This window comes from Macaca nemestrina, chromosome 4, assembly GCF_043159975.1.
Source record: "Macaca nemestrina isolate mMacNem1 chromosome 4, mMacNem.hap1, whole genome shotgun sequence".
Lineage (NCBI taxonomy): Eukaryota > Metazoa > Chordata > Mammalia > Primates > Cercopithecidae > Macaca > Macaca nemestrina.
In genome coordinates, this window is record NC_092128.1 from 163,586,304 (window position 1) to 164,739,736 (window position 1,153,433).

A 1,153,433-nucleotide genomic window follows, 5' to 3' on the forward strand; every position below is an offset into this window, starting at 1 on the left:
CCAAACATGAGAAATAGTGACCTTACATCCCAGTTTGCCCAAAAATGTTGTTATCTGTTATTCTGTTGTAATTAAATAGTACCTTGTTTCACTTTCAAAATTGACCCAGTTTAAATAATAAATTATATTACTATTCCACCTAACGTCAATCTGGTCAAACTCTGAAATATGAGATGTGATCAACTGTTTGGGAGGCATGCGTGCAAGTTGAAGGAGGGATAGAGCTGAATGAAATCAAGGTTCTTTATGAAGGAAAAAGAAAATGATGTCTCTAACAAATCAGAAATGTCATACATGGAATCTTTTCCTGAATTTCCTCCCAAATTCACATGTTGAAGCCTGACCTCCAATGTAACTGTATTTTGAAATAGGACCTATACGGATGTAATAAGGGTTAAGTGAGGTCATGAAGGTAAGATCTTAATCCCATAGGATTGCTGTCTTTATAAGCAAAGAGAGTCTAAGTTTTTTTCTCTCTCCGTGTTTACAGAGAAGAGACTATATAAGGACATAGTGAGAGGGCAGCCCTCTGCAAGCCACAAAGAGAGGCCTCACCAGAAACCAACCCTGCAAGCACCTTGATCTTGGACTTCCAGCCTGCAGACTGTGAGAAAATACATTTCTGTTGGGTAAGCCATTCAGTCTGTAGTACTTTATTATGACAGCTCTTTTCAGACTACTACATATAGTATACAGGCATTTATAGGCACTTACCTGCCATGCCAGCTAGTTTCAATTGTGAGTGCTTGGGAGAAACATGAGCTTGACTTTTTTTTTTTTTTCTACTCCATCTGCCTCTGTGTTTCGAATTCTCTGTTTTTCTAATTATGGAGCTAACCTCTCAACTCCTTGAATGAAGAGGCTGAATGCCACACAGTCCCCAGGCTTTTAAAATGCCATATGCTATGTGAATATTCTTGGATAACTGTGAACCACTTTAGACTTCCCCTATGCCCCACTTATGGGTTGACTGATGTGTGGTAACTTGGATGGGCTCAATATAAAATCTCTCTGGCTTGTACAAGGGAAAAACAGAGAAAACAGAGAAGCTTTTAATAAAAGATGAAAGAATATTGAAGAGAGTTTAAAAGGGAAAGATTAAATCAGAATTATAGTAAACTTCATGGTCCAAATTTCAGAGAGAGATGATTTTTAAAACTAACCCCAGCTTGGATCTTCCTCATGTTGGTTCTAATGTACCTACTTTTACTCACTTTTTTCTCTCCTACTTGAAGAGGCTTTTCAATGGAAAACATCATTTTTCATATGCTGTCTTTGTCCTTAAATAAACAGAGAACCTCAGGTTAAATTCCCTTAAAGCTATGTTAGATTTGCTTTCCATCAAGTTTGTTATTAAGCCATATTTACCAAGATAGTGAGAATCTAATCTAGACACTCATTTTAAATTTAATGTACAAGTTCTGGAAAATGCAGGGCTGGAGTGGGTGGAAGACATCCTGGATGTACGTATTTCGGCTGGGCTGATAGTGTCACCACTGAATTGTTCGGGCTGCTGTTCATTCATTTCTAAACATTTGTTTACGTATCACTGTTGAGAATGCAAAATAGCATTTTTTAAACATGTTCAGGAGAATCTGGGAGAGCAACATGTAAGTAAACGAGTATTTCTGCATTAAAACATGAATATTGACACTAAGTGCGCACAGTTCAAGTCAGCTTTTTCTTCTGAAAGAGCTAAGGTTGGGCAGAATTTGCAGCTGTTTGAGTTGCAAAAGAAGCTTTCATTTCTCTGAGAGTTTTGGGTTTCAGAATTGGATAAGGGGTTATAGATCTGCAATATCTTCACAACCCAGATTCATGAGGAAGAAACTGAGACAGAGAGTAAAGTAACATGCTTACAGCTGGTACCCAAGGAAGGCATGATTCAAATCCCTGCAGCGCAGATTCATTATGCCATCTCGGTGAAATGAATAATGAAGCAAGAGAAAGTCTCTCTTTGATGGGATAAGGAATATGTCTTGGAGGAGGTGGCATTTGAGCTTTACTCTGTTTGATATTTACAGTGTTTTATTACTCTATGCTTTTTCTCACCAAATAAACTTAACAGGTGTAGTAAAGGCACAATGGAAAGTAATTCAAAGGTGACCTATGAATGAGTTTAACTGGGGTAGTTGGAAATAGGACCTAAAAAGAAAAAGGAGCCAAATCTTGGATTAGTGCTTGGAAATTCAAACACTATTTTCAAGTAACAGGAAAATAATTGAATGATGAAATGGTATGGTCAGAGTTGCAGGAAGTTAACGAGATAACAATACATGGGGAGAGAGAATGGTAGTGATTAATTGAAATGCCCTCATGATATGTAACTTCCATAACTAAAGCAAAATAATTACTGCCCTTCACCCTGCTCTGTAGGTCATTGCAAAATTCACATGAACTTTTGTTCCTACATTTCTTTTAACAAACAAATTTGAACTAGGTCCATGAGTATTAAAATATGACATGGTCCTGTTCTCACCACAGTTGAGTCCAACCTGTGGTTCAGATTATGTTAGATATACAACATGTACTTCTGGAAATTTGTAAGTTCAAAACTAATTCGAGAGATATTTTTAATAGACTACCAGTCAACATTTGGTATTTAGTTAATACTTTGATGAGTTTAAAGATTCACTATAAAAGACTTTGGAAATGGCAATATTAAGAAGAAATGTTTTGAGATACATGGTTATCTCACACTATTCCAAGTTGTAATTCTACAATACAGACACAACCTACTGCATTGAGCCAAGGGTCCTATCTAAAGATATCATTTATCGAGTGAGTATGATGCATTGAGGTAACTGAAAATGGAATGTTCCTGTAAGAGAAGAAGGGAAGAGAAAGTAAGTAATATAATTAAATACAAAATATCCTTTCTCAATGTGTTGAAATAAATCAACATTGACTACAGAAAGGGAATCAACAAAATAAGATGTCAAAATCTATAATAAAATATCAAAAATATAGAAGTAAATAAAAACATGTTAGCTGCAGGTTACAAGTTATTGTTGCTTTTGTTATCAGTATATAAGAGAATTAACTACAGTGGCACTCAAATGACACCAGGATAATTAAAGTTCTGTCAGATTTTTTATTAGGAACTCATACTTTCATACTCAGCCAAATAACTTGCCTCACAGCTGAAATTTAGGGCACAGCCGAAGAATAAGAAATTTTACTTTCTAAATGGATACCTTGGATAAAAATGTACACTTTCTATGTATGTAGGTGTGGGTATCTATGTATATGTATGTGTATTTCTATATACACATATACATATAAATTTGAAATAAAAATAATTATTTTAATATAAAATTTTCAAAAGTTAAGTTGATGTGAACACTTTAGAAGGTTTAGTCTGTTACTTAGTAGTCAACACTTTGTTTATGAGCTACTGATTCTCATATTTTGTGTGTTTTTTTTAACTTTCAATTTGAGTTTGGGGATACAAATGCAGGTTTGTTATTTAGGTAAACTCGTATCACAGAGGTTAGTTGCAGAGATTATTTCATCACCCAAGTACTAAGCATAGTACCCAATATTTATTTTTTCTGCTCCTTGCCCTCCTCCCATCCTGCACCCTCAAGTAGTCCCTATTGTCTATTGTGTTCATGAGTTCTCATCATTTAGCTCCCACTTATAAGTGAAAATATGTGATGTTTGGTTTTCCATTCCTGCATTAGTTCACTAAGAATAATAGCCTCCAGCTCCATCCATATTCCTTCATTCTTTTTTATGGCTGCATAGTATTCCGCGGTGTATATATAACATGTTTTCTTTATCCAATCTGTCATTGATTGACCTCTAGGTTGATTCCATGTCTTCGCTATTGTGAATAGTGTTGCAGTGAACATTCATGTGCAAGTGTCTTTATGGTAGAATAATTTATAATCCTCTGGGCATATACTCAGTAATGGATTGCTAGATTGAATGGTAATATTGTTTCTAGCAATTTGAGGAATCACCATACTGTTTTCCACAATGGTTGAACTAATTTATCCTCTCACCAACAATGTTTAAGTCTTCCCTTTTCTCTGCAACCTTGTCAGCATCTGTTATTTTTGACTTTTTAATAATAGCTGTTCGAACTGGTGCAAGATGGTATCTTTATGTGGCTTCGATTTGCATTTCTCTAATAATAAGTGATGTCGAGCTTTTTTTTTTCATATTCTTGTTGGCTGCATGCATGTCTTCTTTAGAAAAGTGTCTGCTCATTTTCTTTGTGCACTTTTTAATGGGGTTGTTTTTTTCTTGTAAATTTGTTTAAATTTCTTATAGATGCTGGACATTAGACCTTTGTCAGATGCATAGTTTGCCAATATATTTTCTCCCATTCTGTAGGTTGTCTATTTACTCTGTTGATAGTTTCTTTTGCTGTGCAGAAGCTCTTGAGTTTAATTAGATCCCATTTGTCAATTTTTGCTTTTGTTCATTTTTTTTTTGTTTTTCACCAGAACACTTTCTTTTCTGTGGTATCACTTTCCTTAAACATTACATTTACAGAAACTTATCATACTTGGTTTATAGTCATGCTTTTGCCAAGTTTTCTATTTACTTATTACTTGTTGCACTTTTCCCATCAACTCTAAAGGGCATTTTTGAGTTTAAATATTCAATAGTGAGTATTTTTTAATATCTTAAAGTGAAGATCATCCGCAAAGGCTGACTATAACAGACCTTGGACTAATCCACTACTAGTTTTGCTTATGTGTAATTCATTAAAAAAAATCTTAGTCCCAACTTTATCTTCATGTGTGTACTTTTCATTACCGTCCTTCATTTTACTGATTTTTTTAAAAAAGTAAAACAAGAAATGCATAGAAAATTAAAAATATAAACTTTAGTGGTAAAATTGATGTGGGTAAAACAAGAAAAAGAAAGAACATGCTGAGCAGGTTTTCCTGGACACTTTTACGTTTATTGTATGTCCCAGTCTCTACAACAGGGATGTTGGAAGGAGCAAGAGACTTTTGTATGCAACATTCTTACAGAAATCATGTTTTGCAAAGTTAAGCTACTTGATTATGTTGAAATTCAAATACTAGCTAAATATAATTCCCAGATGAGCATATTTATGCATATCATCCATTATTAACTTCTGTACAATGTTAAATATAAACTACTTCCAGTCAGCCTGGCATGAATTAAAAATATGAATGCCACCATACTATTGATTATTGTTCTACATGGTTACACTTTAATATGCATAGTAATGCAAAATAAACATGCTAAGAATTCTTCAATAATAAACACGCCATTCCTCTGAAAATGCTAGGATATATGCAGTAGAAAATTCATACACTATGTAAACTCTTAAATGAAAGAGCTTGTAAAATGATCTCCTCTTTCAAATATAGTTCTCTATCACAACATATTTCAAATTATTAGGTGTTTTCTCTGTGCAGTATTTTCGATATTTTACAGATGTTGGAATAATTATGAGATTTCTGTAATACAGAATGCATACCATTATTATTCATAATAGTCTCTACTATAAATCACATCAATCACTGTGTGAGCATTTTGCACATGTAATCTCAAATTCTCATAGAGAGATACTGTTGGCTACACAGACTCAGTAATTTCAATCATGATACTATTGTTTTAAACTCATTAATATGCAATCCATTCTGCCACATGCAAGAGAAACCAAAGAGTAACAAAGTAATTTCAGAGCCTTCTGACCTCAAAAAGACTATCGTCCAACTAAGGAGATAGATTACAAACAAATAAGATGTTGACTAATTCAAGGCTTCTCTAGCACGAGTGAAATATTTTCATAGTCGGCTACCTAATAGTTTCACTGTTAATTGCCAAAAACAAAAAAAAACCCAAAACAAAACAGTTACATGATCTGTATGGGTGTGTATTAATTCATACACAAACTTAAAAATTAATTATATTTATTACTCTTATTAGAATCAATAGATAGAACTATATTAATCTAAAAGAAAAATGAGAATTTCATCAGATTCAATATCAAAGTTAAGTTAATCTTTCTAAGGTAAAACAAGGCACAAGCATTCAGAGTTTATAACTGGAGTTGCTAGGCTAAAAAATCACTATAGAGAAGGAATAATTTCTAAATACAACCATCTTTATTTCCAGTCAGAAAGCAATGACTATTTCCAAGCTACATTGGGCTGAATTTCCTGCTAACAAATGTGATAATATAGAACTCTATGAAAATTAATGTTCCAATGAGAGCTCCTAAAATGATGTCCTCAAAAAATAATATTGGTGCATTAAAATAAAGAATTACACATTAAGTTCAAAGTTAAAACTCTCATAGCATTACTGCAAAAATAGGCTATGATGTATTTACTTAATTTTTTCCCTTTAAACACTTTCTAAAGTGTTAGAGGTGTTTATAGAAATTAATCTATACAAAGATTAAGAATGTAGTGAGGCTCATTTATTAGAAACTTTCAGAGGTCTTTCAAGCAAATACAATCAAGAATTTCAGAAGTAGTGTTCAATTACCACTATTGATCCAAGAAAACCCTTTGCACTGTCATTCATTCTATAAAAGTTCCTTGATGCAAGTTTCATGCCATTATGGTACTCAGTTTGATTATGCCTGAGCCATCATGTGTCCAATTACTTTTGTGTCTCAGAAACCAACCTCCCTCCCTCCTTCCTTCCTTCCTTCCTTCCTTCCTTCCTTCCTTCCTTCCTTCCTTCCTTCCTTCCTTCCTTCCTTCCTTCCTTTCTTCCCCTCTCCCTGTCCCCCTTTCTTTCTTTCATTCTTTCGGCTTTTAGTTAGACTTTAAGGCCCTATTGGGTGTTGTAACGAATATTCTGTGCAGTTTGGAAATGAGCCAACTGTGAAAAACACATATCTTGCCACTACCCTTACTATACCACTCCCAACATGTATGCACATACTTCTGTATGGGTTGATCCTGCTTTAGCAACATGTTTGAATTAAAAGAAGATGAATATAAATTAGTGAACAACTTGTGTTAAATATATCGGTTGTGTTTATTATACAAGTATGTACAAGTAGCGTCGGCGGAGAACATGTTGAGGTGGAGCCTAATAATCAGCGGCATCATGAGCTACATAGTTATGGTTCCACCTCTATTCAAGGGCCCGTATTTAGGCTCCATGCACTGGCATGACTGTGTTCTGAATGACCCATGCCCGTTCTAAATGAGTAATGTTCATTTTGATTGGCTGATGCATTGCTTTACAAGTCGTTAAATATTTTGAAATATCACCCCTTCCTCTGCTAGGTAATATTGGGCAAACCAATTATCTCTCAACCTCAGTTTTTCAACTGTGAAATGACGTTTGAACTGTAGAGTCTCCAAAGTCTCTTCCGGTCATTACAACCTATCATTTAGGGCTTAAGTACACACAGCAAAAAGGAGTAATGACTCAGAATCAGGGTGTCAGAGAGTAAAGTTTTCAGAATATTCTAACAAAACTAGTGCTTTAGGAAGGTACAATATCAACTCCATTTTTATGGGAGCGTTTTTTATTGTATTTTTTTATTTACAACTTTTATATCAAGTTCAGGGGTACATGTGCAGGATGTGTGGGTTTGTTATATAAACGTGTGTCATGGTAATTAGTTCCACATATTGTCCCATCACCTAGGTATTAAGTCCAGCATCCATTAGCTATTGTTTCTCATACAACATCAACACTTTTTTTTTTTTTTTTTTTTTTTTTTTTTGAGACGGAGTCTCGCTCTGCCGCCCAGGCTGGAGTGCAGTGGCCGGATCTCAGCTCACTGCAAGCTCCGCCTCCCGGGTTCACGCCATTCTCCTGCCTCAGCCTCCCGAGTAGCTGGGATTACAGGCGCCCGCCACCTCTCCCGGCTAGTTTTTTGTATTTTTTAGTAGAGACGGGGTTTCACCGTGTCAGCCAGGATGGTCTCGATCTCCTGACCTTGTGATCCGCCCGTATCAGCCTCCCAAAGTGCTGGGATTACAGGCTTGAGCCACCGCGCCCGGCCAACATCAACACTTAAACTAGCAATTGAGAGGAGACATTGCAGGGTCTTCTGGAGATTATCTTCGCAATTAGTTGACTTGGGCCTACGTGGAGCTGGAATTTTCCTGGCTTTGTAAAACCAAGCCTAAAGAATATAAAAACTGATGCTAAATATGCTATTATTCTACAATTCTGCCTTCTTGAAACAGAACTGCAGAGCTGGAAATTTCCAAACTAATGTCTACATTTTCATTTTTAATTTATTAGTTTTCCTTAAATAAAAGGGTGGAAATTGACTTCAACTGGCTTAATTGATACGGTACATGTAAAAACACTTTAGTAATAATATGAGTACCCTAAGCAAACGTTAGTAAAGTATTATTAGTTGCCATCGTATGCTATCATTCTTGGTTCATAAATATATGGTGTACCACATCTGTTATATTACAGGCATTGAATTACCTCTTGGGGACACAAATAAACTACTTTCACTCATATCTTTTTCTCAGTGTCTGCTTCTAGGAAATCCCAACATAAATCAATATGTGTGCATCCATGCACGTGCACACACACACACACACACGTACATGCTAATACATTGAGGGACAGCGTACGACAGTATGACATTATGGGCAGCTGGAACACCATGTACAAAAGCATATAAGTGACAAATAGAGAGATGAATTATTGGAAGATGTAGTGATTCACAGAAAAACTAGAGAATACAGCATATACAGGGAATGCTAAGAGAATATTCTGTGTTGGATGATATGAGCAAGAACTTAAATCAACTTGTAAGCTCATTAAAAGTATTTTATAATTTCTCATGAAGGGCCTTGGAAACACATTGAGAAAGGGTTTTCCAATCAAAGGGACTAGCTTAGGCACAAATCCTATTGCTTAAAGAAGTTTTCTGTATTATTTAAAAATAACAGAGAGATCTAAATAGGCTAATGGGAAGAAGTTAGATGAGCAATGTATGGATACCACAGTTACTATAGTTGTTTCATATTCTTTATTTTAGATTTATCAACACGTATTTATTACCAGTGGGGGAAAAAATCTAAACTTTTGCTCTTTCTTCTCTTCTTTCAATCCTGCTACACCGCTGCCATGGAATCCCCGTCTAAGTCAATAGCAGCTCCATGCATCCAGCTGCTGGAGATAAGAAAACTGAATTCATCATTTATGTCTGTCTTTTACACTCCATCTATAATCTCCCAGAAAATTATATTCTTTCTACCTTCAAAATGTAGCAGAATTTAATTGTTTCTTGCCACTTGCGCTGACTCAACCTGTTTCAATCTCCAGTATTCCTCTGTCTGTGTATAAGGGAATGGTGGCTTGAATCAGTAACTTTGGAGGCCGAGGACAATCGCTTGAGGCCAGGAGTTCAAGACCAGCCTGAGTAACATAGCAAGACCCAGACTTCATCTCTAAAAAATTAAAATTAAAAATAAATTCTTTTTAACAAGTTCCCAAGCTGCTACCCATACCTTTCAGTCACTTGTCAACACAGTGAAATGAAACCTGAAGTCACAATAACATCATAGTAGACTTAATTTGTTTTTACTGGAGCAGAGCACTTTCTCCAATTTTACTTTTATTTACACCACACCCAACTTAAGTTTTCTTAAGCTGTTCAATTTCTTTTAAACACCTAGCATATTAGATATTGCTTAAAAGTTAATGTCATATGCTCCTCTTCTCAAAACCCATGAATCATTCCCCACTTTACTCAGTAAGTCAAAATCATTACAATTACCTACAAGGCCCTCTGTTTCTTTTTATCTTCATTCCTGCTATTCTCACTCCACCCCAGCCACATGGGCCTCCTTGCTTCTGTTTGAACAGACATCTCCCAGTGTTAAGGTCTTCCAAGATGACCCTCATGATGGGGTCCATGATGTTTTCTTGGCTAAGCTCTGATGATGTTCTCTTGGCTAATTTTTTTCCCCATGATATTCTCTTGACTAAGCCCTGACTGTTCTTCACGTTTATGTTTAAATATCGTTTTTTATGTAAGTATTTTTGAGTAAGAATTAAATGACAGAAAATCAACACATTATTTTTTTTAAAATAACACTCAATATTATTCTCCTTGGGGGATCATTTTGTTGTAATTATGCTTTCATGCTCTTTTATTAAAGATACCTATGGAGAACTTTATCCTTTCCTTCATAAGCCTGCCATATTTTTCAGTCAATCTTTGATAGATTTTTAACTAATCATTACATTATTGGAAATAAGTATAGATCTGGGATATAAAATGACTAGCGAAGGATTAAAAGAACACCGACTCTTAATTTTAAACATAGCAGCATATCTTTTTCCTTTAAAAATCACCTGATATTTTGGATTAAAAATACATGTATTTTAATACCTTTTAATGGAGGAACCTCTTAGAGGTTTTTTTGTGGAGGAAGCCCCTTAGAATTTGGGGGCTTAACAAGATATATGTCTTACAGCCATGTAAGACCAACTTTAAACACTACTCATCATTTATTTTTAATTTAACGAACAAACTAAAAACTCACTGTCTGTCCAACTAGTCATGGTTTTTTATCATTTTATTTATGATTAAGTCATAAAACACTTAACATATATCAAGACTTGAATTTCGTTTATTAATAGATTAAATTGATATAACCTAACACTGCACTTGAATTAACTCAATTTCAGTAACCATAAACTTGTCCTGTGTGACTTCATTTATAACCATTTTTTACTTTGTTAACTCAGTGTCCTCTCACTAATGTGGATCAATGGCAATATACAGGCATATTACCTTTATAAATTCATATATTTTTTCAATGTAGTAACTGTTTGGTAATTTCTGTAAATTCTTTTCCCTTCCTTTGAATGAAATTAGAGAAATGTGGAATACAACTCTTTTATGTAAGCATATCTTCGAGGGCAATATACAAGAAAGTAGGAAAATATCCTAACCCTACATGGATGCCCAATGCTATTATCAATCTCTGTCATCACATCACAGTCTTGCAAAATAATTATTCATAACTCTCCCCTGCATCACTGAGATAGGCTCGTGTCAATTTATACCACCTAGTATTCCACGGCTATGGGCTAGCCACCATCTTTCACACCTCATTGAGTTCCTATCAGACTGTAAAGTACAGTAACTCAGTAATCTTGCCTCTCTCCTTTTTGTTAATGTATTGCACACTCTGCCAGTGTAAAGATGTGCATGAACGGGGGTTTTCTCTAGAAACCAAGAAAGAACATCCCACTGCTCATAGCAGCTAAACCACACTGCAAGCAATTGCTTGTCTCCTAATTATAACTATAAAACAATGTTGGATGCACTGGGTTTTAAATGTCTGGCCCAAATTCAGATATCGACTTAGTTTTGAAAAATTACTAGGACAGAGCTGGCACTTAAATGTTTTTGAACAATACCATGATACCATAAAGATATTCTTAAGCTGAGATTTTCTTTTTCTTAAATGAAGCAGTAAGCAAAAATCTCAGTGTACCATGTAAAATGAATTAATTTTAGCATGGCCCTTTGAGTCTATTTTAAATATTATATCCATTTATAAATGGGCTGCTGAGCTGATGGGAAAATAAGAAATGACCTCCCAAGCATTCAGAAATAAAACCAAGAATAAAACTCAGCAGCTTTGCTTGAAAAATAAGATGTAGTACCTCAAAATAATTTCAAAATTTAGTATAAGAAAAAATTGTTTAGAAGATTTTGAACGAAACATGCAAAATTGGTCTTTGGAGTTGTTATGAACCCATATTTTGAGTAAACTTAAAATAAGGATATAACAGATGCACTATTACCTGGACTTTTTCTTCATAATCTTACTATCATACCCTTAAATCTCTGAGTCTGACATTTCTGGAGGGAGGATTCAGGAATATCCTGCAGAAGCGAGAATACAGAAGAAAGATTGCCTACTTTCAACACAACACTAATAGACTCTTGACATTCTGTTTCCAGTCCTCCAGGCACCCTCCACTCCCAATTTCTCCGTCATAATGTCTTCATTCTAAAATGAAGTTGATACTTCCCCAATTCACTTCCCACTTTTTACTTAATTATCTACCTACAAAAATATGTTGCAACAACTAAATATAACTCCAAGGGAAGCACATGCACATATAAAGACACACACACACACACTCCAACACCCTTAGGTAAAACAACATTTAGAGAAACGATGTTAGTCTCTTAGGTTTTAAAAGTAAAATGAAAATATCTGTTGGTTTGATTTTGTTTTCCTGAGAGTTTTCCAGAGTGGTTAGCACATGGTTCACATTTAGGAATCAGTATTATTAATGGTATTGGAATCATACTAAATGTCAAACACTGAAGATGCCTTAGTCAATAATGGAATACCAGGCCGGGCGTGGTGGCTCACGCCTGTAATCCCAGCACTTTGGGAGGCCGAGGTGGGCGGATCACCAGATCAGGAGACTGAGACCATCCTGGCTAATATGGTGAAACCTCGTCTCTACTAAAAATATGAAAAATTAGCCTGGCGTGGTGGCGGCGCCTGTAGTCCCAGCTACTCGGGAGGCTGAGGCAGGAGAATGGCGGGAACCCGGGAGGCAGAGCTTGCAGTGAGCCCAGATCGCGCAACTGCACTCCAGCCTGGGTGACAGAGTGAGACTCCGTCTCCAAAAAATAAAAAATAAAAACAAATGGAATACCAAATATAATATCCTGTCAAATGGTCCTCAGGGAACTGATGGTCGCAAGATAGTCTATTCAATTTTTATTGCTTTATTATTATTTTTAAGAGAGCAGGTCTCACTCAGTTGTCCAGGCTGGAGTGCAGAGATGCAATTACGGCTCACTGCAGCCTTGACCTCCTTGGCTCAAGCAATCCTCCCTCCTCAGCCTCCTGAGTAGCTGGGACTACAGGCACAAATCCACGCCCAGCTAATTTGTAATTTTTAGTAGAGATGAGGTCTCACTATTGTTGCCCAGGCTGGTCTGGAACTCCTGAGCTCAAGCAATCCTCCCATCTTAGTCTCCCAAAGTGCTGGGTTTACAGGCAAGAGCCACTGCACTCAGTCCATGTTAATTTTCCATTTGCAGAACATTTTTCTTCCAAATAAAAAATGATTACTATTATCTTCCACCTACTCATACAGTAATATTTGTGCCCTAATGAAACATACAAAACAAGATTTTGTCTGAAAAATATCCGTTCAAATATTTGAAATGTACTATTGTTTCTTATATTAACATTTTCTTTTAAGCTGATATTCACAATACAGTGAACTATTTTCATGAAATGCTTCCCTCCGAGTTCAGCAAATTAGTGAACCCTTATGCCATGTTTAATCTTTATTGTCAAACAGTTTTTCCTCTCTATCTAGAACTGTGTGAATTATTTTATTACTTATTTATTGTCTCATTTCATACATTGAAGTAAGTTCCCTGCAAAATGAAAATAATCTACTCTCTTCATGATTGACTCCCTAGTACACACAACAATTCTTGGCACATAGTAGATATTCAAGAAATAGCTGTGAAATTAGTGAATAAACAGATGTATCATGTAGCTCCAAATGATCTCAGATCACTGTGCACTTATAATGAAACTCTTATTTGACGTGAGATATTGAGCCACAAGAGGATATAAATTATTTTAAACCACTTAGATAGTTGGCAGCCAGGTTTGTACTAAAATGCAAGTCAGTTAACTCATTCCAGCGATTCTTGCCTTTCTCCTACATAACATCTCCCCTGGTAACTGGAACCTGCATAATCTCCGTTCAAATATGACATGTATAGTTAGATATGATTCCATATATCATTTCAAGCAGCCTGAAATAATAATCACTGCTATGATTGCAATAGTTTTGATATAGTCTTCTAAAATTTTGTCAATTTTCTTTTGGCAATTTATGTTCTTGTTGCCACAAACTTGTGAGTAGCAAACACTCCACGATTTTTAACATCATTTGGAGTTTGTGCATTTTCACACTTCATTTATCCCCATTAAGATGATAGTTGTTAGTTGTTTCCAGGTTCTTGAGATAATTCTAAATCTTGATTCCGACATCTATGATATTAAGCAGCAATTTCGGGTTTGTGATAATGACAAACTTGACTAAAATACATCTTTGCTTAAGGATGCAAAACAAAGTCTCAAGGGCTAAATTAGATCCACATAAGCATTTTCATTAGCCAGGATAGGCTTCTTTAAAAATATCTATGAAGGTGTATTAATTTCCTGGGGTTGTCATAACAAAATACCAAAACCCAGGTGGCTTAAAATAACAGAAATTTATTTGCTCACAGTGTGCAGGCTAGAAGTCTGAAATCAAGGGTCCCAGCAGGGCCATGATCAATCTGACTGCTCTTGGGGGAAATTCTTCCTTGTCACTCCTAGCTTCTGCTGTTTATCTGCAGTCCTTGCCTTCTCTTAGCTCGTAGATACATTAGTCCATGTACATGGCCATCATCTTCTCCCTGTGTGGCTACAAGTCATTTTCCCTCTGTGTGTGTCATCTTGTGTCCCAGTTTTCCCTTTTTATAAGGATACTAGTCAGAATGGATTGGGGCTCACTTTAATGATCTCGTCTTAACATGATTATCTCTGTAAAGACCTTATTTCCAAATAAGATCACATTCTGAGATATTCAGCATTAGGGTATTGTAGGTAGCAAAGACACTATTCAACCCCAAACCAAAAGCATTTGGATTAGTGATTTCTACTCAAAGTGGTAGATATATTATAATACTCATAATATTATATGTAATGTGCCATATATATCATATGTGTCATACATACATACCTGTTCTAAATGCATGATGTCCATATATATATGCACACATATATGACAAGTGTTTTGTGTGCGTGTGTGTGTATTAGTGCAAAGTTTTAAACTTTCTAGTCTCCATAAAATTCTTCTTGCTTTGGCAAAAGCCATTGATTGGTAATTTGAGGTAGTTACTCAGGACATAGTATCTTATCTGATCAACTTTTTTTTTTTTTTTTTTTTTGAGACAGAGTCTCGCTCTGTTTCCCAGGCTGGAGTGCAGTGGTGCGATCTTGGCTCACTGCAACCTCCACCTCCCAGGTTCAAGCGATTCTCCTGCCTCAGCCTCCCGAGTAGCTGGGACTACAGGTGTGTGCCACCATGTCAAGCTAATCTTTGTATTTTTAGTAGAGACAAGGTTTCACCATGTTGGCCAGGATGCTCTCAATCTCTTGACTTTGTGATCCGCCCACCTTAGCCTCCCAAAGTACTGGGATTACAGGCGTGAGCCACCGTGCCTGACCTTGATCAACTTATTTTTGAACTCAGTCTATATGACTTCATTTTATACATAATACTATCACAAATCTTAAGGCTTCTTTTCAGTCTTGTAGCAGATTTTAAAGTGGGGCAAAAAGAGGAATCCATTATCATCACAATGCTAGAACACTGATGTGACATAATGTCTAGTAATGATTTTATAGATCCAATAACATCCAACAGAAAACACAATTTTGTTTGCATGACTCAACTTGAGAGAAAATAATTCATACATTAATGTGACTGAATCCAGGTATTTTCCAGTTAAAATAAGTCATTTCTCATTTTACTTATTTATAGCTTAATATTGGAAAAAGCAGAGAGCATCAACTTGCATATATGTCTCAGTTAAAAATATAGTAGAAAATAGCATATTCGATTAAGACCTTTCTATTCCTCTTACCAATGGTACACATGGGAAAACACTGGAAAATGGAGCATCAAGTCCTAAATCTTTTAAGCAGAATAATATATTTCTCTAATAAATCTGTGCAAAGTATTTTGAATAACATATGGGTTACCATGGGATTTACTGTGATAGGATAGAATATAATAATATATAGTGGAAGTCCTACTTGCTAGAAACTTAGTTTAAATTCCAAACATATTTACTTACCTCATATCTATTAAATTAAAGTGCCAATCTGTGATTCCCACTCCTGGCAGGTGGTTCTCTGTCACATTGTTCAACAGCAGCATCTACTGGCTGCAACATCCACATCTACCTTCTTCTGTTGCTTGGATTTCTACTGTTTGGTACGTTTTAAACGTCATTCCTTTACCCCTTGTAAGTTGGATTCCTAGGTATTTTATTCTCTTTGAAGCGATTGTGAATGGAAGTTCATTCATGATTTGGCTCTCTGTTTGTCTGTTACTGGTGTATAAGAATGTTTGTGATTTTTGCACATTAATTTTGTGTCCTGAGACTTTGCTGAAGTTGCTTATCAGCTTAAGGAGATTTTGGGCTGAGATGATGGGGTTTTCTAAATATACACATGTCATCTGCAAACAGGGACAATTTGACTTCTTCTTTTCCTATCTGAATACCCTTGATTTCTTTCTCTTGCCTGATTGCCCTAGCCAGAACTTCCAACACTATGTTGAATAGGAGTGGTGAGAGAGGGCATCCCTGTCTTGTGCCAGTTTTCAAAGGGAATGCTTCCAGTTTTTGCCCATTCAGTATGATATTGACTGTGGGTTTGTCATAAATAGCTCTCATTATTTTGAGATATGTTCCATCAATATCGAATTTATTGAGCGTTTTTAGCATGAAGGGCTGTTGCATTTTGTCAAAGGCCTTTTCTGCATCTATTGAGATAATCATATGGTTTTTATCTTTAGTTCTGTTTATATATGCTGGATTACATTTATTGATTTGCGTATGTTGACCCAGCCTTGCATCCCAGGGATGAAGCCCACTTGATCATGGTGGATAAGCTTTTTGATGTGCTGCTGGATTCAGTTTGCCAGTATTTTATTGAGGATTTTTGCATCAATGTTCATCAGGGATATTGGTCTAAAATTCTCTTTTTTTGTTGTGTCTCTGCCAGGCTTTGGTATCAGGATGATGTTGGCCTCAACATGAGTTAGGGAGGATTCCCTCTTTTTCTATCTATTGGAATAGTTACAGAAGAAATGGTACCAGCTCCTCCTTGTACCTCTGGTAGAATTCGGCTGTGAATCCGTCTGGTCCTGGACTTTTTTTGGTTGATAGACTATTAATTATTGCCTCAATTTCAGAGCCTGTTATTGGTCTATTCAGGGATTCAACTTCTTCCTGGTTTAGTCTTGGGAGAGCGTAAGTGTCCAGGAAATTATCCATTTCTTTTAGGATTTCTAGTTTATTTGCACAGAGATGTTTATAGTATTCTCTGATAGTAGTTTGTATTTCTGTAAAGGACTTCAAGGAGAACTACAAACCACTGCTCAGTGAAATAAAAGAGGACACAAACAAATGGAAGAACATACCATGCTCATGGATAGGAAGAATCAATATTGTGAAAATGGCCATATTGCCTAAGGTAATTTATAGATTCAATGTCATTCCCATCAAGCTACCAGTGACTTTCTTCACAGAATTGGAGAAAACTGCTTTAAAGTTCATATGGAACCAAAAAAGAGCCCGCATTGCCAAGACAATCCTAAGTCAAAAGAACAAAGCTGGAGGCATCACGCTACCTGACTTCAAACTATACTACAAGGCTACAGTAACCAAAACAGCATGGTACTGGTACCAAAACAGAGATATAGACCAATGGAACAGAACAGAGCCCTCAGAAATAATACCACCCATCTACAGCCATCTGATCATTGACAAACCTGAGAAAAACAAGAAATGGGGACAGGATTCCCTATTTAATAAATGGTGCTGGGAAAATTGGCTAGCCATAAGTAGAAAGCTGAAACTGGATCCTTTCCTTACTCCTTATATGAAAATTAATTCAAGATGGATTAGAGACTTAAATGTTAGACCTAAAACCATAAAAACCCTAGAAGAAAACCTAGGCAATACCATTCAGGACATAGGCATGGGAAGGACTTCATGTCTAAAACACCAAAAGCAACAGCAACAAAAGCCAAAATTGACAAATGGGATCTAATTAAACTAAAGAGCTTCTGCACAGCAAAAGAAACTACCATCAGAGTGAACAGGCAACCTACAGAATGGGAGAAAGTTTTTGCAATCTACTCATCTGACAAAGGGCTAATATCCAGAACCTACAAAGAACTCAAACAAATTTATGAGAAAAAGACAAACAACCCCATCAAAAAGTGGGCAAAGGATATGAACAGACATTTCTCAAAAGAAGACATGCATACAGCCAACAGACACATGAAAAAATGCTCATCATCACTGGCCATCAGAGAAATGCAAATCAAAACCACAATGAGATACCATCTCACACCAGTTAGAATGACAATCATTCAAAAGTCAGGAAACAACAGGTGCTGGAGAGGATGTGGAGAAATAGGAACACTTTTACACTGTTGGTGGGATTGTAAACTGGTTCAACCATTGTGGAAAACAGTTTGGCGATTCGTCAAGGATCTAGAACTAGAAATACCATATGACTCAGCCATACCATTACTGGGTATATACCCAAAGGATTATAAATCATGCTGCTATAAAGACACATGCACACGTATGTTTATCATGGCACTATTCACAATAGCAAAGACTTGGAATCAACTCAAATGTCCATCAGTGACAGACTGGATTAAGAAAATGTGGCACATATACACGATGGAATACTATGCAGCCATGAAAAAGGGTGAGTTTGTGTCCTTTGTAGGGACATGGATGCAGCTGGAAACCATCATTCTCAGCAAACTATTTCAAGAATAGAAAACCAAACACCGCATGTTCTCACTCATAGGTGGGAATTGAACAATGAGATCACTTGGACACGGGAAGGGGAACATCACACACTGGGGCCTATTATGGGGAGTGGGGAGCGGGGAGGGATGGAGTTATACCTGATGTAAATGACGAGTTGATGGGTGCAGCACACCAACATGGCACAAGTATACATATGTAACAAACCTGCACGTTGTGCACCTGTACCCTAGAACTTAAAAGTATAATAAAAAAAAAAAAAAAAAAGAAGAAAGAAAAAAAAAAAGTCATTCCAGGGAGTGGTTTTGAATAGGAGAAAGTGGTTTTGAATAGGAGAAAGAAGAGACCATCAAAAGGTCTTGAAAGCAGATTTCTTTAATAATTTGATTTTTATTAGGTACTTAGAGAAAACAAAATCTATCCATTCAGGACTTCCAGAGTCTCATTGCTTGTGCCAAACATGGAAACCAGCTTGTGGATAGTTATACATCAGAAACCCATTTATGATTACTGTCTCCGAGTAGCTACCTTATTGAGAGATATGAAACATAGCTATACATGGAAGGAACAACAGACTTTATAGAAATGATTAAAATCAAAATACACTCTATCATATATATTTGTATTTAAAGGCTATACTTTACCATTTAAAGGTGGTTATCACAATGAACACAAGATTTGGGAGAATTGCTCATAACTTTATTCTCTTTTTCATTATTTTCGGCATATTAACTTTGAGTTCCAAACATAAGCTATACAAATTATCCAAAAACATGATTGGTACCTTTTGATATGGTACCTCTCAATGCACAGAATGACTGCACTGCCCTCTGATTTGTATTCCCTGCCAACACTCTTACATGATCAATAGCTTTAAAAATTTTTAATTTGAATATTCAGCTTGTTAGATTCCAACAGTTTGCTTCATTGATATTCTTCGATAATGAACTTTTATTTCTTTTAGGCAGGATGAAATGAACTTGGCATATGCCTTTAGCTTTAAAAAATTGTGTTTAAGGAAAATAAACATAAGCATTTAGTATTCTGGAATTTCTTACTACCACAGTGTAATTTACATACCACACATATGTAAGGGTTTCCTTTTCTACTTCTACCAAGTTATCATATAGTTAGTTACTTCTGATGGTTTTAAGAAAAAGTTATAGCAATAGATTCATTATTTGTTTTAATACTATGAATGTAGATTACTGGAAAAATTATTTAATTCACAAGTGATCACTGGTTTACTCATTTATGCATTTTAATGTACAAGTTCTTTTTTCAAAAATAGAGACATGGGTCTCACTTTGTTGCCCAGGCTGGTCTCAAACTCCTGGGCTCCAGCAATCCTCCTCTCTTGGCCTCCCAGAATGCTGGGGTTACAGGCATGAGCCACTGAGCCTGGCCAAGACAATTCTTATATACTATGTTTTGGGTCAGGTGCTGCCCTACTAGACCAAAATATTAATTCATTTAATTATCTAAAAACCTTAGAAGTCTCTGGAATAATTCAGATTTATTTTGCTCAGCAAATATTCCCTCCCTCCTCCACCTATTGTGAATAAGTGTATGATCCCACCCAACTGACATTGGGCTTGGATTTAAGACTTGCTTTGGCAAGTACAACACATTGACCAGAGAAGAGGTCTTCAATGTGTTTGCATGTTTTGGTGTACTTCTTAGGTTTTTATGATATGTCAGTCACTGTCCCTGTTTGGGCTCCAGAATAAACAAATAAAGACCTGGTCCCAACCTCTAAGTTCAGAGTCTAGCCACGCAGAGCCTTCCAACAAATCCCATCCTAGGTCAACTAAACCTTGTGTAGAATTTCACTAAATATAACTTTAATGGTGCTGTCTGGTCATTTGGCCTCAGTCCTATAGTGAAACAGCAAGCACCAAAAAAAGTTATCATTCTTATAGGTGTAATTGACTCTGGTTATCAAGAGAACAGTGAGTCATTGTGACACGATACGGGCAGGAGAGAGTATTGTTGGACCTGGGGTGATACTTTGGTAACCTTGGCATGTCTTTGGTAGAAATCACAAATAATCAGTCTGACAAGGGCATGGTAACCAAGTTCTCAATTCCTTGAGAATAAAAGTCTGGGTGGTCTTATGAAATGAGCAACCCAGATCTGATCAAAGATAGAGGAAGAATACATTGAGTATTATTGATAGCCTTAGTACCAATTTCAGCAGTGATTACTATAGATTGGCCTGCTACTTCTCCTTTCTCTTTTTTCTCCCTTAGAAATTATGCCTTACCACTCTCACGAAGAAGCATCGTCAGCAGAGAGAATATATTGTGAGACACAAGTGGTTATAAGGGGGTGGTATAAGGAATTAACTTGTCAGTGCCCTAGCATTACTGTGGGATATTCATTACAACTGATGAACCAATATTGATATATTATTAGTTAATAATAAAGAATTATTATTAGTTATAATTATTAGTTATTAATGATTAGTTAACAATAATGTATCAATATTGGTTTATCAATTATAATAAATAAAGTTTATAGTTTACATTAGGGTCCAAATCTTTGTGTTGTATAGTCTATGGATCTTGACAAATGTATCCTGACATATATCCACCACTACAGTATTATATAGAAGAGTAATATACAGAATGGTTTCACTGTCCTAAAAATCTCCCTTGCTCTGATTGTTCAGTTCTGTCCACTGAACCCTTGGCAACCACTGATCTTACTATCTCTTTACTTGTGCTTTTTCCAGGATGCCATTTTGTTGGGCCCACCATTTCCTTATTTTCAGCTGTTGAGGTTGGTGTCACAATGAGTTCAGGGACTCGAGTGATGCCACCATTCATCTTGGGTTATAGAGCTGGCTCCTCATGGCGCGTCTTTGAAGGCTTGGTATGAGCAGTTGTAGAAAACTGGGAGAATCTTTCTTTTATCTCTAGCAAGTAAGTTATTCATAACTTATTAACTGGTTTTATAAGTCTTTAATATTTCAACAGCAGTTGACAACCTGAGCAGCTTACCTCCATGAAAACAAATATTGAATATATATAAAATATATGTGTGTATGTATCTACAAATCTACTCAAAATTGTAAGTAGAAAAAATTATAATTATGAGTCATAGGGAATAGGAATAGGATCCACTGCACATAAACAAATCAGGCCTTTCGGTTTGCTGCAAATGGTGCTTTGAAATTTATTCTTTTCATAAATATGTAAGTTAAATTTACTCTTTTCATAAATATGTAAGTTAAATATTATGATTATAATATTTTTCCTAAAATATATGCTTCATCAATATTTCCTGAGGGTGTTCTCCAATATACCCTGCAGTTACCCAGCTGAAATGGACATGGACATCCCATTACATGTAAAGTACTTTTTTAAAGGGGTTTTGTGTTATGCTACTTTAAAATATAATTATTATTTTTATTGTTACTTTATCTTCATATTTAGAAAAATATAACCGACAAATCCTGTACCTCTGTCTAGTTTCTTTTCGTTAGTATTATAACCACAAGCAAAGAAAACAGATGTTTTTATCACAAAAACATTCTGTAAATATGCAAGGCCAAGAAAGCAACAATTAACACACTGTGCAGTTAGCACCATTTTCTCTAATCCACTAAAGGCAGTTATCCAAGAAGGGACCTGTTTATGCTATTCCTATATTGCTAGGGAAGTTGCTGACTGATGACTTATGATCAAGAAAAATTAATTTTCTCTTGTAATATTGAAATTCCCAAAAGCATGAGTTTTGTATCAATGCCTGACTTTCTGAAGTCATATATTTGGAATAATGTGTAATACGTAATTTGAATTCAGTTACTCCAAATATCATTATTAGTTATTTTCCAAGAAAAATACATATATTGCATTTGGTATTGCCTAATTTCTGAAATTGGTTGAGTTTAAAATAATAATCTCAAATATGATTTTCTAATAAACATGTAAAATTAGCCACAAGTTATATGAACAATTTTATACACTGTAATCTTATTAGGGGAAAAACTTTTGTCTATATCATTTGGATTGCCTTTGGATAACAATTATATGTTAGAAGGTAAGGTCTAAGGTTAGCAAGGTAAGTTACTAATAAAAAGTTGTGATGTAAGAATTTGAATAAAAATTTAAAGTATGAAAATTAGCCATTTTTGATACAATCTATACTTTGCTTTGTGAATAAAATCCACGTCCATCATATGTAACACTTTTACACACAGCGTACCAACCAGCAATCAGTGGAGAAATACGCCATCCCTTTGTATTTATTACTAATTTTCCTGAAAACTAAACCCCTTTCATATTATAAATTTAATAGTCTACAAGTTTATATTGTTAAATACACTGAATATTTTCTTAGGAAAATTCTTAGAAATACAACTATCATCCAAAATTTGATTTTATATTTAAATATTTGGTTCACACACACAAAAAATATATTTGGTTCACATGGCGAAGAATCTTTCTATAAAATCTTTAGCAATTGAGATGCTTTCCAGAGATCTAAAGACGCCCAATTCCTCCACAAATATATTGATATTTAGCATTATTATTCTTCAATTAGATTCCAACTTAAGAAAGAAACACATATTTTACATTTAGTTAAATAATATTTTCTTTGATTAGAATTTGCATCCATATATTCTGGATATGATTATACTTGTCTATCTATCTATGTATTTATGCGTCTATCAATCTATCATCTATCATCTCTCTAGTCTTCATTGCAAAGTGCGTGATAATATTTCCCACCCACTTGTATCTTCCAGTGCTTTTTGTTACTATAGATTTAAATTAACTCCTGCATTAGTGATTAAAGCTTTGTATGTCATAAATGTGTCCCTTTTTTCTCAATTTTTATTTACCTTTTAATTTTGCTTATTTATTATTATTTAATGCTCAAAATATTTGTTTGGTTAAATCAGTCAACCTTTTCCTTTATAGTTTTTGTGTGTGGTGGTAAAGACGAATTTTAAAGCAAGAGTTTTTCTTTTCAATAAACTTTTATTGAGCACTACTGTAGTTTAAGAACACAGAGAGTCAATTAAGTGCTTGTCCAGCCTGCAATTTCAACCCAGTTGTGGAGATAGAAATGTAAGTGTATATTCACACAACATTAAGAAATATTTTAGCAGCAGCAATCTACCAATAAATGCAAAGCGATATGGTGCAAATTGAGAACATATGTGCTGAGAATAAAGGAATATGTCATTGAATGGAGCTTCTAAAGGGAGGGAAATTAGAGATAATAAAAAAACAAGGCTTTCAAAATTTTCATGGCATCTTTTTTCAGTGATTCTTCTATGTGTCTATGAATTATTCTACTTTGCATATATCGGAAGAAGCTGGATCTTGCTACATACATTTTATATATTTCTTCTAGAACAAGAGGAGTTGAAGTTGATATGTTATAAATGCTTAAGTATAAATGCAATTTTCAGCATTATTTTTCTGGGAAATTGAAAGTGAGACAGGAATGGTTAGGAAATAAAAATTAATTATTTTCTTTACTAGCCATGAATGCACTCTATACCTTCAAATCCAGATATACCTTCCCACCCTGTTGCCACCTAGTACTTTTGACGTTTCATTTCAGAAGTAAAGGTATAATAAGAGAGGAAATTATGGAAGTGGTGATAGTATTGTGAAGTTATCAAAGGAATAACAACCACAAAATAAGGAAACAGAATTGCTTATTTTCACTTTCAAATATATACATCATAATCTAGTTATTATTGCAAGTTTGATGTTCATTTTGAGTAAGAATAAAACAACCTCAGTTTTGGAGAAATATGTTAGTGAAATGTTCTCAATACTTTCTAGTTAAAACTTGGTTTTGTTCTAATGCCTTAAAATGACTTCCTGAGAGCTGTTTCTGTGCTCTCTCTCTCTCTCTCTGTCTCTTTCTCTCTATCTCTCCAGTTGTCCTCAACACTCATCACTGATGTAAAATTAAAAGAGGAAGAAGTGATGACATTATAACCGTGGTTTTCCTTTTAGTTCCTATGTCTGCTGTGTATTTTACCTTCTAATTTTCCTAGAGTTGAATTTTGAATGATCCAGTTCTAAAGCGTAATTTTCACTCCTTCTTGAAGCATCTCTCTTGAATACTTAACTTCCATATTACTCTGGGGAGCAAGACAGGCCACTCCAGGGAAAACCCTCAAGTGCATTCATGTTCCTTCCTTAAACCAAAGAAATTCAAATCATGTTTCCCTTCCTTGGGAGTTAATCTAATTACTCCATACTAAGGTACTTGCAAAGCAGAACTTTTCCAGATAAAAATTTATCCAGAACCCATAAAACTATTTTTTATATTTATATCCTTTCTTCTTTCTCAAAGTTCAAGGTCTACAGCTTTTTCTCCTCTTCCCCAAACACACAATGAAAAAGTAAAAAAAGACTTTTGTAACTATGAGGTTGCAAATTCACTGAAGATCCAAGTTATTATTCATTTTGGCATTTCTCTTTTGTGATGACTAACGTATGCAGTTTCATCATTACCTATAACCATTGATCCCATGTTGAATTTTATTTTTTTATAAGATAGTATGCAAGAGTAAAATAATTCTCAGTTAAGGAAACAGAAGACTAACGTTCCAAGAAATAAATATGAATAAATTTTAAGAAAAAAGTTCTAATTTTTGAAAGTAATATTCGTGTAGGATCTGTGTATGAAGTTATAGAATAAACAACACTGGAATTGTTATATAGAGTAATATACAAATATATAGCCCTTAGGAAAAAAATAAAATATTCTTGCTCTTGGCTCCTGCTGACTAAACACTTTGCCATTTTGGACTTATTTCTGGTAACTAAACTCTTGAAATCAATGGTCCGTTTAATTTTAACTCTTTTCTGTTTCTGAAAAACCCTACACCTGCCCACCTACCCTGTGTTCTACCTAGCACACTTTTTTGTTTCCCTTCAATTATTTAGTTCTTACTTAACCTATTAGTTTGGTATTTCAGGATCAGTTTCTTGAGCCTTCAAATCTGGGTCGGTTCCCATTCCCATTGCACCCTCTGGTGGCCGTCTCCATATCCATCTCAGTTAATTAAGCCAATTTTGATTAATTCCATACTCTTACACTGGAGGCATGTTGGTTCAGAAAAAGGCAACTGATGCGATACTAACCAATAGAACCAGAAGCGAATTCTACAGGAAGCCGCCTAAGGAAAATTTTCTTATTCACAAACTAGAGTCAACGGAAACTATAGTATCTCTCCTATTTTCCAGAATGCATTATTATTATCACTGCTGCTGCGGTGGTTGATGTTGTTTTATTGTTTTGTTTGACATAGTTCTGCATCTGCTATTACTATAGTTATAACAGCTACAGGTTAAAATTTTTTAAATGGAAAACAGAGACATGAGAAGAAAGTCTGTTTCTGTTCACTTTGTGATATCAATGAATCAGCTGGTGTTAGAGGTCAACTTCAGCAGTCATCTTACATTTATTTTGTCCATTCAGAACGTGAATTGCCTTCTATGTTTGCAGAATCTTCTGCTTCTTGAAAAACAGCCTGAAACTCGTTACAAAATCTGAAATGCCGTATATTCACTTTCCTATCCCTCCTTGTGTTGGAAGACATTTCTCCATGGATTTCTTGCATTCCTGCATTGTCTGAATACTCTGAGTAAAAGCATTTACGGCCAATTTTTGTGTATGGAAACATTCCAAGACAGTAAAGTACGTTTTTTTTGGAGGATTTTTTTTTTTTCATCTCAGGGTAACAAACATAGAAACCCCTTTCCCTTCTCCCCCAAAGATATTTACTTATATTCCAGATTAAACTGAATATTCCTGTCTCTCTTTTTCTCTCTGGAGGGGAGGATCGGCAAGACATCAGTGACCCTACCTAAAATCGGTTTCCTAATTTTGAGGATTGTTTTTCTGTGATGAATTCCACGGAAGGTACACATAACATCTGGCTCTCCTTGTATGGTCCTGTGTGAATTGATGTTCAGAGAGCCAACGTAAGAGAGATAAATGGTCTTTGTCTCTGACTAAGGAATCATACGTATTGTATTAGCCTGCTAAGGTTATATATTCAACACAGCAGCTGCTGTCTTAACACTTAACAGAACGGATTCAGCATGGCAGCACGGTCTGTGTTTTCTGTGGCAGACTGACTTGGTAGTTTACAACAGAGTCAAATCACAGATCTTTCACAGACTTAGACTTCATACTTACAGCCAGTGTATTGTCACATGACTTCGAATTCAACAGTTGGCAGTGCTTGCCCTATATTTTCAACTGGAAATATTGATAGGAAAAATCAGGTACCATGCTGAAATTATAAACACATTGGTTGACTTCCCCAGCATCCATTGGTAGTTATGTCTGTAGTGCAGTCTGACCACACTGTGCCTATGGGCTTTGTCAGCCCTGGTGATTCTAGTAAACATAAGTCAGCTGATGTCACTCCTAAGCTCTTCGCTACCATGAAAAGAATTCATTATTCTCAATAACACCTACCGCAGTTTTGTTTACTTCATTGTATAGTCTCTATATTCCACACTGGAATGCATAAAGGAAGGGATTGCATAGCCCTCTGTCAACACGTGATAGACTCTCACAACTATTTCTGAGGAAATACACATCAGGAATTTGGAGAAAACCATTATTGACCTTTAACATTTTTTGAGGAAATTATCTACTGTGAGGAGTGTATAGATATTTTAGCATCTATAAGTTAAAATTTTCCCTCAGATACCTGAAGAATAAGTAGAAATATATAAAAATTTTAGTACTAAATTGCCAGTATGATTAGCAGTTTTATTAATTACCTAGCTGCACGTAGATTATTCAAAAACTTGGCATCTTAAAACAGTAAACATTTCATTATCTCACACAGATTTTGTGGTTGAGGAATCCTGAAGTGGCTTAGCAAGGGAGTTCTGGCTCCAAATCTCTCATGTGGTCGTTGTCATGATTTGGTTGTGGCTGCTGTCATTTGAAGGCTTGGCTGTGGCTGGAGGATTCATTTTCATGACGGGCTCACTCCCAGAACTAACAAATTAATCTGCCTGTTGGCAGGAGTACTCAGTTTCTCATCACATGGACCTATCCATTGCCGTGTTGGAGTGGACTTACTCATAGTAGCCGTGTTCCCCCAAAGGGTGATCTGATAGAACAACACAATACCAAAATGTCTTCTACGACCTAGCCTTGGAGTCACATTCTGCAATTTCCCTCGTATCCTATTGGTTACACCATTTAGCCTGATTCCACAATGGAAGAGACCTAACCAAGGCCTGACCACCACAAGGTGAGAATGGAGGAGGGCAATAGAGGAGGCTGCTTCTCACTGCAACAATGCCAGTCTTGGAAGTCCCACCTCCTACCGAGGGAAGCATAGATCTTACAGGCTCCGTTAGGCATGTTTATATTAATTGACAAAGGGAATGACAAGGATAGGCCAAATAACGAGACTAGTGGGTTTAGTTTTGTGAGACTTTTAATTTCTCTAGGCATTATTTTTCTTTCATTCCTACTTAAAAGAACTGTTACGATAATCAAATTGAACATGTGTTGAAAGACTTGACAACTCGAACATAGTAGTAGTATGTATGTAGTATTAATTATTTACATCATCAAAACACCTCTTATCCACACAATTCCCAGGAGAGATAATTTAACTGACATGGAGACTGAATTAGTACTATTCATATATTCTTGACACATTCTTTTGGATGTTGGTAGGATAGATGTATGATAAACTGACTGAAAACTCAAGACTTCCTCACATACAATAAGTGCTCACGATACTTATTTACTAATTCTAATCCCTGGCAGACGTTTTCATTAAAATAATTATAGTGAAAACTAACATATGACCACTGATTGGGAGCAGCCATCTTGTATTTACATTTTGATCAATTTCAGAAGAATTGCATAGACTCTCATAAAGCATGTTGAAAAGAGACCTTAAAGTGCATTGTATAATTTATGGTATGTACAAAGAATTTTTTTTCTCAGTTTCTAGAAAGTCTGAAGAAAGAGTATCTGGGTAGAAAATCATTTGTTTTGGATAACCTTCTGTCTCACAATATTTATCTTTCAATTTGATCTCTTTTATAAACTGTTACTTGAGTTCCATTTTTCCTACTTGGTTAGTTAGGCTCTATTTTCCCTGCTGTACCCAGGGCCAACTGAATCTATTACAAAAGCCCCTTAGCATTTTCTTCTGATTCTGTTGTGAAACTTCTTGTAATCTGCAATCATTAATACGTTTATGAATTTTTAGTGAGAATATTGCTCTACATAGTTAATTAAAATGTAAAGTTACACCTAAACTTATGCCTAATATGATATATATATATATGTATATATATATATATATATAAAATTTCTAATTTTACTTTAGGTACAGTGGGTACATGTGCAGATTTGTCATGTGGGAATATTGCATGATGCTGAGGTTTGGAGTATGGATCCATCCCATCACCTAGATAGCAAGCATAGTGTCTGATATTTTGTTTCTAACCCACCCCACCTCCAGTAGTCCATAGCATCTGTTGGTCCCATGTTTATGTGTATGTGTGCTGAAAGTTTAGCTCCCATTTATAAGTGAAAAAATGTGGCATTTTATTTTCTGTTTCTGCCTTAATTTGCTTACAGTTACGGCCTCCAGTTCAACCCATTGTTGCTTCAAAGGACATGATTTCATTCTTTTTTATCATGGCACAGCATTTCATGGTGTATATGTACTGCATTTTCTTTATCCAGTTTACCATTGACGGGCACCTGGGTTCACTCCATGTCTTTGCTATTGTGAATAATGCAGCAATGAACACATGAGTGCATGTGTCTTTTTGATAGAATGATTTTTTATTATTTTATATTAGATAGGTAGATGTAGATACAGATATGGATATACATAGATACTAAAATCCAAGTAACGGGATTGCTGGGTCAAATGGTATCCCTGTTTTAAGTTCTTTGAGAAACCTCCAAACTGGTATTCACAGTGGCTGGACTAACTTACATTCACACAAACAGTGTGTAAGTGTTCCCTTTTCTCTGCAGCCTCACCAGCATCTGTTGTTTTTTGACTTTTTAATAATAACTATTCTGACTGATGTAAGATGACATGCCATTGTGGTTTTGATTTGCATTTCTCTAACATTTAGTGATGCTGAGTATTTTTTCATGCTTGATGGTCACTGGTATGTCTTCCTTTCAGAAGTATCTGTTCATGTCCTTTGCCTATTTTTTAATGGGGTTGTTTGTCTTTTGTTTGTTGGTTTGAGTTCCCTGTAGATTTTGGATATTAGCCTTTGTTGAATGCATAATTTGCAAATATCTTCTCCTACTCTGTAGGTTGCCTGCTTGTTCTGTTGATAGTCTCTTGTGCTGTGCAGAAGCTCTTTATTTAATTAGGTCCCACTTGTGTATTTTTGCTTTTGTTGCAATTGCTTTTGGTGACTTAGCCAAAAATTCTTTGCCAAGGCTGATGTCAAAAAGAATATTTCCTAGGTTGTCGTCCGGGATTTTTATAGTTTGAGGTTTTAATACACAAATCTTTAATCTATTTTGAGTTAACTGTTGTATATAGTAAAAAGCAGGGATCCATCTTCAATCTTCTCAATATGGCCAGCCAGTTATCCCAGCATCATTTATTCAATAGAGAGTCCTTTTCCTATTTCCTGTTTTTGTCAGCCTTGTCAAAGATCAGATAGCTGTAAGTGTGTGGCTTTATTTCTGAGTCTTCTCCTCTGTTCCATTTGTCTATGTGTCTGTTTTTGTACCGGTTCCAAGTTGTTTTGGTTACTGTGGCTTTATAGTATAGTTGGAAGTTGGGTAATGTGATGCTTCCAGCTTTGTTTACAAAGGTATTCTCACTCATGTCTTAAGGTAATTAAGAGTAAATGTTCTAAAATGTGACATATATTTTAAAGATATTTGAAGGTCTTTAATTGCTACTGTTAAAAGTACAGTGATTGTGTTTCTAATATTTAAAACATTCGCTGTGTTAAAATATAACAGATTATCAGTTTTTTTTTCTCAATTTGAATGGATACCCTCATATAGACCAATGGCCTATGTAAATTTCTGATTTTATATAGAAGGTATTTGGGACTTAAACCTTTTATCCTTTTACAAGTTCATATAGCTGAATTTAAAATTTTTACATGATTCTAAATACATTTGAAAGGAAAATTCAAAACTGAAGTGTTTAATCCTTTTTTAAAAAAATCACATTATGTCTAATGTCTAACTCACTGTCTGTGACTATTAGGTATCTTCTGGCACTATAATATTCCAGGTTGTTCCCTCCCACTGAAAATCTGTTCTCATATTATTTTTCCCAGATAGCAATGATACTTCATTTTTCAAAGTTCAATCTTGTTTTTTTCTCACAGTTTTTTTAAATAAAAGTTATTCATCTTATAAAACTACTTAACAGTTTACCTCTATCTTCATAGTCAACATTTTATGTTATCTGTCTTATAACTAATTAATTAAAATGTGATAAAAATGCCCCCAAAATAAAACTGTTAAACTACGTGACTTGAAGTAACAAGAAAGAGGACAAACGTTTCCATTTTCTTCAAAGCAAATTCAAGGTATGAACTTTATATGATTCTCTATGTATTCAATAAAACACTGCTCTACACAACTAATTAAACATTTCACACCATGACCTTTATTTGTGGGATTAATCTATGTACTACGAGATTTAATTGGATACTGGGTCAAGCATTGGATGATGTGTAGAAAAACATGTTATTAAGCTACTATTGCCCACACAAAGAAATTCATGAAACCAAACAAAGACATCGATTATCTAGAAATTTCAGGTTTAAAATGACCTTCTCAGTTTTAAATAATAGGTTTGCTTTCAAAATTAGGTTGACTTCAAAGTTTTAGATATACTGGCATTATCCTAATTTTAATGTTGATTATTCATAGAAAGAGCCAAGACCTATTTTTTTAAAGGGTTAAATGTGTCTCATATGATATCCTTAGATTTTAGGCTCTATTATTACATTTATGAAATACATTGCAATTATATATTTCTATCTACTCAGCTAAAGGTGAAGCTCTCAATGTCTGTTCATTTAGCATCTTCCATGTTAAAAATGCAAAACAATTATTATCATTCAATTAAACTGTTCTACACTTTCTAGAGGCTGACTTCTAAGCAAATAAGATAACTAAAGAATAGTAGTCATTCAGGGTTAGAAACGGATTATGAAATTTAAGTGAATTTCTTATATATGAGGCTAATTTTATCAGGCATTTTTCATGGTCGTATGGCTGATTAATAGAAGGCAAGCTAAAATATATCTCAATCACACAACAAATTAAGTACCATGCCATATTTAATTGGTGGTACTCATGGGGTATAATAATAAAATTAACTTTATTTCTGTCTTCCATCTTAAATCTTTCAGTCTGGATTTTCTTCCTCTTAAACAAACTTGAAAAGGGAGAATGACTCCGTGGCATATCTGATCACGATTAAATAATAAAAATTCCAACAGCCATTTAATAATAGAAACACAGTTTCAACTCAGTAATTACAAACATCTAGTATATTAATCGGCACTGTAATGATCATTCAACAGTAAGACTTCTTTTTTGTCATCTAAATCCAGCTGTAATGAGTTTTCAGCTGCCTTAAGGTAGAGGAGGAATCATGTTTTGGCTCTCACTCATTACTCGTTAATTTTTTTTTCTACTGTGTTAACCCCAAGGGGACAAAGGGATTGGAGAGAAGAGAGGTGAGGAAATCACAGAGTTTAATTCACTGGTGCTTTGTAAGATGGCTTTGCATTCATCTCATTATTAAATATTTAAAGCTTATTCTTTCACAGGTACTTTCATGCGTCCTTTGCTGAATTCTTCGATTGTTAAGACATGGCCTCCACTTTTCCTTTAGCCAGTTGCTATGGTTTGATGTGTCCTCCATGTTTCATATGTTGAAAAGTTGGTCCCTGATGTGGTCATTTTGGGAGGTTAGGTCTTTAAGAAGTGATTAGGTCATTAAGAAGAATTAATGCCACTCGCTTAAGACTGAGTAATTTCTCACAGGAGGGAATGAGAATAGATTAGTTACCTTCTCTAGAGACTCAATTAGTTACCTTGAGAGAAGGTTGTTATAAAGTAAGGCCATCCTTTGTGTTTTGTCCCTTTCAAACATACCCCACTTCCTTCTTTCTCTTCTCTGCCATGTTACAATGAATTATGAAAGCCCTGGCCAGAAGCTGCTGCCACACTTTTGGACTTTCCAGCCTCCAGAATCATGAATGAAAACAAACCTCTTTTTCATAAATAACTGATTGCAAGTATATTGTTACAGCAACAAAAATTGGGAAAAGTCAGCAACCACTTCAGATTTTTATTCTTCAACGTCTGCTCCACAGGGTTCCTACTATTGCTGGGGTTCTACAACCATAGCAGACAATCTCTTGGGCTGACTTTCCTATGGTGGTTGCTATTGATTTCGGGAACCACACATCTTTGGTCCACTGTTTGAGAGTAGTGTAGCTGCTTTCAAGTTTTTAGGCCACCTTTCTGATGACATTGGTCACTACTTTCCACAAGTGTGAATTAGAATTTCATTGTCTGTGCCCTTCTAACTACATAAAGTATAATATAAGTTCTAGGAATGATCTAGTTAAAATCTTATATGGTCTGAATATTTGTGTCCTGCAAAAGTTGTATGTTGAAACCTAATCACCAATGTGATGATATTAAGAGGTGATTGGGTGATAGCAGTAGAGCCCTCATTAATGGGATTAGTATCCTTATAAAATGAGGCCAATGGAGCTCATTAGTCCTTTTAGCTATGTGAGGACACAGCTGGAAGGCACAATCTATAAATCGGAAAGCAGGCCCTTACCAGACACCAAATTTATTGGCACTTTGTTCTTCAGTTTCCTAGCTTCTAGAACTATGAAAAATAATTTTTTGTTGTTTATAAACTACCAAGTTTACAACATTTTGTTATAGCAGAGCGAACTTGCCAAGGTAAAAGCTCTCTGACTAGGCTTAAGGTTAGAAAAAGAACCCTATCACCTCCTCTCTACTTTTTTTTCAGTGGAGAATAGGTTAAGGTTCACAGCACTTCCTGAAAATGTGGCTCAAAACTCATCATTTTCTATCCATACTCTCAAACCCTTTACATTCATAGATATGAACAAGGGAACCATTTATCAGTCAATAACTTTAAATCTCTATATGGACCAGCAAATCTTTTGAGATAAAACAAATTTTGTACTTTGATAGTTTAGCTAAGAGTTTTGAGTTAAGCTTTTTGTTATAAGTGCTACATATTAGACATTATCAGGGAGGTGCAATTCTGAACACAAATAATTATGGTATCTGTGCTCATGGAGCTTAGTATCTATTAATTGAAGGGAAATTAGACATTATTTAAATAATAATAAAGTGTCTACATATGGGAGATGCTTGGAAAGGGAAGTGAATGTTGTTGTGAGACATATTCTAAAGATGGTTGGATGAGTAGGAGGATAAGTGGAGCCTTCTCTAGGTAAGGAAACATTTCTTTGAGATTTGAATGTTGAGTAAAAATTCCATAAAAGGAAAAGTAGGGTTTAGGGAGAGTTATGAATAATATCTTAGGCAGAGGAAACTTCTCTGTAATGTTTTAAGTTGTGACAGACAGAACAAAAAAGGTCTATGGGGCTTGTTTGAGAGACCAAGGGGTTCTTGCAGGAATGATGTGAGGACTGAGATTTTCAAAGAGAGCAGAAAATTATGCAGGGCACAATGGGCCATGTTAAGGGTTTATTTTTAGATCTTAAATGCAGTGCAAATCCAGCAAAGGGTTCTGAACTGAAGGTAGAAGTTGAGGATGAAATTAATATTTTGAAAAGAGGCATTGGTTGTAATTGGAAAAAAATAGATTTTTTGGAGAGAAGCATGCAAAAGCGGATGAGGAAGACAAAGAGGCAACTGCAACATTCTGTGTGAGTTTTGTTTCAACAAGAGTGAGGTAGCAAGATCTTGCAACTTTACCACACAGCTTATAACCTCACTTTCCCAGCTTTACTTTTTAGACTGGTTGCCTGGTTGCTAGAACAGACACATTTTGACAAGGTTTAGAGGGGCACATTTTATAAAATGATAGGAAGCAAATGTAGCCACCCAGTGAAAGTCTGCCTGATGGCTGATGCACAAAGTTCCAATGACTCTATACACTTCAGGCTCAAGTATCATCTATGGTACTTTACTAAATTTGATATTGTTCAAATAATCAAGGAGATTTACATTAGATAACTATTGAAAAACAAACTAAATGGGTGCTACCTTTATCTTCATGTCTTTCTTACAAAATGCTTGCACGACTTACAAGGCAGTAGCATGCATAGAATAACTCCTTAGTGCAAAATAGTGTATCTGCAGTGATATTTTGGGCAGTTTCCACCACCCACTCTTAATCCTTGCAGAAAAGAGCTTTCATGACATGGATGCTTTCTATTACTAAAAAGTTCTGTAATCTTCCACTAGTCCCCACCTCACAGTTTATACTCCAACTTTGGTAAGCTATTTTTGTTCCCATGACCCATCAAGTCGTTTCACGTTGATAGAGTTTTCCAAGTCTCTTGGCCTAAAAAAAGGTTGTGTCCCTCCCATTCTCTTGGATTTAGATTTCTTGTTCTTTAGCATTTAGCTCAGATGTCGTCACACTCAGGAAGCCCCAATATCTCTTGTCGCTACTCCAATTCCAACCTCAAAGCAGGTTTAAATATCCTCCTCTTGTCTTCTCTAAAGCCCATTAAAGTTTTATTCATTTCAGTTGTCATGTGTAATTAGAATTTTCTCTTTGAATATCTAATTTTCCTACTGAAAACTCTTTGATGGGTTTGCTTTAATTCTCTTGTGCCTACTTAGAACTTAGTTCACTGTGTAAATGATAGATACTTGGAAAATATTTGTTGGAGTAAACTAAGTTGGTGTCCCATAAAATCTTTACAGTGTTCACTATGAAAACACTTCTTTGAAAAATGTGTCTCGTTCGATGTATATCGGCTCTAATGGTTATTATTGAGTGCAATCATTCATTCAGGACATGCACCTTGACTTTGACACTAATTAGATTGAATCAGTTAATAAGATTGCCATGGCATATTTATGACAACAGTTGTGGAAATAAGTTATTACCCCTGTAGAGATATTTCAAATTAATTTTATATTTTCTCTAGTTTCTTCATCTTTAGATATGCCAAATAAGGCAATTGAGCATTCACTTTTTTTCAGAATGCATTTTAGGAGCAATTTTGAAGTGTGAAGTGTTGAAATAATATGCATTTATCTTTTTCCTCTTATCTCAGGACTCAAAATGATAACTCATTATATTGAGTTTGTAGGAGCTAGCACTATGGAAATGCATAAAAATAAAGAATGTAAAACTTTTTGTAATAATTTGCTCTCTGGCAAACAAAGTTTACATTTTCTTTAAATCCTAAAAGTATATTTGTAACAACAAGCTTTATACTATTAATATTTTATGTCAGTATGCATTTGCAACTGATAATCTCTTCAAATATAATATTATTTCATTCAGAATAATATTTTTAGTATTTGTGGATCTTTGTGCTGTGCTAAGCACTGAGGCTACAAATAAAAATGTGACGTAGTTTCTATTCTCCTGGATGTTTCATTCTAATTAGGGAGAGATATAACAATTAGGATGATGAGAATTAAGGGCACAAAGTGCTTGTTAGTGTTAAAGGCAGTGACACTGAGGGTTTTCCTAAAATTTTTGAGGTAAGACAACATTTTCTTTTGGTTAACAAACGAATTTACAAAGAAATAATGATCCAAAACCTGAAGATATAAGGAACAAGTTACTGAATGTAGAGATCATATTTAAAGAAGTGGCTACTCAGAACAGATGTTGGACAGTGGAAAAAGAGGATCATAGAAGCATGCATAGTTTTAATCAAAGGGCTATTTAGAGGAATAAGGATTTTAGCCAAATTGTTTTAAATATTTTAGCTCACGGCTATTTAATTATATCACTAAAAATTATGCAAGAAGTTAACACAAAAATTTTAAGAAGATCACACACTTTGTAAAGATGGAAACCATAAAATACGTTATTTTTTCAATTTTTTCCATTATTGTTTCTGCTAACCAAGCAGACTTTTTTTTTTTTTTTTTTGGAGACATTGGAGATGGGATCTCTCTCTGTTGCCCATACTAGAGTGCAATGAGGCAATCATAGTTCACTGTAAACTTTAACTCCTGGGCTCCAGCAATCCTCCCACCTCAGCCTCCCAAGTAGCTAAGTCTACATCCATGTGCCACCAGGATCAGCTAATATTTGTATTTTTTATTTTATAGAGACAGGATCTCACTATGTTGCCCAGGCTAGGCATAAGTGATCCTCCCACCTCCTCAGCCTCCCAAAGCAATGGGATTACAGAAATGAGCCACTATGCCTGACCTAACCAAGCAAACTTTATTATTATGTGGCTTCTAGGTCTCCTATAGGGCAAAAAGTAGTGCCAGTTAGGCCAAGATAAATATTCTTATCTCAATGAAAATTAGACATCTCTTTATGTTGACAGATGATGTTCTGATGTGAGCTGATGTGAGCTAGTTTAATATAAAGCTACCATTAGAAATAGATAGGTCCAAAATGTTCTAAAGGAATCAAGTTGCAGTACCTGCAGAAGTGAAGACTATGGCAAATTTGATAACATAGAAGAGATTCTAAATGGCAGAGATTTAGGTAGAATTAGAGAGGGATCAGGTAGAATTTGAGAGAGAATGCTTCTTAAGTTCATTTCCTGGGTTAACTACTGGTCACCTTGAAAGATTTGCTTTCTGTTCCTCTGTTTCTTCATCCATGTAAAGGGAGGAGTATATTGTTTACCTTCTATCATTCTTGTCAAGTTATTAATCGACTTTAAAACAGAATACTGTATTTACAGAATTATAAACAGAGTAATATTTTCTAAAGCCTACTTAGAACTTTCCAAAACTTGGAAGACTGAGCCTCCCTGTGCTTCAATCAGAAAGCTAGGGAATCAATAAGCCATTGATGCAGCTGTTGTCTCCAGAAATATGCCATTGTCACTTCTGCCTATGGATCGGACAGCAACTGCTTTAGTATTTGGTTCTAGAGCCCACCCTCTTTGTTAGATCATTAATAACAAATTGATATAGTTTGGATCTGTGTCCCTGCTCAAATCTCATATCCAGTTGTAATCTCCAGTGTTGGAGGTGGGGCATGGTGGGAGGTGATCAGATCATGGGGACGGTTTCTCATGTTTTAACACCACCCCCCTCGGTGGTGTTGTGGCGATAGTGAGTTCTCGTAAGATCTGGTTGTTTAAAAATGTGTGGCACCTCCTTTCTCTGTCTCTTTGTCCTGCTCCTACCGTGTAAGACACCTGCTACCATGTGGCCATCTGCAACGAGTGGAAGCTCCCTGAGGCCTCCTCAAAAGAGATGGTGGCATATTTCCAGTACAGTCTGCATAACCATGAGTCGATTAAACGTCTTTCCTTTATGAATTACCCAGTTTTAGGTATTACTTTATAGCAATGCGAGAACAGACTAATACATAAATGAATGGGTCATATAGTACAAAGTATTGGCATTCTCTGTTTTCTTAAATAGACTCCAAGTGAAACTGCATCTGATTATTAGATCCTCAATAACACCCATAACCCCAGTCACAGGCGCACCTACGGAATTAAATTTAGCTTCCCAGACTTTGTAACAGAGGAAGAGAGAAAAGTTTGCTACAGGGGTTTGGTAGCCCAATCTACTATAGTAGATGGTACCCTTCTATCTTCTTTTAGTCTTTAAAATTTATATAGATTGGGTAATCAAAGAGGTCTGCTATCACTGGATACTTATAAAATGATTTTTTTTAAACACACAAATAACCAAAAACTCCATCTTGAGTTACTGGGGTAGCGAAAAACTGTTAGGGACCCCCAGACAAAGAGAAGCAGGAATAAAATTGCCGAACCAACATCTTGTGGTACATTTGTTTATTTCCAAGCTAGTTGTATTTGTATGGCTAGAGAGCAGAATTTGAAAATAAAGTGGTGAATTAAGGTTGGAACTGTGCAAATAAGCCAAGGCGAAGCAAACCTTGTAGTCAGAGTAAGAATATAAATTTCATCCTGTAGTCAGTAGGGAGCTACTAGAATTATTTTAAGTAGAGAATAACTAATTATATTTGCATTCGTGAAATAACACTCCACAGCAGTGGGAAGCATGATTTGGGGCGAGAGGAGAGTTTTCCATGCAAGAAGGCAGGCAAGACAAGGGCCAAGAAGATTAAGTAAGTATTTACAAATCACTGAATCCAAAAAAAAAAGAAAAGAAAAAGAAAAAGAATGATGAGAATATCAGTGAAGGGTATACAAGTGGTAACCGGGATAGGAGATTTTGTACATTTAGGGAGCTATAATTTTGTAACAGTAAATATTTGGATGGATAGGGTATTGTAGGTTGATCATTTCAAGATTAAAATAATTTTTCAACATTGGAAACATTCATACCTAGTGGGGTGGGTTTAGGGAGAACAAGATGATTTGATCTCCCTGTACTTAATATATTATTTACCTGTCCGAAGGTCTTTCATAAGAAGATACTTTACATAGAGTTAAATATGGCAACAACTAGTGGACAAGGGGAATAACTGATGTGACGTAAGTATTTGTGAATCTTAAACATAAGCAGAAAATAATGCCATGAGCGTATGTAAGGTTTTGCATATGAAGCTATCCAGAAGGAGCAAATCAGGGGAAGAAACCCTCCAGAAAACCAGCTTTTCAGTACAGAAAAAAAGGAGCCTCCAAAGAGACTGAAAAGATGTGTGGGGAATAAAAGGAAAACACCACTGCAGGAACAGAGAACACTAAAGGTTACAGAGAAGTCAAGGAAGATAACATTGGAAAATATTTACAGAGGTAAACACTCTGCTGTTGCAAACATTGGCAAGAGTAGTTAGTATAAAATGACAAAGGAAGAAACCTGAATTCATGGTTGGAATTGAGGATGGAATGGTTAATAAGGGAAACCAAACACTAAAAATAAATGATTTTCCCAAAATGTTTTGCTCTAAAGCAAAAGAAATATTTGGTAATGGCAAGTTGAAGGTCCAGGATTATAGAAGCGAAAGTACAAGGGCTGTGCGTGTGTGTGTATGTGTATGTGTATGAGTGCGTATGTGTATGCATGTATATCCGTGTGTGTGTGTGTGTATGCATGTATATGCCTGTGTGTGTGCTTGTGTGTATGTGTTTTATCTGCTTTGTTGATTTGTTTGTTATAATTAGAGAGAATTCATATATTTACACAATAGAAGCATAAGTATTAAAGTCTATAGATCCATGGTTTGTCTTGTTGGGCTGGTGTTGCTTTTTCTGGGTTTGTGTTTGGGATAATCATAGGTTGAGAGACAAATAATCAGGAGGAGGAAAATCGGAACAGTTGATTTTCTTTTTGTTTTTTTGAGACAGAGTTTCACTGTTGTTGCCCAGGCTGGAGTGCAATAGTGCAATCTCGGCTCACCGCAACCTCCGCCTCCCAGGTTCAAGCAATTCTTCTGCCTCAGCATCCTGAATAGCTAGGATTACAGGCATGCACCACCAATTTTAATTTTAATTAATTTTAATGTAATTTTAATACAAAATTAAAAAATAATTCTGTATTTTTAGTAGAGACAGGTAATAGAGACAGGGTTTCTCCATGTTGGTCAAGCCGGTCTTGAACTTCCAGCCTCAGGTGATCTGCCCATCTCGGCCTCCCGAAGTGCTGAGATTACAGGCGTGAGCCAGCGCGCCAGGCCAGAACAGTTGATTTTTATTAGGGAATAGATTGAGAAAGACAAACCATTAGCTGGATTAAGGAATAAGTAAGAGAGAATGAGAAGGTCCCTCCATTTTTAGCATTTTAGGGGCCAGGGGGCAGCACCCAGTTAATACAGTAGAAACTGTGAAGTATTGAAAGGGAGTGTTAACACATCAGAAAGTAATAAAATTTCAGTATAAACCCCCTTTTGCCAAATGTTTAAGTATTTGGGGGTAAGATTTTATTCATATTTCAGAGGCATATCATAATGACATTACTCATTGCTCAAGGGATGGACAAGCTTTTTCAAGTTAGAGCAACATGATAATGGTAAAAAGACAAGAAAATGGTGAAATTGAAGAAGCCACTCTCTCATTGAATCCTTGCACCAAATCGCAGGCAGATATGGACCTCTGTAAACTATAAATGAGAAAATGGTGACTAGCATAGTTACTAAAGGGTATAGCCAGGATTAGGAAACAATGTTTAAAAAATAAAATTAAAACTTTCTCTTGTTAACCCATTCATCAATGTAAGGCAGAGAAAAAAATACCTTTAGAAATGGCATAATGGAGGCCGTAACTGGTACAGAAAACTTCTTATTCTTTTTTATGTTCTTAAAAAAGGTAAAATGAATATTTACATATCTGTCAAAATCCTTAAGTTTTACTCCAAAGTGTTACTTTTCAGGAACAATGATTTATTGAAAGAGGGGAGTAATAACGGATTGAATAGAACAACTTTGAAGCTGTTTGTAATTTCCTCTGAGGCAAAGATGTTGTTCAGAAAACATTCACAGAATAAAGAAATGTTTGCTTATTTAAACTCACGCATGATGCTTACTACACTATGTTCTTCTTAAAGTGCAAGCATTAATTCATTTATTCTTTCAAGTATCTGTGTCTATTAACTCTCTTTTGGGAAAAGAGACCCAACTCAGTATTGCAAATGAAGCTAATTTAATCCAAGGAATTGATTACAAGTGGAAGAGCTAAGAACCTCAACGAGGGAAGATGAGGTACCCCAGTAAGCAACAGCAGAAATCTGTACTAGTTTTTGAGTAGAGATAAAAACAAGAGGAGCAGAGATTGCGAGAGCCTAGGGCCCAAGTCATCCAACAGAAGATGGAACAACAGAGGTACTATCCAGAAGTAGCTGGAGTCGCGGCCCTGGGAGCTGCAGCCATTGTCTAGGCGGAGATGCAGCGATGAACGATGCACAGTTGTTGTTAGAGAAGCCACCAAAGGAAGAGAGAGTGTTAAGGGCTGAATCGTGGTCCCTCAAAATTCATATATTGAAGTCCTAACACCCGGTACTTCAGAATGTAACTGTATTTGGAGATAGGGTCTTTAAGGAGGTAAATATGATAAAATGAAGTTATATGGACAGGCTGTAATCCAGTAGGATTGGTGTCTTTATAAGAAGGAGATATTAACACACAGACAACACACAGGCTGAGAGGCCACCATCTGCAAGACAGTAACAGAGGCCTTGGAGGAAAAAAATAATAAAAATAAAAATAAAAACCACCTTGCTGACACTTTGATCTTAGACTTTCAGCTTCCAGATTTCTGAGAAAATAAATCTGTTATTAATAAGTATTTTGTTATGGCAGCCCTGGCAATTTAACAGAGAGAAGCTAGAGCTATACCCTGGCTGCTACTTTCCTCTAGCCTCACAGCCCCCGATCTTTGCCTGCCCTTGGCAAACACAACAGTTGACCTGGATCCTGGAAAGTGAGCCTACAGGAGTAGATCCCCTGTGTGAGATGAAGCAGAACAGCTAAAAGCACAGGGAAAGCAGACATCATAACAACCTTACATACTATGCTACCGTATTATGCCTATTTTAAAGAGAAGAAACTGTGAGGCTCAGAAAGGTCAAGCTACACACCTGAAATCACATCTAGTTATGGCTCCAAGTCCACCCCTTAACCAATATCTGTGCTGACTCTCAGAGTTAATAAGCTCCAGGATTGTTACAAGTTGATGGGGTTACACCTTTCCTTTGCTACCCCTTTTAACATTTTCAGTAAAAATATTGAATTTCGGTCATCTCAGAATACTAAGGTAATGTACAGCATCAAAATGTGTGTGTGTGTGTGTGTGTGTGTGTGTGTGTGTGGCATATAATATATAAACTCTCTAGAATGTTTTGCCAAACTGATTCCACTAAATCGAATATCACCGAATGTTTAAAATGCTTAACATTTTAAATGTTATGTCTTGTTTCTTTCTTTTTCTTTTTTTAAATCAATAAGTTGATTATCATGAGTTGATTTATTTTATTTTATTTTTTTAAGACAGGGTCTCATTCTGTTGCCCAGGCTGGAGTGCAAAGGTTCCATCATGGCTCACTGCACCCTTGACCTAATGGAGTCAAGTGATCCTCCCACCCCAGCCTCTCAAGTAGCTGGGACTACAGATGCACACAACCACACCCACCTAATTGTTTTGTAGAGATAGGGTCTGGCTTTGTTGCCCAGGGTGGTCTGTAACTCCTGGGCTCAAGTGATGCATTCACCTTGACCTCCCAAAGTCCTTGTTTCTAATCTTTGTCTTTGTTAAGTGCTATGTGATATGCATTTATTTAAATTGTGTGTGTGTGTGTGTGTGTGTGTGTGTGTGTGTTTGGGAGAATTTAACAGCAGCTTAAAATAAGACTATTTAAATTAGATGTTCTGCGGGATAAAAATTATATTGTTTAAATTGTGCCCAAGGGCATTTTATTATTCCTTTCATTGGCTAACCAGATTATCAGATTATTGAGGCTTTCACTTCTGTACACACATCAGTCTTAGTTTTGCCAAAATAATTGGTTAATTAGGAAGGAAACTCATAAACTGCTGAGGGTTATAAAATGATAGCAACTAGATGATTATCTAACTCTTTTATCTGATCCAAGATGATGAGTGGCTTATAGATAGGGGATCCGTCTTAGGTGTTAAGTGTTTTATCCATAACAGATCATCTGAACGTACTCTTCCATGATTTATCATAATTCATCAGGGTCTCCTAACTCATGCTTGAGTGGCAGTTGTATTGCGATTAATTCCAATAATTTGGAATTCATACTTTAAGAGCATTAATGAGACATCTAATAAATGCACTGATTTCTGCCAGACAAGTAAATACAAATTGTTATTGGGTAATATGTTGTGCATATTAATGAAAATGGTTTCAAAGTACATGCTCTATCCAATGATATCATTGGTGCAGTCAGGCACTTCATAAATTGTTCAAAAGTACTTTATAAATAGTGTTTTTGAACAAATGAGTGGCCTACTGAATAAATAATTTTGATTACTTCATCAAAAATGTTTTTTTCTGGAGCGTTTCTCTTCTACTAGCATAAAATTTGCAATATATCCTCACTATCCTATTTCTGTTTAAAACTTTCAAACTCTGAGGAATTCTGATAACTCCATAATAACCTTGAGAGGAAAGCTCAGATGGTCTTTCATGTCTCAGGATCCTGAAGATGTATCACCTTTTTAATAGAATCTCTTGGTTGTTTTGCATAATTCATGGCTCACATAAGACTTTAACAAGGAGAAATGCATAGTTTATATGATGTTTTGCTGGCGTTCTGCATATTGATTGTCTATTATATTTTGTGTCTTGATTGCAATATTTTTCTGAAATAATTCCCTTTTAAGTGGTAAGACTATAATACTAAGAGTGACTCAGAAATATATATACTAGTGGTTTTTGATATTTGTACACTTTAATCCTTTTTCATTTCATATTTCAAAGCTGAGGCAATTCTAGATGCTATATGATTTATAAGACGTTAAGAAAGACCCCTTTTGGATAGAGAGCCTCATGATCATCTGTCAGTGATACTAGAACACCAATGCTTTAACCAAATCTTACATCAGACCCTCCCCAGAAAAGCACTGGGGCCGTCAGGGGGTCTTGGGGATGTTAGTGGGAGGGGGAGGATCAGGAAGAATAGCTAATAGATGCTGGGCTTAATACCTAGGTGATGGGTTGATCTGTGCAGCAAACCCCCATGGTACACGTTTACCTACGTAATAAACCGGCACGTCTGGCACACGTTCCTGGAACTTAAATGTTGAAGGAAAAAAATCATTTAAGAACAAAGCCTTAATACCGTTTATTATAAACCATTGTTATTTCCCCAAAAATTGCAGTTATGGTACTATGCAAATAAATATTTATGCAATAAGTGTCAAGATAAAGAAATAATATTTTCATTGATATTTTAAGCATACCTCACTCTTCACTTTCACTTTAGAGGGGGAAAAACAAAACAAAGCAATCAACCTATAAACATAAGTAGAATCATGTTCAAAATACTTGATTCTTTAAAAATGGACTTTAGATCGGGTGCTGTGGCTCACACTTTTAATCCCAGCACTTTGGGAGGCCGAAGCAAGTGGATCACGAGGTCAGGAGATCGAGACCATCCTGGCTAACACGGTGAAACCCCGTCTCTACTAAAAATACAAAAAATTAGCCGGGCGTGGTGGCGGGCGCCTGTGGTCCCAGCTACTTGGGAGGCTGAGGTGGGAGAATCGCTTGAACCCGGGAGGCGGAGCTTGCAGTGAGCGGAGACCACGCCACTGCACTCCAGCCTGGGCGACAGAGCAGACTCTGTCTCAAATTAAAAAAAAAAAAAAAAATGAACTTTAATTTTTTTACAATCTACTTTTACTAGTTGAATAATCTAAGCCTACTTGTGTGTGGTTGAAACAGCTATTTCTTATTACTCATTTTCTCTGTTTCCACTAATAAACAACGTGTAGAAATAGCATGAAATTCATAGACATCTTTCCTACTCCAACCTGCATTTCCCAGTGCAAATATGTTTGCTTTTGAGTTTTCTGAAATTTGATTCAGAATGAATTTATCTTGAATGACAGAAAACAGGGATATGCTAAATAAACGCTAATCATAAGGAGACTCAAAAATAGAAAATGTATTTATAAAAGATGTATGTAATTGAACCTTTACTGAAAATATATCTAAGTACATTTCTAGGTCATGCAATAGAATCGAATCCTTCCAAATGACCACTTAATTTATCCCTTACTCTTCAAGAATAATACTGTGATTGCTTCACCCTTTGAAGGTAAAGTCGATGATAAACATAAAATATTCAGGAATCTGAGCAAGTAGGCGTTAAAAAAAAGTCAGTAAAAATGGTTATTCTTCATTTTTATGCAGCTGTTTGATTTTTTCTTTTGTTCAAATGATGGTATTGTTAAGTAGATACAGCCTGAGATGACATGATTGTACGAATATGTGTGAGAAGTAAACAGATATTCAGCTCTAAAGACAATGCTGCCTTTCTTACCCCACTTTGGCATGTAAAAGAGAACATTTTGACCTAGTACAGTCTGTGATATGACAATGACAATGAAAGTAATATTTGAGTTAACATGCTAAGGCACAACCCCAGGCCACATCGTTTTCAAAGTAACTCTTCTTAAATTTAATATAAAGAATAAGCACATCCATAGTACTGGGAAAACTAGTTATTATATCAAAAAATAAAATATCTACTTTATTTGTCTAATTTGCTTTAGCCGGATAGATTTCTAGATCATTGCATAAAAATTCATCAAGCTGCTTTGGGAAACACAAATGAAAATTCAACCTCAAAATCTGATATATTTGTTTTAGAGTTGTTGCAAAGCCGTGGTTTTCAACTGAAGATGATTATTTTTTTCCCTCCAGGGGACATTTTGCAATGCCTAGAAATATTTTTGTTTCTCACAACTGGGAAGGTGTGACTGTCATCTAGGGGGTAGCAACCTAGGATGCTGGTCAACATCCTAAAATATTCAAAGCCCTCTCATAATTATTCAGCCCAAGATGTCAATCATGCTGAGACTGAGAAGCCCTTTCCGAAATAAATATTGTTTTGTGGAATGTGAAGATGTGTCTCTCCTTGAAAACTCTGTTATTGTGCTAGATGTCTCTATAATCTCTAAGTCAGAATTGTACCTCTATCAAATCTCTATGGATCTATGTTGAGAAAACAATTATATGTCTCTTTGCTCTGTGACCACATTATGATTTATTGGTACGATTTAACTACTGCTGCCAGCCAAATGTAAAAAAAAAAAAAAAAAGTTTATTTGTAAGGAGTCCACTGTTTATGATTACGTGAGTAGGATGGATATAATATAAGAGGGAGAAGAAAAAAAGTAATAAAAACAGTAAATTTGAGAAGTACATCTTAACATTTTGAAATGAATGACTAACTAACTTGCTTAGTTATGAATTTTGAAGTGATAGCAAGCATGCCCAGGAACAGTGCCCTGTTTGGAAACACAGTGAAGCTAAAATAAGTCAATAGACCCAGAATCTAACACCATAAGCTTTGATGTTCTAAGAAATAAAAAGATTAAAATCCACTGGCTAATATTGATAGGCTGGGGGACGTGGAGGGAAGAAATAGATCATGATTTCTCACTATCAGTATTCTACCCACTGTCAATGGAGCTCAATGGAGCACTCGTGCAAATGATGCCAAAGGACATGGTTAAAGGCCTGTATGAGGTGTTTTCACCTTGATGGATAAGAGGAGATAATGAAGCAAGTGTCCATGTGTATGTTAGGTATGTTTTACATTATTCTTCTGAGTTTTCTTCTTTTTAAAATAAAGAGAAAGCTCACATTAGTGCTTTTAGTTTTCAATATGTTTTAGAACTTTTTTTAAACAATCAAGAAATAATATAAATGGTAATGTTGACCCAATTAGCAGAATGTTTTAAATTAAAGTTGTCTTTCTAAATAATACTCCTTATTGTGGAATCAAAAAAAATCCATCATTCAGTCTTCTGAGTGGGTCTTTATAAAATGAACTCCTTGTAAGTTAGCCTCCTACTACTGATAGGGCATCAAGGAGCAATTCATGTCCAACTTGTGTATGACCTGTGCAGTCCCATGGGACTCTGCACTCACTTTAATATTATGCTGACATTGTCTTGAAATTATTAATGATATTTGAAGAAAGAGCCCTGCATTTTTATTTTCCACTAGGCCCTATACATTTATATAGCCAGTCCTGTGGGAAATACTTGGGAGAAAGGACAGTGAAGAACTGTCTTTGCTCTCATGGACAGACACTGGTAGAGAAGTAACCATAAGGAAGGGTCTGAGTCCTGGTCCTAGCAGATGGGGGCCACTGTAGTTGGCATTACATTCATCCCATTAAAACAAGATTCTTTATATGAAGCCATTAAAAAAATGAAACCATGTCCTTTGCAGCAACATGGTTGGAGCTGGAGGCTGTTATTCTAAGTGAAATAACTCAGAAACAGAAAACCAAATATCACATATTCTCACTTAGAAGTGGGAGCTAAACAATGGCACACATGAATGTAAAGATGGAAATAATAAATACTCGGGGCTCCACAAGGCAGGAGAGTGGGAGGGAGGTGAGAGTTGAAAAATTACCCATTGGATACTGTACTCAATATTGGGGTGATGAATACACTAAATGCTCAGTCCCCACCATTACACTACATACGTGTGATGGTTAATACTGTCAACTTGATTGGATGGAAGGATGAAAAGTATTGATCCTGGGTGTGTCTGTGAGGGTGTTGCCAAAAGAGATTAACATCTAAGTCAGTGGACTGGAAGAGGCAGCCCCACCCTCAAACTGGGTGGGCACCATCTAACCAGCTGCCAGTGAGGCTAGAATATAAAGCAGGAAGAAAAATGTGAAAAGACAAGACTGGCCTAGCGGCCCAGCCTACATCTTTCTCCCTTGCTGGATGCTTCCTGCCCTCGAACATCAGACTCCAAGTCCTTCAGTTTTGGGCCTGGGACTGGTTCTCCTTGCTCCTCAGCTTGCAGACAGCCTACTGGGACCTTGTGATCATGTGAGTTAATACTTAATAAACTCCCCTTTATATAATATATATACACACATTACCTACTCTGTGTGTGTGTGTATATATATATATACAGTACCTACTTATATATATCTATATAATTATATTTATTATATATAATTATATATTTTTATATAATTATTTTATATAATTATTACTTATATATAATTAAATATATAATTATATATGTACTTATTTCTGTCCCTCTAGAGAACCCTAATACAATACCCATGTAACAAACATGCCTATATATCCCCTGAATCTACAAACAACAATAACAATAACAAACACAGGGTGCTTAATCTGGGCACTATTGATAATTTAGTTGCCTTGTTGCAGGGGCTTTCTGGAACATTGTAGAATGTCCAGACACATGCTTGACCTCCTTCCACCTCACGCAAGTAATAACAGCCTCCTCTCCTCCTCTATCCCCCATGAATTTGTGGCTCAGGTTTGGAACCAGACCCACCTGCTGGATGTATGGGCATACATACTGGATGGACCTGAAGTGGGAAATATAGTTGCCATGTACTAAATAGTTCCAAACACCTTTTCAACACAAGACTGGATAGTAGTTGTATTTTAAGTAGCACCTATCTGTCGCCAGAAGATCCATACGTAGCTGTAGGAGATGTGATGAGAATGTTATAATTCTAGAAATCAGATTTGAGCTAGCTATTTATTGCTTTTAATTTAATGGAAATTTTCTTTTGTTGCATCCTCAAGTCTTCTAAGGAATCAAAATGTGCATCTACTAAGTAAAAGATGATATTTCAACCCTTGCAACTGAGTTTTGCTAGAAGGGTAAATATGGCTATAGAAATAAAACAATGTATATCAGCATAAAGAGGTATATATTTGAGGTATCAAATGAGTGCTAAGAGTGATGAATTCTAGAAAAGTTTAGAGATTTAGAAACTAGAGTGTCATCAGTTCTTCCAGTCTACCTGCACTCCTGCCCCCAAACTTCCAAGAAATGTTTGAGTCTTATGGGGGGGGGAGAAGGCATTTAAGGCCGAGCATGGTGGCTCATGCCTGTAATCCTAGCACTTAAGGAGGCCGAAGCGGGTGGATCACCTGAGGTTAGGAGTTTGAGACCAACCTGGCCAGCATAGTGCAACCCCGTCTTTACTAAAAATGCAAAAATCAGCCAGGCATGGTGGCGAGTGCTTGTAATCCCAGTTACTTGGAGGCTGAGGCAGGAGAATCGCTTAAACTCAGGAGGCAGAGGTTGCAGTGAGCTGAGGTCGCACCACTGCAGTCCAGCCTGGTGACAGAGTAAGACTCTGTCTAAAAAAAAAAAAAAAAAAAAGCCAGAAAAAAGAAAAATGAAAAAGCAAAAAAGCATTTGAGTATGGTGGTAATAGTTCTTAAAGTTCTGCTGTCAAAGCAATATTTGTTTTTATTGAGGGTTGTAAAAGTATGTGTTAGGGGCCCTGTGGGTTTGCATATATTTGTATGTGAAAGAAAGAGAGGGAGGAAGTAGATTAATGTCTTTCACACATGTCCAAAAGAATCTAAGAAACAATGCTATGTCTCACGATTTTGATATACATTGTGGACATATCGAATATTTTTCTTTTGCCCATTCATTTGTTCACTAGTGAATTTATTCCTTTATAATTTAATTGTCTGTTGTGTGTCAGATACGGTTCTAGGCTTACAATAATAATGGCAAAATATGTACTGACACTGTTGGAATGTTCCATATGCCTTTTAGATTAAACTGGTGTGTAGCAGAAGTAGCATTTGATTAGCATACCCAGAAAGAGTCAAATTCAGTTCAATTTATGGCAGAAGAAATATTCAAATACATGGCACTTATTTTGTCATTTTTATGCTTTCTAATTGTCTCATAAGACATAATTTAATACATTCTATATTCATTAATATTGCAATTCCTAATTATCCACTCTTATTCCCAGAAAAAGAAGAAAAAACAACTTTTTTCTAATGGAATCTACTTCACAGTATGTTAGGTGTTTACATTGAAATGCAGCATTTGTTGATTTTTCTGAAAGGAAGTTACAGATAAATTTTCCCTAGTTTCAGACATTCATGTAAATTTCTCTTGAGCAATATTTTGATTGTTACATTGTATACATTGTGCTTACATTGTATTCCTGTTTTTTATTATATACATTATGATTCAGTAAATAAAGTTAGCTGAAAAAGATCTTCCGAAAATAAAAATACTGTCCACTCAATTTTTTTGTTTCAAACAGGTCTATATATCACATTCTAGGATTTAGGATTTCTTTTTTTTTTTTTTTTTTTTTTTTTTGAGACGGAGCCTTGCTCTGTCGCCCAGGCTGGAGTACAGTGGCCCGATCTCGGCTCACTGCAAGCTCCGCCTCCTGGGTTCCCGCCATTCTCCTGCCTCAGCCTCCGGAATGGCGCCGCCACCACGCCCAGCTGATTTTTTTGTATTTTCATTAGAGATGGGGGTTTCACTATGTTAGCCAGGATGGTCTCGATCTCGTGACCTCGTGATCCGCCCACCTCGGCCTCTAAAAGTACTGGGATTATAGTCCTGAGGCACCACGCCCAGTCCAAGGATTTCTCACCCCTTGAACCATAAATTAACAACACATGGAAGAATCTATATGGAGGGGCAATGTTGGGGCTGTTTTGCACACAAAACTGGTTTTCAACTAGTGATATCCGGAACCCAGAAGTCACACCTCAGTTTATCCTGGGCCTGGGTTGAAGAGACAGTACTATTAGCTTACTTACAAAAGTTTCTAAACACTGTTGAAATAACAATGTAAAATCATCTATAAACAAATACATCTGTATCTTCTAAATAGAGTTTAAAAATATTTCCGCTTACTGTTTTTAATCTCGACAATGCACCAAGAATATTTATTATATTTCCTCAAATAGTTGGTACAACAGTGATTCCACATAGTCCAATCATACTTTAGAGGTGCCAGAGGGACAACGCTAGAATTCCTGTGGAAAATACAATGGCGAGTTCTGCGTGCTACATCTCCGGCTTTTAATTGGCTTAATCTGAATATTACAAGCACACACATACACATACACGCATACACAAATGTCTAGTGTTTTAAGTAAAAATCAATATGAAATGATCATAAAGGTTTGAATAAATATTACAATATAATTTCAAATTAATTTGGAAATATGACATATTATGAATATTTTAAATGACTTAAACATAATCAGAATCATTGGTGATGTAGTTGGCGTTCTAGCTTATGTTGTAATACAGCTGCTGGGAATCTGAAAGCTGAGTTCTTCACTACATTTAGGATTATAACTTTGAGTGGATTTGGTAAACACTAGGCAATTATGTGTGTGTGCAAGTGCATCCACGAGTGCAAAAATATCAATCATGAGTAACTTTTTAAATAGCAAAAGTGAAAAAATTACCAATCAAAAATTAGTGTTGTAATCAAAACCGTGTCAGAAAGAAAAGCCTTACCTTGACGTCTTCTATTTCAAAAGTTTACAAAAGGAAAATAAGGGGCCGGGCGCGGTGGCTCACGGCTGTAATCCCAGCACTTTGGGGGGCCGAGGTGGGCGGATCACGAGGTCAGATGATCGAGACTATCCTGGCTAAATGAAACCCCGTCTCTACTGAAAATAAAATAAAATAAAATAAAATTAAATTAAATTAAATTTAGCCGGTCGCGGTGGCGGCGCCTGTAGCGGTGGCGGCGCCTGTAGTTCCGGCTACTCGGGAGGCTGAGGCAGGAGAAAGGCGGGAACCCGGGAGGCGGAGCTTGCAGTGAGCGCAGATCGCGCCACTCACTCCAGCCTGGGAGACGGAGCGAGACTCCGCCTCAGAAAAAAAAGGAAAATAAGGAAAGCATTCATTTCACGAAGGTAAAATAATATTAAAGTCCATAGTAGAGATGTACTTGTTAGAATGCACTTTTTAAATTGTATAAAGTTGCAAACAGAAAAATTGAAGAATGAGTTATCTGTAAGTTATTGAACTCATCCGGTGTCTGATTTTGTGTTCGGTATTCTGAAAACCTCATTGTTTGAATCTTTTTAAGCGTTCTGTCACGCTGACACCTCCATTTCACTAAGGAACGAAGACATAAAGATATAACGGAAATACCCAAGGTTAAAGATACAGTAAATACTAGATGTGGAGTTGAAATAAGTCCTACCGGAGTACTTACTCTTTATAAATAAATTATAATGTTTATAATATACAAATATAATGATTCTTTCAGGAGGTCAATGAAATAAAATTGTTTCTGGACAGGTTTTAAACAAAAAGTGTTCCTGCTGCTCCCAACCACTTTATATATACTTTATATCTTCTACGCCTTTAGAATTAAAGAAATATTTAGGCACTCCTGAAGAATCGAAAGGAGAAAATTACGGAAAAAAAATGTGAGAGAGGGTTTAATAGGCAGCAGTAGATTGTCAGAGGTCTTGGTTGCAAAGATCTGTAGACTTAGCATAGGTTAGTGTATTTTAGAGAATGAGAAAATTAGAAGTAGTTGATTCCTCTGTGCTAGGTGCAGCTGGGGAACTGGGGCTTTTGCCTACATTGGCAATTGAGCAGATAGGTTGGAGGAGAGATTCCAAAAATGCCACTGCCTAACTAAACCAATTGCAAGATACTGTGGTACTTCTGAACATGGTACCTCTGTTATTCCCACCAGCTAATTCTGAGCCTTACTGAGAAGGCAAAAAGAATAACGTAACCAATGAAAAACAATAAAAATATTACTGGTAAAAAATTTAGTATCTAAGTTGGAAGGGAGTGGTCCTGTGTTCTTTGAGATGTACATAATTATATAAAGAAATTTTATAGCTGTTAATTATATATTTTACAATAAGCAAGGAACCAGCAAACTGGTAGAAAGAGGAAGAGTGTATAAAACAATTAGGATGAAAAAACTCAGTCAATTAAACACACATAAGAAAAGCAGTGAGCAAAAATGAGACTGAAAAAGTGGTACAAAGAAGAACATAAAATGAGATGTTTAAAATTATCCATACAGATAAGAATTTACAATATATTACATGAAATAACATTTCTTACTAACAGACTAATACGGTGAGGTTGAATAGAGAAAGAAAATCCAGCTGCGTGCTGTGTATAAAGATATATTGACAATATAAGGAAAGAGAAACACTGAAAGGTAAAGGATAAAAAATGCATGCTAGAGAAATGATAACAAAGGAAAGCTGGTTCAGCTTCAGTAATATAAAAATAAGTGACTTTCATAAGTGGAAATTATTATTAAAAATAATACTGTCATATTAAATTCACAGCAATGAGATAAAGATTCAAAAATTATCTGCAAAGGATCACATAACTCCAAAATACATGGATAAAAATTTGATAGAAAATGGAAGAAAAAAATAGATAATCTAATTTTTTTCTTTTTTTCTTTTTTCTTTTTTTTTTTTTTTTGAGAGGAAGTCTCACCCTGTCGCCCAGGCTGGAGTGCAGTGGCATGATCTCGGCCCGCTGCAACCTCTGCCTCCCAGGCTCAAGTAATTCTCGTGCCTCCACCTCCCAAGTAGCTGGCATTACAGACATGCACCACCATGCCCAGCTAATTTTTGTATTTTTAGTAGAGAGGGGGTTTTGCCATGTTGGCCAGGCTGGTCATGAACTTCTGGCCTCAAGTGATATGCCCTCCCAAAGTGCTGGGATTACAGACATGAGCCACTGTGCCCGGCCCTAACTTTATTTTTTAAAACATATTTCTCTCTTATTAAGCAGATTTAAAAAAAAAAAAAGGCGGGCCTAGCATGGTGGCTCACGCCTGTAATCCCAGAACTTTGGGAGGCTGAGGCGGGCAGGTCTCGAGGTCAGGAGATCGAGACCATTCTGGCTAATATGGTGAAACCCCGTATCTACTAAAGATACAGGAAAAAAAAAAAAAAAAGACAATTAGCCGGGCCTGGTGGCGGGCGCCTGTAGTACCAGCTACTCGGGAGGCTGAGGCAAGAGAATGGCATGAACCCGGGAAGCGGAGCTTGCAGTGAGCCGAGATCACGCCTCTGCACTCCAGCCTGGGCGACAGAGCTAGACTCTGTCAAAAAAAAAAAAAAAAAAAAAAAAAAAAGACACATATAATAAAACCAACACAATAAAAATTAGAAATTATCTGGTGAATAAGTGTAGAATGCGACATCAAACAATTTGATGTATATATTTTTCTCCAGCACAATTACAATATTTATTTTTAAAGGCTGTGTGTTAATAGTTTTAAAAGGAGACTTTAAAATAGAAACAAAAATATAAAAAGTACACACACATTAAAAGAGGATTTAAGTCAATGGTTAGATGTACCAAATTCTCAACTAAGAAATATAAACTCAATTTAAATTTGTTAGAAATTTTACTTGGTTCATCATAGTATATGTTAAGTTAATTCTAAAATGTTTATGAAACAACTACAACAAAAGACCATAAATACACTAAGTACTTTTGAGGGAGTAGAAATAAAATGGTTGGCTTGCTTTAAAATATTTTGGTTTATTGTGGAAATAGAGGTCGGATTTCTTAGACAACAATTGAAAACTCATATATATAATCTAGGGTTTAACTTTTTTTTCTTTTTTCTTTTCCTTTTTCTTTCTTTCTTTCTTTTTTTTTTTCTTTGAGACAAGGTCTCACTCTTTCACCCAGGCTGGAATGTGGTGGTCCAATTTCAGTTCACCACAACAATCTCCACCAGCCAAGCCCAAGAAATCCTCTCACCTCAGCCTCCTGTGTAGCTGAGACTACAGACATCTGACTAATTTTTGTATTTTTTGTAGAGATGAGATCTCACCATGTTGCCCTGGCTGGTCTTGAACTCCTGGACTCAAGTGATCCTCCCACGTCGGCCTCCCAAATTGCTAGGATTATAGGCATAAGCCACTGTGCCAGGCCTAGGGTTTAACCTTCTTATCAACACAGGAAACATAGAAGCTATAAAAGAAAAAATGCATATTTAGGTATATAAAATTCAAAACTTTTATAAGACAAAAGATATGACAATGAAAGCCAGGATATACACATAACAAAAACAATATTTGAAACTTAGGGATCAAATAAAAGGTTAATATGGTTATTGTATAAAAAGTGTGTGCAATTAAATCCAACCCAGAATATAAGTGGGTAAATTATATGAAGAAATCACAGATAGCAAAACCAAATGACCAGTTAATATATGATGTCAAGTGGTGGGTCAGTCTTCTTGATGGTTAAGGAAATAAAAATCAAATTGACAATAAAATATCGGTATGCTTCCAGCCTACTACCAAAAAAGAAATAGTTCAATAACATTTACATTTGACAGAGATAGTGAGGGGCTGAGGAGTATTTGAAATAGCTAAAAAAAGAGAGTTATAAAAAAATAAATTTTTACACAAGGATTTTAAAAACTACGTCGTAAATGTGTCACACAAATGATTTTGCATCAAATAACAGCATTTGCATCCATAACAACTCCATGTGACAAGGAAAAATAAAATCAGAGGAAATGGAAAAAACAAAAAACTTTAACCTTCACCATTCTATTACAAAACCAATGAGATAAAACTAGATATAAAGACTTAACAGCGAATCAGATCTAATTATAATATATTGTATTACACTTATTGAAAATAGAGATTAGGCATTCTTTTCAAATGTACATGAAACATTTAAACAGTGATTATATCTTTTCCTTTAAAAATCAATGTATTTCGAAAAGGAAAAATAGTACATAAAGCATTCTCTAATCTTACTGGAATAAAACTGGACATTGTATTAGTCCATTCTTGTGCTGCTATAAAGACCTCCCTGAGATTGGGTAATTTATTAAGAAAAGAGGTTTAATTGGTTCCCAGCTCTACAAGTTGTACAGGAGCATGATGCTGGCATCTGCTCAGATTCTGAGGAGGCCTCAGGAAACTTATAGTCATGGCAGAAGGCACAGGGGAAGCGGGCTTGTCTTACATGGCTGAAGCAGGAGCAAGAGTGAGAGGGAGCTTGGTGCCACGTACTTCTAAAGGACCAGCTCTCACAAGAACTCACTCGCTATCACCAGAACAGCACTAAGGGGGAAATCCAACCCCATGATTCAATCACCTTCCATCAGGCTCCACCTCTAATACTGGGGATTTATGATTTGACATGAGATTTTGGTGAGGACACAGATACAAACCATATCAGACATGGATAACAAATCAGAAATAAAAAAGCCCACCACATATGAAAATTTTTTGAAAATTCTTTTTCAAATATCTTAGATCAAAAGCAAATAAAAAATGAAATTTAATCTGGGATACAATTAAAGTAATTATCACAAGGACAATTGATATTTACAAAAGGTTATATTAAATTAAAAATAAAAATTAACATATAACTCAAAAGCTTAGGAAAAAGTACAAAATGAAGGTGGAAGAAAAAATAGAAATTAATAGATCAGCATCAAAATAGTGTTACATTTAGTACCTTAATGTTAAAGCCAGTTATTTAAGTAAAACACTAGAATAATTAAACAGCCATGATAATCAGAAATAAGAAAACATATAACACAAATACACAATTATAATGAGAAAATAACCACCTATATTTTAGACATTTAAAGAAGCTGAGCAACAACTTTGCTGAAAACTATAAAAATAAATTGATATCCTGAATGAAACAGACAATTTTGTATGAGCATATATTCCTCTAAGAACTTCTAGTAAAATAAAAATAATAACTAGTTAAGCCATTCATTAAAAAAAGAGAATTTTTTTAATTCCACAAAACCCTCAAGGTGCCGATAGTATTCACATTTTAAGATAGTATTGACACTTTAAGCAACGTAAGTTTCTACAGCTATTCAAACTATTTCAGAAAAGAAAAAGAAATAATTTTTTTTTCTGAAGCTTGCATAGCATAGATGCCCAAAGTCTTCAAGTTATAAAAAATTGGAAAACAATAAACCAATTAATTAATATGTCAGAAAAATGCCAAGCATTAACAAACGTAAACCAGAAACACATTAAAACAATAATGACAAGGAGCAATTTTTTCTCCTCACCAATGCAAAATAGATTAATATTTGGCTAAGAAAATATACAAAATTTACATATCTGTCTATCTAATTTTAATAAAAATTTAACAGCCATTCATAACAAAATAAAATTAATCAAATATGAATAAATAGTTCTGTAATGAAATTAAATTATTAGAAAATATGATAATGTGTATGAACAGACAGGTAAATGGGGAAAAATGGTACATCCAGAAATGCACCTAAATAGCTGTAGGAATTTAGTATATGGTAAAGGTCAGGAGGTAGATTGTTATAAATCGAGAATAGTTTTCCAATGGAGAAAAACTTGAAAGGTAGAAAATAGAGTCATAAAAGTGACAGAAGAAATCATGAGGATTGCTTTGTAATCACACAGTGGATGAGACCTTCTGAACTATAACCAAATGTTGCGAAGCTAAAAATGACACGTTTGCCTACATGCAAATCGAACTGTTTCTGACCTTACAAAAATCAAAATATTCTACATGAGAACGCAAGTCATCAAAAGCAAGGACAATTTGTAAAATGGTAAAATTATTTGTAACACATAACTGAGACAATTATATAATTATAAAAACCTCCTTCAAATTATTAAGAAATAGAAACAGCAACCCAACCGTAAAAAACAGGCAAAAGGGTAAATAAATAGTTTACGGAAGTGCAGACACAATTGGCTTTTAAACAAAGAAAACATATTCACCTCCTAATAACAAATAAATAAATGGAAAAATTCTGGTATGATGCTCCACTTATGAGATAGGCAGAAACACCAATGCTGGGTATTGCTACATTGACAGTATGTAGTAGAAGATGCATTCTCATATACTGGTGATGGAATTGCAAAATGCTGCAAATACATCAAAGACAAAATGTCTTTATTCCTTTTGTTTCCACCTTTATTTTAGGTTCAGGGGGTATATGTGCACTTTTGTTACATGGGTAAATTGCATGTTGCTGAGGCTTAGTATATGAATGATCCTGTCACCAAGTTAGTGAGCATAAGAGCCCATAAGTAATATCCCAACTTATGCCCCTCACCCACCCTTTCCCCTTAAATAGTCTGCAGTGCCAATTGTTCCCATCTTTGTGCACATGTATATTCAATGTTTAGCTCCCAATTATAGGTGAGAACATGTGGTATGGTATTTGGTTTCTGTTCCTGCATTAATTTACTTAGGATAATGGCCTCCAACTGCATCCATGTTGCTGCAAAGAACATGATTTTATTATATTTTATGGCTGCATAGTAGCCCATGGTGTATACGTACCACATTTTCTTTATCCAGCCCACCATTGATGAGCATCTTGGTTGAATGCATGTCTTTGCTACTTTGAATAGCATTGTGATGAACATACACATGCATGTGGCTTTTTGATGGAACAATGTATTTTCCTTTGGTATATACCCAGTAGTGAGATTGCAGGTCAAGTGGTAGCTGTTTTAAGTTCTTCAAGAAATCTTCACACTGCTTTCCACAGTAGCTAGACTAATATACATTCCCACCAGCAGTATTTCCTTTCTTTGCAGCATTGCCAGCATCTGTTGTTTTTGACTTCTTGATAATTGCTACTGTGATTGGTGTGGGATGGTTTCCCATTGTGATTTTGATTTGCATTTCTCTAATGATTAGTGAGGATGAGCATTTTTTCATATATTTATTGGCCACATGTACATTCTTTTCAGAAGTTTCTGTTCATGTCCTTTACTCATTTTTCAATGGGGTTATTTGTGTTATTTTGCTTGCTGGTTTAAATTCTTTATAGATTCTTGATATTAGGCCTTTGTTGAATGCATACTTTGTGAATACGTTTTCCCATTTTGAAGGTTGTCTGCCTGTTTGGTTAATAGTTTATTTTCTTGTGTAGAAACTCCTTTGTTTAATTAGGTCCACTTTCAATTTCTGTTTTTGTTGCAATTGTTTATGGGAACTTAGTCATAAATTCTTTGCCAAGGCCAATTTTTGGAATAGTGTTTCCTAGGTTTTCTTCTACAGTTTTTTTTGTTTTCAATCTTCATTTAAGTCTTTAATACATTTTGACTTATTTTTTGTATATGATGAAAGGTAGGAGTACAGTTTCAATCTTCTGCATATGGCTAACCAGTTACTGTAGCCCCATTTATTGAATAGGTAGTCCTTTCCCCATTGTTATTTTCAACCTAGAAGTAATGAATAAATTCCTGGAAACAAACAGCCTCCTAAGATTGAACCAGAAAGAAATTACAGACCAATAACATGCTCCAAAATGGAATCAATAATGAAAAGCCAGCCATGCCAAAAAACAAAAACAAGAACATCCATGGACCAGAAAGATTCACAGCCAAATTCTACCAAATGTATAAAGAAAACCTAGTACAAATCCTACTGAAATTATTCCAAAACACCAAGGAGTAGGGGCTCCTCCATAAATAATTCTATGAAGCCAGCATTATGCTAATACCAAAGGCTGACAAAGACACAATGGAAAAAAGAAAATTTCAGGCCAATATCCCTGCCAGAGATAAACCCAAAAATTCTCAATAAAATTGAGCATCCAGAAGCACATTAAGATTTAATTCACCATGAATCAATAGGCTTAATTCCTGAGATGCAAGGCTGGTTCAATATATGAAAATCAATAAATGTTATTCACCACATAAATTGGATTAGCAACAAAAATCTCATGATCATCTCAATAAACACATAAAAGGCTTTCAGTAAAATTTAGTATCCCATCATATTAATAACCCTTAACAAATCAGACATTAAGGGAACGTCAAAATAATAACAGCCATCTATAACAAACCCACATTCAACACCATACTAAATGGAGAAAAGCTGGAAACATTCCCTTTGAGATATGGAACAGAACAAACATGCCCAGTTTCATCACTCCTACTCAACGTATTATTGGAAGTCCTTGCCAGAGCAATCAGGCAAGAGAAAAAAAATAAAATAAATTCAAATAGGAAGAGAGGAAGTTGAATTATCTCTCTTTGCAGACAATATACTTCTATACCCAGAAAACATCATAGACCCCACCACAAGGCTTTTAGAATGTATAAACAACTTCAGTAAAGTTTTAAGATACAAAATCAATGTACACAAATTAGCAGCATGTATATATGCCAATAACATCCAAAGTTAGAGCCAAATCAAGAATGCAATATCATTTATAATAGACACAAAGAAAATGAAATACCTAGGAATACAGCTTCCCAAAGAGATGGGAGCTGCAAAACACTGCTGAAAGAAATCAGAGAGAACACAGACAAATGGAGAAACATTTCATGCTCATGAATAGGAAGAACTAATATTATTAAAATGGCCATACTGTCCAAAGCAATTTATAGACTCATGTTATTCCTACCAAATTATCATTGTCATTTTTGAGAGAACTAGAAAAAACTATTCTAAAATTCATTTGAAACCAAAAAGGAGCCCACATCACCAAAGCAATGGAAAAGACACATAGACCGATGGAACAAGGTAGAGAACCCAGAAAAAAGTCACACACCTACAATTACTTGGTTTTCAAAAACAAAATCTTTCAAAACAACAAATACACCCTTTAACTCAGGCAAAACCCATTGGGGAGTGTATAGTTAAATTATATTTACAGTTTTGAAATGATATGTGAGCATATCAATAGAAGTAAAGACAGAGTAGAAGGGATTTAGGGATAAGCTGCATATAACTACAGAAAAGACAGGGAAATAATGAGGAAATCAGAAAAAATAAGCTCCAAAACGTTGCCAAAGGAAAATGGAAGGATAATAACTATTGTATATAGTATGTTTCTGTTTATGTACAAATATATGTATCTAGGTACCTATCATCTGTCCATCTATTATCTATCCATGAATGCCAATAAAATATCTCTGAAAAAATATAAAAGAATAGATCTTTATTTACCTTTTGAATTTTAATGTGTCACCTCATTAAAATTAGGAAGAAGGTCAATAAAATTCAGTCAAAACTTTTTCTATAATTTTTTTTCTAGATTGAGCAAATAAATGCAATACGAATGATTTCTCTTTCAATGACATTAAAGATAATTGCTTGATGATAGTTATGCATCCAATTCTGCCAAGAATATGTTCCTCATATTTCACATGCTTTATTCCTAGAATTTCGTATGGGAATAGGAAAACAGCAAGTGCAGATGTTGAATCGGAGATAGGGAGACCCAGAGTCACTTTGAGACATGTGAAGCCATGGGTGAGCCTGCAGGCCTCTAGATCTTAGGGTTGACTTATCAAGCAGAGGAAGTGTGATTGTGTGATTTCGTCCTAGTCACATGTCCTCTCCAACAACTTCAGTTTCTCCATCCGATAATGAAGATTATACCCCGCCCTCCACCCACACACATAGTCAAATCAATGTCGAGCTTGTACGGAATCTGAGCAGTATCCCAGTGAGTTATAGCAGTCAGAGGCCCTGAGGAGAGAAGAGCAGGAAAGAGCTGAACGTGAAAGCTCAGGAATCCATTAGGCAGGGCAAATTTAAGCATAATAAATCAGAGAGTTGGGCTGGTTGTGGTGGCTCATGCCTGTAATCCCAGCACTTTGGGAGGCCGAGGCAGGCGGATCACGAGGTCAGGAGATTGAGACCATCCTGGCCAACATGGTGAAACATCCATGTACCAGAAAGATTCACAGCCAAATTCTACCAAATGTATAAAGAAATTTTTTTTTTTCTTTACTGAAGAAAACTTTTCTTTACCGTCTCTACTGAAATACCAAAAATTAGCCGGGCGTGGTGGTGGCGCCGGTAGTCCCAGCTACTCAGGAGGCTGAGGCAGGAGAATGGCGGGAACCCGGGAGGCGGAGCTTGCAGCGAGCCGAGATCGCGCCACTGCACTCCAGTCTGGGCGACAGAGCGAGACTCCGTCTGAAAAAAAAAGAAAAGAAAAGAAAAGAAAAGAAATTAGAGCGTTAGAGAAACAATCTGAAATTCTTGATTAACTGGCAGAGAATAATTAGGTACAAAAGTCAAATTCCTAAGGAATGGTTTTTTAATGACCAACAATTCATTTACCCATCTTATGAGCAAAGAGTTGGGTGCCAAAGAATCTTTGTCTTGGCTATTTCAAAGTTAAAACATTATATATACACATAATTTTTCTATCAAGTAGCTGATAAAATATAACTATATATAATTTTAATTAACTTACAATTATATATAATTTTAATTAACATATAATTATATGTATATTATAATTAACATATAATTATGCATATACTTATATATATATTCATGTATTATGTTTTTAAAGCCTCTTTAATAGCTCAGCATTCCATAGCTTTTCACAGTTGACCCTCAAAAGAGATTCCCCATTTTAACTACAGGTTCTCTAAACTGATATCATTCTTTAGTACTTTAAAGAAAATCACCTGGCGCGGTGGCTCAAGCCTGTAATCCCAGCACTTTGGGAGGCTGAGATGGGTGGATCACGAGGTCAGGAGATTGAGACCATCCTGGCTAACACGGTGGAACCCCGTCTCTATTAAAAAATACAAAAAACTAGCCGGGCGTGGTGGCAGCACCTGTGGTCCCAGCTACTCCGGAGGCTGAGGCAGGAGAATGGCGTAAACCCGGGAGGCGGAGCTTGCAGTGAACTGAGATCCGGCCACTGCACTCCAGCCTGGGCGACAGAGCGAGACTCCGTGTCACAAAAAAAAAAAAAAAGAAAATCACTACGTATTTCTTATATCACATGACTTTTCCTTCAATGCATGTATTTTTTATCACCTTTTATTTTTATTTTTGATATAATATGTTCTTCTACATTAAGCAAATTAGTCATGGGGAGTGTGTTTGAAAGCTATGTTTTCTGCTTTCTATACTACATAAATAAATGTAAAATATAGCAATCTAAAATGTGACATGTTACAAAAGTTATATTTATTAGTCAACTGAGAAATATTTTATAAACATGTGCATGCAGGAGCCCAGTATTGTGTGTACTAAGAAGCAAATGCTAATTACTGAAAGGCAGACAACTGTGAAAATATTTTTCTCTTATGATTGAGTTCTCTTCACATCACTGATTTATTTGTAGCATAAAGATAAAGAATAATTTAAAATCCATATCAAATGAGAATCAACTGGATCTAGTTAAGTTGAAAAACAAAAAGTATTTAATAAATAAATTGTTTCAAGGGCACACAAAAAAAACAGGATAAAATTTTCGTGAGATTGACGTCTTTTATTCATTTAATAAATTGAGTACTAACCTTCTTTGTATATGTACCACATTCTTAGAAAACAATGGTTTCATTTCAAAGTGTGGGCTTTTTTTCATTTAAACTTGAATGTGGAAAACTTTTTCGGGCCTTATTTTCACAAAGATACTTCAGCAGAGTTAAATATATGAAAAATATCCAACGAATTCCTATTTTACTCAGATTTTTTTTAAATGTGTAGCTTCTACATGAGGCCAATATGTCAATATTGTGATATGATTGGAGATCCACAATTTTGAGTCAAACTCCCCAACAGCTTCAATTTCTCTAAGAGTGGAGATGACAATATCATAGGTAGATTGATGATTGATTGATTGATAGATAGATAGATAAGATATACACATACATTAAAATCAATGTCAAGTACATAAGCAACTATAAAGAGAGGCTATATCAATAACAATCAAAAACTTGACAAATATTTATTAAATACCAGTTATGTGTTGGGCATATTATTATAATAGTCACTATTATTTTGGCATAAATTAACATTTTACACAAAATATATGTCACTTTTTAAAGGTATTATCAGTGAGAATTTCCTTTTGGAAAGTTAAGGAATTTATTTCTATGAGAACTCTTAAGAATATCCATTGTGTTTTAGCAAATAAATTGTTCTTAGGCATCCAAATTCAAAGTAAAATGTGAAAGTTTTGATAATTCATTGAATTATAATCAACAAATTATGTCCAGAAGTCATAAGGGAAGGGAAGAGCAAATTGGAAGCAGTAAGTATGGTAGTTGTTGAAGAAATAAGTAAATGCACGTAGGACTGAAATGTTAAGCATTGATTACTGGAAACAACATGGAAATTAATTAATTCATTTAGAATGTTGTTAAAATAATTCTTATTACAGAGGAACAGTGGGTAACTTTTAGTATTTTTTTATTATATTTTAAGTTGTGGGAAACACGTACAGAACATGCATGTTTGTTACATAGGTATGCACATGCCGTGGTGGTTTGCTGCACCCAGCAACCTGTCATCTACTTTAGGTATTCTCCAAATGCTCTCTCTCCCCTAGCCCCCCACACCCAACAGCCCCCAGTGTGTGATGTTCCCCTCCCTGTGTCCATGTATTCTCATTGTTCAACTCCCACTTATGAGTGAGAACATGCGGTGTTTGATTTTCTGTTTCTGTGTTAGTTTGCTGAGAATGATGGTTTCCAGCTTCATCCATGTCCCTACAAAGGACATGAACTCATCCTTTTCTGTGACTCCACAGTATTCCATGGCGTATATGTTCCCATATGATTAATGGGCATTTGGGTTGGTTCCAAGTCTTTGCTATTGTGAATAGTGCTGCAATAAACATATGTGTGCATGTGTCTTTATAGCAGAATGATTTATAATCCTTTGTGTATATACCCAGTAATGGGATTGCTGGGTCAAATGGTATTTCTTGTTGTAGATCCTTGAGGAATCACCACACTGTCTTCCACAATGATTGAACTAATTTCAACCATTAAGTGTTGCTATTTCTCCACATCCTCTCTAGCATCTGTTGTTTCCTGACATTTTAAATAATCGCCATTCTAACTGGTGTGAGATGGTATCTCATTGTGGTTTTGATTTGCATTTCTCTAATGACCAGTGACTATGAGCTTCTTTTCGTACGCTTGTTGGCCTCATAAATGTCTTCTTTTGAGAAGTGTATGTTCATGTCCTTCTCCCACTTTTTGATGGGGTTGTTTGTTTTTTTCCTTGTAAATTTGTTTAAGTTCCTTGTAGATTCTGGATATTAGTCCTTTGTCAGATGGATAGATTGCAAAATCTTTCTCCATTCCGTAGGTTGCCTATTCACTCTGATGATAGTTTCTTTTGCTGTGCAGAAGCTCTTTAGTTTAGAGTTGCTGGCAAGATGGCCAAACATGAATAGCTCTGGTCTGCAGCTCCCAGTGAGATCAATGCAGAAGACAGGTGATTTCTCTATTTCCAACTGTGGTACCCCGCTCATCTCTTTGGGACTGGTTAGACAGTGGGTGCAGCCCATAGAGGGCAAGCCAAAGCAGGGTGGGGCATCACCTCACCCTCTGGGAAGCACAGGGGTTTGGGGAACTCCCTCCCTTAGCCAAAGGAAGCCATGAGGGACTGTGCCATGAGGAGCAGTGCACTCCAGCCCAGATAGTATGTTCTTCCCACAGTCTTCACAACCCACAGACCAGGAGATTCCCTTGGGTGCCTACACCACCAGGGCCATGGGTTTCAAGCACAAACTGGGTGGTCATTTGGACAGACACCGAGCTAGGTGCAGGAGTTTTTGTTGTTGTTGTTGTTGTTGTTGTTGTTTTCAGTTTTTTTTTTTTTTTTTGCCAAGTGGCACCTGGAATGATAACAAGATAGAACCATTCACTTCCCTGGGGCTGAAGCTTCACCAGGGAGCCAACTGGTCTAGCTCAGCAGATCCTACTTCCACACAGCCCAGCAAGCTAAGAGCCACTGGCTTGAAATTCTCACTGCCAGTACAGCAGTCAGAAGTTGACCTGGAATACTCGAGATTGGTAGGAAGAGGGGTGTCCATCATTACTGAGGCTTGAATAGGCAGTTTTTCTCTCACAGTGTAAGCAAAACCAATAGAAAGTTCAAACTGGGCAGAGCTCACCACAGCTCGGCAAAACCACTGTAACCAGCCTGCCTCTCTAGATTTCTCCTCTCTGAGCAGGGCATCTCTGAAAGAAAGGCAGCAGCCCCAGTCAGGGGCTTATAGATAAAACTCCCATCTCAATGGGACAGAGCACCTGGGGGAAGGGACAACTGTGGGAGCAGCTTCAGCAGACTTAAACATTTCTGCCTGCCAGTTCTGAGGAGCAGCGGATCTCTCAGCATAGTACTCAAGGTCTGCTAAGGGACAGACGGCCTCCTCAAGTAGGTCCCTGTCTCCTGACTGGGAGACACCTCCCAGAAGTGGTTGACAGACACCTCATACAGGAGAGCTCCAGCTGGCATCTGGTAGGTGCCCCTCTGGGACGAAGTTTCCAGAGGAAGGAACAGGCAGCAATCTTTGCTGTTCTGCAACCTCTGCTGGTGATACCCATGCAAACAGGGTCTAGAGTGGACCTCCAGCAAATTCCAGCAGACCTGCAGCAGAGGGTCATGACTGTTAGAAGGATAACTAACAAACAGAAAGGAATAGCACTGATGTCAACAAAAAGGATGTCCACACAGAAATCTCATTTGAACGTGACCAACATCAAAGACCGAAGGTAGATAAATCCACAATGATGAGGAAAAACCAGCACAAAAAGGCCGAAAATTAAAAAAACCAGAACACCTCATCTCCTCCAAAGGATCACAACTCCTCACCAGCAAGGGAACAAAACTGGACAGAGAATGAATTTGATGAATTAACATGAGTAGGTTTCAGAAGGTGGGTAATAAACTCCTCTGAGTTAAACGAGCGTGTTCTAACCCAATGCAAGGAAGCTAGGAACCTTGAAAAAAGGTAAGAATAATTGCTAACTAGAAAAACCCATTTAGAGAAGAACATAAATGACATGATGGAGCTGAAAAACACCACATGAGAACTTTGTGAAGCATGCACAAATATCAATAACCAAATCGATCAAGCCAAAGAAAGGAAATCACAGAGTGAAGATCAACTTAATGAAATAAAGCGTGAAGACAATGATAGAGAAAAAAGAATGAAAAGGAATGAACAAACCTCCAAGAAATATGGACCTACATGAAAAGACCAACCCTAAGTTTGATTGGTGTACCTGAAAGTGATGGGGAGAATGGAACCAAGTAGGAAAACTCTCTTAGGATATTACCTAGGAGAACTTCCTCAACCTAACAAGACAGGCCAACATTCAAATTCAGGAAGTACGGAGAACACCACAAAGATACTCCTTGAGAAGAGCAACCCCAAGACACATAATCATCAGATTCACCAAGGTTGAAATGAAGGAAAAAATGTTAAGGGCAGCCAGAAAGTTCGGGTTATCCGCAAATGGAAGTCCATCAGAATAACACCGGATCTCTCTGCAGAAACCCTACAGCCAGAAGGGACTGGGGGTCAATATTCAGCATTTTTAAAGAACGTGATTTTCAACCCAGAATTTCATATCCAGCCAAACTAAGCTTCATAAGTGAAGGAGAAATAAAATCCTTTATGGACAAGCAAATGCTGAGCAATTTTGTTTCCACCAGGCCTACCTTATAAGAGCTCCTGAAGGAAGCACTAAATATGGAAAGGAAAACCTCATACCAGCTACTGCAAAACCATACCAAATTGTAAAGACCATCGACACTATGAAGAAACTGCATCAACTAATGACTAGAATAACCAGCTAGCATCATAATGACAGGATCAAATTCACACATAACAATATTAACCTTAAATGTAAATGGGCTATATGCCCCAATTAAAAGACGAAGACTAGCAAATTGGACAAAGAGTCAAGACCCATTGGTGTGCTGTATTCAGGAGACCCATCTCACATGCAAAGACAAACGTAGGCTCAAAATAAAGGGATGGAAGAATATTTACCTAGCAAATGAAAAGAAAAAAAAAGTAGGGGCTGCAATCTTAGTCTCTGATAAAACAGACTTTAAACCAACGAAGATCAAAAGAAACAAAGAAGGGCATTACATAATGGTAAAGTGATCAATGCAACAAGAAGAACTAACTATCCTAAATATAAAGGCACCCAATACAGGAGCACCAAGGTTCATAAAACGAGTTCTTAGAGTCCCACAAAGAGATTTAGACTCCCACACAATGATAGTGGGAGATTTTAACACCCCACTGTCAATATTAGACAGATCAACAAAACATAAAATTAACAAGGATATTCAGGAGTTAAACTCAACTTTGGACCAAGTGGACTCAATAGACATCTGCAGAACTCTCCACCCCAAAACAACGGCATATACATTCTTCTCAGCACTATATCGCACTTATTCTGAAATTGACCACATAATTAAAAGTGAAACATGCCTCAGCAAATGCAAAACAATGGAAATCATAACAAACAGTCTCTCAGACCACAGTGCAATCAAATTAGAACTCAGGATAAAGAAACTGAATTCTACATGGAAACTGAACAACCTGCTCCTCAATGACTATGGGATAAATAACAAAATTAAGGCAGAAGTAAAGAAGGTCTTTGAAACCAATGAAAACAAAGACACAATGTACCAAAATCTCTGGGACACAACTAAAGGAGTGTTTAGAGGGAAATTTATAGCACTAAATGCCCACAGGAGAAAGCAGGAAAGATCTAAAATTGACACCTTAACACCACAATTAAAATAACTAGAGGAGCAAGAGCAAACAAATTCAAAATGTAGCAGAAGACAAGAAATAACTAAGATCAGAGCAGAACTGAAGAAGATAGAGACACGAAAAACACTTCAAAAAATCAACGAATCCAGGAGCTGGTTTTTTGAAAAGATTAACAAAATAGATAGGACACTAGCCAGACTAATAAAGAAGAAAAGAGAGAACAATCAAATAGATACAATTAAAAAATGATAAAGGGGATATCACCACTGATCCCACAGAAATACAAACTACCATCAGAGTATACTATAAACACCTCAACGCAAATAAACAAACTAGAAAATCTAGAAGAAATGGATAAATTTCTGGACACATATGCCCTCCCAAAACTAAACCATGAAGAAGTCAAATCCCTGAATATTCCAATAACAAGTTCTGAAATCAAGGCAGCAATTAATAGCCTACTAACCAAAAAAATCCCAGGACCAGACGGATTCAGAGCCAAATTCTACCAGAAGTATAAAGAGGTGCTGGTACCATTCTGTCTGAAACTATTCCAGACAATAGAAAAAGAGAGACTCCTCCCTAATCATTTCACAAAGCTAGCATCATCCGGATACCAAAACCTGGCAGAGACACAAGAAAAACAGAAAATTTCAGGCCAATATCCCTGATGAACATCGATACGAAAATCCTCAATAAAATACTGGCAAACCAAATCCAGCAGTGCATCAAAAAGCTAATCCACCACGTTCAAGTTGGCTTAATCACTGAGATGCAAGGCTAGTTCAACATATGTAAATCAATAAATGTAATTCGTCACATAAACAGAACCAATGACAAAAATATCACATGATTATCTCAATAGAGGCAGAAAAGGCCCTCGATAAAATTTAACACCTCTTCATGCTAAAAACTCAATAAACTAGGTATTGATAGAACATATCTCAAAATAATAAGAGCTATTTATGACAAACTCATAGCCAATATCATACAGAATGGGCAAAAGTTGGAAGCATTCCCTTTGAAAACCAGCACAAGACAAGGATGCCCTCCCTCATCACTCCTATTCAATTTCAGTGTTTTTGAAGGCGTTTCACACAACAGCAGTGTTAATATATGTGTAAAATTAACAATAATAAGTTAGTAAGCTACTAACCACATGCACAGAATTTTGGCATACAAGGTTGGGAATTACCATTGCTACATAAAGCTACATAAAGTATAGCTTAGAGTATAATGTAAATTACAAACAACTTTCTTGTAGTATAAGTTAAGCTTAATGGTAGAACAAATTTTAAATAGTCACTATCTTTAAGAACTTTAATAAAACAATAAATAATACATAAAATACATTAAAATTTACATGTTATATATTTTGAACTAGTTTAGTGAAAATATATAAACAAATTACTGGTATACTGTGATGTGTGCATGTTTGTGTGTGTGTGTAAGCCTTCTTGTATATCCATCATATGTTAACAAATATTTTGTCTAATCTACATATTTTGACAAGATAGCATAACACAATAATATGATATTTTATCTATATAAAGTTTCCGAAATACAGATAAAAACTACTATCTTGATGTAAATTTGAGTAGAAATTCCTTCAGATTGAGCTCTTGGAAAGCTTCCTTCTGTGGTTACAATCAATCAATGAAGAACATTCTCCAGTTGGAGTGCACATAACTGAGATCTCTGCATATGTAATGAAATAACAACCAAATGTACATTTGTGATTCTCTACACAAGTGTATATTCATCACCATAAGTTTTACACTTTAATACTCATTGTGTGATTTTCAAGACTGACTTCTGAGAAGAAGATAAAAAAAGAAATTGCTCTAATAGAACATTTATTCTGGAACAAGTTAAGGGTTATTGGTTTTTTGCTTCTTTTTCATTCATATTCACTCTTTTTCATTCATGAATATTCATTCATATTCATATTCTTTACCAAGTCCCCTCTACTTTTCCCAAGCCTCTTGTTTTTCTGTAAGGTCTTCTTTATGGCAAGTAGTCTAGCCATAGAAGGCTAGTCAAATGTCTAGCGTGGCATTTGCAATGTTACAGGTTTCCTTTCACCTCTGAAGAATCTAATGAAAGGGAAAGGCATTCTTTTTTTTTTTTTTTTTTTTTTTTTAACCAGTCATCTTTTATTTGGAGGTTAATTCCCATTAGGACATGAAAGGATTCAGCAACGATCGAGATTGTGTTCCTCACGGAGGGGCTCAGGCCAAGGTCATGGGGCCAGGGGGTGGTGCATAGTGTGTCCTCTTCAGTGGTATTTGCGGAGCCACTCGTGCTTGAGATGCTTGTAGGAAATGCTGTAGTTGAAGAGCACGTAGCATGCCAGCACCATGGTAATCCCCGAGATGCTCCCCTTCTTCACGTTAATGTACTTGTTGTAGTACCGGTAGTAACCTCTTTGAAATGCTCTGAGAATGCCACTAGGGCTGAAGTCCCGCATCAAGATCCAGTTTGGCAGCTCCCCCAGTTTGACCTCCAGAAGTTTCTTGTCCTTCACTGGTACCACTGACGCCATCTTGGAGTCCTGGTGTCCGCTGTGCCTCGGGAAAGGCATTCTTTAGTACAAACATTTCTAATCTATTTAATTATAATAATAAAGTGAATCTTAGTGGAATAAGTGAGAGACAGGACTAGCTGGATTTCCTAGGCTAAGAATTCCTAAGCCTAGCTGGGGAAGGTGACCGCACCTACCTTTAAACATGGGGCTTGTAACTCAGCTCACACCTGAGGAATCAGGTAGTAAAGACGGCTAACTAAAATACAAATTAGGCTAAAAGCGGGAGGTAAAGAAATAGTCAAATCATCTATCATCTGAGAGCACAGGGGGAGCGACAATGATCTGGATATAAACCCAGGCATTGGAGCAGGAAGTGGCAACCCCCTTTGTCTCCCTTCCCATTGTATGGGAGCTCTGTTTTCACTCTATTAAATCTTGCAACTGCACACTCTTCTGGTCCATGTTTGTTCCGACTCAAGCTGAGCTTTCACTCGCCATCTGCCACTGCTGATGACTGTCATCATAGACCCGCCTCTGACATCCATCCCTCCAGATCCGACAGGGTGTCCGCTGTGCTCCTGATGTAGCCAGGCGCCCACTGCCACTCCAAACCGGGCTAAAGGCTCACCATTGTTCCTGCATAGCTGAGTGCCCAGGTTCGTCTTAATCAAGCTGAACACTGGTTGCTGGGTTCCAAGGTTCTCTTCCATGACCCATGGCTTCTAATAGAGCTATAACACTCACCGCATGTCCCAACATTCCATTCCTTGGAATCTGTGAGGCCAAGAACCCCAGGTCAGAGAACAAAAGACTTGCCACCATCTTGGGAGCAGCCTGCCCCATTTTCCAAAGGTCCCACCCCATCTTGGGAGCTCTAAGAACAAAGACCGTCCAGTAACATAAGCACTTCTAATTCACCCATAACTTTTATTATAAAATACTTAATAACATAATAACTTTGTGTTGTCTTAAAAAGTGCAGTGCTATGCAATTTGGAAATAAACTTTAGTTTCTCAGTTTACTTAACAGTTCACTTTTTTTTTTACTTAAAATATCCTCTAAAATCTCTATGATTCAGAGATGCTGAGTATTATATTTCAGCTGGAAAGAATTTAAAACTATTTATGAAAATCTCTTTAAATAAATTTAGTAAGTTCAATTGCCAAAATGAAAAAGGTTGCAAAATTAACAGCTTACATGCTTATTCTATGAAAAATTTTAGCTTTGTCTTCAAGGGTTATGTTTTAAACATCATTTTGTGGATACTCAGCAATTCATTTTGATTTAGTCATTTATTGGTGATTACCTCTTGATTCATCAAAGTAGAAATCCTGGTTGGTTCTGGAGTGCTTCATTTATGCAAAATTTGGTTAAGTCAAAAAGGACCATTCTTGCAGCATGGTTACCATCAACCTTGTTAGCCTCATATGTTTAGGGAAATTGTCTGTTTCATGGCTAAAATTTTTGCAAATGATTATGTCCATGTGAAGTTATATGAAATATACAGTGGTGTGTGTGTGGAATACAGGGAGACTTATCTGGATCATGGGGACCAACATATGAATATTAGCTATTTTAATGAGCCTCCACAGATTTAACAGGTGTATGTTAACCAGTTGTACTTGCATTATTATTACATATAATATTATACACAATATATAGATATATACAATGTGATATACATATAACTGAATAAAACAAATTAATTATAAATGGAGAGAGAGAGAGAATATATTCAAAATAGAATGAAAAGTAGGTGTAGAAGGAATCATTGAAATAGGAAATCTCCATTTGGCAATCATGTTAGTAATAATTTACTCAAACATCTATGGTTGTTATCACTAGTATACAAAAGTTGGATGAACATTGAAATATTTGCATAGTTTTAAAATACTTCCCTCCAGAATTCTCATCAATTATAAAGAGGAAAAGTGTAACATCACAGCAGAGATAGCTAGCACACTAGTATAACTGAGTGATTAAAGTCAATATTCCCAGGAATGTGATAGATTGACAGGCAATGATAAAAACACAGAATTACTTCTGTGATATTCCTGCCAAAAATGCATAACATGAATTTCATCATGAAAAAACATCAGATAAACCCAAACTGAGGAATATTTTACAAAATAACTGGCCTATTAGTCTTCAAAAATATAAGGTCATAAGAATCAAAGAAACATTGAGGAATTATTTCAGAATAAGCAAAGCTAAAGAGATACGATGATCAATGTAAGGAATGATCCAGGATTAGATTTATTTTAGGATATTATTGGGACATTGCCAAATTTGAATGGGATGTCTTGGCAAGGAGTTTTGTGGGACTACTTTGTACTGTACTTGTCATTTCTCGTAAAGTTTGAAATTACATCAACACACACACACAAATGAACTGATACTGCTACTAATATCTCAAGTGACTCCTAGCCTATTGGAGGATGTACTAATAAAATAAAATTGTCATAAAAATTCGGGACTGAGGGTTATTTATTGTTCAATCCTTTGTTAGGCATATTTCTTTTCTTACATAAAGAAAGTGTTCCAATTTCTTGACTGAAACACAGATATACTAATTGGGGAGAATTAGAAGCATTCTGTGATTAACCACAATGCTGACAATCCAAAGGAAAATGTATTAAATTCATTTCTACCAGACTTTTTAATGAATTACTCATCTGCCTCATAATGCTATCCAATTGTATGTCTATTGCACATGAAATATATTTGATTATCTTTTATTTAAAATTATTAGATTCCACCATATTTAGCCATATAACTATCATGACATTTTCTAGCATTTTACTGTTTCACATTTGAAGCAGTCTGAGCAAGATAATATGATTCATAGTATCATTGCTCTGATTATGATGTTGAGGCGAGAGGTTTTCTAACACAAACTTAAAATAACCTCTTGTCACAAATATTACCTTAAATGGGAAAAATGTAATTACTTTTGCACTAACCTAATATAAATGACCTTACATCACATGTCCGGCAGTTTATTACTTATCAACTTTAAAATAATTTTGAAATTATGAATGATTGCCATATTGCTTTTTTTTATAGACTGTCTCAGGTATAGAGAGATATATAACAATTTGAAAAGACCCAACGAAATTTAAGTGTGTTTATTGTACAATAAGCTTCATCCCATGAAATTTTACTCAGATCACAATGAAATGTATTTTATTCGCCATTTCAGGAAAAGAAATCACCAGTAAACCTTCTGAATGTTATGTTTATTCAAGTTCATTATGGCTGAAAAGAAAAGAGGTTTCCTTTGTAGTTGTATTTTTTCAATTTCAGTACAACAAAATGAGATTATATTCGTTTTATGAAAACACCTGAGTTCAGGTATACAAATCTTCTTTTCAAGATTAAGTGTAAGTGAAAAGTTATTTAAAGAATATTATTATCTTGTGCACTCTACCAGGAATGATGAAGAAAGGGATATGTAGAAATGTATTTTTAGAATCAGTGCTGCCCAATTCTTGTTAAAGCCTAAGATTTACATTTGGAGAAAGAAATCTCATAATCACAAATTCTAGCCATCCCTTGTATTAGTTTTTATAAATTATAGTAAACAGATGTGAGGTGTTTATTTAGAGAATGTTTCAGGTATTGATAATGACAAATTTGGTGTACTTTTCTAAAAATTCAAATATAGTTGTAATAATGGACTTTTATGATAGATGCAATGCTATAATTTGATTGGACTGTTTCATTTTTCCCCTGGCACATAAAAGACTCCATTTCTTTAGTTTCCTATCAGCTGGCTGGGGCCAGGTGGCAAGTAGAATATGGGCAGAAGTTATATAGTGCATTTCCAGTTCTGGCACTATGGAGGATATACTAATACACATTCTTCTTATACTTATTTTTTAGTAGCAGGAGGCAAACGACTCAGTGGAAGATGGCAAGAGTCAAAGTGGTCCCAGAACCAATACATGAAATTATCTCCTTCCCTAGTTCACCCCTTGAAGGATAAATGAGAATGTCCTGGATGTCCTGGATGGATGGAGATGTCCTGTAGAACGTCTGACCAAGAACATCCACATTGGACTTTGCATGAGTAAGAAATAAACTTTAATGATATTAATCCATTGTGATTTGGGATTGTTATAGCAACTCCGGTCTGGCCAAGGCAGCTTTCTAGTTTAATCATGAGGTTACCTGGAAACAAACGGGATATGTTTGTTCAAAAGTACGTCATAGTGTATAATTTCTCATTAATTGTCAAGCATAGAGTAACTACATTTTCCCTCCCAATTTCCAGGTTATTTTGTAAGGATGATATGCATTAAAAACAAAAGATTCTGATGTTGATTTATTTCTAAAAGGAACTTGAATCAACATAGATGAGGCCAAGGTTTCTAACCGTCTATATCTATAGTAGCATGCCACCAATGCTGACTGATAGTCATAAAGATGGCTCTAAAACCGTATCAGATGTTTAACCCTAGGGACAAGACATTATCTGAGATCCAAATTATGAAAATATTAGGTCTAATGTGCCAATATTATCTTTAGATATTAATACCCACATAAATTATATAAAGTTTAATCTGTAGAGGTTGACGATTGGCAAGTTCCTCACACACTGCCCTTCAGAGAGCAATTTAAGCTCTCTTACCACACTAACAGAATGCACAACTAATATTTACACAGTGCTGGGCACTACAGAGAACCTTTTCCATAGATTATCCAGTTTACTCCTCACAACCAACCTAGAAACTGAGAATTCCGATCAGTTCTATTTTACAGGTTAAGAAACACAGCCAAGTGGTAGTTATTCTGAGACAGTCTTGTAAGGAACAGCTTTATTTTATTCATCAATGTAGCTTCAATTCTTATTCCAGTGTCTGTTAAATGGTAGACACCAGAAAGGAATTTTCCAAAGAGCTAAATAAGCAAAGAACTAAATAAACAAGGATATCTTTCATGTCCTCTGATCCTACACCCATTCTATGTGCCCATAACTCCACTGGTATTTCAGTTGTATATCTTTTGCAGGGCTCTTACTGTACTTTTTTCTTGTATCTCCAATAAATGTAGACTATATGCCCTATAATAACTCAATGAATAACTTAACTTCTCCTCCTAAATTGAGGAAACTGGAACTCAAATGCACTCTTGGAACTTGTTTTAATTTTGTACTGGAGCAATCACAAACTGACTGATAAAGTATCCCTGTGCTTAGCAAACCCCACTACTCAATTTCAGCCTTATGAATATTTTCTAATAGTAAGAAATGAAAGTAAGAAAAATTAAAAACATATCTCAATTTCCAACTCCAAAAATTAATGCTCACTCCTATCAGATCTCAAAATGATGCCTCAGCCTGGCTAGGAAAAATGGCAATTTCAGTAGAATCTTCAATATTAAAAGAACATTGTATTGTCTGAGTTAATCAATAATGTTCTAAGGAGAAACCTTCTCAGTTATTCAACTGTTATCTAAGCAGAATTCCTCATTCCATTAATGTTTTAAGAATGGAATTTGAGGTTTATAAGTAAAGGTCATAATTTAAATGCAGCTTTTTAATACATTTAACATTTAGTGACTTCCTATACTAAGATATAGGGAAACAACAGTAAAATGCATTACTTTTCCAGCTTTACTGATTTAGGGAAAAAGAAGAGAAGTGACGCATCTTCAGGAATTGGGGGCCTGAAAATAATTGGCATTGATAGTAAATCTAGTAGCCATATATTGATAGACTGACATATAGGGAATTGTTTCTTTCAGATCAAAACTTCAATTTCTTTTGACACATCAAAGTTATTAATTTATGTTCAATTTAGTTTTAAGTCTAGCTTTAGTTTTGTATTGGGGTCTTTTTAAAATTTACACTTTATGAAAGGTCTGTAGCTCTATTCTCATCCAGTTAATTCAACAGGAGCTACTTACAATGTCTTATTTTCCGTGCATTAAAGATGGATGGCGATCTACACCCTATCTAAATGTTAAACTGCACCAGAAGGTGATGTGTACAATTCAAATTAAAAGAGACCCCATTGTCAGTTTGTTTCTATGTGACTGGAGGATAAAGTAGAAATAACTTAAAATTCATTTGTATTTTGAGAATTTTACAAGAGTGGCTAATTTAACTCTCAAGATAACGTCATATAAAATACATACTGGTTCTCTCTCTCTTTCTTGCCATATCCCTTGCCCCATTTTAGTTTAAGTTTAGGAAAGTGAAACTTTAAAACTTTAATTATGTCGATAATTACTCAGAGCTTTGTCTGCCTGATTCCAAAGTCACTAGTTTATTTTTCTTTATTTAAGAAAATAAGGAGTTTCATAAATCAGATCCCTGCACTGGGAGCTCCTTCTTATAGACTGAATTGAGGAAAATAGCACAACCTGCTTTGAGAGAATAACTCCTCTTTAATATAACTGATTAATTCTTCTCTTTTGAAGACCAAAAAAGGGATTAAATCAAGATTCAACAGAGAATTCTGATAACAATTTGCATCTTTTACCTGCCCAATCATTGATAGTATGCTTTTATCTGGTATTATGGATGTAAAATATATCATTAAATTGTACTTACATAAAACACGAATTGTGACCTAAACTTCAACTAAACTTTGTCTCCCATCATCTCTTTAAACAGTATTTGGTGAGTATAATCTGACTTGCTCCTTTATGGAAGCTCCTATAGATGGGTTGGCCTTTCTGCTCTCTTATAGGAAATAAACAAATGTATGATTCTCATTGTCTCAAGAAGTCTGACTTCAGGACATTAAATGTTCAGTCCAAGATGTGAATCAATACTGTGAATCTTATTTAATGTAAAATCTTCCTCCCTTTTAAGATAAGAACTTGATTGAATTTGAAACTCTACTCCATAAGACAAGAAGATTTAAAGGTCAGACTGTTGGGTTCAGTGACTTGCATTTATTTTCCTTTTTGTTCACTCCATCCCCCAAATTAGCTAGCTAGTATATCTGTGCACCAGTGTTGGTTAAGTGGAAAGTGGGACCAGCCACAGGAAAGGGAACAGGGAACCTTTTATTTGATTGGGTCCCATTATGACTTGGATGCACTCTCACAGAATCTGGCAAACATTTCTTTTGAAATCTCATTCTTAGTCTCCTCTCTCCTGCAGTTATCTCATTTTGAATGGAAACATCTCTGCATCTTTAATGAAAGTGGTTACGTACAACACTCCTTAGCCCTAGGCACCTGGTAGCCCCCTGCAGCCTCTTTTTGTTGAGATTTCCCACCTATCTAGGTAGCCTTATTGGACAGGACAGGAGATAACTGCTCCCCAGATTACTCCCTCCTACATGGCATGTATCTGAGTCATGAAGAAAACATACCTTTTGTCTCACCACTCTGGAGTATCAGGGCAGTCCAGGGTGTTAAGACTCTCTTGGCCCTGCCGTACTAGAAGTCCACAGACCAGAATGATCCCAAATGCAGATGGAGCTGCTGAAACTCTAGAGAATCCCGCTGCCCTTTAACTGAAGGGAGGAGTATCACTCCCTTCTCCTTCCTGGGAGATGGGATGGAAATATCAGTGTGTTCCTTTCTGCAAAATAGCCTCCCACAATCATTCAGCTTTTCTGATTTTTTAAATGTTAGTTGAAAAAGAAAGCAATGCTTAAGAGTCATGAGGTAAGTTTGGATGTGTTTTTGTTGTTGTTGTTGTTTTTAGCTATGCATGTTGATTTGTCTATTTTGGACTCTCATAGAGGATATTGGCACCTCAATTGAAACAGACCACGAGAGTTAAATTTAAGCATTCTATTACAGGTATTTGATAATTTTACCATTTGTCAAGATATCATAGCTAGCCATAAAAAACATGGAAAAAGCAGGGAGTAAACGTATCTGAAGCCTGTTTCATGCTAATGTGAAGGATAAGAAGATATTAGATCTCAAACCTACATGTAAATATTAAAACAGGCACTATATAGGCCAGGCAAACAAATAACACTCTGGGTGTATTTAATAGGAAGAAATACAATACAGACAATTAGAAGCTTGCATGGTAGTCTGGAAGAGCTGGGGAATCCAAGTCCCAAGAAACACCTGGCATACTATCTCAGCTGCCGGTAGAGCCAAAATGAACAATTTGCTCATCTGGAAACATAGAGCAAAATCTCACATCTAATATCTATAGCTCTCCTAGTACTTGCCTACCTGGAGAATGCACTAAAGAATAATGGCTTTCTTATTTTTTTTTTTTTTTTTTAATTTTTGTGACAGAGTCTTGTCCTGTCTCCCAGGCTGGAGTGCAAAGACGTGATCTCGGCTCACTGCAACCTCCGCCTCCTGGGTTCAAGAGATTTTCCTGCCTCAACCTCCCAAGTAGGTGGGATTACAGGCACCCACCATCATGCCCAGCTAATTTTTGTATTTTCAGTAGAGACGAGGTTTCACCATGTTGACCAGGCTGGTTTCCAACTCCCAGTGTCCCCGATCAACCCTCCTCGTTCTCCCAAAGTGTTAGGATTAAAGGTGTAATCCTAACAGGTGAGCCATTGCACCAGCAGGAATGATGGCTCTCAATGCCTCTCATCAGCAAAGCCTAATTTACAGCACAACTAAAAGGGATTACCCTGTGTTCCCCAGGGAAGAGTGTAGGAGGGGGTGAAAATAGTGCTGAGTGAACAACAGACATTCCCACACAGAGATGAACATAACTTAAGTTGCTAAAACCTAGCAAAGATAAAGTGGAAAAAATTCTTAAAACTAAGTTTGGCAGCAGGAGTGAAAAATTATAAATCATCTCAGCAACATGTGACCTCAAATAAACACATGAATTAACAAATACTCTGTAAAAATACTGCCATACTTTGATATGAAAGAACACCGAACATTCATTAAATTTGCCTGCAGCTCTGGGGGCTCCTGTGGCTTTCTTCTTTATCAGAGCCAGGCCTACACACCAGCAACCATGTCCAAGGGACCTGCAGTTGGTATTGATCTTGGCACCACCTACTCTTGTATGCGTGTTTTCCAGCACGGAAAAGTAGAGATAATTGCCAATGATCAGGGAAACCGAACCACTCCAAGCTATGTTGCCTTTACGGACTCTGAACAGTTGATCAATGATGCTGCAAAGAATCAAGTTGCAATGAACCCCACTAACACAGTTTTTGATGCCAAACATCTGATTGGATGCAGATTTGATGATGCTGTTGTCCAGTCTGATATGAAGCATTGGCCCTTCATGGTGGTGAATGATGCTGGCAGGCCCAAGGTCCAAGTAGAATACAAGGGAGAGACCAAAAGCTTCTATCCAGAGGAGGTATCCTCTGTGGTTCTGGCAAAAATGAAGGAAATTGCAGAAGCCTACCTTGGGAAGACTGTTACCAATGCTCTGGTCACAGTGCGAGCTTACTTTAATGTGTCTCAGCGTCAGACTACCAAACATGCTGTAACTATTGTTGGTCTCAATGTACTTAGAATTATTAATGAGCCTGTAATCCCAGCACTTTGGGAGGCCGAGGTGGGCGGATCACGAGGTCAGGAGATCGAGACCATCCTGGCTAACACGGTGAAACCCCGTCTCTACTAAAAAATACAAAAAATTAGCCGGGCGTGGTGGCGGCGCCTGTAGTCCCAGCTACTCCGGAGGCTGAGGCAGGAGAATGGCGTGAACCCGGGAGGCGGAGCTTGCAGTGAGCCAAGATCGCGCCACCGCACTCCAGCCTGGGAGACAAAGTGAGACTCCTCCTCAATTAAAAAAAAAAAAAAAAAAAAAAAAAAGAATTATTAATGAGCCAACGGCTGCTGCTATTGCTTATGGCTTAAACAAAAAGGTTGGAGCAGAAAGAAACGTGCTGATCTTTGACCTGGTAGGTGGCATTTTCGGAGTGTCAGTCCTCACTATTGAGTATGGAATCTTTGAGATCAAGTCCACAGCCAGAGACACACACTTGGGTGGAGAAGATTTTGACAACTGAATGGTCAACCATTTTATTGCTGAATTCAAGTGCAAGCATAAGAAGGACATCAGTGAGAACAAGAGAGCTGTAAGACGCCTCTGTACTGCTTGTGAATGTGCTAAGCATACTCTCTTCCAGCACCCAGGCCAGTGTTGAGATCGATTGTCTCTATGAAGGAATCGACTTCTATACCTCCATTACCCATGCCCAATTTGAAGAATTGAATGCTGACCTCTTCCACGGAACCCTGGACCCAGTAGAGAAAGCCCTTCGAGATGCCAAACTAGACAAGTCACAGATTCATGATATTGTCCTGGTTGGTGGTTCTACTCTTATCCCCAAGATTCAGAAGCTTCTCCAAGACTTCTCCAATGGAAAAGAACTGAATAAGAGCCTCAACCCTGATGAAGCTGTTGCATCTGGTATAGCTGTCCAGGCAGCCATTGTGTCTGGAGACAAGTCTGAAAATGTTCAAGTTTGCTGCTCTTTGATGTCACTCCTCTTTCCCTTGGTATTGAAACTGCTGGTGGTATCATGACCGTTCTCATCAAGCGTGATACCACCATTCCTACCAAGCAGACACAGACCTTCACTACCTATTCTGACAACCAGCCTGGTGTGCTTATTCAGGTTTATGAAGGTGAGTGTGCCATGACCAAGGATAACAACTTGCTTGGCAAGTTTGAACTCATGGGCATACCTCCTGCACCCCGAGGTGTTCCTCAGATTGAAGTCATTTTTTACATTGATGCCAATGGTATCCTCAATGTCTCTGCTGTGGACAAGAATACAGGAAAAGAGAATAAGCTTACTGTTACTAATGACAAGGGTCGTTTGAGCAAGGAAGATATTGAATGTATGTTCCAGGAAGCTGAGAAGTACAAAGCTGAAGATGAGAAGCAGAGGGACAAGGTGTCATCCAAGAATTCACTTGAGTCCTATGCATTCAACATGAAAGCAACTGTCGAAGATGAGAAACTTCAAGGCAAGATTAACGATGAGGACAAACAGAAGATTTTGGACAAGTGTAATGAAATTATCAACTGACTCGATAAGAATCACACTGCCGAGAAGGAAGCATTTGAACATCAGCAGAAAGAGCTGGAGAAAGTTTGCAACCCCATCATCACCAAGCTGTACCAGAGTGCAGGAGGCATGCCAGGAGGAATACCTGGGGGATTCCCTGGTAGTGGAGCTCCTCCCTCTGGTGGTGCTTCCTCAGGGCCCACCATTGAAGAGGTTGATTAAGCCAACCCAAGTATAGATGTAGCATTGTTCCACAAATTTAAAACATTTGAAAGAGCTAAATTTGCAGCAAATTCTGTGGCAGTTTTATAAAGTTAAGCTGCTATAGTAAGTCACTGGACATTCTCAATACTTGAATATGGAACATGCACAGGGGAAGGAAATAACATTGCACTTTATAAACACTGTATTGTAAGTGGAATTAAATAAAACTATTTAAAATAGGCACCAAAAAAAGAAAGAACATAGAATTGAGTTAGTTCTAAGAACGTCCATGTACGTGTGGATACATAGATACAATTATCTAAAGGATAATTGCTGTAGATGTCAATCTAGATAATTGTAGTGGATGTCAATCTATCGTCTTCAAAAACATATGAACTGAATTAACCAATTATCCTGGTACTTTTCAATTTTCCAGTAAAAGTGACCTTCCTTTAGAGAAAGCACATAATCAGATTTATGTTTTATGAATCTGAGATATGATGAAGAGCAGTGCATTGTAACAGGCTTAAACTCATCTTCTTTTAATCTTTTTTGTTGAAAATATTTAATTTGTTGTTACTTATTCTGCTCAATATGTTGACTTAAATCTTTTTCTTTGTTTTTATTTATTTATTTTTTATTATTATTATATTTTAAGTTCTAGGGTACATGTGCATAACGTGCAGGTTTGTTACATATGTGTACTTGTGCCATTTTGGTGTGCTGCACCCATCAACTCATCAGCACACATCAACTCGTCCTTTATATCAGGTATAACTCCCAATGCAATCCCTCCCCACTTCCCCCTCCCCATAATAGACCCCAGTGTGAGATGTTCCCCTTCCCGAGTCCAAGTGATCTCATTGTTCAGTTCCCACCTATGAGTGAGAACATGCAGTGCTTGGTTTTGTTTTTATACTTTAAGTTCTGGGATACATTGTCTCAGCCCAAAATCTCAGCAAAGTCTCAGGATACAAAATCTATGTGCAAAAATCACAAGGATTCCTGTGCACCAATAATAGACAAACAGATAGCAAAATCATGAGCAAACTCCCATTCATGATTGCTACAAAGAGAATAAAATACCTAGGAATACAACTTACAAGGGATGTGAAGGACCTCTTCAAGGAGAACTATAAACCACAGCTCAAAGAAATAAGAGAGTACACAAACAAAATGAAAAACATTCCATGCTCATGGATAGGAAGAGTCAATATCGTGTAAATAGCCATACTCCCCAAAGTAATTTACAGATTCAATGTGATTCCCATCAAGCTACTATTGACTTTCTTCACAGAATTAGAAAAAAACTACTTTAACTTTCATATGGAAGCAAAAAAGAGCTCATATAGCCAAGACAATCCTAAGCAAAAAGAACAAAGCTAGAGGCATCACACTACCTAATTTCAAACTATATGACAAGGCTACAGTAAGCAAAACAGCATGGTACTGGTGCCGAAACAGAGATACAGACCAATGGAACAGAACAGAGGCCTTAGAAATAACACCACACATCTACAACCACCTGATCTTTGCCAAACCTGATGAAAACAAGCAATGGGGAAAGGATTCCCTATTTAATAAGTGGTGTTGGGAAAACTGGCTAGCCATATGCAGAAAACTGAAACTGGACCCCTTTCTTACACCTTTTACAAAAATTAACTCAAGATAGATTAAAGATTTAAATGTAAGACCTAAAACAGTAACAACCCTAGAAGAAAACCTAGGCAATACCATTCAGGATATAGGTATGAGCAAAGACTTCATGACTAAAACACCAAAAGCAATTGCAACAGAAACCAAAATTGACAAAAGGGACCTAATTAAACTAAAGAGCTTCTGCACGGCAAAATAAACTATCATCAGAGCGAACAGGCAACCTACAGAATGGGAGAAAATGTGTGCAATCCACCCATCTGGCAAAGGGCTAATATGCAGAATCTACAGGGAACTTAAATTTACATGAAAAAAAGCAAACAGCCCCATCAAAAAGTGGGTGAAGGATATGAACAGACACTTTCAAAAGAAGAAATTTATGGGGCCAACAAACAAATGGAAAAATTTCATCATCACTGGTCATTAGAAAAATGCAAATCAAAACCAAAATGAGATACCATCTCATGTCCATTAGAATGGTGATCACTAAAAAGTCAGGAAACAGTATTTTATTGATGATTTTTGTGTGAATGTTCATCAGGGATATTGGTCTAAAATTCTCTTTTTTTGTTGTGTCTCTGCAAGGCTTTGGTATCAGAATGATGTTGACCTCATAAAATGAGTTAGGGAGGATTCCCTCTTTTTCTATTGATTGGAATAACTTCAGAAGGAACGGTACCACCTCCTCCTTATACCTCTGGTAGAATTTGGCAGTGAGTCCCTCTGGTACTGGACTTTTTTGGTTGATAGGCTATTAATTATTGCCTCAATTTCAGAGTCTGTCATTGGTCTATTCAGGGATTCAACTTCTTCCTGGTTTAGTCTTGGGAGAGTGTGTGTGTCCAGGAATTTCTCCATTTCTTCTAGTTATTTCTAGTTTATTTCTAGTTTATTTTCTAGTTTATTTACTAGAGGTGTTAATAGTATTCTATAAAATACTGGCAAACCAAATCCAGCAGCACATCAAAAAGCTTATCCACCATGATCAAGTGGGCTTCATCCCTGGGATGCAAGGCTAGTTCAACATACGCAAAATCAATAAACGTAATCCAGCATATAAACAGAACCAAAGACAAAAACCACATGATTATCTCAATAGATGCAGAAAAGGCCTTTGACAAAATTCAACAGTCCTTCATGCTAAAAACTCTCAATAAATTTAGTATTGATGGAACATATCTCAAAATAATAAGAGCTAATTATGACAAACCCACAGACAATATCATACTGAATGGACAAAAACTGGAAGCATTCCCCTTGAAAACTGGCACAAGATGGATGCCCTCTCTCACCACTCCTATTCAACATAGTGTTGGAAGTTCTGGCCAGGGCAATCAGGCAAGAGAAAGAAATAAAGTGTATTCAATTAGGAAAAGAGGAAGTCAAATTGTCTCTGTTTGCAGAAGACATGATTGCATATTTAGAAAACCCCATCGTCTCAGCCCAAAATCTCCTTAAGCTGATAAGCAACTTCAGCAAAGTCTCAGTACACAAAATCAATGTGCAAAATTCACTAGCATACTTATACACCAATAACAGACAAACAGAGAGCCAAATCAGGAGTGAACTCCCATTCACAATTGCTTCAAAGAGAATAGAATACCTAGGAATCCAACTTTCAAGGGATGTGAAGTACCTCTTCAAGGAGAACTACAAACCACTGCCCAATGAAATATAAGAGGACACAAACAAATGGGAGAACATTCCATGCTCATGGATAGGAAGAATCAATATCATGAAAATGGCCATACTGCCCAAGGTAATTTATAGATTCAATGCCATCCCCATTAAGCTACCAATGATTTTCTTCACAGAATTGGAAAAAACTGCTTTAAAGTTCATATGGAACCAAAAAAGAGCCCGCATTGCCAAGACAGTCCTAAGCCAAAAGAACAAAAGAGGAGGCATCACGCTACCTGACTTCAAACTATACTACAGTAACCCAAACAGCATGGTACTGGTACCAAAACAGAGATATAGACCAATGGAACAGAACAGAGCCCTCAGAAATGATACCACACATCTACAACCATCTGATCTTTGACAAACCTGACAACAAGAAATGGGGAAAGGATTCTCTATTTAATAAATGGTGCTGGGAAAACTGGCTAGCCATAAGTAGAAAGCTGAAACTGGATCCCTTCCTTACACCTTGTACAAAAATTAATTCAAGATGGAATAGAGACTTAAATGTTAGACCTAAAACCATTAAAACCCTAGAAGAAAACCTAGGCAATACCATTCAGGACATAGGCATAGGCAAGGACGTAATGTCTACAACACCAAAAGCAACGGCAACAAAAGCCAACATTGACAAATGGAATCTAATTAAACTAAAGAGCTTCTGCACAGCAAAAGAAACTACCATCAGAGTGAACAGGCAACCTACAGAATGGGAGAAAATTTTTGCAATCTACTCATCTGACAAAGGGCTAATATCCAGAACCTTAAAAGAACTCAAACAAATTTACAAGAAAAAAACAACCCCATCAAAAAGTAGGCAAAGGATATGAAGAGACACTTCTCAAAAGAAGACATTTATGCAGCCAACAGACACATGAAAAAATGCTCATCACCACTTGCCATCAGAGAAATGCAAATCAAAACCACAATGAGATACCATCTCACACTACTTAGAATGGCGATCATTAAAAAGTCAGGAAACAATAGGTGCTGGAGAGGATGTGGAGAAATAGAAACAGTTTTAGACTGTTGGTGGGACTGTAAACTAGTTCAACCATTGTGGAAGACAGTGTGGCGATTCCTCAAGGATCTAGAACTAGAAATGTCATTTGACCCAACCATCCCATTACTGGGTAAATACCCAAAGGATTATAAATCATGCTGCTATAAAGACACATGCACACATATGTTTATTGTGGCACTATTCACAATAGCAAAGACTTGGAACCAACCCAAATGTCCATGAATGACAGACTGGATTAAGAAAATGTGGCACATATACACCATGGAATATTATGCAGCCATAAAAAAGGATGAGTTTGTGTCTTTTGTAGGGACATGGATGCAGCTGGAAGCCGTCATTCTCAGCAAACTATCACAAGAACAGAAAACCAAACACTGCATGTTCTCACTCATAGGTGGGAATTGAACAATGAGATTACTTGGACACAGGAAGGGGAACATCACACACTGGGGCCTGTTGTGGGGTGGGATGCAAGGGGAAGGGTAGCATTAAGAGATATACCTAATGTAAATGACGAGTTTACATTGGGTGCAGCACACCAACATGGCACAAGTATACATATGTAACAAACCTGCACGTTGTCCACATGTACCCTAGATCTTAAAGTATAATAAAAAATTAAAAAAATAAAACAAAGTCAGGAAACAAAAGATGCTGGAGAGGATGTGGAGAAATAGGAATGCTTTTATACTGTTGGTGGGAGTGTAAATTAGTTCAACCATTGTGGAGGATAGTATGGCAATTCCTCAAAGATCTAGAACTAGAATTACCGACCCAGCAATCCCATTACTGGGTATATACCCAAAGGATTATAAATCATCCATTTAATTTTTTTGATATTCACCAAACACTTCAGCAAAGATCTCAAGCAAGTAAAAAAAATTTTAACAAAAAAAATGACAAAAAAACTTGCTCCCAATAGCAGTGCTTGTATGTTAGTTGCCTGTCTATTAACTGGCAACCCATAGCAGATATTGTTTAAAGCATACCAAAGTAATACAATGGCAGAGACATCTAACAGTTTAACATAGTGCACACTTCATTAACTTTACCAAGGAGCCACTGACATACATCACAATACATTCCGGATTGTTTACTTTACACACAAACACACATAAAAGAAAAAAAAAATGACAAATGGCATTTAAGAAATGAGATATTCTGACTTTTAAAAGCTATTGCCCTGCAGGAGAATCGCTTGAACCCAGGAGGTGAAGGTTGCAGTGAACTGAGATCGCGCCATTGCACTCTAGCCCGGGTGACAACAGTGAAACTCCGTATCAATAATAATAACAATAAGAAATAAAAGCAATTCCCCTGAAAGCAAAACATTTTGTATTCTATTATATTGTTCACAATATTAAATCCAGAAACTTGAATTTGGCAAGTGTAAAGCCAAGTGTAATGTATTATTTATTGCTCTCTTCAGACTGGTATAGGGACTTAGATTTCACCTAAAATGCTAATAGTGCTGTTTCTTCAAACAATGTAAAATGAGCTTCCAAGTAAAAAAAAAATGTGTTTTTCTTGGGTGACTGCTATCCTTTTAAAAAAATAAACAGGGAATATATCTGCAGAAACAGAAAAAAAAATTGATTCTGACAGATTTTAAGCATTTTTTGCCAAGAGTTGTATTTTGTATCAATGTGTATGTAGAATAATATTATAAGAGTTAAAAAAAAAACTATTATTTCAAGTTATGCTTTTTAACTGATGGCAATTTCAAAGTACAGTAAATAACAACAAAAAAAAACTTTCTAAGTACTGTATGTCCTTTTGTTTTATTCTCTCATTTTGCTAGTTTCTTCTGTTTGTTATTAGTTTCCGTAATTCACTTCTAGCAGGTCCTTTCGTTCCTCCCATCCTTTGCAAAAGTGGTGGGATTTATCTCCAGTTATTGTATTAGGCAGGTTTCTCCAGAGGAACAGAAACATTAGGATGTATGTATATACCACTCCACTTACTATGAATTCATGTCCTGACAAATTCATCGTGGATTGATAATATCATGTCAAAAATACATTTAAAACACCTAACTTATGGGACATCATAGCTTAGCCTAGGCTATCTAAACATGTTCAGAACACTTAGCCAACAGTTAGGCAATATCATGTAACACAAAGCATATTTTATAAAACAGTGCTGAATATCTCATGTAATTTATTGAAAACTGTACTAAAAGTGAAAAACAAGATGATTGTATGGTATTTTAGTCCATTCTCACGCTGCTATAAAGAGCTACCTGAGACTGGGTAATTTATGAAGAAAAGAGGTTTAATTGATTCACAGTTCTCAGGCTGCACAGGAGGCATGGTTAAGAGGCCTCAGGAAACTTACAATCATGGTGGAAGGTGGAGGAGAAGAAAGCAGGTCTTACCATGGCAGAGCAGGAGAGAAAGAGAGCGAAGAGGGAGGTGCTACACACACTTTGAAAAAACAGATCTCATGGGAACTCACTCATTATCCTAAAAACAGCAAGGGTTCCGCCCCCATGATCCAGTCCCCTCCCACCAGGCCCCTCCTCCAACACTGAAGACCATAATTCAACATGAGATTTGGGTGGGGACATAGAGCCAAACTGTATCATATGGGTACTCCCAGCATGATTTCTACTGAAAGTATATTGCTTTTGCATCATTAGAGAGTTGAAAAATCATTAAATCAAATTGTCCATAAGTCCATGTTTTTTGTATGTATGTATGTACATATTTGTTTATTATAAGGAATTAGCTCACCTGATTATGGAGGCTGAGAAGTTCAAACTCAGAAGAGCTGAGGATATAGCTGTCCTTGGTCTGAAAGTCTGAGAACCAGTAGAGCCAATGATGTAGTTCCAATCTAAGTCTGAGTGTGAAAGCAGGAGAGGACTAATATCCCAGATCAAAGACAGCCAGATGGACAGAAATAATTTTTTATTATTCAGTCTTTGTTGTACTCAGGCCTTCAATGGATTGTAAGAGGCCCACCTGCATTGGGGAAGGGAATGTGCCTAACTATCTGCTGATTCAAATGTTAATCTCATCCGGAAACAGCCTCACAGAAACATCCAGATGTTTAACCAAATATCTCAGCAGCCTACAACCCAATTAAGTTGACACACAAAATTAAGTATCACAGTTACCCATATAAAAATAATTGCATTTGACTGAAAGAACATTGAATATTAAAATTAAAGTTGTTGGGGGAGCCTGTCAGCCAGACAGTTGACTAAGTGGTGTTTGTGAAGTCAAGCACCTTGTTGTCCCTGTAGTGGATAAATTGAGAACCAGCATCATTTATCATGAGATGAAGTATGATGTTGCCACCTTTTGTACAATTTAACTCTGCAGTTGTAATATAATTCCAAAAGTTACATTCCCTGTGTTCTCCTCCCATCTGGGAGATGAAGGAATAAAAGCATTGAACGTAAGTATAAGGCTTCTACTTATACTTTAAGTACAATAAAAGCCTTAAGTATAAGACTTTTATTTGAAGGAACGGTCTGAAGCATACATAGAATCCGTAATAATTATTAGTACTTACAGACACATTGTTCAGTAAATATTTAGTGAGTGCCTATTATATTCCAACCACAATTCTAGGATCTAGACATAGGGTAGCCCAGAGTAGAAAATGGCTTTGAGGAGACTGGAGTCTTGCCACATATTTTCTGTAATGAAATAAGTTTAATTGAAGTGAAAAATACCACAACCATCATCATATTCTGATGAGTTGACAGCTGTACATAAGGCACCAAGGTCAAATAATATTTGACCAGCACTATTTTTTACAATGTCAGGTTTTAAAATAATCCTAATTCAAACAGTCTTCACTTCTATATCAGGGGAAAGGCAGTAAATCACATGTCCTTAAGTCCTTTGAACTAGATCACTATACTTTTGTCTACCACTTACAGGTTACTTAATTCTAAAGACCAAGGGCCTTTTCTGTCACCAATACATCACACAAACCTGGTGTTGGGAGTTCAGTATCCATCATCTCTCCATCTTGTGACTCAAACCTATTTAACAATACATGAGAAAGTTTGGCCTTGTGCTAAATCAACACTTCCTGACAGGGGTATAAATAAATTCTGGGGTTGGGAAGCTTTGTCAGCTTCTACACACACGACTTGTGTTGCAGTGGGGACTAGGAGAGCCTTGTCAGCAATTTGTCTGACTTGATCTATTCAGATATGACTATACTTCCTCAGCTTATCTGTGAGATGGGAAAAATCCTACCAGGTAAGGTTATATTTACAACCAAAAATTAAATCACCAACTATTGCATAGAATCTGGAAATGGAGAAATAGCATCTGTGGAATAGCGGTGTTAGTATGAAATGCAGATGGGACAGTGAAGGCTGCAGGTGATGAGGTACTCTAGTTACATGGAAGAAGTGACAGCAGGACTCTTGCAGTTGTCAGGACTAAAAATAACCCCCATTCCAGAATATTTAAGCAGCATAGAGAATCTTCAAAACCAGCTCCTTCATTTCATAGGAAGAGTTCCAACTAGCATAAACATCTGCCGAAAGTGATTTTTAGGTTATTTATGCCAGTGATTGAAATGAAAAAAGAATTGACTGTAACTCTGTCTACAAACATTAAGGGGTAATGCATGGACAATTGCTTAGCTTATGTAATTTATATTCCCAGTTACAGATAAAATGTTGCTCCTGGTTTTCGTTTTATGGTTCACACATACACATACAGGTACATATATACACTTACATTCATATGTGTCAATTCAAATATTTAAAATATAATGTGACTTGCACCAGTATCCCAGAATGTCAACCACTTGATTGATTTATAATCTAGTTAATTCTACATGAACAATAATAGTTGCATTTCAGAGATGATGGCATTGTTTTCATAGCAGATGACATTTTTGTTTTATTAAGCACCACAGTTCAGACTGCTGTGAGTCGGAACAATGTGTCTGCAGTTACAAATCAACAGTTATTTCAGATTATTTTCAAATGTATTTCAGGACTCCTCTCTGGTTTCTTGATGTTTATGGGGTTTTGTTTTGTTCTGTTCCATATTGTTTTTCTGGCCAGCTTACTTATCTAATTCCATGAAGACTTCTGTATATTTACTTTGTATTGACATACAGCTGAGCAATGACAAAAAGAGGTAAAAATATTTTAAATATCCACCAAAGCATGTTTTTACATATTGACAAAAATAGGGACTGGAGAAATAATGGCATGCAGATCAGTTTGTGGCTTAGATATCTGAAATGTTTATTTTTACTGTTAAGCAGCCCAAGAATAGGAGAGCTGTTTCAGAATCTTTGTTCAATAAAAGGGATCGTGATCCAAATCAAACACTGTCTCATATTTTCAACAAAGCTACTTGACTTTTACAATGGAAGCATTAAGTCTCATTTATTTGTAATGTCTATTGGTGATCATTGTTTGGTTATGACATACATATGAACTCACATATAGCTGAGGGTCAAAATACGAGACTGTATTTTTGAAAGGAGCAGAGGCCTCAACTGTATTGTTCACACTTATTTTACGGACTGATGTATCAACCAGGGAATGACTCTCAGGCACAGTTACTTTCTCAGTGCTTCTCAGATGCTTCTTAGAGTCAAGGTTGAAACCAATGGACTACAGTAATGCTTCCAAATTTTTAATATTCATGCAAACCAGCTGAGTATCTTGGTAAAATGCAGATTCCGATTTAGTAGTATTGGTTGGTTCATGAGAGTAGGAATTTCTACAAAGTTCATTGGTGATGTCAAAATCACTGTTCCATACACTGCATGTTGTATAGTGGGGATCAACAAATATGGCAGCAATAATTGAAAGCTCAGCAAAATGCCACACTTTAAGCCACAGCTATATTGTCCAATATTCTTTTGAACAATGCAATACAGAAATCTCAATATTTCCAATTGCAAATAGATGTATATTATAGTTGTTTGCATTTTCCAATGGAGATTTATGATGCATTGCCAAATTGGCCTTTCACTGGTTATGCTACCTATACTCATTTTCCCAAGATCTAATTGTTAATAAATATGCATTATGAGTAACAGTTACATGAAAACCTATAAGTGTTTACATATATTATAAAGCCCATTACACTAAATATGCTATAAGGTAAAAATATAACAAAAATTAATTGGTGTATTATAATAAGAGCAGACTTTTGGGTACTTGTTCGGGAGTATACTCCCTGAACAATTATTACATAAAATTATTACATAAAACATTTAAAAAATTATTGCTAATCAAGATGTTGTATATTATTTCTCTTTGTATTTTCCGATATATACAACTGCTATATATTTCTAAGAGAATTCTGAAGCATCTTAATCATTTTATGAATGAAGAAACCATTAGGCATCACATCAAATCTAGAATTTTTCCTCGCATTGATAGCTTTACAGTCACAATCTTCCAAATCCCCCAAGGGTTTGCTTTGATTTCATATTGTGGGAACATCTATTTGGTGCAATACAGGAAATAACAAATGTGGTAGTTTGCTCTCATCCATTTCTTAAATTATTTTTTACTCCATATTATGTTTTCCTAGGAGCAAGGCCAAAGTTCTCATTTGTTGCATTTTGGCAATGTGCATTTGGCAAGTTCATTTTATTGCTTGGTTCTGACAAGATGTGTTCAGAAAAGTGGTGAAGTTTCATGCTATTTGTGCAGAATTCCTTCTTTGTTAGTGGTGTGTGCAAAGCCATCTGTTCTCTTTAGAGCAGCAGTGATGACTTGTGTAGGACAGTAAGCACTTGTCAGCGCCTGGAAGACGGTCCTCTGCATAAATCATTATCCTGTCTTTATGTCTCACAAGCAGTGAACCCTTTTTAGGCTGCATTTCTGGCTGAGGTTGGCATACACTGGGGGAAGAGTATCAGAGTCAAGGAGAGTTGCTTATTAAATTACTCATCTCACTTTTACAGAACAGCTGCTAAACCAAACTGGCTAAAATATCTTCGTTATCCACAGCATATGTTTGAATACTGATGCTCACTCTTAGCAATTCAAAGAGCTGAGGCCGTGGAGGTTGATAAATGTTCAGCTTTTAGATACAAAGCAGAGGTTAAACGGATATGTCAAGATGCTTAGCTTGCCCTGCTCTACTTTTAGCTGAAGAATAAATGGTGGCTAACTTACAGCTAGGCTACCATCTAACCCTAGCATGTGAAAAACATAGCGAAAGTATTCATCTATTGCTTTTAATAATGTATTGGCCCCATTTTATTGTATTAGTTTTTTAAATGACAAAACCCCCTTAAAATACTATTCAAATCAGGACAAATCATAGAGTGATATATTTATTCATGCAATAAGATGTGCAAGTACATAAATCCCTAATATAATTTCTTGTGAGGCTTGCCATATTGGAGGCAGACAGTTCAGTACAAAGGACTACTTATTAAAGGCTAATGCATTAAATTATATAACTGTCACAAGATATGGCAATTTGCCTTCTAGAACTTTAAATCAGACCACTAGCAAATTCTCATGGGTCACCGAATATCCATCAAATTACAGCAACTTTTAGTCATGCTTTATCTTGATAGTGTTTGTATCAGTGACCTAGAGATGAAAGGTTTTATAACTCATTACAAATCCCCAATCAATCAAGTGATTCTGATTTGAGGAAAGAAGCTTCATTTTCTTTTTTTATTTTCAGTCAATTCCTAAGTTAATTCCTGAGTTGGTTTTAGCTGCAAAATGGAGGATAAAGAAAATCTAGTTTTCACTTTGAACTGTTTTTTTTTCCTACGTAAAGAATTGGCTCAGTTAAAAATTATCATTATTCTTAGCAAATTAAGAAAACATTGAAAATTATGCTGGTATAGGCTGAGTTAAAATTCTTTCTCCTGATAAGTCTTTATTAAATGCATTCGATGGAAGGTCCTTATTTTTAATACTTATGGTTGCATAAGTATTCAAATCTATAGCATTTCACTAGGGCATATATAAACCCATGCAGTATTTAATATATTCTTTGATTAGCCAGATATTTAATCATTCTTATCTATATTTACTGCTCAATCCACAATATCACTGCTAATTTAAACAAAATTCTGCGTCTGATTTCTTTTACACAGTCAGATTCAGTTCATTCTCAATTCTTAGTATTAAGAAAAAGGGGAATAAAGTAAAGCTCAGGGAAAGTTAAAAATAATCAAAGACTGCATTATTCTTCAAAGGAATTCTTAAGCCATTCTTTCAAATATTGTGAGAAATTCTTTTGTGAAGACTGAATTTATCATATGTGCAAGTTACTGATATTACAGAATATGTGGGAATGTAACCTAATACTAGCCAGAAAGATCAACGTAGAAAATTAGAGTGACAAGGGTCCATTCTTCTGTTAAAATATTGAAAACTGGATCACTTTCAAGAAATTGCAATATGAAACAAATTGGGCCAAAATAGGCATAAGATGTGAAGAGGCATAAAGTTTTATAGAATTTTTAAAAAATAATAATCTGTGTAATTTGGAAAATGTCACTTAAAAACATGAGGCGCAGAAAAGATTCTTCTACTTTTCTTATTTTTTAGGCCTGTTGAAAGAATTCCAGATATTTGCAAAGAAAGCACTTTTGATTTAAAAAATATGTACAAATGGGAAGAATTTTACCTATTCTATACCTACCTTCATTCTAAGTGTTATATAGACATATTCTCAATGATTACATGATAGAGTTGGCTACTCACTGCTTCTACTATTCTTTTCTATACTAGAAAAGTACCCTCATTGGCTATATTGGCTATTGGCAATGTTCGTTTAGCCTGCTCTGTGAATCACTTTTGTTCTAACTCTTCTCTTAATTCCTGAAGGCTGTCTACAATCTGTCTTCTGATGACTGAAATTTTGTGTTTTATACAGTTATTTATTTTCCCTTATATTACACTTACCTATTATTTTACAACATTTTTGAAAGAATGCGAATACAAAATTATGTTTTCTCATATTCTCCACAATACATCATTTTTATGATTAAAAATATTAAATTTATGAACTAGATACACTATGTTTTCATGACAATTATTATAGGATTGCAAAAATAACCTTTCTAAAATTTACTATATAATATTCTGTTTTACAGATACACGGTAAGTTCAGGTATCACTTCTCTGTTGTTAGAGGGCTTTTTTTTACTTTTCTAGTTTTGCATTTTTATAATAGTAGAATTATGAATGAACATCTAAGAGACTAAATCTTCATCTGCCTTTGCAAACATTACTTTAGGGTTTCTTTTAAATTAGTGTATTATTTTTCCACTTCATTGAATCTGTCATTTCAAGGCTTATCAATTTAATTTAGACTAATTCAATGTCATTTTTGAAATCCCATCTTCACTGACCTCTCTGAAGAAATGATTCCACTCAGTGAATTGGCCTTCTTGAGTCTCTCAACTCTTTCACTTTCGGTGGTTAATATTTGATCTAGGCATGCATACTTCATTTAAGCAGATGCACAGGTAACAACTTCCTTTCATCTCAAACTCTAGGGTTACTCTCTATGTTAAATGAAAACAAACACTATGATTCTTAGTATAATAAAATATTGCCTCAAATTTTTGTCATTGTGGAGCTTCATCTTTCCTAATAATTCACCTCCTGGTCTCTAAATACTAGCATCTACTATATTTTGTTTAGTCTTATGAATACATTCATGATTATCCTGACACACTTTCTTTTTTCTTTATCTTCTTTGTCTTTCCTGATTAGTTTATTTTCCACTTTTTTGGGATTATTTGATAGGCGAATCTTATAGACAGAAATGTGCATAAGTCATAAACATACAGCTTGAGGAATGTGATGGCAGGTATTTTTTTTCCTCATTTCTAATTTCCAAAGAATACATGCAATTTTTAAAAATTATGTATTGTTTTTCTTTAATTATATGTGTGTGCATACGTGCATGTGTGTTTTTTAACAACTTAAGAGAGTTTCCTTCTATCCCAGTTTGCTAAGAGTTTATATCATAAATACATGTTGAATTTCATCTCTAATATTTCTGTATCTATTTATATAAAATTATATCTTTTTTCGCTATTTTGTTAATAAAGGGGGGTTGATTTTCAAATATTAAGACATTTTTATAACTGAAATAAGCCCCAGTTGATCTTCATATTATCCTGTTTGAGTATAGATGCAGGGAATTTTTTATTACAGTTTAATAGTATCAAACCACAAAATTACAACAAATTTAATTTTAAGTTGTGATTGGCTTTTATTTCTGATTCTGGAATGGAGTAATACCTCAATCTATAAAATAGAAAAAATATTTCAGTGGGCTGGGCAGAGGAGACTGGATTTATAGATAGAAGAGCACTACAGAAAGCAGAAACAGGAAGCAATTAATTAGATTGGTCCTTTCAAAGTTATTTTCCTTATAGGGTTAAAACAGAGGAGACTTCCTTATTATGGTGACTGTGACTGACTAGAATCTCCTATTTTTTTTGCGATTTCAAAGTTCGATTTAATTGCATAGCACTTAGCACAACTGACTCCATTCTGATTTGGTGTGGTCAGCTGGGTATAGTGCAGGAGGCTAGTCCAAACGATGGCCTCTGATAAACCTTAACAATGACATATCTTTTTCTGCTTTGTAACTTAAATCTCTCTGTGTCCTTCACTTTGATGTGCAGCTCTTGTAAACAGTCTATGGTTGTGTTTATTTTTAATCAAGGCTGACCATCTTTGATCTTTATTCTTAGTATTTAGTTCATATTTAGATGATTAATTAATGATATATTTTGCATTCATGTCTTCCTTTCTAATTTTTTTATTTTACTTATCCCTTTTTATTTCTCTCACCATTTATTATTTTGCACTAATAAAAAAATTCTATTTTTTTATCTTTACAAACTAGTTATAGAAGTATTTAAAATTTTAAGAGTTAAACTAGAGGTTATATCCTGCATCTTTGCTTTATTATTACTTTTTCAAAATAATATTATTCTGAAATTTAACCAATCATTTGTTGATTCTCAGTTGTTTGCTTTTAATACAATTTTATTTCCAGAATATTTTCCACTTCACAATTGCTTTAAGATTTAATTATCAAGATTCAAAATTAGTAATCACCAGAGACCAGAAATCAAACTTCCTTCTGAGCCTTCCTTCAGATATTTGGAATAAAAATAATTGTTTTACTAGAAAATGATCTTCAGACTAAAAGCAGGGAAAGAAGGGCTAGGAGTGACAAAGACCAAGGCCATAAAAAGGTATTTGTTGTGAAATTCAGACATAGCTAGTTCCAACTAGCTTCCAGAAGTTTAAAAAAAGTCATCTAAGCAAAGAAAACCCAGAGAAAGGAATCAGAAATATTTTTAAATTTTTAACTTAATTGCTCCTATTCTTGATACATTCTGAGCTTCCCACAACAGTTTCTTACTTTTCCTTATTTAGGTTATCCTTTTCAACACCCTGCATGCACTAAATACTGCTTCTTCAATAATGTCTTTGCCATTTCTACTTACTACACCAGTGATATTTTCAAAATAATCATTTTTCTATTTTCCTAAAAATAATTCATGTACATGCAGTATCTAATTGAATTTTGTAAATTTCTAATTGTACACATCTTATCAATCAACAATATAATGTACTGTGTCAAAATTACTAATCATCCTGAATTTATCTAGAATGGAAATTCCAAAATTTTCCAACCCAGAATAGTGGCAAAGGGGACATTCTCCCTAATGGTTGTGGTGGTGGTCGTGGTGGTAGACGCTTGTTTTCTAAAATTTCATATTGAATAACCGGCCCCTTATAGTTTTAGTTTTACATTTTTGCATTTAATAAACTTTAAAAGGTTTCCTTTAAAATAAAAATGTGGTTGTAAACCAAGAACTACTTACCAATAATTTTAGGATCTCACAATATCTACCATACTAAGATTTCAAGCTGAGTTTTCAGCAAATTAGGGTAAAAATGATTCAAAATTCTAAATGCTATCTTACATTAAAACTTGAATACAACTGAATTTCTGTGTCAGGTACTAATTTTATCTCTGAATTCCTGTCCCTGATTGTGCCAATTGTCTCTTTGGTACTTATTATAGATCTATAGAAAAATTGCCTAATACATTCAGATAACACAAAATTCCTGTAATTTTTAAAAATAAAATTGTGTGCACTTTGCATCTTTTGTAAGTTGAGGTTAAAGTATGATAATATCTGTAATAGGCATATGAAAGCAAGTGAATTAAAGCATTTATTTCTTTCCAATTACAGATGTAAAATGGCTTCCCATGGAAAAGTAATAAACAATATGATACAGCAAAAAAATTGAAAGTTGTACGGATAGTGAAAGAATTAAATTTGCTTTTACAGGACATTTATTGTACATTTCACTGAAGCTATTAAACCAAACGCATTAAATTAGAAAAGACCACAAGGACTTTAAAGAGGATGCAAACTTTAGCAAAATATTTGAATGTAAAGCCTGTTTCTTTCAACATTAATAATTTATCATGTTTCAAAAAATGTATTTGGTTTTGCTCTGCAAGTATTAGCCCAAGTTTTTCATAACTTATCTAAGCTATAAGTATGAATTATTCGTCAAAATGGGAATTAAAATTCATAGCATTCCACTGACACAACCAAATACTATATTTGAATCCATAGTATACCACCGAAATGGCCAATATTACATTTTATGAGACTGATAACTTACATTTTTTTTAAAACAACTGTAAAAATAACTATTATTTTAAAGGGGGTATTTTTACTAGAATATTATTACATATCCTGGTGAAGATCTCCCCAACTTTTTTCATTATTTCCTGCTACAACGTTCTTCCCCATGTGCGTAATATAAAGAATAGCAGGTTAATGCTAACAGATGTCATCAAAAAACAAGAAAAAGAAAAATTTCTGCCTTAATGCTTTAGGGAAAACTATAAAGATAGCATTTGATTGCTATTCTCATGATAAAGACATTAGGACAGGCTACGTATTAGCAAGAGAAATTATTTCCATCACATAAATCTGTGACATAAACACTATTTATAGGGTGTAGGAAATTCTGCATATGTTTAATTACTTTTATCCTGAGGCCTCGATTCACCAATTGTCTTAATTTTCAGCCTAGACAAATCATGCTTGTTTGTTCTCAATTTCATTCAATTTTGGGTAGGATGTTTTGATCCTCTCCAGAAAAATTAAAATTTGAAAAATAACACTTGTCTTTCTTAAACAGTACAATTTCAATTCCTTCCATTTCAATGAATCTCGGATTGGAGCCTCAGGGTGGAATTTGCCTCCAATTCTGGATGTTTTTCTCATAATACGGGATTTTTTTTTTATCGTTTTGGAAAAACAAAAAAAATAATCTGGGTCGGGTGTGGTAGCTCACACCTGTAATCTCAGCACTTTGGGAGGCCAAGGTGGGTGGATCACCCGAGGTCAGGAGTTTGAGACCTGCCTCACCAACATGGTGAAATCACGTCTCTAGTAAAAATACAAAACTTAGCCGGGCATGGTGGTGGGTGCCTGTAATCCCAGCTACTGGGGAGGCTGAGGCAGGAGAATCGCTTGAACTTGGGAGGCAGAGGTTGCAGTGAGCCAAGATCATGCCATTCCACTCCAGCCAGGGTGACAAGAGCAAAACTCAGTATCAAATATATACATATGATTACCTTACTTTTACAAACAATAAAAAGTGTAAGTTTGCATCTTTGGCACAAGAGGTCGCGCTGTACTTAAGCCTTTAGAGACATCTGAATGTATTACAAGGAACCTGTGCTTTATTATAAATGAAGAGGTAGTTTGTTATCCTGTAAGTTTACAAATGTTTATAGATACGTAAAGTTTCCTTTATGTTTGAAAATTCAAAGTTGTCCAAGGAAACATATGAGTTTTCTGTCTTCCTTTATTCTTATAAAACAGGGACAAGAATAAAAATATAGTATAAGGATATTGAATTTACTATTTTAAAAGACTTTTAAGAGTTCATGATTGTAGCATTTGCCTAATCACCATGGCCTTGTTTTGTTGGCTTGTTTGTTTTGCAAGTGAATAATCAAGTAAAGATGGTTATTGGTCTGCTCATTGTGTAATATATTTTGTAATTCAGGACTTTTAAAAATATTTACTGAGAACTAGGATTTGTGTACGCATGAACTGAAAACCACAAATTAAGCTGCTGCTTTTATTGTGATGTGACATAGAAATTCAGAGTATAATATGGGGACTGGGGCTTCATTTCTCCAATCTAGAGTTATCACCTATGTCTCTTCTTAGATAAGCTATTTCATATAGAAATCACTTTAACAGAAGTATCTTTCTGATGTCACTCCTGGAGAGACTCACCCACGTATGTGGGGTTCCTTCTTCAGTCAGTAACCCTGACCTTATTTTCCTGAGTATTAAAGTTCATTACAATTCCAATCTCTCTCTCTCTCTCTCTGTCTTTCTCTGTGTGTGTGTGTGTGTATGTGTGTGTGTGTGCCTCTCTCCCTCTAGTTTATCTCTTCTTGTTCTTATTTTCCAGTGAAGTATAATATAAACTTATCCATTTAAAGTTTATAGGCTCTAGGAAGACCTTCTTTGAATCCTCATTCTACAAATTATCAGATAAGTGTTCTAGAGAAAGATCTGACTTTTGTTTTCTCATCCATGAAACAAAAATACAAACCATGACATACGAGTTTGTTGTGAGGGAGGAGACGTTCAATGCATTGTCCCTAGCATGATACCCAAAAACAAGAACTGGTTAATGAATAATAGATTCATCCTTAACCTCCTTGTCTTATATTTTAATCACAGAAAATTTGTTATACCTATGTTATATGGTGCCAAAATTGTAATGAAGTGGTATAAAATATGGTAAGAGAGGATATCTAAATTTTTAGATGAATGTTTTGCAGTAAACTTTTCATTTTCAAAGACATAGAATATATATTTGTTCTGTAATGAATGACAAATTTTCCAATTAATTTGAGAAGATATCAATTTAAGCCTCTAAGTAGTAAGACATCTTTTAACTCTTTACAACAGCATTTTGAAACTAAAGATCAGTTTGTTGCTAGAATATGTTTTGCCAGTTTTTAAAAAGATTAGAATAGTGATAAAAAGAAGAATGAAAAGGATTTAGTTACCTTTATTCTATACTGAAGAAGGTGAGCAAAGAACTAAAATCATAAGGAAGAACAAAGAGGAGTTAATAAAAATAGTTTTCAAAGTCATATTAGGGGTTACTCTCAGTCAAAGAAAAATTTTAAAAATGAGTATACAAGTGTCTGATACTAACCCCTGGAGAAAATACATTTACTATTAGCAAATTCTACCTGTATTTTATGGATGATCAAACTTATGTTTAGAGTTTAAGTTGTTTGCACAAAGTAATAATAGTAGGTAACAGCAGAGCTAGATCTACAACTCAGATCTCTTAATATGTTGTCTTTTTTTTTCCTGCTCTATCATGACACTCATAGCAAAAGTCACTAAACCAGCCTCTCACTGCCCTCGGAGCTAAAACAGCAATCCAAGTTCAAGAAACATAGGTTGAAATAATACAATATCAGTCATTTCTCAATCTATGTTCCAAATAACAGCAGGTCCTATGAGAGGCTTAATGGAAAGCAACGACAGTGGCTTTGAATTCTAAAATATTTAGAAAATACAATTATTCTTCTCCACTGTGCGCATTTAGTGTGTTAAGGGAGAAGAGGCATCCTGAAGCAAATAAAACCATTCAAATTGTTATAACTCCTTGTTATTACAATTAACACACTTTTGTTTATGTTCATGCAAATATTGAATGAACAACCTAGACACTATTCTATTAAAGAATATGCCTTGAGTAATGGAGCTCTTTGTCAATTCCCCATGATTTGTGAGAACCACACAGGAGCTCAGATTCAAACACAATTATCATTTCTCTGACTTCCAGTCCTAATAATGATTTTCTTTCACATTTGGAGTTTTCCTTGAATCCATAAACTAGAATGTTAGGGCCCTAGACTTTAATTTAATTTACTGAAATAATTTTGTTGCAAATATTCACGTGATTTATTATGAATAAGATGCACCATCTTGAAACCATTTAACAAGTCAGGCTTAAAGCACATGTGTCATGATTTGTGTATTATATTTAGAAGCAACATTTTAAAGCAAGTCTGTGGGGACTTATAAATGTAAGAACCTCCTGGCCGAGCCATAAAACTAATCCTCACTGATTTTTAAAATGTATTTTCTATTTGAACCATTAGTATATAGAGTTTATCTTCACATGGTACAGTTTATCTGAGTATTTTCGGGTGTCTCTCAGATCACGGTGTAATAATTTAACATCACTTAAGTACAGCCCCTCTAGTGTACTGAAGGTGATGTTCCTTTTGGCTTAACTGGATTTTTGGTGCAGCTGAATAAATCTTAAATTTAAAATCAGGACTCTGTGGGTCAAGTCCTTGCTAAGTCAAGCATTAATTAATGACTTAGTGTCTCAGTTTATCATTGGTTAACGCTTTACAAACTCACTAAGTAATGAGTATCAAACAGATTTGATATGTAAAAGTTCTAATTCTCCAACAAACATAAATTGGCATTTTCATTATAATTTTATGTAGACATGACCCTTCCATGTTCTGTGAATACCCTGAGAGAAACTCTAACTTTTTTGAGCAATCTAATCCCATATTTATTGCCAGAATCTGAAGGCATACTAAAAATACCAACAAAAATGAGTTAGAAATGAAACAAGAAGAGTGATTAAGGCACATTTCCCAGGACACATGCTTGAAAAGAACGATTTCCCATTAACATTTGTATGTCCACCTGAAACCAAATGTAAATGCATCCATAAGTGCTCAGTGAATTTCTGTTGAACTGGACTGTCGAAGGATTATTTATAACAAGTTTTCAAAATACTGTAAAATTAACAACTTCAGTGACAGCCTTTTCTTTCTGTTATTTACTACATTTTTTTAAGTTTAGATTACCTGTTCTTTTTTCACTTACATGGATTTCATCAAAGGAGTATAAAACATTGTAAAAGCATGTATAGAGTCTTTGTCCTTTTAAAGGTATTACATATATACAAGTTTGGTCATTTGTATGTGATTCTCTTGCCTCAGCCTCCTGTGTACCTGGAATTGCGCCTGGCTAATTTTTGTATCTTTAGTAGAGACGGGGTTTCACCAAGTTGGCCAGGATGGTCTCAAACTCCTGACCTCAAGTGATCCACTCACCTGGGCCTCCGAAACTACTGGGATTACAGGCATGAGCCACAGTGCCCAGTCGAGATCATAGATATTAAGGATCTGATCACTTATGAGGAGTCATAAAGTGTTATCTCCATGCAGATAGATTTATTCAAATGCATATAATATATATTTTACCTAGTGGAAAAAATGGTCTATATATATTTGTTGTCCAATGCGTTAGTCAGTAGTTATGTGTGATTATTTAAATTACATTATTAAAAATTAAACAAAATGTAAAAATCAATTTATTAGTTGCACAAATGACATCTCAAGCACTCAATAGCTATATATGGCTAGTGGCTACTGTATTGGAGAGCATCAATTATAGAACAGTTCTGTCACAGCAGAAAGCTCTATTAGATAGTGCTGGTGTTGTTAGGAAAAAACATACATCACTTTCATTCAGTAATCAGGTGGTAGATTCTAATTCTAGTATAGAAACATTTTTAAAATCTTTATCATTTAAATTTCTACTCATTTATTAATAGTGTACATTTTGCATTGTGATGGAGAAGAAGAGAAAAGTGGGATATAGTGATATTATGATATGATATTATGATATCCAATAACCTCCATTCATCTTTATGTGCATGAAATAAAGTATGACGCCCTCTCTCACAACTCCTATTCAACATAGTGTTGGAATTTCTGGCTAGGGCAATGAGGCAAGAGAAAGAAATAAAGAGTATTCAGATAGGAGGAGAGGAAGTCAAATTGTCTCTGTTTGCAGAAGACATGATTGTATATTTAGAAAACCCAATTGTCTCATCCCCAAAACTCCTTAAGCTGATAAACAACTTCGGCAAAGTCTCAGGATACAAAATCAATGTGCAAAAATCACAGGCATTCCTATACACTAATAATAGAAAAGCAGAGAGCCATATCATGAGTGAACTCTCATTCACAATAGCTACAAAGAAAATAAAATACCTAGGAATCCAACTTACAAGAGATGTGAAGGATCCTTTCAAGGAGAAGTGTAAACCACTGCTGAAGGAAATAAGAGCAGACACAAAGGAAAAACATTCCATGCTCATGGATAGGAAGAATCAATACTGTAAAAATGGCCATACTCCCCAAAATAATTTATAGATTCAATACTATTCCCATCAAGCTGCCATTGACTTTCTTTGCAGAATTGTAAAAAACTACTTTAAATTTCATATGAAACCAAAAAAGAGCCTATATAGCCAAGACAATCCTAAGCAAAAAGAACAAAGCTGGAGGCATCACGCTACCTGACTTCAAACTATACTACAAAGCTACAGTAACCAAAACAGCATGATACTGTTACCAAAACAGATATATAGACCAATGGAACAAAACAGAGACCTCAGACATAACATTTATCTCTTCAACCATCTGATCTTCAACAAACCTGACAAAAGTAAGCAGTGGGGAAAGGAGTCCCTATTTAATAAATGGGGTTGGAAAAACTGGCTAGCCAAATGCAGAAAACAGAAACTGGATCCCTTCCTTACACATTATACAAAAATTAATTCAAGATGGATTAAAGATTTAAACATAAGACCAAAACCATAAAAACCCTAGACGAAAACCTAGGCAGTATCTTTCAGGACATAGGCATGGGCAAAAACTTCATAACTAAAACACCAAAAGCAAAGGCAACAAAAGCCAAAATTGACCAATGGGATCTAATCAAACTAAAGAGTTTCTGCACAACAAAAGAGACTATCATCAGAATGAACAGGCAATCTATAGAATGGAAGAAAATTTTTGAAAGCTACCCATTTGACAAAGATCTAATATCCAGAATCTACAAGGAACTTCAACAAATTTACAAGAAAAAATAGCCACATCCAAAAGTGGGTAAAGGATATGAACAGACACCTCTCAAAAGGAGGCATTTATGAGGCCAAGAAACATGTGAAAAAAGCTCATCATCATTGGTCATTAGAGAAATGCAAATCGAAACTGCAATGAGATACCATCTCACACCATTTAAATTGGCACTTATTAAAAAGTCAGGAAACAACACATGCTGGTGAGGCTGGGGAAAAATAGAAATGCTTTCACACTGTTGGTGGGAGTGTAATTAGTTCAACCATTTTTGAAGACAGTATGGCAATTCCTCAAGGATCTAGAACCAGAAATACCATTTCACCCAGCAATCCCATTACTGGGTATATACCCAAAGGATTATAAATCATTCTACTATAAAGACGCATACACACGTATGTTTATTGCAGCACTATTTACAATAGCAAAGACTTGGAACCAACCCAAATGCCCATCAATGATAGCCTGGTTAAAGAAAATGTGGCACATATATACCATGGAATACATGAACTTTAATGAGTTCATGTCCTTTGCAGTGACATGGATGAAGCTGAAAGCCATCATTCTCAGCCAACTAACACAGGAACAGAAAACCAAACATCTCATGTTCTCACTCATAAGTTAGAGTTGAACAATGAGAACACATGGACACAGGGAGGGGAACATCACATACCGGGGCCTGTCAGAGGGTGAGGTAAGGGAAGGGAGAGCATTAGGACAAATACCTAATGCATGTGTGGTTTAAAACCTAGATGACAGCTGATAGTTGCAGCAAGCCACCATGGCACATGTGTACCCATGCAACAATCCTGCACGTTCTGCACATATATCCCAGAACTTAAAGGGAAAAAAGAAATGAAAATGAAATACCCTTAAGATGGCATGAAAAAAAAAAGAAACAATGAAACTAATATTACATGCATGACAGGACAAGGATCAAATATTCATTCTATAAAAGTTTTTTTCTTCTATGTGATTTGCTACATTTTCATACTGTTTGTGCATTAAGCTTATAGTTAGAAAAACAAAATAATTTAAGCCAATTTAAAAGGATTATGTATTATTCTTACTAAAATTGATTTCCTGACCTACCACATCCTTCTTTACTTAGTAGAGATTTTTCTTTGTTAGTTTTAGCATTTTATCTAAACCTAGTATCTGCTCCATTATTAAACTGCTTGATGTAACATTGTATTTAACTACCTAAAGACACTTTCATACTTAGAAATTCTCTTTTCAAAATGGAAGACACTGAGATTGTACAGTTATTTCAGTCTGGCTGCTCAATGTCACATTTATGAAGATTTCAGCACTACTTTTTATGAGTATGTCCTGGCCTGCTAAAATAGCTAGGCAAATTTTTCTTGATATTTGAGATGATGACATGCTTTCAGCTCTTCTGGTTTAGGTGAAAAAGTAAAGGACAATAGAAAAAGCATAGCTATTATCCTGTTGCCTGTATGCGCACACGCACACACATTACATATGTAAAATATTTTTCTCTTTTTTGTGTTTAATATGTTACAACCTTGGAGAATTGAACGTATTCTTTTCCTGTCTTGTCAGTGTCTAGTTATCCTAGTGTTATTACAATGAATAACACTTAAGTCACTAGTCTATTGAAATCATTGTTCAACATAGTCTTAACAAATCCTTGAAAAACAGTGACCTTAATCATTGGATGAATTGCTAACTTTAAACTCAAAGCGTTTTCATAAGAACACTTGTTGGGTTTGTTCAGTGTTCTGCCTTTCACATCACTGGCATCTTAACTTTCTACAATTGGAAATAATGTGGGTAGTTGATGCATTGCCCTTGTCACCTCTATCCACACTGAGGTTTTTCTTCTCTTGTTATCATTTGTCTTCATTCTTCAAGACAGTTCTTTATCCAAATAGCTGTCTTTCACTTCTCTCCATAACGATTGATCTTGTAGATTTAGTTTTCTATCTGGTCATTTAGGAAACGATTTGTACTGTAGGAAAATTATGTCCCCAATTTTCTCTGACAACTGTATTATTTTATCAAGCAAAGCACTATCAGGTTTGTCAGATGTGCCTGTCTTCCTGTGATGCAGGCTGATTTTCTTTAAACAATTTATCACTCTCTGACTGATCTGTTTTCTCAACCCTGATCAGCATTTCCTGTTATTTTCAGTGTACTTAAATTCTGACAGAAAATAAAGCTTTCAATTTCTTTTTTAATGAAAATACTAGATTTTTCTCAAATAATGTATTTCTCATATCTTTTGAATTTGTTATTGGAAAAACTCTATGTTTTGTTGGCAAAGGGCTTCAGAGTGGATAACACAGTTTTACATGCATTATCTCATTGAGATTTACACTTTTTACATGGGTTACAAGACAGTAGTAAAAGAGGCCTTCGGTGTTGTTAAAAGATGATTTTCAAAAAAAGTCAAAATAATTTTCAGGAAAACATATGTAAAATGAACCCACGTTAAAATTTTATTTAATTTAATGAAGAGATCACTCTTACATTTTGGTTAACTTAAACACTTATATTATATTTGATTCAAAAGAGTAACCAAAAGGTAGAAACACTTATAGATTAGGAATATTGAAATGAATATGTATATAAGGGCAAAGTTGAGTTTTCCACAAAGTGGAAGAGAAAATTTGAACCTCAACTAGAATCAGCAGAATTTGCATGTTAACCGGCTACGTACAAATTAGTTATAAAAGAGCTCAAAGACAACAAAAGACTAGAATCAGGTAACTCAGAAGCGTGAGCTGTAGGTTATTCAAAAAAATGTTTTTTCTACAGTTTTTATGAATTAAAAAGTTGTTCTACAGTTTTTATAAATTAAATAGCAATGCTTGATAATAATAGTAACTTTCAATTACAGGCATATAGATATTAATCAAAACAACTACTAATATAGAGTGAACTAAATTTATTGTAAGTTTTTACGTCCAAATAAGGTATAAAGCAGCCTGTAAGTTTTACTATATTTTTTTCATTAACAGAATTCATGTCAACAGTGTGAGTCTAGAAAATGCTCAAGTTAAGAGCTTTATAAATCATATACTCTGGCATCCTAATGTGTTCCAAATGGGCAAACAGGAGGGCCATGAGAAATTGGTCCCCAGAATCTACAGGACACCCTGGTAGAGCCTGGGTGCAGGCGAAGATAGTAGGCTTGTCACCACTAATAACAAGCAATCTACTTTGGGAATCAGAGTGACTCAAAAGAAGCACAATCTGAGGTTGCATCCCACAGACCTTGCAGGTGATGCATACAATAGAAAGACCCAAAACTTGATGTTGTGTGCCTGTGGCTAAGAACTTGCACAATCCCTGCATCTTTTTCAGCAGCTAGTTGCGACACTTGACTTTACCCTTCATAAGTAAGAGGCCTATGGAGCTGTGGAGGAGGCGCTGGGGCCCAGGTGCCTAGGCAGTACAATATGGATCTAAAGGTACAGAGGGTAGGAGTTGGGGATAGAGGTGGGAAGATAGAAGGGTTAAAACAAATGGTGACCTAAGGTCTGTACCTTCATATATGTAAGATTTCTCTTCATTTGCAGTTATTATATTTTTAAGTGATATACAGTTTAGCATCATGATGATTTCCTTATTACAACATACTCGTTGTCCCTTGTTAATTGTAAAGTTTGGATTTGTAAAAGTTTGATTTGATTGGAAAATACTTCAAGTCACATAAAACATTCAAATATGCCCTAGGTATAGAAGAAAAAGGTAAAAGCTGTGAGTTGTGTGAATATAATTACAAATACTTTACATGGTTCAAAAATATTTCTTGTCAATAGGAATTGCTAAGTCACTTCACTGATATATGTCCACTTCATGTGACATTATTAGATCTGATTCTTGGATCAATGAGGGTCTGATACATATAATCATCTATCCTGAAAACCTATTACTTTTACTAGTATATACCATGGAATTATAGTGAAGAGTATAGACAGAATCTTTCTTCTATAATTTATCTCTGTGTGACCCTGGGCGATGCATTTAATATTTATAAGACAGATTATAAATATTATAAGATAGATTTCTCATATGTAAAATGAGAATTAAAATAATACCTGCTTTATAAATTTGTTATGACAATTGAATAAGTAATCCATGTAAAGCACAAAGTAAAGCTTGAAAAACTCTTTGCTCTATGAATTAGGTATTTCATTTACTTACCTATTTTGTAAATCTCATCTGCTTCAGGGACATGAAGGAGAAGATAGCATTTTAAGGACTCCTTTGAAAGGACACCTTTTAATCTCTCTCCTAATGGGTACCCCATTACACTTAGGTGAGTAGTTGATATGAAGACAGACAAAATTAAGATTAAAAAATGTTTGAACAGCTATTTGACAATAATGATATGTAATACACTCACTATATTTAAAAAACACACTCTGTAATAAATTGCCAAAATGTTTATTATGAATAATAAAAAGTAGCAGAGGCACTGATCAGTTCTTATCACTACCAAGTCTTTATGAAGAGGGAAATGACAAATTTCTGAAATTCCTTCACTTCTAATGTTTCAAAATTGAGCTTTAAAAAAAAAGTTTTGACTGGGTGATGTGGCTCACACCCATAATCCCAGCACTTTGGGAAGATGAGGCAGGAGAATCTCTTGACCTCAGGAGTACAAGTTTACAGTGAGCTGTGATCATGCTACCATACTCCAGCTTGGAGATATACTATTAACTGTTAACTGTAAGGGCTCTTTATACAGCAGATCTCTAAAACTCATTTATCCAGCATAACTGAGACTTTATACCCTTTGAATAACAACCCCTCATTTTTCCCACTTGCCAGACCCTGCAACTACTATTGTATTCTTTGCTTCAATGAGTTTGACTATTTTAAATACCACATATAAGTAGAATCAAGCAATATTAAGTGTGGGCAAGGTGAGGTAGCAGAGAAATTGGAGCTTTTGTAGAATGTTGGTAGTGGGAATGTAAAATGGTGACAGTTCCTCAAAACATTTAAAATAAAATGACTATATATTCCAGCAATCCCACTTCTAGGTATCTATCTGAAATAATTAAGATTTGGACTGAAAGAGATAATCTGCACTTCCGTATCCATTCCAGAACTATTCACAATAGCCAAGATTTAGAAACAAACCAACTGTCCATCGGCTGATCAATGGATAAAAGAAAATGTGGTATATACATACAATGAATTTTATTCAGTTTTTAAAAAGAAGGAAACCCAGCCATTTGCCACAGCATGGATGAACCTGAAGGACATTTGCTAAATAAACTGAGCTTGGAAAAGATACATTTCTTCTGCCTAAATAACAATGGAACCGTGAAACCTCTAAATCATCTAAGGGAGTTCAGTCCACCTTCATCCTCCATTCATTTTACAAGGTGGTAAAAAGGGACCTGCTTAACTGTCAGACATGGAACATTGTTCAGAAAGACATTTGCTTTAGCCTTATGCCTTTGAAACACTGAAGGATCCCCAAACTCATTGTCAAAGGAAAAAAAAAAAACAGAAAGGGAGGTTATACTGTGTTTCCCACTGTTAAAACATTTCACAAATAAAATATTAAGCACTTGAGTGTCATTATGGATTAATCTTTAATGACATTTTTCTGAGCACTGTGATGACCTGGAATGAATCTGTAATAACATGGCCTGGGGATCCCATAGGCATGGGACCTTTGATATCTACGCAAGATTCACAACCAGAGGATGGTCCCAAGGGGTCTATCAAAATATCCATTACAGCAATTATTTGATACCCAATGTAATACTGCATTTTTAACAAACAATGTCCAGTGTGTTTCCCATGAGATCTGTGTCCACACTTTTAGAAAGTAGACTTTAATACCATGAATTGAACCAACAGTCTTTATTTGCAATCTTGTTATCCATTTGAAACTCACACGGAAAGCTTCTCACACAGGGGCGAAATATACTTTTGTATTTCCTTTAATCTTCGTTGATTTTTATTTAAAATGTCTTCATGTCTGCCCTTAACAATTTTCGTTATTCTATGCACTTTTTTTGAGCTTTCAAATTTGATATTTTACTGAATCGCAACTGTTCTTAAGACAGTCTCATTACTTAACTTTTTTTGCATCAATATAAATGACTTACATGCTGCTGCTCTTTTGAATTTGGTCTATTTCCTAGGTGGCATTCATAACTCATGGCCACGTACTTGCTTCTTAATGAAATATTTTCATTTTTACTTTACTTCCAAAATTAAATGTTTTCGTGTTTACTTTATTTCTTGCAACCCACATGCTCTTTTCTCCTTTTAGCTTATTCACCTTATTATGTTTTTATGATTTGCCATGTGGTTGTCATAAAGTTCAATTTCTTTACTTTCTTAATTTTGCTAGTAATTTACCACTTAATTCAAACATATCTTGAGCAGTTATGGTCACATATACCTAACTTAGCTTTATATTTTTTCTTCTCGTATCTGAGCAAGTTAAAAACAAGTAAGATTTTCTTAATTCCATGAGAAAGAAACATTTAGGAAATGTGTATAATTATCACCATATTAGTTTGCATGCCAAAGAAGTGAGAGCTTTGAGTATGAAAACTATAATCATAAAGATACAGAAATAATATTTAAAACATATGAATTCCATTTTTCAGACTTTGAGATTAGAATGCTTCATTTGTATAGAGTTTTGTATATCAAGATTGCCCTATCAAACTCAATTTTATTGTTTAAACTCTTTAGTTTTTTATGTTTATGTCACTCTTTTTGATGTTTTCTAAACTACTGACACACACACACAAACACATATATTTAACTATAAATATTTACCCTTAAGTTAACTCATCAGTTATTCTGCTTCCATTACATTCTCATATAAATGTGGATCTTGTTTCCATAACTGTGTATTTTTCAGACATGTAAAATGCCCATTCATAACCAGCTTCAATCACTAGGTTGTAGGATAAAACATCTCAAGAAAACACGTTATATTAGATGTTCCGTTAAATGTCTACATCTGTGCCTATTATTTTAGGGTAGAAAAATACTTCAATAGAAAGAGGTAATATTCAGTAACTAATATTGTAAGATTTTGGACTTATCTTTACTATTATCCACCAATTCCAAATATGTCTATGACATAAAGCACCTGGAGATGAATATTTAATATGGTTTCAAATTCCCATCAAGGCCACTAAACGACTGACCTAACTAAACTAACCAAAATACTGACATTTTCTAACAATTGGTCTAGGTTGTATTTGGTATACCTTCATTATCCTTTTTTAAGTTTAGTTTCATATGTATATGTATCTTTTCTTCTAAATTTGAATTGTTACATACTGAGATATAGAAAATACTTAAGAAATATTAGCTGTGGCTTTCTTTTGGGATAGGAGGGACAGAAATGATTGAAGAAGGTTCTGATATTGGAAACTACTTCAGAAAGATAAATTAAACGTATTTATGTGTCTAAAACATAAAATGTGGTATAAAATTTCATAATATGTAGGAAAGGTACAATAGTTATTGAAAATAGCTCCACTTGAAAAGTACAAATAAAGAAACTACACTAGATTAATTTCTTCAAGTTGCAAATGTGAAGCTAAATTTATTTTAGCAATAAAGATTTTTATATTATTAATCACTTTGTATTATCTATGTTGTGGCTATATTCTATCCCTTTTGCTAAACAAACTTTTACTGAATGCTGAATTTTGGATTAATTGCTTACCAATCAAAACAATTGAAAAGGAATATAATCTATTACATGGAGAGATGAATTAGCTATTTCCTGACACACCATTTTCTGTAGGCATTTTGGAATGCATAATAAATGCCAAGAAAAATAGAAGAGAGAACAAAAAACTACATTTAGTTTCTATATCATGACTTCACAGTGTTAATGCTGCAATTAATTCAGTGTTAATGACAATGAGAGTTTTTTTGGTGTGTTCTTCCCCCCTACATGTGAGAAGCTGGCTAAACTCTTGCAAGATTGGGAGTGAAGGGAATCTATTTCAAAATCAGGCCTTTCCCAGTTATCCAGGCATAAATAGTTCTAGGATCTTCATTAGGAAAGAAAACACAGAAACTCAAGTTTTTATGGACTGCAGTGGCTTATGCAATCAGCAGTTGCTAGCCGAGCACGCTTCCCCTATTATTTTGCTGCCCATGGCAACCACCTGTTCTGTCTGGATGATCGAGAGTATAGAAGCATGAAGGAGATATGTCCTAGCGTAGTCTGGGCATTGGGGAATTGGATAGCACCTTCCTTTTGCTGTAATTGAATGCCACATATCTAAATCAGTAGGTAACAAATGCACCATTTGAATACCATGAAGACACAGAAACATCTCTTCACTAGGAGTTTGTCACACATTTTGAAAAGTGGTTACAATGTACAAACACCATTTGCAACAAGATTTTAAAAATAGGTTATTATCAAAGTAATGTTCATATTATGGTGACGCTGACTGGGTGATACAGGCAGGTCACAGGCTTTTGGAACTTTTTTCTGTTTATGCACTCTGGTTAATATAAGAAAACGATAATTCATTTTAAAAATAAAAGACATACTTTTTATTGCTGCTTTCTGGCATCCAAATTATGGTAAATAAACATGATATTCTTCAGTACACTGTAACTATTATCAATAATTTTCTGTATGTATTGCATAGTCATTCTGTGCTTCAGACTTTTTCCAGCTAATATTTAAGAGGATGACAGTATTTCATTTTGACTATATTTCCAACACTCATGATACATATTTATTCATCAAGTATTTAAATTAAACTAAGACATATGCTGCCAACAGAAACTAGTAATTCTTTTTGTCAAGTCTGTGACATGTTTTTTGAGCATTCACTTAATATTTTTATGGATACAGTGTTAAACCCTAAACAAGTCATCATAAAATGCTTGTGAATTTAGACTGGATATACTGGGAAATGTGCCTTGAGCTGAGAAAGGGATGCTCAGATGCCAAACTGGCTGCTGAGCTAAAAGTGGAAAGCAGTGCTAGGACCATATCTGTCACTGTGGTTTGTTAAATCTCAAATCTCAGGTTTGGACTTTTCTATCCTTCTCCAAGTCAGTAGAATAGAAAGGGAAACATCACTGATGCACTTTTAGTTTTGGTTTTGGTCTTTGTTTTTTACAACAAAAAATTCAGTATAATGAAAAGAGAAGCCCCAGAATCCAGACAGCACTGTTTCATGGGAAGGGCAGTGGGAGACTGAGGCGAGGGTAGAACACGGCAAGTGAACTGTAGCTACACATCTAAATAGCAACTCGTTAGGGTTTAAGGTAACACAGATATGTGCAGCAGAGTATAAATGGATTTAATATCTCAACAATTGACAAAAACATACTTCTTATTTGCTTACTACCAAGGCAAAATGTACATATGTAAGAGTGTTTTTAGGAAATGGTCATGTAAAACACATTTCTTACTGATCTGCAACATCTTCTTTAGTATATCAATGTGCTCAGTAAAATAGCCCTGTCTGTTTATCTATCCATCTATCAATCACCTAATTTGTCATCTATCTATCTAACTTCTGATAAAAGTTCGATACAATATGTTGGAGGGAAAACTTGTAAAGATGAAGGTTATTTCCAGTACAACTAGAGTATTCATGTGTAAAAAATTTTTAAATATATCTTATATTTATCCAGTGGCTTTTTAAAATATAGTATGCCAAATATTTCATATAAACCACCCATTACATTGAGACAACAGTGTCGTGAAATGCATAACATTTTTAGAATTTACAAACAAGGAAATTGAGAATAAAAAGGGTCTAGGAAATGTCATCAAAATTACACGATTAATAGGTATTACCAGTATATATGATGATTTCTTACTCTGTTGTTGTTGTTTGTTGTTTTTTTGAGATGGAGTTTCACTCTTGTTTCCCAGGCTGGAGTGCAATGGTGTGATCTCGGCTCACTGCAACCTTGCCTCCGGGGTTCAAGTGATTCTCCTGCCTCAGCCTCCCGAGTAGCTGGGATTACAGGCGTGTGCCACCATGCCGGCTAATTTTGTATTTTTAGTAGAGACTGGGCTTCACCCTGTTTGTCAGACTGGTCTCAAACTCTCAACCTCAGGTGATACGCCCGCCTCGGCCTCCCAAAGTGCTGGGATTACAGACGTGAACTACCGTGCCCGGCCCTTCACCCATCCTTTTTCTACTTGATAATGCCCTATCCAGTTTTAAAATGTAGCCATTAGAGAAATTAAAGATTCTTTGGATTGTGAACATACAGATTTAATTTGCTACTTAACACAATTGCTAATATCTGTTTCTTTTCTTACAGAAGTTTGTTTTAGTAGACAGAGGAAAGAACTAGTGACTGGGAGGAAGGTGTTAGCGGAACCTCACCACATTATGCAGGAAAAGTGGTGTCGGTAAAAGGAGGCTCTAGGTAATTAAGATGAACTTTATCAATGGACAGAATGCATGGATGGAAAAATAAATTAATGAAAAGGGTCAGAGATATGCATTATAATTAGGAGAAAAAAGGATAAATTTCATTCTTGAAAGGTGTATTCCAATAATATTAAGTTTAAAAATCACTTGCAAAATTTTTTAAATTAGGATTTAACAACAGTAATGAAAACGTATTCAGGAATTTGAATGATTTTCAAAAGGAATTGTGAGAGTCTCGTATCTGGACTGGTTGTAAATAAACCACAGTTATTTTTCTTCCACCACTATGAAACACATTATCCATTTGTCTTGACAGAATATACTTAAAAAAAATTCAAAGACAAAACATGGAAAAAGGAAGGGCATTAAATATCTATGGCAAATAGAACATCATTTTCACATGATTATATGAATTTGCTTTAGAATTATTTGAAAAACATGCAATCAATAGCACTTTTAAGAAGCTGAAAAAGGGAATTTAGAAATTCCTTTTGTTGTTCAAAGGCTGAAGCTCCAGATGTTTGAACTGTAGCCAGTAAGCCCCACCAAACACAAGCTCTCCCTTTCTTTTGCCTGATGTGCTGGTTTCAAAGAGAGAACTTGTATCACTAAATCATGAGTATGGTGAAATGTTGGAATCTCTATTTTGTTATTGCTGAAGTCCAAGTGAAAAAGCGAATTGTCTTAGCTGTAGATATTTTTTATATGCATTAATTTTAGGGAAAAAATAAAGTCTGGCTGGTAAAGAGGAAGAAGTGGAAAAGAGGCTTATAGAAGGGCTTTATCATTTATAAAATAACAAAGTAAAATGATAAACTGAGAATACTGTAAACTAATATGTGTTTTGAAATGGGGGAGGGAAATAGACCATGTGCTCCAAGTACACTGAGGTTCACATCTTCAAGGATTCACATTATACCGCGTATTCATTTTCTCACTCAAGATTCCAAGTTATTTTAGAAATTGCTCATGCCTTTGCATAAAAACACTCAAAGTAATTTAAGAAACTGCAGTATTAGTGAAAAATATATGTTGCAGCATATTTTTTATAAACTTCAATAAATCATTTTTTTCTTCCATTCTTAGCTGTGCTGAGCTGACTCTGAATATTAAATCCACTTATGAAGAGGATGACTGATGTCACTTTAGCTCCTGAGAACAGGGCTGGGTAACTTGGGCTCCCTCTGGTGTCAGCCTCGTCTCTTTTTCAGTAGCTAAAAGAAATAGAAAAAAATGATCATCATTTAAAAAAATCAACTTCTGTAATAAAAACTATCATAAAATAGTAAGAATAACTTATATTTTTATACTATCTCTCATAATGAGTGAGCATGACTTTAAGTTAATTTGAAACAAGGAAATGTATATTCTTATGATGAATGTTTAATATTCAGAGACTGTTTCTTGGAAATAAGAACATAAGATAAAAGTTATTTAGAAATATCCTTTAGTAATTTTGCCATAAAAGTATGTAAACTCCAAAGAAACATGTTGTTTATTGCTAAAAAAAAAATTAAAATACAAAACAAAAACTTAACTGCTTACATTGATATTTAATATTAAGGTGAGCTAATTGGCATCACTATTAACTATATTTAATCAAAATATTAGTACAAAAACCACACCATGTTTAACCATGAATACTTGCACCTTACAAATAAACAAAACTTTCATTTAAGTATAGAGATAATTTTAGTAAATGCTAGATAAAATCACTAGTTTTACAAGGTTTATAAACCTTATTAAAGGCTGTTATGTGATTTAGAAAAGTAAAAAAAAAAAAAAAAAGAGAAGTAACCGTTTAAAACTATAAGGAAACCACTCTATTTTTGGATACTTTACCTTGTTTATTTCATTAAACTCTATGATCTGAATGTGTCTTAGAATTTACAATCCAGGAGGCCGGGCGCGGTGGCTCACACCTGTAATCCCAGCACTTTGGCAGGCTGAGGTGGGCGGATCACGAGGTCAGGAGTTCAAGATCAGCCTGACTAATATGGTGAAACCCCATCTCTACTAAAAATACAAAAATTAGCTGGGCGTGGCACACCTGTAGTCCTAGCTACTGGGAGGCGGAGGTTGCAGTGAGCTGAGATGGCACCATTGCACTCCAGCCTGGGCGCCAGAGTGAGACTCCGTCTCAAAAAAAAAAAAAAAGAGAATTTACAAACACGGAAATGTGTTTAAATTTAAATTTACATGCCTTTGTTATATTCATGCTATGGAATTAGTTCTGAACATTTCAACAGCAATTTCTATTTAAAGACTTAGGCATGGAAATACATTTACTCAATATTTATTTTTATTATTTTTCATACTGCCAAGTTGTAGAATATAAAGTTTCATTACTTTCATTGTTTCCATAAACCATATTACTATGCATTTAATATTCAATAAATGTTTATTATTTATATTTAAAAGGTATATATTATTAGGAGTCTCTGCTTTGTGTATACTTATATAATTACTTATATATAAATATACACACACATAAAAATATAAATTACATATAGCTATATGCTTATTTAAATGACATGTTTGTATAAATTAGTTACATTTATACAAATTATAATTATATAGATATATACATTATAAATATTTGTATAAATTATATATGAGATAAATAAAATACTAGCCACTGAAATTTACTTATATGTGATTATCATCCAGGTGGTGTTAAAGTAAATAAAATTAAATAAGATATTTTACAGAACAGAATTTAATTATTTAAATACAAAGTATAATTGTCTAGAACGAATATAATTATCTTTTGAGAATGAGGCCATCATTAGCACACATATACTCCAACTTGAAAGTAGAAAATAAATTTATAGAATACAAAAAAGAAAACACAGAAAAGATAATGATTAGAACATGACCAAGTGCATGATGAAGAAATAAGTAAATAATTTTGGAATATTTTACCCAGAGACAAGACGTGCTAGCATAGGGGTAGTTTCAAAATGGTTCACTTATTTATTTATTTATTTATTCATTCATTCATTCATCAGTTTTAAAATATGTATTGAGCACCTATTATGCAATACACATATTTTCTGTTACTACAAGATTTTATAAGGTTATCTAATTCATTGCATGCTGATGGAAAGGAGGAATGAAACATTCATTTTATTTCTCAAGAAAGAAAACAAACAAAAAGCAGAAATATATTTTAAAAAGTAAAATATATCTGTTAGTATAGGTATGTAAGCCGTGCTTTAGTTCTGCCTGGTGTAGTTAAATCTAGAAAGCTTAATCAGGCAGGAACTGTTACTGGGTTAAAACAGATATGAAAACAAATTCAGGATCAGTACAGACATGGGAACAAGTTTAGGATTTGGCAAGAATGAGAAGGTCACAGTTGGCAACTGTGACACACAACCAGCATTGGGGAGCTGGGTACCAAGTGTGCATTCTACTGAAAGGTAAGAAAGGGTGATGCTAGATCATTAAGAACTGCAGACTTCATAATAGCCTTGAGCTAAAACACAGCTGCAGGCTACTTGTGTAGATTTTAGTAATAAAGAAGAATTATTTTCTTTCTTTGTTTCACAGATATTAATTTCCTAGACATGGAGATAGAGTTTAGGGGCAAGAAATCAGCCTCAAGGACAGAGTGGAGTAGTGCATAGCCTTTTGAGTGAAAAAAAAAAAAAAAAGAAAAAAGAAAAAAAGGTGTTCAGTTACTGAGATTGGAGCACAGATTAATGCAGAGAAAGTAGCAAGTTAACTTGGAACTTGACAATGCCCCCTATCTTACTATTAGCTACAGCAGCTCATTATCTTCCTCTGTATTTAGGAATGGAGACTGATCAGAAAGGTATAGATCCAAAGGCAGAAGGGAAGGGAAGTGGGGAGGGTGTTGACAGATGTGGGGTATTAGACATACATTGCAAATTTCAGGTTTTTATTAAGATACAATGGGGAGAATATCTCAGTATATTAGTAGTTCACAAATTATTCTCACCTATTGCTATCTGACTTGCACTTTGCAAGTATTCAAATATTTTGTCCCCAGTGAACTTTTCATTTGTGACTTTCCCCTTTTGTCGTGGTGGTAGATGTAATCTGAATGTCTTTCTACAAAACTATAGCAAAGTACCTAACTAGATTGATAAATAGATATAAATTGATTAATCAGGGACATGCAACGTATTCATATGCGTATGTACAAGTATACTTACAAGTGAATACATTCTATTAATATTTCCTAATTATATAATAATGGAAAATTTACTTCATTATCATATTAAAAATATAGAAAACTTTTCTGAAAAAAAGGTCAAGCATACCCAAAAGTTTGATCATATAGGAATAACCCAGCATCCTCTAACCAAGGTTTGGGAAAATTTAAAATTAAAAAAATATATATACCTGGCCAAGACAGGAATCTAAAGAGTTATAGTTAATGTTATTATAGTTTATTGTTGTTTTAAGAAACTCGGTTGACAAAAAACAAAAGGGATGTCTTTGTTTCCTTTGAAAATACGGTGTATTATCTCTGGAAAAAACACAAGTTTTTCTCAGTAAGAAGTGTTTGCTTCTCTTTTTTTTCTCTTTTTTTTTTTTTGAGACGGAGTCTCGCTCTGTCACCCAGACTGGAGTGCAGTGGTGCGATCTCGGCTCACTGCAAGCTCCGCCTCCCGGGTTCCCGCCATTCTCCTGCCTCAGCCTCCCGAGTAGCTGGGACTACAGGCGCCGCCACCTCGTCCGGCTAGTTTTTCTGTATTTTTTTTTAGTAGAGACGGGGTTTCACCGTGTTAGCCAGGATGGTCTCGATCTCCTGACCTCGTGATCCGCCCGTCTCGGCCTCCCAAAGTGCTGGGATTACAGGCTTGAGCCACCGCGCCCAACCAGTGTTTGCTTCTTAGGTTAACTATTGAGAAATTCATCTCCAGATTTGTCTTTGAGAAGAATAAACTAGAGTTTATTCCCTCTTCCAATGACTCCAGCCACCATGTTTCTACAGGGATAGCAGCACATATTTGCAAAGAGGAACTTTTTTTTTTTTTTTCCGAGATGGAGTCTCGCTCTGTCGCCCAGTTTGAATAACTATGGACAGAGATAAGTTCAATTTTTTCCTTTTATTTTTAGTCAACACATAATAATAATAATGATCAAATAAGGGTAATTAGCATATACATCACCTCAAACATTTATCATTTCTTTGTGTTGGGAATAATCAAAAATTTTCCTCTAGGTTTAGAAGAACCTACAATACACAACAGATTATTTTTAACTATATTTACCCTACAGTGCTATGGACACTAGAACTTATTTCTTTTATCTAGCTATAATCTTGTATTCTCCCTATTGAATCTCTCATCCACCATTCCCAACCTCTAATAACCATAATTTTATTCTCTCCTTCTATAAGCTCAACTTTTTTTTTTTTTTTGAGGCGGAGTCTCGCTCTGTCGCCCAGGCTGGAGTGCAGGGACGCGATCTCGGCTCACTGCAAGCTCCGCCTCCCGGGTTCCCGCCATTCTCCTGCCTCAGCCTCCCGAGTAGCTGGGACTACAGGCGCCCACCACCGTGCCCGGCTCATTTTGTTTGTGTATTTTTAGTAGAGACGGAGTTTCACCATGTTAGCCAGGATGGTCTGGATCTCCTGACCTCGTGATCCCCCCGCCTCGGCCTCCCAAAGGCCAGTAATTTGCCAGTAATTTTGTTTTTTTTTTTTTAAGATTTGTGCATCTGTGCTCATCAGGGATGTTGGCCTGCAATTTTCTTTTCTATGTGTATCCTTATGTGGTTTTGGTATCGAGGTAATGCTGGATTTGCAGAATAAATTAGAAATACAAATTCTCTCTTCTTTAATTTTTTGGGGTAGTTTTAGAAGAAATCAAGTTAGTTCTTTAAATGTTGATAGAATTCAGCAGGAAAGCCATGCCATCTTGTCCAGGGTTTTCTTTGTTGAAAGAATTATTATCACTGATTCAATCTCATCACTCATATAATAATCTGGTCAAGTTTTCTATTCCTTTTTGGCTCAGTTTTTATAGGTTATGTGTCCAGAATTTTTCCATTTCCTCTAGGTTTTCCAATTGTTAGCATATAGTTGTTCATAATAATCTTTAATAATTATTTTTATTCCTGTAGTATCAGTTGTAATGTCTTCTTCTCCATTTCTGATTTTATTTGAGTCTTCTCTCTTTTTTTCCTTAGTGTATTTAATTGTTTGCCAATTTTGTTTATCTTTCCAAAAACTTACTATGTTATTAATCTTTTATATGATTTTTATATCTGTTTCCTTTAATTCAGCTCTTGGCTTTATTCTCTCTTTCCTTCTACTAACTTTGGGTTTGATTTTTTCTTGCTTTTCTAGTTCATTGTGGTGCATCATTAGGTTGTTTATTTGAAATCTTTCTACTATTTTGATGTATTTATTATTATGAATTGCTTCTGCTGAATCCCATAGGGTTTTGTATGTCATCTTGCTGTTTGCATTTGTTTTTAAGAGATTTTAAAATTTTATTCCTAAATTCTGTATGGACCCCACTGGTTGTTCAGAGCATGTTGTTTAATTTCCATGTATTTGTACAGTTCACAAAGTTCCTCTGTTTATTGATTTCTAGTTTTATTTCACTGTGGTCAGATAATATACTTGATATTATTTCAATCATTAAAAATTCTTTTTGAGACTTGTTTTGTAGCCTAACATCTGGTCTATCTAGAGAATATTTCATGTGATGAGAAATAAATATATTGTGTAGCTGTTGGATGAAGTGTTCTGTGAATGTCTGTTAGGTCCATTTGGTCCACAGTGTGGTTTAACTGATGTTTGTTTGTGGATTTTCTATCTAAATGATCTGTCCAATGCTGAAAGTGGAGTATTGAAGTTCCCAACTGTTATTATGTGGTTTTCTATCTTTCTCTGTAGCTCTAGTAATATTTGCTTTATATAATCTGGGTGCTCCAGTATTGGATGCATGTATATTACCATTGTTATATCCTCCAGTTGGATGGATTTCCATATTATTATATAATAAACTTTATTGTGTCCATTTATGTTTTTTGACTTCTACACATTTTTGGTTTTTGTTTGCATGGATTATCTTTCTCTATCCCTTTACTTTTAGTCTATGTGTGTCTTTACAGATGTTTCTTGTAGGCAGCATACAGTTGGGTCTTTTTTAAATTTATTCAGCAAATCCATGTGTTTTAATTGAAGAACTGATACTGATTATATTCAAGATAGTTATTGATAGACAAGAGCTCACTCCTGTCATTTTGTTAATCATTTTATATATCTTTTGTTCTTTTCTTCTTCTCTTCTCTTATCGTTTACCTTCATGGTCTGGTGGCTTTCTTTAGTGATAACATTTGATTCCTTCCTCTCTCATTTGTGCATCTGCTCTGCAAATGTATTTTATAATTTGTGTGTTTTCAACATGGTAGACATCGTTCTTTCACTTCCAGATGTAAGATTCCCTTAAGAATTTCTTTCTTTTTTTGTTTTTAATTTATTTATTATACTTTAAGTTCTAGGGTACATGTGCACAATGTGCAGGTTTGTTACATATGTACACATGTGCCATGTTGGCGTGCTGCACCCATCAACTCGTCAAAAACCCATCAACTCGTCATTTACATCAGGTATAACTCCCAAGGCCATCCCTCCCCCCTCCCCCCCATAATAGGCCCCGGTGTGTGATGTTCCCCTTCCCATGTCCAAGTGATCTCATTGTTCAATTCCCACCTATGAGTGAGAACAGGCGGTGTTTGGTTTTCTGTTCTTGCAATAGTTTGCTGAGAATGATGGTTTCCAGCTGCATCCATGTCCCTACAAAGGACACGAACTCATCCTTTTTTATGGCTGCATAGTATTCCATGGTGCATATGTGCCACATTTTCTTAATCCAGTCTGTCACTGATGGACATTTGGGTTGATTCCAAGTCTTTGCCATTGTGAATAGTGCAGCAATAAACATACGTGTGCATGTGTCTTTATAGCAGCATGATTTATAATCCTTTGGGTATACACTCAGTAATAGGGTGGCTGGGTCGTATGGTATTTCTAGTTCTAGATCCTTGAGGAATCACCATACTGTTTTCCACAGTGGTTGAACTAGTTTACAGTCCCACCAACAGTGTAAAAGTGTTTCTATTTCTCCACATCCTCTCCAGCACCTGTTGTTTCCTGGCTTTTTAATGATTGCCATTCTAACTGGTGTGAGATGGTATCTCATTGTGGTTTTGATTTGCATTTCTCTGATGGCTGGTGATGATGAGCAACCCTTAAGAATTTCTTATAGGGCTGTTCTAGTGGTGATAAATTTTCCTAGTTTTTGCTTATCTGGGAAAGAATTTTTCCTCTTTCATTTCTGAAGGATAGTTTTGTGAGATATAGAATTCTTGACTGGCAATTTTTTTTGAACTTTGAATATATCATCCTATTTTCTCCTGGATGATGAGGTTTCTACTGAGAAGTATGCTATTAGTCTCATAGTGATTCCTTTAACGTTTGATTTGATGTTATTCTCTTGCTGTTTTTATAATTCTCTTTTCACTTTTACTTTTCAAAGCTTAAGTATGATGGGCCTTTTTTGTTTGTTTATTTGTTTTTTTGTTTGTTTGTTTGTTTTTACTGAGACAGAGTCTCACTCTGTCATCTAGGCTGGAGTGCTCTGGCACACTCTCAGCTTACTGCATCCTCTGCCTTCCGGGTTCACGCTATTCTCATGCCTCAGCCTCCCTAGTAGCTGGGATTACAGGCATGTGCCACCATGCCTGGCTAATGTGTGTGTGTGTGTGTGTGTGTGAGTGTGTGTTTGTGTGTGTTTAGTAGAGATGGGAGACAGGGTTTCACCATGTTGCCCAGGTTGGTCTCAAACCCCTGAGTTCAGGTGATCCACCTGCCTTGGCCTTCCAAAATGCTCATATTACAGGCGTAAGTCACTGCACCTAGCCTGAAGTGCCTTTAAAAGATCTTTTTAGGTGGAAAATATTTGATGAATTTTTAAGGTTTCTTTACCTGAACATCTGCTTTTTTTCCCCCAAGACTTGGGAAGATTTTTAGCTATTATTTCATTAAATAAGTTGACTATGACTTTTTCAATCCAGTCTCTTCACTTTCTGAGATTCCCAAAATGCCCACTTAATGGTGTCTCACATGTCATATACAGTTTCTGCATTCTTTTTCTCCTTTTCTCTCTTTCTCTCTCTCCCCTCCCTCCCTCCCTCTCTCTCTCTCTTTCTCTCTCTCTTTCTTTCTTTCTTGCCTGACTAGATTATTTCTAAACACCTGTCTTCAAGTTCCCAAAATCTTTTCTGCTTGTTCTACTCTGTTGTTGAAACTACACTTGTATTTTTTTTTATTTTATTCATTAAATTCTTTAGTTCCAATATTTCTGTTGGTCCCTTTATATGATATATATTATATATATATATATATCTTTATCAAAGTTCTAACTCATGTCATGATCATTTTCCTAACTTCTTTGTATTGTCTGTGTGTGTTTTCTTTATTGTATTGCATATCCTTAAGATCATCATTTTGAATTTCTTTTCACGCATTTTATATCTGTTCCTCTCTTTGGGGTCTCTTTTAGGAGAGTTATTGTGTTCCATTGGAGAAGTCACATTTCTTTGATTTTTCATGCATATTGTGTCTCTTTGCTGATATATGTGCATATGTGCATCTGGTGTAATCACTGCTTACTTTAATGTTATGGAGTCACCTTCATAGAAGAAGACCTTTCTTCTTCTGTAGATATATCTATAACATTAGTTTGGTAAGGTGCCTAACTTTGTTTTGGGTGGGCACGGTACTGTAGTATTTATATTATTTCTTCAATTGTAATCAATGTCCGCAGTGTCTTTAAGTTTTTTAGTGGCTTAGGTTGTAGTTGTTTGTGGAATGGTGGGGCAGTTTTGTTGGTGATAGAGATGCTGGGTGGGTGGATCCTTGAGCCCCTGGGAGGCTTTTGACATTTCTGTTGCTTGAGAGGGTGGGGCCAATATCAGTGGCAACGGCTTCAATCAGGTGGCTCTGATTCTTGGGAACATGTGCTTTGGCTCCCTATGTCCTGGGGGTAGCCTCCTTAATGCACTAGACCACCTGTTGCCTGGTGTGTAGGGCCATGCATCAACTGGAATGCCAGGGACTCAGCTGCATCAACCGGTCTAGCTGGTATAGCAGTGCAGTAGAGGGCCTCAGGAATGTGGAGATGCAGGGGCTATTGAGCCAAAGGGCTCAATATGGAGATGAGGGGCTATTGAGCCAAGGCAGAGTGTAATGTCTGGTGGCTCTACTCCCAAAATGGTGCTATGCTGCAGCAACCTGGGTCTTGGGGGTGGGGAAGACTTTCCTTTATAAGACAATATGGTCATGTGCACTCCAGTCAGCTCTGTATACTAGACTGAGGGTCTGTGAGGGCTGAGAGGATTATCTGTAGCCAGGATTGCAGGCATTTGTGGTAGAAATGTAGATGCTAGGGATCTCCAACTCAACTTTTCTTCTCAGTGAGGTGTTGCTCTTGGCTCTGAGCCTATCTTAGCTGTCTGCTTCACCTTCTTCTTTCTGCTGCCATTGTGAGCTTCTGTCCTTCACAGGGTCTGTGCCACTTCTTTGCTGAGTTTTATTGTTCTCCTTTACATTCTCTATTTTACCTGTGGTTATTTGGGTCCTTCTTTGTGAAGGAGGAAAGTGCTGGGTGCCTCTAGTCAGCCATCTTGATGGCACAGAGCTTTCTGATTTTACCTGTGGCAGAAAAATGTTTTATTACTTTTGATTTGGGAAAAGGTAGCATAGTGAAAAAGTCGCCTGTCAATCTACACATGACTTTAGGCATGTCTCTTAGTATCTCTGCACTTCAGTTTGAAGCCTCTGTTCTTGGATGCGTTCTGAAAATTCTTGCATCGGTGGAATTCTGTGATCCTAGGGCATGCTCTTTAGGTACTTCCATTGGTTATATAGTTTAAAAGGCCAGTATATAACACATGGATTGCCTAGAGGGCTGCATGTGCTTTGTGAACATCCATGCCAACTTTCTCAGAAAACATTCCGAAACAGTATAGCATGTGGTCCATGTTCTTTGCTCTTTGATCTACACTTCATTCGTTTCAGAATTCACCACTTTATTCTTATCTTTTAGAAACAGAAAATGCACTCAGGAGATATATACAATTTTCCTGTAGGACAGAATGACTCAAGTACAGCACGTTTTTTGTTAAGCTAGTATATTTTCAATAATTCCTAGAAATAATAAATAGTTTCACTGCAGAACTACATATTTTACTATTACTAAACTGATTTATGTGGATTATTATTCAACGCTTACTGAAATTCCAACTGTGTACCAGGTGCTGTCAGAACACAAAGTCACATATCCTACACAGTGAGCAAAATATCTATCTTAATTGCACAGGTATTTTCAATCAACACAAACACTGACAGCCTTCACAAACACAGTGATCATTTCTCATCATGAATGAAGTTTGTAAGGTAATGGTATGTATCAACATAGCTTATTATCAGTGTATTCTCTCGGTTTATTATCACACAAAATTTATTTATAATTGCTTTTAAAAAATATTCGAACAAAGTACCAATAATATATTTGGGGGACATTTTCTAACTTTTTTTAGAATTTGAATACAATAAATAATATAGTTGAACACTGTAATGTAATTTATGCTAGTGTCTGTTTAATTGTGTTTGCAATAATCACAGGGAAGTATTCTGTTTGGATAATTACTTCACTGGGTGAAGATCAGCAATTTGGCTCATGAGCACTTCAGAAAATGACTCAAAATGTTGTAGGAAGAGAATTTACTACAAATACCCAGATCAAAAAAAACACAAAAAAAACAATTCAGTTAAGTGCTTCTTTTATACTGTTTCCACCAGAATATGTTAAAGATTTCCTCCAACTATTTATTCTCCTTTAGGTTGTTCATAAGAGCATCACTGTTAGTAAAGAGAGAGCCAATTATTTTTTTAATGTGTTCAATGTATTATGTCATACACTTTTAGAAATTATAAATGCTATGACTTAGGAGAAATTAAATATATGCTGAATAAATGCATAATAAAGATATACTATCATTAATACTTATTTAACAGTATACTGGTGATTATTATTTATTTGTAAGTTGTTGACATTCTTCTTAATTGTTTACATCCAAAAATAATTTTTTCTAAAATGATTACTTATGTCACTTAACACAATATGTACACATATTCCATTTTGTGCGCAAAGCTATAAATGTTGCAATGAGAATATAACAAAATATGTCAGGGGGGTATTTACCTTTATCAGGGAACTTATAAGCATACTGTCTCCCTTTGTGTATGTGCATGTGTGTGTGTGTGTATGTGTGTGTATGTGTGTATGTAAGTCATAATTAATGTCTCTAAACGTTATGACTGTCAGAGATAAGCAAACTAATATTGTGAACTTTTAAAATTTTAAGCTATCAACTTAGAATTTTTGTTGATGGTTTTTCTCATTTTGGCTTCTAAGTACACTGTATTAGTCTGGTCTCACGCTGCTAACAAAGACATACCTGAGACTGGGAAATGTGTAAAGAAAAGAGGTTTAATTGACTCACAGTTTTGCATGGCTGGTGAGGTCTCAGGAAAATTACAATTATGGTGGAAGGGGAAGCAAACATGTCTTTCCTCATGTGGTGACAGGAGAGAGAATGAGAGCAGTGCGAAGGAGGACGCCCCTTAGAAAACCATCAGATCTCGTGAGAACTCACTCACTGTCTCCAGAACAGTATATGGAAACTGCCCCTGTGATTTAATTATCTACACCTGGTCCCACCCTTGACATATATGGATTATTACAATTCAAGATGAGATTTTTGGTAGGGGCACAGCCAAACCATAATATACATCAAAATTGTAATCTGTGGGAAAATTTTTAATTTTTTTCTACATTTTCCTTTTTAAAAACATCTTTGTTTTCCTAAGAACATTCAGGAAGTAGCTTATGATTGCATTATAGTTAAAAGAGATGTTTTAAACTGATTGAAATAAAGGCCCTTGCACTCAGGGATGCCTGGGTCCAAGTTACATCTCTGACACACAGTGGCTCTGTGATCTTACCAAATCTCCTCCACTACATGAGAGTAACAATGTTACTCCTAATGTTGGGAAAAATAAATTGGATGATGTGTTTAAAAAGCTTAAATTAGTACTCAACACATGTCACCTATTCAAATTTACAAAATTGTTACTGAATGTGGATGTCAGTAAGTTATTTAAATTTAGATATGGCACATAGATTATATTATACTATAAAACATTAATATATTTAATAGAGGCATTCTTTCTGTAATTATCTTTTACGTATGTCCTTTTTTCTCATTTGTATTAGAGCCATCATAATAAGAGTTTAGTCACTTTAATTACAGGCAATTCAAATTTAAATTTTACTTTCAGTTGGTATCTATTAAGCACCCACAATCAATAAAGTGATTTTACATGTTACAAACAAAACCAAAACAGGGTCTATTTAACAGAAGTGACAGTACCTTGCTTTCTGAACTACCTAATGGCAGAAAACATATCTCTTTTCTCTTTTTGCATTATGCTTAAAGAGTTGGTTACAGCCAATTACCTATTATTTATTGAGCATCTATTTGTTGACCAGGCACCTTTAGAAAAAATTCAACTAGTTCTTTGGGATTTTTAGCCAATAAATTGTCAAAGCCTGTGATGATTTGGCTCAGTTTTACACTTTTAAAGAAGATTTTGGCATTTGTAGCTATAGTCACTCTAGTAATTAGAGATGAAAGCTGAATTAAGAAAATAAGAATCTATTAATATATAATAATGGCATCAGGGTTACCAATAAATAAAACTGTTCTTCTAAATTATTAGCATAGAATTTAACTTAAAAAAAAAAGTCTTAACAGGCAATATTCTCATACTTCATTTAGGACATAAATTATAGAATTATGTTATGCAGTGATTGGGAAATTAATCTAACATTTTTTTCTTTTTTAAGCATTCTGTAGCAGAGAAATCATTACCCTGAATACAAGTTATAGTTTTCCTACTGAAGCTCTATGAAATTGAGCAGGTCATTTAATCTTTCTCTGGGTTAATTTTTTTCCTTTGTAGATTTAGAGTCAAACTTAAATGTTATATTTAAAATCTCTCATACTGTACCTATGACTAAGTGGCAATAGAGTACAAATGATGATGGTACAGAGAACAAAATTTTAAGTTTCCTACTTTTATTTGATTCTTAGTGAAAGAAAACTTGTGTATAAGATAATTATAAAAAATATTGTGACTTTTCATTTTAAAGTAAAATAGTCTTACAAATCTAAATAATGTATTCAGATAAATGGAGTAAAGATGGAAACATTGGATTGGACAATATTTTGGCCTGTGTAATATTGAATAAGCCTAATTTTACCATACTTAGGAGTTACTGTGATACTTTTTGTTAAAGACATCACCTATAATTTGAAGAAGATGTACTTAAAGGTCAAATTTTCTGAGCATTGATTTTTCTTTCTTGTATGAACAATGAATTTTGAAGTTACATTTTATGACCACTCTTTAATATTGCCATTTGCTAATTTCAAGGTGCATTAGGTATAATTATTCTTTTAATAAAGGCAGCAGTAAAAAGTATATTTGAGTAGCAGGCTTCACTGAAGTTGCCATATTCCTAGTTTCTCCCTACAATATTTTCCATCTCTGCTCTGCAACCAGTATTAACACCATTTTCTCAGTACCATAAGATTTTCATATACAACTGCTCTATTTCAAGATAAGTTAAAAAACAGACCCTCAAGTGTTTTAAAACAATGTTGCTTTAGCTCTGATAAATCAAATAACTATATGATAAATCAAATAACACAAAGAACTCTGTGATAAATCACATAACTCTTTGATTAATTTCAGAATGACCATAACCCTTCATTACAAGTTCTGTAACATAAGTTAGGAGCACTGCTATGTTCACACTCCTGGGATGCTTGTTGAAGGCAATTCATTAGTGGTACAATAGAAATAGCTATGAGAACAATGAAGGGAATCAGCCCTAAACTAGCATGAAATCCAGAGAGGCATGTTGGTAGGTATGAGTCCTTGTCAAATATCAGAATACATGACTTGAAGTGGTAAGAAAGGGATAAGGTCAAAATCAAAGATGGGAAAGAGAGTATAAAACTGACCTGTAAATACGACATCCTGAAAGGAGATGAGTAACCAAGATACAAAGCCATTAATGGAGTAGAGAAACCAAGAAAGACAATGAAGTTTGGCTCACACCTGTAATCCCAGCACTTTGGGAGGCCGAGGCGGGCAGGTCACCTGAGGTCAGGAGTTCAGGACCAACCTGGTCAACATGGTGAAACCCTGTTTCTGCTTAAAAATACAAAAATTAGCCAGGTGTGGTGGCAGGTGCCTGTAATCCCCAGCTACTCAGGAGGCTGAGACAGAAGAATTGCTTGAACCTGGGAGGCGGAGGTTGCAGTGAGCCGAGATCATGCCACTGCACTCCAGTCTGGGCAACAAGAGTGAAATTCCATCTTAAAAAAAAAAAAAAAAGAGAAGAAAGAAAGAGAGAGAGAGAGAGGGAGGGAGGGAAGAAGGAAAAAAGGAAGGAAGGAAGGAAGGAAGGAAGGAAGGAAGGAAGGAAGGAAGGAAGGAAGGAAGGAAGGAAGGAAGGAAAGAAAGAAGGAAGGAAGGAGGAAGGAAGGAAGGAAGGGAGGAGAGAAATGAGGTTTTAAGTGAGTCTGGAGAAATTCCATAGAGAGATTGCAGGTTCCCATAGATGCTTTCTTTCTGGTTTACCCAGTGCTATGGTTGGAATATTTGTGTCCCACCAAAAGTTGTATATTAAAACTCTATGACCAAAGTGATAATATTCGGAGGTGGGGCCTTTAGGAGATGATGATATCATGAGGGCAGATCCCTAATGAATGGGATCATTGCTCCTATAAAGAGGCCCCAGCCAGTAGTCCTGTCCCTTCCACCGAGTGAGGACATACCAAGTGAGTGTATAATTAGAAAGATAAGCCTTTCTGGAAGATACGTTTGTCTTTATTTTTAGAAATAAGGTAAGATGTTAGTAGTTTTAAAACTACGGTTCATTCTCAGGACTTTCTTATCACTGTTTCAAAACCATGCTATTGACAAATATTTGTTTATAAGATTGAGAGGCACTATCCAGTAAGTAGAACTGAGCAGACTAGTCTTCTCATAAGTTGTTTAGGTTTATACCTAACTAAGACATTTCATATAAATAATATAGGTAAAGGCCCACAAATAGAGGTACTCTAACCCTGGCATTTTTCCCTTTGGGTGCCCCCAGATGATATAATTTGAGAAAAGAAACGATCCAAAATTAAATTTCCACATTATTATTGTCTTTATTTAGGTCACAAGAGGTCATATCATAACCTGTATGGGATCAACTTTTGCTCTTAAAAGAGATTATGCTATTCAAAATGTTTCTGAGAAGGCTGGGCACAGTGGCTTATGACTGTAATCCTAGCACTTTGGGAGGACGAGGGAGGTGGATCACTTGAGGTCCAGAGTTCAATACCCTAGCCTGGCCAATATGGTAAAACCCGTCTCTACTAAAAATTCAAAAATTAGCTAGGTGTGGTGGCACGCACCTGTAGTCCCAAATACTTGGAAGGCTGAGGAGGAAAATTGCTTGAACCCGGGAGGTGGAGGTTACAGTGAGCCAAGATCGTGCCACTGCCCTCCAGACTGGATGACAGAGCAAGACTCCGTCAGAAATATATATACATACACACACACACACACACACACACACACACACACATATATATATATGGTCATACATTTTTGCAAAACTATTTTCTAGTAGTCTGAGAATGTAATCTATATCTTCAAAGCTCTGTGGATAGAGATATTCACACTGTGGTTTATTCATCATAATTAAAATTACAGATAAATGCTTAATGTCTTAGTATATATAAGAATATATATAAAAACTATATGTACATATATTATGAATATATATTTCTTATATATAAGAAATACATATTTAAATATATATATATTTCTGAGAAGAATATGGGGTGAGACAGGCTTTGGTTTTGGAGAAGCAAGCAAATTGTTCATTTTGTAGAGATTCAGGGAGCTGTTCTTATACGCAGCCTAAGAAAGGACAGTTTAGAGAGTTCGGAGTAGAGTTCTTGAATCTGACATTTTGGGCTGGATAATTAACTGTTGTGGAGGGCTTCCGTGTGCATGAGATGTTTAGCAACATCTCCGGCCTCTTCCCACTGGATGCTAGGAGCAACTTCCTCCCAGTCATGGCAATACAAAAAGTCTCCAAATATTGTCACGTTTCAAGGGGCACTAAACCCAATCTTGAAGCTCTGGGTTAGAGAAACTCTTCTTTGGGATGTAATTGGTGCCGAAAAATTTCATGGGACCAAGAAAGGAATCCATGAAGGGACTCTGTATAGGGAATCAACGTAGCCAATAGTCTCCAAGACAACGGGTAGGTATTCATTACTCAATACTGGGTTTCCCTCTAATAAGTTATTGTGTCTCTGTTATTCTCAATCTTTCCATAAGTTGTAATAAACATCTTTGCGACCGGACGCGGTGGCTCCCCCCTCTAAGCCCAGCACTTTGGGAGGCCGAGGTGGGCGGATCACGAGGTCAGGAGATTGAGACCATCCTGGCTAACACGGAATCCCGTCTCTACTAAAAATACAAAAAATTAGCCGGGCATGGTGGCGGCGCCTGTAGTCCCAGCTACTCGGGAGGCTGAGGCAGGAGAATGACAGGAACCCGGGAGGCGGAGCTTGCAGTGAGCTGAGATCGCGCCACTGCACTCCAGCCTGGGTGACAGAGCGAGACTCCGTCTCAAAAAAATAAAATAAAATAAAATATAATAAACAAAATAAAAATAATGTAAATAAATAAATGAATAAAAGTGTCTTTGCTTGAGCCCTGTCCTCAGGACAGGGAGGCAGGCAGATGTGCACAGGCTTCAAGTGAAGTGATACAGAAGGAAGGTACAGCCTGGGGAAGCCTATTATAATATGGCCAAAAACAAGGGACAGCCTGGGGAAGCCTATTAAATATGGCCAGAGAGTAGAGCAAAGATGGGGCCGGAATGAGAAACAGCTTCCTGATCTTGTGTGTGAAACGTGCCAACATTCCTCAGGTATCCTCGGAGATCCCTAGTAGCAAATGGATGGGGATACTTAGGCTTTATCTGTGTGGATGTAGTACGGAAAGTAGAAGAATTGAGAACTTTTGGTCACCCTAAATTATAGAGTTTTGCAACATCTTCTCCTAAAAAGTACAGTGGGAATTCCTGGATTCTAGAGAAGAAGAAGAAGGTTTTCAAATATAACATATTAAGGTGGAGATGTCCTTCAGTACACCTTAAATTTGACAAATATGAATATGAAAATTTATCTACAGCCTCACAATTGAAGATGATTAAAGGTAGATATTACAGAATGGAAACTCTCTGGATTAACTAACAAAATATAAAATAAAATATAGTAAACAGTCAATGTTGATAGAAATGAAGTGTTTTCACATCTTCCAGATGACTGGGTAAATTATATAGTTTGGAAATCAATTTAGGCAATGTGAATTCATTACCTACATATGGTCATACGTTTTTGCAAAACTATTTATTTTCTAGTAGTCTAAGAATGTAATCTATAATATCCTCAAAGCTCTGTGGATAGAGATATTCACACTGTGGTTTTATTCATCATCATAATTAAAATTACAGATAAACGCTTAATGTCTTAGTCTAGGAAAATTGTTAAGAATATTAGATTCAGTCCATGTCAGCAAATTAATTCATTAAATTTATGTTTGTAAAAATTACTAGGCAAGGCGTGGTGGCTCATGCCTGTAATCCCAGCATTTTGGGAGGTGGGCAGATCACCTGAGGTCAGGAGTTCGAGACCAGCCTGACCAACATGGAAAAACCCCGTCTCTACTAAAAAATACAAAGTTAGTTGGGCGTGGTGGCTCATGCCTGTAATCCTAGTTACTCAGGAAGCTAAGGCAGGAGAATCACATGAACTCGGGAGGCAGAAGTTGCAATGAGCTGAGATCACGAGCCATTGCACTCCAACCTGGGCAACAAGAGTAAAACTCTGCCTCAAAAAATAAATAAATAAATAAATAAATAAATATATAAAATTTATTTCCTTTACCAAACAAAATATAAAGATGCCAAATAGTATTTCCTTATTATGTAAAGAAAATATATGTTTATATGAAAGACTAGAAGAAAATATGCCAAAGTGTTCAAGAGATAGCCACTGTCTGGTTGATAGGGCATGGACATTCCTAATTTTTTTTATAACTAGCATGCCAGAATTTGAGAAGAGTAAACATTAATTTATAAATAAACAGGCACAGCTATTTAATTTTATTTTTTATTATATTATTTTACATAGCTCAACTATTTCTTTTGAAGTCAATTTCTTTCATAGGTGTTGAGTTTCTTAATTTTAGAAAGGCTGTGAAATCCAGTAGCAGGTGTTAGGTACATAATTATTTAAATATGAGGACCAATCAAAGAATGTTGGTAGGGGGAATATATTATTTTCTTAAAAATGAGTTAAGATTATTTCATGTAGATATAAAGTATAAGAATTTTCCCCAAGCATTAAAATTTAAAAAAAAAGTGTATCTAAATAATGTGCCTTTGTGGATTATTAAGTAGAATATTAATGGTTTGTGGTTATATAGGAAAGAATCCTATTTCTACCACTAGCTTACCTTTTACTAATAGAACTGCTTATCTAAGTTGAAAATTAATGGAAGCACATCTCCATTAAGGAAAGAACCAACTGATCCTACCCACTAAGAGATTTTTGAATGAAATGCCTAATTTTATTGCCCTGCCAAAATGCAATTGATTACTATTCTGTCCTATCAAATTTATACTTGTATTGGATCTGTTGCCAGTGGTGAAGGATTTATTGTTACCCGGTATGTGATAACTCCCCTCCACATGGAAGGATTTGTGCAGACATCACCTTGGTCGATATTACCTATGGACAAAAATATGGTTCCTGAGTGCTGTGATCAATAATTGGGCAACCTAAATATCACATCATGATCCTTGTCATATCAAATAGGTTCATTGCTATCCATTGCTTGATTCCTTTTTCCTCTCTTACTTTGTCCTGAATATATTCTTGAAATTGTATCAATGACTGTTTTGTCAACATGTTCTAGGTTTGTTAAGTTTTCCGCTCTGTCCATCATTGTATTTCCCAGGGATGTCTTGGTGAAGAAAAATACAATATCCCCTTAGAGTTAAGAAAATATTATTCTGGGAAGTGGCAAATTATAGGCAGTTACTGCATAATTTCTGAGCGAAGTGAGCAGTTATTTGCCCAGAGGGAGCATGAAGTAGCCATGAAAGAAAATGACCCCATGTATCTTGGAAGAAATTAAAAAGTAAGAATCTGTGACAATGAGGGTGCCTCAGTACCATAAATCTGTCTCTTCCCTTTCTTAATTTCAAGTAGAACAGCCAAGAAAGTAAAACATTTTAAAAGAAAGGTGTTAAAATCTAAAATCTATTGTTAAAGTAGCTGCTGTTATATGCTCACAAATAGCCTGGTAAAGGGTCTAAAATGTTGTGTCAAGAAGTTTAAAATTATTTTCAAAGACACGCTTATTAGAAAAAAGTGGCATTAATGGAGAGGGGAAGGCAGTAGCAGGACCATCTATTTATAGAGGTTTTAGGCTATCTGTCTATATATACGCTGGATATTTTTCTTCCTTTGTGGCAATAAGAAAAGTCAAAACAGGCAATTTTCTAGACAAGTAAATGAATAGTTATAATGGCTTGTGACATCTTAAAAATATAAATGATCACACGGAATGTCCTATTTCTTAATAGTATGATCTTAACACACATGAATTCTGTCAACGGAGAGATTAAACAAACATAACATCAGAAATACACAAATAAAAATAATGTTTAAATACTATCCACAGCACAGCACAGCATTCATGCCTAGGCTCTATGTGTACGTTATATATCCGCATGCTTTTTGCAAGAGCAGATTGCAAAAGTAAGAAACAGAATCTCTCTGAGAAGATCATTTCTACATACAATGCGCCTTATCATTTTCTGTCTCTCTGCTACTCCTTTATGTTCATTTTATTGATTCTTTTAAATCAAATTTATCTGCTTTGGGTTAACCATGCATCCAGTCCTGTTGGTATTTCTTACTACTCAGCTTTTCATAGATTCCTGAGTTTTGTTCAACCGGCTCTTATTTTTATAAATGAAATAACTATCACCCCAACTATGCCTCTGATACATTTCCTCGGATAGATGAAGAAGTGGATAAATTGTCTTACATGTAAATAATGAGCTACCTAGAGGAGGGAGGATGCGTTTCTATACCTTTTATATCCTACACTGCACATGGCTTACTCATGTTCATAGATTTGGTACATTCAGTAAAAGTATTCAATGTCTACATAATAGAACACACTCCTTTCAAACGATGGAGGGTAATAGTGAGAAGAGGCAATTTTTCTACATGGTGTCCTCACATGGTCAATCTATTAAGAAGAAGAACTGACTAAGGCAAATGTCAGGCTGCACATTACTTTGTCACTGCAATGTGAAATAAATGTGCATCTGATAGAGCCCTGGAGAGGCACTTCTACTTTTGGCTAAGAAGCAGTTGAGGCAAGTTTTTTTTTTTTTGAGTCTATGACACTCTGCTATTGAGTCCTTATGGCAACATAAATTTAGGCTAAAAATGGAGAAAACCCTTGAAAGCCTTAGAATTGTTTTAGTTCATTTTGTGCTGCTGTAACAGAACACTACAGACTGGGTAATTTATAAACAATAGAAGTGTATTCGGCTCACAGTTCTGGAGCCTGGGAAGCCCAAGTCGAGGGATTACACCTGGTGAAGGCCTTCTTAGCTGCATCATTACATAGTGGAAGGAATCACATAAACGACAGGGTATGTTCAAGAGAGTGAGAGATGGAACCCACAACCATAGACCCTTTTATAGTCAGCGTGAATCCATTCATGACAGTGTAGCCCTCTAGACCTAATACCTCCTAGTAGTCCACACTCCCAACATTGCTGAACTGGGATTTCAGTTTCCAACACATGTTTTTTGATAGACGCATTCAAACTGTAATCCTCATGTGGGCCTATGATTCACCATCAGGCCTATAGCCCCTGGGATGGACAGAGCCATCCTAACTTTTTCTGACTATGCATGCCAGGACTTACATTGTGAGAGGCTGTGAATATCAGGTTTGTTAGCATAACTCTCTCCCACCTTGTATTTTACACTCTGTACTTTTTTCAAATTAGACTTCTCTCTGCTCTCCACACATGCTGTGTGGTTTCACGCCCCCAGGCTTTGCTGAAGTTTTTCTCTGCCCTGCCCACGTCCCTACCTATCTAATTTCTCCGCTTTCTTCAAAGCTTCATGAATCCTTTCTTAATCTTCTATTCAGAAATGATCCCCTCCTCTTATGTCACAATAGCAGGGCATTTTCACTTTTCTTATGGCATTTTTCAAAAACCTGATTTATATGATTGAATTGTGTACTTATGCCTGATATCTTCAACAAGTGACTATTAGCGAATTGAGGGGCAGGATCAATAGCTGTATCACCTTTCTTTATATATTCCTGAGTACCAAGGGTTTGTCCGTTTATCTTTTCCATACACACAGATGCTCTCTCTTTCTCTCTCTCTTCCTCTCTCTGTCTCTCTTACTCTCTCTCTCTCTCTCTCTCTCACACACACACACACACACACACACACACACACACAGAAGTTTGGACACAGAACAGTCTTACGATACAAACTTCTAATCAGAAATTTCATTTGTGTCTGATAGATTATTGCTATCATCTCCCTAACCTCACTCTAAGAAGATTTAATATCTAAATTACCTTACAGGATTCCAGTCAAATTTTCCTCTGCCATGGTTTAACCCATTGCCCGAGACAAAAGCAATTTCACCTTTTTGTTTGTTTGTTTAGACAAAGACTCACTCTGTCACTCAGGCTGGAGTGACGTGGCACAATTTCGGCTCACTGCAACCTCCGCCTCCTGGGTTCAAGCGATTCTTCTGCCTCAGTCTCCTGACTAGCTGGGACTACAGGTGTGTGCCACCACCCTCCCTCGGCTAATTTTTGTATTATTAGTAGAGATGGGGTTTCACCATATTGGCCAGGCTGGTCTTGAACTCCTGACCTTGTGATCCACCCGCCTCAGCCTCCCAAAGTGCTGGGATTACAGGCATGAGCCACGCCCAGCCTGAAAGTAATTTGACTTCTAATAACACAGAGGTGAATTCAGTTGTCAATATTTCCACCTGATTAACCGGTGTGTGTGTATGTGTGTGTATGATAGGCAATTGGCCACTCCCAGTGTCAGGTTGAAAAATTGCAGGTTGTGTGAAGATGCTATCTGACACAGGGAGTATCCTTTTAACTCTCTTCTGTGATTGTGTGTGTGTGTGCGTGTGTGTTGCAGTCATTCTTTGGTATTCACAGGGGGACTGGTTCCAGTACTCTCACAGATCCTTGGGTGCTCAAGTCCCTTATATAAAACAGCATAATATTTGCATATAACCTTCTCCTGCATATTACATCATCTCTGGATTAGGCGTAATACATTATATAATGCAAATGTTTTGTAAATAGTCACGTTGCTGTATTTTTTTAGTTATGTTATTTTGATTGTATCATTGTTTCATTTTTTAAAGTTATTTTTCATCCATGGTTGGTAGAATCTGAGGATGCAGAACTGTGGACGCAGAAGGCCTACTGGGTAGCATTTATCAGTGCCCAAGAGAGATAAAGAATTGGAATAAATAAATGAGTCACTGGTCTTTCACATCTATAAATGGGTTACTTCCACCTTTTCCTGCAAAGAGCTGACCATGAGCTTACTTCAGTGTGGTTAGCACATTCCAGAACCAGTAAAGGGTGTGAGAAGGGTACCTTGGCAAAATAACTTTCTAAATATATTGTCTGCTATGAGATCAGAGGAAAGAAGAGGTTCTCCAGCTGTGAGGTGCTGAGAGGGCCATTGCTTAAGGGAGTTCAGCCATGGTGGGAGTTGAGGGCGCCTTTCCCCTCCTCTCTTCCTGATAACCCCATCCCAGGATGCCAAGTGAGTGAATCATCTGTATAAAGCGCTCTGCCTGGGGAGGACAAATCGCAGACAGTATCTCCCCTATGCATGTTAGCCTGTGTCTACTCTTGCCCCCTGCCCTCCCTGAAGGCAATGCAACGTCCATTTCAGCATGAAATCCTCAGGCTGGGGCTGGATTCTGAGCTCTACAACATTTCTATATCCTCCCCACCCCCGCTATTTCTACGTCCTCACTGATAAGGAAGGAGCTAGGGTCCTTGTGGAGTCTGGGGCGGGGCAGTTGAGTTCTCTAAGGAACCAGAGGGAAAGAGCAGATGAAAGAACCCATTGTCAGCTTTTGCAGGTCGCGGTAACCCCGGGCCAGATTGACATGGGCTCCCCCGGGCCGGGGATTCTGCCTCTTACCGCTCTTGCAGGAGAGGTGACTGACGTTAATCTCACAACCTTTTTCCTACCCTTCTAGGAGAAATAACGATAAGCCCCAATCTTAAGGAGCAGAGAGTTAGTTCTGGGCACTTGCCACGGCTCCCTCACTTCAATTTACACTTTCACACACGCGCGGGTACGTGGGTGTTGGGGGTAGGGCACTGATCTGGGGAAGGTTCCACCCGCCCCCCGCCCCAACTCATCTTTGCACATTTGCAGTCCTCCCTCGGTGCACCCCTGGCGGGGATCTGGCCAGTGCAGCTCCCTGGAACCGAGGGCAGAGCCCGCGGAGTGAGGCCAGGAGAGACTTCAGGCCTCTAAGGACACAGTTGAGGCGGAGGCTGAGTTGAACGCAGCTCCTCCCGCGGCTCGCCTCCTCCCCAGTGTCTCTCCCTTAAGGTGCCGTTCCCAACAGTAATGGGTCGAGATGTAGAGGAAACACTGTACATTATTTTTCCGCCCCCCCTTTAGCGCCTGAGGAGATAGACAGTGTAGACTTTAGGGTACAATTGCTTCCCCTCTGTCGCGGCGGGGTGGAGAGCGTGGGAAGGGGGACAGCCGCGCAAGGTGCCAGCCTGCTCCAGGTTTGAGCGAGAGAGGGAGAGGGAGGTCCACGGAGAGACAAGAATCTCCCTCCTCCCACGCCCAAAAGGAGTAAGAGTCGCGGGGCACACCGCCCGCCTCCAGATCCCCCATTCGCGTTGAGCCGGCGCGCGCTCGGGGCGTCCGTCTGCAGTATCAGTATCAGCATCAGCATCAGCATCTGCATCAGCATCAGCTCAGCTCACTTCAGCTCAGAATCAGCTCAGTTGTCCCGAGGCGGCTGGCAGCTGTGAAGGAGCTCCAGGCGGACCCCATCCTCACGCCCTTCTCGGCTCAGGGCGTCCATGAACGTGCGAATGGCCGGCGGGCGAGTGGCGTCTTCGCGATCGCAGCTGCCCCTCTAGTTGGAGGCACTGGGGACCGAACCTGTGGCTTCCAGCTCGACTGCGGACGAATCCCGGGACCGCCAGCCTCGCGGGAGAGCGGCCGCCGTGCGGCGCGGAGGGATACGCCTCGGCCGCACCTCCCCTCGCCGCGCCCCCGCCCCCGCCGCCCTCCCCGCCCGGCTCTGCTGCTGCCGCCGCGGCGGCCGCTGCTGCTGCTTCTGCCGCCGCTGCCGCCGCTGCTGCCTGGATATAGTGCGGCAAGAGCGGAGCTTGCAGTCACTTTGCGAGGAGGAGCGCGCGGGCTGCGGGCGGCTGGGGCACCGCGGGAGCGGCGGCGGCGGCTCTCGCAGAGGCGGCCGGGGCAGCGAAAGGTTCTCTCTCCAGGGCTGGACTTAATAACTTTGAAACTGTCCACCGGTGTCACGTCCTGAACATGAGCCTCCTCCTCTCCTTCTACCTGCTCGGGTTGCTTGTCAGTAGCGGGCAAGGTAGGAGTGGTGCTTTATTGCATTTACTTTCCCTCCCCCTTCCACCCGGCCAAGAGAGGCAAAGAGGGAGGCGCAGGAAGAATTAAATGAAAGAACTAAAGTTACAGTTATTGTTGTTGTTATTATTTTGGTTCTTTCTCCTAGCTGACTCTAAAATTGTATCTGTTGTGTGGAGACCCTTAAGAGAAGGGAAAATACGGAATTGGAGAGGGCAGTCAGTGAGCAGGATATCCAGGGAAACCACTTCTTCTTCTCTTTTTTTTTTCTCTGGGATTTTGGCTTTCTCTTATTTTCATTATCAAAAATTGGATGAGTGTGTTGGTGTGTGTTAACAGTGAAATATCTGAGGTTGCGGAAAGAAAGGGCACGACGGTGTTTTACAGAAGCAGCAAAAACTATCAGCGTTAAACTCATTTGCAGATTATCTGTTGTGTGCAAGACATTCGATTCTTGGAGACTCTTTTTTTTTTTTTCCACCCCTTTCCCCAAACCCTAATTCCTGACCATGAAGTGAATGATGATGGCTTATTTCTGTTGGAAACTAAGAGAGTGGCCATGGATATTGTGTGTAAGAAAGCAAATGGATAAAACTAGGGATGTGTTGCAGTCATTCATTTTGACCCCCAACCCCTTATTAATACAGAAAGGTGGAATAATTTTATAACATTACATTGTAATTACACCTGTAAGGGATTTCTGGGGTTGTGGGAGAACTGGTGGGAGCTTTTATCTCTTAAAAAAAAAAAAAAAAAAAAATGAATAGCCTGGTAGAATAACCTGAGAGGGAATTTGTGGAAGCTAACACTGTTTGTCTCTAGAGAGATAGATATGAATTTATCCGGCTGTTTAGAGAGTAAATATTCACATGAAATATATTTACAATAAATGGAAGCATTTTCAACTGTCCAGACAAGTTTGGACGTTTAATTAGGGACACGAAATGCTAAAACATGCATTGGTGAAAGTCTTTAAAGGAAAAATAAAATAGCGCTAATTTTGAGATATGTAATGATTGCAAAGAATGTTATGTTGTTAGTGTAGCATGAAATTGGTTTTTTAAAAGAATAAAATTACAAGACAAGTTAAAATATCCCCACGATATTCAGTTCTAAGCATTTTTAGCCTCTTCTGTATTGCTCGTTTGGTCCAGCAGGGGGTGGTAGAACTCCATTTTAAGCCCGGAAGATGGTTGTTTCTGCTCTTCCACGGAGTCCTTCTATCATTCTTCAGCAGGGCTTGACATTTTGGATGTGAAGCCTTCCTTTCTCTGCCCTTCTCCTCCCCACAGCTATAGTGTTAGTGGCTGATGAGACACGATTGGATGCAGATTTAATGTTCAGAAATTAGTATGCAAATGTTGGAGATTCCTATAGTTTGTAAAGTGTCTTGATAAGATTCTGCTCATTTTCCCTTCCTAACATAGAGTATGAAATATTTCAGTCTTAGCAAAATTGCAGATATGTCCATCTGAAACAAATGCTAGTCAAATTCGTTAATTCAGTGGTTCTTAAGCAAAGATCAACATACACATATGTCCTACAGATACGCTGCTTTGATTTTCAGATAGCTGCTGATTGTGTTTGACTGTTCATTTATAGCATAGACAGGTATTTCTGAGCACTAGGAAACAATCCCTGAAAATTGCAGTTAAATACAACTGCAATTAAATAAGTATAGATAGTGTGGGGCAGCATAGGAGAATAATAGGAAGCAAGTTTATGCAGACTTATGATTACATTGTGAGTGGTTTGGAGAAGAAAAATCTCTCAGTTGTGGAGTCTGAATTTATCATTGCAGAGGCTAAGTGTGTTGGAATTTGGAGACATAGGAAATCTAGAAATGTTAGATACATAGGTTTAAATAGTACACAGAGACATACAATTTGGATGTGTACATGTAACATAGATGTGAAATTGTGAGCTAATTTATAAGTTCCAGGATACAAGGTGGTTATGAAGAGGCACTCTGAGACAAGCGTCTCTGAAGGGGAGCCCATATTCGCTGTAATGAAACAGGGTAGAAGGAGACCATCATTGTAAAGATCTCTCTAGTACAATTTCACAATGCGTGGCACTCATAGAGGCACAGATACATTTCAGAGAGACCTAGCTTTTGTGGAAAGGAATATATAGTACCTCTATGCCATGTGTTCTGATGAAGTCAGAGATGCTTGGATGTAGACATCCTCATCCTGGAGTCCAATTCCTCTGTGCTAGTGTTTTGTTCTCTAATTAAGGATGCAGCAGCAAGTATCAGACACACCACTGGGAGCTGTTTAAAAAAAATAGACCTAGTGTAACTCATAATTTTGTTTATTCTCTTGTAGAGAGGGCCATGGAAAAGCCACCAGTCAGAGATCCCTGGTCTTGCCTTAGAAATACTAAAATCCCAGCTTGCTGATTTATGTGTCCAACAATATACTTGCAGGGGATTTTATGAAGCATGATTGGAACTATTGCTTTGGAAAGTGGTGTGCAGTTAGACTGAGGAAAGGCAACAATGATGTATTCCCTTTTTAGGAGTCAAAACGTTTTGAACTGAAGCAGTTGAATAGGAGAAAATGACATTAAATGAGAAACTGACTAACTTAAGTGAATGCCAATACTATAATTAGCTAACGAGGCCTAATAGTTTACTTGTAACTCTCAACACAACCTTATTGTTGTACAGTAGTAAGATGCTTTTTTTTTAATGTAGCAGAAATACTCCTTTAAAAGCCTCTAATTTCCACTGCAAGATTAATGTCTAATGAAGTGAGGTTAGAATGTTATTGTGAAGTCTGAATTTAATTGTCAATGGAAAGAAAATTCTGTAACTTTTGCAATTATTTTTCCTTTGTGTTCAAAACTTGGTCACAACCTTTGTAATCATAAATCTCAAGTGATAACTTCAGTTTCTGATTAACTGCATTTGCTCTTTGGATCTTTGTATATTCAAATTCCCAAACTGTAGTATGTACGGATTGCTTTCGTGAGAGTTTTTACATTTTTAAAACCACTTCCTTCTTTCTTTAAAAATTAAACAAGTATGATTAATAAACATTTTTTCTGGATGTTCACATGTATAAAATAGAAGCCCTGTTATACTAAAACCGAAGGTAAGAATAATGCTATTCATCTCTCTTGCAATCCAGTTCAAATATACCTACTGAGAACATTTCCCTAAGCCAAAATTGTGAGGAAAGGAGGGGTGAATTGCCCAGTTGATTAGTTAAAGCAGACATCTGCTTACAGTTATTCTCTTTGGTGAAGTGCTAGTAAGTCATTGTACATTAAAGCAATGTACCTTCTAAAAATAGAGCACAGGTGTGTGAGTGTCTACTAGTTTGAAGATTACAGGAGAGGTCTCCACAAACTCATCTTCTGTCTAGGCTGTTGCATGGCTCCAGCCTCTCTTGTATGCTTTTTCTATCTGCTCTGCTCTAATTCTTTGCTATCAGCCTCTTTGTGCAAAGTTTCTATTAAATCAACTGGGTCTTCTTTTGCACTTGGGGAAGATGGGCTAATGTAAATTAATATCTTTATTGTCAAAGAGTAACCCAGAGGATTTCCCTCCCTACTTCATATCAAAAGAGGGAAGCAGAGCATTTTCTCACTTTTAATGCAAAATCGGAGCCCGTAGAGCAAGAAGGGAAGTTGGCGGATCCCGAGAGTGTCAGATGAGTCTTTTCAATGACACAGGGAGCTAATTTTCTCCCCGAGGTACTGTCCTACTAGAGAAGCAATTAATGAAACAAAAGAACCTCATTCAGTACCAAAAGTTAGACTTCATAGGATTTTGTAAATAAAATGGCCTTCTTTCAAAAATAGGGCTAGTTTGTAAGGAAACTGCGAAATGAGCTACAGAGATTGAGGCTAGTAACCAAGCTGAACAGTGTGATTTGTTTTTGCCTGTCCTTGTGTGGAAGCAGCGCAAACAGTAACAGGATCGACAATCTGAAGGCTCTGGAACTGGTCCTCCTGCGTTCTCTGCCTTTTAACATTTGGGGAATCATTGTAACTTATCTCTTTTCAGGGCCATCTCTCACTGCAATGAATTTTTGAAAGAATGAAGAAAAGTGCTCAATAACTGATAGAGTGATTCTAAATTGCATTATTTCCCCCCAAAATGAAATTAATCCCCTGAGTGTTGATGTGTGCAAAATTAATTTAATAATTTGAATCTACTTCTCAAGGGACTATCATTGTTTTTCAAATTTTATTGTCCTAAATTTTAAATTTATTGTTCCCTTTATACAATCCCAATTAAACTGAGGATAGGGCTATTTCAAAGATTATAAATTTGTTTTAATTTTCCAAATTACATGATATGAGAACACTTTAAGATGCAACCAGTGCTTATATGCTTTTATTAAATGTAATATTCCTGCACTTTATAGAGCCAAGCTCTCTCTAATTGTTCAACAAATAAAAGTGCTTCTCTCTGGTGCTCTTTTAAATATTTTAATAACTTTTAACAATTTGCAGTTATGATAAGAGTACTAATCCCAAAGAGATATCAACGTATTTCCTAGTTTTCTATGTTCACTTGTGCCACTTACAATTCATCAAACATTACAAGACATTTTACAAAGCTATGAAGTAATGAAACATCTTGATTTTAAATCAAGATGTTTGAATTTAAATCATTAAGAAAGATAATGGGGAATTTCGAGAATATAAGCATGGCAATCAAAACATTATAGTTTGAAGAATTTCAGGTCCACTGATCAAATCTTTCTTGGCACTATTTGATTTATTAAAACTCACAGGGATGAAGAAAATTCATTGGATTTGGAATCAGAAGACCTAGGCTACTAAGAGTCTCTTAACCTTGAAGAAGCAACTTACACTCTTAGAACCACTATTTGCTTATTTGAAAGTTTGATATCATAAAATCTGGCCAGTTGACTTTGGTGCTCGGCCATGAGGAGCAATTGTGACAATAAATATGTATAGGCAGGCACCTTGCCAAAGGTCAACCCTACTATGCTAGGCTTTGTTTATGTTTTTAAATAATGTGTGTACAGATAAATTTGTCTGTGGTTTACAAACATTTATTTAGTTTTAAAAAAAATCATCATAAGCTGCTCTGTGGTTAGAAAACAATATGAAAGGGACAGAGATTTCTTATTGATAAGAGCGACTCATTCATCATTTATTCATTTATCTAACATTTACAGAATACCTGCTGTGTCCCAGACACCTCATTAGACAGCATTACTAGGAATGATTGCATGGGTTGTGTGAAGAACAACTCCAGGGGGCGTCACTCATTGTCCTAGTGATGGAACACATATTTATTTTTACAATTTGCCAGCAGATGGCAGTAAAAGGTTTTGAGGAATGATGCGCTTTTTTTTTTTTTTTGTATCACGAATCCTCTCTATGGACCAACATCAGGCTGGTGTTAAACACCCAGAGGCTTAGGATGGGGCACATAATTAAGACAAATGACTTACTGAAGATCAAACGGAAAAATAAAAGGGATAGTTACTAGAGCTCCAGTCTCCAAACTCTTCACCTAACACCAAACTTGTTCATAGATTTTATTTAAATGAATCTAATATATCTTCAGCTCAAAGTAAAATATATTTAAATTCTGTGCCATTTTGTCAGTGAATCAAATAACAAGCACTTTTTGAGGCCTTAAAATGAGTACATTATCAGCACCTTATAACAGTACAGACCACTTGTGCAAAGTGCTGTCATCTTGTAACTCACGATTATCAATGAGTCAAGGGACTATTAGCTTGGTTTTATGGACGAAGAAATTGAGGTACAGAAGAATTATCCGATTTGCCTATATCACTTATTTTTGTAGTTATCTGGAACTAGGAGTAGATTTTCCAGCTTCTGGTTGCATACCTATTTTTGATGTATTGTTGATTCATTTGTTTAAAAATTCGCGTGTTTGTGGAAAATTCAATGTTGATAATTGCAGAAACAAATAATACAAATGTAAAAACCCAAATAAGCATGAGAGAAATATATAACTTGTTCAACAAAATATTATAAAATGACAAAATATATCATATAATTAAACACCAAGTAGTCGGAGTCCTTAGCAGTTTAGTGCCTAGAATGAGCTAAAATTGATTGTGTTTACTGACAGACTCTCTTGTCATAATCCTCTATTATCTTGTTATTATTATGATTATTGTTTCTTTATATATGAGGGCTGTGAGACATAGGGAGTTTAAATAACTGAGGTTGTACTGCTTGGAAATGAGGGTTTGTATTTGGGACAGTTCAAAACCTAGCCTCTTACCAGGACATTACCTTGCCACTCAGTGAAACAGAAAGGGCTTCAATATAGTGAGAGTAAATGGAGAAAAGTATTAATACAAGGAGAAAAATAATGAGTAAACAAATTGTAAGAAGGGAGGTGCGTGTTGGGAGAGTAGAAGTAATCCAGTTTAATGAATCCAAGGTTTCATGAAGCAATTTGGAAAGGTGAGCCTCTGCACTCAATTATGGAAACAGTAGTGGAAATAGAAGATAGAGTGACCTGGAGACCAAGCTGTGTTTGACTCTGGTGTAGATCTTTGGGAGCCATTGTTTGGGCAGGAGAGTAACATGATTAAATTTTGGTTTGTTTTTATGTCTACTGGCCATGCGTAGGATGAAGAAAAGAAAAAGGAGCAAGTGGACATGGTACATGTGTCTATGGAAGACTTAATAGGATCTTAGTAACAGATACAAATTGAGTAACTGTTAGGAAGGTGCCACATGAAGTTTTAAGTCTATTTAGCAGAAAAAAAGGTTATATCTTAATACAAATAGGAAAAATCAATGAAGAAACACACCCATTTTAAGTAATTTTTAACTTGTTGTTTTTAAAATTATATGTCAAGTTGCTGTATTCATGGCACATCTAGATAAAAATGTCAATAAACTTGAAAATGGAAACTGTTGATCTTCTTATTTGGCCAATTCTTCAGAATAATTTCTTCACTTTTATTCGTCATCTGTCTTTATCTTGTTCTTCCATCCCCATTTATGCTTCAAATGTTGTGTAGTATACTTCTGGAATTTTGGTAAAATCTCAGATGTATGTAGGTAAAATTTGTTTTCATTATATATTCTTCATTTAAATCATTTTCTCTGCTTTATTTATAACTTCTTTTTCTTTTTAGCACTGGCAGACCAAAACAAAATAAAAACCAGGAGAACTCCCCCCTCCCCACCAAAAAAACTCTGAACACTTACATGAAAAAATATTTTTGGTATTGAATATATAAAATTTTAACATTTTTCTATCCGTGCCCAAGGAAGGAAAAAGGAACTAATATTTTTGAGCACCTCCTCTATGCCAGAGAGCTGTGTTGAGCATTTGTACTCATTATCTCATTGAATCCTGATTAGATCATGTTTTATAGATGACATTCCTGAGATTAAGAATGACTGATTTGCCCAGAGATTTTAAGTTCCTTCTTTAGGCTGGCACCCACATTTATAACAAGGAACATTAAATACATTTCAGATAGGATTCGGTCTTTTTTGCTACAGTGCTTGTTTCTTTGATGCATTTTACCTTGTTACACCATTGATAAACAGGGGGACGCGGTGTTATAATGCAGAAATTGTGTTGATCCATGGGCTGGGAGTGGTGGCTCACATCTGTAATCCCAGCACTTTGGGAGGCCAAGGCCAGCAGGTCACTTGAGATCAGAAGTTTGAAACCAGCCTGGGAAACATGGCAAATCCCCGTCTTTACCCAAAATACAAAAATTAGCTAGGCGTGGTGGTGCATGCCTCAGTAGTCCCAGCTACTTGGACGGCTAAGGCTGGAGAATCACTTGAGTCTGGGAGGCAGAGATTGCAGCAAGCAGAGATTGCACCACTGCACTCCAGCCTGGGTGACGGAGTGAGACCCCATCTCAAACAAAACAAAACAAAACAAAACAAAAACCAAAACATTGTGTTGATCCGTACATGATTTTCTCCGCTCATTAATTTTTTAAGTAAGAGCCAGGCTTCCTTACAACTAAGGAGAAAGCCTTAGCAAGCTGTGAAGAAATTAAGAAAATATGAAAAAAATTAACTCAAGGCCCTTCCTTTAGTGCAAGTATTCATTTACTTCGTAGCTTTAAGAACATCTTGATTTTCGCTATAATAGGCATCTGGTGAAGTGAAAGTACGGCTGAAGAAGCTGGGAAGTCATTTTGCCTGGTGAAAAAAATGATGTTTGCTTTTGTTTACTTTGTTGTTTTTATTTTTTAAAGGGTACACTGTGAATCACAGTTTGCATTTTAAAGTGAATGCCCTTCAGGTCTTGCATCCTGATAGAGGGTGCAAAAGCTAGGTGCAAATACCAGCAGAGATTTAACTATGCTAGTATTATAATGAAGACTTCTATGGTTTTTGTTAGTACTTGGTTACAGCTTTCTGCAGGTTTTGAATGTTTTGCCTCCTAATCCTGCCTTTTCCCATAAAGTATGATATTTTTTACTGCACAAGTTTTCAGACCCCAGAGATTTTCAGGGATGCAAATATGGTGCTATATCAGAAATGCATGTCTCTACTTGCAAAATCAGCCAATGTATTATGACTAAAACCTATATTATAATATGAATAGATCCCAATGTAAGAAAATAAGCACACTTGTAGTTTGGTCTCAGTATTAATGAGAGGACTTGGGGACATTTTTTCTATTATTATAACTTGTTCATTCCCAACGAGTTTTTTTGGTACCTCTGTTACCAGAAAGGGGTCCGAATCCAGAACCCGAGAGAGGATTCTTGGATCTTGTGCAAGAAAGAATTCAGGGCAAGTCCATAGAGTAAAGTGAAAGCGAGTTTATTAGGAAAGTAAAGGAATAAAAGAATGGCTACTTCATAGGCAGAGAACCCTGAGGTCTGCTGGTGGCCCATTTATTGTTACTTCTTCATTATATGCCAGACGAATGGTGGATTATTCATGAATTTTCTGGGAAAGGGGTGGGCAATTCCTGAAACTGAAGGTTCCTCTCCTTTTTAGATGATATAAGGTAACTTCCCCATGTTGCCGTGACATCTGTAAACCCTTATGGTGCTGGTGGGAGTGTCTTTTAGCATGCTAATGCTTTATAACTGGCATACTATGAGCTGTGAGAATGACCAGAGGTCACTCTTGTGGCCATGTTGGTTTTGGTAGGCTTTGGCCGGGTTCTCTACTGCAGCCTGTTTTCTCAGCAAGGTCTTTATGACTTGTATGTTGTGCCAACCTCCTATCGCATCCTGTGATTTAGAATGCTTAACCATCTGGGAATTCAGTCTGGTAGTTCTCGGCCTTATTTTACCCAGCCGCTATCCAAGATGGAGTTGCTGTGATTCACATGCCTCTGACACTTCTAATACTAGGCTTTCTGATTATTTTTATATCCATTGTCTCACTTAATTTTTCTCTGATTATTATTCTCTACTAATCACTGCCTGAAGAGAGCAGTTGAGTTTCTATGTTCTAGCTATCATGCATGAGAGAAATGCTAAGAAGAGATTATGTGAAGATTAATATATGTAGTGAGGTATGTCCCAGATGCTTTGAACCGTGACATTTACAGGCTTTTGATTTAAAAAATTATTTACTTAGATAAATCACTTACAGCATTCTGATACCAGCTGAAATTAAGCACATTTTTAATCTTGTTCACTCTTTATCATACTATGTAGGATAGAAAAACTGGCTTCATGCTACTTATTCCGTAGATTATACACTAATCTTTACACCAGCTAAAACTTTTGAATCATCAAAGGGTAAGAATTATACTATGGTAATATTTTTAAATGTATATACTACACATTATGGGACATGTTAATTGACAAAATACTTACAGTCAATTTTAATTTACCTAATAAAGCCCCACAGTTATCCTGAAAAGTAGATAGTATTTCTGATTTAGAATAGGATAATAAACTTCAAAAAGGCGAAATTACTTGCTCAAAGAGAATGCTTTAAAAAATGGTAGGACCAGACCTGATATAAACATTTTACTCTAGATACATCATATTTTCCTGTCATAATGTTTCTGGTTTTACTTAAAGGTTTGTTTTACTCGTATCCATGAAGCAGTTACCAAAAATTCCTTCTTGGTATGAAACATATTTAATATCATTATGTTCTTCATAGTTTACTTTTGGACTGTGTTTCTAAGATGCCATTAATTTTAATTGGAGATCTACCTTTCGTTTGAAATATTTGGGAGTGTGTGACTTAGAACTGTTAATACTTTTGCCTTGTATTCATTGACACAATCCTATTCTCTCAGCCTCATTGCTCGTTACTGCGCACAGTAGTTCTTTCAACAAATATTCATTAATTACTTGTACCAGTCATTGTTAAAGGCTTTGAGGAGCCAATCAAAGATGAGGTAATATACCTGAATTCTGCACTTCAAACTTACAGTACTTTACTGTGACCTTCCATGTGAACTCCATGGGAGCAAGAATGCCTTTCCCTGCTAGCTTCCCATTAAATGCAATGTACTTGAATAGAGAGAATAGAGAGTTTGCTGTAAATTCCCATGTGTATTCCTAGAACATGGTAGAAGCCCAGCAAATATATGCTGAATTCATATTTAAATATTACCAGGCAGGAGCCAAACTGACTGATTTTAAAAAGCATATTTACTTTTGCCTTTGTATAATGATTTGTTTTGTTGAAAATATATGCTGTGTTGGCCTCTGTGTTTATTTCACACATTTTGTTTATGTCACTACCATGCATATAGCAGATCTTCCGTAAATATATCAACATCTATAAAATAATAAAGTCACAGTTATTATCTAATTCAGGAGGAATAACAAGGATGAATCACCTTATCCCTGCTCTTATGTCCTCATTGAAAATTAATTAGGCTTGGAATAGAGAAAACTGAAATCTTTCTGTAAGATTTGTTCATTTGAAGTCTTATCTGAGGCATAGGAGATTGTTATATAGTTGGGGTCTCAGAATTTTTCAGTGTATGTATTGAAATATATAAATAAATGAGGGGGATATAACATGTTGATAAAGGTATAATTAACTAGATTAGATATGGTCAATAGTAAGTGTCTGCTGTGTCGATAGAGCAAGTATTTAAAGTCCTCAAAATCAAGATAATCCCCCATGGTTAATTAAAAGTTGATTATTCATTCTATTCTTATTGGAAACCAATTCTGAACTGTGTGTATAGTAAGAGAAGTCAGAAAATACTTGTTTTATCTTAATTTTTAAGAGATACTTGCATGTTTTCTCTTTTTAAAAAAAATGAAATTTCATTTAACCTCAAAAATCCTTTGCCATCTGATAGCTGTGTGTATGTGTGCGTGTGTGTGTGTGTGCGTGTGTGTGTGCGCGCGCGTGTTTTAATGATTTTTATGGTGTTCTCTAGGTCCAACTTCAGTGATAAAAGCATTTAAGTTTATTGGGCAGAATACATTTTCGGATACCCCAGAAAATCTTTATCACCTGTTTATCTGTGTGCCTACCATTTATCTATTAATGTTACCATTATTATATATGCTGTTTTTCACTTGAAACACAGTTTGCAATTAAAGAATTTACCAGTGCTTCTGATTTATCTATTTTTACTTTCATCTCCCTCCTCAGATTTTACATATAATCACTTTAATTGATAATGTAGTTATTTTATTTCAAAGCCCCCTCGTAAGCGCTATACTAATACATTTTACCTCTGTGTGGGTTGCAAGTGGTCTGCAATTTAAGAACAAAACTTAACCTAGGTTGTTCAATGGCATTATGAGGTCCTCTGTGCTAAAAAAAAAAAAAAAAAAAAAAAAACTTCACCATCACAACCAAAGTGGATATGAAACGTTCAACTTACTGTGCTCGTGTTATTAAAATAACACTTCTTAGTACACAATTCTGAGCTATTATGCAATACCCTAAGTTGTTAATGTATTTTTGCTTTCAATCCCTGTATCATTTTTATTTTAATGAAACATTTTATGAAAAACAGCCTTCTTCCTACACTGTGCATTAATACAGCAATTGTTTGATGAACAGTGACTTCTTTAATCAGGAAATACCTCTTTCTTACTAGGAAAATTGAAGGATTAAACTATTGACTATAGGAGGAAAGAGGACTTTGTTATTAGTCAAGTTTCGCTTGACCTTTCCTGCTCAGCTGCCTCTCACTGCCATGCCTTTTACCTCATTTTAAAGTCTCTAAGTCTCAGGTGATGGACATGGATGTGGATGTGTGATGGGAGAAGATAAATCTTTCTAAGTGTAAAGTGTCATTACTAATTAGAACTCTGAAACACATTCTAACCTCCCAGTAGAAACGCAAGCAGGGAGCTGAGGTTGAATGATAAAGGGAAGTGAATACTCAAAGACTAATCACTGTTTTGTTTCCAGGAGGATAATTCATCAGCTAAAGGAGAATGGGAATGTGGGTGGTTGTGTTAGAAGGGTGAAGAGCTTGGATAAAATCTCATATAGTTTCATGCATACAGGGGGAAAATGATACCCAGAATGTATAGAATGATTATAGGCAACCTTATTTCCTTAATGATCAGTGTGTAGTTTTAAGTATTTGGTGAATTAATTGAATAAAAGAAGGAAACCTGCCATTTACTCTGCAGGGTTTTGTTTTGTTTTGTTTTTCATAGGGATTACATCAGTTTAAAATTCAAAACATATAGGAAATCTGAACTATTATTTTAGAGATGAGGGAACTGATTTTCATAAAAGATATGTAGCATCTAATAAGGGAAGGATCTGAAATTCAAATTCAGGAATATCTGATTCTAAAATGATGCTCATTATACTGACTGAAACATAGTCCCTTGAAGAAATGAGGAATTGCAGAAGGAAAAAGACAAGCACTAGGGCTAGCTCTAGCTTCAGGTTTTTACCATTTTTTTCTGGCCAATTCTCCCCCCACCTCCCACCCAGCTCTACAATACATATATTTACAGTATATGGCATGATTTTTGACACATGTATGTATTGTGAAGTTATTATATCAAGCTAAGTATCTATCACCTTACATAGTTATCATTTTTTGTTGTTGTTAGAATATCTAAGATCTAATCTCTTAGCAATTTTCAGGTATACAGTACATTTTTAACTATAGTCGCCTTGCCATGCAATACATCTTCAGAACTTATTCAACAGAATGAAAAGACTAACTATGGAATGGAGAACATATTTGTAAACTATACCTCTGGTAAGGGGTTAATATCCAAAATATATAAGTAGTTCAAATAACTCAATATCAAGGAAAAAAAAAACCCAATTTAAACAAAGTGGGCCAAACACCTGAGTAGGTATCTTCTAAAAGCTGGCATATGTGTGGTCAACAGATGTATGAAAAAATGCTGAACATTAGTCTTCAAGGAAATGCAAATTAAAAACCATGGTGAGATAGCACCTCACACCTGATAGATTGTCTGTCATAAAAAAGACAAAATCTAATGTTGGTGAGGAGAACAGAGAAGCCTGATGCATTGTTTTGGGAATAGAGATTAGTACAGACATGATGGCAAACAGTATGGAGGTTCCTCAAAAATGAAAAAATGGAGTTGCCATATCATCGAGTCATTACTTTTGAATGACCAAATCCAGGTTAGTGACTGCCAATTGGTAAATGAGTAACTCTTTTAGAGACTTAAAAGGTTAATAAGCATGGAGAACTAGCAGGATTTAGAGATAATAGGGTGGGGTTTAGAGTGGTTGTAAGGTGGGGAAACTTGATTGTTTAGATTAGTGTAATTCATTAAGAACTATGTAACATTAATATTTAAATATGAGCTGTATCTTTCAATGGCTTTCCTTATTGTGAATCACTATAATGATTAATAATTTAGTAAGCCATCAGTTTGTGGATGACTGACTGAATATTATCATAGTGAAATTACATCAGTGTAGGATGCTTTTAGGGGCAAAGAAGAGAAGGACAAATTCAAAATGGCTTAAAAATAAAAATCTGTTATAGCGCAGGAGAGGCCATATAGAGATAGATTTTAATTTCATGTTTCTACGCATGGTTTTGGCTGTTTTTACGTGGCTTTGTGGAAGAAACTTGTCTTCAGCAACTCAAAGCGTCACATACTTCCGTGCTTACCTGAAGTTGGGAAAGAAAGAAATATAGGCGTGGTTTATTTTGTTGTGTTTCCCTTTATTGCATTTCACAGATACTGCATTTTTTTTACAAATTGAATGTCTGTGGCCACCGTGTGTCACACAAACCTATCGGACTCATTTTTCTAATAGCATGTGCTGTCCTTGGGTCTCTGTGTCACATTTAGGTAACTGGCAATATTTCAAACGTTTTATTATTATTGTGTCTTTATGCTGATCTGTTATCATTGATCTTTGATGTTACAATTGTAATTATTTTAGGGTACCACAAAGCATACCCACATAATGACAAACTTAATCAACTTAATTTATAAGTGCTGTGTATACTCTGACTGCTCCACTGACTGGCTGTTTCTTGGTATTTCTCCCTCTCTTCAGACCTTCCCTTCCCTCAGACACAACAATATTGAAATTAGGCCAATTAATTAACCCTACAATGGCCCCTAAATGTTCAAGTCAAAAGATGGGTCACAGGTCTCTCCCTTAAAATCAAAAGTTGGAAATAATTAAGTTTAGTAAGGAAGGCATGTTGAAAGCCAAAAGAGGCCAAAAGCTGGACCTCCTGCACCAGTTCACCAAATTGTGAATGCAAAAAAAAATTATTGAAGGAAATTAAAAATGCCACTCCAGTGAATACATGAGTAAGGAAGCAAAGCGGCCTTATTGCTGATGTGGAGAAAGTTTTACATGGTTTGGATAGAAGAGCAAACCAGCCACAATATCCTCTTAAAGCAAAGCCTAATCCAGAGAAAGGTCCTAATACTCCAGTTCTGTGGAGGCTGAATTGGAGTGGTGAGAGATATGAGGAAGCCACAGAAGAAAAGTTGGAAGTGAGCATACATTGGTTCATGAGGGCCGGGCATGGTGGCTCACACCTGTAATCTCAACACTTTTGGAGGCTGAGGTGGGCGGATCATTTGGGGTCAGGAGTTCGAGACCAGCCTGACCAACAAGGTGAAACCCCATCTCTACTAAAAATGCAAAATTAGCGGGGCATGGTGGCGCATGCCTCTAATCCCAGCCACTTGGGAAGCTGAGGCAGAAGAACTGCTTGAAACCCAGAGGCGGAGGTTGCGGTGAGCTGAGATCACACCGTTGCACTCCAGCCTGGGCAACAAGAGTGAAACTGTGTCTCAAAAAAAAATTTAAAAAGTTCATGAGGTTTAAGGGAAGAAGCCATCTCCATAACATAAAAGTGCAAGGTGAAGCAGTAGATGCTGATGGAGAAGCTACAGCAAGTTATTCAGAAATTTTAGCTAAAATAGTTGATGAAGGCAGGACCACACTTAACAATAGAATTTTAATTTTAATATAGAAGAAATGGCCTTCTGTTGTCAGATGATACCATCTAGGAGTTTCATAACTAGAGAAGAGAAGTCAGTGCCTGGCTTCAAAGTTTCAGAGGACAAGCTGACTTTCTTCTTCGGGAATAATGCAGCTGGTGACTAAGCTGAAGCCAATGCCTGTTTGCTGTTCTTACAGTCCCAGGGTCCTTAAGAATTATGTTACATCATAATCCCAGCACTTTGGGAGGCTGAGGCAGGCAAATCATGAGCTCAAGAGATTGAGACCATCCTGGCCAACATGGTGAAACTCCGTCTCTACTAAAAATACAAAAAGTAGCCGGCCGTGGTGGCACACACCTGTAATTCCAGCTACTCGGGAGGCTGAGACAGGAGAATAGCTTGAACCCACGGAGTTAGAGGTTGCAGTAGGCTGAGATCCCGCCACTGCTTGCCAGCCTGGCAATGGAGTGAGACTGTGTCTCCAAAAAAAAGAAAAAAAAAAAAGAGTTATGCTCAATCTACTCTGTACTCTACAAATGAAACAAAAAGCCTGGATGACAGCACATCTGTTTACAACATGATTTACTGAATATTGTAAGCTCACTGTAGGGACCTACTTCTTAGAAAAGAAAAAAGTTCCCTTCAAAATGTTACTGCTCATTGACAATGCCTCTGCTCAACCAAGAGCTCTCATGGAGATGCAGAAAAAGATTAACATTGTTTTTATGCCTGCTAGCACAACATTCATTCTGTAACTCAGGGATCAAGGAGTAATTTTGACTCTCGCTCTTATTCTTTAAGAAGTACATTTCATAATGCTATAGCTGCCATCGGAAATGATTCCTCTAATGGATCCGGGCAAAGTCAATTGAAAACCTTCTGGGAAGGATTCACCATTCGAGATCCCATTAAGAACATCTGTGATTCATGGGAAGAGGTCATATGGCAACAATAAGAATTTGGAAGAAGTTTATTCCTTGTATTTCTCCATCCTCATGGATGGCTGAGGGCTTCAAGACTTCAGTGGAAGTAGTAACTGCAGATCTGATGGAAAGAGGAAGAGAACTAGTTAGAAGTGGAGCTTGAAGATGGGACTGAAATTCTGCCATCTCATGACAAAACTTGAATGGATGAGAAGTTATTAGCTTCTAATGGGTAAGCAAGGAAAGTGATTTCTTGAGATGGAATCTAATTCTGGTGAAGATGTTGTGAACTTTATTGAAATGTAAACAAATTATTTAGAATACTACATGCACTTGGTTAATAAAACAGTTGGAGAGTTTGAGAAGATTGACTTCAATTTTGAAAAGCATTCTACTGTAGGTCAAATATGATCAAACAATATTGCATGCTACAGAGAAATATGTTAGGAAAGGAAGAGCCGATTGAAAGCACCAGACATCATTGTTGTGTTATATTGAGAAACTGCCACAGCCACTTCAACCTTGAGCAAACCTCTACCTTGATCAGGAAGCAGCCATTTACACGGAGGCAAGACCCTCTACCAGCTAAAGGATTAGGACTCACTGAAGACTTAGATGATCCTTAACTCTTTTTTAGCAATAAAACATTTTTAAATTAATGTATGGACATTTTTCGACATCATTCTGTTGCACACTTAATATACTATAAGTATAGCATAAACATAACTTTTACATGCCCTGGAAAACCAAAAAAATTTGTGTTCTTTAATTTATTGTGATATTTGCTTTATTATGGTTTTCTGGAACCAAACTGCAATACCTCCAAGGTATGCCTGTATTTATGGGTTTTTTTTTTGTTTTGTTTTTGGGTTTTTTTTTTTTTGTCTTTTTGTTTGTTTGTTTGTTTTGAAACGAAGTCTTGCTCTTGTCCCTCAGACTGGAGTACAGTGGCGTGATCTCGGTTCACTGCAACCTCTGCCTCTCAGTTTCAAGTGATTCTCCTGCCTTAGCCTCCCAAGTAGCTGGGATCACAGGCACCTGCCACCACACTTGGCTAATTTTTTTTTTTTTTTTTTTTGTATTTTTAGTAGAGACAGGGTTTCACCATGTTGGCCAGGCTGGTCTCAAACTCCTGACCTCAGGTGATCTGCCCGCCTCGGCCTCCCTAACTGCTGGCATTACAGGCATGAGCCACTGCGCCCAGCTGCCTGTATTTCTTTAATTGATTTTCTTTGGAGGAAAAATCCCCTTACCCTGTGTTGTCTAGCCAACTTCCCTCAGTCCTCATTGGCTATAATCGTTTCGTATGATCACTCCTAAATTAATTGCTGGTGAGGAAAACGACATTAACATGATTTCCCTTCCTGAATCGACTCCCTTTTGATGATGGAGAGATCTGCCTCCCTTGAAGTACATGACTGGCCAATCAAATTAGGTGTCCCATCTTTCAAGGAAGAATGAAGGAGCGAGAATATTGTAGTCAAATGTGTCTGCCACAGGAATGTTGAAAAGACCGTTTTTGACAAAGAATGCAAACAATATCAAAGCCAACATTTATAAAGCCCTTACAGTGTACCATATTTATGCTCTTTGTATGTGTGATCTCTTATGATTCTCCAAACTTTTGAGATTAATTCTCTTTTATAGATGAGGTAATGAAGACATTTTAAAGAGTTTAGATGACTTGCCTAACTGACAACACTTCAATAGCAAAGTTGGGATTTGAACTCAGTCTGATTGGCAAGAAGAGTTGTCTTCTACCAGTCAAGTTGCCATAAAAGAAAACCATTAGCATTGTGCATAGTTTTACTCTTGTTAAGTTTAAGAATGATACGGTAAGGGTATTAACTTGCTTTGTGAACAGGCTATGTTCTGGGCACTTTCCAAAAAAAAAAAAAAAAAAAAGCTGTTATGCTTGATCTTATTTAATGCCGATATCTGCATACAGATTATTATTATTTAAAAAATTTTTACAAATAAGGAAATTATGGGACAGAGCAATAAGTAATTTGCTGCAGGTCACATAGCTAAGAAATGGCAAAGGTCAGGTTTGAATTCAGGCTTTCTTTGGCTTTGAAGATCTGGGTGCCTCCCACTACACAGTGCTTGGGGAGTATAGTCCACTGTATGGCAGGAGAAGGGTAATAGATTTGGAATAAACCAAATTGCATACCCTTAACTAGTCCTCCAAAAGCTTATGATATCAAAGAAGCTAACATTTTTCAAGGCAAATATTTTTATTGTTTTTATATTCTTTTCAAGAGTAGGTAGGAGAATAACATTTTCAAGTGTAAGGAGGCTTAGGAAAATATCCATTTTGTTTCTAGAAGAGGAAGAGTTGGTTAAAAAATAGAAATGGGGCCAGGTGCAGTGGCTCACGCCTATTATGTCAACACTTTGGGCGGCCAAGGCGGGCATATCATGAGGTTAGGAGATCGAGACCATCCTGGCCAAAGTGGTGGAAACCCATCTCTACTGAAAATACAAAAAATTAGCTGGGCGTGGTGGCACGTGCCTGTTGTCCCAGCTACTCGGGAGGCTGAGGCAGGAGAATTGGTTGAACCCGGGAGGTGGAGGTTTCAGTGAGCAGATATCACGCCACTGCACTCCAGCCTGGCAATAGATGAAACTCCATCTCAAAACAAACAAACAAACAAATAGAAATAGAAATGGGAACCAGTGTCCTCTGTAGAGGGAGAAGTTGTAACTAAGAGTGTTGATTTGAAATGGACCGATGAGGCAAGTTAAATATTGAAGCATGCGCGATTGTGCAGACTCACTAGTCCGGGTGCATGACTCAACCAAGCGGTGAGCTATACTATTCCTCACTTTGAATTTCTTCTGAAAGCTGCACAGTGAATTAAAAGTTAGGGTAATACAAAATCATGGTTTGAAGCACTTGGTGTATGAAACTATGCACATGCTCTGTAATTTCTCCTTTTTAGAATAGCTATACTTTTTATTTGCCAGGCATTTGCACTAACACTGTTTTCTTGAAATAGCCAAATCTATAAAATGTTATGTAAAATATATTTTTAAAATTTATGTAAAAAATATATTTGTTTGTATAGGTCTATGTATATATGTGTGTATATTTATTTGTGTGTGTGTATATACTTATATTAAATATATATGCATACAGGAACTTGGGGAAACCATTCTATGCTGTATCAAAATCTTTTAGTGCTGTATCAAAATGTTTGCTATATTTGTTTCATTAGTTTCATTAGTACTGAAATTCATGAATATTTTATGTTATTAGTTCTTTGCTGATTTTTGCTTCTAAGAAGAAAATGTACTCCATTCTAAAATATTGGACTCATTATTCACACTTCATATAACTGAAGACTAATTAGCCAGTGTTTAATTTCTCAAGACTACAAAACAATATCTGCTGTCTCCTTGTTACACAAAACGAAGAGCTAAACACCTCTCCCCACTGTTTTTTTCAAAGAAACTCCCAACACGCAAGTATCCATAATTGATGATGTTTTCCATCAAAACATAGTCAGTGAATATAGATAAAATCGGCTTTTGGAGTATGAATGTTTTGGTTCCAGCTCAGGGACTGTGATTGAACTGCATGCGCAGACTTGAATTCTTCATTGCAGTTTCTCCAGTTCGTAATTAAAGAGATGAAGGCTGCTAAGTTTCTGATGGTGTTATACTCTCTTTTTCATTGGACTGCACCACTGAATTATAACACTTCTTGTTACAGTGCTGCTGAACAAATTGAACATATTTGTAATATCACAATAAGTATTGCATCATAAAATTGTAGATGCATATTCTCTTGTATTTCAGGGGTCTGTTGTCGTGTCCCTTTTGAGAATTACTAAATAGATAATCTGCTTCTGTTTCTGTTGCCAGAGAACAGATTTCATTTGTGTAAAGAGCTTTTGTGAGGTACGTTGGTTCTGTTTTTCATATAAAGCATTTCCATATTTTCAGGTACTCAGGTCAACTAAGTACACTTATTTGCTGCATAATAAGAATGTTCAAATTAGAGAGTTTCTAGTCACTTTATTGCTGACAGGTTTATGGGTTTATGGAAATACAAATATTCAGAGAGGAGCTTTCCTTTTTCTATAACTAGCATTGAATGGTTCTATTTTGAAACAGTTCTTTGATTTACTTTTGCTTCTTATAGATTGGTGACACCAGTCAAAATTGTTTCTGAGGTTTTCAGAATTCACTTCACGTGGCTGGTCATTGAAGCATTCTGGCTGAATGGTTGGATGCTAAATGGATTTGTGCCAGCACATGGCAGTTCCAGGCATTGAGGCCAATGGCTGCTTAGTGCTGGAGTAAAACACTTTCCCATGCACAAGTTGCTGGTGGTTTCCTGTGAATAAATTTGGACCCTGTGACCTAAATAATTTCTTCAGCAAATAATTCAGTGTCTGTGTTTTGTTCCCATTTCTGTTCCATGCTCACTGAAGCCTCGTTCTGTATACTTAAATATCTAAATATTTTTTTCCCTTAGCTTCAAAGCAAACTTTTTGATAATTATACCCGCAAAAAATTTATTTTTATTTGTAGACATGCAAACTTCAAAATTTATTTTTATCTGTAGATATGCAAACTTCAAAACATTCTTCCATGCCATAGGTTTTACAATGATTAAACAGCACGGAGTTTGAGATCTGGCAGATTTGCATATAAATCTTGCTCATCCACTTGCTGGATGTAAGGTCTTCTGCAAGTGATTCAATGTTTTCCTTAAGAAAAGAATGTTAAGAGTGTTCCTTAATATTTTCATCCATAGAATGAGGATAATATTAGTACTATTCACAAAGTATCCAATTAATATTAGCTCTTTTCCTTAATATTTACAATAGAGCCAATTAATTTTTTGTTATTTATTTTCCAAGCCTCCATTTAAAATATTCAAAGAAAATTTGGATATATGAAAAATGATGTTCTGGTAAAATGTCAGAATGTTTATCTTCAGGTAGTTATTAGCTTTGGAAAGTTACATTACCACTCTGTCACCGAATACATTCTATTCAGTTTTCCCATACTTTGCTAAGTGCCTACGGCAGCTGGTAAGTTTGGCCTTTCGGGGCTTTATGGTGTCTAGATCCTCTCTGCTTTTCTGTGTTAGCTGGGTGCCATCGTGGTGCAGGGCTTCATAGCTGAGTCAGAATGTGGAATTGAGGGTAATTACTCAGTTTGGTAACTGACCAACTGCTTAAATCCTGAATCCAGTACAAAGTTCAGTTTCTTTTCTTTTTTCTTTTTCTTTTTTTTTTTTTTTTTTTGAGATACAGTCTCGCACTGTTGCCTGGGCTGGAGTGCAGTGGCATGATCTAAGTTCACTGCAACCTCTGCCTCCAGGTTCAAGTAATTCTCCTGCCTCAGCCTCCCGAGGTAGCCTGGATTACAGGCACCCGCCAGCACGCCTGGCTGATTTTTGTATTTTTAGAAGAGATTGGGTTTTACCATGTTGGCCAGGTTGGTCTCCAACTCCTGACCTCAGGTATCTGCCTGCCTTGGCCTCCCAAAGTGCTGGGATTACAGGCATAAGCCACTGCACCTGGCCGACCAATGTTCAATTTCCCTCTAAGGGCTGTCCTCCACTCTCAAAGACTTCCCCTTTCTTCCCTCACGTTACTCAAACTGTTGTCTAGACTCTGGTGGGAGCTTATTGTTGTTATTTTTCTCCACTTCTCTTCATCTGTAACTCACCTATAGACGTCGGTTGTGCCTCCACTTTGGGCAGTGTCTGTACTAGCGGGATTTCACAGCATGACCACAGCACAAGCACAAGCCCAGATGTTTCCACAATTCTAAGTAAGGCTCCACCTCAGCTCCCACTGATCTGATCATGCTCAGAGGCTCAGCACGCTCTCCCTCAGGACTTGGCTGGTGGAATTTCTCCCATAACCTGTGTTACCAGGTTTCCCTAATCGAGTTCTAGTGATGCCCCCAGCCAGTTCGCTAACAACATATTCTCTTCTAATATATTCATCTTATTAAAGGTATTACAGGAACACCTTTAAATATCTTCCGCATTATAGTAGAGCAGTGAAGACAAAGAGGAGAGAGAAAACTTGGGCTCTCTGTGGCCAAGTAGACTTCCCTATCTTTGTACCCTCTGGTAGCCAGTCATTCTAGAGTACCGTCCATGCTTGCAAAGACAAAGTCCATTTATCTCTCAAATCTTTCTGTGGTGGTGATATAAAGTTTGTGGCAGTAGGGTTGGCAAGGTAGGTTGACCAGTTGTGTCCTGCGTCCCACAGAGAATTACAACACAGGAAAGGAAGAGATAATATGCCAAGAGACATTTGATGATCGTCTGTTTTCATCCTTCCCAGCAATTTATTGCATTTATCTCTTTAAGGAAATGGGAAACTATTCTTTTTATTTTATTTATTTATTTTTTTGAGACGGAGTCTTGCTCTGTCCCCCAGGCTGGAGTGCAGTGGCGCGATCTTGGCTCACTGCACGCTCCGCCTCCCGGGTTCAGGCCATTCTCCTGCCTCAGCCTCCCAAGTAGCTGGGGCTACAGGCGCCTGCCACCTCGCCTGGCTATTTTTTTTTTTTTTTGTATTTTCAGTAGAGACGGGTTTCACTGTGTTAGCCAGAATGGTCTTGATCTCCTGACCTCATGATCCACCTGCCCTCGCCTTCCAAAGTGCTGGGATTACAGGCGTGAGCCACCGTGCCCAGTCCGGAAATGGGAAACTATTAAGCAGATGCCTTCTTTTCCTATGGATCTTTTTTTTTTAAAACTCTTTGTTATGGGCTATTTAGTTATTGATATTTAAAGGGGTCCTTATTAAGAAAACATTCATCTCTTTCAAGCACATGGATTTAGACTTTAAAACCCCAACATTCAAGGCCATCCATTCTGCCATGCTCTATTTTAAAGTTTGCTGTGAAAAGTAAAGCTGATGATGACTTTTTTGGTTCCCAGCTTTTGCAGACCCCATCAAGCAATGGATGGCTTAATTTACTTCCTTGGAAAGCTTTAGAGAGCTTGTTTAGAGAGTGAGACGGACTCAACACACAGACATGTAAGAACGAAATAGAAACAAACAATAGGAGAGAAAATTGAGTCAGCGGTGATTGTTATGTTTATAAAATCTAGAAGGATTGATTTGATTCCCAGCTTGCAATTCTAGAATACTTTTCTAGGCGTAGCTTTTTAAATCTTTCACAAGCTGGTATTTTTAAATCTATTCATTTACCCCGGTTTATCTTATAAAACCAAGCTCAAGCCATACTTAATTTTTTAAAACCCTTCTTAGTCATTTTAAAACATATTTCTCCATCTCTTATGAACTACTAGTACAAAGATTAGTACTGCCCATTTGAACATGTAATCTCATACAATTGAGTGACAGGGTTTTTTAATTGTATTAATCTTGTCCTCTAAATTTGATTCTAAGCGTCTTACATTCTAAGCTTTTTATACACAGAAGTTTTATGTCATGCACATAGTAGATGCTCAGTAAATAGTTGTTGAAAAAATAAATGGATGATGCTCTGATATTGTTATTTATACTTAGAATAAAAGGAGAGATTGAAAACTGTAACACAAACAATTTGGTTTATATAAAGTTAAATAAATATCTGGCTGTGATGGCTTTTATAAATGAACATATACTGATAAATGTCATAGAATGTAGTCTTGTAAAGACTTTAAAGATAAACATGCCCTTTTATCTTATTAGAGTAGTTTAGTTGAAAATGAAAGTAAAATAAGTTGTATCCAAGTCTTTTAAAAAATACATACTTAAAAAATTAAACTCATGTGCTTTCCCTTCTTTATTTAGATTAGCTTAGTAGTTTATTAGAAACTTAATGAAGAATATATACAACACTCTCCTTCTCAATACTTTACTTCCAGATTGTTAGACAGCAAGTAAATGTAATAGTCAAAATCCTAGAAGACATTGTGTATATAATTTAGTTATGTTCATGTCCTGCCTAACTAAATTATTTTAATTTTTGCATGGCTTTAAATGCTCTATAGTAGAATTGATTTCAGTTATAAAAATAGGAAATTGATTTTCAAATGTGACTATTCAGATAAATAATATTTGAATTATTTTACTGCTTAAACTGTTACACTAGTTATACTTACACACAGGTGAATTCTTTGTGACCACCCACTGTATCTAAAGAATAGATTAAAACACATGTAACAATTTATTAATACAATTGCAAATTATTTTACCATAAGTTCATTTAAATAGTCCATTTGTGTTCATGCAATATACAGTAATAATAATGAGTATTTTTTAATGTTCCAGTTTGATGAAATGAATGTTAAAACTTTATAATCTCTTTTCAGTTGGAGGAAATTTAGTTTTAACCAGGAAAAGGTGAGGATGTCAAGAAGTGATTGTCATAGGCATGTAGATCTTACAATAATTAAATAACAAAAGCAGCAGTAACAGAGGCATAGCATAATAAAAGCTAGAGTAGAAGAAGTCACCCATTGTAAATATGTATTTGATTTTACATAAAATATTTACTTTAAAATGAGTTAATACTTATAGTCTAAAAATATGAAAATATATATATGGTCATAGTCTGAAAGACATATATACCACAGTATGCTTTATACCTAAATAAGAACCTGGGAAGTAAGAAAGATGACTGGCACAAAAATCCAGTCTGTGGACTGTTTTACTCCATTGAAAGTTGCATTTAATTTTGAGTTGACTGAGAAAGGAGTAAGATGGGATACACTATAATTCTTATTAGGAAATGAGGTAGCTGTACTAATTATTAAGAAGGAATATTAAGACTGGGTGTGGTGGCTCACACCTGTAATCTCAGCACTTTGGGAGGCTGAGGTGGGCAGATCACTTGAGGTCAGGAGTTTGAGACCAGCCTGACCAACATGGTGAAACTCCGTCTCTACTAAAAGTACAAAAAGTAGCCAGGCGTGGTGGTGGGCGCCTGTAATCCCAGCTACTCTGTAGGCTGAGGCAGGAGAATTGCTTGAATCTCGGAGGCGGAGGTTGCAGTGAGCCGACGTTGTGCCACTGCCACTACACTCCAGCCTGGGCGACAGAGCGAGACTCCATTAAAAAAAAAAAAAAAAAAAAAAAAGAAGGAATATTAAAATTAATTTATTGTGTGGTTCTTCGAGTTAGATAACTTTAAACAGCTTAATATATGACGTCTCCAAAACTGGTTTTAGAAACGATCCAAAACCTTTTTAATAGTGTTATTTTAAATTAACCTTGGAAACAGCCTGGAGCTTAGTGGATTGTATTTGCCTATAATCTAATTTACTCATATATGCATACGTGCATGCATATTATAAATATGGAGATATTTGTCACAAAGAAATGAGCATTATTGTTTAGCATTTATTGTTTATATATTTTAGATATGTCATTTGTATCTAATTTTTTACATTAAAGCAAAGAGTTAAAATGTAATTTAAAGTGATGAATAATAAAACAATTTTCACAAATGTGTTTCTGAGGATTTTGACTTTAATGTCATATACTCATTTCTTTTTGTCAAATCCTAGCTTTGTGCAACCACTGAGCCCAGTGGGTAATAAAAAGATGTATAAACCCTGGATCATTTTCTCAAGGGATTTACCATCCAAGCATCAGTAATAATACACTTGTTCCCAAAGCAATAATACAAAGAATATGTGATATTTCCATATAAGTGACGAAATGTGATATCAGCCTGCGAATGCTATTTGATTGTATGTTATGTGCATGAAATGCTGACAATCTGATTGAAACAACATAGTGAAAATGAGTCTGTCACTCAGGAAGAACTATAAAATAACCAGTTTTGTTCTACCACCTACAGGATATCAGTTCCTTTGTGATACCACTATTTGTGGGAACAGACATACACCTTGCCTTTGCACATGCAGTTTTCCCCTGGAACAAAGGAGATGGTTAGGTTTTGTGTTCTCCAAGAAATCCTGGAAAAAAAAAAAATGGAGAAAACTGAAGTATTTATTTATAAAACATGCAAACTATTTTAATACAGCATCCTGATTTTACAAATAAAGACAAAAGAAATCCCTTTAAAGGCATAAGTGACTTCAGTTATCCACAGCCAGCACAGAGAATGACTTGGTCCTCAATAAACTTTCCAACTTAGGTAGAAAAATACTTTAAAAAGTGTACATTAGGGGCCGGGCACGGTGGCTCATGCCTGTAATCCTAGCACTTTGGGAGGCCGAGGCGGAGGATAACCTCAGGTTAGGATTTCAAGAGCAGCCTGGCCAACATGGTGAAACCCCGTCTCTACTAAAAATACAAAAAAAAAAGAAAAAAAAAATTTAGCCAGGCGTAGTGGCGCATGCCTGTAATCCTATCTACCTGGGAAGCTGTGGCAGGAGAGTTGCTGGAACCTGGGAGGCGGAGGCTGCAGTGAGCTGAGATCACGCCACTTCACTCCAGCCTGGGCCAGAGAGGGTGACTCCGTCTCAAAAAACAAGCAAACATACAAAGAAAAGTGTACATTAGGAAACAAAAAGCCTTTTTTTAAATTTTATTTTATTAAAAACTACCTTTAGGTCAGAATTTTATGTGCTTTAAAAGTTGTTTTAAATATGGTAGATTATTGTTTGCATTCTTTCATCTAAATACACACTATAGTCTTTTATTACAAAGGAAAATGATATAAAAATTAAGGACTATAACTATTTTTGTTTTTTTTTTTTTTGAGACGTAGTCTCGCTCTGTCGCCCAGGCTGGAGTACAGTGGTACAGTCTTGGCTCACCACAATCTCCACCTCCCAGGCTCAAGTGATTCTTCTGCCTCAGCCTGCTGAGTAGCTGGGATTGCAGTGCTCCACTGCCACCCGGCTAATTTTTGTATTTTTAGTAGAGATGTGGTTTCACCATGTTGGCCAGGCTGGTCTTGAACTCCTGACCTCAAATGATTCACCTGCCTCGGCCTCCCAAAGTGCTGGGATTACAGACGTGAGCCACCGCGACTGGCCCAAATTTTTTATTTCCTGAGTTGTAATTTCTTAATTGACTACATGCAGTATTAATTTATTTATTTGACCCAGGCTATCTGGGGTATTAATTTATTTATATTTTCCATTGCTAGATAAGGTGAGCTCATTCATGTATTTATTTATTTTAAAATATCTTTGGAGAATCAGCTGTTTACCAGTCATTATGGTAGCATTATCATAGAAATTTGATTCGTAGAAATGAATAAAACACTGTCTTTTCCCACCAGGAACTATAAGTTTCATTTAGAGAATTTACTTATGCAGATTGTTCCAATACAATTTCTAATTATGACCATACTCTCATATTTGGAAATAATTTGTAAACATGAAGTAATACTAATGCATCACTTCATTATATTATTTGACTAGTCTGCTTTCAATTTATAATGATTTCTTCAATTGTAAAATATTAGACTATAGCTTAATTTCAAGCATGTTTTATGTCAAAGGAAGAAGTATGAATAAAAATACTTCTATGGGCTTAACATCTACAGGGAATTCACATTACAGGTGTTTAGCCTGGATACATCATTTGAGCCTTCTACACTTGCTTTTAATTACAGAGCCCATTATGCGTTAATATACATTATTTTGTAGTTACGTCAGTAATTTATAGTATGTCAAAATTGAGTTCTGAATATGTAATTGCCCTTTCCTCTGAATTGTTTCTTACTTTTTTTTTTTTTTTTTTTTTTGAGATGGAGTTTCTCTCATTGCCCAGGCTGGAGTGCAGTGGCACGATCTCAGTTCACCACAACCTCCACCTCCTGGGTTCAATTAATTCTCCTGCCTTAGCCTCCCAAGTCCTGAGCAGCTGGGATTACAGGCATGCACCACCACACCCAGCTAATTTTGTATTTTTAGTAGAGATGGGGTTTCTCCATGTTGGTCAGGCTGGTCTCGAACTCCCGACCTCAGGTGATCTGCCTGCCTTGGCCTCCCAAACTGCTGGGATTACATGCATGAGCCACCACGCCCAGCCTTGTTTCTTAAGTTTTAAGAGCGAACGGAGTTTTTGCTAAAAGATCTCTTATGCTCACTGGATTGTTGTTTTTACAATTTTGGCATTTTCACATGTACCAAATTTGTTGTTTTGGTTCTCATTAGCAATGATGCAAGACTCCCAATTCCAATCATCTTGTTATTGAACAAATAATTTTAAAATTATAATCCGATCCAAAAATTTAGATTGTGTGAAGCGTTATTTACTTCTAAGATTCTTTAATGAGGCCTGACCAGCTCTTTCGAGAGAAAACCAAACACAGTGATTCACTCTTCATAAACAGACTTTCAGTCTAAATGAATTTGGGTCATATTTGAGGTCACTTGGTTGTTGTCGTTGTACTTCATCTTCTCAGCATCTCTTCGTTATTACCAGAAAACTTTGGTGTGCAGCCTGCATATAATCAGGGACAGAAAACTGCAGCATAAGCCACCTTAACTGAATTTAAAATGAGACAGTGCAATACAATATGCAGAACTGTGCAAGACAAAAATATTAAACTGGCACACAAAATGCCCCAATAGTCTTTTATTTGTGCAATAAGTAACGTAGATATGATTTGTCTGTATAGTCTAATACTCTTATGTAAAAATCGGTGTTTTCATATGAAGAAGCAAAGACACCTGGTTATATTTAACAGTCTGTTGGGGTAGAGGGAAGCAAAACAAGTGTATTTGGGGTGTGTGTTTAACATTATAATAAAATTTAAAAATTATGTAAGCTACCATTATAGGTATGTAATCCTTTTTTCATAAGTCTGAGTATATAAATTTACATTTAGTATTAAAATTCAGCATGGAGAAACTATTATAATTTTTGACAGTATTTATTTGAATACAAACAGAGCTGTTTCTAAACTATCTTGAAATGTGAACTTAGAACTACAATGAAATGAAAATGTTTTAGTGTATGTAACAAGGTTATGTGGTAATTCATAAACAGAAACCCACAATCTTTGTTTTAAAAAAATATATAAACTGTTCATTAAGAAAGATGTGCTTTTACACAAATATTTACAATGATCTTCTTTCTTCTTCTATTTGACTTCCTACATTGTCCCAAATTTTAATTGTCTTATTTTTCAGATGAAATCTGTGACAGTGGTCAAGGTGTACTCTGACTTAATCACAAGAATGTAATGCAATTCAGAGAACAATAGATTCTTTCTGATGTAAAATTCTTGGTTGTCATGTTGCTAGTGTGCTATTTGTGACCAGAATGGCAAGTAGTTTTAATCCATACGTCCTTTTTTCTGTGCTGGGATGCCTGCCAAACCTATGTCTGCGATTAACTTTTGAGGTTGTCAGTTGGAGACAAATTTAGGAGCAGGAGAACTTAGGACAGTGCATTTGTAGTTAATGCATATTTCACAATAGCATTACCTTTCAGAATTAGAAAACAAATAGTTATCTTCAGAAACTTAACCTTTGCTGAGCATTACATTTATTGTTTTATTATTATTATTATTTATTTTTTTGAGATGGAGTCTTGCTCTGTCGCCAGGCTGGAGTGCAGTGGCGCAATCTTGGCTCACTGCAGCCTCTTCCTCCCGGGTTCAAGTGATTCTCCTGCCTCAGTCTCCCCAGTATCTGTGACTACAAGTGCGCATCACCATGCCCAGCTAATTTTTTGTATTTTTAGTAGAGACAGGATTTCACCATGTTGGCCAGGATGGTCTCGATCTCCTGACCTCGTAATTCACCAACCTCGGCCTCCCGCAGTGCTGGGATTATGGCATGAGCCATCACAGTCCAGCCACATTTATTGTTTTAAACTGCCCTATGCTGTTCATGTAAATCTGCAATAAATTTCATGTAAACTTGATTTAATGAAATATGTTGAAATCATATTACATACTTATTCATAATTATTCATGGTATTCGAGTGTCTAAAAATCCTGCTCTGTAGCTGGGGGCAAAAGACAGCAACATTGAAAAGCACTGGTTATCTGGTTTTCTTTCCTATTTCTTGAACATTTACTATGCCAGAATACTGTCCTAAGCATTAGCCATGTATTATGTCACTTGAGCCTAAACATAATCTTTTAAGGTGAATACTGTTACTAACACATTTTACAGATGATGAAAGCAATTCTCAGAAATTTTGTGGCTTAGTTTGAAGACAAGGTAGCCTGATTTCAAAGGACACGTCCTTGACTACCACGATATTAATTTTCTATTGCTATTGTCACAAATGACCATGAACTTGGAGGCATAAACGATACAAACTTTATCTTACTGTTCTGTAGGTCAGAAGTTTCCCTCCTCTTCTGTCATCACATCTTCATCTGAATGACCTGCCTTTTTTTTTTTTTTTAATAAGGGCTCTTGGGATTGTTTTAAACTCACCCAGATTATTCAAGATAATCTCCCCATCTCAAGATTCGTAGCTTAATCATTCCTGCAAAGTCTTTTTGCCACGTTAAGTTAGGCAACATTCACATGCTGGAGGGATTTGAAAGTGGACATCTTGAGCAGAGTCATTCTGCCTATCACGATTATTATACTGACTTTTGACAGTGTCTTTCCTTTTAAAATGAGTGGTACTAAGGGAGGTAATTTGGAGAATGTGCTACTACTCTTATCTGTGAAGAGCTCCAGAGCGATGATTCAGTATTAATTGATGAGTCAGATAAATAGTAATACCATTTAAACACAGCAACTGATTTTGTTTAAAAGTTAGATAATACAGAAATAAAAAATATAATGGACTTTAAAAAGCTGCATACATTGTATGGCAAGGAATTCATCATCATAATTTTAACTGATAAATATTAATGTAGTTATGAATTTAAAATAAAAGAAGATAATGACAAGGACTAAGGTGAATAGAGAAAATTTTTCATTTTAAATGTTTCATTTTCTGCGGAATGAGAAAGCCCTTACATTAAGAAATACTTTAACTGCATAGTACTTTATTCTTTTTGAAAAACTTTCTAATCTATGATTCCTTTTGATTTTTAAATAATCTTGGAGTTAAAGAACTGAGGCTCTTAAAACCACTTTATAAATAATTATCTCTGTTGTGGTCTGGAAGCTAACATGTATTGTTTTACTATTTATTTTTTGGCCATTTTAAATTTCAAGTTTGTCATTTTATATTGAGTTGTTTTATAACCTACTCTAATATTTGTAGAGACTAGATGAGGTATTAATCCCAATAAATAAAATACCATAAATCGATACATGAAGAGCCTTAGTAAATTCCCCCGAGTCACACAACTAATTCACCTGCTACTTGGTTCACTGGACATCAGTCTAAAATGGTTGCTGTTTGGCCCAACCACCTCCCAAATCTAAGACAGAGATTAGTGAGCTATTGGCCTTCTGATTTTATTGCCTATGCAGGTTCACGTGTGTCATATACTAAATGGCAATAAATAGTTGTCTATTGGTGTGATCTATACCATCTTCGTTTGGCTTTGGAAGAGGAAATTTATATCTTATAAAGCTGTAAAGTATGTCTCCAATATGCAAGTAGGCAGTGATAGGCATTGATTTGACAAGCAAATTAAAGCTGTATTTAATATTCTGCTATAAGCCTTTTCAAATGAACTGAACATTTTTTTACCTTAACATTTACTAAATAAATTTTGTCTCTCTCAATATCTCACTCTCAATCTCACACACTCTCTTATACACACACACACATTCACACACAGGTGTGCATGTGCAGTGCCTTTATTTGTAAAAGTAAAAGTTAAATGTTATATTCTTTCTGTGACTTCGGCAGATTTTTGTTTTTTGTTCATGTTTTTGTAAATCTCTTGCAGAGATCTTAACGGAGCATGCTACATAGAGGAATATTAAGGCAAATGTGGCTTGATAGATTTTATCATTGATTAGATATATTAATCTAATCAAAAATTGTCAGGCACCATTATTATGCCATCTCAATGTAATGGTGAGCATACAAATTTAGGAAAAAAACTAGCTGTTCTTGAGCCTTTTTAATTAGTTATTTAGAAAAGCATTGGTTACACTCTAAATAACTCCATAAATAATACTTTCTTAGAAAATGATCTTTACCTGGTGGTATAGCATGCAATAACCAGTGATTATGAAAATGGAAATAAATCTAAAGCAAATATGTTTTTTATTTATTATTTAGCAAGTAAATTAAACTGTAAGTTACGTTTTCTTTCGCCTAATATATAACATGGCTATTTAAAAAATTTAAACTTCATCGTGAGATTTCCCTTATAATGTAGGCTAATAAGTCTCTATGATTCTTTCTTCTAGAAACCACTGGCATTAGTCTGTAAATTACAGGGTACCTGTGCATTAGCACCAGCAAATGTTATTGTAATTGCCAGAAGCACCGTCAGCAATGTAATACTAATGTCTACATTACATCAGTTTGAAAAGAAAAATATGTGTTGACTACAGCAAATCAAAATAAACCTTCCCATGTTTCACTTCTAAATTCTTCATTTGCCTTAGTTATAAAATATAAATTAGTTCTTAGTTTTTTTTAAAGAATATAATTACAGTGCATTATGAAACTATAAGGCATTGTTATTTCAAATATCAATTTACCCAAATATAGAATAGTCAGAAACATAATAATTATCTTATTTGATAAGGTACATTAATGGTTATTGGTACCTAGGAACAAGCTCATTAGTATTTTTGTGTAATCTGAATCCCTCGTTTTCATAAAACTTATTTAGAACTTTATCTACATACTTTGGCAAAATACTCTACTATTTTGTTTCTGGTAACAAATTTAATTGCTAACAGCACATGGTTTCTTTTTTTTTTTTTTTTTTGAGACAGAGTTTCCCTCTTGTTGGTCAGGCTGGAGCGCAATGGTGCGATCTTGGCTCACTGCAACCTTCATCTCCTGGATTCAAGGGATTCTCCTGCCTCTGCCTCCCAAGTAGCTGGGACTATAGGCGCCCGCCACCATGCCCAGCTAATTTTTGTATTTTTAGTAGAGACAGGGTTTTACCAGGTTGGTTTTGAACTCGTGAGCTCAGGTGATCCACCCACCTCGGCCTCCCAAAGTGCTGGGGTTACAGGCGTGAGCCACAGCACCCGGCCGCTTTCTTGGTTTTACACAAGATTAATAATGTGCGCCATATTGTTATCAGGCACATGGGATAAGTTGGCATGGGAAAGTTTAAATTCATCCCCTGCAACTTGGATAATTTAAGTCTATAAAATAAACTGATAAAAGATTAACAGGAAAAAAAGGCACACAAATTTATTAGCTTGCATATATAGTCACAGGAGTCATACAATATGTATAAGCTCAAAGGAGGTCCTGATGGTGGACACTTAAATATCCTCTTCACTGCGGAGAGTGGAGATGACAAAGAGTGGGAGTAAATAGTTTTTCAGGTGAAATAAATGCCCCCCCCCAAAACAATGGCTTGAGACCAAGTTTCTCTGGGCTTGGGGATGGCATCACAGGGTATGGGACAGTAAGGGGAGGTAAGTATGTGAAGCAAAGGGTGGTTTATTAAGCAGATGAAAATATCTCGGGTTATCTCAGAGCTGCCCTCAGAAAGAATAGATGGTAGCCTGACGTAGAGTTCATCTTTCCTGGATCTGGCCAAGACAGGAGCCACAGAGAAAGCTTGGCTGTTTATTTCACAAATCATGAGAGTTTTCTCTATAGATGCAAATCTCTTTCACACAAGGCAGCTTTTCAGAACTATCCCCGTCTGCAGACCCTGTGAATAGTCATCTGAAAGTGTATCAGAGTAGTATCTTTTGTGTTTTTTGTTTGTTTTCTTTAGTCCCCCATTTGAAACTTTATTTTCAGAAAGTTTTACATATTAAAGTGGGATTGGTACCTTGGGAGAGATTTAGGTTAGAGGTTGTGAGATAACAGGTAGGTAAAGGGGGGAGAAAACAAAATAGTAGAGTATTTTGCTATTTTGCCAACGTATGTAGATAAAGTTCTAAACACATTTTATGAAAATGAGGGATTCAGATTACACAGAAATACTGATGAGCTTGTTCCTAGGTACCAGTAACCATTAATGTACCTTATCAAATAAGATAATTATTATGTTTCTGACTATTCTGTTGTGTGGGTAAATTGGTATTTGAAATAAGCAGATAAAAGCAAATTTGAGTACCCTGGTTTATACATTCTTGAATCTCCTAGTCCTGAGAATAGGTCAGCTTGTTAAACAGCTGCGTCTCATTCTTGGAGTTGGCATTGCAGATGGGCTCCCATCGAGGTTAAATCTCTGTATGGCATAATTGTCTCTATATGGTGTAAGCATACAGGTGTTTAGTAAGAGATTTTTCTGTAGGAGTGTACGAAAAAAAGGTTGCTGTTTGGAGTATTTTTAAGCTAGTTTTCCTAGAGACTCTGAAGCATCTTCAGTTGGAGTTGGCAAGCAGTGGCAATCTGACAGATTTTCCTGGATTGCACTTTGAGTCAGGTATTCCCGTGAACTTTCTCAGTAGTCCATACATCAACTGGCACAAAGGCTGATGTTCAGTTTCTGTAGTGATTTCCACAGAGGTTTCCATCAAGATGTTTTCCTTCAGTTTGTAGGCCTTCAACAAGAGGACAGTTTTCATTTCTAATGATTTGAACTCAGAAAAATGGAAGAAAAATTTCAGCTATTCATTTGGAAAGTTAAAGTCAGATATTGGAAGAACCTTAAGTTTAGAATTTAGTTGAGTTAATAAAAACTCAAAAACAATGGATAGGGCTAGAATCTGTTAACTGGTGCACCTTAGATTTCTTAGATTTTTTTCTCTCCAGTCCCTCATCTGCAAAACATATTTATGGCAAGGTTAATTTATTTGTGAAAAAAGTTTAGTTTCATTAACTTGACTTAATTATTTGCAGAAAGTATAGTAGGAACAGTGATTTAGTATATAGGCTTTTTAAAAGTTACCTTGCTGGAACTTTTCATAAGAAATCTCATATTGGACTTCTAAAAGCATCTCTAGGTTAGGAAACCAGGAAAAGGATTTGCCATTCCCTCAAACTTGTCTGCAGCAAATGTATGACTTGGGTAAATTTCTCTCTTCTCAAGGTCTTCAAAGTATCTTGAGGTTCTTGGACCTGTCAAAAAGTAGCATTTTTTGACTTAACACAAAGTCAGGGACTTTATAAGGGAATTGTATAAACAAGGGACCAGGTTAATCTTTCCAAAGGACAATTTATTGGCTCCATAAATCAACCTCAGTCACTCAAAGCAATCAGGATAGATCTGAAAACAGGACATCCCAGTCAAAGCCTTAATAAAATAACTAGTATTTCCAATTGTGTTTGTTCCAGAAGAAAACAGATTCTATTGAACTTATGCAAATAACTCTACTGCCATAAAATAAGAATACTCATGGGTACTTACTGGGTTCTAGATAAATCAGGTAGAGAGAAAGGTAAATGTTTCAATTTTGCTCTCAAAAACATACTTTACCCAATTGCTATAAACTATAAATAGTTTAAAAGAAAAAAAGTTAGCCTAATTCTAGAAAACAAAACATAAAAATAATCAATGTTTTAAACAAAAAAGTCATAAAAATCATTTCAATCCTTCATTAGTTTAGTGCTGTGTAATTAATTCTTGTTCTACTTGATGTTAAGTCTCGTGATGTTAGGTTAGCAATTTTATGTCTCCAGTTTTTTTCCATTGGGTTTCTTGAAATTCTTACCCGGTTCAATTATATGATCTCAAACTTGTCAGAAACTGTATTTAAGAGTATTTGATAAGAGCGTTTGATAAGGGTATTTGATAAGACTGTTTTCCATAAACCTGCTTGAACACACAATTTATGATTTGCAAAGAGCTTTTGGAAGAAAAAAGAAAGCATCAGTATAAAGCAGTTTACTTTGGACAAGACTTAAAATAACCATGGTTAAAGACACAATTGACAAATCAACTTATTTATTTTCTGTGGCCTATAGCAGTTTAACATATCAGACTTGGAGCACATATTAATGACGTGTCCATACAAATATAACTCAAAGAAAATTAAACATATTTTTATTTGACAGTGAGTGCTTCCCCCATAATTTAACATATGAAATAAGCTTGTTTATTCTCTTTCTTTTTGGAGCATTAAGGGCCCTCGATAGCACTCCAAAGTTAGTTTGTAGTAAAAAGATTTAATTTAGAATTAGAAACTTGATTTTGCGAAGCTTGTCAAATATGTCATGGATTTAAAGCACTTGATCAAAATATGATCACCATTCACTGTGAAATAATCATCATTGACTTAGCCAAATTGATAACTAAAAGATTTCGAAAAGTGAAGTCCTTTGCTCTTTGACAGACAAAAGTCTCAATTTCTGAGTAACTCAAGGACTTAATAAAGACAACAGGAGGCACACAAAATCTGTTTCTCTTTCTCTCCCCTCATTTACCTTTCCTGCAGTTTGCCCAAAAGTGAGCAAAAATATTTTCTTATCTCTTATGACACCAAAACGGTAGGGAAGTTTCAGTTTTTCCCTGAAACTTTGATAATTTCTGTCTATAAAACAAATTGATAATAGATTAACAAGAAAAAACATACATATTTATTAATATGCTTATGGGCACAGAAGTCATACGAAATATGAAAACTCAAAGAAGGACCAGATGGTTGACACTAAAGTACTCTGTTCATTTTGGAAAGTGTACATTAGGAGGTATAGGAGTAAATGATTTTCGGGGGAAATGAATGAAGCCAAAGAACAATGGCCTTGGGACCAGGTTTCTCTGGACGTGGGTGGCATCATAGGTTTTGCTGTTTATTTCACTAATACAGGTTTTTCTCTACAGAAGCAAATATCCTGCACAAATGGCAGCTTTTCAGGGCTGTTCCTCTCTTTAGGCCCACTAAGTAGCAATATACGTCAAGTACCTGTATTTTGGGGTGAAATACTTTTTTTTTTTGAGGTGGTCTCACTCTGTCACCTAGGTTGGAGTGCAGTGGCACACCCACAGCTCACTGCAGCCTGGACCTCCCAGGCTCAAAGGATCTTCCCACCACAGTCTCCCTAGTAGCTGGGACTACAGGCATGCGCCACAACGTCTGGCTATGTTTTGTATTTTTTGTAGAGAGAGGGTTTCCCCATGTTGCTGAGGCTTTTTATTATTATTATTATTATTATTATTAATAGCAAGTGACTATAGCTAAGGTCATGGTATTAAAAATTATTCATGTCTTTCTTACATATGGAATGATATTGGTTATAAAATATAATTTTATACCCATAGCTTTCCATGTTTTCCTGTTATATTGTATGTTGTTATTCTACTAAAAACTACTGAGCCATTTAACAGTTTTTAAGAAGACAAATGAAGGTATGGATGCTATTCAAACTCTTCAAATGAGAGAGATTAAATGATTTTTGTTTGATTATTCACTTAAAAGTTGTTTCAGTTTGATGTAATTCTTAATAATAAGAAATGCTAGGCATTTATTTGTAGGCTCTGTGTTAGGGTATGTGTTCAGTAAGAGACTACAGGTAAACACTAATTTTCTAATTTTCAAACTAACTGTTAAGGCATCATGATTACCATAAACCAAGCATAAAAGTAACACTGTAAACATATTACTGGAATTTGGATTTTGTCAGTTAAAAAGTCAAGCATAAGAGTAGAATGGGTATATAATGTTAGTTTGAGTGGACTGATTCATTTTGACAGATCCTTTATATACTACATACTTGAAGTTGGAATTTTAGATTTACTTGAGTAAAATTGGAACATGTATAGAAGAATGATTTAATTTTTTGGTAGTGTTGAAGCAAAAAATTCTCTACCTCACAAACACAATTCCCATTTTAAGGATATATTAATGTAGATAATCTCAACATTTTGTCTTGTGATAACTGATTAAATTAATTATTCTGCTTTGCATATGACATTATGAAAAATAGGAAGAAAATCTATTGGATGTGATCCCTCCTCTTTTCTAGCCATAATCCATGGTTTACCTTGAGTTGCTTCTGTTCACAAATCTCTTGGGAATGTTTCGGCTGCTACTGTTAACTTACCAATTAGCATGATCTAAATCTAAATTCATTTAAATAACTGACAAGATTGACATTTATTTCCACATAAGAATGATACAGATATATAGAAATATTATTTCAGCTGAAATTTTGTATATAAAATAAAATGTATACTTACTAGATACTTTAAAATGTTTTATTCTATGATGAAAGAAGAAAACATATTTGTTGTTCAGAAAATGCAATTCCTGACTTTCTACTGCCACTCCTTGATATGGTTTGGCTGTGTCCCCACCTAAATCTCTTCTTGAACTGTAATTCCAGTAATCCCCATGTGTTGTGGGAGGGACCGGGTGGGAGGTAATTGAATCATGGGTGTGGTTACCTCATGCTCTTCTTGTGATAGTGAGTTCTTACGAGATCTGATGGTTTTATAAGGGGCCTTAACCCTTTTACTTAGTACTTTTCCTGCTGCTGCCATGTGAAGAAGGATGTGTTTGCTTCCCCTTCTACCAAGGTTATAAGCTTCCTAAGGCCTCCCCAGCCCTGTGGAACTGTGAGTCAATTAAACTACTTTCCTTTATAAATTACCAGTCTCAGGTATTTCTTCATGGCAGTGTGAGAACAGACCAATACACTTCTGAAATATACTGATTCATCAAATCCCATTTGACTGTAGACCAAATGCACAATCAGTGTTTATGATCCCCAGGTTTCAATTAACATGGCTCTGCATGAGGAATACTAAGGCCACTAAAACATGACAGAACCTCTTTCTGCTGCAGGAAGACCTTCTTTTGATATGTATAATCTTGGAATTGTAACCATTTGAATCACCTTTCCAACAGTATCACTGAAGGATATATTTCTTGATCAGAGAAACTAAGACTTAAAACTATAAGATTTGTTTATTCTGTTAATAATCTCCATAAAGAAATATATTTCTCTCACTTGTTACGTAGACTATATGTAGACTATATGACATGTAGTTAATTAACAAAGTACATGTAACAGGCCCGTTTTTATAAACTTATTTCTTCTAGCTATATGTTTGCACCCATTAACCAACCTCTCTTTATCCTTCCACTACCCATACACCCTCCCAGCCTCTAGTACCTATCATTCTATGGTCTACCTTCATGAGATCAAGTTTTTAATCTTTCACATATGAGTGAAAGCATGTGTTATTGTTATTATTTTTACAAGATTTGTGGTTCCCTTGGAAAAGATATCCCCTATTAATCCACTATTGTGAAAGAATAAGTTCTAATGTTCAGTAGCAGAGTTGGATGACTAATATTAACATCAACTCTTTGTATATTTCACAATAGCTAGAAGAAAGAACATGAAATGTTCCCAACACATACAAATGATAAAGCTCGAAGTGATGAACACCACAAATGTCCTGAATTGATTATTATACAGTCTATACATGTAATACAATATCAGAATTATTATACAGTCTATACATGTAATACAATATCACATGTACCCCATAAATATATGCAAATAAATATTTGTATCAATAAAAAACATAACTTCAGGGAAAAAGGACTATATTCAAATGTGTGCATATTTTGAATTAATATTTAAATAATCATTTGGATTTTTCATGTGTGAAAACATTACAAATGGAAATGAGTACATTTTTCCACAGAACTCATAACTTTTTTGCCGTAGACATATGCAAATCCCTGAAGTTGCCAGAGGGTCACTTATGTGATTCTCTCAAGTACAGCACTAAATGTTAGGATTGCTTGTTGATACCTAATCCTCAGTCAACATCATAAATCAGCACTTGTCAGATCAGGAAAGCATATTAACTAGAGTTATTATATTTCAGAACAGTTAGGAGTGTTTTTTATTCTGACAGCTTCCCAGAGAGGGGACTCTGTGATGAGTAGCTGCAGATATTTCATACCAGTGAGGAGGATACACATTGCCAGTTATTACTGTTAAGGGCAACCTTTGCTAGCACATAGTAATTCTCTCTACAGTCCTCTATTTTAATTTCTGTCATACCACAGCGTTATTTACTCCTCTTCTAGGCTAACAGCTGCCAGCCATGAAGATTTTTATAGAGGTATAGAATTTTAGAAAGAGGGAAAAAACTATAGAGGATATCTTACTGAATCTTTATTTTCCTTTTGAAGATACTGATGCCTTTTTATTATTAAAGACTCATGAAGCTTTGGCTGAGAGAAGATGTTTAACTCACTTTCTTACCATTACACAACTGACTTCTCACTGCCAGTTTGAGTTCTAGTGTCCTACTCATTCATTCTGACTGCATGCACCATGACTTTATGTGTGTTCATGTGTATGTATCATTATTTAGATATATAAATATATATATATCTTTTCCAGTCTTACTGTACTGTTTTGCATTACAGTATTAAACCAATGGAACCGTTCACTATAGAAATGGTGCAATATTCTATAGTAAGTGCTCACAAACATATACGACAAACCTGCATGTCCATCAGTAGATGAGCAGAAAATATGGTATAGATACACAATGGAATACTATTGAGTCTTAAAAAAAAAAGGAAATCTTGTCATTCACAGCAACATGAATGAGCCTGGAGGATATTATGTTAAGTAAAATAAGCCAGACCCAGAAAGACGAATATTGCATGTTCTCATTAATATGTGGAAGCTAAAACGTTTATCTTGGAAGTAGAGAGTAGAACTGTGGTTCCTAGAGGCTGGGAAATGTAGGTGGGAGAGGGGATAGGGAAAGGTTGGTTAATGGCTACAGAATTACAGCTAGTTAGGAAGAACAAGTTCTAGTGTTCTATGGCACTGTTGGTGACTCTAGTTAATAAGAATTTATTGTGTATCTTCAAACAGCAAGAAGAGAGGATTTTGAATATTCCAAATAAAAATCAATGCCAAATGTTTGAGGTGATGGATATGCAAAAAACCTTATTTGATCATTACATGTTGTATACATGTATCAAAATATCACTACACTGCTCATAAATATGGACAATTGTGTGTCATTTAAAAATAATTATAAGAAAGACTATGAAAAACAACAACAAAAAAACAAACACAAAGAAAAGAAAGAGCTATCAACTGAAAAGGGTTTTTCTGGTAGATTCACATTTTCAAAGGGTCATATAAGAAACAGAACCTATGACGAATACAAAATAAGATCTTTATAAGAATATTACAGAGTTAGTACAGTCTAGCATAAGATAAGTCTTTTGGACGGTATTGACAACAATAAAAAGCCACTTGGGGAAGCTGTGTTATGATCTCAACCGATTTTTTTCACTCATTAATTGTATAAGTAGCTGATTTTAAATAAAATAGCTATATAGGGTGCTGGTGACAGAAGGTGGGCAGACAATTCTGTTTAACTTCTTTGAGAGGGATTTTAAGAAGAGATGGTACAAGAACATTAAAAGTGGAATTAGGTGAGGAGTCTTTAAACAATTACCTCGTATAAGTGCTTCTCAGCTTCCTTATCTCAACAGGTTATGTTAAAGAGTAGTTCCTGAACCTGGTGGGAACATTTCATTATGCAGTCTTTGAAGTAGCTAAAACACAGTGGTGGTGGTGTAAGGATATGAATATTTTGAGTTTTTCACAAAGTAGATGCAGCAAATTGTAGATTTGTGAATTTGACTTTGCTTCAGGGAAATACTTCAGAATATATTATATAGTAAGAGAGAGAGAAAGGAAGAGAAAAGTATATGTGTTTGTCTGTTCACAAACACTTGTCCTGGAAGACATGTGAGAGATGATTATTCCGATCTTGGTTGACTTCATTGTTAGTCATCAGACAAATAATTAGGGAAATTCTGTATACCTGGTATATCAAGAATTTGAGACCAGCATTGAATTAGCTTACCTTGTGATTAAGATGGAGAAATATGGACAGAATAATCAATTTGTAACAGGTTGAATGACGATGCCAACTTTCATTAATTTTAAGTGCAGTAGAACCCTTCTTAACATATTTTTATGTTTCTTCTCAAACTATAACACATATACAAAGGCAGGGATTATACTCTCTAAAAAGAATATAAAGTTTGGAAAATGGGTCATTTTGACTCTACCATCAATAGACTGCTCTGTGGAATAAATAGAAATATCTCTACTTGCTTTCTTGGGTGAGCATTTCTTTCTTTCTTTCTTTCTTTTTTTTTTTTGAGACAGAGTTTCACTCTTGTTGCACAAGCTGGAGTGCAGTGGCTTGATCTTGGCTCTCCGCAACCTTTGCCTCCCAGGTTAACGCGATTCTCCTGTGTCAGCCTCCCAAGTAGCTGGGATTACAGGCATGCACCACCACGCCCAGCTAATTTTGTATTTTTAGTAGAGATGGGGTTTTTTCCATGTTGGTCAGGCTGGTCTTGAACTCCTGATCTCAGGTGATCCGCCCACCTCAGCGGCCTCCCAAAGTGCTGGGATTATAAGCGTGAGCCATTGGGCCTGGCCTTCATATTTTGAGAAATTAATTTAACAGACATAAGGCTCATTTTTCTGAATTTAGAGGTAAATACTAATATACAAAAATCTCAGGGATTTTTCTTTTCAGATATCTTAAATTATTTCAGCTTTAGTCTTGCCGTCTCTAAATGAGGAATGTTGCCAACTAAAAAATGAGGTGTGAACTGCTCCCTTCAGGCCCTTCATTTCCCAGCATCTGTTATACAGTGTTGATGTTAAGCACCTGAAATGGGCTAGAGGTTCTAAAATAAGGAAGAATTGGTGTGGCTAAGTAAACAGAATGCAAGCGTTGTGTAAATCTTCTTTTCTGCAAGAACTGTCCTTGATTAATAGGCTTAAATAACAACATTATTTATCTCAGAGAACATGTTACTGTACTTTATCTGTTTGAAAGCTTTATAAAAGGCAAGGAAAAGAAAATGTGTGAAATCCAAATACCAATATCATCATTCAATTTTATTGTAACATGTACTGTCAATATAACTTACTCAAGCATTTATGTTTTCTAAATTATTAGACTAATGAAATGGAAGGCATTCTTTTCAAAATGTCAAATTTCAGCTAATTTACAAGTGCAAATTTTATCTGGTTAAACATTTAGATATCAAACCACTGTGAGATTTAGGGGAACTGCTTATTCCTTTAGTCCTGCCCCATGCCCTCTATTAAGATCTTTCTGTTAAAGTTCATGCCATTATCAAAAACATAGTAATTGAGTTAATATAGGAAATTTAGCTCAGTGGCTAAGAACCAGGACTCTGGACTCAGTATAATATGGAATTATAGTAACACAGGTTAGAATTTAGGATGAGTAATTTAATCATATGTAAAACAATCATTATTATAGTATCTCATGGGGTTATTTTGAGAATTAAATGAGATAATATATATAAATTGGATAGCAGCATATATGGCACCTTATAAGTAGCTGTTGCTTTTATATTACCCTTTTATTCTTTTTTCAACTGGCATGGAATTCAGAAGGTAACTTTTGTTTTAAAGACAAAAATTATTTTTGAAGAAAAAATATTATATACAATGTTAGTAATTTTTATTTTTGTTAGATGATGTTATCAAATTATGTTTTCATTTAAAAAGGAAAGTATAGTGGGTGGGTCTCAATGTCAGGAGATCAAAACCATCATGGCTAACACAGTGAAGCCCCGAATCTACTAAAAATACAAAAAAAAATGAGCCGGGAGTGGTGGCGGCGCCTGTAGTCCCAGCTACTCAGGAGTCTGCAACGGGAGAATGGCATGAACCCGGGAGGCTTGCAGTGAGCCAAGATCATGCCACTGCACTCCAGCCTGGGAGACAGAGCAAGACTGTCTCAAAAAAAAAAAAAGAAAAAAAAAGTAAATATGTGAGTCTTTGCAAATATTCAAATAATTTAAAAATGTAGATTATGGAATTTTCAACAGACTTTACTGGAATACTCCAAGGATATTTGAAAATTGGTTTTTTAATCATTTTAGCTGTAGAAATCATATTTTATTTGAAGACTTTGTGTGTGTGTGTGGCAGAGAGAGAAAGAGATTATTAATGAGAGCAGTTACTGCAAAACATACTAATACATTTTACCCAACAAAATATGAATTTCAGTCAATATAGCCTAAGGATATATATTTCATAGCTTCGATGATCTTTAAAAGTATCATCTTATTGCAGGTTTGTGTTCAGAGTAGTTGATCTTTTCAAGTCTGTGGAAGATCTTGAGCAACAGAAGAGCAGGGTTTGTAAGGGTATATTTCGTAGCTTCGATGATCTTTAACAGTATGATCTTCCTTTTCAAGGCTGTGGAAGATCTTGAAGAGCAACAGAAGAGCAGGGTTTTTAATAAACGGTTCTTCTTTGCTGCAATATTTAATATTTCATTATTGCATTTAAGAATGGTAACTTTTGCTCAATATTATAATTCAGAATGCTAATTAAATCTTTATATTGTATAGATAACCAGTCTGCTTCATATTTAAAGTCCTTCTGCCCAAACAATTAAGATTTTTAGATATATTAAAACCAAATAAAAATGAATCATTTTTAAAGAATAAAAATAAAAGAATTATGTTCTGTAAATTTGGGACCATACTGTTGTTTTTTAAAAACCCTGAAAGGATATGGCCAGATACAGCAGCTCATGCCTGTAATCCTAACATTTTGGGAGGCCTAGGTGGCCTTCCAAAAAAAAAAAGATTGTTTGAGCCCAGAAGCTTGAAACCGACCAGCTTGGGCAATACAGGGAGATGCTGTCTCTACAAAAAATAAAAAAAAAAATTGGTTGGGCATGGTGGCGTGCACCTGTGGTTCTGGTTACTCAGGAGGCTGAGGTAGGAGGATCCCTTGAGCCCAGAGAGAGACCCTGTCTTAAAATATGCATGTTTGTATGTATGTGTGTGTGTGTGTATATATATATATGTGTGTGAATGAAAATACATATATATCTCTATATAAAAACACAGATATAGAAAAATATGTGTGTGTACGTATGTGTGTGTGTCCTGAAAGGGTGTTGTAAATGTCAAGAATAAAAATCATCCAGTTTGATGTATTTTATAGTACATTTCTAGAATGTACATATTTTGATACTTAAAAATGTCAACAGACATTAACAAAAAACATACAGAAACTTTAAAAGATGGTCATGGTGGAGAAATTCAAGCACACTCCAGTCCACTCTTGATGTCACTTCAGTCTGCTGTTAAAAGTGAAATACAGACAAAGCAAATAAATAAATAAATAAATAAGATACAAATATCATAGGATTTTTTCCCCAAGAAAGTTCACATGCAATTCCTGCCTCAGAATAGATAGAAACTAGGCTGGGGTTATGGAAACTCATGCCTGTAATTCCAGCACTTTGGGAGGCCAAAGTGAGAGAATTGCTTGAGCCCAGGAGTCCCAGACCAACCTGGGCAACATAGTGAGACCCCCATCTCTATAACAGCATTTTAAAAACAGTATATGGGGATGATGGTCCACACCTGTGGCTTCACCTACTCGGAAAGCTGAGGCAGGAGGGTCACTTGAGCCCAGGAGCCCAAAAATACAGTGAGCTGTGATCACACAAACTGCACTCCAGTCTGGGTGACAAAGCAAGACCCTGTCTCAGAAAAGACAAAAAAGAAACCAGATGTTTGTGGAGTGCATAAGTCAATGGTCAATGTTCTGTCATCTGATACACTGGCACTGAGTATTAAAGTAGGCCTATTTAAATGGGAAATAATTATCTGAACCTTTAGCTTCCTTAAATTTAATATAAAATATGTCACATGATGTCAGCCACATTCCCTTCCTTCTTAGATATCTTGGGAAGTGTCTTTCAAGACTATTCTCTCTGACGTATCTGATAACCCAGCTGTATAGTGGATTCATATCAGATATATGTATTTTTACAACTGCTGGAGCCACACTGCCTGGATTCAAATTTTGGTAGCACCACTTGCCAAATTTCTGACTTTGAGCGACTTACTTACCTCCTCTGTGATTCAGTTTTCTTACCTAGTAAAGGCTTATGATCATAATGATACTTAAATGCAAGGATGGGTGTGCAGCCTAGGTGAAGTGATACATGTAAAGCACTCCGAAAAACTCTGATCTCTATAGATGTTACCCATGTTTTTTATATAGCAGTGTCTCATGATACAAGTTTATTCATCTGTATTCAGCAGGACATTGTGAACTTGTGGCATCAAGGAAACTGTTACTTATCTTTTTGTATTTAAAGTTTATCTCAGTGTCATGCAAATGGAAAGGGATTAGCATTTGGGTTGTTGTTAGACTTAATTTTAAAAGAGGTTCCTGCAATTTCATAGGTATTCATTATTCTTAAATATGTGACCTCAATGACCAGTACTAAATTTTGTTCAAGGTTCTATTGGATTATCTGTTCACAAATACAAGCGTTTAAACATTTACATCTCAAATTTCCCCCATATAACATTTGTTTTTCTTTTAAAACAGCTTTTCAGTGTGTCCTTTTCAACCAACACTTCCAACCAACACTTACTGTCATACTCCAAACTGTTATTTTACAGTTTTTTCTTTCTATTTTTGCTTCACCATTTTGGCATCACCTCTTGGTTCAGATTTTCTTGCCAGCACCAAAACTCCTGTAGTTTATTTCTCAGTTATGTGACTGCATTGGTACTGCAGTTCAGGGAAACTTTATTCTTACTGTTTTGTTTTGTTTTGTTAGTTTAATAAGAGATAATGTCTGAAAGGACATGAGCAAAAGTAAAGAAACAAAAATCTAGTCCTGCTGCTTGACGAAATAGTATGAGAAAAAAGCGGACAAGCACCAAACCAAAAATAATAGCAAAATATCTAAGAAAATTTGATAATTGTTTTGTCAGAATGAAAACTTTTTCTCTAAGTGGTATTTTTCAGTGATTTTATTCCCCCTAATTTGTACATCTCCTTTATTGTATTAAATAAAACAATCTGCCTAAATGTTTATAGCTGCTTTATGCAACAGCCTATATCCTTTTTTTGAAAGGGGTTTGTGACATCACTTGGTTTGTACAAGTTAGAGAAGCTATGCAATTCATAGTGAAATAGTTTTATTAAGTTTGCTGTCAATGATAAAGATTTTACTTGAAAACACTCTCAGAAAGTTTCCGTTTTCACTGGGGTATTTAAGACAATGCTTGTAAGTGTTCAGTGATTTCTTTGATATAATTTAGTGAAATTTGGCTAAACACATATTTTTAAAAACAACAATTATTTGAAAATAGAAAAATATGCCAGAAAACAAAACTGGTTTTCTAATGGGTTGCTATTTAGATTCTAAGTATTCATTAACCAGGAGGTGGCTAATGAGCAGATGTTTAATGAGCAACAGAAATGAATAGACAGGTTTTTTTGCTTGTTGATTTCAGACAGACTAAAGGTACAGACATGTTGATGAAACAAACAAAAAAAGAAAGTGTTCAACTTGATGGGACTTAAGGAAAGATGTTCTAGTAATAGAATTGAATATGGTAGAGAAGCTTGCATTAAAATTTCAGAAAAATAGTTCTACAACTGTAGGGATAAATAAAACTAACACACAAAGAGCACTAATAGTTAAACTTATTGAAAGAAATGTAATCAACTCATATTCAATACATTATGCATTTTTTTCTTTTATAACTCATTAACTTGCTAATAGCCATTTTACTTCTTATTTTCAGGGGTAAGAAGCTGTGTGGATTTTTGTTTTGTTTGTTTTTGAGAATTAAGCTCTGATTTTTTTTATTTTGCCCAGATTCCTACTTAAGGGGCCTGGGGAGTCATGCCCTACAAATCATAAATTCTCATCACATGGATTTTATTTAACACTATATTTCGTAACTTACTTTCCAGTCTGACTCTGGTATAACAAGGAAGAAAATCAAAATGGTTTACCCCAAAATATATTTCCTTGCCATACATTGAAATTGCCCTGCAATGTCTCTTGTGGGAAAAATCCACATGCTATAAAGAATCTCCTTTCCCCTTTGTTTTCCTTTCCTCCTTTCCAAATCCGGGAGATAATCAACTAAGAGCCAGGCACCCTGTTAAGTCCAATAAGAAACATTTTACAACTTGCTCTCTTTGAAGTGTACTATCTGAGAGCTTCCTCTGTACAAAAAACTTGGTCTCCACAATCTTTTATCTTAACCTAAACATTTAATTTCTATTAATCCCAGGTCTTCAGGTAAAAACCAATTGTCAACCAGAAAATGTTAAAATTTACCCATAGCCTGGAAGCCCCCCTTTAAGTTGTCCCACCTTTCTGAGCTAAACCAATGTATTTTTTTTTTTTTTTTGAGACGGAGTCTCGCTCTGTCGCCCAGGCTGGAGTGCAGTGGCACAATTTTAGCTCACTGCAAGCTCCGCCTCCCGGGTTCACGTCATTCTCCTGCCTCAGCCTCCCGAGTAGCTGGGACTACAGGCACCCGCCACCACACCCGGCTATTTTTTTGTATTTTTAGTACAGACTGGGTTTCACTGCGTTAGCCGAGATGGTCTTGATCTCCTGACTTCGTGATCTGCCCGCTTCGGCCTCCCAAAGTGCTGGGGTTACAGGCATGAGCCACCGTGCCCGGCCTGATATATTTATTAAATGTATTTGATTAATGTCTCATGCCTTCCTAAAATATATAAAACCAAGCTGTACTCCAACCACATGGGGCACATGTTCTCAGGACCTCTTGAGGGCTGCGTCACAGGCCATGGTCTCTTATATTTGGCTTAGAATAAATCTCTAAAAATATTTTACAGAGTTTGACTCTTTTTGTCAACATGTTTTAGATCTGTGTATCATGCATTCTTCTTTGTTGGGTTTAATTCTCCTGACCTTAGATTTCTCATACACTTTGTAGCTCTCATAAGATTATCACAAAGAATAGAAAAACAGAAAGTATTAGGAAATTTTGTATACTTTCTATTTACTATTATTATTATTACTAGTTTTTTTAGATGGAGTTTCGCTCTTTTTGCCAGGCTGGAGTGCAGTGGCACGATCTTGGCTCACTGAAACCTCCGCCTACCAGGGTTCAAGGGATTCTCCCACCTCAACCTCCCAAGTAACTGGGATTACAGGCGTGCACCACCATGCCCAGCTAATTTTTGTACTTCTAGTAGAGAGGGGGTTTCACCATGTTGGCCAGACTGCTGTCAAACTCTTGACCTCAGGTAATCCACCTGCCTCAGCCTCCCAAAGTGCTGGGATTATAGGCATGAGCCGCCACACCTGGCCTGGCCCTATTAAATGTTTTAGTTGTAAAACATTTGGAAAAATATATGAATTGAGTTTACATTATAGGAAGAGAGAAAAATCTCAGTATTCAGATGTCTTTTCCGTTTGAAAACTACTGTTTCTTCACTTTTTTTTTTTCCCCAATTCATCATTTAAAACTGTCAGGTACAGAACTCTAAATTTTGGTCTCCTATATGATAATTTTCAAAGAAGCAAGTCATTACACGTTTGCCTTAATAAAATCTTTACTGGTCCATCTGTGCAAATGTCTTCCTTTTATGGGCTCTTAAGCGCTACATCATTTAAACAATCAGTTTTATTTTACTCTGACTTGCTACAGTTTTCACCAAAGCAAAAATAATAGCTTTTCTCCAAATTTTACCTCATGCTTGCTGATGAAATCAGATTGCTTAAGTCTTAACCACACTCCCTCATTCAAATATGGAACACATTTTGGGATTACTGGAGTTGAATCAATCATCATTTAGTCAATAATTTATACCTATAGTTGTGAAGGAAAGGTATAGTATTTTGATATTTTATTTCCTTTATTTTTGTATATAATTTATATGCTGTTACAATTAAACTATACTGATTAAATACCATATAATGATCAAATTCTAACATAATTTTTCATGCCCATAAAACACCACTACATTAGGCTTCTAATTACATGTTTGATTCTTTTTAATGGATTCATAATTGATGGCATAGACCCTTCTGCATTGCCTAATAAAAAGAGCATGAAAATTAGAGCCAGCCACTGACTATCACACTGACTACTTTTTTTTTTAAATGTTACTCTAAGGAATTTAGAAGTCTTCCATTTCCTTGTAATATTGTTGTTAGTCGGGCACAGGGGCTCACACCTGTAATCCCAGCACTTTGGGAGACTGAGGTGGGCAGATCACCGGGAGGATCACCTGAGGTTGGGAGTTCAAGACCAGACTGACCAACATGGAGAAACCCTGTCTCTACTAAAAGTACAAAATTAGCCGGGCATAGTGGTGCACGCCTGTAATCCCAGCTACTCGGGAGGCTGAGGCAGGAGAATTGCTTGAACCAGGGAGGCGGAGGTTGCAGTGAGCCGAGATTGCGCCATTGCACTCCAGCTTGGGGAAAATGAGTGAAACTACGTCTCAAAAAAAAAAATTGTTGTTAATATTACATAATTATGCATATAAATGGGTTTTGGAAGATGTAAATAGTGTGCAAGTGGAAATGTTATTATTAGGCTAGAAGCATTTGAAGCTAGCTTGATTCATTTCCTTAGGTTAATAGACGCACAGTTATTATTCTACAGTATGCAGCAGATCAAGTGACTGATCGAATGATTTCTCAGGTTGACTAACTGGACTTCGCAAAATTTGAATTTTTTTTTTTTTCATTTCACATGAAGCACTGTAAAGTGCAAAAAAAATGATTTTTCTCTTTAGAATCTGTTTTAATCTGATGTACTCCTTGATTTGCATTTCACACACTCTCCTAATTTGTACCAGACCTAAAAAAGTGAAAGGATTAACTTCCTTAAGGATGCACTGGAGAAACTGTCATTTTAGAACTCATGTAGTTCAAGTGTGCCAAAACCTGATTTTAGCAGTAGTTAAGTCAGGGATTATGTACCATTCATAGGATTGTTTTGGGGGATGGTTTATGAGTGTTAACAGAACTCCAGTAAGTCCGGTGCCACCATTTTGGTCAAAATAAAGAAGGCACGTTGATTGTTATTGCTTTCTGTGTTCCTTGTTGACCCATTTGGTTCCTTCTTTCATATTCCAACTCAGTGATGCCAAACCCCCTTAGCCTAGCAATTCAGTTTTAGATGTGTAGCATTTTTGTTTGTCCTGCCAGGATGGAAGATGTTAGCATCAACCACTGTTCTTCATTCATCTCTGGATTCCCCACAGCCCTTGTCACTGGAGGTCTAATGTTGGAGATTTAACAAGGAACCTGAAAGATGTTTTAGTATTAGAAGTGTTGCCTTCTCAGTGCCTTCATCTCCTGATCTGGGAAATGACAGTGAGCACCTTGCCCATACGCCTGTGTGATTGTAAAAGTTAAATGAGTCAGTACTTGCCATACGTAGGCACTAAAAATGTTAGCTGTTTCAGTTATCATTAGTATTCTTTCTTGAGGTTGTAGGAAACATGATCACAATATCAAAATATGAATTTGGCTATGGAAGTAGTTACCTATTTCTTTGGGAACAGCATGATACGTTTGATTTCCTCTTACCAAGATACTTTAAAGTTGTTATTCTTCAGACCAAAATATCTGGACCCAATGCCACTTGGTGTCCACTATGATATGTGGTGCAAATGCCTCTTCAATAAAAGAAGTGTTTGTCCCAGTTGAAGGGAGGGATGTCAACAGTAGATTTCAGTCTCTTCAAGAATTGCTGCACCTCTATATGGTCCCAGGTCCAAGGTAATACCCTTTTTATGGTTTTTTCATAGCCAGCAAGGCAGAATATAAAACCCTGACCATCTCAGAAAAGTTCTAAAGCATCCTTCAAGCTCCAGAACTCCCCGTGAAGTTAGCCAAGGCTGTCATTGGGCTGCTGTTGCAGCTTGACTTCTTCCCAATTCTGCATCCCTTTGCTTCCCCTTTCACATGTGTTGATCCCAAGGACACTTCTTATAAACTTCCTTCAAGCTAAACCGGCTCAGAATTTGTATCCAGGAAACCCAGTCTGGGATACTCACACAGAGCTATGACTTTTCATATAGTGGATGCTTAATTACATGGATACCAAACTGAGCTGAAGAACAAAATATAAAACAGACTTCATTTTCAGAAGGCAAATTGTTTGCAACTCAGGTTTCTCAGGCTGTTAGGCTGGGGATAAAATTAGTCATAAGAAGTGTTTTGACTTAGCATTGTAGCTTCTGAACCCAGGACAGTGTCTTGTGCCATAATAGGCTCATGGCAAATAGTGTTGCATGGAAGAACAAGCAGACATTTCTGTAAATTTGGCCACATTTGATAGTTTACAACTTCTGTTGCCCGTTTCTTTTCCAAGTTTACTTTCGGGAGTCTCATGCAATTGTAGGAACTTCCTCATCTCTATTGCTTCAAGACAATTAATAACTTCCCTTTTTGTGGCTCTCTGTAACTGATATTTCTGATGTAGTAATAACAGTGGCACAGATAAGCGCCAAAAACCTTTCTCCCACAGTTATTACTGCTGCTATCATGCTAAGTTTTCCAGAGAAGAACAGAATTCCTTTTTTTATTCAACTTTTATTTTAGAATCAGAGAGTATATATGCAGGTTTATTTATTTATTTATTTATTTTTATTTATTTATATTTTTTAAACAAAGGTATATTGCATGATGCTGAGTTTTGGAGTGTGAATGAATTCGTCACCCAGACAGTGCTCATAGTACATAATTTTTTAACCATGATTGAGTAAGCTGTATCATGGGAACTCAAACTCTTGATGGCCTTTTATTTATTTTTTTTTTTTGAGACGAAATTTCACTCTGTTGCCCAGGCTGGAGTGTGGTGGTGCATTCTCGGCTCATTGCAGCCTCTGCCTCCTGGGTTCAAGCAATTCTCCTGTTATGCCCAGACCGTTTATTCCCCGAAGAAGACCACCAGAGTCCAGAGTCAAAGCTAAGCAGCAAGGATCTTTATTACAAGTTCGAACCTGGAGCTCTCACTTGCTCGTGAAACGAGACGGACAGGAGAGCTCCCCCACTGAGCTCCGAACAATGTTATATAGTCTAAGGAAAGTAGGCATAGAATCATTATACAAATTAGAGGTATGATTGGCTGGAGTTTGAACAAAGCGATTTGGCAAACTATGATTGGTTCCCGCCATTTCTGATATTTCAGTACAACCCTTGAGGCGGAAGAGCAGTTTTACACAAAGGCAGTTAATTATATTGCGTCAGGTTGCACAACCAGTTTATGGCTATCTTGCTTAAACACACCTTGTGACCTGGCTATCTTACTTAAACATTCCTTGTGACCTGGCCTCAGAAAGAAAAACATGTACTTACAGAACTTACGAAACCTCTGGTACGTGCAGAGATTAGAAAGCAGAACAAAGAGTTTAGCAACATCGGGGGGAGGAAGGGAGGGTACGCATTTTTGTATCTTTGTGTCCTTTCACTCCCACCTCAGCCTCCTGTGTAGCTGGGACTACAGGTGCCTGCCACCATGCCTGGCTAATTTTTTGTATTTTTAATAGAGATGGGATTTCACCGTATTGAAGAGGCTGGTCTCGAACTCCTGACCTCAGGTGATCCACCCACCTCAGCCTCCCAAAGTACATGTCTATTTCTTAAATGTTTTCCAGGTATTTTAATCCATATTCTATTTCAGGTATGACTTGTACATGTCTCTCTAGCAGGTAGTAAAGATTCCACAAAGCCTAGGCTGGACAAAAAAAATAAAAAATCTGAGGAATTGTCCATAATACTGAGCATTCAAAATCATCCCTTTATGTAGACCCAAACACTTGATTTCTTGGAATGAATTCTTTCCCCAGAAGCATCTCATCCCTTGGGCAAATAGACCCCTGGTGGCCTGTAATCCTACCAGCAAACAAAGTTTGGACAGATTAGAAACATTATAACGGACTAAATTTGGACTCCATCTGGGGTTTCTACTATAGTTAGAAAATCAATTATTGCGTAATACCCTATGCACTCTCTTTTTTTTTGAAAGTGAAAATGGAAGTAGGTAATGTTAGACCAGTCAGCACAAAATTTGTGTCCTCTTAAAAAATTTAGACGAAATAAAGTATTCATAAGCCTCATACACTCATTTCTAAGGATTTATTTTGTGTGTTTTTGTATTTTGTTTTGCTTGCTTATTCTCCTTACCATTTCTTACCACCTATTTATGCTTTAAGAGCATGCATACATTTATTTAACTTAGAACAGACAAACTTGTTATTGAATAGTTGAAAAAAAAGTAAAAAAAAATTAATTACTGATATTTCATTGTGAAGATAATAGTTATTATAATTCTATGAAATTAAGTATTATGGTAACAGACTCAAAGTAGCATTTAAAATTTGCTTCTGAGTAAATATTTATATAATGATTGTGCACTTAAATGTCAAAAGGACAAATGGTTTGCATTATAAAAATTTGTGGGGACATCAGAATATGGTTAATAGCTTTTTCTCATTCTTAGGTTTTCTCCATTTCCAGTATTATTTTCATTGCTTCCATCTTCTTAAGTGAATATGGCATATTATTCCTTACTTGTGTGCATTACAAAATTTTTTATTACCAATGCTGATGAAACTGACCTGTGAAGCATGTGGACCGGTTACCATTTTAAATTGTTTAATTAATTTTCAAATCTTTTTTGTGTATTTTCTTTGTTTTTATTTTTCGGAACTCTCAAGGTCAACTTTGTAGACTATGTGTTATTTAAAAAAATTAATTGTTTTAATTTTTGCCATTTATTTACATATATATTATAATACTATTTTCTACATATATGTGTATGCCCCTTTATATCATTTCCAATGCATTATAGTTTTTTCTCTCTCATTTTTTCATTTTTTTGTCATGAGCATATTTAAGAAACCAGTTTTGTTTTTATTTACTCCTTTTCTGTCATTTTGTGTTTTGTTATTCTAAATTCATCTTTTATCCATCTTAATTCCCCTCCTAAATTTTTCTTGGTTTATTTTGTTGTTCTTTTTCTACTTACTTTATATGTATATATGTACATATATACATTCATATATGGTATTTTTAATAATAAAACTTTTACTATTGTAAACATTGAGTACATATCTGTTCCTATAGGTTTAGGTTGAAACCATTCTTTTGTTTTAAACTCTGCACCTTTATATAATTTGGTATCTGTTATGATTTCCATGTAGGTTTGGAAGATGATCCTTAGAAACACCAGTTATTTACTCCATACCAACATCCAAAAGATCATTTGACATTTTCATTGGTTTGACTTCAGAATTAGAAACTCTAATTTTCATAAAATAAACATCATAAACTATAAGTCATGCCCATCCATTCAACCAAAGCTTTTCATGACTTTGTGATTGAATAATCTGAATTAGAATTTTTTTCAATAATGTTACATTTTAGGAACCTAGACATAAGTACAAATTTATTGGTGAATATTGATTGTCACCATACAGGACAGTATTTCAGATATTCAAACAGATGGGTTATTTTAAAAAATGTGTTTGAACTTCTTTACTTCAGTTTGTAAATCTTACTGCTAATGTACTCCTGTGGTCTAACAGATTAACGTAAAATGTTAAGGTTGTAACTATGATTTAGTACATGAAGATATACTCCTTACATACTCAAATACTAGTTCATGATGATTAGAACAAAATTTAAAGGCATGGTTTATAATCATAGACGAGATAATGTCTATCAAGATGTATTGCCAGAGTAATTACCTAAGTATTAACAAACAGGCATATGAAATCAATATATATAGTGATTTAAAACACACGTAAATTGATTCCAAAAGATGTGATACCAATGTTTATTTTAAATTGTTAGGAGAGAAATAAATTAAAAGTTTGACATAACATACTTTTTGCCAAAATTAATTCAAGTCTCTCTGTTAAATTTAGATTTTGAATATTTGTCTCAAAGAGAACTATGAGTATAGGAAAACTGACAAAATCTGAACAGTGTACTACTTAAAACTAGCCTTTAAGTTTTTTAGATTCTTTTCTCTCAGTCCTGCAGAAGTAGTCCAGGTTACTGTTTCTGCCTCCTAAATTTTTAAATACTTTCTTAGAATGAAGTTTTCTTATGTGTAGAAATGAAGTTGGCTTAAGACCCTAAGTTGGGAATATTTTCTTTAGCTTTGAGATCCATTGGAAAAAATGTATCTCACGAACACCCTTAAGGAAAATGAAACTTAAAAATATTAGCTACAAGAGAGAAATACAAACATGGTATTTCTTTTTGTAACATCTCTTAATTTTCAGACAAACTTTCTTATCTATTAAGTATTGGTATATTTTTGATAGTACTGTGTAAATCGAGAAGGTGATTAAAATCAAGAAGCGACATAAAGTCATCTAAATTATCTCCAAAACACTTAAAGAATGACTAAGTGATTCTCCTCTGAAATCATTCAGATAATTTGTATGTGTCTGTGTGATTATGCCCACTGGGCACCTTTAAAGATGCTTTAAAAATAACCTTATTATCTCTCTTGTCCAACAACGTATCCAGTAAATAACAAGCAGAAAATTTCATTGACCATTCCTTTACTAAAATAATGACAGTTTTAATTTATTAATAGGAGACTTTTTTAGGTATTGGGTAATGATAGGGAACCTGAACAGCTTTGAGAGCAGACTTGCTTACCTATTTTCTTCTCAGTCTAACTTCTTAATTTGTTTGAATTATAATGAACTCTAAGGAGGAGACACAGCTCCTTAGTAATACGTTAAAAACTAAAGCTCATCTCAACACAGTGGAGATCACTGGGGAACTGGTGTTGGAGGTTAGCAGTTAGGAGAAGGCTCAGGGACACCCCACTTGAGATTTGAGATTAGACTAAGTAACTCATCACTTAGTAGCTGTTATTTACACTTCCTAAACCTTACTTTCCCCATTTGTAAAGTAATAGTGCTAATCAAGCCTAACTCGTAGACTTGATATGTGAAGTGAAAGAGGAAACACGTAAATACAATGCTGGCACAATCCATGCTCAGTAATTAGTAGCTCTTGTCACCATTATTATGACACTTACACATCCCTAAATATTATGGGACTAAAAATCCATCAAGATGAATAAAAGATAAAAACAGGACACCTCTTCTTAAGGTACCTCATTTTGCTAGCAATATTTTTATGGTCAGTAAACCGTTTTCTCTCTAGGTAAAGAAATTCTGGCTTAAGTATTTTTTATTTGCGCTGTATTAACTACTGTCTTTACACACAGTAACAACATAATTGGATTAAAAAAAGCCTGTGTCTTTATATATTAGAAATGCTACCTAGTACTGAAATGATGCATTGTAAGATCTAAACATGGAGTCAGGGAGTCATATTTATTCACTAAACTTTCCAGTAGCTTTCCCCTTGATTGACAGTGTGTATTGAATATAAACTTGGGGGAAAATTACAGAAACACTCTGGAATTCCTATTGGAATAAATGAGCAAATAGATTATATTTGACTTCTTTTTTTTCCACCAATAATGTAATTTTAATTTACATTGGTAATGTTGCCCGTTCATCTGACTCAGTTATCAAGTTGCAAAAATTCTTCCAGATAACACTAAAATAAATGGGTAACTGACAGTTTCGAGCAAGTGACAGAGATATGTCTGTGTGTGTGTGTGTGTGTGTGCGTGTGCACGTGTGCATGGCTGGGGGGAGAGAGAGAGAGTCTTTTTAATCACAAAAATGATTACTTCTCCTAAAGAAAAAACAGAGGTTTGGCATGGCTCTCTAGAGGTCAAACTGATCTGAAAGGCAGGAAGAGTCAAAATTCTTCCACCATGGAATGCAACCATGAAATTGTTGCTACTCATAGAAAGTCTTAGTATAGTTTGGTTTAAACATTTTAAAATTGCAAATAAATGGAGACAGATAAATACTATGATGAGAAGGTCAGGGGAAGCCTGGAGATTTCGGAGTACTCTTTCATAATTCGAGAATCATGTAACAGTTAAGAAACTAAACTCTTGAATCTTCATAGTCTTTGCTTTCTCCCCATTGATTTATCTGACATTATATAGCCTCTTCAATTATAGACTGGACTGAAATGTTTTATTTTTGTTTTATTATAAAAACTCATACTTGTCTTTAAAATATTCCCTTAAAGAATGTTTCATGTGTATTTTCCCTCCAAAATATAAAGAGGCTAAACCACTGTAGTATTGAAAGATTGAAAGAAAGACCCAGGGTGTCTGAAACCAAATTTAAAGGCTCAGTTCTAAGAGGAGTTAAAATGCTTCCTTTGTAAACACTTTAAACTTCACCTTTAAACATTGATGAGAATATTATAAAGAATTCACCACAGCAGTTTCATGGAGGTAGAAAAAAGTATTGAGAAGAAGGAGGGTGATTGCAACAAACACAAAGAAACTACTGAGATGTACCAAAGAAATGCAATTATCTATGAATGGGTAAACCAGTTACATATTTTGCTTTCACAGCATGAGATCATTTTTAATTAGAATTGGTTTACCATGTAATGATACTTCCATTTTAAAGATTTTATGCATGTAACCTTAATATTCTCAAGGTTTCCAGACTTCAGAGAGGTAAGTGATACTTTTATTATACAATGTTGGAGCACTTATATTCCACAAGGGTAAGTGATCCCTGCTGGGACAAAGTCCTTATGCACCTGACAAATCCTTCCTAATCGTTACTTGTCATCCTTCATCTAATCTGTGCTCCTAACTTTTCCCCATCACGACTGGTTTTGGGCCCTTCTCCATGCAATTGCCATTCTTACATATTTAACAAAAGCATTTTTAAAGTTGTCATTTAAGAAAGACTTTCCTAAGGGCTGAGGATAATATAATGCAATTACGACATTGACTAGCTAAAACTGGATATCATCTACCTGTGCTCCTAAAAGCTTCAGGCCTCTCTCTTTCCCTGTGAGTCCTTTAACAGCTATTTCTTCAAATTCTGACCTTCTCTATGGGATATCCCTCATGTTAACTTTCCCTACTCCATATGGAGATTCCAATACGTGTCTCCTTTAGGCCTAGCCATTGGCAAGAGAGGAGCATGATATGATGATGTCTCCGAAGAATTTCCTGCTCCCAATCAAAATGACTTCTACATGATTGAACATAATGCCTTGTACTTAATCAAGAGCCATCTGCTCCAGTGATCACTAATGCCCAGGAACTCTGGGTGAATTGATTATATATACTGAACAAAAATAATGTGCCAAAGTGGTCCCTAAGTCTCTTCAAAAAAACAAACAAAAACAAACAACAACAACAACAACAACAACAACAAAACTGGCTTCCACACTTAAAACCAAAGGGCAAAGAAAAAAACAAGATATAAAACAGCAGTTTGCTCCCACTTTCAGTTGATTAAAGTTCGAAATACTGGAACCCACTTGCTGTGTGTGTGTGTGTATGTATGTGTGCTTGTTGTATGACATTTCATTGCACACATGAATTCCTAAACCTAGTTTCACATTTATATGTTGGGGTCACTTTGAATACTTACCTACTTTGTAATAAAGCAAATGATATTTTATTTTGAGAATATGCATTAAATATGTGTTAATATGTGTTAAAGATTATTACCAAATATGTCTATATTCTCAAGGAAAAATAAAAAGAAACATGTAGCTATTGGCTACAGAGGCAGAAGCATGTTGCCTCAAGTATTTTATTTACCTATGTAAACTTATGTAAAGTGTTTTGAATACTTTTGTTTTGTCAGCCATGGATTCAGGTATTTGTGAAAGCTGACTTGCATTTAAATTCACACAGGAGTTTTGTTTTATTCATTGTACTTTTACATTGACCCACTGAGTCATGTAGAAATACATGTTGTTTTGCATACATTTCCATATGGAAAAACAAAGAAAAAGAAGAGTTTTCTCTTTCAGAACATTTTACTATTCACTGCATTTTTTGCTTTTCCATTCTTCATTGTATTTCTAACCGTTGCTTACTAATACAAATACCTCCATGTGAATTTCTATTAGACTGTTTTTAGACTTTCTAGTGCTTTCTTTGAAGGACTATCCATGGTCATCAGTTTCCAGTAGTTACTTAAAATACGGCATTTATAGCTGAATTTAATATCTCAGATATTTCCTTGACAGTGCATATCTCTGTCTTGTTTAATATGAAATGGACATTTTTCTTTTAAAGCAACTTAAGTTTATATTAACTCTTTATTAATCTGTCATGTCACATGTTTGACTCATTTTGTGAATCTCTCTGTCTTATATACTTTATATATGCCAACTTCTTTGCATTTCGTTATTTTTTGATTCAGTATACAGTATTTGAGATATAAGAGAAGTGTGTATAAAGGCAGGGAGAGGACCAGATCCGAGCCAGGAAAATAACTTTTTACAATGTCATTTGATTCAGAAGAGGATTTTAAAACCACATTTTTAAGCTAAATAAGTCAGAAACTTGGGGACATTGAGAGAGGGTATTGGAAGAAAAGAGTGCAGCGGAGATAGAGCATTTCAGAATTTCAGATAATGCAACTTTGGTTAGCTTAATTTAAATAAAATTAATATTTAACTCTAGACTTTGTGGCTGCTGAGTTATATATGCCAAGACTGTTTTATAAATAGGAACAATGGACTAAATGGCCATACTATTTAGGGAACCTAACATAAGAACCTTTTTATATTTGGAATATAATAGCTTCTTGTACATATTAATCTAGACTTCATCTTTTACATAGCATTTCTCATACAAGCCACATTTTATTGACGAGTTAAAAATGGTTTTGCACATAATCCTCTTTGATTTTAGATGAACAGACATTCTCATTTTTTAAAATAGTGGTTCTGAATGAGGGTGTTTTGTCCCACAGTACACATTAGACAATGTCTAGAGACATTTTTGGTCGCCACACTGCACATGGGTGTGGGGCTGCTAATAGTATGTAGCAGATAGAGACCACGGAAGCTGCTAAATATCCTACATGCAAAGCACCCCCACCCTTCACGAAGTGCAAAATGTTAATAGTGTCCAGACAGAGAAATTCTGGTCTAGGAGTTAAAGGGCTATAATGGTGCAATTATTTTGGTAATATGTTAGCTCAGATATGGAAATGTCTAACCCTGTGGATTTAGTATCATTATAATTAATTATGTGAAATATGCCATTCACATATCTGAACTAATCTGATAATAAGGTGAGGATTGCGTTTGTACATGCTTGACGTGTTTGCGAGTGGCCATTATCACTATACTTATCACTGTGTATTTACTCCACTGCGGCTACATTGAATTGGATTTCTTACGCATAATGCCCACTTGAAGTAAGTCGTATTTTGATGTATTTCAACTTACCACATCACTGATAAACAGTAAAATGATTATACTATATGTGAAAATAGTCACAGTAATCAAATTATATTTTAATTTTGGCATTCAATAATATGTAAACAAACATATTATGTTTTAAATGCACCAGCATATCTGTATATGGGTTCTGTGTACTTTTTTAGTCTAAATCTTCTAGATTCTGGTAGTTTTTTTTTTTTAGAAAAACTATTTTATCTGAAGGAAAAAAAGTCTGTGGATTTATGTTTAATTTTCTTTCCAGATGTTTAAAATGTTGTCTTAAGCAGACAATTTTAGAAATCAAAACATTATCAGAAACAAGTTTTCAAGGCATATGGGAACATTAATAATACTTAATGCTAATTAAAATTGTCTATTATGATGGGATATAAATTTATCATGCCCTATGAAGCAGGAGTAGAAAATGACAAAATTGGGATACTGCAATGTTTCGTTTTAATATGGCCTGGTGGGTATATGAGTAGCATAGACACAGACATTTACCCACACATACAGTTTTATTTGAAGAGCACATTTTTAACCTGTTTGTTGACTTATTTTTATGTGAGCTTAGAACAGGTACAGTGGAAGAATTGGAAGATTTAAAATGGAAAAGCCTTGGTTGATGGGGAATGCCCTTGAATGCAGGACAAGTCATCCAGGGCCCGGGTAAAGAGATTATTCTTGGACAACAGACATGCAACTAAAAATGCTAAGAAGAAAGGAAGAAGTCAAGGAAAGATGGGCCTAAAATGAACGTTGTATGTAAGGAAGCTTTTCAGATGCCATATTTTTTTCCTCCCTCTTTAAGGTATAAGTTTGCTGAGAGGAAAAGGAGTAAGGATTGTATAAGGTGTGAAGATATGTGACGTTTCAGAGTAGCAATTTACAGCAGTGGAAACAGCTGTAGGCATTAAGTGATAGTCTAAAGAGTTCAGCTAAATAGTACCAATCTACATCGTCGGCAGATACTTTGATATTTCTCTTCTAAAAGAGTTAAAGACCTTTATTAAATATTTCCTTTCGAAGTGTTCTTGAACATAGTCTAAGTGTCATTTAAAGTTATTGCTGGGTCTTGGCTTAATTACAAGGTGACTGCTGTAAAAAATCACAGTTATAGATGCTGAACATATATTTTCTGTCATCAGGTGGTATGCTTTAGTTTGTTCCTGTTTTAATGATAATCAGATAATTTAGATTTAGATGCATTTTATACTATCAGTCGTGATAAACATTCATGATACCTTTCTTATCTAAGTTTAAGATAATAGAACTTACCACATAAAAAGTATGAAGCCCCTTCGATTGATAACCTGATTGGAAATATTTAATCAATCTGTTCAGAGATGAGTTAAACAGAAGATACTACTTATGTTTGAATCATACAGTCTATTCTCTTTGGAGGTTTTCTTATGAAATACGTACTATGACAAAATAATAGAAATCAAGTCATTTGAATGTTTTAAAATGGATTGAATGTTTTAAAATATAAACTTCTTTTAACACATAGATATGTCTTAACAGTATGCCTACTTGCCATCCTTTATCTGGGCTTGTACTGTTATTTTACTTAGTTATGTTAATCTGTTAAATATTCATCATAGATTTAAAAAAATTATGTATTTACTTACAGTGTTGTGATTTTCAATCACCATAACATCACAGGAATATTACTAGTATTTCATTGTAATAATGGTTGTCAAAACTTTGTGTTTTCTATGTTGGAAAGCAGGCATAATGGAGAGGGTAGCATAGAACTGACTTTAAAACATATGGATTGTCTAGACACCTTTAACCAAGATACACCATCTCTACTCACTTAAATGATAAAGGGAAATACCACTCATGTATTTTCTTAATATTTAGAAATGGTATAATGTAAAGTTTTAATATTAATTTGGAAGGAAAGGGGCTTTACTTTAAGTGAGGAAAATATCTTGAAAAAGAGAGGGTTTGTTTTTGTTTTTAAATATTGGCATATACATAAGTATAAACAAAGTTGAAGGATAGTGGAATATGTTTAAAATTACTTCCATCTGCAAAATGCTGATTTACAGAAATATCTCAAAGTATTTTGTAGTAGTTTTTATTTTGCTTTTTTTTCCGCCTAAGTATACAGAAATCATCATCCCCGTCCATAAAGTTAGAAGCATAGTATTTAAATTTTAATCACAGTAATACAATCATGAAAATGATATTTGACTGGTAAATCATAACTTATGCATACTTTCACAAATCCCAGCGAGTTATGCATTCAGCATATATTAGGCGTCTATTCAGAGCCACGTGTTAGGCACTCCGGGAACAGCAAGCTTGCCCTTTAGGACTTGACCTCATAAGGAGCTAACCCTACCGATATCTTGATCTCAGACTTGTAGTCTCAAGAACTTTGAGATAAATTTCTGTTGTTTTAGCCGCCTAGTTTGTGGTACTTTGTAATGTTAGCCCTAGCAAACGAATGCACCAACTACGAAGTGAGTGTTTTTGAAAGACAAACATGTGTTGCTGGTTTTTAATTTTATACTGATAAAGAGGTCAGTTACACCTCATATCTGTGTTTGAAAATAATCATACAATGTAATCATTTTCAGAAAAATTAATAAGTTTATCGCATTTAAAAACATTGCATCATATACAGAGAAAGGTGATCATAACTCATACACAGATAAAGTAATTGAAATACTTGATTTTGGTTCTCAAATATAAAGCATTTACATTCCATGTATCTTTGCAGTGTTAGTGTTATGTTGTATCATAATGCAATTCATGCTGGATAAAAATTCTTCTAAAAGAGAAAACATTAACACAAAACAAAAGATCTGAGTAGTTTTCTCGTTTTCTGCTAGTACAAAGTCCATCTTGCTTTACTTTCTTTTTTCCACCTACTGCTGGCAAAACCAGTTCTGCAGCATAGGTAAATAGCCCTGAAATCTCTTTGAATCCTTCCTGAATCTTACACTGGTCCCTCAAGTTATAGCACTATTTATCTTTACATTCTTTTTTTTTTTTTGAGCCAGAGTTTCACTCTGTCACCCAGGCTGGAGTGGCGACCAGGGCTCATTGTAACCTGTCTCCTGGGTTCAAGTGATTCTCCTGCCTCTTAGCCTCCAGAGTTGTTGAGACTACAGGAGTGCGCCACCAAGCCTGGCTGATTTTTGTATTTTTAGTAGAGATGGGGTTTCATCATGTTGGCCAGGCTGGTCTCGAACTCCTGGCCTCAAGTGATCTGCCCACCTTAGCCTCCCAAAGTATTGGGATTACAGACGTGAGTCACCGGGCCTGGACACATTACATTCTTAATGCCAAATGAAATGTATAATTGGGAAGATTAAAAATGAATATCGAAAGTGTCAAAAGAAAAAAATAAAATTTTCTCGTCATTAAAATCCTTATCTTAGTGTGTGTGGTACTTTTGAAAGAAAAGGAAACAAGCAAAAATAAAGAAACATAAAACAAAAATCAAAATGAATAAATTGAATATTTTAATACCCTAATATCAGTACTTTCTTTGGCATTTATTACTGGTATACATTACAATTATTATATACTTGGTTTTTTTCTGTGTGTGTATTAAGAGCTTATGTATGAGGCATATTACTTTTTTTCTTTTTTTTTTTTTTGTTTTCAGACAGATTCTCGCTCTGTTGCCCAGGCTGGAGTGCAGTGGCGTGATCTCGGCTCACTGCAAGCTCTGCCTCCCGGGTTCAAGTGATTGTGCCTCAGCCTCCCGAGTAGCTGGGACTACAGGCGCACACCACCACCCCCAGCTAATTTTTGTATTTGGTTTTTAGTAGAAATGGGGTTTCACCATGTTGGCCAGGATGGTCTCAATCTCTTGACCTTGTGATTCTCCCGTATTAGGCATATTACTAAGCTCTGGGGTAAAATGTTAACAAACTTTATAAAGTTTCTTATGTCAATAGTGTTTCTGTTCTGGCCATGGGCATGTGATATTTGCACACATACTGATTTCTTGGTAACAGCCAATGAGAAAGCAAAGTTAAATTGACTTTGGACATCCAGGAAGTGACTTGTTGTCTCAGACCTGAGGGATACTAGGAGATTCTTGCCAAAGAATTAGAGGGATACAGATCTGATAGAAGGAGCAGGGTGTGTGAAGGCCCTGAGCTGTGAGATTTTAGTGCATGTTGGAAACAAAATTAGGTCAATGTGGCTACAGCATTGAATGTGGAGGCTATGAGGCTGGAGATATCGGTGGCAACAAGGTTCCACAAGCCACTGAGGGCGTGCTAAGAATTGTGACTTCAGTCCAAGTACAAAACCCTATAACTAATTTAGGGTATAATAAAAGGAGACTCAGTCTAGCTATCTTAAAGAACAACGTTAATGTTTATTCTGGTATTGATAAAAAGGACTGGCCTAGAACTTCTATGGAATGTGCTGGGCAGAAAGCTTCTTTAAATATCTTGGCTCCAAAGTTTCTCAATCACAGAACTCATTAAGAATTGTACTATATTGTATTATTGATGTCTTACTGAGGTCCCCCTGTTATGGTTTCTGTCATTTATTGTCTTTTCTCCACTGAAAGCATTGTCTTCCACCTGCAAGTGGTCACCAGCTAGGTTAGTCATTCTAGGAATTGCTGTGGGAACAAGTGTTCTCTTGCCCCTCAGTGATCATCACTCTGAGATGTGTCATTTTTTAAAATCACTTTGACTTTTTCAGTAGAAATTCATATGGACAGTTTCTCGTAATAAAATCCTGAATCAAGCTACAGAAAACTGAGAAACAGTAATCTCAAGGCCTCAGGAAATGAGTTTTAGCTTATTATGACTGTTTACTTGTGGGACTGCTACTATATTTTTCAGTATGTAAACCTAGATGTCAAATGAGATAACACCTTGATCAAGGGCGACCTGATTACTCTGTGCTCACTTCTTTTCTAAGGTTAAGAGTCTCACTTCCAAGTGTGGGAGCGGTGGCTCACACCTGTAATCCCAGCACTGTGGGAGCCTGAGGCAGGTGGATCACCTGAGGTCAGGAGTTTGAGAGCAGTCTGACCAACATGGTGAAACCCCGTCTGTACTAAAAATACAAAAATTAGCCAGGCATGGTGGTGCACGCCTATAATCCCAGCGATTCAGGAGGCTGAGGCAGGAGAATAGCTTGAACCAGGGAGGCGGAGGTTGCAGTGAGCCGAGATCACACCACTGCACTCCATCCTGTGTGACAGAGTGAGACTCTGTCTCAAAAAAAAAAAAAAAAAAAATCTTAATTTCGAATAAGAGAAAATTGTAGAAGTTGTAAAACCAATACTACTCCCTTCCTTTAATTCCATTGAACAAAAAATTATATTAAAACCCCAAGACATGTGGGTCTTTTTTTTCCCCACTTGATTACATGAGTCTTAAACTTTATTGCTTTTACTTATATCTGATCTGTGGATAACAAAAACTGCCTATTACAACGACAAAAATAAAAATAGCAAACACTTTACACAGCCCACAGTCAGTCTAAGCATCATAAACTGTAAGGGATATGGCACTGCGTGAATACTTCTTATTCTCCTCATTTTTGAATAGGTGGGTCTTCTTTACATTGTGTTTCTAATCATGTAAGTATCTCATTATTAAAAAGGATGGCTTGAAAAATTATTCTATAATCAATACACTGCAGGGTTTCTGGAGCCCCAATTCATTGAGGATGGCTATTACAAGATAAATTCAATATTCACTGTTTAAAATTCGTTGAGTTCTAATTATATTCAAGGTCATGGAAGGTGCTGCATTATTTTGATGGGAGTGTGTGCTGTGATTAATATATTTATTCTTAGCCATTTACAAAATGGTTTATATGTAAGAATTTTATGTCAATAAATTTCAGCAAATTAGACAAAGGAGTGTTCTATTTCAATTCAAAGATAATTTTAATTCACTAACTCTTAGCTAGATTAATGATCCTAGTAAAAATTAAGCACTCCCCAATGCATGGTATGTGTACCAGATGACCTCATTAACTAGGTATATGGAGAACAGATGCCTCTATGACCTGTCTGCAGATTTACTGAGCAGGGAGTGTCCTTGTTAAGTACCCCTATGATCAGTGAATGAATTTCAAATTAGAGACACAAGGACGATACTTCCTCATGGGATATTCTATGTCATTTGGATATTTCTCTGTTCAGTTCTCTCTGCAGTTTGGTAGAATTTGAAATGTAAAAGAGATTCATCTTTTGCTGATGAATTTATCATTTTCTTACAAATCAATAGATGCCTGATTTTATGGTCAGAGTTTAGCCTTCGGATACAGTTTTTCATTAGCAAACCCCTGCTTTGCCAGACAATGGAGATGGGTGTTTTAAGTTAATTTTTGTATATTAGCACATTTAAAAATGACACCTGATTTGATTTGAATTATTCCATGTATAGAATGTATGACTCTAATTGCAGTTTTTTATAACATACACACACCAGATATATACATCTTTAAAGTACTTAATTCAAACCATGATTGTTTTCCTGTTGCTTCTGCTATTGTTATTGGCATTATAGGACACAGCTGTGAAAACACTGCTTGATCTTCTGACGTGCTACCATTAATGCCTCATGCACAAGAAAGTTCAATATAAGTATAAAGTAAAATTGTAAAATTCATTTTCTAATGCTGTATTTTAGGTCGTTGGCTTTTTTTGTTGTTCCATCTTTTACTTTAAAATCCAAAGGAAATTTAGAATGATTTTGGAACCAGATTTACATTTGAAAAATATTATAAATAGATTCACATTTAAGCCGATAGCAAGCTAAAATTTGTTTTAAAGTGTTTAATGTATCCAAAGCATTATTAGATGGTTTGAAGTTAGTTTTCTTAATGTTTCTATGGAAATATTGAATTACTGTGTTATTGATAGGAAGTGATCATTTGATCTTAGCAATGGAGGAAACTACAGTATAACTGTAGCATGTGTTAGAGACGCTCATTCCATTGGGGATGTTACCTTAATGTTAGCTAAATGTTATGTTGCTACTGGAAATCATTAAAAATATGTGCATCTATTTAAGTAGGTTTATGCAGATATGGAGTATAAATATTAAGAAAGTAGCTGTATGCATAAACAACTTTTAAAAATTATTTCTAATATACTTAAATTTATGTTAAAAAGACATATATTATTATACAATTATATTTAAATATGACAAGATTTATTACATAGCAAATTTGAAGGCAAAACTTAATTGTTTGATGTAATGATCTATCTTTAAAGCTGGCCTGAGAGGAAGAATATTACTTCAATTAAAAATGTGTTACTAAAAAGTGCTCTTTTCTAGAAAAAATAAACTTGGAATTGTGTACCATGTTTGTAATAAAACATGAGAACTATGTTAATGAATATTACAAGTATAAATTTTACAATATGCTACTGGCATATATAGACAAATAATGGAGTATTGATCTTAAAATATGGGCTATCTCTTTTATATAGGAATCATGAATTTCCATATGAATGAGCATTTTCCAACATTTCACTCAGTTCTTCTCAATTTGAAAACTTTGGGATAATTCACACTCTGATATTATGCAATACATTCTATATTCTTTCTTGCATCATCCTATTTTTCACAGACCCCTCTTTAAACACTGGTAAGACCTTTGTATAAATCTAACATAATTATTCTACTTATATTAATTACATACAATTATTTTAAATTCCTATGAAGAAAGACAAAACTAGACTTGCATAAATTATTCTAAGAACATGAGAGAAAAAATAAAGTGGCAGGGCCAGATCTATTTCTCTGTTGATAAAAATAGAATCAGTATATATTTTGTTTGCTTATAGTTGTATAATCAAAGGAATTATGGAATATAGCCCCTTGACCCTTTTATGTGGGTTATAATAGAGATGAATGGTGTATATTGCGGCAGAGGAATTGGGTCAGGATACATAAAACAAAAATGAATTTCTTCTCTTCTTGTCTTCAAAGAAGTGTTATATTTGTAAAGCTCAGTTTCTTGATGAAAGAAATAACTTTCTGATTGAGTAACTTGGTTTTCATGTACGTAAGGTGTTCATTTAACTTTTTGTGAAAGACATACATAACCAAATAAAGACAAATTATTTATGTACTGCCAAAATAAAAACTTTTTTTTTTTTTTTAAGAGGGAGTCTCGCTCTACCCAGGCTGGGGTGCAGTGGCCGGATCTCAGCTCACTGCAAGCTCCGCCTCCTGGGTTCACGCCATTCTCCTGCCTCAGCCTCCCGAGTAGCTGGGACTACAGGCGCCTGCCACCTTGCCCAGCTAGTTTTTTGTATTTTTTAAAATAGAGACAGGGTTTCACCGTGTTCCCCCAGGATGGTCTCGATCTCCTGACCTCGTGATCCACCCGTCTCGGCCTCCCAAAGTGCTGGGATTACAGGCTTGAGCCACCGCGCCCGGCCAGTAAAAACTTTTTTTTTTTTTTTTTTGAGATGGAGTCTCACTCCGTCTCCCGGGATGGAGTGCAGTGGCACGATCTCGGCTCACTGCAAGCTCCACCTCCCAGACTCAAGCGATTCTCCTGCCTCAGCCTCCAGAGTTGCTGGGATTATAGGCACCCACCACCACACCCCGCTAATTTTTTCTAGTTTTAGTACAGACGGGGCTTCACCATGTTGGCCAGGCTGGTCTCGAACCCCTGACCTCAGGTGATCCACCCGCCTTGGCCTCCCTAAGTGCTGGGATTACATGTCTGGGCCACCACGCAACAGTGTCCTGTGGTAGTCATGGTATTGCTTCTTTTTTGTTTGTTTGTTTTCTTGAGACGGAGTCTAGTTCTGTCACCCAGACTGGAGTGCAGTGGCGCAGTCTCAGCTCACTGCATTCTCCACCTCCCAGGTTCACGTGATTCTCCTGCCCCAGCCGCCTGAGTAACTGGGATTACAGGCGTGTGCCACCACACCCAGCTAATTTTTATATTTTTGGAGAGACGGGGTTTCACCATGTTGGTCAGGCTGGTCTCAAATTTCTGACCTCATGATCCACCCACCTCGGCCTCCCAAGGTACTGCATTTTTATGCAATGACCAATGACTTACTGTTATTACCCTCCTTTTTTGTATTATCTGGGTAATGGGTGCTTCACAGTTTTTCCAAGTTGTTAATATTCCAGTTTGTGAAGTCATTTCATATATATCTGAAATTTTCTTTTTTTTTTTCTTTTTTTCTTTTTTTTTTGAGACGGAGTCTCGCGCTGTCGCCCGGGCTGGAGTGCAGTGGCCGGATCTCAGCCCACTGCAAGCTCCGCCTCCCGGGTTTGCGCCATTCTCCTGCCTCAGCCTCCCGAGTAGCTGGGACTACAGGCGCCCGCCACCTCACCCGGCTAGTTTTTTTTTGTATTTTTTAGTAGAGACGGGGTTTCACTGTGTTAGCCAGGATGTTCTCGATCTCCTGACCTCATGATCCGCCCGTCTCGGCCTCCCAAAGTGCTGGGATTACAGGCTTGAGCCACCACGCCCGGCCATATCTGAAATTTTCATACCACCTATCATTGCTTTTTTTCACTACTAGTTCAACCTTGTAGTTCATGATAAAATGTAAAAGTACTGTCATATTTCCGTGGCCAAATGCTTTCCTGGAATCACTCTGCTGAGTTGATACTTTGTAATTTCCAAAGGGATGCAATTTCATGTGACTTTCAAAACTGATTTTATCTGATAATATACTCTAGATAAATTGCATATGATTAAAATTCAATTGTAATTATATTCACTATGGAGAATATTCAGAAACTCATGGAAACTCTGGAGAGTTTTTCATACATTGTGTGTTATGTCCCCGTGTAAAAATTTGATTGAAGCTAGTTGAATTCACTAATTCTTAAATCTAAGAAGAAATGTGGGTGATTTATTAGTATGTACTTAATACTGATGTGTCTTTCATTGTGTATGTCAGTTCGTTTTCTAGGAGCAGAGAGAATGTAAATTATATAGGAACAGTATTTTTATTTAACCTTTAAAATTACAGAAAAGACCTTTTAGGTTAAAAATGCATTAGCTATCAACATAATCTCCTTCCTTAACTTGACTGTTTTCCGAGAGTAGTAATTGCAAACCAAAAAGAGGTTTAAGTCTCTTTCCGATAGCACAGAAAATGTTTTCTTTCATAGCCTAGCCATAGTGTAGTAATATGTCTTTGCCACAGGTAAGTTCTAATACCTGGTGATGATTCCCATACTGTGTACCCACTCTAACACTTTTCGACCTACCCTTCCTTTAAAAGATGTTTTGAGGAATTCCAGAAATAAAATGTATGACCCAAATTATGGGGCTAGGTTAATACCATGATGCCTGTACTTCTGAAGGCAGGGAAGTGATAAGTGGTAAAATGAGACATTTCCTAGGGGTAGGGGTACAAAGCTAAAAAAGAAGGAAATACAGATTGAATTTTAGATTTCTTATTTCCAGCCCCTCTTGAAGTCTACCTGGAATATTTTCCAATCTTTAAGCATTCAACTGCAGTGAAATATCCTCTGGGGACCTTCTGTGACATCCCAAGACAGAGTTCATCACCCTTTTTTAATAGTGTCCTGTACTTTTCTTATCTTTCTATTGTTGCTTTTAAAACATATTTTCTTGCAATTACCTTCACATACACAGCGAACACCGGCAATTTAATGTGTGTGTGTGCATGTGTATGCATGCATGCTAAATAAGTTCCTTGCATGCTAAAAAATATTTCAACCTACAAAATAAATAGTAATGTCATTGCCTGGTTCATGAAAATTTGGTGATAATAGATTTCACAGAACCTGGAGAAACTTATAAAGATCAAGCTCCAGACATATGACTATGAAGGCCAAAATATCAAATAATAAAACAAAAAATGAACAACCCATTTATAAAAGTACACACACCTATGTAATCTGATGTATGTACATAGTGTGTATGTGTGTGTGTATATATATCTCTCTCTCATCTAATATGTAAATATGTTATCAATTTATGGAAAATCATGGCACAAATAGAAGATAGAAAAAATAAATCGTTAAATGACAATACAAAAAGTCTTTCCCTGTCAAAATGCTGTATAATTAGATGGATGCATTAATATAAAAAACAAAAACTAATGAATGGGGAGTAATCAGCAGTGATAAAAGGGTAGACAGAGGGCAGTGGAATTGAAGAGAGGAAGAGGAGGGTGAAATGAGGGCAAGAAAGTGAGGAAAACGTGATTATTTATTTACAGTGAGTAGTTGGAGGCTGAAAAGAGAAGTTGCACCAAGTTTGGGTCTAACATGTTGTGGTAATAACTGTGGTCTTCATGTTATAGGTGAAGAAACCATTGACTATTTTTAAATAGGGAGATTGGGTGGTCAGTGTAGAGTTGCTGGGTGAGTGCAATGCATAAATGTGCCTGAGTAACTAAAGATGGCAAGAATTATGCATATTCCAATAGCCTTTCCCACCTCTGTTGATGAATTGGTAGTAACCTACATCCTGTTGGTAAGTAATGAGTCTAGCTAGGAACGGGCTATCCAATAAATAAATATTGTGAGAGGGCAATGAAAAGTAGTTAGATATTAAATTTGAAGAACACTTAGTAATTTGAAATGTCTCCAATGGGTTTGGAAAATTGGTAGGATGACAGTCTCATTAAACAGTAAGAAAAGAAGGCAAATGGGAAATAAAGTTTTGAGTACATTTCTAAACTTAGTGAAATAAATTGAGGGTTATTAAAGAGGAAATTTGAGCCAGCTGATTTCAAACACATAATCAGAGCTTCTGAGCAGTCACAAAATGAGATAAAGGTTTCAGCGTTTTCACAAAAAACTGATACACGAATTCATGTGAGTAAATGAGATCTTCAAGAAAGAGAATGTAAAGATTAAAGAACTTAAGGCATGTTGTTCAACCTTCAGGAACAGACATTTGAGAGGAAAGGAAAGAACATGAGGAATGAAAGGAACAAATGAGAAAGATGTGCCTATCAATTTAGAGTCAATGAAGCAAATTGGCAAAAATTGGTGAATTGTATGGGGTTATTGATGACCCAAACTCTCAACTTCCTTGGAAATTGGGAATTTTTCTAAATAAAATGTTCTGGGAGATGGTAAAACAGATGTGGAGAAAGCAAGTCCAGAGTGCAGAGCCCAGGCTAAAAAAAAAAGCATTTGATTTTGTGTTTGAGAAGATAGCACTTGATATTTAAGATTTTCTTGTCTTTGAAGTGAAGTTGTGGGCATTGAATTGAAAAGGGTTTATGCAGCTATAGGATTGAAATATAGAATTAGAAGTTATTGAAAAATAGAAATGGAAAAATAGAGTTAGAAGTGAAAATAATTTATCACCATCCGTCATAATATTAACTTGTTTTAGTATTTTTTTCCTCTGGTTTTCCAAAAAGTTGTGGAAATTGACAGTATAATTATTCTAAGGTGGAATAATTAAAATGGCATTTTAATAAGCTGTGGAAAATGTTTCAATACCTGTGGAAAAATGGGAAATGGAAAAAAGATTCAGTAAATGTTAGCTACATAATAAAGTGTATACCGCCCAATTATTTGTCTCTTTTTTTTTTTTTTTTTTTTTTGAGGTGGAGTCTCGCTCTGTCACCCAGGCTGGAGTGCAGTGGTGCGATCTCTGCTCACTGCAAGCTCCGCCTCCCGGGTTCACACCATTCTCTTGCCTCAGCCTCCTGAGTAGCTGGGACTACAGGCGCCGCCACCTCGCCCGGCTAATTTTTTGTATTTTTAGTAGAGATGGGTTTTCACCATGTTAGCCAGAATGGTCTCGATCTCCCGACCTTGTGGTTCTCCCACCTTGGCCTCCCAAAGTGCTGGGATTACAGGCGTGAGCCACAGTGCCTGGCCTATTTGTCATATTTCTGAGGGTAGCGAATATAACATGTTTAAATGGAAATGGAATTATCAGAAACCACATAACCCATGTCGACTTCTTTCTCAGTAATATATTGTAAGGAAACAGTGGCCATGTACACACTGGCTGCTCTAAAGTGTTTCTCTTACATCAAAAATTAGCTAAGATCTCATGGACAAATCTAAGATCTTCATTTAAGAAATACTTATAGAAAACATACAAAATTTCAAAAGTTAAAATCAAACTATTATAACATAGAGGAATGGCAGGAAAAGTGTTCAGTGGCATTGTACGATAATGTAAAATATCATTAAAAAGTTTTATGGAGGACCAGATAAATAAATTAGACTTTTTGCTGGTAGGAATATTACCATCTACAAAGGGAAATGGATCTGAAAATGTTTCGTTGAAACTTTCAAACATGGAAATTCTGTTTGTAGTACTAAAGGAATACAAACTTGTTGAGTGCCCTTTATTAGTGTAAGTTGCCTAAAATTTACTGCTGCCCTATTTATTTCAGTATTCTGACCTCTATTTAATTTTAATAAATATATATTTATAATTTTTTAAAGATTTATTTATAACTTTTTCCTGTGGTAAAATATACATAATATACAATTATCATTTAGGCATTTTTAAATGTGTAGTTCAGTGGCAGTGAGTGTATTCACAGTGTTGTGTGACCATCCCACCATCCATCTCCAGAACTTTTTCAACTTCTCAGACTGAAACTTCATGCCCATTAACAATGACTTTCAGTTCTCTCCTCCCTCCAGTCCCTGACTATCTCCAGTGTACTTTTTGTCTCTCTGAATTTCACTACTCTGTGTACTTCATGTAAGTGGAATAATGCAGTATTTGTTTTTTGTGATCAGATTATTTCACTTAGCCTAATTACTTGAAGGTTTGTTCATATTGCAGCACGTGTCAAATTTTATTTACTTTTTAAGGCTGAATTATATTCCATTGTATGCATATGTCACATTTTGTTTGTCCATTCATCTCTTGATGGACGCATTTATAAATGCTGTTCACCAAGACTCTTTTAAAATTCCATAAAATTTTTAGTTCTACCAGTGAAACACTGTAATTGTTAAGATTTTCTGGTAATTAAGTTTTATAGTTGATAGTATACTATTATTAATCTATGTCTGAAAAAGAGTTGCAAATAGAAGATACAGATCACAATATTTAATCAAGTGTTTTTTTTTCCAGCATATTACTTGGAGATGGCCATTTATAAAGTCATAGTATGACTCTAAAGCTTAAACCTCACTGACAATACATTGCGTCATGTGTTATATCTAATGTATTATGCCTCACTCAGAACACATTCAGCGCTCCTGCAAAATTTCAGTGAACAGTGAATTTCTCTAAGACCTTGCACATGCTGTGACATGTACAACAGAGGAGCTGTGTCTCTGATTTTCACTGTACCTTTAATATGCCTCAGAGTAATGAAGTAATTAGTATCTGGAAGATGAAGCCCACTCCATACAACCACATTGTCCAACCCAGTTTTAGAAACAGGCATTCAGCAATTCGCTTACAACTCTGGCATAATAGAGTGGTCACCAACTGGGTGGCTTTCCCCTAGCTTGTCAAGTGCAGGCATTTACAGGTCACATAACATGAGCAGAAATTCTAATATATGCTCGTTTCCAGTCCTTATAACCACAATATATGTTAGGCAGGTTTATCGTCCATATTTTACAGAAGACGAACCTGAGACTCTGATTGAGGATTTGAAGTGACTAGTAGAGGGTCAAAAACTTTTTTTCAGAGCCAGGAAAACAATGAAGACCTTCTGATTCCCTCCCTTAACTCTTTCTACAATACCGTGCTCTTACTAGTTTCTACTGTTATATTGTTTTTATTACAAGTTTGTTTGCTTAACATTCATTTGATATAATTACACATCCATAATTGTGTCATAAAATTGTCACTATGAAAATCACATTTAATATCTTATCTCTTTAGAAAAATTTCAAAGTATGCTATATTTCTGTCCATCATATAGCAGAAAGAAATGTAATTGAATATCAACTTAATATTAGAAAATTATGATGTATAATATAATTTAAACTACTTTGATGAATACATTAATTTACATTTATTTATTAGCATTTATTTATTACATTTATTACACTTATTACATTTCTTATTACATTTATTTTTTAACATTTAATTTATTTTACTTTTGTTTATTAATTTACATTTATTTTATATTAATTACATTTATTTTACATAAATTTGATAAAATGAATTTGTGTGATACATTTTAAGTGTAAAGACACCATGAAGATTTACTTTCCTATTCAGGATCAGGTGGAAAGGGATCTCCTCTAACCTAATCTTAGACCCCGTGTCAATGTGCTGGACTCGTCTAGATGGACCAGGAACTGAATTTCATTATGGGAGTCGGGTTTGGCAGGTGGAGAAGGTAAGAAGCACTGTTTCGCTTCTGCAGAATCTAGAGCCATCCCTGAGATTAGATGGGTCAAGCTAACACTCATTCTTTCTTGCTTCCTCTGTCTTTTCTTCTTGTCCATTCTGATTTTAATTAAATCAAATTAGAGAGATTTTTGGTGACAGAATCGATGCAGGGAAACTATGAAGGTCATGTCGCTGTTGATGATGGTGGTGATAGTTTTATGTGTGTGAAACTCTTCATCATTCTGCAAAAACACATGCACATGTATGTTTACTGCAGTACTGTTCACAATAGCAAAGACTTGGAACCAACCCAAATGCCCATCAGTGATAGACTAGATAAAGAAAGTGTGGTACATACACACCATGGAATACTATGGAAAAAAGATGAGTTCCTGTCCTTCATAGAAACATGGATGAAGCTGGAAACCATCATTCTTAGCAAACTAACACACGGACAGAAAACCAAACACCGCATGTTCTCATTCATAAGTGGGAGTTGAACAATGAGGACACAGGGAGGAGAATGTCACACACTGGGGCCTGTTGGTGGGTGTGGGGATATGGGAGGGATAACATTAGGAGAAATACCTAATGTAGATGACGGGTTGACAGACACAGCAAACCACCATGATACGTGTATACCTCTGTAAGAAACCTGCATGTTCTGTACATGTAATCCAGAATTGAAAGTATAATTTTAAAAAAAGGAAAAAAAAACCTAGTTAATTTTCTTATATTGATACTGTCCTGCAACGATGCTGATTTGATGTATGAATGCTGTCTGTGATGAAGATACTCATCTTTTTTTAAGTATGTATGTTTTTAAATTTTTCTTGGCTTCAGTGCAACATTGAGTAGAAATGGTGAGGGCAGATGTATTTGCCTTATTCTTTATCCCAGAGGAAAGTGTTCAGTATTTCACCATTCATTAGGTTGTGAGCTGTAGAGTTTTCGCAGATACCTTTTATTAAATTGAGGAAATTTCCTTTTATTCCCGGTTTGCAAAAAAATATACGGGTTTTATTGTTTTATCATGTTTTGTTTTATTTTATCATAAATGGGTATTGAATTTTATCAAGTACATTTATTTCCTGGGTATGTTGAAATAAACATATAGTTTTTCCCCTTTAAGAAAAATAAATAAATAGAAATCTTCATGTTTAAAATGATGTAGCTTAAGAATATGATTGGCCAGGTGCGGTGGCACACGCTTGTAATCCCAGCACTTTGGGAAGCTGAGGCGGGTGGATCACCTGAAGTCAGGAGTTGAAGAGCAGTTTGGCCAACATAGTGAAACCCTGTCTCGACTAAAAATAGAAAAATTAGCCAGGCGTGGTGGCACCCGCCTGTAATCCCAGCTACTCAGGAGGCTGAGGTTGGAGAATCCTTTGCACCCAAGAGGCAGAGGTTGCAGTGAGGCGAGATCACGCCACTGCACTCCAGCCTGAGCGACAGAGTTCTCCATCTCAAAAAAAAAAAAAAAAAAAAAGAACATGATCATAAAAATCAACATTTTCAAAGTAAGTTCAATAAAAGTATAATTTATATTACAAGGGAAATGAGCTGAAAACTTTCTTCTCTAGTACTTTTATGAGATTTGTTTAAGCTGACTTTGCATTTAATGCAGCACATAATGAAACTCCATCCCTTATAATTTACCAAAAAATAAACTTAAACAAAAAGCATATTCTTCAGTTTCTGTTGTGATCTCTTTGAATGCTTTGCTAAGTAATTATTTTGGCCTTATACTTGCAAAAATTTGTTAGAAAATTAGAGCCATTTACTTTTTTTTACTAGGTTCTTTTGTGCATATTTTGCTTTGTCTGGTTTTCCCTTTTAAAGATCTTTATAGTTCTGTCAAGTTTGAAACATGCCATTCTCTCTTCCATCCTTTGTTTTTCTCTCATCATCATTTGTTTTAAAACTGGGTCAGTCTACTTTGATCTCATTTTTCTTATTTTCTAACAGTTGTAGATTCCAAAATAAAGAATCCTCCTGATATCAGTGGTACATATAATTCACAAAGTTTAGTTTTTAGCATACTCACAACTAAGTGTATGAAGATATAAAACTGTACAGTTTTGTAATTGGCTTTGTTTTTTAGTGCTCAGTGAAAATAACATTTTTGGCTCTAGCTGGTCTTTTATGTTGGAGCAAAATGGGAAGAATCCAATAAGCCGTTTATGTACACAGCTTCTTTCTCAGTTTTCTTCTTTCATTGAGCCAGGAAGGGTAGTAGAATTGGAGGGCTGTCCTTTGCAGAATGAGTACATTGACATAGATTCTGAGGTGACTGCAACCTTGGCCCAATTGTTGAGGCTGATTTCTTTCCATGATCAGAGTTTGGTCATAAGAGAAAAAGAGGCAGTGTGTGGAGTGGAGAGGTCAGAAAAGTGAGATTTTGAATCATTTTCTACCACATGTATCGTCTGTGATCTTGAGCAAGTTACTCAACTTCTCTTGTTCTTAGATTTTTATTAAGGAAACTTTTCCTGTTTTTCAAGAAAACTTTATGGCAACATATTTTAGATGAAGTGCCTGTTATAGATTATTTATTCTGTAATATGCAACTGATATGGTGATTATTTGATGTAAATTACGTGTGGCTTTGGAATTCACATTTTACTTCAACCCAGTATCTTCACATTAAATGATTTTAGCCTAAAAGAGAAAACATTTTGCCTTCTGTTACAACTTCATTTTAATGTTTATTGGTAGGATAGATCCTTGATAAACTTTGAAGGATAATTGAAGGGTTATTGAGAAAGAAGCATCTACTGGTCATTGTACAGAAATTAAAACAATAGACCTCTGCTACTCCATCTGTTTCTTGATTTCAGATTAATGAGGCCCATGGTGTAACATTTTGTAGATGAGAATGCGCATATGTAACAAATTTTATATGCTCTAAAAAACCAGGACCTTTGCTTTCATGTTAGCAATGCAAATTTTATAAGTAAAAACAAAAGAGAAGTACAAAATAAATATTATGTTTCTCCTGGAAGAGTAAATAAAATAGTCTAAACAAATAGAGGCAGTAACTCAAAATTTTAAGATGAATTTGAAACGAACTTTCCCTGACTCCCTTAGAAACAGTTTCAGATGTATTTTAACTATTTTTAAAAATAGATTATTTATAGGTAAACCTTTTATATCACGTAAGTATATTAATCTATTGGCAGATTATTTTACACATTTACTCAAAACTCTCTCTTAGGGAAAAAATTGATATGTAACTTTTACTGGCCAAGTCTCATCTAACCTTTTTAAAATAAAGCATTGGTGAGGTGCACCAGTAAATTTTGAAGGTTACTTTATTTATAGAATCTTACAAGCAAATTTTGTTTTTTAGGTAATAGAAATAGTACCAAAATAATCTTAGTGATAGTAAAATTAAAATCAGTAAAATTCTGATGTATATTATACTGTGAATATAGTTTACTTATAAGTAAAAGATACTGTCTCACTTATAAGGGGAGTTTATTTGATTTTGTTTTATGCTAACCTGTAACAAAATAGAAGCATTTAGTATTATTACCTCTAGTTTGTTCTCAGCCATTTCTATTAGGGAAAAATATAGTGCGTTCATGTATTAGAGTGCTCAGGTATATATGTGCTTTAATCATGTAAAAATTATAATTGCTAAATAGATAAATTAGTTCATTTTATTATCTTGCCATCCTGCTTTGTGCGGATGTAGCCGAAGGTGAAGATTATTATAATATTCACAAACAATTCTTTATTTACTGGTGATGTTCCTTTGGCTGTAGAATGAAACAAAGCTTTATATTAATTCAGATGTGTAAAAAATGTCAGTTTTTTGCAAATCAAAACCACAATGCAGTACCATTGCATGCCGGTCAAAATGGCAATTGTTAAAAAGTCAAGAAACAACAGATGCTGGCGAGACTGTGGAGAAATGGGAACGCTTTTACACTGTTGGTGGGAATATAACTTAGTTCCACCATTGTGGAAGACAGTGTGGTGATTCCTCAGGCACCTAGAACCAGAAATACCATTTGACCCAGCAATCCCATTACCGGGTATATACCCAAAGGAGTATAAATCATTATATTATAGAGATACATGTTTATTGCAGCACTGTTTACAATAACAAATACATGTAACCAACCCAAATACCCATCAATGGTAGATTGGATAAAGAAAATATGGTACATATACACCATGGAATACTATGCAGCCATAAAACCGACTGAAATCATGTCTTTTGCAGGGACATGGAGGAAGCTGGAAGCTATCATCCTTAGCAAACTAACACAGGAACAAAAAACCAAACACTGCATGTTCTCACTCATAAGTGGGAGTTGAACAATGAGAACACATGGACACAGGGAGGGGAAGAAACACAGCGGGGCCTGTTGGTGATGGGGGAGGGGACAGGAGAGCATCAGGACAAATAGGTAACATATGCAGGGCTTACAACCTAGCTGACGGGTTGATAGGTGCAGCAAAATACCGTGGCACATGTATATCTATGTAACAAACCTGCATGTTCTGGACATGTATCCCGGAACTTAAAGTAACGTTTAAAAAAAAATTCGTTTGAATTCAGTTGCATGAGAACGTCTTACCCTGAATTCCTGTTGCATCTTAGAGATGATTTTTGCTTTTATCTTTCTTAAGAGATAATTACATTCATTCACTAAACTTTTAGTAAGACACCTCTGTGAGTGAGAAACTATGACAGAATTTGTAGAAATGTCAAAGATGAAAACACTTTTCTGACCTCAAGAATTTATATTTAGAGAGAAAATAAGACTGCATTAAAATTGTGCTAAAAGGATTTCTTATAATAAAATATTTTAAAGGGGTAAACAATGTATTGCAGTACTTGGTAAGGAAATGAATATCATGTTTTCTAAATTCTGCTTTAGTGAAAATTCTCTTGCCCCTTTTTTTTTAGTCACTGCGTTCTTTTCTTATTCAGGCCATCACCATGACACTCTTGTGTCATTGTTATAACTTCTCCCACCTCCCCTTTGTTTCTGACCCCTACACAGCTACTCTTTCCTTCACATTATCACTGGATTGTCTTCTAAAAAGACTGATCTCCTTAAAAATATTGATAACTCCCCATCCCTATGACAGTAAGACTATCTTGCCAGCTTACCCTAAGAGTCTGCTCACCATCTGGGTAACACTGTGCATGTCACATTTTTCACATATTCAGTGCTATAACTGTTACCTACATGAAACATCTGTTTTCTAACTTTATCCGTTTTCTGTTCCTTGTGCTTAAAACATCCTTCACTTGCTGCTCCTGCCTGTTTAACAATCATGCTTTTATTTAAAGATGCTACTATTGAACAAAATAATGTCTATAGTTAACAATAGTGTATTATGAACTTAAAATTTTGTTCAGAGGGTAGATCTCAAGCATTCTTATACATGCAAATGAGCTTCCCAAACAAAACAAAAACAAAAAGGGCAAAGGAATCTTTTGGAGGTGGATGGACATGTTTATTGCCTTAATGGTAATGATGGTTTCATGGGTGTATGTATTTGCTCAGTCCCATCAAATTGTGTACATTAAACATGTGCAGTATTTTTGTGTAATGATTACATCACCATAAAGCTATTATAAATAAACAGATAAAATGTCCAAAAAACCCCCTAATGACATTAACATTTCACCTTTACCCCAATTAAAGACTTCCTGGCGGGGCATGGTGGCTCACACTTATAATCCCAGCTTTTTGGGAGGCCAAGGTGGGCATATCACCTGAGGTCGGGAGTTCAAGACCAGCCTGACCAACATGGAGAAACCCCGTCTCCACTAAAAATACAAAATTAGCCAGGTGTGGTGGTGCATGTCTGTAATCCCAGCTACTCGGGAGGCTGAGGCAAGAGAATCGCTTGAACCCGGGATGTGGAGGTTGTAGTGAGCTGAGATCATGACATTGCACTCCAGCCTGGGCAACAAGAGCAAAACTCTGTCAAAAAAATAAAAAAAAAGACTTCTTAAGTTGGAATTGATAAGATCATTTTAAAAAAACATTGATTCATACCCCTAACATTTATTACTCTCTAAATTATTATAGAATTATTCAGGTAAATTTCTGTTGTGACTCTCTGTTAGCTTCTGGAGCTCAAAGTGTTACTGGAGGCAGATTCATACCGTCTGCAGCAAACCTCAGTTCTTGCCTCCTCAGAAGAAGATGTTCAACCAATGGGTATAAGGCAGAAGGAGAGATTGAGGCAAGTTTTAGAGCAGGAATGGAAGTTTATTTAAACGCTTTAGAACAGGAATGAAATGAAGTAAAATACACTGAGAAGAGGGCCATCCAGGTGACTTGAGAGATCCAGTGCACGGTTTGACCTTTTGACTTGGAGTGTTATAAGATGGCATACTTCCCGGATGTTGCATTGCTTCTGCCCTCCTTCTTCCCTTGTGGTGAGCTGTCCGCGTGTACAGTGGCCCGCTTTGGCTTGGGAGGGGAGCATGCGCAGTGTGTTTACTAGAGTTGTACGCATGCTCACTTAGGCGTTTTTCCCTTACTGGCTGAATGCTCGTAGGAGGTCGTTTACCAGTTCAATTCTGCCATTTTGCTTTTTAATGCACGTGCTTGAGCTCACTCCCCCAACTCCTGAGATCTTGTCAGGAAGCTGCTGAGTTTTAGGCGTTTTCTATCTATTGGGAGAGTTCTTTTCCCTGACGCCGGCTGTCACCAGTTATTGTTTTAGATAGACAGTTAACAACCACCCGACCATCACCTGATGGTTGCCTGACATTCCTGTTGTGGGTTGCGGTGGAACCATCTCCTGTCCTGCCTATTTCTGACTGGCTACCTATTGTAACAAAAGGACAATGTATTACTTATTAAGAATTCTCAACTGGGCGTGGTGGCTCACGCCTGTAATCCCAGCACTTTGAGAGGGTGAGGCAGGCGGATCACATTAGGTCAGCAATTCAAGACCAGCCTGGCCAACATGGTGAAACCCCGTCTCTACTAAACATACAAAACTTAGCCGGCCGTGGTGGCAGGCGCCTGTAATCTCAGTTGCTAGGGAGGCCGAGGCAGGAGAATTGCTTGAACTCGGGAGGCGGAGGTTGCAGTGAGCCGAGATCGTGTCACTGCAGCCTGGGCGACAGAATGAGACTCCCTCTCAAAAAAAAAGAAAAAAAAAAAAAAAAACTCTCTCATGCTTTATACCTATCAGAGCTAAAAAACAAAACACTTTATTGATTGCAGTAAGTATAGAAGTGCTGTATGCATTCAATAATTGCTCAGTAATTTCTAATTAAAAAAAAAATTGGGCCGGGCGCAGTGGCTCATGGCTGTAATCTCAGCACTTCGGGAAGCAGAGGCGGGTGGATCAGGAGTTCGAGACCAGTCTGACCAACAAAGTGAAGCCCCGTCTCTACTAAAAATACAAAAATTAGCTGGGCGTGCTGGCAGGCGCATGTAGTCCCAGCTACTTGGGAGGCTGAGACAGGAGAATTCCTTGAACCCGGGAGGCGGAGATTGCAGTGAGCGGAGATTGTGCCACTGCACTCCAGCCTGAGTGAAACTCTGTCTGGGGGGAAAAAAAAAAAAAAGTCTAATGCTTTATACCTATCAGAACTTAAAAAAAAAAAAACACACACCTTCTTGATTGCAATAAATATAGAAGTGCTGTATGCACTGAATAATTGCTTAGTAATTTCTAAATTAAAAAAAAAAAGTTTTGGTCATCTTATGACCATTGCCATAGGTGGCATTTGCCTTAAGTGTCCTGTTTCACAGACTAAATTCTCTACCACGATAATTAAATTTTGTTTTAAAAGTAGCTAGCTCAATAAAAATTAGGTTTCATTTAAATAAAGTCTTCTGTAAAAGTTACACTGATTATTACTACTACCTATGCTATTTTTACCACTACTATTACATCATTATATCATTGCTTCCAATACTTAAAATGTTTTATATTTGCCATGAATGTAGAGGGTAGTTTGGAGGTAACCTGAGTCTTTGATACCAACTGAAGGTTTTACTGGGCTGATTTATTATGTTTATCTTTATATCATGTGTTTTTATGTATTAGAACTGCAGTTTTCTCCTCTCATCTTTTTGTTCTAGTTGTAGTGCCTGCCTTAGATTTTCACAAATTCACCATCTCTCTAAGGTATTTGAACCTTTGTACTTCTGTTTCCTCTCCCTGAGAAGCCCTTCCACTCTGCTGGACTCCTATGTAACTTTCAGAATTGAGGTCAAATATCCAAACATCCTGTGCTCTGGAAAGCTTCCTGGTTTCTCTTTTTAGAAATCTGAGTTAGAGGTCTACTGTTTGCTCCTTGAGCAGCCTTTACTTCTATCAAAGCATTTGTCAAAACAGAGTATCTCTGTAAATTTGTCTGTCTCGCTGGCTTATGCATTTTTGAGGTCAGGAAGCTCTATTATAATTAGTAATAGTAGTAGTAACAACAGCAAGAGTAATAATAATGGCAGTACAGTAGTGGTAACATTTATATTCCCAGCTTCTTAATGTTGTATATGAAACCTGGTCTATGCCTGATATTTGGATAGATGAGTGAATGAATGAATGAAGTTGTATCTTTGATATTTGGTGGTATTTATTACTCTATTTTATTATTACTTTGCTGGTAATTATTATTTCCATTTAACAGGGGAGAAAACTGAAGTTCAAATTGTTGAAACTAGTTTTTTATAGATATCCAAGCTGAACTTGGAATCTAGACCCCAACTGAGCACTGTAAGTCATCTTTTTTTTTTTTTTTTGAGACAGGGTCTCACTCTGATTGCCCAGGCTGGACTGCAGTGGTGTGATCTCAGCTCACTTCAACTTCTGCCTCCTGGTGATCCTTCCATCTCAGCCTCCTGAGTAGCTGGGACTGCAGGTGCACGCCACCACACCCAGCTAATCTTTCATGTTTTTAGTAGAGATGCGGTTTCACTATGCTGCCCAGGCTGGTCTTGAACTCCTGGCCTCAAGCAATTTGCCCACCCCGTCATCCCAAATTGCTGGGATTACAGGTGCAAGCCACCACCCCCAGCCTCATCTTGTTTTAAAATTCTATTTTTTGAGGTAATTATGGATTCACAGATAACTGTGAGAAATTATGCCAAGATTTTTTAATGTACTTTGCCCAGTTTCTCCCAATGACAGCATTTTGGAAAACTGTAATGTAATATCATAACTAGAATATTGACATTGATAAATTATACCTATCTTATTTAAATTTACCCGAACTTTACTGTATTCATTTGTGTATATGTTGGGGAGGGTGGATGGTATCTTAGTCCATTAGGCCTGCTATAACAAAAACACCATAAATTGGGTGTCTTAAACAACAGAAATTTATTTCTTACAGTTCTGGAGGCTGAGAAGACCTAGATCAAAAAGCCAGCCAATTTGATGTCTGTTAAGGGCTCACTTCCTGGTTTGTAGAAGGCCATTGTTTCGCTGCATCCTTATGTGGCAGAAGGAGCCAGGAGGCTCCCTGGGCTCTCTTTTCAGAAAAGAGTGCTAATCTCATTCATGAGGGTTCTGTTTTCCTGACTTGATAACCTCCAAAGGCCCCTCCTCCTAACACCCTTACTTTGGGGTTTAGGATTTCAATATGTGGATTTTGAGGGGACACAAACATACATGCTATAACTGATGATAAGTCCTGAACAGTTTTATTATCTGTTCAGATTCCTATTAACCACCATTGTCAAGGTACTGAATAGTTACAACATCCCAAGTATTTTTCATATTGTTCTCTTATAACCACACTCATTTCTCTCCTTCCTAACTCTTGCTTCAGTTTCTAACTCCTGGCAATTACTTATCTGCCTCTTATTTAAAAAACTTTTGTCATTTCATAAATGTTTTATAAATGGAGTCAAACAGCAAGTATGATTTTTAAGTTTCTTCCAGTTTGAAATTATTGTAATCAATAATGTAATAACACATTAGAAAATTACTTTCATTTTTGCGTGTCATACATGGATTACGAAACTGTCATATTTGGACACTTCCTCTTCATGCCATGGAGGTAGGGAATGTTATTTTTTTCCCCTCAAATCTTTTGTTTCCCAATTGTCTTGTGAGGCACTCATAATGTAATTAACATTCAATAAATATGTTTTTATATGGATGAATAATTTATAGGAGTTAAAATTATAGAGCTTTATACTTAGGGCTTATAGTAAAAATAGTACCTTTTCATATTTGAAAGTCTTGCTCACGTTAAATAAAATATAAATACAATGCTTGAATATAGGGTTTCAATAGTCACTGTGCTAGTGTGATTTTACAGGAACTAGAGAAACCACAGTTACCATCTTCAGTCAATGGGACAAATTCCTCCATTAAGACAGGATTATGAAAACCTGAAATCGAATCTCTTTATTCAAAATATACTTGATTAAGTTAAAGCCTGTACAAAAATCTTGCAAAGTTATTGTTGTTAATGTTGTTATTGTAATTAACCATTATGTGTGTCTAGTTACAGGTTTTTTTTTTTTAATTATAAAGAATGGAGAGTTTCTCAATTTAACTTCCTTCAAAAAGGGAGTTTCTTGAAAAGATGCATGCACTCAGGAACCTGGTAGCAGTAAAGAGCTTAGTGCAGGGCAGCTTGCCAGATTGGGCACTGTCTTCCATCTACCCTCCTTGCCCTTTCTGTCATGGGACTTTGCCCTCTGCGCATCTGCTCTGGTTATCTCCGCTGACTGGGTTCCTCAGCTTACACTGGCCTCTTATGTTTCAGTTCCAGCCATGTTGCAATCTCAGGCTCATTTTGCTTGATTTCTCCCTTGTCCAGCTGGGCTCATGAGCCAAAGGCTGCTGTTTGGTCTCTGGATGGGCTTCTTTCTCATCAAATTTTCACGACCCTTCTAGCTGTCATGGTTGGAGACATGGGGCCCTCTGATGCAGAACACTAGTATGCCCTTTCTGCTGGGGTGTGAGTGATTACAGCTTTCTAAAGGCATGTGAAGATATCTTTACAGACTCTTCCAACAGTGAATAAAGATTAGTTTCCAGTTGTTTATTGCTATTTTCTTGAAAGTTAATATCACCTCACTGCTTTCAATCTGTGAGCAAATATTATTCAGCATATATTGTATATTAGAGAAAATCATGGGAGGAAATTAATTTATTAAGCACTTTGCGGAAACTATATAAGACTTTCAGATTTAACTTAACGTGCTTAGATTCATTTAAAGGAAAATATTAAGAGATTTTAATGTTTCATTTGCAGTATAACCTTGTTATAGGAATACATTGAAGGCTTTCTCATGTGACTCAAGTGTAACATGGGACACATTCTTTACATGAGATATAGAATGTTTTTTTGTAATCAGTCAGCACTCTCCTGTTACCTCTCCTGTAAAACCGATAAAAAGTGAGGGAAATCAGGTAGCTGATGTGTCACCTAATATCACTGATGCTGAGATAGCAGGATGCTTTGCATGACCATGAAATATAAAAGACCATCTCGAAACAGAAGATGACTTTGGTGACACAGAAGAAAAACAAAAGAAGGACAGTTTCACTGAAGGGCATTTTATCCTTTGATTCAACAGCTCGTTTTGCAGACATGAGAGTCTATTCATAACCATTTACACATTTTACATTTACATTTCTATTTACATGAAAGGGACTGTATAATTGGCAGAATCACATGCATACAGAAGACATCTGTTCAAAATATATGCTATAGCATACATGGTCAGAGAAAGTTTATCTCTGACACCATTGCATTTGTGTAAAACAGAGAGAGTTGACTTTAGGGTACTTCAGAGATTAGAACCATCAAGAGAAATGAAATATTTTTCAGTGCAGCAAAATGTAACATCACAAACGATAATTAGACTTTTTGAAGTATTTTTTTAAAAAATGGTTTTGGTTTACTGAAATGTGAGTCCTGAATGAAATGAACAGTTAATTTAACCAGAACGTTTGTAGCGGGCCATACTGTTGTATTTGTGTTAAAACTGCAAAGATTATGGTTTAAGAGGTTTCAGTTTAAATGCAGGGATGTATGTGTGTGTGATTTTCTTCCTATTCTTAATCTTTACAGTTTTATTCAGTGTACTTATTATGTCTTGCTAGGATTTTTTCAAATTGAATTTTATCTTTTTTTTTTTTTACGAATGCAGAAATAACTATCCTTTTGATAATGATATTGATAATTTTGTAGACATATCTAACATTGTAACCTGTCTTCCCAGAAAGGTGACAAGAATGACATGAACATTTATATTATCTTTAAGATTATGTGTTTGTGTGTGTGTGTGTGTGTGTGTGTGTGTTGTGTATTTTCCCCTAAGTCCTGTCATGGTAATCACTAGCGTTAGAAAGGAAATGTCAGTTTGTAAAAACAATCAAAGATAATCTCCACATTCTGCCTAGAATTTATGTTTTCTATTTTCCGTTTGCCCCTTTGGATTTCATCTACTGTCTTCTGTACTGTGCACTGGCTTCCCGAAACTGACTTGTATTTTTGCCAATTGAGATTGGCCAGTGGTGAGCCAAGTCGCGAGACTGAGGAGAAGAACAAGCTCTGAGTATTTTTCTCCTGGCTCCCTCTTTGAGGTTGTGTCCTCATCTACTGTCACTGCTCCTCTCATCAGAGCACAGTCCACACAACTCTTTCTCCTCCTGGGTTCTGATAACCTGTTCTCCTATTAGTCCTTTGGACTAAGGAGTTGCAACAGCTTTTCTAGTGTTATCTCTGGTCCTGGACCTCTCCCTTATGGTTCTTCTGTAGCTTGCCCAAAACTTTGTAATTAGTCCTTTTGTAAATAAGGTGTTATCTTAATTTTGGTGTGCCGTCTGTTTCGTGTTGGGACCACTGGGAGATACAGCACCCTGGGTCACAGACAGGAATAGGCATGCAAGGAGAGAGGAAATGGTGAGTTTATTGCATAAGGTACTAAGGTTGCATCTCATTTAGATCCTGGCCTCGCAATTTAGACCAGTCTTCTCTTTGGCTCTGGTTTTGGCCCTTGGAAGGCTGAAATAATGAAGGTCTGCTTAACGTAATCTCTGGCAGATCTGGGACTGTGTATGATCAATTGTTGGGTGATCACATAGGGAATCGAAATAAGAGTCATATGTCAGGAGTAAGTCATGTCATTGACTTTATCCATAGTATCTGAATATCACCATTCAAATACACGTAAGCTCTGTAAATTCACCTTGAAATAAATATTTTCTCATGTGTTTTATGTATTGGAATTCTATAGAATGATGTGGAACTGTAATTGCATATGGTTAGTATATGATGCTGTATTAAATAATGATAAAATGCTTTAAATTTGTGTATTAGTAGCTTTCAAACTGTTAAATATAAACTGCATTAACTATCAATCCAAAGGTAAAGAAAATATGCTAAATCTAGATCACTTTAGGGCGAGCATTATATCTTTTTTAAGCCAAGCATTTGTTAATAAAAATTTAAATAATGCAAAGCCAGATATTAGGTTATGCCATAATTGTAATTCATATATGAATAGAATTGTTTAATATACTACTATTCTTAACATCAAATTAAACATCTTCAATAACTGTATTTAAATTATATATAATTGCATATATGGCTGTAGGTTTTTAAGAAAATGTGCTGGGTTGGAATTCATTACGTCTTGTGAGAATGAATTAAAAACATGATGCCAATTTTGTTTCCTCAAATTTTCACATAAAGGGAAAGTTCAAACTACATATAACAACTCCAGGATCTATAATGTTGCATGCAGACAAATTTCACATAGACGTGCATTCCAGATTTTGTGCTTATTTCTTTCTTTCTTCAGGATCAAATATGGGGGGGTTGTTGACTTTGACATTCAGGGTTTGGCAAACTTAATTGAGCCTTTCCAGTCTTAAGAAGAGACATTCTTAGGTACTGTTTTTCAGGCTTCAGGGATCATAGGTTTACAATTTTGGTATTTAGCTACATTATGTCAGTCATTTTTATTAGTTTTTTTTTGTTGGTTCTGTTTTCCTTTTTAGCAAAAACTGGCCGTGTTAAACCTTCCACTGAATACAAGGATTAATTTGGAGAACTTATACTTTGTTAGAAAATAGATTCTTTATTTGAAAATATGATTAAAAATTTACCCCAATATAAATATTTGGGAACAATTATTGTTAGTAGATGAAATTGCCTTTAAAATTTTTTTGGTTATTGAAGAATTTCATCCAAAAGAATTTTGCTGTTCTCAAAGTTATGATGCAATTGAAAGTATAAGTGATTATTTTGACCCAAAACCTATGAGAATTTTCTCTCCCTAATGTGTCTATACCATCTGCTGGCTATTAGTGGCAATCAAACCCACAATAAAAAAAACAAAAACAAATTTAAAAAACACACTTTTTTCCTGTTAGTTCCCTGAGCTCTCTCACTACAAATATTCTTCTTCTTCTTTTTTTTTTTTTTGAGATGGAGTCTCGCTCTGTCGCCCAGGCTGGAGTGCAGTGGTGCGATCTTGGCTCACTGCAAGCTCCGCCTCCTGGGTTCACACCATTCTCCTGCCTCAGCCTCCCGAGTAGCTGGGACCACAGGTGCCCGCCACCACACCCGGCTAATTTTTTGCATTTTTAGTAGAGACAGGGTTTCACTGTGTTAGCCAGGATGGTCTCGATCTCCTGACCTCGTGATCTGCCCGCCTCGGCCTCCCAAAGTGCTGGGATTACAGGTGTGAGCCACCACGCCGGGCCTCACTACAAATATTGATGTGGCAAGGCTGAATATTTCTCTGAACATCTGTTTCAGATTGAAACTAAATGCCTATGCCAGAATGACTTTATCTGGGATTTGGGCCTGTGTGTGCCTGACATCTAAAGCAACTGCTCTCTGCTTTCTCTTCTGTTTTCTCTATGTTTTTTGGTTCAGTGATTGTGCCACCTGCCCCTCCTTCCCATTGCATCCTGCACTGAGATCTACCACGACTCCTTACAAAGTGCATTTAAGCTGTCTGGCCATGGGTTTCTGAAAGTCAGCTACTGATGTATGAATGGTAAAAAACATGATAATATTATTTCTTCTGAGTTTAGACATATATGGCTTGTGTGCATGGAACAGTAATTCTTGGTTTAAAAATGGCCACTGTATTTACTTATTTTATCCGAGAGGCCATGTCATAAAAGCAGGGAATACAAACTCGAAAGCCAACAAACAGCAACACAGTCAGCCAGCCACATCAACAACAAATAGGTAGGGATGCAAGGACTGGGGGTGGGGGATGGAAACCACAACTACCCTGCAATGACTTTCTACTCAAAGCATGGACCTAGGACCTGCGGCATCGGCAGCAACTGGAGGCTTGATGGAAATGCAGAATCTCGGGCCCCACCCCAGAATCACAGAATCAGAATCTGCCTTTCACAATCTTCCCAGTGATGTGTGTGCACATTCAAGGTTAAGAAGCACTGCTTTTATCTATTCTTGTCAGATATGCTGACTTTTTAAAATATTAAAGATATACAGATTTTAAATGGGGAAGTTCTTAATTTTAAAAACTTATTGTCTAATTCAGCCTTTTTAATTATTATTTATTTATTTTTTACATTCTCTGGGAACACTAAAACATATTGAAAATGTCAATAGGCCTAGGGGCCCATTAGTTTTAAAAATCTGCAGCGTCAAGAGTGAATATGAATATGGACAGTTTTATTCTTGTTATTTTCTAGGAATAATGACGTCTAAACAAAACTCTTGATGGTAAAAAAACCAAGCATTGCCATAAGATGTATCTTACTTCCTTTTCAAGAAATATCCCATGCCTGTTTTAGCTGTAGTGCTGCCTGCCTTCACCACTCTGCCCCCAGTGTGTGTATCTATATAGCAGCTAGAGTGACTCATTTAAAACTTAAGTTGAAACTATTCGTTTCTCCAGTAGCTTCTCTCTTTCCGCTCAGGAATAAAAATCAGTACTTTACAGGGTTTTTGAGAGCACCTCAGTTAGTTTTTCTTTTGGAAATTTATGTCCAGCCACCCCTGCAAGCTTGCAGTTTCTTCCACCCTTTAGACAAACTCTGCCTCAATATTCTCTCCTCAGATATGTGCAAGGCTTACTCTCTTAACCTATCCCAATCGGTTTCTCAAATGTCATTTTAAGAATCTGGACTTCCCTGATAGAAACCATAAATCAATAGACCACAACCCCACCCCCAAATTCTCCTCATTAATGCTGTTCCCCAGAGCATTCACTACCATTGAATGTCTGTAAGTTATTTCACTGATTTATTTGTTTACTCGACGTCTTTTGCCGCAAGAATGTTAGTTATTGGAAAGAAGAGACCTTTGGTCCCTTGTTCATGTTGTTTCCCCAATCTGAGTTTGATGCCTGGCACATACATAATTGGTTCTCAATACTGTGTGCTGCATGAATGAATGATATCTAAGCTTAAACATTACATGACACTGCTCACTGAGGTTTTTAATTTGTTTTTGTTAGTGGTACATGGTTGAAGGTGATTTTATTATGTAACTATGTAGTTCTGGTGTAACTTATTATTACAGTCTTTTTTTATTCTATACATGAGATATACAACCTACTTCTGGGTTATTTTTCTTCCATCTTGGAAATTTGTCATCCCTATTACTCACTTCCAAACGTGCCTGTAACAAATCTTTTTTTAAATTTACTTTTTAATTGACACACAATAATCGTTGATATTCGTAAAGTACATAGTGATTTTTTAATACATATGTATTAGTCTGTTTTCACAATGCTGATAAGACAAACCCAAGACTGGGCAATTCACAAAAAAGGTTTAATTGGACATACAGTTCCACATGGCTGGGGAGGCCTCAGAATCATGGCAGAAGGCAAGGTGGAGCAAGGCCTGTCTTACATGGATAAGGATTACATGGATCCTTTACTGAGGATAACATATATGATTGCAGGTTCTACTCAGTTATCAATTTAAGAAGGAGATTTGACACTGTACATTACTTTCAAGTATACTAGTTAGCCTCATAATTACCTGAAACCAAAATAGAACACTCATATATCTTAAAGTATAGAATGTAATTTATTCCTGTAATTAAGTTTCAATATTAGAAAATACTTTTTAAAATAAAAATACTATTCCTTTTACTTTTTTAAATAAAATGCTATGAAAATGTTCACAATGATACCTTTTTTTTTTTTTTTTTTTTTTTTGAGGCAGAGTCTTGCTCTGTCGCCCGGGCTGGAGTGCAGTGGCCGGATCTCAGCTCACTGCAAGCTCCGCCTCCCGGGTTTACGCCATTCTCCTGCCTCAGCCTCCCGAGTAACTGGGACTACAGGCGCCCGCCACCTCGCCCGGCTAGTTTTTTGTATTTTTTAGTAGAGAAGGGGTTTCACCGTGTTAGCCAGGATGGTCTCGATCTCCTAATCTCGTGATCCGCCCGTCTTGGCCTCCCAAAGTGCTGGGATTACAGGCTTGAGCCACCGCGCCCGGCCTTACAATGACATCTTAAAGGCTAATATTTATCTTTGTACTCCACGTTAACTAGAGGCTCGGTTTCAGATACCTCTGTTTTTAGTACTTAAAACAGGACCTGACAAAGTTGGTACTGAATAAATATTTGAAAATAAACAAATGAATGAATCAATGAGTGAATTTCTGTTAGAAATATTTATTTGTGTATGGAATGGGTAGACCTTGTACTGAGTTCGCCGTGATACGTGAAGAAATTGCCTGTGATCACAAGGGTCTCTTTATTGAAATGAAATAGGTGAATGGTTAGAACTCTTGACTAAAGAGTTACTTAAAATATACTCTCCACAGCATTGTTAAACAGTTTTATGTGGTAGACGCAAAACTTTAAAGAGAGGAAAGCTCTGAAATATCATTAATCTACTCTAATGATTTAGGAGTTTAAGTAGATTTCTTATAATAATTTCATTTGGGTGGAATATAAGTTTAAATATTAAAAATATTATAAATACTTATTTTATCTTTATATAATACAAATTCTATGGCTAGTTTAGACGAATTTACTGAATGAATAACATTATTAATTTTATCTGTCAGTTATAAATATGAATATTTATTAGCATGAATAATTGTTTTTATTTTAAACAATGGTGACTCATAGAAACTACCTGCTTTGATACTAGTAGAAGCCACACAAGTGAGCTAACATTTTTCTGAATACTAATATTATGTCAACTGAATATCAGATTGTTGACAAATTGTTTCTAAGTGGAAAACAAAATTTGAGGACAAAGGAGTGAAATATACTGGAAAATCTAGGACAAGAACTTGAGTGTCTTGATTCCTAGCTCAGACCCATATATAAATGTGATACATAATTACATACTGTAGATGTGTTTCAAAGACATTGAACTGATACCTAGCTCAATTAGTTTGTAATATAAAATAATAATGTATTTATATCTCTTTATAGACATTTGTGAATGTCATTTGTTAAGCAAAATTTTATTAATAATTATAGAAAATATTAGAACAAAGCTAACAATGTAAGTTTTCAAATGTTCTACAGAATTTTTACAACAATGAGTAGAATACCAGTAACCTGACATTGCCTGAGTCTTTCTAAATTTTTTCATGACCTTCATAACTTTGTCAAACCCAAAGAGATCAGTAAATATAGGGATCAGAGGAAGATCAGGAAGACAATTTGTTATGTCCCGGAAAATTATTTAATAAGAATAATAAATTGGGTCAAGGTTTGAATAAGGTGATGCTTAAGACGGGCAAAGGACGTGAATGACAGGAAGGCAGACAGAGAGTCTGCCAGCTGTCTCCTGTGTGGAGACTTCTTTTGTCTCTTCACCCTTTGCTGCCTCCTGGAAATAGAATACCTCTTCTTTAGGGAACTGTCCCTTTATCTTGTGTCATTAGGGATCACAGTTACAGATGCTATTGGACATTGTCATTAATCCAAATGTGGACATGTGCAGATCACTGCCATCCTCAAACCTCTTGTCTTCTAACATTTGTGTCTGTGAACAGCGACTCCATCCATTTGCCAAATTGACATCGTGGCATTATCCTTGACATCTCCTACTCAAAAAGTTTATTAACACATCAGGCAGATTTGACCTGTTAAGGAAAATTGTCTTTGGTTACCATTCACGTTTTTTCCATCTTTAAAACTTGAATCACAGTGTAAGCCACCATGCTGTGGTAACCTTGTAACTGTCTACATCCATTCTAGCATTGTAGGTGTGATTATACCAGATTTTTTTTCTGCTTAAAAAAATAGCGACTTCTCATTAGTATTGGGGTGAAGATATAAGCAACTTAATGTAACAATACTTCCTTTAATGTTCTTTGTCTGCAATGCCTCATTTCTGCCTCCAAACCAGCAGCATCTTTCTCTTTGTTACTGACATTGGAGTCTAGACTCCAAATTACTGCCCTTTTTTCCAGTCCTTTACTTTTTTCATCTGTGCTTCTTTGCCTAGAATGCTCACACTCTCCTTCTTTTGTTTACATTTTATCTAAAGTGTAATTTTCTCAAGGAAACATTTTCCTCAAGTAAATTTCTCTGAGTGGGTCAAATGCCTCTTTTCTAAGAATTCTTTATATCTCTCATCAAATTGATAATTGCACACTTATATTTATTTTGTTTCCATGTCCATGAGAGGAGATCCGGTGTCTCATTTTGTCACAAATTATATACTAAATCTTGATTATATATTTGATACACTTGATGCTAGGGAATTGAAGTTGAAAACCAGGCTATACATGCTGAATATTGAAAAAATTAGAACTTGAAAATTAAAATTTGTTGATGAATGAAGACAAAATTCAAATGTTTATTGTCAGTCTTATATACACAAATATCCATTTGAAATGAAAGAGAAATCAAATTGTTTGAAAGACATGCAAACAACATAGAAAATACATCATCAACTGGATAATTCAAGAAGAAAATGTACCAGGAAAAAGAAGGAAATAGTTTGCCCTAAAACATCCTTCAGAAAAGCTGATATATGGACAGTTAATTTTTGAGCATTTTCTGTTACCTAAAAGCTAAACGATATACTCAGACATTGAGTATAATAATGGTTTATCTAGAAGATAAACTGTTTATCTAGTTTAAACTATGATTGATCTTCTAGATAAACTATTATTTAGAATTGCATGTGTAATTCAATAAATTGAAATTTTACTGTAGTAAAGCATTTGATGTGATTTTATGAATTTCAGTTATGTCAGCATTTCTAAACGTGTTCTCAGAATAAATGTATGTGGTGTTTTGTTTTGAACTGTAAAAATCACGTATATTTACAGGGAAAACTTTCCACGAGGATTTTAGATATGACATTATAGGAAGGCTTACATAATGATGTAAGTGGGTCATGTTTAAAGACTTAATTCTCAAAAGGTAGATTACCTATGAAGATTTCAGAAAATTTGAATTAAACATTTCTAATTGAAAAAATTCCATAGGGACATTAATCACAATCAGTGCATAATGAAGAATATTGGTACATATTAAAAGCGTAACTGTTGACTTTTAAAAGAGTTTTAAGTTCCTCTGAACATTGATATTCACTAAACTGGAGTTAATTAATTAGCTTTCTCTATATAGATTAGTTAATAGTTGATTAGTCAAATACTATAAATATTCCCAGAAGTAGTGCTGCTGTCTTACAGTGTCTTCAAGAAATGTAAAGTCAAGTCAGGTTATGGCTTATGTTTTTAAATAGAAAATTATGTATTTCTATTTAGAATACTAATCTTCAATTAGAAAAATTATGTATTTCTAAAATAGAGTTCAGCTTAATTGTTAAATAATATAAATCAGCAAATTGATGCCTCCAATGCATATGTACTCCAGTTTAATCTTCATTTGAGGACACATTTTCAGTGCAAATCACGGGTGACCTTCATCCAAACAAAAAATCCAAGGAAAAAATTTATACACAAAAATACCAGAGACTGTTGATAATAAAACCGAAGTGCTAGTGTAATTGATTATTGATTATGGTAAATGTATGTAATATTGTAAAAGTGATTTAAAGTTACATCTTGATCTGTCATCTTTTTATCTAGCGAGCTACCTATCTGTCTATCTAAAGACACAGATAATTTTACCTTAAAAAAAAAAAAAGAAAAGCAGGGAAAATATCTTGAAGGATATACACAAAGTGCATGTCCAAACAGTAAGTATGGAGGAAAAATAAGTAAGTGAGGCTAAATAAGTTCTTTTAGGAAGAAAAGATGATAAGATACTTTGAATATATGCTTATTTCTGTAAGGAATGAAGATATTGAATACCTCAGAAAAAAATCACTAGAAGCAAGGGCATGTGAGTGTAATAAAAACAGTAAATCAGAAAATACTAAGTATTTGATTATCACCTATTTTAGAAAAATTGCATATTAACTTTTACTTTCATATTTCTCACAACTATTAGCTTTCCGGAAGTATCTTTCAGTGAGCTGTGTTTTATGTATCTCCCTGTATATTACGAGTCTAGCCCAGTACCTGATGCAGAGGAACCATTAAGGGTTGGCTATTAAATATTACTATATGTATCATTTTAAGTGAATTGAGAATGAGAGATATGAGAGAAGAAACTATCGAGCCAAATATGCCTTCAAAGTAATAAGAACAGAACATCTGTTTATGAGAAACAGGAAAGTCCTCAATTACCCAGTGAGACTATCCATGGAGAGCCTTCATTTATTTTGTCTTTGTCTTTCAGAAAACCTCTTGGCTATTATTGTTAATTTCAGTTAATACCTTGGATAATGCCACACATTCTTGTCAGCAAGGGTAACCTTGCTAGGTGGTTCCAGTTTATTTTGGAAAAGATAAGTTGTTGACTTTAAATGTTATATATATTTTCTTAATTTCCAAAGTGCTTTATTTGCATATGTGAATTTATTACATTTTCACTAGATATTAAGGATCTCTGAAAGTGCATACAGACAGCCCTCACTTTGCACAGTAGTGGATTGTTAAAGTGGCTGTGCAAATTAAAGCCGTGTAAACAAATCAGTTGAAAACTTAGGATTGTTCTATGACATTTAAAATTTGCATCAAAGCATTAAAACATTTCTTGCTCTTACAAATGTGTAGAAAGATAAAACACTAATATGTGTTTAATACTCTAAAACATTAGAAATATTGAGAATTAAAATGTTTTTTTCTTCGTAAAGTTATTATCAATAATAGTTGAAGTAGTGTTTCGCTTCTCCTAGTATCATTTATTATTAGTACCACAAATGAGTCTTTTCTATGCCTTGTTCGATTGTTACATATCTTTCTAAGTTTGGATCGGCTTCCAACATTTTATTCTTTACTCTTTGAATGTCATGAAATATCTGCAAGTGTTTATTTAATATGTGTGTGTGTGTGTGTGTGTATGTTTGTGTGTGTTGGTGTTACTTCATCTGGAATGTCTATGTCTTCATTTGCAAGTGTTTATTTAATGTTCAGTTTTTTTTCTTGGCGTTACTTCATCCGGATTTTCTGTATCTTTATTTGTTACAACCAAATTTCTCATTTATGCCAATGTCAGCCTTAACCAATTTTCTCTGGCTTTCTATCTTAAAGCCTTTGTAATGGAGACAGTGTCAACATCCCTAAGCCCGTTATTTCTTCCATAACTCCATTTACCTTTGATTTCAATTTCACTTACAGCACTATCACTTTTAGTTTCTCCCTGGAATTTTTATTTTCCTTGGCCAATTCCTTCTTTCATTATGCATTTTTGATAAACATCACGTGGGTTTTTCTCTGCGAAACAAAGAGCTAAGGGAACCACAGGCTTTCCCTTCTGCACGTGAATTGAATACATGCTCAGCAGCCAATCAATAACAGACTATGAAGAAGTGAGGTGATTGGTCATTGGTCATGATAAGCATCTGTTATTTATATAATAATCCATGTGCTAAAGAGTTAGCAGTGAAATTTGTACTTTATGCCATTGTAGTCAATGTACTATAGTAACTGAAATTTGAAATGTGTTATGGAAAGCAGGTATTATTTCACTAAACAGTGGAAATGAGTTTCATGCATTTTAGAACGACAAAATTGAGGACTTTTAAAATTATTGGTTATTAATATTGGTCATTTTATTATATGTGGACAAATGTAAAACTACTTATTTTTTAACAGAGATACATTTTTTTATATGCTATTTTAAATACAGACTTTCTATATTTTATAACTGCATACAAATTTCAATAAGTGGTCCTATTTACCCTGCACAAACTTGGATACATAGTATATATCTGCTGAGTGAGCAGAAAAAAACAAGCTGGGTGTTGCAGATCCACCAAGGCTGTATTGTGCAAGAGAGTGTCTGCAGCTTTGGAGGTCCAGAAACACTGTTACATCAGGACACTCATTGTTTACAGACCTTCTGAGATTGCTTTATTCTAATCAAAAGAGCCAGAAAGCAATTGATAAGCCAAATAAAAATTTTGAATTGACAATCACAGATATAACCAAGAATTGAACAAAAGTTCTGTGGTTGGTTTGTAGGACATGCTTTCCCAGATAGGAACCCCAGTTCTGTCTTCAGTTGATCATTTGAAGGGCTTGAACCAAGAGTAAAAATGTAAGTAAATGTTCCTATTTAATAGCCTTCTTGAGAGGAACTGTGCTGAATACCTTAAAGCCCATATTCTAAGGTAATACATCCCAGTGATAGCCATTAGGCATATATGAACTATCAAGCACTTGAAATTTGACTAGTTGCAATTGAGATGTAACTGCTGGATTTCGAAGACTACTATGAAAAAAAAACTAATGTAAAAACTTCAATAATTTTTTTCTTGAGCACATGCTGGAATTATATTACTCAGATATATTGGTCTAAACACATATATTATTGAAATTAATTTCATATATATTTTTACTTTTAAAAATATTGCTACAGAAAACTTAAAATTGCATCTATGGCTCACATTGTATTCTCAGGCAGCATTGCTTTACAGCCATAATGCCTGTGTTCAAATCCTAACTTCACAATTTATTTGCTGTACAATGGACCTGATACTTAACCTCTCTGTTTCTATAAAGCAATAATTTATAGTAGTAATAATGTATTATCAATAATATAGAAATTAAATCAATTAATATTAACTATTAAGCACTTACATACATTGACGTTTAGTTGAGTACTGTCAGTTATTATTGAGTATTGATTTGTACAGGGAATGCGCTAAACGTAGTCTTTCTATTTAACTTTTTTTTGCATATTTTGTTTTCTAATAACTAGCTTCATTTGCTTTCTAGACATATTGCTATATAATTGGCTCAGATTACGCTTTCTTTACATCAGCCAAATCAAGGCTTGTTTTCATAAGAATACACACAGGACGGGGCGGAGCAAGATGGCCGAATAGGAACAGCTCCAGTCTCCAACTCCCAGCGCGAGCGACACAGAAGACCGGTGATTTCTGCATTTTCAACTGAGGTACTGGGTTCATCTCACTGGGGAGTGCCGGACGATCGGTGCTGGTCAGCTGCTGCAGCCCGACCAGCGAGAGCTGAAGCAGGGCGAGCCATCGCCTCACCTGGGAAGCGCAAGGGGGAAGGGAATCCCTTTTCCTAGCCAGGGGAACTGAGACACACAACACCTGGAAAATCGGGTAACTCCCACCCCAATACTGCGCTTTAAGCAAACAGGCACACCAGGAGATCATATCCCGCACCTGCCGGGAGGGTCCCACGCCCACGGAGCCTCCCTCATTGCTAGAACAGCAGTCTGTGATCTACCAGCAAGGCAGCAGCGAGGCTGGGGGAGGGGCGCCCGCCATTGCTGAGGCTTAAGTAGGTAAACAAAGCTGCTGGGAAGCTCGAACTGGGTGGAGCTCACAGCAGCTCAAGGAAACCTGCCTGTCTCTGTAGACTCCACCTCTGGGGACAGGGCACAGTAAACAATAACAAACACAGCAGAAGCCTCTGCAGACGCAAACGACTCTGTCTGACAGCTTTGAAGAGAGCAGTGGATCTCCCAACACGGAGGTTGAAATCTGAGAAGGGACAGACTCCCTGCTCAAGTGGGTCCCTGACCCCTGAGTAGCCTAACTGGGAGACATCCCCCACTAGGGGCAGTCTGACACCCCACACCTCACAGGGTGGAGTACACTCCTGAGAGGAAGCTTCCAAAGCAAGAATCAGACAGGTACACTTGCTGTTCAGAAATATTCTATCTTCTGCAGCCTCTGCTGCTGATACCCAGGCAAACAGGGTCTGGAGTGGACCTCAAGCAATCTCCAACAGACCTACAGCTGAGGGTCCTGACTGTTAGAAGGAAAACTATCAAACAGGAAGGACACCTACACCAAAACCCCATCAGTACATCACCATCATCAAAGACCAGAGGCAGATAAAACCACAAAGATGGGGAAAAGGCAGGGCAGAAAAGCTGGAAATTCAAAAAATAAGAGCGCATCTCCCCCGGCAAAGGAGCGCAGCTCATCGCCAGCAACGGATCAAAGCTGGACGGAGAATGACTTTGATGAGATGAGAGAAGAAGGCTTCAGTCCATCAAATTTCTCAGAGCTAAAGGAGGAATTACGTACCCAGCGCAAAGAAACTAAAAATCTTGAAAAAAAAGTGGAAGAATTGATGGCTAGAGTAATTAATGCAGAGAAGGTCATAAACGAAATGAAAGAGATGAAAACCATGACACGAGAAATACGTGACAAATGCACAAGTTTCAGTAACCGACTCGATCAACTGGAAGAAAGAGTATCAGCGATTGAGGATCAAATGAATGAAATGAAGCGAGAAGAGAAACCAAAAGAAAAAAGAAGAAAAAGAAATGAACAAAGCCTGCAAGAAGTATGGGATTATGTAAAAAGACCAAATCTACGTCTGATTGGGGTGCCTGAAAGTGAGGGGGAAAATGGAACCAAGTTGGAAAACACTCTTCAGGATATCATCCAGGAGAACTTCCCCAACCTAGTAGGGCAGGCCAACATTCAAATCCAGGAAATACAGAGAACGCCACAAAGATACTCCTCGAGAAGAACAACTCCAGGACACATAATTGCCAGATTCACCAAAGTTGAAATGAAGGAAAAAATCTTAAGGGCAGCCAGAGAGAAAGGTCGGGTTACCCACAAAGGGAAGCCCATCAGACTAACAGCAGATCTCTCAGCAGAAACTCTCCAAGCCAGAAGAGAGTGGGGGCCAATATTCAACATTCTTAAAGAAAAGAATTTTCAACCCAGAATTTCATATCCAGCCAAACTAAGTTTCATAAGTGAAGGAGAAATACAATCCTTTACAGATAAGCAAATGCTTAGAGATTTTGTCACCACTAGGCCTGCCTTACAAGAGACCCTGAAGGAAGCACTAAACATGGAAAGGAACAACCGGTACAAGCCATTGCAAAAACATGCCAAAATGTAAAGACCATTTAGGCTAGGAAGAAACTGCATCAACTAACGAGCAAAATAACCAGTTAATATCATAATGACAGGATCAAGTTCACACATAACAATCTTAACCTTAAATGTAAATGGACTAAATGCTCCAATTAAAAGACACAGACTGGCAAACTGGATAAAGAGTCAAGACCCATCAGTCTGCTGTATTCAGGAGACCCATCTCACACGCAGAGACATACATAGGCTCAAAATAAAGGGATGGAGGAAGATTTACCAAGCAAATGGAGAACAAAAAAAAGCAGGGGTTGCAATACTAGTCTCTGATAAAACAGACTTTAAACCATCAAAGATCAAAAGAGACAAAGAAGGCCATTACATAATGGTAAAGGGATCAATTCAACAGGAAGAGCTAACTATCCTAAATATATATGCACCCAATACAGGAGCACCCAGATTCATCAAGCAAGTCCTTAGAGACTTACAAAGAGACTTAGACTCCCATACAATAATAATGGGAGACTTCAACACTCCACTGTCAACATTAGACAGATCAACGAGACAGAAAGTTAACAAGGATATCCAGGAATTGAACTCATCTCTGCAGCAAGCAGACCTAATAGACATCTATAGAACTCTCCACCCCAAATCAACAGAATATACATTCTTCTCAGCACCACATCGTACTTACTCCAAAATTGACCACGTAATTGGAAGTAAAGTACTCCTCAGCAAATGTACAAGAACAGAAATTATAACAAACTGTCTCTCAGACCACAGTGCAATCAAACTAGAACTCAGGACTAAGAAACTCAATCAAAACCGCTCAACTACATGGAAACTGAACAACCTGCTCCTGAATGACTACTGGGTACATAACGAAATGAAGGCAGAAATAAAGATGTTCTTTGAAACCAATGAGAACAAAGATACAACATACCAGAATCTCTGGGACACATTTAAAGCAGTGTGTAGAGGAAAATTTATAGCACTAAATGCCCACAAGAGAAAGCAGGAAAGATCTAAAATTGACACCCTAACATCACAATTAAAAGAACTAGAGAAGCAAGAGCAAACACATTCGAAAGCTAGCAGAAGGCAAGAAATAACTAAGATCAGAGCAGAACTGAAGGAGATAGAGACACAAAAAACCCTCCAAAAAATCAATGAATCCAGGAGTTGGTTTTTTGAAAAGATCAACAAAATTGACAGACCACTAGCAAGACTAATAAAGAAGAAAAGAGAGAAGAATCAAATAGACGCAATAAAAAATGATAAAGGGGATATCACCACCGACCCCACAGAAATACAAACTACCATCAGAGAATACTATAAACACCTCTATGCAAATAAACTGGAAAATCTAGAAGAAATGGATAATTTCCTGGACACTTACACTCTTCCAAGACTAAACCAGGAAGAAGTTGAATCCCTGAATAGACCAATAGCAGGCTCTGAAATTGAGGCAATAATTAATAGCCTACCAACCAAAAAAAGTCCAGGACCAGATGGATTCACAGCTGAATTCTACCAGAGGTACAAGGAGGAGTTGGTACCATTCCTTCTGAAACTATTCCAATCAATAGAAAAAGAGGGAATCCTCCCTAACTCATTTTATGAGGCCAACATCATCCTGATACCAAAGCCTGGCAGAGACACAACAAAAAAAGAGAATTTTAGACCAATATCCCTGATGAACATCGATGCAAAAATCCTCAATAAAATACTGGCAAACCGGATTCAGCAACACATCAAAAAGCTTATCCACCATGATCAAGTGGGCTTCATCCCTGGGATGCAAGGCTGGTTCAACATTCGCAAATCAATAAACATAATCCAGCATATAAACAGAACCAAAGACAAGAACCACATGATTATCTCAATAGATGTAGAAAAGGCTTTTGACAAAATTCAACAGCCCTTCATGCTAAAAATGCTCAATAAATTCGGTATTGATGGAACGTACCTCAAAATAATAAGAGCTATTTATGACAAACCCACAGCCAATATCATACTGAATGGGCAAAAACTGGAAAAATTCCCTTTGAAAACTGGCACAAGACGGGGATGCCCTCTCTCACCACTCCTATTCAACATAGTGTTGGAAGTTCTTGCTAGGGCAATTAGGCAAGAGAAAGAAATCAAGGGTATTCAGTTAGGAAAAGAAGAAGTCAAATTGTCCCTGTTTGCAGATGACATGATTGTATATTTAGAAAACCCCATTGTCTCAGCCCAAAATCTCCTTAAGCTGATAAGCAACTTCAGCAAAGTCTCAGGACACAAAATTAATGTGCAAAAATCACAAGCATTCATATACACCAGTAACAGACAAACAGAGAGCCAAATCAGGAATGAACTTCCATTCAGAATTGCTTCAAAGAGAATCAAATACCTAGGAATCCAACTTACAAGGGATGTAAAGGACCTCTTCAAGGAGAACTACAAACCACTGCTCAGTGAAATCAAAGAGGACACAAACAAATGGAAGAGCATACCATGCTCATGGATAGGAAGAATCAATATCGTGAAAATGGCCATACTGCCCAAGGTAATTTATAGATTCAGTGCCATCCCCATCAAGCTACCAATGAGTTTCTTCACAGAATTGGAAAAAACTGCTTTAAAGTTCATATGGAACCAAAAAAGAGCCCGCATCTCCAAGACAATCCTAAGTCAAAAGAACAAAGCTGGAGGCATCACGCTACCTGACTTCAAACTATACTACAAGGCTACAGTAACCAAAACAGCATGGTACTGGTACCAAAACAGAGATATAGACCAATGGAACAGAACAGAGTCCTCAGAAATAATACCACACATCTACAGCCATGTGATCTTTGACAAACCTGAGAGAAACAAGAAATGGGGAAAGGATTCCCTATTTAATAAATGGTGCTGGGAAAATTGGCTAGCCATAAGTAGAAAGCTGAAACTGGATCCTTTCCTTACTCCTTATACGAAAATTAATTCAAGATGGATTAGAGACTTAAATGTTAGACCTAATACCATAAAAATCCTAGAGGAAAACCTAGGTAGTACCATTCAGGACATAGGCATGGGAAAAGACTTCATGTCTAAAACACCAAAAGCAACAGCAGCAAAAGCCAAAATTGACAAATGGGATCTCATTAAACTAAAGAGCTTCTGTACAGCAAAAGAAACTACCATCAGAGTGAACAGGCAACCTACAGAATGGGAGAAAATTTTTGCAATCTACTCATCTGACAAAGGGCTAATATCCAGAACCTACAAAGAACTCAAACAAATTTACAAGAAAAAAACAAACAACCCCATCAAAAAGTGGGCAAAGGATATGAACAGACATTTCTCAAAAGAAGACATTCATACAGCCAACAGACACATGAAAAAATGCTCATCATCACTGGCCATCAGAGAAATGCAAATCAAAACCACAATGAGATACCATCTCACACCAGTTAGAATGGCGAGCATTCAAAAGTCAGGAAACAACAGGTGCTGGAGAGGATGTGGAGAAATAGGAACGCTTTTACACTGTTGGTGGGATTGTAAACTAGTTCAACCATTATTGAAAACAGTATGGCGATTCCTCAAGGATCTAGAACTAGATGTACCATATGACCCAGCCATCCCATTACTGGGTATATACCCAAAGGATTATAAATTATGCTGCTATAAAGACACATGCACACGTATGTTTATTGCAGCACTATTCACAATAGCAAAGACTTGGAATCAACCCAAATGTCCATCAGTGACAGATTGGATTAAGAAAATGTGGCACATATACACCATGGAATACTATGCAGCCATAAAAAAGGATGAGTTTGTGTCTTTTGTAGGGACATGGATGCAGCTGGAAACCATCATTCTCAGCAAACTATCACAAGAACAGAAAACCAAACACTGCATGTTCTCACTCATAGGTGGGAATTGAACAATGAGATTACTTGGACACAGGAAGGGGAACATCACACACCGGGGCCCGTTGTGGGGTGGGATGCAAGGGGAAGGGTAGCATTAAGAGATATACCTAATGTAAATGATGAGTTGATGGGTGCAGCACACCAACATGGCACAAGTATACATATGTAACAAACCTGCACGTTATGCACATGTACCCTACAACTTAAAGTATAATAATAATAAATAAATTTAAAAAAAAAAAAAAAAAAGGATACACACAGGACTCTTTGTTGGCAGTGTTGAAACACAGCCCACTTCCATCACCAGCATGCCTAGACTTCAACATGAACAAGTTTATGCGCAACATTTTTTGTTTACTTCTATACATGACTAATCTTATCCGTTGTGTATGTGTATATGTGTGTAAGTGCATACAAGCATATGTTTTGTTTCTTTCATTATTAGAGGGTGGCCTTTTTGTGACTAAAGAAAGGAAGCTTTTTCTTAGTCAACTAAGAAGTGATTAAACTATTTTGTTATCTAGTATCAGAAATAATGTAGAATTTACATTAAATATAATATTAAATTACAATATGTAAATATTAAATATAATTTTATATATAATAATTCAGGTTTAATACAAGTATGTGATTCTAAGCTTTCTATTGCGTTGCCAATCACAGGTGTTCTATAAATCATTACAGGTTTATCAACTGAAAGTTCTAAATTTTAGATATATTTTAAAAATAAATTTTAGTATAGGAAACAGTTTCTAAATATGGTTGTATTAACTAGACTTCTGTCAGTAGATTACATTCATTTATGCTTTGTGTTAGTACCTCTCTGTTAAATATCTTAATAAATCAATTTTTTTAGACATTTGTAATATTATTTTGCATATCTTTGGCGTAAGTGATGAGCTGTGTATCTATATTTCTTTTTGGGGCTCTATTTAATATGCATTCATCATCCTACAACTGGAAAATAATTATCATTCAAAATACCAGTTTCTCTGTAGACTATAATGTTTCTATATAGTTATTATTCTGCAAGTCAGGGCTTATAAGATAGTCAGAACAATATATCGTTTCATATCAGCCATACTAATTTTTCTCTGTTGTCATTGAGAACATAGATTTTCACAGCTTTTATCTCATTATATATTTTTTCTGTTTAAAATATTTTCATCCTGATGTTGTTGCTGTCTCTTCTAAAAACACTCTGCTATCCTAATTCGTTTTAGTTCCCATTACATGGTATTTAATTTACCTATTAATACTGTGTGATGGATTCTCATCCAAAGCTTTTCTAATGTCTAACTAGACTTTATGAATTGAATTTGAATTATTTTGGCAGTAATAACTTCAAAGCATTGTAATAGGTTTGTTAAGCATGACCTCCCCTACCTGAATTCATGCTGGCTATAATTAATCAAGTTACGCTTTACCAGGTGCGCGTTTGCCATGCTCCTAAATATGTTTCCATGAGTGAAATTCTACAGTGGATGTTAACCTTTGTCACTCCTGATTCATTTTCTATTGTTCATTTTATAACACATTTATTCATTTAATGAATGATTCATTTAATCATTCATTTAATGAACGAACAATATTTTATTTAGTAATAGGAGAATATATTATTTATTCCAGTTGAAGTTACCACTTATTATAGCTGAAATTCCCCAAAAGATTTGATCTGAACTATATCCTTAAACTCTAAATTATTATGATGAAAAAATAGGAGGCAAATAATTATTGCAAAATATAGTGTTTTTCAAGCATTTAAAAGCCCATTTTGTTTTTTTCCAATTTCTTTTCATTTTTCATCACTTAGTGGAAATGAAGGACATTTAAAGGACATTAAAAGACAAAGGAAATGGCAGTTTCTCAAGTAACATTTATCTAAATAATGAGGTATCATAATCAATCACAGAAAGATCATACTTTGTCCTTAGATTTTACACTGGAGTCTACAGATTAATGGAGAATTATTACTATTGTAGCAAATCTTAAGATGTACTTAATTTTACAAGTTAAGAAAATACATTTAAGTTATTTATAATCTGCTAGAAAAAGGCACTGTGACATATGAAATTAAGATTTTGTGTTGTTATATATGATTATGATTTAACTTTGCAACAGAAACTACTAAGAGCACAGAAAATAATATTCCATTTTCTTGTGAAATTTAAATCAAATTAACAGTATTTTTTCCTGTTGAAAACTGTATTATTTTCCAGGTGCAAATGATGGAGTAAAAAATGTGTAACCTTACAAATAAAAAAAGTGAAAATATATTTCTGAGGCCAACTTTATTCAAATTGGAATTCTTACTAGTAATTTATTTCATTTTCATAAAGATTTAATTAATTTGATTTTGTATAATTAATGAATAATGATATTTACAACATGAAATTTTTTCCCCATGACAATACTGAAATCTTCAGTGTTCTTTGATTTCCTAGCTGTTTTCAGGAGGGAATGAGTATTTTATTAATCAAATGCACAATATTAGGCATTACTCAATAGATATTTTAATAGATAAAATATTTTGTCTATTTGCCTCACACAAACATGCATTACACAGACATTCAGATAGTAATAGTTATGTTGTAATTTATACTAATATATACTCATGCTTTTACATTTATCAGAATTGTGACACTTTTAAATTTAAATTTGTTAAAATGACAAGGCAATGTTAAATCACTGTAGGTTTTTCTTATTATTATGGCAAAATACAATGAAAAGTATTTAGTTAGTTGAATATCTCTTTCAGATAGGCACATCTTAGAATTTAATTTTACAAAATTGAGGGTACACACATATATATAATTTAATTTTATAAAATTGAAGGTACACATATTATATAGTTTTAAGCTATTGTTAGTTAATTATTATTGGATGAGTACACTTATTTCATTTTGATATTTTGGTGCTTCGATGTTTCAGAAGTTAATCTTTGGAAACCTAATATTTATAAAGATGTGCATTGTTATTACTATATAAATACAAATTTAAAGATATGTAATGTCAAAATTTTAATATCATTGTATCTCAACTATAAAAGCCTATTAGATCTTTTTTCTGTATCTATCTTCATAATAGAATAGTTTTGTTATGCATTTTTGTGTGAATCTTTAGAGAATCAGTTTTATTATTGTTACTGAAACTTGATATGATATTAAACATATTCAAATACATTCCAGAAGGAGCACAATTAATTCTTGAATTTTTTATGGTATGTCAGGTATTGGACTAAACACTTCATGTGTATCATATTTAGTGTTCATATCCTCTCTATTAGGGAGGTATTATCCCCATTTTACAGACAAGTAAACTGAGGCTTAATATATTAAGCAGTGAAATTAGTTTGACTTAATTCTAAAGCTGAAGTATTTTCTAATATGTGCATGGAAAGGTGAGGGCCTGTTCTTCATAACATTCTCTGAATGTTTATTAACTGTACTAGTATGAGATGTGAAGATGGACAAAAAAGGATGCATTTTTAAGTACACATCGTGATGGAAGCGATTTTTTTTTTAAATTAGTTTTGTTCAGAGTCAAGGTGTCACGCAGGCCACAATTTTCAGCAAGCAATTGCCAAAGCCTGATAAAGGGAAAATTTCCTGCCTGAAATGGCCAGACACACCATGAGACTGGGATGAGTTTTGGTGAAAGCAATTATAAAAAGCTAAGAATCAAATGAGGAAACCAAGTCCAGGTGATATGACCGTCAATGGATTCATTTATTTACTTGTGTGTCAATGGACCTCCATTAATGAGCTATTGTCTTTCAAAGTGTTAGACATTATCCACAGGTCCAAAATGGGTGAAAAAGTAAAATGAAATAAAACGAATGAGTCAGTAAGTGAAAAAGAAAGGCAAAACAAAGGATCAGTAATCAGTTTTAGAGCATAGCAAAGTAGATGCTGGATCGTGCCTTAAATGGTACTTAAGTTTATACCTTTTGCCTTTATTGATCATCGGTATCGGGATCGCCTGGCTCAGGCCAGCTACGTTAAAGATACAAAGACATGAGATGGGCTTTGTATTAGTTCACTCTCACGTCGCTATAAAGAACTACCTGAGACTAGGTAATTTATAAGGAAGAGAGGTTTAATTGGCTCACAGTTCTGCATGGCTGGAGAGACCTCAGGAAAATTACAATAATGACGGAAGGCCCCTCTTCACAGGGCGGCAAGAGAGAGTAGTGCTGAGCAAAGGGTGGAGGGAAGCTCCTTAGAAAACCATCAGATCTGGCAAAAACTCACTATCATGAGAACCGCATGAGGGTAACAGCCCCCATAATTCAATTACCTCTCACTGGCTCCCTCCCATGACGTGTGGGGATTGTGGGACCTACATTTCAAGATGAGATTTGGGTGGGGATGCAGCCAAACCTTTTATCAGGCTTTAAGAAAATGGTGAAGGTTGTTGGCTTTAGCTGGTTTTCAAGTGTCAGCAGCAGTATTGTCAGTATTCCTGCTTTTCCCTTTTTCTCATGAACCCAAAATTTATATCAGCTATCCCAATTCACCTAACCCACCCTGCCTGTTATGTCATCTTTACTTCTACACTACGGACTGTACCTTACTCATGACACTTCGGTTTATTGCTGTTTTTTACTGTTTTAACTTTTGCTTTCTCCTGATCTGCACAGATTAAGGAATTAAATTGTGTGTTTGTTTATTATTGTGGTGTTTATTTCTAGCTTGTCTTTTTCCTTCCTTTCTAACCTTTCTGCCTTTCCAACTGACCATGGTTTTGTTTCAGGAAAGGGCCTACGTAGCCAAATACAGCAAAGAAAATGTCAAATTGTTAGTTTTCAAGTCTAAAATTTATTTTTCAAAATTCATGTCAGAAACCACAGTTCAAAAAATATTTGAGTTATGAAGACCATCCTTTTTAGGAAGGTAAAATTCACGCATTCGTTATTTGACCAAAGAAAAGAGAAGCCCCAAAGAAATCTATGCATGAGGTTAAAGAGATGATATCAAGAGGGACCAGTGATTTACAAATTGCATTTACTGAAGACAAGAGCCTGTTTAAGGAGCTATAGGCATGTCAATGGAGGTCAACAAGAGTATATATCAGTGACCTCCCAAAGCCAAGGCCAAGATAAGGCATATCATTGTGGATGCTGGTATTGAAAGACAAAGCCAGAAGTACAAGGTGGTTGCCCCAAGAAACATGATGCCATGTGGAAACAGGGAGAAACGAGCATAACATTGTAAATAGAAGAGAATAGCTGAAAGTGACTGAGTTTACCTATGTTTCCCTATGTTACATTTCCTGTTATGATGCAGAATGAAATCTTATAAAAGACAGTTACTTCAGTAGTAGAAAGTAAATTTCTAACACTTGAGTCTAGTTTCACTGAATTCAGTTCCACTGAATATGGCTTTTGGGTGTACTTGGCCTTTTATTGTGCTTAGACTGCCCTTTTCCCCCCCTTTCTGTTTAGGTGTCTGGCTTATGACTTCTCCCAGTAATTTTGCTCTTGTCCTCTTCCTTGACCATGCAAGACCTGTACACGTGGACACATAGCTGTTCTCTTGGGAGCACGCTTCATTCAGGAAGCTCTGTGCCATTTCATCTGTCTTAATGTTGCAAATAGATGCACTTTGCTAGGATCCAGTTTCTAGTGGCTTAGATTCTAATGAATTTGATCTGTTACATTGACTTACTGACTCTGCCTAAATGTTCCCAATCGTATTCCCAAATGAAATCTAAATAATGTGGTATTTTAGGACACACTGTGTATGTAATGTATCATGTTGTCTATTTTGTGAGGTATTACAAAGAAAAGAATAATATTTAATGTGTGGGAGGCTATTGTATTTACTCCTTATGCAGTGTTTTCACATGCATTACCTAATTTTCTCCTTAGATTTATGCAAATAAATAGTAAATGTTATCTTCAGTTTTCCTTAAGATATTAATATGCAGAAGTAGCATACCCATAAGTGTAAACATAATAGAAAACAAATATATGTTGATAGAACATGGAAAATATGTAAAAATATAGCAAACACATAATCATAGCTAAATGTAAGATAGAAATTATATTACATTTCCTTTATGTTTTCTATTCTGTGATTTCGATAACTCAAGATACTACTTTTTACTTTTGGAAGCATAACAGTGCACACTACCTCATTGACATGGACTCATGCATACTCCCATAAGAATCAAGGTAGAGTCAACATAAGTAACTGATTTTTGACCCATGTATAAATTCCATCTTCACTACATACTAGCTATAACTTTAAAGCTTTCTTTTCTTTCGAATCCGTCATTCTGATTTAGTAAACATGGCACAGTGGTCGTACAGATAAAAACAGCAAGTTTTCTGTGATTCACTAGCCAATATTGATATACAATGGATTTAAATGTAATCATTTTTTCAAAAAGATCATCATCGTGTGTTCTTTGCTGATATTTGAGGTAACCAGAAGAATACAAGTGGAGGGGAACAATGCCTTTAGACCTATACACACAAGAATAAATGAACAAAACAAGTAAAGTTAACATAAGTCATTTTGTCTCTCAATCATGCTTTCATCTCTTAATTTTATAAAAGACTACTACTTGAAATCATAGCTTTGACAATTACAAATAGTGTTTAACAAGCATTTCCAGCTCTCACTGTTTTTGGATATATGCTAACCTGTTTCTGTTGGGCCCAGCATGTGACAAGCTATGGCCAATGAAATGTAGGAGTAGCTTGTGCCACCTCTTGTCTGAAGCCCTTTGTGCAACACTGATATTGTGGAAGCACTAGTTAAGGCGAAGGTCTAGCTTCCTTAGTGTCTGAGTATCATGATGAGAGAGCCCCCTGCTGACCTTAACCAGAGATGAAGCAAGAGTGAAACACACACTTGTGTTAAAACACACTTCAGGATTGTAGGTTACTGCATCATAGCCTCAGCAAACCTGACTGTGGCAATTCTTATTTCGATTGTGAATAATTGCATATATTTGTATTATAGTTTACTTTGAAAATTGTAAAAAAAAATTTTACTAGAAACACTATTTTTACCTATATTTTTTAATTTAAAAGGTTCTGACAACGTGACAGTTTAATGTAGTTTAATCTTTTAACTCCTCACAATACAGGATTTTTCAGGTTATATTTAATATATGGTATAGATTTTATGAAGGTTTTGGGCACATACAGAATCCTTTAAGCATACAAGTACATTTGGGGAAGGTGAATTGATCATTCATATAATTTTTTGGCATTTAACTAACTAATAACTCATGGATATAAACCAAAACAATTGCAGTCAAAATCAATGAAGTTCAGAGACACTTTTCAGTAGTTAACTATGTGTAAAGCTCTGTGATAAGATTTGAGGGGGGGGGGAAAGAAAGGAAAATACTCAAAATGAGTTGTTAATGTATGATTTTTTAAAAATTAATGATGCTCAGTTATAAAATATCCAGTGGAAAATAGTATTAATGTATTCTTAAACAGTTTGAAAAAGCCTCTCTGTGAATCAGCCTACTTTTGGTTTTAGAATTTATTTACTTATTTAGAAAGAAAGAAAACAGAAAGACGGGCACCATTCTCTGTATGTTATTTTCCTGAAAGGTGTTGATTAAGGCAAAATGAAAAAGAAATACCCTCTTCTATAACTATGTAATATATCCTAATCTCTTATTATGCGTTATGATTTTATAATTCTGTATAAAATCTGTCATAGTTTTAAGTCCCATCACCTAATGCATGCATTCTTGTCTAGTCTTTTTATGAAAGGATTCATTCTTGTGAATCAACAAGGCATAGACCCAGACTAAGAGAGCTTTCATCGTTTTTAAGAAAGTGACGCTAGCTTACAGTCTCCTAGGAAACTCAAAAATTCAGCAGCTGTAGAAAGTCCAAGTTTTACAAAACAGCTATTATTGGGGGTGAAATCTCCCAAGGATGGATTCCCCGCAATCTCACCTTATTTTTAAACATGGAATAAGAAATACTTTAATGGTGTTTATGGTTAGTCATTTGTTAGTGAGCAGAAAAAAAAAATAACAAAACCCAGATCTGGACACTTTTCATTTCTTGATCTGTGTGAAACTGCAATTAAACTCAGGAAACTTAACAAAAGGCTGATTATTTGAAGGGAATGGTCATCAAACAAACACTGAAAAAATACAAATCCAGAAAGCATACACAGAATAATTTATTAGGCAGTATAATAGCAATTAATTAAGAGGAATGTCTGTATGTACTGGAGAAAGATGTATTCTAAAATATAAAATGTAAAAATGAACAATACATGAAATAGCCACATTATCTCCGTGAAATTAAGAGTTTGTGTTAAATGAGCTTCAACGTTGCTATCGGGGAAAAAATTCCATAATGCTTCTGTACTTTTATATGTGTGTTGCATGCTGAGTGTGTTGGTTATGTTGTCTTTTGGATGCTAAGAGCAGTACAATGGAATGTTGCTTTTAGACATATGTCTGTATGTTTTACACTATCATGCTACTATGAAAGGCAGGCATGCACTTGCTGTCGTGAAGAAAATAGAGTTTTTGTAATTAGGTGAACCCTGCCTGAAGTGAGTCATTTTATTTTTGTGTGTTAATGACTTATTTATTATCAATACATCTGGATGAGAAACATGCAGAGTCAAAAAATGGAAAATGCAACATGTTAGTACCATTTATCTGACCACAAAAATGCCAAATGAGAAAATAATCACGGTTGTGGAATTTTCACTGTATTGACTCAGGCTTGCCACGACAGAGTAGAAGAACAAAGAAGAGTGTCTTTGATATCCAGTGGCTGTAGGTCAAAAGTTGATTCTTTTTCAGTATTATTTCTTTGCCTTTGGAGAAGTTAATTAACTTTTTTGAAACTCAGTTTCCACAAGGGAAAAATACATATGTTATAGTGATCTCAAAATAGTTTTAAAAAGTTTCCAAATTTATGACGTGTTATCTTTTCAGTAAACGTTGTCCTCCCTTCTCCTCCGCCTCACTGTAGAGATGTAAGTTGTTTTCAAGTTATAATTGGAGATTTGCATATATATATTAGTACATTAGTGTATTGTATATAGATCTGCATGTCAAATGCAAAATACATAGGATGGAAAAACAAGAACAAAGAAATATTTGCCATACATGTTAAGAAAAAGGTTTTCTAGTACCTATTTTTTTCTCACAGAGATGCTAACATATCAGTAACTTCTAGTTCATACTTGTTATCTGCCAAGCATTTGTTTCATGCATCAGTGAACAATGTAGATATTCTTTGCTCTTGTGAAGCATCTATTTTAGTAAAGAAGAGAGAACGAGACAGTTAGTCAGTAAACAGAATTAGAGGGGTTAATTTTTTTTCAAAGAGGGTACATTTAAGCCAATGCAAAGTTCCTAACGCAAGAATGAACTTGGAATATGCAAGAAGCAGAAAGAAGGGCCCGTGGGTGGGGTGCAGTTAGCAAGGTGTGGTAACAAGCTACTAAGAGAGTCTAGTGATCTCTGCCTTGGATAGTCTATTCTTTCATTGTACCAGGATTGGTTTGCATAATCAATACAATATGGCAACATTGATGGTATGTTACTTCTGAGATGGAGGTTATAAAAGAAATGGTAGCTTCTCTTATTGTTGCTGTTTTTTCTTTCTCTTTGATCACTTCCTCTGGGGGAAATCGTGTTGGGAGCAGCCCAGTGGGGAGGTTCACAAGGAGAAAAACTGAAGTCTCTGCCAACAACCCTGTGTGTGAGCTTAGAACAAATCCCCCAGCCCAAAACAAGTCTTCAGAGATTGCTACCGTAGCCAACTGCAAGTTCATTAACCATCCCGAGACAGAAATGCTTCGCTAAATTTCTTTCAGATTTCTGACCCTCAGAAGAAAATGGAGCAATAAATGTTTATTGTTGTAAACACTCATTTCTGAGGTAGCATGTATACAGAAATAGATAATGAACACAAAACAGAGAGATTAGAAATGAAATGACATGATGTAAGACTTCGTAGATGATAGTAAGATTTGAATGCTGTTTAAATGAATGGGTAGTAACGTGAAATTATGGAGTGTCTGTGTAACATTATTTGACTTTGTTTTAAATAAAAATGAATCGATTATGGAGTACACAGTGTTTGAAGGGGCATAGAATGAATCAGGATGTCAAGCTAAAAGGAGTTGTCAAGGTATATATGAGACATTGATTAGAGTAGAACAGCCAAAATGTAAGCAAGTGGAGAGTTCTGCCATGCAATGGGAGACAGAACTGGCCATAAATACAGGTATCCTTCATATACATGATTGCTTACAATCAATGAGAAAAATACAAGGCAAGTAAATAATGAATTTACTAATGGCAAAAAAAAAATGTTTTAAAGATGCTCAATCTCATTAGTATTGGCAAAAACATTAATAATAATGGCATATTTTTCATCCTGAGAAATTAAAAAGACTAATAGAACTCTTCATTGGCAAGACTGGAAAATTATTCACTTTCTTTTATTGTAGATAAGACACTAAATTGATATAGAGTCTCTAAAGCCAGGATGCAAAGTCCATACACTTTCTTCTAGGGAGTCCATTTCGAGGAATTTTTCCCAAGGAAATATTTGCAATATTAATGAACACTCATTGTTCATTGTAAGATCATTTATAATAGCGGATACTTGGAAGCACCTCATAGACTCATAGTGTTATATATAATTAATCTTGCTTATGGCATAATATATAAAATACAAGTTCCAAGATGGTATGTTTACCATTAATCTATGTATGTAAGTGTAAAACTGTATATGTCCACGTTATATTTCATGGTGTGTATGTGTATGTGTGTATGTAGAATGGCAGTATTTACCAAAAAAAGGACAGTAGCTGGAAGCGGGGAATTTGAGACCAGCCTGAGCAACAAAGCAAGACGCAGTCTCTACAAAAAATTTAAAAACTTAGTTGGGTGTGGTGGCATGCTTCTGTAGTCTCAGCTACTCAGGAGGCTGAACTGGGAAGATCACCTGAGCCCAGGTGTTCAGGCTGCAGTGAGCTGTGTTTGCTCCTCTGCACTCCAGCCTGTGCAATAGAATGAGAGACATGTCAAAAAAAAAAAAAAAAAAAGAACAGCCAAATATGATTATTTCTGGGCAATATATTTAAATATGATGTTTCTTTCATTTCTTTCTTGTTTACACTTTTCTTTATTTAGAGATTCTTTGTGCCAACATTATTTTTAAATATAAAAATAATCGAAAACTGTTGACAAAAATGTAAAACATAAAAAAGCTAAAACATTGCCTATATTATGACTTTCTATTATAAGAAATATTACATAGCCGGGCGCGGTGGCTCAAGCCTGTAATCCCGGCACTTTGGGAGGCCGAGACGGGCGGATCACGAGGTCAGGAGATCGAGACCATCCTGGCGAACACCGTGAAACCCCGTCTCTACTAAAAAATACAAAAAACTAGCCGGGCGCGGTGGCGGGCGCCTGTAGTCTCAGCTACTCGGGAGGCTGAGGCAGGAGAATGGCGTGAACCCGGGAGGCGGAGCTTGCAGTGAGCTGAGATCCGGCCACTGCACTCCAGCCCGGGCTACAGAGCAAGACTCCGTCTCAAAAAAAAAAAAAAAAAAAAAAAAAAAAAAAAAAAAGAAATATTACAAAGTTAATTTCATTACATTTGTCATTTTCTCCAAATATTTTCTTTATGGTAATAATTTTAGATGCTTTGTAGTCTTTATGCTTACATCTTTAGGTCTGTAGAAAACATTATTTTTATCTATTGGTTTTAATTAGAACAGAAGAAAAAATCATTAGAGTGATGAGAAAAAATAAAACTAGACTGATCATTAATAAGAATAAACATCAGGATGTGTAGGAGAAAAAAAGAATACAGTTAACTACTACGGATTTAGTGAAGTTACCAATTTCTCTGGTTTTCAAATAAACCACAGGCTAGTCACAGAATTTTTAAAAATTGTTGACATGATACTTCTGTTCTGAATCAATCTTTGAAAATCAATTTACTTGTATAAAAACTATTTCTCAAAAATTATTCTCCCATTGAATTTTAGTTTATTCAAAGTATCAGGTAGTTGTGATAAGAAAAATCTTATCCAGTAAAATACTGCTTTGTATTTGCCTTTTTAGAGAGAGACCAAAGATCACATCTAAAATCAGTAAGAAATTTGTGCTTTACATATTTATTTGATACCAATCCATCTTATTTAGGGTGTGTTGGAGGTCTTAAAACATCTGGTAATAACAGCCATAATAATAGTGTGTTACTTATGTATTTATTAATCCTGTTTACATTTCACATGTATTATTTTATTTTATCATTATCACAACATGGAGTAGCTTTGATTAATGGCTTTCACTGGCAAGATAAGTCAACTGAAGCTCAGAAAGATTACGTGACCTGTCCAGCACTATAAATCTAGTAAATGGTAGTGCAAAAAAATAATATCAGAGCCCACAATGAAATCATGTCTTCAAAAACTATATCTGATTTCTTTCATGCAAGGTTAATAGACTTATTCACACACCTTCCAAAATGTTTCATTTGGTTTCACTGTTGAATAGGGACAGGTCAATTTTTTTCAGAAAAGTGTCATTCCACTCCCGTTTCCCAGCCTACATATTTCCCTCTGCATATTAACTATCTTAGTTCCCAAATTTCCTATTTAATTTTTGATTTAAATATAATTGTGGTCTTAATTATATTAAAAATAACTTCTAAAAACTTTTAACATATTTATTTACTGCATGTTAGCATTAAGGCAAGACTCTAATCCTAAAGGGGCTTTCTATGGTAACTCAGGACACAAAGTATTTTATAGAAAATGTTGAACAGTAAGAAAGAGCAACTGGTAATCGAATGCATTTGTTATTGACTTGATTCTTATCTGTTTGACACTACCTAGTGGATATGAGATGACTTTGCTTCAACCACGGTGTCATTGCCAATATTTAATATATATCTAGTGGAAGAAGAATTATATATTTTTCTTGTCTAATCCTGGAACCTTCAGAAACTTATTTATAAAATACCAGTTGGATATTATCTAGTGTTGTTCTATAATTTATTAATATGTATTTGAATGTTCTTGGTGTACATTGTAGGTATTAGAGCACCAAAATTTCACACGATAAGCAGATATATATTTCCTCTAAAGTAAAAGCAGCTGCAATATATCACTAAACATGTAGTTTAATTCTTTAAATCCTGTACTTTAATTTTGTTTATAGTTTTTGTGTGTATTATGTCACAAAAGTCTTTATATCTGAAAAACCAAATTGTTCAACCCAACCATAACCAAATATTTGAAAAATGTAATTTGACTCATACTTTTTTTTTTAAATAAACACTTATTAAAATGTACTGTGTGCCAGGCTTTAAGTCTCACCCAAGAATTCTGCAGAGTGAGGCCAGATTTTCATACAACTGGATTTCATTCACGGTTTTATTTCTCTTGTAAAAGCTGAAAAATAGCAATCTAGAATACATTTGGCCATTGATGGCACTTTCAATTTTGAAGCTATACTGAAGCTGTCACACTACCATCCAAATTGCTGTCAGAAATGAGTATGCTAATTGAAAAGCTCTGGCTATGGAATTAAGTGTTGCAATTTTATCAAGCATAGATAAGAACACTATATAAAACATGGATTTTAAGGTGAATTGAATTTATCAAATTGTAAGGGCAGGCTATAATTTGAAAATCCTACATTAGCTGGATTTTTCAATTTCTAATTTGTTGTGAATAATAATGTTCAGCAGAAGAGAAGAGCTGTATTTTCTTGCATTCCTTGGGATAGGATTTTTGGAATAAGGGCATTTCTACCAAGATTCAAAATTCCTTATTGGCATAGCTCATGAATCTCCTCTCTACTTATTGTATTGGAAAAACTATCCAGCACACAAAATGTTAGCATTTCAGGAATTTGTAATCAAACTTGTAAATCATAAGTATTTGTTTATAAGTCAGATCATACATCTCAAAACTTATAGGATAAATCAACCCCACTATTTGCTAACTCTCCGGTATCACCAAAGACTGTTTCGTGGGCAAGAGTCCATATTTTCATTGACTACAGTTATGATAATGGTTTCTAGTTTTACTCAAATATTTTTTTCTTCTGATGTCTACATAACTGTGAAAATAGCATAACATATCACAAATGTGAAAGTTACTTAGTTGCTAGGGTCACTGCTACTATGAAAAGATCAGTCATAATTTGTGCAGTGGTTGGAATATACTTTTAGATGTCACTGGGGGAAAAAATCTTAGAGGATAAGCCAGTTGTAAGGAGTGATTCCATTGTTAAGATTAATAATATGAATGACCTGTTAAATATGGGTCTGCATTGACTGGAAACTCTTGAATAATGAAGTTCAAATCTTTGAATTGCATTGTTTTATATGCACATCTTATATATTTTACATTTAAAAGTTAGCTAAATGCATGAATCAGCTTTCACAGGATATGATTATCAACATCTCATGTACCCCATAAATATATACACATACCATGTACTCACCAAAATTAAAAATTAGCAAGTAAACTTCTTTGCTTCCTGTGGCAAATTACAATAGCTTTTTTTTCTAGAAGTATTTCTAACATTTTATTTCTTGTGTTTTTCTTCGTTTCATTCAATTATTAATTAAATATTTTAAATGTTCATTAAAGTTCAGTGGAAATGCCATTTCCACTAATTTTTTCTTTCACTTTTTACATTGCTGTAAGACTTTGACAATGTGTTGAACTTCTAAAATACTTGTTAATCATGCTGTCTTGTAAATGTATAGTCAAACTTGGATTCAGTTAGAATATGAGTTTCTGTTTCTATATCATGTTTGAGGATAGTAACAGTGTCAAGTGCATCCCTCTTTCCTCTAGCTGTTAACACAATATTTGACACAGGGTAACAACTCATTTAATATTTAAATATAAGAACCTAGAACAGAAAATGCCAGTCATATAATGTAAAGGAGACACAGGGTACATATTTTCTGACTGTAATTCAAGCTAAGTGTTAAATATCACAGGCTCATAATTATTCTCTAAATTCAACTATATAATGTGTTTTGTTTTGCTAGAGTTGCCTCAAAACCAGTGGCTGGAGTTGCCTCAAAAACCGTGTTTGGGGGAGTTCCTTCAAGGGACTGATTCAAACCGTTCCATGAAGGGGTCAGTTGGGATTACAAAGAAGGAAACACTGTAAGTCAGGGTGATGAATCCAAAGCATTTGCAGCATTAGGGGAACTTACATACAGAGGGTTAGCATCCTCATGACAGAAAAAAATACGTTCTACCCAAGTATGTCCTTAATCAGAGTGTCACCCCATGTAGTTTATATAAGAGTGTCAGGAATTTGGCCCAGGCCATTGCCAGATTCTATGTGTTTAGCAGCATGCTTGATATTTCAGGGCTTGGGAAAACAACCTAAACAACTTCATATGGGCCTTGGAGTACTCCTTGATACCTTCCAGGCCCCAGTTTGGTTTTAAGCCTGCAGGGGAAAACATGAAGCTGGCTGGGTCACTGAGCACTAAAGGCACTCTGACTTTCTAGGTAAGGACAAAGAAAGACAATAGGGGACACTGGGGACTCTACATAATAAAGATATAATATCCTCTGTGTTTAATAAACTCTGGGGTATACCAGATTAACGCAAGAAAATATTATGAACAAAAAATAACTCATATAAGGCATTCCCTGGTAGTTTCATGGATCTTTTCATGAGACTACCAGGGAATGCCTTGTGTGAGTTTTTTGGGTTTTTTTTTTTTGGAAAAAACTGTATATTTTGCTTTTATTAAAACATTTATTTGGAAATTCCATCTTTCTCTACCACAAAACTACCAGTAGACATTGTCCTTTATGAGAAGGCAAGGGATATGTGACTAAATAATGGTTCTACCACTTATCGATGAACTGAACTTACTTAAACTAGTAACTTTGGCATTTAATTCAGTTAAATACCGATTATAACACAGAGTCAGTGTGAATATCAAAATGGTAATGTAAGAGGAAAAAAGGCTCCTGGACATGGTGTGTGTTTTTTAATAACAATAATTGAATAAAGGGATACATTAAAGTTCTACTTATGCAAAAAGAAATCATCATGCATGTATTTCAGGAAAAGTGTATTTGTTGTGGACTATTTTTGTTAAAAGGCAATAAAATTAATTCTTCGTAGAGCACTGTACTGTTTCAGGCAAAAGATTATTCTCCAAACAAAACAATATGTTTACTTTTACTTATAAAAAGGAAATAAAAAATCTATTGTATTTTATTTCATAATCTTTATTTCTAAGAAACCCAGATTCAATAATAAATCGCAGTAGCCATATTGTAACAAGTTTTGATTATTCTATTTTATTTTGCTATTCATATATTACTTCTCTTTGAAAATGTAAGTCTGTATTCAGTAAAGGGATCAGTACTAGAGTTGTGCATTGAGGAATGAGAGCACAGAGATGTTATTTAATGCTGTGGGATGGGTTATGGACCCGTAGGCATGGAAGTGGGTTGGCAGAAGTGATACTAGGCTAAGCTCTGGGACACCCACAATGCGGAGGTCTGGAAGATGAGGTTAATCCCACAAGAAGATTGAAGACTGAGATGGAGGAGAACCAGGAGGGAAGGGCTCCAGAACCCCAGTGCAGGCAGTGCAGGGAGAGAGAAGAGCCACTGTGACACATGCTACAGATTAAGGAAGATTTGACACAGAGCAGGAGTAATCTATTCACAGGAAGAAGAAAGCACAGTGGATGGTTATAGAAGCAAGATGCTTGGTAGATTTGGTGGAAGGGAAAAGGTTAAAGTTCTCTTTTATTTCTTTTGTCTTCCCAACAAAATTAGAAGCACATTTACTTTTTGCATGGGAGGAGGTAGCAGGGGTTGTTTCAGGTTTGAGGAAAGCGGGAGAAGACATGGAACATTCCACTCCACTAAAAGACTAGGAGCTCAAAGGGGCGAGGGAGAATTTCTATCATCTCATTGGTCTGTGAATTTTTCAGTATTATGTTTATTAGATATAAAGTGCCATAAATGGTTTCTGGCATAGTAGATTAATGTTTTATTGTGTAAATTACGGAGACATTCACTTAAAGAATCACATAATAGTTGCATTAAAGTCTGTGTTGTTAACATGTTGAATATTGCCCAACTTTAAATGACTGTAGACATTCTCTTATTTTAATTATGATAATTCTTTCATACAACATTTTAGTTTTCCTCTTCTCTGTTAAAAATACTATATTTTTAACATTTAAAATAGCTTTTGCTTTCTTTTTCTTTCTAAAAAGGCATAATATTCTGTAGTGATTCACTGTGTTTTGTTTTTACCCAGCCCCTATCCTCCCTCACACTTTCTCTCCTATTTTTCTTTTTCTCTGGAACATATATTGCTTCCTTTTTAGTTTGCATTCTGCTCTGAATTCTGACTTTTGCATAGAGAAATATTTTTCATCTCTGGACAACAGAGAAGCAGTGTGAAAAAAGTAGCTATTTTTCTAAAGACCTGGCCTGTCCTTCTCATGTTTTTCCCTTGCTTACCTGTTTCTATTACAACTTCTATCAATAGTGTTGGTTTTCTATTTGAAATAAAGTTGAACCATATCTGGTGGCCTGGACATACTTTAAATATACCTCAAAATGAACTGAAATGTTTCAGGTCCTTCTCATACTTCAAAGGCTTCAGCCACTACTCTGGAAGTTATTTTTTGATGTGCTGATTGCTGGATGGTATCAGTCCTGATAACTCCATTTAAGAAACCTCTGAAGAGAAAACTTTTATCAGTCTGTCATCATCAGGCCTTATCACCCATAAGCAAGTGGTCAAGCTAAAAGAACAGGGCAGGTCATAAAGAATGCCCCATAGTAGATTATTGTAGGAGATTGGCCAGCAAGATGAAACAAGTTGCACAGGATTCGTCTTTGCACTCCGAAATCAGTAACAAGTATTATAGTAAAAGCACATCTTTGAGGCTTCCTCAAACTACTTCCACACAGCATGGGCTTAGTAGGATTGGTAAGAATGGGATGTGTTCTTTTGCTCTCCTGCACGTGATGCTGAACCTGGGCTGCATGTGTTACTTTTCTGCACAGCATTCTTTTCTCACAAAACTTCGTCTTTTCCAGGTGTTAACATAAGTTCTCTTTATGTTACTGGTATTGTGGTTTTTAGAATTTAAGACATTATACCAGTGGTTCTCAAAGTGACAATATCCACCAGATTCATGGAATATAGCTTTCAGGGGTTCTGTGAAGTTAAAAACCAAACCAAACAAAACTGTTTTCATAATAATGCTCACCCAGTAGGTGGGATTTTTCAGTCTGTTGACCTTTGCACTAGTAGTGCACAAGCAATGGTGGACAAGACTGCTGCTCCTTAGCAAGAATCGCAGTGGCACAGAATTCTTTCAGTCATCATTTTATTCTTCACTATACATAGTCACAGGAGGGGAAAAGCCAATTTCATTTAAGAATGTCCATCAAGGCCGGGCGCGGTGGCTCAAGCCTGTAATCCCAGCACTTTGGGAGGCCGAGACAGGCAGATCACGAGTTCAAGAGATCGAGACCATCCTGGCTAACACGGGGAAACCCCGTCTCTACTGAAAAACAATACAAAAAATTAGCCGGGCGTGGTGGCGGCACCTGTAGTCCCAGCTACTCGGGAGGCTGAGGCAGGAGAATGGCGGGAACCCGGAAGGCGGAGCTTGCAGTGAGCTGAGATCCGGCCACTGCACTCCAGCCTGGGCGACAGAGCGAGACTCCATCTCAAAAAAAAAAAAAAAAAGAATGTCCATCAAGAGGCAGCAAAATATACTAATGTTTTTTCCCTAAACGCTTAACAGTACACTATTTGACAAAATTGTAACTACATAGTATACATTTTCTGTGGCAAACAAAGATAACAATAATTATCTTGAAGAAGCAGCAAGTGTGGATGATTTGAGTTGTGAGATAAACTAGTTGCTTTTTGTTTCTTTTACACACATGGCCTATTATTCTTATTGGAAAAAAAAAGATGACTGGGAAACTCTGATTATTAAGGTTGAGGTATTATAGCAGCCTTTTTTTTTCAAAAATACACAAAGTGTGTATGTCAATTCAAGGAAATACTTGGAATTTTTGTCCATTGTTAACATTGACAAAATTTGTATTTTAAACAGTTTATCCTAAATAGAACTATTTTGTATTATAAATGTTTAATGTGTATTTTTCTCAAGTTATTTAAGATTATAAGGCTTAAATCAATGCCTTTTTTTTATTGGCCTCCTGATAATTTAATACCAATTCTGTTTTTTACTATGGATATTTATATTGTTAGATAGACTTTATTTCTATTTGTATGACCTCAACTTTATACTGATTGCTTTAATTCGGGAGTTAGGAAGGTCCAAAAGTTCCATATAATTCTCTACCATTGAGTTATAGTCAATTTTGCTGTAGCTTGTTTAACCAACATTTCTCTCTCCCTTTTAGTGTGTGAATGTATAGTACGTTCTCAATAGTCTGTGAATACTTGTGAACAAAGAAAAACAATTCATTTTCTATAGTATTTATTAGAAAAATCATAAATATTTGGAGTATGCTTTTTAACCTAACTCAAATATCCTGATATATCACACAAGTTTTAGCAGAAAGGTGTGGCAAGCTTCTCATGAGAATCTTCAGGCATATGCAAATCTAAAAGAAAGATAAACTGTCTGGTATTTTATTTTATTTTATTTTATTTTATTTTATTTTATTTTATTTTTTGAGATGGAGTCTCCCTCTGTCGCCCAGGCTGGAGTGCAGTGGTGCGATCTCGGCTCACTGCAAGCTCCGCCTCCCGGGTTCCCGTCATTTTCCTGCCTCAGCCTCCCGAGTAGCTGGGACTACAGGCGCCGCCACCGCGCCTGGCTAATTTTTTGTATTTTTTAGTAGAGACGGGGTTTCACCATGTTAGCCAGAATGGTCTCCATCTCCTGACCTCATGATCCGCCCGTCTCGGCCTCCCAAAGTGCTGGGATTACAGGCTTGAGCCACCGCGCCCAGCCTAGTATTTTATTTTTTAAAGTCCTTTGCTCTCTACCAAAATTGTATTATTTAAACAGAACTGTGGGCTATTATAAGCAATGTTTCATTTTGCTATTGTCTGTTTAAAAATATCATTTGTAAATTGCAATTGGTCTTGCATGAATGTGTTTCTAAAATTGTTTGGGAATACAAATGTAATTATGTACTAATAGACCTCCTGGGATGTACTCCTTAGTTTACAAGGGTCGGTGTTAATGTTTCTGCCATAGGAAAAGCTTAGTGACAGGAGTGGAGGTGTCCTCTTTGCCAAAAGCTCTTTCTTAAGTCTAAACAGCATGGCGGAACAAAGAGCTTGAGCTGTTTTAATGATGCCAATAGTGTTACAAAAGTGGTTTCCCAACAGCTGTTGCAATGAACCACTGATCGGTATCTTTTTGGGGCCTGGTGGGGAACAGAATAACAGACCAAACACAGCTCAGGGCTTCCCAGAGCTTCTTCCCCTTTAACATGAGTAATTCTGCTTTTTTTAAAAAACAAAACAAAACAAAGCAAACCTGAATCTCTCATTTTGTCTATTAAATTCTTTCTTTTCTTTCTTTCTCTTTCTTTCTTTCTCTTTCTTTCTTTCTCTTTCTCTCTCTTTCTCTCTTTCTTTTTTTAGACAAAGTTTCACTCTTGTCGCCTAGGCTGGAGTTCAGTGGTGTGATCTGGGTTCACTGCAAACTCTGCCTCAAGTGATTCTCCTGCCTCAGCCCCCCTAGTAGCTGGGATTACAGGCGCCCGCCACCATGCCCAGCTGAGTTTTGTATTTTTAGTAGAGACGGGGTTTCACCATGTTGACCAGGCTGGTCTTGAACTCCTGACCTTAGGTGATCCACCTGCCTCAACCTCCCAAAGTGCTGGAATTACAGGCATGAGCCACCACACCCGACCTATTTCATTTGATTTCAGTACTTCAACTTTCATTCGAAGATGCAGTTTTCCTGAGTGAAAAAAATGAAATCCTGGCTAATGAGTCCTTCGGGTCAGTGTTCTATTTGCTTGGGGATATGTTTACTGCCAGTAAGTAGCATGAGAGAAAGAATTTTATTAGAGCTTTATCCAGCCCCTCCTTGTGGCATTACCTTTCAGTGTCTGTCTCGGCCCTGAACTCTCAGTCACCATTTAGAATCCTTATTGTTTAATTACCATAAAATAGAGATTCAAGGTAAAAAAAATTCTACCAGAATTAAGTTAAATAAAAAGATTAAAATCTTCAAATTTACACTGAGTTTCTCTCCCTACTTAATTCTTTATCACTCTCTTCTTGGTAGTTAGAATATTAGTCCATCTTGGTCTGAATGGCTAGGTCAATGTTTGGAAATGCAGCTTTCAAAGATTGTTAAGTCCTATTACCAGCTCCTGTGAATAAGTTCATGGACTGTCCCTGCGTTAATTGTCTTTGTTTCTGATTACAGTCTTTTAAGAAAAATTTCTCTAAAATAACTTCCTGATAGCTATTTTATATACTTCTCTACTCTGACTTAATTGTCTTTTTCCTTCAAGTAATCATAATTACGCACACCTCCTTCAAAACAATTCTACATTATTTTCCTGGGAAAGGTTAATTATAAGTTCAAAACAGTGGGGATGTGTGTGTGTGTGTGTGTGTACGAGAATTTGTAGTGTCTCATATTTAAAGAAATGAAATCAATTCAAATTGGATCCCAAACACTGAAATGTATTTTTGGAAATAACAAGAAGTTCATGGGTAGGGCTAGAGTTCAGGACTTCTGGTCCACTTCTCTGAGAGTGTGTGTGTGTGTGTGTGTGTGTGTAGGGTTTTTTCTGAGTAAGCTTGTTTGCACATAGATATGCAGTTCCAGACATCATATTCAGGAAAAGAAAATGTATTTTCTTGCATTTATTAGTTTAGGATCAATTTATTATTTTTCAGATGCTCCCAGCAGACATGTACTTGGTGAGAAGTGAGTCACATGCCATGTGTGAAGGGATTAGCATAATCATTTCAATGAAAACACCGCTCTGACCAGTGGAGTGTTGAAGGGAAAAATACTTGACTACTACACATTACTAGATCCCATGAGAGATGATATAAATTAAATATAATGTAGAAAACCTGCTCTTAAGTGCTTTATAGTTTATAGAGAGTTAAATGTATATGTAGCATATGAATAACTCTGATATACCACAACTAGATGAGGCTGATGAGGTGTCTTTCACCTTGATAGGACGGCCTGTTTAGTTTAAGGCCTTACCAGTTAGGCACACTATCTTAGCACCTGCTTGGTCCAGTTAGCATAGTAGGTACTCAAGAAATACTCACCAATGGACTTAACAAATACTTGAATAAGTGAAGAAAACTCAAAAAGAAATAAAATTTTGAGGCAGAAGTTTTTTTGGAATAAAAACCAGAAAGTCACTAAAATTCTTGTCTTTTTAAATTTTAAAATACTTATTTGATGAAAAAAGGTTATGTATATTCAAAGTGTACAATGTGATGATTTGATATATATCTACATTGTGATATATACATCTACATATGAGGAGCATCACAAATTAACATATCAGCACCACCCATGCTGTACATTGGATCCCCAGAACTTATTAATCTTATATACCAAAGTTTATACCCTTTGATCAGTATTTTCCTACCTCCTTCATGCTCACATCTTGGCAATTACATAGTTCCACTCTATGTTTCTATGAGTTTGACTTTGTAAGATTCTATATATAAGTCAGATCGTACATTATCTGGTATATTCATTTTGGAAAACTTTACAGTTTCCTAAAGAAATGGAAATAAAACTATCATACAATCCAGCATTTCCATCTCCTGGTATATATCCAAATAAACTGAAATAAATATCTTGTAGAGATTTCTGCACCTCCTTGTTTATTTGCAGCATTATACACAACAGCTAAAATATAAAAACAACTTATATCGATCAACAGATGAATAAAGAAATTGTGATATGTATGTATCATATATATGTAATGCAATGAAATGTAACAGCAATAAAAAGGTAGGAAATCCTGCAATATGCAACAACATGAATGAACCTGGAGAACATCATGCTAAGTAAAATAAGCCTATATTACTCTTCGACATGACAGGTTCTACTCTTCAATTATTTCACTCAGCCTGTGAAGTCTTATTGAGGATTATTGGACCTAGTCTTTTTTCTTCAAAGCATATATGTTTCTTTGTGATTCGGCCCTTACATGTATGTTTCCTTGATTACTGGTGGTCTCCCTAACTTGGTTTCAAGTTCTGTGAACCCAGAGCCTTCTCTCATTTGATCACCAGTTTAAACAAGGATATGGCTTAGTGTTAGTCTATACTGAAAAGTTTATCTAATTCTATATAATAATTGAACTAATAAATGGATTAAACTAAGTTACCTGATATTTATGACTTTTAAATATGTTAATAGTGCTAGAATGACTTTCCATTTAGTTAGGGATAACTTTTCAAATCCTAATGGAAAATCTCTTGGTGAATGCTAAAATTTTCCAATATTTTCCTGTTAAATGTTCACCTGCTCAAGTACATACGTAGACTCTCAACAACAAATGCAGAATGTGTTCTTCTAATGAAGTTATTTGGTAACCTTGATGCTCTTCAGTATGAGAATACGTCACCTTTTTCTTGTTCAATAGCCGTGATTAATTATATAGATCACTTAATCAGCAAGAAACTAGGGATAGGCATACAAGTCACTATAGTACATGCCTAACTATCTGTTCTAACAAATTATTTATTACAAACAACCCAAAGATGCAGCGGGGCAGACTATGATTAAATCTCAAAATAAGCTTAAGAACAAGTGCCTTAGTAGCTCAAGAAGGAGAGAGGAGATGATTCTGTCTTTCTGCAAGATGATCTGAACTGCACTCTGAAGGCTTAGCCAGTTCAGACAAGCTAAAGGAAGGGGTGAGGGACATTGTATGTGAAGAGAAAGCGGGAGGAAGAATGCTCTGAATTCATTTACTTCATGGTATTGGAACTGACCAGCAGCCATGTTAATTACCATAACTCTTAAACAAAGGGTATTGCTTTGTTTTTCTTTCTCTTTCCCTTTTTTTTCTTCTACTTCCCTTTGCTTCCTTCTAATTTTACTTTTCTTCTACTCTTTCTGTTTCTCTCCTATTCCTATCCTTTCCTTCCCAATATTTCTCACCCACATCCATCCTCAACACACACATTATTTTACACTGTCGGACTTAGGATGTTTGATAGCTCCCTTACTTGGCCCCAACACACACTTCCTAGTTTCTAATATAAGAAGATAAAGCCTCCCTCTCCCCAGTGTTTTCAGGTGACTGTGTTGGCAAGAACAAAAGTACAAAATTATGTTTAATGTTAAGGTTCTGAATTTTATGTCCATTTCTAGCTTTTTGGACTAGTGAGCACAAATGTAAATGTATCTATAGTTATACTCATCACCTCCTCCTTTTGTTTTATGGTTTTTTTTGTTGTTGTTTGTCTGTTTTACATTTTATTTTCTTTTGATCATACTGTGCATTATTTTTCAGAAGTTCAACTGTAATTTTTCATTTGGGAGATCATGATAATGCATTTGAAATTCATTCAGAGTCTAGATAATTGGGCATTTTCTTTTAGTTCTAATTCTCTTTTATATGTTCTCCTTAGCATAATGATTACTTCACAGTAATATTATAGTCCTTTCCTTGCTTTAATTAATGTCACATCTCAATTCTAAGTGCTTGTTTTCAGCCCAAGGGTACTAATTTCATATCTTGTTTCTTAAATTAGCCGGCTATGGACTCAGACTTCTGGTGGTTATGGTAGTCATACAGCTATTCCATTTCCTCATCAATAAGAATAAATTAGTGTTTTAATGAAGGATTTTTTGCTATTCTCTAAGGTATTTGATTTTAAAAGAATTGTAGTATTGTTTCTTGGCCTTAAGTTTATGTGAAGCAATAATTGCTCTGCAGCTAATATATTTTTGTTATTGCTAGAATCATTCATAGTTTATAAAATGGCAGCAAATGTATACAAACTAATTATATGTGTGTTAAAATAACTTTTATTTGATTATCATCCTGTTTAATAAACCAATTTAGGAAATAATGCAGATTTCTTAAGGAGCTTTAAGAAGATTTGTTTATGAAGTCTTTTTTTTTCTCTTTTAACATTATCTAGGAACAAAAGAAAAACAAATTATCCGTAGATGTTAATAGTACTTCTAAACTTTTAGGAAAAATAAGTAATTCTAAATGAAGCTTATAAAAACAGAAATTAGTATTTTTATGTTTATTACACTGAAAAATTTGAATCTTTAAACATTAATAGATAAGTGTGAATGTTTAAATAACTCTATTGTTTGTATTCAAGCATAACCTTTGTACTTTGTTTTCAATTTTTGTAAAATCCCATTGTGACCTTAACCTGCATTGGTCCCTAAGCACTGATACTTCTCCATTACCTCAGTGCTTGACTTCTTGTGCAGTTAGTGATGTTTATAGTAAAGTTCCACCATTGTTTGATAATTGCTTTAATCTGCTGCTTATTTTGTTGGAAAGATTTCCCTGTTATGTTTGTTCCTTGTATGCTGTAGAGAATGAAAGACTTTGCAAGTTTTATTAGTTTGTTAGGATAATGCATTTTCTAAGCGTATGGGTATTTGTTGGAATTAACAGCTTTATTAATGATTTGCAAGGATAATAACACAGATAAATTCAGAGTCCCAACACTTTATTTAAAATAAGAAGTTGAAAAACAGGATGATTCCACTTAACTGTTGGCAGTTATTACATCATGACTTTAAAAAGTCAAGTGATTTTCAATGAAGAAGGAAATAACATTAATTTTGGGATAGAAAACAGATTCATTAAGTGGCATTGTATGTGAGTTATTATGTATGTATGTGTCTATCTTTGTGTGTGTTTCTTCCTGAGAACATGATTTTAAACTGTATTGGAAGCATAAGGTAGATTCGAATAGGTGGCTGATAAAGCCTGAGAGTTTACAGGTGGTGGACGCTGCTGAGGCAGAGACCCTGCAATAAAAAAAGAGCCTGTTTGTTTTGAAGAATGGGGATAAGTCCAGCTTGGTTCAACACAGAGAGGAAAATTACTGTGGTATTTTTAAAGGCAATTAATTTTTTTTAATGGATGTTTATTTTATTTATTTTATTTTATTTTATTTTATTTTTAGATGGAGTCTCGCTCTGTCACCAGGCTGGAGTGCAGTGGCGCAATCTTGGCTCACTGCAAGCTCCACCTCCTGGATTCAAGTGATTCTCCTGCCTCAGCCTCCTGAGTAGCTGGGATTACAGGCATTTGCCACCATGCCTGGCTAATTTTTGTATTTTTAGTAGAGACGGGGTTTCAGCATCTTGGCCAGGCTAGTCTTGAACTCCTGACCTCGTGATCCACCCACTTGGGCCTCCCAAAGTGCTGGGATTACAGGCGTGAGCCACCGCGCCCAGCCATGGATATTTATTTGTATACTGCACGTGTCTTTACTGAGTTTATATTTGCTCTTTATATCCCTGTTGGATTTCTCAGTTATGTACTAATTCACGTGACCATTATTTATAGTATATTTTTAATGTTGCAGATTTTCCTATCAAATATCTTAGATTATCTTTATGAAAGGATGAATGTTTGCATTCTGACATGTTAATTTCAATAGCTTCCTATTAGTACAGTGAATAACACAGATCATTCCTTCTTTTCTTTGTCCTTCACTTCTTTTTGTCTTTAAATTCTACATTAAGAATTGTTCTTTAAAATGTATTTAAGACAATACCATAATCTCTGAGTACATTAACTGATGTCAAGGAGGGACAGGATGAAATCAGTAGTCTTACTTAATATTTACTATTTGACATAAACTCCAAATAATTGAAGAAATTTTGCACCATAATTTTAGATTCAGATGCCTATCATAGCTGAATATATGAATGACTTTCAACTGGGCTCTAATTATGAAGGTAAAGCTATAAGGGTTTATTCTTCCTGCTATGTCTATTAATCAACTAATATGTGGCTAGACATGGTCAAAGATACAACTAATATGTGGCTAGATATGACTAAGGATGCAAAGTATTCATGATCCTTCTTTGAGGTTCAGAATCCTTATTTAAAGATAGAAGGATTCACTCTAGCCAGTTGAAACAAAAAAGGATATATCATGAATTATAACTTGCTCACTGAAACTTTTGGAAGTCTGATGGAAAAGGCTATATATAGGCTGAGCCTTCAGGAATCCCTGCCAGAATCATGCCATTCAAGTGGCCCATGGATGGATCTGCTGCCTGTGTTACAATTGGGTATATGATAAGTTAGGAAGCTAATACTACAGCCGAAGGCTCTAGGTCTACATTTCTTCTGAAGTGATGAGACAGGGTAAAGTGGAAAGGACAATTCATGGAGCTGAATCCAAAAGAGTTATCCTACCTGTTTCCAAGAACAACTGTGAAATATGACAGTATGAGCTTTCGAATGAGCAGTGCATTCTGATGAGGATTTGGACTGCTGGTTTTAGAGAGAACAAAAATCAGTGTTATTACTGGAGGTCTGGTAATGTCTAAAAACTATGAAGTTAGATATCAAAGGCAGCAAATACTCTTAGATTAGGAAAAGAAACTAAAGTCAACTTTTTAAGCAAGAGGAATTTTGTTCTTGATTGTCCATGCATAATTTGATAACTTAATATTTTAATATATGATGCTATATCTCATTATTTATTAATTTAACCTCTTAATATAATCTGGCAAGGTGATTACTTAGAATGGCACATGGTTAAATATGGAGAAAACATTCCAGGCACTCCATATACTGTATAAAGCCTGAGTTTTATGAAACACTCAATCTGGAGCCCTGATTTAGTAACAGGAAGAAGATAGTTTTGAATACTTTTTCCCATGAGGCATTGTCTCCTTATATTCATTGTGAATTTCCACAATAATGCTGTACAAAAGCTATCCCAATAATTACTGACGTAAAACAACAACTGTTTATTATTTCTCACAATTCTTTGAATTGGCAGGGTGATTTCTTGTCATCTGAGCCATATTGTCTAACATCGGCTGGGTTTGCTCAGGCATCTCCAGTTAGTTGGTGGGTTGACTGGAAGTTGGCTGGACCATGAATGGACCTATTCAGTTCTGTTTCCTATGGCTTACATCTTTCCCCAAGGTAGCCCTGTATTCTTTTTTTTTTTTTTTTTTTTTGAGACAGAGTCTTGCTCTGTCGCCCAGGCTGGAGTGCAGTGGCGGGATCTCAGCTCACTGCAAGCTCCGCCTCCCGGGTTCACGCCGCCATTCTCCTGCCTCAGCCTCCCGAGTAGCTGGGACTACAGGCGCCCGCCACCTCGCCCGGCTAGTTTTTTTTTTTTTGTATTTTTTAGTAGAGACGGGGTTTCACCGTGTTAGCCAGGATGGTCTCGAACTCCTGACCTCGTGATCCGCCCGTCTCGGCCTCCCAAAGTGCTGGGATTACAGGCTTGAGCCACCGCGCCCGGCCGCCCTGTATTCTTATATCCAAGGCAGGGGCCAAAGAGTTTTTGGAAGCATGCAAAACCTGTTATGTCCTAAGATCAGAACTGAGACATTGTGACTTTGGCTGCATTCTACTAGCCTAGGCAAATTAACAGCCATCCATAAGTTAAGGGATAAATAAGCTCTTGACAGGAGGCTGGCAGAGCTGTGGTGCAAACTATCTACCGCAGCCTTGTGTACACTTGTGAGGAACAAATCCAACAAGGTGATTGTCCTGAATGAACATTCCTCAGCTGACTTCTTCCTTATTGAAACAGCAACTCAATTTCAAGTAAACACATTTCATTGCAGTCTTATGTATTTCCTTGCTAATATAATTAAACAAATATAACTAAATTTAAATTTAGTGAGCACATATGATTTGAAAATTTTGTGGCTGGGCAGGGTGGCTCACGCCGGTAATCCCAGCACTTTGGAAGGCCGAGGCGGGTGGATCACGAGGTCAGAAGCTCGAGACCATCCTGGCTGACACGGTGAAACCCTGTCTACTAAAAATACAAAAACTTAGCCGAGCGTGGTGGCACACAACTGAGTCCCAGCTACTCTGGAGGCCGAGGCAGGAGAATTGCTTGAACCCGGGAGGCGGAGGTTGCAGTGAGCCAAGATCGTGCCGCTGCACTCTAGCCTAGGCGACAGAGGGAGAGACTCCGTTTCAGAAAAAAAAAAAGAAAAGAAAGAAAGAAAGTTTTGCTATGTAAAATGCACATTATAAAAAAACACAGTAAATTATGTCTACAATTGTGGTCTCTTAATACCCATTCGATATTATTTACCTCTCCTCAGTCTAAATCCCACCCCCGTGGTGAGGAATTGTAACACACTGGTTCCCGAGAACAACCTGCAATGTTGTGAGATGCTACAAATGTCTTGAAATGCGTTCCTCTTCTGCGTTATTTCTTTAACAGATATCTATGATGTACATTTCAATTAATATATTTTGCTATGGGAATTTGATGAGCTAAGTAAATTAGAAGAAGTAATATTAATTGGATATTTATATTAATAACCTAAATTTTTCTTTACAACAACCTTATAATTTAGGTGTTATCCTCATTTTACAGATGATGAAGTGGAGGTACAGAAAAATAGTGCACATTTGAATTCATTCTTTAAATGCTTCCTTTTTTTTTTTTTTTGAGACGGAATCTCGCTCTGTCGCCCAGGCTGGAGTGCAGTGGCGCGATCTCGGCTCACTGCAAGCTCCGCCTCCCGGGTTCCCGCCATTCTCCGCCTCAGCCTCCCGAGTAGCTGGGACTACAGGCGTCACCACCGCGCCCGGCTAATTTTTGTATTTTTTTGATAGAGGCGGGGTTTCACCATATTGGCCAGGATGGTCTTGATCTCCTGACCTCGTGATCCGCCCACCTCGGCCTCCCAAAGTGCCGGGATTACAGGCGTGAGCCACCGCGCTCAGCCTGATTGCTTTCTAATAACATTCAAGTAGATGATCTTTGACAAATATAAGGGCCATTTCAAAAATTAATCAACATGGGGGCAGACCAGGTAATGCTGACCAAACTCTTGCTGTTTTCCACAATATTTTAAAATTATTTACAATAAAATTATAATTCATTCTTATATTTAGAATGTAACATTATGTGCAAGTGGCTGTGTGTGTTGCAGTGATCACACAACTTGAATTTACCTGTTTTACATAACAAAGTAACATCAAGAGCATTTTTTCCTCACCTGAAACCGTTTAGGATTTCCAGAAGCTAGAGTTGGCTTCTAAAATAGTAAACTGATGTCAGCTTTTGAGGGCTACATTTGCTAATTGAAATAGTAACAATGGAAAGCAGGAACTATTGTGGAGACATGGAATCGGGGTAAAAACTTAGGAAAAGTTTGAAACTTGATCAAAACTCATTGTGTTCAATTTCTGAATCATGAACCAAACCTAAGAAGTCGTTTAAAATTGAGTCATGCCATAGAAACTTTAAGTACCTTTTTTTCTTCTCCTAGGCTCCTTTTCTTTAGTCTGTGATAGCACACCTCAAATTCGCACCCTAGTGCCATCACCATCCGAAAACAAGTAAGAATAAAACTTGCTTCTGTTTCTATTATGAATAGTCTCAATGAGACATGTATGTTACCATTTTTACAAATGGCAGAATATGTAAAACTAGAAGGCAGGGCTATGCTGGAGCCTGATTGTATCACTTTATAAAAACTCACTGTTATATTTTCCAGGATTTTGTAAGCTGATTATTAAACACAGCCATTACTAAAGATTATATTATGTAAGCCACAAATATAAGCTAAATTAAAAGCAAAGGTAATAAATGCTCAAAACTCATCAGTTTCTGAGTATTTTATTACATACACTATTATTTATATTCTATAGTTGACATATCTATTGTACATGTCTGCGTATGGTAGAAATAATATATAACTCCGTATTACTCTGCATCTTTTGAATACCACATTCAGTAATGTCACATTGGTGGCTGGTGTGCCATTTTTGTGTGAGAAATATCATGAAATTTTTTCCAAATGAATCCTCATAATTTCTCCATAAAGAATATTTCTTCAACTGTATCATACCCTTGATGTGAGATCTAGTTCATCTAACTGCTTCTTGGAAAGGGTGGGGAGATAATATTTTATATATATATATATATATAGAGAGAGAGAGAGAGAGAGAGAGAGAAAATAAATATATATAATACATATATACATATATAATACGTATATACACGTATATATACATATATATATGATTGAGGTTTTCCAGGAAAAGTAGAAACCACAATCTCTTTTTTTCAAACAAACCTATTTTTCAAAAATTGTTAAAATTAAATGAATTTAACACAGCACAATGGTCTCTAAATTGAAACTGAACTTCATTTTCCATTTTCAGATTCGATAGGAAGAAATGGTGGAAAGTTACGCAAATAACTCATTCCTTTCTTCACTAGTGTATGCAATTTAACCAACAAAAATTATCTGCAAAACTTTTGTTTTAGTATTTATTCCATTTAAGCCAGAGAATTATTAAGCTTGTTCAAATTTTGTAATGTTTGTCTAACATGCGCATGAAAACTGGCTACATCCAGTGTTTCCTAGTGAAGATGCTCTATTAGTCTTATTTCTCAAGTTGTTCTTGTTAGAAACATAAAGAAATATTTGCTTTTGACAGAGTTTAGTGAAGAATCATTTACAGGGTAGGAGTTATGAGAAGATGAGACCAGATCTGACTTCTATTTCTGATACTATCATGGAACATTAAAAATAAATAAGAGAAAAAGTGTATTTGAATTAGCGTAACCTAGTGAAAACATTTTTGACATTAGTATGGTCCACTTCTCAGATTTTATAACATGGTGAAATACATTCAAATAAATTTGTTTATTTGGTAAAGCTAAACATACACATCCATACATATGCACAGATATATACATTCGGTTTAGATAGAGAAAATATTTTCTAACTTTGATGTAATGATTAAATTAGAGTAATTAGGGTATCTATGATCTCGGACATTATTTATGTCTTGGTTTTGTTAACATTCCATATCTTCTCTTCTAGCTATTTTGAAATCTACTATAATTTCTCTGTAACTATAGTAGCCTTATTGTGCTGTCAAACACTAGAACTTATTTTATCTAAATGTATTAATATTTTTATGCTCATTAACCAACCTCTCTTCATTCTGCCTGCTTCACCTTCTCAGCCTCTGGTAATTACTATTATACTCTCTACCTTTATGAAATCTACATTTTTTAGATTCTACATGTGAGTAAGATGATGTGATATTTGTGTTTCTGTGCTTGGCATATTTCATTGAACATAATGCCTTCTAGTTCCATCTATGTTGCTGCAAATGAGAAGTTTTATTTTTATGACTAATATTTTATTGTGTGTGTGTGTATATGTATACACACACAAACTATATTTTGTGTGTATATATATGTATATACATGTATATATGTATATTCAGTGTATATATGTATATATACACACACTATATTTTCTATATTTATCTCTCTAAATGTATACATTTAAATTTAAATATATGTGTAGTTTCCTTAAAGAACACACAATGATATTAACTGGAAACCTGGCTGACACTCAGCTCATTGATGAGACCTGCAGTTTTTTTTTTTTTTTTTTAATAAGCAGTTCATAAAACACCCGTTGTTACTACCTACCAGTTTCCCTTTGGATTTAAAAAAAAAATGAATAAATGAATAAAAAGCAAGAACTGTATGCATGAACGGAAATATTACATGTTACATCTGGGGTGTGAATTTCAAAGAAGGTGCAATCTGACAGAAAATATACTCTAAGTAGGGTACTGTAGTTCATATTGTGTTAGCTTGTTTGTGGTGGGTGGTTGTTGGTCAAAGAAAAAATATAGAGTGAATGAGATTTGTGAGGGATTTTTTTTTTTCTTTTAAGCACAGCACCACCGGAATAAGATAAAGTGTCTCTTCACTTTGGTATTAAAATAGCTGCATGCCTGGTATTCACAAGAAATTTGTCTAAGGGTTGTACATGTCACCTTGACTTCCAACTTAGCATCTGATAGGAGAACTTTATCGGCATACAAATGAGCAGACAGGGTGACTGATGTAATGAGCTCTGCATTTTGCTTGTACTGAAAAGATTAAGATCTTTCCTTAACTGAGAATTAAGACAAATAACGAAGAAGAGAAAAAATCGTAATTGAGCATTTTATACTACTATACCCAAAAGTTGGAATTTATAGATCCTGTAGAAACAGAGTAAAAGTAATGTCGAATAATGATTTGTTGATCTTCTGTGTAAGTCATTTAATTTGATTCTGAGTGAAATATAAAGTAAAATCTACAAATAAAATATAAAATAATTGGGCTTTGTAAGGCAAGAAAAGAAGAATGAGTTGAAAAGCATATGTGAAGAGATAAATGATTTGACGTAAGATAATAAAACAAAGGATCAATGCCTAAATTAAATGTACCTTGGAAATGACAAGAATATAATTATTACTATAAAAAATCAAATCAGAATTGTAGCAGAAACATTAGAAGACATCAGAAGAAAATCTTAGAGGGATTAAAGCCAATTTATTAGAAGATATGGTGGGAGACCAATGTAAAAATATCCAAAGAAAGAGTAATGAGGAGAAATGAGTTAAAACAATGGTAAACAAATTTGACAGCCAAGTACAACAAATATTATCAAATTTTAAATTGTTTTATGAACTGCTTATTAATAACTATCATTAATTTTTCAGGTAAACACATTTTAAAACTTATAAATTTACATGTAGTACTGTGGCAAGTTTATTGATCATATTAGTCTTTATAGTGTGAAAAATTTTAAGTCTTTAAAAAGACTGAAAACAATTTATATCAAATATTGTACAGACTTACCTTTATAAAACACTTTCTTTTACTTTTAAAAATGTATTTAATTCACAAATAAAAATTGCATATATTTGAAGTGTTATAACTTAATGCTTTAATCATTGTGTAATGATTACCACAGCCAACACATCCAAACATCTTATTAATTTAATTATAGCAAATAAAAAAGGTTAAAGTAATGATTCAACTAGTCTTACTAGATTTTTAAGTTGCTTGTAAATTCTGCTGGCAGTAGAATATTGTCTATTTTCTACTGCCAGCTGCTATATCACGTGGCCTGCTATATCAAAAATGCTGCAAAGTGGATGGGTTACATACAACATAAATTTATCTCCACTCTCCTGGAGACTGAAAAATTCATGATCAAGGCACCAGTAGATGCAGCGTCTGGTGAGGGTTAGCGATTTGGTTTTTAGATGGCATTCTTGCTTTTTCTTCACATAGTTGGCACTAGCTATACACTGTCGCCTCTTTTGTAAAGGCACTATGCCATCCATGAAGGCTCTGCCTCATGCATAGAATCATAGCCCACAGTCCCACCTTTTAATACTATCCTGTGGGGGATTAGGTTTCAATATATAAATTTTAGAGGAGCATAAGCATTCAGTCCTTAGCAATAGTTCAGTGTAAGAAATGATCTTAAGTATGGTAAATTCATTTTGTGATGAATATGTATATTTTCATGAGGATCTGTTTATTCAGCTTCTGGTGATATGTAACATTAGAAAATGCAAGGTGAATTTTGGACTTAGAAAATGCACCTATTGCCGGGCGCGGTGGCTCAAGCCTGTAATCCCAGCACTTTGGGAGGCCGAGATGGGCGGATCACGAGGTCAGGAGATCGAGACAATCCTGGCTGACACGGTGAAACCCCGTCTCTACTAAAAAATACAAAAAAACTAGCCGGGCGAGGTGGCGGGCGCCTGTAGTCCCAGCTACTCGGGAGGCTGAGGCAGGAGAATGGCGTGAACCCGGGAGGCGGAGCTTGCAGTGAGCCTAGATCACGCCACTGCACTCCAGCCTGGGCGGCAGAGCGAGACTCTGTCTCAAAAAAAAAAAAAAAAAAAAAAAAAAAAAAAAAAAAAAAAAAAGAAAATGCACCTATTGAATAAGAATACATTATTTTTTGCCTGGGATATTACTTAAAGGAACATCATTTTATTTAAATAAGAATACAGAACCCATGTTCTGGGAAAAACTAATATATTGTGCTAGATGTGGACCTCTCTTCTTACGCTAGATTATGTTGTCAGTTAAATTTTAAATAAGGAAGAATGAGAAAAAAGAAATACATAAAATAAAGGCTAACTAGGAATATGGTCCAAATATATTTTAAGTAACAGAATTTTGTGTGAAATGTCCTTTGAATAGTTTGTTACAATTTGGTGCACCGTGGAAGAGTGTTAACATAATTTGCCATCATCTAGCAGTTGGTAATACAAGGCTTTGTACAAATGGAAATCATGCAGAGGTTATCTTGTTCATCTGGGGAAATAAATATTGTCAATAGGATTTTATTAAATGTACTTAATAAAATATTTAGTGGAACATTTCTTTTTTAAGGGATTTTTAGTCAATACTGGCAGTCATCAAAGATGTTGAATAATATATAACAGTACATGCATCAATCTCCCAAACTTTTATTTGACTGTGTAACTGTGCTTCCAATAACATTTTCACGAATGTAAAAGCCTAAATATATTGTATGACAAAGAAGTATGTATGATGACAACTAATTCCAATAGATTATTGATCATCTGTTGGGGATAGTCAGTAGGCTTGAATTACTAGGTTTGTATTAACTTAATTTGACATTTTAAAACGTCATTGCCAAATGTCACCGTTCATATCTGAGGAAATGCTTTCATTTTATTTGCTTACTTTGTGTCATAACTTTTGCCTCTATATAAATTACCATTTTTCTTGGTATTTTCAATAGAGATATTAACTTATTAAATAAAAGACAGTTGAAACTATGTTTCTGGGTGAATATTTAAAATGGTAAAACATACGTCCAAAAATATAAGCTGGTAATTTTTTACCATTTTAGTTCATATTTATTTAAAGGGGCCAAGCAAAAACAATGATATTTAGTTCAACTGAATGTTTCAGGTATAATGTGATCAATGCTATTAATATTAAACTAAAACACAGAGTGATATGTTTAAAATTCTTTTGTGAAATTCATTAGATTATTTTTTTAGTTCCCTCTGTGATCCATATGTGCAAAAACAATTATATGAGAATGAAAAGGAATAGACAATTCATTTAAATAAGTTTGAAATCCTCATCTAAATATGTCAAGTTGTGTTAATACCTATGAAAGTCATAGCTAATATAGATATTTCTAATTGTTCTTTGGATAAATGGTGGGGTTTGTGATAGAGGCAGAGTTATCACCATTCAATAACCATATCTACAACCAATATCAGATAAGTAACTTTATTTCTAGGGTTTAATTTTTTTGGGGGGGTGGGACTTTAATGTTTTTCAGCTCTTGTTGCCCAGCCTGAAGTCCAATGGCATGATCTCGGCTCACTGCAACCTCCACTTCCCGGGTTCAAGGGATTCTCCTGTCTCAGCCTCCGAGTAGCTGGGATTACAGGCACGCGCCACCACATCCAGCTAATTTTGTATTTTTAGTAGAGATGGGGTTTCTCCATGTTGGTCAGACTTGTCTCAAACTCCCAACCTCGGGTGATCTGCCCACCTCAGCCTCCCAAAGTGTTGGGATTACAGACATGAGCCACCACTCCCGGCTGGGGTATAATTTATATATACATATTAGCCTTCATACTTTACTCTTAAAAATTATGTATTGACTTATATGTGTATAGTAAAGAATACTGTTTTTTTAATATACATCAATTACTACAATTCTATATATAGCTATATATTTGACACTGTCTATGCAATAGTGCTGTATGGAAATTGTACGCTTCTCAATTTTATGTGTATATTTTATTCAAAAGGTTTCAACTTAAATTGTTTCTCAATATGTATTGAACTTCTATTATGACCAAGATACTGGGCAAGATTTTGTATACAGAAAAGTGAATAATAGAAAGTTTGTATTTATATAAATAGCTAAGTGGCTTAATTTCCTATTGATAATAGTAACAAATTACCACAAAGTTAGCTTAAAACCACGCAAATCTGTTATTTTACAGTTCTGTGGATCAGAAATTCGAAATGAATCATACAGGGCTAAAATCTAGTTGTTGGCATCTGTTACTTCTCAAAGCTGAGGTGAAAAATCCTTTTCCTAATCTTTTCCGGGTTCTAGAAGTTTCCCATATGCATTTGCTCATTTCCCACATGCATTTGCTCATGGCCCCTTCTTCCATCTTCAAAGGTACCTGCTTGGCATCTTCAAATTTGTCTCCCTATCTCTCCCTCTTTCTTGCTCTCACTCTCTTTTACTCTCACTCTCGCGTTTGCTTTCCCTTTCTCTCTGACTTCTGCTTCTGTGGTTACATAGCCTTCTCTGACTCCCACCCTCTTTTCCTTATAAGAACCCTGTGGTTAGGGTACATCAGTGCCACTTGGATAATTCAGGATAATCTTCCCGTTTCATCTCAAGATCCTTTACTTAATCACATCTGTAAAATCATATTTTTTCATATAATTCAACATATTCACAGGTTCCAGGGATTATAAAGGGAATACTTTGAGGGAAGAGGGATTACTCGGTTTACCATTGTCAGTATATCTGCATTTTTATTACGGCTTGTATTTATGTATGTGTACATACTGAATGGGAGAAAAAGCACCTCAGTATTCTGATTTCAGATTGTAGCACAGTCCCTACACACATTAGTAAGTACTACTAAATTCTATGAGCCTTACTGAAGACTTTAACATTCCTCATACTCCAAAATAAACGTAGATCCTGGTTTTGTGTTATCAGCATAAATAAATCTCACTTTATTTTTATGAACACATTTTTTTTTTAGTTATTTTTTATTATTATACTTTAAGTTCTAGGGTACATGTGCATAACGTGCAGGTTTGTTACGTATGTATACTTGTGCCATGTTGCTGTGCTGCACCCATCAACTCGTCAGCACCCATCAACTCGTCATTTACATCAGGTATAACTCCCAATGCAATCCCTTCCCCCTCCCCCCTCCCCATGATAGGCCCCGGTGTGTGATGTTCCCCTTCCCTAGTCCAAGTGATCTCATTATGAACACATTTTTATTAGGGAATGTAAAAGGAAGAGAGACAAGAACATAAGCTTAAACTTGCAGCGTAATGAATATTTTTAAAATGAATAACCACATAGCCACTGCACAAGACAAGAATAGAACCCAGCACTCTAGAATCCTTTGCGTGCCCCTTCTAGTGTAAAACCATTAGGCGTAACCACTTTTCCATCTTCTGAGAATCATTTTCTTGATGACGTTTATCACTTATACATAGATCCTTAAACAATATAATCATATCTGTTTTTATAATATTAATCAGTTCATTTTACCTATATTATGACAGTTATTTCCTTTGCTCAAATTATATTTTAAGATCCATCTATCTTTTTGTATGTAACTTTGGATTATTTTAATTTTTGTACGACATTCCATTGCTTTAATTTAAGATGCAATCATTTCAGTAATACTAAGCTACAGTACAAACAAATAGTAAGACAAAATGATAATACTAACAATGAAGAAAGCATTCAGAATTGATTAGAATATACTGTGGCAACAATCTCCAGACTCCTTGACTTGTCTCTACACATACCTCACTAGTCTCCTCAACATGGAGTTTACACTAATACTAGGAAGTAGCAGCCATATCTGGGATATTGAGATGTTCTGTGGCAAAGGGAATGAACAAATGGACTGATCGTGCTCTGTCTTTTAAAGCTTCTGCCACGAACTGACACAGTTCACGTCCACTCCTAATTCATTAGCCACTGTAAGTCACATGCCCATATCTGATCTCAAGGAGGCAGAGGAGTATAATCAACTTTGTACCAAATGGGAAAAGACCTGTAAATATATGGCGAATCGTACTGACCAGTTAAACAACTGTGATATTAATTAGTCATCACATATTCAATCCACTGTCCTTTTGGCCCACAAAAGGCACTCACCGGCCATGATGGAGTGAATCCAAAACGATCTCATAGAATCATACTCAAAGTGCAAGATACCAGAATGATGTGCAGTATTTTCATCATCAGTGCATAATGCACAGTTGTTGGTACTTTGACCCTGATCTGGAAACATGAAATTAAAAACATATTAACTTACTCACATCCACATCCCTTACTCAACCAACTTTCATTGGTGGAATAGGAACAGGGTACCCATAGAGAAAACACTCCATCAGAAAGGGGAGAAAGTTGAGATCTCACTGGTACATATTGATGCTGAAGTAACACTGGGTAGATGTTGTGGATATTCCAGATCTTAGTGGTGCAGTGTATTCCTTGATTAGACCTCATTTCTGGTTGAATTTCTCCCTGGCCCTGGTCTCCATAGCCCTTATCTTCACACTTTGTGTGGCACTTCCTCTCTCTCTCTCTCTCTCTTTTTTTCCCCCTGAGATGATGTCTTGCTCTGTCGCCCAGGCTGGAGTGCAATGGTGCAATCTTGGCTAACTGCAACCTCCGCCTCCTGGGTTCAAGAGATTCTCCTGCGTCAATCTTCTGAGTAGCTGGGATTACAAGTGCATGCCACCAATTGCCTGGCTAATTTTTTTGTATTTTTAGTAAAGACGGGGTTTCAGCATGTTGGTTAGGCTGGTCTTGAACTCCTGACCTCGTGATCTGCACACCTCGGCCTCCCAAAGTGCTGGGTTTACAGGCATGAGCCACCGTGCCTGGCCAGCACTGTTCTTCTATTTGCTTCTTAAATACCTCTGAAGAAGACTGTGGAGACCAGGAGTGTAGGCCTTCATGGGTTCTGGGTGGCTTTGTAGGATTGGTTTTTGTCTATAGGAGTTAGAGAGCCTAATGGTCCATTAAACTCTGAATATCTACAGACTCTTTAGTCCTGGATAATGCTTTCTTTTATAAAATAAAGTGTCCTAAAACTGTCTATCATTTTCATTACAACTTTTTAATGTGCTAATAGAAAATGAGATATATTCTTTAGATTTACCATAGTTTTTTGTTAATTTTTCATTTCATTTACTTCCAGTTCAATTATGGTTATATTGCAACTTTTTTTTTTTTTTTTCCCTGAGTTATGGTCTCACTCTCTTTCCCAAACTGGAATGCAGTGGTGCAGTGATCAACAGCTCACTGCAGCACTTTGGGAGGCCAAGGTGGGCGGATCATAAGGTCAGGAGATCGAGACCATCCTGGCGAACACGGTGAAACCCTGTCTCTACTAAAAATACAAAAATATTAGCCAGGCGTGGTGGCGGCACCTGTAGTCCCAGCTACTCGGGAGGCTGAGGCAGGAGAATGGCAGGAATCCGGGAGACGGAGCTTGCAGTGAGCTGAGATCACGCCCCTGCACTCCAACCTGGGCGACAGAGTGAGACTCCGTCTCAAAAACAAACAAACAAACAAAAAAACACTTCTGAACTCAAACAATCCTCCCACTTTGGCCTCCCAAAATGCGGGGACTACAAGCATGAGCCACCATACCTTGCCAGTTGTATTTCATTTTTTTTGGCCTTTGATGAGAGAGCCACAAGTTAAGTCCATTTTATCTTGTGGCATATTGCTCAGTAGAAAGGATTCGGTAGGTGCCAAATATATTATTCGTGTTTTTGCTCTGAAACACCTTGATACAGTCGCAGTTACTTAACAGTGAATGTGACAGTCCTACCATTTATTTTATCCCTGCTGCAAGTCTGAGTTCAATTGTCCTTGTCACTCAAAGCTCTTCTCATTTTATATGCCAGTTAGCCTTGATTAGCGGTTGCATCTTCTAACCATGACAATCCTTTCAATGCTTGTACTCTTACTCTCTTTACTATTTCCATGTCCTAACTCACTATTTTCTGATCTGATCTGTTTCTTGTGACAGTTTGCCAAATTCAGCTCGTAGGAACCAATGTATGCTTTTTTCAACCTTTTGCACTGGGACTCCAAGTTCATTAAGTGCATACATTTTTCTTCCAAGTTATTACAGGTGGCCATTTTGCCTGATAGTTCAGAACATGTGTCATAGATTCCATGTTCCCAGCCCTTCCTAGGAGTTTCCTTGCTGTACAATCCACAAATCCTAAGTCAGTGTCCCATGCATTTAAAAAAAATGTTATGACAGCATTTGACTTCTAGTTACCAATTTCTGGTGTGATGGACCATGTTATCCTGCAATTACAAACAATTTTGAAGTCTTAGTGACTTACCAAGAAATGTTTATTTATTGCTCTGTTTATATGTCCATCATGGCTTATCTGAGGCCTTTCTCTTTCTTTAAATCTGGACCCAGACTATTTGAACAAACACTATCTGCAACATTAGGGGTCACTCTGGAAAAGGAAAATAAAGGAAATGAAGACTCCTCACTGTTGTTTAACATTTTCTTCTGATAGTGTTTGCTACGATTTGCATATAATAGCTAGAGGAAGTCATATAGCCATAACTAACTTTAAGGGTGAAGGGGAATACAGTTCAGCCAAGTATCCAGAAGGGAAAACAGCGAGTAACACTGGTGAGCAACACTATAGAACACCACAAATGATAACAGCATTGAACAATCTTTCAGATGGATTTATCTAAATATAGGATACCCACGTGCTAAATTGTACTCTACTCATTTTATCTCTCTCTCTTTTTTTTTTTTTTTTTTGGAGATGGAGTCTTGCTCTGTCACTCAGGCTGGAGTGCAGTGGTGTGATCTCCACCCACTGCAACCTCTGACTCCTGGATTCAAGCAATTCTCCTGCCTTAACCTCCGGAGTAGCTGGGATTACAGGCGCATGCCACCATGCTCGGCTTTTTTTTTTTTTTTTTTTTTGTATTTTTAGTAGAGACGGGGTTTCACCATTTGGCCCAGGCTGGTCTCGAACTCTGGAGCTCAGGCAATCTGCCCACCTCATCCTCCCAAAGTGCTAGGATTACAAGTGTGAGCCACCGCACCCGGCCCGTTTTCTTTCTTTCTAATTCTCTTTCTAAAAAAAGGCGACATGCAATGAAATCCTTCCTGTTGCAGACACCAGGCAAAGCAAAGGAAAAGTTAAGCAACTGTTCCTCAGAAGAAATTTTGAATGTTAATAGAAAATAATTGTTGTATTTTTTTTGTTGTTGTTTAAGGACAAAAAAGCTATAATTTTTAAGAATTGTTTTTACCACCAACAGTTAATAGTGGACCAACAGTTAATAGTGGCAAGTGCCATTTTATGACACTGAGTTGCTTGGTCTCTGGTTACAATTTGAGATTCAGTTGTCAACTTTTTGGCTCAACCTTTGGTTAGTGATTTTACTTGGAGTTCTGTTGATTTTCTATTATATTGATGTGAAGGTACTTGTGTCTGCATTTATTGTGTCAGTATCTCCTGCTAATTTATACTTGTTGTGAAGATCCCCCAAACTCATATTTATAGAAATACTGTAGTTTACTATAATGATGCTCATCTACATTTTTTGAGTATAGAATTTTCAGAGCTCAAATATATTGAAACATTTAGATTTGGAAGGAGGTCGAAAGTGTCTACATCATGACAGGGTATTTCCATACTTCTGAGCCCTGAACACCTAGAAGGATATGGCAAATGATAACCCTCATCAGATATTATTTTCTTCCCAACCTTAAATGGCTTACTCTTTGTTTAACATTACTTTTAAAAGTAGTACCTGGGCCGGGCGCGGTGGCTCACGCCTGTAATCCCAGTACTTTGGGAGGCCGAGGCAGGTGGATCATGTGGTCAGGAGATCGAGACCATCCTGACTAACATGGTGAAACCCCGTCTCTACTGAAAATACAAAAAATTAGCCAGGCATGGTGGCGGGGCCTGTGATCCCAGCTACTCGGGAGGCTGAGGCAGGAGAATGGCATGAACCCAGGAGGCGGAGCTTGCAGTCAGCCGAGATCGTGCCACTGCACTCCAGCCTGGGCTAGAGAGTGAGACTCTGTCTCAAAAAAAAAAAAAAAAAAAAAAAAAGTAGTAGCTGAAGGCACAATATATTTTGTACTCTGTTACCATTTCTAAAATATTCTGGCAATAGGTAAGAAAATATATACTTTTACTCACATATAAACATATTTTTAGTACCATTTTATTGATAGAAAATCTTGAGGCTAGGCTCTTCTGTGTATCTCTTGTTTTCTGAGAACTTAGTTTACAATATTACTAGAGCCTCTTCAAAAGGTGCAAGTGACATGTGCAATGCCGTTTTAGTTCTTTATCTTCTTTTTCCCTCTATATTACTTTTTGACTTAAAATATAGCTATAATTATTGCCAATATCTCATGTTCATCGTCATAGTCTAAAAAAACTACATTATTACATAGATAACAACAGTATTGAAAAAATACAATTAATAAATTTTCTTTTTTTCTTTTGAGACAGAGTCTCACTCTGCTGCCCAGGCTGGAGTGCAGTGGTAAGATTTGGGCACACTGCAACCTCCTCCTCCTGGGTTCAAGCGATTCTCGCACCTAAGTAGCTGGAATTAAAGACATGTGCCACCACACCCAGCTAGTTTTTGTATTTTTAGTAGAGGCGGGCTTCACCACGTTGGCCAGGCTGATCAGGAACTCCTGGCCTCAAGTGATCCACCCACCTCAGACTCCCAAAGTGCTGGGATTCCAGGTGTGAGCCACTGCGCCCAGCCACAATTAATAAAGTTTGTTTGAACATATTATAAAATGTGTTTAACACATGTTGCCTATACTGTCAAACTTAAAAATTAGAAAAATACACTACCATTATTATACTAAAATGTGACTGCTTATGTCAGAATACCATACAAAATTATATTACTTAAAAGAAATTATTTACAAATTAGAACTTTTCTAAGAAGTTTGTATTTACATATTGTGGCATTTCACAATACAGCACAACTAAAAAAAATGTTGGTACTTAAACATGTGCCTATGAAGTATTCTAAATCAGGTAAGAGGCTTCTATAGCATTCAATATGATTTATAAAAAATGTTGTCCGGATGCGGTGGCTCACCCCTGTAATCCCAGCACTTTGGGAGACTGAGGCAGGCAGATCACCTGAGGTAAGGAGTTCGAGACCAGCCTGACCAACATGGGGAAACCCTGTCTCTACTAAAAATACATAATTAGCTGGGCATGGTGGTGCATGCCTGTAATCTCAGTTACTTGGGAGGCTAAGGCAAGAGAATCGCTTGAATCCAGGAGGCAGAGGTTGCGGTGAGGTGAGATTGCACCATTGCATTCTAGCCTGGGCAACAAGAGCGAAACTCCATCTAAAAAAATAAAAATAAAAATAACAAAACTGTTGAAAGTGTGAGAGTGAGTTTTTTCAGTTGCTTCCAAATCCAGAGGATATCCTTTGAAAGCAGTTGTCACTTCATTTTTTGTCTGTGTTGTGATTCTTTGTGTTCCTTGTATGACTTCTGTCCTTTCCCGTAATGAGTGTAGGATATCAGCAGGAAAATGACATTGCGGATTTGTGTTGGTGGACTTGGGGAGAACCTTTGTAACGGTGTTTCATTAGACTCAGCTCACTCCAGATACCAGCTTATTATCGTCTCCTCTAGCATCTATATCTGCAAAACAGAAAATCATGTCTTTTGCCCTACCTTTTGTCCTACTTCCAAGCTCTGATCAGGGCATATCAAAAAGCAGGTTCTGGCTCATGCTAGTTCCTTATCTTGGGAACAGCTGCAGTTCACATTCCCTAAGTGTGAGCAAGCACAGATGTCTTCATTGATTGTAAGGCACACGGTGAAAGAAAATATCCCTTACTAGAAGAAAAATGTCCCTTACTAGTATGTCTTGAGTTGGCCCAGACGTTCAAATCTCCTCAGTTCTTTCTGCAAACCAGCATTGCAGTACTTTTTAAACCTTGGGGTGATAGTAAAAACAAGACAAAGTCAGGGGTTTCAGAGTCAGATAGATGTGTTTGACCTGTCTTTTCTCCACCTCATTTTCATTATCTGTAAATTGAAGATGATTACAATAGTCATAGTTCCCCAATCTTAAGCTACGTCTCTACTTAGTGTATTTATTTGCCTACTACATAGTAGGAATCTATGAAAACTGGAAGAGTTGACTGGTGTTTCCCTCTCCATATTGTGAACTATATGAATATAAAGGTTGTGTTGCATCTTTTTTAACATTATTGCCACCCTCTCAAGTCTCCAGCAATATTGTAAACAGAGAGCGACCCACATCTACCTCCATTATGCTCTAACAAGTAACCGATTTTAGCAGTGACATATTTGTAATAAATAGTGTATGCTGATTTGAAAAATAATCAAAACTGAATTTTATAACTAAACATTCTGATACCAAAATAGATAATTTTTGCTTCAATATACGACTGACACTTTCTTTGACACTGTGGAGGCCAACTTAGGTAAGGTAAAATAACCCTTTAATATAGTCATTGAAGTAATTTTTTGTCATACATATTCATCATTTTGTTCAGGTTACGGTATTTTAATGATAAATAATAGTTATATAATGAGGTCAGATGAATGAATGGTGGTCACCCCAGCAGATGTGGCCACATCTGGATTCCCTGAATCTGTGAATGAAAGTTTTCTTATTTTGAAGAAGGATCTTTGCTTATGTAATTTAAGATCTTGATACGTAGAGAGAATCCCAGATTCTCTGGGTGGGTTCTAAATTCAGACAAGTGTCTTTATCACAACAAGGCAGAGGGGGATTTGAGACAGACAGAAGTGAAGGAGGCAGTGGAACTACAGAGACAGAGCAGGAGTGAGGCAGCCACAAATCAAGGGTTGCCGAAGGCCACCAGAAGCTGTAAGAGGCAAAGAACAGATTCACCCCTAAAGCTTCAGAGGGAATGTGGCCCTGCTAAAATTTGGACTTCCAGCCTGCAGAGCTGTGAGAACATACATTTTTGTTGTTTTAAGCCACCAGGTTTATAGTCATTTAGTTTGAAATCTTCAGAAAATGAATACAGATGTGTTAATGTCTCTAGTTCTTGGCATCTGTTTCTGAAGATTAAGCATGACTTTTCATAAACAACCTTGATGCATTTTGTTTTCTTTGTAGAATACAAGAAGGAAATTAATATACAAACTACCCAGGAAAAACATCTAATTGTAACAGTGTGTAGATATTTTATCTCACTTTCTGTCTGTTCACATGTGATGTAGGATAAATATTCAGGTAGTTTTTAAATTCACATTTTTGGAATTTTTACATTCTAAGGGAAAGATTAAATTGTTCGAAAATATGTGTGCAGAAGTATATAAAATAAATATATAAAAACGGCTATGTATATGTACATATACATACTTATGTGAAAATATTTTAACCATTGGTATATGAATATTTAGTTCTATGTGTGAAAAATACTTAATACCATTCTTTATTAAATTCAATTCTTTAATTATTAAAATTTACTTCTTTAATAAAAATAAATCTAAAATATTCACAAGTTTGTGTCTTACAAAGATTTACGTGGTTGGAAATATTCTGGTAATTTCTATGATAAGAAAACATTCATCATGAACAATTGTATAATGTGCTCACTAAAGATGATAGTGTCTCCAAGAATTTAGGACATAAAATTGTCATGGTGTTTCTAAGATTAAATCCATAGTTTCTGTTTCAAGAATATTTTTTATAGCTAGAATAAGTTTTCAGATTATTCTTTAGAAAGTGATTAAAATAATGTTAAGATCCATTTTTTAAATCATTATAATTGGTATAATGTTATTGCTTTGTATTAATTATATATGCCATAGAGTAATAAGGATAAGGAACAAGACAGCTTGAAAAACAAATGACACTGGAAATTTAAACACAGGTTTGTGGATATAAAGACAAATAATTGCATCCTCCTAGGCATTGAAGCTAAATATTTCCATTTTGGTAACGTTAGCTAGAGCATCTGAAAATGCACACCAGGGACTCTGGGCAGAACGAACACTTCCTGTAAGCCATCCCTTCAGTAAATGATTCTTGGTGAAAATAAAACCATTAACAGAAATATGATAATCTTTTCCTTTGGGGCTTTAATAAATCATCCTACTGATGCTAACAAATGAAGTATATTATAATATATGAAATAAATATAAGTCTTCAAAATAATCTGAGACTGCCATTTCTTCAGTCCAAGCCTCATCAGCTCTTTCTCTTAGGAGGATCACCAGGGTCCAGAATCTCATACCCTGATTTACAGCTATTATTTTATTCAGAAGTGCTCTTGAAGAGCGTGTTCTTTGGTTTGCTCTTCTGTCATTTTTATTCAGACCACCATGAAGAAAGTCCTGGAAAATCACTTTATTTTTCAACAATTTTAATATGTTACAATTCCTGAATCCACAGGCTAGTTTTCAAAAATGAACACTAATGAAATTTGAAGAATCAACTTAATTCATTGATAAAAATCTGTGAACATTGCTATGAGGCCAGAGTGTAGGGGTTGCTCTGAGAAGGCTTACAGTGTGCATAAACAACAGAGAAAATGCAGTTTCTTAAATTAACCCTGATTGAACATGTACCCTGCTGTGAAGGACTCTATATTTGAAAAATGGGCTATTTATCTATAGTCCAGGAGGCAAAGACTCTCCATTCAGGAAGCAGTGGTACCCTCAACAATCCATACCTTCCCAGCATTGTACATTTTTGTAACTTTGATTTTTTTTATTATGATAAAATTAGAAGACATAACCTTTCATAATTTCAAAACTTATAACAGTTTTGTAAAAGTGGTTTTCAAGTTTTTATTTTTTGCTAGAAATTTTGTAAAGTTGCTACAGGTACCTATAAACAAACTTGACATGATGTAACAACACACTTCTCTTTATTTCCTGTAGATTGTTGTTCTATCAACAGGCACATATTTGTTGTCTAGTGTCTCCTTTAATGATGTTAGCAGCTATTGATGATCTTTGCTAGATCCACTAAATCACCGGCAGTTGGAAATGGTTCTGTTTTAATGCCACAATTCTTTTCTCATTTATTAGCAGATACTTTTATTTAAAAAATCCTTTTATCAATGATATGGTTGCCAATGATATCAGAAAGGCAGGATAAATGTTGGATTTTTCCTATCAGTTACTATATTCTAAAATAAAGTTTTGCATTCCTCACACCTTCATTAGTAATTAGTAGTTTTTATAAACATAATTGTTAACAGTTAGATATGAGCATATTTAATGGATTTCAGTCCACTCAAGACAGTCTCTTCATGCTCAGATTTTCTCCTCCTTTACTCCTGGAAGGCTCTTAAATTTGGCAAAGTTATTCTGACACTGCTCTGATAGTCTTGTGGAGGGCCTCCACACTATCTGGCATGACAAGGTGTCCCAGACCTAGGTTGTCTATCTTCTGCCCTAGACCAGGAATCAGGCATTTCTCCAAAGTGAACTGATTAACTGATTACTTTTAGTGGGAAATTATATCTGAACACCATAAATTGGATTCAAGGTATGCTCATTAGTACTGTATTGAACTTTGTTTCCAGACATTTTAGAAAGCAGAGCCAGAAAAATAATAGATACATGAAAGATGATAGATAGATGATAGATAGAGATAATAAATAGATGAAATAAATCAAAAGTTCATCTGCATGTTTTAATTCAAATTCAGCCTTTAAGAGATTTTTGCATAATTTATCATATTATATTTTGATCTCGTTTCTTCTGGTTTGTAACACTGGGAATAATTTAAAGTAACATTTGCTTTATTCCATGATGCACATAAAACATTCTCAGTTAGCAATAGCAAAAACAACTGATATGAATACTATAAACATTTGTGACTTTTTTTTGGTAGTCTTTCCTGTCCATAGAGTATATCTTGCTGTAAAAATATAGTCAAATTACTGTGACTGAAAGTCGCTTGGATATTTTATGTTTGTGCACATGTGCATATTTAATAACTATAAATATATGTTTAACTTCACTTCTTAAATTATTTGACCGTTATTTTATTTATTTATTTATTTTTGAGATGGAGTCTCACTCTGTTGCCCAGGCTGGAGTGCGGTGGCACAATCTAGGCTCACTGCAAGCTCCGCCTCCTGGGTTCACGCCATTCTCCTGTCTCAGCCTCCCGAGTAGCTGGGACTATAGGCGCCGCCACCATGCCCGGCTAATTTTTTGCATTTTTAGTAGAGATGGGGTTTCACCATGTTAGCCAGGATGGTCTCGATCTCCTGACTTCGTGATCCACCCATCTCAGCCTCCCACAGTGCTGGGATTACAGGCATGAGCCACCGCGCCCGGCCTTGAGTTATAGTTTTAAAAGGTTTTCCCTCTCCTACTTGGAGAAAAGTTAACCAAATTTTCCTCTGTGTATAGTTTTATACTTTCACATTTCAATCTGGTCCTTTTGGAATTTACCCTGATGCACAATATGATGAAGTCACCAAATTTTATCTTTTTAATATTGTCTCTTTCTGTTTAAGTATTTTTTTCCCTTATTGTTCTACTATGCTGTTTTTCTATTTTGGCGCCTTGGTTTTTCCATCTATTTATGCACCAAAAATGCATTATTTAAAGTATGTTTGATGTCTTGTAGGCCTTTTCTCCTTTTTGCTCATTTTTTTTTCAGGAAGTTTTTTTTTTTTTCTAGCAATTATTTGTATTTATTTGTTCTTTACGATAACTTTCTACTCATATTCTAGCAATTCAGGGGAAATAAGAATTGTGATCGTATTGGCATTGCTGTCAATGCTTAAATTAGTTAGTAGAAAACTCGATATGTTATTTCTCAAATTTTTTTGTCTATTTTCATACCTTTCTTTTATCTTTTAAAAAAATCCCAAGTCAAATTGTATATTATGTACCAACATCATACAATTAAAAATCAACATTTTGGCTGGGCGTGGTGGCTCACACCTGTAATCCTAGCACTTTGGGAGGCCGAGGCAGGTGGATCACAAGGTCAGGAAAATCGAGACTATCCTGGCTAACATGGTGAAACCCCGTGTCTACTAAAAACATAAAAAAATTAGCTGGTTGTGGTGGCATGCACCTGTTGTCCCTGCTACTCGGGAGGCTGAGACCACAGAATTGCTTGAACCCAGGAGGTGGAGTTTGTAGTGAGCCAAGATCGTGCCACTGCACTCCAGGGTGACAAAGTGAGACTCCATCTCAAAAAAGAAAAAAAAAAATCAACATTTTAAATTACAAAGAAATCAAAATGATGAAAAGGCATTCAAAATAACTTAAAAGATAATAGCCTTACCAAATTAGTTCAAGACTATACATGCCAAACCAAAATCATTGCTGAGAGAAAGCCAATGAAATTTAAACACATGCAGAGACACAAGGTGATCACAGATCAGAAGAATCAACAATGTCAAGGTCTCAATTTCCCAAAATTGATTTACACATTTCATTCAATCAAAATGTCTCTTTTTTTCTTAAAGTTAATATTTCCATTCTTTTGACATCTTTGAATTCCTCTTGTCATACAAGAGAAATCCTCACCACTTTAAGTCAAACACCTCTGTTCCCAAATGTCCTACACATCTTCCTTCATTTATTTCTTCTTTCTTCTACTTGCATTCCTAGATTTAACTACAGACAAAGACAGCAAGACTAAGAAATCTAGTCTTGCTAGATGCATCTTGTTTAATGAAATGCCTAAGAAATGGAACGTAGGAAAATGTAGAGGAACATAGGCATAAAAGCATGTCAACATTAGTACAACTGATCTTTGGAATGTCAGGAGTCGCAATGTAGTGAAAAGCAAATTAATATATGATGCTGAAAGAAATAATGATCATGAAGAATTTAAAAATATTACTGGAACTGATATGAATATTCTTCAAGCAATATTATACTAAAATGAATCCCTAATAGAGAGTCAAGTTGCTATCCACTGCAGGTTGGTACATCAAAGCCATTTTTTTTTTTATTACTCCACCAAATTTTTCATGGTTTCTTACCATTTAAAACCAAGAAAACCTGTGACAATAATGAAACAGCATTAGAACGACGGGCTTTGAAGCCCATGCTAATATGAATTACAAATGATTTTTATAATGGATTCATTCACTATAACAAGAAAAACAACACAAACAAAAATATTTTAAATTGTGCTTACTTGCTTTTGATTATGCGTAATGTCTTTCACCATCTTGAACATCACTTAGATGTTTTAAAATTGAATAGTTAATTTGAAATTGAGTATAAAGCAAGAACAACTTACTGAAATTCATGTGTAACCACAATGGTAATAACAATCTTCATAACAATTCTTTTGTCCATCAACATATGCAATATGTCTTATAACAAATTAAATGTTGATCAAAACATTAGAGAAATATGCATACTTTTTATATAAGAAAACCGTTAGTACTTTGTTATTCTGCAAAATTTTAAAGTAGTCTATAAATCTGTACGCTACAAACAATAAAATGAAGCCAGAAAGAAGTGGGTAAGAGGATTATTGCAAAAGGAAGATATGGATAGTAAAGTATAGCCAACACAAGAGAATGTATAAATTAAAGATGTATTCAGAAGAGATTTGGAATACCCAGTATGCATGGCACAATTCAGGACACTCAGTACAAAAAGATAAATAAATAAGATGGTTATTTATAATCCATGGATTTAATATTGGAGGGAAGATAGACAGTAACTCAGGTAGAGTGTGATAGATTTAACAATACCATTGTACTTAAGGAGCTTGGTAAAATATTGGCGAGTGTGATTAAATTTGCCCGAGGGAAGAAGAAAGGCCAGTAAGCCTTCGAAGAGAGGCTGGCAGGTGGACAGCAAAAATGGCAATGTCTTTAAATAGCAGTTCTGCCTGGAAACTTTTGCAATAAAGTAGCACGTTTTCTGACAGTTTTTATAAGTGACAGTGGCTAAAGTGATAGTTTCTGTCACAATATGCTGTTGTAAAAATTTTTAAAGGTAAGATTTTAGAATATGTGATTATATATTGGTTATATATAATATAAACCTATAATATTGGTTACTGAGTAAAATATTTTAAAATATTATAGTTCATACAAATATACTTTAAGAAAATGCACTATTTCTATTGGTTTTATGACAGCCTTACTTTGTGTTTAGTTTATATCCAGGGTTTTTTTGGTTTTGTTTTGTTTTTTCATGGATTATAAAATGTTATAAAGGGAAAATTGTCTTTCTGACATGAATTTTGATCTGATTCTTCTGATCATATGTTTAGGTCTTCTGCAGTGATACTTAAATAATCTATAGGAACTGAAATTACTTGGATGTATTAGGCAGCATTTTCCAGAGAAACAGAGCCAAAATATACTCAATAGAATGTGTGTGTGTGTGTGTGTGTGTGTGTATGTGATTATGTAAAATACTTATAGGATATATATGTGATTGTATAAAATACTTGTGTGTGTGTGTGTGTGTGTATTTCCTTCACTCAGCACCATTTAATGTATTAAAGAACAGCTTTAGAAAACACTTAAATTCACAGTTTCTTAAGAGCAGTACATTTAATACCTTCTCAAGATTTCAAATGAAAAACACACATTCATGCTACCGGTTTTAAATTTTCCTTGGATAACACCAAAGACGTGGTACTCAAACTGCATAAAACATGAGGAACACGAACTATCATTTTGACACAAAGACAGGTGAAAAAAAAATAAAGGCAATGTGGAACTACTCCAGCACCAGTGGACTTCCTGAAATCTCCCACTGTGTCCCACTCCGGAGCTCATACCACTGCCTTCTACTTCAGCACATGGAGCTCTCTGCCTCCGCAGTTCCTAGTCCATACGCGTCATTTCTACAAAAATGTAAATATTTAGAGATGTGTCACTGAATGAGAATTATTACAACATACTTAAAAAAAAAATATTTGTTGAATGTTGAAAGAAGGGGCTAGAATCAGTTAAAATTTTGAGTAGAAGTAAAACTGTGGAGTGACTTTTCATTTTATTATTTATTTATTTATTTATTTTTTTGAGACGGAGTCTCTATCGCCCAGGCTGGAGTGCAGTGGCGTGATCTCGGTTCACTGCAAGCTCCGCCTCCTGGGTTCACGCCATTCTCCTGCCTCAGCCTCCCGAGTAGCTGGGACTACAGGCGCTCACCACCACGCCCGGCTAATTTTTTGTATTTTTAATGGAGACCGGGTTTCACCGTGTTAGCCAGGATGATCTCAATCTCCTGACCTCGTGATCCTCCAGCCTCAGCCTCCCAAAGTGCTGGAATTACAGGCGTGAGCCTCTGCCCCTGGCTATTTTTTTTTTACTGTTTGAGACAGGGTCTACCTCTGTCCCCCAGGCTGGAGTGCAGTGGTATGCTCATGACTCACTGCAGCCTCAAATTCCTGAACTCTAATATATATACATTTATATATAATATATATTTGTATACACACATACACGTGTGCACACACACGTATTTTATATAATCACATATATATCCTATTGATATATATTTATATTTAATAATATATATTACATCCCAAGAAATAGAACCAATATTTAATCAGAATCCATCTATACTATATATATAATGTTTTTGATGTGTGTGTGCATATGTGCTAGCGTGTATATATATAAATTTATTAAATATATGTATCTGTTGATATGTTTATAAAATACCCTATTATATAGGATATTTAAATTGGGATGATTTTTCATTCTCTATACAATATATATAGGATAATAGGATGAATAACATATAGGATATATATAAGATGAAAAGTCAGTGCTGTGATTCCAGTCTGAATCTGAAGACCTGAGAACCAGGAGCACTGAGGGCAGGGTAAGATGGATGTTCCAGCTCAAGCATTCAGGCAGAGAGAGTGCCAATCCTGCCTTCTTCCCGTTTTCTGGTATTCAGGCTCTCAATGTATCTCAATGTATCCTATGCTGCTCAGCCACGTTGGGAAGGGCCATGTGCTTTATTTACTCAGTACACCAATTGAAATGCTAATCTTTTTAAAGAAACAACTGTATAAACATACTCAAATTATGTTTGATCAGATATCTGGGCAGCCTGTGTCCAGTCAAGTTAACACATAAAATTAATCACCACAGAGGGTCTGTGCTTAATTATTATAACCTCATAAGTGAAGGCTTTCTCTAACTTTAGTATTCTGGAGCAAGCAGGGATGTACATCATGCCTAAGCAAAAATGCAGATAACAGATCATTTCTACTGGAAGATACTTCATGGGTAGGGGCACCTCTCTTTGACCGCTTTGTCATCAGACAGACTCTCTGGAAAAATTTGTTTCTCCTTGTAGGGAGAAGAAGGTACTGTTAAAGTGGAGATTTAAAAATAAGCCTAAAATGTGCAAATATACAATATTTAACACCAAAAACCTTAAAAGTAGACATCTTCATTTTTAGTTTTCCTTTAGAATCATTAAAAGTAGAGAAGAATCCTGGGCCTGAAGCTTTTTCTGAGAGAAGCGTTTTTAGGAACTGCAGGAAGAAGTATTCATTAGTACTTAAGTTGTCATAGTTATTAATAGTTCTGAGAATTTCCCTTAGATTTCTCAGTATATTCGGTTGATGTTCAAACCTTTGCAGAAAAGTTGACCGGAAAGAGAATTAGGAAATTAACAGAATTAGAAGATAATTATAATCTGGGAATTATTCTTACAGTAGAAATGAAGTGTCAGTCTAAAGCTGTGTATCTCATACCATATTTACTAAAATTATTTATTTTGCTGGTAAAGCATGCATAAGCCACGTTTGTATTTCCAAAAGGATATCCAGCTCTTTCAGTGACGACTACTAATGTCTCTTTTCAAATATAATGATTATAGGACCTTAGTTCAAATAAAACTAGCGTATATATGTGGTTCTATTTCTGGACTCTAATATGTTCCATGAATCTGTATTTCTATCATTATTCCAGCACTAACTTATCTTGATCTCTGTAAGTTTGTATAAAATCTTGAAATAAGGTGATGCACACTGCCTTTGTTCTTTATTTAAAAACTATTTTGGCTATTTGAGGTCTTCCTTTTCCATAGAAATTTAAAACCTTCTTGGCAATTTCTCAAAAAAATGTCTGCAGTTCATTTTTGGGGAATTATATTGAATCTATAGGTCAATGTGGAGATAATTCATATATTAGTAATAAAGATTTTTCCAATCCAAGGTCATGGAGTATTTCTCAATTTATTTAGCTCTCTTTTGACTTCAGGAACTTTTTCTACTTTTTGATTTTTTATTTTACTTCAAGTTCCGGGATACGTGTGCAGAATGTACAGGTTTGTTACATAGGTATACATGTTTCATGGTGATGTGCTGCACATATCAACCCGTCATCTAGGTTTTAAGCCCTGCATGCATTAGGTATTTGTCCTAATGCTGTCCCTCCCCTTGCCCCCCACCGCCCGACAAGCCCTGGTGTGTGTTGTTTCCCTCTCTGTGTCCGTGTGTTCTCATTTTTCAGCTCCCACTTTTGAGTGAGCACATGTGGTGTTTGATTTTGTTTCTGTGTTAGTTTGCTGAGAATGATGGCTTCCAGCTTCATCCATGTCTCTACAAAGGACATGATCTCATTATTTTTTGTGGCTGCATAGTATTACATGATGTATATGTGCCACATTTTCTTAATCCAGTCTCTCATTGATGGGCAGTTGGGTTGATTCCAAGTCTTCACTATTGTAAATAATGCTGCAATAAACATACATGTGCATGTTTCTTTATAGTAGAATGATTTATAATCCTTTGGGTATATACTCAGTAATGGGATTGCTGGATCAAATCGTGTTTCTGGTTATAGATCCTTTAGAAATTGCCACACTATCTTCCACAATGGTTGAACTAATTTATACTTCCCACCAACAGGGTAAAAGCGCTCCTATTTCATCACAGCCTTCTACTTTTAAATGTTCAGGTTCCTTATAAGTTATGTGAAATTTCTTTCTAAGTATTTTGTGTTTTTATTACTGTAAATGGTATTATTTTTATGGCAAAGATATTTTTCTTTGTGGATATAGAAATACAATTAATTATTGCATATTGAGCAGTACCTTGCTCAAAAATATATTTACTTATTCTTACAGATTTTTAAAATGTAATTTCTGTGAGTTGCTTACAAATTATCTGTGAATTAGTTTTACTTCCTGACAAGATTTATACTTTTTTCTTTGTTTTCTTGCCTACTCTACTGCCTAGGGATTCCAGAAAAATTATGAATAGAAGTGGTGAGAGCAGATATCCTTGTCTTGTTCCTGATTTCAGGGAGAAAATATGGAAATTTTCACTGTCAAATATGAGGTTAAATGTAGATTTTTAAAAGAGATTCTTGATCAGATTGAGGACATGTTCTTATATTCCTAGTTTGATGAGATATTTTATTATTAATTGATACTGAATTTTGTCAGATTTTGGAGGCATCTATCTTTATGATTATATGATTTTATCTTTTGTTTTATATATGTGATGACGTCCATTGTTTTATTTCCATTCTTGGGATAAATCCAGCTTCATCATGGTATTGTCTATGTTATATACTGTTAGATTCATTTTTCTTATATTTTCTTTTGGATTTCTGTGTCTATGTTAGTGATGGTATTATTGTTTTCTGGTATTATATTTTTCTGCATTTGGCATAAAGATAATAGTATTTTTATAAAATTAATTGGGAAGTGCTCACTGTTGATTTTATGAAAAAGTTTATAGACGCTGGATGTTATTTTTTCTTAAATGGTTGACAAAATTTATGGGCTATGTCATCTTGGTCAACTTTTTTTGTGGGAAGATTTTTAATATAGATATATTTTTAGTAGTGGTATATTTGATTGATACTATTCTTGTGTCAGTTCTAGTGGGTTTTGTCTTTCAAGGAAGTTAGGATGATTAAATTTATAGTTTTATTTTCCAATGTAATTTAAATCAATTAAAAAACCACTTCTGTATCTGGCAATTTAGATATATTTTTATTGGTGATTCCTTATGTTTAGATAATATAATCTGGAGGATTTAGTCGTATTACACTTATTTAAACTATTTATGTTCCAGAATATTAAGTATCTTAGATAATATTTAATGTATTTAAAAAGACTATTCAGGAGTTGTTGGTTGTCGTGTATTATTAATGTTTATTAGGTAAATTTTGCTAATAGACTCATTCACATCTTCTAAATTCTGATCTAGTTTAGTCTACCTGTTTTACTTTCTCAGAGTGGAATGGTATAGCCTCTACCTATAATTGTTGATTGATTCCTTTTACTTCTGTCAGGATTTCCTTTCAGTTCTTCAGGTATTTGGAAGCGCTGGTAGTGGCATACACATACAGGATTTTTATGTTTTTCTTGTAAAATGATTCTTATTATTTTGAAATGATCCCCATTATATCTAATCATGTCGTAATGAACTTGGGCTCTGATACTAATAGAGACTTCCCAGCCATCATATGATTGGTGTTTGCATGATGTGCTTTTCCATGCTTATGTTTTTAAATCTGTTTCCAATCTTTTCCAGTTTGCATTATTTCTGATGCACTGTCACCATTGTTCTTGTTTGTTCTTTTGTGCATTAAGTGACTTTTTTTCTCTAGCTGCTCTCAATATTTTTATTATTGATTTTTAGAAATATTATTATGATACACCTCATTATAATTTCTTTATGTTTATCCTAATTAGAGATTATTAAGTTTTTTGAATTTGTGGGTTTGTATTGCTTCATAACATGTGGACATTTTCCACTGTCTATTTCTTCAGTCCTTTTGTGCCCTCTCTTTTAGAACTCTGACTCCATGTATGTTGGACTGGCTGATGTTTTATCACAGTCAATGACTGATGCTTTGCTCGTTTATATTTTTTCTCTCCATGTTTCAGTTTGGATAATTTTAATTGTAATGTCCTAAAGTTTACTATTTTTCTTCTGTTAAGCACAGTCAGTGAGCATTTAATTTAGATTTTGTACTTACAGCTTTAAAGTTCCATTTTATTTTATTTTTTCAGTGGTTTCCATTTCCCTTTATCCTGATTTATGTTTTCCTTCAAATCCTTGAATATGTATGCTAATTTCATTTTATTTTTCATTGATATATATTTCTGTGGATATATTTTCTCCTGCCTGTGGGTCACATTTCCATGAATTTTCAGTAGTCTATTGTTTTTTTGTTATATGTTGGTCATCGTGATTATCATATTGTTGAGTTCCTAGATGTTGGTATTTTCCTTTAAAGCAGGTTGTATTTCTTTGTGGCAACAATTGAAACATTTCAGGGTTAAGGTGATCTGCTTAAGCCCTGTTTTAAAGTATTTTAGGCTAGACTTTGTGGAGCCAGTACTCTAGAAGTAGCTTAGTTCTGCTTCAATGTTTTGGCCTTTTTGGGATCTATACTGAATATTCCAGTTACCCAACAAATCACTCTACTCTGCCTTAATGGAACTTGGACATCTCTCAGCAACCTGAGTTCTGGTAGCGTTCGAATTTACCAGTCTCCAGTAGTTGTTCTTTGCCTCTGTAAGATTAGCTTAGTATTCAACTACAGACTCAGTGGGACGCTTATGCTGATTTCTGCAGCTCCTTCTATGTAGCCTCCTGTTCTATAATAATCTGACCTAAACTTTAGCCATCTTAACTCCTGTAAAGTTGCCTATGTATCTTCACAGCACGTAGAAACCACTGTGCCCTGCTCCCTCTCAGTATTGTGTCTAGTAAATGTCTCCAGGAAGAAAGTCGGGGTGATCTAGTTTTTCCCCCTTCTCTCAGGGATTAATATTCTCTACTGCCTGTTTACCAGATGTGACAGTATTTATTTTTTAATTCTGTTTTTTAGTTGTTTAGATGAGAGGGATTGTCTGGAGTCAACTATACCATCATGGCCAGCAATGGAAAGTTCACTTTTTTTTTTTTTGTAATAACGTATTAGTAATTGGGCATGTTTACAAAGCCCTTTCCTTTACATCTGGAAGACAATTCCATTATCATTTTGTTTGACTCTTTCAGATCTTAGTTTAAATGTCGTTTTTTTTTTTCATGAAGCTCACTGGAATCTGCATGTCCAGATGTCTTCTTTATATGCTGTCGGTACTCTGTGCTTTCTCCATGACTGAACTTACAGTACTATGCTGTGTTTATTTGCCCCTTGCCTTATATATATGCATAACTGAATTACACACAATATAAATATATAGAAAAGTATAATATAATAGAAAAGTATGAAATATTGAGTGCCATAAATATGCATATTTAAATTAAAGTTTGGAGGAGAAAGAAATCCATTTTAGGTAGTGGGAAAGAAAGTATCATGACTTTTATAAGACATGGTGAATGGGAGAATTTTGGAATGGGAGGGAGCCACATGATAGTCATGGTCGGGGAGACAATGTGAAAAATGGAACCAAAATTTGCAATTTTGAAAACATAGAAGTGAATGTTTGAATATAACTTGGGTCAAAATGTGAAGAATATTGAATGATGGAGCGATGATGGAAAATTACATTCAGTCTGTCAAGGGGTTTTGCAGTAAGAGACTGATGAGTTTAGATCATTCTGAAAGCATTTTAAAGGCAGAGGAGGCAGACTTAATTGGGCAGCTTTTAAAGTAGCTAGGTCAAAGTATGATAACCAAATAGAGTGTGGGAGAGAGAGAAAGGGCATGTTCAAAGTGTATTCTTAATTTTTGTTTTTCTTAGTTAAATATATGGTTAAGTTTATAAATGACATAGAGCATATGTGATAAATGAAAAAATGTTTTAGGGAAGAGGTCATATTATTTTTAGCATGTAAATGTGGAGATGCCTGCTGCTTGTTCATGTGTATTGTCTGTTTGGCACTTAAATTATGGGTTTCCACGATGTATAGGGGCTAGAATAACAAGTTAGATAACATTATAAAGAAATAATCAGCCAAATCCATATGGGGGATTACATAAATCAAATGGCTTATTTTGTCTAGCATATCAATTATGTGAGGAAAGAAACATTATTATTGAATAAAAAGTTTTATGAACTTTGGTAAAGAATGCAGTATGTGAAATTTCTTTAATCATGATATGCACAAACCAACTATAAATATATTTTGTAGGCATTTAGGGAAAAAGAATATGGATGGCATAGTGTATGCTATTAAAGAAGGATTTTAACTTAATTAGTTGTGATGATTTTATAGTGGTTCCATTAGAAAAGAGTTTTATATTAGTTAAAGATGCATAATGAACTTATAGATAAAAAGGTATGGTATCTCATATTTTCTTTAAAATACTGTAGCAAAGAACAATAAAGGAAAGACACAAAACAAAAATGACAATGTTTTGATTATTCTTGAAACATGAGTGTGATAGGTACATGGAAATGCTTTGTGCTACACTTTTCTTCATCTGTGTATGTTTGACATTTCTGTGACATTAAAAATAGAGTCTGCCCAGAAAACTCATATATATATATATGAGTTTATATATATATAAATAAATATATATATAGCTAAATATATATAGCTAAATATTTGTGTGTATGTTTATGTGCATGTGTAGGATACTTTGAGTTACAAATTGTGTTAAATACCATTAGAATAGAGTATAGAATTAGAAGGTCAAAACCAGACATCTTGGAGCCAGCAATAATTGAGGTTGTTGGAAAAATATTAGACATAGAAGAAGCCATACCAACATCTGGAAAAGTAGTAGTGGCAGGGAATGGGCTTTTACTATGGCAATGAAAATTTAAATTATGAAGAAAGGCATGATGCAAGATGCAGCATTGTCTTGGTGAAATCCAAAAAGTGGCAGCTGTTTCATATTGAGAGCAAAACACAGGGATAAATGCAATATTGCAACCAAGATTTTGTACTTGGCTGAACAGGAAGGATAAGTGGTAATGGCATCAACCAAAATAACAGACAGAGAAAGAAGTGTAGCCTTGGGAGGAACTATGATGAATATTGGTCTTATTGTAAAATACTACACTAAAGAAAAGGCACTTCAGAAGATGTTTACCATGTGAGCCCTCACAAAGGCGAGTGGCACCCCATTATCTTTCTGTGCACTCTTAAAGTTTGAGTCTGTTTAATTCCACTATTGAAATATTTTGGTTTAAATATGTTTAAGAATTCTATTCATGTAAATTTTCTCATTTTAATAGCAGCTCATTACAGTGTTAAAATTATTTATCTATGTGTCAAGGTCTTGTGGGTATTCCATTCTTTCCTTTTCCTTTTATTTAAACTTAATACATGCCAGTCTGGTTTTGTGTTAGTTACTCATGATTATTCATCACATCACTATGACTGGCATAGTGTGTGTTACTCTTTTTATATAAAATATTCAACTCTTGGTTAAATAAATGGTGTATTAATGTTATAATGTAATTGCGGAGTTAGCATTGGCTTTAATATATGATATGAGCTCCTTTTTCAAAATAATATCTTTAAATTGATAATTTAATAGAAACTATAGTAATATACAGCATATACACAACAGTTTCAGATCATTTAAACATAATTTGTGTAATTGCAGCACAATTTAGTTTGATTATATTTTTACAAATTAAATGAGATACTGACTCTATTCTTATACAGCCACGGGAACATGTTTGTCAAAATAAGGTTTTTAAAAAATATTTTCATTGCCTGTGAAGATGCATAAAATACTAGCGGATACTTTGGGAAAAAATCCTTAGAGTAGTCTAAAACCAGTTAATCTGTAATTAATTTAATTTGTCCTGTGGAACCACTATCAGACCCCTTCATTTTCATCTATATGGAAAGTTCTTCTTTCTTTAGTTAAGTCTTCACTGGTGAGTTTTTAATAGTCATACTCTCTGCTTCCTGCCCATGACTCAGTATGTGGAAAAGATTCAGAGATAATCCCAATTCATATCCAATCTCCACCAGTTCTCTAAGGCACTCATATACAAAAATGTCAAAAAAAAAAAAAAAAAAAGAAGACTTGCTACTGTAGCACGCTTGTTCTGTAGTATTTCTGTCTCATTATAAAGAATGACGCATTTTTTTTTTCTGTTTAGCAACAGAAACAAACAAAAATAAGGTAAATTCTGCATTATTCATCTTTGAATTCCAAAGGAGTAAATTTATTTTGGACACATTCAAACACTGTTGATTAGACAGTAATATATTCAAGAAAACAACAATATTTTGCCATCAAATCATTCATAATAAATGTTTGCCCTACATATTTAGTCTGGATATGCAGAGTATATAGGACAATACAAATATAGTATACCTAGTCAGAAAAAAATAATTGCTTGATAATCCTATGAAAGTTATGTTAGTCTTTTGTTTGCATGCATATAGTAAACACCAAAAATTTTACTATGGAAGTCAAGTGTAAATAGATAGGTTATAGATAGATAGATAGATAGATGTATATATAGCTTTAATTATAGATATCATATTCCCAGTATGGTATTCTTTGATGATATTTTCTAGAAACCATAGAGAAAATGAGTTGAGAGTAACTTAACTTCATAAGGTAATTTATTCCAGAAAACAGAATCATAATTATATACAGAGCTATGAATATAAACCTAAACATAAAGTTACAATTGCACGTGTAATGTGTCTCACAACAAAGACAATGTAGAAAATATGATCCAGGCTTGACTAAAAAGATGCCATGTGTTTTAGTAAAGGCTTAATATCTTCTTATTTATTAACTTTCACCTCTCTTTTCTCCCACACTGAGCTAATAGCTCTTCTTTGTACAAAATCCAAATTATTATTGGTAAAAATTTCCAGTTTCTGCACCCACAGGTTTTCAATTCATTGCAGAGCAGCAGCTATATTCCTACAGATTTTTCTTTTTTCACTTTTTTCTGATAGACTCTGTAAGATGCCTGCCATGTGTTCCTCATCCCGAAGGGTGACTTCACTATTTGTCTGTGGACTCATGGCTGTATCTTTCACTCAACTGATGTGTTACTCATTGTTGGGTTAATAGAAAGGAATTATATATTTCCCTAAATTTGGGCAGGAAGTGCAATTCACTACTTGAACCTGAGCTAAAATAAACTTCCACATTTGATATAAAAATGAATACTTTGCTGTGTTCTAGGCAATACCTTTGAACATTTTTCCTTGGCTGCTGTGCGTGAGGTTATAGTCTTAACTCTTTTTGGCACACAATATTATAGATTACAGTAGCCCTATGCATTAATGAAAATTCGGCTTTTGTATTTTTACAGACTATTTTGGAAGCAGATTAGTTGGCAGTTTTGAAGATACTATGTAGGGTTATGATCAAAAAGCAATTATATATATAAAATTTTAGAAAGTATTCCTATATCATCATCTTTGTACATTGCTGAATAAATGAAGGAGAGGAATTAATTTAATTACATTTTATAATGTGTTCCCTCTTATAAAATCTCCAAAGTGAGATTTTCCTTTATATGAAATCATCTGCATTTAAAAAAAAAAATTCATAAAACATGCAAAGAGCAGCTGCCTATATTTGCAGCTGCAAGACAGAAATTTTTACTACACAGTTTCTACTTGTAGCAGGACAGGTGAAGTTTAAAAGGACTCATTCTAGGCAAAATGGTTGTCTTTGGAAAGCTTTGTTGTTATTGTTCTTGTTTTATTTCTAGCCCAGTCAAGCATCCTTTTTGGAAAGTTCTTTCTCCAGTTTCAGAAATGTAGAACCTAGATATGCTTCTCGTTCCTCCTAATATAAAAGATGCTTGTATTTAATATCAGGGAACCATTTAGGTGAAAGGTTCTGGACTCTGAAGTCAGCCTGGGCCTGAACCTCACTTCTGAAACTTATTAGCCATGTAATCTTCGGAAATTTAAATGTTTCTCCCTATGTTTGCTTATTCTGAAATAGTTACTGAACTGTAGAAGGCGTATGTATAGAATACTGGCAAAATTACCCTTTTAAGAATTAAATAAAATAATTTTAAAAAGACAGACTATGGAATATAGTGTGTACTGAATGTAATCTAGATTTTCCTCTCTTCTATGTTAATCTGATTAATTATATTTTAAAATAGCACATTCACACTGTTTTACTTGAATACAGCTATATGTGTGTATACATGGACCACACATACAAATATGGTCCCGTAAGATAATAATGGGGCTGGGCATGGTGGCTCACGCCTGTAATCCCAGCACTTTGGGAGACCAAGGTGGGCAGATCATGAGGTCAAGTAATCGAGACCATCCTGGCCAGCATGGTGAAATCCAGTCTCTACTAAAAATACAGAAATTAGCTGGGTGTTGTGGTGCACGCCTTTAGTCCCAGCAACTTGGGAGGCAGGAGAATCACTTGAACCCAAGAGGTGGAGGTTGCAGTAGGCCGAGATCACGCCACTGCATCCAGCTTGGTGACAGAGCAAGACACCATCCCCCTTCCCCCCGCCCCCAAAAAAGAAAAAAGATTATAATGGTTCTGAAATATTTGTATCACTTAGTGACAAAGTAGCTGTTGTAACACCTTAGCACATCGCATTACTCACCCATTTGTGATGACACTGATGTAAACAAACCTACTGGGCTGCCAGTCATATAAAAATATAGCACATATGTCTATATATAGTACATAGTCTTTGATGATGATAATAAATGACTATTTCTGGCTTATCTAGTTATTACTCTGTACTTTTTACAGTCATTTTCGAGTGTATTCTTTCTATTTATAAAAGAGAAAACTTAAGTATTAAAGAGCCTCAGACAAGTTCATCAGGAGGTACTCCAAAAGCAGAGCTTGTTATCATAGGAGAGGAGAGATCCATGATGTTGTTGCCCCTGACGACCCTTCAGTGGGATAAGATGTGGAGGCGGAAGACAGTGATATTGATGATCCTGACTCTCAGTAGGCCTATGCTAACGGCTAATGTGTGTTTGTGTCTTAGTTTTTAAGAAAACGTCTTAAAAAGTATAAAAGATAAAATTAAAAAATTGAAAGTAAAAAAAATTTGTAAGGATGTAAAGAAAAAATATCTTCGCATAACTGTACGATGTGTGTTTTAAGCTATGATTACAAAAAGAGCCAAATTTAAACAATAAAAACGTTATAGAGTAATAAATTACAGTATTATTATTTAAGAAAAAAATATTTTAATAAATTTAGTGTAGTCTAAGTTAACCATGTTTATAAAGTCTGCAGTAATATACAGTCATGTCCTAGACAATCTCATTCACTCAAAACTCACTCACTGACTCACTCTGAATGAGGTCATGTCCTGCAAGCTCTGTTTATGGTAATTGGTCTCTTCAGGGGTTCAATTGTTTACCTTTTATATTCTATTTTTGTTAGACCTTTTCTATGTTTAGATACAAAAATAATTAACCATTGTATTACAATTGCCTCCAGTATTTAGTATACTAACATGCTGTACGTGTTTGTAGTCTGGGAGCAATAAGTTATACCATATAGGCTAGGCGTGTAGTAGGCTATGCCATCTAGGTTTGTGTATGTCCCCTCTGTGACATTCACACAATGGCGAAATTGCCTATGCGCTTCTCAGTAAGTTTATCTGTCATTAAGCAACACATGATACTCTCTCTCTCCCTCTCTCTCTCTGTATATGTATGATGCATGTACATATGTATACTGTGTGCATGTATTGTGTATGTGTATGGTATTCTGTTTGATTTTTGTGGTTTAAACATTTATAATGTAAAAAAATGAGTATACATAGACATGTATATGTGAATTATGTTGAACTCCAACATTGGTCTGGGTGAGAGATACATACTGGGGAAGGAAGAGCCCCTAAAGTATAGAAATTTGTTATTGCCTGAGATACAGAAGACCTGAGAAAAGTCAGTTTATGCTTATCATGAATTCAAATATTTTGTGCCTCGGTAGATCTCAGACTCCTGAAGTTTTGATTTAGCATTTCTCATTAACAAGTCTTTTAAATATATGTACCATGTAAATTTTCTGGCAGACTCGATTGTTTTATATTTTATTTAATTTTTGCAATATAAATATTTTCATCATGTGGACATCATATGGACAAAAAGACAAAAAGATAATGAATGAATGTTTGAAATAAGCATAAACAGTAGCTTACTTAGTAATGTCACTGATCGGTATACTTCTGTAATATATAATGATCTATATACTTCTTTAACATAAATATATTATTGTAGCATAAAATATTTGTTTTCAATACATTGCCACTGCAGGCAAGAATTTTACCAATTGGATTTCTAGTGAGTATTTGTGTTGTATTACAGCAAAATATGAGAATGGCTATTTTATTAAAGAGTAATATTTATTTCTTACAAAATATCCTGAAGTCTTACAACATTTTCTAAAATCTTTATATTTAATATGAAAAAGGTTAAAATTAATTTAACAAAATTTAAAAGTGAAACAACTTAGGGACTATACTGCAACCTTATATCAGTAAAATTGGATGAATCTCATCTGTGAAATCATTTCTCTATTTCTTACTGTTTACATTTGGAAACTTAAGTTCTATGCTATAGTGTTGTGTATGCAAGACAATACTGACTATGGGAAAATTTCTAGAACATTGTATAAAATGTGAAGATACAATAACAATATGACTTTATTAAATGGAGTATCTGCATTTCATATACACCATGAAATGTGAAAACAAGGACCCAGTATCATAATTTTGATACACAATGACATTTTGCTTCAATTATTCCGTTTAATTGTTTGTTCTTGACTATATTATATTTGAGTGAGCCCTACAGCACTGACTAATGTTGGAGAGATTTTTGATCCAATCTAAATTATTGAATTCAAATATTTCAGTATACATGAGATCACTCCATACTGTAACAAAGAACTCCCTGAAATACTTATTGAGAACTTTGGACTATTAATGTATATTTAGGTTTTGTGTTACTATCTAGCACACCTCTGCTACAAAATGATGGAAGAAATTGTCCTGTGAATTAATGTAAACAAGAAAAGTTAGATCCTTGAAAAAATTTATAAAACATGAATATTATTTGACAATAGATAGGAAAAATATCAATAATCTTAAGACAGAATGAAGATTTGGGAAAACAATGATTATAAAGAAAAACAGATCAAAAATTTTAAGACGTAAAAAAGACTAAGTTAGAAATACAATGTCAGTAAGGCATTTGGTGGATTTTATTTATTTATTTATTTTTCACTTATTTGTTCAATAAATATGAACTGTTTACTATTTGTCAGATTTCAGATTAAACAATTGTGTGGTAGGGTTGTTTTTAATATATTCACACCTAGATTGCCAAAACGATTATTTCAGATGATAGCCCACTGAAGCTGGACTTAACAACAATCTCATAATTGAGAATGGTTGAGAAATACGAGGGAGTGCAGTGCTCTAGTGTGTGTGTGTGTGTGTGTGTGTGTGTGTGTGAGATAACCTGTATAGGTTATATATGTGTGTGTTTAAAAATATATATGCAATATTCTGTATCTGTACTGTTAGTGTCATATACATGTGATATATCCGTATATGTATCTATATCTATTAGTGTTACTGGAAGGACCAATATATATGCAAAGTCCATAGAGTAATTAGAAGAGCTAGGGAGCTGACGGTGCACTTAGTACATAATTGATAATTAATGCAGTCAGGCCAGGGGAAGGCTAAATGAGTAGAGATGTTGCAGTAGTGCCAAGTGAGCAATATCTTAGGTCTGTATGACAGATACAAAATTAGTTGCCCCAGTAGTGTTTAATCATATTAGTTTTGTGTTTATAACAAACTTTCAATAAAGTTGGGTTTTATAGTCAGTCTGTTAATAACTGAAGAGTTTCTACCAAGTTCTTCAACTTTGGGTGCACATGAGAATTGTTTTTCTTTAAGATTAACATGTAATTTTATGTTTTTAAAAAACCTACAAACTTACTTTTTGAAATAAATATTTAGGGTATATAATATGAAATTATTGCCCACTCTTCTGTTTCAGCCACAATTGGTGAACTGCAATTTAATTCTGAAACTAACTACCTGAAATTAGTGCAGAATCCACAGGTTAAAGGCTCAGTGCTCCATAAGACTGTTTCAGTGCAGACAGCAGCTGCAAATAAAGGACCAAGGCCACGCAAACTTCTGAATGATACAAATTCAGGGGTCCCCATGAGCCTCTCAGATTCAATAATTTGCTAGAATGACTCATATAATTCAAGAAAGTTATTACTCATGTGTAATGTAAGATACGATTTAGGAAGACCTTAATGAAGAGACACATAGGGTAAAGTCTCCGAGGGTCCAAATACAGAGCTTTGGTGCCCTCTCCTAGTGGAATCAATATACTCTATTTTCCTGGCGTATCGATGTGTTAAACAGCCCAGAAGCTTCTCTAAGCTAGAAGTCCACAATCTTTACTAGGGTTTTATTGCACAGACATGGTTGATTCAACTGTTGGCCGCAAGACTGAACTCAGTCTTCAGCTTGCTTTCTTCTTTGGAGGTTGGGCTGGATCAAAGTTTCAGTTTTCTAATCATATGGTTGGTCTTTCTTGCATGACCAACCCCTATCCTGAATCTAGGGGCCCACCATGAGTCAGTTCATTTGAACAAAATATCAGATGTGATCCAAGAAGCTCACGAATAACACAGGCACTCCTGTTATTTGGGAAATTCAAGGATTTGGAGTCTTCCTCCCAGGAACCAGGGACAATGGCCAAATTATTTATTACACAAAAGCCACCATTTGTGTCATGTTGGAATTCAAGGTCATGTCTATGAGGACAAGAAGTAGGTTGTTGGGTACAGTTTAGATAATTTTGGAATAATTTATTTCACCAGATGTAATAGAATATAAAATAGTTAAAAATATTTCATTCATATTTGTTTCTTACTCTCTGCATTATAGCTTTCAGAAATGATGAGAATTTTTGACAGAAGGGATTCTATACCAGGATCTTACTGTGTGTGTCACTGAACCATTTGATAATATATTTAGAGATACTTATTACTTTGTTGATATTCCCATATTTAATTCACCTCGTAGTACTTAAAGAAAACTTTCTTTTGCCACATCCAGTTACAGAAACAAATTCAGGGAAGGATTTACTTCACACAGATATTTATCTGTAACACACTTGAAGTGTAATTATATTTTCACAAAATAAATTCTAAGATATGATTTCAAAACCACTTTATAGAATGAATGACAACTCTACCGGCAAGTTAAGAAAAATATTTTTCCTATTAAATACAAAAATAAAATGGGTCATGAGTTTGAAAAATATACATAAAACATAAAGATGAATGTTTGCTGATTCACCAGGTTGTAAATTTTCATGAGCAGTTGTGCTTAAAACTTTGTTTAAATACCAGTTTAGCAAATTACTAGCATAAAATATCACAATTTACATATGACTGTGGGCTGTTAAGAGAATGGAATATATTTGAATCAGCAGAAATTCTGTATGAAAAAGAAAGGTCCTCTCAAGTTCATACAATTTGTCTCCACACATTTAGTGTGAAAGTCCAAAGTGTGCATTACTATATTCCAGTCTTATGTTTGACATATGTTCTTAAATGATTGCAGCCATGGAAAAGAAAAAGAAAGTTCTTAGTAGTGATTGGCATGTATCATGGTTCAGACAAAACCTGGAAAAAAACCTGTCAGATTATCCAAAACCTTAGGAAGCAAGTAATCTTTATTTCTCAAAGTTGCCAACATCAGCACTGATCCGAAATGTATCCGTTATTGGTGAAGAAACCGGATTGATGTTTTATCTGTCAAAAAATATCATGAACAGTAGTTTAAGTTTGCCACTTAGAAGAAATTTGGCAGTTCCTGTGAGGAGATTAAACTGCCTTTATGAATAGATTAAAAAAAAAAGGGAAGTCCCAATTGCTTACTCAGTGCTTGTGCTTAAAATAATGAAGAGTCCAATTAGCATATTCTTTCATCCCCTTTTCTAAATACTAATGTTGAAGCAAAAAGAGATGTTCATATAATCATGTATTTCTGTCCTTGGTGTACGGCATTGAATTAATGATGTCAGGAATATAGACTAAGGAAATACAGTCAGCAATTCCACTGAAGAAGCTTACAGTTCAGTAAAAATAAAGATGAATGCATTGCATTCAGTGTTGACAGCCAAAATAGAGGTCAGTGAGTACCTGTAGGAAAGAAGAGATTGAAGTACTTCAAAGGCAGTTTACTGAAAGAAGGGAAGCTCTAGAGGGATGTAGGAAGGTAGAAGAGAGATGAAAAGCTCCGATATTATCCAGAGTACAGCTAGTCTGTTTGGTCTTCTTCTCTGCTATGCTAAATATGTTTTAATTAATCAGCACTCTTCCCTCTTGAAAACATTTTTGTTTGCTTTATTTATTTATTTATTTATTGCTAAGGTTATTATTGTTAGATTCAAAACATTGAATTGCCACAGTGTTTTTCTTTGCTATGCCTGCGTTGCTTGATATAACATACATGAATTAAGCATTAATGAATTTAGGTCTTTTAAGAGTCGTTTTCTGTACAGTTACCAACATGACACGATAATAATAGTTTCTTGTTTGTTTGTACTTTTGTTTCTGTTTGTTTGCTGAGTGTCAGGAACTGTTCTCAGAATTTACATGTGTTATCTATGTAATAATTATGAAAACTTTAAGGAGAAATCACTATCATCACTGCTATTTTTCAGATAAACAAATTGAAGTGAGAAAAATTTAAGTAAAAACAAAAGTTTCGTATTTAGTAAGGTGGGACTGAAATACAATCCTATTTTTCTGCTCCCAGAGTCTTGTGTTCTAGCTAATAATTAGTACAGTGGGACCAGTGTGGGTTCTGATGGCCCCAGTTTTCTCCTGGCCCAGTCTGTCTAGATTAGACCAACGCAATGGGTGAAAACTAACAATGATTCCTGGAATCGCTGCTAGTGTACTTGGAAGTCTCAACCAACACCCCAGGACCCGGAGAAAAATCTATTTATATTTAGCAAGACTGGACAGCCGCCACCAGGTGGCACTAAATTCAATTAAAACTACATGGCTGCAGTAGCATCCCTGATCATCCTTGGCTGGGCAAATTCAGCCTTATTTTTGTAGTACTGTAACTTACAGAATTGAAATATTTGCACTCCAGTAGTCTTGCTTTGATGGAATTTTCTGTATTTTTATTTGGAGTTAAAAAAATATTGAAAATAGATTATTACAATTTCATGGATGATTACAAATACTTTTTTGGAAAAACTATAGAAGTTTGACCTTTTGAAACAGAATGTTAGATTTGCAAAGAAGTTGGAAAGTCATTAATTTTAAACATAAGGAATGACTGAATTACATTTGCAAGATATTTGCAAAGAAGAATTGATATTGCCTGACCTTTCTAGTGAGTAATATAACCCTTAGAGACTAACTGGGCTACCTTTGGTCAGATGACAGAAGTTAGCAGTTATCAAATTGAGTCAAAATCTGTGTTTTCAACTATTTTGTTTCTCTACAAAGTTCTGATTTTAGAAACATCATAAGACCAAATGAGGCAATTACAAATCAACTTTTCTTCAGATATTTTTTAAAAACCATTATGATTTTTAGTTATGTTTAAGTTAATTTATTGCAACTTCCGTGCTTCTTATTTATTTTTTAATTGATTTACTTATTGAGGAAATGTTAATCGAGTGATTATTCTATGCCTGGTGTTAAGGGTCAACTAGTGAATCAAACAGATAAAAACTTTACCAATGTAGAGTTTACTGCCATGTGAAGAAAAGACAGTTCACAGATAAATAAATACAGTGACTATCAATTGTGTTAGTTTTATACATGCAGCATGTAAAGACTTAAGATAACTATAACTACAAAAAATGACTGAATTTGTATCATATACCAGGCACTATCTTAAATGCACTGTTGTATTTAATTCTTATAACAGCCTTGTTAGAGTTTTGTTTTACTCCAAAGCAATCCTTGGTTTTGGCAATTCACTAGAAAATCTCAGAGGACTCAGAAAGTCTGTGGTGTTTATGAATACTGTTCATTCAGGGAAAAGATACAGATCAAAAGGGCAAAGGGAAATGGCAGACGGGGCAAATAGAAGCCAGGCATACATTTCTCGGTGTCCCCTACCAGTGTAATGACACCGGACACACTTAATTTTCCCCTCAATGATGAGTGACAGCACATGCAAAGTGCTGTCCACTAGAGTAGTTCATTTCAGCTTTGGTGTCCAGAAGTTTTATTGGAGTCTCTTACATAAGCATTCAGCACCCTCTAGACTGATTCAGCTACTCACTCCAGCCTCCTTCCAGAGCAAAAACAGATGCTCACATTAAATCACATAGTTTATCCAACTGGTACTCTGACCAAAGGCCTCAGGCATACAAGTACTGGTGGTCAACAGAAATACAGGGTGGCTCAAGGCCTCAAGCATACATAACCACTCTTACCAGGGAGAATATTCTAAGGAATATATTGTCTCCAAAAAGCCAGTCAATTCTTTCTTTGGAATTTGGAGAGTTGGGGTAACTGAGACCTGCTGACTTTTTACTTATTCCACCCATCTGGCACTTGGCATACACTCTCTTACAGTAAAACTATCGTATTTTCCTGAGCATTTATATTTATTATAACATTTATATTTCATCACAGAACAAATCAGTAAAAATTACAGATGTATTTGTCACGCCTTCCCTAATGAATTGACCCTTGTACATATACAGGATATTATTATAGAAGTAAGTCATTACAATTCATTATTTCTGGGTTATAAGTCAGTTGGGGTCAAAGCAATCTTTCTGCCTTGGTCACAGGCTTGTGCTAAGATTGATATAATTAAGTTTGACTATGCTATGAGACCTCCCCATAACCTTTCCTGTTTAATGTTGGGGCCATTCTCTAAGGGAATTTGGACCCACCCTGTGATGCCTATTGCTTTTTCCCTGAGAAACCCATTGTATTTTTCAGGTCTGCTTAATAGCTTTCCAGGTACCAAAATAAGGCAAGATATATTTATACAAAGAACACTTTGACGTTTAGGGCATACAGCTTCCTGTTTAGTACGTTGTAACCTGGAGCTCCTTTAAGCATTTGGTCATCAAGACTTATATAGTGATAAGTTTCCCAGAAGTTGTATACCATCATATTTTCTGATGGGCCAGTGGGGAGTAGTTTCTTGAAATCTCTTTTCAAATGATAGCATTTGCAATAGATGTAACCAGAAGAATAAGAGTCAGGAGACTCTTGCTAGCATTGCTGCAATTCCACTCAGTCATTAAAAATTAGTTACTTTAATATTACACATTGCTAGAATTCCACCCAGTCATTAAAAATTATTGCAGATCGTCACCACATTGTATGACCATATTGTTACCCAGAATGATGCCTCTTAAGTATGCCAGATTTTAGTTTGAAGTTGCTTGGTTCAAATAAAAGCACTGTCTTCCTGCTGCATGGATTCCCAAGCAGTAATTTATCCTTCAACATATTGCATCTCTCTCAAAAAGTTTGTTTGGTGGAATAGAATCTTTCTGGTCAGTCGCAAAATTCAGACTTAAATGCCATTTCATCAACTTGTATTGATAACCTGTATACCAATATTTAAATCTTTTACCATAACCTGCTAACTACCCTTCTCTAAGTATTGCTTTATCTCCAAATGATGCTATTTTGTTGTTTCATGTCCTTTGTCTTTATTTTATGTGATTAAGCTTTATATTAATGGCTTTCTAGATTTTTTTTGATTGTGTTTGGGGGTAAGCTGGGAATTACTACTGGATGAGTGGGTGGGAATTAAAGTCAACGTTCTTGTATAATTTGCAGAGAGGATTGCCAATTTTCTCTCTCTCTCACCCTCCCCTTGAAATCTATTGTGCTTTATAACCAGATCGTTAAAAATTTTAGCCACGATTAGATGTAGATTTTGAAGGAAAAAAAGGATAATCCAATATGTATGATTACTTCTATATAATGATTTAATCTTTGATTTTAGTTTGAATAGCATAAAAGATATATTTATAGTGTATTTTTCTTAAAATTGTATAAGCTTGGACTTTAGGAAACAGAAAAAGAAGAGCACATTAACCTAAAGTAAGCATAATAAAACAAATGCATCATTGAAATTGAAAACAGGAAATCAAAAGAGGAAAATCAATGTTTAATAAGATTAGATAAGATTAATAAGATTGACAAACTTTGTTCCATTCAGAGTTCCTCAGAAAAATAGAAAAAAGAAACAGATGATTGATACCAGGAAAGAAAGTGGGGGCACCACTACAGATCTTATGGATGTTAAAATAATAAATGAATATTATAAAAATAATCTGCTTACAAATTTTATAACCTACACAAAATATACCAATTCCTTGAATGACACAATCTTCCAGAACTCACAAAGGAAGAAATAGATTATCTGAATAGGCCCTTATTAAATAAATTGGATCCATAATTAATACAAAATAGAGAGTGCCAATCCCATATAAATTCATGGGTGAATTATACCAAACATTTAAGGAAGCAGTTACACTAATTCTGTATAATCTCTTTCAAAGGATAGAAGCAGAGGGAATACATCCTAATTATATATGGTCAGCATTACGCTAATACTAAACTACATAAAGATATTATAAGAAAAAAAACTACAGTCCAATATAGCTCATAAACATAGATGCAAAAATCCTCAAGAAAATATTAGCAAATAGAATCCAACAATATATAAAAAATAATTTTACCTCACAACCAAGTGGGACTTATTCTGGAAGTGTGAGACTGGTTCAACATTTGAAAATCAATGAATACATTTCCTCCTATCAGCAGGTTAAAGAAGGAAAAACACAGGATCCTAGATACAGAAAAAAAAAATCTAATAAAATCCAACTCCCATTCATGATAATAATTCTCAGCAAACAAACAATAGAGGGTAACTTCATCAACTGAAGCTGTACCAAAACCTACAGCTAACACCATACTTGGTGTTAAATTAAAGGCTTCCCCATTAAGATTCAGGAATAAGCTAAGGATATCCCTTCTCATTAGTGCTTTTCATCATTGTACTGGAAGTCCTTGCTATGCAATACAAAAAATAGAAGAAAGGAAAAGACATACAGACTGGGAAGGAATAAATAAAGCTGTCTTTCTTCACAGATGACAGGGGTGTTTATGTAAAAAATCCAAATAAAATTTTTAACGATCTGATTATAAAGCACAATAGATTTCAAGGGGAGGGTGAGAGAGAGAGAAAATTGGCAGTCCTCTCTGCAAACTATACAAGAACGTTCACTTTAATTCCCACCCACTCATCCAGTAGTAATTCCCAGCTTACCCCCAAAATACAATAAAAAAATCTAGAAATCCATTTATATAAAGGTTAATCACATAAAAGTGGCAACGTTGAAGAGTATAAGGTTAATGTGTATCAATTACTATCTTGTATATTAGCAATAACCAAATAAAATTTGAAACTAAAACACATTACTATGTTAATACCTTCTAAAATGAAATACTAGAGTATAAATCTAAAAAAGGCTAAGAGCTATATGAAGACAATTACAAAAATATGATGAACGATATCAAAGGAGAACTAAATAAATTCAGATACATTATTAACTTATGCATAGGAAATCTGAATATTGTCAGGATGCCAGTTTTTTTCCAACTCGATCTATAGATTCAACATAATCTCAATAAAATCTTATTCTGTAGATACTAAGAAATGGATATCTGAAGTTCATGTGGAGAGGTAAAAGACCCAGAATGACTAACTCAATATTGAAGCAGAAGAACAAAGTTGGAAGACTCCATTATTAGACTTCAAGATTTACTTTATGTCTACAGTACAGACAGTGTTGTTTTGAGGAAAGGATACAAAAATAGATCGATGAAACTGATAGAGGTCTCAGAAATAGACCCACATCATTATAGTCAGCTGATTTTTGATAAAGGAGCAAAGGTAATATACTGGAACAAGTATAGTTTTTACAACAAATGATATTGGAACAACTGGATGTCCATTTGCAAAAACTGAATCTAGACAATGACCTTAAATCCTTCACAAAAATTAATTCAAAATGATCGATCATAGCCCTACATGTAAAATGTAAATCTATAAAACTCATAGAAAATAACAGAAAAAGATCTACATGACCTTGTGCATCATAATGATATTTTAGGTACACCAAAGGCACACTCTGTGAAAGAAATATTTGATAATCTGGACTTCATTACAATGGAAAACTATTGCTCTTGATAGACCCTGTCAGGAGAATGAGAAGTGAAGCCACGGACTGAGAAAAATATTTGCACAAGATACATCTGATAGAGAATTGTTATCCAAAATATACAAGTAACTCTTAAAATTCAACAAGAAGATGAACAACTTGATTAAAAATGGTCAAAACCCTGAGCAGACACCTCACCAAAGAAAATATAGAGACAACCAGGTATGGTGGCTCATGCCGGTAATCCCAGCACTTTGGGAGGCTGAGACTGGAGGATGACTTGAGCCCAGAAGTTTGAAACTAGCCTGGGCAACATGGTGAAACTCACTCTCTGCAAATAAAAAACAAAATATAAAAAGTAGCCAGATGTGGTGGCGCACACCTTTAGTCCCAGCTACTCAGGAGTCTGAGGTGGGAGGATCGCTTGACCCTGGGGAAGTTGAGGCTTCAGTGAGCCAAGATCGTGCCACTGCACTGAAGCCTGGGTGAGAGTGAGACTCTGTCTCAAAAAAATAAAATAAAATATACAGACAGCAAATAAGCATATGAAAAGATGTTGAACGCTGTATCTCATTAGAGAATTATAAATTAAAACAATGAGATACCACAGCACCCTTATTACAATGGCCAAAATCCAAAACACTTGACAAAAAAAAATGCTAGGGAGGATGTGAAACAAGACGAACATTCATTCATTGGTGGCGTGAATGGAAAATAGTACAGCCACTTTGGAAAATGGCTTGGCACTGTCTTACAAAACTAAACATATTCTTAATATATGATCCAGCAGTTTCACTTCTTGGTATTATCCATATGAATTAAAAACTTATGACTGCACAAAAACCTACATACGAACATTTATAGTGACCTTATTTAGGATGTCCTGTAGATGAATGAGTAAATTGTAATACATCCAGATAATGGAATATTATTCAGCACCAAAAAGAAATGAGCTGTCAAATAATGAAAAGTCATGGAGGAAGCTTAAGTGCATATTAACAAGTAGAAAAGCCAACGTGAAAACACTACCTACTGTACGATTCCAAGTATATGAGATTCTGGAAAAGGCGAAACCCTGGAAACAGCAAAATGATCAGTGGTTTCTGGGGTTTGCAAGGGAAAGGATGAATAAGGGGAACACAGAGGCTATTTAGGGCAGTGGAATTACTCTGTTTGATATTTAAGTGGTGAATACACATATCACTACATGTTTACCAAAATGCATGGAATATATATTGAGTGAACCTTAATGTAAGCCATAGAATATGCATGATGTTGATGTATCAATGTAGGTTCATCAATTGTAACAAATACAGCACTGTGGCATAGTGTTCCCAGAGGAGGAAGGCTGTGCTTGTGTAGGGACAGGGCTATGTGGGAACTCTCTGTACTTCCTTGTCAATTTTGCTGTGAACTTAGAACAGCTCTGAAAAATAACATTTATTGATTGCTAAAAAGAAATCTTATGAGTTGTGAACTTCTGCCTTTCATTTGAAGGGTTTTGGAAACACTTTTCAGCTTTAAATTTTGATATTGTAATAGATTACACAGTCAATTAGACAGGGGTGTGGTAATACATTTATAATGTGATACTTTCAGCCACTGTTGTGATTAATTGCCATGCATTAAACATTGGCTGAGAAATGACTTGAAAATGATGATGGGATTATTACTATTTAAACAGGTTCTAAACTAGGGGATGACAAGGACTTGTAGCATGTTTTCTTAAGGAAATATTCCAGATTACAAATGCCTGTATGGCAATGTTCAGTAAAAGATGAAGCGTATAAAATTTAGGGGGAAAAAAGTAGTTAGAACTAAACTGTAATGAACACTCATGGTTGCTAGACACTGGTAGTAAGAGAATTTGCATGAATAATTTTATTTAATCCTTCCTTTATCCCTAGTTGGTAGGGTATATTTTATCTTATTCTGATATTGAGAAAACTGTGAGGTACTCAGAGGTAAATAAATTGCGCTAAGTCACACAGAAAATGTTGAAGTCAGGTGTCATATGGGCACTCACCTCTGAAGTGTACCTTGTAGCAATTTTCTCATACTGGTTCCCACTTTCCTGTGTTGTTTTTCTTACCCACCCTTGACTGCCACAGACTGGAATAGCGAGGGCACTGAGTTTTGAAGAAAGTATTTGATGCAACCATTTTTCGAGGTCAGTAGGCATCTGACAAGATTGGTGGGCAAAGAGAAACAAAACAATAAGGAATATTTTGAAAATTTTTTATATAGCTAAAAGGTAGTAGAGTACAGTTGATTGAATTAAAACACAGGATAAATTATTGTACTCGAGAATACTAATGGGCGTAGAATCAAAGGTCAATATTCAATCAGCAGAATCATTTTTTTTCCCTTGGTAGGTTAAATGGAAGGAATTATTCTAATTAGTATAGTGCTGTAGCTTGTACATTATTTATATTTCCAAATTGCAAGACTTCAGTCCCTTATGTTTTAAAAAGCCTAATCACTGTAAGCAAAATAAATAAATTTTATGTCTTTTATTCTCAAATAACCTTAATAAATCAGCATAATACACATGGGCTGTGGCTTTTCCACATTTTGATTTTTTTTCCTCACCAAATATAGATCATATTTTTTCCTTTTTTTTCTGTGTAATGCCCTATTTAATGGGCATTTGTTTCTGATTGTTTTCTGACAGAACAGTGACAAAATCATCAGTTTGGTAAATTAAGAGGAAAAAGTAACAGATTTTCACATACTGGAATCTCAGGCCAAAAATTTTTAAAAAGTTTTTAGATGCACTAACACCACCTTTATTTAAAAATATTATAATATTTGTAACATTTTACAAACCTTTAAACCATAAAATGAACTTCCTTAGACATGTGTTTCATTTTGACCTAACATGTTTGAATCATGAGGAGATTTTTTAAAATGTCTTTTTTTCTAAACTTTTTATTCTAGTCATGTGCCATCTGTAAGTCTGAAAAGTTCTTCTGTGAAATGACACTTTAAAATAACTCTTTCTTAGCATATACTTTACATGTGCATTGCATATTGTACAGTTTTAGTCACATATAACTATATAATCACTTGATTGCCATTTATAAAGTTTGGCATAATTATATGTGAGAAGCAAGTGCATTGGTTTAAAAGTATTTCAGCATTTAACTGGATAAAGTGTTTTCTTTCACTAAATGACACTATCAATTTTATCTAGAGCTGCAGGCGATTCATTAATACTTTAGTAGTTGAATATATGACATTTAAAATATTTATCTAACTGAAAATTGGACACTTATAAACTGCATCAAACATGCTGTTGGCTGAGATTTTTCTTAAAATTTACGAACATTTGAAGTCTCTTCACAGATACTTCTCAACTTAAGATATTTTTCAAATGCATATTTTATAAAGAAGAACTACTAAAGAAATAAATTAAAAAATAAAACATTTTTGTTTATTTCACTTTTCCTGTTTGATCCTTTAAAAATTTACCCTGTATATTATTTATGAGACTCAATAAGGGTGGACTTGACTAATGGTTATAGTGTGAAATGTGTCACTTCTTGCAGGGGAATTTGAGAGGGCAGAGTACTGTAAATAATTAATGTAACATTATGCCTGAAGCATAGAGGGTATTCAAATGTTGTGGAAATGAATTAGAAAAATTATTCCTTTTTTTTGTATATTTAGTAACATACAAGAAAATTTATCTACTGATGGTAGAAAGATATCCCAGGGAACTATTTGTAGTTAGTTGCTAATTCCTTGGTATTCATTGGAAAGAAAGTAGACAATGTTCAATGGAATTAAATGTGGCAAATAATGTTATGAAGAGTTATATATATATGGTATTATACTTCAGAGTAGTTGCATTTCGGAGTAATACAGACTTGCTTAGAGACATATTAGTAGACTTTTATCCCATTTCCTTTATAAGGTTGTCAATAGCAATAAATCTTGTATTTAGTTAGAAGTGTACCACGGCAGTGAAGTCTGAAATAATGTATTTTCTGCATCTTAATTTAGTGAACATTGAAAGACAGAGTAGTGAATGACCATGAGAGTATTCTTTTGAAACGTGCTAAATTGGGTTTATTTAGTCGTTTCTGTAGATTTCCTTAGGGCAAGGCAAGAACGTATCCCTAAAAGAAATGCCATAAAACCTCTTTTGAGAGAGGCATAGACAGTTGGATGTAAATACACTCATATCCTGGTATATTAAATACTGAATCACCCTACATCTTTGGAATAATGATTAGCATGCTTAGATAAATAAACATCCCACATACGCTTCAAACTATCTGCCATATGTGTCATTTTTTATAAATGAGACTTCTGATGAAACTTGAGGCTACAGCATAAAGATTCTGTGTGGCATGATTAGCATACCCCCAGATTTGAAGGGTTACAAGACCTAGGATTGGCATACAGGTGTGAAAATTAGAGGCTTAAACGAAACTTTTTTTTTTTTTTTTTTTTTTTGAGAGGTTTCACTTTTGTCACCCAGGCTGGAGTGCAGTAGCACAATCTCAGCTCACTGCAACCTCCGCCTCCCAGGTTTAAGCGATTCTCCTGCCTCAGCCTCCCGAGTAGCTGGGATTACGAGCGTGTGCCACCACGCCCGGCTAATTTTTGTATTTTAGTAGAGACGAGGTTTCGCCATGTTGGCCAAGCTGGTCTCGAACTACTGACCTCAGATCGTCATCAGCCTACCTCGGCCTCCCAAAGTGCTGGGGTCACAGGCGTAAGTCGCCGCGCCTGGCCCATAAAACCTTTCTTTAAAGAATCAGCCATCCATTCCTTTAGTGAAAAGTCAAATTATATAGATCCTTGCAAGATATAGTAATAAAGTTTTTTTTTAATTTAAATTAAAGAGAAATAGGATGGCTTAAAACAGAAAAATAACATAATTTGCTATGTCTTTTTAGATGAGCCTGGTTAACAGAATAGATGGTAGAAGAGCAAGAACACAAACTGGGAAACAAGTTAAGATGTAAATGCAGTAATCCGGGATCAAGGGGTAGGGAAGGCTGGTGATGGTAGACTTGAAAAACCAGGGTGGTGGCTGGGTGCGGTGGCTCAGGCCTGTAATCCCAGCACTTTGGGAAGCTGAGGCAGGCAGATCACAAGGACAAAAGATCAAGACCATACTGGCCAACATGGTGAAGCCCCGTTTCTACTAAAAATACAAAAATTAGCCAGGCGTGGTGGTGGGCGCCTGTAGTCCCAGCTACTCGGGAGGCTGAGGCAGGAGAATGACGTGAACCCAGGAGGTAGAGGGTTGCAGCAAGCCAGGATCGCACCACTGCACTCTAGCCTGGGCGACAGAGCAAGACTCCATCTCAAAAAACAAACAAACAAAAACAGGGTGGTAACATTAAAGATAGCAAGACGTGGATTAATTTAAGGTTTGCTTTGGAATTAGTGAGCAGGGCATGTAGAAACTGTTAAAGATTTAGTTGTTAGGTCTGATAGAAAATGAGAATGAATCAGGCTGATTCTGTGTTTTAGCTGAGAGTAGCTAGTGTATTTATTCAGAGAGGGAAGCCATGGAGAGAAGAGATTTGTGAAGTAGAATTCAGTGTTAGTGATCGGTAGTGACAAACTAGTTTGTACTGTGGTAGGGTATCCACATTACTTCTGGATTGATTCCTAAAATGAGTAGCCCAACATTTCCATCTGATACCCAAAACAACCAATTTTATGTCTTTAACCTTTTGTTTCTTTCCTTGTCCCCAGAAGACTAATTCTCTGCAGAAAATTTGGTTTAAAACAGAAATGCCTGCATTAACTTTCTATTTAAGAAATGTCCAGTACTCATTCTAAAAATGTGCATTAGACGTTCTGTGAGTTACCAGGAGTGCAGAAAACTAAAAGAAATAGAGAGAGAGAGAGAGAAAGAAAGAAAAGAAAGAAAAGAAAGAAAAGAAAGAAAAAGAAAGAAAGAAAAGGAAAGAAAGAAAGAAAGAAGGAAGGAAGGAAGGAAGGAAGGAAGGAAGGAAGGAAGGAAGGAAGGAAGGAAGGAAGGAAGGAAGGAAGGAAGGAAGGAAGGAAGGAAGGAAAGAAAGAAAGAAAGAGAAAGAAGGAAACTGTGACAAACTGGACTCTTTCAGTTAAGAAATAACACCTGTGAATTACTGGCAGCCCTAGGCTATTTGTATGACTGTGTTACCATCTCTGAATCACTTGACTGGAACTCTTAGATCAAATTTAATCATACATTATCAGCCTGCATTGATAACACAATGCCATTTCCAATGTATTGGACCAAAAGTATCACCAGAATAATTCAGAAAAAAACATAAATACTGAGAAATAGAGTGTCATTCCAACCATCTATATATAGTTGAAATATCCTCCTAATGGTGATGGATAATCATAACTGAATTTCATTATTAAACATCTATCTTTCATATATATTCTTAATTTGGTGTTCTAACAAATTCTTACCTAATATCAATCTAGTTTTAGCAAAATATTAACTCTACAGTTTGCCTGAAAATGTGAATGGATTCTTGACACATTTATACAATGTAACAAAGAATATTGAAACATGAACAAAATAAGAGTCAAAATATTTTGAGGGGGAAATTGATAACATTTTAAGACAATTTGAAAGTCAGAATGTTTTAAATGTTTTTTCTAAATTTTGCTTTCCATTAGGAATGTTTGAAGTTATTTCCTAAATACAAATATTATATATTTAATTTTCCATGTTGAATACAATCAGGAAATTAAACCAAAGTTTGGTTTAAATCGGCATTTTTCTGTACTGCAGAATTGCTGTACTAGTTACTTACGGCTCAGGATTATAGAACTGTTTGTTGATGGGATAGTTAAGAAACAAAAAGCAAAAAGGAAACAACAGAGGCTGGAAGTTGAAATCTCCTAACAGATTATAACCAAAAATTACACCTAAATATGAATGTCTAGCCTGTATTCAACATCAGTGCCTGTTTACTTAGAACATTTATAGTTACTTTATTGGATCAATCATACTTAATTTATTCTGTAAAGGCAATTTCAGCCCCATTTTAAAAAGAAAGAAAGAGATAGAATATATTGTAGGAGCAATTGTGAAAATTATCTCCCAGTGAACTTTTTTTATTCAAGAGATACAGCAGAAACTTAAATGAAAATCATGTAGATCTTATGTTTACTAATTCAGTGCTAGCAAATTATATCCCACAAATAAATCAGTGTTACACCCTGTTTGTTATTTTCCTTTGTAATTACTATAACTACTTTCTAAATATGTTATGTATTTGCTTAAAGATTTCACCCATCATATATCTCTGACTCAAAATCCGTATTTATTCATTATCTTTAAAAGTGCATTTGCAGACTGTCTAGAAATGTACTATTACATGCTTCACTGGGTTTTTATGAACAGTTTTAGAAATATTTATTAATTAGCATTACAAAATGCACCTGAAATACTCACCATTTCACATGAACAACAACCAATTATAAGTAAATTATAGTGCTGGTTTTATTTCATAGTCATCTACCAAAAATAGCACATTTTACATATACATTTAAAGTCAGTAAAGTGAAAGGAAGTCATGTATGACATTAATTTTTAATGAAATCCTTATTTTATAAAAAGTAATGGAATGTTAACATGTATTCCTTTCCCTTTCATTTTCTCACCTACTCTCTTTCTCTCTCTCCTCTCTCTCCCTCTCTTTTTCCCTCCCTCTCTCCCTCCTTTCCCTTCCCCTCTCTTCTCATCCCCTGCCCTCCCCACTTTCCGCTCTTTCTTCCTTCCTTTCTTCCTTCCAACAATGAACTGGACACTTTCAATGAAATGAATTGACTTCATCTTCCTTGTCATATTGACCATAACTGCTTTTGCCATGGGACAATATAATGATAGGTAAGTTTATAAAATAAAAATAGAATATGTTGCTTGATAATGTCTGTCACATATTTTATAAAAACAGTTTATATATTATTTGATTTTAGATTGAATAGGAATTAAGGTGTGTTTTAATGCCATTGCTTTGAAATTAATAATTTAAGTTGAAAATCATTTTATCTGATTAACTTAAACACAAGGGTATTAACAATTTAGTTACATAATAAAAACAATTTATTGCTGTTTTCTTCTTACAATGAAAAGCAATTCACATTTTTTAAAATGAAAGCAACTAATCTGGATGAATTAATTTATCTATATTTTTATTTCTAATAGAACAATGATAAGGCTGAATTTCGTTGATATTCTTGATTTTTCTTTTGCTAAAGTAAGAGAGAGAGAGAGAGAATTTGAGACAGAGAGAGCAATGGCTAGTTCAGCTAGTGGTAAATACAGTCACTACTGCCTTCTTTTAATTTCAATCCAAACATTCAGATTTTTAAGTTAATTTCTGATTGCTTCATATTTTCCTCCACAATTGTTAAGTTTTAGATAAATGGTTCATTCAGCAAAGCAAAACCTTACTTTTCTGATTTTTTCCAAAGAAGCAAACATTTTCTATGAAAGGAATTTCATACAAGAAAATACTATACATTATGTTTCTGCTATGAGCCAGACACTGAGGTGGAAAGAGATGAATTAGACACATTTACTAACCTCATAGTCCAAGATCTCCATATCTGTATTTTTAATGTATGTTAGAACTAATAATCTACCTTTACCTATATTAAATTTTATAAGCTTTTATTCTAGTCTATATTATTTTACAGAAGTAGAAATCACTTAAAAGTATCATAATTACATTTTTTAAATAATATATTTTTAATATGTATATATTTTCTAAAAAATAATTAACTACTGTCACTACCTATGAAATGGTTCTATTATGCTTGGACTTCAGGCTTGAAGAGACTATACATTTTGGCAGTTCATCAGTATCAGATATTTGCATAGTACAGGGTGAAATTTTCTCACAAAGGTGGTGTCTACCTTACAAGTCCTTGAATTACTGAGGGTAGATTCAGAGATGAAAGCTCATAATATTCAAATGCTGTTCAGGCCAGAGGGGCTAACACATAAATTCTAATAATTATCAGAGCTTTCAGAGCTGCCTGTGAACTTTTATGCAAGAGTTTCATGAAATTAAGGTTTGACATGAATTCTAATGAATTTAAGATTAGGAGACTTTATATCGTAATGAATTTAAGATTTAAGATTCATTCTAATGAATGAATGAATAAGATTATGAACCTTTATATCTTAAACAAAGTAATAATTACCAGCTTTATCTTGATTTCTTTTTCAACAGCTACTTGGAAATGTCCACTGACTGTATTTGCTGATTGTATTATTAATTAATATTTTCTGATAGTCTACTTGATATATTTCTTATGCTCTATATTTGAAAGCAGTACAAAATCGAGTATACCTGAAACAAATTGAATTTTTTGCCTAGATTTCTTTTTTTCCTCCCCTCATATACTCCTTTGCCTTAAGAAATTGTTCTCTTGGCATGAAATCACTAATCAGAAATTCCAGTCAATTCTAAAGTGACATTCTCCCCACATGCTATTGGTGTTAACTATAATTAATTCCAACAGCTGTTGTCTTCTTTTATGTGTGACACTTGTCAAGAAGCCATCCTCGTGGTTTCAGCTAATTATTTTGTATCTGGACTGTTTTATTCAAACTAGAAAATATATTTACTTCCTTATAGAAGTAAACATCTCTGGTTACTATATGTGTCAATTTCATGGGTAATAGACAGTTGTTTTCAGGTCAGTTTTTTTCAAGTGCAGATGTAGGACATCATGGATTGACTCCAGTATAAACTGCAGTGTCAGACATATCCCCAGGATGTAGCACAGTGGATCCACAGAGGGAGGACTCATCTGTTGTTGCAGTTTTCTGTTGATGTATAACAAAACAGAACTAAACTTCATAGCTTAACAGAAAAACAATTCATTATTTCTCATAATTCTGTTGGTTGATTGAAAATTCCCTTTCATTGTCAACTGAACACTGGACTGCCAGACAGTCCCAAATGGCCTCCCTGAAATGCCTGACTGTTGGTGCCACTGCCATCTGGGAGATCAGCTGGAGCTTTTGAGCAGGACTTCATTTGTCCTTCATATTGGCTTCTCCTCATCACTACTTGGCCTTCCTCACAGACTAATGGCTACCATCCAACAAAGGATAGTTCCAATGGGTGATGAAAACCTGCATAACTCTTAAGACCCAGACCTCAAAGTTATACAGTGTTACATTTTCCCAATAAAACAATTAAATAAAAAATTATAATTTTATGGATACATAATAGTTGTACATTTTATGAGATACATGTGATAAATTCTATTTAGATATTCTACCCATTTTTAATCAGATCTGTTTGCTATTGCGTTGTTTGAGTTCCTTATATATTTTGGTTATGAAGCCTTTGTCAGGTGAAGAGTTCGCAAATATTTTCTCCCATTTTATGGATTGTTTCCTCACTTTGTTAACTGTCACTCTTACAACATTCAATTTGTTGAAAGAGTTTGTGAGATGAGATTACAGTCGTAAATCTACTTTACCTTCTTTTAACTACTAAATAATATAATTTCTTTATTCAACAAATATTAAGTGCTATGTTGAAGATACAGATGTCTCCAGAGAAGCAGACATTTTCTATGAAAGGAATTTAATACAAGAAAATACTACACATCAAAGATTAGCTTTTTATCTATTCAAACATTCATTCACTAATTAGTTTTTGCCTTGTTTCACAAGAGGTTAACATATTTATTGTGGTTTTTGGTAAAGCACTCTAAGACAATACCATAAAATGAAGCAAGCCATCATCCTAGAAAGAAGGAAGAGTTATATAGAGAAATGAATACACTGTATTAATGTCTCAAGCCTCAAACTGTACCAATGCTGTGAGAAATTCAAGAACAAAAAGTAATTTAGTATGAAGTTATCAACATGATATTTCTCAGAAATGTGTGGTATGTATGCACATGTGTTTTAAAGAATGTTAGGATATTCTGTGATCATTGCAAGTATATGAGTGGGTCATTTTCTTTTCTCATGAGTAGTTCACCTTTAGTGTTGTTGAAAACAAGCTATATTCTGAAACCTAACCTACTGATCAAACTATACATTTGTACATTAGAAAAGGGCTTGCTTTGATTATATTTTTAAAAATGTAAGCACAGTTTTGTATGCCTTTGCCTAGATATCTTTCCATTGTCTTGAGTTTCACTGAAATAAAGGAATATGCCAGTAGGAAGGAAAGGACTTTTGATTTGAGTTCTAATTTTTTATCATATTTAATGGAACATAGCTACTGTGTATATTTAATAGTTTCCTCTGTAAATAGATAGTAGTTAAATGTGTCTCTTTACAGACTTACCATTTCATAGTCCATAAATAATCTCAGCATTTTATACAACTGAAAACCTATTTAGTATGAGAATGGAATAAATAGTGTTAAGGCAGAATTACCCAGTTTACAATAACTAATTTGTTCTCATGCTTACCCAGTTACCAAAAACTGGTTGCATGCTTGTTGTGTGCATTGTCAAAAATTAAAATAAAGTCTTATTTCTCTTAAAATGTGAATTTTGTGAATGTGCGAATGACTGATGGCCACACATCCTTTGTAGGACAGCTGCTCATCAATTAGGCCCTTTCCTATCTTAGGGCCTTTACACTTTCTGATGCTTCTACTGAAAAGCCTTTCTGCAGACACTTTCAGAACTTGGCTTCTTCATTCCTTACTCAGTTCTTTTCTGTAATGTTTTCTTCTTTGTGACCGTTCCTTTAGTCCTTCAGTGTTTCTTATCCTCTTCCTACGTTTTTTTCCTGCACAGTATTTATCACCATCAGACAGATCTTGTATTCATTTATCAGTCTGCGGCCTGTCTCCCTGTTCCATTGGATATAATCTGTGTTGCCACAGGAAATAGTTTTTGGTTTAATATTGTTCACAGCCAGCCTTGGTGGCTTATGCCTATAATCCCAGCACTTTGGGAAGCTGAGGTGGGAGGATTGCTTGAGCCCAGGAGTTTGAGACCAGCCTGGGCAACCTGGTGAGACCCCTAAAAAAATACAAATAAAATCTCTAAAAGAATACAAATAAAAATATTGTTCATTACTGCATCCCCAGCATCTGGAATAGCTACCAACACATAGTAGTCACTTAGTAATATTTTTGAACCAATAAATTGATCATTATTTAGGAAATGATAATTCAACATTAAAACTAACAAAATATTTGACAAATATATTTTAACTGGTATTGATATAAACCTTCCCATGTTGATTCATGTAGAGTATTATTTAGTAACTTTATAATAATGTTAAATTGCCTAAGAGCAGTTGGAAACATATATTAGTTTCCACATTGACACACCTCACACAGTGTAAGAGGCAAACATCTCTACCATGAATTCTCCGAACAGTAGAAAAATGTTTTAATAAATGGTTAAGGTTGAGTGTGGTTACTATTTTCAGATTAAATCCAGAATATGTATTTTCTGATGAAATGAATTCCTCCAGTTTTACTCTGGCCTTAAGTTGCAGAGACAGTAGCTTCAACTTTGATATTCATCTCTATTATCCCAGCTATTAATGTGATTCATGGTACTGAATAACATCTATAAATTTTGTCATGTGTCTGTTTTATCATTTTCATTAGTGTTTTGCTCTAGTTGAATTGGCTTTGATAAAATTTATATTAGCTATCTTCACCAACCCAATTTTATTTTAGCTGTTCAATTTAGAATGTTACTTCACATGCAATTGCTATCATACCCCAGTGCACTGGAAAGGCAATATCTTTGTAAAATATACTTTGGTTATGATTTTAACAGAGATTAGCACTTGGCAACTTGACATGTCGGGCAATGTTGTTCCTACTAAGATACATGTAGGCCTCATCCAAATCATTTTAGTCACTTACTCAAAGTGTGCTATGGAACATTTGCTCTTCTGTGAGATAAAATAAATAGTCCAGGAAAAGTAAGATAATTTAATAATTTTTAAAACCAAATTTTGAACGTGTACTTTTATCATGTTTGTATTAAGTAATGCAATACAGATGGTAAATCATTCAACCAGCAGTAGCTATGCATACATTCTGTGATATACTTGGTGCTAAAAATATGGTCTGGGAATAAGTAGCAGTTTTTGAGAAGCTACTAAATCTTAGGCACGGTGCTAAGGATGTTATATAAATTACTTTATGCAGTCTGTACTACAACCATATGAGACAGGCATTTATTTATTATTTCCATTTTACGGAAGAGGAAATTCAGGGACAGCAAGGTTAAAAAGTTTGCCTGGGTCACATAACTGATACATTATGAAGCCAGAATTAAAATGCTTGTGGTTTGACTTCAGAAGCGACTCTCTTAATCTCAGTGCTGTGATGGCCCCCACATAGCTGTGAATAACAGAGCCACTGCGGATAGTGTGTATGAGAGAGAGAAACAAACAGATCTGTCTTTACTGTGAAGTGAATTTTATGGCAATGGTAAGGAAGAGATGCCATGAGGACGTATTAGTGGGGGCAGCTAAATCAGCTTTGGGAGGTAAAGACATGAGGAAATGGTAAGGGGAGAGGCCTTGTGTATCTTTTCACTGTCATATTCCCCAACCTGGCCATGGCAGTACTTGGCAAGAGAATGTGCTGAACAGGTACTGCTGAACTGGTAAATTAATCAAGTGCGACATCTAAGCAAAATCTTAAAATTTCAATGTAGGAAATCCCAAGAGGTCTCTGAGTATTTCATGATTATAATGTAGATGAGTCTGAGACTACTTGTCCTACACCTTGTTATATTCTTACTGTATTGTATCTAAAACAACACCTCAATATTACTGAACAAGAAGACTAAGTGTCACTGCAATTTGCTATAGTAAGGCTACATTGGAAAAATAACAAAAAAGTAAAATTAAAAGAAAAACCGACCAATTTTATGATCCCACATTTTCATTTTAAAGATCTAGCAGTTGATACATGTAAAGAGATGGGATTGAATGCTGACCACTACATTTTAATCAGTTTATGATCCTAATAAGAATTTACCAGAATGTTTATTATCTTAGGCATTAAAATGATAAAGGAGAAAAACATTTGTTTTCTAATACTTATATAGTAATAAAAATATTACTTGGGAAATGTGTTTCGACTTTGAAGGGATTTTATTATTATTGTACAATTTTTGTTTGAATTATATACAATGCTTTGAAAAGAGGTAATTTAGCTTATTGAGGTCATACTTCTGATAAAATTAAGGTTAGGGAATTTGTGAAGGAAGGGATACAACCAGGGAATTCGTTTCTATAACGACATGGGAAATGCTAATGACTTCACTTGCCAATGGAGTGCTTTAAAGTTGGGATTTATAAAAGAAAAAAAAAGCAAAGGAAAAAGTAATCTTTTATGATACCTTCAAAGAGTGTTGAACATTCTTTGTTTTCACTGTAGAGTACATTTTGGCACTTTAAAGACTGATAGCGTCATACAGTGGTTCTCAAAATGGGCGGCTGCTTAGAATCACCTTGGAGATCCTTTAAAATCTGATGCCTGGGCTCCCCCTATAGATTCGGATTTAATTGGCACAGGATGCAGACCTGGGCATGAATACATATGGTTAAGCTCTCCAGGTGATTCCAGTACACAACTATTGTTAATAATAACTAATCCAGACCTCTATAGCACATTAAAATCAGGATGGTTATTGATTGGAAAGAGTTAATATTCAAATAACAGTGTCTCTATGTCACATCCCAGTTTCTTGACAATTTTCCATTCTAGTAAATACCTAGAGTATTAATATTGAAAGAAATTGTTCCTTGTTCTCTTGTTCTAATGAAATGAATCAACATTGAAAACCCTAGGCTATTTCTAGGAAGAGAAAATGAATTGTATTATTTTGAAAATTGTTCACCAAATACTGTCATTTTAGCACTTCTACAGCCTATTTTTAAAAATAAGTTTCTGACTTGGAGTGGGAGGGATGGCTGTAAATACACCACACTTACAGATGCATTTGTCTGAGGTGATAGAGGAGTCAGCACTAATTTAGTCAGTGTGGACAAATGACACCATATTTTCAGTAGGATGAGAGTAATGTGCATATGCAAAATAATGATACATTTCCCAGACATTTGATAGTACCTCAAAGCAAGTTAAAATGACAATTTAATCTTCTGCAGTTATGAAATAAAATCTAACATTTAACACACTCTTACAAAAACTGATATTCACTGTTGGTGGGTTTTGTTTTTTTTTAGATTTATGGCTGAAATTAATAAGAGTGCCTGTCTAAAAATCATGTTCATCCATATGTTGTAGATGTCATTTTTGTTCTATACTTTGTTACTTTTGAGAGTAGTTGGAGATTAGCAAAGACTCATGTTGAAGGGTCTTCAAACTTAAGGCATGTGGTTATGAGCCATTTTCTTCAGGTACTCAATTTAATGTTTAGCTAACTGTCTTGTAATGACCCATGTCTAGTATGACTTTTGAAATTGCAGTCTTCCTTCTAGAATTATTTCTACTTTACTTATAAAAGATTACCTTTTCCCTTATATTTTCTAGTTTTTATGGAAAAATAATTATCAACATTTATTATTTGCTTTTCACTTTCAAAGTCAGCCAGACGATCACTTTGGGAAATGGTTTAGTTACATCTCCCGAAGCTTGTGTTGTAATATGACCCAACTGTTCTACTCTTCCATATACTTGCAACAAAAATATATTCATAGCAGCACTATTAAAAATAGCCTCAAATTGGAAACTATGTGACTGCCAATCAGTATTAAAGTTTTAAGTGTGTTGTATTATGTTCACACATAAATATACTGTACAGTAATGAGAATTAACGTCTAAAGGAATATGCATAAAACTGGGTAATTTTCAATATATATTGAAGAAAAGGAATAAGAAGAATGTGTAATATACAGCTCCATTAATATACAATAAAAATACAGCCCAAACTAACATTTTAGAAGACAGGATAGTGATAGTCAGCCAGGTCAAAGTGAGGAAGCAGGTTGCAGTGGTAATAACATAAGAGATGCTTCTGGAGCACTGATATGGTTCTCTTTCTTGACGTAGATTCTAGTTATTTTCAGTTTGTGACAGTTCATAGAGAGATAACTTTATAATGCATGCATTTTTCTCCATGCCTATTATATTTTAAAAACATTATAAGAAAAATCTAAAATTTTTCAGAGCCCAAACTGCAATTCTAATCATACTAAATATAAGGATATCTCTTATATTTGTCATTTTTCTAAAAATAACTTACAGTATACATAAAAAGTAGAATTTGTGATTACTTCAAAGGACTTGTTAAAAGGGAATTTGTAATTACTGCAAAGGGATTGTTAAAACATCAATATTTTCCCAAGTCAAAAATCCACACCTCTCTTTTATATTTCTACTAGTTGAACTAATGGTTGGTCAGTCTGGGTTTTGTCACTTATATGTTCCAGTAGAAGGCCTAGGATTTCTTCTAAAACTGCCACTATCCTACTTTTTCCATCTAATAATCTTCTTAAACTTTCAAATAAATTTTATGAACATAATAAATGAGATTTAGGCTAATTTCTAGGGGGAAAATACAGTTTTTAAAAGGTTCAAATGTATGAAATAAGGTGATTGATAGATAAGAAAACTGACTCTTTTTAGAATTTATTGTGAATTATGGAAAGCAAGGTTTTTTGGGGGAAGGGAAATACTAGTCCTTTATTTCCAATTTATTGTCTAGTAACTAATTTAGATAGGTTTTATGTTACACGATCAGCAGATTACAAAATTTAGTAAATGGAAATTAAGATGATCACAATTTAGAAATCATTAGTATGGGAAAATAAATTGCTTCCTGATTTTTTGAAGGTAGTTGGATCACTGCCCTTTAAAAGGGTAAATCATGCTAATGAGGACAAGTAGTAGAGTTTTTACTTGTTTTACATGCATTACAACATTGCCTGTTTTTTATTTGTGTATCTGTTCTTCCGAATTGCCCCAGGTAAGCCAATCCTGGGGTAAACATACTGAAGAGACATATGACAGTATCATAAATACATAGTAACATTTAAATGTAGTTGTTGGCCAGTGGCTCACGCCTGTAATCCCAGCACTTTGGGAGGCCAAGGCGGGTGGATTGCCTGGGTTCAGGAGTTCAAGACTAGTCAGGACAACATGGTGAAACCCCGTCTTTACTACAATACAAGCAATTAGCCAGGCGTGGCGGCGTGCACCTATAGTCCCAGCTACTCGGGAGGCTGAGGCAGTAGAATCGCTTGAACCTGGGAGGCGGAGTTTGCAGTGAGCTGAGATCGCGGGATCGCGCCACTGCATTCCAGCCTTGGCGACCAAGTGAAACTCCCGTCTCAAAAAAAAAAAAAAAAAAAAAGAATAATATTTCAGATCAAATGACAGTGAGATTCTTAAATATGACAATTAAGTATGTAACCAATATTATGATTGAAAACTTGGAATTCAACTGATTCTATTGCCTCAAATATACAGTAGTTCCTGTACTATAATTTAACACAATCAGTTTTCAGCCTTTAGAATATAATGTTCTTAGGAAAGTGAGTGTCTGTATGTGTGTGTGTGTGTGTGTGAGAGAGAGAGAAAATTAGTAATTTAAATGACATTTTAAACATGAATTTTAAATACTGTAAAACATGTACATTTAAGATGCACCTATTTACTTGAAATCTTTATGAGTGTTTTGATGATTATGTTTCAAGTCATTATGATGAAAGACAATTGAGCACAATCAGTTCTTCTCATATTGCCTTTAATTCATCTTATTTTTCATTCACACCTTTTCTGCTTATGTAGTTTGCAAGACCTTGCATTTTGTATTATCTACTGTATAATAATGAAATTTGCTCTAGCTCTTAATATTAAAAATTGTCTCCAAAAATTATAAAAAATCCACAACTTTAAGAAAAGTTTGCAGACATTCACTGTTTCAAACATACTAGTAGTTTTTTTCCCTAGTTTGCAAAAGTATGTGAATAATATTTGATAAAAGATTACTTCAATATTAGCCCCATTATTCTGAAACAGATCAGGTTGAATAACTAGATGTGATTGGGGCAGGAGGGAAATAGTTTATTATTAATTGCCCTGAAAATGAGGAAACATTATAATCAGACGTGGTTAAATTTTTGTAACATACAGGATATGTTTGTAGGGATATGTTGACATTTATTAAATATTTATATAAGTCTGAAAATGATATACCATTTAAAGATAGTTATGCAAAAAGTAATTTATGATATGAGTTTAATAATTTTCAGGTTGTCATGAGTTCACCATTTTTTTCTTTCTCTTTTTTCCCCCAAATGTATTGTTTTTAGAGGAGCATTATGGCATAGACAAAGCAAATTATCGCTAGTCCCATTATAAAGAGAAGTGAATTATGTTAAAGCTATGAAAAATTAGCTTTCAAAAGTCGTTTGTGTAATGACTCAAATTTGTGTCTTCTATTTTTTTGTCTCTTTTCTAAGAAACTTAAAATTTGTGCTCTGATTTGGCCAGAAAATTATAAAATGTGATGGCTATTAAATAAATGTTTCAAGTTTACATTTGAAATTAATTCAAGTCAATGAAATAAAAGAAAACCTAAGATTTTATGGATTCTTTGGCATCTAATTAAATTCATAATTTTGGGAATAATTTTATTTTCATAAAATTTTGAAAAATGGATAAGACCATGCTAACTAATACGCTAATGGATAAGAAACAATTTAATTATTGGCAGTAATTAATTTAATCCTGTTTTCTATCTATACAAAACAGTAATACATGTGAATCTCAAGAAATTATATCATGTAAGTGTTTAAAATAATTTATATTTAGTAAAAGTTTACAATATGAAAAGAATTATTTTGACAAAAACATGATTTATCTGAGTATAGCCTATACTTGTAATTTTCTACAATTTTTATTCCTTCATATATAAAAGATTATCTACATGATGATTAAGAATAGCTTTATTTAATGTATCTTTGAAAATACATTGAAAAAAGAACAGAAAAATAATTTTCTGTGAAATTTCTGCCTAAAAACAACAATAAAAATCTAAATATACAAATTAGTTTCTTTTTTATTTTAAAAAAAGATAATAAAATTTGGGAAGGGAAACAAAGTGGGTAGGTATCCTTTTTTAAAAAAAATGTGAAGCTGGGCGCAGTGTCTCACGTCTGTAATCCCAGCACTTTGGGCGGCCAAGGCGGGGGGATCACCTGAGGTTAGCAATTCGAGACTAGCCTGGCCAACGTGGTGAAACCCTGTCTCCATTAAAAATACAAAAATTAGCCAGGCATGGTGGTTTGTGCCAGCTACTCGGGAGGCAGGCGAATCCCTGGAACCTGGGAGGCGGAGGTTGCAGTGAGCCGAGATAGCGCCACTGCACTGCAGACTGGGTGACAGAACGAAACTCCATCTAAAAGAGTAGCCACAACTAAAGAGAGCGCTGTTTAATTTTACTAGACAACATCATTTTAAAATTATACTTATTAGTTCATATAGTCATGCTGCAGCACATACTTTTTAACATTTATTTCCCTGATGAGTTTTAGCCTCCAACCTCCATATTGTGCTTCTCCAATAGCAACAACCACAAAAAAAGGAAATTCTATGTCAATCAGTTACATTTATCAAATTTCATCCTATTCCCGATAATATGTAGGCTCTGGGTCATGGAGGGCTTTGAAAGTCCTTTTTACTTTCTGTTGTTCAATGATGTCATTTTAAACAAAGAGTTAAACAAATGATTTGGAAATAATAGAACTATGATATGACAAACCATGCAAATAGAAGATTATGACGGAAATGGTGCTAGTTATTAAAACTTTATTTCTTCCTGGGGATTACACCATCCCAGTTTGTATAATTGTTATGCCTTGGGTATTCATTAAACCTGACTCACTACTGAATGAGCACATTATTGAGATAACACATGGAATTGTCTTGAGATTAGAAATCTATAGGGGAAATTATGTTGGCAGGGTCAGTTAGATAGTGTGTCTGAACTTCTAGACTGCAAACTTTATTATAAAATTGTACTTCTAGACAATTTTATCATAAGCTAAATGAGTATGATACGTGTGATTCTCACTGTGTTGATACAAATAAATACTTCTGCATAAATGGGGGATATTTAATTATTTGACTCTGTCTGAGTGTTTTACAGGCTCAAAATGAAGTGTTTATAACTTTACCCAGCCTGGTTACATGTGATTTAAGTAGCCTTCCCCTTTTATTGTTCTAGAATGTTAATATTATATATTTTAAGTAGGACAAGCCGATTTCCCATAAGGAAGTACAAGTGAGGGGCTGGGAAAGTGAACACGGAACAGATGATGCAAACAATAGCAATACTTAAAGCAAATAACTATTTAGATATACGTTAAGATCCACTAACAGCTACAATAGATAACTACTTACGAATTTTAGCCAATTTTCAGTAGTGTATGGAAGTGAGAACAAATTTGGAGGTAATTGTTTTTCATGTTTGATGATGGTGTTATGGTATAATTACATATCCATAAAAATATTTAATAAATATACTTTGAAACAAAAAGGAATATTTATTTTAGAAGACTAAATTTTTTTTATAACTAGCTATGGGTTAAAATAGCACCAATATTCTCTTTTCATTGTGTTATTCTCTAAAGGAAGCTTATTAAAAATAATGCAGAATATAATTCTACTGATGTCCCCTTAATAGTAAGCAAGACTCTGGACTAAAAGAAGTGCTTGATAAATAATTTCATAGGGGCTCTTGGACTTTTAAATCATGAAGCAGATACTCAAATTTATGTGCATTGTAGATGACAAAATTACATAATGCCAGGAAGGACAGAGCTAATTACATCATATGCATCTTGTGGATCACAGGATACACAAGACAAGATACGTGACTGACTGGTTCTGTCCATTTAAGAAACAAAGGCATATAAAGAGCTAGATATAATGTGCCTTGAGTGGTAATTAAAAAATAAATTTTAAAAACCTTCAGAGCACAGAACCTTTTCTTCAAGTTCAATTTGATGTAAGGCCCCATTATATACAAAGTATAAAAGTAAGGCAGAATAAAAGGGGCAGGTGTCTTGGAAACTAGCCCAGAAACTTATGGGAACCCTCCAGGGAGTCCAGGCATTCAACAGAACACATGTGCATTTTAAATTATATAGTGTTAGAACCAATAAAACTTTAGCATTTATGTCGTCTCACTTCTTTATTGTACAAATGAGATATTAAAGTTCATCAGGTTGGGGGTTTGCCTTTAATCCCATAGAAAATGATAAGAAACTGTGTCTTTTGAAGCCAAATCAATGGTATTAAACCATTCTATTTTTAATGTTTTGTTCAGTTGGTCTCTATTTTAATAGCAAATATGTTGAAAGTGAAGTTTTTAATATATAATAAAATAAAAATAAAACTGGGTCATTTCTTAAAGGGTGCCTTTGAAGTTAATAATGGCTGAAAATATAACACTCTTTTGCTTCTAGATAAGATTTAAAAGTTGTGTAAATGAGGATGTCAAGGATTAATAAGTGGATGTTAGAATTTCCAAACTTGGCCAGACGTGCTGGCTCCTGCCTGTAATCCTAGCACTTTGGGAGGCCAAGGCAGGAGGATCCCTTGAACTCCGGAGTTTGAGACCAGCCAGGGCAACATAGCAAGACCTTGTCTCTATTAAAAAAAATACATAAATTCCAGACTTAATTTTAACAAGTTTTGGAAAGTATCATAATTCAAAGTTAAGCAAGATTCACATTTTCAAAAGTGATCCTACACCTGATTATTTTTGCATTGCTCTTAAATCCTCACCCACTAGAAATCATAAAATGATGAATTTGTTGGATATGTTTATAGAAGGGTATTTTTGAAATGAATTTCTTTGGAGAAAATTGCCGGTAATTTACTCCATTCTGACGCAAAGGCAAGGATGTGAGTTCATGCTCTTGTCTTTTCTGGTCAGCCTTTAACTAGTCTACATAGAAATCTCAGTATGTGTCTCTTAATGTCAGAGCAATGCCGTAAAGTGGTGTCTGCCTAGTTTCTGAGTGGTCTGTAGGATGATAGATGGGCAAGGTGGTTGTATTTGTATTTGTAATGGAACAAAGGAGAGCATTCTGCTGGGTTGCGATCATTCTTAATTTCTGCATCACATCCAAAAGAAGAATGCATATGTGTTTACAGTGACCAAATTTGGACTATGCAGAAGAGCTGCATTCACTGCGGAAGAAGGGACTTGATTTAGGCTCTACGCAATTGGGCGAGGAAAACTCACCAGGCAGAAATGGGGGAGAAACCACTGGACCCCTGACTGTTAAAAAGTGAATAAGCAATATCTGTAAGTGTTAGTGCAAGTGAGGAAACAGTTCCAAAAACCTACAGAATGTGTGCTCTGAACAAATGAGTTAGTTTTAAGCATCCCCCAGTTCCAAGAATCAAGAGCTATCTTTGGGCATTACCAATCAAATAAGATCTTAGTTGCTTTACCTCTCTTATCTATCCACCCATCTTGAATGCCCAACTTTTTATCCAGGGGCAAGAGAAGAAATTTCATCACTAAGTAAGTTGAATGAAGCAATAGGATAAAAATAAATTTGCTCTTCTGGTTCGACTCTGAGTCCTCTTCTTCAGTGTTCTGGTTATTTATTACCACTGGTGCTAACAATACACTTGGAAGGAGATTAAGTATGCGCTATTGGTTTGGATTAGGAATCTTCCCAGTTCTCTTCCACTGACATAATTAAGTTCATGTGTATATTTGAGACAGTCTATTGCAGGAAGTGAGAAGAAGCTGTAGAACAAGCCTGCCTGGGATCAAGTTTTAGCTCTACTGTTTACTAACAGGATGACTTTGGACAACTTATTTATCTTCTTGGTGCCTTAATTTTCTTATCTGTAAAATAAGTCTAAGAATAGCATGTACCTTATATGCTCTTTTGAGGAATAAATGGGTTGCAGAATTCCTAGCATATGTAAAGTGGCATATGTAAAGTACATGTAAAGTTCCACAAAATTATTGTTGCTAATGTTATAAATTACAGTTACTTGGATATCTTGTTACTGACAATGTTAGATCAAAGGCCGTGTATATTTACGTACAGTATTTATTAGATACTGTCAAACTACCATCTAAAAGCTTTTTACAAATAATTCTCTCTGTAGATATAATATAAAAAGCTAATTATAAATGGAGGCTGTGTGAAGGAAACTGTCAGGAGGTCCCTTTAGCAATGAATGATAGTTTCTAGAAAGTCAACCACTTTGAAAGTTATTTGGGAGAAATATACAGAACAGGTGGACTGCCTGACCTGTTTGCCCTGTGAAAATTGGTATTTGAAATGACCTGATTCTCAACCTGAGAATTTTCAAAGTGACAAATTACACTCATTTGGCTTGTAATGATGTTCTGATTATAGGCTATAAGACCAATGATGGATTTCCTTTACTTCTTTTCTTAATGTTCTCAAATCCTGTTGTGACCTTTCCATATTCAAGCATGTAACAATGTTTTCAGAAACAATTAAAATTTTCATAATTGTATAGTTAAATATGTATTTATTTCCTTAGGACAAACTGATATGCTTTACTTTAAATCAATTATTCTATATGCAACTTAATTTTAATGTTATACCTTTAATTTACATACATACAAAACTGTGTTATATTGAAAGCAGTTGTAAGAGTTATCTGATTTCTGTTGTCTTTGGTAGGATTTGTGAAGCTCTGCAAATCAGAGATATTTTAGGTACAGTTCTATGAAAGATATTGGCACTATTTGTTTTGGCTTGTTTTCGTTAATTTTAATTATCATCATTAATTTATTCTACATCCTCAGTATTTATTGAGTTTCTTCTGTGCAGCAGGAAATAAAGCTAGGTACTGAAAATACAAATGAGAACAAGAGAGATGAGGTTACTGTCCTTATGATGATTGCAACCCAGTGGGGGGATGAACAATGTTACATTTTGACTTGTTGACATAGAGAAGAAATGGGTTAGATCACCTAAGCCAAATAGAGAAGAGGACTGATATTTAAAACCTGAAGAGAGGCCGGGTGCGGTGATTCATGCCTGTAATCCCAGCACTTTGGGAGGACGAGGTGGGCGGATCACCTGAGGTCAGTAGTTCGAGACCAGCCTGGCTAACATGGAGAAACCCCGTTTCTACTAAAAATACAAAAAAATTAGCCTGGCATGGTGGTGCGCCCCTGTAATCTCAGCTACCTTGTAGACTGAAGCAGGAGAATCATTTGAACCCCGGAGGTGGAGGTTGCGGTGAGCCGAGATTGCACCATTGCACTCCAGCTTGGGCAGCAAGAGGGAAACTCCGTCAAAAACAAAACAAAGCAAAAACAAAAACAAAAATGAAAAACCTGATGAGAGGAGAAGAAGCAAATGAGTGAGAAAGAAAAGCAATTTAGATGGGATAAAAATCATGACCGTGCTCTAAAGCAAAGTGTAGAGGAGACTGTTTCAAAAGAAGGTGGTAAATAGAGCATTTAGAGTAAATAGAGTAAATAAATAAAGTCCACATATGACATTAATATATGGAAGTAATTGAAATATTGAGCAAGCCTGTTGGTTGCAGTGGTGGGTGCTGAAACTAAACTGAAGAGGATTTAGAAGTGAATCAGAGAATTAGAGGCAACACAAATAAGCATTACTTACAAAAAGTTTAGCTGAACAGGATGTGGAGAATTGGGATGTTTGTTGTAGAGAAACGAGGAATAAAGGGAGAGTTTTGGGGCCGGATGCGGTGGCTCACGCCTGTAATCCCAGCACTTTGGGAGGCCGAGGCGGGCGGATCACGAGGTCAGGAGATAGAGACCATCCTGGCTAACGTGGTGAAACCCCGTCTCTACTAAAAATGCAAAAAATTAGCTGGGCATGGCGGCGAGCGCCTGTAGTCCTAGCTACTCGAGAGGCTGAGGCAGGAGAATTGCTTGAACCCGGGAGGCAGAGGTTGCAGTGAGCCGAGATTACGCCACTGCACTGCAGCCTGGGCGACTGAGCAAGACTCTGTCTCAAAAAAAAAAAAAAAAAGGGTGAGTTTTGGACAGGACAGCATAACAAACAAAAATCCACAAAGGTCTGAGATTGATGATGAAGGAAAACAACAACAAGAACAACAAGAACAACAACAACAAACAACCCTGAGTGAATAGAGTGAATAAGACATGGTTCTAGCATGGGAAGAGGTCACAATGAACCTGCAAGTTGAGGTCAGGCATACAGACCTAATAATTACACATAAGAAGAGTCTTGAGAGAAAGAGGTTTCCTGGACCAGAACACCAGGTTTCAGATAGTATCTGTAGATCCTGGCGTTGTGAGGCAAGGGGAATAGAGTGATAGACTAGACACAGGCACACAACTTTAAGAAAGATGCAAAAATACTTTACTCACACTTACCAATCATGGACTATATCCTTCTTCAGATTAACTTTTCTATTCAAAATACGTAGTTTTGAATTCAATAGATACTGGCTCTAAACAAAGCTCCTTTTATAGATTATTCAAGTTAACTATCCCCATCTCTCTGTTTATCCCAGTCCATTGTAACAGAAAAATTCTCTGTGTCTATCTTGTCTAGCCAGTCTACATCCATAATAAGCACTCGGATTACAGTTGAATGAATGAAAGGATTATAGGTATGCAATATTGGTATTTTATTGGATTATTATCTGTCTTAATATATAACAAAATAAATAATAAAATTTCCTGTAAATTCTGTCCTGTTATAGCCATACTAAGGGGAAGAAAAGACAAAGCTACTTAGTCATGATTGCAGAAATGGGAAGTTAAGTACAGCCTGTCCTGGGAATAATTGTGGTCATAACAAGGAAAACATAAGTGAAAAACCTCATAAAACAGTTGAAAATAATGTGAGAATATAAGGGTAGTTCTTTTCTTTTTCTTTTTCTTTCTTTCTTTTTTTTTTTTTTTTGAGATGGAGTCTCACTCTGCCACCAGACTGGAGTGCAATGGCGCGATCTCGTTTCATTGCAACCTCTCCCTCCCGGGTTCAAGCAATTCTCCTGCCTCAGCCTCCCAAGTAGCTGGGACTACACGTGCGTGTCACCATGCCCGGCAAATTTTTATATTTTTAGTAGAGACGGGGTTTCACCATGTTGGCCAGGAGGGTCTCAATCTGTTGACCTCGTGATCCATCCACCTTGGCCTCCTTGCCAAAGTGCTGGGATTACAGGCATCAGCCACTGCACCCAACCTCAGTTCTTTTCATTTTTATGACAGTTACAGTTCTATTGAGAAATTCCCAACATATTGTTATTCTTGCATTATTATATCAAATTTTGAGGAGAATATAACTGTTACAATTAAATATGGGTATTGAATTTAAAGGGTTTTTATTAATCTTGCTGATTTTTATGTGCCTTGTATTAAATTGTTTTAATTTCATATGAAAATACCAAAAAATTACATAATTTTCTAAAAACAAAGAAAGCAATTCTGAGAAAGAATGAAAATATGATACATACAATCTACATTTAATCTTATCATTAGACATACTTTCCTAATGTCTAGCTCCATATACATGGAATACAATGTATAATTTCATAGTAGGAGAAATTCTAAGCTTCAGCAATAGCTCTAATTTCTCTACTATTAAAACTGTAATTGCAGTTAGTATATGTTTTGTTTTCATTTAAGTATATTTTAATTTGCCATGTGGTTATTCATTTCTCTGATTCTTTATCAGAAAATTATTTCAGGCTAGAGGGACTTGGAAACATAAGGATATGAATGAAACCACATTTATAAAGAGAGTTGCTGAGTTCTGATTATATCTTAGGACTTGACCTAAACTTTTTAAATCTATAAACTCATATACTTTTATTTTATAAAGATGTGAAAACTGAGATAAATGGACACACAATTTAACTAGTTCAAGTTAGTTTAACTAGAGAGGGGCAAACCCATCCTTATCCTTATTACTCTGTTGTACACTCAGTGTTTCCACAGAGTGCAATAGCACTAATAAATCTTACTGGTAGCCATGGTATTAAACTTGTACAAAATTGGTAGCTATGATATTAAATATGTACACAATTAAATTGAGGAAACACAAACTTGACAGATTTAAATATTTTATTTTATATTTTAAAATTTTAAATATTTAATTGACAAATATGGACTAAAAAATATCTATTTTTTCAAGGTATACAGTGGGGTGATTTTATATCTATATATATAGATATATAGATACATATACACACACATACATACATACACACACACATTGTCTAATAATTACTGCAATCAAATTAGCTAACATCTATCACCACTCATGTTGTATATAAGATTTTCTGAACTTCTTCATCTTTTGCCTAAAAGTTCATACCCTTTGACCAACATTTCCCCATTTCCATCACCCTGAGCTTCTGGCAACCATCATTTCAGTCTCTGCTTCTGTGAATTCAAATTGTTTAGATCTGTATATAAATTAGATTATGCAATGTTTATATTTCTGTGTGTCCAGTTTTATCTGTGAAATGAATGGTAGTGAAAGGAGTAGAGAGGATGTTATGAGTTTAAGATTAGGGAATGAGTGTTACAGCAACCACTGAGGAAGTATAGAAATGGAGAACAGAAACAAACATCATTCATTTGTTTGTATTGCTGTATTTTGGTAGGAAACAAACAGAACCTCAAAGAAATAAACATGCATAAGTATGTAAAATTGCTAAGATGTAGGAAACATAACCCCCAACTTAGTGTCCTAAACTATAGAATTAAGGGGGAAAATCTGAATTTTAAAAGTATGCCATGTTTACAACTTTCAGTAAAATTGTTCTACAGATAAAGCTTTGGGTATGTATCTCATCCTCAAAGACCTGTACAGAAATGCATGCATAGAAAATGAAATATTCAGTTAAAAACAGAGTTCAAAGGAAAAGCAGAATAATTAATGCATGTACATTTTTCTTTTCAATATCACTATATTTTTGCTTCTATTATGACGTGAGATTCTGTCTGTAGCAAATCATCCCAAGGGCATAAAACTCTAAAAATTGACATTAATATAACACCATTAGCAAGAACTGGCTTTTTATATGATAAATAAAAAGCAAAATCTAGAATCTGAAAGACATTTTCTATTTTGTAGAAAATGATAAGAAAATGATATGACTAAAAATTATTCTGATGTGTGTTTGATCAACTGACTCTTGAACATGTATTTTGACAGCATGTGCAGTACTCCAGACATGATTGCTATAGCTGTAATGCATTCTCCAAAGTGTAAAAATGAAATGTTAGACTCAGGTAATAGCTTCTCAGTTTTATACATTCAAAAGTGCCAAACCTAGGAATTAAGTCACTGAATGATGAAATAAAACTGTGATCTACATTGATCATATGTACTTATAATGAGGATGGAGAGGTAGTTTAAAATTGTGACACAGGTGATTAATATCTGAGTTTAAATAATTAAAATAATCTGACTTCTTAAAATATATTTTACATTCTCAGTCAACTTTAGCTGGATCAGTGTATGAAGTTTTTGTAATCCTACATGATTTAAATTCTAACCAAAAACCCTTTGGTGTGATTAAGGTCCTGTGGCATGATAGACACTGAGAAACCCCACTCAGTTCCCGCTTTAAGAAAGAATTTGCTGCTCCTCCTTCTGTGAATTTTGTCAGACTTAGCTGTCAGCACCTCTAAGGACTGCCTCAACTGCAGAGAGCTACCTCACCAGGAATCATGTCCTTCCTGGGGTAACCCACATCTGATAACTGATTGGGACTGGGCAAAAAGGACTGACCTTTTCTTCCCAACACAAGATAACTCTTTTGAGCCATTTCAGCTCCACAGCTTCCTAAGAGGATTGCTGAACCTGTTGGGCCTTCATTTTACATCACAGTTGAATTTTCCTTTCTTCTCAATCCTTGCTTCCTGCCCTTCTTTCCACAGGGGTTGGTTCTTGAGCACTAGATATTTCTTGGAGTCTGCTTCACCAAGAATCCAACTTGTGACATAAGAGGTATGGATCTCATCAACAAATGTATAGTCTAGGCCCTAGGGTCACAAGATCAAATTCCAGAGGAGCCAAGTGAATAGCCTGTGGAGTAAGTGGGTTCAAGTATCAAGTGGTGAGTGTGGTGGTGATATGGCAGGGATCGGAAACTGGAGAGCACAGACCTCTGAAAAGTCACATTTTATCAAAATAAAATGTTGTGATTGTATTTTGAGGTGAATTGGTTTGGATCTGTGTCTCCACTCAAATCTCATGCCCACTTGTTATCCCCACTGTTGGAGGCGGGGCCTGGTGGCAGGTGATTGGATCATGGGGGCAGTTTCTCATGAATGGTTTAACATCATCCCCTTCGGTGCTGTTCTTGTGGTAGTGAGTGAGTTCTCGTGAGATCTGGTTGTTTAAAAGTGTGTAGCACGTAGCACCTTCCCCTCACTCCTCCTGCTCCAACCATATGACATACACTTGCTCCTGTGTTGCCGTCTTCTATGAGAAAAGTTTGCTGGGACCTCCCCAGAAGCAGAAGTCATTATGCTTCCCATAGAACCAGTGGAACTGTGAGCCAGCTAAACCTCGTTTTTTTGTTTGTTTTGTTTTTGAGACAGAGTCTCACTCTGTCACCCAGGCTGGAGTGCAGTGGCACGATCTCAGCTCACTGCAACTTCCGCCTCTCGGGTTCAAGCGATTTTCCTGCTTCAGCCTCCTGAGTAGCTAGGATTGCATGTGCCCACCACCATGCCCGGCTAACTTTGGTATTTTTAGTAGAGATGACATTTCGCCGTGTTGACCAGGCTGGTCTTGAACTCCTGACCTCAATTAATCTGCCCACCTTGTCCTCTAAAAGTGTTGGGATTACAGGCATGAGCCACCATGCCCGGCCCCTCTTTTCTTTATAAAGTAGCCAGTCTCAGATGTTTCTTTATAGAGGTGCAGAAGCAGAGACAAATACATGAGGCAAACAAAATATGTTTTATAACCAAAGAGAAGACTCTCTGTTAAATCTTCCAAGCATAAAGCCATAGGTGAAGAGGCATAGAAATAAAGCAATACTCAGGGATTTCAAATCTAAAGTCCTGATGAACACGTTGCATTTTCTATCTAAAATAGGACTGTGCAAGGTCTAACACATATTATTTCTGTGTTTTCTCATATGAGGAATAAGCCTTGCCAATTCCCTTCCAACTCTGTGGCCAATGAGTTAAGAATCTAGAGATGTTTGGGATCATAAGAAACACTAAACACTAGCTGAGGGATTTTCTAGGCAGCCACTGAGGGGGTTGGGAGGGAAGCTCTTGAGCATGGCTAACGTGGAGCCAAATATCATTTAACCATTGTGAAATGGACAGCATTGCACCTTTCGTGACAAAATACCGAGTTTGAAGATTGCCTTTACCGTTACTATGACTGGAGATACAACCAGTGGTCTCCATGCATGTCTCCTCCTCTGCCGAATTATGTTAATATTAAAACTTCCTACTTTACCTGGTTCATATCACTCTTATGGGTAATCATGTGAGTTAACATATATGACAAGTATTTTTATGTCTTTTTTGTATGTATTTATTCTTCAGAATTTTTTCAGCTGCTACTCATCTACCTAAACAGAATGTAGTAATTTTTTAAATATGTAAAGTGTGTGTGTGTGTGTGTGTGTGTGTGTGTGTGTGTGTGTGTATTTATTTGGTGGTCTGTTCTTTCTACATTTTTAATATAGTTAACTGGATTCTATCAATTTGCATTTTAATGCAATTAAAGTAAGTATAAGTTTCTTTTTTCCATTTACTTTAAGTAATAATCATGTAGAATACAGTGGATGAAAATGTTCTGTCAAGTTGGCCGGAATGTATTTTACTGGAAAGAAAATGATATAAAAGTGCACCAAATTATCGCTTTCTCACCTTGAATAGAGAATAACCTTATAGAAAGGTGAATTAAATTGCTTTAGAAGTTGAATGGAAACCTACTAGTTCACTTAATAAAATGAAGCGTTGACTCTCCAAGGCTAGCGATGGAGAAAAACTAATTCTTATCATTCTGACTCTTGTCCTCAAGATTCACTTTCTTCTCAAGGTCTGTTGATAATAACCACTGGAGTAAGGCTGTGGGAACAGAAAAAAACAGACCTCATGTGTTCTTTAAGACCCCTGCCTAATGTGGCTATAAACTTCCCTGTTTCTCTATATACTGTCTACAGTACACCCTTCAAATCAACGGCACGGAACTCAGCACATAAAAAAGTACTTGCTGTGAGATTTCTGAATGAACATAAATGTCAGAGAACAGAACGGAGCATTCAAGAGAGTTTTTACCACTGTCTCAGAGATCAAGTAAAAGGACACAAACATGGAAAATTAACTTTCCATTGTGTATCTGGGTGACAAATTCAGGCTCAGTTAAAAGCTCCTGTATGTAGGGTTGCCTTCTGTTCTGGTTTGCTGGAACCGTCCCATTTATGATTTTTGTCCTAGGATAAAAAAAAAAATCATTTCTCTGTAAAGTCTTAAATGTAACCCAGTTTGTATGCATTATATGATCACTCTACATTTCGATATCCCCATCTTCATTTATAGTTTATGGAAAGAGTCAGTCCTCCTCCACTTCTAAGGAACATCTGATATGTCCAGAATATTTTTTTGATTCAGGTTTTATTAATGTCTTTCATTGCAAAATGTTTCCAATTATAAAACGATCAGAGAGCTGTGCATTAATAAACTTGCCTGTTTTTCATAAGGGCCAGAGATTTTGAAATGCCTGGTGGACAAACAGACATATGCAAACACACATACACAGTGCTACTCGCAGGTTGTTACAACCGTATCTAAAGTATTCCAAATGCAGACTTGTGTGGCTCAGACCTGGGTAGGGATGAAAAACCTCACGACTGAGCTTGGAGAAAAAGCAGCTGAAGCTTAGCATCCAGGCCCAAGGGGGCAAGACATGGAGGCAAACAGGATTCTTACCCCTTCCTGTCTTGGGTCTTCCTCCAATTCTGATGACCTGTCTGAAGAGCATCTTCCTGTGAAAATGACTAACCTTGAGAGTAGTGATCTCATTCAGACTATAGACCCAATCAACTTTGAATGATTTTACTTCATGGCCTCAGTAAAGAACACAAAAATAGTAAAGTAAGATTAATATCTACGTAAGAAATACACATTACCACTGCATAGATTATTTCCAGTATAATAGGATAGGCGTATGTCAATTTGGAAAAACTTTGTTAGTACAAGTTTTGTTGTCCTGTTCTATCATTGTCTGATATTCTTATACTTATGAATGTGAGCTATTTATGTCACATCTCGTGTCTTCTGTTTGACAAAATGGTTCACCATTAGAGCCTGGCCCTTTAAATACTCCTAAGTATTTATACAATGGCTTACACACTCTCATAAGTGGCCACTAAAGAGATAATTCACATGCTCTTAATTATATTGCTGCGCATATTAACGCAAGATAATTTTTGCCACTCCATGAAGACCACCCCCAAATTGTCAGGGATTCCAAGAAAGAAAATGTCTCTCTCTCTCTCTCTTTTTTTTTTTTTTAATTCACAAGGAGGCAGCCCAAAAGAGAAAGGGAAGAGAGTAATAACCAAAGTAAAGTAAAGATTGGACTAATTCAGCTGACAGATAACTATCCCCATGAAACCCAGGCTTGACCCCTAGTAACAATGCCGTGAAAGAATAAATAGAATTGCACTTTGAAAAAAATGACACTTACTTTGGAAAACAATCAAATGGACTTCCATGGGTCACAACGCTTACTTCATACCAGGAAACGCTGCGTGAGGGTTCTCAGAAGTCGCATGACTCATGTAGTCCATCAGCTCTCAGGAGTGGGTTCTGAGAATTCCAAATAAGACAACCCCATGCCAAAAAGAAAAAAAACCCAGAAATCTTTATTGTATTTCATTAGCAGTTTTTCTAGCTGTTACTTTACAAGGTTTAAGAAATAAAGAAGATAGAAACCAATAGGTGGACAGATAAAACTGTCAAATGCAATTTGTAAAGCCTTAGAACTTTCTGGTCACTGTGAAACATAAAATCAGACACAGAAAATGCAGATTATATTTATAAACATTTTTTTTTTGCCGTTTGACTTACCACAGTGCTATCTTGTATTTTATAGAAAATCATTTGACTCAATTTGTGACAAAAACAAAAAAATGATTGTCTTAAAAAATAGTTCCAATTAATGTGGTCTTTCATTTTTTTGTTTTTTTGAAGTGTCAACCCTCCCAACAGCATTGTGGTTCCATCTTTGAGAAATAAAATTAGTCTTATAAATTGTGTGTGTGTTTGTGTGTGTGTGTGTGTGTGAGAGTTTTCTTATCTGATTCTTTTCTAACCCTAGTCCACAGATTCTTGGCTGTAGTGATAATGTGTGTATAGATCTTTCTTCTCCAATATTATCTATCAGAGTACATATTAATGAGTGCATAATTGGAGAATACTTTTTATGATTTTAATATATATTTTCACTTTCAAAGCAGTTTGATAACAGAATACCCTAATGAAAGTGAAACTTAATGAGAGACTACAGCTATTTCCTAATACCGTGTGTGTGGATAACTAAGCACATCTCCAAAGTGAAACAACTTTCCCGTTTTCATCCCATTTCTTTGCCATGCATGTGTACAATTTATTTTATTAGTTATTAGGAAATATGAGAAGCAAGACTATGAATATGAGTTTATTATCTAATTCAGAGAAGTTTATCTTTGAGCTGATATGAAATAGTTTATACCTAAAGCAACACAATTCCCCAAGATCATGATTTTCAATTATGCTCCTGCCACTGCCTTTTTGTAAGGAATACTCCTAATGACATAGATACCGTGCCCTGTGACCAGTAGGTGAATGCCAGAATCACAAAACAGCAAGTTTACCTCCTAGGAATCCCAGCTTAGGCAATCTGAATAGGACTCCATAATAACAAGTGACTATGAAATTCTGGCAAATTAAAGGACAATAGTGATATGTTTGTGTAGTGACTTAATGGAATTAAAATTATTATCCAGAAGGAGAGAAGTTGGAAGACTCAGGCTGATTAAATATTCACTAGATGGATATCTGTGATCCTTAAACTTGGGTACACAATGTAGTTCAACCCCAGTTATTGTTAGTATATATTGTTGTAATCTTCCACAGCATGTTTAACGAAGTAGATAATGTAAAGCAGTGGTTCATTCCTATCTGCACGTTTGAATCCTTTAAGGAGATGCACTCACTCCAGATTTTCTGTTTCCAGTATTCTAGGGCAGCAGGTCTCAAATAATGGTCTCTGGACTTACAGCTTCAGCATCATCTGGGTACTTTTTAGAAATCTAAACCCTGCTATTTCTCTAGACCTTCTAAATCAGAAAATATGGATGGTCTCAAAATCATGTTAAAAAAGACTTCCAAGTGGTCTTACTGCATCCCAAACTTGAGAATCAGTATCTAGGATGAGGTCTCTGCATCAGTATCGCCTAAATGTTTCTTGCAAATCTCATGGAATCTGGAGTTGAGAAGCACAAGCCTTATAGGACCTTCTTTAAAAGGGGAAGGAGCATAACATAGTGGTTTTAGAGAGTCGTGAGGAGCCAGTGCTGGCTTTGGAGCTGGAATATCAGGGTTAAAATTCATGCACCTCCACTTACCAATTTTGTGACTTTGTATAAATTAATCTGTGCCTCAGTTTACCACCATACAAATCTGGTGATGATAATTGTACATACTTCTTAGTGAAGTTCTGATGATTAAATAGGCCAAGAAATGTAAAACACCTAAAATAGTGCATGACACCAAATAAATGCTCAATAAATGTGAGCTACAATACTTATCATTACAGTATTATAACTACATGCCTTGAATATAAAGTGAATTTCCATGGTTTTTTTTGTTGTTGTTGGTTTTTGTTTTTTTGTTTTGTGTTTTTTTTTTTTTTTTTTGAAGCAGGGTTTTGCTCTTTTTACCCAGACTGGAGTACGATGGTATGATCTCGGCTCACTGCAACCTCCGTCTCCCGGGTTCAAGCAGTTCTCCTGCGTCAGCCTCCCGAGTAGCTGGAATTACAGGCATGCACCACCACGCCTGGCTAATTTTGTATTTTTAGTAGAGACAGGGTTTCTCCATGTTGGTCAGGCTGGTCTCGATCTCCCAACCTCAGGTCATCTGCCCGCCTCAGCCTCCCAAAGCGCTGGGATTACAGGCGTGAGCCACAGATCCTGGCCCATGCTTTGTTTTTATGCTTTAAAAAGTAATTAATTTTGAATAGGTTGAACTTAAAAAAATTAGGTTAAATTCTCAAACTGTTAACTTGCACTAATAAAAACTCCTAAATATTAATAAGTGGATATTTTCCATTTCACCAATATCTATTAAAAATATTATCTTAATTTAGGATGGATGAATTTCTAGGATATATATTTCACATATTTTTATCAGGGTATATCAGATATGGTTATTTGCCACTGTGACCATCACTATCAATAACAGTTGTTTGTCTCCAATTTCACAGGCTACTCCAATCTTCAGTTTTTAACCTGGAGTCCAAGAGCACCAACAATTTAATGGACTGAACTCTATATGAATATAGTTGGTATTTTTGGAACTCTCTCTGATTTTATAGATTTAAATTATAATTCTGAGAGTCACTAGACTCTCAAATGAATTCTTGGCACAAATATTTTAAAAATTAAAATATGAAGGACTCCCGTCTAAGAGGAATCTGACTTTTAAATTAATTGGCTCCTTTTACTTATCTATGGCCTTTGCTTTGTCTTGTTTTCTTCCCTCTGTTGTTAATTACTAGCTCTAGATCTGATTATTATTTATTTATGCTCACATATTTCACCTAGAAAATCTGAAAAACAAATCTGTATACTCTAAGATAAGAATATACAGTTTTTGAAAGCCTGTAAGCCTAAACTACACAGACTTTCCACACATGGATTTAATGGCATTTATTTTTGCCTGTACAAAGTTCCTTTGGAGTATCATTTCATATATACAGTAATGATGTCAGGGTAAGTGAATTTAGAACTGCTTATACAATTGCCCAGTAGTCTCACTTCCTATGGGTTACAAGTTTTGTATCGTTCATTCCTGGATCACAGAGTCTATTGCATTTCCTAATACATGCTATTGCTCAATCAATAGTTTATGAGTGAAGAAACTACAAAAACTCTAGGAGATGCTGCTTTTCTGTAGAAGTTCTATAATAGGCAACAGTGTAAAGAATTAAAATATCAGTATTTGAGACAGATAAGACTTAAGATTTTTTCCTGATTACTTTTTAAAATGTTGTAGGTATTGAGATCTTTTTATATTTTATCATTGTGGTTCGGATTGGTTAGTTTATGACTGTAGAGGCTTATTTGTAACTTAAATTTATTAAGTATTCATTTTATATGAGTTCTTCCTTTGAGCTATGCCAATATTTACTCAGTTTACTTACAACCATGAGATTTTTTCTTGTCTGTTTCCTCTTATTAATGAACAAATCATTTTGATATTGTGGCAGAATACTTACCATAGTTAACACGGAAAGTTACTCATTCATTCAATACGTGTCTATTGAGTATCAACAAGTATCTTATAACATACCGGTTTACTTTTACCTCCAGTTACTGCATATGCCCCATCTTCAATTTTGCCATAGGTATATTTGCTGAGTCAGAGCTCGCGTATAAGTTATTCTACCTTTATCTCCTTTGGTTCTTACAATTTTAGCATCTCGTTCTTTGACATCTACCGCTGCTGCCATCTTGGCATAGCAATAATTTATAGAGAGCCATGCTGTGTAATGAAAATATAAATATTATTATTTATGATGCTCTAGTTATTGCTGAATTTATTTATATGGTCATATTTTATTTTTGAGATTTTCAGTAGCTTTCTTATACAGGGTACTTGATAGAAAACACGTATTATTTAACCTTGTGTTGCATAATCTTTTAAAATCAATTTGACAAAGGGATTTCTTTGGAAGAAAGGTATTTGTTTTGTTCACTGTTTTGTAAATAACATTTTCAAACTCATGATGCTTTTTAAGGCTGAAAAGAAAGCCATATTGGAAATTAGAGTTGGATTCTAGCCAATATTCTGACAATGTGTCATCTAACCTTGACATTCAGATTAACACAGATCCCTTAGTTTCTGCCATGAATATTTACATATACCAAAGTTCAACTGTCCACTTTATTTGAAAGAACCTTTATCAGACTGGTGATACATCTACTCTCTATTATATAGAAAAAAATTTTAGAAAAATTGGGCTATTGCCAATTTATTCATATCATTGCATACAGCCATCTGGCAAATATTTTCCTTTATTGCTTTTTGGTGTGTTATGCACAGCAAGGAGCTGCTGTAACTCTCCTGACTACAATTTTTACGTAAATATAGAACTTATCCTTTTTAAGTAGATATTTCCACTTTCTGTTCACTCTTTGCCTCCTTTGTGTAAGTTCGAACTCTCTTTTTCTAAGCACACATATCATTCACTTTAATGATGGACTTCTGAGATATTTGATGGAAGTTTCTGCAAAATGACATATATATATGCAGGTGAACATTCCCGTGTATATGTATGTGTGACATGTACACACAAGAAAGAGTCTAACGGTAAACCTTTTTCATTTCTTGTTCTCCTAATCTACCATTTATGGTGTGGATATTATATTTCACCTGTCAACAAAAATTAAATATACTTTAATACCCAAACTGAACATTTGTTGATCTTCTACATACACCTGCAGACTCTTCATCACAGTTTTCTCATAAAACTGTATTTAGTTTTTACATTGTTTATCAACATGTCAGAATTAACTGTGACACTTTAGAATTATATTTTAATTTATATTAGTCTGTGAACACTACTGCATACGAGTTGAATCAGAATCTGATGGAATATAGCCTTTAAGTTTTTTGGGGCATTCTGATGTACTTCATCTCTGTTTAAGACCTGTTTTGTTGTGTACATTATGTGGCTTCTATCTTAAGTTTAGATGATTTTTAATAACTAGTGATGCATTATAAAGCCTACACTTGTTTTCATTTGAAATGGAAAACAAGGAAATGCAATTAACACTATACATTACTTGCATTTGTATATTTGACTACTTAGAAGAAATATCCAGGATCTTTAATTTTTTTAAGAAAAACTTTAAACTTTTAAGAAATGTTAAGAGTGATTTTCTTACCCTATTCAGCAGCTATAACAAAATACCACAGACTGAAGTAGCCTATAAACAGCAGAGATGTATTTCACACAGTTGTGGAAGCTGAAAAGTCCAAGATTAAGGTGTCAGCAGATTTGGTATCTTGTGAGGATCAGCCTCCTGTTTCACAAATGGCAGCTTTTAGCGGTGTACTCACATGGTAGAATGGGCGAGGTAGCTCTCTGTGGCTTATCATATAAGAGTTCTAATCCCATTCATGAAAGCTTTGCCCTCGTAACTTAATTAGTTCCCAAAAGTCCAACTCCTGAAACTATTACATTGGTGATTAGGTGTCAATATATGGCATTTAAGGGGACCCAGACATTCAGCTTGTAGCAGTACTCTCAGCAACTTATTCAATTCCATGTCTTCTAAAATACATACTATGCTTTTGAGGACATCAAAGGTGATTAGCAAATGTTAGTTAAATGAATGAAGAGTATTCAGAGTAGGGTGTGGGTGATAGAATGATGGTTAACTTGCATTTTGTTGTTTTCATTTGTAATACATTAAATTTCATATCAAAGTTATAAATTCTTACTTTATAATAATAAATTCACTATTACACCTTGTGTAGGACAGATTTTTTACAACATAAAGTTGTGAAAGCTCTTGAAAACTTCTGTTATCACTTAACTATTCGAACAGCATTCAAAAACTTATTTAAATTACTTGTATATGGAAGGATATAAAAGTGGATTCACCTAATTATTCTAAACTAATTATAATCCATGATGCTGCTGTGACCTTGAAGAAAGACTCGTTGGCATGTTGAAATATCACATAGTCTTACTGGATTTGAACATTTAATGGCATCAGAAACACCACCCACATTAAATTCATGGGGCAAAACAAGCTTTAAGAACTAGGCCTAGGGAACTGATTTTTTTTTTAATGGCTTTAAGTTACAAGTGTTGTTATATGCTTCTGCGACATAAAATTACATGTTTTATAACTTTTTCAAATTTATCACAATTAGGAATGTAGGATATCTTAAATTTGTACCTTAGTTCTTTGGTATAGAAATTGGAGAAAATGTAACTATTTTTGTAAGCCTTATTAATTAAAGGATGAATGCACACATGACACATGTATTCAACAGGAACCCAATGGAATAATATAAAGTGCTTCTTGGTCTGGTATCTATAACATTTACAGTGAAATCAGATTATTATAGATATTAATTATGTTTTATTAAAATTATAAGCAAATAATTTGCACATGGATGAAGAGATTGCCAATATCCTTTTCTGTAGACTATACAAGGTATTTATCAGTATCTCAACAAGCCAAAACCACATCCATTCACATCTTTAAGAATTTTCACATTTATTTTAGAAAATAAAATATTAAACTATAGACATTGTGATTATTATTGAGTGTTAAAATAAAATGGAGGTGCAGTACAAGACACCTTATCAATTATGTAGTCATAATTGTTTGCATGCATACAGCATTTAACACAGATTAATCAGAATATTGTTATGTTGAAATAAAATTTGTCTTATTAATTGGGAAAAGGTTTAGCATACTAGAGGTTTAATTTAAAGAGTGGGAAAGAATGTGTACATTGGTAATTTTTGGCACTTAGGAAGAAGCAGAATGTTATCTGTCTTGGATGTTTTTATTGGTCTGTATATCTGCACAATTATCCTGTGGTCTACCACTAGGGCGGGTGTTGAGAGATGGAACTTGAATAGTCAATGGGAATTAAAGACACTGTGCTTGAATCTGTCATGCCAAGCAAGGAATCAAGACTGTGCCTGTAACACAAGAGAACAAAACAAGAGTGTAAACTACTTGAACGAAGGTGTAAGGTGCACTTTCCCACAGATAATTTAATAAGATCCTGACTGTTGGGAACAGGACACAAAATTATTGACAGCTTATAAAAATCTCTGACCTGCAAGTGCAAACTTGAGCTATGGGTTATGTAGACTGATTCAGGTACCCATTCCAAATACCTGTTCCAGGATGGCATGAGGACCGGCCAATCAATAGGAGACTGAGAGTATGTGAGGAAAGAAAACTAAAACTTTAAATACAGGAAGACACTCCCCTCCCCAAATAGTAAAATATCATATAACTCATATGCATAAAAATTGGCTGAACACTAAATATTATAGTTGAATGTAAACTGCATATTATCAGGGCAATACAGATGCTTTAGTCTCTTCCTTTTCATATGCCTTGTCAAGAAGAATTAAACAGAAGCTCTGAAACATTGACCTAATTGTGCTTTTTAATGGGTTCTGTAAAACAGGTACGACTGTCATTCTTCCAACTTAAATAAGCAAAACTATTCCTATGAATTATTAAATAACTGTTTAATACATTATTAAATGTTTGTGTCTGTGAACTTGAGTAACCAACTTAATTGAAATGTTGTGTTAGATCATAAGCCCCTTTGAAGTTATTTATAATCAGTTGCTAGAAAGAATTTTCCAAGATATATTGAAAATATACTAAGCTATAAGTATTTCCAAGGTACAAATTACAATAAAAATGTTTAAATTGTGGAATGTACCAATGGACAATGATGTATGACCTTGAGTCAACTGACAATGAATAAAATAGAACATATTAAAAGTATGTTTTAATTATCACTTCAAACCATTTAAATGTCTTTAGACTAATAAAATCCAATCTGTACTAGGCAGCAGGGGAGGGAGGAATTGATGTCTCTGTTGTAATATTAATACCAGTTAGAAGACTTTGTAATATTTAGAGCCCGAGTGGGCTGCCATCTACTAAATGTCATAATTTTATTTCTTGTTTTCACTGTTACGATGACCTTGGGTAAAAGACAGCATCTTTTTATTTTAGCTTCTTTATGGTAAAATATACATGGTTGTAAGTTTCAGCTTTTATTCAGTCGGTTTATTTGATGATATCAGATTCTGATTCTAAAACCGTGAAAACTTGAAAGGTGGAACTACTTTTGTGAAGATTGTTGTAGAAGAGACCTTAAGAAAAAAAAAAACCTTTGACATTTTCTCCCTGTATCTCCTTAGCTTATAGGCTAAAATAACCATATAAAAATAAGTTACAATTTAATTATTAAAACTCTCAATATAATTTTTCTCATTGCATCATTTTATATCATACTCAGTCAGTTTTTAGATTCAACCTAAAATGATCTGCTTACTGTTATAAATATTTTTTCTTTTTCTTTGTTCTATGTTCAATAATGTAAACCTAGTTGACATTGGGCTATAAGATTTGTATCCTTAATAGGCAGGGGTTGAACAGGATCATTTTTTTAACCTAGACTGGCACATTGATGCCTCATGTATGCTGTGATTTCATGTAAAAATAATTCTGAATCTGTGAAATATATTGATTTTGTACTTTAATGTGATTGCTTTATCGACACCTTGACATTCCCCACTCTCAGCATCCTATTAAGAGATAACTTTGAGAACATGAAATGCTAATGGTCGCTAGGCTAGGGTCAGGAATTTATTGCCATTTCTAGGGTTGATAATGGATTTGGCTTGGGTTTTATTTATTTACTTATGAGATGAGTCTTGCTGTGTCACCCAGGCTGGAGTGCAGTGGCACGATCACAGCTCACCACAGCCCCGAACTTCTAGACTCAAGTAATCCTCCTGTCTCAGCTTCCCAGATAGCTGGGAATGTAGATGTACCACAAAATGCCCAGTTAATTTATTTTTATTTATTTATTTTTCATGAAGACTGGGTCTTGCTATGTTTTCCAGTCTCAAATTCCTTGGCCTCCCAAAGTAATGGGATTACAGGTGTGAGCCAGAATGCCCAGCCTAGCTTGGGTTTTAAAGTATAGGGAGACATCTGGTATGGGTGGGAGCTTGTCCTGGTCACATGAGGCAGGATGGGAAAAGGACAGGGAGCTTGCAGCTAGTCATGGAAATGGATCCATCAACAAAGGTCTAGGTTATTGCAGAGCTTGTCTGTTATAAAATTCTACTCTTTTAGAGTCTGCTATTATAAAAACTCTGATTCTGCTCTGTGTTAAAAAATTGAAATAATATGTGTGTTCTACACATAAGATAAAATATACAAGGGCTGAGTAGTGTCCCTCAGAAAACTGAGGAGAAGAAACAGTGGCAGACACTAGCCGAGTCTTGCGATGTTCCCCAAAAATGATACTTGCCATATTATTGCTTTCCCCTCAACCCCCAAAGACAGCAACATAGCATTATGTCAAGACATTAGGACTAAAATATCCTGGAAAACTTGTCCAAAGCACCTACTTAGAATTTCTTAGCCATATCTGAGGATTAGTATGGGATTGGAAGGACTGGCCAACCTTCCATTGTGGAAGTCAAGAGCTCATACTCCATAATGTGTCTTAGAGGAGGACACAGAAAATAAACAATTGCTTTTCATGCCATGAAATAATGGAAGTGCATTGATAGATCAAACTTGAATGTGCAATATATTGTTTTCTCTTATCTCTAACCAAATACAAGTTACATTAAGACATTTTATTAGAAAAATGGGTTAATTTGGCAAGACCGTATCCATTGCTAAATATTGACTCTTTTGTACTTACTGAACTTAGGCAATAGATTGAAAACATAAAAGGTTAAAATGCAGTGTTTATTTACAAATGGAAATAATTCTAAACTACCTGATCATTTGAGGTTCATAACCGGAAAACACTTGAATCACCTAGATTCTATAAGTTGATGAATTAATTTATTTAACGATTTTCAAAATACTGAGATATTTAAGAGCGCCAGGACACTCCATGACATATTTACTCTAAGAATTCTTCATAAAGTACAAGTAATTAAAAACTTAAGGAGTATAAGAGACTTCAAGAACAATTTCTTCTTTCAGAGTTATTTAAGAGTACCACGATGGTGAGATCTGATTCAGGAGGACAAGTTTACCTTGGTTATCACAACAGGCAGGGCCTCTTTGTTGACTGGAAATACAATGAAGCACTTTATCTTGAAGAAGGGCAACCAGAGACTTATTATAGGACAGGTCAGCTGGACCGTTGCCCAGGCCTGTAATCTATAAGGAATGTCAAAATGTCATTAAAAGGCAATGAGGTGGAGAACAACTTATTTACTAGAACTCCCCTAGAGGGAGAATGTGTTGTAGTTCAAAGGGATACTTTGATAAATTACCAGTGGTGTGGGGTAAGGCAGAGGAGGGGAGAGTTGGGAGGGTGGGAAATGGGAGAAACCACTAGGCTGGATGCCAAGGTAGCTTCCATATAGGAGAAGTACAGGAGTTTACTAATACTCTCCCCAAACACACACACGCACACACACACACACACACACACACACACACACACACACGGATTGGTATTATCAAGTGTTTCCACCAGCTGTTTATTTCATAGATTGCTAAATACATTTTAACAATCTTAAACTCAGTACTAAATAAACCTACACATTAATACTATTTTAAAAATTATACCTTTATTAGGATTCAGTTCTAAGGTCAACACCATCTCCTCCCCGAATACGAACTTAGCAGTTCTTGAGCCATTTCCTCTAAAAAGCACAGAAACTTCTTGCTTAACAAAAGCATGTCTGACGTCCAGCAAATTATTTTTATGAGGAGAAACAAAATACTGTGGTATTTACCAGGAATTGTGATAATTCATTTATACACACACTTTATTTAATCCTTACCATGACCGTAGATGACTTACATATGCTAAGAGCAAGGACTCTAGTCCAATTCAAATCTGACCCCAGAATCCTTAGCATGTTCGATGTGTTTCTGGAAATAGCCTTAGTTTCAGTACCATAAACCGCAGTTGCACTTTTTAACCACCTAATGTGTTAGTGGGGATTATTTTATTATTACATTTAGTTACAGAAAATAACTAGGCTAAGTATACTGAAATATGGAATACATGCTGCATGAAAAACAAAGCAAACAACAGCAACAACAACAACAAAAACAACAACAACAAAAACAGGGCACACATTTTCCAGAACAGCTTGGTCCAACATTGAAGTGCTGTTAGTTTGCTCTATGCTGTGGTCATTGCTTCTTTCTACATGTCCCTGTCCTTTTTTTCTCTCACGGAATATTGACTTCCCTTGTTCCTTATCTCCTATAGTAGAAATATACTGTCCACTGGCCTGGCTTGACGATACGCTCCTGAGGATAGGAACTTGTTAAGTCCTGTTAACCCTGATTCCCAATTCTTTACCTCAACTACTGGCAAAGATTTGGAAAATCTGGATCTATTATTCGTTGGTGATGGGAATGTAAAATAGTACAGCCACTTGTGAAATCTGTTTGGAAGTTTCTTATAAAACTAAATGTACAAATACCCGTATAGCTCAACGATTTCATGCTTGGGTGTGTATCCTAGAGAAATGATAGCATACACTCACACAAAAACTCTACGTAAATGTCCATAGCAGCTTTATTTGTAATAGCCAAAAACTGGAATCAACCCATATGTCCTTCAAGAGGTGAATGGTTAAATAAATTGTAGAAAATGCATATCACCAAATGTTAGTAATAAAAAGTAATAAACTAAACTTGCAACAATTTGGATGAATTTTCAGGGAATTATGCGGAATGAAAAAAACCAATTCAAAAAAGTTGTATATTATATAATTCTACTTATCTAAAATGTTTGAGATGGTAAAATTTACGAGATGAAGAAGAGATTATTGGTTGTCAATGGTTAGTGACATCCGAGGGGCAAGTGAGAAGGAAATGAGTGTGAGGACAAAATGGCAAGATGAGAGAGAGCCTTGTGATGTTGGCAATGTTTGGTGTCATGCCTGTGACTGTGGTGGTAGACATGCAAAGATGTACAGATGATAAAACTGTAGAGAGATTAATACCCACACCTATACACACATACAAATGAATACAGGTAAACCTGGGGAAAGCTAAGAGAGGTGGGCATATCAGTGAAGATATTATGGTTGCGATACTATAGTTTTGCAAAATGTTACCAATGGAGGAATTGGACAAAATATACATGAGGTATCTCTACATTACTTATATTTGTATGTAAATCTGCAATTATCTGTGTTTGTTTTTTTTTTTTTTTGAGACGGAGTCTCGCTGTGTCACTCAGGCTGGAGTGCAGTGGTGCGATCTCGGCTCCCTGCACGCTCCGCCTCCTGGGTTCATGCCATTCTCCTGCCTCAGCCTCCCGAGTAGCTGGGACTACAGGCACCACCACCACGCCCGGCTAATTTTTTTGTATTTTTAGTAGAGATGGGGTTTCACTGGGTTAGCCAGGATGGTTAGCCAGGATAGTCTCGATCTCCTGACCTCGTGATACGCCCGCCTGAGCCACCCAAAGTGCTGGGATTACAGGCATGAGCCACTGTGCCCAGCCTATCTGTGCTTTTAGAACATAGATCACTAACTAGTTGTCCCCCAAATGAGTGAATGTATGAATGAATTAATGATATTTAGTTGCCTGTTAATCTATAAGGAATGATGACTCATCTTCTTTTTTACTTTTTAATTGATGACCTAAAATTACATTTAGATTTGCTAGATTCATTCATACCAGCTGTAGCAAATAGAAAGGGGAGCATTTTTCTAATGGGAATGAAATGGGCGGTATATTTAACTTCTAACGTTCATACTAAGTTCTAAGGGGGCAACCATTGACTAAAGGTTAAACTAGAGTTTAAATTATTTTGGAGCTAAAGACACAGTTCTTGATAGATGATTCCCAATATTAAACAGATTTATGAATAGCATTATAATACTGTTAAGTTATTTAACATATGATATATAGTTCGTGATCTCTTACCAATATACTGGGAAACTACATTGCCCAAATTCTGAGTAATGCGTACTTTATCAAGAATTTTCAAGATAAAAGCGCTAAGTAGATGCTATTAGGAATAATGCTTTAGAGATGTGTCACATTACAGCATCCGTATGCCTTTTACACCTAAAAGGAATCCTGTTCTTCTGTCTACAGTTCTCCAAAGACTCAGGCCCATTTGAAAAACATTCTGTTAGTATTCAGGTTTTATACGAACATGGCTGCCCATTGTGTTTTAATGTTATATTAACATATGGATATAGCATCAACTGAAAACATAAAATAACAAGTTATACTCCAAGTACTTATGAAGAAGTACATAATCTGCTCTTTGATATCTCTTATAAAATAAAACCTGCCTAATGTAAACATACACAGAGTATTTAGGGGTGATTGGAGGACGTTCCAGGCCTTCCGATCATAGACCTTTTGATCAGCTCAGACCAACAGAACTGAATATTTGACAACCACATTTTGATGGTTGACACAAAGTACACATTTTTTCCTTGAAACCTTTGTGATTCATTTTGGAGGACAGTACCTGAACACCAACTTCTACTTTAAGCTCAACCTGGTAAGACATAACAAAACTACATTCTAAATGTTTATATTCCTTGCTTCTCTGAATGAATTTCACTCATACTAAAGATGTGTAGGAAGTGGAGCTCATGGTGATGTGTGGGTGTATTTTGTGCTTTCCACTTATTTTTGTGTAGCTTTCCAATTTTTGAGAATTACAGTCTTTCCAAGCAAAGAATTTTATGAAAAATGTTTATAGATTGAGATTGTTGAAATAAGCATGGTAATTACCCATTTTCTGCATTCTTTAGTAATGTCAGTATTTCTAAATAGCTAGCTCCATTATTCTTTCCATGATATATCATTTTGGAGACGCACTTACTATATTTTGCAAAGCTTAGTGAAAACTTAATTTGAGTAGGGTCACATATGTAATATGGGTGCCAGGATAATTGGCCAATTAGCTGCAGTGCCTTGAAACTTGATTTCTTCTTACCAATCCCAGTAATTGTCTTTAGGAACTCCTAAGTGGTGTTTCTTGAGAAAATACAGAATGTGCTATCAGCACAAGGCATTATAAGGAAGAACTACTTACAATCAAGTTTTAGACCCTCAAATATATTTGACATGTAATTTGGGCAGAGATAGTCAATAAATAACTAGTGTGTTTTGACTATGTGCTAGACACTGCTCTGGGTACCAGGGGGAATATATATATGGTGTGTGTGTGTATATGTATATATATTCTATATGTATGTGTATATATACACTATATATACGTGTATATATGGTTGAACAGAATTATTACTGCCTCAAATATGTAACAAAAATGAAAAGGAAATTAGGATTGTCTTATTAGAAGGACTTCAACTCTGATATAATTAATTTCAGCTTAAAGTAGTACTAAAAGAAACTCTTGGCAAGTGGAGTGATGTAATCCTGGAAATACGCTGATTTTAGAAGTCTTTTGAATACATTGAGGGACGTGAAATATTGAAGGTCAGAGGCTGGTACTGAAGTTTTACTGATCATTTTATTTGTGATGATCAAAGCCTTAAACAATTGTGATAATGGAAATATGGTGCAGTATTGGGAGCCGACCCAGATACTGCATGACTAGCGAAGTTATGTGCATAAAATTATTGGTGTATGCATGTGCTCATCATTATGCAAAGAGGAAAGAATACTGCATCAGAACCTTTCAGAATACCATGATTTTGGCAATGCTGCATGGAACACAGTCATAGAGATGTACTCATGTGAGAGCAGCATTGTTGAGGTATTCAAAGAATACATATAAAGATCATTTTTAACACAGAAACTCTACTAAACTAAAAATTCTTAAACGTTGCTCTAATAAATAGAGTTCATACATGTTTTCAGTCTCTTCAAGAGTATATGTGTGCCTGTAATCCCAGCACTTTGGAGGCCAAGGTGGGCAAATCTCTTGAGGTCAGGTGTTCAAGACCAGCCTGGACAACATGGTGAAACCTCACCTCTACTTACAAAAACAAAAACAAAAGCAAAATTAGCAAGGGGTGGTGGTGCAGGCCTGTAATCCCAGCTACTCAGTAGGTTGAGGTAGGAGAATCGCTTGATCCCAAGAGGCAAAGATTTCAGTGAGCCGAGATCATGCCACTGCACTGCAGTCCAGGAAACAGAGCAAAGATTCCGTCTCAAAAAAATAAAATAAACAGAGTAGCGTGTGTGTGTGTGTGTGCGTGTACATGCATGCTTGCCTGTGTTTATGTGTATATGTTGTAAGATGTTTGATGAAGATTCTTTTCATGAACAGAAAAGAAACAATATTGTTTAACTCCTTTTCCTGCCTCTTTCCACTTGGATGGGAAAATATATAAATAGTACGGTAAGAAGAGAGCTAAAATTTAATATGAGCTGAATTTGAATGCTGATAAAATATTCTTTTATAACTAAAATAGGCACTGTTTAAGGAACTTCAAGGAAAGCTAGACCTGTTCTTTCAAAACCCTGAGACTATGTATCAGGACTTTGGGTCTCAGTTTTACTGTACCCAAGGCAATTTTTGACATGTAATTTGGGCAGAGATAGTCAATAAATAACTAGTGGCTTTGGACTATGTGCCAGGCACTATTCTGGGCAACAGGAAAATCAGATAGTCAAAATCCCAGACCCTTAATTATCTGGCATGAGGAGTCTCTAACATCTGGGAAAGAAAATACAACAAAAAACAGAAGAAGTAGAAAAATCACAGTGAATAAATGGAGTATGTGGGGGAAGGGTCGATTAAAAACTAGAGCAGATGTAGGGTACTGCTGTGTTTTGAGGGATCATAATTAATCACATTTTTTTCTTCCCCTGTGAGTTACAAACCAACTGAGAAATAGACATGGAGTTGGACAGATGGAGAACAAAATTTTAGCTTTATTACCACTAAAACTGGTTGGAAGGACATGACCTAGATACGTGGCCACAATCTGGTGTTCTAATACTTGCTCTCTGAGTTGCACTTCTCCATACAAAACTACAGCTTGCCCCAGTAGCATTACTGTAAGATTAGGGAACATAGCCAAATGCATTGTCCTGTCCTTAGCCAGGGGCTGAACCACACATGCCCAGGTCCTTCTCTCTAGCTTATCAATTATATCTCATCAGTCTTGGTTATGGTGAATAAGGGGGCTTCAAGGATAGGTAGACATGTTCTTTCAATACATGCCCTTGGTGAGGATTTGAATGAGGATTTCTTTCCTCTGGAAATATGAAGAGAGTTTGCTTCAGGTTCCTTTAGGTACAGGTAGGAAAACCCTGGATAATAGGCCAGAGTTACATGACACAAATTAAAAGAAAAAAATAATCCTAAAGTCTTTAGCAAGTGTCTCCTGGTTGGAGCAGGTAACTTGGAAACCTCGGTTGAAGTTTTGTCTGTTAACTCAGGGCAAGTGATTATCTTTGAGAATCATAAACTCCCCAAAGAAACAAAGCTGTTTTGTTTTGTTTTGTTTTTGTTTGTTTGTTTTGAGATGGTGTCTCGCTCTATCCCCCAGACTGGAGTGCGGTGGCGCGATCTCGGCTCACTGCAAGCTCCGCCTCCTGGGTTTAGGCCATTCTCCTGTCTCAGCCTGCGTAGTAGCTGGGACTACAGGTGCCCGCCACCTCGCCCGGCTAATTTTTTGTATTTTTAGTAGAGACGGAGTTTCACCGTGGTCTCGATCTCCTGACCTTGTGATCCGCCCGCCTCGGCCTCCCAAAGTGCTGGGATTACAGGCGTGAGCCACTGCGCCCGGCCACAAACCTGTTTTTTAAACTTAGAAGGACTAGCAATGTAATGACTGAAAGTGGAAGGGGTGTACATAGCACAGGAGAAATGCTGAGGGTGATAGGGAGTTTTTATCTGGGTAGAAATTCCAGTTTCTGCTGTCACGGTATGTGAGACAGTCAGACAAGAAGGATAGTAGTAAACAATATATCCGATATTTGACCACAATCATAACACACCATACCACCAGGTCTTTGCGATTGCTCAGTATAAGCAACACTTATGGAAAATCAATACGTAGGTAAATTACATATAGTGGTCTAAGCCTGTGCACAAACCCTAGAGCACAAAGTCCAAAAACAAGAGTGTACAAGACAGCCCATCTGACCTAGAAACATAGAATAAAGATTCCTAGCTGGGTATATGTTACTGGTACCTAACTAATATTTGGGTATACGTTTTTATTTCTCAGATTTACTTAATTATGGCTCTTGCATAAGTGAAAGTTTGAAAGGTGCTATAGAAATGAAAAAAAATCTTAAAAAATGGTTTCTACATGTAGTCAGGCGAATTCTGAAAGTGGTTTCTCAAGATTCCCATACTTCGGTTATTCAATCAAACACGCATCTAGGTACTGCTAGGAAGGGACTTTGAAGGTAGAATTAATTAACTCATAATTGATTTTAAACTAGGGAGATTATCCTGGATTATCCAGGTAGGTCCAGTGTCGTCACATCAGTGTTTACAAGCAGCAGAGGGAGCTAATGGATCAGTTGGATAAATGCCTCAAAAAATAATGGTAGAGGTGAGTTGATGCAGAAGGGGAGAGTGGAGGGAGTCAAAGTAAGAGAAAGGCACCACCACATCTGCTGGCATTGAAAACAGGACCAAAAACAGGGGATGGAGGTGACTTTAGGAAGATGACAGAAACCACAGGCTGAATGCTGGGAAGAAAATGGAAACCTCAGCCCCACAACCACATAGAACCAAATTCTGTAAACAGCCATAGAATCTCCAGAATGGAATGCATTCCTACCAGCACCTTGATTTCGGCCCTGTGCAGAGGGCTAGCTGTTCCATATTGTGCCCATACTTCTGATTCACAGAAACTGTGAAGTAGTTAATGGGTGTTAAGCTATTAAGTGTGTGGTCATTTGTTACGGCAAAAATAGAGAACACTTTGCACAAATGCGTTTAGGATATTCTATTAGGTAGGTCTTAGGACTTGTGAGCATGGCCTATAAGCTGAACCAAGAGCTGTTCAAAGAGTCCAGTGCATAGTAAAGTTAAGTTACCAGATCCCATCTAGCATATATGGAAATAGAAATGATAAGAGAATTAGTTCTCACTTTAGAGATTTGTGACCAAGTACACTCTCAGACAGCTCTCTTGGTGTTCAATACGGAGGGCCACAAACTAGATAGTTAAAGTTGTGGTAGGCAGAATAATGGCCCCAAAGATGTCCATGTGTCTGGAACTGGTGATTATATGTCAAAAAATAATTAAGGTTGCCAGTGGAATTAGAATTGTTAATCGGTTGGTCTTAAATAATCTTAAAAAAAGATTATTTTATAATAAAAAGTAGGTGGGTCCAATGTAATCCCAGGAGTCCTTAAAATAGTTTGAGTGAGATATAACTATGGAAGAAAGGCAGAGATGTGCAACTTTACTGGCTTTGAAGACTGGAAAGAGGGCTCTATAACCTGGAAAAGGCAAGGAAGTGAAATCTCCCCTAGAACCTTCAGAAAGGAACACAACCCTGCTGGCACTTTAATTTTAACCCAATAAGCTGGGCACAGTGGCTCATGCCTGTAATCCCAGCACTTTGGGAGACTAAGGCGGGCAGATCACCTAAGGTCAGGTGTTCAAGTCCAGCCTGGCCAACATGGTGAAACCCTGTTTCTACTACAAATACGAAATTAGCTGGGCATGGTGGCACATGCCTGTAACCCCAGCTACTTGGGAGGCCGAGGCAGGAGAGTCACTTCAACTCGGGAGGCAGAGGTTGCAGTGAGCTGAGATCGCACCATTACACTCCAGCCTGGGCGATGAGGGTGAAACTCTGTCTCAAAAAAATAAATAAATAAAATAAGTAAATAAATAAATAAATAAATAAACATTTTACCCCGGTAAGACTTGTGTCAGACTTCTGGCATATGTCAAATACAAATTACAGATTTGTGTTGTTTACCAAGCTTGCCCAACCCGTGGCCCACGGGCCACATGCGGCCCAGGATGGCTTTGAATGCAGCCCAACACAAATTCATACACTTTCTTAAAACGTTATGAGATTTTTTTTTTTCTTTGCAATTTTTTTTTAACTCATCAGCTATTATTAGTGTTAGTGTATTTTATGTGTGGCCCAAGACAATTCTTCTGATGTGGCTCAGGGAAGCCAAAAGCTTAGACACCCCTGGACTTGAAAGCCACCAAGGTTGTGATAATTTGCTTCAGCAGCAAATAGAAAACTAATACAAAAGCCAATTGGCTAAAGTAGACCTTACATTGTTTCTACTCAATTTAAAACATTTACAGTCAATGAGAATGTTTTAGTCAACCATGGGCTGTGTATATGATGGTAATCTCATAAAACTAGAATGGAATGAAATTTTCCTATCACCTAGAGACATTGTAGACTTTATTACATCATAGTGAAAGCACATTATTCATGTGTTTGTGATGATGATGATGTAAACAAAGCTACTGTGTTGCCAGTCAATAAAAGCATAGCACATACCTTTATGTATACTGCATAGTACTTGATAATGATGATTAGTGTCTTTGTTATAGGTTTTGATATTTACTACACTATAATTTTGTCATTATTTTGGAGTGTACCTTTTCTACTTGTTAAAAAAAGTTGACTGTAAAACAGCCTCATGCTGGTCTTTCAGGAAGTATTTCAGACGGCCGTTACCATAGGAGATGAAAGCTCTATGCTTGTTATTGCCATCGAAGACTTTCCAATGGGACATGGTGTGGAGGTAAAAGACAGTGATATTGATAATTCTGATCCTAGGCTAATGTGTGTATTTGCATCACAGTTTTTAACAAAAAGGATTAAACAGTTAAACCTGAAGAACTTTAAAAGTAGGAAAAAAAACGTATAGAATAAGGTTGTGAAGAAAGAAAATATTTATGTACAGCTGTGCAATGTGTTTGGGTTTCAAGCTATTACAAAAGTCAAAAAGTTAAAAAAGAACTTTATAAAGTAAAAAAGTTATAGTAAGGTAATTTATAATTAAAAATTAAAATATTTTTTATAAAGTGATGTAGTGTAAGTGTGCAGTGTACATAAATTCTACAGTAGTGTATAGTAATGTTCTAGGCCTTCACGTGCACTCACCACTCATTCATTCAGTCACTCTCAGCAACTTCTAGTCCTGCAAGTTCTATTCATGGTAAATGTCATATACAGGTGTATCATTTTTTTCTTAGTTTTTGTAGTGTGTTTTACTGTACCTGTTCCATGTTAAAGATACAAATACTTATAATTGTGTTATGATTGCCTATAGTATTCAGTACAGTAATATGCTATAAAAGTGTTTAGTCTAGGGGAAATAGGCTATACTATATAGCCTAGGTTTGTAGTATGCTATAGCATCTAGGTCTGTGTAAGCAAATTCTATGATGTCACACAATGATAAAATTACCTAAGGACACATTTTCCAGAAGTTATCTCCATCATTAAGCAATTCGTGAGTGTATTTAGTTCAGTCCCTTCAATGAACTATTCATCTTATTTCATCACTTTCATGTATTCTACTCTACCTCCTAAATCTATTTCCATTCCAATAATTCTTCAAAATGATCCTCTTATGTATTTCATAATTTAATGTGCCCATGAATCACCTTCTTATTATGTTAGAATGTAAATTCTGATTCAAACTGGGGTGGGGCCTTAGATTCTGCATGTTTTATAAACTACTGGGGCACAAAGCATACTTTGCTATACTGAGCTGATAAGATTGCCACAGGTGGCACTAAAGGTGTAACTTGTTTTATTACACCTTGCTAATATTGCTCTTGACCGATATTTCATATTTTACAAATTGAACTTTTGTGGCAACCCTGCCTAGAGTAAGTCTGTCATTGTTATTTTTCCAGGATCATGTACTCACTTCATGTCTCTGTGTCATGTTTCAGTAGTTCTTACGATACTGCAAACTCTCTCACTCATATGTCTGTTATGATGGTCTGTGATCAGTGATCTTTGTTTTTTTTTTTTGTTTTTTTTTTTTTTTGCGTAGACAAAACATTTTATTCTGAACAACTGTTTACTTTTTCTTTTTTTTTTTAAATTTATTTATTATTATTATACTTTAAGTTGTAGGGTACATGTGCATAACGTGCAGGTTTGTTACATATGTATACTTGTGCCATGTTGGTGTGCTGCACCCATCAACTTGTCATTTACATCAGGTATAACTCCCAATGCAATCCCTCCCTCCTCCCCCCTCCCCATGACAGGCCCCGGTGTGTGATGTTCCCCTTCCTGAGTCCAAGTGATCTCATTGTTCAGTTCCCACCTATGAGTGAGAACATGCGGTGTTTGGTTTTCTGTTCTTGTGATAGATTGCTAAGAATGATGGTTTCCAGCTGCATCCATGTCCCTACAAAGGACACAAACTCATCCTTTTTGATGGCTGCATAGTATTCCATGGTGTATATGTGCCACATTTTCTTAATCCAATCTGTCACTGATGGACATTTGGGTTGATTCCAAGTCTTTGCTATTGTGAATAGTGCTGCAATAAACATACGAGTGCATGTGTCTTTATAGCAGCATAATTTATAATCCTTTGGGTATATACCCAGTAATGGGATGGCTGGGTCATATGGTACATCTAGTTCTAGATCCTTGAGGAATCGCCATACTGTTTTCCATAATGGTTGAACTAGTTTACAATCTTTGAAGATAAAATTGTAATTGTTTTGGGGTACCACGAACTGCACTCATATGAGATGATGAATTCTTCAGTAACTGCTGTGCGTTCCTACTGCTTCATTCATTGGCCATTCGCTCGTTTTTCTCCCTCTCCTCTGGTCTCCCTATTCTCCAACACCTAATAATATTGAAATTTGGTCAGTTACCACCCCTACAATGGCCTCTAAGTGTTCAAGTGAAGGAAAGAGTTAAACAGGTCTCTCAATTTAAAACAAAACATAGAAGTGATTCACCAAATTTTCCAGGAAGTCATGTGAAAAGATAGGCTGAAAGCTATCCTCTCGTTTCAAAAAGCCACATTATTGGAGGCATTTAAAAGTGCTCCTCCATTAAACACTTAGGTGAAAAGCAGGAAAGACAGCTTTATTGCTAACACAGAGAAAGTTTTATTAGTCTAGCTAGAAGATCAAACCAGTGGTAATATTCCTTTAAACCATTGCCTAATCCAGAGCAATACCCTAATATTATTCAATTCTGCAAAGGCTGTGGGAGCTAGAGAAGAAAAAAATTTGAAACTAGCAGAGATTGGCACATGAAATTTAAAAAAAGAAGCCATCTTCATAAAAGTGTTAGGTGAAATTGGAAGTAGTGATGGAGAAGCTGCAGCAAGTTATCCAGTAGATCCAGATAAGATCATTGATGAAGATGGCTACAGTAAACAACACATTCTCAATGTAGGTGAAATAACATTCTATTGGAAGGAGATACCATCTATATGACTTGCATAGCTACAGAGAAGTCAATGTCTGGCTTCAAAGCTTCAAAGTACAGATGTTGCTCTTGGTGTGGGGCAGGAGGTGCTAATGCAGCTGGTGACTAATTTGAAACCAGTGCTTATTTACCATTTTGAAAGTCTAATGCCCTTAAGAACTATGCTAAATCTCCTCTGCCTGTGCATATAAATGGACCAACAAAACCTAGATGACAGCACATAGCTTTATAGCATGATGGACTGAATATTTTAAGCCTACAGTTGAGACCTACTACACAAGAAAAAAGATTCCTTTCAAATATTACTGATTATTAGTTGACAGTGAATCTTGTCACCCAAGAGTTCTGATGTAGATGTACAAGCAGATAAATGTTTTCATGCCTGCTAACACAATATGCATTCTACAGTTCATGGATCAAGCAGTAATCTCAACTTTCAAGTATTTTTAAAGCAATACATTTCATAAGGCTATAGCTAATGATTCCTCTGTTGGATCTGGGCAAAGTAAATTAAAAACTTTCTGGAAAGGATTCACCACTCTGCATGCCATTAAGAATATTTGTAATTAATGGGAAGAAGTCAAAATGTCAACAGTAACAGGAGTTTGGAATAAGTTGGTTCCATCCTTCATGGATGACTTGAGGGGTTCCAAATGTCAGTCAGAATGTAACTTCAGATGTGGTGGAAATAAAAAGAGAACTAGAGTAAAAGTGGAGCATGAAGATTTGACTAAATTGCTGCAATCTTATGACAAAACTTTAACAAACAAGGAGTTTCTTCCTATGGATGAGCAAAGAAAGTCGTTTCTTCAGATGGAATCTACACCTAGTCAAGACGCTATGAACATTGTTGAAATGTAGCAGAGGATTTAGAATATTGCTTACAGTTGATAAAGCAGCAGCAAGTTTTGAGAGGATTGACTCTCATTTTCAAAGAAGTTCTACTGTGGATAAAATGCTATAAAAAAATTGAATCCTACAAAGAATTTTTTTTTGTGAAACAAAGAGTCAATGGATGCACCAATCTTTACTGTTGTCTTATTTTAATAAATTGGCACAACCACCTCAATCTTCAGTAACCACTGCCTGATCAGTCAGCAGCCATGAACGTTGAAGCAAAACCCTTCACCAGTAAAAAGAATATGACTTGTTGAGGTTTAATGATTGTGTTAGCATTTTATAACAACAAAATATGTTTTAATTCAAGTATGTACCTTTTTACTTTAGACAAAATGCTATTGTCCACTTAATAGATCAATGTATAGTATCAGCATAACTTTTATTTGAACGGGGAAACCAAAAATTTGTGTGACTCACAGTTTTGTGATACATACTTTATTGCCGAGGTCTAAAACCTAACCTGCAATGTCTCTGACATATGCCTGTGCCTTTAATGTGCCAACCGGTTGTTACAGAAGTATCTCTATATATGTTAAGAAGTGGTTAATAATATATGTGTATATAATTTTATTAACCACTTATTAAAACTACATTATATACATATAACTATATATCAAATATATTTGTTACATATATTAACAACAACTCATTCTTGGAAAATTATTATGTAAACTAGAGACTCTTAAATTTCTAACTTCCATATTGAGAAAATAATAATTGAGAACTTAAGTAACATTATCAGGATTAGATTTGCTTGTGATAATCTCCAAAACATTGTTCCTCAAAGTACCCACAGTACTATGAAAAAATGCTTGGGTACTTTCCTGTCTTGTTTACAAAGCAGACCTCTTGTTAATTAGTGGTTAGTCTCTAGGAAAATGTACTGAGACATGAAAATTTCTTCTGTGTTGTACCTTTTTAATTTTATGAGTTCTCCAGTATTCAATACCAATTAAAAACCAAATGAATCTGTCTGATAGTCTGACTTAGTGCAAAGATCATCACTTCCTTTTGAAATTCAAAATTCAGTCTTTACACATAGTCATTATCCCCAAGGAGAGGTACAGTTAGATGGTGGTTTAAGAAATAACTTTCTGGTAATTTCAAGAGATGATTTAAATAAAGCAGTGCACACCACTCAGTTTATGCTCTCCGTCACTCATCCTCCTTCCAGGTAACTCACATGATTTTGCTTGAGTCTCAACCCAAGATTTTCACTATTTTCAATCATAAAGGGGCTTTTAAAAAGCAGTATTTATGATAGAATGATTTATATTCCTTTGGTTCTGTACCCATTAATGGGATTGCTGAGTTGAGTGGTAGTTCTGTTTTAAGTTCTTTGCGAATTCTCCAAACTGTTCTCCAGTTGGTTGAACTCATTTACATTCCCACCAGCAGTATGTAAGTGTTCCCTTTTGTCTGAAACCTCGCCAGAATCTGGACACCAAATCCTGGTGACACGCAATTTAATCATGTAACATGCACATGCACCCCCTGAACCTAAAATAAAAGTTGGAAGAAAGTAACTACATAAAAAGCAGGATTCAAGTCTCATTCCAGACCCTAACGCAGAATCCCTCGTGGTAGACCTGAAGCATTATTTTTGTTTGTTTGTTTTTAAAAGCTCTCCAGATGATTCTGTTAGTCGGTCAACTCAGGGTTGAGGTTCGTTGGTCTGTAACGTCACTGCCTGATACAGTAACCACTCGCCAAATGTTAACATGGAACACTGGATGTTTTCAGAGTTTGAATTGAGATGTTCTATACATGCAAAAGTGCACCCAATTTTGAAGATTAATGTGAAAAATGAATGTGAAATATCTCATTTTAATTTTGATCATCTGTTGACATACTAATAAGTTGTATATACTTGGTTAAATAAAATACTTTGTTTAATTTCTCTTATTTATTTTTATTTTATTCATGTAGCTACTAGGCATTTTAAAATTATGTATGTAGTTCACACTTACGGCTTGTCTGAGATTTCTATCCAGGACTGTTCTGGAAAGGCATATACTTGTCTATTTCATTAACTCACAGAGCACCTCTTTCTTCTGCTGTTATTTTACTTCTCCTTTTAACACACTTCAATGTGCTGGATGCTCAAGTCATCCTCCTGCTACTTTAGTGAATAGTTTTACATTGGGTGAACCAAATCAGCTAACAAAGACATCTCCAGAGCATTCTTTATAGAAATTATCTTCTTCTTATTTCTGAAGTAATAGGTGAGCTCTGAAAATGATAATGTCATTATTTATTTCATTGTTCATGGTCATTAGAGTTTCACTACATAAGGAAGCATGATACACATCAATACTCTAAAAGAAATTCTTGCAGGAGAAATCCTCCTTCCAAAAATAATAATTGAAGAAATAGATTTGTAAGTACTGGTGAAGGAAAAGTAGAAACATGTAACCTCCTTTATTTTGGAAATTGTTCGTAGCTTCATGTGCGTGAGAGGAATATGGCAATCTGTGATTATTTACATAGTAACTATTTGTTTTTCCATTCTCTTCTTCATCTGCCTTTTGATTTCTTCTACATCTTTAACTTTATTCATATTATAGAGAATGGGGGAATGTAAAGCTTTCAAAACTGTATTTTATCTAGTGAGCTGGACAAATTATTTTACCCTTTTTACGGTACATAGGAAGGGATTTCCCCCTGAGCCAGTTCACTTTCACTGTATGAGAAAATCTAAAGGAAAACATTATAAACTCTTGAATTCTGTTTTTCATTCATTTTCTGGACTCTTTCTTTGGAACATACTGTTTTACTGATCCACATGAACTCTGGCTTTTATTAGTAGTATCTATATGTGTCATTACTTTTAATATTCCTTTTAAAAAAACAATAATTTTATAATGAATCCATAAAATCTTGAAGGTTTAATTTTCATATTTTTATGAAAAACCAAAATTATGTACATTCTGGGAGAGTCTGTGTGTGTGTATATATATGCGCGCACACACACATATATCATGGTTCTCCAGAGAAACAGAACCAATAGCAAGTGTGTGTGTACACACACTTACATATATAGACACTTATATATACATGTATACACCCATACCTACACACACACACACCACACACACACATAGAGAGATTTTAAGGAATTTATATTAAGGATATATATCTATGTGTGTGTGTGTATATATAGATAGATAGATACACATATATAAATATGCATATATATATATATGAATATATGTACCAGGTCTCACAGCCACATGAGTTAATTCCTTTTTATATATAATATATAATATGTAAAATAAATGTATAAAGAAAATATATAAATATAAAATAAAAATTATATATTTATATAATATATAAATTATATATACTTCTACATATTAAAATATGTAAAGGAATTAACTCATGTGGCTGTGAGAGCTGGCAGTTGTGAAATCTGTATGGTTGTCTGTCAGTTGGAAACTCAGACAAGGTTTTCATGTTACAGTCTTGAGACAAAAAACCTCAGTTTTGCTCTTAAGACCTGCAATTGATTAGATAGCTCCCACTCACATTATCGAGAGTAATTTCTTTTACCTAAAGTTGAATGTAAATGTTAATAACATATGCAAATGGCATATCTTCACAGCAACATTTAGACTTGCTTTTGATTAAACAATTGATACCATAGCCTAGCCAAATGGATACATAAAATTAAGCATACGATTGTATTCATATATATTTATATGAATGACTTTATTCAGTGTGAACAATTTATAATACAGTTACTATATTCTGAAGTGATTAAGAGCCTCACAAGATGAAGTGAGTAGTTATCTTAATTTTTCATGAAAATCTCATATATATGTGTGTATACACACACACACACACACATATATGTTTGGAGAGAGACGGATGAAGTCTTTAAGAAGCCAGTGGAGTACTAAATCCATCCCTCCAAGGGATGCATACATAATTCAACGCTCCCATTCTCTTAAGTTATGGAACTTCTATGGTAATGCAATTAAAATCAATTCTATTTTTTAATGTATTTTAGTAAGCTTTTTAATAGTATAATACTGTTGGAAGTAGGCTCATTAACTAGAATGCAAAAATTTGTGCCATTTACAATTTTTTAAAAAATATGTCCAATTTGGAAGTGCAAATTTAATATACCTGTATAATTGTTGGTAAAAGCACATGTTTTTGGAATGTATCAGTTAAGATGCGTAGAATACAGACAAGTGCTAAAGGAGATGTTATTTTGAAATACTCTATAGTTACAGAAAGTAAATATAATCCAGATGGATCTACCCTACCACCTTGGGAGAAAGTACATAGTATGAATTAAGTTCATTTAGTTTAAAAGTTCTAAATTTTCATGAATTATCTCTTCATAGAAACATCAGGATTACATTATGTAGTATACATTGAACTATGGAATAGTTATGTATTTTTGATACAGTCTTACTATAATGAAATGTCAATTAATTTATGTATTTGATCTCCTATCAATATATTTACTATCTTTGGTTTCCAGCTTTGTATTGATCCCCTCTATACTTGGCTATTTCTATTCATTTTGACATGTTTCTTCAGTGTCACTCACGTTTTAATCCTTTGCCTTTACTGAAGTTAGATTTTGTAGCTACGAGCAAGTTAATAAATAGATCTGAACACATGTAATTGTATTCACTAAAACATTAAATTTCCTTATATCTTGGTAATGCCTGTTAAAACACATCATAAAATCTTTTTCATTAATTTCAATTGCACAAAAACTAATTGAGTGAATGCAGTGGAATGAAAATATAATGTACTAATTGGTATGCAAATCATTAGTAAGATGAACCTGAAAGACTTAAAAATGGAATCGCTTCACAATTTCTATTAAAGGAAAACTGTATATTATACACATTTAGGCAGAATCCCATGTATTTTCTATATCTTCATGAAAAAAATGAGAAAAACTGTAGGGAGGAGAACATCACACACCGGGGCCTGTTGGGGGCTGGGGGGTCTAGGGGAGGGATAACATTAGGAGAAATACCTAATGTAGGTGACGGGTTAACACCATGGCACGTGTATATCTATGTAACAAAACTGCACATTCTGTACTTGTACCCTAGAACTTAAAGCATAATAAAAAGTAACAATTTAAAAAATTATGAACACTCTAAATATCCCTTCCCTGTCCCTTTTTACTGAAATTTATTGACATTTAGCAATCAGGTTTTTTTTTTTTCCATTAATTAAGGAGGTGTGATGCCATGAAGCAGGGAAAAAACAAAATTCCCTGGTAAATGTGGATTTGAGTCCCTCTTCTGGTAGTGACTAACTGTGAGGTCACAGGCAGCTAACTTAACTCTTTGTCAGACTCTAAGAAAGATAATCTTATAAAAATGAGGAAAATAACATTTTCCGTCTAGCTGTAAAACAATGTATAATTCTTTGCATACAATAAATATTCAATAAATGGAAGCTATACTAACAGATATATAAATGACACACTTACATTGTTGATGTTGCCTGAATACATAAATGCATAGAATATAGTTTATGCCCTGGCATACAAAATTATATATCGTATTATCCCTTCTGCTTAGTGCTTTACATGTTATATTAATGCCCATAAAAACTTTGATGAGGAAGGATGATTACCCTCAATATTGATAAAGTAACTGGTGTTCACAAATGCCAAGAAACTCTAATCCTTTCTAACGGAAGTCAGGATTCACATGTGAGACTGTCTATGTCTGTTCCTCTGCAGTGTGACATCTGCTTCTTCCAAACTACTGAAATTATTCATTTAAATTTTATCAGTGTCTGAAAGATCACCAAATCTAATGCTTTTGTTTCTGGTTTTGGTTTTGTTCTGTTTTGTTTTAAATTGTCTGGGTGGGGTGGCCCACACCTGTAATCCCAAATATTTGGGATGCTGAGGCGAGAGGATCACTCGAAGCCAGGAGTTTAAGACCAGCCTGGGAAACATAGTGACATCCCATCTCTTAAAAAAAAAACAAAAACAAAACAAAACAAAAACAAACAAACAAAATATATATATATATGTATATAAGCATTGTGGTGCATGCTAGTAGTTGGGAGGCTGAGGTGGGAGGATCACTTGAGCCTAGGAGTTGGATGCTACAGTGAGCTATGATGGTGCCACTGCACTCCAGCTTCAGTGATAGAGACCCTGCCTCAAAAAAATAAATTAAAAATTAAAAAGTAAACTAAATAAGAAATTGTATTTTATCTCAGGAGGCATTATATATGACTTTTATATATGAATATATATGATATATATATGACCTTTATATGTGAATATATATATATATGTATTCAATTTATTTGAGAATACCTCTGCAACCTATATTCCTAATTTATCATAACATGTACCTCTCCTGTAGAGGAGCAGAACTGTTTGTTGTTTATCCAGAATAGTTTGCCCAAAACCTGATTTGCTTATTTTGAATAGTAGACTTTAAAAAAAAAGTTACTGTTTCTGAAATTAAAAGTGCTCTGTAAGCACTTTTCTCTCTCCCCCTTTCTCTCTCTCTCTCTCTCTTTTTTTTTTTTTTAACATTATGGTATTTGACATGCCCTTGGACTTCCTCCTCTTTCCCTGAAGTCAGATCAGTTTGTTGTGATAATGCATGCTGTGGTAAAAAGAATGAATTACGGAAACAGATCTGTATTAGAATCTATGATCTTGAGCAAGACACATACTTCTGAAACTTGTTTTCTCATCAGTAGATAACAATGATGCTTATCTTGCAGGGATAGTATAAAGCTTAAATGGAAAACATTTGTCAAGCATCTAACATAATTCACATCACGACATATCATATCACTTCAAAATTTGGTTACACCACATTACATACTTATTTCTGAGATTGTGGCCACAAGGTATATGGGTTTTCTAAAGTTCTGCCATGGAACCTTTTTCACCCTATGTATTTTATTTCTGTGGAAAATTTCATCCACACTCATGTTTATAAATATTATTTTATTATTAGGCTATCCATAATTATTCTGCTTTTTTGATCCAGATACATCTTTCTCTTCCTCACTGCCTGCTTAGTCTGTGTTCTGTTTCCTCTATTTTATGTCTATTCTCTACCGTTTTCTCAAAATATCCTCTTAATGTATATATTTTACCTTAACAGAGTCTAAAATTATCAATGAATATTCTTGCTACACGAAAGACTAAAAGTCAGATAAATGACTTTTATATATGAATATATGATATGTATGACCTTTATATATGAATATATATATTTTTTCAATTTATTTGAGAATACTTTTGCAACCTATATTCCTAATTTATCATAACATGTACCTAACCTGTAGAGGAGCAGAACTGTTTGTTGTCTATCCAAAATATTTTGCCCATAACCTGATTTGCTTATTTTAAATAGCAGACTTTAAAAAAACAGTCTACTGTTTCTGAAATTAAACCCATTATTCAAAGACGAATTCTGATTTTACCCTATAACTAAAGTTATTAAAGCTCCTTCTAAAGAGAATGGTGTCTTCCCTTATACACGTTTGCTTCTTAAATACTCTGTTGATTACTTGTGTGGATTATTATTATCATTTTCCTTTTGTTTTTATGCAACACACATATATGCATAATCATTTAGCACTCTTAGTCCTCATACTATTTACTAAACTACCTTATTGTCAGATTGTGTTGAATCACCTTTACATAATTTCTTACATGATTTTTCATTCCATAAATATAAAATTTAATTAGGAAATTCCTAGAATCACAAAAATATCCATGCAATAACAACAGATTCAATAGCATTTAGTATTTTTAAGAAATTTACTCTTATTTTTCAGATGTTTTCATTTTGTGTCTGTGAGAACCATTATACATAATCAATACTATGCTTTAAAACTCGTTACTATCTAGTTATATTCTCTATAATAAAGTATTTCTTTTCCGGTGTGTCACAAAGCTCATGATTTCAGGTTATATAAAGGAAATGGTGAATAAATTGCAAGGAAAATATTACCCTTCTTTCTTTCAAGCTAAATATGCGTATTTCCATTCAGTAGTCGCCAACATAGAGAGTGCCAGTATTAGATTTTTGTGAGCCATGCAGTGCCCTGAAGAATTTATAAAACAGGGAAACATAAAGTTTGAGTGAGTGCACCATGCTATGTTATGTGATATATAGCAGAGTTTGTCAGTACTGTGGAAGCAGCTTGCTCTGAAAGTTCTTTTCCAACTAGGGTTTGATTGAAGTACACGACTGAAAGAGAAAACAGTTATATTAATAAAATTCAGAAGTCAATGCTTTATCTCAAAACATTGCCGAACTGCATACAATATAAACAGAGATAAAGTGACATGCCTAAGACGAATAAAACATCATCTAAAAACAGAAAATAAAGCAGAAAATGCATTTGCAATCATCACATTTCAAACACAATTGGAGAGGCCTGAAAGATAGTCCATATGAAAGAGAAAGCAGTCACGGAACACAGTGCAGGACAAAGTGGGCAGTGGGAGGCCCAGGGCTCTCTGGAACATTTATTATCATTGTAGAGCTCAGAAAGTATTTTTCTTAGGAAGCCACTGACACTCGGTTTTCAATCCAGCCATAGAAATGTGCAGCAATTTGACAGTCAGCACAGAATGTTAAAGACAAAATTTTCCCCCATGGGTGTTATCAAATACTACAAAGTCTTTAAGACTTGAAAGTTTTTCACATTTCCACGCTTCTGTGAATAAGAAAGAAATTTCTCCAAGAAAGAAAAGCAATTTTGGCTGGGCGCGGTGGCTCACGCCTGTAATCCCAGCACTTTGGGAGGCCGAGGCGGGCGGATCACAAGGTCAGGAGATCGAGACCACAATGAAACCCCGTCTCTACTAAAAATACAAAAAAATTAGCCGGGCGCGGTGGCGGGCGCCTGTAGTCCCAGCTACTCAGGAGGCTGAGGCAGGAGAATGGCATGAACCCGGGAGGCGGAGCTTGGAGTGAGCCGAGATCACCCCACTGCACTCCAACCTGGGGGACAGAGCGAGACTCCGTCTCAAAAAAAAAAAAAAAAAAAAAAAAAGAAAAGCAATTTTGTTTGCTGTAAGAGTTAGCGAATGGCCCTCCATTGTGCTTCAGATGTTACTGTATTTCCACTGTGCATAAGATGTCTTTGTTTTGTCCTAAATATACGGAATATTTAAAGATAATCCAGGTAGAATATAAGCAACGATGTAGGTGCTATTCTTTTATCTATAGTTTGTACTTTCAAATAGCTGTACTTCACCAATGAATTGTTTCAAATAATTTTTTGTATGAAATACTTGTAATCATTGCAGAAGCACATATAAATATACATTAAATATGTTTTTAGAGGTAATATAAAACTTTACCTCTAAATTTCACACAAAAGTTCTCATTTTATATTGTGTACATTCATTGAATCCTAAATAAAATTAATATAAAGAGGATATTATCTATACAGTGGAAATATTTACTAAAGTTTTGTTTGTAATATATAATTAGCAGACAAAGACTGAACCTGAACAGATGCCCTTATCTTGGGAAGCCTATTGTAAAATTAGTAGATTTTAATGTTATATGTAGAACCATTGTCCATAGCATTCCTCTTAGCAATTGCAAAACCATTAAAACCAGTGATGAAATAGAAAAGATCGTTGCATATTACCTTAAAAATTATCAACTATACAAGAAAAATAAGAACTCTGCTTCATTATATGTTAGAATGGCATGTATGAAATGTTGGCTCCTTTCCAAATCATACAAAATAATTTACAGTTTCTGGAGAGGACTTAGAATTACCCCCATAAAAGATGTGGAATCAACCCAAATGCCCATCAACAATAGACTGAAGAAAACGTGGTACATATAAACCGTAGAATACTATGCAACTATGAAAAGGAATGCGTTCATGTCCTTTGCAGGGACATGGATGAAGCTGGAAACCATTATCCTCGGCAAACTAACACAGGAACCGAAAGCCAAACAACACATGTTCTCACTTAAAAGTGGGAGCTGAACAATGAGAACACATTGACACAGGACAGGGAACAACACACTCTGGGGCTTGTCAGGAGGTCAGGGAGAAAGAGTATTAGGAAAGATAGCAAAATCAAATACATGCTGGGCTTAATACCCAGGTAATGGGTTGATAGGTGCAGCAAACCACCATGGCACATGTTTATCCATGTAACAAACCTGCACGTCCTGCACATGTACCCCAGATCTAAAAAAATACAAAAACAAACAAACAAAAAATCAAGTACCCAACATATATTGTTTATTTTGAAGATGATGAAATTTACATATCAGGCAGTTTGTAGAATTTCTCCAAGCTCACATCATGAATTAATGTCATACTTATATCTCAGTGTGTTAATTAAATGGTGCTAAATAACTTATTACAGGGGTCAGAACATGTAAGCATATTTTATCACTAGTACTAGATATGAACCTGTTTATTTTATTTAAATTTCAGTTTTTTATTCTATTTAATATCTTAATCTTTACTCATAAATTTCACCTAAAATTAAAGTTGTAAAATATGCAGCAAATTAAAATTAAATTGAATTTCCAGAAATCACAGCATGTAGTAATACTCCAAAATTGATTTGGAATGAGGCCAACACACCAAAGAATTAATGAACATACTTGTCTATTATCATACATAGTAATATCTAAATTGTTCTACCGAAAAGAAACCTGCGTTTGTATGTTTATCACAGCACTACTCACAATAGCAAAGACATGGGATCAGCCTAGGTGGCTATCGATAGTGGTGGTACAAACACACCATGGAATAGTAGGCCGCCATTAAAAGAATGAAATCATGTCCTTTGTGGCAACGTGGATGCAGCTGGAGGCCATTTTCGTAAGCAAATTAACGCAGAAACAGAAAACCAAATGCTGCATGTTCTCACTCATAAGTAAGATATAAACAGCACACACAGACACAAAGACGGGAACAGTAGACACAGGGGATTTCAAAAGCGGGGAGGGAAGAAGGGAGGCAAAGGATGAAAAACTACCTATCGGGTGCTATGTGCAGTACTGGGACGACAGGATTATTAGAAGCACAAACCTCAGCATCCTACAAAATGCCCACATAACAAACCTGCCCCAAATTCAAAATTAAAATAAAAAAATAAAATACTTTAGTTTTGGATTTCAGAATAGGCAACATAAAGGGAAACAGAAACAAATGTATGTGAGCTACGTTAATACTGATTACCTCAGATTTAATTTTGAGTAAACACAACTTAGAATAACACTTCGAAATCCCTGATAGAGTTTTCACTGCAAAGACTAAAGGAGAAGATAGTATTTGAATTTTAGCAAGGCAGTTTGGTTGAACTAAATGCTACAATGCCTATTCTGTTTATTTCAGAACTAAAAATATATAAAATACTACTAAACCTTAAAAGTAACAAGAAAGCCAAATGCCCTGATGAGGTCACAGTCGATTTGCCTTGAACCATCTGAAGATGTCTGTATCTGTGATTGTTACTCACAAAGGACAGCCTGCTTACAGTCAAAGGCTATATTAGTAGTGAAGAGTAACAAACAGTAGAGCTTTTGGAATTCTGCGCAATATAGTTGAATCACTTTAGAAACAGAGCTCTTACAATTCACACACTGTCCGTCTTCACCTAGGAACAACACAAGGGTACTTTAACATTAGAATGCGTATTAATACACTTGATCACCTTAATAGATCAAAGAAGGAAAAATATGCATGTGATTATCGAAGTTGATGGAAGAAGAGAAAGAATTTAAAACTCATGTATAAAAAGAACTATTAGCAAGTTGGGAATAATAAATAATCTTACTCTGATAAATTCTAGGAAGAGCCTATGGCACATATAATTAATGGAGAAATTTAGTTCACATCATCTTTGAAGTAAGACATAAGACAGTGTTACTGCAAACAAGTACTCTGTTGAACATAGATGTAAAGATATTAATAAGTGCCATAGTGAAATAATAATAAGTAAATAAATAATTTAAAAGGACTGGAAAAGAAAAATAATGCTATCATTGCAGATTATATAACTGATGACAGTAAATTAAGAGAATCTACAGGCAAACTATTAAGGTCCATTAAAATGTTCACCTAGATCGCTGAATCTACATCTCATATAAAGAAGAGATAGTTACTATAAAAACATAAAAGAAGATATTTAAGTTCAAATAAAAAGATACTGTTTAGAGTTGTAAATATAAGTCATGTAGAAGTAAAGTTAAAAATAATGTACAAGTGCTTTGTAGAGATATAGAAAAAATAGTCAAAACCCCAAGGATCTAAATAATAACAAGATATATTTATTGTTAGAAAGATGAAACATAATGGTGAATAATTTAATAAAATAATATGCAAATCCAATGCAGTTCCGAACAGCATTTCATAGTTTTTCATAGAACACAAGCTTCTGAATCGAAAATGAATTTGGAAATGTAAATGTTGATGAATAGCAAAGATTATTTTGAAGAATAAAACAAGGTGGTTTATTTCTCTAGCAGATATGTCTAAATAAAAGATGTATTAATTTGTTGTTGGCATTTTAAATTGTGGAGAAATCATTCAATTAATAATTTGTAGAAAATTGGCTATCTGAATGGAAAAAATTGAGTTATATCCCCATCTCATCCTACAAATTAGAAAAGAAGTCTTTCCAAATTAAAGAGCTTTTGTGAGTAGCACAATTTTAAAACTTAGAGATATGTAAGTGATTTTTTATGATTTTTAGGTAAGGGAAACAAGATAAATAATACAACTAATGACTTTTAGTGAATTTGATTTCGTAAAATTTAAAAATTCCTGTGAGATGAGAAAAATCATAAAAGCTCAGAGTGAAGGTGAATCACAGATAGGGAGTGGACAATCCAACCCATGTCAGTGATAAAGGGTTGGAAAGATTTGCGTCAATGACAAAAGAACAGTAATCTAATGGAAAATTGCTAAAGAAAGTCAACAGAGAATTTATAGAAAATGAAAACTGAATGGCCAATTATGGTCTCACTAGTAATCAGACAAATGCTTATTTTAACAAAGACATTGGTAAAAAGGTAAGTCTAATAGCATCAGGGGCTGTCAGATTAATACATGATTAATGGAAATAGAAAGTCATACAATTTATTAAGTTCAGGAAATTAAAGTTTACAATCATGATACATCAGCAGTTTTCTGGCTGATACCTAGTCTGCAGAAACTCTTGAATATATAATTTGTATTGTTTGTCATTGCAATGATCTTAATAACAGAAAAGTAAAACCAACATAAATATGTTTCTGTTAGAGAATAGACAAATAAACTACAGTTTATTCCCACAATGAAATAGTATATACTGATGAAGAGGAATGAAGTACCTCTTCATGAGTCATGATGAAAAAAAAATTGAAAACATTGAGAGAAGTACTCAAATATAAAATATTTCAAAATTGTACGTTAAAAAGAACAGTTCATGTAAAACTTTAAAACACAGAAATGATATGTTTTGTGTGTTTAGATTGCATATATGTAGCCTAAAGATAAAACTCTTCATAGGAACCATCAATATTACTTTGGAGATAGTATTTAAACCTGGGAGGGAAGAAGGGCGAAGGGATGGCAGTTGGATATTAGCCATATCTGCTGCAACTTTTAACACTTTGTTTAGTAAATAAAAATCCAGACAAACTATGGCAAAACATTATATCTTAACACTGGGTCATAATTTTTGTTACATTTTTATTTTGTGTTTTCCTTTATGTTTGCATTTAATTGTTTAAACATTAAGTAATTTCTAAATTATATTTAAAGTTATTTTGCGTAAACATATGATTTAAGTTACTATTTTGTGTATTTCAAAATGTATGTGTGTGTGTTCTTGTGAAATGGCTTTAGATTAATAATAATGGTGGACATTTTCTTCTTCAATTATTTTCTCTACCCTTTATTGCCCACAAAACACATTGAGCTTGCTTGGAGATGTTAATGTGGTATTTGAGGGGATTTTAGTTTATCAAAATAATTTAAAAGTAATAAAATATACCTAAATGCATTATCAAATGCCTGTCACTTTAATATCTTAATAACCTATATTTGATTTGCTGCATTGCTTGCAATAGAGCATAGTAAATATAAAGTTGTAGACACATTTCTCATTTACATGCTGTTGACTTTGTTCATGTCAAAATTATATTCGAAATATATGGAAAACAACGAAATATGATAATGTCTTTAATAAGAACATTTTTACTAAAAATGTATATCTTAGGCATTATAGTATTAATACTTTCTATTGGTTTCTTTGTGTTGTGGACATTTGCAAATACTTTGCATACATATATTTAATTAATATTCATGCACCCGATGGCTCAGCTCTTATAGATGAGACACGTAGAGTCAAGAATGTCAAGTAAGTTGCCCAAGTTTGCATAGTTGGGAAGTGGTACATCTGGCAATTGCGTTCTAATAGTTATCTTCCGGATTAAGTGCTTCTTTCATTATCTCATTATCTCATTCTGCCTATGAGTCTCTTTTGTTCATACCATATTGTATGCGAATCTAGTCCCTAACTAGTTCAATAAGTACTTAGTGAATCCATTCTTGTATCAGTTATTGTTCTTGGGCTGGTAGTATGGAAGCGATAAAGATTTTTCATGAACCAAAAATATATTAGCCATCTCAGACGTATTTTAAGCTTCTCTGAACTATAAATTGGTCAGTGTTTTGGAGATTACATTAAGCCTTGTATAAAATCAATAAAAATATCATATAAAATTATTAAAATATATGCACAAGAACTGTTCTAACAGATTTATATTTATTTGAGAGAAACACACACAAGTAAGAGGTAATTATTATTATTATCATTTTAGCAATGAGTAATCTTAGGCACATAAATTGTATGGACTTTGTCTAAATTCTCATAGTCATGAGGTGCCTGAGCTGGGTGATTAGTCTCTGTCAGTAGTCATGAAATGCTATTTGTTGCAAAAAGAAAAAAATTAGAAAATATATTTTTTTTAGTTATTTTAATTACTATATAATGTATTAAAAAATTGAAAGAAGCAACCATTATTCTGTATTTATCTCTTGCATATTTATTGTATATTTATCTCATCCATATTCTTCTAAGTTTTTAAAAAAATCATTGTCTCACTTTTTTTTGAGATCGTGATGATAAAAGGTAGTTTCAGATTTGTTTGATTTTAATGTCTTGTATAAAAACATAAAAATTGGCCATGCTGCCTATTCCCAAAATATTTATTTTGTTTCCATTATGTGATTTTACTGGACCATGTATTCCAAGCCTGAGGCCCAAAGATACTAAAGCACTCCTTTTCAATCACAATGTGCTTTCATCCTGTAAGTACAAATATTATTCTGTGATGTTTCTTCTTTCCTCTCTATCCCCTCTCTTTCCCACTCTCATCTCACCACGATGAAAAATATCAAATCTATCTTATTCATCTTTGTAAATTGTTTTGCTATCAGTAGGGTGCTTAGCCATAATCTATTTTTAAGAATTGTGTCAAAATTTAATCATGTTGCTCTCCAGAATGTTCTCAGGTGATGTTAGAACCAGGAAATAGGAAAATCACACTTTCCTGAGTGTTCTGTTTAAGGTCTTATAATTTAAGCACAAAAATATTGCATAAAATATACGTCGGTCTTGGTTCATTAACAACACTTCTGGTAATACCTATGGAGTTCCGAACCACGGACAGAGTATGCTTTCCTACCTTATGCCCATAGTTGTAGGTGACTGGAATATTTCATTATAGAAAGAGATATGAGAGAGATGCAGACACAATTTGGGAAATTACAGCATATTTCCGAGGACATTACTCCAGTGCATGCTGGATGTCAAATTTTGAAAATTGAAAAATTTGCAAAATTAACAGGCAATTTCTGGCAAGATGAGTGATTGAGAATTAATTATTGCTAAAACCCTAGAAGTGATATATTGATGTTCACTAAGAAAATTTGAAAGTACAATGCCAAAAGTACCTAGTTGCCTAACTCTTGAAGCTATAGAGCTGATTTAGTAGATGAGGGAGCAGTAAATTTAGCAGAACTTTTCATAAAACAGAGATGTGCATGGAACATCCAAAATATTACCTAATAAATTGAACTTCTCTGGGATTTATATGGCAGTTATCCCTTTTATAATTTAATGGGCAAAGTTCTGACAAAAAGCTTACAGGAATATATGTATCATTATCATGTACTTCCTGGGAAAACAGTGTAAGATTTTCACTTTTGGAAAAATAAACAGAATATAAAATTAAATATAACTGCCAAAAGACTTGGCTTATTATAAGTATAATTTTTTACTATATAATTAATGCATATAATTATGGGCAACTGCTAATGACTCTATGTATTAAACTATGTTTCAAGGACAGTTTTAATAGTTTAATAATTGTTAGAAATTTTTAAGGGGCAAAATATAGGAAAGTTTATTTAATATATCTTGGTTCTAAAATCTTGAAAAAATTTCCACTGGAGCAAATATTATAGAGAATAATTTTGTTCGATTTGAGGGAACTCATAATGAGATATTATTTATGGATATTATGTAGGTCATACTGTTTCCAGCCACACACATCTTACGTTAATGAGTCCTTTTCTCATCTATTGAGGTCTGAGATTTCCAAACAACTGATGAATATCTCTTTAAATGTAAAAGCTTATTTGTGTATATAATTACCACTTTACATAATTATTTTACATTCATTTTGTATGTTTTCTGCCTACGTACACAGCATATGCTCAACACAATGGCTTTTCTTGATGAAATTTTACCATTATGAAAACCAGCTTTCTTAATTGTAATATATTTTCCTCAGTCGTATCAGTTGGTTAGCTCCTAACTCAGAAGCACCCCTTCACATATTCACATCACTCTTAAAGATAATTTTAAATCCTTTCTCCCCAGTTATCTTGCAGGAAGGGTGAGCTCTGATGATACTTGATTGATAGAGAGGATCGTAAGGAGCTTTCTGATGGTTGAGGGCTGTAGACACCTGTCACCCAAATAATGCTGGAGTTACTTACATTTTTACCAGTTATGCATGTTTGCATTTTTTTATACTCAAATTATATGAAGAAAATGTAAACAAATAATTTTTGAAGAATACATAGATAGATACACATTCATATATAAATTACCAATAAAAAGCAGATTACTGACTTGTGAAAACTTGTTACATTAATATTAACAATTCTATTTATAAATGCACTGAATTAAATTTTGTTTTAGGTTTTAGAGGAATCAGTTAATAATCACTGTTGAGTTTCAATTGTACAGCTGTATCTGAATATTGCTTGAGTTGCCACTTGATGGCAGTCATGTCTTTGGCATCAAAAGGGCAGTTTGCTTCTCTTCTGGTAAATAGGATTTAGAGTATTTAAAAATATAGTCAATGATCTTAGGAAAATTTAACTTGTTATGGGAAAAATAACATCCATTAGTAGGACTAATTTTTGCTCTATACATAAACATATATTTCATGCATGATTTTTAATTATGTGTAGACATTATTAGAAAAAGTTTTCAAAGTATTTTAGCTTTTAAAATTATTTTCTGGTGGAATCCCAACATTGCTTTAGTTTTATATGCCATCCTTTCTATCAGTGTCATAAACTGTAGGAGCAATTCACCCATGTGCTGTATTTGACCCAGAATTTAAAAAATTCCAAAGTCTTTTGGCATATTTCATTACAAAATGGTTTCCAAATGTTGTTTCTTGAAGACCTGAAAATTTCCATAGTCTTAAAATTATGAGAATTTTGCAGAAAATTTCTGTATTTCTACTTTTCCTTTAAGGTAGAAGGACTTAGTTGCTTTTCCTGAAATGTTAACTAATTTTCTTATTTTGCACTTTTATTTTTTAAAAAAATTATCAGTTAAGTTTGAGAGGTAGTTGTTGGTTTTTTTCTGTGACTTCTTTCTATATTAAGTTTTTGTTTTCCACTTGACAGAAGAAAGAAGATTGATAAAAAATTGGCAAGTTCTTCTTTCTTTGTTTTGTTTTGCTTTTAGTTCCGTCTCCCTCTCCAAGACATTCTTCACAATCAGGATGAAAGTTGACTTTTTTACCTTGGAAATGTCCTACGGCTAGCTGCATTAAAAAGATGTTCAACCATTCTTCTGTTTCCCATAAAGCTCCAACTTTTACATTTTTCTCAGTTTATGTCATTTAAACTGGAGTTCCCTTACTGATGACCTCTCATAGTATATGATTTTTCTTTATTTTAATAGTCAAAAATACATGTTTCTTAACTCTTTAGAAGCAATAGAGTATTTTTAATTTGACGTGCCATTTTCTCTTCATATAGACATTTTAATCAAATGAATTATTGAAATGATCAGCTCATAAGATACTACAAAATTTATATTGTTTAGATAAAAATAATCATATTAAATATTGATTGCTGTCTGGACAATGGTATTGAATGCACTTAAATTTCAAAACTTGTTTTAAGGTTGATTGTGAGTGCAAATGATGTTTTGGCATTGCCCACTATGGATACAAATAACATGTAAAACACAATAAGTTGTATGTCAGCAACCTCTAAAAATGCTGAAATTCAATAACATGTTTCCCTACGGAAGTGGTAATTTGGGCCATAATACAGTTTCTCTTTGCTATCTAAGAGTATCAATAAAAATTACCATTTTTTTCTTTGGTATTAGAATAGAAGTAATAGAGTGAAATCTGGTGATATTACCATATACCATTATCAATAGAAATATCAAATTTTTGAAAGAAGTTATACTTTTTATGTAGTGTGTGATGGAGAGTCCATTTATCAGTGGATATATACAGTACTCTATTTAAAGAGCATATAAAAGTTCATAATTTTTACATGTTGTCAATTGTCATATACTCCAATGACAAAGAGTGTATTTAAAATACTCATAGACATTTTACTAATATTAGTTTCATTTATTAATAAATAAATTTATTAATATTGGATTGCCACTCAAGTGAAATGTGTGGGGGATATTTCTGCACTATTTTGTAAGTCCATTCATTAACAATCTACAATGCACTAGAGAAGCACCTTGCCCTGGAAGTATTCTAGTTAATGCAGGAGTAAAATAGGACTCATGAACTTAAAGTCTATCAAAAAAAGAAAAAAGTAATAAAAAAATGGATAAATATGTGCAATGCTAGAAAAAAGACAAGACACTATGTGGGCACATAATAGATGCATCTTGATTAGTTTAAAGACAGGATCAGTAAGACTCCTTGTAAGAATATATATTAAATGTACACTTACATTTTATTTAAATGGGAATATGCGTAAGAAAGAATTTAAATTAACTTAGAATGTGTATGAACTCTTTTCTTAAGAGAGTGTTGAAGTATTGATTTATTTCCAAAGAAACATTTTCTGTGTTCAAGTGCTCACAGAAAAAATATGCTGATTTTCAATTTGATAATAACTTTTTTTAGTGAAGACATTTCTCATTTGCACATTATCCATGGTGTGAATCATACATGCAATTGTTTTCCTGGCATTAATGACCTCCTAACCCAAGCTTTTCCTATGAGTTAATGAGTGTCTGGAGTAGAGGGAGCTTTTAAGCAGAGTAGAGGACCCTTGATCCATAAGATCATTGCCTTACGAGAAATGCCTGACCAACAGGTCATTATTGCTGTTACTGTGCTGAGAATTTAAATGAATGATGAATAAATTGTTCAGTAGATTCTTTTTCAATTCAAGTAGATATTTAGTAATAAGCAAATTGCAGCTAAGGGTATTTTAATTCCGTCTTTACTTTTATAGTGCCTACTTTTATAATAGCATAATGTCTGCTATAATATTTTCCAGTTTTAAAAGTGAAACACTGCAGCAAAATAGTTTTGAAGTTATTTCCACATATCCATCAGGCAAGACAGAATAGGGCATGGAATTCAATTATTTAAGCATGTTTTGTCTTAGGTAATCTTATGGCAGGTACACAGTTAAAACATTTTTAAAGAGTGGGGAGAGATTTAACATGAATTTTAACATGCTTTAGTAAGAAAGATTTTTTTAAAAGCTTCATATCTTTGCTTTTTTAAATCAATTCAATTTTTTATAAGAACTTAATGAAATGTGTTACATTTTATATTGAAGCTTTTGGCAAGGAAGAAGTACTTGGGATTGAAATGTTACAGGAACTTTGCAGGGAAATTTAAGAAATAGTTTTATTCATTTCTTCTCTGATTAAATAATATCAAATTTATTTGTTATATAATATATGTAAATTAATGTGACTAGCACTTGAAAAAATATGTAAGTAGGTAAACCTAATCCACTTCATTTTCTCAATTCATTGTATTAAATTGATTAATCATAAAATTCTCTAGAAATGCCTAAAATTATTAACTGAAAATGCTATAGTTCAAGTAGTCAATCTATCCTCAAATCAGTTAGGACCCTTTGTATTGAATATAACAGAAAATTGAAATAAAAATTTCAATTTGATTTATATAGTGAACAGAATTACTTGACTCATCTAACTGAAATGCATACAGGTTGTAGATGAAACTTTATCTAACACCTTAAACTCAGCAGAAAATTTGCTCCTCCATCTGTGCACTATTGTTGACTAATACCCTGAATTCAGATCTCAGCTTATGGGTCAATGCCACTAAAGACTCATCCTCAACCCCTGTCTTTACTGAAATAGATCAAGGCCCCTTGTTATATGTCCTCATAGAACCATCGATTGTCACTCTTACTTATTATTAGTGGTAATATAGTCATTACATTTCATAACTGATTATTTCCTTGGTTGGCATATCATAGGCATGTAATGTGTACTTATTGAATTAATGAATGCTTGAATGAAGTCAAGCATCCATTACCATTCTTAACCCATAGAATGACCAGGGACATAAATATCCTGAATAGTGTTCCTTTCTCTTGGCCTTGTTTAGTGCTTGTCATTGCATCTCTGATGAAATTTTACCCTCTATGAAACTTCCTTGATTATCCAAGCAATAAATAAATAAATAAAGCACTTCCTATCTAGGAAATCCGAAGAAGATGTTATCTCTCTCTTTTGATATTGATCACAATCATAAATGTAATACAGTAATTTCTGCTAAATTACAGTTTGGAGAACAAAAATTGTGTCATTTTTCCTTCTATTCTCCATGGTGGAGAATTCGTTGATATCACAATCATCAATAAATATTTTTAAGTCAATAAATAAATAAATGAAAGTTACGTTATACCTTTTATTGGGTGATTTGGTTGTTTTAACTGTTTTAAACTATCAGCTTTTTTTTTCAAATGTGAAAGTAATTTTATTGTGATTTGTGCAGTTAGTGGTCTGCAAAATTGTATTTAATCAAATTTGTGCAAATTAAAACATAGAAGACTAGCTTCTTTTAAAATAATTATCCCCTAATAAATAAATACATTTTCATTACTTAATAGTCTCCAAATATCCATTTGTAAATAAAGTGAGATAAACTCGGGTCTTTTTATGATGCCTAGTATTTAATAAACTTTTAGATACTCATTAGGTAACTTTATAGGTCCTCTTTCCCATGAGATAGATTCTCAGAGAAATCAGTAGATATGTAAGATCTAAATAATGAAGACTTAACTACACAATATAGGTAGTTACTAAACCCAGTGAGATGTAAAATGAAAATGACGCTCCATGTTTTCCACACTGGTCCCTGTAAAAATATTTTTCAGGTTTTAATATCAAAAGAGTATGTATAGCCGTAACAGTGAAGATGTGTATTTTGATAAATGAGAGAAAACTATTTCCGAGATAATCTGTGCTGTATATTTATATTTATTCTTAATAATTTTACCTTCCTTTAGGAACATTGGTAATTTATTTATTTTACCTTCCTTTGGGAACATTGATAATTTCTTTATAACAATTAAAGCATGAACACAGAGTTCTGATAAAATAAGTATTTTTATAAACTAGTGAAAGGCCATTGGTTCCTACTTTTGTAGGCATTTTCAAAATCAAATCTATTAATCTAGCGGGCTTTGGATTTAAGTTTATGATACTGCAGTAATTATAAAACCCTTTATTCGGGATTGTTTTCCACAGCATCTCAAATGACATATCAATAAACTTATAAGGTCCTTACAGGTTCAGGCAATAGGCAGTAGTCACAGAGGTCACTCTGTACATGTGTGTATGTGTGGCGTGGGGGATGCATGCACACGTGTGCATTTTACAAATAAAATTTGGAGCCTTGATGCTTTCCCTAATGTCCACAGTATCACTAGGAACAAAGTAATCTTTAAGTACTTTGGCAGAGTTGGACGTTTAGGATAGAAAACTAGAGTTATGTAGACAATAGTGTTTCATTACAATTCCTTGCCACATTTGTCTATTTTCAACATTTTTCTGTCTTTTTATTTTCCTTAAGGCCAAACCTGCTAACCTTAGACTTCTGCTTATTATTTATGTTTTTATCCCTGCTTTCTCTGCTTTTCAGATCATTAATTACTGATTGATATTTAATCCTATTTCTGGAGGCACGTGGTTGGTATTTTCACAAGAATGAACAGAAAGAATACAACTATAATGGGCATGACTACCTAATTCTATAATCCTTTCATTAGTCGGGCATCCCATTTAGTAGAGTATTTAATCCTGCAGAGAGCCCTGAGAAATCAGCTCATATTGTCACTGTATTTTCAAATTTTTTAAGGTTCCATATCATTGCATCTTCTACGGAAAATTCTACCTAGCTACTTTCTGTAATTAGCTATGTCAGTAGGTAAGATGGAACGTAAAACTCTGGGCATATTTAAATATTTTATAGCAAACGATATTATAATTATGAACATTGTGAGTACTATTTTCTCTTTCTGGCATTTGAACTCAGAGATAAAATTTTTATTTTTCTATGAATTAGGAGGAAAAAGTGTTTCTTTAAATGATCTTTTAGCTTACCTTTCAGCCTCAAGATTGTGTTTAAATAAAGGATTTATATCCTAGATTAAGGATTTCTATTTCGTTTTGTTTTTCCCTCTTATGAAAGCACATATTTTATTGGACCGCTGAAGGTTTACTGTTTTTCAAATTAATTTGAGACTTGTCTTTTCAGAAATTTTAAGTAAAGATAAATTCATTTTCCCATACAGCTATATTTCCTAATAAAGGGCATTAATGCAAAAACAAAGAAAGCAAATTTCACAAATTATACAGTATAGTTATGGTTTCAAGGGAATTTCTTAACCAATATTCATATTTAGCATTACTTGGTAGTTTTATACTTGTAAAATGCTGAATCACATATACTAAAAAGAATGATACTTCCTATGAAGAATCTTTCATTTCTTTGTTAAATTTTATCCAGGGAATTGTAATTCTTTTTTTCTTTTTTTTTTTTTTTTGAGACAGAGTCTCGCTCTGTTTCACAGGCTGGAGTGCAGCGGCACGATCTCGGCTCACTGCAAGCTCTGCCTCCCGGGTTCCCGCCATTCTCCTGCCTCAGCCTCCCAAGTAGCTGGGACTACAGGCCCCACCACCACACCTGGCTAATTTTTTGTATTTTTAGTAGAGACAGAGTTTCACCATGTTGACCAGGATGGTCTCGATCTCCTGACCTCGTGATCTGCCTGCCTCGGCCTCCCAGAGTGCTGGGATTACAGGAGGGAGCCACCGTGCCTGGCCCTTAATCCTTAAAACCAAATCTCCCATCATCAAGGTAAATTTACAAAATAATAATAATATATATGTTTTTTGAGAATGAGTCTCACTCTATTGCCCCAGCTGGGGTACAGTGGTGCCATCTCAGCTCACTGCCACCTCTGTCTCCCGGGTTCAAGCAATTCTTTTGCCTCGGCCTCCCAAGTAGCTGGGATCACAGGCGCCTGCCACCACACCCAGCAATTTTTTTTTTTTTTTTTTTAGTAGAAATGAGGTTTTGTCATCTTGGCCGGGCTGGTTTCAAACTCTTGACCTCAGGTGATCCACCTGTCTCAGCCTCCCAAAGTGCTGGGATTACAGGGATGAGCCACTGTGCCCACTCAAAACAATATTATTTATTTTAATTTGCCATAAGAACTTATTATTAGAACAAAAATTAAAAAGCTAGTTTGATTTACTTCATTGTTTTCATTTAAAATAATACATAAATTTATTTGCTTAGTCAAACAATATTTATCTAACATTATTCATTGGAAGTTTGACAGATTGTTTTACTTGATCTGGTGAATGAAAATATATATTCTGTATAATCTGAACATGGAAATTACAGAAGTCCAAATATATTATTACACATAAAACTCAGAAAACAGATAATGTGAAATCATGAACATGTTCATAACAGTGAACATTTTAGTTTTGAAGGGAAATTAAATTAAAAAATAGATTTTTATTTTTAATTAAATAGAATGTGGTGTGTCAATACTCTTTTTCTTCTTAATATCAGTATTTATTAACTCAGGACTACATCAGAGCACTTTTCAAAAGAGTTAAAGCATGTAAAAATAGAATCATTGGTCATTTCGGTAACAAACAGTAGAGTGATTTTCTTTCTTGTAAGTAATAAGTTGGCCATTTTCTACAGACGTAATCAACTAGAAGTTCAAAGAGTTGTTTACGTCAATTTCCTGGGGTTGCAAAATGGCAGCTCCTCAAATATGTATTAAAATACTGATAAAGGCTTCAATCACATGGCATAATCTTCTCAGAGCAGTTCTCCTCAGTGGGTCATTATAGCAGATAATGGAAGCATTTGTAATCTCTAGTTACAATTTGACTAAATGAAATTAGATTCCCAATTTCCTTCATATAAGAATATTTCAAAATGTTGTCAGCATTTATTGAGCAATAAACACGGGGTGGGGTTGACATTGTGCAGAGATACACAGAGCTCCCTCATCTCCTTTATCTTTGCCTCTAGGATGTTTATTCTTTAAATTAAACATTTATGCAAACAGCAAGTTCAGATGTTGGGTGAGCTCGATGCTAAAAGGGTTGGCCAGAAATTTTTCCCTGAGCAACCCATATTAAAAATATATATAAAATGTTTCAATGTGGAAAGGGAGAGAGTGCCTCCCACCACAGCCATCTTCAGGCAATGCTCATCCAAGTAGACATCTAGAGCAGAACATTTTAAAAGGGAAAATATGTGGTGGATGCAAGAGACAGGATGCAAGCAGTCTGATGCCCATCATCTATATGTGGGGTATGGCTCTTTGTAACCAGCAATGTTACAAAAAATTATCTCCCTTTAAAGATATTACTAGATATTATGGATAATGGTTCAATATTAGGGTGATATTAGTAAAAGTAGGCTTTCTATTGTTAACCATTGAATTCGAAGGTATTATATAGATCACCTAATTATTAAACCCTCCTTTAAAACTTTCAGGTGATGTGTTCCTGTACATGAAATTAGTGGCCATTCAGGAATAAATTTAGACACTGATTCCTAAATGGTGGAATATTTTTTCTCTGCTGTTAAAAGCACATTTTGTTATTAGTCAGTCTTTTCAAAAACTATTTTTGAAGACTATACCTGGAGGACAGGTAGACTTAAAAGGAAAATTCCCTAATATATAAAATATATACACCTTAAATAGAGGTGGACTAGCATTTTTAAAATTAAGGTTGGGATTCTTTTAAATCTTGTGTCTGTATTTATGTAAATGCTAATTATGTTAGGTAACCTCAAGTGTTTTTTTTTTTTTCCTTCCAAAGGATACTTGACTCAGGAAAATCAATCTCTTTCTCTCTCTCTCTGTCTCTCTTCCCCTCTTTTTGTCTCCCTTAACGTTTCTGTCTCTTTTAAGCTTATACACACATACACAATATGACACCATCATCTACAAAATGGTATTATCACCTGTCTTCTGTTTCTTCTAGAAGAAGATGTGTTTGAGCTAAACATGTATTTTTAGTGTTGCAAAGTGTCTCTAGTGAAGAAATGTTAAAAGCAAGATTTAAGCTAAGACGGTTTTAAAAGGGACTATGTCAAATGCCCAACAGATTTCTTTCAGACGTTTATGGATTGTCCTGTATTCCCATTGGTGTTGGCATACATTCTTAAAACGTAATGTGCCAAAGCATGCCATATTTTCTCAAAATTGTATAGAGTTTTAACTACTGAAACATTTGCATGCAAAAATATATTACATAATTTTGCTAAAATGCTAAAAAAAAAAGCAAAAAAAAAAGCTACAATTTTGCGCAAATTCTTTCTGAGAAAAAAAAATGGATTCTTACATAAGATTATTGGATACCCAGCCAAAGGGAAGGCTACTTCAGTTTTCTCTCTCTTTACCAGAGAGCTTTATGGTGTGGTGGAAAATACATATAACCCAGACTCTGGTTCTGGCTCCATCATTAATTACCTACATTGTCTCTGGAGAAATCCCCTAACTTCTTTGAATAACAACTTATTCTTCTGTGAAATTTTGAATTCTATAATAGTTTATTATTCTTATATTTGTACCTACCATGTCATATTTTTCCCACATCAACCCCAGTGAGGTGAATATCCTTGTCACTTAAAATGACACTGTGACCTGGTTAAGTAAAAATAATTTCTTTGGGATTTATAGTGAATTTAGGCAAGCTACTCACCTTCTGTGTTTCAATTCTTATCTGAAAATAATGGGGATAATTATATATATATCTATCTCACAGGATTTTGAGGATTAGTTAATATTTATAAAATGTTTAGAACGGTCTTTGGGACAAATAAATATTTCAATTAATATTGTTGTTGATGGTGTTTTAACAGCATCATTACTGTTAGCATTATCATGTTACAGTTACAATTGCTTGGGCCTTATATGACAATATTATAGTGATTTGATGAAAGCAAACTATATATGGCATCTGAATGTATCTTGAAGACTATAATATTTTCCATTTGTAAAGTGTGATTTATAAATTCAGAATACAAGGGTATATGATGCAAACACTTTCAATTAAAAACACAAAGTCATTGGACATTTAGAATGTCAAGAAAAGAACAATGACAACAAAAAAATGGCTTTTAAAACATATATTGTGCTTTTGGAAATGATTTCTACTCATTGACCTTAAAAAATAAATTTCTGATGATTTATCAATGGAAAAATCCTTTTCTAAATTATTCTAAATGATAAAAACATATAGTACTTTCACACTTTATATAGGTTGGGTCTTTTTATATTAAATTCTAAGTTCTGCTTTGAATTATATAGCATATAAGTTGTTACCTTCTATATTTTATAAATTATAGAATTAAATGCATATAAGCTAATTAACTTGGACAAGCTCATTGAAAATATGTGACGGAGTTCAGGCTGTAGCCCAGAGTTATTCAGTGCAAATCACATGTGCTTTACCCACTGCAGTAGGGCAGATGGTGAAGAGGGGTCTAATGGCAGGCAGTCTAGGAAACCTTGCCAACTCCATTCATGTGAAGGAACTGCCAGGTTCTAAAGGGCTTATTCCAGGTAATTTAAATAACAGAAACCAAGGCTCTGATTTTTTTTTTATTAATAACATAATCTGTAGTTTGGTACAAAAGGCTGCATACTTCTGATCTCCATGTTGACCAGCGTCTGCTTAGAGAACATTTTGTTTTTGATCGATAAAATTTGATGCTGAATGTTCAAAAACTGTCATTATTTGGTTAGCTTCTACACTAATTGATAGTACAAGTAGGAAGAAAAAATATTGCTCATTGTAAAAATTGTCTCTAGCTAGAAATCTATTTTGAAAGCTTGAAGACTAATAGTCAAGTAAAAATTCAGAAAATATTAAAATAATGAACCTCAGAATAAGAATGTGGAAAGTGAATCATTCAGCCTGCCATTATACTAAAGTTGTCAAATACCTATTAAATTTCTGGAATTATGTTAAATGGTGAAATACACATTTGATATATGCAAAGTACATAGACAAATGTTTAACAGATGTTCGTTATTAAAAAAAGAAAACCTCCCTATTGTCTTTATTTTTAATTTAACTTTTTATCTTTCAAAAATATTTGACAAATAATTGTATATATTTATATGATACAACATGATGCATTGATATATGTGTGCATAGTGGAATTATTAAATCAAGCTAACTGGCAAGTCCATCACTTAACATACTTATCATTTTTTGTAGTGAAAACATTTTAAATCTACTTTTTAAAACAATTTTGAAATATGCAATGCATTATTATTTATCGTAGTCATTCTGTACAATAGATCAATAAATCTTATTCCTCATATCTAACTGAAACCTTTTTATCCTTTTAGCAACATCTCCTCTTTTCTCAACCACCTGTGTTTCTATAACTCTGATAATCTCCATTCTGTTGTCTACTTCTATGGGTTCAACTTTCTAAGATTCTAGGTGTCAGTGAGATCCTGCCTCAGTAGTCTTTCTGTGCCTGGCTTATTAGCATAATGGCTTCTAGCTTTATCCCTGTTGTTGGAAATGACAGAATTTCCTTCCTTTTCAGCCGAATAGTATTCCATTGTGTATATATACCACATTGTATTTATCCGTCTATCTGATGACGGATACTTAGTTTGTTTCCATATCTTAACTATTGTGAATCATACTGCAATGTTTGAATATCTTTTTGGCATAATAATATTTGTTTCTTTGTTATTTGTTTTAATATTTGAGTAGGAGGAAAGGCTTTTGGAATTGCTATGAAGGGAAATAGGTATATGGGAAATATATCAAAGTAGAAATAACAAAGCAGGAGAAATTATAGAAGAAAACATATAGGGAAAAATAATTATTCTCTGTGTATTTCAGACTCTCTTATTTCAAAAAATAAAAGCAGATGAACTTTCAGCTAAGGTTTCATAAATAATTAAATTCATACTTCATACATAGAATGTAAAGATGAAGCAGGGAATCTTAAAAGAGACACAGAAAACCCACAGGGCAAAATACTTCCTACGTTTTAAGAACCAAAGAAATAATATAATGTCAGTGCAGGCGGCAGTTGCATGAAACTCAGTGTCCCAGAGGTTCAATATTTCTATTAATAAAGAGCAAAAGTCTTAGAACTACGGGAAGAAATAATTTAGAATGCATAGATACGTTCCAGGCCATCTGAGAATGAGAGTTACACCTTGAAAAAAGTCATAAAATACTATTAGATTTTTTTGTAGGGGAAATATTATAGCTCATAAAGTTTAGCACAGGTTGAATTATTACTGATTGAAATGTGTTTGGTGCTGTATTACCCTTTTTCGGGTTTTGGGTTTTAAGAAGTACAGATATGCTTGCGCTAACCAGTTGATGAAAATTTATTTTACAGTTAAGATATGTCAAGAAGGAAGTCTTCAAAACTGTTTCCCATATTACAGTTGGCTGACTTTGGCTTTGGTTATGACACCTGGTTCTGATATTTGTGCCCATGGTGGCATGCCCACCATCACATGACTATCTAGCTTAAGAAACCTGAGACCATTCCTCTAAAAAGAATTCTAGGCCACTCAAATGCTGCTTAGAAGCTGGACATGTTCCATGGCTTACAAATCCATATTGCATCCACTAGAACAGGTCCTAAAGCTCACACACATATGGGAGCCTTATGATGGAAAGAATAGATAGAGGATGGTATGGGTCCTATTCAAGGAAGGTTCTATTCAAGGAAAGTAAGATAGAATTGATCTTTAACATAATAAAATATGAGGAAGATAAAGAGCAACGATTCCAATTACTGTATGCACATAAGGATCACCTGGAGAATGTTTTTTAATGATTATATTTGTTCCCTTAAATTATGAGTAAATAGATCAGGGAATAGGACCCAAGCACTGGTAAATTTTAAGAGCTTCCAGTGTAATCTAATGTATAATCAGAGGTGATATTCATTGGTCTAGATTAGGAAGTATGTTTGTTTGTTTAAGTAACTGTAACAATGTGAGGGTGATTTAGATTGGTGGTGAGTTCTTGAACAAGGAACACAGGCTATCCTCTTTTATCCATCTCCTGAAAGTTTCGACTAGCTAGTCAAAAGAATAAAATCCCTTTACTATAAAAGGAAACCTTTTATTGCTCCCAAGAAGAAAAAAAAAAAAATAGAAGTCACAAAAATGTCAAAGCCCATAGTGACTGGAAATGTTTATTTAGTATAAATTTGATGAACTGTAGTCAAATACTGTACACAATTTATGCATATTGGAATAAACCCATCGTAAACTCTCAGATACCTTGGTGCTTTTCCTTCTTAGAAGAAGATGAAATTTTGTTATAGATAATATGAAGTTTTCACACAAAAATTAGCTTTAATAATTTTGTTTTTAGTTGAATTTATCATGTGCTCTCCATATTAAATGCCAAAATTATATATAAACCACAATTTAGAAAACAGGCTGGGCGCGGTGTCTCATGCCTGTAATCCCAGCACTTTGGGAGGCCGAGGCGGGTGGATCACGAGGTCAAGAGATCGAGACCATCCTGGCTAACATGGTGAAACCCCATTTCTACTAAAAATACAGAAATTAGCTGGGTGTGATTGTGGGCGCCCGTAATTCCAGCTACTCAGGAGTCTGAGGCAGGAGAATCACTTGAATCTGGGAGGCAGAGGTTGCAGTGAGCCAAGATCATGCCACTGCACTCCAGCCTGGACGACAGAGCGAGACTCTGTCTCAAAAAACAAAATAAAAAACAAACAACAGAAAAAACAAGGACATGCTGTATTACAGCACTTCAATGTGATATCCGTTAACTTCATTGAATATCTGTTTTCCCAACTGCTTCCTTGAATTGAAACTGTAACACACAGAACCAGAAGTCCAAATTATTTAAATCACCATATAAAATAGACACAAAATAACCAGTATTCAAGGGGGTATACACCCTCCAAGGACTGATGTGAGGACTGAGAGTGTCCAGAGACATCTGGGATCATGCCTTACATGTTTCTTTATTTTTCTATGTGCTGGCCGTACCACTCATTGCCACTACATTTTATGCACATATATTCCTCTGAGCTTTTGCTATTCTGTTTGCACAGGTACCTTTTTATCTCTGTATCATTCATTCTTCATTCAGAGGTCAACTATTATCAACTTCTCAGTATGCTACACTCACCATTTCCATGCGTCAGATAATTAATGGCTAACTCCCTTGCAATTCCACAAATTTTTGCTGTCTTACCACATTCTGTGTTCATATATGAGTGATTGCATATATGTTGAACCCTTCTTGTGTTTTGTTTGTAAGTTATTTAATAACATGGGCATCACTTTTCCTTTTGACGTAAGCATAAGTTTTCGCTGTTGTTGGATGTACGTGGGAAGTTGTTTTCTCACAGACAGAAAAGTAATGGCATCCAGCTGCAGTGGCCAGACATGGGCCAGACTCAGGCAGATTATCAGGTAAAGCCATGACGATAATGTGGGTCAGGGTAACTTCTTCTTTGGACCAAAATTGCCCGACATTGCCTCTCTAAACATGTGCCTAAATATTTCACGGCACTGATTCCCCAAAATCATGTTGTAAACACCAAAGTTCATAAGCTGTTTGTTTCATAACTTTATTTCTCAGGTGCTTTTTCATAAAACCCTTAGTTACATTATTTCTTTCTTTCTTCCTTGAGGGAGAGGAAGTTAGGTGGATGGTAGATGAGAGATAGGGAGATGGTAGAGAGGTAAATGGCAGATGGTTAGTGAGAGAGATAAGGAAGATAAGATGAGGATATGGAAGAGAAGGAAGGAAGATAAGTAGGTAGACAGGTTAGATATGTGTTGATAGATGGTAGATGTGGTTTTAAAATACGTCCATAAATTTTGGATACCTGTCTTTTAAAGTTATGAAGTCAAATTTCCTCCACTTTGGTGTGGCTTGTACTTAATGACTTACTTCTGACAAATAAATTATAGCTAAAATGACAGTGTACTACTTGGAAGACTAGTGATAAAAGATACTGAGCCTTTCTCCTCCCTTGCTCTCTCTTGGATCCCTCAATTTTGGGGAAGTTATCTGCCCTGCCGCTCAACCAGCCCATGAAGAGTCTCATGGGAACTGAGGTTTCTTTACCACCAGTCATGTAAGTGAGTGATCTTGGAAGTGAACTGTCTAAATGATATCTTGACTGCAAGCTCATATAAGACCCTAGCCAAAACCACTCAGCTAAGCCACTCTTGAGTTCTCGATCTCAATAAACTATGAGGTAAATATTTGTTGTTTTAGGTGATTATTTTTGGGGTAATTAGATATGCAGCAATAGATAATATAGTGGATGAGAGACAAATTGATAGATGATAAATCAGAGATAAGTAGAAAAATTAACATATACCAATAGATTTGCATACAAAAGATATGTTATTACAGAAATATGTTTGAAAATTCAAAAACATATGTAATAATAGAGTGATAGTTACCATTTTATGTAAATTAATTTTGCCACAAATTTGAGGTTTTGGTAATAACCAATTTGATATCAATCTGTGAGCTTTTATTCTCTATTTCATCTTTAGTGTACTTTCTAGATATTCTCAATAATCACATTGAATGAAAATAAGCAAAATAAATCAATGAAAAGTTGTCTGTTCAGTGTAATTTTCTCACTCTCAATATTTGATTCAAATTTTAAATTTAAACATGCATTTTTGAAACTTTTGAGAAAGCTGTCAATTATTATCTTTTTCCATCTTCTGAAGTGCAGTGGCTATAAACGTACTGTGTGGATGGGGAAGACTAAGGCAACATAGCTAGTGAGTGACTAGTATGTAAATTATGGGCTAGCATGTGAATTATTGAACTTGCACTTTATCTTGAATAATAGCATTTAACTTACGGGGTAAACAGCTTTCCATTGCACTGTCTCTGTAGTCCATCTCATAGAGTTTAATATGTTTTTAAAAAAACTTTTGGCCGGGTACGTTGACTCACGCCCGTAATCCCAGCACTTTGGGAGGCTGAGGCGGGCGGATCACGAGGTCAGGAGATTGAGACCATCCTGGCTAACAGGGTGAATGAAACCCCGTCTCTACTAAAAATACAAAAATTACCCGGGCGTGGTGGCGGCACCTATAGTCCCAGCTACTCGGGAGGCTGAGGCAGGAGAATGGCGGGAACCCGGGAGGCGGAGCTTGCAGTGAGCTGAGATCCGGCCACTGCACTCCAGCCTAGGAGATAGAGCGAGACTCCGTCTCAAACAACAACAACAACAAAAATAATAAATAAATAAATAATTTTTTTAAATTTAAAAAAATAAAAAACTTTAAGCAGAGGGATTTTGCTTGCTTTTAGGGCTGTTTCAAGGAAGTCTATTAAAGAGAAACGAAATACAAAATCAATTTCTGAAATTAAAAGTTTAAGATCTATTTTATCTTAGATTATCTGCGTTTCACTAACTATGCTTTGGGTGAATGATCTATCTTGGTATTCCTAATATTATTACTGTGAATGTGAAATATAGCTACTCTGTAATTTATGGTGAATTATTTTTATCTCATTAGGAATTTTGTGTTGAATGAAATGAGTCACCATGTAATCACATTGTTTATCTTAACCAGTGTTTGCTTTAGATAGATTCATATTTCTACGTAATTACAGTATTACATGTTTAAAGGTATGAATAATGCACATTTATTTCTACTCACATCTGCTTTATTTTGATTGTCCAGTACATACTTTTTATGATTTTATCATAATCGGAATCAATTATCATGGTAGGAATCAATTTGTCTGAATGAAAATATTTTTCTTCTAATGCTCATCACTGCCAATAGGATTTGTTTTCCTGCCTTCCTTCCTCCTTCCATTCCTCTTCCTTTTCTTCTTTCCCTTCTTCCTTCTTTCTCTTCAATTCTTTTAATTTATGAGTTTAAACTGACTTTAAATTTCTGTAGTTGGGGATAGGGCATATAGAGAGGACAGAATGTGAGGGAAGAGGCACTTGCGCATTTGTGTGTGGTATCTTTTGAGTTTTTCAATTCCTGTAAATAGACAATAATATTATATAAGTATATGTATAAATAAGTAAACTCTACATGTATATGGAATTCTTCCCTGAATTGACAAAAAAGTATTATTTCCATTTTATAGATATAAATCTTCAGGAACCAAAAGTCTAATTGACTTGTTTGTTTGTATGCTTAGTTCTTCTCAGGGCTTCTTTTTTTTTTTTTTGTTAGACCATGCAGTGATATAAAACTAACCTGAATTATGATTTCCAAGCTACGTTTCTTTCTATTTATTTGATGAATTAGATGTTAATATTCTGTCACCACTTAAATAATTTCATTCTGATTATCATTAAGCAATTGAGTAACCTTACTTTTCTTCCTCTTTATAATCTTCCAATGTTCTTTTTTAAAATTTTTCCTTGAATCACAGGAAAAAATTGTCACGTTTTAGACCTGCCTTACAATAAATGGCTTCTTAGAATCTAGTACTTTCTTTAGCAGACAATCAGTACCTCCACAATTATTTATTTATGTGTTTATTTTTGCCTGTGCTTTAGGTCAATAGCAGAGTGTCCCTGCAAGAAACAAGAGATTTTCCACAGATGAAATGACAGTTGTTAAAATTTGATATGAATCAACTGTTCATAGTCTTCTTCTATTAAGTTATTTAAATCTATGAATTTTTCTATGACATTAGACTGCAGTAAAAAAAATGACATCTGATTTAGCACATCCACATGTATTTAATTATTTTAAGAGTAACGAATAAAGCATACCACCAAGTGTAACCTGCCTCTCTATGGTCTGGCATTTGAATGATTTCAAGAACCACTGCCCTGAGGTCCTCTTTTGTGCTGGTTGAAAATGTGCAGTAATAGGTTCAGATAGACTAATTTGTGCCTAAGTGATAGCTAATATATCTTCCTCCCAGGTAGTATTTAGCTTGATTAAAATGGACAGGTCAACATAAGGCATTTCTAGTGGGAATTTCAAGCACCACTGAAAGCTAATTGAGCAAGACAAAGCTTATCAAGAAGAAAGTACACTTGGAATTACCAAAATTCTAACTGGATGCTCGAAAAAAATTGTATCTGCATTAAATTTGTTACAAGCACTGTGGTCCTTCTCAACTCATGCTCTCTAGGGAGGTGTGTACTTGTGAGTTTAATCTCATTACTCATTAGCAAATTGGAGAAAAGTTGCTGTTGACATGCCACATAATGCAACCATATGTGCCATGTATTTACCAAGTTTGCATTTGATGGACAGAGCTTTTTGAAGAATGCATAAAAATATGGTTAGACTTTTTTTTTTCTAACAGTAAGCAAAGAAATTATGAGTATATGCAACACCTGGGTAAGTCAGTCTAGGTCTTACACAGACTGTGGAAGGTAACAATTATTAGTGAAGAGACCAGGTGGAGACCCCTGCAAACCTAAGTGTGAATGATTTATCAAAAGTCATAAGTTTTTTTCAAATTAAAATTCATGTTTTTGAAAAACAATGTTGTGGGACAAACAAAACATTTCTACTGGCCACACTATATCCACAGATTTCCATTTTGTAACCTGTGACAGAAAATTTCAACTGCAAACTTTCACTTAATTATGAGTATATTATAAAGTACGTTAAATTTCATCCAATGGTAAAGGATGATCCTAGAATATGTAGAATAACTGTTTAATGAATTTCTTTCTGGTCCACTTGTATTTTATTCATGGAAAACAGTTTTGATCTGAGATTTTCCTCTGTAGCTATCCTAATATTACATGTTCGTAATAGCTTTTTGTTTACGAGATTATATGTCCTCCACTAGTGCAGAACCAGGTGAAACTTAAGTTTAATCTGGCATGATTCTTTTTAACACCTGGCTTATCTATTCTCTTTCCTGGGGAAAGGATTAAATGTGGTTTTTTGTTTGTTTGTTTGTTTGTTTTTTCTTATTGATTATATGTCATTAGAGAAAGCTAAGTGCTCTTTATCTAGTATAAGCTAGAATTACTATTTTGTTTCATTTTATTTTACTTTAAGTTCCAGGATACATGTGCAGAATGTGCAGGTTTGTTACATAGGTACACATGTGCCATGGTGGTTTGCTGCACCTATCAACTCATCATCTAGGTTTTAAGCCCCACATGCATTAGATTTTTGTCTTAATGCTCTCCTTCTCCTTGCCCCCCAACCCCTGTGTTGTTCCTCTCCCTGCGTCCATGTGTTCTCATCGTTCAGCTCCCACTTATGATTGAGAACTTGTGGTGCTGGTTTTCTGTTCCTGTGTTAGCTTACTGAGAATAATGGCTTCCACCTTCATCCACGTCCCTGCAAAGGACATGATTTTGTTTTTTGTGGCTGCATAGTATTCCATGGTGTATATGTGCCACATTTTGTGTATCCAGTCTATCATTGATGGGCATTTGAGTTGGTTCCAAGATTTTGTTATTGTGAATAGTGCTGCAGTAAACATACGTGTGCCTTTGGGTGTATACCCAGTAATGGGATCACAGGGTCAAGTGGTATTTCTGGTTCTAGATCCTTGGGGAATCACCACGCTGTCTTCCACAGTGGTTGAATATCCTTTGCCCACTTTTTGATGTTTTTTTTTTTCTTGTAAATTTGTTTAAGTTTCTTTTAGATTCTTGATTTTAGACCTTTGTCAGATGGGTAGATTGCAAAAATTTTCTCCCATTCTGTAGGTTGCCTGTTCACTCTGATGCTACTTTCTTATGCTGTGCAGAAGCTCTTTAGTTAAATTAGATCCTATTTGTCAATTGTGGCTTTTGCTGCAATTGCTCTTGGTATTTTAATCATGAAGTCATTGCCTATGCCTATGTCCTGAATGATATCGCCTATGTTTTCTTCTAGGGTTTTTACAGTTTGGGGTTCAAAGGATATGAACAGACACTTCTCAAAAGAAGGCATTTATGTGGCCAAGAAACATGAAAAAAAATTCAACATCACTGTTTATTAGAGAAATGCAAATCAAAACCACAGTGAGATAACATCGCATGCCAGTCAGAATGGTGATTATTAAAATGTGAAGAAATGATAGATGCTGGCGAGGCTGTGGAGAAATAGTAACACTTTTACACTCTTGGTGGGGATGTAAATTAGAATTATTCTTAACAAGATAACTTTGTGTATCCCTGAATCAGACTTTCTTTGCTTTATAAGCTATCCAAATTTGCCCCTAAAATATAATCTTTATTATATAAAATTATGTAATACAATATATAAGATATATACTCTCCTTTATTATATAAAATATAATCAATTATATCCCATATAATACATACAATATAATCTAATCACCTTCATTGTATAAGACATAATCTAGTCAATCGATTATAGAATATGCCAAAGCACCTGAGAGTGATGCAAGAAAATTTTTCAAAACTGAAATCAAAATAAAACAAAAGAAGAGTGACATATGTAGAGTTACTTGATGCTATAAGCAGTAATGCAGTTTTATATCAAGCAGCTAAACAAATGAAGCTATTTCCACACCCATACACTCTTACTACATTTTTAAACACTTGAGAAATTATGCTGGATAAACCAGTAGCCAAAGTAAAGTGAAAATGAATTCATCTCGTGTCAAACCTCCAAAACTGTTATTTTTCTTTATATTCTCCTGTCTACTCTCCCTCCCCTCATTTCCTTCCTTCCTGCTCTTGCAGGAACATTGCTATCTTACCACTCAGACAAGTCAAGCCTTACATTTTATGTCTCACATATATATATATATATATATATAGAGAGAGAGAGAGAGAGAGAGAGAGAGATGATCCTCTCTTTTAATGACATCCGAAGCATTTTCATAATCTTACTCCAGATTGTCAAATCTCCTAGCACTAAAAGCTCCTGGAAAATTGGCCATTTTTCTCATTCTATGTGTTTTTTTATTTTACTCTTTCCGTTTTCCCTTGTCTCTGATCTTAATTTCTCAATAATTAGAAGCCTACGTTATTGGACTGCTTCTTCTAAAGTCCTTTTACAATTCTCTGCCAGTATTACTGTTACCCGTCTTTTTACTGCTATCACACTTTACTTATGGACTCTTCTCATGTTCTTTCTTGAATATCAAAATGGATGGTTATGTCTCAGGTTTCCTATGAAATTCATTCAGCAATTTGAATGGAAGTGGGTTCATTTTGGTGATTTTTAACAGTACATGGTGGTTCTTCCTTTACGTGGTGGTTCCTCAGTAAGCACTACTTATTATGGTCTGAATGTTTGTCTTTTCCAAATTTATGTGCTGCAACTTTATTACCAGTAGTATAATATTAGGTGATGGGGCCTTTGGGAGGTGATTAGATCATTGGAGCCCTCATAAATGGGATTGGTGTCCTTTTAAAGAGACCTCAGAGAACTGCCCTGCCCCTTCCACAATGGAGGACACAGCTAGAAGGCTCCATCAATGAACCAGAAAACAAACCTCACCTGAATCTTTCATTTGCCAGCCTTCAAAACAGTAAGAAATAAACATTTGTTGTTTATAAGCAATACAATTTTTGGTAATTGGTTATAGCAGCCCAAACATACTAAGACACTGTTTGGATGAACTAGCTTAGATTCAACCAAAATTTAGAAATGGTTTTGTTTGTTTCTATACTAGAAAATTTTTCAAACTTAAAATGCATACACTATGAACTTGTAGATATCAGGGAAATCGCTTAAACGCTTGAGTTCTAAGGCCCAGTAGGTAACTAGCCTAGATTTCATACACAGAATTACAGTGATTTATATGCTCAGGCATTTGTCATCGGACCTCAGTGAAATATCATTCAATTTATCCAAGTATACAGGAGATTTCAAAATGCAGAGGGATTATAAAATGTAAGATCTGTGGAGGATACCCGATTTTAAGAATCAGAAAGAAGAACATAAAAATGTGTCAAACCAAAAGCTTACACCAGAAAATAAAGTAGTACCGAAACAAGGGTTCGCTCTTAGGAGTCTGAAAATCAAGTCAGTAAATATTCATTTTATTTAGTTTCATTTGTCTTATTTATATTTTTGTCTCAGCTTAGTATCAAACGCCGCACTTAGCACATTTAGAGTATTATTCCTTTGATTTCTTAGACAGCATGTATAACATAAATGCTACTCCTCTGCCACTTGGCAAGTGAAGAATCTGAAACTGTGAAAAATCATGAAATTTGACTGAAGTTACACAGCTATTAAGTCGAAATGTCAGCCTACTACTCAGGTTTGATGTTGAAACTTGAGCTTTTAATCACTCATAACCCTGACTCAGAAATCCAGATCAATTGCCTGTAATAGAAGATGTTCTTTATAGTTTGAATTTTAATCTGCTAGTTAAGTCGTGTTTGTGGTTGATCAGCAAATGGCATATTGATAACTTGATACACTTTTCTCCTCAAGTTTCCTCTTCTTCCTTCTTCTGGAGCATTATTTAGAAAAAAGGTGAACTTTAATGTCTAGACCATAGCAAGTTATTCTGGACCATAATCTTCTTTCCATGCTAATGGCTGAAGTTTACCGTATGATATTATGCAGCTCATTTCACCTTTTCCTTTGCCCATTCTAGTTGTAAAGAGCTGTAATGGAACAGGATACTTCTAAAGCAGGAAAAAATATGCATGAAGTATGTGTAGGGGTGTTAGAATAAGACGATCACCTCAGTGATAGGGTTATAGGCCCTCCATTTTTGGCAAGGTTGTTTTTGGCACAACAGTTGTGAAGATAAGCAGATGTTACATATGTTATTTCTAACATTATGTACCCACTGGGTGTTTGTGCGTGTGTGTGTGTGTGTGTGTGTGTGTGTATGTGTACCCATACAGCATATGTGTGTGTGTGTGTTTGTGTATATGTGTGTGTGTGTGTATATATATAGTGTTTATATAAAATACTGAAAGTTATCAATAATGTTTTGCATCAAAAAAGGTTTGGGTGCCAACTGGTATCTTGGATAGGGTACATACCAAGCTGTCAGAATAATATGAACAGTTTGGGAAGGGCACAGGTTAAATGTCAGGATCTCATCGTTTTTTGAAGGCTGGGATTGCAGTAGCCCTTTGTCCTGTAGGATTGTCTGTGGTCTTAGCACTGGATCAGAGTTACCCCTGAGTACACTGGAGTACACTGGGACAGGCCTTAGCTCATGAGTAGCTTACAGACATCCCTGTGAGGTGTGCTCTATTTATTGAAGAGACTGAAATGTGAATGTGCTTCTCATGTTGCACTTTGTTAAAGACTGCCTCCCAGGATCTAAGGCTAGCCGTTCCGTAAAGCAGGGCTTCGCCTTCTGTGAAATCTCAAAGCTGTCTCTGCTCACTTCCGCCTCTCTGGCACCAGGGCCAGGAGGGAGTAATCCATTGCTGTCATTATACTGTGTCCTTCAGCTGATGGTGTTCCTGCTTCTGTGATGGGAACCTCTTGGAAGTGTTTGATTGTAAAAATCTTTCAAACTGCTCTGAAGAATGCTGTGTGTTTCCTTAACTTCATAGCACTAACCACTTCCTAATATATTATCTACTTCTCATCTTTCTTTGTGTCTCAGCTACTAGAATGTAAATTTCACAGTGGCACGGTTTTCCATCTTTTGTCTTGACAAAGGTGACCTAACTGCCTAGCATGGTTAACTGGCATGAGTAGGTTTCTCTAAATATTTGTTAAGTAAACACAGTCCCACTTAGTTGACATAGACTGAGATGTGCCTTATCAACTCTAGGCTGTGATGATTAGGTTTAAGAGTCTCAGGGCGCCGGAGTCCCTTGGAAATTGGCTCTTTCCTCAGAATACAGGTTCATTCTGTCCTTGGTGAAGCTTGACTGTGACCTCAACATAATCTCCAATTATGACCAACAATATAGAGAATTATGGTAGTAACTGCCTCCTTAGTGTAAGTCCACGGCCCTGCCTAGGCCCATGTTTAAAGCCAAATTTCAATAATGTAGTGTATACTGGGTTAGGTAGATTAGAATGGAGACATAAAAAATAATATTTCTGGCCGTGCGGGGTGGCTCACACCTGTAATCCCAGCCCTTTGGGAGGCCGAGGTGGGTGGATCACCTGAGGTCAGGAGTTCGAGACCAGCTTAGCCAACATGGCAAAACCTCATCTCTACTAAGAATAACAAAAATTAGCTGGGTGTGGTGGCGAGTGCCTGTAAGCCCAGCAACTAGGGAGGCTAAGGCAGGAGAATCACTTGAACCTGGGAGGTGGAGGTTGCAGTGAGCTGAGATCACGCCATTGCACTCCAGCCTGGGCAACAAGAGCAAAAAACTCTGTCTCAAATAATAATAATAATGATAATAGTAATATTTCTAATTACTAGCCTACTATAGACACTACTGGGGACCAGACTACTCCTGTTCATTGCCTGTAGACATTTATTATTTTAGCTGGGTGGTATAAGGTTTGATGATGGACTATTCATATCTTCTTGCAAAAGGAGTGAACTATATTACACACCATTAATTATTGAAGTCTTCCACACTCAGATTCTGTGAAAGTCCCCCTTATTTGTTGATGACATAAAGCTCCACCTCTACAATCGTATGCCTTTTTTTAAGGAGTGTCGTGGATCCAAATACTGAGATCAGAGACTCACATAAGTCCAATTAAAAGAACCCTTTACAATGTATTTTACATATATTATAGTTTGTAACTATAAACATTCAACTACCGTTCTGTTAATGGACTTCTAAGAGAAGATGAGTCATTTCTGTGTGTTGGAACCTCCTGTGATCATCATCCAGAGGAAGTTTCATATACGCTGGAAGTCCAGTTTCATAAAACACTACCTAAAAAGTAATGACCTCAAGTGAAGTGTACTCAGTAACTCTAGAATAGGAAGGGTCTTCTGATCTTTGCAAAGATTGCAGAGGCGTCTCTGATGAGATAATTAAGTTCCTCTCTTGATTTTCTGAATTGAACCTGCAGCAATTCATCTTTTTAATCAAGCTGCTAAAGTACAACGGATCTCTGCAGTGATTCCAGATGTCCAGTTCTAGGAAGCATTGTTCTGGGCTTTCAAAATGTAGGAGGAGATCTTTGTAATATTTCAGTCTTTTTGATAAACAAGTCATAAAGAAGAAACCAGTTGTCTGAGATTGCCATAAACTGTAAACTCTTTGACAGTAAAATAAAGAGATGGATTGAATTGGAATACAACCAAATGTACCTGGAGGTTCTGAACAAAGGCTTGTCACTGAAGTAATCACAGAATTGACAGCCAGGCACTCCTTTCCATCAGTTAAGTAAAGAATGAAGTATACTGTTTACATGATTTTATCCCCCATTCTGAATGGAAGAGAAAAGCTTCAGGAACCCTTGATGGCAGAAAAAATGTCCTGTAGAGTCTCCTTGGTAATAATTAGAGCACGTGACTTTATAATCTGAGACAGTAAGAACCCAAACAATTTAACGATGTCTTCAAATATTTTGCTAGATTAGACAGTACAAAAAATAAAAATCAAGAATATGGAAACTATGATGTACAAGAAAGACCATTCAATGTTGATTCTTTCTCTCTCTCTCTCTCTCTCTCTCTCTCTCTCTCTCTCTCTCTCGACAGAGTCTCGCTCTAAGTGCAATGGTGCGGTCTCAGCTCACTGCAACCTCCACCTCCCAGGTTCAAGCAATTCTCCTGCCTAAACCTCCTGAGTAGTTGGGGTTCCAGGCACTCGCCACCATGCCCGGCTACTTTTTGTATTTTTAGTAGAGACAGGGTTTCACCACGTTGGCCAGGCTGGTCTGAAACTCCTGACCTCGTGATCTGCCCTCCTCAGGCTCCCAAAGTGCTGGGATTACAGGCATGAGCCACCGCACCCGGCCCACGTGTTGATTGTTATGTGATTGGTCCACTCACACACATATGGTGAAGAGCTGAGATCCACATATGCAGGCTTGCAGTTATTGGGGGAATCTTAGATAAAAGCATTGTATCTTTGTTCTTGGTTGTTATTTCTATTTAGTTTCCTAATGCCTTGAACTTGTGAGTAAGGGGACTGATTGATGAAGTTTAAAAGCAAAAGTTCAGGACAGATTCACACACATTTAATTATCTTGAAAAACAACTTGGGTAGAAAAAGTGGAACTTACCTGTGAGTCACAGAATGTGTATTTTTTTGCTGTGGATTTTCTACTTTAAAGTATAGGTATTTAATATGCACTAGTAATACTTTCTTCACATCTGCTAAAGTTCTAAGGTAAGTAATAAAATATTGAGGGGATTTTCAAGATGACTGACTAGGAACATCAGATGCCAGTTCTGCTCAGAGCAAAGATCAAAGTTACTGATGAATGGACATTTTCCTAATGGAAAACTAAGGGAGAGAGCCAGGAATTGTCAGAGTGCCCATGGGAACTAGCTGGGGGAAAAAAACAAAAGCAGAGAGAGTCTGGTAGAGACTGACTCTTGAGGTAATCACAGCCCCACAGAAAGGGCAAGTGGGAGAGCTTCTCAGCTTCATCCACCCCTGCAACAACCTGCTGACTGCCAATCTTCTGGGGAGACCCTCCATCCTCAGGACCTAAGGAAACAGTCAGTGGCAATATAGGAACTTGTAGGGTTAGAGAACCAGGTGGCTGGCTTGCAGCTGAGCCTGCCCTCTCCTCAAACATGAACTGAGATGGCAGGCGCCATACTGGTTGTGCACACATGGTGGACCACTGCCCTCCCCAGGGAACCTCCACCTGTGAGTCACTGCACCCTCAATTTTCCCACAAACATACCCACATGACTCTCTCTGACTTTGGCAAGCACAGTGGACTGGTAGGTGCCTGGGGAGCTGTAGGACCCCTGGACATCTACACCTAGGTTTGGGCTGACCCTAAAGGAGAGAAAAGTACAGCTCCGTAAAGCTCCTCTTGGAACAAAGGAAACACAGACGGGGCACCAATTGCCGAATGGGGAGGTACTGATGGCCACGAACAGATATGGAGGGAGGGCCATCACTGTCCCTTGCCCCATTCATTGCTGAAGATGAAGCAGTGGTTCTCCCTGCAAAGGTCATCCTATTTGCACCTGGAGAAAGTGCTCTTCACACTTTTTGTGGTGGCTCCACTGCCCCTGAAAATGAGGATGTGCAGCTTGGACTTACAAAACGAGTGGGGCCCAACTTCCCCTCCCAACAGTGTGGCAGCATCCCAGCAACAGAGGACAGACAAGCCATAGGGTTGTCTGCTGTGGACTGAGAAGAAGAGTCTCTATGCTAAGCCCATTTTGGTGGTAGCCATCAGAGGGGCATATTCATGGTCCACAGCCCCACTGTGGCCAGGAACCAAAGCACAAAAACCATATGAACTGAAGGTCGTAAGTCCTGCAGTAGCAGCGTGTTAGGGAAGAGGATTGCAATCTTGCCTACTCAGGATGAGGAGCTGGTGCACCCCCGCTACCCCTTCTCTGAGACCTCAGTACACTCCAATACAATCTCCCTCTAAACTCCACCCCTAATCAGGGTGGATGCCTCCAAACTTAATCAGCTTACCAGATGACGAGTTGGTTCCTACTCTTAAATGCCGCCTACTGAACTGGAGCCCAGAATTCACCACCAAATAAAAAACCTGCTGCCAGAATGGCTTAGTGCTAGTTTATGTGATAGGATTACTGAGATCTCTGCACCCTCAGCCCAGCAGGACATAATTTGTTGGGTCAAATGTTCAATGGATTGCTACAACAACAGCCATCTGAGAAAGCCACTGCACAGAAGCTATCCACAACCAAAACACTCATTACAGAGCCTTGGGCCCCTGAAAATACCCAGAAATGAATCCAAACAACCATACACAACATAAATCACAGTCACACCCTCAAGGAAAAAATAATTGTTTAAAAGCTACATCCAAATAAAAATTATAAGCAACACACACACACACACATACGCAAATAATTCAGGATGTGAAAGACAAGATAGCTGTATTAAAAAAATGTAACATCTGAAATTTAAATTTCACGAAAGAAATTTCAAAATAAAAGTGGAATTATGAGCAATAGAATAGACCAAGCAGAAGAAACAATTTTAGAGATAGAAGGCAAATTTTTCGAATGAACCCAGTCAGACAAAAATAAAGAAAAATAGAATTAAAAAGAACAAATCCTTCAAGAGATGTAGGATTATGTAAAACAACCAGACCCATGACTTATTGGCATTCCTGAGATAGAAGAAAAAGTGAGCCACTTGGAAAACATAATTGAGGGAATAATAATTCTGAAAAAACTTCCTAATCTTCCTAGAGAGATAGATATCCAGATACAAGAAATTCAGACAACCACCTGCAAGATATAGTACAAGGCAATCATAACCAAGGTAAATAGCTATCAGACTCCAAAGTCAGCACAAAATTTACAAATCTTAAGTCAACAAAGAAAAAAAAGGTACAAATTACCTGTGAAGGAAATCTCACCAGAATAAGAGCAGACTTTTCAGCAGAAATTTCAAAAGCTGGAAGAGACGAGGGGGTTATTTTTAGCCTTCTTGAAAAAAAAAAAAAAAAAGGCAGCCAAGAATTTTATTTCCTGCCAAACTAAGGTTTATAAATAAAAGAGAAATAAAGTCTTTCCCAGACAAGCAAAGAGTAAGGAAATTTGTCACCACCAGACCACCACTACAAGAAATGCTCAAAGAAGTCCTAAACATTGAACTGAAAGGACAGTACTTCCTATAATAAAAGCATATGTAAGTACAAAGTTCACAGATCCTGTAAATCCATTACATGACTGAGACTACAAAGTAAGTAGCTAACAGCACTATCACAAGAACAAAACCTCACATACCAATATTAACCTTGAACTGAAATAGTCTGATTTTTATACTTAAAAGACATAGATTCGCAAATTGGATTCAAAAAAAAAAAATACTCAGCCACCGTCTGTTGCCTTCAAGAGACCCATCTCATGTGTATTGATACCCATAGTCTCAAAAGATTGAAGTTATGTCACACAAATGGAAAACAAAAAAAGGGCAAGGGATACTATTTTTGTATCATATGTAACAGACTTTAAACCAAGAACAGTAGAAAAAAAAATAAAAATAAGAAGAAGGGAATTATATGGTGATAAAAGTTTCAATTCAACAAGAAGATTTAAGTGTCCTGGATATATGTACACACAATATCAGTGTAGCCAGATTAAAAAAGATAACAAATACTACTATACCTAAGAGGTAGATAGCAATCCGAAAATAGTGGAGGACATCACCACCCCACTTACATCTCTAGATCATCAAGGCAGAAAACTAACAAGAAAATCTGTATGCAAATTGAGCTATTGACAAAATGTACCTAATAGATACCTACAAAACATCCACCCAACAACTGGAAAATACTTTTTTTTTCCCCTCATCTGTGCATGGGGCACTCTCTAAAATTGACCACCTGCTTGGTAATCAAGCCAGTCTCAGTAAATTCAAAAAGATCAAAATGATATCAAGTATTTTGTCGGACAACAGTGGAATAAAATTTGAATGTAATACCAAGTGGAACTCTCAAAACCACACAAGTACTATGGAAATTAAACAACCTGTTCCTGATTGACCTATTTCTGAATGACTTTTAGGTAATTAAGAAAGTTAAGAAAATAATAAAAACAATTTTGAAACAAATGAAAATAGAGACACAACATACCAAAATCATTGGGATACAGCAAAAGCTGTGTTAAGATGAAAGCAGTAGTGCTAAATGCCTACATCAAAATGATAGAAAGATCTCAAATTTACAACCTAACATTGCACCTTATGGAACTAGAAAAGCAAGAAAACATCAAACCCAAAGCTAGTAGAAAAATGAAACAGCAAAGGTCACAGAAGAAGTGCATGAAACTGAGATAAAAAAATCATACAAAGGATTAATGAAAGAAAAAGTTAATTCTTTGAAAGGATAAACAAAGGTGATAGATGGCTAGCTAGATTAAGAAAAAAGAGAAGATTCAAATAAGAACAGTCAGAAATGAAAAAGGTGACATTACAACTGATACCACACACAAAAAAGAAATACTCAGAGACCACTATGAACATCTCTATGCATACAAACTAGGAACCTTAGAGGAAATGTGTAAATTCCTGGAAACACACAACCTTCCAAGAATGAACCAGGAAGAAATAGAAAGTCTGAACAGAACAGTAACAAGTTACAAACTTGAATCAGTAATAAATAATCCACCAACCACAGGAAGCCCAGGACCAGACAGAGTCACAGCCACATTCTACCAGATGTACAAAGCAGAGCTAGTACTAATCTTACTGAATATGCTTCTAAAAATCAAGGAGAAGGGGTTTCTTCCTAACTCATTCTATTAAACCAGTATTACCCTGATACCGAAATCTGACAAGAATACACACACATACCAAAGAGAAAACTACAGGCTAATATCCCTGATGAACATAGATGCAAAAATATTCAACAAAATACTTGCAAAAAAAATCAAAAGAATACATCTCAAAATAATAAGAGCTATATATGACTAACTAATGGCCAACATCATACTGAATGAGCAAAAGTTGAAAGAATTTCCGTTAAGAACTGGTTCAGGAACAGAATATCCTCTCTCACCACTCCTATTCAGTAAAGTAGTGAAAGACCTAGCCAGAACAATCAGTCAAGGAAAAAAAAAATAGAAGTCTTGCAAATAGGAAAAGAGGAAGTCAAATGTATTAGTCCATTTTCACACTCCTGATAAAGACATACCTGAAACTGGACAATCAACAAAATAAAGAAGTTTAATGGACTCACAGTTCCATGTGGCTGGGGAGGCCTCACAATCATGGCAGAGGGTGAAAGGCAAGTCTCACATGGCAGCAGAGAGAGAAGAGAGCTTGTGCAGAGAAACTCCCCTTTTTATAATCAACAGCTCTCATGAAACTTATTCACGGTCATGAGAACAGCATAGGAAAGGCCTGCCCCCATGATTCAGTTACCTCCCACCAGGTCCCTTCCACAACAACAGTGGGAATTCAAGATGAGATCTGGGTGGAGACACAGCCAAACCATATTATCAAATTATCCCTGTTCTCTGACAACATGATCCTATACCTAGAAAACACTAATGATTCCTCTAGTGGACTTCCAGACCTGATCAATGATTTCAGTAAAGTTTCAGGGTGCAAAATTAATGTGCAAAAATCAGTTGCGTTTCTATATGCCAACAATGCTCAAGCAGAGAATGAAATCAAGAGCTCAATTTTATTTACAACTGCCACAAAAAAAAAAAAAAAAAAGAATACATTTAACCAAGGAGATGAAAGATCTCTAAAAGGTGAACTAGAAAACGCTGATGAAAGGAATTGTAGATAATACAAAGAAAGAGAAAAACATCCCATGCTCATGGATAGGAAAAATCAATATTGTTAAAATAACTATACTTTCCAAAGTGATCAACAAATTCAATGAAATTCCTATAAAATTATGACCCACATTGTTCAAAAATTTTTTTAAAATTCTAAACTTCATAATGGACCACAAAAGAGCCAACTACCCAAAAATATCCGAAGCAAAAACAACAAAGCCAAAGGCATCACATTACCTGACTTCAAACTATACCACAAGAATATATAACCAAAACAGCATAGTACTGGTTCAAAAATAGATATGTAGATCAATGGAACAGAATAGATAGTGCAGAAATATAGCCACACACCTACAACCAACAGATCTTTGACAAAATTGACAAAAATAAACAATGGGGAAAGGATGCCTATTCAATAAATGACGCTGAGTAAACAGGCTAAACGTATGCAGAAGAATTAAACTGGACCCAACCATGTATAAAAAGGAGCTCAAGATGGATTAAGGAATTAAATATAAAATCCAAAAATATAAAAATCCTATAAGAAAACCTGGGAAAAACTCTTTGGGGCATTAGCCTAGTCAAAGAATTTACGATGAAGATCTTAAAGCAAATGCAACAAAACCAAAAATAGACAAATGGGATTTAAGTAAGCTAAAGATCTGCACAGCAAAAGAAACTATCAACAAAACCCACAGACAACTTACAAAATTGTGAGAAAATATTTGCAAGCTATGCCTCTGACAAAGGATTGATATCCAGAATCTATAGGGAACTTTTAAACAAATCAACAAGAAATAAACAAATAACCCTGTTAAAAACTGGGCAAAGGAAATGAACAGGTACCTCTTAAAAGAAGACATACAAGTGGCCAACAAAGATGTGAATAAATGCTAAACATCAGTAATCAGATAAATGCAAATTAAAACCACAATGCAATAACATTTGACACCAGCCAGAATGGCTATTATTAAAAAGTCAAAAAGTAACAGATGTTGGTGAGGCTGAGATGAAAAGGAAACGCTTATACATCGTCAATAGGAATGTAAATTAGTTCAACCCCAGTGGAAAACAGTCTGGAGATTTCTCAAAGAGCTAAAAATAGAACTACCATTTGACCTAGCAATTCCATTACTCAGTACCTACGCAAAGGAAAATAAATCACTTTTTCAAAATGACACCTGCACTTGTATGTTTATAATAGCACTATTCACAATAGAAAAGTTATAGAATCAACCTAAGTGTCAATCAGTAGTGGATTATATAAATGAAATGTGTGTGTGTGTGTATATATATACCCACACATACACACGCATATATATCATTTTATTATGATCTTTGGCATAAGTGTGTGTACATATATATATACACATATATATTTCACTATATATACATATACACATGTGTATGTGTATATATATATAGTGGAATATATACGTGTGTGTGTGCGTACATATATAGTGAAATACTAAACAGACATTAAAAATAATGCAATCATGTCCTTCACAGTAACATGGAGCTAGAGGCCATTATCCTATGTGAAATAACTCAGAAACAGAAAATCAAATGCCACATATTCTCACTTGTAAGTGGGAGCTAAGCAATGGATACACATGGACACGTAGGTGGACACTGGGGACTTCCAAATGCAGAAAAAGGAGAGGGGGAATGTGTTGAATAATGACCTATTGAGTACTACTCACTATGTTCACCATTTGGGTAATGGGCTCAGTAGAGGCCCAAACCTCAGCATTACTCAATTACTCATGTAACAAACCCTGTACATGTACACCTGAATCTATAATAAAAAATTAAAGTACAAAAGATTGTTTTATTGTTAACACAAGCAGCTCTGTTGTATCAGATGTAATGATTGAATGAAAAATATTAATGAATAAATGAGGGTGTTATTTTGGTTTTGTAGCCTATCATAGAACTCACTGATACGGTAATAGTCACCTTTCTTTAGAATCACTTAGAATAAGTTCAAATGTTTTTGCTTCCTTTTACCACATATTTAAAGAAAATGATTTGATTTTAAAAACCCTTTCAAAAATATAAGTAAAATAATTAACTTTCCTTTTCTGAGGATGAGAGTGGGGAGTAGAGTTGCATCTTTTTATTTGGGAAATTTAGACTTAAACATACTGTTTTTTTACTCTTTCAACTAATTCAGCTACTGTATTCCTACATTATTTAAGAAACATTATAGATGTCTGCATTGTTGCAGCCTCTGAGAATGACCCTGAGGTTTAATAAATTCAGTAAGACGTTGTCTTTTCTCAGCACAAATTGCATTCTAATTAGAGATATGTCCATATAAACAAATAATTATGCCCCAAATGAGCTGTGGAAGCTCATTTGAGAGACAGACATATGCAGGTTTGTTGCATACGTAAACTTATGTCATAGGAGTTTGTTGTACAGATTGTTTCATCACCCAGGTATTAAGCCTAGGTGCCCATTAGTTATTTTTCCTAATCCTCTCCCTTCTCCCACCAAGGAGGTATCCGATGTGTAAACAGCAAATCACCAGGGGAAGCAGTTGGGAAAGGAGTCATACTTCCATGTGATCAAATTTGAAGCATACAACATACTTGAATATTTCATTATGTTTCTTATCATACTAGTTAGATATAAATAAAGCACTTTTGATACTATTTCACTTTTTCTTACAATTGATCAAGAAACTTGGTGACTCCAAGCATACTTATTACATTATAATAAGCTTTGTTTAGTACACAGTGTTCTTCAAATATTTACTAAGGCAATAGACTGTTTTCATTTTGCTTTATAAGAATGAAACTTTAAATTTTGCACTGCATTTCCTATTCCTCACCAGGGTAATAGAGTATTTGAACATTTGCGTATATAATGTCTACAGCTTGTTGTACAACCTTTCCAAGGCTGGTAATCTTAAGCATGTCAATCAACATCATCAAATGCAGGAAAACTAATTTTGCTTAAATAAATTCCACTTCAGTTTGGATTGTGTAAAGATTTTCTCAGTTCATTTGGAGGGAAAAGATTGCAGACACAATTTTGATTGGCAATCTCCACTCAGTGGTATACAAATACGGAGCAATTTTCTTACGTGAAACAAAAAAAAAATTATATACATTTGTCTTTGTGAGCTCCTCTAGATTTAAGAGGAGGGGTTACTATTACAGCATTTAACATTTATTGATTATTTACTATGTGTCAAACACTGATTTAAATTCTTTCTACTAATTCTTAGAAATATCATGAAGCTAGTATTATATGCAGAGTTTTATGTAAGAAAGTACTAAAGACAGAAGGTTTGTTTCTTGCAGTTTATACAGTTAATTGGATACCTCACAGATAGACTCTTGGTTTAATATCCCTTCCTGAGATATCATCTGTGTATCTGGTGAGGAGGGAAAATGAGCTCGTAGACAGCTGTGGCTACCGGTGGGACCCTTAGATTCATGCTCATATTCTGCTCATGGGTTCAGCTGCGGTATTTTTGGCTCTTGTGAACTTCTGACTCTTTGAACTCCTTATTTAGAGAAATTTCTGGTGAACATGTGGTTTGCTCGCATGACTCGGTTTGAGTCAAGGGGCCCTCTCATGCTGCCACAGCACCATCTCAGGTTTTTTTTGTTTTTTGTGTGTGTTTTTTTTTAATTGTTATTATACTTTAAGTTCTAGGGTACATGTGCACAACGTGCAGGTTTGTTACATATGTATATATGTGCCATGTTGGTGTGCTGCACCCATTAACTCGTCATTTACATTAGGTATATCTCCTAATGCTATCCCTCCCCCCTACCCCCTCCCCACAATAGGCCCCGGTGTGTGATGTTCCCCTTCCTGTGTCCAAGTGATCTCATTGTTCATTTCCCACCTATGAGTGAGAACATGCGATGTTTGGTTTTCTGTTCTTGCAATAGTTTACTGAGAATGATGGTTTCCAGCTGCATCCATGTCCCTACAAAGGACATGAACTCATCCTTTTTTTATGGCCGCATAGTATTCCATGGTGTATATGTGCCACATTTTCTTAATCCTGTCTATCACTGATGGACATTTGGGTTGATTCCAAGTCTTTACTATTGTGAATAGTGCTGCAATAAACATACGTGTGCATGTGTCTTTATAGCAACATGATTTATAACCCTTTGGGTATATACCAAGTAATGGGACGGCTGGGTCAAATGGGAACAGCTCCAGCCTTCAGCTCCCAGGGTGAGCAACACAGAAGAGGGGTGATTTCTGCATTTTCAACTGAGGTACCGAGTTCATCTCACTGGGGCGTGTTGGACAGTTGGTGCTGGTCAGCAGGTGCAGCCCGACCAGCGAGAGCTGAAGCAGGGCAAGGCATCGCCTCACCTGGGAAGCACAAGGGGGAAGGGAATTCCTTTTCCTAGCCAAGGGAAACTGAAACACACAACACCTGGAAAATCCAGTCACTCCCACCCTAATACTGCGCTTTACCAAGAGTCTTAGCAATCAGCACACCTGGAGACTATATGCCACACCTGGTCCGGAGGGTCCCACGCCCACGGAGCCTCCCTCATTGCTAGCACAGCAGTCTGAGATCTAACTGCAAGGCGGCAGCGAGGCTGGGGGAGGGGCGCCTGCCATTGCTGAGGCTTAAGTAGGGAAACAAAGCCTCTCTGGGAAGCTCGAATTGGGTGGAGCCCACCGCAGCTTAAGGAGGTCTGCTTGCCTCTGTAGACACCATCTCAGTTTTTATTGGTGCTGAGGATTTTTCGGAGTTCAGCTCCATGTTCCATCCCACTCCTGGCTGCTGTGCACCTCAAGGTCAGTCACTTATCTCTTACCAAGGACTTTCTCACAGCAAGTCTAGTGACGGAAGCTACATTGTGCTGCATGGAGTTTGGGTTTGGGGACATTGCACCTTCCCACACCACACAGGAGCCAAGAATTACTCAACAGCATGACACTATTTCTCTTTTGGACTTACTGTGCCACAGTGAAATATTTTCTTTGCTTCCTCGCAGTGTTTAACACTGATGCAGGATCACCGTCTTGGGAGTCGCCTCATGCTGTTTTCTCTCTCTCAAACACATGCATTCACATTCACACACACACACACACACACACACACACACACACACAGCCAAACAAAATTGTGAGCTCCAATTTCTTTATATCAGCCTTTCTCTCAATATGTGGAAAACCTCTCACTGTTATTGTAGCTCAAGCTGGGAAGCCATTGTACACAAGAATATATCTGATATCCCCATAATCCTCTCTTCCGATTCACTCTGCTTCGTAGGAGAAGGGATGGACTGTTTGTTGCCTCTTCCAATCTGCAAGGAATCCCCCAAGGTTAATTTTTTTCTTCATTCTGAGAAGGTACCAAGTTTGCCTCTTCACTTAAATTCTTTAGCAACATCAACAGAATAACACCAAGTATTTTGGAGATCGAAAGTTGATTCAGGCTAGGAATTACAGTCTAAGCACAGGTGCACTTAAATCTAACTATGGATCTTTCAGAAACAGATAAACCTGAACCCTGTCCCCACATGTAACCTGAGATTGTTAGACCAGAGATCCTGGAGACACCTTCAGGCTAGAATTATCCAAGATTCTGAGATGCCTGAAATACTTTCACTGAAAAACATAAACAAAAGGTTGTTTCTGTATTTAGCCACTCAATTCATTTGCCGTTTTAAAACTTATCTGTCATTCTTTCCCTATGTTTATGAATACTTTGGAGTACATTCTTTGTAAACTGTGTTTTCTTTGTGTAATACTTAATCTTGGTACTAAACATAAATGTCTCTGGCTATAATATAAAGAGCTCCTACAACTGATTGGAGGCCTGAGAAACAGAATTGCTGTTTACTACTTAAAACATTTAAATGGTTGATTTTATGGAAAGTGGGAGTTTTTCAGCCTGGTGAAATATTTTTCCTATGGCTACATCACAGCAAACTTCATCAGCAGTTGAAACACATCTCCTCAGTGAGTCTATGCATGGCTTTTGAATGAACCGATTAATTAATGAGTAAAATTGTTGGATATTTCTTTGATTACAGATGTCGATTTTATTTGAGTAATCACTGTTACCATGTGCTACAGAAAACCTACACATGCCTTGTAAAATTCTTTCTAAATTGTTTATTTTAAAGAAGGGTATGCCTTTAGAAATATTTTGGAATCTGTAATGTAAAGTTCATGTTACAGTAATTTTATGATTGGCGCTAAACAGAAGAAATGAGTATATTCTCACATTAATGGTAACATCTTTCATAGGTCTCTCATTTTGGTGCTTCTAATTAAAACCATTATTTTTCTAATGTGGAAGAGGGCGTTTTCCTTTTTTTTCCTACATTATTTTGTAGTAGCATTTGCAGTACTCTGATCAAGGTTTCACATTTTCTGACAATGTACATCAAAGTTTACTATTAAGCAATGTAAGTGTTGAATATCTAGTAGTATCATATAATTCACGAAAGAAAGGAAGGCAAAACCTTCTGACTGAACCTTTATGTATCAGATATATTTGATTTCTGATTTGTCAGGTTTATAAACAAGGTTTATGCTAACCTTAATCTGAAGAGAGACTACCTACATTGGGGAAGACAAAGCGCTTATATAAGCGTCTGGAGACTTAAGTATTAGGCACAGTGCAAACACTCCTATAATTTAGTTTAGTACTGCATAATATTAGTGGTGATAAAAAAAAAAAAAACTTACACTATGTCCTATGTTGGCTTCATCAGGGCAGCTAAATAACTTACATGTCTAAGTGTTGCCTATTTAAATAAACTTGGATTGGATGTAGAATTTGGGATTAGCTGCCTCTTCAAGATATTTTAGTTCTAATTAACTATCACTCTCAAAGTAAGTGATGAGTGACCTGTTCCTGGTCTCATAATGTACTCAGGGCCTAACTACCACATAAGCACAGATTGGTTGACTAATCTCTCGGACAACATTCCCCAGCCTAACTGGCATTAAGATATATTTCCTACTTTTATTTACTTTAAATGATAGAAGACAAAAAGGATTTACTTTAAAACAAAAATATGAGACAGGTGGTCATATTGCTTACTGGTTTTTAAATATTAAAGTAATGATTTTACTTTTACTGATTAATTGCTAGGTATTTCTATGCAATAATGTTTATTTAATTATGTTTGGAGTTGTAACTTCTATATTTACTTCTTAAATGTATTGCATGCTACTTAATTCATACAGTGCATTTTAGGAAAATAATCATTTCTCTCCCTTTTCAAAACAAAAGCATATTAAAGCAGCATAAGCCTCATTTCATAAACATTTCCTTTATAGTATGACATATTTCACTTTAATTTTTTGGTGAGCCCAGGTTTCTACATGCTTGACATTTGGGAGATTTTCAAAATATATTTGATTTTTTTTTTTTTTTTTTTTTTCAGTTTTGTGGCTTGATGTCTGATGGGCTTGTAACAATTATGTAATACATTGCCTGACCATCATGGCCTTCCCTAGTTCATCATCTCTGCACTTTTTAAAACAGATATTCTAATCTTCTCTTTTAGTTCTTTCTTTTATTTGAACCTTATTTTCCCTTTTTATTCACATGGCCTCTTTTGGACATCAATTAATTTTTCAGTACTGATTATTTCGATGACGTTTTTGTACATTTTATGTTCACATGTGACGTGTATATTTGAAATGAAAAACACACACATGCTACTGAATAAAGCAAGTCTACTGAGAATGATATAGATTTAAAATTGTTTTCTATTGAATTCAACTTTTAAACCCAACAAAAGTCTAAAAAGAACGTATTTAATTTTTGTTTTATTTTTGCTAAAGTACATATTCATTTATGCGCAAATATTTTCGCTTGTATTTTCTTCCAGACCTGTGCTGGGTTTATAGACTAAGATTAATGAGGCAGACATTGTCACCATTTTCTGAGAACGTATCATCCAGTGGAGAGACAAATGTGTGAATAAAATTACATATATGTTATGTGCTCCTAGAGAATAGTACAGAAACTAAAAACAAACAGCCTTCTTCAGTTTTAGATTAATTTTAACTTAAATAGCACCCTAAATTATTTTGTATAGGGTAATATCATGTCTTTAAATTTTCTTTATGTTTTCTGAATATTAAAAATTATGTAACACTTATCAAGCTGTTTCTGTGCAATGTGTTATATGCTGTAAGAAAAAGTATTACAGGATTTTAGAAGACAATGAAAGGCTATTTGGAGTACTATTCAGAAGGCAATGTGGCTATTTGGAGTACTCATGTATAACTGATAGGAATATTCATAGTTGAGAAAAAGGAAAGAGTTCTAATAAATAAGGAACAAAACGTAAAAGGAAATAGAGTGGGGCCTTTAGCAAAATGTCCTGATAGTTTACTATTTTTTGTTTTTTTTTATTTTGATTTTGTTAGAATTAAGTTCTAGTAAGGTCAGGTGATGCCCAGATTGTTAAAAACCTTAAATGGTAAAGTGTGAAGGAGTTTGGGTTTTATTTATGTACAATGGGAAGTATATTTGTCCTAGAGATTGTAGACATATTAGACTGCCATAGTCCAACCCAATGCTGATCATATTTTAATGTGTGCTGAAATCAACTTAAATTATACATTGTGATTACTCTGAAATGGCACTTGAGATTCTGCACTATCAAGAAGCTTCTAATTGCAGTCACTAGTATTGGACTTGTAACCCCTTTCTGAGTAGTAATGGTTAGCATCTGTAAGTTAATTACTTAAACATGAGACTCCTTGGCCTTACACCAGATATATTGAATCAGAATTTCCAGGGATGAGACCAAAACTAAATTTAAAAACTACACACATATACCAGAAACACACACACACACACACACACACACACAAACTTCCTCAGATGTTTCTGATAAATTCAATACCTGACCTTACTCAATTTTGCAGAATATTCACTGGACCAGCCTAGCAATGGGGAGACTAAAACTAAGCAAGAATGCAAAAGAGAGGCATATTTAAGGGACATTAAAAAAAGAGTGAGTTAGATTTTTTGAGTATTTATATTTGGGACAAGGAGATATAATCTTATACATTTCTTAATTATCTGGCAAATAGGCTCAGTGGATAACCGTTACATCGCTGAAGATGAGTAATAAGGAATAAGGTAAGACAGAAAGAGACTGCTCTTGAGTTTTGATATGCCAAATCTGAGAGATGTAAATTTTTCAAAGTAATATAGTATTTAATGTATTAGCAAATATGTTTCCAGACTCCAAAATGATAAGAGGGACATGCATTCACACACACACACACCCACACACACACACACACAGACTAGGGACATGCATTCACACACACACACACACACACACACACACACACACACACAATCTGTAATTAAAATATAGAAAAGGTGATTAAGGGATAAGGAGATGGTGACCATATAGAAGCTGAGTCTCAAGTGCTTGTGAAGGACCAAACAAATGGCTGCATTCAAATCTGGTTTCACCATGTATTGGCTGAGTGGCTAGTAGCAATAACACAATCCTTTGCCTCAGCCTTCTCATCTCTAAAATAGGAGTGAAATAGTATCTACTTGATAGAAATGTTTGAGGAATAAAGTAGTTACTGTGGGTATGCATAGTAAATATCATATGTGTTTGTAGCACAGGAAGATAGAACACCAAGAGAAGAAAACAAAGAAGATATTGCTAAGAAACAAATATTTAAGGGATATATGCTAGAAGAGATACTATATACTACTATATACTATACTATATACAATCCTTACTAATATAAGAATAGGAAAGTGAGCAAACTATAATTATGTAGGTGTCAGGAAACAGGAGGGTTAAAGAACAAAGTAGTTGGCAGGATCTCATTCTTACGTCAAATAAAAATGAAAACTGAAAACTGTTATTGAGTTTGAAAATTTTGGTTTATCTTAAGAGCACTAAACTTATTAGTAGAATGGAGAGGACAGAATAAAAAATAAAGAAGAATGGGTACTAGAAAGTTCATTTTTTAAAACAATGTAATGACAAGTAGGATATACTGTATTAATCTGAGAGAGGGTTAGGGAGAGAATTTTTTTATATTATTTGGTTATTGTTTTATTTTTCTTTTGGTTTTAAATTCTTGTTTAGGATGAAAATTATTAAACAGTGTGCATAGCTTGACAGGAAAAGTGCTATCGAAAAAGAATCACTAAGAAGTTTAGGCTGGGTACGTTGACTCATTCCTGTAATCCTAGCACTTCGGGAGGCCAAGGCAGGCAGATCACCTGAGGTTGGGAGTTCGAGACCAACGTGACCAACATGGAGAAACCGCCGTCTCTACTAAAAATACAAAATCGGCCTGGCTTTGTGGCACATGGCTGAATCCCAGCTGCTCCAGAGGCTGAGGCAGGAGAATTGCTTGAACCCAGGAAACCGAGGTTGCAGTGAGCTGAGATAGCACCATTGCACTCCAGCCTGGGCAACAAGAGCGAAACTCCGTCTCCAAAAAAAAAAAAAAAAAAAGGTTTAATCAATTAGGCCTGGAGGGATTCACATGACCTAGTAGCAGGGATATTTACTTTCCTAATTGAAGATGAGAAGATCAAAGAGGTTTGAGTACAGATATAAAGAGGTATGCAGGTAAAGAGGAATTACAGTAAAATCTTTATTTTCTTGTTACAATTAAAGAAACAATAAAAATTTTTAAAAAATATTCATGAGTTCCTAAAACATTTGACGTGAGAGAATTTCTCTCCTAAGTGATCCAAGATTTCTGAAATTGTTTGAATACTGTAGCAATTTTCAGAATCAAATAACCCACCTTACAGTAGATAACATTTTAAAATATGTTTCAATGAGAAAATTTTATTCATTTGCTATGATCAATAATTTATAAGAACATTTTAAGGAATAATACTCTGAGAGTTTCTATAATTACTAAATAAATATCTTAGTCTTTTAACTCTGTTAATGTGGAAGCCTAGAAAAATAAAAAAGTGCTTGTTGAAAAATGTTGCAGCTCATTGTCCCAAGATCAATCAGTATCTTAAGTTATCTCCCCATGTCTCATGAAATTCTAAGTGAACCAAAGTAGGCGTTGTGTCAGATGGTTAGAAGACTGTTTCAGTTGTCAGTTTTTAAATCTCTGTAGGTGATAAACTCATTTTAAATGCCATTGCTAAATGTTGTATCAAATAGCAAAGGGCTCTTCGTACCCTGATGGAACTTAGAAATGCTAATACATTCATTATATTTATATTACTATAAATTTTAAAAATCTCTTTGACTGTTTGCTCTGGATGCTTATATTATAAATATTTAATTTCTGTTATGATATTGATTTCCTTTGATATAATGTTACCTGTTTTATTTTGAGAAATAATCTTTATTTAAAAAATAAATTTGGGCCAGGCACGGTGGCTCACGCCTGTAATCCCAGCACTTTGGGAGGCCGAGGGGGGCGGATCACGAAGTCCGGAAATCGACACCATCCTGGCTAACACGGTGAAACCCCGTCTCTACTAAAAGTACAAAAAAATGAGCCGGGCATGGTGGCGGGGCCTGCAGTCCCAGCTACTTGGGAGGCTGAGGCAGGAGAATGGCGTGAACCCGGGAGGCGGAGCTTGCAGTGAGCCGAGATCGCGCCACTGCGCTCCAGCCTGAGTGACAGAGCAAGATTCCGCCTCAAAAAAAGAAAAAAGAAATAAATTTGTGGCCTTATATTTTTCCCTCCATTAGCTGATTATGAGAAATACTCAAAATTCTGTCTCCCTACCTTTCTCGGAGGTAAACACTCCATAGTGAAATTCTTTGTTGTATCAATAACCGTTTTGTTAACAGAGGTAGAAAATCGTAACCTCTTTGACTTTTCTCCTTTATCACTAATGTTTTAACTGATCACAGATGTAACTTACCTTGAATCTTTTGTTACATCTGTTCTCTACCTTTTCATATTCTTTGCCACAAGTCAACTCATATATTTATCACAACATACCCTCGTGTTTTTATCTCCCTTCATTCAATTTGTCAATAATTTTACCTCACAACCAATCTTTACTAAATGCCAATTTTATCATGTAAGTTTTTGTTTATAAGTAATTAATGGACAAAAGTTCAAGTCAGTTGTTTCTGATATTCTCCTGAGTCTTTTCCAAACTATTTTTCCAATATTTCAACAATATTCTAGATGAGATGAACCTTGTCTATACTGATCTGCTAATTTCCTAAATGTTCCTTGAACACGTCTGCCTTACCCACTGTGGAATGCCCTTATTCTTTTCTTTCCTTTTATAACAATATCTATGGCATTTTTTATATTTTTTATGTTTTATTTTCCTCTATAAAGTCTTCTTGATCATAAATTTTATCATGGCCGAAATTGATACAACCCATCTTATTTTATTTTTCATAATTTTATGTACCCCATAGTCCTCACAAATGCATCTTAAACCCCTTGATATTAGAAAGTATTTCTTGCTATTTTTGTGTATGATCATATTTAGAAGAGGGATTTGGAAAATACATGTAGTTAATAAATACTTTTGAGCATAGTACATAATTTTTAATTTACCTAACTCTACTTTTAAGATTGTTATGCATGCAATTCTTTGGGATTTATTCACAGAGAATATATATTTATCATGCATTTACTTTTGAGTCCTTTGGTTTAAAACTTTTCCTTACCTTAAGTAAGAAATTTGTGATGATATTTATAGATAGCTATCAGATGTTTCATTCTTGAACAGTTTTCTCCAAACATAACTTTTTGACATTAGGAAACCATTTAGTTTTCTTCTGACTGCTATAGGAGTATAGCTTATACTCATCACCTACATTATATTGATGTGGGTCAAAAATCAGTCACTAGGGCAATGATTAAGGCACGACCTCAAATTTTAGTTCTGTAGGTTTTTACTAATATGTCAATGTTTATATATATATATATATATATATATATAGTTCAATTAGAGCAAATTTGGTCTTTGGGAAATATAGTGAAGTGGAGAATTATATTTTCTTTATATATTTTAAACATATATAGCAACGAAATATATCATTGTGCCCAGTCACCAAAATGTCCATGAATAATATGTCTTAATATATGCATTGGTGATTTGTACTAAATGAAAAATTAACCAGATATTTAATATAAATTAATTCCATGCTCAATTTTATTTTATTAAAATGAATTAATGTTATTTTTCACGTGCATCGACAAATCAGTATAAACAGTTTTCAGAACTGTATTTGACTTTCAAAGTTGCTATATCTTTCAAGTTCTGTCTTTTTTATAAACCCTTCCTTAGAAAAGCAAATTTACTCCTAAGGTCAGTGGTGGGCATTAAGTAATAATTCTCACACATTTCTTAGATGCTCTGAAATCCTTACATGAAGTCATTCCAAAATCATATGTTGTTAATGCAGTCAGTGTTCTGTACCCAGCACACGATAAGCTCTTGGTAAGTGTCAATTATTTTGCCGTTCATTCATGTATTATTATTAGTTTGGGAGAAATAAAGTTTGATGAATGAGCCCTCAGTTCCAGAAATTTATATTTAAATAAGGTAGAAAACCAAATAGAATGATCAACAAAATGTTTTATTTGTGTAATGGAAATTCCTACTGATCCAAGATATTTATTTATTGATACCATAGATGGGTCTATCACACACTGTTTTGTAAAGTTCATGATATTTTATGTTTTCTTTGAAGATAGAAAGTAGGAAGCCATGAGGGGTTGTTTAAAAAAAGGAGGTTAGAACAGACAAAACAGTTTGGGCAAATGGACAGTGGTGGGCAAGTGTGAGTCAGTTGGAGAGGAGAGGAGAGAGAATGAATCCTAGGTGATCATAGCATTGGAAATGAGTAATAGCAAATAAACTTGGAAAAGCAATTGTCCTTCCAATTATAATTCATATGGTAAGGGACAAATTAAATCCATTCTGAAGATTTTTTAGAGTGAAATTAAACATAGTTTTAGAAATATATGCATGCAGTAGCCTGAGAAATACATTAGAGGGAAAAGAGATTAAAAAGGCAAAAGTGAGAAAAAGATATGCACTGGTAGATGAAATATATTGAATTAAAATTAATGAGTGCATGTATTTAAAAATTAAAAAAATGCATACAAGTAGTTTATATTGGCAATGCTTGGAAACTGATTGATAGTGACTAAAAATGGGATAGTGAACAGTGAGCAAATTTTGATTTTAGAGGAATGTGTTTGGTTTGCATATAGAAAATTCAAAATTAAAGTATGCTAATGTTAACTGCAGATTGCAGATTGCAAGATTAGATTTTGAGAAAGTACAGTTTTAGGGGATTATATCTTAAAGAAGAAAGTAAAGGGAAGAAAGAAGAGAGAAAACACATAATTATAATTTCCCCCCTTTTTTTCAAACTTGTAATATATTTTCTGCTTCCTTCCCTTCTATCCATAAACATTCTCAAGTCTTCTCAATTTATAAAGGCTATGCCCTACTGCCCAGAATTCTGGATTCCAGTAACCCTATACATCTTTTCAGATTCAAGCTTCTTATAAGGGCAATCTCAAATTTCTTGAGTTCTGCATTTTGCCTGTGTTGACCTCATTCCACTTAAGCTGACTTCAAAAAGAAAATTAGTTACTTATTTAAAGGAAAAAGAAATCTGAATTTTCATTGGAATTGGCATTAATGGTTTATCAATAACAAAAGCAGGCAAGGGAAAAAGAGAGTTTAGGTACTCTTACTCTCTTTTTCCCTTGCCTGCTTTTCTTATTCTTTCTGATTTGCACTTTTCTTTTTCTTTCTGAAACGTTAGATATATTTGAACATTTATTGAGCCTCTATAATAGCACAACCATTCTCTGAGTATTGGTGAATTATGAATAAAAATAGGACCCAGGAAAGTCACGTAGACCCTGCCCAAGTTTCCCAGAGAAGTTTTTGGAAAGGAGGAGGGAATTTAACAATTTAAGATGGAGAGTATGAGGAAACATGTTTTAAAGAGCTTAAACAGCATAATTACCAGTTAATTTTTTTTCCTCAATAAATATGTTGTTCCTTCCTCCTGTTCTTGATTACACATTTTATTTCTTTAAATACTTTCATCATAGTTGTGTTATATCTTTAGCATAAAAATTATGTTAGTTGAAATCTCATGGGTTTATTTCTCCTATATGCTGTTTCAACTGACCCCTGCTTACGGGCCTTATTTCACCATGTGTTTTATAATGTCAGAATATACCCCTAGATTGAAGACAGCATCATTTATAACATTATTGGCCAATATGGGCCTATGGTATGGTTCTTCTGAATGGTTTTTGTGATTGTTTTTGTCACTTAGCTGTGAGTCCTACATGTGAGACTGCTTTTTAGTTTTTCTCAAGTTGAGGTTTTCCAAAGCACACATGTCTATAATTAAAATCCCAAACATGGGATATGGCAGAACTTCTGGTTTATCTAATGAGAAACATTTTCCCCCTTCCCAGCTTGGGGGAGGCAGGTTTCCTTGTAATTTCCCTTCACCATTGGGTTGATTGATTTTATACCCTCCCTTGATTGTAAATCTTATTCCAGTCCAGTGTTGCCTGGTGTTCTTTTTTTGTTTTTGTTTTGTGAGACGGAATTTCACTCTTGTTGCCCAGGCTGGATTGCAGTGGCGCTATCTCGGCTCACCGCTACCTCCGCCTTCTGGCTTCACGCTCCTGCCTCAGGCTCTGCAGTAGCTGGGATTACAGGGTCCTGCCACCACACCCAGCTAATGTTTGTATTTTTAGTAGAGACGGGGTTTCACCATGTTTGCCAGGCTGGTCTCGAACTCCTGACCTTGTGATCTGCCCTCCTCGGCCTCCCAAAGTGCTGGGATTGCAGGCGTGGTCATTATCTGGCGTGCTATCACAGCTTGTTGTTCTGGGAACACTTGGATCCTATCTGTGTGTAGTCTGTGTTCACTGAAATAGGCGTTTTGGTTACTATGATCAATAAATTCCCAGTGCAGGTGTGTACTCTAGTTTCAGGTCTTCCTTTATTTACCTCTTGCAGCTTTGTCACTTTGCCAAAAGCTCAGCTACATGCATTTGAGTGCATGGAAGGTGAGACGGAGTTTAGAAAGTAGTCATGCTCTCTTTTCTACCATATTGTTAGAAATACGTCAATTCATATTAAAATAACACTTTGTTTATCTTCTAAAATTCTAGATATTCAAGTATTTTATTTCAAATTTCACAAAAAAAAAGATTATTTAAAATATCAGGCATCTCCTCTCTTTTATTGTCCTGGATCCTTCACTTAACTTATTGATCTTGTGAAAATCAGTGCTTCTTCATCTTACTCTGTGCAGTGCTTTCTTTCCTTTGTATGCCTGCGTTCACAGACATTTTTTTAGTAGGTGTCTACATGTAGTTAATTTACATATGTGTGTGTGTGTGTAGTTGTTGTAATGATAGTATAGGATTTATGCAACTGTTGGGCAAACATTTATTTTTAGCTATTGCCCAATGTGCTTTCACATATAAGACCTAATCTCTGAATAAGGAATAGATTGTCTGAGTGTGAATTTGTTCATTTACCCTGACTAACCGAATATCAAACTATCATCTTGACTAAGTGCTGTATTTAGTCTGATTGTTAAATGCATAATAAAGTACCATGTATAATGATAGATCATGTTTTACAAAACTTGCATTTTTCTTTATAGGTTATAAAAAATGGGGGGGAAATAATCAGCATTTGGACCACGTGGTTTACATATCATGCATTAAAATCTTACTACAAATCTTGTTTAAAAATCACCATTAATTGTTTCTCAACTTTTTTTCAGCTCTTCTTCAAGTGACAATTTCACTTAGCAAAGTAGAGCTTAGTGTGGGAGAATCTAAATTCTTCACATGTACAGGTATGTATTTCTATAAATATCTTCAGATAACTTGGTTTCTGTTAAAATATTAATAAAATACATTGGCTAAATTTAAGTAGTTAAAAACTCAATTCTCTAACAGTAATATCTTACTTTTTTGTTGTTGTTGTTGTTTTTGTTGTTGTTTATGAGATGGAGTCTCACTCTGTCTCCCAGACTGGAGGGCAGTGGTGTCATCTCGGCTCACTGCAACCTCCCTCTCCTGGGTTCAAGCCATTCTCCTGCCTCAGCCTCCTGAGTAACTGGGACTACAGGGGCACACCACCACGCCTGGCTAATTTTTGTATTTTTGTATTTTTTTAGTAGAGACGGGGTTTCACCATGTTGGCCAGGCTGTTCTCAAACTCCTGACCTCAAGTGATCTGCCCGCCTTGGCCTCCCTAAGTGCTGGGATTACATTCTCCTGCCTCAGCCTCCTGAGTAGCTGGGACTACAGGTGCGCACCACCACGCCTGGCTAATTTTTGTATTTTTGTATTTTTTTAGTAGAGACAGGGTTTCACCATGTTGGCCAGGCTGGTCTCAAACTCCTGACCTCAAGTGATCTGCCCACGTTGGCCTCCCCAAGTGCTGGGATTACAGGTGTGAGCCAGCTTACCTGGCCATCGTTGGGTTTATAATTATTGGAAAAGTGTTAATAACCATAAATTGCGTATTAAATGATATGAATTTTATTTTTGTTAATTTAATTTGTTAATTTAGACTGCTAATCTTGATCATTTATTTTGAAAATAACTTATGCATGCATTATATCTGATAATAACTTAAATCAATTTAAATATTATTTCTGTCTAAGCAGTAATATTAGGATGAATATAGAGATTATAACTGAACCATTTTTGTAAATATGCAATGAATAAATTTGGTATGGCACACTGCACTGTAGTTATACTTGAATGAAAATATTAGGCCAAAAATTTCTTCTAATATTCATTGATGAGATAGATAGTTATTTAGTCAGGAAAGCTTTGGCCAGATTTTTATGACAATGGAAAGAATCATATGTCATCATGCCTATAGCATATTTTATGGGCCTCATTCAGTATAATAATATACATACGGTGTTCTTTCAAAAGACATTTAAATATTTCAGCATCACAGTTTAATTAAACATATTATAGAACTGACAAATGAATACATTATTTATTTAGATTCAATATATTCATTTTTACAAATACAAGTCTTCATATCCAAACTATGATATGCCTAAAGAATTTTTTAAACCTTAGTGCTAAAATTAGTTATGAGACTACTTTAGAATTGTTTCTAATCTTGATTACACTACAACTACTTAAAACTGGATTAAAATAGACACTAGAAACAAAATGCATTATAAATATCGTCTTGAGGATGACGTGATTTATTTAAGCCAAGATTCAAATTTATAAATATAGAGATATAGTTACAACATTTTATAAATCATATTCAGAGTATATATGTATAAAATATCACATTTTATAAAAAACATTAATAGAGCCCATGATTCTTTATCCATTTTCCTTCTTAAAGGTGTGAATTGATAGTTATGTTAATACAAGTATTTGTATATTGACAAATGAAAAAATCAGAGAGTATGGAAGAGATTGATTCAGCATCACATATGATGTCCGCAGAAATTTGACACAAGCATATAGGTCACTGTTTCTAAATCCCATCCATATTTTATTAATGTCTTCATAAATTATGACACACTGAATTCTATCACATAAAGATAGAATAATAAAATAGTTTAAAAATCAATTTTGAAAATACAATGAAATTGTTGTACTTTTATGTATTTGTATATTACTATGAAATATGTTGCATAGACTAATTGCCTGTATGTATTGCATAGCTCAAATTAAGACATGCTTTAAAAGTGAATTAAGGCCATTCATTGGTGATGAGTTTTGCTCTTAATAAGAATGTAAACTGAGTAAGCATTTATTTTCTTTTATATAAAAATGTATCACCTAGAGCTTTTCTATAGTATTGGAAATAGTCTTATTTATATTAAATATAGTAGTAAAACAAGACTGTAAAAATAAAAATATTGGAAAACCATGCAAGCCACTATGCTTGTGTGTATTTTTCTGCTACAATGCTGAAAACCTAGATATGCCTCCAAAATTTCCAGACACCTTAAAAATACTGAATCTAAAACTCAATAAAGTAAACATCTTAAATTTAAACTAGAAGGATGTTATGCCCTCAAAGAGCTAAAGAAGTGTCATACAGAAAATTGTTGTAACTACATTTTAAGAAAGTAAAAAGTTTAATGCTATTTATAAATAATCTGTACAATAATCCAGCCTTATCAAAATGGAAAATTTTGATAGAAATTATTATTTGTTAGAGATACTTGAAAGAACACAATTTTAACAGCTTTATGAAAATCCACAATAAACTGTCAATGAAAATGAAATTTATATTATATTAAGAATGAGAAGGTCCAAAATATTTATCAGAATATCCTGTTTAACCTGCTATATAAAGTATTATTTTGTATTATTCAAATGTAAAGAAGTACATATTTAAATTATTTTTTGTAACTTCTCCATAGATGGAGGAATTAAATAAAACACATCCCTCCCCTTCAAATGCATTACTGTGTAACAACTATGGTTTTATGATTTGTTTAGAAAAAACTGAAGATAACATAACTAAGATCTATTTAAGATTCACTAAACTTTCATACTTTTACTCAAGCATGTCTAATTTCTTATAGAAAGGAGGATAATTTGTTTCTAAAACTATTTCTTAGGAAAAATGAGAAAGGATAATTTTCTTCAAAGAGGTCCTGCAGATGTTAGTTGACTTTATACATTTCCCCACCGATACTTTTGAGTTAATAGTGTATGCTGCTTTCATAAATGCTATCTAAAGTAATTAGGTGAACTACATCCTTTTGGTGACTAAAAGCAGACACAGAAATCTTTAGCTTTTACGAAAGGATAATAACCTAGATTCTGAATTGGAAGACTTAAATAAATGTTTACCCTGTAATGATTTGGTTATAATTACCTAGAAGTGTAAGTATCATTTTGATGCATTGTAATTATCATACGATAAAGTAGTTAACAGTTTTAGATTAAAATAATGAAACTACTTATTTCTCTTGGGAAAAGAGATTAGGACATCATTATAAAAATGGTCATTGGCTTTATCCAAGTTTAGCAACTAGGGAAATTAATTTCAAATTTAGTATTATCAAAGGCCAAAGTTTGTTTTGTGAAAGATTTACATTTTTTTAAGCTCGGCATTATCAGAGTTTTAAGTGCTGTCTCCTGACCCTAGCAAAGACAATTGAGCAAATGAAATCGTATTAATAATTGTGGTTCTGTTCAGATATTATCTTTAAGTGGGTTTTATGCCTGGCTTGGTGGTCAAGGAAGTTTCAGAACTTAAATGTAATAATCCATTGATTACTAAGGGAAAATTTCAACAATCATAGCTTAAATACTACACAAGGAGTTTGCTGTGAAAGTTTTAGGTATTGCTTACTCAAGCGTGAATCCTCCATGTTGGTTAAACAAAGATGAACATTTGCACTAACGTTTGCATTTACTTTCAGTTTTGTAAGCTTCTCAGATTTCCGGTCTCTTACATAATTTTTTTCTAAATTGTTAATATTATTACATAATAGTAAATGCCAATGCTCAAACGAATATTTGCAACATATTTTCAAACCTTTGTTTTCCATGGCTCTTTGCAGCGATTGGTGAACCTGAAAGTATAGATTGGTATAATCCTCAAGGAGAGAAGATAATTTCAACACAGAGGATAGTAGTGCAAAAGGAAGGTGTTAGGTCACGGTTAACCATCTACAATGCAAATATAGAAGATGCAGGGATATATCGTTGTCAAGCAACAGATGCCAAAGGACAGACACAAGAAGCTACAGTAGTTTTGGAAATTTACCGTAAGTCATGTGTTTTTATGTTTTAGTTTATTAAATTTCAGTTGCTTATAAATAATTGAAACAAAATAAAATGATAATAAAACTTAACACTTATTAAGAACTACATGCTTTAAAAATAAATATCATTTATTTATGCTTTACTAGACTGTATCTTAGAATACAATAGATAACAGATAATAAGTGGTTATAAACATATATATGGCATCAATTATATTAATAATATTAATAAAAATCTTTTCATTTTCTCAAGCCATTAAGAATTTACTGGGTATTTAGATAATAGTGGTTTATTTAGTGGTATGATATTTATTCAGTGTTTTTTTTTTTTCACTGTAAAATAGAAGGTCATGATTAGAATACATGAAAATGTGTGACAGCCCTGACCATTGTAGAATGAGAATCTGGGGAAGGGTGAGTGAACAGGAGTAGTCAGAAAGTTGAAACTAATCTAGTAGCCAATAATATTAAGCCAGGATTCTCTACCACTAAGTGTTTTTATGAGCAAAGTTTTCCACATTTGCACTTCTTTTTAGGTACTTGGATAGATTTCTTCCTATGTTCCTTTCTCCTTCTCATATTTAGGAATCATTAACCTGTTTAGGAACATTGAAATCTGTTGACTCCTGTATTTTAAAGCAAGATATTCCAATTACTTTTGTGACCTTGAGCAAATCATGTAACCTCTCTGTCTTTAGTTTCCTCATATATAAAATGAGGATAATAATGGTACCTGTGTGATACATGGAGTTTGAGTACTACCTTAAATTATATTGCATAAAGTACTTACAACGTCTTACAATTAATAGGTAGTTAGCATTTCTACCAATGATAAATTATATATATATATATGTATGTATATATATATATATATTTGGAATGCAAGCCCTTAAATCGTCTCATATCTGTAGCTTTGTGTTTTATTATTCTAGAAATAGGATATGATAAACAGAGTCAGAACATTCCTACAGCAGGACTTCCTGTTTGATGACCAGGGCAATTTGTGGGCACATTGTTGCTCTTGTGTTTCCTGGTTTGGAATTTTTCCCTCCCATTTGATTCTAAGCTTCTGAAGAAATGATATTGTCCTAATTTATGTAACCCCCTGGAGTATCTATTTCGCAATAGCAAATAATTAAATTGAAATGGCCATTTTATAGATATAGTGTTTGGAAATACTTTTATTATTTTAAATGATGCAAAAGAAGAATCCTGACATTTCATTTGTGAAGGTAAACAACAAATTTTTGCAAGAAGAATTCATTACTTCTATGAGAATTTCTCATCAAGCATAAATATCCATGTTCACTCATTCATTCATTCATTCATTCATTCAAGACACTGGGTGTGTATACACTATAATTCTGAGTCCCAGCCAGAGACAGACAATAAATAAGCTGAAACAAATACACAGATGCTAGCTAAACATGCTGTGGAATTCTATGGAAAATGAATTACGTGGAGTGGAAAGGTAAGGAACCTTGAAATGGAAAGGAATATTGCTATTTTATATAGGCAGGTTGGATAAGAATCTGAATGAATTGAAGGGGGTGCAAATGCCCTGTGGTGAGAACAAACCTGGAATGTTCAAGGAACCTCCAAGAAGACAGTTTTCCTGGAGCAGAGTGACATGGAAGAGAGAGGAGAAACTGGGATTGGAGTTGAGGAGATAGACTCCAGTTTATATAGAACCTCATATCGCATTGAAAGATCTTTGGATTTTATTCTCAGTGAGATAGGAAGGTATTAGGGAGAAGAAGTAGACTATCTAGTTTAAGATTTTAAAGTATCTAGGTTTTCCTAATGATTTTATTATAGTATCAATGGAGTCTGGATTATGTTATTGGGAGAAAGAAGCAATGATACTTTTGTGATTTGTGATTTGTTTTACTTTGTTGATACAGAAAAACTCACTTTCAGAGAAGTGGTATCTCCACAAGAATTCAAACAAGGAGAAGATGCAGAAGTGGTTTGCCGAGTTAGCAGTTCACCTGCACCTGCTGTCAGCTGGTTGTATCATAATGAGGAAGTCACCGCTATTTCCGACAGTTAGTATTTTGGTAACTCCCTAAGTTATATGTTCTAATACTATTGCAGTTTTTAAAAATCTGAATCTTTGTGTCTAATTGTAGAAATTGGAATTTTTGACCCCAAATATTCAACAACTAGTTTGAGAACCTGTAAGCTCTACATTAGGATTTTTTAATTTAGGGGTCTCAGGGCAAATTCACTGCCCTTTACCCCTCCGTTGTAATCAGAACACAGTTATGCCCATTCGCCACATATTATCTGTGGCAGCTTTGGAGGCAGAGTTGAGAAGCTGTGGCACAGTTGATTCAGCCTAAACAAATATACAATCATTAGTATCTGGAGGTTTACAGAAAAGGTTTGCTGACCTTTGCTCTAGTGTCAAGGAAAGTTTATATATTATAAGCAGTACTAAGTACATGAAGGAGTACATCCTGCTGTATTCAAATTCTATATAATTTATACATGATTCTATGGGATCACTATATGTAAACTTAATATCGATGTGAATTACGTTTATTATTCTGGGGCTGTACTTTCAAGGATACTTACCTGTTCTAAATATTATGGGAAGATCCGTATAGATAATAGAAATGTACATTCATTCAGATTGTCCTCATGATTTTGATTTAGACTGAGCTAAAATTTCAGAGTAATATGACATCTGAAATCAAATGTATAATTTGCTTACATTATGTTCCTTTACCATGTGCATAGGGAGCATTTTCAATTTAGAATATTTTTCAATGCACCTGCATTGCAGAGCGGTACAAAATAATTGAATCTTTTAAAGTATTTTCCATCTTCGATGATTCTGATTTGTGTCCAAGGTATGAAGATTCTACAGCATAAAGGAGAGACAGAAAATAATATCTATTTTTGAATATGTGGGGAGAATGTATGATAATCATGTTCAATAGTCATTTTTTTAATTTTGAAAGATTTCTTCTGAGCTTAGCATATTCAATGCTTGTCAGTTTCCATTATAATACATTAATGAGAAATAACACTTTATTTCCTCTTGTTTCAGCATAACTCTGTAGAATGTATTAACAAGTCATATGAGTAAATGGTTTTGATGTATTTTTAGCTCTTTTCCCCTCAATAATAAAGAAAAAGCAGTGATTTTGTAATGGTGGAATGACAATGTCTAAATATTTTCAGATTGTCTAATCTTACAATCTGTAGGTTTATTGTAAACCTTTATTAATAGAATATTTTGAAGTAAATTTTATTTTTAAAAGGCATGTAGAGCAAAGCCTCAAAGCAAAGACTGATGACAACAGGAAGTGGTGATGGAGAAGTGATATTTCCATGCTGCAACTCATACATATTTCCCCAGCATCCCAGGACTAAATGACGTACAGCCAAATTTCCATTTTGGCTTTCCTCCTTTCCTTGACCCTGAAGCTTTGAACATCTTTTCTAAATGTTCTGTGCCTAAATCAGACTCATTATCTGTTAAACATAGATGATTGCCTTCATTTAAAATAATGGCTTTGTGTCATAAATGAGACATTCGACATAAAGTTGTTTCTTGACATCTATGGGTGATTTGTTCCAGGACCTCCCACAGATACCAAAATAAGCCGATGCCAAAGTCTCTTATATAAAAAAGGATAGTATTTGATATAACCTGTGTATATCCTACCATATATTCAAAATTATATCTGGATTATTCATAATATCAGATAAAACATAAAGACTATGTCCATGGTTGCTATATAGTATTATTTGGGAAATAATGACAAGGAATAGCCTGTACATGTTCGATAAAGATGCAGTTTAAAAAATATATATTTTTCATCAGCAGTTGTTTGAATCCACATATGTGGAATCCATAGATAGGGGAGCTAGCTATACTTCATTTGTTAAGTGAATGAATAAAATAATTTGGCTATACGTTAGATTCTTAATAAATGACATACATCACTGTCATTCCTTCTCTATGAGTTTTTAAATCTTAGAATCGGTTTTGCTAAAATTACATGCATTTAGGTTATATCTAGAACCAGAAAATCCAATGTAGAAGAAATGGGTATAGTTTAACATGAAACATAACACTAAGTTGTGTGGCAGGTGAAAAAAAATAATAAAATAAATAGTATTTTTAACTATAGAATTTAAAGTATTCAAGTAAATTATCAGGAACAACACACTTCTCTAACCTTGTAATAGTGTAGAAACTTATCACATAACTCATTATTGAACAATTTGTACATTTATAATGGATTCATATGAAATGGTATTATTCACTGCTTATACCTCATATAGTCACTTTATTAAAGCTAATGAAATAAGATCAAGATTACAATTATGTATGAGGATTTAGAATAATGCCACGGACCCAGATATCTTTTTGTTTGCTGTAATCTGATTCAAAAGTAAAATATAGATATTCCAGAGGAAACAATGAAAGCTTGGAAATGCTCATCTTATTAGCTATGCTTTTGATTGTAGCTGTGTGGCAGATATTCAGAATTAAATTTCCTGCAGAAAAACAGTGGAGATTTTCCATGTTGCTTATAGAAAGGAGATTCATATTCTAAAGGATCCAAGCATTGTGGGAGTAAAGATGACATTTTATTATACAAGTTGAATATCCTGACTTTTAGTGTCATCCTGATGGAAGGATATGCTATTTGCTGATAACAGTTCAACCTTGGCCTGTTTGGAAATTATCTCTTAAATTTTGTAAATGCTTTAGTCAACACCTAATTGATATATTCCTTCTGCATTAAAAAACAGATTAAAATTACCTTGTTCAATACAATTTTTATATAACCTACTTCTAGTATAAAATACTAATTCTACAATTATTGAATACATAGGATCTATTCTGTAGTGCACCAGATGTTTATGATTCATGGTAAGCAAGATAAGTTCGCTGCCTTCAAAATACTAACCATCTAGAGGGAAAAATAAATAGGTAAATCAGTGTGAAAACAAGATACATTGAGTCTATGATAACGAAATTGTGGTAATAAAGGATGATAAAATAAATGTAAACTACTTAGGATAAGAGAGAGTATCAAAGATGCCTGTCAGGAGGAAAAAGTTACCTTTATATATAGAGACACATATTAGCCAGGCAAACATCGGTGCGGAATTTTCGGGAAGAGAGAAGACCATGTGCAATGGCGCAGAGGTGAAAGGCAGCATAAAAGCATATTTCTGAAACTGGAATAAGTTTATTATTACTAGAACTTATTAATAAGTGCAACTTAAATACTTATACAAATGAGTAAATCTAGCTAAGATTTTTCAATAAAGGACTAATAAGAAAGGAAGCTGAAGAAGGAGGTCAAACCAAGTCAACACAGCCTTGATATCTGCTACAGAGTTTGTAATTTATTCAAAGGGGGCATCATTAAAGGGATTTAATCAATGCAGTGACATAACCTAATATACAGTTGAGAAGAATATTTGTATGTCAGTGAAGAGAACAAATTAGATGGGAGACAAGGCAAAACTCCTGAGACTGAGAATAGTTCAGGTCATAATGAAATATTGCTGAGAGAGAAGAAGACTTAAATAATGATGAACAGAGAAGTGATGAGACATGGAGTCTGATTGGGTGTTCAGACTCAGAAAGATGAAGATATCAAGAATGACTCATGGAATTTGCTTTCCCCGGAGTTCCATCACTTATGGAATATTCCTTTGGCAACTAGTTCCATGTAAAGGCATGTGAAGACAGAACTGTCAAATGCCAGATGATAAATTTCAGGTGGAGATACTGAGCTAAATTTTAGATATACTGATATCGAGGTACTTAAATTCCTCCTAAGTATGTATATCTAGTAGACTGTTAAAAATGCTATGGAACTCACAGGAATGATCTGATCTGAAGAAAAATGGTGAGTCCTTAAGATACAGATGGTGATTGAAGCCATGTGGATAGATGAGACAAATCATTGAGTGGGCAGCTAATAAGGAAAAAACAGGACTTAGAAATAACTAAGTTATTACAGGTGTGGTGGCTCACACCTGTAATCCCAGCACTCTGGGAGGCCGAGGGTGGATCATGAGGTCAGGAGATCGAGACCATCCTGGCTAACATGGTGAAACACCGTCTCTACCAAAAATACAAAAAAAAAAAAATTAGCTGGGTGTGGTGGCCGGCACTGTAGTCCCAGCTACTTGGGAGGCTGAGGCAGGAGAATGGCGTGAACCCGGGAGGTGGAGCTTGCAGTGAACCGAGATCACGCCACTGCATTCCAGCCTGGGCAACAAAGCAAGACTCTGTCTCAAAAAAAAAAAAAAAAAAACAAAAAAAAAAGAGAGAGAGAGAAATAACTAAGTTAAGGAAACAAAGCAGACACTTTATTGGTTATTATCTGATTACACTTATTTTCTTACTTTGATAATGAAAATTGGGTTTCTGTATAACTGAGAAAAACAATCTAAAATAAAATTTCAAATAAAATAGTTATTTGTGACTGATTAAAGCTATGCTTTCTTCAAATGTTTTCTGGAAACACCTATTATGGGCTTTGTTTTGATGATAGTTTACTAACAATATCGAATTCATGGGCCTCACAAACACATTTGGAATCTGACATGCAATTTTCACATAGTTTTCTGTGTGGAAAATATTTTACGTATATAAACATATATATAGTATGTATTTCAATTTAGCAGGTAATTAATGTTGTCCTAAAGTTTTAAGTTTTCATTCAGTAGAAATAATGATTAAAATGGCCATTGCAAACTCAAATTTTTCAATGAAAAAAATGCTGATATATTCCCATAAAATATGTATTATGTGATTCTAATTATTGCTCCTTAATGTAAAGCACTGCCTCTCTGATTAAAACAATATTTCTCCTTACTATTCATATTTTTCCTAATTCACATTAAATATCAGTAAAAATCATTATAGGTGAAGGATGATAGGTATTTTAGCAAGTTAGAAAATGCAGTAATACAATGATCTAAGTATGATAATGTTCCTCTTCATTTTAAATTTTATTTATAATTGCCTCTCTTCTAAATTTCTGGCCACACACTTGACGAGAGGATTTTTAATTGACTCTGAAACTTTATGACATTTCAGGAGTTTTGAGTTATTTCAGGACCACTTATGAGTTATCCTCTAACCTTTCTTGTGGATTGGTTTTCTTTCTCCCCGGTCTTTCTTTCGATGAGGGCATTTCATGTTTATGCTTTAATTTACTAGGGGAAAGAATCTGAACAAACATTTTTTGTCTCTCTTCTTAGGTTCAACCTAAGGAAAAAGTGAACATTATGGAAAAGTTTACACCTCATGGGCTGCAAGTCATGTGGCCATAGCATTAGAACACTATTTTCACTTTGGGGGAGCCTCTGAATCTGTGCATTTCCACCCCTGATTAGTTATCTCTTAAACAAAAAGCAACCACATGCTTGTCTGTTTAATGAGTATCTATGCCCTGATGGCTCTTCTATTTGTTATTTCTAGCCCAAACTTCTCCCCTCTCAGTAAGGAACTACTATGACAAATTCAGCCCCAAATCAGAGTGGCCTACTACCCTAGCAGTTTATGGCTGACTCCCCTAGCAGTTTATGGCTCATGCAAAGTCCAATTGGTGGCAGAGGTAGAGGAAGGATCCTACCATATCCCTTCCTTGATCAGGCTGATGGAGACTCTGCCTTTTTCACACGTGGCTTCAGTGGTTTTCCCAACCTCATTATCAAGCCAATAGAGAGGGATAAAAGCAGTAAACATTGGAACTGGCCCAAAGAGTAAACAATCGACTGTAGATATGTTAAAGGCTGGGTACCTTAAAATATCAGCTTTCTACCTGATCAAAAAGCTAAAGGGATAGAAGCGGCGTGTTTCTTATTCATCAAAGTGTCTTATATACAGTATCCAGCAAACAGATAATAGTCAATGAGATCTATGGATGTGTTAATTAAGGAAATTTAAGATATTGCCCATACAAAGAGTTTCAAAATTGGACTATATGTAAAAGCATTCTTTGAATGGTAAGGTGAGAGAAGGTTTTAGCATGGCAGCAAGATTGTGATGCTTATAAAATCAGGGCAGACACAAAAAATAATGCCAGGCTGAGATGCTGCTTAGGCGTCACAGATTACTGTAGCGGATTACTTTACACGATCCGTGAATGCAGGCTGTATACCAGCTTATTTATATATATATGCATGTGCGCATACACACACACACAAATGGAATCTTGAAATAAAATAACAAAATATAATCGATTTGCTCCTTTACAGATTATCTTGTTAGCCAAAAAAACCCTTAAATAAATTTGAGATATAATCATTTTGTGTCCTTTATATGACTCGAATATTATTATATCATTTAGTTGCCTCAACAGAGATGCAAAATTTTTAATTATTGTATAAAGAAGGATGTTGAATAAATTTTCTAGCCCTTTTCAACCCATGTTGCCACATATTTGCAGTCAAAAGTTTGCACATCTGTGATACCTAATCTCTCTGCATTGTTCTTTTGTGTATCATTTCTGCATCCAAAGTACCAAGGGGAAATAATAGCCTGACCATTTTAAGTGGATATAAAGTCTTGAATGTATTTTATTTTTTTTTTAGAAAAAAAAAAAAGGTGTAACAAAGCAGTGTAGAGTGGAAACATTGAAGTCATGAAATTACATTTTACTTTCAAATTTGAATTTGCTGATGAAAAGCTTGATAGTGTCAGACAGTGCCATATTTTAACTATTAACAATTTAGAGCACTCTGAACTTAGCCTTCAATTACTGATATCATTTTCTCCCCTTTGCTTTCTTTCCAGATCGGTTCGCTATGTTAGCAAACAATAACCTGCAGATTCTCAACATCAATAAAAGCGATGAAGGTATATACAGATGTGAAGGAAGAGTGGAGGCCAGGGGAGAAATTGACTTCCGTGATATCATTGTTATTGTTAATGGTAAGCAGTAAATAATTTGTACATGTTTTATGGTTTCATTTTAGCAATGCTTTTTACTAAATGGCAACCATGTGAACTCAAAATACAAGTTTTATCTAATAAAGCTCTTCAATACCAGGAAGCAATCTTTCCATCTTTATTATGGCATCTGTAACATTGTATTACAGCCTCAAGGCAGGATCCATGACTTATTTTACATTGTCATTCTCATAACCGTTTTCAAATAGGCCATATGTGAGTAATTGCCTTTTGCTGGAATTGTAGTTGTTGAAAGAATATCAAATAAACATAGTACAGTATCATACTAAATGTCACTTTTAAATTACATGAAGTTTTTGTTGCTTAAATTTACGTGTTTTACACTATTTACATTTTTCTCAAATTTAAAAATTAAATTTTTATGGTTTTATTTAGAAGTATTAATGGACATTATTGACTGGTTTTATGAAATCTCTTGCTCCAAAGTGGCTTCTCCTATATAGTTCTTGCCTGTGTTAACATGACATTCTATGCAGCTGGAAAATATGTTAGACAGTTATCTTGGATGTCTCCTGTACTAGCCCATTTTCGCACTGCTGTAAAGAATACTCGAGACTGAGTAATTTATAAAGAAAGGAGATTTAATTGACTCACAGTTCCAAATGAATGGGGAGGCCTCAAGACACTTACAATCATGGCGGAAGGCAGAGGAGAAGCAAAGGCACGTCTTAACATGACAGCAGGCAAGAGTGTGTGAGAAAGAGTGAGGAAATGCCACACTTAAAGCCATCAGCTCCCATGAGAACTCCCTCACTGTCGCAAGAACAGCTTGGGGAAAACTGCCTCCACGATCCAGTCACCTCCCACCAGTTCCCTCCCTTGGATACCTGGGAACTATTAGTACAACATGGGATGAGATTTTGTTGAAGACACAGAGATTTTGTTGAACCATATCATCTCCATTTTATCATTCTAATCTGTTATCAAGACATATCCATTGTATATTTTAACATCTCTTAAATATACTCTATTTTCTCTAACATCTTGTTTTCCATGAGAGTGCTGATCTAATTTTTTTTTCTTGAATTCATACAACTTGGTTTCTCTGCACTTCATCTCACAATTCCACCTTTCTCTCCACCAATACTTTCAACTGTCATAATTCTTCATTGCTTCTCACTACTGTCAAGACAAAATCAAAATGACTTTTCATGGCATAAAAAACCCATTATGATCCACCCCTTCCCTAAGCATTCTGCCATTAGATGTCAGTCACAGGGAAACTAGGTCTTTAGAGGAGATCTAGCATTTTTGAATGGCCTTTTTAGAAGTACAGAGTCTAGTATTTTTTTATTAAGGGTGCCATAATGAGAGGAGTAGTTAACCTTCAGTGCGAGAGGAAGATTTCAGTGCATAAAGGATAGGTTTAAATAGGGAGGTGTCTGTATCTATACCTTCATCTAGATCTATATGTAACTCTTTTTTTCTCTTTATTATATACAATAAACAAGGGTAGTATATAGTGGCTATTTAGTTTGTTAATTATCAAATTGTCTACCATACTTTGTATCCAAAAAGATTTATGGTGAAATACGTAAGTGTATTTTATCATGAGCAGTCTTTGTGTTAAGTGCGTACTTATGAAAAAGGGAATTATAATAAAAATTAATATATGTAAAATTCTTTAAAATTGGTAAGCTTATGGGAAACAGTATATAAGTATTTCCTATTATAGTTATATATACATATAATTACACTAAAATATTAATTCAAGTTTGATATTAAAATGAAATTTATACAGTAGGCATAGTAACCCTTTGATATTCATTCTGCTATTGTAGTTTCTACTTTAATATGTGGTTGGTGCAAAAGTACTTGCGGTGTTTATCATTACTTTTAATGGCAGAAACTGTACTTATTTTTGCACCAACCTAATATTTTCTTTAATATATTTATAGCATGTAGTAATCTATTTCCCTACTAGAATATCTGTGTTTGTGTACTTATGATTACATTCATTTTAAAGGAATCATTATTCAGGTATGAATATTCTTTTAATAAAATGTCAATCTTCATGTCCATCATGGTCTGCATTTAAACTGGAATATTTGGTTTTATATTTCTATACTTATTTATTTCAGGATTTATAAAGAGACAAATATAGGAATATGTTTTTATGTGCCATTCTGATCAATCATGCAAATAATTCCTGTTTTGTCTGTATAGTTTGACCCTCCCAAAAGCAAATTCTTCTTCTCTGTCTCCCACTTTCCTCTAACAGAATCAACCATAGATTCTAATGTGACTTTCTTTGCTTGGACATTGATGATGAGTCTCATTTTTTCCCTTTAGGATCACAAACTCTAATAGCTTAAAAGTCCTGGTATCTCTTTTATTTTAAATAAGTGTTCATAAAATCAGGTATCAATTGATTTTTGTTCTGGAGGATGCAGTTGGACACTGCCGAGAGAATGCATTGACTAATGCTATCAGACGACTGTGCTTTTCTCTCACATTTTGCCTTAACTTAAGCCAGAAAAATCATTTTACTTCAGTCTTATTGACTTTCACCCTGCTTACTGGCTCCTTTTAAATCTTGAGGTTTTTTTTTAAAGTTTTCCCTTATTATGCCTCTTTTATAAAACTCTTTAATGATGTTTCAGTGAAAATTTTGAGGCTGCAAAAACTAATACCAGTAAAATAAAAGCACTACTTTTATTCATATTATTTGATCTTTAATTACAGACTCTGACTACTGCCGTATTCTCTTCCTCTCACTTTACATTCCCAGTCCTCTCACTTAATTGCTACTAATTTTTATCTTTACCAATTTGACCTTTATTCTGGTCCTCTTTCATTCATCCTCTTCCACCTCAAGTATACCAAAGTCCCACCCAAATGCCCCAGTCAAGTGTTTTTCCATATGCAACGTTTCCTTGTCAAATCTTGGCCTTTGTAGGAGGACCTGCCCTTTATTCTATGTTTTGTTCTTTGCAAACTTTTCCATCACATTTCTATCATACCAATTCATACTCTTTTGCTTCAATAATTAGTTGAAAGATATCCTTGCTGGCTTCCTTTGTAGTACCAGCAATAATAAATGTTTAGGATCTTATTACTTATTTTATTTTTGTCTTACCTCCCTCTATGACTTTCTTAATTTATTTTTGAACGCCTGGGTATTGTTTTTCACAAATATTCTTCCCCTTCGTTGAAGAAGGTTATACATCAGTGCCTTTGATGTGGGAAGTATGGCGCCTCCAATGGAAGGATTATGCCTTGTCACCCAGTTGATCATGTGACTTGCTCTAGCCAATGGCATAGAAGCAAGCAAAATACACACCATGACTGAAATCAAACTACAAGAAAACATCACATATTTTCTCTTAATTCTCTTGTTTTTTCTTTCTGCCATGAAAATAGCATGACCCAAATAGGGACTTCCCTTCATTCTGGGCACCTTGATGGAGATGGGAGGAGCAGAGTCACAGATGATCTGCTGGTGCAGGCAACATAACATGAGTACATAAAACATGTTTTTAAGCACTGAGATTTTTAAAGTTATTATCATACACACACACACACACACACACACACATACAGACAAATGCAAAACCAGTGCTTTTGTCTGTTTTGTTTCTCTCTCTGTGTGTGTGTCTTTAAACATTAAATTTAAGCACCATCTGACCAAGGTGTACCTTTGAAATTACCTAGGTGTCCCTTTTCACCTTCCCTGATAGTGATCATTTATGACAATTTTTATCACCTTATTGAAATACTGGAAATTTAGCTGAAGGGTTTTTACTGTCATTTCAAAATTATTTTATATTTATTTCATACATTTATTCAACAGGTATATACAAAGTGCTGGCTATATGTTTTACACGATATTGTGCTTGGACTACTAATATTCCTAACACAGCATCATTTCCCTTGAGACACTTAGAGTTTTATCTCAACAACTTAAAATAATCAACTTTACTAAAGTCCTTTATTGTTTATGGGGTAGCTGGATTCAAAAGCATTTAACAAATGCAGTTTTACTAGATATTCACAGACTATGGACACCCAATGAGAATGGACACCCAATGCAGCTGAAGACAGGAGAGTTCCCTGGTATTAAAGATAAATATAATTAAGGAAAACTGTTATTTCAGAGAACAGAGCAAGAATATGTTGCAGACAGAAAGACCAACACGTGTAAAACAAACAAGAGCATAAGATGTGAAAAAATCCAAGCACCTAACTGTGATTGAAATATACTGTTTTTAACAGGAATAAGAGTAATGGTGTGTTGGTTGGTTTGGAGATTAGGTGGAGATGCAACTGAAAAGCACGTAGCAGTCAGTCATGGAGGACCATCAATGCTTTCTTAAAAACCTGATTTGTGGGACAAAGAAGAGCTGCCATTGAGAAGCAAGTAATCCAGAGAGCAAGGAGATTGACACAAGGATATTGGCAGGGAGAAAAAGTGAGTTCATGTGAGAGATAATTGGGGCCTTTACTAAAGGACAGGAAATGAAGAGGAAGGCCTACAATAACACTAGATTTATAGCAAAATCATCATGTTATACCTGTGTCACAGAGATAAGAGGAAACAAGGGTATTTTTAAGACTTCTAGTGTGGTTTTTAGGGCTTCTGGTTGTCAAATGCAAGCAGAAATGACCAATAGAGTGTGCACAAAAATAAGTGTGCTGAATTTAGAGATTATGAGGTTGCAAGAGACATTATGGTAAATGATATTTCTTAAGTAGCTTGGGTCAAATTCAGATTACAAGGACTTGAAGCATAAAGGTACACATATATTTTTTAAAGGATGAAAGCTAAAAAAAAAAAAAAACCTCAGGTTTTTGGACTTAGCTATTAAATGGGGAACATCCCAAAGCTGAGCTATAGGATATTGTTGGGGTTTTAGGACAATATTAAGGAATATTACCTTAAACATAAGGAGAATATGTTTTATATTGAGCCTGGAGGAAATGAGTTAAAAAAATGAGTGAGGATGTACCTAAATTCATAGGTAGATTTGGTCAATAATTTGAGAGAAATCCTGCTACATGACTTCAACATTCTGTTTTCAGTTAGCTGGTTTCCCTCACCAAACAAACATTGATATATTCTTGATAGTCATAAAAAATGTATACGTGCTTATATTAAACTTTTTATTGGATCTTCAGGTAAGCTCTCCAACCTGCCTAAAACCTTTCTGTTCGTGAACCTCCCAGTAAATGCTTTCCTCGTGTCATCATACCTTCTTTCACTCTGACATACTATGTGAAATCTTTCAAAAACAGATGAACAGAGACATTGACTGAATTGGCTGGCTGCCTTTTCCATAAATTCATTCACTCTTTTAACTAGATAATTGTGCTATACTTGTAAACACACATGCCCACTTACACATCATGGATACACTCTTCTGAAAGAGGATCAGTATTGTCTCTCTTACTTTAACCCACGTATATTCTCCCACCATCTGATTCCTAGGCCTTAGTTAAATAATACACACTGTACTACTCAAAAACAAATGCTCATATAGATGAAAGACCTGGAAATAACTTTTAAATTTAAAATATAGTCAGTAGAGTGTTCATATGTAAAATGCTCTTCCAATGTATAGTGATTTATTATTTCCTGAATATTTTGTAAATTTGTGAAGAGTGATTCTCTAACTGCAGGTTCAAATTTGGGGTAATGGAAGCAGGAACAATTGAGATTGGATAAAAAACACCTAGTAATGCAACTGGAAAGCAATTGTTTCTTTAGTCGGTCTTTGAACAGTAAAATCAACAGTAGGTGATAATGGCCAGAGATGTCTGTACAAATGAGTGTCTGAATGTGTAGTGCACTTTGTCATGTCAGTAACCCCCAGGCAGTGATTTTTGTATTCCTACCTGTTTCTTGCAATTTCTTAAAGTCACGAAAATGAGGAAAAATACTTTTTTCTTTACAATAAATGAAAAGTTAAGTCAAAATTTTCTCTTTAAGTAGTATGCAGTGTTTTATAATGTAAAGCACATACAAGTATGAAAGAGTGAATTTGTCTCTTGTAGATGAATCATGTAATTGAATCAACCATGCAGAGAGCTATTTTAAGTCAGTTTAATGAGTGCAAATTATGAGGGAATTTGTAATTTGTAACAATGTTATATAATATACAATATATAATTTACCCAAATCAGTAAATATTTACCGAAACCAGAGTATTTTCTAATTTTATTAATTTTGTATCCCTAATGATTTCATTAAATTTCAAGAATAGGCAGTCTTGGAATACAAAAAAGAAAGGTATGTCTTTTTCTTCTTATCTGTTATATAACTATCATTTCAGAAATTTTTAGTTTATAGAAACTAGAGAAATGATAAATAGAAGATAGATAGATAGATATAAGATAGATATAAGATAGATAGATAGATAGATAGATAGATAGATAGATAGATAGATAGATATAACCTGCACTGATCTAGGCACGTCTTTCTTTGCTTTTCTCTTCCACATAAGTAATTTATGTAAGTATTTAATATAGTTCATTACTTTTACTTAAGTCTCTATTTCTCTTCTACCCAGATTTTCTAAGTACACTTAGTGGCATAACATCACATTTGAAAGGCTGTAGAAAAGCATGTATTCATTTTTCACCGTTGTACTTTTAATCTCTGATTAAAAATATGGCAGAATTTTCTCATTGTTTGAATCGGATTCCCATTCTGAATTTATCTGTTTCAAGTGTAACATCTTCTGCTTGTCGATTAGGGATTGATCTTTGTATTTTGTTCTCTAAAACTTATATATAAGTTGTGGTTTCACAAATGATAGGATTCACTTCTGTACTCATCAAATAAATTGTAGAGAATTTTTAGGATTTCATAGAATCAATAAGTAAAATAAAAGTCACCATCAAGGGACAATCTGCCATTGTGGAGATGAATGGCATTCAGGAAAATTAATATCTAAATAACTTTGGAGAGACATTCATGGGTCCTGTTCCTCAAAATGTGCTGCACTAAAGGATAACCTACGAAACCACATCAGTATTTTATTCACATTGAAGTTCACGTATGATCAGTATCACCACTATCTCTTGCCTTTTTTTTTTTTTTTTTTTTTTTTTTTTTTTTGCTTGTGTCATATCCTATGGCTTTTAAAAGCATAGGTATTCAGAGAATGTCTGTTTCTAATGGTGAAAGTAATTAAGCAGAGAGAATTCAACTCACATTACATAAAAATGAAATAACCACTCAGTTATAAGTAAAACTAGTTCCATGTGCTACATCATCTTTTTAAGCATAGTTTGTTTTTGTTTTTATGCAGATATGCTTAATTTCTCTAGGATGAGATTGCACAATCTCCGTCTAAAATATGATTCTCTCTCTCTTTCTCTCTCTCTTCCTCCCTCCTTCCCTCCGTCTCTTTTTAGCCAGCCTCTCTTTTTGCTATTTGTCTTATAAAACTTAGTCCAAGCACCATTTCTAGAACTGAAAGCAATTCTAAATATGATCTGCCTTATTGCAAGATTTCTCCCCATGAGATCTCATAGTACTAGGTCCACTCTGTAAACTTTTTCAAAGCTAAAGTATTTGAAAGGATTCAGCAGACTTCACAAAATACAGTTGTTCCTCAGTATCTGTGGGAAGTTGGTTCTAGGACCAACATCCATGGGATACCAAATCCACGAATGCTCAAATTCCTTTATGTAAAAAGACATAGTATTTGCATATAGCGTACACACATTCTTCCCATATACTTTAAATCAACTCTAGATTAGTTGTAATACTTAATACAATGTAAATGCTGTGCAAATAGTGTTACACTGTATTTTTTAAAAATTGTATTATTTTTATTGCTGTATTGGTATTTTAAATGACTTTTTAAAATATTTTTGATCCCTGCTTCATTGAATCCTCAGATGCAGACTGGGTTACAGAGGACTGATGGTTTAGTCATGTAAATGTCCTATTCTTTAAAAAAGGATGTGGTGCAGCCAGAGAGAAAGAATGCAAAGTGTCAGGCCTTTGAGAGACAATCCCCTGCAGCACAAGATTTCCAAGGGCCCTGTTTGCAAACAAGATGATGTGTATGTTCACCTTGAACCACAAAAATCTGAATGAGGCACCTCAAAGAGACTCCCAGGTAGAGGCCTTTAAGTAATTTAGCCAAGCTTCACAAATTGTTTAGGTCAAGCGCAAACTATCAGTGCAGAAAATGACTTTGGAGGTTGCCGGGAAACTTTCTGGTCCATCATAAATTCCAATGTCCTTACCTTAGCCAAAAGTCATCCACGTCTTTGGAGATATTGATAGAACTTTTCCAGCTGAGCCAGAAACCAACTCTATTCCAACAGCCTCTTTAACAGTGTACCTATCACATTGACTTGAAATTATCCATTTATGTGTGACATTATCTCACAGATAACACCATTAATCCTTCAAGGAAAAAGGTGATATTTTATAACCTTAAGGTATACCTTAGAGATTTGCATATAAGAAGTGGTCCATAACTTCTGGAAAGATTTCTTTAATTTTTAATTATTTTGTGCAAATATGTGATTATCTCAATCACAAAGATATTTTATTTCATAACTATTACTACTTAGTTTTTTTCTCTATCCCTTTAGATTAAATAATCCAAGTTATTTAGTATTATCTTGAAGACATTTCCTCCTTAAACTACCAATCTAGTAATGCACTTCCAGATATCTTGCATGTATTTTAACAGTTTGTCGTGTACAATAAGCTGCATAGATATTAAAATGTCAACATATATTTATTAATATATGTATATATAGATATGTGTGTTTGTGTGTCTGAAAAACAATCACCACAGATAGTGAATATATCTTCTTTCGAGAAGTATTTGTTCATGTCCTTTGCCCATTTTTTTAAATGGGATTATTTGTTTTTTGCTTGATGATCTCTTTAAGTTCTTTAGAGACTCTAGATATTAGATCTTTGTTGGAGGCATACTTTGTGAATATTTCCTCCCATTCTTTAAATTGTCTGTTTATTCTATTGATCACTTCTTTTGCCGTGTAAGAGCTCTTTAGTTTATTTGGGTCCGACTTAGTCAATTTTTATTTTGTTGCAGTTGTTTCTGGGGACTCAGCCAAAAATTATTTGCGAAATTGGATGTCTAGAAGGGTATTTCTTAGGTTTTCTTTTAGGATTTGTATATTTTGGGGTCTTTTATTTAAGTCTTTAATCCATCTTGAGTTAATTTTTATATCTGATGAAGGGTAAGGGTCCAGTTTCAATCTTCTGCATATGACCAGCCAGTTACCCTATCACTATTTATTGAATAGGGAGTTCTTTCCCCATTGCTTGTTTTTGTTGGCCTTGTTGAAGCTGAAATGATTCTAAGTGTATGATTTTTCTATTGTGTTCCATTGAAGTATGTGTCTGATTTTTTTGTACCAGTACCATGTTGTTTTGGTTATGCTTATTATCACTAATCATTAGGTAAATGCAAATCAAAACCACAATGAGACTATCTCACACCACTCAGAAGGCTGTTATTAAAAAGTCAAAAAACTACAGATGTTGAAGGCTGCAGAGAACTGTTGTTGGAAAAGTAACTGTTGTTGGAAAAGTAAGTCAGTTCAGCCACTGTGGAAAGCAATTTGGAGACTTCTTAAGAAACTTGAAACAGATATACTATTCAACCCAGCAATCTCTTTACTGGGTATATACCCAAAGGAATATAGATCATTTTACCAAAAAGACGTACAGATTTGTATGTCATCACTGCAATATTCACAATAGTACACACATGGAATCAACCTAGATTCCCATCAAGATTGGATTGGATAAATAAAATGTGTTACATATGCACCATGGAATACTGTGAAGCTATAAAAAGAATGAGATCATGTTCTTTGCGGCAACATGGATGAAGCTGGAGACCATAATCGTAAGTGATCTAGTGCACGAACAGAAAACCAAATACCACATATTTTCACTTACAAGTCAGAGCTAATCCTTGAACACACATGAACCTCCACACGGTAACCACAGACACTGCAGAATACTAGAGCAGGGAGGCAGAAAGGGAGGTGTGGCCTGAAAAACCACCTTTTGGGTACTATGCTCACTGCTTGGCTGTAATACGCCCATGTGACAAACCTGCACATGTACCCCTGTATCTAAAGTTGAAAACAAAAAAAGAATGTAAAGCTTTATAAAGGAGTAAGAAATGGAAATGAAAACATAATAAACTTTATGAAATGCTGAAAAATATAGTATTATGAATATATCCATTATCCATAATAATTTCTAAAAATGTTATATAACCATGCAATATATAAGTGGATTCTTACCCTTTTTTCATTCAAAAATTATTTTGAGATTCATTTTTGTTATCCCATGCCATACTATGTCATCCCATTTTATTGCTATTAATATTCAATTTTAAGAATATTTCACAGTTTTCTTACCCATTCACCAAAATGGCTTTTGGGAAGTTTCAGGGTTTTGGCTTATAAATATATACACATTTCTATATTAGTCTCGGTATGGGCATATGTTTTCATTTCTCTTGTTTAAATACCTGTGAGAGGTAATGGCTGGATCACATGCTAAGTGTATGTTTGTCACCTTTAAAAAACATTTCCTGAAAGTTTTCCACGGTGATTGTACTATTTTACCTTCCCCAAAGCAGTATACGGGTATTTCACTTGCTCCACATCCTCACCAAAATTTCACGTGCTCAGGACTTTATGTTTAGACATCCTAATACGTGTTCAGTGGTTGCACGTTGTGGATTTAATTTGCATTTCCCTAATGCCTCAGGATGTTGAATGTCTTCTCATACACAACTCAGCATTGATCATTTTTGGTAAAATGTCTTTTCAAATATTTAACCTAGTTTTAACTGGGCTGTTTTCTAATCATTTAGTTTACTGAATTCTTTATGTATTTTGAATGTAATTTACTTATCAAATATGTGATTTAGAAATATTTTTATCCAATCTGTGGCTTGTCTTTCTGTTTATTCAACCACTTCCTTTCAATCGGTGAAAGATGTTGATGAGTTTGAATTTTTATTTTTTATATGAATCGTGCTTATTGTTTCAAATCTACAAATGTATTGTGTAAAACAAATACATTAATACTAAGATTTCTCCAATTCCTCTTTCTGGAATTTTTGTAGTTTTTGGTAAGTTTAGGTTTACGAGAATTTTTTTTAAATTTCTTATGCTATTGTGACAAATTGGCGAAAGGTTTTGTTTGGTTTGTTGTATTTTTTTGGCATGCGAATGTCCAATTTTTCATCATGGGCTAAAAAGACCATACTTTACCAACGTAATTGCCTTTTCATTATTTAAAATATAATATATGTGTTTTAGGGAATCTATTCTCCTCCATTGATCTATTTATTTGTCCCTTTGCACCAACAAAAGCTGTTATGATAAGTTGGGATAATGTATTGTAAGTCCTCCAACTTTGTTCTTTTCACAGTAGTTTTAATATAGAATAAAATACTCTAGGTTCTGTTCTCTTCCATGTTAATTTTAGAATCAAGCTTTCAATTTTTACACATACAAATGCACTAACACACACATACACACCCATTACCATAACTTTGATTAGAATTGTGTTGAAGCTATAGATCACTTTGAGGAGAATTGTCTTCTTGACATTATTGATCCTTCTGTTCCAGAAACACAGAAAATCTCTGTATATTCAGGTTTTCTTTAATTTCTCTCAGCAGTGTTCTTAAGTGTTTTTTATACAGTCCTAACTCGTCTTTTGTCAGATGTATCTCTAATTATTCTATATATTTTGATGCTATTGTAAACCACATTTTCTTTTAATTGTTAATTGTAACATCATATGTAAAGATAATGTATTCTGAAATGTTACTAAATGCATTTATTTTAGTAGCTCATAATTAGTTTATAGTTCCACAGTATTCTCTACATAAATAATAATATCACTGTGGGCCAGGCGCAGTGGCTCACGCCTGTAATCCCAGCACTTTGGGAGGCCAAGGCCGGTGGATCACCTGAGGTCTGGAGTTCAAGACCAGCCTGGCCAACATGGTGAAATCCCATCTCTATTAAAAATACAAAAATTAGCTGAGCGTGGTGGCAGGCACCTGTAATCCCAGATACTTGGGAGGCTGAGGCATGAGAATCGCTTGAACACAGGAGGCAGAGGTTGCAGTGAGCCAAGATTATGCCAATGCACTCCAGCCAGGGCGATAGAGCAGGACTTTGTCTCAAATAATAATAATAATAATAATAATAATAATAATAGTGACAACAACAATAATAATAATATCACCATGAATAAAGACATTTTTACTTATTCCTTTCCCGTCTGTATGTTTTTCAACTTTGCCTTATTGTACTGAGTAGACAGACTCTACTGGTGAATGGAAGTGATACAATTGAAAACACTTGGCCTCATCCATACACTTTGGGGACCAGGGCATTCATTCTTGTAATATCAAATATGTTTTTAGACATAGGCTTTTCAGGGATTTTTTAATCAAGCTGAGAAAGTGACTTTTTACTAGATTACTAAGAGATTTTTTATCAATAATGAATTTTCTCTTTCTGCCTCCTTTCTGATCAGACTGGATAGAGTTTTATTAGTTATATTGATCTCTCAAAGAAACAGCTTTTGGTTTTTCTTGATTTTTATATTTGTTTTTCCTTTTCCTGTTTTATCAGCTTGCCATCTGCTCTTTATTATTTTATCTTTTCTGGCTTATTGGGGGTATACTGATCTTTTTTTCTGTTTTCTTAAGGTTCAACTTGAGAACACTGATTTGAAATCTTTCTTCTCTTCTAATGCATGCATTTAGTGCTGAATAATTCCCTATATGTCTACCTCAACTTTATTTCACAAGTTTTGATATATTGCATATGCATTGCCATTCATTTTAAAATGTTTCGTAATTTCCCTTTTGATTTATTATTTATCCCATGAAACATTTAGAAGTATGTCACTTAGCTTCCAATTGTATGTGAATTTTCCAGATATAGTTCTGTCATGAATTTCTAATTTGATTTTAGTGAAGTCAGATAACATACTACGATTTAGGTCATTTCAAGAATATTCCTATGCACTTTAAAAGAATGTGTACTTTGTTGATGTAGGTTAATGTTTTGGTAATTATCAGTTAGGGTGCGGTCAATTGGTAATGTTAATCAAGTCTTCTGTATCTATTTTATCTACTTGCTCTATTATTGAGAAATAGCTGTTTAAACTGTAACAAAATTTAGAATTTGTCTGTTTCTCTTCACAATTCTATCAGTTTGTTCTTCTTTTTTTTTTTTTTTTTTTTTTTTGAGATGGAGTCTTGCTCTGACACCTAGGCTGAAGTTCAGTGGCACAGTCTCGGCTCACTGCAAGCTCTGCCTCGCGGGTTCACACCATACTCCTGCCTCAGCCTCCCTAGTTGCTGGGACTATAGGCGTCCGCCACCACACCTGGCTAATTTTTGTATTTTTAGTAGAAACAGGGTTTTACCTTGTTAGCCAGGATGGTCTCAATCTCCTGACCTCGTGATCCGCCCGCCTTGGCCTCCCAAAGTGCTGGGATTTCAGGCATGAGCCACCACACCTGGACTATTCTTCATGAATTTTTATGCTCTCTTATTATATAGATAAAAGTTTAGAATCATGATGTCCTCCTGATGAATTGACTTCTTTCTCATTAGGAATTGATTCTGTTTCTCCCAGATAATATTTGTTCCAATACCTGAGTGTTAGCAATCTAGCTACCCCAGCATTTTTTCCATTAAGGTTTACGTTGTGGATCTTTTTTCCTTTCTTTTAATTTAAACGTATTTTAATTTTGAAGGTACATAGTCGGCATATATATTTATAGGGTACTTGAGATTTTCTGATACAAGGATGCATGTGAAAGAAGCATCTTTACATGAGAATGGGGTATGCATCCCCTCAAGCATTTTTCCTTTGAGTTACAACAATTCAGTTACACTCTAAGAGATTTAAAAATGTACAATTGCATTGTTATTGACTATAGTCACCCTGTTATGGTATCAAATAGTAAGACTTTTTTATTCTTTCTATTTTTATACCCATTTACCATCCCCACCTCCCCCTCCAACCCCCACTACAATTCCCAGACCCTGTTAATCATCCTTGTACTCTCTGTTCCGTGAATTCAATTGCTTTGATGTTTAGATCCTAAAAATAAGTGAGAACATGCAAGGTTTGCTTTTCTGTGCCTGGCTTATTTCACTTAACATAATGATCTCCAGTACTATCCATGTTGTTGCAAATAAGCATTTATCTATATTTAAAGTGGGTTTTTGTAGGATGTATACAGTTGTGTTTTTTTCATCCATTCTGACAATGTCTGCGTTTGAATTAGAGTGCTACACATTGAATATATTATTGATGTAATTGGGTTTAAGCCTACCATGTTGTTATGTATTGTCTGATATCGGTTCATAGTTTTCTTTTTCTTCTGTTTCTTTTTTTAATTTTTTAATTTTTTTTTTTTTTTTTTTTTTTTTTTTGAGATGGAGTCTCGCTCTGTCGCCCAGCCTGGAGTGCAGTGGCGCAGTCTCCGCTCACTGCAAGCTCCGCCTCCCGGGTTCACGCCATTCTCCTGCCTCAGTCTCCCGAGTAGCTGGGACTACAGGCACCGCCACCACGCCCGGCTAGTTTTTTGTACTTTTAGTAGAGATGGGGTTTCACCGTGTTAGCCAGGATGGTCTCGATCTCCTGACCTCGTGATCCGCCTGCCTCGGCCTCCCAAAGTGCTGGGATTAGAGGCATGAGTCACCGCACCTGGCTCATTTTTGAATATTTTTAAAGAATCAATTAATTTCCTATTTTGTTTTATTAACTATAACTCATTCTTACTTTAGTACGTGGTTTTCAGTCTTTTTTCAAATGATGTTGCACTACTTCACATATAATGTAAAATGTACCCCCTCCAGCCTTTGTGCTAAGTTTATCAGATAGTGTTACATTAATCATAAAACTCATAATAGTTTTCTATTTCTGCTCCAACAAATTACAACAAATTTTGTGGCTCAAAACAGCATAAATTAATTAGTAGGTCAGAAGTCCACATAGGCTCTGCTGGGATCTGCTCAGCATATTACAAGATCACAATCCAGGGGTCAGGAGGACTGTGATCTTTCCTGGAGGCTCTCGGGCAGAATCCTTCCTAATGTGATTCAGGTTATTGGCAGAATTCAGCCTCTTTCTTCTGTTCGACGGAGGTCCTGTTTGCTTGCTAGAAGTCACCTGGAGGAGGCTGCCTTTACCTTTGAGCAACTCCTTTCTGATCCTTGAATGGGAGTCTCTGAAGCTCTGTGCCAGCAGCAGTATATTCAAGCCAGCCTATACTTGGAATGTTTCCAACGCATCTCTCTTCTGCCGCATCTCTTCTGCCCTCCTCTTCTTACAGCGGAAGAGAAATCTCTGCTTTTAATATCAGATGAAAAGAGGATCGTGTGATTGGCCTCCCCTAGATAATTCATGATAATTTCCTCAGTTAATGTCTGTAACCTTAAAAAACACCTGCAAAGTCTTTTTTAATCATGATATTTAATGTGTTCATAGGTGGGCAGGTGTTAGGGCATTGACATCTCTGGGAAGAGGCATTATTCTTCCCCCAACAACTGTGCTATGCATACACACACACACACACACACACACACAATGTATAGCTTCAAACTTGCAATTAGCTCATATTAATAAATGATTACATTAAAATTAATTATTAGAAAAAAGTATTTTATATTTATCTGCATAGTTAGTATTTGCAAGGTTTTTCAATACTTTGTGTAAATCCAGATTTCTGTCTGGTATAAGTCCCCAGATGCTTCAATGACTTCCTTTAGCATTTCTTGTAGTGCACTTCTGTTGCTGACAATTCGGTTCACCTACCGTATGTCTGAGAAAACCTTTATTTTACTTTTATATATAAAATACATTTTTGCTTTAAATAGAATTCTAAATTAACAGGTTGTATTCTTTCAGTACTATACAAATTATGAATCATTATGTTTGCCTGAGTTTTTTTAGTTAGAAACTCCTCTGACATTTTGTTCCTCTGTACATAAAGTACCCCATCCAACCAGTCACCCCCAGATTCTTAGAGATGTTTGCTTTATCGCTTTTCTTAAGCCGTATGGGTACATTATACCTTGGTGAAGCTTTCTTCATCATACCTGTACCCAGGTTTTGCTGATGACCTTGGTTGATCATTTTTAACAAATTTAGAAAAGTTTTAGTCATTAGATGTTCACATATTGTTCTCTGTCCCACATTCCTTTGGGACTCCAATTTCACACATATAGGCCACTTGAATGTACCCAACTGATCTTGATCTTATCTTTCATTTTCTGAGTAATTTTCAGAAAAAAATCTTATGTTTCATTTTTGATCATTTTCTTTCTTTTTTTTTTTCTTTGTGTATTAATGTTTGGATTTTCTCTCATATTTCATGTTCTAGTTTACTAATCTTTTCTTTGGCAGTGTTTAATCCACTGTTCATTCTGCTGAAGTCTTCATCTCAGGCACTTTAGCTTTTAATATGTAGACACATGATTTTTAAAATACCTACCCCAGAACTGAAAATAAAAATAAAAATAAGTTAAATTTCTATGAAGTCTTCAACATGATCAGTCTTTCATCTAGATTTTTGGTTGCATGGAATGCCATCATAATAACTGATCTAATGTTATTGTGTACTATCGTCTGTGTTATTCCTGGGTTAGTTTTCGGCCGATTATATTTTATCCTTATTATATCTTATATTTCCTGCTTCTTTTCATAATAATTTTAGCTCGGATGCTAGACGTTATAAATGTTACCTCTTTATCTGCTGTTTTTTTGTTGTTGTTGTTGTTGCTGTTCTTTTCAATATTTTAGACCTTTTTTTTCTGGAAATATAGATGAACTACTTGGAAACAATTTAATCCTTCAGTGTATGCCTTCAAGCTTTGTTAAGTTTGATCAGAATAGTTCTGGACTTTCTTTGCCTCACCCATGAGATAAGAATGTTTCTGAGTTCCTTATCTGTCATGCATTAGGAGTTGGTTTTATTCTGGCTCATGAGAATATGAACTTTTGTTTGCTCTGTTTGAGCTTGGAAATTGTCCCTTCCAATTCTTTTGCATAGTTCTTTCCCTGGCCTCAGTTAGTTTCCTCTCATGGGTGCACTCATCAGTACTCATCTGGAGACTCCCGGGTTAATCTCTGCAAATCTCAGGGAATCCTCACCTTGCCATTCAGTCCCGTCTGGCACTGTGCCCTGTGAACTATAGCCAATATCCACTTCCCTGTACTACTAGCACTACCTCTTGACTCAGGGAGACCTCTAAACTCCAACTGGGATCCTCATTCCTATGCTGCAGTCTAGAAACTCTCTCTAGACAATAAGGTGAGGCACAGCAGGACTCACCTCATTTCCCCCCATATTTTAGGAATTTCTATTGAATGATTTCATTGACTGATTCACAAAGTCTTGAAAAACAGTTGTTTTATACAATGTTTCTGATATTTTTAGCTGTTTCAGTTGCTAAGATAAATTGGATACATGTTTCTGCATCTTGGCTGGAAACTGATATTTTTAGATATATGTTTCAGTACAGCAAACAAAATTTCAGTGTTTTAAGGTTTTGAAAAATGTATCCTAGTAATAGGACGACCTGACTTCTAAATATTTTTGTCTCTTATACTGTACTAAACTCAAAGCAATTTCAGATAGCTATTGCTATGTCTGAATTTCACTTTCTGCCTACTTTATCCATACATTTTGTTCTATAATTAACTTTCTTTTATTAGCTAATTACTTTAATTCTACCTGAGGTTTGCCAGTGAATTTTTATTTTTATTTATTTTATTTTATTTTATTTTTTTTTTTTTTTGAGACGGAGTCTCGCTCTGTAGCCCAGGCTGGAGTGCAGTGGCCGGATCTCAGCTCACTGCAAGCTCCGCCTCCCGGGTTCACGCCATTCTCCGGCCTCAGCCTCCCGAGTAGCTGGGACTACAGGCGCTGCCACCTCGCCCGGCTATTTTTTGTATTTCTTAGTAGAGACGGGGTTTCACCGTGTTAGCCAGGATGGTCTCGATCTCCTGACCTCGTGATCCGCCCATCTCGGCCTCCCAAAGTGCTGGGATTACAGGCTTGAGCCACCGCGCCCGGCCGCCAGTGAATTTTTAACAGCAGGATATCACAATGGTTTTTCAAAATATGTTGCGCTATGAATTGAAACATGGCCCACATTTTAGGTGTCTCAGGAACATGAAGAATATACAACCAGTGCAATCTGAAGTTCATAACAAACAGTAGGAAGTGAAGGAATCTTCCGAATACTTTGGTTAGATCAGAGCAATGATTTAAAGAAAGAGGAAGAGTCTGATGAACTGAAGTAGAAACAGGCATTCCTTGAACAAGAGTCATGATTCCCTCACATAGGCAGAATTAAAAATGTTTTTCTGCTTTAGAACAATCAGGAACTGACTTCTCCAGGAGGGTGGGCTGTTTCAGAGCATCAGCTTATTGAATCTGATTGTAATTGTTACAAAACACAATGACAATTTTTTAAACTATCAATATGGTTTTTAATGTTTGTTTTCAAGTTAACATACAGTAAAATTCACTTTTTTAATTGTAGAGTTCTATGAATTTTAACGTATACATAGATTCATATTGGCACTACTACAGTCGGTACAGAATTGTTCTTTCATCCCAAATCACCTCTAATCCCTTTGTAATGACTTCTTCTTTCAATCTCTAAACACTGACAAGCACCACTTCTTTCCCTGCCATTATAATTTTATCTTTTCCAGGGTGCCATATTAGCACAGCTTTAGAACAGCTTTATAGTAAGTCCCACAGTTGAGACCTACTGCTCAGGAAATATTTCTTTCAAAATATTACAGTGCATTAACAATGCACTTAAAGTCAGGTAGTATCATTTATCCAACTGTTCCTTTACAAAAGGGTTCTAGAAATTATAATTTATTTGCCTTCCATTTAAAATTTCACAACAATTTGTCTGCACAGACGTATCAGGCTGGGATTTTAATCAGAATTGTGAAAAAGCTTTATATTAGTTTTGAAAGAATTTGACTTTATTTTCTATCTTGAGTCTACAAATATATTAATATGTTATGACTTCTTATTTATTAAAATCTTTTTTTTTGTTTCTGTTATCAAATCCATTGTAGTTTTCAGCATTCAGATAGCATACATAAATTTTGCTTGACTGGCACCTAAGTATGATAGTTTTGGAGCTGTTGTACATTTTTTTTAAAATTTTGATTTCCAAATGTTTATTGCTAATATGCATATAAGATTTGATTTGGGGTGTTTTTCTTTAGTCCTTTGACTGTGTGCACTCCATAATTAGTTCTAGCAATTTTTTTTAAGATTCCTTGAGCTTATATTGTATATAACAATCTATTTCTAATTTCAGCAAATTAGAAAACATTTATTTTTTTTCTGCCTGTGTGTCTTAAATCTATTATAACTTGCCTATACAGAGTTGTTCTATCAGTATGAGGTTTAATAGGAGTGCTGACAGTGAATTTCCTTACTTGCTCCTGGTCGTACAGATAAAGTATTCACTTCTTTACCTATATATCAATGTTAGGTCTAAATTTTTTGGCAGATGTTTTTCATCATGATAAAGAAGTCTTCTTTGTTCATACTTTGCTCAGAGTTTTTATCATGAATGGATGTGAAATTTTGTTGTTTCTGTGTTTTAGCATCAACTCATATTATTAAATGATTTTTTCTTTTTTTTTTTTTTTTTTTTTTGAGACGGAGTCTCGCTTTGTTGCCCAGGCTGGAGTGCAGTGGCCAGATCTCGGCTCACTGCAAGCTCAGCCTCCCGGGTTCACGCCATTCTCCTGCCTCAGCCTCCCGAGTAGCTGGGACTACAGGCGCCCGCCACCTCACCCGGCTAGTTTTTTGTATTTTTTAGTAGAGACGGGGTTTCACTGTGTTAGCCAGGATGGTCTCGATCTCCTGACCTCGTGATCCGCCCGTCTCGGCCTCCCAAAGTGCTGAGATTACAGGCTTGAGCCACCGCGCCCGGCCCATGATTTTTTCTTTAAACCGTTAAGTTGGATACATTAATTGGGTATTGATTAATATGCTTAATATACTTAATATAATTTAATTATACTTATTGTAATTAATATGATTTAAATATATTCAATTAATTTATCCACCTAACAGTTTAAAGAACAATTGTTTAATAATATGAGTTGATGCTAAAAGGTTCAGAGGTTTCTGAAGTTCTATTCACTAATGTTGTATAACTAAATTATATTAATACGCAATCTATCCAACCTAACAGTTTAAAGAAACTGTTTACTGATAACAGTATTGTGTCAGCCTTACATTCACAAAAACTTAGTGTTGATATATTTCTATTTACAGCTAGATTCTATTTACAGCTAGATTTTTTTTCTAATTTTTTTTTTTTTTATAAAATGCCTATTTTCATGAGATATTGATATGTAGGCTTATTTTCTGGTACCATATATGACTTGTTAAATTATCAGCATAATGCTGTGTTCATAAAATGAGTTGAAAAACATTCTCTTCTCTTATATTTTCTGAAAGAGATTGTATAGAAATGCTATTATTTCTTCTTTAAGTCTTTTTTTAAATTCAACAGATGAACTATCTGGGTCTAAATATCTCCTTTCAGGAGATTTTTGATTTATCTTTAAATAAATGTATTTTTTATATTTTTAATAATTATAGGATAGTTTTTGTTATGTATTTTATTTTGAGTAACTTTGTGGTTTCTGGTTTTCAAGGAAGTGGTTCGTATTTTCAATATTGATAAGTTTGTATGCATAACATTCTCTGGAATTTTTTTTTTTTTTTTTTTTTTTTTTTTTTTTGAGACAGTCTCACTCTGTCGCCCAGGCTGGAGTGCAGTGGTGCGATCTCGGCTCACTGCAAGCTCCGCCTCCCGGGTTCACGCCATTCTCCTGCCTCAGCCTCCCGAGTAGCTGGGACTACAGGCGCCGCCACCACGCCCGGCTAGTTTTTTGTATTTTTAGTAGAGACGGGGTTTCACCGTGTTAGCCAGGATGGTCTCGATCTCGTGACCTCGTGATCCACCCGTCTTGGCCTCCCAAAGTGCTGGGATTACAGGCGTGAGCCACCATGCCGGGCCCATTCTCTGGATTTTTAAAAATATTTTTATTATCTGTCGAATCTGTGCTGATATCTCTTCTTTCAATCCTGATATTGGCAATACGTGTCATCTCTCCTTTGTTCATCCTGAGTCTTGCTGGAGGTTTAATTATTGTATTATGATTAATTATAATCAGTTATTCCAAATAAACTTCATTTAAAAAATTTTTCTCATTTTGTTTTGTTTTCAGTTTCATTATTGTCCTTTTCTTTTATGTTGTTTTCTTCCTTCTGCTTAATTTTTGCTTATTTTGCTCATGTTTATCTAGTTTATTAGGCTTTCCCAAACAGTAATTGTGAATTTGTTCCACTTGTTTTTGTCTGTCAGATTTTGCTTCATATATTTTGAAGCACTTTTTCAGGTTGATGCACATGTTTTCCTGCTTGTCATGTCCTGATTGTCATGTTTTTCTGCTGAATTGGCCCTTTTATCATTATGTAATATTCTCTTTTACATCTTTTAATTTCATTTGTTCTGAAACCTTCATTTTCTGATATTAACATAGCCACTGCAGCTTTCTTTTGATTAGAATTTGAATGGCATATTTTTCTATTGTTTTTATTTTATCCTGGCTTTATCATTACATTTCAAGCAATTTTTTATAGACAGCATATAGTTAGGTTATATTTTATTCATTATGCCAGTTTCTGTGTTTTTATTCACGAAATTAAGCCATTTACACTTCATTCAGATGTGCCATTTTTAAAATGTTATTTTAGTTTGTTCTTTTTGTCTTTCATTCTTCTATTTTCCCTGCTCTAAATTCTCGATTATTGAACATTATTTAGAATTTGATTTTATTGTATCTATGATGCTTCTGGCTATATCTGTTTTCACAATTTGTGGGGAGGGGGTGTTGCCCTTGTAATTCAATGTCCCTATTTAACTTAGAATCAATGTTTACCATTTCAATTTGAATGTAGAAAGTATAGCATCATATAGGTCCCTACATCTCCTCTTTATATCATACTTTTCCTATGTATTATACCTCCATCATTGAAAATTCCATCAGAGAATTTATTTTTTCTTTCAACCGTTAAATTACTTTAAATAACTTAAAAAGTGAATAGTGTGACATATTTCTCAGATATTTACTATTTGTAACTCATTCTTTATTTCTAGAGTTTGATGTTTCCTTTGATTTAATTTACTTTCTCTTTGAAAAAGTGCCTTGAGCAATTCTTTTATATCAGGTCTGCTGGGAGAAATTGTAATAGTTCTCCTTTACCTTCATGTCTGAAGGATATTTTGCTGAACATAGACCTTGCTTTGACAGTTCTGTTCTTTCAGAACTTTACAAATTTTGTTTCATTTCCTTTTGGCCTTCATGATTTCTGGTAAGAAATTCACAGTCATGTGAATCATTGTTCTCCTATAGCTATTGCATATTTTGGTGTTTGTATATTTTTGGTTTGTAAAGGTTTGATTATGATGTGTCTCTACATGAACTGTGCTGGGTTTGTCTTGGGTTTGATGCTGTTGGCCTATTTGAGAAGTTTTCAGATGTCAGATGCATTGATACATATATGTGTGTGTGTGTGTGTGTGTGTGTGTGTGTGTGTGTGTGTATACCTACATTATTTTGTACTGGTTCTCTTTCTGTTTTCCTTCTTAGATTTCATGACATTTTGGTATTGTCTAAGAAGTTCCTGAAGGCTATTCATTTTTTCTTTAATATTTTTCCTTTTGTTTTCAAAATTGGATAACTTCCATTTCTAATTCTTTGTGTTTGATAACTCTCTGTCAGTCCATTCATCACATCCATGAATTTTGTTGTTGTTGTTAACATAAGTAGAATGCTAATATTTATTTGGGGTTTTAAAAATATATTGTATGCCTTTGGAGAGATGTTCCATATTTCCATTTATTTCACCTAATTATTTAGAACATGTTTTAAACAGTTGCTTTAAAATAGCTTTTAGATAATCCAACATGTGTCAGCATGCCATTGGCATTTCCAATGACATGATTTTCCTAGTTCTTAACAGGTGAAACAATAGATTATATTTAGGACTTTCAATACATAATCAGACTCTGGATCTTATTTCAGCATTATGGAAAATGTTCACTTTTTTTGTTATTTTTGTAGGCAATCAGTTTGTTTAGATCAGACAACAAATTCTGACCATCCTTCTTGGTTTTATATACAGACTGCATTTTCATTACCTTTCAGTATTTGTCAGTGTGTACCAATGACCATTCCACGACCTTTGTGGAGGTTTACCTTTTAGTTAAATTCACAAAATCTTGGCACTGTTTAGAATCAGATTCAATAAGCACAGCTCAGGACAGAGCTCAAGATTTCATAAAGAACTTGCTGTGGATGCTTTTCTAAGACCTTCCTACTCTATGATCTCTGATGTACTTTCCTGCTCCTTAAGTCACCACTTTTTAGTCCTCTGACTAGAAAGCTGGGATCTTATTTATCACTCTCTGCACCAGATATGCCCTTATTCTGGTTCAACTGTTCCGATAAATGAGGAGGATAAAAGCAATGGGAGATTTTGCTCTTAGGACTACAGTTTATCTGATTGAAGAAGCATGTCATCTCTCAGAGAATTGGGTGTTTGCACCTTTCCTCTGTTGACATTGTCACTGCCAGATTTACTTCCTGCTTCCTGAGTCTGAACTGGAAGGCTTCTCTTTCTTGGACCTCTCTTGAGCAGTGTTGATGACAACTTCTGGGTTTTGTGATGCCGTCAATTCAGGCTATGGAATTCTGAAAAAAAAAAAAAAAATTGTTACCTCACAGTTTGTCTGGTGATATTTTAAATTCTGTTATATTCTTAGTAGGAATATTTCTACTGCGATTTACTTTTAAGAGTCTTCAAACAGAATTCATACACATTCTCTCCAAATATAATGATCATATTAAGTGGGGAGATAGGACACTGCAAGATTTCTCGAATTAACTTCAGTGTGACTTGGAACATTTAGCCTACCATTTAGGATTCTTACTGCCTTTTGAAAGCTTTGTATTTAAAGCCACACTTTTCTTAGTTAATGGGATAAAAATTAAAAGATTTATAGGGGAGAAAATGAAAGTGTTTCCAATTCTTCTCTCTTTCTGGCAGTTTATCAAAGGTAGAAATAACGCTATTCTTACAAAATTTGTTATTTTATTTATTTTGTTATTATTATACTTTAACTTCTAGGGTACATGTGCACAACGTGTAGGTTTGCTACATATGTATACATGTGCTATGTTGGTGTGCTGTATCCATTAACTTATTTAAAAAACATGCAATAATAACTTGCCAAAATTGAAACACCAGTTCATATATTTATTTTTTGTATTATTAAGATATTACAGTAAAATGACCAGTTTTTAAAACCAAGATAACTCTCCCTGACATCTCCATCATCTTCCAATTTTATCTTTATTTCATTTTATTTCTTTTTGTTACAGAGTCTTGCTCTGTTGCCCAGGTTGGAGTGCAATGGCTCAATCTCAGCTCACTGCAACCTCTGCCTCCCAGGTTCAAGTGATTCTCCTGCCTCAGCCTCCCGAGTTGCTGAAATTACAGACGCCCACCACCACGTTTGGCTAATTTTTGTATTTTTTTCACCATGTGGGCCAGGCTGGTCTCGAACTCCTGACGTCAGGCGATCTGCCTGCCTCAGCCTCCCAAAGTGCTGGGATTACAGGCATTAGCCACCGTGCCAGGCCATTTTTATTCTTGGTATATAAATAAAACAAATATAGCCCCTGTATATTGGTCCTTGGACCATTAGCACATAAACCCGCGAATGCCAAATTCAAAAATTTACACATCCGGCTGTTTAAAATTACCCTGCATAAGCCTATTTTAAACATTTACAATCAGCCTGCTTTGGAAACTGCAAAACTGCACCCAACTTCTGCTAGCCATATGCAAACTCCAAGGGCAATACAGCCTATAGCTGCCCTTCTACCTTCTGAGAGAGTCTGAGAGACTCTGCTGTACTGCTGAGTGACATCACCTGGACACATGAGCTCCCTCTCAGATAATTCACTCTTCGAGGAGTTCCCTTCCCCTTCTCCTACTGTCTGAGTGGTGACTGGACATGGTGTCTTTAAACAGCCCCCTGCTATCAGGAACTTCCCATGTCAAGCAACCTGTATGAGTACCACCCAAGTCAAATTCATTGTGCCTTAATCCCTCCTATCATCATAGCTTTTTCCTTGATCAGTCCTGAACTCTTCACACTTACTTGTACTTTCCAACAGAATATTTTCTGCAGAATTTTGCAAAAGTATTACCAACTCTAAAAATATGTTCTGAAATCTTACACCTTTAGATCACTTTTCAATACACACTATGACTTTTATGATACATTATTTTTCTTCTAAGTTTTATATGATTTTTAAAATTAGTTAATTATTTTTTTGAGACAGAGTCTTACTCTGTTGCCCAGGCTGGAGTGCAGTGGCACAATCACAGGTCCCTATGGCCTTGACTTCCCAGGTTCAAGCTATCTTCCCATCTCAGCCTCTTAAATAGCTGGGACTACAGGTACACACCATCCTATCCGGCTAATTTTTTCTGGTTTTTTTGTAGCGACAGGGTCTTATTATGTTACTCAGACTCATCTCAATCTCCTGGGCTCAGGCGATTCTCCTGCCTCAGCCTCCCAGATTGCTGGGATTACAGGTGCGAGCCACCATGCTAGGCCTTAACTTCTTTTTAAATTTGAATTACCAACTTGTATTCTAATCCATTTTGTATTCCAGGCAGTCTCAAAACTTTTCTTTAATGTATACGTTGACATAAAACAGGTGAATTCTCAGATCTGTTTCTGCATTCAGTCTTTCCTAATATATTTCAGAACCTGAGAAAGACTTTCGGATAAGGAGATAATTGAACTTTTTCTCCATTAGCACAATCCAATAGCTGACTTTCTCAGAAGAAAATCCGTCTGCACGCAGATACTTGGTTGGAAAAGGGGTGACCCAAGAGAACTTCTGAAAGGTGTTTGGGACCTCAAGGTTTCTTGAAACATTCTGGGGGCCTTTGATGTAGAATATTATTAACTGTAGAATGTACGCTGAAAGAGTATAAAAATTGCTGTATTTAATGGTGAAATTAGCTTTCAAGAATTAAAGGAACATTCAAGCTTGCATTTACTTATTTACGCATTTATTGACTTGAGAGATCTTCCATATTAACTATGGCCTTTTATTTAATTATTATCTTGTACTGTGGAAAGACTTCTTTTGATAAAAATAAAGTCACAGTAATGTTTTCCCTACTTTCAACTGTATCTTTTCACTTAGATTTTATTTAATAAGCCCCTTAGCTTGTTGGTAAAATGTTGTAGACATCTAGTGATGGATTAGCTTTAGTAAATTGTATTAAATATTTATTAAAATTTTTGTTTTTATGTTTTCTAATTTGTTCATTTATACTTCTCTGATTATAAAAATAATCCAATGTTAGTATAGAAAATTGCATAATGTCTATTAAGGACAATTCAAAAGAGCTGATTCGTATTCTTAAATCAGCATATTAAACATTCATTTACCATTTTACCTATGAATTTCAATTATGGTTAATTAAATGTAGAATTGATTGTATAAACAAATGCCGTAATAGATATATATCTGGTCATATTTGGCCAGGTGTCTTATGCTTGCCCAACAGTGTAACCACAGGGTTTGGAATACTGATCAGTTTGAGTGAGAGTGAGGACTGATTTATATACTGACATAAAATGTCTCTTACATGTAATGTCAACTTGATAAATGAAGCAGAATACAGAAACAGGTGTGTTTTTAAAAGAAAGAAGAAAATATTGCAATATTAATCAGTGTTTACATACATAAATGCAAGTGCTGGCCAGGCTCTGTGGGACACTCGTGAGGCAGGAGTACTGCTTGAGCCCATGAGTTGGGGACTGCAGTGAGAGGCTGCGATCACACCACTGCATGTCAGCTTGGGTGACAGAGGGAGATCCCGTATCAAAACGAAAAAAAAAAAAAAAAAGAAAAAAAAAATGCAAGCACAGTCAGCTCTTCATATCCATGGTCTTACACTTGTGTTTTCAACCAATTTTGATGGAAAAAAAAATTTTTTTTTAAATAGCAATAAAATTAACAATACAACAATGAAAACATACAATAAAGAACAATACAGTATAACAACTATCTGATGAATTTCCTGGAATCAATCCTCTGTGAATATCAGTTAACAACTGTAATTAATAAAAATAACTAACCAAGGCCGGGCGCAGTGGCTCACGCCTGTAATCCCAGCACTTTGGGAGGCTGAAGTGGGTGGATCACGAGGTCAAGAGTTTGAGACCAGCCTGGCCAATATGGTGAAACCCTATCTCTATTAAAAATACAAAAATTAGTCATGATGGCTCAGGCCTGTAGTCCCAGCTGCTCAGGAGGCTGAGGCAGGAAAATCACTTGAACCCAGGAGGCAGAGGTTGCAGTGAGCTGAGATCACACCACTGCACTCCAGCCTATCTGACAGAGTGAGACTCCATCTCAAAAAAAAAAAAAAGAAAAGAAAAAGAAAAGAAACAATAACTAACCAGGAAAATGATAAAGTCAGTAATTTTAATTGCCTCTTATTTTATTTTATTTTTGATCTTGTACATATGATCTATGTAAAAAGCCAATGTAAAAGAACATAATAATCAGGTTCCTTTGGCAAATACTTAGAAAATGCAGAAAAGCATAATTATGAAAATGCAACAAAGCTTCAGTTAACAATTTTTGATTGTTTTTATACTTGCTGTCTAAGGAAGGAAATACTTATTTGATTAAACTGCTGATTCCTCTTATATTAACTTTCACTAACAATGTAATTTTAAATGTCAATGGAACCTTTTTTTGATTTTTCTTAAACCAACTTAATGAGGCAATTTGATCCTCACTCTTCTACAGTATGATGGTATTGTATAAAGCCCTTACTGTGTTGTTCAGATAGGTTTGATTTTAGAAGTCAGTACTCAATACATTATGGCAGTTATGTCACTGCTTTATTCACAAATTAGGAACAACCATGTAGAAAATGCCCAAAATTTGCTATTAGTCAAATATGCGTAGAAATGCTCTATTGACTAGATTTTGTAACAGGAAAGATAGACCAAATCAGTTGACACTCAAGATTGAAGACCACTCAGATACATTTATTTAAAAAGAATTGTATGTACGTATTTAGTTTATAGTAATCAGGAAGATAGACTTTTTTTTTCCAAATGAAATTATAAAATTAATTATTGTTCTTTATGCCTATCATTTTATACTTTGCATTTTTTAAATTTTGTATGCATTTTAAGTTCCAGAATAGTATTCTCATTAAATAGCACTTTAAATTGATCACCCTCATAAATTCAGAATGGAGGATTATGACAATTAACCAGAAGCAATATTAATGAAAATTGAGAGCTGTTAGATCGTACTACAGCATTTGCAGCAGTAGGGAAGAGCAAAACATACAAATTTTTTAAAAAGAAAACAGATGGATTTCATTGATGCCTGATATGACTATATGAAAGTAAAAATTTCATGATCAAAATCATGATGAATGCATTCTCCATAATTGAGATGTCTTATTGTACATTGAGAGGCTATATAATATTAAAATACTAGTCATTCTTTACCTCATATTATAAGCAGTTAAGTATCTGAAAAATTGTCAAAGATGTAAATTGTAAAATGAGGGTGCTTGATTTGTTATCAAAGGAAGGTTCTTAAAATTAACTGAAAACATGTAATTTCTTACTATCCATGAGTAATAAAAATCAGCTTTGCAAATGTGGTTTCCCAGGTGTTTCACTTTTCTAACTTCATATAATAAAATGCAGTGGAAAGAAGTGTGTTAATGAAATTATGGGAAGACCCAAAGAAATAACCTAATTAGCTTTTCATACAGACTGAGAATATAAACAGCGAATGTTAGAACTATCAAATACTTTGGTGTTAATCTGCTGTATCTATTCTCTTGGCCAGGAATCAAGATCACTTCTGTGACTTTCTAATGGACACACAGCCCTACATGTAAAATCATTTTTCTGATGACTAGTGATAACGAGCATTTTTTCATATGTTTCTTGGTCGCTTTTATGTTTTCTTTTGAGAAATGTCTGTTCATGTCATTTTCCCATTTTTAATTGGATTTTTTTTTTTCTGGTTGACTTAAGTTCCTTATAGATTCTGGATATTCGACCTTTATCAGAGGTATAGATTGCAAACATTTTCTCCCATTCTGTAGGCTGTCTGTTCATTCTGCTGATTATTTGTTTTGCTGTGCAGAAGCTGTTTAGTTTAATTAGGTCTCACTTGTCAATTTTTGGATTTGTTGCAATTGCTTTTGGGGACTTAGCCATAAATTCTTTGCCAAAGCCAGTGTCAAGAAGTGTATGTTCTATGTGTTTTTATATACTTTTTTTTATAGTTTGAGGCCTTACATTTAACCCTTTAATCCATCTTGAGTTAATTTTTGTGTATGATGAAATGTAGTGGTCCAGTTGGTTCTTTTGCATATGGTTTGCCAGTTATCCCAGCACCACTTACTGAATAAGGAGTCAACATTTTGTTAACTTTGTCAAAGTTCCGATGGATATAGGTGTGCAACTTTCATCCTCAGCAAAATGTAAATCAAAACCACAATGAGATACCATCTCACACCAGTCAGAATGACTATTATTATGAAAGTCAAAAAATAACAGATGCTGTCAAGACTTCAGAGAAAAGGGAATGCTTATATACTGTTAATGGGAATGCAAATAGCTCAACCATTGTGGAAAGTAATTTTGAGATTTTGCAGAGAACTTAAGCAGAACTGCTGTTTGAGCCAGCAATCCCATTATTGGGTAAATACCAAAAGGAAAATAAATTGTAAGAGACACATGCACTTGTATGATTATCATAGTGCTATCCACAATAGCAAGGACATGGAGTCAACCTAGGTACCCATCAGCAGTGGACTGGATAAATAAAATGCAGTACATATACACCATGGAATACTACACTGAAAAAAAAAAACATGAAGTCATGTCCTTTGCTGCAACATGAATGCAACTGTAGGCCATAATCCTAAGCAAATTAACACAGGAAGAGAAAATCAAATACTTCATATTCTCACATTGAATACTCATGGACATAAAGATGGGAGCAATAGACACTGAGGACTACTAGAGAGGGGAAAGAGGGAGGTGGGATGGTCTGAAAAACTACCTATTGGGTACCATGCTCACTACCTGGATGACAGAATCACCTTTACCCCAAACCTCAGAATCATGCAAGATACCCAGTTAACAAACCTGCCCGTGTGCCCCCTGAATCCAAAGAAAGAAAACGTAAAAACAAGTAAAGAGAGAAAAAGGGTTGTGAGTCATAAGATGAGCAGTCCTCTGCTAGATGAAAAATCTATGTGTGCATTTATTTGTTGCTTTATATTTAAAACAATTGGAATTACAAATGAATATACTTCCTGACTCTGCTTGAGTGGAGTTAGCTTTCCTTGGCTCAAATACATTTGAAGGAATTAGTGGGTGCTGATTAATCTGAACCAAACAAGCTGGGACATGAATAGGCATTTCATGGTTAATATCATCTTTATCTTCTGAGAAATATTTGAGGGTTGGGGGGAAGACTTGGAAGACTCAGAAAATATAGGAAGTTGCTGAATGCCATTATTGATAAAAGGTAAATCCGTCTGTCAAATTAGTGGTATCTCTGTTGCCGAAGCAGCCAGTCGGGGGAATTACAACTTGAAGGTAGACTAATATGTCCATGTTAGTGGGAGTTAATAGAACTACTTCACTATACATCCCCGTGTTCCTTCCAGCTAAAGAATAAAATAGAAACTTTCCAGAAAGTGTTGACTACTCAACACATACAGAATACAAATCCTTGAAAGAATTCATTTCATTATAATTCTCTAAGGGATGAAAAGACTTTACTGTACTAAAGAGAGTAATACTGCTTTTGCAACTATATGTATAAATAATGATATGCAAAATATGCATTTTGTTTAAAATGTTATTTTCCATAATTACAAAGGAAGAAAAACAGGGTACAGATAGTCAAATGACAATGTACTTAAAATTCAGAGTTAATATCTGAGAAAATTCTATCTTTTGTAATACTAGTAATTATTATGTTACTTTAGAGTCAACATGTCAGATTATGTTTCTTGTTTCTAAATTCATACAGGCAGAAGCTTGATCTATTGTGTTTAATTACTAAGTTACATACCAGTTCTTGTCTCTACCATCAATGGAGGTAATGCGGCATAAACGCTGACCTGAATTGTAGAGATATTTGAGTATAATCACACTTCTAAATGCCTGTCTGATATTGTTCAGTGTATGTAAAAATTATTAATATACTTAATTTTAGGAATATTGTTTTATGATATTCAGCTTAAAATTATGAAAGTGTGCATCGAGTCACAATTTATGCTCTACTTTGAAATTTAGCTTCTATTGTGGATGCCAGTGATTTGTTTATTGCAAACAGTGCATTTCAGTAACAGTTTCAACATGTTCCAAATATGCAGCATATACAGTTTTTCCAATGTAATTAGTTAGAAATTGAAGATGCTTAATTTTAAAATTGAATAGTTCATGAAAATCTATTTCCATTTTCTGTATGGCTTATGCAGTTTCTCTTCATAAAATGTTCTATAGTTGCTTGAAGAAATTAAGTGTAGTTAATCAGAAAGAACATTATGGTTTGACACCTAATTTGAAAGCCCTGTTTTGAAGCAGTGATTGATTGCTTATGGCATTACACAGACCAATGAGAACCCAAATAGGAAATCCACTTATGCTCAAAGTAGATCCCCAAATTGGTGTAAGTTAGGGTGGTGGTGTCTTTTTCTGAGACATAGTTCCTAGAAGTATATATGTTTGCTAGAATGTATACTTTATTGTTTAATTTAATAGATTTAATAGTGAGAAAGCTTTACAATGAATTGATATAATTATTGCACATTAGAATGAAGATCAGTGATAAAGTTATTTTACTATGAAACCAAATCAGTTTCATTAATATAAATGGAGATGTGATGTTTGAAAGCTTAAAGTGTGGCAAAAATTATCTAAATGATGTTAGTGAAGGTGTTTTCATCTCTATTGATTCTATATTCATCTCTCCTTCAGTGCCGCCAGCAATCTCAATGCCTCAGAAATCTTTTAATGCCACGGCAGAGAGAGGAGAAGAGATGACGTTTTCCTGCAGGGCCTCAGGCTCTCCAGAACCTGCCATCTCCTGGTTCAGGTAGGTTATGCACCCCGTTCCCTCTGGCTTGTGTCCATTATCAGGCTTATGGAACAGTATTGGGATCTTAATCATTTTGGTAGAAAGCAAACCATTGCATTTTAGTTTCATTAAAAAAAAAAATCCTGGTGCTATTTTTGGGGCATAAAGTGGTTAGATTAAACTGCTAAAGAGATCAACAGTGTGACCCCTCACTAATATTCTGAGTCAAAGGCTGTACCCATTATACTTATTCTGTCTGTAAAAGCAGACTTTTGGAAAAATGGGACCAGGAGCACCTGTGACTTAGTCAAACATTTTATTATCCCTACAATGTATCTTGAAATAGATATTCTAGTGTTATTGACACCACTGTCATATGTATACAATATCATATTTTATTATAATTGTGTATATTTGTATTATACAAAAAATATTGTATTATAGAAAAAAGCTGATTTTATAGAGTTAAAATTCCGTGAATTTGATATGTAATTTTTAAAAATCAGCTCATCAAATGAGTAACTTCTGTATTCTACATCTATAATTTGATAGTTTACTTACTTTTTTTAGAATTTTAAAATACTATTTGATTTTTATTAAGATCAAAAATATTTTTAAATATTCCATTCTTTTAGATTGTGTCTCAAACTACTAACTTGGAGACAATAAACTTTAAAACTGGACCATCTTGTAAACATGCATTAGTAATGCAGGTTACTACAGAAGCATTAGGTACAAGTATTTACAGAATCACTTCATAAACCATATAGTGAAAAATAATTTTAAAAGATTAGTAAAATATACATCAAATGTGCAAAAGTGTCCTTACTAAGGATGAGGTTATTGTTTTAAAAGTTCTTTGAAGGGCAATAATTGAAATCCCAAACTAACTTTTATTCTTTTGTGCTTGAGCATGTACTGACATTACCTTCAACTTTAAACCCTTTGTTTATACTGCTTATCATTTTAATAGAGGATTTAACAACGCATGAGATGTTTCTTCAAATATTATGCGTTTAGATGTTCTTTTCAGACAATAATTTTCTTGTGACAAACTGTTGGTATTTTTTCGTAGGATTACACCTTGAATATTAACATATTCACCCCAGATAATCATCATCTGTCCCAGTGACTGCTGGTTTACTCATGTGGATCCTTAAAAGTCTATATCAGACCTAATTGTATCACAGAAAAGCCACTGAATCATTCATTCCAATGAACAAATATTGTTCTACAATCTTTTTTCCTATGGTTTTGTATTTCCAAACAGATTTATTTTTTCTTATTTGAACAACATTGATGTAACAGATTAAAGAAAGTAAAGCACAAAAATACTATGAGTAGGAAATTGAACAACAAAAATGAGCTTGCGTTACTCATAGTTCCACTTTGGTATGTAGTGGGAAAAACATCCTAAACTTCAAGCCTATGCCGATCTTAGCTAATGTAATTGATGATTCCACAAACCAATAGTAGGACTAGTAGCTGGTTGGAAAGTACAGGTGAATAAACTTGTTTTGAAATAATTTTTCAGTCATTTATTAAGGAATGCTATAAAATGTAAACTGTTCTGTGTAAAGGGGCTAGAAGTCTTCCTGCATTCAAGAGCAAGAAGGGAGCATGTATCTTTATCCTGTGAATTCATACTTAAGGGCACTTCATCATTTCTGAGGGAGAAATACATGGAAACTGGGTGTGTGATTGTTACAGTGTTAGAACATATGCCCTTGAAAAATATGATTCCAGGTTTAAGAAGAAAATCTCCTTTACTTCTGAGATAACTTGATCACAGAGATTCCAAGTTTGATAGTAATTTCAGATTCCCCACCTATTAATGTTGATGTTAAGTTATGCAGATTCCTCATTAGTCCCATCTTTAGGACAATATTAGAACACTTACCATCAAGTGAGAATAGTAATTGTGAGACTGGATGCTTTTAGTTTGGTCATATTTAGTTGTCTACACCACAACCCTTTCAAATAACAGCTTACCAATTACTTCTCACCAGAATACCAAGATTCTCCAGCAGATGGGAAGTTTTAGCTGGCTTGGTTTTTCAGCGAGACTTCTTTTCTGCTGAGATTTTTTTCTTAAAGTTTTCCATTTCTTCAAAATTGTTTTCTCCTATTTAATTGGAAATATTACTATATAGACGAGTATAAATCAGATTCAGAGAATAATATAATGAGTAATTTAAATCTATATTTTTTCTTCTCCATATCTTCATATGGTATTATTTCATCCTTCCGATAGAATGAAATAATAATTTATTGAAAACCTAAATAATTGTTCTAGTCTCTGGATATAAAATATATACTGGGAGGATGAGAATGTGTGGTTGTAACATTAACAAAGGTAAAATTTGTGTTAGAGGGAAATTCTGACCTTTCATCTGTACATGTAGACATGTCATGTTTGTGGAAAAGAAAAAATTCCCACAAGTATCAGGAAATGTAGGGTAGTAGCCCTGAGAGAAATGTCCAGATCGTTTCATAGAGATAATATTTCCAAGCGAGATAAGTGAAGTCAGTTGTACTAGTCAGCTTGAGCTGCCAAAACAAAAAGCCACCCACTGGATAGTTCACACAACAGGAATTCCTTGATCTCTTGGCCTCGTGATCCGCCCGCCTTTGCCTCCCAAAGTGCTGGGATTACAGGCTTGAGCCACCGCCAACATGGTGAAACCCCATCTGCACTAAAAATACAAAAATTAGCCGGGCGTGGTGGTGCACACCTGTAGTCCCAGCTACTCTGGAGGCTGAAGCAGGAGAATCACTTGAACCAGGGAGGCAGAGGTTGCAGTGAGCCGAGTTTATGCCACTGCAATCCAGCCTGGCAACAGAGTGAGACTCCATCAAAAAAAAAAAAAAAAAAAAAAAGAATTTCTTTTCCCACAATTGTGGAGGCTAGGTGTTTAAGATCAACGCACCTGCAGGGTAGCCTTCCCTCTGTGTACAAACTCATAGAGAGAGTTCTGGTTATCTTCCTCCTCTTTCAGAAACACCAATTCTTTTTTGCTTGTTTGTTTTTTAATAATCTCAACTTTTATCTTATGTTACTGGTTTATATATTACTATAGTGTACTTTTAATCATTATTTTAGAGTGTACTCCTTCTACTTATAAAAGAGAAAAGTTAACTGTAAAACAGCCTCAGGCAGTTTCTTTAGGTAATATTCCATAAGAAAGCATTGCTGTCCTAGGAGATGACAACTCCATGCCTGTTACTGCCCCAAAAGACCTTGTAGTGGGATGAGATGTGGAGGTGGAAGACATTGATGTTGATAATCCTGACCCTGAGTCGGCCGAGGCTAATGTGGGTATCTTCCTTTATTGAAAAAAAATTAGTGATTAAAAACTTAAACAAGAAAAAATATATATCCTTATGAAATAAACAATAAAGAAAATATTTTGTATAGCTATACAATGTGTTTGTACTTTAAGCTGTTATTAAAAAAGAGTCAAGAGTTTAAACATTTTAAGAGTATATAAAGTAAAAAAAGCTAAAGTGAATTTTATTACTGAAGAAAGAAAATGTTTAGTGTAGCCTAAGTATACAGTGTTTATAAAGTCTAGGGTACTATACAGTAATGTCCCAGGCCTTCACAGTCACTCACCACTTACTCACTGAGTCACCCAGAAGAACTTCTAGTCCTGGAAGCTCCATTTACAACAGTAAATGTCATATATCTATATATACACACACACACATAGCATTAACTTTATTTATTTATTTATTTATTTATTGAGACAGTCTCGCTTTGTCACCCAGGTTGGAGTGCAGTGGTGCAATGTCAGCTCACTGTAACTTCTGCCTCCCGGGTTCAAGTGATTCTCCTGCCTCAGCCTCCTGAGTAGCTGGGACTACAGGTTCATGCCACCATGCTCGGCTAATTTTTGTATTATTAGTAGAGACAGCGTTTCACCATGTTGGTGAGGCTGGTCTTGAGCTCCTTGTGATTAGCCCGCCTCGGCCTCCCAAAGTGCTGAGATTATGGGTGTGAGCCACCGCACCTAGCAAGAAAAACTTTTATACCATATTTTTTACTGTACCTTTTCTATGTTTTGATATATTTAGATACACAGATATTTACTATTACGTTACAATTGCTTCCAATATTCAGTATAGTAACATGCTGTACAAGTTTGCCACCTAGGAGAAATAGGCCATACCATATAGTTTAGGTGTGTAATAAGCTATACTATCTTGGTTTGTGTAAATACACTCTATGATGTAAACAGTGCTACAAAATTGACTAGGGACGTATTTCTTAGAACATACCCCTGTGGTTAGGCAAAGCATGACTGCATTATCCTTTTTATGCATTGCTGAAATCAATGTGTCAATAATTTGTTAAGAATTTTTTATATTCATGATTATGAGAAATATTGTTCTATCAATTTCTTGTTCTTGAGTTTTTAGGGGTCAGGGCATTACTAGTCTCATAGAATGAGTAGTGAAGTATTTCTTCCTCTTCTGTTTTCTAATATAACTTTTATATAATGTTTATTATTTCTTACTTAAATGTCTGGAAAAATTCCCGTGAAACCATCTGTGTCATGATTTTTCTTCAGTTCACATTTAAGTACAAATTCAATAATATTTTCCATAGAAATCGGGCTATTCAGGTAATTTTCTTTAGTGAGCTTAGATGATTTATGCAATTCCAGGAATTTGTCCATTTCTTTTAAATGATATTTACTAGCATTAAGTCATTCATAATATCCCTTTGTTATGCTTCAATTTGCATGTTTTCTGTAGTATTCTCACTTCTCTCATCTTGATAACCTCATAACTGGTTATTTGTTCTACTCTCTTTTTTATCCTGATTATTCTAGATGTAGGTTTACACACATACTAATTTCAGTGAATCTGCTTTTGGCTTCAATTATTTTTTGTTTCCTATTCTCTATTTCATTAATTTCTGGTTTTATTTTTATTATTATTTTCCTACTGTTTACTTTGTCTTTAATTTTCTCTTCCATTTTTGGTTGCTTAAGGTGGACTTATGCCATTGATTCTAATCACTTATTCTTTCTAATATAAGCATCTGTTTTTCCTCGCTAAATATGGCTATAATTGTACCCTGCTAATTTTGATATGTCATATTTCCATTTTAGGGGGGTTTAAATATTTTTTAAAATTCTCATGTTATTTTTAATACTCTTCATTTAAAAGTATATGCTGATTTGTTTCTAGGTATTTGGGTATATTTCATAAATATTACTGCTGTTGATTTTTAACTAAATTCTATATTTATCAGGAAATAGACTTTTTAATGGTTTCAATGTATTTAACTTTATTGAGTCTTAAATTATAGTATGTGTATTTCACTATTATTGTATGGAGAAATCCCTAATATTAAATAGATCAACTCCCTTGATAGTATTGTTAAAGTGTTTTATATTTTTTTGTAATAATTCTTCTCCAACTTTATTTTTAAATGTGTCTATTTTTATATTAAGTTCTCTCTGTTTTGCTTCATATTTTTTGAAGCTCTAGTATTATGTGTTTAAATATTTATTCATGTAGATCAGTACTGTGAAAATTATTATTTAAGGGCTTTAAGGATGGAAAAAATGATACCATATAGAACTTTGTTTCAGTCTTCTGTTTTTCATTTTGCTGTGTCTTCAAGTTAACTAAGTTACGTCACTGTATCTTCAAGTTTACCAATATTTTCTACTGTAATGTCTAATGTTTTTAATCCCATCAGAGTATTTCTCTTCATTTTATTTTTCTTCTCTGAGAATTTCGAAGAGATGTTTTGTATGTCCTCCATGCCTCTCTTACCATTCTCATGTTTTACTTCCTTGAAAATATTGGAATATATTTCTAATAGTTGTTTTAATAGGCATCTACTCACTTACCCTCTGTATCATATCTACATTTTGTAATTGATTGATTTTTCTCCTCCTTTTCTTCTTTATTTTTTGGAGACAGGTTCTCACTCTGCCACCCAGGCAGGAATGCAGTGGCACTCATTGCAACCTCCAACTCTCGGGCTCAAGTGATCTTCCTGATTCAGCATCCCCAGTAGCTGGGACTATAGACATGTGCCACAATGCCCAGTTAATTTTTTATTACTATTTAGAGACGTGATTTCAGTATGTTGCCAGGGTTGATCTTCAAATCCTGGCTTCAAGAAATCCTCCTGCCTCGGCCTCCCAAAGTGCTGGGCATATAGGCGTGAGTCACTGTGCCTGGTGATTTTTCTCTTTCCTCTGGGTCGTAGGTCATATTTTCATGTTTATTTACTATCCTGGAAATTTTTTTTTTTTTTTTTTTTTTTTTTTTTTTTGAGACAGAATCTCGGTCCATTGCCCAGGCTGAAGTGCAGTGGTGTGATCTTGGCCCACTGCAAACTTCACCTCCCTGGTTCAGGAGATTCTCCTGCCTCAGCCTTCAAGTAGCTGGGAATACCAGCACGTGCCACCACATGGCTAATTTTTGTATTTTTCGTAGAGATGGGGTTTTGCTATGTTGGCCAGGCTGGTCTTGAACTCCTGACCTCAGGTGATCTGCCCGCCTTGGCATCCGAAAGTGCTGGGATTGCAGGTGTTAGCCACCACGCCTGGCTGTTTCCTGTTGTCCAGGCTGGAGTGCAGTGGTGTGATCTTGGCTCACTGCAACCTCCACCTCCCGGATTCAAGTGATTCTCCTGCCTCAGCCTCCCAAGTAGCTGGTACTACAGGCACCCGCCACCATGCCCAGCTAATTATTTTGTACTTTTTGTAGAAACGGGGTTTCACCATATTGGCCAAGCTGGTCTGTAACTCCTGACCTTATGATCTGCCCACCTTGGCCTCCCAAAGTGATAGGATTACAGGCATGAGCCACCATGCCCAGCCAGGAATTTTTAATTGGGTTCCAGACATTCAGAATTTTGTGTTTTGGGGTGCTGAATATTTTTGTATCATTTTACTTTGTTTTTTGTATTATTTTACTTTGTTTTATAGATGTAGTTAAGTGACTTGGAAAAAGTTTTATTTCAGGGAGAACTTCCATTTAGACTCTTTTAGGTGGATCCAAACCACCTTCAGTCTAGGGTTAATCTGGTTCCATTACTGATGCAATATTATTCTAAGGACATGATTCAAGTCCTGTGTTTTAGTATATCTTTTTACTCTGGGTGGTTGAGTTGCAGATTATTCCCGGTGCTATGTGAGTTTCTGGGATTATCGTACTTTATATTTTCTAATGGTTCTTTCCCTCATCTGAGAAAGCCTTACTAGTACACATTCATTGATCAATACTCAGTTAAAGATTTGTTGGGAACCCTCTGCAGATATCTATAGCTCTGTTGCCTGTGCAACTCTCTTCTCTCACATTAGCTGACCTGCACCTTCTAGTGGCTTTGACCTTCCCCAACTGCACACTCTGTCTTGCAACCCAGATACACTGCCTGACTCTGTTCGTGTTCTCTCCCTCCCCCAGCTGCAGCCTGAAAACCCTCTGCAGGCAGTCAGCGATGGAGGTGCTCATAGGCCACTGTCATATGCAATCAGTTGGCTAATGTTTGAAAACTATTGTTTTATATGTATAGCCAGTGTTTTTGTTGTTTAAATTGCAGGCGGATAGTTCCTGTTACTATAATATTGTTCAAAATGAAATTGTCATTCAATTCTTTACTGTTTACATTAATTCTGTGTTCCTGACCCCTATATTCTTGTACCTGAAAAATGGGGCACTTAGAGAAGTGGTTTGAGTTTGAAAGAATGGGCTCCATGCATGTATCAGAATCCCTTGGAGTGATTTTTAGACATTAACATTTCACAGACAGGGACTGTGAATAGCAATAGGAGCATATTCTGTCCGACTTTACTGGGAGGGAGTAATAAGGTATTTATTGGGAGGGAGTAATAAGGTATTAGTAATATTCCCTTATTTATGGTGGCTTAATCATATTTCCTATTGAGCATTTAAAGTGAATGTAATTTGTACACACTTATGTTCTCTAAATATGTTAAGTTTTCCCCCTCTATTTCAAAGGCCAAATCAAGGATTTTTATTTTCCCATGAAAATTCCCAGAGTAGTACAACCATCTTTCTTGTCATATCTCCAGTTATAACAGATCACCTCCCTCTCAAAAAAGTTGTAAGTCCACTAATGGAATCTGCATTAGCCTCTATTAATGCCAGCCAGATTATGGATTCCTCATGATGGGTGGCAACTAATTTGCTATACATCAAACATTTAGCACAATATTTTATATGAAGTTAGGAGATAACCCTCTTTATTAGAAAGAACACTGGAACTTAATTAACCTGCCGCTTTTATTAATGAGTGAGCCTGTCTTTTTATTTGTGAGTTGAGGAGCGGAGATATACATATACTGTAGTTCTCTGATTTTGAATGAGTATGCAGAGGGAAAATGCACATTATTTATAATTGTGAGTGCTGAAACCTCTACCGTGCTATGATGATGATTATTATTATTAGGAAACAAATGAATAATTTTCATTGAAGATATTGAGAAATATATCACTAATTATGATAAAAACCCTATCTACATATTAAATTCTAGACGAAAACTCTGAAATGTCATTTTTATACCTGTTGTAAAGATTGCATTAGTAATAATATCAAAAATATATATAAAAGATACTATATATGCATTTATTATTATTATTATTTCTTTTTTCGGACAGTCTCACTCTATAGCCCAGGCTGGAGTGCAGTGGTGTGATCTCAGCTCACTACAGCCTGCCTCAGCATCCCTCCCAAGTAGCTGGGATTACAGGCGCCTGCTACCACGCCTGACTAATCTTTGTATTTATAGTAGAGACAGAGTTTCACCATGTTGGTCAGGCTGGTCTCGAACTCCTGACCTCAAGTGATCCACCCGCCTCTGCCTCCCAAGGTGCTGGGATTACAGGCGTGGGCCACCGCACCCTGACCCATGTGTTATTATTTTATTAATCCTAACTTTGCAGTCTTCCACTCCTCTTAAGAAATGTTATGTACTTCATGTTACATTTAGAGATGTGAGAAACTGGAAAACAAATTCTATTGAGCATAGACATATAAAGATTATGTTCATATATGTATTAGTGGTTTCTGGAAAGTAGAACCAGAATTCACTGGAAGGAACTGTGTAGTGTATCAGAGAAATGTTTGATTTTATTTTAGGAAATAGCTTTAATAATATTTATAGAGATTTGTTTTTTAATTTAAACTTGTATGGACAAGCAAATCTCTCCACCCCAATGGACAAATTCCAAAACTTTTCATTAGTGGTTTTAAAATCAATTCAGTCATCCAAAATACTATTATAAGAAAAATACAGGAGGGGATGCAAAGAAGAGAAAAGAGGAAAAAAGATGTATAAAATGAAAGTGAGGAGAATGCGCAATATAAAATGATTTCAGAAATACTGAGGGAAATCATAGAAATATTTCAGATTTTAATATATTGAAAATATTTCTTACTGTAGATTATAGTAAAAATGTTTGAAAGCCATGGTTTTAAAGGACAGCATAGACTAGAATTGAACAGAATGAGATGTATTTCAGTAGAGAAAAAAATCTTAAAATATTGATAATTATTGGTGACTAAGAGGAAACAGAAAAACTATTTTCCTCATTGAAGAATAAAATTATCATATTCAAAATAGTTTCTAAATTAATTGTGTTTTCATATAATTCTCCAATCTTACTATTTTATTGTCAGTACTTACATGCAATATACATTTATGATGTATTTACATTGTATTTACTTTGAAGCTTCTTTGAAGAAATTTTCTATGTAAATTATTTTAAATGTGTCCCAGGAAGGGAGTAAATAAATATATATAATTAGTATATATTGTCTCGCCAACATTTAATTGTGTATGGTGTTAAAGACAGCAAACAAATTTTTTTTTTTTTGCTAATTAAGTACAAATTGAACTGATAGACTTTTTGCCTGGTAACTGTAGAGATTTTGACATAGCTCAAATGTTATTCTTGTGTCTATATTCAAAAACAATTTCAAGTATAATTTTATTGTGTATTCATTAGGTTCTGAGGATACTAAAAATATACTTTTGATTGGAATATAGCCCTATCTTTCAATGATGATAACCATGTAGTCATCAATGCCTATAGATAAAAAAGTTGATTATAATCTCCTATATTATAAAGTCAGATTTGTGAGGATGAACCTCTTTTTTCTTCTTTAGGAATGGCAAGCTCATTGAAGAAAATGAAAAGTACGTATTGAAAAGGAGCAATACAGAACTGACTGTCAGGAACATAGTCAATAGTGATGGTGGTCCTTATGTCTGCAGAGCCACAAATAAGGCAGGAGAAGATGAAAAGCAAGCTTTCCTCCAGGTCTTTGGTAAGTATTATAGCATAGCGGTTAAACCTGTTGTGTCTAGTGGAAGATCAGAGTCAAATTCTACTCTCATCATTTGAACTATTTAAACTTTCTGTATTAAACCCATTTCATCTTCTCTGTAATACGTTTTACATTTTAGCTACCAGATAGAATTATCTGAAGAATAACATAAAATTACACATGCAAATTTTTGATACGCTTATAACGGAAGCTGGAAAAAATTCATTTAAATTACACCTAGTGAGGTTTGTCATCCATATCTGTAAGCCTGGATCTTTGTAAGTCTCTAAATGACACGTTAGGATCAGTTTTACTTACAATATATTTCAAAAGGGCACATTTATAAGGCTACAGTTTAAAAACATTGACTTGTAACTGTACTTAAATATTCTCTTTCATTTAACTAAATGAAAATATAAATATCTTCCGTATTTACCAAGAGCCATATTATCTTCTTTGGGTAACTTATACAGCATAGAAAACTAGTACTTTACAAACATATATTGATGTAGCTTCAATTATGTTGACAAGAAGAAAGACAATGTTGGCAGTGGGTGTTTCTAATAGAATTTTTCCCTTTCAATAGTGTAACACTAAAAACTATATGCCCTCTTAACATTTAATATGTTTTCTCCAACTTTAAAAACATTGTTATTGAAGTGCTTTCACAACAAAAATAAGGAAAAGGAAGGAAGGAGAAATCTGAGAGTAAGAAGAACCAGTGTTTGCAGTTGACAGGTGCAGAAGTGCCCCTTGCACTGACCATGAGATGAATGGTAACCCCTGCATGGGCATGCGCTCTGCGGACTGGCCTGTAGTCACTGCTGGAAGCATTTTCTGAACTAGAGAGATATTTATAAAGCTTATATTCAAGTGGAGCGGCACGGAGAATAAACAGCTATACCAAAATGTATTAAAATAAAAAATACAATTTTAAAAGTAGAGATGTTTTGAGAGTGAAACTGGATAAATCAGGTAGCATTGGATAAAGAGAAGTATTGTTTTGGATAGCATGGTGTTGGAAAGTTATTCTGAAGGATAATGTTTAGGTGATGTTTACACAAAAGTCTAATGATCAGAAGTAGGCCAAGCTAAGTCTAAAGAAGATTGTTCACTTAGAGGGAAGAGTAAATATACTTAACATTTTTAGAAATTGTTGAAAGTCCCTACCTTGTTCTAGCAGTGTTCCTCACTTGAAAATATTTTTTTTTCTAGAAAACCTACAAAATTGAATAAGTATGACTCAATATAAAAATAATCGTATTAGAAATTGTATTGTGTGAGATTATTCCCAAGGGTAGACGGTCTTAATCTGCCTCAATGTACTCATCTGAAATAGTAGTTACATCCTTTTTATCAGGATTGGAATGGAAAAGAAAAAAGAGATTTTTTTACATTTCTGATATTTTCATCCTTTCCAGTAGAAAATAATACATGAAAATTTTACATGTTATGTTATTGTTGTAGTCACTTTTGTGTAGTAACATTCAACAAACTTTTGTTGCTCTTGACACAAAATTGTATGCGTATTGTGGGAATATAACTAAATCTATTAAAGTGAATGAAATAGTGAATTGTTAAAAATTCTGTATGCTGTTTTTCTGATACCAAGAATGTTATTTTCTGAGCTTAAGAACAACTTATTTGTGTTTCTTGGTTAAACGTGTTAAAAGATGTTAAAAGTAACTCACACTGAAATAATGAGTACTCGATTGTATCCATTTTATATCTAAACAAGCAAAAATTTAGGAAATGCAGATAACACAAATTTCAAAAAATGAAGCTCTCTGGAACTATTTAAGTTTATGGAGGGACATATTTCAATATTGAGATACTTAAAATTAGTAGACATAATGCTTTTCTTTTTATACAATTTATGATTAAAATTTAGTTCCGTTATCTAATATATTATTAAGTAAACTGAAGTCCAAATAAATCAAGTGAAATAATATATATAAGTAACATGTAAATATATTTACTTAGTACATATTTCAAAATTTTATATGATTCTACTTGCTACATTTTCAGGATATATCATCATTTACTTCTTTGGTGAAATTGTTAAAGGTTAAGAGAGAATTAAAACAATTGTGTGTGCATGTGTCTGTATAAATATATTCATGTGTATGTATGTGTGTATATACATATCTGTGCACACATATGCACCCATATACATGTGTGTTTAAAAGAAATTTTGATTTTGTGGCTTTAAGATAGGAAAATAAATATAGAAATGGCTTTTAAATTGGCAAAATTTTGAAACAAATTATAATTTGGATGTTGGTTTCTAAGCTGCCTCAAGTTATTTTGCATAATGATAACAAATGAATATTATTTCCTAAATGTTTTTTCCTATCCTATTCAACTGTCCTGGCACAACTGTAAAGCAAAGCAGGTCACTGTAATTCTGCAGAGCTGATAATATCATACTATACTAAAGTAGACTTAAATACCCGTCATGACTTTTGTCTGAGAAGTAATATTTTCCTCCAATACCGATTGAGTAATATATATATTCTTTACAGTACAGCCTCACATAATACAGCTTAAAAATGAAACTACATTTGAGAATGGTCAAGTCACACTCATATGTGATGCAGAAGGGGAACCTATTCCAGAAATCACTTGGAAGAGAGCTGTGGATGGCTTCACATTCACTGAAGGCGACAAGGTAACCACATCTCAATATGTAATACTTCCATTACCATAGAATTTCAGTATTTTCAATATCATTAAATCTCAAATTAGTCTTCAACGTACCTAGTAACCTGTAGGATCGAATAAATGGTTTAATTTTTAAAAAGGTAACTAACACAATGTCGGCCTTACAACTTTGGCGGGGGGAGGAATGTCAATGTGAAATATTTAAAGACGTTCTTTATTAAGTCACAAACGTTTAGGCTATTGGTATTATTAACGTTGCTTAACTAGACTTTTGTTATACATTGAATCTATAATATATGTTATTGCAATTTTAACCCCTGCTGTATAAATATCTGGCCTTTGCAAATTCACTGACCATGAGAAAAGTGCTAGGACAAGTAATATTGCCATTTTAATAACAGGAATAAAGATTTACAAACCAGTACATTCGACTTTAAACCTCAGCAATTTCAGTTTATTAAAGAAATGATTGTATATTTAGAAAATACTGTGGTGAGTGATGAGCGTTGGAAGAGATTTGTGAAGAAGATTTACTTCAAATTAATTTAATGTGTTTTCTGCTTAGACAGGTGTCAACAAACTACAGTCCATAGGGCAAATGTGGCCTCCGGCCTGTTTTGGTAAATAAAGTTTTATTTAAACTAAAGCAAAAAGTAATTTAAATTCAAAGAAGTCTGGCTGTCATTCAATGCTTTACCCTTTAGAATTGTCTTTCTGCAGTAAAAGTGTAGGTTCTGCTTTCGTATAATTTAGAATCTAATGTAGAGAAACAAGTACAAACAAATTACATGATTGTCATGACCTTTAACCAGAATGCATTCAACTTGCTTAGAAATTAATGAAACATTACTATATGTTTCACTATACTTCATGGATTTTAATTACTATTCTCTTTCACAACTATTCATACGGACTTCAAATACAAACAAAAGAGAAAGAAAAAGATGGTGAAATATTGAAATGATAGAACTCGCAATTTCACATAAGTGAAGATTATAAAATTAGGGTATTACATTGCTTTTCTCTACTCAATGTTAAAGAGAAAACTCCTTTAAACTTTTTTCATTATTAACTTTATTTAGGTAAAGAGTCCGATTTCTAAAGTATTCATACACCTCAATATGACTTTGATTTATTAACATTAATAGTAAAAAAAAAAAAAAAAAGAAATAGAAATGTTTGTCCATAGTACACTTTACGTCAGTCCGTCCCATCATGTTATATTTAACAACTGGCTAAACCCATACATTCATCAAAAAAGTAATCTCTCTGGTCAATTTATTACGTTCCTTTTGAAAGGCTGTGTTATCATATATATTACCCTTTTTTGTCTCATTTTCTCCTCGTAATGGCATTTTAAGAGATTATGTCTATTTGATAATTGTACTGTTATGACATACTTATTTTATATATTCAAGTTGAAAATCAAATTTATAAAATGTGAATGACAGTCATAATCTTCTGCAACCCAGATAAGTTATAGTTTGTTTTAATATATTCTTAAGAGAAAATCATGTATGTTACTATGACACAGTTGCCACATCTGAAAAGAATTAAATTTCTGTGAAATTAAAAAAATACAATCAGATATCTGAAACCATAGAGGACTGTTTTTATGTTTCAGTTTTGCACATTTATTTAGATTAGATCATTCAAAAGTATTTACTTTCATGCCCTTAGACTGTATTTATCATACCTCCATATTTCTAATGCTGTTTTCTAATTATTTTTCAGCTTACTTTAAAATTCTTAAAAGTTATCTTCTCAAAGATAGTTTTTACTCTTCATTTAATGAATGCTACCTTACATATTATGCAGAGAATGAAAGATAAATTATACTCAGTTATTTTATTAATAAAATGTCAACAAGTAACAAGAAAGCTGTTATATTTTATTCTTGGATCTATGCCCCAGGCCACCCCAAACTACACATACATATTTATTCTGTAGTAACTGTGAAAAATAATCTTAAAGCTTTTGTTTCCTAAGGAGTATATTAAAAAACACCTCTTGTTTTAAGAAAATCTGACTTGGTTTCTTTGCAAAAAAAATTATAGAATCTCAAATATGCTTTTCTGCACAAGTTTAATCCAGTCAATAAAGAAATTAAGTCTACTGTATTTCTATTATATTTCTCCAAATAGATTTTAAGATCCTCTACTTATTTCTATCTTCCAGTAAGCTTCTTTTCCCCTAATATTTCCTGTTTCTTGAATAGCATAATTCACAAATCAGTGGTTAAGCTAAACTTTGAAGTAAACTAAATCTAGTTTTGAATCTCAACTCTGTCATTTATGATGCCTTAGCATGATAAAATTGAGTTCAAAGCGTCCAAATAACATTGTCAGTGTTGTTTGAACTCTTTTTAATATGAATTTTTAATATGATTTTTTTTATCTTTAAAATGTTGATAATATTTACCCTCTTGTTATAAGGAAGATGAGTACATTACAAATGCATATCAGTATTTACCATATTATAAATATCCAATAAACTTTAGTTTTTGCTTTGTCATATTACAAATTTACAGTACAAATTTACAAATTTTACTTTGTCATATTACAAATTTACAGTACGGCCTCATATAATACAGATTAAAAATGAAACTACATATGACAATGGTCAAGTCACACCTGAAGCATGGTATATCTTGTTGCCTCCATAAAGTATAACACCTAAGGTTTGATTAAATTTAATGAGATTGTATTATTCCTATCATGGAAAGTAGCATGGGATTGTACTTTCCATAAGAATCACTTGGGAAGACTATCAAAGTGCAGATTCTATATTCCCACTTCTTTTTTTTTTTTTTTTTTTTTTAATTTATTTATTATTATTATACTTTAAGTTGTAGGGTACATGTGCATAACGTGCAGGTTTGTTACATATGTATATTTGTGCCATGTTGGTGTGCTGCACCCATCAACTCATCATTTACATCAGGTATAACTCCCAATGCAATCCCTCCCCCCTCCCCCCTCCCCATGATAGGCCCCTGTGTGTGATGTTCCCCTTACTGAGTCCAAGTGATCTCATTGTTCAGTTCCCACCTATGAGTGAGAACATGCGGTGTTTGGTTTTCTGTTCCTGTGATAGCTTGCTAAGAATGATGGTTTCCAGCTGCATCCATGTCCCTACAAAGGACGCAAACTCATCCCTTTTGATGGCTGCATAGTATTCCATGGTGTATATGTGCCACATTTTCTTAATCCAATCTGTCACTGATGGACATTTGGGTTGATTCCAAGTCTTTGCTATTGTGAATAGTGCTGCAATAAACATACGTGTGCATGTGTCTTTATAGCAGCATAATTTATAATCCTTTGGGTATATACCCAGTAATGGGATGGCTGGGTCATATGGTACATCTAGTTCTAGATCCTTGAGGAATCGCCATACTGTTTTCCATAATGGTTGAACTAGTTTACAATCCCACCAACAGTGTAAAAGTGTTCCTATTTCTCCACATCCTCTCCAGCACCTGTTGTTTCCTGACTTTTTAATGATCGCCATTCTAACTGGTGTGAGATGGTATCTCATTGTGGTTTTGATTGGCATTTCTCTGATGGCCAGTGATGATGAACATTTTTTCATGTGTCTGTTGGCTGTATGAATGTCTTCTTTTGAGAAATGTCTGTTCATATCCTTTGCCCACTTTTGATGGGGTTGTTTGTTTTTTTCTTGTAAATTTGTTTGAGTTCTTTGTAGGTTCTGGATATTAGCCCTTTGTCAGATGAGTAGATTGCAAAAATTTTCTCCCATTCTGTAGGTTGCCTGTTCACTCTGATGGTAGTTTCTTTTGCTGTGCAGAAGCTCTTTAGTTTAATGAGATCCCATTTGTCAATTTTGGCTTTTGCTGCCGTTGCTTTTGGTGTTTTAGACATGAAGTCTTTGCCCATGCCTATGTCCTGAATGGTACTACCTAGGTTTTCCTCTAGGATTTTTATGGTATTAGGTCTAACATTTAAGTCTCTAATCCATCTTGAATTAATTTTCGTATAAGGAGTAAGGAAAGGATCCAGTTTCAGCTTTCTACTTACGGCTAGCCAATTTTCCCAGCACCATTTATTAAATAGGGAATCCTTTCCCCATTTCTTGTTTCTCTCAGGTTTGTCAAAGATCAGATGGCTGTAGATGTGTGGTATTATTTCTGAGGACTCTGTTCTGTTCCATTGGTCTATATCTCTGTTTTGGTACCAGTACCATGCTGTTTTGGTTACTGTAGCCTTGTAGTATAGTTTGAAGTCAGGTAGCGTGATGCCTCCAGCTTTGTTCTTTTGACTTAGGATTGTCTTGGAGATGCGGGCTCTTTTTTGGTTCCATATGAACTTTAAAGCAGTTTTTTCCAATTCTGTGAAGAAACTCATTGGTAGCTTGATGGGGATGGCATTGAATCTATAAATTACCTTGGGCAGTATGGCCATTTTCACGATATTGATTCTTCCTATCCATGAGCATGGTATGTTCTTCCATTTGTTTGTGTCCTCTTTGATTTCACTGAGCAGTGGTTTGTAGTTCTCCTTGAAGAGGTCCTTTACATCCCTTGTAAGTTGGATTCCTAGGTATTTGATTCTCTTTGAAGCAATTGTGAATGGAAGTTCATTCCTGATTTGGCTCTCTGTTTGTCTGTTACTGGTGTATAAGAATGCTTGTGATTTTTGCACATTAATTTTGTATCCTGAGACTTTGCTGAAGTTGCTTATCAGCTTAAGGAGATTTTGGGCTGAGACAATGGGGTTTTCTAAATATACAATCATGTCATCTGCAAACAGTGACAGTTTGACTTCTTCTTTTCCTAACTGAATACCCTTTATTTCTTTCTCTTGCCTGATTGCCCTAGCCAGAACTTCCAACACTATGTTGAATAGGAGTGGTGAGAGAGGGCATCCCTGTCTTGTGCCAGTTTTCAAAGGGAATTTTTCCAGTTTTTGCCCATTCAGTATGATATTGGCTGTGGGTTTGTCATAAATAGCTCTTATTATTTTGAGGTACGTTCCATCAATACCGAATTTATTGAGCGTTTTTAGCATGAAGGGCTGTTGAATTTTGTCAAAAGCCTTTTCTGCATCAATTGAGATAATCATGTGGTTCTTGTCTTTGGTTCTGTTTATATGCTGGATTATGTTTATTGATTTGCGAATGTTGAACCAGCCTTGCATCCCAGGGATGAAGCCCACTTGATCATGGTGGATAAGCTTTTTGATGTGTTGCTGAATCCGGTTTGCCAGTATTTTATTGAGGATTTTTGCATCGATGTTCATCAGGGATATTGGTCTAAAATTCTCTTTTTTTGTTGTGTCTCTGCCAGGCTTTGGTATCAGGATGATGTTGGCCTCATAAAATGAGTTAGGGAGGATTCCCTCTTTTTCTATGGATTGGAATAGTTTCAGAAGGAATGGTACCAACTCCTCCTTGTACCTCTGGTAGAATTCAGCTGTGAATCCATCTGGTCCTGGACTTTTTTTGGTTGGTAGGCTATTAATTATTGCCTCAATTTCAGAGCCTGCTATTGGTCTATTCAGGGATTCAACTTCTTCCTGGTTTAGTCTTGGAAGAGTGTAAGTGTCCAGGAAATTATCCATTTCTTCTAGATTTTCCAGTTTATTTGCGTAGAGGTGTTTATAGTATTCTCTGATGATAGTTTGTATTTCTGTGGGGTCGGTGGTGATATCCCCTTTATCATTTTTAATTGCGTCGATTTGATTCTTCTCTCTTTTCTTCTTTATTAGTCTTGCTAGTGGTCTGTCAATTTTGTTGATCTTTTCAAAAAACCAACTCCTGGATTCATTGATTTTTTGGAGAGTTTTTTGTGTCTCTATCTCCTTCAGTTCTGCTCTGATCTTAGTTATTTCTTGCCTTCTGCTAGCTTTCGAATGTGTTTGCTCTTGCTTCTCTAGTTCTTTTAATTGTGATGTTAGAGTGTCAATTTTAGATCTTTCCTGCTTTCTCTTGTGGGCATTTAGTGCTATAAATTTCCCTCTACACACTGCTTTAAATGTGTCCCAGAGATTCTGGTATGTTGTATCTTTGTTCTCATTGGTTTCAAAGAACATCTTTATTTCTGCCTTCATTTCGTTATGTACCCAGTAGTCATTCAGGAGCAGGTTGTTCAGTTTCCATGTAGTTGAGCGGTTTTGATTGAGTTTCTTAGTACTGAGTAGTAGTTTGATTGCACTGTGGTCTGAGAGACAGTTTGTTATAATTTCTGTTCTTGTACATTTGCTGAGGAGTGCTTTACTTCCAATTACGTGGTCGATTTTGGAGTAAGTACGATGTGGTGCTGAGAAGAATGTATATTCTGTTGATTTGGGGTGGAGAGTTCTATAGATGTCTATTAGGTCTGCTTGCTGCAGAGATGAGTTCAATTCCTGGATATCCTTGTTAACTTTCTGTCTCGTTGATCTGTCTAATGTTGACAGTGGAGTGTTGAAGTCTCCCATTATTATTGTATGGGAGTCTAAGTCTCTTTGTAAGTCTCTAAGGACTTGCTTGATGAATCTGGGTGCTCCTGTATTGGGTGCATATATGTTTAGGATAGTTAGCTCTTCCTGTTGAATTGATCCCTTTACCATTATGTAATGGCCTTCTTTGTCTCTTTTGATCTTTGATGGTTTAAAGTCTGTTTTATCAGAGACTAGTATTGCAACCCCCGCTTTTTTTTGTTCTCCATTTGCTTGGTAAATCTTCCTCCATCCCTTTATTTTGAGCCTATGTATGTCTCTGCGTGTGAGATGGGTCTCCTGAATACAGCAGACAGATGGGTCTTGACTCTTTATCCAGTTTGCCAGTCTGTGTCTTTTAATTGGAGCATTTAGTCCATTTACATTTAAGGTTAAGATTGTTATGTGTGAACTTGATCCTGTCATTATGATATTAACTGGTTATTTTGCTCGTTAGTTGATGCAGTTTCTTCCTAGCCTCGATGGTCTTTACATTTTGGCATGTTTTTGCAATGGCTGGTACTGGTTGTTCCTTTCCATGTTGAGTGCTTCCTTCAGGGTCTCTTGTAAGGCAGGCCTAGTGGTGACAAAATCTCTAAGCATTTGCTTATCTGTAAAGGATTTTATTTCTCCTTCACTTATGAAACTTAGTTTGGCTGGATATGAAATTCTGGGTTTAAAATTCTTTTCTTTAAGAATGTTGAATATTGGCCCCCACTCTCTTCTGGCTTGGAGAGTTTCTGCCGAGAGATCTGCTGTTAGTCTGATGGGCTTCCCTTTGTGGGTAACCCGACCTTTCTCTCTGGCTGCCCTTAAGATTTTTTCCTTCATTTCAACTTTGGTGAATCTGGCAATTATGTGTCTTGGAGTTGCTCTTCTCGAGGAGTATCTTTGTGGCGTTCTCTGTATTTCCTGGATTTGAATGTTGGCCTGCCCTACTAGGTTGGGGAAGTTCTCCTGGATGATATCCTGAAGAGTGTTTTCCAACTTGGTTCCATTTTCCCCCTCACTTTCAGGCACCCCAATCAGACGTAGATTTGGTCTTTTTACATAATCCCATACTTCTTGCAGGCTTTGTTCATTTCTTTTTCTTCTTTTTTCTTTTGGTTTCTCTTCTCGCTTCATTTCATTCATTTGATCCTCAATCGCAGATACTCTTTCTTCCAGTTGATCGAGTCGGTTACTGAAGCTTGTGCATTTGTCACGTATTTCTCGTGTCATGGTTTTCATCTCTTTCATTTCGTTTATGACCTTCTCTGCATTAATTACTCTAGCCATCAATTCTTCCACTTTTTTTTCAAGATTTTTAGTTTCTTTGCGCTGGGTACGTAATTCCTCCTTTAGCTCTGAGAAGTTTGATGGACTGAAGCCTTCTTCTCTCATCTCGTCAAAGTCATTCTCCGTCCAGCTTTGATCCATTGCTGGCGATGAGCTGCGCTCCTTTGCCGGGGGAGATGCGCTCTTATTTTTGGAATTTCCAGCTTTTCTGCCCTACTTTTTCCCCATCTTTGTGGTTTTATCTGCCTCTGGTCTTTGATGATGGTGATGTACTGATGGGGTTTTGGTGTAGGTGTCCTTCCTGTTTGATAGTTTTCCTTCTAACAGTCAGGACCCTCAGCTGTAGGTCTGTTGGAGATTGCTTGAGGCCCACTCCAGACCCTGTTTGCCTGGGTATCAGCAGCAGAGGCTGCAGAAGATAGAATATTTCTGAACAGCGAGTGTACCTGTCTGATTCTTGCTTTGGAAGCTTCCTCTCAGGGGTGTACTCCACCCTGTGAGGTGTGGGGTGTCAGACTGCCCCTAGTGGGGGATGTCTCCCAGTTAGGCTACTCAGGGGTCAGGGACCCACTTGAGCAGGGAGTCTGTCCCTTCTCAGATCTCAACCTCCGTGTTGGGAGATCCACTGCTCTCTTCAAAGCTGTCAGACAGAGTCGTTTGCGTCTGCAGAGGTTTCGGCTGTGTTTGTTATTGCCCTGTCCCCAGAGGTGGAGTCTACAGAGACAGGCAGGTTTCCTTGAGCTGCTGTGAGCTCCACCCAGTTCGAGCTTCCCAGCAGCTTTGTTTACCTACTTAAGCCTCAGCAATGGCGGGCGCCCCTCCCCCAGCCTCGCTGCTGCCTTGCCGGTAGATCACAGACTGCTGTGCTAGCAATGAGGGAGGCTCCGTGGGTGTGGGACCCTCCTGGCCAGGTGTGGGATATGATCTCCTGGTGTACCTGTTTGCTTAAAGCGCAGTATTGGGGTGGGAGTTACCCGATTTTCCAGGTGTTGTGTGTCTCAGTTCCCCTGGCTAGGAAAAGGGATTCCCTTCCCCCTTGCGCTTCCCAGGTGAGGCAATGCCTCGCCCTGCTTCAGCTCTCGCTGGTCGGGCTGCAGCAGCTGACCAGCACTGATCGTCCGGCACTCCCCAGTGAGATGAACCCAGTACCTCAGTTGAAAATGCAGAAATCACCGGTCTTCTGTGTCGCTCGCGCTGGGAGTTGGAGACTGGAGCTGTTCCTATGCGGCCATCTTGCTCCGCCCCCCCATATTCCCACTTCTTAAAGTTGATTTAGTATGTGTAGCCCAGGGTATATGAATGCATATTAAATCAACTCATTAGTTGATGTCATACTGTTAGTCTTCAGGCCATATTTTGGGAAACAACTTCAAGTAAGGATGAAATTTAACAGCTAATATTTTCAACAGAAAAATGATCTTAACCAATTAGTTGACACCTGATAGGGGCTTGGGAAGTATAAAACCAAACTAAACTAAGTTTCCATTATGCATGTATCAGTCAAGTTTTGATGAAACTGAAATATATAGGTCAAAAATAGTGAAATATGATCGATGTCATGTAGTGAAAACTAATAATTTCATCCAACAACATGGCATTGTATTTAGCAAATATGTTCATTCTTTTAGATTTTTCAAAGAGGGAGGGTCTCAATTAACAATGTTCTTTTTTTTTTTTTTTTTTGTTAAGTTCTCAATCACCAGTTAAGACAAAAAAAAAATGGGGATAAAATACCATGTGACTTAAATGTATGGATAAGTGAATCCTCTTATACTGAGCTCAAGAATTAGATAAACATACTCAACACAGTCCCAAGTAGCATGAAACTTACAGCCCTCCCCTGTGTGAGAAGACATGCTAAGATAACCTTGACCAAGGGGGACAATGGTGAACCCATGGTCTCTTTGGGATGGTCCTTTCTGAAAAGAAAAAAAGGAGTAGTTAGGAAGTGTATTTAATTTTTTTGTGTCTCCATAGTTATCAATCAGATATCTCTTAACTTCCCATGGGAGAAATAAGGAAGGGACTTGAAAAGTCCAACTGTGGTATGTTAGAAGACCTTCCTCCCCATGGAATAAATGATTAAGAGTTCATGAATAGCATTCACTGCCCAACTAACAATATGCTAATAACCTTTAAATCACCATATACATAACTATCTCGATTTATCTTCTAGTATTAGTATTGCATAGTAAATGACCTGATAATATAATGGCATAAGCCAGTAATTTTCTCTCACTTCTGATTTTGTGCATCAGAAGTTTGAGTAAGGCTTAACCAAATGGTTATCACTTGGAATCTCTAATGTGCTTGTATCAGATGTTGCTACTAGTGTTGCTTATAGTTGTAGTTATGAGAAGGTTCAACTTTGCTGAGAAGCCAACATGGCTCACTTAAGTGGCTAGCATTCAGTCTTGACTGTGGGCTGCAAGCTCAGGTGGAGCTGTTTTTGGAACACCTATATGAAGCCTCTCCGGTGTGGCTCAGAGCAGTCTGCTCTCTCTTGTGGCAGCAGGCTTTCTCCACAGAGAACATTTCAAAAGAATCAGGCCAGACAGACACTACCTGGTCTACTCTGACGTAGTCTTGGAAGTCACACATTGTCACTTCTGCCACAGTATATTGGTTACAAACAAATTATAAGGTCCCCAAATCCAACAGGAGAGGAATTAGGCACTCCTCTTGATGGGGAAGGATTCACAGTCATATTATAGATGAGTATGTGGAGTAGGAGATATTGTTAAGGTCATCTTTGAAAATGCATCTACAGTTTATCTCAAAATATTCCCATGACTTAAGTCCAAGCATTTTCCCAGGCTTGTAGATGAGGAAACTGAGGCTCAGGAAAATTCAGGGATTTTCACAAGGTCACACAGGGAGTAAGTGGCAGTGCCAGGATTTGAATAGTGGTCTCTCACTCTGCATAGTGCATGCCCATGCAAGGGCTTCAGAATTCTACTAAAGTGTATGGTTGGCATTCTCATATGAATTTAAATGATATTTCTGTTTAATCGAATATAATTGAAAAGTCAGAAAAAACTTTGTTTTTAAACTTATTTATAATCTGATATTACCTATTTTAAACTACTTATAACGTTCAGTAAAAACTATTTACTGGTTTTTGTTAAAATAGGTATATGTAAAAAATTACTTCATATAATGGGTGCTACCAAAATGTTTGAAAGCCCATGCCGTATAAAACACTCTAGAAGTATGGGAGGGGGAGCAAAATGACAGAATAGAAGTCTCCACCGATCTTCTCCCCAACCCTCGAAGGAGACCAAGTTAACAACCATCTATACACATACACACAAACAAACACATACACACACACAAAAAAAACACACCTTCATGAGAACCAAAAAATCAGGTGAACACTCATAGTACTTTGTTTTAACTTCATATTGTTGAAAGAGTCACTGAAGAGATAGAAAAAAACAGTCCTGAATCAACAACACCATACCTCTGCCACCCTCAGCAACCTTGACATGGTGTAGAGAGCTTCTCCGGGAGCTGGGGGAGAGAGAACATAGCAATTTTGAGGCAGTGAACTCAATCCTGACCTGTTAGAGCAGAAAGGAAAACAAGACCTAATTCAGCTGACACCTACCCACAGAGGGACCATTTCAACCAGCCCTAGCCCGAAAGGAATCACTTATCCCAGCAGTGCAAACTTGAGTGCCTGCAAACCTCACCAGTGAGGACCAAAGTACTCTGTGTCTCCCAGTAAACTTTAAAGGAAGTCTAGACCATAAGGACTGCAACTCTTAGGAAAGTCCTAGTGCTTAACTGGGCCAAGAGACAGTGGACTGGTGTGGGGTGGGGAGGAATGTGACATATTGATACACCAGCTGGGGTGGCCAAAGGAGTGCTATAATCACCCCTCCCCTAACCCCAGCCTGCACAGCTTGTGGCTCCAAAAGAGACCTCTTTCTTCTGATTGATGAGAGGAAAGGAAAGAGTAGGGAGGACTCGGATAGTAGCTCTGCCACAGCAAGATAGGGCAACTCTCAGAGTTAGGAAGACCCTGTTCCATGTCCTATCTCCCAAATGGTGTTTCTATAATAGACAAACTCTGGGCCAGATGAGAACACACTGGTTTTCATGAAAGGACCCAGTCCTGGCAGCATTCATCACCAGCTAACTGAAGAGCCCTTGGGCCCTGAATAATCCACAGCGATACCCAGGTACTACATCAAGGGCTTTGGTAAGCCTCTGAGACTTGCTGGGTCCAAATAATAGCATAGCCACAGGGGGTACAGCATGAAGTGGGCTCTTAGGGTCTCCCAATCCAGGACCTGACTCTTGTATGCCATTTCTGGACCTGCCGTGGGTCACTGTCCTGAAACATGAGTGCAGGCCAGGCAGCATTCACTACAAGCTGACTTAAGAGCACCTCAGCCTCAGGGAACATTGTTGTAGTCTAGCAGTACTCCTTGTGGTCTGGGGTGGTGGTGGCTACAGGGTAAGGCTCCTCTGCCTTTGGAAATGCAAGGGAAGAGTGGGAAGAACTGCATCTTGTGGTTTGAGTGCCAGATCAGCCACAGTACCATGGGACACCAGGTAGACTTCTAAGGTTTTAGACCTCTAGTCTCTGACTCCTGGACAGCACCTCTGGACCCACCTGGGGCAAGGGGAACCTTGCTTCCCTGAAGGGAAGCATGCAGGCCTGACTGGCTTTGCCTCCTGCTGATTGTAGAGCCCCAGAACCTTGAGCAAACATAGGCAGTAGCCAGGGAGAGGTTACAACAGGCTTTAGGTGAGTCTGTGCTCTGGTGGCTTGAGGTCTAATACAGCACAGCCTTACTGCTGGTGGCCACAGGAGGGTTTGTGTCATTCTTCTTCCAGCTTTATGTGAGTCAGAAAATAGAGTGAGACTGTGTTTGGGAGAAAGTAAGGGAAGAGAACAAGAGTCTCTGCCTGGTAATACAGATAATTTTCCCAGATCTTGTCCAAGACAATCAAGGCAGTACCTCCATGAGTCTGTAAGAACCTCAACATTACTGGGCTTTGAGTTCCTCTAAAGCAAATACAACTTAGATCACAATACCCAAGGCTTTTCAAATATCTGGGAAGCCTTCCTAAGTAGGATGGATACAAATAAGCCCAAACAGTGAAGACTACAATAAATACCTAACTCTTTAATAACCAGACACTGAAGAACAACTACTAGCATTAATACCATCCAGGAAAACATGACCTCACCAAATGAACTAAATAAGACACCAGAGACCAATCCTGGAGAAATAGAAATATGTGAATTCTCTGACAGAGAATTCAAAATAGTTGTGTTGATGAAACTCAAAAAAATCAAGATAACATGTAAATGGAATTCATAATTGGAATTCATATGGAATTAATTCCATGGTTGGAATTCATAATTCTATCAGATAAATCTAACAGAGATTGAAATAATTACAAAGAATCAAGCAGAAATTTTGGAGCTGAAAAATGCAGCAATCATATTGAAGAATGCATTAGAGTCCTTTAATAGCCAAATTAATCAATCAGAAAAAATAGTCAGCTTGAAGACAGGCTACTTGAAAATACACAGAGGAGAAAAAAAAAAAAAAAGAATAAACAACAATGAAGCATGCCTATAGGATCTAGAAAATAGCCTCAAAATGAAAATCAAGAATATTGTCCTTAAAAAGGAGGTAGAGAAAGAGATAGGTATAGAAAGTTTATGCAAAGGGATAATAATAAGGAACTTCCTAAACCTAGAGAAAAATATCAATATCTAACCACAGGAAGGTTATAGAACACCAAAAGATTTCCCCAAAGAAGACTACCTCAAGGCATTTAATACTGAAACTCCCAAAGGTCAAGGATAAAGGAAAGCATCCTAAAAAGCAATACGAGAAAATAAACAAATAACATAAAATGGAGCTCCAATATATCTGGCAGAAAACTTTTAAGTGGAAACCTTATAGGTCAGGAGAGAGGGCCATGGATGAAAGAAAGGATCCTAAAAACCAACAAGAGAAAATAAACAAGTAACATACAATGGGATTCCAATACATCTGGCAGAAGACATTTAAGTGGAAGCCTTACAGGCCAGGAGAGAGTGGCATGACATATTTAAAGTGCTGATATTAAAAAAACTTTTACCCTAGAATTGTATATTTGGAGAAAATATCCTTCAAGCATGAAGGAGAAATAAAAACTTTCCCATATAAACAAAAGCTGAGGGATTTCATCAACACCAGATCTGTTCTATAAGGAATGCTAAAGGAAGTACTTAAATCAGAAAGAAAATGACATTGATGAGCAATTAGTAATTACCTGATGGTACAAAACTCACTGGTAACAGGAAGTACACAAGAAAACACAGAATATTATAACACTGTAATGGTGTACTCTTATCCTAAGTAGAAAGATTAAACAATGAAGTAATCAAAAATTATAACTCCAACAACTTTTTAAGAGAATCAGTACAAGAAGATATAAATTGAAACAACAAAAGGTTACAAAGTGGGGGGGACAAAGTTAAGGCATAGAGTTTTTATTAGTTTTCTTTTTGCTTGTTTGTTAGTCTATGCAAATAGTGTTAAATTATTATCAGTTTAAAATAATGGGTTATGAGATGTTATCTGCAAGACTAAAACCAAAACAACATACAGTGGAGACACAAAAAATACAAAGCAAGAAACTAAATCGTATCACCAGAAAAAACCACCTTCACTAAAGGAAGACAGGAAGGATGGAAAGAAGGAAGAGAAGACCACAACACAACCGGAAAACAACAAAATAGTAATAGTAAGTCCTAACTTATGAACAATAACACTGAATATACATAGACTAAACTCTCCAATCAAAAGACATAGACTGGCTGAATGGATGAAAAAACAAGACCCATTGATCTGTTGCCTACAAGAAACATGCTTCATTTATAAAGACTCACATAGACTGAAAATGAAGGTGTAGAAAAAGATATTCCATGCCAACTGAAACAGAAAAAAAAACAGGAGTAACTATACTTATGTCAAACAAAATAGATTTCAAAATAAAAACTATAAGAAAAGACAAAGAAGATTAATATATAATGACAAATGTGTAAATTCAGCAGGAGGATATAATAAATAAATATCTATGCACCCAACATGGGAGCACCCAGATACATAATGGGAATATTATTAGAGCTGAAGAGAGAGGTCCCATTACAATAATAGCTGGAGACTTCAACACCCAACTTTCAGCATTGGACAAATGTTTCAGACAGAAAATCAACAAAGAAACTTCAGATGTAATCTGCACCATAGATCTAATGGATCTGGTAAATATAGAACATTTCATCCAATGGCTGCAGAATACACATTCTTTTCCTTATCACATGGATCATTCTCAAAGATATATACTATATTACAAAGCAAGTCTTAATATATTTTAAAAATTAATATCAAGCATCCTTTCTGTCGACAATGCAACAAAACTAGAAATTAATAATGAGGAATTTTGGAAAGTATACAAATACTTGGAAATTAAACAGTATGCTTCTGAATGACCAGTGTGTCAATGAAGAAATTCAGAAGGAAATTTAAAAACTTCTTGAAAGAAATGATAATGGAAGCACAAAATACAAAAATCTATGGGATATAGCAAAAGCAGTTCTAAGAGGGAAGTTTATAGCTATAGAAGCCTACATCGAAAAAAGAGGAAAAACTTCAAATATGCAATCTAATGATAAATCATAAAGAATGGAAAAGCAAGAGCAAACCAAACCCAAAGTTAGTGGAAGAAAATAAATAATGGAGAACAGAGCAGAAATAAATGAAATTGAATGAAAAAAATACAAAAGGTCAATGAAACAATAAGTTGCGTTTTTTAAAAAGTTAAACAAAATGTGCAAAGCTTTAGACAGACTAAGAAACAAAGAAGATACAAGTAAATGCAGTTATAAATGAAAAAGGAGACATTTCAACTGATACTGATGAGCAACTATATGCCAATAAATTGGAAAATCTAGAAGAAATGGACAAATTCCTATACACATACGACCTACACATAAACAAAATTTAGTGACATTTTTCACTATAGAAATAGAAAAAACTTTCTAAAATTTATATGGAAACACAAAAGACTCAGAATAGCCAAAGCTATCTTAAGCAAAAAGAACAAAACCAGACAATTCACATTACCTGACTTCAAATTCTTCTGCAGAGCTATAGTAACCAAAACAGTGTGGTACAGGAAGAAAGCCAAAACCTGAACAGACCAATAACAAGTAAAGAGATTAAAGCCATAATAAAAAGCCTGCATAAAGAAAAGCTTGGAACCTGATGGCTTCGCTGCTGTATTCTACCAAACATTTAAAGAAGAGCTAATCCCAGTCCTACTCAAACTATTTCAAATAATAGAGAAGGAAAGAATACTTCCAAGCTCATTCTACGTGGCCAGTATTACTTTCATACTTAAAACGAAGACACATCAAAAAAAGTGTCTGATGAATATTGATGCAAAAATCCTCAACAAAATACTAGCAACCAAATTCAACAATACATTATACAAATCATTCATCATGACAAAGTGGGATTTTTCCCTGGGTCAACATACGTAAATCAATCAATGTGATACATCATATTAACAGAATGAAGCATAAAAACCATATGATCATTTCAGTTGATGCTGAAAGTGTATTTGATAAAATTTAACATCCATTCATGATAAAAACCCTCAAGAAAACTGGGGGATAGAAGGAATATATGTCAAAATAATAGGGGCCATATATGACAGACCTACAGCTAGTATCATACTGAATGTAGAAAAACTGAAAGTGTTTCCTCTAAGATCTGGAACATTACAAGGACACCCACTGTCACCACTGTTATTCAACTTAATAATCGAAGTACCAACTAGAACAATCAGACAACAGAAAGATATAAATGATATCCAAATTGGAAAGGAAGAAGTCAAATTACCCTTGGTTTTAGATGATATGGTCATATATTTAGAAAACTCTAGAGACTTCACAAGAAAACTGTTAGAACTGATACATTCAGTAAAGTTGCAAGACACAAAATCAACATGCAAAGATCAGTAGCATTTTTATATGTCAACAGTGAACAATGTGAAAAATAAAAGCTATCCCATTTGCAATAGCTGCACACAAAATTAAATACCTAGGAATTAACCAAAGAAATGAAATGTATCTCTAATGAAAACTTTATAAACAGTGATGATAGAAATTGAAGAGGACACCAAAAAATAGAAAAATATTGCATGTTCATGGATTGGAAGAATCAATATTTTTAAAATGTCCATATTACCCAAAGCAATCTACAGATTCAATGCAATCCCCTTCAAAATTTAGTGACATTTTTCACAGAAATAGAAAAACCTTTCTAAAATTTATATGGAACCACAAAAGACTTAGAATAGCCAAAGCTTCCCTAAGCAAAAAGAAAACTACTGGACAAATCACATTACCTGACTTCAAATGACACAATAGAGCTATAGTAACCAAAACATCATGGCACTGGTATACACAGATACATAGACCCATGGAACAGAATAGAAAACCTAGAAACATATCCACACAACTACAGTCAAGTCATTTTCAGCAAAAGTACCAAGAATATACACTGGGGAAAAGACAGTCTGTTCAATAAAAGGTGCTGGGGAAACTGGATATCCATATGCAGAAGAACAAAACCTGACCCCTGTCTCTCACCAAACACAAAAATCCAATCAAAATGGATTAAAGTCTTAAATCTGAGACCTCAAACTATAAATCTACTACAAGAAATCATTGGGGAAAATCTCCAGGACATTGGCCTGGGCATAATTTTTTGAGCAATACCCGACAAGCACAGGCAACCAAAGCAAACTTAGACAAGTGAGATCACATCAAATTAAAAACCTTCTGCACGTCCAAGGTTATAATCAACAAAGTGATGAGACAGCCAACAGAATGGGAGAAGATATTCGTAAACTACCCATCTGACAAGGGATTAACCAGAATATAAAGCTCAAATAATTCTATAGAAAAAATACAATTATCTAATCAAAAACTGGGCAAAATATTTGAATACACATTTCTCAAAAAAGACATACAAATGGCAAAGAGATATGTGAAAAGGTGCTCAGTGTCGTGGATCATCAGACAAATGCAAATGAAAACTGCAATGAGATATCTTCTCATCCCAATTAAAATGGCTTATATCCAAAAACTATGCAATAAGAAATTCTGACAAGGACGTATAGAAAAGGAAATCTTTTGTACACTCTGAGTGGGGAGGTAAAATAGTAAAATAACAATGAAGAAGAGTTTGGAGGTTCATCTAAAAAACTAAAAATTGAGCTACTATATGATCCAACAATCCCACTGCTGGGCCTACGCCCAAAAGAAAGGAAATTAGTACAACAAAGAGATATCTGCACTCCTATGTTTGTTGCAGCACTGTTACAATAGCTAAGATTTGGAAGCAACGTAAGTGTCCATCAAGAGATGAAATGGATAAAGAAAATATACACAGTTGGGTACTATTAAGCCCTAAAAAGATGAGATCCCGTCATTTGCAACACCATGGATAGAACGGGAGATCATTGTGTTAAGTGAAATAAGCCAGGCATAGAAAGACAAATATCACATGTTCTCACTTATTTGGGGGATCTAAAAATCGAAACAATTGAACTCAAGGACATAGCTCATAGAAGGATGGTAACCAGATAATGGGAAGTGTAGTGAGGTGGGGGGTGGTAAGGATGGTTAATTGGCAAAAGAAATAGAAAGAATGAATAAGACCTACTATTTGATAGTCCAACAGGGTGAGTATAGTTAATACTAACTTAATTGTACCTTTTAAAATAACTTAAAAAGTGTAATTGGATTGTGACTCAAAGGATAAATGCTTGAGGGGGTGAATACCCCATTTTCTTGAAGTGCTTTTTTCACATTGCGTGCCTATATCAAAACATCTCATTTACCTCACAAAAACATACACCTACTATGTACCCCAAAACTTAAAAATTAACAAAATCTAGAATCTTAACACTATTCTCACTGTAAAATAAATGATTAAGATAGTAAATAAATATTTTCGGAGTTCATCTTCAACAATCATGGGTTAAAGTTTTAATAACTGTAACTCACTAACTACTATGTGTTCCTAATTGTTTTTATTTTATTATTGGGCACAATTTTATACTACAATCCAGGACAGCTTCAAATAGTGATAGAATTATATTATTTCACATAAATGCTACTGGGAAAAAATTATGGCTTTTATATGAAATTTCTAATATTCTACTGGTTTCTGATGCTAATAACCCTTCATTGCTTTGAGGAAGAGACTGAACTGTTGAACTGTGCGTATGAATACAGCATAAACTAGCCTTGTATAATGTGTTATCCTTCAGAAACAACTACAGAATTCACAGTGGTTAAAAACAGATCTATTTTAAACTAATGACTATTGTTATCTGTAATCCAAAGCATTTTATGTACATGTAAAATAACATGTGTAACTTTTAAACCTGTTCAGATCAATTTCAGATATACATATAAGCATATCTATTTTCCTTAGAAATATTTTCTAATATCCAGGCCGGGTGCAGTCACGCCTGTAATCTCAGCACTTTGGGAGGCCGAGGTGGGTGGATTATGAGGTCAGGAGATCGAGACCATCCTGGCTAACACAGTGAAATTCCATCCCTACTAAAAATACAAAAAAAAAAAAAAATTTTGCCGGGCGTGGTGGCAGGTGCCTGTAGTCCCAGCTACTTAGGAGACTGAGGCAGGAGAATGGCTTGAACCTGGGAGGCGGAGCTTGCAGTGAGTGGAGATCATGCCACTGCACTCCAGCCTGGGTAACAGAGCAAGATTCTGTCTCAAAAAAAAAAAAAAAAAAATTCTATTATCCAATATTATTTCAAGATAATTTTTTCTGTATTTTATTGAGTTAGTTGTCACTAACTTTTAATTATTAGTTTATTTTAAATTTCTAGGCAATTTATTTTAGTGATAACTCAAATATTATTGGCGATATTTCCATTAAAATATAATTGATGTACAGTAGTAGGGTGATCGAAAAATATATTAAATCAACAGCTTAATCTTTTTGTCATAATTTAGCATTTTCTTAAGATGCACTTGTGTATACAAATTAGAAACCTCTTTAATTAATGTTGTGTACTTAATTGTAATATTTAAATGTATATAATAAAGCTTAAGACAAACCAAAGCTCTTTCCCCAGAATATGAAATAGCCATAAATCAAAATTTTGAATTGTCTTGTACATACTAAGCAATCTGTTGTTTTTATTAAAAGCCTTTCTTTATTAAATTAAGCCATGCTTTTTTCAAAGCCTTGATCTGAGATATATGTGAGATTGTATGTTCAAAGTGTTTTAACATAATTTTGTCACATAACGAACACCCACTAAATGTTGCCACTTTATATGAACATCTCTCATCTATTTGTTCATTTGTTTGTTTCTGTTTTGTTTTGTTTTTTCAGACAGAGTCTAGCTCTGTTGCCCAGGCTGGAGTGAAGTGGCACGATCTTGGCTCACTGGAACCTCTGCCTACCAGGTTCCAGTGATTCTCCTACCTCAGCCTCTCGAGTCGCTGGGATTACAGGCACACGACATCACGCCCGGCTAATTTTTTATTATTATTACTAGAGACAGGGTTTCACCATATAGGCCAGGCTGGTCTTGAATACCTGACTTCAGGTGATCCTCCCACCTCAGTCTCCCCAAATGCTGGGATTACAGGCTCTCATCTGTTTTTGAACCAAAGCTGGTTTGTTGTTGTTGTTGTTTGCTTGTTTTTTTGAGACAGGGTCTTGCTCTGTCACACAGGCAGGAGTGCAGAGATGCAATCACAGCTCAGTGAAGCTTCAACCTCCCAGTCTCAAGCATCCTCCCACCTCAGCCTCCTGAGTAGGGGGACTACAGGCACATGCCACCATGACCAGCTAAATTTTGTAGGCTTTTATTTTATTTTATTTTATTTTTTATTTGGCTGTTATTGTTGTTGTTGTTTTGTAGAGATGGGATTTTGTCATGTTTCCCAGGATGGTCATGAACTCCTGGACTCAAGTAATCCACCTGCCTGAGCCTCCCAGAGGGCTGGGATTACAGACATGAGCCACCTTGCCTGGCCCCAAAATTTATTTAGATCATCTCTTATTATCATTCTTCATGATAAATAAATGTTAGTATACATAGAAATCACAGATATTGATGAATTATAATGGGAAGTCATGGAAAGTGTTACAAAATCAAAGTTTAATTCTGACTTTCTTGCTTTTGGTGTGTCGTTGACCATGTTAGTTCTCATCTCTGATTTCAGTTTCTGCATGTACAAATCAGGATAGAAGACCTACCTGAAAAAGAGTTCTGAAGATGAAATGAGATTACATGTAACAATATCTCAGATACAAGCCAAACAACTTGAAAGTGCTTTTTTGTTTGTATTTGTTTTTGTTTTTGTCTTGAGATGGAGTCTCACTCTGTTGACCGGCTGGAGTGCAGTGGCACAATCCCGGCTCACCACAACCTCCGCCTCCCGGGTTCAAGCAATTTTCCTGCCTCAGCCTCCCGAGTAGCTGGGATTACAGGTGCCTGCCACCACGTCCAGCTAATTTTTGTATTTTTAGTAGAGATGGGGTTTCACCATGTTACCATGTTGGCCAGGCTGGAAAGTGTTATTTTCCATTATTCTTGGAGTTATCTTATCTTCATTCCATATTATACATACTGTGATGTTGCAATTAAATTTTTCTTAAAGAAAAATTAATATGTTAACTCCGTTTCAATGATTGCTGTCACACAAGAGACTAGATAAAACTTTTTTAAGCATAGTCATATGTACTTTATGATGGAATACCATCTAAAAAACGACTGAGTCTTCTACCCCTAGATGTCAGAGATTGTGCTTTCTTATCATAGCTACAAAGTTTGCTCTAAAATAATCTCTAGCAATATTAATTCAAGGATTCCTGTATCAGGTTTTGCCACACTAAATTCCAGACCTTGTGACTGTATATCACATTTCTCTTGGAAGTTGACAATGTCGGAAGTCTGCATTTGGCTCTTGTCATCACCGTCTTGTGTTTGCCTTCAATCTCCATCCATACAGGGGAGTGCAGATGAAGTCTTTAGGGTCCTGTGCTAAATGAGAATAGATTCTCAGGCCTCTGTTAAGTGATGAAGGACGGTCTCTACCTATGAGACACAAAATCAGATTAGAAATTTCTTATATCATCATCTTTTTCTTCCCTTTCTCGCACATCTGTCTGGCCTAACGCCTCCAAATTTTTCCTGTGTGGGAAGTGAGTCAGTTTTTTCCTTCTTTGGGCCATTGTACACCTTTCACATTTTATAGCAGTATATACTGATTTGGAATAGATTCTTCAACATTCTAAGAAGTACCTAAATAGGGCATTAAGGTAGGAAAAAAAGAACACATTTTGCTCCACAAAACAAGTTATTGAAGAATGCTTTGTTCTTCATCTGTTTTTCAAAATATGTTTTTATATCATGTGATAAAACTGGGTTTTTTAGATTTGTCTAAAAATATTATGTTACTTGTCAATTTTAGTATTAAATTGAAGTAAAAAGTTCTACCGAGGGAGTGATTTTGCCTCTAGAATTCTTACAAAATGACAAACATAACAGTAAGTAATTTTATATATATGAATAGAATGTTTTATATCATAAATATAAAGTGCTTATTATATCATCTAGCAGATGACATCTCCCTTGTATCATTTATCATCTCTTAAGATACAGAATCTATAATTATTTTATTCCTGTTGTACGTGTCCTACCTAGTAAATTATAGACCTACATCCATTAGAAATTAATCCCACTCTGCATTGAATAAGTATCTGAAATGTACAGCAATAAATTATAACTATCTTAAGGCAGCATTTCTCAACTTCAGTCATTTGATAATCAGTTTCATCTCTTTTCTGTATTCATGTGCTGCCTGAACTGTTACATGTCCTCTTTCTTCTTTAAATTGAATTGTTTTTATTTATTCTTATCTTTACCCAAATGATCAATGAAATTAAAAGTATGGTTCATATGCCAGTTATATTTTTAAATGCACATTAAAATTAATACAAAATATACAATAAAATTTTTTTTGAAAATATTACCTAACCTCTCCCAGGGGTTCACAGATCACATTTTTAGAAATTCTGCTTTTGTGTCCAAACATATTTCAAATTAATGTGATACAAAATTTAGCTATGAAATATTGAGTGGGACATGTTTGAAGATGTTTTATTTATTTTATTTTTTTAATTTTTATTATTATTATTATACTTTAAGTTCTAGGGTACATGTGCATAACGTGCAGGTTTGTTACATATGTATACTTGTGCCATGTTGGTGTGCTGCACCCATCAACTCGTCAGCACCCATCAACTCGTCATTTACATCAGGTATAACTCCCAATGCAATCCCTCCCCCCTCCCCCCTCCCCATGATAGGCCCCAGTGTATGATGAGGATAGAACCCATTTTCCATCCTCCTATTTGTGGGTCCATGCACTTTTCTCCAGTAAAAAATATGCTTCACTTCACTAATGGGTACTGAGTTTATTCACAAATCATTGGAACAGAAACTCTTTTAATTCCAATCCTTAGAGCTCAATGATTCTTTTAGGATGATGCCAATAAACTGAATAAATAAGGCAGTGGGATTAGCTTTAAAATAAATTTCTTTCCTCTTTTCTGCTAAAGTGAAATAATAAAATGCTGGCCTTGGTCTTAGGCTAGATCACCTGCATAACTTGTAATCACAATAGTAGTATTTTCTGTTATTTTGCATTTATTGAGAAAATGTATCTTTCTGTATTAAATAAAATAAACTGATTCAACATTAATTTTTGTACTGTGAGTGCAGATTTACCTTCTGTTCCTTCCAATAAGTAGAAATATTAAAATTGAAATTTAAGATTGTTTCATGACCAGGCATGGGTGGCTCAAGCCTGTCATTCCAGCATTTTGGGAGGCTTAGGTAGGTGGATTGCTTGAGGCCAGGAGTTCGAGCCCAGCCTGGCCAACATGGCAAGAACCCATCACAACCCAAAATACAAAAAATTAGCCGACGCTGGTGGTGTGTACCTGTAGTTCCAGCCACTCGGGATGGGGCGGGGAAAAGGGGGTTGCAGGAGGCTGAGACAGGAGAATCACTTGAACCCAGGAAGCAGAGGTTGCAGGGAGCCAAGATCCTGCCACTGCACTCCAGCCTGAGTGACAGACTGAGACTGTGAAAAAAAAAAAAAAAAGAAAAGACAGACAGAAAAAAGAAAGAAAGAAAAGAAAAGAAAAGAAAAGAAAAGAAAAGAAAGAAAGGAAGGAAGGAAGGAAGGAAGGAAGGAAGGAAGAAAGAAAGAAAGAAAGAAAGAAAGAAAGAAAGAAAGAAAGAAAGAAAGAAAGAAAGAAAGAAAGAAAGAAAGAAAGAAAGAAAGAAAGAAAGGAGGGAGGGAGGGAGGGAGGGAGGGAGGAAGGGAGGAGAGAGAGAAAGAAAGAAAAAGAGAAAGAAAGAAGAAAGAAAAGAAGAAAGAAAAGAAGAAAAAGAAAAAAGGCAGGGAGGGAAGGAGAGAAGGAAGGAAGGAAGGAAGGAGAAAATATTCTTTGCATTGTATTACTATTAATATTATTATTATTATTATTATTATTATTAGAGATGGAGACGGAGTCTCACTCTGTCACCCAGGCTGGAGTGCAGTGGCACGATCTCGGTTCACTGCAACCTCTGCCTCCCGAGTTCAAATGATGCTCCTGACACAGCCTCCAGAGTAGCTCAGACTCCAGGCGCAAGCCACCATGCCTGGTTAATTTTTGTATTTTTAGTAGAGATGGGTTTTGCCATGTTGGCCAGGCTGGTCTTGAACTCCTGACCTCAGGTGATCCACCCACCTGAGCCTCCCAAAGTGCTGGGATTACAAGCGTGAGCCACTGCTCCTGGCCTTAATTTTAAATCAAAGTAGGGATAGTCACCTTTAACAATTAGCTTTACATCAGCACACACAGATACACATAAATTGTGGTTTTACCAAAGTGGACCTTGCTGTTTCCATAGTGTAGAAATAGTATTTTCCTCCATTAATTTAGACACAATGATCTGAAGAATACATAGTTAAAATATTTTTGCAGATTAAAATACCAGTTAAAAAGGAATTTCTCTCAGTAATAAAGTTAGACAGTTCCTTAAATACAAGCACGTGAATAAAATATGATGCTTTAAAATTTCTAACAATTTAAATATCTCACCATGTAAATATTTCTTATAACATGGCTGCAGTCATTATTATATAATTATTTTATTCTCAATTATATTATTCTTTGTTATATACATACAAATATTTTATTGCAATTTAATATTGTCATTTATGGTTCACGGTTCCTGCTGTGGATTTAAGCAAACACTATATATATATATATATATATATATATATATATATATATATATATATATATATTTATTTATTTATTTTTTATTATTATTATTATACTTTAAGTTCTAGGGTACATGTGCATAACGTGCAGGTTTGTTACATATGTATACTTGTGCCATGTTGCTGTGCTGCACCCATCAACTCGTCGGCACCCATCAACTCATCATTTACATCAGGTATAACTCCCAATGCAATCCCTCCCCCCTCCTCCCTCCCCATAATAGGCCCTGGTGTGTGATGTTCCCCTTCCCGAGTCCAGGTGATCTCATTGTTCAGTTCCCACCTATGAGTGAGAACATGCGGTGTTTGGTTTTCTGTTCTTGCAATAGTTTGCTGAGAATGATGGTTTCCAGCTGCATCCATGTCCCTACAAAGGACACAAACTCATCCTTTTTTATGGCTGCATAGTATTCCATGGTGTATATGTGCCACATTTTCTTAATCCAATCTGTCACTGATGGACATTTGGGTTGATTCCAAGTCTTTGCTATAGTGAATAGTGCCACAATGAACATACGCGTGCATGTGTCTTTATAGCAGCATGATTTATAATCCTTTGGGTATATACCCAGTAATGGGATGGCTGGGTCATATGGTACATCTAGTTCTAGATCCTTGAGGAATCGCCATACTGTTTTCCATAATGGTTGAACTAGTTTACAATCCCACCAACAGTGTAAAAGTGTTCCTGTTTCTCCACATCCTCTCTAGCACCTGTTGTTTCCTGACTTTTTAATGATTGCCATTCTAACTGGTGTGAGATGGTATCTCATTGTGGTTTTGATTTGAATTTCTCTGATGGCCAGTGATGATGAGCATTTTTTCATGTGTCTGTTGGCTGTATGAATGTCTTCTTTTGAGAAATGTCTGTTCATATGCTTTGCCCACTTTTTGATGGGGTTGTTTTTTTCTTGTAAATTTGTTTGAGTTCTTTGTAGGTTCTGGATATTAGGCCTTTGTCAGATGAGTAGATTGCAAAAATTTTCTCCCATTCTGTAAATGGCATATGCACTCTGATGGTAGTTTCTTTTGCTGTGCAGAAGCTCTTTAGTTGAATTAGATCCCGTTTGTCAATTTTGGCTTTTGTTGCCGTTGCTTTTGGTGTTTTAGACATGAAGCCCTTCCCATGCCTATGTCCTGAATGGTATTACCTAGGTTTTCTTCTAGGGTTTTTATGGTAGTAGGTCTAACTTTTAAGTCTCTAATCCATCTTGAACTAATTTTCATATAAGGAGTAAGGAAAGGATCCAGTTTCAGCTTTCTACTTATGGCTAGCCAATTATCCCAGCACCATTTATTAAATAGGGACTCCTTTCCCCATTTCTTGTTTTTGTCAGGTTTGTCAAAGATCAGATGGCTGTAGATGTGTGGTATTATTTCTGAGGACTCTGTTCTGATCCATTGGTATATATCTCTGTTTTGGTACCAGTACCATGCTGTTTTGGTTACTGTAGCCTTGTAGTTATAGTTTGAAGTCAGGTAGCCTGATGCCTCCAGCTTTGTTCTTTTGACTTAGGATTGTCTTGGCAATGCGGGCTCTTTTTTGGTTCCATATGAACTTTAAAGCAGTTTTTTCCAATTCTGTGAAGAAACTCGTTGGTAGCTTGATGGGGATGGCATTGAATCTATAAATTACCTTGGGCAATGTGGCCATTTTCATGATATTGATTCTTCCTATCCATGAGCATGGTATGTTCTTCCATTTGTTTGTGTCCTCTTTTATTTCACCGAGCAGTGGTTAGTAGTTCTCCTTGAAGAGGTCCTTTACATCCTTTGTAAGTTGGATTCCTAGGTATTTTATTCTCTTTGAAGCAATTGTGAATGGAAGTTCATTCATGATTTGGCTCTCTGTCTGTCTATTACTGGTGTATAAGAATGCTTGTGATTTTTGCACATTGATTTTGTATCCTGAGACTTTGCTGAAGTTGCTTATCAGCTTAAGGAGATTTTGGGCTGAGATGATGGGGTTTTCTAAACGTACAATCATGTCATCTGCAAACAGGGACAATTTGACTTCTTCTTTTCCTAACTGAATATCCTTGATTTCTTTCTCTTGCCTGATTGCCCTAGCCAGAACTTCCAACACTATGTTGAATAGGAGTGGTGAGAGAGGGCATCCCTGTCTTGTGCCAGTTTTCAAAGGGAATGTTTACAGTTTTTGCCCATTCAGTAAGATATTGGCTGTGGGTTTGTCATAAATAGCTCTTATTATTTTGAGATATATTCCATCAATCCCGAATGTATTGAGAGGTTTTAGCATGAAGGGCTGTTGAATTTTGTCAAAAGCCTTTTCTGCATCTATTGAGATAATCATGTATTTTTTGTCTTTGGTTCTGTTTATATGCTGGATTATGTTTATTGATTTACGTATGTTGAACCCGCCTTGCATCCCAGGGATAATGCCCACTTGATCATGGTGGATAAGCTTTTTGATGTGCTGCTGGTTTCGGTTTGCCAGTATTTTATTGAGGATTTTTGCATCGATGTTCGTCAGGGATATTGGTCTAAAATTCTCTTTTTTTGTTGTATCTCTGCCAGGCTTTGGTATCAGGATGATGTTGGCCTCATAAAATGAGTTAGGGAGGATTCCCTCTTTTTCTTATTGATTGGAATAGTTTCAGAAGGAATGATACCAGCTCCTCCTTGTACCTCTGGTAGAATTCAGCTGTGAATCCATCTGGTCCTGGACTGTTTTTGGTTGGTAGGCTATTAATTATTGCCTCAATTTCAGAGCCTGCAATTGGTCTATTCAGGGATTCAACTTCTTCCTAGTTTAGTCTTGGGAGAGTGTAAGTGTCCAGGAAATTATCCATTTCTTCTAGATTTTCCAGTTTATTTGCGTAGAGGTGTTTATAGTATTCTCTGATGGTAGTTTGTATTTCTGTCAGATCGGTGGTGATATCCCCTTTATCATTTTTTATTGCATCTATTTGATTCTTCTCTCTTTTCTTCTTTATTAGTTTTGCTAGGGGTCTATCAATTTTGTTGATCTTTTCAAAAAACCAACTCCTGGATTCATTGATTTTTTTGGAGGGTTTTTTGTGTCTCTCTCTCCTTCAGTTCTGCTCTGATCTTAGTTATTTCTTGCCTTCTGCTAGCTTTCGAATGTGTTTGCTCTTGCTTCTCTAGTTCTTTTAATTGTGATGTTAGAGCATCAATTTTAGATCTTTCCAGCTTTCTCTTGTGGGCATTTAGTGCTATAAATTTCCCTCTACACACTGCTTTAAATGTGTCCCAGAGATTCTGGTATGTTGTATCTTTGTTCTCATTGGTTTCAAAAAAAATCTTTATTTCTGCCTTCATTTCGTTATGTACCCAGTAGTCATTCAGCAGCAGGTTGTTCAGTTTCCATATAGTTGAGTGGTTTTGATTGAGTTTCTTAGTCCTGAGTTCTAGTTTGATTGCACTGTGGTCTGAGAGACAGTTTGTTATAATTTCTGTTCTTGTACATTTGCTGAGGAGTGCTTTATTTCCAATTATGTGGTCAATTTTGGAGTAAGTGTGATGCAAACACTATATTTTAAAAATTATTTACTTAAGCCAGTTTCATTGGAAGGCAAAAATCAATGGAGTGAACTTTTCACATCACATTTAACTGTCCACTGAAAATTCTTAGATTATTTTTATTTATAAAATGTGAAATTACATTAAATTGTTTTTCTTTTTTTATTCTTAGGAAAATGTAACTTCTTGAAAATAAATTTTATAAAATATAAGCAGTGAATTAATCAGTCATAGGAATTTATGTAATTAACATTTCCTTTATTACTAACCCTAATTCACTTAACAACTATCAACAAATATTGAAGACTTTTGTATTGGCATGTGCTAATGTAGACACAAGGAATGTAGCACTAAAAAATATAAGTTTCGCCAGGCTCAGTGGCTCATGCCTGTAATCCCAGCACTTTGGGAGGCCCAGAAGGGTAGATCATCTGTGGTCGGGAGTTTGAGACAAATGTGGCCAACATGGAGAAACCCCATCTCTACTAAAAATACAAAATTAGCAGGGTGTGGTGCCACATGCCTGTAATCCCAGCTACTTGGAAGGCTGAGGCAGGAGAATCGCTTGAACCCCGGAGGCAGAGGTTGAGGTGAGCCAAGATCATGCCATTGCACTCCAGCCTGGGAAACAAGAGCAAAACTCCGTCTCTAAATAAATAAGTAAATGTTTCTTGCTTCGTCGTGCATACAATTTAGGAGGGGAGATGAAATTAAACTATATTTAAAATTAATAGTCATTTTTTATGAATATACACTTTTGAAATATGCAGTTTTCATAAAGAAAATACCAGTGTTGAGTATGGACTTTCACAAGGTCACAAATAGAGCTTTGGCATATTTCTTTACACTTACACAGACCCCATTCAATGAATTTGCCTCACAGTCCTCCTTTTCAGTGTATTTTGCAAGCTATATCACGAAAATATCTCCTCATAATTTGTTTCAGGCTGACAAAAATTACTTAGACTTTGATTATAAAGAATGCAAAACTTAAAAAATGTGTAATAGTATACTTAATTGGAAGCAACTTAATATTTTAGGGAGCATTTTCAGATTTTGAACTTCCTTTTTTCTGCCTCAAATAGAAATCACCAAAAGGAGACCAACAAATCCATAATTATTGATTTAAAATATGGAGTCTGTAACATTTCAAATGTCTGCACTTTTTAAAAAAGCTCTGGTGAAATGAAAAACTAAAATATAAAAAAAAGGTATATTTATAGCACTGTCTTTAAGATTGAAGGACAGTATATAAGTCTTTTTTTATACATCCTTGTGAGTAGTTATACTTCTGGGCAAATTTTTTATAACTTTATTTTTATTACTTTTATGAGGAATTTTATTTGTACCATTTTACCAGACCCTAAAGGTGCATTCTGGGATACAGTTATAGACAATTCTTACTGTTTGATTCTAACACGAATAAAAAACCAAATAATACAGAACAAAAAGCCAAGAACAAATGTCAAGGAGAGAAGCCTAATATAAAAATCAAATAAATAAACTTAATAAAATACTTTAGCAAATAACTGAAGTCACAATAATATGTTCAGATATTTTAGTCATACATACAGTGGAACTAGACACATTGCTTACATACCATGCGTGGTAGTACGTCAGCAGGGTTGTAATCACAAAAACGTGTAGAATTTCCAACAATCAGAGATTATGGATAATGGAATGCATTACATTCCAAACAAGAGAATGTCTATTCCTTTGAATTTCTCTAGCATTATCTGCAAGATCATCAATGTCTAAAACAAAATATTTTCATTTGACGTGATGTTGCCTTAGAGGGTCTCAAATAATCTAGATTTCTCTGATATTCTGTCTTGTTTAGGATTTAGATCTGTGAGTTAATATTCGGCATAGTGGGACTAACTCACTTTTGTATAGAATCACATAAGGAGCTGTATACAAGTAAACCTGATTGAGCCTCACTCCCTAAGATATAACTGCACCTACCTTTCAGATCTTTTGATACACTAAACTTTCGGTTGGGATCAAAGAGCTTTATTTTGCAAATGTCCAGAAATGGTTCTTGTGTATATGTCCTGTAGAGATCCTCTGTCTTTGAAATTACTGTATTTATTCCGTCGCAGACACACACATGCACGCAAAACACAAAAATACACACACATCCACATTCATGAAATATTTGTTACTTAGAAAAATTATTATGATTTTGGTATTAAATACAACTGCATATAGAATAAGTTACATAAAACAAATTAGTTAATATGACTCCTGTCTTCCTGATCATAATAGTTTTGGCATTCCAAGTTTACATAAAATAGAGCTTAATGAACTAGTATTATGTGGTAGTTGTAACACTGATTTGTCTGCTCTGTGATAGCAGGTAAATTGTTATACCTTTTTCTGATACAAATCCACCACTTATAAATAAGTTTCCTTCAATCTGCAACATTTCCTTGTTCTGTAGGTCTTCCAGTTGGCTCAGTAAATATTAAAAAATTTTAGATAGTTTTTATTCATATAAATTAGATATTTACTAACTTTTTAGTTGATGATTTTCTAATAACATTGTATAGTGAGGGAATGTTTCTTCAATTTTCTTCTGTTTAGTTTTTCATATAAATCAATTAGTAAGGAAAGCCAAGGTTACTTGGATGATGTCTTTGAATTGGAAACAAAAGTCAATTTCTGATTGTAGAGAAGAATGCTAACCAGCATACCACCAGTTCCTGGCACCTGTAGATTTCAACGCTGTGTGTGTGCTTTTCTTTTTTCTTGGTGTTTTTTTTTTTTTTTCAACAGAGATAATGGACTTTTCTGAAGGATTTTTTATTTGAATGACATTTTAAAGATCTACCTAATGCATTTTTTCATACTAGTGCTCCGAGAGCAATAATATAGGTCCCTGCTGGGCAGTAGGCAAAATGGATACTTCTATTCCCCATCTGATGTAGGTGGTAGAATATAATCAGGCCTGTTAGAAATCTTCCTTGATGCTTCTGAGCTTGCTGAGAGGTGGGTTTTCAATCATTTACAACTTTCTGAAATCTTTTTCTGCACACAGCTTGAATAAAGATTTTCAGAAAAGTCTAGTCGTATGTTGCAAAAGTCATTTTAAAAAATTATCTTTGAAATAATTCTAGATAATATTTTTAAATTGAATATGTCTTTTTAAAACATCATTTACTAATAAACGATTATTTTTAAGTCTATAATAAGTCCTTTCACTTAAAAAACTGTCATCAGTTTTATAAGATGATGTGATAGTAGTTTACAATTTTATAATACTTATTTGGGGGAAGATGTTGTTTATATACTAAAAGTGATTTTAATAAGGCTTTGCAGCAAAACATGTATTATTTTCTTCTTATAAATACCATATTCTACATGCAGATTTCAGTTAGCATTTACATCTGCTTATGAAATAGTCTACTACTACACTTGAAGAAAATATATAATCATATCACTATAAAGAAATTCAAATACATCAGTGAATATTAATAGACTTAACAAAAAGAACAAATTTCTGGTAATGTAATTTGAATTAGGTATGTGGTATTCTAGTGAATAATGTTAGATATGTTTAAACTGATGAAATAAATTTGATTGAATGTATGTACAGCAATGTGTTTTGGTTCAATTTTTAAAAAATATATAGAAAAACAATTTGAATAAATTGTATACAAGTAAGTACAATATGAAAATATTTGAGCACACATTCTAATAAAAATTGCATAAAAGCATACATTTGATGAATTTCATTGTCGAGGTTAAGCATGCAACAAAAACCAGTGTGTAAGATAATATTGCTTTCACAATAATTAATGAATAACTTTGAATCCCTTACAACAAAAATTGCCTTAACACAGAAGTTGCAGTGGATTCATTGCTCTTGACTCAGGGATTAACATAATAAATTTTAAAAAGATATATTCAGTGAACATATTCAGTTATACCATGTGTTTAGTAGCTGTGTTTATTGAGGGTGAAAACCTCTTAGATAAGAATCTTTCTTCACTATGATGTTATATCCTCATGTTCTATCTCTTATGATAGCGTCATTGCTTCTGTTTAGTGATCTACAAAGTTTTTGTCTAAGTCTTTCATTCTCGGAAGTTAGATGATTTTTAGATTGACAATAATATATCTACTTATAAGATAATGTATTTCATACTCTATCAAATAAGTAGGAATAGTAAAATTCTAGTATGCATAAATCCTACCATTTCCCCCAAGGTAAGTGAGCACTTACCTTGCTCACTCCTTTTAATCACCAACTTATATTTTACTATTATAATAATCAGTGCATTGTGTATATGCCAGACTTTTTTTTTTTTCGCTTAAAGAAACATTTCTGGCAAAACACAAGTCATGGTTTAATTTACTTTTATCCCCTTTCTCCACATGCAGTAGCACAGCTGAACGTAGCTGAAGAAAATCCCACAGTCATTTTAAATAGTCTCTATTTAAAATTATGATCCAGAACATAACGTGAATTCTTTCTGCTGCCTAGAACTCATCCTACCTTTTCTTGGTTAATTTTCTTGATCACTGTTTTAGATAACTACTTCAAAAATTGTTACCGCGTGAACCTGGGAGGCAGAGCTTGCAGTGAGCAGAGATCGCGCCACTGCACTCCAGCCTTGGCGACTGAGCAAGACTCCATCTCAAAAAAAAAAAAAATATATATATATATATATATGTATATATGTATTCTCAAATTTATAAAACTCTGTTATCAAAAAGCTCAGCTGATGATTCACTTCCTCTTTTACTAATTAGTTGGAAACAGAAGAAAATTTTAATAAATCCTGACTACTACACCTGCACGCATACCCAGTGGAACCTGTATGTTAACATGAATGAAATATCTGAGTTTTCACGTGGAGTCTAGATTTCATCCTCTCTAACATATTGTGGACATCAGTCCAGTAATTCATCTCTCTATACCCAGCATGTTTTATAATCATACCTCATTGATCATTACCGTAACGTTTGAAATTATTCTTATTTATCTTGATACACACACACACACACAAATGCACACACATCCTTCATACGTATGTGTATATTTACGTGTGTGCCTATTCCTCCAATTATCTCTTGAACATACTCCAGTTAGATTTTACCACTCCACTGAAACTCTCTGGCAAGCTTACCAGTAAGCTTCACTTTATGAAACCTAATGGTTGACCTAGTTAAACAATCTCTTCTGTTTGTACCATGTTTTTTGGCTTCTAGTGAACTCTCTTGGTTTTTCTCTTACTACTCTGTTCACTTCCTCAATCTCTTTTGATCATTCTTTGTCTTCTAGTTGACACCTAAATAATTGGGCACCCTAGTCTGGCATTTGTTCTTGGATTTCTCTAATGATGCTGAGTCCTTGGTGATTTCATCTAGTCTTACGGCTTTAATGATCAACTGGATGCTGTAATCTCCAAATTTCAACTGTGGACCTCTCTACTGAACTCATCTTCTATGTCCAATGACTTACCAGACAGCTCCACTTGGATATTAAATAAATCTTTCAAAGTTAAAATATTCAGTTCAATACTGTACTTCTTTTTCCCCTAGGTTGGCTTTTCCCCCAATCATCCCATTCTCACTAAGTGGTGTGTTTTTCCATTTAGGAAAATGCTTGAAATCATCTTTGGCTTTTATTTATTTTTATTTTGGCTAGAAATGCAATTTTTAACTGTTACTTTCGGTTCAGAGGTACATGTACAGGTCTGTTATATAGGTAAATTATATATTGTGGGGGATTGAAGTACAGATTATAGAAATCCATATTTTTAGCAAATTTTGTTAGCCCTACTTTAAATATATCCATAATTCAATTACTTTTCAACAACCAGCTGTTACTGCCTTGGCCCAAGTCATCCATCAGTACTTGCCTGCGTTATTTCAATAACTTCTTAAGAGGTCTTAATACATCCACACTTGTGCCTGTTATTCTCATTAAAATGGTTAGATTGATTCACCAGAAACAAGCTATATAATATATTGTTCTGTTCAAAAGTGTTTAATATTCTCATATTATGTGGAATTCTCTGCTCTTACTTAATGGTTTTACATGATAGACCACTTTTCCAATTGCTGTTACCATCTGCTTTGCCTCATATTCTACTTAAAAAAAAACAAAACAAAACAAAACAAAAAAACCCTGAGACAGGGTCTTGCTCTTTCACCCAGGCTGAGTGCAGTGCTGCAATCAAGGCTCACTGAAACCTCGAACTCCTAGATCAACCAATCCTCCCACCTCAGCCTTCTGGGTAGCTGTGACTACAGGCACATGCCACCATGCCCGGCTTATCCTACTCTTAAGATCAATTAATTTTAACTAAATGAAATTTCATGTTTCCTCCATCAATCCTAGGGCATTGCAAACTCTTCAATGGTAATTTATCCATTTAGAAGACTGAAAATTGCAAGTCTTAAATTCAGTGAAAGCTATTTCAAAACTTTAATATGCTTACTGCAGTTTTGAATGATTTTTTTGTATTTTCCGAGAGAGTGCTTGAACTGTCAAACTGAAATCTATATGATAGACTATTGATTTTTAACAGGTAATAACTATGAATATATTTAGGTTAATTGTTGGATTCTTTAGACAAAAACTAAGGATAAAGTTCAGTCCACTGTCATTCAACTTACAAAATGAAAAGTCAATTCAGAGCTTAAGTATATGAAACACTATAGTTAATTTTCTGTATGGCTATTTGCATTTAATTCCAAAGTTCACTATACCCAGTAGAGTGACAAGAACTTTGATAATACTGGAATCAAAATTTAAAACCAAACACAAATTTATATTAATTTTCTAGTAGCATATTCATTGATAAACATTTGAATAAATAGATGTAAATTTTTGATTGATTGGTGAATAATTTGTTTATAAACTAGAATCTCTTTTGGGGCCAAATGATAGAGAAAGTGATAATTAACATATCATACACAAGTTTGTAGAAGCAAGAGACTAAAGAGCAATGAAACTGCACGCTTTCGTTGTATGTATTATAGAGAACATGTTGGAGATTTATTGTGACATAACTACCTCTTTCTACGTTACTGGAAACATGGCTAGCTTTGTTTAAATCAGCATCATGAGTTGGCACACTGCAGATATTACCACTAGGTAGAATACTTTTTAAATACCCACTCATACAATTTGCCACAATTTTCCCTGTACTATAAATACTCAAACACTTTTCATACCTGCATATCCCGACACAGTATTAGAAGCTGGATAAAGGCTGTTTCTCATCACTTTTATATGTTAGCAAAGATACATATAATTTCCTAGACCATTTCTGCTTTGTGGGTCTTTAGCACCCCTGTCACCAGATTTACCTTTAATGAAAATATTCATAGTGTTTTATTAATCATCTGGTGATTGATATATATTAGTGTAAAGATTCATCACAACCTGACACACAATTTTCCTTGATTTTTATAGAAAAGGTATCATATGGAATATATACTATGCCTTGTATTCTTTTAATTTTTTTTTTTTTTTTTTTTACAAAATCCATACTGTATCAATGGTTTATGGTTGTTGCAGCATTGTATATTTTATCCAACACTGGGAAGGTGTTTTAATAAGACTTCTGGCTTTGCTTGAAAAGGATACATTTGATCAGCATTTCCAATCCTGTTTCTCCAATACACTATTTTATCTTAATAACTTTCTGTTAGATCCTCTCTGAAGAGTTTCTTATCTTTTAATTGAAGACTTCTAACAATTACAAGAAGCTTGATCTGTATATACAGTGTTTATATAAATTACCTATTCTTCATGGAGGGTTACTTTACGCTAAGACAAACAAAAAGCAAAAACAAAACCAAACAAAAGCAGCTCAATGGAGTTCATCTATGTGTTATCTAGTTATTCAGTTATTGGTTGTTTCTATATCTCTATAACAAAAATAATTTGATGAAATTGCAATTTTCAGATTTTGATTGTTTTAGTAGTTTTGATGTTTCTTTCATGTTCTATATAAAATGTTTCCAATAAATATAGGCATATTTATTTAAAGATAAATGTTATAAATTATATATGAGTTAGGCAGAAAGACAGCCTGAGGATCATTCAAAGCTCACAATATGGATATATTTTACCCTTCTTGAACTTCTCACCCAATGTGTAGCTATAAGGCATCATGGCAAATCAAGTGTATGAACCATTCAGCATATCTCCATATTCAAAATAAAACACTTATTTGCTATAATAATATCAGCACATACAACAATAATTATACACATAGGTTATATAAGATTTCTTGTACATCTAATGACATAGACATGATAACATGTATTTAGTATAATGTGATTGTTTAAAAAGAAAATATGTGTGTGTGTAACCTGCATATAAATATACATATATGTATGTATATATTGCCAGATACTTTTAATTTTCTGGTATCAGTGCAATTAAACCAATGCTATTAATAATGATGTGTTCTATAACATAACAAATCTCATACTGGTGACAAAATGTGGTCACTAGATGGCACTGATATTATGGAACTAGTGCCAATTTAAAATACTTTTTGGAACTTCCATAATGGACGAAGTAGAGTCTGATTTGCACGATGAACTTAAAAATCCTCAGCAACAACAAAACAAAATGTACAATCTGTTGGGCAGCACATCGATCCCCAAGAGAAGAGAAGCATGTGATGTAAGCTGCATTATTGCTGAAGCCTACTGTCTAGAGAGAGGTTTCAGGCTGGAGCACAGGGACGAATCATTCAATTCTTTTCCCTGTTACGAGACAGTGTTCTGAGTTTGGGTGACAATGTGTGCAGGAATTCACACAGCGGGGTAGCAGAAAGGACAGAGTCCTGTGAAGAAGACAGAATTTCAGAAAGAGAGAGAAATGGCTCTGGAGATCTTCAGTGCTTTCTGTTGGAGATTTCAGTTAATTATTGCTTAGTGCCCGTGTGTGTGGAAACAATGCAAGGCCATAGAAAGAACCACTGAAATGCTAGAAGTGTCGCTTTGGTTGTGCGTCCGTAATAGGCCTAAACTAAAGGCTGTTCCCAACTCACCTAACAGCTTCAAAGCAAACCTCAAAGGAATAAAATTGTTTTCAAGTAACTTACTGTCTCAGAAGAGACTGGACATACTTAAGGAGTACAAAAACGTACAGCACTCAAAATATATCAATTACAATGTCTGGCATAAAATAAAAAATCATGGCATATGGAAGGTGAAAAAACCCATAATAAGGAAAAACAGAAAGAGTATCAATAGAAACATACCACTGATGACATAGATGATGGCAGTAGACAGGAACACTACCCGATCCATTTTTTTATGTGCCCTGCATATGTATTTAGAAGATACAGAAAAGACAAGCAAAACAAGGAGAGATGCCGATGATATAAAACAGTTCAAATACAATTTTTATATATTAAAAGAACAACATTTTCAATATTGAAAAAGACCTTGAATAGGATTAGTAGCATAGTGGATACTGCAGAAAAAGACTAGCAAAATCACGACATAGCATCATACTCTTTCCAAAGGTCAGGTGCTATGATTTCCTCTTGGGGGAGTAGATACCCAGTAATGGGACTGCTGCGTCGATTGGTATGTTTAGTTCTTTGAAAAAGCTTTGTACTGTTTCCTGTTTTAGGCAGGAAAAAGATGGATGTATCATTTGACCTGATCTGTGTCTTTTCCATGCTGTGAGTATGGAGTGGACAAAGGCTCAGAATGGGACTTTTATTTGTCCTGGTAGATAAAGCAAGAAGCATAGAGAAGTAATGTTCCCAAAATATTCTGAATTTCTTCATAGTGTATTTTTTGACAATAGACTGTTTTATGGCGATGTATGTGAAAACATACTGAAGGACAAGCACAATGACTAGAGTTAACATTTGTTTAATAGGTGCTATACGTCACACATTGTTACAAGCATATCATCTGATATTGTAGCATCTCCTGTAGGGTATTGTGCTTCTTGCTTAAAAAAAATCTCTCATTTGTCTGTAATTTCAACTAGATTACTATACTGCTTAGGCACTGGGCATTAATTATATCACTGATTATAACAATATTTATCATGTTGTTAATATTTATCAGTGCTCGGCTCAGTACCTAGCACTGAGCCTGCCTAATCTTATTTAATTCTCACTAGACTTGGATTAAAGCAACCAACACTAAATATGTGTATTAGTCCACTTGTGCTGTCATAATTCTTCAAATTAAATGTCATCAAAATCTCAGTAGCTTTCAATACAAAAATCTGTAGGTGTCTTTTAAGTATGCTGTAGCAGCATGCTGTAGACTTGAGTCTGAGTTCTGCTCTGCTCCACATATTCTCTTAATTCAGGAAACAGGCTGCAGGAAAAGATCCCATCTGGGGTGTGATGTTTGAAAATTTCCATGATAAAATACCAAATGTAGTTTTAAAAGAAGACAAATACTAGAGAATAGTGTGATAAAATCCTATGTATATGTCACCCAGCTTCAATAGTTATCAATACTTTGCCCTTCCAATTCACACATTTTAAGTATCACACTTTATCTGTTTTCTAGTAGGGAATTTTGACTTTGTATTAGATACCAAAACATTTTAAATTATAGATTTTAAAAATAGTTGATCCATATGATGTATGACTCCCTCAAAACCTTGAAACAATGCGGTCAATACTTACTGGTGACTAGTTGCGTGACTTGAGAGCAGTATGGTTTAATAACATGGTATCAGTGTTCACAGGGTGAATTCAATTGTGTGGCATAAATTATCACCACATCTCTGACCATGTTATAATACAGTTTTAAAAGGAAGAGCTTCATAATATAATTTGGCTGATTTTTTCAGATCTCTGTTTGCACTTTTCATAGTTTTATGACAAGAAAGTAGATTTTACCTCAAGATGTACATTTTAGATCTGACTATCTTCTTGGCTTCTTTATCTCTTGGTGATTTTTCTTTTTATAGATTTAGGGGGTATAACTTAAATTTTGTTTTATCGATTTTTTGCATGGTAGTGAAATCTGAGCTTTTATATTAACCATCATCCTGATAATGTACCTTGACATGGAGTCATGTGAAGTGTTTTATTATTTATTATAGGAATTGTCTCTTCCTGTAGTCATTTTTTGTCCTAATTGTATTTTGTCTTTTACTAAATATATTATGTATTGGCCATGGACAAATATTATAAACTATTTGCATGTGGTTCACAGGATTAAGAGAAAACTCTAGCAGCAAAATACATTGTCAATTAAATAGAGTATGGGAAAGTTATTACTTTACTTTGAGATGGAATATATGTAGAATGCTTTTGGAAATCACAATGAAATAGATGGGTGTATGAAACTCCTATTTGTTGCTTAGATCTGCATATCGGTAGATTTAGCCAATTTATTATGTGCTTTACAGATGCTAAAATCTTTACAAATATTCATTCATTTAATCTGCATAGGTATCCTTTGAAATCTATATTCTTATCATACCCATTATACAGAAAAGCAAACTGAGATACCACTAAGTAAAGTATTGAGCATGGAATATGGAATAGACTGTGTACATGTATTAAAATATGGGTACTTATATTAAAACTTAAATGCATTCAGCCATAGTATAATTTTATATAACTATAATAATCTAATGTAGATAACATTTTATACTTAAGGGGTCTGTGACAGAATGCTAGAAATGTTTCTTTTCTCCTTTCTTTCATCAACACTTCCCCATTTGGTCATTTACTAAAAACACTATCAATTCCACCTTAACATATTTCTGGAATCCACTCACTCCTTTCCATTTTCACTACCGTTGCCTTTCCCAGCGTGTCATCAGTGTAATGTATTCCCAGTTGTTCTCCCTTGCCACCATCTTAGTCTTTTGGGCTGCTGTAACAAAATACCATAAAGTGGCTTACACACAACAGAAATTTATTTCCCACAGTTCTAGAAACTAGGAAGTCCAAAATCAAGGTGCTAGCAGGATGGATTTGGTGTGTGCCGAGGGCTCACTTTGTTATAGATGCTGTTTTGTTCTTGTGTTCTTATATGGTGGAAGGGGCTAGCTTGCTTTCTGTGGGCTGTTTTATAGGTCACTAATTCTAATAACAAGGGCTTTACCCTCATGATCTAATCAACTCCCAAAGGCCCAACCTCCAAAAATACCATCACAGTGGGGCTTAGGATTTCAACATATGAACTTTGAGGGGACACAAACATTGAGACCATAGCACCCTCTCTAATTTACTTAATTTTTCCCGCTGTGTGAGTGGTCTGTTTAAATCACAAGTGCATCTACCTTACTCCTCTGCCTAAAACCTATCCTGTCCTTTTCCAATTGTTCATAAAACACCCAATAACCTTCAATAGGTATTTACCTTTTCACAGTGTTATTTACATATAAGTCACATAGCACACAATTCACCCATTAAACTGTACAATTAGAAGCCTTTATTCCTAGAATTGTACAACCATAAGCACAATCAATTTTGGATCATCTAATCACTTCTTTTGGTCATCACCCCCCAATCTCCTCGCCACCACCTCCTATTCCCTTGCCTGCCCTAAGCAGCCTATTCTGGAAATTTCAAAGAAATTGAATTATTCAATATTTGCCCTTTGTTATCAGCTTTTTCCTCTTACTGTAACATTTTCATGGTTCATCCATGTTGAAGCATGTGTGAGTACTTCATTTCGTTTTTGTATTTTTTGTTTTGTTTTTTGTTTTTGCCAAATAATATTCCTTTGTATATATATACCACTCGTTTGTTTCAATCCATGAACCAGTGAATAGGCATTTCAGTTGTTTATGCTTTTTGGCATTATTAATAATGCTGTTATTAGCATTTATGTACAAGTTATTGTGTGGACATACATCATCATTTCTCTGTGGAATGTAATTGCAACTCTCTGTTTAACATTTGGAGGAACCGTCAAATATTTTATCCAAAACATCTGCACCGTTTTACATTCCCACTCACAGCGCATGAGGGTGCCAATTTCTTCACATCCTGGGCCAACATGTGTTACTATCTGCCTTTTTCATCATAGCCACTCCAGTGAATGCAAAATAGTATCACGGTTTTGATTTAAATGTCCTTGATGGCTAATGATTTTCAGCATCTTCTCTTGATCTTATTGGTCTTTCTTTGGCTTTGGTACTTCTTATTGTAGTCTTGTTTGTTTCTCTAACTCTTTCATATCTTACCCCTTCCACTTCTTATTTAATTTGATAGCTCCAGTGAGCTCCTTTAAACTCTTTCAATACAGCATTTTTTCCCTTCAAGTTCAAGCCCACGTAGTTCCCATTTTAATCCTACTTTTCTTACTTTTTTCTTGGTGAGGACTGACTTTGGAGGGGTACAACCTGTGCAACTGCACAGGTTTCACACTCTGAAGGACCCCAAGTTTAGGCTAATATGCTGCGGTCATCATCTTGACATTTTAATAGATTTTGAATAGAAACCCCCATGTTTAATTTTGCAGTTGACCTTTAAAATTCCATAGCCAGTACAGTTCCTGACTTATCATTATGACTTGTCCTTCCATTTGACATAAATACCTACAAGAAACTCTTCCTCACGTTTGTCTACCAAATTAGGTTTCCTTTCTGAATGTCATCTATATCAGCGTGCATTATAATTTGTAATTTTTTCCTCTGATCCTTACGAGCTGAAAGACCAAGGGCTTTGCTTTTCTTATCCATTTTTCTTTTTTAGATATGTACAAGTAAACATGCTACTTTATTGATTCCCATTAAAGCATCGAAAATAAATGTTTTGTGTCTAATTTTTGAAACCAAATATTGTACATGCCATCACATGTTTAAAATATCTTATTGGCATGTTTTGGTGTTTGAAATCCTCATTTTAAATTGAATCACATATTTTAAAAATAAAAATTACAAAAACCACTAATGAAATAAACACATTTAGTAGGCAAAAAATGTCCACTTTTCAATTTGAATGCAAGCATATTTCTAGCCCCAGAACCCAGCTAAATGTCTGTTACATAGCTGCGGTACATACATAGTTCAGCCTCACAGTTGTTACTCAGGTGGTAAATCATATATCAGAAATAATTAAACATGAACTCCAGGGCCAGACAACCTGGGCATTCAGCTGCTAAAGCTTATACGCTGTGGGACGTGGGCTAGTTACTGAATATTTCTGTGTCTCAATTTCCTAATCTTAAAATGGAGATACTAGCCTCAACCTCATCGTGATATCATGGAGATTAAATAGACTAGGACATGTAAAGCTTTTTGGATGTTGTCTGACAAGTATAATTTGTCATAGGTATGTATTGCCTTTTATCATTATTACATTCAATTCCTATTTGTTGAATAAATTTTTGATTTTATTATCAAAGAAAAGAGGAAGACACCAGGACCTAATGAGGAAACTACCAAAGTGAAGAACTTTGATTGCATATATTTATCTTTCTGACATCATTTACACTGCCAGGAGAAAGGGTAATTATACAAGAGGTCAGCTCATGAAATTGAAATAAGAAGAAGATTAGAAAGCTAGGAGCAAACCCAGAGGAAATATCATTATTGCTAGTAGTAGATAGAAGAATCTTACAGGGAGGGAAAACAGTATTTCTGTTTAAAATTCTTAGTATGACTGTAGAAACTGGTGGATGTGATATAATATTAAAACAATTTTGAGAAGGTAGTTTGGATGAATTAATTCTAATAACTTTTGGAGAGTGTTGGTTTTTCTGTCTACATATTTAGCAGTTATGCATTGTCTTTACCTCAAAGTATTCGAAGTTCAGTTTACTTACTCATCAGAGAAATAATGTCATTAGAAATGAGGCAAACAGAGTATCTAAAGCAGGGGTCCACCTGGGGTGCATATTCTTTTGTGGATCTGCATTGATCTTGGGTTCTGCCTGTGGTCCCTATTTGTCTGTCTATCATCAGGAGAACCTCATGACCCCACTCTCTTCTGATCATATTCTTGCTTCTCTCACTTCTTTCTTAAGTCCTCTTAGGGCATCTGCCTGGAATTCCTTTCCTCAAAACCACCCTTCTTTCACTATTTACAGATCACAATCCACACTTTGGTTTATCAGGAAACATACCTACCCCATTCCTCCACTTACTCCTAGAAAGATACAGTTTGCCTACATGGTACTTTTCACATTTATTTGTATTGTACTGTAAAATTAGTATCTATCTTATTTGTTTAACTTTAATGCCACCAAGGATATAAACTATTACAGTTCACTCAGCACTGCATTCCAGTGCCTGGCTGCTTATTGTAAAATGCATGTGCGCACGCACACAAACACACACACACACACACACACACACAAAATAATTGTTGAATGATTAAGTGACATGATCCATCAATCTCCCAAAAGGCCAAAGGAGTTAATGGTTCTAAAAATGTTCCATGACACAGTGAAAAGAAAAGAAAGTTCTGTAATACTGGCCACCTCAAATATGCTGTGAGCTATAATCAGATTCTAAATTTGGCAATAAATGTCTAGTCAGGTGAGGTCACAAAAAATAACCTATAAACATGACACACTATATAATTTCAATTGTTTGACAATTAAAATAGTCAAAAAAAACTTTGTTGGAAATAAGCTCAGGAAGTGGTTATCACATAGATATTTGATTAAGGGATTTTTGAAAGGACAATAAACTCTAAAAATAATCATATTTTTTAAATATTGAAAAACCGTTTAAGTAAGCGGTTCTTAAATTGACCTTCTAGAAAGGCAAAGAACATAAGATCAAATCAAATTTCAGAGAGTGCGTTTTTGTAAAGGATGGAATAATAATGTACAGTCAGACACTTTGCTTTCTAATCATCTTACTTAATTCTGTGATAGAACCTGGAAATACTAGACAGACAGCTAAAATGCCCATTAACCTGTCTCAATCAAGGATCAGATGCATTAAATGAATCTTCAGTAGGTGTTGAATCAGAGCCAAGATATAAATGAATTTTCTTTCTGATATTTGTAATGTGTTTCTGTAGCACAAAGAGAGACATGTCCTTTAGAATGTCAGAAACGGAAAAAAAAAAAAAAAATGACCCTGGACTTTTAGTGCAAGTATTTGACTCAAATGCATATTGCGCATCATTACAGAGCCAATGGTGATTCTGAGAATGGCTTCTAATTTTCCTAGGAATCACACACTTGGGCAAAGTGCCTGTTTTTCCAGAATTTAAGTTAATAATTTCAGGTATATTGATAATAACTTTTAAATGCCAACATTTGTACTGATAACATCTATATACACCAGTAGTTTTTCACAAGTCAAAACCTTATCATGTATAACAGGTAATTACAAGAGAACATGTTTATTTTCAAGCGAAGATCATGTAACTTTAAAATTTACTTTTCAATACTGTGAAATAATTACATTTTCTTTATAAAAATGAATAATTTGCTTTGCATTGTTAATAATGTATCTTGTTGTTATATTCCAATAAAGTTAATTAAGTACAAATGTTTAACCCATAGTAAATAATAGCTGCAGGAGTACATTTTCTTTACGCAACTGCATGTAAATTTTACTATAACATAATTTGCTTTCTAAAAATATTGGAATATAATGTTTCTGTCCTAGAAGTTTAAATGATTTTTACATGAAGTACCATAAATATTTTCTCACATTTGTTCAACTATACTATCACACTATGGGATGAAATCTGAAGTTCCAACAAGACTTTAGTAAAAAGCAATTTATTCCAAGAAAAGTATGTAGTTCAAATAAGTCATAATTATTTATTTAGGCAATCAGGAACTATTTTTAATATAATATGAAAATTTGCCAGTAACTCAAAGGAAAGTAGGATGTTGCCATGTAAATAGAGAGAGAAGAAAAGGGAAAAAGTGTAAAACAGATCTGTGAAGAGTATTTATTCAAAGCACAGGATATTGTGGAGAGTACAAGTAATTCAAAATAATTGGAATTGATGACATCTAAATTGTAAAGTGCACTTGGACAGAAAGGTGATACCACATGAGAGGTCTTTAAACATCAGGCTGAGTGATTGGGTTTTATTTGGAGTCACTGAAATGCTTTTTATCATTATACAGCCAGGGTACATGAAACCTTCATGAAGCTATGAGAATGTAAAAAGTGTGCTTTTTAAAAAAAAACTTATTCTTAGCTATACAAGAAATACTTTCTACATCAGGAATGGTTTCTTTTTTCTTTTTGCCAGAGAAACATAGGAAGTAACATAATGTTATGTGTTTGGTCACCATTTTGCACACACAAGCATAAAATCTTTCTTTTTCCTGAATCGATGTAAACAGAGCCCAGACGGCCGTATCGAAGTCAAAGGGCAGCATGGAAGCTCGTCACTGCATATTAAAGATGTGAAGTTGTCAGATTCAGGGAGATATGACTGTGAAGCTGCAAGTAGAATTGGAGGGCACCAAAAGAGCATGTACCTTGATATTGAATGTAAGTTGCTTTCCTTTTGTATTTTCATTAAAAGAACTTTGTGTGCTTTGAAAAAATATGATTTTTAGAGGAAAACCAAAATATATATGTAGTTCATGTTTCAGTATTTAATGCATAGCTTTAATGCATATCTAAAATATATGATTTTTAGAGGAAAACCAGAATATATATGTAGTTCATGTTTCAGTATTTAATGCATAGCTTTAGAGAAAATATAGGAAAATCATTCAGTCAGTTATTGGAGACATCTAGTGGATATTACGAGACATTCCACAGTGCTGTATATTTCATCATTTTGATACTGCTTTTTCTGAAACTGGTGACTTTCTTTTTTTGCAACTTTGAACTCAAAACACAATATAAACTGAAAAATATTAATTATCAGTAATTGGTCAGTATCACTTTAGTTTTTTTATTTCTTTATAATATTTATGATTATGTCTCAGATATGTAGTGTTTACATATCTTATTCAAATTGTTACACTATTTTACATTTTCAGAAACTATAAATAGTATTTTAAATGCAGTGAAATGTACTCATATGATATCTTATCAAAATAGTGTTTATTTTCTGTCTGGAAGAAAGGACCATGATGAGGATAGTTTTTAAAATAAATTTAAAAATGTACATAACTATGTGAGATTTGGGAAATGCGAGGGCTAATGTAAGTCAAGCTTTCACAAAACCCCGCTGGTCACTGCATGGAATTTAAAAATAATTTAGTATACATGCTATTTAAAAAGGAAGAAACTTAACATCGTTCTCAATAAATATTTATGAAGCATCAATATTGGAAAGTCTCTGATGCTTGAAAGGACATAGCTGTTCTTAGTGGAATGTATGAGATATTCTTATTGACAAAGTATTTCTATTGGAGCATGTCTAGTACATTAATATTGATAGAATGCAACGGTAACTGTGAAACAAGATGCATTCTCTTATCAAGAATGCCTTCAGAAAGAAAATATTTTCTCAAGAATACACATAAGTTATCCATATTATTTTACATTTTTATAGACTGTGCTTGTCAAGAAATTCATGGAAAAACCAATCAGAAACTTCTAAAGGAAAAAAGGATTATGAAAGATAGTCAACAATAGAAGGCAACTTCATTCTGACACAAATTACTGACTTCATTTGCTGATATTAGGCAGCTTCTAAAAAAGGCACTTTATCTCCCTCACACTTTCTAAAAAACAGAAAGACGAAAAGCATTGATAATATTGAGAACACACAAAGGAGGAAGTGACGCCAATAACTTATTTAGCTTTTTCCCCTACTAGTTTTTTCTGCTTTTTTTCCATTATTACAGTATATTTCTTTTTCAGATCAACAATATCATTAGCAAATTATAAATGCTTTACACATTTACAGTACATTTGTTATATTTTTCATTAAAATTTGTATTTTTAACCCAAAATTTACTTTATGATTTTTTAAAATGTGAATCTAAATGAATAAAAGAAAACCTTAAGAATGCCAAGATATGATTTATATGAGACATCCTGGTCTCTTCTACGGTCCTACAAAAGTCCTAGGCAACACATTATCTTAATGAAACTGTATTTAGGGCTTTTCTTCTTTGCATTTCATTTATATTTTAAAACATTTGATATATCATAGGATTAGTACTAAATCTCTGTTGCAGGTACGCAGAAAAGTGGAGTTTATGAGAAACGAGCACTGTTGATATTTCCAAAGCACAATAAGGCAGAGTGGCTCATATAAGATATGCTAGTATCAGAATAACAGGACTAGCTAATATGCTAATTAATAGTGTGTTATGTGTCCCTGGGTCCTCAATTTCCTTAGTTATAAAATAAAAGGGTTTAAAGAAGAGACTCTTGGGAGCTATTTATACTCAAGCATTTAAAGATACTTTTATTCAAGCGTATCCACATTCTCCAAAGATGCCCTGGGATTTCTGAATTATTGTCCATGCATGACAGCATAGGTATTTGTATAAAACAAATGAAAACCTAAACTAATATTATAATTTATATATGTTTATGTTGTAAAACTTGATTGAAAACAGTTCTAAAAACCATACTAGGTCCACGTTAAGCTTCAGGTTTTGTGCTCAGTGATAATGGACACCAAGATGAATAAAACATAGCTCCGCCTTTATTAGAAGTCTACCATCAACTGGAGTTTAAATTAAACCGCAGCATGTATTTAGATTTCAAAGTGAGAATGAAGAAAATATAAAGATAATGTAAAATGCTGATATATAATTACATGAGATTTTTCGTTATTGGTTTTAGCTAGGTAGAAAATAATGGTATAAGTAACAACTGTATATTACAATTTGAATTATCTGCTGTTGTAATCTATTCATACCATGAATTAATAACTAACAGAAAAATGTACATTGGATACTTTATTTTTCAAGGACTGATTTCTAACAAAGTACAAGTTGCTTTGGATCACATTGCATTCCTTCTTTATAGGTTTAAATATTGGTTTATGTTTCTGCTTAATTATTCTGAGGTAAATGTGTAGACTTAAGCTCACCAGAAAATTATGTAGTTTAGTTTATCTTTTTTAAACAGGGATGAAAGGTCTTGATTTGTAAAAGGATGTTTTGAGAATTCTTTGAATATCCCCTGAGATTATTATTGCCACCATGTTAATTAGAGGGTAACTAGGTTAATATACTTTGAAAAAAAAATATTTTTCCTACTATTAAACTATCGTTTAAATGTAACTACTTTTTGTTTTCCCTAAACATTATTTTTCTGCAAATATTGTTGAAAATTAGTTGAATGGCTCTGATAACACTTCACTATTTTTCCTTTTTTTCCAAAATGAAACATTTAAATTTATTCTACTTGAGTGGGGATAATTAGGAAAATAAATATCATCTGTTTTAAGGCATTATTCAAATATATTTAAGTACAATAAAAGCCCATATATCATGTAAAATATGATGAGTTTTGACCTGTGTATATACCACCAAATCTATCATAATCTTCAAGATAAACATTTACACCACCCTCAAGAATTTTCTCAAGTCACTTTAAAATCTGTCCCTACTTTTTACAGGTATCCCTAGACATCTATTTACCTACTTTTGATCACTATAATTTAGTTTACATTTACATGTAAGAATGTATATACATGGAATTATGCAGTATTATTTTTAATTTATTTTATTGGCTTTGAAATATATTTATTTTCTTTTATTTAGGTATAGTTGACAAATAAGAATTGTATATATTTAAGGTGTACAAAAGTGATGCTTTTAAAAATATAACATTAACATTATTTTTGATTGACAAATGATGATTGCATACATTTATGGGGTACAATGTGATTTTTTTTATATGTATGTAGTGTTAAATGATTCAGTTAAGCTCATTAACATATCCATTACCTCACCTACCTATTATTTTTATGGTGAGACATTTAAAATTTACTCTTAGTTACTTTGAAAAACACATTATTATTGACTGTAGTGATCCAGCTGTGCAATAACCCTCAAAACCTATTTCTCCTGTCTATCTGCCTGTCCACCCTTTGATCAATAACACCCCATTTCCTTCCTCCCCGTGCACCCACCCCAGCCTCTGCTGACATAATTTTACTCTCTGTTTCTGTGAGTTAACCTTTATAAGCTTCCACAGTTAAGGAAGATTATGAGGTAGTTGTCTTTCTGTGTCTGGCTTATTTCAGTAAACACGATGTCCTCTAGATTCACCCATGTTGTGCAAATGACAAGATTTATCATTTTTTATATGCTCAATAGTATTCCACTCTGTATCTATACTACATTTCCTTTATCCTTTCATTCACTGATGGACGTTTAGGTTGATTCCATATCTAGGCTGTTGTGAATAATACTGTCATGAACATGGGACTACAGACACCTTTACCAGGTATAGATTTCTTTTCCTTTTGGTATAAACCCAGACAAAGGATTCCTGAATTATACGGTGGTTCTCATTTTCTTTTTGGGAGGAACTTTTATACCATTTTCTATGACGGCCATGTTAATTTACATTCCCAACAACAGTGTTCCTTTTTATCTACTTCAATACTTGTTATTGTTCATCTCTTTCAATAAGGCCATTCTCATGAAGTGATTTCTCACTGTGGTTTTAATTTGCATTCCCCTAATGAGTAGTGATGCTGGGCACTTTTTTATGTACTTGCCGGCCATTTGTATGTCTTCTTTTGAGAAATATCAGTTAAAGATAATTTGCCCATTTTAAAATCAGGTTGTTTTCTTGATATTGATTTGTTTGAGTTCTTTGTATATTTCGGATATTAACCCTTTATCAGATGTGTGGGTTGCAAATATTTTCTCACATTATTGGAATTGTCTCTGCTGAGCTTTCACAGCTGGCAGACATTGGCATGTGGATGTGTTCATCAGTAATTTATACTACTTGTTCCTGTTGTTACATCATACAGATATAACATAGTTTGTGTATCTAGTACCTATTGATGGACATTTTATGTGTTTTTAGTTATTGACTACTATGACAAAAAACCTCTGCGAAGATTTTTGAAGATTGTGTACTTCAAAAATTTTTAAGATTGTGATATATAAGTACTATTCTGTGGAATAAATATTTTTCTTTGATTTCTTAAGTTCGAATTTTCAAAAGCAAAGAATTATAATTTTGCTGTAGTCTAGTTTATTAAATTTATCAAACTGGACTTTTACGTGTTATACTATTAGTGTTTTTTTTCTGAAAAAAATATGGTTTAATTTAAGGCCATGACAATTTACGTCTATGCTTTCTTTTTAAAAGTTTTGTAGATTTTAGTTTTACCTTAGGGCTGTGATTCATTTTGATTTCATTTTTGTGGAGTAGGTATTCATTGTTTTTCCATGTTTATGTCTAGTTGATCAAGCACTAGTTAATAGAAAGGACTTTTCTTTTTCTAGCTAAGAGTTTGACAAAATTGTTGATCATTTCAGAGTATTAGTCCATTTTGTTAATTCATATTTTCTGTAATCTGACTGTTTTCCAGTTTGATGATTCCGGCTTTATCTTCATTATTTCCTTTCTTCTATGTATTTTGAATTCACCTTTCACTTGTTGTAGATTTTTAGGTGGAATCTTAGTATAGTATTTTAGATAATTCTTATTTTCTAATAGAATCACATAACTCCAAATTTTCACTAAGCAGTGCTTTAACTGAATCCCCCAGTATTGTAGTATGTTCCATTTTTGTTGTGATTCAATTAAAAATATAATTTTCCTTTTAATTTCATCTTTGGCTCATAGCTATGTATAAGAATCTGTTTAACTTTCCGACATTTGGATTTTTCCTTGATATTTTGCTGTTATTGAGCTCTAATTTAGTTCAGTTGCGCTCAGAAAGCACTTTATTTTTTATTTTTATATGTATTAAGATCTGATTTATATTCAACCATACTATTTGGTGAATAGACGATTATACTTGAAAAGTACATATATTCTGTAGTTGTTGTGTTTTAATGTCAGTTAGATCAAGGTAAATTATGGTATTTGTACTAGTCAGGGTTCCTCAGAGGGACAGAATTTTTTATATATATACATATATATATATAAATATATATATTATATAAATTATATATACACAATATATTACAGAATTTTATATATATATAATAAACTCATATATATATGAGTTTATTAAGGAATATTAACTCATGCCATCACAGGGTGCCACAATAAGCCATCTGCAGGCTGAGGACCAAGAAAGCCAGTCCGAGTTCCATAGCTGAAGAACTTGGAGTCCGATGTTCGAGGACAGGAGGCATCCAGCATGGAAGAAAGATGTAGGCTGAGGGCTAGGCCAGTCTAGTCTTTTCACGTTTTTCTGCCTGCTTTATATTCTGGCCATACTGGCAGCTGATTAGATGGTGCCCACCCAGATTAAGGGTGGGTCTGCCTCTCCCAGTCCACTGACTCAAATGTTAATCTCCTTTGGCAACACCCTCACAGACACACCCAAGATCAATACTTTGCATCCTTCAATCCAATCAAGTTGACACTCAGTATTAACCATCACAGCATTGTTTTAAACTTCTGTCCTTACAAAATTTTGAATATAGCTCTTCTATCACATTAAGAGGTATTAAAATCTTCTACCACGACTGCGAACTATTTTTTCTCTCTTTTGTTGATCTTTGCATTATGTATTTGGAGGCTTACAATGAGGCACATACACATTTATACTTTGTGTGTTGTGTTACTTTCCTGTTGCTGCTGTAATCAATTACAAAAGACTTAGTTGTATAATAAAACAAACTTACTGTCTTAACCATTTTGGAAGTCAGAGGTCTGAAGTGATTCTCAGTGGGTTAAAATCGAGTGTGGGTTGGGCTGTGTTCCCTTGTGGAAGCTCCAGGATTCTGTTATCTTGCTTTATTTCAGCTTCTCAGAGGCTGCCCACATTCCTTGACTCATGGATTCCTTCCATCCTCAGAGCCTACAACGGCAGATCTCATCTTTCTCACATCGTATCACTCTGACTCTGTTTTCTCCTTCACAAGTCCATCTCTGCCTCAGACTTTCTTGCAATTAATTGCATCCACTTGGATAATTCAAGATAACCTTCTCATGTCAACATCTTTACTTTAGTCATAGCTGGTAATATGTTTGCAGTTTCTGAAGGTAAAGATGTTAGTATCTTTGGGAGGTCATTATTCTCCCTCCTGTTTGTGTCATTATGAGTTTCCCCTTTTATTGGGATAAAATATCTCTTTTTCTCTGCTGATCTCTCACTTGACCTATCTTAGCTAATAATCAAATATCTACGTTAGCCCTCTTATGCTTTTTGTTTGTATAACATTTTCCATTCATTTACTTTTAACCTATCTGCATTTTTATGTGAAGTTAAAATGTGTCGTTTTAGGCAGCATATGATAGAATATTGCTTTCTCATTGACTGTAAATCTACCTTATAATTGGAGTGTTTAAACAAGCAGTCAGTAATTAACAGGATCAGGGAATAAATATTTTACTTTTTCTGGGCTACATACAGTCTCTGCTATATTTTTTTTTTCTCTCGTAAACCACGAAAAAAGTAAAGACCATCCTCATCTCTAAGCCACATATAAAAGAAGCCCTTGGGCAAGACTTTGCCCATGGGCTGTAATTTGCCATCCACTGGTCTATTAAATTTAATCCCATTGTTGATACTCTTTCATTTAGGCCTACAATTTTTATTTATCTTCTGTTTTATTCCTATGTTTTTTCACATTCTGTGCCCATTTTTCTGCCTTCTATTGAATTATTCAAAGTTTTAGTATTTTATTTTAATTTATATATTGGCAATATTTGTGGGTTTTGTTTTGCTTCATTTTGTTTGGTTTTAGATGATTCTATAGGAATTATAAGATACAAACCTACATTTTGAGAGTCTCCTTGAAATAGACTTGAGTTCATATTTTGACACTTTACATAAAATGTGAAACATTGCTAAAATCATTGAAAATCCCATCAGGAATTATGATAATTTTTCTTTTAAGTAGTTACAAATATTTTAAAGAACTAAAGAGAAAAAAAAATTTTATACATATTCATCTATATGTGGTTTCTTTGTTCTCCCTTCATTTTTGAAGATCCCAATTTATGTTTTTCATCTGAAAAAGTTTCTTCTCCATTTCTTTGAGAGCAGATTTTCTGGAGATAAATTCCATTTATTTGGCCGGGCGCGGTGGCTCAAGCCTGTAATCCCAGCACTTTGGGAGGCCGAGACGGGCGGATCACAAGGTCAGGAGATCGAGACCATCCTGGCTAACACGGCGAAACCCCGTCTCTACTAAAAACACAAAAAATTAGCCGGGCGAGGTGGCGGCGCCTGTGGTCCCAGCTACTCGGGAGGCTGAGGCAGGAGAATGGCGGGAACCTGGGAGGCGGAGCTTGCAGTGAGCTGAGATCTGGCCACTGCACTCCAGCCTGGGCGACAGAGCGAGACTCCGTCTCAAAAAAAAAAAAAAAGTGAAACATTGCAACCATATGGATTCCTTACGCACACCTTATCTAGTTTTTTTTTTTTTTGACGTCATGCATTACATCTAAAATCATTGAAAATCCCATCAGGAATTATGATAATTTTTCTTTTAAGTAGTTACAAATTTTTTAAAGAACTAAAGAGAAAAAAAATTTTTATACATATTCATCTATATGTGGTTTCTTTGTTCTCCCTTCATTTTTGAAGATCCCAATTTATGTTTTTCATCTGAAAAAGTTTCTTCTCCATTTCTTTGAGAGCAGATTTTCTGGAGATAAATTCCATTTATTTATCTTTCCTCAAATGTCCACTACACCTCTTCCTTCCTGTTTCTGAAGGATTGTTTTTCTTTGCTCTTGAGAATTCTATGTTGACATTTCTTTAAGGTTGGGGTTTCACTATCTTCTAGTCTCCTATGTTTTCTGTTTTATATATATATAATACTTTAAGTTCTAAGGTACATGTGCGCACGTGCAGGTTTGATACATAGGTATACATGTGCCATGTTGATGTTCTCAGTCATAGGTGGGAATTGAACAATGAGAACACTTGGACACAGGAAGTAGTCTCCTATGTTTTCAAAGAGAAAACCACATAAATTGACTCATTGTTCCTTCATGTGCCATGTATTATTTTATCTAACTGCTTTAAAGCTATTTTCTTTACCTTTGTTATTTATCAGTTTGATTAGGATGAGTCTCAGTGTTGCTTGTTTGAAATTTCTTGTTTGGAGTGTACTGAGCTTCTGGAATGTGGGGATTTCTGTTTGTCAACATGCTTGAGCCACCGTTTCTTTCTGGCCACTATTTCTTCAATTTGTGTGTGTGTGTGTAATCTCTTACTCATCTCTGGGACTTTACGTACACATACGTTATACCCTTTGAAATTGTTTCACAGGCTCATGAGATACCTCTCAGTTTTATCTATCTCATTTCTCACTGCCCTTCCAATTAGGTAATGTTCTCTTATTTCCTCTTCAAATTAACTGACTCTTTACTCCACCATCTCATTTCTGCTGTTGAGTCAATAGTGAATTTTTGGTTTTATCTCAGATATTATTATTATTTATTTATTTATTTATTTTTAAGATGGAGTCTTGCTCTGTCGCCCAGGCTGGAATGCAATGGCATGATCTCCGCTCACTGCAACCTTCGCCTCCTGGGTTCAAGCGATTCTCCTCCCCCAACCTTCCGAGTAACTGGGATTACAGGTGCGTGCCACCATGCCCAGCTAATTTTTTTTTTTTTTGTAGTTTTAGTAGAGACGGGGTTTCACTATCTTGGCCAGGCTGGTCTCAAACTCCTGGCCTCGTGATCCACCTGCCTCAGCCTCCCAAAGAGCTGGGATTCAGGCGGGAGCCACTGTAACTGCCCCAGATACTTTTTTTTTTTTAGTTCCAATTTTTCAATTTGCTCTATTTTATTCTTTCTGTCTTTTTACTGAGAAGTCCTATAGTTTGATCCATTTCATTCTATCTATTTTAGAATATATACATTTTCTTCACCTCATAAATGATAAGCAGAGCTGCTCTAAAATAGTTGCTCTAAAATCTACTATCTGATAAATTCAACATCTAGGTCATTTTAGCATTTGCATATGTTCGTGGTATTTTTCCTTTACAATTCACCTCATTGTTCTGATTGTCAAAAAATATTGAATCGTGTCCTGGATATTGTAAATATTATGTTGTGCGTTCTCTACATCTTTAGATAAACATCTGGGGATTTTATTTTTCAAGCAGTTAATCACCTCTAAGTTCTGTGTTCCATCCTGTCAGCAGTGACTCAAAACCTCTAGTGATTTCTCGAAGCTTTTGCTATGCTGGCTTGTGCATGCAGAGCTAGGGCATAGACTGAAATTTCTGTGGGTTTATACTCAGAATTTTGACATACCCTTCTCTGTCTCCTATCTGAGATTACCCTCACACTCTCCAACATGATGTATGCTTCTTTCCAAGATACCTCTGTCCTTCTGGACAAGTTTTAGTTACCATGATCACTTTGAACCTCCTCAACTAGGGCTTGTCCTCTGGGAAAAGTCTTGAGAGAAAAATAAAGAAAAAAAATGGAAACTAGTTTTCATTTCCCATCACAATCTTCCTGATTTTTTTTTCCTCTTAAGAACCCTTGGATAGTTGTTTTTTAAATTTATTTCATATTATTTTCAGAGTTCTAAATTCTTATTAGTAGTGAAGATATACTATCTTGGGTTTCAGCTGCCATTATATAATGAGAAATCTTTATATATTCTACTTCTAATACAACTTTAAAGCGTAAATATATTTGGTATGTGTAACCAATAACCTACATGTTTTAGTTTCAGTTTTCAGCAGTATTTTTATTATTTTTCTTTTATAAAATGTATTATTCAAATTGGTTAGAGTATTTTACATCATATATTCTCAGAAACATTATGTTTGTAATGTAAGATGTTTAAACTACAAAATTTTTAAAAATGTTTAAGTATCTTTTCTTTCTGTCAGTGTATCAGTCCTTTGGACAGTCAGTTTTATTTAATATTTTCTTCATTAGCCTGGTGTTTGTTGACATGTTTACATATAGACAAAAACTTCGTGAAAACTGTAATAAGTTTACTGGTAGATATATAAGTATTTTAAATTTTAATTTGAAAGATATTCTAACTTTAGCTGAATTTAGAGTTATATGTTTAAAATCTTAAATAGTATCCTTTAACTCTAAAATGTTATTTCTACTCATACAGAATGAATTTCACATAAAGCAAAAGAAAATCTTTAAGATCACTAAACAAATTCTCAAATTTTATCATGGATTCTATTTACATATTTTATTTTTTATTTCTATTGAAAGTTTTTTTTTTCTTATGGATCTAACCTATGCTTGATGAATGCCATATTTAGAGTGTCTGGTTATTAACGTCTTCCATGTTTGTTATAAATTACTTGTGAGTCTCTAGCAGCCTGGTTTCCTTTTTGATTAATCTGAATTTTTATAGTATTTCTTTACATACATTCATGAAAATTTATTATTTTTCACAAAGTTACTAATGAATTCCAGGAAAATACCAAATATATTGGAAATCTACCTCACTTTTCCAAACTTTTGCTACATTTAAGAATACATTTTTAACTTTAGCATAATACTGATTTGCTTGTATATTTGCCTAGCCTCTTCACTATTGTATAGATACAAGATTATTACCTTCTAAGTGACTTATAATTAATTAAAAGACCAAATCACGTAGTAAATAATGTTTAAAGTAGATGAATATGATGATAGAAAATTCACTTATGGTAAATTATATAAATATGCTAGTGAAAGATTGATGAATACTTAAGTAGAAAGTAATATAATTCTTTTTTTTTTTTTTTTTTTTTTTTTTTTGAGGCAGAGTCTCGCTCTGTTCCCCAGGCTGGAGTGCAGTGGCCGGATCTCAGCTCACTGCAAGCTCCGCCTCCCGGGTTCCCGCCATTCTCCTGCCTCAGCCTCCCAGGTAGCTGGGACTACAGTCACCCGCCACTGCGCCGGGCTAATTTTTTGTATTTTTAGTAGAGATGGGGTTTCACCGTGGTCTCAATCTCCTGACCTTGTGATCCGCCCACCTCGGCCTCCCAAAGTGCTGGGATTACAGGCGTGAGCCACCGCGCCCAGCTGTAATATAATTCTTAATATTAATTTCATTAGTTGCTACAGTTGAGGTTTCATTTTTTGTAATAGAAATAGAGAAAATATCACAAGATATATGTCTACATTTAGTGGGATATTGGGTTAAATAACCATTTGGAATATGTTACCATGATTGTAATTTAAAATTTAGCCTATCCTCTCTTTTAGTTACACTTCTAGTAAACCTGTATGATTGTATTATGAAAGTTGAAACTTGTTTTTTGTTTTACAGTTATGCCACCACTATTTATTAAATCTTAATTCTTCTTATGTGAAGATTATGACACATTTTTAGTTGTATATTGCAATCAATTGCCCATGATATATGCGGAAGTTGTCTAATAAGTATATTTTTTGGCAGTTGAAACCTGATTTGTCATTAAATATTTTATTTAGCAACAAATTCATAATAGTAATAAACCTCTTAGTACCTTATATGAAAGGCCGCAGAAAGCTATTGTTGTAAATAAATATTTTCCTATTAGTAAAGTTCAGAATAGTTTTGTTATGCATCATTGCCATCAAAGTTGTATGGAGACAAAAAATTACAAAGATATTACACAATGTTAAACACACACACACACACACACACACACACACACCCCAGAACAATCTTATACTACCTGTACCAAGCAACTACAGGTTAATATTGCTAAGAGTGAGTAGAAAAGAGTCAAACCATTTATAATTTGATAGAAGCAGCATTTACTGTAATAGCACTAAACTTAAGGTGTTAGAAGATTAAGCCTCTTTTTGCTCAAAACCTCTTTTGTGAGAACTCAAACAAATTTACAAGAAAAAAACAAACAACCCCATCAAAAAGTGGGCAAAGGATATGAACAGACATTTCTCAAAAGAAGACATTCATACAGCCAACAGACACATGAAAAAATGCTCATCATCACTGGCCATCAGAGAAATGCAAATCAAAACCACAATGAGATACCATCTCACACCAGTTAGAATGGCAATCATTAAAAAGTCAGGAAACAACAGGTGCTGGAGAGGATGTGGAGAAATAGGAACACTTTTACACTGTTGGTGGGATTGTAAACTAGTTCAACCATTATGGAAAACAGTATGGCGATTCCTCAAGGATCTAGAACTAGATGTACCATATGACCCAGCCATCCCATTACTGGGTATATACCCAAAGGATTATAAATTATGCTGCTATAAAGACACATGCACACATATGTTTATTGCAGCACTATTCACAATAGCAAAGACTTGGAATCAACCCAAATGTCCATCAGTGACAGATTGGATTAAGAAAATGTGGCACATATACACCATGGAATACTATGCAGCCATAAAAAAGGATGAGTTTGAGTCCTTTGTAGGGACTTGGATGCAGCTGGAAACCATCATTCTTAGCAAACTATCACAAGAACAGAAAACCAAACACTGCATGTTCTCACTCATAGGTGGGAACTGAACAATGAGATCACTTGGACTCAGGAAGGGGAACATCACACACCGGGGCCTATCATGGGGAGGGGGGAGGGGGGAGGGGGGAGGGATTGCATTGGGAGTTATACCTGATGTAAATGACGAGTTGATGGGTGCAGCACAGCAACATGGTACAAGTATACATATGTAACAAACCTGCACGTTATGCACATGTACCCTACAACTTAAAGTATAATAATAATAAATAAATTTAAAAAAAAAAAAAAACCTCTTTTGTGTTTCAGCTTAAGCAGATTTCTTGGCATTCTGCCAGTTCATTTTCAACATTTCAGAGGCATTACTTTACTAAGAAGCGGGAGTTGAACTAAAGTTCCAATTTCTAAAACAAAGGAGATAACAGGCATGTGATATACAGTTTAATGCAGTAAGCACCGGTTACATAGTACATTTGATTACAATTAGAATATCATTAAGTGTTGTGACTAGGTAATCATTACATAGTAACTATTAATTAGACTCAATTATTTTATGTGTACATTTAATTTAACAGTTACATGCTAACAATGCATGCTAAGAAATATTAGAAAATTTCATTTACATTTTTTTTTCTATTTGAGCTTGCTGCACCTGCCTTTAATTCTCCTTAGACATAATGGTGATTTGTAAATGCATTTTCTCCTGTAGCATAAAAGAGGGATTTAGCAGTATCTGATACATTCTAGGTTATGGTTACATTAAGTAATCCCATAACACAGAATCATGTTACTTATTTACATGCTGTCCATATAATTAATAGATGTGTGCTTTATTGAGTAATACTTAACTCAAATTCTCTCAATATAACAGTGAATATATATTCTCTCAATATAACAGTGATTTCACTAGCATGATTGGTTAGATGTATAGGACGAGGTAAATAAGATGCGAACATGATTTAAACATTTAATGAAACTTATTTCAGTAAACACTTAGAAATTAGAAAAATTCCTTGGTCGTAGCAGACATATATTTTATATCTGCGATTAAAATCTTGTCTTATGACCCTGACTTTTACACTTGCCATAGCACATTTAAGCCAATGAAACTTTAAAGAAGATGGCTCATTTGCAGACATAAATTGGTTCTACTGCCTGCAACTATTTAGGTTTTATGTCCAGTATGGTAATTTCAAGGACAGCCACTGAGAAAAATGTAAAGCATATCTCTTCATCCAGAAGATAAAAAGAACAGAACATTAAAAAAAGAAAGGTGAAAAGTCTTTTATTGTTAAGCTGTACATTTTTAACCCAAACTTTATGTGAACCCCCTGGGAAAATGTGAAATACCACATTCTTCATGCGCATCGATACTATCGTTTATCCTCGTTTTATAACATTTTTGTCTCTCTGACAGGTTTTATTTGATTCAGATCAGATCTTGTTAAAATGTATTTCAGAGATAATGGTAATGAAAATTTTTAAGGAACTTTAGGAAATACTCAATCCTTGAGATGATAAGCCTTAGAAGTGAACAAACAGCAAACAAATCAATAAAAATAGATATTTTGTAACTGGATTTATCACTGCCTCCTGGCATCTGTTTAACTTTAACAGCCAGGAATACTGATGTCTGCTTGAACCTTGCCCTTGCTTTCTATCCTTTCTCTGGAATGAAGACTTACCCTAGGAATCCCAGTTCTTGGCGGGACAATGAATATCTTAGTTCAAGCTGCTATAATAAAATAGCATAGATAGGGTGGGTTGAACAACAAACACTTATTTCTGCAAATCTAGGGGCTGGAAGTTGGAGATTAGGATGCTAGCAGGGTTGGGTGATTGGTAAGGGCCCTCTTTTTGGTTATGTACTGGCATGTACATGGCATGGCCTTTACTTGGTGCACATACACACACACAGACACACACACACACAAATCTGGTGTCCCTTTCTCTTTTTATAAGGGCACTAATCCCATCACAGGTGTTTCATCCTCATAACCTCACTTAAACCTAACTGCTTCCCGAAGGCCCTAACTCCAAAGACCATTCATTACTTTGAGGGTTAGGAATTTAACATAGGAATTTAGGGAGGACACAAGCATTCAGTCCATAGCAGTGAGCTTTCTGGGTTTACCAGAGAAGGCGCCTCACACATAGGAGAAGTATAGAATTTCCACAACGTGAGGGGACAGTAAGTCATCTGCCACAAGGTCTTAGTGTATCTTTCAGGATATTCAAGACAAAAAAAATCAGTGAAGTCGGTAAAGGCTCAGCATGATGTGATCTCAGCCTCACACTGTTCATGTGGATCTAATCCTAAAACATTGGTTAATTCATTTAAATTACCAAGTTTCAATTTCCTATTTTGTAAAGTGAAAGAGACTTATCTATGAATTAAGGCATACTGTGGTTAGGGTTGTAATTAAATATTTTCAACAATATGAATCAGCCATATAGTACACACCAAGCCCTTTTCTAGGATTTTGGTATATAGAATTGAATAAAGCAAACAAACATCCCTGCTTTCATGGACATTGGCAAGAGAAACCAATGATTTTAAAAAATAAAGTAGAAAAATGCATAATGTAGGAAACAATGAGAAAGTCTAAGGAAGAAAAAAGTAAAACAGTGCAATGAGACACATCAGTCAGCTTGCCATAATAATTATGCATAATAAACACCCCAAAACACAGTGTCATACGATAATTATCACGTTGGAAACTGCTGATCAAAGCCAGGTTTGAATAAGGAGCTCGGCTTCAAACAGCAATGCTTGACTCATTGGTATGGATCCAGTAACACATATAACCAAGCTGAGGAAGCAGTGAGTACAGAGAGGATATTATCATCTTATGGTGATGGCAGAAGCACAAGAAAATAAGCCCAACAACAAAGACATATTTAGAGTGTTTGTTCACATCACATCCAAAAATGTCATGTGGCTAAGCCAAACATCAGTTCATCAGGGTAATACACTAGCCTTCTATTCGGAGGTCTTTTGGAGTGGAATTTTGCTGAACAATTTAATCCATATCAGACGTATATGCCTGTGGGTGAAATTTTGGATAGATGAAGAAAATATGGTAAGAGAGGGACCAGCTGCAAATGTAGGAAAAGAACATACCAGGCAGAGGGAACAAGGGCAGATTATTCAAGCAAGAGCAATTCTAGGAAATTCAAGAGGCAGCGCAGAGGCTAATGTTGCTGAAGCTGAATGAGCAAGGGTCACAGAGGAGGGGAAGATGAGGCCGTGAAGTTAACAAGATGCCAGATGTTATAGAGACATGCCGTCCAGTCCGGCAGCCACTTGTTACATGTGGCTTTGGAGCACTAAAAGTGCTGCCAGTACAACTGAGCAACTGAAATTTTGGTTTTGTTTTACTTTAATTAACTCAAATTTAAAATATGATGCTCAATTTAGTTATTGGAAAACTTTTTAGTAATTTTGAAACAAATTGGGTATGTGAATCTGCGTATTCAGTTGTACATTATATAAAATCCAAAGGCAGAAGAGGCTTTCCCAGTACAAATCTAGTGGCTTATTTGAGATATGCTGTAAGTGTAAAATACACAATAGGTTTTGAAATCTTAGAACAAAAAAAATAAAGGTATAAAATATCTCACTATATCTCACTAATGTTGTTACTTATTTTTAATTTATATGGATATGTATTAGTTGTATGTAGTTAAGGGGTCCATGTTACATTCCATTGCAAGCAAAAAATGTGTAATCATCAAATCTGGGTAACTGGGATATACATCATTTCAAACATCTATCATTTCTGTGTGCTGAGAACTCTATGAGTCTGTTCTCACGCTGCTAGTAAAGACATACCCGAGACTGGGTAACTTATAAAGGAAAAAGATGTAATCGACTCACAGTTCCACATGACTGCAGGGAGGCCTCACAATCACGGCTGAAGGCAAATGAGGCGCGAAGTCATCTTACATGGTGGCAGGCAAGAGAGTGTGTGCACGGGAACTTCCCTTTAAAAAAGCATCAGATCTTATGAGACTTAGTCACTATCCACAAGAACAGCCCTGGAAAGACCCACTCTCATGGTTCAGTTACCTCCCACCAATCCCCTTCCATGACACGCGGGAATTATGGGAGCTACAATTCAAGATGAGATTTGGGTAGGGGCACAGCCAAACCATATCGGGAACATTCTAAGTCTTATAGCTATTTTGACATATACAATAAGTTATCGTTAACTGTAGTTGCCCTCTTGTGCTACCGAACCCTACATCTTATTCCTCCTATCTAACTGTAATTTTGTACCAATTAACAAATCTCTCTTTATTTTTCCCTGCCCAGTATCCTTTCCAGCCTCTGGTAACCACCATTCTATTCTTCATCCATGAGATCAATTTTTTTCAGCTCCCACATATAAGTGAGAATATTGCCTTTTAGCTAAGCCTGACTTACTTCACTCAGTGTCCTCCGGTTTCATCTATATTGCTGCAAATGATAAGATTTCATTCTCTTTTATGACTGAATAGCATTCCATAGTGTACATGTCTCACATTTTCTTTATCCATTCATGCATTGGTGAACACTTAGGTTGATTCTGTATCATGGCTATTGTTATTATTATGAGGCGGAGTCTCGCTCTGTCGCCAGGCTATAGTGCAGTGGCACAATCTCGGCTCACTGCAACCTCCGCCTCCCTGGGTCAGGCAATTCTCTTGCCTCAGCCTCCCGAGTAGCTGGGACTACAGTCACGTGCCACCACACCCAGCTAATTTTTGTATTTTTATCAGAGACAGGATTTCACCATATTGGCCAGTATGGTCTCAATCTCTTGACCTCATGATCTGCCCACCTTGGACTCCCAAAGTGCTGGGATTACAGGCGTGAGCCACCGCACCACCTGGCTACTATTTTTTTATATTGACTACATGTTGAAATTATGCCACTCTAAATATATTCATTATATTATTACAATTAATTTGACCTTTATTCTGTTTCTTTTTCAGTATGGCTCTGAGAAAATTTAACGTTGCATAGGTGGCTCCCATTGCCATTGTCTATATTAATAGCACTAATATAGAGCTTTATAATATTAAGGAGGACTTTAAAAAGGATGAGAGGCCACTGGAGAGTTTTGATCAGAGGTGCAAGCAATCTTCTCAGATCATATTTTAAGAGAATGACGTTTTCTACAGAGCTGAGAATAGACTGAAAGGGGTACGAAGGCAGAAGCAAGGGATAAACACCAGTAGGGAGACCATTGCAATACATCCAGTGAACTTCATAGTATTATTTTAATTTGACATCACTTTAATATAAATTTATGTAACTATTGGTGAACATCCTTTTAAAAAGAACAAATAACATATTCAGCATATGTTAATTAGAATGGATTACATTAAAGACAAGAATTGAGTTTTTATATATTTTTCTTTATTCAAATTATTTCAAGAATTTATAAAAACAACTCATTGACTACATTTAAGAAATGCATGCAATTCTAGAAAACAAAAGGAAAACATTAATCACAGGGAAATATTACATTCTAGGTATAATGTAAAATTGTGTGTTTTTTACGCTAAATGCATGGTCAAAAGAGTAATGTGCTTAGTTTTAAAATAGTGTTCACCTTTGTGAAAATATGCACATTTATATTTTTCTCTAAGTGGTTTCCAACTTGCTTGGATAATCATCACATATTAATAAGAAAAACAAACTATTTCTGTAAGTTGTTTTATTATTATTCAAGAAGAAAATGGTATTTCTGTATCTTCGTTTAAAAACCTTTGATTTTAGTTATTCAATTTAATAATAGTTAGTCAAGTGTGGTAGTGCATGCCTGTAATCACACCTCCTCAGGAGGCTGAGGCAGGAGGATCATTTGAACACAGAAGTTCAAGACCAGCCTGAGCAATACAGCGAGACCCCATCTCAAGTAATAATAGTAATAATAGAAATAATAATAAATAGCATTTCTTGTACAACATTAGAAATAGACTGTTAGTATTTTTCAAACATGCAAATAATTGAACATACTTACAAATATTTCAGTAAGCCTAGGGGACCAGAATCTACTGATGTAGAATAGCTTAGAAAGCATCCTAAAATAACATATAACTTAATGTGCTTATAAGAAAATATGTGTCATAGATAGTATACACATGAGCAATAAGAGAAAACACTCTTTGAAAGGTGACATCCTAAGTGTGGGTCATTTCTTTCTTGTTGCTGGGCACTCATTTTGGCGCTTCAGTCTGGTAATTAACATTCTTCAGTTGTGAAAAGGTTTCTTATAATATTTCTTTGATAATTTATTTCCCTTGGTTTTCTCTTTCCAGTGCCTCTGTCAGTTGGGATCCTGTGCTCTGGGTACTTAGCTGTATCTCCTGTTTTTTTTTTTTCTAAAAGATCAGTTCCTTCCCATTTATTTGCTTTTAATTATTTATTGATCTCTTTTTTTTATTATTATTATACTTTGAGTTCTAGGGTACATGTGCATAATGTGCAGGTTTGTTACATATGTATACTTGTGCCATGTTGCTGTGCTGCAACCATCAACTCGTCAGCACCCATCAACTCGTCATTTACATCAGGTATAACTCCCAATGCAATCCCTCCCCCCTCCCCCCTCCCCATGATAGGCCCCGGTGTGTGATGTTCCCCTTCCCGAGTCCAAGTGATCTCATTGTTCAGTTCTCACCTATGAGTGAGAACATACAGTGTTTGGTTTTGTGTTCTTGTGATAGTTTGCTAAGAATGATGGTTTCCAGCTGCATCCATGTCCCTACAAAGGACACAAACTCATCCTTTTTGATGGCTGCATAGTATTCCATGGTGTATATGTGCCACATTTTCTTAATCCAGTCTGTCACTGATGGACATTTGGGTTGATTCCAAGTCTTTGCTATTGTGAATAGTGCTGCAATAAACATACGTGTGCATGTGTCTTTATAGCAGCATGATTTATAATCCTTTGGGTATATACCCAGTAATGGGATGGCTGGGTCAAAAATTTTGGAATAACAAAAACAAAGAGAATTTTTTTTCAACATTTCCAGGACAAAAACTGCCACTCACAAATGGAAAGTCAGAATGAGATCAGGCATCTCTACAGAAAATGAAAGTTTGAAGAGTAAAGCAAAGCATTCAGAGTTCTAAAATGATTTAATGGGGAATTCTAAAGCCATACTATCAAGCCAGAGAGTAGAACAAAAACATGTTCAGACATACAAAATACTGTACCATCTATATATTTTTCTAAAATGCAAAACAAATTCTGTTCTTTCTATAAGCATATATATGAATATGAATAAACAGAGAATTTCTGGACATTTACACACCAAACTTAAACCATGGTTAACCTGAGGGAGGGGACTGGGATTAGGGAGGTGGCCAAAGGGTGCTTTGCAGCTATCCATATTGTTTGTTTGCAGGTGTTTACTGAAATAATGTATTTATGTATTATCTGGGTGATTAAAAGTATTCTTCATGTTAATGCAAAATAACCCCCCCACCAAAAAAAAATGAAAGGTAACATCATCACAGTATTTTGAAGTAGAACCTAAGGAGGAGATAATATTGAATCTGAATCTAATACAACATTAAAACAATAATGATCAGATAATCTGAGTCAAATGTGATATTAAAACATATATGACTAATTCAAATTAGTGTATTTATTCACATAGATCCCTTCATTTCAAATTTACAGCTCACCAACACTAAGATGTCTTCTCTCTGTTTTAGTATTGTGGACATGAAAAATTTCCTGCCCTTGGAATGAGGATGAAGTCTTGATCAGAGCAAATCTCCTCTTTAAATAATTATTGTTAGTACTCTTGGTATCTCAAAATTCGTCACATGCATCAGAATTTTAAACATTTCTGGTTACTTAAAAGTTATTTTATTATCATCTGCTTTGTTTAAATGATCTTTGATGTTTCTTGGGCTGCTAATAATTTTGCTGAGATTGTAAGAGCAATTATCAATGAGTTCAGTCTAATGCCAAAAAAAAAAAAATTCTAATTTTTTAAAAACTTTTAAATTCAGGGGTACAAGTACAGGTTTGTTACATAGGTAAACCTGAGTCAGAGGGTTTTTTTTGTGTGTGTGTATACAGATTATTTCATCATCCAGGTATTAAGCCTAGTACCTATTAGTTATTTGTCGTGATCCTCTCCCCCCATACCCTCCACCCTTTGATAGTTCTCAGTGTGTGTTGTTCCCCTGTATGTGTCCATGTATTCTCATCATTTAACTCCAACTTAGAAGTGAGAACATGCATTGGTTGTCTGTTCCTAACTTAGTTTGCTAAGGATAATGTCCTCCAGTTCCATCTAGGTCCCTGCAGAGAACATGACATCATTCTTTTTTATGTCCACATAGTATTCCGGGGTGAACTTGTACCACATTTTCTTTATCCAGTCTATCATTGATGGACATTTAGGTAGAGTCCATGTCTTTACTATTGTGATAGTGCTGCAGTGAACATACAAATGCATGTGTCTTTATACTAGAATGATTTACATTCCTTTGGGTATATACCCAGGATTGGGATTGCTGGGTCAAATGCTATTTCTGTCTTTAGGTTTTGAAGAATCCCCACACAGTCTTCCACAATGGCTGAACTAATATACACTACCATCAACAGTGTAATAGTGTTCCTTTTCCTCCACAACCTAGCCAGGGTCTGCTGTTGTTGACTTTTTAATAATAGTGATTCTCACTGATGTGAGATGGGTATCTCATTGTGGTTTTGATTTGCATTTCCCTAGTGATCAGTGATGTTGAGCTTTTTATCAAATGATTGTTGGCCACATGTATGTCCTCTTTTGAGAAGTGTCTGTTCATGTTCTTTGCCCACTTTTTAATGGGTTTTTTTTTCTTGTAAATTTGCTTAAGTTTCTTATAGATGCTAGATATTAGACCTTTGTCAGATGCATAGTTTGAAAAAATTTTCTTCCATTCTGTAGGTTGTCTGTTTATTCTGTTGATACTTTATTTTGCTGTGCAGAAGCTCTTTAGTTTCATTATATCCCATTTGTCAACTTTTGCTATTGTTGTGACTGATTTTGGCATCTTCATCATGAAATCTTTGCCGTGTTTATGTCCTGAATGGTATTATCTAGGTTGCCTTCCAGGGTTTTTATATTTTGAGATTTACATATAAGTCTTTCATCCATCTTGGGTTAATTTTTGTATACAGTATAAGGAAGGGGTCCACTTTCAGTCTTCTGCATATGGCTAGCCAGCTATCCCAGCACCATTTGTTGAATAGGGAATCCTTTTCCCATTGCTTGTTTTTGTGAAGTTTGTTGAAGATCGATAGTTACAGATGTGCGTTCTTATTTCTGGGTTCTCTATTCTGCTCCATTGGTTTGTATGTCTGCTCTTGTATCAGTACCATGCTGTTTTGGTTACTGTAGCCCTGTAGTTTTTCTGTGATTTTTTTCAGATAGCATAAAATGATTAATTTCTATGATGCAAATACTAGGGTGTCATCAATGCTAAAACAGTTGTCCTGTACAATTTTTTCTTACCGGACCAAAATTTTTTGTTTTGGCACCTTATTTTAATTATTCTAAGAGATCTTTATTAACCTAATAAGTATTGGATATATAAAATTTAAAGATCATATCTTAATAAACCAAGATTTTAATTTTATTTAGGTATATGCAGGTTTGCTTTGAAATGCAAATTCTGAAATAAACAGGCATTATTAGTATTTATAAAACAACTTGAATACTGATATATCTATATCACCAATAATTCTTCCTTTGATAACTCAGAAGTTTTTATGAAAGAGGTTCATTTAAGCTTTGTTTTCTAAATACATAGGTGAAATTATACTTAAAGATGATACACCTATTCACGAAAAATTCAATTACATAACGTAAAAAATAGAAGACAAATTAGCCATTAGAAGTACAGCTACAATATTTTTATTAGTATTTTATGTATGATTTGAGGGAGGAAAGATATTCTGATGAGAAAAGGGGGAATAATATTAGAAATATGAATAATTCACCTTACTTATCAAATTTTTCTTATGGCCAATAAAGATTTTATCATGAATGAAACTCAAATTAGAGAGAAAGCCAGTGTGTGCTAAGAAGTCACATATAGGTATTCCTTAATAAAAATTACTCTTATGATTCAAGGATCATAAAATATGCTGAGATTTATGCATAACTTGGCTGTTCAAAATTAGAACAAACACTGCATATCCAGTGTTACGGTTAACTGGCAGTAAGCACACATCTAATTTAGTATTCCACATAGCCATTAGAATTCCCATGGTACATGGACGGAATCCAGTTAATTGCCATAGCTTTTTCTACATATGACAGAACACAGAGAACTGAATCTATGAAATCATTAATTGAATTATCCTTTAAATCTGCCAAAGGATATATTAGTTTTTACTCCCTTGGTAGCTTCCCTCAGCATAAGTCCAATGAGAAAATTTAAATGACTGAAAAAAAAAAAGTCAGAGTGTTACAGGTTGTTTTAAATGTAGAGTTAAACCTTAGTTAATGTATAGGGCCAGCTTCTCTACAAAATAATAATAAAGGTCTAAGCAAGACAATGTGTTACAATAGATATAACACTGGATTGAAGTCCAGGTTTCTGTGTCTTTAGAAATATCAAACAAATGTAGGTGTATTTCTCATCCTCTTTTAAATGGAGTGATGACATCTAGAATACATACTTATCCTGGTTTTCATTCATCGATTTTACTGTTATTGACTGAATAGGTACTTATATTTAGGTGCTGTAGAAGAACTGAGAGGCAAGTAACATTGTTCTTTCCCTCATTGAATTTGTAAATTAGGCTGACCGGGTGTGGTGGTTCATGCCTGTAATCCCGACACATTGGGAGGCCGAGGCAGATGGATCACCTGAAGTCAGGAGTTCGAGACCAGCCTGGGCAACATGGTGAAACCCCATCTCTATTAAGAATACCAAAAAATTAGCTAAGCCTGGTGGTGCATGCCTATAATCCCAGCTCTTGAGAGGCTGATGTAGGAGCATCACTTGAACCCGGGAAGAAGAGGTGGCAGTTAGACGAGATCATGCCACTGCACTCCTGGTCCATAAGTGGGGCCACAGAGCGAGACTTTGTCTTAAAGAAAAAAAAAAGAAAAAGAATTTATAAATAAGGGAGATAGAACATACATGGGTATATTAAAATGAAATATATCAAAAGTGGTTAGGTTTTGACCATACTGCCAAAAGCAGTCTATAAATTCAACTCAATTCTAATAAGAATAACACCATAATTCTTCACAGAATTAGAAAAAATAATTCTAAAATTCATATGGAACCATAAAAGAGCCCTCATAGCCAAAGCAATACTAAGCAGAAAGAACAAATCTGGAGGCAACACATTACCCAACTCTACTATACTATAGTATAGCCAACAGAACAGCATGGATTAAATAGGCGCACAGTCCAATGGAACAAAATAGAGAACTCAGAAATAAAACCAAATACTTATAGCCAACTGATCTTTGACAAAGCAAACAAAAACATAAAGTGGGGAAAGGACACCCTATTCAACAAACGGTACTGGAATAATTGGCAAGTCACATGTAGAAAAATGAAACTGCATCCTCATCTCCCATTTTAAGCAAAAATCAACTCAAGATAGATCAAAGACTTAAATCTAAGACCTGAAATCATAAAAATCCTAGAAGATAATATGGGAAAATTCCTCTAGACATTGGCTTAGGCAAAGACTTCATGACCAAGAACCTAAAAGCAAATGCAATAAAAACAAAGATAAATAGATGCGACTTAATTAAGTTAAAAAGCTTCTGCACAGAAAAAAAAAAAATCAGGTAGTAAACAGTCAACCCACCGAGTGGAAGAAAATCTTCACAAACTGTGTGTCCGACAAAGGACTAATATCAAGAATCTACAAGGAACTCAAGTCAGCAAGAAAAATAAATAATCCCATCAATATGTGGGCTAAGGACATGAATAGGCAATTCTCAAAGAAGATATACAAATGGGCAACAAATATATGTAAAATTCTCAACATTACTAACAATCAGGGAAATGCAAATCAAAACCACAATGTGATATAACCTCCCTCTTGAAAGAATAGCCATAATCAAAGAAATAAAAAAGCAATAGTGTTGGCACATATATGGCGAAAACGGAACACTTTTAGACTGCTGGTGGGGACGTAAACTGGTACAACTGTCATGGGATCTTTAGGGTGTCACTTTGCCAGCTGGAAACTTCTGTGGCTGGTGGTACCTCTGCTTGGGTTTTGCTTGCTTACACTGGGCTCATTCTGCCCACTCGGCGAAGCAGGCTGCACTCAGCTCATGCTACTGGCCTAGATCCCCTGCCTGCCAAGGGCAAACCAGGTCAGGAGTGGTAACAGGTGTGTGGGTGGGCGACTGCAGGGTCCAGCCACTGGGTCCATCCAGGCACTCCAGCTGCTGTGGTGGGGCAGGAAGCTCCAGGCACCACTCCATGCAAGGCTGAACCAGGTGTATCTCAAGGGGCTTCCACTGCAGGCACCATCATCTGGACCAGGGGAATGCAATAGTACCTGAAAGCTCAGAGACTCCAGAGAGTGTAGAGCCCCAAAGATGGTGTTACATCATGCCACAGCCTTGGCATGGGGATCCCCAAGGTCTGGGCTCCCAGAAGAACCACAGCTCTTCTGTCTTTCTCATTGCCTGCAATGTGGCAAGTGGGGGACATGTTTCAGCCCTGTTTGTCTTATAGCTCTTTCAGTCCTGCCATTCCGCAGGTCCTGAGTTCTTGTCTCATGTCCAGGAAGAATGAGGTATACAGACAAGTGGTGGGTGAGCAAGGAGGAAAGGAGCTTCACTGAGCTACAGAAAGGCTCTCAGGAGACCCTAAGTGGGTAGCTTTATCCACCCGCAGGTCCTCCTGACATCTGTCCAACTCTGGCTGAGTCAGGTTTTTATGGGTTCAGAGGGAGGAAGTGTGTGCTGATTGATCCATGGTTGGCCATGGGTAGGCCTGGAAAAAGCACCATGAGTTATCACTCGGGGCCATGATTCCACGTGGAACCTGCAGTCCTACCCCCAGGCTTCAGGCTGTCCCTGGATTGAAGGTGGTGTTTCACAGGAGACCCTCAGCTTTCTGCCCAGGAGCCTGTCTGCCTCCTGCTGCCATCAACATGCTGTCCATGGCCCCAGGCTTTTCATGTCAAGGGGTGCCTGTAGGCCCCTGCTGAGCCACCCTCAGTCCTCCATCAGTCTCCCTCCTGTTCTCCTGGGTGCCCAATGTCTAGAGGGGGTCGAGGTAGCAGGGGGCTGGTGTGTCAGCACCTCCATGAGTGTGCACACACCTAGGTGGGATGGGACAGCACCTGGGCTGGGCCACAACTTTGCTCCAAAATCAGAGCAGGCACCAGGAGTGAGGAGTGGCCAGGGATGGGAGCATGCACTTCCCAGCCTGTGGGGGAAGGGAAGCTTCCTCACCTCCTGAGAACAGAGCATGACTGTGTGGCTGCACCTGCACAAGGGAGTACAGGGCTCCCACCCCACCTACTCAGTAGGAGGCAGGGCTTCTTTCTGTTCCTGGCCCCTGCCAGCTCTGTGGAGTGCACAGCCCCGGCCAGACCTCCCCAACTGCAGCTGGCATCTTCACCGTGGCTGCTCCAGATGGACTGTCGCTGCCATCACAACCACTATGGAAAACTGTGTGGAGATTCCATAAAGAACTAAAAGTAGATCTGCCATTTTATCCAACAATCCCACTACTGGGTATCTACCCAGAGAAAAGAAGTCGTTATATGAAATAAACACTTGCACATACATGTTTATAGCATCACAATTAGCAACTGCGAAAGTATGGAACCAGCCCAAATGTCCATTAATCAATAAGTGGATAAAGAAAATGTAGTGTGTGTGAATACTATTCAGCCATATGAAGGAACAAAATAATGGCATTTGTAGTAACCTGGTTGGATTTGGAGACCCTTATTCTAAGTGATGTAACTCAGGAATGGAACACCAAATATTGAATGTTCATACTCATAAGTGGGAACTACACTATGAGGATGCAAAGGCATAAGAATGATACAATGGACTTTGGGGACTGAGGGAAAAGGGTGAGAGTAGGGTCAGGAATAAAATACTAGACATTGGATACAGTAGATACTGCTCAGGTGATGGGTACACCAAAATCCCACAAATCAGCACTAAATAACTTATCCTTAGAACCAAACACCACCTATTCCCCCAAAACTTACTGAAATAAAAAATTTAAAAAGAAGAAAAAATGTGATTAGGCAGATTGAGACAGCTAGAACAAAGGGCTGAAAGCACAAGACTTCAGGGTGATTAAGGTTTAAGAAAAAGAGTTAATCTAAATATGTGCAAGGTCACAAATAGGCATAGACTAGTTTATGTGAAGCTTTGTAAAGAGTCATAAAAGTTTGGATTTAAGGAGTGTGAATAGGATCTTTAAAAGATTTTAGGCAGGATAGTTACCTTTGCTTAAAGTAGCAACTGGTAGGTGAGTAAGCCAGCAAGGGGCTTCTAAAACTGACCAGGTGGTGACTATGAACTGGACAAGAGAGCTCATACCAAATATTGAGAGACATGAATGGTATTTCTATATATTCTGCTTTAGTGGTGAGAAATCAATGACAAAGCTTTTAAAATTGACACTATATTATAACCAAATCTAAGTTCAGCTGCTCACCACTTGAAAGCCAAACAAAAGAGACGAGCGTTGGCGGGAGGAAAAGCAGATTTATTCTGAGAGCCAGCAAACCAAGAAAATGGTGGACTAGCATCCTAAACTACCATATTAAGTCAGTACAAATTTCAGCCTCTTTTTTGTTAAGGGCAGGGAGGGGGAAGAGGACGGGATTAGGATCAAGAGGTGGCCAAGTGTTCAACCATTATGGAAAACAGTATGGCGATTCCTCAAGGATCTAGAACTAGAAGTACCATATGACCCAGCCATCCCATTACTGGGTATATACCCAGAGGATTATAAATCATGCTGCTATAAAGACACATGCACACGTATGTTTATTGCGGCACTATTCACAATAGCAAAGACTTGGAATCAACCCAAATGTCCATCAGTGACAGATTGCATTAAGAAAATGTGGCACATATACACCATGGAATACTATGCAGCCATCAAAAAGGATGAGTTTGTGTCCTTTGTAGGGACATGGATGCAGCTGGAAACCATCATTCTCAGCAAACTATCACAAGAACAGAAAACCAAACACCGTATGTTCTCACTCATAGGTGGGAACTGAACAATGAGATCACTTGGACTCGGGAAGGGGAACATCACACACCGGGGCCTATCATGGGGGCGGGGGGATTGCATTGAGAGTTATACCTGATGTAAATGATGAGTTGATGGGTGGGTGTTGATGAGTTGATGGGTGCAGCACGCCAACATGGCACAAGTATACATATGTAACAAACCTGCACGTTATACACATGTACCCTAGAACTTAAAGTATAATTAAAAAAAAAAAAAAAAAAAAAGAGGTGGCCAAGGGTTGCAGACATCTGAGTGTCAGTGAGGATCCAGTGGGGTTGGAAACTTTTTTGTCTTTGGTCAAGTCATGATGCTCCTATAAATATTTAATGAGAAATATGGTTAATTTTTACATACTTTTCCTTTAACCCCAGAATTAGTTTTGAAAATTATATGATTGCTGTCTTTGCATATTATGAGTGTTATAAAATTATTCTAACCTACATGTAAGAATGGATGAAGGCTCCTTAAACAAAAATGGAGTTAGTTATGACAGTTCTTTTGCTGTTTCACTGTAACACTATTACTTCTGAAAATAACTATTTCTATTATTTGTAGTTCTTAAAATATAATATTAAAAAGGGCATTTGAAAATTGTTTGCCACAGAGTATTATGACTGGAAAAGAGGAAGATATTTCACTCTAATATGTGAATGCTTTGAAGAGTGTGTAAGACATAATCTACAACACAATCATAATACAGTTTTACATGGACAATGTCTATTCATATTATCAATATGATTTTTAAAAACTTATTTTTTTTTTATGTTCCAATAAAACTTTATTTACAAAAACAAGGACAAGGCAGGATTTGACTGAAAAGTCATAGTTTGTAGACCTCTGGATAAAAGTATTCAGTGAGGATGACTATTGTGTGGCGAAATATGTAGTCTGTTTCTCTGAATTTCTGGTAAAGGTTAAAGGGCAAGCATGGGATCAAGATAAAAAGTATCTGGATTAAAATATTTGGCATTAGAAAGTGCAGATCCAATCATAATAGAAAACAAAGATTTTTTAAATCAGTATTTTGAATCTAAGCTGGAAACTGCCCCTGTTATAAAACAAGACTCCACCATTCTACCCTAAGTTTCTGATTCCTAGTCAGTAGAAATTTATTCTTTCCTAGATTTAAGCACTTCAGTAAAAGGTATCATGTAAATCCAATGTAAAATCAAAATGATGGTTGTGATAAGGAGCCCTGGGACTGGAGGAAGACAAGGATTGAGCTATAGGTGAAAGAAAGAGAGGTCAAGGTTCCATAGTAATAATAAAATAGTATTCACATTGTGTTTTTAACATAAGGATATTGCTTTATTATAAATTATTTCCCTAGTAATGCCTTTTCAATTTGATTTAGAAAGTGGATTGTATATCGTGAGTTTTATGGTGAATTGCCTTGTTCTAATATTCATCACCTAGTGGAAATTCAGTTCAAAGACTTATATATTTCAGTTCCCAGAGCCTGTGTTATGCTTTGTTATCAGCTTCACCCTGCTCAGACACAGGCAGAATTCAGTAATGCAGGCCAGCACTCATCAAGAACTAAGACTTTTCTTAGGTCACAGGTACCAACCACAAATGAACTAGGCTCAGAAAAAAGATTTTTTTTTTTTTTTTTTTGAGACTGATTCTGGCTCTGTCGCCCAGGCTGGAGTGCAGTGGCGGGATCTCAGCTCAGTGCAAGCTCCGCCTCCCGGGTTTACGCCATTCTCCTGCCTCAGCCTCCAGAGTAGCTGGGACCACAGGCGCTCGCCACTTCGCCCGGCTAGTTTTTTGTATTTTTTTAGTAGAGATGGGGTTTCACCGTGTTAGCCAGGATGGTCTCGATCTCCTGACCTCGTGATCCGCCCGTCTCGGCCTCCCAAAGTGCTGGGATTACAGGCTTGAGCCACCGCGCCCGGCCCGAAAAAAGATTTCAGAGCCAAAGGAGGAATTACAAAAGAAAGTAGAAGGCTTGCATTAAGCAAGTAATCAAGTCAAGAAATCCCATACTGCAGGGGAATGCAGTGATCAGTACTGACTCCAAGTTCACCTCCAAGTCTCAGCAATAAGGAAAAAAAAAAAAAAAAGAGGCAGGGAGGGGGCATTTATCAAAACAAGTATAACTTGGTACCAAGTCTAAAGACATGCTTAAAAGTTTCTTTGGTATCTCCTAGTATGGAAAAGATTGGGCTGAAAATAAGCTTATTCTGAATGAAGCATTGAGGAAGGTGACAGATTCAGATCCTGGCATATGTCACTGTTTCATGTGATGCTGGCAATGTAATGTCAGAAATTCATTCAAGGGCAGGGATTTAAGAATAAATGTTCTAGGTCAGACTTCTGTCTGTACAGCTGCCATTTCATTAAATCTAAATAATTTATCATTAGGGATTGTTTCATTGTGATAACAGCTAAAAGAGCATAGTTGCTTGTTTTTAATGTCTATAGACACATTACAAATTTTGTATGTTTGTATATTTTGAATGTTTGCAGTATTCCTTTTCTTACAGTCTATATAGTAATGCACAATTTTTATTAATTATATACTTATTAAGAAGATTTTGGACTCTTAAGATAATACATTTACCACCAAGGACCACTGCATTATTTACCCTCATGTAGTCTCTGTTTGAAAGATACTCAGTTATTGAAATATTTACCAAGTAACCTTTTTTTTTTTTGTCGCCCAGGCTGGAGTGCAGTGATGCAATCTTGGCTCATTGCAGCCTCCGTCTCCTGGGTTCAAGTGATTCTCGTGCCTCAGCCTCCCAAGTACCAGGGATTACAGGCACCTTATTGTACAAACATATGCATGTCAATGCCTGCATGTGTATGTAGTAAACTACACCAGAGGCTTCTATAAACATGAAATAATTATTATCCCAGGTAGCTTACATAATTCTTCAGAAAAGCAAATGCCACTTTTTATATGGTCTAGTGCTACCTTATGTATCATAAAAGTGATATGCATGTTTATTTTTAAAATTTGTCCCAGAGTCATTTTAAAGAACTCTTAGAGGTTAAGGAATTTGGAAAGTATTTATCTAGTTCAACTCCCAAATTCTTTAAAGAAGAGAAAAAAAGGCCAAACTGATAAGCAGAAACTCAAGGTCACATCTTTGCTACTTGGCAGAGTTGGCCCTCAATTTTGATGGCAAGTTTAATGCTATTTCCAATACAAAGTTTTGCTTATAAGCACCAGCCACAAATTTTATTTTGTTTTTATCCACTATTGTGTGTGTGTATGTATGTGTGTGCCATCTCCAGACCTTTTTAATTTAGTTGTACATATTTATGGGGTACAATGTGATGTTTTCATATATGTTCAACAGTGTGTACAATGTGATGTTTTCATATATGTCCAACAGTGTGGAATGATTAAATTCTTCACCTCACATACTCAGGACTTTTTGTGATGAGAACATTTGAAATGTACTGTGTTAGCAATTTTGAAACACGTGATACACTAACTGTTGTCATCTTATTGTATAATACATCTCAAAAACTTACTTCTGTTGTCTAACTGAATCTTTGAACCCCTTGGCCAACATCTTTCTATCCCTCTTAACCACCACAGCCTCTGGTAACCACCAATCTACTGCCTTTTTCTATGAATTTGACTGTTTTCGATTCCATATGTATAAATTAGATTATGCAGTATTTGTGTTTCTGTGCCTGGTTTAGTTGTTGCTTAATTTATGACATCTGTGGTTTAGTAAAAATGGGAAATATGGATACTTTAGGGAAAAAATGTTGTTTAGTTGTATTGTGGCCATTCCAACTTAGATTTCATACCTGAGTCTTCAAAATAATTTATAAAAAAAGTGACTATGACTTAAACAAAATGAAAAGTGAGGAAAGAACCATTTATTTTGTTAGATTTTATCCTAAACTCTCACTTTATAAGGTAGTTTGTTCTAGAAATAGTTTCTACACAAGTAGTTATTAACATAATCAATAGATATTTTTTGTCAGATTAGTAAGAGCAGATTTAACTCTGGTTGTCTTACATTTTAATAATTGGTAATTTATGAGTGTTTGTATGTTAATCTTGTTAAACTTATGTGATAAAAGTATTCAAATGACATATATTTTTGTGAGTTCTGATGCCCTATGTTAAATACATGAAATTAGGCCAGGCAGTGGCTTACGCCTGTAATCCCAGCACTTTGGGAGGCCGAGGTGGGCAGATCACAAGTTCAGGAGATCAAGACCATCCTGGCTAACAGAATGAAACCCCATCTCTACTAAAAATACAAAAAATTAACCAGGCATGGTGGCGGGGGCCTGTAGTCCCAGCTACTCAGGAGGCTGAGGCAGGAGAATGGCGTGAACCCGGGAGGCAGAGCTTGCAGTGACCTGAGATTGCACCACTGCACTCCAGCCTGGGTGACAGAGGGAGACTCCGTCTCAAAAAACAAACAAACAAACAAAAACAAAACAAACAAACATGAAATTAGAATTATGTGGCTTCTTTTTATAGTCAAGCAAAGATTACTAATGCTTATACTACTTAAATGATTATTTAACTTAAAGAAAATGCCTATAATTATTTTATTATATTATATTACAGATGCCCCCAAGTTCATATCAAACCAAACAATTTATTACTCTTGGGAAGGAAATCCTATCAATATAAGTTGTGATGTGAAATCAAATCCACCAGCATCAATTCACTGGAGAAGAGAGAAATTAGTCTTACCTGCTAAAAACACGACCAATTTAAAGACATATAGTACAGGAAGGAAGATGATATTAGAGGTAAGTCCACGTGTATACTCAAACAATTGTATTATTTTAGCAACTATCTATTATTTCAGAACATATTTAAATATCTTCATATACCTGTATACAATGAGAGAGAGAGAAATCATAGTGTATATATTTTACAGTTATTTACTTAAAGGTCCATTGGATCATGGCTCATTAATGATGAGTGTATGAAAGTCTGTTCACTTATATAGAAGTGTGGCTATATAGCAAAGACCACTATTTTTATGAATGCACTTTTAGGAATGAAAACAATTACATGGCAGGGCGCCATAGCTCACACCTGTAATCCCAGCACTTTGGGAGGCCCGAGGCAGGTGGATCACAAGGTCAGGTGATCCTGGCCAACATGGTGAAACCCCATCTCTACTAAAAATACAAAAATTAGCTGGGTGTGGTGGTGTGCGCCTGTAGTCCCAGCTTCTCGGGAGGCTGAGGCAGGAGAATCGCTTGAATCTGGGAGGTGGAGGTTGCAGTGAGCCGAGATTGTGCCACTGCACTCCAGCCTGGCCACTCCAGCCTGGTAACTGAGCAAGACTCTGTCTCAAAAAAAAAAAAAAAAAAGAAGAAAGAAAAAATATATATATGTATATATATATGGAAAATCTAGGAAGAAAAAATTGGTAATTTAATAGTTATTGAGTGCTACAAATTTGTCTTCAATGTTGATACTTTCATTGATTCTATTATGTGTTATAGCTTTTTTCCTTTTCAGTCTGGCAGGTGTAAATGCTATCCTTTGGATAGATTTTTACAATTCTAGTGTAAATTCCAAAATAAATGAAATTTACATGTTCATTATCTTTTGTTTTATTACTAAAAATAAGATTTTGTATAATTATTTTTATATTGCAAAGTAATTGGCCTTTAAATACTGTTTGAATAAAATGCTTCTTATTTATTAATTGGAGTGCATGTATGTGTGTATCAACTTCCAAAACATGTTAAAAATCTATGAAAATGATCATCACCCTTTCCAAATTATGATGTGGTTAGGAAAATTGGGAATCTTTTCCACACAGTCTTATTTGCTGAAGGGTTGCTACATTTTATTCACTAATTCAGTTTACATAAACTAAGTGAAATGCACGTTTTAGAATACCATCTAATATCTGTATCCGTACTGCATTAACTTAAAGTATCCTCATTGAGGCTGTTTAGACTTAAAAAGAATTGTTTGATAGGAGGATTTAGACATCACATCTGCAAATATTTGCATGGCTGAGTGGTTAGTAATTAAATCACTTTGTCTAAATCAATTTCAATGTAAAGAAGTTTCTTTGAAATTGTTTTAGAAGAACTAGCTATTTGTGACTTGACAGGGATGTCAATTTCATAAAAACCTCTGGGCAGTTTTAAACTAAATGTTATGTGTTTTACCTTAGTGAAAAGCTCAGGTTAGATTTAACTTGTTTTGTGTAGGGTGTAGTCTCCTTGAATACCTTAATAAATTACCATGGACAGGATGGTTAAAATCACAGAAATTTACAGTTCTGGAGGGTGGAGGTTCAATATCATGGTGCCTGCAGGGTTGCTTTCTGTAGAGGACCCTTCCCTGAACTTGTACTTGGCCACCTTCTGGCTGTGTCCTCACATGCCCTTTCCTCTGTGCGCACACAGAGTTCTGGTGTCTTCCTCTTGTTTTACAAGGATACCAGTCCTGTTGGAGTAGGTCCCACTCTTATTCTCATTTAACCTTAATTACCTTCTTAAAGATCCTATCTCCAAATTCATTCACACTGGAAGTTAGGGTTTCAGTATATGAATGGGCAGAGTGAGGAGGCGGGCAGTTCAGTCCATAACAAGTGGATTAAAGTTCATGAGTAAATGACAGACTAATGTGTAATTTCTGCTTTGCTTCATCTTGACATTTTTTCGTTCCTCAGCCAACTCATAATTCTCTATATTTAATGTGAAGGAACATTTTATACATACAACATAGTATATAGCTTATGCTATTTAAGCTTCTGCCTGAAGACATCCCTCCGCACTCCAAAATAAAATTAAAAAACAAAAACACAATTTTTGTTTACTTGACACACAGCCAGGTGATCTGTTGGCTAAACCACTGACTTTAAACAGACATGTTTATGTGTATACTCTCACAAATTAAATTTAAATTCTGAATGAAAAATATACATGTGTGACTAACACAACTTGAAAACATAGCATAACAAAAAATAACATAAAAGAGAAAGCAACAATGAGCATTACTAATATTTAATTATTAGTATATACAGTTGCTTGAGACAGTTACTTTTGTTTAATAATGATTGTAAAAGTCATATATGTGCTAATTCTTAAGAATATAAAATGAAATATAGAAAAAAGTTTACACTTAACAAATTGTCAGTAATAAATTTATGGAATTGAGTTTAAGTTTTTTTTCTTTAAGTATATATATTCAAACTTAAAATTATGCATTTTAAAATTAACCAAATATTCAATACATTATTTAAGTTACTGCCAATAAATGCATCTGTAAAGGTCAAGATCATCAAAACTTTATTTTTTTAACTGACCACATCCTGAGGAAATTACACAACTTTTCAATATATGGGCAAGCATTGAAAGAAGGAATGGGTTTCTAATAGGCTCGTCGGAATAATATTGTACTTTGCATTGTCTGTATCTTTCTTTCATATCCTAAATAGGGATGCTGACTGTTGTGTCCATGACTTTCTTATCATGGAATATATAGAAGAAATAAATATTTTTAGGTTTAAGTAAAAGTCTAGCAAGCTTGTTTATTAATATTATACACTTAGCTTATATTTAGATATTCAAAACTATATTTGTTACTTCACTATAGTCTGTCCAAACCTAATATCATGAATTAATATCAGTATTTTTAGCTGGATACAGATATACCTTGGAGATATTGCAGGTTTAGTTCCAAGAGCACCTCAATAAAGTAAATATCACTATAAAGCCAGTCACACAGGTTTTTGGTTTTTCAATGCATATAAAAGTTATGTTGGCACTATAGTCTATTAAGTGTGCAAAAGCATGATGTATAAAAAGGTCTATGTAACATAACTGAAAAATACTTAGTTACTAAAAATGGCTGGGAATAATTTGAGCTTTAAGCAAGCTGTAATTTTCTTCATTGGTGAAGAGTCTTGTTGCGAGGTTGATGACTGCTTACTGGTCAGAATGTTGATTGCTGAAGGTGGAATTTGCTGTGGCAATTTACTAAAATAAGGCAACAGTGAAGCACTTTGTTAATTAACACTTCCTTTCATGAAAGATCTCTGTGTAGCAGGTGATGCTATAAGGCTAATAACATATAATACTGTTTGTTAGCATTTACCTAGAGCAGGACATCTTTCGAAAATGAAGTCAATCCTCTCAAACCCCGCCACTGCTTTATCAACTAAGCTTATGTAATATTCTAAGTCTTGGGTGATCATTTCAACATTTTTCAAGCATCTTCAGAAGGCGTAAATTCTACCACCAGAAACCACTTTGTTTGCTCTTCCATAAAGAGCAATTTCCCATCTGTTAGAGTTTTATCATCAGATTGCAGCAATTCATTCACTTCTTCAGGCTCCATTTCTAATCCTAGCTCTCTATTTCCACCACATCTGCAGTTACTTCCTTCGCTGAAGTCTTGAACCCCTCAAAGTCATCCATGAGGGCTGGAATCAACTTCTTCCAGACTCTTATTAATGTTGACATTTTCACTTTCTCCCATGAGTCACAAGTAATTCTTAATGGCGTCAGCATGGTGAGTCCTTTTCAGAAGATTTTCAATTGACTTTTACTTTTCCCAGATCCCTGAGAGGAATCACTGTTTTATGGCAGCTGTAGCCTTAAATCTTGTATTTCTGTATTTTATTATTATTATCTATTTTTTCTTTTTTGTGAGACAGAGTCTCGCTGTGTCGCCCAGGCTGGAGTGCGGCGGTGCGATTTCGGCTCACTGCAAGCTCCGCCTCCCGGGTTCCCGCCATTCTCCTGCCTCAGCCTCCCGAGTAGCTGGGACTACAGGCGCCGCCACCACGCCCGGCTAATTTTATGTATTTTTAGTAGAGATGGGATTTCACCGTGTTAACCAGGATGGTTTCGATCTCCTGACCCCATAATCCACCCACCTCAGCCTCCCAAAGTGCTGGAATTACAGGCGTGAGCCACCCCACTGGCCACACATTGTATTTCTTAAGTACTAGGACTTGAAAGTTGAACTTACTCCCTGGTCCACAGGCTTCAGAATGGATGTTGGGTTAGCCAGCAGGAAAACAACATTAATATCTTTGTATATGTTCATCAGAGCTCTTGAGTGACTAGGTCCATTTTCAATGTGCACCACTAGTTTGAAGGGAATCTTTTTTTTTTTTTTTTCTCAGCACTATATCTCAACAGTGGGCTTAAAATAGTCAATAAACCATGCTGTAAACAGATGTCCTGTCAACCAGGCTTAGTTTTCCCATGGGTAGAACACAGGCAGCGTCGATTTAGTGTAATTCTTAAAGACCCTAGGATTGTTATAATGATAAATGAACAATCGCTTGAACTTAAGTCACTAGCTGTGTTAGCCCCTAACAAGAGATTCAACAGGTCCTTTGAAGTTTGAAGCCTGCCCTTTACATCTCATCTCTAGCTATAAAAGTCCAGATGGCATCTTCTTGCAATGGAAAACTGTTTCATCTATTTTAAATTCTATTTTTTAGTATAGTCACTTCCGTCAATGATCTTAGCTCAATCTTCTGGATAACGTGCTACAGCTTCTACATCAGCATTTACTGCTCCACCTTGTATTTTTAATGTTATAAAGATGGCTTCTTCCCTTAAGCCTCATGAACTAACCCCTGCCAGCTTCAAACTCTTCTTCTGCAGCTTCCTCACCTCTGTCAGCCTTCATTGAATTGAGGTGTGTTAGGTCTTTGCTCTGGCTTAGGCTTTGGCTTAAGGAAGTATTGTGGTTGGGTTTGTCTTCTACCCAGACCAATAAAATATTTCTCCATAACATGAGTAAAGCTGTTTAGCTTTCTTATCATTTGTGTGTCCACTAGTGTAGTACTTTTGACTTTTTTCAGGAACTATCTCTTCACATTTACCACTTGGCTGTTTGTTGCAATAGGCTTCTGTTTTAGCCTATCTTGGTTTTGCCATGCCTTCCTCACTAAGCTTAATCACTAAGCTTCCTCACTTAAGCTTTTGATTTAATGTGGGAGATTGTGACTCTTCCTTTAACCTGAACACTTAGAGGCCATTGTAGGATTATGATTTGGCCTAATTTTAATATTATTGTGTCTCACAGAATAAGGAAGCTAAAGAGGAGGGAGAGAGAGATGGAAGTATGGCCAGTCAGTGGAACAGTCAGAATACACATTTATCAATTAAGTTCACTGTCTTAGGGACATAGTTTGTGGTTCCCCAAAACAGTTACACTAGCACCATCGAAGATTACTGATCACAGATCACCATAGCAAATTTAATAATAATGCAAAGTTTAAAATATTGAGAGAATTACCAAAAAGTCAGAGAGACAGGACATGGGTAACTGTTGCTGAAAAAATGGTGCTGCCAGCTAGGATGGCGATCATTAAAAAGTCAGAAACAGCAGGTGCTGGAGAGGATGTGGAGAAATAGGAACACTTTTACGCTGTTGGTGGGACTGTAAACTAGTTCAACCATTGTGGAAGACAGTGTAGCAATTCCTCAAGGACCTAGTACTAGAAATATCATTTGACCCAGCCATCCCATTACTGGGTATATACTTAAAGGATTATAAATCATGCTGCTATAAAGTCACATGCACACGTATTTTTATTGCGGCACTATTCACAATGGTAAAGACTTGGAACCAACCCCAATGTCCATCAATGACAGACTGGATTAAGAAAATGTGACACATATACACCATGGAATACTATGCAGCCATAAAAAGGATGAGCTCATGTCCTTTGTAGGGACATGGATGCAGCTGGAAACGATCATATACCAAAACAAATACCGCATGTTTTTATATACAGAAATATACAGAATATACAGAAAACCAAATACCGCATGTTCTCACTCATAGGTGGGAATTGAACAATGAGAACACTTGGACACAAGAAGGGGAACATCACACACTGGGGCCTGTTGTGGGGTGGGGGAGGGGGGAGGGATAGCATTAGGAGATATACCTAATGTAAATGACGAGTTAATGGGTGCAGCACACCAACATGGCACATGTATACATATGTAACAAACCTGCACGTTGTGCACATGTACCCTAGAACATCAAGTGTAAAAAAGCAAATGGTGCTGATAGATTGCTTGAATGCAGGATCGCCACAAACCTTCAATTTGTAAAAAGAAAAAAAACAAACACGATCTTTCAAGCACGATAAAAACAGACACAATAAAACAGGTATGCCTGTATTTAAATATGAAGAAATAGTTTTATCAGTAGATGTTTCTAGTAGATGTTTATCAGTAAATGTTTACCAGTAGATGTTTCTTGATTAATATTTTCAATGCTTTGCACTTTTTAAACATTTAAATATTTTTACTTGATGTTTTATAATATACCCTTGTCATCTTATATTTTCATACAATTATATAACATTTCATTGTGCTGGGTTTAAGTGTAAAACCACTATTGGACTTTGGTTTTATGTTGCTTTCCTAGAATACATCAAATAAGCTTCAGGGTACATGATTTGGCCAGACTATATCTAGAGCATGTGTGCGGGTGTGTGTGTGTGTGTGTGTGTGTGTGTGTGTGTGTGTGTGTATGTGTATGTGTGTGTGTGTGTGTATGTGTATGTGTGTGTGAATCTATGCCATGATGGGTGTTTTCTTTATTTATTAAGCATACAACATGATAAAAGGTTCCTTATTTAAGATAAACTTTTATCTGTTGATAGCTGAATTCCCAAGAACACCACCAAAAAAAAAAAGAATTGAGCTTTTAAGAAATTGTTCCAATGAAAATGGCTCTACTTAAATTATTAATCTTAAGGAGCTGTGTAATAGTCACGTTTCTTTGTTGTGGCTATCCTGTCTTGGCATTGTATTGATTCAGTGAACACATTCTTCTCTGTTGAATTTGCAAATAACTTTCTCATATGCATGTAGAATAAGAATTTTTGGTTAAATCCATTTCTCATTGGAACAATTAGTTTAGAGTTAAAATAGCCTTGCTTATTAAAAGCTACACATAAGAAAAAGGAATATTTTAATCACTTAGCAGTAATTATGTAAGAGCTGTTACAAATGCTAAGCTCATTCCTATGATTGTTTCTAGATGGACAGCTGACTAGAAAATGAATGACACAGCTTTTCTGTACTCTTTCAGAATTATCATCTTCAATGGACCTCAAAATTGCACTCTTAGTTAATAGCCTCCCATTACCACAAAATCATTTTTCCCTCTTTTGGGATAGAGTTGAAATTAACAGCAACTCTTGTAAGCATATTCTCTCTTAATAATAGTTACAGAGATTGAAAATTATATCTATTACTATCATCAAATCCCTTATCTAAATTGATACTTCAGAATTTCTGTACATTAGAATTACAGGGTTTGTCTCAGTGTTCACCAATAGAATCCCTAAAGGTTAACTTAATTATGGATTTCAAATGTGTAAGGATAGAGGTCAGCTATTTTCTACCTAGACTGAAAAAAGAATGATAGGAATTGAACAGAAATGCAGGCAAGATACTGTTATTAGATAGTGAGAAAAAGTACCTGTCTATAAGTATTGTTGCAAAGAGCAACATTTTCTTGCACAATATGTTCCTGGAAAGATTTCTTTAAGAATGATCCTTCCTCCTTCATTACTATTATATGTTCAATAACTCAAAACAGGGAGAGAAATATCACATATTTGGAGCCTTTCTTGAACTTTAAAGCAAACTGGTCTGAGGCCAAAATGTAGAAAACAGTTAACAATGCTTTTATTACAAGCTTCCTGTTTTCAAGTTTACACCTACATTGACTGCAAACTATATATATATATATATACACACACACACACACATTTCAAACTGTGTGTGTACTACTTTCTGAGCTTTACATATATGTAGATCTATTGGTTTTGCTATTTAATAGATACATCAAAGTGGTACCATTTGTTTACTTAATGAATTAATAGATAAATTCTGATTTGCCTAGTCCTATGGATATTATAGGCCCATGGATATATCATAAAAGGATTTATATTATTTAGTAATGCTTACTTGATAAAGAAAATTAAAAATATATGGTAAGGAGTTGTTGGGTAAAAAAATGAAACATGTGAAAGTGGTAGTCATACTGGGGTTTATTTTAAAACTTCTGTGATGTTTTAGAATTGTAACTTTTGTTATTATAATTATTTCAGATTGCACCTACATCTGACAATGACTTTGGACGCTATAATTGCACAGCCACTAATCGCATAGGAACAAGATTTCAAGAATACATTCTTGCTTTGGCTGGTAAGTGTAGCACAATACTTTGTGAGATCTCACACAATATTTCTGAAAGCAAATGAAAATTTCAGTTGATAAAGTAGTCTCATTTATATGTGGGAGATAAAACAATGGATCTCTTGGAGGTATCTGGTAGACTGTGGTTACCAGAGGCTTGGTAGTGTATTGGGAAGGAGGGTATACAGAGAGGTTACTCGAGGAGCACAAAACTACAGTTGATTACAAAGAATAAGATATACTGTTCAGTAGTACAATAGGGCTATAATAGTTAGCAATGAGTTATTGTATATTTCAGAATAGAAGGATAGATTTGGAATGTTCCAAACACAAAGAAATGACAAATGTGTGAAAGAACAGACATGCCAGTTACTCAGATTTGATCATTATATGTTGTCTGCTTATATCAAATTGTCACATGTTCCCTGTAAATATGTTCAACAATTTTGCATCCATAAAAATTTTCCAAAACCTTAGACTTCAGCGTGTCTATAAGAAAAATATGAACTTCCAAAAAGTGGGTGTCGTGTAATTTTAAATGTTAGCAAAAATATCTTTTACATTTTTATAAGTAACAATAGAGATTGCTTCATTGTGTCTGCTATACAGTGAGCACACAGAATGTATTTACTCATCAGGATTGACTTTAAACCCTGATTCAAATCCCTCCAACTTTAAAATTGAGATATCTGTGAAAGAAATAGAGAACATATGTTTTAAGAAATTAAATTATATTTCAAATAAAGACAGAATCCTGACAAAAAAATTAAAAATCAAAACACTCTGAGAAAAAATGAACTGTAATTGATATATATTAAACTTTTAGTCTTGAAAGTACAAATAGCTATCTTACTTCTGAAGGAAAATAGAAAATTGAAGGTTGCATAAATGTGGTGAAAATGTTTTATTTTGTGTGTATATATATATATATATGTTAATATTCTAGTTTTACCTCTAAAGCTTAAAGATATAGAAATACTAACAGATAGAATAAAAAATTCAGGAAAACCAGAAAGCCAGATATTGTTTACTTATTTATAAAATTTGCCACTATGTTTTACAAGACTGGTGAGGAATCCTAAAATACATTTTAAAAAATAGTTTATAGGCCGGGCGTGGTAGCTCACACCTATAATCCCAGCACTTTGGGAGGCCGAGGCGGGCGGATCACGAGGTCAGGAGATCTAGACCATCCTGGCTGATATGGTGAACCCCCGTCTCTACTAAAAATACAAAAAAAAAATTAGCCTGGCATGGTGGCGGGTGCCTGTAAGTCCCAGCTACTCGGGAGGCTAAGGGAGGAGAATTGCTTGAAACTGGGAGGCGGAGGTTGCAGTGAGCCGAGATCGCACCACTGCACTCCAGTCTGGGCGATAGTGCAAGACTCCATCTCAAAAAAAAAAGTTTATATAGCTCAAATGGAAAAAATGTGATTTACAGTCTTCTAAGAGTAAGTAAAGTAATATCAGAAAATTATTGTAATATTATATTTTAACAGACTTAAAAGCTTCTGTAAAGAAATTTTAAAACCTTTTCAGGTAGAGATTTTATCTATAACTTTAATTTTATATTAAATTCAGAAAGATGTTCATTTTTACTGCTATATAGATATATTGTAAATATTAATATCATTAATCATAAAGGCCACGAAGGGAAATTTTTAAGCTAATAATGTCAAATTATTATTTAACTTAGATAAGCTGCTATTCTCCAATTCAAATTTTACCACATTGATAGAGAAGGGAGAAAAGAGATTACATGGAAAGAATTGACAGAAGAAGGCAGGGAGAAAAAAAATCAAGATGAGAGTTTAGAAATGTGAAGAAACTGTTATACAAGCAAATTAAATTATAAGAAAATGAAGTGTGCTAAGTCTCACCAAAATGCATTGATAATAAATTGAAGAATCAACTATACTAATAAGAAGCATTCACTACTCAAATTAATTCCAAGCCTTTGGAAATTATGCAACTTTTATTTAAATTAGTATATAATTTTATAAATAATTAGATATAGGATCAATATATGTGTATATATATGTATATATAATGTTGTTAATATTGATCCAGTATTGTATATTGCCATTTTATAAATGATGTGTTTTTCCATTAGGTACAACTTAATAAATGACCAGAATTTTGGGGAGGGTGTATTAATACTTGGTATTTAAAACATTATGTTGATTAGGTTTAAATAATTCCATGAAATTCACAGGTAATGTTTAATGTGCACGCACCTTCATATCTCATGATACTGACTGCAATATTGTTCATTGAAAAATATATTTTACTCCTATCCTTCTAGTGAATATATATTAAATTAGAGAGTTTTCTTCTGTCCAACCATAATAAAAATTAAAGTTTTGCATTAAAGCTGAGTTAGAAAATATTGGAAAACTTTTTTGAATATTATTCTGCAATTCTGCTAATATTCCAAACTTTATACAATTCCAGGCTAAGAATTTGTTTTAGAAGAAGGTGGATTCAATTGAAATTGTAATGAAGATCTAAAAATGATTCAGACACTCAGCCTTAGATAGGAAACATACATTTAAACATCAACATTTATAAATACGATTTATGTTATGGGACTGTTCTTTAATACTAATATTTGGTAGAAAACTTAATCTGTCCTGCAGCATCCAAACACTGAAACTGTACTGTGATTTTAAATAAGATGTAAGATATATATACATAAAAAATATAAATATTTCCAAATATATGAAGCTACCACAGTTCAAGATTTCATTGGCTTATTTGCCTTGTAAAAGGTCAAGATTATTTGGCATATGGTATTTTAGAGTGTAACAGAATACCTTACTTCCAAAGGGAATAAATTAAGAGCCAAAATTTAGTGTGAAATTTTTGTACACATTCAGTGGTAATATAGGAAAAATTTACTTTTTCAGCGTTCAAAAATCTTTTTACTTTTTCCTCCCATTTGTCCTCCCTTCCTTCTTACTCCCTTACGTTTTCCCTTTTTAATAATTCAGCCCTACATCGGAACGAGGTAGGCATCTGTGTGGGAGTAGGGTGAAGCACAGAAGCCTGGCATGGGGTGTCAAAGCCTGAGCAGAGTGAATGGAGTGGAAGGCGTCTTGCAGGGGTCCAGTGTTGCGATCCAGGCAGGGTAAAAAGAGTGCCCACGTGCCAAGACAGAAACAGCAACCCAAAGAGGCTTGTTGGAGGCCATTCACCTAAGTGAAATAATTCAAAAACAGAAATTCAAATACCGCATGTTCTCACTTGTAAGTGGGAGCAAAACAGTGTGTACACACATGGAAAAATAGACACTGGAGACTTCCAAAGGTGGGATGCTGGGAGAGAGATGAAGACTGAAACATTACTTGTTGGGTGCAATGTTCAATATTCAGGTGATGGACACACTAAAAGCCCAAACTTTACTAGTACATAATATGTGATTGTAACAAAACCCCCTAAACCTATAAAAATAATATAAAAATGAAGTATTTTTGAAATGGAAATAAAATAAGTATATATATTTGGTTTAAGTCAGATAACCCTAAGCAAGGACTTTCCATTAAACTCTGACTTCCTATTAATGAGCAAGAGTTGGTGTAGTCTTCTTTTACCTATCTCCTCTGTCTTTAGAAAATTGGGAAAAAAATGTAATCTTTCTATGTTGTTATAGAAATATGAAATATTCCACGTACATGCTTGACAATTTTGTTTTCTTAACTTTTAATCAAAATATTAACTAGAAATATAGGAGAGACAAATATGTATATGTTTTAAGACTTCACCATAAAATTGGGTTTTAAAATGTACCTCCTAGGTGTTGATCCTGCTTTCTAGTGGGAAACATTCTCTGTTTGGATTGAAGTACATATCTTGAATGAAATTAAAGTTGTACAGCACGTAAGGCTAAATAAAAGTTTGACTATATAGTGTTATTTGTTCCTTACAGTTTTCTACTTCCAAAAGATGATTATCTGAAAAGGCATTCTGTATATTTATATGCATGTGTATTATTTCTTTTTTTGAAAAATCGTTACCCTACATTTTAAATATTATTATCAAGTAATTGATAATATATTATTATCAAGTACTCGATAATTTATTATCGAGTAATTGATAATATAATATTATCAATATATTTCATTTATATATTTTTAAATTTCTTAATTCATTTCATCATTGTTATATTTTTTAACTGATGAACTTTTTTATATTACACCTTCATCCTAAATATAATAATCCCAACTTTGTTTCATTAATTGATGCACCTTTTTGATAAAGTCACCTTCTCCTGGGCAATGTGATGGGAGGGACTTGGCTGTAAGCTGTCATCAGGTAGTATGTCCAGCCCCTGGGGAATGTGAGCCTCAGCTCTCTAGGAGTTTCTGTGCAGTCATTCCAAGATTTACCTAATAACAGTATTGTGACAACTAAGTGAGTTAATGCATTCAAATAACCAGCACATGGCAAGTATTCAACAAATATTAGGTAGGTATTATTATGGCATAATTATAGTTCTTATTGGTCACTTTTCTTTTAGATAGAAGTCAGTACCTTGATGCCTCTTTAGTTATTATACATAAATCTAGACATCAAGGACCAAGGCACAGTAAAATGAGATAATGACCTTACTTATTCTGAACATTATACTTCTATTAAATAATATAAAATTCATTGGACTTTTGTCATTTTTTTCCATTTAGGAGTTCGTCCTACCGATTTTTTACACAAACTGCTATTAAGAGAGGCCTCTGATACTGTGCTTCACAATTCATTTTTTCAACCTCAGTTCAGGACTCTCTGCTTACCCCTATTAAATCTCATCTTGTCAGTTTTGACTCACTTTTTAACCTACTGAACCCCTGTCAAATTCAATATTTTAGCTCTTTTTTTCAGGATTGATTTAAGTCACAAGTACAGTACCGTGAAGCACTCATCTGTATTTTCACCTAAGTCAGGATAAGCCTGTGTCAGTCATGCTTGAGAACAGAGATCTGCTTACAGGTTAAACTGGATCAATTGAATAGATTTCTAAAGATAGGGAATTATGGCCGATCTACTGGTCCGTGTACCCAGATTTTATCTTAGCCAGACCCATGCTCCATAACACTTGAAAGCATGTTAAAATTAGTTCATTTGGTATCACCCTTTCTTCACCTAAATATAATGCCAGGTTTCTTTATAACATAATCAGTTTTATTATCTAGCCTGGAAAAGTCTACATCTGGATTTTTTTTTTAAACTCATTAAGCAAACAGTGATATTCAGAAACTATTCATAACATATTCTTGATTTTCTCATTCTCATATTGTTAGGAAGAAAAGGAAATCGGGATAACTTGACATTATTTTCAGAGAATCCATGTTTGCATCAATGCCTAATCACTTTTTAATTCATTCACTCAAAAAATAGTGAATTTCTAGTAGGTGCCAGACATTGTTCTAGATCTTAGGAATCTGAAGATAAATAATGTATGGAATCTGGTCTTTACCCATAAGTTAGAGTTCAAAAGATATAAGGTTGCTGTAGAAATGCGAATCAAAGGTTTGGGAGAATAAAAATGAATTCTGACTGGAGTTCTTGGAAAAGGCTCTCAAAAGGTGTCAACTTTTGAATTGAGTCTGAAAGAGGGAGTAGAAACAGGTCCAGAGAAGAAGAAAGGGAAAGACTGAAAGAAACATCGAGGTTACACTTGTACATAGGCACTATGCTCTGAAAGGATAGGTACTGTTAATGAGTAAGGCATTTAATGAAAGACTGGAAGGGTATATTGTGTGAGAAGACCCATGTTGGTAATGTGAATAGAGAGGTAGAGAGAAATTAAGTTATAGATCTTAAAAGCATTCATCATGTTGGCAGGGCAAGGTGGCTTATGCCTGTAATACAAGCACTTTGGGAAGCCGAAGCGGGCGAATCATCTAAGGTCAGGAGTTTGAGACCAGCCTGGTCAACATGTTGAAGCCCTGTCTCTAATAAAATACAAAAACAACAACATCAAAAAAATTAGCCAGGTGTGGTGGTGAGTGCCTGTAATTCCAGCGACTCAGGAGGCTGAGGCAGGATAATTGCTTGAACCCAGGAGGCCAAGGTGGCAGTGTGAGCCAAAATCATGCCATTGCACTCCAGCCTGGGCGACAAAAGCGAGACTCGTCCTCCTCCTCCTCAAATAATAATAATAATAATTCATCATATTTACATTCTGTCTGGTATACAATGAGGGATTCTATGGAGAATATTAGAGGTAAAAATGGGAAAATCAAGATCAGATCTCTGGACTACTTCAGTTTAATCCATGGACTTGTAAGGACAAAAAAATAAAAGAAATTATTCAGGGAGATAGTGTATCTACTTTGAAGGATAAATGTAAATATAATTGGTGAATTACTGTGAAAAAAATCTAAATAATAATTTGGATTTGGCAGTTGGTAAAAACTAGGTGAGTAGTGAAATGAGAAGGAATTTACAGCATTCAGATGTATTGCAGGTGGGCTATAATATATTAAGCTCACAATTTTTCTTGCTCTGTTCTGGATGCTATAGCAAAATATATTAGACTCTGTAATGTATTAGCAACATAAATATATTGCTCACAGTTCTAGAGGCTGGGAAATTCAAGATCAAGGCACCATCAGATTTGGGTTTTGGTGCACGTTGAATAACCGAATTGTTTTTTATAGATGGTGCCTTCTGTGTGTCCTTACATAGTGAAAGGGGCAAACATACTTCATTCAGCCTCTTTTATGGGGGCACTAATTTTATTCATGAGGGTGGATGTCTTATGACTTTATTACATCCCAAAAGACCCCAACTCTTAATAATATATTCAACATATAAAATTTGGAGGGAAGCCAGCATTCAAACCACAGCATAATCGAAACAAGAAAAATGTATATAAAACCTTATGGAAGTAAGGTAGTCACTCAAAACAGAAGTAGATAGAACCTATCTCAGCACAGAAGTCCCTGAGTTGCAAACAATTATGGTGACACTGCATGTAACAGTGTTACTGGATCTAGTAAATTCAGTTACTTATGTTCCAATTCTTTTAGTATTTGAGACTTTTACCAGATAGAAATTGATGAGGAAATCAAGCAGAAACTGATTTATTATAAAGAACAAACTGGTTATAAAATCACTGGAAAGGCAGAGAAAAGACCAAAGATAGCCACCAATATTCTACCTTCAAGGTCACAAAATAGCATAAGCGTGGTCCACATGTGAGGTCTGCAATGACTAACTAGAGGTCAGGGAGCCCTGCTGCCAGGTTACCCCTCAGCTGATAATCACAGCCACAGCACTCCAGAAACTGGATGAATAGGCTGCTGAGTGGGAGTTCGGATGCTTCTCTCATTCATATCTGCAGAGCTTCTTGTCCATGTGCACCTCCTGAGAAAAGTGGGACTGACATTCACACCCCTCCGGCAATTCCAAACTATATACACCTGCTTTTCATTCTAGGTTCACTACAGGAAACTTAGAACCATAGCAGCAAGTAAGTCTAGGAAATGAAGATTTTAGCCTGTAATTTCTTATGATGAACAGGAGTATCTGAAATCATAGAATTTGAATCTGTGTGTTAATAGAAAAATATCTAGGATACAGTTTAAAACACCATTCTGAAATAATATTCATGATAGCGCTTCCTTTTGAAAGAGGGTTTACAAAAATCAGACTCTTCAGATTCCTGGATCTAAGTTCAGCAACACCACAGCCTCATATGTGGAAAAAGAGCACAGTTAGTGTCTATGAACCATGCATGCTAGGAGACCAAATTCTCAGAAATAAAGATGTTGGGGCAGAAATTAGAAATAATCTATTGAAACACAGCAACGAGGAACAAAGGAAGAGTATGTTTCCTGAGAAGAGGGTGGGATTGAAAAAAAAAAAAAAGAGATCTTTATAATTCATAGTAATAACACTGAGAAGAAAGAATAAAATTCCAAAGAAGAAGAAAAAGGAAGAGAAGAGCTATCTGATAAAAGAAGAGCTATCTGATAAAAAATGGAGAAGACAAAAGGAAAAGACATGTCATTCACAGATGGAGGGTTTAGTCTTGGAAAATGAGAAGATAGACTTCCATTATCAGTTAATCAAGAGGTGATAGCTCTCCAAGACATTGATTACATTGAAGCATTACTTACTGTAGCCAAGATAGCCAAGATATAAAGATGTACAGCATGATCTCACTTATATGTGGAATTCTAAAACAGTGGAACTAATAGAAACAGAGAGAAAAATGGTAGTTGCCAGGGGCTGGGGAGTGGGAGAAATGGGAAGGTGTTGGACAAAGATTAAAAAGTTTCAGTTATGTAAGATGAAGAACTTCTGGGAGTTTAATATACACAAGTTCATTCAGTGACACCAGAGATTGTATCCATCTGACTCCTAGGTCATGGCACCAACTCCTTGCCATTACACAGCTCAAAAACTTCTGAGCTGAACATCGTATTGTACCCATTACCTACCATTTGACTAAAACATTGATACATGTCAATGGATACAAAAGTATGTAATAGAAGGAGGCTGATGATCAGGGAGGGATAGAAAAAGTACAATGACTGACATTTGCTGAGAATTTTAATGTATTCTAGGGTCTAAGTGCTCAACATTACTTGATATTTCCAACAACACTAGCAGCAGTACTATTCTTATCTCCATTCAAGAGGGAAAACTACTGCAATGTGAAAAGATTAAGTGACTTGTCCAAGGCAGTAGTTGACGAAAGTGGCAAGGCCGGGCCTTGAATCCATAGACTCCCAGGACATACATATCCAGTCTTTTAATCCAACAGTTTACCAGCACCATTAGAGGTGAAGAGAAAGGGTAACTAAACAAATAAGTATATGCACAATTGGTTTTCTATTCATTTATTCATTCATTGAGTGGTGAATGGTATTCATCAATTTTTGGGATATAAGATGCTAGGAAATAGTTTAGAAAAATATGGTAACAATGAAGGGATAACAGTGTGTGAAACTGAGCATCCGATGAGCCTCAGTTGAAATATTGAGCTGTGTCTGAAAGTCTTTTAGAATAGATCCATATCTTTGCATACACCCAGTGCATTAGATAAGCCAGGATCCTGAGCATGAGACTGAAAAGACCGAGACTAATGTTGTAATGAAAATGAAGCTCCTGAATACCATTCCCAGGAAAGTGATGTGATCAGAGTGGTTCTTTACAAAGATTGATTTTGCATTTGCATGCCTCATGCATTGATGTTTTTATTGGACATCTAGTAGAAAAGGAAGCCAAGAGCCACTAATGGCATTACAGGAAAAGTCAGAAAGGGCCAGGGCTTGGGAGGTAACAGAGGAAATGGGAAGGAAGAAATGGATACAAGAATTATAATGCAGGAATTATTAAAATAGTGTTTGACTGATTGTGATGTATATGATAGATGGGAATCAAGGGTGAAGGCAATTACAGAACAATCCAGAAAGTGAAGAGAGGAATTAGAGATGTTGATTCTAGGCACATCTGACACTATTCACTTAGACATGTTCTGTGTCTTTGTATATTATTTTTCATTACTGAAATATTTAATTCATCAAGTATTTCCTGAGAACTTAGTATATTCCAGTCACTTTGTTCTATGTTACATGTATCTATATGTATAAATGGATGTGTGTGAATGTGTGTTTTTAAAATGTTTTCTCTTTCCTCAAGAAACTTAAAATTTAGTAGTCAGTTGACAGTTGGACTTACAAAACCAAAATGTAAAAAATGTTTAGAAAGAGAATGAAATTCATAAGCATGCTTTTGCTTTAAAAGAAATAATAGAAATAAGAGGTCAGTGGAAAATCATATGAATGAAAGGCTACAGTAAGTGTCAGCAGATCTGAAAATGGATTGTATAGTTAGAAGAGACAAGCCACTGGCCCATATTTTGATGATAGTGGCTTTGTGCTGAAAGAAAAAAAAGTCTCTTCTTTCTCTGCAGGTGCACCATGTCAGGGTGCACAGTTGGTGAACGGTGCAACTTCTGCAGTCAGAGTAAAAACAATCATGTTTATACTGTATATTCAAAGATGGAAGCCCAAGAGGATAATATCTCCCTCTCATTCCCCAGAATATACTGCCTTCACTTTTGACACATATCCCCAAACTGGAGTGTAATGCCTATGACATCCAACTTAGACCTAATGTACATTAGGGAGTCAGCCTCTCAGCACAGATTGAAGAATTGGCATTTTTAAAGGGGATCCATGTGCATTTGTTTGCCTTTCTCCTGTACTTTGGATCAAACTTACAAGTAAATTTTGGATCAAACCTACAGCTGAAAAGACATGCAGATTAACCTGGAGATTAAGGAAACATGAAAATTATTAGAATATTTGAAGGTCTACAAACATTATTTAGATATCTTAAAATTTGCATTTCCAGATGTGATTTTAATAGTTCTAAGACTTTTGGATGCATCAGAATTCTACACATGTGTTTTTGAACCTTAGAGTTATAACATAATGTACTTCATAGGCTCTCTAAATAATTTACAGTTACTCCTTAGAGTTGAAATATACACTGTGGCATTTCTTTACAGTATTCACATATAAAAGGCCTTAAAGCTGTTCTCCTGGCTTTTGCCCAGTATTATTTATAAGGCATATTTTTATGTGACCTACAGTGACCTTTTTTAACTCTAGCAAATAAAGTACATTTGACTTTTGAATGCCATATGACATTTTTGTTTTTATTTTTATTTGTATTTATTTATTTTTGAGATAGAGTCTCTCTCTGTTGCCCAGGCTGGATTTGCAGTGGCGTGATCTCAGCTCACTGCAACTTCCGCCTCCTGGGTTCAAGTGATTCTCCTGCCTCAGCCTCCCAAACAGCTGGGATCACAGGCACACTCCACCACGCCCAGCTAATTTTTGTATTTTTGTGAAAAGAGGGTTTCACTATGTTGAACAGGCTGGTCTCAAACTCCTGACCTCAAGTAATCTGCCCACCTCGGCTTCCAAAGTGCTGAGATTACAGGTGTAAGCCATGGTGCCTGGCCCCAACTGCAGATTTTTATGTAAATGTTTGATTGATATAAGAATTGAAACTCACATGTACTGCATATTTATCAGTCAAGTTTTATATATATATGTGTGTGTATATATGTGTGTGTGTGTGTGTATATATATATGTATAGTTTATAAAGGACAGGAATTTAATTGACTCACAGTTCTGCGTTCCTGGGGAGGCCTCAGGAAACTTACAATTATGGTGAAAGGCAAAGGAGAAGCAGGCACCTTCTTCACAGGGCAGCAGGACAGAGTGAGTGCCAGCAGGGGAAATGCCAGACCTTTATAAAACCCGGAAATGCCAGACCGTTTATAAAACCATCAGATCTCGTGAGACTGATTCATTATCATGAGAGCAGCATGGAGAAACCGCCCCCATGATTCAGTTACCTCCACCTGGTTCCACCCTTAACACATGGGGATTATGGGAATTAAAATTCAAGATGAGGCTGGGCGCGGCGGCTCACACCTGCAATCCCAGCACTTTGGGAGGCCGAGGCGGGTGGATCACGACGTTAAAAGATCGAGACCATCCTGGCCAACATGGTGAAATCCCGTCCCTACTAAAAATAGAAAAATTAGCCCGGCGTGGTGGTGCGCACCTGTAGTCCCAACTACTCGAGAGGCTGAGGCAGGAGAAAGGTGTGAACCTGGGGAGGCTGAGGTTGCAGTGAGTCAAGATTGCGCCACTGCACTCCAGCCTGACCACGGAGCAAGACTCTGTCTCAAAATAAAAAAAAAAATTAAAAAAAAAAAATTCAAGGTGAGATTTGTGTGGGGACACAGAGCCAAATCATATGATATACATATATTTGTATGTTTTACATATATATATATATATATTCCCTCTCTGAAAAAACTTATATTTGTTTCTTTTCCTAAGTTTAAGATTATTTCAGATGTGATAGGAATAAAAGAGGAAGAGGTTCATAGAGAAATTAACATTAATGTGTCTCTAAATCTTGATGTTTCTGGAGTAGAGTTTTCAACTGTATCCTCATTGGAATTTTTTTCTTCTAATTCTGCCTGCTCTGCCTTTGAGATAATTATTCCTAAACAATTTTTTATATTACACACTAAATTAAATGTCCACCTAAGATACCTTATGGAACTTGAAATAATGTAAGTAGTGGATAGATTAAAATAAAACAAGAAGGATTTTATAGCTATTTTGAAAATATGGGAATAAGATTTTAATATCTCAACCAAAGGTTTAATTTAATTGGATAATATATAAATGAAATTAGACCTAATAGTTTATAGTCTTATTTAGTTCATAATACTGACATTTTTCTCGAAACTTAGCACTTACCTATAATTTAATAATATAATTGTGGTGAATGCAAAGAAAATACATTTTGTATTTTCACAAGGTACCATTCATTATTTATGGTGATGGTTGAATAACTGAATTATGTATTCTAACATTTTAACTACCCTCTTTATCTCTCTTATTTTTTTCTTTTAAACACACACAAGATCGTTTTCCTGGACCTCAATAAAATGTTTATATTGTATAGAAAATAGATAAGTAACATATTCCCTCAATAATTGAAGTGTGATTTTCATTTTGCTGTCTATTTTCTGTGTTAATAAAAATTGACTCGGGCATACTTTCTTGTAATTTCAAAAGAACATTCAGGTGTTTACGGAAGTTCTGTAACTCAAACATATTAAGTGATGCAGGTAGCAATTTTCTTTCACTCCTAGTTCTCATAACACCATAAGCCTTAATAATGGCCATTCCCATTCCCTTGGTTATGTTTTCTTTCTATTTGTTTGTCCATAGATGTGCCATCCAGTCCCTATGGAGTGAAGATCATAGAGCTGTCACAGACCACAGCCAAGGTTTCTTTCAACAAACCGGACTCCCATGGAGGTGTGCCTATTCATCACTATCAAGTGGATGTCAAAGAAGTAGCGTCAGAAATCTGGAAAATTGTACGCTCCCATGGAGTTCAAAGTGAGTCAGCAATTTCAAAATGTGTTGATTACTTCAAGCTGATCTTCAGTATACCTGTATGATTAGCTTTTTCGATTTCCTCCAACATTTTCTTTTCTTTTAATAAAGTGGTGTTGGGAAGATATTTCCTGTGCCACATTCTTCTTGATAATAACTCTAATACAGAGTGAATAGTTTCCATGTTCAGTAAAAATGAAAGAGCTTAGTAGAATCAGCAGAGTTCAATTCTGGAGGAAAAAGTCATTTTAAAAAAGCTCGTTGGTGGAAAGGCAATTGCTCACATACTAGATATGATGGCTGGATTTTATGAAATGTATGCTCATGTTTCATTTATTAATATTGCTCTCAAAAATAGGTGTGAAAATGATACTGCAAAATGTAGGTGCTTTCTATACTTATGAAGCCATCTATAAAAATCTGTGGAATTTCATGTATTGTTTACTTTTTGTATTTTTATATTTTTCACTTTTATATTTCTATTAAAAATTAATTCACAGAGCTTCTTTTCACTTACATAAAATGTCATCATCTTATGAAAATGTAGTTTGTTTTCTCATTAGGAAGAGACAAAACGAAAGCAGGAAATAATAAGAAATTACCAGTTTTTGCCTCTGTTTTTTAAGACACAGAACCATATTGAGTGTTCCGAAAGAGTAGCATAAAATAGTGAGAAAATTCATTATCTCATTCATTATCATGAGATAATGCTCCATAGGTCTGTTCTATGAGGATCCTACCTTGACCCTAACACATATGGTGTGAGGGTTCAGTAAAAAGCAAGAGCCTTCCTGAGAAGGAAAGAGGGAACCAATTCTAGTGAACATAGAGAGAAAGCAAATGAAATCATCCTGGTATCCTCTGTGTTGACCCTGCTTTATCAGTTTTCACTGAGAGGAACTATGGGTTTTTGATAGAAGTATCAGAAACATTAATCAGTCATCTGTCATGTACCATACACTTCAAATAATGTCCTCAAGCTGATGAACTCATATTATTTCTTTTAATTATGAAATACTTGGATTATATTATCTGTGTGCGTTGTGTGGTTTAGGAGAGATTTATAAAGACAGTGCCCCAAAACAATGAGTGAGACGAAGGACTATAGTTTTCTAAAAAAATATATTAACCTGGATGCAGGAATATTGTGCTACTTTAAATTTTGTTTTGTTTTATTTTATTAAAAGAGATAAAAAGTTTACAATCCCACCAACAGTGTAAAAGTGTTCCTATTTCTCCACATCCTCTCCAGCACCTGTTGTTTCCTGACTTTTTAATGATCGCCATTCTAACTGGTGTGAGATGGTATCTCATTGTGGTTTTGATTTGCATTTCTCTGATGGCCAGTGATGATGAGCATTTTTTCATGTATCTGTTGGCTGTATGAATGTCTTCTTTTGAGAAATGTCTGTTCATATCCTTTGCCCACTTTTTGATGGGGTTGTTTGTTTTTTTCTTGTAAATTTGTTTGAGTTCTTTGTAGGTTCTGGATATTAGCCCTTTGTCAGATGAGTAGATTGCAAAAATTTTCTCCCATTCTGTAGGTTGCCTGTTCACTCTGATGGTAGTTTCTTTTGCTGTGCAGAAGCTCTTTAGTTTAATTAGATCCCATTTGTCAATTTTGGCTTTTGCTGCTGTTGCTTTTGGTGTTTTAGACATGAAGTCTTTGCCCATGCCTATGTCCTGAATGGTACTACCTAGGTTTTCCTCTAGGATTTTTATGGTATTAGGTCTAACATTTAAGTCTCTAATCCATCTTGAATTAATTTTCGTATAAGGAGTAAGGAAAGGATCCAGTTTCAGCTTTCTACTTATGGCTAGCCAATTTTCCCAGCACCATTTATTAAATAGGGAATCCTTTCCCCATTTCTTGTTTCTCTCAGGTTTGTCAAAGATCAGATGGCTGTAGATGTGTGGTATTATTTCTGAGGACTCTGTTCTGTTCCATTGGTCTATATCTCTGTTTTGGTACCAGTACCATGCTGTTTTGGTTACTGTAGCCTTGTAGTATAGTTTGAAGTCAGGTAGCGTGATGCCTCCAGCTTTGTTCTTTTGACTTAGGGACATGGATGCAGCTGGAAACCATCATTCTTAGCAAACTATCACAAGAACAGAAAACCAAACACCGCATGTTCTCACTCATAGCTGGGAACTGAACAATGAGATCACTTGGACTCAGGAAGGGGAACATCACACACCGGGGCCTATCATGGGGAGGGGGGAGGGGAGAGGGATTGCATTGGGAGTTATACCTGATGTAAATGACGAGTTGATGGGTGCAGCACACCAACAAGGCACAAGTATACATATGTAACAAACCTGCACGTTATGCACATGTACCCTACAACTTAAAGTATAATAATAATAGATAAATTTTAAAAAAAAGAGAGATAAAAAGGAGGGTGGTAGGTAAATAGAAAGAAAAAATACATTATTTGTTAAACTGCATAAAACTCAGTGTTTGTGCTCAAGCACAAGTGTGCAGAAAATTAATATTAAGTCTGAATATTATAGAAATTGAACACAGCACAAAAGTGCTGCCCCACTCTATCCCTGCCAAACCCAGGAGAAGGTTAATAGGCTCCCTCCAGACTTCTTGCAAAGGTGCAGCACTACGGAGAATTTATAGTGCCTTTGGTATGGCCAAGTTGATCAAGGTAAAAATCCTGACATTGTATCTCATGTATCCATCTGTCACAGGCAGATCACTATGTTTATAAAACTGAAATATAATAACAAAGCACATTGGTTACTTTACAATGAGAAATAACTATCACAGAAATTAGAACATTCAGAGTCTATATAAGTACATACTTTATCTGTTGGTACATTATGAAGATATGAAATGAGAGTCAGAAACTTGTTTGGTGAGTCTAGAATCTGAACTAGGGAAGTTGTGTGAATAGAATGTTTAATGGCTTCAGACTGGGACAGTTTAAAGCTTGCCAATGAGAATAAAATACTCAGAAGTCTTGTGGCTAGGGATTTCTCACTTTGATTTGAGGGAAATGACTGCCTTAATACTTTTTTACTGTTTCCATTGTTGATTCATCTTGCATAGGTATGTGAATGAGTACCTTAAAATCAAGTTACAGTTGACCCGGTGCGCGGTGGGTCACGCCTGTAATCCCAGCACTTTTGGGAGGCCGAGGTGGGCGGATCCCAAGGTCAGGAGATCGAGACCATCCTGGCTAACACAGTGAAACCCGGTCTCTACTGAAAATAGAAAAATTAGCCGGGCGTGGTGGCGGGAGCATGTAGTCCCAGCTACTCGAGAGGCTGAGGCAGGAGAATGGCGTGAACCCGGGAGGCGGAGCTTGCAGTGAGCCAAGATCACGCCACCGCACTCCAGCCTGGGCAACAGAGCAAGACTCTGTCTAAAAAAAAAAAAAAAAAAAAAAAAAAAAATTTCAGGTTATACTATGTAATCAAACCATTGTATGATTTCAACTCAGTGTAGTATAAACATGAATTTTAAGTTTGACTACTAATTTAAGCCTTCTTTTTGATTCTTCCTTTCAGTTATTAAATAATATATTTGGCTGACACTGTAGGTATATTATCATCTTCAAGTATTAGGAAAAAAACAGTTCATTATTGGTGGTATAGTGGTGAGCCTAGCTGCCTTCCAGAATAAACAGTTCAGCCATGCAGTTTAAAACTTATAATAATGTTTAATTTTGCCTTCACATTGTCTCTAATCTCCATGAAAGACAGACCTCAACCTGGGGAGCTTAATGGTGACAAGAATTACATCATGTCTTGGGAAGGTGAAAGAGATCAAATAGCTCTTATGTTTCTGGTGCTGTGGAACTCATTGGGCTGTTGCTGTCACCTGCCTTCTGTGGCACAGGCATCTAAGCACCTGCCCCTTGGGCATGTGTGACTGGAGTGAAAGCACACTAGAAGGCTTTTTGGGCATAGAATATTCTTCATGGGGTGCTGCTTAGCTTGAGCTCTTTAGACACTTCCTCACCCTTTACTTCAGCAGGATTTCTTGTAAGTGTGAATGTCACCCACTAACGTTATGCAATATCCACTTGACCAAGAGAAATATTCCACATTTCTCACTTAGCTAAGATGTAAGAAACTGCATTACTTTGCAGCTGATCTCTTTCTCCAGTTTTTCTTTTTCCTCATTTTAAAGAGCCATAGTAGATGAATCCTGTGGATAAACAGAAGTCCATATTGAGATGCAAATATCAAATCTCTCATCTCTTGTGCCAAAAAATTCATGGGTTCTGTTCACCTCTTGGACTTACCTTCACTTACTGGGAGGGAAGCATCACTGCACTTTCTTCTGGGAGGAAGACTTACTAGTTTCTTCAGTGGATTTTTTTTCTCCCCCTAGTTTTCTTCTTACATTGTGGGGAGTGGGAAGGACAGGGGGCATGGGAGTTGACTCTCAAGGCTGGGGTTGCAAACCCAGTTTGGCATCTTCTTCTTTAACTCTGCAGGAGGTGCCTGACCTCTTCTCAAATGTTTACTATCTGATGTATTTTTTCTTCTCTCTATGAATTGTCTCAGTTGAAAATGCCAGCACTACAGAAACATGCCTGCTCAATTTCCATACACTTTCTTATGGCTGTGCTGGTGCTATTCTTTCTACTTGAGATTAAGAGTACCTATGTAATGGGATTTATTTATTGCTGCATTTACACTTTATATCTCAAATGATGATGTGATCTCATTTTATCTATAAAATCATGTTTTGGGGAAAACCAAGTTTTTAGGGATTTCTTACTGTAGACTCCATATTTGTATAGCAGGCATGAATGTAAATATGTAATTATAAGAGCACCATAAATGCAATGAGTACCCAGGGAAAGAAGCTGAGAAATTCCATTGGGACCACTCCTAACATTGTACGATACGTGTGTCTGGCACTTATTCTTTCTTTAGCAAAGAGGTGTGGTATTTTGTAATGATATAGTAAAGATAGTCATCAGAATAATATGAATTTTGCTGATAGAAATATGAAATGTGATGTTAATAAGCATAGTTATATTTACTGTAAATTGACAGCAATGATTTGATTATTGAAACGTGTAACATAGTTTTGACTTAAACGTTCTACTTTTATCAAACATATGTTTGTTGTGTTTCTGTGATTTCAGTGAGTCACTATGTCCTTTAAAGTAATATTTCAACCTTACTCACATTTTCCCATCTGACTGACTTAGGTCCTTTAACACTTCTCAGAAGTATTGTTTTACCCTGAACCACCTACAACATGCTTTCATAATCAGTCCTTGAAAATGCCCTCACAGTAAAATTCCCTCTTCCTCCAGAATGACTGACTGCCAAGTGACACTGGATTTCAGATGTTATATTGTATATAGTACATATTTTAATATATAACATTATATTTTATAGTACTCCTCTTACCTTATAACTCTGAAGTATTTTTTCTCCTAGTTTATAAGCTCCATGAGTGGACCTCGTATGCCTTGTTTATGTCATTATTTCAAGTACCAAAAGCATATTAGGGTAGAAGGAATATTGAAATTTGGTGGAGGTAGGAGAATGGAAAGGATTATTTTATAGCACCTCTGACTGGGTCTTCAGTGAATCCATTATACATCCCCTTCCAATAAATATGTGTCTACAGAAGCAACTCTTTTCTTTTTTTCTTTTTTTTTTTTTTTTTTTGAGACAGAATCTTGCTCTTGTCCAGGCTAGAGGACAGTGGTGTGATCTCAGCTCCCTGCAACCTCCATCTTCTGGGTTCAAACAATTCTCGTGCCTCAGCATCCCTAGTAGCTGAGATTACAGGCATGCACCACCACACCTGGCTATTTTTTAATTATTATTATTTTTAGTAGAAACGTGGTTTTGCCATGTGGCCCAGGCTGGTGTCAATCTCCTGAGCTCACACAATCTACCTGCCTCCTCCTCCCAAAGTGCTGGGATTACAGGCGTGAGCCACCATGCCTGACCAGAAGCAACTTTTAAATGGAAACGAAGGTTCAAAATGTTTATGAGAGATTAACACACTTTTGAAAAGAGTGAAGATGAAGGAGAATTCAGCAAATGGAGTGAGCTCAGGCTCCAGTGGCATGCCGGGAGTTGTCGTCGTTGTCGTTGTTGTTTTTGTTGTTTTTAAGTTACACAACTCTCTACACTGCATATAACATTACCTTAATCAAGAAACCAGAAGACTTTACTGTAATTCTTCCACTGGGGCATGGCAGAAATTCCACACATTTCTTCCAACCTCTATTGTGTTGACCAATATCAGGCTCACCAGATCGATCATGTGAGCAGTTTATACTATGTGTGCAATTCAGTGGTTATGAATTTTCAAAGAAGTATTTATCCAATCCCCCACCAAAACTCTGTGTGTGTGTGTGTGTGTGTGTGTGTTTCTAGCACACCCTTTTATTTCATTCCAAGGATATAAAGAGTCCTGGTTTATGCATGGATCCCCACTTCATCTCCCCATTTTGAATCTTTTTTTAACCCACTGAGGCCATTCAAAACCAATCTTCTACATCAGAGACCCACGCAAAAGCTCTGAGAATCTGAGTACCAGAAAACTGCCACAGTTTATAGAAAAACAATTATATGGTTTCTCCTCTAGCTCCTGGTCTTTCCACACACTTCATTTTTGATGTTTCAGAGTTTGCTTTCCTTTTCTGTGAGATAATCAGTGGATTTGAAAAGATTTTTGAAAATGATATGCGTAATTTCTAGGTGTACTTAGAAGGCTTGTTTTTCTGGCTATCTAGGAGAACATATTGTTGAAAATCAGAATACATATTTAAAGCACATATATATATTTGAATACTAAGGAAAACTTTGTTCGTGCCTTTGTTTCATAAAGTATAGGTTGTGTTAATCATATATCTTAAAGTTTAAGAGATCTATGTAAGCACAATTATACTCATTCTCTTTGAAGCATTTGTTAGAAGATAGATTTAGGTTTATCTCTGAAAATGCAGGTACATATGGTCTCAACATTTCAGCTATCTTTTCCCTCTGAGCAGCTTTATTTATTCCAGTTTACGTGAGTTTAATGTTTAGTTACTTTTCCTAGGTAGTAAATATATACAATTTTTAATATACTTATTGATGTGTCCACTTCTAATTGCTGATGTCATCACCCAGAAATAATTGTCAGCTCTTGGTGGACTGCAATGCTATTGAAGATGAAAATTGTAGCATAAATACAGTCCTATTAGTAGATTGCAATCTTAAATAAATCATTAACAAATTCTTACTAATTTAACTTTCTCACTGTGTACCTGGTCCTGGGTTTAAGGTACAATGGAAGCCAGGCCTATTATTATATTATTTTTCAAAGTTTAGCTGAAGACGTACTAATTATCCCAACCAATTATGTGACATGAAACTAATTTTTAAACTGTAAGGAATTGTGAACCAATCAAACATCAACAACTCGAACTATAGAGATATAGATTGTGAGTCAGTGTGACTCTTCATTTTGAGTGAGAAACATGTATCACAACTGTAGCAAGACTTTTTGGTTGGGGAAGCTACAGGATGTATTCATTGCCAAATCATATAATATTTTATGGGTTTCATACACCTCACTGGCCACTTAATGAAGACAAGATAGTAATCTTACAAACAGCTACTCTTTTTTTTTTCAGTTTTCTTAATAAAAATGACAATATCAATATTTTAAAATGTTAGACCGGGCATGGTGGCTCACGCTTGGGATACCAGCATTTTGGGAGGCTGCAGAGGAAGGATTGTTTAAAGCTGGGAGTTCAGGGTCAATCTGGGCAACAAAGCAACACCCTGTCTCTCTAAAAAAAATGGTTTTTCTGTTACTTGGGTGTGAAGGAATGGACCAGTCGTCTCAGCTACTCAGGAGGCTGCGGCAGAAGAATCACTTGAGCCCAAGACTTTGAGGCTGCAGAGAACTAGGACTGTGCCACTGAACTCCAACCTGGGCAACACAAGAACACACTGTCTCTTAAAAAATATAAAAATAAGTACTTTTTTCTCTTTTTTTGATACGGAGTCTTGCTCTGTCTCCCCAGGCTGGAGTGCAGTGGTGTGATCTCGGCTCACTGCAACCCCCGCCTCCAGGGTTCAAGCAATTCTCCTGCCTCAGCCTCCAGAGTAGCTAGGATTACAGGTGTGCACCATCACACCCGGCTAATTGTTGTATTTTTAGTAGAGATGGGGTTTCACCATGTTGACCAGGCTGGTCTCAATCTCCTGACCTCAGGTGATCCAATCGCCTCAGCCTCCCTCAGCCTCCCAAAATGTTGGGATTACAGGGGTGAGCCACTGCCCCCGGCCTTCAGGTTTTAATTTTAGCAAAAGCTTTTATTTTAATAAAAATCTGGAGGAAAAAATATTTATGGTGGAGAATGGTATTTTCAGTTTGGTAGAAAAGTAGGGCTTTATTGTTTTCTTTTTTTTTTTGAGACGGAGTCTGGCTCTGTCGCCCAGGCTGGAGTGTGGTGGCGCCATCTCAGCTCACTGCAAGCTCCGCCTCCCGGATTCCCGCCATTCTCCTGCCTCAGCCTCCCGAGTAGCTGGGACTACAGGCGCCCACCGCTGCGCCTGCCTAATTTTTTGTATTTTTCAGTAGAGACAGGGTTTCACCGTGTTAGCCAGGATGGTCTCGATCTGCTGACCCCGTGATCCACCGGCCTTGGCCTGCCAAAGTGCTGGGATTACAGGCTTGAGCCACCGCGCGCAGCCTGTTTTCTATATGTTTTTTTCTGATGGGGTTTTGAAATACAGATTTTGATTTATAAACGATATGCCTGTTCTTGATAGGGCAGAAAACTGATCTTGAATAGAGGCCTGAATTAAAATATAGTAAAGTTTAGTAGATCAAATACTGAAATCTTAGGTGCAAATATGCAAAGTACCAGCAATAAATATAGCCAGCATTCAAAAAGCAAATTATTCCTATTTCTTTAAATGACATATGTTGAAATGTTTTTAAAATACCTATGGTAGACATTGTCAAAGAAAACTACTCTTGCATACTAATAAACAGCTGGGAATGTATAAAATGTATTCATTTATTCAAGTATAGAACACGTGTATGTTCATTCATATACTGAGTCATTGGTTTCATTAGTGAGAAATAAGAGGAGGCTAATGAAACTTTCCAAATCTCTTAAAACAGAGGAACTGACTCATGGAATATGTGTAACTCCTACTAGCCTAGTTGTGCAGTCATAAAGTTCTGTGTTAGGGGTAAAGTTATGGTAGAATTTATCTTAGTATATTTGGCTCAACATAATTTAGTTCACTGCTGATGTAGAGATTCATGCTTACGTATTTCTAACAGCTTGACATTAAAAAAAAAGTATCATTAAAATAAATTTTTACCTAAAAATAATTTGATTTTTATAGATGAGTTCAAAGATAGTACCAAAAGTACTCAGACACCCTTCACCCAGCCTCCCCTAATGATAACATACCATGGTACGTTTATCAAAATTAATGAATTATAATGAGTACATTAGTAGTAAATAAACTACAGTTTATTATGAAATGTCATTTTTGACAGTCTTCCTCTATAGCAGTTATCTTCTATTGAAAATAAATAGACTGGGCACAGCGGCTCATGCCTGTAAACCCAGCACTTAGGGAGGCAAAAGTGGGCAGACTGCTCGAGTTCAGGAGTTCAGGACCAACCTCGGCAACATGGCGAAACCTCATATTGACAAAAAGTACAAAAATTAGCTGAGTGTGGTGGCATGCACCTGCGGTTCCAGCTACTCTGGAGGCTGGGATGGGAGGGTCACTTGAACCCAGGAGGCGGGAGTTGCAGTGAGCTGAGATTGCAGCACTACACTTGAGCCTGGGAAACAGAAGGAGACCCTACATCAAAAAAAAAAAAAAAAAAAAGGAGAAGGAGAGAAAAAAATAGATTAATAAGAATGCAAACATAAAAATAATCATATAATTTTTACCCGTTAAAGATTTCAGAAATTCTATTCAACAAGTAAAACCTACATGTACTTACCAAGCTTAGTAAACATTTTAGATGAATTTTACTTTTCTGTTTGTTGAAGACAATTTTTAGGTAGAAATATAAGTCAAGTTAACAAACTCATTTGGTTGACTCATTTAAATGACTCAAATTAGCAGGATTTCAAATAAAAATTAATGAAAATCTTCATAACTCTCTAGTCCGCCATATCAAAATTTTCAAACATGCTTTTCTCTCTTGCTCGTCATACTTCACTCTCAATTTGTCGATTTTTAAATTCTGAAAGTGTTTCTGCTTCAACAATAGTTAATATTTACATTGCCTGCAGGTAAACTTTAATGTAGTTTTCATGAGAAACCCACACATGTTTCATGTCTACATAACTAAAAGGCAGTTATTATTTTATGAAGCATGGAATACCAAAAACAAAAACAATACCTCTTAAGTGACATCCTAGTGGATCTCCATTTGTCATGAGATCTCAAGCATTCCAGTTCTGGCACAAAGTGATGACTCATACCATCACTTCAAAATGATGATTATCTTCATTTTTTTTAGTGGTATTGAACAAAATATACATTTAAAAAAATCTAATTACTAAATATTCTCCAACAAATACATACTTAGTGTTTACTATTAGTGATGCACGCTTTCAAATATTTGGACTATATCAGTGAATGAAACAAAAAATCATTTGCCCTTAAGGAGCTTACATTCTATCAGATGGATTCAGATAATTTTATGCCCTATTTCATAGGTTTAAAAGAGAAATGGGGAAAAGGGAAGAAGAGAGGGATTGAAAATATTGAGAAGGCTGGGAGACTTGAGCAATTTTAAGTAAGGTAGTGAGGGTAGGTTTTATTGGCAAAGTGATTTGTCAGCAGACACTGGGACAGATGAACATGGTATCCTGGAGGAAAGCCTCCCAGGCAGAGTAAGCTGCTAACAAAAGTGCCCTTAGGCTGGAGTGGGCTTGTTTGATAAGGAACAAAGAGGTCAGCACGGTTACATTAAAGAGAAAAAACCAGATGGCGTAAGGAGATGCAATCAGAAAGGTATGAGGTTAGGCAAAACGGTGCTTTATGTAATGAATATGACCCGGCAGTACTGACATCACCTGAGGGATTGTTAGAAGGGCAGACTCTTGTATCCTTTCTCAAATCTGTGAAATCCGGACTTCATTTTAACAAGATAACCAGATATTTACATACACGTTAAAGTTCCAGAAGCACTGATATAACACATTGTAAGATCGCACAGGACTTCAGGTCTTTTTCTGGTTTTTAGAGGGGATCCATTGGGGAGTTTTGTGCAGAGTATAATGATCTGAAATATTCTGGGATCACTCTAGCTACTGTCCTGAGAGAAGAGTGCAATAAGGCAGAAGAGTTCAGAGGCAATGGTGGTCTTCTGAATGAAAGATGCACAGCACTCAAACCAGGCAGTTGAGGAGGAATGGGAAGAAATGGTCAAATTCTAGGCCGGTGCGGTGGCTCAAGCCTGTAATCCCAGCACTTTGGGAGGCCGAGACAGGTGGATCACGAGGTCAGGAGATCGAGACCATCCTGGCGAACACCGTGAAACCCCGTCTCTACTAAAAAATACAAAAAAAAAAAAACTAGCCGGGCGAGGTGGCGGGCGCCTGTAGTCCCAGCTACTCGGGAGGCTGAGGCAGGAGAATGGCGTAAACCTGGGAGGCGGAGCTTGCAGTGAGATCCGGCCACTGCACTCCAGCCCGGGCTACAGAGCGAGACTCCGTCTCAAAAAAAAAAAAAAAAAAAAAAAAAAAAAAAAGAAATGGTCAAATTCTAGATGTATTTTAAAGGTAGTGTCCAGAGAATTTCCTTAGATGGGTAGGAGCATAAAGGATAGGACATAGGGTGGAAATAAATGAAATAAAGAAGTTAGGCTGGGCGTGGTGGCTCAGGCCTGTAATCCCCACACTTTGGGAGGCCGAGGCGGGTGGATCACAAGGTCAGGAGATTGAGACCATCCAGACTAACATGGTGAAACCCTGTCCCTACTAAAAATACAAAAAAAAAAAAAAAAAAAATTAGCCAGGCGTGGTGGTGAGCACCTGTAGTCCCAGCTATTTGGGAGGCTGAGGCAGGAGAATGGCGTGAACCCGGGAGGCGGAGCTTGCAGTGAGCCGAGATCACGCCACTGCACTCCAGCCTGGGTGACAGAGCAAGACTCCGTCTCAAAAAAAAAAAAAAAAAAAAAAAAAAAAGAAAGAAAGAAATAAAGAAGTTGAAGCTGATTCTGACATTTTAGACCTCAAATCTCAACTAAAAGTTACCAAGATGGGAAAAACTAGGTGCATCTTTTTGGTGAGTGGAAATCAGCCTTGTAAATTAAGACTTAAAGTGATGTTTTTAATCCAATAGAAATACCATGAAGGCGGTAGAAGATGGCTAAAGAGAGGTCTAGCCTGTAGGTACAAATTTAAAAGTCACTTGCATTTGAATGTTTCAAGTCAGGATATTGTGAAATCAACAGGAATAAATGCAGAGAGGGAATAGAAAAGGCCCATAGACTGAGTCATCGTCTGGTTTACTTACATATTAGTATATATTTTCTTAAAGGTGTTTGCTGTATAATAATGAGTCATCTAAAGTGTGACTTTTCTAAATTTATGGGGAATTTTCTACATTGTGTTATGGTGCTACTCAAAATAGTAAAAGAAATTATTGATAAGAGTCTATGTTACTTGAAATAATTTTTAGGGGAAGATGTACCTCAAAAGATATCCCACATAACATGATCCTTTGTCTTTCTCCCTCCCTCGCCCCTCCCACAAACACTGGATTACTTTAACTATACAAAAATTTTCCTGATTTCTCTTGTGGGCATTTAGTGATATACATTTTTCTCTACATGCTGCTTTAAATGTGTCCCAGAGATTTTGGTATGTTGTGTCTTTGTTCTCAATATGCAGCCATAAAAAAGGATGAGTTCATGTCCTTTGCAGGGATATGGATGAAGCTGGAAACCATCATTCTCAGCAAACTATCACAAGGACAGAAAACCAAACACTGCAAGTTCTCACTCATAAATGGGAGTTGAACAATGAGAACACATGGACACAGGGCGGGGAACATCACACACTGGGGCCTGTCGTGGGTGGGAGCCTGGGGGAGGGATAACATTAGAAGAAATACCTAATGTAAATGATGAGTTGATGGGTGCAGCAAACCAACATGGTACATATATACCTATGCAACAAACCTGCACATTGTGCACATGTACCCCAGAAATTTAAAGTATAATAATTTTTTTTATTTCTTCTTCTTCTCTTCCCTATTGTGCTTGCTTTCTGTGTTGTGGAAAAATATATTACTGTGTATTTTTATGCATATTAGCTGACTTCTTTTATAAGCAATGAGTGAAGGATTCATTTGGTCCAATGACATGAATCAAAGACAGTTATTGCATGTTTCAAATGTTGTAGCATACCAGATCTGAAGCTTCTTTGGATAACAGTTCTGATGGGATGGGTCTAAATTTATCTTTTTAAGTACTCAATAAGAGATAGCCCTTTTCCATTATATTACAGGCAGTTGTTCTCTAGAAGGACCTATAGATTTCTCAGAGGCTCAAGGTCGTTGTAAAATAATTTCCAGTTATGCTTCAAGGTGTTCATCCTGCAGCGTTTCTTTGAAACTAGGTCATATACAATTACCTGGGTGTAACTGGATTTTCCTCTATCATGCTACTCAATTTCACTGTTACAGAAAAACTTTAAGATAATCAGTCTTTGTACCGATTATCAAAGGGAATGCTTCCAGTTTTTGCCCATTCAATGTGATATTGGCTGTGGGTTTGTCATAAATTGCTCTTATTTTTTTGAGACGTGTTCCATCACTACCTAGTATATTTAGAGTTTTTAACATGAAGGGATGTTGAATTTTTTTAAAGTCCTTTTCTGCATCTGTTGAGATTATTGTAGTTTTTGTCAATAGTTCTGCTTATGTGACAGATTACATTTATTGATTTGTATATGTTGAACCAGGCTTGCATCCCAGAGATGGAGCCAACTTGATCATGGCGGGTAAGTTTCTTAATGTGTTGCTGGATTCGGTTTGCCAGTATTTTATTGAGGATTATTTTCGCGTCGATGTTCATCAGGGATATTGGCCTAAAGCTTTCTTTTTCTGTTGTATCTCTGCCAGGTTTTGGTATCAGGATGATGCTGGCTTCATAAAATGAGTTTGTGTGGAGTCCTTCCATTTCAATTTTTTGGAACAGTTTCAGAAAAAATGGTACCATCTCCTCTTTGTAACTCTGGTAGAATTTGGCTGTGAATCTGTCAGGTCCTGGGCTTCTTTTTTTTTTTTTTTTTGGTTGATAGGCTATTAATTATTGCCTCAATTTCAGAACTTGTTATTGGTCTATTCAGGGATTTGACATCTTCCTGGTTTAGTCATGGGAGGGTGAATTGATCCATTTCTAATAGATTTTCTAGTTTATTTGCGTAGAGGTGTTTATAGTATTGTCTGATGGTAATTTGAATTTCTGTGGGATCCGTGGTGATATTCCCTTTATTTTTTATTGTGTCTACTTGATTCTTCTCTTTTTTCTTTTTTATTAGACTAGTTAGTGGTCTATCTACTTTGTTAAGTTTTCAAAAAACCAGCTCCTAGATTCATTGATTTTTCGAAGTGTTTTGGTGTCTCTATCTCCTTCAGTTCTTCTCTGATCTTGGTTATTTCTTGTCTTCTGCTAGCTTTTGGGTTAGTTTGCTCTTGCTTCTCTAGCTCTTCTAAGTGTGATGTTAGGGTGTCGATTTGAGGTCTTTCTAGCTTTCTGATGTGGACATTTAGTGATGTAAATTTCCCTCTTAACACTGCTTTAACTGTGTCCAAGAGATTCTGGTACTTCATCTCTTTATTCTCATTGGTTTCAAATAAGTTTTTAATTTCTGCCTCAATTTCCTTATTTACCCAGGAGTTGTTCAGGAGCAGATTATTCAATGTCCATGTAATTGTGTGGTTTTGAGTGAATTTCTTAATCCTGATTTCTAATTTGGTTGCACTGTGGTCTGAGAGACTGTTATGATTTCAGTTCTTTTGCATTTGCTAGATTGTTTTACTTCCAATTACATGGTTGATTTTAGAATAAATGCCATTTGGCACTTAGAAGAATGTATATTATGATGATTTGGGGTGAAGAGTTCTGTAGATGTCTATTAGTTTCACTTCACCCAGAGCCGAGTTCAAGTCCTGAATATCCTTGTTGATTTTCTGTCTCATTGATGTGTCTAATATTGTCAGTGGGGTGTTAAAGTATCCCACTATTACTGTATGGGAGTCTAACTCTCTTTGTAGGTCTCTAAGAACTTGCTTTATCAACGTGGATGCTCCTGTATTAGGTGCATATATATTTAGCATAGTTAGCTCTTCTTCTTGAATTGATCCCTTTACCATTATGTAATGCCCTTCTTTGACTTTTTTGATCTTTGTTGGTTTAAAGTGTGTTTCGTCAAAGACGAGGATTGCAACCTCTGCTTTTTTTTTTTTTTTTTTTTTTTTTGCTTTCCCTTTGCTTGGTAAATTTTCCTCCATCCCTTTATTTTGAGCCTATATGTGTCTTTGCACATGAGATGGGTCTCCAGAATACAGCACACTGATGGGTCTTGACTCTTTATCCACTTTTCCAGTCTGTGTCTTTTAATTGGGGCATTTAGCCAATTTACATTTAAGGTTAGTATTGTTATGTGTGAATTTAATCCTGTTATCGTGATGCCATCTTGTTAATTTTGCAAACGAGTTGATGCAGTTTCTTCGTAGTGTCATTGGTCTTTATATTTTGGTGTTTTTTGCAGTGGCTGGTACCAGTTTTTCCTTTCCATATTTAGTGCTTCCTTCAGGAGTTATTGCAGGGCAGGCCTGGTGGTGACAAAATCCCTCAACATTTGCTTATCTGAAAATGATTTTATTTCTCCTTCACTTATGATGCTTAGTTTGGCTGGGTATGAAATTCTGCATTGAAAATTCTTCTCTTTAAGAATGTTGAATATTGGCCCCCAATCTCTTCTGGTTTGCAGGGTTTCTGCTGAGAGGTCTGCTGTTAGTCTGACGGGCTTCCTTTTGTAGGTGACCTGACCTTTCTGTCTGTCTGTCCTTAACATTTTTTAAATTTTATTTCAATCTTGGAGCATCTGATGATTATGTGTCTTGGGGTGATCTTCTAGTGGAGTATCTTAGTGGTGTTCTCTGTATTTTCCTAAATTTGCATGTTGGCCTGTCTTGCTGGGTTGGAAAGTTCTCCTGGATAACATCCTGAAGTATGTTTTCCAGCTTGTTTCCATTATCCCCATTTCCTTCAGGTACTCCAATCAGTCATAAGCCCAGTCTTTTTACATACTCCCATATTTCTTCTCTCATTACTCCTATTCCACATAGTATTGGAAGTTCTGGCCTGGGCAATCAGGCAAGAGAAAGAAATAAAGAGTATTCAAATAGGAAGAGAGGAAGTCAAATTGTCTCTGTTTGTAGATGACGTGATTCTATATTTGGAAAACCCTATCACTTAGCCCCAAAAGCTCTTAATCTGATAAGAAACTTCAGCAAACTCTGAGGATAAAAAATTAATGTGGAAAAATCACAAATATTCCTTTACAACAACAATAGACAAGCAGAGAGCCAAATCACGAATGAATTCCCATTCACAATTGTTACAAAAAGAATAAAACGCCTAGGAATATAGCTAACAAGGGAATGTGAAGGACCTCTTCAAGGAGAACTACAAACCACTGCTCAAGGAAATAAGAGAGGAAACAAGCAAATGGAAAAACCTTCCATTCTCATGGATAGGAAGAATCAACATTATGAAAATGGCCATATTGCCCAAAGTAATTTATAGTTTCAATGCTATTGACTACTATTGACATTCTTTACAGATTAGAAAAATCTACTTTAAATTTCATAGGGGATCAAAGAAGACCCTGTATAGCCAAGACAATCCTAAGCAAAAAGAACAAAGCTGGAGGCATAAAACTACCTGACTTCAAAATATAATACAAGGCTACAGTAACAAAAAGAGCATGTTAATTGGTAGAAATACAGACATATAGACCAATGAACAGAACGGAGACCTCAGAAATAACACCACATGTCTACAACCATTTGCTCTTCTACAAACCTGACAAAAACGAGCAATGGGGAAAGGATATTCTTTTCAATAAATGGTACTGGGAAAACTGGCTAGCAATATGCAGAAAACTGAAACTGGACCCCTTCCTTATACCTTATACAAAAATTACCTCAAGATGGATTAAAGACTTAAATTTAAAACCCAAAACCATGAAAACTCTAGGAGAAAACCAAGGCAATGCAATTCAAGACATAGGCATGGGCAAAAACTTAATGATGAAAAGCCAAAAGCAATTGCAACAAAAGCCAAATTTGACAAATGGGATCTAACTAAATTAAAGAGTTTCTGCACAGCAAAAGAAACTATCATCAGAGTGAACAGGCAACCTACAGAGTGGGAGAAAACATTTGCAATTTACCCATATGACAAAAGTCTAATATCCATAATTTACAAAGAACTTAAACAACTTTACAAGAAAAAAAACGACCCCATCAAAAAGTGGGCAAAGAATATGAACAGACACTTCCCAAAGGAAGACATTTACATGGACAACAAACATATGAAAAAAAGCTTAACATCACTGATCATTAGAGATATGCAAATCAAAACCATAATGGGATACCATCTCACACCTGTCAGAATGTTGATTATTAAAAAGTCAAGAAACAATAGATGCTAGTGAGGCTGTGGAGAAATAGGAAAGCTTGTACACTGTTGATGGGAATGTAAATTAGTTCAACCATCGTGGAAGACAGTATGGAGATTCCTGAAAGATCTAGAACCAGAAACATAATTCTACCTAGCAATCCCATTACTGCACATATACCCAAAGGAATATAAACTATTGTGCTATAAAGACACATGCACACATATGTTTATTGCAGCAAAGTTTATTGCATATGTTTATTTATAGCAAAGTCATGGAACAAACCCAAGTGCCCATCAGTGATAGACTGGATAAAGAAAACGTGGTATATAAACACCATGGAAGACTATGCAGCCATAAAAATGAATGAGATCATGTCCTTTGCAGGGACATGGTTGAAGCTGGAAGCCATCATTCTCAGCAAACTAACACAGGAACAGAAAACCAAACACCACATTTCTTACTCATAAGTGGGAATTGAACAATGAGAACATGTGGACACAGGGAGGGGACACACACCAGGACCTGTTGAGGGTGGGGGGACAAAAGGAGGGAACTTAGAGGACAGGTCTGTAGGTGCAGCAAACCGTCATGGCACATATATACCTATGTAATAAACCTGCACATGTACCCTGGAAATTGAAGTTAAATAAATAAAGAAATAAGTATTTGGTCTTAGCTTTAAACTACTACAGATTTTAGAATCTTTATGAGTTACAGTGCTTTTAAAAATTTTTCTACTAGAGTATTTTCTATGATTACACTATTTCCAACATAAATGCCCAAAGAAAAAATGACTATCATTTCTAAATTACTGTATTTCATATGGTAAAGGAGAAATTGACTATAAAATTCATCTGACTATGTTAAATTAAATTGCAATAAACTTATGAATTGCAAAAAAGAAGAAAAGTAATCCACACTAATTCCATATTTTCAGTGAAAGAAAATTTGTTCTGATTTGCATGTTGTGGAAAGGTTTCTGTATGTTAAAATTCAAACAAGAATATCTTGGACTGTGTTCATTGCACCCATAAAGAGAACCATAGCTAAATTAGGATGTTGTATGTAATTACATTCTTAATGAATTTAAACCATGTAGATCAAAGTATACAGGCACTAAACTAAGAAAAACATTAAGCAAAATAACAATTTTAGGTAAAATTACTTGTCTGCTGGAAACCTCCTCACATATCTTAAGATAAAGACACAAATTCATACATAATTCTGTACTCAGCCTGGTCTCTGCTATATGTTAAGAAGAACTTCTATGCAAATACTTTTTAAATTTTTCAATAAAATAAATGAGCTTTTCTGTGCATGCATAATTTTATGAATCAAACAAATAGTACAAATAAATGATATTAATTTATGTAAGAAAAATGTTTGTGAGTAGTGAGAAAACAAATATGAATATTTCATGAGTGTTTTATAGGAGTTTAATCCACAGGAGGAGAATGAAACTATTAATAGTTCCCAGAAACTTAAAAAAAAATATTAGCGCTCATCTGACTGCTCAAACATACACTCTTCTGGCAAATTTAAAATTCAGTGTAAACATGATCTTTGCTAGAATGTAGCTTTTAAGTCCCTAATCCCAGTGAAGAATTCTTGTGGGCTATCATGCATATTTTGATAGTGAATTTTATTGGTAGCACATTTTAGAAGATATTTAAATATAATAACTATAAAATTTTTGAAATTATGCCAGCATATACTATTGTATTAAACATTATTTGACTTTTTGATTATTAAAATTACTTACTACAAACATTAAATACTTTCTTTATTATAGTATATAAATGTCCTCAAAGGTTAAGGAGGACTGTAGAGCCATTCCATTATCCACTCAATGACTTAAGATGCTTATATCAGGAAGATTCGAATCTTCTCTTTCAATAGTACATCCTATAGGGAATGATGCACGCTGCAGACTGGCATGATCAGATACGATTTCAGAGGCTGGTACTATCTATCCTGGTTCTCACTGCTTTTACTTTATGTATAGATTATGGAGATAATATTACTTTTTCTTATTGTTACCATCTTGTATTCTTTCTTTTTCTGTGTATCGGCAGCTGTTCATCTTTCTTTTTTTTTTTTTAAATTTATTTATTATTATTATACTTTAAGTTGTAGGGTACATGTGCATAACGTGCAGGTTTGTTACATATGTATACTTGTGCCATGTTGGTGTGCTGCACCCATCAACTCGTCATTTACATCAGGTATAACTCCCAATGCAATCCCTCCCCCCTCCCCCCTCCCCATGATAGGCCCCGGTGTGTGATGTTCATCTTTCTTTTAATCTTTTAAACTAATGTACTGTTTTGATTTTTTAAACTAATACACTGCCTGATTTGCCATTTTGCAAAACCTCCATTGCATGTAACAGTGTTATTTAAGGATGCACACATTCCAGAGTATTTAAAAGATCAATCATTTGGGTACACAAAGATACACCAGAAAAATCTTTTCAATGTATCTAATCAAATAATATAAATTAAAATTCAAATAATCTGAATAAATGATTGCCAGTACTTTGTATATATACTATTATATATGTATATGTTTATATGCATGCGTGTATATATATATACTATTTTAATATATGCATGCATGTGTGTGTGTGTGTGTTTGCCTCATGTGTCTTAATATCTTAGCCTTTTTTATAAATTAGGAGACAGGGTCTCACTCTGTCATCTAGGCTGGGGTACAGTGGCACAATCATAGCTCACTGAAGCCTCCAAAACCTGGGCTCGAGCGATCCTCCCACCTCTGCCTCCTGAGTAGCTGGGACTACACCTGGCTAATTTAAAATTTTTTTCTTAGAGAAGAGGTCTTGGGCTGGTCTCAGATTCCTGGCCTCAAGTGGTCCTCTTGCCTCAGCCTCCCAAATCACCAGGATTATAGGCATAAGCCACTGTGCCCTGCCTTAGCCTTTCTTTTCTGCCTTATCTCATATCTTTTCTCTACATAAATACTTGGCACTTTCATGCCTGTCCAGTTATTATGTCCGACATGCATTTTACTTTCTTACAATCATACCTGAATTTGTGTTATTCTTCCTCCCCATCATATATATATATATATACACACACACACACACACACACACAGGAGATATATATATATCTATCCTGTCACCAAAGGGGATTCCCTTTTGTCTTTAATGTTAGATAACCCAGTAGAAGTTGCACATGTTACATGGTGGTTAAATGCTGCTTTTAATTTAAAGGGTGGGAGAAAGAAGTAGGGGTGTGTGTGTGTGTGTGTGTGTGTGTGTGTGTGTGTGTGTATCCTGCAAGGTCCAATATATTCCAAGCATCTATATGAGAATTCATGAGATGCATTTTTAGTGGAAATAGTTTTCTCTTCCTTTGGTACCCTGTAGTAACTATTGCTCATATAGGGATTTTGCCAGCTGTTCACTTGCTAGGCAGATGACATCAGTCACGCCTCTCTGTCTTGACTGCACATTGGAGGGTCTGTTTACGGTTCATGTGGCTCTTTGAGTCTTCCATATCATTTGAGATGAATGAATGGATTATATAATTACTAAGTTGGCTTACACTCAAATAAAATTAAATAGTTACTATTTTCAAACATCTATAAATTATCACCGTGTCCAGGTCAAATCAAATTAAACCATCTAAGTACACTGATTGTTTTATTCTTTCTTTGGAATTTGCAGAAAGAGAATCCACAAGCTTTTCTGGGAAGTAATGTTATGTAGTTAGCTGTTCTTCAATACTAATTCTTAATGAACATGAGTAAACCTTCATTCCACTTACCAAGATTTTAAAAAAATTATATCGCAACATTTTCTTTTATTCTAAGTGCAGACATAAGTAGATATTTTAGTAAAACTGAAATAGTAGTTTCTCTTCCTCCAAAGCACAATCTTAATTGTTACTACTTCTTTCTCCCACCCTTTAAATTAAAAGCAGCATTTAACCACTGTGTAACATGTGCTACTTCTACTGGGTTATCTACCATTAAAGACAAAAGGGAGTCACCCTTGGTGACAGGACAAGCCTGTGCCGTTCTGGTAACCTGGGCATGTCAATGGAAAATAAGATAGATTTCACATCACAGAGAAAATAATGTGCTTCATGAAGCTGTTTCAACTTGGAAACCTCACCAGACGTCTTCGTCTCCACAGTTTGTTGTGACACAGAAACACAAAGCAGAAAATGTAGGTTTAAGTTTCAAGGCCCATGATAGCGTTGTCTTTTCTCCCCATCTATTGGTTGGGCCACTCATACTACATTCTTTATCTTCAACTCTCTTTCTTGACAAATGATTCTCACTTAATTCTGCAAATATTTGTCCTGCCTACTCTATTTCGTGATGCTCAGATTCTGAATAACTTTAAAGAATGCTCCTTTTCTTTCATTTTAGGATGTAGTTTATTAGTGACTTTATCTCTTACGTTATGTCATTTTCAGGAAGTTACTTATCTCCTCTAATTTATAGATGTGAACTGAGCACACACACACATATATATGTATGTACATACACATATATAATATATATACACATATACATGCATAGTCTAACACAAATGACTTCCTACTTGGTCATCTTAATTGAAATGATATATGCCCATTCATTTAATTTAATAAAAATTGAAAAGCACCTACTATGCTTAGGGAGATTTTAGAATTTTGAATTGCTAGAGATTCCATACTGAAGAAAGTAATACATTGTTTGTCTTCATGGAATTTATATTCGGGGAGTAGATATATTTATAGATGCATCGATAGATAAAAATATCAATTTATATACATTAATATATAATGTTTAATATATCCAAATTTCTAATTTTGAAACAGTTAATGATATAAAGTATGAAGAAAAATGAAGCAGAGCAAGATGCTGTGTAAATGGTGGTAGGAGTGGGGACTAATTTTGTAAAGAAGAGTCAGCAGTAGTCTGTGAGGAGGTGATGCTTAAGCAGAGCCCCGAATGAAGTGAGGGCGTGATCACATAAATATCTAGGGAAACCTAGCCTTGGCAGAGGTCAGTATGAAGGATGTCCTGCCTGGAATGACATGATCAGAGAGAGGAATTAAATGAAGTAAGAATAGACAAATAGCCAAGCCAATGTCCCATGGGGTCTTACAGACTATGGAGAAGACTTTGCATTTTATTCTTAATGTTTTGGAATGTTATTGAAAGTCTCATAAGTAATTCTAGAAAGGAGTATAAGAGAGGTCATTTTCAAGTACTGACATTATTAAAAGAGGTCATTTTGAGTAGGGAAGAACCTTTCTCAAGTTCTCCTTTACCACATGAAGCAAAATTCTGGGATTATAATAGTAAGTTACCTTCTGCCATATGTTAAGTAAAGATGAAGAATCCTTAGTGCATTGTATCACTCTATATACATTTTCCTTCTTTTTCTGGATTAAACAAATGATTTTGTGCTATTTTTGAAACTCTTATCTTTACTAGATCTCAAAATATTAAAATTTGGTTTTCTCCTGTATTATTCTTGAATTAGTCCTTAGAATATAAGGTGATGTTTATAGTTAGGGTCTGTTTGTTTTTGTTTGTTTCTTTCTCTCGTTATGGTGTTTTTATTCTGAAAACACAGAGGTCTACAATGATAATAATTCAGCATCCTATGAATGTTCTTTTTGAATTTTTAAACAGTATGATGAGGTAAGTTATGATTTACCATGCCTAGGATTTCTAGTTACATATTGTGGAAATTAATTGATCTAACTTTGTAGAAATTTGACTACCTACCCTTTTCTAAATATATATAGACACACACAGAGAAATCATACTTTTTCTATACTAATTACAGAACTATAGGGCGATGTTAATTTTTTCATGCATTAAACAACTAAAGCCTACAGTATGCCAAGGCACTGTTCAAGGAAGTGAGAATATAATAACAAAAAAATTCTTCTCTAGTTCATATTAAATTGTATGTATGGAATGTGTATGTTTGTGTATACCCACTGGAATTTTGTTTTATCCTGCCAACTGATCTAATTAGAAAAACTCAGTCAATATATTTGAATCCCACATTCCAGCAGCTATTGTCTCCATTTGCTTTTATTACTGTTTGTGGTGAGCTTGACATATAATTTTAAGGTGTTAACATCCCTAACTTATGTATGGGTACAGCTCATAAATATGAACCCATGTCATGCAACTCATATATGACTGTGTTCAAAATAATGTGTATTAGACTTTAAAACTATTTTAAATAACTTTCCTACATTTGTCGGTTTCAGCATTAATCTCATTAATACTAAACTTTGTGATCCTAGGTTAAAAAACGTATTCAAGATAGCTTCGGAATGTTTGGTATACAAATAGGTCTGGCTAAATATAAGTGTTAGCTTTCTCAAGCATCTAAATGCTGGCAGGCTTTTAAAAAACCAGGGCTTTAAGGAGAAAACACCTGCTCTGTGGTTTTGTAGCAGATATGAAGTATTCAAATTTTTTAATAAATAGAAAAAGAAATATATAACAGAAACAGGTTGCACTTGTCTTTCTCATTAAGCAGGTGGTTAGTACCACTATTTGTATTTTCATAGCCTTAATATACGTTTTCCTTCTCTAGATACAAAGGGAAATTATCACAAATTTGCCTAAGGATAGCAATTAGGACTACTAATTTATTCTTCTTTGCATTTTATTAAGCTTTACCAAATACAAATGAATTTCACAAGGGAAGATTATACTTGTTTTTACATCTACCATTATAAATTTGTATGCCAAATAAGATCACGTGGTTTCTTCCTCAAATTCTAACATATTATTCCATTCAGAGTCCTTTTAAAAGGGAACCTATTGGAAAAAAAAAATTGTTTCATTTGTCCTGTTTGATGACTCAATACAGCAAGGATATCCCAAATCAAAAGTTATTGGAATAATATGATTTCATTATTTTTACATTTATACCTACAATTATTTGCATTCACGAAACTTTAATTTAGAAATATTCATTTTTTGAGCTCTAAAATTCAAGGTTCAAGTGATTTCTTTTTCTTTTTAATTTAGGAGAAGATCCAATAGAATCATTCAAATAAGCATCTTTAGGGTCTATGACATGCTCATAAGAAAATAAATTATTCATAGAAATGTTTATTCATAGAATTACTGTCCTCATAATTTAACTTCTCCAGAAAACATGTTTTAAAGTGCTATATATCAAAATAACATGTAATCTTTCAAAATAGCATTAGAAAAATCTAATGCAATATTTTCCTAAAATATTTGAATTATTATTTAGGAATATAATTCTTGTCACAAATATTTGTGATGTGAAAATCTTGGCAAACCACTCATATTAATTCATTTAAGACATTTGAATAAATAATTTGGAAATGAAAAATTTTTATTAAGCAACAACAAAGGACAGAAAGAAACATAAATATTTCCAAATATCTTCAAACATTAGTAGGTTTTTATGGCTGGAATTTCATTGAAAACTAACAAGCGATTTATTAGAGTTAATGGAGATATCTGTGTTAACTATAGAGAAGAATGACTTAGCAAAGACAAATTTTAAATATTATTATGAGTTTCTTCCAAATATTATATTAAAACTTCTTTGAAAATAATAGAAAAAATGTTAAAAAAAAAAAAAAAAAAAACCTGGCTAATGTTGCAATTCGTGCGTTGATCTCAAATCTTGTTCACGTTCTAACACGGCCTCTGGGCTTTCTGTGTAATTTGGTATGTATGTTCCATAGTAGAGAATATAAATGATATGGCAAGAACAGTTCATTCTTCAGTATTAGCAAATTTGACTGGAAATGCTGAATGGAATATATGAAATAAATGGATTGATTTCATAGACAGAATACGCTGACCAGAGCATACAATAGTAACAAGTGGCTGGTACATGCATCTTTCCTACAAGAGGCCTAAGAATCAAATCTCTAATTAACCAGAGAATCTGATTGACTTTATTCTGAATCTCTCTCCTCTGTATTTTTAGTGTGATTATAATGTGCTCCTGTGAACTATAAGGAAAATGCTGAATTATATCCATTTTATAGTGCTAGCAATTCATGAGGATAATCAGCATGGATTTACAGTTTTTAGTCTAATGAGAACTCAGAAACACATAATTAAGTAAAATATTCTGAGAAAGACACTGTATCCTCTAATAGTTTAAATTAAATTTTAAAAAGATCTTACATCATATGCAAAAATCAACTCAAAGTAGATTAAAGACTTAAAGGTAAAACCTGAGCCCATAAATCTACTAGAAAAAAATTTCTGTAGAATGACTGTTTGTGTACCCTCAAAATTTATATGTTGAAACCTGGTCCTCAATGTAGTGGTATTGGAGGTGGGGCTTTGAGAGGTATTAAATCCTAAGGGCAAAATGCTCATGAGTAGGATTGGTGCCCTTCTAAAAGATAGATTCCAGGGAGTGGCCTCACTTCTCCACCTATGTGAGAGTGGAATGAGAAGATGTCTATAAGCCAAAATCCAGGCCCTCATCAGATATCCAATCTGCTTTCACCTAAACATGGACTTCTCAGGCTCTGGAACTGTGAGAAATTTCTGTTGTTTATAAGCCACTTAGTCTAAGATATTCTCTTATAATTATCTAAATGTAATAAGCCAAAAATGGGCACCAGAAAGTAGAGGTGCTGCTCTAACAAATACCTGAAAATGTAGAAGAGTGTTTAGAATTGGATAATGGGTAGAAGCTGTAAGAGTTTTGCAGTACATGCTAGAAAGTGTTGGCATTGCCTCAAACAGACTATTAAGGGAAATTCTTACGAGGGCCCACAGAGGAAAAAAGAGAGCTACGTAGAAAGTCTCAATATTCTTTGTGAATACTTAAGTAATCCTGAACAGAATTCTGTTGATACAAATATAAACAGTAAAGGACATTCTGATGAGGTCTCAGACAAAAATTGTGACGTCTGATTGACAATGGAGGAAAGGGCATGATTGTTAAAAAAAAAATGGCAAAGAGGCCTGACGTGGTGGCACACGCTTGTAATCCCAGCACTTTGGGAGGCTGAGGCGGGTGGATCATGAGGTCAGGAGTTCGAGACCAGCCTGCCCAATATGGTGAAACCTCGTTTCTACTAAAAATACAAAAATTAACTGGGCATGGTGGCATGCACCTGTAATCCCAGCTACTCAGGAGTCTGAGGCAGGATAATTGCTTGAACCCAAGAGGCAGAGGTTGCAGGCAACCCAGATCATGCCACTGCACTCCAGCCTGGGGGACAGAGGAAGACTCCTCAAGAAAAAAAAAAAAAAAGTGGCGAAGAACTCGACTGCACTATGTTAGTATCCTAGTGTTTTTTGTAAGTTAGAACTCTTGTGTGATGGAATCAGATATTTACCTGGAAATTTCTAAACAAAATGTTGAAGAAGCAGTCTGACTTTTCCTGACTGCTTATATTAAAGGGCTAGAGAAATAAATGATTTAAAGATAGAATTATTAATCAAAAGGGATGCAGAACTTAAAGGTTTGGAAAATTTTTACCCTATCCATTCTGTAACAAATGAGAAAAACTTGGAAAGAACATTAAGGATTTGGCCAGGAGGACATTTGATATAGAGATTGATTAGCATGGATCAGCCATCTCAGTCGAAGCTAGGAGTTATTTTTCCAGACAACGGAGGAATGTCCATGAAGCAGATACAAAGATAATCAAAGCTGCCACTCCCATCACAGGATCAGGGTTCAAGTGCCTAGGGGACAGGAAGTTTCAAAGGAAGGTTTGAAGGTGCCTGCAGGATCTTCTAGTGCCATCTCACTTCGTGGACTCTGCTCCTGTTACGCCAGCACTGCCTCTCATTGTCTCAGGTGTGGCCCCACTGGGGCCTGGACTCGTGTAGAACGTGGTGGGTGCCCCTTCAGAGAGCATAGGCAGCAACTTTTGGTCATGTTCCTGTGGAACCATCTCCACCAGGGCACAATGTGCCCAGGCCCTGGGAGCATGGCTGCCTCCACGTGGATTTCAGGGGAAGGGCCTCTTAGCAGAGCTGCAGGCTCAAGTCCCTAGCGCTGGAGAGCCGCTGGGCCCAGGCAGAGAACTGCTGCAGGAGTGAGACTCAGGCACTGAGCATACTTGGGGATAGGGCTACTCAAAGCAATGGGAGTGGAGTCTTCTTAGCCTTGGAATGGTGCCTTTATTAGGTAGACCCCAGAGAGCTGCTTTGCCCCTTCTGCAATGTGAGGACCAAGTGAGATATGTATAAAACAGGAAGCAGGCCCTCACCAGGCACTGAACCTGCCAGCTCCTTGACCTTGAACTTCCCAACTTCCAGAACTGCAACAAATAAAATTATGTTGTTTATAAGCCTCCTAGTCTATGGTATTCTGTTTTAGCAGCCAGAATGAACTAAGACAGAAATATAGGGAAAAAGTTTCTTGCTGTTGGTCTGCACAATGATTATTTTACATATGACACCCAAAGCATAGGCAACAAAAGCAAAAATAAACAAGTGGGATTGCATCAAGATGAAAAGCTCCCGCACATAAAAGGAAACAACCAACAGAGTGAAAGGAAGCCCATAAAATAGGAGATCGTATTTGTCAGCCATATACCTGATAAGGGGTGAATCTCCGCAAAAGTATGAAAAATTCATACAACTCACTAGCGAAAAAACAAATAACCCAATTAAAAGATAAGCAAATGATCAGAATAGCTCTTTCCCAAAAGGAGACATACACACGGCCAATAGGTATATGAAGGGGTGCTCAATATCACTAATCATCAGAGAAATGAAATCAAACCACATTGAGATATCAACTCACACCTGTTGGCATGGCTTTTTTTACAAAGAGAGAAAAGTTAAGTGTTGGCAAGCATGTAGGGAAAAGGGAGCACTTGTACACTGTTATGGAAAATAGTATGAAATTTCGTAATTCAGCAATCCCATTTCTGAGTATATATTCTCAAGTGAAATGTGTACGTCTATGTTCTTTGTAGCATTAGTCACAAGAGCCAAGATATGGAAACAACCTTAATGTCTATCTGTGAATGAATGGTTAAAGAAAATATGGCGTGTGTGTGTATGTATATATATGTATATGTGTGTGTATATATACACACACGCACCATATTTATAATATATATTATATATACACACATATAATATTCTGATGTGTGTACATATGTATATAGAATATTGTTTATATATAGAATATATATAATATTGTTCATATATTAGAATATACAACATTGTTATATATTATTTATACATGTGTATACATTTATATACATTATTTATATATACACATATGTATATAGACATATTATTCAGCCTTTAAATAAGAATTACCACATGATCTCACTCATATGTGGAATTTAAAAGAATCATACTCATAGAAGCAGTGAGTAAAATGGTGTTTGCCAGAAGTGAGAGATAAGGGAAATGAAGAAAAGTTGGTCAAGGGATACAAAATTTCAGTTACTCAAGATGAATGCATTCTAAAGATATAATGTACCACATTGTGACTATAATTAACAATGCCATATTAATGATACATAAGGATATGTGCTAAGTTAACAAGAAATGTAACTATAGTTAACAATACACATTGAAATGTACTAAGAGGCTACATATTAAGTTGTACACATACAAACATATTAAAAAACTGGTAAATATGAGAATTGATAGATATGTTTAATTAGCTTGAATTTGTGGTGATTATTTCAGAATGTATGCATGTATCAAAACATCAAGTTAAACCCCTTAAATATATACAATTTTTATCGATAAATTATCTCTCAATAAAGCTGGGAGAAAAGTATATACAGTATTATCATTTTTCTTATTTATCATTTTTATTTTTCTTTGTATTTAATGTTTTATTGGGAGATAATTTTCTTATAATTCATGTTTATGAGGATTTTCATTTACTACAAAGTGCTCTCTGTACTCTAGTTTTATATTAATAGGTCAATATAAAGCTATGGGTTATGCAAAGCTTTAGCTTAAGATAGAGTCACGTTCAAATCCAAACTCTGATGCTTAGTGGCTAGTTTATCTTTCTGAGCTTCCCTTTGCTGGTCTAGGAAATGGAGAATGTAACCAAACTCTGTTAGTTCCGGTATTAAATGACACAGGATCAGATAGGACTTGAATAATAGATTTTTCCCTAAAGTAAATTTTAACTTGGACAAGTAAAATTTGTTTTCCATGTTCAGCAACAAGAGTAGAGTACATTTGTAATAAAAGGTAACTACTATAGATTTAACAAGTGCCTTCATTGGGTCAATTTCTTTAAAAGTGGTGTTTCATTTGGTATAATTTTTTAAAATGTAAATTCAAGAACTAACTACTGAATTATTATTTTACATTTAAAATGTGTAGGTTAGATGAGGGCTGAGGACAGAATTTATGGTATGTGATATGTGTCCTCACAAGATCCTTATAATAAAAAGATTCTCACAGTATGATAGCCAAATATAACAATGAGGGCATGATCAATAACTGAGAAAAATTATATAGAGATGTTTTTAGGAGGTTAAATAGCTAAAATGGAAGTTAGAGTTTCTGTCAGCACCAAAGAGAGAGGGGCATTTAATTACAAAACCTTAACTCATCCCAGTTCACCTGCTAAAAAAAAAAAATTAAAAAGTTTGTGGCAGAAAAAGAATTCGGCAATGTGAACATTTTGGGAAGTTAGCAATTTTGTGAGTGAAAAACAATTTTCTGGTTATCTGCCATCATCAAGATATTTTATGAATATTTTATAAAAACCTATGCATTTAGACTATAGAAAGAAATGTTTAGTAATTAGACATTTATGATATTTTACATACTCAATGGACCTTGAAAAAACATCAATTGAATTTTTCTTGAATAAATAATTGTACATATACTAAGAAGTAGTATTTTTGAAATGAAAATAGTATAAATTGTTTATGAAACATATATTTTGTTCAATGAAACTGTTATGTTTTTAAATTAATGTTTTTATATAAGGGAAAGTTTTTCAATTTAAATAGGAAGCCATCTGATTTTAAGGGTAATATGTACTTTCTGTATAAAATCTCACAGCAGTTAAACTCCAATTGTTAAATTGTTTATTTTTATGTATAACTTATACTCATGATGGAAAATAACACAGGCAGTACAATAAATATATAATAAAAATGTGGATGTGCTGAACTGTGATCTTAAAATAATGCCATCAACATATTGTTTTGATAAACGTCCTAGACAAATGATGCATCATTATTAGATTAATTTTTCTTTCCACTGTTCATCAAAATATATATCCATATAAATTTTTTTACCAATAATCTATCCATAAAAGTTATTTATACCAAAATATATATGCATACATGTTATAGTATGATTCATAAAATACTTAAATTACTGTTAAAAAAACTAAGATTATATTATTATTATGCAAGTAATGATAACATCAAACACAACATAATTTGTGCAAAAATGCAAATGTAAATTTCAGAAGTAAATGAAAATATAATTGAACTGAGATGATTACATACCTAAGCTTCTTTAGGAAACTTAAAGACAATTTCATTAATAATGGAATTATCTCTGAAGTCATTTTTATATGTGCAGCTGGCGTCAGAGTATTAAAATGTTCTGCATGTGTATAGAAACAGTAAAAATTTACTTTTATTTTGCCAGTTGCTAACTCCTGCAGAAGTAAGTCAGATAATTCTCTCAAAAATAGACCTGCTCTGACTTCTTTTAATTGTTTATGGAGGAAAAGCTGTCTTAATTGAGAAACTTGAGGGACTTCCCTGTGTTTTCAGACCTATCTGAGGAGATTAACACCAACTGTTATTTTGAATGATCAGTTCTACCCTTGCTAAGCTTTGTAATTTCTCATAGCTCTCTGAATTGTTGCACAGTACTTGACAATATGAACAGTTCCATTGGGGTTAGGTGACAAAGCACTTCTACATCTGGGGAGACTGTATTTGCTTACACTAAATAGGACAAAAACCCCGTGGAGAGAGCCAGGGTTTGAGAAAGGAAAGAGAACATGAATAAATTTAGTATTAGAATTTACCTGAGTTTTATTAGTTACCGAATATGTATTTAGTTGATGTCATTGATGCAAGGGTTGTAAATATTCTATAGCCTCTGCTTCTTTTGACAGCCAATGGGAAGGAATTGATAATACAGGATAGGAACTAAAAATTATTTTAAATTCCCTTTAATAAAGCCTGGTTCTCTAATAAAAAGAGAATGAACTTTCAAATTCAAATTTTTCTCTGTACTGTGATCATTTCAAAACTGATAAAAAATGTAAAAGGATTTATATTTTTTCTGCCTTTTTTTTAGTTAAACGTTTTAAAAATGTATCTTGACTTTTTTATCTTTTTTGCCTTTATAGACAGGTGATAACATGTTATTTTTCAAATTCAATTGTATATAAATGATGTAGAAATATTAAATTAGTGCAGGAAACCAGATTCTATAGAGAACTCATTTCTGTTGCCATGCCAAAGAAAAATTCGTGATTGTTTATAATTTTCAGAAGAACTGTGTTAAGATTTGTAAATCATGCTGTAAATATAGCTTTAAAGTACCTTAATTTATACATTTGTCCTTAAAAGCTTTTACTCGTTTGTAATCTAGATCTGCTTTCTCCTGATTCTGGAGTTTGAATTTCCAATAAATTATAAGGCAAGAGCCCATCCCACACTACAGTTTAAGGTTCTGTTGTTCTATTTGTGTATACAGATTTAGGCAAAGAAAGTCTTACATTAACTTCATAATTTGAAGTACAACTCTATTATTGAGTACACAGCCTTTCATTTTCCAAGTGGTAGTTTGCTTTCAGTCCCTACCTTGGGTGTTCAGAAACCCTATGTTTGGTAAAATGCTGGTAAATTACAGATGATTTGATGTATATATCCTCTCATTTAAGAAAGGCAAGTCAAATTACAGATCTAGGCTTTGCCTCCTCCAAATCTTTTCCCTCTCACTTTAATGTAGTCTTAATGTGTGGAGTTTTTCTATTTCACACAATAATCTTCATGTTCACACAGTGTTAATAAGCCTCATAATAAGGGTTATTATATCAAAATCTGCATTCAGAATTCAAAAACAAACTGACTTCATGTATATAAACTTTGTAAAACTTGCATCAATAGGTTTATTTTATGCCTCTTCCCTATAATTTTAAAGGATATCTATAAAACCTCTCTTTGGCCAGTTTCGGTTTGCATGTTTTAGCCCAGGACTGTAATAACAGTTTAGCCATCAGTGTGACCTCTTTGCTCCTTTCCTCTGCCAAGTGATGTGAAACTCAGTCAGTACATGGGTAAGCCTTGACTCTGAGAACAGAAACATGTGAGGAAACAGGGAAATTCCATTTTGAGTTGATACAATGTAACTAAGGAAATACTTACCTTGGCAGAGGTAGCGGGGCACACAGAGCTCCTCATAGCACCTGTGAAATGTTAAAGGAAGGGGATTGCTGACAATGCAAGCCAGAAAGAGCTTTTGCCTGAAATACTCAGTTAATTCAAGTGTGATCTGCACTTGATTTTTTGTTGCTGGGGTATGTGGGGTGAGAATGGTCTTTATTGTTTAACCTAAGTAATAACCTCAACTTTTCTCACATTAGATTTGCCCTGGTACTTTGGTAGCTCTGTTGTTACCAATTTTTAACCCACAAAGATGAAGAAATCATATCTAGAATAATGATCTCTACACTTATCACTTATGTAGTATTTTATTTGCAATTGAGAGTGTATGTTTACATTCTTTTGCTTCTCCTTTTGCCTTGTGTTAAGAAATATGATTGAATATAAGCATTACCAGATGCCATCACCAACGCAGCCAAGTCACAAACTACCGAATGCTCTTAAAACGGTGTTGCAGCAGCACCAGGATATCACAGAAATATGGAAAGGCATATCATATATCAAAGTTGGCTGTTTTATAAAAGGGCATTTATTCTTCAAGACTTATTCCAAAACGTGTTAGGCCTTTGGACAGTCAATGTGATGTTATGGCACAGTCTGTGTTCTCTTGTGCTCTTTACCCTAATGAAGCATGACTGGATAGCACGGGGACATACGAGCCTAGTTCACCTTTGCTTTTGTTTTTAAAAACATTTATTATCTGATTAAATTAATAAAATATTGTGATTTTTAAACTCTTGTTAAAGGAGTTCAACACCAGCCTGAGCAACATAGTGAGACCCCATCTCTATTAAAAACAAGTAAAATGCTAAATAAATGCCTTGATTGTAAACATTGAGGAAAAGAATGGAACAAAAGGAAGTATCAAAACAAATTTGTTATGCTGACTTTCAGCAGAGGCTTTTCATCTTAAAGACAGTAAAATTCCAGTTTATTAGCATTTTAGCAACCTTTGTTAAATTTCCTCTTCTCATTCCCTAATCTATATAAACAGCTCTATCTATGCACTCAGCTTCTCTTCAGTGTAACTATACACTTTTCTGGGGCTTAAATTATATACTCATTAACTACCAACTATCAAGTGAGTTTGGGTTTCCTGAAAAGCTTGCAGGCCATTACCCTGTGAGAAATCATTGCATTCAAGCCTTGGCGCCCCCATGTATCCTTGCAGCTTCTAATCGGTTGGATTTCTATGCCGACCAATCTATTCTCCATTGGCCTCTCTTAAATCTGAAATAATGTATTATAATCTGAGGCTTCAACAAGGTGGTACACTCCAAAAAGCAAGTTCAGTTTCTTATAAGGTTGAGAAATTGAGAAATACAAAACTAAATTTTGCCAATTGGAAATTTATTTTTTTGTTGATTTTAGAACATCTGTACAGGATTAAGTAATATCTGATTGATATGTGTGTTATAGCCATTAATATTTATCTGGTATTAAGTAATTTTTATATGTTTTTTTACTTTTAATTTTGGACACAGTGCATTCAACAATGTATTATTTTCTTTTCTAGAATGTGATAAGTAATTCAATATAGATTAAATGATTACGATACAAAATGCTAGGCCAGACATAGTGGCCCACTCCTGAAATCCCAGACTTTGGGAGGCTGAGGTGGGCAGTTTGCTTGAGCCCAGGAGTTCAACACCAGCCTGAGTAACACAGTGAGACCCCATCTCTATAGAAAACAAACGAAATGCTAAATAAATACCATGATTATAAATATTGAGGAAAACAGTAGAACAAAAGGAAGTATCACAACAAATTCATTAAGTATCCTCATATAATACAAAGAATATGTTATCTAGTAAATTATAATATAATTATTGGAAATAACATATTAATCAATTATATTACAATATTATTGCATGTATATCATTTCTGGTCATGGTTTATGTAAAACTATAGTTCTGCAAAGATCCTAATTACCTATGATTTAATCTTTTATATCTCCTAATATTAATTGATCATGTGGCTTGGAGTTACTGTGGAAACCAAACATACCTTCCTTTTGATTTTCATCGAGACATTGCTATATCCCCTCGCTAAGTTTCCACTTCCTTTAGCAAAAACAGTTAAAGAAGTGGCAACAATAAAATTCTGGTAGCTCCATCAGGTGAATTTATGAAGATATAATATTTTGAAATCGGTAATTGCATCCAAAATTATCAAGGGTCAAATGACAAGGGTTGACATGACCCAGATATTTCCAGTAACCTTTATTTCCCTACGCCTTTTCATATTCTTCTTCCTTAGTGTCTTATTCAATCCAGGTCTGATGGAGTTGTAAATGAGAAGAAACTCAGAGTGAAAATACAAGTTATGAGTATGCTTCAAGCTAGAATTAAAACAATTCGATTTCATTTGAAATTGTAGAATAAACTATTTTTGCTGTAGTTTCAACTTTGTCACACTTGTTTGACATGACTAAATCACCTCACATTGGAAGCCAATCTACATATTAAATGCCATGATTCTATTAAATACTATAGAAATAATCTGCAGAGTACTTCTACCTGAGACACATACAGAATGTACGTATTTTAACATCATTAACATCATTCTTGGTTTTTGAATATTAAAAAGATTTAACTTTCTACTTTGTGAATGTATCACAAATGAAATGGGTAATTTTCTTTGAAAGTGCATGAGTTGGAAAGCTAAAATAGAGGTGAAAAAGAGAACTATTCACAAATCATTTTCTTCTTATATGACTTATCTATTTTTTAGGTATTTCATGGAAAGATTTCAGTGAAATTATTCACTCAGAATTGTAATAGTTTGATTCATTTTTCTTATTAAAATTTGTCAAATTATAAATATATATATATTTTTCTTCTTCTTCTTCTTCTTCTTCTAGCAATGGTTGTTTTGAGCAACCTGGAACCAAATACAACTTATGAAATCAGGGTTGCAGCTGTAAATGGAAAGGGACAAGGAGACTACAGTAAAATAGAAATCTTCCAAACGTTACCAGTCCGTAAGTAATCATCTCTATTTTTTATTCTCTTTTGTCATTTTCTTTTCTTGCAAATGTAATAGATTTTAGAATGTAGGGAGATTTTTCAACACTTTTGGGACATGAATTGTGTCTTTGGTGAAGTGGTTTTTGAAGACAGTGACATCTCAGATTTATTAATATAAAAATAACTTTGCTTTAGAGCGAGGCAAAAAAAAGAGTGCACTAGAATACACCCAGTAAAAATTGTTCCCGGGAAATTGTCCTCATTGCAAAAGTGATTAATTGGATTGTAGTCTTTGACTATATTCTGGGGGAGAGAAAAAAAAACGTCTATGTAACATGTTCAATATTTTGTTCTTTTGTGGAGGCCTGACTATTGACCTTGTTCCACAAATTATATAGGCTTTAAGTGTCAAAAAAGGAATCATTATGTTAATTCATTACAACAGTGACTGCAGAAGACTTGTTCTGGTAACTATCATGTTTTGAGGAATTGTAAGTTAATTGAGTTTACATAAAGTGAAGATTAAATTTTAAAAGACTTAACATTTCCTTTATGTTAAATAAATTACTTTAAATGTTAGAAAACATAATAAATACGACCGAACCACTGTTATAAAAATCTATGCATAACACTGCCTGACATATATATATAGTGTGTGTGTGTATGTATATGTGTGAGTAAATATGTATATATACACACACACATATAAAGACAGTCAAAATGGCCGCAATATATTATCTTACAGAATGTCTCTCTGTTGGTAATCATAAAATCTGTCTGGTAAGTTTCTTTTCTCCATGCCCAATGCTAGTGGTTAAGATAACCTGCCCGATAGGGTGGCTTACACCTGTAATCCCAGCATTTTGGAAGGCTGAGGCAGGCAGATCACTTGAACCAAGAAGCTCAAGACCAGCCTGGGCAACACAGTAAAACCCTGTCTCTACAAAAAAAAAATAATAATAATAATAAATCAGCTGGGTGTGGTGGTATACACTTGTAGTCCCAGCTACTTGGGAGGCTGAGGTGAGAGGTGAGAAGATCACCCAAGTCTGGGGAGGTCAAGGCTGAAATGAGCCGTGATCACAGTATGGAACTTCAGCCTGGGCGACAGAGTGAGACCCTGCCTCAGAAAAAGAATAAAGAAAATAAGAAAAGAAAAAAGAAATGACAATATCCTGCTGAGAAGAAATAACAGGTCATTCTGGTTTAGAGATATGAAATCCTTTTCGGTCCATGGTCTTTGTTTTTCTTGGCCCTTCACATAGAAAATTATTGCACTTTGGTAGATCCCTGATCTATTCAAAACAATATAAGCATCATTGTTATATGGCTATCTCTATGTTGAAGAAGAACATCCAAGGCAAGTATATGAATGAACCTAGAAGAAAATGAAATATTGAAACACAGGTCTGTAAAATTGGATACTGCAAATTTTATTCAAATTTGCACCCAGGAAGGAAAATGCTTATTAAAGCGGATTAACTAATTGCAAGTCAGTATCTTTCCTGGTAGGTATATATTCCATACAGATTGATATGTTAATGTATTCTTATTAATAAATGCTTACAAAACACTTATAAGCTAAATTTACATTAAGAAAATAAACATGATTTAATACTATTAATAATAAGAGAAATAAAGTTTTACATTTGTGCAATGCTGTACTTTTCTCAGAGTATTTGCATATCAGTGAAAATAATATATTTGGTCCTGAGGCCACAGTTTTGGCATGACACTTCTAGATTTATAATGTTGCTCCTTCTTGGATGGGGAAAATGAGGATCAGAAATTATAACACAAAAGGGCAATATCAAATGATAAATCCAGGATAACACCATATATTTTGATTACATTACTGTTCTTTTTATTAAAATATAGTTTCTCTAGGTATCTGAAATGTGTGCAAATGAAGAAATGTTGTATTGCATATCTAGGTGAACCAAGTCCTCCATCCATACATGGACAGCCAAGCAGTGGAAAGAGCTTTAAACTCAGCATCACCAAACAGGACGATGGAGGGGCCCCTATTTTGGAATACATTGTGAAATATAGAAGTGTAAGTACCTTGTTTATTATCATATCATACTAGGTTTTTTCAAGTTAAATTGAGTTGCACTGAATTTATAAACATATCAGGAGAGAATGTGTATTTAGTAATTGTGATAATAAGAGCTAATCTTCCTTCCATTCCTGATAGTCATCATTGTGATTTTTTTAAATTGTATTGTAAAATCTAAGCATGGATCGTCAAAATATTCTCATGGTTTTCATCTTGTGATTTTTAGGTGTGAAATGGGACTAGTAAACTTTTCAGAAATGAGATATTATTTCCCCTGTTTTGCTGAGAAGCTTCTCATTTTGTCTGATATTAGTAACTTCAGGCTAAGCCCGTCAGTCATATGTTAGGTAGTATTATTAGAAAAATCACACCTCAGAATAGATTAATCAAATAATTTGACTTATTTAGCCATAACGTTTAACAAAGAATGGCCACGGTGAACTTGAGGAAGAGGGAATCGTTTTCTTCAAGTTTAATTAGCGCTATCTAGTAAGGAAGTTTGGAGAGCTAAAAACTGCACACAGATTTTTGATAGCGGTTGGAGGGAAACAATATTCACTAGTTGCAGAGTCATAGAGTGGCACTATGGGCACTGCCTTTTTGCCTTCAGTAAAAGATGATTTCAAATGCCACTGAAAATAATTTCTTCAAAATTTTTTTCCATACGTACCTTGGAGTATTGGCGTCTACTGTAAAATATGTTAAAAATGAAACATGATTTTAAGTTAAATTTTCTAAGATTCATACAACATGCATTTTATGCTTATGTTGACTGAATCCATATTAGTGCTTTCCAAATTAATTATACTTTACCAGATTGTGTTTAAAATAATTGCTCCATAGTAGTGTGTGGGTTAATTTTCAATATTTTCTCACAAATCCCCAATTTTCTAAATTATAATATTGCTGCTTCTAAATTCAAACATCTACATTCTGAGGGGTAATAAAAAATAAAATTGGATTTTGAATGGCATATTTTAATAATTAATTTTAGATATCAAATCATTTTTTAAAATTTTAAAAATTAATACTCCTTTCAGAGGACAAGTGTTGTCCCAGCTTTCACACTCAAGTGAGTTCTCTTGGTCATTCTCATTTGCACATTTGTAAACTCGATAGAAGGAAGATCATTTTTTCTAGGGACGTAGGCTTGGCCAGAATTCATGAATTGGACTGGTAGAACAGACTTTCCGTGCAGACTGTTGCTCACAATTCTAGGATGAAAAAATTTATTGTACAAAATACTGGGGATAGTAACAGTTTGTAAGGAATTCTAATAAATCCCACAGTGGACTCTGAAATGCAATGACTAGTTGTGAAACAACGTGTTGTATATTTTTAATTGTACTATATTGTTAGTAGTGGCCCCAGTCGTTGATGTAAACAAAAATATTTCTTGAGTAGCACTACATCTATTTAGAGCAAAGTAGAGTCACCAAATGGAAATAATGACATTTTAGGCAGCCATATATTTATGTATACATATACATAGTTTAAAACGTAAATTACTATTTTAAAAATCTGACTTCAAATTCATATTGATTTCTTTAAATGTGGACTAGAATTAATATTTTTGAGAAGTTATGTGTGAAACACAGATGGATAGAAATAAGTAAGATTTTAAGCACAACAAGATTAGTAAGATTGAAGGGACTCAAGTTCATATAATGGTACTCAATAAATTTTACCTTTGCATATAGTTGGTAAGTTATAGTTGATATGGCTTAGTCATAAAGTTTAAACAAGAACAAATTTTGTCTCCAGTAAACTTATACCTTCCGTTTTCTCTCCTTTCTCTTTCTCCTCCCAACCTAATGGTAAATGTGCCTGGTTGGTTCCCATTTCCCCAATGTCTGCGCTTACCACTCTGATAAAAGTATGTCCTTTTCCCTCCTCTCGTTTCTAATTTCCAACCCTTTCTAACTCCAGAAGTACTAGAGGATCTGTTTTTCATGACACATTGGAAATGATTGATTGTATTAGTTCATACATAACTATAATTGTCTGATCAATTACTAAGTTGTCCACCTTAGAGCTACTTTCATTTTAACAGGGGACATTGTTTTAATAGTAGAAATTTAGGCACCTATGGCAAATTTTATAAAAGGAGTGGTTCCGTATCCTTTGTATTACGAGATAGGCATTGCTCACTCTTGGATATTTTGTATTTTGTAATTAATCAAATATAAAGTGATACTTTTTCACATTTTTTCAAGGACAACATTGAAGAATTTGAGTGGCTTGTATTCAAATAAAATGAGAAGCTTGTCAGCAAAACAGGAAAACTAGAGAATTTGAGTGACTTGGTGGGGAGAGGGAACAGACATCAGAAAGTAATTCATAACGGTCTAAACATGGATGGCAGCAGTACTGGACAAGAGGCAACCCCTCTACCACTGTCTCATCTCAGATCAACTGCCCAGCTCCTAAGGCTTCAGATAGAGCCATCCTGGCACAGTTTCTCTTGACCATATCACTTGATAGTATGCTTTCTAGTTTCATCCATTAAAATACTCTATATATCCCTGTTTTGTCATCTTCTCTTCTCTTCTCCACCTCCTCCATCCTGTCAACATCATGCTCTGAGGATCCAATTGCAGATACCATGATTGAATAAAAAGTGAAATAACTACTTCAAAAAAGTTCTTGATCATCTGTTCTTTTCATATGATATCTATTAGGTTCTCAAACTACATGAACTCTACAGTGTAGTAAAGTGCAACTGAATAACTTGAAAAATGGTTTAGACATATTCAATATATTTTTAATAAAAAATGAAGAAAAAAGTACATAGAGGAATCTGGAAAATAAGGAACATCTCTAAGATTTTCACTTCTTGATTTCTTCTTTGGCCATCTCTTTCAACTCCACTGCGCACAGGGCTATATTCTGAGAACAATGTACTTCTGACAATATATTCCTTATATGACTTGATTTCTAGCAAACAATGAATCTAAGCCTTTAATTTGGGTTTCACTGGGAAAGGACAAGAATAGCTATATCCTACTATAGAAAGTGTAAAACTTCCCATAGATTATGAACCAGGAAGCACCATTATTCTGTCAACCTGTAATACAGCACATGGCTTTGTTCACTCACCCATTATGAAGACAGAATTTATTAGAACAGAACTAGAGTAATAAAAGCAGAATTAGATATCTCTGTGGACTCTTCATGAAAATTAATGTCTCTAACAATAAATCAGTAAGTTTAAACCATGCGTTTGGAAAGTAAAGACAAACATATTAATCTCATGAAATGTTTGGAAGAAATCATGAAGTTATTTTTAAGTCTACTTTGTACTTATAGTGTCAATCTAACTTCATATAATTTAGTAAATAGATTTTTACATGCTTCCATGAGTTTTTCACCATTTTATTTCTAATTTGATGATAGCTATGGGATCATACCTATCACTTAGTTTTGGCATATTAAATACATTTCCTTAGCTAAAATAATTGGTAGCTAAAATCAATTGTGAGGAAGTACTATAGGGACTAGCATTTGTAAGTCTTAATTGAACTTTTTAAGTAATTTGGAGTCCAGGAGGTTGTACACTATCTCAATGTCCACAGGATAAGAAAGGTAATTTTGAAAAGGGCATTAAAATAATAAGTAAAATGAAGCTTTGGTTCTTAAGAAAATGTATTTTCCAGTTAATAATGTTTATGAATGTACATGGAAATGTATTTAAAGCCATTATAGTTTAAGTTTTGAAGTATTTTTAAACAATAAATACTTATGGACATTAAAGAGTATCAAGCATTTTAGTAGTTTTTCTTTGCTGTGAGTTAAGAGAATGAGTTTTGTTTTTCCTTGTATGTATACGTTATCTGAATGAACAAATACAGCAATAAATCAATAAATAAATTAGCTCATTATGTAATTATAACTATATTATAAATAGTATTATAAATCGAATAATTAATATGGGAGACAAGAAACACAAGAAAAAATGCACTGCCAATGTTTATAGGTATGAGAACACAGAAAGTAATGAATAGGAAAAATTAGATTTATTTTGCCTTAAGTACTATGTGGGTGGTGGAGACTAGGAACAGATTATGTAGAACCTAATTTAAAAAAAAATTTACCAAGCATCAGCACATGGAACAAAGGCAAGTAGAATTTGTTATGATCATGGAAAAAAGATTTAAATTTAGAACTGCTAAAATCTTCAAACCTTTAAATCTTCCAAATGTGTGTGTGTGGTGTATGTATATATGGTGTATATATATATGGTGTATATATATATACACCACACACACACATTTGGATATATATATAATTTTGTATACAATTTGATGTTTTAAGCTGAAGATTAATATCCTTATCAAAGGACAACTTTTTGTCCCAGGTTCCATGCTAACAATGATGAGTACCTGTTTGTTTCTTTTGGATATTCTGATATGGAGATTTTTGTGCCTCTACCCAGGACAGCTCTGAAGGACTCACTGGTCTCTCGATGAATCTGACAGTGCCATGCTATTCAAGCCAGGTCCCTTGGCCCTTCTCGTTTGCCCATTTGTATTCTTCTTGAATTCTGTAAACGGTCTCTCTCTCTGTGTGTATGTGTGTATATATGTATATGTACACATATACACATATGTGTATATGTATATATATATTAATATATGCTTGTTTGTCTATATATGCAATTATATATAAGGTATATGTGTAGATATATATTTTTTATATATATAAAATCCAGATTGATCAATCACCTCTCTGACATTCAGAGTAGCAAATGGAGTTTTAAATGCTATCTGGGCCTTCTGTGAGGTCATGTAAGTATGAATACCTGAACCATGCTACCAGGGAATCCAGGACCCGGGACCTGCTTTATATACATACAAAATCTTAAATCATATGACATGGGAGTCAGAGGAATCTATGCTTCATCTCGCTTATATGAGCTCACCTTCTCTATTGTCGTCTCATTTTAAAATTATTCAGTTTATATTTAAAATGATGTTGGTGATACACTTCATGAGACTTCAAAAGGAGTCAGTAAACTGTTTCTTGTTATGAATAAAAGCATCAAGGAGCCCCTGAAAATGAGAAAATAGAGACCCTTACACCTTGCCTCTAATCTCCTCCCTGTACAGATGATAGCCAATATTTTCCTAGATGCTGATAGTATGACTTCAGAATCATTATTAAGAAGTGCCCTGAATTGCCATGTGGCCCGCTATTTTCTGACCAAAAAAAAAAAAAAAAAAAAAAAAATTGCTTAAGAGAAGCTATACCAAAGCCAAATGACCATTTTTTTTTCAGTAGCTGCCCTTCAACATTTAATTGGCTTATTAATAATGGCCGTATTCAGCAAATCATCTCATTAAGTTACCTAGGGGAACGTTTTGCAACTAGATTATCTTAAATTGTTCCCTAGGCATTTAAACTTTGTAAATTAGACAGTCTACAGATATGCATACTTGAGATTTTGATGCCAGGGGAGTATTTGGTAACACCCACTTTAATTTTTTTCCTATTCCCTAGGAATAGCAATTAGGGGATTAAAATGCCTTCTTGCCTAATGTTGAAAGGAAAATGAAACTGATTTATATTGGGAACATGTTAGAGCTCCCTTTGGTTTCTTATACTATCAGCCCAAATACTTAGAATGATGGAGGGCCCTTTAATTTATCATCTTACGGGCTTCAACAATTAAGAGCTAAATGATTGTTAATTTACAAGAGACTGTCTTGTGTTTGTACAGAAGTTTTACCTTAAATGCCTAATTTCCAAAAATGATATTTTTGAAGTATTACCTGAAGGACATGACATCTATCTATTCCTCTAAAGAATACATTTTTTTTTTTTGGCCTGGAATAATTCATATCTCAGTTTTTGGCTTATTTTCTGGCTCTTTCACCCACATCTTCACTCAGATACAAAGCAAAACTGAATTCCAAGTATTTCCACGAAAATACTTACTCACATCAACCACTTCATCGTTACATAGAAAGTACTGAATAACAGGTAATGCCAGGGCCACAGGGACATGCAGCTGTCTGCTGCCTCATGGATCCCTTGTCTTCATACCACCCTTCCGTGTCCTTGCCATACACCCCTTCCTTGCCATATATGTGTGTGTATATACACAATTTATAACTTATAAAAATACATGCTATTTGTATATATGTGCATATTCATACTGAATATGCTATAGGTAGCATATACAATTACATGTTATGTTTGTGTGTGTGTGTGTATATATATACATATACATCTAATGTATCATCTCAAATTACTTTTGGGTTAACTTTTTAAGCTTTTTTGTTATATATAAGTATATATAACACATATATAATACATTATAATGCATATATAATGCACATATAGATACACAATTTTTAAAAATTTATTTGAAACAACTACAGTGTTTGCTTATACATCTCTCAGTGATTATGCATCTAAGGCTTAAAATCATTGTGTTTCTTTTTGGATTTAAAGCTGTGTAAAAAACTGACACCTTCTTGTCATTAGCTCAGGATATGTGAAAAGAAAAATGGTGCTAGCGTGTATTATTTCCAGTAAGGGTGATATCACCTCCCCACCGGTGACCTGCCTAGCCCTTGACTTTATTAGGTATTACGTGCCTCCATTGCACCTTCTCATTTTTCAAAGGCCTCATGTCTTTCTTCTGGGCTGGTTTGTAAACTCCAACATGAGGGTACTGCACATGTCTTGGTCACTTGTGTTCACACCTTCTAGAAAGTGCTCACTAATCAATTAACTGAGTAAATGATTGATGAATGAGTGGGTGAAGACAGAGGGTGTTGGGATAGCTGTGGCTTTTTAGCATAGCTGCCTTAAGCGTTTCAAAATTGCAACTAGGTTTGTTTCTCAACCTTACTGTTCATTGATAAACTTAGAAAAGTTACAACTTCTCTTCTCAGTTATTCCATCATTCATACACCTCATAATATCTTAAGTAGTACTGGCTACAGGCCATTTTTATAAAAACATATTCATAAGTTTCAAAAATCAAGGCAAGTGCCTCTTGTGTATATTGATAACTTGTACTGCTTGTTCATTTAAAACCAGGGCTTCGTTAGGGGTTCTAATAGCTTCAGTTTTACATGAAATAGCAAAATAGGCCAAACTTTTCTGTTCCTTTGTAATGGAAGTTCTACATCACCAACAAGTTTATTTCCTTTGTAATGAAAGTTCTATGTCACCAAAAAAATAATTAACTAGAAAAGGAGAATAATAGTGTGGTATCAAAATTATAATATCTTCTTGCCTTCTTTTGAAGGACACTCCATGTTTGAGTACTGTCAATTGAATGCAATCATGAATTTAACTTTCACAATTTTATTTTAGAGAACAAATAATTGTCATCAAAAATGGAGAAAACATAGTTTTTTTATAGTCAAAGAAGCAGTGTGAAGTTTTGCCTCAACATAGAATAATATAGGACTGAGCTATGAGGTTAAAAGACATGTCTGCATCTGTTGTTCTAGACAGGCTGTAATTTATCTATACTTATACCCTGGGAAAGTACGATTTGCAGTTGCAACGATAGATTATTAGATACATGATTCCAGAGAAAATGTTTCATTTCCATACAGTTTTTATGGAAACAGTTATATCCTAAAATAGCTGTTATTTGTTTAAGTGGTTATGATCTCTAAGGCCCTGAAATACACAACCTACTCAATTTTCCTCATTGCTCTCCCAAAAAGCTGACAGAAGCAGCTGCTACTATCCTTTTTGTTATAAAGAGGAGGAAGACAAGCCAGAAAGGTTAAGGAAGCCTTCTGTGTTGAAATTGTTAATGTATGGCCCAACCCAGTAATTGCTCTGTTTTAGAAAATTTCATTTATAAAATTATATCCATTTATATTTCATTAGTAATTGTAGTTCTAATGGTAATTTTATCAAACAAAGGGAAATTCAAATGTCATATGGTCAAATTTATATTTTAGAAAAGCAGCGAGATAGTATTTAAGTGTAGAATGTTTGAGAATAGGATGGCATTGTTTTATTTTCTTTTGCTAATGATATATTTAAAACTTAGTAATTTTCTTTGTATATTATTTTCTTATGTCATAAAACATGATAGTAGTAAAAAATACCAGTGATAATTTAAATCTATCAATCATATCCAGACTTTATTTCAAGACACTTTATCTTTCTTCCCCCCAAAAAACTTTAACAATAGTCCCTGGCAATTCTTTTAAAGGACATATTAAGTTTTTTCTGTATATCATGTTTCATTTTCCCATTCACATAAAGATTAATAATCAACAAAATGGCCAAAAAGCAAACTGCTATATGTGAAATAAAAAAATCTTAATGGAGGTCAATTGTCAACCACTGAATAAAGGATGAATTACAAAACCACTTTTTGGCTAATATAAACAACATCATACTTTATATAGAAAAATGTTAGAAATAATACTGACTTCATTGACACAGCAACTTCATGTATTTCTGTGCCTATCAAACTTGTTCCAGTATCCAAAATAAGTATATTGTTCCAATTCCAATATAAATTATTTTTCTAAAAAGGTGCAACTTTAGTGTATGGATATTTACAAAATGCATTTTTATTGCTTTCACAGAAAGATAAGGAAGACCAATGGCTAGAGAAAAAAGTACAGGGAAATAAAGACCATATCATTTTGGAGCATCTCCAGTGGACCATGGGGTATGAAGTTCAGATTACAGCTGCCAATAGGTTGGGATATTCCGAACCAACAGTTTATGAATTCAGCATGCCACCAAAGCCCAACATTATTAAAGGTAAGCAAAACTATATTCTTTTTAGACTGAGCAATAAACATGATACCACCTTTTTATAACCCTTATTGACTTTTCTTATTAATAATTAAAACCAACTGAAATGTAAATTCCAGGTTCTAATTATTAGTGTGACATATCACACACAAAGTTTCTCATCGCTCTTGCCATAGGGTAGTGCTTAATTTGCAAATATATTTTGACCCCATTCATAGCTGGAGTGGTGGGGAACGAATGAATAGGAGAACATAGAGAGTAAGAGTGACTGATGATAGTCAATGTGAAAAGTGTCTATTGAGACCATATGAAAGCTTTACTAAGAAGACAATTTCTCTGCCAATCATGTGGAGACTGGTGCTCCAATTCTTGTTAGATTTGAGCCAACCTGTGCCTGATCAAGCAGGTTGATTTTGGAAACATAAAATTAGTCACAAAGAAAGGCAGGAACAGCCACAAATATAATTCCATAAAGACCTATACCTAGAGTTTTAAGAAGGCTCATAAAACGGAAGAACACTGTAAATCAGCTTTTGCAACACACTGGTTAGATTCTACCATTGATAGGTAACAACGCTTACATTGTTACATCTTAGTAAGTTAGTAACATTATGAAAGTTCACAACAGGGATATTAAACTTTTATTCAGATAAATGCTCTTGAAGTAAAGATAAAAAATTTATTCTGACTCAAAATAACACTTAACTCTGTTCATGAGTTGCCAAATTGTTCATATTTCTACGTTTATTTTCCCTGTTATTACTTTTAATATTTTAATTTTATGCAGACATGTACAGATATTTATGTATCTATAGTATATTCTTTATTTGTACATATATGCAGAAAAGAGCAGCATATTAATCCATGAAACCAAGGTTTATTTGTTTTATTATATTAGAGTATAAGTATAGATATATAATATTTTTGAAACGGGAAAAGAAATAAAACTAGCTAGTTCAATCATGTTATTAAACCCTCTTGTAATTTCAACTTGATGTTAATTTTATATATTATGATTTTGTTATATCATACATCAGTTGTTTAGTAATTGAAAGCAGTTTTATATGACTAATCTTTCAATTAAAAAGTAATTACCATTGGTTATAAGGTTTAAAAGTAATTGATATTAGAGCTTTGTATTGCTAATATTAATCCATAAATTCTACCAAATTATAATTTAAAATTAGGAAGTAAAAAGTCTCTGGAAATAACATGGGTATCTTATATTTTAATGACTTTTTTATTATTTTCAAAGCACTTCCGCATTAATTATCTCATTTTATTCTTAAATCTGAGCTGGATAAGGAAGCATTATTCTCATTTTACAAATATGATTTTAAGAGGTTGAATGACATGTTTGAGGCCAGAAATACTTCTAGTTATATGACAAATCTGATGCCTTTACAAGATAACACATCTAAATAAGAATGACTGAATGTACAATCGAGTTCATTACATCTCTATGTTTGAAACATCAGAAACTACTTCTACAATTGTAATGAGTATGTAAGTAGTAATTATATTTCATGCAAATATCAGGAACATGCTATACAGGAACATGTATACATGCTATACAGCCAGAGCCTCCTCCAAAGGAAAATTGCAACAGTATACTACAATCTCCCACATTTTTAATTTAGTGTATATATTTGGAAACATAATGAATTAACTTAATTCATTTAATTTAATAATGTATTAAATTTAATATTATATGAAATAGGTAACATAGATAAAACATAAAATCAAAAAATAGATTTTACACAGATTACTAAATGTTACACCCCCAGTGACCCTGCTATCTTTATGAGAAAATGTTGGCCCAGGGCGCGGTGGCTCACGCCTGTAATCCCAGCACTTTGGGAGGCCGAGGCAGGTGTATCATGAGGTCAGAAGATGGAGACCATCCTGGCTAACACGGTGAAACCCCGTTATCTACTGAAAATACAAAAGACTAGCCAGGCGTGGTGGCGGCGCCTGTAGTCCCAGCTACTCGGGAGGCTGAGGCAGGAGAATGGCGGGAACCCGGGAGGCGGAGCTTGCAGTGAGCCGAGATGGCGCCACTGCGCTCCAGCCTGGGGGACAGAGCCAGACTCCGTCTCAAAAATAATAATAATAATAATAATAATTGTTGATGATAAAAAACCAATAATACATATAAACAAAAGGTGGAAAAAGTTAAAAGGTAATAAAAACAGATATGAAGGCACCAAAGTAACCAAGACATGCTGTGATTCATTTCCTCTCTCTCTCTATATATATATTTTTTCAATTTGAGAAACTCGTGTCCTGAGAGCTTGTAGGCAAGACCTGGAAAGAAAGTGGACAGAATTCTGGTTTATACTCCCAGATTTGTTTCTGTCACATAACTTGTCAAAATAACTGTTTCCTCATCTCTAAAATGAGTTTCTTCTGGTTCTGCAATGTTGAGATGTGTTTGTTAATTTAAGAATTTATTGGAGTACTTCTTTGTGACAAACGCTTGAATGAGTACAAAGGATTTAAGGATTTATCTGTGAAAAATACAGAACTGACCCCTGTCCCCCAAAATCTCCACAATCTATTAGGGAAAGACAGATATTCAACATGAGTTAGAATAACAAATAACTGCAACTAAGAGAGATTTTTCTTAGAAAGTGGGTTTCCAAAGGAAACGTGCAGGAATGAACTTTCCAGGGAAAATGTGTTACATGGAAGGTATCTCTGAGACCAGAAAGAGCATGATCTGATCTAGGAGCTGGAAAAGGCATGTCTGGAAGAGAACCTGAAAGTGTGTGACTGAAGATAAGGTCAGAGAGGGAATGCAAACCAGATAATTCAAGGGCTTCTAAAAACATAATTGTAAAACATCTTCCAAAAGAAGTAAATAATTGTAAGCAGAAAAGTTGTATGAAAAGATAGGTATTTTAAATAGATTATTATTTCTCATATGGGTAAGAGCAACTGATGGATGAACAGCGGTAGAAAAAAAAAGAGAATGAAAAAATTCCCAACACATTGTAAGTGTAGACTAATCCTCCCGTTGCAATAGATTGGATTCAGTCAGTAATGACTTTTAGGTTCCTTGCTTGGGCACCTAGAGCATTGCTGATGTCATTTCTCAAGGTGAAGAATTTTGTAGGAGAAGCAAGATTTGAAGAATGAGGGTCAAACATCAGATCCATTTGGTATTTGTTAAATTTGAAATATCAAATTGTTGGTTAGATATGTGGGTATGGAAATGAGAAGATAACCACGGCTTGGAAACATACCCCATGATGCTGTCAGTGTTAACAGGTGAATGGTATTTGAGTGAGGATAAACCCATCTAAGCAGTGCCTAAAATCTCTGAAGAGGGGTTGATGTCTGTAGTACTCATTTATGTTTGCTAGTAACTAGAAGGCTGACTGGCACAGCATTGATTTCCAAAGAGTATTTCTCGAATTACTGAAGAGTAGCAAGAAGTTAAGAACTGAGTCCCAAGGAACTATAATATTATACTGGAAGAAGAAACCAGACCACTCCAACCCCATCATGAGACTAACACTTTACAGACTTACTGGCAAAACACGAGCATAGTATCTTGGAAGTTAAAAAAGGGTCATATTTCAAAAAGAATACATGTAAAGTGTCCAATGCTGCCGAAAGGTGAATGGCACTGAACCAGAACAGATGTGAAGTATCCCTATCACATGCTGCTTTGCTGACGTCATTGGGAGAGAAATTAGGTACAAGTGGGCAGAGGATTGTATGTGAGGTTAGGGAGTTTAGACTCCATATTTATTTAATGCTTTCAGGAAGTTTTTCTAAGGTGAGCAGAGGTGGGGAAAGGCCAGTGTTAGAAGGTCTTTTATGATGAAAAATGCTAGATGAAACAAATCAAGTAGTCATGGAGAAATCACACCTACAGACACACAGACAAAGTCATCTGAGAAGGTAGGAGATGGTATTCACCCCTCCAATCTATGCAGCTGATACAAAGCCAACACAACTTATCAAAACGGGGAAAATGAAGTATTTATTTTATTTGTAAAAATGTCGCAGATTCGGCAGGGCGCGATGGCTCACACCTATAATCCCAGCACTTTGGGAAGCCCAGGCAGGTGGATCACAAGGTCAGGAGTTTGAGACCAGCCTGGATAACATAGTGAAACCCTGTCTCTAGTAAAAATACAAAAATTAACTGGGCATGGTGACACACACCTGTAATCCCAGCTACTCAGGAGGCTGAGACAGGAGAATTGCTTGCACCCAGGAGGTGGAGGTTGCAATGAGCCAAGATCACGCCATTGCACTCCAGCCTGGGTGACAGAGCAAGACTCCATCTTGAAAAAAAAAAAATAGTTATAAAATCATGTCTAATTTACTGTTACTGACACCAGCTTGCTAAAGCCTCTTGGAAAGTCATATCAGAAACAAACCATAAATTAAGAATTGTTTGATTTAGATCTAGGTTTTGTGAGGCAACTTTAAAGGCTGTAATGATGGGGAATTTGGGAACCTTCCAAATCTTATGGCGTTAACATTATATATTTGCAAAATATGAAAAAAAGATCATATAATTTTATATGATTTTATTTTTCATTTTAAAATAAAATATAAATTCAAACATATTAGAAATAAGTTACCTGTAATAAACTAGCACATCTTAAGTCTTTTCATTTAAGTTAGAGAAGATATAGAGTTCAAAGGTTAGTGTGGTTTTAATTTATTTTTGTATTTCATGCATTGTAGACTGTCAAAGTAAGTTTTCTGGAATTTCGAATTTAAAAACCCATTACTTATGTGCATTAGGTATATTTAACTTTTTGTAAACAATAGGCTAAGTCTAGAGAACATTTACTTGTTGGACTAAAGCACTATTTTTTCTTTTTTTTCCCACCTACTCCCTTTACATTCATATAAAATTTTACATTGATAATAATTTTTCTTGTAAGTATGCTACTGGAGACTACATTTCTTATTAGTTTATAATTGCTTTTTTTAAATTTTGTAATTATTAATATTTTTCATTTTTTAGTTCTTATTAAAGATGTGCTTATTTTGAAAATGTATTTTGATTTATATGAAAACAGAGTTTCCATAATCAATCATGTTCCTTTTTGGAATATTCATGCAGCCTAACTCCATCTTATTTTATTTTACAAGAAACAAGAATATTGGGAAACTATAGCAGATTAATTGTTATAAAATGACTACCATATGGATTTCAAGGCTGCTAGCATGGCATTTATTGATTTGTTGTATAATTTTAATGACTAAAAATACTACTAAACTGCGGAACTGGATATAATCTAATGTTTAAAAAAAATCCTTGGATATAAATAAACTTACTTTGAAAAACATTTTCACCATTTTTTTTGGCCTGCCACATGTTTAATAACATTTTTATTTAACCAAAAAAGACCTTAGTATCTTTCAGCAATTACTTCCTCTTTTTCCTGAAGACATGTCTAATTTTAATATTGACTATCAATATAATTTGATGACAATAATTCTATTCAACATTTTTTATATCCAATGATAAAATAATTCTACTGTCTAGGAACATGTAATGCATACATTATACATACAAAATAGTTGTTTAGATTTAACAAGCTAAAAAATATATATAAATCACCACAAAAAATATTGCTAAAATATTTCAGTTACTTTGTACTTTCATGGGCTTTTAATTTGTGCTTCCAATGAACCATACAGTAAAATTATTTTGATGACCTCCACTCTAGTTTCAAACAATAAATCTTTCATCACTAGATAATTCAACATGAACAGAAAACAACATTCAAGCACATGGTGAATATGAAAATATTATATTAGGGTTACATTTATGGTTGTTTTAGAACATAAGTTTCAAAATTCTAAAACAATGGTGAAATAGAAGTCCAATTACCTGGGGAAACTTTATCTTAACTCTCTGGAATCTGGAATTTTCAGTCTAACCTAAATATTGATACTACACCTGCAACAGTATTTCCGTAGTTTAGCATGTAATGAAAAAGTAGGTCTAAAAATTATTTTTATAATCTTTGGTTCCTAAAATTGTTTTAAAAGAGGTGCAGTGACATTTGTCTGGAGTTTACCTATGGCCAATAGGTTAATGCTTCTAGCTTCTATGCTTATTGCAAATTTTCATTATGTGAATATGCAATTTTCATTTATATTTGTTAGTAGTTTGTTTATTATTAAAATATAACTGCTTTTATTAAATATATTCTAAGAAATCATGGTAGAAAAAATTACCATCAACCATTGTAGGATATATTGAGCTCATATTAAAAGTAGCTCTGTGAATTCACAAGTAGCACAGAAAAATGGTGACTTTTTTCTTGTTATTTACATTTTCAACTTATAAATGAAAGATATTTACATGTAAAGGATCAATGACAGAATTAATGTCTGAGTAATCAGAATAAACGTCAATATTGACCTTTGTCTGTTTTTAGTATGTGACAATATATAGAAATGTTTTATACATGATTTTAGCCATTCTTGGCTTGTATCAAAGTATTTTTGTAGGTTTGCATTAATTGTTAATGACTTTGTGTAAATCTTGCATTAATTATTTTCTCTTTTTTTCTTTCCTGCTGTCACGTTTTTTCTCTTTTTATTTTCTCGTTTGTAACTCTACTCTTTATTTTCTTAATTATTTCATTCTTATTCTATTTTCAAAAACAATTTTCATCATGCAGATAAATGCTGTGAAGCAAATAAAGGTGAAAATGGAAGCCAGTCATGGCAGCTGAATGCTGCTGGGTTTTCTTTCATTATAGCCATAAGTTTGTCTTATGTGTTTTAATGTCATTGTTATATCATATGATATATCCTCTTATGCCCTGAAAATTTTTTTAAAAAGTAATAACAAGGCTAATCTAAAATTATAATAAAATATTTTCTAAGGTCAATTAATTATGCATGTATCTTCACCCATGAACGATTAAGCTTTTTCCCCTTCCCCCTATTGTCAACCTTTTAAGTGGATAATTTGTCAGAAAATCAATGAAGGAGATTCAATCGGGATTGTTACTTTCAACTACCAGTTCACTGCATAACATACTTTATTCTAAAGTTTCCATTAATTCCTAAAGTTGACCTTGTTAAATATCATGTCACTTGTACTTGAAACTTAAACCTTTGCTACATCTAATCTTTCATTATTATTTTGCAAATAATGAAATATCCATGGCCATACTTTGTGAAAATCATAATTTTATTATGTAGAATTGTGGATCACTTTTATTGCTTTTTTACTGTTGCTTTTAAGTGTAAGTTTCCAACTTTATGAACATTTCTAATATTTCAATGTGTTTACCATTTATATAAAACATAGGCATTATATTTTATTAGATGTGTATCCCAATTGTATTGTTTATTTTCCCTTTGTTGAACTAAAATGTCTTAAGGAATAAATGTGAAAGTTTCCTATTTTAAATTTGAATGCCAATTAATGTTTTTACATTAAGTGAAAATATCTCTGCAATTTTCCCAGAATGAAGATTAAATTAAATTTGAATATGTCTAAAAAGTTACACCCAATTCACTGGATTTAGATTATGTTTTGAGCTGACCTCAAGTCCTATTGTTTCTAACATAAGTAGTTATTTATTACATTTTTCTGGACATCAGAGAGTCAGAATTTTTGCAAGCATTAAAGAGAGAGAAGAAAATATTGTAGACACTCCTTTCAAGAAGTTGAAATCAAGATGGGAAGAAATTGAGGTTGGAACTAGATTTCAGATTTCAAAGGAATTTCGATTTGAGGGAGTAGCATGAAGAATGATTTTTGGTTTTTGCAAATTTTCATTATGTGAATAAGCAATTTTCACTTAAGTAATCTTTACTTAAGTAATTTCAAAACAAGTGAAGAGTGTTTGTGTTTTTCACTTGCACCCACATCTCAACAAGTGACTTTTACTACTTATTGTGGACAATAGGAAACAACCAGATTTACATATATGCATAAAAGTGACTATAACATACTCGGTAAATCAAATGATTGGATTCTGGACTTTGTGATTCATTCATCAAGAGCAATTATTTGGTTGAGCAGAAATATTTTTCCTGTCTCTTTTTAAAGAGATAGCTACAGAATCTTTTCATATGAGGGCTAGGCCTCCTTTTCATAGTAGATTGTCTTTTAACTTATCTTTTCCAAACTCTTAGCTGTCAACTGCTATCCTTTCTTGTAATCTAGTGATAGACCTGTAGACTGCAGAAGCAACGCATCAACCGATAAAACACACTTCTGGCCAGCCGGGCGCGGTGGCTTACGCCTGTAATCCCAGCACTTTGGGAGGCTCAGGCGGGCAGATCACGAGGTCAGAAGATCGAGACCATCCTCGCTAACATGGTGAAACCCCGTCTCTACTAAAAATACAAAAAATTAGCTAGGCGTGGTGGCGGTGCCTGTAGTCCCAGCTGCACGGGAGGCTGAGGCAGGAGAATGGCGGGAACCCGGGAGGCGGAGCTTGCAGTAAGCGGAGATGGCACCACTGCACTCCAGCCTGGGCAAAACAGCGAGACTCTGTCTCAAAAAAAACAAATAAAACACTTCTGCTTCCCTCCTTTCTCCCTTGCTAAGATAAAACAATATCTCAATTCACACATTATGGAAATATAATCCATTTTAGGGAAAGTTTTGTTTTTAAATCACCATAGCCAATATTCCATTTATTAAATAACTAATTATCATTGCATATTAAATTTCTTGATATTTGAGACTGAAAAATTTGTTGATTACTAATTTGTAGAAAGCATTGAGAAAAAGATTTCTAGTAACACCTCCAGAAATTGTTTTTCACATTCATTCTAACCTTACTTGATCTTTCCAATAAATTAGAGACCTTTCTGTGAGAATTCATGTAGAAATTATCTTGACTTAGGAATGACAAAATATTTTTTTGGAGATCATGGAATACTCATTTAGTAAGTTAGTGCGAAGTTTATTTATCTTGAAGTTTTACATATCATAACTCAAGGTCACTAAGTGATATAAAGAACATTCAAAGTGAGGTATACACAGAAATAAGATATATGAATTTGGCATTTTGAAAAGATCCTAATATTAAAATTATGTTAGCAGAGTTATATACATTTAAACAGTTGTTCATTAGATTTTAAACATCTAAGTGTGGATCCAGTTTTTAGTCCTTAACTTTTTAAGCAGTCTGTCATTTAGCCAAATGTTTATTTTTAGATGAACACCTCTTTCACTACCTGAGATATGCATAAATTCTTTTAAAAATATTATGAGATGCTAAAATAATAGGCTTTCTGCTTTGCCTTATTTCTGTAAGAAATTTAAAAGTACAAAACTAAACAGTAAAGCTATTGCATTCCAATCAATAAAACCTTAGACATTTTACATCCTAGTATTTTTAAAAAGTCTTAATAATATGTGTTGCTGAGTTATCTTTTTTATTATCTGAACCTTACTGTTGCTATAGGCAACCATAAAAATCAGACAGTTTACTTTTTTATTTTAAAAATGAGTTCGTTACTTTTTTGGCTTTACTAGTATTGCATCTGTCTACACATATAAGTCAATGTGATTACTGGTAAGCAAGACATAAAAATTTAAACTTATTTTAAGTATCTTCTAGCCTCATCCAATACTTTTTTTTCATACAATGGAGTTTTACATAAAATTCTGTCTCTGAAGATGTATACATTTGAACTTCTGTGTTAAGGTGAGTGTAAGATTAGTCATTATATATAATCAGAAATACATGTCTATGTCCAGTGGTGTGTGTATTGTATTGTTTACTGTAAAAATATTTCAAAAGATTGTTTTGACCATATTGTACCAGTTATGAAGCTAGATTGATTTACCTATGCATGATTGCCATTATCTGCATGTAGAATATCAGGATTTTAAAAATATAGATCTGGATATCTCCTTCTTTCTCCTTCCAACCTCTTCTAGTCTATCTTCTTTCCTCCATTTTACAATCAATGTTACTGGCCTCCCTACCCCAATCAAAACTATAATTACTCATCAGTTCACAATAAGACCCACAAGTACCATGTTTCAGATATGCTAACAGTATGCCTAGGAGGTAGCAGTAAATTATTTCCTATAAAATGTATTATTACACAGAAAAACCTTAGATAAGTTGCCATTTTTGTTCATTTCCTTCCTAATACTATAGGTCATTAGGACAGACTAAGTTTAATTTTATAAACTCTATACTCATATTATTTCCAGAAGCATTTTGCAAATGCACATATATGCCTTCATTACTGGTATACATGAACAAGATTGAAGTTAAAATACGTAAACATTTTAAATATGCATATATATAGAAGGAACTAGATTGATGTTTAATATATATGCAATTTTCACTTATATATAGCAAATACATATAAAGACAAATAATTTTATTGCAAATAAATTTGACTTTTTAAATATTCAAGTTCTTTTTAACTTAATAAAGTTACAAGTATGCATCATAGTGCACATTAAACACAATAATGTGCAATTTGGGTCAATTGAGAAACCATTATAATTTAATTCTAACATTTTCTGTATAAGAATACTCATTCAATATGTTTGATTTAAATTAAAGCTAAAACACAAAAAATTCCAAAGTAGTTTCAACCATGTACAATTAAATTTATGATTAGTCATTTATATTAAATGAAATACACAAGAAAGAATTAAACCATGAACTTCTGAATCTGGAGGTATTCTTAGATACATAAAAATAATTTTAAATATTAATATGGTATATTTACACCGATAATGGATAAATAAAACCTAAAAATTACAAATCATTTTAATAATTTAAGATGGATATGGATATCAATACAATAATACGATATATTTGGGTCTAACTTTCAAGAATAATAGCCAGTATTATGCATGATAACCTTTAAGTTTGTAGCAATTAAGAAATATCCCCAGTCATGTAAAATTTTCTTTAAAGGTTTACATTTGATATTAATATAATATAAGCAACATTAAGAGCTTGAAATGATCAATTCTGGTATTATTTACACTAAATATTATCACGTATATTTTTGTTTGGCCCTTTCGTATTATGATTTCACTCACTGAATAAAGATAAAAGTATAATATTGATCATACCTAAATGTGTAAACTTTATGTGTTTATCATGATTAATCTATGTAAGAGATAATGTAACATCCTTTAAATGATCTTTTAATAAGTCCAATTTAATTACGTTTTCTTTTTTTCTTTTAATTTTTATTTATTTATGTATTTATTTTCTTGAGACAAGACTCTTGCTCTGTCTCCCAAACTGGAGTGCAGTGGCCTGATCTCAGCTCACTGGCACCTCCACCTCCTGTGTACAAGCAATACTCATGCCTCAGCCTGCCTAGTAGCTGGGTGGGATTACAGGCTTTACAGGCACACAGCCACTACGCCTGGCTAATTTTTGTATTTTTAGTAGAGATCGAGTTTCACCATGTTGCCCAGGCTGGTCTCGATCTCCTGAACTCAACTGATCCTCCTGCTTCAACGTCCCAACGTGCTGGGATTACAGGCCTGAGCCACTGTGGCCAGCCTCAAGTTTTCACTTTTTTAAAATTTATTTTCTTTTATCCTTTCTTACTTTCTTATAATTCTTTCTTTTTAATTTTCTCCCTCTTTCTCTATTTCTCTTTCTTCCTCCTTTCTCTTTCTTTCCATTTCTCTCTTTTGTTCTCTCTCTCTCCCTCTCTCTCTCTGTCTGTTTTATACTTCCTTTCTAAATTTTTGGCCATGAATAAATGGAATATATTTCTTCTATTATGTTTCTGTTCAATGTTTGTAAATTTTAAAATCCTAACGTTGTGGTATAGAAATATGTCATAAAAGCTTCAGCAAATCTAATATATTGAAGAGATAGCTGAAATCTGCATATTTCAAATGACTGAATATACAAATATTCTACAAATTGTCTTTAAAATTATTATAATTTAAGTTGAAATTGGTGACAAGGCATTTCCAAATCTCATAAATAGTATTGTTTAATCATTAATATTTGATAGTTAAACATAATATTCAGAATATATTTCCACATTAAATTTTGGTACTTAACTAAAGAAAAAAATTAATGCTTATTAACTCATTCTCTGACCAATTACCATATAAATCGGAGTATTATTCTAAAGTTAATATGCTTTGTCTTTTAAATGTAAAGTTGTAGTATTCCTTCTATGTGTTATATTTACATAATCCCAATTTTTATCTAAGGAAAACATTTCCTAAGTTTAAATCTAGTTTTATTATTTTTCAAAATTAGACGAAGATGAGAGTTTAATATCCATGCTTTGTTTTCCAAAAGCCTTTAGTTTTGTTGTCTAAAATTAAGGACTCAACAAAGATCTCCTGTAATAATTCAACATATTCCCTGGTTATTAACTAATTTCCAAGGCTAAACTGTCAGTAAATGTTGCACATAGCCTGGAATAGTCTATAACATCTGTATTAGCTAATATGCTGTAAAACAAAAAAAAATCCAAGAAATACAAAAAACAAATATGTTTAAGAATTCTATTAGTATATCTGAGATGGTCTTAACTCCATTTCATCTCCTTTGTTGGTAGACTATTATTTTATCTACTTTTAAAGGATACTTTCATCCAAGTAGAATAAAACTTCATTTTAAGTGTGAACTGATCTAATATTGGTTGTATTAAATTTAGATGTATTGAAAGTTCTGAAACTATGTATGCTTAAGTTAAATTCAGTTATTCTTTTTCATTTCATTTTAGTTAGTAAAAATATGTTACACACTAAAAACAATGCATAATAATGAGACATAAAACTTCCTTTTTAGAAAATATATTTTTATTTTTATTCTGTATATGTACTGAATAGGGGCCATGACATAAATCTAGCTAGTCTTATTTTTTCCTAAAAAGTAAGCAATTAAAACTACCTTTGTAAATAGTGTACACAATTCATGTACCTCCTTCAAGAATATTTTTCTCTCACATTTTCATTGATGTTATGTGTAACGCTTCTGTTTTAAAGTATTTCTGATCATTTTAATTGCATTCGTTTTCATCGTAGCTTATTTTCTTGAAAAAAAGTATGTTATAAGTGTATTGTCCTCAGTATCATCTTATTTAAAACCCTCAACATAATATCCAGCACTTTGTGTAATCCTATGCATGTGTTTCATAGTATATTAAACGTCATTTTATTTTCTGTACCTCTGTGTCTCCATTGTTGTAATAAAGAAAACTGAGGAAAAGCTTTGTTATACGTGTTTTCTTTATTACTGGTATAACCTTTTTTGTCCTTGTGGAGTGTTGTCATATCTAACTTGATCAAATTTAACATAAACATTTATTTACTTAGGAACAGGTAATAAACATACTCATTAAGTTATTCAATTTTTGGATAACCCATACATCATCAGCAGATTCATCACAATTGTATATTATAAAAATAATTTGGTGACAATATCAAACATTGTTACTTCCATTGTAAACTTGTTCTAGTGTCTTCATAAAAACATTGATCTCTGGTGGGAGGCCAAAATAATCATATATTTCAATAAAGCACATGAACATAATTAATAATTTTAGTAATGTAAAGATTATTAACTAGTCTCCACTGCTAGCAAAAGTCCATAAAGGAAATATAAACAAGTAAAGTGATTTTTCTCCGATTCCTTTGGTTCATCCACTACAGTCCTTTCTTTTGTTTTGGACACCAAATGAATAAAGTTGCAGAAAATGATTAACATTCTGTGCTTATCCACTGCAAAGGTATGAAACAAAAATAGTAAGAGTTGAAATTTTGGAATAATACTATAAGTAATATAAAATTATTTAATTAGCTTTTATAGTGTAAAAATAACTTTTGGCATAGATATAAACAGAAAAGTCATATTTTTCTCTTAGAGCAAAATGTTTCATTGCCTGATAAATATGAAATAATGTCAAAATTCAAAAGAGAAAATTATCATTTCAGGATTTGGATTATTTTGGAGCATATTTAATTTCTCTTATTCCATGACAGTCCAGTCCAAAATGTATATTTTAATATAAACATTATTATACACCTTTTGAGACATGCTTGTGTATATTTCAAAATGGAAATTTTAATACAACATTTATAAGTTTTATATATTGTAATATTTATACTTCTTTTAAATGATATAATAGTTATAGTAGTTTGAAACACATACCAGAACAGTTGTTTATTTTTATTATTTTCATTTTTATTTTTCCTGAAGCCCCTTGACAATAGGATGATATCAAATGGAGGGTATCTGGGAATTCTTAGGAATTTTTATGGTTACTGTTAGAGTAAATATATATTACTTTATTAATTTTTTATTGTCCTACTATTCTGGGCCATTGTGAAGAAACTAAAGAGATTTGAGAAAATCTGAAGCTATTGTAACTGAACTCTATTATTTTATTATATCAACAAACTGAGGATCAGAAAAAGCAAATAGTCATCGATATAGTGAAGCAACTTCGATTCTCAGTTTTCCTCCTATCTTTGTTGTATTACAGTAAATCAAAGTTGGTACCAGTAAATTTCCGGCCTATAAGTTATATGGTGCTATGTCTTAGACCTAGTTCCTTTCCTATTTTCTTGATTGGCCTGTGGAGAGCAACAACAACAAAAAATCCCTGTGTGTTAGAGGAAAGGCTATGTGTACAGCAACCACAGTTTCTTCCATTAATCACAGTATTTCTGTTAGTCAGTTTTTATCTTTCTCACTAAAACTTTTATGTATAGCTGCTTCCCCATGACCAAGGTAAAAAGCACACATTAAGTTTATGGTTTTCAGTGAATATCAAATTAAATTTTAATCACTTTCTTGTTTTTTACACATATTTTGATAGCACCTAACTAAATTATTTATTTACATTGTTAGTAGAGATAGGTGATTTTTAATTAATATAAGATGATATTTTTATTTACTGTCCACTAAATGTAAGATATTTTCATCTCATTATGCATCCTTTTTATTTTAAGAATTCAAAATAAATAATTTCAACACATAATTTGCATAGCAGCTATGTGTGTTTGTTTCTCTACTGATTTCTTATTTAATATTACAAAGAGAAACAAAATGTTAAAAACAAGTATTCAAGATAGAGGACTTTATGTTTTCTGTTTAAATGTGGTTCAATAAAAAGTAAATTATCTTCAAATTGGCATTTCTGTTTTAAATAATCCATGAACAACACACCTAAATTTTGCTATCGTTTCTAGAGTATAATTTCACAATAGTTGAATGGGATATACCTGTCACACGTAATGTGAAATACAAACTACTCATGGCTCTTGAAAAACATCCTATTTCATAGTACATGTTGGTAGAAAACATTAAAATTTGTATGGAATTTTTATATAGTAGCCTGTGACTCATGGTTCTGTCAAATGACTCAGTCGTGAAAGAAAGTTTAAGTGAACAGGGAAAAATATTTATCTAAAATAGGACGTGGTATAGTTCGCTGCTGAGTTCTATTACATAAAAACAGGAAGCTAAAAACATTTAAAGCACCTATATGAGTTACTTCTCACTTAATATGTGGAGTTTTTTTAGTTGTTAAAGGACAGAAAAGTAAAAGTTGTTTTTATAGGAAATCCTCAATCAATCTAGGCATAGTAGCCATTTCCATGCAGGTAATAGAGATATCACCATTGCATGTTTTCCCTTTTCAATACACTTTAGTTTTTTGAACACTTTTAGATTTACACCAAGATTGAATGGAAACTAAGGAGGGCTCCCATATACTATCTACCCCAGTGAGGCACAACCTTCCTGATTATCAGTATCTCACACCCAAGTGGTACCTTTGTTACCGTGATGAACCCACAGTGGCACATTGTAATCACCCAAAGTTTACAGTTTACATTAGGGTGCATACTTGGTGGTGTACATTTTATGGATTTGGATAAATTAATAATGACCTGTATCACCATTTTGGTACCATACAGAATAAATTCACTGTCTTAAAAATCCTCTGTGTTCCAGCTATTCCTCCTTCCTTTCTCCACTAGTTCCTGGCAGTCACTGATCTTTTTACTATTTCCTAGGTTTGCCTTTTCCAGAATGTCACTTGGTCGCAATTTTCTATTATGTAATCTTTGCAAATTGACTTCTTTCAATTAGTAATGTGCATTTAAGGTTTCTACATGTCTTTTCATAGTTTGATAGCTGATAGCATAAAATGTCTTAATTTAGATGTATTATATAATAGTAGACATTTATAGGGAACCCTACATGTTTAAAATATGTAGTTTTAATAATGTAGAATTGATGTTTTTTGTATAGCTCTAAGCAGAAATTGAAATATCTAAGGTAGAATACAGTGAATATCTCAAACTGAAAACTGTAAACATCTTAATATATTACCATAGATTCCACGAAAAATAATAATACATATCTTCTACGTATTTGCTCACATTATTCATTTATTCTGTTTCATGTTTAGAAAACTTATAAGTTTTATAAATAGGAATTTTATATTGGAGAAAATTAAACAGTTTGGACTTTCAAAAACAAATTATAAAATATGAACTGGAGTATAATCATATAGAGATATGTTTCAATTTTGTAGTATAGTCTAAGAAAATAATTTTCTGTTTGTACGATGAAAATACATTTTTCATTTTCTAGATATGGAGCAGCCTTTCAATGTTGACAGAAAAATAAAATTGGTCAGGTAGGGGATTAAACAAAGAACTAAATATAAAATTATTCAGTTCTTTTATACTAGCTAATACATGTTTGGGTCATATTCATGCAAATCTTTGAAGCTGCCTTTTCTACTAATCAATAAAAACACTCGTTGTTTTATAGCAAACAAACTGCATCCATCAACGTCAACCAGACATATAACCAAATTTAAACAGTATATGGAAAAGTTTAGAGTTAGTGAGATATAGTAAACATCAAAGGGAGCAATTCAAATGGATAGCTAAAGAACACAAAAGATATTTTATATGCTCTTTTATGCCATGTTTGGTGAGCTTTGTGCCAAAATGATCTCAGTTCCAACATACATAATAATTTGAAATGTCAGTGTAGTTAAGATAATAGATATTTTGTTGTGCAAGGACTTTAGATATTTTATAATTCGTCATGGTTTACAGTTGTACCAGATTTATTAAAAGGATATTTTAAAATATTTATTTCTAAAATTTTTAGCACTTTGTAATATCTACACAAAAGAGCTGTTATGTACGAATTTGTTTTTAGCCAATATTTTTTTCAAAATAAGCACAGCTCATTTTCATTCTTTTTCTTCTGCTAAAATCTGTTAAAGGATAACAAGAATTTGACAAGTTCTCATCAACATTTCTATACAAGCATAATAACTTTATATTTTAGTGGCTCACTTATTACATAAGATTGTTCTAAAAAGATAGCTAAAACTGTAAGAGGGATTGTGTAGATATTTTAAAAAGCAGGGTGACCATGGTGGACTACTTAAAACACCATTCCAAATAAATATATATAGAATAGTTATACATAAATATAAACATATATATTATATAATTTAATAGTATTTTTATGTTATTTAGTTTCTTTTTTTTTTTTTTTTTTTGAGACAGAGTCTCGCTCTGTCGCCCAGGCTGCAGTGCAGTGGCGCGATCTTGGCTCACTGCAAGCTCCGCCTCCCGGGTTCCCGCCATTCTCCTGCCTCAGCCTCCCGAGTAGCTGGGACCACAGGCTCCGCCACCACGCCCGGCTAGTTTTTTGTATTTTTTAGTAGAGATGGGGTTTCACTGTGTTAGCCAGGATGGTCTCGATCTCCGGACCTCGTGATCCGCCCGCCTCGGCCTCCTAAAGTGCTGGGATTACAGGCGTGAGCCACCGCGCCCGGCCTTTTAGTTTCTATTTTTAAAATATACTGATAGACCTTAATTATGTAATGATAATTCAATAACTAATCACATATAAGAGACTGAGTCTATTTAATTCCTCACCTCTTCAATCCAAACATTATCCAAGGAGTTCTTATTCTTATATGGTGTGTGGAAATGGGCGTGGAATAGGAGAGAAGGAGAGAAGGAAGACTGGACAGACATTTAATAGTCATTACCATAGCCCAGGCCTCCTCTGGCTCTTTCCAAACGATTGCGGCAGATTGTGCTTCCCTCCAATAACTCCCTACCATCTGTTGGAAAATGATCACAATTTCTAGTTTGTTTTTGGAGCTGTTTGTCAATATTGATTTGACTGATCTATTTATTTGTTACTGAATTCACTTGCAAGCTCCATCCTCTTTAACAGCATCCTTCACCACTAAAATCCCAACGCCCACCAATCACCTCTAATATCCATATATGTTTTCTAATCTCAGAATCACACACCGTTTCATACATCTTTTTTTATTCAAGCCATGTTCAGATTAAAATGGACTCCTTACATCAAACGGGAAGCTGATTCTTATTTTTGAAAACCATCTCAAACATTATTTTCTTTATTATGTTCCCTTGACCATTGACTACTAATTTGTATGCTTCTCCCTCCTATCTGCTAACCTCACATTATTTTTTTTTTGCCAAGAGGTAAACAATAAATTACACTGCATATTAATTTCTAAATGATATATCTTACTCTTCCCAATACATTATCGTGTACATGTGTGTATATATATGTGAAATATATATATATATAAAATATATATATATGAAAACATGCTCTTCAACAAAGTACAGCACAACGATGAACATATGAGTGCACGTGTCTTTTTGGTGTAATGATTTGTATCTTTCAGGTAGATACCTGGTAATTGGATTACTGGGTCAAATGGTAGTTCTGTTTTAAGTTATTTGAGAAATCTCCGGACTGCTTTCCACAGTGGCTGGACTAAGTTGCATTCCCATCAACAGTGTAAAAGCATTTTCTTTTCTCTACAGCCTCACCAGCATCTGTTGTTTTTTGACTTTTTAAAAATGATTATTCTCATTGGTGTGAGATATTATCTCAGTGTGGTTTTGATTTGCATTTTTCTGATGATTAATGATGTTAAGCATTTTTTCATATGTTAAATAGCCACTTGTATATCTTCTTTTTGAGAAGTGTCTGTCCATGTCCTTTGTGTATTCTTTAATGGGATTATTCGTTTATTGCTAAATGATTTAAGTTCCCCATAGATTCTGGATATTGGACCTTTGTAGGATGCATTGTTTGTGAATATCTTCTCCCATTCTGTAGATTTTCTCTTTGCCCTGTTGACCATTTATTTTGCTATACAGAAGCTCTTTAGTTTAATTAGGTCCCACTTGTCTATTTTTGTTTTTGTTGCAATTCCGTTTGGAGATTTAGCCAAAAATTCCTTGCCGAGGCCAATGTCAAGAAGAATATTTCTTAGGTTGTCCTCCAGGATTTTTACATTCCGAGGCCTTATATGTAAGTTTTTAATCCATTCTGAGTTAAGTTTTGTATATGGTGAAAGGTAGGGATCCAGATAAAATGTTCTGCGTTGGGCTGGCCAGTTATCCCAGCATCATATATTGAATAGAGAGTTATTTCCCCATCGTTTGCTTTTGTTGACCTTGTTGTAGGTGAGATGGTTGTAGGTGTGTGGCTTTATTTTGAGTTTTCTATTCTGTCCAAGAGCAAAAGCATGGAATCAAGCCAGGTGCCTATCAGTGGTAGATTGTATAAAGAAAATATGGCACATCTGCACCATCTAATACTACACAGCCATAAAAATAATGAAACCATGTCCTTTGCAGCAACATAGATAGAGCTGGAGGCCATAATCTTAAGCAAATTAACTCAGCAACAGAAAACAAAATATCACATGTTCTCACTTATAACTGGGAGCTAAGCATTGAGCACACATGGACATACATATGGGACAACAGACACTGTGCACTACTAGAGGATGGGGTGTGGGTTAAAAAAACTACCCATCAATCAGGCTATATGCTCACTATCAGGGTGATATGACTTCCAAACCTCAGCATCATGCATATTCACATGTAAGAAATCTGCACATATACCCCCTGCATCAAAAATAAAAGTTGAAATTCTAAAAGGTATACAGTTTTACAATTATAAATGCCATTCATATAATCTACTTGTTCACAGTTCCCCCGTTTTTAACCAAATATTCTCAATCAGCAACTTTTTCTTGCCCTGAATCATATATTAAGAAAAAATCAAATAAAACGATATGGTTTATCAGTGCTACCTTTTCACTGTTCCGAATCCCTGATAAACTTCCTAGGATTTTGAAGTGATTTGAAGGAAAATTTCAGATTGCCATTGAGTTTATTTACAAAACAATTATTTATATGTGTAACAGAACATTTTGACAAAACATTCAAAATGATTAGAAAATGGAGACTCAGTATTGAAGAATAAGTGTTGGAAAATACATACATCTACCCCCTAAAGAATGAGCACTCTGTGAAAAGAAATGTGGTAGTAAGTAATAAGATGTCTATATCAAGACTGTTCAGCAAAGTACACATAAAATGGTACATTAAAAAGACCTTATGGAAAGGTACCAAAAATAGCCTGAGGATGTAAAACATATATAAATAAACATTAGCCTTTTCTTATATATTTAAGTAATGTTGAAAATTGTTGATGAATTTTACTCAGGATTTTTAAAATCTAAAGTTTTCAAATTCCCCAAATAATATGTGGATGCTTTAAATAGTATTGTAAGGGACCAAAAAAGCTGGAAAATTATGTAAAATGATTTTACACAATCTACATCAGCGTATTAATCTCCAACATAAACTTTTATAATTTATTTCTAGATATATAAAGGGTTCCAATGAACTCATTATATACCTATGTGAAAATAGAGTAAATAACGTTTGCATGGTTCTAAAAACTAAAAATCCCTCCAACTGGCTACACAACATCCATAAGCTGGTGTAATTTCATAAAATTAAGTGCTGTATTCCTGACTATAATTCAATTTTGATTTTAAATGTTTTTAAGTATTATTATTTTTAATATTCCAAGACTCCTTTTATAGAATTTAGTCTCTCAAAAAGATACTCTTTGCAGTTTTCCCTTCATGGATAACAATGCTCTTTTCACAGCCATCACAGCCATTACTAGCATTACATACTTTTTCTTTTCAAATTATTCATTGAAAAATACAGGAGATTACATGTTGTACCCATACAGCTCTCATTCAATTATTTCTGTAAGCAGTTTCATATCTGATGACTGTGAACTTGAGTGAACTTTAAAAAGTTGCTAATAAGTGCATTTTGTCAAGGAGCTGAAAGATGTAATGCCTTTTTATAATCTCATGAATACTCTGAGCTGCCCAGAGGGAACCGAGACATACCAGAGTAAAAGATTGGAACACAAAAGAAGTACAGTCTTTATTTTGGGGAGGTGATTTTGATTCACTTTGTAACAATCTTTTAAAAGTTATAATCTTTATGTTTTATTACAGTGAAGATGAATTGATCTAAAATATTGGACAGAATAATAATACAATAAATATGTTAATGATCACAAAGACATAACAAGGTACTAGAGGGCAAAATGAATAATAGAAGAAGAGAATGCCTCCCAAAACTCAATATCTCCTTATCTCAAAACTGAGCAAAAGCCAAAGTCATATATGAGTGACAATAAGAGCATTTGTAAATGATATGGACTTCCTCCATCTTCACATCAGTTTTAAAAAGATGAAGAAATATTTTAAAGTGGCAGTTAGGAATACAGCAATGACCAAAAACAAAATTTGCTATATAAGAAGTGAACAAATAAAAAAAGGAATAATATTAAAAATTTTAAAAACTTGTTTATTCTGGTCACAGTAAAATGCATAGCTAAAAGTAGAAGGATGGAAATGATCTGAAGCCTTAGGCCTTAATGAAGATAACATATTAAACACGAAAACAATAATGTTTTGTTTGTTTGTTTGTTTGTTTGTTTGAGACAGAGTCTTGCTCCAGGCCGGAGTACAGTGGTGCGATCTTGGCTCACTGTAACCTCCACCTCCCATGTTCATGTGATTCTCCTGCCTCAGCCTCCCAAGTAGCTGGGACTACAGGCACGTGCCACCACGCCCAGTTAATTTTTTGTACTTTTAGTAGAAACAGGGTTTCACTGTGTTAGCCAGGATGGTCTCGACATCCTGACCTCATAATCTGCCCTCCTCAGCCTCCCAAAGTCCTGGGATTACAGGTGTAAGCTACTGTGCCTGGCCAATAACAATAACTTTTAAAACAAAATGTTTGTACTTACTAAAATCTAGGAAGGTTTTGGATAAAAGTGGAGAAGGTCTAGTTTTTTTAAAAAAAAAATTAAGCAAATAACAAGTAACAAGAAGCTACTCTAAATTGAATGTTTTTAGAATAATAGGTTTAACAAATGAAATAATAACATATGTGTGTAATGATTTGGAATTCCCAAAGTACTTTCCTGCTTAAGCCTAAAAGACCATTTTCATTAAGATAACTGGATATGTATATCACCATTTTACCAATAAAGAAACTGAGAATGAAACAACAATATTATTTAGATATTTCCAATTGTATTACATGGGCCACAAAATGGGTGAAAAATATAATTCACCCTGAAGATTTAAAATGTTAGAATTTCCAAGTGCATTTATATTAACTCATCTTTTTATTTATCTGTTTTATAATGTGCATTACATATTTCAATGTATATTATAAAATACTACCAGTTTATAATTTAAAATAAAAATACTCATCTTGGAAGCATATACTCTTCTCTAGGCATATACCGGAAACAATTTTAAAAGTTTTCTAGAAGGAAGGAAGAATATAAAATTCAATCACGGTTGCTGTTGAGTGTGCTGTTTATTTTTTTTTTAATTTTGAATGAATGTCAAATGTTATTTTTAATATCCTTGCTATTGAAATTTGCAATGATTTTTCTCTTTTTTCTCTAAATGATACAGTTAAAAGAGTATTGACTAGAAATTGGAGACCTCAAAAGTTCAAACACTTCTTTCAAATGGGGAGTTTTAATGTGAATTAAAATTGAATAAATCTATCCATTTAGGGTTGCACTCTAGGTAGCAAAAATGCAAGAGCCCCACCCTCCTCTGCCCCAGGCGTGATGCAGAAGGGAAACCAGTTCAGAGAAATGGAAATAGTGTTGCATTGTGCTCAGATTGCTAATATCAGTGGTTCCATATAAAATTCAGTGAATTTTATAAGTTGCATGAATCAAAATTTTCATTTTCCTTTTTTTATACCTGTAATTACAACACATGCAAATATGAACTGAAAGTCATGTTCTTTCAAATATATAAAGATAAATATTTTGGAATAATTTTTTTCTTAACACCCACAAATATATAAAGATAACATATATAGATATATTTCTAATTATCTATGTAGTTTAACTGAGAGAAGTCTATCAATAGTCCAAATATGAATGAATCTTAACTCATTTAAACTATTTTGTAAGTAAGTTTGTGACTAACAAGTGTGGTCTTCCCTGTAGAAAATAGGAAGTTTCGTTAATATAAGACATCTCTCTACACAACTCCATAATGTTGAAGAGTACTATTTTATTTCTTGACAAGTGGCTTCTGTTAAGAAATGTAAAGGATGCTGTTTGGTTTTATGCTGGAGGAATATTATGAATACAGTTTATTCTCAATATCCCCACCATTTTTAAAGCTGTGAGCATTTAATTAAAAAAAATATTTTTAAACAGTATTTTGCTCACGCAGTCTAGTCTGCTTTGATTGGCTCTTTCTACATTCTACTACACATTGACTCTTTGAACTACATTTTACTCTTTGTATATTCAAGGGAATTCTAGGGAAAATGCCACAAAACAAACATTTAATTTATCAATTTAATATCATATTCAGGTCTATAAGGAATAGGTAATCTTGGTAGACTGCTTGCCTAACATAACACAACAAGAAGCATGTGTAAACCTCAGAGATGTTCACTGGCTTTTAAATTAGTGCAATGCATTTTTCTTTAAAACTATGTATTATCTCAGAATGTATCTTCCATAATGCAAAATTTTTGCCATAATGTTAACAACATTTCTTACTATTACCAGTATACCCTTGTTAATACAAATATCATATCCCTTAGCTCCTTTTCATGTCTTTTGTTATCCAATGGATGAAATTATATAAGGGAATTTATAATGCTTCCAAAGTAAATGTGGACTTAAATTGAAGTATAATAATTCTAAAGAGTTATGTTAATTTTATTAATTCAACTTTAGTAAATTTTAGGCAACCCTTCTGATTCTGCACTATTTTATTAGGCAGTCAATCAATGTTTGTGAAGCATACATGGATTAATGTTCCTTCTTTTTTTTTGCTATGTAGCTGCAGAAGTCTTTAGATTATCCAGATGTTTGACTTCTTAAGTAGCTGACAATTCTGACCTAGATGGAGCCCTGCTGCAGAAAGATGCCTGCTCCCCCTTTCTCCACACCAGAAATGCAATCAAAACAAGACTAATTGACTGTGTTCTTGTAATTTTTGAGAAATTGCCCTTTAAGTTTCAGTATACCAAATTCAAATATTAAAAATTATAATCATGGTAGTTTTACTTCAGTAATTTACAAAGCTATTCAAATTTGAATCAGCAATATTTTAAGAAGTATGCCTATGAAGTCCAACACTGATAATAAATTTCCTAGCAATTGGTAAATGAGAGTAATTAGATATCCTCCAAATATTTACAAAGACTATATCCCCTGGAGGAAACATTTCTACTGCCTGAAGTATTTTATGAGAGAAATTTTGCCTAGTTATTGTGCTTGACTATGTTAAGTAAATTTAATGTTTTCAACATTTTGACACTTTATATTATTATTATTTTTTTTAATTTATTTATTATTATTATACTTTAAGTTGTAGGGTACATGTGCATAACGTGCAGGTTTGTTACATATGTATACTTGTGCCATGTTGTTTCTCAAGCCATTTTGAATAGAAGTTAGTGAAACTTTGAACTACATGCCTCTCAAAGAAGATACTTTTTGGATATCTTTTATAATGGATAATTTCTAAAAATATTTTTTGAAACTCAAAAGAACGGTTATTAATTCTCTCAATGTTCTATCAATGTATCAAATTTATTTAATTGTAGGATTAATGCTCCACTATTTAAATGATTCAAATTTGAGGTAATTTTGAAGAGTATGTTTTAGAATATTCTGAACTAAATTTCATTTCATAAGATTCCACAAAAGTATTGTTGAATTCATTTCTATTGACCTTAATCTGCAAAGCAAACTGAAACATCCCCCATGATTATATATCACCAGATAGAATTTCAAGTTGCAGGAGATTTTTTTAATCTTCTTTGGTTTTTCCTCATGTATGTGTATGTATTTGCTATAGACGTATGCCAAAATTTTCCATATATCATTTGATATTAGGGAGTATATTATACTAGAAAGGGCAAAGTAAGAACATACAATTAAGAGTCACGTAGACTTATTTCCAGTGTGGAAAGATATCGTACGTAGTAATATCATCTACACCAATCAGAGTTATTTAATGTCTTCTCTTTTCTTTCTTTTCATATGCTTAACCTACTTGCCTTCTGCATCCAACAATATCTCTTACGAAAATATCTACCAGTATTCTGGAAACAGCAACCAATCACCATCTTAGGACTCTTTGAACTTTTTCTCCATGTCTTTATTGCAGTTTTCCATGTCCTGAAATTAATTTTCAATCTACCTGGAGAAGATTATACATGCACATAGAAAAAGGTTAAATAAAACATTGAACTATATAAGGCGTCAAAAAGCATGGCTAGTTTTACGAATCTAATAGTGGTGTTTGAAAAGCTAGTATTATCAAATATAATACATTTAATGGACAAATAATTTAATATTCCAGTTGGGATTTAATTTATACAACAAAAACATGAAAAGACACATACAATAATCCCTGCTTTAGCCAGCGATACATTCCAAAACTCTCAGTGGATGCCTGTAACCTCTGATAGTACTCCCTACATACAAAGATTTTCCTCTGCATACATACCTATGATAAACTTTATAAGTTAGGCTCAGTAAGTTAACAATAATATCAGTTATTAAAATAGAACAATTACAACAATTTGCCAGCATTGCTAATCTTGCTAAGGGGCCATTATTAAGTAAAATAAGGGTTATTGAACATGAACGCTTTGAGATTGTGACAATATGAGGGCTGAAACAGCTCATAAGTAACCAAGAAGTGGGTGGTGTAGATAACACAGATGCACTGGATAAAGGGATGATTTGTGTCCCTGTCACGACAGAGAGGAATAGCAAGATATTTCATTGCACTACTCAGAATGGCCTGGAATTCAAACTTTATGAATTGTATACTTCTGGAATTTTCCATTTGATATTTTTGGACCACAGTTGACCATAGATAACCGAAACTACAGAATGCAAAACTGATTAAGGAGGGACTGCTGTATATAAGACATTTGAATGAAGCTTGGTTTCTGGTATTTTAATACTTTGATTTTATGTTTGGCTGAAAATTTGAATGCAATTACACGAAGATATGGGGAAACAGATTTAGTAAGTCAATTTCCAAATGTCATAGGGTTAGAGAAAATGCAGCTCAGAGGGAAACTGATTCTCACAGTTGCTTTTAACAGTAAAATATAAACCAAATATACTTTTAACTTTTTGTTTTCTAAATTATTTATTCTTATGCAATGATGATATGAAGCTCATTTTTCATAACAGCAATATAAAATGATCACTAAAGACGAAACTTAAAGCAGGAATATAAGTTAGATAAATAATTTACATTGACGTATTTCATTTAAATAGTTGTTAAATAGTTGTACCTCCACTAATAGTAAAGATATATGGATATTGACATTTTTCTATAAGAATAATACATATTTTAATGTATTTGCTCTACTGTATTTTATCCATATCTTTTCATTATTCGAAGGTGAATATCCAAGGAAAAATGTTGACTCTAACACAAGTACAAAAAATGTACAACCTGGAGGCCGGGTGCGGTGGCTCACGCCTGTAATCCCAGCACTTTGCGGGGCTGAGGCGGGTGGATCACGAGGTCAGCAGATTGAGACCATCCTGGCTAACACGGTGAAACCCCGTCTCCACTAAAAATACAAAAAATTAGCCGGGCGTGGTGGCGGCGCCTGTAGTCCCAGCTACTCGGGAGGCTCAGGCAGGAGAATGGCGGGAACCCGGGAGGCGGAGTTTGCAGTGAGCCGAGATCGCGCCACTGCACTCCAGCCTGGGGGACAGAGCAAGACTCCGTCTCAAAAAAAGAAAAAAAGCAAAAAGAAAATACAACTTGGAGTCAATTAGTGATTTGCTTGTGCAGTTCTAATTTTAGGGGTTAGTATGTGACTTAGGCCAATGACCTCTCTGGATCTCAGTTTTCTTGTATCTAAATTAGAACTGATAATATTGTTTTCCTACTTTATAAATTTACGATAAAAATTACACCATAAGTCATAAGTGGAAGTATCCTGATGATCTTAACAATAAAAAATGGATTTACAATTATTTAAATTATTACTTATGCTCAGGTTTCATTTGCTAAATAATAAAACCACAATTAACTAATAAAAATGAACTTTCTGGATGTTGTTGTGAAAATACATCATTAGTAGTTCCCAATCTTAATGATGTCATTTCGTATGTGCTTATGGTTTTATTTGTGAAACATCCAGAGTACAAACAGTGGACTTTTTATGACAGAGTAAATTGGTGACAGAAAATAATTAGAATATTTAACTTTTAGAGTTATAACAGCCTAACCTCATGAGATATAAGAAAGTATAAGCATTTAAATACATCCTCAAGGTGAAATTTAATATATATAATATGTATATACATATACATAACATAACTTTCAAAAGACAAAACTTATAAACCTATTTTTAAATTTTTTTTTCAGAGAATAGTACATTTGTATATTACTGGGGTGCATGAGAACTTTTGATACAGGCATACAGTGTGTAATAATCATATCAGGGTAAATGGTGTATCCATCACCTCAAGCATTTATCTTTTGTGTTACAAATAATCCAATTGTACTCTTGTAGTTATATTTAAATGTATAATTATTCTTGACTGTAGTCACCCTGTTGTGCTATTAAATACTAGATCTTATTCTATTTTCAGCATAAACCTATTTGAAGTTCACTTCTATCCTCTGCAATGACAAAAAGATACTTATTTTTTCATAAAAATAACTTCGAGTAACCTACAATTGTAATAAGCTTATAAAGTTTAACTTTCTATATATAGAAAAAAGTACTAGCTATTAATATTTTAGCAATTCTTCACCATAAGAAGATAGGGCTCCTAAGAGGCAGTTATAGTTAAAAAAGAGTAGGATCTTAATCTGATGGGATCAATGACTTGATTAGAAAAGGAAAAGAGAGAGCTCTCTCTGAGTCTGTCCCACAAGTCATCACACAGTGAAAAGGAAGCCGTTTGCAAAGCCAGGAAAGGAGCCCTCATCAGAATCCAATCATGCTGGTACCTTGACCGCATACTCTAAACCGCCATAACTGTTAGGAAATAAATCTCTTTTGTTTAAGCTAAAAAAATTAAGATGTTTTACATATATAATTTTTCTGAAAGCTTTTCTAAAGTTAAAAGTGTAGCACATCATTATACTAGTTTAATGCTAAAAAGGTCACAGAATGAAGTATTTGTCATTTAAAAGCTAACTAGCCAAACCTGAATTATTAAAAAAAAACAGTTACTGTAGCCTCGAGAAAATAATCATTACTTAATGCGAGATACTTTTCTACTTTAGATTACTGCTGAAAAGATATGTTTACAGAATAGTTTAATGTTTAACATTAGATAATTTTTAATTTAAATATTTCTCTAGAATTTTATAATATTAAAATAATAATTATAAGCAATACTTGTTAAATTTTAACTTTGGGCACTGAGTGCTGGAGGTTAAGTACATTACCACATTCACAGCAATCTTCTCAACAAACCTGTGACCTATTTTTGGTTGTTATTTTTATTATAACTGTTTCCATTTTAATAAAGAGGCATTTTAGTCTTAGAGATATTAAATGGCTTACCCCAAAAGTTAATGATGGTAAGTGATGAAACCAGGCATTTCTTACTCCTGATGCAGTGTTTTTAAGAACAAACCCGACTCTTCATACTTAGGAAAGGTAAATGGGAATTTGTTTAATAAATAATATATATTGTCATTGATCTATAGGATTTATTGCCTAGAACTATGTCTGCATGTGTGAAGAACCTAAATGAAGTAGCAGAAGAGTGATCAGTTCAAACCAACAGGATCATCAAGTAAATGTATACACCAGGGCTAAACCACAATTATACATTTTTTTCCATTTTTTTTTCCTGAGCTTTAGTTGTTGAGTAATGTGCAACATATCTAAAATGAATACATTTGAATATTGAAGAAAATATTGTATTTTCATACAATCAAATATTTTTCATAGGTAAGTTGACTTCACTGTATTGTAATGATAGATTCAGAAGTGAATCATTTATATTTGGAAATGGATAATGGAAGAAAATACATACCATGATTTTTTTAACTGCAAATGGAAATCCTAGTTTGCTTGATATGTTATTTTTGTAGTGTGAGGAAATAGTTCTCTTTAAATCTTGCATAGAGATATACCTTTGAAAAAATGATATCTGATCTTTGGAATCTCATTCTACACTTGTTTATTCAGATTTTTCAAAATAAAAAAAAATTAAATCCCCATGGCTGAAAAAATACTATTCTTTCTCTAGTCATTCCTCAAGCGGTTTCATGTGCAAAGATAATAGTTCTGTCGAAACCAGAAATATTCCCGGATACTAGCTAAGCAATTTTACTAAACTGTCACCATCTAAGTAGCATGTTAAAATTTGGTATAGAAAGGAGATATTGAAATCGACATAAATACATTATTTTTTTCACACTACCTTGTGTTTATTGCTAGTTTTTCTTCATGAGAAGCAAAATAATTTCAATAAAAATTATACTTTCTCGGACATGAACATTCTAAATTTGTTAATTCGGTCCCTAAGTAATTCTCATTTGCCATATCATGATGACATTGTAGAAGCATATTTGCAAATGCTTCTACACAAAGTTGCCCGGGTGAAGTGCTAGGCCACTATGTCACGAATTGAATGATTTTTTTTTTTTTCAAAACTGTGCTGCTTGCTTTTAGAATGATAAGAAAAAAAAAAACTTAAACCTATTTTTGGAAAAATAAATAAAATAATGTAGACATGACACTCAGTCATCCTACAGAACTAGTATTCAGACAAGTCTGACATACTCAAAGTCGACCTGCTAGTGGTTGCTTTTGTATGTTAGCAGTTGTTCTGATTCCTTTGGATCACTATTTCTTCAAGTCATTATTAAAATATTAAACCTAAGTTTAAAAATATCACATAGGAAAACTTTGTTTTATATACATATTTTTTCAGGAGTGGTTTTCTCACAATTCAAATTTACATCTATACCTGTATCTGTCGCCCGTGTTTCACATCAGTTACATATTTGAACATGCAGTTACTATGCTGAGTAATAAATGTATTTTGTCATTAAAAAGACTAAACTGGGCCGGGCACGGTGGCTCACGCCTGTAATCCCAGCACTTTGGGAGGCCGAGGCGGGCGGATCACGAGATCAGGAGATTGAGACCATCCTGGCTAACACGGTGAAACCCCGTCTCTACTAAAAAAACAAAAAATTAGCGGGGCATGGTGGCAGCACCTGTAGTCCCAGCTACTAGGAAGACTGAGGCAGGAGAATGGCGTGAACCTGGGACGCGGAGCTTGCAGTGAGCTGAAATCGCGCCACCGCACTCCAGCCTGGGAGACAGAGCCAGACTTCATTTCACACACACACACACAAAAGACTAAACCGTTATGCGAGCTAATTCTTAACATATGTGTTAAGAATCATTTTGAATGCCTATAAATTATGTTTCTTTTTCTTCTAGATAATACGTTATCATCAGTTTAATTTATTTCTTTATATTGTCCTTATTTTCTGATCCATATTGTTATAGCTGTGGAGTCTACCCACAGATTCTACTACAAACACGTAACACTTGATTCATCTTCATTACTACTTGCTGCACTTGACATTTCAATTTTATCAGTCAGAATACTTCACCTTCCTTCCATTCGCCTCTTTCCCGGTTACTTTCTTTATGTGTTTTGGGATTTCCTGCAACCAATATACCAACGAAAAGTGGTTTCTATCTTCTCCTACCTTCTCATGATAGGAACTAACAAGGGGTCATAATACCATAGCTATGAAAAGTTGCCTCTAATCTAACATATTTGTTAAAATATTAACTGGAGAAATACAGGTAAGCCATTTCTTGCAAAATGATGATTCCTACAATATTCATAGAAAGGTATATTTAAATACATTCTCTGGTAAAGCAAAGCGCTCAGAACCATCCATTTACAAGTTTAACTTTTAAAACTGACATAATCTCATACAGAAGATCTATTTAACACTTTTCGCAGAAGTTTTGACTATAATTTTCTTTTAACATTGTGATGATCTATTAATGGGTGTCATTTTCTGATAAAGTACATTTAGGGATATGATAATATTCATTATCTTTCCCACAGGGATTCAAGAACTATATTTTAAAAAAAGAGGTACTTAGATGCTTTTTCTTTGTTAATAAAAAAAAAAAGTTTGAAAAAGATAGTCACATAATTAACACATCAATTGCTTAAAATATTTGAAACAAGGGAATAAGTGTCAACAATCATGAAATTGAATTCTACCAGTTACTATGACTTTATTCTGTCTCTTGAATTACTGGGTAAGATTTATTTTTAAAATAATCATCTAATATTTTCTAATTTAGGGATTTAATACTTTATTTTTATTTTTATTTTTTATTTTTTTTTGCTTTTTAAGACACGCTTTTTAATGGTCTTGGGCTTGGAGCGGTCATTGGCCTGGGAGTTGCTGCACTTCTTCTAATTCTTGTGGTAACAGACGTCAGCTGCTTCTTTATTCGGCAATGTGGGTTGCTGATGTGCATCACTAGGAGGATGTGTGGAAAGAAAAGTGGCTCCAGTGGCAAAAGTAAAGAACTCGAAGAAGGAAAAGCTGCATACCTGTGAGTATCAAGCATCTACATCATGTCATATTCAACAAGTGCCACAGTCAAGCTTGAGGGCTTTACCTGAGGGCTTTTTTTGAAGTAGGGTAGTGTTTGATTATGCAACATTGCACACTGCAGTGCCTGCTCTCTGACCTTAAAACTATATAGCATAGAGCAAAATGACTTGGACAACAGTTTATTCAAAATGGGAGCTTCACTAAAAAGAATCACTGCCATGATTTATAGATGATAAACATATAGATGGATGGACAGTTGTGCAAATGTATTCCATTTTGATTTACCCCACTGGTTTTGTTTATATTAAATAAAAGAAAGGCTTCAACAATAATCTGAGCTAAAAACTCAATTGAACTGAGTTAAAAACAACAAAATTATGGCAACTTCTACAAATGTAAGGTGTGACTACAATATGCTTCATGATTTTTTGTATAGAAAATATTATATGTGCTATAAAATATAATATTACAGATTCTGAATATACTATTCTAAAATTTGATCAAAAGTTAATTACATTTTAGAATTTGGAGGTCTCTGTGTAGTTCTATTTACTTAAGCAGAACATAATTTTCAAGAAAATATGTAGATCGATTTTTTAGAAAATTATTTTGTCCTGTAAAAGGGAAATTACTATGTTTTAGTATTTCCATTTTGTTTTATTTTGTTTGTCTTTACATAGATATGGATCTAACTTTGAAAGTAGAATATGATCAATGCAAAAAATTCAGCAAGCACAGGAAATCATACCCAAGCATATGCACATACATTTGTATGTTATGTGTAGGTTTGTATACATGTACATGTGTGCGTTAAACACAGCAATCAAAAAATGAACAGTCTTAAGAGTTCAAGACATTCCCTTTATTATTATTTTTAACCTTAAGTCCTGTCTACTGCGTACTTTTTCTAACACATACAAAAGTGCTGAAAGACTTTACAACAAACAACCATATACCAACCAGGTGGGTTCCACAATTAACATTTTGGGATATTTTGTCATATGTTTATTCATACTTGAATCCATGATATTTTCTTGAATTTCAAAAAATCAACACATAACCCCCACCTAATTCAGCCTGCATATCATTACATAGAGTCTAAAATGTGTTTTCATTTATTTAAGTAAAGCCACAGAATGAAATGCACCAAATGCTTCAGTTGAAGAGTTTTGACAAATGTTTTTATATGTGTAACACAAAACCGTATCACAATTCAGAACCTTACCACCACTCTCTGGAAGTTCTCTCATTTCCTTATCCGGTCAACCCACATTAACCTCCCCCACCCAGGCAACTACTATTACTGATTTTTCACCATAGATCGTTTTTGCTTATTTTGGAACTTCATATAAGTGGATTCATACGATGTCTACCCTTCTGTATCTGACATCTTCAAAAATGTTGTATTAAGACCATTCATGTTTTTTTTTAATTTCAAGGACTGATTCTTCTTTAGTGTTGAATAATTTCTATTCTTTTTCTATGCATATATGGAAGCATGGAAGGTCTCATACTGTTTTATAGACTCACTTGTCTTTGCTTTATCATATAATTTTGTTTCATGGTGTCATTTACACCTTAAATTTTAAAGATACTACTTTTATTTGAAAAGTTTTTACTTGAAAGTTTTTGCTTTTAAAATATATGCCAAAATAGATATCATTTTTTTTACATATTTTTCTATGTTTGCTAATCGTTTTAACATTTTTACTCTCACGGAAGTATAATATTCAAAAAGGCTTAGCTATTATCAGTGTACAGTTTAATAAATATTGACAAGCTAAGCAAGCCCATTTTTAATGCTCAAATCAAGAAAAAGAACTTTATCATTTACATCTCCTTTCCTGTCCCTATTCAATCTCATGCTAAGCATTATCCTGACTTCATAGCACCATAGATTAGATTTTCCTGTTTTTATACTTTACATAAATGAGTTTATACTTGTTGGCTATGGGATATTTTGATATGGGCATACAATATGTAGTGATCAAATCAGAGTAATTGTGATATCTATCACTTCAAACCTTTATCAATTCTTTGTGCTAGCAACACATTCCAATTCTACTCTTTTAGTTATTTTTAAATATGTGATAAATTATTTTTGGCTATTGTCAATCTATTGTGACACTGAATATGTGACACTGAATATGACACTGAATCCTATTCATTCTATTGAACTGTATTTTTATACCCATTAACTGTTCCTACTTAATCCCCCATTCACCCTTCCTTGTTACATTTGCTAGCCTCTGGTAACAAGTATTGTTTTCTCCGTGAGTTTAAGTTGTTGTTGTTGTAGCTCCCACATATGAATGAAAACACACAATATTTTTCTTTCCGCAACTGACTTATTTCTCTTAACAATTTTCTCCAGTTCCATCAATGTTTCCACCAATGATTTTCCACTGTGCTTGTACCCAATTTTCATCCATTCATCATCCACTCATGGACACTTAGGTCAATTTCATATCTTAGCTATTCTGAATATTGCTGCAATAAACATGGGAATGCAAATGTCTCTTCAATCCCTTTTGTACATATACCAAGCAGAGGAATCACTGGATCATATGGTAGTTTCTATTTTTAGTTTTTTGAGGAACTTTCATGCTGTCCTCCATAGTGACTATATTAATTTACATTCCCACTAATCCACAAGTGTATAATGGTTTTCATTTCTTCACATCTTCATCTGGATTCATTATTGCCTGTCTTTTGGATAAAATCCATTTTAACTGGGATGAGATGATATCTTATTATAGTTTTGATCTTCATTTCTCTGATGATACTGAGCATTTTTTGTATACTTGTGGCTATTTGTATGTTGTCTTTTCAGAGAAATGTCTATTCAAATCATTTGCTCATTTTTTATTGGATTATTTGTTTTGTTTTGTTTTCTGTTGAGTTGTTTGAGTTGCTCGCATGTACTGGTTATTAGTTCCTTGTCAGATGGGTACTTTATAAACATATCCTCCTATTCTGTGGGTTGTCTCTTCACTTTGTTAATTGTTTCCTTCAGTGTCAGAAGTTTTTCAGCTTGGTGTGACCCCATTTGTCCGTGTTTGCTTTGTTTGTGCTTGAGGGGTATTACTCAAGAAATGTGTGCCCAGATCAATGATTTGAGGTGTTTCCCCCATGTTTTCTTCTAGTACTTTCATAGATTTGGTCTTCGATTTAAGTCATTATTCTGTTTTTATTTGTTCTTTGTATATGGCAAGAGATAGGGGTCTACGATCATTCTTCTACATATGGATGTCCGGATTTCCCAGTACCATTTATTGATGAGACTTCCCTATCTCCAATGTATATTCTTGGCAGCTGTGTTAAAAATAACTCTACTGTAAATGCCTGGGTTTGTGTCTGGGTTCTCTACTCTGTTTCACTTGGTGTCTGTTTTTATGCCAGTAACATGCTTTTTTGTTTATTATACCTCTGTAGTATAATTTGAAGTTAGGTAATGTGGCTCTTCTGGGTCCTTTGTGTTTCCATATACATTTTATGACTTCTTTTTCTATTTCTGTGAAGAATGTCATGGTATTTCGATAAGAATTGCATTGAATCTGTAGATTTCTTTGAGTAGTATGGACATTTTAACCATATTTATTCTTTTAATCCACAAACATAAAATACTTTTTAATTTTTGTGTCATCTTCAAGTTTTCATCAATGTTTTATCATTTTCATTGTAGAGATCTTTTACTTCTTTGCTTAAGTTCATTCCTAGGTATTTCAACTTATTTGAGCTTTTATAAATGGGATTACTTTATTGGTCTATTTTTCAAATTGTTTCCCGTTGACATGTAGAAATGTTACTGATTATTGTATGCTGATTTTGTATCCTGAAACTTTACAGAATATATTTCTTTGTTCTAATAGTTTTTTGGTGGAGTCTTTAGCATTTTCTAAATATAAGATCTATCATCATAAGAAGGATTATTTGACTCCTTCCTTTCCACTTTGGATGCGTTTTATTTCTTCATCTTTATTAATTACCCTGGCTAGGACGTGCAGTACTATGTTAATACCAGTGGTGAAAGAAGACATCCTTGTCTTGTTCCAGATCTTAGAGGACTTTCCATTTTTCCTGGTTCAGTATGATACTAGCTGCAAAAGTGTCATATATGGCTCTAATTGTCTTGAAGTGTCTATGTTACTTGTATACCCAGTTTTTTGACAGTTGTTATCATGAATTGATGCATTTTATCGAAAGCATTTTCAGCATAAATGGAAATGATTATACATTTTATTTTGCTTACAGTCTGTTGATATGATGTATCACATTTATTTATTTGCATGTGTTAAACCATTCTTGAATCCCTGGGATGAATTTTACTTGATCAAGGTGAATGATGTTTTCAATGTGTTGTTGAGCTCAGTTTGCTCATACTTTGTTGAAGATTTTTGCATTCTGCATTCATCAGAGATATTGGCCTGTAGTCCTGTAGTTTTCCTTTTTAGTTGTGTCTTTGTCTGGTTTTGATGTTAAGGTAACATTGACTTTTCCTTTTTAGTTGTGTCTTTGTCTGGTTTTGATGTTAAGGTAACATTGACTTTATAGAACAAGTTTGGGAGTTTTCCCACTTCCTCAATATTTTTGAAGAGTTTGAGTAGAATTGGTATTAGTTCCTCTTTGATGTTTGGTAGAATTCTTAAGTCAACCCATCAGGTCCTGGAGTTTTCTTTAATGGGAGATTTTGTATTTCTGCTTCTATCCCATTATTTATTTTGGTTTTGGATTTCTTTATATTTCAGCCTTGGTAGGTTGTATGTGTCTAGGAATTTATCTAGTTTCCCAGTTTGCATATAGTTTCTCTTAATATTCCCTAATGACTTTTTTTTGAGATTAAGTCTTGATCTGTTGGCTGGATGGAGTGCAGTGGTGTGATCTCGGCTTACTGCAACCTTCACCTCCTGGGTTCGGGTGATCCTCCTGCCTCTCAGCCTCCTGAGTAGCTGGGACTAAGAGCAAGCACCACCATCCCCAGCTAATTTTTGTATTTTTGTAGAGAGGGGGTTTCACCATACTGGCCAAGTTGGTCTCGAATTCCTGACCTTAAGTGATCTGCCCACCTTGGTCTCCCAAAGTGACCTCCTAGGGCCTCCCAGGCAAGAGCCACTGTGACCAGCCATAATTTTTTGAATTTTTGTGATATCAGTTCTTATATCTCCTTTCTCACCTATAATTTTACTTATTTCAATTATGTGTCTTTTAGTCTGGCTAAAGATTTATCATATTTTTATCTTGTGAAAAAAATCACTTTTTTATCTTTAGGTTTTCTAAGTCTAAATTTTATTTATTTCCGCTCAATCTTTGTTATTTATTTTCTTCTACTAAGAAGAAAATTTTGGGTTGGGTCTGCTTTGGCTCTTTCAGTTCTTTAAGATGCATTGTAAGGTTGTTTAGTTAAAGTTTTTCTGCTATTTTGGTGTAGATGTTTATTGCTGTAATGTCCCACTTAGTACTACTTTTGCAGAATCCCATAGGTTTTGGTATGTTGTGTTTCCATTATCATTTGTTTCAAGAAATTTTAAATTTTCCTTCTTAATTTCATTGACTTAATAGTCATTCAGGAGCATTCAGGTCATTCCAAAATTCCTCTTGTTATTGACTTTTAGTTTATTGTTTTCTGTTATCAGAAAATATGCTTGATATGATTACAATTTTTTGGAAGTTTTCAAGAATTATTTTGTGGCCTAACATATGATCTATCCTTGAGAATGTTTCATGTGCTGAGGAGAAGAAAGTGTATTCTTAAAAACGTGGATGAAATGTTCTTTAAATGTTTATTAGGTCCATTTGGTCTATAGTATATTTTATGACTTATGTTTCTCTGTTGATTTTCTGCCTGGATGTCTTGTCCAATGCTGAAAGATGGGTTTTGAGGTTCCCAGCCACGATTTTGTTAGTATCTTTCTCTCTAGGTCAAATACTATTCGCACTATATATCAGGGTTTTCCAACGTTGGGTGCATACATGTTTATAATTGCTATATTCCCTTGATTAATTAACCCCTTTATCATTTTATAATGACCTTATTTATCTATTTTTACACCAACCCCTTTATCATTTTATAATGACCTTATTTGTCTATTTTTACACCAACCCCTGTATCATTTTATAATGACTTTATTTGTCTATTTTTACAGTCCTTATTCAAGCATTTTAGTCATTTTCTATTAGGTTGTCTTTCTTTTCTTTACTGATATGTAGGTGTGTTCTTTTATACAACATGCTCTATGTACATAACCTGGGCTATACATATAAATTATGTATATGCAATTTATTATGAGTATAGATAAACCTTTATGGTATAAAGAAAATTATATATGTAATAAAATATTTACATATGAAATACAATTTTACATATAACTTCTTTTCTTATTTTGTGGATTCTTTTAAGTGGCAAAATGTGTCTCTGGGGAGGCCGAGGTGGGTGGATGACCTGATGTCAGGAGTTCGAGACCAGCCTGGACAACATGGCAAAACCCCGTCTCTACTAAAAATACAAAAATTAGCTAGGCATGGTGGTGGGTGCCTATAATCCCAGCTACTCAGGAGGCTGAGGCAGGAGAATCACTTGAACCTGGGAAGTGGAGATTGCAGTGAGCCATTGCACTCCTGGATGGGCAACAAGAGCAAAACTTTGTCTCAAGAAACAAAAAACAAATTTTTCCCTGGTGAACAGAAGTGCCTGATCTTAATGTACTTTAATATTTTAATTTGTCTCTTTTTTGTCTTATTTTTAAAATATTTGCCTATCCTGAGGTCACTAAGGCCCTCTATATTTTCCAGTAAATCTTTATCATTTCACATTTTACCTTTAAATATACAATATACCTGAGTTAGGACTCCACACACTTTTCAGTTAGTATTTTTTACACTATGTTTAGAAAATAGCACCAGTAATTGAAAATGTCATTCTTTTCTCACTAATAGCAGTGCCATGGTTGTGACATCTCAAATGGCAGAATTCAAATAGGCCTGTTTCTGTTCTTCTTATTCTATTCCATTTTTCACCTTCTCTATCCTTTCACCAACACCAGGCTTTATTAATCTCTAAATCTTTGCCATAGTTGTTTTCTAACTGATAGAATAAGTTCTCCAAGTTTGTTGTTCTTCAAGATTGTTTTGCTAGTCTTGATTCACGTATCCATTTAAACCGACTTGCAATTCCAAATGTTAAAAATGCTACAATTTTTACTGGGATTGCATTAATTTTGTAGATTCATTGAAAGAGAATTAATATCTTTGCAAGATAAACTATTTTAAGCAACAAATCCGTAATAACTTGTGTGACCTTTTAAAGAATCTAGATTTACTTATGAAGTGAAATTTTAAAAGTACCTCATTCTTTCACATGCAGTCCTTTTAGGTTGCTGTATATGTTTAAGCAGATGGTGTTCTGCACAAATCCAAAGAGGGCTATTTATCAGGGTCATGACACCACTTGACTTATGCAGAAAATGAGTGCAGTAACCTTAGGACCAATTCCCTTACTTCAGTAAAGAGTTATTCATTAGAATGCATTATAACTAAACAATAAAATTTAAAAAAATATTTCTATCTATGACCACTCGTCTTAAAATATGTATACCCATGAAACATAGTGAAATCATCAAGATATTCTCTAAATTTTAAACAGAATTATTTTTATTTTTGCTAGAAACAAAGCAAATTGCTTTCCTAACTTAAGATATTTTCTCTAATTTACTTTTTAAGTTTCAAAAACTGCTGACTTTTCCCAATTCTCATTTCATTGAATAAAGTAATTTTGATAGAATTAATTCAGTGGAAAATTTAATTTACTACCTGTAATACTATAATTCAAATGCAAGGTATTATGGACACTCACCCTGGATATGACCATGAACAGTAAAGAATACTGATAAGACACTATAAACAATGGCAACTTAAACTCATGTAAAGTACTGCACAATGACCAGACTTAGCTAGAATTAACTGATGGGTTTAGGTGTTTGAAATCCTCTTATTACATTTTATCATTTATAACTGAAGAAGACATCAATTTTAGAGTTTCTTTTTCCTTGCCTATAAAAATGAAACCATGGGCCATGCGATTTTAAACTTTCTTTACAAATCTACAATTATTTCACTCCAATTATGAACTGTTCAGTAAATAACTCTACAGTTGATAAGATCTCAGGAGTTTGTGGGAGCCAGAAGCATACTGTGTGTCCACGTATAGAATGGATGTAGAAATGACCAAAACACAATTTTAGAAAACAAAAGGAATAAAAGGCATCCTACCCTTGCAATTACTCCCCAAAGAACCACATCTACAGTTTGTACTCTTTAGTGTCTGACTTCCTACAGAAAAGTTTGGATTACTCAGAAAAGGAGAGTAAGGTTTACAATCTCTGAGAAATAAGAACAAAACCTTGCACAAGCATTTCATAACATCAATGCTAACAAATGGGGAGACCAATGAGATAAAAATTAGTTTGGCAAGTAATATATTTTATTTAAAATATAAACTAAAAATTAGTTTGGCGAATAATTATTAGTTTGGCAAAAATTTTAATAATCTAATTATAAAAGTTTTTTTTTAATTCTAAGGCAGACGTAATCATTACTTTTCTTATAATGAAACCCCATATGCCAACTGAGATTTATTTTTCAAAATTAAAAAACAAAGGCTTTTAATCTATTTTTTAAATACTAAAATTCTCCTGAACTTCTATGTACCTAAAATTCAAGAAACTTCACTTTTAAATGTTCCTGTAATGTCATATTTTATTTTGTATACTGGTGTTTTTTCTCTTTTTTCAAATCTGGCTCTTTCTATTGAGAAAATCTAGAACAGTCAACCATCTGTATTTTTTTTTCCACTTTCAACTTCCTCCCTCATTGCTCAATCTCTTCTATTTTTGGCTTATGCTTCACTAAAGCTGCTCTTTTCAGTTGAGAGATTTTATGTTGATCAAATCTCATGTCTTACTTTAGTTTTCAAATTCTCAAACCATCTTGGATAATGTGATATTGTTTACATGTTCCCTTAATGACATTCTACCATGCCCTTCCAAGACTCTGTATCATCTTAATTCTCTGTGTTTCCTCCTCAGCTCTCTTTCTTTATGTATAATTTATCCCATAACTCCAAATATCACCTCTACATGTATGAATACCAAATAAATATCTATGTCTGGTCCTTATCATTCTCCTGGGCATCAGGATGCCTGTGTGTGTCTATTTCTAAACAAAATGGTAGTAATTCAAAATGACTGAAATCTAACTTAGAATGATGACTCCCAAATTATTTTCTGTTTCTGTGGTCCCCATGTCTGTCAATGGAATAAGTATATTTCCAGTTCCACTTCAATTCCATTTCAAATGCTTCTAGCTCAATAAAGATTTTCTATTTCATTAACTTGGCTAAAACCCTGTTTCATCTGTGTACTCCTGTTTCATTCCATTTGTCATATTCTTATATCCTTTATTACATATTTTTGGATTAATTTCTTAGCGTTGTTTTAAATAAGCCATTCTGAACAAAGTATAAGCTCCTTGGTCACTGGCATTTGTTCATATTAACATTAACATTGCACAAAATGGTCTTTTTCTGTCACATATAAGAAGACACTAGTTTCTTCCTTCTATTCTGTAGATAGTGTGCAAGGAACTAGAGGGTTAGAAAGCTCTGTGTTCTTGTGACATATTGTTTTTAAAACCTAACTCGAGTCTGATCAGTTTTCCCTCACTAAGTACTGACTTAAAACTTTAACACGGCCAGGCGCGGTGGCTCACGCTTGTAATCCCAGCACTTTGGGAGGCCGAGGTGGGTGGATCACCTGAGGTCAGGAGTTCAAGACCAGCCTGGCTTACATAGCTAAACCCTGTCTTTACTAAAACTACAAAAATTAGCATGATGTGATGGCGCATGCCTGTAATTCCAGCTGCTAGAGACTGAGACGGGAGAATCGCTTGAACCTGCCAGTCAGCACTGCAGTGAAACAAGATGGCGCCACTGCACTCCAGCCTGGGCTATACAGTGAGACTCCATCTCAAGAAAAAATAAAAATAAAATAAAATAAAACTATCACATTGTAAGGGAGTACCATTTTCAGCCTATTTTTAAGTAGCTGTGAAAAGACTCCAAGAACCAGTGGAAAAATAGACGAGCTTGAATCCCAGTACCCTTAGACAAGTCATTCTGACTTCTGTGAACGTTAGTTTCTTTACCCATAAATTCTCATTTGCATTTCTGCTCCACATGTTGTGTGACATAAGCAAATGCAATATATGTAAAATTACCCTTACAATGCCTGGCATTTAATAATAATTATGCATCAGGGTTAGAAATACAGGAGAATCAATTCTTCATAGCTACATTTTTTTTTTACATCACCAAGCCTGTTTCAATTTTACTAAATTGTTTGTCTATGACCATTTGTTATATACATTCTGTATTGTTACATATATATTTGTTATATATATTCTGTTATATATATTCTGTATATATATTCAATATATGTAAAATATATGCAATATATGTAAAATTACCCTTATAATACCTGACATTTAATAATAATTATGCATCAGGGTTAGAAATACAGGAGAATCAATTCTTCATAGCTACATTTTTTTTTTTTTACATCACCAAGCCTATTTCAATTTTACTAAATTGTTTGTGACCATTTGTTATATATATTCTGTAAGGGATATTTTTACTTCATGAGATGGTAATTAGTATATTTCAGTTCAAAAATTAGATTCAATTGTTCTCAAACAAAATACAAACTGCATATTTATTAGAGACGGAATAAACTAAAGAACTAACATAAATTAGCCTCTACTGCACACTAAACAAGATACAAATAAGAGACATGGTAAATATAGTGGAATCAATTCATTTCCAGTATCTTTTGCTTTCTTCATCAGTACCTTTTATGCTTACCAATAATTGTCTGTATTTTTACATTATCTTCCTAAATAAACAGATCACAAAAGTTAGTTTTAGTTTTATTTAAATAGAGGCACATGATAAAACACATTGAATAAATATTACATATAGTAACATCATTACATATACTATATATATGTTATTACATATAAAGGTAGAGATAGAGATATAAATTAAATTTTGTAAGTCTTCTCTTTTGCTCATCCACTGAGCAAATATTTATGGAATAAATGCCAGGTTATAAGCACTTTTATAGAACTTGAGAACAAATTAGTAAGCAAAGCAAACAATAATTTTGTTCACATGGATTTCAAGTTGTTGTGGAAGATGGAAGTTCATAAATGATAACTAAAAATGAAATGTCCAGTAGTGATAAGCAGTAAACAAATGAAAGGCAGGATGTTAAGTTGTTATTTGATACTGTGTCATAAACACCTCTCAGGGAGGTGACATTAAGCCTAAGGTTGGGTAATAAGGAGTCGGTAATATAACAATGAAGGGACAGAACATTCTAGGCAGATGTAAAACAATTAATGTAAAGATTCTAACATGGGAATAAGCTTGCTATGTTCAAGGACAAATGAAGCTTAGTGGTGAGAGTCAAAGAAAGAGAAACTGGTATAAATATCAGATTGGGAAATTATCTAGGGGCCAAATTATTATTCCATCTTCTTGCGTCAAAGAAAAGGGTCTGAATTTTATTTGAAATAGAAAACTACTAGAAGAGTTTTAAGAATATGACTTTTGCTATTGTATGAGGAATGTGTTATTGGGCCTGGTAGATTTAGGGGAATGATTTAAAATCAGAGAGACCAGGTAAGAGGAGCTTGAAGTAATCCAGATGAAAAATGTTGTTTTTGTTTGTTTGTTTTGTTTTGTTTTGTTTTTGGCCCAAAGCGGTGGTATTACACTTACATAAGAGTGGGTATATTACAGACATAGTTGAGGTAGTGTCAACTACCTGATTGATGTCATATTTGGGTTAGGGAAAGAGAGATATCAAAATGTACCTTCATGCCTTTGTTTGACTGTGCAAACAGCCAGATGTATGCAGTTGTGCTGTTTATTTTTATATAACCCTACTATTTGTTAATTTGTCCACCAACACCTCTGTTTTTAAGTCCTGCTGAGTTTAATTAACCTTAAGGAATTGGGTAAATGAAAATATGTGGTTAATTCCACACATATTATTGATCACACAATTTTTATATAAATTTCTTCTGCCTTGGGAAAACAGCTTTCAACTCTTAAAAAATGTAGTGTTCAAGTTGGAAAAAGATATAAAATCTTAATGAGAAGTAGGATATAATTGATTTGACTGTTCGGATTTATACTAGCTTCTAAACATGATCCCAAGCATTCTGAGACTAGCTCTTTCATATTTTCAAAACTTATGACTATGACAATTTACTAAAACCACATTAATTACACCTAGAGCATTTTTGTTTTAAGAGCATCTCACAGCAGAGAAAAAATAAATTAAGATCAATGTCCTAGAGGATAGTATTCATGTAAAGTTGTATTTTAATTTTAATTTGGTTCTTATTAATTTAAATTACTACATATCTTGCATTCTCAAAGTTTTCTTATCAGAATGACTAACAATACATTTTTAACAAATTATATTTTTACTGTTATTTACTCAAGCATAATTTATGAAGCATTAATATTAAAAATATTTATTGGACATCTATATAACAAGAGACAAGTCTAACTTCTGTGACTACAACTTGTGAAAAAGGAGACTCATTCCTTTCTGTCAGGAAACTTTCATTCTGGCAGGAAACACATTTTAATTTTTTAAAAATCAAATGATAAATAATTTTTATAAATGTTATGTAAAAATTAATAATTTACCTACTCATATTTATCTAAGCAACTTGCGAAAGAACTAAAGCATAAGGAAGAGTAGGAATTAACTAGCTGAAATGTGTATGTGGTGGGGTGTGTGGAAAATGGTTCTTCAGGCAGAGGGAATGGATTGCATAAAAGGCTTTGTTATAAGAAAAAGTAGGATTTGATACAAAAACTGAAGAAATATATATGAAATATCAATTGTATTTTCTGAATAACACTGAAAAACAAAACAAAACAAAACAATACTCTCGGTTTTCAGCCCAGCATGCAAGGAGATTAAAAGTTGCCACTCTCTCCTAACAAACTGAAAGCTAAACAAACTGAAATCAACAATTCTGATTCTGTGAAATGCGAAATTATCCTTCACATGTGCAGCAGAAAGAATATCCTTTCTCAGACAAACAAAAGTAGAGGGCATTTTTTGCCAATGGATATGACTTGCAAGAAATGTTTGAACAAGTTCTTTTTTTTCTTTTTTTTTTTTTTTGAGACAGAATTTTACTCTGTTGCCTGGTCTGGAATGCAGTGGTGTGATCTCGGCTCACTGCCACCTTTCCCTTCCAAGATTCAAGCAATTCTCCCGCCTCAGACTCCTGAGGAGCTGGGATTGCAGGCACGCGATACCATGCCCAGCTAATTTTTGTATTTTCACCATGTTGGCCAGGCTGGTCTCAAACTCCTGACCTCCACCCACCAAGGTCTCCCAAAGTGCTGGGATTTCAGGTGTGAGCCACTGTGCCTGGCCCTGAAAAAGTTCTTCAGAGTAGAAAAATACTTTAAACTAGAAACTCAGATCTCCAAATCATTTGATCATTTTTCAATTGGACTTGTTTGTTTTATGTTTTGCTGTTGTTGTTATTTCTTGTTGTTGTTTTGCTATTGAATTGACTTCCTGAATATATCCTGGTTATTAATTCCTTGTTAATTGAATAGTTTGCAAATATTTTCTTCTATTCTGTAAGTTTTCTCTTCACTTTACTGATTGTTTCCATTGCTGTTCAAAACCTTTTAAGCTTGATATGATTCCATCAAGTAGTGAAAAATTTCCCCAACTTTTTCCTCTAGTAGTTTCAGAATTCTAAACTACAGACTTTGCTAGTAGTTTCACGGGTGCAGATCTTAGGCTTGAGTCTTTAATCAATTTTGATTTGATCTTTGTATATGGTGAGAGATAGGGGTCTGGTTTTATGCTTTTGCATATGGATATCTATCAAGTTTGCCCAGCACAGTTTATTGAAGAGGCTGTCCTTTCCCTAATATATGTTTAAAGAAAGGAAGTGCATCAGAGAAAGACTAAGTGAAGGTAAATTAAAAACGTTTACTTTACTTATTCTTATTCATAAGATTATTGAAAATAATGAAAACAATGTATTTTATTATATTATGTATATATACTGTATATAGGATAAACGAATGATAACAATGATATAAGGGATGAGAGGAAAGACTTAGAAATAACTTATCATGAGGAACTCCTGCTACCCATGAAGCAGTACAGTGTTATTTGAAAATTGACTTCATTCAGTTCATTGGAAATGTATTTTGAAAATTCTTGAACAACAAATAAACAAATTTTAAAAAGTATAATTGATATGCTAAGGAAAGACAATTAAATCACATAAAATGCTCAATTGAAATCGCCAAAGACAGAAAAACAGTGAAAGACAAAAACTGAAATAAAGAATAAGGGCAACAAATAAAATAGTTACAAATATACCAGATATGAATCCATTGTATAAACAATTACCTTAAAATTATAATTATCTAAATAGATCAATTGCAAGGCAGAGACTGTCAGAGTAGATTAAAAAAAAATAAAACAAAACAAACAAGACCAAACCAGATATTGTTCACACGCACAAAAAAAAACACACAATAAGTATAATGACACAAGTAAATCAAAGATAAATAGATAGAAAAAGACATACTATGCTAACACAAATCAAATGAAAGCAGGAGTGGAAATATTGATTCCAGATACAGTCGACTTCACAACAAGGAAAGTTATCAGGTTTCTAAACGGGTATTACCTAATCATAATGGGGTCATTTCTTAAGGAAAATATAGCGATCTTTAACATGTATATGTTTAACAACAAAGCATAAAAATATGAGAGGCAAAAATTAATACAACTTAATGAGAAACACAGGTATCCACTTTTATAGCTGGAGACTTTAACATTGAATACATGAATTCAGGAGGCAGAGGTTGCTGTGAACTGAGATCACACTCCAGCCTGGGCAATAAGAGCGAAACTCCATCTCAAAGAAAAAAAGGTTGGGGGGGGGGTGGAATACAAAGAGGAAAAAAGTACGAAAAAATGGGAAAATTTTAAGAAAAAAAGGAGAAAAAAATAAAATCAGTAAGGACATTGCTTAATCAAACAACATCTATCAACTATATATGTTATCAGTGGACTACATCTAATAACAGCAGAATACATACACTTCTCAAGCTTGCCTAGGATATGCACCAAGATAGATCACACCCTAGGCCACATGACACACTTTAAAGCATTTTATAAATAGAAATCGTACAATGTCTGCTCTCATACCACAATGGAATTATACTACAAATCAATAAAAGAAGGCCAGAAAATACTCCAAATGCTTGAAGATTAAACCATGTACATTTAAGTAACACACAGGTCCAAGAAAACTATCTCAAAAGAAATTTTTAAATATTCTAAACTAAATGAAAATGAAAACACAGCAAATCAAAATTTTGGGGATGAAGTGAAAGCAATGTTTAGAGGGCAATTTCCTTGCATACATATATTAGAATATAAGAAAGACTTAAAGTGAATTATCTAGATTTCTACCTCAGGACACTGGGAAAAGAAGAGCAGATTAAGTTCCAAGTAAGCAGAAGAAAACAAATAATAAATATTGCAGAAGAAGTTAATAAATTTCAAAGCAAAATCAATAGAGAAAATTAAAACCGAAAGCTGGTTCTTTTAAAAGATTAACAAAATTGCTAAGTCTATACCTAAGCTAACTTGGAAAAATAAGACAGAGATAGAGAGAGAAAAACACAATAATATCAGAAATAAAGAAGGAATAATTACGGTAGACAGCATTGTCATTCAAAGGATAATAAAGTAATGCCATGAGCAACTTTATGCCAATAATTTGATAACCAAAGTGAAATAGAGAAATTCATTGAAAGACGCAATCAGCTAAATGTCACAAAGGCAGAAACAATCTGAACAGACCTTTATATCCATCAAACAAATTGAATTAATAATTAGTAGTCTCCCCAGACAGAAAGCACCAAGTGCAGACAGGTTCAGTGGTGAATTCTACCAAACGTTTAGACATTAACTTATATCAATTATCTACATTCTATTTCAAAAGATAGAAATAGAGAGATTACTTTCTCATTCTATGAAGCCAGCATTACTGAAATGCTAAAAACAGACAGAGAGATGACAAGAAAACTACAGGCCAATATATTTCTAAACATAAATGAAAAATCACCATTTATAAAACATTAGCAAGTCAAATCCAACAATTTATAAATAAACTGTATATTACACCCATGTGGGATTTATCCCAGGTATGCAAGTCTGATTCAACATTAAAAAATCAATGTAAATCCAACACATCAACATAATAAAGAAAAATAATCATAAAATCATATTAATATATGCATAAAATTATTTCACAAAATTTGATACCCATTCATAATAAAGGTTTTCAATAAGAACAAGGAGTGGACCTTCCTTAACTTAATAAAGGATATCTAAAAAGCTACAACTTACATCCTTCTTTACATCTTAGTGAGTAACTAGAAGCTGTCCCCACTAAGATTAGGAAAAACTCAAGAATATCCTCTCTCCCTAATTCTTTTCAACATTGTACTGGAAGAACTAGCTAAAGCAATAAGACAAGGAAAGGAAATAAAAAGGCATATTCATTGGGAAGGAAGAAATAAAACTCTCTATGTTTGCTGATGACATGATAGTCTACGAAAAAAGTCTGAAAAAACACCAGGGTATAATCAATGATTATAGCAAGGTTGCAGGCTAAAAGATTAATATGCAAAAATCAATTAATATGCAAAAATCAAAAATATACCAGCAATAAACAAGTGAAATTTGAAGTTAAAAACAAAATTATTCTTTTCATTAGCACCCCACAAAATTAAATACTCAGGCATATATCTAATAAAATATGTACAAGATCTATATAAAGAAAACTATGTAACTGATGATAGAAAATAAAAGAATAAAATAAATGGAGAGTTATTTCACGTTCATGGATAGAAAGACTCAATGTGGACAAGATGTCAGCTCTTCCCAACTTGATCTGTAGAGTAAATGTAATCCCCAAAAAATCACAAGTTACTATGTGAATATTGACAAATTGATTCTAAAGTTTATTACATAGAGAGGCAAAAGACCCACAATAACCAAAGTAATATTGAAAGTATAAATTTGTAGGACTGACACTATCTAACTTCAACACTTACTATAAGCTACAGTAAACAAGACAATGTGATGTTGGCCAAAGAATAAACAAATAAATTAATGGAACCAAATAAAAACCCCAGAAATAGACTCACATAAATATACTCAAGTGAACTGACATGTCATACATAGTTAAGGCAGTACTATGGTGAAAAGATGATATTTTCAACAAATGGTACTGGAACAACTGTAATCCATAAGAAAAAAATATATATCTAGTCACAGACATTATGCACTTCATAAAAATTAACTCAAAATGTAATATCGACCTATATGTAAATCAAAAAATTGTAAAACTACTAGAAGAAAACACGGCAGATAATCTAGATGACCTTGGTTTTGGTAGTGAATTTTTGGATTCAACACCAAAAGTGCAATCCATGAAAGAAAGGTGTTTTTGTTTGTTTGTTCTTTGTTTTTGTTTGTTTGTTTGTTTTTTGAGACGGAGTCTTGCTCTGTTGTCCAGGCTGGAGTGCAGTGGCCTGATCTCGGCTCACTGCAACCTCCACCTCCTGGGCTCAAGTGATTCTCCTGCCTCAGCCTCCTGAGTAGCTGGAATTACAGGTGTGTGTCACCATGCCTTGCTCATTTTTTGTATTTTTAGTGGAGATGGGGTTTCACCGTGTTAGCCAGGATAGTCTCAAACTCCTGACCTCATGATAAGCTGGACTTCTATCAAATTAAAAATTTATGCTCTGCAAAAGACACTGTTAAGTGAATGAAAAGACAAATCACAGAATGGGGGGAAATATTTGCAAAAAACATAACTGACAAAAGACTATTATATGAAATATACAAATAATTCTTAAACTCTATATAATAAAAAGAAGAGCCCAATTAGAAAGTGGGCCAAAATATTTAATGCACACCTAATTAAAGAAGATATACAAATAGTAAATAAGCCTATGAAAAGATATTTCAAATCCTATGAACCAGGGAAATGAAAATTAAAATGAGCTACTGTACCACTGCAAGCCTGTTGAAATGGTCAGCATCTAGAACACTGACAACACCAAATGCTAGATGTGAAGCAACAGTACATCTCATTCATTGCTGATGGAAATGCAGTGATACAATCACTTTGGAAGACAATTTAGCAGCTTCTCAAGAAAATAAATATACTTTTACCTTAAAAATTTGTTATTTGAGCTCCTTAATATGTACTCAAAGAAGTTGAAAGTGTCTGTCTACACCAAAACCTGAACACTGATGTTTTCAGAAGCTTGTTTTGTAATTGTCAAAACTTGGAAGCAATTAAGACATCCTTCAGTAGATGAATGAATAAACTGTGGTAGAGCCCAATGATGCGACATTATTCAGCACTAAAAAGGAAAAAGATAGCAAGCCATGAAGAAACATGGAGGAAACTTAGATGATTATTACTAAGTGAAATAAGCCAATTTTAAAAGACTACCTACTTTATAATTCCAACTATATGACAAATATAGTTTTGCTTTGAGAAAAACAAAAGACACTGAAAAGATCAGTGGTTGATAAAATAATTGTGGGAAAATGTCATTATAAACATTTTCAAACACATAGAATGTACAACCCCAAGAGTGAACCTTAATATAAAGTATAAGTATGGGGTAATGATGTGTCAGTGTAGGTTCATTGATTGTAACAAGTGCACCACTCTGGTGGGAGATGTTGCTAATTGGGGAGGCTATGCATGTGTGAGAGCAGGGGATACATGGGAAATCTCTGTATCTCCCTCTCAATTTTGCTATGAAATTAAAAGTGGTCTAAATAAAGTCTACACAAATGGAATTCAAAAATTATTCCTTGAAGTTTATAATTGCTTGGCATCATAGCAGATTCTTTTCCTGATGTTAAAAAATTACAATGTATATGATTAATAGTTTGTAATAATGAATACATGTACATGGGAAAGTGGAAAGACAAGAAGAAAAAGAAAAACATTAATAAACAAGATTTACCTTCTAGTAGACATATACACGTGTGTGTCTAGAAATATTTATCATTACTCCATCACAGCCACACATTTACCACCTCAAAAGACTGGCTATTATACTGAATTACACTAAGCTAAATAATAAGGAAGAAACAAGAAGAATCAAGGATGTTGGGGAAAAGTGAATATACAGAATAAAATCTATAAAAAATCTAACTATATAATTTCAAATATTTCAGAAAAGAAGTTAAATAACTTCAGCAAGTTATTATAATCCCTGGGAAACAAATGGCACACAGATTATAAAAAATGAGTGAAATTTTGCTGTTGTCTAATTGGCGTATTTGAATCATTTTCATGCCTTCCATAATATGTAAAATGAAAATATCATGGTTGATTCAAAAAAACATAGATGAATGAGGTCTTATTGGATGTTCAGTCCTAATCTCCTTTTCATTCATTCCCCCTTACAAAGGTATCATGACAGTAGTATCCAATGGTTATTGTGAGTGAAATATTACACAAATACCTGCTGCTCAATTTTAGCTGTATACATGGGCCCAAACTTGAATCACAAGCAATTAATCAGAAAATCTGAGAAAGTAAAGAGAATATTAACTCACATGATGATACCTCCTGTCCAATGCGGGTATAAAGAACATGAAATTTTCCGTATTAAATTTGTTTTGGGATGTGTTTTATTTGGATTATTTTTGCATATCCTTCCATTCAAGTTAAAATTCTTTGCAAGTAAGTTATTCTACATAGTAGAGTTAAACTTTTTATAAATTATGCATTTTGAAATAAAACGTAGAACACATCAATGTTTTAAAAACCTTACAGCCATATTTGTATTTTAAGGTAACCACAGTATACCCTTTTACTCTTCTTCCCTTTTCTAAAGTAATCATTCTCAAAGCTGTTTTCATGATTAATTAATTGCATGAAATCCTTACATTCTGGCAGGGTGTGCTTATTAATTAATCAATAATATCACCTCTCATGATATACCAGATGACATCTGACAGGGGCAGAGTGCATGGACATTTACTGTCTTTAATGTGTGGAAACCATGTCTCTCTCTCTGTGTTAATATTAATAAAACATAACATAGTATTAGTGTTTTTTAAGTAGCTAAATATTTTAGTTACAAAAGCGGTACCAACATATATAATTTATATTTAATTTAATAATATCACCTTTTATGACAGACTGGATACCATTTGACAGGGACAGAGTGCATTTAGACATTTACAGTTTTAATGTGAAATATGTTAATACAGCATAACATACATTAGCATTTCTGTAAGTAACCAAATATTTTAGTTTCAAAAGCGGTATCTATATGTAATTTTATATTTAATTTAATAAAATTATATATAATTTTATTTAAACACTCAAAAATCAAACAAATGTAAAAAATAGAAATCAAAGACCTTAATCAATACTGATCCTATTTGCCACTTCATACATAAGCATTAATACTTTTTTTCTTTCCTTCCCAATAATTTTCCATGTGGTCTATAGTTTGTAAAGAAATAATATCCTAGATACACACACACACACAGATATTTCTATGTACATACATATATATGTATATAAATTTTAGCAAATTTATATCACATAGAAATGCAGCTGCAATGTTCCATTTCAGCACATAAATCTCTTCCTCATTCTTTTTATAAATGAGTAGTATTTCATAGTGTTAGATATGGTGGTACATACATACAGCAGCATAGTATGCAGCATGAAAAAATAAGGGACAACTCTAAATGTTCTTTTGTAGATTATAACTAATACTCAGTGTTAATTCAAAAGCCTCAATTGCATACAGTTAGTATATTACCATTTGTGTAAAAATAACTATATGCATTTTCATTCATATGTGATATCTGGGTAGAATGTCTCTGGAAAAAATTAATGTAAGAAAAATTAAAATTAAAAAGATCACTGAAAAAAATAAGAATTGTAAAGGCCACTAACTATTTTCTCTTGTTAATATTTAATTTCCTTTCAGTAATATTTATTTCATTCTTTTTAATTTAAAGATATTTGTTTGCATATTAATTTTTAGTAAGGAAAACAAAATAAGAACTCACTAGTTCTCTCTTCTTTCTGCATTATGCTTTATTTCATCACATATTTATACCAATTGTTAATATAAGAAAATGAATCATTTTCTTGGTAAGAATCATCAATAGCCACTTTTCCACAAATAGTATAATCCTGTATGTCATCACAAACACTGCTATCATGCAGAATTTTTTAAAAGAATCAATTGAAGAATAACAAAAACTAACACAGAGACAAGCAAACAAAACAACCTTAAGATCCAATGGTGGTGGGCTGTTCATCCATCTTTACTAACTCTATAGATCTTACTTAGGGCTGTTATCAGAGAATGTTGCTAAATGTGTCTTAATCACTGTCTTTTACAGACATCTGATTTTCAGAGCTAAAAAGTGTGTTCACTTCTAGATTTTCTTCTATTCTTATCAGCACCCATTCTTCAAATTATGATGCATGTGTATGTGAGGTACCTACCTACTCCGATAAGAGCAACAATATGTAACTGTGATCTGATCAAAAGTGTTTTATATCCTTAGTATTTTTTTCTATATAAATCTTAGCATTTGTAGAGTCTGTTCAGTCTTTGGATCATTGTAGATTTGTTGTTTGCTTGCTTTTGTGTGTGTATAATCCTAGTTTACATGCTTCTTAAGAGCAACTTTTAATGTCCTATATCTACCATTATGATAAGAAATATAACAGTTTCCCTGCTCTGAATGTTCTGAATGTGCCACCCTTCCTGTCCCTGGCAACTACTGACTTTATTATTGTCATTATGGATTTGTCATTTCCAGAATGTCATATAGTTGGAATTATAAAGTATTTAGTCATTTCAGACTGCCTTAATTGCCGTAGTAACTACATTTAAAGTTCTTCTATGTATTTTCATGGTAGATAGCTCATTTATTTTTTATTATGAGTAATTTTCAATTTTACTGATGGTCCACAGCTTATTTATCCATTGCCTACTATCCATTCATTTATTGGAAGACAAGTTGGTTACAATTTTTGGCAGTTTATAAATAGTGTTACTGTACACATTTATAGGAAGACTGTTGAATGAATACGTATTAAAGTCCCCAACCCTTCCTTAGTTGTTTTCTTTTTTTTTTCTGTACCTATTTAAATCTTTATTAGGAGTACCTCATTCCCAAGTCTTCTATCTCACTTTACTCCTTGTCATCGCTAAATAACTTCCTTGTTATCCTTTTTTTGGTTGTTGTTCAGTTATGAGACATGAAACTTTGTATTGTTTTCTATTTTTCATCAATTATGAAAAATTACATTCACTGTCATATATGTTTGAAATTTGATAAAGATGACATTGGAGTATGAAGTTATAAATGAAGAGGTATGCATGTATGTTACAAAGATTACTTTATTTAAGCTATTTTCTTGAAAAACTTGAATATGTTAGAAGTCCATAATCATTTTACAGTTAAGATCTTTCATACAAATTGATAGAAATATTTAAAAGAAAACAACACACACAAATTTCGTCTTCTAAATTTTGAAATACAAGCAACATTTCCAAAGTATTTCAAATGTTTTAAAATTTTAAAATGTTTCTTTTTTATTATTTTAAAAATGTTTTAAAATAGTTTGAAATTTTAACATTTGGCTAGTAAGGGGAAAGAAAGCTACTTGATGCTATACATTTTATTAATAAAATATTTTCATTTTTTTCCAAATAGAAAGTGTACAATAGGATTTAAAATGTGTATCAGTTTTGCAATATAGTTGATACAATTTTGATGAGAAAAAGATATCCAGAAAGAATGGAATTTCTTCCTTTTTTTCTGAGTAATAATATATGGTGAGATAAATTTAAACAGAAAAGCATTTTTCAGTGGTTTTCATAAATTAACCAAGTTGGATTTATTTGGAGGAAGGTAGAATTTGGTGATTTTAAACTGTGTTTGTTCCATAATGCATCCCTTTTTACATTAAACAGGTGAGATGTTTTTGTTTATGTTTCTAGGAAAGATGGATCAAAAGAACCAATAGTGGAGATGAGAACAGAGGATGAAAGAATTACTAATCACGAAGATGGGAGCCCAGTAAATGAGCCAAATGAAACCACACCACTAACAGAACCTGAGTATGTAGCTGGGAGTGCTTCCTTCTATTCACATGGGTATTGGCAAAATGATAACACATTATTATTGTTGTATTACATATTTAAATATTAACTATTTGTAAAAGAATAGTGCTTTTACTTTTTCGATGAAAGTACATATGAATATCTAAAATCAATTTTCTATTGAGACTTTTTTCATGAAAACTTTGTATGAATGTCAGAGAAAGTCTGATAAACCATATATCTATAATTTAATGCAAAAGTATAAAAAGATAAGTATCTTACAGAGTTTAGATTTTCAACAATAGTCTGTCTTTTTAAGATAGTGTTGTTTTCCCTTTCAAAATAAAATAATTATATTTACTGAAATAAAGACATGTCAGGAAATTTGTCATTGCTTCGAATATAAATGTCAGTGAAATATACGCAAGTCTATTTTAAAAATAAATAATGTTTGTGCAGAGGAGAAAATAATATTAAAGCGTTTATCATTGTAATGTCTATGCAGTAAATGATGCCTGGTTTCCACTCTTGACATTACTTATTTTGCATCTCTAATAGCTCTTTTAAAACTATAGTAGATAACAAAACCTGAAAAGATGAATATATGCCTAGATTCATGCATAGGTCAATTAGAATAATTCAAAGCAAAGACATTATTACGAAGTGTTAATAGTACTATTATATTGGAGGTATGCGATACTAACGAAGCCATAGTGATCAAACACTTCTTTACTGGGCACCAAAATAACTTTATAATTTTATTATTTTTCAGAATAAATATTTATTTTTATAACACCTAATATTTCCTTGCAGAGTAAATTGATTTAGGTTTCTCATCCTAAATCACAGATAAAAGGTTTTCACAGATGAAGAAAATGATTTTATTTTCATAAATTCCCTCTATCTACCCACAAGGGGCTGCAATAATTAATATTTACACAAACACAAAGTACTACTCTACAGGAAAAAAATTTAATATAAATCCTCGGGCCAATTTTAGTGATTGCGTTTAGAGATTATTACAATCTAAATTCAAATTAACTGTATTAGATGTGGGTTCTGTATTCTCTACTTTAGAAATAAGAGGTGTACATGAAAACTAGTTAAGAATATGCTCTTGGACTGGGGTATATTTTGGGAAAAAAGGGTAATTTAATAACTACTCTGTGTCTCCATTATAGAAAATAAATCACCAATACAAAATAATATGATTAACAGTAATCTTAAAAATATTTTACCTGGCCGGGCACGGTGGCTCAAGCCTGTAATCCCAGCACTTTGGGAGGCCGAGGCGGGCGGATCACAAGGTCAGGAGATCGAGACCACAGTGAAACCCCGTCTCTACTAAAAATACAAAAAATTAGCCGGGCGCGGTGGCGGGCGCCTGTAGTCCCAGCTACTCAGGAGGCTGAGGCAGGAGAATGGCGGGAACCCGGGAGGCGGAGCTTGCAGTGAGCCGAGATCGCGCCACTGCACTCCAGCCTGGGCAACAGCGTGAGACTCCGTCTCAAAAAAAAAAAAAATATTTTACCTAAACATAAGTGGTGAGAAACTCTATACACAGAAACAAGTTATCAGTTTGGTGAAAGCACTTAAGTCATCAAAAACTTAATATATATTTCATGAGTAAGAACTGTATTAAGTATTATGCTAACTTAATATCAGAACTCTAATCAGAACTGTTTTCTCTACATTTTGATGCTTGAGGTGACATATTGCTTTTGTGACTTTGTATTGTCAATATTTTCAGTACTTGTGAATGCTAAAAAGGAATAACTGAGACTGCACTATTTATAACATATAAAATAGCCGCCTGCTGTCATTGGTACAATGTTTTTTTTCATTACCAGCAATGGATATTACTAGTTTTTGCCTATTTCTTACTTTGATTAGTTCTGATAGCTTTGATCTGCAGAATCTGTTTTAACCCTTCTCATTCAAAAATATAAAATAAATTACAAATAAATCCCAGAGGAACTAGCGTTGTAACTTTCACTCCATTATAAAATGGTAAGGCTAAAGTCACAGCGATGGATTGGAATACTTGGAATACTATTTCTTTCCTTCCTTCTTTCTTTCTTTTTTTCTTTTTGAGACGACTTTCACTCTTGTTGCCCAGGCTGGAATGCAATGGCGCTATCTCGGCTCACCTCAACCTCCGCCTCCTGGATTTAAGCTATTCTCCTGCCTCAGCCTCCCGAGTAGCTGGGATTACAGGCGCACACTGCCACACCAAGCTAATTTTGTATTTTTAGTAAAGACGGGATTTCTGCATGTTGGCCAGGCTGGTCTCGAACTCCTGACGTCATGTGATCTGCCCGCCTTGGCCTCCCAAAGTGCTGGAATTACAGGCATGAGCCACAGCGCCCGGCCTGGAATACTATTTCTAACTTAATTTTCTTGATGTGGAAAAAGTATGTTGTTAAGGGAGAAAAACTCATCTCCAAATGTCATGTACACAATGGTAAACAATTGAATATGCAAGTTTTAGGAAAATCTAGAAAGCACAATTCATTGGCATCGAAGTAAGGTTTGTGAAACTGTCTTGATATGAAGAAATAAAGTTGTTATTGCTTCACAAGTTACAATTGCAAACAATTCAAAATCTGTGTTGCAAAGTGATATAAAAGTGACAAGAAAAACAATAGTGAAAAGAGGCAAAAGAAAACATATACAGTAAATATTAAAAAGTGAGCAAGTCCTAAAATATGTTCATTTGCATTAAGTTCCAAGGAATATAGTTAATTCACTCAGTTTCTGAATTTTATTTTATTTTACTTATTATTATCATTATTATTTGAGATGGAGTCTCGCTCTGTTGCCCATGCTGAATGATCTCAGCGGCATGATCTCAGCTCACTGCCATCTCCATCTCCCAGTTCAAGCGAGTTCCGGCTAATTTTCGTAATTTTAGTAGATACCTGGTTTCACTGTGTTGGCCAGGCTGGTCTTGAACTCCTGACCTCAAGTGATCCACCCGCCTCAGCCTCCCAAACTGCTAGAATTACAAGCATGAGCCACCACGCCCAGCCTGGTTTCTGAATTTTATGTAACAGAATATGGCAACAATTATTAATTGTTTTCACTGGAGAAAATGTAGTACTAATAAATCGTATCCTTGACATTTAAAAATGTTTTGGCATTTTACCTTCCATAACATGTAATTATATTTTTGATATCAACAACTAGTTACCAAATCTAAACCACCCTATAGTGGACAATTTGCTGCATCTAAATCTACAAATATATTGTTTCATTCATCATTCTGCATTACATTTTTAAAAGGCCAATGTAATTGTTTTTACTCTCTTTTAGAACATTTTAAAATCTATTTTAAATAATTTTAATAAATTTAATTTGTCCTTTCTAATTATTGTAGCATGTTTTCTCTACAAAATAGTAACTTATTTAGCACGTATAAAATATTAGCATATTATTGGAGCATATTTTATTTACAAAATAGTAACTTAAATGTTAAGGTATATCTCTTTAAATACCTCAGAAAATGAAGCTTATTATTTTTTATCTTCCAGAAAATTGCCTTTAAAGGAAGAAAATGGGAAAGAAGCTCTAAATCCAGAAACTATAGAAATTAAAGTTTCTAATGACATCATTCAATCAAAAGAAGACGACAGCAAAGCATAACAACACTATTACAGGGGCTTGAACAACACTACGAAGAGTATTTGGATTGCAGTGACCCTATGACCAAAACTATTCCATTGACCTTAATTTCTTGGGAAACTTCTAGCTTGGAATAGCTTGTACACATATACATATGATCAAATACTCCTGCCCATGGCCCATTTCCTTTTGTTATTGTTGTTGCTGTTGCTGTTGTTGTTAATTTTAAGAATTTCAATATCAAGACCTGACTGGCACCACACTTTGGGTATTCAATTTGATTATATGACTGAAGTACTGGAATTCATTATATGGCTCAAGTACTCTATTTATTAAGAACTATATTTAATACCACCAACAAATATAGGGGTTAAGGAAAAAGACATGAGCTATATGTGTAAGAAGGCTCTGCATGTGTATGAGTCCTATTCTGGGCAAATAGATTCTTAAGGTGGCTTTCAACTTCAAGATGAAGGCACTTAATAACGGTTACTCATTTTATCAGGGGAATTTCAGGGAACATAGGCTTCAAAGAGCCAGTTTATCTTTAGCAGATATTAAAAATTGAAAACTTTGAAGAACTCATTTCAAGCTATGATTCGGTGCATTTTCAACATTGATTTTTGATAGACTGAAGTGCCAGATCAAAATTGTTACCCATTTGAAAGAATATTAGTTGTATATAAAATTAGATTAGAAAGACTTTCTAAATCTCTATCTCTTTATATATGTCCTATTCATTCACAATGGATTATACACAAAAAATGTATTGCAAGTGAAATAATATTGATTTCTGCCCTCAGCTTCAAATAAAGTAAATTGAAATGGGAACAATATCAATATGGTGTCTTGATATATTTATAAATATGTGATTATCATTTATTTTTAAACAACTTATCAAAAAAAGTCTTTAGTGTTCAAATACTTCAAATCATATCCTCAGATATATTTTTAGCCCATGGTTTTATATAATCTTTGAGAACTAATTTTACCACTGTTACAGGTTCACCATTAAATGTAATTGGCTACTGGAAATTACAATTTTAAGGTTGACTAAATTAAGAAGAAATTATTTAACATTTTAATGTGCCATAAAAGTGTAAATGATAAACAATTTCACTTCCACTATGTGTTCTATTCTGGATGTTCTAGCTAGAAGTCATTTTAAGATTTTGATAAACAATTTTGGTTGAAGAAATTCCTTAAATATTCAACACAAACCTTCTGATATCTTTTGTTAGGGTTATACCAGAATAAAATGCTTCTTTACTTCCAAGCTATGCAAGCTCCCAGAGGTAAGAGAGTGACACATGATTTAACTTATATGTAAGGTTTAAAAAAGTATTTATGATTATAAACATACATACCATTTGGGAGCAGGTTTACTAACCTTGAGAGCCAAAGGTTTCCTTAGGCCCTGTAACATTCAGAACCTTTGGTGTTTCAGCTCAAATAGTGACGGGATAGGGAATGTGTTCCAAAAGAATATCGGAGCAATTTTTAGCATTGCAGAAACCTGCTTTGGGCATGTGTCTCTGTAGAGATAACCTGATGATTATTAAATGTAAAATTAAGGCAACTCATGAATATTTTTATTTACGAAGTGCTTGAAACTGTCAGCCAAGGAGAGACGACTAAGTAATTTTATATAATTCCTCACTTTTCTGGCTACAGCAGGACAGAATATGACCATCTTCATTTGAAGGCACCAAATCGTCGCAGTGTCTTTGCCATAAATTGCAGGGTTAAATGCAGGAATCTCTCCTTGCATTCCTGTCTGGCATATTCTGAAGAAAAGAACAGAATTCTTGTGCCTACCTAAGAATTTGAGAAGCATCTAAAACAAACCAGTTAGGTCATTTTAACTGACTTGATTATCCAACTGGTCTTTGACAGATGTGACTGTTGTTATTTAGTTTATGTTTGTCTGATCATCCAGTTTGCTTTATTTTGCTGTGTTTTATTTTGTCGTTTGTTTTGTTTTGTACCAACGTACTAAAACTAGTCAAAATACTTGAATTAGTTTGTTTGTGCAAAGTGTACAAGCTTAGTAAAGTGTCCATGAAGCAATAGCCATGAATGATAATTATTTCTAAATAGGGCCACATGGTTTTAAACTAATGATGGTGAAAGAATTAGGATGACTGAGAAAGTCATTTCGCATGTTTACTATTGTTATATTTGTGCTTTACTTCAAGAGTGCAGAAATCATAATAAATAACAAACTATTTTTGTGTTTTCTCAATTTGACATTTCTGTTTCTCTCATTTATTTGGATTTTCCTTGTAAAGAAATTGACATATATTTCATATACATATATATATAGTCTATATATATATATGATGTTAAATTTCCTGCCACTCATGTGGAGTAATGATCTGAAATTAATAGATAATCTGAAGCTAATTATAGTCAGACTATTTCAAGTGCACTGTTTCAGTTGCCCGAGTGGTCCTTACCTCTTGTCCTTGAAATCCATGCCATGCTGAAGCACGGCAATACTGTGATAAAGTATTTTTTTTAATATTTCAGTGGAATGCTCCAAATGATTTATAAGAATTTCAAAATAAAAGATGGCTTGTAGTAAACTGTAAAATATGAGTAGAACTGAAATAACCTGTTTCATTCTTATTCTAGATTAAACATATACATATAACCGTATAAATGTTATTTTTATTGTCTGAGAGTACTCTTAAATATTAGTATAAAGTGTCAAAAGAATTGACTGAATATAAGTACTGTTAAAATAATTTGAACCCTGTGATATTTTAAACCAAGAGGCAAAGATATCACCGAAAACTTGGTATTTCTTGATAGGTTAGGTGCAATTAGGCAGTGACAATCTATATTCAACAACATATAAGAGGAAAGAGTAATATCAGAATTTTAACACATATTTTGTTTTCAAAACTGGCACAAATTCATGTGTCAACATATTTTACAATAATTGTCAAAGGAATTTAATTAAGAATTGTATTTTTAAAGATTTATTTATTATTTTTTGTGGGGTAAGACATTGCCATTCTATTGATACTAACATCTAACATTAATGTATTGTTTCTTGTTTTCTTTTATGTTTAATATTAATAACTATAAAAGCATTTTTCAAAGGCTATTAGATCCAGCACACTTCATGTGGATCTTAGTCTTTGAATTAAATATTTATATAAATAGATTTTATTAATCAAATTATTTATTCGTGTGCCAACAATTAATTGTAACTTTATGATCATACCTATGTTTACGCTTCTTATTTTAAATAATTAAGATGTATCTGTGCCTTTTAATTAGCATGACATTCTGCTTTATTAAAAGAAAAAACTACAATTAACGTCATTACTAGTATATTTTGCTTAGATTTGAGATACTCGAATGATGCTGTCTTATTTACAGTCAGTAAATAAGTTCAATTCAAACTATTTACCTTGAATATAAAATCTAGATATAATAAACTATACTGTATAAGTTACTTTAATTCATGTCAAAATAGTTCTTTTTATACACACACATGAAATATTCTTAATTTGTTCTGTATTGTTTTTCTAAACAATAAATACATTCTAGATATTATTGAAATTAAGTTTTGCCAGTTGTAAGACAAAGACAACAGATAACTTTTGAAAATCAAGCAAATTACTATGGTGTTTCTTGGGTCTTCATTATTTCCATTTATATATATTTTATTTAGAATAATAAATCAACCTTTATTTTTTGGCAATAAGATTATCACAGATGAAAATATGTACAGCTCAAGTGGTAGAAATAATATTTTCCATTAGTTAATTTAGGAAATATTGGAATAGCATATTAGAATTATTTATGAGGTTCACAGTGTTCTTTTTCAGAGAAAATAAGGTAAACATTTGACTTAAATCCCCCATGAAGTTTTTTTTACACTCATATTCATAATCATAATCATATAATGTTCTTATTCAACAAGCTTTGTATCTGGAAATATTTTTAACAATAAGTTTGCTAGCATTATTGATTTATCTTTAGAGAGAAAATATTTGCATCTATTTATTAGCCCTTTGAAGCATTAATACTTAGTCACTCACACTGAAATTGTATATGGATGTATCAACATAAGCTAAAATTAAATTATGGATGTCGCAGAAATGAAAAACTTCATCTTAAAAGGTAAAATTTTCAAGAAAGTATTTTATTTATGGACTTAATAATGTCTTAAGATGAAACAATTATAAGTTCAAATGAGAAATTTATAAAAAGACCCACATATAGTAATCGCTGAACAAACATAATTTTCTTCCAGCTCCCATCCTTCTTTTTTGAAAAATTGAATTTACCCATGTAGATGCAGCTATTTAAAATTATACAAGAATGTTAATAGATGAATTATTTCCTCTCATATAAAGGCAAAGAATTTTATATTATATATAATGCTAAATATTTATTTGATAACACACATAATATTCTTAGAAAAATAGTTTATTACTCACTTTAAGATTTTACCTATAACATAAATATATTATCTGATATTACCTCTTTAAATTTTCATTTTACACAATTTTTGAGATTCTGACTACACACAACATTCAGAATTATTGCTCATGTAAATTTAAATATTGCTACTTAGTTTTTTCTTTTCTGAAATGAAAACATGTATCTTTTGGCATCTGTTTTCAGCCTCCCATGGAAGACAGTAAGCAAAACCATTACTGTTGGAGAATTTCAGATCACAACCCGACATAGGAGATTAGAGAAACAAATAAATGAGTGGATCTAGAAAGGCAAACTGAGTTGCTATATTTGGAATAGCTAGAAAGGACCTGACTTTGAGAAGTGCTAGACCAGGGACTAGGACCATTGCTTAGATAAAAATTATGGCCCATTAAACTGATGCAAAGGAGAAAACAGTGTAACACAGAGGACAAAGTTAACAGAGATAGAATCTATTATTTGATTTTGCAAATAGTTTTTTTAGAGAACAACATGCATACTATAAAATAAACAATACTATTAAGAACAAACCTATTTGTTCCAACTCTTAAAGAAATATTCATGGTTTAGCATTTGCCTCTAAACCCTGTTAGAAATATGTGAAGTTAGAAATAAAGGTTTTTTTTTTTTTTAAAAAAAAAAAACATTTTTGGTATGTGAACTGTATGCTGTGCTCAGTATGTACTGAAACATACTATCTTTTATTTTCTTTAATTTATATATTCCATTCAAATTTTATATGCTTAAGTTAGCTATCACAACATTTTCTTATTGTTTCAATATGGTATGTCCCAATGAAATGCTGTATATATATGTCTAAACTGTAAAAATTATACTGCAAATGTTGAAGTTTTGTATTTATGAGAGACATTGAAAGTATGGCTTACAGTATATCAAACTTGTCACACTTCACCATTTGTATATTAATAGTAAAGATACTTTTACTTTAATAAAGTGTTGCATTTTATGTTTATTTTGAATAACATTTCTGCAGTGAGCAAGCTTATGGTTTTTCAGAGACTTCTGTGTTAACAAACTTCCAAACATATATCTAGATATTCTAAAGAAGAGAATGCTTTCTGCTATCTTATCTCTCAATGGGTTACAATCTTTTGGCTTCTACACTGAGCAGAGCTCAGAGAATTAAATGAATAAACAGTTGGTTTAGAGCAGTGGTTCTCAAAATGGGACCCCCTAGAGCAGCATTACCTGGGAACTCGTTTAAAATGTAAATTTCTAGACCTCACCAGAGACTCAATAAATCAGAAAGTTCTAGGAGAGGGCCATGGTAATTTGTGTTTCAATAAGAATTTCTGATGATTCTGATGCATTGCAAAATTTGAGATCCAATGGATTGGAGACACTTTTATTTTTTCATTTACCAAATTGTGTTGATCAATTTAAAAATGCTAGGCAACCAACTAAATATAGCCAGTTATGCTTTAACACAATGTGTGCATTCCCCAACAGCATCATATTCTGCAAAATAATGCACTTAATAATCAAAACACTTGAAGGAAAAGTAAGTTTGGAACAAACCAGTAAAAATGTAAGCAATTGTGAAACCATAGCATCGACACAAGTAACAGCAAACAACCATTCTGTAAAAGAAAGTATAAACGTTATTGAAACATATTGAGTGATAGTCCAGTGTTAACTTCTGTTTCAAAGCTAATCATTTCACATATGATTTTACAAGTTGTTTTCATTGTTTTAAACTAGTACAAATGTGACTCATTCTTAAAAAATAAGATTCTGAGTGGCAACTTTTCACAATGGGGCAATTTTCAATATAAGCTTAATACCTCAAAAATACATACACATATAGAGTAACAATAACATCAAACACATTGAGAAGTGAAGAAAAATATATATATTGTGCCTCATATTTCAGTATTCTATGTTTATTATAAAGACAATTAAAATAAAATACAAACTATGTCACATGAAAGAGGCCAAAATTAAGTCTCTGATGTATTTTGGAAATTGGGCAGGTAACCCTGGTAGTATTTTAGATAATTTCTTCTAGTTTTTTTCTAACCCAAAGCATTACCTAAATACAAATTCTCTTTATTATACAATAAATAATGAACATATTTATCCTAAGTACTTATACAAGAAATAATGAACATATGGCCTCAGCATTTGAAATTTGTTTTCTAACATGAGTTTTTAACACATAAATGAAAATATTCTCAAAATATAAATATTACTTTATATTTTATATGAGGTGTCATATATGTACTTATCTTTGGCATAAACTTGTTCTTTAATAGAATGCATACATTTGTGTATTTTAACTTTTCTGGACAACTTAATGTCTTCCATAGATAGCCTTTTGCATTTTATTGTTTGGTAGAGTGGCCACTATAATAGTATAAAATTTATTACATTTTAATTTCATTTTAATTTAGGTTTTTATTAATCTATGGTCTGTAAAGTCAGGTATTTCTAGTATTTAGATGTCTTCATATTTGGAAAACAAGATTAACTTGATTATTTTAGTTCACATCAACCTTTCCAATTCCACCTCCAATTTCCACACTTCCTAATTCTCTCATCTTTCTTTCATCTGTGTCAATCATGACCAATGTCAGAAACTGACCTGAGAAGTTTGAGATGTATAAAGAAAAGGATACTTACCCAAATCAGTCCAAAACATTTGTATACTATCACATCTGGAGATGAAGCAATTATCAATTATCTTAGAAGAGTCATTTTTGAAAATAGAGTTTTTGAAGGAAGTTGTGATTTTCTTTGTATTTGGAAGCATTGGCTGAAGAGAAGGAAATGGGCATCTCATTTGTAAGCACGGACACAGACTGGACCCACAGAGAGGATGCAGCACACACCCAGGGTTATTCCATGCTGTTTGAGGAGCTTTAGCACTAGGTTTGACTATGTGAAGGCCCCCTACTAATTATAAGGGAAGCACTCTCTGAAAAGCATAAATAAAATTTTCACCAATTCAGAAACCAAGAGATCCACACATTTACTCACCAGAAAAAAAGATGGGAAAATAATTTCCTATGTCTTTGCAACCAGGATGCAAAACTGGGATCCTTGGAGTAATATGGAAAAACAGATGAGAACCCAGATATTGGAATTAAAATAAACCTAGGTTCACTTCCCAATTGTATCACCTATTACTAGCTCTGAATGTAATACATTTAGATACAAATTTACACCTTTATTTCCTCACGTATAAAATTGTTATCCTAAAGTGATTAATATTAATCTTCACAAGATGATTTAAGGATTTACTGAGATTGTATTTATGAAGTTCTTCATACAATGTCTACCACACAGAAAATACCAATAAATAGTAGCCGTGAGTATCTTTACATCTGCAATATTTCAACATTGATTCTCAGTGTAAGTTATGTTAGTTACCTATTACTGAATAATAAATTGAAATGTAGTAGTGACTTAAAACATTAACAATATATTGTTTTCTATTATTTCACGTATTGATTCAAATACATTTGGCAGTTATTTTGCAACATATGATGTAGCTGAGCTCGCTTATGTGGCTACCAGCTTCTAAAAGGAAACCTTCCAAATGGAAGTCCCAATATGCAAATGCTCCCGAGTCTCTATTTGCATCAGGCGTGTGATGTTCAGTCAGTCACATTAAATCATGTGGGTAAGCACATAGTGGATGTGTTTGCCTAGAGGCTGTAAACAAGGCCATAATGCACTTAACACAATTCATGTTACAATGTAGCTCAATATTCCTTGTGTCTCCTAATGTTTCACATTTTTCCACATGCTAAACTCACTCAAACCCTTCCTGCAACTTCCAATGTATATCATTGTGTTATCAGGATAAGATTTGAATTTCAGAATTTATTCAACTAAATTAATCCCAGGTAATCATATCATCTCAGGGATTACAGCTGGGTTGAATTCTTCAGTGAAGAGTTCTGTCCACTAAAAAGATAATGTAGCTCCTTCCAGAAAACTCTACAGATGATTATAAGGCAGGAGCAGGATATGACAATAGACACTACCATTCAAATAATAGAGAAGGAATTGGGGACATTTGACAGTTAAGTGTCTATAGAAATTTTGAGATCCAGCCAGAAAAAAAAAAAAAAATTACTAATTCCATCGCCCACTGCCCTCCATTATCAGCATAGGGTATTTTCCTTAATTAGGATATGATTCTATTCCGAGGGTAAGATAACTGTATCTATTGTTCTTCATATTGTTAGGGTTACTTTGAGATATTCCTACTTTTCTATAGGAAAGGGTACATGATTATAGCTGGGTAAATTTCTTGGCTTGTTTCTTGGCCAGATGTATTTACTGCCTAGAAATCTATTTACATTTAAACTTCTTAAGTCCCATTAAGTTCAAGCTGATACAACTTTTAGAAACAGTGTGAGTTCTAGATAGATAGATAGAAACACATATATAAACATGTATATATACATATATGTAAATGTATCAAATTATAGTCTACTACATTAGACAAGAACTACTCTTAGGAGTGTTTTCAAGATAGTTCCTTCTCTATGTGGGGCTGCGAAGGGAGATCTTATTATATGATTCCCTTAAAATTTTTTAAATCCCATTTATCCAGTTCTAAAGCCTATAAGGCACTGCCTTACATTCCCATGTGATCTAACAAAGGACATCCTTGATTTATTTACTTTTATCCCCAAACTATGTTTTACTGACAATACCCAGACTTTGATCTTTGCCTCTATGACATTTATTACTTTTGAGAAAGTTTTGACAGCTAGAAAGTATGGGAAAGAGAGAACAAGTCTTTTGTAAGAAATAATCCTCCGAATGCTGCTTGAAAATTGAGCATACATCTCTTTAGCACATATGTCTCCTGCAACACCCTATCATACTTGAGAAGAAAATAAGACAATTAGCACTTTGAATATGCTGCCTTGAAATCTCCTTAGTCACATTCACAAACTCACTAGGTACATTTTCGGTTTTCCAATTAATCACAGGCAACAATTTTCCTAAATATTCTGCAGACATGGTTTCCTTTGTCTCCAGTCCCTAATAGCAATTTTCTCACTTCTCGAAGAGACTTCACTAACAGTCTCCTTTCCTACATTTAGGCCTTTATCTCCCACACAACCACAAAGCCGATGACAGAAGTTATATCGTTTTGTTATAATAAGAGCCCACTTGCAGTTACCAGTTTCGGTTCCACTTATCTATGTCTGTGTGTTAGCTTCCTCTTGCTACTGTAAGAAATTACAATGAAGTTAGTGGCTTTAAAAAGACCACAAATGTATTATTTTACAGTTCTAGAGGTCACCCTCTGATACGGACTTCCCTGGGCTAAAATCAAAATGTCAGCAGTGTTATATTACTTTAAAGGCTTCTAGAGTCTGCCTACATTCTTTGACTTATGATCCTCTTCCGTCTTCCAGGCCAGCAATTCCATTACTCTGAGCTCTGCTTTCATCAACACACCTCCTTCTCTGACTCAGACTCCCTGATTCCTTATTTTCTTTCAAGGAGCTTTGTGATCACATTGGGTGTACCTTGATAGTCCAGCATAATCTCATAATCTCCCCCCTCTTGTCCTTAGTCACACCTACAAAGTAATTTTGTTGTTGGTGGTGGTGGGGTTTTTGTTTGTTTGTTTTATTTTTATTTTTTTTAACATGGAGTCTTGCTTCATAGCCAGGCTGGAGTGCAGTGACACAATCTCGGCCCACTGCAACCTCCGCCTCCCAGGCTCAAATGACTCTCCTGCCTCAGGCTCCCAAGTAGGTGGTACTACAGGTATGCACCATCATGCCCGGCTAATTTTTGTATCTCTACTAGAGATGGGGTTTCACCATGTTGGCCAGGCTGATCTCGAACTCCTGACTTCAGGTGACCCGCCCGCCTCGGCCTCCCAAAGTGCTGGGACCACACGCATGAGCCACCATCCCTGGCCCAAAAAGTCATTTCATTCCATGTAAGATGATATATTTGCAGCTTTCAGGAAATAGGACATCCTTTGGGGGACCATGATTTTGCCCTCCACAGTCTATGTAACAAACCACTGCAAAATATAATGACTAAAGCAACCACATTTTGTTTTATCTGATAATTTTTTGAATTGACTTGGGTTGATTTTATGTTTTTTTCCCCTACCTTCCTGCTGTGTTGAAGTCAGTCACTGCATTAGTTGGGGTTCTTTAGAGGAAACCCCTACTGATACTCACATATTGGCTGCCCATGGGTGAGAATGAAGCCTCTACTAAGATCCAGTTTTGGGTCAAAAACTGTTTCTCGATAGAAGAATAGTTATCTTCATATAATGCCAGGGTCTTGCTCTAAAGTCCTAAAAGCTCATGCTGTGATTCTCTTACAGAGTCCTGCCAAAGCGTCCAAAAAATATCCCTATCTGCCACTGACATTTCAAATACGGTTGAATCTGCTGGATCATATGGTCCATGTGGCCGAACAGCTTGTCCAGAGCCTAGACCTGTCTTTCTTTTGTTCTAAGCCCTACACAAAACTAGCAGCTTTTGGGGACACTATGTAAATGGACTGAAGTAACATACTAAAATGTGGAATGTGTTGCACTAACAATCTAGGGAAGCCCACTAGGCACTGTGCCTCTTTACTTGTTGTGGGAGAGACCAGATGCGACAACTCATTCATCACTTTAAAAGACAGACCTTAACATCACTCCTCCCACTGGACCTCCATAAATTTGTTAGATACAGGATTCTGGATTTTAGTGACATTTATTTCTCACCTTTTAACATGTAAAATTCGTATCAATAAGTCTGGAATAGTGGCTACTTCTTTCTCACTGGATCCAATTAGTAAAATGTCATCAATGTAATGGATCTGCGTGATATCTTGCAGAAGGAAAAGAGGATGAAGATCCCTGCAAGCCAAATTCTGACATAGAGCTGGAGAGTTTATATACCCTGAGGTAAGAGAGTGAAGGTAAAGTTCTGGCTTTGCTACTTAAAAATGAAATGCTTCTGGTGGATAGACAGTATTGGAGAAAAGGGCATTGGCTATATCAATAACTGCATATGAGATATCAAGGGATGTATTCATTTGCCCAAGCAATGAAATAAAAACTCCAATGGCATCTACAATTTGAGTGACCACCTGTTTAAGCTTATGATAATCCACTGTCATTACTCAAGATTCAGGGGTCTTCCGCAAAAGCCAAACAGGTGAGTTGAAAGATAATGTGGGAATTACCACCCCTACAATCTTTAAATCCTTGATGGTGGCACAAAACTCTGCAATTCGTCCAAGAATATATTGCTTGTGACTTACTATTTTCCTAGGCAAAGGCAGTGATAATGGCTTTCACCTGGTCTTTCCCACCATACTAGCCCTAACTTTCAGAATAGACAAAATGCACGACTGGGAGTTTGACTTGCATTGTACTTCAGCCAGTCACTGGATAAGGTTTTGAGTTTGATATTCAGCAATTTCAGCCCTGTGACTACAGGAAATAACATTCTCCCTCTCAGTATACATTGAATCTCTTAAGTTGTTTACATGATACTCGAGCTGAGAACGCAAATGTCTCAGCTCATCTTTTATTCCCCTACTTTGCCCAGTGAAATTAGGAAGAACTAACCAATGTTATTATATTTGTTAGTTTCCCAAAAATGTTTGAAGGTGTCATATACAGTCATCCATCTCCTTACTTTTTGTGTTTGGTTGATTAGTAGTATGTATTATAGACAGTTTTCATATCTCTATAAAGAGTTCATGACATGGACTGTCAGTGCTCTTTACACTACTGGAAATAGAGACATTCGTATCTTTAAATTTAATTAGATTAGAAAGCTTATTCTGGAAACCCCAGTATAAATTTTAAAATTCATTCTCAAAATTGTTTTCCTTTAGAACTTTTCTTGGTACCAAAGTTTGTGTTAGTCTTGGTTCCCAGATAAACTAATCCTTGAGTTACACTCTTCAGACTTTGCAATAGAGAAACATTACAAGAATCGGCTATACCATTGTAAGAGTATGCTCAATTACTGTATATTTAAGTGTAAAAAATAAAATACATATAATCTAAAAATATAAGAAAAAATTTTATAGAATATATTTTTGGGCATTGCAATTTAGAGAGAATTCCTTAACCTCAAATAAAATTGATTTAGATAATCACCTACCTTGTTTTCACATCAAAATCATCAGAAACTTTCAAAACTTAATTCTTCAGCCAAAAAGATAGAAAATAAGTTAATTTTAAATAAAAGACAACCATGCTTAAGAGAAATGGCTACCTTGTTTAGTTTCTGTTATGTCTCCTACAATTGACAAAAAGCCATTTTTTGTTAACTGAAATATGTATAAGCATATATATATATTTCTGACTGAAACACACATATTTCAATGTGTATTTGAAATACATGTATTTATAATATGTGTGTTGGAATACACTTAATATTGAATGTGTGTTTGAAACATCCATACTGATTGAAATATATGCATTTATAATGTGTTTGAAATATACATACTTCACTGATTGAAACATACACATTTAAAATAATCCTTGTTTCTTGAGGATTTCAAATTATTTAACAATATTCAGATCCTAAAATATTCTATATCTTATAAATTGAGAAACATTTATTATTTTTAATTGCACATTAATAGGTCAGTGAATAAACAAATTATGTTCAAAGAGCATACTTTGTAGGACTTGAATACATTTCAATAATCAGAATACAATCTATCTTGGCAAATGTTCCGTAGAAACTAGCACAGAATGTGTTTTTTGCTGCCGTTAGATTGAGTGTTCTATGAATGTTAATTATGTCACTGTGGATAATAATGCTCTTTATGTGTTCAATATCCTTACTAATTTCCTGTCTCATAGTTCTATCTACTATTCAGAGTGGTGTTAATATCGGCAACTATAATAAAGAACTTTTCTAGTTCTCCTTGCAGTTATATCACTTTTTCCTTATTTTACTTGAAGTTCATTATCAGATATAGAAAAGTTTCAGATTTTTATGGCCTCTTGATGAATCAGCTCCTTTATTACAATGAAAAGATTCTATTTATTTTAGATACAATGCTGTGCTTTAAAATTTACTTTATGTGTGATATTACAATAGCCAGTATAACAGTTACCAACAATAGAAATGAACTATTGCTATGAACAAAACAACTGATTCTCAAAATTATTTTTCCATGTGAAGAAAGCCAGAGACAAAAGACGATATGTTTTATGATTCCATTTATTAAACATACTCACCCACACCACACACACACACACACACAAAAAAAAACATTTCTAGAAAAGTCAAACTAACACAAAATAAAATAAAGACTCTCAGTAATTTTCTGCGCATGAGGAAAATGGGATGTGGTAGGAGAGAGAGATTTGAAAGTGCTACAAAACAACTTGGGGATAATAGATATGCTCCTTATCTTGATCGTTTTGTTACTTTCACAGGTGTGTACATCTGGTGAAACTGATCATATTGTGTACATAAACTTGTGCAGTTTATTGTTTATCAAATATGCCTCAATAAACCAGTTTAAATGAAACACACAGTCTTATTGCATTAGTAAAGTATAACAACATTTGTTCTGTGAACAATTGATAAGGTCAAATAGTAATTTCTCTGGAAAAAACATGCATTTTACTCTGAGGACATAAAATTATTCATGTAGTACATTTTAGTTTTTATATAAAAACCAAAACAACTAAGAGCAACAGATGAAATACTTCAAAATATATACATAATCTGTTGTTTAAGTTATCCCACTTTGACATCTTTATTTTCCCAAAGGCACACTAAAATAAATATATATTTCTATTTCTCCATGGGGAAATGTAGATGTCTGTATGTAGGTGCTGTTTTATTTCACAGAGTTGTGAAAGGTTAGAGCTCAAAAGGGCTTTGGTTTTACAAATGAAGATAAGGTTCATTGAATCTTGTTAATAATTCTGTACTAATTGATACTGAGCCTAGACCTTGTGGGCACTATGTATATTTTCTTAAGAGGCATTCTGTAAAAGGCCTACTTTGAAAGATTACTAGCATTGCTTTTTCAGGTTTTCTCACTGATAAGGTTGGGTTTGTGTCCCCACCCAAATCTCATGTGGAATTTTCATACCCAATATTGGAGGAAGGGCCAGGTAGGAAGTGTTTGGGTCATGGTGGTAGATTTCCCCCTTGCTGTTATTGTGATAGTGAGGTCTTTTGATATCTAATTGTTACAAAGTATGTAGCATCTCCCCCTCCACTCTCTTCCTCCTTCTCCAGCCATGCAAGACATGACTGCTTCCCCTTCACCTACTACCATTGTTATAAGTTTCCTGAGGTCTCCCGAGTCATGCTTTCTGTATAGCCTGCAGAACCGTGAGTCAATTAAACCTCTTTTATTTATAAATTATCCACTCTTGGGTAACTTTTTATAGCAATGTGAAAACAAGCTAATACACTCACCTAGTGAAAGATTCAAGACCAGAACTCAGTTTTGCAGAATCTGCATCTGCCTCATTCATTCATATTGTCTTCATTAGTATGGGAGATAAGGTATCATTTCTTTTATTTTGTATTTCTTTTTCAACTTGTATTTTAGATTTGGGGGTATATGTGCAGACTTGTTACATGGGTAAAGTGCATGTTGCTGGGGTTTGGTGTATAAGTGATTTCATCACGGAGTTAGTAACACAGTACCGGATAGATCGTTTTTCTACTCTCCTTGGCGTCAACTATTCCTCTTTTGGTGTCTATGAGTACTCTACCTTTACCTCCCACCTATAAGTGAAAAAATACAGTATTTGGTATTCTGTTCCTGCATTAATTCACTTAGCAAAAGGCCTCCAGCTATATCCATGTTTCTGCAAAGGGCATGATTTCATTCTTATTATGGCTCTGTAGTAGTTTATGATGTATATGTACCACATTTTATTTACACAGTCCACTGTCAGTGGGCATCTAGGTCAAATTCATGTCTTCAGTATTGTGAATAGAGCTGCAATGAGAGTGAGTTTTTTTCTAAATTCTTTATAAAATTAAACCTATTTTCTATATAAATTACTCAGTCTTGGGTATTTATAGCAACACAAGAATGGCCTAAAACAATAATATATGTTTGTTTGAGTACATACTTGTAATAGGATTGCTGGATCAAATTGTAGTTCTGTTCCAACTTATTTGAGAAATCTCCAAATTGCTTTCCACAGTGGTTGAACTAATTTACATCACCCTGGCAGTGTATAAGCATTCCTCTTCTCCACAACAATATCTCATCTGTTATTTTCTGACATTTTAATAATAGCCATTCTGACTGGTGTGAGATGATACCTCATTGCGGTTTTGATTTGCAAATGTCTAATGATTAGTGATGTTGAGAATCTTTTCACATGCCTGTTGGATGCAGGAATGTCTTCTTTTGAGAAGTGTCTGTTCAAGTCCTTTGCCCATTCATAAATATGGTTTTTTGTTTTTTGCTTATTGATTTGTTTCAGTTCCTAATTGAGTCTCAGTATTAGACCTTTATCAAATGCATACTTTGCAAATATTTTCTCCTGTCCTGTAGGTTGTTGATTAACTCTGCGATAGATAGTTTCTTTTGCTATGCAGAAGCTCTTTAGTTTAATTAGGTCCCATTTTTCTATTTTTGCTTTTGTTGCAATTGCTTTTGGGGACTTCATCACTAATCTTTCCCAAGGCCAATATCCAGAGTTATATTTCTCAGGTTTTCTTTTAGGGTTTTTGTAGTTTTTTTTTTTTTTTTTTTTGAGACGGAGTCTGGCTCTGTCACCCAGGCTGGAGTGCAGTGGCGCGATCTCGGCTCACTGCAAGCTCCGCCTCCCGGGTTTACGCCATTCTCCTGCCTCAGCCTCCCGAGTAGCTGGGACTATAGGCGCCCGCCACCTCGCCCGGCTAGTTTTTTGTATTTTTTAGTAGAGACGGGGTTTCACCGTGTTCGCCAGGATGGTCTCCATCTCCTGACCTCGTGATCCGCCCGTCTCGGCCTCCCAAAGTGCTGGGATTACAGGCTTGAGCCACCGCGCCCGGCCGGGTTTTTGTAGTTTTGAGTCTTACATACAAGCTTTATTCCATCACAAATTGATTTTTTTTCTCTTCCTGTTTTTAGGACACCTCAAGGCAGTGAGTAGAGTTGATTTTTTGTATGATTTATGCTTTGTGTATGGTACCTATTTTGTGTATGGTTCAGTTTCAATCTTCTGCATATGGCTAGCCAGTCATCCCAGCACCATTTATTAAGAGGTCCTTTTCTCAATACTGGTTGATTTTGTCAAAAGTCAGATGGTTGTGGACGTGGGGCTTTATTTCTGGGTCCTCTAACTTGTTCCATTGGTCTGTGTCTCTGTTTTGTACTAGTACCATGCTGTTTTGGTTTCTATAGCCTTGTGATATAGTTTGAGGTAAGGTAGTGTCATGTCTTTGGCTTTGTTCTTTTTGCTTAGGATTCCTTTAGCTATTTGGGCTCTTTTTCGGTTTCATATGAATTTGAAAATAGTTTTTTTTTCCCCAGTACTGTAAATAATATAATTGGGAGTTTGATAGGAATAACTTTGAATGTGTAAATTGCTTTGGGCTCAATGGTCATTTTAACAATATTATTTCTTCGTATTCATGAGCATGAAATGTTTTTCCATTTGTTTATGTTATATCTAATTTCTTGCAGCAGTGCTTCATAATTTTCATTGTAGAGAACTTTAACCTACTTGGTTAGATGTATTCCTTGGTATTTTATTATTTTTGTTGCTATAGTGAATGGGTTTGCATTCTTGATTTCACTCTCAGCTTGGGTATTATTGGTGTATAGAAATGGTAATAATTTTTCCACATTGATTTTATATCCTGGAAATTTACTGAAGCAGTTTATTAGTTCTAGGATTCTTTGGGCAGACTATGGGGTTTTCTAGGTATAAACTTACTGTCAGTAAGCAGAAAGTTCAACTTTCTCTTTTCCTATTTGGATGCCTTTTATTTTTTTACCTTGGCTAATTACTCTGGCTAGGACTTTAATACTTGTTGATTAGAAGTGCTGACAGTGAGGATTCATCTTTTTTCCCAGTTGTTAAGGAGAATCCTTTGTTTTTGCCCATTCAATAAGATGTTGGCTATGGGTTTGTCATAGATATCTCATTGTTTTGATGTCTGTTCTTTCAGAGCCTAATTTATTGAAGACTTTCAACATAAAGTGATGTTGAATTTTATTGAAAGGGTATTCTGCATCTATTGAGATGATTATGTGGTTTTTGCTTTTAGTTCTGTTTATGTGATGAATCACATTTATTGATTTGCATATATTGAACCAACCTTGCATTCCAGGAACAAAGCCTACTTGATAGTAGTGGATTAGCATTTTGATGTGCTGCTGGATTTGATTTTCTGGTATTTTGTTCAGAATTATTGTGTTTTTGTTCATCATGAATATTGGCCTGCAGTTTTCTGTTTTTGTTAGGTCTCTGCCAGATGTTGGTATCAGAATAATGCTGGTCACATAGAATAAGCTAGGAAGGAGTCTCTCCTCCTTGATTTCTTGGAATAATTTCAGTAGGATTGGAATCAGCTTTTCTGAACGCATGTGGTGGAATTTGGCTGTGAATCTCTCTAGTCCGTGGCTTATTCCAGTTGATAGGGTTTTTTTATAACCGATTCAATTTTGGAATTTGTTATTGGTGTGTTTAGGACTTTAACTTCTTACTGGCTTAATCATGGGAGGTTGTACGTTTCCAGGACTTTATCCATTTTTTTCTAGGTTTTCTTGTGTCTGTTTTTAAGAGTCTCTGAGGTGTTTTTTTTTTTTTTTTTGTATTTCTGCATGGTCAGTAGTAATATCCCCTTTGTCATTGCTAATTGTGTTTATTTGGATCTTCCCCCTTTTCTGTTTTATTTATCTAGCTGGTGGTTTGTCAATCTTGTTCATTCTTGCAAAAAACCAAACTTTTGGTTTTATTAATCTTTTGAATGGATTTTTGCTTTTCAGTTTTAATTTAGCTCAAATTTTGGTTATCTTCTCCTTCTCGCTTTGGGATTGGTTTGGTCTTATTTTTCTAGCACCTCTAAGTATGATGTTAGGTTGTTAATTTGCAGTCTTACTAATTTCTTGATGTAGGCATTTAGTACTATAAACTTTCCTCTTAACAGTACTTTAGCTGTGTCCCAGAGATTTACTTAAATTGTGTATTTTTATTAGTTACAATTTTTTTTTATTTCTGCCTTAATGTCATTCTTTATCCAAAAATCATTCAGGATCCAGTTATTAAATTTCCATGTCATTGTATGATTTTCGGAGATCTTGGTATTGGTTTCTTTTCTTTTCTTTTTCTTTTCTTTTTTTTTTTTTTTTTTTTTTGACAGAATCTCTGTTGCTGAGGCTGGAGTGCAGTGGCACAATCTCAGCTCACTGCAACCTCTGCATCCCAGGTTCAAGCAATTCTCTGCCTCAGACTCCCAAGCAGCTGGGATTACAGGCACCTGCTACCACACCCAGCTAATTTTTTTGTATTTTAATAGAGATGGGATTTCACCATCTTGGCTAGGCTGGTCTTGAACTCCTGACTTCGTGATCCATCTGCCTCGGCCTCCCAAAGTGCTGTGATTACAGGTGTGAGCCACCACACCCAGCCTTGGTGTCTATATTTATTGCTGTGGTCTGAGAGTGTGGTTGATATGATTTCAGTTTTGTTTGGATTTGTTGAGAATTGTTTTATCACCAGTGTATGGTAGATCTTAGAGTGTTTGCTGTGTGCAGATAGGAAGAATGTATGTTTTGTTGAGGGTTCATGGAGTATTTTGTCAAAGCCTATCAGGTCAGTTTGGTCAAGTGTTAATTTTAGATCCCAAATATCTTTGTTAGTTTTCCGTCTTGATGATCTGTCTAACACTGTTAATGGTGTGTTGAAGTCTCCCACTATTATTGCGTAGTTATCTAAGTCTCTTCATAGGTTTCAAAAAACTTGCTTTATGAATCTGGGTGCCCCAGTGGTGGGTGCATATATATTTAGGATAGTTGGGTCTTATGTTGAACCTTTTATCATTATGTAATGCCCTTCTTTGTCCGATTTGATAATTGTTGGTTTAAAGTCTATCTTGCCTTAAATAGAATAGCAGTGCTTTCTCTTTTTCGTGTTCCATTTGCTTGTTAGATCTTTCTTTGTCCCTTTACTTTGAGCCTATGCGTGTCATTTCATGGGAGATGGATCTCTTGAAGACAGCAGAAAGTTGGGTCTTGCTTCTTTATTGAACTTGCCACTGTGTGCCTTTTAGGTGGGGCATTTTTCCTATTTATATTCAAGGTTAATACTGAGGTGTGAGGATATGACTTTGCCATTGTGTTCTTAGCTTGTTATTATGTACACTAAGTGGTATAGTAGCTTTATAGTGTCAGTAGGCTGTGTATTTCAATGTGTTTGGCAGGAATTTATTTTCTTTTAGGATGCTGAAAACAAGCCCATAATCTCTTCTGGCTTGTAAGGCTTCTTCCAAAACGTGTACTGTTAGCCTGATGGGATTCCCTTTATACACGACTTGCCCTCCTCTTTAGCTGCCTTTAAGACTTTTTCTTTCATGTTGATTTTAGAAAATTTAATAATTATGTATCTTGTGGATTGTTGTCTTGTACAGTATCTTGTAGGGTTTCTCTGAAATTCCTGAATTTACATGTCAACTTCTATAGCAGTATTGTGGAAATTTTCATATACAATATCCTTACATACTTTTTTAAAGTTGTTTCCTCTCTCTGTCTATTTCAGGAATGCCAATGAGTCATAGGTTTGGCCTCTTTATACAGTCTCATATGTCTTAGAAATTTGTTCAGTTTTCAAATTCTTTCTTTTTTATGTTTTCTACTTTAATTGAACTGAAGGAGCAGTCTTTGTGCTCTGAGATTCTTTCTTCAGCTTGGTCTGTTCTGTTATGAATGCTTCCAGTAGCATTCTGAAATTTCTGTAGTGAGTTTTTCATTTCCAGAAGTTCAATTTGGTTTTTATCTTAAAATGGGCATGTTGTCTTTCAATTATTGAATCCTTTTGCAGTGTTCCTCAGATTGGACTTGAAGCTTCTCACATATCTCCATGTGCTTCCTTGCTATCCACATTCTGAATTCTATCTCTGCCATTTCAACCATTTCATACTGGCTGAGAATCATTGCTGGGGAATTATTGCAGCCATTTGGAGGCAAAAAGACGTTGACATTTATAATTGCCAGAGTTCTTGCGCTGATTCTTTCTTGACAATGCGGCTGGATGTTCCTTTGATCTTTGAAATTGTTTTCATTGGGGTGGGGCTTTTGCTTTTATACTCTTTGATGCCCTTGAAGGTTTGACTGTAGTATAAGTTGGGTTTAATTGATTGGCTTCTGATGTAGTTTGGCTGGGTCCCCACCCAAATCTCATCTTGATTTGTAGTACTTATAATTCCCACATGTTGTGGGAGGGACTCGGTGGGAAGTAATTGAATCATGGAGTGATTACTGCCACGATGCTGTTCTTATGATAGTGAGTGAGTCTCATGAGATCTGATGGTTATATGAAGGGTGATTTCCCTGCACACACTCTCTTGCCTGCCACCATGGAAGACATGCCATTCTTCCTCCCTCATGTTCTTCCATGATTGTGAGGCCTCCCCAGCCATGTGGAACTGTGAGTCCACTAAACCTCCTTTCCTTTACAAATTACCCAATCTTGGGTATGTCTTTAGTAGCAGCATGAGACAGACTAATACAGCTACACTTCTGGATGCTCAGCACTCCTGGGCTGCATGCTCTAACCTTGCAGGGTGTGGACCATGCCCACAGCTTTGTTGTTTGGCCCTTTGACATTAAACACCTACTCCACTGTAAGGGCTGAGGTTTTTTCATTGTAATGGCATCAACACTCCAATGGGGGCTGCTGACTAAAGCACTTCAGTGGGTCAGTGGTGGGTTCACATGCATGCGAACACCAGCAAGGCACCTGGGGGAGGCTAAAGGTGAGTGCTCACAGGCTCCAGAAGGCTGCAGCCAGTGCATGCCATCTGGAAAAGCATTTTGATGAGCAAGAGGAGTAGGCTAGTAAAAGAGCTAAGGTAGTAGCCACTGGCAAACTGTGGCTGTGTTGCAAGCACGTGCAGCCAGGCAGGAACCCTTAGAGAGGTCAGCAGGGAGGGGGGGCACTGAGATTAGACTACCCCATCCTACCAGCACAACACCCCTGCTTTGTCCAGGTCTAGCAACTAACAAAAGCTAAAGGCACCTAGAGCTACATAGCAAGCATTCAGAGATGTACACTCATGGATATTCTCCACTATAGCTGTTCCCATGCCAAACCTGGGCTCCACATAGGCTGAAATTCAGTCTCTTCCAACTCTCTGGGAACTTCCTTCTGTAAGCTCATGGGGGTTGTGGGGTCTCCCACATCTAGGATCTAAGAAGTTTAGATTTCTTGGCCCCTCCATGCCTGTGTTACTCACCCAATACCTATGAGCTGTTTGGGGTCAGGAATGGGTCATAGTGCTTAGCAAGCCCATGCAGGGTCCCCAGCTTCTTCCCCAGCCAGGGGTCTTCATCCTCCCTCTCTCCACTTTCAATGCCTTCTTTCCAAAGAACGGATTACAGTGTGCTGCTCTGCATGATGGTATCCTCTGTCTCAGTGGGAGAAGCTCTTTCTGGCTGAATCTATTAGAGTTTTTTTGTTGATGTTTTTTTTTTGTTTTTTTGAATGGAGTCTCACTCTGTCACCCAGTCTGGAGTTCAGTGGTGCGATCTTGGTTCACTTCAACCTCTGCCTCCTGAGTTCAAGTGATTCTCCTGACTCAGCCTCCCAAGTAGTGATTACAGGTGCATGCCACAGCACCAACTAATTTTTTAATTTTTAGTAGAGATGGGGTTTCACCATGTTGGACACGCTGGTCTCGAACTCCTGACCTCAAGTGATCTACCTGCTTTGGCTTCCAAAAGTGCTGGGATTACAAGCATGAGCCACCACACCCAGCTAGGCCATTAACTGTTAATCCACTTTGACATCTTATCTACTAAAGACTATTTTAATGAAAATACTCTTCTAGATGATCAGTTAAAATATTTCATTTATATTATTCAGATAAATTTGGTGACCTACAAGCAGTGAAAATACAAATTTTGAAACTAGTTGTAGAAATAAAAGTGACTCCAACTTGGATGCTAATCCGCCATGTTGACTTCTGATTAGCTCTACTCTTGGGAATACTTCTTGATTTCTACTTTATTTTTTCACTGTCCTTAGTGTAAGAATAAGGCAAATTGATGTTATCACATAAACATAGGGTAGAGGCATGTAACATAGTTACCTATTCTGGAGGGTCGCCTTTAATTGTGTTGCTCAGACCACATATACCTTTACTGTATGGTATATAGCCCTTGGTATTGGGGGGTATCAATGTGGAGATCTACCTGTCTTGCTACCACCCAAGACCATGTTTTGCTATCTATAAGATCCCAAATGAACTATCCTTTGGAGACTAAATATGTCTGTCTTGTTTTTTTGTTTCTAGACTACTTTGGCATTTGGGGTCACTTTTTATAGACAGCCTTTCATGGAACACTATTCAAAATTGATTGTACAAACTTGACTTTTCAAAAGTATTAATAAAATACAGTGGAAATGACAAGTAGAAATTCAGAAGACACAAAAATAATGAGGGCATCCAAGCAAAACTAGGTAAATTTTTTAAAATATAAAATAAATCATGAGCTTCAACACAGCCAAAGGAACAGTTTATCTTAACATAGGCCAGAAAAAAGTTACAGAGAAATCAAAGCATCATTATTACAGCTACCTTGTCATAAACTGAGATAATTAAAGTGGAAAAACTTGAAGTTTTTCAAAATGAAGTGGAATATTTATTTTGCATTTTGGACAAATTTTAATGTAGCTTTGCTAGAAAAATAAATTTTAATTAAAATAAATGTGCTGGGCACAGTGGCTCATGCCTGAAATCCCAGCACTTCGGGAGGCCCAGGAGGGTGGATCACCTGAGGTCAGGAGTTTGAAACCAGCCTGGCCATGGTGAAAACTCATCTGTACTAAAAATACAAATAGTATCCAGGCGTGGTGCCACATGTCTGTAATCCCAGCTACTCAGGAGGCTGAGGCAGGAGAATTACTTGAACACAGAGGCAGAGGTTGCAGTGAGCCGAGATCGCACCACTGCACTACAGCCTGGGTGACAGATTGAGACTCCACCTCAAAAAAAAAAAAAAACAAAAAAAAACCCAAAAGAAATAAATGAGTAGTACCTTAAAATTACATGTAAAAGTAATGGTTGTGAGAAGTTTGAATCATAGTTTAAAACTCAATATGGATATAAAAGTGAAATAAATAATGTTTGTCACTTTATTAAGAATAAATGAAGAAAATGAAAGAAGAAAGAAAAATAGATTTTTTTTTTTTTTTTTTTTGCTGCTATTGTAAAAGTGGTTGAGTTATTGAGTTGATTCTCAGCTTGGTCACCGTTGGTGTATAGCACAGCTACTGGTTTGTATGCTGAAATTTTGCTAAATTCATTTATCAATTCTAGGAGCTTTCTGGAGGAGTCTTCAGGGCTTTCTAGGCATTTGATCATATCATCAGCAGACAGTAACAGTTTAACTTCCTCTTTACCAATTTGGATGCCCTTTATTTCTCTCTATTGTGTTATTGCTGTGGCTAGGACTTTTAGTACTATGGTTGAATAGTGAGGAATATACCTAAACAAGGAGGTTAAAGACCTCTACAAGGGAAACTACAAAACACTGCCGAAAAAAATCATAGACAAAACAAACAAATGGAAACACAACTCATGCTCATGCATAAGTAGAATCAATATTGCGAAAACGACCATACTGCCAAAAACAATATACAAATTCAATGCAATTCCCATCAAAATACCACCATCATTCTTTACAGAGCGAGAAAAAAAATTATAAAACTCATATGGAATCAAAAAAGCGCCTACATAGCCAAAGGAAGACTAAGCAAAAATATCAAATCCAAATCTGGAGGGATAACATTACCTGACTTCAAACTATACTATCAGGCCATAGTCACCAAAACAGCATGTTACTGGTATAAAAATAGGTACACAGACCAATGGAACAGAATAGAGAAACCAGAAATAAAGCCAAATACTTACAGGCACCTGATCTTCAACAAAGCAAATAAAAACATAAAGTGGGAGAAAGATACACTGTTCAAAAATGGTGCTGGGGTAACTTGCAATCTACATATAAGAGAATGGAACTGGATCCTCATCTCTCACCTTATACAAAAATTAACTTAAGATGGATTGAGGACTTACATCTAAGACCTGAAACTATAAAAATTCTAAAAGATAACATTTGAAAAATTCCTCTACGCATTGGCTTAGACAAAGACTTCATGACCAAAAACCCAAAAGCAAATGCAACAAAGACAAAGATAAATATGTGGGACTTAATTAAACTAAAGAGCTTCTGCATAGCAAAGGAACAATCAGCAGAGTAAACAGACAACCCACAGAGTGGGAGAAAATCTTCACAATCTATATATCTGAAAAAGGACTAATACCCAGAATCTACAAATAACTCAAACAAATTAGCAAGAAAAAACACAAACAATCTCGTTAAAAAGTGGACTAAGGACATGAATAGACAATTCTGAAAAGAAGATATGCAAATGGCCAACAAACACGAAAAAAATGCTCAACATCACTAATGATCAGGGAAATGCAAATCGAAACTACAGTATGATATCAACTTACTCCTGCAAGAATGGTCATAATAAAAAAATCTAAAAATAATAGATGTTGGCATGGATGTGTCAAAAGAGAACACTTCTACACTGCTGGTAGGAATACAAACTACTGCAACCATTATGGAAAACAGTGTGGAAATGACTTAAAGATCTAAAAGTAAAACCACCATTTGATCCAGCAATCCCACTACTGGGTATCTACCAAGTGGAAAGGAAGTCATTATAAGAAAAAGATACTTGCACATGCATGTTTATAGCATCACAATTCACAACTGCAAAAATATAGAATCAGCCCAAATGCCCATCAATCAATAAGTGGATAAAGAAATTGTGGTATATATATACAATGGAATAGTACTCAGCCATAAAAAGGAGCAAATTAATGGCATTTGCAGCAACCTGGATGGAACTGGGGACTATTATTCTAAGTGAAGTAACTCAGGAATGGAAAACCAAACACCAGTCACAAGTGGAAACTAAACTATGAGGATGCAAAGGCATAAGAATGATACAATTGACTTTGGTGGCTCAGGGAAAGGGTGGGAGGAGGGTGAGGGATAAAAGGCTACAAATTGCGTTCGGTGTATACTGCTCAGGTTATGGGTGCATCAAAATCTCAGAATCACCACTAAATAAATTATTCTGGTAATTAAATACCACCTGTTCCCCAAAAACCTATGGAAATAAAAAATTTTAAAACAAGAAGGAGGGAAGGAAGGAAGGAAGGAAGGAAGGAAGGAAGGAAGGAAGGAAGGAAGGAAGGAAGGAAGGAAGGAAGGAAGGAAGGAAGGGAGGAGGGAGGGAAGGAGGGGAACAAGGAAAGAAGGAAGGAAAGAAGGAATGAAGGAAAGAAGGAAGGAAAAAGGATAAAGAAAGAGAATATAATGAAAGGATTCAACCAAAGAAAATGTTATCTAAAGCAGCAGTTAAGATATTCTTCTCACATGTTCAATTATTTATGTTCAGTTATTGTTGAATATAATTAGAAATGGCAGCACAAAGCAAAACCCAAAGAAATTCAGACAGTCACTATCTAAAACTATTACATCTGATTCACTAGGATATTTTTAGTAATTTTTAAGGTTTATTTTAATGCTACTTACTAATATGACTTGATATTCATGATTAAAGTTCTGATGAATGACATTTAACAGTCATTTGGGAAAATAATGACAACAAAAGTTAAATCTCCAAAATTTAGGAATGCTCATTCTTAAAATATGGATAACTTGTCTTAATGATCATTTCACTTATGTTTTCTTATATGTTTATGTACATATTCTCCTCCAGTTCCAAATGCCCATAAGATAAATCAATACATACCATTTCTTCAAACCGTGGTTACTGAAGGTTTTAAGTAAGCACTTGGATCATTTCTTCTCCCACTTGACTATATATTCCTAAAGTTTAAAAATAGTAATATCTGAGTCTCTCCTGTCTCTCTTCCCCAGAAATTCTGATTTAATTTGTATGAGATGCAACTTTATTCAACTGAAAGCTCTTGAAGCCATGCTAGTCTACAGCAGTTTTGGAAAGCATTGACTAAGAGTTTTAGTGTATAACAAGAAAACAAACTGTAAGAGCACCAAACACATTAATTGAGCCTGGCTTTTTTAGCATTACTCTTTGAAAATGTATGTTTGCATGAAAAAAAAAATATGCAATGAATTCTGTAAGCTTCCTCTTTGGACCGTGGGGTTTAAAAATATCATATCAAAATAAGTGTGAGACAAGCAACTGTAAAAATGGGAAAGAGAGTTTCAAAATCAATAAAAACATTTTTATCAATTTCATTTGAAAGTACTTTTCTAAGGTTCAACCTTTAAATTGTCAACTTACTTTATTTACCATGTTTTTTGAATGTTATCTTTTTATATAGTTTTATAGTAATTTTTCTGGGTATTTTATATATATATATATGCGGTATATAATAATCTACTGGTATCAATATTTTTCCACTTGATGTGAAGCATAGAAACCTCAATTCCACTCAGGGCCATTTACTTCTGTCTTGCAAAATTTAGTTATATGTCTGCTCTGAATCTCTTTGTGTAAATTTTGTTAGGACCCGGTCAGCCTTTCAGATCTGTAGATTTTTATATTTTATCAATTTTGGAATGTTTTGAGACTTTTTCTCTTCAAATACTTTTATAGCTGCATTCTTTTTCTCCTCTTCTTTTGATACTCTGAAGATACACAAGTGAGATATTTTATTATTTTTCCACAGGTCCCTATGGATCTCTTCAATTTTTTTTGAGATCCTATTTTTTTTTTCTGTTTGTACTAGGTGAATTCTATTGTTCTGTCTTTGCAACTATTGATTCTATTTCCTATCATATCCATTGTACTACTGCTCCCATCTGGTGCATTTTTATTCTATTTTATGTTTTAATTTTAAAACATTCATTTGTGTATTTTTATAATGTTTATTTTTGTTGGGATTTCCTATTTTAAAATTTCTTTCAAGATAATCTGTAATTGATCATTGAAATGATTTTAGATAGCTGCATTAACATCATTTAAGATAATTCTGATATCTGATTCACTTCAGTGATAGGCTTAATTGATCATATTTTTTTCAATAAACTTATGAATTCTGAGATATTGGTATGATGGGTTACTTTCAATTGAATTCTAGTCAGTTTGCATTATTTTGTTAGCACTGGGTCTTTAATATCTATCTTTATAATTTTGTCTTGAATACATATATGAGGTGTTGTATTAGCCCATTTTCATGCTGCTGATAAAGACATACCCAAGACTGGGTAATTTACAAAAGAGAGAGGTTTAATGGCTTATAGTTCCACATGGCTATGGAGGCCTCACAATCATGGAGGAAGGCAAGAAGCAGCAAGTCAGGACTTACATGGATGGCAGCATGCCAAAACAGAGCTTGTTCAGGGGAACTCCTCTTTATAAAACCTTCAGATCTCATGAGACTTATTCACTATCACCAAAACAGCACGAAAAAGACCTGTTCCCATGGTTAAATTACCTCCCACCTGATCCCTCCTATAATATCTGGGAATTCTAGATGACACTTGGGTAGGGACACAGCCAAACCATATTATTGCACCCCTGGCCCCTCCCAAATCTCATGTCCTCACATTTTAAAACCAATCATGCCTTCCCAACAGTCCCCCAAAGTCTTAATTCATTTCAGCATTAACTCAAAAGACAACAGTCCAACCCCTCATCTGAGAAAAGGCAAGTCCCTTCCACCTATGAGCCTGTAAGATCAAAAGCAAATTAATTACTTCCTACATACAGTGGGGGCACAGGCTGTGGGTAAATACACCCATTCCAAATGGGAAAAATTGGCCAAAACAAAGGGGCTGCAGTCCCCATGCAAGTCCAAAATCTAGCAGGGCAGTCAAATCTTAAAGCTCCAAAATGATCTCTTTTGACTCTATGTCTCACATCTAGGTCATGCCGATGCAAGAGGTGGGTTTCTACAGTCTTTGGCAGCTCTGCCCCTGTGACTTTGCAGGGTACAGCCTCCCTCCTGGCTGCTTTCAGAGGTTGGCCTTGAGTGTCTGTGGCTTTTTCAGGAGCACAGTGCAAGCTGTCAGTGGATCTGCCATTTTGAAGTCTGGAGGATGGTGGCCCTCTACTCACAGCTCCACTAGGCAGTACCCCAGTGGGAACTCTGCATGGGGGCTCTGACTGCATATTTTTCTTCTGCACTGCCCTATAAGTGGTTCTCCATGAGGGCTCTGCCTCTGCAGCAAACTGCTGCCTGGACATGCAAGTGTTTCCTTACATTCTCTGAAATCTAAGCAGAGGTTCCCCAACCTCAATTCTCAATTTCTATGTACCCACATGCACAACACCGTGTGTAAGCCACCAAGGCTTGGGGCTTGCACCCTCTGAAGCAATGGCCCAAACTATACATTGGCCCCTTTTAGCCATGAATCGTGCTAAAGTAGCTGGGAAACAGGACACCATGTCTTGAGGCTCCATTTAGCATGGGGGCCTAGGAAAAAAAAATGGTCTTGTGGGCCGGACTCAGGGGCCCCCTGCTGTGTGCACCCTAGGGACTTGGTGCCCTGGGTCCAGGCCCATAAAATCATTTTTGACTACTAGGCCCCTGGGCCGGTGATGGGAAGGGCTCCTGTGAAGGTCTCTGACATGCCCTGGAGACATTTTCTCCATTGCTTTGGTGATTAACATTCAACAGTTCATTACGCAAATTTATGCAGCTGTCTTGAATTTCTATTCGAAAAATGGGTTTTTCTTTCTATCTTACCATCAGGTTGCAAATGTTCTGAACTTTTATGCTCTGCTTCCTCTTGAATGCTTTGCCGTTTAGAAATTTCTTCTGCCAGATACACTAAATCATCTATCTCAAATTCGAAGTTCCACAGATCTTTAGAGCAGGGACAAAATGTCACTAGTCTCTTTGCTAAAGCATAAGAAGAATGACCTTTACTCTAGTTCCCAAAAATTTCCTCATCTCCATCTGTGACCACCTCAGCCTGGACTTCATTGCCCATATCACTATCCGCATCTTGGTTAAAGCCGTTCAACAAGTCTCTAGGAAGTTCCAAACTTTCCTATATCTTCCTGTCTTCTGAGTCCTCCAAGTCTCTAGGAAGTTCCAAACTTTCCCACATTTTCCTGTCTTCTTCTGAGCCCTCTAACCTGTTCCCATCTCTACCTGTTCCCCAGGTCCAAAGTGACTTTCACATTTTCAGATATCTTTACAGCAGCACCCCACTCTCTGTGGTATGAATTTACTGTATTATTCTGTTCTTGTGCTTCTATAAAGCCATGCCTGAGAGTGGGTAATTTATAAAGGAAAGCAGTTTAATTGACTCACAGTTCTGTATGGCTGAGAAGACCTCAGAAACCTTACAATCATGGCAGAAGGCAAAGGAGAAGCACGTACCTTCTTCATAGCACAGCAGGACAGAGTGAGTGCCAGCAAGGGAAATGTCAGATGCTTATAAAACCATCAGATCTTGTGACACTCCCTCACTATCAGAAGAATAGCATGTGGGAAATCGCCCCCACGAATCAATTACCTCCACCCGGTCTCACCCTTGACACGTGGGGATTATGGGGATTCCAATTTGAAGTGAGATTTGGGTGGGGACACAGAGTCAAACCTTATAATGTAGTAATCTTGAGAAGAACCAAGGTCAACATATTCTGCATCAACTAGGTGTAATCTTCATAAACTAACATGACCATGTTATTTTTGTATTTATTTGCTATTGTATGTTGGAGACTTTCTGTGGAAAAGCAAAGTAAAATCATATTCTTGTTAAGAGTGTAAGTAGGCTGGGCACTGTAGCTCACACCTGTAATCCTACCACTTTGGGAGGCAGAGGTGGGTGGATTGTTTGAGCAGAGGAGTTTGAAGCCAACTTGGGCAATATGGAGGAGCCTTGTGTCTACAAAACAATACAAAAATTAACTGGATATGGTGGTGCATGCCTGTAGTCCCAGCTACTTGGATAGCTGAGGTGGAAGGATTGCTTGAGGATAAGAGGTCAAGTCTGCAGTGAGCCGTGATAGCACGACTGCACTCCAGCCTGAGTGACAGAGCAAGACTGTGTCTCAAGTATTAAAATAAAATAAAAGAGTGTAAATAAAAATTTCATTGTGATTTAAATTTAGATAAGAGTGGAAAACATAGAAGACTGTATCCTAAAATGTAGTGTAGAAATACAGGACAACACAAAATAAAAACAAACTCAGCAAAGCATTAATATTTCAAGTAGAATATTAACTGCCTGTGGTCCTTTGCCTCACTAGTGTAACTTTTTTGCAGGAGCAGTAAATACTATACAATTATTATATTTGATGGGTACATTATTACATTGATTAGCTCCTTAAAATAATGGAAATGGATAAAAATTGTTTTATAGGATATGTAATCATGGCAATAATGAAGACATCTCAAATGAGGTTATATGATTTTCTGAATAGACAGGACCAAGAAAAAAGTGAAATGTAAAACCTGCACTTTACTTTCAAACCCAACACGTGGACATAACAGTTTCAATAAAACAACAATATCCATTGAATTAATTCTGCTAGCTCAAGTTTCTTGGCATGGTGATTTTGTTTGTAGTTAATTAGTCTTTTTGTTTGTTTGTTTTACATGTGGAAAGGAGCCTTAAGCATAAAAGTTATTTTTGTGACTATGGTGTGAATGTGTCCCCCAAAATTCATAATGTTGAAAACATGATCCCCAGTGGTGGTGTTGGGAGATGGGATATAATGGGAGTTGCTCGAGTGGTGGGAGGACTGCCCAATGGATAGATTAATGCCATCATCCAGGAAGTGGCTTTGTCATTGTGGGGGTACATTCCTTATTAAAGGACAAGTTCTTGCCACCCTCACTCTGTCTTTGCCCTTCTCTCTTCTGCCATGAAGCGATGCTGCCAGAAGGTGCTTGCCAGGTGCCAGCTCCTAGATCTAGGACTTCCCAGTGCCAGAAATGTGAGAAAATACATTTCTGTCCTTTATAAATTACCTAGTTTCAGGTATTCTGTTACACCAGCACAAAATGGATTAAGACAGTGACTGAAAATAACATTGTATAAAAATATTACCTTGGTAATTTTCAATATTGTGGTATGCAGAAAATTCACTTTCATGCAATCAATAGTTAAACCAACTACTCATCATCATCATTGATTTTTCACCATAGAAAAACTATACAAAGGATCCAGCCCCTAGAATAATCTCGAAACCATTTTAAATTAATTTAATCATTGAAGAGTTCTAGTAAAACACAAAACTAAATAAAAACTATGCTATGCCAAATGAACAATGCTGCTTCTTGCCCAGCTCAGTGTATTAGGGAACCAGAAACAAATCAATAAAATAAAGGCACGAAAAGGCTACTGTGAGAGCAGAAAGGAGTGACTGGGGCACTGAAACAAAGAGAAGCTGCACAGAAATTAAATTACGAGCCACAACATAAAGAACTGAAGGAAGTGTTTGATGCAGAGGAGAGAGAAAGTACATTTAGGCCAAAAGAATCATCACAGGTAAGGGCCAGAGAGGGTTTGAGGTATTGAAAACAAGAATAGGAATTCCCTCGTGAACTGAACATACAGAGACTGGGACAGTGGGTAGAGAAGAGGCTAGGACAGTTTTAACAGCTTTACATGTATCGGGATGTGGTGTGTGCAACCAGTCCTGTAGACCTCTTCGAAACAGAACCGAAATGGACAGGCTGAACAAAGAAGGCTGTCCTTGGCATGGAGCTGAAACATTTCCAAATGAGCTCTCTGCTGGCAACAGAGATAATATACTTGGTTTGCCATTGAGAACCCCTGCTGAATAATTATTATGGAGACTATTAGTATGGTCATTTAGTTCCTCAATGGAATAAAAGCCTGTCACTGGGTTTGATACCACTATGGCTGTGTGACAGCAAGGTGACACATAAAGTGTGAGAATAGATCAGATATTTGATTTTATTGGTGAACTGTCTAATCATCTACAAGCAATATCCGTTTGAATATATGTAACTGAAGCCAGAATACAGCTAAAGAATAAAATGTCATTTAGTTGTTTTAGAATTGCAAATCTGGAAAGCCTAAGCAGCATAATTATCTTTTAAATGTTTCAATTTTGATATAATTTATGTCACTGAGGCAAAACTTTTTATGGTTTATAATATGAGTATATTCTCCCTTAACCCCATTCCCATCTTAGGATGTCCTTTATTTAGTGTAAAATTTTAAATAGGGAAAACTTAATGACTCATTCATTTCCATAATCATTTATGGCCATTATAATATAGGTCACTCACAGCTTCTGCTATTATCAGAACATTAAAGACCCTGCCGGGGCCTCTCATTGTTATTTGCTTGACATCCACTTAATATTTACCATTGGGAACATCACAGATGGCCCACTTTTCTTCTGATCCTAGTAATGAAGAATAATCATTATTCTCATGGGTCCTTCTGGGGTACTCTATCTGTAAGTCAATAGCTTATGGAAAGAGAGAAATTATATTTGAAGAGACATTACCAATTGACCACCTCCACAAAGAAAAGCCTGCAGTTAAATTGGATCCAGATTCTTTAAACTTTAATCCACCAGGGAAGGTGTGAATACAGATAATGAGATAAATAAATATGAATTCACTTTGTAATAGTTGCATCACTCAAGTATATTTGTATCCTAAATATTCCTAAGTAATGCAACTAATAACAAAACAAAAACACCTCACTCAAACTGGTTTAAGATAGAGAATTTACTATCCTCTATAACTGAAGATTCCTTATATTTAAAGGAAGGGATTGCTAGGGATTTCTTCAGGTACAACTTGTTTCAAGAGTTCAAGCTGGATGTGTTGGCTCACGCCTGTAATCCCAGAGCTTTGGGAGGCTGAGGCAGGAGGATAGCTTGAGGAAAGGAGTTTGATAACAGCGTGAGCAAAGCAGCAAGGACCTGTCTCAAAAAAATAAAAAATAAAAAATAAAGACTTGAATCATGTCATTAAATTTGGTTTCTCTGTCACTTGGCTCTGTGTTTCTAGATCATTTTGTTTTTACACATGAAATTCCATGTGGTTGCAATGTATCCCGTTTCTGAGATTACATCTACATTTAGTAGGAAAGTGGTTTTACCCCGACAATTTCTGTTGAAATGCCAGTTGATTTCTTTGAGTCAGATTGTATATTGTGCCCATCCCTGAACATAGAGCAATGCTCTAGGTGTTGTGAAAACTGATCGTTTCATCACTGGCTAATGCAGTACATACATGCTGAAAGATGAGAAAATGGGGAAGAGACCCGTACTTATGCTAGGTAGCTAAAGCAACAAATCACCGCAATAATAAATACAGTGAAATAAAAAGCCTGATGTGATTGTGATCATTAGTGGATAGTTTGGTCATCAGTCAAAGCTAATGTCTTTAAAAATAATAAAATCATATATATTTAAATTTAAATCTTATAAAGGTGTACATTTTAAACAAATCTGTTGATATAGAACTACTAGGGAACGGAGTGCAAAGCGATTCTTAGAGAATGGTGTACAAGATTGTCTTTCTTTCCTGAAACACACTCATGGTATATATTCTGTAATTTCAGTTTCCATTCTTTAAAGTAAATATTTAAAGATACTTGCAAAATAATCTGATTCCATAATTGTTTTTGACAATTTTCCCTCTAATGTTGTAGTTGTCTCTTCCCCAGTGTTAACAGTGATTTTTTAGATACTCATAGAGCATGGTGTCACAGTTGTCCTCTTATCCTAAAATACACATGAAGTATGTATTATTGGATTTCTTTTTTTAATTTTTATTTTTAAATATTGTGGGTGCATAGTGGGTGCATATATTTCTGGGTACTTGAGAGGTTTTGACACAGGCCTAGGCCTGCAATGCATGCTAATCACATCATGGAGAAGGGGGTCTCCATGCCTTTAAGCATTTATCCTTTGTGTTACAAACAACCCAATTATACTACTTTAGTTATTTTAAAATGTACAATTAGGTTATTATTTATTATAGTCACTAAATAAACCAGGCACAGGAAGACAAATATCACATGTTTTCACTTACTCGTGGAACACAAAAATCAAAACTCTTGAACTCATGGGTTTCTAATTTTGTTGCCTTTGAAGTACAGTGAGAAACTTCCAGTCCAGAGAAATGGATCTAGAACTGTTCCTCTCTGTTCTTCCCTCCTCTTCCCCACTAACCACTATACTATGAACCCTGGAAATAGTCCAGCAGACAACCCAAAATGTACACCAACATGTGATAAAAAGGTGACTGGGTTAAAGAGACAAAATTGGAGAAACAACACAGTGACATGTGTATGCACACGCGTGTGCATAAGTGCACACACACAAGGAACACACACACAGGCACACACACACGGAACACACACATACACGCACACACACAAGGCCACGCAGATACATCATTTCCCAACCTAAGCCTAGCAAGAGAGGGCAGCCCACATAAGTTCATTTCTTCCCTGAATAAATCAAAAGGTCCTTCAGACAACATCAGACATAAAGAATCAATTAGGAGCCCCCCTCCCCAAAATAAAGAGGAGGCTGTAAGGGAAGCATTGTCCTTTCCCTTCAAATGTAAGACTACTTTCCAGTAAACCTCTTCGTCTATATAGGACTAATACTACCCTTCGCTTCCGAGAGAAAGCTTGCCCAATTGGGGTAGGAAGGAAGGAGGGTTACCCCTTCCCCTCTATCTATAGCATCCAAATCTGGGGAAGCCCCTTTGACCTCCTCAACATGAGCAGGAGAAAGTAGCATGCCAGTTGCAACCAATAAGCCAGGTATACTGCTATGATATGAATGCTGTATCTCCACATAGCTTATATGTTGAAACCTAATCCACAATGTGATGGTGTTAGGAAGTAGGGTCTAAATACCTATTACTTCCCGTTAGAGATTAGTGCCCTTTTGAAATAGGTACCAGAGAGCTCCCGTGCCCCTTTCACCATGTCAGGACACAGAAACTATGACTTTCTATGAGCCAGAAAGAGGACCCTTACCAGACAAGGAACTTGTCATCTCTTTGATCTTGAACTTTGGGGCCTTCAGAATTGTGAGAGATATATTTTTTAATAAGCCATTAAGTCTATGGTATTTTTTCTTAGAGCAGCCCTAACAGATTAACACACAGACCAAAACAAAACTACAAAGGTTCTGAAAATTCCACTGATAGCTTGTAAAAGTAGGCCAAGACCTATGGGCTAAACCTAAATAAGGTGACTGCCTGCTGAAATAGTAAATAAAAATAAAAGTAGTTAAATAGACCTAGAGTTTCCTAAGTGGGAAGAAATAAAACTGCCCTGGATTTCTCAGAATGTCCATAAGTCATAGTTTCCTGAGACTCTTTACACACCATGAAAGTTAGATCTGCAGACATTTGTTTAATTAATTGTTTTGATCCAAAAGATAGTGCAATTTCTTCTATCTGCTTGAAGGGTTCAAATGATTCTAGCACCAATACATTCCTAGATTAAATATCCAAGGAGCTAGGAAGATTGGCATTATCTTCTTCAATACTTACATTCCAAGGAATAATGAGGCCCTCGGACCTTGGAGAGAGCTCAGGTTATAATATCTGCAACATGAAAGCTACGTGGTGCTCATCAAAATTTTTATATACCAAAATTTTGTATATGTCAAATTTCTGAAATAAGGAGATGCTTTCAGTGGAGTAGGGACATCAATTTTTCCCCTTTATAAGCAGATACATTTTTTCTTCTCTTTAATCTATGACAGGTGTGCCCAGTCATGTAGGAAAAACTCCCATTAGCTTTCACCTTGTCTCCCTAGGGGTAAGACAAAGTCTCTTAGAAGAGCCTACTGCTTATCATTTACTGTGAGATTCTAAATGGAAATTTAACACCTGATATGGTTTGGCTGTGTCCCCACCCAAATCTCATCTTGAATTCTCATGTGTTGAGGGAGAAGCCTGGTGGGAGGCAATTGAATCATGAGGGCGGGTCTTTCCCTTGCTGTTCTCGTGATAGTGAAGAAGTCTCATGAGATCTGGTGGTTTAATAAAGAGGAGATACCCTGCACAAGCTCTCTCTTTGCCTGCTGCCATCCATGTAAGACATGACTTGCTCCTCCTTGCCTTTTGCCATGATTGTGAGGCCTCCCCAGCCATGTGGAAGTGTAAGACCGTTAAACCTCTTTCTTTCGTAAATTGCCCAGTCTTGGGTATGTCTTTGTCTTTATCATCAGAATCAATAAATTGGCACCAGTAGAGTGGGGTGCAGCTGAAAAGATACCCAAAATCTGGAAGCGACTTTGGAACTCGGGAACAGGAAAAGGTTGGAACAGTTTGGAGGGCTCAGAAGAAGGCAGAAAAATATTGGAAAGGTTGGAACTTCCTAGAGACTTGTTGAAAGGCTTTGACCAAAATGCTGATAATAATATCGACAATGAAATCCAGGCTGAGGTGGTCTCAGATGGAGATGAGGAACTTGTTGGGAACTGGAGAAAACATGATGCTTATTTTGTTGTAGCAAAGGGACTAGAGATATTTTGCTCCTGCCCTAGAGATTTGTGGAACTTTGAACTTGAGAGAAATGATTTAGGTAGAAGAAATTTCTAAGCAGCACATTCAAGAGGTGACTTGGGTACTGGTAAAGGCATTCACTTTTAAAAGGGAAACAACATAAAAGTTCAGAAAATTTGCAGCAGGACAGTGCAATGGAAAAGAAAATCCCCTTTTCTGAGGAGAAATTCAAGCTGGCTGCAGAAATTTGCATAAGTAACCAGGAGCCAAATGTTAATCCCCAAGACAATGGGGGAAATGTCTCCAGTGCAAATGACTGCATATTGCAAGCTATTTTTTTTTTCTTTTGAGACAGGGTCTCACTCTGCCACCTAGGCTGAATTGCAGTGGTGCGCGATCTTGGCTCACTGCAACCTCTGCCTCCCGGGTTCAAGCAGTTCTCTGGCCTCAGCCTCGTGAGTACTTGGGACTACAGGTGCCTGCCACCATGCCCAGCTAATTTTTATTTTACTTTCACCATGTTGGCCAGGTTAGTCTCAAATTCCTGACCGCAGGTGATCCACCCACCTCATCCTCCCAAAGTGCCGGGATTACAGACGTGAGACATTACACCCAGCTGCATGTTACAAAGTTTTGATTAATCACCATACCATGTTGATTTTCCTGTAGCTACTCATTGCACCTGTCTTCCATTTTCAGAGAATGCAACATGAGATTCTTTGAGTTATTCCCTTTTATTCAGTAAGTTTATCAATCAGTCAGTACATACTTCTACCTGTTTCCATATTTTGACTGTAGTTTTCTCTGTGTTTAGCTCCATCAGATTGGGAGCTACTATTGTGAATCTGAAAAGGTGTGAGTGTAATGGGAAGACCATAGTGAAAGCAGAAGAGCATTATGAGACATTACTTACCCTCCATGGCAATTCATTAGATACCTGGTAATTTAATGGCAAAGAATTGAATATTCTTGCATCTAACTTTTTCATTTTAAAGTGAATTACTATTATATATTTCCATCATTTAGTTTTTCCTCTAATATACTTTTTCCTAACAGAGGAAAAATTAGACTTCAGTAAAATCCCATCTTTTTTGAATTCCAACATTTATTCTATTAGAATGTGGATTTTATTAACTATTTTTTCCCTAAGCCCATGTAACATAGTGTTTTTAATAGCCTTAGGGTAAAGGCTTCAGTTTAGTTTAGTTTTTATTTCACCCTCAGCCTGTTGTAAGCCATTTTTCTTAGAGTTAAAAAATCCATTCCTTTAAAGCTAATTGGCACAGACTCATAATATAATTTATAGTTACTTTTGTTGTTATGGTTTATACCAACTATGCCCTAAAGAATATTAGGATAATTCAAAGCTACGAAACAAACATCTGAAGAAGTATTGAATAGACAGAATAAATGAAAATATTTTATAGGGTATTTGAGACTAAATGAAGAGTCAGTTAAAAAATGAAAAGAGGCTATTCCAACATGTGTAAATTGAGATAAGAAGAGTCTTTTATAATAGAAGAAAGCTGCTAAATTTTTATAGAATTATAGATTTGCTAGAGAAAAAGTAACTATTTGACCTCTTCTTACTTTCTCTATTTTTTTTTTTTTTTTGAGGCGGAGTCTCACTCTGTCGCCCAGGCTGGGGTGCAATGGCGTAATTTCGGTTTACTGCCACCTCCTTCTCCTGGGTTCAGGCAATTCTCCTGCCTCCGCCTCACAAGTAACTGGGATTACAGGTGCAAACCACCCGCCCTCAGCTAATTTATTATTTTTTTTTGTATTTTAGTAGAGATGTGGTTTCACCGTGTTGCCCAGGTTGCTCAGGCAATCCGCCCACCTTGGCCTCCCAAAGTGCTAGAATTATAGGCGTGAGCCACCGCGCCCAGCCCTATCTGACCTCTTCTACACTGTAGACCAGACATGGTCCCAGGATACATGTCAGTACAGGTTTACATGACCAGTAAGAGAGGTGACCAAGATGTGGGTGGGTCAGTGAGATGGATCTGCCTGTGGAGTCACAAATTAGGGGATATGTGTGTTCTGTAGAGAATTTTAAAAGTACATTTAAAAAGCCAGCTCAAATTTGTTTTGCATTTTTATTGTCATTCTATTGGTGTCAGTGATAAAATGTTCCTCTAGGACAAGGCTGACTGCTCCCATGTCCTCTCTCCCTTGGTTTGCCACTAATCAAGTGTCAAGAACGAAGCCTGTCTTGGGTGATACCAGTGGTGCATTTGACCATAGGACAACGTGGACTCCAGTGGCCACTGTGATTCTGCTTTCCACTCTCATGGTTATGAGCTGAGGTGGAAGGAGCTGCTGCTGCTTCCCTAAGTCATGGGTTATCTCTTAAATTGTATTTGCCTTTTTGAAAAAAAGATATACATAATGATGATCATTCATAGATGTATGTATATATGTATAAATTTGACTTTCCCTGTATTATATGTCATTGTACTGGAAATGAAATGAATTTCATAATAGCATAGTTTTTCTTGATGAGAATGGGTAAGCATAGAGCCTGAAGCAAAACTGGAATATTGAAAAATTTGTTTCAGAGCATTTAAGATATTAATTTCTTAAAGAGTATTTAATTTGTTACTAGGAGACATGGAGAATTGGGTGAAAGAGAAAAAAAGCTTGAATCTTTGCTGGGGTAACTTCTCACGGTGTTGCAGTGTAACAAATGTATTCATGCCTCAGTTGGCTTTGATTTTGGCTCAGAAAGTTTCATATTCTCAGTTTATTTTAACTTCTTCCAGGTGTTCAGTTTATTTTCCCCTTTTCATTTACACACAGACACAAAGTCACAAACATTAATTTAGGAGCAAGAATAGAAAATATTTTTTGAGATGTTAGTTTACAATAAAAGAGAGCTATTTTTGCTTGACACCTTTCCTTTCTACATGCAGTGAAATACATGGTGATTGTGAAAGGTGAAGAAGTGGGGTATGTGTGCTTTTGAGCATGTATTGATAAATATTATTATTCATTTAGTAGTTTTTTATTATTTGACAGGCTGTATAAATTCTGACATTTCCCAGTACAATTACATATAATACAGGGATGGTCAAATGTATACATACATACATCCATCTATAAATGATCATCATTATGTATATCTTGTTTTCAAAAAGGCAAATACATTTTTAAAAGATAACCCATGACTTTTCTTTCTTATTATTTCCATAAGCAATTGTAGTCTTTTCTTAAAAAATTCCATGACTCAAAAGAATTTCAGAAGTACCTGCTTCAAAATCCACTTAATACTGGAGTCACTTTCAACACCAAGAATACACAGAGTAAAGATGAAATCAGCCCCTCATAATATTCTCTACCATCTCTGTCCAATAGAAGTCTATGATGTTAATAATGTGACATGTGTTATCTAATAAAGTAGCTACTAGCCACATGTGACTATGAAGCACTTACAATGTGGCTATGTAACTAGCAACTCTACTTGTAATATTTTAATTTTAATTACCTTAAATTTAAATTGTCACAGGAAACCAGTTGTTACCATATTGGCCAATGCAGTGTGTGATGCTCCATTTAAATGGACTCTGTATGATGTTTATTCTCCTTGCTTTTAATAACACCAGGAAACTCCTGTATATATTGAAATTACAGTGGCTTAACAAAGCAAATTTTGATTTCTCTCCTTCTAAGTCGAGTGTCATTTGGTGGATGTGCTCAATAGGCATTTATGATTCAGTGTTTTACTCCATTTGGGTTACTATAAGAAATAACAAAAAACTTGATAGAATATAAACAATAGAGATTCGTTTCTCACAGCTCTGGAGGCTAAAGCCAAGATTAGGTGCCAGCACATTCGGTGTCTGGCAAGGATCCATTTTTAGGTTCAGTTTTGGATGGCACCGTCTCACTGTGTCCTCATGGTGGAAGGGGTGAGGAATCTCTCTGGGGCCTCTTTTATAAGAACACTAATCCCATTCATGAGGACTCCACTCTCATGAGCTAATCACTTCCAAAATTTCCACCACCTAATACCATCCCCTTGGGGGTTAGGATTTCAACATGTAGCACAAACATTCACCTGCTAGCACAAGGCAGAGGGCGCTTCTACCTTGCAGCTCTGCTAAGTCATCTCATGGCCACAGCAGCTGCAGCATCAGTGAAGGAGAAGTTGTGGGAACTATCACGGCTCATAAGACTCCCACCAGAAGTGACACACGTGACTTCCCTTCACTGTCCACTAGTCAGGACAGTCACAAGGCTTCCAGAAACCTCCAAGAAGGCTGGACAGTCTTCCTAGAGCCCGAGAAGCATAGGGACAGCTTTGCAGTGAGCATAAGTCATCATTATTACCCCATATGTTAGCTTTGAGATCATGGACACATCAGTGAGACTTTCCAAGTTTCAGTTGCTTTATCCCCTTGAAACAGGGATATTACAACTGATTATATAAAATACTCAAGAATTACATAGGATAATCTCACAGAAGTTTCATAGCACAGGATCCTCCTTATAGTAAATATTCAATAAATGTTACTTCTATTATTTTTAGATCATCATTTATTTCCAAGGCCATTTTCTCCTTTGGCATAAGTTTAAATGCATACACCCTAATATTATTCACTTTTAATTTCATTCAGTGCTATGTTTGCATGTTTTTCTTAAAGAAGATTATTTAGGGGAAAATTAAAGAAAATATGAAATAGGATAAAACTCTTAGAATACCTGTAGATACAAAGCACTTATTACCTAGTCTTGGTATGCATATTTGGTAACTGAATTAAGGGAGAAATGCATATTAAAATTTAAGAATATATTTGCAGAGGCCAGGCATGGTGGCTTATGCATGTAATCCCAGCACTTTGGGAGGCCGAGGCAGTCAGACCACGAGGTCAGGAGATCGAGACCATCTTGGCTAACACAATGAAACCCTGTCTCTACTAAAAATACCAAAAAAAATTAGTGAGATATGGTGGCACGTGCCTGTAGTCCTAACTACTCAGGAGGGTGAGGCAGAAAAATTACTTGAACCGGGGAGGTGGAGGTTGCGATGAGCCGAGATCACATCATTGCACTCCAGCCTGGGCAACAAGAGAGAAACTCTGTCGCTCTCTCTCTCTCTACACACACACACACACGCACACACACACACACATACATATATGCAGGGTGTAATGGCTCCCACCTGTAATCCAAGCACTTTGGGAGGCTGAGGTGATGGGATTGCTTGAGTTCAGGAGTTCAAGACCAGCCTAGGCAACACAGTGAGACCTTGTCTCTACTTAAAATAATAATAATAAAAAAATAGCCAGGTGTGGTGGTGCACACCCATAGTCCTAGCTACTTGGGAGGGTGAGGTGGGAAGATCCCTGAGCCCAGAAGATTGAAGTTGCAGTGAGCCATGATCACACCCCTGCGCTCCAGCACCGGCCACAGAGCAAGACACTGTTACAAAAAAGCCAAAATAAAATAAAATAAAAAGTTCAATCTAGGAGTAAAATAATTTTTTCTCCTTACTTTATTTCAGTAATAAAAATTCTGTAAATCTAAAAGGCCTTAAAAAACAAACCTTAGAGTGTTTTCAGGCATGGTGTGGGCAATTTTGCATGAGTGACGTGGAATTAAATGAGAATTCACCATGTAAAACGAATACCTGAGAAAATATTTGAGTCAAAAGATGTTTCTGTAACTGGAGGGCAAGTTCCAGCTGCTCCCAGGCATGTCTAAATCATGCATTCTTACTTTAGGGGATATGTGACCTTCATATTTGCAATTTTTAAGAACTGTCTTTTCATGATTGTAAAATACTGTGTGTTTTTAAAATTTAATTGTGTGTAATCAGTTTCAAACCAGTATTTGTATCCTGCTTGATTAATGTCTTTCATTTTAATCAGAGCTCAACCCAAACTGGTTACATTTCTTTAGGTGAATATGCTAGAAAGACAAAAGCAGAGACAGTCATCTAAGGTTGTGACTAAGACTGATTGACCAATGTTATGTCTCATTAAGGTACAGTGTAAGCTGAGAAGAGTTTTAATCCAGTATTTGAGTGCAGAAGCAGATTGTGGAGTTCCCCTGACATTCTTTCTTTTTCTTCCTGCACAATTATTCTCATGCCCAGAGTCCCATTTTACACACACACACACACACACACACACACACACACATCAGTACATACTCCTCTCTGTATTTTTTTTTTCTTTTTACATTTCTCTGATGCAGTTATTAGCATGGAGCCAGTTTCCATCCTGGTGTGGGCATGAATATGTTCCAAACATGCCTGCTATTTTTACAAGATTTTGGCCACCGTTCTTTCATCCATAAATAGTTTGACACTAGAAAGTATAAAGAATAAGCAAAGCCTAATCCAGAAATATCACCTGTCAATTGCCATATTCCATCTATAGCAATCTCCTTTCCAATAAGCTGCTATTTATCTATTGCTGTCCTACCTTAAATGTAATAGTTTTTACCATGTGCAAATATAAGAAAAAAATTAACTTGAGTAATTTTATATATGGCTCTAGTTATCTAATGTGGGTTTCACAATGTCTTCATTTATTAACTTTTATATCATTTTGAATATAAGTATTCTTTTTGAAGCAATATTTTTTCAACATATAATTGGAGAGTAGAATTTCATGCAACTTCATAAATGCAGATTTAACATCAAGAACTTAATTTCGGTTAGTTAGAAAATTAAGCCTCCCAGTTGCCACACAATGCATATGGGTGTGTGTACATGGGTTTCATTTACTTTTTAGCCCGATATAATCACCTTGTTACTCTAAACTTCACATCTGAAGCACTGAGCATAAGAGACAGTCACTAACCAGAATTAGCTTGTTTCCCAAGTTCTTGTAAAATTATCTCCATAATTTTCTTGTTACTACTTCTAAAACTTATTAAGATATGTCTGTTTGTTTACCTCAAAATTACAATTAAACGTAAAGTTATATGCAACCCAAGGAGTCTCTAATTTTTTTCTTTTCTAGGTGGGAGGATTTTCAAATTAAATTATGTTCTCTATACCTTAATTTCATGTTGACAAAATCAGAAAAAAATAAGCAAATATACAACAGATGGACAAGGCTTTTGTAAGCGTGGTGTTGATATTATCCAAGGAGACACTTCAGCAAACTGCGTTTTTCAAATCAGTCTGTTCTGCCATAAGTTTTTAGGCAAAATTACTCATTAGCATTTAATCAAGATGGTTTTGGGCAGTGCATTTTCCTTCAGCAACTGTCAAGGTACTGTACTTGAATAAAGTGACAATGGACACCTGGATTCTTCAAAGTCAAAAGTGTCCATTTTAGAACGGAGTATAAACCATTATTCCTAGAGTGTGTGAACATTAACGTAACATGTTCCTGTCCAATTTTAGCACAATTTTAACACCATCTCATAGTGATAAATATATGAAGCATAAATTGAAATATGAAATATTTAAATCCATATAATACAAAGGATGCGGCCGGGCGCGGTGGCTCAAGCCTGTAATCCCAGCACTTTGGGAGGCCGAGACGGGCGGATCACGAGGTCAGGAGATCGAGACCATCCTGGCGAACACGGTGAAACCCCGTCTCTACTAAAAAATACAAAAAACTAGCCGGGCGAGTGGCGGGCGCCTGTAGTCCCAGCTACTCGGGAGGCTGAGGCAGGAGAATGGCGTAAACCCGGGAGGCGGAGCTTGCAGTGAGCTGAGATCCGGCCACTGCACTCCAGCCTGGGCGACAGAGCGAGACTCCGTCTCAAAAAAAAAAAAAAAAAAAAAAAAAATACAAAGGATGCATCTAAGTATAATTTTCATAACAATATGTATATTTGAGCTCTACATGTTTTATAATTTTTTATAAAACATGAAGATATATATATATATATATATATATATATATATATATATATATATAATTTTTGTTTTTTGAAACAGAGTCTTGCTCCTGTCTCCCAGGCTGGAGTATAATGGCACCATCTCGGCTCACTTCAAACTCTGCCTCCCAGGTTCTAGTGATTCTCCTCCCTCAGCCTCCCAAGTAACTGGGATTACAGGTGCTCGCCACCATGCTCAGCTAATTTTTGTATTTTTGGTAGAGACGAGGTTTCAGCATGTTGGCCAGGTTGGTCTCGAACTTCTGACCTCAGGTGATCCACCCACATCGGCCTCCGAAACTGCCGGGATTGCAGGTGTGAGCCACCATGCCAGACCAAGATTTATATATTGTATATCAGTCTGAGTACAGTTATCTGCTTACCCTCCTTTTCAAGGTCATGCCTCTCACTTTAAATCAAAAGCTGGTAGAGAGAAAGTTTGGTGGCCTAGAGAAAAGATTAAACTAGGCTCAACATCCCCTTAGCCAAAAAGGTGATGAAACTGTAAAAGAAAAATCTGAAGCTTGTTAAGATTAGTTCAGGAGGTTTCATCAAGGAAGCTCTCTGTAACCTAAAAGTTCAAGGTGAGACAGCAATGCTAAAGTAGAAGTTGCAGCAAAGTCATGCAGAAGATCTAGCTAAGATAATTGATAAAGGTGGCTACACTAATCATCAGATTTTCAAAGTAGATAAAACAGCTTTCTGTTGGAAGAAGATGCCATCTAGGACTTCCATAGCTAGAAGAGAGAAGTCAGTGCCTGGCTTTAAAGCTTCAAAGGACTGGATGACTCTCTTGTTAAGGGCTACTGCACCTGCTGACTTTAAATGGAATCCAATGCTCATTTACCATTCTGGATATCCTAGAACCCTTAAGAATTATACCAAATTGCTTCTGTCTGTGCTCTAGAAATGGCATAAAAAAGCCTGGATGGCAGCACATCTGTTTAGAGCATGTTTTGCTAAGTATTGTAAGCCTACAATTGAGAACTCCTACTCATTCAAAAAGATTTCTTTCAAAATATTACTGCTCATTGACAATGCAGTTTGTCACCTATGAGATCTGATCAAGAAATACAAGAAGATTAATGCTTCCATACCTGCAAATACAACATCCATTTTGCAGCCCATGGATCAAGGGGTAATTTCAACTTTCAAGTCTCAGTTTTACGAAATACATTTCATAAGGCTATACCTGCATTCAATAGTGATTTATTCAGGAGATCTAGGCAGAGCAAACTGAAAACCCTCTGAAAAAGAATTGCCATTCTAGATGCCATTCAGAATACCCATGATTCATGAAAGGAAGTGAAGATATAAACATTAACAGTGTTTTGGAGGAAGTTGATTCCAAACCTCATGGACAACTTTGAGGAATTCAAGACTTCAGTGCAAAAAGTAACTGCAGATATTGTGGAAATAATAAAGCACTCAAATTAAAAGAGAAACCTTAAGATGTAACTGAGTTGCTATCACTTTATGACCAAATGTAAATGTGTGAGTTTTTTTTTTCTTGTGAATGAGCAAGCAAAGTGGTTTCTTCAGATGGAAACTACTCCTGGCACAGATGTTGTGAACCTTTTCAAAATGACAATAAATGATTTAGAGTATTACATAAGCTTACTTGATAAAGCAGTAGCAGGGTTTTAAATTGACTCCAATTTTGAAAAAAGTTCTCCTGTGAGTAAAATGTTATCATACAGTATTGCCCACTACAGATAAATCTTTTGTTAAAAAAAAAAAAAGTAAACCATTGAGGCTGATTTCGTTGTCTTATTTAAGAAATTGCCACAGTGACTCCAATCTTCAGCAACCATACCCTGATCGGTAAGAATCCATCACCACAGAAGCACAACCCTCCAACAGACAAAAGAATGTGACTTGCTGAAGGCTCAGATGATTGCTAGCATTTTCAGCAATAAAGTACTTTTTCTGTTAAGATCTGTATATTGTTTTTAGATATAATGCTCTTGCACACTTAGTAGACTACAGTATAGTGTAAAATAACTTTTATATCCTGTCAGAAAACAAAATATTTATATGTTTCATTTTATTATGATATTTACTCTATTGCAGTGATCTGGAACCAAACCCACAATATCTCCATGTATGTGATATGGTTTGGCTGTGTCCCCAACAAAATTTCATCGTGAGTTGTACTTCCCATAATCCCCATGTGTCAAAGGCAGGATCAGGTGGAAGTAATTGAATCATGGGGGTGGTTTACCCCATGCTGTTCTCATGCTAGTGACTTACCACGAGATCTTATGGTTTTATAAACATCTGGCATTTCCCCTGCTGGCACTCATTATCTCTCCTCTGCCCTGTGAAGAGGTGCCTTCTTCATGATTGCAAGTTTCCTGAGGACTCCCCAGCAATTCAGAACTGTGAGTAAATTAAGCCTCTTTCCTTTGCAAATTACCCTCCATAGCAGTATGAGAGCGAACTAATACACTAAATTGGTACAGGAAAGAGTGGTGTGCTGCTCTAAGGCTACTCAAAAATGTGGAAGCAACTTTGGAACTAGGTAATAAGCAGATGTTGGAACAGTTTGGAGAGCTCAGAAGAAAACAGGAAAATGTGGGAAAGTTTGAAACTTTCTAGATACGTGGAGGGCTGAGAAAACAATGAGGAAGATGTGGGAAAGTTTGGAACCTCCTAGAGACTTTTTAAATGACTTTGAACAAAATGCTGATAGTGATAGGGACAATGAAGTCCAGGCTGAGGTGGTCTCAGATAAAAATGAGAAACTTACTGGGAACTGTGAAGGTCACTCGTGTAATTCTTTAGCAAAAAGACTGGCAGCTTTCTGCTCCTGCCCTAGAGATCTGTGGAACTTTGAACTTGAGAGAGATGCTTTAGGGAATCTGGCAGAAGAAACTTCTAAGCAGCAAAGCATTCAAGAGGTGACAGAGTATAAAAGTTTAGAAAATTTGCAGCCAGACTATGCAGTAGAAAAGAAAACTCATTTTCTGGGGAGAAACTAAAATCTGCTGCAGAAATTCACATAAGGACCCAAATGCTAGTCACCAAGACAATAGGGAAAATGTCTCTAGGGCATGTCAGAAACCTTCCAGGCAGCTCTTTCCATCACAAGCCCAAAGGTCTAAGAGGGAAAAATAGTTTCCTTCCTGGGCCAGGCCAAGTTCTTCCAGCTCTGTGCAGTCTCAAGACTTGGTGCCTTGTATCCCAGCTGCTTCAGCTCCAGCCGTGGCTAAAAGAGGCAAAAGTACAGCTCAGGGCATTACTTCAGAGGACACAAGCCCCAAGTCTTGGCAGCTTCCATGTGATGTTGAGCTGGTGGATGCATAGAAGTCAAGAATTGAGGTTTGAAAACCCCACCTATATTTCGGAGGGTGTATGGAAATGCCTGGATGTCCAGGCAGAAAGTTCCTGCAGGGGCAGAGCCCTCATGGAGAATCTCTGCTAGGGCAGTGCAGAAGGGAAATGTGGGGTTGAAACCCCCACATAGTGTCCCCACTGGGGCACTGCCTAGAGGAACTGTGAGAAGAGGGCCATTGTCCTCCAGACCCCAGAATGGTAGATCCACTGACAGCTTGTACCATGCACCTGGAAAAGCCACAAGAACTCAATGCCAGCCTGGGAAAGCAGCCTGGAGGGGAGTTATAACCTGCAAAGCCACAGGGGCAGAGCTGCCCAAGGCCATGGGAGCCCACCTCTTGAATCAGTGTTAAGTGCATGTGTAATGCTGGAATCATGGAGTCAAAGGAGATTATTTTGGAACTTTAATATTTAGTGACTGCCCTACTGGATTTTGGACTTGCATGGGACCTATAGCATCTTCATTTTGGGACCTATAGCATCTTCATTTTGGCCAAATTCTCCCATATGGAATGGGAGTATTTATCCCATGCCTGTACCTCCATTGTATCTAAGAAATAACTAACTTTGCTTTTGATTTTACAGCCTCATAGGTGGAAGGGCCTTGCTTTGTTTCAGATGAGACTTTGGACTTGGAAATTTGGGTTAATGCTGGAATGAGCTAAGAGTTTGGGAGACTATTGGGAAGGCATGATTTTATTTGAAATGTGAAATGGAGATGAAATTTGTGGGGGGACAGGGGAAGAAAGATATAGTTTGGCTGTGTCCCCACCCAAATCTCATATAGAATTAGTGGGATTAGTTCCCATAATTCTCACACGTCAAGAGCAGGTTTAGATAAAGATAATTGAATCACGGGGATGGTTTCCCTCATGCTGTTCTCATGATAGTGAGTGAGCTTTCATGAGATCTGATTTTTTTTAAGTGTCTGGCATTTCCCCTGCTGGCATTTATTCTCTCTCTTCTACCCTGTGAATAGGTCCCTTCTGTCATGATTGTAAGTTTCTTGAGGCTTTCCAAGTAATGCAGAACTATGAGTCAATTAAACCTTTTTCCTTTTCAAATGACCTGTTCTCAAGTATTTCTTCATAGTAGCATGCGAACGGACTAACACAGTCTGTCTGTATAAAAAAATTAATAAAAGATTCAAAGGCAAGACCCAGATGCTAACTTAATCATCCTTTATGAGACAGGGTTTAGTACATATTGACAAAACTTTATATATTAAGAAATAGAAGAATAGTTGTTAAAGAAGTAATAAAAACTAATACCATTAGCATAGGTCATTTCCGTGAATTGAGATTAAAGGTATAGTGAAGAAAGGAAATGACTTAGTTTTCATGTGTATATTATGTATCATATATAAATTAGAATAATCTGAAACTGTTTCCACTGTCCTCCCAGGTATTCACTTTTTTTTGACAAACATATGAGAACTGGATTTTTTCGTTCAACTGACTCCATCCATAAGGAGGAGAAGCACAAATATCTCAGCAATTCCTTGATCCTATACTTAGATCCTATACTCAGTTTTGGTTTATGCATTTACAGGAAGTGAGTATATCCATTACTTGAATTTGGTAACTACTTCTCTGTGGATGAGTCCCCAAGTCTCTAGTGCAGTTCAGTGTCTTCTCCTAAACTTCAGACTCGTTCCAGAGCTCATCTCATCTTTACTTGAGGAACTCACAGTCATCTTAAACTCATATCCAATACTGACTATTTAAGTTGTTGGAATCATCAGGGAACTAAAAGAATAATTGTTCTTAGTTGGTAGTTCTCCCATACAAATAAATCTTCAAGTTCTTTGTATTTAATTTTTCCACGCAAATATTTAACATTGTCTTTTATGTATTTTATTCATTGTTTTATTTCAGCGTTTCATCTTTTCTGATCTAGACCCCTACTTATCATCTCCTCCCATATCCTCTGCTCTGAGACACATTTACAACATGGCCACCAGAGAGACCTACCTAAAAATAAAATCCAAATATGTTTCTTCTTTGCTGGAAAGCATTCAATGGCTCCCCTTAACCTAGAGTTTATAGGCCAAAACCATACTGCAATGATTATGTGACCCTCCATGTTATCTGTATCTTCAAATCTTTTTAAACTTCCTCTGTTACATTTTCTGTTTGGACAATTTCGAATAACATACCCTATCCTACTATCCTACATACACGCGAATACTACATTGTTTCTTTTTTCCACACCTATGTTACCTTCTCACTGTCCTGTTCCTTAGACTCTTAACCTCCTCTAAAGTTGTCTCTATGACTTGTTCTCCAAGGTTGGTGATGTACACTTTCTAAATACTCACATCCACATATGACCATGTATACTTAGTACACATTTTACTTTCCAGTTTGTCTTAGAATAATCTTTTCTGTGGATCTGTTTTTCAACCAGATTGCTGAATTCTTGGTGTCCACATATATGTCTTGATTACTTTCATCTTATTAACAACATCAAATCAACATCAATAATTAAATAATTATTTAATGAACAAATGGCCCATTGGTGGTTCTGTTATTAATGGCACAAAATAACTCCTACATGTTAGAAGAGATATTCTTAAACTGTCAGTACTTCTAAGCCCTTAAATGAACACCTTTAAAAATAATTATAGCTAAGTGTATTCCATGGAAATTATTTTTAAGAGATTGAAAATGTTAACTGGAATATTTAATGCAGAGGAGGGTAAATAAGAAACTTTCTTTCTTATTTTGTGGGTTGCTCCAGTCCGAAGAAAACTGTTTTTTTGTTTTTTTGAGCAGGTGCCTCCAGTTGTTAGTCTGCAGGAGGTTATTCAAAACTCGGGCACACTGGGATAGTTTCCATGGAAGCAGAAATTAACCCCCAGGAATCTCATATGTTTTTAAGACCATCAGGAGCACATCTGGGATAGTGCCCATCAGAAACAACAACTGAGGCAAATTCCCACTATAAAATACAAGTAGAAGAAAGAACAGTCACCTTCATAATCATTTCTTACACTACTATAAATCTTCCTTTGAAATGATGTATGTTTTATCAGAATATTCAGAGTAAATTGCTATAATTTAATTTTTGAAGTATTCTTTTCCAAAATCATAAATTATCTCAATGTAAATTATTATAGACTAGTCATAAATATTTAAGATGGATAAACTTTTTGGCAAATACTTTATCTGTGCTTTTACTCTTTGCATGGATAAATTTTAATTTTTTTTAAAGCATTTATATATGCCTTGGCCATATTTTTCAAGAAATGTTTCAAGAATTCAGAAAAGGATTGGACAAAGATTATATAGTTGTTAAGAAAAAAATTCTTCAAGGATTATATTGAATTTATTTAACAATCTGTGCCAGGCATTGTTGAAGTGTTTTGTAATACTATCTCACTTAATACTACATATTTGTAAACATTATGTAATTTATTCTTATAACAACCCACTAAAGGGAAATATTATCATCTACTCCCTTTCACAAATAAGGAAGCGCAGGTTGAGACTGTTTATGACATTTTGCTATGTCAAACAGTTAAATGGTGGCAAAGTCAGAATTTTACTGGTCAGTCTGGAACCAGAGTTCAAGCCACCTACAACTGCATCATGTTACTTCCCTCTTGCTTTTGTCAAAGACAGGAAATGAATATTCCAAGAAGCAAAGGATTAAGGAGGGCTGTATGGATCTCATATCATGCAGAGATTTGAGATTTTGAAAGAATGGAAAGGACATGAATGGAATTCTTATGACAGATTCTTCCTCTTGTGTTTTTTCTTGATCTTATCTGGAATCTGGAACTTCTTAAGCTTCTCTTTCAGCCCTTTATTTCTGTGACCTTCACTGCAGTAAGATTGCCTAGTGAACCTCTACATCAGAAAGAAATAATTTCGTTTAATAACCAGATCTGTAGCAAAACTGCCTCTTGTTTTCTCACATCTATTTTAAAATTGACTTCGAGAAGTACAATGAAAGAATCAAGAATTTAAGCAGAACCGTATCCTGTTGCAGGCATTGTAAATGTCAACATATTGCAAAATTAGATTAAATTCAAAGTAGTATTTTTCCAGCTATATCAATTGAAATTTCCCGGGATCAATTTTACTCCATTATTCATACAAGCATCTGAATTCTTGTTTCTAATACTGCTTCCCACTAAACAGAATCACGACTCCTTAGAGAAATGGCTGATTTGCCGTTTGGAGTGAAAAGGTAAAAGGTTAGCCTTTAATACATTGCTATGTCAGAAAGCAAGACTTCTTTTAAGTATAAAAGGTTTGTATTGAAGAGCCAAGCTAAACTTACAGAAACATTGGCCAAGTAGAGACAATTTTAGATTAAAAGAATATTGAGTTTGTCTAATTTACAGTGAATATGAAAAATTATAAATATATAACGAAACAAAAAATACTATGTTAACCAAGTGTATTAATGAAGATGAAGAAAACAAAAATGCATTTCCATTGAGTCTTGTTCATTAATCATTTTGTTATCACTGACTAATGTCTTTTACCAAGAAAAAGGTGAAAATTAGTAAATGTAAATAAAATAGTTAGAAAGCATGGTCTAACTTGACTGACTTGGAATGACCTTCTGTTTGTCATGGCTGGTCATGCAAGTATGCCAAATTCAAATGGATACAATTTTAAGTACCTTTAAGAGTTTTATTCCCCTAAGATAATAGAATGGTGAACATTTATGAGGTTCAAATGAATTTATAATTACATTTCCATTTTTTAAGGCTAGGACGTTCAGAATGGCAGAGTGATGATGAGGGGAGGTTGGAAGACACTCTCCCTACTAAATAACCAGTAAGGATGTGGAAATCATAAACAACCATTTGAAGTCTCTGTAAATGGTGCTAAGGGCATACATCAAATGGAGAAACATTTATTTGGAAAATCTGCTCTGAGTAGAAACAGTGCCAGTGACATATGGCCACAACTTGTTCTCTTCAACTGAAAAGCAGTATGATGGAAACTCTGCTTCAGCTTGGTGTAATCAAGAAGATGGTCTCCTTCTCCCTATAGGTCTCATCACAATTTAGGACTACAGTTTTATCTAGGGAGGGACAGGAGACTAGAAACTCTTATACCACCTAACCCCGTATTGTAGAAGCTGTATTTCAGCAAATCCATTAAAGAGTAGAGCACTGGGGCTCATCTCCCCGACAAAGCCCTCAAGAGTAACATAATACAGAAATACTGGACTCTAGTCACTCTGACATAGTCCACATTTTTGGTGAAATTTCCAAGACTGACTGATGTTCCCCTAAAATAAGGAATAAGGCAAGGATGTCATCACTCACCACCTACGTTCAACATTTTATTAGAAGTCCAAAACATGGAAATTAGGCAAAACCATGAAATGAAAAGCCATTTAAATTGGAAAAGAAGCATTAAAACTATTTCTATTTGTATACGGAGTTATATATTAAAAATTCTAAAGAAGGTACATCTGTCAATACACACACATGCACACAAATTAGAATAAATGATCTCAATAAAATTATAGGAAATGAGATAAATATATAAAAATCAATTTTATTGCTGTAGACTAACCATAAAAATCCAAAAATGAAATTAAGACAACAATGCCACTTATAATAGTATGAAGAATAAAATACTTAGAAATAAATTTAACAAAACAAGCTCGAGACTTTTACATTGAAAAGTAAAAATAAATATTGAAAGAAATTAAAGAAGATCTAAATAAATGGAAACACAACCCAAGTTTTTAATCAGAAAACAGTATTTTTAAGGTGGCGGTATTACCAAAATCTAACAATCCATGTGAAAACCCTGGATATGACAAACTGACCCTAAAAATCATGTGGATATGTAAGTGTTATGGAATAAATTTTGTTCCTCAAAATTTTTATTTTAAAGTCCAAACCACTAGTATCTCAGAATTTGACAGTATTTAGGGTTAGAGTCTTTAAAGAGGTAATAAAGTTAAAATGAGGTCATCGAGATGGGTCCTAATCTAATATAAATAATGTCCTTGTAAGAAGAGAAAATTCAAACACAGGTAGACACAGAGGGAAGACCATGTGAGGACACGGGAGAAGATGGCCATCTATAAGTCAAGAAAAGAGGCTTCAGGAGAAATTAACTCTACCAAAACCTTGATCTCAGATTGAAGCCTTCAGAATTGTGAGGAAATAAGTTTCTGTTTTTTAAGCCACCTAGTTCATAGTACTTTGCTTTAGTAACCCTAGCAAATTAACACAAAAAGAACATAGAATAGTCAAAACAATCTTGAAAAAGGAAAAAAGTTGGAAGTCTCATACTTCCAGATTTCATAACTGACTGTGGAGCTAAAGTAATCAAAACAGTGTGATACTGCAATAGAACAGACATATAAATCAATGAAATAGAACTGAAAGTCCAGAAATAAGTTATCATATTTACAGTAAATCAATTTTCTTACAAGTGTGCCAAACCAGTTCAACATATAAAATGTCCTTTTCAAAAAATGATGCTCTGATGACTGGATTTACACATTGAAAAGAATATGTAGGAGTCCTTCTTCACACCATACACTGAAATTTGCCAATCATATACTGAGGAATTAAATGTAAGAGATTAAATTTTTAAAATTTTTAGAAAAAACAGGAGTAAATCTTAGAAGAAAACTTAGGAATATATGATTTTAAGTTAGGCAATGTTTTCTTAGATCTGACACCAATAGCAAATGACAAAAGAAGAAAACCATAAATTATACATACTCATAATAGTAAATTTTTGTGCTGTAAATGATAGTATCCAGGAATTGAAAAGAAAACAAAGAGAATGGAAATAAATATTTTAAAAGTATGTATCTGATAAGCCATATGCTTCCAGAATATGTAAAGGACACTTACACATCATTAATAAAAATATAAATAATCTAATTAAAAATGTACAAAAGGTCAGAGTAGAAATTTCTTCAAAAAATATTTATAAATAGCTAATAAGCACATTAAAACTGCTCAACATAATTAGTTAAATGGGAAAATGCAACACAAAACCACAGTGAGATGATGCTTCATGCTTCCTAAGATGGCTATGACGAAAGACATCTTACAAATGTTGGCAAGGATGTGAAAAAATATTATTCTCATAAATTCCTGGTGGTAATGTAAAGAATGCAGCTGTTTTAGAAAACATTCTCGCAGGTCCTCAAAGGGTTAAACATAAACTTACCATATGACCTAGTAATTCCACTTCTAGGTAAATCTAAGAGATATAAAAACATTTGTACATTAATCTGCATAGTAACACTATTCTTAATAGCCAAAAAGTTGAGACCACCTCAGTTTTCATTAACAATGGATAAATAAAATGTAGTATATTCATGCAATAGGGTAACATTTATTAATACAAGAAATAAAGTACTAAAGTATGCTCCAACATGGATTAATTTTGAAAACATTATGCTGAGTGAAAAAAGTCAGTCACAAAGGACTACATATTGTATGATTCCATTTATCTGAAATGCCCATTAAAGTCAAATACATACAGACAGAAATTAGATTGGTGGTTACCTAGGGCTGGGGATTTCAGGTGCAAGAGGAAACAACTGCTAATGAATATGGAGTTTCTTGTTGGGGTGTCAAGTACACTGTAAAACTTTTTTTGCCATGATGGTTGTACAACTCAGTGAATATGTATTTTAAAAATACACTAAGTAGTACCCTGTAAGGGAATAAATTGTATGTTAAGTAAAATATCTCACTAAAATTGTGTAAAAATTATACTTCTAGGATCCCTTTAAGTTAAAATTTTTAGGGCTAACAGGAAAAACCTTTAAATTATTAATATGGTTAGAAGCTACAGTCTTCTATTAGAAGAACTAAATAACCTGAATAACCAGAAGTGGCATAATAATCACTTCCCTCTTGGAGTTCTGGAATCATTTATAGAATGACTATAAACAGAGCTTAGCACATTCCATAAGGGTCTCAAGCAAGGAGTTGGGAAACTTCAGATTTAAATCTTGGTGGCTGGTAAAAAACAAATAGAAAAAAACAAAAAAAAATGTGGTGAGTAGTCTCTAATGATAATGATAGTTATGTGATCTCAATTTAATTGACAGTGGGGCTTACACCATATACATTGATTCTTCCAGTGCTTAGAGTCATTGCTCAAAACTACCTTCTCTTTTGACGTCCTTTTCAACAGAAGTGAGGACTTCTAGACGAAGGCTCGACTTCACACAATCATAGTCATACCAACTGAATCTTCTGTAAATTAGTATTACCACAAAAATTTGGAAAGCCCAGAAGGACAGTGTTATGTTTCCAGTATACAAATGGAAGCTTTAGGATTACAGCTGAAAGAGAGAATAACTGTGGTATCCAGAGTTAACTGAGTGAAGACCACAATAAAGACTCAAAAATGGTGTAGTGGAAAAATTACTGGACAGTAAATCCAATATGGTATTTACAATCTTGTTTTCAGCTGAGTGATTCTAACAGATCTTCTTTTGACAATATTTATTTTCTTCAAATAATTATACTGAACAATTACCGTTCTCATGTAATATGCAACAGTGTCACTGCCTTCGTGGAATTCCCTCTCCTAGAGTGTGAATTGGATTTAGAGACTCCCCTGTAACAAATACAGAAAATCAGAAGTTAGTGGTTGTCAGCCCACTATTAGGCCATTTTCATGCTGCTGAGAAAGACATACCTGAGACTGGGAAACTTACAAAAGCAAGAGGTGTAATAGACTTAGAGTTCCACATGTCTGGGGAGGCCTCACAATCATGGCAGACGGCAAAGAGGAGCAAGTCATATCTTACATGGATGGCAGCAGGCACAGAAAAGAGTTTCTGCGGGGCAACTACCATTTTTAAAATGATCAGATCTTGTCAGACTCATTCACTATCACAAAACTGTGCAGGAAACCATCAGATCTCAAATGACTCATTTACTATAATGAGAACAATGCAGGAAAGACACGCCCCCATAATTTAATTCCGTTCCACTGGGTTCCTCCCATAACGTGTGGGAACTGTGGAAGTTACAATTCAAGATGAGATTTGGATGGTGACATAGCCAAACCATATCAGCCATAAAAGAGCATGAGAGACTATCTCACTCCTTTTGTTCCCTCTCTCTGTCTTCCCTTGATTTATGCTTTCTGTCTCTCAGATTTCTTATTGTGGGGAAAGCAATATCTCACACAGCGAGAAGTTCTATGGAGAGGTGCACAAGGCAAGCAACTAATAATTTCAGGCAACAGCTTTGTGAGTGAACTTAGAAGAGGAATCTTGCCCAGTCAACCCTAGAGATAAACGCAGCCTTGGTTGATACCTTCTTTATAGCCTTGGAAAGACCTTGAACAGGAGACACCCAGCTAAGCCACTTTCAGATTCCTGATAATCGGGAACTGTGTGAGTACAAGTATTTTTTTCTTTAAGTCACTAAATTTTGTGGTAATTCCTTATGTGGTAATAGATTATTAATTCCCCTAATAAAGAAATTATAATAAACTAAGAATAATGAGCTATAAATGTGTACATTTATATATTCACAGAGGGAAGAATGATGAGTTATTTTTTACTCCCCCAAATCAATAGGAGATTATGTCACAGATTCTGACATTTTAAATCTTTTAAATCTTTACTTACAAATATTCTGATGATTTTCTCCCTCACTGTAAAATTCTTTTGTTTATTCTTCTGAACAAATATTGTGAGTCTCCCTATTTTCACACATATTTGAATATTTTTTAACAAATACAAGCTTTACAATATTTAATTTATCAGACTTGTTTTTGAAATACATATTTAATCTTGCTTACTCATCTCCTTTCTTCAAATATACATTTAAAATATCTTTAAAAATTCATATGTACTTGACTTTGTATCTTTATATTCCTCATATTTTCAAACTGTACACTTCAATCATTTTAAATATGTATATACATAGATATAGATATTAGCCAATGCTTTTATGTTTGTGTATTTGTGAGTAAAAGAGCCTTCTTATTCTATGGATAAAAGGCAGGAGGTGATTGCTAGCATCTTGGATTTTATTTATATATAAAATAAAGACAGCTATGTGTTAAGACATTGTGTGTTCAGTATTTCAATTTCTTCCACTTTCAATCTTGGGAGATTGTGTGTTTCCAGGAATTTATTAATTACTTGTAGGTTTTCTAGTTTGTGTGCAAAGAGTTGCTCACAATAGTCTCTGATGGTGTTTTTGTATTTCCGTGAGGCCTGTTGTAGTGATACTTCATCATTTCTGATTGTGCTTACATTAATCTTCTCTCTTTCGTTTTTTAACCTAGAAAATGGTGTATCCATTTTGTTTATTCTTTCAAAAAAATTTTTGTTTTCACTGAATGTTTGCATGGATTTTCGCATCTTAATTTTGTTCAGGTCAGCTCTGATTTTGGTTTTTCCTTTTCTTTTGCTAGCTTTGGGGTTGGTTTGCTCTTGTATTTTTTGTTCCCTTTAGTATGATGTTAGGTTTTTAATTTGAGACCTGTAACTGTATGGTTTTGAGAGATCTTCTTGGTATTGACTGCTATTTTTAATGTGGTTGAAGAATATGGTTGGTATAATTTTGATTTTTTGGAATTTTTGAGATGTGCCTTGATAATCTGTCTAACATTGTCTGTGAGGTGTTGAAATCTCCCACTATTATCATGTGCTTGTCTAAATCTGTTTGTAGGTCTCCAAGAACTTGTTTTATAAATGTGAGTGCTCCAATATTGAGTGTGTATATATTTAGGATAGTTGCGACTTCTTGTTGAGTTGAAACCTTTATCATTATGTAATACTTTTCTTTTTCATTTTTGATTGTTGTTGGTTTAAAGTCTGTTTATCTGATACTAGAATATCAACTGCTGCTCTTTTTGGTTTTCCATTTGCTTCTCATTTCCTTTCATCCTTTTACTTTGAGCCTGTGAGTGTCACTGCATGTGAGATAGATCTCTTGATGACAGCATACAGTTTAGTATTGCTTTTTCATTCAACTTGTCACTCTGTGTCTTTTAGGTGGAGGGTTTAACCCATTCACATTCAAGGTTAATATTGAAATGTGAGAATTTGATCATATCATGTTGTTATCTGGCTGTTATGTATGCTTGATTTTTCAGTTTGTTTATAGTGTCAGTGGGCTATGTCCTTAACTGTGTTTATGCTGTGGCAGGTAATAACCTTTCATTTCCATGTTTAGCATTCCCTCAAGGACCTCTTGTAAGACAGGTCTAGTGGTAATGAATTCCTGTAGCATTTGTTTGTCTGAAAAGATTTTATTTCTCCTAATCTTTGAAGCTTCATTTTGCTAGATATGAAATTCTTGGTTGGCCTTTCTTTTCTTTTTTGTTAATTTTGAGACAGAATTTCACTCTGTCACCCAGGCTGGAGTGCAGCAGTGTTATCTTGGCTCATTGCAACCTTCACCTCCCAGGTTTAAGTGATTCTCATACTTCACCCTCCCAAGTACCTGGGATTACAGGTATGTGCCACCGTGCCTGGATAATTTTTGTATTTTTAGTAGAGATGGGGTTTCACTATGTTGGCCAAGCAAGTCTCCAACTCCTGGCCTCAAGTGATCTGGCCACCTTGGCTTCCCAAAAACTGGGATTATAGGTGTAAGCTACTGCTCCTGGCCAGGATTTCTTTTCTTTAAAGATGCTGAATATATGTCCCCAAACTTTCCTGTCCTGTAGGGTTTCTCCTAAAATGTCTACTGTTAGCCTAATAAATTTCCCTTAGTAGGTAACCGGCCCCCTCTCTCTAACTGCCTTTAACAATTTTTTTTTTCAGGTTGTCCTTGAAAAATCTGATGACTATGTATCTTGGGAATAGTAATCTTGCATAACATCATGCGAGTGTGCTCTGAATTTCTTTAATTTGCATTTTGACCATTCTAGAGACATTGGGAAAATTTTCATGGACAAAATCCTCAAATATGTTTTCTAAGTTGCTTACTCCCTCTGCTTCTCTTTCAGGAATATCAATGAATTTTAGGTTTAGTCTGTTTGAATAATTCCATATTTTTCAGAGGTTGTGTTAATCTTTTTAAATTCTTTTTTTTCTTTATTTTTGTTTGCCTATATTTATTCAAAGACTTGGTCTTCAAGCTCTGAGATTCTTTTGTCAGGTTAGTCTATTCTATTTTTAATGCTTATAATTGGATTTTAAAATTCTTATAGTAAGTTTTTCGATTCCAGAAGTTCATTTGTCTCTTTCTTGAAAGGACTATGTCGTATTTCAGATTTTGAATTATTTTATCTCATGAGCCTCTTTGCCATCCAAATTCTGATTCTATGTCTATCTCGTTAGTCAGTAATTAGTTCAAAAATTGAAATAGTAATAAAAAATCTTACAAACCAAAAAAGCCTGAATCAGATGGATTCACTGCTGAATTCTACCAGGTGTACAAAGAAAGATTAGTACCCATCCTACTGAAATTATTAAAAAAAAAAATCAAGTAGAAGAGACTCCTCCTAGATTCAGTCTACAAAGGGAACATCATTCTGATACTAAAGCCTGCCAGAAACGTCATGAAAAAGAAAACTTTAGGCAGGTCGATATCCCTGATTTACATAGCTACAAAATAATAAAATGCTGGCAAACCAATCCAGCAGCACATCAAAAAATTAATTAACTACAATCCAATAGGCTTTATTTCTGGAATGCAAGGCATGTTCAACACACATAAATGTGATTTATCACATAAACCAAATTAAAAACAAAAACCACATTGTCTTCTTAATAGATGCAGAAAAGACTTTTGATACAATTTAACATATATTTATGTTTAAAACCTTTGACAAATTAGGCATCAAAAGAACATACCTCAAAATAATAAGAGTCATCTATGACAAACACACACTAATATCATACTGAATGAACAAAAGCTGGAAACATTCCCTTTAACAACTGGAAGAAGACAAAGATGCCCATTCTCACCACTACTATTCAACATAGTGCTGGCAGTCTTAGCCAGAGTAATCAGGCAAAAGAAAGACACAAATGCCATCCAAATAAACAAAAGGAAGTTTGCAGATGATATGATTCTACACCTAGAAATCTCACTCTACCAAAAGCCTCCTAGAAGTGATAAATGACTTCATTAGAGGCTTGGGATACAAGATCAATGCACACAAATTAGTTCAATTTCCATAACTAATAATGTCTTGGTAGACAGCTAAGTCAAGAATGCAACCCCATTTACAATAACCACAAAACAATACAATACCTAGGAATGCATCTAACCACAGAAGTGAAAGATCGTTAAAATGAGAATTACAGTGCACTGGGGCAATAAATGAGAGATGATACAAACAAATGGAAAACCATTCTATGCTCTTGAACAAGAAAAATCAATATTATTAAAATGGCCAGACTGCCCAAAGCAAGTATTGATCGTCACTTCTATCAAACTATCAACATAATTTTCAACTGAAAAAATATATTAAAACTAGAAAAAATCTATTCTAAAATTCATATGGAACCAAAAACGTGCTTGAATAACCAAAACAATCCTGAGGAAAAAGAACAAAGCCAAAGGCATCACACTACCTGACTTCAAACTAAAGATGACAGTAACCAAAACAGCATGATATAAATACAAAAACAGACACATAGATCAATAAAACTGGATAGAAGACCCAGAAATCAACCCACACACCTACAACCACTCGATCTTTGAAAAAGTTGACAATAACAAGCAATGGGAAAAGGATTCCCCATTCAATAAATGGTTCTGGGATAACTGACTAGCCATATGCAGAAAGTTGAAACTGGATGCCTTCCTTTCAAAATGTACAAAAATAACTGAAGATGTAGTAAATACTTAAGTGTAAGATCTGAAACTATAAAAATCCTAGAATAAATCCTAGGAAATACCATTATGAACATTGGCCTTTGCAAAGGATTTATGACTAAGTCCCCAAAAGCAATTGAACAAAAACAAAGATTGACAACTGGGACCTAATTAAACTAAAGAGCTTCTGAACTACGTAAGAAACTATAAATAGAAGAAATGGACAACTCACAGAATTAAAGATGTTCACAAACTATGCATCCAACAGATGTTTAATATCCAGAATCTATAAGAAACTAAAACAATTCAACAAGCAAAATACAAATAACCACATTCAAAAGTGGGCAGAGGACATGAACAGACACGTCTCAAAAGAAGATATACAAGTGGCCAACAAATACATGAAAAATTCTTCAACATTACTAATCAGTAGAGAAATGCAAATCTAAATCACAATTTGATACTGTCTCACACCAGTCTGAATAGCCATTTTTAAAAAGTCAAAAATAGCAGATGTTGCTGAGGTTGAGTATCAAAAAGAACATTTATACATTGTTGGTGAAAATGCAAATTAGTTCAGGCACTGTGGAAAGTGGTATGAGCTTATCTCAAAGAATTTAAAACAGAACTACCATTTGACCCAGCAATCCCATTCCTAAGTTTATTACCCAAAGGAAAATTAATTATTCTACCATAAAGACACATGCACTCATATGTTCATTGCAGTACTATTCACAATAGCAAAGCCATGGAATCAACCTAGACATCCATCAATAGTTGAATGAATAAAGAAAATGTGGTAACTATACACCAAGGAAAACTACACAACCATAAACAAGAAAGAAATCATGTTCTTTGCAGGAACATGGAATCAGCTAGAGACCATTATCCTAAGAAAACAAGCACAAGAACAGCAGACCAAATACCACATGTTCTCATTTAGAAGCAGGAGCCAAACATTGGGTACACATAGTCACCAAGACAGGAGCAATACACAGTGGAGACTATTTGCTGAGAGAGGTGGAATAAGAGTGTGGGTTGAAATGCTATCTGTCAGGAACTATACTCACCACCTGGGTGATGGAATTACTCATACACCAAACCTCAGTGATATGCAATTTACCCATGTGGCAAACCTGCACATGTGTCTGTGAACCTAAAATAAAAAAGAGAAGAAAAATGAAAGAAATTGTGTGACATAGTCTATATCCTTTGGCTATTTAATGCTTGTGTTGTTTCTTCCAATCTATAGGTTGTTCTTTTGGGCTTGTTTGTTTTTTAGTTATTGGCAAAATCATACACAGTTAATCTTTGAGCAATATGGGTTCAAACTGTTCTAATTCACTTACAATAGGAGTTTCTTTGGCCTCTGCCACCCTTGAAACAGCAAAACTAACCCCTCCTCTTCTTGCTCCTCCTCAGCCTACTGAACGTGAAGACAATGAGGATGAAGAGCTTTAAGTTTATCCACTTCCATTTAATGAATTGTAAATATATTTTCACTTCCTTATCATTTCCTTAATAGCATTCTATTTTCTCCTAGCTTTCTTTATTATTAGAATACAGTATATAATACATCCAATGAACAAAATATGCATTAATTGACTACAGGTGTTACCAGTGCTGTTTCTGGTCAACAGTATTTAAATTTGGAAGGAGTAAAAGTTATAAATAGATTTTCAACTACATGAGGGTTAACACCCCTAATCCCCACATTGTTCAAGGGTCAAGTGTATATATAAGTATATATATGTTATATATGTATATAATAATGTGTATATATGTTATATATATATAAATGTGTATGTATATGTATATATGTATACTCTCTGAACATTTGCCTTTTTGGGAGAATTTGACAGTATTTTTTTTCAGTTAGGGAAGTGGTATTGCAGTGGAGCCATCAGTTGCATTTATGCTGCACTGTTTCAAGAAGTTAGCTGCCTTCCTCTTCTTCATAATATAGGACAGAATGCTCATCGTCCATGTATTTATTAATTCCTTTATTTCATAGTTCATATATCCAAAGGCATTCATTGACTTTTAGTGGATAATAAACACTCTGTCAACTTAAAGCCAAGGAGTCATCTTTTTGAAGTGAATGTCCAGTACAGGAGATGGACAGGGCAACATTTAAGCTTGTTTTTGCTGAGCAGCAATGAAGATTGAGAATAAAGCCGTTTCTAACGAGTAGATAGCTTAGCCTTAAACAGGATCTAACCAAGCTATGAAAATTTCCTTTTCAATATAATCCAAAATTTGGCTTTGCCTTTCTATAAATGCCATGTTTTTATCAGATAAAAATCTCTACAGTTTATGTTTAATTTATATACAAAACCAAGTTCTCGGTTTATTTATTAATTGAGCATGGAAGATTATTTTTTAGTTTTCTTAATTAGTAAGTTGATTCTATTATTTAATTATTTTGAAAAAAATTATTTTCATTTGTTTCCCCAGTTGTGTTAGCCTCAATTTACATTTAAACATTTAAATACTTTTTAATGATTTCACACATCACATTCTATTTTCTATTTTCTGATCCTAACTAAACTTTTTTTCCAGATATTCATACATTCAGGTGATTTATGCTAATCATGCTTCTTGTTTAAGCTTTTTCTTTTCACCGAAATATACTCCACTTTCTTAAGTTGTGATCAGTTCTTCAGCATTTAATTACTTTCTTAGCCCCAAAGTAAAAGTTTTACTTGTGAAAATGATGTGTTAGACTAAAATATGCTCTATCACTTTACACAACTTTAATTAGAGAATTCCAGATAAGTTTTTGTCAAAACAAATTTATTAATACATTGACTTTTGGATCCACTGAAAAATGAATTATTCACTGGAATCCTAGATTCCTGGATTCTATTGTTCTTTATTTTGTTTTGTTTTAAAATTAGCCTACTTATTTTTAAAACCGAGTTTGTTGTAATACATGGGTGTAATATTATATTAAAACATTCATAAATTTCTAGGACACGTTAACTCTATAATTTTTAATCCATAATCATCATATTTTCCATTTTAATTCTAACAATATCTTATTTAGTTGATGAATACAAATTATTACTAGGATAATTTAGAATAAATAATCCTAAAACTATGACTTTACATTTTTTGTGACACTAAAATAAATTTTATGCATATTTGCTTTAGTTAAAAGTTATTTTCCTGTTTTAGAAATTATACAATACAGTCTCTGATGTTTTGTATACAAGAACATTGACTGCTGTAGATCAGTGTAAGAATCAGTTTTACTCATTCATCAAACTCAAATTCCTAAATTACATCATGCCAACATTATGGTAAGCATTCTAATTAAGTTTTGTTAGAAATTAAAATATCAAATTTTATCTTTGTTAAGATTATATGATTAGACACAAGTTTTATCCTGAATTGTAGAAAACAACTATACAAAACAAAAAAATTATAGGCAGTAAATAAGGTCATAATGAACTAGCAGGTAAAACTTTGATTTTAATAGCAATTCGTATAATGATCGTTTTTAAGAGATGTGAGCCATAAATCTAAGTTTTGTTTTCATCTGAAATTTTCAATGAAATATCATTTGGAAAGTTTTGATTTGACAAATTAGCTTTTGATATATGTAAATAATGTAAGACCTACATATGCATTGTTCCATTTTCATCTAGCGCTTTCATTTGATAGGAAATTAATAACAAACACTTCTCCAATCTCTCCCCTAATTTCCGTCTTCACTGATATATTACTCCTTAATCATCTTATCTCAGACTTGTATATTCTTTATGTTCTAGATGGTATCTATCAGCATCTACTGTTATATTTTTTGAACAAATGAACAGCTCTCAAATGCTATAATATCTCCTGTTTTCCCGGGTTCATAAATTTTAGACGTCAGATTATATTCCCCATTGTATTCGTATTAATGGTGATAAGTTAAGCTCTCTTTCAGAAAGAAATCAAAATGTCTTAGAATGTTAAATAAGACCTTTCACAACGAGCTTAAACTTTTTACTAACAGAAACTACTTCAATGCCCATCCTAATTTTCTCATCACTTCTTTATTGCTAATACTAATCTCTGCATTGTGTCTTGCAAAATCATGAATTCTAGGCTATGTAAGAAGTTCAGTTTCTAGGAAGAACTTGGGTAGGCTATCAAGGCCTTAAAGAGGATAAACAAAAAAAAACCCACTCTAGATGAATTTGGGTCAGTAAAGGGATATGCAAGGAGAGTCAATGTTTTGCAAGGGAATAAGTTAAGAACCAAAGCAGAAAAGGACAGTGATGGTGAGGGTGGGAATTTGGGGGTGGTACAAGGAACGTTACAAGATATAGGTCAGCAGATCTTGACTTTGGCTGTAAGTAATTACAAATAAACAGCAGCAGCAGCACCATCAATTACAACAGTGACAAGAAAAACTGGCCTAAACAGTTTGTAGCTGGATTGTGTTTTATAATTTGAAGTCCAGAGGTGAAACGAAAGTAAGATCAATTGTTCATTAATGTCATAAAAAATCATTTTCATCCATCTACCCATCCTATAAGGGAGCAATTATCTATGTGTGATTTCCTTTCTGTTCACAAAATAAGTGATCATTGCAACTACAATTGTGTGTTTCATTGTTCCTACTTAACAGGCAAGTTCCCAATGCTATTGCCTTCAGCTAGGTGTGTTCAATTTAAGTCATGTGCCTGGTCTTAGATTAATAATAGTCACCATTGAAATATCATGCATTAATTGGCTTAGAACAAACAGAATACAATTCCGCAGATAAAAATAGAGACCCTGAGTCATATAGGATATGGGATCAGTAAATAGAAAAATTACAGTTTCCTTTACCAAGGAAACAAAATGATTCCAATAAAGCAAATATATGCCCAATATAAATAATAAATACATGAAATGAACAAGTAATACATGGCTAACAAATAAATAATTTTAAAAAATGTATAAGAAGAAAATTAGTTTAAAAAAAAGCTCAGAAGGTTCAGAGCAAACTATATGGATCACATTGTATTTTGGGAGATTTCCTGTATTGTTTGTAAACAGATGGTGCAATAAAACTGAAATGGTATCAACCTTGGAGTAAAATCAGCTTGGGCCAGTTTACTACTTGCCATTTACTTTCTATACAGCTTCTATTGAGTAAGTTATTCTTTTTTGAATTTCAGTTTCCTTCACTATAAAAATCTTAATTTTCTCTAAATAGTGTAGGTATGAAGATGAAATAAAATGATTTATAAAATATGTTAAACTCAGAAATCATCCTTGTCCTTAGTGAGTGTTGTAAGAGAATGCTATTCTTTTCTCTGATTTATTGGCAAACTTCAAGACACAGGTAAAAATCACTATTTGTTTATTATTTCCAGTAAAGAGTTTGAAAAAAAATAGACACCCTTTTACCTTTTTCTGGATCCATGGCCCTTTGCGACATATCCTTGCAGCTCTTCCAAACAAAAGATGGAGTCCATTTTCCCAACCGTTGACTCTGAGCAGGGCCTGTAACTTGCTTTGACTAATAGAATGCTGTGAACATGACATCATGCCAACCTATGTCTGGATTTCGAGTCCTTTCACATTTCTCTTAATTCCCTGTGCCTACATGTGAACAAGTTTAGGCCAACATGCAGAAGGATGTTGATTGCATCGACCAGAATTGAATTAGCCTAGTTTTTCAGCTGTAGTCCTAGACATGAGATAAGCCAATCAGAATCACCATATCTAATCACAGACACATGAGCTAGGGCAGTTGCTAGCTGTTCTGCAATTGTGAGTGCTAACTAAGTACTTGTTATTTTAAACCACTAAATTCTGGTGATAAGTTTCCCAGCAATAACTAACTAGTGCACAAGTACTAAATCCTAAGGCAGATTTAATCGACCCTGCTCTGTTAACAGCACATTGCACTCCTTCATTTGCCATTGTCCACATTATTTTGACTTGATATTGTCTGTCTTTCTCAGTGGATCATATATCCAACAAGGATAGTGGCCCTTTCTTGCTCTTCTTTATAACCTTACAACTAGGTTAAATGCCCGAGACATAATAGATACGTAGTAAATGCTATTCACTGGTGAGTTCAGTCAAAGTTCTCAGGCTATTTGTAACATGTTGGCACAATTTAAGGATCCTCTTGTTTCCTTAGCTCATCTAGATAATGCAGTGATGACTTGCTTTATGTTTTCTCATCACTGCAGAGGCTTGAAACATCCTGAGAGATTCAATGACATTTGCTATTCAAACATTTTTGTTCCGATTAATAGTGGTGCTTCTCAAGGGGAAATGCAGCACAAATGACTGGTCTCAGAGACATTCTCTTTTTGGGATAACTGAAGAAGAAAATCAAAATATGCCATAGTTTTAATGAAAACAGTCTGCATAACTCTCAGTAGAAGTGGGAAACCGGGAATTGTATTGTGAAATAGAGCATGTCAGACAGAATGTGACCATTGCTCTCAGCTACTATCACTGGAATAAATCAACAGCACAATCAATGAATTGACCTAGTTATCTTTTTGACAAACCTGTAAGGATTCCATTATTTTACAGTGTTATTCTTTTAAAAATCAAAATGTATGTATTCTTCCTTTAAATTTCCTACCTGTTAACAATAAAGCAAAAATAATTTAAGTAGGTTGATGCAAAAGTAATTGCGGTTTTGTCATTACTTTTAATGGCAAAAACTGCAGTTACTTTTGCACCAACATAATACATTAAACTCACTACCACCCTATAGAAATTTAGCTCATTCACACAGACATATTATCAGAACATATTTGTGAGGCATTTTAAAAGTATAAATGTCACTTTTGTTTTAATGATACCAACCACCTAGGAAGGCAGTTTGAGGAAGTATTGTTAATTGTATTTAATATTAGAGTCAGCAGAATCACAAATAATTAGTGTTTTGAATTTTACAAAGTAGTAAAGAATCAAAATTGGAAAAAACCTTTACTTCAAAATTGTCCTTTTCTGAGCAAAATAAATTTGATTTTACTTAATTAAAGAAACAAATCGTTATGTTACTTCCTCCTTTCTTTTTTCTTCTATCATTGAACATCTGGTTACTTATTTAACTCAGAGTTTTAGTTCATAGTATCAAGGAGTACCATAGAAACTTCAAACCCTAATACCTAATGGTAATAAACACGTGTGAAGTAAGGAAGACATTACCCATGACTTTAAAAAAAAAAAAAAGCTCTAAGGTGAGGGTCATAAAGAGTACACATCTCATGGTTTCTCAAGTGATTAAAGTCTAAAGGGGTTTGCAGCCTGAGATGAATCTGGAGTTAATTGTTAGATATATGTTTTAGAGAAGAATCATTCTTCAACTTCATAGCACAACATCACCCATTCATCAATTAAATTAATCAATTTATTCACGCATCAATACTTTCATTGATGAAGTGTCTGCTATCTTCCAGGTGTCATGCTAAGATCTGGCTATATGACAGTAAACAAAACCGTTGTGCCTGGCTCACTTTTGTGGGAGATACAGATTTTCAGCAAATATACACACAATTATAAATTTTGAAATTATAATAAAAGTTACTGAGAAGGGGGGGAAAAAAAAAAACTTAGATTCCCTGCAAGGAAACAAACAGAAAAAGGAGGGAAGGGAAAGATATTTAAACAGAACTGAATGGCAAGCACACTAAGATAATTAAAGAAAAAAGTGTGAGAAGGGTGAAAGTGGGAAGCCCTGAGGAGCTGCTGGATGGTAGTTAGTGTATCCAAGACTGCCAAGAGGTAAATTTGGGAGTAGTGGGAGAAGCCAGGTCACAGAGAACCCTGAAGATCATGTCAGAAGATTGATTTTATTCTAAGAGCTTTGAAAATCATGTAGACAGATTTTAAACTGAGGAATGACATGTTTTAAGAACATCATGGATGCTATGCGGGGACAATGGAAGAATGGACATGAGGAAGCAAGGATGCAAAGCTATTGTAATACTACAGGCAAAATATTTTTTTGACTCAAGTTATTGTCGAACCATGAAGATGAGATGAACTCTACACAGTTTTAAATTATTTTGGGGTAGAATGACACAAGGTGAGTGGTTGCATATGGAAGTTGAGAAAATATATTTATATCAAACACGACTTACAAGTTTCTACCTTGTATATAAAGGATATCTTGGCAGGGTGTGGTAGGTCATGCCTGTAATCCTAGCACTTTGGGAGGCTGAGGTGGGTGGATCACCTGAGGTCAGGGGTTCGAGACCAGCCTGGCCAACATGGTGAAGCCCTGTTTCTACTAAAAATACAAAAAAAAAAAAAAAAAAAAAAAAAAAGGTTAGCTGGGCATGGTGGCACATTACTGTAATCTCATATTCTTGGGAGGCTGAGGCAGGAGAATCAATTGAACCCAGGAGTTGGAGGTTTCAGTGATCTGAGACTCCAGCCTGGGTGACAGAGTGAGACTCCATCTCAAAAAACAAAAAAGAAAAGAAAAGAAAGAGAGAAAGAAAGAAAGGGTATCATTTACTTTGAACACTTTCTGAATTCCTAGGAAAATTGTTATGGATGGATGTCGCAATAATTCAAGTCAGGACACACACTACAACATGGATGATATGACATGGGTGATACGATATGGATGAACATTAAAGACAGCGTGCTTGTGGAATAAGTCAGTCACAAAAGAACAGTTGGATGATTCCACTTATACAAGGTATCTAGAGTCAGAAATTAGTTTGGTGGCAGTCAGGGGCTGTGCCAGCAAGGAATTAGTAGTTAATGCTTAACGGGTACAGCGTTTCAGTTGGAGAACATGAAAAAAGTTCTGGAGATGGATAGTTGTGATAACTGCACAAAAATGTGAATGTACCTATACCACTGAACTTTACATTTAAAAATCATTTCAATGGTAAATTTTGAGTTATAGACATTTTACCACAATTAAACAAAAACAGAAAAAAGTGTTGAACTCAGCCACAGACTATGAAATTTACCTGGATGAATTTATAAAAACTACCATGCATATTTAAGAATATATTCTATATCAATTTAATGTATAACTTTAATGTGTGTGAACTAAAATACAATGTGAGAAATTTTGCCCTCTTCCTGTGGCTGCATTATCTGGAAATGCTTTGAGAGTGTTTTGCATGTTCTGTGTGTCAGGTTTTAGGCATTTTTTTGTCCTTGTTAAGATGTGGTACTCCACTTTCCCTCATTTTAAATAACTTTCACTTGACTTTCATTTCCATACCAATAAGTTCATTCTAGCAATAAAATTTTATTGTCACTCTTTCTAAGTTTTTATTTTCACCTTTTTATGAATACTATCAGGAGACAAGAAAGAATTTTACCCTTATATACCAATGTGCCACTCAAATTTATCTTCTGAAGTTAATCAAAAAGTTTTGGAGAATGTATTTTCCCTTATGATTATCTAAATGTGTCAATTCCCATAACATATAGGTATTCTAAAAATTCAGCACCACAGAAGACCACATTAATGCCATCGTAATATTTTAATCATTGGACTGAGTGGATTTTAGTCTTTTTAAATGAAAAGAGGATTCCACCCTCTCTACCCCCTACCCTGGCTCAATATCTTGCACATAATAGGTGCAGGAAAATAATTTACTGATATGGTAGATATGTGCCATCTGCCCATCAAGGGGTAGTAGAGGTGTCTGGTGTTAGGAACAGCAGTAAAGTTCAAGTTCCCAACTCAGAAGTAGCATCTCTGTGGGGTAGTGGTGGTTGCAGAACAGTAAAGGTCATTGTATTTTGTGCTAGGTGGTGGCAATGACAAGTTCAACAGTGTTGTTTTTAGAACACATTTTTTTCTTTTTCGCATTCCTTCACATTTTTCTTCCTGGAAGCAGAGCCTCAATTCTGTGTTTCCAAGTTTCATAATGAATCTAATACACTTTTAATTAAGTATGTCTCAGTTGCAACAAGTAAAAATTGATTCCATTCTTTAGAACAAATAACCTGACTGATAAAATTGATAGAAACCTTCATTTATTCATCCAGTTGTTTATCAATTGTAAATGGCATTTATCAGTCTATCTTTCATTCAGTAACTTATACAAACATTTATTTAGCATCTACTTTTTCCCAATGTCTGACTTGGGTAAAGAGTAAGAAAAGATCTAAAATATATGTATCTGCTTCAAAAGTATTTAAATGTACTCAAGGGGCCTGCTATGTAAGTGGACAATCACAGCAACAGTGTGGTGAACATTACAAATAAATACTCAGAAAGCAATATATGAAAATAAAGAGGGACAACCTTGCCAGGCTTGAGTGATCAAGGAAGACTTCTCAGAAACAACAGTGTTTCTCAAAGTGTGATTTATAGATCATTTACGTTAGAGTCACCTGCTGGGGTTTAAACATCCCAAGTTGATTGCCTTTATATCTGTTATCTACTGAATCAAAATATTCGACTTTTTACCCAGGAATCCATATATGGAACAAACATTCTAGAAATATAAGTAAGTTGGGAAAGTGAAGGGAAACGATCTGGAAGATGCTTTTGCAAAGTCCTGGAAATAAGAGAGAACAGTTGAATGTTTAGTATCCCAAGAACAAAGGAGCTGGAGGGACAGATACAGTAACTTCAAGTATGTCTGGCTTAGTATATTTTGATATTTATGTGAACTACCAAAGTTTGGGGTCAAAGAGATGTGGATTTGTATCTTCCACTAAGGACACTGACCATGGTGCTTCAGTTTTGCTTGCTATAGTTTTTCCATCTTGACAGAAAGAAGAGTGAGAGCAACTCATAGGGAGATGGTGAGAATTACATTTACTTAATTGTATAAAGACACTCCCTCTCAATAAAGGTTAGTTTCATCATATTCATATGTATTTTTGCCAAAAAGAGTTGTTTGTTTGCTTGGTTAAATATCTTGCCAAAGAAGTGTTTATGGTAATTCACTTTATGCAGTGTACAGAGAGCAGCTGTGCAGAGGGAAACTTAATAAATGGCTTTTTAACAACAGTCATGATAGTGGTTTGTACGTTCTTAAATTCTGTTTAATATTATCGAGTTTGTATTACATTCTGCTAAAAAAAATGGGCCTTTGAAAAGCATACGGGAATGTATTTGTTGATTATATGAAAATTGGCTCTGATTCTGCTTGCAAAAAAATAGCAAATGAAAGATAGATATATTTGGCCAAATGTCAAACAAAATATTTTTAAATGTATTGGGAATATCTTAACAGATGTTTCCCAATGTTTAATATTGTTTTGGTGAAGTTTAGTTTAATATTGTATTTGGTGAAAATCATATTGGCATAATATTTTCATTCAGAGCTAAACTACTTTTTTTAAAGAATGTAAAAACGGTATCCCCCCCATCTGATTATGACCCTTTTGTTATTGATTTGAGTAAAAGCGAGAGGACTAGAACAATTATGCTTGAAATCACTCTTCATTGAGGCGTTCCATTTTTGGTGTTTCATGCTGCGCTTGTTTTCTTGATTTCCCATGAAATCAGATATTATTTTCTAATTATGGCAGCACAATAACAGCTGAGCTACAGCAAACTCTTCTTGTTACTGGGTTTTGTAAACAAGGTACTGATGATTTCAGCAGATGTCCTGGATTTGAGATCTTTTACTTCTTTCTAGGCAGGGGATGCTCAAACCATAGACACAAATCTGCTATACCAGGAATAATGTGCTAATCACATGATCAGTAACCCTAAGATTTTTAGCTATTACTCCCGAAAACCTTGTCTGCACAGGAACTACACTAGCTGTCTGTTCCCCTAAAATGGTTTTCATTTCTTCTAACATTTACTTGTTACTTAATACTAATATATTTCAATGTTTTATGGCATTTACTGCTCTGCATAACAACTGTACTTGTTCACTAACATTTGTTCTCTGTTTTACGTCATGAACATGAACATATATGTCTTCTTATTGTCTGTTTTTTTTTTTTTTTTTTTTTTTTTTTTTTTTAGTGGGGGGTGGAATTGCTGTTTTTATTATCCACGGTCCACTGGCTATCTATTCCTCACCATGTCGTGCAAAGCCTTCTACAATTTGATATTAACTGGCCTTTTTACAGGTTGAGTATCCCTTCTGTAGAAATGTTGAGGGGTCCAGAAATGTTTCAGATTTCAGATGTTTTTAAATTTCATAATATTTTCATATATATAATGAAATATTTTGGGGATGGGACCCAAGTCTAAACAGGAAATTCATTTTTATTTCATATACCCTATATAACATAGCCTAAGGGTGATTTCATTATATATATTATATATATAAAAAATATATAATATATAAAATATATATTAAATATATAAAAATACATATTATATATAGTTTAAATTATATAATATATAAAAATATATATTAAATATATAAAAATATATTATATATTTAAAATATATATTAAATATATAATATACATATTTATATATTACATACATATATACATATTTATATAAATATACATATTTATATATTAAATATATAAAATACATATAAATATATTAATATGTAATTAATATATAAAATACATTAATATATTTATATATAATTAATATATATTAATATATTAAATATATTATATATATATTTTTTGAGACAGTGTCTCACTCTTTCCCCAAGGCTGGAGCGCAGTGGAGCACAATCTCAGCTCACTGCAACCTTAGACTCCTGTCTAATTTTTGGTATTTTTAGTAGAGATGGGGTTTCACCATGTTGGCCAGGCTGATCTCAAACTCCTGGCCTCAAGTGATCCGCCCACCTCGGCCTCCCAAAGTGCTGGAATTACAGGTGTGAGCCACTGTGCCTGGCCTCATACAATATTTTCAATACTTTTTTGGCATGAAACAAAGTTTTGACTGCATTTTGTCTGTGCCCGTCACATGAAGCCAGGTATGGAATTTTCCACTTGTGGCTTCATGTTGATGCTCAGAAAGTTTCAGATTTTGCAGTATTTCAGATTTCAAATTTTTGAATTAAGAATGCTCAACTCACACCACATGTTACATCCCTTACAAATCTCTCATTCTATCTGAAGTAGGTTCTTTGGGATGCCCGTAATTTTTCCATCTTTATGCCTTTGCTTACTCTGTTTTTCCCCTATGCACATTTTTCTCATAGTTCTACAAGTTTCAACTTTCAAACAATTATAAATGTTATCTTCTGTCCATGGATATTTAGAAGAGTTCTATCTTGCTATAACAAAGAAGCTGCAGTGGACAATGTTGCCTATGTCTTCATGTGTGTATGTGGAACAGTTTCATTGGGAATACACTCACACATATATTATATGGAATTAAACCATGTAAATGCTCATGTCTACAAATTATCTGGAATTTGGTCTTGTGTAGTTGAACAAATTTGTATTTCTATCCAACAGTCATGATAGTTCTCATGGCTCAATATTCAATGTTTAGTAATGCTAGATTATAAAAATATAATCATGATGTTTATAATTAAAAATTGCTGAATTTTTAAACATCTAAATTTCTGAAACATTTCACCCAATGTGTTACCCTGTATGAGAGCTTATTTTATGTGACAATTTGCTTGCCACAAGGGATGCCCAAATAACTGATTAAACATTTCTGGGTGTGTCTGTGAGTTTGTTTTCAGGAGAGATTAGTATTTGAGTTGAGTAAAACAAATGGCCTTCTCTACAATGCCAGTGAGCGTCATCCAATCCTTGAAAGCCTGGATGGAACAAAATAGTGAAGGGAGGTTGAATTTGCTCTTTTCTTGACTCCTTGAGCTGCAAGAATCTTCTCCTGTTCTTGGTGCTGCTGGTTCTCAGTCCTTCCAACTTGGACTAGAATCTGCACTATGAACACTCCAGCTTCCAGGCCCCCAGATAGGGACTTCCCAGCCTTCCTACTCACTTGGGGCAATATCTTACAATAAGTATCTTCATATATATTCTACGTCGTTCTGTTTTTCTCTGGTTAACCTGTCTAACACATTCATAACCTCATTTTGGTTTAATTGCATTTCCCTGAACACCTGTGACATTTTCTAAATATCAGAAGAATGGATAAATTGTATTCATACAATAGAATAAAAATAGTGTAATTAATACAAAGAAACTACATCTATGTTATCAACATAAGTGAGTCTTAAATAATAAAATTTTTATTAAAAAACATGTGGAATATTTATCTATCATCTCCTACTACATACATAGTAAGATACCATTTATATAAAATCTAAAGATAGACTAATCAAGCTTATGTTGGCTTATTGATGCATTTATAAACAGTGCTGAGGCTCAGAAACTGATATCCCAAAATACGAAATTTTGAATGATGAATTCAAGAAGAAGCCGCATGGTCTCTCTGAACTTTCCCTCATCTTGTCTCTCAATCTTCTGTCTCTCCCAAACCACAGAATGAAGTTACTCTCGGACATCTCTTTATTGGCCTAAAATCTGTACCCACCAAAGAAGAAAACAATTACCTTTGCTCCCTTCCCTGAATCTTCATTCACAGGAAGAAAGAGTAAAGTCTGTCAACACACCTGGACAGACTTTTGTCATTGTATACTCTGTAAGCCCACAGAATTCCCCTAAAAATCATTTACTACTCCCCCTAAAATTATTCATTTTCCCAAATCTCTTTCCCCTAAGAAGTATACATAAGCACCAGTCCCCTGTTGGTTTGGGGTTAGTCACTCTGTGATTTTCCTCCATGCACATTAATAAAAATTTTCATGCCATTTCTCCTGTTAATCCGCCTTTTGTCAGTCAATTTTCAATGAACTTTTAAAGGTTTCTCTTCACTTTTACAATTGCAAAGATGATTACTTCTGGGAACAGTGGATAGAGACTGACACTGTGTAGGGATACACAAGACTTTATTTGATTCTGGAATAGTTTATATTACAGATGGGTCCACAGTGTTTTATTTTCTCAACAGTTTTCTAGCTCAGAAATATTTAATGATTAAAAACAAAAAAGGGATTGCATATAGATGATTCTACTTTATTCTCTTTATTTGTTTTCTTACAAGAACTTTTTTTTAAAAAAAAAGAAGTGAGAACGGTGCCTAACTCCATTTCACTGTTACATTCCTAGTCTAAGCCACCAGTCATTTGTCACTATTACTGCAGTTGGATGCTGAATGATCTCCCTCTTTCTATCTTCCCCTTAAATGGTCTATTTTATTTTGAAAATTACAATCCATTCTTCAAATATTTAAGTCATACCATATCCCTTTTCTGCTCTAAAACTTATAATCAATTTCCATCTCATTAGAGCAGCAAATAAACTCCATATAATGGCCATAAGACCTCCTGTCAATTATCTGTCTTTATCTTCTGCTAATCTACTGATCACAAATGCAGGAGAATATCTTAGAACTCTTGTTCTAGATAGCCATTTTGCTTGGAATACTTTTTCCAAAGATATGTGCTTGGCTAATCATGCATCTCCTTCGGATTTTTTCTCATATCTGACTTTCTCACAGGGATCTACCTAAACCACCAAATTTAGTGCTATAGCGGGTACTCCAATGACACCATCTTGCTGCTGATCTTCCCTTATTACACTCTATTTTTTCCATTTTCAGTAGCTTGTCCATTTAAACGTGCAACATAATGCAATTATTTATTAGGTGTACGGGTTATTTTGCATCTCCTCCACTAGAACATATGCTTCTTAAGGCAAGAAATCCTTATTTGGTTCAGCAATGATCTCAAGTAGCTAGACTATGTGGCACTCAATAAATATTTTTGAAATTAATACATAAATACATAACTGAGAAAAGAGAAAGTTTTCGTATTTTACCTCATACTTATTCTGGGAAATTTCTCATGCAGCACTAAGTCGGCAGAGTAAGTGGCATTAAGTACAGTCATGCATTAATTAATGACAGAGTACACTTTGATAAGTACATTGTTAGATGATTTCAACATTGCGTAAAGATCATAGAGTGTCCTTACACAAGCTTAGCAGGTATAGTCTACTACGTACCAAAGCTATATGGCTTATCCCATTGCTCTGAGTTGACAAACCTTTACATTACACCATGTTATTATACTGAATATTGGAGACAATTGTAACATAGTGATAAGGGTTTGTGAATTGAAAAACAGCTAAACCTAGCAAAAATACAGCAACAAAGATAGTGTAAATTTTTTTTAAAAAGTGGTATACCTGCATGGGGCATTTACCATCAATGGAGCTTTCAGAACTGGACATTGCTCTGGTAAGTCATGGAGTGAGTGCTGAGTGACTGTGAAGGTCTAGGACATTACTGTACACTACTATAGACCTTGTAAACAATGTACATGTAGGTTACACTAAATTTCAAAATAATAAAGTAATTGCACTATGATGTTATGATAACTACAATGTCACTGGGTGACAGAAATTTTTCAGTGTCCTTAAAATCTCATGGGGCCACCATAGTATATACGGTCTGGGGTAGAGGGTAAAGTCATTATATGGCCCATGACTGTACTTTCTCTCTCTCTGTGAATATGTGTACATTTATGACTTCATATAGCTAAATTTTCCCAAAGTCATATGTGCATAATGGTGCAAATCCACGGAGAATTTTGTAGGCACTGTACTAAAGATCTAAAGTATAAGGATTCTGAAATTGCATAAAATAGCTCCCTGCTCTAGGGTAGCACACAGTTATTTTATTCTTAATTCCTATTTACATGTCTTTGTCTAAAGTAAGCCATGTGATCCTGCCTACTTTCAAGATACAAAAGTGCAATGCCACCACGTTGCAGGAGAACCAGAAATATCTGTAACAGGAATAATGATGACCTAATTGGTCATATATAATTTCAGGCATTTTTTTCTTCTCCATAGCCTCCTTGAAAATTTCTTCAATAAATAGCATAGAAAGGAAAAAGGTCAAGTTATGAGTGTCTTGTGTTATCTCAGTTTGAACATTGAATATACTTGTTCACCATTGAGAACTTCACCCTTATTTCTAAACAACGATGCCCCTCAAAAACATCAAAGCATTGAGTACTCTGGAAATTACCTTTTGACATGATTATAACTAGGAGAATATCTATCCTGGTGGTTTCCATTCCTGACATCCTTTTGGGATTACTTGGATCACTTATTAAACATAGACCTTTGGTATCACTTTAGAAGATTAAGACTGAGTAGATTTGAGGTGAATATCATAAATATTCAACAGGGTTGAACCCATCCAACAGGGTTCTGATATAGCTATGTGGGGACTATGGCTTGAATGAAAAAAAAAAAAAAAAGCATTTGCAAAATGCTTCTGTGGTGAATGACAGTGACTGTTCACAGGACACTTTCTGCTCTTGGGGACCACAGCCTGTCTTGGGTTCAACCTGCTGCCTCTGAATTCACTTGATGCATTTTGGATATTTGTTCCTTCCAAATCTCACCTTGAAATGTAATCAGCAATGTTGGAGGTGGAGCTTATTGGGAGGTATTGGACTATGGTGGAGGATCCTTAATGAATGGTTTAGCGCTGTCCTCTCGGTGATGAGTGCGTCTTTGCTCAGTTAGTACCTGCTTGTTTAAAAGAGTCTGGGGTTTTTTAAAAGGGTTGTTTTAAAACTGGTTGTTTAAAAGAGTCTGGGGCCTCCCCACCTCCCACCCCCTTGCCCTTGCTCTCACCGTGTCATGTACTGGCTCCCTGTCGCCTCCAGCCATGATCCTAAGCTTCCTGAGCCCTCACCAGAAGCATATGCCCGCACCATGCTTCCTGTAAAGCCAGCAGAACCATAAGCCAATTAAACCTAGTTTTTAAATAGATTACCCAGCTTCAGGTGTTTACTTATAACAACACAAGAATGGACTAACACATTCGCTTTGTTTCTGCAGCAGGCCTCTAAATCTCAGTTGCTTACTATCTACCTTTGATAGCTTCTATTGCCCAATTCTCAGTATTCTTTTAGGCTCCTGACTTCCAGCTGCTGCTTACTGCTGTTAAAGGAAGCCAGTTTCCATACTGACTTACAGTATTTCTGCTCAACATTATGGATAGGTGGAAAATTAAAAAAAAAAAATTGACATAATAAAAGTTAAAACATAAGACATTTTACAAAGTTGTTTAAAAAAGTTGAAGTCATTTTTTTCTGATCTTTGATTGCTGATCTATATCCTAGAGAAATAACGTGGAATCTCTTCAAAATTTCACCCCCAAGTTTTTATTAACAGTGAAGAGATTCACAAACTTCTACTACCACATCCCGCTTTTTGCAGCAAAACTGCAAAGAATCACACATGCTTGACAATAGGAATCTCTTCCTTGATCACTGTCCCTTTATGAAGATACATTTTCGTTTGCATCTATTTCCCATTAGTTACCTGTGTCACATCCTAACCCATTGTCATACGAGACAGTAGCGAAATTTCTAGAATTCTAAATTCCAGTGCAATATTTAGTGTTTCACATTTTAGAAACAATGAAAGTACTACAGTGAATATGAATGAGTCTTTTTGAAAACTAAAACACAGAAAAAGGAAGAAGATATTTGAAAAAGTAATACATTTCTGTAGTTATTTTTAAATGCTATTTCCTCACTATTTCTCACTTTTAGCTTCTGTAGAATAAGCAAAACATAAGTAAAACCAAATTTCCAGATCCCGGAGTTCTTTCTGAAGCACGGGATGTGGGCTGTAATCTTAAAATAAACACATTCCGTGAGTTCCATGGCCTTTGTTTCCACATTTCACCAGCAATCACATTCTGTTCCAGAAGCTCAGTAGATTCAGGCCTGGGAGAGGAACTCAAGCAAAGGAAAGGGAAGCTACTGAGGAGAGATGCGTCAGAGCCAATTCATAGATCCATCAGTCAATTACAGTTTGTATGAGAGAGTAGACTCCTTAATTTTACATACAGTGTTGGACTGTGATTAAGATAGATATTCCGGTTTTTAAAAATTTATATTTAGTTGGTATTTCTAACAGAAAAATGATTCAAACATGCATATAGTGTATATTTGTGCAACAACGTTAGGAAACCTAAAAAGAGTATTAATAATAACGTTTTAATATCACATCTGAAATTTATTAAAATGTTTCTGAGAGAAATTACATGGTTTGAAATGGAAAAGAAAATGAGAAGGGAGATTATGAGGAAAAGGATTCTTCTTGATTTTCCTCCAAAGAGATCATGAAAACAAAGAATGAATGGTCATGGCTCACGGTAATTAACTTTGCAGCAGAAACCATCATTTATACTTGCCCCCAAGGCTGTTCTGTAGGTTAAACCCATTTTTTAAAGATTTTCTTTAACAAATTGTTCTTAATCATTTTGCCACAATTGTGGAAATGACTAATTTTTCTGTCTTAAGTGGAAAAACTATCAGCAATATCACCTGACTGCATTTTACAACTTAACAGCTTTTATGAATCAGAGAAGTGAACAACTGCTACTTCCCTGAATTAATATTATAGTTTTACATTTAAAAATCCCTCTCACAGTTGCCAGCTTCATTACTGAAAATCAATGAGTTTTCTTTTTTTTTTTTAATAGGAATGGTTTATCTATAAAATATAAAACTACCCAGATAAAAAGAGTATTTTTTTGTCCTTACAGAGATCTTAGTGTTTTTGTATTTTGGCCAAAACTGGACTAGATGGTGTCAACTAGAGCAAAATTATTTTTGAATGACTGGCAAGTTTTGTAGACAGAACTGTAGTGTATTATGATAGTAGAATTGATTACTTAATTCCCGTTTTTTGTTCCCATTATAATTATAAATATAATTGGAGAAAGATAATTTTCATAAATATAATTAAGCATTTTGTCCTTGATTTAATCTGAATTTGCTTTATTTGGAGCACGAATGCTGCATTTACTAGAACCAGCAAATATGTAGCATTACCTAAATAAAACCACTTCACCTTATAAAACTTGCAGAGCCCTCTATCATTAATATGATTAAAAGTTGCCAAGAGGGCTCATGTAAATGCAAAATCCTAGCTCCCACCATTAGAATTCCATGGACAGTAGGCTGGAGAAGAGACTGGGCATCTACACTTTGAACAAATGCCCCAAGCATTTTGGGAATTGCATCTAGAGAAAAAGATTTTGAAACCCAGAAATCTGAAATGAAATCTGTTTTTCAAAACCTGAAGGAGCAACTGTTTCAGCACTTGAAAGCTACGTCAACATTTTCCATGCCCAACAAATTTGTTACCGGAAGTTTCTGGATAATTTTAGTTGAAATTTAATATTACTTGGTACTTGCAAATGCAAAGATTGAATATCATCGATTTGTCAAAAACTAATTGTTAAGTATTATGTTTGTAAATACAATATTGAAACACATTGGAAATAGGCATTTTAAAAATGAGACGTTCAAAACAGAAGAGTCTTTTTCATATGTTCAATGACTGTGTTCTTACTACAAATTTTTGTACAATATACAATTGGACTTTCAGAACAGGATCAATACTTGTTTTCCGCTTGGAAGTATTTTAATAAAAAAATACATTTCCAATGTGTAAATGTCGGAGTAAATCATATTGTGAAGTATTTATTTAGATAGTAAAATCTCATTATTTCTTTATTTCCAAATGTAGGGGTTGGTTATGATGAAATAGGACAAGTTATTCTTCAGTTTTTATTTATGTTCTAATTTTCAGTGCTCATAGTGCCGTCACAAGTGGCCACATAAGCCAGTATGATCTCCTTCCTCTGTGCTCAAAGAAATATAACGATAGAAGGGAGGAAACAAAATAGCAGAAGTGTCATATTTTAAAAATCTATCAGATACAGTCATTTGCTCCCCTAATATCTATCATCTTCTCCTCCCTACTCCCACTTTCTCCATCTCCCTACTTTAATAGTAAATATTTGCTCTTTTGCACCTCAGCATCACCGTGAAAAGAGGATGAACTAACCTCTGGTTCCAGGAGAAAGACGACAGACTTGGAAGCTGAATTGGCTCATCCACTGCAGCTGAAATCTGCCACCTGAACCTCCTGCAGAGCTTCAATGAGAAGCAGAGATGAGCCAAGGGCCTCTGAGCACCTAGTCAACTCACAGACGCGTGAATGGTAATACAGAGTTGCTGCTTTAAATCCCTCAGCTTTGTGGTAGTTACACGGGAATAGCTAATACAAGTAAGTGGCACAGACCCCGGACACAGAGCTGATACACAGGATGTCACTGGGAGAAACAGAGAAAGAGTGTGGTTGTCTCCCAATATCTACGGTTTCACATTCTGGGATTTCAGTTACCTGCATTTAACGGAGGTTGCCTGATAATATTAAATTAAAATTTCCCAAATTAACGATTCATAAGTTTTAGAATGCATGCCATTCTGAGTATCATAACTAAATCTCATGCTATTTTACTTTGTCCTTCTCGGGATGTGATTTCAGCCAGTGGGGGGTCTCAGAATTTATACCCTGTGGATAAGGGAAGACTACGGTAATCAGAAAAGCAGAAAGAGATACAGGGTAACTGTTAGCTTAAGCAATTATGGAAATAAAATGTTAGAAAATAAACAATACCTGTTCCCAAACATGTATCCAAAAGTCTTAGGACTATATGTGTTTGAACTATAGAACTTTTCAGACTTCATAAAGTTATTAGAAAGGAAACACACTATATGTTTTAACAGTCATCAACAGGTTCTGGGACAATGCCTCAATACATCATTCTGGAAGAAAATAAATGAATAGTCACATAAAGCAAAATAAACAGAGGCTATAAAATTCATGTCATCTCAAGTTAGGTTTGGCTTCTAAATGAGTTATGAAAACTATTTTAGATTTTAGTGCTTTCTGGATTTCAGAACTACAGGTGAAGAACCTGTAATGTCAACAATGCAGGAAATTATAAGCATAAAAATAGGAGTATAAAAAAATAGGAGAATCATTGTCTTAGATGTTAAAGCAAATACCTTGTTGGATTAGTTAAGGTAAAAGAAAAATTCACAAATCTATGAAGTAGATATGTTCAGTGAATACTTCAAGCTCTTAAATAAACAGTTAAGGAGGATTATACAAGCACCCTCCTCCGATAGGCAGTTATCCAAAGGAATTACCCCTTGCCTTCAGTTCCTATTGTTGATATCATCATTATTTTTAAAAATTAGATGGAAAAAAATAATTTACTAATTTACCTCTGCACATAATAAGAGAGGTCTGTTGAGCCTGAGCCGAGTGTAACGTAGAGTAGCAGGGGGACGTGAAGGGCTAATTTGAGTAATCCCACTCCCATCTCAATAGCGAGTGGCTTTTCACTGTGTGTTTTAAAGTAGACTCTAGTTCAAGAAAGACACAAAAATGTCATTATTTCCATAAAGGTAATTAAAACCGGCAGAAAATATAAAATTTTGTGGAAACCACAAGCTCAAAATGAAGACTCTTGTTCCAGCCCAATTCAAATATGTCTGATAAATGAATAGTATGCTACAGGCTTAACTCACATCTTCTCTAGTTATTTGTATGCCAATGACAAGAATGGTTCAGAACAAGTTACTAGGCTCATATTGCATGGTCTCTATAGTCATATTTTTAAAATTCTACACATTTAATTCTAATCATATTGTAAAATACATTATCATTACTAGTATTATTATTACTAATATTAGGATCTTAACATTAAAATTCTATAAAATTACTTTGGAATGGTATTAAATTGGATAGCATATTATCTTAGAAATGTTAAACTGTAATAAGTAGTATTTTTCAAGTAAATAAATGCATGTGGAAAATTATGTCCCATTTGATGTTATTCATTTATTTGTTTAATAATTATATATTTGTTGACTAGATGAATGAATGAACAGTATGTTTTTAACCACGTACTCATATTGTGTATCTCTCAAATAAGAGTGTTTCCTCTGTTATTTAAGCAAGCCACATTTATTTGAATGCTAATGTATTTCTGTTCTTAATTTGCAGTATTGTTCTTCAATATTCTTGTTAATATAAATTGAACTGAACGGTCATTATCATCACATTTTTATGGATTAAGAAATTTTTCATAGAAGCCAATAGAAAAATCTTAGTCTGTATTTTGTATTTGTTAAGTTTGTTTTTATCAAGGTTTTATGGAGCCTTAAAACTCTATAATATTTCAATGCTTGCTTGGCTTAAATACAATGTTTTACAAAAATTCATTTCTACATATAGTGTTTTACAAATAATTGTCTCTTCAAAGGTTTGACTATATTAGAATCCAAAATAATTGTGATATAAGGTATAATGCTCATATTAAGGCATTCAAAAATACATTTTATATTACAATGTTAATATTCTATATTATCTCTTATAAGGTTAGTCTTCCATATTATCATTTTCCCCAATGATATTAATACATGAAAAGACTCTCTAGTGTGTCTTTTTTTTCTAAAAGCTTGAGAATATCATTGAGATTTCTTTAAAATATAAAGGACTTTAATCATTTAGCTATCTTGCATTATGAATGTCATTATTTCAGAGAGGTGGATATATTCTAGGAGTCTGTTGAAAATGAATCTAGTTTAGAAGAACATGAAACATAATAAAAGATACTTTTCACCATGTTGTAAAGAACAGATTTGATGTTTGTAGGAAATCAGTTATATGAAAAATTAATCATTCAAGATATAAAGAACAGAATAAAAATGCTAATTTTTGAAATTCAAAGATAGACTTCACAATAGAGAGAATACAACAAAATGTAGCAATTATAAACAAAGGAAATATAAACTCTGTAAGCCTTATCTAACTCTGGAGCTTGCCAAAAGTACAAAACAGGAATTAGGGAAAAAAATAAATTAGTTGTTGATGTCTACGGATAACATAATCTTTTTAGAAGAAATTGAAAGGTTTATCTTAAAAAGAAAAAAGTTTTGATTTTTAATATGAGTTTTGTTTTCAGATGGATACTTTCTTTAAAGATGTAAAATGAACCTTTGCTTGAGAGCAGAACTTATCTAAGAGATAGAAAAACTAGATTTTGTATTTTATTATATTGTATCTGATTATAACCAATCAACTGAAACTCATAAAGTACTCAATTTTAATAAGTGACCCAGCATGCCGGCCTCTTAGTGGACAGAAACAGAGGCGTCTTCCTGATCAATGAGTAAAGAGAACAGCAGAGAGCTAATCTTCATTCCAACTCCTGCTTCTGAGGCAAAAGTAGCTCTAATGCTGTTCCCATTTTAATAACTCCATGGAGAGCCTCCACAGTTCATTTGAAGTGGTTGAAAATTTTTTCCTTTGAAGAATGCTTACCTTCAGAATCACTTTTATGTGGATCAGGGCCTGTGAAGGAAAGGTCAAGAAAGCTCTGACCGTGACTTACTTGTGCTGCTAAACTGTAATTATTAAAAAGATAAAAGTATGATTCTATGAATACAGAATTAACATATGTTAAGCGTTTTAACTCGTTAATGTAGGAACTAGCAAGATGTTAAAACAAGTTCAAAGAAGAAGTTGAAAAACCTTGTATAGTTTGTATGAGTATACACACACAAAATCAAGAAATCTAAAATGAATTTGCTAATAGATAAAAAATATTTCATAGTTTATAGGGAAATGAAATGCAATAGTTGGGGTCATATTTTCTACAGAGCAGAAATCCATTTTATCTTCCCCAGAAAAAAATTCTGTTGCTATGAATAAGAATAATTTCAATTTTCATCAATTTTTATAATTCAACCTCCACTGCTACAGGGTTTTTAAACATCCTAGTGAATATAAAAAAAAAATCAAAAGTGAAAAACACATAAAATCTGATAACTTTTCAAGGTCCACTAGAAAATGTCTTGAACCTCAGTGAAAGAAAATCCAGTAAGCTTGTTTGCCCATTTACATGTCTTGGAAAATTTATCCCAAGAGCCTTTGGATGTGTCTAAAGCTGAAGTTTTCTTGATCTGAAAATTCCATTTGGGCTAATTCATGTTTTTTTTTTTTTTTTTTTTTTTTAATTCCTCAAACCCATCTGTTAACAAATTGTGACATTATTCTAGAGTTTTCCTCCAAGTATATTTCAGTGCACAAAAGCAGGAAATCAGTTGTCCAAAAAATAGGTTTAGAAGTTTACTTTTATCTCAAATGGTTACAAAATAACTAAAAACATAAACCTATCCTTTGGCTTAAATGACAATTTTAATTTCAAGAAAGATAACAAAAAATTATAAAAGTTTTAGTAATAATCTTCCATGATACTACACATTCTCAGATATAGAACTGGAATTTGAAAAGTGCAAATTTTATCAGCCTCCACTCTCAACACTTCAGTGGAATCAGAATTGCTTGAATAAGTCAAAAGGACACAGGAAGGCTATCATAATACACACAAAACAGTAGCTAGAATTAATAAAGGTAAAACCATACACTTCAAACACTTGTTGTTAAGACAAGGTCTCATTCTGTTGCCCAGGTTGGAACGCACAGGCGCTATCACAACTCAATGCAGCCTTCACTTCCTGGGTTTAAGCGATCCTCCCACCTCGGCTTCCCAAGTAGCTGGGACTACAAGTGCCCACCACCACACCTGGCTTTTTTTTTTTTTTAATTTTTTGTGGAGATGAGATATCCTTATGTTGCCCACTCTGATCTTGAATTCCTGGGCTCAAGCCATCTGCCCACCTCAGCCTCCCGAAGTGCTGACATAACAGGTGTGACACACTGCACCCAGGTTAACTCAGCATTTTCGACTGCATACCTTGCTTGGCACAAGTGGCACTTTGATAAATATTTGGCAAAATAAAGACATGAGGACTCTGAGAGGGTACAAAGTTGTAGAAGTGAATATCCTTCACTCCTACCGCATTCATAAATAACAGTTTTTTTATGGAAATGATAGAAAGTTATTTTCAGCCTTGTGTCTCCTGAATTGGAAACATAAAGATTCTTAGAGATACAAAGTACGTATGTACCGTTAAAAATAGGCATATTACATCAAGAGTGGCAAAATGAAGGTAACAGAATGGTGTAAGGAGCACCAAATGGTTCAGCTGTATAAACAGAAAGTGGAGGCGAAGGCAAAAAAAAAAAAAAAAAATACAAAAATACAATGAATATCACTTTCAAAGAAAAGACAAAGGATCAGTAGAACAAATAGAATAGTTACCATCTCAAAATGAAGTCCAGTTTACATCAGTCTATGTCTGAGACATTTCGTAGCCTCTATAATGTCTGAGAATTCTGTGTTTTATTAAATTCCCAAGTCCATGTGTATGCACAGTCTGTTTGTTTAGTTGTAGTGATGCACAATAAAATTCTTTGCTTCTGGAGCAAAATAGACATGAATAGGTTTGATCTCTGTTTTCAGTGGTCTTTTAGTTGAATAAGAAACATGGTGGGGCATCGGGTAGAGGAATATTGAGAGCTCCACACAGCAGGAGGAGAGGAAAGAGAGTCGGCAACCTGCGGTTGAAACAAAAGCTGGAATTTAAGAACAGAAACACAGAGCAGTTCTATGTGGCATCGATAAGTTATACACATTATACCTAAGCTTCTAACCTCAGGCAAGTCTGATGAGGGAAATGAGTAAGAGTATCTAAACTAGAGCCCTTTGGGTCATAGGTTTAAGTTATAAGAATCGTAAAAATGTTCACAATGTTACAAAATTGTGCTACTGACAAGTTTATGGTTTTCAAGGCCCAGTTGAATAAATCTCTCTCTCTCTCTGTGTGTGTGTGTGTGTGTGTGTGTGTATACATATATATACAAACAGTTTGTTTGTTTGTTTTGTTTTTTAGAGACGGAGTCTCGCTCTGTCGCCCAGGCTGGAGTGCAGTGGCACGATCTCGACTCACTGCAAGCTCCGCCTCCCGGGTTCCCGCCATTCTCCTGCCTCAGCCTCCTGAGTAGCTGGGACCACAGGCGCCGCCACCACGCCCGGCTAATTTTTTGTATTTTTAGTAGAGACGGGGTTTCACCATGTTAGCCAGGATGGTCTCAATTTCCTGACCTTGATTCGCCCGCCTCAGCCTCCCAGAGTGCTGGGATTACAGGCGTGAGCCACCGCGCTTGGCCTAAATCTTATTTTTTGAATCTTTTTCTTCTATTGTGTCCTAACTTCTGTGAGGTGATTTCAAATCACTTAAAAGTACCTACAAACTTTCTTCACTCTTGCTCACCCACAGCAGATAAACTTGGGGACTAATTCAATAGGAAATAAAAACTCTGAACTATGAAATAGCTCAAATTCGACCACCCTGCCATAACTAGCTGCTAAAATGTCCAAACTCTTCTGCCCTTACAACTTCCAGGAGAAAAGGCAGAAACTTAATTTCTAGAAAGCAATTTAGTTGAAAGCAAATTGATAAAAACAGCAAGTTGATCATAACAGAGTACTTACAATATGTGGGCTTTCATGTAATAGTACCTTTTAATCAACAGAGAATATTTATTTTAATGAGTCAGAAACTTTTAAAACATTTTTAATATATTCAAATGTAGCATTTAAAATTTTTAAATGTATTTTAGTCAAATATGACAATATTTTAATGACATTATAAATTCTATTTTCATTTCAGTGGCTTTTCCAAAACAAGTTTATTAAAATAAATGCTCTAACCATTAAGACTTGTTTAAATAAAATTTGAGAAACCTAGAGTAACACAAGATTTTAAAATATTAACACATTCTTAATTATTATTATCTTTTTAATTTCATGTAATTATATAAGACCAATAGTTTGCATTTGGCCATGCTTGTTCTCTTACATGAAAAGTTTTTCCCATTTCTTCAATTAGCATACTTTGCTTCTATCTGATACAATTAATACTTGCAATTAGATTAATAATGTAATTTCTATTTTTAAGAAAATGTGTTCAAATTTTGGAAATAAGCAAAAGATTAAAAGATTCCAGGTTTATAAATGGAATAACATTTCTACCTTGAACTTAAAAGAAGTCTCGTAGTAAGTTAAATTTTAGTGTTTGAAAGTTTAATGAATATGAATTTATAGGGCTAAAGGGTAATGTGTGAATACTATTTTCTACATTGAAAACTACACTAAGGAGCATTAAAAACAAAATAAAACTCACATTGACACTGTCCCACACCTGTTTTTCCCTAAAAGCATATAGTAGGAAATGTTGAATTTCCTTTCAGTAAATATAATTGATATATATACTCTGAATTCAGAATTACTAATGGATTTTTTTTTTCTGGTTATTAGTCAAGCTACAAGAATGACTCCTGCTATTCTGTGAGGGAACACTGATACTTCAGAAGAAAATTTGTGCTGGGAATATTTTTTATTGTGATGAAATAGATGTAACATAAAACTTACTATGTTAACCATGAAGTGGACAATTTAGCTGCATTAAGTACGTATACATCATTGTGCAACTATCACCACCAGACATTTTCAAAACTTTTCTACTATCCCAAACTAAGCCCTGTAGCCATTAAAGAAAAATCCTCATTGCCTCCTATCCATAACCTCTGGTAACCATTCTGTTACTTTCTGTCTCTTTGAAATTGACTATTCTTAGTACGTCACAAAAACGGACTCATGCAATATTTGTCATTTTATATCTAGCTTATTTCACTTAGCATAATGTTTTCAAGTTTGATCCATGTTGTTTCATGTACCTGAATTTCATTCCTTTTTAAGGCTGAATAATAATCCTGCTGCAAGGACATGCCACATTTTGTTTCCATTCATCCACTGATTGACATATTTTTTCCACTTTATGCCTATTGTGAAAAACGCTGCTATGAATATTGGTCTACAAACATCGGGGAAGCATAGGTGAGTAAATATGTCAGGATGTTTCTTACCATTTTAAAGGTTGCTTTTTATTGATTAAGCATGTGTTTGGTAGCTATAGAGCTGTAATTGTTTTCTGAAACTCTTCAAAGGTTAGTCCAGCTAGTTCAGTTCCTGGTTTCTTTTTCTTAAATGTTTCTGCAAAGAAATGAAGGCTTGAAGCTGCTTAGTCAGCCATTTTGCTTTGCAAGGGAAACTTTTATGCGTCATCTAAACAATTTTTGACCTAAAAAGGGAAAGTTGTGGTATCGTGATATGGAAAATAATGTACCTTGTATTTTATGAATAAGTTAAGTGTTTAATGATATTCACATTATATACATATAATTTAACAGACTGTTTATATACCAGATAAATTTTCAGTATTTTCAAATAATGCCATACATTTTGTTACACAGCAACTGTGTAATAACAGGTGGGGTAGGTACTGTTATCACTGTATGAAATAAAAAATAATTTAGGCTTGGAGACAAAATGTTATCTGCATAATTCCAAAATGATGGAGTTAGGAAGACTTATTGTGTGATTTTTCTTTGTCAGCACATTTTATAGCAGCCTTCTCTAATCACCTGTGTGTGTTTTCATTTACACACTCAAAAGTTTAGAGAAAACATTTCTGGCAATTCTCATTAAAGCACGCAAAGGATATGGTCAAGGACAGTAATCATTTATGATATAATCTTCTTGGTCTTCGTAGGCCCATAATAAGTTATTGAAGCAGAAATATTGGTTGTAGGTAGTTTAAAATAAATTTTGGTTGCTTTCATCTAGTCAAACTTAAACACTGTAAATTCCCAAAATTTCTGTTCAATTTTAGTTAAAAGTCAGCTCTCAGGTTTAGATCAGGATCTGGTTCACGGGAAACTGAAATAATGGTTAGCTTTGGTCTTGGGATAAAAGGTAGATCAGGATGAGGCAAGACATGATTAGACCAAACCTAATAAATAAAAACTTCGATTAAACAACATTGGCTTATCATATTTATTTTTCACTTCTCAATATAAATATGAATAAATGTACCTTAACATACAATAATATATTTTTATTTTTAGTATCTAAAGACTTAAATAAATCATCTATCTCACAATGGTTAAACCCTTTGATTTTGTTATATTCTCATTTAATTGATGTCCTTTGGCATATGAAGCACTCTTTACTTCGATTTGCCTTCTTTCTTCCTACACCTTCTCACGATCTATTGCTGACTCTTCTTCTTCTCACAAACTAGAATTTGTTGATCTTCTTCCAGTTATCTTCGTCAGTCTTCTCAACTCTCTTTTCATGATCTGCCTGATGATCTATCTAACCTCATAATTTCAAACATGATCTTCATTCTGAAATGTACAAAGTCTTTCCTGAGATTTACAACTGTAGTTGCTCATTCACTCATTCACACTATATACTTATTTATTTATTTATTTATTTTTTCTTTGTTTCTTTTTTTTTTTTAAATTTATTTATTATTATTATACTTTAAGTTCTAGGGTACATGTGCATAACGTGCAGGTTTGTTACATATGTATACTTGTGCCATGTTGGTGTGCTGCACCCATCAACTCGTCAGCACCCATCAACTCGTCAGCACCCATCAACTTGTCATTTACATCAGGTATAACTCCCAGTGCAATCCCTCCCCCCTCCCCCCTCCCCCCTCCCCATGATAGGCCCCGGTGTGTGATGTTCCCCTTCCCGAGTCCAAGTGATCTCATTGTTCAGTTCCCACCTATGAGTGAGAACATGCGGTGTTTGGTTTTCTGTTCTTGTGATAGTTTGCTAAGAATGATGGTTTCCAGCTGCATCCATGTCCCTACAAAGGACACAAACTCATCCTTTTTCATGGCTGCATAGTATTCCATGGTGTATATGTGCCACATTTTCTTAATCCAATCTGTCACTGATGGACATTTGGGTTGATTCCAAGTCTTTGCTATAGTGAATAGTGCCGCAATAAACATACGTGTGCATGTGTCTTTATAGCAGCATAATTTATAATCCTTTGGGTATATACCCAGTAATGGGAAGGCTGGGTCATATGGTACATCTAGTTCTAGATCCTTGAGGAATCGCCATACTGTTTTCCATAATGGTTGAACTAGTTTACAATCCCACCAACAGTGTAAAAGTGTTTCTATTTCTCCACATCCTCTCCAGCACCTGTTGTTTCCTGACTTTTTAATGATCGCCATTCTAACTGGTGTGAGATGGTATCTCATTGTGGTTTTGACCATACTGCCCAAGGTAATTTATAGATTCAATGCCATCCCCATCAAGCTACCAATGAGTTTCTTCACAGAATTGGAAAAAACTGCTTTAAAGTTCATATGGAACCAAAAAAGAGCCCGCATCTCCAAGACAATCCTAAGTCAAAAGAACAAAGCTGGAGGCATCACGCTACCTGACTTCAAACTATACTACAAGGCTACAGTAACCAAAACAGCATGGTACTGGTACCAAAACAGAGATATAGACCAATGGAACAGAACAGAGTCCTCAGAAATAATACCACACATCTACAGCCATGTGATCTTTGACAAACCTGAGAGAAACAAGAAATGGGGAAAGGATTCCCTATTTAATAAATGGTGCTGGGAAAATTGGCTAGCCATAAGTAGAAAGCTGAAACTGGATCCTTTCCTTACTCCTTATACGAAAATTAATTCAAGATGGATTAGACACTTAAATGTTAGACCTAATACCATAAAAATCCTAGAGGAAAACCTAGGTAGTACCATTCAGGACATAGGCATGGGCAAAGACTTCATGTCTAAAACACCAAAAGCAACGGCAGCAAAAGCCAAAATGGACAAATGGGATCTCATTAAATCAAAGAGCTTCTGCACAGCAAAAGAAACTACCATCAGAGTGAACAGGCAACCTACAGAATGGGAGAAAATTTTTGCAATCTACTCATCTGACAAAGGGCTAATATCCAGAACCTACAAAGAACTCAAACAAATTTACAAGAAAAAAACAAACAACCCCATCAAAAAGTGGGCAAAGGATATGAACAGACACTTCTCAAAAGAAGACATTCATACAGCCAACAGACACATGAAAAAATGCTCATCATCACTGGCCATCAGAGAAATGCAAATCAAAACCACAATGAGATACCATCTCACACCAGTTAGAATGGCGATCATTAAAAAGTCAGGAAACAACAGGTGCTGGAGAGGATGTGGAGAAATAGAAACACTTTTACACTGTTGGTGGGATTGTAAACTAGTTCAACCATTATGGAAAACAGTATGGCGATTCCTCAAGGATCTAGAACTAGATGTACCATATGACCCAGCCATCCCATTACTGGGTATATACCCAAAGGATTATAAATTATGCTGCTATAAAGACACATGGACACGTATGTTTATTGCAGCACTATTCACAATAGCAAAGACTTGGAATCAACCCAAATGTCCATCAGTGACAGATTGGATTAAGAAAATGTGGCACATATACACCATGGAATACTATGCAGCCATCAAAAAGGATGAGTTTGCGTCCTTTGTAGGGACATGGATGCAGCTGGAAACCATCATTCTTAGCAAACTATCACAAGAACAGAAAACCAAACACCGCATGTTCTCACTCATAGGTGGGAACTGAACAATAAGATCACTTGGACTCAGGAAGGGGAACACCACACACAGGGGCCTATCATGGGGAGGGGGGAGGGGGGAGGGATTGCATTGGGAGTTATACCTGATGTAAATGATGAGTTGATGGGTGCAGCACACCAACATGGCACAAGTATACATATGTAACAAACCTGCACGTTATGCACATGTACCCTAGAACTTAAAGTATAATAATAATAAATAAATTTAAAAAAAAATTATTCACAAAGCATCCTCTTTAACGGCATCTCTATACTGTTTCTAATTTGATTTCCACAAGAAGCCCGAATTCTCATTCTCTATACTTCCGGTCCACTCCCCTTTCAATTTTCCCTATCTCTGTTACTGACATCCTCATGAGTTATGTAATCTAAAATTGTATGTTTTTTTCTTTTCTTCTCAGTGTAAATTGAATCAATGTTGATAGATTCAGTCTACATTTCAGGGAATTTCATTCATCATTGTCCTCACTAGTGACAAGGAAAAAAAAAAGAATGTATTTACTCTATAGAAATGATTTACTTACCATAAATTATTTAAATCACTAAGCCACAAACAAGCTGAATCATGAGGTGTTACCAAGAATATGGAAAATTTGAGTTCAAAATTTATACTTGAATAATTAGAAATTGTCCAAAAGTTTCATTAGGCATTTCAAATATCTCAGATCTTAGAGCCTTTATGTGGAAGCTCATTTAGAACATGTTAGGATAACTAAATACAAACCAGTACCCAAAAAAAGCTATCCGAAGGCAATGTGTTTGAACTTCTGGAGCCAATCCTTAAGTGATTCTTCCTAAGGTCCCATTATATTGTTTTCAAATGGCATTGGAGAGTGAATAAAGGGAATAATAAGATTTTACAAGAGTGAAAGCATGTATGAAACCACATAACTGCCAAAGAATGGATGTTAAAGCATCCTAAAGAGTCTGATTAATGAATAATTTAAAAAGTCATTGTAGCTATAACTACTCCATGTTATACGACCTTTACCCCTTGGGCATCCGATAAAGAGAAAGGTTCAGCTTTAAACCACCTTAGTTGAATTAGAAATTTACTTGCTTATCCTAAAGCCATCCATTTTATGACCCAGTTGATTACCTTTATTTTTCTCTCCTTAGATTTCTTCATGTCTTTTCATGCAGAATGAATCATATGATGATGATGGGCAGCTCAGAAAGGAGCAATAGAGAAGGATTCTTTAATAACCCACACATGCCTGGGGTAAAAGCAACTGGGTCTTCTAAGCTGTGTGTATGATTCCTAAATGTCAAAACTTCTTTGTGGCTGTGCCTGTGTTCTGTTATTCTCTGTGTTTAGATGATACTTTTCTTTTTTTTTTTTTTTTTTTTTGAGACGGAGTCTTGCTCTGTCGCCCAGGCTGGAGTGCAGTGGCCGGATCTCAGCTCACTGCAAGCTCCGCCTCCCGGGTTCCCGCCATTCTCCTGCCTCAGCCTCCCGAGTAGCTGGGACTACAGGCGCCCGCCACCTCGCCCGGCTATTTTTTTTGTATTTTTTAGTAGAGACGGGGTTTCACCGTGTTAGCCGGGATTGTCTCTCCATCTCCTGACCTCGTGATCCGCCCGTTTCGGCCTCCCAAAGTGCTGGGATTACAGGCTTGAGCCACCGCGCCCGGCCGATACTTTTCTTTTTCATGTCTAAATTCTACTTATCTGTCAACACTTTGCTCATTAGTCACTAACATTGTGAAAGCTGACCGGATTCTCCTTTTTATAACTAATAATTTAATACTTCAATAAATGCTCTTCCATAAACCTTGACTAGAATACTATGACATGTATAATATTAATGTGCATTACAACCGGTTACATACCTTTATATGAACTTAATATCAGCAGGTCTGTGTCTCCTTGGAAAGAGAAAAATGACTTGAACATAACAATTGCATTAAAATGTTGGCTTAATTGAATCTCATGTTCCAGAAAATTAATTTACTGCTCAGAGCAACTGGCCTGGGAATCCAAAATCTTCATGATTGCAACTCAGCTTAATTATAACTATATTTTGATATTAGCACAAGCAAGAATTATTTTATGTAATTTAAAAAAGGTTAAGTTTATTAAACTTAAACATATTATGTTTCTATTTATTTCATAAAACTAAATATTCATATAGAATATTTCATGATCACTGCAGAAATTATAAAAACATATAAAATAAATTTATAGAAACTATTTATAAAGAAACAAAGGAAACCTTTCTTACACTCCTTACACCTTTTGTGGATATTAACCACATTCAGAGTATTCTTGTGATCATTTCTCCATCTGGACATCTACTGAAACAGAAATGACTTTAGCTTAATTAAAGTCCCTATTGGTGCAATTGCCTTCAAAGTACAGGGTGATCCTTGTGAAAAAAGCAATGGTCATCCCAATCATTTTCAATGGCTGGGGATTTAATCCTGGTAGGGTTATCTACTGTTCACCCTACTTTTAACAAGAAATCACCTCCATTGGGCTACAACTCTCTTTTGTACATCTGGAGATTGGAAATGTGGATATTTATTGCAGTTAAGGAACTAAGAATTTTGAAGAGGTAATTTGCCAAAGCTGGCTGAAAAATCACCTCATTCTCATTCAAGTTTATTGTAAACACAGTGCTGTGTTGACATTCAGAGATGGATAACGTGGTTCAAGTCTTTCAGCACAGGTTTCAGGGATATAGCTCTCAACAAGGAATTGCGCTTGAATAGCTGATTTTATTTACTTACTGAAAACTATCTCCTTTATAATTTAACAAGTAGAAAAATAGTTTTAAATAATCAGATAATTACAAGTGAAAACATCAAAACACAGACTTTCTCCCTGTGGTCAGGGTGGGTGGGTTTCAAGAGCTTGCCACCTGTGCAATCGCAATGGCCTCATGCTTAGAAGAACCCTGTGAATGGTCTCATGTTATGCTATCACTGTCTTGAAATTCTTGCTAACTTTTGGACAAGAGGTTCCTAGATTTTCTTTTGGTGCTGCCTTTGCCTGCTGGTTTAGAATTAATCAAGAGGTTTTGGCTGCTAAAAGTGGCAAGTACAAACCACTTAGGTAAAGTGAATAAATTTCCAGTTTGCTGAATTAGCAGTTTATAGACTATGTCCCAGAAAATTGTATTGCAAACTTTTGTTTTGGCAGAACTCCACCACCTTTTATTTTCTTCTAGTGAAATGTTATGAAGAAACCCAATCTTTGAAGCCATTAAAGGTGAAGCTGATGTGGTTCAAGTGCAGTTGGGAGGAGAGAAAGATCTAAGGTTCTCTGGGCATAGAGTTGAGGAGGGTGGTTGGGGACAGTGAGGTAACATTAAATTAGAACCTTAATGTGAGGCAAACACTGTGTGAAAGAGCAATAATTATCAATAAAGGGTATTGGAATAATTGTAGGGAAGTATAGGCTTATTAATATTCAGAATCAAAGCACTTTATCTAAAGGACTAAAGAAACGCCTGAATTGAACAGGGCTTAAAAATGATACTATTCTTGGGTGCTTGGTATAAAAAGATACAGAAAAGGCTTTTGAGAGGTTTACAATCTAGTGACTGTTAGAACTGTAAATCTCAGGTAACTTTTGTCTTTCCATCTGAATATACAGTAGAACAGATTGCAAAGTGCACAATTATATGATATACAGACTCTAAAACATTGTTATGATAGTTTTGAATTTCTTGAGGAAATATGACATATACCTGACTATCAACTTTCAGACTGTTGCTCTGACCTTTTGCACGGTTGTTTAAAATTTTCTCATTAGAACTGGGTGTATAATACAGGTCTGTTTCCCTTTATTGGAATTAGAAATAGCCTGGACACCATGCCATTAACAGGAGATCAACAGGCTATTCCATCAAGAACGGACTTGGTAAACATTGCTCAGAGTCCAAATTGAGCTGTAGACTCAGTATCTTATTATGTAAGTGCAAGGCACGAATTTTATGTGCTGAAGCCATGTCAAGCACTATTAAACTGACAAGGTATAAAGAAGAAACAATACAGACCTCTTGGAAACTCTCATTATCATCAGGAGATTAGAGGTGTGTAGTTTCAACAGAGAGAGATGGAGGAATTCTTGAATGCTGTTCAACAATCAATATTCTAAATGTATATATTTTTTAGGAAAACACAAAACAGTGATTCTTTTTAATATGCTCATCAGCTTGGTTATCAAAGTCATATTTCAACATTGCCTGTGCTCATTAAATTTGTACTTGAATATAAATGTTTGAATATGCATTTTTATGTGGAAAAAAATCTTGAAATGAATCTAAAGTGGATTCAAGGACACATTTTGCAGTTGATAATTTACCAACTAAAGATATGACATTTTGATGATCCCTCAAATCTGTTTCTCAGGAGACCCACTGCCCTTTTGAAATGACGATGTGTCTTAATGCCTCAGTCACACCTGAGACGACTGGCTGGGTTTCTTGAGTGATAGAAATGACAACAATTACACCAGTTTCCCTAAAAGCCAACTTCAGTAACTTCAATGGCCCTGATATTTTTGTCTGTGGGAACAATTCCTGACCAGCTAAATGCTGTCATCCATAAAAAATTGTAAATTGTGTCCTATAGAAGTACTTAGAAAAATACTATTTGAACCAACGTGACAGTTAAGGTTCTCATCTTGCTCTAAGAAATATTAGACCTTGTTTTATCCTTTGACAGTAAGCTATCTATTCATCCCAGGGTTAGTCCCGCATTATAGTCTACTGTCCAATATTTATTTTTCCTTATTTTATTTTTAAATTTTACTCATCATTATTATTATTATTTTTTTGAGACGGAGTTTCACTCTGTTGTCCAGGCTGAAGTGCAGTGGCACAGTCTCAGCTTACTACAACCTGTGCCTCCCCAGTTGAAGTGATTCTCCCGCCTCAGACTCCTGAGTAGCTACAATTACATGAGTGCACCAGGATGCCTAGCTAAGTTTTGTATTTTTAGTAGAGACAGGGTTTCCCCATGTTGACCATGCTAGTCTTGAACTCCTGACCTCAAGTGATCCCCCGCCTCGGCCTCCCAAAGTGCTAGGATTGAGCCACTGCCCCAGCCTATTTTTTCTTATTTTAAATAAATAAATATTTGGAATGAAAAAGATAAGTGTCCAACTGAAGGATAAAATAATCCAGTAGCAGAGGCTTGAATACCAGAAAATTAAACAGCAAAAAAGGCTATCTGTAGACATACTCAAAGTCAAATTCAAAGCCAGAGTGAAGGTCACCCAGAGGCAGCATTTGGTATCAGAGAGGATATTTGTGTAGGTGAAATAGAATTCGATCTCTCTTTCATATTGCAATAGTTTTAAATAGAGTCTTCCTTGTCTGTTTAAATCTGTCCAGTACAATTTTTCTCAGACTATTGATAACTAAGTGTTGCTTACCATGTTAAAGGGGAGACCTTAAGTATGCTGCCATAGGTAGGTGCTGGGAAAAGGGTGATAGGTTAATGTTGCTGGTGGTGAGATTTCACCACTTGTTAGCTTTGTTCACTATGCATGCACCGCACGTATAAGTAATGGTGATCCTGGCAGGAACAAGAATACAAGTGGATTTCTACCGAAACATCTCTCATTAATTTTCATGCAACTACTAACAACATTCCTTTATTAGAAAGTATAAAATCCAGGTTAAATGCTGGAGAAAAGTATAAATCAGAAGTGCTCCAGGAAAACGACCTAGAGTAGAAAAGAAATCGTGGGGATGAGTAATTGTCCCTTTCCTCCCAAATCTTGTAGTGTGGTCCACTGGCATGAAACTCAATTATCATAAAAGTATGATAGAAAAGATCACTAGAAATCAACAACCATATGGTCCTAAATCAGGTACCAATTAGTTCTACAGATTTAGTGCATTTTTTTGTATTGGAGTGGACGGTGATTGATGACAAGGCATAAAGATCAAAGGGGCTACCATTGATATGTATTAGTTTTTTCTAGAACATCATAACAGAAACACCTTTTCATTTCTCTTTGGCGGTTTCTATCTCTGTGTCCATGTTGGAAAAGAGAATAGAGGAGAAAAAGGAGAAGACAGCTGCCACATTTTATAGTTCTTTCTCAGCTTTCATTGGAAAGCTTACTGTCAAGAGCATAAAAATATGAAATGAAAAAATAACAGTGAGTAAAACATGTATTAGAGAATAATTACATATGATCTATCTGTTTAAAAATAATTTAAGACATCTTTATAAAATGCATAGTTCTTACTTCATGGATCAAAGAAAGGCAATGGAATGTTTCCACTCTCTCCCATGACTTTCAATCTGTTGTTGCATGGATGTCGTGCATCATTATTAGGTATGTGAAGCTCTTCCTTCTTCAAGTTACTTTATATCAAATATCTGCTTGATTATTAACATTTTAAAAATCTGTTTCATATAATCAGTGAACAGTTGGGAGTTGCAGTCTTATTTCCTAAGTATTTGCAAATATATTACATATAAAACTCCAGGAATTTGTTTAGTGGCATTTTATAGGCAATTTTATCCTGTTCCTGGAATGCAACTATAAGGTGTGCTGAGCTATTCCTACTAGGCAAGACAGTAGTTTCCAACGTTGCCAGAAAGCTCTGAGCAGGAGTCAGTTTTATATGCCTATGTATGTATGGAGGAAGGAGAGAAGCCTTGACATATACATACACTTTAAGGAATCTTGAACTCTCTGAAGCCTGCCAGTCTACGACTGGGTTCAAATTCTGCATCAGAATTTGATGCAGCTTCATGACTTTAGACAAATTAAAAAGTGACTTAACAGTAAGAACTCTCATTTATTGCAAGCAATAATGCAAAATAGTATAGCCACTTTGGAAGACATTTTAACAGTTCCTTATAAAACTAAACTCATTCTTAACCACACAATTCAGCAATCACACTCCTTAATATTTACCTAAATCAATTAATGACTTACAGCCACAGAAAAAATCTGCACAGAGATGTTCATAGCAGTTTCATTCATAATTGCCAACTATTTGAATCAACCAAGATGTCCTTCAGTAAGTGAATGGATAAATTCACTGTGTTACATTCGGAAATTGGGATATGATTCAATGCTGAAAGGAAATGAGCTATTAAGCCGTGAAAAGACACAGAGGAATCTTAAATGCATATTACTGAGTGAAAAAAAGCCAATCTGAAAAAGCTCTATACCATATGATTCCAACTATATGACACTCTGGAAAAGACCAAACTGTGGAGACAATAAAAAGATTAATGGTTACCAGGGGTTATGGGGGAGGGAAGGATTGAAAATGCAGAACACAGAGGATGTTTAGGGCAGTGAAACTATATTCTGCATGATAGATACTGCAATGGTGGACACATGCCATTACACATTTGTCCAAACCCATACAACGTGCAACACCAAGCAAGAGTGAACCTTCATGTAAATGATGGATAATGGGTGATAATAACATGTTAATTTAAGTTCATCAATTGCAACAAATATACCCCTGTGTTGGGAAATGTTGATAGTGGGGGGACATGTGGCTCTGTCAAGACAGGGGATATATGGGAACTTTCTGTACTTTCTGCTCAATTTTGCTGTGAAACTGAAACTCCTTTAAAAATAAAGTTTACAAATTTCAAAACAAAGTGACTTAACCTCTGCAGACTTCAGTTTCATCAAATTTAAATTGTAGGTAATAATAGTATCTATTTCATAAAATAGTTTTAAGGCCAAATCAGTTTGAAGACATCATTTGTATACAGCAGTGCTTATCACTTTACTCACATATTAGCAGTTATTAGAAAGAGGTTATAATTGAGATTTACAGTTATTAAAGCCTTTTTCATTTCTATGATCTTGATTGACACCAAACACCTGTAATTAATCTGTGAGACAGACCAAATGGAAATCCTTAGGCGCTCTTTATATTGGGAAACAAAGGGTCAGCATTCAAATGAATTCTGTAGAATCACAAGTCAGAATTGGAGATAGGTCTTGCGATTCCTAGTGCAATCATTTCTCCATTACGCACATTTGTCTAAAGATACTCTTATACACTTAAAATTGTAGGCAACCCTCATCTTACACAATACTTGTTAGGAGAAACCCATTAATATTAGAGCCATGCAAGGCAAGGAATAAGTATATTGAAGAACCCAAAGAACTTCTGTGTACCTGGTTTATATCTCTGGATGTTCACTGTATTACACATTTATATTAATATATGTAAAACTCAAACAGATAAGCACACAGTCCATCAGTCCTCAAACTGATGACATCTTCATGCTGTGAATCTCTAGAAAAAACCCACTGTATTCCTCTGAGAGAATGAGTTTAAAAAGACAAAGAACATCTTGATATTATTATAAATTTATGCCCCAGAAAAGACAAACTAAGGATGGTATGTTTGACCTCTTGGATGATATAGAAGGTACTTGGAATACCCAGGGATCCCCAGACAACACTTTGAGAATGACTGCAACATATTATATGCCATGAGACCACCTTTATACAGGTTGCCCTCCACCCCATCTTTCTAATCTGCTGCCTAACAGTCTCCCTGTTCTTTTGCAGTAGCTTTTCCACATTCTCCAGGTCATTTTTTAGCTTGATCATTAATTTCACACTAGACAGATTCTGAGTCCCTGTCCTCTTCAGGTCCATGGAGACTTTTCCTGCGGGCATATTCTCCTTCAGAATTAAATGGGATGAAAACAGGCCATAGAATGTCAGAGCTTCCTGCCTATACCAAACTCTCAGCTCAGTTCATGCAGAGCCGAGCCTGGGGTGAGAAGCAGCAGCTCAGTTCTCAGCTGGAGGCAGAGCCAGAGAACCTTGAGCTGTGAGCTGTTTTCAGAAGCCACAGCCGTGACCCTGGAAAAGCTGGAGAATGAGGTGTGGCTGCTTTGGATGTGACCAAGTGAATGAAGGCCACTGTGCCAGGCAGGGCAGGGTCTGAGCCAGATGAGATTGATCCAGATGACTCATGAATAATCAACAATGTGGAGGAGAAGAAGTGGTTGGCTACTTAATGCAGTTTATAGAATGTAATTTCCTTTGTTTTTAGAGCATCATGAATGTCGATGAAATGCCCTTTCATTTCACATTTAAGCTCTAAAATGTCACTACTATTTCCAGTTTATTAGATGATGTGTTTCTTTAGAACATTTGGTTTTACAAATACCATGCTCTATTGTTGCATAAGGTCAGAATTATTTTCTGCCTGTTTATGTGCAGCTTTACCAACTAAATCAATTTTTGGTTTTTAGGAGAATGGAACCACAGTTAATAGGTTAGACTTTGTTGTACATAACATTTCTTTGTAACAGATCCTTACACTGAGTTATGTGATGTGTATTAAAACATCTCATCATAGGCTTTCATGCACAAGATGGCATAAGATATGCTGATTGATTACTAAACATTCTTCTCTATAATTCTGCATTATCCACAAATGTTTATTAAACCCTTCATTGCCACAGATAACTGAACTGGTAGCTGCATATAAAAAGTAACTATAAAACATAGCCTCTCATAAAGTCTTAGGGTCTAGATGAGAAAACACATATGCATTCATAAACATACATTAGCAAACATAATGCCTCCACAGTAATATAAGCTAAATGTAAAATGTCAGGTAATATAAACAGGATATATAGAAGGGTAGAGGAGGGATCTAATGATGGAAGTTTGTCTTTTGTCAGCTCAGTTTTCCTTTAGTAATGTACTTCATCATTCTTCATATCATTGTGATAAAATAAGAGTAAAATGAACCTCAAAATCCAGTAGGGTGTTTACATGACTCCTGTCTGGTTAATTAGCATATTCTTCCCCTAGCCACTCTGCCTCAAGTTGGACCAGTGAAAAATCTGCTTTTTGATTTACCAGAAAAATGTGGAAGGAACTATTTCTATGTGGGTTATAGGCTGGTAGGAGGAAATTATGAAAGTTCTCCTGGTCATATTTGTCTCTCAGTTAGAAGAGCCTTCTGAAAACAAAGTCAAGACTGAAAAAAGCAGGATTAAGAGGTGTAGAAGGAAGGATTCCTGGATACAGCAATACTTGGAATCTCTTCCACTCCTGGTCTTTTCCAAGGATATGAGCTGATAAAGCCCTTTTATTTGTAAGCTGTTTTAATTGGGTTTATAGCATCAGTAACTATAAGGGTCCTAATTCACACAGGGGCAATGATAGCTTAAGGACTGCCATTCTCAAAAACTTCTTCTAAGAATGTTTTGAGCAGAGCCCTGAGTGCTGTTTAAAACTGTTTAAATAAAAATTTCCACTGGCAGATTTCATGGGCTGGTATTGAGTATCTGTGGCTTTTCCAGGTACACAGTGTAAGCTGTTGGTGGATCTACCATTCTAGATTCTGAAGGATGGTGTCTCTCTTCTCACAGTTTCACTAGACAGTGCCCCAGTGAGGACTCTGTGTGGGGGAACTGACCCCACACTTCCCTTCTGCATTGCCCTAGCAGAGGTTCTCCATGAAGACTCCGCCCCCGCAGGAAACTCCTGCCTGGATATCCAGGCGTTTCCATACATCCTCTGAAATCTAGGAGGTTCCCAAAACTCAATTCTTGACTTCTGTGCACCTGCAGCCCAACACTATGTGTAAGCTGCCAAAGTCTTGGGGCTTGCACCCTCTGAAGCAATGCCTGAGCTGTACGTTGGGTCCTTTTAGCCATGGCTGGAATGCAGGGCACAAAGTTCTGAGACTGCATAAAGGGCAAGGCCCTAGGCCCACCCCACAAAACCAACTTTTCCTCCAGGTCTCTGGGCCTGTGATGGGAGAAGCTGCTGTGAAGACCTCTGACATCTCCTAGAAACATTTTCCCCATTGTCTTGGTGATTAACATTTGGCTCCTCATTACTTATGCATATTTCTGGAGCAGGCTTTAATTTTTCCTCAGAAAATGAGTTTTTCTTTTCTACCACATCAACAAGCTGCAAACTCCAAACTTTAATGCGTTGCTTCCCTGTTAAGCGTAAGTTCCAATTCCAAACTATCTCTTTTTGGATGCATAAAACCGGATGCTTTTAAGAGCACTGAGGTCATCTCCTGAATGCTTTGCTGCTTAGAAATTTCTTCTGCCCAATACTCTACATCATCTCTCTGAAGTTCAAAGTTCCACAGATCTCTAGGGCAAGGTCAAAATGCTGCCAGTCTCTTTGCTGAAGCATAACAAGAGTCAATCTTATTCCAGTTCCCAACAAGCTGTCCATCCCCATCTGAGATCACTTCAGGCTGGATTTCATTGTCCATATCACTATCAGCATTTTAATCAAAGGCATCGAACAAGTCTCTAGAAAGTTCCAGAATTTCCCAGATATTCCTATCTTCTTTGAGCCCTCCAAATGGTTGTAAACTCTGCCTGTTATCCAGTTCCAAGGTTGCTTCCACATTTTCAGGTATCTTATAGCAATGCTCCAGTACTGTGGTACCAATTTACTGTGTTAGTCCATTCTCATATTGCTTTGAGAAAATACTCAAGACTGGCTAAGTGGTAAAGGAAAGAGCTTTAATTGACTCACAGTTCAGCATGGCTGGGGAAGGCTCAGTAAACTTACAACTGTGGCAGAAGGGGAAAGGGAAGCAAGGTATCTTCTTCAAAAGGTGGCAGAAAGGACAGTGAATGCAAGAGGAACTACCAAACATTATAAAACCATCAGATCTTGTGAGAACTCACTCACTGTCACAAGAACAGCATGGGGGTAACTGCCTCCATGATGCAATAATCTCTGGTATCTCCCTTGGCACATGGGAGTTATGGGGATTAAAATTCAAGATGAAATTTAGGTGGGGGACACAGCCAAACCATATACCCTTAAAAGCAATTGCTCAAATTTCCCTTTCAACATTTCTAGTGTTTTAAAATATATTATCTTAGTGAAAGTAACACATTTAAGCACATAAAAATATGTTACTAAAACTTACGTGAAACTACTTTCTTCTGCCTGTTCTATTTTTGTTTCTCTCCACCAACACTTTCAGTACTAGAGAAAAATATTTTCAAGTCTTTCAGCTCTTCTTTCATATATTAGCTCTATGTTTTCAAATAACATGTTTATACTGTTCCTTTTTAACTTTTCAATTTCAAATATATATATAGTCTTCTTGTCAAATTAGTTGACAATATTAATCACCTACTTCCATTTTGCCTCAAATAGAATCTTGATTTTTGGTCAAATTATGAATTAGTATTTGCTTGAGCTATGTAAATATTGAGACTACGTTAATACTTTCACCAATGAGTCACATAGAGCTAAAAAGAGGGGAGGCTATAATTATGATTCATTTTTTAGTTAAATAGGTTTTGCCCATCTTCTGCATCAAAACTGTCAAATTGTTTTTGGAAATATTATTTCCCAAATGCTCAAGTGTGTCTGATAGTCTTCAATTTCAATTTTCTTCTTGACTCTTCTGCAGCCACCTCCCCCGATTCTGTTTCCATTCTCAACTTCAAGCTGCCAGTCTTCATTCTTATTTTCAAGTTACCTATCACCATATGTACTGAACCTTTCTGGTGTTTGATGGGGCTGATTTGCTCATAGGTGATTTCTTCTTTTACTCTGCTTTATTAGCTACTGGATCTCTATTGGGTTAAAAAAAATGTTGAAATCTCATTGGGGTTTGTAAAGTTGATCCCAGAGCAACATAGCTTGAATTGCACAGCTTCACTTAGATAATGATTTTTTACAAAATAAGTTTCACCACATGTGCCTTCCTGTCCTACTTCTACTTCCATCTCCTCCACCTCTTCCAACTCTGCCCTCCTTGAGAGGGCAAACCCAGTCTGTTCTTTCTCCTATTCCTCAGTCTACTTACTCAATGTGAAGACAATGAAAAGGATGAAGACTTTTAAAACAATCACTTTCACATCATGAATAGTCAATGTACTTTCTGTTTCTTATGATTTTTGTCATAACATTTTGTGTTCTCTGGCTTACTTTATTGTAAGAATACAGTATATTATAAATTTAACATGCAAAATATGTTAATTACTATTTACTTTACAGATAAATTATCCAGTGAATCATAGGCTATTAGTAGTCAAGTTTGTTGGGAGTCAAATGTTTTATAGGGAATTTCGACTACACAAGGTATCTGCACCCCTACCTTTCACCTTGTTAAAGGGTCAGCTGCACCTATTAACACTTTTGTTTAACTTCTTTTCTTTATGCTAATTTTGAACAGGAGACAAGATAATTGCATGTGATCCACCTACCTAGATTTTCTGGAAATTTTTGCTATTCATTTTAATTTCTGTGGTCCTGTCACAGTATACTTGAATTTCATATTTCATATTCCCTTTGGATTTTTGGTTAAAATATTTTTTTAAATTTTATTTGTGTATTTATTTATTTATTTATTTATTTATTTATTCATTCATTCATTCATTGAGATGGAGTTTCACTCTTGTTGCCCAGGCTGGAGTGCAATGTCACCATCTAGGTTCACTGCAACTTCTGTCTCCTGGGTTCAAGGGATTCTCATGCCTCAGCCTCCCAAGTAGCTGGGATTACAGGCATGTGGCACCATGCATGGCTAATTTTGTATTTTTAGTAGAGAGGGGGTTTCTCCATGTTGGTCAGGCTGGTCTTGAATCGTGGCCTCAGCTGATCCGCCCACCTCAGCCACCCAAAGTACTGGGATTACAGGCATGAGCCACTGTGCCTAGCTTTTAATTTTATTTTTAATTGACATAATATTGTACATATTTATTGAGTACATGGTAATGTTTCATCCTTTTAGTGATCTGATCAGTGTAATTAGCACATTCATAATCTCAAACTTTTATCATTTATTTGTTTTGGGAACATTCAGTATCCTCCTCGTAGCTCTTTGAAACTAAATATTATTGTTAGCTGTTGTCATCCTACAGCACTATAGAACACTAGAATTTATTTCTTCTATCTAGCTGTAATTTGTATCCCTTAATAAATCTCTTCCTATCCCCCTTCCTCCTACCCTCCCCAGTCTAGTATTCTCTGTTCTACTTTTTACCTCGTGAGATTACCTTTTTTTAGCTTCCACAAATGAGTGGGAACATTGCAGTATTTAACTTTCTGTTCTTGATTTATTTAACTTAACGCTGTCCTCCAGTTTGATTCATGTTGCCACAACTTACAATATTTCATTCTTTCTTATTACTGCCCAGTAGTATTCCATTGTGTATAGTTAACACATATTCTTTATCCATTTATCTGTTATTGGACACCTTGGCTGATTTCATATCTTAGCTATGTGAATAGCACTGTAATAAACATATGGGTGCAGATATCTCTTTGATGTACTGAGTTGTTTTTTTTTTAATTTGGATAAATCCATAGTAGTGGGATTGCTGGATCATATGGTAGTCCTATTTGTAGTTTTGTGGAGAATCGCTATATTGTTCTCCATAGTGACTGTACTACTGTACATTCCCACCAATCATGTAGAAAAGTTGCTTTTTCTCTACATGTTCACCAGAATTTTTTTATTTTTTGTCTTTCTGATAATAGACATCCTAACTGGAGTAAGATGATACCTCATTGTGGGTTTCATTTGCATTTCCCAGATGATTAGTGAGATTGAGTATTTTAAAATATATTTGATGGACATTATTAGTGTGTCTTCTTTTGAAAAACGTCTGTTCAAATCACTTGTCAATTTTTATTTGGAATGCTTTTTTTTGCTATTGAGATGTTTGAGTTCCATATATATTCTGGATATTAATCTTCTGTTGGATGAATAGTTTGCTAATATTTTGTTTCATTCTGTAGCTTTTCTTTTCATTCTGTTGATTGTTTCCTTTGATGTACAGAAGCTTTTTAGTTTAATATAATCACATTTGTATGATTTGTATAATTTGTATAATTTTATATATATATATGTTTTTGTTGCCTGTGCTTTTGAGGCCTGATTCATAAAATATTTTCCAAGAGTAGTATCCTGATGTGTTTCATTTATGTTTTCTTCTAGTAAGTTTACAGTTCTGGGTCTTATATTGAGATCTTTGATCTATTTGGGGTTGATTTCTTTATAGTGGGAGAGGTGGAAGGTCTAGTTACAGTTATTATTTTTTTTTTTTTGCATTTGAATATCCAGTTTTCCCAGTACCATTTATTAAAGAGATTGTCCTTTCTCCAATGACTGTTCTTGGCACCTTTGTCAACAATCAGCTGGAATTTGATACATAGATTAATTTCCAGTTTCTCTACTCTGCTTAATTGGTCTGTATGTTTCCTTTCATGCCAGTATCATGCTGGTTTGGTTACTACAGCTTTGTAGTATATTCTAAGTCTGGTATTGTGATGCATATGGCTTTGTTCTTTTTACTCAGGATTGCTTATGGGTATATAGTGTATTTGATCACTTCACACAATTTTTAAAATTTAATTTGACAAAAGTTAAGATTGTTTTTCTATTTCTATGGAGTATATTGTTAGGGCTTGCATTGAATAAGTAGGTTGCTTTATGTATCATTATTATTATTTTAGCAATATTAATTCTTCCAAAATATGAGCCTGAGCTATCTTTCCATTTGTTTGCATCCTCTAATTTCTTTCATCAGTGTTTTCTTGCTTTCATTATAGAGGTCTTTTACCTCCTTAGTTAAATTTAATCATAGGTATTTTAACTTCTTTGTAGGTCTTATAAATGACATTGCCTTCTTATTTCTCTTCTTTTCACTTTGCTGTTCATGTTTAGAAATACTAGAATTTAATGATATATAACATTTTATCAATATACAACATTTGTATATTGATTTTGTATACTACAACTTTACTAATTTTATTTAACTGAAGAGTTTTTGGTAGCATCTTTAGATTTTTCTACATATAAGATTATGTTGTCTGCAAGAGGGACAACTTGAATTCCTTCTCTTTAATTTGGATGCCCTTTATTTCTTTTTCCTGCCTAATTGCTCTTTCTAGGTCTTCTAGTACCATGCTGAATAAGAGTGGTATCCTTGTCTTATTCTGGTTCTTAGAAAAAACGCTTTCGGATTTTTCTCACTCGGTTAGATGTTATCTGAGGGTTTGTCTCATATGGCCTTTATTATGTTGAGATGCTTTTCTTTTACATATTATTACTGAGAATTTTAAAATGAAGAGGCCAGGCGCAGTGGCTCACATCTGTAATTCTAGAACTTTAGGAGGCCGAGGAGGGTGGATCACCTGAGGTCAGGAATTCGAGACTAGCCTGGCTATCCTGATGAAACCTCGTCTCTACTAAAAATACAAAAAATAAAAATTATCCAGGCGTTCGGCATGTGCCCATAATCTCAGCTACCCAGGAGGCTGAGGCAGGAGAATGACTGGAACCTGGGAGACGGAGGCTTCAGTGAACCAAGATCGTGCCACCGCACTCTAGCCTGGGCAATAGAGTGAGACACTGTCTCAAAAGAAAAAAAAAAAGGAAAAAAGAAAATGAAGAGATGCTGAATTTTATCAAATATTTTCTCCATTTATTGATATGATCACGTTTTTTCATTCTGTTGATGTGATGTATCACATTTATTGATTTGTGTATGATGAACCATTATTTTCTTCCTGAAATCAATGCCACCTGACCATTTTGTAAGTGTACATTGGATTCAGTTTGCTAGTATTTTGTTAAGGATTTTCGGGTCTATGTTTTTTAGGGATATTGGCCTGCAGTTTTATTTGTTGTGTCTTTATCTGGTTTTGGTATCGGGGTTATGCTGACATTATAGAAAGAGTTAGGAAGAATTCCTTCCTCTTCAATTTTTTGAAAGAGTTTGAGAAGAATTTGTAGTAATTCACTACTAGAGATTTTGTGGAATTCAGCAGTGAAGCCATTTGGTTTTGATGTTTTCTTTGTTTGGAGAATTTTTATTAGTGATAATCTTTGAACTTATTTTAAATATTTTTTAAGTCACTTTTTGGTGTTGAGTGATGTTGAGTGTTGTTTCCAAATGGACTCACTTTTAGCCCTTAAAATCTTCCTTTGCATTCCCAAGAGTCTTTGCATTTTGTAAATGTTTTATTAAAGCGTACAAAGAACTCAGAAATGATTTTTTAGGTCCCTAAGTTTCTGCTCACAGATTTTAGTAATATCCCTGACTTGCTTTATAGTCACATATAAGAATATATAAATCACTTTAAAACTGATTTTAAAATATTGCCTATGCTTTAAGAAGCTTCTTAAAATCAGTGGTCTACAAATATACACAGGTGTCTTGTTAAGTTAATCAGCATTTGTTCTTGAGAAACAGTCACCCAGAAGGCTGTGGGATATTGTAACTTTGGTGGCTGGAAATTTAGAACAGGAAAACTTTAGGAATAATAGGTTTAAAATAATTTTGTATTTACTCTGGTGCTCCAACTTCACTGAACAGATCCATTGTCAATCAGTTAGAGATGGCAGCCCAGATTCCATAAAATACATACTGATTTTACCCATAGACTTACCCTGGTCAGGGAATGCATGTTTCAGATTAATCCTTCCATACTTTTTCTCTAAAATCCCTTTTAAATGGTGTTTGTCCCTCACAATAAGAAAACAAAATCAAAACAAAAAAAAAACCTCATCACCAACTTATGAAAAAGTGGTTACAGATACATTGTTTATTTTTAGTTGTTAACTATGGTCTTTCATGTCTGTGTTTAATGATAGAGCTCTGATTAATTTACTCTTAACAAATATGCATCTTATGTGTTTTTTTTCCGTTTTGAGGTCTTTCAAGTGCTTTTGACAATAACATAAATTCTATCTGCCCATGTACATCGGAGCTCTGCTATCATGGACTGGAAGTGTAAAAAGAGAAGCAGTAGATCCTCATTATATGCGGATTCAGTATTTGCAATTTTGTCAATTTGCTAAAATTATTTGCAGCTCCTAAATTGATAAATCCAGAGCTTTGATGATCATTCACAGAAATGCCCAGAACAGCAAAATACTTGAGCTGTCCAAAGTACACATTTTCAGCTAAGGTCAAACATACCACTCTCTCACTGAAAACATTTTTGTATTGAATTTTGTGCATGTTTTTTGTGCATGTTTTCTTCATTTTGGGGGCTTTTTGTTTTTGATTTTGCAGTTTAAAATATTCCCCAAGTATAATGCTGAAGTGCTGTCTAGGGTACGTAGGTGCAAGAAGGCTACAATGTGCTGGAGAAAATAGTGTGTAATATAAGTTTCCTTCAGGCGTGTGTTGTAGGGCTGTTGGTCTTGCAGTCAGTGTTAATGAATTAGCAAGATATATTACATAAGATCCCTTTAAATATAAACACACATAACACAAGGTGATGTAAAAGTTCGAGGAAAATATTGTGAGCAGAACTCTGTATTTTCCTTAGGAGCAATGATTCTGTATTTGCTATACCAGTGTTGACAGTATAAAACATAACCACTGTGAATAATAAGAATAGATTTTATTTACGTGTTCTCTCTATTGATGCCTATCCTATTATAATTTGCAAATCTTGTGGTAGAAGCTATTGTGTTTTTGTTTTGTTTTGAGACAGGGTCTTACTTTGTCACCCAGTTTGGAGTGCAACGGTACAATCTCGGCTCACTGTATCCTCCACCTCCTAGACTCAAGTGTTTCTCCTGCCTTCCCAGTCCCTCAGGTAGCTGGGACCACAGGTGTGCACCACCATGCCTGGGTAATTTTTGTAGTTTTTGTAGAGAATGGGTCTCACCATGTTGCCCAGGCTGTTCTTGAATTCCTGAGCTCAAGCCATCTGCCCTCCTCGGACTCCCAAAGTGCTAGATTACAAGAATGAGCCACTGCACCTGGTGTTTTTTGTTTTTTGTTTTTTTGTCATTTTAAATCCAAGTTGGATTAATGGGTTGCCCTCATCTCATTTGTATTGTCATTCTAAGATAAATAATAACTAAGTTGATTGTCTTATTTGTATTTATATTTGCTCACTTTTATAAACCATGAAAAAGATCCAAGTTTTGTGTTAAAATGAGTCTGTGTTTTGTTCTTATTTACAGAATTGTGTACATAATCTTAAAATCATCCCATTAAATTACTTTAAAACTTTTTCTCCTTGTTTTTGATAATTGTAATTAGAGCAATATCTGAACCCCTAAATCCTAAAATAATATGTTGTTTACCTGCTTCAGTGAGGATTTCTGAGTTACTTGGCTGGTAAAATCAATTGAAACATTTCTTTTTCTTGAAAAATTCATCATCTTTCTTTTAAGTGATATAGAAAGAAATATTGGCCTTTGCTTTTAAAATACAAGATTATCAACCAACTATAAACCTTTACAAAACTAACTGCATTTCACTGGCATAAGTCATACACAATAATGAAGTGATAATTTAAGTTAAAATTAGACAAGTTATAACTGAATATTTCAAATTATTATCCCAAGCTCTGATTTTATTTTATTTTATTTTCTAACTAAGAATTAGAGCTTCAGCAAAATATACTATGGACTAATACATGGATAGTAAGTTGGTGGTTTAGTTACTGGGATTTTTAAAATATTTAACTCTGTATTGTATACATTCAAACCAGAGTCTTTTTCGTTGTTGTTTAATGTTAATGGAAATGACTTTTGCCAAATATAGGCCTTTGAGAACTAATCTTGTAGGTCCATTATCAATAATTAAGATAAGATTGACCTTTTCTTGCCTTTCATATTTCTATTTTGGTGCAAAAATGACTCTTCTCCCATTAAAAAAAAAAATCTTTGTGGTTGCTGAAGCAGAACAATTACTTTATTTCCACTTCAGAGAAATTTCTTTTTTGGAGGTTGAAGCACCTGCTATGCATACATTATGTAAAGAACATACCAGTCATTTAGAATGAAAGTTTGAATATAAATGTCAGACATTACTGAAACCTGTTTCATAATGTGCTTATGCATCAGTTTCATTGTTTTACTATTTTATTGCTATAGAAGCAGGCAGGTATACGAGTGTGTGTGTTTACGTATATATGTATATATATGTGTGTGTGTGTATTGTGTGTATGGATGTGTGTAACTAATAGACAAGTATAATAATTGGTAAATAACAAATAAATAAGATCAATTACTTACCTGTGTTAACATCACCTGGCCACAGTTCTACCTAAATGATGGCAACATGTGTCCAATACATGACTTTTTGCTACATTCTATTTGCCTTGGAATATTTGCATTTACTCATCAATGCCTACAAATTTACTTACTTATTGTAGGGGCATGCAGATGTATTCCATGAACTTCAGTTAATAAACAGTTGGGACTAGAAAGGAAAAAGTAAAGAAATTGAAATTTGACCTACTGCCCAAAGCTTGTTAATTGCTTATTATATTTCAGTTTTAATTTTTAGGTCCTGAGCAAATTATCCATCCTAATCAGCTAATATGGTTTCGCTGTGCTCTCACCAAAATCTCAAATTGAAATGTATCTGCCAGAATTCCCACGTGTTGTGGGAGGGACCCAGGGGAGGTAATTGAATCGGGGGTGGGGGGTGGGGGCGCGGTCTTTCCTGTGCTATTATCATGATAGTAAATAAGTCTCATGAGATCTGATGGGTTTAACAGAGGTTTCTGCTTTTGCTTCTTTCTTATTTTTCTCTTGCCACCACCATGTAAGAAGTACCTTTCACCTCCCACCATGATTATGAGGCCTCCCCAGGCATGTGAAACTGTAAGGACAATTAAAACTCTTTTCGGTTCCAGTTTCAGGGATGTCTTTATCAGCAGCATGAACATGAACTAATACAGTTAATTGGTACCAGGAGTGGTGTGATACTGAAAAGACACTTGAAAATATGCAAGCGACTTTGGAACTGGGCAACAGGCACAGGTTCTAACAGTTTGGCACAGGTTCTAACAGTTTCCTGTCTTCAGAAGAAGACAGGAAAATGTGGGAAAGTTTGGAACCTCCTAGAGACTGGTTGAATGCCTTTGACCAAAATACTGATGGTGATATGAACAATAAGGTCCAGGCTAAAGTGGTCTCATATGGAGATGAGGAACTTATTGGGAACTGGAGCAAAGATGACTCTTGTTATGTTTTAGCAAAGAGACTGGCAGCATTTTGCCCCTGTCCCACATATTTGTGGACCTTTAAACTTGAGAGAGATGATTTAGGGTATCTGGTGGAAGAAATTTCTAAGCAGCAAAGCATTCAAGAGGTGACTTGGGTGCTGTTGAGGGCATTCAGTTTTGAAAGGGAAAAAGAGCATAAAAGGTCAGAAAATTTGCAGCCTAACATCGCAGTAGAAAGTAAAACCTCAGTTTTTGACTGGTAATTCAAGCTGGCTACAGAAATTTGCATAAGTAACTAGGATCCAAATGTTAATCCTCAAGACAATGAGAAAAATGTCTCCAGCCCATGTCAGACATATTCACGGCAGCCTCTCCCATCACAGACCTGGAGTCCCTGGAGGAAAAAGTGGTTTTGTGGGCCTTGCCCACAGTCCTTATACTGTGTACAGCCTAGGGACTTGGTGGCCTGTGTACCAGTTGCTCCAGCCGTGGATGAAAGGGACCAAAGTAGAGCTCATGGTGTGGTTTCAGAGGGTGGAAGCCCCAAACCTTGGCAGCTTCCACATGGTGTTGAGCCTGTGGGTGCACAGAAATCAAGAATTGAAGTTTGGGAACATCCACCTAGATTTCAGAAGTTGTATGGAAACACCTGGATGTCCAGCTAAAAGTTTGCTGCAGGGCAGGGTGCTCATGGAGAACCTCTGCTAGGGCAGTGCAGAAGGAAAGTGTGAGATTGGAGTCAACACAGAGACCCTACTGAGGCACTGCCTAGTGGATCTGTGAGAAGAGGGCCACTGTCCTCCAGTCCCCAGAATGGTAGATCCACCAACAGCTTGCACTGTGCACCTGGAAAAGCTGCAGACACTCAATGCCGTGAAAGCAGCCGGGAGGAGGGATGTACCCTGCAAAGCCACAGCAGTGGAGCTGCCTCAGACCATGGAAACCCACCTCTTCCATCAGCGTGACCTGGATGTGAGATCTGGAGTCAAAGGAGATCATTTGGAACTTTAAAATTTGACTGCGCCACTACGTTTCAGACTTGCATGGGCCCTGTAACTCCTTCGTTTTGGCCAATTTTTCCCATTTGGGATGGCTGTATTTACCCAATACCTGTATCCCCATTGTATCTAGGAAGTAACTAGCTTGTTTTTTATTTTACAGGCTCATAGGCAGGAGAGACTTGCTTTGTCTCAGAAGAGATTTTGGACTCTGAACTTTTGTGTTAATGCTGAAATGAGTTAAGACTTTGGGGGACTGTCGGGAAGTCATGATTGGTTTTGAAATGTGAGGACATGAGATGTGGAGCAGCCAGGGGTGGAATGATATGGTTTATCTGTGTCCTCACTGAAATCTTAACTTGAATTGTATCTCGCAGATTTCCCACATGCTGTGGGAGGGACCCAGGGGGAGGTAATTGAATCATGGGGGCTGGTCTTTCCCGTGTCATTCTCATGATAGTGAATAAGTCTCATGAGACCTAATGGGTTTATCAAGGATTTCTGCTTTCACTTCTACCTTGTTTTTCTCTTGCTGCCATCATGTAAGAAGTGCCTTTTGTCTCCCACCATGATTCTGAGGCCTTCCCAGCCATGTGGAACTGTAAGTCCAATTAAAACCCCTTTTGTTTCCAGTTTCAGATATGTCTTTATCAGCAGCATGAAAACTAATACACCAACTCTATATAATTGGAACTTATATATACCTTGTTCTTTCTCAATTTCTTTATCTAATCATTTTTCAGAGTCAACCACCTGAGAAGGTGTATATACTTACGATTTTTTTTTTTTAAACAATCTGTTTCAGTCTGGATTACATTCTCATCTCTCTGCAGAATGTACTGTCACAATTGTTAGTTAACATTGGAAATCAGGTCCCAGATTTGATTCTCATTAAAGTCCTTCTTGAAACAATATTTTCACTTCACTTTTCTGATAGCACATTCTCTTGGTTTTCCTCCTGTTTCTCAAACTTCTCTCATCCTGTCTTATCCGTCTCTACCTAAACATCAAATATTCATATTGCCTGAAGCTTGGAACGTTAGTCTGGTTAAATTTATAATATTTTCAAAGTGATTTTTCATATTAACTGCTTCCTTTCTTCCTCTACTCTTTTGACTCCCAGCACTGACTTATTTTTGGATATCCACACTCATTTGCTCCAATGTTCATTTCACATCTCCATATTTTTTCCAGAGGCACCTTGAATTAAACCTATCCAAAAGTGAATCCATGAAACTTTATCAGCAGTCTTTCACAGCCAGTGTTAGCAATGACTTCACAACGATAAAGTTCAGAAAAGCTACAGTTCTCCCCGTGTCCTCTTCCTTGCTCTATTTAATTCATTACCAAGCCCTATTTATTTTACTCATTAAATATCATTAGAATATGTTAAGATTTTCTGTATGTTTGAGTCTCTCCTAGTTCATGTTAGTATCACTTCCTGCCTAGACTACTGCAGTGGTTTACTAACTGGTTTCTCTAAACCCACTTTTGCTTCCTTCCTTCAAATGAATTTTCCACACCTACATATGTAGTTAATATTATAAAATGTGAGGCTGATGATATTGAAAAGTCAATTAAGTATGTAAAGTTTAATGTTGTTATCAGATCTATGCTAGAAAGATATTTGGTAGCCGTGAAGCATTTGAGTGAAAGGAAGATTCTCACTTTAGGGGAGTTGAGCTGATCTTAAGAGGCTGAGTTTAGTAAATGGCAACAGGAATGAAAAGGAGAGTTATCTAAGTGGTTAATCTTCTGCATTGTGCTTGGTGGTTAATAGGATATGGTGAAGAGTGAGATGGCAGGCCATGTGGGCCAATACAAAAAGCAGTAGCCGTCCTTTGATAAAAATTATTCATGATATTCCTGATTAGAGTTGAAGCATTGTTCTTTACAGCTCCCTAAGAAAATTATAACACTCTCTTTGTCACCTATTAGCCATTATTTATTTATGTGGGCACATGGGTGTGCATGCATGCACACATGAGGGTATGTATGTACATAAACTTATACATCAGGTTATGACAGTATAGCAGTGTAACTTCTTTCTATTGGTCTTCCTCAGTGATCTACTGTTTTCTAGGAATATATTACATCTGGGAAACATATTTCAGAGACGAGTCAGCCAATAATTTCTAATCACATCAAATATCATTATCTAGAAATCATTTTCTTTGACTATTAACTTTTATACCGAACAAAAGTTTATTAATTTCTTTATGATGATAGCTGAAGTTATAGACTATATGTCAGAATTTGTGAGTTTAATATTTTCTGGTCTTAAAAATTGCCAAGTAAGTCATTTTTCATGAGTTATATGGCCTAAATTAGCACTCTGAATATCCCCATCTGTTAAAAAAAAGTTTTCAAATATCTAACAATAATGAAAGAAAAGAGAAGAGTTCTGTGACTTAGTAACTTAGCTAAGCAGAAGACTGAAAATCACATACATTTTGATCATCTGTTATTTTTCTTTTTATATGGTTACCATTTGTAATATTTAAAACTCACTAAATTCTGTATGAATACTTTCTAAATATGTACTATTCATCAACAAGGTGAGTAATAAATGTAAGATATTTAATTTACATATCAAATTTACTGGCATTTGTCTTTGGAAAACAATTTTGTATAAAAAATTCCTTTGAAATGTAACAAGTATTTCGTAGGTATTTAATACAATTTCTTTATTTTAATAATTATTTTGAATATCCTTGAGAGAAATTTAAGAAAAAGAATAAATACATTTTTCTTCTTACTTAACTTGTGTAGTTTCACTAGATTTTTTACTCCAAAACATTTTTCTATGTGTTTTCTATTTACTCCAAAACATTTTTCTATTCAATAGAGATGTATGTAATCTACAGTAATCATATGGGAAAATATTCATATTTATGTGGATGTATATATTTAGTATAAAATTGTTTAGAAAATAGAATATTTTCTAGTGTACCAAGGTACAAATGTATTGAGCATAATATTTATGTAGTTTAAATTTTTCTTAAACATATAGAAAAATTATTGTAGCAAAACGGAAGGGTGACCAAATTTGACTTTCAGTATAACCAATTTTATATCACTGTTAAGTAGAATGACATTTGTTCAATTAAAATGGATTGAGTCTGGATTCTCTAAGAGAAAGAACCAATAGGAATATATATATATTTGTGTGTTTATATATGTGTGTGGAGAGAGAGAGAGAGAGAGAGAAAGAAAGAGAACGTTATTATAAGAAATTGGTTCACATGATGATGGAGGCTGAGAATTCTCAAGATCTGCAGTTGTAGAGCTGGAGGCCTAGGAGAGCCAGTGACACCATTCTAGTCCAAATCCAAACGTCTAAGAATCAGGAGAGCTAATGGTGTAACTTCCAGTCTAAGTCTGAATCCAAAGGCAGGAAAAGACTGATGTTTAAGCTCAAAGACAGGCAGAGAGAGAGAATGATCTTATTTTACCTTTTTATTCTATTTACGCCTTCAGAAGATTGGATAATATTCAACTGTATCGGGGAGGTCCATCTGTTTTAATCAGTCCACACATGAACATGCTCATCTTTGCTGGAAATATCCTCACAGAAACACTTGGAAATATCCTCACAGAAACACTTAGAAATAATGGTTAATAAGTTATACACTCATCCCGTGACAGAGTTAAACTGACACATAACAGTAACCAGCAACTGATGAGCACACTTTTTAAAAACTGTCCTTGTCTCAGAAATTGACAAAGATCAAAGCATGAAATAATTATGGTTAAGAGCACACCCCATGGTGACAGACTCCTTGCATTTGAATCTCAACTCCTCCACTGGTGTAACAGATCGATGATCACAGAAAATTCCATTATCCATTCAAAATGTTAACATCTTTATCTCTAAGAGATTATTATAACTCTGTCTCAGAGCTATAGGGAGTTTCAGTGACATAATCCATGGATTTTTTAAAAAAAATAGGTAGCCCATTATAAGTGTGAATAAAAATTTTAACCCTTAAAGGGTCATTTTGCTGAATGATATAATGGAAATAAGTATATTGAGCCAATGGAATTCTACTTTACAATAGGGAAGTGGAAACTTTCAGTTTCACAATTTTCATTTACAGTAGGGTATGGAAGTTTACTAGTCATCAAATTGACCTAGGCAAATCCAAGCCACCAAAATCAACTTTTAATCTGACTGTTTAATTTATATAACTGTGCATGAATTATGGACAGCAGATACACTTTTAAGCAGACATCTACCATTTTCATTGTAAGTTTTGATAGTTTCATGGAGTTTAATACTTAGCATAACATGGATATTGACATTTTAAGATGAAGCTCTTACATCATATCTGTAAATATTTCCAATAGGATCAAAACACAATAATTGTGTAGTATCTACAATTACTTGCTTTTAAAAATACATGAACAATGTTTGGTTTAACAGTCAGAAATTTTATCTTTTTCTCCTCAAACCAATTTCACTCAACTATCACAATTTAATTATCATTATAATGTAATATACATTTAAAAATAAATATTTTATTGATATAATTTATTAGTGACCATAAGCATCTGTAAATAAAAAAAATCAGGAGTAAGTTATTCCTCTAGTAATTATTAGTCCCGGTTATAAATGATGTAAATTTATCATATATTTTCATAAACAACTTAACACATTAAAGTGATTTTTGAAAACATAGCTCATTACGAGAATGTAATTTCTATTAATGATTAATTTATTGTTAGAATGGGACAGAGTTTACCATACATTCCCTTCTTATTATTTTTTAGGTCATTGATATGGTTTGGCTGTGTGCTCACCCAAATCTAATCTTGAATTGTAACTCCTACAATTCCCATGTGTCTTGGGAGGAGCCCAGTAGGAGGTGGCTGAACTATGGGACAGGTCTTTCCTGCACTGTTCTCATGACAATGAATGAGTCTCACAAGATCTGATGGTTTTAAAAGTGGGAGTTTCCCAGCACAAGCTCTCTTTTCTTGTCTGCCACCATGTCAGATGGGAGATGGGCCTTTCACCTTCTGCCATAATTGTGAGGTCTTCTGAGCCATGTGGAACTGTAAGTTCAATAAACCTCTTTATTTTTAAATTGCACAGTCTCAAGTATGTCTTTATCAGTGGCACGAAAATGGACAAATACAGTAAATTGGTACCAGTAGGGTGGGGCACTGCTGAAAAGATACCTGAAATTGTGGAAGCCACTTTGGAACTGGGTAACAAGCAGAGGTTGGAACAGTTTGGAGGGCTCAGAAGAAGACAGGAAAATGTGGGAAAGTTTGGAACCTCTTAGAGATTGGTTGAATGGCTTTGACCAATATGCTGATAGAGATATGGGCAATAAAGTCCAGGCTGAGGTGGTCTCAGATGGAAATGAGGAACTTTTTGGAAAATGGAGCAAAGGTGACTCTTGTTATGTTGTAGCAAAGAGACTGGCAGCAAAATGCCTCTACCCTAGAGATTTGTGGAACTTTGAACTTGAGAGAGATGATTTAGGGTTTCTGGTGGAAGAAATTTCTAAGCAGTAAAGCATTCAAGAGGTGACTTGGGTGCTGTTGAAGCTATTCGGTTTTAAAAGGGAAGCAGAGCATAAAAGTTCAGAAAATATGCAGCCAGACAATGCTTTAGAAAAGAAAATCCCATTTACTAAGGAGAAATTCAAGCTAGCTGCAGAAATTTTCATAAGTAACTAGGATCCAAATGTTAATCCCAAAGACAACAGGAAAATGTCTCCAAAGCATTTCATAGCTCTTCACGGGAGCCCCTCCCATCACAGGACTGGAGGCCTAGGAGGAAAAAATGGTTGTGTGGGTCAGGCCCAGGGTCCCAGTGCTGTGTGCGGCCTAAGGACTTCGTGCCCTACATCCCAGCTACTCCAGCCATGGCTGAAAGGGGCACACATAGAGCTTGAGCTATGGTTTCAGAGGATTCAAGCCCCAAGCCTTGGTGGCTTCCATACGGTGTTGACTCTGCTAGTACACAGAAGTGAAGAACTGGTGTTTGGGAACCTCCTCCTAAATTTCAGAGGATATATGGAAATGCCTGGATGCCCAGGCTGAAGTTTGCTGCAGGGGCAGGGCTTTCATGTAGAACCTTTGCTAGGGCAGCATGGAAGGGAAATGTGGGGTCAGAGTCCCCCACACAGACTACAGGGGCACTGCCTAGTGGAGCTGTGAGAAGATCACCATTCTACAGACCCCAGAATGGTAGATCCACTGGCAGCTTGCACTGTGAGCCTGGAAAAGCTACAGACACTCAACACAAGCCCATGAAAACAGCCAGGAGGGAGGCTGTACCCTGCAAAGTCACAGAGGTGGAGCTGCCTAAGACCATGGGAAGCAACCTCTTGCATCAGCATGACCTGGATGTGAGAAATTGAGTCAAAATATCATTTTGGAGCTTTAAGATTTGACTGGCCTGCTGGATTTCAGACTTACATGGGATTGTAGCCCCTTTATTTTGGCCACTTTCTCCTATTTGGAATGGCTGTATTTACCCAGCGCCTGTACTCCCATTATATCTAGGAAGTAACTAACTTGCTTTTGATTTTACATGCTTATAGGCAGAAGGGACTTGACTTGTCTCAGGAGAGACCTTGGACTGTAGACTTTTGAGTTAATGCTGAAATGAGTTAAGACTATGCGGGACTGTTGGGAAGGCATGATTGGTTTTTGAAATAAGAGGATATGAGATTTAGAAGAGGCCACTGGCAGAATGATATAGTTTGGCTGTGCCCCCAAGCAAATCACATCATAAATTGTAATTCCCACATGTCATGGGAGGAATCTGGTGAGAGGTGATTGAATTATGGGGCAGGTCTTTCCTGCACTGTTCTCTTGATAGTGAGTCTTACCAGATTTCATGGTTTCAAAAATTGGAGTTTCCCTGCACAAACTCTCTTCTCTTGTCTACCACCATGTGAGATGTGCCTTTCACCTTCCGCCATGATTGTGAGGTTTCCTCAGCCACATAGAACTCTAGGTCCGATAAACCTTTCTTTTGTAAATTATCCAGTCTCGGGCATGTCTCTAACAGCAGTATGAAAATGGACTAATACACTCATTTTTATAGATGTAGGTATTGAAATAATTTGTTCACATAAACAAATAGATGAGGATAAGTATGCTATTCTAGCAATGTCATTGAATTCTTTCAACTCTTTTCAGGTGTTTGTAAATATCTCACTCTATTTCTTCAGCAAATATTATTTTTAAGTGGCCTATCAACAAACAATCCAAGTAGGGAACGTCTTTAGTTTTGTTGAAAATTGATAGTTGGAATCACTTGATTTTCAAATGTATTTATTTTTTGTTCCGTCATTAAAATTCTTTACTTTTTCAAAATCATTAAAAATATTTTGATTGGTCTCACTAGTGATGCCTAGGATCTTTGTAATTTTCTGGGGCAATCACCCTGCGAATTTAGTGCTGGGCAACAGATATTTTACTTTGAAAAACTGGGAAAGGTTTATTATAACATGGCAGAAAATTAGGACTTAAAGCTCCATCAGAGGCCCTTAGGAAATATTTAACATAAAAGATGAAATTATTTAAATTAGAAATGAATTCCCTTAAATTATCTGTGCTCACACCCTTGAATGCCTGCAGATACTTCACTGAGCACCAAAAATCAAAGTGGTAGACTACTGATTTAAGCACCAACAATACATTGGCTGGGAAAACAACTTCACAAAGCATCTGTTGGCTGAGCATTCTAGATTTCTATTTCTAGACTCTTTCCTAAATAAAAATTCTAGGGACTGACTAAGGAAACTAAAGAAAAAAAAAGTCTTTAAAAACAGGTGATATATAATATTTTGTAAATCTAATCTAAAATTCATTAGCGTTGTTCTTTACCAAGGCTGGATATTCTCTTGGGGTATAGTCTCTTTTGTGTACAGAACAGTTTCTTATTTTAATTTCCTACATAATTTAAATCTTGATGAATTGATTTCATTAGCACATTAAATCTGCATAGCACTTACATTGCCCATCTCTCTTAACACAAACTAAAGTAAAAAAATATCCTCTGTTGTTGTTCGAGCTTTCATTTGGGTAGATTGGGTTCTGACTGATTGCCTGCTCTTCATTACCTCATCACAAGTTGCATTGATTAAGATTAAAGCAGCTACACTTACATCTTTTCAATGTCTTATTTAAAACTTATTTCAAACTTTTGTTCATTTCAGAAATTGTGTATTATATATACTGGGAAATAGTTTCCAAAAATTCTTTCTACCTACAATGTATTCACAAGCTCTTAATTTTCCCCTTGCCCAGTCTAATGCCTTTCAATCAAAAGCAATTTGTAAATAACTTGATCTTTACCATCAAGTGATAGTTGCAGGAGCTGATAAAAGCAAAGATCCATGGGCCATCTCCTAAAGAAAGGGGTTGTTTTCATGTCCCATGACCTTCCCTGCCCCCAGAGGCAGATTAGATCTCTATTCAAATGGGTGGCCACCAAAACTGACAAGTAGTAAATAAAATACCACAGGTCCAAGACCTCTCATGAAAATAAAACTCATAGACCCTTGTTGATTTGAGGAAACAGATTATGATGCTTTGCATATATATATTATGTTTTAAATATCTCAAGTATATAGATCTAAGGAGGCTGGGATTTTTATCATTGTAATTGAAAAGGAAAAACTTAAAACAACCATATTATACTTACCTTGAATTCATGGTATATATATCATAAAATTCAAGTAATCTTATCGTATTATATAGAAAACACCCATATCAGTGATAATTTGAACACTGAATTTTCCATTTTTCTGTGAATTGTTGAATAATTAGTAATAAGTAGGATTTGCCCACCATTTAGTATGTACTGAGCACTGGGTAAGATTCTTACCTGCGTTATAACATTAATAAGTGTAAGTCCATGAGGCATGCGTTTTAATTGGCATTTGACAGAAGCATAAACAGACAATCTGGGATTGACAACACTAACCCACATGACTTTAAGATCTCTGTTCAAAACACCTACCTCTCTGAAAATAATAAATTGTTTATTCTCTTTAGACTGATTAATATTATAAAGAAAGATAACTAGAAAGAGGGGTGAGAAAAATGTCAGAAGTAATTAAAATGGACATGGTCATATTTTTGTTGCTGTATTTTTGATGGAAATAATAGTTTTTTTCCTCAGTTGCTAACTTGGTTTCCAAGTTTGAGAGGTCATAAGAGGTCTGGGGAACACATTTTTTTATGACAAATTCAGTGTGTTGTGATTCAATATGATGTTACATTTGTGAAAGTTTAAATCAACCCTTATGAGAAGAAAAACAAAAATGAATTATCTTCAAAAAGTAGTAACAGAGAGTGAATGATTGTATTTATTATTTGAAAACACCACTCACCCACCACCACCAAAGATTTATTGATTTGAAGCAGGGCTTTTTGATATTGTTCTTGAAGGTTCATCCTTTTGGTTGGGTAAGGAATTGGTGAAGTTTCTCTTATATTCAAGAAGCCATAATCTTATCTGGGTGAGGTGAAGTTGACAGTTCAGTAGAATTATGATAGCTTCAAATTGGATTTCTATATTCACATGAGAGGAGCTCTAATCATAGGAAAGAGGTTCTTTTTACAAGATTTAACAGAATGCCTTGGCTTGTTTTCCTTTACTATGACAGAATACCACAGACAGGATAATTTATAAAGAAACGAAATTTATTTTTTACAGTTCTGGAGACAGAGAAGTCCAAGAACATGGGACCAGCATCTGGTGAGGGAAAGGTCAAGTTATCACGTGAAAAGAGGGCAAAGGCATGAGTGTGAAAACGGCAAAATATAAAGACTGTCCTTGCTTTATAACAACCTACTCCCACAGTAACTAATCCTGTACTGTGACAGCAGCATTAATCCCTCTTAATGACCTAATCATCTCTTAAAGATCCTGCCTCCCAATATCACCACACTAGGAACCAAATTTCCAACACAAAAATTCTGGGGGACAGACACAAATCATAGCATATAGTTTCTGTGTTTATCATGAAAAGACTAACAGATACAGACACTGCAGAAATTCATTAACTGAATATATAACCAGTAAAGCATATGACAGAAGCCATTCCTCGTCACAAGCATCTATCCTCATTTAGTTCTTCAATTAGGCCAGTCAGTCAGCCAATCAGTCTTTGATGAGTACCATGCAAGGCAAAATATAGGCAAAGCCTCTCGCCTCTTAAATGTGTAAATTAAAAGATAACTTTATGAAAACCATCTTTTTACACACAGCTATTATTTTGTTCTTCAAAATCATTAAAATGAAAATCTCTGTGTAATAATATTGTATATAAATAATGAGATAAGAGTTTCTAGTAAAAGATACCTAGTATTTCCTTCCCAAACCACCTTGCTCTGTTTGCCAGCTCTTTCCAGAGATTATCTGATAATAAAATGTTAACAGCTGCTTCACTGTGAGTTTCTTATGTCAAAGATCAGGTTATATGCAAATTTATTTCAGGGACACAACCACAGTAGAGACTGCCAATGTCTAGGATAACATTGCATTTACATGCAATTCAAGACCACATACACAGTAGGACTCTGTAATTGACTTTTGAATAAATCATTACCCCATTAGTTTTATTGGTAACTGAAAGTTGTCATTTATCAAATGAAGATTTAGTAGAAAAGAAACATAAATTATACTGAAGAGTTACCCCATTGTCCAAGATATATTTAAGCTATATTTTAACTCCACCTTTAACAGGTGGGTTCAAAGATGCTTAAGAAGTTTTATAAAAAGCTAGTATTAATGCATCCAGTAGTCACATTCATGTTTAACTTCAGAACTTATTCTCCTCCATGGTACTATAATCTAATGTCTTATTAATGCATCTCTGATAGAGAAATATATGAGATTAGTAATATTATTATACAAATATTCTCTCCAAATACTGACTTGAAAAATACACAACCACTGAAGCTTGCTTCTAAATGAATCCTGTGCTCAATGGTTTTACTATGCAGGCATCATACAAAATCTAAATTCATCCATCTCACCTTCCAAGTTTTTGTTAAAGAACCATGAATATGTCAAGATATTATTGAAAAGGAAGTTATTTTAATTCAGAATGCTACAGTAATGCAGCATGCCATTGTGTCCCCTATCAGTCTTTTTTGTACATCCATATATCTTTTCTGAACTTTGAACATCCTTTGAAGTTAAAAGGTATTTCATGGATAGATGAGATGGATGGCTCTGTGAAAAAGTTAAAAATTGGAATGATTATTAATTTTGTCTCAAATTCTCACATGATATTTCTAGGAGAAATCTGAAGCAATAACATAGTTCTCATAAAGTGGAAGTTCAATCAGAGCAAGAAATTGATCATGTACATGTTCAATCACTAAACTTAAATCTTGACAGAATAATAATTTATATTCCACATTTTTAAATTGGTATGGCATGCCAAGTATAATTCTAAGCTTATTCCAGCAGCCTTGAACTCAATATTTTAATGGCAGTGTTACCTAGTAATTGGAACTAAAAATAGTTAACATGCTGTGTTTTCATTTTACTTATACAGGGCAAATTATTTATATCACTTGTCTTCAATTATGTAGGCTGCCTTCTTAGGGCAGAGTGGCTTTTCAGAAGCTGCCTCTGGGAATAGAATAAAGCAAAAGATAAGTTTTTGTTGAAACTCTCTGCTGTAGAACCATACTGCCCATTTCAAAATATACAATATCACTGTAACAAATATTTGGTGTTATTAAGAAAAACAAAGTTTTTGTGATATCAACACCATTAAGAACTAGAAACTGTGTTTTGTACTCCATCGTCATCTGGAACTTGTAGGAATCTGAAGATTAAACATATTTTACATAGCTGTAAAACAGAATCCTTGAGGGCTGTTCTTGAACTCTTAAAGTCAGAAGCTGAGTTTTCAGTGGTATTAAGAAATTAAACATAACCTGAAACAGGAGAAAACAATGGTATAAAGATAAACTGTCCTTTCTGTTGCAGCAATTTTTCTATGGGTCTTTCAAAATTAAGGAAAGTTATAGAGAAGAACATACTTGCTACAGAATTACAGATCATACAAGCCAGAAAGAAATTCTGTGAGTTTATACTTGCATAAACCAATTTAATTTTATTTTTCCAGAATTTTAAAATTTGACGTACTTAAATCTTTACATAAATTACATTAACAATAATGAGATTATTTCATTGAAAATATATAAATATAAATGAATTATTAAGCATTTATTAATTGTCTGAGAAAGTTAGGAGTCTTTTTAGTGATAACATTTAAGTATGGGGTTTTCTTTGGTTTTTACGTATTTATACAATTACTATTTTTGTCTACTTGATGAAGTAGTTGATGTAAGCACAGTTGGATTGAAAAAAGAAATGGGATTGAGCAAAGATGCTGGAACACCCAGATACTTTTTTTTTTTGATCAAGATGATAATAAAAATAAAATTAGATTATATAGGATTTGTGAAATTATAATCTTTTTTAGACAGTTAAAAAATAGGCACAAAATTTCTGCCCTCCACACTGCATACGTGCTTTCAGTTTCCAATGATGCTGAAATTTAAACTTCACTAATACTTTTTCTTACCAATTTTTACAATAATAAAATGTTTTCTACAAAGAATCTTAATAAATTCTTAAATAATTTTCTAAGAAATTTATGTATTAGGGTTGTCTAGAGAGACAGAACTAATAGGTTAGATGTATATATAAAGTGGAGTTTATTAAGGAGTATTCACCCACACAATCACAAGGTGAGGTCCCACAATAGACTGTCTGCAATCTGCCGAGCAAAGAAGCCAGTCTGAGTCCAAAAGCTGAAGAACTTAAAGTCCGATGTTTGAGGGCAGGAAGCATCCAGCATGGAAGAAAGGTGTAGGCCAGAAGACTAAGCCAGTCTAGTCTTGCCACATTCTTCTGCTTGCTTTTATTTTGGCCATGCTGGCAACTGATTAGATGGTGACCACCCAGGTTGAGACTGGGGCTGCCTTTCCCAGTCCACTGACTCAAATGTTAATCTCTTTTGGCAACACCCTCATAGACACACCCAGAAACAATACTTTGCACCCTTCAATCCAATCAAGTTGACACTCAATATTAACCATCACATGCTAGGATAAATTTGTTGTCACATTCCTGTGTATGTATTTCTAGGGGGGTGTACTAGTCTGACTATAGCTTACTGGATGACAGCCAATAAAAGTATTAGCATAATAAAGTGGATATTGGAGTCATAGCCATTGACTCCAAGGTTCAAGTATTTTGACAGTGAATGTGTAGAGTAGACAAGAATCAATAATGGAAAGCAGTGTGACAGGAATATTAGTGTCATTAGAAGACTAGGAAAGGCAAATAATTAATGTCCTACTGCCAAGCTCAGTTACCTTATTGATTAATTTGGGGGTATGTCAGTCTACATCCTTGTTTTGTTGGGTTAAGTAACTTGTACATAATCACACTATGTAAGTATTGGATATAATACATGGGCATCTTGTACGTACTATTCCAATAACCTATATAGGTTTTTACTGACAGGAAATTTACAGAAGCACAATTTATGGATGTTGATAGATGTAGTGTCCACCCTGGGATTAATGATAACCAGAACTGGAATTTAAGAGTTATAAACTATATACACTCAACCCTTAAACAACACAAGTTTGAACTTCACAGATCCACTTTTATGCAATTTTATTTCACGTCTGCCAACCCAATACAGCAAGATCAACCTGTACTCTTTCTTCTCTTCAGCCTACTCAGTGTGAAGATAATGAGGATGATGACCTTTATGAAGATGTACTTCCACTTAATGAAGTATGTTTTCCTTTCTTATTATTTTCATAACAACATGTTCTTTCCTCTAGCTTCCTTTATTATAAGAATATGGTGTATAATACCTTTAATATACAAAACACGGGTTAATCAACTGTGCATGTTATTAGTACAGCTTCTTGACAATAGCAAGCTATTAGTAGTTTAGTTTTGGGGGATTCAAAGTTATACATAAATATTTGACTGTGGGGGTATCAGCACTCCTAACCTCCATGTTGTTCCAGAGTCAACTGTACTCATATAGTCAATCAACTGAGAAAGTAGAGAAAATTTTTTAAAACATTGACAAAATGTAACTCATTGCTGAAGTGGGGTCATGAGCACATGGAATTTTATCTGCTATGAATCATGTTAATCTTCTCATTTTTGTGTATGTTTCAACATTGCCAGAATATAGGCTAACTTACAAAAGATTATGTGAAGAATGTTTTTTGTAGAACAAATAAAGACTAAAAAATTTTTTCATGTATTTTTTATTGTAATAATATGGCTCAGTTCCAAATAAGCAAGGAAAAAGATAAAACAAAAATACTAATGTGTGGAGATGGTAAATTTTATTTTACATTTTATACTACTCTGAGTAGTATAGAATAGTATATTATGAGAGATTCTATGAAAAAAAGATAACTAAATGGGCCTTAAAGAATATAGTTTATTTAAAAATTATGAGCAAGTTGAGCAAATAAAATATAAAAATCAAAGTTTTCGAGTTTATGATATGCTTGTGATTTGATCAAACTGTCAAATACCTCCTAAAATACTGAGAGAGGGAAAAAGCTTGGCATCTGTAACCCAAATTCTACATTCACACTTTTTCCATCACTTCCTATATATGTGACCTCTTCTCTGCTTTTGGCCTCTCATTTTGCTTCTCATTCAAATTTTAGCATTTCAGGATAGCATGGGACCCGATTATCCAAATCACTGCTTTGCCATTCCCAAACTTGTCAATAAGGCCTTTTTAGGATTTCAAGAATGTTATGAAGCCAGCTTATTGTTGGCTCTGCCGTTTGTGAATTTCCACAGGTGTGCAAAGAGAGGCTCTTTCCTAGCCATTTTGATATTGGATACTTAAATCAGGGGATTTATGGATCATTTGTGAATTTTTAAAAAGTGGTTTGCAAATATCACTTTCTTAGTTGTAAAACTAGCTAGAAATAGAAGATGAAAATCATGTTTAAATGATTCTCTTATATCAATAATTAAAGCTTATCCTGAAAATGGTAAGTATCCTCGCATAGTAAGATGATCCCAAGTAATAAATTATATTGATTTTAAAATGTAAGCAAGAGAAGCATAATGTAAGACAGATTAATCATGAAGGCTGTTAACTAAAACGAGCAAGTAGGCTTACTCTTCAATAGGACTCTGATGAGGGCATATTGTAAAAGAGGCAGCAGAACTATTGACCACTCCAACTTTCAGCATAGCTCCTTTCATTTAGCTTGAACATTACAACTCTTTAAAAAGGTCAACAAGCTAAATAATGGAGATTGCAGAAAAGGCTATGACAAAATGTACTTAGATACAATTTGTCTGTGCAGACAAGATGAAAGAAGTGTTTGTACTCAGTGATTTCCAAGTTTGAGAAGTCATATTGAGGCTCTGGGCAAGTCCTGTCTTATTTTATTTTAACTTAATACTTGCTCAGGGTCTTCTCTCTGGAGACTGTGGTGTGCTTTCTCTCAAGTGGCATGGGAGGACGGGAGAAGCTGTACATGTTGTGGAACTTTCCAGGTGTTTGGGATCAGCTCCCAGTTTTCAGTGAGAATCACGTCGGAGTATCAAATTATGGAATTCTTGGGTCCAAATAAAATCACTGTCCAGTGTTTCACTTACTTCTAAACCTTAAAAGCATTAAGTCAGGGTATTGCACTGAAAACATGGATTTACAGCTTCTTCTGAAGTTGAGAATGATATTATAGCAAAAGAATAAGTAAAATATAGCTATAAAATCACCATATGGAATACAGATTGTAAACACATGGGATATTTTTAAACAAATCAATGGAACTAAGAGAAGGCAGAAGAATGTCAACTGACTGCCTAGAAAAAAGCAAGCCATAGTTTGAACATGTTGGGGAATGGGAAATTCTCTTTGGGACAGGGTAATAATTCTACTGGTAAAATCCCAGGGAAATTATTGTTGAAGTGAAAGCAGGTACCAGGTATGGCAATAGTGCGAAGTGATTCCCAAACTATAGGAATCAATGGAAAAATTATAAATGGGGAATTGATCTCCTTTATTTCTCACCTCAACCTTCCAGAAGATAAGAAGCTCCATCAGTAAAATAGCTAGTTGACTACCCATTCATCGAACTTGCCACCAAAACAGCACTGACAAACACATCTCTAATTTGATTTTAAAAAATAACTTGGCAACAAAATGTATGCATATTTTAAGAGATGATTTTTTAAAAACTAGAAAGAATAAAGAGGAGATAATTTATCTTAGTGTTATTAGAAAAAATTAAGAAACAAAAAAAAGCTTAATTACATCCTGAGAAAGATGGAAGATAATGAATCCATGAACCAAAATATGAACTGTTTAACATGAAACAATGAACCACAGCAATAAAGGCTACTTTGACTTCACTAAAATCAACAATGATAGAAAGTTGGGAGAGAGAGCCAAGAAAATCTACTTTCAGAAACAAAAACAAAACAGAACAAAAAAGAGATGGAAAATAGGCAATAAAAGAGAAAGAAACATAAGGATAAAATAAGGAGACTCCATGCCAGACATAAAAGAGTTCCTAAAACAGATAATTAGAAAATAGAGGAGGGAAAAATAGAGGAGGGAAGAATTAATAGAGATTTTTTTCCATTGCTTAATAAGAACTTATGCCTTGAATTGAAATAGCCTATTCATTATTTAAAACAATTACTGGAACAACAACAAAAAGACCTAGTCATTATAATATTGTGAAATTTTCAACTACTTAAGACTGAAAAAAAGAGGTGATTGTTGCAGGAAGTCAGGGACACCAAATGGAGGGACTGGCTGAAACCATGGCAGAAGAACATAAATTGTGAAGATTTCATGGACATTTATCAGTTCCCCAAATTAATACTTTTATAATTTCTTATGCTTGTCTTTACTGAAATCTCTGAACATAAATTGTGAAGATTTCATGGACACTTATCACTTCCCCAGTCAATACCCTTGTGATTTCCTATGCCTGTCTTTACTTTAGTCTCTTAATCCCATCATCTTTGTAAGCTGAGGAGGATGTATGTTGCCTCAGGACCCTGTGATGATTGCGTTAACTGCACAAATTGTTTGTAGAGCATGTGTGTTTGAACAATACGAAATCTGGGCACCTTGAGAAAAGAACAGGATGGCAGCAATGTTCAGGGAACAAGGGAGATAACCTTAAACTCTGACTGCTGGTGAGCCGGATGGAACAGAGCCATATTTCTCTTCTTTCAAAAGCAAATAGGAGAAATATTGCTGAATTCTTTTTCTCAGCAAGGAACACCCCTGAGAAAGAGAATGCACCCCTGAGGGTAGGCCTCTAAAATGGCCACTTGGGGAGCAGTCGTCTTTTACGGTTGAACATGGAGGGATGAAATAAGCCCCAGTCTCCCGTAGTGCTCCCAGGCTTATTAGGATGAGGAAATTCCCACCTAATAAATTTTGGTCAGACAGGTTGTCTGCTCTCAAACTCTGTCTTCTGATAAGATGTTATCAATGACAATGGGTGCCCAAAACTTCATTAGCAATTTAAATTTTGCCCTGTCCTGTGGTCCTGTGATCTCACCCTGCCTCCACTTGCTTTGTGATATTTTATTACCTTGTGAAGAATGTGATCTCTGTGACCCACACCCTATTTGTACACTCCCTCCCTTTTTGAAAATCGCTAATAAAAACTTGGTGGTTTTACAGCTCAGGGAGCATCACGGAACCTGCCAACATGTGAGGTCTCCTCTGGACACCCAGCTTTAAAATCTCTCTTTTGTACTCTTTCCCTTTATTTCTCAGACTAGCTGATGGTTAGGGAAATAGAAAAGAACGCACGTGAAATATCGGGGGTGAATTTCCCCTGATAGTGATGGTATTCAGAAAGTAAACCAAAGACCTATAAATAGTGGCAACAATCAAATTGGTATCATATATACCATCGGTAACACCAGAGGCTAAAAAAGGGTAAATTGTCTAAAGATTCCTGGAAAAATAACAATATATCTAAATTTCCATATTCCTCCAAGGAATCAGTCCAGTGTGATAAGAGAAAAAAAATACATAGGTGAAAATTAAGCATTTTATGAAGAGAATGGAAACAACTAATGCAGAAAAAATAAAACAGGAAAGTAGAAGAGGGAAGTCTCTTGGAGTGTCAATTTGAACTCAGTGCCGAAGGTAAAAGTGTCTCAGTAAAAGTAAGGCATGGATGGAAATGGCATAAATCTAAGCACCCTGAAAATCTTGAGGACAGATTGAAAGTATGTGTGAGGTATAAAAAGCAGAGATGCAACTTAAACTTGTTGACAGCAACATTCCCCATGAGTGGAAGAGACATAACATTGAATTTAAAGTGTAACAGGTAAAATCCTTGCTCATCCTCTGCTCAACAATGAGAAATACCATAGCCATAAGAATGTGAGTATTCTCTGTTGGTATGAATGTTTTTAGACTGATTTCATTGACACATTCTAGCAAACATAACTGTGGTTTTAATACAGAACACAAATCTTCCCAAACTTGATGGGGAAAAAGGAGAGCACGACCATCTGTGTATGAGAGCTATAATTAGGGGAAGATTGTGAAGGATAAGGATAGAAACATGAATGTCTCCTTTTTAGAAAAAGAGAATTCAAGAGGTACTACTTTCAGTAGAGTGGACAATATTGGGTTTTAAGCAGGAGAAAATCAGTGGGGCAATTTGGTACGTGGATATAAACATAGGGAAGGATTATGTATAGAAGAGCAACTGAAGCAGAGACAGGAAGGTGAGAAACATCTAACATATTTTGAGGATTTTTTTGGTCAAATTATTTATAATGTTTTCCTGGTTAAGATATTAAACAATGTTGGGCATAAAACATCAATCACTCTTTTACAGTCACTCTGTTTGTAAAATAACAAGTTTCAAGAAGATTAAGTAACCTGCCAAGTTGATACAGCTAAAAAGAGATATGACTTACATTTGAATGTATTTCCACTGCCTACAAAGCTGCCCACACTTAATCCACTGTGCTCTACTCCTTTCACCATGGGTCACATCTTCAGCAGAAAGTGCTGGGACATAAATCAAGAACTTCTGGTTCCAAAACTGATTCACTTGCTGCCTTACAGTTCACATTCTGAATCAAGTGTTGTTGTGTTGGTGACAGTAAAAGCACAAAAGAAGAGTCAGGTTTATTTTTTTTTTAAAGATTCCATTCGTGGTATCAAGACTCTGGAGTATAGCAAGACAAAAAAGATATCACTGTTGTTACAACTATACGAAATCACAAAAGTCAAAGCTGACCATTATTAACTACAGTAAAAATTTGACTCACATACTGAAATTTCCAAGCTTTAGGACAATATAGATATTATATTAGATTGATCCAGAGGAAATAAGTTAGACAACATTTTTTAAAAAGTATATATGGCATTAATGTGGATTTGTGAAATAAACATTATACCTTTGTATTCATATAAAGTCTTGTGTAAATAAATATATATTTTGTATTACCTTCTGTAGTTAACCTCATATATTTGTGGAAACTTATTACAATACATTTCATAAATAATTCTGCTTCACTACTTTTAAATTATCTTTTAAAGACATATCTTTTAAAACATTGTCTATTATTTTCACATTATAATATAACAAAATGAAAAATAGGATTGTTCATGTTGTGATACTTCATACTCTATAAGTTGTGCCTAAACTCTATATGAGAACTGATTAACAATTAAATGTCAAAATTTTATTTTATTTCATTAACAAAACGTATTACATTGATATTTTTAAAGGAAGTAGTAGCAAAAAGAGTTCCTATGTTCATATGTGTAGCTGTTTTTCTTCAAGTACTTTTAAATCTTTATCAATCAGTTCCTGAATACCATTGGCCTTGCTGATAATACATTGACAGAATTTTCCCTGCAGATATATAATTTTTCATAACTTATTTGTAGCATATCTATTTTCACATAAGGGTTTATGGGGATAAAGAACCAAAATATGGGCATTTTTATTACACTAAAACATTGCAACACGAAATCTAAAATGGTCATTTAAAATTTGTGCTCTACTTTCCTTTTGCATGTCTAGTAACAAAAAGCAGGAGAAAGAAAGTAAAAATTGTGATCACCTAACATTTAGTCTGTAATATTTTATGTATATTTCTAAATAAGAGAAGTAGATTTTTTACTAACACAAAGTTACATGAAAATTTATAATGTTACATAAGTAAGACTGAATTTGAAGTAGACACTATTATTATTATTGCATGTTATCTAATCTTGAAACTTATTTGAATAGGAAGCCCTGAAAGAATATTAGAGTATGAAAATAAATCAACTCGAGAGATTCGAAATAGCATTTCAGATTTAGTTTATTGATCAGAGAACTGGTAAGAGAATTATGGAAATAATTTCTTAATCAAAATTTTTGGAATGGAGAAAACTTGAGAAAGGGTTGTTGGTGAATTAATAATTTTTTTGGGACATTTAAATTTGAATTTCCTATTGGATAGCCACATCACAATGTCTGTGTTTTTCAGGCACCCAGTCAGGGATTCTACAACAAAAAAAAAATTCTAAAAATTTTTCCCTACATTGGAAGGTGGTGATAGGAAGGTATTTTAATCTGGTGGACTACAAGACAGAATTAATTTACAGGGAGAAACTCCTTTTTCAAACAACTTGGGCAGAAGAGGAAATTAAGATGAAATTTTGGATTCTACATGTGCTCACCTATCTTTTAATTTTCATTACCAACACTAAGAATATACATTTTTAAAAATGAAGAAGATAACATTTCAATTATGTAATGTAAGGATGAATTAATTGCTATATCATCATGCAGAAAGAACTGATTTAATCATTAAAAACAAAACAAATATGAACTCTATGGTTTCTTTCACACCAGAAAACTTAGAAAGCAACAAGAACAAGAAAAAGGCAGATATAAATATTTTAAAAGAAAACATGTAAAGATCTCTTATGATAAAAGACAGACTTTCTGGTCTATTTATTACCACACTATTCACACTAGCAAAGACACGGAATCTACCTATGTGCCCATCAATGGTGGACTGCAGAAAGGCAATGTAGTGCATATAAGCCATGGAATTCTACACAGCCATAAAATAGACCAAAATTATGTCATGTGCAGCAACATAAATGCAGTTGGAAGCCATTATTCTAAGCATATTAATGCAGGAAGGGAAAATCAAATATTGCATTTCTTCAAATATAAGTGGGAGCTGAACACTGAGCGTATATGGACATGAGAACAATAGACACTGTGGACTACTGTGGTGGGAATGGTAAGGGAGAAAGGGGGGAGTGGTTGAAAAACCATCTATTGGGTTTTACAGCTTACGACTTAAGTGATGGGATCTGTACCCAAACCTCAGCATCATGCAACGCACCTATGTAACAAACTTGCACATGCACCCCAAGTATCTAAAATAAAGGCTGAAATTAAAAAAAAAAATCACAGCATTGTTATGCCTGAGTACACAAAAGAAATACTCATTAGGAATAGTGTGTTCAAATGTTTGATCTAATCAGAGATCCAAGGAAGGCAAATAAAATAGTGATGAAATAAAACAACAAAACAGATTCCTCCTGTTTGTTTTGAAAATAGAATGTCCCTTAAACTTATGGTTAAAGTTTAAATTTGTACAAACTTTATGATGAGAAATTAGCTGAAAAATGCTTACATTGCACTGAATCAGCCAGTTGGAGCGATCTTAGAAAGCCTTGGCTACTAGAATGATAGTTACAGTGCTATATGAAACGAAAAAAATTACAAAGCAGTTAACACTTAGTAGAAAGTGATTGATCAAGTAATCTATTAAGTGAAATATTCTAAGTCATTGAAATTACATTACAGATATAGTGAGCATCTGTTGTGGCTGCTGGAACCCCATCAATTCTACTATTTTTCTACTCATACTAATTAGCCTTTGTGATCTACCATCACTGTCCCTGATATAACACACATATTAGACAGAATCCTGAAGAATCCTGAGTCCTCATAGGAAGTGTCAAGGTGCCTACCCTTCTCTTGGATCTTGAATGGAGCAGCATAATCACCTTTAACAGTGAGAGCTGATGAATCCCAACAGAGAAACCTGGAATCAACTGTTTCTTGGTTTCTGTTAGTTATATTCTTGGAACTAACCCAGTTTCTATTTTAAATATGAAAATGAAAATAGTATTTTTAGCTTCTTTGTAAGTTCTATCAGCCCATCTATCTACATAAGATTGTATACTTGTTTAAAGTACCCTACTTTTGTTTCTATTGCTTGCAACCAGAGAGCTAAAAAAAATTTTAGATGTATTTACTGAGAAAAGATGGTCACCAGATTTTGGTGACTGTGTTAGTCTGTTCTCATGCTGCTATTAAGACATATCTGAGACTGGGTAATCTATAAGGGACGGAGGTTTAATTGACTCATACTTCCACATGGCTGGGGAGGCCTCACAATCATGACAGAAGGTGAATGAGTAGCAAAGTCATATTTTAAATGTTGGCAGGCAAGAGAGCTTGTGCAGGGGAACTCTCATTTACAAAACCATCAGATCTCATAAGACTTATTCACTACCATGTGAACAGCAGGAGAAAGACTCACTCCCATGATACAATTAACTTCCACTGAGTCCCTCCCACAACATGTGGGAATTATGGGAGCTACAATTCAAGGTGAGATTTGGGTGGGGACACAGCCAGCCCATATCATTCTAACCCTTCCCCTCCCAAATCTCATGTCCTCAAATTTCAAAATTACTCATGCCTTCCCAACAGTACCCAAAAGTCTTAACTCATTTCAGCATTAACTTAAAAGTCCATAGTCCAAAGTGTCATCTGAGAAAAGGCAAGTTCTTCTCCCTGTGAGCCTGTAATATAAAAAGCAAGTTAATTACTTCCTAGATATAATGTGGGTACAAGTACTGGGTAAATACACCTGTTCCAAATGGGAGAAATTGTCCAAAATGAAGGGGATTCAGGCTCCATGCAAGTCCAAAATCCAACAGGCCTGTCAAATATCAAAGCTATGAAATCATCTCCTTTCACTCCATGTCTCACATACAGGTCATACGGATGCAAGACATGGGTTCCCATGGTCTTGGGCAGCTCTACCCATGTGGCTTTTCAGGGTACACCCCTCCTCCTGGATACTTTCACAAGCTGGCATTCAGTGTCTGCACCTTTTCTAGGTGCATAGTGCAAACTGTCGGTGGATCTGTCATTCTGGGGTCTGGAGGACGGTGGCCCTCTTCTCACAGCTCCATTAGGTAGTGCCCAGTAGGGACTCTGTGTGAGGGCTCCAACCCCACAGTTTCCTTTTGCACTGCCTTAGCAGAGGTTCTCCATGAAGGCCCTGCCCCTGCAGCAGACTTCTGCCTGGACATTTGGACATTTCCATACATCCTCTGAAATCTAGGTGGAGGTTCCCAAACATCAATTCTTGACTTCTGTGCACCCACAGACTCAACACCATGTGGAAACCGCCAAGGCTCGCGGCTTGTACCCTCTTAAGCCATGGCCCAAGCTCCACCTTGGCCCCTTTTAGCCATGTCTGGAGCAGCTGGGACACAGGGCACCAAGTACTTAGGCTGCACGGAGCATTGGGGCCCTGGGCCAGGCCCAGGAAATTATTTTTTCTTCCTAGGCCTTTGAGCCTGTGATGGGAAGGTCTTCCACGAAGGTCTCTGACCTGCCCTGGAAACAATTTTCCCATTGCCTTGGTGATTAACATTTGACTACTCATTACTTATGCAAATTTCTGCAGCCACCTTGAATTTCTCCTCAGAAAAAGGGTTTTTCTTTTGTATCGCATCTTCAGGGCTGCAAACTTTCTGGACTTTTATGCTCTGCTTCCCTTTTAAACATAAGTTCCAATTCCACACCAAAGCTTTGTGGATACATAAAACTGAATGCTTTTAACAGCACCCCAGTCATATCTTGAACACGTTGCTGCTTAGAAATTTCTTCTGCTAGATACCCTATATCGTGTCTCTTAAATTTAAACTTCCACAGAGCTCTAGCGCAGGGGCAATATTCCACCAGTCTCTTTGCTGAAACGTAATAGGAGTCACCTTTATTCCAGTTCCCAACAAGTTCCTTATCTCCATCTGAGATGAGCACTTGGTCAAAGCCACTCAGCATGTCTCTTGTTCCAAACTTTCCTACATCTTCCTGGCTTCTGAGGACTCCAAGTCTCTAGGAAGTTCCAAACTTTCCCACATTTTCCTATCTTTTTCTGAGTCTTCCAAACTGTTCCAACCTCTGCATGTTACCCAGTTCCAAAGTTGCTTCCACATTTTTTGGCATTTTTATAGCATCATCCAACTCTACTGGTAGCAATTTACTGTATTAATCTGTTCTCATGCTGCTAATAAAGGCATGCCTAACACTGGGTAATGTATAAAAGACAGAGGTTTAACTGACTCACAGTTTCACATGGCAGGGGAGGACTCACAATCATGGCAGAAGGTGAATGAGGAGCAAAGTCACGTCTTACACAGCAGCAGATAAGTGAGCTTGTGCAGAGAACTCCCATTTATAAAACCATCAGATCTCATGAGACTTATTCACTACATGAGAACAGCAGGGGAAAGACTCACCCCCATGATTCAATTACCTCCCACTGGGTCCCTCCCATGACACACAGGAATTATGGAGCTACAATTCAAGGTGAGATTTGGGTGGGGACACAGCCAAACTGTATCAGTGATTGTAAAATGAAAGCTGCAAAGGATATATTTGGCAATACATGATTATAACTTTGATTTCTTTTCACTGTGTTGGCTTGCTTTCCAACATGAACAAGTATAACTTTTATTAGCATTTATAAAAAATACAAATAATAGCAATATGTGTTTGTCATGTTTAGCTTGGAAAAATCTTGAGTGTTCAGTCAGTGACTGCACTTCAATATACAATTGTCTCTGTAAATTTCAATTAAAATGCCTTATATGAAAAATGCCTATTTTCATTTATGGAGAAATGCAAATTAAAGTAGTAAGACACCATATTCCACCAAATAGATTGAGAAAATAATAAAGTTTGAAACCTGAAGTTGGTGAAGGTGTAATAAAATCCAGGGTAATAGTAGTGCTGGTCTTGCAAGTTAGGGAAAACTCATAACATGATAATTTCATAGGAGCTACTGAAATTTTTCAAATGGAAATAACTGGTGACCCAACAAGTTGTCATCTTCATTTATATTCACATGTATACATATACATTTATGCACAAGGATGTCTGAAGACAAAGTGTTTATAATTTTAAAAGATGAATACAACTACATGTTCATTTATATAAACTTATAAAATAAAATAAAATTACACTTTCCTTCAATGGAATATTAGGCATTGTTGACTAGGATGAGGTGCTATACTGAATATGTATTATTATTGTTAGATTCATAATAACTTGGGTATGCAATTATTTTGTTAAATAATATATTGGTAGGTTGATAAGTTGTTGAATCAATGTGATGTGTCTATTTTTTATAAGTATATATGCTTTACATACATAAAAAATTTCTGCAAGGATAAACAAATAACTATTGAGTATACTTACCTCGAGGATTGAGATTGAGGGAAAGGTAACTCACTTTTAATACTATACATATTTGTTCCATGAGCTGATGTTATTTCAAAAACAAAAATTGAGATTATAAAATAGGTATTGCAAATCCCATTCTTGTAAAACACATTTATAAATAGAAAAATAGGAAGCAGATTTACAAAGACTGTTAACATGGCTATTTTTACCTGGCTTAAATAAAAGTTATTTTGACATTATAAGTTTTTATGAAATGTATTTTTTTTGTTTTTCAAAAGGTATTTAATTTTATAGTAAAAAGCAAATAATTTGAGAAGATGTAGGCAGGTATGAGTGCTGTATGAAAAGAAGTTTTTTCAATAGAAACCAACCTGAAACTTAGGTAATAGGTAGGTATTTTCATACGTTTTTTTAATTGACATTTTAATTTGGCCCATCCAAACATCTAGATAGCAAGGCTCTCTGCTTCTTCAATGGAAATAAGTTTCCTTCTCTGTGTAAAGGAAGGGTACCCCATTACCAGTGTCCTCCCTTTCATAATAGCTGAAGAAAATGGCCCACTCAGATATGTTCAAGAGCAACCAAAATGGCCTCAGGTTATGGTTGGTTCCACAGTCCCTGCCAGGGGTGCTGTCTTTACTACTAATCCCAGCTGTTACTATTTCCCCATTTGACACTGCTGAATCTCTTCTATCTCTATTTCATTCTGTGCCATTCTCTGGGTATAAACAGGAGTTGTGTGGATTTAACAAAAGCTAACACTCTTCTTTAATTTTTCTGTTGAGGATCTAGATATAGCTAAAGCTCGATTATGAGCTGCATGCACAGCAACTGAAATATTGCATATCAAATCATTTTCAAATAAAATGTAGATATATTATATGAAGTTGTGATTACCATAATTTTTGTTTATTATCAATGAATTATTTTCCTTATAAATTGGAACTATATTTATTTGTATAGTAAGAATAACTATATTGTTAATCTTGAGATTAAAAGATTGAAGAGCATATTTTAATATTATGGCAAAACTGAGGAAACATTTTAAAAATCCATTTGAAACAAACTGTGTACTGCATCAAACAAATTATTGTGATGTTCTAAGATATTACTAGAAAATGTATAAGTGCTTTAATAAACCAAAGCATGCAATGGATATAATAAACATCTACGACTGTGAAACGCATTACCACACACTCAGAGGTTTAGAACAAAATATCTTAATTATCTCATAGTTTGTGTCAGAATTCCAGGAATAATATGGCTTGGTCTTCTGCTCAGGGTCTCACAAGGCAGCATTTAATGTACTAGCAAGGTTGCATTTCTGTCTGAAGCTTGAGGTCCTCTTCCAAGCTCATATGATTATTGGTAGGATTCTCTTCTTGCTAATGTAGGAGTATAGTCTCACTTTTCTGCTGGCTGTCAGCTGGGAGATGCTTTTATTTTCCAGAAGCCACTCAGAATTTTTTGCCATGCGGCCCTTTCTCAGGTTCTCTTACAGACCTCAGAGAACATGAGAGATTATTTCTTCAAGACTAGCAAGAGTCTTTCTGGCAGTACTCTGTTAATATGGGGTCTTACATAACATAAGAATCACAGGAATGGCTATCCCAGCACCTTTGCCATATTCTTTTGGTAAAAGCAAGTCAGAGATTTCACTCAAACTCATGGGGAAAACACCTTTTCAAGGGTCAAGACACATAGGGGTCACCTTGTATATGCCCAGCACAACAGGTTACCTTGTAAGTCTCTGTTTCAACATCTTATTAGCCTTGCTTTTAAGATAACCAAATTGGAGTGGGACTAACAGAGACTAATTTATTCATATAAGATTCACTCTTGTGATTTGGCCAAGCCTACCGCAATGAGCAAATTAAATATGTTCAGGACATTTGAACATGTCATTGTGGAGACAGGCATGGGAAATCCAATCTGATACAAAGTCTTATGTTTAGAGAGTGGTCAAACTTATGAACTATCTCAATCAAATATAATAATATTGACATAATCCTCCCTAAGGTGAAAAAATTATTAAATTGTTCAGGAAATACTTGATCTGAGTGTGTCATAAATAAATGTCCTTCAAAAAAAGAAATTTTAAGCTATTTTTGGAAGTAGTTTTAAAAAAGATAAGATTCAATCAATCTAAATTGAGACTAGAGAGAGATTTTGGTTAAAATAATACAGGATATTCATATCCATTCTATATTTATATTTCCTTGAGCTAAAAATCAATTGAGCCAAAATCATCATGTTTATTTATATAGAAAGAAGGATATGACATAAAGGCAAATATAATTTCTAACCTCATTTCACTTTTTCAAAGAGTAAGTATAAAATACACAAATAGAGCATACATTTGAAAAAGTTAATATTTAATATGAAGTATAACAATTTTTGAAGTAGGTATTCTGCCTCAAGGACTTTTTGTATAAAATAAAACCTAATGACTGTTGAGATTCATCTGAAGAATATGACGGAGGATAGGTTACAGTATCCTCAAATAAAAATGAGGGTTTCTTGTATGAATTTTAGTGCCTATAATTCCTCTAATCAAAGTTGTATTTGATGGCTTTAGTAAAAACAAAACAACTTGACTTTCTTCTCATCTTTACTTTGTTATTGTCACTTTTGAATGGAAAAATCTTAATGGTATTTGCTTACAGAATTTCCTTTTGTTTTAATTTGTTTAGATTATAGAGCTCAAATTCATCAATCGGACATATGAGTTGTCCTAATTTGTAATTTTTTCCTAAATTTTATTCTAGCATGTAAACATGTAAGCTGTCTCAAATGAACGTCCTTGTCATTTTTGTGCTAAAGATGCATTTACAGATATCAAGTAATTGATATATGCTCCTTTGAATACAGGTTAGCACAAAGGTTTTAATAGAAAATGTAAAGAGTGATGTGATCATTGAAGGGAGCACTTATAGTACAGATAGCTATTAATAGAAGTAGTTGCTTTTATGATTTTTTTTATTACAAAAGATGATTCTTTGAAGACTAGTCAAATACATATGAATAAAAACTCATGTTTAAGATAAATCCCAAGTGTTTAGTCACCAACAAAGGAAAAAGACAAATATGTTTACGTGACACTGTTTAAATATTTCATATTTCATAATATTGAATGCTGATTTTCTTTTAGAGAAAGTAAAACCAATTCATAAATGTCTGAATGGGTATTCAGTGTAAATTGAAGAGGTATTGCATCTTTGCTTAATTGAAATGCTGTTATATGTGGAAATATTAAGTTTGGTATACTTATAAATAGTAAGTTTCAATAAAGTCCCAACCCACAAGAGCTGATAAAAAGTGTGCAAATGAGGCTGGGTATGGTGGTTCACGCCTGTAATCCCAACACTCTGGGAGAATGAGGTGAGTGGATCATCTGAGGTCAGGAGTTCAAGACTAGCCTGGTCAACATGGTGAAACCCCATCTCTACTAATAATATAAAAATGAGCCAGGTGTGGTGGCACACACCTGTAGTCCCAGTTACTTGGGAGGCTGAGGCCGCAGAATCGCTTGAACCCGGGAGGCAGAGGTTGCAATGAGCTGAGCTGTCACCATTGCACTCTAGCTTGGGCGACAAGAGGGAAACTCCATCTCCAAAAAAGAAAAAGAAAAGTATGCAAGTGAAATGACAAGGCTGGAATTTCTATAAGGAAACAAAGGTATTCAGTAAACATTTTAGTTAGGTTCCAGGCATCCACATAATTACACAAAAATGCTAGAAGAAACAGAAGTTCAATAGACAAATATTCATTGTGAAGGTAGGGCAAGAATTGCAATAGTTATGAAAGAAATGATTTGCATAGGAATTAGAAGGATTTTGAAAGTTATTTCCAAGGTAAAATGTCAAAAGCCTCTTATACATTCAATACAGCTTCTGTTTTGCTTAGGGCAGCGAATATAAGGTGACCAAATGTTTCCATTAACACAGGACCAAGGGCTTTCTCAAGAATGGTAAAAGTAAGAAAATCCATGGCCAAAACACGACAAGCTGGTCAACCTAGCAGTGGTTCTTATCATTTCCCAAATTATCTGGGGAATTTTTTTACAAGAAAAAAAATACATTTAAAACACACCCAAGCTTCTACAAATAGATTATATTTGAACTGGTCTGAGATCAAGTCTGGTATTGTATTGTTTGTATATTAGTTTTATATTGCTGCCATAACAGATTTCCACAAATGTAGTGGTTTAAACACAAATGTATTATCTCATTGTTCTGTAGTTCAGACATCTTAGGTGCAATGTGGCTTGGCTAGTTTCTCTGGCTAGTCTCACAGGACTGAAAGCCAGGTGTCAGCAAGTAGGATCCTAGAGGCTTTGGGGATGAATCTGTTTCCTTACTCATTCAGGTTGCTGGTGGAATTCAATTGCTTGAAGTGAGTAATAGGAGTGAGATCCTTGTGCCCTTGGCTAGCTGCAAGCTACAGACTGTTCCCAAATCCTAGAGTCCACCCATATTCCTTAGGTGGTGACTGCTTACTCCCTCTTCAAAGCTCACGATGCCAGGTTGAACCCTGTTCATGCATCCAATCTCCATGATCTGTCCTCCCTCCGACCCCACTGCTTCATCTCTCCTGCTCTTTCTTCCACATCACTCTGATTCTTTTCCATCCTCTCCTGCTTGTTTAAGGCCCATATAATTACCTTGTGCTCACCTGGATAACCTAAGGCCATCACCTTATTTTAAGGTGAGCGGACTGGCAACTTATTTTCACCTAAAGTCTTTTTTATAGCAGTACCTAGACGAGTGTTTGCTTGAATAACCAAAAGATGGGAATTTTGGAAAATGTCCTTGGAATTCTGCCTAATCCAGTTTGTTCTACTATGTGTTCTCTGAGTAATTCTTTTTATTTTTTAAATTTTTTTATTATACTTTAAGTTCTAGGATACATGTGCACAACGTGTATGTTTGTTACATATGTATACATGGGCCATGTTGGTGTGCTGCACCCATTAACTCCTCATTTACATTAGGTATATCTCCTAATGCTATCCCTCCCCACTACCCCCTCCCGACAACAGGCCCCGGTGTGTGATGTTCCCCTTTCTGTGTCCAAGTGTTCTCACTGTTCAATTCCCACCTATGAGTGAGAATATGCCAGGTTTGGTTTTCTGTTCTTGTGATAGTTTGGTGAGAATGATGGTTTCCAGTTGCATCCAGGTCCCTACAAAGGACATGAATTCATCCTTTTTTATGGCTGCAAAGTATTCCATGGTATATATGTGCCACATTTTCTTAATCCAGTCTGTGATTGATGGACATTGGGGTTGGTTCCAAGTCTTTGCTATTGTGAATAGTGCCACAATAAACATACGTGTGCATGTGTCTTTATAGCAGCATGATTTATAATCCTTTGGGTATATAACCAGTAATGGGAGTATAGATTCAGTGCCATCCCCATTAAGCTACCAATTACTTTCTTCACAGAATTGGAAAAAACTACTTTAGAGTTCATATGGAACCAAAAAAGAGCCCGCATTGCCAAGACAATCCTAAGCCAAAAGAACAAAGCTGGAGGCATCATGCTACCTGACTTCAAACTACACTACAAGGCTACAGTAACCAAAAAAGCATGGTAATGGTACCAAAACAGAGATATAGACCAATGGAACAGAACAGAGCCCTCAGAAATAATACCACACATCTACAACCATCTGATCTTTGACAAACCTGACAAAAGCAAGAAATGGGGAAAGGATCCCCTATGTAATAAATGGTGCTGGGGAATACTGGCTAGCCATATGTAGAAAGCTGAAACTGGATCCCTTCCTTACACCTTATACGAAAATTAATTCCAGATGGATTAGAGACTTAAATGTTAGACCTAAAACCATAAAAACCCTAGAAGAAAACCTAGGCAATACTATTCAGGACATAGGCATGGGGGTTCTCTGAGTAATTCTAACTTGGCAGCCAGGTTTGAAAAGCATTTTTTAGGCATGCATCCTTGCTATTGTGCTACCTGATCACACCTACTTCCATATTTCTACAAGCATCAGATATTCTCAATATGGGAAGAAATAAACACTCTCTCTAGAACTTTCAATTTTACTATGACATACAAAGAACTTAGAAGTTAAATTACTTTCCTATTGCTGGTATAAGAAATTGCAACAAACACAGTGCCTTAAAACAGTGCAAATTTGTCTTATATCTCTGGAGTCAGAGATTCAAAATCAGTCTCACGAAGCTAAAAACAAGTGTCAACAGGGTAAATTCCTTCTTCAGGCTTTGAAGGGAAGAATCAGTTTTCTTGCCCTTTTACCTCCTAGTGGATGCCTATATTATTTGGCTTGTGGACACTTCCTCACATCACTTTAATCTATCACTTCCATCATCACACCTACTACAAACTGAACTCCTGTCTCCCTCTTCCAAGGTCCTTTGTGATTATATCATACCCACATTAGTAACTCAATATAATCTCTGTTTCTCAAGGTTCTTAACTTAATCAGATATTAAAAGAGACTCTGCCATATAAGATAACATTCAGAGTTTCCAGGAATTAGAACGTGGACATGTTTGAGGGATAGTTTTTAAGCCTACGACGGAAATAATCATACTCATCTTTACAAAAAGAGCAAGTAGATGAATTTTAAGACACAAAGATTTTAGGTCCCTCAGATAAATGAGGTTGTAGAGCAGAATGCTGTGCCAAAATCTGGAAGGACTCACAGTCAAGATCAGCTTACTGAAGCAAAGGCATGGAGTCATAAACTAATGTAAGTACTTCAATGCTAATTTTTATCGATAGCTGGAAACTGAGTGTGGTCCACTATGAGAAATTCTGGGAGGCCACAGTTTCAACCCTTTGTGGACATTGTCTCTAGTAACATCAACAAATTCTCACTGAGAAGGCCTAAGAAAGATGCCATTGTGACTCCAGTAGGTGAGGGAAATTAATTATGAAACATGCCGAGAGCCTTCTCTCTAACAAAGGTCTATTATCTATGGAAAAAGATTTCTCCAGTGTCTTTTTCAAGCTGAGGGAAAGGGATTCTTCCCAATCTAGTCCCCTCTAGGCTTCCTACATCACCTGTGGGTGAAAATGTAACCAAACGCTAGGGCTGACTGCACAGAAAGCCAACCACTGAGATGATGAGTATTGCCAGGAAAGATGGTTTTATTATGGGTAACATCAGCCAGAGATATGGGAGACAAGACCCAGATTATCCTTTCTTTACCTACTAAAGTTATGGGTTTATAGAGTGGGGAAGGAAAACTAGAGGGGCAAGGAAGAGGAGTTGGTCAACAACAGCAGGTGGTCAAATGAGGGTTCTAGCATCTTATTGTAGCCACATATGGAAAAACAGGAATTAACGAGGGGTAAGGAAGAGGTCAGCAGGCAGCAGGTAAATCCCCCCTTTTTTTTTTTTTTTTTTTTTTTTTTGAGACAGAGTCTCGCTCTCTCACCCAGGCTGGAGTGCGGTGGCATGATCCCAGCTTACTGCAATCTCCGCTTCCTGAGTTCAAGCGATTGTCCTGCCTCAGCCTCCAGAGTATCTGGGATTACAGGCCCCTGCCACCATGCCCGGATCATTTTTGTATTTTTGGTAGAGACAAGTTTTCACCATGTTGGCCAGGCTGATCTCAAGCTCTTGACCTCAAGTGATCCGCTCACCTTGGCCTACCAAAGTGCTTGGATTACAGCCGTGAATCACCACCCCTGGCCCAGATGCATCTCATTGTACATATGCAAGTTTCTCAAGCTTCAGTTTTATGGGTGTCAGGCTTGTAGGAATATTGGGCCAGTGTCAAAAAAAAAATAGTCAATAGGAGTCAGAGCCTCAAGGAAATAGATCAGGAACACTGAACAAGTGAGGGGACTAGGGAAAAGGGAGATTAAAAAAAATTCTCAAGACATATGCCCATTCAATGACTGAGGATTTAGAATTAAGATGGCTTCATTCCTCCCTGACAATTTGTCACCAAAGCAATGCAGTATAATAACTAACGATTGAAACTTAAAGAGCTGCAAGATATGTATTATCACTGAGGAGTACTTAGGGAAGCCAAAAATCAATAAGAGACTAAAACAAAAGCATTAGAAAACTATAAATCTGTTGTTTCCTGACGTTTTGATGATCGCCATTCTAACTTGTGTGAGATGGAAACAACAGGTGCTGGAGAGGATGTGGAGAAATAGGAACACCTTTACACTGTTGGTGGGACTGTAAACTAGTTCAACCATTGTAGAAGACAGTGTGGCGATTCCTCAGGCATCTAGAACTAGAAATACCATTTGACACAGCCATCCCATTACTGGGTATATACCCAAAGGATGATAAATCATGCTGCCAAAAAGACACATGCACACGTATGTTTATTGTGGCACTATTCACAATAGCAAAGACTTGGAATCAACCCCAATGTCCATCAATCACAGACTGGATTAAGAAAATGTGGCACATATACACCATGGAATACTATGCAGCCATTAAAAGAATGAGTTCATGTCCTTTGTAGGGACATGGATGCAGTTGGAAACCATCATTCTCAGCAAACTATTGCAAGAACAGAAAACCAAACACCACATACTCTCACTCTACGTGGGAATTGAACAATAAGAACACTTGGACACAGAAAGGGGAACATCACACACCGGGGCCTGTCGTGGGGTCAGGGGATGGGGGAGGGATAGCATTAGGAGATATACCTAATGTAAATGATGAGTTAATGGGTGCAGTCCACCAACATGGCCCGTGTATACATATGTAACAAACCTGCACATTGTGCACATGTACCCTAGAACTTAAAGTATAATAATAATAAAAAAAGAAAACTATAAACCACTGGCACCTATAGCTACAACAAAACTTAAACTAGTCCATCTCTAGCAAGATTTACATCAATACTAATATAAAAAACCTATTTATCTCAGTTAATATTACAGGTAAAAAATGTCAAGTGTTCAACACAAATTACATGGAATGCCAGAGGCAAGAAAAAATATCCTTGGAGGAAACAATACAATTAACAGAACAAGACTATGATATGATACAGATATAATTATCAGATGAGGGATTTAAAATAACAATAATCAATGTGCTGAAGGCTTTAGTGAAAAGTAAAAGAAACAAGTTGAAGAACACATGGGTAATGAAAACAGAGAGATGGAAACAAACTGTAGAAAGAGTAAAAAGAAAACGCCAGAAATCAAAAACATCCTGACAAAAATGAAGAATCTCTTCTATTGCTCAACAATAGATTTCACAAAATTGAGGAATGATTCAGTGACCTTGAAATTACAATTCTGTAAAGTAAAACTTAAAGATAAAAAGAATAATAATGTAAGAGAGAACTCAACATCCATGAACATGGGATGATTTCAAAAGGTGTTTTGTAAACAGAATTGGAATATCAGAACTAGTATAAAGAGACAGGAAGACATATTCCAAGTGGTAATGTGTGAGAGCTTTCCAAAATTATTTACAGATAAAATCCTACCACAAATCCAGGAAGTTTGAAAGAATAACAAGCAATATGAACACCAAATTTTTGATTTATGACAATAATATTACTATAGACACAATTTATCATATTGATTTTCAAAGGTCAAGTGTCGCTCTAAGTACTATTGTTTTTAATTTTTGTTTTGTATTTGGGGGTACATGTGCAGGTTTGTTATATTGGTAAACTGCGTGTTGCCCGAACTTGGTGTATGGATTATTTTGTCACCCAGGTAATAAGCATAGCACCTGATAGGTAGTTTTTCGATGCTCACCCTCCTCCCAACCTTCACCCTCAAGTAGATCCCAGTGTTTGTTGTTTGCTTCTTTGGGTCCGTATGTACTCAATGTTTAGCTCTCACTTAACCAGAGAGAGCACGCAGTGTTTGGTTTTCTGTTTCTATGTCAGTTCACTTAGGATAATGACCTCCAGCTATATCCATATTGCTGTAAAGGACATTATCTTGTTCTTTTTTATAGCTGTGTAGTATTCCATGGTATACATATACCAAAATTTATAAAATCCACTCTATTGCTGATGGGCATTTACATTGATTTCATGTCTTTACTATTGTAAATAGTGCTGCAATGAACATATGTGTTGATTGTAGACATCAATTCAATGCTATTCATATGAAACTATCTTTTGGTATTCATCAAGATGAATGCCATCTTGTTGGCAGAACAATTTATATTCCTTTGGGTATATACCCAATAGTGGAATGGCTGAGTCAAATTGTAACTCTGTTTTAAGTTCTCTGATAAATTGCCAAACTGCTTTCCACAATGGCTGACCTAATTTCCATTCCAACCAGCCGTGTATAAGCATACCCTTTTCTCTGCAACCTATCCAGCATCTGTTCTTTTTTAAACTTTATTCAATAATAGCCATTCTTACTGGTGTGAATGGTATCACATTATGGTTTTGATTTGTATTTCTCTCCAATGATTAGTGATGTTGAAAATTTCTGTATATGCTTTGTGGCCACATAGGTTTTCTTTTGAGAAGTGTTCATGTTCTCTGCCCACTTTTTGCTGGGGCGGTTTGTTTCTTGCTTGTATATTTGTTCCAGTTCCTTATAGATTCTGGATATTAAACCTTTGTCACATGTATACTTTGCAAATATTTTCTCCCATTTTGTAGGTTATCTATTGATTCTATTGAATTTTTTCTGCTTTGCAGTTCTTTAGATTAATTAGGTCTCATTTGTCAATTTTTCTTTTTGTTGCAAGTGCTTTTGGTGTTTTCGTTATGAAATTTTTGCCAATGCCTATGTCCAGAATGGTTTTATCTGGTTTATCTTTCAGGGCTTTTATAGCTTTAGACTTTACAGTTAAGTCTTTAATTCTTCTTAAGTTGATGTTTGTATATTGTGTAGGGAAGGTAGGAAGGGGTCCAGTTTCCATCTTCTGCATATGGCTAGCCAGTTATCCCCCAGTAGCATTTATTGAATAGGAAGTCCTTTCCTCATCGCTTACTTTTGTTGACTTTGTGGAAGATCAGATGGTTGTAAGTGTGTGGCCTTATTTCTAAGCTCTCTATTGTGTTCTATCAGCCTATCTGTCTGTTTTTGTACCAGTACCATGCTGTTTTGGTTATTATAACCTTGTTGTATAGTTTGAAGTTGGGTGTTGTGATGCCTCCTGCTTCGTTTTGTTCTTTGTTTTTGTTTTTGGCTTAGGACTGCTTTGGCTATTTGGGCTATTTTTTGGACCCATATGAAATTTAGAATAGTTTTTTTGAATTACGTGAAGAATGTGAATGGTAGGTTGATATGATTCGCATTGAATTGTAAATTGCTTTTAGTGGTATGGCCATTTTAACAACATTGAATCTTGCTATTCACATACATGAATTGTTTTTCCCTTTGTTTCAGTCATCTCTGGTTTCTTTGAGCAGTGTTTTGTAATTCTTACTGTAGAGATCTTTCATCTCCTTTGTTAGCTGATTCCTAGGTATTTACTTCTTTTGTGGCTATTGTGAATAAAATTGTGCTCTTGATTTGGCTTTCAGCTTGTACATTGTTGATGTATAGAAATGCTACTCATATTTGTGCATTAGTTTTGTATCCTGAAACTTCATTGAAGTTGTTTATAAGATCAAGGATCTTTAGGGCAGAGATTGTGGGTTTTTTCTCAGTATAGAAACAAATCATCAGTCAAAGGAGATAATTTGACTTTCTCTCTTCCTATTTGCATGCCTTTTCTTTCTTCCCCTTGCCTGATTTCTCTGGCTAGTACTTCTAGTACTATGATGAATAGGAGTAGTGAGAGTCACTATCTTTTCTTGTTCCAGTTGTTAAGGAGAATTATTCCAGCTTTTGCCCATATAGTATGATGTTGGATGTAAGTTTGTCATAGATGGCTGCTATTATTTTGAGGTATGTTCTTTCAATAACTGGTCTGTTGAGGGTTTTTAACTTAAAGGATAAATTTTACTGAAAACCTTTTCTTAGTCTATTGAGATGATCGTGTGGTTTTTGTTTTTACTTCTTTTTATGTGATGAATAATATTTGTTGATTTCTGTATGTTCAACCAACCTTGCATCTTATCAATAAAGTCCACTTGATTGTCGTGGATTAATGTTTTGATTTGCTGCTGGATTCAGTGTTCTAGTATTTTGTTGAGTATGTTTGTATCTATGTTCTTCAAGGATACTGGTTTGAAATTTTCTCTGTGTGTGTGTGTGTGTGTGTGTGTGTGTGTGTGTGTGTGTGTGTCTGCTAGGTTTTGGTATAAGAATGGTGCTGACCTCACCAAATGACTTTGGGAGGACTCTCTCCTACTCAGGTCTTTGGAATACTTTTAGTATGAATGGTATCAATTCTTCCTTATACTTGTGGTGGAATTTAGCTGTGAATTCATCTGGTCCTAGACTCATTCTGGTTGGTAGCTTTTTTATTAAAACTTATTCCATTTGGAAACTTATTGTTGATTTTTTCAGAAATTCAATTTCTTCCTGTTTCAATGTTGGGAGGCTGTGTGTTTCCAGTTAGTTATCTATTTCTTCCAGGTTTTCTAGATTGTGTGCGAATTGTATTCATAGTAGTCAGTAGTCCCTCAGTTTTGTTTTGTTTTTGTTTTTTGTATTTCTCTGTGGTTGGTGGTAATGTCCCCCTTTTCATACCTGATTGTGTTTATTTGAGTCTTTCTATTTTTCATTAGTCTAGGTAGCAGCCTATCAATCTTATTTATTCTTTCAAAAAATAAATTCACAGATTCATTGATCTTTTGTATAGTTTCTCATTTTTGCTCAGATCTATTTTTTTTTTCTCCTTCTGATAGCTTTGAGGTTGGTTTGCTCTTGTTTCTCTAGAAACTGGTGTCATATTAGTCTACTAGTTTGTCTTTCTAACTTTTCAATGTGGCTGTTTTGTGCTATAAACTTCTGTCTTCATACTACGTTAGCTGTGTCCAGAGATTGTGATATGTTGTATCTTTTTTCTCATTAGTTTCAAATAATTTCTTGATTGTTGCCTTAATTTTGTTGTTGACCTAGAAGTCATTAAGGAAAGGCTGTTTAATTTCCATATAATTGCATTATTCTGGGAGATGTTTTCAGTATTGATTTCCATTATTATTGCACTGTGGTCTGAGAGTGTGGTTGGTGTGTTTTTGATTTTTAAAAGTTTACTGATAATTGTTTAATGGCCCATTGTGTGGATAATTTTATAGGATGTGCCATGTGCAGATGAGAAGATTCTATATTCTCTTGGTTTTGGATGGAAAGTTCTGTAGATGTCAGTTAGCTTCATTTGGTCAGTTGTCAAATTCAGGTCCTGAATATTTGCTTTAGCTTTCTGCCTCTCTAGTCTGTCTATTACTCTTTGTATGTTATTGAAGTCTCCAATTATTGTGTGGTCATCTAGGTCTCTTTATAGGTCTCTAAGAACTTGTTTTATGGATCTAGGTGCTACAGTGTTGGATGCATATACATTTAGGATAGCTAGGTCTTCTTGTTGAATTGAACCCTTTACCATTATGAAATGCTCTCCCTTGTTTTTTTTTCTGATAATTGATGGTTTAAAGCCTGTTTTGTCTGAAATAAAAATAGCAACTTTTACTCTTGATGATTTTTCATTTGCTCATGAGATCTGTCTCCATCCCTTTACTGAGCCTATGGGTATCATTGCATGTGAGATCGGTCTCTTGAGGACAGCATACAGTTGGTTCTTGCTTCTTTATCCAACTTTCCACTCTGTGCCTTTTAATTGAGGCATCTAACCCATTTACATTCAAGGTTAATATTGATACCTGTGGATTTGATCATGTCTTCATATATTATGCAGACTTGATCATGTAGTTGTTTTATAGTGCCAATGGTCTATGTACTTAAACTTTGTTTTACATTATCCAGAAATGGTCTTTCCTTTTTATAATTAGCACACTCTTAAAGACCTCCTGTAAGACAGGTCTGGTAGTAACAAATTCCCTTAACAGTTGCTTGTTGAAAAGGACCTAATTTCTCCTTCACTTATGAAACTTAGTTTGGCTGGAAATGAAATTGTTTGTTGGAATTTCTTTTCCTTAAGAATGTTAAAAGTAGACCCCCCAAACTCTTCCAGCTTGTAGGATTTCTGCTAAAAACTCTGCTGTTAGCCTGATGGAGTTCCTTTTGTAGGTGACCTGCCCGTTTCTCTAGCTGCATTTAACTTTATTTTTCCTTACATTTCAACCTTGGAAAACTTGATGACTAGGTATCTTGGGAATGGTCACCTTGTGTAGTATCTCAAAAGGTTCCTCTGCATATCCTGTATTTGAGTGTTGGCCTTCTAGTCTGGTTGGGGACATGTTTACAAACTTTATCCTCAAATAGGTTTTCCAAGTTGCTTGCATTCTCTCCCTCTGCTTCAGGAATGCTAATGAGTCATAGATTTTAATCGCTTTATATAGTGTCACATTTTTCAGAGGTTTTCTTTCTTTTTCTTTCTATTTTTTTTTTCTATTTTTTTCTGACTGAGTTATTTTAGATAACAGTCTTTAATCTCAGATTCTTTCATCAACTTGGTTGATTCTGCTGTTAATACTTGCAATTGTATTATAAAATTTGAAGTGAGTTTTTCAGCTCCATCAGATCAGTTTAGTTCCTTCTCAAATGCCCATTTCTTCTTTAAGCTTCTGTATTATTCTGTTATATTCTTATATTCCTTGGATTGGATTTGTACTATTTATTGAATCTTGATGATCATCATTCCTATCCAGATTCTGAATTCTCTTTCTGTCATTTCAGCCATTTTAGCCTGGTTAAGTATCATCGTTGGGGAAATAATGCGGACATTTGGAGGTACAAAGACACTCTGGCTATTTGAGCTGCCACAGTTCTTGTGCTGGTTCTTTCTCATCTCTGTGTACTGAAGTTTCTTCAGTCTTTGCAGATGCTATATTTTGGATAAGATTTTTTTTTGCTTTTATTTTATTTGATGCTGTTGGGGTTTTTATTGTGGTATAAAGTGGGTTCCAGTCTTCATTTCTGGAATATTTTAGTGGGTCAAGGCTCAGCTCAGCACTCCTGGGTTGTGTCTTCCAATTATGGGGAGCTGGTACTGGGTTCTGGCTTTGTTTTCTGGACCCCCAACGTTAGAAATCTGCTATGCTATGGGGGCCAAGGTGTTCCCAGTCCGTGGCCCCAACACTCCCATCAGTGGTGCTGGTGTTGGCATGACTAATGTATTTGGTGCAGAAATGTTTACCTAGGAAAATAGGCCTGTAAATCAGTAAATAATTTTACATTTTTACTAAGAAATTTTTTCAAAGACATTTTATTTTTCCTCAAGTAAAGAGTTAAATCATTTAGGCAAGCAAGTCTCCCCTCAGACAACAGATTGCTGACCTGTCCAAACAGCTTGCTTATTTTACAACAGTTTACTTATCGAGGTTGTCATCTAACTGTGTCCACTAATCTTAATTATGTCTCCATCTTTGCACAAACCGAATTAGCTTCTTTCTTTGAAAGAGGCAAAATAATCAGCTCTATCACAGATCTAGACATCCTGTAAATACCGTCCTCTGTCTATTCCATTCTGAAATGCTGCAGACTCAAGACTCTTCTTTTTGGTAAGAACAATTTACTTATCTTTCTTTGGTGAACAGTTTTCTTTGTTATTTTTGATCTTTTGATGGTACCAGCAGTCAAAACTTATTTTATAGCAAATGTAGAAATAAGTTCTCATCCATGCTTTGACTCAAAGGTCTCAACAGTCTTCAGTCATCTTATTGAATGCATCTTATTAAAATACATCTCCACTGTATATTTTTCTCTATGGAAATGAGCTTCCTTAAAAAACTCACCCACTTCTATGCAACAGAATAATTCATCTTAATTTCTAGTTTTTACCATTCTTTGAACTCCAGTCCTGTATTTTCGACTGCCTGCAGGACTTTTCCACTTGACTGCATTTCCATCATCTGTCACCATTCAACTGACACTATTTAAACTAAACTCATCTATGCCAAAAATGTAATTCTCTGGACTTCATTATTATACCAAAATTTGACAGGCGTTTTAAAAATCTTATGCATACATTCCTTGTCACCCTATTAACATTGTAAATGTCCTGAGGAAAGGGATCTCATAAGATACTTCTCAATATTGTCCTTCTCTTCTGCTAAGCACAATGCAGTGCATGAGGTGCTCAGTAAAGAGAGAAAAAGTGAAAACTGAGAGAGCTGTAAGTCATTTTAATTACTACATAAAATTAGGTTCAGCATGACATTTAAAATTACAATTTAATTTGATTCAATGGTCATGAGCTAGTGTCATCAGGGCTGCTCAGAAAACCCCAGGGGTATTTATAATGAATAATTATTATACCTTGAACCCTAGGCAGGATGTTCTTAGGTTTTGGGTAACATGAAATGAACCCTGGAGGTGTTATTAGGGAAAAGAGAAAAAATGAAGACAGACAGGTAAGGGTTTCTCTTTAATCTTTTTGCTTTCTCTCACTGGAGTAGTCTACTGACAAGAGGCAATTAAATTTTCAAGGATATTTGAGACAGGAAGCCCATTTTAAATATGGAAGAGGAAGTAGAGTGATAGAAGGGTTAGATAAGTCAACTCCAGCAGTGCAACCTTAAGAATAAGTTCTGAAAGGAAATCCCTGTAAACTGTTTGGTTTTCTTTTATAGAATCACCTAAGTTGGTCACCATAGAGATGATACAAGCAAAGACAGTCCTCTCTTCCTCTAAGCTTGCAAATGCCTTCATAAGAACAGGCACCATCAAATTCCACCCCCAAAAAGAGAGCTATAATAGAAAGACAGCAATATTGTTAAACACCAGAACTTCTGATCTATGCCCCAGAAGTAGTAGTAAAAAGGAATCAAGACAACAAATGTATTTTTTTCTTCCTATAATATAATTGTAGGTAAACATGAGAAGTCATATATTATTAGGTCAGGAATAAGTAAAAATGATGCAGCATTCATTTTCATTCAATTTAATTCACCAAATACTTTGTAAAAGTCATGTAGTAGATATTCTACCAACATTGTGTATACACAAAGGGAGTTAATACATAACCTATTCCCTCAAGAAGATGCATTTATTTGTAGTTAGAAGCCCCGGTGCTATGTGGAAATTCTATATATTTTTATTCCATTCCTCTTTCCACTCTCTTAGGTCATTTCACACTTTCTCATTCTTATTAAACTTCTCAAAAATCATTCTGACAAAATAACTTGTATAACTTCCTCAGGACAGAAAATATATAACAAAATGAATGTGTGAATGAAGTAAAATAATTTCAATATTTCTTTGTAATGCAAAAAAACAACTTATTTGTCAAATAGCTCTTATTCTCATAGCTTATTTGTTTTTACAGAAATATTGCCATAATTCTGGTTGCTCTTTTACACTAGCCATCACATAGGTAAATGAAAAACCTTTCTCATGTAATTTCAGAAGGTAATGCATTTTAATGTAACCCTATTTTTTAACATTTTGATTTTAGAACACAGCTTTAGTGTTGATAAGACATAATTATACACATGTATTAATAATTACACACATGTAGAGGTATTATATATAATAGAAATTTAATAAACTATAAACAAAAATAAAATTATAAGCAAATGAACATTATTGAAATACATTATTAATAAAACGGATGCAGTAGGTAAAGCTAATTAAAATCAAAATATTTACTGAATCAACTTACTCCTATAATTTGCATTGCCGGCTAAAACCCAGCTATAAAAATTTCGATCAAAGATTTTTATTTCATAGAAGATCTGACACAGCATAAATTTTAATCACATTTATTTTATTTGCAGATTAATTTGAGTAATTTGAAAAAGTATTAATGTTACTTAATTACTCTTGACACCTTACAGTGCCTCCTGTAAGCACTGTTAGTGATACTGAATTTAAGTTACATTTAACAACTATCAGAAAATAGTTTTTAAAGTAAAAATTATGATTTGGAGTTTACCAACTAAATCTTGTTAGCTTTCACTGTCTCTATTGAGAAGAGCAGCAATTCTTATCTTCCTCCTTTTTCCTCTTTAATTAACAAGAGAGTATTTGATCATAGCCATAAAATCAATTCAGGTCTTGCCTGACACCCTTGATTGCAATGGTGTACAGTTTGTTGTATTAGCCCATTTTCATGCTGCTGATGAAGACGTATATAAGACTGGGTAATTTAAAAAGAAAAAGAAGTTTAACAGACTCACAGTTCCACGCGGCTGGGGAAGCCCTCACAATTATGGTGGAAGGCAAAAGGCACGTCTTCCATGGCAACAGGCAAGAGAGAATGAGAATTGAGTGAAAGGAGAAACCCATGATAAAACCATCAGACGCCATGAGACTTACTGGCTACCACAAGTACAGTATGGGAGAAACTCCCGTGATCCAGTTATCTCCTACTGGGTCCCTCCCACCACACAAGGGGATTATGGGAGCTGCAATTCAAGATGAAATGTGGGTGGAGACACAACCGAACTATATCATCGATCAAAGCATTCTTGTTTTCTCTGATAAACTGATCTAGAAAGTGCTGCTTGTGATCAGCTTTGGTGATGATGATCAGTGAAATGGTTAAGGAAATCTACAGATTTCGTAGGTTTGTGCGTTGACAGCCAGCCAGCATCTATTTCTCTTTTCATGATGAAGTAACTAACAAAGCTCTGTCCAAAATTTTGAATTTCTCTTTAAATGCATCATGATTGTAGAACAGAGGTTACAATCAAGTATTCAGTCACACAATCACCCTCATCAGTCAGTAAAGTGCATACCTGGTGTTCCAGTTATTCGGTGTGCTATAACAAACTACCTGGAACTTAATGGCTTGAAATAGTCACCATTTCATTATGATTGTCCATTCTGTGCATCAATAATTAGGATTTGGCAAAGAAGGAATGGTTTGTTTACGGAGAGACTCCAATGTCTGGGAATAACTTGAAAATATAAAGATTTCTTTTTAAAAGTTTTATCTTTAAATTTATTTTTATTCCATGTATTTAAGGTGTACACAATGATGTTTTGATATACACATGAATTTGGAGCCATGTTTTAAGATCACCGTCTGTATCTGGTGAGGGGTAGGAGAGGATAGAAGAATGCTGCTAGAGATGGCTCCTAAAACAGACCAGAGAAAAGAGTCTGAAGTAGCAACTTAGCTAGCATGTTTAATCTACATAGAGTATAACTAGAAAATAGTCATATTCTAGGTTGAGATACAAGAAATGGGATGTGTAAGAGAAAGATAATGAAGATGCAGATAAATTCTCCATTTTCAGTGTTATTTGGTTCTACATAGTATATTGGTAAAAGACTACAACTATTTATTTTTCTATTTATGACAGCATCATTGTAACATATTTTTTAACCCAAATGCATACATTATTGTAGCAGTTTGCTTAACAACTCTTTTTTATTCTGAAGCTTCCCAGGCAAATGCTAAGTGAACATAAAATGAATATATATTATCTACACACTTAATATAAAAAATAAATGAATGAATGGGTAAAGGTAGAGTTTTTAAAACATAAATGATTTAATGTTTTCAATAAAACATTTTTATTATAAATAGTTCAGGGATAATTTTTAATTCCTTATTTCCCTTAAAATAATTCAAGATCATTACTCTAAAAATATTCAACAAACCACTAATCATAGAATTAATATAAATGTAGCAATCCCTTCTGTACCTTGGAAAGAGTCAAAATCTACCACATAATTATTAGGGAATTAATATTTTGGAAAAAAGCTTAAATACACTAATTAAAGAGTTTGTTTTTAAGTGTAAAAGGTTATTACCAAGTAATGTGCTGGTAAGTGTCACTAACAAATGGTTAGGAAATGAAAGTTATGAACAATAAAAATTAATTCAAGTTCATTTTTTATCTAGGAGTATTAAATGCTTTATCGTTACACTTAGTTGTAACTTCACTTCATCCGACTCCATATCACTGATGTCAGAGATTTCAGAAGAAACGTAAGTATGATATTCCTCATGGATTGCTCGTCAGAGATGTTGATTATGCTCAATTATTTGCTATAAAAGCAGGATTAAAGTTTATGAGCATAAATGAGAGATCTTGGTGTACTATACTGAACCTTTACTTGAGAATTTTCTGCTAAAATATCAAAATGTCTTAATCCTCTGTATTATTATGATCATTCATTCATTCAGAATTTCTCGAGCACCTTTTAGGTACTTGAAATAAACCACTAACCACAACGAAACTTTCTTTCCTTATCTTGTAGAACAACAAACACAAAATAAGTAAATTATATGATATGTTTTTATGTGATAAATACTATGAAAAATAGAAATATTAGAAGAAATAGAGGTTTGGGGAGTCAAGGATGTGTATCATGGTTTATAATTATGAAGATACTGATCAGAATCAATATAGGCCTCACTGGGAAGATGTCATTTGAGCAACAACTAAAAGGAGGAAAACCATTAATTTGTCAGGATATTTGCAAGTTCATAAAGCAGAAGTGTGCCTTCCCTGTTTGTGAAACCTCTGAGATGTTGGTAAACCTGAAATGAGATATTCAAGGAAAAGGTACTGAGGGAAAGAGAGGATGGTGCAGTCTGCAAATGTATGTGGGAACCTGTGGGCTACTGTGATGAATTTGCTTATACTCTGACTGAAATATGGAGCCAGTATTAGATTTTGACATGATCTGACAGAGTCACTCTAACCACTGGGTTAAGTGTAGGTTTGTAAGAGTGGAGTTAGGGAAATTAATTCGAAGGCCATTGCAGAAATACAAACAAGAGATGACAGAGTCGAGGACCGGCATGTTAGTAATGGAGGTGGTGAGCAGGGGCCATTTTCTGCATATTTGCAAGGTAAATGCCACAGAATTGCCTGATGGATTGGAAAAGAAAAGAGATATGTGAAAAAGGAAAAAGAATAGTCAAAAAGAGGCTTGTTTGGGCCAAACTAATTGGAAGGGCCGCGTCGCCATCAGCTGGATGCATAGAAGACTGCAGCGCAGCAGATGTGGCAGGGAGTGGTGGGGAAGAGCAACGTTTCTGTTTTAATTAAGTGTGAAGACTCACCACATGTGTGGAAGTTTCTGTTCATTCAAAAAAATGTTTTGTTTGTTTTGGTAAGGCTAACACTGATTATTTTTTAAAAGAACTTAGTTTAATAGTCGTAGAATTGAGTCAATTTCTACCAGAGCATTGTATTGTGAAAAGAATTTGCCATATGACATGTTTTGGTTAATGGAAGCAGAGGTGAAGTAACCCACGGCTTGAAAAGTGGTCACCCAATGAGACTTGCCCACTCTTCTCTCTGGGATGTTTTTTGTCATTGTATGAACAGGTCGGGGATAATATTTTAAAGGATGAGAGACCACTCAGAGAAAGTGCCAGAGTGTCTTAGTTCCAGCTGGACCCTGGAGGGAAACCATACAAGACACCCAACCCAGATCAAACAAACCACCTAGCCAAGTAACAGTCAGAGAAAATCTTGTTGTTTTGTTTCGTGCTACTAATTTTTTGAGGGAAGCTGGGGGACACATTGTGATGTAGCAAAGGTTAACTAATATAAATACCAACCAGGTTAGTTATTTAGTTAATTTCATTGATATTATAATCTAGATGATTACAAAATCTCCAATTCATTGAAAAAAGACGAAACTTTTGAGACCAGTAAGACCTGACTTTGAATCTGGACCTTGATACTTTGCGGTTGCATGACTCTCATCTCTTAATTTTGCCGCGTTTCAGTTGGGTTCTAAGAAAAAATTGGGGACACAACCTTGTATACTTTTTGTACATGAAATAAACTCTATAAATAAAATAGACTCAGCATATGCTACATGCTCAACAAACTGTTATTGTTTTTATTAATTACATGTCACTATTTAGACATCATGTAATTTACTTATTCTGTTTTTTCTATTTATATTATGATTATTTTTAATATTTTGCTGTCAAAGTTTTAGAGCTTAGTACTGAGATTCTCAACTGGCATTAATTACATTTTTGAGCATTTTACTAACATTTCATGGAATTCCAATCAGCATTACAATTCCTTGAAAAAAAGAAAAACAAAAATAAAAAACATTATCTTGCTTCCTTCCTTGTATATGTACCCATAGTTGATCTTTCTTTCCTGGCAGAATTGTGGGGAAATTGAGTGGCCTTTGAAGGCAGTCATGACAGTGTCTGTAAAAGATTTACAGCACTTAATCTGTCAGAGATTTGTCCTTAGAATTAAAGAGCAGTAGGATATCTTTAGACCACAGGTCGCATGCCTAGTTACATTCAAAATATCTTGTAAAATTAGTTTCAATGTCAGCATACTAATGCCTATGTCAGCTTTTTAAAAAGAGTGGCAATGATATACAGCCACCTAAACTTTGACTGGAGACTATAAAATAGATGGAGTGGTCAAATTTAGTCCTAAGTAACCTTTTATTCAATGACAGTAATTACTTATTTGAACCTTTAATTCATGTAAATTTGCTTGAACTTTCAAGTGACTACCCACATATTTTCCATTTTGACAGATAAAATTGAATGACTAATATGTAGAACAGCCTACCTAATGGTTTGGTGTGATTGACAGTTAAAAAAAAATCATAAAGCACCTTTTCCTCTGCCAGATTTGAAAAGCTAAATCTTTAATGAGATCAATTTACATTTATTACTTTTTTCACTATTTTTACAGAAACATTCTCCAAAATAAAAATTAATGATCCATGAATGAGATTCAAGAGATTTGTGAAAACATGAAAATTTCTTGTATATATACACTTTGCTTGTGAGCATTCTAAACTTTTCATCATTTTTCAAGTTTTGTGTGTGTGTGTGTGTGACCCTGGTGAAATTCCAATCACTGCCTTAATGACATTTTAAACTTTTGTGAATCAAATAACAAGTGACCTTACCAAAAATATATTACAAATGTATTGCTCCACTGAAAGAATCAAATAGAAATATTCTTCTTAATTTTTCCTACCAAATATTTTTCTCTAACTCACTTGCATTGGTTATAATATATGGACATATTTATTGATATAAAATGCATGTATTTATTGAATAAAATCATCTGAAATGGTTGGCTTTAAGGGGGCTGCTAAAAAAAAATCATGTTTTAGTTTTACATTTGTGTTTTTGTCATTTCTGATAGAGCAGATGACAAATCAGTCATCTATTGGTTCACTATCCTGAATTTTGGAATACCAACTTTGTTCTTGAACACATTATCTGGAATTGTGGTAGTGCAGCCACATTTTCCCCCAGAACTAACACTCCGAAAGTCGATGGAATTGCACTGTTTTTGAGAACTTTCAGTCAGGTTGCTATGGGAGTGATTATAAGGAGTAAAGCTTCCTATGGTTTCACTGAACTATTTGAACAGACTCCCTCCCAACTTACTTGCCACCTCTCTGTTACTGTATCTTAAAGGCTAGCTCTATACTAACCTGAAAAATCTTGCTTAAGCTATAGAACCACAACATTCTTTCTAAGTTTATCAATTCAGGCTCCTATAACTTGGAACCAGTGGACATCCAGATACACAATAGATGACTCATGGCAGATTTGTTTTTTTAAAAGTTAAAGCAGGTATAATGATACCTGCCATTTTAAAGCAGGTATCATGATACCTGCAATTAAACTGTAATTTCTGTTTTTGTAGTTATTACTGGTTGCCGGTTTTTTGTTTGTTTGTTTGTTTTTGTTTTGTTTTGTTTTTTACTAATTCTAATTACAGGTTGTTCTCAGATTTTATCAGCAATGCTTGACCAATTTACCATAAATGATGATTACTGAAATCCACTGTCACTTTCTAATCCAATAGATCTTGGATGTAGCCCAGGGATATGCGTATTTTCTGCGCTTCCCCTAATGAGTCTGCCTCTGGTTTTCTAAAGTTCCTGGTTGGAAAAAACCATTTGAGAATGTAAGTTGGGTCTCTCACCTAAGAGACTGTCTCTTTTCCCTAACCTTCGTAAATTGCAGTCAGCAGATCCCTAACCTTCGTAAATTGCAGTCAGTAAATCTTGTACGATCATGGAGAAAATTTAAGGCATACTTTTAGAAATGAGGATTCTTATTTTTGTATGTAAACTTTTATGCTGTTTATGTCACCATCCTCCCCACTTCTATTTTTTCTCATGGATATTCAGGTTTATTATTATTTAAAATCAGAGGATAGTACAACTGGAAGAGACTTATATAATGATGTAATAATGCCTCAATTACATATGAGAAACCTGAGCCTAGAAAAGATACGACTTTTACTTTAAAAGTAATGACTTTTATAAGGTCATTTACCTAAAAGGTATATATAATAATACTAGTTCTATTAGTAAAGCTAGATTTACTGGCACTCATTTTAGTGCTATTTTTACCAGATAATTTTAGGATCTTGTTATTAGAACTTTGCTCAGTGATAAAATTTAATTTTACTTTTAATTATGAAGCAATATATGCTTATTGTAAAGGCACAAATATTTCAAATATTCCACAATAAAGAACAAAAAAAGTAAGTAATGTTTCCTAGTTTTCCAATGTTAGTGTTCAGAGATAAAGTATATTTTCCATACGTTTTTTTTGTTTTTTGAGTCAGAGTCTTGCTCTGTGGCCCAGGCTGGAGTGCAGTGGCATGATCTCAGCTCACTGCAAACTCAGCCTCCAGGGTTCAAGTGACCCTCTCGTCCCTCAGCCTCCCAAGTACCTGGGATTACAGGCCTGCACCACCACGCCCGTCTAATATTTATATTTTTAGTAGAGATGGGGTTTCACTATGTTGGCCAGGCTGGTCTCCAACTCAACCTCAAGTGATCTGCCCACCTCAGTCTCCCAAAGTGTTGGGATTACAGGCGTGAGACTGTGTCTGGCTTATTTTCCACACTTCTTAATGGAAACAGGTTATGTATCTGTGTTTATGTATATATACAGCAAAAACCTATTAGATATATAGAACTGTTAAGTGTTTTATTGAACAATGTGTCATACAACATGATCCCTGATTTCAGAATATTGAAAAACATATATTGTTAAAAGAAGATAATATTGAATTCTAATACAGATCCTTTCAATTTCTAGTTGTGTAACTTTAAGTGATACAAGCAATTGAAGTGTTTCTGCAAAGCCCATGTTATAAAGTTGCAAGCACTGGACTTAATCACACATTTTATTGATAAATCCAATCCCCAAAATGTATTTATTCCTGACTTGTTTACCCGCAGGACATATGCTATGTCCTAAGAAGATGAGAATTATTAATTAATCTCTTCCTCACCTCAAATTCCTGTTTTTATGTCCCTTTTCTCATGAACAACCAACTTGAGTTTTTCTCCTAGAAATAAAATACACTTAATAGAAAATTTCAAAAAATAATTATTGTAAATGCATACTAGTTGTACACATCTATGGGAATCATGATATTTTGATACAAGCATACAATGTGTGATGATCAAATCAGGATAATCATTATATCTATCACCTGAAACATTTATCATTTCTTTGTATTAGGAACATTCCACCACCACTCTTTTTTTTCCTCTTATTTTGATTTCAATAGTTTTTGGGATACAGATGGTTTTTGGTTACACGATAAGTTCTTTAATTATGATTTCTGAGATTTTAGTGCACCCATCACACAAACAGTGTGTAATCTTTTATTCTTTAGCCCCCACCAGCCTTTGCCCTAAGTCCCCAAAGTCCATTATATCACTCTTAATTAAGCCTTTGCGTTTTCACAGTTTAGCTCCCACTTTTATGTGGGAACATACGATATTTGGTTTTCCATTCCTGAGTTACTTCACTTAGAGTAATGGCCTCCAACTCCAGCCAAGTTGCTGCAAAATATATTATTTCATTCCTTTTTATGGCTGAGTAGTATTCCACGCTGTATATATGCCACATTTTCTTTATCCACTTGTTGGTCAATGGGTCCTTAAGTTGGTTCCGTTTCTTTGCAATTATGCATTGCCAATACCACTCTTTTAGTTGTTTTGAAATATATAATAAATCATTGTGAACTACAGTGGCCCTATTGTGCTACCAAACACTAGATCTTATTCTTTCTACCTAACTGTATTTTTGTTTCTATTTTGTATCTATTAAACATCCCCTCTTTATCCTCCCTCCCTACTACTTTTTCTAGTTGCGGGTAACCATTATTTTCCTCTTTTCTTGAGTTCAATATATTTTTTTAGCTTCCACATATCAGTGCAATCATGTGATATTTGTCTTTCTGTGAGCAATTTCAAAATCATTTCATAAGGTTTGCTTATTTTTATTTTTAGTAGAAACATGTGTTATTGCTAATGACATTACTTTTTGTGCTTACCTTCCCTTTTCCCGGGCAGTGTTATAACTTTGTCAAATCGATGCTCTTCCATACTGCAGCAGGTAATAAACTCAACTTTTGGTGATGAACAGGCTATTCTGATGGTCTTTGGGGAGCCATATTCTATATTTTTATGTCATATTATTACTACAATATTACAAAATAATCCTTTATAAAGCCAAATAATTAGTAAAATTAAAATGTTCCTGATTGTGATCAAATATTTCATTAGGCTGTAATGTTTTCCTTTATTGTCTAAGATTTCTTCATTTGGTCTCATTTCTGCAATGTAAATTATTTTGTAACCAATTGTTATTCACAATAGTCCGCAATTAATTAGTAAGTTGAAACAGTTATTACAAAGAAGTTGTCTGTAGATGTCTTCTAAAGTTTCCAAATCTTACTTCATAAACTATCTTTTTTCCTCTACACCAGATATTTAATTTTTTCTTTTATGCTGTCACTCTTAGGTTGTTAATTTCTGAATTGCAAATGCACACAAATAATCGAAGTTCACATCTCCTACTAATTAATTCTATGTTAAAGTTAATAACAAGTGCAATTACTTTAGCTATTCATGAACACCTTCCACAGCTTTCAACATAAGGGCTTATTTTTAAGCCCTTTTTAATGTTAAGCATAAGAAAGATTATATGTAGGGTAATTCATGTCTAATTGAGTTAGACAAACTCTAAAAGGGCCTCCAATAATTCTCTAAAAGGGCCTCCAAACTCTAAAAGGGCCTCTACTAATTACAGGCGTGAGCCACTGTGCCCGGCCTGCAATATTGTTTTTACATAGAGGTTATATGCTAGCATTGGAATTGCAACGGGAGTGGTAAAGAGGGACTAGTGGTAAGAGGCCAATCATGCCTATAACTAAAAATCTAGTAAACTTGGGGTGTTCAGGGAGAAAAGAAAACAATCACCGAGGTTTAACTGCAATGGTGGAACTACTGGGTATTTGTATTATAGGATAGTTGGGAGGAATAGAAATATGGATTTAGAAGGCACATAAGGCTACTTTACCTTATAAATGTCTTCTTAAAATGCAGAGGCTCGGCCGGGGGTGGTGGCTCACGCCTGTAATCTCAGCATTTTGGGAGGCCGAGGCGGGCGGATCACGAGGTCAGGAGATTGAGACCATCCTGGCTAACACGGTGAAACCCCGTCTCTACTAAAAATACAAAAACTTAGCCGGGCGTGGTGGCGGCGTCTGCAGTCCCAGCTACTGGGGAGGCTGAGGCAGGAGAATGGCGGGAACCCGGGAGGCGGAGCTTGCAGTGAGCCGAGATCGCGCCACTGCACTCCAGTCTGGGCGGCAGAGCGAGACTCGGTCTCAAAAAAAAAAAAAAAAAAAAGTAATGAGATATGCTAAGCAGTATTTTACAACATTTATTACAGACTGACTACCATAAATGAGCTAAAGAAGGGCCTGCTTTTTTTTTTTTTTTTTTTTTTTTTGAGACGGAGTCTCGCTCTGCCGCCCAGGCTGGAGTGCTGTGGCCAGATCTCGGCTCACTGCAAGCTCCGCCTCCCGGGTTCCCGCCATTCTCCTGCCTCAGCCTCCCGAGTAGCTGGGACTACAGGCGCCCGCCACCACGCCCGGCTAAGTTTTTGTATTTTCAGTAGAGACGGGGTTTCACCGTGTTAGCCAGGATGGTCTCAATCTCCTGACCTCGTGATCCGCCCACCTCGGCCTCCCAAAGTGCTGGAATTACAGGTGTGAGCCATTATGTTTTCAAATTGTCTTATTGTCAAAGAAAACAAATATTTCCTCATTTATTCCCTCATATGTTTACTCAAGAACTTTAAATGTGAGTCTAGGTCAAGTCCCAAAGATTCCCTCAAAATCACCCTGAGTTTATTGGTTACTAAAGCAAAAACCATTATTACCTCTGTAGGGTCTTGGTAGCATATGGGGGAGAGAGGTTATAGTTAGGATACTTATAAGAGCTTGGGACTGGTATAAGGTAGATTTTTAAAATTAGTATCCTAATCAGCATTTGCAAAAGAATGATTTACAAATAGTCCTCAAAGTGAGTTGAGCTAAATATTTTGTTGTGAGATTGAAGAATACAACCATCTATTTCTCTGAGAAAAGAAAGATTACCCTGACCATGCAAGGGGTGGTGTGTTTGGATAAAAGGAGATTCAGACAGTTCTTAAACAATGTTATTTGCAATTTCATCTCACAAATGTTTTTTGCAATTTATCTGTCTGGATTAGAAATTTCTTGGAATAATAGAATCCCAGCAATGTAGATTTTTAATTAGAAAATTTAAAGTTACTGTAACCCTTGTAGCTGTAGATGGTTTTAGTTTGCACATGCTATTGTAATATGTAACTTTATGGAACTAACTGTCTATAGGAGGAGAAGACTGGATATTTGACAAACTCAAGGTCACATATAGAATGTAGAGGAACAGACAAATATTTCTTGCTGGGTTCTACCTGTGTGTACAATTTAATTATAAATCTATTACAATATTTATTAATGATGTGAGTCATAGTGATTTACCAATAAAGATTTATCAAAATAAATACAGAAGAGACACTGACATATTTGTTTATTATTCAGTAAGCTCCTGTAAACATTTTTCCAGTGTCCATATTTTCCTGTTTTGGTTAAGGAACCATCTCTCTCTCTCTCTTTTCTTTTTTTCAAGACAGAGTTTCACTCTTGTTGTCCAGGCTGGTGTGCAATGGTGCCATCTCAGCTCACCACAACCTCTGCCTCCTGGGTTCAAGTGATTCTCCTGCCCCAGCCTCCCGAGTAGCTGGGATTACAGGCATGCGCCACCACGCCCAGCTAATTTTGTATTTTTAGTAGAGACGGAGTTTCTCCATGTTGGTGAGGTTGGTCTCGAACTCCAGACCTCAGGAGATCTGCCCGCCTCTGCCTCCTAAAGTGCTGGAATTACAGGCATGAGCCAACGCGTCTGTTTTAAAATTAATTGTCTATTTTAAAATTATTTGTTATATGTGCGGTTACTGGCTAATTTCATATTATTCATATTGAAAAAGGGCAGCACAAGGTCATGGCATTTCAGAATCCATATTAAAACATTGCAGATCTTGCCATGTACATTTCCTCAACACCATTGCCAGTTACTCATTACACCATTACTCATGGGGCTGCATTATCCAATGTGCAACCGTTAAACATTGGCTTCTGTTGACTCACTGAATGTTTTTTACTATGACATTCAGCCACTCAATTATATAATGAGCACAGACTATGTGCTAGGTAATAAAGGTACTGAATAAGTATATCATCAAAAACATTTATATAATTTGTAAAAATTGATATTACTTTGATAAGTTTTACTAGTGGTTTTACTAGTCAAACTGCTTGTCTATTTAGGTCAGGTTAAATCTATTGATATATTTCTTAGCATTTTTTAGTTTTTGAAGCCATTAGCTACCTAAATGAACTTCATTCAACAAATAAGAAGAGTTTCCTTAATTTTTCAATCATTTAAATATTTAATGAACATGGAAGGTTTTATCTTATCCAATGTACTACACATGCACAAAGAGAAAAAAGATTTGCTTCTGCTGTTGTCTGATTTGATATAGGCTAGAGATAAGATATATGGTTAATGGATATTTCAATATTTTATAGATCTAGAAGAAAAATTAAATATTACAAACTCTACCTTATCATTTTGTGATTGAGGTAACTAAAGCCCAGACATTTTAAATGACTTCCCTAGAGGAAGACACAGATCTTTTCAGTGGAAGAACAAGAGATTTAAACTCAGCTTTCATGACTCCAGGTCTAGTTCTTGGTTTACTGACTAATATTTTGCTATAGGAAAAGGAAGATAACAAAAAAAGAGGGAAAATGTATTCAACATCAGTGTCTTATCAAAATGGGCTATTGGTTGTAACACCTAGAGGGAAATAACCTTGCATTTTAATAGTACCTAGAGAGAAATAGAGTGATTTATAAGACATGGCAGCAATCTTTTTAGCCTCTACTGAAAGGAGTAAGCAATATCTAGAGTTGCCATTCATTTATTAATTGTGGAGCCAAAAGAAACAGTTAAGAACGCAAATATTGGTGTAGAAGAAAAGAAAACTTGAAAGCAAATTGAGAAAATAATATTAACAGTCAAATAGAAGAACATGTGTAACACGACCTAAGAAAATTTTATTTCTCTATCCGAGATAAGAAGACTCACTAAATTGTATATAACATAGCAATGCAACAAAGAGCAGGGTAGCAAGATCAGTGGCTGATGACAAATATAGGTATTGAAAGATTGATTAAAAAATCAGGAAGATGATTATGGTGGCAAAGTAAAAGGATTCTAATTGAAATAGTAGAATACTAGAATGAGATGTGAAAGGGTGAAATTATCAGAAATGCAATGTTGTTATATAGCAATGAAAACTCTTTTCCTCATTGGTCTTTGTTAGAAGAGAGTAGCTGTGTGGCAAAAGTTCTTAGGGGTTCAAATACTATTTGAAAAGGAGTCACTTATGATAGAGCCGTCTGAGGAATTTGGAAGATCTAGAGATGATACTTCCAAGATCAAGATCTTTTATGAAGTGCAATTAATTCAGCAACATATTAGATGCACAGAGTTTTAAAATAATATTGTATTACAAGACTTTTTAAAAAATATTACTTTGAATTCTGTACAGAATGTGCAGGTTTGTTACATAGCAATAGATGTGCCGTGGTGGCTTACTGCATCTATCAACCCACACAAGACAAGTTTTAATTGCATTTTTTGGCATACATGTATTACAGAAATATTCAAATTAATTTGTGAAGTTACTTGAAATATGTGTATTTGTATCACCCTGTTGTAGATGGCTCTACTCCATATTTAACATGTTTCCTACGTGCTAGCATTGGGATTGTGATGGGATTGGTAAGGAGAGACTAGTGGAAAGAGACCAACCACACCTATAACCCAAAATCTAGTAAACTTGGGGTGTTCAGGAAAAAAAGCAATCAGTTACCGAGGTTTAACTGCAATGGTGGAACTACTGGGTATTATAGGATCGTTGGGAAGAATAGCAAACATTAGATTTATTTTAAAGACATTCGTAGATCATCTACAATGAGATTAATAGAGTTGGACATGAGATTAAAAAATACCAATGCAAAATAGGACTGAGGTGCAGATTTTGTTATTATTAGCTTAAGGGTCGGTGTTAATATTGACAAAGACTCTTTCTTTGACCAAATTCTAAACAGGTTCCTCTGAGCTTTTTGTTTCATTAGTTCTCATTCTTGGGCCTTGATGTCAAGAGCCTAGTTGTAGCATGAACCTTCTCAAGTCAGTTTAGCAAGAAGCCTCACCCTGGATATCTGCTCACTCTCAACATCTAATCAAATTCCTCATCCTCCACCACCCCCCAGGGGTATCTGATCACCCCATCCTGTCCTCAGCAAGAATCTTGTTTATTTAACCAGAATGTACCCTTATCCCTGATGTTTCCTTTTAGTAATTTTTCATCCACTGATCCTCTCTCTGTTCCTTGGATATAAATCCTACCTGTTCATGCTGTATTAGAAGTTGAGCTCAATTTTTCTCTTCTACTGCAAAACCCTATTGCAGTAGTCCCTTGTATAAAGTTTTCATTACCATGTGTAACAAGTGTCAGAACATATTTTTCTTTAACAAGATCACTGGAAAATTGCCTGAGGGAATTAATATAAATAAGCATGACAAAAATGACCTAAAATTAATACCAAGATGTGCAACACTAGGAGGTAAAGAGAGAATGTGTAATTATGTCCATATATCTTACAAGACATTCAGTTGTTTTTTTTTTTTTTTTTTTAATTATTAAGCCTAGCCCTCAAATATTATACAAAGAGCCTGTGGTGAGAAACTGTATTTGAAGCCAAATAGTTACAGGTTAAAATTTTGTTTTTTATCTTACCAGCTACTGCTTCTTGAGTAGAATTTAGAGCTCCTTCTCAGACTGGAGTTTCCTTATGTAAAGTGGAAATAGTATCTTCCCTTTCTAAACAAATAGTAATTTAAATGTTAGGGTTTTATTTTGTGCAAGCACTTAATTAGGAACTCACAAATACAGGTTTTATGAAATGCCTTGAAACCACTTTTCCTCTGATCTTACAACTTTTAAAGACAGAATAGATGATGTAGGTTGGATCCTCATGGCCCCCATGTGTTTCTAAGTTATTTTTGTAGAAAATTTCAAGGTGCTGAAGTAGTAAAGACAATTGTCATTTCTTCCCTTGAATGAGGCCTAGTAAAGATTTTATGATTAGGAATTAGGCCACCTACCTCACATCTGGAAACCGTGGCTATGAAGATAGTGGATGACCCATTTGAAGATGTAGAGTGGAACTTCAGATAGAATAACACACTATTTTCAGTCTTAAAATAGCAGTCCTTGGTTCAGACCCTAAATCTCCATATTTAAAAAGTACACAAACCTTTTTGAAGGGATTTCCAAATATCCTGAGTGTAGAAAAAAATAATCTATCATTCTCGTTTATATGTAGGGCTGCTACATAATGGATTGTAACACTACTAAAAGGAAAATTTGGATTAGAATCTCATCTCTTATGAACTAAATCTTTTATTCCAAAATGAAAGTGTGGCATTTTTCAATGAAATGTGGTTTCTTCAATATTTAGAATTCAATATCTGCAAAAGCCAAATTAAAAGGAGCTTAATTGCCAGAAGGGTGATGTGAAGATGGCAATGGAAAGGAATAAGATACTTGGCTCATTTATTTTTCCCCACTTTCAATGCCTTTCTTTTGTAATGATTATCTTTAGGCATGGGCATGTTAGTTTTTTTCTTCTCAATTATAAAATCTTTAATCATTTCCTGGGGCCTACAAAAATGAAATGAATTAGATGCAATTTTGAACTATTATATATAATAGTTATATATATTATATATTATATATAATACAGTTGTATATAATTATATATATTATGTATATAATATAATTATATACAATTGTATTATATATCAAATATTGTATATGTATACTATATATATTTTTATATATAATTATATACAATTGTATATAATTATATATAATAAAATTGTATATAATTATATATAAACAGTTTGATATATTTAGTTTGATATTAAAAACTTGATATATAAATGCCATTTTATACCAAATTGACATATAGAAATTAAATCAAATTATAATTTGATATGAATTTTATATATAAATATATAAAATGTATAAATAGCAAATTTATATCAATCAAATTGATATATAAACTATATATATAATTGAATATCATAATATGGCAGAATCGGTAAATACTTTTTACTATAAGACTGGTTACAGAGATTCTATCCAACACTCAGTTGCTTACCCTTTGCACACATATTCAGCTACATTGCTGTTCTTTTGTACTTGCATCCAACTGCCTTAAGCCTCATCCTTTTGGTTGAATTCCCAAAAATCAAGTACTGAAATCAGTTTATAATTTATATTGACCACAGAGGGGCACACCTCAAAAGCAACGGAAGCTGATGGACCATTTTCCAAAGCATAATTTATCATCATTATCATTATCAGTGCTATCCTTTGGCCCCTGTCTAAACAGGCCAAGGCTATGTTAAAATGGCTTATTAAATGAAATATGTATCTCTGCAACTGAATGATTTATTACTCTCTTGAAATTGATATTATCTATACAAAGGAAAGTCGCATTTTCTTACAATTTCTATCTTTCTTTCAGAACATTTTAGTTACCCGTATTTTAGTGTCTTGCTCATGTGTGCTCTTTGTTATAATACATGCATGCACCACACCAGGTAGTTGGTGAAAGCTTTCTTTCATTTTTTTAACTAAGTTCTTTTTCATATCTGTGAGTACCAAAATATGAAATAAAGGAATATAAATTTGAGAGAGAATTGATTTCCTAAGTGTCTACATTAAAAAAAGAAATGTAGTCTAGTTGACAGGGTATTTGATTTCTGTTAGCTCTTTATGTTGCGTGTAGATCAATCTAGTTCTGACCTTCTCATAACAAGTCGTTAAAAAAATTGTCTCTAAACATTTTTTAAAATATCTTTTTTGATTAAAGCAAACACATTGAAAATCCCTAGATGTGTATTCCAGGAAATACGACAATTATGATTCCTACTAAGTTTGTTTCTAGATGTTTTAGGCATGTAAACCTTCACTGGAGAGGGCAACTATAAACACCTGACAAAAATTCTCTGATTGGAGAAAATCACAGTGGACCTCAGCCATCAACATCTTTTCTCTTTGCTAAATTTAGGAGAGAAGACAAATGGAAAGGATTTAAAACTAGGTCTTTGGTAATTAGCTATGACTGGAGTGATTCAAAATCACCACTTTATCGTAATTCTGAATTGGTTTACATTACTTAAAGCAAAATCTTCTCATATGAATCTATCATCTAATAAATCAGAGATATTAATAAACACTTTTTAAAATACAAAGCTTAATTGAAAATTAGAGTTATAGAAGATAAGGACCTCTAACTGAGGGTAATTTTTACTGCCTACTTGGCAGAATATATTATCAAATCCAGAGGAAATATTTCTAGGAGATATTTCTAGAAGCATACACCAGTTTCCAAGATGAAGCAGGTCCAATGGCTACTTTGTTTTCCAGCTCTAAGTGACAACCAATTCTGTCAAACAGAATTTGACAAAGAGTCAAACAGATATATGCCCTCTTCCCTTGTAGGAGCAAACTGAAAGAATACTCTGGGTTCAAATGTATATCCTAATAAAATGTGTAAATTTTACAAAAGACTATAAGGACTTCCTTTCACATGGAGACCATAAATTCTTTTTATCTTTTTGAGTAACTGTGAAGTTCTTATCCCAGAAAGTCTATAATAGCAAAGCAAAATATAAGTTTTCACTCCTTCCATTAAAAAAGTTAAATATTTTTATTAAAATTATTTGTTTTTAAAAATGTTGAGGTTTTATGTCTGTATAGTATTATAATGCCATCTGTAGTGTGCTGCAGTTAATCTAAGAAGGATATAGAACATAAAAATATTGGCTTAAAATAAACAAAACATGAAGGAATACACAATTGAAAGAGAAGCCTATCTATAATGGTAGAAATAAGATAGAGCAGACTTTGATTAAAAAAATAAAACTATGCTTTTAAAAATATTATTTGTTTTGTAAATTTTGTTTTATTTGAATTCATGCTAATATTGCATAAAATTATTACACAAAATTAAATTAAAAATCTCAAATAACACAATCAAAATAAAATGTAACAAACATAAGTGTGCACCCAGTTGGTCATATCCATACGTGTGAAAATTACGCCAAATGGATTTAAAACACAGTAATTTAACTATAAATTTATAATGGAGCAAAAATAGGTATAAAAATTTTTAAATAGTCATATTACTTGTGGTAATATTGGTATTTTTATTTTGAGATGGTTGTAGTTTTCTTTTTTTTGAGATGAAGTCTCGCTCTGTCACCAGGCTGGAGTGCAGTGGCACAACCTCGGCTCACTGCAGCCTCCGCCTCCCAGGTTCTCCTGCATCAGCCTCCTGAGTAACTGGGACTACAGGCGCCTGCCACCGTGCCCAGCTAATTTTTTGTATTTTTAGTAGAGACGGGGTTTCACCATATTGGCCAGGATGGTCTTGATCTCTTGACCTCATGATCCTCCCGCCTTGGCCTCCAAAGTGCTGAGATTACAGGTGTGAGCCACCGCTCCCGGCCTGTAGTTTTCTAAGGTATAAAAATTAAGTAACTGTGTAATCTTTGAAATCTTTTGCTCCCAGTGTCCTAGAGAAATGAGCTTCTCAGCATAGGTAAAGGAGATACAAATATATAAGGTAAAATGGACTGAGTGTAAACCCTATAATCTGCATTTTAAATGGGAAGTATTATCATAAACTCATTTTGCACTTTATTTGGAAATCAGCAAAGAAAAAATAACAACAAAAATATCCTAATTTTTTACTATAAACACCTAGGAAATATGGGCTATCCCCTATTAATAATACTTTTACCGAGTGCCAATGTACGGAGCATAAATTACTTACTTAGCTATGGACAAGATAATATACAAGATGAGTTTGCAGCATCTGATATATTATATAACAAGGATACTTTCAAAGACACAGAAATTTAATAGACGTTTCCATTGACAAAAGATGACAAAACATGCATAGTTTCACAAAAAAAAAATCAATCTATCAAATATAATTATATCCGTAATTTGATTATATTTCTTAAAAATAATTTATTTTTTGAAGCTTGAGAAAAAAACCATTTTGAAACCTGGTAAATTCAAAGAAAGAAGTATTTATTCTATATTTTTCCTTAGGAATTGTACCACTTGGTAATCAAGCAGAAATTGATGATAATTTCTATTTTTTAATTTTTTTTTTTTTGAGACGGAATCTCACTCTGTTGCCCAGGCTAAAAGATTTTGCAGATAATATATATTGACTTTTTGCAATTTGCAATAAAAAAATCTATGCAATAATCACCAGTAGCTGCTAGCACCATAAAAAGATGATGACCAGCTAATATGTTTCTCCTAATACAAAATATGTATTTTCAATTAAAAAAATCACAACAGTGCATATATGTACTATAAAAATAATTATGTCAAAATATATAAAACCTGCATTTCGATTCATCTTTCAATGCATAAGGAATACAACGAACAGAGAATACAGTTTCATTGTTCTACATCAATACAATCAACGAAATCCAGAATGTAAGAAATGCTATAGAAATATAATTTTTAAAATGAGAAAACAAAAACAGTTTATTCAACAAATAAGTGGAAAGAAGAGAAAGCGACAGAAGGCAGGAAGGAAGACAGAGGAGGGAGAGAGAGAAAAAGAAACAAAAAGAAATAATCTTTGGAGTAAAAAGATCTTTAAAAAGCATCAATTTAAATATCTTCCAAAGAATGGTGACAAAAATATGTGACAATTTTGAAACGATTGGAAATGTGAACATTGACATTGAGTATTAAATTATTTGCAGATATTGTAGGTATACTAATGACCGTGGGTACGCTTTCAAAAAGGCTTAACTTTTAGAGATTCATACTTAACTATTTGTGAATGAAACGTTGTGATGTCTGGAATATATTTTCTAAGAAAAATAGAGGGTAGACGTGGGTGGAAATGTAGATTAAACATGAATTGACATAAAATACAGGTACCATCATAAGCTGATAACTGTGAAATTTGAGTAATGAACACAAGGAATCCATTACATCATTGAATTTATTTTTGAATTTTTTAGAAATTTTCCATTATAAAAGTTAAAAACAGTATTAACATTTAGAGGAAGTGATAGCATTGTGTGCTTATTTTATTTTTAAGCAATATTTAATTTACTAGTTTGGAAAGAGCAATTTAAAGCCACAAAGTCAGCTAAGAACTACATCGTCTAAAATGGTATCCACTACCCACATTTCACTTCAAGTGAAAAGTGTGTAATTCAAATTGAAATGTAATGTGATATAAACACACAATGAATTTCTTTTGTAAATATTATTTTTAATTGATAAATTATAATTGTAATCATTTATGGAATACAATGTTATTATTTTGATAAATGAATATAATGTGGAATGATTAAATAAAGTTAATTAATATATATCATCTCACCCATCAATTTTTATGATGAGAAATTTGAAATTTGCTCTCTTACTTTAAAATATACACAATGAATTTCATATACAATACAAAAATGTAAAATATTTCATTTTTAATTTTCTATTAATTATATTTGACCTAACATTTTGAATATATCAGTTTATGTAACATGGCTTACTATGCAAATTTCCCACTCATATTACTTTCTTAATATGACTACTAGAAAATTAAAAATTAATTTTTAATTAATTTGCATGATATTTCTAGTGGTCAGTGCTGTTCTAGGTAATATAAGAAAGCAGGTTAAAAGATACTATAATATTAAGGACCTTTTGAAGTTTGCCTCTAAGGTAGAAATATAGTTGACTTTAAATACACAGATGATTATATAGGCTCAGGACATTTAAGCCATCAAGAACAACAAGACTGAGTAACATTACTCACTCAGATAGCAAGACAATTCAAAAATCTGAACTAGAATAATTATCATAAGAGCTCATTTCTTAAATATTGTCAATTAAGTATAGAAGGATAAAAAATATTTTGTTATACGTTATTTATGGAATGATTGTTAGGGCATATTCACAATTTTAATAAAGTTTTATGTTTTAGCAAATCACTATGATAATTATAATATCCAAACGCTTCAGATGTCTAAATAGTCAATATTGAATACTTCAAAAAATAATCCACTTTATGCTTATTATTTTTTATAAACATCATCTGACTGGAGAACTGCATCATTTAAGAGGGAGTTTGGGGGTTTTGTTTATCAGTAAATTTTATATTCATAAAAGTTTAAATGCTAATTTGGAAAAGAAATAAAACAACACTTACAGGTTCAGATGGAAACAATGCCTTGCGCATATTAATTTATTTTACTATTCAAAGAAAGGAACATTTAGAAGCCATCTTTACAGATAATTAATTTACTAAAATAACTTTCCAGAATTGACCAAAACTTACTCCTTATATTTAATCATGTATCACTGCATATAGGTAGCAATATTTAAAAAAATAATTCTGACTCCTTTCTCTCAAAAAGGATACAGTTCATTCTACTTTCTGTTACTCTTTCTTCCTCTCCACTTATGTGTGCACAAAAGTCACAGTGGATGTGCTCTTCACTGAATCTGAATCTGAACTCTATTTATCTGCTCTACGTAAGTTCCCTGACCCTGTGGGCCCAAGATCTGACTAGCTGCAAAGCATTGGGATAATATTATCTACTGTGATTTTTGAGAAATATGTGACTATGAGACACAGAATGTTTTGTCAAATGTGATATCCAAATCCATACAGAGGTCTTTAAGACAATGCTACTGTGTAACGAACGTTCAGACTTTAAGACCTTGACTTTTTCCAAACTGTCAGAAGCTTTACTTCTGAGTCTGACACTTTATCAGGAGGCAAAGGTCACTGATAAAAAGTCCTGGCTTGTAGCAATTCTGCCAATATATGAACTGTGCCCACAGAACAATGTGGAGATAATGTTGTGTGAAGAATGGAAGGGAGCAAGCAGAATCTTCAAGCAGCTGTTTTGACGCGGGTGATGGTGAAGTTATTTTAAGCAGCAAGAGGAAAGTTCTTTGGGGATTCACAGTGACAGCCTCCGTCAGCCCTGCTCTGTGTCTGGATTATGGGATGGGGGATAATTGCAAATGTCAGTCGAGATTGGTATTCAGCTGCCAGGGGCTGAAATTTTCTACTTGAGCGACTTCCCAAACCTATGAAATAGAGTGACTATTCGTGTCAAAGTTCAGGTATACACAACAGGCAACGATCCAAAGTCTTAACGGATAAACACTGTCCAGTGTGGTGTTCACTTTGAAAATGAAAATCATCAATATCAACGAGTATGCCCATCTACTTGTCTAAAAATTTACAAAGCTGATTTATTAACACAGGAATAGAATGTCAGGCGTCTCTGGGTTTACCACAACACAGTACGGACCTCTTGTGGATATAAGTCTTCACAGGTTACAGGATCAAGAGGAGTAGTAAAATCACACAGTGATGATGGATAGGGGTCCTGGCTTATTAAAAAAAAAACAAAATCACACAGTTCCAGACAACTGGCTAGAGCTTTGTAAAAGAAAAAAGAATATAAATGTGAACTTATCTAATTCTCACGAAATAATAGTAAACTTGAATATCTATAGGGACTGTGTTATAAAACAGAGGGGGATAAATTCTACTGGCTAAGCTACCTCAGAAAACAAATTGCCTTCCTTCTATTTCATTCTTTCTTGGACATGACTGCCCTACTACATAGAATGATTGAACTAGATAATTGTGTGTAGGCTGCATGACCAAACAGAGAAAGTGGGGTTGCATTTTCATTGTCCAAGGAGTAGCCTATTGTTCTGCATACTTCTTTGCATGGCTATGTTAAAAATTTTCCACCAAGTATTTATTTCTACCCATTACTGAAGAATACAGGGAATATATTTGAAGCCAATTCAATTTTTAATTCATTTACAAAGGATTCAAAATAAATTACTGTTCTGAGATTCTTGTGTTTTCTTAGGAAAATCTCTTTTTTAAGAAGAAATAAAACTAGAAAGAACATTTGAAGTTCATTTATATCAGCTTCTCACATCCTTCCCCTTTGGCACCATCAGTGTAAACGTATCTCATTCTATTTCAGTTTTCATTGGCATGGAAAAGGACTAGCAGTTCTTTTCTGGCAGCCAGCAAAACAGAAAACACAGCAAATCAGTCATTAAAATTTAAAGCACTCTTTTCTCTTCTTGGCAATTGTAACTGTGACTCACAGTTCAGGAGAGTGGTGAAAATGTAAGTGTGATTTAACATCGTAAAGTTTCTTGCTTAAGACCAACAATTTCACAAACTCAGGATGGCTTTAAAAAAATAAATCTAGAAGAAGTTCATTTCCTGTTCTAAATAATTTTTCTAATCTCTTATAAAACCTTCAAGTGTAATCCTAAAAAACAAAAAAAAAGGTCTCATTTTTTATTTAAAAAAAGAAGACAGAAAAGAAACAACATTACAAAAATAACTTTATTTAGAGGGAAACTGTTATAAAGTACAGTCTGCCTGCTATTTCAAGATCCAATAGAATTTCCTAGGTTTTATATTATAAGCTTCAACTCAACTCAACAGGAACAAAGAGAAACTTCAAAGCCAACTCAGTTTGTTGAAAAACACATATCCTCTCAAGAATGATGATCTATAATTAATGCCAATCATTTGAGAAAGATTAAAAATGACATACAGCAACCCAAAGGAAGAGTGTAGTGATTTCCACCCACTATTTTGATGGAGAGAAACTGTGATTCCATTCAATGCAAGAGCAACTTTGGGGGTAATGAGGATGATGAGGATGGTGACTCAGAGCACTCCGGAACACAGTTTGAGTAAAGATGATAAAAATAATAAAAGCCAATGAGATACTCACTTTAGGTTGAAATAATAACTGAAATAATCATTTGTTATAATCTTCTGCTCTCTCAACTGATTTTCATTTTATTGTACTTGCCTTAGCTAAAATTTAACGTTAGATTAAACCCAACTTCATACTCAGGGCCCATACTTAGCTAATGAATATAGCTGGATGGCTTTATATATGGAGAGTTTACCAAAATAAACACTTTTGTAGACATTCAACAGTGTTTTATTTATCTTGCTGTATTCCTCTTGTTAACCTACTCTAGCACCCTGCGAAATAACATATTCAATGTTATTCTAATTATTTATAGTTGCATAGCAAACCACTCACAAAACTTAATGGTTTAAATCAGTAATTTATCTCATATATGTCTAATAGTTCTATGGATTGCTTGTGTTCAGTTGAGTAGTTATGTCTTTTCCTTGCATACGGATAGTATCTGGGGATGGAGTCGTCTGAATTCTTAATTGAATGCTTAATTGCAGCCTCATGAGTTGGCTCCAATGTGGCTTTCTTACTCACATGTTCGGTATTTCTCGGCTCCTTTCTTTAGCTCTCTATGTATGGCATCTGATCTCTGGGATCACTCGTCATGGCTTTGGCTTCTAATAATATGATGGACCTAGGACAACCACACTTCTAATACGGTCCTATCTTCCAAGAAGGAGAATCAAAGCTGAATTTCCCATTACAGGCTATATGTGGGATTGGCAGCGTCAGTTTGGCTGTATTTTATCGGCGAAAACAGTCACTGTAACTAGTGAGATTTGGGAAGGCTGAAAAATAGACTTCAATTCTTGATTGGAAAGTGGTAAAGCCACAGTGCCGAAGAGCATGTGAGATGGGAAATACTGTTTAGGCTGTCTTTGAAAAATTCACCTGCTATCCATTCACTATTATTTCAAATTTCTCAGTGTCATCCCTACTTTCTTCCCCATCTATACAACATTGCCCTTATACATGCTGTCACTTCTTACTTTACGGTGAACATTGAAGTCATCAGGCAGATGCCAACTCAAGTTTACACTGCCAATTCTGTAAGGCTTTCGGCATCTGTACTCACCTCTTTCTTTTTCTCTCCCATCATTAATGGAGGAAGATCTGCTTCTAGCGAAGACTCACGTCTCCATATCTTCTATAAAGGTCATCCCTATATTCCTTTCTGCACCTTCTCATGTTGCTTAACTGCTTTTCTCCAAGATCCCTGACTGCCAATTTTCTACTATTTAATTATGTGTTCACAAAACATGACTCAATATTCTCCCATCATTAAAACAAACAGGCAGACATTCACCAAAATACAGTGGAAGCTTCTTGGTCTTCAATGTACCCATTCAATATCCATGAGGACATAATCTTACTTGTTTCCTGTCTTTTACCACAGAAATTTTTGAAAGAGTTGTCTCCATTCACTTTCTCCATATATTCTAAAGGAGCTTGTGTCAGGGTCAAAAATAAAGTATCTGGTTTCTAAATATAAAGGCTACTCTTTAGTCTTTATCGTATTAGAAATCTCAAGCTGCCTTTGACAGAATAGACCATTTATTGTGGCTTAAAATACACTGAAGTATTGCTGTTTCTGACTCAATATCTTACAATCATTTTTAGAAAGATAGCTCTTTCTGAATTTAGTTAAATTTGCCCCAAGGCCTGGAGAAGAATCAGCAGGCAGAATTGATGACCTTTTCGTCCAATGCAAAGGGCTCAGTTAGGTCAGGTTCATTGTGTCTGGCTTCCTTATCCTTTAAGATGATTTCTCTCCCAGGAATTTCCTCAGTCTCTTAGAATTCTTGTGGTTCATCTCACCTAGCACATTGGAGAGCTCTGCATCACAGTTTAGGCTAAGCTTGCACCAGCAATGTACCGGGTGAATTAAAAATATATATTTCATTCATGAAAACATATTGGACAGTGGAATCAACATAGTCAAGTTAATAACTACTAATAAAATTTAATTTCCTTAAAATGTAAAATGGTCACATTGTAACAAAAGTATTTGGCCAAGTAAAGGACGATAAAAGATAAAATTAAGTGTATTAAGGCTTTAAATGGAAATAAAAATTAAAAATGCATCAATAATCTGATCACTTTTTCATTAATTGTTTAAAATTTAGCCATGGAAGCAAATGCATGAGTCTTTAAAAAATTCTATAATTATGTTTATAATGGGTAAAAACCTCAAAAGTGTATTAAATTATCTTTTTCTTGTATAATTAAACAACCGTGGCATGCTGAATTGCTCAGCCCTCAATCAACTCTTTGATTTAATGCTTCACTGCAATTCTAGCAGGTGGAAGTTAGAAATCAAAAATAAAATTTGGTACATTTTGTGCTGTGAAATAAACTGTGATTATATGTTATTTTATAAAATTTAGTAAATAAGAGGGAAAAAACAGAAGCTCCGTTGGCCAGTTATTCAAAAATATCAGAAAAAGCAAAGATCTAGAATCCTGATTAGGATTCAGAATTCTCAATAAAGCTCTTTGTTCAATAATGGTAGAAGTGTAAGAAGGTTTATGGGACCCCAATTGGCAGAAGATGCTAACATTTGACTCATTATTACTTATATTCAAGAAGCAGTGGTGGTATATAAATAAACATTCTAAAATATTTGTTTTCTTTTGTAACGCGGTATCTCTCAGGTACTGCACATATAAATCATTAACACATAAAGAATAAAAAGATTGATAACATTTAATTCTATATTTGCATTATCATTAATTAGTAAATTTAGATCAATATTGTGTGAACCATACATTTTCTATTCTCTATTATGGGATATTCATGTAGTTATTGTGACTGCAGACACAGGACCTGGAGCAAATCAATAACTAGGATAAAAATCACATTAACAACTAGAATATTGAGAATTTTGAGAAACTGAGAAAATTGAGAAGTTTTATGAAATGGAAATTTAGAAAATGAAGCAGACAATAATGCAAAATATTACTTTATGTACCTGTTTTTGTGTTTTACATAACTTATGGCTACTTTCTTTGGGAATATAATCATAATAAATATCTATAAAATTTAAGGCATATATCAGATTATACTGCAAGTACTATGAGTATCTATATGATTTTGAAAATCCTAAAAGTTTCCAGACAGTGCAAAGATACTAAAGACTTTTTACTAATATTATTTTAGCTATGTGTGTATATATAGTATAGTATACTTATATAGTATATTATGCTATACTTTACACACACATAGGATATAGAGTATAGTATATTATACTATAGATATTATATATAGTATATATACATACTGTATATACTATATAGTACTATATAGTGTATATACTATATACTCATAGTATATACTATGTTCTATATACTCTGTAAACAGTGTATATACTGTATGCTATGCATAGTATACAGTATATACAATATTCTATATACTCTATATACATATTGTATATACTATATTTGCTATGCTATGCATGGTATATAATATAGTCTATATAATGTATTTACATAGTATATATACTATATTCTATATACTATATATAGTATTTATACTGTACTCTATACTCATATATATGAGTATATACTGTACTCTATACTCATATGAGAGTATATACTATACACTCATAGTATATATTATACTCTACATAGTGTATATTACTCTATACAGTATATAACATGTATAGATATTATATACTATACAGTATATACTATACCCTGATGACACTTTGATCTTGAACTTCCACTCTTAATCACACAGAACTTCACCATTTCCAAACAGAAAACTTTAACATTTTTGGGTCTATTTATTCTATCTCATCCTTCCCCTTTATCATACTCTGTATAGTATATACTCTCTATATATGGTATATACTCTATGTACTCTAAAGTATATACTATTCATTATATACTATATACTATACTCTATACTCATACTATATACTATATGCTATGCTCTATACTCATAGTACATACTATTTTGTATATAATATATAGTATACTCTATATATATACTATACATCATAGTAGCGTATATTTCATCAATTATTTAGTTGCAGTTGTATAAAAATGTTATGATGAATGCTAGAGTCCTTTCCTTTCTTTCTCAGTTTGCAGAGGCATTGGTTGCCTAGTATTCACCAAATGCGTATAAGGAGTTATTATCAAGTTAAAAAAATTATCATTTTTCATCAGTAATTAATTTCCACCAACTTTTCAGTAACATGAAGTGATGAAGTGTACACTACTATGGTATACTATAGTGTACAGTATACTATATACTATTTATTCCCATCATTAATGGGGTTATATACTATATACTATAGTATATATTATAGTACACTATACTATATATACACTACACTATAACACATATACACACATACTATACAAATTATACTATATACTATATAGTGTCATATACTATACCACACTGTTGATACACACATATAGTATATAGTATAGTGTGCTATAATATATAGTACAGTATTGTATATACCCAAATAGTTATAGTGTATAGTGTAGTATAGTACACTATAGTATGTATAACACATAGTTAAAATGTTAGAAAAAATTTTTAATATACACATATATGTATACACACATATATACACACACACATTTATATATATAGGTACATATATAATGTTATTTAGTTTTTATTTATATCTAAATTTGCACTATGGCTAGCCTTCATGTAACATTTTTGTGAGAAAAAGTTTTAAGAATCAGTTCTATGGTGAACTGTTTGAACTCTCTATTAACTTTCTAATAATAGAAAACAAAATATCATAGAGATCATAACAATCAACTGGGAAAGAACTGATTTGAAACATAAAACATAACCAACCTAATCCATATTTAAGTGTTTTTTTTTTTCAGCTAGTTATGCAGCAGGTAGAAAAGCATAGGCTCTAAGGTGTTTGTTACAAATGATTTTTGAAAGAGTATTAGTTAGACATATTATTCAAACTCAAATAGGTTGTAAAATCCATAATATTAAGTCTTTAAGTGAAGAAAGACAAATTTGATAAGTTAATGTAGTTTTTGTGTCTGATAGTTCAGTCTAATAGTAAAAACTCTACAATTAAAACATTCTGGGTCTGAATCTCAGTTTGTCAAGTATTATTTTGTGATGGTGGACAATTTGCCAAGCCTTTTTTTCTGAGTCTTAGATTTTTTTTTTATCTATACAAGAGGCTTAGCAATAGCACCAGCTTCACAAAACTGTTAGCAATATTACATGGTAAATGGAAATAAAGCAGCTATTCTAATGTTTGACAGAGGAAAGAGCCCAAGTACGTTGTTAACATAGCTTTAACCAATTAGCTACCTGATGTATTCCAAAATCATATGATTCAAATTTACTTTCATAGAGTAATTACTTTGCTTGCCTCTCTTCACCTTTGGTTAATTACTATCTTTATGTTTATTTCTTCCATTTTCTTGCCCCTTTTTTCTCTCTAGTGCCCTTCTTACACCCACAGGCAAGGCTCCGACAAGATTACTATTGACTAAATTATGCCCTTGCCCAAATTCAGATGTTGAAGTTCTAACCCCCAGCCCACCTCAGAAGGTGATTGTAATTGGAGACGGGACCTTAATGAGGTGTGTAATGTTAGAAGAGGTAATCTGAGTGAGCCGTAATCCAATATGACCTGTGATATTTTAAGAAGAGGCAGAATCACTACAGATGCTCACTCACAGAGAGGTCATGTGAGAACACAGGGAGAAGGCAACCATCTGCAGGGCAAGGAGAGAGGCTTCAGGAAAAAATAACCCTGATGACACCTTGATCTTGGACTTCCACTCTTAAATCACACAGAACTGCATCACTTCCAAACCTAAAACTTGAACATTTTTGTGTCCATTTATTATATATCATCCTTCCCCTTTATCATCTGATCATGTTTAGTGCATCTGATATTTACCTTCATCTGACCATGTGTTCATCAAAAATTTTCCATGTATTAGTTTTCCATTCTACTCTTAGTCTTAATTTTTTTTTCTAATCCTGTCTACATTGAACCATGTCAGCTGTCCTGTCCAGAACACCCTTGATTTTCCTCTGACCTTTAACGAGATCAAACATAAAACTTGCTATGTTGGATGAGCCTTTTTTCAGATACCACTGCATCACTGCTAACGGTTGCAAAGGAAAGTTGTAAATATAGATGATTGTCTACTTAAAATTCCTGTCACTCAGAATTAGGTGATTTCTCATTGTTAATTTTTACTCATTAAAATTATTTTACTTAATACATAATCTAATGTGTCCTTTTCCACTTTTCTTAAGCTCCCAAATAAGAGTTGAGTTTGTCTTTTTTCTCCTTCCTTCCTTCCTTCCTTCCTTCCTTCCTTCCTTCCTTCCTTCCTTCCTTCCTTCCTTCCTTCCTTCCTTCCTTCCTCCCTCCCTCCCTCCCTCCCTCCCTCCCTCTCTCCCTCCCTCCCTCCCTCCCTCCCTTCCTCTCTTTTTTTCTTTCTCTTTTTTTGACAGTGTTTTGCTTGGGAAGTGGGGCCAGAGTGCAGTGGCATGATTGTAGCTCACTGTAGCCTCGACCTGATGGGCTCAAAAGGTCCTCCCACCTTAGCCTCCAGAGTAGCTGCGAACACAGGCACCACCACACCCAGCTGATTTTTGTATTTTTGTAGAGATGGGGTTTTGCCATGTTGCCCAGGCTGGGCTCAGAATCCTGAGCTCAGGCGATGTGCCTGCCTCAGCTTCCCAACTACTGGGATTACAAGTGTGAGCTACAGCACCTGGCTAAGTTTGTCTTCTGAATAGCTTCCTCAACACACTGCATAAGACAACAGCTTGTCTATTTAAACTTACGTAAGTACACACATGCACACATACATACAACAGTTGTGAATTTTGTCACAGAGCTCACAGAATTTCTATAAACTTTACGTTCTACCCATCACATTTATTTTGGTTTCTCAAGATTGTATTTTATTACCTTCCACCCTTCCCAATTTCTCTTTATGTCACCTTTATAGAGCGATTGCTCTATTGGAATGTATCCCTGGGTTTAAATGTTAACTTTTCTATGAAATCATTTATCTTATTGTTCTTTTGACACCACATACAATAACCAAGAACATGTCCTTCTCCACTTGTGTATCCAGGCCAGATACATGAAGCAACACAATCTGGTTCTCTGGGCCTGGTGGAAGAGGCTAAGTCTTCTCTCCACTGGGGAGATCAGTTACTTGACTTCTTTCTTTCTTCTCTTTTTTTTTTTTTTTTTTTGAGACGGAGTCTCGCTCTGTCGCCCAGGCTGGAGTGCAGTGGCCGGATCTCAGGTCACTGCAAGCTCCGCCTCCCGAGTTTACGCCATTCTCCTGCCTCAGCCTCCCGAGTAGCTGGGACTACAGGCGCCTGCCACCTCGCCCGGCTAGGTTTTTGTATTTTTTAGTAGAGACAGACTTCCTTATTTCATCCTGTTACTTTCAAAAGCTGACCTGGGTTACTAATTAATTGAAAAAATATAAAACTTATTTTTAGTATGTACTTTCAGAACTTTCTTCATGCGTGAAACTTTCGTTTACGTTCATCCACCTTCTCTTTATTCTGTTCTATCTTTGAGTGAAAAGTTGACTCTCATTTCACCAGAGCCAATTCCTCCATTTGTATCCTCTGTTCAATCTAATCTATCTCTGGGGATTTTGTTCCATTATTTTCTTATTCTACCATGCTTCTCAAAACTTTCTCCATGGAACCCTTTAACTACAAAAATTCTTATGATTTTCTAGCCTTCAAACTCATTTTCTGTTGCTACCAGTCTAATATAATATCTTCTCTCTTTCATTACAATTGACATCAAATTTCTCTGCCTATCCTTTAACTCTGCTACTCTTTCATCTCATTACTCTTTTAACATTACAACAATGACTTCACAGTGGCAACTTTCATAGCGTTTCCAGAAACCTCTTCCTTCTCAATTACCCAGTACCATTTTATAAAAGGTTCCACTTTTCTAAGTCTATAGTCTCTTATATAGGATTGAAAAAATTGCAGAATGCTAATGGGAGTCACGTTCTAAAAATTGCTTTCTGGGAAATAAGTAAGCTAAGGAAAGAGAATTGAAACCCACAGACTTTAAGAAAGGATGAAGATTCAGAGTTCAAAATGATGATGATTGTAAGAGAGTGTGTGTCCCATATGAATCATTTGGTGCTAGTGATGATTTCATAGAAATCATTAAAAGACAGCTAGGGCTTAAGAATACAAGAACAACAACAAAAAAAGAAAGCTGCTTAACTGATAACTCTATAAAACACTGAAGCACAAATCAGAATACATTGGTTCTGCAGTAGCAAAGGAACAAAGAGTGACTGGCAATCTTCCTGTTTCACAAACTATTAGAACATGTTCATTCTTCATAGAACTTATAATATAATTAATTGATAAGAGTCCATTTTTCAGTAATGTAAAGTATGAGAGAGTCTACACACATTTTTAGATTTTTTTCTGGGGACAGTTAATAAAAAATGCTTTCATCTTTAGATGCAGTATTGACACCTAAGAATCTACACAAAAGAAATAAAAGTGAAATTATGTAAAGGTATATGTACAGGGATGTTAATTTCAGCATTTTTTTTTTTTTTTTTTGAGATGGAGTCTGGCTCTGTGGCCCAGGCTGGAGTGCAGTGGTGTGATCTCAGCTCACTGCAAGCTCCGCCTCCCGGGTTCCCGCCATTCTCCTGCCTCAGCCTCTCGAGTAGCTGGGACTACAGGTGCCGCCACCGCGCCCGGTTAATTTTTTTTTTTGTCTTTTTAGTAGAGACGGGGTTTCACCGTGGTCTCGACCTCCTGACCTCGTGATCCTCCAGCCTTGGCCTCCCAAAGTGGTGGGATTACAGGCGTGAGCCACCACACCCGGCCTCAGCATTATTTTTAAGTAGCAAAAATTAGAAACGGGGAACTGGTCATTAATTTAAAAAAATAGACAAAGCATAGTGTATACACCGAGAAAGTACATGCCATCAAAATTACACAGCCATTAAAAATATAAATTTCTATTATTCCAGTTTAACTAGAAGAGTTCTCTAAGTCATTATTTTTTTCTTTTCTTTTCTTTTTTCTTTTTCTTTTTTTTTTTTTTTTTTTTTTTGAGACGGAGTCTTTTTTTTTTTTTTTTGAGACGGAGTCTCTGTCGCCCAGGCTGGAGTGCGGTGGCGCGATCTCGGTTCACTGCAAGCTCCGCCTCCCAGGTTCACGTCATTCTCCTGCCTCAGCCTCCCTAGTTGCTGGGACTACAGGCCCCGCCAACACGCCCAGTTAATTTTTGTATTTTTAGTAGAGACGGGGTTTCACCGTGTTAGCCAGGATGGTCTGGATCTCCTGACCTCGTGATCGTCCTGCCTCAGCCTCCCAAAGTGCAGGGATTACAGGCGTGAGCCACCACGCCTGGCCCCTCATTTTTAAGTTGAAAAGTCATTTTTAAGTTAAAAAAGTAACGTATATCAAAAGTTGTGTATCATTTTAATAGTTTTTTTAAAAGGAAGGATGCTTACTATGTGTGATGGTTAATTTTGCATGTCAGCTTGACTGCGTCACAGGGTTCCCAGACATTTGGCCAAAATTTATTGTATATCTGTGAGGGCATTTCTGGATAAAAATAACATTTGAATTGATAAGCTGAGAAAAACAGCTTGCCCTCCCTAATGTGGTTGGACCTCATCTAGTCTGTTGATGGCCTCAGTGGAACAAAAATGCTGACCATCCCATGAACAGAAAGGAACTCTGCAGACTGCCTTGAGCTGGGACCTTGGTTCTCTCCTGCCTTTAGACTTGAACTGAAATTCTGGCTTTTTCTGGGTCTTGAGGCTGCCAGCATTGGGACATTAACTACGCCACGGGCTCTTCTTGGTCTCCAGTTTGCCAACTTCTCTTTGTGGACTTGTCTGTCTTTGTATATGTACATCTTATTGGTTCTGTTTCTTTGGAGAACCCTGACCAATATAAAGTTGATTTAATCACCCAAGGCATCAAATTCACACAAATTAGAGATTTTAACCAAAATTAATTTTCTATAATTCCAAGTAAGTAAGTTACCACAAGGAACAGGGAAGCCTCAGGAAAAGGAACACAGCTCTCCAGGTGCTTCCTTATGACGTTGAGTACATTTTATTGCCAAAATTAAAATGTGTGCCCCCATGTAATAACTGTGGCCACATAAATTAAACACAGACACACACACACACACACACACACACACAACGTATTTCAGTCAAGTAACATCTCCGTTTTTCTCAGGTGGTAACACAGCTTCCATGACATTTTCCAGAAGCCATGCCTAGCCAATGTCACCAACTTGTTTGACAGGAAGTGTGTCATTATCATGCTTACAAGCAGCATAGATCAGGTCGCCTGTCTGTCTTCTTTCCTGTAGAAGTGAATGCCCTCCCATCATTGAGGACAGGTGGCAGAGCTGCTGCTTTCAACATTTATTTTCCAAGTGCTGATATGCATGATCCCATAGGTAGCTGAAGGAGGAGCAAGCAAAATAAATAAGTAAATAAATAATAAAGCTTTATGAAAAAGAAAGACAAGTTATAGGATAAGGCTTCATTTGTGTAAAATATTTATATAATGAACTATATATGCATTTTTAAATGTGTCACCCATTACAGTTGTTACAGAGCCTTGCATATTATGGGTACTCAGTGTGTATGTATGGAAAGAGTGCTTATATCTACTGTTAAAATAATACATGAAACAATCAAAAACTGTATGTCATATATAATAATATAACATTATTTCAAAATTAAATGTTGGCCGTACACCCCATGTAAATAATTCTGTTGGAAAAACTTTGCCGAACTAGGTTAGACTGAGTAGAAAACATTTCACAAAAATATTATGTGGTTTTTATTTACCCATGAACGTTAATGGAGGGCTGAAAGATAACACAAAATATCAATCCCCATTTCATAAATTGCTGGGGAAATGTGCTATGAATATTGAAATCATGAGCTTTTTTATTCTTCTACTTCTCCTAATGCACATGCAAATCTCATCTCTGACTCACATTGTGAATATTCACTACTCTCAACTGATTTTTCTCAAACAGTAAAAATCTAAAGGTGATATTTTTGGTTAAGGGTGTTATGAGAAAATTGAAATACTTTTTATACGATCAGATAAAACAAGAGGAAATCATGCAAATATAAAGTTTAATAAAGTTTAGTAAAGCAATGTTCCTCTAAAGTTTAACTCTTAAGCTTACAGTTTAGGAAGGAAAAATAATTTTCAAAGTTTGCAAGAAAAACAGGTGCAACAATATAGGAGTTTGTCTCTTTCTTCCTCCTCCTCCTCCTCCTCCTCCTTCTCTTTCTCTTATTTCTTATTTCTCTCCTGCTTATTATGCTGTTGCTCCTCTATCCTCTAGCATTCTTGATTATCTATTGTTATGAGAAAAATATCCTATCAAATTCGATGAATAAATAATAGTAACATCTCTAATTTATGTCTTTTTTTACTGTAAGAAAATTGGCTGGCAGATTTTTATTTTAGATATCTTATTTTTGATCATCTATAATATGGCACACAATGAATGTACCTAATTAAGTGAACCAAAATGTTATCAACAAGATATAGTGAGGAGTTTTTAATGACACTATTTCATGAAATATACTTCCTGTACCCTACATCTCATTGAAATGTAAGTAAAGTTTTCAATGAGTATATCATTCTACCTAGAACTATTTTGGGTTTTTTTTTTAGCTGGATTTAATGTGGTTAGGAATTTATTGCTTGTAAAACATATTTGTAATTCCTGGAATTATTTCATTAATGTATACAGGTAATTCTCCAAAATAGTAAACGATTTGCATGTCTATTGGGAAATATTATGGAGGAAACTGTATTTTGAAACCAGAGGGTAGAAAATTTAAGAGTGAATTAGATAGAATATATTATTCTCTCATAGTATGCTTTTATATTTTCAATTTGATTCCATTAATACCATTCTCTATTCATAGACTGCAGTGTCCTCTGTCTACTTCACACCCTACAGGACATACACATACTTTTTTTGAGAGAGAGAGAGTCTCCGTCTGTCACCCAAGCTGGAGTGCAGTGGTGCAATCTCGTCTCACTGCAACCTCTGCCTCCCAGGTTCAAGCGATTCTCTTGCCTCAGCCTCCCGAGTAGCTGGGATTACAAGCGCCTGCCACTGTGCCCAGCTAATTTTTGTATTTTTAGTAGAGGCGGGGTTTCACCATGTTGGCCAGGATGGTCCCGATCTCTTGACTTCGTGATCTGTCCGCCTCAGGCTCCCCAAGTGCTGGGATTACAGGCGTGAGCCACCGTGCCCAGGAATACACTTTTGCATTAACATTCGACTTATCTACAGCATTAAGAAATGTCAGAGAGGATTCTTCCCTGAAGTGTGTACCTTTTATTACATCATTACTTTTTTAAAACAGCATTTTAAGATTGTTCAATCATTGGTATCCATTCCCATCACATTTATTTCTAGCTGTTTTGTTGCAAATTAGTATTGCACTAACATGCTTTCAATATCCCACAAAGGAAGTTTCTGCAGGGATTTCTTATATACAGTAGTCCCTCCTTACTGCAGTTTCATTTTCTGCAGATTTAGTTACCTGCAATCAGGGCCAAAAGTATTAAATGGAAAATTCTGGAAATAAGCAATTCAGAGTTTTAAATTTCATGCAGTTCTGAGTAGTGGGATGAAATCTCACACCATCTATTTGGTCCTCCTCTATCACAAGAAGAGAAGAAGAGTGAGTGCAGTACAATAAGATATGTTGAGAGAAAGAGAGATCATACTCACATAACTTTTATTACAGAAGTTATGTTACAGAATGTTGTTATAATTGTTCTATTTTATTATTAGTTCTTATGGTTAATTTCTTCTTGTGCCTAACTTATGAATTAAATTTTATCATAAGTATGTTTGTATAGAAAAAACATAATACAGTATATATAGGGTTCAGGACTATCTGAGTTATCAGGCATCTTCTGGGGGTCTTGGAATGCATCCACCAAGGATAATGGGGGACTATTATAATATCTGTATTATCTTTTTTACAAGTCTCTGCTTACAAAGGTTGAAATTTTTTTTCAATGGCATTAAAATGAGTATTTTATCTAATCTGTTTGAATTTCACAGATTTTTTTCAGTCAGATTTTGAGTAACTCATATTTCTGTCATATTAGAACGTTAATACATAAGATGATCCCTGTTTTTAGTTCTCACACACTCCCACCCAATCTGGCATAATTACTCACAGCTTCTTTTATTTTAGAAAGGAAAAGCACAACCTAATTTCATGCATTCCTCATTTTCTCCATAGAACATTTCATACTTGTTGAAAAAACATCATGTACTCTAAATTTCACCTAAGGATTCAAAATTATTTGGCCTTACTTAAAAGATATTTAAGTACGCAGCAAAGAAAAATTTACTGCCGTGTTATAATAATACTTTCTGTGTTATTTTTGAAGCTTGGGAAATACACCTTTCTGAAAATTGAATAACTTAATAATTTTCTTCTATTAAATTGCTAAAAAGAAACTGATAAAATGCTTGCAGCTGGGTGAATTTTTTTTTATTAAAAGCCTTACAAACTATTGTTAAGATGTTAGTGATAGTTAAAACTGAATCAACTTTCAAATCAATAGAAAAATTACCTTAATACAGTATATATATAAAAATATAAATTGTTTCATAAGCAACCTGTCCATCAATAATCACAGAAATGTCATTCACCAAAATAACCGAAATATTGGATACTTCCAAAGCCATTGGTGGTTCAGTGATATAATTCTTGCCCAAATATTGGAAATAGTTTTATTATCTGTTCTTATAATATTTTAGTCTGTTATTTTTCAACAGTAAAAAATATAAAACTGAAGAAATATTGTGTATCAACACAAAAGTCAGCATGTCTTTTACATGAAAACTTTTTTTAAAAAATGTATGTTTTGTTTCAGGGTTACATGTGCAGATTTGCTCTATGGGTAAATTACCTGTGGCAAGGGTTTTGGTGTACATGTAATAACCTCGGTACCTGATTGGTAGTTTTTGGTCCTCAGCCTCCTCCCACCCCTCCTCCTTAAGTTATAATTTCTGAAAATTCTTTAGGTTTGCAAATCATTGATGTAGGAAAAATATTCTAGGAGAATGCATTTTCGAGGATAGTTTGTTCGGTAAAGATGTAGTCAAGAAAACAGAAACCAGATGAGGTATTTTCACAGAAGTAAGTTAGTGTAATTTGTTATATGGGTGCCGGAAAACTAACAAAGCAAAAGAGAATCATTCAGGTAACAAAGAAAGATGTCAGGCTAGAGGAGCAACAGGAGGAAGTTGGGGTTCTGGAAACCTATAAAATTGGAGAAGGGATGCCACGAAATGTGGCTAAGACCTTCAGGACAGGATGTTGGCAGGCTCTTGCGGGAACCTCTCGGGGGAGAATGTAGGAGACTAGTCTTGGGTGAGCTGAAAGAAGCTACTGCCAGTTTTTACGTTAATTTCTGGGGAGAAGCTGTTAGGAACAGCTTACAAATGAAACAGATTCAGTCCTTTCTCTACCTTCCTGCCTTCCAGGTCTTCTTCTCCTGGGTCTTCTTCTTTTTTTTTTTTTTTTTTGAGACGGAGTCTCGCTCTGTCGCCCAGGCTGGAGTGCAGTGGCCGGATCTCAGCTCGCTGCAAGCTCTGCCTCCCGGGTTTACGCCATTCTCCTGCCTCAGCCTCCCGAGTAGCTGGGACTACAGGCACCCGCCACCTCGCCCGGCTAGTTTTTTTGTATTTTTAGTAGAGACGGGGTTTCACCATGTTAGCCAGGATGGTCTCGATCTCCTGACCTTGTGATCCTCCCGTCTCGGCCTCCCAAAGTGCTGGGATTACAGGCTTGAGCCACCGTGCCCGGCCTTGGGTCTTCTTCTTAACAGAATCTACTGGAAGGTGAGAAAAACAAAAAGAGATGCGTCTTGCCGAGATGCAGTCCCAACATCACTAAACAAAGCACAGAAACACCAAGTGTAATAGCTTCCAGTTCAGCAGCCTCTTTCAGCGGTTCAATCATTGAACCGTTAAACTCCATTATTGAGGTTAAAAGTTTTTGGGTTTTTTTTGTTTTCCAAAATAAAAAATTGTTATAGCCATAGGAGACACTAAGTTGTGCAATGTATTTTTTGAAGTATTTTATTTGTCCATATAGGCTGTGTATGAACTAACATACAGTTTATATCCCTTTACAACTACAAAGGAAAGAGATTAAAAATAGGTAAAATGACTGGGTGAGACTCTGTCTCAAAAAAAAAAGGTAAAATGTGTACTTTATTATTTTTGTCTTTTCCAATTAAAAAAAAATAAGTTTGTGATTCATGTGATTCATGACTGTTCATCTTGAATAATGTAACTTTTTTTTTTTTTTTGAGACGGAGTCTCGCTCTGTCACCCAAGCTGGAGTGCAGTGGCCCAATCTTGGCTCACTGCAAGCTCCGCCTCCCGGGTTCACACCATTCTCCTGCCTCAGCCTCCCTAGTAGCTGGGACTACAGGCGCCGCCACCACCACGCCCGGCTAATTGTTTTTTTTCTTTGTATTTTTTAGCAGAGACAGGGTTTCACTGTGTTAGCCAGGATGGTCTCGATTTCCTGACCTCATGACCCGCCTACCTCAGCCTCCCAAAGTGCTGGGATTATAAACGTGAGCTGCCGCTCCCGGTCATGTAATATGTTTTAATAGAGCCCAGATTTACCAGTTCTAGTGTGCACGTCCTGAGGATGAATTTCTAATACTAATTCTCTGAATCTTGATTTACAACATTGTGTCAATAAATAATAAGGTTAAAGTGACACTTTTAATTTTAAAAGTATATAATCTCTTAGGTAATCTTTATTTTGTCAATGTTCAAGCAACATTTCCAATCATATAAGACCATGGTTTGATCAGTTTAGTTTCTTTGGCTTCAACAACAATGATTTAGGGAATCAGGGAATTTTTGAAGAACATTTTGCGTAAAATTTTCAAGAAACTATTGAGTTTAAAAATTGTATTTACTTGGTAAAACAACTGAGGCATAGCAGAGTGAAATGACTCACCCATGGGTGGTACCACACTCGGAGTGGATCATCCCTGGGCCCTAGATTTCATGATGTATAATTATCATAATAAACTCCTTGGAAACGACACTCTTTCTGGGAAACAACATATTCAGACTCCATGTCGGGAGTCCAGCATAACACATGCCAGCCTAGGGAGTTACACTTTACAGCTTTTTTTTTTTTAACCTCACTATTGATGATATTAACAATTTTTTTTTTTTCTCTCACTTCATCTAATCTCTTCCAAAGTTCTCATTATATAAATTTTATTATCTTATGTGTCTGTTGAACAAGTTTCAGTCATAATGAGAGGTGACAATGCGCTAGCAGCCCTCCCTTGCTCTCGGCGCCTCCTCGGGCCTCCGTGTCCGCTCTGGCTCTTCAGCTCTCTGCTGCGCTGTGGGGGCCCCTCTCTGGGGCTGGCAGAGGCCAGAGCCGGCTCCCTTTGCTCACAGGGAGGTGTGGAGGGAGAGGCACAGGCACTTGCTGGGCTGCAGGCGGTACCGGGTGGGTACGGGCTCAGCGGCCCTGCACTGGGTGCGGCTGGCCAGCACCTGCTGGGCTTACTTGATCAGAGGCTAGGTCCCTGTGCCTGGACAGCTGTTCCCTCTTTGCGGGGTCGTTGGCCACGATGGCAGGTCTCCATTTCTTTCTCGCTTCCCCTCTTTTCCTCTTGGTTGTCTGGGATAAGCTCCCTCTGGGCTGCCGGAGTGCCCGGCCTAGGTGCTGCAATGTCCAGCCTCCAGTGCCAGTGAGAGGTGAAGCCGGCTGGACTTCTGGGATGGGTGGGGATTTAGAGAACTTTCTGGTCTAGCTAAAGGTTTGTAAATGCACCAATCAGCACTCTGTGGCTAGCTGAAGGATTGTAAACGCACCAATCAGCACTCTGTCAAAATGGACCAGTCAGCTCTCTGTAAAACGTACCAATCAGCTCTCTGTAAAACTGACCAATCAGCAGGATGTGGGTGGGGCCAGATAAGGGAATAAAAGCAGTCCACCCCCCCCCCCCCCACCCAGCCAGCAGAGGCAAGCTGCTCAGGTCCCCGTTCACAATGTGGGGTCTTTGTTCTTTTGTTCTTCTCAATAAATCTTGCTACTATTCGTTTTTTGGGTCTGCGCCACCTTTAAGACCTGTAACACTCACTGTGAAGGTCTGCAGTTTGACTCCTGAAGCTAGCCAGACCACAAACCCACAGAGAGGAATGAACAACTCTGGGCGCACCGCCTTTAAGAGTTATAACACTCACAGCGAAGGTCTGTGGCTTCACTCCTGAAGTCAGTGACACCATGAACCCCCCAGAAGGAAAAAACTCTAGACACATCTGAACAAATGAAGAAAGAAACTCCAGACACACTATCTTTAAGAACTGTAACACTCACCATGAGGGTCCACAGCTTAGTTCTTGAAGTCAGTGAGAGGGACAGCCCACCAATTCTGGACGCAATATTGTGGTGAAGCCACTATTGCTGTTCTCAATCCAAGGAATATTTAAACTTAAGCAGTCATCGTTTAACTGGGTTCATACTACAGGTATAAGATGTATTGTAGCTAAACATTTAATTTGATTTACTGTATGCTATTGCTAAAAATTGAAGTCACAACCTGTCAAATACATATTTTATGACATGGATACTCAATGTGCTTTATGAATTAATACATAAAATATATGAGATATATTGTTTTATTTAGGAAAACAGAATTTCCTATGGCTTTGCAAGTTTGTGAATATTCACTGAGTTTATGACAGATCCCAAAGTTTTCTAGATTTTGCATCAAATAAGATCTGGGTTCTTTCTTTGCATTGTTAAAACTCCAAACAAGTTAAGTTTGATGGATTTTAATTGATCAAAGACAAATTCGCCAATTGGGTAACCTTCAAAATCACAGCCGATTTAGAGGGACTCCAGGGATGCCTCATGGTTAGAACAAATTTTTAGACGAAAATAGTCAAGTGACGTGCAGGAATCAGAAGTGAGGCGCAGAAACAGTGAGCTTGGTTACAGCTTGGCGTTTGCCTTATTTGAATGCAGTTTTAACACTCAGCAGTCTAGGCGTGGTTAAAATATGGCTACTGGGATTGTTCAACACTTAGCTTTTATTGCAGACGCACACTACTAAGTTAGGTTTTCACTTTCATCTGCCTATTAAGCTAGGTTGCAGTTTGTCCGCAAAGACTCAAATATAGAAATACAGAGGCTTTCTCATGCCACATTTAGTTTACTTTAACAACACCATAAAATAAAAGCTCCAAAAAAGTAGTTTCTTTTCTATCTTGTCCATAAATGTTTCCTCTTTGTCTGGAACAGTACTTGACTATAGTTGTACCTCGATCCATAAATGTATGAGTAAATATATACAAATACATAGATGAACAAATAAATTAATGAATATATATTTCATATCATATGACACATGCTATGTGTAAAAGAACATAAGCATAGGTGGTATTTTCTTGTTTATAGAAATGGTGCATTTGCATTTTATATATAAAATATTGTTTGCAATATTTTGATTTGCAATTTGCTGTCATATTTTCATTAATATGGTCTGTAATATTTACAAAATAGAACATTTTGAGCGTTTCCTGTTTAGCATATGGCTAATGTCACAGAACCTCAGCACACGTCTGGCTCATGTCACAGAACCTCAGCACACGTCTGATTTCAACACAGCTATGGTGGAACTCCCTTGTAGGCCAACTCTTTTCCCAACTGAAAAGTGCTGTGTGAGGTTTCTTGGCTTTTTTTTTTTGCCTGACGTATTTTTCTAAAGCTGAACAAGACCATTCATACTGCCTGAAGATGCCAGGTAGGAGTTCAAAGATGTTAAAAACACAGGTGATAACCTTATCCAGTAGGAATGGAAGTCAATGGATAAATGCTTCAACCTTTTAGTCATTCTCAGGACAATTCTCAGGTCTATTCTACACAGTTCTTGTCCCCAGAGGAATTGAATCCCAGATAATCACACCAATAACAGTATCAATCATCTCTCCTTCATTGTATTTTTTCTTCCTTTCCTCTTTATTATAAATTGTCCTCCTTTCCTCTCTGTCTTCCTGCCCTCCAGTGATGTGTTAGTATCATTCCCAACACATACTTGCACTCAAGTCATTATTCCAAGCATTGCTCCTAGGAACACAAACTAAGAAACAGCATAAAAATATTCATGCAGACTGATTAAAGTTTTGCTACTTTCAAAATATGAAGGTAGTGTCTGGATATTTTGCAGCAGCAGCTATTTTGATTTTGATATTATGGGACATCTGAAGGGTAGTCAAAATTTAGTTTGGTTTAACACTTACTTAACTGAGTTTTTAATCAGGTGTCTGGCACTGTTCAAAGTGTAGAAGGAACATTAGTAAAAGATAATCTGCTTTTCAAAAGTCTAAGAAGGAAAAGAGGATGGACTTTTTTTTTTTTTTTTTTTTTTTTTTGAGATGGAGTCTTCCTCTGTTGCCCAGGCTGGAGTGCAGTGGTGTAATCTTAGCTCACTGCAAGCCCCGCCTCCCGGGTTCACCATTCTCCTGCCTCAGTCTCCCGAGTAGCTGGGACTACAGGCACCTGCCACCATGCCCTGCTAATTTTTTGTATTTTTAGTAGAGACGGGGTTTCACCGTTTTAGCCAGGATGGTCTCCATCTCCTGACCTCATGATCCGCCCACCTTGGCCGCCCAAAGTGCTGAGATTACAGGCCTGAGGCACTGTACCCAGCCAGGATGGACTATTTTTTAGCAGAAATGCTGGAAATCATGGCGATGTGAGAAAATCGTGTTGTAAATTATTATTTAACTGATTATTAACATAGGTGGAGAGAATTCAAATAAAACATTTCTACTTATAGCTCATACGTTTCAGAACACAATGACGCTGAGGTTCAGGGGAATGATACGCTCATAGTTGTAAATACTGCTTCACACTATTGAGGGCTACAATAACATTTAATTAATTTAATGTAATTTTAAGTAAATGTCAATTATAATGTAAATTTTAATTTTTAATTAAATGTTATTGTAGCCCTCAATAGTTTGGATTTTTATGATACTAGTTAATTTTTTAATTAGAAAAAGGGATTGAATTCTTAGATTATTTGTTTAATGATATATTTTTATTTGAGACATACTTCAGTCTAGATCCAGAGACATGGTTCAGTCTAGATCCATGTTTTCTCACTTCAAATACATTTTCTCTCAAGTGTAATTATTATCTTAAGGAAGATATCTTGCTAAGGCTGGTTTCTATCACATGTGGTTGACAGCTCTCCATAGATCCCTTAGATGACCACATACGAGAGTATGTGACAGACACACTTACGGGACACCGCTTTCACTTTTATTATATCCTTAGGATGTTCATGCCTATTTTTGAATAGCTTGCCTTACTGCCCTTTCCGAATCTCTAAAACACAGACACTTTGCCCCAACTTGTTCTGTCTTCTACTACTCTCCATCCCTTTGATATTGTAAGCACTTCGAATCATGTTTCAAACTTTCCTTTTCTTAAATTTCACTTCAAATTTCCATTGCGTTTTCATAGCCTCAGTCTACTTTAGATTTTTTCCTCTTTCTTCCTGATTTGAAAAACCCACAGGACTCCCTTATCTGGTTTTTTCTTTCTTGTGTACTATAGATTATCCTCCTTCCTCATTTACCCTGATCTTTTGGAGAAAACTCAGATGTAATATTTTACACATTTGAGAAATAAAAAGCTTTAAATGCTGTTTCCGATTGTTCTCAGTGCAATGTATTGCTCTTATATGTATGGATTTAATACATTTAAATGTATTTATCTCTAGTGATTGTTTTTACCTATAACATAAACACTAATTTTACCAATAAGCCACTGATTCTGAGTCAAGTTATTACTGATAATAATACTTTAAAACATTCAATTAGTTTTGAAAAATACTTATCAATATCATTGAAATAACTTTCATCTAACTTTTCAAGGGTAGAATTTATTTTTTAGCTTTATACTGAAAGTACAAATTTATATACTACAATGTCATCATCTTTTTTGGAGATAAGGACGGCAGCGTTTTTAGAAATACAGCACATGGACTAATTGTTGGCAACATTTCTTCTTGGACTAATATCTTATTCTCATCAGAGCAAGATTGAGAAAGCTTAGGTCATCCTTTATTTCCCAAAGGTCAGTATTTCCAACTGCAGATGCATTTCTGAGACTAACAAGACTAAGAAAGAATTTCACAGGCATGGCACACTTCCATAGTGTTCTTTCTACACTCCCACAAAAATTATTTCTCATTCCACTTAGTAGAATGTGACCCATCGATGACTTTTATAATGTTGTTGTCCTTTCTGTGTGCATACTATGCAAGAGTTGGCAGTACCTCTACTTTTTGTTTTCATTCCAGAATTATTTTCCAAAGTACCGTAATAAGTTTATCATCTGAATATTTAAAATTATACACTTAAATTTTTCTTTCATCTATACATTTGTTTATTCCACAAATATTTATCCAACTCCTACCATTTGCCATGCATTGCAAATATCTGTAAATTGGTTGTTAGGCACTTTTTAATCTTTTTATGGGAAACTATAGAATAGCAATTGAGTAAGAAGATGGAGAATAAGAAGGAAGAAAAATTAGAAATGAATTAGTCCAATCCTTTCTATATTTGTTGTTGTTGTTGTAACATTGTATTAATAAAGCCCATGTTAAGTAACTTGTTCAAAGTCAGTATAGGGATTTACCAGAAAAATAGCAAAGGGGACGCCACATCTCCTAATTCTTCATTCAATGTATTTTCCAATAATCCAACACTTTCTAAACTCATAGTTGGATTAAGTCAATATCAATACCATTATTTTAAAAATTAATTCATTCATACAACAAATATTTAGTGAATGCCTACTGTGTGACAACAACTGATTTATTAACACAGCATACAAACAAAATAACATTATCATTGCCACTATTAAATACATGAATTATACTGTGTGTCAAATCGTTTTATGTACCATGGAAAAAGAAAGGGAACAGATTAAGGGGGATTGGCCTGCAGGGAATGAGTTTGGGGACTATTGAAATTTGAAGAAGGTAGTCTATGAACTTCATCTAAGTAGTATCATTTCAGTGAAGAATTGAAGGAGATAAAAAGTTGAGTAAGTGGACATTTGGGGGAACAACACCTCGGTACAGGAAAAAGGCAGTGCAAAGTCTTCAAACTGTGCCAGAGGAACAGACACACGGAAGCCAATGTAGCTGGAGCTGAGACAGTGAGTCATGGAAGACAAAGTTGAAGAAGGAGTGGGTAACCCGGAAGCCTATGAGTCATCGGAAAGATCTGTGTTTTTACCTGGATAGAATTGAGAACTACCGCAAGGTTTAAAGCCAAGGACTCACATGACTTACATCACCTTATTTATTGAAAACACCTTGTAAAGGCGCAACATTGAAAGAAGGTCAGCCCATCTGGTGGCTCATCCAGTAACCCAAGCTCAAGTCAGGGAAGTCAGATTAGTTGCTACATCTTATGGGGAGTACGGAGGCAAGAAAACAGTTTCTTTCAGAAAAATTATGGTATAAGAACTCATTTCTGTCACTACAAAGGCAAAGACCCTAGCAGCATCCCAGGTTTCAAATATGAAAAATGAGACTTTCCAAAAAGCGAAGTAGTGAGTAAAATGACATCCAGATAGATGTGACTTTCATGGGGGACAGTACTAGATGTAGGTCTAAGGTCAGAATGGTTCTTCACAGCTCTGGTCTTGCAACAAATTGCTCAGAAAGGGGAGCTGTATGAAAAACTTCAGACTCCTTTTATTTACTTACTTTAGAATATTGTCCCTAAAGTTGATATATATATAGAATATATATAGATTCTATATAATATATGATATATATTATATGATATATATAATATATGATATATATTATATGATATATATAATATATGATATATATTATATGATATATATTATATAGAATCTATATATATTCTATATATATATCAACTTTAGGGACAATATTCTAAAGTAAGTAAATAAAAAATATATATATTCTAAATTGCATCTGGGTTCTAAATGCATCTGGGTTCATGGGTTTCAGATATATGTATATCTCTCTCTCAACTTTACGGACAATATTATATATATATCAACTTTAGGGACTATATATATATGTGTATATATATATATGAAACCCATGAACCCAGATGCATTTTAGAATTTAGAAATTTGGAAATACTTTCGGTAGCAATATGCATATCTACTGTGTATTATATAACAATTCTAGGGAAGTCTGCAATCAAGCACAGCTTTATGTTCACAGCAAATCCTATGAATATTCACACTAAGTGGGTAAGAAAAACTATAAATAATCTCAAATCTATTTATTCACTAAGTGAATGCAGAGCAGATAAAATTTTACTGCCCATCGAGGAATAAAAACATTCAATTTTTTAGAGGGTTTTGGATTTTGTAATCACAGATAAGTGATTAAACGCTTGTATTTTATCAGATATTTTATCTCAGTTGCTGCAAATGTATAGTCACTTTAACCTAGCACTAGCTTAATTAAAGAATACAAATGTACATTGTAGGGTTAAGCCTTAAGTTCATGCTCAGCGTTATGCATGGTCTTGACATGTGGTGAATGCAGGCTGCCTAAAGAATTAGAAAGCAGTTTAAAACTTCTTTGAATAGAAATACTTTGAGAAGACTGAGATTTAGTTTGTCAAGCCTACAATAAGACTAACTGTATAGAAAAGCTTAAGCTCTTTGATTTTTATCTGACCTGTGTTTGAATATTGGCTGAGTTAAAAAAAGATATTGACTATCCTTAATTTGCATCTGATCAACAGTTGAATAATGAAATATACATAAAATACACAGGATATGCTCAATTGAAACTTATACAAAACGTGGTAGTTTGTAAAAGAATATGTTTCTGGAAGAATGAGAAACAGAAAACACATACAGACATGTTAGGATATTTTTTTAATGATGTCCAGAGAATGGTTCACAATGTATTTTGTGTTGCCGTAATTTTATAATACTGGAGACACTTGCTTTCTATCATTTTTAAAATACATTATTCTAAAGCCTCTGAAACAGAGAAACTTCAGTCGCTTCCACAAAAGTATAACTCACTTGATATTAGATTTATGGAGGAAAAGAAGCTATTATACATGTTTAATATTTTATGTTCTGGGCTACATTGCTATTAAATCTAAATATTTGGAAGGTAGATTCATAAAATATGGGTGTGATGAAATATTTATTCTATGAACACTTTCTACCAGTTTATTTTGGTAAATGATGAGTTACTCCAATTATTTTTACTTTTCAAATAGAGCACTTTTATTAATATTGTAAGCAGCAAAACATCCAACTGGAATTTTTTCTTTACCTATTCTTATATGAAATACAGAAAAAAGATGACTTTTTCTTATACAACTGGAACAAATATGAATTTTTTTTCTTCTGCTACATAAATTTAAGGTATTTTTCAAAGCCCATCCTTTTCAGCAAGAAAACAGTCTCAAATTTAGTAATGTTTAAAATCTTCCTAATATTCCTTAAGTCCTTGGGAAGAAAAGACAATTAAAAACATTATGAAAGATAAATATTAGCATATATTTAAAATCTATCTTTGCCTGCATTTGTCTCAAGGTAATTGTATTGTTATAACATTTTTTAAGACACTCTCATATTTATTGCAACACTACTCACAATAGCCAAAATGTGAAATCAACCCAAGCATCCATCAATGAATGATTAGATTTTAAAATGTGATGTATATACACAATGGCAAAACATGAATGAGCTTAGAGAACATTAAGTGGGATAAGGCCAGGAGCAAAAGGACAAATGCTGCATGATATCACTCGTATGGAGAATTTTTTAAAAATTGATCTTGTAGAAGTAAGGAGTAGAATAGTGGTTATCAGAGTCTGGAGAGAGTTAGGGAAGAAATCGGTCCCTTAGTACAAAGGTACTGTTGGATAGGAGGAATAAGTTCTAGTGTTCTATTGCACAACAGGGTGACTATAGTTAATCATATATTGTATATTTCAAAAGAGCTAAAAGAGAGGATTCTGCATGTTCTCACCACAAACAAACAAGTGTTTAAGGTGATAGATATCCTAATTACCCTGATTTGATTACCCTGATTTGATCATTATACAATGTATACATATATGTAAAATATCACAATGTATCATAAATATGTATGATTATTCATCAGTTAAAAACATTGACACTTTAAAAAATTAAAAATACATTTTTTTGGTTCTCAAGCAGATGTGAGGGTTATGTCTAATATCCTTAAACACATCTTGGCTTTAAACATGTTTACCAACTATGACTTCTTATTTATTCTCAGATTTTTCAAGTTTCTTCCTTTTTCATCTAACCTTTTGCCCTCTCTATTGACACTGGTCTTTGAAAAGTTTGTATAAGAATACCAAGAGCATTTTTATATGAGTTCTGCCAACTTCATTTTGTAGTCTAGAAGTTATGTATCACGTATTTAAAAGTGCTTGAAAATAGCTGATGCATCCTTTTTTTCAAGATGATGCTAAAAGTCCCATCTAATTTAATGGTTGGAACAGTTCTTTACAAGTTATGTTGTAAAAATATTCATTAACATTGATGGAGAGTACTACTCAAACAGCAAAAATGTGTCTGTAAAAGCTTATTAAAATTCAGAGGCTCAAATAATGTAAGAATTCAAAATCTTTAGTAAAATTCAACTGCCGAGGTTCTATCAGATGCACATTTCAAATGGAATTTGTTACAAATATGATTCATTTCTGAGTAACAATTTGTTTGTCGTGGTTTTAAATATAAAAGGTTTTCACGTTAAAATTGACATTTGCAAAATGGTCCTTAATTTGCATAGGTTATAAAGCTAATGTGAAATTGAGATGGTCTTACTTAGTTCATAAGTGTAACCTAGCATGTTATTTAAAATTATTTTTCACTGAGATATTTTACTTGGGCTGTAAAAATAATATTTCACACTTTATATAACTAATAAATTTGTGATAAACTGTGAAGTCTCCATATAATTCTTCCCGCCAAAATGCTACTTTCAAAATTTGAAATATCTTTTTAAGTATATGTTATGCATTTTATTTTTAAGAAAATTATTTTTAATTGTGTTTTAATATTTGCACATCTACTTCTCATGTCCTGAATACATGTAAATATATATGTGTTTTATTATTGCTGGGGAAAATTATACTTTATTGTTATGTATTAAAAATCTTGTACTGAATTAAAATTTGTTCTTTTTATAAAGTACCTTTATGTATTTGGAACAGAAAACTAACTCATTGTCTAAGTTTTTTTTGCCATATTGAAGCAAATTTTCTTTTTAATATGCATATAAAAAGAAAATCTGCTTCAATATGGCAAAAAAAACTTAAGACAATAAGTACATATATGCATTTTATTTTTAAGAAAATTGTTTTTAATTGTGTTTTAATATTTGCATATCTACTTCTCATGTCCTGAATACATGTAAATATATATGTGTTTTATTACTGCTGGGGAAAATTAAAATTTGTTTTAAATTTGAATTAAAAATTTGAATTAAAATTTGTTCTTTTTATAAAGTAAGACACACCAATCTCTGTGCCGTTTCATCTTATAAGGACACTAATTCCATTGTCTCAAAAGCCCATCTGTATTAGTCCATTCTCATGCTGCTAATAAAGACATACCTGACACTGAGTAATTTATACAGTAAAGTGGTTTCATGGACTTACAGTTCCACATGGCTAGGGAGGCCTCACAATCATGGCAGAAGAGGAAGGAAGAGCAACGGACATCTTACATGGCGGCAGGCAAGAGGGCGTATGCAGCGGAACTCCCCTTTGTAAACCATCAGATCTTGTTAAGACTTATTCATTATCACGAGAACAGCATGGCAAAAACCCACACTCATGATTCAGTCACCTCCCACCAGGTCCCTCCTTAGACATGTGGGAATTATTACAATTCAGGTGAGATTTGGGTGGAGACACAGAGCCAAGCCATATTTAACATCTTATTTGACCGTATTTAACATCAATTACTTTCTTACTCAAAAGGCAGCCACACTGCATTTTAGGACTTTCACACATGAACTTTGGGGATGGAGGAGGTACACATACAAACAGTGCCTAAATATTATCAATTCAAAAAACAATACAGTAATTTAAAAAATATATTCCCACAATAGCATTTTTTATTACTTAGGTTTCCATTAATTTTCTCTATTGTTTATATTGCCATCACTTAGAAAATTGGAACATAGATTACCCTTATATTACATTTCCCAACTTCAAGTTTGTGTCTAATTTCTACACTCTCATTGTTGTGATGAAATTTTAATATAACTCTACTAAGGGCACTGATTTCACTAATCTTTTGCCCATTTTTAATATACTTATATATTAATAATGTTATAATCTATTTATAGCAGACATTATTAAAACACAGCCAAAGAGAACTCAAAACCTAATGATCTGATTGATAAAATTTATGTGTAAAGAGCAGTAATCTAATCATCTGTGTTAGTCTGATAGGGCTGCCACAACAAAATACCATGGATGGGATAGCTTAAAAACAGAAATTATTTTCTCACATTTTTTTTTTTTTTTTGAAATGGAGTCTCGCTCTGTCACCCAGGCTGGAGTGCAGTGGCATGATCTCGGCTCACTGCAATCTCCACCTCCTGGGTTCATGCCATTCTCCTGCCTCAGCCTCCCAAGTAGCTGGGACTACAGGCACCTGCCACCATGCCCAGCTAATTTTTTGTATTTTTAGTAGAGATGGGGTTTCACCGTGTTAGCCAGGATGGTCTCGATCTCCTGACCTCATGATCTGCCTGCCTCAGCCTTCCAAAGTGCTGGGATTACAGGTATGAGCCACCATGCCCGGCTGTTTTCTCACATTTCTTTAGGCCAGAAGTTGAAGATCAAGATTCCATCAGGGTTGATTTATCATGAGGGCTCTCTTCTTGGCTTTCAGACACGTGCCTTCTCACCATGTCCCCACATGGCCTTTTCTCTGTGCACTTGGAGAGAGAGAGAGAAGAAAAGAGAAAAGAGAAAGAGAGAGAGAGAAAACTCATTTACTGCTGGTGAGAATGCAAAATAATTGTCACTTTGGGAGACAATTTGACAGTTTCTTATAAAACTAAGCATACTGTTAACACACAAGCCAGCAATCATGCTCTTTGGTCTCTACCTAGAGGAGCTGAAAACTTATGTCTGCACAAAAGCCTACATGCTGATAATTATAGCTTTGTTCATAATCGCCATTACTTGGTTGAAGCAACCAAGATGTCCTTCAGTAAGCAAATGAATGAACAAACTGTGGTGCATCCTAACAATGGAACATTCTTCAGCACTAAAAGGACATGAGCTATAAAGCCATGAAAAGAAATGGAGTAATCTTAAGTGCATATGACAAAGTTAAAGAAGATAACCTGAAAGGCTCCACACTATATGATCCCAACCATGTGACATCCTGGAAAAGTCAAAAACATAAAGACACTAAAAGGATCAGTAGTCACTAGGGTTTGGATTGGGAGAGAGGAAAGAGAGATGGCCATGCAGAGCACAGAAGATTTTTAGGGCATTAAAAATCCTCTGTATGATACATAATAATGTGTTCATGTCATTATATCTTTGTCCAACCCTGTAAAATGTCTAACACCAAGAATGAACACAATGTAAACTCTGGGTGACAATGGTGTGTCAATGTAGGTTCATCAGCTGCAACAAGCATACCACTGTAGTGGGGGATATTGGTCATGATGGAGGTTATGCATATGCTGAGACAGGGGAAATATAGGAACTCAGTACTTTCCTCTCAATTTTGATGTGAACCTAAAAGTGCTCTGAAAAACAAAACCTTTTAAAAAATAGCTGAAGTACTGAGAATATAATTTGAGAATCATATTGTCTCTGGGTGTACGTTTCCTACTTAGAATTCAGCACTGTATTTGCTTTCTCCAGAGCTGCATCACTGATCATGGCTAGCTTGTTATTTACTATGACACATAGCTGTGTTTCTGTCACACTTGTGTATATTGTATTTTTGCATTTTAAAATTATTTTCCTCTCTAGTTATATTTCCTTCATCTTATCTTTAATGCATCTTGTTCTGTGTGTCTTTCTATTCTTAGAGGTCATTTTAAATTGTTACCATACCCTCTTAGTTTTAAGCCACATCCTTTTTATCTCTTGATCTTTAATGTTATCTTAAGTTAAGGAGCACAGTTGATATTCTATTACCTTGATTTCAGAGTTTTTTCAGTTAAATGATTCACAGCTTAACACTGACCATACATTTCTTAAAAAAAAAAATGTAATTGATGCAGTAATCATTCTGATTCACTTTAATTGACTACAGCATAGAACTTAAACTCATGTTTTTGTCTAAAGAGTTCTAAATTTTTTCAATGGCTCCACACTAACGAAGTAAGTCCAGTTTACTTTTGTTCAGATATTTTATTTGATCCCAATGTGTTTTTCAAGTTTACCTCTCACCACTTTTCTAGTCTATGAATACTGGATGGTGACATGTTGATGGAGAAAAGAAATCAAAGTGGAATAGATAAAACCAAGGATTTCTTTCATTAATGCATGCATTCACACATTCACTTAATATTTATTAATCATCTGCTATATGCTAGACATTTTGCAGGCCTTAGAGACAAAACAATGTAATGACATGATTAAGTTACGTTTTGGATGTAAATAACTGGAAATGCAGTTTGGTTTACACTGTAGAGAGAGTGATCAGAAATATCTAACCTAGGGAATTACACATGAATAGAAGTTAGTTGGAAGGGGATAAGTATAAGAGTGAGCAGAAAAAGGGAATGACATGAACAACAGATTGGAGGAAAAAGAGAAAATGCCCCATGTTTAAAACTGAAAGAAAATTTTAGTATCTAGTGAAGATGCCATGAGATGGAATAGGAAAGGTTAGCTCATGAAGTCCTTCATGAACTCACTTAAGAATTCAGAGTGTGGAACAAGAGCATCTATGTAAATGGTTGTGCCATATACTGAGATGAATAGCACAAAAAGAAAATCTCCTTTGGATGGGGATGACATTTACTTTAGTTTGGTCAAGGTAAAATGAAGATGAAGTCATTGTTTCAACTGGAGATGTCAACTAGTTTATTAACTACATGGGTCTGGTATTTGATCTAGATTAGAGATAAAGATTTGGGACTTACCATCAAGCTGCTAATAAAAGCCATGCTAGTGGAGGAGATGCCACAGTGAATGTCCTTGAAGTTCTCATGTCATATCAAAGTCTAGAGGTCAGCAGAACAAGACTGGAAAGTTCTGTCAGGGGTCCAGGCCTCATGATACTTCTGTATTTTATTGCCCATTGAACGTGGCCATTGCATTGGACATTGTGATGCACCGTTGAGATCTCCATTATTGAACGACTTTTTTTTTTCCTGGTTGTTGAGCTATCAGCCCCTTAAGGGGTTGTTTCAGCTGCAAAGAGCTTCCTCTTCCCGGGTCGCATGTCTTCCCAGGGCAACCCACAGCCAGTGAATAAACAATATAAGAGTATAAAGCGGTGACCACTTCAAACCACCATGAAACTGTTCTGATCGGCAACTTCAAATCCACGTATCTCCAGAGCCTGCGAGGGATTATCATGGGCCTCCATATCTGTTCGACTTCTTCCTCTGTCCAGTCCTGTTTCTTTCCCCACGTTCTACTGAGTGATATAATAAGCCCTATTAATAAATATCCTGCATGCCAAACTCCATTTCAGTGTCTGCTCCGGGAAAACTCAACCTGTGATTTCTGAAGTCCAAGATGGCTCCTCCAGCTACTAAAATTAGTTCCAAATTCTAATCGGTAAGAAGGAATAAAAAAGGGATAATAGCTGAACTCTTTCCTTCTACATTTGAACAATTCCAAAGATTATATAAACATATAGCCTAGTGTCCAGAACTTAGTTTCGAGACTGCAGCTAGCTGAAAACTAGACTGAAAAAAGTAATTTTAATTTTGATTGACCATGTACCCAGATAGAATTATCTCTGTGATATCTCTTTCCCCTTCTTCATTATCAAAAAATGTCTTAAGCCCTTGTCAGTCATCTGAGTGATGTTTGTAAAGTCAAGCTGTGAATCGAAAGGGTGGGAAAAAAAATGAGGAGAGTCTACCTTGTATCAGTGGCTAAATACTGTTATTTTTCCAAAGAAAAATATGACAGTTTCTTATTCAGCTAAGAATTTCTGATATTGAGTCCAATCTTTGGTTTATTTTAAAAATAAGTTATTTAGCTGTGTACAGATCAGGTTTTACAAATTGCATTAATGACTTACATTAATATAATTTTACTCATTCTTTAGCATCTATGTACCAGTTGCGATCCTATGCATTACAATAGGTTCAAAAGCTTTGCCTGAGTGATTTTAGAACACATAGATTCACTTTGAACTCAGGTTTGCCATTGTTGAAAGGGAAATGATATTTCTCTCAGAACATTTACTGCTGTGCATGATTATGTTTTATGCCTCAGCCATGCTCTATCCCATGAGGGACAAAAAAGCCAGTGGAAGAGATAACATATAAATATATGAGTAGTTAACTAACAGATGTCATCACGTAATAGCCCAATTTGCGACACATTTACACTGAGGTTTGTGTCTTTATCAGGAACTTATGAATGTCTAAATTTGCATACTTTTCATACAAAAATAAGCCCATATCAAAATATGCCCAGGTCTCTGATGCCAAAGGATGTATTTTTCATTTAAACTCATTTGAACATATTCCACCTACTGAGACTGATTTGTGCTTTTAACAAAACACTTAATTTTCCTCTACTGCTATCTAAAGAGATACGAGGAGACCAGCTTATGAATCCAAACTGTTATGCTATATATACTCGCAATGAGATCAATCACCAATTTTGCATATACATATATATATACACATACACACACACATATAGACACACACACACACACACATACTTTTCATTTTCCTCTACTGCTATCTAACAGATACCAGGAGACCAGCTTATCAATCCAAACTGTTGGGTTACATATACTCGCAATGAGATCAATCACCAATTATATATACATATATTTATTTATATATATATACACACCCACGTATAAACAGACACACACAAAAAAATACTTTTCATTTTCCTCTACTGCTATCTAACAGATAACAGCAGAACAGCTTATTAATCCAGACTGATATGCCAGATATACTCGCAATGAGATCAATCACCAATTATACCTATGTGTGTGGATAGATAGATAGATGTGGTTATATTTGGAGGGTTCATTATTCAGCCTACCACATTATGTAAGGCACATGATAATCTAATAATCTGAAAGTAATAGCATATCCTGGGAAAATATATTTCCTTCTTTCTTTTTTTTTTTTTGAGACAGTCTTGCTCTGTGGCCCAGGCTGGAGTGCAGTGGCGCGATCTCGACTCACTGCAAGCTCCGCCTCCCGGGTTCCCTTCATTCTCCTGCCTCAGCCTCCCGAGTAGCTGGGACTACAGGTGGCGCCACCACGCCCGGCTGATTTTTTGTATTTTTAGTAGAGATGGGGTTTCACCGTGTTAGCCAGGATGGTCTCGATCTCCTGACCTCGTGATCTGCCTGCCTCGGCCTCTCAAAGTGCTGGGATTTCAGGCGTGAGCCACCGCACCCGGCCGGAAAGAGGTATTTGTTTATCAATATCCCAGGATCCTCTATTACTTTTTCCAAACATTACTGTCTTTGCATTTTTGACGCACATGTTTCTTGATGTTGACTTAACCTCCCGATAATCTGCTTTCATCTTTATATTTCTACTCTTTTGTCCATGGGCACACATTTACTAGGTAGTGTCCTTGACACAATAATGCTGTAACCTGGAGATGCTCACATAGTTATCAGTTATGAGAGATTTGTAAGTAAAGGAAGTGACAGTCCCTCAGGGTGGAAACCCAGTCTCTGTTTTTTATGTATTTATAAAAACATGTTTTTCTAAACGTGCTCCTTTTAGTCTGCAAGTTTCAGTGTGCTCCTTTCAGTTTGAAAGTTCTCGACTATTAAAATTTTTTCTTGCAATTTCCTTTTTATAGACAAGATAAAGGAAAAAATGCATAGAAAAAAAGTTTTAGATTATTGTGTGCATTACATAATGTGGTACGTTGAATAATGAACCCTCTAAATATAACCACATCCTAATCCGTGGAACCTGTGAGTGTTATCTTACAAGGCCTAAAAAGGGTTTGGAGATCTGATTAAATTAACAATCCTTAGTTAAGGTGATTATTCTGAATTATCCAAATGGGCAGGCCCTTAAATGCAATCACATGTATCCATATAAGAAAGAGATTTAATACAGGCTACAGAAGAAGAAAACCACATGAAGGAATCAGAGGGAAACAATCAGAGAGAGAAGCTATGCTACTGACTTGGAAGATGCAGGAAGGGATCATGGATCACTGAATGCAACCCTACAAGCTGAAACAATTCTCCCTTAGTGCCTCCAGAGGTAGCATAGCCCTTGGTTTCATCCCAAGGAAACTGATTTTTCACTTCTAGCTCTTCCAGAAGTGTAAGAGAATAAGTTTGTCTTGTTTGAAGCCAAAGAATCTGTGGTAATTTGTTATAACAGCTATACGAAACTAATACACTTGCTGTATAATAAATGAACATTGTAAATTTAATCCTTACAGATCATAGAATATTCAGAGAATGAATTTTTATAATTTTGGTTTTAAGAAGTTCTTGTTGTTACCTTAGCTTTTAAGAGAGTACATAGTTAAACTCTGATAAAAAATTCTAGTATATACTCCAGACATCTCTATAGTACATGGAATAATTCTACATCGAAGCACTAACTAAAATAATCATTATTGCAGAAGGACAATGCATCTGTGATTCCGACACAAACAATTTAGGTACAATTTTCCCTCACATCATCCTTCTGATTGTTGTACATGATTTGCGTCTGAATGTTCTTAGAACTCCTTAAAAGATTCCATAAACATATGTTTTGTTAAAGTTCTACATTAAGTTTAGTTTGTATAGAAATGTTAAAAATTATAGACTTACATTTTCCTAGTACTTTTTATGTACTTCGCAATGCCTAAATAAATTGGATGCTGCTAGAAGCAAATTTTAGTTGCTTTTTCTCAGTTTTAAATGATTTTCTTATATTGTTTTCTGACAAAAGTTGTGTAGCATATTTCGGACACTCCAGCATGTGGAAAACAGCTTCATAAGATAAAAATTAAAATAATTAAAACTGTGTAATTAGAAAAATTAAATAAAATTTTTGAAAGTTAATTTGTAACACCTATAATTGCTAATGTGTGATACAGTAACAGTGAGATTCCTTACAGCCATTGAAACATTAATTGATGACAAATGATTCAGTGATTGACTTTATTGCCTTCTTGCAGCTCCAATGTAGATAATGGTAATTAATATTAAAAATTATTTCCTATTTAACATTTTATGCTGACACAAATCTTTTATTGGTTCATTAGAGAGCTCTTTCTTAAATTATGCCATTGACTGCCTACTTAGCACAACAAATAATGGAGCATCTAATAATTATGACAGTGAAACATTAACCTTATTTTTAAAATTTTTAATGATGAAACTAATTAAAAACCATAATCTTACTTTAGATAGTAAGCTGACCAATAGATACCACAGTCTTTATTGAAAATGCTTCTCTTGCTGATCCTCTGATACACTTCCTTGCATTTTTCAACATTTTCCTCCTGATATGGTTTGACTGTGTGCTCACCTAAATCTCAACTTGAAATGTAACTCCCAGAATTGCAATTTGTTATGGGAGGGACCCAGAGGGAAGTAATTGAATTATGGGGGGCTGGTCTTTCCCATGCTATTCTCGTGATAGTGAATAAGTCTCATGAGATCTGCTCAGTTTATCAGGGGTTTCTATTTTTGCTGTTTCTTCATTCTCTCTTGCTGCCACCATGTAAGAAGTGCCTTTCGCCTCCTGCCATGATTCTGAGGCCTCCTCAGCCATGTGGAACTGTAAGTCCAATTAAAACTCTTTTTCTTCCTATTCTTGGATATGTGTTTATCAGCAGTGTGAAGATGGACTAATGCAGTAAACTGGAACCAGTAGAGTGGGGCATTGCTGAAAAGATACCCAAAAATGTGGAAGGGATTTTGGAACTGGGTAACAGGCAGGAATTGGAACAGCTTGAAGAGTTCAGAAGAAGACAGGAAAATGTGGGAAAGTTTGGAATTTCCTAGAGACTTGTTGAATGACTTTATCCAAAATGCTGAAAGTGATATGGACAATAAAATCCAGGCTGAGGTGATCTTCAGATGAAGATGAGGAACTTGGGAACTGGAGCAAAGAGACTGACAGCATTTTGCCCCTTCCCTAGAGATTTGTGGAATTTTGAACTTGAGAGAGATGATTTAGGGTATGTGGTGGAAAAAATTTCCAAGTAGCAAAGCATTTGAGAGGTGACTGGGGTGCTGTTAAAGGCATTCAGTTTAAAAAGGAAAGCCGAGCATGAAAGTTTGGAAAATTTGCAGCCTATGTGATAGAAAAGAAGAAACCCATTTTTGGGGGAGAAATTCAAGCTGACTGTAGAAATTTTCAAAAGTAGCAAGAAGCCTAATGTTAATCCCCAAGACCTTGGGGAAAATGTCCCCAAGACCACAGGGAAAATGTTCTCCACGTCAGAGACCTTCACGGCAGCCCCTCCCATCACTAGCCCTGAGGCCCAGGAGAAAAAAGTAGTTTTGTGGGCCGGGCCCAGGTCCTCGTGCTGTATGCAGCCTAGGAACTCGGTGTCCTGTGTCCCAGTTGCTCCAGTCATAGCTATAAGGTGCCTACAGCTCAGGTTGTGGCTTCAGACAGTGGAAGCTGCCAAGCCTTGGCAGCTTCCACGTGGTGTTGAGCCTGTGGGTGCACAGAAGTCAAGAATTGAGGTTTGGGAACCTTCCCCTAGATTTCAGAAGATGTATGGAAACACCTGAATGTCCAGGCAAATTTTGCTTCAGGCACAGGGTTGTCATGGAGAACCTCTGCTAGGGCAGTGCAGAAGGGAAATGTGGGGTTGGAGTCCCCACACAGAGTCCCTACAGGGGCACTGCCTAGTGGAGCTATGAGAAGAGGGCCACCATCCTCCAGAACCCATCCTCCAGAACTGATAGCTTGCTTTGGGAGCCTGGGAAAGCCACAGACACTCAATATCAGCACATGAAAGCAGCAGGGAGGGAGGCTGTACCCTTCAAAGCCACAGAGGCAGAGCTGCCCAAGACCATGGAAACCCACTTCTTGCATCAGCATGACGTGGATGTGAGACATGCAGTCAAAGGAGATCATTTTGGAACTTTAAAATTTGACTGCCCTGCTGGATTTTGGACTTCCATGGGCCCATAAACACTTTGTTTTGACCAATTTCTCCCATTTGGAATGACTGTATTTACCCAATACCTGTTACCGCATTGTATCTAGGAGGTAACTAGCTTGCTTTTGATTTTACAGGCTCATAGGCAGAAGGGACTTGCCTTGTCTCAGGTGAAACTCTGGACTGTGGACTTTTGGGTTAATGCTAAAATGAATTAAGACTTTGTGGGACTGTTGGGATGGCATGATTGCTTTTAAAATGTGAGAACATGAGATTTGGAGGGGCCTAGGTGGAATGATATGGTTTGGCTGTGTCCCCACTGAAATCTCAAATTGAATTGTATCTCCCAGAATTCTCATGTGTTGTGGGAGGGACCCAGGGTAACTAATTGAATCATGGGGACTGGTTTTTCCTGTGCTGTTTCTCACGATAGTGAATAAGTCTCACGAGATCTAATGGGTTTATCAGTGGTTTCTGCTTTTGCTTCTTCCTCATTTTCGCTTGTCACCACCATGTAAGAAGTGCCTTTCATCTGCTGCCATGATTCTGAGGCCTCCCCAGACATGTGGAACTGTAAGTCCAATTAAAACTCTTTTTCTGACTGGGCGCAGTGGCTCATATCTGTAATCCCAGCACTTTGGGAAGCTGAGGTGGGTGGATCACTTGAGGTCAGTAGTTCAAGACCAGCCTGGCCAACATGGCGAAAATCCATCTCTACTTACGATACAAATATAGGCTGGGCACGGTGGCTCACACCTGTATTCCCAGCACTTTGGGAGGCTGAGGTGGGTGGATCACAAGGTAAGGAGTTCGAGACTAGCCTGGCCAACATGGTGAAACCTGTCTCTACTAAAAATACAAAAATTAACTGGGAGTGGTAGCATGTGCCTGTAATCCTGGCTACTCGGGAGGCTGAGGGAGGAGAAATGCTTGAACCCAGGAGGCAGAGGTTGCAGTGAGCCAAGATCGTGCCATTGCACTTCAGCCTGGGTGACAAAAATAAGACTCCATCTCGAAAATAAATAAATAAAAATAAAATAAAAAACCAAAATACAAATATTAGCTGGGTGTGTTGGTGCGCATCAGTAATTCCAGTTACTTGGGAACCTAAGGCAGGAGAATTGCTGGAGGTAGAGGTTGCAATGAGCCGAGATCGTGACACTGCACTCCAGTCTGGGAGACAGAGTGAGACTCTGGTCTCAAAAAAAACAAAAAACAAAAAACAAAACCCCTTTTACTTCCCAGTCTCGGGTATGTCTTTATCAGCAGTGTGAAATGGACTAATATACTTCCATTCCTTATTTTAAAGAGATAAATTTATCTGCTACCTCTCTGAAGCCCTCGAGCTTAAAATGTTTTAGATCCCTAACCTGTATTTCCCAATAAACCTTTCCTTATGCTAGTTCACCCCTGACCTCTCACATAAAGATGGAGATCGCTGTTCTCATCATACATGTCTCAAGGAAGACAATCCATTCAGCATATTCTCCTCTATTTCTGCACTTACATTTCTATTAAATTAATAGAAATTCATTAATTTAAATTTCTCTATTACTTCCTGTATTCCTGCTTCTAAATATGTTCTAGTTTGTCTTATCCTGAAAGTTTTCTTCTTTAGATCCTTAAATTTCCTTTATCTGTTTCTTTTCTTTCTCTGAAAACATTTTGAAATGTAGACATATCTTGCTGCTCTCACTGGTTCATTATCTACTCACTTCTCAAACTCCTGAAATCTGGTTTATGTTAATTAATTATTCTCAATGGCTTTCTTCAATATGTTAATATCTTTGTGCTTTTGGCAACTCCTAGGAGGTAATTTTTTTTTTCCTTCTGAAATTCTTTCCTCTTTCTTTGTAGCTCTGTATCATTTCTTATCTCTACTGCTGCTTCTGATTCTTCAATTGATTACTCTTTTTCCTGAGTTGTATTGGAATTCTTCTGTTCTATAGTGAACTTGATCTCTGACATTAAATTAAAGAAGATCTGTGGGTGAGTGAGAGAATATGTGTGAAAAGCACTCTAGCTATAAACTATAACATAAATGAAAAAATAATGAATTATTATGGAGGATGTTTGTAATAATTGTTTGATTATCATTATTATTATTTTCCCTCTCTTAGCTTAACTATTCCCTCTAGTAGATGAATTACAAATTTGTATTCCAACTTCAGTACTGGCATTTTGCCCCACTTGTTTTTATTTTCAAATGCATTTCCATTAGGATGTCACTGCATTTAACATCTCAAACATAGCGTATGTCAAACTTTTTACTCACCTTCTCTATTTCTTGGGGAAATAATTTTGGAAGAGTGTCTGCTTTCCAAGCCTTCCCCACTTTAGAGCAGAAATCCTCATGGTCACACAGAACTGAAATGTTGGAATTGGATTAGACTTAAAAAGCAAGAACTCTGGTGTCAAACTGCATTAACTTGAATCTTGACTTTCTTATTATTAATGTCGTGACCTTGAGATATTTATAAAGTTTTTTGTGCTTTAGTTTCCACATCTCAAAAGTGGGGATAATGGTTGATATAGTTTAGCTGTGTCTGCACCCAAAATCTCATCCTGAATTATAATCCCCATAATCCAGACGTGTCAAGGGTGGGACCAGGTGGAGGTAATTAGAGCATGGGGGCAAGGTCCCCCATGCTGTTCTCATGATAGTGAGGGAGTCTCATGTGATCCGATGGTTTTTGAAGAGTCTGGCATTTCCTGTGCTTGGACTCACTCTGTCCTGCTGCCCTATGAAGAAGGTGTCTGCTTCTTCTTTGCCTTCTGCCGTGATTGTAAGTTTCCTGAGGACTCCTCAGCAATGTGGAAACTGTGAGTCAATTAAACCTCTCTCCCTTATAAAATACCCAGTCTTTGATTTTTTTTTCTCATAGCAGTGTGAGAACGTATAATACATTGATAAAAACTTATCTCACATGGTTTTCATGTGGATTAAATGAGTTGACATCTGCAATACTTAGAAAGGTGACTAGCATAAAATAAGCATTATATTTGAGTTTTTTATTATTGCACCTCCTTTCTCCTACTGCTATTCTGTTAATTTTTATTAGTAGGCTTTCTGCTCTTACAAAAATAAAACTCGACATAATTTCAGAAAATCTGTATCTGATCTTATTTTCAACACTTCCAAAATATTTTGGCAAATCACTTAAATGTAGGGAAAGTTAGGCTGGGCATGGTGGCTCACGCCTGTAATCCCAGCACTTTGGGAGGCTGAGGTGGGTGAATCACGACGTCAGGACTTCGAGACCAGCCTGGCCAACATAGTGAAACCCTGTCTACACTAAAAATACACAAAATTGCCGGGCATGGTGGTGGGCACCTGTAATTCCAACTAGTTGGGAGGCTGAGGCAGGAGAATTGCTTGAACCCAGGAGGCAGAAGTTGCAGTGAACCGAGATTGCGCCACTGCACTCCAGCCTGGATAACAGAGCGAGACCCCATCTAAAAAAAACCACAACATATATATATATATATAGGGAATGTTAGAGTTACTGTATAATATTGTGAAAGAATAAACCCATATCTTATCCTTTTTAAGTTTCAAAAAAATGCTTTGTGATAAAATGTGAAGGCATTTTAATATTATCTCTTACACGTTTCTTCTTCCTTTTTATTAATATTGATCTGCAGCTACTTTGAAGCACGATTTAGAACAAGAGATGATGGAATAAGACTGCCTAGTTTAAGGCCTCAGTTCCTTCACTCAAGGTTAAGCTAGTACAAGTGAATTATCTAATTTATCTGAGCTGCAGTTTCCTCATCTATAAAGTATCATTATAATGGTATCTCTCTTGAAGGACTGTTAGGAAGACTGATGAATCAAGTACTGAGAATGGTGTCAGGCACATAGCAAACAGGCAATGGGATTCTTCTTTTGGTTTTGATTTTAAACATACTTCCATGTTCCTGCCTCTAATCCATTTTCAATAAATGCCAAATAGAGGTTTGTTAAATCAATAAACATGTGCCAGACAAAAATGAAAACATGTGTGGATGGAATTTTAACTTTTTCAATATTTTCTTTTTTCTTCTTTAACCGAGTATGTGATTTGATTTTATATTTTAATATAAACAACATTTTCAGTAACTTTTCCAATGAGATACGGGTTGAATAAAAAGAAAGAAAAAGGAGATCCAATGTTTAATTTTTACCTTATTTTATTTTTCAATGTTTGAGAGAGTCCCTATTTGAAAGGAAACATAAAATTTGGAAATAATGTAGAAAACTCTCATAATAATTATTTTTATGCATAAGTGAAAAGACACTTGCTTCAATCCAACTGAAATTATTATAAATTTCTTTTACAACAATCCAGCAATGCATTCCTTTAGCAATAATTTTTTTCTCTGTTTAGGAGAGACATTATGTGATTGACAGCTTAATATCCTAGAAATCTGATCTGCATGACACAAAAAATACAAAGGTCATGTTTAATTGAAGAATTATTTTAATGAATTGTTAAAGTTTAATTGATTTCTAAACTTGATTCTTAAGCTGCTTTCTTTTACAAGTCTGTTGTGTTGTTTAATATTTAAATTATAACTCATTTATTATATATTAGAATATAATTTATTATTTATGTCAGCATACATCATTCTCATATAGGGTAATGAGACAATCTAATTCTTTTCTCATCTTTTCTTTGGCATGAACAATTTCAGACTTTTTTTTACTTGTTAAATCCAATGATTTTCCATTATGACTACTAGCCAATGCTTTCCCTCTCTGGAGTAGTGCAAAATGTTACATAAAATACTTTATCTTTACTTTTTGCTTCTTCCCCTACATTTGTTTTCTCCCAAACACAAATAACTGAAAGAAAATATGATATTATTTATTTACTACCACATTGAAAAAGGAAAATCCCTGTTAAGAAAACATCTGGCTTCATGGACACATAACAAAGTCTTTCTCCTTGCATATCTGAACTATTTCATTTATCATTTATTCCATGAATAAAAAAGTGTATTTTCATATGTAAAAAGAAACACAAAGGTCACTGTTGTTCAATAAACCATTGACTGCTTAGTAAATTATTAAGTAATAATTTGGAGATATGTGTGGTACTGAAAATAATTATTTGGTCATTACAAACTGATTTTTAAAGTTTTAATATTTTAAATATTTGTAATACAGTTTTTCCTTAACAATATCCCTGCAAGGAAAAAATATTATTTCAGTTTTCTCAGCATTGAAAAGAAAGTAATAATGTGTTTCCAACCAAAGCCACCAGCATCCCTTGGAGAAATCCTTGATTCCAAATTTGAGGCAGGCAAAGTAGAAGATGAGTATGTCACACTTTCTCCCAGAAAGCAAGGAACTTTTCAAAGTATGATTGGAATATATTCAAAGGTCCAGAACCTGATTAAAAGGTTCTCCCATGTGTCAAATTTAGGACAAATCATGAATTTTAGAAAAAGAAATAAAGAAATTTAAAAAATTGATAGTAACAGATTATAAAAATTTGAATGCAAAAATTTTCATGTGACGTGATGATGTTTTAACAAAAGAAGGTGGAGTGTAAGGAGAAAGTTCTTTACTGAACAATAAAACCTAATATACAGTGATTGAAAAGATCATCTTTTTGTCACTGTTGATGCTATAATTATCAATGGATCTAAATGACTGAATAAAATGCTATTGGCAAACAGGATATTTATAGCATATTTTACAGAATCTCAAAGTATCACCTTGCTAACTACTTATTGATCACAAAAAGAAATAAAATGTCTTTGTAATGGAGAATTCTGGTGAACACTACCTTAACCAAGTGGCTAAACTTAGCACACAAATAATGATACACGGTAACTCTATGTGCCTACATTGTGATGCAATGAAAATATGCCACCACTAGGGAAATATTTTACGCAACAAAATTTAACCTAGTTATGATTATGAGGAAATATCACATATATCCAGATTGAGTGTCATTCCGTATGAGGACTGATTATACAAATAGACAATGGCCGGACCACACATAAAAATAAAATGTTGGCCCACAGTCTGCAACAATCAGCCAACGAAACCAGCCTACTACTCATCTCCAGGTCAGATGTGTCATATGCCACACTGTTATCTCTAGCAACCAGTCTAGGAAGCTAAAAAACAATTAGCTCCAAGTGGCCAGGAGGTGATTAAAAACTGAGAGTTTCTCTAATTTCTACCCCCACATCCAACTTAAGACCAACTAGAATGATGGTTTCCAGCTTTCTAGTTGGTCTTAAGTTGGATGGAGGACAGAAAACCAAACACCGCATGTTCTCACTCACAGGTGGGAATTGAACAATGAGAACACTTGGACACAGGAAGGGGAACATCACACACTGGGGCCTGTTGTGAGGTGGGATGAGGGGGAAGAATAGCATTAGGAGATCTACCTAATGTAAATGAAGAGTTAGTCGGTGCAGCACAACCACATGGCACATGTATACATATGTAACAAACCTGCACGTTGTGCACATGTAGCCTAGAACTTGAAGTGTAATAAAAAAATTAAAAGATTAAAATTAAAATTAAAAAGACCAACTAAAGAAAGCTAAACATACACCTGTAACAAATCACATAGAATGTCTTATCCCATCTACAGCTTTCCCAATGTAACAGTTTACCACTTTCCTATCTCTCTTTGACTCTATGACAAAATGTAAGTCATGGGGGTTGGCTCCCTTGTGTATCAGGCTCTGAATGAATAGGCCTCACTTGTTCTCCGTTTGGTGGTTTTTATTTATTTCTGCACATAATACATCTGGCCTACCTAGACTTTTCAAAAAATATCCATATTTTAAAAACAAAATAAATCATGAGGCTTACCGTATACTAGATAAAAATAAGTATTCTTGGAGCAAAGTGTGCAAATTACTTTCAAATATTTCAACGTATGTATGAGTGTATGTGTCGTATTGTGTCTGTGATTAGGTGGAAGGAGATTAACCAAATGTGGTAAAAAGGAAACAATGTGATTATTGAAATTAGGTAGTTGAAGGATATACACATATTCATTACATATTCTTTTATCTTTCTTACAGATTTTTGATTTTTATAAATAAAGACAAAGAGGGAAGAACAATATAATACTGTGAAGAGATGATAAATCACAGATACATCTATAATATAATCCTAAAGCTAACTGCTTTTTACTAAGATACCAAAGAAAACTAGAATTTATGTTCATGGACAAAGTTATAGTACTCTTATTTATTCAGGTCATGTTTTGATTTTAACTGAGGTGTGATCCTATGCACGAGCTAAAGTCAGGCCATTAGATGTTAATGTAATTTGTCATTATGTATACACAGTAAACAATCTATATATTTCTAGGTCAAGTGACCAATATCATAAACATTTTGAAATGTATGTTTATTTACTTAAGGACAAACACTTTTAATAAGCAAGAATGACTACAAGTTATTAAAACTAAAAACGTGAACCTACATTTGTATATTTAGTTATGGGGGGACTCCTTGTTTATTTATAATATCTCAGGGAATGGTTAAGGTGCCCAAGAAAATGCTTTTTAAATTTCTTTTAATGTAATGTAGTAATAATTTACAGTTTGTGCATTACAAATTTAATAATTTGTAAATTATAAAGCAATGTATACATAGAGTACTATGTGATCTGCACTCTGCTACACTCTACCCATAAAAAAGGAAATTAATATTCTAGTTATTGCTCAAAATGTAAAATTATTACTTAACCCATAAAATCAACATGCATACAAAGGCAAAATTTAAACTAACACAAATTTTACATCAAAAGAGAGTTGATGTAAATACATTATTATAAAATAATATTGGCTAGTTTTAACTAATGATATTTGTTGGTTTAATAATATTACCTAGTTTTAAAGTAACTTCAGTTTAAGTTGCTTTACCATCCAGCTATTTTAATACTCTGGTATTCCATACACTTACTTTGAAAAAATTAATTCAGAGATTAATACATAGGTGGAAGTATTACAAATCCTTAAAGACCTGAAAAAGTGGAAATGGTATTGGGGAAAACCACAGAAACAGTCTGGCAAATGAGAAGCCAAAGAGTAAACTAATAGTTGGCCACGGGAAATCAAAAGACTAAGAACCTTAAAAACGTGTCTTCTACTACATTAAGCATTATTTTTCAAAAGATGATTAAGTTAATCAAAAGCCAAAAACACTTATAAGGAACTGACTTTCAATCTATATAGTGTAGGGCATATTAAGAAGAGTTAGAAGTGAGACAGAGGTGAGTTTGAATTTTAATTTCACCCCTAACAGATGTGTATACTAGAAAATGTTATTTACTTCCCTGAGCTCCCTTTGCCTTGTCAGTAAAATAGGGTATGGGTATTAAATGCCATAATAGATGTAAAGTGGTTAACATCATGCTTAATTTCAAAGAAAATGTTAGTTATTTGAAGTAATAATTATGGGAATAGTTATTACTATTATAGTCAACCTTTAAATATTTATGATGTCCTAGCACTGTTAAAATATCTTTAAATATATTAACTCATTTACTCTTCATAATGTAACTACCAAGTCAATACTGTGAGTATCTTCATTTGATAGTTAAAAAAAGAAATTGAGGTCCAGAGTAGCTAAGTATATTGGCCAAGAGAGTAGAAAAGACAGAATAATGTACACTTTGCCCTGTTGGTTTCAGTACCCATGCTTTTTTATTTTTTTTGAGACGGAGTCTCGCTGTGTTGCCCAGGCTGGAGTGCGGTGGCGAGATCTTGGCTCACTGCAAGCTCCGCCTCCCGGGTTCCCGCCATTCTCCTGTCTCAGCCTCCCGAGTAGCTGGGACTACAGGCGCCACTGGCTAATTTTTTGTATTTTTAGTAGAGACGGGGTTTCGTTGTGTTAGCCAGGATGGTCTCCATCTCCTGACCTCATGATCCGCCCTCCTTGGCCTCCCAAAGCGCTGGGATTACAGGCGTGAGCCACCGCGCCCGGCCAAACCAAGCTCTTAATCATGATTTGTGTTTCCTTTTGGCCAAGTCCTGTGTTGGCCTGTCTCGCTTATAATATCATGGGGACTACTGTTCCCTAGAAAATGTTAACTAAAAGTACTGAATTGCGCATGGCATGTGCTGAATATATGGGCTGATCGTAGGTGCAATTCACATAAAGGAGAGCTATGGGACACTGCGGACTGGGCTGTCTAGAGAAAGCTTGCAAAAAGAGTGGGAACTGATATGCTTGGGATTAGGAGTAAGAGTCATAAAGTAAGGGTGAGGGAAAGGATACGTGGGGGACATTCCATTTGAGAACTTCAGAAAAGATATGACAAGATAGGAATATAAAAGGAATATTTAGAAGTCAGCCTTGGAGGAGATAATGATTTTTATGCTTAGGCATAGTGGAAAATAAGTTTGGAAATGGGGTGTAGAGTTGGAAAAGGGCAAGAGTACACAGTCAGATATGAGATTGTAGAAAACTGAGAATAGTTGAAGGGAGCAATTTAGAAAAATTAATAAGATGGGTTTTATTTATGCTTTTGGGATAGGTCTACAAGGAGAGTCTAATGCTTGGGAATCATTAAAGTAGTCATTACAACAATCTAAATGTGGTGTTGGAAGCAGACATTTACAAGCAATATAGATGCTTTGGAAGAGAGTATTCCTAGTTCATGAGAAGCTACTGAAATTTGTGTCAAGGTAAAGTGAGGTTTTAAAAATAGCTTCTGGAATTAACCTAAATGAATGGAAGAATATAAGTCCTACTGAAAGAAATGGGATTCTCTCTATATATTTTAAAAATTTGGCTGATAACTATAGTAGAAATTATGCATCAGTTGAAGAAAGAAATAGCTAATGCTCATAGTAAGAACAGCAGCCAGTGGCTTTGGACATTTATCACCAGAGCTTCTGAAAATTATTTTTATTTTTCATTTCTTTTTTCTCTTTCTCCTTTCATCTCTTTCTTCTACTTTGCCTCCCTTCCCTCCTTTCTTTAATTTCCACTTTTCCTTCTTCTCTTCCTTTCTGCCTTCCTTACTATTTTTAATTTGTGTTTCTAAAAATAAATATTTATTAAGTGCTTATTCTGGGACTGTTTTATTTCTATTTTCAATTTGGGTCAGTAACAAGCCTTGTAAATTGCTTCAACACTGGGATTAGGTATTTGAGCTTTGGATCATGAAGTCAGCCAGTTCAGTCTGATAAACTACCACTTCATTTACATAGATAATGAAAATATCAGCTCCATTATAAAGATAAATTAGAAATGAATGTATGAATTATTGGGTGCAATAAATAAATCTGCATATTAAAGAAATCTGTGGACCAAAATTTATGACAATCATATATCAAAAATAAAGCATGTGTGCATGGGTGCATGTGTGTGTGGTTTATCTTATGAGTGTGTGTGGACACAAAACCAATTATTGTCTTTTGAATCAATTCTCCCTGACAGTTGAGGTTTAAGCTTGATGACATTTTGAACCTATTTCAGCCATTTGGGATAAATTTATCAATTTCAACTCACATCTTCTTTTTTTTTTTTTTTTTTTTTTTTTTTGAGACGGAGTCTCGCTCTGTCGCCCAGGCTGGAGTGCAGTGGCGCTATCTCGGCTCACTGCAAGCTCCGCCTCCCGGGTTCACGCCATTCTCCTGCCTCAGCCTCCCGAGTAGCTGGGACTACAGGCGCCCGCCCCTGCGCCCGGCTAATTTTTTCTATTTTTAGTAGAGACGGGGTTTCACCATGGTCTCGATCTCCTGACCTTGTGATCCGCCCACCTCGGCCTCCCAAAGTGCTGGGATTACAGGCGTGAGCCACCACGCCCGGCCACATCTTCTTAATAAAGCTAAATTTGTATCCCTGTTTCTCCACTAATGCATGGACCATTGCTGATGCTCCTTCTCTCCACTTTGCAGGATCTTAAAGTTTATCCTTTCATGCTTCTTAAGATTTAATCACTAGCATTGTGAATACTGTATATTTCTCCTCATCTTTCTCCAGCGTAAAAATTTGAACGTCTTTGTCAGTTCACACAAATTTTTTATGTTGTTGCCAAGCACATGATAGATATTAGAACTGTGCATATTTCATGATCAGGTGAATTGAATTAGCTTATCAGATGAATGGTTACTTAATTTGTTTTGTGAAGGAGAGCTAAGTGAGTTAGATGACTTCCAACCAAAGGTGAATTTAAGGACACATGATTTCAGCCTTGAAATATTACAGAAAGTATGCCATGTTTAGAAATAAGACTGAATGATTTTTATTATAAATACTAATACCATTTTTATGTTCTCTGTAGTTCACTTCCTGCCTTGCCAACACATTTAGGCTATTTTGCGTTCCCCATATGTGGGAATGGATATTTTTAGCATTAAGAAGAAAAGAGTCACAGATAAGCTTGCAGTGATTTCCAAATCCCAGGGCAAGAAAGAAGCCAGGGACGATGCCCTTGGCCTTTCAATCGGCATAAAAGTAGCAGCCAGGGCAGTAGAATCTGAATGAAGTCAGTAGGCAGGAAAGGAGGATGCGTTAATGACAACCTGAAAGAATCAGTGACTGAAGACCAAATGGGATCAATAAAATCTCTGAAGATGCTCATATGGACACATTACTTCAGGGCTAGGTGGTTCCAACAACATCTCTGTACTGAGTAAGCACCCCAGTTTGAGTGAGTTCAGGTTGAAATGCATATCAAATTTCAAAAGAAAACAATAGGCTTACAAGGGTTGTATACCTTATTGCCATATTTTAACTGAACTTTGACTGTGAAATATTGAGTTACCACTTTTTAAAAAGACCTGGCATAACTTTACAGTGTCTATAGTTTTTAATCAAATGACCTAATTTCCTTTTCATTCATTTACTAAGCATTTCTTATTTTCCCTTCTTTTGCAGTATAGATTATGTTAGTCATAATACTTACTATAAAAATTGTATTGTCTGCTAATGGTAATAGTAATAATAGTAGATAATGGTGGTAATAGCAATTATAGAAATAGCAGCAATAGTGCCAAAGGTGGCAGAAAAACACCTAAAAATTTTGAACAGGCATTGGGTGAAGCACTTTCTCTATCAATTGTGCTAAGCATTTTCTATAGAGTAACTCATTTAATATTCTCAGCAACTCTTGAGGTAGGTGAGATTTTACCCTATTATATAAATGAGAACACTTAGGTTCAAAAAAATTAAGCCACTTCCTCACGTTATTCAGATGACGAATGTGAGCTATAATTCCCATTGAGAGCTTGCTCTCCCAGTCCCCCTAGTAGACAGCATGATACAAAGGAGAAAAATTAGGCAAGCAACAAATGTTAGCTCTTTCCCTGACTGTTACAGTGGCTTTCAAACTTTGGCAGGTCACCAGTATCTGAAGAACTTCTTGAAATGTGGATTACTGGGCCTTTCCCCCACGTTTCTGATTAATTAAGAGTGGAACAAGACCCCAAAAGTGTACATTTCTAGCAAGTTCCCAGGTGACACTGCTGCATCTGGTCCAAGGCTCACACTTTGAGAGCCACTGTTCTAGGTTTAGATATGGGAGCGAAACCCATGAAGGTAAAAAAGTGGTCTTACTGAAGGAAGTGTAGGCACTATTTATGCTTGGATAAGGGCATCCGATCATCTAATTTTAGGGTCACGTTCAAAAGATATTTCCTCATGTCGGAAATGTAAACATTAGAAAATTATTTCTTTCTACTACTATATTTTCCCCTTGTTAAAATGGAATTAATATTATGAAAAGGATTGTATCTATTCATACAGATATGACTTCAGTAGACATTAATGTAAATATGAAATATATGGTGCTTGTTTTTAGGAACCTTAAAATATAGAGAATGAAGGCAAATCTATAAGCAAATAAGGCACTAAAGCTTATACATGTTTTGCAAACAGGCAAAAATATATTTCTGGCATATAAACAAAGTAAAAATATTCTACTTGAATTGGAGTATGCAGTGGAGAGTAAGATAGAAGAAAGGTTAGATAGAGAATTTGATGTCTTAGCTAAATGCTGAAAACCAAGAAGATTTGCACTAATCACTAACCACACAGAGCAAGGGCTTAGGATAGTAAAGTGTGGGATGGAGGGAGAATGATGTAATAGATAGTGAAGAATGTGAAGGTACCATATTAGCATAATCATGTATTTAACTAAAGCATTTGAACTTCATGCTGCACACAATAGCGAACCTTCAAATGTTTTTTGATGAGAGTAAGTTATTATCCACTTTGTAACTTATACAGCATGGTCTGACAAGTTTGAAGAGTTTACTGTCCAAGAGGCAGATCAAGATAAGTTTGATTAATTTTTACTAATGAATTAGTCCTAAGGAAAGGTGAGTTCCCACACAAGGAAGTGGTAATGTATATATAACAAGGATTGAATTTGACAGCTGATTAAGAAATGAGATTGACAAAGACTTGGAATCAACCCAAATGTCCATCAGTGACAGACTGGATTAAGAAAATGTGGCACATATACACCATGGAATACTATGCAGCCATAAAAAAGGATGAGTTCCTGTCCTTTGTAGGCACATGGATGCAGCTGGAAACCATCATTCTCAGCAAACTATCACAAGAACGGAAAACCAAATACCACATGTTCTCACTCATAGGTGGGAATTGAACAATGAGATCACTTGGACACCGGAAGGGGAGCATCACACACCAGGTCCTATTGTGGGGAGGGAGAGGGGGTAGGGATAGCATTAGGAGATATACCTAATGTAAATGACGAGTTAATGGGTGCAGCACACCAACATGGCACATGTATACATATGTAACAAACCTGCACGCTGTGCACATGTACCCTAGAACTTAAAGTATAATAAAAAAAAAAAAAAAAAAGAAGTGAGATTGACAGGATTCTTAAAAGTGTCTCTCGCCGGTGTTGATAGGTACCAAATAAAAAATGAATCAGGTTCTAGCTTAAAATTATATAATCCAGTGGTTCTCAAACTTCAGCATACTGGAATTATATGGGAACCTATAAGCGTACTAATAGACAGGCCACACCACTTTCAATCTATTCAGAATCTTTGGGATAATTAGTAATTCCCAAGTGATTCAATTTGGCAGCCCAGTTGGATAATCGCTAGTATACTAAATAATGGTGCCATTTAATAATAGAGAACAGATCTGTAACATGGAGAGGACTTGTCAAAAAGAATGCAAGAGAGGAAGAGTTGGAAGATACAGGAGAAGAAATGAGATAACTGAAAAACAAATGGCCTGGAGACAATAGAAGAATAGAGAATGAAAAACAGAGGTCAAAGTATTAAACTTCAAATTTGAGTAAGTATGCTTCAGTTTCTGAGATTAAAGGAAAGTAGGTAATGCTCAAGCACCCAGAAAAAAACTAATAGGAAACTTTATGTTCATATCTTTGGGGTGTAGTCTTGAATGCCCCTCCGATGCTAGAGCACAACCCAAATTTTGTATTTTCCCTTATAAACTTAATAGGTGATACAAATATGTATTAGATATCAGTCTAGGATACTCGGTGAATATGTCAATGACTGAAGAATGGGCATGCAAGGAATGTATAAACAAATATTTCATTTTTTGAAAGAAGCTATCAGCATTGCAGTTTATATAAAAAAGAAAATTCCAATAAAATATACAAGCCCAAAGTATATTATATCCATGGGTTTCTTTCAGCTTGTGGGTTGTATTTTGTAATCACTACCCAAAAGCATTGTTTTCAAGCCATTTTTTTTCAAGAAAAGTTTGTCCAAAAAGAATTACATAGAAATATAAAATGACAAATAAAAATCAACTATATTTGAAAGGAAGTCATTGCTCCTACCTGCCTGTATCTCCACTAGAGATTGATGGTCAGTGATTGAGAATATATCAAGCTGTTTTCTGAGAAATCAATTGAATAAAACTTGGGATTGAATGAAACCTCTCTTTTTTAACAAAATGCAGGACATGCATAATGTTTTACAGCTATTCTTTTTAATATGGGAGCTACTAACTACATGTGGTTATCAGGCCTTTGCAATATTGATAGTTAAAAAGATAGTCTGCACATTCGATTTTATAAACATAGTAAAACAGAAAGATAAAATACATTAATAATATTTACAATATTGATTACATATTGAAATAATACTATTTTGAATATATTAGATTAAATGTAATATATTGTTAAAACTAAGTTTATCTCTGTCTTTTCTACCCTTTAAATGCAGCTGCCAGAAATTTAAAATTAAATATGCATCTCACATTTTGTCTTTATTAGACAGCGCTAATCTCCAAGCATTTGGGCACTAGGGAACATCAATGAATATTAAGTTGGAACTTAATTTAGCTTATGGAGGATGGTCACAATTAGCTGTTTTCAGACTCTTAATATATGTATTTTTAGGATTGAATCAAAAGTTTATTTAGAGAAGGAAATGCTTTAAAGTTATTGCTGCTATAGAATCCTTAAAAAATTATAAATTACCAATACAAAAGGTACATTATATTTTTCTTGCATCTCTATTTCTCTTCAGTAGCTTTTCTGATTTTTAATAAAGTCTTGCTTCTCCATATGTATATAATTTCGAACATCTTTTTCTTTATCCCATTTTATCCTCAGAATAACTCTGTGTGATAGGAAATAAATTATCTTCACTTTATCTTTACCTCTTTCTTTTACTAATCTGTCTACATGCAGGGAGCAGAGCATCTTACAGCAACATTTCTTCATTGAATAGCTTATAATTTAGACATTCATTCAATGATCAGTCAAGAGATCGCTGTCTTATTTTTGCATAATTGATATAATTTTGAAAGATTGACTGTCCTCAATATTGTTCTTTTAGAGCCCAACATACTACTTATTCATCCACAGGAATTCACTGTGCCAGGCAATGCAATCATTGAACTTTGGATAGTACATCTGTGCCTATTAGAGATAATGCCATTGAAAAGCTCCTCCTTAGAAACACTGAAGACAAGAATGCACCGCAAGGTACACTGGGGAAAAAGATGGTATTATGAAGTCCAAAATTTCTACCTTTCTTAAATAATGCCCCGCATCTTCAAAAGGCTTGGCTACAGCTCTGAATTGAGGTCTTCTTCAATGAAACAATCTAGAAGTTCTAGCTGTGTACTCAGGTCACCACTGAACCAACTGAGCTGTGCTCGTAATTGCCTGCTGGTGGAAGCTATCAGTGGTGTGAACAAATACTTTCCTGTGCTAGATGACCTTATTTGAATAGTGCATTTTTAACTTCCTAGATGTGTCTCCATAGCATAATTACTTTGAAAACCTATGTATCAGTTTTCTAATGCTGCTGTTATAAATTACCACCGACTCATTGGCAGAAAACAATACAAATGTATTCTCTTGAATTTCTGTGAGTTAGAAGTCTGACATGGGCCTCAGTGGGCTAAAATCAAAGTGTCAGACCTACTGCATTGTGTTCTGGAAACTCTGAGGGACAATCTATTTTCTTGCTTGTTCTGGTTTCTAGAAACCATTTGCATTCCTTAGCTCACGGCCACCTTCCATCATCATCAAAACCAGTGCCTTTGCATTTGTTGACTCTTCCTCTGATTACAAATGGGAAAGGATTCCTACTTTCAAGGGGTGTTTGTGTGTGTGTGTGTGTGTGAGAGAGAGAGAGAGAGAGAGAGACAGACAGAGAGAGAGAGATTAGATCAGACTCGAGATAATTTCCACATCTCAAGGACTTTTGCTTATTTTTACAAAACCTTTTTTTTTTCTGTATTGGATAATATATTAATATCAACTAGATCTGGTGATTAGAATGGGGACATCTTTTTAAAGAGGATTGCATTACTCTGCCTACAGCCTCCTCTACTGCTCTGAGTGTTTTGATAGGAACTATATCTCTTACTAGCAGTGATCCTTTTTCCTTTCATTTTATATAGATATACTGTCAAAAAATGTCCCAGCCCATAGGACAATAAAATACCTGTTAAAAAGCCATTTGTCTCATAATGACACCCTTAAATCATCTAAATAGCCATTGAAACCAAGATTGAGTTTGATATAATTAACATAGATATATAAGGAAAGTCGGTTAAAAGTAAAATTGTGTGGGTTTTTTTGTTTGTTTGTTTTGTTTTGTTTTTTGTTTGTTTTTGAGATGGAGTCTTCTCTGTTGCCCAGGCTGGAGTGCAGTGGTGCAATTTTGGTTCACTGCAACCTCCACCTCCTACATTCAAGCAATTCTGCCTCAGCCTCCTGACTAGCTGGGACGACAAGCACGTGCCACCATGCCTGGCTAATTTTTTTTGTTTTTATTAGAGATGGGATTTCATCGTGTTACCCAGGATGGTCTCCATCTCCTGACCTCGTTATTCGCCTGCCTCGGCCTCCCAAAGTGGTGGCATTACAGGCGTGAGCCACCACACACAGCTTTAACACACATTTTATACATATGATATTTAATTGTTAAAAGCAATTTTCTAAAATTCCAGAAGATTAATCTTATTGAAAATTCAAAATAATGGGATTAGGACAGTCTTTACGTCTCCTATCCGAGTGGCCATTTTTAGGGCAGAGTAAATATTAAGCCATTATCAGTTAAAACTTATTCACTGTATGAGTTAGGACAATCCAGAGAACCAATAGCTCTATCAATTTATCATCTATCTAGAAATGTATTTTAAGAATTGACCTTAGCAATGTGGGGGCTAGTAAATTTGAAATGTGTAGCCAGGAACCTGGAAATTCAAGTAAAGGTTGATGTTGCCATCTTAAATCTGAAATAGTCTGGAAATGAGTCAAGAGGCTGGAAACTCAGGCAAGGTTTCTATGTTGCGGTCTGGAGAAGAAGTTACTTCTTCTTTGAGATTCTTCCATCTTGTCTTTTCATGCATTCAATAAATTGAATGAGGCCCACTCTCCTTTTGGAGGGTAATCTGGTTTTCCCTTAATTCCTCTGATTGGAAATTTTAAAAACACACACAAGTATCTTCACAACAATATCTAGACGGATGTAAGACCAAACCACTCGGCATCAAAGCCTAGTGAAGTTGACAGATAAAAGTAACCGTCACATTTTTACAAAGCATTATGGAATTAAAGTTTCCTCTGAAGAACTCATTATTTTTGTGAAAGCCTTTTAAAATCAAATACTATCTTACAAGCTACTGATTCAATAATTTTCTATTGAGGGCTTACTGTACCGTGTGTGTATATGCACTTAAGTTTTTACTGCTTGCTAGTTGGTACATTTGGTTATATAAATATGAATGACACACTGTCCCTGACTTGAAGACAATTGTTGTTAATCATAAAGGTAAATGCATATAAAAAAATCACAGTGCAACATTCTTGGTGTTAAGAGGACTGGGAATGCGGTGGCAGGGCTTCAGCATGAATGGAGTGCAACTGACACATCCCTGGGGAGTCATATTTGAAGGAACTGAAGACACTGTGAATGAACAAAATAGGAAGCGGAGACATAGGCAGCTCATAGATCAAAAAGCATCACATTCTATTGCCAGTTTATATAACTGAGTATTTTGGTATATCTTGAAAGCAGGACGGATGTTAGGAACATAAGTGGAGTCGTATTGTGAAGAGCTTTGGATGTCAGACCACATTTTTGTCTTACAGGGATGAGAGGACATTAAGGTAGTAGCTGTTAACCAGTGAAAGACCCAGATTTGCCTTTGCAGTTCTTGAAAAGGCCATTTCCTTTGCAGAAAGAGACTCAATTCTTGCTCTTTCTCTGTCTTTGTGTTGCTATAACAAAATATCTGAGACTGGGCAACAGATAACGTAAATATGTAAATAAGTAGATACAGAAATGTTTTAAACTTCTTTCTTGCAGTTCTGAATGCTGGAAAGTCTAAGAACCAGTCACTAGCTGGTCTGGTGTCTGGTAAGGGCTGCTCTCAGCTTTCCAGGATAGTACCTTGCTGTCGTGTCCTCTGAAAAGGACAAACACAGTATCCTCACAAGGCAAAGGCGGAAGGGCAAAAAAATAAAAACCAAAAACCCTAGAACAGCCCCCCCCAAAAAAAAGCCAAATGCTGTTTGAAGCCTCTTTTATATAGGCCTTAATCCCATTCATGAGAGTTTCACCCTCATTGACTTAACGTCCCAAAAGCCTCATCTCTTAATACAATCGCAGTGGGAATTAAGTTTCAACACTTAAATATTGGAGAACACATTCAGACCATAGCACTCCCCACACACGGTGTGTGAAAAAGAGAACATGAACATTTGCATTCAGCAATTCCAAATATTAAGGGTTGAGTCTAATTTTTAATTACTACTGTAAGTTTTTAATAACTTATAAAGACACTTCAGATTTATCGTACTGCTAAGAACAACAACATTTAGGACTGTAAATCACGAGAGAAGAATAACTCCTTTTCTTTGTCTAGTCTCATGCTAATTCTAATGGATCCAGGGCACAAAATATAGAAATGACATAATTTCCTCATTAAATATGTCTCCATAAAATGTTAAATGCATATTAAAGATGAAAGTTTTCTTCTTTTAATTGTGGCTGGTTTCATAAGATTCAGCTTTACTGAAATGTTCTACTTTGGCTGCAGGCACATTAATGTATGAGTATATTAATTTCTGTGCTTTATAACAAATTATCATACACTTAGTGCGTTAAAACAACACACATTTGGTATTTCAGTTTCTGTATGTCGGAAACCCAACTATAGCTTAATTGGACCTCACCAGGCTGCAATCCAGGCGTTGGTCATGGCTTCAGTCTCATCAGAGGCTCTGCTGGGATCAGAGTCACCTTCAGGCTCTCTCTGGTTGTTGTCAGGATCAATTTTCCTGGATCTGTAGGACTGGGATTCCCATTTCCTTGACGGCCACAGCCTTCAGGCCTCTCTTGGCTCCTATAAGTGCCTGAAGTTTTAAATTTTTTTTTATTTGCCACATGAGCCACTTTATAGGTCTTCTCACAAATAGAAGCTCACTTTCAAATCCAGCAAAGGTGAATTTTCCCGTTCAGTCTGCTAGAATGAAGTCTTACATCATGTAACCACGGGAACCATGGCATAGGCGTTCCATTAACTTTGCCATATTATGTAACCTAACCACAGGCTTGACATGCCATTACTGTTGCCTTGTTTGCCGTACACTAATGGTTAGAAACAAGTAACAGTTGCCACCTCCAGCCAAGGGGCAAGGGTTGTGGGGAGAGCACACAGAGGTGTGATATACCATGAGGTGGGAATTACTCGGGATCCTGGGGAAGTCTGCCACAGTGAAACATAAAAACAGGTCATGTTGGTTATGTTGAAATATTTTGGACTCTCCATTCTTGAAGTATTCTGGATCAATATCTAACAATTTTTTCTAGAATGCATTAATGGAGAAATATTTTTAAAAATGTCCCAAACAATACATTCATCAAACTGCTAGGAAAAAAAGATGATTATACAACATTTTATTAAAAAGAAACTTAAACTTAACAAGGATTAGTAATCAGGGCCGATCAACACAGATAACGCCGATCAACACAGATAACTCTTTTCATTTCATAGTCCTATTTAAGTTATTTTATTTCGAGCTCGATATTTTCCTTAATATATGTACAGCTTGGTTGCTTGACTTGATTTTACATATATATGTATTCATGTATATGTGCATGTATGCATATTTTTACATACATATTTTCCAATACCTGAAAGCACTGAAATGGGAACTTTATCGTTATGGTAAATAGATATCTCCATGTTGAAATTTTGACTATCACAAATTTGCATTAAGCATATGCAAATCCAAAACAAGCTATATAATGATCCCAAACATTGCTTTTTTGCTACGTTAAGTTTAATGGCTCAGTCTCAAGCTCTCTGTAGGAGGGCAAGTATTTTCACCTCTGTAAGGCTTTGCAGAAAATAAACTTTTGGTAGAATGACCACACTCATATGCATACCTGGCAGCAAAGGGTACATGTGCTATATTCCCCATAATATAATGTGTCACTTCACAGTGAGAAAATGTCCACAGAAGAAGACCAACGCCCTATCAGGCTTCAAGACAGACAATAGTTATGACTAGAATGAGATGATCCTGAAGCTTATCAGTGGAACTTATGCATCAGTAGAAATGCTGTCTTGTTAAAGTTAACTATTAGATCTGCAAAACTGTAACCAACAAGCAAAAGCTGTTCATGTTCTCCTGTAGAAATGCATCTTTTATGCTATATTTACAATTATTATGCTGTGAGTCAGGATTTCCATCTCACATCCATCACCCAATTGTGTAACTCCTGATTTGGGACAAAATTACAATACTTATATGAAACATGAAAATGTGGATCATTTTTCTGTTATGATATTTATCAAATGGCTCTGTTTTGTTCCACTTAGAGAAGCCCATTTAATTTTTTTTTTTTTTTTTTTTTGAGACGGAGTCTTGCTCTGTCGCCCAGGCTGGAGTACAGTGGCGCGATCTCGGCTCACTGCAAGCTCCGCCTCCCGGGTTCACGCCATTCTCCTGCCTCAGCCTCCCGAGTAGCTGGAACTACAGGCGCCGCCACCAAGCCCAGCTAAGTTTTTGTAATTTTAGTAGAGACGGGGTTTCACCGTGTTAGCCAGGATGGTCTTGATCTCCTGACCTCGTGATCCACCCACCTCGGTCTCCCAAAGTGCTGGGATTACAGGCGTGAGCCACCGAGCCCGGCCAGCCCATTTAATTAAATAAACAAAACAAAACAAAACAAAAACCAAAAAAGTATGTGCTGATTTTTGCATGATTTTGTCAGGAAGTTATTTGTTGTTATGGCTTTGTATTTTTGCTGTTATGCATGTACTCTCTCAGTACCTGGCTACACAAAATTAATGCTCCTAACTTACCCAGATCACTGTGTTTTGGTAAGCTTCTCCCACACTGTTTTTCTTACTCTTCTGTGCCCAATTTCATATATGAACTAAAAAAAATCATCTAATATGCTTAATGTCTTTAAAGTGGAGTATGTACCTGAATCAAACAGAATATTTGCAAAACTTGTCACTCATATTTTGAGTTTCTACTTTAGTGTCTTAGTGCTTTCTTGACATGGGAGAATTTATGTCCTCCATTCACAAGTGTGCAGTAACTAAGAGGTATCATGTGTGTTTCCTGATTAGGGACTAATCTTGAAATATTATCCTACAATAGGTTAGAGCACATATACCTCCTGATAATATATTGAATATCATGTATTTAAATAATCGATTAACTAAATACTAAAGCAAATTACTGCACATATCATTTATTATCCAATGTGTAGAAAGTGCCTGGCTCAGTGTTTGGAAATTGTCTGACTTTTCATCATATATAGTGTGGTTTCATGTTATTGTATGTAAGACCTGACATGAACTCTGTTTACAATAATCTCCCAGTGCCATAAAGACCATAATAAATAATATTAGCAATTGGTTTCTTTATGCTGTCATTATTAGTGCATATAGCATTAATGGAGGATTACCTTTATTACTCATAGTGCTTAGAGTATGAATCACACATGCACCTTGAAAGGAGGTGCAATGTAATAAGAAACCAGATATTGAAAATGCAAGTTTTGTTATGTCATTCTGGGTATGTTAACCTTTGTTCCCGCCCTCTATATGCATCTGTAGCAAAATCGGCCTATTTTTGCTTCCTCCCACCACTCCTTAGTTATTGTTCCATCTGCCTTAGTGATTAAACTTTATACAACATGAACCAGACTTCCCCTCCATGATCACACCAAAACATTCAATTCACAGGTACTTACAGTCTACAGAATGGGACTAGAAAGGTGATAATACCTGAGCACCTCTTGTTTCATAAAAATTTGAACTCAGGCTATGTAACGACTTTGCTTTTAGTAGTACAGACATTTCTGGAAGGTCGTCAGTTGTATTAGAATAGAGAAGCTACTATCAATCATGTTTCCCTGAAGCCGGAAGAGCACATGACTCCCTTTTAGTGTCTGAGTTACATTACATAAGTTGAGGACTGTTATAAGTAAGTTGGAGTTAGTTGACCTGGAATTCTGCTAAGCAAGAAAATCTTAGCAGGTATAGTTATTTGAGTAAACAGGGATGGGAATAATTTGTAATAACGTAGAATATGGGTTTCCTTTGCATAAAGGTAAAATGCTGAAATATTTCATGCCCGATGATCATTACACTGTGTGTGATTTATACCAGGAATAAGCTGAGCCTCTTCCCACCATGTCATTTCGTATCAGCCATAAATGAGAAAACAAATGAGAAAGTTATTATTTGCCATGTGATTAAGTAGTCCGTCAAATCCATTCTCTCTAACAAGCAATTGATTTCTTTAAAATGGGAGCCAGAATTTATAAGGATGGGGTGATATACTTTGGAGTGTGGGGTATGCAATCAAAATTTTTGTGGTGTATTGCATTTTTCAATGATGATCACAACAGTATCTCCATTCCATAAGTTCTTTCTACAATGCAACCTATGATAGGTTCTTTGCCCTCTCCCTTTAAAACTCAATGGCTTTTTGTGACTGCTTCAACATATTACATAAAAATGCCATCATCATCCACTGTGATCTTTTGAGATGCTTGCTGTAGAAAAAGAGCCAGCATGCTGTGAGAATGTTCAAACAGGCAAAACACAGAGACTCCATGGAAAGGATGTATGCATGAATTTTGACTGACAGTATAGCTGAGATCCCATCTGATAGCTAGTACCAAATCACCACCTATGTGAGTTAACCATTTTGATAGTATGTTCTCCAGTTCTGAGATCAATTGCTTTAAACAGACCTCCTGAATCAAAGGCAAACTCCCTACTAAATGCTTCATGAGCCTTACCCAAGGAGTAGATACAGAAACAAAATAATTGTTGTTCTTTCAGGTCAGTAAGTTTTCTGATTTTTTTTAACACATAGCAAAGAGTCATACAATCAGCAACTAATATATTGTGCTGTCCGTGATCTTTAAAAAAAATTTTTTTATAAATGGGATTTACTAGAATAATACCCTTGAAATGAGTCTTTGTATGTGACCAGTTGTCCAATGGTAGAAGAAGACATTCAAAGGGGAAAAAAGGAATAGACTATGAAACATTTATTTTTGGAGGTCATAATTATTTAAGAATAGCTAAAGCTGGAAGTCCTAAATAGGACACAGTAAAAGATTACATTGGCAGTAGAAGCAGAAACCTTATGATGGAGTTATCTATCTATTATCTATCATCTATCTATCTAAGTGTCTATCTATCTATATATCTATCTATCTATCTACCTATCTATCATCTATCTGTCTCCCTTTCTACTAAGTTTAGATTTGATTTTGAAGGTAATGCAAAGTCATAAAGGACTTTCTGCAGAGCATAGATAGTTGGATTTGCCTTTTAGGAATATTTGGAGAGAGAATGTTGAAATCTCATCACCAGGTGTATATGTCATATATACTCTAACCGAACCTGAACCCTAGCCCTATCCCTAACCCAGTTAATAGATGCCTGGTAGAGATCTGACACAAATATATTAAGAACTTATAGTCAACTGAATCTATTAATTAGATGTGAAGAGTGAAGGTAATAGAGTCATTCAAATGAATGACTTGCCAGGTAATGGAGCAAAGGGCCAGATTGGGAGGGGTTGCATGAGCAATAATAAATTCAGCTTTGCCTACGTTACACTCAGTCACATTCTTCTTCTTACTTAATTTCTCAGACCAAAACCTTGAGCACATCGTTGCTTTTTCTTTCTCAGTTACAACACTCTGAAGAATATCAAGCATGATTATATTCCAAGTCGAGGATACATCTTGTCGCCTTCACCAATGCATCTTAGTCTTCAAACTGTCATCAATCGCAAACTGATAAAGCATGTGTGTGTTAATGTTCTACCCTTTACCATGAAATCAATATTGTTGGAGCTTGTTGAATGAGAAGAGTACTAATGGAAGATGATGTCAGAAAGACAAGATTGAGCGTGAGTTGGCTTTGCAGGCTCTAGTAAATCATTTGGAATTTATTTTGTATTTCAAAAGAAGTTATTGAAGTCCTTCCACTAGCCAAGCAAAGCATCTGATGATGTTTTTCAACAAACACTGCTGTCTGGAGAACTGAATATAGGATGGCAAGGATAAAAATAGCTAGGAAACTCTTTCTGTAATGTAATCATGAGACTGGTAATTCTTTTTCCTTTGCCAAATCAAACTTATTCCAATCAAGGCACTATCTTTGTTTATATATTTACCTAGACGGTCTTTTCCTCAGAGTTTCATGTCTTGTCAATAAGATGTAGGACATATCAAGATCAAAGAGTTCTTTCAGCATATCTTCCAAAAGTAGTTTTTCCTCTTGTCATACATTGACTGATATTTTTCCTTTGAATTTTCAAAGCACAGAGCACTCTAAGGAGTTAAATTATTTACTTAATTGTTTCTATTCCGTATTTTCCATCAGAATGTAAGGCATCTGAGGATAGAAAATATATTTTTCTTATGACATCATATTCCTAATGTTCAGCATAGTACTTAGAGTGAAATTTGTATTCAACACATGTTTGTAGATTAGCAAACGAAAATAAAATAAGACATAATTTAAAATTTGGAAGATATGTGCTTGGAGGAAAAAATTGAAGGAGATTTTCTAAAATGAAGATATTGCTTTAGACTTGATGAGGGGGAAATTTTTGACATCCATCATCAATTTATGGATTGATAGTAAATTAAATTATCTTTTAAAACATAGCAGAAAGTAAATCATAATCTTTAATAAAGAAGGGAAATTGAAGAAAACATGTCTCCATTGAGTATTAGGCACCCCGTTATGTACTTAATATATTTAAACTCATGCCAGTCTCCAAGAGCCATGACTTTAAAAAAAATTCAGTGATTTAATAAAATATTTATGTTTTAAGCATGAAGAGTTATATTTGTTAAAATTCATGTACTTACAGAACAATGAAAAAATCACATGTAAAACACACAGCATTTGGTGTACTCAATTTTGACAAATATTTATCTTTTTTAGCATTGAAAATAGGAACATTATTTGCATTTGGAAAAATATTTCTTGGATCTATTGGTCACTAAACAATGAAGTAACATGTCATGGTTGTTTTATGTTTACCTGTCTTGCAAAAAGCTAGATTTGAGTAACAATAAAAATGTCTACTGTTAAAATGCCTGCAGAAACACTTTTCACATTAAATTATAACCAGATACTCACGTTTGCATTGCCAGGCCATCAATAAAACAATTCCAGGTTTATAGCACAGAGGTACCTTGTACCCAGTAATGTTATTGTGATATATTGTGTTGCCTTGTGCTGTATCATATTGTAGTTCAGACATTAACGTGTGTGACTACCACTCTTTATGTAGAAAATATGGTGTTCTCATTTGTTCAAAAATTGTCATATACATATTTCAAACTACAAAATATATCTATTTTCACGGTAGTATCAATTATTCATTGAGCTCCTTCATAATATACTAGTAAATATATTTTAAATTGTGAAAATAATGAGTAAATAAATAAAATAAAGAAAGAGCTGCAAGTTACTGAGATTCTGGGACATATGAGTATGTTATCTCAGTAAAGCACGACCTGTGCAGTTCCTTTCTATTTATGTTCCTCAGACTTGATTTTTTTAAGCTTTAAAATAATTGGATTAAATTTTTGTCAAACTTTAGAAAATACTTCTTATATACAAATTTTGGGGCCAAAAAGGGAACAATAAGAAGCTGTGGGAAGTAAAAGTGATATTTTGGGAGTCAAAATTATCATTTCTCTATGCTAGGATTGAAGATGTATACACATTATCATCAGCATTCACACACACACTCACTCACTCTCACACACACATGCAATTTGTGCCTTAAAATACTATACAAAATAAAATTGGTGCCTAGGAAAAGATACAGAGTTCAAACAGAATTCTCCCATAAATACATCCCCATTACTATTTTAAATATGAACTCTCAGGAGGATTATAGTGTTGGGGAAAAAATGTCAAATCAGGGAGTGAGCTGTTGAACTTTCAACTCATTACTAAATAAAACCAGTTTGATTTTTATTTGTTTCACACTTTGTTCATCCATAATTTCCTTTGAACTAGGGGTTGTGGAGCTAAATAAAATGGAGAAAATCCAAATTATTTGTGGAATTCAACATTAACATAGAAACTGAAAAAAAGACAATGTAGGATATATCTGAAAGATAAAATGATAAAATCTAATAATCAATATTGTATCATCTTTTAGCATAAATTAATAATCTTGAGTAAGGTTGCTAATATATATTTCAAATGACACATTAAGATTTAACAAATAATTAAAATTTTTAGGAAGGGTTATAGGAAATTTAAATCTATTATTTCTAATTCACTGATATGTTTAATTTAAAAACTTTTACTCTCTCTACTAATACTTCCACTTTAAGAAGGAGATGGACACTCAGAAGTAAAATAATATACCCAATGTTACACCGTTAATTAATCGTTGGAAATATTTGAAAGCAGCTCATAAATACCTCATAGTCCATTCTCTTTAACTACATTACACTACTATCAAATTTCATGAAAAATCTCAAAAACTTGTGTTAAAGTATTTAGTTCAGTTTATTTGGATACTTTTATTTTCTCCAAAGTTCCCTTAACTTTAGAGAGACCAAAGTAATTACATAAGTGAAATGTCTACAAGAGTAAAGAATAAATAGTAGAAAATGCTTCAGGAAAGGGATATTTTACTAGAGTATTTACCATGTCTTTAATTTGTGATTATCGAATATGAAAATACATGGGAAAGACCTTGAGACCTTTCAAAAGAGAGCAAATATAAAAGTAATGGAAAATATAATATGTAAAGAAAGAGTAGAATTGATAATATCTTGCCTGAAAGGCCTAGACAGATTTAATAACTATCCCAAAACATGTAAAAGGTTATGCTTATTAGAATGGTTCCAGGCATTTTACAGGGGAAGCAACAGAGTAAAACAGTTGTATGGTCTTAAAGAATGAGAAAAAAACATCCCCTGCCTCTACCCTGTAACTGTATCATTAGATTTGAATTTTTGTATTGTTTCTAGCATTCTTCATAGAAGAGTAACAATATTGGGAAGGATACATGGAAAAGAATAGTACTATAGATAAGAACACATATATTATGGTCATAATTTTGTAACTACCTGTGTGACTTTGTATAAGACATTTTATTGGTCTGAATTTTACATGCCTCATTTGAAAAGGGATAAAGCTGAACTGTAACAATTTCTTTTGATCTTTTTGAGTCATGGACATTTGAAAATTTGATTAAAGTTATATCTCGTCTCTCTATAAAAATGACTTTCACTTTGCATTTTACTTTTAATTTCAGGAATACAATAACATCCTGTAGCTCATTCATGAGTATTTCCTAGAGGTTCCTGCTAGCTAAATAATTTTAGATTCAGAGTCTACAATTGCATACAATTCTAAAATTTCCTAGTCTGCTGTAGTATCACTATTTGGATGTTTAGATATATTTTTGCTAGTATCTCTTTTTCCTAGTAATAATACAAGCAAAACTTCCCTCTTAAATAATTAAGCATTAATCAATTTTCTAATAATTTCACTGGAATAAGAATGAAGAAACTCAGTCTACTTTTACATTGACTCCTTAGGTGTCTGGCACAGACTTTAACATAAAACAACAAACAGTAATATATTTGAAAAAATCTGTTGCTGAAACATTCATGATAGTTTATCTTGATTAAAAGACTCGCTGTATTTTTAAGAATTACATGTGATTTTAATCTGTATCTTTCTCTATTAATTTTTCCATATCCATTTTAAAATGAGAGCACTGAATAAAATGTCTCCTATCAACTGTAAGTTTTATGATAAATTGAACTTAAAATTTCAAAATCCCTGTCATGAACACATTTAATCAATGTAGTTCTGGATCTTATTTATTCAGTTTAACCCCTCATTTAAAAAAAGTTCACTCTCCTATTTTCAATGACATTATGTTATTACATACTTATTACATAATCAGTTTATTTTATTCCTTTAGAGCCACTCATCCTCCTTTTGTTTCCTAATCTGAGACATTCCCAGGGCTCTGTTTTTGAGTATTGTTTCTTTTGTCCTTTTTCTTTCCTTTAGTGACTTTATTCATTCTCATTTTTGTTCCAACATTCTACATTTATTTTGTCAGCCTTGTTTTTGCACTTTAGTTCTAGAACTAAGAACTCAGTAAACTGCCAAAATAAATAATCAAATATCTCTGTGTCTTAAACACAACAAATGTGTATGTTTTGTTCTTCCTAAATCCAATGTAGATTTCCTAAACATGCAATTCCCTTGGACGGTACTTTTTAAAGAACTGAGATACAGGATATAGGTATTCCATCAAGTGATTCCAACATCCTCCAAAAATATGGAGTTCTCCAGACTCATTTCCATCTTCCCAGCCCTCAACAGGAAAGAGAGAAAAAGAAAAATCAGGCAATAGATCAGGAAGAGAGGTGCCTCATCTCTGCCCACATTTTATCAGCCAAAACTTGATCCCATGGTCTCACCTTTCTAAAAGATGGTGGTTGTAGGCAAGAAAAGAGTAGTTTGGCTTTGTGTTTAGGATTGAAAAAATGACTTGGTGAGCACTTTGGAGACTCTGCATTGCACTGCTTCATCATCATTTAATTAAACCATTTCCTTCCCATATTGGTTGACTCTGAATTAGTGCACCTCTCTTATTATTTTAATATCTTCTCAACAACTGGCCTTCTCCATCCATTCTGCATTATGGCCAAACACTTCCTTTGGCTTCTCTCTGTTTGTTTCATACACACTAGTCTCCCTGGATAATTTCAAACTGGAAATATAGAGCAGGTCCTTGACTGAAAGACCTGTACCTCACTGGCTGAAGTCCTCTGTAATACTGAGCACATGTATATGCTCTTCCATTGCACTTTCATCTTCTTCAGTTTCAATCAGCCTTCTAGGCCTTGGTGAAGGACCATTTGATACCTTTGCCTAAATATTAGAAGGGAAATGTGCCTTGATAAAAAGAAGTATCAAAATGAAGAAGAACATTGTATTATGGTAATTAGGGCTAATCGTAATCACTGGATCCTTTAATGTACAGAAGTACCTTCTTACAAGATATTCAAAGGTAACTAATAAATAGAGATAACTCTGTTCTTCAGTTCTGCATTTTAGCAGCAACCATTTTGAACAAGATGGTTTAATGTTCTCTTCAGCTTGACTAAACCTTGGACAGACTTCTTTCTGATTCTAGGCCCCTGAACTCTCACTTCTTAAAGCATGTAGTTTTGACAACACATAATTGCAAATTCTTCCTCCGCTTCTTTAAGATGTCAAGCTGTTTCAAAAGTATCGTGGTGTGTTTATACCCTAGGACTGTCTTTTTCAAGGACCTGGGAGCCATCCCTTTGAAATGTAATCATTAAGGAAGATAGAGCCCCCATCTCCCAGTCTCTATCTGAGCACAGAAGCCTAAATCTAAGTTGTAAACTTTCCTTCAGTCATAAAAAGAGAGTTTACATTTTTCAAATAACAAGCCATTATTCTAAGTGAATCAACGCAGGAACAGAAAGCCAAATACATCATATTCTTACATATTATTGGAGCTAAACACCAAAAACATGTGGACATAAAGGTGGAACCTTGCAGACAACTAGAGGGAGGAAGGAGGAAGAGAGGTATGGGCTGAAAAATTACCTGTGGGGTACTATGCTCACCTGCTGGGTGATGGGATCATCAATACAAAAACCCAGCATCACACAATATATCCACCTAGCAAACCTTCATATGTACCTGCTGAATCTAAAATAAAAGTTGAAATTACATTTCCTTTGAATGAGGCTCATTTGAAAACACACACGGCTTATAATCCAGCACCCCAGCTCTTCAAAACTCTCCAGCCTTTTGCTGCAACAGAGTTCAGTCCATACCGCCTTTTGTTTTATCTTCCCTGTTGCAATAGTCTTGAATAAACTCTTCCTTAGCGTTTTTACTTTGTCAGGTTTAATTTTTCCTTGAGACTACCTGGGGACTGTCTTAATTCTTGATCCTTCAGACTTCCTCAGTTCAGTTCAGACTGCCTTTTATTTTCTTTCCTATTTCAATAGTCTTGAATTAAATCTTCCTTATCTTTCTAACTATGTCCATTTTAATTTCGCTTGACACTACCCGGGGACTTTCTTAATTCTTTGCCCTTCAGACTTCCTGATTATATATTCTGCTCCTGCCTCTGCAGAAGTGGTCTTTTCTTATTCTTTTCACCTTTCCAGAAACAGATTTGTTCTTGAGTAATGATATGAACTTAAGTTCTCCCACCTTGTTTGTCTCCTCTCCCGTGGCCCTTGCCATTGTAAGACTCTGACCAATGGCTTCGTTAACTTTAACTTCATATATTTTCTATTTTGGACTAGGTGTCCTTCCTGGCCTGCTGCTTCTACGGGTGATGGATTAGGTGCGTGGGTTCATCTTCCTTATTGTAAGATCCTTACTTTCCTTTCCCACATTTGTAGACACACTTGTTGCAAATATTCTTCTACTTAGCACATTTTTCTTACCTATTTTGTCCTATTTTCTCTAGATTCCTGAGACTTTACTTAATATTTTCCTTAACTAGAAATGGAAAGGTGCATATCAACTATCAGAGATGCTAGAACATAAAAAGTAATGAAGTGAAGCTATTTGTGAGCTATTACTTCACCGAGTTGGATTCTTCTCTTATTCCCACTGAGTATTTCAGTGAATTTCTGAACTGAAGAATAAACTAATTCATAATTCATATGACTAATAAATAAACTCATTCATAATTCATAACCTAATAAATTAATTCATAATTCCTGTGATACATTGCAACAAGGAGAACTCCCTTCATCTTTTAACTTTTTGTGTTACCGTATTTACTACAGGTTTTCCATCTCCAGACGTGCTTACTTTTCAAGTTGCAATTTCTGAATGCAGGCAGATAAGATGTGTTTATGAGGGGAAAAAAAGAGGGAGAGAGATATCAAGATGGACTACACAAAGTATTATATCCTCCCTACAAAATAAGTATCTCTGTTGTGGAAGAATAAGTACACAGTTCTAAGGTATACTTTGGGTCTTTAAGACATGTACTAAAATTTATGGGTTTTTTTTTTTTTTTTTTTTATTCAGTCCTGCTGATGGCCAGCTTTTCTCAGAAAATATAATTACGTAATGTATCAATCCAGATCCATTGATCAAGGTGAACTATTTCATGATTTTTTTTGTTATAAAAAATTGAATTAATCTGCCCAGAGAGAGAATATAATAACAATCTTCCAAATATACATCATTCAAATGATAAACATTATTCTAAACTTGTTTGATATCTTTTTAATATCTTCTTTGTTTCCTCACATATTTTTTTCTTTTGGTGATAAAATACTTCAAAAATATCTCAGACTTTTTATGGCCTTCCACATTTTCATATGTAAATGTAATACCATCTTCATGCATAGCTAAAAATGTATAATAATTCCTTAATATCCAATCTATACAGTAAACTTTTGATAGAATTTAAGTTTTTTCAGAGGTTGGTGCAAGGTGATTTAAATTGAGATGTTTAGAGTTCTAATGGGGGCAATGTCTGGTTTGTTTGACAGCCAGGGTGAATCATTTTTTAACAACCTCCTTGTCTATAGGACAAAATTATTTTCTGGGATATTAATAAGATGAAGTAACTGAATTATGGCAAAAAATTGTAGGGTAAGAATTTTGTGTTACTGAATTTCACATATGTGGAATCATGACAGAAAAATTTTTAAAAAATCCAAAAGGAAAATAATGGATAGTTTTAATTGCAATATTTTATTTAAAAAAGGAAAAATACATGACATACAGATTTGTTATATTTATAAATATTACCATTTTTCTTTTGAGTCTTAACTTATATAAATTTATCAATGACTTTATCAAAGTTGATCTTCTTGTCCTATAGCTATTATAACAAGATTTGTCCTTCTTCTTTCTCTCCTTGTTGGTCAGAGAACACTTATTATTAAATTCAGTTTTGAAAATGTTCTACTACATGAAGAAACAAGAAACACAAATTATTAAGAAAAGTCTTCAATATAAAGATGAGTTTTGCAGATGTTTATAAATATCCCATTTGAAAACATTTTATAATATTGTTTAATTTCTTGCTCTTACAAACTTTCCCATAAAATATCTTCAACAGAAAATACACCATGAATTTTAATGATATTTATTAAAATATTGTTACTTTTTGTCTTTTATGAAAATTGTAGAAACAGCTGAATAATAGCAAATATTGGTGTTATTAATTCATCAATTTAGAATGAGTATCCATTTATTAAAGAGAACAATCTATGCAATAAACCATCCCAGTTTTGAAAATCTTTGGCGATATAAGATGAACACCTTTTTCAGTTCTCTTGCTCTTCTTCTTAGAAACTTGAGGGGGGGTGGAGCAAGATGACCGAATAGGAACAGCGCCAGTCACCAGCTCCCAGCGCCAGTGACACAGAAGACGGGTGCTTTCTGCATTTTCAACTGAGGTACCGGGTTCATCTCACTGGGAAGTGCCGGACAATCGTTGCTCGTCAGCTGCTGCAGCCTGACCAGCCAGAGCTGAAGCAGGGCGAGGCATCGCCTCACCTGGGAAGCACAAGGGGGAAGGGAATCCCTTTTCCTAGCCAGAGGAACTGAGACACAAAACACATAGAAAATCAGGTAACTCCCACCCCAATACTGTGCTTTACCAAAGGTCTTAGCAAACGGCACACCAGGAGATTATATCGCACAGCTGACCAGGAGGGTCCCACGCCCACGGAGCCTTCCTCATTGCTAGCACAGCAGTCTGTGATCTAACAGCAAGGCAGCAGCGAGGCTGGGGGAGGGGCACCCACCAACGCTGAGGCTTAAGTAGGTAAACAAAGCCACTGGGAAGCTTGAACTGGGTGGAGCCCATGGCAGCTCAAGGAGGCCTGCCTGTCTCTGTAGACTCCACCTCTGGGGACAGGGCACAACTAAACAAAAAAAAAAAACACAGGAGAAACCTCTGCAGATGCAAATGACCCTGTCTGACAGCTTTGAAGAGAGCAGTGGATCTCCCAACACGGAGGCTGAGATCTGAGAACGGACAGACTGCCTGCTCAAGTGGGTCCCTGACCCCTGAGTAGCCTAACTGGGAGACATCCCCCACTAGGGGCAGACTGACACCCCACATCTCACACGGCGGGGTACACCCCTGAGACGAAGCTTCCAAAGCAAGAATCAGACAGGTACACTTGCTGTTCAGCAATATTCTATCTTCTGCAGCCTCCACTGCTGATACCCAGGCAAACAGGGTCTGGAGTGGACCTCAAGCAATCTCCAACAGACCTACAGCTGAGGGTCCTGACTGTTAGAAGGAAAACTAACAAACAGGAAGGACACCCACACCAAAACCCCATCAGTACATCACCATCATCAAAGACCAGAGGCAGATGAAACCACAAAGATGGGGAAAAAGCAGGGCAGAAAAGCTGGAAATTCAAAAAATAAAAGCGTGTCTCCCCCTCCAAAGGAACGCAGCTCATTGCCAGCAATGGATCAAAGCTGGACGGAGAATGACTTTGACGAGTTGAAAAAAGAAGGCTTCAGTCCATCAAACTTCTCAGAGTTAAAGGAGGAGTTACGTACCCAGCGCAAAGACACTAAAAATTCTGAAAAAAGAATGGAAGAATGGATAACTAGAATAATCAATGCAGAGAAAGCCATTAAGAAACTGACAGATAAAAACCATGACATGAGAAATACGTGACAAATGCACAAGCTTCAGTAACCGACTCGATCAACTGGAAGAAAGAGTATCAGCGATTAAAGATCAAATGAATGAAATGAAACGAGAAGAGAAGTCTAAAGAAAAAAGAGGAAAAATAAATGAACAAAGCCTTCAAGTATGGGATTATGTGAAAAGACCAAATCTACATCTGATTGGGGTGCCTGAAAGTGAGGGGGAAAATGGAACCAAGTTGGAAAACACTCTTCAGGATATCATCCAGGAGAACTTCCCCAACCTAGTAAGGCAGGCCAACATTCAAATTCAGGAAATACAGAGAACGCCACAAAGATACTCCTCAAGAAGAGCAACTCCAAGACACATAATTGTCAGATTCACCAAAGTTGAAATGAAGGAAAAACTGTTAAGGGCAACCAGAGAGAAAGGGCGGGTTACCAACAAAGGGAAACCCATCAGACTAACAGCAGATCTCTCGGCAGAAACTGTACAAGCCAGAAGAGAGTGGGGGCCAATATTCAACATTCTTAAAGGAAAGAATTTTCAACCCAGAATTTCATATCCAGTCAAACTAAGTTTCATAAGTGAAGGAGAAATAAAATCCTTTACAGATAAGCAAATGCTTAGAGATTTTGTCACCACCAGGCCTGCCTTACAAGAGACCCTGAAGGAAGCACTAAACATGGAAAGGAACAACCAGTACCAGCCATTGCAAAAACATGCCAAAATGTAAAGACCATCGATGCTAGGAAGAAACTGCATCAACTAAGGAGCAAAATAACCAGTTAATATCATAATGACAGGATCAAGTTCACACATAACAATATTAACCTTAAATGTAAATGGACTAAATGGTCCAATTAAAAGACAGACTGGCAAATAGGATAAAGAATCAAGACCCATCAGTGTGCTGTATTCAGGAGACCCATCTCACATGCAGGGACACACATAGGCTCAAAATAAAGGGATGGAGGAAGATCTACCAAGCCTTTCAGGTTTTGAATTTCCTTCTGGTTCAATCTTGATAGGTTGTACATGTCTAATAATTTGTCCATTTCTTCTAGATTTTTCAATTTATGGGTATATAGTTGCTCATAGTCTCTATTAATGACACTTTCAACCTCTGTGGTATCAGACATAATGTCCCCTTTATTATCTTTGATTTTTTTATTTGGATAATCTCTTCTTGTTAGCCTGGCTAAAAATTTGTCTATTTCATTTAACTTTTCAAAAACCAACTTTTTGTTTCATTGATCTTTTGTATTGCTTTCTTCATTTCAAATTCATTTATTTCTGCTTTGAACTTTATCATTTATTTTCTTCTACTAATGTTGGGTTTGGTTTGCTCTTGCTTATCTAGTTCTTTACATGCATCATTAGATTGTTAATTTGAAGTTTTTCTTCTTTTTTGATGTAGGTACTTATAGCTATAAACTTCTTTCTTAGTACTTCATTTGCTGTATCCCATAGGATTTGGTAGATTGTGTTTCCATTATCATTTATTTCAATAAATTTTTCAATTTCCTTCTTAATTTATTTATTGACTCACTGATCATTCAGCAGCATACTGTTTAATTTCCATGTATTTGTATAGTTTCCAAAATTCCTCTTGTTATTGATTTCTGCTTTTATTCCATTGTAGTCATAGAAGATGCTTGATATTTTTTCAATCTTTTTGAATGTTTTAAGGCTTTTTTTTTTTTTTTGACCTAACATATGGTGTATCCTTGAGAATGATCCATGTAAATATTTATTAGATTCATTTGGTCTATAATGCAGATTAAGTCCAATGTTTCTTTGTTGGTTTTTGTCTGGAAGATCTGTCCATTGCTGAAAGTAGGGTGTTGAAGCATCTAGCTATTATTGTATTGGGGCTTATCTCTCTCTTTAACTCTAATAATATATTTCCTTTATATATCTGGGTGCCCCAGTGTTTGGTGCATATATAGTTAAAATTGTTATATCCTCTTAATGAATTAAACCCATTATTATTACATAATGTCCCCCTTTGCTCCTTCTTAGAGTTTTTGTCTTGAAATCTATTCTTTTTTGGGTAAGAGTAGCTACTCTTGCTCTTTTTTGGTTTCCATTGACATGGAATATCTTTCTCCATCCCTTTATTTTCAGTATATGTGTGTCTTTATAAATGAAGTGTGTTCCTTGTGGGAAACAGATCAGTGGGTCTTATTTTTTCATTTATTCCACCACTCTATGTCTTCTGATTGGAGAGTTTAGTTCATTCACATTCAATGTTATTATTGATCAATAAGGACTTACTCCTGTGATTTTGTTATTTGTTTTCTGGTTGTTTTGTGGTCTTCTCTTTCTTCTTTCCTTCCTTCATGTCTTCCTTTCATGAAGGTGATTTTCTCTGGTGATATGATTTACTTTCTTACTTTTTATTTTTTGAGTATCCATTGTATGTATGTGATTTGAGGTTAAAATGAGGCTTGCCCATACTATCTTATAATCCATTATTTTAAGCTGATGATAACACTGTCTGCATAAACAAACAAACCAAAAGATAACTAATAAAGATTGTACTCCTTAACTTTATCTCCCCATTTTTTAACATTTTGTGGTTTCTATTTATATCTTGTTGTACAACCTGTGTCTTGAAAACTTGTAGTTATTATTTTTAATTTGTTCATTGTTTAGTACGTCTACTTAAGAGTAGTTTACACACCATAATTAGAGTGTTACAATGCTCTGTGTTTTTCTGTGTACCTATTTTTACCAGTGAATTTTGTGCCTTCACATGATTTCTTATTATGATTAACATCCTTTTCTTTCTGATTGAAGTACAACCTTTAGCATTTATCTTAAGACAGGTGGGCATTGATGAAGTCCTTCCACTTTTATCTGGAAAAGTGTTTACTTCTCCTTCATGTTCGAAGGCTAATCTTGCTAAATATACTATTCTAGGATAAGGGTTTCCTTCCTTCAGCATTTTAGATGTGTCATGCCATTCTTTCTTGGCCTGTAAGATTTCCACTGAAAAGTCTGCTGGCAGATATTGGAGCTCTATTGTGTGTTATTTGTTTCCTTCCTCTTGTTGTTTTTTGGTTTTGTTTTGTTTTGTTGTTTTGAGACGGAGTCTGACTGTGTCACCCAGGCTGGAGGGCAGTGGCATGGTCTCGGCTCAGTTCACTGCAAACTTCACCTCCCGATTTCAAGTAATTCTCTTGCCTCAGCCTCACAGGTAGTTGGGATTACGGGTGCATACCACCACATCTGGCTAATTTTTTGTACTTTTAGTAGAGACAGGGTTTCACCATGTTGGTGAGGCTGGTCTTGAACTCCTAACCTCAGATGATTCACTCACTTTGGCTTCCCAAAGTGCTAGGATTAGAGGAATGAGCCATAGCACCTGGCCTCTTGCTGCTTTTAGAATCTTTTATTCTTGACCTTTGGGAGTTTGATTATGAAATGCCTTGGGGTAGACTTCGTTGGGTTAACTCTGCTTGGTGTTCTATAGCCTTCTTGCATTTAGATAGTGATATCTTTCTCTAGGTTTAGAAAGTTCTTTGTTATTATCCCTTTGAGTCAACTTTCTACCCTTATCTCTTTTTCTACTTCCTTTAAGATCAGTAACTCTTAGATCTGCTTTTTATGAGGGAATTTTATAGATCCTGTAGACATGCTTTATTCTTTTTCATTTTTTTCTTTTGTCTCCTTTGACTGTGTATTTTTAAATAGTATTCAAGCTCATTAATTCTTTCTTTTTCTTAAACTATTCTGAGATTTAAAAACTGATGCATTCTTCATTATATCAATGGTATTTTTCAACTTGGGAATTTTATTTTTTTAATTATTTCAATTTCTTTGTTAAATTTATCTAATTTGGAATTCCTTCTCTATGTTATCTTGAATGTCTTTGAGTTTCCAGAAAACAGCTATTTTAAATTGTTTATCTAAATAATCATATATCTGCTTCCCCACAACTGGTCCCTGGTGCCTTATTAAGTTCATTTGATAGGATCATGTTTTCCTAGATCATCCTGTAACTTGTAGATGTTCATCTGTTTATGGGCCTTGAAGAGTTAGGTGTTTATTGTAGTCTCTGCAGTCTAGGCTCATTTGAACCCATCCTTTTGGGAAGGATTTTCAGGTATTTGAAAGGATTTGGGTGTTGTTATCCAAGGTGTATCTGATTTAATGGGGACCCCAAGCCCAGTAGCTCTGTCATTATTGTAGACTCCTAAGAGTAGCATCTTGATGATCTTGGACAAGATCCTGAAGAATTATCTGGATTACCAGACAGAGAGACTCTTGTTCTCTTCCCTTACATTCTCCCAAACAGAGTCTCCCTCTTTCTCTGCTCTGAGCCACCTGGAGCTGGGGGTGGAGTGACACAAGAACCCCTGTGGCCACCACCCCTAGGTGTGTACGGCATCACACCTGAAGTCTGTACAGCACTGGATCTTACGCAAGGTCTGCCGTAACCACTCCCTGGTACCACCTATGTTCCCTCAAAGTGCTGGGTCTCTAAAATCAGCCTTGTAGTCATCCAGACCTATGTCCTTTCCTTCAGGGCAGTGATTTCTCCCAGGCCCTGGGAAGGTCCAGAAGTTCAGTTAGGGAGCCAGAGACTAGAGTCAAAAACCTTAGAAGTAGTCCTTGGGTTCTATTGTGCTGTGGTTGAGTTGGCACTCAAACCACAGGACAAAGTCCTTCCCCCTCTTCCCTCCCCTTTCCAACGGCAGAGGAATTGCACCCTATGGCCACTGCCACATCACATTCATAGGATGTGCTGCCATACTACCTTCAATGTATCCTTAGGGCCCTAGGGCTCTTCAGTCAGTTTGTGATGGGTGTTACCTGGTCTGGGACCCACCCTTCAGGGGAGTGGGCTCTTCTCTGACCCAATGAAGGTCTAGAAATGCCATCCAAGAGCAACCTACTGGAATCGGGGACCCCAAGAGCCTCTTTGGTGCTCTACCCTTCTTTGGCTAAGCTGGTGCCTAACGTGCAATACTAAGTCTCCTGTACTTTTTCTTCTGCTTTTTTCCAGCAGCAGGAGTCTCACCCTGTAGCTACCACAGCTGGGAATGTGCTGAGTTTCACCTGAGGCCAGCAAGTCTCAGCATCTCATCAGTGGCCCACAATGTAGTACCTGGGTATTGCTGTTGGTTATTCAGGGGCCAAGAGCTCTTCAGTTAGCAAGTGATGAATCTTGTCAAAACGGAGTCATTCCCTTTAGTGTAGGGAGTTCCCTTCTAACCCAGTGTGTTTCTAGAAATGTCTGAGAGCTAATGCCTGGGAAGGAGGCCTCATAACTTTAATTGGTGCCCTATCCTGCTGTGACTGAACTGGAATTCAAGAGGCAAGACAAAGTTCTCCCCACTATTTTGTCTTCTCTTCTCAAGCAAAATGATGGGCTCTTTCTTGGAGCCACGAGCTGTGCAGCCTGGGTTAGAGGAAGGATGGTGTCAGCACTGCCTTAACCACCCTGGCTGGTGTCTCAGTAGGTTACATGCCACCCCAGTCCACTATCTCTAGGTCCAGCTCAGCCCTAGGACATGACTTGCCTGGATGTTGCAATTCTTATGGCCTAGACTCCTTTACAAGTTTATCTGGAGCCACAGACCACTTTAACCTGTGGTGGAGAGGCTTATGACAACTCAAATTCTGATCTCTGGGATTAGTCATTCTCCTCTGACTAGGGCTGGTTTAAATGCACCCTCTGTGGATAGACACCAACTGAGTTTAATCTAGTTTTACTTTCTTCTATAAACAAGGGCAGCATGGAGTTCAATGCCTCAAAATTGCTGTGTCTCCTTCTCCCCAGGGCACAGAAACGCTCTCTAAAGAAAGCTGCTGCTGCTGGTGGGTGGGGAAAGGGTGGTGTCAGTGATTCAAGACTGTTTTTTCTACCTCTTCAGTGTCTCTTTCAGTGATACAAAGTAAAAGCCAGGGATTGTGAATGGTCACTTGAGTTTTGGTTCTTACGAAGGTGCTTTTTTGTGTGTAGATAATTGTTAAATTAGTGTCCTTGCAGGGGATGATAGGTGGAGCCTTCTATTCTGCCATCTTGCTTCTTTCTCAACCTATCCTCCCATTTAAAATTATTATGGTCTTCATTTTTGGAAACAGATGTAACAGGAATCAGCAGATGTTAACAGGAAACAATGGAATTTTCCTGACGAGACAATTTGGTCTTAGAACTGTTTTAGAAACCAAGTAAAGTGCAAAGTTTCGCTAGGGCCCTCAAATAAAAATGATGTAAACCCACAAATGACAGCTTAATGAGTTTAGGCAGGAGGATGGGGCTATATAATATCAAGATAGATGATGTTGAATCTCATGGATAGATTCGGTTACTGACTCTACAGATCAATAATGGCAATCATGATGATGATTTACTGTTAGGGAAACATATTTTGGTGGTATCTAGGGCTTGTCTGACAATGCATATTCAAAAGATAGATTGAATGCCCTGGAATGTTAACCTTGTCACTGATGATTTTAGCATTTTCTTGAGATGCACTAAAAAAGACTTTTTTTTTTCCTTTTAAAATTATTGGGCTGAATAAACATATTTAGTTATATCAATTCTAGTTGAAGAATTTGGTATGTTTCAAAATATGACACTACGGTTAAATTGCATTTTGTTCCAAAGGTCTCATATTAATTTTTATTATTTTAAATGAAAACTCACAGTAACTTGGAAAATAGAGTGGTTTCACCTCTATTTACTATGCTACAAACAGTAAAAGTGATATTGAAGGATATTCATATAGTAAAATCACAAAATGATATATTGCATTGTATTCAGGGAAAGCATCAGGATTGTGCAAAGTTGGACACCCTTGCATCTTTTAGGAAAACAGTCATTGACATCCTTACTGTAAGAAATAATGCACTTTTTTTTTTGGAGATGGATAAAAATGTAATTAATCAAAATTAAATTTCAAGGCATTTGAAAGTTTCTCCTCCTTTCTCCAACATAACAAACAAAAGGATTTTCATAACTTTACTCCCTCAAGTTGTCAACTTTTTAACTATTTTTTTATATTGCTACATGTTGCATATTATTATTATATAAAATAATATTGTAAATAATTTGAACAATTTGAATGCAAAATTCTTTTTATTTATCATTAAAATTAATTTTTTCCTGTGTTTATTGTTCTACTCACAGAGTGATACAGAGACGTGACGTAACATGTCTACCTACCAGGGAGGAGGTGTGGTTTTTACTGGAATATACTGGCAAGCAAACGTGAGTAGCTTAGTTTGAGTCCTGGAACTTCTCTCTACCAGGAAGTCATTTATCTGTGCCATTGTTTCCTTATCAGCAAAATATGAACTGGGCTGCCTACTTGACAGTTTTTCCATGACAAGCAAGTGAGCTGAGTCAATATGAGTAAGGGAAACAAATGCAAATCTCCAATGCCATCTCAGTGCTGAGTATTAACTTTCAAATGAAATACAAAATATTTACAGCATTTCCTCCATTTAATTTGGTATCATTGAAATAGTCTTTATTTTTCATAATGATATACTTAATGATTTATTATAATATAGTCTTTAATTTGTGTTTTACATCTTTGAAATGACAACAATTTTACTCTTTCATGACAAACGTTTTTATTACTTTATATATTATCAATATCTAAAACCTCTCCATAATTTTCATTTCATCCAACCCACTCTACCACCAGATCAATGTAAGGACCCAGGTTTAGAATGAATGTATCTCCTCTTATTCCCTTGTTTATGCCATTCCATGACCCACCAAACATACATTTTATTGATTCTCCATACCACTTTCTTTGTCAACTCATCTTCAACATTTTGATGGTTTTTCTCTCTTGCTTACTGGATTTAATGGTATAGTTAGTCACGACAGTCATTCTCTTGCTTACATTCTCAGATCTCCTCTCTCTCTTTGTTTCAAATATTTATTTTGAAACACTTGATTAATTTCACCCCCTGACTATTCCCTGCCTGTATTGCATGTAGCTGAATGAGACTGAATAGCAGTGTGACAGCAGGTAATTCTAATACCCCTTTTCTAATCTTCTTTTATTCACTTTTTAATATTCCCAAAACACCTATTGCTTTCAACGTATTACATCATTTACCTACTGCCTCTACTTTACTAGGATGCATGTCCTTACAAGGCTAGGATCTTTGATGTTTTTTCTGATACATCTCAAGTGCCTGATATATTAAACACTCAAATATATTTGTTGGATATATGTTGTTTAATATTTATGTCCTTATCTTCAGATTGTCTATGTGATTTAGAGTTTCCAGAAAACTATTTAACTTTGCATCCACTGACAATGGAAAGACCACATTTATTTTTCTGTGCAAAGGGTTATATATGTATGTGCTACAGGTAAAATGTTGATTCATTTTTCTTCTTCATTCCCATTCTCTATTCTAGGTGAGTATCTATAATGCTAGTGAAAACTCTAACAAAGTAATTATAATGTGCTTCATACAGGTTCTCTCCTTTTGGCTTTCTCCCTGCTTCTGAAACACATCCCTTTCCAGGAATGCAGGCTTTCTGAGGTAGACAAAAGAAGAGTTGTTCAAGGTATGTCAAGATGAAATGTCAGTTTACTGAATTGCAGTTTCTACCTTTTTTCCCTATAAAACACTTCTCAATTAAATGCTTAGCTTTCAGTGTCAATAAGTCTGATACTATAATTGCTACAATCCTAATACATTTCTAAGTGCCACTATATTATATTTTTTTCTTTTCTTTTCTTTCTTTTCTTTTCATCTTTTCTGTTCTTTTGAGACAAAGTCTCACTCTGTCGCCCAGGCTGGAGTGCAGTGGCGCTGTCTTGGCTCACTGCAACCTCCACCTCCTGGGTACCAGTGATTCTCCCACCTCAGTCTCCTCAGTAGCTGGGACAATAGGCATGCACCACCTTGCCAAACTAGTTTTTTGTATTTTTAGTAGAGACTGAGTTTTGCTATGTTGGTCAGCATGGTCTCGAATTCTGGCCTCAAGTGATCTGCCCAAGTCAGCCTCCCAAAGTGCTGGGATTAGAGGCATGAGCAACCGCACACGGCTAAATGCCACTATATCATTTTCTTACTTTAAAAAATTGATTTGGGGGACACATAAAATCCTCGGTTATTCACATAGTGAGGGGACAATTTAGCTTCTATTTCTTACTTTAAGGATAAGGAAACTGAGGCTGTGAAAAATTAGGAAATTTGTAGAAGGTCACAAATATAAAGAACTTTTTACTTTGAAATGGTTCTTGAGACTTTTCTTTTTAGAAGCTTAATATAAACATTTCACACATGCAGGAAATTATACCATCATGTCTCCTTTAGGAAAGAAAAAAGTTACAATAGAAAATATTTCTCATTAAGATAGCCTTGATTCTATTCGACATTTTAACTGTACTATCTTTATCGTGTATAATGGATGGATCATGTAATTACATTACTCTATAGATTCTATTAGAAGAAGCAGACATTTGAATTTGGGAAACCAATCAGGCTGGTTAATTAGAAGAAGTTAGTTGAAATAGCCTGAGGAAATGAAAAATAGGATTTCTTTTATGTTAAGTCACAGATTACAAAATTATGTCTACATTGTTAAGGTTTTCTTTAAATAAATTATTTTATTCAGATTATAATACACACTACTACATTTTACACCCTAGAGCGTGCCACAGTTTTCTTCCTTGTTACCTGATATGGTAATTCTCCTCCTTTAATGTAGTTAATAAAAAGGTCGAGGCGCCAAGATGACCTAATAGGAACAGCTCCGGTCTGCAGCTCCCAGCATGAACGATGCAGAAGAGGGGCGATTTCTGCATTTCCAACTGAGGTACCGAGTTCATCTCATTGGGGCTTGCCAGACAAGTGGGTGCAGCCCACGGAGCAGGGCAGGGCATCCCCTCACCAGGGAAGTGCAAAGGGTTAGGGAATTCCCTTTCCGAGCAAAAGGAAGCACCTGGAAAATCCTGACACTCCCAGCCTAATACTGCGCTTTTCCAACGGCCTTAGCAAATGGCACAATAGGAGATTATATTCCACGCCTGGCTCAGAGGGTCCCACGTCCACTGAGCCTCACTCACTGCTAGCACAGCAGTCTGAGATCCAACTGCAAGGTGGCAGTGATGCTGGGGGAGGGGCGTCCGCCACTGCTGAGGCTTGAGTAGGTAAACAAAGCCACCAGGAAGCTCGAACTGGGTGGAGCCCACCGCTACTCAAGGAGGTCTGCCTGCCTCTGTAGACTCCACCTCTAGGGGCAAGGCATAGCTGAACAAAAGGCAGCAGAGTCTTCTGCAGACTTAAACGTCTCCCCATCTGACAGCTTTGAAGAGAGTAGTGGTTCTCCCAGCATGGAGTGTGAGATCTGAAAACATACAGACTGCCTCCTCAAGTGGGTCCCTGATTCCCGAGTAGCCTAAGTGGGAGGCACCTCCCAGTAGGGTGATGACTGACACCTAATAAGGCCGGGTGCCCCTCTGAGATGAAGCTTGTAGAGGAAGGATTGGGCAGCAACATTTGCTGTTCTGCAGCCTCTGCTAGTGATACACAGGCAAATGGGGTCTGGAGTGGACCTCCAGCAAACTCCAACAGGCCTGCAGCTGAGAGTCCTGACTGTAGAAGGAAAACTAACAGAAAGGACATCCACACCAAAACCCCATCTGTACATCACCATCATCAAAGACCAAAGGTAGATAAAACCACAAAGAGGGGAGAAACCAGAGCAGAAAAGCTGAAAATTCTAAAAATCAGAGTGCCTCTTCTCCTCCAAAGGAGCGCAGCTCCTCACCAGCAATGGAATAAAGCTGGACAGAGAATGACTTTGACGAGTTGAAAGAAGAAGGCTTCAGACGATCGGTAATAACAAACTTCTCTGAGCTAAAGGAGGATGTTCGAACCCATCACAAAGAAGCTAAAAACCTTGAAAAAAGAGTAGACGAATGGTTAACTAGAATAAACAGTGTAGAGAAGTCCTCAAATGACCTGATGCAGTTGAAAACCATGGCACGAGAACTATGTGACACATCTACAAGCTCCAGGAACAGATTTGATCAAATGTAAGAAAGGGCATCAGTGATTGAAGATCAAATGAATGAAATGAAGTGAGAAGAGAGGTTTAGAGAAAAAAGAGTAAAAACAAATGAACAAAACCTCCAAGAAATATGTGACTATGTGAAAAAAACCAAATCTGGTTGGTGTACCTGAAAGTGACGGGGAGAATGGAACCAAGTTGGAAAGCATTCTTTAAGATACCATCCAGGAGAACTTCCCCAACCTAGTGAGGCAGGCGTTGGCGTTCAAATTCAGGAAATACAGAGAATACCACAAAGATACTTCTCTAGAAGAGCAACTCCAAGACACATAATTGTCAGATTCACCAAAGTTGAAACAAAGAAAAAATGTTAAGGGCAGCCAGAGAGAAAGGTCGGGTTAACTACAAAGGGAAGCCCATCAGACTAACAGCAGATCTCTCGGCAGAAACTCTACAAGCCAGAAGAGAGTGCAGGCCAATATTCAACATTCTTAAAAAAAAGAATTTTCAACCCAGAATTTCATATCCAGCCAAACATAAGTGATGGAAAAATAAAATCCTTTACAGACAAAGAAATGCTGAGAGATTTTGTCACCACCAGACCTGCCTTACAGCAGCTCCTGAAGGAAGCGCTAAACATGGAAAGGAACAACCAGTACCAGCCACTACAAAAACATGCCAAATAAGGCCATCAATACTAGGAAGAAACTGCATCAACTGATGAGCAAAATAACCAGCTAACATCCTAATGACATGATCAAATTCACACATAACAATATTAACCTGAAATGTGAATGGGCTAATGCTCCAATTAAAAGACACAGACTGGCAAATTGGATAGAGTCAAGACCCATCACTGTGCTGTTTTCAGGAGACCCATCTCACATGCAGAGACACACATAAATGGATGGAGGAAGATCTACCAAGCAAATGGAAAACAACAAAAAAGCAGGGGTTGCAATCTTAGTCTTTCATAAAACAGACTTTAAACCAACAAAGATCAAAAGAGACAAAGAAGGCCATTACTTAATGGTAAAGGAATCAATTCAACAGGAAGAGCTAACTATCCTAAATACAGCTAACTATCCTCCAATACAGGTGGACCCAGATTCATAAAGCAAGTCCTGAGAAACCTAAAAAGAAACTTAGACTCCCACACAAAAATAATGGGAGACTTTAACACCCCACTGTCAACATTAGACGGATCAATGAGACAGAAAGTTAACAAGGATATCCAGGAATTGAACTCAGCTCTGCACCAAATGGATATAATAGACCTCTACAGAACTCTCCACCCCAAAACCACAGAATGTACATTCTTATGAGCACCACATCACTTATTCCAAAACTGACCACATAGATGGAAGTAAAGCACTCCTCAGCAAATGTAAAAGAAGAGAAACTATAACAAACTGTATCTCAGACCACATGGCAATCAAACTAGAACTCAGGAATAAGAAACTCACTCATAACCGCTCAACTACATGGAAACTGAAAAACCTGCTGCTGAATGTCTACTGGGTACGTAACGAAATGAAGACAGAAATAAAGATGTTCTTTGAAACCAATGAGAGCAAAGAAATAACATACCAGAATCTCTGGGATACACTTAAAGCAGTGTGTAGAGGGAAATTTGTAGCACGAAATGCCCACAAGAGAAAGCAGGAGAGATCTAAAATTGAGTCCCTAACATCACAATTAAAAGAACTAGAGAAGCAAGAGCAAACACATTCAAAAGCTAGCAGAAGGCTAGCTCAGATCAGAGCAGAACTAACTAAGATCAGAGCAGAACAAAAGGAGATAGAGACACAAAAATCCCTTCAAAAAATCAATGAATCCAGAAGCTGGTTTTTTGAAAACATCAACAAAATTGATAGACCCCTAGCAAGACTAATAAAGAAGAAAAGAGAGAAGAATCAAATAGATGCAATAAAAAAATGATAAAGGGGATATCACCACCGACCCCATAGAAATACAAACTACCATCAGAGAATACTATAAACACCTCTAGGCAAATAAACTAGAAAATCTAGAAGAAATGGAAAAATTCCTGGACATACACCCTCCCAGGACTAAACCAGGAAGAAGTTGAATCCCTGAATAGACCAATAACAGGTTCTGAAATTGAGGCAATAATTAATAGCCTAACAACCAAAAAAAGTCCAGGACCAGACGGATTCACAGCCGAATTCTACCAGAGGTACAAAGAGGATCTGGTTCCATTTCTTCTGAAGCTATTCCAATCAATAGAAAAAGGGGGAATCCTCCCTAACTCATTTTATGAGGCCAACATCATCCTGATATCAAAGCCTGGCAGAGATACAACAAAAAAAGAGAATTTTAGACCAATATCCCTGATGAACACCGATGCAAAAATCCTCAGTAAAATACTGGCAAACTGAATCCAGCAGCACATCAAAAAGCTTATCCACCATGATCAAGTGGGCTTCATCCCTGGGATGCAAGGCTGGTTCAACATATGCAAATTAATAAACATAATCCATTATATAAACAGAACCAAAGACAAAAACCACATGATTACCTCAATAGATGCAGAAAAGGCCTTTGACAAAATTCAATAGCCCTTCTTGCTAAAAACTCTCAATAAATTTGGTATTGATGGAACGTATCTCAAAATAATAACAGCTATTTATGACAAACCCACAACCAATATCATACTGAATGGGCAAAAACTAGAAGCATTCCCTTTGAAAATTGGCACAAGACAGGGATGCCCTCTCTCACCACTCCTATTCAACACAGTGTTGGAAGTTCTGGCCAGGGAAATCAGGCAAGAGAAAGAAAAAAAGGGTATTAGGAAAAGAGGAAGTCAAATTGTCCCTGTTTGCAGATGACATGATTGTATATTTAGAAAATCCCATTGTCTCAGCCTCAAATCTCCTTAAGCTGATAAGTAACTCCAGCACAGTCGCAGGATACAAAATCAATGTGCAAAAATCACAAGCATTCCTATACACCAATAACATACAAACAGAGAGCCAAATCATGAGTGAACTCCCATTCACAATTGCTTCAAAAACAATAAAATACCTAGGAATCCAACTTACAAGGGATGTGAAGGACCTCTTCAAGGAGAACTACAAACCATTGCTCAGTGAAATAAAAGAGGATACAAACAAATGGAAGAACATTCCATGCTCATGGATAGGAAGAATCAATATTGTAAAAATGGCCATACTGCTCAAGGTAATTTATAGATTCAATGCCATCACCATCAAGTTACCAATGACTTCCTTCACAGAATTGGAAAAAACTACTCTAAAGTTCATATGGAACCAAAAAAGAGCCTGCATTGCCAAGATAATCCTAAGCAAAAAGAACAAAGCTGGAGGCATCACACTACCTGACTTCAAACTATACTACAAGGCTACAATAACCAAAACAGCATGGTACTGGTACCAAAACAGAGATATAGACTAATGGAACAGAATAGAGCCCTCAGAAATGATACCACACATCTACAACCATCTGATCTTTGACAAACCTGACAAAAACAAGAAATGAGGAAAGGATTCCCTATTTAATAAATGGTGCTGGGAAAACTGGCTATCCATATGTAGAAAGCTGAAACTGGATCCCTTCCTTACACCTTATACAAAAAACAATTCAAGATGGATTAAAGACTTTTAAATGTTATACCTAAAACCATAAAAATCCAGAAGAAAACCTAGAAAATACCATTCAGGCCATAGGCATGGGCAAGGACTTTGTGATTAAAACACCAACAGCAATGGCAACAAAAGCCAGAATTGACAAATGGGATCTAATAAAACTAAAAAGCTTCTGCACAGCAAAAGAAAATACCATCAGAGTGAACAGGCAACCTACAGAATGGGAGAAAATTTTTACAATCTACCCATCTGACAAAGGGCTAATATCCAGAATCTACAAAGAATTTAAACAAATTTGCAAGAAAAAAATCAAACAACCCCATCAAAAAGTGGGTGAAGGATATGAACAGACACTTCTCAAAAGAAGACATTTATGCAGCCAACAGACACATGAAAAAATGCTCATCATCACTGGCCATCAGAGAAATGCAAATCAAAACCGCAATAAGATACCATCTCACACCATTTAGAATGGCAATCATTAAAAGTCAGGAAACAACAGGTGCTGGAGAGGATGTGGAGAATCAGGAATGCTTTTACACTGTTGGTGGGACTGTAAACTAGTTCAACCATTGTGGAAGACAGTGTGGCAATTACTCAAGGATCTAGAACTAGAAATACCATTTGACCCAGCCTTCTCATTACTGGGCATATATCCAAAGGATTATAAATCATGCTACTATAAAGACACATGCACATGTATGTTTATTGTGGCACTATTCACAATAGCAAAGACTTGGAACCAACCCAAATGTCCATCAATGATAGACTGGATTAAGAAGATGTGGCACATATGCACCATGGAATACTATGCAGTCATAAAAAAGGATGAGTTCATGTCCTTTGCAGGGACATGGATGAAGCTGGAAAACATCTTTCTGAGCAAACTATCAGAAGGACAGAAAACGAAACACTGCATGTTCTCACTAATAGGTGGGAATCAGACAGTAAGAACACATGGACACAGGGTGGGGAACATCACACACCAGGGCCTGCGGTGGGGTGGGAGGAGGCAGGAGGGATAGCATTAGCAGATATACTTAATGTAAGTGACGAGTTAACGGTTGCAGCACACCAACGTTGCACAAGTATACATATGTAACAAACCTGCACATTGTGCACATATACCCTAGAACTTAAAGTAAAATAATAAAATTTAAGAAAAAAGAAGGTCGAGATTCCCTAGTTCCTTCTTATGCTCTTCTTTATTATAATACCCCATCACTTGAGATTGGAAGCTAAATGAACTCCACCTTTTATATATTTTTTTCACTGCAGAATGTACATCATATGGTAATGGGGCAGCCTACTGTGTCTGTTGGATCTGTGGCCACAGCTGTGATTATTCATCTTAATTTGCTTATAAAAGATGCTGATTATTTCATATGGCATTCACTTATAAAATGGGAACCAAAGCAAACAGAAGCAGCGTTTTGTTGACATGTTTTAAAATACACAAATAATTCTAATTGAAACGTTAATTAAAATACATCATGTCCTTAAAAATCTTGGATGTTCCAGGTTTATTTGAGATGGTCTTCAGTCCTTGGAAAAATATTTATAGCTCCATCAAATTTGGTTTCTTATTATATCAAAGAAAGGAACAGTCAGTGAAACTTAAGCTCAGATACGTGTGTGACACACATACAATGTCAGATCTAGGAGAGTCAATATTTAAAAAATATATAGCTACTTTGGATTATATAATAAAAAGCTCTGTGCTTTAATAGATAATATCTAGTGAGCACTGACTACATGTTATATTAAAAACTCATTTTCTTACCAAACTATCGATGTTAGGAAATTGAGACTTTAATTTTTTGAAAATATTATGGCATGGCTAAAGTCTGTAACCAGAAAGTCTGAATCCAGAACCTATTTCTTAATTGCTTGTGCTACTTGCCTTTTGACTAGAAGCTTTATTGATGCTAATATTGCAAAACTCGATATGCATTTTCATGATTGCTATGATGTCTATTTTTCTCAAAGTCTTTTATCTGAGTTTCACATCTGTTTAAGACAATTTCAGAAATAAAATGATGTTTAATGTAAAGTGTTCAGAGTGTTTTTGAAAAAACACATATTTATTCCTAATTGATATTAAAAAACAATTGTATTGGTAATGTCTTGTGATTAGTGACACTGTTAAACAATGTCAGGACTTTTTTTTTTTTTTTTTTTAACCAGGGACGCATGCATTACTTAGAATTTAATTAATTGAAATGAAAAAGAAAATATTTTTCTTAGTGTATAATGCCTAAAAGTTTATTTTGTCTAGAAATTTTGTAAAAAATGTATTTTAACATATTAACCTTTTAGTAATGTTCATGGATTAATTAACCTAATGCTTTAAGAAAGTGAAGAGTTGTTTAACTACATTAATGGTTACTTTGGACACAAGCTAGTTCAGAGTAAGTTTATGAATTAAATCTCTAAAATATAAAGTCCTGGGAATTAAGCCAAGGTCAGGGTCTTGAAGCAAACCAAGCAGTCTAATAATAATAACTCTTATATTAGCCAAACTGAATTATTCAGATGTAACCAATAGTGTCTAAAATTTCCAAATGTCTTGGAACAACATCAATCTGATATTATGCTCAAATGTCTGGCTAACTTCTGGAAAGATTTACTACATATCTGTACTCTTTGGTCATTGCATTCTTGACAAGTGAATAGCATTTCTGTTAGGAGAAGACCTTGGTCTATCCCGAAGGAGAGAAGAGGATTATTGCTACCACATGAAAACAAAGTGAAATAGATATGTAATTTTCAGTGGGTTCGTTGCATTATGTAAACCTATTTAAGCACTTGCTCTTATGTACATCTTAAATGTATTTATTTTAAAGCACATAAGAATCAAATTCCTTCTTCCTAATCTTTGTGATTCTCATGAAGTAGCTCTTAGATGTGAATCAGGACTTTGCATTCTCAGCAAGCATCCAGGTGATTCCGTTGCAGGTGAATCACATATGGTACTTTTAGAAATACTGAGAGTAGCTGTGTTTTCCAATACACATAAGTATAAGTTTTCAGCAAGACTTGGTATTGGGGGACGTTTAGTTAAAATGGGTAATGTGTTAAGGGCTAATAAGCCTGCCCTAATATTTGGAGTGGCTGAATTGGTTAACAATATTCTATCAGGGAAAATTCCTTTACTTGACCTTCATTTTCACCTTTGATATGTTCATACAGGTTAAGAGTAACAATGGTGATTTAATGTAGTTAATGTGCATTTGCAAAGGTTTAGATGATAAGAAGAGAATGTACTCTGACCTTGGACTAGACAAGGAAATGGAATGTTATAGAAAAAATGAAAGGGTTATACAAGGAAACTTAATCCTAAGCAGGGCTTTACCCATGGGACTAAGCCTGGAAGGGAATAACTGAAACTGAGACTGAGAGGAAACTGAAGCTTGTAGCAGATTTGTGGCCAGGATAATGGCATGATTCTAAAGATTCTGCTTGCACAAACATCACTAGAAGACCAGATTAGAAACTGCTATTAGGTCTCTGTAAAGTGAGAGGGTCTTAGAAAATTTCATAGAACTTCTGCACAATCTAGTATGTCTCCATAAAAAGTTGATGATTTTTGTGTAAAGCAAAGTAAGATAGGGTGGGCAGAAAACTGACTAATACCTCACTGAATTTTTTGTAGCCCTACAGTGGTGGAAGGAGGAAGTCTAAAGATGCTTCCAAGATTGATGTTGACTTATACCCAACCATCAGATGAGAACAGTGATTTCTCAGAAAATGCTGGAAATTAAAAACAAATTGTGTGTGTGTGTGTGTGTGTGTGTGTGTGTGTATATATATATATATGAAGCTGATATCAAATACCACCATACTACCTTGTACTGTCTCAATTTATTTAGTCATATTCATTCTGCAGAGGCTTGAGATGCCATAAATTGACAACAGTGCAGTTCTTAACTCCTGGTTACATCTGGTATTTGGATTAAAACAATACATTCCTTTGTAAAAGAATAAGAAAAATATTTGTCGAACAACTGAAATTGTGTCTGGCAAAGATTCTAAATTATTCCTGAGAGAATTCATAAAGAATGAGTGAATATATTAAAGAATGATATTGACAGTACATTTATGAATACAAACACATGCTTCATTTCCTTCATTATTTCAAAAAATATTTATTAAATCCCTAGTATTTGTCAAAAAACTGCTCTAGGCTCTGGGTAGATAAGAGTGGAGAAATTGGGTAAGATCATGCTTTTTAAGAACTTACAATACAGTGGTGAGAATACAGAAAGAAAAAGTCAGAAGGTCACAAATGCTAAGCAAATAATTTAAAATCGGAGGATAGGTTAAAAAGTGGTGGAGAGGTATCTCTGTTAGGGATGATAATGGAATCACTGTGATGAGATTGTTAGCTTTTGCTGCCTAATAAGCCCCTAAAGCTTAGTGAATTGAAACAACCACCTTTTTATCTCTGAACTCCTTGGAATGTCTGCCTGATTTTTCTGCTCTGAGATTTCCCATGTGTCTTCAATCAACAATCAAGTTGGCCGTGGTATGGGTGACATTGGTAAGTGTCTGTCACATATTTGGAGATCAGCAAGCTGTTTGCCATCAGATGTCAGCGCCACATGCCTCTCATCTTCCAGTAAGCTAGCTTGATCTTGCTTACACAGGAGTGGGATGGTTCTAACATCCACCAAAGAAAGAGAGTTGCAATGAGTAATTGGAAACCTCTGCTTGGATAACATTTGTTATTGTCCCACTGGCTAAAACAAGTCACATGGACAAGGCCAAAATCAGTAAGGAAGGGTACTACCAAAGGGTAAGTAAAGCCTGGGCGCAGTGGCTCACTCCTGTAATCCCAGCACTTTGGGAGGCTGAGGTGGGTAGATTACGAAGTCAAGAGATCGAGACCATCCTGGCCAACATGGTGAAACCCCATCTCTACTAAAAATACAATAATTAGCTGGGCGTGGTGGTGTGCACCTGTAGTCCCAGCTACTTGGGAGGCCGAGGCAGGAGAATCATCTGAATCCGGAAAGCGGAGGCCGCAGTGAGCCCAGATTACGCCACTGCACTTTAGCCTGATGACAGAGCGAGACTCCGTCCAAAAAAGAAAAAAAAAAAGGCCGGGCGCGGTAGCTCACCCCTGTAATCCCAGCACTTTGGGAGGCCGAGGTGGGCGGATCACGCGGTCAGGAGATGGAGACCGTCCTGGCTAACACGGCGAAACCCCTTCTCTACTAAAAACACAAAAAATCAGCCAGGCGTGGGGGCGGCGCCTGTGGTCCCAGCTACTCGGGAGGCTGAGGCAGGAGAATGGCGGGAACCCGGGAGGCGGAGCTTGCAGTGAGCTGAGATCCGGCCACTGCACTCCAGCCTGGGCGACAGAGCGAGACTCTGTCTCAAATAAATTTAGTGGGTTTAAAAAAATATTTTTTCTTAACAGTCTATCTCAAATGTCATTTATTCCAAGACCTAAAGGAAAAAAAGAGGAGCAAAATATACAAAAATCAGAACAGATCATTCCAAACAGCTGTAATAAGGTAATAGATAGTACAATGACCCATAGGGAAAGTGAGAAAAAAAATGAAGATGCCTAAACATCCTGAGAGAAGCAAGGAAAATAGAAGAAGAGATTAGATAATCAGGCAAGTATCAGATGATAGAGGACATTTTTCTTTTTCTTTTTTTAGAAAAAGTATGCAGTTTGAATTTTATTCTAAGTGTGAGTAATTCTTTTGGAAAATTATAAGTAGGGGTGCTTATAACTCCAGATCTCTGTGGCCTACAAATGTACAATTTTATTTCTTGCTCAATTACTTGTCAGCTGAAGATTGACTATAATTATGCCACCTGTCTTCTTTAGTATTGAATGCAGGTTGCAGAAATGTTTCCCTCTGAGAGAAGACATTCTCATGGAAAAGGAGAAAAGAAAAAGAAAGTAGAATTGCGGAAGCACATGATGGTTTAAAACTTCTACTTAGATGATTCAAACGTGACATATATCATCTCTGATCACCCTCCATCGGTTAAAGCAAGTCCTGATAACCCAGATGTTTTGGGAGGGTCATAATCTTCTTACAGGAGGGGTCAGTGAATAATTGGAGACAATATTTTCTGTATCAAAAACACTCACAACATCAGTGAATTTGAAGCTATATAAACAAGTGAATAATAAATAAGCAAGCTGAATGGAGGTAGAAAAAAAGTAAAATCCAGAAAAAGACCAAAGAGCTCCTCTTTATTTAGAGGCAAAGTGGTGGAGGAAGAGTTAGCGAAGATGATTGAGGAGTAAAATCCAGTATAGCAGCAAGACAACCAAAAAGGTATCTGCCATGGAGAAAAAGAAAATGTTTCCAGAAAAAGATTAACCATGTGGAAAGCAGCTGAGAAATTAAGATAAAATACATGAAACAATTAGATTTGTGAGTATTTGGCAACATTGTATTTGAAATGACAGCAATAAGTTTATCCTGTTGGTGTTATTTTTTTTCCAGCAGCAAATATTGTGTACTGGGTGAGGAGATGTGGGATAAAGGAGAATGGTTTCAAAGAAGATGGGGGTGAGTTAGGGAGTAGATGGTAGATAAAAATAGCCCAGAAAATCAATGATGGTCGTGATAGTCGCACGTTATTGAATCTATAGTTTAGGCTGTGGAGAAAGTAAAGTGAGATTTCAGGGGATAAAACATTCCAGGAAATAATAAAACTTAAGGGATGGGAAGGGTTTTGGTTTATTATATAAAGTTAAAATCCCAGTGTCAAGCGGGCAGCCCACATGAGTTTGAAATTAACCAGAATAGTGACAACAGTTGAAGTGAGAAAGTCTTTAAAGTGGATCTCTAAGTTCCTGGTGAATGAAGAGGTAGGACAACAAGGTTGGCAACTGGAGATGTTGTGTAGTGTGTGCCCATATGTGTGTTTGTGAGTAATCATGCCATTATTCTATATCACAGAATATTTACATATTAAATATAATGAGGTACCTTGGCAGTTATTACTGGTTTGTGTGTTTCATTTGTTGAGAAATGTTGAAGGTACAATTCAGAATGCTGGAAATATTTATAATGGCAATCCCTCCACATCTTAAAATTAGATGGTATGAACTTTACCAATTCATTAAGTGATGCCCAGTAAAATTTTGCACTTCTCTTTAATGGCAATTTGCATCATAAAGGAAAGAATAGGAGTATGTTAATTGGTTCAAGAATTATTTTTCTAAGTAACTGCGCTCATTTCCATTTTGGAATGAGGCTCCAAAACTGAACTCAAGCTCTCTATATGCAGTTATGTCCTAAGTGACCTTGTTAGAATGCATGGTTATAATTATACTGAATAATCAATGGAAAAACAGGAAACTTCAAAGGCTAATGAATAGAATTCTCTATGGTATTTAAGGTTTTAAAAAATGACTAGCTTTTCATTTATTTTCTTTGTGCTTTTTGCAAAACTAATTCCCACACTTCACCTGCATGAACTCTAACTGGGCATATGATGTTCTGTTGATCATATAGTCTGGTTCCATTAATAACTCTATTGCTCACAAATTTTTAGATTTCCGTTTTCACCCACCACTTATCACTATTTATTTTTTAAATAACTTTTATGTGATGCAAATTGCTTTTATGCTTCATCAAGACTGACATCCTAAAGAAAATAGTATTTTATGATCTTTTATGTAAGAACACTTCATTGACTTTGATCATATCCTCTGCCCTAATCTAATTTATTCCTACCATCTACTCTAATCTACTACTAATCTAACATTAAAAACAAAAAAAGTAAGAATTATCAATTTTCGTTTATACTTAAAAATCCCTCTGGATTAACTATAATATTTGTCCTATTTTTAAAAAGTGCTTGCTAAAAATTGGAGTTCGGAAAATTGTGGTCTTAATAATTATTTTTAAACAAATTATCTCTAACAGCCAGATAGGACGAATAAGTTCTATTGCTCTATACCATTGCAGGATGAGTATAGTTAACAAAAATATATTATATAGTTTTAAAATAGCTAGAAGGAGGATATTGAATATCCCTAACACGAATAAATGATAAAAGTTTAAGATAATAGAAGTGTGGGTTACCCTTACCTGCTCACTATATGTTGTGTATTGAAACATCACTAGTACTCCAGAAGTATGTACAATTAATATTTGCCAATAAAAGAAACAAAAACTAACACATGCTTAAAATTTTAAAAAATTAAAAACACACTCTTCAAAGATAATAGTTCATTCAAAATTCTTCACAATATACCTTTCATTGCTATCAAAACAATAGATTTAAAGGACACTTGCTGGAATTAAAGCTGTTTACTGAATATAAGTACTTTCTTATTTTTTTTTCTTTTTGAGACGGAGTTTCGCTTTTGTCGCCCAGGCTGCAGTGCAGTGGTGCGATCTTGGCTCACTTCAACCTCCGCCTCCCAGGTTCAAGTGATTTTTCTGCCTCAGCTTCCCGAGTGGCTGGGATCACAGGCGTGCGCCACCACACCCGGCTAATTTTTGTATATTTAGTAGAGATCGTGTTGGCCAGGCTGGTCTCGAACTCATGACCTCAGGTGATCCACCCATCTCGGGCTCCCAAAGTGCTGGGATTACAGGTATGAGCCACCACATCTGGCTGAATATAAGTATTTTCTTTTTTTTTTTTTCTTTTTTTTTTTTTTGAGACGGAGTCTGGCCGGATCTCAGCTCACTGCAAGCTCCACCTCCTGGGTTTACCATTCTCCTGCCTCAGCCTCCCGAGTAGCTGGGACTACAGGTGCCCGCCACCTCGCCCGGCTAGTTTTTTGTATTTTTTTTTTTTAGTAGAGACGGGGTTTCACCGTGTTAGCCAGGATGGTCTCGATTTCCTGACCTCGTGATCCGCCCGTCTCGTCCTCCCAAAGTGCTGGGATTACAGGCTTGAGCCACCGCGCCCGGCGGAATATAAGTACTTTCTTAACAAATCTGAGTAGTTTTTAAATCTGTGCATATGGATGATAGTAGGAAACAAATAAAATGTTTTAGTGAATAACGCAGAAAAAACTACAGAACACTTGGCAAATAGCTGTGTTAATATAGAAATTTAGGGGAAAATACTGGAATCAATTAAGAAAATAAAAAGAACATCTATTTACTAGATCACAAGTATCACGTAAAAACCCAGAAGCTAAATTAACAGGCTTTATGCTGTGATTTTAGGGGATTTGGTTTCCAGCATTCTCTTGGTTCCTCAGGCCCACCAAGTCTGTGGCACCCTGGGCCCTGCTTCTGTAGCCATTGTGACTTGTGTTTCTGCCCCCTCTCTCCACCTTTCTCAAACTGGTCATTGATTTAAAATGAACTTACCGAGTGCCTAACTTTTTCCAGGCAATTGTGCTAAGGACAGCGTTAGGATTCGCTAACTCCCGTGAGGCATCATTTCTTTGAGAATGTGTTTTCTTCAATTGCCTGAATGTGGGCAGCTTCTCCTCCCCTTACAGTCAGAAATCATGGAGAGACGCCTTTAAACTTCTTGCGATGATAGATAACCACAGAGCACTGCACTTGAGAACTCAGATTTTGAAAATAGAAAACTCTGCGACTGAATCCTCATGTAGTTTTGTAATGTGTCAATTTAGCTACACTGAAATACGTTTTTTATTACTTCCTTTTCTGTATGTTTCTGGCTAATTGGATCACAGAAAAGACTGTTGGGAGAAATTCAGAGGGTGAAAGTGAAGGGGCAGACATTCTGTAGCCCTCACACTGTGTCAATCATGTGTACTTGTTTCCTTACTTAGAGGCAGTGGCCAAGCCTGCAAATGTTCCACCTTCCTTTTGTTCCTCTTTTGGCTTCATAAACTCCTATGTCAGGTGTGTGTGTTACGCCTGGCTTATGCAGAACACTCATACCAATGAGGTTCAGAGGCAGTAACAACTGACCTAACATTTAGCCTGTCCTCATTTGCTACAGCTTGTGCTTTTGGGTTCTATTTACTGCTTGCTCTCACCCACCTGACAGCTGTCCCTCCTTCCTTGCTGCCTGTGTCCTGTGTTCTTCAAGGTCCAACATCAAATACAAAGACAAGAGATTTACAGATACCACTTAACCAGTTTGCATACGGTCAAGCCTCTGAAAATGCTGCATGAGGTCAAATCTCTATTGATTTATCTATTTCTGATTCTCTGACTGAACACTGAGTGATATGCTTGATATCACCAATGACTAGCTAAGTGATTTGGGAGTAATAAGTGATTTATCTTCATTAAATATGTTGTATTTACTACAAAATAGGAGTTTTGTGTGAAATGAAAATTAATGTATGTACTGCACTTAGCAAGAGATTAAACATTTTATAAACACTCGATCAATAGTAACAATTATCTTTATCCTAACAACCATCATGTTTTTATTTTCTTTTTGCTATTGAACTAAATATAAAACAAAATACAACAACAGAAAAAATAAACAACCAACAAATATGCAAAGAAATTACTACTATTCCCCAATGGCAACTTAATCTTCTTCTTCTTGTTTCCTTCCAAGAGCCTGCAAAACAAGAAAACTAAAAAAAAAATCTGTTAGATTCAGTATTTATCTCAAGCTCATTACACATAAACAAATTCTCCCTAATAATCAATATGGGAAATATGCTTCTGTAGAAAACATTTGAATCATTTAAATAGCATTGGTTTTTGCCTATGTGATTCTTGTTGTAAGAACATTCTTTGCATTAGTTTGAAAATAGGAACATCTAGAAAATCTACTAGATGGTATTTAATGGTTTTTAGTATTTCTTAGTTTCTCAAGTCATGTAAACAAGCATATTTTACTGTTTTTAACATGGGATAAAGTTGACTGGGCTCCAGAGACCAATTAATTACATGGGAAAAGATAGAAAAATTAAAAATTGTGAAAATGAAAAATTATTTTTACATTACTATATATAAAAAAAATTCGTACTTAGGAATATAGGACCTGTACAATGGAGAACATCATTAGTTGCCTAAAATAGTCAGTTAAATGTCCATATCTTTCTGTGGCTCTGGCTTATTAGACACAAAATGGTATATTTATTAAAACATCCTTGAAAGTGTCAAAATATTATAAAAACATTATAATAAAGGTGATATATCCTGGATATAATTTAATAAAATTTATAAATATATTATAACCTGTATATTATATGTATACAACAACATATATACAGAGAGAGAAAGAGCTACAGAGAGAAGAAATAAGAACACTCAAACATAGCTGATAGAAATGTAAATTGGTATAGCTTTTAAAAAGTTAAGGAAGAAAATGTTTTAGTATATATCAAAAAAAATGTGTATTTACATTTGAATTAAGCAATTTCATTTTTTGGAGTTAAGACAAAGACACATTTCCAACAATATGAAAATGCACCTGCAACAGGTTGTTCATTGTTTTGAATAGCAAGATGTTTGGTGAAGATGCATTCACAAACGTAAGAGATTGATTGAATAAACTATTACAATTACACACTGAAAACTTTGGGAGACCAAGGCGGGCCGATCACGGGGTCAGGAGATGGAGACCATCCTGGCTAATACAGTGAAACCCCGTCTCTACTAAAAATACAAACAATTAGCCGTGGTGGCAGCTCCTGTAGTACCAGCTACTTGGGAGGCTGAGGCAGGAGAATGGCGTGAACCTGGGAAGCGGAGCTTGAAGTGAGCCGAGATTGCGCCACTGCACTACAGCCTGGGCGACAGAGACTCCGTCTCCAAAAAAAAAAAAAAAAAGAAAGAAAAGAAAAGAAAAACTGAGGGAGATCTGTTTTACCAATAGTGGAGAAACAGTCCTACAATTTTTTAGTGAAAAAAGTTGTATAGAATATATATAGCGTGCTATCATATGTATCAATAAAGGAGGAGTAATAGGAAATATACATATATTTGCTTATTTTTGCAAAACAAAACCCAGGAATGATATATCTAAAACTAATGATATTGCCCATATTAGTGGGTTGAATAGTGTCCCCCAAAATTCATGTCTACTGTAAACCTATGAATGTCATCTTATTTGAAAACAAGGTCTTTGTACATACAGTCAGGTTAAGATGAATTCATATTGAGTTACAGTAGGACCTAACTCCTTATTTTTGCTCTAACATTTTAGAGTAGTGGTATAGAGTAGTAGCAGAGTAGTAGAGTGTTTTTGTTTTTTGTTTTTTTTTGTTTGTTTGTTTGTTTGTTTTTAGTAGAAGACTTAGAGACACAGACACACAGAGGGAAGAAGGCCATGGAAAGACAAAAGCAAAGATTGGAGTTGTACTGCCACAAGCCCAAGAACGCGGAAACCAACACGAGCTAGAAGAAACAAGGAATCTTTTCTGGATTGATGTTTCAAAGGGAGCGTGGCCCTGCTAACACTTTAATTTCAGGCTTCTAGGTTGCAGAACCATGAAAGAATAAATTTCCTTTGTTTCAAACCACGCTGCTTCTGTTGTTTTCTTATGGCAGTCCTGGGCAAATAATATATCTATTCATACATGGAAATGGAACTGGGGAGAAAAAGTGTTAAAGAGTGAGCTTCTCAGACTCCCCTTTTTGGTATAGATTTTACTTTTGGACCCATGTTAATATTTTACATAGTTAATAAAATAAAATTAAGAAGGTTGAGGGAAAAATCTTTAAAATGAAAAACAAACAAACAACAAACAAATGAACCTAACAGTATTTCCATTCAACCTAATGGAAAAATGCAACCAAACTGAAGCATGAAGCAAAGAACGAATCCAAATAAATTGCAAACACATTAGCACAGTATTTTGACTATAATACCTTCAGTGTAAAGACAAAAAAGACTTTCTAAAAGGTTCTGCAACCCAGTTAGCAATATTTTTGTATTGGCATGGATTGATAATTTTAGAACTGCTTTCAATGTAATCTAAGACTGACAAATGAGATTATACATTGTGGACAATAGGTTGCACTGCTGGAAAAGGGAGTAACCATATAAAAAGGAGTTGGGGAATAGAACAGATATTCTAGTGTGGAATTTAAATTGGGAATATCAGCTTATGAAATAGTTAAACAGATAGATACCTACATGTATATGTATAGATGTATGTATACATGTATGGGTCTATGTATATTATAGACATATATTAATATATTATCTATTCTAGTGCTCTCAATATCAATTCTCAGAGACAACTGGAGTCATTCAAGACTTTTTCCTTACACTATATGGTCAGTTTCATTTGGGTCTCAAAGTACAAGATCCGTCAGTTGCTATTTACTAAATTTTCCATGGCATATTTCACACATATTTTTACCTGCTTTGAAAGACCTTTTTTGATGTTATGTTTCAAAACTTATGAAAATGAATATTTGTAAGGATAAATGATTATAAAGTATTTAAAAGGTTGATGTAATATCATACAAATTGACAGATCAATCATATTCCATGAAAACATTATAGCTAATTAGAGGAAATATTTCTTAGATTTCTACCCCCAAAAAGTAATTCATTTTACCCTCCATTTTGAGTGGTGCTGAAAAAAAGTATTAAACAGAGTTCTTAAAATATGCCATAATGAGTAGAAATTTTTTTTTTAATTTCCAGTGTTTTCATTTTTCAAAGCAAAATTTATTTAAAATTTATGTCAAAAATTAAGATTTATCAGACTATGTCTCCTTTGGCAAAATAAATATTTTTTGTGATCATTTTGTCTTTCACTATGAGGCAAATTATTAAGGTGAGTTTTCTTTTCAGCTTGTTACAATTATCCTCGTAGACAGCACAGGATGCTGTCAGAGTCTTAGTTTTGAGGGTTGATATTAAATCACCATTCTTATATTTCCCTTCCTCATTAGATCAATAATGCAAAAGGTCTAATGTAATGTCAAAGGACTTGCATTCATCAAACTGGAAATGTCTTGTGGCTGTTCATTAGGGTTATCCCCTCCCCCCTTTTAGAAAATATTACTGAGAGATTTTTATTCAACCAATGAATACCTATAGGATTTTTTATGAACCAAGTTACAAGGTAGACTGGGAGAAATGTATGGATAGTTAGTAAACAGAACAAAACAGAGTAAGTCCAAGATGATGAAACATAAATTCCTGCCTGTGCTAGATTAAAAATTATATAAATATAATATTATTCAAAACACATATACTGTAGATTTGGAGACTCTTGGTTATCACCTTTTGCCATATATAATGTTTGTATTTAATAGAAACAAAATAATTTGAAATTAACTTTGTATTCATATTTTATTGATTTTACATTTAATTTTCATTTATTTGTTGGGTGACACTCAGTGTAGTGTTTACAGTCTGAAGCAGTTTCTTTAAATCTGTATTGAAACATTAAAAAAAATCTAGTAGAGCTTCCTTACATCATCCTTCAGTTTACCATTTATTTTTGTCAATATGCTAACTTCTCACAAATGCTTTGCCTTGTGTTATAATAGTCCAAAAATTACCCTGTTTCCTTAAAAAGTAGTTTTTTAAAGAATCTACTACATTAATAACTTCACATAACATTTAACATGTAATTAAACAACATATTACGGATTTACTGAGTTACTGAGTTAAGAGATGTTCATTGAAATAATAAACTGTATAGTTCATTCAGTTAAAGCTGGTATGTTGTAAAAGCAGGAAACAGACTTATAGTCACTTAAAGTCATATAAACTGCATAATTTCTGTAATTTATAACGTTATCTTATGTAAATTGAAAATACACACATTAAAAGATGCTTCACGTCGTTAATTATTAATAAAATGCAAATTAAAAACCACAATGAGGTACTATGACATGCTTGTTTAAATGGCTAATATTAAAAGAGACTATCTGAAGTATTGCAGAGAATAGGGTAGAACTGGAATTCTGATACTCTGACTACGTGTATGTAAAATAACACAACAACTTTAGAAAAACAGTTCAACGACTTGTTTTGTTTTGTTTACTGAGCATATGTCAGCCATATGATATAGCCATTCTACTCCTAGGCATTTACCCAAAGGAATAAAAAGGAAATATATGTCCATATATCATGTATCAATTATTGTAAGAGATATTTGTAATAGTCAAAGCCAACCTAAATGCTTATGAATAGGTGAATAAATAACACATTGTAATGTACCCATCAAATGAAATATTAGCAACAAAAATGGGTGAAATGCTGATAAAATCAACACCATGGATGAACCTGAAAATGTTTGTGAATAAGAGAAGCCAAGACCTTCCACTCCCCAAAAAAGAGTATGTATTAGATGATTCCATTTATACAAAGTTCAAGAAAAGGCAAACTAATTTATATTGACAAAAAGCGGGCAATGATTGTTTGGGGATGGAAGGGTAAAGTAGAACGGATGGGAGGCGGGTATTACCAAGAGGCATCAGGAAATTTTGGGGGATGATGACATGTTCACTATTTTGATTATGGTGAGTATTTCACAGTGTCAAAATTATTAAATTTTATCCTTTAAAACTTTGTAGTTGCAAAAGGTTTTACAGAACAGGTGTTATTTTAAAGCATCCTTTAAAATAGTGTGTTTTCATTCTCTGTTGTCATGTGTCCCATGTGGGGCTCCTTGAACCACAACTCTCTCAATACAGACCATACCTCTCCTTCACTGCCTTATTCCAAGTCTCAGTCACCACAGGCTGCTCTAGTCAAACTCCCTCCTTCATCTTTCTCAGGCATGGGTCAGCCATCAATTCCCCAAATCTCCAGCTGCAGGAAACAAATATTTAATCTTTTCAAGTGGTATTGTACCCATAGACTTTAAGCAAAAGGCACACATTCTTCACCTTGTTGAAGGTTAGAATTTAGGTCTTTCTAATTATACCTTTTATGATAGATATAAGTGAGTTCTCTAACATAATAATTTCTGTAAGTTATAATGTTATCTTATGTAAATTGAAAATACACACATTAAGAGATGCTTTACATCATTATTAATAAAATGCAAATTAAAAACCACAGTGAGATACTATGACATGCTTGTTTAAATGGCTAATATTAAAAGAGGCTATATCTGAAGTATTGCAGAGAATACGGTGGAAATGGAACTCTGATACTCTGAGGATGTGCATGTAAAATGACACAACCACTTTAGAGAAACAGTTCAACAACTTGTTTTGTTTGCTAAGCACATGTTCCTGAGTCAGTATATCAGTTAAAGGGAAACTTCCCTTTAACAGTCTGTTGCAGCCTCTCATCCATTCTGCCTTACCCTTCCATCCCCAAACAATCATTGCCTGCTTTTTATCAATACAAATTAGTTTGCCTTTTCTTGAGTTTTGTGTAAATGGAATCGTTATCACCTATTATGGCTGCTTGGAGTTATGTCTTACAAGCTGCTTGGAAATGCAACACTTTTTATTGTTATGTCTCAGAAAAAAGTGAGTTAGGAAACTTCCTTTTAACAATCTGTTACAGGTATACTGACTGAGGAAATATTATTCAATATCTATTGTATTTAACATACTGTACCAGTTTCTGTAGAACATAAAGAGGTGATAAACATATACCTCAAATACTTTCAATATATATACGTCAAAATACTCCAAAGGTGTCCTTTATTCTGGATTTTCAGGATTTGGGCCAGTGGAGAGAATAAGAAAGAACAGTCCTGGGGAAACTTATGTGAGTAAGAGATGAGTAAAATATGAAGTATGATAACTTTATAAGTAAAATAATTATTTACCACTGGTTACTTCCAATTAGAATAATAATTCAATTTTACAACCTCAGACCTCATGACTTTGGTGTTACCCAACTATCTATTAGTATGTTTCTGAATACATTTAAATGAACCAATTGAAATATTTATGTGCATATTAAATTATAAAAATATAATAAATCACAGAGTTTCATTTACAGTTTATTAGTGAGTAGATTACCTCTTCTGCTTCCTGGCTGCTTTCATATTGATCTGAGATTTAATAGCCAGACAGAAATGATACTTACAGATTGTAATTGCCCGTAATAATGAGTCTTTCTTTTTGTATTCTATGAACGGCATAACAATGTCTTATGATTATTAAAATAATTTGCTATGTCATGAAAAGCACACAATTTAGAGATGACAAAACCAAAAAGAAAAAATACTATATCATGAATGTTATGTAATACAATTTTCTTAATTCTTGATCTAACTCTATGAAGATGTTTATGAAATGAGAATATGTAAGTCAAGCCTGAGATGCCAGGTACTTTAAGAGTAAGATTTTTCTGGTCACGATGGTTAGGTCAGGGAGGCTGTCAATCAGGAGCATGCCGCACAGTAACTGACCTCTGAAGGCTCACACTTTAATGACACAACCAATAGAGTATGTATTGGATATAAGGAAAAGAAGAAACCATAAAATTGTGTGTGTATGTGTATGTTTGTGTGTATTCACCTGTATCTGTGTACACACATTCTCTTATTCCCAAACAGGAAGCAATGGTCATTGTCCAGGCTCCTTACTACTTCTTTGCACCACTCAAAAGTGCCGTCCCTTGGAATGCAGACCACATTGTTATTTAAACTGAACTTTCCTTTCACTTTTACCTCACTCAGTCCTTTTATTTCAAAGAAGTTCATAGAGAAGCAGTAAAATCAAACATTTAGATTTGGTGGCAGCAAAGAGGTGAGTATGATTAGCATTTTGACCTATGTAAATGACATGTTTGTTATAGCCTATCTAGGAAATTTGCCTCTCATAATAATTATTTAAAATATATCACTAGGGTTGCCATTGCTAAATTAGGCATTGTAACTTCAATTATATTTTAACCAAATAAAATGATAAACCAATTTTAAAAACTATTGACATCTACAGTAGTATACAAAATCAATATTTTAAATTGTTTTATAAAATTTTATGATATAGTCAGTTGGCCAGTAAGCAATGCAGTGAAGAGATTAATATAACTATAGAAAATTTACTTTGAGAGGAGATAGCTATTAAGGACAAGTGGGTGACAGGCCTAGACAAGTATGATAGATCTGGATTTTGTGAGACGGCTTTGCATTCTGACTCTGAATGCAGGTTTCGAATTGATAGAGAAAATTTGTGAAGAGGTAAAAAGAAATCCGACACATCTACCCTGGTGCCAATCAGGAACATGATCCCTTTATTTATCTATTGCTATATATATATATGTATGTATATACACACACATATACATACACACACACTCCTTAGATATGCTAGAAAGCATAATAGTGTTTACTTTTTTTCCTTGTGGCTTACAGGTTTCCATTTCTGCTAAGGGCAGGGGAACTTTATAAAATTAAAGTTAAAAGAAATTAAGTTTATTTTCATTTTAAAATAGTCTCCTTTGGGGAAAATGCTCAGTCTTCTAATAATCCTTCTGCTCCTCGTTATCGCTGATATGTAGAAGACTCTTTATATGTCCTCATCATGATGGGACAATGGATCTATGCTCTGATTTGGATTCTTGTGCTGTTCTCTAGCTCATGAATTAATACTCCTTAGCAGTAAGTGTCTTCCTGCCATCTAGGCTGAAAGAAGTGGCCACAGTCAGTCTTCTGGGCCCTCCTAGTGGATCCATCCCCGACATGACTCTTGCAGATACTGTTGAATCCTGAGTCCTCAAACATGTCCTTCATTCAGTATTTGTCTTAGGCTCTTTCTGATGGTTAATATTGAGTGTCAGCTTTACTGGAATGAAGGATGCAAAGTCTTGTTCCTGGGTGTGTCGGTGAGGGTGTTGCCAAAGGAGATTAACATTTGAGTCAGTGGACTGGGAGAGGCAGACTCACTGTCAATCTGGGTGGGTGCCATCTAATCAGTTGCCAGTATGGCTAGAATAAAGCAGGCAGGAGAAGATGGAGAGCATGGAGAGCAGACTTGCTGAGTCTTCCAGACTTCATCTTTCTCCTTTGTTGCATGCTTCCTGCCTAATATGGTTTGGCTGTGTCCTCACCCAAATATCATCTTGAATTGTAGCTCCCATAATTCCCTCATGTGGTGGGAGGGGCCCAGTGGGAGATAATTGAATTATGTGTCAGTTTCCCCTACACTGTCCTTGTGGTAGTGAATAAGTCTCACGAAATCTAATGGTTTTATGAGGGGAAAACCCTTCTGCTTGGCTCTCACTCTTCTCTTGTCTGCCACCATGTGAGACGTGCCTTTCACCTTCCACCATGATTGTGAGGTCTCCCCAGCCATGTGGAACTGTAAGTCCATTAAACCTCTTTCTTTTATAAATTGCCAAGTCTAGGTTATGTCTTCATCAGCACTGTGTAAATGGACTAATACACTACTCTAGAACATTATACTCCAAGTTCTTCAGCTTTTGGACTCTTGTACTCACAACAGTGGTTTGCCAGGGGCTCTCAGGCCATTGACCACAGACTGAAGGTTGCATTGCCGGCTTCCCTACTATTGAGGTTTTGGGAGTTGGACTGATCCACCACTGACTTCTTTGTTTCTCAACATGCAGACGGCCTATCATGGGGCTTTAACTTGTGAGTGTGTGAGTCAATTCTCTTTAATAAACTCCCTTTCATTTATACATCTCTCTTATTAGTTCTGTCCCTCTAGAGAACCCTGACTAATACACTCTTTAAGCTGGAGCCTTTGTAATACAGTCAACACCTACCCTCAGTACAAAACAGAACTACTGGTTCTAAACTATGTCTACACAACACTCAAGATTTGATGATTAACCCTATAGGTAGCATTTCCCCCAAATTCTTAAGTCCCTCTCTAAATCTAAACAAACCAAATACTGTTTCTCTTCTAAAATTATGTAGGTATATGACTTTCTTTAAGGTGGCCCCAATTCTCTAATACAGTCAATTAGTTGACACTACAATAATTACTCAATATTTGATATTTTCAAAGGAGAACTTTGTTTTTTATAGTTCTTCTTGGTTTAAATACACTTTCATATACTTTTTTCTATCTGGAATAATTTTAGTTTAGGATAAAGTAGGAAATGGATTTCAAAAATATTTTTATATGAACAAATAAGAAAAAGTCCTGCTAGATCCAATCTTCTTCTTACTATGGGAACATCTTATAGTTTTGTGGCTCTTTCTTTATGAAGTTATGACCTAGATGAGGGTTAAAAAAACCTCAAGTCTGACTGCTTGTGCTCTTGCTCCTTCTCTCTCTCTGCACAAATAGTTAATTTCATAGGGACTGCCCTTTTGCCTTGTTGTTCTCTTTCCAAGAAACATTCCCCCTTCCCACTTTTGTAGGATAGAAAAAAGTTCTCATTTAAACATGACTAATGGGCTGCAGAATAACGTGAATTATGAAAGTACTATATATTAATTAAATATTTTCACAATATTATTTGTATATTAATTGACTTTTTTATTTATTTGGTTATAAAAGAGATATTGAGTATCTTACCACTAGCACAAAATTCCAGGCTATAAAGCTAAAACAGTAAACAGAGAATCTATGTTCTTAGTGAGATTACAGTAAGGCAGGAAAGACAAATAATTGAATAGAAACTTACAAAAAAGCGTTACAAAGATTTTGAAAAAGGGGAAATCTTCAGCGGCATACAACCGAATAGAGCTCACCTTCAGGCCAGGGATGAAAGGAGAAACACCTGGCAACTAGCCAGAAGAGCTTTGACTTCATGTGACAGTTAACAGGGACTGGCTTCATACCGGATGAAGGTATGTGATGCTACTTTACGAAACTAGTCTGATGGTAGAAGATAAATGCATGGGAGGAGAGTGTGACAAGGATTAATGGTACTGTCAGAGCCCCCAAATTGTTGATGTAGAAATGAATTGCAAAGATAACTTTTTGGGGGAAATGCTATCTATAAGGTTGAAAACTAATAATTACTGAAACTGACATTTATGGCCATGGTGAAATGTCATGATAAAGTGTAATTCAATAAGATACTGAGAAGTATTAAATAATTATGGCAGAAATGGAAAGCAATCTTTCTGCTGTTCTACATCAATCAGGTTTCTTTAATTGTGTCTAGTTTTAGATGCTGACCTTATTTAAGAAAGGGTGAAAAAGGAGATGGTCAGAGAAGAGAAACGAAGATAATTAACCTTCTGGCAAATAGTGATATTAAATGAATTAATTTGTTTAGCTTAGAGAAATGAAGGACAAGGGTAATCTGATTATAGAAATGAGTCATACATAGAGTAATTAGGAGGGAAATGCAGTTTTCTATGTCCACACAGGACTAAACAAAAGGAAATTGACTTTAATAAAGCAGTAATTGTATTTCCAGATTTTAAAAAAACACCATTTAAACACTACTACTAATCAGCTACTGTTCTATATTTACCATATTTGTGTAGGTTCCCACAGGACTGTCTCTTGAGTCTCCATTAGCATTTGTCTGTGCTGACTGCTCTACTCATGTGGTTAGGGATTTAGGACTCGATGTGCTCATGGGTGTGTGATTTAAACACATTTGCAACAGTTTCTTAATTTGATTTCATAGATGTGCTCTGACAAGTGATTGAAAACACTGTAACGCTACTCTTTTAAGTCAATAGCCTCCCCGTAAAGTGTGATTTAAGTTTGGGGGAAAAGAGAAAAAAGATCTGTAAGTTGCTTTGTTAGTTTTTATCTTATTGCAAAAGGTGAAAATCAACTCCTCATAAATATATTGGTAATCAAGAGAGTTTTTAACATATTTTAAAGTAATTTTATAACTCACTTTATGATTTTATCTGTTTTAGTTATATGGAAAAATCTGAAGTTACTAAAAACTTAAAATAGATATTTCTAAGTGACTCTAGAAAGTTCAAGGTAACTGATTTTATCATTTTTTACAGATACATAGAAACTTCCTGTGTATCAAATCTTTCAATACCCCCTTTCTATAAACTCCTATAAGCTCCCTGTCCACAAACTGTGTATGTAACCTAGGGTCAACTCCACCTGTGATGAAGGACTATCAATATATTTAAGAACATAAGTTAAATCCACCACAGTACTATACATACATATATTTATGAAACATTTTCGTACTGTGCTAAAAAAAGCTATTTCTTGCATGATCCTTTAACCTTTAAATGTATAATGGTCCAGTGCATTGAACAAGTCATATGTGTCCAGGAGCAACAATCAAAAAGGTTATAGTAGCAAGAACGTGGGAGAAGGTTGAGCTTTGAGTGTGATGTATGATAAACAGTCTGGAAGGAAATTGCCTAGTGCATAGCAGAGGAAGATCAGAAGGTGGAATCACAACTTCGTTTGGAAGACACAGGTCGCTAACACATTTGTTTGGGCTTGCTTGTTTGCTGCTTCTTATTATTTGTTATGATAAGCAGAGATGCCACAATGACATGTGTTTAAGAACTATAAATTAGGTAGTCTCAGTGGTAAACTGGTGTGAGCTCAACATTAGGGGACGGGCGCGGTGGCTCACGCCTGTAATCCCAGCACTTTGGGAGGCTGAGGCGGGCGGATCACGAGATCAGGAGATCGAGGCCATCCTGGCTAACGCGGTGAAACCGTGTCTCTACTAAAAAAAAAAAAATATGAAAAATGGGCTGGGCGTGGTGGCGGCGCCTCTAGTCTCAGCTACTCGGGAGGCTGAGGCAGGAGAATGGCTGGAACCCGGGAGGCGGAGCTTGCAGTGAACGGAGATTGCGCCACTGCACTGCAGCCTGGGCGACAGAGCGACACTCCGTCTCAAAAAAAAAAAAAAAAAAAAAAAAAAAGGAGTAAGGGGGACATTTTAATGGAGAAGTTGAGAGATATTATCATCCTACCTATGTGGGTCAGCAGTGTATTGCAGATGACAAATGGGTTAATGGAGACAGATGCTTTGGAGGTAAAAGTCACTGGCTTAATTGACTTACTAGATGTGGGAGGTGCCATGTTCTAATACCTAAATCACGGCCCTGTCTTTCTGTTAAGAAGTTTTGTCTAAAGGTCAAATGCTTGCAACCATTTACATTATAATTGCTCCCTATTATTAGATAGTACAAACATTTTAACAGAAAGTCAATTTGTATTCATTTGTACTAAATATTACATCTGTTTGCATGGTATCAGTATTTTCCTAACATTTCTAAAAGGTTTAATATTTGTAAAGTACAATATAAGCCCTGTTTTATTACTGTCATTTAAAAAATAAATTTAAAAATTTGATTGAAAATTTAAGAATTTTGTTTTTCTCTTTCAGAAATAACCATAAATACATTAACTCTAAGTGAGAAGTTTAAAGAGTTAATCTTTGGTGAATATAATATAAAAGGTGATAGCATGATTTACTATTTTCGTGGCTATTTCTTAGGTATTTTTCAATATATTACTAACTTTTAAATAATAAAATGAATTATAAATACTGCATTTTCAGTTGGCTGCAAAACTTAATTTTCTTATAAAATTTATGTTTTAAAACCATAAATATGAATAAAAATGTACAAATATTTAAATATGCAATATTATTTAATTGTAATTATATATATTGTATATTCCAACAACAATATTTTAATACTTTGGAGACATAATTGTATTATTCTAAAAATGCTTCAATTTTTCATTAATCAGGAGCAATATCATGCATATTGGTGTAAGAATGTGTACATAAAGTATTCACTATTTAAAAATGTATAGTACAAATTATGTACTGTTTTTATGTTAAATTACCAATTTAACTATTATATAAAAATAACCTTTTAGAGTTGAAAATCAGTATCAGTTCATTTATTTATAAATATGATTTAACTGCTACCTGAAAACATTGTTTTTATTTTTGTTATTTGGTTCTTCACATCATATTTGAGGGCTTTATTTTCATATTTATGCAAGATGATAAATTAGTCTAATTTTACCTCATGTTGCAAGAAAAACTAGCTAAACATTCTCCAAATTTTCCTTTGTAATGTGGGTCTTTGGGCAATAATTCAATCATTTTATTTTTCTGCATGGTACTGGTCTGTGTAGTGGATTTTAAATATTTATCAAATTAATCAATTGCTTGAATAAACAAATTCCATTAATGGCTTGAGATTTATGTGAATATCATATGTAGATTATGAGCCTTTCATTGCCAAACCATTTTACTCATGGACCTGTATTTCTAAAATTAGTGAGCACATACTCCAAATATATGTACGATTTGCTTATAGTTTATATACTTATACTACTTATACTGCCATACTGATATGTATGTATATTGTAAAAATCTACAAAAGAGAAATTAAAATTAACCAAATAAAAAATAAAATACTAATGAACAAACAATAATGCTACATGATTTGATATTTTATATTATCCATTATTTTCACAAAAATTCACAATAAAATAAATGCTGATACTTATTACTCTCAATGAAACCATCACTGACACTTAGTGCTTAGTTCTTAACAATTTTGCTAATGATGATGGGTAAATAGTATTATTAACAAGCATCTCAAGGCATAACACACACTCTCACGACATTAAATACATGTTTCCAATTAGTTTCACTTTGTTTCCATTTTTGTCATCATCCCTTGAAAAATCTTAAATTGGCATTTGTTTCATCCTGTAGTTCTTGACAAAGTTAATGTGCTCTAAGAATGTTTATGCTCCTCCATTGCTTGTTTGCCTGTGTTTATACTGTGACCAATATTGTCAACTAATGGTTCTTTGCAGGGATATTTTAAAGCTGGTTGTTCATGTTATAAAACTTACTTTTGTTAAAATAAAATAATACTATTTAGAAATTCACTAAACCTGAAACAGGAATATTGCATGCATGATAACTTGTTAGGGGAAAAAGAAAGTAAGACTGTCACTTCTCTTTTTTTAGGGGATATTTACACAATGTAGGACAACCCTCCATTTGTCTTAAGATGAAGTGAGAACATCAGTATTTATCTATATATTAAATATTATAAAAATAATTTTTCTCTACATTTAAATATTATTCATTGTAATGTTTTCTTCTTATACTCCAGTAGATCATCTTGATACATACACTTCACTTTGGAGACAACTAATTTGAGGAATACACAGGACAACTGTGCCCCAGCAAGCCAGGGGTATAGGAATGGTGTCTGGAGTCTTCCAAACCATCTCAGGAGTATAGCTAGTAAATCAGATTTTGGTAATTAGGAAGTTGTCTCACTCTAGACTTTCGATGGATGTAGAATAGTTATTATGTTCTACCTCTACCTATGAATAGAACATGACAAAGAAGTTCCAGACTTTCGCACATCAAATTGTCCAATAATTGATGATATATATCGCTAAAATAAGCAACTAATTTTGTCAGTTTCCTTTGAAAAGAAGACTATGCACAACATGGTAAATAGTATTTCAGCTTAGTTTAGCTTACATAACTGGACAACTCAGAAAGCTTTCAGTGCATGCATGGACTATTAATTTATTCAACAAATATTTGATAAATATCTGGCACTCTTCTAATATTAGAACAATGGGGAAAAAAGGAAAACTTACCTTGATCTAAGAGAGTGCTCAGTTACAAAGGATAAAAGGTCAAGTAGCAGAGAGAAAAGACCAGTGTTATTTTCTGCACAGTGACCAGTGATAGCTTCTTGAATAAGATGATACTTGAAGAGACCAGAAAGGAAGAGAGGAAGCAAGACAAGCAGGAGGGTGTACTAGTAAGGCCTATAAATAAAGACTATGGCAACTGCAATACTATAGTTGAGACAATGGTGGCTTATAGCAAGCCAATAAGTGAAGGGCATGAAAATTGATTAGATTCTGACTATATTTTGAAAGTAAGACAGTAGTTGTTAGGAGTATGCATTCTGGACCCAGACACTTTGACTTCAATCCCAAAATTGCCTGTTTGTTGCTACATAGCAGAGTACCACTTAAACTTTTTATGATACCTTATCTGTGTAAAACAGGTTACTGTGTTACCTATCTTAGCTAGTTGTGAAATTTTCTCCTTTCTGTATGTGTGTGTGTACTAGCTAGAACACTATCTGACGTATAGTAAACACTGTTAGCTTTTGCAATTACTTTGGAAGGAGAGAAAAATAGATGAGTCCAGGAAGACCCCAAGGTTTTGGTGTAACCAATATAGGAAGAGTGGGATTGTTTTTTACTGAAATGGGGACAACTGAAAAAGAAGTAAGTTCAGGGCTGATTGAAAATCAAAGTGAAGATTCAAACATCTAACTCTGTGATGACTCAGAGGCATAAACATGAATGTTTTTCATAGGAATACCTCAGGTGAGAGATTCAGCCTGAGGCAAAAAAGTGAAGTTTTAAACATTTATATGATTTTTAAGGCTAAGAAAATGGAAAGGATCACCAAAAAAGTCATCATAAGTAGAGCAAAGATAACTCAAGGCTCAGCTCTGGAGATGAAAACTTTAGAAGAAGAATCAACAAGAGTGACTGAAAGGTGAAATGAGAGAAAAATTATTAAGACATGGGTCTTGGTTACCAAAAAGTAAAACCTGTTTCTGTATGAGTGAGTGATCATCTGTGCCAACGGCTTCATATAACTCAAGTAAGATAAAAGCAAAAAAAAAAAAAAATCTAGTAGATGTAACAAACAAATCTCATTGGAAGCTTTAACTGTAATTGTTGTATTATCAGATGTGGTGTAGTTCAAGGGAGAATAGAAGAAGAAAAATTGGATTCAACCAATACACACAACTCAGGAGAGTTTTACTCCAAAGTGCAGAGAGCAACATTGTTGGTGATAGCAGAGAGATTGTGCAGCCAAAAATATTTTAAAATTCATTCTGCACTGAGTTATTTAATAATAGAAAGTACAAAAGTGTATACAACAAAATCATTTGAGAGAGGTTAATTTCATTGTACAAGTTTAGAATTTGGTCTTTGGCCTTAGATAGTTACAAGACAAACTAAACCAGGTGGAAAACCAGTGAGTAGAATTGCAGACATAGGTAGATAGCACATAAAAATGTATTGTATTTTACTTCTGATTCATTGTCCTTTTCAAGTTTACGAAGATAATGTTTTAGAAAGAAGACTAAAGTATGATATAGTCCTTGAGATTAGAACTCTAGAGTAAATATACCAGGTACATTGAGTAGGATCTTTGAACAGAAGGTAAATGGAAGCTGCTAGTCATGAGTTAAAAGCAAGATCAGTCAGTGTGGGTGTGTGTGTTTTTCTTCAACTACTTTGAGTTGCTCAGAGGCAAGCATGAAACAGGTAGAGAGCTTGACTGAATTAAAATTGGGTTTTTTTAAAGGTGGCAAAATGCAGAAGGAAAAGGGACAAGGGGATTCCAAATACACTCAACATGATGATTATAATGATAGCTCATAGAAACCAAAGCAGGTAATGAGAAGAATGAAGACATAATGGAGGTGACAAACAGCAGTAGGTCAAAGGGTTGAAGGAAGTTCAGGTAGGAAAAAAAAAATGTTCTTGGAATTCTCAAGTAATAAAGAATTTGGAAAGATAAGAAGTGGTGGCTGGAGAGTGTGAAGGTTCGAGTTGATATTAAGGAAGAAATGTAGTTGCTGGAAATAACAAAAACTAGGGCATGAACACAGAGTCAGTAACTGAAGGACCAGATCATTGGAAGTAAAGAAGTTTCAGAACTCTAAGGTTAGGGGACTAAAATGACCTTTCATGTCAATAGCAAATCATCAAAATTTTAGCTGAAATTCTATTGGGGAGATAGTCTAACAAGTGGTACATCTTTATACAGCAAACATCTGGGAAATAAAGTCAGAGTCATTTTGTTGGGTTATTGCCTTCTAATTCAACAAGATAATGAACAGAGATTTTTTATTTGGCATCAGAAAAATTCAAGATGCTAAAGGTTATCTATGGGGCACACAGTTTAAGTGGCTAAGGCAAAACATTCCATCAGAGAGACATTAGTGGAGAATATAAACGAAAAATTCCTGTAAATGGTTACTTTATTAACAATAATACCTAATTATTTTTCTTCTATATAGCAGTTGACAGTTTTTAGAGCATTTTATTTGACCCTGACAACATCTGTGTGAAGAATTTGGAGACAGTGTTATGCTTCTGGGGAAAAATATGAGGGCTTGAGATATTAACCAGTCCTCACTGACGACCACTAAATAAACGGCAAGCCCAAAAATATTGTATAGCTTTGCTGAGTAAATGTGTTGCTCTTTGCTCTGAAACATTTTCCTATTTTATTTTTTTTTTCAATATTTACTTCTATTTTATAGCACGTTTATTACAGGTGAGTAGAGTTTTGTTTGAATAAACCAAAATAGGATATTAGAAACACCTATCACATTCAAAGCAATGACAAGATTCTGTTCATTTCATGAAAATTCTATTCAAAAGCAGAATAAATTTTGCCACATATATATGGAAAATACATATGTGAAAAATACATATATATGAAAAATAGATCTGGAGCCTCGATTAAGGGGGATATCTATGAAGTAAAAATATTTTTGAAATGTTCTATTATTCAGAAAGCTCAGATAGCAGATGGTTTTTAAAATTATAGGACCTTTATTACAGTATTATATGACATAGAGCAATATACCACAGAATAAAATATTAAATACTTCAAAACATTTTTAACTGCCTCAGAAAAAAATATTTTCAAGTTCATCCTCTTCCAACATGCTTAAATATTTCTACTATTTATTTAATTCCCATCAGAGTAACTTTGGCACTTTCTATCACATGGTCAACTTACTGATTCTATTGAAACCTCGGATTCCTCATCTGTAAAACAGAGATAACAGTGAAACTCCCCAGGGCTGTGATGAAAAGTGAAGGAGGGAACACATGAAATGTTCTGAGCACTATGCCTTTGCCATGGTAAGCACTTGATCAATGGTAGTTGCTGTTGTTATACTTACTAGATTTTTATAATGTATTCCCCTTTCAAAGTTACAAAATAAATAATATTCTGATATTGTAACTCTTTTTTAATGATCAAAGCACATGCCTGAGTATCAAATAGTCCTCCGTGATTTACAACTATTTTCCTGTCTCTTGGACAGGTAATTTGAAATCATACTCTAGAATTGTTTTTAAATTCTTGCTCTAGTGTATTTAACATATATAGGTTTTCTTATCCTCTTTGTATTGCAAATGCATTTTCTCTTTAAAATTAACTTCAGGCTTCCTTTTCTTTCCTTTGGGTAGAATGAAATAAAGATAAAAGTAAGTTCTGAAATAATGCATGTCGTCCCTGTATGTACTCCAAGTTATAAAGAAAATTATAAACATAGAGAACATAAAAAAGGCAAAATGAGATGGTGAAAATAAATTTTAACATAGCAAAAACTCAATACATATACATATGAATATATTTCCTAGGTAACAAAAAAATTGGAACTTTTGATTTTTCTTTTGGGTTTTCTCAGAAGCAGACCGTGAGAAATGGATTTGAGTACGTGTAATTTATTTGGTGTCTGCATGAATACAAGTAGGAAAGTATGAAATGAAAAAGAAGCCAATAAAAAGATGCATTTAATTGCTCTTATAGATGTCAGGTTAATTCCAAAGGAAATCTTTGGGAAACAATGCAAAACATACATATCAGAATTTGCACCTAAAGGGCTGAGGGGGCTGGAGTACACAGACACCCACTTTGCAAAGTCAATCACTGAGGATTTCCTTGAAGTTGAGTTTGGAGAGGCGGGTACTTCATTCCCTGTATCCAGCAAGGAAACTTAGTTTTTATCTATACATTAGAGTGGTAGTTCAATGTCTTCTGATGCTGAATTTGCTGCATTAGCTATCGTGTGTGTGTGTGGTGCGTGTGTGTGTGTGTGTGTGTGTCTAAAAGGGTGTAGTTACATGTCATTCACAGTAGAGACAAACAACACACCCAGAAGATAATACAATCAAAATTTAAAAATTAAAGATGGAATATACACAGAAAAAAAAATTACCAAGCAGTAAATAATAGCTAAACAGCAAGAAAGCAAACAAAACACTAGTATAAAGAGTATTAAAATATCTCAAACTGAAAATTCAATATGCCAGATTTTAAAAACATTCCAAATTTCATGTATCTAACACTATAGTTTCAAAATACGTAAAGAAAGATGAAAATACAGGAATTATTGTCTAATCCACCATCTTATTGGGTGGTTTTAGCACACCTTACACAGTGATTGACAGAAAAAGTAGACAAATTTAGTGAAACTATAGAAAAAGTGAAGACACTATAAATAAAATTCAACTAATAAATAACCACTATATATAGATACCAATACATATTATATTTCTACATCACTACGTTTATATATATATATATATATATACCTATCTGCCTATATCTCAAGTTAAAATTTTCATTCTCAAAAAACATTCAATTAAATTATTGTATTAAAAAAGAGATAAAATTGATTCAAGGGTAAGAATGTTGCCATTTTTGGGGAGTTTAAAGAGTTCTGAAGAAAATGTAAACACTGACAATGGATATAAATAGAATAATAACGGAAAGAAGCCAATAAATAGATACATTTAATTGTTCTTATAGATATCAAGTTAATTCTAAAGGAAATCTTTGGGAAATTATGCAAAACATACATATCAGAATATATGTATATACAATGGATATAAATAATATATAAAACAATGGATATAAATAATACATAAAGCAACAAAGAATAAACATTAACAGAGCAAGTCTTTTCAGCATTAAATTGTCAAAATTAGAGTTAACAGAAACTGTTTCATACACTTTTTAATAGTGGATAAGACTCCTGAATCAATGAAAACCCATATGATGTTTGAACCCAGGTTATCATATCTGAGTCTCATCCCAAACAGTTACAGTTTACGTCAAATGAAATTACAGGTAAAAATATTATATGAGACATTGGTCTGGAAGACAATGGATCTGATTCAATCTGGCAGTTACCAGGATTTTATCAGCAGAATTGTCTCTTGATCTGGAAAAGAAAGCATATTCTCGTTTTGTTCATTAGCCTCTCTGGAATGGTTTCATCGGCATGATTATGTAAACCTGGACCGGATCCAAATGATAGAAGGCACTGGACTGTGTTTCAAGAAATAGATGGTCTCAGATTTTGCCAATGTTGTAGGCCAAAGACTTTTGATACTAGGACCGTGTCATTATTAAGATATATGTAATTTTTGAAGAAAATTTTTATTCTGGGGTAACAAGATGTTTCTAAGCAGATTAAACACAAAATGAGTGAGAACCTGAAAGGAAATGAAAGTAGAGCAAGCAACATATAAAGCAAGTAATTAGCCAGGCGCAGTGACTCACGCCTGTAATCCCAGAGGCCGAGGCGGGCAGATCACGAGCTCAGGAGATCGAGACCATCCTGGCTAACACGATGAAATCCCGTCTCTACTAAAAAATACAAAAAATTAGCCGGGCGTGGTGGCGGCGCCTGTAGTCCCAGCTAGTCGGGAGGCTGAGGCAGGAGAATGGCGGGAACCCGGGGGGGAGGGGAGCTTGCAGTGAGCCGAGATCGTGCCACTGCACTACAGCCTGGGTGACAGAGCGAGCCTCTGTCTCAAAAATAAATAAATAAAAATAAATAAAGCAAGTAATTTGTATTGATTAAAATATCAATGGGCTTTACTATCATTACTCAGCCAAAAATTAGTTTAATATATTTTTAATAAAATCAAAGTAAAGATTTACAATGAACAGAAGCAAAAACAAAACTCTTACGTTATACTGGAAAGGTCATCCTTCTATCTGGTGGTGAGCTATTTTCTTTTTTTTTTTTTTTTTTTTTTTTTTGAGACAGAGTCTCGCCCTGTCGCCCAGGCTGGAGTGCAGTGGCGCGATCTCAGCTCACTGCAAGCTCCGCCTCCCGGGTTCCCGCCATTCTCCTGCCTCAGCCTCCCGAGTAGCTGGGACTACAGGCTCCCGCCACCTCGCCTGGCTATTTTTTTGTATTTTTTAGTAGAGATGGGGTTTCACCGTGTTAGCCAGGATGGTCTCGATCTCCTGACCTCGTGATCCGCCCGTCTCGGCCTCCCAAAGTGCTGGGATTACAGGCTTGAGCCACCGCGCCCGGCAGCTATTTTCAACTTTCTCTACATGGATTGAAGAAAAAAATGTTCTTACATTTGTAAAATAATTGGTAGAAATTATGTGGTTTCTCTGTTAGAGAAAATAATATAATTGTTTTATATTCATTATATAATTTGTGATATAATTTATGATTGTGTTACATATCATTAAAATAACATAATTGTTTAGTCTTAATATTATTTAGAACCTTTGTTGTCATTTTCTGTTTAATTACCATATAATCATGCAGCTCATTCATAAAGAGTTGAGTGATTGTCAATTTTAAAACTTACCAAATACACATAAAAAATTTTGTGAATATCCTTTGAAACAAAACAAATATTTTACTCTACAGTTGTATTAATTTCACAATGAACTAGTAATCATACTTATTTCAATTGTTCCTTTTGTTGTAGAGACAGGATCTCACTTTGTTGTCCAGGCTGGAGTTCAATGGAGTGCAGTTCACATTGATACTGAATGTTGATAGGGAATTCACAAGGATACTTGTGAAATAGCCTAAAAAATTCGGCTACGTACATAAAGAAAGGAAAGTTGGGTTGCTTTAGGGACTGTCAGCCTGGAGGATATGCATCCTAGCAGAAAGAGAAAAAAATAACAGTAGAAAAAAATTTTAACAATGGTGTAACCTGATAAGCAGATTTTTGCTTCAACAAATCACAGTATATACGAAAACTGTACAGTAGTCAGAATAATGCATCTATAAGATCCAACCCTGGATTACTCTTTCTCTCATGATCTACTCAAAAATCTGCCCACCCTTTGTGTAAACCTGTACACAATGTCCTAATAGTTCATCTTTGTTACTGTTTCTCACCCACTGTTAATGAGTCCTTACTAATGGTTTCCAAGACAGAGAAGCTAATAATATAATCACAATTGTGACATACTTTTACTGATTTGCATGAAAGCTATTGTATGGAATTATGGAACTTGGTGATTTATCCTCTGCATTGCTAGCAAAGATTATTAGATACACAAGTATCTAATAAGTGGCCATGAGACTAATCCTAGCTGTTTCTAATAATTTCAAATATGACAGGTGTTCTTCAAGTCAAATTCTTAGAAATTATTTTCTTAGATTAAAAATGTAGCTGTACATTCTGGCAAGAAGCACATATTCTGACAAAGTGATCTTATTCACTGTTAGAACCAAAGTCCTACACACTGCAGGAATGTGTAGATACACATCTTAGGATATTCAATTGCTTCATATTCTTCACATTAGGGAAGATTGGTAACTTAATCATGTTTGCCAGTTAAAATTGGAAAATTGCTCAGAGTAGAGGGGAGGTTAGAAACAAGCCTGCCTTACAGGTTTCTGGAGTCATAAGGAACAGCACTTGTATGGCATAAAACCCTAAGCCTAGAATTTAATTTACAGTGATCACCTGTGGTTAATCCCATAGATGCTAAGCAGATGCACTGTCAAGCTCTGCCTGTAGGAAAGCAAGACATCTGTCATTATTTTGTTATAAGGTAAGAGGGGTGAGGGATCAAGATAGAGCAGAGAACATTTAATTGAAGACAATACACTTCAGAATTAAAATTATGTCTAGTAACAATATTTGGATACTTTTATTCAGAATTAAACTGATTTGAAGCAATTAGACAAGATGCCTGCTAAGACTTCTTTAATAAACTTTATGTTAACAGAATTTTGGATTTACAGAAAGGCTGCTAGGTGAGTAGAGGGAGTCCCCATATACCCAGCTCCCAGTCTCCACTGTCATTAACATCGTGCATTAATAAGATCATTTGTCACAATTAATCAAATATTATTGAATTTCTCATTAACTGCAGTCAGTATTGCGTTCACGTGTTTATGATTTTTAATCTCTTGTTCTTTCTTCTGTTCTAGTATCCCATTCAGGTTGCCATACTTCATTTAACGACCATTATCTCCTTATGCACCTCTAGAAGATAAGTGTGTCTCAGATATTCCTTGTTTTTTAAGATCTTGACAGTTTTGAGGAGTACTGGTCAGATATTTTGTAAACTCTCCCTCAATTCAGATTCTGGTGTTTTTCTTACGATTAGACTAGGATTTTTGAGAAAAAATCACAAAGGTAAAGTGCCATGTTTATCATATCACCAACATGGTATCTTTTTTTATGCTATCCTTGATCACCTGACTGAGAGAGTGCTTGTAAAATTATTTTTCTCTTCCTCTTTTTTATACCATGCCTTTTAGAGGTAAGTCACTATGTACAGCCCAACCTTTTAAGGGATGGAGACCTTAAGTCATTCAAGTTAATTATATTAGCAAGGACACAAACAGCTTGATATGCGGAGGCTTTGATTATACAATTAATAAGCAACCCCCAGGACACCAAACTTACATTCACTCCCTAGGAAGATATTCTCCAATATCCTCTTACCCTGACCAGGGCAAATTACTATACAAGGAAAATTTCCCAGGGGCACAGCCAAAATGCACTCAGGACCATGAACAAGGGAATTACTTCTGAGGTGCGGTGTCCTGCTTAGTGACATTTGTTAAATACTTTGAATAAGGCCTATTGTTTCCTCTTTCACCTTGTTTCAAATCAGATTTTTGTTGTTAGTCTATTCCAAATTCAGTGTTTTTTGACATGGGGAGTGTAAATTTGTCTTTTAGTTATCTAAACTAAATATCCATATTGGAACTTGCTGTATATTATCCATTGTTCATTAATGTTTAATGACATTGTAATTTAGTAGGGAAGGGTTGTTTGTTTTGTTTTTGTTTGTTTATTTTTTGCTGGAGATGGGAAGAGTTTGTATCATTTGTGAGAAGTGAGTACATGGATATTTGGCCACAGAAATAAATGCAAAAATAAAGGACATTGTCACCATCTGTTCTTTCATAGTAACAGAATTTTATTCTGGACACAGTATTGCCCAGAAGAAGAAAAAAATTCCTTTCACTTCTAAGGAATTAGGTGTGTTCACGGAACTAAATTCTCTTCAATAAGAGAAGTATGCTGGTGGGAATGTAAATTGCTACGGTCACACAGAAAACAGTAGAGAAATTTCTCAAAAAAATGAAAATAAAACTATAATGTGATCCAACAACCCTTCCCTGGTTATACATACATAAGAAATGACATCAGTATTTTGAAGAGATTTCTACATTCTCATGTTTATTACAGCATTGTTCACAATAGCCAAGATATGAAAGCAAAGTATTCATCAATGGATGAAAGAATTTAGAAAAGTTGATGCATATGCCCAATGGAATAGTATTCAGCCTTTAAAAAGAAGGAAATCCTGCCATTTGAAACCATGTAGATGAACCTGAAGACACTATATTAAGTGAAATAAGCCAGGCACAGAAAGAGAAATCATGCATGGTCTCACTTATATTTGAAAGATTAAAAAGCTGAACTTACAAAAGCAGAGTTAGAAAAGTGGTTAGGAGAGGCTGGGGATGGAGTGGGGTAGGGATGTGTTCATAAATAATATAACATTTGCATTAGATATGAAAAATAAGTTTAAGAGATCTATTGTACAACATGATTACTCCAGTTAATAATAATATATTGCATCTTGAAAACGACTAAGGGAGAATTTGTGTTCTCACCACAAAAAATAAGTATATGAGATAATGCATTTATTAACTAGATTAATTTAGCCCTTCTGCAATGTATACATTTTCAAAACATAATGTTGTACATGATAAATACATATAATATTTTCAATTAAATAAATAAATAAAATGTTTTAAAAATGTAATACGTGCAATTTAATTAGTTCATAGGTTAGGTCATAAAGGAACAGAATTTAACTCCTACCCTTGACTTCCCTGCCTTCTTTCTATCTGAAATGGAGATGTATTTTGAGTCATTATTGCATATGTAAGCTAAAAAGTCTGCATTTTTCATTTAAATGATTTAAGTTGAATTTATGTGACTTGCAGCTTCTTTTCTATATCAATAAAAATCAATTGTTTTGGATATAACAGAATGCACAGTTAATTGTGACTCTAAAATAACCACATTCAGTTATCTCACATAACCAGAAGTTTATTATTAGCTGTTTCAGATCAGTTCACTAAGCCCTAGAGGACCCAGGTTCTTGCTCTCCATTCTTCTATCTTCCTTGTAGTGGTAATATGTTCCCTCATAGTATAAAGTTAAATGTCTTGTCTCTAAGAATTATATCCAAATACGGCAGCATTTGAAGCAGGAAGGAAAAGAATGAAGAACAAAGTTTTCTTCTTTTAATACCTTCATTTATTAAATTGGAAATATTTTTCCAAATCCCTCACTACTCCAAATAGTCTTCCCTGAAAACTCATTAAAGAGAACTGAGTTGTGTTGGTCACTCCTATTTAAAAGATTAGGAAGATACACTTTAACAATCTGCAGCCTCTGTCAGCCTCTGTTACAGAAGGTTGATTTGGGAAAGAAAAATACAAATGAGAAGGCAAATGGCTGCTAGGGAGAGAAGAATCTGTTTCTATATTTTAGTATACTTTTCTGTAAGAAAATCCTTTGTAGTTCAGATAGTCAAAGAAATAGAAAAATGTCAAATGAATATGATGACTCCTCATTTCTACAAATTCCCTGAAACTTCCCTTTCTATATACTCAAAAGATGAAGTTTGGTGTACACATAGTTCCATCACCCAGGTAGTGAGCATAGTATCTAATAGGTAGGTTTTCAGTCCACACCCCCCACCCCCCGCTTTCCTCTTGTAGTAAATCCCAGTCTCTGTTGTTACCAACTTTTTGTCCATGTGTATTCAATGTCTAGCTCCCACCTTTAAGTGAGAATATGTGGTATTTGGTTTTCCATTCCTTCATTAATTCACTAAGAATAATGGCCTCCGGCTGCAACCATGTTGCTGCAAAGGACATGACTTCATTTTTTACGGCTGTGTAGTATTCCATAGTGTATATGTGCCATGTTTTATTTATCCAATCCATCATGGATGAGCATGTAGGTTGATTCTATGTCTTTGCTATTGTGCGTACTGCTGTGATGAACATACGGGTTCATGTGTCTTTTTGGTAGAACTATTTTTCTTTGGGTTTATACCCAATAATGGGATTGCTAGATCAAATGGTGATTCTGTTTTAAGTTCTTTGTGAAATCTCCAGACTGCTTTTAGAGTGGTTAAATTAATTTACATTCCCATCAACAGTATATAGGTGTTCCCTTTTCTCCACAGTCTGGCCAGTATACATTATTTTTTGACTTTTTAATAATCACCACTCTAACTGGTATGAGATCGTAGCTCATTATGGTTTTGAATTGCATTTCTTTTATGATTAGTAATGTTGAGCATTTTTGCATATATTGATTGGTTACCTGTATATCTTCTTTTGAGAAATGTCTGTTCATGTCTTTTGCCCATTTTATAATTTGGTTACTTGGTTTTTGCTTGTTGATTTGTTCAAATTCCTTGTACATTCTGGATATTAGACTCTTGTTGGATGCATAGTTTGCAAGTATTTTCTCCCATACTGTAAACTGTCTGTTGACTCTGTTGATAATGTATTTTGCTGTGCAGAAGCTCTTTAGTGTAATCAGGTCCTCTTTGTCAATGTCATTTTCACTGCAGTTGCTTTTGGGGACTTGGCCATTAATTATTTATTCAAGCTGATGTCAAGTGAGCATTTCCTTGGTTTTCTTTTAGGAATTCTTGTAGTTTGAGGTCTTACATTTAATTTCATTAACCCATCTTGAGTTATTTTTTGTATATGGTGAAAGTTAGGGTTCCAGTTTCAATCTTCTGCATGTTGCTAGCCAGTTATTCCAGCACCATCTATTAAATAGGGAGTCCTTTCCCTATACAGTAACATGATGTGCAGGTTTGTAGTCTAGGAGCAATAGTTCATACCATGTAGCCTAGGTATGTAGTAAGATATACCATCTGGGTTTGTGTAGGTACGCTCTGTGATGTTTGTGCAACAAAGAAATCCCTAATTATGCATTTAGTATAGGAAAACTAAGGCAGAACTTAGAAATTATATATTTAGGCCAGGCATGGTGGCTCAAGCCTGTAATCTCAGCACTTTTGGAGGCCGAGACGGGCGGATCACGAGGTCACAAGATCCAGACCATCCTGGCTAACATGGTGAAACCCCGTCTCTACTAAAAAATACAAAAAAACTAGCCAGGCGAGGTGGCTGGCGCCTGTAGTCCCAGCTACTTGGGAGGCTGAGGCAGGAGAATGGCGGGAACCCAGGAGGTGGATCTTGCAGTGAGCCAAGATCATGCCACTGCACCCCAGCCTGGGCGACAGAGCAAGACTCCGTCTCAAAAAAAAAAAAAAAAAATTATATGTTTAATAAACAACATACCTAACAGGGTTTCTATAAGAACCAGATGGCATAGTCAAATTCGAAGTTTGAGTACAGTTTATTGGATGTAAACAAGGCATATATGACTGTTCTGTGACCTGAGCTCAGTAGTAGTCAAGAGACATCAAACCACAACCCTTGAGGAAAGGAAGCGGTGATAATAACCTGATAGAAGAAAAGTACGGAATAGAGGTTCCCTTGAGAGCAGCAGTGACATTGAATTAATTGCACAGTTCAAATCCACCTCACAGAAAAGGAATCAGGGGAATGAATACCTTGACCTACTGTCTTCCCTCTTTCTTCCTCTAACGCAGACATCTAGTAGACTGAGCCAAACTAGAACAGCAGGACACAAGGGAGCCCATTGATTTAGAGGTCAGCCTCACGTAGTAGAAATAGAGTTGAAAAGTCTGGAGAGTGAATCTGAAGGAGCAAAGGAAAGGCATCCCGCACAACAAGCAAAACATCCCCATGGAAAGAAATTCAAAGGGAGAAACATATTTGTTTTGACACAGGCTCGGTATTTCAGTTCACTGATCTAGAGGTAGCCACAATAGGTAGCCAACATACCAACACTAAGAAAATTGCCTTTAGATTTTTGTTTTAACAATGGTAAGAGCTGATGGTTCTAAGAAGTAAATGAGCCTAGACAGAGAACACAGGATTTGAGATATATCACCAGACTAGGGGTGCGTGGGTGGGGCACAGGAAATATTATATTTGTAGGATTGGGGAGATCTTTACTAAGTATTTGGATTTATATATATCAAATATGAATCAATTAATTGTATAGCAAGGCTTGCTTCAGGCCCATCTTCTTTCACTAATGTAAGTTAATTAGAATGATTTTGCTGATTCTTTAACTCTTGTTGTGTATTTTATCTCTTGATACCAACACATTATACCATACCAAACTCAGAATCTTTTTTTTGCCTATGATGGCTTAGAAGTTACACCTAGTTCTTCTACTCTCTTAGTTGTTACCTTTAACTTATATATCTAAATAAGTATTTTTAATAATTACTGCCTCTAGCCTCTGGCTGTTAAGTAAGACACTGTTAGCAAATTTTAACCACTTTGGAAACACTTTTTCACATTGTCCTTATTGATTCTATTTAGTAATTAAATTCTAATGATTTGGTCACTATTATTGTTTTCACATGTGACAGTTAGCTTGCTAATATATTTTTGTCTTTTATTGTAGTCATCTTTTTTGGCACCATGCTGCTTTCATATAGGTTGCCATTTACCAAAATCTGTCTTGCAGATTTAAAGTGAGGGGTATGTTGTATGTGAGTCCTCTTTGTAGTTACTTATCCACATCAATTACGAATGGTGGTGCACTGGATGGATAATTTACCTTTTTTGATGTAATTCTTAAATTTTTTTTTTTTTTTTTTTTTTTGAGTTGGAGTCTTGCTCTGTCACCCAGGCTGGAGTGTAGTGGCGCAATGTCGGCTCACTGCAACCTCTGCCGCCCGGGTTCAAGCAATTCTCCTGTCTCAGCCTCCTGAGTAGCTGGGACTGCAGGTGCCTGCCCCCATGCCTGGTTAATTTTTATATTTTTAGTAGAGACGGGCTTTAACCATGTTGGTCAGGCTTATCTTGAACTCCTGATCTCGTGATCCACCCGCCTCGGCCTCCCAAAGTGCTGGAATTACAGGCGTGAGCTACCGCGCTGGGCCAACTTTTTTCAGTGACCCTACCATATATTATTGATTAAAAACTTACTGTCAATATAATTAATATTTCTAAAATTTCTTTTCCTTTTTATCTGGGAGTTCCTATAATTTTCCTTTTAATCGTAACTGGTCTTCCATTTTACTGCAAAGGGCCTCAGAGTGGTTTTATTTGTAGTTATATTTTGGCACTCTCAATCTGAGACTTCTTAGTATTTTAAAATGCTAAGAAAAGCATAATTAATTTTTGTCTTCATATACTGTTTCTTTGACATTTCCTCTATTATCTTCTGAAAGTCCTACTAAATATGTGTTGCAGTTCCTAAATCTTCTTCTTTTTTTTTTTTTTTTTTTTTTTTGGCTAATTACTTTTCTTGTGTTTCTTTCTGGGCAAATTCCTCAGAACTGTCTCTAGATGCACTCATTATTTCTTTACTACATGTGGCCTACAATTCCTTCCACTCATTAATTTTTTAAAATTCAATGACATTTTCTCATATTTCTGATAAGTCAATTTTATATCCACATTAATGTATTTAATATATGCCTTTTTATAATTTTATTCTTTTTATTAATGTGATTCCATTTTTGTACCAACGAGATATCTAAAAAATTATAATAAAATCATTTTAAGTTTCATTGTTATGATCTGAATGCTTGTCCTCCCCACCCACCCCAACCCATATTCAGATGTTGAAATCTTAACACACAGCTATCATGATTGGGAAATATCCCTTTATACGATAAGCCCAAGGGAGCTCTTTCACCCATTTCACTATGTGAGGGCACATATAGAAGGTGTTATTTTCATAGACCGAGAAAAGGGCCTTTGCCAAACACCAAATCTGCTGGCACCCTGATCTTGGATTTCCCAGCCTCTAGCATTATGAAAATACGTTTCTGTCATTTTTAAACTGCTTGTTTTATGATGTTTTATTATAGCAGCCTAAAAGGACTAAAACATCCTCTATTATTTTCATTTTATCTACTATAAATTCATCTTTCAATTGATATAGTTTGCTATCCTTATTAATAGCAGTTTGAGTTTCCAGCTTTTGGTTTGCAAGTTAGTACCAATCTTGGGGTTGTTTATATTTTTATGTTTTTCTCTCTTTATTTTTGTGTACTCACCCCTTCCTATACTGTGGTTTTGTGTGTTATAAATTTCTTCTAACCAGAACTAGAAGGATCTAATTTAGTTGGTTCGGAATCCCTGTTCCATGGTGACATTGGTACATAATATAAACAACATGATTAGCTGCATGGCTATATCTGCTTCATTCCACTTCATTAGGTGTGAACTCTATTTATAACCCCAGCCAAAACAGCCATTACAATGTGTTTTTCTTTTTTTAGTCTCCTTTCAAAGTAAGAAACCAAGCTCATGTCTTGATTTCAAAAAGTAAGGAATGTGCTCCATTTCAGGGAAGCCTTTAATACCTATTACACCCAAAGATACCTCATTTTCTTCTTCCTCTGCTTGTTTTCTGCTGTGATACTAGAAGGCCTGCATATTTAAACCTGCTTATTGCTGTGTGTTCATATTCTTTTCGATCCTAGAAGACATCTGTTGTAAGCTTAGATTTTTCTAATATCATTATGCACTTAGAGCGGGGCAGAAGGTGGTGGATCTCAAATCATAACCCTTGATTCATTGTTTAATGACTGATATTTTTGTTCTCACTTATAATTATTTGTATGTATAGATACAGCTATAAAGATATGAATGTGTTGTTTCACTGATGGAAAGAAAATATTTAATAAGTAAAATGTGTATTGTTTTGTTTTCTTTTATAGATAGGTGAAGCATTTACTCTTGGCAACTCTGCTACTTAATCCTGTGTATTAGATGATATATAAGACATAGCTCCTATAATGAATAAGTTGTTAATTACAGAGATGTACAGATTAAATTAGAGAGAATGTATTGCATTTGGCAATGTAATGACTATAATAAATATTTAAAGTAATGCACTACATATTTTAATTGTGCCAGAACTTTTTTTTACAGTGCTGAAGCAATTATCTGTAGGTAACTCCAATTAGGCCACCTGGGTCATCACCTTGACATGCAGGGTGTTCTCTACAGTATATTCTTAGAACATTTTCCAGTTGTAAATGATGTAAGCTGTAGTTCTTCATAAATGATTTCATAGCCAAAGTAAAGCTTCTTTTATTTAATAGTGTCCACAGTGAGTCAAGTAACATTATAGAAACATGCAGATTTTATTTTTGTCTTTCATTATAAGAAGGGATGAGTACACATAAATAAAGTTGCACAGATCAGCAAAATAGTTATGGCTATCAGCATACAATCGGATTTGGAAGTATGTCATGAGCTCCTTCTTAAGATCACCTTCCATATCTAGGAAAGAGAAAGTTTTCTGTCTACTCTCTGAAGGTTTGATAATTGATTCCACAGAATAAACTGACAGTGGTGAACTCAAAAGCATCTGAGACAGGTTTCAATCAATTTAGAAAGTTTATTTTGCTGAGGTTAAGGACACACAGGTGACAAAGCCTCAGGAGGTCCTGAGGACATATGGCTCAAGGTGGTTGGGGTACAGCTTACTTTTATGTTTTTCAGGGAGACATAATACATCAATCAATACCTGTAAGTTACTCATTGGTTTGATCTAGAGAGGTGGGACAACTCAAAGCGGGGGCATCTAGGTTACAGATAGATTCTGACATTTTCTGAAAGGCAATTTATTGAGTTAAGTTATTTTCTAAAGATCTGGAATCAATAGAAAGGAATGTCTGGGTAATGATCATAAAGGTTTGTGGTTGTGGAGATCACAGTTTTCCCATGCAGATGAAGCCTCCAGGTAGTAGGCTTCAGAGAGCATAGACTGTAAATTTTTCTTATGAGGTTTAACTTCTGTGGTGACATTAATGCTGGTTGGCTTTTCCTGAATTCCAAAAAGGAAGTGGGTGTATTAAGGCATGTCCAAACCTCCTTCCCATCATGGCTTACAGTGGATTCAGGTTAACCTTGGAATGCCTTTGGCCAAGAGGAGGGTTCCATTCAGATGGCTGAAGGGCCTTAGAATTTTATGTTTGGTTTACACAGTAGACAGATTAACAGGAGAAAAAAAATACGCATGAGAGTTCCACAAAATATGGGACTCAAAGAAATGTCAGATGATTGAAGTTTATACAGCATCCTTAACTATAGAAAGGAATGGGGGCCTGGAGCTTCTGTGTTGATGGTGACATGCAGGACAAACAAAGGTTGTCTGTTATGCAGATAGAAAGTATCTCAGGTAATCAATTGTCATGTAAGAGCCCATCAGAAGAATAGATGATAGTCTGTGACAAAGTGTGTCTGTGTGTGGTATCTCCTATGGAGATATCTTCTCTGGGTAATGAGATTCTTGGGGAGGAAGCTCATGAAAATTGAGTTCCTTTTTGAAAGATCAGTCTTTAGGTAGGTAAAGGAAGTTCAGAGAGAGTTCCTCTCCATGCTTTGGGAGACAAATAAAGGAGGGCATGGAAAGGTCAGCAAGATCTTAGTTATGGTTTACCTTAAAGCATTCAGCACGCCGAAGCACTATACTTTGGGATATCATTTTTTTGAGCCCCAATACAATTTCTCACATCTGAGAAAGAAAAATGAAATTCTAAGCCCCTCAACCGACTGAACAACTCCCTCCTGGCTAAGGGGACTCCAGAGAAACTTTGCAAGCTGAGTTCCCTGCCATGGTAGGATAGGGCTTCAGACACTTCTCATTACACCTGCTCCCTCCCTAACTGCCATTAGGCATTCTTCCCTAAGGGATAAACCAAAATCGGCCCTTTCAAAACACTTCACCCTGATAATGTTAATTACTGTCTTATCTTTCCAGGTATAGAACAAAGACAAGATGAGATTCATCATTCCTTCACCCCTCTCTGAGATGTCTGCTTTCACCGTTCCCTTTTTCTTCAGACATTCAACTTATCTTGTAAAATGTAGACATAATGAGTGTTAACTAAAGTCTCACAAGTAGGTAGCTATACACCTCACATCCCCTTCTAAGGAAAAATGGATCAATTCCAAATTTCCTGGTATCCTTTTGGAAAAAAGCAGCCACAATGTGTCTGTGACTCGCATTTATCCCAGATGGACCCTCGAGCAGGCTCGATAAACCTCTGTGGATTGAGACACCTGCCTCAGTTACTCATTTTGATGCGACATCCTTCATAAAACATCTCCAGTGTGTGGTAATTCAATTTGCATATCCACATTTTCAAATCAAATGATGGCACAGTGGGGGACAAACTGATCCATGGGAGTGGGGAGGGGATAATTACTAGAAAGTTTTTCCAAACTGTGACTTATCATTTTTCTCATCACAGCTATGCCAGACACCACCCAGATCTTTATACAAAATGCCGTGTTTTCAAATATGTACCCCAAATTATTGCTGTTAAGTGTCTTTTCTCTGTATTAACTATCATCCACGCCCCCCAACAATTTCTTAAACACCACGGCTTTACTTGTCCTCATTATTCTGCATTTACTTCTAGAGGAGAGGTAATGTAGTGCATGATCATTTTCTCAAAGGTATTTCATCAAGAACTTAAGGTAATATTTCAGATGAAAATAATCAGCACAGAAAAAAGTGTACCTATTATCTTCTTTGCCTTATGCACTGTAATTTATTAAACTCGACCATGACCTTTCCAAACCTTTCCTAATTTGGAATATTTAGGATTTTCATTACTTATTTTTTCTAGGTACCCAAGACTGAACTAGTTGATGCTGAGTTTGCAATCTTGGACATGGTCAATATGAAGCTCTAGCTAGTCTAGGGTCTAGACTTAACTTTCTCCTCTTAAAGATGAGAAAAAAGATGAGAAAAATTCAGTCTATATTTTCTCATCTTCATTTGGCTTCCCATCATTTCTCAAAGATATTTGACATAAGTTTAATTAACTCTTTTTGAAGTTTGTTCATTGCCTTGAGATGTAATTTGTCTGAGTCATGAGTCAAGCTCATTTAGTGAGCTAGTTACTCTCTTAGAATTTTTCTCGATATATTTGATTGACTGTGTTAATCAATTTTTCTTCTTACCAGTTGGTTTCAATCTCATTTCCAAATTACAGAGAAAATAGAAGCAAAATAACAATTAAAGACTTTCTTTTCTTATGTTTCAGTTTGTTTTTTGACCAGATCTATGGCATCTCTGTTTATTTACTTCCTCCACAGATAGTCAAGGTAACCTCGTTCTCTCCTCTGCAGAAAAGGTGGATCCCCTACAAAACCCCACCCACAAGCCTGAAACCGGGGTGACCCAAAGTGAGAACTTACACCCCTGCTTTACTGTTCGAATGTTGCCTTTTCCTAAACCATCCACGGCCCCACCTCCCATCCTACGCCTATAAAAACTGGCAGAGAGGAAGGCAGCTGGGCACTGAAGCCTATGGTTGAATGTCAGAGAGAAGCGGCTTGACTCTGGAAAGACAGCTTGGTGGAAAAACTTCGGAGAAGAATCTGGCCAGAGATGGTCAGAATTCAAGGGAAGATTATCATCCTGCCCCGTCCCCTTTTCAGCTCCCCTTCCCATTGAAAGCCACTTTCATCAGCCATAAAATCACCTGAATTTACCATCCCTCAATTCATGCAACCTAATTTCTCTTGGACTCCCAGCAAGAGCTCGGGAGACACAAGTATGGATACAAAAGGAACAGGGCCCACTGAGCATTTAAGCTGTCCACGGATAGCAGAGCAAAAAAAGCACCGTAACTCTCCCTCTGGGGCTTCCGGCGTTGCAGGCACCACCCTCGATGCAGCCGCGGGGCCTACACGGAGTTTGCTTCTTCCACCCCCCAAAAGCGCTTGCCCTGACTCCTGCACCGGCTCACCTGTGCAGCACGTCCCAGAGAGTGGAGTTCGGCCCTGCTGGCGTTGACGCAGCTGGCTGCTTCCAGCGTTCGTGCACTCCAGTTCCACGAGGAGTTGAAAGCTGCACTCTGGGTAAATGAGACACCCCTGTCGCGAGTCCTGTGAAGAGAAACATCCTTTATCACGTAGGCTATATATATTAGGTATATGTGTGTGTGTATATATACATATATATATATGTATATACATATATGTATATACATAGACATGTGTATGTATATATAGACATACACACACACATATACATGCACAGTCATGTACTACATAATGACATTTTTGTCAATGACATATTGCATGTATGATGAGAGTTATATTATTATGGTGCTGCCTTATACAGGTCTATCATGTTTATCTTTTATAACTTATTTTTACTGTACTTTTTCTATATGTAGATATACAGATAAAACTGTGTTACAGTTGCCTACAGTATTCAGTGCAGTAACAAACTGTATACGTTTGTAGCCTAAAAGCAAAAACTATACCATATACCCTGGATGTGCAGTAGACTACACTATCTCTACCTATACATACACTAGATTTGTATAAGTACACTCTGTGATGTTCAATGACAAAATCACCTAAGTACACAATTTTCAGAACATATCCTTATTGTTAAGCGATACATGACTACACACACACACACACACACACACACACACACACACGGAGAGAGAGAGACAGTTATCATGGAATTTATTTCTTATGAGAGAAATAATTGGTTCACACGATTTTGGAGGCTGACTAATCCTGAGATCTCTAGAGTGAGTTGACAAGCTGAGGTCCCAGGAAAGCCAATGATTTAACTTTCAACCTGAAGGCCAGCAACCCCAAAATCTAAGATCCAGTGTTTCAGTGGGGTCTGCAGTGGGAAAAACACTGATGCTCCAGTTTGAAGGCAGTCAGGCAGAATAAATTCCTTCTCATTTAAGGGAAGGTCATCCTTTTGGTTTCATTTGGACCTTCAACAGATTGGATGAGGCCCAACCACATCAGAGAGAGCAAGTGAGCTGCTTTACTCAGTCTACTGACTTAAATGTTAATGTCACCCAAAACACCTCCACAGCAATACCCAGAATAGGTATCACCAAATACCTGGGCACATATTGGCCAAGTCAAGTTGCTCTATAAAATTAACATTACAGTCCCCTAAGAATAATTTTATAGATTCTTGAAGTTTGCATTTTCTTTTGGTTATGAACTATTTTTTTAACCTTTAGATGTGTTAATTATGGACCTTTATGTTAGACATATTAATATCATTAAATAATTTCACATCTTCACTCTCATCTAACTCATCATTCAAAAGTATATTTACAGAGTCTAGTTTTCAAAGATCTTTAAGATATTTTAATGTTGCATTTAAAACTCAGCCATTGTTTTTATAACTTTATTTTTTTCTAGTTAAAATCTAGGATACTTGTTCAAAATTATCCTAAAATTTTCATCTCCATAAGTCACTAGTTTCAGGTTATAGTGATCTCATTTTCATTGGATTTTAACCAGATAATTAACTTTTGTTATTAAAAATCGGTCTAGTGTGATAGTAGCCCTTGGTTTTTCAATATTATGGAAAATAAAATACAAAAAGCTTCAGAAATATACTAATTAGTCAGAACACTCTAGCAGTTTGTCTTTTTCCACTGTTATTTCCTATTCCTGTTCTAATTTGGTGAGCTTCATTAAAAACGCATTACTCATTTCAGTTCATTTTACCTGTTCGTGGGTGTTTGCCCATTATGTTATGCTCTTGCTCCTAATTCTAGTCCCCCCCTCCCTCTTTCTCTCTCTTTGGTTAACCAACATCTCTCTCCTTTTCCCTCCTAAATCATAAATATCCATGGGGACAAAATTTCTTTCTGTTTTTGGGAGGGAACAAATCTACATCCAAAAGACGGCGCACCCTTGTTAGTTCTGTTTTCTGGCAATTTTATTCAGCTGCACATATACCATCTGTTTAGTATCCAGTATTGCATAGAGCACGCTTTTAATTAGCTTGTAAGTTTCTGTTTGTTTCTTTTGGCTGTCTTAGCTTATAGCCATGATTTCACTCTAAAAATGTTGATTGGCAGGTAGTATTTCTTTTTCATCAATGTGTTCCTGGTTCCAAGAAAAGTGCAGGAACGTATAGTGGAATCTCAGTATAAACTTGTTGAGAGAATGGATGATGCTTCCATCATGTTTTGGTGGTGACTATAGGATTAGATTTGTCTCTGGAATTTTCATTTTAGCATGTGTGTTGACTATACTTTATGCATTTAATATAGATAACATATGGTGACCTGGATCATAATTCCTTTTTATATTAATAAAATCCAGATTCATATTAAAGTAGTGGGGAGAAAGAGACTATAATAAAGAGATAGGAGACAGAGATAACTCATTTCTCCAATACAAACAAGTCATCTGTGGGAAGAGGAGTGGGATGTTCCTAGTTTATAGTCCTTTAGTGATAAGAGCATGCAACCAGCCCTCTATATTGTCACGTTCAGCGCAGTGGATTTAAGCATTGACAAATGGAAAATATTTTTTAATATTGATAAAAAATACAACAATTAAAAATATTAAAAATAAAAGCAATACCATACTACAACTATTCATGCAACATTTACATTGTGTTAAGTGTTATAAGTAATCTAGAAATGATTTAAAGAATATAGGAGGATGTGCATAGTTATATGGAAATACTGTGCCATTTTCTGTCAGGCACTTGAACGTCTTTAGATTTGGATATCCCAAAGATTCCTGGAACAAGTCCCCCATGGATACATAGGGAACACTGTACAAAAACATGGTTCCAGGTTTTCTCCCGCTTTGAAATGTAAGCATGTCTATCCAGGGATAACTCTGTGTTTCTCTGGAGGTTTTTATCTATTCAATTATCATTTAACTTCCAAGATTTTTCTTTTAACACAGATTTTTGTGCAAAGTTGCTTTGGCCATTCCAGATCTTTCAGATTTTCAAATACTTGTTTGGAATTAGCTTGATAACTTAAATAGCAACAAAGCCTTGATAGGTTTAGAGGTTGCATTGAAATTGTCAACCAATCTAGTTGCGGGGTGGGAGTGGGGATTGAATGTTAACAATATTGAGACTTCTTGATCTATGACCAAGGTATCTCTTGCCATTTCTTGGGGCCTCCTTTAATTTCATTCAGTAACATTTAGTAGTTTTCACCGGACAGGTAATGCACACATTCTTTCAGATTTATCCCTAAACATTTAACATTTTGAAGCTATTATAAATACATTTTAAATAAAATAATTCTGATTTTTCATTGCTAGTATTCAGAAATACAATGGATTGTTGTATATTGGTCTTGTGTTCTGTAAACTTTCTAAAATCACTGGTTAGTTCTAACAGCATTGCTTTTTACTTCCTTTTAAAGATTTTATGAGGTTCCATCAGATTTCCTTTATAAACAATTATGCTTTCCGCAAATAAGACAGTAAGACCATTTTCCTTTTTGCATAAATCTAGATGCCATTTATTTCTTTTCCTTGCCTTTGTTCATTGGCTAAAATATCCAATACATGGTGAAATGAATATACTCCTATTGTTCCTGATCTTAGTTGGACAGCATTCAGCATCAATTTCACCATTAATTATTATGTTGGATGTATATTTTGCATACATTCATGTATTAATTTCTTGTTTCTCCTGTAACAAACTACCACACACTTATTCACTTAAAAGAGTACAAATGTATTATCTTACAGTTGTGAATATCAAAAGCCCTAAATGACTCTCATTGCATTGAAAAAACAAGGATTCATCATGACCCAAAGCTCCCATGCCCTCCTGAGACACATCACCCTCCAGGAACTGAACGAAGGATGTGCGATGTGTTCTGCTATCCAGCAACTCTCCAAACCCAATCCTTTTAGTTTTCTATGGAGGCTTCATTACATTGGCATGATTGATTAAATCATGGACCACTGGTGATCACCTCAATCTTCAGCGTCACTCTTCTCTTCTTGAGTGTAAGGCTGAAAGTTCTAACCCTTTAATAATTCCTTGTTAACATGGTTAATTATATTTTATGATTATGAATGTAAAACAACTTCTCATTTCCAAGATAATGATTATGGTGAAATATTCTTTTTATATATTTTTGGATTCTATTTGCTAAACTTTAAACTTTTTTGCATCTATATTCACATAACATACTGAACTATAACTTTCATTTCTTACGATGTGTTAGAATAATGCAGTTCTCATAGAATGAGTTTCATTCTCTTCAATTTTCTGAGTTTCTGTACAATTGCCATTATTTCTTCTTTACATATTTGCTATCATTCTCCTGTGAAAAATTTAGTAATAAAGAGGATTCTTTGTGAGAAAGTTTTTAACTAAAATTTTACTGCTTTCAATAGATAGGAGATATCTAGTCCACCTATTTCTAACTCAATAAAATTTGGTCTTGTCATTCAAGGAAATTGAAATATTGAACTTAATAAATTTATTTGAGTAAAGTTCTTCCTAAAGTCAACTAAAATAAATTTTTCTAAAGGAGAATAATGTTTATTGGGAAACAGGGAATTTCAATATGAATACACACACCGTATTAAGTTATGTGTGGATTTAGAAAGGTAAAGGACAAAGCTAAAGGTAAAGGTAAAGGTAAAGGACAAAGGAAACATGAAGATGACATAATTCTATCGACATAATTATCCTTGGCTGCAAAGATCAATAAGATCAATAACAAGGGTGATGTCAGTCCTAGGATGAACAGGCAATAGCTGGGCAGATGTCTTTGGAGAAGTATTTTTTTGTGTACGTTTGTGATGGCCTTTGTGTAAGGCTGCAATTTTAGTAGTCTTTTGTGATGGTTTTTGTTATCAGGCACACAACATGAGAACTTTAATACCCTGTTCTGTTTGTCAGGGTTTCTTTCCCTTCCTTCCTCTTTCTTCTTTTTTCTTTCTTTGTTTTAAAATTGTGTTATGTCCATAGGTTACTGGTGAACAGGTGGTGTTTGGTTACATGACTAAGCTCTTTAGCGGTGATTTGTGAGATTTTGGTGCACCCATCACCTGAGCAGTATACACTGCACTCAGTTTGCAGTCTTTCAGCCCTCACCCACTTTCCACCCTTGCATTTTGATGCTGACAATTTTCACAATATTCTCGAATTGTGTAATCACCTAGAGCTTTTTTTTAACTTCCTGATTTTTTAAATTGATTATTTGTGACTTTTCTCCTTTTCATTGATAAGTCTGGCTAGAGATTTATCAATTTTATTGATTTTCTCATAGGACCACTTTTGTTTTTATAGATGTTTTTACATTGGTGTTGTGATTTTTACTTCATTAATATCTATTCTGAACATTATTATTTCTTCTCTTATTGCTTTAGTTTGAGTTTTACTTATAGTTCTTAGTTTATTGTTTTGGGGTCAATGCCAAGGGCATTAATTTTAGATTTTTCTTCTTTAATGTCATGACTTTCCCCCTTAGTATTGTTTTAGCAGCATCACACGAATTCTGATATGTTGTTCTTTTGTTTCCATTCTGTTCAAAATACTTAATTTCACTTTTGATTTATTTGGCACACATATTATTTAGAAGTGTGCTCTTTCTTTCCATATGATGGAGAGGTTTTTTGTAGATCTGTCTGCTATTTGCTTCTAACTTAGTTCCTAGTTTATTTCCAGGGATTACAATCCTCTTCAATTAATTGAGACTTGATTTATGGTCCAACTTGGTAAATATTTCATGCATACATAAGAAGAATACCTGTGTTGCTGTTGTCGATTGGAGTGTTTTATAATTGTTAATTAGGTTAAGTTGATTGGTTGTGTCATGTAAATATTCTATGTCCTCATTCATTCTTGCTCTATTGGTTCTCTCAATTGTCAGAAGAGGAAAATTAAAATTTCCAACTATAATTGTGAATTTTCTTGTATGTTAGTTTTAGTTGCATGTAATTTAAAGCTATGTCCTCCTGAAAAATTGACACTATTAACATTATAAACTTATCTTCTTCATACTCAGCAATATTCTTTGCTCTGAATCACTTTTTTTATATTAGTATAGTCATTTCATCTTAATTTTGGCAAGCATTTGTATGATTTATCTTCTTAACATCTTTTACTTTTGATCTATTTGTGGTTTTAAACTAATAATTTTTAAAATTTTTTTTCTTGCAAGCAGCGTATGATTAGAGCCTGCTTTAAAATGCAATCTGAAAATCCCTGCCTTTTAATTGAAGTATTTAGGCCATTAAATGTAATGTGTTAGTGGTATAGTCAGACTTATGTTTTTCATTATGCTATTTATATTCTATTTACTTCATCTTTTCCGTCTCATTTTTCCCTCTTTTCTGCCATCTTTTAGATTATTACTACTACTATAAATCAATTTGTCTCTCCTCTATAATTTAGGTAGTTCTATATCATTATTTTGTTATTTTTATGGTTACTTTAACTTGTCACAGTCCAGAAGAAAGAGATATTATACCACTCTACATAGTTCATAAGATCATAGAATAATATACAGTGAGTCCTCACCTCATGTCATCAACATATTCTTAAAAACTGACTTCATATGAAACAACATGCAGAAAGTGCTTGAATAATGTCATTTAATTCAGTATAGTTTCATTACAATGTTGACGAGGGTAAAAGTTGGTTTCCTTATATACAGTTTATGTTAAAGTCACACTTTTCAAGAACCTATCAATGAGATTAGGTGAGGATTTACTGTACTTTCCTCTCTTCCTTCCAGGTCTTTATGAAAATGTTGTTATATATTTGACATACACAGTTGATCCTTGAAAAACATGGGGTTAGGAGTCTCAATCCCCAAGCAGTTAAAAATCTCCTTACAACTTTTGATTTTCTAAAAACTTAACTACTAATACCCTACTGTTGACAGGAAGCCTGACCAATAACATAAACAGTCAATTACCACATATTGTGTATGTTACATGTTACTGTATTCTTACCATAAAGTAAGCTAGAGAAAGAAAAGCATTATGAAGAAAATTTGAAGAAAAAGAGAATACATTTACTATTCACCAAGTAGAAGTGGATCATCACAAAGGTTTTCATTCTTTTAATCTTCAATTTGAAGGCTAAAGAGCAGGAAAAAGAAGGAGTTGTTTTCACTGTTTCAGGGGTAGAAGAGCCAGAGGAAAACCTGTGTATAAGTAGATCTATGTAGTTTAAACATGTGTTGCTCAGGGATCAACTACTGGATGTGTATATGTGTGTGTATTATATATGTGTGTGTGTGAGAAAGAGAGAGACATATGTATTTGACATATATGTGCTATAAACTCCACAGTATTTTAAGCTGTCAATTATCTTTTAAAGAAATTTAAGACATACAACTCATTTATCCCTGTAGTTATAATTTCTGGGGCTTTTTATTCCTTAAGGATAATCCCATATTTTCATCTGGTATCATATTTCTTCTGCTTGACACTTACACTTCTTTTAACATTTCTTGTAGTGTGTGTCTGTTAATAATAAATTATTCAAGCATTTGTATATAAAAATATATATATTTTTTCATTTTTAACAAAATTTTATTTTGAAACACCCATGTATTCCCAGAGAGCGAATATATATTTCCTCATGAGCCCTTTGCTAAGTTTTCCTCAAAACATCTTCTTAGACTAGAGAGACTGTAAACACAAAGCAGTAAGTGTGTTTAAATATGCAAGCTTGCTAGTTTCAAAGTCAAAAAACAAGCAGAGAAAGAAAGAAATTAAAACTCTGTGAGTAACAGGAATGAAAACTTTTACCTATGATGTAGATCTTGCTGAGCTCTTGAAATCAAGATCTGAGATAGTTTTCCTACTCTGAGCAAAAACTGCAAAAAGGCAATGATGGATCATATATAAACTTGATGCTTAATGAGGTGGAATGAAGCAGATACAGCCATGTATCTAAAATGTTTGGATATATTATACAACTGCAATTCAAATCTAATGCATCTTATTCTCATTTAATGTTTCCTATTTCTTAGCTTCTATTTTATCTTCTTATGTTTTTAGGCATCTACATGGCATTCTATGTAATTTTAGCTTAATCTTGTAGTTCACTAATTTTCAATTAAGTTTCATTTAATGAGCTCTTTAAAAAATTCACTGGTTTTAATACAAAATATATAAATATATGTATATGTTAATATATGCAAATACACAAAAATATACATACATATTTTTGTTTTTTGTTTATTTTATTTTTTTTCATTTTTTGAGAGAGAGTCTTGCTCTGTATTTATATAGAGTGACAAGAGACTCATAGGAGAACTTGAATACTCATCCCTAGTAAATTGTATAATTTCTATATCGTGCAAGTATAAATTATTATAAAAATAAGTTCCAATTATTGAGGAATACATGAAAGTATAGGTCAAACATTAAATTTAATGTGACTGGTACTGCTAATATTCATTATCCTATTCTCTAAAATAGTGAATAGAACTTTTTAAGAGTATTATCTTAAAATAGAGTAACTTCACCATATAGAGGCCTGACAAAAACTACCTCAGCTAAGTGATTAAGATTAACAAGGTCAGTGATAAGTCATGTTGGTAGCATGTATTCTGGAAATGATATGATAGAAATTGAACTTTGCCTTTAAGATCTTCCTCTCCAAACCCATAATCCCAGTTTAATAAGAAAAACGTCAGACAAAATTAATTGGTTGACAATCTGCAAAATACCAGACATGTAATTCTCAAAACTGCCTGGTCATTGAGAAAGAAGAATCTAAGTAAATGTAACAACTAAATTCAATGTGATATCTTGGGTGGGACCCTAGAAACAGAAAAAAGACTTTAGGTTGAAAACTAAGACGCTAGAATAAAGAATGAACTTTAGTTAATGATATGTATTCATATTGGTTCATTTGTCGTGGTTAATGTACCATATTAAAATAAAATGTCAAAAATAAGATGCATGGATTGCAGAATATATGGGACATTATACTGAGTTTGCAACTTTTCTATACATCTAAAACTAATCTAAAATGAAACATTGACTAAATATAAAAAATGTATTATTCATGTAAACTAGACAATTATTTTATTTTCATTTATAAAAAGGAACATATATTATTGTGTACCAAGTAATGTTTGAAAAAGGAAAGACAGAGGGACAAATTTTTGAGATATTTGCTTAAGTAAGAAATAGATTTGCAAATAGCAAATTGGCATTCTTTCAATATTGGGGTACATTTCCAAGATAAGATAGATAATATCAAATCAGATAAGTATGTCTCATTTTCTTGATGTTTGATACATTCAACATTCATGGCCTGAAACAAATGTAATATTACTAATATTATTTGATTTTATTGATAATTTATTTGTTATATAACAGGATAATACAGTAGTTTGAAACATGTATTTAGCACTTTATTTATTTATTTATTTATTTATTTATTTATTTATTTGGGACAGTCTTGCTCTGTTGCTCAGGCTGAAGTGCAGTGGTGCAATCTCGGCTCATTGCAACCTCTGGCCTCCTGGGTTCTATTGATTCTCTTGCCTCAGCCTCCCGAGTAGCTGGGACTACAGGCGTGTGCCACCACACCCGGATCTTTTTTGTATTTTTAGTAGAGACATGGTTTTACCATCTTAGCCAAGCTGATCTCGAACTCCTAACCTCAGGTAATCCACCTGCCTCGGCCTCCCAAAGTTTTGGGATGACAGGCATGAGTTACCTTGCCCAGCCAGCACCTTTATTTTAAAACTGGCCTTCAGGAATTTGTTAATAATTTGTAGAACATCACTTCATATCGGCTTCAGCAATGAACTATGAGATAAGCTAGAGAATTTTTGTCCAAAACTGCCTAACGGACAGCCCAGCTGCAGAATTAATTGAATAGAGTAAAATACAATTCTACTGATCCAACTAGTCAAAATTTATTTGTGTTTCTCAAAAATGTACAATAGGAGAGAGAGAGAGAGGGACAGAAACCAAAACATGAAGTTTGGTAAACAGTGCACTTTTGTAATTTTTGAAGATGTATATTTTGTTCATAAATTCTACTGTGCCCTTTTATGAGTGACATAAAATGAAAAAAAAAGTAATACCTGATTTATTGGTAAGAGAAGAGGCTTGGATTATAAATCATGCTGCTATAAAGACACATGCACACGTATGTTTATTGTGGCACTATTCACAATAGCAAAGACTTGGAATCAACCCAAATGTCCATCAGTGACAGACTGGATTAAGAAAATATGGCACATATACACCATGGAATACTACACAGCCATAAAAAAGGATGAGTTCTTGTCCTTTGTAGGGACATGGATGCAGATGGAAACCATCATTTTCAGCAAACTATCGCAAGAACAGAAAACCAAACACCACATGTTCTCACTCATAGGTGGGAATTGAACAATGAGAACACATGGACACAGGAAGGGGAACATCACACGCTGGGGCCTATTGTGGGGAGGGGGGAGGGATAGCATTAGGAGATATACCTAATGTAAATGATGAATTAATGGGTGCAGCACACCAACATGGCACATGTATACATATGTAACAAACCTGCACATTGTACACATGTACCCTAGAACTTAAAGTATGATGATAATAAAAAAAAGAGAAGAGGCTTTAGTGTTAGTTGAGCATAACTTCTTAATATTTATGAATTCCATAATTACCGACAACTTCAACAACCTAAAAAATCAATTCTATAAAATCTTTAGCATAATTTTCCATTTTTAGGTTTAAAGTGGTTTGTAACTTTATTGTTTATCATAATGTTATATGTTATTTTCTTTGAGCTTTGAAACGGACTTGAATAATAAAATGACAATATCAGAAAAAGATTGTACAACCTTTTAATTTCTATGCTATCTAGTGTAATTATTAAAAAATACTTGAAGGTATTTTAACATCAGGGTTTATTGAGGCTGTCGGGCTAAGATGTTGTAGTATCCCGCATTCTTCACACCCAGCATCCTTCTGCAATGACCCATCCCACTTGGCTGATAGATTTATTATGTTAAATAGCTATCCAAAACATTTAGCAGTTCCACATTCTCCTCCCATAATCCATTAATAAAGAAACATTAATTAAAATAGATGTAGTTTTTGTAAGCTCTTACCTTACGAGAATGCTGTCACTCTGTCCTTCACCAGGTCAACGGCAGAAAAAAGTAACCAGAAAAGCCTAGTTAAGAGTTGTTTACATCTCTCTCCTTTGACTACTCCCTCACCCCTCAAAGTTATTCTTTCTACTGAATTTTGTAGACTGGCACTACCAACTAACCAAAAACAGAAACTTGGATATTATTCCCGCCACTTCTTGCCCCTTCCTATCCATTATTTGGGAACATTGCACTTAATAGCCACTCAATTAACATTTATTAAAACAGTAAAGAAATACAGCACTGATTTCATACAATATCATCTTGGTACCTGTATTTTCCACTTGACAACACTGCGAAATAATTTGAGATTATTATTCATAATTGAGAGGTGAAGCCAGCTGGGCTTCTAGGTCGGTGGGGACTTGGAAAACTTTTTTGTGTAGCTAAAGGATTGTAAACACACCAATCAGCGCTCTGTGTCTAGCTGAAGGTTTGTAAATGCACCAATCAGCACGCTGTAAAAATTGACCAATCAGCACTCTGTAAAATGGACCAATCAGCACCCTGTAAAATGGACCAATTAGCACTCTGTAAAATGGACCAATCAGCAGGACCTGGGCCAGGCCAAATAAGGGAATAAATGCTGGCCACCTGAGCCAGCCAGCAGTGGCAACTAGGTGGGGTGCCTTTCATCCCTGTGGAAGCTTTGTTGTTTCGCTTGTAACAATAAATGCTGCTGCTCACTCTGGATCCGCACTACCTTTATGAGCTGTAACACTCAAGGTGAAGGTCTGCAGCTTCACTCCTGAAGCCAGCGAGACTGCGAACCCACCGGAAGGAAGAAACTCCAGACACATCTGGAGACATCTGAACATCTGAAGGAGCAAACTCGGGACACACCATCTTTAAGAACTGGAACACTCATCGCGAGGGTCTGCGGCTGCATTCTTTAAGTCAGCGAGACCAAGAACCCACCGGAAGGAACCAATTCCAGACACATAATGGTTACTATTTTACATCTGCCATTTTGCTTGGTTGATATTAATTACTGGTTATTTCAGAATGTGATGTAACCAGTGTTAAATACTATCTCCTAAATTATATACTATTATATTCCCTACTCAACCTGTTCACCTAAAATAATATGTCAGTTTTTTTCCACGAATAATTTGAGCAATCTTACATATTCTGTATGAAGAGTAGTCAGGAATGAGTCATACTATGTATGTCATTGATTTTTCTGTGCTCTGTCAAATTGTGGAGAAGGCTTTCAAGTGCAAGGAACAAAAACAAGACTGTTTACAGCATGACTGGATCTTTAGCTGGGTAATACCAAGTTATCATGAGAAGTCTTTCTGTGGTGCTCTTACTCCTCCAGTACTGCCATAAGGCTGGCCCCTGGTATCCCTCCACATCACTGCTTACAGTTTGTGTCATCTGAGAGCATTTTCCACATCCATTTTTTTCGACAATACACATCTCCCATGTATCATCATTTAATGTTCCCACCTTGAATTTTTTTAAGTTGCATTTGTTACTTTAAATTAGAACATCTTTTTTAAACTTAAACTTATTTTTGATCTCATCACCAAAATTTAAACTACATGAAGACATGGACTACTGTATGTTTGGTATCCATACTAATTCCCTGACAGGGTCATACGTGCCTACACGGTGAATCGGTCTTATGTTAAGGCACACTTCTTTTGGTTTCAGAAAATGATACCAATTCAGAGTACAAATCATTTGACTATAAATTTATTTGGATCATATGGTAAGTTAGTTGAATAAAACCCTCCAAACGTGTACTTCCTCATGTTATTCAAAAGTTCAACAAACTGTAAAGAACAATTTTGAAAAATGTAGTCAAATTTATCCCTTACAATGCTAAAGGTTTTTCTTAAAATGAGGAAATTTCAGTATCTGTAAGACTCAGACACAAAACCTGATTACAAGGAGCAGGCAGAATGTAAGATAATGAAATGTAAGACAATGAAATATAAGACAGTGAAACTGGACCGTTAATGCCTTAGCTACAGAGGCAACAGTTGTTTGGAAGTCATACTCACTTGCTAAGTGGGAATGAAGGCTAAATATTGTCTTGTCTTTTGTTTTTGAAAAAAAAAATTAAAACATAGATACCAGTTTAAAGGCCCTGTGAATTCAAGTTTTGGAGGTTAACTTTAAACTTTGTAAACAGGCTAAACAATGAAGAGGAATGTAACCCGTAGGTCTTCAATTTTCAGCCACACGGCTACATGCTCTTATCAATCGACTTAGGGTCTTTTTGGAATTATTTTTACTCACATACACATTATTTTGAGGGTCATAATGAGAAATCATATATAAAATTCATTTTTGTGGTTTTTATTGTAATAATTAAGCAGCATTGTTTATAACCTTAATATATATTCTTTCAAAAACTTGGTCCTTAGTATTTTTCCCTTCAGAAATTGATTTTTTTTCCTTTTTACAAACAATGTGAATTAAGTAATAATGTTCCACTTTGTGATGGCTGCAGAGAAGCCATCTCTAATAATCTCAATAGCATATATGAATATAATGACAGAAATGTCAGATAACTTTAATGCATTGCATCACTAAATCCTAATTGAACTTGTGATGTACTCCAAATAAATCTCTAAAATATTCTGTTTTCTAACATTCTTCCCTAAAAGATGCATATCTATGTATATAATGTGTGCAATCCAACTATGAAGAAAAGGCTTTGTTTGTTTTTCTCATATTGCATATTACTTGTAACTAGCGAAGTGCCTGGCACAAAATAAGTGCTCAATAAATATTTTTTGAGTGAAGGAAAGAATCCATTAAGTTGTAAATTTGTATACTAAATGTTAAAAACTATACAAAATACCACACATAAAGTTAATTACTTGATAAAAATCCATTTCAATTGTTGATATAAATGTCTTATTCCTCATCTTACAAATGATGAAACTGAGACTCAAAGAAGTTACAAAATCTGTAAATTCTTAGTTACAAATTTAGGATAATATCACATACCTAGGATAATAATTTGCCTCCCCAAAGTGCTTCTTCTTTTACCTTAACATTTAAAAAATGACTTTCTATCACACATATTAGATGTTTGTGAAAGTTATTAATAGTTTCTTAAATCTTTTCTGCAAAGCCATGTCTAAAATATAAAGGAAAGAAAAGATTTCTTTTAGAACAATTATTCTTAAAGAACAATTAAATTGAACAAGGTAAGAGAGAAATAAGTAAATAAAGCTTGGATGCTAAGATTCATGGTAGTAATAATGTATTGTACAAGTGTGAAACAAACCTATATGTTTTCTTTTCAATTTGTATTTTCAATAAGTTGATCAGATTTTTTAATTGATTAAATAAGGAAGAGTAATATTTATTGTACTACTTTCACATTCCTGATGCTATATATGTTTATAAAATTTCTGTTTCCAAACAGAAGACTTAATATGCTCATATTATATTAATTTCCATGTAGTCAAATTCTAATTAAGGTTGTGGGGAAGGTTTGAACAGGAGTTATAGATGCTAACAGTTGCTTCATAGTGAAGGCTAACATGACAGAGAACGTGTTTGGAAAGAGAAATCCTGATAAAAGCAGTGGGTCCCTCCTAAACCCCTGCTGTGAAGATTTATTACAATGCAGAAAGAGATCCTGCAGCTATAGAGATCTCAAAGTTTTTTGGTTATAGGAAATCTGATGGTGACCTAGACATTAGTTTTACTTTATATTTTTAATACTGTTTCAGGGCTTTGGATATCTTCAAGATGTAGGAATTGTGCAGTATTTAAGAAAAAGCTCTGAATTTATTTTTAGAATACTAAATATAATACCAATTTCATACAGAATACTTACTTGTTGGGATCATAGATATTGCAGAGAAGGGAATTGCTGTCACAGTATTTAATTACTATATGATTAGCATAAAAGTTATTTATTTAAAGATGTACTTTTGTTGTAAACATTTGAAAATTTAACTGCAAAATTTGCATGTATTTTTGTTATAAAAAGAGATGCTATTGCTTTGTTTTAAATTGTATATCTTGCTAGATATTTACTGTGACTTTTACACCTTGAATTGAAAATACACCTTTTTATTTAAAAAATCACGTGATTAACTTTAATAAAAACTGCTTTTATGAAAATAATTTAACATGTGTATAAGATACCTAAATATTCTAAAAGTATTTTTAAAGTAATAAAATTGAATATACTGTTTAAAATATTCATTCTTGTTTGGGGAAGAAATATAAAAAATATAAAAAACTGTATGTATATATGTGTGTGTGTGTGTGTGTGTGTGTGTGTGTATTTATTTATTTATTCCAGAGTCAAATTACTTAAGTTTATATTTGGCTTTGCTGTATACTTACTGTTTGAATTTGGTCAACTAATTTATCACTTCCATGACACATGGAGAATCTGCACAAAGGGTTTATTTGAATATAAAGGAAGAAAGTGAAATAAAACTCCCCAGAGAGGACTTAGAATTGTGCTTGTCATAGAGTAATCATTTAACAAATGTGTCTATTACTCTTAAATCATTCTTCCATTTAAGTACCATTCAGAACCTTTGGTAAAATTCCATTAGATTCTGCAAAGTCCAGTATCAGGGGAACCAGCTCCCAATATTTCAACATAGGTTCTTTCTATTTTCCATAAGTGTTGACTGGTCTGAGAAATAAAGAGAAAGAATAAAAAGAAAGAAATTTTGTAGCTGGGCCTCAGGGGTGTCATCACAAATTGGTAGGACTGTGATGGCGACCACAAGCCACAAAACCAGCAAGTTTTTATTAGGGATTTTAAAAGGGGAGGGGGTGTACGAACAGGGAGTAGGTCACAAGGATCACATGCTTCAAAGGGCAATACAGATCACAAGGCAAGGCAAAATTAGAATTACTGATGAGGGCCTGTGTCCCACTGTGCACGCATTGTCTTGATAAACATCTGAACAGGAAACGGGGTTCAAGAGCAGACAACTGGTCTGGCTAGAATTTACCAGGCTGGAATTTCCCAATTCTAGTAAGCCTGAGGGTACTGCAGGAGACCAGGGTGTATTTCAGTCCTTATCTCAACCACATAAGACAGACACTCCCATAGCGGCCGTCTATAGACCTACCCCCAGGAATACATTCCTTTCCCAGGGTCTCAATTATTAATATTCCCTGTTGGGAAAAGAATTCAGCAATATTTATCCTACTCACACGTCCATCCATAGGCTCTCTACAAGAAGAAAAATACGGCTCTATTCTGCCTGACCCCACAGGCAGTCAGACCTTATGGTTATCTTCCCTCATTCCCTGAAAATTGCTGTTATTCTGTCCTTTTTCAGGGTGCACTGATTTCATATTGTTCAAACACACATATTTTAAAATCAATCATCACAGGGTTCTGAGGTGACATACATCCTCAGCTTACAAAGATGATGTGATTAAGATATTAAGATAGGTGTAAGAAATTGTAAAAGTATTAATTTTGGAAACTGATAAATGTCCATGAAATCTTCACAATTTATTTTCTTCTGCCTCGGCTCCAGGTGGTGTCTCCATTCAGGGTCCCTGACTTCCTGCAACAGTCCAGCACTCTGAAGTGAGATGTAGAGCGGATTACTCACATTCTTTTTCATTTTAAAATTTTTTTTTAAATTGACACATAGAAATTATGTATATTAATGGTATACAACATGATGTTTCCATATATATGTATACAAATGCACACTCACATATATATTTATATATGTGTGTGTCTATGTATACACACACACACATACACACACACTGTGGACTAGCTAAACCAAACTATTTAATAGACCCATTATCTCACATAAGTTTTTGTAGTAAGAACACTTAAAATCTACTCTTACTAATTTTCAAGTATAAAATATATTATTAACTATAGTCACCATGAGATACAATAACTTTCTTGAACTTATTCCACCTTTTTAACTGAAACTGTGTGTCTTTTGACCAATACCTCTCCATCTATCCACTTTCAGCCTTTAGTAGGCACCATTTTACTCTGTTTCTGTGATTTCAACTTTTTTTAGATTCCATGTATAAGTGAGGTCATGTGGTATTTATCATCTGTTCCTGGCTTATTTCACTAATACAGTGTCTTCCAGGTTCACCCATGTTTTCACAAAGGAAAAATTTAACTGCAAAATTTGCATGTCTTTTTGTTATAAAAAGAGATGCTATTGCTTTTTTTAAAATTGTATATCTCACTAGATATTTACTATGATTTTTAAACCTTGAATTGAAAATATACCTTTTTATTTAAAAAATCTATTTATTTAAATAGAATTGGCTGGGCATGGTGGCTCATGCCTGTAATCTCAGCACTTTGGGAGGCCAAGGTGGGCAGCTCATGAGGTTCGAGATCTGGGTTAGGGGTTCAAGACCAGCCTAACCAACATGGTGAAACCCTGTCTCTACTAAAGATACAAAAAATTAGCCAGGTGTGGTGGTGCATGCCTCTTATCCCAGCTACTAGGGAGGCTGAGGCAGGAGACTCTCTTGAACCCAGGAGGCAGAGGTTCCAGTGAGCTGAGATCGCACCATTGCACTCCAGTCTGGGCGACAGGGCAAGACTCCATCTCAGAAAAAAAAAGACTGAATAGAATTTCATTGTGTGTGTGTGTGTGTGTGTGTGTGTGTGTGTGTATCTCACATTTTTAAAATTGATTCATTCATTGATGGACACATAGGTTGATACCATCTCTTGGCTAATTGTGAATAATGCTGCAATGGACATGGGAGTACAGAGATCTCTGTGACATATTGATTTCATTTCCTTTGGATGTATCACCAGAAAGAGATTTCTGAATCATATATAGTTCTATTTTTAATATTTTGAAGAACTTCTATAGTATTTTTCATAATGATTGTACTAGTTTACATTCCCACTCACATTATACAAAGATTATCTTTTCTACACCCGCTTGTCAACACATATTTTTTCATTATAGCCATTGTAACAGGTGTAAAGAGATAGCTCATTGTAGTTTTAATTGGCATTTCCTTAATGATTAGTGACGTGGAGTCCTTTGCCCACTTTTTTATTTTTTATTTTTTATTTTTAGAGACAGATTCTTGCTGTATTGCCCACATTGGGTGGTGTCATATTAGCCCACTGCAGCCTTGAACTCCTGGGCTCAACCAATCCTCCTGCTTCAGCCTCCTCAGTAGCTAAAACTACAGCATACCACCACACTTAGCTTTTTTTAAAATTATTTTTTGTGGAGACAGAGTCTTACTATGTTGCCCAGGTTGCTCGCAAACTCCTGCCCTCAAGCAATCCTCCCATCTCAGCCTTCTAAAGTTCTGGGATTACAGGAATAAGCTACCATGCCCAGCTCTTTGCCCATTTTTAAATCAGTCTATTCTTTTGCTTGATTTTGAGATGTTTGAGTTCCTTATATATATTTTAGACAGTTGCCCCTATTCAGGTGTATGATTTGAAAATATATACTACCATTCCATGGGTTTTTCTCTTCAATCTGTTGATTGTTTACTTGAATATGCAGAACTTTCAGTTTAATAAAATCCCGTGTGTGTATTTTGGCTTTTGTTGCCTGTGCTTTTGAGTATCTATTCATAAAATCATTGCCGAGTGCAAGGTCAGGCAGCTTTTCACCTAAGTATTCTAGTAGTGTTATAGTTTCAGTTTACATTTAAGTCTTTGATCTATTTTGAATTGATTCTCATATATGGTGTAAGATGAGGGTCTAATTTCAATTCACTTCTGGTGAATATCCTAATTTTCCCAGCATTATTTACTAAAAAGATTGTCTTTTCTCCATTGTGTTCTTGGCATCTTTGTCAAAAATCAATTGGCCATAAATGGGCAGGTTTATTTCTAGGCTGTCTATCCTGTACCGTTGGTCTGTGTCTCTTTTATTTTAGTGCCATGCTGCTTTGAGTATAATAGCTTTATAGTAGGTTTTGAAATTGGGTAGTGCGATGCATCTGGCTTTGTTCTTTTTGTTCAAGATTGCTTTTGCTGTTTAGGGTCTTTTGTGGTTCCATACCAATTTTAGTGTTTTTTTTTTTTAACTTCTGTAAAAAGCATCATTGACATTTTGATAGGGATTATATTGAACCTGTAGATTGCTTTGGTTAGTATAAGTATTTGAATGCTATTTTTTCCAACCCATAATTTTCATTTATTTGTGTCTTCTTCAATTTTTTCATCAATGTTTCAGTATACACATTGATATGTCTTGGTTCTGTGTCTCCACCCAAATTTCACCTGGAACTGTAATAATCTCCACATGTCAAGGGTGGGACCAGGTAGAGGTAATTGAATCATGGGGGTGGTTTCCCTCATGCTGTTTTTGTGATAGTGAGTGAGTCTCATGAGACTGATGGTTTTGTAAGTGTCTGGCATTTTCCCTGCTCACCTCATTCTCTGTCCTGTCTCCTGCGAAGAGGTGCCTTCCACCATGACTGTACATTTCCTGAGGGCCCCCCAGCCATGCAGAACTGTGAGTCAATTAAACCTCTTTTCTTTATAAATTGCCTTGTCTCACGTATTTCTTCATAGCAGTGTGAAAACGAATACACGGATATTTCACCTCCTTTGTTAAATTTATTTTTCTGTAACTGTTATAAATTGTTTTATTGATTTCTCTCTCAGATAGTTTTGTGTTAGTGTACACAAATGCAACTGATTGTTACATAGGCATGCATGCATAATGTTGGTAAACAATGGGTCATATGTACAATAGTGGTTCCATAAGACCAAACTAATAATTTTATTTTGCCTAGTGACATCATAGCCATCATAACATCATAACACAATGTATTACTCACATGTTTGTGGTGATGCTGATGTTTACAAGCCTTCTGTGCTTCTAGTCATATAAGAGTATAGCAAATGCAATTTTGCACAATACATAAGTCTTGATAATAAATGATTATGTTACTAGTTTATGTATTTACTATAATATATTTCTTAACAATAATATAGAGTCTACTCTCTTTTATTTAAAAAAATTTGATTGTAGCCTGGGCATGGTGACTCATATCTGTAATTCAAGCACTTTTGGTAGCTGAGGCGGGAGGATAGCTTGAGGCCAGGAGTTTGAGACCTGTGTGAGCAAGAGTGAGATCCTGTCTCAACAACAACAAAATATTAGCCAGGCGTGGTGCCACTGCACTCCAACCTGGGTGACAGAGGAGACCCTGTCAAAAAAAAAAAAAAAAAAAAAAGTAATTGTAAAATGCCTCAGGCAGCTCTGTCAGAAGATATTCTAGAAGAACCTGTTATTAGCAAAGGATATGACAGCTCCATGTCTGTTATTTGATCCTAAGTCTATTAAGTACAACAAGATGTGAAGATGAAGATGGTGATATTGATAATCCCGACCCTGTGTAGACCCAGGTTAATGTGTCTATTTGTGTCTTAGTTTTTAACAAAAAAAGTCTACAAAGCAAAAAAAGTAAATAACTAAATAGGAAAATACTTATAGAATAAAGATTTTAAAAAAGAAATATTATACAGCTGTATAATGTGTGTTTTAAGGACAGTGCTACTAAAAAGAATTAAAAGGTTTAAATAAGTAAGAAAGTATATAAACTAACCTTACAATAAGTTAACGTTAATTATTATTGAATAAAGAAAAAAATGTATAAATTAATGTGGCCTAAGTACACAGTATTTATAAAGTCTTCAGCAGTGTGTACTAATGTCCTAAACCTTCACGTTCACTCACCACTCACTCACTGACTCACCCACCCAGAGCCACTTCCAGTCCTGTAAGTTCCATTCATGATAAGTGCCTTACACAGTTATACCATTTTTTTGTATTTTATACCATGCCGTTACAGTACCTTTTCTAGGTTTAGATATGTTTCTATGTTTAGATATAGTTTACATATGTTTACATATGTTTAGATATGTTTACATGCACAAATATTTACCACTGTGTTATAATTGCCTACAATACTCAATACAGTAGCATGCTATACAGATTTGCAGTCTAGGATCAATGGACTGACCAGAACACCTAGGTGTGTAGTAAGCTAAGCTTTCTAGGTTTACGTAGGTATACTGTATGCTGTTCACACAACGACAAAATTAAAGACACATTTCTCAGAATGTGTCTTTAAGCAATTAATTATTGTATATTGAGTTTGTATCCTGCAATTTTACTAGATTTGTTTATTCTAACTTTGTTTATGGTAGAGTTTTAAGGTTCCTTCTATATAAAATTGTCTCTTCTGCAAACACAGTCAATTTAATTTCTTCCTTTTCAATTGGGATACCTTGTATTTTCTTCTTTTGGCTAATTGTTCTGTGTTAAATATCTTGTTTTGATTGGTTGTTGCTTTTCAATTTTTAAAAAAAATTGGTTTCGTGTATTTTCTTAAAAAGTTCACCGAGTTCCTTAAAGCAAATATTTTTTATTTCTTGTTAAGCATATTGTAAATCTCAATTTTTAGGGGTCAGCTGTGAAATTATTGTATTCTTTTGGTGGTAATATGTCTCCTTGTTTGTTTTTTATGTTTCTTGTTACCATTTGGTGGATTAGTCACCTCTTCCAGAATTTTTGGCTAGTTTCAGCATAGAAAGACCTTTCCGTATAAGGGGGTGTGAGGGCGCTAGCTGGGTGAGGTATCACAGTTCTGACATCTATGAGAATGAAGCTGTGTGTTTTCTGTATAGCCTCTCAGCTGAAGTTAGTATTGGCAATTGCAGGCATCCTTAATGGCCAATCTTGTGGATGTTCTCAGTGGTGGCATCTCTTGTGGATGTTCTCCAAATTGTTGGAGTCTTCAGTGGTGATGACTGCTGTGGTCCTCCTGATCTCTTATTTTCCCACCAAGGTAGCTGTGGCAGAGGGGATCCCTCCTGGCAGTAGGTCTGGCTTGCAGGTCCACTTGCAGTAGTGGTGGTACCAGTGTGTGATGAGTAGCATCTATGGACTGGTCACGAAGCTGCAGTGTGAATTATGGCATAAGTAGAGGAAACTATGGCTCTGGGATCTGCGGTGGTAATGACCCTGGTGTCCAGGGTGCATGCAGCCCCACTGCCATGTTGGTAACTATATGTGGTGTGCATATGCTTATGAAGCAGCCAGGGAGCCAAGAGCAGGAGCACAGTTATGTGCAGAGTTACAGTGACTCTGGTGTTGGGGTGGAGCTAGTTATCAATCCAGGCCTGAAACCAAGGTCTCTCTGAATATGCCTGTGCTGCAGGCGCCAACTCAGCTACTACGAAGAGCACAGGCATACTCAGGGAGACCTTGGTTTCAGGCCTGGATTGATAACTAGCTCCCTCACCATGTTGATGGCTCTGGTTTCAGAAATGTGGTGTTTGCAGAGCCCAGGTCTGGAGTGTGAGCACTCAAGAGATAGCCACGGCTTTGGGATTGGGCCCATCTGGGGTTGGGAGAGATGGCAGCCCCTTACCCAAAGTGGTTGAACAGTGCCTCCTTCTTGAGGAATTTCAAAAAGATGCCAGGGGCTCCTCGGCAGGAATAGCTGTTGGTTAACTTGGTGGCAGAAGATGCTGGTGTCTTTCGCAGAGCAGGCTGCCGAGAACTATGGTGGTTCCCGCTGTGTGACTGACACCAATAGCCTCTGACTTTCTCCTTTCTTCCTATCCGTTTTCTGGCATCTCTGGTATGCCAACATAACCAGAAATCATTTTTATGTAGATATTCTCTGGTGATTTGCTCCTCTGTGTGTGTTACAGAGGATTCTTTAATAGGACTTGAGCCCTCTCAAGGTTATTTGGGTTTGAGGATAGCTCTTTGTGTATTTATACGTGTGTATGTACATGTGTCTCTGTGTGTGTGTGGGGGGGGTGTGTGTGTGTTTGTGTGTGTGTGTGTTTGTGCGTATTTAAGGGTGGTAAAGGTTGGTATCTCCTATTCTGCCATCTTGGTGATGTTATACCTCCTTCTGTTTCAAAATGTATGTATATCTTTTGATCCTAATGGGATCAGTGTTTCATTCCACAAGAATGTCTAACCTTCTCAATGTTATTATGTATTTGAAAAAAGTTATCCATTTGTTTTTTGACCACTATTTTTTGAGCCCCTCACCAATCAAAGTGATTTGTGAGTCAATTCATTTAATCTAAGAAAAACCTCGTAAGTATTATTATGTATATTTCGCTTTAGAGTAAAGCAAATCTTAAAGGAGTTAACAACTTAGCAAGTATTATCAACTATGGGGAGGACAGCCAAATTCTAAACAAGGGATTTCTGACTTGAAAACACATCCTTGAATCCTCTCCTTACGAAAATGCTGGGTGTCTAATTCAGACCCTGAAGTCCACAACTGCAAATGAAGTTCTTGCTATCCAAAAGGGGATAGACATTAATGGAGACAACAAACTTTAATAATTCAGAATGTGTGTACTGTCCAGGCTGCCTCGTATATTCTTTTCATAACAAAACTATTAAGATTTATGATCTATTAGCCTCCATCTTCTCTATTCTTCAAAACTACTCTGTTGTTAAGATGTTTTCCATGCATTACTTGCCCTAGGTCTCCTGACGACAAAGTAATATCTCATATTGCCTTGTCCTGACCACATAAAGGTTTCTGGTCCATAAGAAGCGCTTAGTAAATATCGTTATTTGCTTATCTGATTCTTCATCTGGCAGATTGCATTATTTTTATTATTTCATTTTCAAAATATCCTGTCAATAATTGAATTGATTTTTGTGTCTGTTCCTGACACTATTTCCATTGTGTCAGGAATTAAAATTTTTAATACAAATGGACTCCTTTATTACTGTGAATTCCAACGAGAGGGAACTTTCAGCCTCATAGTGTTGAAGTTGAGCGCTCTCCCTAAGGCAGGCTGATATAATTACTATCCTCATGGGTCATTGTTGCACTATTATCGTTTTCTGTAGACTCCCCAGGAGAATTTCAGATGTCCCTGTGGTAAGTTGACCTTAAGTGTACGAATTCTCACTATTATTTTCCTGAGTTCAAAAATGTTAAAACTATGTAGATACTTTCCATTAAACTGATTTTATAGCAAATAGTATAATAGTAAGTAGAATCATGGATGCAACTTTTAGAAAATAATGTTTTGTTACTCATGATTCTATTTTTTCACACACATACTCATAACATAATGTGCACAACTGTCGCTGAGACTCCAAAACACTGATCTAATAAAAAGTTTAACAAATAATAAGATCTCGAAACATTTGAAGCATGTTGTTTAACTTCATTGATTCACTGAAATAGCAGCCACCACTGCCCTCAGAGTATAGATCCAATGAAAGTAATGGCATATCCATGAAAGGTTTAAACCCCCTGCCTTAGTGATTTGAAAAACAAAAAATTCATACAGAATATGTAATATTCTATTTTAGTACCTTATAATCACAAAAAATCATAGGATTTTTCTTCTAGAAGTAACTTATAAAATAGTGAGAAATAATAGATAATACAACTACTTTATCCTAGCTGCCAAACTGTCCTTTAGCCTACGTGGTAATACAATTTGGAATTAAATGTAGAACTTCAAGATGCAGTGCTAAATATTTTAGGACTAGATCAGCTGATCACAAGCTCAAATGCATACGGTGTTATAATGAATATGATCCCTTTAAAGTGTATAAGATACTTTAGTTTTAATAGCAGAAACAAAAATAACCTATTGAATAGAATCATGTTTTTCTAACATTCCAGAATTTACATGGCAAAGTACTTTGCAATTTTGCTTGAAATGTCCAGTAAATCAGAAGACAATGACTGAATAGGTGCATTCATATATGTCCGTGTGTGTGTGTGTATGTTAAAAATTTAGATAAATCAACCGTTCTTAAGAATACCAAAGTATGAAAACAGAACACTATATTATAATTTAATACAATCTTTAGCACTTAATAATACATACCAGCTTGAACTTGTGCTGCACTGTAATTTTTTTCATTCATCAGATGACTAACATATATATCATTAAATAAAGAACCTAATGTATGTATCTTCATTTAAAAAAACATAAAAATATTTTAAAGGAATAGTTGTTCAAAGCATAAAATGTATTTGAAATGCAAAACTGAACAAATAAACTCCTTACTTTTGTGGATGAATTCACTGCTTGCCAGAATTCAATCAATTGAATACATTTATCTTACAAAAGAAATGCTATAGTAAACAGTGAATAGCTCATTTTAACATTGTAAAGGTTACAAAAGTCACCATGCTGTGCTACAGAGAAACATTTAATATAGTGAAAAAGAAAAAACAGAAATCATCTTTACCAACAATCACTACAATTTTCATTGCAATGTCAGAGAGGTATTTTGAAATAACATTTTTTTAAATAGGATAAATGCTCATCCCCGCTGAGGTTAGGCAGTGCACTGGGGTGTTACATAAAGAAAATCTATTGGCCTTTTAGTTGTGGGAATGGGCTCTATATTCCAGAGAACTGCAGCTGTAAAATACCAAAAGTAAATTGAACTAAAGGAATTTCTTCCCACAACCCATGTCAAACAAGTAAGAGGCATATTTAATTGCTGTTTGAATCATTTATAACTGACTATTGTCATGATGTAATGTATCCTTTGCAATTACACCCAGCTTTTTTCATTAGGTTTTCAGACTTAATTTCAGAAAATGAATTCATATTTAAAGCACTGAGCACCTGGTCTATGACTAAGCGTTGCATCAATACAAACAATTGGACTGTTTGATGAGAGGAACATGCTTCTGGATTTAGTTGGCATTTGTGACTATGGCTGCTAATTGCTAAATGGCTTGGCTGGTTTGACAAACTGACAATGCTCCATGTATTTAAATTCTCTTTTTAGCTCTGTAGATCTTGCTCTGTATTGAGTGTGAGTTTTCAAAGTTGTTCCAAAGCCCAAATAACAGAAATTTATAGTAATTTAGACTAATTTTAGAAGCAAAATGTGAGTTTTCAAAGTTGTTTCAAAGCCCAAACAAATTAGAAATTTGCAGAGTAATTTAGAATAGTTTTAGGAACAATAGTGTCTAAGGTTTGGGCCGTAAACTAATTGGTTCATATCTTTGTAAGGACTTCAGAGGGCAAAAATTAGGATCAGAAATTCAAAGTGAAAATATCTTCAGAAAGTCTTAACAATAACACAGGAATATTATTATTAGATGGTTACATTAATGGTATATGTCATTTGTTTATCAACAACTTCTATGTTTATGTTTCAACAAATGTAATTCAGTCTTCTCAAGAAAAAAATACTTATATTTACATAGATACATTGATTAAAGTAATTACATATTTATGTTTCTAAAACACTTTCTTACCCATAGTCTCACTTAATATCTACAATAGCATAAAGTAAATATTGGTGTTATTGGTATTCTGTTTATAGATTAGACACAGAAAAAAATATTTTAAATGTCCTCTTGAACTGTTCCTTTATTTATTTCCCTTCTTCTCTAAGTTTAGTTTGAGGGTCCATGGCATCTACATCTCTGGGAAGCTTGTAAGAAACGCAGAATATTGGGCTCTATTAAATAACTACTGCATTAGAATCTGAATTTTTAATAAGACTCCTAAGTGGTTCATATAGACTTTAAAGTTTGAATAGCAGTGATGTAAATTACATAAAAGTAATCTCTTCGTGGTTTGAAAATAAATATTGGTCTCTGATATTAAACCTTCATCCTATGCACAAGGGTACAGACCAGACTTCACTCACAACATATAAATACCCGTATTTTTTCCGGGACGTATAAGAGGGTTACATTCCTTTACTGTGATTAGCATATCAGGAGATACATTAATAATTAGTATTTCTTGAACTACATAATCCAGAAAAGAATATAAAACCATATCAAGTTACGTGAAAAACAGGGATACCAAATTAAGTGGTTTAGAAGTGGTAGAAAAAATTAAGGACTACTAGGCCGGGCACGGTGGCTCAAGCCTGTAATCCCAGCACTTTGGGAGGCCGAGACGGGCGGATCGCAAGGTCAGGAGATCGAGACCATCCTGGCTAACATGGTGAAACCCCGTCTCTACTAAAAAATACAAAAAAATAGCCGGGTGAGGTGGCGGGCGCCTGTAGTCCCAGCTACTCGGGAGGCTGAGGCAGGAGAATGGCGTAAACCCGGGAGGCGGAGCTTGCAGTGAGCTGAGATCCGGCCACTGCACTCCAGCCTGGGCGACAGAGCGAGACTCCGTCTCAAAAAAAAAAAAAAAAAAAAAAAAATTAAGGACTACTGTGTGCTAAGCCAGCTTACCATGCATTGGTTATTGATTTGCAAGTTTTACTATTTGAACAAGCCTGGTAAGACAGAACGTTCCCACACCAAGTTAAGCAAAAGAACTTTATTATTCACAGATAGGCGGCAAGCGAAAATGGAATCCTAGGATTTATGGCAAGCTGATCCTGCAAGGCTCAGGAGAACTTCCCAGGGTAAATGGACTCTTGTCTGTGTGTGCTCCATGTTGTACCACAGCTAAGAGACCACAAAAGCAATCAGCTGCGGGTTTCATGCCCAGGGGTCACTGAATTCATTGGGCTACAGTGTTGAGGTGTATCCCGTTTTAAGGACAGAACAGAGACCAGGCTGTTCCAAATAGCTCCTCCTTATATCAGGATGTTGCATGCCTAGAACACTACATTATCCTGAGAATTACAAGCAAGAAAGGAGGGGAAAGAGCTAGGCTGGTTATGGCCATCTGGGAACCTGTCCTGAATGAAGACACACACACACACACACACACACACACACACACACACACACACACACACACACGAGAGAGAGAGAGAGAGAGAGAGAGAGAGAGAGAGAGAGAGAGACAGAGAGACAGAGAGAGACAGAGAAATTACAATCAGCTGAATTAGAAAAGAATTGTTAAGAAAGCTTAATTTGAATTTGAAATTGAAGATGAATACAATGTCAACAGATACCTTAGACGTGTTTCCTAGGGTGTAAGCCAAAGTCCAGAGATAAGGGAAAGGTATTTTTGTTTTGCTTTTTTCCCCTTGAGTAAATAAGTAGTCTGTTAGCTCAACTATGTTACACAATAGAAAGTTAAGAAATTCAACTGGTAAGCCAGGCACGGTGATTCACGCCTGTAACCCTAGCACTTTGGGAGGCTGAGGTGGGTGGATCATGAGGTCAGGAGTTCAAGACCAGCCTGGCCAAGATGGTGAAACCCTGTCTCTGCTAAAAATACAAAAATTAGCCAGGCATGGTGGTGGGTGCCTGTAATCCGAGCTACTGGGAAGGCTGAGGCAGAGAATTGCTTGATCCCGGGAGGCAGAGGTTGCAGTGAGCCGAGATGGTGCCACTGCACTCCAGCCTGGGAGACAGAGTAAGACTCCATCTCAAAATAAAATAAAATAAAATAAAATAAAATAAAATAAAATAAAATAAATTCACCTGGTAAAGTAAATGGTATAATATTTCACTAAGAGTCAGGAAATCTCCTTAAGGTGTTTCCACTTTATTAGGTATCGCAATTCTTTAATGATTTTCATTAAGAGACTGATACCGCAATTCTTTAATGATTTTCATTAAGAGACTGATGTGATTGTAACAAGGTTTTCGCAAGATCTGTGCATTGTTTGTAAAAAGAATGCTACAAAGGATAGAGAAAATGTTGAGGAAACAGTTTTCTCTTGAATCATCCAGGATATGAATGGGGATAGTGGTAGTAAGAGCAGATGAAAAGATTATTAAAAATAAATGTTGGAGATGGAGAACTATAATATTGAGTGCCAATTGGGTAAGATAAATGAAGAAGAACACCAAATAAAAGTTAACTAAATGGATTTTAATTTTCCTTGAGAGATAATGGTCAAGCCATGAACAGAAATTAACAAATCAGAAAAAAATCAGTTTGGGACCTATTGATATAAATTGTTCAGTTTTAGGATATTTAGTGTGTCTATGTTTCTATGATAATGAATGAGAGGAGAAAAACATAACATTTGTGTATCTGAGAGTTATCAATGAAAACATTTAGCTGTTGGCTGGGTTCGGTGGCTTACGCCTGTAATCCCAGCACTTTGGGAGGCCAAGGCGGGCAGATCACGAGGTCAGGAGATCAAGACCAGTCTGGTCAACATGGTGAAACCCCATCTCTACTAAAAATACAAAAGTTAGCCGGGCATGGTGGCGCTCGCTTGTAGTCCCAGCTACTCGGGAGGCCGAGGCAGGAGAATTGCTTGAAACCGGGAGGCGGAGGCTATAGTGAGAGGAGATCACACCACTGCACTCCAGCCTGGGCAACAGCACAAAACTCCGTCTAAAAAAAAAAAAAAAAAAAAAAAAAAAGAATTAGCTGTAATTGTGGAAGTGGATGATATTCTAGTGAAACCAAAGGGACAGGGTAAGGATACATTTTAGTCTTCTTTACCCTTTTCTGGCTATGATGCTATCAACATCCTAGTCAAAATTTTACTGATTTTGGACTTTGTTACATCTAATTATGACATCCTTTTTTTCACAGTTAAACAAGTTGTTAAAAGCTGGCTTCCCTCACTCTAATAGATGTAACAAAACAACAAGGTCCACTGCCACATCCATTCTTTCTTCTCTCCTATGTATAGAACTAGCTTCCCCTGTGGCATTAATAGCCTCCCCTTACATAGCAAAAAAGTTTCTGCAACTTTCTTTGCAGCAGCTAGTGTCATGTAACACAATTTTTTTACTGATAAGATAAAGGAAGAAGTTCCTGGGAGCCTTTTAAGGGGAATGTATTGATTTGACATAAGCCTCATTTGTGTTTTACCATCTTTCTTATGAAATATCAACTTTATGGCTGGATTTCTGGCTGCCACCTTTCAAATATAAAAATGAGGACATAACAAATGAACGGATGCAAATGATGGTAAAAGGGACTGATTTGCTTTGAAAATATGTTGATGCCACAGCATCCATCCTAGATTTCCTTTTTAAAATTTCCCTAAATATGCTTTTTGGTTGCATGTATGTTTCCTTTAGAAAAGTGTCTGTTCATGTCCTTTGCCCATTTTGTATTTTTTTATTGTAAATTTGTTTAAGTTCCTTATAAATGCTAGATACTAGACCTTTGTTATATAAAAAGATTGCAAATATTTTCTCCCATGCCGTAGGTTGTCTGTTTACCCTGTTGATAGTTTCTTTGGCTGTGCAGAAGCTCTTAAGTTTAATTAGAACCTATTTGTTGATTTTTGCTTTTGTTGCAATTGCTTTTGGCATCTTCATCCTGAGATTTTTGCCCATTGCTATGTCCCGAATTGTATTGCCTGGTTGTCTTCCAGTGTTTTTATAGTTTTGGGTGTTACATTTAGGTTTCTAATCCATCTTGAGTTAATTTTTGTATATGGTGTAAGGAAGGGTCCATTTTCCATTTTCTGCATACGGCTATCCAGTCACCAAAGCACCATTTCTTCAACAGAAACTTTTTTCTCCATTGCTTGTTTTTGTCAGCTTTGTTGAGGAGCAGATGGTTGTAGGTGGGCAGCCTTATTTCCGGACTCCATATTCTGTTCCATTGTTCTATTTGTCTGTTTATGTGCCAGTACAATGCAGTTTTTGTTACTGTAGCCCTGTAGTATAATTTGAAGTCTGATAACATTAAGTTTCAGAAGAAGAGCTCAATATCACTGATCATTAGAGAAATGCAAATCAAAAGCACAGTGAGATACCATCTCATACCAGTCACAATGACTATTATTAAAAAGAACAGATACTGGCGAAGCTGCAGAGAAAAGGGAACGCTTATACACTGTTGATGAGAGTTTTCGTAAGTTCAAACATTGTGGAAAACAGTGTGGCAATTAATCAAAGGGCTAAAAACAGAAAATTCAACCTAGCAATCCCATTACTGAGTATATACCCAAAGGAATATAAATCATTCTTCCATAAAGACACACACATGCATATATTCATTGCAGCACTATTCAAAAAAACAAAGGTGCGGAATCAACCTAATGCCATCAATGAATGCTTATACACTGTCGCTGAGAGTTTTCATAAATTCAAACATTGTGGAAAGCAGTGTGGCAATTAATCAAAGGGCTAAAATCAGAAAATTTGACCAGCAATCCCATTACTGAGTATATACCCAAAGGAATATAAATCATTCTTCCATAAAGACACACACATGCATATGTTCATTGCAGCACTATTCAAAATAACAAAGGTGTGGAATCAACCTAATGCCGTCAGTGCTGATTGGATAAAGAAAACGTGGGACATATGCACCATGGACTACTTCACAACCGCAAAAAAGAAGGAGATCTTGTCCTATGCAGGAACATGGATGGAGCCGGAGGTCATTATCCTAAGCAAACTACTGTGGAAACAGAAAACCAAATAATGCGTGTTTTCACTTATAAGTGGGAGCTAAATGATGAGAACACGTGGATACAAAGAGGGAACAACAGCCACTGAGGCCAACTTGAGGACAGAGAGTGGGAGGAAGGTGAGGATCAGAAAAATTAACTATTGGGTACTAGGCTTAATACTCGAGTGATGAAATAATCTGTAAAACAAACCCCCATGACGTGCATTTACCTGCATAACAAATCTGCATATATATTCTTGAACCTAAAATAAAAGTAAAAATAAGATCAAGTTCCTACAAATAAAACAATTTTTAAACATGGGTGGAGCTGGTGGCCATTATCCATTGCAGACTAATGCAAGAACAGAAAACCAAATATCCCATGTTCTCACTTATAAGTGGGAGATACATGATGAGAACACATGGACACGTAGAGGGAAACAACACACACAGGGGCCTATTGGAAGGTGGAAGCTGGGAGGAGGGAGAGGATCAGGAAGGTACCTAAAGGGCATTGACTTTAAACTTGGGTGATGAAATAATCTGTACAACAAATCCCCATGACAAGTGTTTACCTATGTAACAAATCGGTGCTTGTACACCCGAACTTAAAATAAAAGTTAAAACAATTATGTAAAACACCATTTCTCTTGGCCAAGTTCAATTCTTAACTAATAAAATTAATTCAATGTGTTTTTGACCGTATCTTAGTCAATCTGAATATGCAGACTCTGTATCATTATGGAAAATGTGTACATTTCAAGGGAAAGGAATGTTGGTGTACCACATTGAGCTGCATAATCGATGTGGCTTAACATTGTGTTAAACTAGGTGTAGATTTTAAAGAAAGGTGTGGTTTTAGATGACAGGTGTATTTATCACTTTAGTATTACTTCAGTTTCTATTGCAATTGTCTTATGTTGGTAGGAGCAAGCATGAATTCCATCTTAGCAACCACAGCATCAATCACAGGTACCAGCTGAGAAAGCATAACATCCTAAAGTTCCTTGATTTTATATTCTTATCATGCTGGGCTACTGTGCTGTGAAATGCATGCAGATCTATTAGGGGGTGATAAAAAGCAACGTGATTAACTGGTGATTTATATCCTTTGAGATTGACAGCATATAGAGAATAGTGACAAAAGGGGATCTAGTTGGATTGAGAAAGATTATATTAAAAATGGAAAGCCTGATTACTTATCTTGTGTAATTCATCATTCTTACCTTCATCGGTTATCTCCCCTTCTCCCTGCATAGTAACCAGCCATGCTAACTCCCACCCTCACTCCCAAAAAAGTACATGCTTCACTTACATGACTTATACTATCAGACAAAATTCAGGTTTTACTGTTCAGGAACAAATGAAAGTCCCCAAATTATACTCTGCAAATGACGATATTAGAAAAATATTCAAATTATATGGGGGAATTTAAAAAGTCCAACTCATATTGCAAGTGTATTTGCTTTATCCATTAAAAACCACAGTCAAACATAACTAGGAGATGAGACTTCAATGCTTCATACAATCCAGGTGAAAAAAAAAAATCTAACTTTTATTTAAAAATGTGCAAAAATAAAAAAATTCAGATTTTTGAACACCATACTAAACAGACTCTATCAGCATATTTAGAGGTGGTAACTAAACATTTTAAATTAAAGTAAAACAAAATGAAGACTCTTTTAGTTGGTCTTGGTGTTTTAGAAACAGTAATAGCTATGTAATAAACTTTTTTAGTATTTAAAAATTTGGGCACTTTGCATTTTCACCACTACATAAAAATTCATTAGTTTAATACTGTCATGAAGGCTTTTCCAAATACTTCAAAATCTTATTTTAAAACTAAGTAATTTTGCAATAATTAGCACTCTTCAGTCTCACATACTAAAACTCGTGAACATAAATATCAGCATCAGCAATTTCTACAAATTTGTTAAACTTACTTTTAACCATCTGAATCAACTCAACATATTCTCTTCAAACATTCCAAACAAATTGATTTTTACTATTTTTATAATAAATGGTATTCAAAAATTTAAGATTGTATTTAAATTGTCAGAAATGAGGGCAATAATGCAAATTCTCAAAGGATATAGAATCTGATAAGCACAAATGAATCTATTTTAATGATGGTTAGTTTGTGGAGGCTTCAGATGATTTCAGTTGTGTTGTTATCTCTGTTGTCTGCATGACCTGATAGCAGAAGAACTTCACTGTGAAAGAAGAAAGAAAAGAAGGAAAGAAAGATGGAAGGAAAAGAAAGAAAGAAAGAAAGGAAAGAAAGAAAGAGAGAGAGAGAAAGAAAGAAAGAAAGAAAGAAAGAAAGAAAGAAAGAAAGAAAGAAAGAAAGAAAGAAAGAAAGAAAGAAAGAAAAGAGAAAGAAAGAAAGAAAGAAAGAAAGAGAAAGAAAGAAAGAAAGAAAGAAAGAAAGAAAGAAAGAAAGAAAGAAAGAAAGAAAGAAAGAAAGAAAAGAAAGAGAAGAAGAAAAAGAGAACAAAAAGAGAAGAGAGAAAGGAAGGAAGGAAGGGAAAAAAGAAAGAAAACTTATGACCAAAGGAACATGATTTCTGACTGGGAACTGGATTCCACACCTCAACTGCATCATCTGCCTGCTGGTCATCAGAATCCACAGGAGTTGGGTATGGAAAATAAGTCACCATCCTCGATATAAACCTAAGAATGTATGTGTATCCCTTAGAGATGCACCTGCAGAATGGGTTGGAACATTTACAATTCATAACATGCCATTGTTCTTACTGGTAATCAAAGCAATTTAACTGCTGAAGAATAAGATCACCACAATCATTATCAAAGATGCAAATAAACAGAAAATTAGAATGGCAGCAATACTCTGTCAAGAGGTTCCATGGTAATATGATTTGTTTTATACAGCAATTCCTGTATCACATCTTGTGATGTTTTCGTGAACCAGTTCTAAAAAGAATTTAATATGCAAATATGCCAGCAGAATTGAGAATACAGCACATACCTAGTGCTTAATTTTAAATATGTATGAAGCATAATATCTTCATGTTTAATTCTATTATAATTTTGGGGGGGTTGTATTTCCACATTCAATTTTTATATTTCTACTTTTTATTAGTAATTTTGGGGAGTTGTATTTCAACATTCAATTTTTATATTTCTACTTTTTATTAGTAACATACAGATATAAGAGCAATTTCCTGAAGAATAACTTTCAAGGCTTCTTCCTTGACAAAAATAAAGTTGTTATTACAGGGCATGGCTAAAGTAATCTCCTTTCTGTTGATTCACTAGCACACAATGTGATTTTCTTTTAAAATTTTTATCAAGATTATTTATGCACAAGACAGGCCTGCAGCGATAAGTGAAAATACAAAAGGGCATTTTACCATGAACATATAAAGGTGTTAAACTTATTTCAAGGTACATGAATAATTTATTTAAGGCCACCTTCATAAAGTTAGGACACTAGTTTTGTTTTCATTTTTCTGTACAATTGGTTGCCTAAAACTCATTTTTACAGGATAATATTGTAGGAGTTTTAATGGAAACATACAAGTGGATTATTTAATTTATTTTTAATTTGTGTACTTATTATTCTACATGTCTTATAATAGAGATTAATCTTTCTCTTTATATGTACCTGAAACATGTTTCCTGAGGAAACTTACGAGATTATTTACACTCCAGTGTATGTTGCCACATGGGGTGTAAGAAAATATTTTTCATCACTCTATTATTTTGTTAATGTTTATAATATAAATGGTCATTAACTTTGGTACCTAACACTAGGTTAATGATGTTCAGATATGCCTTTTATAGTTCCAGTTCAAAGTCTAGCTTATAAGAAAAGAGTTTTAACATAAACAAGGTCATTTAAAAAAGTGAGTGCGGCCGGGCGTGGTGGCTCACGCCTGTAATCCCAGCACTTTGGGAGGCCGAGACGGGCGGATCACGAGGTCAGGAGATTGAGACCATCCTGGCTAACACGGTGAAACCCCGTCTCTACTAAAAAATACAAAAAATTAGCCGGGCGAGGTGGCAACGTCTGTAGTCCCAGCTACTCGGGAGGCTGAGGCAGGAGAATGGCGGGAACCCGGGAGGCGGAGCTTGCAGTGAGCCGAGATCGCGCCACTGCACTCCAGCCTGGGCGACAGAGCGAGGCTCCGTCTCAAAAAAAAAAAAGTGAGTGCTTCTTGGTGATGAAATTGAGATTAGATCATACTATTTACACATCAAAAGCCTGATTAACATAAAATACCTATAACTATTACACAGCGCAGGCACACAGATCAACTCATGAATCAATATAAACTACTTTTATCAGAACCACTAACACTTTAGGAGTTGTGAATTTATCACTGATTTCCTTTTTTAAGAAATTTCAAGTATGACAATTCAAAACCTTAAATTTCTAATTTATGAGGCAGTTGAATATAGTCACTAGAAATTAAGAGCAAATGCATCAAATTTCTCAGTCTACCACAAACACACTTTTCTTCCTTTTATATAGGTACTCTTTAGGGTCAGCAGTGGAGTCTTCTCAATTCCCAGTCCCCTTCCCTGAAATCAGAACCTTCCTTCCTATTCAGAATATCAGTGACAATTTTATCTCCCTCCTCTATTCAACCTCTCTCACACGGTAGCTAGTGCGGACCGGTTTTTTTTTTTTTTTTTTTTTCTAAGCTATAGTAAAGTTGTTTGTACTTTCACTTTGCCATAGAATTTACACTTGCAGTGTTATTACCAGCTACTCTAGAAACAGAATTAAGAATCTGCTATGAGTCAGAGGTTTTAGGCCATTTCCCATCCTCTAGCTGTGTACTGTTTTAGCCTAGGAATGGGGAAATGGAATAGTTGATATTATCAGCTTCTAATCTCTAACTTAGATATTCTCACCCCTCAAAACACATGCACATACACTTACAATTGGTCCCATTTCTCCATGGTTGGGTCCAAGGAAGGAGGATTAGAGAAATTCCTCATGACCATATGGGAAGCATATGCGGGATCTGTCATTGGCCTGGTGGGTGATTAGAGCTGTTTCTTTCTCTCGCATACACTTTTATGGCTTTCTCAGATGTCCCATTCCCTGAACTTTCAACAGAGAGCCTCTTGGTAAGAAAGCTGTTTTTGTTTTTTCAGGGTAAACTGTTTACAATCTCTTTCTATAAGTATTCTTTCTGACACAGTCAGCTTGCACAGCCAACTCCTAGGGCTCTCCCCCACCCCCAAACCATCTCCCCTCACTTCTTGATTCTTACTTTTGCTAAGGTGATGGGATAAGGGTACTAGCGCTGGTTTGTAGCATGTATTTGCAAGTCCTATATCAGTTCATTCCTTAGGAAACACTGAGCATTTGTTTACTGCCAGGAGTATTCTGACCACTGAAAATGAACGAAAGAAAAATATCTGCCCTCATTGGGCTTAAAAACTTTTTTAAAAGACTTAAATATATAATGATTTACATGATGATAATTGCTAAGGAAGAAAAATAAGTAGAAAAGACAATATGAAGTATCTATGTGTGGGTAGATGGAGTTAAACTTTTAAACAGGCGCTTCCAGAGCAAGTCTCCCTGAGAGAGTGAATTTGACTGGAGATCTAAAGAGGAGGTAGGGGATAGTATTTCCAGAAAAAGCGATCAACCTGTTCAAGGGGCCATGAAGCAAGAGCACACCTGGATGTCTGAGAAGCATTCAGAATCCACAGCCAATGGAGTGGAATGAAATGGGTTAAGAAGCTAAAGAGAGGTAAAGTGGGGAGGACCAAGAAGTGCCATGAGCCACTCATAGGACCTGTGGGTTCTAAGGACCCCTGGAGTTTTACCATAATGAGATAGGAGGCCACAGGAGGGTTTTGAGCAAGGGATGGGAATAAACTTGTTTGTTATGCCTCATTTTGGTCACTATGATTGCTGTGCTAAAACTACTGTGAAAAGGGCAACGGCAGGAATATGGAGATCACGTACGAGATTCTTGCAATTACCTGGCAAGAGGTAATGTGGCTTGTACCAGGATGGTGGCAATGGAGTTTTTGAGAAGTCAAATTTGGTGTGTATCTAGAAAGCAGAGTCAATCTGATTCACTGGAAACTAGACATGGGTGAGAAAGAGAAGAGTCAAGGAAACCAAGCTTTGTGGCTTTAGCAAATAGAATAAGGGGGCAAAATCTCAGGAGCTGAGATGTTAAGATTGCAGGAGCAGGCTTAAAAGGAGGAGGGGTAGGAGCATATAAATTTTTAGATGTGGATTATGCTCGTATCTACAGGTGTCAGATAAGATATTAAATACATGAATCTGGAAGTCAGTAGATAATTCATCACCTCAGGTTTTTTTCCACCAAATGTTTGATTTCTAACATCTGGATTGCAACAAAAATAGAGAGCAGTCATTGTACGTATTCCAATCTAATGCCTTGTACCATGTACATTGTCTCATTTGATTGAAAACCAGAAGAATTCCACAGCTGTTATTTCCCCAGTGTAACAAGCTAGGAGAAGGAGACTCAAATGTTATAGTTATTTTGTCATTTTAGATAATAGATAAAACCACTTACTACATGTTTCTGAGAACATTAATGGTTAAAAATCAAGGTTCTAGTTAGAGCAACTTATGCCATTTTGAAGATCAAAAGTCTTTTAAAGAGCAAAACTTATGTTATATCTTTTCTCTTAAATGAGATACTTTTTCTTTGTCTGGGTCCCAAGTGCCTCTACATTTCTAAGATGTATGACATATATTTGCCTGTGTTTCCAGATTTCCCAGACTTCATGACCACCGTGTTCACACAAATACAAAAACTCAAAGTCAGACAACGCTTATCTTGATTCCTCAAAATCATCTACAAAGAACTTCTTCAGTGGAGGGTGCTTTGGCTTCTCCAGAGGGCTTAGGAGCTTCTAGATATTAGAAGACACTCTGACCCACTCATTCATGGAACAACTTTCATGGGAAGGGCAGAGGAGCACAGAGGCCAGGAACACACCGTACCCTCTGGAGAAGTGGACACAGGTTTGAGCTTTGAGGACAAGTGGCATGAGCACATCAGAATTTACAAACACAGGGAAGTGCCAGCCCCATCAATCATTTTAGAATTAATTTATTTAACAAGCACTTATTGAATATCTTCCAGGAAATAAGACTTGTTCTAAGCTAGTAGTTTTTTAAATGGTCCAGGGACCCCAGGAGTGCCTAAGATGCTTTCAGGGTGTTCATGAGATCAAGACTATTCCATGGTAGGGGCCAGGCATGGTGGCGGCTCACACCTGTAATCCCAGCACTTTGGGAGGCTGAGGTGGGCAGATCACGAGGTCAGGAGATCGAGACCATCCTGGCTAACACAGGGAAACCCCGTCTCTACTAAAAGTACAAAAAAAATTAGTGGGGCGTGGTGGCAGGCGCCTGTAGTCCCAGCTACTTGGGAGGCTGAGGCAGGAGAATGACATGAACCTGGGAGGCGGAACTTGCAGTGAGCTGAGATTGTGCCACTGCACTCCAGCCTGGGTGAGAGAGTGAGACTCTATCTCAAAAAAAAAAAAAAAAAAAAAAACAAACAAACAAACAAACAAAAAAAACTATCCCATGGTAATATTAAGAAATCATTTCCCTTTTTTGCTAAGAAATTTCATTTATGATACTGATGTAACAGCTTCTCCCAAATGTCACAGATCTTTTAATTATTTTTTTCCTTGGGAGTTATATTTCTAAATTTATTTTTTATACATAAGACATATATTCAATAAAATCTTCCCCACTTTAAATTCTGTATTAATAATTAATAAGCTTTGGATTCCACAAAAACAACCTTCAAAATGTAATAGATTATATATATACTACATGCTTCCTGATGTTAACTGAAGGAAGTGCTTATTCTGCAGCTGGGCTTTGTGGGACTGCCTTGGACCAAAGTTTTCATGTCTCTCTCTTTCCAGGACCCGGGATGAAGGAGCAACTGCTATATTGAGCAAAGTACTGTCCTAGTTGAGGGCAGAAGCTGGAAGGGAAGAAGGATGAGGAAAAGATCCTAACTACACAGTGCATTTAAAGTTCCAATTTGAATGTGGTTTATGGTGTGTCTGTTTACATTCAACTGAGAGAATAAAATCCATTTTGTATTTATCTCTTGGTCTAAAATGCAAATGAATAAGTTAAAAAGCAATTATATTTCAATCACACATATTCCATTTATACTGAATGAGTCAGCTGAGGTTTACATCCATTCTATATTCTTCAGCAGTTGCTTTTGTCATTTTTACGGTATGACCCTGTATTCATGTCCCACCAGATAGCGTTTTTTCTAGATGTGACGATCCCTGGCACGTTGTCAGCTGAGGAATACTGTCATGTATCCACGGTTGCCAAGAGGTTTTTTCACAGACAGAAAGGGCCACAAAATCTAAAAAAGCAAATAAACTATTGAAGTTTATAACATAAAGTAAGTTAAACAAATTGGATATGAACTTCTTATGGAAGGAATCTCTTGATATTTTTATATAGAGATGTACAATAGTTTCTTACCCTTCTGAGAGAGATTCTAAAACTTTTCATCTCTGAGATGTAAAAAAAAAAAAAAAAAAAAAAATCATGCCAGGGAATGAAACCAGGTTTTTAAAGTTAGCATGATTACATTTTTTAAGGTACTACTGTGAGGGGAAAAAGTCATTGGAACAAGAAGCAGAACTTTATTTTTTGGACGTGCAGGAAGGGAATTATTTCTGTTTCAAAGTTAAATCAGGAAAGATAAGCTTATAATTTAGGTATAACCAGATTTACTCAAAAATTAAGTGGGGATATTTTTGGAGGGGGTAAAGAAAATTGTACTTGGTGATTAATATAATCCTATTATATGTTACTTCATTTCAAAATTATTTAAGATGCATGTTGTACCATCAAAGTCTCCATCCAAAATACATTTAATCAGTGGCTATCCGTCCTCCCCAACCCTAAGTTCACTTAAAAATAGGTTTTATCTGAGATCCAGGACACATATTCTGGATATGTGTATGTAAACATATGCATGCATACATTAATGTATGTGCATATTCAAAGATGCTTACATATGTGTCATACATATGTGACATACATATGCATATATGTAACATACATACACATATATGTCATATATACTTACATGCATGAAACAAACGTTTCATGAAACTGTAATTATTGTTTTACTCTGTTATTTCTGTTCTGTTTAATTTTTTAAAATTACATAGTAAATGTATTTTATGACTCACCAATTCACAAAGCACTGCTTTAAACCATTTGTTTCACCTTTTGGTTATAAATAAAGACACATACAAAAACTGCTTTAGAGAAAGCATGGCTGTTGCTGGGCACAACTGCTGTTTGTGTCACAGACACTGGACACTATGCTGCCTTTGAAAGATCTGGCTCTCCTGACACTGAAGAGACATAGGAGGACACCATTCCTTGATATCTCAAGTTTATGAATAAAAGGCTCAAGCAATATATATTTCTGATTGTTGAGGCTTGCATTAGCTTCAGCTGCTAAAACCACATACCACACACTGAGCAACGTATACAACAGATGTTTAGTTTTTCGTAGTTTTAGGGGGTGGAAGTAAAAAATTCAGGTGCCTGCAAGGCTGGTCTGATGAGGTCTCTCTTCCAGGCTTGCAGGCAGCCACTTTCTCTCTGTGTCCTCACATGGCCTTTCTTCTACGTGGATATTGAGTAAGGAAGAGAGCTCTGGTGACTCTTCTTACAACGACGCTAATCCTATGGAGTGAAGGCCCAACCTTTATGACATTATTTAACCTTAATTACCTCCTTATAAGGGCATACATCCAAATACAGTCACATTGGCAGTTAGAGCTTCGGCCTATGAATCTTAGAGGGACACAATTCAGTCTACAACAAGGCTCATATCACACGTCTGAATATTGCCTGATGCAAGCCTTAGAAGATGATTTTCTGGTGAGTTTCTACCCGGGTCAGGCACATACTGTCAATATGGTCAATTTCACAAACATAGGAAACTTGTAAAAACTTTTTGGACCACCAAAAGTGTGATAAATGACATCTGCACTGTAAAACAAGGAAAATCTGCCCCGTATTTATAAATCTTCACAGTAAAGGATTTTCCAGTTCAGAAATCTACAATAAGAAAACCATAAATTAGTTGAAAAATAATATATAGCACACAATATCAATTTGACTAAAATATTTAATCTTGTGTACATTGTTAGGTATTCTTCATAGATATTTTCAATAATTCATTCTAGTTAATGCTTTATTTAAAACAATGGGAGACAGTCTAATCTGATGTATGATAAAGACAATATATTTTCCTGATGACATGTATTATGTCACCCTAAATTACAAAAGACATCTGCCAAATCAATAATAATTCAGTTAATCTGACAAATGCATAACAAATAAAAACAATTATACACTTGAAAATTATGTTGACTCCTTTTCCTTTTTATAAATAACAAATCAAATCTCTGTTAAAACATTTGTTTAACACTGATAGTTTTAATGCAAATTACTTTTATAGATAATCAACAAATTGGAAAATGGTGTCGTCAATTATATATTATTATTTTAGAGCCTCAACATCACTTGATTTATAAAACTGACCTTGTCAATGTTCATAAAAGTGGTGTAAATTGTCTGATAAAAACTTATAACAATCCACATAAGCCTGATGTTTAGCTTCTCATATACATGACATAGGCCTGATTAAGAGAGCAATTTTGGCACTCTTCTTTTTAATTAATTTTTATGGGTACATAGTAGATGTATATGTTTATGGGGTATATGAGATATTGTGATACAGGCATACAATGTGCAATAATCACATCAGTGTAAATGGTGTGTCCATCACCTCAAGCATGTATCATTTCTTTATGCTACAAATGTTCTAATTATATACTTCTAGTTATTTTTAAATGTACAATAAATTATTTCTGACTACAGTCATCCTGTTGTGCTATCAAATACTGGATTTTATTAATTCTATCAACTATATTTTTGTACCCATTAACCACGCCCATTCTTCACTCTCCTCTACCCCTCCCAGCCTCTAGTAACTATCATTCTACTTTCTACCTCCATAAGTTCAATTGTTTTAATTTTAACACCCACAAATGAGTGAGAACATGTGAAGTTTCTCTTTCTGTCCCTGGATTATTTCACTTAAATCATGTCCTCCATTTGCACCCATGTTGTTGGAAATGACAGGATTGCATTCTATTTTATGACTGAATACTATTTCATTGTATATATGTTCCACATTTTCTTTGTACATTCATCTGTTGACAGACACAGGTTGATTCCAAATCTTGACTATTGTGAGTAGTGCTGCAATAAACACGGGAGAGCAATTATCTTTTCAATACACTGATTTCATTTCTTTCGGGTGTATGCCTAGCAGTGGGATTTCTAGGTTACAAAATAGTTCTATTTTTATTTTTATGAGGAACCTTCATACTCTTCTCCATGTAGATATACTAATTTACATTCCCACCACGTTTATGAGAGTTCTCATTTCTTCATATTCTCACCAGCATTTGTTATTGGTAGTCTTCTGAATAAAAGCCATTTTAACTGGGGTGCGATGATATGTCATTGTAGTTTTGATTTGCATTTCTCTGATCATCAATGATTTTGAACACCAATTCATGTACCTGTTTGCCATTAGTATGTCTTTTTTTTTTTTTTTTTTTTTTTTGTGAGACAGAGCCTCACTCTGTCGCCTAGGCTGGAGTGCAGTGAATGTGATCTGTCTTGGCTCACTGCAACCTCCGTCTCCCAGGTTCAAGCGATTCTCTTGCCTCAGCCTCCCCAGTAGCTGGGATTATAGGCGCATGCCACCACGTCCAGCTAATTTTTTGTATTTTTTAGTAGAGACGGGATTTCACCAAGTTGGCCGGGCTGTTCTTGAACTCCTGTCCTCTGGTAATCCACCCACTTTGGCCTCCGAAAGTGCTGGGTTTACAGGTGTGAGCCACCGCGCCCAGCCAGTACGCCTTCCTTTGAGAAATGTCAGTTCAGAAATTTGCCCATTTTAAATCAGATTATTAGATTTTTTTCCTACAGAGTTTTTGAGCTCCTTACATATTATGGTTATTAATCCCTTGTCAAACGGGTAGTTTGCAAATATCTTCTCCCATTCTGTGGGTTGTCTCTTCACTTTGTTGTTTGTTTCCTTTGCTGTACAGAAGCTTTTTAACTTACTGTTATCCCATTTGTTCATTTTTGCTTTGTTTTCCTGTGCTGTTGGAGTAATACTCAATAAATCTTTGAGTTTTATCTTAGATTTCAATCTTTGATCTTGATTTAGTTTTTGCACATGGTGAGAGATAAGGTCTAGTTTCATTCTTCTGCATATGGATATTCAGTTTTTCCAGCGCCATTTATTGAAGAGACTGTTCTTTAGACAAACTGTTTTCTTGACAGCTTCATAAGAGACAAGTTCACTGTAGATGTATGGATTTAGTTCTGGGTTTTCTATTCTGTTCCATTGGTCTATGTGTCTGTTTTTATGCCAGTACTACACTGTTTCCTTACAATAGCTCTACAGCACAATATGAAACCAGGTAATGTGATTCCTCTTGTCTTGTTCTTTTTGCTGAGGATGGCTTTTATTATTCTGGGTCTTTTTCAGTTCCACATAAATTTTAAGATTTTTTTTTCTATTTTTGTGAAAACATCATTGGTATTTTGATAGGGATTGCATTAAATCTGTAGATTGCTTTGTGTAGTATGGACATTTTAGCAATAATTTATTCTTCTAATCCATGAAAATGAAATATCTTGTTTTATGTGTGTGTCCTCTTCATCTTTTTGTATTAATGTTTTATAGCTTTTATTGCAGAGATCTTGTACTTCTTTGATTAATTCATAAGTATTTTATTTTATTTGCAGTGTTTGTAAATGAGATTACTTTCTTGATTACCTTTCCGAATGTTTGTTGTTGGCATATAGAAATGCTACTGATTTTCATAGGTTGACTCTTTATCCTAAAACCATATTGAATATGTTTATCAGTTCTAATAGATTTTTTGGTGAAATCTTTAGGTTTTTCCAATATAGAATCATATAATCTTCAAACAAGGACAATTTTACTTCTTCCTTCCCAATTTGGATGCCTTTTATTTTTTTTCTTTTGGCTGATTGCCATAGCTAGGACTTCCATTGCTATTTTGAAAAATAGTGGTGAACATGAGCATCCTTGTCATATTCTGGATATTACAGGAAAGGCTTTCTGGTTTTCCTCATTCAGTATGAGATGAGCTGTGTCTCTTGTATATAGCCTTTATATTGTTGAGATATGTTCCTTCTATACCCAAGATTTTGAAGATTTTTATGATAAAGGGATATTGAATAATATCAAATGATTTTATAGCATCAGTTGAAATAATCTTATGTTTACTTTCCTTCATTCTGTTGATATGATGTACACATTGATTTATTTGTGGATGTGGAATCATCCTTGCATCCCTAGATGAATTCCACTTAGTCATAATGAAAAATCTTTTTAATGTGCTGTTGAATTCAGTTTGCTAATATTTACTTGAGGATTTTTGCATCAGTGTTCATCGAGAATATTGGCCTGCAGTTTTTTTTTATATTTTTTTATGTCTTTGTTTGATTTTGGTATCAGAATAATACTGGCCTCATAGAATGATTTTGGAAGTAGGCCCTCCTCCTCTGTTTTTCTTTTTTTAAAATTTTTTAAATTATATTTTAAGCTCTAGGGTACATGTGCACAATGTGCAGGTTTGTTACACATGGATACATGTACCATGTTGGTGTGCTGCACCCATTAATTCGTCATTTGCATTAGGTATATCTCCTAATGCTATCCGTCCCCACTCCCCCTACCCCACAACAGGCCCCAGTGTGTGATGTTCCCCTTCCTGTGTCCAAGTGTTCTCGTTGTTAAATTCCCACCTATGAGTGAGAACATGCAGTGTTCAGTTTTTTGTCCTTGCAATATTTTGCTGAGAATGGTGGTTTCCAGCTTCATCCATGTCCCTACAAAGGACATTAACTCATCATTTTTTATGGCTGCATAGTATTCCATGGTGTATATGTGCCACATTTTCTTAATCCAGTCTATCATTGTTGGACATTTGGGTTGGTTCACAATAGTTTGAGGAGGGTTGATTTTAGTTTGTACTTAAATGTTTGCTAAAATTTAACAGTGAAGCCATCAGGTCCTGTGCTTTTTCTTATTGAAAAACTTTTTATTATGGCTTCAATCTCTTTACTTTTTATTAGTCTGTTCCAGTTTTGGATTTCTTCATGATTCAATCTTACCCATTTCTAGAAATTTATCCATTTCTTTTAGATTTTCCAATTTATTGGCATATAGTGCCTCCGAGTACTCCAATGATCCTTTGAATTTCTGTAGTATCAACTCCTTTTTCATGTATGATTTTATTTATTTGGATCTTCTCTGTTTTTGAGTTAATCTGGCTAAAGATTTGTCAACATAGTTTATCTTTTCAAAAAGCCAAATTTTCATTTAATTTATCTTTTGTATATTTTATTTCAATTTCTTTTATTACTGTTCTGTTCTTTATTATTTATTTTCTTTCACTAACTGTGTCTTGAAATGTATTTGTCTGCCATAAATATAGCTACTCCTGCTCTTTGGTTTCTATTTGCATGGAATATGCTTTTCCTTCCCTTTATTTTCAGTCTATGTGTGTCTTTATAGGCAAAATGTGTTTTTTGTAGGCAACAAAAAATAGCAAGATTTGGGTCTTGCTATTTTATCCATTAAGCCACTCTGTATCTTCAGATTGGAGAGTTTAGTCCATTTACATTTAATGTTATTATTAATAAGTAATAACTCACTACTGCCTTTTTGTTATTTATTTTCTGGTTGTTTTTTGCTGTTCTGTTCCTTCCTTTTTTCCTTCTTGTGTTCCTATCTGTGAACATGATTTTCTTTGGGGTATGCTTCAATTTTTGATGATGATGATGATGATGATGATTATTATTATTATTATTTGAGTTATTGTTTTCCTCTGCTGCCCAGGCTGGAGTGCAGTGGCATAATCATGGCTCACTGTAACCTTGACCTCCTGGGTTCAAGGGATCCTCCCACCTCAGCCTCCCAAATAGCTAGGACTACAGGCAAGCACCACCATGCTCAACTAATTTCTAAATGTTCCATAGAAACAGGGTCTCCCTATGTTTCCCAGACTGTTCTGAAACTTATGGGTCTAAGCAGTTCTCCTGCCTTGGCCTCCCAAAGTGTTGAGATTATAGGCATGAGCCACTGTGCCCAGACTTTAAAAAGTATTTTGTATATCTGTTGTATTTTTCTGACTTGTGGCTACCATGAGGCTTGCAAATAACATCTTATGACCTGTTATTTTAAACTGACGACATCTTAACTCTGATTGCAAAAACAAACAAAGAAGCAAAGAGAAAACTAATACAAACTCTTCACTTTCTCCTTATGCCCCTGATTTTTAACTTTTTGTTGTTATTATTTATATCTTATTATAATGTCTGTCTTGAAAAGTTCTTGTTGTAGTTACTATTTTTAATAGGTTAATCTTTTATCTTTCTACTTAAGATATAAGTACCTTACTCACCACAATTACAGTGTTAGAATATTCTATATTTGTCTGTATACTTACTAGTATAAGTGACTTTGGGGCCTTAAGATGATTTCTTATTGCTCTTTGAAGTTCTTTTCTTTCAGATTAAAGAACTCCTTTTAATATTTCTTGTAGAAAAGGACTGGTGTTCATGAAAATTCCTCTGCTTTCGTTTGCCTGGAAGTCTTTATTTCTTCCTCATGTTTGAAGAATATTTTCATGAGATATACTATTCTAGGTTAAAAGTATTTTGTTTTTTGTTTTTTTCCATCAGCACTTTAAATATGTTATGCTACTCTCTCCTGGCCTGTAAGCTTCCATTGAGAAGTTGGCTGCCAGATGTATTGGAGTTCCTTTCTATGTTATTTGTTTCTCTTCTCTTGCTGCTTTTAGGACTTTGTCTTTGACCTTTGAGAGTTAATCATTGAATGTCTTGAGGTAGTCTTCTTTGGGTGACATTTGCTTGGTGTTGTATAACCTTCTGGTACTTGAATATTGAAATCTTTCTCTAGGTTTGGAAAATTATCTGTTATTATCTCTTTGAATAAACTTTCTACCCTGATCTCCTGCTCTATCATCTCTTTAAGGACAGGAACTGTTAGATTTTCCTTTTTGAAGCTGCTTTCTACATCTTGCAGATGTGCTTCACTCTTTTTTATTCTTTTTTCCTTTGTCTCCTCTGACCGTATATTTTCGAATAGACTATTTTCAAGCTCACTAATTCTTTCTTCTGTTTGATCAGTTCTGCTCTTCAGAGACTCCAATGCATTCTTCAGTATGTCAGTTGAATTTTTCAGCTCCAGAATTTGTTTGAATTTTTAAAATTATTTTGATTTATTTTTAAAATTTATTTGCTGATGTCATGTTTTCCTGGATGGTCTTAATGCTTGTAGATATTTGTCAATGTCTGGACTTTGAAAAGTTAAATATTTTTTATAGTTTTTGAAGTCCAAGGTTGTTTTTATCTCTACTTTTTGGCAAGACTTTCCAAGTATTCAAAGGGAATTGAGTGTTGTGATCTAAACATTTCTTCACTGCAGACATATCTGCATTAAGAGGCATCCCAAACCTAGCAACACAGTGGCTCTTGCAGACTCATAGAGGCAACACCTTAATGGTTTTTGGTATGATCCAGAAGAATTCTCTGGATTATCAAGCAGAGAGTCTTGTTCTCTTCCCTTTCTTTCCCCCAAACAAATAGAGTCTTTGTCTCTGTGTTAAGTACCTGGAGCTTGTGGAGGGGTGACACAAGTACTTATTTTGCTACCACCACTTGGGCTGTGCTAGGTCATACTCAAATCCAGCACAGCACTGGATCACACTCAAGGCCTGTGGAAAGTACTGACTGACTACCACTGCTATTCACTCAAGGTCCAAGAGTGAGATTGTGGTGAATGATGTTAGGCCTGGATCTTTCCATTTAACGCAGCAGGCTCTGCTCTGGCCCAAAGTGGATCCAGAAATGCTGAAGAGGGGCCAAGACTTGAAACTGTTGTCCCCAGGAGAGCCCACTTGTTGCTCCATCACTTTATCATCGAGCTGGTACTCAAGCTGTAAGATAAAGTCTCATTTACTCTTCCCTCTCCTTTCCTCAAGCAGGAGTCTCTCCCCATGGCTACCACATCTGGAAATGCTCTGGGGCACCCCCAAATCCAGTTATACGCTGGGTGTCACCCAAAGTCCACAGTGAATACTGCCAGGTTACCACTAAGGTGTTTTCAAGGCCTAAGGGCTGTTTAGGTAGTGGGTGATGAATCCTGTCAAGACTGGGTTCTTCCCTTCCAGGTGTGGGTTCCTTTCTGGGGCAGGGTGTGTCTATAAATGTCATCTAGGAGCTATGGCCTAGAATAAGGGCCTCAGGACTTTGTCTGGTGCTCTATTCTGCTATGTCTGGGCTGGTCTATAACTTGAAAGACAAAGTCCTTCTTACTCTATCCTGTTTTCTCCACACATAGAAGAAAGGAGTCTCTCCTGGAACTAGGAGCTGCAATGCCTGGGGTTGGAGGAGGGGTGGCACAAGCACTCCCTTTGACTCTGGCTGAAGTCTCACTGGGTCATGTGCTCCTCACACCTGCTGGCTCTGAGCCCATCACAGCACCAAGACTTGCCCAGGAATTGCAGTCCTTTTGGCCTAGATCGTCTTTCAAGTTTATTTAGGACCCCAGAGTACTTCAGCTCATGAAGGTTGGGCTAGCTGTAACTCAGGTTCCAACTGCTGGGATGGATGATTCCCCTCTGGCTAGGGCTTGTCTAAAGGCTCACTCCCTGTGTGCCAGCTCAATTTGCCCTGTGTTGTTTTCTGCAGTGACAGAGCAGCACTGAGTTCCAATGCAGAGTACCACACTCACTATGCTGTCTTTTCCCCAAGCACACAGATTCTCTTTCTACACTATGTGGCCACTGCTGGGGCATGAGAGAGGGATGAGGGAGGGATGGGGTAGGCAGTTCAAGACTATCTCTCCTACACTCTTTAGTGCCTCTTTCCTTGATATCATGTTAAATTTTGGCATTGTGATTGTTACTTGATTTTTGATTCCTATAAAGGCACTTTCTTGTGTGAATAGTTGTTCACTTTGATGTTCATGTTGGGAGGACAATTACTGAAGCGTTCTGTTTGACCATCTTGTTCTCTCACTCTATCTTTTAAAACCAAAGAGTATTCATTCTTATGTAGCAGATGCAATATGCAAATGTAAGGTTCTCCCAAAATGTAAGCTCACTACAGGTAAAGGAAATTTTTAAAGACAGAGATCCATAGAATGCTAGATTTCTTTTTTGGTAAACAAGAGAATAAGGATGAAAGGAAACATTCTTGGATGCATTTTTTTCATATAGCTATCTTGTCGCTGGGGTCCCACAATTATTGAACAAGGAAAGATATTATAGGAATGTTGTTTTCCATTGGCACATGATTGGCATGCAATGACCAGCAGCTATTGGCTTATCACTGCATTCACAAGCTTCCTTTGTGGCATGGCAAAACAAGTTTATAATCTTGATTTTCAGTTATTTGCCATAATTTATTATATTGATACTTAGCATTTTGCCATCAAAGATGCAGAAGAGTGAGCAGTAGTTCATGCCCTTACTTTTGCTTTATGAGAAATTGGGATCATTTACAAATCTTTGATAAAAGGATACTGGGTTCTATTTTGTTTTTCCTACTTCATCTAATTGCCTCATAAACAGACACTCAAAATTTCTAGGACTTAACCCACCCAGGCCTGTGCTGGGCCTTGCACCTATTGGGTTATCAGAGTAATTGTTAAATTTTCAAGGATCTTGTAAGCTCTTCGATGTCACATTTACAACTTATATTGGCAATGGTGGGATTATTTACAGGATGGAGATTAGTAAACGCTAACAGGAGCTCTCCATTTCCTCTTTCAGAAAGCCAGGTCTTCCAGCACACGTTGAGCCTAACACATCATATTAGATTTACAAGGGATCCTTTGACACATTTATTTGACAGAGAGAAGTCAAAATATGTGTTAATTGTTCACTATCATTATCCAGTTCCTGCTTATGTAGTTGGGTACAGGTTTAGTTAATGTATCTATTAGCACTAAAAATCTTTTCTTTGTTGGAAAAATACCTTGAGCTACCAATTTATATTTGGACAATGAGAATCACAATGGTCTGGAAAGAGATAAGTGAATTAAAGCATTACTAAACACCTGTACTTATGCCAGTGTGACAGTTACTGAAACTGGAGACTGAAAGAATGACTTGGGTTAAGAGGAGATGACTGTGAGGAGGAGGGGGTCACAAATAATACACAAGAGTTACTGTTAAGGAATAAGCACTTTCTAACATATCCTAAGATTAATATTACACTGAAAATGTAGAGTATCTTTTCTATCCTTCTCTCTTATTTTGTTCCCATTGTGATTATTCTACCAGTCAGGTTAGTAGATTTGTTCTCTATTGAGAGTAAACAGAAATTTTCAAGGCTTAATAAAATCAAACAAATATATCATATCAAATCAAAACAAATGTGTGTGTATGTCTGAGAGAGAGAGACAGAGAGAGAGAGAGAGAGAGAGAGAGAGAGAATTTCAGAAGTTAATCCAGTAAAAATTTGTATGGGTTATATAAACTAATGCATTGTGTTTAGGGTTTTTGATTTCTGATCTAGTATCTAATGGTTACTTTACCTTACTAAGTATTTATTTGATAACTTGGTAAATAATATCATCAATATGATCTCTGAATTTTAATCTATAAAATAAAGTTAGCAAAAAGTACTTTTGTAGCTTACATTGACATTCTAATTATATGGAAGGATACTCTGAATGGTTTCATTAATATATTAAGTCTTCTCAGCAAATAATTCCCCATGATGAAAGCTGACATTTATAATCAACCTCTAATACCACATTTCTACAGACTTATTCCTTTGCTTACATTTATTAGAGGACATTTGATTCATAATTTATCTCCTAATTTTTCAACTAATATCTGTGCAAAAAAAAAATCTTAAAATGCTAGGAGAAGAAAGAAAATAGCCACCAAAATAGATCACCTCCTTTAACACAAAGCACTGTTTTAGAGAAGTAGCATATGAGAAATTATTGTGAAAAGGACATAATCTCACTATTTATTGAGTTTTAAATATTCTAAGTTGTAGTTCATGTATAACATAAACAGTTCTGTGAAAGGAAGAAAAACTATATTTCAGATACTTGAGAGGTTATTAAGCTCAGAAAACCCTGGGAAAATGAACTTGAATCTATGGAAATATTTGTTAATCTCACAAATCTACCAGTTCTTTTCTCCACTTAAAAGTTAATTCATATACACCATGAAATACTATGCAGGCATAAAAAAAGAATGAGATCATGTCCTTTGCAGGAACATGGATGGAGCTGGAGACCATAATTCTTAGCAAACTAACACAGGAGCAGAAAAGCAAATACTATGTGTTCTCACTTATAAGTGGGAGCTAAATGATAAGAACACATGGATACAACGAGGGAAACCATGAACACTGGAGATTACTGGATGGTAGAGTGTGAGAGAAGGGAGAGGATCAGGAAAAATAACTAATGGGTACTAGGCTTAATACCTGGGTGATCAAATAATCTATACCACAATGTCCCATGACTTAGATTTACCTATATAACAAACCTGCACATGTACCCCGAACTTAAAATAAAAGTTACAAAAAGAGCTAAGCATCCTGGGGGAAAAAATTCAAAATTTTTGAGTAAGCTTCATACAATTTTCCACAGCATTTTAACCATTTTACTTCCCAACCAACTTGCCAGCTCTTACCTTTGTTTCCCTTTACAACAGCCATATTAATAGATGAGATGACATCTCACTATGGTTTCGATTTGCATTTCTCGAACAGTTAGTGTTGTTAAGCATCTTCTCATATACCTTTTGGCAATGTGTATGTCTTCTTTAGAAAAATGTCTGTCATATAATCCAACAATCCCACTTCTGTGTATTTATCCAAAACAGTCGAAATCAAGATCTCCAAGAGATATCTGCTTTCATGTTTATTGTGGCATTGTTTATAATACACATGATATGGAAACCATCTAAATATCCATCAGTAGATAAGCAAATTTAGCAAATGTGGCATATATATACAAAAAAATATTATTTGGCCTTAAAAAGAAGAAAATTCTGTCATATATGACAACATGGATAAACTTGGGGTACATTATGCTAAGTGAAATAAGATAGTCACAGAAGGACAAACTGCACTATTCCCCTTATATGAATTATCTGAAATAGACTCATGTAAACAGAAATGAGGATGGTGTTTGTCAAGTGCTGAGGGATGGGGGAAATGGAGAGTTGCTGTTCGACAGGTATAAAGCTTCAGTTATGCAAGATGAATTAGTTCTAGACCTCTGTTCAACATAGCGCCTATAGTTAATATTACTGCATTGTGTATTTAAAATTTTGTTAAGACCATAGATCTCATGCTAATGTTCCAACTACAATAAAGAAGTCAATTCACAGTGAATGTATCATTATAAATAGATATTTACATTTTCTCTGTGAAGCTTCATGTACTATTAACTAACTTCTTAAGAAAATGTAATGGTCTTCCAGCTGCCTGCTCTGTCACATTCTTAAGTGCTTTATTTGGGGACGTTACAGCCACCACCACAATATGGAGGAGCTACTGTTAAGTTTCATTATATCCGCAAGTTGTATATTATGTATAATTTTTTTTAAAAGTTCACTCTTCTAACAAAATAACTGTATTGAGAGGATCCAGTGATTATAAAAGAAACCTCAGTCAGAAATCCTTAAACTATTTTTAGCAAAGATCCTCTGGTATATTTAATAGGTCTATAACATGGTAGTAACAGAATCAGGGTAATATCAATAAGAAGAATCCAGTACAACAGAAATAAGTAGACATCAGCTGTTTTCTCAGTAATTATGTAGGAAAAAGGGACCAAGACTCTCAGTAACGAAGGCAATAGATTTTATGTTTAAAAACAAGGAAACTTGGTGGTATATTCCTAATCCTGCCTTGAAAAACTATGTCTACTGTGTTACTATTATTAACTGATTGACTAGAATCCTTAATGATACTGTTTGTCATTAATGCTTTGCATTATTCTCGTTTCCACTAGATATTTTGATGGTGTACAGACACATATACCCATACTCAACTCACAGCATTATGGCTTACTAAATAGAATTCCAAGCTAACAACGGCTTTGACATTATTGTTGCATACTTTTCCTTGTTAAATATATTAAGGAGAGAAAAATAGTGTGGCCAGACTCGTAATTATAAAGCCATAGTCAGCCGGGCGCAGTGCCTCACGCCTGTAATCCCAGCATTTTGGGAGGCCGCGGCGGGCGGATCATGAGGTCAGGAGTTCAAGACCAGCCTGGCCAACATGGTGAAACCCCATCTCTACTAAAAATACAAAAATTAGCCAGGCGTCGTGGCAGGCACCTGTAATCCCAGCTACTACATCAGGTAAACTCAGGAGGCTGAGGCAGGAAAATCACTTGAAACCAGAAGGTGGAGGTTGTAGTGAGCTAAGATTGGCCACTGCGCTCCAGCCTGGGCAAAAAAGCGAAACTCCATCTCAAAAAAAAAAAAAAAATGAGAGAGATAGTCTTAGATTACTTTCCATCACTTTTGAATCAATCAAGGCTATCTCACAAATGTTACTTTAGAAGTTTTACCTTCTATTATTTTATGGAACTCTATTTAGCATCATGTAACTGAAGAAGGTGTGTATCTGTGACATGCAGGGAGAAATACAAAAAAAAAAAAAAGAATTCTGCATTTGAAGACAAATATGTTTCTAGAAAATAATTTTGTACATCCTGGCTTAATTGCTAACCATATTTCAGGACTTTCAGTTCTCCCTTTGACATTTAGAATTCAGCCTTGAAATAATAAATATGAATTAGAGTCAGAAAATTTTTCCTGTTCTTGCCCTTGAGGTTTCTGTTACTTCCCAGAGTTTAATCTTCTCTGGGAGAGAAATGTTACATATTATTCTCCCTTCGCCTTGGATCCTCATCTATTTGGGTCAAGTTGAGGTAATACTGGGTCTTTCCGTACAGTTTTAATCAGGTTTTGTCCTGATGCAGTTGTGTCACATGCCTGCTTCACTTTCTCCTAATCACAATTTCTGGGCGCTACCAACCAAATGTCGATTAAAGTATACTTAGAGTCCACCCCTTTGTAATCTACTCCAGTTGGATTCTCCACGGTTATGTGGTTATTGCTGGTAGTCATAACAAACTTCTTTTGGTTTTCTCTGCAGCTGCTTCAAATGTCACCATTTGCACTTCATCTTGCTCTAGTTCCATGCTCTCTTCTCCCACATTTCTGGGTCTGCTAATGGCCATATTCTGGTAAAGTCTTCAAATCCAACTTTACCCATAAGAGTCTTGGACCCCTGATTCCAACACAAATTGTGATGGAGCTCTACTCTGAGTATTTTTTTCTGCTTTGGCTGCTTTCTCTGGTTACAGCCTTGATTCTGTTGACAGTACACAACTTCTGATAGATTGTTTTATGTCAAATGTAAATTTAGCTTCTTAGGTCAGTTCACCAAATATCATTAAGCATTTACAATAGTGCCAGGCATGGTGCTAAGTGTAGGGGAAATAGGGACAAGTCAGACACCATCCCAGCCCTTAAGAAACTATTTATTTGATTAGGAGGAAGAAAGGAAATTGCAAATCAATGTAAAGGGTAGTTAATAAATCTGATGATTTTGCTGTTGCTTCTACTCTAGCCCGCTCCAGCCCCCACCTTTACTATTACACAATCTACAGAGAGTCAATGTGGACAACCTTGACTACAGACATGTTACATGTCTGATTAAAACAGGTTTGTGAAAATACAGTCTGGCTTCTGGTCTCTCCAACAGATCATCCGTGTATCATCTTGTTCTCAGTCTTATAAATCCTACACAATTATTTATATCATGCCTAAAGTAGAAATCATTAGACTCTAAATGGCAAAGCAGACTTTACTTTTATGCATATAGTACTTTAATCAAGTGGCTTTTTTATATGCTTTATGTAATAAACCAATAAAATCATCTGAGTCCTATCAAACAGCAAAATACATGAGAAGAATCATACTTTTCTTTTTTTTTTTTTTTTTTTTTTTTTTTTTGAGACGGAGTCTCACTCTGTAGCCTAGGCTGGAGTGCAGTGGCCGGATCTCAGCTCGCTGCAAGCTCCGCCTCCCGGGTTCACGCCATTCTCCGGCCTCAGCCTCCCAAGTAGCTGGGACTACAGGCGCCGCCACCTCGCCCAGCTAGTTTTTTTTTTGTATTTCTTAGTAGAGACGGGGTTTCACCGTGTTAGCCAGGATGGTCTCGATCTCCTGACCTCGTGATCCACCCGTCTTGGCCTCCCAAAGTGCTGGGATTACAGGCTTGAGCCACCGCGCCCGGCCATACTTTTCAATGTGTATGTTTATTCTAAATATTTGCCTCACCTGTATAATAAAGGGAGAAGTCATAAAATAGAAGTGACAGACTTTACATTTCAATTCATTTCTGAAACATATGTCATCCTTAAATTTTTTGAGCAGAGTAATAGCGTCAGCTAAATTCTTCATTATCTATAATTTACACTCAAGTCACAAACTTGTATTCAAGTCAGGAATGTTTTCCAGTTCTTTGCCCTGAATAAGTCTATTATACTTTCTACACAATAATTTTTGCTTATGAATTTTTATGAAAGCAACTTGATAATATATTATAACTGAGTCTATACGCACATAGGGAATTGGAGAACTGTCCCTCTCAGACATACGCAAATTGAATAATAGTTCCACCTAAGATACCTGCCTATTTCAGGTCAATAGTCTTTTGCCTTGGATTACAAATACTTTTCCAATACTCTATTTGGCATGTATGGGCATAGTCTTAATCTGCCCTATCTTACCTGGTTTCAAAATGCCAGTGCTTTTTTGGTACTGAATAATTAAATATGGGTGATAAAACATTCTCTGGCATTAAAGAGGTACATAGGACGGTAAAATTCACAATAAGGCACTACAGTTTAAGGTGATAGTCAGTAGCCAGATGGCTTTTCTGATGTTCTAAAATACACATGAAGGATTTTATTAATTTAACCACCATATGGGATGGAGTTGAAATTAGTATCTATGGGCAGTTAAATCCAGATATAACCTGGATATAACAGTGTGTACTATTCCAACTTTTGCTGTTTTTCTCTCTGTTGACACTGCATGGAATCATTTTATTTCTTTTCCATGTGGTTGCAGGAGTAGAATACCTGCCTCCTGTCAGTTTTATATTGTTAAAAGTACTTGAAATGGAAATATGAAAACACTTAGTTATACATCCAGAAGGTGGTAATTGACTCTTATGCAAATTCTACACTATTGCCTCATGAAATCTATCAAGGAACATGTTTTCAACAATTAACATTAACTTTATATTTTCTTTACTGGCTCCTGAAATATTTCATATCAAATATAATGTTCAAATTTAAAAAGTAAAAGTATCAATTTTCAAAGTAACTGTACATCCACAGAAGAAAATTAGATGTGGTTTTTGAAATGCCAGTCTGGACTTTTTTTGGTTGGTAGGCTATTAATTATTGCCTCAATTTCAGAGCCTGCTATTGGTCTATTCAGGGATTCAACTTCTTCCTGGTTTAGTCTTGGAAGAGTGTAAGTGTCCAGGAAATTATCCATTTCTTCTAGATTTTCCAGTTTATTTGCGTAGAGGTGTTTATAGTATTCTCTGATGGTAGTTTGTATTTCTGTGGGGTCAGTGGTGATATCCCCTTTATCATTTTTAATTGCGTCGATTTGATTCTTCTCTCTTTTCTTCTTTATTAGTCTTGCTAGTGGTCTGTCAATTTTGTTGATCTTTTCAAAAAACCAACTCCTGGATTCATTGATTTTTTGGAGGGTTTTTTGTCTCTATCTCCTTCAGTTCTGCTCTGATCTTAGTTATTTCTTGCCTTCTGCTAGCTTTCGAATGTTACTCCTTATACGAAAATTAATTCAAGATGGATTAGAGACTTAAATGTTAGACCTAATACCATAAAAATCCTAGAGGAAAACCTAGGTAGTACCATTCAGGACATAGGCATGGGCAAAGACTTCATGTCTAAAACACCAAAAGCAACGGCAGCAAAAGCCAAAATTGACAAATGGGATCTCATTAAACTAAAGAGCTTCTGCACAGCAAAAGAAACTACCATCAGAGTGAACAGGCCACCTACAGAATGGGAGAAAATTTTTGCAATCTACTTGTCTGACAAAGGGCTAATATCCAGAACCTACAAAGAACTCAAACAAATTTACAAGAAAAAAACAAACAACCCCATCAAAAAGTGGGCAAAGGATATGAACAGACAGTTCTCAAAAGAAGACATTCATACAGCCAACAGACACATGAAAAAATGCTCATCATCACTGGCCATCAGAGAAATGCAAATCAAAACCACAATGAGATACCATCTCACACCAGTTAGAATGGCGATCATTAAAAAGTCAGGAAACAACAGGTGCTGGAGAGGATGTGGAGAAATAGGAACACTTTTACACTGTTGGTGGGATTGTAAACTAGTTCAACCATTATGGAAAACAGTATGGTGATTCCTCAAGGATCTAGAACTAGAGGTACCATATGACCCAGCCTTCCCATTACTGGGTATATACCCAAAGGATTATAAATTATGCTGCTATAAAGACACATGCACACGTATGTTTATTGCAGCACTATTCACAATAGCAAAGACTTGGAATCAACCCAAATGTCCATCAGTGACAGATTGGATTAAGAAAATGTGGCACATATACACCATGGAATACTATGCAGCCATCAAAAAGGATGAGTTTGTGTCCTTTGTAGGGACATGGATGCAGCTGGAAACCATCATTCTTAGCAAACTATCACAAGAACAGAAAACCAAACACCGCATGTTCTCACTCATAGGTGGGAACTGAACAATGAGATCACTTGGACTCGGGAAGGGGAACATCACACACCGGGGCCTATCATGGGGAGGGGGGAGGGGGGAGGGATTGCATTGGGAGTTATACCTGTTGTAAATGACAAGTTGATGGGTGCGGCACACCAGCATGGCACAAGTATACATATGTAACAAACCTGCACGTTATGCACATGTACCCTACAACTTAAAGTATAATAATAATAAATAAATTAAAAAATAAATAAATAAAAATAAAGTGTTTTAAATGTATAAACAAAAATTTTATTTCATAACTGTAAAATATTATTCTTTTCTTCTGTCAATAGTAATATGTCCTTCAACTATTAATCTGTGTACTCAAATAAATATTTTTACTTAAAAAAAAAAAAAAGAAATGCCAGTCTGCTCTTGGATAAGCTGGTCAACCTCCTTCAAGTGTAATCTAATTTATCACCTGTTAAATTAAGGTGATGTCGCTCTAGATGACACTGGACCAGCAACTGGCTAACTGTGACCCATGGACCAAATCCAGTTCACAGTATGTTTTTGTACTGCCCTCACGCTAATTTTTAAAAAATATTTTAAAAGTTTGTGAAAAAAATAAATAAGCAAACAAATATACAAATAATAATAAGAAGAATATGCAACAGAAACCATACACTACTAAGGTACTTACTATTTGGCCCTTGACAGAAAGGATGCTAACCTTTGTACTAGATAACAAATGTTTATACAGAATTGGATCTGTGGGTTTCAACACAGATACTGGAAGGCAACAAATTCACAACTGTAAACAATACACACTAAAAATCACCCTATATAAATATGGCAGAGTTTTCAGTTGAGTAATATTAAAAGATGAAAGTTTAATTGCTGAATACATGTAAGCAGAGACAATGTTTGTCAGAACCAGGTTCTATGAAATCCAACACAACAGATATTTGGAAAATTCAAATCAATTGTCAATGTTAAGCTATTTTAATAAGCTTAGTTTTTCACAATACTACAAAAATAATTACATTTCTTTCTGAATGTGACAGTGAACAATTTTGTAGTGACTTTGTATTTTATAAACTATATTCATCTATGTCTTCTCATTTGATATTTGAAATATCAGGTGTGTTTTGCTTAAAGATTTACATAAAATTACATAGCTACTTAGTGATAAAATGAGATTTTCTAAGAATGATGGATTCCAGCTGCATCCAAGTCCCTACAAAGGACTCAAACTCATCCTTTTTTATGGCTGCATAGTATTCCATGGTGTAAAGAACAGAAAACCAAACACCGCATGTTCTCACTCATAGGTGGGAACTGAACAATGAGATCACTCGGACTCAGGAAGGGGAACATCACACACCGGGGCCTATCATGGGGAGGTGGGAGGGGGGAGGGGGGAGGGATTGCATTGGGAGTTATACCTGATGTAAATGACGAGTTGATGGGTGCAGCACAGCAACATAGCACAAGTATACATATGTAACAAACCTGCACGTTATGCACATGTACCCTACAACTTAAAGTTTAATAATAATAAATAAATTAAAAAAAAAAATGAGATTTTCTGTGCCCAAGCCCCATGCTCTTTCCCCTACACAGGGTTGCTCCTCCTCAAGTGAAAAAATATATATAGGTTAAAGAAAAAATAATCATTAATTATGGATATAGTTGTATCTATTTTTGTAAAAGAAGAAACTGCAATATAACTAAATACATTTTGTCAGAGGGGAAAAAGAGTCTCCAATGCACGTAGACATGACTAGAATTAATCATATACCAACCTCCAATAAACAAGTTGGTTGCAAATTTAAATAAATAATTGAATTCATTATATGTTAGATGTACTGCGTTTTTCGTTAATGCAAATAAAAGCTGAAAGACATGAAGTAAAAATTCATAACCACTAGGTTATAAAATAACCGTCCCTTTTTAAGGTAGTTTAAAACATCTTTAGTAAAACTGTGTTCTACAGAACTCTACTCAGAGATGGAACATTTCAAAATCAAGATGATTGTGAAACTGCAGAATTGAAATATTTATATAGCCCTTCTAACATTTCATAAAATGGTAAAATGCAGAATTACAATACTGGTGATATAATAGACACATTTTCCTTCAAGTTTACATTGTTTTACTAAACATCTTCCTTCATACAAATAAAATATAAATATATCATTTAATTCAGAATCATAAATATCATATGTTCTAGTAAAGTAAAAGACAAGAGATTGCATTTCCTTATTGATGTTCATTAACTTAATTTAAAGTAAAAGTTATAGTATTTCTAAGTCATGTAGACATCGTTTTTACCATAACCATTAGTGTTGGTTTATAAAACTATAGCTTTATTGCTCTACTAAAATCTTTTATACAGTATTATAGAATATGAAACACTCCAGTTTTCCCTGTGGTATATAATCTTTCACACTTTTAGGTTTTTATAACCTCACTGACTAAAACACCCTCAAAGTTACTGACTTTTTAGTATAAAATTTTAAGTCTCAATAGCAAATACATTTGATAAAATAACCAGGCTTTTTAATAGGCTATTATAGATACAGTGTATTGCATCAATTTCAAACCGCAATTCTCAAAAATTAAAGTAAGGTCTATTGCTTAGACTTGCAACTAAGGAAGTCAGATCACTGAAAAGGTTTGCTTTTATCTGTGGTCTGATGGTATTCGTCACAAATTTCCTACTTGGAGAATTTATGATTTTATATTTCAACTTTACATTATAAGACAAAAAATTCAAAAATTATATTTCCCAAGCCTCTAATTGTTTATGTGGTCCAACCTTCATGCTGTGTTTGCCACATCATAAATACCTCATGTATCATGTATTACAGCATGAGAGAAGCTTTTAAGTAGCAATTTTGAAAACCAAAACAGAAAGTGCAAGTCAATTTCTAACCAAGTTCAAGTGTGCCTATTAATTTCTGTGACTTATTTGAACCATAAAGACCTTTTCACTTGAACATAGTGGAGTCATTACTGTGACTCTGCTTCGCAAAATTAAGTGGAGAATAAAATTAAAACGTGATGCTATCTGTGTAACAAGAGAAGGTCAACTCTGTTTTCTGTTTTTGTTTAGGGTTTTGGGGTGGGGGGTGGACTGTTCAGTCTTTTCGAGCACAACAGTGCTGCCACTGTACATGGCATTGGCTTAATTTTCTTACTTGTAGAGAGAAAATTATAGTTTAAATAATTAGGTAATATTCCTAAAGGATTTAACTCCTTAGGGAAAACATAAAGCAGGATAAAGGTGTTTAACTATAATTTGGTCATGCCTAGACTATCACGCCCTGCTTATATTTTTTCTTTATTATAACTTTAACTTCCAAAAATTATAGCCAAAATAAATGAACACAACCAAAATTCCAAATCATTCCAATCACATAAAATGATGCATTGCTCTGCTGGGTTTAGCAATATAGCAACTTAGAAAGATGAGCATGTATTTAAAGAGATGATACATTCAATTGTATTAAGTCCACATTTTCACAGAATTTCCTACAATGTATAAGGGAAGTTTCCATTCCCACAGCTTTCAATGTGTTTCTTCTCTAGAGGAAAATGGATTCTTCATAATATTCACAGGTAACTCAATCCCTCAAGCATCTGCACATCTGAGAAGATTGGTCCTCTCCAGTTCATAGCCCTAAGACTGCCGACTCTAGTACTAAGAAAAGTACATTCAAAGTACAACCCTACCATTTTCCCACAGTTTAATCCCATGCATAATTAGCTCATCAACCTCAGCTTCAGTTTGCTCGTTTATAAAATGGGTTTGAAAATGTCACACTCAAAGTGTTGTTGTAGACTTATATAACATGATTCATGTGAACTATTTCGGGTAGTACATGTTACAGAGTATGAACTTAGAATATAAATGTTTTCTATTACTCATGTTTTTGGTGCTATTTACAAGTCTATTTCTCCCTATCCCCGGATGTGTGAAAATTTAAACTAAATCCAAGCATGCTCATTTTTAAAGCAATGTTGAATTACCCACATGAGAGCTTTTGTTACCCAAATTGGCTTTTTTCCTGCTGTCACTTCCATTTTTTTCTCTTTTGCAAACTCTCGATGTTATAGAATGACATGTTTAAGGTTTAGATAAAATTCATTCTTTAGTCAAGCCCACTTTGGATACGTACATATCTCCCATTATAATATACTCTAAAATACTATAATTAATTATCTCCCAACTTCCCCTCTCCTGGTTTTCTACCATCAATCAGCAGTAGAGTGCAAATGATGGACATACAGCACCCTTGTGGATATGCCTTTATCAATCAAATAAGTTGGTTAATTTATACAATGCTTAAATTAAACTAAATTGCTACATTTCTTTAGACACAGTGAAATAAGTGTTGAAAATACTACCTTAGTTTTAGTCTAATATGTAGTATATTGTGGGAATTCAATTACATTTAATTTGATTACAATTTATGCTATTCTGTAACTTAGATATAAAATCTTTCTTTTTGATGTTTTGTCTTAAAAATGTTTATTTTTTAAAAATCTTTCATTTATTTGTTTTTGCATTTTCTTTTCTTTTTCTTTTTTTTTTTTTTTTGACGGAGTCTTGCACTGTCGCCCGGGCTGGAGTGCAGTGGTGAGGTCTTGGCTCACTGCAACCTCCGTCTTCCAGGTTCAAGCGATTCTGCTACCTCAGCCTCCCAAGCAGCTGGGATTTCAGGTGCCTGCCACCATGCCCGGCTAATTTTTTGTATTTTTAGTAGAGATGGGGTTTCACTATGTTGGCCAGGCTGGTCTCAAACACCTGACTTTGTGATCCACCTGCCGTGGCCTCCCAAAGTGCTACCATTACAGGTGTGAGCCAGCACACTCAGCCATATTTTCTTTTTTCAATTGTGTATTTCCTTCAAATTTATGTGTGATTTTACCAAATACTATTTTTTATAATTATATTCTATCTATTAAATGCAATTAAAATACTATTAAATAGTATAAACTTCTTTCTTGGTTCAAATGAAATAAAATGATATCATTGTGTATACTCTGGACCCTGGCAACATTTCCAAAGAAAGTGGTAAACAACAAAATATGTGACTTAAATTTTCATCATTTGAAAAATAGTTTTAATAAAAGTAGTAAAAATTCTACTACCCTAGTAGTATGTTCCAGAGATTTCTAGACTAAGGAAATTCTAAGAAAGTAAAAATTACATGCACAAAAATGCCAATTACTACAGTATCAAAAATAAATACAGGGAATAATAGCTTTCATTAATTGAATATTCATAAAATTGATGTAATATTATGCAGCATTTACAGTTTTATCTTAGAGTACTATGACATGTAACGAATGTTTACAAGTTTAAACACAACAATGCAAACTGTAAAATTATATCTTCTCTCTGATTAAAAGTGCCCAAGTTATATTGCTAATAAATATTCAGAAGAATTTATTTTCCAAATTTCTAAAAGGGTGCTGATTTTCCCATGTGTAGAATCACTGTGCTCCTGACACTACCAACACCGATTATCTGCAAAAGGGGAACCCAGTTTATTTTGCTTTACAGTAAGAGATGGGAAGGGATGATCCCCAGTCTCTCCTGCAAATAGAACAAGCAAGCAAATTTCTTTGGAAGCAATCAGCTGAAAAGCAACCTGGCCAAAGTGTGTATATCTTCTTGTTAGGTTTACAGGGACTTATTATTTTTTTTTTTGACATTTATTTGTGTTTTTCTGCCAAGGAGTTCAAAGCATGGCCATGAGGTAACAAAAAATTCTAGTTACTAAAATTGTGTGAAATTCATATTAATGTTGTTTAAACCATGCATTAATGAATAAATCTAAATCAGACAAAGGAGATGTTGGAAGCAATAAGTCCTCATAGCAAAGATGCTGGTTATCAATGGAGTATTTTTAAAAGAAGCTAATTTCTTAGCTCTGGTACATGATTTAAAATTATTACAGACATGCACAAATCCTTCAAGGAAGGAACACTGGGGTTTTGTAAAACCATTCCATGTTTTTTTTAATGATAAACACAGAGCTCATATAATAATATGATAGCTAACATTTCTTATATCCTTACTTTTGCTATTCACCAGCTAAGTACTTTAAGTCTCACAAAATCTTATTGCAATCAGTAATATTTTTATCTCTATTTTACTTAGGTAGAATCTGAGACTGAAAGAGAAGAAATAACTTGCCTGATGTCAAACAGTTTCAGAAAACCAGATTTTCTTTGTAGGAGGGCAGTCTCTCTAGTAAAACATTGTGCTTAATTGTTATTGTTTATAAACATATCTACCTAATCAGCAAGGGTGTGCAGAGTTGGAATTTTATAAATACAATAAAAATGTACTTAGATCAAGATATAGGAACTCATAAAAGTATCTAATATCTGTCCCAAATTTTCTAAGAAAAATCCTGACATCAAAATATAAGATCATTGATGTCACATAATATTTTTTAAAGGTGTTCTTCATGAACATACTTTTTTTATATTACTAAGTCTTGGGTCATGTGTAATACCTTTCCATAAATGGATAATAAAATTAGGATGTCACAAGTTTTGTCATCATGTTGATTTCATTTATTCCTGAAGAATATCCAAATTTGTAAAACTGAGAGAGTTTTACAGATGTCAGAGAAAATATTAACAAAAAAAGGCATAGCATGAATGGGTCGTCAATAATTATAACAATATTATATTATTATTCTCATTTTACAGATAAAGAAAATAAGCAATTTCTCATAATACCACAGCTAATAAATAGAAAAACTGGTATTTAAATCAATGCATGTTTGATTTGAAGCCTGTGCTTTACCTAGTCGTAAGTTAAAAGAAACTATCCCTAAAGGTTCATAGAAAGAAGTATCAGCAGTTGTCCATGAATTCAATTGAAATGGTTCAGTAACAGCGTTGATCACCAGAGACTACCAATTTGGGGAATGAAAAACGAAATCATTTACTTTTGTGGTTAGATGGTAGCCAATGCATTAGTAGCCTATTTTGGGCAAGGTTTTTGATAGACCAAGAGATGTGGTTTTGTGATTCTGGTTTGTAATGCAGTGAGAACCTGTACCACACAGAACAGAGCTATCGGTAAGGATTTAGGAAACCTCATGAATTTATGGATGAATTATAACAGAATCCACAAAAAAAAAGATAACATCTTCAAGATAGAAAGAAAAAAATGAACTCAAGAAGATCTAGTTTTACACATACATACTTTCTCTCTCAAGGAAAATATAATATCTTGTTAAGCCGTAAGGTTTGTTCAGATAAGCTCTAATATATTGCTTTTTTGTACCAGGATGCAAAGATCGTTTTATGTTCTTAAGATAAAGAAATCTAAGGACTCAATGCTTATTTTAATATATCATTTTTAATAGAATTTTCTCCCCTCAAAAACTAAGGATCTTCATACCACTGTTAGAGCAGATGATTCAGAATGTCATTCTATGAAAATCAACTTTTATACCACATTCTTTAATTGTGTGATTATCATCCAATTTTTATTTTAATGCATGGGCTTAAAATTCATTTTCAAAACCTTATGAATCAAATGAAAGTGCACTTTCCCCTTGTTTTGACAAAATATTTATAAATAGAGTGTAAGCATCTTAAAACATCATAGTTTCTAATTCCATGTAGTATGGAGAAATGAGTCATCAGGGATTTGACCCAGTGGTGAACAAACAATGAAGGGGTAAGTTTAAATGTAACATTTCTGAAATTAAAAGCAAGCCAAATGACGTTTTGGTTTAATGTATCTGCATTTCCTCAAGATTACATTTGTTTCTGGTAAATCTGAAGAAAAGCAGGTGAAATTTGCCGCTTATCTGTTCTTGGTTAATTGGGGACCAGGAACTAAACAGATGACTAAGTGTCTCTCTTCTTGGGTATTTGGGAAATAGAGAAATTGAACTGACAGATGTCTCAACTTATATCTGAACATATCAATAGGACATACACATGGATTCCATTGTATTCATCACTGTGTTACTTTGTGTTTTGCCTTTATACAGGTCTTATTTTAATATATTATTAACTGAGAAAATTGGCATTTCATGAACACTATCTTTGTGACAGATATTATTTCAAGTACTCTACATATATTGATTGATTTAAATATAGTATTATTTTTTCCTGTTTTGAAGAAAAGAAACCTGTAACACAGAAGGCTTAAATAAAATGTCTAAAGTTGAATAGATAATATGTGGGAGAACTGAGATTCAAACCCAGCACAATAGTGATGCTGGAACACACACACACACACACACACACACACACAAAGACTTTTATACACACATATATAATTTATATGTGTGTGTTTTGCATACGTATCTCAACACATGTTTTTTCTTTACTTAATGAACTGTGTGTGTGTGTGTGAACATTTCTTTGCTATGGTAGACTGTCACATAAGATCGGTTTCTTCAGAGAAAGAGAACCAGTAAGTATATGTGTGTGTGTGTTCGTGTGTGTATACAATTTTTCTCTATATAGGAATTGGCTTATAGGGTTGTAAGACAGGCAGTTCCAAAGTTTGTAGAGTAGATCAGCCGGCTGCAAACTCAAGTCTGCTACTGCAGACTTGAGAATTTCTTCTTCCTCAGAGAAACCACAGTTTTGTTCTTCAGGCCTTACAAATGATCTAATGAGATTTACCCAGATTATCAAAAATAATTTATTTTACTTAAAGTCAACCGATTATAAATGTTTACCAAATCTACAAAATACCTTTACAGTAACACCCAAATTAGTGTTTGATTGATTATCTGGGTACTATAGGCTAGACAAACTAACACATAAAATTAACAAATGTAATCGGCAATAATACAAATAAAGGAGAATGCAAAGAATTGGAAACTGCAGATATGGAGCAGAGGTAGAGTATAATACGGCAAGACTCAGGCATTAAGTAGATTACTCTTTCATAAGTCACATCGAAGTTTTGTATTGACTAGGATTTTCAGTTCCATTTTAATCAAGTTTGGGCGGATTTCTGACATAACATGCAACAAATGAAAAACATAGCAAAAAGAGTGCAGAGACCACCAGTTTCAGGAAACAACTAGCGTGAGCATTAACTGACACTCAAATGACTTGACAGGTGTTAATAGTTACGAAAATATCCAAACATACTCATTCATTTTCTTTGTGATGAAATCCCACCAAACTGTAATTATCCGAAAATGAAGAATACCTAGGAATGAAAGGAAAACAGTAAGAACAAGATGACAAAAATCAAGATAAAGAAGGTAAGAAATACAAATAGAGGAGAAATAAACACACCAAAAAGCCGGAAAATAGGAGCAAAGTGGTAAACAATGAGTCAATAATGAAGAAGCAAATGGAGGAGAAAAATAAAGTTCAATGCCTCTGTTAACAAATAGAGATACATAAAAATGACAGACTTTTTGAAGGGGAAGTGATCATCATAAACCTTAGTACATTTCTTGAAGTAGCAAATCAGCTAAAATGTTTAGAATGGAATGTATATGTCAGAGAGGGAAGTAAGGATTCTGCAATTATGTTATTACATTGATCAATACCCATAACCAGATAATTTAGCACCACCTTCACCTCCAATTCACTTTAGTGCTTATAATCTCCTATTGATTGTCAGCTAATCAAACAATTACAATAGCTTCACTTTTCTCTCCATTAAGTAACCATGATCTCAGTGCCAACCTTGACTTATTTAAGATGGATAAAAGCTGTATTAACAAATTGTATTAGGTAGAGTATGATCGCTTTGAAAATGTAGATGATGTTTGATTATTTAAACTGAATTATAATGACTAAGTGTTTATATAATCAATGAAATGTTCAAAATAGCCTTATTGACTGTATCAAAGTCTGCTCACATTGGGACATATCTGCAGAAATAAATAAAATGAAACTACTATTGTTCAATCTCAATGATTAGCAATAATCTTTAAAAGATTATAAATTACCAAATGTGCTATCATATTTAAATAGGGTGCAGTTTAGAATATACACTGTTGGTGGAAATGTAAATTAGTAGAGTGTAAGTGTTTAAGCAAGTATTTGTTCATAAGCATTCCCTTTTCTCTGCCTCCTCACCAGCATCAGTTATTTTTTGTCATTTTAATAATAGCCATTCTGGCTGGGTTAAGATGACATCTCACAGTGGTTTTGATTTTCATTTACCTGATGATGGGTGATGATAAATATTTTTCCATATGCCTGGGTCATTTGCATATCTTTTTTGGGAGATGTCTAGTCATGTCCTTTGCTGACTTTTTAATGAAAATGTTTGTTTTTTTTTTTTGTTTTTTTTCTTCTTACTGTTATTTGAGTTCCTCGTACATTGTGAGTATTAGGCCCTTGTTGGATGAATAGTTTGAAGATATTTTATTCCAATTAACAAGTTGTCCCATCACTCTGTTATTCGTTTCCTTTGTTGAGCAGAAGCTTTTCAGTTTAATATAGTCCCATTTATCCTTTTCTGTTTTTGTTGTCTATGCTTTTGAAATCATAGCCATAAAATCTTTGCCCAGAGCAATGTCCAAAAGTTTTCTTCTATAATTGTTTTAATAGTTTTATAATTTTGGATCTTGCTTTTAAGTCTTTGATTACATTGATTACATCTGGAGGTTTTTATTTTATTTTATTTTCATTTTTTGAGACTGAGTCTTGCTCTGTTGCCCCGGCTGGAGTGCAGTGGCACAATCTTGGCTCACTGCAACCTCTACCTCGTGGGTTCAAGCGATTCTCCTGCCTCAGCCTCCTGAGTTTACCTGATATAGTAGCTGGGATTACAGGCACGTGCCACCACGCCTGGCTATTGTTTGTATTTTTGGTAGAGAAGGGGTTTCACCATGTTGGTCAGGCTGGTGTCGAACTCCTGACCTTGATAGATATCCAGTTTTTCACCATCATTTATTCAAGAGACTGTCCTTTCACTGATGTAAGCTCTTGGTCCCTTTATCAAAAATAATTCACCGTAGGTAGATAAATTTATTTATGGGCTTTCTACTTTGTTCTCTTTGTTAATGTGTCTATTTTTATGCCAATATCATGTTGTTGTTGCTTTTTGGTTTTTTTTTTTTTTTTTTTTGAGACGGAGTCTTGCTCTGTGGCCCAGGCTGGAGGGCAACGGCACTATCTTGGCTCACTGTAACTTCCGCCTCCCAGGCTCAAGCGATTCTTCTGCCTCAGCCTCCTGAGTCATGTTGTTTTTGTTACTGTGGCATTATAATATATTTTGAAGTCAGGTAATGGGATGTCTCCAGTTTTGTTGTTCTTGGTCAGGAATGCTGTTGCTATTGTGAGTCTTTTGTGGTTAAATACCTAATTTAGGATTTTTTTTTCTATTTCTTTGAAAAAAGACATTGGTACTATATAGAGATTGCATTGAATTTGTAGATTGCTTTGGCTAGTATGGTCATCTTAATGGTATGAATTCTTTTGATACATGAGCATGAACCCTCTTTCCATTTTTTGTGTCCTTTTCACTTTCTTTCATCAATGTTTTGTACTTTTCCTCATAGAAATCTTTCATCTCCATGGTTAAGATTTTATTAGTATTTTAATTTTTTGCAGTCATTGTAAAAGTGATTGCCTTCTTCATTTTTTTCTTAGCTAGTTAATTATTAATGAACAGAAATGCTACTGATTTTTGTGTGTTGATTTTTATCCTAAAACTTTACTGAATTTGCTTATCAGATCTAAGAGTTTTTGTGGAGTCTTTAGGTTTTTCTGGATATAAGATCATGTCATCTGCAAACAGGGACAATTTGACTTCCTCTTTTCCAGTTTGAACGCTTTCATTTTTTTCTCTTGCCGACTCCTCTGGATAACAATTACAGTATCATTTGAAATAGGAGTTGTGAAAATGAGCATCCATCCTGTTCCAGTTCTTAGCAGAAAGGATTTCAGCTTTTCCTGATTCAGTAAGATGTTAGCTGTAGGGTTTTTTTTTTTTTAAATGTATGGCCTTATTAGATTAAGGTATATTCCTCACATATCTAGTTTTTTTGACGGTTTTTATCAGAAAGGGATGGTGAAATTTATGAAATGCTTTTTCTGCATCTATTAAAATGATTATGTGGTTTTTGCCCTTCATTCTGTTGATATGATGTATCAAATTTGTTGATTCGTGTATGTTGAACCATTTTTGCACCCCTGGGGTAAATCCCATGTGATCAGTGTGTATTATCTTTGTGACTTGTTGTGGGATTCAGTTCATTGGTATTTCATTGAAGATTTTTGCATCCATGTTCACCAGGGATATGAGTCTGTAGTTTTTCTTGTTGTGGTGGTTGTGCCCTTGTCTGGTTTTGATATCATGGTAATGCTGACCTTGTAGAGGTGAGTTAGTGAAAATTCTCTCCTTTTCAATTTTTGGGAATAATTTGAAGAGCACTGGTGTTTTCTTGCTAGAACAGGATGTCCTTTAATGATTAAGCATAGCATGTCATGTTTCTCCAAGGTCATGTAATCCAGGCCAGGCTGCTGTCCACAGCCCTTCAGCTGTGGTGCAAGTGGAGCACACACTATTGGAACTTCATCTGCCCTGGGCAGCTTCCCTGAGCCTGGGGGACTGGTTCCCAATGAATCTTAGGCTTCTGTTGTCCCTTACTATCTCTAAATAATAAATCCTCTTCATGTAACTTGTAGATAAGTGTAACAAGTTCTGTCTCATTAGCCTCCCACAAGTTTGTAACCAGTGTGTAATGAACCTCCTTCACAGCATGAGGCGAAACTGCCGTTTCACTTTGCATTTCCCTAATGATTACGGATGTTGAGCATCTTTTACATACCTGTTGGCCATTTGTATGTCTTCTTCGGAGAAATGTCTATTCAAGTACTTTTTAAACAGGTTTTTTTTTTTTATTGAGTTGTATGAGTTTCTTATGTATTTTGAATATTAACATCTTAGATAAGTGATTTGAAAATATTTTTCCCATTTTATAGGTTCCTATTTCATTCTTTTAATGGGTTAATGCTAATTCTAAATAATGTCTAATTTCCAGTATACATTTTTATTCAAAACATAAATATGTTGAATTATGTTTTTTGAAAGTCTTTAACTTATTTTGGTATAGTTACATTTTTGTAAATTTTTAATTTTAATTAGATTTTAATTTATTTAAAATTTATGGTAGACAACTAATTATAGTGATTATTCAAAACTTGTTTAGGTTTACTTCATGGCTTTTCACATATGTATGGTTAGTAAATGTTCTATGTTCACAGGAGAAGAATATTTATGTTATGTTTCATATTCTGCAATGTCCAAATATAATAATTTTTCTATGCACATACTTCATTTCTGTCTTTTTGCTGGATCTATCAATTACTGAAAGAAGTGAGTTAAAATATCCTCACACAATGTGGAATTTATGGATTTTCCCTTGCAGTTACTTGATTTGGCTTTATGTAATTATGGCACATTGCTTGCATTTGTAACCTTGATACTTCACCTCTCCCTGAATCCATACCCTTTGTTTAACCTTCTAGTGCTTTCACATTTGACTCTACTCTTTGTCTTTAGCAAAAACATGGCATGAGCTTGAACAGTGCTTGATCAATTGTGCTTGTTTCTTGCCATCTGCTGATCACAATAAGTTCATGCCCTGGCTTGTCTTTTGCAGATATGCCACCAAGATTATTCAAACTAGCTGGCAGCTAGCTGATAAGCAGTTATATGAGTAAAACTAGGTGAGCCAGAAAAAGTAGATTGTCAATGCAAGCCTAGAGAACTGACCTGCAGACTTATGAGCAAATATGTATTTTTAATATCCCTGACATTGTATGTGCTCTATACGTGTGTGTTGGCATGCGTGTGTTGTCATTTAAGGATTTCATTGCAACAGAGAATTATACAGCATTTTAAGTTTTTATAGGTAGACACATGCTATTATATAATTGGAGGTTAACAATATTTTATTATAAGACAACTCGCTTCAAGACAAGTTATATTTTTTTCCTCCTTTCTTTTAGATTGGTTTTTTACTCGCTAAAACTGTTTTACTCATTTATATTTAACTTTTCTTCATCTCTGTGTTTTTTGTGGCTCCTTTACATAACGCAATAGAGTGTCTTTCATAATCAATAGAAAATTTTATGGTTTATGTTGGCTTACTTGTGCTACTTGTAAGATGAAAATAGCAAATACATACAGAGTAAAACAGAAGTTGGAAGCCTGCTACTTGCAATTTAATTTTAGATTTTATTCTCAAGGATACGGAAAATATCAAAATATTTTTAATGTATTTCCTGTCTGATAGGTATAATGGTTAATTTTAGGAGTCAGCTTTACTGCATTAAGGAATACGTCCATAACTGGTAAAGCAGTACTTCTAAGTATGTCTGTGAAAGTGTTTTTCTGAAGAGATGGTCATTTGCATTGATGGATGAATAAGGAAGATCTACCCTCAATGTGGGCAGTTATTTGAGGGCCCAGGTAGAAAAAAACAGGCAAAGTGAATATGCTTTCTGTTCTGGAGCTGTGACACACTTCTTCTCTTGTCCTTTGGCATCAGAACTCCAGATCTGGTCTTTGAACTCTGGGGTTTGCACCAGTGGCCCCCTAGTTTCATAAGCTTTTGACCTTGGATTGAAAGCTACACGATCACCTTCCCTGGTTCCGAGGTGTTTGGGCTTGAACTGAGTCACATTACGAATTTTCAGGGGTCTCCAGCTTGCAGAGGATCTATCGTGGGAATCATCAGCTTCCAAAGTCACATGAACCAATTTACCTAATAAATCCTCTATCTATCTATCTATCTATCTACCTACCTACCTACCTACCTACCTATCATCTATCTATCTATCTATCTACCTACCTACCTACCTATCGTCTATCTATCTATCTATCTATCTATCTATCTATCTATCTATCTACTACCTATCTATCTATCGTCTATCTATCTACCTATCTATCTGTCTGTCTATCTATCTATCTATCTATCTATCTATCTATCTATCTACCTATCGTCTATCTATCTACCTATCGTCTATCTATCTATCGTCTATCATCTGTCTGACTATTATCTATCTATCTATCTATCTATCTATCTATCTATCTATCTATCTATCTAATTGGTTTTGTCTGTTTGGAGAACCCTGACCAATACAATATGTTAAAAATACAATATGTTAACACTGGACTCCCATAGGGTCTAATGTTATAGCTTCAGAACTGAATATATGTAAAGGAATTTAAAAATAAATACCTTGCCAATGAGTGGTTCAGGCCCTAGGAAGTTCTCTTGTGAGACTCTAACATGTATATTGCAATGGAATTTTCTGGATACTCACATTATATTATAAGTCTGCCTTGTCCCATGACTTTGAGTTAGGAGAAACATATAACAAAACCATATGACATCCACCATCACCCACAATAAATTTAACTCCTCAGTATTTCAATGATACTATCTGAGACTGTGCAGCTTTGAAATGCACATATATGTCACCACTACTGTGTGGTAGCTTTAACCTAGAAGGAAAGAGTAGTTAACCTGCAGCATTCATAAGTGGGACTAGAAGGAATGTGAAGCAAGTGAGGGAATAGAATGAGGGTGAAGGTCTTAGAAAACATGAAAAAAATTAAATAAACTCTTTTAACTGGATAAATATTTAATGCTATATATGTTTAAACATCAAAATTGATACAAATGCCTCAGTGCATTCTGTGTTGCTATAGCAAAATTCTGAGATGGGATAATTTATAATAATTTATAAAGAAAAAAAAAGTTTGGCCAGGCGCGGTGGCTTACGCTTGTAATCCCAGCACTTTGGGAGGCCAAGGTGAGCGGATCACAAGGTCAGCAGTTCGAAAGCAGCTTGGCAAATATGGTGAAACATGTCTCTAGTAAAAAATACAAATATATATATATAGGCCGGGTGTGGTGGCAGGCGCCTATAGTCCCAACTACTCAGGAGGCTGAGGCAGGAAAATCGCATGAACCCGGGAGGCACAGGTTGCAGTGAGCCAAGATTGCACCATGGCACTCCAGCATGGGCGACAGAGTGAGACTCTGTTTAAAAAAGAAAGAAAGAAAGAAAAAAGTTTATTTGGCTCATAATTCTGGAGGCTGGGGAGTCACCGAAGCATAGTGTCAGCATTTACTAGGTTTCTGGTGAGCGCCTTATGCTGAGTCATAACATGGTGGCGAAGTAAAAGCAAAAGGGCAGGCAAGCATGTACGAAAGAGCCAGACCATGAGGGGTAACCTCTTTTAATAATAACTTGCTCTCACAGTAACGAATCCAGCTCCGTGACAAAAGAACTCAGCCCTGTGAGACTACATCAATTCCTTCATTAGGGTGAATCCTGAATAACCCGAGTGCCTCTTAATGATCCCACTACCTCTCATTCAGTAGCATTATATTGGCTTTCTTCTTTACTTTTTTTTTTTTTTAATTATTATACTTTAAGTTCTAGGATACATGTGCACAACGTGCAGGTTTGTTACATATGTATACTTGTGCCATGTTGGTGTGCTGCACCCATTTGAAATGGAGTCTCACACTGTCTCCTGGGCTGGAGTGCAATGGCAGGATCTTGGCTCACTACAATCTCCACCTCCCTGGTTTAAACGATTCTTCTGCCTCAGCCTCCTGAGTAGCTGGGATTACAGCATGTGCCATCACTCCCTGCTAATCTTTTTGTATTTGTAGTAGAGATGGGGTTTCACTATGTTGGCCAGGCTAGTCTCGAACTTCTGAGCTCAGGTGATCCATCCTCCTCGGCCTCCCAAAGTTCTGGGATTACAGACGTGAGCCACCAACCCCGGCCTACATTGGCTTTTTTCAATATGAGTTATGACAGGGACAAACACATCCAAACTATAGGAACAGCATATCAAAAATTTTTAATTTTAAGTAAAAAAAAAAATCTGAAAATGCTGTGAGCACTCGGAATTCTCACTTTTCCTGCCTGAATATCAAGATTCCTTGATTGTTACCTATAGGAGAATTTTTGGAGAGGATATTAAATTGTTCTTGAATACAAAATAAGACCTGACATTCTGATATATTAAGGATATGAAGTCAGATGTTAGCAAACATCTGGAAGTGAGGATAGCTGTATTTTTTAATTTGTTTAAATTCTTTTGACTTTGGAATACTTTCCCACAGAGGCTTAGCTAAATTTTCAGCCAGGCGCAGTGGCTTACTCCTATAATCCTAGCATTTTGGGAAGCCAGTGTAGGTGGATTGCCTGAGCTCAAGAGTTCAAGACCAGCCTGGGTAACATACTGAAACCCTGTCTCTACTAAAATACAAATAATTAGCCAGGTGTGGTAGCCCGCGCCTATTGTCTCAGCTACTCGGGAAGCTGAGGGACAAGAATGGCTTGAACCCGGAAGCAGAGGTTGAAGTGAACCAAGATCCCATCTCTACACTCCAGCCTGAGGCAACAGAGTGAGACTCCGTCTCCAAAAACAAAAATAAAAATAAATAAAACAAATAACAAGTTAATGTTCTTTTTATTTACATTCTGAAGATCTTCCTTTTAGTGTAACTAGTTGAATAGTGTAACTAGTGTAATAAGTTTAGTCTCCTTATTGTTTTGTGATTTCTGATCTTTGATTTTTAAAGTTCATTAACTTTGAATTTGCTTTTGCTCTAGGAATCCTGCTTTTATTTTAAAACTGGCCTCAACAGATACTTTACTTTTTTTAGCCAATCAGTAATTCATTTCAAAATGTCATTTAAAAATATGTTATCTGACAACTTAATTCTCTTAAAAGTTGTTTCAGCTGTATGCGGTGGTGTATGTTGTAGTTCCAGATACATGAGAGACTGTGGCAAGATTTTTTGTAGTAATAAAAGTAGATTATAAAGGTTTAATACTTGTTGTTCATCATATTGTTGTTAAATTGTAAACATTTTCTCTATTCATTCAATTAGAAAAGTTATTGGCTAGGCACGGTGGCTCACGCTTGTACTCTCATCACTATCGGCAGCCAAGGTATATATCGCTTGAGCCCAGGAGTTTGAGAACAGCCTGGACAACATGGCAAAACTTCTTCTCTACTAGATATATATAAAAAATATATAATTTATATTATTTTTGTGTAGATATATATTATTTATGTACCTACAAATAATAGCCAGGTGTGGTAGCGTGCACCTGCCGTTTTAGCTACTTAGGAGGCTGAGGTTGGAAGACAGATCGCTTCAGCTTAGGAGGTGGAGGTTCTGTACTCCAGTCCGGGCAACAGAGCTAGACCCTGTCACAAAAAAAAAGAAAGAAAGAAGGAAAGAAAGAAAGAGAGAGAGAGAAGAAGGAAGAAAGGAAGGAAGGAAGGAAGGAAGGAGAAAAAAAGAAAGAAAAAGAAAGAAAAGAAAAAAGAAAAGGAAGGAAGGAAGAAAGGAAGGAAGGAAAGAAGGAAGGAAGGAACAAAATCTTGCTACTAAAAATTTTCTATTAAAAATTTCTTTGCCTTTTTCAAAACTTGTATGCAATAACTGATACTATTTAACAATATGCTAAATATGGTCAGCAATAAAAATAAACCAAAAACTTTGCTGATGTAACATATTACATATACGAAGAAAAAAATGACCTCTTAGAAAAAGTGACATATGAAGTCTATGGTACATGAACTCTGTCTCTTTTCATTTATCAAAGTCTAATTATTCTCTAGGTACAAATAGATAACTCTTGTTTCCCCAGGGCATAGGTATGTAGGCAGAGCACTACCTAAAAACAGATGAAAAATAAATAGATCTATTCAAGTGAAAAAGTTTACCAAGTGTATCTCTTATTTATGACACCAATTATTTTATGAACTTGCTGCTTTGTATTCAGCACAGACATGACAAACGAGGACCCTAGTACATTTCTATATAGGCCTTGTCTATGCATATAAATCATATTGGAAACTTGAGAGATTCATGATACTAGTACAGCCCAAATGTGCTATCTTACCTGGGTAAATACAAGTTAAGAAAACAATTTTATCATCATGTGACTTGTTTTTTAATCTTTAAATTTATAAATAGGGATATGAAGCCTATCCCTGTTTCGTGTGCTTTCAGAAATATTATGTAAGTTAATCTTTTTTTTTTTTTTTTTTTGAGACAGAGTCCCACTCTGTCACCCAGACTGGAGTGCAGTCTCTGCTCACTGCAAGCTCTGCCTCCTGGGTTCATGCCATTCTCCTGCCTCAGCTTCCCTAGTAGCTGGGACTACAGGTGCCCTCCACCATGCCCGCCTAATTTTTTTGTATTTTTAGTAGAGACAGGGTTTCACCATGGTCTCGATCTCCTGACCTTGTGATTTGCCCACCTCGGCCTCCCAAAGTGCTGGGATTACAGGCGTAAGCCACTGCGCCCGGCCTCTGTAAGTTAATCTTTACAAACACACACACACTCGGAGAATATGATATCTGTATGAAAATACAGAGCCTCAGAAAAGATGATTGTACAAAGTCATAGGGTAAAAATATACTGCTGAAATATAAGAGCATTTCTGCTGGATTATAAAAACACATTTGTCTTATCATGTTGTATCATTAAAATGGAAATTTTAGATTAGGTGATAGTATATTGCATTACAAAGGATGGGGCTTTCAAAATAAAATATACTTGATGAAGTATAAAAATTATTTTATTATGACACTTTCTTAACATATTTCAATATTCAGGCATTACTCTAAGATTTAAATACTCTACTAAAGCTTATAAGTTTGTATTTTTCACCTGATCTTTTATAATTAATTAACCTTAATGTACATGTAATTTACTTACATTATGTTGACTAACAGTCTAGCTCACTGTCAGAAAGAAGTCAAATCATTGTGTGTTAGGAGTTAATTTTTACAAATAATATTTCTATTTATACCCAAAATGTCTTGTATTTAACAGTGTTTTTTAAAATTTTTGCTGCTATAGATATAAAATAATTTTTAAATACTAAATATTTCCAAAATAGGGTCCTGATAAACTAAGAGAATGTGGTGTTCTGTATGTAATAATTGTCAGGTTATTTTATTTTTTAATTTGTAAAAAATTATTAATATGAGATACTGTTTATGCATATAACATATAGAGAGGGAGCAAGACAGAATGCAATATATCAATTAATTGTTTATATAAAATAAAATAAGTGAAACAGATTAGTGTGTTCAATCTTATTCATGCTATTCATAATACATAAGTCCATTTCCTCAACTACATTTAAAATAAAACCAGTTTTCTGGTCTAACATTCCTCATTCTGGTGCTTTGCCTCTCCTCATACTGCGCCATCTCTCCATATTTAAAGTGACTTTAACTCCAACATGCATTTTCTGTAAAAGGCGTTTAGAGTTTCCTGAATGACACTTCTTGTTTTTATAGAAAAGTCAATTTTTCCATTAGTTGGTATATTTGCAAATTGGGAACTGACGAGCAAAATGATCACTCATGGCCACTTCTGGATTATACAATCGGTGGAGTAAATATGCAGAGGGACCATAGTTGTTTGGAAAATTTTGTATTTCTTATCCTACTAAACATCAATGTGCCGTTATGAGAAATGTCGGAATTCAGTTGTACTTCCTGTCAATTTCATGTATCAATATAATTACAACTCCAAAACGACAGGTATTTGTACATAACTTTTACTTGCACTCCTTGCACATAAGTTCAAGTTCACAAACTATTTTACCTCTTAGTTTATGTTTCTATATTTTATTTATATCATTGTAACTATAGTTAAAGGTGTTACAGTACAAGTTTTGGAAAAGGTTGAGAAATTTTAAATACATTTTTTTGCAGGATTTTTCAATTAAAGAAACAGTTCTGTGATTTATGGGGGCATCGTTACTTTTAATGAACTCAGGGCCTATAAAGGGTTTAATACAGGGATGAAGAAGAAGCAGTGAAAGTGAATTGACAGCCCCACCTCTAAGAGAAAACCAGAGAGTTTCTTGGTAAAGAACAACAAAGTCAAGGGAAGGAAGCAAGGGTGGGTGACTGCAGACCTCTTGAATTATTTTTTTTTTCCTTTGAGATGCAGAATTTAGGGTAGCTATCCCTCTAGGTTCTGCCTGCTACAGCAGGTGTTTCTTTTAAATAAACAATTGGTTTATGCACAACTCCTTTCCCCTAATCACAGGGGAATTGTGCACTAATCACAGTAGTCAGTTTCTTTCTCCTGTTCCTCTTTGGCACACGTTTTTTATTAAGAGCACCAGTGAGAAGCCAGTATGTGGTCCGAATTCTTAACCAGATAACTAAACAAATGTAATTCTTCAGACTTTTCTAATATGTAGTGAGACTATGCTTTTTAAAAATACCACTTTCTTTTCAGTCAACACTTGGGGACAACCTTCTGTACTTTCCAGCATGATTGGTATACCTCTCTGCTGTTAGAGAGAAATAACCCCTAGATACCTTTTCCATTTCAGTGGAGATAACGATGCACCGAAATAGCTCTCGGGTGTACCTGAAACCATGACATTGCAAGGGAGTTTATATTTTAAAGCAAAGAAGTTACATTTCATTAGGTGTTAGTGTCTAATAAATATGCAGTGCACTGAGAGACTTCCTAGAAAGACAGAGAGTTTGTACACATTTCGCAAATTGTTTGACAGACATTAAAAGTTCCATAAATCACAATAAAATAGACGTGAAAACTTCATCTACAGTAAAACTAGACAAGTTCCCATCATCATCCCACACATTCTGAAATGGCAAACTGATTCAATGAAATTTAGATGAAGCTGAAAAATGACACAACCAGCTAATACTCCATTTTCTGGCAAGTGAAAGTAGTGTAATTGTAGGACTACATACAGTTTAAAAAAAAAAACAGTAATATTTCTTATCCTGAAGGTGTAAGAGCTGAAGCCCTGGATAGAATATAGAGAGCAAAATGAGCAAACTATTTAAAGATCAGGCTTGCAAGTCAGCCTGGAGTAGAACTCCATCATTGAAAGCAGTGATTCTCAGATTTTAGTGTGCATAAGAATTACTAGGAAAGCTTGTTAAAAACAGATTACTGGATCCCTTTCCCAGAATTTTGAATTTGATAAATCAGCGCTGCTTGAGAATTTGTCTTTAAACAGTTCCTAAGTGATAGAGAAGCTGCAGGTCTGAGAATACACTTTGAAGTATAAATGACTTTTTTAAATGTTTATAATGTGTCTTTGACGTTAACTTTCCAAAGAGAAAGCAAATTGTTTGTAGACATGGAAACAAGCCGCCTGTAATAGCTGTGGGATGTGGGTAGGGGAAAGACTTGGGAGTGGCACACAGAAAAAGCTACATTGCTTTCTCAAAACCAGAATCCAGTATCATGCTGTCATGGTTTCCTGCTGTGTGACCTTGGCCAGGCTACATTTCCTGTCCGACAATTCCCTATTCAGCTTCCACATACGGTGGGCTATTTAAAAAAAAAAAAAAAGTATTGACAAAATCATTCTATAATTTAACCTAGATATTTTCAAATATAATCAATTTAATTATTAGATTATACATTTTAAGGGCATGAAAATCCACAAAATATCTTAATCCTTTATCCAAAACTCTGTAGTAAACTTTTATGCTTTTAGAGTAGTCAATGCAAGGAAGGAAATCAGCAAAGTGAAACTAACCCAATACTCCCATAGATAGTCTTTTTGGATAAACATAGAAATTGACTCTTCTGGTTTTAAAGCTTGAAAATTACATTTTTTTTTTGTTTTTATTTTTTATTTTTATTTTTTGGTTTTTATTTATTTGTTTTTATTTTATTTTATCTTTTTTGAGATGGAGTCTCGCTCTGTCACCCAGGCTGGAGTGCAGTGGCGCGATCTCGGCTCACTGCAAGCTCCGCCTCCCGGGTTCCCGCCATTCTCCTGCCTCAGCCTCCCGAGTAGCTGGGACTACAGGCGCCCGCTACCGCACCCGGCTAATTTTTTGTTTGTATTTTTAGTAGAGACGGGGTTTCACCGTGTTAGCCAGGATGGTCTCCATCTCCTGACCTCGTGATCCGCCCGTCTTGGCCTCCCAAAGTGCTGGGATGAAACTTACATTTTTTTAATCTGAGTTCCATTCTCAGAAAAGGATCCCTAGACCTCTCAAAAAGTATCAAACAATTGAAACTCACCAGATCATCCCATCCAGACAATGACATGCCAGGCCCCTCATTCATCATGATTGCTTCCTTAGGCCTCCCTAGTTCCTGTTTTGTTACACATAGTTACATTTCTTCCCTGATAATATAAATCCCTAATTTTAGTTGGTCAGGGAGATGAATTTGAGACCGATCTCCCATTTCCTTGTCTGCACACCATTAAAGCCTCCTTTCTTGGCCATAATCCATAATCGTCTCAGAGACTGGCTTTCTATGATTCGCTTTGTGTGAGCAGGAGGACCTAGATTGAAACTCTTGAGTTTTGGTAAAAAAAAAAAAGGGAAAAGAAAAAATAAAAGAGAAAAAATTACTATAATTTTCTCATACATTCTGCTAGGTAGAATACAAAAAACATAAAAGTGGGTTTTTTTTTTTTTTAAACAAAAAGCTTACTTTGAAGACTAGAAAGAGTTAAAGTCTAATAGTTTCAACTCAATAAATAAAGCTTCTGTTTTTAGTATTGTATACTAATAGAAATTAATATTGAAGAATCTGGGGATGAAGTTTTAAGGGTATTGAAGCCCATTATAAAGATATTGCAATAATCTAACCCTGATCAACTGAGGTCATTAAGGGAGACAAAATAAAATGAAACTTTATCATAACATTGGAGTAGAAAGTTTTAATCACATTTTGTATTGATTTCACAGAAAAGAAGATTGGATTTCAAAGGTGAGTTGTCATCAATTCATGCAGTGTGGAAGTAAACACATTTTATAATTTATTACTAACTTATAAAAGTCTTTAAGAATTCTTATTTTATGAAAGGGGCAGGGCAAATCAGATTGTCTTTAGTTAACACAATGTTTCATTCTTTCTCCTTGACATTGGCCTCCTCTTTAAAAAGCAAAAGAAGTCACAGGGAGATTTTAAAACTACATCAGTTCGGTAAGGTGGCATACACTTTTTCCGAAGGGGTCTTGGCTAATACCCTTTTATCTTTTTCTCTTCTTTCTTTCTTTCCTTCCTTCCTTCCTTCCTTTCTTTCTCTCTCTCTCTTTCCCTGTTTCTTTCTTTTTTTCTTTCTTTCTCTCTTTCTTCTTTCTTTCTCAAAAGGATTCCTTCTGCTTTCCACCGACATTGTATATTAGTGATTTACTTAGACTAAGTGAGAAAACTGAAGCTTTAGGTTGCATCTGCAAAACACAGTTTGAGACGAATTTGTTGTTTATCCTCTGGCATACACACACACAGACACACACACACACACACACACATATACAGACTTATTTATCTAAACGGCATGAAGAAAAAAAAATTGGTTACTGTTGGGAACCATCACTTAAGGGACCACATTACACTAGAATCAGCGAAGACGTGGGAGAAAAATTTGGGGTAGGTTAACAACAAAATACATTGATGTTTGGGACAAAGTGCAGGTGACAGAAGATGAAGCTAGGATAAAGAATAAGATTGGGTAAGGTGCGGTGGCTCACTCCTGTCATCCCAGCACATTGGGAGAACAAGGCAGGAGGATTGCTTGAGGCCAGGAGTTCAAGACCACTCCTGAAAACATAATGAATCTTTATCAAAACAAAAAAGAAATTAACAAATTAGCCAGGTGTGGTGCTATAGACCTGTATCCCCAGCTACTCAGGAAGCTGGGGTTGGAAGATGCTTTGAGCCCAGCAGTTTGAGGTTATAGTGAGCTGTGATTGTGAAACTGGAGAGTTCCCTGACCCCCCTCACAGGATGTGTGATAGGCATGTGGCTCGTCTTTTTGGTCACCACTGCTACTCAAACCCCTTACAGGATGGGGAGCACACAGACGTTCAGGTGCAGGAGCCAGAGTGAACATCCCTGGGCACCGGCACCACGGAGCCTGTGACTTCCAAAGCCCAAATGGGCGTGTGTTACAGTGACTCCTTTAGTTGCTGACGGCTTAAGTGTTCAATGGACCCTCTGCCTTTTGGCAAGGGCAGGGGGCCAGTGTGACTGCCTTCTATATCCTGAGATCTTGTCCAGCATTGCAGAAGAATTGGGTCACGTGTACTTGAAGGATGGCATATGAAAGGGTTTTACTGCGTGGTGAAGGCAGCTGTCAGCAGGATGGATGGGAGCTGGGAAGGGGACAGAGTGGAAAGATACTCTTTCCCTGGAGTTTGGTCACCCAGCGGCCAATTCTCCAACTGTGCCCGGCTGAACTCCTCCCGACGCTCCTTCTCTCCCCTCCTTCTCTGCCTCTCTTCTGCTCTTCTGTTCATCTGCTGGTGTCCTCTCATCTCCTCTCGTCTCTTCTGGAGCTGGGGGTTTGGGGTTTATATGGGTATAGGATGGGCGGCTTGGCAGGCCAGAGGGCAACTTCTGGGCATGAAAACAGGAATACCTGTTCCCATTTAAGTCAACGGGTTTCTATGGTTTGCAGGCTTGGGAGTGGGGCCTCTGCGGGCGACCTGACCTCTTTTACCCAGTATTTCCCCGACTCCTGTTCGTATCTATTGCACCACTGCACTCCAACAGAGTGAGACCCTATCTCAAAAAAAATAAATAAATAAATAAAAGAAAGAAAGAAAAAAAAGAATAAGATTGATTATGGCTCTATACACTTTATTTTTTTAAGAATATAAATACTAAATAGAATACTATACAGTTTGAAACTACAAACATTTGCAAAGAATGGGTTTATTGCTGTTGACTTACATTATACATACAGATACATACACCAATTATGTAATCTTAGGAGATGCTTTATGTTCCACTAATTCTATCATTTTGGCAATGATCTCTCATACATTACAATAATTTAAAAATGATCAGACAGATCAAATCTGTGATCTTTAACTTTTTTCGGACAATATATGCAACTGATGTGCCTATTATTCCTTTGGCCCAAAACTCACTGATGAATTAAGAAATGGCCATATGGGAGTGTTTGTTTTCACATTTGTAACAGTTTGTGTATAATTTTTAAATCCTTATCTATCACATTGCAAGAATTCTTTCTCTCAGGCTAGTAAGTTGGGGAGGAGCTGGTTCTAGGATATGTTTCTAGAACAGAAGAAGAAAAGGCAAATTTTTTTCAATATATATCTTGGTCAACTGAAAGCCAAATGATTTATGACCTTTCATTTTCTCATTTGCAGCTCTTCAAGTTGTACCTGAGCTGTATGAGCTTCTCTGACAACCTAAATTGCTTTGAGAACAAAGACTATTTAAAATAAAATCATACGAAGACTGATTTGACACAGGCATGTGAGTATGACAGGGACATCAATAGGAATTGGTGGCTCTACTGAGAAGCTAGGTCTCTCATTCAAAATAGCACAAGTCATGGAGAACAGCCTCATTCGATCGAAACTTTCTCAGAATCATAACTATACTACACATGTCCACACCTACATAGGAACTGGATAAATCTTCAGTGTGGGTATAGCTATTTATCTTTTTTTTCTGCATTGGGAATTCAAGTGAAGCCTTTGCTAAAACACTGTTAATCACTGCACTCCAAATGCTGTTATACTAGTTATATATTTGGTTGAAGAGGTTGTTCGTTGTAATCAAATCGGCATCACTCAATACAAGTATGAAGATTCTCCTGAAAAAAAAAAAAATACAAATGCTTGAATAGAAAAGTAAAAGAGGACATTATAGTGTTCCTTCTCCAGGAAAGGGTACATTCCAGTGATGCTCGTACTAAAACCATGTTATTGTTTCAACCTATGCATTAAGTATATTTGGAGCATTCCAAACCCTAATAGATATTCACCATAAATCCAAATACACTGACAACCCCTCTCACATCACCTTTGTTCAATTAATCTGGAGACTGATCAATTGTTCGATCGGTCTCAATCAATTGGAATATGTTTTAGCAGTTTACTTACAATAGAGACTTCAGAAATGTAAAATATCACACACACACACACATACACACACACACACTCCCACACGACAAAATTTCTTTGCTTGACCAAACTTTGAACAGTTTTCTGAACCTTCTTCTAGGTCCATCTGTGCAGTTCCTTATAAATACAATTTTAATAAGAACCTAGCTGAGTCAGTTTAGCAAAAACCCCCAACATTGAGAACTGATCACCCTCAATATCTGATTTGGTTCCTTATTTTCTACTTCCAGGTGATGCCTGCCTTTGGCAAGAGTCCAGTTAGGGCTGTTTAGCCAGAATAACCCTTACCTCTGATGTTTTCTCTTAGTAATTCCGTGTCCACTCACCCTCACACTACTCCTTAGTAATTCCGTGTCCACTCACCCTCACACTACTCCTTAGTAATTCCGTGTCCACTCACCCTCACACTACTCCTTAGTAATTCCGTATCCACTCAACCTCACACTACTCCTTAGTAATTCCGTGTCCACTCACCTTCACACTACTCCTTAGTAATTCCATGTCCACTCACCTCACACTGCTCCTTAGTAATTCCGTGTCCACTCACCCTCACACTACTCCTTAGTAATTCCATGTCCACTCACCCTCACACTACTCCTTGGCTATAAATCCCCACTTACCCCGGAGGTGAGCCCAATCTCTCCCCCTCACAGCAAAATCCTGTTGCAACAGCCTCAATACCTATTGCGGTAGTCCTGAATAAAGTCTTTCTTACCATGCTTTAACAAGTATCATTGAATAATTTTTTTGTTCATCACACACAACTCGCATAATAAATATATATTAGCCTGGACACATACCCACGTTGGAAGGGTAGTGGATATATCATATGTTTTTTGTTTAAAGTCAAATTTTTTTCTAGCCTAATAAATTAACTGCAATTTAGAACACATTTTATGGAAAAAAAATGTCACATATGAAAGGAACTTACCTGCCTAGGGTTTTCTTTCTTTCTTTTCTTTCTTTCTTTCTTTTTTCTTTTCTTTTCTTTAAGTTTCTTTTCTCTTTTCTTTTTCTTTCTTTCTTTCTTTCTTTCTTTCTTTCTTTCTTTTTCTTTCTTTCTTTCTTTCTTTCTTTCTTTCACTTTAGACAACAATGCATATATTTTGGAGACTGTCAGTATTTAATCAGCCAACCGATCTCAATCACTGATCTTTTGTATGAAAGTCTTCACATCACCATGTGGGCTATAAATATTTTTCAAGATAAATTTGGCACAATGGCTGCCTTTGATGTACTCACTCAACAAGTGTGCATTGGGTACCCACCATGAATCAGGCACTTTTCTAAATATTATGCCTAATGAATTTCATGGATAGGATCCGTTCCTTTGAGTCTCCATCTAATGGTAGAATTGAGAGTGCAAAAAAAAAAAAAAAAAAAAGATGATAAACACTTCAGTATGTAAGGCAAAAGACACGGTTCTGACCACTCTAGAATGTGTGTCAATATAAGTGTTTTCAAAGAGGAAAGCTTTTAAAATCTTCCTGATGAAAAGGGAATATGTCAAATCTGATTTCTGCTTCCTTTCAACCCTGTGCTATTTCCATAGTATTTTAGCTTTGCTTTTCTCCCCAGTAAAACGGAGATAAGAATGCCTGTACTTTCTGCCTGCTGCATAGGATTGTTGTAAGTATCAAGTATTTTTGCTGTTGTTGTTGCTGTTAGTAGTGGTAGTAGTAGTAGTAGTAGTAGTAGTAGTAGTAGTAGTAGTAGAAGTAGAAGTAAGTAGAAGTATCACTAATGTAACTTTGGGCAAGATCTATTTTAAATAACTCTAAGCCTTTTAACAAGTTAATCCACTTTGTTTGTTTGTTTGTTTGTTTTTGAGATGAAGTTTTGCTCTTGTTGCCCAGGCTGGAGTGCAATGCCGTGATCTCAGCTCACTGCAACCTCTACCTCCCGGGTTGAAGCGATTCTCCTGCCTCAGCCTCCCTTGTACGTGGGATTACAGGCACCTGCCACCATGCCCAACTTATTTTTTGTAATTTTAGTAGAGATGTGGTTTCACTATGTTGGCTAGGCTGGTCTGGAACTCCTGACCTCGCCCCAGCCTCCCAAAGTGCTGGGATTACAGGCGTGAGCCACCACGCCCTCAATCCACAGATACATCAGTGAAGAGGGAATGGGCCAAAGGATAAGAGAGAGAGAAGGGTAAAGAAAAATCAAACAGATATCAAAGATTGAACAGGCAAGTTCTGAATTCAATGCCAGATCAAGAGCCTGTTACAAAATTTTCCTGTGCTACTCCATTTCCTCTACAACTAACTTATTTTCCAGTTCATTTCATTGAGATAGTAAAATAACTCAATCTAATTGAGACTGTTAGTAAAAAATAATTTTCACTGGATTTTTATAATGCATACAGTGTGCATTGGAAGGAATAAGAGTTTTCTTTAAGTGGATAGGTAGCAAAGCCAGAAATCGCAGAGTATAGCATTTATAAACCACTCATCATATGAGGAGCATACCCCCTGGAAACCAGAAACAATTGCATTTCACCCTAACACCCTGGAAGCCAGAAACAATTGCATTTGACCCTGATAACTGAATGGGTTCTGTGCACCCAAACCTTACTGTTTTAAACAAGATAATAAAAATGTGCTTCAGGGGAGATAAATGACTCCCCAGAGAGGGGCAAAAGACGCACTCCTCTGTAAGCTTTAAAATGTTAGTTATAAGAGGGAGAGATTGTTATCCCTGTAATTCCCCCAGGAGGAAAGGCACGGGGTGTAGAGAAGACTGGCACAACGTGAGTTCAGGGAACATTTTCATTTCGGTGAGCATCTGCTGACAGGTAGTAAATCTAATGGTAACTGTCATGCAGTGTGGGTGCCTTTCTTTGTAGTAAGCGTGGTGAGAGCACCTTATACCTCCTGGCATAATTGCTTTTGTTGTATTTAAGCTTAATGGGAGTTTAAAAACTATAAGAGAAACTAAAAGAAAAAGATTGGCTATATTTAAAAAGAGAAGCTCTCTTTAACAAAACTGTATTATTTTGATGCATATCTCAACCTTATGATTTTGTATTTTCTCAATGTTGCATAGTATATTTTATAAATACTCTGAAAATTCTTAGTCTGGATTTAGATGGAGACTCTATATGTGTACTGTTATTGTCAAAAGGGAGAATGGAAGAGCTTAAGCAGCAGTAGAGACAATAATGATGTGGCTTTGGCTGCCAAGGACTTGATGGACAAGTATTGCTTAGAGACAAATGTAATTGCTTGTTTCAACCTGCATGTATAAAAGGAGGTCATAGAGTTTTAGATTTACAGTTAGATCGAGGCTATTTCTGAAGAACAAAATAACTACTTCTCTCTTGAATACATTTATCATGTTTGTTTCTTAAACAAAATTTTGAATTCCATAAAACATGTATTTAATATAGTGGGTTATATAGAAGCAATAAATTATGTTAAATACAGTGAATTAGTGTTAAAAGGTTTATGAGAATGATTAATTACAAATATAAATATTTATTGTCAGGACAGTTACAAAGTAATCTAACTATACAATAAGAGCAATGAGACTTGATACTGGATTATGCAATTTCCTATAACCAGGAACTGCCCAAATTTATTTACCAGGAGTCCTCTTGGATCTCATCAAATGGCATCATTCCAATATGTACAATATTATTACACGGTTATGCTCTGTCAAGGACTGTTCTAACTGCAATTTGATCCTGAGACACCTCTGAGGAAATCTCTCTATCTCAATTCCAGCATAACATAATTTTCCCCTTCTGGTAAAGGTAGTTCAAGTTTATTGATTCTAGCAATTGAAATATGTGGCTTCAAAAAACTTGGAATAACTAAGGGTTGTCAAGGTCACGAAGTGTTTTATCAGAGGAAACTGCAGGTATACTACAGAGATTTGCTGTCAGGGTTAATTTTTCTCACTGAATAGCCACAAAAAATTATTTAAATATTTTACTTTGTCGTTACCATACTGCACAGTATCATTCAAAACTCACAACTGGCTCTATTTTTGGAAATTTTCCAAAGCTTGAATAGCATCATCGATAAATAACACTTGTTAACTGATCGCACACTGTCAGGTCATGTGTCTGAATAATTTGCTGTGTAATTTTCTCACATTAGTCAAATTAAAATGTGGAAATGCATATACTTTCCTAGCCAGTTAACTTAATGATAGGTGATGTGCTAAAATTAATTATCTGCCATGTCATATTATTCTAAATTTGAATGAGTTTCTCATTTGACCCAAAGATTTGCAAACGTTGTGTAAATATAGGACACCAACTAATTTATTCCATGCATGTTCATATATATTATATGGAAAGTAATGTCTTCCAAACCTTATACAAATTTTGTTGCATATTAGTTGTGGGGATTTGAGGTGGGTCAGGTATAAAGACAACTAGATCCAAGTAATACAGATATGACCCAGGGTTTACTGGGGACATGGACTAGAAACGCAGTAGCAGAATGGACACTGTCTCCCAAACTCTGATTGTTCCACAGCCTAGGCTGTATATAGATGTTCTGTGTGCACCACAGAGATGCCTGCCTCAACTGACAAGCTGAACATGCAAAGAAAAAGCCACTCCATACGTCATCCCTGCCTCCCCACCAGTTTTTCATGTCTTCAGGTTAGGCTGAGAGGGAAGAGAACATTTAGTTTCTGTAAGCAACAAGACATACATCAAGGGAACAGTCTTGTGTGCCAGGAATGCTGACATCAAATAATTTTCTGTCCCTCCGCAGACTAATCAGTCATGATGAGCCAGCTTTGAGCAAAACAACAGGAAGGGGAAAGGAAGTGAGCCTCCAGGCCACCCAAATCGTTTCCTCATCAGCCCACCCCTTGGTGCTTGGGGTATCATTCAATATAAGCTTCACAATTAGTTCTGATTGATGCTACATCTTAATGGGTTCCACAGTACTGTCTGAGAATAGTGTAGTTTTCTAAGAGTAGTCTGGTATGCTTGAGAGGCAGGAACACCATCTGAACAATATTAAGGAAACTACAAAAAAACTGGATTAGATGCAAAAGGATTGATCCCACTTTCTGAAGAATTTGCCTTATGAGTCATCACCAAGATTGCTTGTTATAAAACATTTGGAGAAAAAGAGATGACTATTTACTCTCAACCCACTCCCCTGTCATTTCCCAGGGATGAGCATGTACACGCCCACAGGAACTTAAGTCTGTCATGACCACCTGAGAATGAGGCAGCTGACTGATCAGTTTTCCGAAGTGATAATTTCTTTGTTTAGTTGTGGTTGTCATCCTAAGTGACCTCTGGGGGCAGAGGAGGGTGGTCTGAAAACCAGCTGAAACACAAGTTTACCTTTGCTCCAGGTACCCTTGATATGAGAATACAATCTGTCTATCCATCCCCTTAGATCAAAACACCTACTGGATAAAACTTTTACCCATTTTCTGACATTGCAGATGACACATACACACAGAAAAAAAGAAAAAAAAACAGAACTGTATTATTCTGAAGAGAAATGAACTATACAATTCCTCCTCAAATAAGGAAGGGAAGGACTCTACTTTGAAAAGGAGTGGAGTATCGCAGGAGCTCAGCTGAGTCAGAGGAAGCCACACTGCCAGGTGTGGGAGTAGCCAATGAAGACAACAAGCCAAAATGAGAAACAGTCAAGCCTCCTATGACTTATTGCCATAATACAAACAAGAGGCTAACCTGGAGAAATCACCATTTCCTCCTCCGTGTTCTCCCCAGAAATGGCACCAGAAGAGGATCAGGAGAAATAGTTAAGGCGTGAGAATTATATCAATTCAAGTCAGAACTGTAGAACTCTCAACACATAATGATTCGGCAATACCATCCAAACCCCTGCACTAAGAGATGACCAAACTCCAGAATGGCTTCTGTAACAGCAGCATAAGGCTGTGTTCCTAGGATGACCCCAGCTCTCCCCCAACTCTACATCCTCCCCTTTCCCCTTAAAATGTCTGTCTGAGAAAGCTCAATGTTGCCAAATGAATTTACTATTTGCTCATCAAAAACCTGCTGACGAGCAGAGAGGCTGTGGAAAACCGTCTTGGAGCAGCTACTTCAAAGACCGTGCTCCATTCAGGCTGCTATAACAAATACCATCGACTGTGTGGCTTTTAAGCAACACAAATGTATTTCTCACCATGCTGGAGACTGGAAGTCTGTGATCACAGTGTCTGCATAACGAGGTTCTGTTGAGAGCCCTCTTCCAGGTTGCAGGCTGCTATCTTTTCATTGTGTCCTCACATGGTGAAACGGATAAGAGGTTTTCAGGTGTTTCTTTTATAAGGGTTGTAATCCAATTTATGAGGATTCTACCCTAATAACCTCATCACCTTCAAAGACCCCACTTCCTAACACCATCATGATAGGAATGAGGTCTCAACAAATAAATTTTAGAAGTATACAAATGTTCACTCTATAGGCAGTTTGCAATTATAAATCATTTTTTTAAATCTCTTGTGATGGACGTGAAGCTGACACTCTAAACTGTTTCCTCAAGGACCTGAGAACCATTTCTGAAAAGCAAACGTTCAGGGAGATAACTTGCTCTTACACCCAGTCTCTGTGGGAGGACAGGGACTAACTCCTGGGGGCCCTTGCCTCCTTGTCACCTGTCATTATGCCTAGGTGATAGGATGGCTCAGTAGAATTATCTCCAAAAAGCAAAATTAAAAACCAAACAGGGCACCAGGATGAGTAAAACACAGCTTATCTTGGGTTTCAAGTATCTTCTGAGGGAGTAACTGAAATACACTACTAATGCCTCATGATACTAGATAAAATTTATTGGGGGAACCTTCAAGCAGTGATGTAGCACAGTGCATGGTTTCCCTTATTATTCTACAGCCTTATGTTGGGCATAGTTGTTCTTTATGCAGTTTCACTGAGACCACAACTGATATCGTTTGGCTTTGTGTCCTCACCCAAATCTCATCTCGAATTGTAATTCCCATGTGTGGAGGAAGGGAGGTGGTTGAATCATGGGGTTGGTTTTCTCCATGCTGTTCTCATGATAGTGAGTGAGTTCTCATGATAACTGATGGTTTTATAAGTGTGTGGAAGTTCCTCCTTCACTCCCCTCTTGCCTGCTGCCATGTAAGACGTGCCTGCTTCCCCTTCTGCCATGATTGTAAGTTTCCTGAGTCTTCCCCAGCCTTGAGGAACGGTGAGTCAATTAAACCTCTTTTCTTTATAAATTATTCAGTCTCAGGTATGTCTTTATAGCAGTGTGGAAATGGACTAATTCACCAGCTGAAAAGAGTATATTTGGACCAGCAGGAGTGAGAGTACCTCAACAGAGTGAGCAGGCTGTGTTCCCACCCTATGTTGCTATCTATAGCACGAGCCAAGAGGTCCCAGGTAACACCTATTTTTTTCCAAGAAACCAGAAATTATATCAAGAAATTCCTAGACTCAGAAACATACCTAGGAAATATGCATAGTGAGTATCATGTCTATTCACAGAGGCCCTGGAGAGCAGCTTTGCATGGCAGGAACACACAGATGAACCAGAGGTGTTGTCTGTCTGCAGAACACTTATTCTAGTGGAGCCATGTCTCTGCTCAGCTTCCAACCTGGCAAGAAAATCATGTTCCAGGGCTATTACAATTGTTTTTCCATCATATAACTACATTTCTTCCACATTTTTTACTATATCCAGGAAAAAAAAGTCAAGGTTTAAAAAATGATATATTTTGTTTGAGTTTTGATTTATTTTTAGTAGGTTAAAAAGAAGTTTCGTATTGTACTTGACTGTGGTGTGTTTATGTAAAAAACAGGGCTCTTTCCATCTTTCTTTTATTTATTTATTTATACACTTATTTATTTACCAGTTCAAGGTCTTCTGGTATGTGTGAGTTTACTTTGAATGGTGTTGGGGACAAATATAAATAAAACAAAATTTTAGACACTGAGAATTTTAGAATAATGTGGAACTCAGTCCATAAGGAGGTAAGAACCACAAACTCTATAGGGAAATATAAACATATATTAGACAAGTAATTTCAATACTTTATTACAGTAGAAAGGCCTAGACAATGAAGTTGAAAACCATGAAAGAGAGAGCGATGGACCTGCTTGAGGAAGGAGGGGGTGTCAATAAAGTCTTAAAAAGAAAATGTGACACTTGAAAAAAAATAAAGGAAGCAAAGGACTTTATGGATGGATGTGTTTGGAGGTGAAATTCGAGGCTGAGGAAGAGAATTAATAAAGACTTGGAATTAAGAGAAAACATATTATTGGAGAGGTTAACATACTTCATAGAATGTCTGGAACACAGAGTGCGCAGAGAAGAGAGGGTTGAGGTGAGTTTAATGGATATGCATGGCCTCCATCTTGCCTCACTAAGATATTTATCTAGGAATTTTATGTCATAGTCAGTCACTGGTAGATTTCACGCAAAGGGAGACCAAAACAGGATTTTATTTAGAAAGAACACATGGCAAAATATGGAGGATAGATTAAAGGAAAGTGAAATTAGCATTTGAGAGGCCAACTAGGAGATGACTCTAGGAAACCAAAGAGGTGACTCTTCCTTTGAATAGCTTTCCATTTTTAACACAAATTCACAATTTTTTACCTATTTGTAATTTTACATCTAGTCACAATTAAATTCAACTGTAATAAACATAACTCAAGAGCTAGGGTTTGGCAGTGAGATTAAGAAATAAACTGAAACAGAGCAACAAACATATAAATATATAAATAAAGGGAAAGGTCAGAGTTAAAAAGAGTATCCAAAGTGGCTTGGAGTTTTAAAAATTCAAAGGGAAATTCAGTCAATGAAAATAAATTGAAGCCAAAAAGGATTACGAGCAAACACTCTGAAGTTAAAGAACCCGCCCTACATGAAACACCACACACTCACCATATTTATAACATTCTTATCCTTTTATTACAGCAAACATTCAAATGAAACCATTAAAATCACTGCCACAGTTTGATTGCAAGACCTTATCAAATAATGGATTTGACACTATTTATCTTCAAAGACTCAACATTCCTTCTAAAGCCCCGAGGCCTTCAGTCTCCTCTGAAGCTATAGATCATCTTCACAGATACTACTTTGATCTGATGACCATCTTTGTGAGAAGATTTTCCTTTAACTAGTGTGTGTCCTAATTAAAACAGAGGTATCTGCTGCGATTAAAAAAAAAAAAAATCAAGGCATTTCTTACTAAGATTTCATCTGAAATATCTTCGTGGTCAGTGGAACTTCAGAGATCCAGGTGCATTATACCTGCACACTAATGTTTTGGCTCCCCCTGGAGGATATTAGGATGTCACAGAATTTCCTAAGTGACAGAGTCAAAGCTAGTTTCCCGCAAGCAATATAAAGTTGAAAAGATGAAAGATGAAAGGAAACAACAAGAAAAATTAGGGACTTCTGATGAATAACTGGTACTGAACTTCCCATCCCACAGTAAATGACTTTAAAGCTGGACAGGGCATTTAAGACTAATGTTATTAGTCAAAAGAAAAGAGGCAACAAAAGACTGATCACTGAGGGAAGGGAAAATTGGAAGACAAACCTCAAAATCATCCTGGCTCCTTGTCTGGTGAAAGTATCCCTAAAAGAGGCAGAGCGGCCGGGCGCGGGGACTCACGCCTGGTATCCCAGCACTTTGGGAGGCCGAGACGGGCGGATCACGAGGTCAGGAGATCGAGACCATCCTGGCTAACACGGTGAAACCCCGTCTCTACTAAAAATACAAAAATATTAGCCGGGCGTGGTGGCGGCGTCTGTAGTCCCAGCTACTCGGGAGGCTGAGGCAGGAGAATGGCGGGAACCCGGGAGGCGGAGCTTGCAGTGAGCTGAGATCTGGCCACTGCACTTCAGCCTGGGCGACAGAGCGAGACTCCGTCTAAAAAAAAAAAAAAGAAAAAAAAAGTGGCAGAGCAAGCTGCAGTCTTAGTAGGGCAGGGTGGTACTACTGGACCCAAGAGCAAAAATCAGAGTTCAGACCAGCAATCTTGGATCTACAGGGCAGGACACTGGAAAGGAGGTAGTGTCAAACGGTTGGTGAGGAGGAGGCAAAAATCTTTATGAGGGCTTCCTGTGATGAATGGCTTGACTAAGAATGTGCAGAGCAAGAGTGCATGAAGCTTACAGTGGAGCAGTTTCAGCCAAATGTAGAACAGAGCAACAGATATAAGAGAGGTCAAACAGTGCTAGTGGGACATCAGAGGTCTAGCTCAGGTGAAAGTGAGAGAGATCATTAATCATCCCTCAATCTCAGGGCATCAAGTCAGAGACCATGGGAGTGCTAAGAGTTTAGAGTAGAAACAATACCCAAATAATACATAGTAAAATGAGAGACACCATTAGATTAGAAGTAAAAGGATGTATTACACAAATAATAAGCATAAAAATCCCAGTGACTATCTTATTATTATACAAAATAGACTTTATAAAAAACAATGAGTCAAGAAATAAAAACATTTCATCATAATAATAAAGGAACAATTCATTAGAAAGACAGTAATTTTTTAAATAGGTATACACGTAAAAACAGAACTTGAAAAATGCATGAAACGAAACTAACAGATTTAAGAAATAGACAAATTCTTAAATTTGAGAACTTAGCATTTCTGCATCAGTAATTAATAGAGTAAGTAGAAAAAATACAGTGCGCATATAGGAGATCATAACAATAGTATCAACCTACTTGACCTAACGAAGATTTACAGAAAGAAATGTCCAACAATTACAACTGTACAGGCTTTACAAATATACACAGAAAAAAACATATTTTGGTTCATAAAACAAGGTTCAATGCATTTCAAATTATTAAAAAAATACACTGTGTTTAGCCTGACTGAAACTGTATTTAGCCTGACTGAAACTGTATTTAATTGACAATCAATAAAACAAGAAACATAAAATTCCCAAATATTTGAGAATTCTATATACATTTCTAATGTATACAGGTCAAAGCAAACATCCCCAAATTATTTTTAAAATATCATTAAAAATAAAGAAAACTCAAAATATTTAAATATATAAGATAAGGCCTAAATCGTTCTTAGAAGCAAGATTGTAGATTTAAATGCCTATATTTTAAAAAGAATAAATTTTGAAAACAATTTTAGGAGCTTCTACCCAATAAGCTCGATAAGAACAAATTAAAAATAATGGGCAGAAAATAATAAAATTAAAAACAAAAGTTAATGAAATAAAAGACAAGAATAACAAAAACAAAAATAAAGCAAAGTAAGGTAGTTCTGTCGAAGGTTTAATAAAGATGGTAAATATATAGTGAGATTAATAAAGAAATATTTTAAAGAGAAAATTACCAAAATAAGAAATAAAAACCAGGATATCACTACTGATCATTCAGATATTAAAAGGTTAAAAGAAAACTTTATAATAACTTTGATTACTTGGATGAAATGGACATATTTCTTGAAAAACTCAACTCTACAAAATTAATTACAGAAGAAATACAGAATCTAAAATGACATATATCTATTAATAATATTGAATTAATGATCAAAACCATCTCAAATATACACATATATATATTCCAAGCAGAAAGGGTTTCAAGAAGTACTTCTTTATAACATTTAACACTTGGAGTGCAGTGTAGAAAACTTACTTCCCTTCAGTTTCCTGTACTTTTACTACTTTCAAATAACATTGTCTTGAGTATAGGATAGTATTATAATTTTTCTTTTAATAATAAAATAAGTTATAAAACTCATGAGGAGAATGATATACTGAGTTCAATAGTGTCTCTCAGAAACCAAAAACCACAGAATGTGATCATATTTGGAAATTTAGTCTGCTGATACAATTCATTTTAAGTAATAATGAGGTCATGTTGGGTTAGAGTGGGCTCTAATGTGATAATTGATTATTTTCAAAAGAAGAGAAAACAGAAACACAGAGGCACGGACACAGGGAGAGTGCCATGTGGCTATGGAGTTGGAGACTGGAGTGATACCCCTACATGCCAAGGAATCCCAAGGTTTGCCAGCAACCATCTGAAGATGCAAGGAATAAGAGAGAGCATAGCACTGCTGACATATTTATTTAGGGCTTCTAACCTCCTTCTCTCTGTGAGAGAATATGTTTATGTTGTTTTACCCCACCCATTCCATGGACTTTATTACAGCAGCCCTAAAATCCAAATACAAAGTTTTGCACATGTACGATATGGCTGTTATACATACCTAAAAATGTGGAAGTGGCTTTGGAATTGGAAAATGGATAGAGGATACAAAAGTTTTGAGGTGCTTGACAGGAAAAGCCTAGATTCTCTTAAAGGAATATAGATGTTAAAAGTGATCTAGTAAAGACTCCAAAGGAGATGGGTACAGCTACAGAGAATGTTCTCACATCATTGAGCATGCATATATTGTCACGAACAGATTGTTGGTAGAAATATGAATGTAAAGGTGCTTCTTGTGATGCCTTAGAAAGCAATGAGGAATGTCTTATTGGACATTGCAGGAATCCACACTAAAAAGTGTCAGGAATGTGGCTAAATTATGTATTATTTTTGAGTAGAAAGTAGAACTTACAAGTTATAAACTTAGATACTTAGTTGAGATTTCCTAGCAAAGTGTGGAAGGTACAACATGGTTTTTCCTTGCTGTTTATAGTAATACATGAGAAGAAACAGATTTGTTGAAGAGGGAACAGCCAAGCCAAAAGGAGCAAGCATTTGGTGATTTGAAAAGTTCTTCACTTATTCAGACAGCATGCTCCAGAGGCAGGATCCAAGTACAACCATTTCTTAAAAAGGCCAATCATGGGACTTACGTTGCCAAACACTGTATTAACCTCTCCTAGTTGAACTGGCATCAGTTCAGAAATGTTGAATCCTAAATTATTTTCCCACAAGTCCAAGTCCTTGATGTGCTCTTCATTTTCCTTTCAATCTTTTTATCTCTCCATTTTTCAGATTGGGAAATTCGACTGATCCGTCCTCTAGTTCAATTATTCTACTCCCTATTATCTCCAGTGTACTGTTGAGCCCTTCCATCAATTTTTGTTTCACTGTTATTATATATATATTTTTTTATTTCTGTAGTTTCCATTTGCTTGTTTTTATATTGTCTACCTTTTTGCTATATTTTTAAATTTGTTTCAAGAGAATGTATAATTGTTGAAGCTTTTTTTATTACTGCTGCTTTAAAATACTAGACAGATAATTCTAATACTTGATTAATTTCGACATGGATGTTATGTGAATGCCTTTTCTCCTTCAAGTTGTTATTTTCATGACTCTTGGAATGATGGGTGATTTTTTTGTTGTTTTATATCTTGAACATTTTGGTTATGTTAGGAAACTCAGGGTCCTAGTTAATATTTTATTGTAGTAGGTATTCACTCTGTTCAGGTTTACCACACAGGTTCTGGTCTATATTGTTCAGCTGTGCATCCCACGATCATTTAAATTTTGGTGGTCATTATCGGTGATGCCTGAGAGGACAGAAGGTGTTTACCAGGCTGAGCCATGGTGGGAAAGTGAGGATCTGGCCTGGGAGAATGAAAAACACTTTCTAAGCAGGACCACTTTGGGGATGCCTACTGGCTATTCAGTATCTCTAGGTGAGGGAGGAAAGACTTAGGCCCATAAGAACAAAAATAGTCTTTCTGGGCTCAATTCCCTGTGGTGGGACCCCTTGCCAGCAGGGGACAGAGAGTTCTGCCCTGCCCTGGTGCTTGATTTGTTGAGATCTCACTTGCTAACGACACTAGATACCTGGTATATCTGTCATGAGGAGAAGAGTCTCAGGCCCTGTGCAGAAAGGTAGCACTTTTCCATTTGATTTTTGTCAGTGAGGTTTGATCAGTTCCTCTTTCCAGTGCTACTAGGTTCAACTGATGTTGTTGGCAGGACTCCTGTTTGATCCAGGTGAACAGTGAGCCAACCTGACTATATTTTCTTGCTAACTTGAAGGTTGGGGAATATCAGGCCTGAGACACATTTTTGTGTTGGCTGAGGCTTCACAAGACATCCTAATATTATGCTATTCCTCCCGTCCTGTAGCCTCTATCATTCACTTTTCTCCATTCCCAGTTCTCCATTTGTTGTCTGTTGCATTATTTCCAGGGTGTATTGCTGTACTTGGCAGGGATGAGCAGGGAGAAATGAGTCTATGTCATCTTTTCTAAACGATAGTTTTATGTTTATATTTTTACAACATGTAAAAAGGAAACAATACCAAAACTTCACAAATTCTTCCAAAAAATAGAAGAAGAACTGCTTCTTTACTCATTTTTACAAAAACAGCATAATCCTAATAACAAACGCAACAGAGAAATCTAAAAAAAAAAAAAAAAAAAAGAAAGTTAAAAATATCCTTTAAACACAAATGGAGACATTCTCAACAAAATGCTAGCAAACCAAACTGAAAAACATGAAAATTTAATAAATTCTTACTAAGAAAGTTTTATTTCATGAATTCAATTTTCAGCATTCTAACATCAAGCACTGTATTTAATACATTAGCAGAACTGAAAAAGAAAATACAACATAGTTTCAGTGGATGCAGAGAAGGGAAAACATCACAAAGACACATACAGTTTTGAAGATGAAAGGGACACAATGGGAACTATTTTAACAGTTACCTTACATGCAACTGGTTGTCTGTTGTTTATTCAAAAATAGAATTATTGTATTTTTAATGGAGATCTTTAAATACATATTAGAATTAATGAAACCTAGAATTCTGTTATCCAGATGCTGTTGTTTAGGAGATTTGTAATATTGACATCATACTCTCTTAATTTCACTTTTATTTGTAAAATCTCTATAACAAGTGTTTCACTCATTAAAAGATTTTATAACAATTAAGACAAAGTGTATGCAATGTTCTTAGTACAGAAAAAACACTTGCTCAACAGTTAATGTTGTTATTTACTTCCATCCTTAATGTTAAATTTATAGCAGGTGATTAGTTATATTTATAGAATAAATACAGGCATAAATAATTAAATGAACAAATAATATAATTTAATCTCAACACAATTGCTATTTTAAAATTATTCAATATATATTTAACAACTTTAGAATGTTTTTAACTCAATGAAGATTTTGTAGAGATAATAACTATATACTGAGTTCAGTCATTGTGCTATGTTGTGAAGATAAAAAAGCATTTCCTGCTTTCTTTTTAAAGCTTAAGTGTCTAGCAGAGAAAAAGGAATAGTAAAGCAGAAAACATTAATAACAAGTGACAAATGGTATGATACAGTAGGAAAATCTAAACTAGTCTGAAGGTTCCCAAAATCACTTTTTGAAAGTGTGCTGAAAGGTGAACTCTGAAGTCAGGTAAGAAGGTTTCTCCAAGCATTGACATTCTTTTGGGTCTCTGCATGTGGAACTGCTTTGAAGCAAAAGAAGGAATAAAAAATGCAAAGAACTGAATAGTACTTAGTTATTGATGGAGCATCTGTGACAACAAAGGAACAGCAAGATATTTCCAAACAGGTCAAGGACAAATAAATAAATTGCAAAAGTTGCCAATGATCTAATCACCCCAAAGCATTAGAAACATTACAGAAATATGGGCCACACACATGAACAGGGAATTCATGAATTATTATAAAATATGTTCATTATTGAAAAAATGAAAAGCAAACTACTGATCTGGTAGTTGGCCCTTGAACAACACAGGTTTGAACTGTGTAGATCCTCTTCTATGTGTAGCTTTTTCCCACCTCTGCCACTTCTGATACTGTAAAGACCAACACCTCCTCTTTATCCTCCTCCTCAGCCTATTCAATGTGAAGATGATGAGGATGAAGACCTTTATGATAATCACTTCCATTTAATAAATAATAAATGTTGTCTATTCCTTATGATTTTCTTAAGAAATGGTCTCTTTTTAGCTTACTGTATTATAACAACACAGTATATAATACATACAACATACGCAAGATGTGCTAATTGATAACTTATGTTATTCGTAAGGCTTCCAGTCAACAGTAGGCTATTAGTAGTTAAGTTTTCAGGGAATCAAAGTTACACGTGGATTTTCAACTGTGTTGGGGGGTTGGGTTCAGTGCTCCTAACCTCCTCATTGTTTAAAGGATCAGCTTTATATATAATGTATGAAATCTCAAATTATAAAGACATGATATTTGATAATGCTAAGTGTTGGCAAGGGTACAATGAAATAGTCACTTTTTCACAGTATTCATAATAGTGTAAAGTAGTACAAACCTTATATTGGACAATGTAATAACATCCATGAAAACATAAAATATGCCTAGACATTAATTCAGATTTTACTGAATACTCCATATTATATTACATTTCTGTAATATAGAGTTATATGCATGTGAGGGTCACATCTAAATAAGTCACCAGGAGATAAATAGGTAAATAATTACCATATATAATGTTTTAAAGACTTGGGATATTATATTATCATCAGAATAAGTAAGATAAAATTATATATGCCCATGGGGAAAGATTTTGAAGATACATGATTACCTGAAAAAAAGTACATATGTAAATATGCAAATACCATATATGTTATATATATTATATCATATATATAAATTCTATATATAATTTTATATATTTATATATTGTAATATATAATAATAAATATATATTTAATTAAATATATACTTAAAATATTGTATATATTATATATGTTATATATAATATATATTTAATATATATATCTGCTTTCATTTGTGTGGTTATACCCACACTGATGAGTATATTTCTCTGTATATACAATCATATAAAGACACAAAATAAATTTTTAGGACTGTTCACTTCTCAAGGAGTGAATCTGATATCTTTGTGGTAAACAGAAAACTTATTTTTACTTTAAAATATACCTTTTCACATGTTTATGCTTTACTCTTTGTAAGAGAAATGATTTTAACAATGAAAAAGAAGCTGAAGAAATTAGGAAATGCAAGTATACTTTTTAATAGCTCTGCTTAAAACATTGATTTTGACTTTCTATCTGGAATTTTCTTTGACCCGATTACAGTGGCTTCTTGGAAGAATACTGAAGAATTTGATTACATTCCGCCTAGTCCCTGGAATTAATATTCAGAAGATCTCATAATATTTTGAGTTGAACATTTGAGTCAAACAAGAAAATGAATTTAATCATACCTCTGGCTGTTCACTGGGCCTCAAGATTGTTTACTTACTCCTTAGTGATCTTGGAAAATCATGTAACTTTTATGGTTTTCTGATTGCTTCTATGTAAAATAGAAACAGTAATCCAATGTACTCTAAAGTGTTACCAGGTTTATTGTATAAACCTCTGAATTTTAAAACTGCTTTACAAAACTGACTACATAGTTCAACTGAGCAGAGAAAGTCAAGTTGATAGCTGGAACTCTTTATAATATTTTTTTGAGTTGTCACACTTGGCACAATTGATACTATTGATGCTAATATTATCTACAGGATACGGGAATCCAAATGCATTTTTGTTGTAGGTTTATTGTGTACTTAAAATGAAGAAAATAACGTAGAACAATTTCAATGCTATGCAAAGTTGTACTAATTTGTATAACTAAGCCAAACGATGTGCTATGAAATTAACTTATGTCATGCTAATTAAATAAATCATATTAGTTTTTTAAAATTACACTATTAATATTTGTGTTCAACTACAGAAAATATTTATTTTATGTGCAAGGGAAGCATAGCCTTTTACTGCAGAAGGACACAGTTATTACTGCATCTGCAGGATTAAAATGCCTCCTACAAAATGACCCTTCCTTCTTTCCTCCATACTTCACTTTGGAACTTTCATCCAGGGCACTCCTGAAGCCATAGATCTTTACTGCCTCATTGAGCAGAACTGAATCGGAATGGTGCTTGGACACAAGCTGATCCAGACAGGGGTGATGAATTACTGCTGCATGGGCACATGTAAACATGAAGGAGGAAGAAATCAACATTTTTGGATGGGAGGTCAACAGAAAAGTACGAAGGAATGGCTGTTTTTGTCATTCTTGAAAACAGTAATCAAAGGAATGTTATATAAATATTGCATTATTTTTTTAAAGGGATTTAAGAAAAAATAATGCCTTATTGCTAAATTCACAAACAGTACTAACCAGACCAGAGAAAGTCAGACAATATTAACAGACACCTTTCCTACATTTTTTATTATTTTGCCTTCCAGAAAGAACACAAACATAAATAAGAGGATAATGAAATCTCTTATTGAGAATATAGTAAGACATTTACAATTATTTTGAAACACCTGCCTTTGCAATCTAATTCTACAAAAGTCTACAAGCTTCAACAAGGTTGTTATGACTTTGTTTTGAGCCCTGGACTTGCTGACCTGAAACAGAACAAAGATGTAGAAATGACATTCACACCTCTTAATTGGTATCATTAAGAGAATTTTTTTCATGCCAGAGGACAAGTGATAGACCTCCTTGAGATTACTATGCTCTTGGGAAAATGGAAACTGTCTTCTAATGAGAACACAATGCTGTAGCTCTTATAAAGGTACCAGTTAGCGTTTGCTATACAGAATTCTTTAAAACAGATATTTTGCTCTGAAAGGACTCTAAGTAGTTCTGGTGACCCAGAAGGGGAAAAGAAAGAGCTGTGAGAGGTGTTAAAATGGTTCATGCTATTTGAAGAGATAATAGAAATTTGAAGGAGAAATTGGGATTGTGTGTGTGTGTGTGTGTGTATGTGTGTGTGTATCTGTACATGGGACTTGGAGAGAAGTTTAATGAAACTCTTGTGATTATTGTAATGCATGTCACCGTGGAAACTTGTCATGAAATTAGTAAGATGGTAAACATCAGAAATCTAAAGTTTATATTTTTAGTAAGAATAATTCCTGAAGATACACTCATGTAAAAATGGCTTTATTATATCTGTAAATATCTTAACAGATATTGAAAGGAACTTATTCAATCTGTTTAGGACCTATTAGATTGTTCGTGTGTGTGTGTGCACGCACACATGTATGTATTTAAAACATAGAGTGAAAGAGCCAGGCGCAGTCGCTCACGCCTGTAATCCCAGCACTTTGGGAGGGTGAGGTGGGTGGATGACAAGGTCAGGAGTTCGAGACCAACCTGACCAACATGGTGAAAACCCGTTTCTACAAATATATATATATATAAAAGCTGGGCATGGTGGTGCGTACCTGTAATGCCAGTTACTCAGGAGCTTGAGGCAGGAGAATCACTTGAACCTGTGAAGCGGAGGTTGCAGTGAGCCGAGATTGTGCCATTGCACTCCAACCTGGGTGACAGAGTGAGACTCTGTCTCAAAAAATAAAATAAAATAAAATAAAACATATATAATATATATAATAATGCAACATATATATTACATATATATATAGAGAGAGAGAGAGCGCAAACGTCCTTACCCTTCTTCAAGCAATTATGTTGTTTCAGATGTATGTGTAGCAGCATTACCCAGAGCGTTTGCAACCATTGTGTTCCATATGTAACTAAGGATCCTCACCTATTGCTGGCTTTTGTTCTTGCACTGTACCACCACAGTACCAGTTCAGCATAATAAAAGGTATGTCCCATTTTAAGGGTCAGTGGAAATCTTCAGAATTAAGACTCTCTGATTCATAATGATTTTCCTCTTCTAACATCTCAATAACACAGGGCACATTAAAGACTTTCTCTGGATTTAATTTTCATCATCTGCAAAATGAAAGCATTTTAGATACCTGTTTGCTCAAGTCTCCTTCACCCTAGCCATCTATAATTACCACTAGTCTAGAGTTTAGAATCGAGTACCCAAAATAAAAAAAAAATATTTACTTAATCTGTACTTATTCTCCCCTCTGCATCTGTAAAGGTACACTAATAAGAAGAGTTTTCCCTAATTTTTCAATTCAACTAAATTTGATTTTTCAGAAGACAGAAAAGAAATAATCCTACTAAACTCAAAGCATTGACCAAGTTAAACTCTCAGCAGGAATTGAACCAGAACCACTCAAATGGCAATATTGTGCTCTTTTTCGTCTTCCCAGAAGCCTCTGTTATTCAGTGTAGTCTAACGCATGATGAGAACCAAGACAAAATAGTGGCAGTGAGAATAAAGAAAATGTAACAAAATTGAAAAAAAAAAATCTAATTTGAAGGTTTAATCAGATGGAATAATGAGTTTCATGAATTTGAAGATGAAAAGATTCTAGAATAACTATGAGATTTTTTATTTAGATAAGTCAATATATCTGGATTGGTATTAAATATGTGTTTCCTATTGAACTCCTATGATAATATATCATTCTCTTTTTTATTTTAAAAGTTAACAATCCACTGTGATAATGACCCAGGAGTCAGAAATATGGAAATCAAATGTCATTTTTATTACTAGAGTAGTTCCACCATATCTGTAGGAATACATTTCAAGACGAATAGTGGATGCCTGAAATTGCAGACAGTACCAGATCCTATATGATCTGCTTTCTCCTATATATATTTACCTATGACAAAATTAAATTTATAAATTAAGCACTCTAAGAGATTAACAGCATAACTAATAATTAAAATATAATAATTATAATAATATACTGTAATAAAAGTTATATGAATGTGGTCACTCAAAATATTTTCTCATACTGTTTTCATGTATTTTTGGACTGCAGTTGATCATAAGTAACTGAAACCTTGGAAAGCAAAACTGCACATAAGTGAGGACTATTCTAATTAAAATTCAAATTTAAATATGGGGTCAATGAATTTGCTGATTAATATCTCCCTGACTTAAACCGATCACCCAGAAATCTTGTCACAGGTCCAGTTGGGCAAGAAACAGTTTCCTCTGCCTCCTTGCAAGCAAGTGCCTTACTACATAGCAAAATAGCAGAGCAAAACACCCCTTCTCTATGGGCAAGCAAGATTCTGAAAGAAAGAAGTTCAATATTTGTTAAAATTTGCAAATACTTAGAGACATATACACATATATACACAAATTCATATATAATAGTTATAGGGACTCATTTTTCCTATGCTTTTGGACTACATATCTAAATTTATTTTATTTGTTTTATTGTTCTATTTTTGTGCCCGGGCTTGTGGTTACATCTTTTTAATATGACATTTTGCCTAATATTAAAATAAATTTTAATAGAGAATGAAAAATTTCTTCCTAAGAGTGAGTTTTGTTTTCTTGCAGATTGTAAAGAATTTTAGCAAATTATATTGGGTTTGAATTTTAATCCTTAATACAAGTTTCATTTATTTCCTGCTGTAATAGACACTTTGCTCTAAGGTTATTTGGTTGGTCCACAAGGGAATACAGACAGAGGAGTGGGTCAAGGATAGTAGTGACAGAATTTTACCAGTTATCCTGAACTTGGAGGAAGGTGGACAGCAGAGATCTCCTAATATACCAGAATGAAAGTGGCCAGCGAAACTTCTGGATCTTGGGATGGTTTGAGCAAAGATTTTACCCCTATATGTGAGGAGTGACCTGAGGTGTTTGCTCAGTGAGGTCTGACCATTAGCTCCAGTATAGAATGGATGTCTGCTCTCTTCATCTGATTTTGGAGTCAAAGATTATTTTCTACTCTAAGACCCCAACTTAACTGATCAGGTTGATCTGGTTTTAGAGCTAAAATCACCTCAGCATGCTAGTTCACTGTTCTTTTTTATATTTTGAGTAATTCTGAAATTGTTGTCTTTATATCCCTATAAATGAATATGCAAATGTCTAATTTTTACATTTAACTGAACATACTTATAAATCAAATTAACAATGTTCCACAATTCATTCACCTTAATATTATAATTGACTATCATATTTAACATTAAATTTAATGTTAAATTTCTCCATACTCCGGTAATTATCTTGGCAGTAGGAAAAAAATTTAGACAAAAATATATTCTTGCAACTTTGGATATATCACAATATTCAAATGCTCTGTAGATGGGTTATGTTTAATTCTGAGGAAGATTACCTTGATGAGGAAAAAATGTCCAAATGAACTTTTCAGGATCTTAATTTTTCTGTAATTCAATTATTTTAAATCAAGAAAATATTCTGTTTACTGAAGAAAAGTTTTAATAAAAGCAGATTAGGTGTTGTGGCATACATTAAGGCAGGTAAGATTAAAATATATTTCTTCCTTTAATAACCAAAACCAATAGTGTCTGCTTCTCATGTTAGTGATCCTTCATTCAATGAGAAAGAAATATGCAGATATTTAAAATATTTAAATGTTTTCTGAATTATAATTTGGGAGATACGACAAAAAGTTGTTTCCAGCATTGCATACAGTAAATATCCTAAAAATGTTTAAAAGAATGTAGCCTTTAAATTCTTTGACAGATAATAATAAGTCCTAAAATTGGTTGAATATCCTATTCTCCACCTTCTGCATCACAATTGTAATAACTTGCAGTTTCTTGTTTCTTTTTTGGTTTTGATGTGTTTATGAATAGGATAATGAATATTCAATATGAAGTTTATAACTTGAGCAATTATGTTCCCTAGACTCTATTTCTGATTTTTACAGTGTATGTTAAATATTTCAATTACTGAGTCAAATATCCTAATCTTTCTGAAAGATGTTGATAAAATATAACAACAAAAGCAAACAACAACAAAACTGAGCTATCTTGGATGTCAAAGGCATATGGCATATTTTTTATCAAGGAGGAAGAACATTGTGGATTTTGTCACTACTAGGCCTGCCTTACAAGAGACCCTGAAGGAAGCACTAAGCATGGAAAGGAACAACCGGTACCAGCCATTGCAAAAACATGCCAAAATGTAAAGACCATCGAGGCTAGGAAGAAACTGCATCAACTAACGAGCAAAATAACCAGTTAATATCATAATGGCAGGATCAAGTTCACACATAACAATCTTAACCTTAAATGTAAATGGACTAAATGCTCCAATTAAAAGACACAGACTGGCAAACTGGATAAAGAGTCAAGACCCATCAGTCTGCTGTATTCAGGAGACCAATCTCACACGCAGAGACATACATAGGCTCAAAATAAAGGGATGGAGGAAGATTTACCAAGCAAATGGAGAACAAAAAAAAGCAGGGGTTGCAATACTAGTCTCTGATAAAACAGACTTTAAACCATCAAAGATCAAAAGAGACAAAGAAGGCCATTACATAATGGTAAAGGGATCAATTCAACAGGAAGAGCTAACTATCCTAAATATATATGCACCCAATACAGGAGCACCCAGATTCATCAAGCAAGTCCTTAGAGACTTACAAAGAGACTTAGACTCCCATACAATAATAATGGGAGACTTCAACACTCCACTGTCAACATTAGACAGATCAACGAGACAGAAAGTTAGCAAGGATATCCAGGAATTGAACTCGTCTCTGCAGCAAGCAGACCTAATAGACATCTATAGAACTCTCCACCCCAAATCAACAGAATATACATTCTTCTCAGCACCACATCGTACTTACTCCAAAATCGACCACGTAATTGGAAGTAAAGCACTCCTCAGCAAATGTACAAGAACAGAAATTATAACAAACTGTCTCTCAGACCACAGTGCAATCAAACTAGAACTCAGGACTAAGAAACTCAATCAAAACCGCTCAACTACATGGAAACTGAACAACCTGCTCCTGAATGACTACTGGGTACATAACGAAATGAAGGCAGAAAAAAAGATGTTCTTTGAAACCAATGAGAACAAAGATACAACATACCAGAATCTCTGGGACACATTTAAAGCAGTGTGTAGAGGGAAATTTATAGCACTAAATGCCCACAAGAGAAAGCAGGAAAGATCTAAAATTGACACTCTAACATCACAATTAAAAGAACTAGAGAAGCAAGAGCAAACACATTCGAAAGCTAGCAGAAGGCAAGAAATAACTAAGATCAGAGCAGAACTGAAGGAGATAGAGACACAAAAAACCCTCCAAAAAATCAATGAATCCAGGAGTTGGTTTTTTGAAAAGATCAACAAAATTGACAGACCACTAGCAAGACTAATAAAGAAGAAAAGAGAGAAGAATCAAATCGACACAATTAAAAATGATAAAGGGGATATCACCACTGACCCCACAGAAATACAAACTACCATCAGAGAATACTATAAACACCTCTACGCAAATAAACTGGAAAATCTAGAAGAAATGGATAATTTCCTGGACACTTACACTCTCCCAAGACTAAACCAGGAAGAAGTTGAATCCCTGAATAGACCAATAGCAGGCTCTGAAATTGAGGCCATAATTAATAGCCTACCAACCAAAAAAAGTCCAGGACCAGATGGATTCACATCTGAATTCTACCAGAGGTACAAGGAGGAGTTGGTACCATTCCTTCTGAAACTATTCCAATCAATAGAAAAAGAGGGAATCCTCCCTAACTCATTTTATGAGGCCAACATCATCCTGATACCAAAGCCTGGCAGAGACACAACAAAAAAAGAGAATTTTAGACCAATATCCCTGATGAACATCGATGCAAAAATCCTCAATAAAATACTGGCAAACCGGATTCAGCAACACATCAAAAAGCTTATCCACCATGATCAAGTGGGCTTCATCCCTGGGATGCAAGGTTGGTTCAACATTCGCAAATCAATAAACATAATCCAGCATATAAACAGAACCAAAGACAAGAACCACATGATTATCTCAATAGATGCAGAAAAGGCTTTTGACAAAATTCAACAGCCCTTCATGCTAAAAACGCTCAATAAATTCGGTATTGATGGAACGTACCTCAAAATCATAAGAGCTATTTATGACAAACCCACAGCCAATATCATACTGAATGGGCAAAAACTGGAAAAATTCCCTTTGAAAACTGGCACAAGACAGGGATGCCCTCTCTCACCACTCCTATTCAACATAGTGTTAGAAGTTCTGACTAGGGCAATTAGGCAAGAGAAAGAAATCAAGGGTATTCAGTTAGGAAAAGAAGAAATCAAATTGTCCCTCTTTGCAGATGACATGATTGTATATTTAGAAAACCCCATTGTCTCAGCCCAAAATCTCCTTAAGCTGATAAGCAACTTCAGCAAAGTCTCAGGATACAAAATTAATGTGCAAAAATCACAAGCATTCTTATACACCAGTAACAGACAAACAGAGAGCCAAATCAGGAATGAACTTCCATTCACAATTGCTTCAAAGAGAATAAAATACCTAGGAATCCAACTTACAAGGGATGTAAAGGACCTCTTCAAGGAGAACTACAAACCACTTCTCAGTGAAATAAAAGAGGACACAAACAAATGGAAGAACATACCATGCTCATGGATAGGAAGAATTAATATCGTGAAAATGGCCATACTGCCCAAGGTAATTTATAGATTCAATGCCATCCCCATCAAGCTACCAATGAGTTTCTTCACAGAATTGGAAAAAACTGCTTTAAAGTTCATATGGAACCAAAAAAGAGCCCGCATCTCCAAGACAATCCTAAGTCAAAAGAACAAAGCTGGAGGCATCACGCTACCTGACTTCAAACTATACTACAAGGCTACAGTAACCAAAACAGCATGGTACTGGTACCAAAACAGAGATATAGACCAATGGAACAGAACAGAGTCCTCAGAAATAATACCACACATCTACAGCCATGTGATCTTTGACAAACCTGAGAGAAACAAGAAATGGGGAAAGGATTCCCTATTTAATAAATGGTGCTGGGAAAATTGGCTAGCCATAAGTAGAAAGCTGAAACTGGATCCTTTCCTTACTCCTTATACGAAAATTAATTCAAGATGGATTAGAGACTTAAATGTTAGACCTAATACCATAAAAATCCTAGAGGAAAACCTAGGTAGTACCATTCAGGACATAGGCATGGGCAAAGACTTCATGTATAAAACACCAAAAGCAACAGCAGCAAAAGCCAAAATTGACAAATGGGATCTAATTAAACTAAAGAGCTTCTGCACAGCAAAAGAAACTACCATCAGAGTGAACAGGCAACCTACAGAATGGGAGAAAATTTTTGCAATCTACTCATGTGACAAAGGGCTAATATCCAGAACCTACAAAGAACTCAAACAAATTTACAAGAAAAAAACAAACAACCCCATCAAAAAATGGGCAAAGGATATGAACAGACATTTCTCAAAAGAAGACATTCAGACAGCCAACAGACACATGAAAAAATGCTCATCATCACTGGCCATCAGAGAAATGCAAATCAAAACCACAATGAGATACCATCTCACACCAGTTAGAATGGCAATCATTCAAAAGTCAGGAAACAACAGGTGCTGGATAGGATGTGGAGAAATAGGAACACTTTTACACTGTTGGTGGGATTGTAAACTAGTTCAACCATTATGGAAAACAGTATGGCGATTCCTCAAGGATCTAGAACTAGATGTACCATATGACCCAGCCATCCCATTACTGGGTATATACCCAAAGGATTATAAATCATGCTGCTATAAAGACACATGCACACGTATGTTTATTACGGCACTATTCACAATAGCAAAGACTTGGAATCAACCCAAATGTCCATCAGTGACAGATTGGATTAAGAAAATGTGGCACATATACACCATGGAATACTATGCAGCCATCAAAAAGGATGAGTTTGTGTCCTTTGTAGGGACATGGATGCAGCTGGAAACCATCATTCTTAGCAAACTATCACAAGAACAGAAAACCAAACACCGCATGTTCTCACTCATAGGTGGGAACTGAACAATGAGATCACTTGGACTCGGGAAGGGGAACATCACACACCTGGGCCTATCATGGGGGGCGGGGGGATTGCATTGGGATTTATACCTGATGTAAATGACGAGGTGATGGGTGCAGCACACCAACATGGCACAAGTATACATATGTAACAAACCTGCACGTTATGCACATGTACCCTACAACTTAAAGTATAATAATAATAAATAAATTTAAAAAAAATAAAATAAATTATTATAATACTAAATATTGCTAGTGGTGAATTGAGCTTTTGCAAACAGGAGAAAACATTTTTATATTTGCTAGGTTTAGGATATGCTACCCCAAAATATGATACTTTAACATATTGGATACTTTAAGCTGAATAAATTTGAGAAATGGCCGGTGCAGGAAGAATTTTCCTACCTTGTATTGAAGCAGATCATAAGATCCTCATGTGAGAAATGTCCTCACACCAGAGGAAAGAAGTTACCTTATCTGTGAAGGGAGAAGGACATCAAGAAGAATCTGAAGGAATAGGTATTGCCAAGTTTCCACTAGTTTACTACACTCTACACTTAGCTTAAACCCTGTTGTCTTATTATGTTACCCCATGACTCCACTTTTCATCAAACTTGGTATACAAACACTCAGTTTGACAGTTCATTTTGGTCTTCATTTCCTCATCAAGGCCCTCATGTCATGTAAAATTTGTATTAAATAAATTTTTATGATTTTCTATTGATAATATATATTTTGTTACTGGGGCTTCAGCTGAGAACCTAGAAGGATAAAAAGAAAATATTTTTCCTCCTCTATAATATTTTCCACATTTTTCTCTAATCAGTTTTTCTCCACTGAAGACTGTAATTTGGTGACAAAAAGAATGGCCTTGGTAGTATATACAGTCATGCATCGCTTAATGATGGGGATGCGTTCTGAGAAATAAGTTGTTTTGGTGATTTTTGTCATTGTGCAAGCATCATAGATTATACTTACACAATCTAGATAGTGTAGCCTACTACATACCTAGGTTATAAGCCTATTACCTGGTTTGTAGCCTATTACCTGGGCTACAAACCTCAACAAGATGTTACTGTAGTGAATATTGTAGGCAATTGTAACACAATGGTAAGTATTTGTGCATCTAAGTATAGAAAAGGCACAATAAAAATACCATATTATACTGTCATATGCCATCTATTGTTGAACTGAGACATCATCATTACATGGTACGTGATTGTATATATTTCCCAAAACAGTTATGCTACATGTCATAATAAATTCTGATTATTAGTGTTTATAAAATGTAAATCCGATAAAAGTATTTCCTAAGAACATACAACGTGACAGGCACGGCTCTAGGTATTTGGGTCTCACCACTGAAGAGAAAACAAAGGTCCCAACCTTGAGGAACTCTAGAAGATGAAAGCGTCCACAAGCATACACATAAGTATGCAGCACACAGAAGGATGAAAAGAGTGATAGGGAAAGGGGTGGGGTGGTAAAGGAGAAGTTCTTTGGCCCTAGAAAGAATGGTTGGCAAGTAGTGGGTAGTGGTGGTGGTGGTGGTAGTTGTGGAGTGTGTGTGTGTGTGTTTGTGTGTGTTGGAGAGAGATGGTAGAGCTCATTGGGTGGGTAAGATGTGAATCAAGATCTGAATAAAGTTAGAAATTCGTTTTTTGCAGGCAGAACAGCTGGAACAATGCTCTTATCTAGAGAAGTTGACTGTCATATCTGAGGAAGAGCAAGAAGGTCACGGTGACCAAAATCCAGTGTGCAAGGGTGGGATGATAACAGATAAAGTCGAAGAGGTAAACAGGGTGGGCTATTGTAGAGAACTGATTATCATAATGAGGACTTCGGCTGTTTACTGTGATTGAAATAAGGAGCATTTACAAACTTTTGAACCGGTTTACACTCAAAAAATTCTCACTCTAGCTGCTATAATGGAGATACAATTTAGGACAAGTGTAAGTAACGGAAAACATGTTAGGAAACTACTGCAGATATCTAGGTAAAAGAGTACTGTGGCTTGTGGATACGGGTAATCAGAGATAGAAATGGTCAGAAACTAAGAGCTGGGCCAGCATGGTTCCCTAATGCAGAAACGTCTTAACTCCATATAGACGCAGCTTTAAAGCATGAAACAGGACACTAAAATAATTAAAGTAACACATTGAAATATTTATTAAGTAACATATTGCTATTATTTGACTAGTGTCCGTATATGATATTCATATTTAAAATACTAAGTGAAAATTTCTTTTAAATAAATATAAAAATCTGTATATGCTAAACTAAAATTTAAAAATATGTATATTGATTATCTGAACATTGAAACATAATATAAGCAAAATAATTATTCTTCATCCATTTCTACATATCGTAATCAGTTTTTAGCTATATTTTTTCTATAGCACTATGTCTCCTGTGTTTCTTAAAGCATATTTTAAAAAAATACTGTGTATTTTTTTATTTTTCTATAATTTCCTGTAGTCTGGTATAAATAATTATTTTTATCTTCTAATAATTTTATCTTCAGTCCTGACATTCTGCATTTTTATGGTTAATACATTTAAAATCGTTGCATGTAATTGATTCTACTCTCTACAACAAAACAAATTTCACTGCGAAATTATTCTGTAGAGACTTTGAGAGACCTGATAAACTAAGAGAAAATGCTGCCAGAGGATATTGCCTGTTCTACTTTTTTCATTTTACGACATTAATATTTCCATCAAAATATTGTTATATAGGCAATCCTGCCATTACTCATACTATCATTTTCTAAGAAAGTTTTTCAAGTTAAAGCTTATCAAATAATCTCTATTATTTGAATATATTACAAAAAAAGTATTAAAATTATTGTCGATTTTATTTTATCCCAAACAGTACATAAATTAATCCAGACAAAAAATAAAAACTCTAGACAAATATTCTTGCCACAAATATATTCTCTTTTAGTTTGTTTTTTTAGTTTCAGTTTTCTTGTTTGCCATCCCTTTTAATAGTGACTAAATTATTCTAACAGTTTTGAAAGTGGAAATTTTGTGACATTACATTTAGTGAACACTTTGATTAGCGATGTACAACTAATTTAGAAAAATAAAATGAAATTTAAATTAAAGGACTCATTTGCAATAATACTCAAAACCATTAGTGGGACATTTGGGTTGATTTTAAAATAATTCTTCAGATTTTCTAATGTCTGCTTTTTAATGAACATCAAAGAAGGAAAGCAATTTGTAATGCTGAAGACTATTTTGCATTTAATATCAGCATTATCAAAAAATTGTAGCCCAGAATCATGAATGTCTATTTTTTAAAAATTATATACACTTTGACAAGCACAGCTTTTATTTTGATTGGCAACATATTGATGCTTGCTTGGGCACAACATAAGTTAGGTGTCCATCATCCTCAAATTTAAGTTCATTTTTCTTGCACTGATTTCTTTTCTGGTTTTTTGCTTTGTTTTGTGTTGTTTTTGTTTTTATTTGTTTATTTATTTTGGGTTTTTTTTGAGACAGACTTTCACTCTTGTTGTCCAGGCTGAAATGCAGAGGTATGATCTTGCTCACTGCAACCTCCGCCTCCTGGGTTTAAGTGATTTTTCTGACTCAGCCTCCCAAGTAGCTGGGATTACAGGCATGAGCCAGCACACCTGGCTAATTTTTGTATTTTTAGTAAAGACCGTGTTTTACCATGTTAGTTAAGCTGGTCTCGAACTCCTGACCTCAGGTGATCCACCCACCTCAACCTCCCAAAGTGCTGGGATTACAGGTGTGAGCCACCACACCTGGCCTCTTGCATTGATTTCTTACTCTAGTATTTGTACTATTAATTCAAGAACTAATAATTTTGTCTTCAATCCTGAAATTATAAAATTGTTTACAATTTACAATAACATTCAATATGTCAGATGGTTCATCTTTGATAGAATAAATTCTGAAGTTGTACTTTTACTCACTTAATTGAATTTAAAAATATCAATCTATTATTGGAGTTTACTTAATCGATTTCCTATTTGAAGCACCCTATAACTCTGAAGAAGTCTTCATTTTACTGTTTGTAAGTTCTTCCGCTAAAGAAGCTACCATATTAAGAGGTATTGCTTCTTTATGTGCAAGAGAATATTAGAATTAAATAATGATAAAATTAATTTAGAAGATCTGTAATTTGATCTAAATGAAAATTCTTGCTTCACAGGATGATATGCAAACGTATCTCCATGGCTAGAATTTCTCTGTAATTGTCTCTTTTGGGCACAAACTTTTTAAAAATACCGACTTTAAAGTAGAAACTGGGGATAGACATCCAATTTTTTTTTTTCTGCTTTTATGTAGTTAATGGTATCAGTATAGGACTGGGTGCGGTGCCTCACCCCTGTAATCCCAGCACTTTAGGAGGCCGAAGTGGGTGGATCACAAGGTCAGGAGATCGAGACCATCCTGGCTAACATGGTGAAACCCCATCTCTACTAAAAATACAAAAAATTAGCCGGGTGTGGTGGCGGGCGCCTGTAGTCTCAGCTGCTCGGGAGGCTGAGGCAGGAGAATGATGTGAACCCGGAAGACGGGTTCACGCCAGAGCTTGGACATCTTTTTCCATTTGTGAGTGAGAGCTGCTTGTTTTTCCAGTGAGCATCATGCGTGGTATGCTTGAAAGAGAAGTGTTAGTTACTTTAAATCTGGAAAACGTTGAAAAAAGAGAGATGGATTATCACTACCCAAATGTCAGATATAATACATGTTCAATTGATAAATCTGCTCATTGCGCATACATCTCAATCACTAATAAAGAAGATCTGGTGAAGAATTTGTATTGCAGTGAGCCAAGATTGTGTCTCTGCACTCCAGCCTAGGTGACAGAGCAAGACTCTGTCTCAAGAAAAAAAAAAAAAAAGTATCAATATAGCACCCAAGTTGGATAATAAACATGAATGAAGATCCTATGCAGGTTGAATGTTTAATATTGACTTTGTTCAGAAACAAATTTGGTATCTAAGTTTCCATTTTGCATGTACCTTGACTTTTTGGAGGGCTAATTGTTGCCTAACAATTTCCTTTTAGAACAAATTTTAGAAGTATTCCAAACAATAAAACGGTGAACGTTTAGAATTTGTAATAACTGAAAAAAAATGTAGCGAGAGTGTTGAGACTATTCTCTCTGCATTCCACAGGAAAACAACTCATTCTTTATTTTCTGCACATATTTTATGCTTACTTAATATACAATATTTTTTTCCTCCCTGGCCTTCATCTGGTGGCAACCTGAAGGCTTGTGCAGCACTAGACAAACCATGGCAGATTGGCTTGGACAAGTGGCTAGCAAGGGTATCCTAGTAGCATAATTGGACCTCTACAACCAGAGCTTGGACGTCTTTTTCCATTTGTGAGTGAGAGCTGCTAGTTTTTCCAGTGAGCATCATGCATGGTATGCTTGAAAGAGAAGTGTTAGTTACTTTAAATTTGGAAAACTTTGAAAAAAAAGAGATGGATTATCACCACACAGATTTCAGATATAATACATGTTCAATTGATAAATCTGTTCATTGCACATCCATCTCAATCACCGATAAAGAAGATCTGGAAGAACTTGTAGTTCAACAAAACCCAGCATGACTAATTTTAACACAATTATTAGGAAGCTGACTTCATTAAAAATGAAAAATCTTAGTAGCTAAATTGGAAAAGACCTTGGGAAAACATGGATAAACCTAGCATGCCCCAGACAAAACAGTTTGCGTGGTCACACTAGAAATAAAAGAAAATAAAAAGGTCAAATTTTACTGTCCCTACCTAAAATAAAATTTAAAAAAAACTGAAGTCAATGGGCTCTAAGAATAAAGCTAGACCACGATTCTGTCAGAAAGCCTTTGTTGATTAACTCGAGAAATAAACAATGCTGAAACCAAGTAGCCTAACATCTGTAAGGCAAAGATAGAGACAAAGATGCTGGATGTCCTCTGGCCCAGAACACAGAGCACTTGGAATCTGTATTTTTAGTGGAGTTATAAAATACATTTTCATGATTTCTTACACAATGGGAGGAAAAAACAAAAAAAGACCCAGAACAAAGAATCTGATAGGCAGCAGATGTCCTGAGAAGCATCCACAAGGCAGATGGCAGCAATGTGTCAATAACAGACCTATGGGATCGAAACAGCATGACAAATATCATGTGGAAGAGTTTAGTGAACTAATTCACATTTTCTTTAAAAAAGTCATGACTTGTGGTTACCTAGATAGCATACAGATGTCATAACCTGTAAGGGAGGAAGGAAGAGAGAGAGAGAGAGACCACTGGAAGGAATACAGAAATAAAATTCTATATCGGATGCTGTACTGGTCAACATACACATGACCAGCTTTAAAATTTGATCTATGATCTATGTAAAGATGAGGTGGAATTTCTATGTATGTTATTCATTGTTATAAAAGCTTATATTGACAAATATATTTTAAATATATTTTAAGACGAATATCCCCTTTCACTTATTAACAAAATACATTGTGTATAAATATATGGCCCAGGCCTCTACAAAATAACCTCCTTTCCCCACCTTGCTCACAAAAGTACAGAATCTCAGTATCTTCTGAATTTCATTTTAAAAATGTCCTGTCTTGAAAAGTGAGATTTAGAATGAAGAACCTATTTTTTGACTTACAAGTTCAGAAAATCACCCACTAAAATAGCTTGAAAAAAAATCCACCTGCTTGAAAGAATAAGGCAAATCTATTTAAATATTGAAAACTGATTAGATCATGAATAGCTGGGCAATAGAACTCAGTGAAGAGACAGGGTAAAATGTTTAGAAAACGGATTCACCATTTATCCTTACACACAGACTATATGAAACATTTCATTTGCCTTGAAACAAATGTATTTGCCTTTTAAATTGTTTCACCAGTTTTCGTGTAGATACATCAGAAATGTTATAATTATTTAATAATCATGAGTCCCCTTTGTAATTTTAAAACCTTTTATATCTTTCAGTTGTAACACCATTGCAATTATTTAATGTTTTAGCTTTATCCAAAATGCCAATAATTTCACTGCATGAAACTACGAAAGAGCATGGTATCCACATTGCAAATAGAACATTGGCATTTTGTATTAAAATGTCATCACACAAGTTGTATAAATACTAAATTGCTCAGGACAAAGATTAAATCTTTATTGTACTTTGGCAAGTGGCAACGAACTGATCATTCATCAGGACTTGCTTTCTTCAAATATTAGGATTGACTACTACTGAAAATATGATGGGCTAATTTTCAAGCCAACTGCCTAAAATGTACAATTCATTGAACAGAAAATGTGACTTTTTGCATTTCTTCTTTAGCTATCTTCATTACCTTTGTTTTAAAGAAAGCATATTAAAAAAGTAGGATGATTACATGGTTTTATGCATTGTATAACTTGTTAGAAACCTTAATTTGCTGACATAGAATTAAGTTTATGCTGTATTTACAGATAAAAACTACCAGCATAAATTTATATTTTCAATAGTTTTAAAATTTGGCTATTTGCTTGAATAGTTTATAGGACTGGTCTACATTTTATTATATAATAATAAAATATTTAATAACATTTATCAATAAGTCACATCATATTCTAATAAGATATTCTGAGAAGTAGTGTCATTATTATTTTGAAAAATATATTTTATATGAAAATATTTCAGCTAAATATAAAATTTTATTTACATAATGATTAATATTAAAGAATAAACAGGTCTCATAACAAGAATTTCTCTAGAATAGGATTTATCTTCCTTTGAAAGGTACAAGCATTATTTGGAAGTTTAGACAAAATGGAGTTTCATTTTAATAAAGTGGGTAAGGTACTTGTTTACAGTTTTAAAAACATCAAGATTTTAAAACACATTATAGATGAGGACTAAGTTCCGTGAGCATAGGGACAGTGCTGGACATTGGTTATTATTTTCATTTTATTGTATTAGTGTGAACTTGGTTTGGCCTTGACTAATGGAGACTTAATAGTGACTTAAATAAAATTAAAGTTTATTTGTGTCATAAGCAGCATCCAGGTGTGGTGCATCGCTTCCATGAATATCAGGGTCTCTGGTTCCTATTTTCTTTCTGATGCCATCCACCGAATGCAGCTTCCACCTCATGATGCAACATGTTTGTTTTTACTGAAGTTGTAATTTCAGCATTCCAACTAACGGGAGGGAGGAAAAGGCTATGCCCTCTCTCTTTTCCAGATGCTTCATAGAATTTATATTAAGTGATTTATGTGTCTCCCTTCATAGAATTTATATTAAGTGATTTATGTGTCTCCAGAACCACACATAAGTCCAGGGCCACACAGCTAGCTTTGAGAAAGACTGAGTAATATAATCTTTATTTTGGTATCCAAGTTTGAAATAAAAATCAAATGTTTTTACTATATTGGAAATATTGGAAACATAAGTAATTAAAAATTAAGTATTTTTTAGACAATTTCTAAAGCCTAAAATAATGATACTAATAGAAATGTGTATACAGATATTAAACTCATTCCTTGAATCGACCAGATTTGGTTTAATTTACATTCTTAATATTCTCTGTAATCTTTTTCTTATGTGATTTGAATTAAAAAAATAATTTTCACATGAATTTAATGTTTAACCAAACTTTTACTCTATTTTCCCTCGATTCGATTCATTTTTGTCTTGAAGCTGTTTATAAAATTAAATCATTAATACTTCAGAATAGGTCAATCTTTACTCATAACATGTTTCATCTAGTACAGTGTGGTCATTCAGGAAATAAGTTAGGTGCCATGGCTGATGCCTATAATCCCAGCACTTTGGGAGGCCAAAATGGGAGGATTGCTTGAGGCAGCATTCAAGACCAGTCTTGACAGTATAGCAAAATCCTGTCTCTACAATTTTTCTTTAGAAACATTAGCTAGGTGTGGTGGCAAGCACCTGTGGTGCCATCTACTCAGAAGGCTGAGGGAGGAAGATCACATGAGCCCAGAAGTTTGAGGCCGCAGTGGACTGTTATCTTGCTACTGCACTCCAACCTGGGCAACAGGGTGAGACCCTGTTTCTAAACAAACAGACAGACTCCAACTCTAGTTAATGTAATTGAATTTCTTAGAATAGTACTATGGCAGACAAATCCTAAGGAAGTCCCAGTATCCAGACTTCCGATATTCAAGTTCTTATGTAACCTCCTTCCCTTCAGTGTTTGTGGAGCCTGCGATTGGCTTCTAACCAGTAGAAGACAGCAAAGTTAATAGTAGGTATATGATTCTGTGTATGTTATTATTTGATTACCTCACTAATTTATAGACAATTGCAATCCCCTTCTTACACCGAGACTCTCTTTCCCTGTTGAATTTGAGGAAGCAAAAGGGAATATTGGGAAGGCCTACAGGGCAAGGAGATAAGGATAGCTGGCTTTTGGTGCCAGCTAACAATAAACTGCAGCCCTCAGTTTGACAGTCTACAAGGAACTAAATGCTGCCAATAACCACACAAGATTAGAAGCAGATCCTTTTCCAGACAGGCTTCAGATAAGACTCTCACGTTGGCCAACACTTTGGTGACAGACTTGTAATAGGAGCTCTTGATTTGGAAAATCCAGTGAAGTTCTACCCTAACTGCTGACCAACTGCACTTGTGTGTTAGTAAGCAGTTAAGTTTGTGGCATTACTGTTATGCAGCAAGAAATAATTAATTCAAGTAGCTAACATGCATGAAGTGCTGATACAGTGTTAGCTATTATTATTACATGTGGCAAGACAATAAGCTTTGAAATCACAAAAATTTGAGTGTAAATATAAACTGTCCATTACTACTGTTAAGTCTGTAAAGACACTTTCAGAGTTCAGATTCCTTCGTCTGAAAAATAGAGGCGATAATATCTACCCAATACATTTGCTTTGAGGGATAATAATAATAAAATAAACTTGATAAAAATGATAACTAATATTTATTGAGTATATACCATGTAATTTTCCTATATTATCCTGTTTAATTTAATATTACTATATTATCTTATGTGCCATAGACATTCACAAATAAGAAACTGTAGTACAGAAAAATTAAGGAGCTTCAATCAAGTGGCTATCGATAAATATAGTCAGGGTCGAAACGTTGGTAGTCTGACTTTAGAATCTGAACCATACAGTGATCCTCTGCCAGATAAAATAATTATTTCAACAGATGTAATTTTGGTCGCTAATTATGCTGTATCCTTTATTTTAGGTTAAGTGATATAACAGAATGAAACAGACATTTAGATGTTAGGTGAGACAAAACTACCAAAAGGGAATGAGAAATAGCTGCCAGATAAGTAGCATTAAAATCAATTAGGTGTGATAGTCTGTAAGCCTAGAGCAATTTTAGTTAACATTTTATATGTTCGTGGTAGAAAATCTTAGATGAGAACTGGACATTATGCAATTGACCGTTGCATACTAAAGGGGTCTTGTTGAAAGCAGATTTGCCCTTGTTGAGAGCAGATTTGGTAGAATGGTGTGGGTAAAAGTCTAATTGAAACTAGTTTAGACAAAGCCAATGAAGAGGATAACACAGATAACCCTTCAAATGAATTTGTATATAAAAGGTGCAGTCGTTGGAAGGGAAAAATAGTCATGAGAACAATATTTTTGTTTGATTTAAAATGGGAGAGATATAAACATGTTTACATAGTCAATTAGTCAGGGTTCTCTAGAGAAACAGAATCAATAGGGTACATACATAGACATATAAAACGGGATTTATTATGGGAATTGCCTGATGCAATTACGGAGGCTGAGAAGTCCCACAGTCTGCCGTCTCAAGCTGGAGAACCAGGAAAGCTGATGGTGTAATTGAGGCTGATTCTGAAGGCTTGAGAAGCAGAGGAGCCAACACTGTATCTCTCAGTGCCACGGCAAAAATTTGTGCTGTGGTTGAAGGTTATGTCCCCTCAAATAATCATGTTGAAACTTCATACCTAATGTAACAGCATTAAGAGAAGGGTCTTCAGGAGATGGTTAGGCCATAGGGGCTCCACCCTTATGAATGAGATTAGCAATGCTGGAAAAGGCTGGAGGGAACTAGTTAGGACCATTTCTGCCCTTCTGCTTTCCTACCACGTGAGGATACAGCAAGAAGGCCTTCTGCAGACACCAAATGCCAGGGCCTTGATCTTGGACATCCCAGACTCTAGAACTGTAAGGAATATATATTTGTCCTTTTTTAAATAAATTATCCATTCTAAGGTATTTGGTTACAGCAGCAGAAACAGATGATGACAGGCCAATAATCAAGGGACCTGTTGATGCAATAAATATTGGAGTCTGAATGACTGAGAACCAGGAGCTCTGATACCCAAAGGCCGGAGAGGATGCATGTCCCATCTCTAGAGAGAGAGCAAATTTTCACTTTCTCCACCTTTTTGGTCTGTCTGGGCCCTGAATAGATTGGGTGATACCTGCCTACATTGGTGAGGGTGGTCTTCTTCTTCACTTAGTCTGCTGATTCAAATGTTAATCTCTTCTGAAAACATCCTCCTGGACACACCCAGAAATCATGTTTTATCAGCTATCTGGGTATCCTTCAACCCAGTCAGGTTGATCCATAAAAACTATCACATACAGTAAATAAATAATCCAGTAGAGAGGAAATGTGGGCAAATTGCTATAGAGTATTGTCTTTTAATAGTTGAAAGTAGATGGGTTCTAATGTATGAGTGAAGAGCTGGCTTTGAGTAGAGAGAAACTTACAGTTCATGGACCATAACATGAAAAAGGGTCAGATTGTATAAGCAGACTATGCTAGGTGCACGGAAAGGCAGGTTGTAGCTTAGAAACTTCTGATGATTTGCAAGTCAAATTAGAAGCATGACTGAAGATGGAGAGAGGGAAGGAGAGATTATAAGAGAGAGTAGGGGGTATGAAATTATCATTTGGAGAGCAAATCGACTAAGTAATATGATTTCCAAGCAAGATTAAGGAGACACGTCAGATTATCAATCATGAATTCAAAGTGCCAAAAGTCAAGTACGTCGGTGTTTTTACTCTAACTGTATACAGCTCTGCCGATGTGGTATGTATTAGGAGGGGGATTATATTTAATCTTGGTTGGGATTTTTCTAGGTAAGGACAATAAAAGGAAGTTGACACAAAGAAGTTGATCGTTTATATAATAATAATTGACCATAGAATTTAAGCTGGAGAAGTTATTGAATATATGACAAGGATGAAGGACTGTGAAAAGATGGTGACATCAGTGGAAGATAGGTCCAAAAGATTGTTAAGAGTGTGAGCATTAGTAAGTAGAAGCTGGAAAAATGAGAAGTATTGATCTGTGAGAGGGCTGTACAAAACTGAAGTAATGGAGATGTTGCAATTATTACAGATAGCATTTTCTTTTTAGGGTCATTCAAATGAAAGTTTGGAGTACTGTGGGAAAAATACTTACTAAAAGTATGCAGTTGCCTCACGTCCTAGGCCAGAGAGTTGCAAAGGCCATCTGTGTGGCTATTTATATTATGAAGAATTATGTCAATGTATTTTATGGAATGAGTAAGAGTGAGGCAAGAACTAAAACCCTCAGGAAATGAGGAAAGACATGGAGGTCCATAAGTGTCTGTTTTAACACTGAGTAATTGTGCGTGCATTAGAAAAATGGTTTCTTAAAGTGCAACTTTCAATGGCTGTTGCTAGAAATGCAAATTTCCAGGCAAATTTATTGTTAGAAATGCAAATTTGATAAACAATTCTGGCTAGGGCTCAGCAATCTCTCTTTTAACAAGTCTTCCAGATGATTGTGACATATTCTAAAATTGAAAACAACTGAATATAGTAATATAATGACATGAGATCTAAAACTGGGATAGAATATAATGGCATGAGATCTAAATGCCATTTAGATGGCATTAATATATAATAAATGGCATGAGATCTAAAACTGAACATTATAATATAATGGCATGAGACCTAAAACTGGGGATTTTAGGGACAATTAGGAAGAATGGTCTGGAAGCTACAAAGAAAAACAAGGTTGAATCCACCCTACTTTTGGGTCTGGTGAACAAAGAGGTGGGACATACCTTTATCATGTTTTGGTTATTAGCTTATGAACCACTGACTATATACTAGAAAATATGATAGAGTACATGGATGATCTAATTTAATCAAATAACTCTCTTTGGTAAGTACTATTGCAATCTCCATTTTACAAAGGAGAAAGCTGACATAAAATTATGTTAAATGACTTGCTCAAGCTCATATAGCTAATACATTTTTATTCCTCCTTACTTTTATATATTTTATAATCCAATCGAATATTTATTTCAGCAATCCTCCACCTCAGGTTGTAGTAACCCTCATATATTTTACTACCATTTCAGACCTACACTGACTGGTTTGTATGTTCCTCAGGAAGTCAGGTGGTCAATGTTAAAGCTGCCCTAATTCATCCTGTCTGATACTTCCAAAGACTCACTAGAATAGAATTGAAAGGGCTCTTCTAACTTGCCTGCTGTAACTTTTCTCACTTACATAAGGCTCAGAAAGTTACTACTTGACAGACAAAATGTCAGCAGCAGAGTTTTATGAAAATCTCTGACCCCCATTAAAATTATTTTTTATTATACACCCCAGTTCTTCAGTTGAAGGATATTTAGACTAGACACTCATGCTATGATTTATTTCTTCTTGCTCAGCCTTGCTGTTAATCAATGGCTAAAAATGTAATTTCCCAGAAATGTGCCACCCCCAAATTCCTTCCTACGCACAGGTGCCAGAGTCATCCATCCAAAATGTGCAACTGATCATGTTACTTCTCTGATTAAAAGTCCTTTAAAATCTCCTATTGCTTACAGCTGCGTGGCGTTTTTTCTTTTAGTTTTAACACAGAGGAAAGTGACAGAGTGCTACGTAATCTCTGAAAATAAGCTCTCTCTCTCTCTTTCTCTCTTCTTCCCTCTCTCCCTCTTTCTTTCCCTCTTTTCTCCCCCTTCCTTTCTTTCTTTCTCAGACCTCAGCCAGATTTCACTTTCCAGCCTCTCTCACAATTAGAGATGGCCAACTGACTGGATTTTAACCATGGAAAACCAAATGAATCAAGGGTGTCACTTCCAGCCCATGCTTGTTAGGGAAGCAGATATGTCATTTTACCCACTCTCTCTACTTTTGTTAGCTTGAAATGATCACCTAGATGACCCTGGAAACAGTGTTGAAGGCTGTAGTTCTTGAGTGACTCAGTGGAGTAGAGCACTTCCCCCCACCCCCGACTCCTGCAGGCACTAATCAGAAACACCATTTTTGATATTTATGTGAATGAAAAATAAATGTATTATTTGAACACATGGATATTTCCATGTTTACATTTTATAGTCACTTGTGCTACTTTAACTTACATTGTGCCCTAATTTATGACTCTATGATGTTCTATGAACATTACACAATTTTTATTCAAATTACCTGTTTATACATCTGTTTCAACCATAAGACTGTGAGATCTTGATTAAAGGGATGACGTCTAGATTTGTCTGAAAGTATCCACTGACCAATACAGCATAATTGTGGCACAATATCTAGGGTTGAACTACATACTAACATGTTTTGCCTGCTTGTATCAAATGGATCAGTGAAAACAATCAGACTGCACAGTTTAAAAATGTTTTGACTTGTGAAATGGAAATTACTTATACATCTATGAAGAAAATAACATCTACAAATTCGTGTAAAGCTTTTGAAAATATTACTAGAATATAACTGCCTATTGGGGAAGCACCATTGCTTTAAAAGCTATTGGAAATTATGTTTTATTTTGTTGTCTTAAAGGAGGCTTAGGATGATACGGAAGGTTATACTTATATTTTTAAGATGCAATTATGTTATCCACTTCTCTTGGTTTCTTTTGGTGGTTAACAGTATATCTACGGAGATGAATTAACCGACGTAGCAATTAGTGTACTGTGAGATGTCATTTGCTAAATGGGCGAGCAATCACATGGACAAACATTTTACACTGAAATAATGATTTACTTACAGAAATCAATAGCTATGTCTTTTTTGATTCTAAGTGGTTTATGGAACATAACCTCAACAAATTGTAGAAATATCACCACAGTGCATTGTGCCTTTCTTTAATAAAAGCAATACACAGCTGGTGAAACTAAGGTTTTGTTGAATGATATTTATATAGAAAATTTAAGTATAATAAATTTGAGAATTACTAACATGAAATAGAAATGAATCTTTTTATAATTTGTTGATATGATTTTTATTAATTTGACATTATCAAAAATCATAACAGTAGTAACTATCTTTCATTTAACAGATTAAGTGAGATATTTATTGCTATTTAATAGAATCTAGGAACCAGAGACCAGGTACTTTGATTTCCATCATAGTGACCCCAATACTAGTAGTTTTCAGTGTATATAACACTGCTGGTACGGAATGGCTTGCACATGTATGCAATTTTTCTAGTTGTCACAAGATTGCAGAATACGCTGGGCGCGGTGGCTCCAGCCTGTAATCCCAGCACTTTGGGAGGCCGAGGCGGGCAGATCACGAGGTCAGGAGATCGAGACCATCCTGGCTAACACGATGAAACCCCGTCTCTACTAAAAAAATACAAAAAACTAGCCGGGCGAGGTGGCGGGCCCCTGTCGTCTCAGTTACTTGGGAGGCTGAGGCAGGAGAATGGCGTGAACCCAGGAGGCGGAGCTTGCAGTGAGCCGAGATCACGCCACTGCACTCCAGCCTGGGCAACAGAGAGAGACTCCGTCTCAAAAAAAAAAAAAAAAAAAAAAAAAAAGATTGCAGAATACCTCTGTCCGTTATTGTGCCAGGGATAGGAAAGGTAGAAGGCTGCCAGACAGGCATCTTCAAATGGTGACTGGACATTCAGATAAATGAAATACATGTTTATCATTATCTGTCTTAGAATACATTTGAAACAAATATCAACTTAAACTATTTTTTGAAGTTTCAAGTTATAAAGAGTTTTCCTCAAATTAGAATTTACTTTAAACCAAGGGATGACTCAAAATTTTGTCAAGAATGTTTTATCCTGGAAACTCGTATCCTAAACAGCAATATGGTTCTCTTGGTATTGGAGCCACCTTTCTTATATAATTTCTTCTTTATATTATGATTATAGCATTATTTTGATTTTTCAAATGTGTGTTTAGATAAGTTTCATATATAATTTTAATTTAGAATAGTAGAGGTAACATGATTAATATTTAAATAAGAGTTTCCCATATATGTGGTAAAATCTATACACTGAAAATACTATATAATGATGTGGTACTAAACATCTCTTTCCAACTCCATCTTTGGTGACATCCCATCATAACTTGAAATTGGATATGGTGGGTGTATTTACACTATGGGATTTACAGTTGTACAAATCATTGCTCAACCTATCCCATCTTTGAGTAATCACCAGCACACCACTTTCAGAAACATAGTCCTGTCCATTACAGATAACCAGTATCTATAAACCCTGCATATTGTACTAGTCATTAACTAGCAGTAAATAAAGTTACCTGTAAGTTAAAAGAGGTAATGACTATAATATCATACAAATGTTCTTATTATTAACTCTACAAAACTGATTTCTTTTTTTTTTTCCCCATTTAGATAGTATATAGAAGTCCAAAGGTTTCACTTACTTATTAGGTGTATTTTGCCACAAATATTTCCAGGAATCATTAAGACACAACATTGCATAATATTAACCTTCAATAGAAGAATTACAGATCTTTTCCACCCATATGCTATTGCAAGCAAGTGATGATGATATGCATTTTGAAATCATCAAGCTAAAATGATCCTGACCATGTTGTACAGTTTATAATTTCAGATATCTAGGTAATCAATCTTTCATGTGCTAGACTAGATCCACATTTGTTATGAGAAAAAAATAAAAGGCTTGCTCTGTCTGAAGGCACGTCTTCATCC

The 1,153,433-nt window shown here is 35.2% G+C and overlaps 2 protein-coding genes, 4 long non-coding RNA genes and 1 pseudogene across 14 annotated transcripts; 4 read left to right on the top strand and 3 right to left on the bottom strand.

Annotated features, from left to right (window-relative positions):
- Nucleotides 1-8,967: 8,967 nt before the first annotated feature.
- On the bottom strand, nt 8,968-51,791 carry LOC105498546 (uncharacterized). Of its 2 annotated transcripts, none has more exons than XR_011621744.1 (4): nt 51,685-51,791; nt 11,758-11,839; nt 9,191-9,383; nt 8,968-9,105 (listed from the first exon to the last, which is right to left on the bottom strand). It is a non-coding gene; the product is annotated as an uncharacterized lncRNA (long non-coding RNA). The 2 variants fall into 2 exon arrangements; XR_011621743.1 differs by lacking the exon at nt 51,685-51,791 and adding an exon at nt 51,070-51,448.
- Nucleotides 51,792-51,995: 204 nt separating this feature from the next.
- LOC105498549 (uncharacterized) lies at nt 51,996-117,341 on the top strand. Its single transcript, XR_011621745.1, has 5 exons — nt 51,996-52,088; nt 75,102-75,288; nt 109,907-109,994; nt 115,985-116,092; nt 117,184-117,341. It is a non-coding gene; the product is annotated as an uncharacterized lncRNA (long non-coding RNA).
- LOC105498548 (ATP synthase subunit f, mitochondrial-like) lies at nt 54,915-71,914 on the bottom strand. Of its 2 annotated transcripts, XR_011621742.1 has the most exons (3): nt 71,845-71,914; nt 61,939-62,106; nt 54,915-55,155 (listed from the first exon to the last, which is right to left on the bottom strand). XR_011621742.1 is itself a non-coding variant. In XM_011770693.3 (2 exons), the coding sequence occupies exons 1-2, from the start codon at nt 71,856-71,858 to the stop codon at nt 70,968-70,970; spliced, it is 300 nt and encodes a 99-aa protein (XP_011768995.2). In that variant the 5' UTR covers nt 71,859-71,873; the 3' UTR covers nt 70,825-70,967. The 2 variants fall into 2 exon arrangements, 1 of the variants encoding a protein (XP_011768995.2); XM_011770693.3 differs by lacking the exons at nt 54,915-55,155; nt 61,939-62,106 and adding an exon at nt 70,825-71,253 and having other exon boundaries at nt 71,845-71,873.
- LOC105498547 (heat shock cognate 71 kDa protein-like) lies at nt 80,103-82,560 on the top strand (annotated as a pseudogene).
- A 24,493-nt stretch (nt 117,342-141,834) lies between the features above and the next one.
- LOC105498550 (neural cell adhesion molecule 2) lies at nt 141,835-711,011 on the top strand. 6 transcript variants are annotated; one of them, XM_011770694.3, is made up of 18 exons: nt 141,835-142,044; nt 445,768-445,842; nt 449,557-449,763; nt 451,665-451,808; nt 458,549-458,686; nt 490,930-491,047; nt 501,193-501,353; nt 503,879-504,024; nt 549,903-550,053; nt 582,857-583,044; nt 591,372-591,468; nt 604,239-604,412; nt 640,318-640,437; nt 642,358-642,479; nt 651,056-651,236; nt 683,031-683,235; nt 706,450-706,569; nt 710,085-711,011. In XM_011770694.3, the coding sequence occupies exons 1-18, from the start codon at nt 141,990-141,992 to the stop codon at nt 710,194-710,196; spliced, it is 2,514 nt and encodes an 837-aa protein (XP_011768996.1). In that variant the 5' UTR covers nt 141,835-141,989; the 3' UTR covers nt 710,197-711,011. The 6 variants fall into 6 exon arrangements, with proteins under 6 accessions (XP_011768996.1, XP_011769001.2, XP_011769000.1 ...); XM_011770698.3 differs by lacking the exon at nt 141,835-142,044 and adding an exon at nt 332,561-332,582; XM_071095513.1 differs by lacking the exon at nt 141,835-142,044 and adding an exon at nt 377,356-377,374.
- A 283,445-nt stretch (nt 711,012-994,456) lies between these two features.
- LOC139362593 (uncharacterized) lies at nt 994,457-1,036,157 on the bottom strand. 2 transcript variants are annotated; one of them, XR_011621746.1, is made up of 4 exons: nt 1,036,061-1,036,157; nt 1,035,748-1,035,772; nt 1,024,630-1,024,768; nt 994,457-994,602 (listed from the first exon to the last, which is right to left on the bottom strand). It is a non-coding gene; the product is annotated as an uncharacterized lncRNA (long non-coding RNA). The 2 variants fall into 2 exon arrangements; XR_011621747.1 differs by lacking the exon at nt 994,457-994,602 and adding an exon at nt 1,011,185-1,011,383.
- Nucleotides 1,036,158-1,109,177: 73,020 nt separating this feature from the next.
- On the top strand, nt 1,109,178-1,114,676 carry LOC105472841 (uncharacterized). Its single transcript, XR_981860.2, has 3 exons — nt 1,109,178-1,109,267; nt 1,111,499-1,111,549; nt 1,114,654-1,114,676. It is a non-coding gene; the product is annotated as an uncharacterized lncRNA (long non-coding RNA).
- The last annotated feature ends 38,757 nt before the right edge of the window (nt 1,114,677-1,153,433 follow it).

Excerpts from the sequence above, each read along its gene's own strand:
- LOC105498550 (XM_011770694.3), top strand. The coding sequence starts at position 141,990 with ATGAGCCTCCTCCTCTCCTTCTACCTGCTCGGGTTGCTTGTCAGTAGC. Across the intron at positions 591,469-604,238 it reads ATACATTCTTGCTTTGGCTG|ATGTGCCATCCAGTCCCTAT; the intron begins GTAAGTGTAGCA and ends GTTTGTCCATAG. Across the intron at positions 651,237-683,030 it reads AAAGCCCAACATTATTAAAG|ACACGCTTTTTAATGGTCTT; the intron begins GTAAGCAAAACT and ends TTGCTTTTTAAG.